Raw genomic sequence first — 953,384 nt, 5'->3', positions numbered from 1 at the left:
GGATCGAGTCCCACATCAGGCTCTCTGCTCAGCGGTGAGCCTGCTTCCCTCCTCCTCTGTGCTTACTTGTAATCTGTCTCTGTCAAATAAATAGACAAAATCTAAAAAAAAAAAAAAAAAAAAAAAAACCCAGAAGCAGTGTGAAGATTGTTCCACATCTGCATGCCTAAAATGCCCTCCTTCTTTTCCAGAGCTGCATTGGGTTTCATTCCCTGACATCTACAGATTGCAGTCTATTTCACCAGTTCCCTAGTGACAATAGGTTGGTTGTGTCTAGTCTTGGGTTCTATAATCCTTGAATATATATCTTTGCACACATGCATATCTGAAGGATGAAATTTTAGAAGGGGAATGCATTATCAAGGGATGGGTACCCTTTTTATTCTGATACTGCCGAGTGCTCTTCCAAAGAGGACAGAACTCCTCTCACTGACATGGCTTACTCATGGCCTTACTAAAACTTTATTACTAAACTTAATGAGAAGCTTTATCAAGCTGCTAGATGAAAAATGATACTGTGCTGTTTCATATGAGGTTGACCATCTTTTATGTGGCCATGAGCCCTTTGTGTATGTATTTATGTGAATTTCCTATACATGCTTCTTCTCATTTTTCTATGGGCTCATTGGCCTTTTAAAAATTTTATTTAGAAACTATGCATATATATATATTTAGAGAGAGAGAGAGAGAGAGAGAGAGAGAGGAGGTTAGGCTCCTAACACTTATTAAGCAGGTATTTGTCCAGTCGGTAGTTTATTTGTTTTACTTTGCTCATGATATTTGTTACCATGTAGAAAATGTTTAATTTAATCAAGTCAAATGTATCAGTGACTTCTTCTATGGCTTCTGGGCTTTGCATATTGCTTAGAAATGCACTCTCCATTCCTGTGGTGTAAAATATTCTCATAGCCTCTAGTGCTTTGCTCTAATACTTATATAGCTTTTATCATTATGTATAGATTTACCTAGAATGTATTAGGAATAGGTATCAAATGAGAGATTCAGTTCCTTTTTTCCCCCCAAGCTGGCAACTTAATTGTCCTGATACCCTTTAATGAAGGATTTGTACCCCCACTGCTTTGAAGTGCCATCTTTATCCAATAACAAATTTTCATAAGCATTTGTGTCTCTTTCTGGGCTCTTTTCTATTGAATTGCTCTGCCTGTTTAATCAAGGGTCACTACGCAGGTAATTCTATTAATTATTGTGGCTTTGATAGTGCATTTTAGTACCTAGGATTTGTCTCCTCTCATTTTTCTTCTTTTTAGAAAATTTCTTGTTATTCCAGTACATTAGTTTTTCCATACAAACTTTAAAATGAGCTTGTTATATTCCAAAAAAAAACCCTTGTGGTATTTTCATTGGGAAAGCATTCCATTTATAGATTAATTTATGGTGCACTGGCATATTTACAATGCCTAATATTCTTTAAAAATTAGTTCAAATGCTTTTCTTATCATAGAAATAATACAGGTTCATTATAAAAAAAGTTCTGGCAATTCTGTAATGTATGAAGTAGAGTATGAAAGTTCCATTTCTCCACCACTCCCCACTTCAATCCTTCCCCCAGAGGTAAACACTGTTAATAATTAGGCATTCATCCTAGAAGGTGTTTTTAAGCACATTCATAATCATGCATATATATATATATATGTGTGTGTGTGTGTGTGTGTGTGTGTGTATATACACATACATAATATGTTATAAAGCTCTAACTTCATATCACATATACTGTTTTTAATCCACTTTTTAAAATCAGTTATGTATCAGTCATATACACGTTGCTACTTATAGATATACCATATCCTTTTAGAGGTCACATGGTGGCCCCCTGAATGGTAGGACAAGGATACCCCAATCAATTTACCCATTCTCCCCCGGATGAATGTTTGCATTGTTTCCAGCTTTTTAAAATTACAAACAATGCTGCAGGGAACAGCTTTGAGCATTATCTTTGCACCTTTGTGCAGGTGTTTCAACCAGATACATTCCTAGAAATAGAACTGCTGGGTCGGAGTCTAAATTCTCTTTCAGTGGTGAGGTGTTATGAAATAAGAGTGACTTCTCCATCAAGGGGAGACTTGTCTGAGATTATGCCCTTCTCCAACACCACCCTCCCCTAAGCCCAAGTGGTGGCACTGCCAGTGGTGGGGAATTTGGAATCCTGGGGAGCTCTTGATCCCTTTACAAATGCATACAGGTCCAGTGCCTGGTTGGGTGAATGCAGCTAACAAGCTCTGGGGCTATAGATTTGGTCCCACTGAAGACCCTGGCTCTGAACCCTCACCACGTGTTGGGCAGGGAAGCTAAGGGAGAGCCTCAGAGATGGATGGGGTTGGAAGGGGTGTTCCTGGTCTACTGATCTGTAACCTGGCATACATTTTCCCATAGAAAGGTTATAATTAGGAAGAGTGGGAGGTGACACTGAAGGATTAATACAGCATTTGTTCATGTCTTCAGGGACTCTGAAGAATAAATGGGCTTTTGCAGGTTGCTAGCTAGAGAATCAAGTGATTGTAAATAGTAGTTCTGATAGGAATATGCTTTCTGTGTCTAGACAGTTTACTTACTGAGCTTTGCTCAGTAATTTGTGAATTAGAAGCTGTGCATGGAAGACAACCCTCCAGCCATGACCACCTCCCCCAGTGCATTTTCCAGTCTCCACTTCTTTCTCTTGGGTGATCCCAGGTCTCCCAGTCTTGTACTGGTGCCAGAATGGGTCTGTGATGCCTAGAACATACCTTGTGGTTTAGTTACATCCTTCTACTGGTCTTTAGTCCACTCTGTCTTCCCTTTCAAACCTTCATTACTTTCCTTAAACTCTTCACAGAACCCCAGTTCTCTCATTGTTTGATGGTGTAATCTCCTATATGACCAAAAAAGGCTTACATTGTGCAAAAACTGCCCTAATTTCCTGCCTCCCACTTTACCCCAGATGTATTCACGTGTCCAGTCTCAAAGGATGAATACCCCAATTAAGGCCAGTCTATGCTCTATATCCCTGCCCTGTCTATCTTCTTCTCCATCAGTTATTGCTTCTGTCTTACATAACTGGGCCGCTGCACTGCACCACTGTAGGGTGTGCCAATCACATGCAATGTGATGTAAATGATGCCACCTGGAGTTGGCAGTGGACAGCTACTCCTCTACCATCTCTTTCTCCCCAGTGTGCCATTAACAATAGTCTCCCTTCCTCTGTGTCCCTCTTTGACTACCACTCATTCTCTCTTCTCTAAGACAGTCTTCTTAAAAGAGTTATTTATACTCGGCGCCACTTCCTTAACCTCCTTTCACTCTCCCTTGAGCTGCAATTCATTTATTCTTTCCATCTATATTTATTAAATACCTATTAAATGTCTAGTACCATGCTCAATGCTCAAACTCCAAAAGCAAATAAAAAAATATAAGGCCTCTCGCACTCACAAAGCTCATAGACTATTGAGAAAGAGAAACAGACAATAATAAATCACATTTAAAACGTACATAGTTCTGGGACGCCTGGGTGGCTCAGCTGGTTAAGCAGCTGCCTTCAGCTCAGGTCATGATCCCAGCGTCCTGGGATCGAGTCCCACATCGGGCTCCTTGCTCGGCAGGGAGCCTGCTTCTCCCTCTGCCTCTGCCTGCCATTCTGTCTGCCTGTGCTTGCTCTCTCTCCTCTCTCTCTCTCTGATAAATAAATTTTTAAAAATCTTTAAAAAAATAAAAAATAAAAAAAAATAAAATGTACATAGTTCCAAACAGAGTTGGGCTTTATGCCCCTATAAATGGAGGCAACATATGAGAGTCTTATGTATACCAAGGGGGATGAGCTGCTCTCTCTATATTTGTTTTGCAAAAGGTACACTCTAAGAATATTATATTTCCTAGGACTGACTAAGGGTAGGAATTTCTCACCTTGGAGCAGGTCAATGGGAGAGACATTTGGGTTGACTCAACCTTTTGGCATCTCTCAGATCTATTTGCTTGAACACATATAGGCCAAATTTTTGTGGCACAGAATTAGGCCAGGAGTGGGAAGAGGGGACATTCTAATTACTGCTCCCCGCCCCAAGCCCTCTGGATCCTGTATGAAAATGAGTGTCTTGATTTCTGAGGCCACTGGTAAGAACCCTGCTGGTTTGGAGGAAGGGTGTACCTGTTGAGCCTTAACTCCAGAAAACAAGTCAAACGTAGTTAATCAAGCTGCAGACGTAAGCACCATGAAATGAACGGATGCCATGAAGGCAGATAAGTGAGAACACTGGTAGGCTTCCAACGAATCTCACTGTTTATTATGATGGCATCTGACAGTTGTCTCCACAGTGCCGATTAGAGATCCAGGCTCCTACCAGACTGACGTTCAGGAAGATCACACCGAGGAGGGTAAGAGGTACAGCTGTGTTCGGATCAGGATCTAGTGTCAGCTGTGGCAGAGCATAAATGCTTGCATGCTTGTTTAAGCCCATGCTATCCCAGAGGTATAGAGTAGGAATTAAACTGGGATGAAGCAGAGGCGAGAGCCTGTCCACTTTGGCTTTATAGATAGAGAGACAGAGGTGACTTTGCAGCCTTATGCTGCTACTTTCTAGTTGCATGTCTTCAGGCAAGTTGTTTCTTTCTTTCTTTTTTTTATATAATTTATTATTTTTTCAGAGTTACAGGTCTGTGATTCATCAGTCTTACACAATTTACAGCACTCACCATAACATATACCCTCCCCAGTGTCCATCACCCAGCGCCCCATCCCTCCCACCCACTTACCATCCATCAACCCTCAGTTTGTTTCCAGAGATTCAGTCTCCTATAGTTTGTCTCCCTCTCTGATGTTGTCTTGTTTCAATTTTCCCTCCCTTCCCCTGTGTCCTCTTATTTCTCAAATTCCTCATATCAGTGAAATCATATGATAATTGTCTTTTTCTGATTGACTTATTTTGCTTAGCACAATACCCTCTACTTCTATCCATATCATTGCAAATGGCAAGATTTAATTTTTTTGATGGCTCTATTCCATTGTATATATATACCACATCTTCTTTATCCATCCAACTTCTCATGGACATCCAGGCTCTTTCCATAGTTTGGCTATTGTGGACATTGCTGCTATAAATATTGGGGTGCAAATCCCCCTTCAGATCATTACATTTGTATCTTTAGGATAAATACCCAGTAGTGTGATTGCTGGGTCATTGGGTAGCTATATTTTCATCTTTTTGAGGAACCTTCAAACTGCTTTCCAGAGTGGCTGCACCAGCTTGCATTCCCACCAACAGTGTAGGAGGGTTCCCCTTTCTCCGCATCCATGCCAACACCTGTCATTTCCTGACTTGTTAATTTTAGCCATCTGACTGGTGTGAGGTGTAGTTTTGATTTGTAGTTTTGATTTGTATTTCCCTGATGCCGAGTGATGTGGAGCACTATTTCATGTGTCTGTTGGCCATCTGGATGTCTTCTTTGCAGAAATGTCTGTTCATGTCTTCTGCCCATTTCTTTCTTTCTTTTTTTTTTTTTTTAAGATTTTATTTATTTATTTGAAAGACGGAGATCACAAGTAGGCAGAGAGGCAGGCAGAGAGAGAGAGAGAGGGAAGCAGGCTTCCTGCGGAGCAGGGAGCCCGATGCGGGGCTCGATCCCAGAACCCTGAGATCATGACCCGAGCCAAAGGCAGCAGCCAAAACCACTGAGCCACCCAGGCGCCCCTTCTGCCCATTTCTTGATTGGATTATTTGTTCATTTGGGTGTTGAGTTTGATAAGTTCTTTATAGATTTTGGATACTATCACTTTATCTTACATGTCATTTGCAAATATCCTCTCCCATTCTGTTGGCTGTCTTTTAGTTTTGTTGACTGTTTGCTGTGCAAAAGCTTTTTATCTTAATGAAGTCCCAACAATTCATTTTTGCCTTTGCCAATGTTTCTAAGAAGTAGTTGCTGCAGCTGAGGTTGAAGAGGTTGCTGCCTGTGTTCTCTTCAAGGATTTTGATGGATTCCTGTCCCACATTGAGGTCTTTCATCCATTTAGAGTCTATTTTTGTGTGTGGTGTAAGGAAATGGTCCAGTTTCATTCTTTCTCATGTGGCTGTCCAATTTTCCCAACAACATTTGTTGAAGAGGCTGTCTTTTTTCCACTGGACATTCTTTCCTGCTTTGTCAAAGATCAGTTGACATAGAGTTGAGGGTCTATTTCTGGGCTCTCTATTCTGTTCCATTGAACTATGTGTCTGTTTTTGTGGTAGTACTGTACTGTCTTGATGATGACAGCTTTGTAATAGAGCTTGAAGTCTGGAATTGTGATGCCACCAGCTTTGATTTTCTTTTTCAACATTCCTCAGGCTATTTGGTGTCTTTTCTGGTTCCATATAAATTTTAGGATTATTTGTTCCATTTCTTTGAAAAAAGTTGATGGTATTTTGATAGGGATTGCATTAAGTGTGTAGAGTACTCTAGGTAGCATAGACATTTTCACAATATTTGTTCTTCCAATCCATGAGCATGGAATGTTTTTCCATTTCTTTGTGTCTTCCTCAATTTATTTCATGAGTACTTTATAGTTTTCTGAGTACAGATTCTTAGTCTCTTTGGTTAGATATATTCCTAGGTATCTTATGGTTTGGGGTGCCATTATAAATGGGATTGACTCCTTAATTTCTCTTTCTTCTGTCTGGTTATTGGTATATAGAAAAGCAACTGATTTCTGTGCATTGATTTTGTACCCTACCACATTACTGAATTGCTGTATGAGTTTTAGTAATTTGGTGGACTCATTTGGGTTTTCCACATAAAGTATCATGTCATCTGTGAAGAGAGAAAGTTTGACTTCTTCTTTGTCAGTTTGAATACATTTTATTTCTTTTTGTTGTCTAATTGCTGTTGCTAGGACTTCTAGTACTATGGTGAACAGAAGTGATGAGAGTGGGCATCCTTGTTGTGTTCCTGATCTTAAGGGAAAGGCTCTTAGCTTTTCCCCATTGAGAATGATATTTGCTGTGGGTTTTTCATAGATAGGTTTTATGAAATTGAGGAAAGTTCCCTCTATCTCTATACTCCGAAGAGTTTTAATCAGGAAAGGATGCTGTACTTTGTCAAATGCTTTTTATGCATCTATTGAGAGTATCATATGGTTCTTGTTATTTCTTTTATTAATGTATTGTATCACATCGATTGATTTGCAGATGTTGAACCAACCTTGCAGCCCAGGAATAAATCCCACTTCATCGTGGTGAATAAGCCTTTTAATGTACTGTTGGATCCTATTGGCTAGTATTTTGGAGAAAAATTTTTCACCCATGTTCATCAGGAATATTGATCTGTAATTCTCCTTTTTTTAAAAAAAAATTTTATTTATTTATTTGACAGAGAGATATCACAAGCAGATGGAGAGGCAGGCAGAGAGAGAGAGAGAGAGAGAGAGAGAGAAGCAGGCTCCCTGCTGAGCAGAGAGCCCGATACAGGACTCGATCCCAGGACCCTGAGATCATGACCTGAGCCGAAGGCAGCGGCTTAACCCACTGAGCCACCCAGGCGCCCTGTAATTCTCCTTTTTAATGGGTTCTTTGTCTGGTTTTGCAATCAAGGTAATCCTGACCTCATAAAATGAGTTTGGAAGTTTTCTTTCCATTTCTATTTTTTGAACAGTTTCAGGAGAAAAGGTATTAATTCTTCTTTAAATGTTTGGTAGAATCCCCCCTTTAAATGTTTGGTAGAATTCCCCTGGTAGAATTCCATTCCCCTGGAAGCCATCTGGCCCTGGGCTCTTGTTTTTTTTGGGAGATTTTTGATTACTGCTTTAATTTCCTTAATAGTTATAGGCCTGTTCACATTTTCTATTTCTTGCTGGTTCTGTGTTGGTAATTTTTATGTCTCTAGGAATCCATCCATTTCTTCCAGATTGTCAAATTTGCTGGCATATAGTTGCTCATATGTTCTTATAATTGTTTGTATTTCTTTGGTGTTGATTGTGATCTCTCTTCTTTCATTCATGATTTTTTAAAATTTGGGTTCTTTTTCTTTTCTTTTTGATAAGTCTGGCCAAGGATTTATCAGTCTTATTAATACTTTCAAAGAAGCAGCTCCTAGTTTCATTGATCTGTTCTACTGTTCTTTTAGTTTCTAGTTCATCGATTTTGGCTCTTATCTTTAAGGGATGGAATATGACTGTAAAGAGAAAAATTTAAGATTTTAAAAAAGGAATTGATAAGACGTTGGTTGACAAAGAAAGGAAAAAAAAGAGAAAGAGAATGTGATCAGGCAGGAGACTAGAACAAAGCCATACACTAGCTTAAGATATATTTTGGTCTGTTAGAAGAAACTTTATCCCAAAATTTTAAAGGAAGAATATATATATATATATATATATATATATATATATATATATACACACACACACACACAAAGTTAAATATAATGAAGGGATAGAATATGACTATAAAAATGAAAATTAAAAAGATTTTTAAAAAAGGTACTGATAAGATGTGGGTTAAAATAAGAAAGAGAAAAATTTTTTAAAAGTAGAAAAAGAAAAAATAAAGAAAAATTTTAAAATTTAACTTTGAAAGACTAAAGAATCATGGGGGAAAAGCCATGACTTCTATGTGCTGTATCCCTTTAGCGCTGGAGTTTTGCAGTTCTTATTCATTGGTAAACTTGGTCTTAGCTGGGCGTTCTTGTTGATCTTCTTGGGGAGGTACCTGTTGCAGTGATTCTCAAATGTCTTTGCCCAAGATGGAATTGCACTGCCCTTGCCAGAGGCCAGGCTAAGTAATCTGCTCAGGTTTTCTCTCAGTAGTTTTTGTTTTCTGAAAGCTTTCTTCACAGCTTTGGTGGACATGAATGAAAATGGTGGCTTCCCAGTCTCCCGCCCTAGAGGAGCCGAGAGTTTGGGGCGCCCTTCTTCAGTGAACCCTCAGAGAAAAGCAGTCATTCACTCCTCTCTCCTTGGTCTCTGGCTGCACTCTGAGCTCACCTGGCCTGTGGTCTAGTGTTTCTGTCTCTGGTGCATGGCCGCATTTGGAGTCTCCAAATACAGAGGGTTCCTGCAGCACTCTCCTGCACCACTCCTCACAGTGGAGAAAGAGGGGAATCTCCCTGGATCTGCCACTTGTGCGGTCTCTGCTTGAAGTGCAGTGGCTAGACTTGCCTTGGATCACAGTTTATGGCAATCCCAAGCTCAGAGACCCCTTCTAGGCTTCATCTTTGTAGCTGGCTTCCCTGCTCTGATACCTGGGTGTTCTGCCACACCGAGGCACTCCTGGTTTTCTGTGACTCCAAGGGTCCTGAGATCACACTGTCCCAGTGAGGATTCCACCCCCCTGCTTAGCCACTGGAGCAACGTCCCTCAGCAGAGCAGACTTCTAAAAGTTCTTATTTCATGTTCTGGTGCTCTATCACTTACTGGTAGCTGACTGATGGAGGCTTCCTCCTCACGCAGTCTGTCTTCCCGTATATCACCACAGATTCACTTCTCTGCATGTCCTACCTTCCAGAAAGTGGTTGCTTTTCTGTTCATAGAATTGCTGCTATTCTTTTCTTCTATATCTCCTGTTGAGTTTGTAGGTTCAGAACTGTTTCATAACTATCTAGCTGAATTCCTGGGACTAGAAGAAATTTAGGTCTCCAACTCCTCCACCATCTTGCTCAGGCAAGTTGTTTCTGTATTAGGATGCTTTGGGTTGCATGTAATAGGATTCTCAAATAGCCTGGCTTAATATATAAAGACATTATGCTTTAATTAAGAAGCTCAGAGGTAGGCAGTACCAGGCTCAGCGAGACCATCAAAAACCAAACTTTTCTCATCCTTTCCTTTTTCCATACTTAGGCACATCCCATCCTCCCCCTCTTTATGACTGCCGTAGACTGACAAAGCTGCCAGGTTTCTCTCCTCTCTTGATAATACCCAAAGCATGCAGCAACAGGGACAAAGCATAAAGGGCTTTCGCTTCTCTCATCAGGGAGAAAACACTTTCCCAGGACTTCCCAGCAGACTTCCCCTTATGTGTCTCATACCCATGTCTGTAACAGTCATGGATAGAGTGGATTGTGGTTACCCAAACTGGCTTTGACTAATCCTGATTCACTGATTCACCATGAGCTGGGCTCATTGACACCCCTCAATAAATCAGACTCTGTTAATAAGGAAGCAAGAGAGAGGAGCCCTGGGGCTGGCAGCCAGCAATATCTGAGTCTCAATGGTCTCATCTCTTCAAAGGGGGAATAATAGTACCTGTCTCACTAGGTTGGGATGAGGATGAAATGAAATAAGAGGAATAGAGCACCTGAGACACAGTGAGAGCTTAGTTCATTCCCTTCTATAAGTAAGACTAGAATCTTAATATAGCAGAGACCTCAGAGGTTAGCTACACCAACCCTTCCTTTGTTGGGTCACAGGGCAAATAGGTGTTAGAACTAGATGCAGGACAGAGATGACAGTGGGTTAGAAAACAGTTGGGGGAAAGATCAGACTAGAAATACAGTATGAAGGTCTTGCCATCAGGGTTTGCTGATGGCTTGGGTATAAAGGTGTGAAAGAACTAAATCAGGATGCTTCAGGGTTTTTAGATGTTCCTGTGTGCTGAGATGGGAAACCTGGGGTAGACTTAGAAGTACTGTGGCTAAAATGGGAAGAAGGGAGTTTCAAGTTTTAAACAGTCTTATCTTCAAATTCTTTGTTTTACATCATACAGAATAATGGGAAATTTCTAAATCCATAGAAATAAAACATGTTTGGAGATTCCATGCAACTTAGCGTCTTACAAATTTCCCAGGATTCTCAAAGGATACAGTGATTCGAAGGGACATATGCACCTCAATGTTTATAGCAGCAATATCCACAATAGTCAATATATGGGAAGAGCCCAAATGTCCATTGACAGATGAATGGATAAAGGAAATGTGGTACACACACACACACACACACACACATGCACACACGCGTGTGCGCGCGCACACACAGGAGTATTACTCAGCCATCAAAAAGAATGAAATCTTGGGGCCTGGGTGGCTCAGTGGGTTAAGCCTCTGCCTTTAGCTCAGGTCATGGTCTGAGGGTCCTGGGATCAAGCCCCACATCGGGCTCTCTGCTCAGCAGGGAGCCTGCTTCCCCCCCTTTCTGCCTGCTGCTCTGCCTACTTGTGATCTCTGTTAAATAAATAAATAAAATCTTTTTAAAAAAAGAATGAAGTCTTGTTATTTGCAATGACGTGGATGGAACTAGAGGGCATCATGCTAAGTGAAAGAAGCTAGTCAGAGAAAGGCAAATACCATATTTTACTCATATGTGGAATTTAAGAAACAAAACTGATAAACAAAGGGAAAGGGAAGAAAAAATAAAATCAGATGAAAACCATAAGAGACTCTTAACTATAAAAAAAACACTGGGGGTTGCTATGGGGAGATGTATGGCGGATGGGGTAATTGGGTGATGGGCATAAAGGGGGGCGCTTGATGTAATGAACACTGGGTATTCTATGCAACAGATGAATCACTAAATTCTACCCCTGAAACTAATACGTGTTAACTAAATTGAATTTAAATTTAAAAATTTTTTTAAATATTTATTTTTAAATAAATATTTTAAAATAAATATTTAAATAAAAATAAATATTTAAATAAATAAATAAAAATAAATATTTAAATAAATAAATAAATAAAAATAAATATTTAAATAAATAAATAAATAAAAATAAATATTTTAAAATAAATATTTTAAATAAATATTTATTTAAATAAATAAATATTTTAAAATATTTATTGCTAAGTAGTAAAAATAGGTCACAGAACAATATGAATTATACGATCTCATTTTTAAAATTTTATTTATTTATTTATTTAACAGAGAGAGAGAGAAAGAGAGAGAGAGAGAGAGAATACAAGCAGAGGGAGTAGGAGAGGGAGAAGCAGGCTTCCCACTGAGCAGGGACTCGGTGGATCTTCCCCTGATGCAGGGCTCAATCCCAGGACCCTGGGACCATGACCAGAGCTGAAGGCAGACACTTAATGACTGAGCCACTCGGGTGCTTCATTATCTCATTTATGTAAACAAAAATAACATATTTGTACATGTGTTTTTAATGTTTTATGAGCATTTAATAATGTATTATTGTTATATTCTTGAAGAATGTTTAATTATCAAAAAGGTAAACAAAAAATTCCCCAAGATTCTGCTACCTAATGCTTACATCTGATCAATCTTTTAAAAAGTCAAGTTAATGTTTAAAAATAGTCTCTGCTTTGTGAAGTCAGCATGCCTTCTCTTTGACTCACTCCAACTGGCACAAACAAAGGATGAAATCAACTCGTCACTGCAATTCTGTAGTCCCTGGAAGCTTCTGGACAATGTCTTCATGAGCTCCACCTCCTGCTTCCTGTAAAGTGATAGTTTTTCTTAATTTAGGACACACCAAGGCAGGATTTTGAATGCAATCCAGGGGGGTTGGTTTTGCTTACCTGCTCAAAAGCACACCTTCAAATACTGGTTCTTCAGCAGCCAGGCTGGTTGTGGTCCTTATCAAACTGAGTAGATGCACCCTCTGAGTACTAGTTAGCCACCAGCTATAATAATACAGCATCCCCAATAACCCCTGCCTTTGGCTGGTAGCCATTGGTGTGGCCATGGGAGGCAAGGAAAATATAAATCAGAGAAAGAAATTTGAGAATCCTTATTGATCAGCTAGATTAATGATTCTGAGTCTTGGCTGTAATTGGAATCAACTTGAAGGATTTTACAAGAATACTGATGCCTGCGTTCTACTACCAAGATTATGATGCAGTTATTTGGGGTGTGGCCAGGGCATCTATAATGTTTAAACTCTCCCCCAGTGATTCTAACACACAACCAGAATTAAGAACCACAGACGTTGTTCCATGTTCCCTTTACAGATAAACTCATTGAGTCCCAGAACCAGAAAAAGGCCACATAGCTCATTAGGTGGTATATGAGGATACAAACTCAGGTTTCACAAATCTTCTACTATAAGTAGTTTTAAGAAGAGGGACGCATTGGCAGAGAGAAAAGAGGGTAAGGCCAATTCAGTGTGAATTCACTGAAATCTAAATAATTTATTGTGTTTCATCTAGGAGTTATGGTTAGATCATTTTAAAATGTTTCCTAGTGAGAGGGCAAGGCATGGGAAACTGGAGACACCAGCTCTGGTCACTCTTTATTCTTCAAAGTCATGCCATCTTTTGGGAGTGGTGCTACTCACTCTGGGAAAATAATTTAAGTATGAATGAATAGAGCTCATGGAGAATGCTGGACTTTTGATTTTGTGTTCTTGGGGCTTAAGAACTGGGAATGAGAATAGGACACCTATGCTGATGACACTGAAGAGAGACATTAGACAAGTTTATAGGAACCAATTAACAAAAGTCAAGCATTTTAACACTTTATTCCTGGTGCTTCAAGATGGTGGTGTAGGAAGATCCTGAACTCACCTCCTCCCACAGACACACTTGAGTCTACGGATACATATGGAGCAATTTTCTTATTAAAAAACATGAAGACTGGCTGAGTGATGACTACACATTGGGCAAATAAGAAAAAAAAAAAAAAAACTACACAGAAGCAGGTAGGAGAGACTGGGACACAATGTCACATAAACTCTACCCTGACTGCAGCAACCCCTAGCCAGGAGAAAAGTCAAAACCCAGAGATTCACTCCAAGGAGCAAAAGTTTCAAACTCCACATAGGGAGCCCCAAGTCCTGAAGGACTTGCACCTGAGAGACCACCCCCGACACACTTTGAAAACCAACAGAGCTCACATCCCAAGACCTGTAAGATTGTAGTGATTTGAGAAATGGTTCTTAACAGAACTCAAGAGCTCAGATTTAGCTGCCCCAGGGCCCAGCTCAGAGGCAGTCAACAACACCCAGACTTTGTGAAGTGAAGGAAGCTAACCTGTTTATATTATAGTGCCAGCCTGAGGGGTAGGTATCTATTTAAGACACACATCTAGGAGCCTGCTGGAACACTCTCTAGGGATGGAGTCTGGTGGGTACATCTTTGAGCCCTCCCTTTGCTGTGCTCCAGATCATCTGTATCTCCTGGGAGGGAGCTCTTTCATGTTGCCCTAATCTTTGTGGCTGCCACCCAGAGGATGCCTCTTGACTTCCTCTCTCTAGAGGCCAGGAGAGCTTGCTTTCCAGGTCATATGGGACTGTAATAATCAGTGTCACCCAGAAAGGAGCTCATACCTTTGTCTGACACCCTGATTTTTGTAGCCGCTGGTAGAGGATACCTCTACATTATTTGGTTAGTGAAGCTTATGCTTGTGGGTCCCCCAGGAGTCAAATAGAGAAAAAGTTCTTAAACTACCACCCCAGGGTACACCAAGAAGCAACAGACTCAAGAGCTTGGTCTTTCTGTATAAAAGAACTATTAGCTTATCATCATAGCTGTGACTTGAGGGATAGGCTTCCTATTTAAAACACATCTAGCTGGGGATAAAAATATATGTTTATAAAAAATAAAAATTAAAAAAAAAATAAAATAAAATAAAACACATCTAGGAGCTAATTTGTAATCCTTTCCAGACACCACAGAGAGTGGAAACTATATATTCTCCCTCTGCTGTGCTCCAGAACATGAGTGTCTTCTGGAGAAGAGTTTTACATGTAAGACTGCAACTGAACTGAAAAATAGAGGGGTTCAACAACAGACTAGATGAAGCAGGAGAAAAGATTAGCCCAATCAAAATCAAGGCAGTGGAACTCACCTAATCAGAGCAGCAAAAACTAAAACCAAACAAAAAACCAAGAATGAAAAAAGGTAAAGGTAGCTAAAGTTACTTATGGGACAACATCAAACAGACTAACATTCATAGGGCTCCCAGAAGGAGAAGAGAGAGAAAAGGGAAGAAATTTTGTTTGAAGAAATAATGGCTGAAAATTTCCCTAACCTGGGAAGAAAACAGATATCCAGACTCAGGAAGCAGAGAGTACTGCATAAGATGAACCCAAAGAGACCCACACTGGGACACACTATAATTAAAAGCTCAAAAGTTAAAGACAAAGAGAGACTCTTGAAGGCAGCAAGAGAAAACTAACTAATTACATACAAGGGAACCCTTGTAAGACTATCAGCAGATATTTGAGCAAAAATGTTGTAGGCTAGGAGTGACATGATATATTCAAAGTGCTTTGAGAAACAAAATTCCAACCACGAATACTTTATCCAGAAAATTCATCTTTCAGAATTGAAGGAAAGATATTTTTCAGACAAGCAAATGTTAAAGTAGTTCATCACTACTGAACTGGCTTTCCAAGAAATGTCAAAGGGACATCTTTAAGCTGAAGAAAGAGCACTAATTGGTGACATGAAATGTGAAAGAAACAGGAAACATGAAAAGGTAAATATATAACAGAGGTAGTGGGTTAATCACTTATACAGCTAGTATGAAGGTTAAAAGGCAAAAGTAGGAAAAATTTAGAATGAGATCAAACTTAAGTTCTTATCAACTTGAAATAGACTGTTTTAGATACAAGTGGCTATATGAAAGCCTCATCAAAACCACAAAGCAAACACCTGTAATAAATACACAAAAGAGAAAAGGATATAAACATTATAGAAATTCAACAAATCTCTGAGGAAGAGAGCAAGAAAAGAAGAAAGGAACAGAGAAGAAACTATAAAAACAGCCAGTAGACAATGAACAAAATGGTAATAAGTACATAACTGTTAATAATTACTTTACATGTTGAAGGGCTGAATTCCCCAATCAAAAGGCATGGAATGGCTGAATGGATTTAAAAAAAAAAAAAAAAGACCCATCTCTATGCTGCCTACAGGAGACTCACCTCAGATGTTAAGACCCACACACTTAAAGTGAAGGGATGGAAAAAGATATTCCATGAAAATGGAAACCAAAAGAAAGCTGAAGTATCTATATGCCTATCATTACAAAACAAACTTTGAAACAAAAACTGTAATAAGAGGCAAAGATGAGCATTACATAATGATAAAGAGATTAATCCAACAAGAGGATATAACTTTTGTAATTATTTATGCACCCAACATAGGAGCACCTAAATATATAAAACAAATATTAATAGACGTAAGGGGAGAAATTGAAAGCAATGCAATAATATTAGGGGATTTAATACACGACATACATCAATGGTTAGATCATCTAGGCATAAATCAATAAGGAAACATTGACATTAAACTATATGTTAGACCAGAAGGACTGTATATACAGAATATTCCATCCCAAAGCAATAGAATACACATTCTTTTTAAGTGCACCCAGAACATTTTCCATGATAGATTACATATTAGGCTACAAAACAAGTCTCAATAAATTTAAGAGGATTAAAACTGTATCAAGCATCTTTTTGACCACAATGGTATGAAACTAGAAATTAATTACATGAAAAAAATTGTAAAATTCACAAATATGTGGAGATTAAACTACATACTGCTGACCAACCAATGAATCAAAGAAGAGCTCAAAAGAGAAATAAAGTCTTGAGACAAATGAAAATGGAAATATAACAAAATGTGTGGAATGCAGCAAAAGAAATTCTAAGAGGGAGGTCTATAGTGATAAATGTCTACACCAAGAATAGTCTCCATTAAACAACTTAACTTTACAACCTAGGGAACTAGAAAAAGAACACATGAAGTCCAAAGTTAATAGAAGGAAAGAAATAACAAAGACCAGAGCAAAAATAAATGAAGTAGATTCTAAAAAGAAAATATTGAAGATCAGTGAATCTAAGAGCTGGCTCCTTGAAAGATAAACAAAATTGACAAGCCTTTAGCTAGACTCACCAAGGAAAAAAAGAGAGAGGATGCAAATAAATAAAATCAGAAATGAGAGAGAAGTTACAACTGATACCACAGAAATACCAAGAGTCACGAGACTGCTATGAACAATGATAGGGCAACAAACTGGACAACTTAGAAGAAATGGATATATTCCTAGAAACATACAACCTACTAAGATTTAATCATAATGGATATAGTCCTAGAAGCATACAACCTACCAAGATTTAATCATAATGAAGTAGAAAATTTGAATAGACCAATTTTAGTAAGGGGATTGAATCAGTAATCAAAAACCTACCCACAAAGTCCAGGACCAGATGGCTTCACTGAGGAATCCTGCCAAACATTCAAAAAAATATTAATACAAGGGGTGCCTGGGTGGCTCAGTGGGTTAAAGCCTCTGCCTTCGACTCAGGTCATGATCCTAGAGTCCTGGGATCGAGCCCCGCATCAGGCTTTCTGCTCAGCAGGGAGCCTGCTTCCACCTCTCTCTCTGCCTGCCTCTCTGCCTACTTGTGATCTCTGTCTGTCAAATAAATAAATAAAATCTTAAAAAAATATTAATACCTATTCTTCTCAAACTCTTGCAAGAAATAAAAGAGGAGGGAACTCTTCTGAACTCAATTTTTTGAGGTCAGCATCACCCTATTTCTAAAACTATAAGAAAATAAAATTATAAGCCAATATTCCTAATGAATATAGATGCAAAAATCCTCCACAAAATATTAGCAAAATGAATTTAACAATCCATTAAAAGGATCATACATCATGATCAAGTGGGGTTTATTCCATGAATGCAAGTATGGTCCAACATACAAAAGCCATCAATATGATATACCACATTAACAAAAGGAAGGATAAAAATCCTATGATCAGGGGCACCTGGGTGGCTCAGTGGGTTAAAGCCTCTGCCTTCGGCTCAGGTCATGATCCCACAGTCCTGGGATCGAGCCCCACATTGAGCTTTCTGCTCCTCGGGGAGCCTGCTTCCTCCTCTTCTCTCTCTGCCTGCCTCTCTGCTTACTTGTGATCTCTGTCTGTCAAATAAATAAATAAAATCTTAAAAAAAAAAATCCTATGATCACCTTAACAGGTGCAGAAAAAGCTTTTAACAAACTTCAACATTCATTTATGGCAAAAACTCTCAATAAAGTGGGTGTGGAAGTAACCTACCTTAATGCGATAAAGGCCATATATGACAAGCCCACAGCAAACATCATACTCAATGGTGAAAAGCTGAGAACCTTTCACTGAGGTCAGCAGCAAGACAAGGATGCCCATTCTCATCACTTATATTTAACACAGTATTGGAAGTCCTAGCCAGTACTATGGGGGTGGGGGAAGCCATCCAAATTAGAAAGGAAGAAGTAAAACTGTCACTATTTACAAATGACATGATATTATATAAAGAAATCCCTAAAGACTATTAAAAAAAATTTTAGAACTAATACATGAATTCAGTAAGATTGCAGGATACAAAATCAATATACAGAAATCTGTTGCATTTCTCTACACTAATCAGCAACTATAAGAAAGAGAAATGAAGAAAACAATCCTATTTATAATTGCATCAAAAATAATAAAGCACCCAGGGATAAATTTAACCAAGGAGGCAAAAGACCTATACATTGAAAACTACAAGACATTAAGGAAAGAAATTGAAGAAAACCCAAATAAATGTATGTGACATAGGTATTATATATAACATATATAAAAGCAAACAAAACAACAAATTAAAATAAATAATGCCCGCAACCTTGCAGTGCTCCTGAATCATCTGAGGGAATTTGCAAAAATGTAGATTACATGGCCCAACCTTTAGCAATTTTGATTTGGTTGAATCCGACCAGAGTATTTACACTTAGAAAAAGTGCCTGGGTGCCTGGGTGGCTCAGTGGGTTAAGCCTCTGCCTTCGGCTTGGGTCATGATCCAGCCCTGTATCTCTGCTCAGCAGGGAGCCTGCTTCTCCCACCCCCTGCCCCCACTCTCTTTGCTTGACTTTCTGCCTACTCGTGATCTCTGTCAAATAAATACAAAAAAATCTTTAGAAAAAAAAGGAAAGAAAGAAAGAAAAATTTCTCCCTCCCAGCTTCCTGTCTCTCCACCTATATTCTGGCCAAAGCCTTCAGCAGTGGGTGCTGAAGATCCTTCAGAATTTAACTGCAAAATAGAACACGACTATCATCACAGCACAATTCCTCTTACCTTTCTCTTTCCTCATTGTATGTTTGAACCATGAGCAGTCTCGTCAACTCTGCAAGGCCAGTGTGTCCAGAATCCTAGCAGTTCTTACCCCCTCTGCTGCTACCATGTGGGTTTAAGCCACCATCCCCTTCAACTTGAACCAATGCAACAGACTGCTAACTGACCTCCTTTCTTATACTTTTATCCCCTGCCACCTTATGTTGAAATACACCAAATTCTGATGATCTTTTTACTAGTTGATGGACATTTGGTTATTTTCAGTTTGGGGCTATTATGGATAGTACTACAAAAATTTCAGTACAAGTCTTCATGTGGATGCGTTTTCATTTCTTTTGGGTAGAGAGCTAGGCGTAGAACTGCTATGGTATGTACATGATTATCTTTTTATGAAGGCACCAAAATATTTTCCAAAGTGGCTGTGTACTATTTTATGTTCCCTCTTGCAATGTATGAGGGTTCCAGTTTCTGCATATCTTTTTTTTTTTTTAAAGATTTTTATTTATTTATTTGACAGAAAGAGAGAGGGGGAGAGAGCAAGCACAAGCAGGGGGAATGGCAGGCAGGGGATAAGCCGGCTCCCTGCTCAGCAAGGAGCCTGATGCGGGCTTTGATCCCAGGACCCTGAGATCATGACCTGAGCGGAAGGCAACAGCTTTAACCAACTGAGCCACCCAGGCACCCTCTGCATATCTTTGTCAACACTTGGTATTGTCAATATTTTTGACAGTTCTAGTAGGGATGTAGTGATATCTCATTTTAGGGTTTCCCCCCAAGATTTTAGTTGAATTTCAGTTAGTTAATATACAGTGAGTACAGTTGAGTACAGAATTTTGTGGTTCAATACTTGCGTAGGACAACTAGCGCTCATCACAAGTACTTCCTTAATCCCCATCACCTATTTCATCCCTCCCCTCACCCATTTGCCTCTGGTAACCATCAGTTTTGTCTCTATAGTTAAGAGTCTGTTTCTTGGTATGCCTCTTCTCCCCCACCCCCACCTTGTTCATTTGCTTTGTTTCTTAAATTCCACATATGAGTGAAATCATATGGTATTTGACTTATTTCACTTAGCAAAATATTTACTCTCTAGCTCCATCCACATCATTGCAAATGGCAAGGTTTGATTATTTTTTGTAGCTGAGGAATATTCCATTGTGTGTGTATTATATATATACATAATACAAATATATATAAATATATAAAGATATATATCTATCTCACATCTGCTTTATTTATTCATCAGTCAATGGACATTTGGGCTCTTTCCATAGTTGGCTATTGTTGATAAAGTTGCTGTAAACATCAGTGTGCACATATCCCTTCAAATTAGTATTTTTGTATTCCTTTTTTTTAAATTTACTTATTTATTTTTAATAAATATTTTTGAATCCTTTGGGTAAATATCTAGTAGTGCACTTGCTGGATCACAGGGCAGCTCTGTTTTTAGCTTTCTGAAGAACTTCCATATTGCTTTCCAGGGTGGCTGCACCAAGCTTGCTCATTTTAGTTTTAATCTGTATTTCTTTACTGACTTACGCTGTTCAGCATATTTTCATGTAGTTATTAGCCATGAAATATATTTTTTGGTGAAATGTTTACACAAATCCTTTGTTCACTTTAAAATTGGATGTCATTGAATTTATTATTTAAAGTAATTTAGGTTTATTAGTTTGTTGGTATGTTTGTTTTTTGATAGATCCCTTATGATTTTCTGCATAAGAATCATGTCATCTGTGAGGCACCTGGGTGCTTCAGTCAGTTGAGCATCTGCCTTTGGCTCTATTCGTGATCTCAGGGTCCTGTGATTGAGTCCTGCATGGGGCTCCTTGCTCAGAGGGGAGCTTGCCTCTCCCTCTGCTGCTCCCCCTGCTTGTGCTCTCAAGCTTTCTCTCTCAAATAAATAAAATCTTTTTTTTTTTTTTAAAGAATCATGTTATCTGTAAATAAAGACAGTTTTACTTTGTCCTTTCCAATCTGGATGTTTTTATTTCTTTTTGTTGCCTTACTGCAGTGGCTGGAACCTCTCGTACAATGTTATATGGGAGGGGTGAGAGGGACATCCTTGTCTTGTTCCTGGTCTCAAGGATAAACCTATCCCTTTCATATTAAGTATGGAGTTAGCTATATAGGTTTTTTAACAGATATCTTTTTCCAGATTGAAGAAGTCCCTCAATTTTATTGAGAGCTTTTATCATGAATGTGTTTTACATTTTGTCAAATGCATTTTTTTTTTACAAGTATTAGTGATTTAATAAGCTTATTGTTGGAGTTAGACCATGAGCGGAGCTAGGAGAGGGAGTTCTGGAAGGCTGCTGCTGAGGGGTCAGAAGAAAAGTCACTAAAGACATACTGCTGGATCCAGATTGCTTTTGTTAAGGACTTTTGCATCTATGTTCTTGCGGGTATTAATTTTCTAATGATGTCTGTCTGGCTTTCTTGTTAGGATAATACCAGCCTTATATATGAATTAAGAAGTGTTCATGTGTTCTTAATTTTCTGAAAGATGTTGTAGCATGGTATTGTTGCTTCTTTAAAAATTGGATGAAATAATTCAAGAGAACTTTAAAAAGCTCATTTCAGATAATATCTCTTTAGCTGAAAATCCTTCTGTTGATTTCTATTTCATTTGGATTAAGACCCAAATGCCTCACTTTGCTTACAAAATCCTGCATGGTCTCTTCTCTATACTGTTCCAAACTCATCTTTTTCTGTTCGCCATGGTCTCCCACTGGACTCCAGCCATCTTAGCCTCTTGTGTGTCCCTTAAACATATGGACCTTGATCTAACCATGCCCAACTCACTTCTACCTCTGGGTCTTTGCACTAGCTGCTACCTCTGCCTGCCTGTAGTTTGCCTGGAACATTCATCATTGGTGCCATCCTGTTTTTTCAGATCTCAGCAAGAAGCTTGCCTCCTTTCTAAAGGAGAGGCCTGTCTAAAGTATCTCATCATCCTATCACATCACCCAATTTTAATTCCGGGTCATCAGTTAACCATGCCCTAGCGTATTTCTTGTTTATTTGCTACTTCTTTTCATTTGAATGGAAGCTCCTTAACAGCAAGAACCTCATGTTTTTTTCTTGCCAATATCTTCCCACTACCAGGGACAGTAGGTGATCAAGAATATCGGTTTGAACACATTAACATCAATAATAACAATAATTGCTGCTTGTTGTGAGCAGGCACTGATTTAAGAACCAGGCACTGATTGAAGTGTTTATAAATATCACTTAATTTAATCTCTATAATAACTCTAAGTGCAGATATTATCTCCCCCTATTATCTGAGAAGGAAATAAAACTCAGAGAGGCTAAATGATATGTTTATGGCCATGTAGCTGTCAGAGCAGGAAGCCAGGACACGCCCTGGCTTTGTCTGATGTAAGAGCCTGAGCTAATCTATAACGTATATCTGGACATGCATCCTTGTTGCTTATAGGTAGGAAGAGCTAATCCATCAAATTAGAGCTAGTGAAAGGCGCTGACAAATCTTTCTCAAAGATTTGGGGGTGAGGCCCCTTTGTTGTGACCTGCATGGAACTGAGGAATGGCTGCAAAGGTTCTCACACCCCACCCCATCTTGCTGAATAGCATACATCTTCAGACTGCATTTAGGCTGGGCTTTCACATCCTTTTTTTTTTTTTTTTTGCTTTTTTAAACACAGTTGACTTCATCTTTTACAAGATGCAAATTCTTATTCCTATCTTTGTGAAACTATTTAGTATCCTCATGACCTCCACATGTCTATGAGCTCAAGTGCTGGCTGTTTAGACAGTCCAGCCACAGAAGCTAATAATAACTAAGAATCACTTGAGAGCTTCCCCTGCTCCAAGTGCCACACCAAGAGCTTCTGAGAGATGATCTCATGTCATCCTCACAACAGTCCCAGGAAGTAGCTCTGGTTATTAGCCTATTTTGTGGATTACAACTCTGAAACTCAAAGGGTTTAATTAGATATCCCAAATCACATAACTAGTCCGTGGCAGGGCTGGCACAGGATATGAACCTAGGTTTTTCGAGATTCCCACTGCCTATGAATGCCTGTGTTACTGAGTGCAGTGTCAGGCAGAGAATCAGGCATTATTCAATGTCTACTATTACTTTTACACAACAGGGATAAGGTAAAAATTATGATGATGATAACTCCCAGCATTGTGAAGGGCATTTGAATAGGGGATGCTGTTGAAGCACACCAGATACCCTTTAATTTGCCATATATCCTGCCTCCAGCCATGTGAGTTTTGGCACTCCCAGCTCTCGTCTTCTTCCTTCTTCTGAGCCTTGGACTGACTAGAAATGACTGCTTTTCCTCTGGAGGTGACCCTCAGCCAATGATAGACAGATATGGGGTGCAAAAGCCTACTTCCTTATCTTGAGACAGGATAATGTTGTGGTGCCATAAGTGCTACTAAGCTGAATTAGAATTCAGCTGAACCTGCATCCTTCTTGGCTTCTTCCTCTGTTCTATCCTACTTCCTTCCTTTCTCCTGAAAGCACTCCCACCAGAAATCCCATCTCAGGTCCTGCTTCTGTAGAACCTTGGACAAGCCTGAGGAGCCCAGAACTACTATCTGGGTTTTACACAGTGAGAACATGAAGCTGGAGGTGTTTGCTGTCTTCACTTCTAAAGAAACTCCCTCTTGTTCCTGGAGGAGTGACATCACTCTGGGTTCCCTGCCCACCAGGGAGTGCTTTCCTCTGCTTCACTGTTTGAATCTACTGCATTCCAAGGATAAGAGGAGCAATTTTACCTTCACAGGCTCTACACCCTCTGCACTTGCTCTCCCTTATCCTCATTTTTTCCTGACTCCTATGTTGACATTCTCTCCCAGCATCCACCATGACTATCAGATACATGTAGATAAGCTGGGGGCTAAAAATCATACTGAACCTGATTTTTCCCCTGTGCCTTCCCATGATAGCACATCCTGCCCCGCTACTTCAGTCACAGGGTGAGCAGGTGACCCAGGCTGGACCAGTGAACCATCCCCTGCTGGTTGCAGAGATTAGTTCAGAAATGAGTGGATGGCCAAGTCAGGCCAATCAGAGCCCTCCTTTGGGACTGTTTTGTAGACACCAAGTGGGAAAGATGGCCTCCTGCTTCTGATATGCTGGGAAGATTCGAATCTGAGGCTGTCAGTGGCCATCTTTCCTGCCGCATGGAAAAAAGCCCTATGAGGTCAGGGAGAATAAACTAACACACAGGGACCAAAAGCACCAAGAGGTAGAGAGAGAGAAATCTTGAAAACACTGAAGCAATGATAGGGTCTGGTAGACCCTTTCCTTCCTGTTTACGCAAGCCAGGGTGGGTCTTCCATTGAGTTTTGCCTGTGGCACCTGAAAAAAACTATGATCAACAGTGAGCACAGTTAGATGCCTCTTCTAGATGCAAGAATTCCTGGGGAGAGGCTTGATTCCTTCCCAGAAGCTCAGTCGTCAGATGGGGAGGATTAAGACTCTTGACTCTTTATTCCAACCCCCAGCTTTTCCAGAGGGACAGTTACCAGGCCTTGCACCTGGTAGTAAATGACCAGGATGTGGATCAGCTGGAAGCAAGCTCAGAGCTGAGGAATCTAATCCAGTCAGAATTCCACAGGCAGGGGCGCCTGGGTGGCTCAGTTGGTTGGACGACTGCCTTCAGCTCAGGTCATGATCCTGGAGTCCCGGGATCGAGTCCCACATCGGGCTCCCAGCTCCATGGGGAGTCTGCTTCTCCCTCTGACCTTCTCCTCGCTCATGTTCTCTCTCACTGTCTCTCTTTCAAATAAATAAATAAAATCTTTAAAAAAAAAAAAAAAGAATTCCACAGGCAGAGCCATCGGTCTCAGGTCTTTTCAGCAATGAAAAATATGGAGCTGAGGTTGGAAGTAGGATCTAATCCTCAGGGTGGGGCTGGGAGTTCTGATCAGAGTTTGTACAGGTGGGATCCAGCCCAGCACTGGCTCTGGGTGAACCTGAAATGCTAGCTAGCCCACTTCCTTTTCTGTCCTCCTATATCACAAGGATTGCATCTCCTGTGTCCATAGCCATCCCTGTATTGAAGCCTCTTCTCAAGAGAAGATTGGGTATTGGTTAACTACACCTTCATGTGAGTTTGGAATGTTGTATGTGTTTCTCCAGGAGAATTTGGAAGCTAGACATATATTTGGATTAAAAAAAAATGCTATTCCTCATTAAAAGACTTTAGGGAATATTGAGGATAAGAAATATTTCTCGGTGGCAGTGGAAATAAACATCCTTCTAGAATCTTTTGTTTTTATATATAAAGCTATCCCTGGCTAAAGCTGCTGTGGGGGTCCTTCTCCCCTTCCTGGAAGTACAAGTGCATGATGGCAGGTGCCATTTGGAGACATGACCATCATTGATGCTGCTAACTCTAGTAGACTGATTTTGCTTACTGTCTTGGTTTGAGTTGTTACTGAGGCAGATCCTGAGATAAGAATTTGAGTACAAGTAATTCATTTGGGAGGTAATCTAAAGAAGTCCTGGGAAAGTGATTAGGAAAGTGAGGCAGAGAAGGGATGGTAATAAATATCAGTTGTGTTATCAAGTCAGTTATATCTGTGCCTACCCTGGCCTCAGTCCTCCTGAAGAACTATGAATGAATGAATGGATGAACGAACAAACACAGCATGAATGACAGTAATTGTGTATGTGAGCGGTTTGGAGTAGATCAAGGAAAGGGTCTGAGTCCCTTGCCTGGACCAATATAGAATGGAGGGGACAAGGAGTCCAGAGAAGAGTTGAGATGGAGTAAAATCAGGAGGTCAGTGGTGGTGGGAGCTGAGAGGGTGTCAGTGACCTTGACAAGACACTGTGGGGGTGTTAGCCCAGTTTTTCAGAGTGCATTAAACTCACAGAACCTAGAATGAGGGCTGGCTTAAGTTTTACTTAATCTTGAATGACAGAGAGGCTTCTGCTGACAGCCAGGTGGAAGAGAAACAGGAGCAGCTGAACGACCTCTGTCCTGGCCCTGGCTGCTTCCTCCTGCTGTCAACTTAAGCAAATCTCTTTATGGGATAGGTCAGATAATGGTCCCTAGTGATGTCTATGTCCTATGTCCAGAACCCATAACATGATCTTAGATGGCAAAGGGGATTCCACTGACGTGGTTAAATTACAAATCTTGAGATAGGGAGACTATCCTGGAGCATCCACATGATAATCACAAAGGTTCTTATAAGAGGGAAGCAGGAGGATCAAAGTCAGAGATAAGAAGGTGAGGTGACCATGGAAGCAGAGACAGGAATGATGCGGACAGAAGCCGAGGGGTGCTGGCAGCTTGTAGAAGCTGGCAGCTTGTTCCCGCTGGAGCCTCCAGAAGGAACCGGTCCTGTGGACACCTTGATTTTAGCCCTGTAAGACTCATCCCTAACTTCTACCCCAGCACTGAATAAGAATACATTCATATTGTTTTAAGCCACCATGTTTGTGAATATTTGTTACAGTAGCAATAGGAAACTAATGGACACCACTCTGTCTCATGTTTCTCATCTATAAAGGGGGTGCTGGCCAAACTTAGGTGACCTCTGAGGCCCCATCTAACTCTCGTTCTTATATTTGCATTTTGCAGTTCTTATCCTGGGTTTCTTTTGTGCTTGAGAGAATAAGTGTCTGTCGTTCTCAGACATTGAGAAATCAAGGTCTGGTGAGATGTAATGAAGACACACTGCAGAAGTGAACTAGAGAACCCAGTCACTCATCTCTTCATTCCCATTGGATTAAAAAGCCATAGTACAGCTCCTTCCTGCATGTATTTTGTTTGGATATAGAACAATCTGAGCCTACTTCAATGGTGTTGGTATCATGAGATGAGAACTCAAGGTCAGACTCAGAGAGGACTTGAAAGTCGGAGTCAAGGTGAGGAGCAATAGCTCATGGTGATGAGTTAGAACCAATTTTCAGGTTTATAAACAGCTACAAAACCTCATGGTCTCATGAGGTGGTGCCGCCCAGGATTACTATTTTGGAATTAAAGTAACATCAGGACATTTTTTCACCTCGTAAGGGGCTTTTCATTAGAAGATCTTAAGGTGTATTTCTGCCAATGAGCACTTAAAATTTTTCTCTCTCCACATGTGAAAAGGGGAAGAATACATCACAGGGGAGAAAGAAGAACAAATTTTCAACCCCATATAAGTGGATTCTTTGGAGAATTGGGTTCTAAAAGCCTGCACAGCACTGAGGAGGACTGTACTTTCAATAGGATGACTGTTGTTAGTTCACTCCTTTTTTCCCATTAAACAACAACAACAAAAATTTATTACATTTACCTAATACCAGGCACTATTCTAGGCACTCTGGATGCATCAGTGACCAAAGCAGGAAAAAGTCCTTGTTCATATGGACCACACATCCTAAACATATTTGCTGGAGGGTGGCAATATGGATAGGTTGCTTACAACATGAAGTTCTGATGGTTATAGAATTGGGGGACTGCCCCAGGGCCCTTTCATGGGAACTGAGTTGCTTTGTCAGCTTGAGTCTTGGGTAGCTATTCCTCCTTCCCACCCGCCGAGCTGCATTGGATGCAGCCAATGAAAGGACCCAACCTTTCATTGGATGTACATCTGGTCCAGCAAGAAGGGCTGGAGCTTGCGGAGCCAGATTCTGGGGTTCCAGTTCTGGCTCAGCCACCCCCAGCTTTGTTACCTGATAAAGTCACTTTCAACCTCTCTGAGCCTCAGTTTCCTTAGCTGTAAAGTGGAGAGGATAACGATTACTTTGTATGGCTGTTGTGTTAAAGAATGGAAAGTGCCTCCCCCAGAATAGCTAAGGATTCTGTGACCTGTTCTCACTCCTAGTTCTGGGCTGCATCAGTCCTGGTGCAAATTATTTTTTAAAGAAAGAGATGTGAAACACAGCAGTATGGAGGAATGTTGGGACTGAGGGAGACAAACCCATTTGTGGATGGCAATGAGACAGCAGGCACTGGGCAACGGGCACAGCAGGAGAGGGTGAGGTATTCACTGACTCATTCATTCACTTCTTCAACAAATGTTCACCAAGCCCTTCTGAGTACACACAAGCTCTATTGGGATTCAGAGAGGCTGGGGGAAAAGATGGGTGCAGTCGGGTGAGACCGACATGCAGCATTTACAATACAGAGCAGTCACGGGGGCTCTGAGAGAGGCATGCACTGGTGAGCTTCTGAAAAAGGAGTGGTTCATCTCCAAGCCTGGGCATGGAGAGGAGTTTTCCCAGACCATGCCACCCCTGAACTGAAAGCATTAGCCAGGTGCATGGGCGTTTTAGGCAGGGGAAAGCAAGAGTGATGACAGAAGTAGGAGGGAGCTTGGCAACTTAGGGGAACCCAGGGGGAGATGTAAAGATGCAGAGGTCCTTAGAGGCCCAACATGGAGAGTGCTGGCTTTGAGCTAAGGAGATCATATACTCTAATCTGAAGTAATAAGGACTAAACTGGTGTTCTAGAACTGTGATTCTGACTGCATCATGGAGTGTGTGTGGGGTTGGGAGAGCAGGAAAGGGGTAAGCTCAGTGAGACATTAGGAGGTGACTGTGAGGTTGGCCTGACTTTAGGAAACATGGCAGTGAGACTGGACCAGTGGTTCCCCCTTTGGTTGCATGTAGGAATCACCTGGACAACTTAAAGAAATCCTCATGTCCAGGCCCCAATCCAGGTTAATTAATTTGGAATGTCTTGGATGGGCTTGGGCTTGGGCATGGGTTTTAAAAAGCTCCCCAGGTGACTCCACTGTGCAGTCAAGATGGAAGACCACTGAGTCAGAAAGACAGGAAACAGGAAATATCTCTGATCAGGTTTCTCAGAATTACCCAGGAGTGTTTATTAAAAGTGAAGGTTCCCCCGGCCCATCCCTGTGCTAGTGATTCTGAATCTCTAGAGCCCTGGTCTGGGTATCTGAATTCACAAAGCATTGATTCTTAGCTCCCCAAGGTGGGAAAACCACTGCTCTGTAGGCATAATGAAGGACGGAACCAGCAGAACCAGGGAGGAGCAGAGCTGGAGGAACCACCCATCAGAAGTCCAGGAAGACATGGGAAAAGCGACTGAGGGTCTACCCAGGCAGGGATGGGAGATCAAAGGGCTTCATCCGGCCTGGTCAAGGGGTTTCTACTGTATTCTTCGGTTTGGGTGTTATATTAGTGTACTAAGGCTGCCATAACAAAGTACCATAGACCAAGCGCTTAAACAGAACTTTATTTTCTCTCAGTTGTGGAGGCTAGAAGTCCAAGATCAGCGTGTTTGGGGTAGGTTTCCTTTCAAGCCTTTTTGGCTTGTAGATGGCCTCCTCCTCCCTGTGCCTTTATACGGTCTTCCCTCTCTTCCCTCTGTGTCCTAACATGTTCTTGTAACCAGTTATATCGGATTAGGACCCTCCTAATGATTTCCTTTTACCCTAAACACCGCTTTAAAGGGCCTATCTGCAAATATGGTCACATTCGGAGGTACTAGGGGTTAGTTAGGTCTTCAATATGTGAATTTGGGGGGCCATAGTTCAGCCCATAGAAGGCATCTGTGAGCTGGAAAGATAATAGAGCAGACAAAGTTCTGACACCAAGAAAGGAGAGCACAGAAGTAGAATATTTCTATCAAGGGCAGGGCAAGAGAACACAGGCCTAAGGAGGCAAGGGGATTTTTAGGTTAGACCTCAGAAAGCCTCAGACAGGAGGGAACAAAGACTGGGACCCTCATTCAGATTCTGAATCAGCTAACTCTCTGTCAGAGAGATGAATAAAAGGGCAAGAGTTATGATGAAAAGAAGATATTATGGAGGGGAGAAAAAAAAAGAATCGTGTTTATGGTTGAATGCAATGGGAAGGTTTTTCTTGGAAAATTCTTTGAATCACTTATTTTTTATTAAGCCTCCAGATTACTTCCAGGCAACTTTCTAGCTACGTTTCCGGGTGTTTGAGTGAAATCCAGTGTGAAGGCAGGGGAACAGCTGGGTGACGGCTGGCCTTCATTTCAATCCTCTAATTCCATCAATTTCAGGTTTCTCCTTGGCCAAATAACATTTCCACATCTCCCAGTCTGAATTCTGTTTCTGCAACTTGTTTTTATTTCCTTTCAATCTAAATCAACAATGAACTATTTACTGATCCCATGACAAAAGCAGTATATATGGTAAACTGCTTCTGTCATTTATACTGTGTGTGTGTACACATATATATACACATACAGTATATATACTGTATATATTTACACATACAGTATATATACTGTATATATTTGTATATACAGTATATATTTGTTTATGTGCATATAAGTGTATGTTTAGACAAAAAAAAAAAAGGTCTCAAAGAATGTTCACTGTAGTGAAATAATTCCAGCATCCATTCAAACCATACGCCATTGTGTAGTAGCTATTTACTCACTTTAGAGAGAATTGACTCCATGCCTATCTCTAGAGGTTGGTCCTATTCATAGAGCTAACTAGGATAATTCCATCCTTTATGCGACACAGATCAATTCGAATGTAAACTGATTTAATCAATACATGGCATTTCCCAGCTCTCGATGACATAAATCAGCAGATGGCCATATTTGGTCCAATCAGAATGAAGCCTAGGATGTTCATTCCATGGTCATTGGGTTTCTCTCTCTCTTCCCTCTTTCCTTTCCTTCACTACTTCCCTCTGATGAAGCATGTGGCTCTCTTGGCAGTTATGTTTCAAGCATGAAGTGAGACACACTTAAGATGGAACTGGTAGCAACGCCTGGGTGGCTCAGTGGGTTAAAGCCTCTGCCTTCGGCTCGGGTCATGATCTCAGGGTCCTAGGATGGGGGCTCTCTGCTCAGCGGGAAGACTGCTTCCTCCTTTCTCTCTGCCTGCTTCTCTGCCTGCTTGTGATCTCTGTCTGTCAAATAAATAAAAATAAAATCTTTAAAAAAAAAAAGATGAAACTGGTATCTTGGAAGGCAGAGCTGGGTGACAGAAACCAAGTCTTTGGTGACATATTTGAGTGGCTGGAAACAAATGCCAAAGCCTTCATACCTCCGGACTTTCAAAATTGCATTACATTTTAAAATGAAATGGTGGCTCTGGCATTAATTGTAACAGTACATGTTGGAAACAACCTAAATATTCATTCATTCAGAAAATGATTAGATAAATTATGAGTCAATACATTGTCTTATTGTTTCATCCATTTTGAATAGAATTATCTCTTACTTGTTATATAGTCTTCACTGATACATGCACCAAACCGTTGTAAGTGTTTAACCTTGGGAATGGGGTGTTTGTTCACGTGTGTATCTGGTCAGAGGGTTAATGGGGGGAAATTCTTGCCAATTCTTTCTACATTTTTGCACTTCTATTTTGTTTTAACTTTTTACAATGAACATATTTTACTCTTTTATATAAAACATAAAAATACATAAAGTTTTCACAAAATAGTTTCTATCAAAGCAGCATTGGAACTATTTCAGTATACCCTTGATGTGGGGGTTAATAACTGGAATGGGACCATGGAGGAGCTTTTGGGGCACTGATAATATTCTGTTTATTGAAGTGGTTCTATGTTTGTGAAATTTGAGCTTTGACCTTGAGATCCGTGTACTCTTCTACATGTACGTTAAACCTCAACAAAAATATTTACAAATATGTACCTCAATAGCACAGGCTTTGGGAAGAGGAATTGCCAAGTTTAAAACCAAATAATCTTAATAGCATCTGGCACTGAGAGCTGGATGGGAGGGGTGGTCTGTCATCTTTAAGAGGATGGTACAAATTAGGCATTTTTTTTTTTCTATGAGTTCTTCCATTTTAGCAGTTTAAGAGGCAGAACACAGATTTCTCTTTCTTTTCCTACTGATGGAGGAGGGTGGGAAGAAGATGTAATTTTTGGGAATGGCTTTAGTGGCTGGCCATGAAATCAATCACAAATAATCTGGTCAACTCAATTATATATGGGTAAAATGGGAGCAACTAAGAGTTTATTCATTTATTCCTTCAACACTCTCCACCCCCCTTTAACTCTCTGCATCCATGGTGGTAAATGCCTGAAAAACTAGAATAAATATACTATGTTCCTGCCTTAAGAAATTTCCCATAAGGCAGAAAGAAGTTAGCATATAAACACGTTTAGAGAAATAAAGTGTTATTAGGGTATCAATAGAGGGAGAGAAGCAGAGGGACAGATCAGAACCCCTTATCAGGTGGATATGTCAGCAAAGACTTGTAAAGAACTCAACTCTTGAAAGAGCAGAAGGTACTGGAGTGTCCCTGCATTTGGCTGGGATTGAGAGAGAGCCCAGAAGACTCTTTCAGAAAGAGTCAATAGCAAGAGCAAAAGCACAGAGGCATGAGTGAGTGATCCAGGAAAATTTGGGGTGCCAAAGAAATCTTGCCCAGTTGGAGAGATAGGGGTGGAGGGATGGACAGGGGTCAATACAGCAAGAGAGAAAGGTGGCAGGATATAGGTTAGGAGGTTTCCCTACCAATCCAAAAGATTTAAGCCTTCATTCCTTACACCATAATGCAATAGCAATAGTGCAGGGAGGAGCAGCATGGCTGGAGTGATTTCCGGTGAAAGTGCTGTAACCTGAGTGTGGAGGGTACTGGGAGAGCTGGACCACAGGAAGACAGACTGGTCAGGGGGCGTTTGCAATAATACAGGCAAGAGTGGGTGGGTCCTGCCATAAAAGAGTAGGAATGTAATTGAGAAGGTGGGATGACATAAGGGTGTGTTATGAAGGGAGAGTCAACAGACGTTAGTCACCTGCTGCTTGGAAGGGATGAGGAAAAGTCAAGTCAAGAGGAGTCAAGAGGAGGTATTGCCAAGATTCTGTCTCAGAATGACAGGATGGACAGTGCTGCAATTTGCCAATAAAGGGAGATTGAAGATGCACAGGTTTGGGTGGGGGAGATAAAGAGTTCTGCTTCTGGACACATTTGGAGGCGCTTATTCAGTTGGAGAATGTCAGAGACTGTTGGATGCATGGGTGCAGGGCTCTGAAAATGTCAAAGGGGTAGGAGGAGCGTCAGGGGAGAGTAGATGCCATTAACTTTTCTTCTCCCCACGTGAGTGAAGAAACTGTAACGGAGTTTTTTTGTTTTGTTTTGTTTTGTTTTGTTTTAGCTTATATAACTCCTTTTTCCCATATCAGATTCAGCTAACTTTATTCTTTTTAATGCCCTATCACTCTTCCCTATCTTTGACATTCTGTGGATCTGAGGGAGATGACTCATTCCCCCTGCACGTGCAGTCTCCCCTAGCAACCTGTGACTAGGAGCAGTCCGAACTGCTTTAGCCAGAGAAGACCTAGCCCTCGCCATATATTTGGCTGTTCTGGTTAGAATTGCTGGTCAATACTTATACTATAAAATACAACATGGATGCTGAAAACCACACAAGTCAAATGCATGGCTTAATAAATTATTAAGTGCAAGAGCAAGTGCTACCCAGCTGGAGAACTAGAGCTGTCCCAGGCACCCAGAAGCCCCTTAGATATGCCCCATCCCAATCCCAGTCCCCTTCTTCCCTCAGAGGTACCCATGACTTGGTGAATTGTGGATGTGTGCATTTCGACAAAGTTGTGGCTAATGTGATCACAGAATCTTCATGCTCACCACTGGCCTTTCCTGGGCTGCTCTCCCACCCTTGCAAACCACTGCTAGCACTCGCGCCTGTGAAACATTTCCAGGTACTCTTTTCTATGTGTTGAAGGCCCACTGTGTATGTTGAGCATTGAGGAATTCAAAAGAGGAATGTATCCTAGAACCTGCTCGCTCTCTGTATTGTATATCATGAGTTACTTGTACGTCATTTGATTTTCCCCTTTCATCCTCACATTCCCTCCCTCTTGACGACATTGGAGTTTCTTTCAAAGTACATGCCAGACCCTTGCCTCTCAGGGGTTGGACTGTGCACCAGCAACACTGGCATCACTTGGGAGCTTGTTATAAATGAAAAAAAAAAATTTGGGGGGTGTCCTCCCCACGCCTACTGAACTGCAGTCTGCATTTTACCAAGATCCCCAGGCGGTTCCTGTGCACACTGAAGCTGAGAAGCACTGTCTTTGAGTAGGCTTGCTCAGCCTAGGCTACACCATGGAATCACCTGGGTGTGGAGGGGGTCCTTCCAAAACCCGCCTGGCCCTGGGGGCTGCCAACCTCAAAAAGCAGGCCATCATGGCTTGGTGATTGTCTCCGTCATGGTTCTGGCTGGCCTCATCATTGTACTTGGGCTGGTACACTGCTGCCAGCTCTGAAAACACTGGGAGTGGGCCTGGGGCCTCATCTGCTGGCATGAGAAGCCCAGTGCCCTCCTGAAGGGAAGGGCTACTTGCTGCCACTCAGAAACAGTGGTTTGAAGAGCCCAGAGGGGGAGCTTGGTCAGACAGACGCCAGCAGTCGGATCAGCACAAGGAGGGGTGGACAAGCTGGCAGACCTTTCCTACGATGCCTGCAGTCACCTGTGGAGCCCAATGTAGTTGGGACGGCAAGATTTTTAAAAGCACCCCAGTAGGGTGACCCACTGTCCCAACTTTCCTGGGATCAAGAGGGCTTCCCAGATTTTTCAGTGCTAAAACCAGGAATATCCTCTGCAGACCAGAACAAGTTGGTCTCCCTAGCCCTGGAGATTGTAACGTGCAGGCTGAGTGAAGGTCATGCTGAAGAAGGCACACGGCAAAGATGGGCAATGCACAACTCTGTTATCCTTGCTTAGGACCAAAGTCCCTTAAAGGCAGTGCTAACACTGAACAATTCTTTCGTCTGCCTTAATATGACAATATTTTGCACACCAAGCCTCTTCCTAATGCTTCCCGCTATTATGGTGCCTCTCCAAAGGTTCCATAGTCACGCCCTCAGTAATAATTTCTGAATGCGAAAGGGAGTTTATAGTTGAACAGACATAGCTGCAGGCACATATACGAACAGACATTTCCCACTTTCCAAGCAAAGATCTCAGGGTCCTTTTATACAGATGCTGTTCGGGGTTGACTTTGACACTGGGTTTAGATACTCCATCATGGGACAATTTATTGCAAGGCATGGTCGCTCTAAGTGCCACGTATATTTCTCCAAGACTTGAAGAAGATGAATAATATGCTGGTAGTTGGGTTTCCAAAGTCTACATGCATAATAAAATAAAACAAGTAGTCTTTAATCTAAAATATGATATGGTGTAACCAGGTGTAGAAGCCATCCTTTGGGTCACCTTTAGATTCTTCTGTAGTCGCCTTGCAGTGTTGTGGTTGAGAGCACTGTCCTGCGAGCTCCACAACTGGGGTCGTTGGCAATCGTTTTTAGCCTGAACCTCTGTTTCCTTATCTTTAAGATGGGGATGCTGATAATCCCCCTGCTTTCTAGGATTGTGAGTATTAAGTATTGGGAGTGTTCCTAGGACTCATGACCCTCAGCGGTGGCTCCAGTGGGAGTCACTGTGAGTTTTAGGCCTGTGGAGGCTCTTCTTGCTTGATTTGTTTCTTTTAGTTTCTTGGCTTTTCTTCTCTTAACTGTGTATATTTCTAGGACTAGGGAATCCAAATTTACTGAAAATGTAAAAAGGAACAATAAGAAGAAAAAAAAAAAGAGGCATCTCAACTTATCTTTCACCAGTCAAGTTATATATGTCTACATGCTCTTACCCAAATGTGCCCTTCTAAAATGTCCCAGTGGAAGACTGATAATTTGAAAATTTCAGATTTCACGAAATTTCCAAAACTTCTTAAATCCTTACATATACTAAAAATATGTTTTGGTAAAAGCCAGTGAAATAAGCTTAAGATTAGAATATTCGTTTAATTCTTGCCATTGTCTTTCTTTCTTACCATTGTTGTGAACATCGCTCTTTTGATGACCATATTCAAGCTTCCAAGTTACCTCATGCACTTTGTCTTTCCATGGTCTCTATTCTGCCATGGGCATTTATAGTTCAAGGTTAGGGTGCCTACCTCCCAGACTCAAGACTTCTTATCTCCCCCTATCCTCCTGCTGCTTTGTTTTAGCTTTTTTTTTTTTTTTTAATAGAATTTATTTTTTAGGGCAGTTTTAGATTTGCAGAAAACTTGAGATGATGGTACAGAGAGTTCCCATAAATGCTGCCCCCAATTTCCCCTATTATTTCCTTTTTAAGATTTAATTTATTTGTCAGAGAGAGAGAGAGAGAGAGCACAAGCAGGAGGAGTACAAGCAGGGATGCCCGATGCAGGGCTCCATCCTAGGACCCTGGGATCATGACCTGAGCAGAAGGCAGATGCTTAACGGACTAAGCCACCCAGGCACCCCAAGTTTTCCCTATTATTGACATCTTACATTATTGTGGTACATTTGCTCCAACTAATGCACAATCGTTGACACATTATTATGAACTGAGGTCCATGCTTTAGTCAGATATCCTTAATTTTTACCCAATGTTATTTTGCTGTTCTGGGATATCTTCTAGAACACCACGTTACATTTAGATGTGTCTTCTTATGCTCTTTTGGGCTGTAATAACTAAAGCTGCTTTTTTAGAACAATTATTTTGTATCACTATTGTGATCATGAAATGGATTTCATAGGTAATAACTACACACGAAAACATCAATATAATGACTTAATTATAATAAGGGGGGTAAAAGTAAAGCCAAAAATACCTAGTATATATTTGCTTTTATAAATGCTTAGTTAGAATTGCCTCAGAAGTAAAAAAGAACTGATCAGGTGTAGAAGTTTATAATGTAAGAGAAGACCAGACTTGGGAATGCAATACACTCTTTATTTTTGACATTTTGAAATAAGAGCTAAATAAGAATCCTCATATACACATATGGAGTTACGGGGTCTGGGGCACTTATACATTCGACAGGGAAAGATGTGTTGATTGCTGATTCAGATGCCATGAAAGGAACTGGCTTCAGAGTCCTGATTTTCCACAGCAGTGAACAAAGAGCCATCTATCCTGGACTTTGTGGTTGCATTTACAGAAAACTCAGTGTGGTGCAAAATATTTTGTGTTTACACCTAAAACAGAGTTAGGATTCTAATATAATTAGGAGCACATTTTAATTAACCCAGATGACCAGCCTGACATATAAAAGCCATGTGGGACACAAACAGTCTTCATTGTGCAGCAAATTTCTGTGCAGGGCAGGACCTCCATATCCCTGACCCTCCCCCACTAAATGCCAGTGGCCCAGCTCCGCCCATCCCTGGGATAACAAATTAAAGCACCTGCAAGTTCCAAAATATCCCCTAGGGGGCGGTACCACGGTGGGCTGCAGTGCTAGAGCTTAAATCGGAGACTTACCTTGATTTCTTCCTTTGTGAAATGAGGATAGTTTTTGTTGAGTAACAAAGACAATGCATGTAAAAGTTAGCAAGGTGCTTGGTACACAGTATGTCCTCCAAGAATGGAAGCTAATGTTACCTCCCGGTCAATCGGCAGAGATTGTTTGGGGGAGAGCCGTGTCCAGATAGATGTGGATGAGTGAAAACGGGCATCACACAAGCACCAGAGTCTTTGCCTCATGAAATGAGCAATGAATTATTGAACAGTTATAGTTCACAAAAAAAGAGTGCCCAGAAGGAGCTGGAGTCAGAGAAATCTTTCTGGAGGAGACAAGAATGGCTTACTGAACAAGGGCAGCTGAAACTTGAAGGAAAATGTATTTATTTCATGAATAATAAATAACTCCTAGATTCTTACTTCTTCATGTGTGGTCTTCAGATCAGCAACTCAGCAGCACCTGGAGGCTTGTAAGAAATCCCAGCCTCTATTTCAGACCTACTGAGTTAGAATCTGCATTTTAACAAGAATCCCAGGCGTGCATCTGCATATTCACATTTCAGAAGTGCTGGAGTAGAGAATTGGTCAAGGGACCAGAGGAAAGAACAATGACTCTTGCTCCTTTGTGGAGAGAACCACAAACCTTGGGTGTGGGGAAGATAGAAAGAGCACGGGTGTGTGGATGCATGCAGGGGCAGAGCTAGACAGTCCACATTATGGAGCGCAGTTAGGTAGTGAGAATTACAAATGTGCTCCCGGAACAACCTACGTCAAAATATGTGTGTGTGTGTGTGTGATATTCAAATGCAGATTCCTAGCCAGACATCAGAATCTACTGAATTAGATTCTTGAAGAGCTGTAAATAATTAGCATTTAAACAAATAACTTCCCAAATGATTATTAGAATAGGAAGGGAGCTTAAAAAAATATCCAAACCAAGTTCCCAGACCATAACAATTTAATTATCTATGATATCAAATTTCTAGCAGGGGCAGAGCCCTAGGTATTTCTTGTCCTAAAGGTCCCCAGGTCATTCTAATGTTTGAGCCATTGACAGAGGAATCAACTGGGATAACGTGGAGGAAAAAAGTCTGGGTGAGAGAGAGCAACGGGGTAGGGTAAGTGGTCTGCAATATCTGAAGGATGTCTACGACTGTCTACCTCCGAGGACAGAATCAGGACCGGTAGGTAGAAATTTTCATTGTTTTATTCAAATAATTGTAGCAATTTTCCTTCTCTTCATTTTTTTCCTCCCCGCCTCCCCTTTCTCCCATTTTCCCTAGCAAGAACGCGCATTTAAAATGATCTAGCCCTCCAGCTCTGAGTTTGTAATTAAAGAAATTAGGATCAGAAAGGTAAAGTGAGTTGGCCAAGGTAACCGAAGATCTCATCCCAATACGACAACGCAAAATAAAATGAGATCTTCTGCCCATTATTAGTGTCCATGGCACCTCAAAGGCATTTAAATTGGACTCTGAATTTGGTGGTAGGCAAAGTGAGAATGAGAAAGGAAGTAGTTACTCAAAAAAGGGTGCTCCAATAAAGTAGGCAGGCTTTAAGCGAGGAACTGATATTTTAAGGTCTCATTAAATTTGAAGACTGATAGCCGTCTAAAGATGAAATCTAAACTCTGGAGTTTGGATGTTGATACCGTTAAATTCAAGCTTAGTCTGATAAATGGCCGGTTCTCCCGCTTCTGCACCTCCTGGAGCTCCGAGAGAGCGGGCGTGGGCCCTGGCGTGAACTAGGTGGTTGTCTCTCTTTGCCCGACTAGCACCGCGCGGTCAAAGCAGGGACAGTCGGCTGCTCTGGGACAGCCAGGGGAAGCTTCTCGTAGGAGGCAGGCTTCCATCCGAGTCCTGAAGAAGTGTCAACATTTGGATACTCAGAGGGCAAGTAGCGAGCTGGCAGGGGAGTAGCCGGGACAAAGGCCCAGGGCGAGTCGCAATGGGGGAACCTTGACGTCCAAACATCTAGAGCTACCAGTGGTTCCAAGGTTACCTGGTCCCCTTAAGTTGGTGCTAGAGAGAAAAATTAGGAGGGGAATGAATCAAAGCTCCTAGAAGGCCGGAGCCGGGAGGTCTTGGCGACAGGTGAACCTCGTTTTCCCGGGATAGGAGGTGAGGCTGGTAGCCCAGCTGGAGACCCTGCACCGCTTCTGAAGCCTACGCAGCTCCAGAGGAGAAAGATGTCAAATTAGGGCGCTGCCCGCTCTCTCCTGCCGGAGCGCGGCCACTGCCTTCCCGGACGGCAGAAATCCGGTCCGAGCGTGTCCCCTCCGGACCCCATCCCGCAGCGCGGGTGGGGCAGGTCTCCCGTCACACCCTCTTCAGGCCGCCAGCCGTTCCCGCGAGCCTCCCGGCGTCTGGCCTGGCCGGATCCCTCCCTACCTCCCCACCGGCCTCCCGGAGCGGGCTCGGGCGCCGGGGCCTCGGGGCGGGTCCCTGCCGCCGGCACCTGCCCCCGTGGGCGGAGCGCGGCGGCGACAGTGCGGCCCCAAACCTCTGCCTCCTGCCGCGCGAGCCGTGCGGCTCCTCCACACCCCCGCCCAGCTTGCTGCCGGCGCACCTCAGCTCCTCGGCACCCTCCCTCTCCCTCCCTCCCTCTCCAGCGGTCCGTCGGTCCCTCTGCCCGCTCCGAGCCGCGGCGCCTCGCACTTCTGACTCAAGTCCTCGCCGCGTTCGTCGCCGCCGCCCGGAACCGCCGCCCCGCGCCATGGAGCCGGCCGCGGGCAGCGAGCGCCGCAGCCCCTCGGGCCCCGCGGTCCCGGCGCCGCCCCGGGGCCACGCGCCCTTGGCAGCCGCCCCCGGCCCGGGCCCGCAGAGCAACCCAGCTCGCGAGCCACCCAAGCCCGAAGAGGAGCGGCAGCTGCGGATCAGCGAGAGCGGCCAGTTCAGCGACGGGCTGGAGGATCGAGGTGAGCGCACGCCGCCCGGCAGCCTCCCCGGCGCGGCCCCTTTCCCCGGCCGGCCGGCGCGGTGAGGAGCCGCTGCTCCCGGCCCGCCTCTACCCATTCTCAGGTTGGCGGGGCGCGGGGCTCGGCGTCTCGGGGCGCTCGGGGACGCGGGGCCCGGACTTACCCCGCGAGGGCGCCGAGAGCCGAGGGCGGCAGCCCCACCTCCTGAAGTCGGCGCCGCTTGGGCAGCCGCTCCTTCCCGGGAGCGCGAGAGCCCGGCAGCCTCCGGACCGACCTCGCACGGGCCCGGGCTCTCCTCTTGGCTAGCTCCGGCCCTCCAGCGCCCAGTGGAAAAGTTTGCGGGAGGCTTTTTTTTGCTTTTGGAGCCCAGTGCTCCCGGGGGAGTGCCAGCCCTGCTCAGCTAGGAGGGACCTGAGCTCAGTGCGCCCTCCTTCTAAGTCCTCTCCGACCCCCGGCGGCCGGCTCCCCGGGAGAACTTCCTTCTGCGGGTTTAGCCTCGCGGAGTCGGTGGGTGGTCGGCTCGGCGAGGGAAGACCGGCGGCCCCCGACTCTCACTCATAGGGCACCTAGTTTACCATAGGTCATTGCCCTGCTGGTTGGTGATGCGGGCAGAGGACTGGGGCAGTCGAGTTTGGACCACCAACCTCCTCTGAATGGATGCCACCGAAACCTGGTGGTTCCCTGCACACGTCTCCAGCCCCTTCAGAATCCCCCCAAGGCACTGGTCTGGAATCCTGCAAACGTCCCTTTCCTGGGAGGCCAACCCCCTACCTTCCAACACACAGACGATAACCCCCTTTGAGATGCCCGCAAGAAACGGGAGAGACTCCGTTGTTCATTCTCGTGCCTCTCTCCTCCTACATCCCTCTTTCCCTCCCTGCCTCGTTTCCTTTTGGCTTGCAGGGATCCGTGTTCTTGGCCACATCCATACATTTTCTGCTGTTTTCTGAATCTAAATTCAGATCGGCCCCCTCAAAAAGACTCCGTGTTTGGGCTAAAGCCCGTTAGTGGCCGAAGCGGGATTCTTGCAGCCAGGCCCTTCATGGGGAGCCGGCTCATCGCCACTCCACCCCCTTTTCTTGGAAGCCTTATTTTGTTGGCTGTGGCGGATTTTTATATTTCAGTCTTAGCAGGTTTTCAGTCCTATTCTTAGTATCTCCTGTACATTTTTATTCCGGTTTAGCGTTCGGATGCACGATCTCTTTGCTCATAGAAATTTTAAACTGTAGCATGTGAAATAGAATGACATGGAAACAGCAATCCCGGAGACTCTGCAGGGATTGCTCAGGGGGGGAACTGGAGCTCCTCCAGTTGCAACGAGTTCTGCACCTATGTTGCAGTTTCTCCTCCTGTTCCAACAGAACTAGATACTGTTACAGAGCTGATGATGGGTGGCATCGCAAGCACCCCCACGGAATCCATCACTTTTATTCTAGGTCATGTGAATTACCTTTTCCTCTGCAACTAATACTGTAGGACTCAAGAATTTTGTATTGAAGAAAGACCGAACTCTGGGCTGAGCTTATTTTTGTAGCATTGCAGGTCATTTGTCAAAGCTGGCCTATTTCTCCCCACCCCACAAAAGGACAGGAGGGGAGAAAGTGCTAGGGGGAGTTAATATTTAGCATCATTTTGTAGCTTCGTGCTCAAGTGTAAAAAGCCCTTCTGAATTAATTCTTAGGGTCATTTTTCATTGGTCAACTGAATTTCATTTTCCATTATATGATAGCATGAAAGCATTCACTGTTCATGAACGATCCCTGTGTGAAAGCATCGCATATCACACACAGCCTCTCTGTTAGCGTGAACCCTGTCCTCCAAAGAACCCAGCGCCATGTGGTATTGAAAGCTGAAAGTCAGTGTGACATTCTTTTGTTTGACTTATTGCTGACAGCAAAGAGTTAATGATGAATGGATCATTTTCGTTAAATAGATCAGATTACCTGGGGAGGTTTATTACAATATTTTGTGTTTGTGTTGTTTTTTCTTATGGGGCTGCATCTTTCCCATATTGATTTTTGAATCCCTTGGGAACAGTTCGATTGCAGCTACCTTTTTCCTAATGGTGAGAGGATTTGGGGAGGAAGAAGCTAAAGCAGTTGCCTGCTCTGCGTCTCTCCATCATGCCTGGCTTGCTTTTTTTCTAGGCCTCAATACCTATAGCATTTGTGGGGGTCCGTGCCCTGGATGTGTGTCTATATTTGGCCTTCTTTCTTGTCCTCACTTCCTTTTGAGCTATTAGAGCTGGTTACGGACTGCGTCTAACTCCCATCAAATGCTTGCCTTATCTAGTGTTTTAGGACTTTAGAGGTATTTTCCCCTTAGAAGTGAAGGGGGCTGCTTCCTAGAAACCTAACTAGCTGATAGTGCAGTGCCATTTGGCTGAGCCTTGTAGTCAGGGAGCAAGAGTCCTGTGGTCTGAGACTTTCAGGGATTAACACCCACAAAATAGGCCAAGTTTGTCTTGGGTGTTTCCACCTCTTCCCTTAATATCCTCTCTTCTCCTCACAGGTGTTTTCCCATCATTCTGCCCCAAGCCCCTCAAGTTGACTTAGAGTGTTACATGCTTCTGCATTTCTTGCTACCAACCTACCTAATGAATATTGCCCTTCCTTCAGAAGATCCAAGTGTGGCGATTAGGAGAAAGCAATTAGAACTAATTCATACTAGAATGGGAATGATGGATGGCTTCAACTTAACTGCATATATTTGCATTTCTCCCTCTACCCAAACAATGAGTTATCAGTCTTTCATTCATACAACCCTTATGCTTACTAATGTTAGGCCCAGATTACAAATAGATGGAATTGGAGTAAAATTAGAAATCTGAATGTGGAGGCCAACTTTGTTGAGAAAGGGACATAGCCCTACATGCGAATGTGCAGCCTTCCTTAGCTTCTCTAGGCTGGGCTACCTTCTACTTCTGAAGCACAGCTTCCTGAAAACTTGAGGACTTCTCATCATTGCTTGTGGGTGTGTGTGCAGCTCCATGTGGAGGCGAAGGTAGAGGCACCTGTATGTGGACCATTCATTTATGAGTCTTTGTAGGTTGTCGTGCTCCCCTTTGAGGAGGGGGATCTTTTTCCATTCTTGGTATCAGCTATACTTTTAGGAAGGAAAACCTGTAGGAAATAAGCAAAGGCTGGACCTATATGGGAAAGTTCCTGCCTTCTTGGATGGTCTTCCCATTACATTTACTCTAGTTTTTTAAATTTAAAACCTCCTATGGGGGAGACATGCACACACACGATCAGATGTGGGTAAGAACCACCAGTCCTGCTGCTTAGAGGACTCAGGTATCCTGTTAGCAGGGCAGTCGAGCCTATGCAAGTGGACATCCCAGACTCATTCCTGAGTGTGCTGGTCCACTGTGGGGTGAGGCACACAGTGGTCTGTGTGGTTAGGACCATATCACTATAAACAGCTGGCTTTGAAAGGAAAAATAATTGTTATGTGGTGGAATGAAAAACCCAGATCATTGTCCTTTCTCGCGGAAAATGAAATCTGCTTCTGAAAGGAACCTTGTTTTTACCCCCAGTGGATAAACCTCTTGTGATTGTTGGTGTCAAAATACGCAGCAAATGAGCTGCTTATTTGAATCAGTACTGATGTGTTACAGCTTCACTTCTCCTGAAAATCAATTGGCCAGAATGAAAAGGAAGATTTTTAGATCATTTGGGAAAAAGGAAACAAATGATTGGGAGAGTGTAGGACCTGCTCCCTCTAGGTTGGCTTAAACAGGAGATAAGGTGATTGTTGTTGAAGGGGTGTTGTTTGGTGGCTAGGGAAAAAATAGACAAAGGAATAAAAACAGGCAGGTGAAGGGATTTTAATTTGAAATGATGTGTACTGAAGGCAGAATTTGAGGAGAGAAGGTTTATCTTTTTTCATCCAAGTGCATTTATTAAGGAAGGTTTGGGGAGATTTTTACAGTGAGGTGATGGAGAGGTGTTTAGACCTACCTTTTGCACGCTGCTCTACATTCTGATCCCATGCAAATCTACAGGTTTTGATTATTTAAAAATCTCCAGGCCATAGACTGGGTTCGCTTAGCACCTTCCTGGAAGTTTCCTCTTGCTTCCTTGAGGACTTGTTGAGGTCGCTTGGATCTGGGTAGTGAATGAAATGGAGAAATTTTACCAGGGTCTTTTATAATTTTGGAAGAGGATGTAGTTTTCAGGCCAGAGGCTGAGCAGGGTGCCCAGCTGGTTAAGTGGGATGGTGTCTTTTGCACCATGTGCCAGCTGTGAGATGTTGCACGCTGTTTTACTAATGGGTACCTAAGCTCGGACAACCAGTTTCTTCACCATCTGGAGCTGTCGTGATGAAGCTGATGATGTGTACATACCTGAAAGGTATGTCCTGGGCTGTTTAGCTCAAGGTGGTGTCACAAGCTCCTGTCAATGGAGAATGTATGAGAATTTGGTCTTTCCTGCAACAAAGAGACGCTATGATCTGTTTTTGAAGGAGAAGAAAAAATAGAAATCAGGGTCATGCTGAGGATGTTTTGACCCTTCACCCAAAGCAAATGGAGCTTGGGCATCACCTCTAAGACCTCATGAATTTCAGTTGGTGCCTGGGACCCTTGGTGTTGAAAGCATCAGAGACAAAAATCAGACCTTCCTCACACGGGGCCAGCCCAGAAAGCTGTGCCCAGTTTGAGTAGGTTTACCTGACTTGAACAGTCTGAGAACTGTTTGCCTCATGAGTGGTATAGAGCAATACATACTACAGAACAGAAAGGTAGGAAGAAAACAGGGCCTACAATGGAGGTCTGGTGGCTATTGTTGGTTGCGATTGAAGAGAAGTCCTTCTCTTCCTGTTAATTGTTGAGGAGGGCAATGAGGTTGTTTGCCTTCAGGGACTCATGGCTTTGGGCGAAGGCTCTTTGACCAAGTTGTGGGCACTGCCTGTGGGATCAGTGCAGATCAGTGCCTGTGGCTGAGGAGCCCACAGGCCCAGCTCAATATGGGCTCATTGTGCTGTTTTCCTAATGAAAGGGGCTTGCTAGAGCAAGACCTACATAGCTGACTACATGCTGGGGCTCACGGGTCCAGGTCCAGTGAGTGGGTCTGTGGGGTCTTTCTAGAGAGGACGACTGCTGTTAGCCTGCAGGCATACTTGCCCATGTTGCTAGAGCCTGTGATTTGGCAAGAGATGCCAGAAAGCCTGATATCCAAGTGAACCCTCCTAATTGTTAAAACACAGTGTGGGCCAAACAAAACACATCTTGGCCCACGGGCTGTCAGTTTGCAGTCCTTGGATAAGAACGTGCAGCTCTGGCTGTGGGTTTCTTAATAAGGAAATGTCTAACTTCCTTTTCTCCTTGTTTTTGTCAGGCTTACTAGAAAGCAGCACTCGCCTGAAGCCTCACGAGGCCCAGAACTACAGAAAGAAGGCGTTGTGGGTCTCCTGGTTCTCCATTATTGTCACCCTGGCCCTGGCCGTGGCTGCCTTCAGTAAGTATGCGGAGTCCCGCTGCTGCTCGGTACGGGCTGCTGTTGTCTGGTTTATTCTCTCACTCCTGTACAATCCGCTTTTGCTTTCAGTTGACTATTATTGATGGGAAATTTTTTTTTTAGATGATGGGAGAGTCAGGGTACTTATAAATTAGTAAAATGGCTTCTCTCCTCTGCAGAGGGAAGAGGTGGGTTAAGAAGAAACGAAGAGGGATCCTGGGAGCTTGGGCTCTCATCAGTATGCGGGTTTGTGGAGGGAGATTCTGGCTGCTAGTTGAATAGGGAAAATATTCTCTTGGTGGATGCCTTCAGCTTGGGCTGACATGTGACAAATCTATATCCTTGAGATTTGCATTTTGAGCTTAATGCAACCAGATGAGTGCAATATTGCAGTACATGCTCCCCTCCCCCCCGCCCCACCCCCTCCCATGCCGGCTGTGTAAGGTTTGGATGCAAATCATGTGTACATTTTAATGAAAGAGGAATGGGAGGGTCCTCCGTCAAGTTTTCAGTGACAAGGGAAACAAAAATGTTTATGACAATCAAGAAAAGCTAAGATAACCGAACACTTTGTGTCTATGTATAATCTATTTACTGTTTATGGATAATCCTGTTTAGGTGTTAGGAAGCCCTCTGACATGCATTTTCTCAGCTAACATTTGCAGCCTAAAGAAATGTGCATATGCTATTTATTCTTATTAAACGCAAGATGGTTTCTAAGCTTAAGCGAGGACATTAAGCTTCATCTCAACCTCGGTAGAAACCACCGTAGGTTTTTTTCCTTTTTTCTTTTTATGCTGGGGTAAAGAGGAATGTATTTGGGGCATGTTGTGATTAATTTTTTACTTTGCCAGGAAGATCTATATTCTTAGTGATAAGAATCATGCCAGATGTCTCATGTGGCATCCCTCAGAGTGGGAGAAGAAAGGGCTGTCTGCTGGAACATGCTACTCTGTGTGTGTTGAAAATTCTATTCTGTGCAGTTAGACCTGCTGCTGGAAGTTGGTATTGGCTCCCAAGAGGGAATATTAGAATTTGACCAAATGCTCCCTGCAAAACTAGGCATATATTACTTGGCAAAATTTATATTGGAAACACTGTGCTATATTGTGGCTCTAGAAAAAAGCCAAACATTTAGAAGTAGTGGGTAATGCATTTCAGAGTATAAACATTTACCAGTGAGCCAGAAATCTAATCAAGAGAATTCTGATTCCTGAAAATAGCTCTTCCTGCCTCTTGCCTCCTCTTCTTCAGCTGAAACAAGAATAACGAATCTGATTGATGTCCCTGGAGGGTAATTCAGTTGTGGTGGCTGGTGGTGGGCCCTGGATCAGACACCATCATTAACATATGTAAAGAAAGAGGCATGGAATGAGGGGTGGTGATTTACCAACTGAATAATAGTTACTCAGACATGTCCTCGTGCCTGATAGAGCTGTTTTGATTTTATCGTGTGGGTGTTTGAATGAGGACACAAATGTGAAGAAATACGGAACAAATCTTTCCTTTGGGAGAATAAGTCTATATTTGACGTACTTAATCTCCTAATAGGGAAAAATTAGGAGAAAATGTTGGTTTCATATGTTATGCCTGATCAGTTGGGTTATTTTGAAAATTTTGTTCTCTTTCCTTTAATAGGAAAAGCCTGTTGCATAATGCATATGGAATTAGAATGTTTTCTTTCTTTTAAAATGATTTTACACCTCTAGTGAGTATTTGATTTAAATCCTCTAAATTCTTGCCTATAGAATGTTGGCATTGGCCTATAATATCATGATTTGTGTTACTTTCTGCAATATAATTTGTTCCCAAGTTGGTTTCAAGTTAAACCAAAAAAATGTAGAAGAGTTCTGTTTTCCCCTACTTTAACTATGGAGTAGCTTTTGTGTGTGTGTGTGTGTGTGTGTGTGTGTGTGCGCGTGCGCACGCTTGCACACACGCACACACGCTTTTGTTTGTATTTTATGGTTTTTTTAAAGATTTTATTTATTTATTTGACAGACAGATTACAAGTAGGCAGAGAGGCAGGCAGAGAGAGAGAGGAGGAAGCAGGCTCCCTACTGAGCAGAGAGCCGGATGCAGGACTTGATCGCAGGACACTGAGATCATGACCTGAGTGGAAGGTAGAGACTTAACCCACTGAGCCACCCAGGCGCCCTGTATTTTATGTTTTAAACCTTTGTGGTGGTCTCTGGTTGTGTTGTTTAAGGTTGTCCTGTTTACCTTTTAGGTTCCTAAATGCATTTGTAATATGAATTATTTAAAACCCTTTTTAAAGTGTCATTTACATATTGGCAGACTTTTGTGCAATCTTTTTCATAGTTTTAAATGGAAAGAGAAATAAGGATTAGGTAATATAAGCTGACTTTGAAATTAGGTTTAAATTAGTATCTAAAGGAAAATGGTATGCTTTCGAAATGGCAATAAATATGTTTTTTAAAAAATTGTCACAAGGATCCCCCAGTCGGAGATCTTCAGGGAGGTGGTTGATAGAGATGTGGGATGAAATGGGATAGGCTGGCTTGGTGAACCCCTGAGCCACCCAACGAAATGGTCAGGTTGGACCAGTTGGTCTTTTTAAAGAGAATTAATGTTGAATGACTGCCTGTGATGCTCTGATATAGCAGAGAAGTCTCTGCACTGTGTGTGTGTGTGTGTGTGTGTGTGTGTGTGTTGGTGGAGACTGATAATCATGGTGATTAGAAGATCATATTGATTATTACATCTTGCCACTGCTAGAGGTAGACTCTGCAGGGAAGGAGGAGCATCCATCCTTGCATGGAATCAGTATGCAACATTGTTGAATGAATGAACTGAGAGATTTTAAAAAATCAATTTCTTTCTTTCTTTCTTTCTTTCTTTCTTTCTTTCTTATTAGATGGAACGAAATTATTTATTAGAAAGAGATAAATTTGATCTAAAGGATTATTTAGATACCAAGCTTAGAGCTCATGTATTTTTACAGACACCTGAAGAACTTTTGAGAGAATCTGATCATGCTTATGACCATTCTCTCGTGAAGGGCAGCGACTTGGAGCTGCCCCTGCTGGGGTCTGGTGGAATTCCTGTCTTCATCTCACCTGCCATCTTCTCTTTTATCATGGATGCTGATTTTTGCTGAAAAAAAATGCTGTTGTCTTTTTTTGTGTGTGTTTGGAAATGAGGGTAATGTATTATGTAAGTTTTAGGGATGCCACTTTTCTCAGTCAACTGGAAAAGTTCATGTTCTTTACATAGGATGTATGTTGCAAATAAAGCCTGTCACCCTTCCACCTTCTGCAAGCTTCTAGGTAATCAGGTATGCTGTGTTTTCTCAGATTAGCAATTCTTAAGAGACACAATGACAAAACTAGCTTTGGTCAGTATAACTGAGTTGTCTGTGATAAACCACTTGTGTATATAACTCTGGTTGACAGTCAATGTCTAGTATAGTCTGAAAAATTTAAGTGAACTTTCAAGTTTGTGACTTGAAGGTGTTTTGGAAAGGATGTGTGCTTTGAAAGAGGTATAAACCATTTCTGATAATCCTTGGTAATATAGAGATTTTGGACCTGCTAAAAATGCTGATATAAAAGCAGATGGTAATACATCTTGAATATTGCAGAGAGAGCCCTAGTTTGGTTTTAAAATTGGTTCTGTTTATAATCGGTAGGCAGCATAGAAAATGGCAATCATGTTATGAACAAACCTTAAAAAAAGTCTATTTTAATACATCTAGAAAGAGAACAGAAATTCTGTTTCAAAACTCAGGGTTTTGACATTATTAATGTCTTCGTTAGAATGATTTAGGAAAATGCATTCTTTTTTGAGGTGTGAATGAGTGCAAGTTAATTTTTAGTCACTCAATACATGTTCTGTGGGAAATGAAGATATATTTGAAATATACTCAGGGGACAGAAAACCTTTCTTAAGATACATAGCTCCGTTAAATAAAAAAGTACTCCAAACTAAGATCTCAGAAAAAGCTCATTCAATAGATAGTGAATCAATAGATTTAAGAATTAGAAATTTTTTTTTGAAAAGGGTGATTTTCTTTTTGAATATGGTGATTTTAAAAAGAATATATTTGATTTTAGCATAAACTCTTGTCCCTTAAAAATGATAAAATATATATAGTTCTTTATTTTAAAATTGTGAGGCCAGGAGTTGAGAGCTGGATAAAATGAAATCACACCCATCTTCTATAAGCTTGATAGTGTGTGTGTGTGAGAACTTTTTTAGGTAGTCTCTCAATTTTGGCATATTGTGAGATGGGAGTGTTGACATCCTCTGGTGGTTTCTGGTGCCCTAAGAGTAACATCTGAATAGTGACAGTGTCCAAAAAGGTCAGGCCTGACCTGTGTACCCCCCCCACCCCCAACTTTTCTCAGACACCCCAACTTTTCCTCAGGACTGGAGAGGGTGTCTTTCGGCCAAGCTCATCTTCTCACAGATCTCCATGTGGTTGACCCCTCTGGAGCCTCACAACCATGCTGACTAGACCCCCCACCCCCCAACCCCCAGCCTGGTTTTATCCATCACACTGTGATTCCTTCACAGTTTTTCTCATTCTGCCCCACCTCTGTTAGATGATGGTGTGTGTGAGGCCCTAGTCTTCTGTGCTGTGTCCCTTAGACACACCCTTGACATTCTGCTTGGAGATTAATCCTTTGTGTTGTTTGCTGGTCTTTCTTTGGATTGATAAAAACAGTATATGCTCATTATAGAAGTTCATGAGACCAGAGATACGATTGCAAATCTCTGTCCCATTCTAAATTCATTCTTTCCCAATTCCTGGTCCTGTGGACAAGCTTTGATGCTGGTGCCTCATATCTCCTTCAGGATATGGTCTGTGCACTTCCAAGCCTGGGGTTACACACCTTCTGGTTGCTACTTAGGTTAGGCATGATGTCTTATCCTTGCTGGTCTTTGAATTAGCATGGGCCTCTTCACTGGCTGCTGTTTTCACAGTTTTGTGTGAAGTGGATTTGATGTGGAGAACCTTCAGGAACAACTTCCCAACCACCGTCTGGCTGCTGCTGCTGAGGCGGGTGACGTGTTGAGGGGGATGTGGGCAGGAAGTTTGTGAGCCACATCCTGGGGGTGTTCAGTGGGATAACTTGCTTCCGTAAGCATGCTGTGAATGATAACTAGGCATGCTGCTTCTGAGGAGTGGAAACCAGGAGGGGAGAATAGGCCGAAACGTGGCTGGGAACCTCATCCTGACAGTGCTCCCTGCCTCTAGGTTCCTCCTTCATATTCTCATGCTCATGTCATCAAGGACTCTGTGCCTTGTCAATGCTGCCACCCACACACTGCTAGCTCAAAGAGGGCACAAAGAATATAGAATGGCATTTTAGTCAGGTCCCTTTGCTTTCTGTGAGGCCCCTGGTGGTCTTGGCCCCTCCTTCCTGGCTGGACACCTCCATCACAGAGCTTACTGCCCGTCCAGCCCATAAATGCTCCTTGTAGTTCCCCACACCCTGCGTCCTGCTCTGCCCTTGGCCTCAGATGCTCTTTGTTCCTGACAACCCCCTTTTGTTGCCTGGCTCAATTTTACTTACCCCTCAACGTTGAGATGAAGGGTCTGCCTCTTCCAGGAAGCCTTCCCTGGGCTTCTGAGCTGATAGAAATGACCCTTGGTTCCAGTAGTCCCATGAGCACCCATAATCAGAAATTTAACACAATACTTAAATCACTGAATTACTGCTCGGCAATAACATACCCTGCTCCGAGGCAGAGCCTCTGTCTTCTCCGGTCTGGATTCTCAGCCCCTAACATGGTTGGCACTCAGCTATCGGGTGGGCTGGCGTCATTTTTGACATCTCCCTGCTGAGGCCACCATGGCTGCCACAGACTGAGAATGTACGTTTGCAGGCAAAGATCCCAGAAAAAGGAATAGTGACTTTTTCAAGTGAATGGAAACAAAAGGGAAACTGCAAGAGGGACATCTTCAACTTCGTAAATGGTTGGGATGCCAGAGCCCGTTGTCTCCCCCTCCTCCTCTTCCCTCCCTGCCTCCCCAGGCCTCCAGCTCCTCTTGGATGGAAGTGCCTCCCTTGCAGCTGTTAGGAAAGCACAACTTCCCCAGACCCCAGGCTCACAATGAGCTGCTGTGTCGTTGTTTTGAGCCGGGAGTGGACGAGGGGGGTCTCCGCAGCTGCCTACATGTTCTGCCCCCCTTTTCTCTGTACACTGTACACAGCATTGAATTAAAGTGTGGCCAGAGTCATTAGTCTGAGGCTATCCTTGTCACATAGCTGTGGCAGGGTCTCCGGGGAGCTGGGCTGTGGACCCCAGCTGGACTCAATAGGCCCAGTGGTTCCATGCCCCGCCTTGCAGAGGCCCTGGGTTCAGCTGGGCTACAGCCAATGCTCTGGGGGAAATTTGGGAGGGCTTTCCCTGCTGCCCTGAGTGGCTCTTCAGGCATAGTGGTGAGCCACTTGGACGTGAAGAGGTTTTCTGGTCTGCTTGTACTCCAAGGCTGTGGCGTTGTGCTCTGGGAAGTGCATCTTGGAATGTGAATTTCTGGTGTAGCTGCTCAGGACAAGAGGTTATTTTCTGGTCCCTTGTCTCTGAGGGCTGAAGTGCAGGCCTACTGAGGTTAGGAAATTCCAGGTGAAGCCAGAGCCAGGCAGAGAACCCTTTTGCTAACACTGCGCTCCCCACCTCCCTCTAAAGGAACCTGTTCCTCACTTTCCATCGTCTTCCACCATCTTCCATGAACTGCCTGTCGTTCCTTCCAGCCAGTGAATGTGTTTATCCAGTCCTTATCAAGTGCCTGCTGGCGAAGCACAGTCTGCTGTGCCCGGTGTCACAGAGGATGTTAGGAAGTGGGGCAATCCTCTGTCTCCTTCAAGAGTTCAGGTCTAAGGCGAAGATGAATCCTCTCAATGTCAGGGCAAATGACAGGGCAGTGGGGTAGGATACATGATAACCTGAACCCTGCTCAACCCTCCTCCATTAGACATCTAAAGTGATCAAGAAAGGACATCACTTATCTGTTAGAGAAAGGACGATCTACAACCCCAGGAAACCTCTGCTCCCCAGAAAGGATGAGATGAAAATCAGAGCTGTCAGTGCAGAATGGGGTACTCTCCTGGGCTGAGAGAGCCTGAAGATTGCGGGGCTCGGAGGCTTGAATTACAAGGTCACGGGAGGCTGGAACCTAGTGGCAGAAGTTTGTTGAGACTGTCTTCACAAACTGTCACACACACAGAGGCTTAGGCAATGGAAAATTACTTTCTAGGCAGGGGACCTCGACCAGTCCTTCGTGTGGGCTGCCCCAGGGAGAGGTATAACCTTGGGAGAAGGGTAACTTTGGAAGAGGCAGCTTCTCTCTGTAGAGGGTTTTGGACAGTTGAGGAGAAGGACGGGGCTGTGGGCCGTCAACAGCCCTCACTTCTGATAGTTGGGGGAATGAGTGCCTAGGTCTTGAGGGGGATCCAGAGGTAGGCCATGGCCTCCACTGTAAGAGTTCGTACTGCCCACTTTGCCTAGGAGCCCTCAAGCTGAGATACAGTGTGGATGTGGTCGAAGGTTGGAAATGCCTCTGGAGTGTCTGTAAGAAGCACGTGCGGAAACTCCGCTCAGGCCCAGCACTGTCTCACGCATGGCCTAGCATGTCTCCACCAAAGATGAGCTCCCAATCTAACCCTGGAAAGTTCCTGGGGGAAAGGGTCCAAGAGCCATTCCAGCAGCATGATCAGAAGTCCAATTCCAGACAACAGAATTACCTGACCAATCCACTCTCCCCTCTATTTCTCACTTGCCTTCCTTTCAACCACCATTTTACCTCTTCTAGTTGATTCTTTTATTTACTTGTACAGTTGGTTCTTGAATGACATGGATTTGAACTGCATGCAGATTTTTAAAAGATAGAATACAGTACTGTAAATGCATTTTTCCTTATGATTGTCTTAACGTTTTTTTTCCTCTAGCTTATTTTCTAAGATTATAGTATATAATACATATAACATACAAAATATGTGTTAATCGACTGTTTTTATTAGTGGAAGGCTTCCGGTCAACAGGAGGCTATTAGTAATTACGTTTTGGGGGTATCAAAAGTTAGGAATGGGTTTTGTCTCTGTAGCAGGTCAGCATTCCTACCCGCCCCACAAGTTGTTCAAGGGTCAACTGTTTATGTATAAATAACAAGCTTCTGGATTTTCACTTATTTTTATTTTTTAGTTTTTTTTATTTTTTATTTTTTTTGGTTTTTAGCCATTTTTGACTTCCTGCCATGAAAAAAGATAATTTACTCTGCTCCCCTCTTCTTGGTCCCACACAAACACGTTGATTTCCTGAGCTTTTATCAGTACATACTAGTCCTACTTGCATTATTGTGACCATATTAGTCCTGCTTACTGAGACATATGGTGAGGAGTGCTTACTTCTTGCCTGCCCTATTTTTTATTTTCTCTGATTTTAATATCAGTTTTTTTGATCCCTATGTTTGGTTTTCTCTGAATCTGTTTCTTACTGAAGTCTAATTCCGCATTTCTCTTCCAACCTCAACTTCTTCATGGTATTTTCAGATGCGTGGATAACTCTGTCAGTTGCTTCTTGAAGAAGTCTCTTGGGGCGCCTGGGTGGCTCAGTGGGTTAAAGCCTGCCTTTGGCTCAGGTCATGGTCTCAGGGTCCTGGGATCGAGCCCCACATCGGGCTCTCTGCTTGGCGGGGAGCCTGCCTCCCCCTCTCTGCCTGCCTCTCTGTCTACTTGTGATCTCTGTCAAATAAATAAATAAATAAATAAATAAATAGGGTCTTTTGGAGGAAAAAAGAAAAAAAAAAGGTCTCTTGAGAGCCAGGCGATGTCCTCAGATTCGTTCCAGTTTCCCTCTCTCCTTGGTGCACAGCTGTGTGCTAGGATTTCTCGCGATCCACCACCTCTTTGGCCATTCCCTTTATTTCTCTCCTCTGTTGAGTTTCCTGTCTCCTGGATACCAAGTTTTTCTCTTCTCTGGTTTGGAGGGAACATACCTTTTCCTAGCTCCCTGGGAAAGGGCACCTGGGAGGTGAAGCTTTCAAGCCTGAAATGTCGTTAATACATTCTGACACTTGATTGATGGCTAAATGGAATCTTCTCAATAGGAGATAATGTTCCTTAAGAGTTTTAAAAGGTTTTGCCCCATTCTGTTCTTATTCCTGGTGTTAGTATGAAAGTCCTAAACTATCGTAAGTTCCAGTCCTTTGCCTGAGATGCTCTCTGGTGGGGTTAACAGCAAGCATCCCCTGCCTTCATTTTCTGTGCGTTTGCTTCACTTTCTGGGAAGTGGACTCAACATTACATTCCTGCCTTTCTATTAAACTTTCCATTTTTACTGTCAAGTTCTGTTTTAAATTGTCAGCGTGTTCCTTTTAAAAGTCACCCAACTCTTGTTTCATTGATCTTTTTTGGATCTTTTAAAAAAATCTAACCTTTCTGAGAAACTATTAGTGATAGTTTAAAAGCCTCTATTTCTTCTGTTGTCTTCCTCCAAGATTCCCTCCTCCCAGTGTGCCGTAGGTTCATCATTCCTGTTAGGGAGGGATCCTGTGAGAAGCTCCTTGAGACTCCGCTCAGAGCGAGAGTGGGTATTCAGCAGACGGGGAGATCTGAGCATGTGACGGCTTTACTGGAGAGTGATGCCGTTGCACTGTGGTGTCGGATAGTTTCTGCCTTTTTTTTTTTTTTAAAGACTTTATTTATTTATTTGACAGAGAGAGATCACAAGTAGACAGGCAGGCAGAGAGAGAGAGAGAGAGAGAGAGAGAAGCAGGCTCCCTGCTGAGCAGAGAGCTGGATGCGGGACTCAATCCCAGGACCCTGAGATCATGACCTGAGCTGAAGGCAGCGGCTTAATCCACTGAGCCATCCAGGCGCCCCTAGTTTCTGCTTTAATACTTCTAGATTCATCCTCTTGGGCTCGCCACGTTGGCCAGAGAAGGGCCTTCTTATCTGCCTGGAGTGTGAATGCCAGGCTGTGTGAATTTTGGAAGCTTAGTTGGGCAGGAGGATTGGGATCTTCTTGTTCTACTTGGAATTCTTAACTTGGTCTGCTATTTTCAGTTTGGTTTTCCTCCTACCTTTAGCTGAGCCTGGGGTCCCTCACATAAGAGGCTATCACACCTCCTCTGGAGAAGACACCTCCAGTCTTCTGATAGGAGAGTTGGGGGTAGGGAGAGGGCACAGGCCTTCTGTGCCTATGCCTTTCACTGGGGAGGAAAGCCAGAGCACTTCCTTTCCCACAGGCCTTGAACCCACCACACTGTGCTCAGTCTTCACGGTTACATTGTGCTACCAATTCTCAGTTTTCTGGGTGTCCTGAGGTGTAAATTGGGTTGTCTTTTTGCTTTCACAGAGCTGTCTTAGGAATTTGCTTTCTGGAGTCTGTTAAATCAATTACTACTTGCCCATATGTTTTCTAGCTGCTAAAAATAGTTCTTGTTGCCTCTTCCATCTTCTTTTTCTAATGAGTTTTCTTTAAAAAAAAAAAAAAAATCCCTCTACTCTTAGTTTAGCGGGTGTTTTAGAGGAAGCAAAAGCAAACGTGAGGAACCATGCTGCCACATTTCTCTGGAAATGTTAAACAGAGCAATTTGTAATGAAAAATATAGTAAGTGAATCAGAAACCAATGAGACATAGTGAACCAAAATACAGTCTGAGGAACTTACCCGGAATGTAGCACAAAGTGACACTTCCCTTTCGTATTTTCTATTCAAGAGACATGGGAGATAGGAAAAGTTCCAATAGAAACAAATAAGAATTCCAAAAGCAGAGAAGAGGAAATAGGGGGTAGTGTTTTTACTAGTGTCTGAGCCTGTTGTGGAGTTGACAGGAAGGGTGGAGTACATATTTCTGAAACCATTGAAGGAAAAATAGATTAGTCAACTGACTAATTCCGTACACAGCTGTAGTGAAACAACAACAAAACACAGAAAAACAAAATGTGGAAATAGATCCGAACATTTCAGGAGTTAAAGTATAAATGGATTAAATCCAACAGGTTAAAGCGAGACATAGATTGGATTTGAAAATCTAGCTGTATACTGTTAATAGGAGATAAACCGAAAACCTAAGGTAACAGAATGGCTTAAGTAGAGAGAGAGAAAATGATCTACCTGGCAAATACCAACAAAAGCAAGTTGGTGTAGTTACATTAATCAGGGAAAATAGACTTCAAGAAAAAAAGCATTATTAGGCTTAAAGGGTGTAACTATATAAATAAAAGGGTCAATTCACCCTGGGAGAGAACTATTATGAGTTTGTATGCATCAGAAAAACACTAATAAAACACCCAACCAAAAATCAGCAGAATTTGGGGTAGATGAACAAATCATCATAATGGTAGGCTTTATTCTACCTCTTTTAATAGCTGATAATTAAAAGGATAAAAACTTAGTGAAGACTCTGAAAATTGAAAATGTAATTCATTGTTTTTCAGACATTTTTGATTGCTATCCCTAGAGAGAAACACGTATGTCGCTTAGTATAAATGAGCTTCTGTGTACATATACTACATATTTTCTTATGTAAGCTTTTGATTATAATATACAATATGATTTTTTGTGCCATTAGGAAATTTTTAAAAAAGTGCTGCCATTGAACTATATATCATGCTATTCACTGAGTGACCTGATGTCCAAGGTGTTAAAATTAGGGGAAAAATGTGCCCTATGATTACTTCTCCTTTCATTTAAAAAAGTGCTGGTCACAACCTATCAAACTGATTTTGTGCCCCACTAGTGGGTTTTAACTTTGAGTTTAAAGAGCACTGAAACCCAGTAGGTCATTATAGAAGCATATTCAGCAAGTATGTTTTTTTTTAAATTTTTTATTTTTTATAAACATATATTTTTATCCCCAGGGGTACAGGTCTGTGAATCGCCAGGTTTACACACTTCACAGCACTCATCAAAGCACATACCCTCCCCAATGTCCATAACCCCACTCCCCTTCTCCAACCCCCCTCCCCCAGCAATCCTCAGTTTGTTTTGTGAGATTAAGAGTCACTTATGGTTTGTCTCCCTCCCAATCCCATCTTGTTTCATTGATTCTTCTCCTACCCACTTAAGCCCCCATGTTGCATCACCACTTCCTCATATCAGGGAGATCACATGATAGTTGTCTTAGCTGTCTTTCTCCGCTTGATCGCTAAGCATGATATGCTCTAGTTCCATTCATGTTGTCGCAAATGGCAAGATTTCATTTCTTTTGATGGCTGCATAGTATGTTTTAACATCATGGAACTACTTCCACAGTCAGAAAGAAAGGTTCATCAAATGATTGAGATGGGTATTTTACAGACTGTGTTCTCTATAATGCAATGATCATTTGAAATCAAATATGGCTAAAATAACCCTATACATCATGATATATGTTGGGAAATTGAAGAACATGTTTCTAAGAATTTCAAAGAGAAAAGTTTTATTAAATATTAAAAATCTATTTTGAACTTAAAAGGAAAAATTGCAAATTGGTGAGCAAAATTGCCTAAAACAAGAGGCTAAGAAACAGAAGAACAGTAATCCAAGGTAGGCGAGAGGAAGCAAATAATACATTTAAGAGTACAAACTAAGAGAAAAAGATACAATAGAGTCGACAAAACTAAAAGCTATTCAAGAATAAAAAAATAGGTTGAACTCTGGTAAGACTGATCACAGAAGAAAAGCGACAAATGAAAAGTAATTAGAAAGGAAATGAGAAGTGTAATTGAAAAAAAAAATTAGAGAATGAGACTATTGGAGTTTTAGGTCTATAAATTTGAAAGTTTAGGTGAAATGCATAGTTTCATAGAATAATAATGTGCCAAGGTTATCTCAAGGTAAAAATACCCCAAAATGCCTGATTTAAATTTAAAAAGTTAAGGTAGGCCAGCGGAGCTCAACCAGGTCTGGTTTTGCTGCCCCTTCCTCTCCCAGGGGACTTCTGTCAATGTGAGGTGACGTTTTTGATTGTCAGACTTGGGGTAGAGATGCTACTGGCATCTGTTTGGCAGAGGCTGGGTTGGCAGAGGCTGGGTTTCCACAGTGCATTGGACCGGCCCCCACAACAGAGTTATCTGGTTCAATGTTGGTAGTACTGAGGTTGAGAACTTGATCTAGGCCAACAGGGTTTTAAAGGTGCTTTTATGAATATTCAAGGATCAGGTAATCCTAACCTCATGTACTGTTCCAAAGCAAAGGAAGGAACATTCCTACATCATTCTGAGACTAGGACTAAGTTGGTACTTAAACCAAAGCTAACAGGGAAGAATTTGTAGATCAGTAGCCTTCATATGGATGCAAAATCTTAAATAGGATATTAGCAAACTGAACCTCTGTGTTTATAGAACAAACAAAACAAATAAATAGACGTCATTAGCACATTGTGTTTATGTTAGGAATGCAAGAATGGTGTAATTACAATATTCTGTCATTCACCATGTTTCTAAGTTAAGAGGAAAAATCATAGCATCTCTTAGGAAACCTACAGAATGCATTTGTTAGAATTCAAGACAAGATAAAAACGTGAAGCAAACTGAGAAGAGAATTGTTTGAATTTGATAATTTGTAATAATTTGATAACTTGATGTTTTCATCAGGAGATGTTAGGTGGTAAATATTAGCAGCAGTGTCTTAATATCTGTAATTAGGATAAAAATGCCTGCTATTACCACTTATCCTTAACATTATTCATGATGTCTTAGTGGAGTAAGTAAAGAAAAGAAATAAAAAAATATGGAAGGGAGAGGGAAGAAAAGTAACCATTACTCTTTGATATTATAGTCTGCTCTACATAGAAAAGCCACAGGAGTCAATAGACATGCCTATGAGAAATAAGAAATTTCAGCAAGGTTATTGTGAATGGGTAGAAGTTTAATATACACACATCAATTGTGTTCTATAACGACAACACAGAAGTAGACCTTTTAATTTTCTTTTTCTTTCCTTTTTTTTTTAAATTTTTAAAAAAGATTTTATTTATTTGACAGAGATCACAAGTAGACGGAGAGGCAGGCAGAGAGAGAGAGAAGGAAGCAGGCTCCCTGCTGAGCAGAGACCCTGATGTGGGGCTCGATTCCAGGACCCCGGGATCATGACCTGAGCCGAAGGCAGAGGCTTTAACCCACTGAGCCACCCAGGCGCCCCAAGGATACTATTTTGTATAGTAAAAAAACCCCTAAAGGGAATAAATCTAGGTACAATTCCTAAATAAGAGGTAAATGCACTTGTCAAAACTTTGAAAACTTGAATAGTTGAGATTGTGATCCACGGAAGCTGGGACTAGGGATGTTGGTTCTGATAGACCAATGAAGTCGTATAGGGAGCCTCACATTATAGAAATTTTGATAGGTGAGAGAGGTAGTACTGCACCTTACACATCAGGCAAGGCAGTGATGCTACTGGAATAACTGACTGTGTAGAAAAGATGAAACTAACTCCCACCATATCCAAATGTAAATTCCAGGTGGACTTAGAAACTAAACCTGGAAAAACAAGAATTTGAAACTCATACATGAAAATATGAGACTATCCATATGACCTGGATGTAGAGATTTTTAGAATTTATGGCACAGAAAGTGTAAACATCAACACATTTAACTACGACAGTAAAACACATTAGTAAATTTAACATCAGTAAATATGCATCCATGAAATAAACATCATTCAATTGAACTACAAGCATACTAAGACCATTGGACATGAGAAAAAACATTTAAAACTAAAGATAAGCTTTTGACTGGGTGAAGATATTTGCAAAGTATGCAACTTCTGGATATGTTTAAGGAGATCTATGGACTACTCAGAGCGCTTTTGTTTGTAACAGCAAAAACCTAGGAGGGAGGGATGCCTGGGTGGCTCAGTTGGTTAAGCTGCTGCCTTCGGCTCAGGTCATGATCCCAGCGTCCTGGGATCGAGTCCCACATTGGGCTCCTTGCTCCGCAGGGAGCCTGCTTCTCCCTCAGCCTGCCACTCTGTCTGCCTGTGCTCTCTCTCTCTCTCTCTCTGACAAATAAATAAAAAAAATCTTAAAAAAAAAAAAACTAGGAAGGAGGGGCATTTGGGTGGTTCAGTATGTTCAAGCCTCTGCCTTCAGCTTAGGTCATGATCCCAGCGTTCTGGGATCGAGCCCCGCATTGGGCTCTCTGCTCAGTAGGGAGCCTGCTTCCTCCTCTCTCTGCCTGCTGCTCTACTTGTGATGTCTGTCAAATAAATAAATAAATAAATCTTTAAAAAGGAAAAAAACCCCACAAAACTAGGCGGGATAGAGATGTCCATTAACAGGAGATTTGATAAACTGTAGGGTCTTAGTGTCTTAGTATAGTGGAGCTCTGTATAGTTGATCTATATATAAAGTGTTCAGTTTTATCAGATCCTTTTTATAACCAATATTTTATATTCATTTTCTATTTTCAAATGAACTTTTATCAATACATATCCTTTATAAAAATAGTATTATATTCCAAATACAATATAAAGGAGATATCAAAGGAAGGTAATTTTGAAGAAAGTAGTGTATATTTGAATCTATAAATATTTGCTTTGATGATATTAATAGAACTATGTATTTGCTTACACTTGCATATAATGAGAAAGTGAGGATCTTAAGAGAAGAAAAGAGACCTAGTGTATTGTTGATATTTTCCTTTGTATGACATTTTGAAATATGGGCTAAACAGGTATACTGGTATGCATATGTAGAATTAGCATGCATGTGACAGCTGCAAGAACAGATTGCTAAAAGGGTTTTATATTGTATGTTGTGTACCTGGAGTGGAGTTGCCATTGTGGCGTTGGTGAATTGGTTTATAATTCTCTATAAAGGTCTGAATAAAACCAAACACACTCTTCTCTTGATTTACATGGTAGTCACGCTCCTGGACAAAATCAGTGTATCTTAAAACTATGCAAAACTAAACTTTCTTGTATAGGTAAAATAGAGTCAAGTTCTAGGCTCAGATAATTTTTCACCTAGATGAGTATTTTGTGAGTTATCTGAAAGCCCTATGGGACAAGAGAAAATTCTTCAAAGTAGAGGACCCTCTTGAAATTTTTAGGATATTAAGATCCCTGGCTCCCTCCCACCTCCTAAATGCTGTGATCACCCTAGTCCCAAGTTGTAACAATCAGTGACAACCCTGAAGATTTCCACCATGCCTCCTCAGGGTATAGTACTATCTTATTGGGCATTGCTGATCTAGAGAGACCCTCTGACTTGGAGGGATCTGAAAAACAATGTTGAGGAATACAAAAGTTTTAAGACCCTATAAACTTTAATAAACACAACTTGTAGATAGCAAGTAGAGAATAACATCAACCATAGGAATGAGAAGCCAAACTCAGGATGTTGAATGTCTTGAAGTGGGTGAAGACAAGGCATCAATGGAAGATATGCAACAGGCTACAGCTCTAACTGGGATGTTTGCATAAAACAAAAAACAAAAACAGAATTCCAACCAGTTCTGGAGCTAATATATAAAGTGTCAGGATTTATCAAAACTGGGTGGAGAATATAGTAATGTTGGTTCTCTAATTATTTTTTAGGTCATTATATGCCTAAAAACCTTACAGAATAATCTCAAGGGAGACAACAAAGCAAAGAGAATGAGTAGGATAAATGTCAAATGAATGGTTACCAGTGTATCTAAACCTTTATGTGATACCTTTTGTTTTCTCCCCAACATTTTTGGCTACTGTCTGTTAATTCTTTGCTATGAAATGGCAACCTTTTCTTCCCCTTCCCCCCACCCCTTTCCCACAACAGCTAATTTGAAGTAATATCCTTTTACTCACAGTCTGTATCCGTGAGGCAATCAGTGAACATATTCTTCTTTTCATTTACTCTTGCCAATGCTTTCCCTCCTTTAAAACAGTATAGGTCATCTATATCATCAGATCATATAGACCTTCCACAGTCTACTGTTTTCCTTATAACCATCATTTAGTTCTAGTTCTACAGGTTAATATATATATATTTTTATTAACATATAATGTATTATTTGCCCCGGGGTTACAGGTCTGTGAATCATCAGGCTTACACATTTCACCCCACTAACCATAGCACATATCCTTCCCAAAGTCCATAATCTAGCCACCCTATTCCTACCCCCTCTACCCTCCAGCAACCATTAGTTTGTTTCCTGAGATTGAGTTTCTTATGGTTTGTCTCCCTCCTGATCCCATCTTGTTTAATTTTTTTCCCTCCCTACCTCCCTAAACTCTCTGCCCTGCCTCTCAAATTCTTCATATCAGAGAGACCATATGATAATTGTCTTTCTCTAATTGACTTGTTTTGCTTAGCATAATACCCTCTAGTTCCATCCACGTTGTTGCAAATAGCAAGAATTTGGTTTTTTTGATAGCTGCATAGTATTAATGTGTGTGTGTGTGTGTGTGTGTGTACCACGTCTTTATCCATTCATTTGTTGATGGACATCTAGGTTCTTTCCATTGTTTGGCCATTGTGGACATTGCTGCTGTAAACATTGGGGTGCATGTGCCCCTTTGGATTCACTACATTTGTATTTTTAGGGTAAATACCCAGTAGAGTAATTGCTGGGTTGTAGGGTAGCTCTATTTTAAACTTTTTGAGGAACCTCCGTACTGTTTTCCAGAGTGCACCAGCTTGCACTCCCACCAACAGTGTAGGAGGGTTCCCCTTTCTCCACATCTTTACCAACATCTGTCATTTCCTGACTTGTTAATTTGAGCCATTTTGACTGGTGTGAGGTGGTATCTCATTGTGGTTTTGATTTGTATTTCCCTGATGCCAAGTGATGTTGAGCACTTTTTCATGTGTCTGTTGGCCATCTGGATGTCTTCTTTGCAGAAATGTCTGTTCATGTCCTCTGCCCATTTCTTGATTGGATTATTTGTTCTTTGGGTGTTGAGTTTGATAAGTTCTTTATAGATTTTGGAAGGTTGATATATTTTTAATAGTCACTGCCAGTTCTTACCCTGATGCTTCATTTTAGCTCTTTATCCACTGGATTCCACAGGAAGAGTTCATGGGAGCCTTCTTTCTTTCTTTTTTAAAGATTTTTATTTTTTTATTTGACAGAGGCAGTGAGAGTGGGAACACAAGCAGAGGGAGTAGTAGATGCTGGGGCTCGATCCCAGGTCTCTGGGATCATGACCTGAGCTGAAGGCAGATGCTTAACGACTGAGCCACCCAGGAGCCCCGGGAACCATATTTCTTGAGCTCTTGCATGTTTTGTTTTTTCCTATGGCCTTTGTACTTAAGGTCATTTTGGCAAGTAACAATACTGGATTCACATTTTCTCCTCCTATATTACACTATGTACTATGTTGGGGCGTCTGGGTGGCTCAGTGGGTTAAAGCCGCTGCCTTCAGCTCAGGTCATGATCTCAGGGTCCTGGGATTTAGTCCCGCATCGGGCTCTCTGCTCAGCAGGGAGCCTGCTTCCCTCTCTCTCTCTGCCTGCCTCTCTGCCTACTTGTGATTTCTCTCTGTCAAATAAATAAATGGAAAATCTTTAAAAAAAAATAGTACTATGTTTTTGCTCATCGGTTTTTTCTAGTTTTATGTTCATTACTGTAATGCACATTTTCTTTTGGTTTTTAAGCCTGAGTTCTTTTATCTTTTACCGCCCAAATGTTTTATTTTTCCCATCACATGTTTCTGAAATTTATTTTCTGATTTTTATATATATATAAATATGTATAAATAATATATAAATAATACATAAATACATAATACAAATACATAATATATAAAAATATATAAATATATAAGCAATATAAATATATAATTGTATATATATTTCTATACATGTATCATTTTCTTTCTTTTTGCTTATTTTGAGAAACTAAGAGTTTGCATCCGTTTTGTAAGCATGTTTTTCTTGGTGTGTACTCACCATATAGAGGGACATTTTTCTGCTTCCCCTTTTTTATTTACTCGTATAATATCTGAGTTTGATCTTCCTCAGTTACTCCTATTTAATGGAAATGAGTCTTGTACTTTTATGAGGAGGGGTAAATCTGGAGAGCTTTTTGATCATGATGACTTGAGCTCTTTTTTTCCCCCTCTCTTTTTTTCACAGAGTAATTTAAAAGTATTTTGGTTCTGCCTTCTGTTCTTTGGTTTTGCTGCTCTTCCCCATTTTCCATCATGAGTGTGTTTTCCTTGGCTCCAGTTGTCTCTGGCTCCTGCAAGTTGGATTTTACTCTAGTAATTTCTTCTCGGTGGTGGGAATCTGTCCTAGGAGGGAGCTCTGTCTTGTTAGTTCAAAGCACACAGACCACTTCAGCCCCATCAGACAGTGCTGCTGTTCCTGTGTATTTGACTATACAGGATTGGAACTTGTAAAACTTTCTCTCATTTTGGACTGCTTTTCTCAGAATGACCTATTCATTCCAGTAATTATCTATTGGTTTGGGGGTTCTTTTCTTCGCTTTGCCTCTTTCTGAACATTGCCAGTAGTGTACAGATTGATGCTTTGTGACAATGCTTTCCACCTAAGTTTTCTTGATCCAGTTTTTTGTTTTTCTATCCTAGTTTCTCTGATGTTTTAATGGAGGGTATCCAAGGAGATTAAAAAAACCATTTCACCACATTTCTCTCTTTCCAGAAAACCTTGGATTGTGTCTTTCTTACCTTGGTGCCTTTTCCATAATGCCTTTATCTATTCAGGTAGGTTCCAGGCATTCCTGTTAATAGCAATGAGAAACACTGTAGCATTTTTAGATGAAAAGTGCACTTGTTTTTTCTTTTTTTCTTTTCTTTTTTTTTTTTTTGTTGAAGAAGTATGTTTTCAAAATGGAGACTTTTTGCTATTTTTTGAAAAAGAGTCTGTGCTTATGTAGTCACTTTGTGATGGTTTGGATCTGATCTGAGGTTATTCTTTAGTGTGAATGAAGAGATACGGTATCAGAACTGAATAGATACTTAGGGAGCAATTGATGTGCCAGTCTCCTGGAAGCAGAAGCTTAAACTTCTTACTTCTTAGGAAATAATTTTTAAATGACAAGGGGTGGCTATTTTTTTTTTTTTTTTTTTTTTTTTTTTTTTTTGTCTGAGCAAGGACAGATGTGATTTCTTTCTGGTGAAATAAGTTCTTAGTTATAAGTAAATTTCATGGGCACCTGGGTGGCTCAGTTGGTTAGGGAACCGCCTTTGGCTCAGGTCACGGTCCCGGAGTCCCGGGATCAAGTCCCGCATCAGGCTCCCAGCTCCATGGGAAGTCTGCTTCTCCCTCTGACCTTCGCGCCTCTCATGCTATCTCTCACTGTCTCTCAAATAAATAAATAAAAATCTTTAAAAAAAAAAGTAAATTTCATTACCTTTAAGTGGTAAAGTCACCATGCTAATGACATTTGTCCTCCGGATGTCCAGTATTATCACTGCCATAGGGTAGTAGGAAAGTTGCTTCTTTCCAGATACTAGCATGTATAAATTGCCATCACTGAGATTCTTTTTTTTTTTTATAGTTCCTTTTTTTTATTATTAATTTTTTATTTTTTATAAACATATATTTTTATCCCCAGGGGTACAGGTCTGTGAATCACCAGGTTTACACACTTCACAGCACTCACCGAAGCACATACCCTCCCCAATGTCCATAATCCCACCCCCTTCTCCCAAACCCCCTCCCCCCAGCAACCCTCAGTTTGTTTTGTGAGATTAAGAGTCACTTATGGTTTGTCTCCCCCCCAATCCCATCTTGTTTCATTGATTTTTCTCCTACCCACTTAAGCCCCCATGTTGCATCACCACTACCTCATATCAGGGAGATCATATGATAGTTGTCTTTCTCTGCTTGACGTATTTCGCTAAGCATGATACGCTCTAGTTCCATCCATGTTGTTGCAAATGACAAGATTTCATTTCTTTTGATGGCTGCATAGTATTCCATTGTGTATATATACCACATCTTCTTGATCCATTCATCTGTTGATGGACATCTAGGTTCTTTCCATAGTTTGGCTATTGTGGACATTGCTGCTATAAACATTCGGGTGCACGTGCCCCTTTGGATCACTACGTTTGTATCTTTAGGGTAAATACCCAATAGTGCAATTGCTGGGTCATAGGGCAGTTCTATTTTCAACATTGTGAGGAACCTCCATGCTGTTTTCCAGAGTGGCTGCACCAGCTTGCATTCCCACCAACAGTGTAGGAGGATTCCCCTTTCTCCGCATCCTCGCCAGCATCTGTCATTTCCTGACTTGTTTATTTTAGCCATTCTGACTGGTGTGAGGTGATATCTCATTGTGGTTTTGATTTGTATTTCCCTGATGCCGAGTGATGTTGAGCACTTTTTCATGTGTCTGTTGGCCATCTGGATGTCTTCTTTGCAGAAATGTCTGTTCTTGTCCTCTGCCCATTTCTTGATTGGATTATTTGTTCTTTGGGTGTTGAGTTTGCTAAGTTCTTTATAGATTCTGGACACTAGTCCTTTATCTGAAATGTCGTTTGCAAATATCTTCTCCCATTCTGTCAGTTGTCTTTTGATTTTGTTAACTGTTTCCTTTGCTGTGCAAAAGCTTTTGATCTTGATGAAATCCCAATAGTTCATTTTTGTCCTTGCTTCCCTTGCCTTTGGCGATGTTCCTAGGAAGATGTTGCTGCGGCAGAGGTCGAAGAGGTTGCTGCCTGTGTTCTCCTCAAGGATTTTGATGGATTCCTTTTGCACATTGAGGTCCTTCATTCATTTTAAGTCTATTTTTGTGTGTGGTGTAAGGAAATGGTCCAATTTCATTGTTCTGCATGTGGCTGACCAATTTTCCCAGCACCATTTATTGAAGAGGCTGTCTTTTTTCCATTGGACATTCTTTCCTGCTTTGTCGAAGATTAGTTGACTGTAGAGTTGAGGGTCTATTTCTGGGCTCTCTATTCTGTTCCATTGATCTATGTGTCTGTTTTTGTGCCAGTACCATGCTGTCTTGATGATGACAGCTTTGTAATAGAGCTTGAAGTCCGGAATTGTGATGCCACCAACGTTGGCTTTCTTTTTCAATATCCCTTTGGCTATTCGAGGTCTTTTCTGGTTCCACATAAATTTTAGCATTATTTGTTCCATTTCTTTGAAAAAGATGGATGGTACTTTGATAGGAATTGCATTAAATGTGTAGATTGCTTTAGGTAGCATAGACATTTTCACAATATTTATTCTTCCAATCCAGGAGCATGGAACATTTTTCCATTTCTTTGTGTCTTTCTCAATTTCTTTCATGAGTACTTTATAGTTTTCTGAGTATAGATTCTGTGTCTCTTTGGTTAGGTTTATTCCTAAGTATCTTATGGTTTTGGATGCAATTGTAAATGGGATTGACTCCTTAATTTCCCTTTCTTCTGTCTTGCTGTTGGTGTAGAGAAATGCAACTGATTTCTGTGCATTGATTTTATATCCTGACACTTTACTGAATTCCTGTATAAGTTCTAGCAGTTTTGGAGTGGAGTCTTTTGGGTTTTCCACATATAGTATCATATCATCTGAGAAGAGTGATAATTTGACTTCTTTGCCGTTTTGAATGCCTTTAATTTCCTTTTGTTGTCTGATTGCTGAGGCTAGGACTTCTAGTACTATGTTGAATAGCAGCGGTGATAATGGACATCCCTGCCGTGTTCCTGACCTTAGCGGAAAAGCTTTCAGTTTTTTTCTCCATTGAGAATGATATTAGCGGTGGGTTTTTCATAGAAGGCTTTGATGATATTGAGGTATGTGCCCTCTATCCCTACACTTTGAAGAGTTTTGATCAGGAAGGAATGCCGTACTTTGTCAAATGCTTTTTCAGCATCTATTGAAAGTATCATATGGTTCTTGTTCTTTCTTTTATTGATGTGTTGTATCACATTGACTGATTTGCGGATGTTGAACCAACCTTGCAGCCCTGGAATAAATCCCACTTGGTCGTGGTGAATAATCCTTTTAATGTACTGTTGAATCCTATTGGGTAGTATTTTGTTGAGTATTTTCGCATCTGTGTTCATCAAGGATATTGGTCTATAGCTCTCTTTTTTGGTGGGATCCTTGTCTGGTTTTGGGATCAAGGTGATGCTGGCCTCATAAAATGAGTTTGGAAGTTTTCCTTCCATTTCTATTTTTTGGAACACTTTCAGGAGAATAGGAATTAGTTCTTCTTTAAATGTTTGGTAGAATTCCCCCGGGAAGCCATCTGGCCCTGGGCTTTTGTTTGTTTGGAGATTTTTAATGACTGTTTCAATCTCCTTACTGGTTATGGGTCTGTTCAGGCTTTCTATTTCTTCCTGGTTCAGTTGTGGTAGTTTATATGTTTCTAGGAATGCATCCATTTCTTCCAGATTGTCAAATTTATTGGCATAGAGTTGCTCATAGTATGTTCTTATAATAGTTTGTATTTCTTTGGTGTTAGTTGTGATCTCTCCTCTTTCATTCATGATTTTATTTATTTGGGTCCTTTCTCTTTTTTTTTTTGATAAGTCGGGCCAGGGGTTTATCAATTTTATTAATTCTTTCAAAGAACCAGCTCCTAGTTTCGTTGATTTGTTCTATTGTTTTCTTGGTTTCTATTTCATTGATTTCTGCTCTGATCTTTATGATTTCTCTTCTCCTGCTGGGCTTAGGGTTTCTTTCTTGTTCTTTCTCCAGCTCCTTTAGTTGTAGGGTTAGGTTGTGTACCTGAGACCTTTCTTATTTCTTGAGAAAGGCTTGTACCGCTATATATTTTCCTGTCAGGACTGCCTTTGTTGTGTCACAGATTTTGAACCGTTGTATTTTCATTATCATTTGTTTCCATGATTTTTTTCAATTCTTCTTTAATTTCCCGGTTGACCCATTCATTCTTTAGAAGGATGCTGTTTAGTCTCCATGTATTTGGGTTCTTTCGAAACTTCCTTTTGTGGTTGAGTTCTAGCTTTAGAGCATTGTGGTCTGAAAATATGCAGGGAATGATCCCAATCTTTTGATACCGGTTGAGTCCTGATTTAGGACCGAGGATGTGATCTATTCTGGAGAATGTTCCATGTGCACTAGAGAAGAATGTGTATTCTGTTGCTTTAGGATGAAATATTCTGAATATATCTGTGATGTCCATCTGGTCCAGTGTGTCGTTTAAGGCCTTTATTTCCTTGCTGATCTTTTGCTTGGATGTCTGTCCATTTCAGTGAGGGGGGTGTTAAATTCCCCTACTATTATTGTATTATTGTTGATGTGTTTCTTTGATGTTGTTATTAATTGGTTTATATAGTTGGCTGCTCCCACGTTGGGGGCATAGATATTTAAAATTGTTAAATCTTCTTGTTGGACAGACCCTTTGAGTATGATATAGTGTCCTTCCTCATCTCTTATTATAGTCTTTGGCTTAAAATTGAATTGATCTGATATAAGGATTGCCACTCCTGCTTTCTTCTGATGTCCATTAGCATGGTAAATTCTTTTCCACCCCCTCACTTTAAATCTGGAGGTGTCTTCGGGCTTAAAATGAGTTTCTTGGAGGCAACATATAGATGGGTTTTGTTTTTTTATCCATTCTGATACCCTGTGTCTTTTGACAGGGGCATTTAGCCCATTCACATTCAGGGTAACTATTGAGAGATATGAATTTAGTGCCATTGTATTGCCTGTAAGGTGACTGTTATTGTATATGGTCTCTGTTCCTTTCTGATCTACCACTTGTAGGCTCTCTCTTTGCTTAGAGGACCCCTTTCAATATTTCCTGTAGAGCTGGTTTGGTATTTGCAAATTCTTTCAGTTGTTGTTTGTCCTGGAAGCTTTTAATCTCTCCTTCTATTTTCAATGATAGCCTAGCTGCATATAGTATTCATTTTTTTTTTTAAAGATTTTATTTATTTATTTGACAGACAGAGATCACAAGTAGGCAGAGAGGCAGGCAGAGAGAGAGAGAGAGGAGGAAGCAGGCTCTCTGCTCAGCAGAGAGCCCCATGTGGGGCTCGATCCCAGGACCCTGGGATCATGACCTGAGCCGAAGGCACAGGCTTTAACCCACTGAGCCACCCAGGCGCCCCTGGATATAGTATTCTTGGCTGCATGTTTTTCTCGTTTAGTGCTCTGAAAATATCATGCCAGCTCTTTCTGCCTGCCACGTCTCTGTGGATAAGTCTGCTGCCAATCTAATATTTTTACCATTGTGTGTTACAGACTTCTTTTCCCGGGCTGCTTTCAGGATTTTCTCTTTGTCACTGAGACTTGTAAATTTTACTATTAGGTGACGGGGTGTGGGCCTATTCTTATTGATTTTGAGGGGCGTTCTCTGAACCTCCTGAATTTTGATGCTCGTTCCCTTTGCCATATTGGGGAAATTCTCCCCAATAATTCTCTCCAGTATACCTTCTGCTCCCCTCTCTCTTTCTTCTTCATCTGGAATCCCAATTATTCTAATGTTGTTTCGTCTTATGGTGTCCCTTATCTCTCGAATTCCTCCCTGGTCGTCCAGTAGCTGTTTGTCCCTCTTTTGCTTAGCTTCTTTATTCTCTGTCATTTGGTCTTCTATATCACTAATTCTTTCTTTTGCCTCATTTATCCTAGCAGTGAGAGCCTCCATTTTTGATTGCACCTCATTAATAGCTTTTTTGATTTCAACTTGGTTAGATTTTAGTTCTTTTATTTCTCCAGAAAGGGCTTTTATATCTCTCGATTGGGTTTCTCTAATATCTTCCATGCCTTTTTCGAGCCTGGCTAGAACCTTGAGAATTGTCATTCTGAACTCTAGATCTGACATATTACCAATATCTGTATTGATTAGGTCCCTAGCCTTTGGTACTGCCTCTTGTTCTTTTTTTTGTGTTGAATTTTTCCGTCTTGTCATTTTGTCCAGATAAGAGTATATGAAAGGGCAAGTAAAATACTAAAAGGGTGGCAACAACCCCAGGAAAATATGCTTTAATAAAATTAGAAGAGATCCAAAATCGTGAGGGGGGAGAAAGGGGATAAAAAGAGGTTCAAAAAGGAAGAAAGAAAAAAAAAGAAAAAAGAAAAAAAAAGAAAAGAAATGAATTTACAAAAAACAAAACAAATAAGCAAAATGTAAAAAAGAAAAAATATATATATTTGATAAAGTAGTAAAAAATCGTTAAAAAAGAAAAAGGAAAAAGTTAAAAAGAAAAAAAAATTTTACCCGAAGGCGAGAAAAAAAAAAACAAAAAATGAAAAAGAAAAAAATTAAATTAACTGCAAGACTAAAAAAAATCACATGGAAAAAGCCAGGAGTTCCGTGCTTGGCTTTCTCCTCCTCTGGAATTCTGCTGCTCTCCTTGGTATTGAAACCGCACTCCTTGGTAGGTGAACTTGGTCTCGGGGCTGGATTTCTTGTTGATCTTCTGGGGGAGGGGCCTGTTGTAGTGATTCTCAAGTGTCTTTGCCCCAGGCGGAATTACACCGCCCTTACCCGGGGCCGGGGTGAGTAATCCGCTTGGGTTTGCTTTCAGGAGCTTTTGTTCCCTGAGCGCTTTCCGTAGAGTTCCGGAGGACGGGAATAGAAATGGCGGCCTCCTGGTCTCTGGCCCAGAGGAGCCGGGAGCCCAGGGCCGCACTCCTCAGTGCGCCCTCAGAGAACAGCGCCCAGTTACTCCCGTCTGCCTGACCTCCGGCCGCGCTCCGAGCTCACCGAGCCTTTGACCGGTTCAAGGTAACACCGAGCTGCGAGCTTACTGTCGGCTCTGTCTCTGTAGCCGGCTTTCCCGTTCCAATACCCGCAAGCTCTGCGACACTCAGACACCCCCGATCCTTCTGTGACCCTGCGGGACCTGATGCCACGCTGACCCCGCGTGGGCTTCGTCCCAGTTTAGCCTCTGGAGCGATGTCCCTCAGCGGAACAGACTTTTAAAAGTCCTGATTTTGTGCGCGGTTGCTCCGCCGCTTGCCGGGAGTCGGCCCCCGCCCCGTCTATCTTCCCGTCGCTTTGGATTCACTTCTCTGCCGGTCCTACCTTTCAGAAAGTGGTTGTTTTTCTGTTTCCAGAATTGCTGTTCTTCTTCTCTTCGATCTGCCGATGGATTTTCAGGTGTTTGCAATCTTTAGATAAGCTATCTAGCTGATCTCCGGCTAGCTGAAGTAGTCTCAGCCTGCTACTTCTCCGCCATCTTGACCCATCACTGAGATTCTTAACTCTGTGTAGGTAAATTTTAAGGGTCCTCCTGCCTTGTTTGACTACATCTAGCATTGGAAATTCTTAAAATTTCATGAGACCTAGTTGATGTTATCCAATCCTAAGTTAGAGTATTTTTTAATGGTCACCTGAAATTTGCCTTTTCTAACCACTTCTTCTCAATAATGATTTTTTTTTAACCTAACACTTACCAAGTACATACATGCCAGACACTGTGCTGACACTTAATTCTCACAACAGTGCCCTGAGATAGTGTTGTCATCCCCACTTTGTAAATGGAGACTTTTTTTTTCTGTTTAAAGAGAGAGTATGCATGAGCTGGGGCAGGGTGAGGGGTTGGAGCAGAGAGAGGGGGAGAGTATCTTAAGCAGAAGCCATGCTGAGCGTGGAACCCTATGTGGGGCTCAACCTCATGACCCTGAGATCATGACTTGAGCTGAAACCAAGAGCTGGATGCTCAACTGACTGAGCCACCCAAGGGCCCCTGTAGATGGAGATTTCAAAGCTCAACAAAGTAATGGACCTTTCTGGTGGTCCCATAGCTAATAAGAGATAGGGACTGGATCCACATCTTGCTCGGCTTGATAGTCTGTGCTCTGACCCATAGGGTGGATCTCCCTTTTCCATGAGGCCCAGCTTAACCTGCCCTCTTGTCACCTTTTCTAAAGCCTGGGCGTCTCGGACTCTTCAGTTCTTCCTGTGTGAGATGGTTTTTGGAACTTAAACTCTTAGCCAACGTTGTCTGGATCTAGAGGTGTCATGTTTAAAGTGATGCTCAGAGGTGAATACTGTCCAATGTTAAGTCCTCAACAGGGAATGTTTATCAACTGTTAGCTCCAAAGGTGCAGAAGTCACACTAAGTCACACAAATGCAGGTAAAGTTAACATTAGTTTCAGAAGCTTCATGCTGGAGGCTCTCATTCAATTTTTGGTCAACTATAATGTTGGAGTTAAAAAATTGTTCAAATTTGTTTTATTTCTTACATTTTGCTCTTCAGGCAGGGCTCATACCAATATCAGCTCAACCTTGAGCTGATGCTCAAGGTTTTTCAGATGATTACAGAATAGAAGCTGGTTCTAGTGTCAGTGATGAGCGTGAGGTCAAGCCAGGGCAGGGGATGGCTTCACTTGCTGACCTGAGGTTAGGTCCTGGTGGTACTTGGAGAAGAAACAGTCGGGAACCTGGTGTTGGAGACTGAGACAGGTAGGACAGAGAGACAGACTTTGGGGTTATTATGCTTTAGGGAAGTGGAGTGGGTAAGACAGTTTAGGATCTTGTCACGAGAGGAGTTACTAGGGGCTGAATTGTGTCACCTACAATGCAGATGTTGAAGCCCTAATCCCCAGTGTGACGGTACTTGGGAATGGGGCCTTTGGGAGGTGATTTGGTTCCCATGACTTCATGAAGGTAGGGCCCTCACGATGGGATCAGTGTCCTTTAAAAAAGAGGAAGAAGCACCAGAGAGCTAGTTCTCCCCCTGCTCCCCACCTCCACCTGCATATACTAAGGAAAACCCACGTGAAGACTCAGGAAGTTGACAGTCTGAAACTTAGAAGAGAGGGCCTTCTCTAGAACCCAACCATGTTGGCACCTTGATCTTGGACTTGTAGACACCAGACTTTCAGAAATAAATTCTTGTTGTTTAAGTCCCTGGCCTGTGGTGTTTTTTATGGCAGCCTGAGCTGACCAAGACAGGAGAGGATAGGGAAGATTACAGAATTTGGAGAATGACTCTTTTTGGGAAGACAATAAAGAATGAGCAGAAGACTCAGAGGCCAGAAGAGATGGAGTGGAATGTATTAGCTTCTTATGGCTGTGGGATAGGAGTTTATTCTGTCTCAGTTCTGGAGACCAGTAGTCCAGAATTGGTATCAGTGGACTGAAGTCTGTGACCAGCAGGGTAGTGCTCCCCTACAGGCTCTGGGAAAGAATCTGTTCTTTGCTCTTCTGATTTTTGGCAGCTGCTGGTATTCCTTGGCGTGTGGTGGCATCTCTCTGGTCTTTAGGCATTTTCAGATCTCTCTGCTCCATCTTCATACCACCTTCTCCTCTGTCTGATCTCCTTCTGCCTCCCTTTTGTTTTGTTTATTATTTTATTTTATAAAAAAATCTTTAAAAAGATTTATGTATTTGAGAGAGAGCATGAGCGAACAAACAGAGGGAGAGAAAGAATCTCAAGCAGAGTCTGCACTGAGTGTGGAGCCTGATGCGGGGCTTGATCTCACAACCCTGAGATCATGACCTGAGCTGGAACCAAGAGACAGATGCTCAAGCAAATGAGCCATCCAGATGCCCCTCTCCTTGCTTTTATAAGGATGCTTCTGATGGCATGTAGGGCTCACCTGGATAATCCAGGTCATCTGAGGGTATTTACTTAATCACCACCCCCCAACTTTTTTTCCCCATTTAAGGTAACATTTCAAGGCAACAGACAACTGGTTGTGGATATCATTTGGGGACCATTTTTAGCCTACCACAGGGAAAAAGAACTTTATAAGGACATAGATGCTGAAAAAAACACTTAAAGATGATGCGTCCTTGGGTGCCTAGGTGGCTCAATTGGTTAAGCTACTGCCTTCTGCTCAGGTCATGATCCCGGGGTCCTGGATCGAGCCCTGCATCGGGCTCCCTGTTCAGCAGAGAGCCTGCTTCTCCCTCCCTCTTTGCCTGCCACTCCCCCTTTTGTGCTCTCTCTCTCCCTCTTTCTCTCTGTTGAATAAGTAAAATCTTTAAGGGGGAAAAAAAAAAAAGATGTGTCCAGCAATGTGATAGGCTGTGTGGGGTCAAGCTCAAGGAGACTGTCCATTGGATTTGGTGTCTGGGAAATCACTAGTGACCTTGCAGACAACACGGTGTCAGAGTGGTAAGCCAGGAAGGAAGGCTGCCAAGAGATGAAAGTGGGCCCTGGAGAAGGGGAGGACTGTCCACAGTGTTACCTGTTGGAGAAACTTGAGGGTGCCTCAAGGTTGTGTTAAAAAGGATGTGTGTGTGCGTGTGTGTGTGTGTGTTGTTTATGTGGCAGTTTGCTCCAAACTCCCACATAAACAACACACACACACGCACACACACATGCACACACACACATGAATCCCATCCATTTTCTCTTCTGAAGTTGAGAGCCAGTTGAGAGAAGTTTAGAGAAAAGCCAAACAGATGGAGAGCAGAATGGCAATTGTATTGTTGATAAGCCCAGATTGGAGAATGGGGCTTTTAATGTAGCCACGGAGACTTCTAACCTAACCAAGACAGACTTAGCGACTTGGTTGCTGCCTGTTCCAGGGAGGCGGAATGCCCAGCTAGCTCCTCCTAGGAACAGAGGTGCTGACTCAGAGGCTTCTCTGCAGGGAGGCTGGCTTTAGAGGGCTGAGGAGGGGACTCTGCTTTTCTTGTTCTTGAAACTCACCAGGAGTTTCATTTGCTCCCCTTTTCTCCTGAAAGTCTCACCATGCTCTGGGTCCTCACAGTCCTTTGTATGGACCATCACCCTCATGTCCCTTTGTGTCCCTTTGGTTATCAGGGTGTCTCCCCTCCAGGGACCTCCACCTTCATCACACCGTAAGTCCCTCAAGAGCAGTGACCTGTTTTCTTCTCTGTTGCCAGCACCCAGGATACTGTCTGCCTGGAGGAGATGGGTAGGCAGTCAGTGTTTGTTGAATAAATAATTGAGTAAGGTGTCTCTCAGGGGTGTTATTAGGGCTCCACCTTTATTTTAGTAGTGTATATGGGTTTCATTGGTATTTGCATTTTGCTAGTATTGGTCTTTGCACTGGTAGGAACAGCCTCAATGTTGAATTATGTTGAATGTTGAATCAATGTCTGATTAGGGAGCCTGGAGAATAGCAGTGTAAAGAGAACCAAGGTCATGAAGTGGTTCATCGTACTGAGCTGAGGTCATAGGGAAGGGTTGTGTTTTCTTTTTTCTTTTTATTTATTTTTAATTTTTTAAAAGATTTTATTTATTTATTTGACAGACAGAGATCACAAGTAGGCAGAGAGGCAGGCAGAGAGAGAGAGAGAGAGAGAGGAGGAGGAAGCAGACTCCCTGCTAAGCAGAGAGCACGATGCGGGGCTCGATCCCAGGACCCTGGGATCATGACCTGAACTGAAGGCAGAGGCTTTAACCCACTGAACCACCGAGGCACCCCAGGGTTGTGTTTTCTGATAGCCTGTTCAAGACTCTGAAGAATTCAGGGGTTTTTCCTGTGGTGAATTAAATCCACCCTTCAGCTCGACTAGTGACTCTTCTTTTTTATGAATTGCTGGTTTAAGTAAAGTTTGCAAAATCAAAGGAAATTCATTTGAAGTAAAAGCTGAAGGGCAAGGTTAACCCTACTCTTGGGCTCTGCATGTAGCTCTTCGGAAAAACTTTTGATGGGGGCTGATACTTGTGCACTGGTTTGAAATAAAGGCTGCATGTAGTAACCTTATGGTGTGTTTGGTTGTTGAAATTTAGGAAACCAGAATATTTGGTCAGAAAAGCTCAAGCTAGTCGTTTTTTAAACTGCCTCATTCCTCTGTACCATGGAAAGAGGAACGGCGAACATTCTCATGTCTCTTTCTCCAGCCCTGGAGCAGGGTTCCCCCCAGATCCTCTGGGTCCGTGATCCCCCGAGTGGTGGCAGGTCTCTTGGCAGGGGCAGCTTGGAGGGGATGTTCCAACACCGATCATTTTGGAATGTGGGTTTAATCAACTGTGTGTCTAGAGCAGTACTGTCTAATAGAAACAAAATAGAATCAAGCCACAAATGGGAACCACATATGCAATTAAAATTTGTCCAGGTATTAACATTACACAAAGTAAAAAGAAACAGGTGAAATTCATTTTATGGATATTTTTAGAATTTTCCCCAATATATCCAAAGTATAATATCAGACTTTAGTAACAAAATTTAAGAGTTATTGAGATATTTTACATTTTTTTCATGCTGAATCTTTGAATTCCACTCAGTGTTTTACACTTAGTCATATTTCATGTATTCAGTAGTTACACGTGACTCATTGTTACCATGTTGGACTGCATGGTACATAGTGTATTTGTGTATCTCGGAGGAAGATACCCCATTGTTCAGTATTATGAGATATGTGAGTAGGATTAAACTTCGATGAAAACTGAAGGTCATTTTCCCCATTGCTGCTAAATGTTTGTTGTTTTCCTGGAAATACATAAGGAAAAATGCATATGCATGCATCTGTTGGAGAAACAGTAGTGGGTGATGGGAGGTCCAAAATTATTTCCTACCTAAATTCCAAGTGAAATGTTATTAACTATTCTTATCTGTTTAAGCATATTTTGAGGAGTAACATATAAAGACGGACTGGAATGGGACGCCTGGGTGGTTCAGTCAGCTAAGCATCCAACTTTTGACTTTGGCTCAGGTCATGATCTCAGGGTCGTGAGATTGAACCCCGTGTTGGGCTCTGATCAGGCAGAATATAGGAATTCGTATAAAGAGGAAATTTAGAGGGGTTAGGGATTTTTTTTTTAACTTCTCCTTTGTCCTTGGTTGATTGCTGACTTTTCACGCTGGGTTTTGTATACTCACTGACTACGTTTTTGTTTTGTTCTGTTTGCTTTCTGCCAGCCTCTGAACTCATTTCCCCTGTTTGAGGACACTCACCATTTGTGTCTTGGTGAGAGGGGAGGTTGGGTTCTGGGAGGCTGGAGGAAACTTACTTTCCCAAGATGCTTGCAGCCAGAGCCAAGACAGGAAGTGAAGTTAAACCACTTGGAAATTCCCTCTGGGGGTTTTGAGTCTGGTGGGAGTGTGTTTTAGTAGTCCCTCCAGCACTGGAGATGACCTCAGCTCCAGTCAGGAGTCAGGTGCTTGGTGCTGAGCAACCACGGGACCTGAGTGATTTGCAACCTGAGTGATTTGGCCATGCTGTCAGCGATGTTCTCAACACCTGGCCTCCCTCGGTTTCTCCCAGCTGCCAGAGCTTGTTTTGTGAGTCTTCCACTCAGTTCTCCCAACTCTGAACTCCTTTCAGGGCAGGTCCCTTCTCTGTTAATCGGAGTTAAGATGGTGCTATTGGCAGTCTAGAAATAAGCTTGTTGAGTTTGGGAGTTTTTTGGCTCGCTCCTTATCATCCCATGGTATTTGGCACATAGTTTGGTGTTAGATTATTGGGTTGGTAAAGCAGGTTCTGCTTTTTACCAATGGTCCATTTTTTGATGAGAATAACATGGAATACATAAATGTTGATCATAGTATGTGAGATTCGTAGAAGATTGACCTCCCCTTGGAGTAGCTTTGCTTAACTGTCAGCTGGATCATGCATTTCACAGGTAGATGACATTTAAGAATGAGTGTTGCCGCCTCTGCTGGATGCCCTTGATCACAGCCACCCCAGGTCACTTGTAGAGAGGTCTCTGGTTGTCCCTGTTTGCATAACATTGCTGAATTTGCATCCAGAGAAAGAAACCATGTATTTGAAGATAATGTTTATTTATCAAAATGATGCATGCTCATGATTTAAGTCAAAGAGTGCTGAAGTTGCTAACAAACTCTTCCCTTTGTGTACCTTTCCCTCTTGTTATTTCACACAGCCACTTCAGACTCCAGAGACCACCACTTCTCGGTGGTTCCTCTGTGCTTCTGTGTAAACCCTGTGTTTCTGAAGGTCATCACTTTCTGGCATTTCTTTGAATTTATTTTCGTAGCTAGAGATTTTAACTCTCTTCCCTGTTGGGAGATAATTCTTCCTGGGTCTCCCATGTTTCTAAATATCTTGCAAACAGAGGTACTAACTCCCTTTGTTTCAGAGTCTCTTCCCAAAGATATTTTTTATAGTGAGCAGCCTTGGAAGGTGGATACTTTGGAAAGTAGATACAGTATCTCCTTCAGAGCAGAGGGCAGGTTGGCTTGCTGCCTTGCAACGCAGAAATGATGTCTGGCTCTGGAGCAAAGAGTGGGCCTGCTTACTGCCCATGAGGAAAGGCTCAGCTTCTCTCCACTTGGGGTTCCTCTCCTGGAACACACAAGGAGCCCGCTGGTGTGCAGGTACCACCAAGACCTCAGTGCATGGCCAGGGGGAATGGGGACCTGGGGAATCAAGGCAAATGTGTGAATTCCCTGTGGCTACTCTGCTGTGAGTGATAAATTATCCTTTTCTCCTGCCCTAAATCTTATGCCTTCTGCCCCAAATCTCATGCCTTCTGCATCCATGACACTGTGGGTTAACTTGTTAGTTTGCAAGTCAGGTGAAATCTCAGGCCCTTCCCATTTTTCACTTTCACATCCCTGATTGTCCTAGGGTTACGTTTTTTGGCTAACTCTGTATCAGGTATGTTTATACTTTTGGCTATGGACAGATTGTCCCTGGGAGAGCTGAGTGGCATGCTATGGTTCTGTCTCCTTTTCTCTAGATCTTTTGGTGCTCCTCAAGTCCTTAATTGCCTCTTAAAAATATCCAGCTGATGACTTCAACTTCCCGTCAAGTCTTCCCTTGCTCTCTAACCACTTGGTAATATGTAAAGAAGCGACTCAGGGCTACCGAGTCAGATGATCAGTTCTTCCTTTGTGCTGGAGACCAACCTCTGGGAGCAGCAACTGTCCTGTTCCAGTAGGTATTGACTGAGTTTGCCCTGTACAGATGCTTTTGCTGAACCAGATGGCAGGCTCCCAACCCCCATGCACAACCTCTTCTCTGTTTTTCCATCCTCTTTAGAGACTGGAGAAGGTACATCTTCTCTCCCCCTTAGCTTTCCCTGCCATTGGGGGTGGCTGTGCAACACTTCTGGCACATGAAACAGGGGCAGAGGTTTGTCAGACTGGTGCTGGGTTCAGGGAAAGTTTGTGCTTTTCTGAGAATGAAGGAAAAAAAAAAAAAAAGGAAGGACACAGATGGTATTCCTTTTCTACTGGCTTGAATGTGGGCACGATACCTGGCAGCCATTTCTGTGATCAGGAGTGACGGGTACACAGCACGGTAGAGTCATGTGCTCAAGACTAGCTTGAGCACATGTGCCTAAAGTTAGTCTTGCTCCAGACTTTTTCTTTTTGTGCCATGAGTCAGTATGTGTCCTTTTTGCTTCAGCCAGTTTGGTGTGGATTTTCCATCTCTTGTACTGAAAATGTCCGAATGCATGTCACCACTATCTGCCGTCCTTGAATAGGTAATGAAGAGCTGTGATCGCGTTCAAGACTCTCTGAGGTGGTGGTTTCAGAAACCAAGTGTAATGGTTATGTGATTGATTTGTAGACAGGAAATCCCGTCCTTGTTTTGACTGTATTGCTTTCTACATAATCCTTTCATAATAGTTTTATAGTGATCGCATGAAATACTGATGGAGACTGGAGGCCTGTAGAGGCCTTGGTGGGGAGAGCCCCTGATCTCATTCAGCTCCTGTTGGACCTTCTAATGTCTTTTCTGGGAAACTCCTTACTTTATAACTCATATAGGTATGTTATCATGTTATAACATGATATCAAATGCTGCCTTATTATTCATAAATCATTCATTTCTTTTTTTAAGATTTTATTTATTTATCTTATTTGGCAGAGATCACAAGTAGGCAGAGAGTCAGGCGGGGGTGGGGGGAGCAGGCTCCCCGCTGAGCAGAGAGCCTGATGTGGGGCTCAATCCCAGGATCCTGAGATTATGACCTGAGCCGAAGGCAGAGTCTTAACCCACTGAGCCACCCAGACGCCCCATAAATCATTCATTTCTATAATTTGATGTTATTAGCATTCTGAATTAGTCTTTTTAGCACAGAGCAAATTGTTTCCCTCCAAATTGCTCACGATAAAAACTTAGTTACTGGGGCGCCTGAGTGGCTCAGTGGGTTGAAGCCTCTGCCTTCGGCTCAGGTCATGATCCCAGGGTCCTGGGATCTAGCCCCGCATTGGGCTTTCTGCTCAGCAGGGAGCCTGCTTCCCTTCCTCTCCTCTGCCTGCCTCTCTGCCTATGTGTGATCTCTGTCTGTCAAATAAATAAAAAATTTAAAAAACAAAACAGTTACTGATTAGGTTGCTGATCTGTTGTTTTCTACCTTCTACACAAAAATTCTCGTGTTACTCAGGATGTAACACATCCTTTGATGACTTGTGTAGAGGGAGAAAGTCCTGAGTACTGGGGTGATGGTGGAATTTTAGGGCAGTTAAATGGGAATTTTGGAAACCATTACTTTTGAGTATCAGGCATCTCTAAGATGTGATGACTGATTGCAGGAGCTGGTTTAGCCAGGATCTTTAAACCGAATACCGTTTTTGACTCCTGGCTGGACATACCTTCAGCCAACTCAGCATGGAAGGGAAGGTGTGGAGACGCAGGTCTGGTTTTATTTTAGTTATAACACCAGGGTGGTGAGGACATGAAGGCTGACAGGCTGGAGGGTGTGGAAGTTGTCGGAGTACCTTGTTTTGTGTGGACTTCTTGGGATCTGATTGATTCTGTTCTTATGGTGTCTCTCTTTTGCAGGGTTCCATCTGTTCTTGTACCCTTTCACTTGGTACCCCGGAGTCCAGCTGATGGATCTGCCCTAAGGGTGTACCATTCTCGTTGGGCTTCCTCAGGAGAAACCCTCTCCCTTGTCCCTGGCCTTGGGAGACTTTTCCTAGAGTCTCGTGTCCCTGTCTCGTGGCCCTTTTCTCATGCTCATAGTCAGAATTACTTCTGTTTCCCCAAACTCATGCTCTGAGAGCACTGCTCTGTAGGGTTTTAGTGGGTGCTTATTCTAGTTTGCCTTGTGGGTGGTAGGTGATATGTCTATAATCCTCATGAGAGAAGCCCCTTAATGGTAGGATCTGTGTTGACCACTTATTTCAATGACTAGTTGATAGAAGTTACTCAGTTCAACATTGCTAAGAGTGTGAATGAATGGGTGTGGTGCATAGCTTAAGGCGAAGACCAAGCACCACTTGTTCTCTATGTGGCCTTGGACAACTTTGGAACCTTCCAGTAGGTCTTGCTTTGCTCATCTGTAAAGGGAGAATAATAGTACTTACCCCAGGCTTGTGGCGAGCACTGGGGCCAACGTATGCCAGTGCTTAGGTGGTCATAGCACAAATACGTGGCAGCAATTGTTATCAGTCATTGATCATAAGTGGCCGGTTTTGCTGCTTTGAATTTACGGGGAGGTAAAATGTACCCTTTAGAGACCAGTAGAAACTGAGGGCATAGTGTTAAAAAAAACGGTTTGTCCTGTGTTTCCTGTTGTGAGATGCTTAGTGTTGACACATCAAGTTTAGGGAGTTGCTGAAGCAAGTCACTCTAGTGCCCTCAGTGTCCTTTACCTGTTTCTGGCCATATCTGTTTTCACAGCAAAATCCGAGAAACTCCCCCTGCCCTCCCCAACCCCGCATGTCTACCAAACACCTGCCTTGAAGCAGGGGCTGTGTTGGGGGCTCAGGAATCATGAAGACTTGCAGCTTGCCATTCAGCTTGCCTAGAAGGGCTTACCGCAGATTTAATGAGCAGAGCTGCAGAACCTTTTAACACTCGGAAATATAGTTTGCTGTAGCAAGTGGTTCAAACTTTGTAATCACCATGTTTACTCTGTCAGAAAAGTTGTTCTCATTGTCGATAGCTTAACAGATGCCCTTGGTTTTAAATGAAGTAGTTGTGGGCCAGACAGGGGGTGGGGGGAGTGCATAGAAAGAGTACAAAACCGGAAGTCAGGAGGCTCGAGGCCCCAGCCCTGGGACTCTGGAAAACGCTGTAGCTCCTGGAGCCTTGGCTTCCATATTCTTTTGTAAGGTTTGAGGGTGAAGGACCCTCTCAGGTATCCTCCAGCAGGGGTTCTGAGGATTAGGGCCCATTTCTCATGGATTTTCTTTCCATAGGCCTCTTAAAAAGGGATGGTTTCCATTTGCCTCGGTTTCGTGTGGATGATGAGGAGGCACAAAATGCTCATGAGACATGGTTTTGACCCTCCTGAGTAAGCCAGGCATGATACGGTGCATGCCCTTGACCTCCACAGATGTAAAGAGAAGTTTCCATCTTTTGCGAAGTGATAAAGGAAAGGGAATAAAAATTTTCATGAAAGTCCCCTCTCCCCAACCTTTCTCAGCTTCTGTTGTGCAGGAGAAGTAAGCCTGAGTGCCCTAGAGTGTTGTATGCAAGGAATTCCCTTCTGTCCCCTGTGTCTAGAACTGTAGTAGCCACACACTGTGAATGAGAGAACCGAGAAAATGGACACCAATCATTTTCCATGGTCTGTGGCTCACATAAGTCTCCTAGTTGCAAAGGCTTACAAGGCTAAGCGGTATCCTTTGAGTTAATTGCATGCATTCTGCATTTTTTTTTTTTTCCTCAGACATCTCTTAAATAGGTACTTGACGGAGTAAAGTTGTTTACCATGTATAATGTATGTCCCCCTTCTCAAATCATTAGTTTTTAAAAGTTCCAATTATATCTGAGTTCCAAGTTTACACTTAAGAAAATATGCCTACTCTGAGAGTGCTTTTGGACATAGGAAAACTCAGTTGGTCACATTAAGACCATCCCGCAGGCCCTGATGGAAGTCTCTGTGGGCCAGACACCAGGGTTGTTGTCCTGGGGCAGGCAGGAAGGGATGATGTATAAACCGAGGGTACTGTGTGCTGTCTGGTACTCTGCTGGGGGGAGGCAGGATGCCTGAGCCCAGCTGAGGAAGCTGAACAGTGGGCTTTCCAGATGGGCTTTTCTGTTCGTGTGTGTGTGTGTGTGTGTGTGTGTGTGTGTGTGTGCTTAGACAGGCTGAGTTCCTCAGAAGCCTCCTGCTTTTGGGGAATGGCAGGAGGTTGGAACAGTTTGGCAAGGGCACAAGGTGGAGTATATGCCGGAGGAGCTCTGAGAAGCTCGGGGGTGGAGCCTGGGGAAAGGTACTCGGGGCCTCTCGCCTGGCGTGGAGCTGAGACTCTGTCTGGCTTGGAGCAGGGGCGGCAAAGGAGGGGAGTGGAGAGCATGGCATGACCCCATGTGCAGTGTGCGAGTCAGAGATGGCCACTGCCAGTGTGTTGAGGAGTAGGGCGTTCTGTTGGCAGGCTGCTGCAAAAGGACGGACTCTACTGTGAGTCCTCTGGGGACAAGAGGAGGATTGAAGAAATTCCGGTTGCTGTCAAGGTGCCCTTAAACCGCTCCAGAGTCTCAGGCAGGTGACTGAAGTGTTGATTGAGCTGAGAGAAGGTGCGCTTTTAACTGTTCTCTTGCCATCCCAGATGATCAAAGACGCCTTGGAATGTTTTTCATTCCAGTTGCCCACAGTGGTTGTAGTGGTAATAAAGATAAAGGGACTCTTCATTGAGCACCTACTGTGTGCTGGGTGATCGTCTGAGCCCTCCTTATGTTTCTCTGTGATTCAAACAACAACTGTAAAGAAATGCAAGCATGGAGAAGTTAACAGCACTGTAGCTCACATGTGGTGGCTTGGGTTCAAACCCCAGCTCTCTGGCTCCAGGACGGTGGTCATCCATGCACCAGGGGGAAGCCCGGCCTTCCTGAAGAAGCCTTTTCTGCGTCTCTGAGCTGGGACAGCAGAGCACAGGAGGCCCTCCTCACCCTTGCAAATGGAGGGGAAGGAGGTAACTGCCCAGCATATAGCTCTGTGGTCACAGAGCGGATAGGAAGCTGCGACTGTGATCTGATTCCTAACCAGCATTTGGGAATACAGCGCTAGAAGGGAATGATCAGTTTTGGTAATTTAGTTGATGAGAAAGTGAAAGATTGGTGGGAGGTGGATGTTCGGCTAAATTTGACCAGTGGCTTTTAAAGGCTAGTTGGGTTTCTTCTTGGTGTATGAAATCCTTCTTTGGTATAGTCGTTTTATTTAATCCTCTTATGTATCTCTTGAGGATAAACATCTCTTTAAGATGAGGACTCAGTGATAAAAAACAACAGGAGTGAATTATTTAGAAAATGATTAAAAATTCTTTTAAGGCCTTTCTTTTTCTTTTTTTTTTTTTTTAATAATTTTTAAAAATATTTTATTTAAGACAGAGAGATAGAGAGGGCATTAGCAGGGAGGGCAGAGGGAGAGGGAGAAACAGGCTTCCTTCTGAGCTGGGAGCTTGATGTGGGGCTCGATCCCAGGACGCTGGGATCATGACCTGAGCCGAAGGCAGTCCCTTCTTCTTCTTCTTCTTCTTCTTCTTCTTCTTCTTCTTCTTCTTCTCCTTCTCCTTCTCCTTCTTCTTCTCCTTCTTCTCCTTCTCCTCCTTCTCCTCCTCCTCCTCCTCCTCCTCCTCCTTCTTCTTCTTCTTCTTCTCTTTCTCCTTCTTCTTCTCTTCTCCTTCTTCTTCTTCTTCTTCTTTCTTCCTCTTCCTATCCTCCTCCCTTCCTCTCCTCCCTTCTTCTTTCTTCCTCCTTCTTCTTCGTAGGCTCCATGTCTAGTGGGCAGCACAACACAGGACCCAAATTCATGACTCTGAGATCAAGACCTGAGCTGAGATCAAAAGTCGAATGTTTAAAACCCTGAGCCACCCAGGCACCCCTTTAAGTCCTCATTTTAAATATTCCAATCCAAAAAGTTCCATAGAAAAACTGATTTCCTCATGAAACTCTTTATGAGGTTAAGAGACTTCTTATCAGGGCGCCTGGGTGGCTCAGTGGGTTAAGCCGCTGCCTTCGGCTCAGGTCATGATCTCAGGGTCCTGGGATCGAGCCCCACATCGGGCTCTCTGCTCAGCAGGGAGCCTGCTTCCTCCTCTCTCTCTCTCTCTCTGCCTGCCTCTCCATCTACTTGTGATTTCTGTCTGTCAAATAAATAAATAAAATCTTTAAAAAAAAAAAAAAAAAAAGAGACTTCTTATCAGCTTAGAAATGTTCCCCAGCAATGTCCCTTTTCTAACCATTGTGCCCTAGGGCACAGAGCCATATAACCTGAGGGATTTCCTGCAGTCACTTTGTGGTTTGTTCTTTGTTATTGTTTTGTATTTTTGTAGGAACTGGTGATAAAGGAGCAAGTCAGAATAGGCTCTTTCTGGCAGGTATAGGGAGGAGTTGTTAGAGGAGCAGAAAGCAGATGTGGTTAAAGAAGGACCGGAAGGGGGTGCCTGGGTGGGTCAGGGTTTTAAACATTTATTTTAAACATGAATTTGCCTTCGGCTCAGGTCATGATCTCAAGGTACTGGGATCGAGCCCCACACCCACACAGGAGTCTCTGCACAGCAGGGAGCCTGCTTCCTTCTCTCTCTGCCTGCCTCTCTGCCTACTTGTGATCTCTCTCTCTCTGTTGAATAAATAAATAAAATCTTAAAAAAAAAAAAAGGACCGGAGGGACAAGGGCGGTGAGTGTGGTATGGGTGAACCCCTTGCTGCTGCATCAGCCAGTTGTGAGGGGACGGGGGCGGGGTTGGGGGCCAGCATCCCAGAGTTAGGAAGCCTGTTCCTAGCTGGGGCACCCCTTACTGGGTCTGCAACCTCGTGCTGTGCAGTGCGTCTTTTGGAGTCCCTTTGGTCATTTGTAGAATGGGGATAGTGATACAATAGGTTCTTTCCAAGATCAGTGTGTGAATCCAATCAAATGCTTTTGAAAGCCCTGCTAAGTTCTGTAATCAGTTTGTTATGTCTTCCCCCTGTGCTCTTCTTCCAACCCAGAGCACTTCTGTGGCTCACTCTCCTACGGGGATGAGGTTGTTCTTCCCAAATGTGAACCCTCACAGGGCCGGGCAGGCGTGACACTGAGTGAAGTGGGTGGCGTGGCTGGTAGCACATGCTGGCCACTGAGTGATGAAAACCTCTGCTAATGTTACCATACGTGACCTAAAATGAGTGAATTTGCCTTAAAGCTGATGGAACAAATGAACGCGGGTAGGCATGCATGTACAGTCATTCACACAGTATATAGGAGTCAGGAGGCTGGTGGTCAGCGGGTACCTACCAGAATGGCTGCTTGTTAAAATAGCTGAGTGGCTTGGTAATTAGTCAAGCCCCCTGCCCCCACCCTTACATCCACCCCCCACTCCTTATATCCTCTGGTTGTACTCACTAGCCAGCAGCCGAAAGGGCTAATGCCTGGTGTGGGCCTCTGGGACTTCCCCAACCAGGGGGCAGATGCTGTCCCTTATGGCTGACAGGGGCCCGAGCTCTCCCAGCTGTTAAATATGCTGATCGTGACCTCTGTGTACAAATCCATTATTTTCGTGTACGTAGATGGATCTTGGACAGATTTTTTACTCAGTGAAAGACAGCAGCAGTGCTGGGGAAGCAACAGCTCACCAATACAGTATCCACATTAAAATGTGGCAGATCTACCTGAAGTTAGAGCAGAACAAAACAGCTCAATAAAAAATCATTTTGAAGCAATTAAAACCCAATAACTTGAAAGGATTAATTTATTCAGCAGACAGTTATTGATCAGCTGTTTTGTGCTTGGAAAAATAATAACTTACCCAAAACCGTTACCATGGGGATTGCCTGATGTGATCATGCCAAGGGCTGTGGTTGCTCTCGGTACCTGCAGCCCAGCGCACCGGCCATGAAGCTAGCTTGACAGGTTCCTGGATGGGAAAGAGCTTCCCCGCATGATACGGCTTGTGCGTAGCAAAGGCTGGGTTTGAACCCAGGCCTGAAGGTTCCAGATTTGCTGCTCTAACCTCCTTGATACCCTTTTAGCCTCTCTCCTGCTAGGTGACATGTAGGAAAGTCTGATGAGATAGAGAGGCTCCCAGCCTTCCCATGGGATCTCATGCTAGTGAGGAGGATGGGGATGTAGAAGTGAATAGTCCCCACATGCCACCTTACATACAAAAAGGCAAAACCTTTCCCTCCTCCCTTTGTTTTTTCTTTCCAGAACCATTTGTAGCCCATAAATCTGAGAAGGTGGTCAGAACAACACGTTCATGTGCTGATAGGGGGTGGGCGTGTCTTTTGCACTGTTTTGACCTTGAGCCTCAACTGACCTGTCCCTGAATTCTAGAGTATTGAGAGTCCTCCCTGCCCAGCTGTAGCCACTTGGATGTGAAACGTCAGAGCTCCTCAGAACCTCTACCAGCTCTCTTTACCTGTGGGCGTTGGTTAGCGGACCCGGGGATGTCACAGACGTGTTAAAAGTGATTTTAAATAGCTCAAGGCAGTTGTACAAAATGTGCGTTCTGGACCTGAAACAGTAGAATCTGTTAGTTAGGATTGGTCTGCTTCCCTGGGACAGAGAGAAACCCCAACAGAGAGGATGTGTACTGCAGGTCGAGCTGGGGCAGCAGGCCCTCCCTCCTTTGCTGCATCTGGTTGCAGGTGAGATTCCCAGAAGGTGGAGGAACTTTTCACAGCCAGACCGCTCTCCTTGCTTGTCAGTGTATACACGGCCAAGAGTGACCATGTTCATTCAGGCCCATGTGTCCAGGGATCTTGAAAAAACAGCTGTCTGTGACATTATGAGTAGGTAAACTTAGAAAGATAAAATTAATTCGTGAAATCTTATTGCAAAATAATATAAAGGTAGCACATCAAAATCTTCATTGCAAAATTATTTATAACTTACTGCAAAATATAATTTATTGCTAAATATTTATTGCAAAATAATAGTTATAAAATGAACATCATTTTGGAAAAAACCTGGAAAATAATCTTCCATTCTCTTATATCCCTGGGATAGTCATTTTAATATTTTTGGTTCATCCCTACAACTTTCTTAATCCATTTTAAGAAACCTAGATGTGGTCGTGTTATAAATACAGTCTTATATTCTAGTTTTAGGTGGCTTTTCATAAAAAGACTTTTCAGAAATTGAAACTATCTTTCTTCCCCCCCCAAATGTAATGTTTGTCCTTTGCCTACAGAATTAATACATGGGAAAGTTAAAAAAAAAAAAAAAGTACTGAAAGCGGGTGGTTTGTTTCAAAAGGCACCTTTATCTTCTGTCTCCCCAGGCCTTTTCCTGCAGATTTGGCAGCAAGCTTTTTTGCCTGTAGTGTTTCTTTTACAAGGAGGGGCATTTTGTTCTGAGGAGGGGCGGGGCAAGATCAGCCCCTATCACTTGGGAGGCACCTTTAAAAATAGCTCTACGTGGCTGTCCAGCCGGGCCACACCCTGCCCCTGCAGCCTGTGTCCGGAAGTGAGGCTCCTGGAACATCTTCAAAGCCTATATTCTCTCTGCAAGGTCAAAGTCACAGTGTTTGTGGGAGGCAGATGGAAGAGCAAGGTCATCAGAAGCTGGCCTGCTTTGATTTTGGAGCATCACCAATTACCCTAATAGATTATGGACCTTTTAAGGGCACTTGACATCTCTTTCTCCTAGGCACCTATGTCTGCTTAAAATACCTCCTTCCCAGAATGGAAAAGGACCAATTGCTCACCGACACATGAATGTGTCACAGTCTCTTGGATTTTTTCTTACCCTATTTATGATGTTTCATCAGTTGGTCCTATAAGGTAACAATTAAGATTGTGACTTTTTTTTCCTTACCACTGCCTTATACAGCACTAATTTATTATGGTTTGTTCATCTCAAATATATATATGATATTATACAATCCCATGTATTTGAAATATCCAGAATAGGCAAACATATGGAGTCAGAAGGTAGAATTAATGGCTGACTTTGGCTGGGGGTGTTGGCAGAAACATTGACTCTCAAAGGTAAAGAGTTTCTTTTGGGGGTGACGGAAATGTCCTCAAATTAAACATCGTACACTTTTGAATATACTAAAAGCTACTGTACACTTTAACTCTGTGAATTATGCTGTGTAAATTATATCTCAAACTGAAAAAAATATGAATTATGTATGTCCTCTGCAGTGCTAAACAATGCAGTTAATACAAAACCTTTTGTCCCTTAAAGAGAAAATTCCTCCTACATAAGGATGAGTAGAGATTTAGGCATCTGGATGTGAGAGGTTTATTTTTTTTTTCATTTTTTCCAAGCATGGGGAGAGAGCTCCTCAGTGGCGTTTGCGGGCTCGTGAAAGCCAATTGTTCAGTTTTCAGGATTTTTATAACTGGTGTCGTCAGGTTGTTAGCTTGAAATCTGCAGTGGTGGGTGTGTTTACACCATGGAAATTGGTACGAGCTGCAAGTCAGGTCCTTTTATGTTCCCTGAGAGCCATTTAAACATTTTCCATATTCCCACAGACTGCTCAATTGTACCCTGCCCCAAAGAAGGTCAGCGTCAGCTTTCCTCCTGGCTGTTGGATTAAGAGCTGGATTGGAGAGAGTTGTCTTGATAGAGGGCAGGGGGTCAGGAGGATTGAGTCTGGGGAACACTGCAGGCTCTCACATTCCTTCTCTCAAAAAGCATCTGACTGATTTGGGGGCGAACTTGAGGGGTTTTCTCTGTTTTGGGAGCCGTTCTCTGTGGACTGTCTGCTGTTCAGCAGTGATTGTCTTGGCATGGTCTTTTTGCTTTCGAGAAAGAAGACAGTGGGATTCCCAGATCCTGAGAGCAGATTTGTAAATCAGTGTCCTTCTCTCCTTTAGAGGCTGCCTTACCTATTGTGAGCTCCTGGTGAAATTTGCAACTGTAACTTGTGAAGCTAAGGCACAGAATCCACTTTCCTTCTTATTCATCTTCTTTAATTAATTCAATCTGATTTAGGCTTAGATACCTAAAAGTCATTTTTTTTTCCAGACAGGAAATATCTGAATTATTCATATCCTTCCCATTATGAACTGTGCATATCGGTCCCTTGAGAAACCAGTGTGATATATCTTAGCGCTGTTCCCATGTGTTTGTCAACAGCTCTCAGTGAGATTCGTAATTAGACAGCCAGCCACACTGGAAACCGTGCAAATAATAGAAGGTTTGGGAAAACCTCAGGTGATATAAGTGGCTAAAATTTAAACCCAGTTAGAATTCTCTTCATGCCTACATGGTTCAGATTTCTCTCAATAGCCATTATTATTATTTTTTTCTTAAGAAGAGTAGCAGGATGACGTGTTCCATAAATTTTACTAATACTGACTTTTTTCTTTGTGCAATGATCAAAATGAAATTTTGACGGGAAATTTTTCTGAGAATGAGTCTTGGGGAATGAGAATGGGGATGTATTAATATGTTTCTTCTTGATAGTACAAAATATAAAATATAGTTAGCACATGGAAGAACGTAAAAGTTGTTGCTTACTCCTGTCCTCAGAGATGAGGAAGAGATTCTTTTGAAAGAATTGGGATGATCCTTCCCTGTGATGTAACGTATTGAGTGAAAAAGGCAGATTAGAGAACGTTGTACACAGTAGGCTGTGATTGATGTGCAGAAAGTATACCCCCAAATAGGGAAGAATTTCTACCCTTGACAAAAGGGTAAGCGCAGGCACATGTGCTCCCACATGCACACATGCGTATTAATGAGCAAAGGAGAAACAGCCACCATTCCTTCCGGATAGATGTGAGGCGCTTCGTTGTACATCTGGACCGTAATACATGTAACCAGACCCCTACAGATGGATGCTGAGAATACAACAGTCTTAGAATTCTAAAGTGATGTAACGAGAATACACAGCCTCGTAAGTTTATATGCTAATTTGTATTGGTTTCCTATTGCTACTGTAACAAATGACCACAAATGCAGTGGCTTAGGAATATGAAGTTATGGTTGTACGTTTATGGAGGTCAGAGGTCCAAAATCGGTCTTAGTGGGCTAAAATCAAGCTGTGGGCAGGACTGTGTTGCTCCTGGTGACCCCTGGGGAGAACATTTTCTTGCCTTTTGCAGTTTCTAACAGCTGCCTGTATTTCTTGGCCTGGGGCTTCCCACCAAGCCTGCAGTCCCATCACTGTGATCTGCCTGCTTTGTCACATCCCTTTCTGTGACTCTCCTACTCCCTGTTTCCCTTGTCAGGACTCTGGCGATGAGCGTGGGCCCAACTCTGTTACCCAGGATAATCTCCCCATTTGAAGATACTTAATTGAGCCGCATTGACTAGATCCCCTCTGCCTATAAGACAATATCTTCACAGGTTCTCAGGATTAGGGTGTGGCCATCTTTCGGGGGCATGAGTCTTTGGGCCACACAATTGAAAACAAACTGCTTTATTTTCTTTCACCTATTTCCGTGTTGGAGCTCTGGGTCCTGGGGATACAAAAATGAATGGTGTAGTTTTATTATTTTTATTTTTTTTATTTTGCGTTTCAGTGGGTTTCAGAGTTTTGAAAGGAAAAGGGGCCTCATGAAAGAATGTGGGGTATTGGAGGGTCATTTGACTACAAGGCGAAAAGAGGTAGAAAGGAAGGTGGTGGGTAATTGGAGGCAGACCAGCATGTGCTTATGTGGGCTTGTGGGGGCAATTTCCTATGGAAGAGGTCCATGAGTTTCATCAGATTTGCAGTGGTAGGGGTGGAGGGGGCGCCTGGGTGGCTCAGATAGTTAAGCATCTGCTTTCGGTTCAGGTCATGATCCCAGGGTCCTCGGATCAGGCCTTGGATCAAGCCTCACATCGGGCTCCCTGCTCAGTGGGGAGTATTCTCCCTCTCCTTCTGCCTCTCCCCCTACTTGTGCTCTCTGTCTCTATCTCTGTATCTCTGTGAAATGAATAAATTAAAAAAAATCTGTAAAAAGAAGTTTTGCAGTAGGGTTTTATGGACCCCAAATTCAATGCCACAGCTGTGGAGAATGTGACCTCAAAGAACTTTATGTAGAGGAATGATGGGATTCAGTTTGCACCTTGGAAAACCAGCCCTGGGTGGAGTTTGGGATCCACAGGAAGAGGCAGAGACACCCTTAGGAGATTCTTCCAGTAGAGCTGGGGTTGGACAGGTGATGAAACAGTGGTCTATGGGAGATGAGGGAGGTTGGACTGACAGGACTTGAATGACATTGACTGAGGAGGCTGGAGTACAATTTGCCAGAGTTCTGGATGAATGAAGGTCTTAGGGAATAAAGGATGACGATCAGGTGTAGAGGTAGGTCATTGTGAGTGGGAGGGAGATGTGTATTTTGCACATGAAGGGAAGTAGTGTACATTATTTAGGCATAGAGATTTTTAGAATATAGAGATATAGATATTCCTGAGGTATATTTCTGTATTTTACATTCTTCCTACCTGATACCTACCACTCTGTCCCTTGACAGTAGCACTAAACCTTGAAAATGAGCAGGACGTAGGTTAGGAGCTTTTTGGAGATAGTAGCAATGGTTAATATGGCTAATGTGAGTTTTTTCACTTTTGTAATTGACTAGGTCGTTTTCACAAACCAAATCTCATTTTATCCTTAAACCAGTCATGTGAGGGGTGGTGCTGGGTGAACTGTAACAGACATGTGAAGATCATGATAATAAAATAATTTTGTTTGTAGATAATATATATTGAGCATTTACCATGCCAAATCAGGTTCTGAGCACTTTATTAACTTAAAATTCATCCTCATGATAGCCCTATAAGATCGTTTATTACCTCATTATGCAGATGAGGCAGGCAGGGTCCAGAGACGTTGAGTAACTTGCCCTAAGTCACACAGCTAGTGCGGGATGGAACCAGGCTTTGAACTCAGACAGTCGGTGTGACTGCTAAAGCCTCTGCGAGGCCCATCAGTGATGGGCTTCAGCCTGAATTCATGATGATCAGCCCACTTCCTGTGCCCCTTCCACTCTGCCGTGCTGTTTCTCCAAGAAGGTATGAGTTAAGTGGGCTCTGTGGGGGAGGGTAGCAATAAGCTTTCTGTCTGAGAGCCAGTGCTGGGAAGAAAAGAACTCCAGGAGAGGTGGGAGGGCAGCCTCAACAAGCAGCAGAGAGCAGTGTCATCCCTGGGGTCTGCAGAATGAGGGAGGGCTTCTCAGTCTCCATCTGTGGGCAGACAAGTGGATTTGGGGCTTTAGCCCAGAGAAGTCAGTGTTCTGTGTACAGGCTGGAGAGAGATGTCAGACACAAAGGAGGGAGTACAGGTCCTTGGACATCTGTGACTGGATCCAAAATAGTTTTTGGAAGAAGGAGTAGTGATAGATCCTAGGACCAGGAGTTGGGGAGGAGTGGCTGATGGAGCTACTTGGGCTGGCCTCAGAGGGTGTCTGTGCTCTTGGGAATCAACTTCGTTGTACCTCTGGCTCTGCTGTGTTTAGTGAAGCTTCTGAAAAGCAGGTCGGACTTGCGGCCTTTGGGAACCTGGGTGCTGTGGGTCTGATGCCAGTCTTTTCATGATTTGCTATTAGTCTTTGTTGTGGGCCCACAAACTGCTGGTGAGGAAAGACAGGGACACCATCCCAGTCAAAGCACTGCAAGCACGGCCTGACGGGAAGACAGAAATCCTCCCCAGGGGGAAGCCTTTGCCAACAGTGTAATGTGCAGGGGGCAGGCAGGCCTTTCACAGGACGAGGCCCTGAGCTCCTAGATTGGTGTCCCAATATGCTTTCTATTAGTAGGAAGGAACCAATGCTGGAAAGAAAAGACATGAACTAGAATCTCACAGACAGATATTTTGTTTATGCAAGCACTTAGGTGGTATTGGTTTCAAAGTCCTTTAAAATCGGGGACTTTAATGTCAAGTAATTGACTCTTTATGGAAAGGTTTCCAGTTACAAATAGGGAGCAGGTGATCTCAGATTCCAGCCAAACTCTGTTAAAAGGGCTTTGGTTTTTCTGAAATGGAAGCTCCCCACTCCCATGACATGCTCCTTTCTTTTCTTCCCAGCTCATTTTAATAATAAGCCTTTCTTTCCCTTACATGTCATTTGTGGCTGTAGCCCACAGTCATTGGATTCCAGTAACTGTAGCCAATTCAGTGAATGTCACCAATCCTGTTCTGTTGTTCTTTATTAATAAGTGAGCCTTGGTTTTTAGAGGCCTGCTCCACTGGTATAGTGTCATGGGGGAAATGTGGGGAAGAGTGGTATTGGGCAAGAATATCCAAGAGGGAGTGGGGAGGTCCAAATTTTGCCTGACTCTGTTTCATCCCCTCCCTAATGCCCCCCTCCCCCACCCTCCAGGTCTACCTTTGGGAAGCACAGGAAGGTCACACACTTCTAGCCATGGGAATTGCCTAACTCATATTTGAGATGCTTCAAGGTCTCTCAAGTAACCTTGAAAGAGGTATTGTGAAATTCTCAACATGTTGAAGTAAAAATTTAAACTCTTCTATGTGAAAACAAAAGTGCCATTTATTCTACTAGGAGATGGAGTTGTGAAATTAAACACTGACAGGATGTTCTAAACCTACCACAGAGGTGGGAAATTGCTATCTTGGGAAATAGGGCCATGTCTTCTAAAGAGCCTGTGTTCCAGTCACTGCGGCTGCATGAAATCCTAGTGTCTTAAAAACAATTACCTCCTCGGGGCGCCTGGGTGGCTCAGTGGGTTAAGCCGCTGCCTTCGGCTCAGGTCATGATCTCAGGGTCCTGGGATCGAGTCCCGCATCGGGCTTTCTGCTCAGCAGGGAGCCTGCTTCCTTCTCTCTCTCTCTCTGCCTGCCTCTCAGTGTACTTGTAATTTCTCTCTGTCAAATAAATAAATAAAATCTTTAAAAAAAAAAAAAAAAAAAAAAAAACAATTACCTCCTCATCTCAAGGTTCCTGTGGTCATGAGTTGGGGGAGCAGCTCAGTTGGGTTGTTCTAGTCACTTGGTGACGTTGCAGTCAAAGAATGGCTAGCACTCAGATCTTCCTAAAGCCTTCCTTACTCCCATGGCGAAGTCCTGGTAAGGGAACATTTGAACAGCAAGGGGCTGAACAGTTGGGGCTCCTTGGACATCTCTTTCCATGCCTGCATCGCCTGTGCATATCTTCTCTCTAGCATGATGGCTTCTGGGTCACCAGACTTCTCTGTTGGCTCAAGGCTCTGGAGCCATGTGTCCCAGGAGAGAACCAGGTGGAAGCTGATTTGCTTTGTATGACCCTGCTTTGCTTCAGAAGTTGACCATGCATCACTTTTGCATGTTGCAAGTTAGAAAGATCCGCCTTGCTTCAAGGGACAGAATACAGACCTACCTCTCAATGACAAGTGTTACGGTTACATTGTGAGATGCACACGGGATGGGAAAGAGACTGGTGTAACCATCTTTGGAAAATCCCATTTGCCACACCCTTGGACAGGGAATTTCACTGGAAGCTGACTTACTTACTAAAGCTGATGAGCTTTGGGACAGTAGCATTAGGATATCTTCTTTAGTCTCTTTCTTTCCTTTGGAGGTGATCAGAAGTGAGACAAAAAAAACAAAAAAAACAAAAAAAAAAACAACCTGGAGAGGGACAGAGCTTCTGCTTCTTGACTCTTCTTTTCCATGTGATGGGAGGACAGAAGTGGACCTTGAAAGCCTCCACTGGCCATTGAGCAAGGAAGGGAAGACTTTGCAAAGGAAAGAAGCCACTCAGGAACACAAAAGAGGTTAGTCTTAGCTCTGGGGAGGGACTTCTTGGGTCCTTACAGTGCCAGTGTATCCTGGAAGTGATCAAAAGACATTTCATTTACTGCCCCCATCCTCTTCTTCAGAAGTGAGGGGCAGTAGCCTGAGGCTCTGACCTCACAGGATCCTGCTATGGTTAGCAAGTGGCCACAGGGGCCCTGGCCTCTTGTTTGATTCCCTCCTTGGTCATGGTGTCTTTCATGTAGCACACTGGAGGCTGCGAGCTAGTGTGTTTCTTGGTGTAAGAGTTTCTTTAGGAAATGTTGTGGTTTAGTAACTGAAGTGGAGCTGTGACTGATTACAGGTGGTTGAGTCGGCCCTCCCAGTGTGAAACAGACGTGGACTCATCCTGCATATTGCAGGAAAATGATGGATACACTTAACCCCCCTTGTAGATTATTTGTGGTTGGCGTCTTAGGGGATCAGTCATTTCTTGAAAATAAATGAACTGTGTATTTACATGTACAAGCCCACATGATGGTGTGAAGAGGAGAAAGGGCTCCAGAAGGCCAATTTTTTCTTTTCTTTTCTTTCCTTTTTTTCTTGTTTTTTTACAACTTTTGTGTTCTTTAAACCTAGTGAAAGAGAAATCAGAAATGGACTCTGTGTCCCCCTCTCCCTAAATAGGTGAGGACCTGCTATCTGGATTTTGGGGACTTGAATTTAGGGACTGAGTATTGGGAAGAATGTTCATGCCAGTGAGCAAGAGATAGGACTCAGTAGGCCCCATCCCCACATTCCCTTTCCCTCTGAGTGACCTGGGTGAGAGGCCGATGTGTCCAGTAATGAAGGTGGACGGCAGCCCTGGGCTTGTTCCAGGAGAGTGTTGTGGGCTGACCAGAAATAAATGGTACTATGGCTTGCCTTGTAGTTTTGATGGGCTATTCTTTTGGGCTCAGGGTTTTCATTTTTTTGTCCTTCCTAGTTTTGTTTCTCCTTCCAGTTGCGACTTTTGGGCCATTTCTTTCTTTGGTTGTGGAATTTTGGTTCCTCCTTCTCTTGGAGTCTCTCAACCTCATCAGTTTTACAGATAGAGCCATTGACCATTGAGGCCCGGCATTCCTGGATCTACAACCTAAGCCTCCCAGCAGTGGGCCCAGAGCTTTGTCCATTAGAATGGTCCACATTGTTCCAGCTGCATGATCCACAACTTTGTTAGAAAAGAACAGTGTAAATATCACTGGCTGTGTTTGGGTGATGGTAGATTTAGACCAGGGGATGGGCTTTTCTTCCCATCTCAGGGGATGTAATGATTAACCGTACACAGTATGACTCATTGAACAAACAATACTCTAATACGCTAGCGGAACAGGTGTTCCTTCCTTTCCAAGTAGTCACTTTGGGAAATTTCACATAATGTTATTTTTGCTTAAAATATATTCTAAGTTTTTGCAGATACCTTAAGGAGCTGTTACATATTTGAATTAGTTGGAGAACACGTTCAGTTGCTATAAGAGACGCCAGATAGGTGTGGCTTAAACATGCAGCCTGGACATAAGCAGTCCAAGGTTGCTGTGATTCCCCGCTGGTATCAAAGACACCATTTCCTTTCTTCTTGCTCTGTTAACACTAGGATGTTAATCAGGTCTGTGCGGTTAGAAGAGGTTTCACATTTCACACTTCATGGCCAACATGTCCACATGGAAACCAGTATGAAGGGAAACAGGAGCAGAAAGCAAATCTTTTCTCTATAGCAGAAACACCTGGAAGATAGTGTTCACACTCATATCTCATTGGCCAGAACGTCCTCACCTTGCCCTCTCTAGCTGCAGGGAAGGCTGGAAATAAAGTCTGTCTTCTGGATACCATGCACCCAGCTAAAAATTGGTGTTCTGTTACTATAGAAGAAGGTGGCAGGAAATAACAGAGGACAACACCAGCCTCTGCCACAATATTATTTTTTATTATCCTCAGAAGGAGCATGTCGTTGGGTGTGGGTTTGGATTTGGGTATCATTCGGGTCTTTGAGCCAAGTCTGGTGAGTAAGGATGTTCAAGCACTGGTCATACTCCTGCTAGGATAAATAAGGGGCAATCGTGAGTGATAAATGGATTTTTCTAGTGTGACTCTGAAAGGCACAACATCACAGAGGGGCTTCAGTAACGTTCAGAGGAGTGGAAGCTGTGACAGAAAGAAGATGGCCTCCCAAAATGGCATCTCTGATGGGGAATGCTCAGAGGTGCAAGTTCTGATAACTGTACATTTACTAGATACTTACTGAATGGTAGACCTCCTTTGTTATATGGGTTATCTCGTTTAATTCACATAAAATGCTTGTATGGGAGGCAGGCACTATTTTGATCTTCTTTTTGTAGATTAGAAACTGGCATAAATTGCCCAATGTCATAAAAGGAATAGTGGGGGAATAGGATCTTAAAGAGTTCCTGTTCTTGGCCCTAAGTGAAACTCTCCCCTGTGGACAGAGAAATTCCCCACTTGTGTTCTCCCACTTGTTCCCTTGGCCTGGCTTATGCCTCCCCTCGCCTCCCCACCTTGGGCAGGAATACAGAGGGCTCCTCCTTGTAGATGTGCAGCCCATCAGAGCTGGCCTAAAGGTGGAGAAGGTGGGGGTCGGGGAAGGGCTTCCAGAGCAGAAGAAAAGGCACACGTGGAGGCAGAAACAAGAGTGGATTTGGAAGAAGTAGTTGAATACGTTTGAAGCAGTCTGTGTTCATGTGAGAAAGCAGTGAGAACTTAGGCTGGAGAGACCAGATGCCCCATGAAGGAGCTGGATGGTCAGGGTAGAGGATACGAGTTTTCTCTTTAAAAAAAAAAAAAAAGTACTTTTCTCCCTGATATTTCTGATAACTTAGAGATGATCTGTCAGAGTTCAGAGGAAGCTACTTACTCATTTTTCTCAATAAATGCATCTTCTCCAGGAGAAGGCTTCTGCTGAAAAGAGGAGGGCGTATGTGTTCAGCTACTTCAGTAAAAATAAGGTTTGGTGAGTGCTTTATATCAATGAGGCAACCCTTCAACACATCACTTCGTTGCATGCTGTTGATGGTGCTGTGTGGCTGATGGCGTTCTCCCCACGTTACAGATGCAGAAACTGGGACGCACAGAGTTGAGGGCATGCACCCAGCCACAGGGCTAGTGAGCGACAGTTGCTTTTGGAAGTCGGCTCTGTGATGACGTTGCTGTGCTCCTTCCTGCTGCTGTGGTGTGGACTTGCCGTGTAGTATGTCATTTGGAATTGTCATAAGGTCTTCCAGGGCACCGTGCCCATGGACCCTAGTCTGCAGGGTGGCATGAGGTGTGGTCAGGGGTGAGTGGAGTACAGGGTTCTCAAAGTGTGAACCCCGGCTAGCAAAATCAGCATCACTGGCTGAATTGGTTTCCTGTGACTGTTGTAATCACTCTCAAAACTTAGCAGATTAGATTGTAGTCTCATACACTTCTGGAGGCCAGTGGTCCGAGCTGGTTGTTAGCATGCTAAAATCGAGGTATCGGCAAGGCTGGTTGCATCTGGGGGCTCTGGTAGAGAGTCTGCTTCTGCCTCTCCCGGCTTCTAGTGTCCGAATTCCTTGGCTCGTGGCCACCTGACTGCAGACTCTGCTCCTCATTGTCACACAGCCTTCTGAACTCCTCTGCCATTGAAACTTCTTTTCTTGCTTCTCATTAGGGCTCTTGAGATTCCATTTATGACTAACCAGATAATCCAGAAAAATTGCCCCATCTCAAGGTCCTTAACTGAATCACATCCACACAGTCCCCTTGCCATGTAAGGTAACACAGAAGGGTTCCAGGGATGAAGAACTAGGTATCTTTCGGGGGCTGTTATGCAGCTTGCCGTACCTGGGAACTTGTTAGAAATGTAAACCCTTAGACCCACCCGAGAACTGTTGAATCAAGAACTCTGTGTGGGGCCAACAATGTGTGTTTTAACGAGCCCTGTGCCATAGATGACACTGGGGTTGCTGTGTTGGCATTGAGCCCACCCAGCTCAGCTTGTAACTGGAAACTATCCACTGAGTCAGGGGCTCAGAAAGGGTGGTTAAAGCTGTGGGCATCATGTGTTGTTCCTGATTAATTTCTCCACAAGGATATAAAGTATGCGCTCACCATAATGAGAGCCTGTCTTTGTGGCTCATGAGGAAAGCTAGTCTGAAAACTCAAGACCTGGTATTATGGAGGCGGAAGGGCACCTGGGTCCAGAGGGAAATGCCACAGTGCCGATGGGAGATGTGAAGAGCCACGGAACAGAAATGGGAGAAATGATGTGGTTTGCTTTGTCAGAGGAGACCATGCCAGCAGGGTCACTGAAGGTCAGCAGGTTGGGGGTGTACCTGTTGGAATGGCCTTGAGGCGTTGCAGAGGCAGGATTTCCTCCCTGGTGGCTTCCAGAGCATCTGGGAAAGGAGCAGGTGTGGCAGAAGGAGCAGGAATCAAACACTGAGAGGCCTGGGTGTGCCACCGACTAGCTGGGCAGCCCAGGTGTGTTGCTTAATGTCACAACATCTCCCCCTCCTCCACCTGTGGGATGGAGGGGGGTCCTGCCTTGCAGGGTGGAAGGAGGGTGTGGGAAGCTGTGTGTGGAGCACTGTGTCTGTGCCCAGCAGAAGGAAGGGGGGAGTCCTGCCTTGCAGGGTGGAAGGAGGGTGTGGGAAGCTGTGTGTGGAGCACTGTCTGTGCCCAGCAGAAGGAAGGTCAACACATTTCTCCTGGTGATGCTTCAAATCGACATTGTAGCAGGCACAGCTGGCAGAAAGGGACCTGTGGTACATGTGTTTAGAGCACTTGACCATCATTTCGAAGATGTCACTCTCCACCTTCATCCCTGAGCATAGTGGTACTGGTCTGAATAGTCAAAGCCAGGGTCTCCCACAGGGGTTTTATTATCTTTGAATTTTTAGGAAGTAGCAGGGAGATAATGAGGAATTTTGATTTTGTTGAGCTTCTGGAACCTCTGCTGAATTCTTTTTTTTTTTTTTTAATTTTTTATTTTTTATATACATATATTTTTATCCCCAGGGGTACAGGTCTGTGAATCACCAGGTTTACACACTTCACAGCACTCACCAAAGCACATACCCTCCCCAATGTCCATAATCCAAACCCCCTCCCCCCAGCAACCCTCAGTTTGTTTTGTGAGATTAAGAGTCACTTATGGTTTGTCTCCCTCCCAATCCCATCTTGTTTCATTTATTCTTCTTCTACCCACTTAAGCCTCCATGTTGCATCACCACTTCCTCTGCTGAATTCTATCCTGCATGTTTGCCTCACCAGCCAGTCCTAGAACCTTGGGGACCAACCAGCAGGCTTTGGAATATTAGGATGAACACATTTCTAAATAACAGAAACCAGCCTGAGCTGTATTAAGCCAAATCAGGGCTTAATCATGAAGCTTATTCCTATAGGAAGAGGAGCTGGAAGCTCAGAACCAGGAGCCTAAACCCTTTTAGGCCCTAGAGAGCTGCGAGGGCTCCAGCCATCATCTTCCACATCTCCCTTGCTTTGTTTCATTCTTCTTGCTCTGTACCGGTCTTCATTCCCCCTCCAGACCACAGGGTGGAGTATGGCTGCCTCTGAGACAGGGTTGGTCACGCAAGGAGATATAGTCCTGCAGGTCCAGTTTGGGGTTTCCAGTCCAGAGAGTCTGATGGGCCTGCAAGAGGTGGCTGGCTTGAGCCACGCTGTCAGCAGTGCCTGGGAGGACACGGCCACCACCAGGCACCCACTGGAGTGGGCTTGGCGCATGCTAGCTCCTCAGCTGGGGAGACAGCCCCAGGTCCGCCAGGTCTGGCACAGAGAATCTGTAATTTGGTTATTGTGTATAAAGTATTACTGAAGTTCTCAGCCCCTTGCTCTCCCTCACTTCTTAGAAGCTCGTGATCTCTTAAGTCTTGGTGCATTTCAGGTTAGCAAGGCCAAGAGATTAGAACAAATAAATGGTGCCCTTTCTCCCTTCTTTTCTTCTTTGCTTAGAGATAAATATAAAGGGGAGAATAATGATTCACCTCTAAAATCCCAGAATGAATCACTATTAACATTTTAGTCGTATTTGTAGCTGGTCCTTTTTTCTGTATGCATACCCAAATTGAAATTACATGAAAAAATGATCTCATGAACAGAACATTACAGGTAAAGCTGCTTTTTAAAAAATTATGTTAGTCACTGTATAGTAAGTACCTCAGTAGTTTTTGATGTAATGGTCCATGACTCATTGTTTGCATATAACACCCAGTGCTCATATAATAATACATGCCCTCCTTAATACCCACCACCAGGCTCACCCATCCCCTCACCCCCTTCCCCTCTAAAACCCTCAGTTTGTTTTCCGGAGTCCATAGTCTCTCGTGGTTCATCTCCCCCTCTGATTCCACCCCACTTCATTTTTCCCTTCTCCTAATGTCCTCCATGCTTTTGATTAACATCTTGCTTCTGGCCTTGTTTCTTCCATATCTAAAAATACCCACTTTTATGAGTTTGACATTTGTCTTTCTTGTACTTCTATTATACTTTTCCTTTACATCTTTGTGTACGAAGAGGTCACATTCTAGGCAGTTCAAATATGCTTCGTAAAGGAGGAACTATATAATATGATACACTTGGTTGAAGAGTGAAAAGTGAATGAATACTAAGAAACCCATGAATAGTTTTTTGAAATACTTGAACATTTTATTACCAACTCTGAGATCCATTAAAAAAAAAAACACCCTTTTTAAAATTCATATAATTCTTTAAAAAATATGCAGGGCTAGAGCCTTAGGAGATCCCAAATGACTGAATGTTTTTTCAAGAGTGTATGGGTGTGTGAGCTGTCACTCATTTGCTTAATGACTGAATGAAAAAAGTTAAATTTATCCCGTAAAATTTAAACGGGTTATGTATTATAAATGGCTCCCTGAAGTCATCATAAGCCTCTTGAAACTTAACAAATCTTGCTCTGTCCCCCTGAAAAATTAAGGAGCCATAAAGTTGAACCCTCTTTGGATTTAGTTGCGTGAACTTCCCCTAGACCTGCTGTGAAGGAATACTTGGGAATGTCGCTGGGTGCCCGGGTGAAGCCATTGTTCCGGAACAGGAATCAGGTGGCAGCTTTCATTCACCTGCCTTCTGAAGTACATTCTGTAAATAAACACGTGGTGAAAACAATACATTTGTATATGAAAGTCTTTTTACCAAGTTCTCTATTTCTGAACCGTCAGGAACAATACCATTTTCTATCTCCTTTTTAAGTGAGTGGACAGTTGTTTTAGAGATCTTCAGCAGTACCCCTCAGGGCATGCCTGTGCCCACCAGGTTCAGCTGTTAAAAGTACTGAGCTAGTAGGAGTCTGACTGGGATCTGTCTCATGGATGGGCTTCTCTTGCTGTCCTGTCTCTGTCGTACACCTGCTCCACGGTAGACCTCAGGTTCCGGACAGGCTCATGCTGGCCCGACGTTACCAAGGTGGACCTGTTCGGAGATCAGACAAATCAGTACCACTACGGAGAGAGGTCATACAGCTTGCATTGATGATTTGGGCATCAGGGAAGTAATTGTTTTCATTTAAAAAGCAACGACTATGGGGCACCTGGGTGGCTCAGTGGGTTAAGCCGCTGCCTTTGGCTCAGGTCATGATCTCAGGGTCCTGGGATCGAGTCCCGCATCGGGCTCTCTGCTCAGCAGGGAGCCTGCTTCCCTCTCTCTCTCTCTGCCTGCCTCTCCATCTACTTGTGATTTCTCTCTGTCAAATAAATAAATAAAATTTAAAAAAAAAAAAGCAACGACTAATCTTGATTTTTGACTGATTTTTTTTTTTTTTTTAATTTTCTCTGCATCCAGTCTATGAATTCTCTTAGCAGTCCCCCACAACGGGTCCCCAATCCACCCGTTCCTCATGGACTCTGCTGCTTTAGGCCACTGTCCTGTCTTGACTGCACCATTCCTTTGACCTCCTACAAGCTCTGCTTTCGGTCCCTTCCAAGCTGGCCTACCTGTCGCCAGCCATAATAGCTAGATCATTTCTTTGAATGACAAACGAAATCTTCCCACTCTGTTCCTTTATAATGTTTCACTGGTTCATCATTGCACTTAAGTGAAGATCTAAACACTTCACTGTGGTGAGTGGTCTGACGCTTGCCTACCCTTCTGGCCTATAGGAGCACTTTCCTTCACTCACTCATCTCTGACTACAGCCACCTTCTGGGGGCCCTCAGTGTGCTCAGATCCCTCATTCAGGTCTTGATCCCCTCTGCAGAGGGGACTTCCTCTGACCCACATCGGAAGTAGCACCTCCTTGTCCGTATTGCTTGATCAAATCACTCTGTTCTCTTTCTTCATAAATGGAACATGGTGTGAAAGGTTTTTTTTCTTTGTTGACTTTATAAAAAAAGATTTTCTTTATTTATTTGTCAGAGAGAGCGAGAGAGCGAGAGAGCGAGCTTGAGAGTGAGCACACGAGCAGGGGGAGCAGCAGAGGGAGGGAGAAGGAGGCTCCCCGCTGAGCTGGGAGCCCGACATGGGGCTTGATCCCAGGAGCCTGGGATCATGAGCTGAACCAAAGGCAAGCTGCTTCACTGACTGAGCCACCCAGGCACTCCTCTTTGCTGACTTTGTAACTGTTTGCCTCCGCTTGAATGTAAGATGCCTGTGAGTAGAGCCGGGGACTTCCTCTTGCACCAGGGCATCCTCTAAGCTGAGAGCAAACGAAGAGCACACAGCAAGTATTCGTGGGGTAAGTAAGTGAACATACCAGCAAGTGATGGTGGTGCGCACCTGGTGAGGACTGAGTGCCTGCACCATGGGTCCCCAGCTCTGGGCGGAGCGTCTTGGAAGGTGGGGCCCCTGAGACCTGCTTTAGAGCCCTGCCATGCTGTAGTCCGAGAGTCCTTACAGGCTCTGTGCTCAGTATGGCGGCTGGTGGGGAGCCTCGATGGTCTTCCGGCTGGTGGGGGGCCTCGATGGTCTTCATACTTTCTGAAGTATTTCGAATTTTTCTGCAAACAAGAGCTTCATAAAAACAGAAATGATGTTTATGTTATCTCCTGCTTTAGACTGTCCGTTTTACTTTTCTTCCGTTAGTGGGACTGTTTTGCCCATACTAATACTCAAAACCAAGACCAGGATATTTTGTTTTGAAAACTCATTAAAAATATATAATCTTTTGGTTTCATACATTGTCCACCTTTTGGCATAGTGCTGGTTGGAGAGCTTATCATTTAGATTAAACTACACAAATGCCTTTTGTTCTCTGAGGCAAATGGAATCATAAACACTAAGTTTTTGTGACCTTAGAGCTGTTAAGTTGTGATAGTTTTTCTTGGCTGCTTTTTTTCTGCAAGTTCTGCTGATCTTTTGGGGGGCGTGGCTTTGTGCCCTCACAGGCTTTTTAGCCACGTATCATGGAAGCTTTCTGGCATATGGGAATCTGCAAGTGGATAGACATGACCAGCCAGCCAATGAATACAAGTAACAGTAAGGTATTTGATTGTCATTCCCATCTGCTGTAGTGACTTAAAAACAGACTTTCATGTGGAAATAAACCTTTCAGTCTTCTTTTATATCATCATCTGTAATTTCACTTCTTAAACTTTAGTTTTTTGTTGATTTTAGTTTGATATATGAATACACAATATTTTTAAACTTGAAAGTACTTCATGTTGTTAATATATATGATAGAGCAGGGACTAAAGTTAAAAATTAAAGCTTCTGAGCACTTTTTTAGGTGTTAATGATTTGAAAGATATAATTCTAAATTGCTTATGCACATATAATAAATTCTGTACAGTATAGAATTAGTAGTTTTTTATACAAAAATATGGTCATATTTTGCATACTGCCCTACACCTTCCTTTTTCCTCTCAATAATATATTGTGGACATCTTTGCATGCCAGAACATACAGACCTACTGTATTCTCTATCATGCCTGGATCTTATGTTATTTTACCCATTTCAATACTGGTTGACATTTAAATGGTTTCAGGTCTTGGTTGGTGAAATATGCATCCATATTTTAATGTAATTTCAGTGTACTTTCAAGTATTTAATCTTTAAAAGCATTTACCTATGTTTGTTCATTCTTTTTTTTTTTTTTTTCAAGGATTTATTTATTTATTTCAGAGGGGTAGGTGGAGGGGTGGAGGGTGTGGGAGAGAGAGACTATCAAGCATTCTCCCTGGTGGGGCTTCATTCCAGGACCCTGAGATCATGAGTGGAGCTAAAATCAAGAGTCTGATGCCTAACCGACTGAGCCACCCAGGCTGTCCTCTGTTTCAGTTATTATTTAACATTTTTAGCCAGTAAATTACATAAAACATTATACAACTGTTATGCTCCTAATCCCACCTTTTTATTGCTATAGAGAATGCCTCAATGGGCTACATTGTACTGTTGTTTGCAAAAGGGATTCTCCTCTCTGAGGATGCATTGGTCACTGGTTTGGGCTGTGAGCAGTGGGGCATGAGAGGAGTGAAGAGGGGGAGCCAGTGTATTTTGCAAAGTGGGGAGATCCCTCAAGTTTTGTTTGGTTATTAATTGAACCTGAACACTTCAAGTGTTTATTTAATTTTCTGTTAATTTTGCTTATAATTTGCTCATTTATTTCTTGAAGTTTTGACTTTGAGCTTGCAAATTTTTATGTATTATAGGTATCGTGCTTTGTTACATTTCATGTAAACATGTTCTTCAAACTTTTTACCTTGTATTTTTTTACACAAACTTTTTTACTTTGTTAGATTCAAATAGGTTAAATTTTCTCTCGGTAGGCTGTAGGTCAGAGATTTATGTCTAGACAGTTCTGACATTTAGCTCTGACATGTCAGTTCTGACATTGATTTTTTCCATTTCATTTTGTCCCACTACAAATAAATGGATATATAACAATTCTTTAATGGCCAAAATGATTGTTCAGCATCATGGAAGTTTCTGCCATGAGTCATCAACACGAATAATACCCTGAGAAAGTGTTTACTAATGGTTGAGGTGAATCGCATATGTTTTGTATTACCACGGGCTAAAAGGATATAAGAAATACTATAATTTAATATTATTGGCAGGAAGCAAATTCTTGGCACCATGAATTATGCTGCCAATTTCAGAAAGCCTATTATAAATTACAAGTGACAGTGCTTACACAGATTAGATTAGTTACAAGTTCATGTGGAGTTGTTGTCTTTGGCTTTTACGTCTTTGAGCTTGTGATTCAAATAGCAATGTAAATATAATAATTTCTGGTCGTTGCCAGCTTGATGGTATCTTTCTTCATATCCTTAATAGATAGGTGTCTTGTCTACTCCTCAGCAATTTTCCTGAATACTTAAACTGGAGGTGGGTGATGTGTTCTTGACCTGTTGGTTGTTAACATCTGTGGGGGCACAGAGAACATAAATCCGTCTACAATCTCCACAATTTACACTGAACTTGATTGTCTGATGTACAACTGGATGTAATGAGGGTCTAACTGTAATCCTACCATATGTGAGTGCTCCAGAATGATTGAAGAGAATCTTCCATAGGTTAATTTAGAGGGTGTTAGTACATTCAGAGACCATTAGACTCTAGTTCCTCTTGAGAGGTATTGGCAGCTGAGGGAAACTAAGAGTCTTCCCATTTAAATTTCCTAAAAAGGCTGAGACTGTTCTTTTTATGACTTTTTTGGGGGGGCATACATAAATGCTTCCTCAGTTTTTAATGCTTAATAAATGTTGTTTCTAGACATTTTGATTAATGATTTCATGAGTAATAATGTGAACTCCATTTGAGTTGGAAGGGAATGTGAGGATATTGGAGGTCTTCCTTTATGAATGAGGGAATTGAGCCATGGAGAGGTTGGATGACTTGGCCAAGAACACACACTGATTGATGGCAGATAGAACCTTGCACCATTGTGCTTTCTGTCAGTGTTGACAGAGCAGTCTTAGAAGCTGGAAGAAAGGACCCAAGCTGGGAATGGACTTCAGCTGATTTCCCTCCAGCAATTATACAGCTCAAGTTAGACATAAATTGTGATAACTTGTTTACAAATATGAGTTATCCTGAGGTCACCTGGAACAGTTTCTGGTGTGGCTTCATCATGATGGCTTTTCTTGTAATTGAAAAGATCAGAATAAAGGAGAATAAAGCAGAATAAAGTTGAAAACAAGTAAAATCATCAATCATCACCAAAAAATGTTATAACAAAAGTTTCCATGTTGAGACTGTGTTTTATATATTAATTCTCAGATACTAGAAATGATTAAATATCTTATATAAGGGGACCATATTAGATGCAGAGCTTATCTTTTTATAAAACTACTTTCTAAATTAACAGAGCAAAAGAGACTTTGTTTTTTGGTATATATACTTCTATGCCTTTTTTATCTTTTTATTTAATTTTTGGGGCTTGAACTTGGAACCCTGAAATCAAAACCTGCACTAAGATCTAGAGTCAGATGTTTAACCGACTGAGCCACCCAGGCGCCCCCAGTTCTGTGATTTTTTTTTTTAAGATTTTATTTATTTATTTGAGAGAGACAGTGAGAGAGAGCATGAGCGAGGAGAAGGTCAGAGAGAGGAGCAGACTCCCCGTGGAGCTGGGAGCCCGATGCGGGACTTGATCCCGGGACTCCAGGATCATGACCTGAGCCGAAGGCAGTCGTCCAACCAACTGAGCCACCCAGGCATCCCAGTTCTGTGATTTTTAATACATGTTTGGGTCTTTGTAACCACCACTTATAATTAGGATACAGAACAGTATCAATATCTCCCCCAAAAGTCCCATTGTACCTACCCTGCCAACACCTATACGCTGGTAACCACCAGTTTGTTCTGTGTATAGTTTTATCTTTTTGAGGATGTCCTACAATAGAATTGTATACTGTGTAACCTTTTGAGACTGGTTTCTTTCACTCAGATTAATGCCTTTATGATTCATTCAAATCGTTGTCTCTATCAATAGTTGGTTTCTCTTCATTGTTGAATAATATACTATTGTACAGATGAATCATGGTTTATTTATGCATTCACCTGCTGAAGGACATATGTTTGGGTTGGTTCCAGTTTGGGGCAATTATGAGTAGAGTTGCTGTAAACATTTGTAGGTAGGTTTTGGTGTGAACCCCAGTATTCTTTTCTTCAGGCAGATGTTGGCAAACTTTTTCTGTGAAGGGCCAGGTAGTGAATGTTTTCAGCTTTGTAGGTTGACAGTTGGCTGCTGTGGCAGGAAGAAGCCATAAACAGTACATGAACAAATGAGCCTGGCTGAATTTGGGCCACAGCTGGATTTGGCCTGAGGGCTGTCATTTGCTCAATACTGCTCTAGGGTAAATAAATGCTTGGGAGCAGGATTGCTGTGCCATATGGCAATTATATGTTTAAGTGTGTAAGAAACTGTCAAACTATTGTCCAGATAGGTTGTCATTTTGTCTTTCTACCAGCAAAGTAGGAGTTGCAGTTGCTTCACAGCCTCTTAGGCACTTGGTGTATGCAGTATTTTTATTTATGCCATTCTAATAGGTATATAGTGGCATCTCATCATGGTTTTAATTTGCATTTCCCTAGTGGGTAATGGTGATGAACACCTTTTGTTGTGTTTACATGCTGTCTCTATATCCTCTTTATTGAAGTGGCTTTTCAAGCTTTTTACACATAAAAAAAAAAAAAGAGTGTTTTCTTATAGTTGAGTTTTGACAGTTTTGAAATATATTCCGGATACAAGTTTTCTGTTGAATATATGATTTGAAAACATCTCTTAGTCTGTATAGCTTGTTTTCATTCTTTTTATGGTACCTTTTGTAGAAAAATGTTTCTGGTTTTGATAAAGTAAAAAAAAAATGGACAATTGAAATAAGTAAAGTAATAATTACTATAGCTTTAGAGAAAGTCTTTAAAATGAGTAGTAGAATTCCTTTAAAATTATGATTCTATTTCAAAACTGCTTGACCTAGTTCTTTTCCTTTTCAATATGAATTTTAGAGTCAGCTTCTCTATATCTTAAGAAGCAATGACAACAACAACAACAACCCCCCCCCCAACCAAAAACAAAATCCTGCTGGGATTTGATTGGAAATTTGTTAGAGATATAGATCAACTTGGAAGAATTGCATCTTTTTTAAACAATTTTTTTAAAATTAACATATAATGTATTATTAGCTCCAGGGATATAGGTCTGTGAAATGAATTGCATCTTTTCTATGTGTGGTCTTTCCGTCTATGACTACAGAATGTTCCTCCACTTATTTAATTCTTCTTGGATTTCTTTAATCAGTTGTTCATATTTTTTAGCATACTGTTATTGTACATATTTTATTAGATTTACTTGTATTTAATTTTTGGGAACTATTATAAATATTTTTTAAAGGTTATTTATTTATTGGAGAGAAAGAAATGTTGGGAGGGAGGCCAGAGGGAGAGAATCTCCAAGCAGACTCCCTGCTGAGCACAGAGCCTCAAGCAGGGTTTGATCTCATGACCCATGAGCTCATGACCTTAGCTGAAACCAAGAGGGGTCATTCAACTGAGCCACCCAGACACCTCTGTTATAGGTATTTATAAAAAAATATTTGGAATTATGCATTGTCAATATATAGAAATACAGTCAATTTTTGTGTGTTGATCTTACATCCTATACCCTTGCTAACTTTACTTGCTGTATGATTTTACCTTTTGTTGTTTTGTTTTGTAGGTTCCTTGGGATTTTTTTTATAAATGATTATTTCATTTGCAATTAGAGACCAGGTTCTTTCTCCCTTTACAATCTGTTTGCCCTTCCTTTTTTTTCTGTGTTATGACACTGGCTAAGACTTCCAGTATAATGTTGCATAAGAGTAGTGGGAGTAAAAATCCCCTTCAGTTTGTAGTTTGCTGAGTTTTTGACATGAAAGGGAGTTGAATTTTCACAGTTGTCAGTTGATATGATCGTATATATTTTTCTTATTTGTGGTGTTAATATGTTGGATTACAATTTGATTTTTGAATACTGAATCTATCTTGCCTTTGTAGAATAAACCTTATGTATGGTATTATGTGTGGTATTATCACTTATGTGTGGTATTATTTTTTATATATAACTGGGTCTATTTTACTAGTTGTTGTTGAAGATTTTTGCATCTGTGTTCATGAGAATTTTGGTATCAGGGTAATATTGGCCTTATAAAACAGTTGAGAAATACTACCTATACAGTTTTCTTTTAATTCATGTTTATGTGGCATGTCTTTGACTTTGTACTTTTAATCTATTGATGTACTTATATATGAAGTGAGTTTTCTGTATAAAGCATGTAATTAGGTTATTTAAAAAATTTAATTTTGGGCGCCTGGGTGGCTCAGTGGGTTACACCTCTGCCTTTAGCTCAGGTCATGATTTCAGGGTCCTGGGATCGAGTCCCGCTTTGGGCTCTCTGCTCAGCGGGGAGCCTGCTTCCCCCTATCTCTCTGCCTTCCTCTCTGCCTACTTGTGTTGTCTGTCAAATAACTAAATAAAATCTAAAAAATTTAATTCTGATGATCTCTGTTTTATAATTGGTGTGTTTAGACCATTCACATTTAATGTAATTATTAATAAACTTTCTTTAAGCATATTGTTTTGCCATTTGTTTGATGATTGTTCCCTCTGCTTTTGTTGCTATCCTTTCTTGACATTTTTCAAATTATTTGAGCATTTTCTGGAGTCCCTTTTAATTTAACTGTTGTGTTCTTGTTTATATGTACGTTTGTTTCTATGTGTATTTCTTTATTGATTTCTCATCAGATGTGTTCACATGTTTTCTTCCTCAGTTTGCTGCTTATGTTTTTATTTTCTTAAACATATCTTTGAGCAGAAGTTTTAAAGTTTAATTTCTAAGTTTTAAAGTGGTATTGCTGTCTGTATCTATTTAAGAAATTTTTGGCTGTCCTTACTTTGCAAAGGTATCATGTTTTCATCCAGAAGATTTATAGTTGGCTTTTATGGTTATGCCTTCAATCTTTTTCAAGTTAATTTTTGTGTATGGTGGGAGGGAGGAGTAAAAGTCTATTTTTTCTTTCTTTTTGGATATTCAGTTATTCTAGCAATATTTGTTAAAATAGTTTTTACTTTACCCTTAAAATACCTTTGTACCTTTGTTGGGAATCATTGACCACATATTTGTGTGCCTGTTTCTGTATTCGATGTTCTTTTCTATTGCTTGACTATCCTTATATCAATTTTGATTACTACTGAATATTTATGCTCATGTGCAATTTGTTTTTGTTTTTTTAGTTGTATTATCCAATTGAGTCCTTCATAAATTTTCTAAACAATGTGGTGAATCTTTTTCCTCTTGGTAATATGTTTAAAGATTTGTTTGCCTTTTGCCATATTGCTCAGCTTAGCCTAGACAGCTCTATCAAGAGCCTATCCTTTGTTTTAATAAAGTGAAACTCATTTCTCTGTGATACCTTCCCATCTTAAATAAGGCTTGCTTGCCTGCTTCTCTGAGCTGCAGTTTGAGGACATTGAGTATTGTCTTTACTTAAGTTTTCTGGGGCCTGAAAGTACGTGGTAGTTGAAAGGGGGCTGAAGATGGAGCTTGGCTGAACCTGGACACATGATTTTTTTTTTTTTTTGAAAGATCTTAGTTGTGCTTTCTCTACTGAAATTGGTTAAATGTCTTAAATCAGGGTTCACACCCTTAGAGTTAGGAATATGTCTGTTCCCTTGGAGTGGGACTGCAATCAACTTGAAAGATTTCTCCAGTTCACAGAGAGCTGCCCAGATAACCAGCTCTGGCAATTTTCCAACTGCCACTGAGATCTTGGAGATATTATGGTGATGGTTAAAACTCATCCCAGTTAATGCCATTTTGCTTGGCTTTTCTAAGCTATTAACCATTTCCTCATCTCCTTTCTCTCTAAATTGATGGGTGTGGGTGAGAATTTTCAGTATGTTGCCACACTGAAAAGAAATGGCATGTAAACTTTCTTTTTTGAAAATTTACCCATTTTCTTTCCCTCTCTCCCTTCCTTCCTTCCTTTGCCTTTTTGGGTCTACTTTTCACCATTTTGTTAGGTGTTATTATTGTTATTATTTAAGATTTTATTTATTTGACAGAGATCACAGGTAGACAGAGAGGCAGGCAGAAAAAGAGGAAGGGAAGGAAGCAGGCTCCCTGCTGAGCAGAGAGCCCGAAGTGGGGCTTGATCCCAGGACCCTGAGGTCATGACCTGAACCAAGGGCAGAGGCTTAACCCACTGAGCCACCCAGGCGCCCCTTGTTAGGTATTATTGAAAGGAGGGGACATACTGTTCCTTCAACTCTGTCATCTTTACACATATGTCTCAAAGAATTGTTCTTCCTTTCTTTTTCTATCTTTGGGGCTGTTTGCAATTTTTGAGTTTGCATTTCATGTCACATTTTGTTGACTTGAGTTTTAACCTTTGCCTTGGTACTGACTGCAGAACTGGTACTTTAAAAATTAGAGCTATATTTCTGAAAATTAGAAGTAGTACTAAAGACAACCAATCTTGGGTAAACTACAGCCTTGGGAAACTGGTTCTCTTAAGGAAAATTGAATTGCATGCGTACTTTGTGTTTGGGAGAGAAGTAAGAAGATGACTTGATATTTGAAAAAAGTTAACTTGCTGAGTTTAATGATGTTACTGACCTTACAGTGAAGGAATGAACTAAAGAGACATTAACATTTTCCTTCCCTGGGAGACATGGGGCATATTAAAAAGTTTTTTGCATTTTATTTCCAGCAGTAGTTTGGAAGTTATTTAATACCTTGAGCCTTGGGGAGAGTTGCATGCCATCTTTGCACTGCTGCTTGTTTTTGTGGCATTTTCTAGATCTTTCTTTCTGATCTAGCAGACAGTTTGCTATAACTGGACAAAAGAGTCCTCCATGGACAAGATTATACAGAAATACAGGACATTTAGAAGACAGCTTGTGTCAGTGACATTTTGCAGTGAGCCTCTCAGCTTTTCTTACTGCTGGAACACCACTGGGAATTAATGGCTCACAATATCTCCAATGGTAGCAAAAGACTAACAGAAATGGGAAATTGGAATTGAAACAAGAAACCACAAATAAAAGAAACCATGGTAGTGTCTAAACAGTGTGATACAGGGCTGATTTGCAAATGATTAGAATATGTTATTGGTCATGCTAATGAGGCATTTGGGGCCGGTGGTTCAGAGATTTTGCTGTCTTTTACCTTCTCTTTCTGTCAGTTTTCTGCTCTTTTCACTTAGGCCACCTTTTCAGTTTATAAACTCTGAACTATCCTAAGAAAAATCCACTTCCATTTTACCATTCTTCAGCTCCTATGTCCATTCTGCTCAGTGCCAGTTTGATTGAATGAAACTCCAGCCTTTTCCAGTTGTATTGAAAGACTGTGGGGTCTGGCTACCAGATCATCCTTTTCCTCTACCTTAACTCACCACTGACTTGATTTTCATGCCACACTATTGTTCTTCCTCCCCAACCTCCTAATCTCTTTTCTCCCTGATTGCCTCATCCTGGCTCCCTAAATGTTGGTGATCCAAGAGAGGCATTTGGCACTCTGTACCCTTTTTTCCCTAGGTGGTCCTACCTGATTCCACCCAACTCTGTGGATGATGCCTAAATCTTTCTTTCCATTTCTGTCTTCTCTCCTGAGATCAGTGGGACATTTCCAGCCATAGTTCAGACAGTCTACCCTACCTACAACTATTGATGGTTGTCCCATAGGTGCCCGAGCATCACCATGTGCAACATGGACCTCTCCTTTGTTCAAGACAGAGCACCGAGGTTGAGCGTTCTGTCTGGTTCCCGTGTCCTGATACCTCAGTCTTAGGAGCACTACATGATGAACCTTTGTTTTTCCTTCTCCTTTTTTCAGTGTTCTACCTGCCCTTTCCCTCATTCTTGTCTCTGGGTCATTACTTATTAACTCGGTTAATTTTGCATCTATGGTGTCACTTGCATTGGTCCTGAAATCCCTTTTCTCTCTTCTTCCCCAGCCCTTGGGCAGGTGCTCTTAACTTGCACATTGTTGGAGCCTGAAAGTGTCTTTCTCCATCATCTCCCTTTCTTTAATCCTTTAGAGCTTCAGTCCAGCTTTTCCACCTTCATACATTGATGTCTCTTATCTTTCCCCATCTTGTCTTCTTGCCTCTCCTACTAACTCAGGAACCTTCAATGGTGCATTCTCGTCAGTGGTGCATATCCAGCATTTCCACCTCTACTAGATTTATCTTGCAAATTTACACAGATGTCTGTGCACAAAGACAGACAAAATGTGTCTGTCATCATGTTTGTAGTAGCAAATGGGGTAATAACCTCTGTATCCATCAATAGAGCACTGCTTGAATATATTATAGTAGAGCACAAAAGAATATATATTAATACATTTCTATTAAAAAAAAATGAGTTCAGGGGCACCTGGGTGGCTCAGTGGGTTAAGCCTCTGCCCTTGGCTTGGGTCATGATCTCAGGATCCTGGGATCAAGCCCTGCATCAGGCTCTCTGCTTGGCACAGTCTTCTCTCTCTGCCTACTTGTGATCTCTGTCTGTCAAATAAATAAATAAATAAATATTTAAAAAAAATAAAAAAGAGGAGTTCATATGCAATTTTGAGTATTCATAAAATATTTGTGGAAGGTTTCTTAACACTGTTTTATATGGTTTGTTTTTTAAAGCAGGGATATTACATTTTTTCTAAGGAAAACTTAGTTAATACATAAAGTAACAAAACATAAGCTCTTCTTATTGCCTGTGAAAGCAAGTCTGGATTTCTGATCCAGAGTTCTGGTAATATGCCTGAAACACCCATTGTGTTTTCACCCTCACTTTCACTCCTTTCCTTTCTAGGGTCTTAATTAGTCAGCCTAAGCCCAGCCAAGAAAGGCATACATTTCTGACCATTGAGGTGGTGTGGTGTGGGCACAGCCCAGATAGAATAGACATTGAACTTGGTGCTGGACTAGGTCCTGGTGGGCCTGTTTTCTTACTTTAGTTACTGGATTGCAGAGATACTTGGAAAGTTCCATGAGGAGAGTAGGGAAGGAGGCTGGGCAGGTTGATGGTGACAGAGTTGCGTAAGGCAGGAGAGGGAGGGCCGGGGTACCAGCCTTTTTACCTTCTGCTAAGGAGGCTTGGGAAGATTTAACAATCAGTACACCGTGCTGCTCTCTCTTCTCTGAATACCAGCCCTCTGTCATTTGCATGGCCTCTGCTTGCTGACCTAAGTGTGTGCCCATGCCTATGTGGTCTTTTCATCTGGTACATTTTTTTTTTTTTCCTTTAAAGATTTTATTTATTTATTTGACACAGAGTGTGAGAGGTTCAAGTAGGCAGGGAGGCAGTCAGAGATAGGGGGAGAAGTAGGCTCCCCGCCCAGCAGAGAGCCTGAGATGGGGCTGGATCCCAGGACTCTGAGACCATGACCTGAGCAGAAGGCAGACACTTAACCGACTGAACCACCCAGGTGCCCCACATTTTTCTTAATCTCTGTCTTTCCTTAATCCTGCTATTATTCAATGCAGGCTGAGATATTCATTTCTCTTTACTCCTGACTGTAGGTAGTTGCCTTCTGCTTGCAGAAACTTTTAGCCCTTTATCAATGTCTGGGTTTCCACATTTATCGCTTTCTATGTAAGCTTGTTGTGGGTTTCCTTGTTTAATCTCTCCTGCTAAAGACAGTAGTGATGTACTGATAAAACCAGACATTCATCTTTGTATCTCCCCAACTCCTGTGGTAATTTATATTGGTCTGGTCCTTCCAAGTATAGTAATAACTGTCAGCCTAATGATCTTGACTTCTTTTTAGGGAGATTTTGTCACTCTGAGATACTCAAATGGCCCTCAACTAACTAATGATGGGAAGAGACAAAGAATGAGTTGCTGTCCCTTTAGCAAAGGAAGTACGAGGCATCTTAAGGTGCATTTTTGGGGTGTGGGTGGGGGAGTGGGAAAATTCAGGGATTCATTGATCCAAAGGCAGGAAGAACTCTCCACTGAGTACTGGGTACAAGTCCCTGTCACCAGGAATAAGGTAATGGTATTTCTGTTTTCAAATCAGCCCAGGAAGTTTAGCAAGAAATCCGAGACTGAAATTGTCTCAATTTACAGTGTAGATGGACACTCATGAATGTTTTTACTTCTGCATTTCTCTAACTTGTTTATTATTTTCCATGAGAGCTTTTTAATGTTTTTCAGCCATTCTCTCCATTTTCTTTCCTCCCCTTCTCCAAAAACAATGAAACACTAAAGATGAAGCCAGTTGTTATACTTGAGATTGTGCTGCCTGGGATTCTTAAAAATTTGGTCTTACTTGTCTCAATATATTTCTTCTATGTTACCTTCTCTAAACTTAGAAGTTAGAGTTAGAGATTTAAGAATATTTGCCTTGTTTGGCCTTATTCCACCTTTTATTGCAAGGGTCAGCACATTGTGGGTTACAGGCCAACTACTGCATATTTCTATAAACGAAGCTTTATTGGGATATAGCCATATCCATTTGCTTACATGTCCTCTGTGACTGCTTTCACACTGCAAGGTAAAGCTGAGTAGTTGTGACACGACCACATTGTCCTCACATCCTAAAATAGTTATTATCTGGCACTTTTTGGAAAAAGTGTTGCTGATACCTGATGTGTTGTATTAAATTGCTTGCCTTCTCCCTTCCCCATGCTTACCCCATGCTAATGCTTTCTTTTAGTTGGTGCTTCTCAGTGTTGACATCACAATATAGATTCAGCCTTTCCGCAAATAGCACTACTAGCTGGAGTAGTCCCTTCTCAGTGCCTCCCTCACCTCACTCTTGGTGCAGAGGAGAACTAAGTTACTCCCTCACCTGGCCCCTGTGGTATCAGTGGAGAGGGGCTTCTTGAAAAGCTGTTGCTATTGGTGAGGGCCCCATCACTAGGCTAAGTACTTTACATGCTTAATCTCCCATAGTTCACATGTAAAGAATGGTATTATCATCCTTTTACTGGGGAAAAGGAGGAGAGAACAGGTTAGTAACTCATCACAGGTCTTCTAGGTGGCAAGTGCCAAGCCCCGAGAGAGAGCAGTCTTAGTTTTATGTTTTGCTGCCACCTCAACAAAACTCAGCCTCGCTTTGGCCTACCTGGTAAACCATGGGCTTACATCCATCCCTCATCTTACTTTCTGGTGCATATGAACTTTTGCCCATGTTTGGTTTTCCTACTTATTCCACCCAGAGTGAAAAATTCCTTTGTAGATTCTTTTCCTTACCCTTGCTCTTACTTTTGCATCCTAAACCTATGCATTTTTCAAGACTTTGTTCTCACTGCTTTCTCAGGAATCTTATCTATGGTTAAAGCTTGAAAAGTCAGTTTTACACAGAAACCTGCACAGATTTGTAAACTGCTTTTTTCTGTGAACAAAATCTTGGTCTTGATCTTTATTCAGACCTCTACACCCTTCTTACTGTTGCCTTTCTGGACTTCTTTCAGGTGTTTCCCGGAAATTGCAAACTCATTTTCTTCTCTAGGATCAGTTCTTCCCCAAAACTCAGGTTTCTGTTAATGGTACCATTGTTCTCCACTCAGTAAAATTTGGGAGTTGATGGTGAGTTTCCACCTTCTCTTCCCCATCAACTCACGTCTGCCTCATATTCTGTGTTTGTCTTCGTATATCTCATTCCTGCCACTTCAGCCCAAGGCCAACCTTCACAATGCTTTCTGCTTACACTGATGGAATATTCACTTTCTAACTGTCTTTAGTCTTTCAGGTCAGGAATGACAGACTACCTCACGGTACTCTCTCCTTTTGACCAGACTGTACTTTAAAAGACTTCTCAACACAGTCAGTGACAGCGTTCCAGCCCATCACTTTCCTAATTTATTAGGAAGTGTAACCTAAGTTACAGTGAGATAATATCTTGGAAATGCAGCATCATTTATATCATTTATCTCTTTAGAAACTCCCTGGTTCCTAGGCAGTTAGGTAATTCAGTGGTCCAGTAAGTGGTTCCTTCCTTCCCACCTTCTTGCTGTTCCTTCTTCCTAGAATGCTTTGACCATCTCACAAAGCCCATCTCAGTTGTTTTTTCCTCGGTGATTTCTCTGATTTCCAAGCTCATGTGAATTTTCCCCTCCTGAGGCTCCATATTACTTTGTTGGAACCTCTCTTACGGAACTTGGCTCTTTACTTGTGTTGTGACTGGTCAACTTGTCCCACTGTCACTTCACTGCACTGCTAATGTGCTGAAGCAGATAGTCTTCTTTGCTTAACTAATGTTGAAGATGCTTAGAAAGTGCTTATTAAATATTTTTTGAATTAGTCTGAATGGGACTGTAGGGGAAAAGTCATATGGTGGGGCATGAAATTTAACAAGTTTTTCATGCAAGTATTTCTAACATAATGTTGATTAATGGCATTGAATTCTTCAAAACATAAATTCGGCTTTATAAGTGATTAATCTACTTTTATTGTATGTTTGCTTTTACCTATATAGTATTTTTCCTACATAATTTTCTTACTCCTGATTTTGGCCTTTCCCCCCGCCAGGAATTCCCTTTAACATTTCTTGTAGGGCTGATTTAATAGTCATGGATTCCTTTAACTTCTGTTAGTCTGGAAAACTTTCTCTCTCTTCTATTCTGAGGGATAGTCTTTCTGGATAGAGTATTCTTGGTTGCAGGTTTTTTCCTTTCAGCACTTCCAAGTATATTATACCATTTTTTTTCTCTCGCTTGCAAAGATTTCTGGTAAGAAGTCAGCTGATAGCCTTATGGGGTTTCTCTTATATGTAACTGTTATCTTTTCTCCTGCTGCTTTTAAAATTTTCTCCATCTCACTGCTTTTTGCCATTTTAGTTATTATGTGTCATTGTTGTGGCCTTCTTGGGCTGCTTTTGTTGGAGGATCTCAGGGCCTCGTGGATCTGGATTTTGTTTCCTTCCCAGATTTGGGAAGTTTTCAGCTATTACTTCTTCAAATAAATTTTCTGCCCCCTTTTCCTGTCTTCTCCATCTGGGATCCCTGTAATGTGAATGTTAATATGCTTGATGGTGTTGCTGAGTTCTCTTATTCTATTCTCATTTTTTATTATTCTTATTGTTGTTGTTGTTCAGCTTAACTGCTTTCTATTACTCCATCTTCCAGCTTGCTGATCCATTCCTTTGCTTCCTCTAGTCTATGACTTATTCCCTCAATGTATTTTTTATTTCAGGTATTGAGTTCTTCATCTCTGAGGGTTCTTTTTTGTATTTTCTGTCTCTTTGTTGAAGGTCTCACTGAGGTCCTCCAATCCTTTCTCCAGTTCATTGAGTGTCTTTATGACCATTAATTTGAATTCTTTATCAGACACGTTGCTTATCTCCATTGCATTTAGCTCTTTGTGATTGTATTCTATTCTGTCATTTGGGATGTATTTTCTGTCCCTTTTTCTCTAACTCTCTTTGTTTCTGTGTTTTAGGAAAGTCACTTGCCTCTCCTGATCTTGATGGTAGTGGCCTTAGAAGGAAGAGGTCCTTTTGTGCCCTGCAGTGCAATGCTGCATATTCACCAGAAATGGATATTTCAGGGTCATCTCCCGTGTGGGCTGTATATACCTTACTGTTGTGGCTGAGCCACATTTGCCTTCAGCTCAGTTGGGTGTAATGGCCCACTTTGCCTTTTGTGGGCTCACTGGGCAGGGTTTTTTCCTTGTGCTATTAGAGGGTCTGTTAGGGGCCAGCACAGGCTTGTGATTGGGAGGTGTCACCAGTCAGGCCAAATGACTGTTCTCAGTCCATCTGCCAGGGCAGCAATCACACTACAAACTGTAGGATGTTGTCCCGGTGAGGACCCCTGAGAGGTTGTATTTACATATAATAAAAATAGTAGATTTATCACTTACAAAACCAGTATGAAGGTTAAAGCACAAGAGCATTAAAATCAGTTTTTATTTTTTATTTTTTTAAGATTTTATTTATTTATTTATTTGTCAGAGAGAGAGAGAGAGAGAGCACAGGCAGAGTAGCAGGCAGAGTCAGAGGGAGAGGTAGGCTCCTTGCCCCGCAAGGAGCCTGATGTGGGACTCGATCCCAGGACGCTGGGATCATGACCTGAGCCGAAGGCAGCTGCTTAACCAACTGAGCCACCCAGGCGTCCCTAAAATCGGTTTTATATAAAAAAAAAATGAATCAAGGGATTTATAAAACAAAAGGATATACAATATGAATCAAATACATAAAAGGTGTATGCAGTGGGTTGGGGGAAGTAAGATTTTATTGCTTTTAGAAGTGGTTTAAACTTAAATGATCATCAACTCAATATAAACTGCTATATGTGTAAGATGTTCATATGAACCTAATGGTAGCCACAAATTAAAAACCTATAATCAGTATGCAAAAAATGAAGAGAAAGGAATACAAGCATAATACTGAAGAAGGCCATCAAACCACAAGGAAAGAGAGCAGGAGAAGAAGAAAAGATCAGAGAAGAACTACAAAAAAACCATGTTAAGAAGTAACAAAATGGCAGTAAGTATATATCTATCAATAATTACTTCAAATGGAAATGGCCTAAATGCCTCACTCAGTTATTTCCTTTATGTCTGTGACTGGATAAAAAGCAAGACCCATTTATATGCTGCCTACAAAAGACTCACTTCAGACCTAGACACCTGCAGATTGAAAGTGAAGGGCTAGAAGAATACTTACCGTGTAAAAGGAAGTGAAAAGAAAGCTGGAGTAGCAAGACATATAGGACAAAATAGACTTAGAAACAAAGACCATAGCAAGAGACAAAGAAGAACATTACATAATGATAAAGGGGACAATCTGACAAGGGGATATAATAGTTATAACTATCTATGTACCCAATGCAAGACCACCTAAATACATAAAGTAAACTATTAATGGATAATAAAAGAAGAAACTGATAGTAATACACTAATAGTAGGGGATATTAACACCCCATTTACATCAATGGACTGATCATCCAGACAGAAAATCAACAAGGAAAGAGGCTTTGAATGACACATTAGAGTAGATGGACCTAACATAAATTCAGAATATTCTGGCAAAAACTGGATTACACTTTCTTTTCAAGTGCAAATGGAACAGTCTTCAGAATATATCACATGTTGGGCCACAACTCAAGTCTCCATAAATTAAAAAATATCTAAGTCCTGCATCTTTTCCAACCACAGTGGTAAGCAAATAGAAATTAATCACAAAGAATTCTGGTAAGAACACAAATACATGGATGCTAAGTAATGTGCTACTAAATAATGAGTAAACAAGAAATCAAAGAGGAAATGAAAGAAATACATGGTGATAAGTGAAAATGAAAACATAATTGTTCAAAATCTTCGGGATGCAGCAAAAGCTGTTCTAAGAGGGAAATCTATAGCAATGTAGGCCAGCCTCAAAAAAACAAGAAAAATTTCAACCTGATCTTATACCTAATGGAACTAGAAAAAGAACAAATAAGACATACTTTTTAAAACATAATATAAAGTTAAAATACTTTTGTTTTCAGCCTAAGTCCCAGCACATACCAGTTCAGTGTGTTGCAACATGAAGAATGGAGTAACTCCAATGGCATGTACCCTATCTTGGCAGCTAACTTGGCTTTATGACATTGGATCTACCTCTTGGCTATTCTGGGCTTGGGTTTTATCATCTATAAAGTAGGTGTGGATAATGACCCTTTTCTGGTAGAGCAACAGTACCAGGAGGTGGTTTTCCTCCCTCGGAGGACATTAGACAATGTCTGGAGACATGTTGTTTCTACTGAGGAATGCTGCTAAATTCCCTCCTTGTTCAGGGTGGTCCTCACAACAAGGAATGATCTTGTCCAAAATGTCAGTAGTGTTGAGGTTGAGAAATCTTAACATAGAGCAGACTATGACTCAGATTCTTACTTTAATTAATTGAATGGGTTTTACAAACTTGATACCTTAATTATAATTTACTTTAGTAGGGGACTTATTTCTTTTTCAAGAGGTGTTCTGAGATGCAAGATTGTTTTCATTTTCTTAGTGTTTAAGCAGATGGGGATAATTAACATCATTATGGAGGCTTAAAATGTGTGTAATTTAAAATAATATCCACCTTCATCACATTGGGTCAGTAGTTCTCCGGGCTTCTATCTCATTATTAGAACATTTCAAAGACTTTGTGGGGAGGAAGTTCAAAAGAAGGGAAAACCATGTGTATGTGGGCTGAACTTGCTTGGGCTTTAAATAACAAGAGGAATTAAAAGTGAAACTTTTTCCCTCTCTTTATCCCTTAAGTAACATACTGATAGGTCTTGTCTGGGGAAGTTCCTGAAGCCTGATGGGGTTGGAGTCTGGGTACCTGGAAAGCAGGACTATTTGCTGTTCTTGGGACGAGCAAATGTACCTAGTTGAGTAGTACTTTATAGTTGGAGAGTTTGTCATGTTAAAAACACCAAAGCCAAAGAAAGAATGCTGGTGTGGAGTCACATGATTGGCCAAGTGTACACCTTTGGATGCCTATGACCCGGTCTGTGCCCCTTGCTTATTGCAGACATGAAGTGGGGGGGTGGGGTGGGTGGATGACCTTTCATCATGGAAGTGTTCAGAGCTGGTTGGGATAACAAGATCACTGACTCTGGCTTCTTTCCTTCTTCCATCCTTTTCTCCAAAGGTGAGCTTTGCGATGCTACTAAGAGTACAAAAAGAGAAAAGTGTAATTTAATATATGGGGAATCACTGGGAATGAGCTCAGTCCATTGAAGGCAGCCCACAATGCTGTCAGGGGTCCAGGTGCTCTAGCTTTTGCTTCTCTAGCCTTAGCAGTATGGGAGTTTCATTGCCATGCTCATAGGATAGTTGTTTCCCCTCCAGACATGGCAGAAGGAAGAGGGACAAGGTCAGAGCATGCCCAGCTGCCATCTCATTGGCCAATTCTGGTTTGCCACCTTTAGTTGCAAGGGGGGCTGGGAATGAGGCAGCCTAACCTGGCATATTGCTGTCCCACCAGAACTGGAGTTCTCACAGCAAGGGGTAAAGGAGACTGAGTCCTGGGGAGGCACAGAGAGTGTCTGCTGCTTGGTGCTCTGCCCATCATCCATCAGACCTGTGCAAGGAGTGTACACTTGTTCCTTTTTTGGTCTTGGAGAAATAGATCAGGAAAAAAGATTTTGCCCTGTGTTTCTCTGCTTGCTTTTCTGTTTCAGTGGCTGGGCTGAAAGTGATTGTCTTTTATGTTTCTTTTTTGTTGCCAGAAAGACTTTAAAACCATCCTTTGCTGTGTGCAGCATCATTGTGCTATTTGAGTTCCCTGCCAGGACTAACTTCTCTCTTTGGGGCATCTGTCTGTCCAAAAGGCCTTTAAAGGATGTTCCAGAGAGAGGCTCTAAAAGGGCACTTTTTAATTTAGGGAGAGAGCATGTATTCCTTTCTGCAGTCAGGTTGGTTAAGAGTGTGGTGAGATGTTTTGTGTGAGGAAGATGACCCAGCAAGCTCTGCAGGTTACCTGTGTTTCTGGAATTTTCTACTCATGAGTGGGTGGCGGTTTTGTGGAAACTGGTAAGTGGCAACAGCCATATAGGTACAGGCTTAAATGCTGTGTCTCTAAGGTGTGTGCGTGCATGCCTGCCCACATTATACACATTCTGTTCTTTATTGTTTGCTGTGAGTATTGAACAAGCTATGTTTATTTTTGACCCCTCACCTGCCTCAAAAGTGAGAAGCTCTAGCTCTAGCCCAGCGCTGTCAGAGACCTGGTAAACCTCTTTGAGGTCTGCTTTTTCGTTTTTATTGAGACATCCTCCTCTATGCCTTGAAGAGGCTCTGGGTTGCCTTTAATCCATTCCTTTTAGGCTCTTATTTGTACTTGGTTGCTGATTTTCTTTTTAAACCAATTTTTCTTTTTCACAGTGTTTGACACTTAGCTGAGTGAGGCTGTCAAAATGTTTTACTTCTATCATTAGCATAGTGTGTCTTACTCTGTATTGTGTGTGTTTGTGGTGGTTTTTGTTTAATCTACTGAGCCACACATTAACAGCCAGAACTCCCCCCTCCTCTCTGTCACCCATCTCCACACAGAGCACAGAGAGAAAAAAAATTAGTCTCAGAAAGCATTCTAGACATTTCACAGCATTGAAGAGGACAGGCTGCCTGCTTCAGACTGGAGGTGGTGTGTCTTCTGACAGAGGGTTGCCATGGTGACAGTGTGACAGCTAACTAAACCTGGAGGGAGGAGGGGAAGGGGAGGCCTGGCTGTCAGACCCCTGTTCAGTCCCGCAGGAATGTCTTATTTCCTTCCGTACTCTTGGGATCGGTGTGTGACTCTCCAAGAGCACAATGGAAGTGTCCGTGTGGAGGAGGCTTTGTTGGCTGGGTCCATATCTGGTTTATTTGCCTCTGCCTTTCTGTCCCTTTCGTATCAGGTGTGGCCCCCTTCTTCCTGCATCTCTTATTCTCCGCTCAGAGCTGTATTGGAGATGAGGAGACATTAGATGTATATAGAATAGGAGACATTAGATGTATATAGAAAGATGTCACTGACTAGAAAATGCTGGAAATAAAGGCCGATTATTTAGAGGCGCTGTGTGTGTGTGTGTGTGTGTGTGTGTCTTTTTGGGAATAAGGTATGACTTTGAAATAGGCTGGTTGTGTGGCAAGGTCATTAATGATGATACTCTCCAATTCTTAGGAATTGATTATGTTCTAGAAACTTATCATGTGCTGCTTAGTTTGAGCCTTACAGTAATCCCAAAGGTACATAGTTATGATTCTCATTTTACAGATTAAAAAAAATGAGGATTGGAGGTCAGGTAACTTGCCCATGATTATACAGCTAACGAAAAAATAGAAGCCTTTCTTTCAAAGAAATCTGCAACTTCCCCAACACTAATGGACTGCCTCTATTTATTCCAACTGAAATGCCACTTCAACTCAAAAAACAAATAGAAATGACCAAAATACATATAAAAAAATGCACAATCCCCAGGGCACCTTGGTGGCTCAGTCATTAAGCCTCTACCTTTGCCTCAGGTCATGATCCCAGAGTCCCAGGATTAAGCCCCTCCCCTGGCTCCCTGCTAGGCAGGAGACCTGCTTGTCATGCCCCCACCTTCCACCCCTGGCTTGTATTCCTGCTCTCTGTGTCTCTCTCTCTCTCTCTCTCTGTCAAATAAATAAATGAAATCTTAATTACAATGAATTGCAGTTAAGGATATTGAGATGGAAGGATTATTCTGGATTTTCTGGATGGGTCTCATGGAATCACAGAGCTCCTAAGAAAGAGGCAAGAGGTTCAAGGTCAGAGAAGGCAGTTTAATGATAGAAGCAGAGGACAGAGTGCCATAGGGTCCTGAAAAAAGGAATGCTGGTACCCTGTAGAAGCTGGAAAAGGCAAGAAAGTAGAATTTAGAGTCTCTAAGTGGAATGCAGCCCTCCATCCCCTTGAGTTTTGCTTAGTGAGTCTGATCATGAACTTCTGATCGCTAATATTATGAAATAATAAATCTGTGCTATTTTAAGCCACTCGATATACAGTTATTTGTTACAGCAGCAATAGGACGCCAGTACACTAGGGAAAAGCTCACAGTCTGTGAATGGGTCTGGGAGATAGGCTGTCCTCACGGGGAGATGATTGCTGGGGTGAGGTGCTTCCCCCTGCAACAGGCTCTCCAAGAAGCTGTTGACCCTGTCTGCCAAAAGTATAAGCTTGCAAGATTAGAAAAGCTTAAGCTTAATTTTGTCCTGTGTCATAGTCCCTTTCCTGTTACTATTCAGAAATGACCCATGAAGTGATCTTTTTTCCAATAGGCAATATTTTCAGCCACTCAGGACCTAGTTGGGTTTTGAGCTAAAGTTACCCCCAGCAAGGCCACATCTCACTTAAAGGAAAAGTTGGAATCATTCTCCAGGTATCCCTGCTTCCAGTTTCTTGATATTCCCCCAATATTCATACCCCCATGTGCTCCCTGACTCTGGCTAGGAACTGCACAATAACATGTGATCACAAAGCCACCACTCCCCCTCCTTCCACTGAGGGGAAATACATGTGTACAACATCATTCCCTTTAAGAAATGACTCTGTAGTTCAGGCAGGAAAAAAGGTTGGTGACTGGTCCTAGGAGGTGGAGTTAGGGGTGATTTCTCTTGTCTATAACTCATTTGTTTAGCTTACTTTTGGCAATGAATATATATTGCTTTCTTTAAATATAGCAATCAATATATATATATTTTTAAATTTTTTTAGACTTTTCTAAAGGTGAAGTTTAATTCAGTTTGACAATTTGTTCTAAATATACTTTGCTATGCACTGTCACTTTATTTTCTAATATTTTCAATTTAACTCCTTCATTAATTGTTACAAGCTCATGTGTACCTGGCATTCTTATTCCTATAGGACCAATGAATTAAAAGATTCAGAGAAGCTAAGTAGCTAGTTCATGGTAAGCAGATATATATATATAAAATTATATATAGAGAGAACATTATATATATAGCATTATATATATTTATTTTAAAGAAAGGAGAGAAACTTCTATGAACACGTGATGCTTCTTTCCTGTCCTTATCTAACAGTCTAGAACTTGTAGTTGAATCTAGTCCTTAGGTATGCGTGCTGCTTGACAAAGTGTGAATGGAAGTCACAAGATGAATTTAGGTATAGTTCTGGGTGTGTAGACTTAGTTGAGTGGTTTTAGGAGAATTTGTCTGTCATCTGCACTATTGCGGAGGAAGAAACGCACAAAGCCAGCATTGATGAGAACATGAAGTTTCTATTTCTTCATATTTTCTTTTGCACCACCATCAGAAATCTTTGGGGGGAGAGAGAGAGAGCGCAGTATGGGAGGGGAAAACTGGGGCAATTCACTGAAAATCCTTCTTAGGAACTTGTGGCACTCTGGTCAGAGGTTAGAGAACATGTCTTGCTCATTTGTGTGTTTTAGATACCACCTCTCTGCCTTCTTTCATTGGACTTTCTTCTCCTGGTGGGTAAAGGAGATATAATACTAAAACAAGGGCCTGTCCCATGCTTCTGTGCAACCAGCTCACCTTTCGGGAAGCAGGCTGATAGTTTTTCAGAACTTGAGAAAAATGACTTAATTTAATGTAATGAAAGCTAGTGTACACCATAACTGAAAGGGTCTTGTCTGCGCTGCATTTCTAGTTTTCTTCTCCTAGTACTTTCTGCTGGGAATTTGCTTTTAAGTCGATGGGATAAGCAGAAACCACTATCATCTGCCGCAGTAAGAATAGCAGACTGTACCGGATTGGCACCTCTTGCTCTCTGAAGCCAAATGCTTCAGTGTCACTCAGGTTCAGCAGTCTGTTATGCGAAGACATAACCTTTGCTGTAACTTAGCAAAATGATCTTCTTGGCATGTTTCATCATAGCAATTAGCATCCTCCCTATAAGGAAGTAAAGCCATTGATTCCCCACTGTGGAAGTGGCAGAGGCAGTATAGGGATGGAAAACAGATTTGCTATCCCGTCTAAACTCAAGTTTGTGAAAGTTCAAGTATGATTTCATATAAAATTTACCAGTTGTACAATTGATGAAGTTCTGTGACTGTGATCCAGTTGTAAAACATTTCATCACTCCAGAAGTTCGCTCATGCTCATTGGCATTCAGTGCTTGCTCCCAGCTCCAAGTGATCCCCGATCTGCTTTCTGTCTCTATAGTGTTGCCTTTCTTGGGAATTTCATATAATTGGTGTCATGCAATATGAATGTTTGGTGTTTTGCTTTTTTCATCCACCATGATGTTTATGACTTTCCTGTTGTAGTAAGTATTGGTAGTTTATTCTTTTTTAAAAAAAATTGACATATAATTGACATATCTTATTATGTGGGACATATAATTGACATTTTGTGATTTAAAAACTAATTTGATATACATGTATAGATAACACAGTATGGTTATTGTCATAATGTTAACATTTCTATCATCTAACATCTCTATCACATCACATAGTTACTATTTCTTTTTTGTGGTGAGAATAATTATAATCTAGTCTCTCAGCAACTTCGAAGTCTATAACACAGTATCATTGTGTGTAATCATTCTGCTGTGCATTCCACCACAGGACTTACTTATCTGTTGCAAGTTTGTATCCTTTAATAGCACCTCTTTGGGGCTTCTGGGTGGCTCAGTGAGTTAAGCCTTGCTAATGATCTCGGGGTCCTGGGATTGAGCCCTGCATCGGGCTCTCTAATCGGCGGGAAGCAGGCTTCCCCTCCTCTCCCTGCCTGCCTCTCTGCCTACCTCTTCAATTTCCCTGTTGTCCAGTCCCTGGTAACCACCATACTACTCTCTTTTCTCCCCCGAATCTGGCTTTTTTAGATTCCACATATTGGTTATACCATGCAGTATTTTTCTTCCTGTCTGACTCATCTCATTTAGCATAAAGCCTTCCATGTTGTTTCAAATGGCAGAATTTCCTTCTCATGGCTGAAATAATATTCCATTGTCTATATGTACCACATCTTCTTTATCCATTAATCCATTGATGGGCATTTAGTTTATTTCCATTTTGGATATTGTGAATACTGCAGTAAACATGGGTTTGCACCTATCTTTTTGATATCCCATTTTCATTTCCTTGGATATATGTCTAGAAGTGGGATTGTAGAATTATATGATAGCTCTGTTTTTAATTTTTCAAGGAATCTCTATACTGTTTTCCATTTGGCTACCCTGATTTACATTCCCACCAATGACTAAGGTTCTCTTTTCTCCACAGCCTTGCCAACACTTGTTATGTCTTACCATCTTTTTTTTTTTTTTTAAAGATTTTATTTATTTACTTGACAGAGAGAGATCACAAGTAGGCAGAGAGGCAGGCAGAGAGAGAGAGGAGGGAGCAGGCTCCCTGCTGAGCAGAGAGCCCGATGCGGGACTCGATCCCAGGACCCCGAGATCATGACCTGAGCCGAAGGCAGCAGCCCAACCCACTGAGCCACCCAGGCGCCCCATGTCTTACCATCTTGACACTAGCCATTCTAACAGGTGTGAGGTGATACTGTGATTTTGATTTGTATCGCTGATGGTTAGTGATATTGAGTGTCTTTTAATGTTGGCCTCTTGATGTCTTTGGAAAACATCTTATAGTTCTTCTGCCCATTTTTAAAATTGGATTTGTTGTTACGGAGTTGTAGGAGTTCTTTGTATGTTTTGGATAGTAACCCTTTATGCAGTATTTGTTTTGCACATGTATTTCTCTCATCCTACAGGTTGCCTTTTCATTTTATTCATTGTTTCTTTTGCTGTGCAGAAACTTTTTAGGATGATGTAGTTCTATTTGTTGACTTTTTTTTTGTTGCCTGTGTTTTGGTATTACATCCAGAAAATCATTGTCAAGATCAATGTCAAGAAGCTTTTCCCTATGTTTTCTTCTAGGGATTTTATGGTATCAGGTTTCATGTCTAAGTCTTTTTTAAAAATGTTTGGTTTTAATCCATTTTAAGTTCATTTTTGTGAGTGGTATAAGTTAAATTTTGTGAGGGGTCTGGTTTCATTTTTCTGCATATGGCTGTTAACTTTTCCCAGCACGATTTATTGAAGAGACAATCCTTTCCTCATGGAGTGTTCTTGGCTCCCTTGTTGAATATTAGTTGACTGGATATGTGGGGGGTAGTGTGTTCTTTGTCACTGTTGACTCGTATTCCATTATATAGATATACCATGTTTGATTTATTCATTCAGTTAATGGACATTCCAATTGCTTCCAGTCTGGGGCTTTTATGAATAATGTGACTATGAACAATTTCCATATAAGAATTTGTGTGGTGTATGTTTTCATTTCTCTTGGTTATATACTTAGGAATGGAATTGCTGGATTATATGGTAACTCTTGTCTAACCTTTTAAGAAATTGTCCAACTGGTTTCCAAAGTGGCCATACCATTTTGTATTCCTACCAGCAATGCATGAGAATTCCAGTTTTTCTAAATCCGAGGCCTTCCATTTGTTATTGTTTGTCTTTTGATTTTGGCCATTCTAATGGCTATGTAGCAGCATCTCTAACTTGCATTTTCTGTATGATTGAAATTGTTGAGCATATTTTCACATGTGTATTACCCATTTGTAGATTTTTTTGTTAAGTGTCTATTCACATCATTTTCCTGTTTGATTTATTGAATGGCATGATATATATATATACACACACACACACACACGTATGTGTGTATATACATATATACACACATATGTGTGTATATATGTGTATGTATATATGTACGTATGCATTTTCTAAGTACAAGTCATTTATTAGAAATAGGATTTGCGTTTTTTTCCCCCCAGCATCGACTGCTTTTTTCATTTTCTTTATGGTGTCTTTTGAAGTACAGATTTTAATTTTGACCCTGCCTAATTTATTAACTTTTTCTTTTGTGATTGTGCTTTTGGTGTCCTGCCTAAAAAATCCTGACAACCCAAGATCACAGAGATTTTTGCCTATATTTCCTTTCATGAGGTTTATACTTTGGGCTCTTAAATCCAGGTTTATTATCCATTTCAATTAATTTTTGCATAGCATGTGAAAAAAGGGTCTAAATTCATTTTTCTGCTTCTGTGTATGGATAGTCAGTTTTCCCAGTGGCATTTGTTGAAAAGATCATCATTTCCTTTACAAAATTGCATTGACACCTTTGTCAAAAATTAATTTGCCTTGAATGTAAGGTTCTTTTTTTCTAGATGCTCAATTCTGTTTCAATTAATTATTGAATTATAATTATGTTTATCTTACAAATGGCTAACAGACACATGAAAAAATGCTTTGCATCACTCATCATCAGGGAAATACAAATCAAAACCAATATGAAATACCACCCCACATCCATCAGAGTGGCTAAAATTAACAACTCAGACAACAACAGATGTTGGTGAGGATGAGGAGAAAGGGGAATTCTCTTACACTGTTGGTGGGAAAGCAAACTGGTGCAGTCACTCTGGAAAACAGTATGAACGTTCCTCAAAAAGTTAAAAATAGAACTATTCTATCATCCAGCAATTGCACTCCTAGGTATTTATCAGAAAGATAAAAAAATGTGATTTGAAGGGTCACCTGCACCCCAATGTTTATAACAGCAATATCCATAATAGCCACAATATGGAAAGAGCCCAGATGTCCCTCCACAGTTGAATGGATAAAGAAGATGTGGTGTATATATACATTGGAATATTACTCAGCCATTAAAAAGAATGAAATTTGCCATTTGCAATGATATGGATGGAACTAGAGGGTATTATGTTAAGAGAAATAAGTCAATCCGAGAAAGACAAATACCATATGATTTCACTTATATGTGGAATTTAAGAAACAAAACAGATGGACACCAGAAAAACAAGATAATGACAGAAAGGGAGGCAAACCATAAGAGACTCTTAAGTATAAGGAACAAACTGAGGGTTGCTGGAGGGGAGGTGGTGGGGGATGATGTAACAGGGTGATGGGCATTAAAGAGGTCACTTGATATAATGAACACTGGGTGTTACATGCAACTGGTGAATCCTAAATTCTACTCCTGAAACTAATACTACACTATATGCTACATGTGAACTAACTTGAATTTAAATTAAATTCTGGAAGAGTTGTTTCTAAAAAAAAAAAGTCTGTCTTTATGCCACAACCACATCATTTTGATTACTCTAGTTGTATACACTTGAAGTAAGGTAATGTAGTCTTCCAACTTTGTTCTTTTTAACAATTGTTTTGGCTTTCCTTTTTATTTCCATATAAATATTATCAGCTTATCCATTTCTTTTCTTTCTTTTTTTTCTTTCCATTTCTTTTCTTTCTTTTTTTTTTTTTAAGATTTTATTTATTTATTTGAAAAAGAGAGAGAGAGAGAGTGCACAGGTGGGGTGAGGGCTAGAGGGAGAAGCAGGCTCTTCACTGTGCAGGGAGCCCAATGTAAGGCTTGATTCCTGGGACTTCGGGATCATGATCTGAGCAGAAGGCAGATGCTTAGCCCGCTGAACCACCCAGGTGCCACCAGTTTGTCCATTTCTTTAAAAACTGGCTTAGATTTTAATATGTTTGTATTAGATCTGCAGATCAAGTTTTGGACAATTGCCATCTTGACATTATTGGATATCATCATGAACAAATCTCCTCTTACTTAAATCTTTACTTCCAATAATGTTTGTAGTTTCTTGTGTACAAGTCTGGAACTTCCTTTGTTAATTTGTTCTTATTTCATTCTTTTTAAGCTATTTTGAATGAGATTTAAAAAAAAATATCAGTTTCAGATTGTTCATTGTTAGAATACAAGATAAAAAATACACTAGTCCCTCTTATCCATAGGGAGTATGTCCCAAGACTCTCAGTGGATGCCTGAAACTGCAGATGGTACTGAACCTTATATATATATACGGTTTTCTCCTATGTATACATACCCATAGTAGAACTTAATTTATAAATTAGGCACTTGTTATTGTTTAATAATAAAATAGAACAATTAGAATAATATACTATTCTAAAAACTTACGTGAAAGTAGTCTCTCTCAAAATATCTTATTGTACTATATTTACCTTTCTTTTTGTGATCACTTGACACGATAAAATGCCTATATGATGAGATGAAGTGATGTGGTTGATGTAGGCATTTTGATGAAGTGTTAGGCTGCTCTTGACCTTTGGACACTATGTCAGGAGAATCCTCTGCTTCCAGACTGTAGTTGCCTGTGGGTAACTGAAACCACAGAAAGCAAAACCATGGGAAAGGGGATTGCTGTACATTGAACACCCATGCTGTGCCCTGAACCCTGCTTGGTGCTGGGAATATGATGACACAGGACACGAATATCAGAAAGTGGCAGTTCTTTGGGATGGGCTTTTTAGGGAGCCTAGACTAATCCCTCTGGTGACTGCAAGGCTGCTGGTTGTTAGTCTTGCAAGGCTGCTGGGTTTTAAGGCTACTGTGGATCTGGAGAGAAAAGGATGGGAGTAAGTTGACTTAAAATGCCCTGAGCCAACATATTCATAAATAGTAAGTGCTGTTGAATTATTGTATGTTTTTTGGTTAATCTCTAGAGTTCTTAAAAAGTTGATTTTGGCAATTTTTGACAATATCGTTGTTCCTTTTTTTTCAAATTATTTTTAAAAATATTTTATTTATTTATTTATTTATTTATTTAACAGACAGAGATCACAGTAGGCAGAGAGACAGGCAGAGAGAGAGGGGGAAGCAGGCTCCCTGATGAGCAGAGAGCCCAACATGGGTCTCGATCCCAGGACCCCGAGATCATGACCTGAGCCGAAGGCAGAGGCTTAAACCACTGAGCCACCCAGGTGCCCTCATTGTTCCTTTTTAATGTAGATCCTTATTCCACCATTCTGAGAGTCCTGCACAGACAGTTCCTGTTAAATATCTGGCTTATCTTTCAGTGTGCAGCATAGCCCAATCAGAATTGCAACCTCAGGCTACGATAGGTGGGCTTTTCCCATTATACATTGGGCATGGGTTTTCCACCCTGTGGTCCAAATCAAGTCAGCCCCTTCCTGCAGCCATGCTACTGGTTTTCACAGCCAGTTCTGCCTTTGCACGACTGTGCTGTTTATTGAGCTGGGCTAGGGTTGGTGGTTGCTCTAGGCAAGAATCTAACAGACTCCCACTCAATTTATTGTGTGTCTTTGGTTGATTTCCAGAGACCTAAAATGATTGTTTTTTTGACAGTTTTATCCACTTACAGTGTTGTATTTTAGAGGAAGGATTTAGTGACCTCTTCCTTCATTGCCTGAAGTCATTTCTATGATTTAAAATGTCTGGAATATATAGGGCATTTTAAAACAGCATGGTGGAGGTTATGTGAGTGCTTAGTGGAAGAAAAACAAAGCTTATAATGAACATGGGTGTGGCATTCTCGATTATATATGTTGTGATCATTTAATAAGGTGAACTCAAAGTGAATTTACTGCCCGTGGTTGATGGTATCCTACATGATATTTATTCTACTCTTGTAGTATACCTCTTGTTTAGAGAAACAAAGAAAAAATACTTTTAGTGCTTATTTTTCTCTATGATAATCTATAAAAATAGGATAATTAGTAGAAGGTATATAAGAGAGTTAAATACTATGAAAATTAGGCTTGGTTAACTTGCTCACACGTTAATACTGGAATATTCAAGCCTCCTAGACTTTGAGCTTCAACAGAATTTATAGAAGAAAATACAGTTTATAATTAACAGTGCCTTTTAGATAATGGGTTTTAGTAATTTGTTATCTGGTCATTGAAGACTACCATGAACTTCAAAAGTTTGAGTTATTACACAAATTAATCACCTAACACATGCAGTATTATTTTTAAATTGCTAAGACGAGTGGTCATTCTTCAATGCAGTATTCCATTTTTGACAGATATCAAATTTAATTGCTCAAAAAGGCAAAATTATTTTCAATGTTAAAATGTAGGCTGTACTAGCAAGCTGAATCCTTCAAGTTGTAAAAGCGTTTTACACAGCCACGAATGCAGATTAAAACATCTGGAAACCAATTAATGCAAGATCTCTTATTAATAGAATATGGAAAAAAAATAATCTTGATTGACACAGAATAAGCATTTAATGAAATCTACTCTTTCTCCATCAAAACACTCTACCAACTAGGAATAGAAAGGAACTTTCTCAGTCTGATAAAGAATATCTATGAAAATCATGTGGCTAACATCATACACAATGGTGAAACATTGAATGTTTTCCCCCTAAAATCAGGATATCTTCTTTCACCATTTCCATTCAATATTGTGTTGAAAGTTCTAATAGGATGAGTAGGCAAAAATAAGTAAATAAAATGAAAATATATCTAGATAGGAAAGGTAGAAATATAACTACCTCTATTTGCAGGTGACATTGTCTTGTATAGGGAAAATACTAAGAATTAACTAAAAAGGTATTAGAACAAATAAGTGAGTTTAGCAAGTTCATAGGTTACAAACAAGATAAATGTACAGGATCAAGTATACTTTTATGTAGTAGCAATGAGAAGTTTGAAAGTGAAGTTAAGAAAACAATTCCTCTTATATAATAACATCCAAAAGAATAAAAATCCTAGGAAAAAATAACAAAAGAAGCACACAACTTGGATCTTAAAACTACAAGCCTTTGATGAAAGAAAATAAAGAGGACACAAATAAATGGAAATACATCCCATGTTCACGGATCAGAAAACTTAATATTGTTAAGATCACATTACTCCCCAAATCTACAGATTCAGTGCAGTCTCTGTTGGAATTTGCAGAAATTGACAAGCCAATCCTGAATTTCATATGGAAATACAAGGGAAGGGGCACCTGGGTGGCTCAGTCAGTTAAGTGTCTGCCTTCGCCTCAGGTCATGATCCCAGGGTCCTAGGGTCGAGCCCTGCATTGGGCTCCCTGTTCGGTGGGGAGTCTGCTGCTCCCCCACCCTCAGTCATGTTCTCTCTCATTCTGCTCTCCGTATCTCAAATGAGTAATCAAAATAAATAAATAATCTTAAAAAAAAAAAGGGCGGGGGGAATGCAAGGGACATGGAATTGACAAAACAATCTTGAAAAGAAGAAAGTTAGTGGACTAACTCTTTTAAAACTTAATTAAAACCACAGTAATCAAGACATTGTAATATTGATGTAAGGGTAGATGCAGAAGTGAATCAAACAGAATTGAGAAATAGACCATTATATTTACAGTCAGTTGATTTTTATTTATTTATTTTTTTTTGGCAAAGGTGCAAAGACAGTTAAATGGGGCAAAGAACAGACTTTTCAACAAGTGGATATCCACCTGAGAAATGGTAGATTGATGCTGGACCCTCTTTCTCATACCGTATATGAAAATTTCTTCAAATGGATCATTGACTCTAATGTAAGAGCTAAAACTATAAACTCATAGAAAAAATAGAGTAAGTCTTTGTGACCACAGGTTAGGGAAAGTCTTCATAGGTATGACAACAGAAGCACATGGGACAAAACTGAAAATAGATAAATTGAACTTTATAAAAATTAAAACTTTTGTGCCACAAATACCACCAAGAAAGGGATAAGATAACTCACTTAATGGGAGAAAATATTTGCAAATCATGTGTCTGATAAGGTGGTAGTACCCAGGATACTTACAAGTCAACAGTAAAAAACAGTCATTGAAAAAGTGGCAAAGAACGTGAATAGACGTAAATGATCGACAACTGCATGAAAAGATGTTCATCATTGGTTATTAGGGAAATGGAATTCAAAGCTACAATGAATAATGCTTCATATCCACCAAGATGTCTGTAATCGATAAGACAGATAATAGCAAATAGTGATAAAGAGTGGAGAAACTGGAACCTGCTGGTGGGAACGTACAGTGGTGCAACTGCTTTGGAAAACAGTTTAGCAATTGCCATATGATCCCACAGTTGCACTTCTAGGTATATACCTCAAAGAAATGGAAACCTTTATCCACACAAAAACTTGAATGCAGGGAACTTAGTGACATATTCATAAAACCTAAGAAGTAGAAATGACCCAAATATCTATCATTCATTGAATGGGCAAATAAAATGTGCTATGTATAGATAATGGAATATTATTTGGTAGTAAAAAAGGAACGGAACACTAGTACAAGCAACACCATGGATGAAACTTGAAAACATTATGCTAAGCGAAAGATCACATATTGTATGACTGTTAAGGGGTACAGGGTTTCTTTTTAGGGTGATGAAAACCTTCTAAAATTGATTGTGGTAAGCATTGTAAAAAAAATTTTTTTTAATATACTAAAAACCACTGAAATGCACTCTTAAAATAAGTGAATTATATGTTATATGAATAGTATCTTAATAATGCTATTAAAACAGTTGTACTTCTTGTGGGTGTTTTTGTTTGTTTGTTTTTAAAGATTTTAATTATTTATTTGACAGACAAGAGATCACAGGTAGGCAGAGAGGCAAGCAGAGAGAGAGGAGGAAGCAGGCTCCCTGCTGAGCAGAGAGCCCGACACGGGGATTGATCCCAGGACCCTGGGATCATGACCTGAGCTGAAGGCAGCGGCTTTAACCCACTGAGCCACCCAGGCACCCCTCGTGGGTGTTTTGTAGTCATAATTTATCCTTGAATTTATTAAAACTCATGTCTTTCCATATTAATTGTCATATTATCTTTCTGAATTGTCAGGTTTTCACTGGTTCTTTAGTATGGGGGATCATGTTTAGTGTAATGCAGTGCATCATCTTCTAGAACTTTTTCTGTATTGCATATTTCCTGAGGGGTTTTGAGAAACATATACAATGTTTACTTACTATCAACTTATTATTTTAACATACTTATTACCAATAGCATTTCTAACTAGTTCCAGGGAATTATGCAAAACTCCTTGAAATGCATTTCCTCAGTCATTTTGAAAACTCTATGAAGAAGGTGGTTTATCTCCATTTTTCAGACTCCATTTTCTCCAAGAACTTGAATCATGGATATGTAGCAGTTCTAGGTTACAACTGATGGAGTGATGCTAAAACTAGCACTTGGTTTTGGTTGATATCAGTGATTATTTTGTATTGTTTCTTGAGCTACCTTGTGCCTTAAGTGATAGAAGGATTGGGTATATTTTTCCTGGGGCACTCTTCAATTTTGTGTTGGGGGGGGGCTAGTTTACCAGATGTGCCAGTGTTTGTGGGCAAATTTCTGGGTTCATTTATGAATTTACCATTATGGCTATTGTTTGGGTTACTTTTCTCCAAGTGCTTGTTGTTTACACCTGTTCCCTCCAACATGATACTGTGCACTTGTGGTCAGATGAGAGGTCTGCTGCACGTGGTTTCTGACGGGTCGGCTTCTCTCTGTCTGGAAAGTCTTGGTGTAAAGTGAAAGTGTGTGGAGAGTCCACTGTGCCAGGTCTCCTTAAGATTACAAAAAAAAAAAAAAAAGTCAAATGGGTTGAGTCCAGCATTATTTTCAGGAAAATAATGCAATGTGTATAATTTTTGGCCCATTTTTAATCTTCAGCTTTTCACTCTCTGAAGTGCCATTTCTTTTTATTATCCCTACGCCACCCCCTGGAAACACCTCTCAGTATTTCAAGACTCAGTCAGTTGTCTATACCTCTGCGAAATCATACCTACCAGTCCCTGCTCCCCTAGTTCAGTACAGTGCACTTACCACTCTGTCCTCACTGCATTCCATAAAGATAGCGGTCACAGCACCTTGAACACTTCATTGTACCTTTCATTTGTTCAGATACTCGCCTTTGCCCTCTAGCCTGTCAACCCCTGTGGGGAGGGAGTGTATTTCTCTTTGTTATTAATTTTTGCATCATTAGCACTGTGCGGGGGGGGGGGGGGGGGGACTACTAGATTTTCAATAAGTGTTGAATGAATATGTGGGAAAATTAGGGGAGGCCCAAGTCTGGGTCAATGATCCTGATTTTTGCCATTCTGGGATAGCCTGGATTCTGTTGGGTGGACACCGTAGGTTGGTTGGCTTGTTTTTTTTTTTTTTTTTTTTTTAAAGATTTATTTATTTATTTATTTGACAGAGAGAGATTACAAGTAGGCAGAGAGGCAGGCAGAGAGAGAGAGGAGGAAGCAGGCTCCCTGCTGAGCAGAGAGCCTGATGCGGGACTCGATCCCAGGACCCTGAGATCATGACCCGAGCTGAAGGCAGCGGCTTAACCCACTGAGCCACCCAGGCGCCTGGTTGGCTTGTTTTTTTAATGGTGATAAATTCTAACTGACTTTTGGCCACCGTTAAATATTTTGGGTAAGAGCTCTTCAAATTTTATTGTTGTTCGATTTTTCAAAATGTTTGGATGAAAAACATTTGATTACTTACGTCCAAATTGTCTGCTCTGTGCATGCCTCCAGTTATGCGAACACTATTGGCCTGCCTACTTCAAAGACAGTTTGGCAGTAGAAATTAGTCTGGGTAAAGACTCTCTTTGGGCTTAAGATTCTTCATAATCTTTACATTCCTCCCAAGGATCCCCTAAGGCTGTGGTTCTCAACCATAGCTATTCATATTAGCAGGGGAGCTCAAAAAAAATTCCTGGGCCCCTCCCTCAGACAAACCTGGCATCAGAACTTTTTAGGGGAAGACCCTGAATGGGTCTCTTTTGTAAAACTCCCCAGGTGACTGGTGGGGATTGAGCCTTGAGGCCCAAATCTTGCATGCATCCAGGAGGTCTTTTAACTGTGATGCTGTCAAGACGTATGTTTACTTTTGGATACCAATACCCTCTTTTGGCAGACAGATTAAAGCAGATGTTCTCAAAATGTGGTTCCCAGATCAGGAGCATCAGCACCACTTAGGAATTCATTTGAAATATATGTTCTTGAGCTTCCACCCACCTTTCTGCGGGTGGATCAGAAACTCTGATAGGATCAGAAACTCTAGTAGGGCCCAGCATTGTGTTTTCATGATCCCTGTGACTGATGGTTCCTGAGGAAGAAGGGGAGAGTCTTTAGCCCAAGGAACGTTAAGAGTTAGCGTTGTCACTGGGTGTTGTATGTAAGTGATGAATCATTGAATTCTACTCCTGAAACTAATATGACATTGAATGTTAACAAACTGGAATTTAAATAAAAATAAAAAGTTAGGGCTTTTTATTTTTAAAAATACCTGCCAGGTGGGACCTTAGCATGTGGCGGAGTCATGGGTATGTGCATGCATGCTGTCCCACCCACCTGGAATCCTGAGGAACATTGTGTGGCTTTCTTTTGTCTGGGAAGGGATAGCAATTCTAGTGGTTTCCAGAAGATACCACAGTAGTCACCTCACCTTACCCTGGGCAGAGGGCCAGAAGACCCCTTCCTTTATGGCCTTCTTTAACGAGGGCATTCAGGAGTTCATAGGTTACTGTCACTTACCATCTTAGATGACTTCACTAAAATCTTTCATGCTCTTCAGTTCAAATGTGGCTTTTAGGGCCAGATCTACACTATTATAGTAAAATGAAATTCTGTCATCTTTAAAAATAACATTTAGAGCCTTTGAACTTGAATTAATTTAGGGGAGAGTCTAGTAACCAAAATGAAAAAGTCTTGTTAAAGGGTAAAGTCTGGGGGACCTGGGTGGCTCGGTCAGTTAAGCGTCTGCCTTCAGCTCAGGTCATAGTCCTGGGGTCCTGGGATTGAGCCCTATGTTGGGCTCTCTGCTTGGTGTGGAGCCTGCTTTTTCTCCCTCTGCTCCTTCCCCCCACACTTATGCTCCCCCTCTCTTTTTCAAATGAATAAATAAATCTTTTAAAAAAATGAATAGGAGGTAAAATCTGCCCAGGCTTCTGGAGGGAGATGTTCTGGGTGATCTCCTCCAGCAGAAAGAGATAAAGGAGCAATGATCTGTAGTTGGATAGTGGACTGAAAAAGAAACTGAAGAGTTAAGAGTGCCTCTGAGTTTGTAATTCAGGGGCCCAGAAGGGTATTGGTATTATTGATCCAAGATGACTGTAGATGGGACAGCCTGTTCTGGAGAAAAGATAAATCTATTTTGGTTACAGTTTTAAGTTTATGGTGCCTGTATGACATCTATTAGGGTTCTTCAAAGAAACAGAACCAGTAGGATATACACATGTACACATATGTATGTGTGTACACACACACACACACACACACACACAAAAGCATTATTTTCAGGAATTGGCTCTTACAGTTATGAACCATAACCTACGGTCTGCAAGCTTAAGGCACAGAAAAGCTGGTAATACCATTTGATCTGAATCTGAAGGCCTGAGAACCAGAGAAGTCGATCATAGAAGTCTCAGTCTAAGAGCAGGAGGAGACCCATGTCCCAGCTCCGTAGTCAGGCAGGGATACAAATTCTCCCTTTCTCTACCTTTTTGTTCTACTCAAGCCTTCAATGCATTAGGTGATGCCCGCCCACATTGGGGACAGTAATCTGCTTCAAACTGCTAATCTCCAGAGATGCCCTCACAGACACACTCAGAAATACCATTAGCCAGATATATATATGGTCACTCTGTGACCTAATAAAGTTGAGACAGAGAATTAACCATCACAGCCCATCACACAGATGTGTCCAGTAGAGATTATAGCTCAAGAGATGGGTGAGGACTACAGATAAAGGTGGGAAACTTTTTTTTTTTCCCCTAAAGATTTTATTTACTTGACACACAGAGAGAGATCACAAGTAGGCAGAGAGACAGGCAGAGAGAGAGGGGGAATCAGGCTCCCTGTTGAGCAGAGGCACAGAATCCCAGAACCCTAGGATCATGACCTGAGCAGAAGGCAGAGGCTTAACCCACTGAGCCACCCAGGCGCCCCATAAAGGTGGGAACTCTTGACTGTACAAGAGTAGTTAAAGCTTTGAGAGCAGATGGTATCCCCAGGGAGAAGGTATGTTACCTGAGGTGGAAAACCCCTTCCCAGGGATGGGCAGATACACCATATCATACCGTATCTTAGGTTGGCAGCCCTTCTTGGCAGCAGTCCTCCATCCAGTGACTTGGGAATGTGAGAGCCTTTTATGTTAGGATGCGGCCATCTTAAAAATGAGCTCATTGAGGGGAGTCTGGGTGGCTCAGTGGGTTAAACCCTCTGCCTGCCTTTAGCTCAGGTCATGATCCCCGGGTCCTGGGATAGAGCCCTGCATCAGGCTCTCTGCTTAGCAGGGAGCCTGCTTTTCTTCCTCTCTCTCTCTCTCTGCCTGCCTCGCTGCCTACTTGTGCTCTCTGACTGTCAAATAAATAAATAAAATCTTTAAAAAAAAAATGAGTTCACTGCAGTTGCTGTGGAGGGGACGGAGAGAGCATGGACCAGCACACAGCGGGTGTATGACCAGGTCTGGAAGCAGTATAATTAACTTCCACTCACATCCTGTTGACCAGAACTGTGTCACATAGTCTCAATCTAATTGCACAGGAAAGCCAAAACTAGGAAATGGAATTGGTGAGCATTTAACTCTTTTCTACCAAACTAAAAAGGCGTACCTACAGCCACCCCCCAGCCCCTGCCCACCATTTCTTTCTGGTCATGGGGTATACATGTCTAATTTCTCAGTGACTGTTCCAGACTCCACTCACTCAAATTAGTACTTAACTATTCCCTGGCTCCCTCTAAAGTAGAGATTGCTTTTAGCTTCTGGTAACAGATTTTAATTGTCTCCTTTAGGAACAAGTTAGGAAGTTGGCAAAGTGGTGCATTTCTACCTCCAAGCCTTTGCTCAAGCTGTTCTCAGGTGTTTATCTCACTACACTGATACTTTTGCTGAAACCTCACCTTCTCAGGAAGATTACTTTGTCCACTCCATTCAATACCCAACCCCACTAAGAATTGCTGATCCTCCTTCCTCTGCCCTACCCTCTATTTCATATCTCTTACTACATTTGGGCAGACAATATACTTGTTCATTACGTTTATTTGTTTATCAGCTGTTATCCCAGAAGAATATGAGCCCTAGGGCAGGGATCATTGTTTTTATTTCTTGATGAGTAGATCAAGTGTTTTTTTTTTTGTTTTGTTTTGTTTTTTAAGATCTAGTGTCTTGAACAGTGTCTGGCATAGTCACTCCATAGTATTTGTTGAGCGAGTTGAATTTGAAGCACTTAGACCAGAAAATCTTGGAGCCAGTCTAGGAGGTAGGAGGTAGGAGGATAGGAAGGATATGGTTGGCGGTCAAGTCAGCAGAGTTGTCTTTGCAGTTCGTTGCCTTGGCATCTGTTCCTTGGCATGCTCATCGTTGAGTTACTACGACACCGTGGGGTTGTTTTCTGCCTCACTGGCCTCCTGCTTCCAGGGCTCCAGCCTGGCCTTCTCCCGCCCTGTTGCACATGCAGCCAGGTGGGTGTTCCCGCTACTCTGAGCCCGTGATCATGTGTTGTAGGAACACAGCTCTTGTGTGTGGTCTGATTTGAGAATGCTCGCTTCCATGTTCCTGGGGAATAGGTTTCTCCTCCTATAGTCTCCACAGACATTCTCTAGGGTCTGTGAAGCTTTCTTACTGTGCTCATGAAGAGTATTTTAATTTCTCTTAAAATCAGTAGAAAATATTTTAATTTAGGTCAAAGAAAATGTTTTAATATACAGTATTAGAATACTCATCTATACAGCTGTAACATGCAGTATGTAATTAATATTTAATTGCTGAACAAAGGGGCAGAAGTGCCCCGCAGCCCACAAAAGTCATAATGCAGACCTCGTTGTGACTTGCCTGGGCTCAGAATGTGGTGGACTTAGGTCTACAATTGTCTTCAAGTTCTTGGAGCCAATGTAGTCCCTTTCATGGATGAGAGAACTAGGGCCCTGAGAGGCTGTGCGTGGCTGAAAATCACATGGTTGGTGAGCTGTTAATGTCATATTCAGGACTTCTGAGCCACTGGCTAATGCTTGTAGGAAAAACCTTCCGAAGAAGTAGCTTAGATGAGTGTAGTTTCTTAGTAGATCTCATTTGTTTTAATTATTCAGCAGTTGCTTATAGACTCTCTATCCCCTAGTCATTTCTGAAGAGGTCATCCATGAGTGACTATGTTCATCCCATTCTTCTGTTGGGTACAACACACAATTTACTGTGTCGCTAATAAGCCAAGTCTCAAAGGGAGTGAGGGACTTGTTAGGTAAGTAGGTAAGACTCTGCTTTACAGATTTTTGTGTTTAAAGTGAAGATGTATTTGGAGGCATCTGGCACTTAGTAAGCATTATTTATTCCCTTTCTTTTCTTCCACTAAATAGAATTTTTAGTCCTCTGTATACATTATATATTTTTTGCCATTGTTTCTTATCACTCTTCTGGATCAGAGACAAGTGAAGCATTACACCACTTAACAATGAAGTGGTGTAAAAACCGCATCCACATTCCTTACCCATGAGGGGCCTTTCCAGTTCCCCGTATGATTTTGCTACTCTTGACCTCCTTTGACCTAGCAAATGCTACAGTTGCCCATCATTCCCGTTCATTCAGTTATGCTGTCATTCACTCAGCAAATACAGTTGATTGCCTTTTATGTGGCTGGTGATCTTCTAGGATATATAGAAGCGAACCAAGCAGGCAAGGAGCTGGGTTTCCGATTGGGGCCACACCAGACTTGTTAGGCAGCATTTTCTGTTTTGAGGTGCTTGATAGCTCTGGGCGTGTCTGGGGCTGTGTATGTGTTAGCATACCTCCATGCACTGGAAGCCTCCACCAGATGTGCTGAGGAGTAGGTGTTCGGTATAGAAAAAAAGTCGGGTTAAGGCTGGAAACATACATAACTTTGATGTTCTTTTTTTACTTGAGATGTATAAAGTTTTCATGTCTATACCTCAAACGTGTAGACCCTTTCTTCAAATACAGATTCAGTGTGCTGGGAGTTCTGAATTCAACTGGCTGGAAACTGTATCTGCAATGTGCCGCTCCTGATTTCCATTTGCTTGCAATGCAGGCAGAGTGAGCTCATATATACTGTCAGGTCATCTGAGCCCAGAATTACACATTTCTGGTGATTTTTTTTTTTTCCTCCCAATCTTTTACAATTATTTTGTCTGTACCTGGCGTGACGCCAACTGTTTTTCAACAAAATAGTTTCAGTGAGTCTTTTTAAAACATTTGGTCTAATTTCTAAAAACCACTTTTTTTTTTTTTTTTTTGTCTTCAAGCATTTACCTCCTATTTGGGCAGCAAAGGGTAGTAATTAAAAGCATGGGCTGTGGAGCCAGGCTATCTGAGCTTTGCTATTTTAGCTTTAGACCCAGGCTGTGGCCTCAATTTTTTTTATTGGTCCAATAGGCCTAGTGATCAGACATCTGCAGCTCATAGGATTGCTGTGAGAATTATAACCATCAATACAAATAAAGGTTTTAGAACAATGGTACATAATACGTGGTAGCTACTATTATTACTGTAAATATTGAGGATTAAGTAATTGTACTGACAAATACAAATGGCAGAAGCAGGTCTGAGAAGAGACTGTGTGACTTCTTGGCTAATAAACTGTGAAGCAGAACTGAGCCAGCATCTAGAGAGGGCAGTCCCTACGGAGGGACTGATGTTTGCTCCTCTGGCAAAGGCACAAGGGGAGGTCAGTTCCCAGAGGTTATGCTCTGTATGTAATCGATCATCCACTTGTACGTACCATAATGCAAAACATGCATCAAACTGCGTGGAAACACATTTTCCACCCTTTTTTTGTTGTTAGTGAAACTCATGACCTTGCTACTCGGCTGAAACTTCTCCTCGTCATTCTCCTGAGAGAGAGCAAGAGCAGGAAAGTGTGCACAAGTGAGTGACCTTGACTCCAGGCTTGATGTTGCCTGGTGGAGTCGATATTCTATAGATTCCATGAGATTCAGAGGATTTGCTGGCATGTTTTCTTCTGAAATTGGCACGTGCATGCTCGATGAAATGGTATTTACTTGCCGATCCTCTAAACTAGTAGATGGAAACGAATCTAAATTAACAGACTCTGCAAGCAGGATTTCTGCCAGTGGGTGCACCTCCCGGATTTACAGTTCCGCTGCATCCCAGGCTCTCAGGGAATGGGAGAGTAACTTTTTGTGTCACATATGTCTCTGTTTTTATCCCGCTGTGTGTGTGAGAGGGCACTGTGACAGGCAGCATATAAATAGCAGGCTTCCATTTTTATTTCTCGTGGTAATGGATTTTTTTTTTTTTTTTTTGGGTGAAATGGGATTTCTTATTTAATAAGTTATGGGAGATGTAATTACCACTTCTGCAGAAGTCCGGCAGCATCACACTCCTTCAAAACTGCAGTACTGTGAAGGTCCACATATAATGGAAGAAAAGAAACCTGGTGATGAAATAGACAAGTTTTGGGGCACCTCGGTGGCTTATTTGGGTGGTTAAATGTCTGACTCTTGACTTCAGCTCAGGTCATGGTCTCAGGGTCATGAGATCAAACTGTGGGTTGGGCATGGAGTCTGCTTAAAATTCTCTCTCTCCCTTTCATTTTATGCCTTACCGCCCCCCCCCCCCCACCGCCAAAATGACATAGACCAGCTTTGGGCTGCCTTAATGTCCAGCGTTTCCCCCTTTCGCTCCTTTTTCCCTCTCTCCCTCCCTCCCCCTCTCCTTCTTTCCCTCCTTCCTTCATTTCTTGCAGATTGGAATGATACAAATTAAAAGCCTGTCTGGAGTGAGATGGATGGCACCTGTTTTTGGCTCCTGGTTTGCATGGGGGAAGTTCTGCCACCTCAGCCCTGCCACTGTTCAGGGGTTGCAATTCTACTGGATTTTTTTTCTTTCCTCTTTATTTAAGATGTTACCCCTGACCTTTACCTTCTCCACCTAGAGAACCTGAACACTTTATTAAACGGTCCTCCTGTTTGTCTCCAGTGTTGGTTTCCACATTTCCCCGGGCGGGAATGCTCCAGAAAGACTGCACGGCCACTGAGGGGCCTTTGTAGGGGTTAATCACTACAAGGCAGCCAGCATCTTCCTGAGTTAAACCTCTGCATGTTAAAAAAAAAAAAAAAATCCTACAGTCAGAGTCATCTTCAATTTTTTATGAATCAAGCTTTTAGTCTCTAGAAACTATTAACCCTGCAGTAGCACACATTCTGATCTGCCTGGACCCAGACTGACTGATTTGCAGAAGCAATAGCCATCTCTGGGCTCTGCTTACCTTCCGTCCTTCCCCTCATTTTCTGCCCCCTCCAGCCTAGGCAGACTCCCTTCTCACCACCTGAGTTCCGCACATAGGAGGATTTTCAACAGAGCAGGTTCTTAGCCTATCTCTTTCACATAGAATAGCACCAGGGCTCCTGCCTTCTGAAGACCCTGGTGGCGACCAGTCCTACTCCGATGCTGGGAGATGTTCGTGGTGGGGGTGGGGGACCTGTCGGCTCACGCTGTTCTTTTCCACAATCAGACCCAGGGGAGTGGCATGGTGTTGGTCTGGTTTTCTTATCAGCTGTCAGGCCCTGTGTGGCAGAAAGGGGGTTCCTAATGTGATCTGAAATGAATGCTTTTTGAATCACAGGAGAACTTGGAGGGAATTTATGTGTTTTCTGAGAAGCTGAGATTGTCTGTCCATCTCTTCTCCATATGTCTCAATTCTGCCCTCATCTTTAAAGGCAGCCCAAGATCTCATCCATCTTTGATGCTAGGCCCCGCCAGCTTGCATGGATTTCTCTCTTCTCTGAGCTTACAGGAGCTCAGTCTCTCCCACACAAGCCAGGTATCAATCACTTATTGTCTTGTTTTCCTAAAAGCTTCATATTTTGTATTCCCAATGAAACAGAAACTCCTGGAATTTGAGAATGCTATGTAACTCGGGGAAAAAAGCCGAGCAGAGCACTAGGAGAATACACGGTAATTATGACATTGCTTTTCTCTCATATTTCCAAGGATATATGAGATGATATATATATATATATATATATATATCTGAATGACTGCCTTATATGTGCACATTTATGGGCTATGAAGGCTGCAGAAAAACTTAAAATGGTTGTTGCTCCTAAAAGCTAAATAGGAGGTAGCAACATATTGTAAATGGTGGCATTTGACCAGTGGTGGGAGTCCCTGAATGTCAGGCTATGGGATTTGAGCTTTGTTTGGCAGAGCTCTGAAGATTTGTAAATGGAAGTGGTGTGATGCAAATCTGGTCTTAGGCAGATTTATCTGGAAGTACTGGGCAGGAACGGGGAGAAACCAGACCAGAAGTATATGGTTAAGGGTACTCACAGTCGCTCAGATGGCAAGTGCCAGTGATGAGGCTGCGTTGAGGACCCTGAGAGCAAGAGGGCCGGGTGAGAGGTTCAGGGAAGGGACACAGTGAGAGCATGGTGTGAGAGGTAGACAAGGTGGTTTGGCCACTGACCATGTGACCTTGGCGGGTTACTTAGCCTTTCTGTATCTCCACTAGGTCTTTGTCTGAAAATGGAGACCTCAGCCTTAAATTTTCTAGGATTAGTTTGGGTATAGGTTGTCAATACCTTTTAGAAAAAAGTAAGAAATATGGGGCTTGGACGGAAGGGTACGAGAAGGCCTAAAAGATGATGGGAAATTTACATCTAAGTGACGAATAAGAGCAAGTTTATGTGTCTGTAAATCATAAGGCTGTTGTGTTGGTTATGTGGTTGGTGATTCTGTGTCCTCTGGTTTCTTGAGCGTTAGAGGTGTGTCTTAATCACATTTGCGTTGACAGTGCACTGTGCACAGTAGGCCTTCAGGGCTGAGGGGTCATTTTCCTCTAATTGTTGCCTCCTCTTTGATTCTTGGCTTCTTTGGCCCCCCCCTTCAGGGCCTGGGTCCTGTGCATTCTGTCTATATCAGAGCTCCCTTGAGGCCTTGAGGTCTTGATGCTGCCTCTCAGTTTGGCGTATCATGACCTTGTGTGTGAACTACTGTGATAGCCTCATTATTATGCTCTTTGCCATTAGCCTTGGTCTCATCCAGTCTGTCCTAGAGGTTCCTGGAAAATAGTGTAAATGGTTTCAAGCACATCTTGTATTCCTTGTGACACGAAATGATTCCCCCATGCCCTGCTAAATAAAACCAGCCCTCCATCTCCTTTTAAGGACTCTTGATGAACCCTGTATGTCAGTCTAACTTTGTTCTCTACCCTCTAAGCGGAATAAAGACTTTTCTCCAAATTTTTGTCTGTCTCTCCCATATTTTCAATTTTTTGCTCATTGCCACTCTCCCATACTGGCCGACGTGTCACTTGGTCCGTGTAGCCCTTCTTGCTTCTGCCATCATCAAGTGATAAATCATATGGCCCTTTGTATACTTACGATACACAAACTTTACATTGTAATACATTTACCTTACTGAGGGAGTTTCTAGGCCTCAGTGTCCATATCTCTATTCTGGGGGTATACACATGGGTAGGTTCTGCTCTGACTCATTTAGCATATGGCCCTTGCACACAGTAGGCATCTAATAATAACGGTTGAATGGAAGATTCTCCTTCTGAGAGGCAGCATCAAGCATCTCCTTCTGAGAGGAGCTGTGGTGTTGCCTTGGCTGATGGTGCACGCTGGTTGACTGCCCTCTCTCCTTGTGCCCTGTGATGGCCTTGTCTTTCCACTTGGTTGCAATGCCCCTTCATTTTCATCTGATGTAGGAGCTGTAGATTGGGCTACATGGTGATAATTGTCTTTTTGTTTGGCTTTGCTTATCTGCCAAATGATGATGTGACTGGTATAGCTTAGATATGGTAGCAGATGTTTCCCTTGCAGGACCAGAGTTGTCTGTCCCCCTCCTTTCTTGTTCTCTGAAGCAGTCTTTTCTCTTGATGTTGTCAGAGAATGGTTTGTTAATTCCATTGACAATTTAACAGCTTTCCAGCCTATGGCCTGACTGGTTGCCCACGTTCTTCTCAGAGATCTATGGTGGTAGCAGTTCTGGAAAGGCCACAGTCCCTTTTGTTCACTGGTGAATTCCCTTGGTTCCAGTTGTGTTAATCTAGGACCCAAAGGTGAATGGATTTTGGCTTATGGGCGTATTATACATTGGGTGCAAATCTACCTAATGTTAAAGGCACTCACATCCAATTTTTTTTTTTTTCTTCTTCTTCTGGGCTTCTGTAACCTTTTACTTCCCTTTGGATGTGGTGATTTATGGAAACTGTACAGGACAGGGTGATTTTTCATGTAACAAAATAGAACACTAGAGATGCTTTCATTCTGGAAACAAATTAAATGTAAATGGTCTGTAGTAATTGGATTTGGAGGGTATCCCTTCTTGTTAGATGTTTGAATACCTTTTCATTGGTGCCTAGGAGATCTCAGGAGCCTACCAGGTTTTTTGATATCATGTGCTTAACCTAGGTCTGTTAACAAGATAAGGAATCCAATCAGCCAGAAACCTTGGGGTAGCATTTGAGCCTCTTTGCTTAAGGAGCTACTTTCTTATTTAAGGTTTTAGCATTCTAGAGCTAGAACAGTGAGGAGACAGCGTTCCTCCATGCCCTTGCTGTGTGATTTGCCTATGTGTTCTGGTTTCTTCATGGGCCTTTGGCACAGACATCTACACCTGGATATGTGGGAAGTCTGGCGTGGGGACTGAGGGTCGTGCAGAGGTGCATGTTTGGTGTACGTGGTAGCCTTAACCCATCTGCCTGCTTGATAGGGGGTTCAAGGTCAAGGGTACACCTTCTGGGGTCCTATTCTTAGGACTTTAAAGGCCATAGTTTTTCAGGTCTCTGGGATTAGATATTAAATCAAAGGTTGCCTCTTCTTAGTTCCCAGGTTTCCCAACTTTTTATTTTGCCCAGATCTCATGGGAAAGGGAGTGCCACTCTTTCTAGGTGTGGAAAGGATAAAAGGTTTCTAGGTGTGGAAAGGATAAAAGGATCCTTTTGTATTTTTCTAGTGATTAATTTACCAAATGTAGGTGATTCTTGATTTAAGGTGGCTTACTGTATTAACCCCTGCCACTTCATTACATATCTGAGTTAATTAAAGCCTTCAGTAATAGCCAGCACTGGCACTTACGACCATCTCTTGATGGGCTTGGAGTTCTTTTGGGATGGCTCACCAATCCTACCGGGGGAACCAGGCCTGGGCTCCATCAGCAGCTGTAATGGGTTGAATTGTGTCTCCTCAGATTCATGCAGCGATGTCCCAACCCCCAGTACCTCAGAACGTGACCTTATTTGGAAATAAGATCATGCAGATGTCATTGGTTATGATGAGGTCATACTGGAGTAGGGTGGGCCCCCGAATCCAATATGACTGGTGTCCTTGTCAAAAGGGGAAGTTTGGACACAGACATGCACATAGGGAGAAATGCCATGTGAAGATGAAGGCGAAGAACTGGGGTGATAAAAGCAGAAGCCAAAGAAAGACAAAGATTTGCAAACCCCTGTAAGCTAGGAGAGAGGCGAGGAGCCTCTTTTCTCTCCCAGCTCTCAGAAGGAACCACGCCTACTGGCACCTTGATCTTGACTCTGAGCTGCTGGAATGGTGAGACAATAAATTTCCATTGTTTAAACCACCTTGTCTGTGGTGCTTTGTCGGGCAGTCCTAGCCAGCTAACAGGAGCTTGGCCGAGTTGAAGGGATCCCTGAAGAAAAGGAAGTTGCCCTGGAAACGGCCCTTCCTGTAACAAGTATCATCCAGAGACTTTCAGTGGCATTTATGGACCTTGACTCAACTGTGAAACTTGTTACAATTGACGACCTGAATCCTGAACTGTTTAGAGGTCCACAGAGCCTTGCTTGTTCTACATTACAGACTTCATCGAGCTCTTATTTCAAAAAGCCTTTGCACAAAAACCCTTCCTGGGAGGAACATTTATGATGAGGCTTTTATTCTGAAATTTTGGCTTTATTTGTATATAATAAAAAAAAGGTGGCTCTTCTTTGTGGTTACTTTCCATTAATGAAATATCCCGATTTTGTCTTACATTTATAAGAAATAATAATAGCGAATACTTTCTGAATATGGACTATGCTGGGTACTGTTCTAAGCACTTTCCTGTGTTAACACATTCGATTCTTATTACTTCAGTAATAAGAGGGGAAAGAGAGGAACAGAGAGTTTAAGTAACTTGCCCAAAGCCACCCATCTAGGAAGTGGAGATGAGTTTCTAAGGGTTTTATAGATGATTCAGTTTGTACCCATTCCCTGGGAAGTGATTAGGTTTAGAGAAGGAGGTTGCTAACTCTTTCTCTCCTGTTTCTAGAAGTATAGAAATTGAAGTATACACATTTAATAAACACCTCTACATGTGATGTGGTTATAATAGAAGGAAAATGTCTACAAGCAGAACATGCCATTTGGGGGACTGTCTCTTAAGTTCCCAGCAAGAACATCCAAGTGTTCTGGAAGCGTCTTGGCTGTGAAGTGTCTGTGAGGTAGTGAACAGATCACCATGTGCAGTTGGGGTCTGAAGCTGGGCCTTGAACCCTGCGGGATACCTGCTCTGTGATTCTGGACATGTCACAGCCTATGGTGGGCCTCAGCTTCCATGAGTTTGCACTCCAAGTGCTGTGCTCAGGCGTGTTAACTTTCAGGTTGTAGATGGTTTGGACAAACTTTCATATATGAATCTAATACAAGTTCCTGTCCATACTTCCTTCTTGCCTTCAAAAGAATCTGGGTCTTTATCCCATGTTTTTGGTCTGTTTTGTTTGTTTGTTTGTTTGTTTTGGTTTTTTTTTAACGAGCAATTTCAGACAGGTCTTCTAAAATGAAATGGTCTATAAATTCCTGGTTCTGCGTACTTTGCTTTTGTAAATAAACAATGAGGATCAGATCTTGCTAGATACTTCACTTCTGGGGGGGATTTTCCAGCTGTGATTTTCACATGGATGGCTGTGAGGGGCTCGTACAGATCACCTGGCAACCCTCCGGTACTATCTCCGGGTGTTTGTGCCATGACCCTGTGGGAGCTTCGTAAATGCATACTTTTGTGGGTGTTGCTTTGAATACCATGGCTGGGCAGTGAGTTGGTGATGTCTGTTCGAGGCTGACATGCTTCTCTAATCCAGCCCACTCTTGGCAGTATTATATGTTTATGTTACTCATTTCAAGAGTTTGCATTGTTTTTAAGCGCTACTCCTGGCAACAGTTGAGAGATTTTACATGGTAGCACTTAGGGCATCCAAAAATGTGATTTCATCCTAGAAGAGCAAGGGGGGAGTTGAGTGATGTGTTTGCTCTCTCATTTCACTTTTATTTCTAGCAACAGCATGCATTCCCTTTGCAGCTATCTTAAAGCCCATTTTTTCAGCATCTACTACATGCCGGGTACTATTCTAGGCTCTGGGGATAGAGCTGAGAACTGAAATCCCTGCCCTTTCAGAGCTCAAGCAAAAAAATTACATATTTGATGGTTAGTAGTGCTATCGAGAAAAGACTTTCAGTGGCAAGGGAAAGGGGATACAGGACAGAATTAGCAGTGATGTGCTAAATCATGAGGTCAGAGAAAACCTCCCTATGAAAGCCACACATGTGCAGTGTGTGACAGCAGATACTTGGGGAAGCACTTCCCACACAGCGGGAAGAACAAGGCAGTGGCCCTCCCTGAAGGGGGGGCAGGCTTCTCAGAACAGCTGGGTGGCTGGTGTGGCCTGAGCAGAAGAGGGAAAAGGGTGAGGATGAGGAAGCTAGGAGAGATCACCTGAGGTAATTGAGAGTCTGAGCATTGGGCTAATAAAAGGCCATTGAAGGGTTTAGAACCTGGACTGATGGTAGCTTCCATGGATATGGTGAGACCCTTTCTCCAGAATTCCATTGGCTTCAACTCCTTTATTGGTCCTTGAATCCCACCTCCATGGCAGACCAAGTGGTCTTCCACTTCTGAGGGTCTGTGGCCTTCTCCATGGTGTTTTGGGGAAGGAGCCTCACTGGCACCCTGGGTTTAGATAGATTGATTTTTTTTTTCCTTTAATCTGTAGAAAACTCATATCAGATTTTTGCCGTCTGAAAGTTTTTTCGTGTGAGTGACAAATATTAGAGTCTGGAGGTACATGTGATGGGAACTTATTATCAAATTTTACCTGCCAGTAGGTATTTACTGTGCCTTCTCAATGCGTTACCTGTGTCAGTGCCTTCAGGACACAGCATCTCCATGAGTCAGAGATGATTATTTCCCTTTTACGTAGAGAAACCAAGGCACAAAGATATTAAAGAAATGGCCCGGTTTTACATGCTTAAGCAAGGGTGGGCTGAGGACTCACACATGGGCAGCTGGCTCTCCAAGCTGCCACTCCAAATCACTGCTGTGCCAGTACTAGCATTCTTTGGAAGCTCCAAGGTCTCTCTTCCCCACGGGAGTAAGCAAAGATGGGTACATCCTTTTATCCAAGGAATCATTGCACAGAGATTCCTCCTCAAACAGGGAAGTATGTTTTGGTGCCATTTTTAGAGGAAGTAGAAGTAGAAGCATCTTAGGAGGCATATGGCATGTGTTCCAGCAGGTAGATTTTTTCCAACTTCCAGGTAAGAGAGAACTTAGGCCCCTTGAATCCCAGAAGCAATTTTTCTTTATTTTCTTTTTCTTTTTTTATTAACATAATTATTATTTTTTTCAGGGGTACAGGTCTGTGATTCATCAGTCTTACACAATTCACAGCACTCACCATAGCATATATCTTCCCCAACGTCCTCACCCAGCCACCTTATCCCCTCTTCCCCTTCCCCTCCAACAATCCCAAGTTTGTTTCCTGAGATTTAGAGTCTCTTTTGGTTTGTCTCCCTCTCTGGTTTCATCTTGTTTCATTCCCCTTCCCCTTTCCCCTATGATGCTCTGTCTTGTTTCTCAAATTCCTCGTATCAGTGAGATCATATGATAATTATCTTTCTCTGATTGACTTATTTCACTTAGCATAATACCTTCTAGTTCCATCCACATCGTTGTAAGTGGCAAGATTTTGTTGTTGTTGTTGTTTTAATGGCTGCATAATATTCCATTATATCTATCTATCTATCTATCTATCTCACATCTTCTTTATCCATTCATCTGTTGACGGACATCTAGGTCCTTTCCATAGTTTGGCTATTGTGGACATTGCTGCTATAAACATCGGGTGCACATGCCCCTTCGGATCACATTTGTATCTTTAGGGTAAATACCCAGTAGTGAGGTTTCTGGGTTATAGGGTAGCTCTATTTTCAGCTTTGTGAGGAACCTCCATAGTGTTTCCCAGAGTGGCTGCACCAGCTTGCATTCCCACCAACAGTGTAGGAGGGTTCCCTTTTTTCTGCATCTTCGCCAACACCTGTCGCTTCCTGACTTGTTAATTTTAGCCATTCTGACTGGTGTGAGGTGGTATCTCACTGTGGTTCTGATGTGTATTTTCCTGACGTGGAGTGATGTGGAGCACTTTTGAATGTGTCTGTTGGCCATCTGGATGTCTTCTTTGCCAAAATATCTGTTCATGTCCAGAAGCAATATATCTGCCCACCTGCCTCTCCACCACTCAAGTGGACTTTGCCCCTCCATTCCCACCTGAGAAATTTCCATCACCTTCTTTACTTCAGCTGCCAATGACTTAATGTTGTCATAATGAAGAGATGAGTTTGAGGTGTGGCTGGGTGGCTCAGTTAGTTAAGCGTCTGCCTTCAGCTCAGGTCATGGTCCTGGCATTGAGCCCCATGTTGGGCTCCGTGCTCAGCCAGGAGGCTGCTTCTCTCTTTCCTGCTGCCTGCTGCTCTGCCTATTTGTGCTTTCTCTGTGTCAAATAAATAAATACAATCTTTAAAAAAAAAAAAAAAAGACTTGAGTTTGATTTTCTTCCAGAGACTGAGCATTTATTACGACTAACTCATTGTATGCAATCATTGTGTGACAAGACCAACTTGTGCTGGGCTCTCTGATTGGTCCGTGTGCATATATTTGCAAAATTTAGACATGTCTTTGCAAAATTTACCCTTCCCTGCCCCACCTCTGCGCCCTCTTTAGTTCCTTTCTGTCTTAGCAGACAGCTTTCCAGAGCACGCGTAGCTATCTTTCTTCCCTTTTTGAAATCATCATACTTTCTAGGAAACCCGTTGAAAGTTTCCTCAAGCTCTTACATTTCTTGTGCTCTGTCATGATTTGCTGCTGTTCAGTGTGTGTCCCACTGTGCAGGGTGCCCCAGTAGTGAAACCTCACTACTGGGTATTTACCCTAAAGATACAAATGTGATCCGAAGGGGCATGTGTACCCGATGTTTATAGCAGCAATGTCCACAATAGCCAAACTATGGAAACTATGGAAAGGACCTAGATGTCCATCAACAGATGAATGGATAAAGAAGATGTGAGATAGATAGATAAATAGATAGATATAATGGAATATTATATTATTATAATATTATAATATTACGTGCATGCGTATGTGTGTGTGTGTGTGTGTGAGAGAGAGAGAGAGAGAGTGTGTGTGTGTATGTGAGTAAACCCAAGCAGATGTGATAGAAGTATCTCTTGGTATTTCCACCCACACTCAGGGTTGGTGACAGAAACACCCCTCAAGCTTTGTGACACCATTAGGAAGGACAAAGTCCTCAGATATAGATTACCGTATGATGAGCCACTGAATAATTAAAATGTAGAACTGGTGGTCTGAAGATAGGGGGATAGTTGACGTTTTCATTCTTTTGCTCCATGTAAAGTTGAATTCTTTATGGCTAACATGGAAGAAGTAATATGTGTTGATATGTACTGATATGTACCATGGGAAAGGAGGGGGAAAGTAAAATCAATTAAAATGAAAAATAAAATATTTATGACCTTCCTGGAAAACTCTTCCCACTTCCGAAGAATATTTTAAGCTCTTGTAGGTGGGGGATTATTGAAAAATGAGATGGGGGAAGGTCAAAACAGCAATGTTGCAAGAGTGGGATGGTAGCTGCTATTTTATATTTGGTTGAAAATGAACCCAGTTCTGGAATGAATGTGAATGTTGACATTCAATTTTTCTCACCAAAGTAAAGTGGGGAATTTCAGATATTTTCTGAAAGAGGCGAGCATGATGACTTGTTGAGGCTATTTGCGTGTAGACACTTATGAAAAGAGTGTGAAAATTGTTTCTGTGGTATTTCCTAGTTAATTTTTAAGAAGTAATTGGATCTTTAATGAGAAGACTGTTACTTTTCAAATAGCTCATTTGGTAATAGAAGCTTGGTTTAAAAAAACAAAGGAGACTAGGGTCAACCAGAGATGGTCTCAGGATGCTATCGTATATTCTGGACTCCATGTTCTTGACCACCTGATTTGCCTAATGTGTCTCTGACCCTTAATGCAGACTCTGTTCTCACTGGCGTCAGCATCAGTAATGGTCAGGAGGTTTGTCTTCATTATGGGATCTCGGAACTGAATTGAGCATCGGTGGTCATCTCATGAAACCCCTCCTGGGGAGGGAGGTTGGCTGGAGGTGGACTAAGCCAGAACAAGCATCTGCTTCTTGCCTCTGACCCAGGGTTGTGTGGTAACTTATAAACACATTGATCTTGGGCCCAGTTCTGGATTAATTTCTTGTTGTACCAAAGACTGACATCCTTTGCACAATGAATGAATGAATGAATGGTCCTACATATATATTGTTACATATTTTGGGAGGAAGCTGGTAAGCCCTAAATAAGGATTTTATTTTACTCCTCTTATGCAAAAGGAACACATTGTAGCATTACACAGTATGTTCTATCAACCTGCTTAATTGGGCTTGACAATTAGTTTTGGGCTCCTAAACAGTTTTGTCACCCTTCTAATTAAAATCCAGTTTGTGGTGTTATGTCTCTTAAATTGATGGCTATGACTCATGGGGTTGATAGGGACTAATTAATTTTCAATCCCGAATGAATTCTAACTCTTTTCACTTTTGTTTCTTTCACTGTAAAAGTCACTGAGATCCAGGCAGCAGCTTTCAATGTGCCATGAAAATGCATCTTCTCAATTTAGGAAAATTCCTTTATTACCATGTAATTGGACAGGTAAAATACATCTGCTTTGTTTAAAGTTCTTGATTAAAGCCTGGGGTTGAAATTTCTTTTAGGTACCAAATCTGTGGCTTAAATAGTTAATCTTTGATAAATATGGTAATTTTTTGTTTCTTGTAATTTTATTTTATTAATTTTTATTTAAGTTCTAGTTAGTTAACCTACGTGTAACACTGATTTCAGGAGTAGAATTCCGTGATTCATCACTTAAAATACCGAATGAGGTGTTTTTTTTTTGTTGTTTTTTTAAAGACTAGATGTATTCATTGAGTATCATGAGATCTTTCATGCCATGTGTAAGAAAAGAAATCATTACTATTAACCATGGGCTAAGGATTAGTTTTCTTGACAGGAAATACTTGCTGAGGAAATTAAGAAGAAATCCTTATGCAGTTAGAGGTAAATTATTTACTATGTGACTGATATTTTACATCTGTTCTAATTTTTACCAACTTGCAAGTCAGTACCTCACTTTTCAGAAAAGAAAGCTGAGGTTTGGAGACATTGAACAATTTGTCTTGTACTACGGCTGATGTAGGGTCATGACTGCGTTTAAATCTAAGAGAGTCTGTCTCAAGGCCCTGTGAAACCAGCTTAACCACACTACCCTCAGAGAGCATGTACCCTTCCCCTTAGCCCCCTCAAAAGGGGAAATGGGGGGGAAAGTGTTGAATGTGGTTCAGGTAATGACAGCAAGAACATTTAGAACTCGGATGAATCCAGAACTTTGTCATTCAGTGGCTGTCCGTATTTTTAACCCCTCAAAAAGTACTTAGTGGAAGAAACTTCAATTTTACTGACAAAATATCATGGAGAAATCATCCTGAAAAATTATCAGAGGTAATTATAGTGTCAGATGCTTACTTATAGGTAAATAGGCAAATGATGGAATGGTTTTAAGTCTGTTTTGTTTCATAGTGTGAACAAAACAAATCTAGTTTTGAAAAAGAATTCTATGAGCACACTGTGAGTGCTTTGGGAAAAGTGGAAAATTTATCAGTAATGCTTGTATTGAAACCTCACCCGGGACCAGTTGCCCTTCTGTAGAGGCAGTGGTGCCCCTTGAATGGACTTGAGTGGAGCTGGAGCTAGGAATTCTGGGGAAGTTAGTCACAGGACAGCTGACGCTGCTGTAGGAAAGTGGGTGGAGAGGGTAGACTAGACTGTCCCTCCCTCCAGAAGGGCTTGATGCTATCCTGCTTTTCGGGGCTCCTTCCAGGCACTGTACCCACTGGAAACTTATGCTCCTTCTTTTGATTTCCTATAGGAATAATTGAACCATTGTATTTCCATTCCTAATTGCCCATTAAAATACTGGATGGGTCCAAGATAGAGGTTTGTGTGTCTGTGCTAGGGAGTTCGGGGATGGAGGGACTATAGTAAGTTAGTTGTTGGGGAATAGAGCAGTCTTTTTTTTAACCACTCTCTTCCCTTAGAACATGGTTAGACTCCACTTAGCTGAGCTATAGAAATTGTTGCTTTGTATGCACATGCACATGGACACACAGACAATTATTTATAATTCATTTAGGCCGTGAGATTTTATATGATCAGAATGCCGTGTCCAGGCTGTGTGTCAGATTACTGGGACAAGACATACGGAGAGTAGTCACAGCTGCATGTTAGTGTTATCTTGGATATGTGCAGTATTTTCATATTAGCTGTGCCATGGGGAAGTGTTGTCTGATGCCTTTTCTAATTTGCTGTCAAATTTATCTTCTCCAAATGGCTGCATACAACATTACACATACAAAATCTAACACCGTGGTAAATGCTTCCCAATTCATGCGTGTAGCAAGATGGAAATATAATTGGCTGACATGAATGTCCCCCATTACTTTTCTGGTTCTAGAAAGACCGTACCAGGGTAGTGGAGTCATTAACGTAACCCAAACAGCTGCTTTTCCCTGAAGTGGGTAAGTCTGGAGTCTCCTCTTTGGTTCTGGTGAGAGTAATCGTTTTGAAACGGGCAAATCCAGAACCCAAAATAGTGTGAGAGGAATCTATTTGTGGACTTTTCTTTTTCTAGCTAAATCCTGTGATCAAGACTTTTAATGGAAGACTGCCAGAATTCTGCACATTTCATCTGAAAACTATCCTGTCTCTTCCTCTTATTTTTAAATCATGAAACTAATGTAACTGTATTATCCAAAGTACGAACACGGGAGGGGTAAAAGAGTCATTCAGCCATAATTTCCTCTTATTTAGGATAGGTGGAACTACTCCGGGCAAGGTGGCTCCCAGTGACAGGTGGGGCAGAGCTGGGGACATGCCTCCCAGCTGGCATGGCTGTGGTCTGAGTACCAGGGGGACATGGGCAGGAGATTGCAGGGGTAGGGAGAGAGGTCCAGACTCTTCGCTGTTCCCTCAGCCTGGGCTCGGAGCCTCTGGCCTCGCAGCTCTGTGGTCACGTCTTTCTGGGGCATCCTCTCTCTCAGGCCTCCAGCTCCCACGGGCCCTCGTGTCCTCTGGGTCCTCCCCTTGTCGCTCCAACTGTGTGAGTGGAACTGCTTCTGACTGTCACTTGCTCCTGGGTGACTCACCATTCCAGTTTTGCTCCTTTAGCCGTCCAAGGTAAAGTCTCTTCTTCACCATCTAGGGTGACTTTTGTTCCCTGTGGGGGCTTTGGTTAACAGAGGGGATTCCTAAGGGAAGGAAGGGACCATCCAGAAGAGAGATGATGCGATTCCTGTGAAGAACACAGATTTTGGTTCTTTTTCTTCTTCTTCTTTTTCTTTTGAAGATTTTATTTATTTGAGAGAGAGGGAGATACAGAGAGAACACAAGTAGGCAGAGCATCAGGGAGAGGGAGAAACAGGCTCCCTGCTGAGCAGAGAGCCCAATGCAGGACTTGAACCCAGGACTCTGAGATCATGAGCTGAGCTGAAGGCAGACACTTAACGGACTGAGCCACCCAGGTGCTCCCAGATTTTGTTTTTTGAGAGAAACTGATGTGGAGCCAACGCTAATATCTGTGTTGGGTGGGGGAGGGTATGTGTCGGTGTGTTGTTGTATATAGCGTATGTATGTATATGTGACCTATATATATCTAAAATGTTAAAAAAGAAAAAAAAGCAGCTACCTTAAGTTCAGGAAATCTCTTTTGAGGGCTGTTTTGTGTCAGCGTCTTTGCCTAGCACTAGGGCAAGGTTGGAGCAGAGGGGTCTACAAATAGGAATAAGACACTTGTGGCCCCGGGTCAGATGCGGTGTGATGGTGCACAGATAAAGGGATTTACAAAATTTAGGAAGAGGGGCCTGTGCCGCATATCTGCAGGGCATACATATTTGTATCTTTGTTTAACAATACCTCAACTGAGGAGATCTTCAAGGGTTGTTCCCACCTCTCCTCTTCAGACAGCCCTTATAGCAGGGGAGGAAGGAAGGAAACCATATGCATCAGAACAGTGGAGGTGGGGGCCCCTGGGTGGCTCAGTGGGTTAAAGCCTCTGCCTTTGGCTCGGGTCATGATCCCAGGGTCCTGGGATTGAGCCCCACGTCCGGCTCTCTGCTCCGTGGAGAGCCTGTTTCCTCCTCTCTCTCTGCCTGCCTCTCTGCCTACTTGTGATCTCTTTCTGTCAAATAAGTAAATAAAATCTTAAAAAAAAAAAAAAAAAAAGAAGAGTGGAGGTGGCCCTGTTTGCGAGTGGCCCTCTCCGTTTGGGACTTGAAATATTGGCAGATGCATTAGATTTTCAGAAGGTGTGTCCCCTGCTGACCCTAAGCCCTCAGCTTTGTTAGCCAAGGAGTGGCTTTGGAGAGGCTAGGCCATTATCTGCCTCCCCTGCTGGTTTGTGTCCGAGACCTTTCTTTCCCAAAAAGAAAACCTTGGCCTCTGAGAGGCATTCGGCCTGATTGGTAAGGAGTCCTGCTGGGCCATTTGTTCAAGGTTAAAATTCTTGGTTGCCACTTAATAGGTGGCCTTTTATATTGGGAGAGCTCACCTTGCAAGCTAAAATTAGGCTCATCTGAGATCAAGCCCTTCTAACTAGAGCTGCAGCCTTCCCAAAAACATGGCTTCAAAAAGGCCTTCCTGGCATTTTTGGTATCCTAATTTAGGGCTCAGTGAGAAATATAACAGTAACAGGCTCTTGGATGACTAAAACCACTTTGTAAAATTTGACAGGTAGGTCATAATCCCCTACCTAATATTTCATGACGTTGTCCTTAAGATTGCCAACGGAGTTCAAAATCCTCATGTCCCCTCTGTTTTAACTTTGTGTCCCTCGTTCCCGCCCCTCCCTCAGTTGACCAGTCAGGTGCCTTTTCCTCCGGGGCTTGTCCCCCGTGGACGGTGCTGAGGGTCAACTCCTGCTAATTCCTCCCTCCACCACTATGGCTCCCAACCTTTCAGCTCTCGTTTGTCTACTGCCGTGGTTCCTTTTGTTTCTCCCTGACTCTTCCATCTGTGTGCACCTCTTAAGCATGGACACCACCCAAGGTCCTTTTTGATCCTTCTTTACATGGAGAACTTCCCTTCTGTGTCCCTGGGCTGCCTCTTTGGGGGCAAGTCCCAGGGCCCTCCATGAGCCTCGGGATTTCCCTGAGGCTCCGTACTGCTTGGAAACGTGTCTTCCCCAGACTTGCCTTGTTCTGACGTGGGATGTTCTCTCCTGCTCACCTGTTGAAATCCTGCCAACCTGGAAATGGAACTAGGCTCCTTGGTGAAATCTGTGTTCCCTCCCAGGCAAACCGGGACAGATGGCCACAGCAAATGCATTGTATCTTCCTAGGGGCTGGGCAGTGGCCCCCCGTGGCAAGAGAACTCTTTTGCAGGATTGTGACAGGGAGGGTGGCATGGCATGGAATAACCCCAAGAGCGCTGCCTATGTGTCTGTCTCCCCCACCAAATGTGAGCTGAGGGGCAGGCATTGTTCTGTTCGCTGTAGCACCTGACCTCCCCCCTTCCTTTTTTCCTTCCCTCCTCCTCCATGCTGAAGGCCCTCAGTAAAAGCCTGTAGGGCTGAAATAAAGACAGGTGTGAGCCTTACCCCTGGAGAGTTGTCTGACAAGGTGTGGGAGGGGCAGTTCTCAGCCTTGGCTTCTGGATGAACAGAGGGGTTTGGAGTGGAGGGCTCTGACCATGGTTGACGGAGATTTATTTCCAAATAATATAGATAACATAATATAACCAGGTCCCATTTTTTAGGTGAAAAATCCAGGCCAAGCCTCTTTATACAGTTATCCCCAGACAGCAGGACTGGTGCTGTATCATCATTTCCTTCTTCATTCTTCTCATTCAAGCTATGCCAAAAAACATCCAGGGCAAGTAGGTGATTTTCTCTCTCCCCTCTCCCACACCTGCCCTCTCATTCTGCGTGCGCAGGAGTCCTGTGTTTCCCCTTTTCTCACCACGTGTTTGGGCTGACCTTGCTTGGTGAATGGTTACTGCCTCTTTCTCCACGGTGCAGGCTATTTGCTGCTAGGCCATGGGGCACCTTTGAGCATAATAAAAGAAAGCTCTCTTTTCTAAGTGTGGATGCACTCCTCGTACCAGGGTGCTCAGTCTGGGTGGCTAGTGGCTGGGGTTTCTGTGCTCCCTGAAGCCCCTGGGCAGGAAGCCCTTGGGCAGTGAGCAGCCTGCACAGCTGTATGTGGGGCTTTGCATTAAACGGAGCCGTCATGCAGTCTGTTCCCTCCCGCAAGCACATCGGCTCTGGTTCATGAGCTCACCCTCCCATTTGCTCTTCAGACAATTTCTTTATCTACATCCGTGTTTTCTGGGTGCAGATTGGTTTTTTACTTTATTTCCTGTTTTTAAATATTTTTTTTTAGGAGCACATTTGAGGAGCACCAAAAGTCCCTGGCAGGCAGAAATAATTTTGGAGCAGGTGACATTTGAACACACCTCCCTAGGTTTTTGGTATAGTCTGCCCTGGCTCTGTTTTGCTGACTTATGGCTTCCTGTTTTTTGTTTTTGTTTTTTTTCCTATAAACACACCATGTATAGATCTTATTAATCTTCATTGTATTCACCTATTCTGTTTCCTGTTATCAGGATCTGCTGCTGCTTTACTGTTTGGCAATAGGGGTTTTATTTCTCACTCACAACTGCTCTCTTGATTTACCAGTGTTTTCATCGTGGTTTTGAAAATTTTACTCCAAACCCTGAGAAATGTAATTAAACATACAAACTTCGAGCTCTGGTGCGAAGACCATGTAACAGCTGATGGCCGGCTGGGCAGGCTCTGCTCTGTGGGTCCTTCTCCAAGTTCCCCGGAGGGTCCTTGACTCACTGGGCTCCAGTGATGGAGGCAGACCCGAAGCTTCCCTCCCAAGAGTGACGGCCAGATTCCAGCCAGAAAACATTGACGTTTTGCAGAAAAGGACACAAGCCTTGAAACAGTGAAAGAAACAATCTAAAACCCTAAAATTTATGGCAGCTGGACTCCTCTGGTTAATTTAATCACAACTTTAATGCCGTCTTATTGTTTGAATTTAATTTATGTATCGTTGTACTGAACACGTCAAGCAGTACAGAATTCTTAACTTGTCCAGGTAGAAACTGGCCTTTACCTCTTGAGAGTGGGGGTCCTCAGCCTCCGCACTTTTGATGCTTCGGGCCAGATCGTTTCTGTTGTGGAGGCAGTCCTGTGCATCCTCGGATGCTGAGCCGCGTCCCTGGCCTCTGGTAACAGGGGGTTGGTAGCATGTGCCCCCTCCTCAGCAGTGACAATAGACTGTGGTCAGCAGAGCTTGGTGGATGGCCTCTGGAAGGCCACCATGCCCCCAGATGAGAAACACGGGGTTTCCACTTTCCTCATACACCCTGAGTGTCACCTTTCCGACTGAGTTCCTTCACCTCATCAGTTTTTAAATTTGACGTGGATTTCACATTAGACGGGGAAACATTCTCCTCATTTGGGTTTTTCCAGTTGCTGGATTGTGTACCATGAGAAGCTATTCTGAAGAGCAGTGACTGGTCTTCACGAGCTTTGTGTGGCTGGCTCTCTTTGTGTAGCATGGTAATACTAACATGCTGGGAACCTGCGATCTCCATTTCCCCCGGCCACGTAAATAAGCCTCATACTGTTCTGTCATGTGCACGTGAGTGGCTTGCTCAGGACGGGGTCCATCCAGGGCACCATCTGCGGGCCCGAGATATCTCGGGCTTGTTGAATCTTGGCAGATTCAGCGCTGTGTTGTACGTCTGGGTAGTTGTGGATATTTATAAGGCAACGCATACATAGAGCTTCTAAATGTCCTATGAAATCTACTCCAGTGCCGCATTTTTATTAGCTCTCTTATTTGAAGAATATTGGCTTTTTGCAGGGCCGTACGGACTTCCCTGCACAGGTCATGAAGAGGAATACATTTCAGATCATTAAGCACTTAAGGGGCTATTATAAGCGCATGGACTTCTGAGCTCTGAGCCAGGGCTGGTAGGGCAGCAGGGTGCACTAGGAAGGCACATGACTGTGGGTCAGGAGAACAGCTGTGACGTGGGTCGATGATGTGGCCTCGGTCACATTGCTTCCCTGTCTGGACCCCAGTGCTTTTTCTGTTTAAATAAAGATATTGGACTTGATAGATCACCTCTGAGGACTCTTCTAGCTCTAAGTGAAAATGTATGATTTTAATTAAAGTGATAATGAGCTTGGAGTTTTCAAATTAAATTGAGTTGGAAAGGTGTCTTTTTCTGAGAGGAGGCATAGTGGTAGGATCTGAGACATGGTACTTATTCCGTCAGTGAAACTTTCAGCTGCTGGATATAATGAATGTTGCCATGGAGAGTTTGTGGGCTGCGAATCCCCGCTGCCTTGGTGTCGTCCTCGTCTGCAGCCTCCTAGGAGAACTTCCCCGGAAGATGGGTTGGGTGTACGTGTGTTTGGAAGCTGAGCGTGAGGGTGACTGTGTCTTCCCCTCTCTGTGAATCTGGAGACCCGGGTGCTAGTTCTAGCTGTGATGCGTGATTTGGGGCAAGCCATTCCATGTCTCAGGGCTCAACTCTCACCTTAGTGCGAGGAATTACGCTTTGGTCCCATGCAGACCAGGTGGGCCCATAGTGGGTGCGTGCTGCCTGTCCTCAGAAAAGCCTGCTGGCAGCGTTTGCCTCTGGGTGGCATGTGGGAACTTGGCTAGTTAACAGTCTTCTACACCAGTATTAAACTTCTCTCAGAGGTAAGGGTGGCTCACTGAGCCTAAACTCTCTACGAGCAATGTGGTTTATGCTGAGCACCTGCTTGCCTTCTGGGAATCTGGAATTTTGGTATGTGCTAGACAGAAGGTTCTTATGTGATGAGCCCCTGATAAAATCCCTGGGTGCTGACTCTCTAACGAGCTTCCCTGGTAGACAACACTTGGTACATGTTGTCACAACTTGCTGCTGGAAGAATTAAACACATCCTTCCTGGGTTCTCTGGGAGAGGACTCTTGAAAGCTTATACCTTATCTCCTCTGCATTTCACTTCTTGTACCCTTTCCCTTCCCTGATTTGGCTTCGTATCCTTTTGCTGTAATAAATCTCAGCCATGGGTGTAACCACTGTGAGCCCATCTGGTGAATCACCAGACCTGGGGGTGGTCTTGAGGACCTCTGACATGAACACTCTTGGACTTTCTGAAAATCTATAAAGTCGAATTCTTGGGACACCCCCCCCCCCCTGAGTAAAAATTATTTCAGTATCTTAGGCTTTTTTTTTCCCCTTAACTTGGTCGTGAGACAAGGTCATGGTAGAGGTCAGTGAGAGTAAGCTGGCAGAAATCCCCTTGTTCCATCGTCAAACCACTGCCTAGTTGGCCATTAGATGTGTGCTTTCAACTGTAAGAAAATAAACACAAGGGAGAAGGAGTCCGTTCAAAGTGAGATAGTAAGTAGGCAGTATTATATTATCCATTATCCAGTTAGCTGTATATTTTACCTACTGTCCTCCTATGTTGTTGAATCAGATATAATTGGATTCTTAAGACTGAGGTTATTTATAATTTGAGGGGAGCTTATTGTTTGAAGAAATCCTTCTGCGAATTGATGCCTAATTTATCTTTGAAGTGAAGCCAGCGTGAGTGGGGAGGAACGTGAGCCTTGGCATTAAGTGTTCTGATTGAAAGAGACATACGTATGTTGTAGCCTTCAGGGGTGTTCCAGACACAAACAATAGAAAGCCCTCGTATTAGTTTAAGCAAAATAAATGAGAATATGTTACAGAATACACCTGGCTGGATCCATGGCCTTATGTGAAGTTGTCAGAATTCCATTTGTCTCCTGCTGGCATCCTTCCTGTTCTTTCTTCTCACCTTCCTTCCATGTCAGCTTCATTCTCAGGTCAGCTCTCCAATATATGGTGGTGTTGCATTGTCAGTGAAGGTAGGGTTCCCCCCACCCCGAGACGGGAAAGAGTCCCTGAAAGAAGATTTCTTTTACCAGAAGAAAGAAGAAAGCAGAAGGAGCAAAAACAGCTGTCTCGTGCATGTGTGTGTGGGGATCCAAGGAAAAGGTTGCCTGGTATTAACAAAGTAGAGTGTTGTGGGTCCCATTGGTTGGTGGTAGTGGATGGACACCTTTGAGGGCCATCTGAATGTGGAACCAGAATATGGCCTTATTTTCCTGATGGGCAGTAATTACGTGAGAGGCTGGATCTAGGCCAGGCACTGGGAATGTGATTGGGGTAAGAACACTAGTCCTACCTACAAAGGATTGCATGTAGTGTGAAGACCTCCTCCTTATTGATTGGGTAGGGAGTCTTGGTTCATATAAGTGTTTTTCAAAGTGTTGTTTTTAACTGAATCCTTGCAGTTAGATTTTGAACAGACCCTTAATTTTTAACAGAGGTGAGAACGAAGTTGCTCTGACTGAGATGAGGTGGAGGGCAGGTGAAAATCACTGTGGGATCCCAGCAGTGTGGGTATAGCTTAAACCTACAGTGTTCTGATGAATAATTTTGAAGAACTCTGTGCTGGATGGGCCAACCATGGCAGAGAGTTCAGCTATGTTTAATTCACCATCCTGATGCCTAGTTATGAGTTATTTATGAGCACTGAGCGTAAATAAAGTTGATCCTATCAGAAGAATTATTGTCATAGGATCAAGAAATACCATGACTCCTTCCTTTTATTTTCTTTTGAGGGCATCGGCACTGATTCATCTTTGATTTATAGTTCAATATCACTGGGAGATTGTCCCAGTTCATGTAAAATGCCAAAATCACAGCTTTCCATCTCTAACATCCCATCAGAACTCCGTTCAGGTCGTTTGTATCAGGGCAACCAGCTGCTCTATGGGCCTTTGGCTTAGTGACATCACGGTGTCTCTATAATTTGACTTTGGAGGGTTGTATCTTCCATATCTGTTCCTGTGTCTGTTCCCCAGGCTTCTCTTGTGAAGTTGTATTGGTAGTATGATGGATCTGATGATGTCTTTCCTTTGCTGTTGTATATTCTCCTCCTTTTAGAAAGCTCACAGGATGTAGCTAATGCATTTGTTGATTTAGAAACAAGACTCAAAATTTCTTGCCTTTTATTCTTGTTTCTGCCTTTTTGTAGGCTATAACGACTCATGCTCAAGGTTAATGAAAGTTGGTGATACTTTATTGGAACATAATAGACCTTGATTAACCCAACGTACATCACTTGACATGAGTTTTTGAACCAAATAAATCATTTTTGTTGAGTAAATTACCTTAGTCGATTACAAACCTTACTTGGGTGTAGTTTTGTTATTTTAAGTGATGAGAATGCTAAAGTTATGCAATTAACTACCTCAGAACTGATAGTAGTCTTTATAAAAGAGAGCATCGAAGTTTTCAAACCCTAACAAATGAGGCAATGTAATTGAGTAGAGACCTGACCTACTTAGTCACTGCAAAATAAGTTTTCTGACCTTTGTATTTACCCAGGGAACGTCCAGGATGGTTGTGTCATTAAGAATATTTGCATCTTTTATTCCTCCTCTTTGTTTTCCATTAGCATCATGCTCAATTAGAAAGGAAACATATTGTTGCAAATGGAGAAAGATGCTATCACGGGAACTAAAATTTTGGGTGATTTCTAACTATTTTATTTTGTGGATGTTGACAAATTGTAGATCTATTTGATTTTTCACTGGAGACTAGGCCCAGGTAGTCTAAATTGCCAGTTGCTTAGATCTCTGTCTGCACAAGCCCTTTTTGGACAAATCCAGTTTAAGCCCATGATGGCAAGCAATGACGTGATAACCAGATTCATAGTGGCCATATCTGAAGTGGTAAGGCTTCTTTGGTCATGGCACATGAACCTTTGTCTCCACTTTGGAAGTACATGCAGGCACATCTACAGAGTAAGAAAACCAAAGCATACAAAAGGATATGCAATGGACTGAGTGCATTCTTCTCACCTCCACTCCCAGTCCCCTTCTGAAGCGATCATCATCTACAGGTTGTGTAACTTTCCTAACACTGTGTCTCCATATGTGTTATTTATTTCTGTACACACACATATGCTTTAATAATCACTCTGTTCATTGTCTTGCTTTAGTCATTCATTACATTTTGCATCATGACAAATCTTTTTAAGAATTTAATGCTATCGTTCCATAGTGTGAAAGTACGGTAATTTATTAAATCACCCACTTATGAATGGATGTCTACATGGTTAATGCGTTGCTGTTACACATCTATAATACACACTCTTGTGTGTATTCTTTATGCCCCTGTGCCAGGACAAGTATAGAATATGTTTCTCAAGGTAGAACTGCTGGGTTCAGTTGATGTGTGTCTTACATTTTTTTAAACATTTCCAAGTTTACCATTGAACATTGGCACTGAATAAGAGGATTTGTATCCCCTCACTAACCCTTACCAACACTTGGCATTTAAAAAAAGTTCTTTTATTTTTGCCATTCTGATAGGTGAAATAGAACTGATGTTTTCTTTCTCTTTTTAAAAAAGATTTATTGATTTATTTTAGAGGGGAGGAGGGGCAGGGGGAGAGAATCTTTAAGCAGGCTCCCTCCTGAGCACAGAGCCTGCACGGGTCTCAATCTCACAACCTAGAGATCATGACCTGAACTGAAACTCGGGAGCCAGACGCTCAATTGACTGAACACCAGGTACTCCTGAAGTTTTCTTTTAATGAATTTTGCCCTCTTCACTGTTTCAGATTCTTTTTCTGAAATTGCTAGTTCATATCTTATCTTGGATTTTTGGCTCTTGGGTTTTTTTGTGTTTTTTTTTTAATACTGATTTGTAAGTATTCTTCTTCTTCTTTTTTTTTAAATTAAGGTATAATAGACATCCAGAAGAATGCACAGATCAAGATTTTAGTTTAATGGGACGCCTGGGTGGCTCAGTTGGTTAAGCAGCTGCCTTCGGCTCAGGTCATGATCCCATCGTCCTGGGATCGAGTCCCACATCGGACTCCTTGCTCCACAGGGAGCCTGCTTCTCCCTCTGACTCTGCCTGCCACTCTGTCTGCCTGTGCTCGCTCTTGCTCTCTCTCTCTGACAAATAAATAAATCTTAAAAAAAAAAGATTTTAGTTTAATGAATTTTCACAAAATGAACATACATATGTAACCACCACTCATAGTCACTCATCTTTTCACTTGAGAAGCCCTTCTCCTGTCGCCTCCCACTCAGTCCTCTCTTCTCCGGAGGTAACCACATCCTGAATTCTACCACCCTTCATTGCTTGGTCTCTTCTCAGATGTTAATTAACAGAAACATAAATAGATAATCTGTTCAGTGAATGCTTTGTTTTCCTTCCTTTCCCTTTAGCATTATTTGTTGGGATTCATACATTAATTACATGTAGCTATAACTTACTGTCACTGTTGTATGGTATTCCATTGGATGAAGATACCGTCAATTTACCCACGCTACTGTTGAACATTTGGATTGTTTCCAGCTGTGTCAGTTATGAAACATGTCCAAATTATGCTGCTCTAAATGGTTTTATAAGTGTCTTCTTATGTTTGTATGTATGCATTTCTTTGGGGTATGTAACTAGGAGTGGAATGGCTGGGTTATAGAATATGATAATTTTATAGATATTGGCAGCCCATTTTCTAAAGCTATTTACACTTCCACTAGCAGTTTTTAGGAGTTGAAATACATCCGGGGCGCCTGGGTGGCTCAGTTGGTTGGACGACTGCCTTCGGCTCAGGTCATGATCCTGGAGTCCTGGGATCGAGTCCCACATCAGGCTTCCAGCTCCATGGGGAGTCTGCTTCTCCCTCTGACCTTCTCCTCGCTCATGTTCTCTCTCACTGTCTCTCTCTCAAATAAATAAATAAAATCTTAAAAAAAAAAAAGAGTTGAAATACATCCTTAGTAAGATTTGAAATGGTCAGCCTTTTTTCTTGTACAGTGGTATCTCTGTGATTTTCATTTTATTTTCCCTGGTTGTTAATGAAGTTGAGCATATTTTCGTATTTCTTGGTCATTTATGTATCATTTTTCACAAGAAGCTTGTTAACACTTTGCCCATTTTCCTTTTGGGTTGTTTTCCTCCTATTGATTTGGAAGACTTTTTATATATTCTGCATAGAGTCCACTGGTAGTTATTAGTATTGTAAATATCCTTCCTCTCCATGGCTTGCTGTTTTTTTTTTTTTTAAGGTTTTATTTATTTATTTGACAGACAGAGATCACAAGTAGGCAGAGAGAGAGAGAGGAGGAAGCAGGCTCCCAGCTGAGCAGAGAGCCCGATGCAGGATTCGATCCCAGGACCCCGAGATCATGACCTGAGCCGAAGGCAGTGGCTTAAGTTACCACTGAGCCACTCAGGTGCCCCCATGGCTTATCGTATGTACCTACAGCTCATCCCCAGTTGTTTTTTTGTGTATGGTATGAGGTAGAGTCAATGACCCAGTACCGTTTATTGAAAAGACCTTTCCCCCAGTGTTCTTCAGGTGTGCCTTTGCTAGACATCAAGTGACCATCTGTGTGTGGATCTGATTTTGTTCTGTGGTCTTTTTGTTTGTCCTTAGGCCAGTACTATTCTGTCTCAGTTACTCAAACTCTGAAGTCTGAAGTAAATTTTGATATCTGGTGGTGACTGTCTTCCAGGATTTTTTGGGGGGTTTTGTTCAGTATTAGCTACCCTTGACTCTTCACATTCCACTTAAACTCAAGAATTATCTTATTCTTTCACAAAAAAACTGGCTAGAATTTTAGTTGCTAATATCAACTCTTTTCACCCATGAACATTGTACATCCCTCCATATGTTTGGTCTTCTTTAATTTCTCTCAACAATGTTTTATTGTGTTTCTAGGTAGAGGTCTTACACAATTTTCATTCATTTATTTCTAGGTATTTGATCCTTTCTGTTCAAAACGGTATCTTGTTAAAATTGCATTTTCTCACCGCTCTAGAAATAACTGGTACTTGGGTAATGACTTCGTGCCTGGTGGTCCTGTGTTTGCTGACTGCACATCTTAAGTTCTCTTTGGTTCCCTGCTTCTTCCTGCCAGTTTGCCAGTACCTCACTATTCAAAAATCAGGGCTTTAGGGAGACATGGGGGGCTGAAGGGAGCAGCATGCAGCTTTAATTTGATTATGTTTCCTCAGGGCACTTTACCTCTGATCTCAATAGTCTACCTCAGTGAGCACCTCGCTTCCTTTTGAGCAAGAGAAAATGGCATGGTTGGTCTGGCAAACTCTGCTCTTCTTGTTGAAAATGCCATTGATTTTCCTGCTGCCTGACTTACACCTGTGGCTGTCTGAGCACTTCCTTGGTTTCACCTCCCTTGTTCTCTAATGTGTGGATTCTGAGGAAAGAGTTCGGGTGTGGGTGCTGCTACTCGCAAACTTGTTATGCCTATAAAGGGTAACTGTTTGGGATGATGTCATCAAGGGATGATAGTAGCATCAAATTGTGGAGCCCTCTGAGCACTCTGCCTTAGATCTGATTCATGTGTGTTATCAGCTCTCAACATCTTCCTCAGTGTAAGGTAAATTTTAGTGTACTTGTAGATTTTCTTTATAAAATTAGGGGCTTGATGTTGACCATTTGCTAGTTTCTTTGATCATTATAGTCTTTCTTTAGTGTCCCATGCTTCTCATTGCTTTGGTGGGTTTTATAGAGGAGAGCGTTAAGAAGGGAGGGGAGGAAAGGTCTTTATTCTACCATGTTTGGCTTTTATTCTTCAAGTAATAATGCTGATGGTCTTTTAATGACTTTGATTGAGCTCCATTGAATAAATATTTATTCAGCACCATTTCTTTAAACCCAGTCTTTGAAGTCTTATTCATTGTATTCCTTTTCCTCATGATGTTCTGTTTTTTAAAAAGTTCCTTTAGCAACTCTTTAAGCCAAAGAGGTCCATTGTGTGGTATCGTGTCAGTGGTGTCCGTTGAAGGGCTGTCTTAGCGATCTGACAAAGGATGACCTTAGGGGGCAACATTCACACCATTGCCAGCTCTCATTACCCAGAACATTAGCTTTTGATTCTGGCATGAATTATTCATTGCATGTTCAATAAAAATCAGACACTACTGTTAGGTTTAGAGATTGCTCAAGAGTTTATTGCTCACTAAGAAATTACTGAGCACCAACTATGTGCTGGTGCTTCTTCTATTCCTGGGAATACAGAGTCGAATACAGCGTAGCCCCTGACTTAAGGTTTTCATAAGCTGGCTGGGGAAGACAAGGATCATTTCTGGATGATGCAAGGTGAGGGCAGTAGGGATGGGGGTTTGGGGTGGCAGGGGAGAGGTACTGAGCCAAGTTAGAAAGAATGGGCTGAAAGTGAGCATTCAGGCTTACAGTTCCCAGCTACCACACTCAGAACAGGAGGCTAGAGAAGACAAACTGAGGGTTCTGTGTTATGAAAATTGCCCCATCTCTGTTTTCCAGTGAATGAATACTTTATTTACTAGGCAAAAATAGTGTTCTGTGATTAAGGGATAGTTAGGGATTTCAGAGACAAATTTCATCAAATTGTTGAGCAAGTAACCGTGGAACTCCCAGGGTAGTATGTGGCATGTAGCAGATGCTCAATAAACATTTGTTGAATGAAAGAAAGATTGGTGAGCTCAGGCTGCTCATGTTGGTCTGGACAGGGTGGGTTCTAAGATGGGAGCTGGGTATAGTCTGAGGCTGCCCAGCCACACCTGCTGCCTACAGGCAGGAAACTACTTTCTTCAGAGCTGTGCTGGTATCACAGGGAACCACAGCACAGGGAGGAGTAAAATTACCTTTGATGGAAAATATGTAATGGACATTCAGCAGGAACCATGCTCCTCCTGTGAACTCTGGCCAGTGAGGTCTTTAGAGTCAGTGTACCAACGAGTGAGGGTAGATCTTTTAACCTGACTGAAGATAGTATCTCCATATACATTCATAATAGTTGGGTAATCAGAGATGGGGTCTTGGCGAGGGTTTGCTTTCCTGCAGGATAGAGGAGCCCGGGAGGGTGGGTGGGCAGCATCTCTAGCCTGCCTGGGACTAACTAATGGCTTTTGGTTCTGTAGAAATTCTCCAAGAATGATATAGGTTTTGAGAACCTGTAATTTAAACTAATTGTAATTTGCTGAGAGCCAGACCTCAGAGTTGAAAACACAGGAGGCTACCGTCCACGCAGCACAGTGACTGTTTGACAGGTGTTTTGCTGAGAACTGCAGATATGGAGGTGAAGCTACTGTCCTTTCCCTTCCGCTGCTCATGGGCTGCATCTAAAGTCCCAAATTCGAGCCTGTGGGTCAGCTAGAGCCCAGACGTGAGGGAGGCCAGCTGGAGCCGATGCTGCAGGAGAGGCAGGAGGCCCATGGGGCATGCTCGGCCGGAAGCAGCACCGGCCCTGGAGAAAGGGATGGCTCCACGCCAGCAGATCTCAGCTTTTCCAGGATGCCAAAACCCTAGGTGTACTTCTTCTTTGTTTTAATTTGTGAAGTCTCCTGATTTAAAAATGGTAGTCGCCAATTCTGATATTAGAATAGCACTGTGTAGGCCAAACAAAAACTTGGAAATTTTATCCTCAGGTGGCCCTTTTGCAAATTCTGGTCTAGACCAAAAAAATGCGAAGTCCGGTCACTGTGCTGCAGCGGAGGGAGAGGAGTCTAACGGCCGAAGCTGTTTTGATTTCTTTTTCAAACTGCTTCTCCTTTTTTCCCTGCAGTGATGACTGAATCCAGTCAGCAATCCTATCCCAGATTATTGAAGTATAATTTAATATGTTTGAGTGGGAGAGATTCTAGAATTCACCGGATGTTCTGTTAAAGCCAGTTGAACACAAACCAGCTAATTTTGACCCCTCTTAGCTCTGCCTCATCTATCTAGGCTGCCGCAAGCCTGACGGAGATGGTGACTGAAAGGCTTCTCAAGTTGGGTTAGTGACCCGGCTGTGGGCGAGGCGGTTGCCAGGCATCTGACTGACAGAGGTGGTCTAATTAGAGTGGGATTGATTTATTAACGGAGCTTTACTGGCCACATAATTTAGCGTCTTGGAGGTGTTATTGGGCCTGGGGTATTGCTAAAGAGTGCTAAGGCTCGAGATAATTATTGCCTTACTTAGGAGAGAATGACAGATGGGACCTCATTGTTGCTGTAAATCTCGCCTGCAATCGAAATGGCATTCTTTGTTTGACGTTGTCGAGGGCTCCAGGCGCCAGGTGACCACGGTAGCCTTGCTGGCTCTCTCCCATTCTGCGCATTTCCAAGGCCCTTCAGACCTCCCCAACCCTCCCTCAAAGCTTGCTGCTTATTCAGCTGCGTGATTTGCATTCGGCTTTGTCCTGACAATGGGTTGCCTGGGTCCACTTCATTTTCCAGCTGTCTTTCTGTTTGAATTTCAGTTTCCAGCCGATGGGCTTTCTGGCCTGAGTTTGACTTGAAGAAGGTCTGGTCTTGAACCGGACCTGTATAAATATTTATTTAATTCTTCTGTTGTGTGTGTGCTTCTGGGACCGTCGCTGTTACTACTCCCTTGACACATAAATAAAAGTAGAGTGTAGGACAAGCAAAAACCTGGGAGGTAGGAGGGCCCTTACACAGAGAGGGACATTTTGCTTCTTTGCCACCCCCTGGCTTGCCTTGCCCTCCTGCGTGCTGCTGTGGCATTAGTGACCCGCTCATGGGGGTGATCTGGCTCAGAGAGTTGGATTTCGGAAACTGAGTCATAATAAAGACACGGAGGATAGTCTGCCCTCCCGTTAACCAGCAGTACTGCAGCCTACACCCCAAAGGGTGCCCTAAATCTGATTTCTGCTATTCTGTTTGAGATCTCTGGCTATGTTGTGAGGAGTTGGTTCATTCCCCCCCCCCCCCCAAATGAAATGGAATTCTTTTTTCTGGTTTGAATGGTCATGTATGGTGGTAGTAGGAAATGTGGAAAATACACAAAAACTAGAAATAAATTCTCTCAAATATCCCTACCCACCACAGATTGACTACTATTACCATTTGAGTTTTTTTTTTTCAAGTTGTTTACAATGCATTTTAAAAAGATGGTTGTACTGTAAAGCTAGTTATAGCACATGTATTCTCTTGTATCTTGCTCTTTCTACCTCATTTTTTTGCTCAAGCAGCAAGGAAATCTATTATGTCACATAACTTTCATCTTGTTCCTTTTTGCTTCAGACATCATGGCTTCACACATACCAGGCATTCCATCTCAGGGTCTTTGCACTGACTATTCCCATGATCTGGAAGGTTTTTCCTCTAGGTGACTGCATGGCTCACTCCCTCGCCACCTCTGAGTCTTTGCTCAAATGTCGCCTACTCAGTGAAACCTCCACTGACCTCCCTATGAAGTTCACACCTATGCTAGCCAGAATCCTTTCTGACCCGGTCCCCTCCTTTTCCATAGCACCCAGTTCTTTTTTTTTTTTTTTTTTTTTAAATTTTATTTATTTATTTGACAGAGAGAGATCACAAGTAGGCAGAGAAGCTGGCAGAGAGAGAGGAGGAAGCAGGCTCCCCGCTGAGCAGAGAGCGCGATGCGGGGCTCGGTCCCAGGACCCTGGGATCTTGACCTGAGCTGAAGGCAGAGGCTTTAACCCACTGAGCCACCCAGGCGCCCCCATGGCACCCAGTTCTGATGGTACTAATCATACTACCTGATGGTACTAATCATACTACCTGTGTGTTTATCGCTATCATTATTCTAATTCACGAGCTTGCATAAGCGCTGACTAAACATACTTTTGGTCAACACTTTGAAATACCTTACGTAGAGCTTATTTTTTTAATGGACTGGACTTCAATCCTCACCCCACTGCTGGACATGTAACTTGAATTCAGTGCTTTGCCAATTTAAATTACATAAACCTTCTATGAACCTTTTGTGTATAAAGTGTTTTTCCATTTCTTAAGCATTGAAAAAGATTTTTGGATGTGGGATTACTTTTTCGACAGGGTAAATTGTATTAAGATTCATGGCTGCAAGTGATATGAACTCAACTCAAACTGTCTTGAGCAAAGTAAAGGAAATTATTGGTTGATGTATTTGAAAAATACAGAGGTAGACTGCAGGTAGGCCTGGTTCCAGAGGTTCGGTCCACGTTATCATTGACTTGTGTCTCTCATCTTCATCTGGGCTTTCTTCTGTGCTGGCTTCATTGTGAGGTAGCTTCTCCCCATTTAAGGCCAACTGCTACTTGTAGCTCCTGTTTTCATGCTACCAACTGTCCAGTCCCATCTTCGAAAGATATCCCCTTCCCAATATTTTTAGCAGAAACTCAGGACAGGTTCTCACTGGCTCACATTGAATTGTGGCACCCTTGAATCTTTCACTCAGGCTGTAGGACAAGGATACAGGAGAGTGGGGGCGATGATATCCTCCCACCCAAACCACAACCTCCAAGGGTAGGGGAGGTAGCTCTCTCCACAGGAGGCTCAGGGTGCTTTTGTCTAAGTGGGAGATGGATGCTGGGAAGGCCCCCACACTGAGATCTTTGTTATACTTAGGAACATTTTAGGGACTCTGTGCCTTAGTAGGGGAGGGAAAGAGCCCAAAACATGAAGGCGCCCTGTCCCGTAGCCAAAGCATGCATATTTGTATGTGTGAGGCCAGTTTAATCAGATGTCCATCTGCTGCCAGTCTCACTGTGGAAAGGGAGAAGGCCATGAGGAGGGGGATCCCCGGCCTCAGCTCCCTGGGAATGAGGCTCCCATGGCCTGTAATTGCATGCCTCGTGGGCTGTTGGTAGACACTGGCTCCTGGAGTCCATGTTTAAAATAGAAGCAGTAGAGACAAGTTTGTTCGTTCGTTCGTTCTTTTTTTTTTTTTTTTTAAGATTTTATTTATTTATTTAACAGACAGAGATCACAAGTAGGCAGAGAAGCAAGTAGAGAGAGAGGAGGAAGCAGGCTCCCCGCTGAGTAGAGAGCCCGATGTGGAGCTCAATTCCAGGACCCTGGGATCATGACCCGAGCTGAAGGCAGAGGCTTTAACCCACTGAGCCACCCAGGCGCCCCTAGAGACAACTTCTTATGGGAGGAGGAGGAGAGTTCTTGAAAATTTCCCGAGGGGGTTCTGATAGCCGAGCTCTCCAGAAGACTTTGGAGGCTTCTGACAGTTGGGCACTCCATTCTAGAGCAGTGGTGGCATTTGTCATACAGGCCCTGCACTGCCAGCTGATGGCCATGGAGGCTTCATTTCCTTCAGCTCAGTGGCGGTGGCCTTGACCCAGAGCAATCTTGGTAAGAGAGCTCCACTTCATGGCTGCCCCCCTGCAGGTCTCTCTGTGCACCTTGATAGGTCAAAAGTGTTCTTATCTGTCATCCACTGTGGAATGTGCACCTGCCTTAAAGGCACTGCTAGACTTTTATTGGATGGCTGGTGGCTTTCAGTTACCCTCTGCCAAGTATGTCTGTGGCTCAGGAGCCACCTACCTTGTAGTCCCTCCCTTAGTGGGTCATCCTGGCCCAGGCCTGCTGTTCTCCCAAGTGGGAACTGCTCACGAAGGAAAGCTATCCAAGCCAAGGCCTCATGGAGGGCCCTTCAGTGTACCCTGGATTCCCCATGCAATTTTTGGCATTTTCTTTTTTCCCATCCCATCAAGGAGATTGAATAGAGGCAATTTCTAAGTAAATGATACGTGTTAGTCCTTCCCTTCTGTGTAGGACTCTGGGTTAACCTGGAGTCCTCTTGTTCACATTTTCGTTGGTGCATGGAGGATAGAACAATATTAATATTCTAATTGTGCTCTAAGCTATTCATCCACTGGGCAGGCTTGCATCACTCAAGCAGAACTCTCCATGTAATTCTGAGAAGGTTTGAAATCATAGACACTGACTCCATTTGAGTCAGGGAAGTCCACCCTTTATGGCCGTGTTCTTTGTTGGATTCCAGAGAAAGTTCCTTGTGTTTCTCAGTGTAATCAAGGAGGTGTACACCTCTTTGAAATCTGTAGTCCACTGTGAAAATGTCTGGTATTACTGAGTAACTGAGTCAAGATTTTTATTTTATTTTTCTTTTTTAATGTTTCGATGAAAGCTTTTTAAAGAAACGGTTTACCTCTTGGAAAGCAGGTGGTTTTCTGGATTGGTGGGTGGAGTGCTTTCTCAGTTCCTTCCATGGTGCCCAGGCACAATGGGGTGGGGAGAGACAGCGCGGGAGCTCCTGCTTGGGCAGCTCTTTGTTATCTGGTGTATATAATGAGGCTTTGTGCAAGATGTTAATAGGAGTTAAAAAATTTCCACTGTTGATAAAGAAGGAACCCACAAAAAACACACAACTAACAGGCTGTAAGGTAAAAAAACCCAAACCAATACTAGTTTCTATGAAATTTTATGAAGCTTAATTAACAAGTTACTGAGTATTTACTGCAAGTCAGTCCCAGGGTCCTCTAGTTTATCTTGGTGCTCAGGGGAACTCCTCGGAGGACCTCCTGCCTTTTTGGCCATGTCAACATGGCTTCTGAGTTGAGTTCTCTGGGAGGCTCCAATACCCCTCTGCACCCCCACGGTTGTGTTGCCATGAAAGCTACAGCCCATCACTCTATATTGCGGCTTCTGCCTTTCTCCCTCCTCCTGCCCATAAGAGCAACAGCAGGGATAACTGGAACAGCTTTTTGCAAGAACCAAAGATGGGCAGGAATTTAATGAATTGCATATGCCTTGCACAACCTGAGGACAGGAATATAGCTGACTCCCAGGAAGGGCTTGGAAATGTTAAGAAGCCATTGTTTCCCTTGCCCAAGAGTTGTATTTACCCTATGCTTGTCTCTCTGCTCCTCAGTGTTTATAGCAAATGATGGCCAACTCCACTTCCATGTTCATAGGTTTCAATTCTAACAACATTAATGGACCGATTAGACTCTTGGTCTCATTTCCTTATTCACAGAAATGAAATAAATATGCTTGGTTCACACTGAGTCATGTGGTCCTGTTAGGGCTGAGGGCACGGGTTCAAGGCAAAACATAGCTGTCCAGGGCCCATTTGGGGATGTTATGGGTAGGGCAGAGAATGGGTCCCAGAGAAAGGACATGGGGTGAGCTGAGTGGGGTGTCCAAATGGGAACTGACCTCCATGCCCTCACCCACACCTCATGAGTCAGCCATTGGTCCTACCTGTGCCTGGGACAATCAGCTTCAAAGCTTTGCCTACCCATTGGGTAGGGTTTCATTCTTTGTTGGAGGGTGGACATGTGCTGGATAATATGGCTTTTATTTGGAGATCTGCCTTTATTAACTCAAATGAGAAGAGTCATTGAAGCTGGGCATTGCTTTGGCACAGAATAGATCCTAGAATTAGGCACATGTGCTGCTCAGTTAACTTCCCCAAAAAAGGTAGGTAGATTTTTGAATATGAGGAAACGTTTTAATTGTAACTGTTCGATCTATATTTGTAGACATCTCTTGTTTAAGGTCATTTGCTATTGCTTTTTCTAAATCATATCCTTGAAGCCTACCTACACTGAATTTTAAGCTCTGATAGGGAGAGATTTCTCTCAACTGTGTTAGCAATGGTGTGTGTGTGTCGATACCAGTAATTACCTTGTGACAGGAACAGTGTGTGGATGGTCTCACTTTTGCTCTGATAGTCTCATGTGATTTCCAGCTCTCTGTTCCCCGTTGCTAAATTCTTTAAGTCTTAGCAGTCATTTGATTGATAAGTGCTTTGGCATTTTCATTCTGAAGCTGGGCCTGTGGTGCTTGAGGACATGGTGGAAAGGGACGCTGTGGCCAGTGGAGTCCACCACCTTTTCATTTCACTCTTTACCTGTTTTAGTTCATAGGTGTTACAAGTACAGTTAATTTTTAACTTAATTCTCTGGGAACTTTCCCAGGGATGTTTAAAAGTCTCTATCAACTGTACTAATATACTCAGAAATGAGAGAAAATATCCATGAGGTCTTAAAATATTCTGAATACTATTTTCTTTCTTTTTAGCTGTCTCCGTTATGAGGTACAGCGCCTCTGCTTTTGGGTTTGCAGTAAGTAACCTGAAATGTACTTTTATGAAGTTTTGCACGTTTTTTTCCTGAGCCCATGTATCTCACCCTGGGCTCGCCATTCAGAGGGTGGTTAGCAACTGAGAGCTTCGCATGACAGATAAATCTTTTATGGCAGTAGCTTCCATAATAAAATCATAATTTTGTGGAAGTAACAGCAGTGATGCTCCACAGGTCTCCAGAACAGATTGGGAGACCTCATTTTCCACACCTGGTTGAGAGATTGTTTGAGGGGGTCTTAGCCTCAAGGTTGTAGTTGTGAAAGTGGGCGCACCCTGGATGTAAAGAAGCATTGGCCGCTGCAGACAGAGGTGTTGGGGGTTAGGACTGGGGCTGCTGGCACTAGACGAGTCAGTCTGTAGCCCCCCTTGAGGGGTAACCTGACTCCCAAACCTGCTTCCTGATGGGAATTGGTAGGACAAACTGGGTCTCAGATGTTTTACGGGCTAGGTGTGTCGAAAACGTGGGTGAAGTTTCCCCACATTCCTTCCAGAGACTGCTAGTGCTTGTAGTTTTCCAGACTGAAAGTGTGACATGGTACAGTGACTCAGCTGGGGAAGCTCCAGCATCCTCCTCTGTAGCTTTGGGGTTTCCTGTGCCTGAGGGCATGTGTTCCTGTTCCCAAATCCACTTCTTCCCTTTGCTATGAGAACTGAAATGTTTTGAAGGTCGTAGATTGTTTTTAGAGTCCTTTGAAAAAGGTACGGACAACCTCTCCAGAAAAATGGGTGTGTGTGTTTGTGCGTGCACACCCCCCCCCCCCACACACCTCTCTTTCCTCCCCTTTCTTCTGTCTCTGTCCCTCCCACATTTGCTCATTCATTCAAACAAGAGCATTGAATTTTGTATACACTTTTGAAGTGTTAGTAGATTTCCCAGAACCCTTGCGGGGCCCCATGCTCAGCCCTGAACCTCAGGTAGAAGCATCCCATTGAGAGCCAGACACAGAAAAGAACCCTTACCCAGAATCTTTTACCTGTGATGTAGGGGGAAATTCTGTGGTGATTTGCCTGCTGGGAGATAGGTGTTAGAAGAGTGTCTGTACCCCCCGTATCTCCAGGGTGCTCGGAGCCAGCGCCCAGGGAGCCAAGCCCACTGCAGCATAGAGTGTGCTTTCTCAGTCTGTGGGAGCAGTGCAAAGTGAGGGGGAGCCGTGGTCCTTCCACCAGTCTGGTGTGTCCAGCGGCCTTGGCTGCAGATTCCCAGGACCCACCGTGAGGATGATGAGAGCCTCCATCGTAATGATGTGAAGCCTCTTTGCTCTGAGGTCACTTGCTCAGATTCCAGGCGTCTGTGTCTTGTGTCTTCACAGTCCTGCCTTATTAACTCCGGAAAACACTAATGCCGTGTCTCCTTCTCCTAGTTTGATGCCATCCTCGACGTCCTGTCCTCGGCGATTGTCCTGTGGCGTTACAGCAATGCTGCCGCTGTACACTCTGCCCACAGGGAGTACATGTAAGTGGATTTTTCTCTTCCTCCAGGCTGCAGAACCCTTGCAAAGGAAGGCCACGTCATTAGGCTGTCAGCATAGCTCCCCTTGCGGCTTTGGATCCCGGGATGAGAATGAGGACCCAGATTGCCTTTGAGAGTGCCTACTGTGGTACCAGCCGTATGGTAGACCCCTTTGGGGATGGTTGGAGAGATGGGGTATCCTTTTTAATTTACCCTGTTCTCTGCTCTTGAGTCGGGAGGGAATGTTTGTATGCTCATCTGTCTGGCTACCCTTCTGTCCATCTGTCCATTGATCTGTCCATGTTTCAATTCATCCGTCCTTCCATCCTCATTTTTTTGTGTTTCTGGAATCTTTGTTCTCTTGCGTTCTCATGCTTTTTTTTCTTTCTTTCTAAATAAGATGAGTTTTCCACTGTAATTTCTGGAAGACATCTTGAGGGTATTCTAAAGTACCCCGCTTGACTTTCATTCCTCTCTCTATGGCTTGTCATCGTTGCTTGTCCCAGTTTCTGCGTCCTGTGGGTGATGGTTTTGTCTTTGAGGAATTTGAGTTTGTGACCATGAAACGTGTCTTTCCCAACTTCCATCTTCTTTATTCCATTTGTAACCTCCAGGCTGGTAATAGCACAGGCTCCAGAATCCAATTTCTTGGCTTTGAATCTTAGCTGTACTCCTTGCTAGCTCTGTGACTATAGGAAGCTGCTAAGTGCTCTGTGCCCTGTTTCCTCATTTGGAAAAGTAGGAAAACAACACCTCCTTCCTAGGGTTATTATATATAATATATATGCTCAATATGTAATGCAATATATATATGCTATATATATTTGAACAATATATACATACATAACTTATAGCAGTGTTTGGTATGCACTTCAGGACACCTTAGCTGCCATCATTATTAATTATTGAGGGGGCTCCCCTGTGATTGAGCCACCACTGGCCATTAAGGGAAGTGTTTGATCCCATCTCTGTGACTTTTGGACAGTTGAATACAAATGAGTAAATTTTCCCCTGCTGTGTTTCTGGAGGTGCCCAGACAGAAGGTAGTTTTGATGGGAATGCCGTGTCATATTTAAATGTATAAATGTTGAGATACAAATGTTAGGTGCTAGAGGACTCGGATAGTAATATATCTGGGGTTGCATGTGCCAAACAGAAAGCTTCTGGAAGGTAATGCTGTAGCTGATTCACAAATGAGGACAAATTTTATTTCACTGTTGGCTTTAGGTAGAGCACAGAAGCTTCTTTGAAGTGTTAGGTATTTATTTTAATACGCTTCAGCTCTTTTAACAAATATGAAGGATCAAATCTGTGATATCACAGATGCCATTGTTTAGGGTAAGGTTAATTTTTTTTTTTAAAAAGTGAGTCAATTGATGGCTGAAAACTTAAAACCATTCTAGTAAATTGATTTTATAAAATTTAAAATGATGATATAATGATGAATGTTGAATTAATACTAGTCTAATTAAAGGAATAGCTAATAGAAAAAAACAGGTTGTTGGTGGCTAATTATTGAGGTTTACAGTGAGAACAACCCAGAGATAGGCTCACATTTCAAAATGTAGTCCTTTTCCTGTCAGAAGAACATAGATTCTTTAGTTCTCTAGCTGTACTGCCCAGTATGGTAGTCGCTGGGGACATTTCAGCACTTATGGGTAGCTGGTCTGAAATAAGAGGTGCAGTAAGTACAAAATACTAAATTCCAAAGACTTAAAAAACAAATAAAGGATTGTAGACATTTTATTAAAAATTTTAAAGGTATTGATTACACATTGACAAAAGAATATTTTGGATATGAGGTGCCTGGCTGGCTCAGTTGGTATAGCACACGACTCTGGATCTCAGACTTGTGAGTCCAAGCCCCATGTTGGGTGTAGAGATTTCTTAAAAATAAAACCTTAAAGAAATATTTTGGATATATTGGATTAAACTATTATAGTTAATTTTAGTTCTCTTTCCTTTCTCTAATGTGGATTTTAGAAATTAATTACATATATGGCTTGTATTATAATTCTTTTGGGCCTTGCCCTCAAAAGAGAAAGCTCTTCCCTCCGTCTTTTCTTATTTTAGAATTACTAATCCAGAATGTGATTTGCAGTTCCAGAAGGAATTGAGTTCCGTGTTTCTCAATTTCTCTCTTCTAATGTGCTTTTAAAAATCTGATTTCCTTTGTGCTGAAATGAGTTTTTTAGATATTAGTCACAAATCTACAAATTGTTGTGGATTTTCTATAGAGTTGGGATCTCTTTGAACATTTGCCAGGTGGCCTGGAGTTTTTTTAAGATTAAAAGATTGATGACAAGAAATGTCTTTGGTTTCACTGTTTTTAGTGATACCAAAACAGATATCCTAAAAAAAAGAAAAGAAAAGAAATATATATTGATGACCAAAAGGCAAAAACTCAGAGAGGAGTTGCTCCAGTAATTCCCAGATGATGGCTCACATGATGATGCCAGTGAATTCATTTGGAGAATCTAAATGTAGGGATTAAAACGACTCTCTGCAGCCCTTTGTATTGTTGGCTTTAGTTTAAAGTTTTAATCTCTGCCTCATCCCATGTAAATTAAAAATTCATGGAATCCTTGCCAGCTGAGAAACTGGTGTTTGCATATTAATGAGCATGAATGAATTATGAGAGGCATAGCTAGAAAAACCATTGGCTTTCAGTTGGTGGCTGGAGAATAATAAAGGGGGAAATACCCAACTGGTTCTTAGTTAATTCCTCTAATTTGTCCTACTTTGACTCTAAGCTTCAGAAAGAATCTGGGGTCTGGAATTGCCAGTGCGTGGAGGAGAGGTAGCTTCGTCAGCCTTGCCCCTGGACACTGTGTGTGCTAACTGCATGGGGGGGGGGGGCGGTGTTGATGCCCAGAGGAGGATAGGATGCTGTTAGCACCACCAGGGAGCACACCTCAGTTGTTAAGATATCCAGCTACAGAATGTAGCCTCAGGAGTTTTGTTTTGCTTTTTTTTTTTTTTTTTTTTTTACTGTGGTAAAAAATACATAGCATTGAATTTACTATCTTAATTGTATAAACATGTGCCCTGTAGTATTAAATATGTTCATATATGGCTGTGAACAGAGTCCCTAGGACTTCATCATGCAAAACTGAAGCTTTATACTAAGTAAATGGCTACCCTTGTCCCTCTCCCCCAGCCCTTTGCACCACAGTTCTACTTTGTTTCTCTGAACTGATTCCTCTAGTTACCTCAAATAAGAAGACACCAACAGTATTTGTTCTTCTGCGACTGGCTTCTTTCACTTAGCCTCATGGCCATGGGAAGGTAACAAATGAACCTTGGGGATGAGAGGTCTTGCTTCCGTAGGTAGCCGGCAATGGGCGTGAGGCAGTAATCTGGGAGAGAGATGCTGAGATCCAGCATTTCATGGGTGATTCTCGTATGGGGGTGGATTTAGGCTGGGAGTGGGTGGCTGGGGTAGGGTGCGAACCAAAGGTCAGGGACGTGTGTCACACCGGGTAGTGGCTGGATGCCCCATCTGGGATGGGAGGAGTGCTTGCAGAATTCGGGGAGGAGATCAACACTGAAGCAGGTGCTGCTGTTGTAGGTCACTAAAGGCGGGGGCAGGAGGTGGGGCTGACAGCGAGGTGTCAGCCACTCTGATGGTGACTAAATGTCAGGGGGGAGAAAACTGGAGGACTGGTTTGGAATTTAGCACGAGGAAGGGAGGCTTTGTGATTGTGGATGAGAGACAACACTCTGCCTCTGCTTCAGAGGTAGGGAAAGCGGCTTCCCCGGGGAGCAGCCAGGTTTTGATGAGGCAGAGAGGTGAGGGCAAGAGTTGGAAAAGAGCCTGAGGATGTGGTCACTGGGAGAGGATGAAAGTCTTCTGGGGAGGGAAGGGAGCAAGGGAACACTGACGAGGGTGACTAGAAAGGTGAGGTGATGATAGTCATCCTGGCTACCGTAGACTGCCACAGGGCCACCGAAAGAATGAAGCAGTACGTGTACGCTTACATGGTGACACTTACGAGTACCCTGAGGTGAAGAAAGCATGCCACAAAATAGTGCTTAGGGTCTTTTGTTGTTGGTTTTAACAACAGAGGTTTGCATCCATGCACATCAAACCTCTTGCGAGGATACAGAGCAGGCTGGCAGCAGGCTCACCGCAGGGAGGGGGACAGGGGACAGAAGAAAGTGAGGTCTGCTCTTTCTGTCCTTTAGACCAGAGCAACCGGCTAGAACTCTCCGCAGTCCCGGATGCCTTCTATAGTGGCAGGGTCCGGTGTCCTCAAACCCTCACCCACGTGGGGCCATGAAACACTGGTTCTGTGCCTAGGTTTCTAGCTTGATTTAATTTAAATTAATTGAACTGTAAATTGTCACATGTGGCTTGTGGCTCCTGTATTAGACAGTGACTCTTTAGGTACTGTGATCATTTTTAATCCATTAAAAAAAAAAAAAAAGTGTTGTTACTCAGACTCCTGGAAATGACAGCAAGATCCTGAGAGAAGGAAGAAGGTGCCGGAGGTGGCGGGTATGGGAGAAACGAGTGTAGGAGGAACTTGGCAAGGCCAAGTGACATGGAGCTTTTCACGCCCGTCTCCGCCATTGTCAGCCTTGTGTACCATGTACGGCCTCAGGAGGTACAGCCTCCTGCTGTCATTAGCTGTGGAGGGCCGTCAGGCTGCTTGCCATGGGAAGGTACAGCCTGATGCTCACTGGGGGCCTCTGACATTTTGCATGATTGCAGCACAGGTGGGAAGCCCGTGAATGTACCCCAGTCCCAGCTGTCTCCTCGGGCCTTCCGTCAATTTGCGGAGATGGAGAGGTAGAGGCAGATGGGAGGCCGTTCACCTTTACAGGCTCGAAATTCTGCAACACTGAGGCAGAAACACAGCCTGGGAGGTTGTTCACTTTTTCCAAATGTACCTCCAAATGGCTTGATGCTTAGCAGCATATTGGAAAGCAAATTTGAAAGCTCTGGAGTAGATATTCTTAGGCATAAATCCTTACGTGTCTCCTCAGGCAAAATAAATGTAGGGCACACTGGTTTTCACCCATGTGGGGTCCTTGTTCTGGTTTTTATCAGAACCCCCTCCCAATTTGCTGAGCCAAATGCCTTGGTCTGAACACTACCAGTTGACAGGTTGGCTTTTGATTACTGGTTTCAGCAAACATTCTTTCGGCTTTTGGAAACAGTTCCAGAAATTGAAAAAAGAAAAATACCTGATTCAGTCAAGAAATAGCATGTTGGTAATTCGGTTTTGGTGTCTGATCTAAGTGGATGGCAAAGGCCATGAGTTCTACCAGTAACATGGTGAGTTAGTTCATGTCTCCCCCTCTTCTCAGGAGCATTCCATCAGACCCTAAGTCAGGGACTCTGGGAAAGCGAACCATATTTCCTCTGTATCTTTTTCGTGATCTTAATCTTACAAAGCTCGTGAGTCACCTGACCCGGAAGAATAAATTTTCAGAGACTGCTTAGAGCCAGTGTAGAAGGCAGAAAGCCTTCATAGCAGGACCTGAGCTCCCAAGCCTTGAATAGTTCAGATGCAACCTTGCCTGAAGGCAGAGGAGAGTTGCCTTCGCAGTCATGGAAAGTTCATATAAAACCTTCCATGACACAGGCATGACATTAACGGGCTGTGCTGCTGTGGGCAGGATGTGTTAGAGGAAGGAGTGTCGTCTTCTTGGGTCCATTTATGTGTAGAAATTTGTCTCCCCAACATATTTTGAAATCCTAGCCCTGAATACTACACAGCGTGACCTGATTGGGAAGAAGTGGCTTCGCACCTCTAATTCCCAAATGATCGGAGTCCTTGTAGGAAGAGACAGTAGCACACAGGGGAACAATGGCCACTGGACGGCAGGGGCAGGGTTCAGAGGCATGTATCTAGAAGCCGAGGAACTCCAAGGATTTGTTGACAAACACCAGCAGCTCAAAGAGACAGGGAGGGATTCTGCCCTACAGGTTTCCGAGGGAGTGTAGGCCTGCCCACACCTTGATTTTGAGCGTCTAGCTTCCAGAACTGTGAGAGAATACATTGCTGTTATTTAAGCCCTTCAATTTGTGGAGCTCCATTGCAGCAGCCCACAGGAAAACTGCTACTGTCCCTGAGGAGAGTTGTTCCATCAGATCTGCACTCTGTGACCTTGAGTGATACATGAATTTTTCAAAGCCTCAGTTTTCTCATCTGTGAAAGGGGGTGGGCCATGATAGCTACCAAATGGTGTTGTGGTGAGGATTAAACATGATATTGAATATGACAGCAGTATATGCCAAAAAAATGTTAGATCATGGGGCACATGGGTGGCTTAGTCAGTTAAGCATCCAACTGTTGGTTTCAGCTCAGGTCTTGATCTCAGGGTCATGAGATCAAGGCCCGCATCCGGCTCCGTGCTCAGCAAGGGGTCTGCTTGTCCTTCCTCTTTTCCTTCCCCGCTCATGCTCTCTCTCCCTCTCTGTCTCTAAAATAAATAAAATCCTTAAAGAAATGTTAGATTACTTATTTTCCATCCCTGGAATTTTGAAAATGTTTTTACACTAGTCATTCTAGAGTAGTTTGAAATTAATCTGTTTAATTCTATTTAATTATTTAATTGCTTTGGAACAGTGTAGTAATTATTTAATTGCTTTGGAACAGGGCAGAACAAAAGAATTTGTAAGGAAAAAATTTAAAAGCCCAAACCCACGCTCTGGCATTTTGAGAAACTTGCTTTTGACCTGGGGATATGGGGTGATAGGGTAGTGAGGTGATAAAAGATTATTGCTTGATTTCCTGATTTAATTTCTTCATTCCTAAAAGAAATCTCATTTGTGGGGCAGGACAGAGTAATATACGATTATTGTAAAAAGTTAAGGTAATTCATAGAGGTACAAAATATATAGCAAGGGGCACCTGGGTGGCGCAGTCAGTTAGTCCTCTAACTCTGGATTTCTGCTTAGGTCATGATTTCAGTGCCCTGAGACTGAGCACCCCCTGCCTTGGGGTTTAAGATTAAGATTCTCTTAATTCTCTCTCCCTCTCTCTCTGCCCTTTGGCCTTGCACTCCATGCATGCACACATGCTCTCACAAAACAAAACAAAATAACAAAAACCAAAAAGCCACCACCACAACAACATAACAATGAATATAGCAATTGTTAGACAGCTGTCCAGGGAGAACCAGAGTTAAGGGTTTGATGTGTATTGTGTTTGCATGCATGCATATGCATGGTTACATATACATTTATTTTCTACATAAATGGAGATCATCTATATATACCCTTCTGCAAACTGGCTTTTCAATACTTACCATCATGTTTTGAACATTTTCCCGTCTTTGGATACATAGAGGTATGTTATTTTTTGATAGCTAGGCAGTATTCTGTGTATGGATTTAGCATGTTTTGTGAAGTAATTTTCTGCTGAAGAGGTAGGTTGTTTCCAGTGTCTTGAGGCTAGAAATGACCTGAAAAACTGTCCTTCTACATTTGTATTTTTGATGCTAGTCTTATTTCTTCTGGGTAAATTTCTAGAAGTCTGGGTTCAAAGAATATGCTAACCTGTAATTTTGATGCCCGGGGTCACACTGTGCTCCAACAAGGTCATACTAATTTCCATACACCTGGGCAGGGGTAAGGATGTCTGTTGACTTACCTTGACCGGCACTAAGTGTTAAAACTCTGGCTATAGAACTTAAGTCATAAAGAAAGTACACCTCAATAACTGACCAGATCTTCCCTGCTTTGCTCCCCACCTCATCCACCCTCCCCTGTCCCCCCTGTTGCCTTATTGTTTTTTGCAGTGCCTTGGTTTTTTTCCTTCATTGATCTAAAGACCTGTATTAATTTCTGTATCGGTACCTTTGTTGACTATCTGTTGCCCTCAGAAGGCTTTAAGCTCTCAAGGGTAAGAGGATTCCTTCAGTGTCTTCATCTTTTTATCCCCATTCCCTAGAAAAACACCTGGCAATTACTAAGTGCTCACTTAAAGAGTTGCAGAATGAAAGAGTGAATTGCAGAAGCCCTTCATCTTATGTAAAGTTTTGATAGCTTTTATTAAGGCGATGATAAGTATTTCCTGAGCATCTACTCTGTGCCAGGTATCATTCTGGATGCTACATTAGGTAGAGATATTATTTGACAGCTGATAGAGAAGGTTAATAGTGTTTCTGAAGGCTTATGGATAGTTATTGATATAACTGGGGTTTGAACCTACATCTTGCTTGCTCTGAAATTTGCTCATAACCATTACGCAACACTGCCTCTTTAAGTGATCATTTGTGTGTCTTTGTTATATTGGTTTTTCTTTCCAGTCTCTACTACCCCTTACCCTTTCCTCCTGGAAATACCTTTCTTAGCAATTTGCTGTAATCCGATTTAATTGGAGGGAGGAAAGTGGTATGGATCCAGAAAGATGTATAAAATCTTATTATAAAAAGATAGAACTGAAAATGGGGTCCTGGGTTTTGGTTCTGACTCTGGAAGGTAGGGAAGTGGTTGGCTGTTGGTTGGACACAGCTAGGGCTGCCCAGGAGTGGGTTGCTATTCCCAGGAGCAGCTGTTCGTATCTTGGTCCCTTGGCAAAGGGCTGCTATGACAAGCTCTGTAGCTCTTCTGGGTCTCAAAGGCTTTGCAAATGGAGATCATTTGTCTTAGCTGCAGCCTGGACTTTCTCCACGCTCGTTGAAACTTTGGTTCTTGTTTTCAGGCCAAGCCGGTAGCTTTGTAGGGTCTTCTGGATCCTGGGCTGAGGGTCTATGGGTTTGCTATTAAGGAAAAGGAGCACATCTTTATTCAAGTCTGTGGCCTCTCCTTTGGCACCTGCTGCCAGAACAAGGCAAGTGGTGGGTGGAGAGGATTTTATCCCTGAGAATACCAAGGGCCCCAAACTGTGAATGGGACCCCTTCACCTTGAGTGTGGTCACCCTTTGGAAACCTGAGCCTAAAGTCCCCATATTTGTCATTCCTCCACCTTCCACACTGCTGCCTGTGCATTGTGGTGAACAGACTTAGTTCAGGAACACTCACTGAAGTGGCAAGGTTTAAGATGGTTGGGTAAGAAGAGCGTTCTTCCCTTTTTGTGACTGCCTTTGGCAGTGGGATTTTGTCAGGCTTTTTGCCATCTCTGAGTGGTCCCATTTTCAGAGGACGAGTCTGTGTGCTCAGTTTTTCCAGCTGCATTTGAAGCTGTAGGGTCACAGTTTTCATGGCACATTTCTTCTCCCTTCAGTCTCCAGGTCTTGTCCTGTGTGTTAGCGCCTGGACAACTCAAACCCAACTTAATTTTGCTCAGTACTTGCCATTGACTAGTAATCAACACCAACTTTTGATGCTGGTTATGGCTGATGATGACTTTCTTCTTTATACTTCATGCATTTTCTGAAAAAAATTTCATAAGGTGCATATGTTATTTTTGTAATCCTGTCAAGCACACTTTTTCCCTTTGGGAGAATATAAAAAGCAAGCCAGGCTGGGAACAAGGAATAAAGCTCTCTCCATGTTTATACTGCCTTCCTGTGATTATTCTACTGGGCGCTGTTAGACTCAGCATCAACACCACCGGGTGCTTTTACATATGATGACTTCTCTTCTGAAGGGACCTGCCACGGTGCACGCAGCTTTCCCTGGGCAGGGAAGTCTATGAAATTGCACAGGATGGAAGCTGGTGATTTCGCCCTCCCCATCTCGTGTCTTTCTCTAAATAGTCGCACCCTCTGAGTTTTTATTTGTTCATGCGTGGGTTTTACCAGCATCTTTCCGTATCATGATTTAACTTACTCAAATCACCAAGTAGAAGGCATCTAGAAGAATATTTGAGTTGTTCATTTGTTTTTGGAATGGCTTCTACCCACCTCGTAAAATTGTTATGAGAAACAAATGAGGTAACATAGGTAAGTTGCCTGGTACAGTGTTTGACAAGTAGTAGGTATCCCATAAATGGGGGTTATTATTATTTTTTTAAAAAGTAGGCTCCATGTGCAGCACAGAGCCCAGTGTATGGCTGGGACTCACAACCCTGGGATCAAGACATGAGCTGAAATCAAGAGTTGGACTCTCAACGGAGTGAGGTACCCAGGTGCCCCAATGGGGGTTATTTTTAAAAGTAGGCTATCTGGGAAAAAAAAATTTTTTTTAAATAACTTTATTAAAATGTAATTCACAATGCAGGCAGTTTATGCATTTAAAGTGGACAAGTCAATGGCTTTTAAGATATTCATAGCAATGTGCACGTATCCCCAAAATCAGTTTCACGAAAATGTTTCTATCGCCATGAAGAAAGGCCCCACTCCTTCCAGCTCCTTCCAACTTGCCTTCCCCCACTTCTGGTCCTAGGCAATCCCTCATCTGTTGGTCTGTGGAGTGGAGCCTACTCTGGACCTTCCATATAAGTGACTTCATACACCGTGTGCTCCTTTGTGGCTCTGCATGGTTTCTTCCTTCACTTAGTCTTTGACTTAGCATAATGTTTCCCACCTTCCTCCACACTGTACCATGGATCAGTATTTCCTGTCTTTTTACTGCTGTTATGTATTCTGTTGTCTGCATGTCCCACATTTGGTCCATCTATTCCTTAGTTGATGGACACTTGGGTGGTTTCATTTGGGGCTGTTAGGAATAATGCTGCTGTGAACATTTGTGTAGAAGTGTTTTTTTTTTTTTTTAAGATTTTTAAAATTTATTTGACAGATCACAAGTAGGCAGAGAGAAAGAAAGAGAGAAAGAGAGAGAGAGAGGGGAGGAAGCAGGCTCTCTGCTGAGCAGAGAGCCCGATGTGGGGCTCGATCCCAGGACCCTGAGATCAGACTTGAGCCAAAGGCAGAGGCTTAACCCACTGAGCCACCCAGATGACCCTGTGTAGAAGTGTTTGATGGAAATAGTTCTTATTTCTTTTGGCTTCATACCCAGGAGGGAAATTGTTGGGTTAGATGGTAACTCTATAGCTAACATTTAAAGAATTGTCTTTAAAGAAGTGGCTGCACCATTTTATATTGCTACCAGCAATGTATGAGGGTGCCAATTTCTCCACATTCTCATCAGCATCTGGTGTGACCTGCGTTTTCGAGTCCAGCCATTCTCATGGGTATGAGTGGTATCTCATGGGGTTTTGATTTATACCTAAGGGTTCTTACGCTTTTGAAAAGTTACCATTCTTTTCCCTTGTTTGTTTCTTTGTCTCCATTCCCATAGACCCATTAGAAGCTCCATTACCTCTGCTAGTGAAGTAGATGGTGTCTGGAGGAAGCTTCCTTCAAGGGGCCCTTCACTCCACTGACCATGTCCTTCTGGCCTTCTGATGACTCTGCAGAGTCTGGCTGGTGGCCCTACAGACTGAAGTTTGGCTTTAAGGACACAAAAACAGGGGACTAAGATTAATCAAGCTCATAGAACTGACCTGTAAAAACAGGATGCTGGTTGATTAGTGGAGGCATAGTGTGTCCATCAGAAGAACATCATCTGGGGATTCCTATGGTTGTCTTCATTTTTCAGCCTGTGGGGATAGAGACTGTCAGCATCTGGTAGCAATGGAGGCTTCCTTTTCTTTCTTTCATTGCATATTTTCAGGCTACCTGGAGGCCTTAGATGGATAGCTTTGGATTTTATGGTCTGGTAGGGAGCCAAGGGGTTTTTGTAGAATTCTTGTTTTGATCCAGTGGGTTTGGATCTATAAGTAAAACATTTAGGCCGGTCTTAACTACTGATTTTCATATCATTTTTTAAAAAGATTTTATTTATGTTTTTTTAAAGATTTTATTTATTTATTTGACAGAGAGAGATCACAGTAGTCAGAGAGGCAGGCAGAGAGAGAGGAAGGGAAGCAGGCTCCCTGCTGAGCAGAGAGCCTGATGCAGGACTCGATCCCAGGACTCTGAGATCATGACCTGAGCCAAAGGCAGCGGCTTAACCCACTGAGCCACCCAGGCGTCCCTTATTTATGTTTTTGACAAGCAGAGATCACAAATAGGCTGAGAGGCAGGCAGAGAGAGAGAGAGAGAGGCAGAAGCAGGCTCCCTACAGAGCAGAGAGCCTGGTGCGGGGCTCGATCCCAGGACCCTGGGATCATGACCTGAGCTGAAGGCAGAGGCCTTAACCCACTGAGCCACCCAGGCACCCTGGATTTTCATATCATTCTTTTGGGACTGTGCTAAGTATTATCTCTCATTTCTCTCATTTAATCCTCAGAACAATCCAGTGAGACACACATGTCACTCCCTCAATGTTATAGATGGGGACATGGATACAGAGATGTACAGTGACTTGCCCAAAGTTGTAGAGGTGGGATTCATGCTGGTGATTTGCACCAGAGCCTGGTGTTGCCTTCATTTCAGGGCTGTGCTGTGTTAGTCCTGCTAACATGAGAAGCCCCATGGATTCATTGTGCGCTGAGGATAGGTGTGACTGTGGGCTCAAAAGTCAGAAGACTCAGGAGGGAACAGTAGTGAACAGCTCCACATTTTAGCCCCAACTTGAGAGGCAAAAAATCCACGTTTTAGGTTTGTGTCTGCTACATGTAGTGTAACTATCGTTTGCTTTCATTTCCTTATCTAGAAGGTTAAGATTAAAACTGTTGACTTACCTGCCTTGGACATATCAGGAAAAGAATCAAAAGAGAACATGTTTTGAAGAATTGAAAAGGATGTGTGTGTGTGTGTGTGTGTGTGTGTGTGTGTGTGTACACATACATATATACATGGTACACAATAAGTAAATATAAAAATATTTATATGTATAAAAGTAATATATATTTCTAAATATAATTCAATTGACTTAAATTCTTTAAAAATGTTTTAATTTTATCATAGTAAAAATACATAATGTAAGAGCCATCCTAGCAAATGTTGAAGTGCACAGTGTGTCTACGGGCACAGTGTGGTAGAGTGGTTCTCTAGAACTTGTTCATCTTCTGTGATAGAAAATTTATGTTCACTGATAGAGCAGCTCCCCATTTATCCCCTCCTGTTAACCTAAATTCTTAGCTCCAGGCCAGCAGAGGGGAAATTCCCCAAGAGGGCTTCAGTATCGCCCTGGAACGTTGCTCTAAGCTTTAAATGGAAGGGTTAAACCCCCGCTCTCTGGAGCTTTCCTTGGTGACTGAGGACAGGTAGAAGTTGCCCTGTTCCTCTGTTTGCTCTTGTGTTTGTTGCTGCAAAGGGACTGTTTAGTGTAGGTGTCGGTACCTACCACAGTTTGTTCCTTGGCATTTTCAGCCAAGAAATCTTTTCCGCACCCTGTGTGTATGTTTTTAATCAGAAAACCTGCATACCAGCTCTGTCAGTGGTGTGGAAGTACCCTGAAAACGTGCTGTACGCCGACCTCACCTCCTCTTAAAGTTCAGATTCTCCCTCTCTCCCAAGGTGACTGAGGCTGATGTCATGGGAGAACGGGACCATCAGAGGTGCTCTCCTTCCAGAATGTGAAGGCATGTATTGGGGTCTGAAATTGAGTATCTTTAAACAACAGCAGCGGTATGAAGAGTCAGGTGACAAGTCCTGTCTGAGAGAACAGATGGAAGTTTGAAAAATGACCTGTTTAGGCCCTGTGTCTCAGTAGCCTCCTTTACTCCTTTTCTGAGCAAGTCGTATTACTGGCTCTGGTTAAGACCAACCTGGCTTAAATAGCTGCTCTTCCCCGAGGCTCATTTGAGTGTTGAGATCGACAGCTCAGGAAAGGTGGTCATGGAGAAACTTCCTTTCCTGCCTTGACCAAGCACAGTGAGGATTCACGGGTGAGTCTTGACGGACTACCATGATATTGCAGTGCATCTGAACCCTGTCCTCATTTTGAATTCTTCAGGTAGTCTCTGCGTTTCTGGCTGGGGAATGATGATCTAGGGACCCAGTCTGTGGTCAGAGAGGTGTCCTGGTGGGGCGCATTCTGTTTCCAATGTGAGAAGGCAGGATGTATTTTGAGCGAGTCCAGTTTTGCTGCTCAGATTCCTGTCAGGAGATGCGTTTTCCAGCACCCAGCGGTGATACGTACTCGCGGTTCAGCAGTGAGTGACTGAGAGCCCACAGTGTGTGCCAAGTACTTCATGAGGCGCCAGGAAACAAGAGACAGAGCAGCTCCCACTTTCATGGGCCTGAAAGGGGAAGATGGCCAGTAATGTCACGGCAGAGGGAAGTGAGAGCTGTGAAGATGATCTTCCAGGCCAATGGGACTGAGAGTGTGTGTGGGGGGATCCTCTGGGGTCTGGGTGTCAGGGAAGGTCCTTAAACAGATATTTGGGACGGCAGGAAGGAGCCTGCAGGAAAGGCATTCCTGGAGCGAGGGGTTGGTGCGAACAAAAGCCCGAGGGTGGGAACCCGCTTGGTGTGTTTGCAGGTTGAAAAAATAGGTTCCTGTGTCTGGCCCCTGTTAGTGAGGGGCCCTGGTGAGATGATGCTGTGAGGCAGCCGGGGCTTGGGGACCCTCGGGAGGGATTTGGATAATACGAGCAGTGGGAAGCCACGGGCAAGTCATTAAGCTGGGGGGGTGAGGTGATCTGATTATGTAATTAATGTCAGAGAGTGCAGGTGGTGTGTCACCAGGGAATTCCGCCATTCTTGTTAATAGGAGGCCCTGTGTCATTTCTCTAAAAATGAGAATATTTTTATTCATCTCACTGGCTGTCACTGTCGTGCGTATTTGCAGAACTATACGTTTAAATTAACAAAATTTAAGTGAACCTTTCCTCTCTCATTCATACTTCCCCTCATCCTTTCTGGTGTCCCCCATGAAAGATAATCACAATGAACAGTTTGGTGCAAGTGCTTCCAGAATAGTTTGTATGCAAATAAAATATAGTACACACCCATATGCTTCATATACACACCACTAGGTGTAAATGACAATAGGGCCTTGTTGTTGATGTTGTTTTGGAACCTGCTTTTTTCCTCCTAATATGAAACCAAGGACATTTAAAAACCTCCTGCCTATATATGTAATTCCTTCTTTTTAAGGGCCTCATAGAGTTCTGCTGGCTATACCATAATTTTGGTTTGCAGATCAGTGGCAGATGACAGCCCCACCATACTGGGGGACTGACAAGTATGGTGGGGCTGTCATCTGCCACTGATCTGTAGTCTTGGTTGTTCATGGGGTGACCACTGTAATTGGGAATGCTGCCAGCCCCAAATGTATGGGAGAATGAGGAACATATGCGGGGGAAGGGTAAGCTCACCTCTTTGATATGCATAACAAGCCGGCAGTATTCCCCAAGCGCCCTTCACTGTGTGGCCACAGCTGCGGGGCTGGATGAGATTGCTTTCCCAAGATCATGATAACTAAAGCCAGGGACAGGCTTACAACAATGGGGAGGCAAAGCTGGGTCTGCCCTTTGCATAATTAACCTGCGATTCTGCATTTCCAGAAATGCGATTGTTGGAGGACGTGGCAAACATGGTCGGGACCAAGGCAGGACACATTTCCTTATTATTGAATCGACGTTTTGCAAATATCACATCTTATTAAAAGCAAAGGTGCTCAGGGAGGAGGAGGGTTTGTCTAATGAAAGGTCTTGGGAGAAAGAAATGACTTCGGAGTTATTTTCTGCATGTCTTGCTCCACCCAATCTCTCTGGCCCTCCCAGAAGCCTGGCCTTAATCAAAATGTTTGGGGAGGGAGGAATTGCAGCGCTCTTGAGACCAGCGGGCTGTTGTGTGGACAAGGGGCTCAGGTCTGCTCCGCCTTACCGCGGTCTGTCTCTGTCTGCTGTCTTTTTCTATCTGTCCCAGGGCAGGGGAAGTGGGCACCCCCATTAGCAGCTCTTTGGGGATAAGTCTGCCTATTAGCCAGCATACATATTTCAATGGCCTTTTAAAAGGCGAATTGTAATGGCAAAGCAGCACAAATGTAAACCTCCTTACCCACTCTCCTGCAACAAAACCAGACCATGATATAAGCCGATAAGAGTTGTTGAAGTGGAGGCCAGAAAGCATTAAGGCATAGTGGAAGAAATGTAGGGAAGTGCATAAATTGCTTTCGCTTTTCATCCTAAGCTTTGTAATATTTGATCGGCTCATTTCAGAGGAAGTGTGTGTGTGTGTGCGCGCGCACGTGGTTGTGTGTGTGTGGGGGGGGTGTTTTATTGTGGGAGAAAATATATTTGCACATCAGCTACTTTCCAGAAATAATTACTTGGATTTATTCCCCCCTCCCCCCTCCCTACTCCCCTCCCAATGGGGGATCCAGGTTATTAGATTTAGTTCCAAAGATGGCATATGTTACTCAGTTAAAGGCCTCCAACTGGTAAGTCATGATTTTTTTCTTCTTACAGAATAAAAATGATTTCAGTAGATTATGGAGGAAGGTTTTGGGGGGGGGTTTCATGGGGGCCCATTTCGTGTTGGGAAGTCCAATTTTTTTTTTTCCTCCGGACGGAAAGGATTAAGTCAGGGGGCATTCACAATGAAGTTGTTGCATCTGAAGAAATGGGGACTTTTCTAGAAGGAACTTGAAGGGGAAGGGTGGGGGGGCTGCCCCTCCTCTGTCCCCATACGTATTTCTTACTGTCCATTTGGGACTCAAATGAGGATATGGGGCTTCCTAACCCACATGAGTAGAATTCTCCTGTGAAGGCCCAGACTGGCCTCCAGATTGGATGTGGCCTTGCGGCTCCTGTGTAGAGACCCTCCTGTTGCATTGCTACTACAACCTGAGTGCTGACCCATCCGCTCTGGCTTGCAGTCTCATTATTCTCTTTTTTTATCATTTTTGAAAACCAAATTAAAAAAACTCTGAATAACACTTAATGGTTTTACATTAATACATATTCATTATTTTAAAAATCTCGAAGTGTACAAATCAAGATCACCTCTCCTCCCACCATCCAGAGACCGTGATTAATATTCTTTCCATCTCTTTAATGCATATGCACAGGTTTAAGTGTGTTTTTACAATTTTACAGTTAATGTTCCATGTTTTGTTGTATATTCTACTTTCTCCCCCACTTAACTTCCTAGCATGAGATTTTCTCTGTCATTGAAAAATCTTGATGGACTTCATTTTACATGTCTGGTAATACTGCATCTTATGGGTGCACCGTTATTAACTATTCCTCTTTCATTAAATGCTTGTTTGTTTTCTCTTCATTGTGACACAGTGGCGAAGAACCTTGTATTTTCTTGCATGTGTTTGATTACTTTTTAGGAAGTAAATTTCTTAAGACAGAATTGCTGGTCAGAGGTGCAATCTGTATTATTAAGTTGTCCTCTGAGAAGATTATGACAATTTATACTCCAACTAATAGTGTGTTATTTTCATTACACTTTTTTTAAAAAAAAATAAGAGGCAAAGTGATGTTCATTATAACTTTGTTTACTTGTCAAAAAAAATTTTTTTTCTTTAAAACAGGACCTTAGAGACCTCATTCCAAATTGGTTGTGTTTGACTAATAAAAATTTCTGGAAAGGCTGTTAAAACAGAGTTTAGTTCACCTATCTGTACCCTCATTTCTCCATCTTGTTTGTGAGGATGTTATGACAAGCTTTTGAGAAATGCCTTCATAAAGTCAAAATGTACAAAAAGCCAAGGCAATATTCTGGTTCACTAGGGTAGTAAAGTCATCTACAGAGAAAATGAAGTTAGGCCAGTGTGATTTATTCTTAGGTAGACCTTGGTTTAGTTGGACAAAATCTTGTTCATTTTGGAATGTTTGCAATAAATCTGTTGAATGGAGTCATCTAAGAGTTTGCAGTAAAGTTCTTATTAATCTTTAATTTCTAAGATCTATTTAAAAATAGTGAAACCTGTTTCTAGACTTTAAGAATTATTTCCTCTTTGCCCTGATTCTTGTTCAAAGACTCCATGCAGATTCTGCACAATAACATTGAATGATATTTTGTATTTGGGGACAATGGGGTTTGGCTGGGTGTTGTTAGAGACTAGGGGCTTCTACTCAAGTCTCTCCTGTTGAACTTCCATATCCTCTTAAGAACTTTTATTTTCTGTGCCTTGCCTGGTTGCCGAGAGAGAGAAAGGAAGAGGAAGTGGTGCTTTTTGACTTTTCTTTGCCTTCTAAAATTGACCACTTTTCTTGGGCTGTAGCTTACCTGAGAAGTTTGCTCCAAATGGCACTTGAAAAGATTTCCTTTTTTTTTTATTTTGCCTTAAATATCAAGATGTTTTTCTAAGCTCCGCCCATTTTGGATGTATGTCTAACAGATGGCTGCACTGTGACTTTGACTTTTGTGATGGTGACTTTGACTAAGTTGACTGAGTATTTTCTTAAATCTCACCTCATCTGAGTTTCCCACTGTCATGATGATTTATTTATGGGCATCCTTTCTTTTAGTCTTGATATTTTCCAAGCCAGTATTCATGGTTTCAGCTGGGACCAGAATGAGCCCCATGGTTAGGAGAGGTAACAGCGGTAACATTGCCCAGGAGACTGGAAGAACAGGAATGGGAAGAGCCCTGAGGTGGTGGTCTCCTTGCCACATACTTCTCTGGAGACTGTTAAGTTCTTATACTTAAGAACTTCCTTTCATACTTGCTCCTCCCCTTCCCTACCCAACCTCGAGATATATTGGAGCAGGATTTGGGACTCTGGGACTTTCTTTTGCAGGTATTCTTTGCAAGTGTCAAGAATTTATTGTATTTTCCTCTGGAGCATTTTCTGTGATTTTTCTCTGAAGTCTTTCTAAAGCTTCTTTACAAATTTTTCAAAGTTCTTTTCCCATCATCTTTTCCTCTTCTTCCTTCCCTCCCTCCCACCCTGTTTCTGTCTTTCTGTACAATGCATGTGTGTATGTATACACACACACACACATCCACAGGTGCTCACACACACATGTGACACACACATACATGTGCACACATCATGTATGGAGAAGAGTAGAGGAGCCAGTGGAAGTGAGAATGGAGGGACAGAGTGAGGTGTTGATGAATTAATTACCAGGAAGGTGAGATTTGACTCTAGCTATGTTGAAGACAGTCCCCTACTTAGGATTTTTCAACTTCATGGTGATGGGAAAGCAGGACTCATTCAGTAGAAACCACACTTCGATCTGTGAATTTGGATCTTTTCCTGGCTAGTGATAACATACTAGAGCACTCTCTCTTGATGTTGGGCAATGGCCACTCTCAGTCAACTGTGTGATTATAAGGACAAAGGATAAACTTAAAAGCACTCTGTACATGTCCAGCCATTCTGATTTTCACATTCAGTGCAGCAATCATAGTAAGTTACATGATCGAGTGGACACTTTACTATAAAACAGGCTTTGCATTAGAGGATTTTGCCAACTGGGGGCTAAGGTAAGTTAGTTCAGTAGGTTAGGTGTATTAAATGCATTTTCCACTTAAGATACTTTCAACTTATAATGAATTAATGGGACATAACCCCATCATAAGTCAAGGAGGATGTGTAGTCCTGTCTGGAAAATAGTCTGTGATTGGAAAGGAGTTGAGGGGTAGGAGATAGACTTACTCGAGTCAATTAGTTGCTTGCTAGAAACTGAGTTATCCGCCCCCTCTTTGTTTCGAAGTGAGGCATTTTTATAGGATGTAGTCCAAGGGTCAGGGCTTGTACTGTGCATAATGGGAGACTTCGTCTGTTCATCTGTCTCTACCAGTATGCACACTGCATCTTGCTGTCTCATAGCAGTATTTTACATAAGCTTTTACCATTAGCTTTCCCAGTGAAAATTTGATTGGGGTTGGTAAAAGACAAGGCATAGAAGATGAGTGTTAACCATGTCCTTCTTCAAATAAATTATAATGGCCCTGTTGGGACAAAACCAGATGGAAATGTAGCAACGGTAACATTTGGAAGTGATTTCCTCAAGGACCTATCAGCCTACTACATTGCTGGACCATATTCACCACCGTGTCTAAAGTAATGTAAGCTCTGGTTTTAGATATAATGATTTTAGTAAATGCATAAAGGCTCATGTCAGGCAGTCGATTTGTCTAGCCAAGTTGTACAGTGATTTTAATTAAGCTCCTCTCTGAGAGATGGTTGACATGGGTAACTATTTTCCTTAAAATATTTTACAAACTGGGTAGCTTTATTAAATTCTGTCATCATGTGAAATGATCCTGAAGTGTCCCTTTCATTAAGCCAGAGAAAAATGGCTCTCTTCTCTGTTGGCATCAGAAAAGATAGTGCTCAATGTGAAGAGTGGAAGTAGCCATGCTTTTTTACTAACTGGAGGCTAAGGAGATGGAGTCTTGAAACCAGAACTGTGGTTGGCGCTGGAAGCAGTCACACCTGGGCGACATCCCAGACCTGGCCCACATCATATCTCCAGTTTTTTCTCTAGCTTGGTGGATGGATGTGTGAATATAGGACGGATGTCCTGTATTCATGCCTGCAGCGTTCCTACCTACTTGTTCTCATATGTTCTTCTTCCTGTTGGCTCATCACTTCACTTCTCTTCACCTTTACTGCCCTGAAAGACACGCCCTCCTCCTTTCTGGTTTCTACACAACCAACTGGTCTGGACGACTGACGGGGGCAGGGCAGGGGTGGGTAGATGCCCGTGAAGTCCAACCGGAAGCCAGGGCAGGTTTGAGAGTGTTTCACAAGTGGCGTCCACCTCGCTCTCCATTGCGTGGGGCAGGCACAAGTGGCACGTGTGGCTGCAGTGGGATTTTCCCTAAACGCAGACTTAGAGGTTCAGGTTCCTTTGAGTGGTTCCAAACTGTGCACACTTGCAGCTTTACCCCAGAGGTCAGTCTCAGAAGCAGAGCATCTCTTCCGTTGGCTGCACCTTCAGACAGTATTTACAGGGTCACACCAAAGGAAGCTAGGGCTCTCAAAATGCTGCTCGGGGACTGGTTCCGTGCTGAGAGAAAGAACACAGTGCTGAAGTTCAAAATGAGAAGAAACTGCTAGGTGGCTGGGGGCACATTATTCACTGCAGCGCTGCTCGCTCTCAGGGCCCCACCATCCTGGGACGATGCGTCGGAGCACACACTGTTGGGCCCACCCCAGAGGGTCTGATCAGGAGGGAGGGTGTAAAGCCCAGAAGCTGCTGTCCTAACCAGTTAGTGGGTGGTGCTGGAGCAGCACTGATTTAACCTATTTGGAGATTGAATCTTAACAGCTGCCCCACATGAGAATAGCTGGAGGAGCTCTTAAACCTCTTGGTGCTCCCTCAGGCTACCCACATGACTCCAGTGAGCAGCTCACTTGGAGAACGTTGTTATAAGTGAGTTTGGCTCATTTTAATGCACTTACGAGTCACCCTGGGAGGTTGAAATGCAAATGCTGGTTCAGGAGGACTGGAGGACTTGAGAGTCTCACAAGCTCCCAGATGGTGTCAGTGCTGCGGTCAGTGAGCCACACTTGGGTTCTGAGGCTCTAAACTATGGAGTAGAATAGGGTGTTTAGAATAGGGTGTCAGCTCTCTTGACCTGTTGAGCGGGGTAATGACTTGTTGCAGGGCTGTCCTGGGCAGCAAGGAATCTTTAGCAGCCTCCCTGGCTTCCACTCACTAGATACTACTTATACCTTCTGCCTGGTTGTGACAACCAAAAATGTCTCCAGACAGTGTCCATTGTCTCCCCAGGGGGTGTGGTAGGATAGATCCCTTGCCTGGGTGCAAACCACTGGAGTAATATGACTTACGAGGCTGGACTCTGGGGTCCTTTCCCCCTTTCTTCACATTTCTCTGTTATTGGAACCTTTAGCCAAACAGATCCACTAAGTGCCTGGAAGGACCATGCAGTTCGTCATACCGAGATGAATTACGTAGCTGCTCCTTTGCCTGAGGCAGAGGAAGGTGGCAGGATAGTGAAGATATAGTAGGTGTCTGAGAAGTTGAGGGGGGAGTTTGAGTTGGGGTGCAGAAGTGCCCTAGTCATTTTCTCAATATTGGGATTTGAAAGACATTAGTCACAGCTTTATTTCTAAGTGAGATTTTGCTTATCCCCATTTGCAGTGATCTCTGAGTTAAAAAAAAAAAAAATTTGAATGCTACACCTCAGCTCCTTTCTGTTAAGTGAAGTTTTTGGCATGTGACCTTTTAACAAGTCCATGAATAATTCTCTTAATTGACCGGCTGGTGATGTTTTTATTCCATGATGTCATAGTTCAGCGACAGCACGCACACTCCGTGCCCCTTCCCCCCCACTGACAAGCTATTAAGTCAGTGAGGGGTGCAAATGGCATATGTCTTTTGTGATTTTGAATTGGAAGGCTTTTTTTCACAGAGCATGTTAATGGTTAATAAAATTACTGTGTACACATGCGTCAGTCTTCATTCACAGACCCTAATTCTCTAATTTGGCTGAACGACCTCTGCCATTAAGGGTGCAGCTGGAACGTGGAGTTGTGATTACCCAGGACCTCATTATGTTAGCTCTGTGAGGGGCGGTGTCATTCTTTTCCATCTGTCACGAAGCCAATGGGCTGGGAATTAGGAAGGCGGTGGGCATGGCAAGGGCTGCTCAGAGCCACATGGTATTTCTCTTGTAACACGTACAGAATCTGATCTTTCCTTCCCCTTTGTTTAAAAAAAAAAAAAATAAGGCAGTGGCAGGTTACCTTAATTCATAATTATTGGGCAGACAACTTAGAGCAAAACAGGGTACTTACAGCAATAGGGCAAACTGTAATGAGCCTTAGATAAGCCGGTAGAATATGACAGTGGGAATAATACAGGACTTTGCTTTTTGTTGTTCCCATAATCCTTCACCCCAAGTGCCTGGCAACTTGTCCCTACAAGACCGCTTCTGTTGTTGGCAAAATAAGGGCCCCAGTTGATAAAGTCTCTGTTAGATCTGAGGCCTGCACAGAGACAGTGGATTATTTACAAATGTGCCCACATTGTGGGATTTTGGGGGAGCAAATTATCCAATCCCTGGATCCACAAAACCCCACCTTGTTGGTCCCTCAGACATTGTTAGTGCCAGAATAGTTTACAGGACCAACCTGCATAGCTGACAGTTCTTCTCACTGAAACTGGCTATTAAGGGATGCAACTTCATGTGTTAAGATCTCGTCTCCCTGATCCGTTGAGCCGGCATGTTTTCTTTTCTCTTCTCTTCAGGGGAATTAAGTGGTGGACTTTACCAGCAGTCAGTCACTGCCTTCTCTGGGAAAAACGTTCCAATAACCAGTCTTGGCAAGATGCTCAGACAAAGCCCATCAAAGGACAGTGTCTTGTTCTCAGGCTTAAGGGTGCTCAGGAGTCCTTGGGGAAGCTTAGAAAGCCCCCGGAACCTGTGCCCAGCCTCTCCAGAAACGTTCCACAGTGGGGCCGTGGTGTGCAAAGTATAATAGATGCCTTAGGTCATGCTTTGGACAGACAAAGATGCAGAACGAGGTGAGAAGCAGGGTGCTTCGTGGCCCCGGCATAGGTTTCTAGGTCCTGATGGATGAGATCCACAGCCCAACCCGGCAGCCTGAAACACGCTCCTTCAACTCTTGGAATCTGGGTTGGTTCAGCAGCTCCCAGTGGTTGATAGTTCCATCTGAACGAACAGCTGTAAGCAGTGAATGGAGTAGTGTAGACAAAGCCTCTCCCCAGGGCCTCTCTCTTAGGAGCTCTTCTTCATCATAAAGGGCTGGGACCCACTCGTCAAAAGGAGCAGCTCTGCCTTCTGACATGCCTCCAGTGTCAGGATTGCTGGTGTGTTCTTCCTAAATGAAATTTATGTTCACCCTTTTGTGCACAGAGGTTACGGTGTTTTCTGTGAACTCATCACTGCCCTTTCAAAACTATTCATCAGTTCAACATACGCTACCTGATTTGGTTCTCTTGGCTCTGCGGGTTGACCCCATTGGGAATTGGGGTCAGTTCCAGGGTCTGTTCCCTGGGCACCACCATGAGAATGCCACCCCCTAAGAAGGACATAGAGCAGGGTTCACGTGCTGACATGTCATGTTTGTGGTTGGCATGGGTAACGTTTTGGACCAGACAGTTTTTGGTTGTATGGGGCTGTTCTGTTTATAGTAGGGTGCTCATTAGCATCCCTGGGGCCTGTCAGTAGATGCCAGTGGTACCCCTGCCCCAAGCTGCTTGAGTAGAAAACATCTCCAAACGCTGCTAAATGTCCCCTGGTTGGGAACTACTGACTTGCCTGTTCCCTAGACCAAAAATTCTCTAGCCTCTTGCTTCATAAAATACCCGGATAGCTTGGTAAACGTAAACACAAAACACTGGAAAATAACAGCCCCTGCCTAGGTCCTATTAGAGGGTCAGAAATTTTAAGATGGAGCCCAGGCATCTGAATTTTTACAGGGCCCACAGATGATTCTGATGAGCAGTCATTTGGGGACTCAGAGGTTACCTGGCACGGTCCCTTTGCCAGTGGCTCTGGGTAGAGTTGCTTATTACAATTTGATTCTGAAGGTAAGCTTACTCTCTGCCATTACTGGGCCATAGGGTTGGTAATGGGAGAGTGAGGTGGTAGATGAGGAGCTGTTTTGGACTTCAGGGGGTGAACTGTGGGCCCCCAACACAGGGACGTGGGACTGTGAGCCAAGAACAGGAGAGGAGTTTGCATTTGGATCAGTTACATTTTTTGCATCATCCAAAATGACTCACTTAGGGTTTTAACTCTGTGCCCGGCACTGTGCTTATAAGCTCGGTACATGAATTAACTCACAACATTGGTACTGCTGTCCCATCACACAGTAGAAATGAGGCAGACAGAGGTAAAGTAGCTCTCCCGAGGTCATAAACTGCCAGTAAGTGCTGACACTGAAGAGTAACCGGATGCCCATTTGGGAGCCCACGCTTGGAGCCCTGCTCTTCTGCCTCCGGGCAGGGGGCTCAGCGGGTCCCTTACGGGCGCTGCTGGCACTCAGGGTATTATGCTGGATTTCACAGAAGACAGATATAATCAGTCCTGGTGAGAGCGGCCCACGTCCTCAACTAATGAAACTAAAAATTCGGTCATTTTTAAGACATTGATTTGATTCTCTTTTGGGGGGAATGTGTGGTTCTGTTAACTACAGAGTGATAGGCTGTCTTATCAAAATCGTCCTGTCCGAGGCACCTGGACTTAGTTGGTGGAGCATGTGACTCTCGATCTTGGGGTTGTAACTGTGAGCCCCATATTGGGTGTAGAGATTACTTGAAAATAGAATCTTAAGGGACGCCTGGGTGGCTCAGTTGGTTGGACGACTGCCTTCGGCTCAGGTCATGATCCCGGAATCCCGGGATCGAGTCCCGCATCAGGCGCCCAGCTCCATGGGGAGTCTGCTTCTCCCTCTGACTTTCTCCTCACTCATGCTCTTTCTCACTGTCTCTCTCTCAAATAAATAAATTTAAAAAAAAATAGAATCTTAAAAAAAAAAATGGTCCCTTCCTTCCTTTTCTAAGGTAGTAGTTGAATAAATCACGACAAGGTTTTTTCCCTCTGCTACTGCTCTTTACACTGGCATGAGAGTTGGCCTTTCACATGAGTATGTGGAGTGTGGGACTGTCATGTGAACCGTCTTTACCTCTACATGGTGCTAAAACGCGGCCCTGAATGCCATTCGGCACATGGTTCCACACCCCTGCTTCTCGCTCTAGTTGCCCCGGTGCGGTGGACGTTCCTGTGTTTTAGAGATTGCTTATGTCGCTCTCCTTTTCCGCCTTTCCGATCGAGCTTTTCCAGATGACTGGGCCCTCAGGTCGTCCCTGCCCTTCCGGACAGTGCCAGCCATCAGGAGGGGCTAGTGGCCGGACTCTGTGCTCATCTGGCTGGGGGAAGCTCCCGACTCTGTCTCCGTCCTGTTTCTGCCTCCTTGCCCGCACAGAGACGCAGCTGTTTTCTGTGCTGATTGGAGTCGGGAGCCACACCAGATCTTCCAGACTGTGGCCAGTGGAGGGGAAAGGCAGTGGCTTTCAGAGGCAGATATGCAATGACTCAGAGGGGGAAATTCTCCTTTGTATTGACGTTGGTGTACTCGCAGCCTTGCTTTTAGATCTGGGAGTTGCTTAGAGGATTATAGGGAATGATAAATTCCTTGAACAGTTGTGCCCAATTGGTTGGACATTTGAGTCTGGAAGAGTGGCCCAGTTCTGAGGGCCCTGGGCAGATTTCCTCTGCAAAAAATGGGGAGAGTGTTGACGCTGCTGTCCGGGATCCACATCCGGTTTGCTCCTGTGGATGTGGGCGGTCAGACTCCGAGCACATCTTCCACGTTCTCTCTGAGAACCTGGGTGCAGGTGGTTGATGCAGCATCGATTCTAGGAATGATCCCAGGGAGCAGAGCTGGAGAGGGAAGGGTGGAGGGGGAGGGGGGAGTAGACTGGCAGGAAGGAAAAGCCAGTGAAGATGGGGTCTTGTGGCTGCTTCTGTGGTGGGCGCTGGATGCCACCATCCTCTGAGAAGTGTAGCACGTGCCACCCCGGGCTAGGACCCTGTCGGAGAGCATGGAGCCATTCCTTGGGCCAGCAGCTGTAGCCTGAGCTGGCCCAGGGGATGGAGGGTGGCTTCCAGACCATCCGCGGCATCTCCTAGACCTTTCAGTATTCCAGGCATTCCCACCCTGTGTTTACTTTGGGTTGTCCTTGTACTTACTCAGCACTATGGCACGTTATATTTAGGGTGCTTGATTTCTCCATTCCTATGCTAGGCAGGATGATAACGGGTGTGTAAACACTGGTGCTTGTCTCTTATGGCGGTGGGGTGGGTGATGTTTTCAGCTTGCACTACTGATTTAGGGACCAAATCAGTGGCCCATGTAAGTGCAGATCTGTGTATTGAAGGGAAGCCTTCACGTTTTGTGAATCTAATGAGATAGCAGTGTAGCTCTACGTTTCAGAATTTTTAAGAAATGTCTCCTTCGGGCGAGGGCTTTAGGATTAATCCTTAATGTGCTTTTCCCAAGTTATAATAGACTGAGGCTGTAGTATTTTAATATTCAAATAATTTAAAAATCATTTTTCTGTTTAGAAAACCAGTGCCCCAACTCAGTGGATGAATAACATTTTCTTCTAAAATACTCTTTTTGTATTATCTATTTTTTTCTCTCTTACTCTGGGAAATGTCAGCCCTTCAAAATAGTAGAGTGTATAGGTCACAAAGAAGTTGCAGAAATAAGTAAGATTCAGCCAAAAACATGGCGAATCTTTTTTTTTTTTTATTTTTTGGCCATCGGACAGTTCTGAGTAATATATGAAAGGAAGTCCATAATTCACACATTGCTCAGTGTGAAACTTGTATTTTTTTTCTCCTAACTTGCTAGTAGGTAAGTAATACCTACTGTTCACTTACATTTTAGTTATACAAATAAATCTGTGTCTCAACCCGATTGATTTAAAATAAAAATCTTGGGGTGCCTGCGTGGCTCAGTGGGTTAAAGCCTCTGCCTTCAGCTCAGGTCATGCATGATCCCAGGGTCCTGGGATAGAGCCTCATATCGGTCTCTCTGCTCAGCTGGGAGCCTGCTTCCCCCCCCCTTCTCTGCCTGCCTCTCTGCCTACTTGTGATCTCTGTCTTTCAAATTAAAAAAAAAAAAAAATTAAAAATAAAATAAAATAAAAATCTTTAGTGAGCCAGAATTCCCACTGCTACCTTTAGACTGGATTTTTAGAATGCCAGGACCTTAGTATTAGTACTTAAGTCGAAGTTGCTAACTTTCTAATATGGACACTGAACTCTAGAGAGGTTTTACTATTTTTGTATTTTTCCCTAAATTAGTGGCAAAGATAGATCTAGAACCCAGGACTACTGAGCCCCACCCCCAACTCCATGACTCCAACAATAACTACTGTTTAAGTTAAAACATTCTGGACATAAAACTGTGCAACATTTGCGTGTATGTGAAAAATGGACAAAACACCCACCTAAGGAAAGTTCCAGCTTGTCTATGTTTCAAGGCTCAGATCTGGATTTGAGTCCCAACTCAACTATCAACATTCTTTACAATCCTGGTCAGGCTGTGGACTTTTCCAAGGCCTTCTTCTTCCACTCTCTCCCAGAATCCCTCTCTCTCAGCATTTGTAACTTGTCAGAGGCAGCATTGAGGAGAAGCCCACAAGGTCCAGAGAGTTCTCTGAAAGTCACAAACTCTTGCCCACATGCCAGGGGGTATTTGCCCAGATCATTCGCATCCATAGAACTTGACCCTAAGATTCAGCTTCAGACAGGGTGTGCTAAATAGTGGGTTTTACCAGAAGTCCCAGCTATGGAAGAAAGTGCTACAGAATCAAATTAGAAACATTATCTTCAGCATTTTACTTATGTTCAGTATCATCTTAACGGACATGCAGCATTTTATCCATCATCTTATTTATGTTCACAATTTTGGGAGGGAAGTCGTATTTTTAAAAATGTTTTTACCACTCCTATCTTACTTATAATTGAAAAATTCTGTGTCTTGGAGAAGGAGACATGCACAGTTGAGTGGGGGTAGAAGCGTACTACATTGTCTCAGCAACAGTGTCGTAAGCCCCCGCCAAGAGCAGAGGATCGACCTACGTCCCCTCATGGTGAAGGACCCAGAGGAGACGCCTAGTTAAAACCTGATGAATTTGCACCAAGCTGGAGACTTGGTAGAGAGCAGCATTTGTCATCTTCACCAGGATACAATAAAAGCAAATGTTAAGCATGACGTAGCTGGAGAAGGCATTTTTAGAAACTTTCTTTTCATTATAAAAGTACAGTGCACAGAAAAGTAAAAGGGGGGAAAGTCCCATCTTCTCACAGTGGTTACTCTTTAGCATATTTTCTGCCCCAAATATTCCTCCAGTCTAGATTGGATTAATTTGTATTACGTATTTCTAATCTCTATACGTAAGATTTTCTATCCTGCTGTTTCCGTTACTATTTTATCATTTGGACCCTTTTTCTTTTCTTTTTTTTTTTTTTAAGAATTTATTTATTTGACAGAGAGTGAGAGAAGGAGAGAGAGCACAAGTGGGGGTAGCAGCAGAGGGAGAGGGGGAAGCAGGCTCCCTGCTAAGCAGGGAGCCCGATGCGGGACTCCATCCCAGGATCCTGAGATCATGACCTGATCCAAAGGCAGAGGCTTAACCACTGAGCCACCCAGGTGCCCCGGACCCTTTTTCTTATTGACAAAAGGCTCTTACATGGCACTTAACAGCCTACTGAACTGATGTCTCATAGCTACTTCTCTGGACCTCTTGTGGCACATTGAACTTAGCACTTTTAAATATAAATAATGCTGCTATGAACATTCTTCTGCAGAAGGCTAGTCCTTTAGGGATAGATTCCCAGGAGTGGATCAAAGGGAATGCATGGTTTAAGCCAATTGCTTTAAATACCATAATCAAGTAGGCTAGCAACACTGGAGAATATGTTACTGAGGAAATGAGAGAGTATTTTTGAGGGATGAAAAGAAATAAAAGATTCGGGCTGATATGCATGTGTCCTGTAGGTGTCACTTCCCACAGAGACGGAAGAGTAGGGTTGGGGCCCTCTGCCTCTGCTCCGGGTGGGAGTTCCAGGGGTCATCGGGGCTTCCAGCCTTGTATATGTGTGTTTGTGGATTCAGTGAGAGTGTTCGTTCAGAAATGGGTTTCTGGGGGCTCCTGAGTGGCTCAGTGGGTTAAGCCTCTGCCTTCGGCTCAGGTCATGATCCCAGGGTCCTGGGATCGAGCCCCGCATGGGCTCTCTGCTCAGCAGGGAGCCTGCTTCCCCCTCTCTCTCTGACTGCCTCTCTGCCTGCTTATGATCTGTCTGTCAAATAAATAAATAAATAAAATCTTAAAAAAAAAAAAAAAAGAAATGGGTTTCTGGACGTATCTGTGATGGTGGATGGCCTGCTTTTCAGAGTGGGCTAAACCTTGAGTGGATTCCTGTCTGCAGCAATAAAGCTCTCCAACCGTTTATTCTGTCATGATTCTTAACAGCCAGCAACCTGCTCCAGGTCTAGGTGCTGCTTTTTGGAGATTGTTTTTTTTTTTTTCTTTTAAATATTTATTTATTTCTTGAGGAGGTGGGGGGAGGGACTGAGGGAGAGATACTCTCAAGCAGACCCCCCACTGAGCACAGAGCCCTATGTGGACTTGATCCCATGCCCCTGAGATCATTGACCTTAGCTGGAATCAAGAGTGAGACACTTAACTGACTGAGCCACTCAGGTGCCCTGCTGCTAACACATCAGACTTTTCTCTTTCAAGAATCTTGCTTAGGTCTGTCAGGTTTGTTGCAATAACAAACACCCTCCAGATCTCAGTGACTTAAAGCACAAATACTAATTTCTCAGTCATTTCCCACTTAAGCCAAGGTCTGATGGTAGCCCTGCTCCACAGGAGTCCTTTTTCTAGGTCTTGGGCTGGGGAAAGAGCGCCTCCCTGAGCATTGCCCTGCTTATTTCACAGGATGGAACAGGGCCGAGCCAATCGTGCTGAGCTCTTGCTCAGGAGTGGCGTATGTGGTGTAGGGCACCTCTACTCACACTCTGTTGGCTAAAGTGAGCACCATGTCCAGGCCTGCCAGTGTGTGGGATGCACACTTCCCCTACACAGAGGTGTTGAGAGGCTCATGGAAGAGAAGGAACGTGTAGGATCAAGTTTTTGAGAACAATGATACAAGCTATCACGGGCCTACTGGGAATTGACCTCATTCATTTCTTCTGACTTCCATCCCCTTGTCTCCTGCTGTGCAGAACCTGGCTCTCGGCATGAGCTATCTGAACCCCTGTGCAAGGAAGTCTCCAGAAACGAAGGATTTACTAACCTAGTATGTGACTTCCCCAATATTCTCCTGTCATTTTCCCATCAAGAGGTGGCATCTCTCTCCCCTCCCTTTAGTTTCAGGAGGCCGCTTGTAACCAACAGAGTGCTCTGGAAAGATGCTGCATGACTTCCAAGGAAGCCCTGGCAGCTTCTGCCTGATTCTCAGGGAACACTTGCTCTAGGGAAGTCAGCTGCTCTGCGGGAAGCCTGACTACCTGGGGGATGGGGGGTGTTGGTTAACCACTCAGGTGGAGTCCCAGCTGAGCTTGACCTCCAGTCATCTCTACAGTGGGATGAAACATCTCTGGTTTTGGTTCTTATCATTTATCATGGATCCAAAGTCCAGTGGAAGACTATCTGATTAGCCCAAGCTTGGGCTGGGTGACTCGGTTCAAGGGTGGGGTGCATTTACTGTCAGTTCTCCCCTTGAGGACAGTGGGGTTGGAATGGAGGATTGAGGCCCGCTACCACTAAAAGGAGAATGCGTGCAGTGTCAAGCTGCCCCAGCAGATGTTCATAATGGGACTGCCCAAGTCAGCTATTGAAAATGCAAGTCTAATCCTCTTACTCCACCATTTTCAAAGCAGTCATGGGCTCTGCATGGTTTTCTGAAGATAGGGTCTACACCTTGGCTTGGTATGTGAGGTTCTTCAGTGTTGACCCTTGCCCTCCTCCCTTCCCAGCTACCTGGCTAGGACCCTTCATGGATCATTAACTCCAGCCTTAATCAGGCACTTGGGATTCTTGAAAAACTGATCTCGTCCACTTTCAAGGATATAAATACAATGTGTGCTGATGACTCCAGTTTATGTCCGCACTTGAACTTTTCTCTGAAACTAAACTTTTAATCTCCAACTGCCTTCTCAACACCTCCATTTGGATGCCTAGCAGACATTCTAAACTTAGCATGTCCCAAACTGAACCCCTGATCCCCCCTGCCACCTCGCAAAGAAACCTGCATCTCTTGTGGTCTTCCCTAGCTCAGGAAATGGCATCTTCTTCCTTCATTTTTTTATACGTCACAAACCTTGAATTACTGAGTCTTGTTTACTTCAAACTGTATCTGATTAAAACTTATCAATGGTACCTTCAACGTGTATCCCTGACCAGACCAAAACTTGAAATCAGAGTATGTCCCATGGCTCACCCTTCCATGCTGCGGTCCTGGTCCGGGACCCATCAGTTGTCACTCTTACCTGGGTCAACTGCTCTCCCTGGTTGTCTTAGCCAGGCATGAGTGATCCTGTTAGAACATGTAACATCACAGCATCCCCAAGTCAGAGCCTCCCAGGGCTTCCTATCTTCTTAAAACCCTAAATCCTGGGCACCTGGGTGGCTCAGTTGGTTAAGCAGCTGCCTTCGGCTCAGGTCATGATCCTGGAGTCCCAAGGATCGAGTCCCTCAAGGGGCTCCCAACTCCACGGGGAGCATGCTTCTCCCCTCTCATGCTCTCTCTCACTCTCTCTCTCAAATAAATAAATAAAATCTTAAAAAAAAAAAAAAAAACCCAAACCCTAAATCCTTTCATTGGCTCTGAGAGCTTTCATGACCCTTATCCTCTGACCTTACCTCTACCACTTGCCCTCTTCCTTACTCTTCAGCCCATTGGCTGACATGATGTTCTTGGATCACTCAAGCAGTCTCTGCCTCAGAGCCTTGCTTTTGCCTCCACCTGGCAGCTTCTCACCCCATGTTCTACTTGATTTTGCTCCCTAGAACAGTGCCTGGCACAAAATGGGTTTGTAGTGAAAATGTGCTGACCAAGTGAATTCTGATATGACTTTTGCCCATACTTTCCCTTTTCCTGGAATATACTCGTCACTCCTGCTTACCAAGCCAGCCTCTTTCGGTTCTTTCAAAGTCACCTCAAATCTCCTCTAGAAGATTCCTGTGTGATTTAAATGCCACCTTTCTCTACTCTTTGAGGAAAAGGAGTATCTTGTCATTCTGTCTAGTGCATAGCAGGCTTTTGGGCACTCGGTAAACCCTCAGGAAACAGCTCCCTCAGTTTCAAGATTGACATAGTGCTTATTCTAATAGGTGGTACTTGCACATTGTTTAAAAAATACACAGAAAGCGTGATGGGGTATGAAGGGAAAAGCAAGCCTCTTTTTCTCCTGTGTTTACTGTAGAGGCTGTTATCATGTTCTGTGCATAGACAAGTAGTTATGCATTGAGTAAATATTTAAGAAAAAGTTGAAATTGATAATTGATCTGACACGGAAAATTCTTACATGGCTCACTTTGAATAACCAGTTTGCCTAAGTAGTGATTCTGAACATTCTTTTTCTCTTGAGAAACAGAGGCTCGCCCTGAAAATCCTTTTACAATCTTTCTAAGACCCACCAGTCCACTTGCTTATTTCACTCAGGTGAAAATCATGAAACAGCAGCAGAGCTGCTTTGGATCTCCCAGGAACTGGTGGAAACCAGCCCCTCCTCACCTCCACTTCTGCCCTCTGCTAGCATCATCTCTTCTGAGGTTCATTGTGGAGTTACCTTCTCTTTGGTCTCCTTGCTTCCATTGGCCTGTTAGCAACAGCATGGCCATCACCGTGCTATTTAGGTCATTTCTTTGATGAATCCTTTGTTGATTGCCTGTCCCACTCAGAGAAAAGGTTCCAGGCCTGGGTATGACCTTGAGGCCCTGCATGGATGCTGTATTCCAGCCATGCTGGCCTCATCGCTCTTCACTGAAGAAGCCCGGTTCCCTCCTGCATGGGAGCCTCTGCCCTCTGTTCTCTCCGTCCACAGTGCTCTTCCCACGTAGCTGCACAGCTCACTGTCCTTTCTTCTAGGTCTTTGGTCAGATGTCCTATCATCAGAGTGAAGCGTGACTACTGTATATAGAATAACACTCGTCATTCTCTTCCTTTGTGCTGGTCTCTGCATCCCGGGCTTATTTTGCTCACCTTCTTATTGTCTGACTCTTGCTGTGTAAGCTCTGTGAGAGCAAGGAATTACTCACTTTCTTGTTTGCTGCTGAATCCTTGCACTAGACTATAATAGGTGTTGATTGGTCTTGGTTGATGGGTTGAAAGAGCCTGGGTCGTGATTTTCAGCACGCAGTCCCCGTGCAGCGTCTGTTGGAAGCAGGGATACTGGGTAGGGTAGCTGCTTTCTGTTCCTGTCTCTCCTTCCACCTCTCCACACCCCAGAAACAACAGTATGAGGTGTGGGGGCTCCAAGAGAATGGCTTCGGGAGGCCGGGCTCAGGAGCTGCCTCTCTGGTGAGACACAGGGTATCTGGCTGTCTGGGCATTCCTCCTTAAGCCTAGCGAGTCCCCAGGAGACAACCCTGCCAGCCCCCACTCCAGCCTCACGCTACCTACTCAGAAACACGTACTTACCTCTCCTCTTTCGGCCAGTCTCAGAATCAGGGTTGTCCTTGTGTCCTTCCCCACTGCCCGGGTCCAGTTGGTTTCCGAGTGCCATCAGTTTAGGCCCCTGTCTTTGCCTGGCGATCCCTCTCAGCTGTCCTGGTCCGTGTATGGGGAGTCATCACTTTGTTTTCTTGGCCACCAGCGTTGTCTCCCAGCTGATCCTCTGCCTCTACTTTGTTTCCCTTCACTCCTGTCAAACCCACCCACAGTCAGAGGGTCTTTGTGAAGCCCAGATGACGCTGTGCGCCTTCCTTGCGTAAACTCCTCCAGTGACTTCCTGTCGTCTCTCAGAAATGTATTTCACCTTAATGACCTTCACCCTATCTGCGTATCACCTATGCTGTTATCTACTGAATTTTTACCTAAATGTAATCTTAATTTTCCCCTAACGAATAATATCTTTGAAGGCTTGGGGTGATAATTGGATTTTTCCCTACTGTGTATTGAAAGATATACCTATTAAATACAACACTCTGGGCCATGCACCATCTAAGAGCCTTGGTTTTGCACCTGCCATCTTGGGGGCACTTTCAGGACACAGAGGGACATTCTTCACGTGGCACTTACATTGCTGCTCTCCTTAGGCCAAATGCTCCAGGAATATCCTCTCCCCTCCTTTTTTTTTTAATTGAAAATTTTTAAAAAATTGAAGTACAGTTGACATACAATATTAGTTTCAAGCATACAATGCGGTAATTTGACAATTATAGATGCTACAAAATGCTCACCATGATAAGTGTGGTTACCATCTGTCCCCACGCAAAGTTATTACAGTATTACTGACTGTATGCCCTGTGCTGTACTTTCCATCTCCATGACTGACTGACTTTATATTGGGAAGTTTGTATCTCTTAATCTCCTTTGCCTATTTCATCCATTCCCTCCCCTCATGGTAACTACTAGTTCTCTGTATTGAATGGTCTGTTTCTGCTTTTTTTGTCTTGAAATTCCACATGGATGTGAAAGCATATGGTGTTTGTCTTTCTCTGGCTGATCCATTTCACCTAGCATTATACTCTCTAGGTCTGTCCCAAGTTAGGTGAATTGCAAGATTTCATTCCTTTTTTATGGCCGAATAATATTCCACTGTGTGTGTGTGTGTGTGTGTGTGTGTGTGTGTGTGTAGTACATTTGACTTATTCATCTGTTGATTGGTCTTTAAATTGCTTCCTATGTTAGGTATTGTAAATAATGCTGCAGTAAACATAGGGGTACATTTATCTTTTAAATTAGTGTTTTTATTTTCTCTGGGTAAATAGAAGTAGAATTACTAGATCATATGATATCTCTATTTTTAACTTTTTGAGGAACCTCCATACCATTTTCCACAGTGGCTGCACCAGCTTGCGTTCCCACCAACAGTGTAGGAGGGTTCTTTTTTCTCCATATCCTCACCAACTTTTGTTTTTTCTTGTCTCTTTGATATTAGCCATTCTGACAGGTATGAGGTGATATTCGCACTGTGGTTTTGATTTGCATTTCCCTGGTGATGAGTGATATTGAGCATCTTTTCATGTGTCTATTGGCCATCTGGATGTCTTCTTTGGAAAATGTCTGTTCAGGTCATCTGCCCATTTTTAATTGGAGTATGGTGTGTTTTGTTTTTATTTTTGTTTTAGTGTTGAGTTCTATAAGTTCTTAGTATATTTTGAATATTAACCCCTTATAGGATATATCATTGCAAATACCTCCTCCCATTCAATATGTTACCCTTTTGTTGATGTTTTCCTTCACTGTGCAAAAGGTTTGAGTTGGATGTAGTCCCAATTATTTATTTTTGCTTTAGTTTCCCCTGCTTGAGGAGGCAGATCCAGAGAAATATTGCTAAGGCTGATGTTTAGCAATTTACTGCTTGTGTTTTCTTTTAAGTGGCTTTATGGTTTCAGGTCTTACATTTAGGTCTTTAATTCATTTTGAGTTTGTTTTTGTGTATGATGTAAGAAATGGTCCAGTTTCATTCTTTTGCATGTAACCATCCAGGTTTCCCAAAACCATTTACTGAAGAGACTTTCTTTTCCCCATTTTATATCCTTGCCTTCTTTGTTGTATGTTAATTGACCATTCAAGCTTGGGTTTATTTTTAGGTTCTATATTCTGTTCCATTGATCTGTGTGTCTGATTTTGTGCTAGTACCGTGCTCTTTTGATTGTTACAGTTTTGTAGTTCATTTTGAAATCTGAGATCATGATGCCTTTAACTCAGTCTCCTTTTTAAAGATTATTTTGGCTATTTGAGGTATGTGTGGTTCCATACAGTTTATAGGAGTATTTTTTTTTTCTCTTTGAAAAATGCTGTTAGCACTTTGATGGGGATTGCATTAACTCTGTGATTGCATTGAGTAGTGTTGGCTATTTTAACAATAGTCTTCCAGTTCATGAGTATGGTTTATTTATATTGTTGTTAAAATTATTTATGTTGTTTTCAGTTTCTTTCATCATTGTCTTATGATTCTCAAAATATGTATCTTTCACATCTTTGGTCAAATTTATTCCTAGATATTTTATTTTTTTTTTATTTAATTGTAAATGGGATTGTTTTTCTTAATTTCTCATTCTGCCATTGCATTATGAGTGTATAGAAACACAACAGATTTATTTATTAATTTTGTATCTTGTAACTTTAATGAATTAATTTATTATTTCTAAGAGGGTCTTTTTTGTTTGTTTGTTTTTGGTAGAGTTTTTAGGATTTCTCTATATAGTATCATGTGCAGTTAGTGACAGTTTCCTCTTTTGTACCAATTGGGATGCCTTTTCTTTTTCTTGTCTGATTGCCATGGATAGGGCTTCTAGTACTATGTTGAATAAAAGTGGTGAGAGTAGACATCCTTGTCTTGTTTCTGATCTTAGAGGAAACGCTTTTAGCATTTCACCATTGAGTATGTTGGCTATAGGTCTGTCGTATGTGGCCCTTATCATATTGAGGTATGTTCCCTCTAAATCCACTTTATTGAGTGTTTTTATCCTGAATGGATATTGAATCTTGTCAAATGCTTTTTCTGCATCTACTGAGATGATGATATGATTTTTACCCTAACTTTGTTAATGTGGTCTGTCATACGGTTGATTTGTGCATATTGAACTGCTCTTGCCTTCCTGGAATAAATCTCACTTGATCATGAAGAATGATCCTTTTAATGCATTGTTGAGTTCAGTTTGTTGATATGTTGTCAAGGATTTTTGCATTTATATTCCTCAGAGATGTTGGCCTATAACTTTTTGTTTTGTTTTTGGTAGTGTCTTTGGTTTTGTTACCAGGGTAATGCTGATCTTATGGAGTGAATTTGAAAGCATTCCTTCTTCTTCTATTTTTTGGAATGGTTTGAGAAGAATAGTTATTAGTTCCTTTTTTCCCCCTGCTTTTCCAAAGCCTCTTTTCCTCATCCTTTTTAAAATTTTACTGAGTTTTTTAATTTCAGTATTGTTACCATACAATGTTTTAGTTTCAGGTGTCCAAGGGTATTAACTCTTCTTTAAATGTTTGGTGGAATTCACTTAGGAAGCCATCTGGTTCTGGATTTTGATTTTTGGGAATTTTTGATTACTATTTCAGTGTTGTTACTAGTAATCTGTTCATGTTTTCTTATTTCTTCATGATTCAAATTTGTAAGATTGTATGTTTCTATGACTTTACTTCTTCTGGGTTGTCCCATTTGTTGGCATATAAGTTTTCTTAGTATTGTCTGTAATTATTTGTATCTCTGTAGTATAAGTTGTAAATTCTCCTCTTTCATTTATGATTTTATTTAAGTCTTTTTTTTTTCTTGATCTATCTGGCTAAAGATTTATCAATTTTGTTTATCTCTTCAAATGATCAGCTCTTAGTTTCATTTTTTGGATTTTATTTAATTTATTTCAATTCTGATCTTTATTATTTCCTTCTTTTTACTAACTATGGACTTTTCTAGTTCCTTTAGGTATAAAGTTCAATTGTTTATTTGTGATTTGAGATTTTTCTTAATTTTTGAGGTAGATCTATATTGCCATATGCTTGCCTCTCAGAACTGCTTTTGCTGTGTCCCAAAGATTTTGAACCATTGTGTTTCTAATTCCATTTGTATCTGGGTGTTTTGTTTTTTTTTTTAATTTCCTTTTTGATTTCTTTCTTGACCAATTGGTTGCTTAATAGCATGTTTAGCCTCCATGTGGTTGTGTTTTTTCCACTTATATTCTTGTAGTTAACTTCTGGTTTCATATCATTTTGGTCAGTAAAGATGTGTGATATGACTCCAGATTTACTAGATTTATTGAGACTTGTTTTGTGGACTAACATGTGATCTGTCTTTAATAGCATGAACATATCCATGTGTAGCACCTCTGCTTTGCATTTTCACTAAAGCAGGGCCCCACAGTGCTAGGTCTTCATGCTTTTGCTCACAAAGTCCCCTCTGCATGGAGTGTCCTCCCTAGCCTTCCATTTTTTCTGCTTAATGATTCCTATCCATTCTTCTAGACCTAGCTTAAATGTCACATTGCAGGGGTGCCTGGGTGGCTCAGTCAGTTAAGCATCTGCCTTCTGCTCAGGTCATGATCTCAGGGTCCTGAGATCAACCCCTGCAATAGGCTCCCTGCTGAGCGGGGACTCTGCTTCTCTCTTTTCCTCTGCCCCTCTCCTCACTCATGTGTTCTCTCTCTCAAATGAATATTTTTAAAAAATATTAAAAAAAAAATAAATGTCACACTGCAGAGTCCTCTTTCCTTCCCACTCTGTCCCCAGGCTGTATCTCACCATGTTACTATGTTCATTTTGTTTCTTGCCCGTTTTCACATTCATAAGTAATAACTTCCTGTGATGATTTTCAAGTTTCCATCCTACATTTGTGCTCTCCGGAGACTGCAAATAGATTATGTTTTCCTTAACTTCAAGGCTCGGCATGTAGACCTTAAAATGTGAATGACTGAAGTACAAATTCCCTTCTAAAAAAAATGCAGTTGCCCCTGGTGGAGCTGTAGCTGTGGCTGTGATTGGCTGACAATAGATGAGAACAAGAGTGAGACTTGGCGTGGGAACCCAGGGAGTGGGAGGGGTTTACTGCATGGAAGGAAGTGATGCATTTGTTAGTGGAGAATACTAAAGGCATGGTGCTGCTGTGCAACAGCAGAGGCTGCCAGCCCACATAAATTTACCTGATCCTGATGAGAAGCTTTTGGGTTTCTCTCTCTTCCTTCCTCCTTCCCTCTCCCCGTCTTACCTTCCTCTCTTTCTTCATTTTTCTTTCCTTATTGAGAAACTATATAGAGAGTACAGAGTACAGATAGATAGAGACAACATACCTATGTACATATGCCCTGATGAATCTGTATTTTCAGCACAACCTTGAGCGCTCCACCGTCTGATATGTAACTATCTACATGCGCCCATTTAAATTATAATTAACTGAAAGTAATTAAAATGAAAATTCCATTTCTTCAGTTGCTCTAGCTACATTTGAAGAATCAGTAGCCACATGTGGGTAGTGGCTACCATACTGGACAATGAGAAATAGAGCACTCCATCATCACAGAAAATTCTATTGTACTACATTGTTGTAGAATCTAATTCTCTTATAAATTCCTCATGCTGACTTTTGTCTTTGCCATTGAAGCTAGGAAAAACAGTCCCGTGTAAGTAAGATTTTAATTGGGTGGGTCTTAGCTTGTACATTCATACAGATATAAACAAAGGGCCATTTGTTGAGGAAGGTGGTTACATGTGAGTTGGTGGTTACACATTGAGGAGAGGGACGATCTTACCATGGAGAGTGTATGGACCGCTTTCCTGGAGACCTCTGGTCTGAGGAGCCATTCACACCACAGCCTGTTCACTGTGTAGCAGATGGATGAGGATGAAGGTAGAGAAGAGAGATGGGGATGTGGATGTGAAAGGAGGTGGGGTCTAGAGCTTAGGAGAATGAAGGGAGGGGGGAAGATGGTGGTCTTGAATTACTGTTTGCTGTGGGCAGTATAGAGAATGAGGCGTGGCTCATTCCTCACTTTCTCCTTCCCTTTTTCCTGCCTTCAAATGGACTTTTGGGCTTTATTTAAAATGGCAGAGCACATGAAGGGAGAGAGAATCTAGCTAGGATAAAATAACACCAGAGACTGTGCATCCCTAAGTACTATGTTTATGCTCATCACCTGTCTTTTATTTTTCATTACTTCACATTTGAACAATGGCCCAGATTACAAGTGCTTTGGGCACCAGGATGAAAGATGATAAATAAAACATTGGCACTTTAAGCTGTGGACTGAACTGATTAATTAACCAGGGCTGCTGTGTTTTAGGTCTTTTGTAAATTAGGGGATGACTAGACAAAACTTCTCTTGTTTGGCTGTTTGGATGTGATAGAAAATAATTTAGAACTGGTATAGGACTCAGGCTTTATTAATGGGAATCACAGACCTCCAAACCTACAATTGACAAGGGACCAAATTTTCAACCTGACATCATTTTGGTTGTGAGAGAGTATCTGTTAGTAGGTTTTGCCCTTATAATTTCATTGGCAAAAAATATTAATGCTTACTACAAGGTTATTCATAGAATTGCAATGTTGTGCACAATTAGTAATCTATGGCCTTTAGCAGAAGAAAAAGAGACGACCAGTGGCTTTATTCATTTCTCAGGATTTTACTAGTTGTCTTTCAGATATTAAATGTGTCTTGGGGAAGACTATTCTAGGCTCTGTCTTGACTGTGCATCAGAAACACAGGAAGGGCTTATTAAAATACAGATTACTGGGCCCCATCCCCAGAGTTTCTAATTCAGCAGATCTGGGGTGGACTCAAAAATCGGCTATTCTAACAAGTTCCCAGGTGATGCTGATGCTGCAGTTCTGTGGACCACTCTTGGACAACTTGTGGGAGTTCCAATTCAACTTCAGTTGGTGTTCATTTGGGGGATTATGTTGATGGAGGCATTGCATTTGCCTCTTTCTGACTCAGTGTTTTTCTCCGCTGGGGTTTGGGCAGGAGAGAGAAGGAATTTGCATTCATTCCAGTGACTTGGCTGCTTGGTGCTGTCAGGCCCATGGACACATTGCCCTTTCCTGGCCAGGTCAGCCTCTCCTGGTGAGGTCCACGTGACATGCTGGTGGGGCAGCGATCCTCCATTGCTTCCCCTTCTGCTCCCTCCTAAACTAGGAAGCAGCACACGGTGACAGAAAGAAGCAGTATTTGTAGTGTTGGCTTCTGACCTAAAAGAAGCAGTATTTGTAGTGTTGGCTTCTGACCTAAATCTCGCCTGTCTCCTGGAGGCCACCACAGTCCCAGGGTGGTGGCCGGGTGAGGGTGCGATGTGGGTGCCAAGAGTCTTTGAGTGGCCAGGTGGTTGACTGGGGCTGGCTGCTGGGAGGGAGTCAAGAGATTGGGTGGTGTTTCTAAGTGGACCCCAAACTCTTTGGGTGACCTTGGACAAGCCTCCTAATCCTTGATGTCCCCATTATGACCATTTGTGTTTATGGAACACACCTCTTTCCTTCCCAGCTTGAAAAACAGCAGAAAAACAGAAACTGCGATCTGGTGAGTGGCCTCTAGGGCATTTATGCAGGGCTTTGCAGATCTCTGAGTGCCTGAGGACAAAGCTGCTGTGTAAACACAATATATTATTAATAAAATGTTAAAAAATAGCATCACACCCTCTGCTAATAATAGCCGGTTTAGGCTGGGGGAGCAGCTTTGACATGCAAGTTCCCAGCAGTGGTGAAGGAAGGTGACTATGGTGTTTGAATTTGCAGCACATTTAAAAGAAGATGAAAACAGGGCTTTACATTTTTTAGCATATTCACAGGTACGTTGCTGAAGAAAATATGATTATATTTGTGTAAAATTCAACTTTAATAAACCAAAGCATCCATTTCTTTTGATTTTCGTTAAATTTTGGAGTGGTTTTTATAAGGTGGGCTACTCAATAGGCATTTTGGCTAAAGTATTAGGAGTGTCCTTCCCCTTGTATTGGTAAGTGGCTGGTGCCCCCTTAAACTCCATGGGGGGAACACTTAGAAATTATCCAGTAATTACTGATCAGTTAGCAAAATCAGTTAGCAAATCCGTTAGCCCCAGATGCATATGGGGCATCTGCTTTGTGCTCCTGTAGATATTGAGATGGAAAACTAGGGTTCTTGCCCTTAAGGGATTTGTAGTGTAATTTTCTTTCAAGATATATGAGCAAGATAGTATGTAAGGAGATCATTGCATCTTTTATGTTTTTCTCCTTAAGAAATGTAAACAAAATTCAGATCCACTCTTGGTGCATTATAGTGGTGTTTCTGTAGTCATCTGGAAAAAATGGGTTCCTGCAGCCTCACTGTTGGTTTTTTTTCTTTCCCCGGCCCCAGGGAAGTATGGAGATGAAAGCTCCCAGAGGATGTTGTATAAATTGTCTATAGAAAGTCTAGCACCCAAGTGGTGGCTGCCATACCTGTGTCTCAGAGGTATGGCTGCCATACCTGCTTGGTAAAAAAATACACTGCACATCTCGTAGGGACCCTTAGACCTCTTCCTTCCTCACCAGCTGTGGTGACCTCTCCCGCCTTGCCTTCTGTCCCGGGAGCTGGGGCTTCCTGTGCCACCGTGAAGCTCCCTAGAGGGCAGGGCCCCAGCTGGGTCTAGGTGCAGGACTGTCAACCCCAGTGCCTCTGCGAATTGCCTAGGAGCTTTGACACAAATGCAGATGCTTGGGTTCACAGCCCCGAAATTCTGATACAGTTAAATTGGTGTGGTCCCTGGGCGACTATTCAGAAAACTCCCTGGGTGAGTGCAGTTTGCCCCTGGGTTGAGAAGCACTGAGTTGGTGGTTGACTTTATCTGAAAGAGGGTATTAGAGTCTGTGGCAAATGCTCAGGAATTTTTTCAATGGAGAAAAGCTCAACTTACATTGGAGGCCTATCCTGACTTGAGGCTCTTTTTCTGTAAATGGGACCCCCCCCTCCCCAGAGTGTGCAGGTCGGAATGGTTATTTCAAGTGCTGGTCATAGTGGCCCATAGCTTGCTTCCCCTTGGGCACAGCAGGGTCTTGGGGGCCAGTATCTTGGGAGCACTGATCCCCTGATCCCCAGGATTCTTCAACTTTGCTCAACTATGTCATCACTAAAGGGCCTCCAGTAGATGGACCTCATTCCCTCATGATGCCCCTCCTGGCTGCAGCCCCTTTTGCCCTATAGCTCTGCCAGGACTGGGATTACCAGCCCCAGGGCTTAGTGCCTCATGTCAGCGTTCTTCCCTCCTGCCACCGCCTTCGTGAGTACTTACTGCCTGAATTATCTTATCTCCTCCTTGGGCCAACCCAGGCTCATTCTGGGGATGTACTGTAGTCATGGCAGATCACTCATTACTGTGCATGGGTCCAGGTCCTTTTTTGCTCAAGATCCCCGGCCCATTCATTATTTTTCTTACAATCTCTATATTTTATGTTATGCACTAATCTGTGATGATCCTTTCCTTCTGTTTTTGAAAGACTAAAACCTACAATTAGAGTATACATTAGAAGCCTAATGACTGGGCTCCAAGCAGCCTTATTTATTTCTGACTTCGAGGTTTGGGGGAGCATGTGTGTCCATGGGCTCATTAGGATTCTAATTAAGTAGGTGTTACGTTGAAGTTATGTGGGCAATTTTGGGTTGTTCTGTTACCCAGAGAAGGGAATCCAAGATGGACAATGCAAAATGATTTGATAGGTGAGAGAAAAAAGGGCTCAGGAGGCTGCCAAGTGATGGGGACATCAGGTTGGGATAGGAATGACCTAGAGCTAATGGTAGTCATTCATTTTCTCTATTTTGGTTTTCAGTTGGTGTTTGACTCCTGTATTACTATCATCATTTCCTCATATTTACTTTCATTTTTCATCTTTGCTTCTCCTGCACATTGTTGCGTCTGGTTTGCCAGAGAAAGCTCCTCCATCCTGAGCTCCCCGAGATGTCCTACCAACCCCTGCCCCACACCCCCCCGTTCTCCTCCTGCTGTCTCCTGTGCTGGTATCTCTGTTGAACTCATTCTTCCTTCCCTCCTCTCCTTTCTTTTTAAAGAATTGCTTCCTCTTGGCATAAACACTCTACGTTTTGTTGTTACCAAATCATTCTTCCTTCCAGTCTTTGGGAAAATACAGTGGTATCTATCACGTCATATCGGGAAGAGACATCCAGAATGGACTTTTCCTTTGTTTAGGCCCACATCAATGCGTTACTTACTTATTTATTTATTTGGATGCTCATTTTCATCTTCAGGTGGGAAATATTATTTCCATTTGACAGGGAAAGCTAAAAGAAGTTCAGTATTTTGACCAAGATCAAGCATATTAAATGATAGTGCTTGGGATGTCTCGGACCAGAGCCTTCACTCTTGGCTATTAAACTCTGAACCCTCCAGCTGGAGGTGAACTGGCATATTGTGTTGCCAGGCCAAAGGGATGGATTTACTGTCCTTGAAATTCTTCCCATGTCAGCATTCATGGGATGTTCTGAGATCATGTAGGATGGTGAGCACTTTTCCCTTGGGGTTGGTTTTGCTGATAAATTGGCCTGGGATCCTAGAGATGATTCAGTATCACTTCTGAGATTGGGGGGTGGGGTGGGGTGGTGGTCATGGTGGGCATGTGGTGAATTACGGTTGGGTCCCAGTACTTTGGGTTGCATTATTGTGTAAACAAGCGGAGCAGACTTCTCCCAGTTAAGAGTCTCAATGTTTTGTTTCTTTGCAGAGCCTGTGTCATCTTGGGGGTGATATTCCTTCTGTCATCCATATGTATAGTGGTCAAAGCCATCCATGACCTCTCAACTAGGCTGCTGCCAGAAGTGGTAAGGTCCTTTCTCCTTAACAGTTTTTCCTGGGCGTACTAGCCTCCCATGTTACCTCTTACAAAGGATTTACCGGAGCAGGTTGGGCAAGTGGAGAGAAAACAAACAGCATTTTAGGAGGCCAGAAGAACTCACTGAAGAGTGCGAATGACTTGGCAGAGTGAAGCCCTGGGCAAGAGGAAAAAACTTCACGTAGTTGAGGTAGTACTAGGTTCTGGGTTCTGTGTCTCTCTCTTTAGGCGTTTTGACTATTTTTAAAGCAAGGTGTTTTCTATGTGAAAAGAAATGGGGTGTTTTTATATAGCAAAGTGATCCAATCTGTGCTGTTTGCATCTGTTGTTCTTTGTCTAGTCAATGATTATTGTAATAATAATAATTTTTCTCTTTTGCACCTTGCATAAATCCATTCACATTGGATTTTTGGGGCAGAACTGGCATTTGGATGTGGAAACTGGAGGGCACAATTTCATATTAAAATGTGTCTTTGACTGCTTTGTTCTATGGGTGAGAGCTATTACCTGCACTCTGATTCCTTTTGTTCCCTCTTAGGAATGCTGGCGGGGGGTGGGGTGGGGAAGGGATTTAATGTCTCCTATCAGGTTATCTTCATAGAAGGCAGCTGACTTACCAAAAAATGGAGATGCTGCCGTTATGATGATTCTCTATATACAAGTTACATAGCAATTTAAATGCAAAAATATGGGCTCTTCTTTTAGGATGTGATTTGATTTGAGTTTGACTTCAAGCACCATCTTATGCCAGGCCTAAATTCTTAGACCATTCATTTCACTTTTAGAAAAATGTACGTTAGTCCTTCCTGGGGCGAGGTATTGCGTATGTTCCTGGGGAAGATTAAAATGAAGTGGGACTTGATACTGCATTTAGGAGAGCTTCGGAAGTGGCTGCTTTAAGTTGCCACCCCACCCCCCAAATGAAATTGAGATCAGAGCTGGTCCTTTAGTAACTCACCAGGATCTTCATTATTTGTCATCACAGCTGGCCAGAGGCTTATTCTCTAATATCTCGGTGAAAGCGAGGGAGGATGAATACCCACCCATGGCTTTCAGCCTGAGTTGGAAGCAGAGCTAGCTGAGGTGGGGAACGGTACGGTTTACTACTCTGTGTTCTTAGTCTCACGATTGCGATGCCTCGCCCTCCCCTCCTCACTGTGATCTCCCTCTGGCCTGGGATCCCAGACTTTTCCATCCTTTTCCTCCATCAAACTTGATAGCTTATGTTCCATTCTGTCAGAACCTGAATCTTAGCAGTAAGTATGATTAATTAAGATGTCAGTCAGGTAATTGCGTTTTACAGGGGATGGAAATATGCCTCCACTCTAAGAAATGTTTATCGGTGGGAATTTTCAGCACCAGGCTTATTGACACGTTCATTCATTTGGCATTAAAAATTGATTTGCAGCAGGGCTACTGTGATAAGGAAGGACAGCTGTGCTCATGGTCCTTTGCAGGGGCCTCCTTGCCTTTCTCCTGATGGTCGAACCATTTTTATCTGGAAATAATCTCATACCTTACAGTGCAAATGCCCCTAAAGGAAGAAACTCACCAACTGAAATGCCATACCAGGATGAAAATGTCTGATGCCCTGTTCCACGTGGGGTTTGAGAGGGTGAAGGGCTCCATGATATCCCCCTAGACTGGCCCTGTCCTTAGAGAACTCATGCCCACTGCATCTTTTATCAGTCCTGGTGTGGGATTTAAGAATCAGACTTATTTATGGTCATCTCCTCAGAACCCTAAAGAAAAGATTAAGGTGGTTTTATCGTTTGGTTTTCTGTCTTCAGCATTATGGAAAGATAACAAAGTTACGCGAGCTCCTGTCTCCAGAGAGAAGGCCTGATCAGCTGAGTGGCACAGGGGGCCTCGGTAAGGGCTGCCAAGTGGTTGCAAACTGTGTTTCCATCCTGAGTCTTTGGCTTCCCACTCTCTGCTCTTGAAGTTTGGGGGAGCCCATGGGCCATCGCCAGACCCCCAATCCCTGGCCTGTGGTCCTTCAGCACCAGCGTTTGTCCACGTCTAAATTAGGCTGTAATTTAGATCGGATGTAATCAGCTGTTCATAGAAGCCAGTCCAGAAAGCAGGAGAAGCTCAAGTGCCAAGTGCAAGCCTGTGCCTGGAGGAGAGGCCCGCCCTCTAGTGGTGCCAGGCAGAGTTGCTGTGCAGGGCTGTGGACTCAGGGCTCTCAACGAAGTTTTCAAGAACCACTGGAAGCCTCTGTTTAATGTGAAATAAATTGGCAACTCATTAAACATTTTTGAAAACCATGGTTGGGAGTGGGTAGGCAATTTCATATAGGTTAAATAAAGTATGCCTGTGGCGGTTGAAACCAGGGAGACTGGTCTTCAGGGTCGGGATGGCATGATTTTCCGTCCCAAGTTACAGCCTTGCCCTTGCCCTCAGTTGTGGAAATGCCTTTTTTTAAAAAAATTTATTCCAGTGTAATTAACATACAGTGTTATATTAGTTTCAGGTGTAAAATGTAGTGATTCAGCACTTCCATATGTCACCTGGCGCTCATCACAAGTGAGTGCCTTATTCCCCGTGACCTATTTTACCCATCCCACAGCCACCTCCCCTCTGGTATCCATTAGTTTGTTGTCTATAGTTAAGAGTCTGTTTCTTGCTTTGTCTCTTTTCCTTTGTCCATTTGTTTTTTTTTTTAAATTCCACACGAGTGAAATCATACAGTATTTGTCTTTGGCGGACATATTTTGCTTAGCATTATACTCTCTACCTCTATTCATGTCATTGGAAATGGCAAGATTTCATTCTTTTTGATGGATGAGTAATATTCCACTGTATATACACACCACAACCTCTTTATCCATTTATCAGTCGGTGGACACTTGGAGGAACCCTCATGTACTGCTGGCGGGAATGCAAGCTGGTGTAACCACTGTGGAAAACATCGTGGAAGTTCCTCAAAAAGTTAAAAATAGTAATCACATGGCTGGGTATTTACCTGAAGGATGCTAAAACACAAAGCCAAAAGGCTATGCGCACCCCTCTGCTTACTGCAGTATTATGTATAATAGCCGCGCTGTGGACACAGAGCTGCCTTCGTAGGTATGGTTTCCCTCAGGTTGTTTTTACTGTGGGCTTGTCAGAAGCAGCATTTTCTTAACTCCGGGCCTGTTTCCAGGTGGCTTTCTTTTTAAGGTAGCTGCACCCTTTTCAGAGTGAGAATCATTGCAAGGATGTGTACACTTTGAATACGAAAGCTCTGCAGTTTGAAATTTCTCAGCCACAAAGTACAGTGACTCTGAGCTGTGGCGGGGTCACCAGGCCATCGGTGTCATGCTGGAGAAGCCAGGCCAGCTGGGGCTGGCCCCTGCATGGAATCTGTGCCATCTGCTGCAAGGGCTTTATGACTAAATGGTGTAAGTCTGCTCCATGCAGGCTGCACGTGATTGCATTGGATCATTAATGAATCTGGTTCTAGAAGAGCCTTCTCAGAAACTCTGTGTGAACAGTGGTTCTAGAAGTCGGTGAGCATGGGCAATGCCTCAAGTGTAGTGGTTGCCTTATATCTGTGGGTTGCTTTGAGAAGAACATGGTCCTCTTCTTCTTTTCACCCCTGCCACACCTGTTTGGGTAAGAAGGGACAGGTGGCATGTGTCTCCTTTTGGCAGGATGTGGGGGCTCTGAAGCTGGAGTGATCTTCCCGGGGTGGTCAGCTGGCTGCCAGCAGAGCCTCGTGTCTCCTGGTCCGGGGCTGTCTCGGCTGCCGGTACTCTTGGGCGTGTATGGTCCTGTTCTTGAGCTTCTCAGGTTTGGCCCTTCTGGGTTCTTATGCTCCGAGGGGATTTTGCCAGGGCTGTCCTAGTGAAGATGTCCAGGGCCCCAGCCGGTCCCATCCCTGGCTTTTCTGGCTACTCCTGCTACCTCCATCCCTTACTGTTCTCCGTGCATATTGTCCCTTGAGAGCCCCGCAGGCAGGTTAACCAAGAAGCGATGGAGGATGCCACGGGACAAGTATGGAAGGAGGGGAGTCATGGGATGCGCGGAATCACATGGAAGGAAGTGCTTTAAGGAAGCTGCTTGGCATGGCGGAAGGTACGTGGATGTGGACCTGCAGGCTGATGGAGGCGGGGGTCCTGTCTTTGCTTCTTCTTGCCCAGGAGACCAGCACAGGCCAGTCACTTAGCCTCCTTGACCCTGCGCTTCCTTCTATGTAAAATGGAGCTAATACTACATCAGAGGTTTAGGATAAGGATCAAGTGAGCCATGTATTTAAAATAACAATCAGGGGGCACCTGGGTGGCTCAGTGGGCTGAGCCTCTGCCTTGGGCTCAGGTCATGACCTCAGGGTCCTGGGATTGAGCCCTGCATCAGGCTCTTTGCTCGGCAGCCTGCCCCCCTCCAACCCCGCCACCTACTTGGGATCTCTCTCTCTCTCTGATAAATAAATAAATAAAATCTTTAAAAAGAAAAAAAAAAGGCATTAAAAGACAATGCTACTGTGATGGCTGCCCTTAACATTCTGAATTTTGATGTTTCTGAATCTCTGATTAGTGTCACCCCAGGTGGTGGCCTGAGGTAATTTCAGACTGAGCCCCTCATTCCTTTTACTTGGCTCCTGCTCTCCCCTGTGGCTGGCTAGACTCCCTCTCTGGTTTCAGGTATCCCTGGCCAGTCTTGGGCCAGCCTTTGGGAGAACATCAGCACGCTGTCAGAAGACCTGACCTCCAAGACTACCTCACCACTCATCGGGTGTGTGACTGGTAGCAAATCACGGTTCCTCTCTGAGTAAAATTCCTTCTGTGCAAATGGGGATCAGGCCACCTACTCTGCCACAGAGACAGAGAGGTGAATGATGTCGTGAATGTGGAAATGCTCTATAAACTGTCATGCTTTACAAGAGAGGGAGATGACCTTGGTTCTGATACCGAGGCCATAGAAGTCCCATTCTGGCCCGTGAGCACCCTGTCAGTGTTCTGTTTGGTCGGACCAGCTCATTAGCTTCTCCTGCCTGTAGTAGATCAAGACTTCTTCAGCTGGCGCTCTCGGCCAGTGTCTGCGTCCAACCTCCTTCCGTGGTCATGCAGCAGCAATAGTGATTACAGTTGTAATTAAAATAATAACTATAGATTGGCTGTAAATAATACATAGCTATATGTTGATAATAATAAGTGCTATCACTTGAATGTCTACTAATCCCTAGACCCTCTGTCTAGGCGCTGGGGATTCAAAGTTAAGTAGCAATAGTGATTAGAGTTTTCTCACTCTGCAAAGCCCTTGGCTTCTCATAGGAGTTGTTCCTTTCCTCTCTCTCTCTCATCTTTGTTTCCTGTGTACAACAGTATCCCTGGTTAGGGAGGAAGGAATTGAGAGAGAAAAATGCAAAAGAGGAGGAGGCTGTTAGGTCCCCCAATAATGGGTCTGTGATTAAAGGAGCGAGACTGATAAAAAGCGAAGGTCAAGCAAAGCTTTATTCCGCGCCAAGCATCAAGAATCAAACCGGGGCGCCTGGGTGGCTCAGTGGGTTAAGCCACTGCCTTCGGCTCAGGTCATGATCTCTGGGTCCTGGGATCGAGTCCCGCATCAGGCTCTCTGCTCTGCAGGGAGCCTGTTTCCTCCTCTCCCTCTCTCTGCCTGCCTGTCTGCCTACTTGTGATCTCTGTCTGTCAAATAAATAAATAAAAATAAAATCTTAAAAAAAAAAAAAAAAGAATCAGATCGAACATTTGGGGCCGTGCCTCTTACAGAGAGGGCGACCTCTCTCTGCTTCACAGATTAGCTTTTAAGGGCAAAGGCCATGTGGTTGGACCTGACCATGCACAGGCAGCCAATGAAATTGTAACACACAGAGAAAGCTGCACAGTCAGGTTACGTCACACATAAGTGACCAATTGAATTACAATTTTCCCTAGTAGATATTTGAACCAGCCTATCACCTTGTCAGAATTGGTGCCCAAAAGGTACCCAAAGGGCAGGGCCTATACTCCTTGGTAACTAGGGAGACAGTCTGCGCCCCCACTGATCCGATGTCTCGGCCTGACCCACCCTTGTATTTGGGCTTTGTTACCTGGGACTGGTTCCCAGGACTTGTTTTTAAGTAAGTTCCCTGGGGGAAAGGGGGCAGGGACAGTTTAAGTTTTAAATAACAAAATTATTGTTTAACCGGATGGAAGTGCTCTGGCTAAATAGGTCCTTACAGAGGCAAAGGAAGAAGGGAAAAACAACTTTGTGTCATAGGTCAGAAATGGTTGCTTGGCATAACTTTGATTCTTCCTTGACTAACGAGGTTGTCTTCCAGGCCTCCCCTTGACCATCTCTCTGTTAAGCTCCTCAGATGCCAGCCCTCCCCCCACCAGAACGAAGGAACTTCTAGCAATAAAAGGGAAACCCTCTCAGTTGCTCATTTTCCTGCTCTGTTTCCTTTCTCTGGTCCTGCTGTGGTGGCCGCTTTCACTGCTCCATCGATGCAACAAGTGTTGCTGGGTGTGTGCCACGCTTGAAGGTTGGGCTGACTCTGCACAGCCTGGGATGCCAGTGGTGTTCCAGCAGGAACCTCACAGGGGATTTCACCCTTAGGAACAAAACTGCAGCTACGACTCTCTTGTAAAGGATATTTTAGGGTTGTACTAGCAAGGTCACAGCCAAGAACTTTCCCCAAGGATCTTCCTACTTGCAAAAGTGACAGATTCTTGGGTTTGTAGGCTTTTGATTTGTGGGATTTGATCTGTTCCCAGCCCAGACTGGGTAGTGCTGTCGGCTCCTTGTGCAACAATCTGTGATTACTGCAGACTGTTTAGCATTCAACCCTGCGCTGTATCTTGGGCTAGTGGGGGTTCTTTCTGCGCTCTTCAGCCGCTCGTTGTTATACTCTCAGTGAGTCTCTTCCCGATGCAGAGGACGGAGCCAGGTTGGCCGGTCTTCTTCCCACACCTCTGTTTTCAGTCTCCTCTCTCTCAGGGCTTCTCCCCTTCCCACCCTTAGCCCTTTGAGCTCCCTCCTTGCCCACCTCCTTAGAAATCTCATTTTCACCCTCATTCCCTCTCTTTAGGGCATCTTTACTTACTCCCTGCCTGCACTTTGTCCCCAGGCATTTTCTTTCCAGCCCTTCCTCCTCACCTCCAGCGTCCTGGGCTCCTGAAAGCTCTCTGTCTGGAGATAGCCATCCCTTCCTTCCCAGTCTTCCTGTTGCCTCAGTTTCAAACTCTGCCTCCCCCCAGCCTGCCCCTGGTAGTCTTTCAAGCCCATTCTTCAAGGTGTCCCTTTTGAGGCAAATGTTGAACAGAAGGAAACGAGGGAGCGAGGTGGGGCCAGCAGTAAAGGTTTGGGAGCAGGTGACCGGCTTCACACAACTGCTGCCCACCCGTGAGCTTGTCAGCCTCAGGTCACCTGAGGCAGGCGTCTCATCCACAGGAGGAAGTTTCAAAAGGTTCCCTCAGTCCTGAGTGAGTGTAGTCTTGCGGCTAAGGACGTGGGAGTTGGAGTCAGAGACAGAGATCCCAAGTCTGCTAGTTTCTAACTGGAGCATTCTGGGTAGGTGGTTGATCCTTTCTCTGCCTCAGTTTCTTTGTTTTAAAAGTGGCAAAAATGATGGCACTTTCTTTGTAAGATTGTTAAGAAAACAAAATAAAAAGATGTAAATGATAGGCTTAATGTATAACTATTGAATAAATGTTGGCTGATGTTGGACTGAAGTAGTTGTTTCTTTTTATTTATTTATCTATTTATATTTTTATTTTTAAAAAAGATTTTATTAATTTATTTGACACAGAGAGAGAGAGATCATAAGTAGGCAGAGAGGCAGGCAGAGGCGGAGGGTGGGGGTGAAGCAGGCTCCCTGTTGAGCAGAGGGCCCTATGCAGGGCTCAATTTCAGGACCCTGAGATCATGACCTGAGTCAGAGGCAGAGGCTTAACCCACTGAGTCACCCAGGCGCCCCTGAAGATGTTGTTTCTAAGGAAGTTGGAGGACCTTTAGTTCTGGAAGCCCAGGCTTTTAGGAAGTGCCTTCATGGATACTGTTCCTCGCCCAGGTTGTGTCATGCGATAGGATCTTTCTTGTGCAATTATCTATCTATAATTTCTGGATCCACCATTGGCAGTAGAGATACTCATCTCCAGTATGACAGGTTCACAAGTGCAACTCTAAGTTTTATTTTATTTTATTTGTATTATCAAATACTTAAAGAAATCACACACATTTGGGGTCCTTGACATCTCTTCTGCCAACATCTTAGCACTGTAGAAAGAAAGGCAGAAATTCGTGGTATCAGACATCAGTTGTGTCCCAGTCTTGTTACCTCAGACAGAATAATTCCATTGCCTCAGGAGGACTGATTTCTTCATTCGTCCTATAGGCAGGGCCCTACAGGCTTCTGAAGAGAAGAAATGAAACACTCATGAAATGGATTATTATCAGCTCCCATGAGTTCAAGGAGAATAGAGAGTCCAGAAATAGATCCACACATATCATATATGGTTAGCTGGTTTCGACAAAGGTGTGGAGGCAGCTCAGTAGTGGGAAGAAAAGTTTTGTCAGTAAATGCTGCTGGAGCAACGGGACAGCCGTCTGGACAGAAATGGACATCAGCCATCACATAGAAGTTAACCCAGAAGGGATCACAAGCCCAGTGTAAAATCAAAAACTCTAAAACTTCTACAGGAAAACAAAGGAGGAAATCTTAGTGATCCTGGGATAGGCACAGTTTCTTAGGTATGCCACAGAAACCATGAACCATTAAAAAACCATGAACCATTGAAAATTGGAGTTTATCAAAATCCAAAACCTTTGCTCTTCCAAAATACCATTAGGAAAATGACAAGACAGCATGGACAACACTTCTCTATCAGACAAAAGACTCTATCCAGAATGTATAAAGAACAGTTTGATAATAATATGTTCAGCAACCCAGTAAGGCTCCTCCTTTCCATTTCCTTTCTTCATAAAGTCCTCATGTCCTATAGTGACAGTTTGTTTTCCATCAGAATTTGATAGATTTTTATTAAGACTATTCCTTTATATTTTGTGAGCTTTCTTGCTCTCTTATGGGTTAATATTTCATTTTCTGTATGATTACTGCATAAAACTAATGTTATTTGAATAATGATCTTCCTGATTTTTGTTTTATTAGTTGATTATTTTGGGTATATTATATATAATGGCAGCTCCTTTCCAATTCTGATAGTTTCCTTTTTTTTTATTTAGTAGCCAATACAATATTGAATAGTTGGCTGCTGATTTTTGAAGTGACTATTCAATTTTTTGTTTGCTGAGAGGTATTTTTAAAAAATCACAAATAAGTGTTGAATTTGGGGTACTATTTCTGTATATATTTTTCTTTGAGAGGTTAATATTTTGAATTAATAGTCTAATATTGAGACATCCTTGAATTCTTGGAATAAACCCTATTTGGCCAGAAAGTGTTAATCTTTTAATTCATAGCTCCTTTTCACTTACTATTTCATTTAGGATTCTTGCATCTCTGCTCATAAGTGACGTTAGTCTAAAGCACCTGCCCTTTCACACAACATATAATGAGTTACATATTGTTACGAAGTTATGTTAGCTTTTCTGTTCTTTTTCTGTGCCCTGGAATACTTGTAGTAATGTAGGAACTTGTTCCTTTAATTTTTAGTAGAACTTGCCTGCAAAATTGAGCCTGTTGCCTTTTGGAGAGGCAGTATGTTCTCTCTTAAGATCGTGAACTCTAGAGCCAGACAGCCTCAGTGCATTAGCGGTGATCCATGGACAAGTTACCTCGCCTCTTTGGCTTCAGTTTTCCTCTCTAAAATATGTGTCAGAGGGCACCTGGGTGGCTCAGTGGGGTCAAGCCTCTGCCTTGGGCTCTCGTTATGATCTCAGGGTTCTGGGATCGAGTTCCACACCGGCTCTCTGCTTGGCAGGGAGCCTGCTTCCTCCTCTCTCTCAGCCTGCCTCTCTGTCTCCTTGTGATCTCTCTCTGTCAAATAAATCAATAAAATCTTAAAAAAAAAATATGTAAAAGAAGCATAACCTTAGTACCCACCCTGCAGAGTTGTAAGGATGAGCCCAGTTCATGCGTATAAAAAGCATTTTTAAAAAAGTGCTCAGCACTTTGTACTGAAACTGGTGTTTTCTTACTTCTATTATAATTACCAACCCTATGACTGATTTTTTTTCCCCCTGCCGTCTCATTTTTATAGTTGTGGTTTGGCAACAATTTTCAAAACGTATTTTTCTAGAAATTGCCTGTTTATCTAGGCTTTCAAATGTACCGCATTGAAGTTGCTTATATTATTTACATAAGATTTTTAAAAAGATTTTATTTATTTATTTGACAGATAGAGATCACAAGTAGGCAGAGAGGCAGGCAGAGAGAGAGAGAGAGAGGGAAGCAGGCTCTCTGCTGAGCAGAGAGCCCGATGCAGGGTTTGATCTCAGGACCCTGAGATCATGACCTGAGCCAAAGGCAGCGGCTTAACCCAATGAGCCACCCAGGTGCCCTACAGAAGATTTTTAACAATCTTGGATCCATCTGTACTTACATGCCCTGTTTTATTGCTGGTGTTTATTTGTACTCTTTGTCTCTTAATCTCATGTGCCAGAAGTTTATTCATCTCCTTAGAAAAGCTGCATTTGATTTTGTGGATCATGTTGATTTGCTTTCTATTTCGTTCGGCTCTCATCTTTAGTAGTTCCTGCTATTTTGTTCACACTTAGTTCTGGGGGTGGGTAAGTGAGTTTTATGTTTTTTTATTTTTTCTTTTTCAGTTTTTGCTGTTAGTGTCCCCCCCCCCCCCCGTTGTGTTTTATACTAATACAGAATAGTCATTTATGAAAGAAGCTGGCAAAAATAGTTTATGCAGAGAAGTGTGTTCCGCACGTCGGGACCTCTGATGGAGCACTGCTATGTATATGTGTGAGAAGCCGACCAGATTCTCCAGTGACTGAACCACAAGTGAGAGCTCGTAGGGCAACCATCAGACAGAGCAGGTGGGAAGCGGGGGTGTGCTACCCAGTGTTGTGTCAGGTTCCTCTGTCTCCAGCTCTTCAATCCAGTGCTAACCTAGTGTTGCTGGGAAGGAGTTTCATGCAAGTGATTAGCAGCTATCAGCAGCTGATTTTCAGTGAAGGAGATGATCCTCACCAATCTGACGGCTTGATCCGGCCAGTGGAAAGGCTTTAAGAGCAGAGCTGAGACTTCCCTGAGGAAGAAGTTCTACCCAGGGAGAACAATTTCAGGAGGTGTCTGCGTCCCAGTCTGCCCTTCTTGATGGGAGGGGGTTATCTCGGGCTTGCCCTGCCAGCCCCCCACGGTCCCACGAGTCAGTTCCTTGCAGTGTCTCTCTTACTATTGGTCTCCTCCTGGTTCTCTTCCTCTGACTAATGTACTCACGAATTACGGCCTTGTAATTTCTTGTAAATTTCTTCTGCCTTGTAAAATACTGCCTTGTATTTTCTTTATGTTGAGTTTTGATCTTTATCCAAGTCATGCATGTTTATGATTTAAATGCCCTGTTATTCTACAAGGGTCATTATAAAAAATAACCCCTACTCTAGAGGCAGCCATGGATAACTTTCAACCTCGGCATCTCTAAGTAACATGCATATGTCGCTCCTCTGGCTTTGTCAGTTACAAGCATGATTTCTTGACTCCCTCCTCTGGTTGGCTCTTTAACCATCACCCATTGCCTGGTTCCCCCCCGCACCCCCAGTACATTTGCATTGGTATTTTGTTTAGATCAATAGTCAGCACTATTATGATGATGGTGGTAAATGCTGTTCATAGCAGAGCATAGTCTTGTATGATTGGTTTTGTTCTTTCCTGCATCATACATTGTATGTCCCCATATACTCATAAAATGAAAATGGATTATAACTTACACACAGACACACGTATGTGCTCATTATAGATCTCCTCAGTTGTCATCTTGAGATCTCATTCACTGTGATTCTGGGGATTCATTTTATTTCTCTCTTGGATTGTATCTTACTGGATCCCGCGTTGCTGTCTTTCATGATTTATACTACTGTTCTGGAGGAGCACCTTTTTAAGTAGCTTTCTAAGAACACACATAAGGAAGGCAAAATTTTTTGAGACTGTAATGTCTGAAAGTGTTGCTGTTCTATCCTCACACTTTATTTGGTAGCTTGCCTGGATGGAAAGGAGTTTATGAGGGATTAATCCACGTCTTTTCATTTCCAGGGTTGCTTTTTAGAAGTTTAATGCTAGTCTAATAACCAGTTTTTATTGTTGAATTAAAAAAAAATTTATTTGACAGCATAAGCAGGGAGAGGGGCAAAGTGAGGGGGAGAAGCAGGCTTAGCAGAGAGCCTGATGCAGGGCTGGATCCCAGGCTTAGAATCTTGATCTGAGCCAAAGGCAGATGCTCAACCAACTGAGCCACCTAGGTACCCCCTTGTTGTTATTTTTTAAAATCCTTTTTTCCCTGTCTGGAAGCTTATAAGATCTTCCATTTGCCCTCAGTGTTCTGGTTTCCCCAAAGTCTGGTGATTATTGGCCGTCTGATAATATTTAAGAAAAATATATTTACGATTGTATGCGGGTGAGACTCCTGAAATATGATCTTAATGGTAGGGCAGGAGATTTTAACCTGGTTTTTGGCCCCTTGGATGGTATTTAGAGTATCCAGGAACTTTAATTAGAATGAAATCATGTCTTTATTTTCATTTAAACTTTATCTTAAACTTCACCTTTTCTTCCATCATAAAATCAGGCAATAAACCACAGTTGATAATATTAGAGTCCTTGGAACTTTATCACCAGTGAAAATCAGATATTGTCTAAGATCAGTTTTGGCAGATATCTCAAAATATTTTTTGTGCTTACCACTACATTACTGTCCTTAATCGATCCATTGTGCTATTTAATACACTCATTTAGAAGCACTTATTAAAGTGTAGTTTTTTATATCTTATGAGGTGCATGCCATTATAATTGGTTTCTTTTATAAGTCTTTATATTTTATTTTATGCACTTCAAGTCATTTTCTCTGTTCTTCTGGGTTAGTCAGTTTGGCAGGGTAGTAGGTAAATTCCCTTAATCCCTCTTCTTTTCAATGCAGTGACCTCTGTGTTCAGCAGCACGAGGTGCCTGGTGCAGAGACGCTTTATTTGGCTCTCAGTGGTCCAGAGGCTTGCTTGCCTTTTGGGGAACAGGGTTAGTGCACTGTGGACCGTGGGGGAGGGGACATGGTCCTTTCAGTCTTCCCTCTTGCACTCCTCTTCCAGGAGTGCCTCGTGGCATTCATTCCTAAGCCTTCAGGGTTCTGATGCGTAGCTTCTGGACTTCACCCTCTGCCCTAAGATTCTACCAGTGTCTGCAACTTTCAGGCACGTGCCACCCTTCTGTCTACTTTCCCAGCTCACACAGTTTTGTGGCTGCTGTTCTTGTTTTCTTTGTCCTTGTCGGTTCCTGCTTAAAAAACAAAAAACAAACCAAAACAAAACAACAACAAAAAAACCCCAACCCGCCCCCAGCCCAATAATCCCTGTGCTGCCACGTAGTGGGTCTTATAAAACCTGTCTCTGTGTGTCCACGGCAGGATCTTAAATTGGAATCTCTTCTGATTTTGAAGGCATTGTCGAATACAGAGAGCAATTTTCTGAGCATTGTGAATTATCTGTTCTTTTTCTTTTATTGAATCAAAATTGAGAGTTAGGGCCATCAGGCAACTTTGGAGGAAGATTGACCTACACATTCCTAGGTGTGAAGGGGAGGAGAGTTTAGGTCGGATCTCTGGGGGCTTGAATGCCTTCTGTGTCCCCAACCAGCTATGGGACCTGACCCTTTCCACTGTGGTCATAATTTCTACAGCAGGAATCTTGAAATGCTTGTGTTTAAAACAAGATGAGATTGTTCATTAAGGCTTTGGGACAAGAGCCTTGTCTTTAGTGGGCATCCGTAGTAGTACTGCTTGTATTGTTAGGCCTGTTATGTAAGGACCTCTTTATTTTGATATTTGGAGCAGGGGTGTTGGCGTGATACTCAATGGCATGTCCTTCGTAACCGCAGAGGGGGAGAAGCAGGCAGCCCGGTGATCGTACTTCCTTTGCGGAACAGAGCTGTTTCCGTGCTTCGGTATCTCTGTGTCAGGAGGGCTTAGCGCAGGGGTTGTCGGGCTTTGTTCACATTTTAGGGAACCCCGCAGGTGTCCTTTCCTTTCAACATCCCATGGTCACAGCGTCCAGCCAGCAAGGCTCCGCTCCGATCCCACGGCAGTCAGCATTCGGGGCTTAGAGCGCATGTCCCCCCGAGAGCCTTGCTTTCCTCTCCGGCATCAGAAAATAGCCGTCAGACTGAGGCCTCATGTGACAGAAGCCAGGCTGCATCTTGGCATGGAAGCCAAGCACTTGAAAGTGCTCCCTTGTCCCTGAGGCGGTCACAGTGCGTCAGCTGACACCATCTTGCCTTCTTCTACAGCCTCTCGTGACCCTGGCGCTTTCAGTTCTGTGGTACCCGTGGAGCACGGCACCTGCTCCCTTCACTAGACCACAGGGCCTCAATGGTCAGCTCGACTAGTGTGGCCAGAAGTCACAAGGGACCAGGGCCCTCCAGTCTGTCTGTAAGGCCCACCAGTGAGGCCACGTCCACCGGCTGCAAAACCTCCTGGCCTCTTGCTCGATTCTCTGAACACCAGTGGTCTTGACCCTCCTCATATCAAAGTGGTTCGATGCTAATTCGAAAATCGCATAGTCCTTCAATGTGAATCTGTGGCAATTTGTCGATATAATTTAATAACTGGGGGAAAATTGAGGGCTCCTCTTTGGTGTGATTTTCTCCACATCTGCCAGTTTTTCTCATCTGCTGGGGGTGGGGTGATGAAAAGATCTGAGAATGAGAGTGACTTTTAATTTCACCTGGGGCCGTAAATCAATACACATTTATTATTCCGCCAGCACTAGCATTTCCCTGGGTGATTCTGTAACACATGTAGTGTCAGAATGATTTGAAATTTGTCCTCATTAGGAAAGCAAAGGACGCCTTTTTTTGCAAGCATAAGCAAGTGAGCCTGCCTGTGTCCCCACATGCTGTCACACATCTTATGAAAAGGGAAACTGTTGGTCTTTGGGGAATGGGCGGGTTGGGTTTACAGACACAGCCCCTGTCTGGTGTTTGTGACCACAGTTCACTGTGACCTCAGCTTTGCGACTACTGCTATCACCTATGATAAAGGAATAAGCTTAAAGTAGGAGGTGACAAGTGGTACTGAAAAAAAAAATCATGTCTACAAAAAAGGTTTTCCTGTGAGCAACAGCACCATGAATAAAATTGCTGTGAGGTGAGGCTGTATGGAAAAGTAGGGGTGGTTGCAGGAAGGATGGAAAACTCAGTGTCACAGCGTTAGAAACTGCTACCGCCTGGTGAGCAGCCAGAAACACGGGTTGTCCATTTTACGTGATCGCGTGAATTCATGGGAAGCTGACTTCGGCTGACAGCTGTTAACTGACATCACACCTGCGTTGTGGGGTAAAGGATCCTGGTGGGAGTGATGGGGGATGTCTTAGCCTGTCTGGCTGCAGGCACAGAGTATCGTAGACTGGGTGGCTTAACCCACAGACCTTTAATTCTCACCATTCTGGATGCGGGCCAGTCTGAGAGCAAGATGCCAGCAGGTGTGGTGTCCGGTGAGAGCACTCTTCCTGGCTTACAGATGGCACTAATCCCATTCACAGGGATGGCACCCTCTGGGTCTAGTCAGCTCCTAAAGGCCCACCTTTCAGTGCCCTCACACTGGGGATCAAGGCTACAACATCTGGATTTGGGGGAACAAACTTGGAGAGCAGGTGGACTTGTTGGAGCCTAGCGGGTGGAAGGGGTTGGAAGGCTGCGTTGGGCCATCCTGACGGCCAAGATCTTGGTCAGTGACCGGGCTGGCCTTTTTAGAGGCTGTTGGGCGAGATGGTTCTGGCAGCTTGTCCACCGGCACTCATTTCCCTCTGGTATTTTGACCTGCTGGTACAGCTCTCCTGATGGCAGATGGTCTCCTGTGTCAGGGGAGGGGACCAGACCCCACTGGCTTCCTTTCTGTTTCTTCACCTGCTCCTGGCATTGTCAACCGCCCATCTCCCTTGGGGACCTTAATGAAAAAGGCCTGGTGTCAAAACAGGAGGCATTTAGAGTGAATTTAAAAAAAAAAAAAAAAAAAGTCACAGGGAGGACTGGGAGAGTGATCACTATACATCGATGGTACAGAACACGCTGGTACCTGCAACCCATGATGCGTGCCCAGCGGAGTCTGTCCACAAAGACACCAGGCCGAACCATCTGTACAGCCTGGCTCTGTTTGGATAGAATGCTGGAGTAGACTAAAGGACTCTCTGGTGACTACACTGCGAAAGCGGTTGCAGAGGGTGAAGAAAGGGAGCAAAGGAACCTTCCAAGGTAAGGGAAATGTTCTCTATTGGGCTTGGGGGTTGGTTAAATGGCTGTTACCATTGGCACAATCCATCACATCAAAGGTCTGGAAGCTGTGCCTCTTACCCTGTGTTAATTATACTTCAGTAAAATATGACAAAAATGAAAACAAGCAAACAAGAAATCGAATCCCTGGGTGCCTTTTTGAGGCAGGGTGTTAGTCAATCATGATGAATTTTAGTACTGTGGGTTTTTGTTTTTTGTTTTTTGTTTTCAGTGAACTCAGGGCTGATTGCCATGCCTAACTGCCTCTTTTGACCATTTGCCAGGTCATGATCTTTACCGGCGCATGTACGGCACTTGTCTCGACCACCTTCTAGCCACTTACTGCTTTATCCCAGTTCAGAGAGAATAACCTGCTTGTTTCCAAATCAAACTTTCTGTGATGATGGAAATGTTCTAAAACTGCACTCTCCAGCATGATAAATAACTGATAGCCATATGTGGCTCTTGAGCCCTTGAAATGTGGCTAGTCAAAGGAGGATTAAGTTTTGTTAATTTTAAATTTAAATAGCCACTCTTGTTTGAATGTGAAAGTGCTATTTTAAACAAAAGATCAGGGGATGGGAATACAGCGATGACAGTGATTACAGTCAAGGACCACCTCACTGAGCAGGTGATGTCTGAACACAGGTACGATGCTAGTGAAGAATGAGAAGGAGCAGCATGAGCAAACGTCCTGTGGTAGGAGCATGTTCACCGTGTTAGAGGAGAAGGGCAGAGGCTGGGGGCTGGAGCAGCGGGAGAGAAGGGGAGAGTGGTAAAGCTGAGGGCAGAGGGGTCAGCTCCATCCAGTTGGTTTGGTTGGATTTGGCTTACTGCAAAGAGGTGAAAAAGATTATCTTTTCTGCGTATAGCAGGTCATGGTGACCGTCATCTGCCAGGTCAGCAGACAGTGTGGGGCAGTGCAGGGGCCCTGTGTTTTCCTGAAGAGGAGCTGCCCGATGTCCAGATCTGGCAGACCAAATTCTCCTGAGCTGGTGTGCAACACCGGATACCACACATCAGCCCTGGGATCCTCCCTCAGGTCAGGACTTACCAGCTCTCCCCTATTGCTTTGAATCCTCAAACTAGCTGTATGGTTTTCACCGTACTCCAGCCTGGGCTTAGAGAATTGGAAGAGGTTGATAGCGTCTGGCTGCCCAGGGAGAGGCGGAGCATGGCTGGGAGCTCTGAGCTCTGCTGCTGTTTCTCTGATGTCTTTGGGGGAGCCACCTGCTGTTTCTAAGCCTCAGTTTCCCCACCTGCAGTATGGATTAGATGGTCTCTGAGTCCTTTTCCAGTTCCAGTGCTCTGATTTTAAGACCACCTCATGTGTGTACAGAAGTTGTGTTCTCTCTCATCTGGTCGTGGGCCAGATATGGGGGGCTGGCCAAGGTGGTGGTGGGGGTGTGTCTCAGTGACTTGGTCTCTTAGGTAAGACAGTGTTAGTCTTGGGGCAGACCAGTGAGCTGCAGGTGGAAAGCTTTTTGTACCATAGTGGTCTGTGAGGTCCTTGGCATTCCTCTTCGAGTGATTTGTGTTGCTTTTCTTTTGGTTGGTCTGGAAGGTAGAGGCCATGTTCAGGACAGGCCGAGGTGGCTTCTCCTAAACTGTCATGAAGTTTGGGTTGAGGGGTCATGGGCTGTCACCCACAGGGCAGGAGGAGCTCAGCAACCCTGGAGACGGGTGTGCTGAGTGCTGTCGCCATCAGGCCTCTATGTCCCCCTGGCTGGCAGAGAGTGGATCTAGCTCATGTCTGTCTGGCCTCTGGGAGCATGAGTGTGAGGGTCAGGCTTCGCAGAAGTTCATTCTTGCCCTCACTGACCTCTTGTTTCCCTCCAGCAGCCCAGGTAAACAGCTGGTGCTCAAGAACACTCCCAGGGTGGTGGTTTTCCCCATTCCAAGGTATTTTCCAGCGTCCTGTTTGATCATTAGAGAACCAGCCAGCCTAGCAAACTGGTTGGCCTCTCCTCTGCGCATCCCCTCCACCCTCAGAGTAACTTTATTGAGTTAAGCTTTCAACTCTCTGCACCGATGTTCCCCGAGGGTTAGGGTGACGGTGGCCTTGTGCATAAACACTTCTCTGTCTTTCATAAAATGGCTTGTGAAAGACTTTGCTGATTATGATTTTGACATCCCTCTGCATAGTACGGTAGTTCATATCACAAATGTTTTTTTAAAATTTTTAATCAAAGTATAGCTGACATATAATATTAATTTCAGGTATACAATATAGTGATTCAGCAATTACCTACATTACAAATGCTCGTCAGAGTAAGTGTAGCCACCCTCTGTCACCATACAGTGTTACTATAATGTTACTATTTTTCACATGCTGAACTTTTCCTTCTTATGACTTCCTTATTTTATAACTGGAAGGTTGGACCTCATAATGCCCTTCACCTATTTTGCCCATTCCTCTCCATTTCCCTTCCCTTTGGCTCCCCCTAATTTGTGTTATGTATCTATGAGTCTGTTTCTTACTATTATTGTTTCGTAAGATGCCACATACAAGTGAAGTCATACAGTATTTGTCTTTCTCTGTCTTATTTCACTTAGCACAGTGCCCTCTAGGCTCATCTGTGTTGTGGCAAATGGCCAAATTTCCTTCTCTTTTAATGGGTGCGCATTAGAGTGCAGTAAATACCTCACTATATTCCAGTATTTATACCACTACTTATATAAAGTTCATTATATCCCAGGATATATACTACACCTTCTTCGTCCATTCATCTCGCAGTGGATAGTTGCTTCCATTTCTTGGCTGTTGTAAATAATGCTAAAATAAAACGAGGGGTGAATTAGTATTTTTGTTTTCTTTGGGTAAATACCTGGTAGTTAAGTTACTGGATTATGGGGTAGCTCTGTTTTTAGTTTCTTGAGGGCCCTCCATACTGTTTTCCACAGAGGCTGCCCCAGTGTGCTTTCCCACCCACAGGGCACGACAGTTCCTTTTCCTCCACATCCTCGCCAATGCTTGCTTTCTTCTTTTTGATACTAGCCACTCTGATTGGTGTGGGGTCATATCATACACATATTTTATTGCCTCAAGGATAGATACTGAGGTGGATGAGAAAGGATCTCTCCTCTGAGTGAGCTCCTAGGAGAAACAATGTAGGAAGCGCGTGCAAGGCCGTGTCACCAGACACCCGTGAACCTGGTCCAGAGCGAGGGGGCGTGGAGTGCAAGTGTCAACTCCTAGAGTATGAACTGTCAGGAAATAGTTACGAGAGGAGGAGACACTTGAGATAAGTCTATAGAAAGGAGTGTTGACTCACTCAGACTGTGCAAATACATCAGTAGCAAATTCATGAGACTTGAAGTCAGACCCTTTGGGCCCATGTTCCCACCCGACCTTTCTAAGCCTTTTATTTAATCTTCATAATGACTGTGCTTTGATCTCCGTCTTTAGCCTCACATTATGATCAAGGACATTATGTATGTTATGTATTTTATGTACATAAGCTAAATTATGTAAATATTAGTAATTGTCACCTAAGGATTCCTGAAATAAATTGCTTTATAAGATAAATTAGTTTTATCGAAATACAGTATACATACAGTAAAATTCACCCGTACCATTTGGTGAGTTTTTTAAAAAAGATTTTAATTTATTGGGGCACCTGCATGGCTCAGTGATTAATCATCCAGCTCTTGATTTAGGCTCAGGTCATGATCCCCGGGTCCTGGGATTGAGCCCCGCATCGGGCTCCCTGCTCAGTGGGGACCCTGCCTCTCCCTCTCCGTCTGCCGGCTGCTCTGCCTACTGTGCTCTGTCTGCCAAATAAATAAATAAAATCTTAAAAAAATAGATTTTATTTATTTATTGGAGAGGGAGAGAGAGAACACATGTGGAGCAGAGGGGAGGCAGAGGAGCAGAGGGGGAGGGACAAGCAGATTTAACGCTGAGTGTGGAGCCTGGTGGGGGCTCGATCTCAGAACCCTGAAAGTGTGACCTGAGCTGAAACTAAGAGTCAGACACTTAACTGACTGAGCCACTCAGGCACCTCTTAAAGCATGGAGTCACAGAACTACCAACACCATGAAAATATAGAGTATTCTGTCAATCTAAGAAGTGCCGTCATGCACTTTGGAAGTCTCCCTAACCACTGATGTGCTTTCTGTCAGCATAGTTTTCCTTTTCTAGAATGTGGTATAAGTGAAATAATGAATTATTTAATCGCTTGTGTCTGCTTTCTTTCACGTAGCATAATGCTTTTGTGGCGCCGTCCCGCTCTCGCCGAATGTGTTGGTAGTTGATTCTTTTTCACTGCTGAGTAGTCTTCCACTGTACAGATACATCACAGTTTCTCCATTTACCAGTTGTTGGACATTTGGGTTGTTTTCAGTTTTTTGACACTATGAAAACAGTAGCTTAGAACACTGGTTTCCAAGTTTCTGTGTGGACAGAAGCTTTTGTTTCTCTTGGTAAACACCAATGAATTCCAGAGTCCTATGGTAAGTCTACATTTATAAGGAATGTCCGATCTGTTTACGAAGTGATATATATACATTCATTCCCACTAGCAGTATATGAGAACTCTTATCACTCTACATCCTTACCGCAGCTTGTCTTACGTCTTTAATTTTACATGTGTACATGTACGAAGTGATATATATACATTCATTCCCACTAGCAGTATATGAGAACTCTTATCACTCTTATCACTCTACATCCTTACCGCAGCTTGTCTTATGTCTTTAATTTTACATGTGTACATGAGAGTATCTCATAGTGGTTTTGATTTCTATTTCCATGTTGACTGATGATGTTGGTCATTTTTCATGGGCTTATTTGCTAGTCGTATGTCTTGTTTGGTGAAACGTTCAGATCTGCTCATTTTTAAAACCTGCGTCATCTGTTTTCTTATAGAGTTGTAGAAATTCTCAATATATTCTGAATGCAAGTCCTTTATGCATTATTGAGGCACCTGGGTGGGTCAGTTGGTTAAGCGGTTGCCTTCAGGTTAGATTATGATCTTAGGATCCTGGGATAGAGCCCTGCATCGGGTTCCCTGCTTAGTGGGGAGTCTGCTTCTCCCTCTCCCTACCCCCATGCATGCATGCTCTTTCTCTCTGTCTCAAATTAATAACATTAAAAAACATCCATTATCATTTTCTAATTGTCCTTTGCCAATTTTTCTGTCAGATTTTTGGCCTTCTCTTAGAGATTGCTAAGCACTCTTTATACATTAGAGAGGTTAACCCTTTGTGATATTTTTTCCTAGTTTGTATTTGTATATAATGTATCCCCTGCATAAGTTTTAGTTTTTGTGTAATCAAGTATATCAATTGTTCATAGTTTTGAGACGGTTATAAAAGGCCTACACCAGTACAAGATCATAAAGAAGCTTGCCAGCATGGACATAATCTCTGTCACTTACCTCTAACATATATTTACCTTTGGTTTCTGAGTGAGTGGCTGAATTTTTTTTTTTTTTTTTTAACCTTTGTGCTCTGATCTTTTGTCTGTTAAGTAAAGACTCAGCTCTGAGAAATCATGGGCCAGTGCTGTTAACAGTGAAAACTGAATACCTAACCAGGAAAAGGCTGTCGCTGTTTTTACAGAGTTCATGGTTTAGTAACCTGAGAGGTATTTAGGATGCCAGAGAGAAGGCAGGCTGGTACGTTTTAGAACCGGGAACAAATCCAGGTCCTGCCATTAGCTGAGTGACCCTGGGCAAGTCATTTACCCTCTGTGCATCTGTTTCTCCACTGCAGGTTCCCTCTTGCCTGGGCCAAGAGAATTACCTGAGACATCACTTTCTTGAAACCAGCCGTGCTACGTGCCTGCTGGGCTTGCACTTCCTCATCAGTGGCTTCCTAATCCTTGGGAAGGAATCGTCTCAGAAGCTCCTTTTGTAATTATATTTAGGACTGTCTCAGCCGGGAACACCATAACAAAAGACCATAGGTTTGGTGGCTTAAACAACAGAGATTTATTTCTCATGGTTTCTGGAGACTGGACCTCCAATGTCAAGGTGCCAGCAGGAGCAGTATTTGGTGAGGGATCTCTCCTGGGTTATAGACAGCTGCCTTCTCACTAGTAGCTCACCTGGCCCTTCCTCAAGGGCGTGTAGGTAGAAGGAGCGAGAGAATGACTTCCCCTTCTTAGAAAGGCACAAATCCCATCACGGGGGACCCTCCTTACACTTCATCTAACCCTAATTACCTCCCAGAGGCCTCATCTCAAAACACTGCACTGGGGGTATGGGCTCAGCATTTGCATTTTGGGGGAACAGAAACCATCCGTGGCAGGGACCGCTGATGTCTGGAGCTGATGACTGCGAACTGTGACAGTCTATGGCCAGAGGGGAGGCAGGTGGGTTTGGGTGGGGAAACTATGTTGAAAGCTGGTTGTGGGCAAGGGAGGGGGCAGACCTGTGCTGGCCTCAGTCCTTTGTGGGTTCTCCTGCAGAGTTTACTTCGTTCTGAGGCAGGTCAGTGCAGCGCTAGTGAGCCAGACCTCCTAGATCTGGGTGAAGCTTTGCGACGGCCGCAGCCTCTCTTCTCCCAGACTTCAGGGAGGCAGTCATTCCTCAGAGCTGATCCTGGAAGCAGGGGGTGGTTGGTAGAAATAATCCACCGGCAGGAAAAGCCCGAGTTTTGCATATTGGTTTCTCCACATTTAAATATAACATTTACTCTGTGCCAGTGTTAGCTTGCAATCTCCTCGGAAGCTTCCCAGGTATAATCTGCAACCATCCTCCGTGAGTGGAGGGCAGGGAGGAACCAAAGAAGGACAGCCCACTCCAGATTGGTAGGTGGCAGATGTAATACGCACGGGAACTTACAAGGCTTGTCTTGGGCGGCTGCAAGATGAGTGATTTCTGCTTGCCAGAGTCTGAAAAGTTTCTGTGGAGGTTATGACTGGGTTCAGTCACATACCTAGTCCAGTCTAGCCTCAGCACCACACTTCTGTCTCAGGGCTTTATCCTTGGAGCACCTTCTAGGAGCAGGGGTCTGAGGCAAGTGGTGCTCCCATTCCAAGGACAGAGGAGGGGGTGGGGAGACTCCAATTGCTCAGGTCCAGTTTGCAGGTCAACTGATGGTCGTGTGCTCCTTTTTTTTTTTTTTTTTTAAAGATATATTTATTTTAGAGGGAGCAAGCAGGGGGAAGGGCAGAGAGAGAATCTTAAGCAGACTCCACGCTGAGCATAGAGCCCCACGCAGGCTCAGTCCCATGACCCTAAAATCCTGACCTGAGCTGAAACCAAGAGTTGGATGGTTAACCGACTAAGCCACCCAGGCGCCCCAAAGCTTATGTTCTCGATGACCTCCTCCAGCTCTTCAGCCCTTGTGACCAGCTTTCACAGTCTTGTATGCCCCCTGTTCTGCACTTGCCCCTGAGTGGTCAAGCAAGGGCCTTCCTTAGCATGGAGGGGGCTCATTCGGTGGCTCTTGGGCTGCTTGGAGGCGAATGCCACAGCACCTGTGCATGCATGTGTAAGAGAGAAAACACATCAAGAAGTAATTCCCATAATCAGTGACAACTTTTTTCCAGCAAGAGCCCTGTGATCCAAACGATTTATGAAGTCCTCTAGGCAGGGGGTCAGATCACTCAAGGTATCCACTTGGGCCCTCCTGTGATCTAATAAAGATGACACATGAGCAGACTCATTCGATAGGAGCACAGAAGCTTCTGTTTGGATAGTGGCGTAGTAATAGTGTCCAAGGCTCTCCCATTTTGGAAGACAACTTTCTCATTATAGACATTTCAGTAAGGACAGGACTTTTGCCATTTAAGGTTTGCTGGGCAGCTATACCCTACCCCCGGCCAACAGAAGGGGCCAAGATGGCAGTCAAATGATTGTACCTGGGGGAAACCAAAAATGCCCATCTGGCTTTGAGGACAGGGAGGTTGGCAACTTTAGAAATTTGACCTGGTTGGGGGGGCCTGGGTGGTGCAGTTGGTTAAACGCTCAACTCTTGATCTCAGGGTTGTGAGATCAAGCCCCACATCGGGCTCTGCACTCGGTGTGGAGTCTGCTTGAGACTCTACCTTTCCCTCTGCCCCTTCTCGTCATGCTCTCACTCTAACATAAATAAATCTTCAAAAAAAAAAAAAAAAAAAGAACCTTGATGTCGTACATACCATGTGTTTTGACTGCGGGAGGCAGCCCTGTCAGTCCTGAGGAGATGGATGGACCAGGGGCAGGATGCGGCAGGTCAGAACCCCCACCTTCTCCCCTCTTTCAGTGATGTGCATTTCAGCAGGTCCAGCAGGCATCAGGGCAATGGGGTCCCAGTGGAGATTAATTCCCCCTTATCCAGGGCTTTGAAGGAATTCACCCATCTTTGCAGGACATTTCATTGCAAGTTCCAGTGGAGAAGCCTTTTCCCTGGCGTGATAGGGCTTAGTGTGCCCAGCAGCCTAGCAAGCTGATGCAGAGTGAGAGTCAGGGCGTTGGCTGTTGACTGAAGCTCTGTATGTTTGTGATGCTGGGGGGCTCGGCAGGGATCCCTGGTCTGGCATGTGGGGTCACAGACCCTCCTGGCTGATCATTTAAATGTATGAAAGCCTGTGACAGTGCTTCAGTTGACCCTGTCAAGGCGGTGTTTTACTTGTTAATAATTTCATCTGCTTCTTTAATATTCTTTTCATTCTTTTCTACCAGCCCTGCTGCTTCTGGGTTCTAGGGGAGATGGAACCTGCTTTCCATGTCATGCTCCTTTGCTTAGCCTTGCACATCATGACCTTTGAAATGTGACCCCCCATCACTGTTTATTCAACAAGAGTGTCCATACACGGTACTGAGCTTTTTAAAGCTCCTAATGGCGGCAGCTTGGCTTGCGCAGTGACCTGGGAAAGCTTAGGGCAGGTCAGTGTCCACACAAGCCCGGGCCTGTTTAGAACCCTCTCTTGGAGGGAAGGGACCAATATAATCAGTTTGCCACCCTCACTGGTTGGGAGCTTCGTAATTGGTCTCGGACTCCTTTGGCAGTGGCCTTGGGTGTTTAGAACGCACACGACATGCTTAGAGCATTGACCCCTGCATTCTGGTACCCTTGGCAATGTCATTGGGGTACGGTGGTGGCCAATCTCTATACCAGATCTTTTGTATCTGTTAAAGGATCGGTTACCAGGGCTTGTTCTGAGGTAAGGCATCAGCATTTTTTCTCTTTTTCTAAATTTTTTTCCCAGAGCATCATCTTTTTGATGGCTGGGGGTATCCAATGCTTTATTAGTGAGGACTGCCTCAGGCTCTTGCAGGCAGACCCAGATGTCCCTCTGTACCTCCTGACCCCACAGAGCCCACGTGTGAATCATCCATCCCTTGGCTTCTCCTTGTCTAAGCCATAGGGTTAATTTCTTTTGGACAGCCCACTGTCAATGCTACCAGTTAGGAGATAGCATTCATGCACAGCTCTCAGCAGCCTAGTAACTGCTGTGGTTCATTCCTTCCCAAGAGGCTCTGTCTGGAGGAATGCTATGCACGGTGTTGGAGCTGTTGCTCTGTAGGTACATCAGGTTTTGTCCCCTTCCCAAGCTGGAACCAAGATTCTATGGGCAGTCTCTTCTTTGTTGTCTCTGCCACAGTCTCTGACTCCTACCTTCTGGAGTCCTAGACACATCTAACTCAAATGCCCAGAGCTTTAATCTGCCTTATTAATATTCTTACCTTCTCAAAGGTGGCTTGCTGCTCTGACCCCCAGTCCCATATGTGCCCTTGCTTTACCAGGTGGCACAAGAGTAAGGGGCATTGTGCCAGGTGGGGAATACAAGTCCTCTAAAAACCCAAATCCCAACCAAGCCTTCCATCTCTTTCACAATCCTAAGAGATACATAGGCTTCCTTCTTACTAATCACAGCTTTTGGGACAATGAGCAACTTATCTGACCAAACAGCACCCTAAACATTATTGCAACAGCTTGGCCTTGAGTTTTCTGTAGGCTCACTGCCCATTTTTTTTCCCCCTTGCAGATATTCCAGCAAAGCCTGCAGAGTGTCCTGCAGCAAAGGCAGCCTTCACATGTTAACATTGTATCATTGGTGTCATGGGCCCATTTTACTGATGTGGGGAAGGAAGACACAGGAGCAGGTCCATGACCTATTGTGGGGCTATGCAGGTAGTTTTGGGGATAACTTGAAACTCATTATTGTCCCTTCCACATGAAGGCAAGTTGATCTTAGTTACCAGAAACCTCTACTAATCGAAATCTCTTCGATGAATCTCCTTGACAATGAAGCACTTTTGCAGGGATACTTCTTGCCAAATCATCAGAGCAAACAGTAGCTGTCCATAAATGACAAAAGACTTAAAAATGGCCACGGTTGAAGATTTAAAGTGTTCATTATGGTATAATTAACAAGAGAATTTGGTTATTTCTGTGCCATACATTTTAAAATTAGGACTAATAGCATTTTACCAAGATTTACATTATGGTGTAATTAATAAGAGAATTTGGTTATTTTTATGACATACATTTTAAAATTAGGACTAATAGCATTTTACCACGCTTTTAGGAATTTCAAATAAATCGGCACTAAAGAAAATTTAGCATCATCATTCATAGTCTAATTAATTCAATATCTTCCTTTCATAAGGAAAGAGAACAAATCTTTTGAGATATTCTGGGGACTCTCTGGAAAATTCCCAAGTTGGTTCATAGTTAAGACTTCATTGAAAATTTGATTTGGGGGAAATTTTTCAAAAATACCCAAAGGTTTAAAAACGCTTGATTAAATAGGATCACAGGTCACTGTGAAATAATACTTAGTTTCCCATTTAACTAAAGCGATAATTAAAGACTTCAAAGGCAAGTGCAGAAAGTTACATAGCTGTGAAAAACATACCCCTTTTAATAGAAAGTCAGTTTTGTTAAATAATCAAAGACCTGATAAAGGTAACATGAAGCACAGGAAATTATTTTGACAAAACACAGAATCTTTGTTTTCTGGGAAGATTACCTAAAAAGTAAAGAAAAACCTTTCATAATCTCATCCAAAAGAAGACCAATAGTCCAAGAAAACTTTGTCCTTTTAGCAGATGAAAGAAAATTATGTTTTAGTTTTTCATACGTACATGTTTGATATTAAAGCTTATTTTTCCTTAAGCTAAATAAATAGGGCTCTTTTACAGAATAAAATCCTCCTCTTCAGTCTCCTCACTTTCCCAGAGATCCCACCACTTAGCATCCTAACCAGACATTGTCACAGGTGCCTAGATCTTCAGCCACTATCGCTTGCAACGTCCTAGCTTTGCAGGAGGGCACGCCACGGTCTCCAGCTGATGATCCTGCTCTGCCAGCTTGCTGGCCAGCCCCGAAGCTGGCAGAGCAATGGACGGACCACCATTTGTCCTTCTGTATCCTCAGCTCTTCCTCCAACTCTGTAACCTGAGCTGCAGCCTCTGGTGGGACATCAGTGCCCAGCCGAACAGTGCACAATCGGGGCCAGCCCACTGGAGCACCCTGTGTTTCCCTTCTGTGCTGCAGTGCACCGTGGTGTGGGTCCTCATACAGGCACATTAAAGCATCTCCTGTTGTCTCATAATAGTTCGCAAGCATCTAATATATGGGCCCCTCCTCCCCACTTAGAGGTCAGTAGCCAAGTCCTGCGGATGCCTCCTTCCTGGCTGGCTCATCAGTTGTTAGTTCATGAGCTCCTTGGGGCTTCCCAGGTGTGATTGGAAACCGGCCTGCATAGGTGGAGGGCAGGAAGAGATGGAAGAGACGGATGGTAGTTTTATTAGCAAGTGAGCTCATACACGAGGCTTGCCTTGGTTGGCCACAACATGAGATTTCTGCAATCCTGTCCACCCGATCTTGAAAATTTATGTGGAGGTGTTACCTGGGTTCTGTCGCATACCCTGTCCAGAGAGCGCCGACAGCACACCTCTCTCTCAAGGCTTGGTCCTTGGGGCAGCTTCTGGAAGTGGGGAAGGCAATTGGGGCTCCCATTCCAAGTCTGCAGTTGCCTGGTCCAGCTTGCAGGTCAACCGGCGGTCAGATCTTCTTGATGAACATCTTCAGCAGCCAGGCACTGCTGTAAGCACTCTGAAGTATCCTTCTGAAGTGGTATTTCAGGTTCAAGCAGAGAATCGGAACCACTCTAAAAGGCATAGAATAGGGCTTTATTGTTTACTGCAGGGATGAGACTTTCTAGGCTGGTGGGGGCTGCAGAAGAAGCATCTGTCAGAATATTGTCCCTGAAGGCAGCAGGGCTGTCTGGAAGGAGGGAAAAGGGGGTGTAGAGCGAAGCAGAGAGCAGGGAAAACGGGAACCCCGCAGAGGGACTGGAACCACACTTGACCCTCACTGGTGTGGCCTCAACGGCGCGGGTGATTGGAAGCAGAAACCTTGACAAGCTACTGTGGTCCTGAGAACACTCAGTGTACTGAGAACACTCAGAGTTGTTCTTACACTTTTTCACATTGCACCGTGCATACTTTTTCCTAGGTAATCAGTTCCCGACATTTCTTTTATAGGGGTGCTTCGCGTACTTTGGGGCTTGCGTTAGCACTTAGTGTGGCTGTTTGGTGGAATGAGTTAGTGCATGCGTCACGTGTTTGAACCCTTGAACATGAATTGCTACATTAACTGCACATTATTTGCTTGCCAGGGGCTGCGGTATCACACTCCCCGCCACGGTAGAGAGAAATGAGCTGTGAGTGCTCGGGTCTGTTTCCCCAGCAAGCAGTGGAGTCCAGATGTGAGCAAAGGTCGGCTGGTGCATCACTGCCCTTCAGCCAAGCCTCCCTATCCAGCAGTGAGCTCCTTGGGATAGGGAGAGGAGATAGGAGATATCCTAGGGATAGGAGAGGACAGCCAAAGCTATTGTGGCTTGTCTCAAGATACATGGGGTGTGTGTGTGTGTGCCCCAGCTCCTTGGGACTTAGAAGGGGTGAATGCAGACTCTCTCTACATCTGAGAATTTAGGGATGAGGGCTTTGCCAACAGATTAAATGGAATCAGAAAGGCTTCAGGTGTGAGGGTTGAGCAAAGGCAGAATTCAGCCTCTGAATGTGGGGTCTCAAAGTGCTTGACTGTGTCAGTCTCCTGACCTTTTCTGTTTTCTGAATCCTGTCAGCACCTGGGTCTGTGTTGATGTGTTGCCTTGGAGCCTGTGGGTGCCGACACCCATGATGAGAGTGGGTCCCTGCACAGAGGGAGCTGTGATTTGGAGATCCTTGCCCACCCCCTCTCCTCCCCCTCGTGGACCCTGCTTTGTCACCTCATGCACAGCAGGGACTTGGGATCTACCAAGAGGCTAGGTTTGGCATGGTCCTTACTGATAATTTGAGGAGGTGACAATGATAATAATAAGAGTAATAATAATAATAATAAAATTCAGTGAGATGATTCTTTTAAAGAACTTAAAAGTTCGAAATAATGTTAGATAAAAGAGTTGCAAAGACGTTACAGAGATTTCCCATATATCTTTCATCCAGACTCCCCTGACGTTAACATCTCACATAGATAACCAGGACACGTTTGCCCAAACTCCGAGATTACTGGGCTATTACCAAAACTCCAGGCTCCATTCCATTTTCCCCTAGCATTTCCACTTAATATCGTTTTTCTGTTCCAGGATCCCGTCCAGGACAGTATAGGTAGTGATACGTATGAACTGAGTAAATTGTGGCGTGGAATAAAGGGCATAGTTTAGACCTCTGTCTCCATAGTTTCCAATCTGCGACAGGTTCTTGGTTGTTCCTTAACTTTCATGACCTTGACGTGTGTGAACAGTAGTGCTCAGGTATTTTGTAGACTGTCCCTCCATGTGGGTTCATTTGGTGCTTTTTTTCAGGATTGAGCTGAGGTTATGGATTTTGGGGTAGAACACCAAGACCTGTTCTTCTTGTCCTGTCATCTTATATCAGGAAGCACATGATATTGGCAGGACTCATTAATTGTCCTGTTAAACTTGATCACTTGGCTTAGATCCCTTGTCAGGCTTCTCCCCTGCTATTTTCCCCTTACTCTATCCTACTTGTTAGATACCCGTCACGAGCCCAGCCCACACTCAGGGAGGAGGGAATTCAGCTGCACCTCATAGAAGAAGGATTAGCAAAGGATCTGGGGACATATGTTAAGGCCAACCACCATTGATCAGTATTCTGGGGGAGATGCTCTGATGCCTTGCAGATATCTTGTTTCTGGGGAGGTGATTTTTCGAATGATTTTGTTCAGTTTTGAAGCCAGGAAAACAGGCTGTCTTCCTTCTTCCCAGCTCTCTGGCACTAGGTTAGTGAGTTGGGTAATATAATGCTTCAGGAATCTTACTCTTTTGTATACGTGATGCTTTATCAGACTAATGCTGGCAGTTGCATGTCAGTACTGGAGAGAATCTGGAGGCTGTGTCTCATGATGCACAGGAGCTCCAGGCTGAGGAACGTGGTGGGCTCTAATGTCATGAGATGGTGATGCTGGCTTTTGCGTGTGTGACTCACTCATTGCTTGCAAAGTTAAGGTCAAAACTTATAGGAAGTGCTATGATAACGTCAATAGCAGACTTTATTTTTAGCTGCCTTTTCTACACCTTAAAGGCTATATTTGAACTTCTAATTGCCTTGTGTGAATTTAAGGAAAAAACATGGTTGTAAGTAGCTTCAGCCCTATTTGGCCCTGTGGCTCTGTGTTGAAGTGTTCTTAGTCCAGTGGCGTACTTATATGTTCCCATATTCCCCAGCTGCTTTTTGAATTGTTTGTGAAAAACCACACATAGCATGCACTGTGTTTAGCATTCCAGTTACATTATTGATCAGTGATTGCCAGATATTTTGGCAGAAGAATTTGAAGGGGAATCTCCTACAGGAAGAGGAATACTCAGTGGTCTAAGGGAATATAAATCTGGATTATCTGTTTTTGATCATCTTTTCCAATTCCCAGTGACACAGGTAACTAGCCAACCTATGAGACCGAAGAAGATACTGCCACCTGGTGGCAGCATACTCAATTGATCATTTGTTCAGGGAACAAAGCTGATCCTTAAGGCAAATGGTTTGCAGGTAATCTGTTCTAGCAGGAAGCTAACTGTTGAAATCTGGAACTTTCTCTTCTAGGATGACTTCCTGTTCAGCGTCTCCATTTTAAGTGGGATCCTTTGCAGTATCCTGGCTGTGTTGAAGTTTATGCTGGGGAAGGTTCTGACCAGCAGAGCACTCATAACAGATGGTGAGTAAGGCCAGTGTGCTGATCCTTGGGGCCTGGGCTCACATGGAAAGAAGGTGCTGTTCAGTTGCTTGTCCTGCAGAAGAGCTCAACCATTTGGAATCTGTTCCTCACTCTTATCCCCTCCACAGGCTGTTTAATGATTCTCAGGGTTCCCATATGATGTCTTGTACCCTGGGAATTTGATAAATTTCATGAATCACCTTCACTCTGACCTCCTAACAGTGGGTCAGTGCTCCCCAACCTGTGCTGTTTGTTAAAAGTTCAGATTCCAGAGCCCGAGCCCCTGAAGAGTCTAACGCTGGGAGCTGAGGTGGGGTCCAGGAAGTCGTCATTACAGCAGTGCCTCTGTCTGCGCGGTGCACGCTGAGGTCGGGTGCTGCCTTCACGGCCGAGCCCAGGGGCCAGGACACAGCGTCACAGTGCTCCTACATGACCTTTTGACCACCAGCCTCTCTAGTCTGGCTCAAATACCACTTTCCGCAGCACCTGCTGGTGGCAAGGCGGGGCTGCCGGGGGCTGTGGAGGCCCTTTGCCCCTATGACACCAAAGCTTTTTTTTTTTTTTTTTTTTAAAGATTATTTATTTATTTATTTGACAGACAGAGATCACAAGTAGGCAGAGAGGCAGGCAGAGAGAGAGGAGGAAGCAGGCTCCCTGCTGAGCAGAGAGCCCGATGTGGGGCTCGATCCCAGGACTCTGGGATCATGACCTGAGCCGAAGGCAGAGGCTTTAACCCACTGAGCCACCCAGGCGCCCCGACACCAAAGCTTCTTAAACAGCAAAAGTCATTTAAGGCAGTGAGGGGATCAGCGACTGGGACTGAGCCGTCCTGTTCCCTGACTTTCAACCAGTGGGAGGCCCAGCCTGGCTTCTCAAGCTCCCAGGTGGAGCCTGGGGCAGGAGCAGCTGGGGAAAGGCAGGACCCAGCCGGCATCAGCTGGTGTGTTTGCTGCTGGGACAGCACGACGCCGCAGGAGCACGGGGCCGGGGGGCTGCATGGAGCTCTTCTGTGCCTGGCACCGGAGACCAGCGTCTGATACAAAATCAGAACCAGCTCTGTCAGGTTTCTGTCCCATGGTTGTGCAGGCTCCTGCCTGGTCCCCCGAAGTGCATTTACCCCTTAGAGAACCCCTCGGAGGTAAATGAACTGCTCTCTCCCAGGGCCCGATCTGACGAGCTGGTGGTTCTGTCCGTGAGAACCCTGCCGGCATGCCGGAAGCCCCAGCCTGTGCGTCTTCTGAGGTCTCTGTCAGGGCTGAGACACCGGGGCTTTCTAGGCGTTTTGCATTACGCTGAGCCTAGTGTATGGCCCCCTCAGTCCCTGGCCCGAAAGGGTACCCTTTCCTCTTTGGGGGCAGACCCAGAATCTGAGGAGGAGTCTTTATTCCCCGTGATCTCTGTGGCCTGGTGTTTTCTAACCCGGCAAGGAAAATTCCTCCTTTGGACCTGACATCCTCCTTCCCTTGAGGAGGAACAGCCCAGGGCGTGTGCTTGGCTCAGCGCTGCAGGCCGGCGGGCACTAGCCAGGGCTCTGCATGTGGTTGCTTGGAGGCACGCCGCTCTGCCAGGGCCCCGGAGCCCTGAGGCTCCTCCAGCGGCAGTTCTGTGCCTCCCTTTCTGCATCTCTTTACCTGGAACCTGAGGGTCGGGGCAGGCAGGCCTGAGGGAGGCAGTGCTCTGGGTCCCCGCAGTCAGTACTCACCAGGGGCCCTTCTTTCTGTCTTGGTTGAGACACAAGCCCGCTGGCCTGCAGAGCAGCAGCATTTTTTCTGTTCACCTGAGTGCAGCGGAGACACACAATGTGCCCCCTGCACCAGAAGTCTGGGTGTGGACCCAGCAGTCAGCCCTGCCCCTCCAAGCACGGTTGCAGGGCTCGGCCTGACAGCAGTCTGCCTTCCTGTTAGATATTCGAGGTGGTTTCTGTTGTGGCTTCTGTGTCCTTCTCACTTCCTGCCACTTTATATGGTTTATGCAGAAGGCCACCGTGATTCGTATTTTTTTAAATGAATAACTTTTTAAAAACAATTTTATTTATTTACTTGTCAGAGAGAGTGAGTGAGCACACAAGCAGGGGGAGCGGCAGGCAGAGGGAGAAGCAGGCTTCCCGCTGAGCAGGGAGCCCAGTGTGGGACTCAGTCCTGGGACTCAATCCCAGGACCCTGGGATCATGACCTGAGATGAAGGCAGACGCTTAACTGACTGAGTCACCCAGGCGCCCCTAATGGATAACTTGATAATCTTCACACACAAAGCCAGCTACACACACACAGTGTTTCCATCACAGTCTTGAAGCAGGCAGGGGTCGTGACGAAGAGAAGTAGATGGTTTGAAAGGAAACTCTTCCATCCAGAGGCAGAAAGCAGGGGGAGGCTTCCTGGGGGTCGTGGTGGGACAGAATCTGGGGTATTGGGAGAGAGCATGTTGGGTGAGGGGGCACGGACATGGAGTCCACAGTAGGATTCTGGATGTTTTGTTCAATATTTAACACATGGTGACATGATTGATGTTTTGTTTTTCTTTCTTTTCTTTCTTTCTTTTTTTTTTTTTTAAAGATTTTGTTTATTTATTTGACAGACAGAGATCACAAGTAGGCAGAGAGGCAGGCAGAGAGAGAGAGAGAGAGGAGGAAGCAGGCTCCCCGCTGAGCAGAGAGCCCGATGCGGGACTCGATCCCAGGACCCTGAGATCATGACCTGAGCCGAAGGCAGAGGCTTAACCCACCGAGCCACCCAGGCGCCCTTGATTGATGTTTTCTAAAGAAGCCTCTAGCTGTCAAGGTGGGGCAGAGCAGAGGGAAGGAGACCTGACGTGGGAGAAGTCTGGGGAGCCACGGGGTGGCAGGGGCTGGGACGGAATGGGGGCAGAGAGGTGGAGAATCGGGGTGGATTTGAGGAAGGTGAGGCAGTATCTGTAAACCAGGGCTCAGGGCTGAATGGTCATCAGGGGCCGAAGAGAGAGAGACACAGAAGGATAGGGAGCACTACGGCAAAGAGCCAAGACAGCCGGCCACCCCATCCCCAAGCCTGTTACCCATAAGGGGCCCCTGGCGGGTCGGTGAGCTCTGCGGTCCCCTGCTTGGCGGGAGTGCCAGCAGACAATGTGGCGGTCATACGGCCTCCTGCGAATTGTGTTGTCTGGGCTCCCAGTTGTACTCCTGCACTGACGAGATGTAGGGAGCTGTGGGTAACTATCTCCTCTCCTTCCCTCTCTTTGGGAGGTGGGGGCGGGATGGGCTTCAGGAGCCATGCCTATCTTTAATGTCCAGGGTCTCCTGCAGGGCTGGCTCTGGAGGGCATCCCTGGTGGCTGCTGGCCTGGGAATGCCTCTCTCCTGGTCTGGCCCTGGGGCTGGGGGCAAGCCAAGGGCTTCTCTCAAGGAGGAGGGAACTTCTCTCAAGTTCAGCTCACGGCTTCCTGTGCAGGGAGGGGGAGGGCAGGCCTTATCGGTCACCGGGGTTGATGGCCCTTCCTGCGGAGATGCAGTGTGTGAACGGGGTCAGGTTGACTCCACCAGATCCTTTGTCACTGGGTTGTGTCCTGACAGCGGGGAAGCAGACCTTCAGGGAGAGTGGGACAGCAGGTGTGGGCACATTCCAGACACTTCCACTCTGTCAGGCACATCTTTTTTTTTTTTTTTTTTTTTTTTTTTAAGATTTTATTTATTTATTTGACAGAAGGAGAGAGATCACAAGTAGGCAGAGAGGCAGGCAGAGAGAGAGGAGGAAGCAGGCTCCCCGACGAGCAGAGAGCCCGATGTGGGGCTCGATCCCAGGACCCCGGGATCATGACCTGAGCTGAAGGCAGAGGCTTAACCCACTGAGCCACCCAGGCGCCCCTGTCAGGCACATCTTGTCTAACTTGGCTTTGCTGCTTTGAATATTCATGAGGCTGAGGTTGGTTTTGTGTTATTGAGGTAGAATGGTTTTGCACAGCAAGCGAAGAGTACCAGTGGGGCAGAGGGGGACTGTGGAGAGGTCCTGGGGGAAGTTCCGAGCCAGGAGCCAGCAGCTGGGCTCTGGAGCTGCCTGCGGCCACAGATGGAAATCTGTCCGAGCAGAGGGGCCTGGGTCCATGGTCCTCATTCCCCAACTTCTGAAATGCCACGAGGCTGGGATGGTTTTTCAGCACAGAACTTTCTGCATAAAATGAATGTGTCCAATTCTACAGATCCTTCCCTAGTCATTGAGGCCAGACCGGGAGAGCCTCTGACGTGATAATTGTGTTCTGCCATCAACAACATCTGCTCTTGACGACAGCTCCGGTTTTAACCAAGGGGACAGGGACAAGCTGTGAGGCTGGGTGGAGGAGGTGGTGACAGCATCTAGAAGTGACTGACCCACAGGGCTTTGTGTGTCAGAGTTGAAGATGGGAGGTCTGGGGGCCAGGGCTGGGAACTCGGAGTTCCTGTGGGACGCTGGCTGGGAAGCCTGTCCCTTTTGAAGGATGTGGAGCGGTGGGGCTGACTGTGTCCAGCTCTGTGGCCAGTGGAGGTGAGTGGAGCCGAGTTAGTGGAAGTTCTTTCTGTGAGCTGTGTGCAGAGGGTGGGCCCTGCGGAGTGGAGTGACTTGCTGGACTGAGGGGACATCTAGTGGCCAGTGAGAGGACCCTCACTTGCTCTGCATTCTCTCAGCTTCTCGGAAGGCTCCGCTTGCCCCCGATAAAGATGGAGCTGGGAGCAAATGATTGCCCGCTGCCCCGGGGCAGTGTCCAGCTGCCTTGTCTTCCCCTTGGTTCTAGTCCCGCAGAGCTAAAATTCCCCCATGCCGAGAATGCCCAAGATGTAAACTCCAGCCCAGGTAGCCTGGGACAGAATAACGGATCTGCCGGTGCTGTTGGTGGCCTTCTGAGAAAAGCTGTGAACGGCAGAGCCTTTTTCTTTTCTTTTTAAGAGGATTGTCCTGATTCCAGGTATTACAAAGGATAGGAAGGACTCAAGGGACTGCCAGAGGCGAGAGGGCAATGCCAGCTTCTCATAATGGGAGGGGAGAGAGGATCCCGATGGATCATTAGACAGGCAGGAGATACGGCCCCGCTTCTCAGGACCCGCCATTCCCCTCCTGGGGGAGGTGTGGAGGCAGAGCCAAGGACGGGGCTCCAGGGGACGAAACCATAGGTCATCAGCGAGGGAGAAAGGGCCAGCGTGTTCTGTGTACCGGGGAGGGGGATGGACTCAGCCTGGCTGCAGGGGGCCGTGATGCTTTTGAAACCTAGTCTTTAGAAGCGTCTGCTCCAGAGCTGCCTGGAGAGTGGAGATTGAAAACCTGCTGAGCCCGTTTCTTCATCGTCCAGAGCTAGGTGAGCATGGGGAAGCCATAGACACGAACCACGCAGGGGCCACTTGGACGAAGGGAAGCCAGAAGGCAACATGTCTGTCCCTCACCTCCACCGTTGGAGGTAGAAGACGTGGAGGTTGGGACCTGGGAATTGGAGCTGGTGGGACACATCTCTGGTGAAGCAGAGGTCACCATTCAGCCCCTGCTCTCCTGCTGTCTCCGGGGCACCTGGGAGAAGCTCCTAGACTGGCCAGCTGTCAGAGGAGAGGGAGAGGAGAGCCGGTGAGGGGTGGAGGTGCAGGTGCACACTGTAGGTGGCAGGCAGGGCTGGCCCGGCTGCACACGGGAGTGCTGGGACAGGCCGTGGCCCAAAGAGCCCTCGCCAGCTCCCAGCTCCCTGCAAGTCCTGGCTTCCCTCTCACCGCAGTCCCCAGGCTGGCCATCAGAGGACGTGGGAGGAAGGTGGAGGTGCCTGCCTTTCCCAGTCTCCACCACTATTATTCTGGTGAAATTGGCTTGGAAACCTTCTCCAGGGAGGAACCGTGACCAGCCCTGAGAAGGAAGTGTGGAGGCTGACTCTCTGGGGAGCCTCAGGCTCCACCTGCCATGAAGGAGTGTACGCTCTGCCTCCGCTCTGCACCTCCCTCTCACGGGCAGTCTCTCCAGGGCCCTAGCCACAGACCCTGCCTGGGCTGGGAGGTCCCTGGAGCCCAGGCAGGGATGGCTTCCTCTCTCTTGGGTCCGCTCAGCCCAGCTGCTGCTCAGTGGGAGCCCTCTTGGCACAGGTGAAGCCATGCCCCCATCTATTCATTCATTCATTAATGTGGCAATCAGCTGAGCCCCTGAGAAGTGCCAGCCTGTTCTGGGACTCAGAGTACATTGAGACCCAGTCCTTGTCCTTCAGCTTATGCTTCCAGAGGGGAAGAAAAAGATGTTTGTAAAAAGAAAAAGTAAAAATAACTTGCTAGGAAGTAAAGCGCTCTGGGGGAGTAGCAGGGGCAAGAATGAGAAGGTCGGGTGTGGGCGGGGGAGGGGAGGAATCACTGTAGGGCTGTGTGGGTTCAGCCCAGGCAGGAGGCAGTGTGGGAGAGCCCAGGAAGAGAGGTGCGGGATGACGGAGGGAGGGTGAGTCTGGAGGCCGCGGCGGGGGCCAGGGTTGGCGGCTGCGGGTGCCGTGTGGTTGGAGCACAGCAGACAGGAAGGTCAGTGTGTGATGCGGGAGAGGTAGCTAGCTTGCGCCAGCCTTGAGGAGTTTGGATGGGATTCAGAATTGGGCAGTTTTTCTACTGGAAGCCTTTAGCTGCTTTCTATGGGGGCGGGGGGGCAGGGGAGAAGCAGGGAAGGTGCTGAGAGGCTGTTGCAGGGGTCTGGTCAAGGGGCAGGTGGCCTGGGGTCAGGTGGTGGTGAGAGGTAGGCAGAGTTGGGGAGGCAACAGCTGGAAGAATCACTCAACAGATGAGGTAGATCTGGGACTGGTGACATTTTGGGTGTGAGAGGTGTGAAGGATGGGCTCTTTGATTTTTGGCCGCTGCAGGTGGATGGTGGCACCATTTGCAGAGAAGGTAGGGAGAGGGTGAGGTGTTTCGGGGCAGAAATTGAGATTTCGGCTTTGAAGATGTTCAGTCTGAGATGCTTGGGAGTGGTCTGCCGCTCAGCAGAAAGACCCGGCCCAAGAGCCAGTTGAGAGACCCCGGTGTGGGGAGGGCAGGCACTCAGCCAGGGGGAGGCTGTAGGCAGGGGTGGTGGAGGAAGAGTTCCCACCACTGCACAGGGGAACCCCCCGGGGAGAGAAGGACCCAGCAGCAGAGACCAGGAAGGGATGGCTGGAGTCAAGAGAGGGCAGCCAGCCATACAAAGAGGAGCATAGGTTATGAACCGGGGCAGGTGACAGCTAGGTCACCGATGACCTCAGGGCTGTGGTGCTGGAGGGAGGGGTGCAGTGGGAGTACACTGAGGTCCAGGAAGGAGGCCTGGGGCTGCGGGGGAGGAGGAGGTTTCTCTTGGGGTTGGGGGGGCAGAATGCAGCTGTGTGTAGGGACAGCAGCTGCAGACGGGGGTGGGCAGCAGGCAGCATGGATGGTGGTTTGTGGCGGGGCAGGGGTGGGGGAAGGTGAGGTGGGATTGTCTGTACCTACATCCTCCACGTGGGTCCAGGTCGTAGCACCACCTGAGAGCTGGAGTGCGGAGGGGACAGACTGAAGGAAGAGAGGAGGGTCCCAGACAGAGGCCAGTCATCCAGCTGGTTCCCCTTATTGGAGAGTGGCCTACCAGAGGCCACCCCCTGGGTGCTGAGAAAGAGGTCGGACCCAGGTTTCGCTCAGCTGGGTCCTACCCTCCCCTGCTCTTCATCTCAAACCTCTCTCCTTGGCGTCCAGCCCCCCATGTGTGAGTGGGGCAGGTGGAGCTGCCCCAGAACCGCGGTGGGGGGGATGTTGTGGGGGAGGTGCGTGGACCCAGAACTTCTCTCCAGGCTGTGGTTGTGCTGGGGGGCAGCGAGGCCTTCTGCGGCTCACACCTGCTGTGGGCCCCCAGCAGCCATTCTGAGCTGTTATTTCCTATGTGGCTTTTGAAAACTCAGAGGTCAAATGAAGTGGGGACCATAGGTGGTGCCCTAAATGGGAGAGGTTGGTCAGTATCTGTTTGCCCCAGTTCTGTTTGATTGCCTTTTCTGCCACCCTGCCGCAAATTCTAGACTCCACACTTCCTCTCCTGGACACTGGAAATGCTCCGCTGACGGGAGGCCCTGGAGGGAAGGGATGTGGGTGCGAGGAGAGTCCCAGCCTTGCCCTCAACCTGGGACCCCTCCGGTCATGGTGTTTCACCTCTCTGCTGAACCTCGCGCTCTCACTGGCCAAGTGGGATCATGGTCGGACTTCACAGGGTTGAGAGGTCCTGGCTCAGTCCTCGGGCCTGCAGACATTGAGTCGCTGAGGATCTGAACATCTCCTGGGTGCAGACACTCTCCCAGACCCTGCGGGCTCAGCAGGGATGTGAGCCTGGCATGGGGGGGAGGTGTCTCACAGGTGACTAAGGAAGTTCTCCTGGCCCTGCCCTCAGCCTCTCCTTGCTGTTTCTCCAGGGTTTAACTCCCTCGTGGGCGGCGTGATGGGCTTCTCCATCCTTCTGAGTGCGGAGGTGTTCAAGCATAACGCGGCGGTCTGGTATCTGGACGGCAGCATCGGTGTGCTGATCGGCCTCACCATCTTTGCCTACGGGGTCAAGTAAGTGCTCCTTTTGTCTCCGCTTCCCCAGGAGCCACGAGTGGCTGAGTTGGCACTCTTGACTCTCATGCCTTGTCCCTATGACCCCTCTGAGCCCAGGTGAATTCAGGCGACTAGAAACGCCCCCAGCAGGGGCCCGGCATTTTCTCTCTCACGAGGGTCGTAGTGATGCACGGGCAGGGCACGTTTGTGGGGTGTCCTCATAGGTCAAGTGCCTCCTGCCCTATGGGGTGCTCCAGGGGGCAGGGCCCAGCAGCACCACTCCGCCAGACCCCACTTAGAGCATTTTTTCCAAAAGGGACGTGTCACTGCAGAAGGGCCACACTCGGGGGTAAACCCAGCCTGAGTCCTGTCACTGAGGATGCGCTGTGCAGGCATCACTGTGTTCCAGCATCCAAACTAGAGCCGGCCTTTGGGAGAACCGTTTGTGAAAGGCACTGGGTTTTTAATTGTTAAGGCGCTTCCTGCCTCCCATGAGGACAGCTGTAATAAGGAAGACGGACCATCAGGGTTGGCCAGGATGGAGCTGGTGGGAACGGATCATGGAAAGGCTGCTTTGGAGACAGCAGAGTCGTCCCACACACCCTGTTCAATGCTGGAGTTCCTGTTTGACCCGGCAGGTGTCATTCGTTGGTGTCTACTCCAGGGAAAGGAAAACATGCGTCCCATAATGACTTCTGCATGCATGATCACAGCAATGTTACTGATGGTAGCCAAAAAGTAGGCACCACCCAGAAGTCTGTTAAATGGATGAATGGATCCTGTAGTAGAGCTGTATCACAGCGTAGTCCTCAGCCCTGAGAAGAGTGAAGCATTGCTTCAGGCCACAGCGTGGATGAACCTTGAAAGCACGGAACCAGATGCAAGCAGCCGGTCAGACAAGGCCATGGGTTAGGTGGTTCCATGGAGAGGACATACCTAGGAGAGGCCAGAGCAGGGAGACTAGAAGTAGATCATCAGGTTGCAGGGGAATGACTGCAGGTGGGCATGGGGTTTCTTCTTTGGGTGACAGAAGGGTTCTGGAATTAGATGGTGGTTATAACCTTTGGACATACTAAAATGAACTGAACTGTTTACTTGAAAAGGTTGAATTTTATGGTATAGAAATGAGAATTTCTAAAAAGCCTTCTGCTTCCTTCCCCAAGCCCACAAGGGGGTGACCTTGGTGTTTCCTTTCTGCAGACTCCTCATCGACATGGTGCCCAGGGTGAGGCAGACCCGCCACTATGAGATGTTCGAGTGATGGTGGCCAGCGGGGCCCGGGCCGGCTGCTCTGCGTCCGCACCAAGACCGTCAGGACAACGAGGCTTCTACACAGGCAGATGGTGCCAATATTTCATTGAACATCCAGTTTCTTTCTTGGCAAGTTTGTATTCATGGGAACAAGATCTGCCCAGCCGGTCAGTCGGCACCGCTCCCCCTTGCTACACTGCCCCCATCAACTGTGTTAGGACAATGCGCACAGGAGGGGGGACAGGCTCCACCCCCTCCTCCAGTGAGAACTGACCTTTTTCTATTCTCTGCAGTAAAAAAGGTTCTTGTGGGTAAGGTAAGATCTTTACTTGGCAGAAAGTTCCTCTGCGGTGCTGTAAGCCTGAAAAGGATAGCAAGTGACCAGACCCACCTCCTCTGGACCCCCGGTAGCACCTCCCGGTCCAGAGTCTCGTGTCTCCTGGCAGATTCTAAGGGAAGACTGTCCCTTTAGTCCCTCGCCCCTTGACATGCCCAGAACCATCAGTACAGATCACTTCCTAATTTCTATCAAGGTATTTCATTAGTTTCATACTGTTTTACTAATCCTGACTCTAAACAGATTTGTCCAAAAGGAGACCATTCTATTTTTAAAGTACTTCATGACCCACGTATGAGCTTTGCATGGTTGAACTAAGCACATGACCCTGTCTTGTACATTCAGAACCTGAACCTACATGTAAAAACAGGATCCATTTTTGAGAGATGTGAAATGACAGTTTATTTGTAATAAATAATTATATAATCTATCCATATATGCATATATCTATATGCTGTGTTAAGTGGTAATGGTACATTACAGTCTGTTAGAGATGGCTTGCCCCTCTGTAAGGAACAAGATGTTCTCTGTTAATGTAATGTTAGGTGTAGACTCTGTAAAAATGTTCCCCCAGCACACAACATTCTGTACCTCTGGAGCTGCTGCTCGTCCAGGCGACAGTGTCTGACCAATAAAGACCTTTACCTGTTTTGTATGGTACGGGGAGGTTATCTTGCAGCACTCACTGTCCCGGGCAGGTTTTCTGTTGTGGATGGAGGAGGCTGTGGACGGGGTCCCTCGGCGGGGGGGGGGGGGGGACCCTGAAGAACCGTCCTGAGGGACACTGTGGGCCCTGCGAGGTGGGGGTGCTGCACGGTGATTTGGTGGTGTGCTTCTCGGGGCTGTCACGGGCTCACTGAGGGGAGATGGTTCATTCTGAGGCGTCACTGACCTGGATTCAGTCTGACACGTCCCACGTGGTTCCTTGGAAGGCATTTTGAGGAGGGTTGCCTGGGATGTTAATAGATCACGTGGAAAAAAGAGTTAACTGTACGAGCAGGTCTGGGAAATGCAAGATTCAAAAGATTTCTTTTCTCACTGTGTCTGGCATATGCTGTGGAAGCTTCAGGAGAGGAAGCTGTGATGGAGTACCCCTCAAACGTAAGCACTCCGGTTTTGACTGGCACGTGTGGGGACTCGTGCCCCACAGTGGCATGACGGGAACTGCGTGGTGTCTGCGTTCCAGGCAGTAGCCAAGAGTTCTGCTGGCTTCTGGGAGGCCGGCCGTCACTCGCCAGCATGATTTCAGACAAGCCCTTGGTGTGGGCATGGACATGACCTTCCTTCTTTCCAGGGTATCTCTTTGCACTCACCCCTCCCCCCCAGGAAAAGCCCACCAGTCCTCTCTCCAATTCCGTTCCCTGGAGGTGCATGCAGGACCGGGGGAGCGGCTCTGAAACGAGTCTCCGGGGATGCCACCTGCGGGAAAGACTCCTCGAGGGTAAAACCGTTCCCTCCCTACTCCGGCCACATACCTTCTCATCAGTGTTTCCCGCAGGGTCTGCGGATGGTGGCCGTCATCAGTGGATGCCGGCCCTGGAGGAGGCTGCTGGGTTTGTCCTGGGTTTGACCCTGCGCCCAGCCCAGACCCCCAAAAACCACTGCCACCTGTCACACAACAAAAGTTTATTGAAAAATAAAGTTCTCCCTAGTTTTCTCTACAACATTGGAAAACAAAGCAGTGTTCTCTATGCAGGTACAGTACATGTGGACAGCGACACCTTACTTGCAGAATCCTGCACTACGGAACCCCGGAAGTGAACAGCAGAAAACGGTTGTACCAGGAGCTCTTTGAAGACACACACGCAAACGGCCGTTAGCTTAAGGACATCAAGGTCGGGACAGCAACTACAGTAGGAAGGACGGTGCCCTCTCCTTTGGCATCGATCCTTCTGCTCTCGTCCCGTGAACACTTGGGCATGACAGTGAGCACCGTGCTTCCCAGGTCTGCTCCATCTTGGCTTTGGCGGAGGTGGTTGGCCCCGTAAGGTCCCGTCCTGCTGTTCCCAGCAAGGCTTTCGAGGCCTGCGGCATTGCCCGCCTGTCTGAGCACCCACATCTGTCCCCCGACATGGGACCCCCCACCATAGGAGCACACAGCTGCCCTCTGCCGTGCCTCACCAGCTGCCGGGGGTGGGGGGGTGGTCCTAAAGCATCACAGAATCTGGGGTTAGACGGAACGAAGCTCTGAAGAAGGAAGATTCCAATCTTATTCCCACAAACATAGAAGACTGCTGATTCCCCTAAAGAACACGAAGGAACTCAGAAGGACCCTGGACCCCAGCAAATTCATCCACACTCCCAACTGCAGTCTATCCAGAATAGTGTCGAGATAGAAGATAAAACTCTACGACGGGGAAGAAAGCCGCGAAACCCCCAATACAACAAAAGGCAAACTGGTATTTAGGTGATCTGGGAAAACATCACTGAGCGGCCTCTTGGGAGCGGTTCTGCAGACACTCTGTACCCCTCAACTTCCCTGCCCGCCATAGCTCCACCTGAGTGGTCAGATCGTTTTGGGGTCTCCAGGCTGGCTGAGCCAGGCTGGGGGAGAGGTGGGTCTTCTCGGGGAATGGGGCCAAACAAACACGTGACCGCTAATCAGCCCAGGGTCCGATCCCTGTGGGTTGGACTGTGGAGGGGCTGCCCCGGCCAGCAGGGAACAGCAAAGGGACTTCCTAGGGAATGACAAAGTTCAACTGGTCATTCCTTTCTCCTTAAATAAAACACAGGAAGGAAGTCTTTATTACTTCATTTCAGAGGAATATAGTTAACTGATTTAAGGGGTACAATCTGTCCGAGAACTTACTTTAATTCTAGCTCAAAAAGTTCTACAAAGAAGAACCCTAGCATGGTCCAGAAGACATCAGTGGGGTGAGGTCCAGCACTGGGTCACCCTTTTCGTCTCCAGTTTACACATTCTTACAGCCTAGTTCCCTCTGGGGATGAAGTCAGGCATAGTTGCAAATCAGTCAGTGCACTCGGGGATACAGTAACAATTCAACCAGCAGGATGGGCACGGGACTTGGACATCTCAAACCAGAAATTCCTACAACATTCCATCAACTTGGAGGAGTATTTTCATGGAGGTATAACTTAGCTCTTGATTTCTCAAATTTTATGAAATGCTAACAATAACAATATTTAACATTTACGAGGGCTTACTATGTGCCAGACACGGCTAAACACTGAATCCTCACAAAAACCCTAAGTGCTAAGAAAGCGCGGGTAACTTGTTTCTGCATCTGAGACTATACAGCTAATTTGGCCTTTTGCTAGAAAAACCTAAGCTTCCAGTTTTTGCTGAAGCCAACAGGAATGAAAGAACTCACCCTCAGCTTTCCAGGCAGGAAATCCCCACCTCCCCAAAGAAGTCTGAATCTCCTTCTGTCCATCCCTCTCTTCCCACGGAGATGTTTTGCAGCCCTACCGGGATGGATGGGATTAGAATGAAGCCAATGTGGAAATTAAAATATTTTAAAATAAATAAAGAAATCCAGGCTTGGGATGGTAATACAACCGAGCCTGTCGTTAACAAAATAGACCTTTTTTTTTTTTTTAAATCAAAGATTTTGGGGACATAGGAAAAGATGGTATTTGTCCCAATTATATACACAACGTAGGTACACCAACTGGAGAAATCGGGTGGCTTTTGGTCTCAAAAGCACAAACCCACCTGTATACAGCATACAGTTTTATCACCTTTACTCAAATAAACCCCATGTTCCCTGAGGAAACAGCAGGGGTTGCATGTTCTTCCCCCCCTTATGATAATCACATCAAGTGGGGACTGCTTTTTTCCCAGTGCAACCTCCCAGATAGGACTGGTCTCGTGCCCCAGCCACACATCACCAGGGTGCCTGAGTTGCAGGGAGCACAAGCCTGTTGGCGACCAGCTCTCCTCAGATCCAAAGATGTGGCCAGCAGCCCGGGAGGAAGCCAGACCTTCTCTTGGGGGTTCTCATTGCCTCATGGGGGTGCAGGAGCACACAGAGGCTGTGGCCTAGGGGGCTGGGAGGGTATTTCTGGTGCCCAGCCTGAGCATCCTCGGTGACACAAGGATGTGTCCTATCTTCAATGGTACCAAGATTCTAAAAACCAACCCCAAAGAAAAGTGAAAAGGCACATCAGAGAAACAATAAATACCAAAGAAACATTCTTACTATTTCAAAACATAAAGCAAACACACACACAGAAGCAAACTAAAGCAGTGACCAAAACCCAGTCCAAGCAAAAATGCAAAAAGTGTCTCCATTTGTACATGTGCAAATCAAATTACTTACATGAAATAAAGGAGGTGTTTACTGGCATTAAAAGAAGTGTGCTTCCCCTTTCCAGAGTTTTCACTCCCAAAAGTGTTTACGGTTCAAAGGAAAGCTTTCTCTCTTTTAATAAATTAGATACATTTCCCTCATGTTTAAGAATTTGGTAAGATCACAGTGGCGCGCGGGGGGGTGGGGGGAGCCAAATTTTACTAAGGAAAAGAAAATGGACAAAAACTGGCAAGGTATGCTTATTATATAGGGAGACAAGGATCCTGGTTTAGGATCTCTGTCCCTGCGGAAATCGGCAATTAAAAACTGGTTTAGGATTCTGTTCACATGGCAGTAGCAACACCACCAGAGGCTCCCAGCTGTCCTGAGAGGCACAGTCCTCTCAGGGCAGCCAGCCCTGGTGCCCCTTCCACACAGGGTAGATGGAGGCCTCCTCCCTAGTCTCCCCTTGGGGGGTGGGCGCAGGGCACTGATCAGACCTGGGCTCCTGGGGGTGGTGGCCTGGGAGCTGGATACATTTGGGTGTCACTGCCTCTACCCCTAGAGTCCCAGACACCTGGAGTGCAGGTTTGCCCCAGAGCAGCAGCCCCACCTGCGCAACTCCAGGTCCTTCTGGCCACTACTGGACTGTAGGAGTGGGGGCTGCCACAGGGATCTTCAAGCGTGGGGAAGGGCTCTGCCGGCCTGCTACACCTGAGTCCTGATGGAGAGGAAAGGAATAGGGAGGCTGAGAGGCCCTGAGCTCAGCAAACAGAATAGCCACAAACAATCCCCACAGCTTCCAGAACACCATGCCGGCGCGGCAGCTCTCCCAGAACGTTGCTTCCCAGCTTCCTTGCTTTCTGAGTCCCCAGGCTTACTCAAACAGCTCTGCAAAATGTGTTGGTTAATCTGGCCCAATGAAAGAAATCCGGTCTCGGCCCGCAGGCTCCCCCTGCTGGCCCAGCGCCTGCATGACAGCCTCACTTCTGGAAGCTCCCAGAAGAGCCCAGCAGAGGGCGGCCCCGGCCTAGGGATTGCTGCCCGGGGAGCTCAACGGAATTGCCACAACCAAGGGTGAAACCCAGAGGCCCATTCATAGGGAAAAGCAGTTCCTAACAACACAGAAGGCAGTTGTTTTCCTACGCAGGAATTGCCCTTGCAAAACTTGCAGGAACATTAATATATATACACACACACGCCAGATCACCAAGATTATCTCAACTCACATGCCCTTGCTGCTGGGCTCAGGCAGAGGGTGCTCTCCGCACGTTCCTGAGGGGTCCCTATCCGAGCTCTCCCTGTCACATGTACTCAGGGGCCACCCGAAAGCTGCTGCTCCTCACCCCCTTTACTCTCTGATGTTAGAGGAGACATTCAGACCAACCGAGAGTCTAAGGGGAAAAAAAAGGCTGGCTGTGCCCTAGATACTATTTACGCATTAGGGAAGAATGGAGAAGCAGGCACAGTCTAACTTCCCATACCTAAAGGCTCCACAGGCCTCGTGGTCTGCAAGAGGCAGCATTCCTGATCTAGCTCCCTTCCCGAAGGCCCACCCAACCATGAGCCCTGCCAGCCTGTCCTGTGGGGCAGAGGCTGCGCTGACGGTCCCGGATGGCAGCCAGGGTTCCGGCAGCAAGGGTGCAGGGGCGGAGCATGGTGCTAGGTGACCAAGGCACTCGGCCACCAGGGAGGGCTGGGGGGCTCAGGCCACAGCTCATGACTGGGATGTTCTGCAAGGAGGAGAAGAGGGCTCACCGTTACCAGCCTGGAGATGCCAGGGGCTTCACAGAAACACACGCACTTCCACCCAGAGCACTGAAGCAGGGCGGGGCGGGGGCAGGAAGCTCCCACCATGGTGGACAGTGGGGAACTCCAGGGTTAGCGGGGGACATCCAGTGAGTCTGACTGGGCCAACCTGTAACTCAGGATGCCACCTCCCCCTCCCCCCCAAGAGTACTTGAGCCTCAAGTAAGAACCAGCATCAGACTCCAGCCCCATGTGAGACACACAGCCATGCACCCACGGGCGATCGCCAGGACCACACAGTACATCCAGCCGGCCCGCCCCTGCTCCCCCTGCCAACATCAGGGCCATGGAGAGCCTCCTTCCTGCAACTCTGGTGACAGCAGACACAAGAAGGAATAAAACACAAGCCCACCTGTCTGGAGCACAGCTGTGGTGGCGTCACTGGTTCTTAGGGGCCGGCTTCATGCCTGTCCACACCCCAGCTCGGATCACCCGCTTCAGGAGTAAACAAGCGTGACCCATGTTTCTACTTTCCTCCTTCCAGTGGCACTGGAGAGAGGGTGGATTCACCACCAACCAGCAAATATCAATTCCCCGATCCTGTTTTTCTTTCCTAAAGGAAAGGTGTGGGGCCAAGGTGCGCGCACGTGCATGCGTGTGACGGGGGTAGGAGGGGGAGGGTTGAGGAAAGGAGCTCTCACTGCAAAACGGCCCCATCTTTGGTCCCTGGCTGGGCTCTCAGGACAACACGGGTCTGTCCCCCCACGCCCAGGAGGTGCCTGTTCTCTAGCTGCCATCTGTCAAGCATACACAAGACTTTCTTTTGTTCTGCTACTCTCCACTTTGAGGAGCTAGGTCCCCGCAGCTGCCCTCAAGGGAGCCACCAGCCCCACAGTGCACCCTGTCTCCCTCCTGCTTCCTTTTGGAAGCAGACAGGAGTAATAATACAGTGAAGGTGGACAGTAAACAGTGGGAAATCAGAGAAACAAGACGTGATCAGTCCCTCTTTGCCCTCCCTGGTCCCCCTCCCTCCCTCCCAAATAAATAAGTTAATGGGTTTAGGAATGTTGCCTTAGAAAGTTCTTTCCGACAAGCTCCATTCCTCCTCTGGTTCTGTTTTCAATGAATCTTGAGGCTCTCTTCCTGCCTTGGAGCAGCTGCAGTGACAGTCTCCTCAAGAAATAAAAAGCAAGTTGTGCCAAGGAGAAGCCAGGCTCCTGCCCTGACGTCTGCTCCTTCTGTTTCGGCGAGGATTCCGCTGTTGGTGCTCGGACCACAGAAGGAGCAATACCAAATTGAAACCTCCCAGCATAAAGTTCAGGCTCTGGGGAGAGTCCCTGAATGACATGATGTCTGTCCCCCGGCCCTGTCCCGTTGGGGTTGGAGCCCCTGTTTCTCCCCCCGGCAGAGTGAATGCGGGGCCGAGCCAGGGGCCGCTATAGACAGTCTTTACAGAGAGCCACCTGGCCCTTGATGAAGTCCCGGCAGGGGCAGACCCTCTGGTGCCGGGGGTGGGCGCCCGCACAGCTGAACAGCAGGAGGTCACCTTGAAACACACAGTGCCTGTTCTTGGGGTCGAAGGAGGGCACCAGGATGTCCTTGGTCAGCTCCGAGCTTTGGCAGATCACCTCGTACCTGAAAAGGAAGAGAAAGGCATGTGTGTTGGAGAGGTAGGAATAGTCCTGTCACTGGCTTCTCTGGCCCGCCTCCTGCGGTGTGGGGAGCACGCTGGGGCCACCTGTCATAAAAAGGAGATGGTAGTCACCCTCTGACGTAGCAATGCCCTCCCACCAGGAGTCCACGCTTGAGAAAGGTATGTGTGCAGGAATGTGTGTTCAAGGCTGCCTACCGAAGCAGTGCTGTAAGGGAGACCAGATGGAAATAACCCGAATACTCACCCAGTGGGGAAGGAAGGGTTGAAGGGTTTGCAGCACATTCTGTGTTTTCAGAGGTCCCTGCAGCCCTTGAGAAAGAATTAGGTAGAAATGCAAGAACCAGCGCGGAGAGCTGACCTCGAGGAAGGCAAGAGACCGGAGGAGATGCTGGGACCAACCTGTACGTGTATGCACTTCGAAACTTGAGAGGGCTACCCACTCAAGCCTTAGCAATGGTTATCGCAGACGGGTGAGAGTGGGGCAAAGACAGGCATTATTTAAATATTCTGAAGAACTCTGTTTAATATTTTTATTGGTGGTTTAAAAGGATTCATGTGACATGGCCTTAGTCTCCCATCAGATGCTCTCCTGGCGGATGGCGGGGGTCCCAGGGCATCAAGTCACCGGAACTCTGCAGTCATCTTGGTCCATGGCCGTAGCAGGCTCCCTCCCTCCCCCTTTTTGACAGTTAAGTGTGTGAGGCTTCAGGACTGCTGGGCCGGACGCAGGACTGGGAATCCAAGCCCTGACTGCAAACCTGCGCTCCTGCTCCTCCTGCCGTCTTCTTCCCACAGCTGAGACCCAGACCGTGGTGGCTTTGCTTCCTGCAACTGGGGCCACCGCCTGCGGGGCTGGGGGTAACCAACAGCACCGGCATGTGATCTCAAACAAGAGCTGTGTCCTTTCTCCTCTGGCCTTGGATACACTGGTCCCAGCCACCGCATGGCCCTGAAAGCAAGAATGCCTCAGCAGGTGTCCAGCACGGCGTCCCAAATGCCAGGTGGGACCAGTTCAAAGAAGAGAGTGTGGGGGGGCCACGCAGTCCTGTGTTTGAGTCCCAACTTCATCTCTATGAGCCTCCCTTTGCCTCAGTTTCCTCTTAAGTACAGTGGGGACAGAGAATCCTCAACTCAGGGAGGAGGCGCAGAAATCAGTGCTCCTAGAGCACTTGGCAGAGTGTGGCTCTGCCACCATCATCATCATCATGGTCACCCTGGCCGGGCAGACACGAGATGGGCTCTGCCACCTCCCTCCCTCACCCCGTGCCATGAATGTGCCAACCATCTCCATTTTGTTCCCTGAGATCTCCACTCTTACTAACAGGGTGAGGATCCCCACTGTAGGCAGCTCCCACAGTCACGAGGGAGCTTTACGACCTCTCCCAACGGCCCTAACTCCTCTAGCTGTGGTGTGCCAGCTGGGAGACGTAGGCACCCAGGCCAGGAAGGTCACAGACCATGAAAACAAGGGCAGGAAGGGTGGATTTATGGATTTCCTTAAAAAAAAAAAAAAAAAAAAAAAAAAAAAAAAGGTGAGTCGGAGATTTGGGGCTACCAGGTCCTCTGCAGGATACCCCCGCTGGCCTACCCGCAGAAAGGGTCTCCAGAACTCAGCTATGCACTACAGGATTCCATATGGAGCAGAGCTTTAGAATACAGAGGCTTAGATTATTTATTTGTTCAGGTGAATTAGAGCAGCTGCTATGTCTTAACTCAAGCCAGGTGCCTTGTGCACTGCTAACCAGAAGTGTGGAAAGCTCTCCAACTCTCAGACTCCATGGCGGGGGGTCTAACAGGAGCCATGCAGAAACCCTCTGGTTCCTGCCCTGGGTCACCCAAGCAACCTCTAAGCACGTGCTCCCAGGAGTGAGCACACACGTGCATGTGTCTGTGAACACATCTCAGCTGAAGCCGCCGTGGAAGAAGCCTGCTACGGATGATGTCCGGAGACCACCACAAAGGGCACAGTCCCCAGCATGACAGGTGACCCATCACGGGGCAGCTCACTGAACGTTCAGGGGATGGGGCCATGGGTGCAGACGGCTCCAGACACTTGTGAAGGACATCGCACCACCAGGCCCCCAAGAGGCGCTCCCTCTTATGAGCGTGCCAGTCCCTGTCCCACAGCCCCAGGCAGGCAGGAGGAGCACTCTACCATCCTCGGGCCAGAGTCAGAGAGCTGAGGGGATTTCCCCCCATTGCTGGAGTGTGTCTGGAAACCAGCCTCCCCTCTCCGCACTGGTGAATCTCTTCCCTTTTCAGAGCACGCATGGTAATGCCTCTGCTTCCCTGTTGTGATGTCTGTCTGTCTGTCTCTCTCACACACACACTTGGCCACACACACTCTCACTCCACTCAGAGACATCAAGCACACTGCTGCTTCCTTTCTGTAGGGCCCAAAGGTGCTGACCTCCCTGCAGCTGGCCTCGTGCAGGATGGGACGGGGTTTCGGAGGCCCAGCGGCCCTGGGTTCGCATTTACAGCTCTGACCACCTTCCCAGGGGGCTGCCTACGTCCTGAGAGGTAGAGACAACTCGTCCTTCCTGAGACAGACGGACACAGGATGAAGGGATGCCAGCAGGACCCCACCTACTGGTTATACTCCTCCCCTCCTCCCTGCCCCTGAGCTCCTCCCCTCCCTCAGCACCTGCCCTGCTTGTTCCTGCCCTGAATCCACCAAGTCCCCCAGACTCACTCATGACCTCTCTGACTCAGCCGCCAAAGTGCTCATGGTCTAGACTCCATGGTTTAGAATTCCCCAACTTCAAAAAGAAATGCCTAACTCGATCATTTAATATTTTAGAAGCTGTAACTTGAAAAGGTAGCAAAATTATAAATAAGGTGTGACCGTGACACATGTCCCTACGTATGGAGCCACGGTCCTGCCGTTGGGGCCACCCCAGCTTGGACTCTGGCTTTTCCCGGGGCCTCTGCCTCTGAACCCCCGCCCCCTGGTCTGTGCCTGAATTATGCATGTTCTGGGCATGAGAGTCTGGGGCACCCCCCAGCACTTACACCGTGCCCTGTGTGAACGGGAGCTCCACGACCAGCTGCCTCACTGCCCCTGATTCGAGATGACAGCACAGGAAACTCCAAAGGGCCTGATCTATGTGATGCAAATTCCTACTACACAGTAGGGATAGACAGTTAGTTCTTCAAGGTTCTTCAATCATTCTTCAAGGTCATGAGCACCAAAGACTTAAAAGGAGCTTAAGCTGAGAACCCAGCCCCAAAGTGGAGAAGAGAAAGTAGCATGGGCTTGGAGGAGCCACTCATTTTGCTAACTGGCCATGAGTCAGGACTGCCTCATATGGAGCAGGCCCTCAACAGACCCCCAGATAGCTGGAGCTTTACAGCATTATCAGTATTTACAAATGCAGGAACAAGGTGTTCAACAGGCCTCTTACATTCAGGGAATTAATCTCAGACAGATTTATTATGGAATTAGCGTTCAGTGCTGCCTCCTTGGGAGAAAACCCACATGGCTACAGTGGGGTTTGGGAGAGGGTTTTGAAGCAGTCCCATGGCACAGGGCTTAGCCACGGAACAGCTCCGTGAGGCCCTCTGCCCTCAATGGGCTCTGCAGAGTATGAGGAGGTGCACAGGGAGGCTTGGGGAGGGGCCTGGCTTTTCTGGTCTCAGCCTGGTAGCCTTAATCCTGCTCCACGGCCCAAGGCTCTCTGGAGGAAGGGGCCATTCTGCCCTGTCTTGAGCACCAGCTGTACATTCTCTCACCATCATACGGGCTGCCCTAATCTTATAGGGGAGAAGATGGATGGAACAGAGAAAATTAACCCACTGGCTCCCCTTTCTATCCCTGCACTGGACCTAGACCTTTGCTCCGGAGACAGGCCGGCTCTGTGGGACCCTGTGCTATCTGAGCCAGGTCCCGAGTCTCTGACCCGGGCAGGAGCCCTGACTCCTGCCTGGCTGAGAAGGAAGGGCCGTGCTGTAGAGGAGTTCCATTTGGCTTCCATTCCCAGGATGCAGCTTCTCATCTGTCCGTCTCCAGAGGTGGAGATGGGAACTGCATGGAGACAGCTGTGTGTGCACTGTCCCTAATCTACTTCCAGTAAATCCAGACTTCCACAGAGAGAGAGAGATACTCAGCGTTCTCAAAAAGCTACCTTGCTAGAGAAGATAGCCAAAGGAGCCAGTAGGAAGCCCTTCCCGGGATACCAGAATTCAGGATATGTGCTATGGAGGAGCACATTCTAGAACCATCTTTATGTAGCAGACCACTACCCCCTCTCACAAAGTTTCTGTGGTGACAGAGGACAGCGCCATACTGAGTCTCTTCTAGCCTTTGTTTTAATAGTGGAATCAATGTGGCCTTTGAGCTTGGTCTTCACATAAAAAGAAGGGGAAACCCCAGCATCCTCCACACCTCTACTCAGAGGCGCTTTCCCACAGGCGAGATTTGAGAGGCCACGCTCTCTCTGGAACAAAGGTTTTATACCATGTTTGAGAATAAGACGATGGATCGCCAGGACGAGGCTAGCTCAGCCATCTGTGCACAGATGACCACAGATGACCGACCACTGCAACGAGGCATGAAGCCAGCACTGGAGAAAGGCAGGCCATGAGCAGCGAGCACAGTCCATTTCTTAAATCTCTACTTCAGGACTGGACGGTGTCACTGCTCTGCTGAGCATTTACGGTTGGGACAGCAAGTCTCTTCACCAGAGCTTTTTGAGGGCTCAGTGATTAAGTCAGATAAGGCCCAGGGTGGGTGTAATGAAAGCAGGGAACACAGACTTAGTACTCACAGGGGTCACGAATCAGAGGCCAGAAGAAACCTCACATAGAAATCTGGGGTCTGCAAATGCCAAGGGAAAGGAATGGGATCGCACCAAGTAATGCAGGCACGCGGGGAAGCCCTCCAGCCACCAGGGAAGCCCTGTCTGGGTCTGGGTGCTGCTCTGGCCTGTGTTTCCCATGCCACCCCGCCTCCCTGCTGTGGAACCCAGCGCTGTCAGGCCTGCTGTGCTCCTGCCGTGCTCCACGTGCCAACGGTGCTGGAATCAAGTGCAAGAGGGGACAGGGGCCGCAGGAGGGGGAAGGTGGTGAGGGGACTTGCTGTGGGCAGTTCAGTGCCAGCTCCCAACCCTTACTTTTCATTGCTTTCGCACTCCCGGGGTTGTGCTTCTGAGCCCATCTCCATTCCCGCAGTTCTCGGGTAGAACATAACACACCGAGCCTTTTCCACAATCTATGATTCCAAACACCGGCCTTAGTTTTGCAAATATAACACCCGCGTTCGAACTCTCAATCTGTCAGTGTGCCAGGTGACCTCATCCACCAAACAACAAAACTGCTGGTCTAGTTTTCCGGGGGAGTGCGGCAGTGGGCGGGGTTGGGGGACCATGCCACAACCTGCTCCCTAAGGCTCGTCCCTCTCAGCCCAACTCCGACATGACCCAGAGGCAAGTTGGAGGCTGGCCTGGCCCTGATGACCCCCAGCACTTACTTGAGCAAGTCCTTGTCCTTGTTGAGGTGCTGGAAGAAAGAAGGCTCGCAGATGAGCTGGTTCTCCTGGCACACCTGCTTGCAGGACTGGCCGGGGTCAGCAAGCTTCACCTGCAGGGCGCTCAGCGGCGGCCACATCACCTGCCCATGGCAGAAGTCCTACAATGACAAGGAGGCTGTCAGTCCGGGGAGCAAGGACTCAGGCAGGGATCCCGGCCTGCCCAGCGGCCCAGACAAGGAGAGGCAGCCCGTGCCGTGGAGAGAGCAGTGAAGTCCAGGAGGTGGGAGCTGGGCAGGCTTGGTGGGAACAGCCTCCTCTGGGATGAGTTCCTTGGTCAGGGACATGTCTGCTTCATCCACAAAGGGGGCAAGAGTATCAACCACACAGGGCTCGAGGTGACAGTAACCCATGGCATGTGTACAGCATCGTGCCCGCTGGGGATGGGGACTGTTCGTTACCGGCACCTTCAGTCCCGCTATTCGAAGGCTCCATCCCTGAAGGTCCATCTCCAGACCCAACTTCACCAGCCATTCTGTTCTTAGCTCTTAATCCAAAGGCGTTTTCAGTGTCTACCTAATGTGGCAGATACCCAGGGGGATACTGTTGCGCAAGCGCTAGCTTTGACTAGTGAGGTGGAGGGGTCTGCAGGCAGGGTGGGTGGAGCCCGCCTCAGGGTCAGCCTCCCCCTTGGTGGGGGCTCAGAGTTCCTGAGTTGAAAACAGTCTTAAGGCCATGCTAATTCCACTAGGGAACCAGCCTGAGGACATGTGACAGGAGGCGAAGGAACCTGGCAGGGAGAGGTGCCCGTGGCCCAGCAGTTGCAGGGGTGCCCGGTGTGGGGGAGAGCTAGTGACTTTCAGGCTCTAGAGGGAACGCAGGAAGACCTGTTTGGGCCAGGAAGCCGACCGTGTGGCTCAGTGAAGGAGCAGGGGGGTGACGAGCGTGCTGACCGAGCCGGGCTGGAGAGAGGGCCTGGAAAGAGCAGGAAGCTCTCCGCCCTGCCACCCCAGGCTTGCGTTCCAGCTATACCCTGAGCAGGCACCAGAGGTGGGAACTCCTGCACTAGCCATACGGGGAGCTCGCTCTGTTCACACACTGGATCTGGAGTCCTAGTCAGGCTGCCCCAGTTGCAGAAGGCAACAACCCTGCGGGAGACCTGAAGAGCCAGGCCTGCTTCACTGTTTCTGGGCGGGCGTGCCCTCGGGAGTGCTCAGAGCTGCTCAGGATCCTGGGCTCTGAATTCTATGGTAGGAACCCACCCTACAGACCTATGGGGACACAGGGTCCAAAGAAACCCACCCAGGACATCACAGCAGCAGTGTTAGAGCAGAAGCAAGAGATCTGAAGTATTCTAAAAGCTGTATTTCACTAGCTGTTTAAACACAATACTCCAAAATGTAACAGATCTCTATGTACTGACATGGAAACCTCTTCAGGACATCCTGAGGGCTGAAAAAAGCCGGGTGAAGGACGGTGGAGTGTGTTTCCATGGATGCCAAGCACGGGACGGGGGAGAGGCTGGAAAGGGGCTTATGAATGTGCATAAGCTCCTACAAGAATCTGTCCGGTTGGCATGGGGGCCACCGAGAGGGGAACGGAGTCTGGAGTGGTAGGGAGATTCTCTTCCCAGTGAATGTCCTTCTGGAATATCTTCTTTGTCCTCATGTTTCCTGTTTTTGGTCTGTGTGGATGAGGAGTGGATTTATAAGCTCAGGGTCCTGGGCTCCCAGAAGCCGCACCCGCATAGGAAGTGTTTCAGGCCCCCAGCCCCCTGGGCTGGTCTCGTGGAGCGCTGCAGGGGGGCCTGGAGCGGCGGGTGGCTCCAGCTCTGCTCGGTCCCTTACAGTGAGGGGGTGCAGCTGCGGAAATCAGGTCAGAGAGGCATCCAGGGTGGCGCTTTTGTATTGCTTGCATTTTTTTTTTTTTTAATTTGTGCTTGTACTACTTTTAGTGAGCAAAAGAAAGTAGAAAAGACCAAAGGGAATGCCGCCCAGGCTCTGCAGGTAGCGGCTGTGAGGGCGCCTCCTGCCTCATCAGGAAAACAAAGGTGATGACACTGATGACTTCCTATGGCCTCTGGCGTCTCCCTCCTTCCCGAAGGAGGCCATGCTGTGACCTGCTGAGAAGGGCGACGCAGGGCAGGTTCCCTTCCAGCCTTTTCCAATCAATGATGGGGACCCCAACGAGCAAGGCAAGCCCACTGCGGTCCTCTGCGTCCCACGACTCTCATTGTGAGGGGACTGGACTCCTTGAGAGCCCGAGTGAGTTTGGTGGCCAACAGACAGAAACCCTTTGCTGTGTGTGGTTGAGACACCTCGGAAGTGGATTGACAGCAGCTGAAAACAGAAGATTCCAGAGAGCCTCACACTGCAGAGATGCTAGGAATACACTGGATTATTTAGACACATGAGGACCCAGCCTAACCTTCTGAAAGTGATGCATGCTGGGAAGACCCTATCTAACTCCTCAGATTCATGATGATTTTTTATTTTAAGTTTTACTTATTTATTTGCGAGAGAGCAAACAAGGGAGAGCACGAGTGGGGTAAAGGGTAGAGGGAGAAGCACGCGTCCTGCTGACCATGGAGCTCCATGTAGGACTCGATCTCAGGACCCCGGGATCATAACCTGAACCGAAGGCAGACCCTTAACCAACTCAGCCGCCCAGGCGCCTGATTCGTGGTGATCGTGAGTGCAATCCATGTGCATTTTAAGCCCACGCGGCACAATAACCCTGGACGGGGAGCTGTTACTAAGGGGGATGGCGTGACAGCACAGACCACGGCACTGCGAACTGGGTCATGGAGTTCACTGGTGGCTGTGGCTCTCTCACCTGGCAGCATACAGAAGCTTACTGGCTGCCCTTTGGTGCTCTGTCCATCCTGTGAGGATGGCTGTCACCAAACACACCATGATCAATGGAGTCACTGATCAAAGCTGAGAAGGTGCACAGATATTTGGAAAAGGTTAAGTGTTGCTTTTTGGTTGTTTCTCAAGCAACTTGGCTTCTACTTCTTTAGAAGCAATCTGAGAACTTGTATAGCCTTTAGGCATTATCATAAAGAGATTTTAAATGCAACGCCAAAGCCTGCGTGTGAGCATGCCGAATGGCTGGACATCCAGGAAACCAAATCAGATTACACCGAACATCACTAGAGGCTCCGTGAGGATTCTTCTCCCTGCTTCCAGGACTCCGCGTGGCCCACCCCTGGATGAGGCTGGGGAGCTGGAAACCCACACTGCCGAAGGCTCCAGTTCTGGCTTTTACAGCTTGTAAGAAAGCACAGAATCTCTCCAGAGATGTCTACAGGCAGTTAGACCTGAGGGCAGTATCGCTACAGCTGTTCAGTCTGGTGGACCCTTAAGAAATGGTCTCTTACTCGTTCGCCTTATGTGGTATGTGGAACAGTCCAAGGGGTAAAACTGAAACAAGGGGAAAGGTTCTGCTGTGTTAGACCAGGAAAAGTGCTTCCAGTGGGAAGGCCTCGATCTGGGCTGACAGAACTGACCAAAGGCTGGCCAGCGGCAGGTGCTCTGCAACTGCTCGGCTCCTTGTTCTTGCCCTTCCACGGAGTGGGGGACCTCTGCCCTGTACAGTGGCGGGGGTGTGTGTGTGTGAGGCACTGCAGTGTGGGCACTTGCAGAGCCCAGGGCAGCCCTGGATAAATGGAACCCAGCAGAAGGCTCTGTAGAGGCTACACGAAGGGATGTTGCCTCAAGGCTATGCAGAGCCGCCCCACTGGCTTGTTTCTTAGTCAACCAGAGGGTTCCCTTCAACAGGCAGGCTTATTAGCTCACCTTCACGTGAGCTGTTGGTTCCCTGACACCCTGGCTCGTGGCTCACCGTGGGCTGGTTTGGCATCCTCTCAGCAGTCTGTCTTGGGGGCCAGGAGGATAAGAAGTAGTGCAAATAGCAGCAGGACCTTTGTAAGGCTTGGTGAACCATCTGGAGAGCCTGAAGGTGTCCTGGTAAGCATGACACCAGGTGAGGCAGGAGGGAGTGTGGGGATGAGGGACGTGATTGTGGCCTCCAGCAGGGGACGCCCACTGACGGTCCTCAAGTTCTCTGCCTGCTTTCACGTCTACAAAGGTCTTTCAGTCCTTACAGAATTCCGGTGAGACAAAACGAGGGGACTCATAAGGAGGCACCTAGAGATGGTAAAGATCATACTCCAAGGTAGACCCTTCTTTGCTCCCAGGTCCAGGGGGTACACGCTGAAAGCCTGATGAGGTATGACACCTGACCCATGAAAGCCATCTCTCGTCCAGCTACCCAGAGGGCACAACTGAACCAGCGGTTCCAATTGTAAGTCTCTTCTCATGCCCAGGGGCCAGCCCGCCTGGGTGTTCACGGGGGGCTAGAGGCCTTCCGTTTCTCCCACCTCACAACAGCCGAGTATGGCAAGGCCCACCCACCTCGTCTCCTCCTCCTCTCACCCATCCACTGATTCATCATTCAACTAAACACTTGCTGAGAAGCAGAAAAGCCTAAGGGTTCAGAACTGCCCCCCACCTTGAAGCCTTTACAGCTTTGCCTTCTACAGTTTCAGCTCCCTGGGTCAACAGTCATCTCAAAGTACATGATCCTCCTCCTGATAAACTGTCAGATGGTCAGCGGTGGCTACGTCACAGCGCCTGTGTCACAGCGCCTGCGTCATTCCCTGACGTCGTCGCCTCACACGGGCAGTTCGTCACCTCACAGCATCACAAGACCGGTGAGCGCAGCACAGCGAGATACCAGGATGGAGACCACAGTCTCATAACCTGGGTTACAGTATATTGTTGTAATTGTTCTACTTCTACGTTCTTATTGTACCTAATTTATAAATTAAACTTTATCATAGGTGTTGGTAAGTGTTCCAAAAACTACCTGAGAGGGATGCCTGGGTGGCTCAGTTGGTTAAGCAGATGCCTTCAGCTCAGGTCATGATCCCAGCGTCCTGGGATCGAGTCCAGCGTCGGGCTCCTTGCTCAGCGGGGAGCCTGCTTCTCCCTCTGCCTCTGCCTGCCACTCTGTCTGCCTGTGCTCGCTCTCTCCCCCCACCACTCTCTCTGATAAATGAATAAAATCTTTAAAAAACAAAAACCAAAAAACAACTACCTGAGATAAACAACGCCATCTACAGGTTGGCTCTTACTATTACTACGTGCAAGAGACTTGTAGTTTTCTAGGCCCTTGGGTACTGATGAAAAAAAGGAGCCACCAAACTCCTGCCTTCATAGACCTTATATTCAATGAGAAAGACAGAAAAAATATATATAATATGTTCAAAGGTAGTAAGCATTCTAGAAGAGAAAGAGGTGAGGTAAAAGGATTGAGACTGCTGAGGGAGAGGGTGTCCAGATAGAGCACCACTGAGAAGGGGTATTTGAGAAAAGACCCAGATATTTGCTAGGATCTGGGAAGCACATTCCAGGCACAGGCAAACCAGGATCAGAGGCTGTGACAAGGGAGTGTCTCACAGGCTTCTGGAGGAGCAGGGAGTTGCATGCGGTAGGAGCTGAGAGTGTGCATGGTAGGGGCCAGAAATAGCAAAGGTGGGGTCCCGGAGGTCCCATGGAGTCACTGCACACATCTTTGGCTCTTAAATGTTGAGGCCAACATTTAAAAAATTACAGAACAGCAGAAAACAGATGTCCAAATAGGATGTAAAGGCCACTCAGAGTAGGTAAATGATTAACTTCGTGGGGATGGGAAGTGTGGTGGAAGCAGTCAGAGAAGGCTTCCAGGTAGTAGGGACTTCTGGGCTGGGTTTTGTAGGCTGCATAGGAGCTACTGGCTTCCCACAAACACCGTGCTTTGCGGATAGCTGGTGCACAATATAGAGCGGCTGAACAGGGGATTTAACAGTAAAAGTAGAAAGGAACAATATTCTACTTCAGAGAGACTTTCTAGAGCCAGAATGATACTTAATAGTTTTCCAACCTGGTTAACAAGCCCACTTAGAACACAGAACATCTGCATTCCTCTCTAACAATTATTTCAATAGGTCACTGAATTCCCCTAAATTTGACTCTTCTGAAATTATCCGGAAGTGACTCATAAGAAAGGTTTACTATCAGGAACTTTATGAGAATAGGCAACATTTGCCCAAGCAAAGACAACTTACTGTGGAACAGAAGTAAGGGCGCTGCCTTTGTCGCAAAGGCCAAGTCACAGTGTGGAGAAAATGTGATTCCCAGAAACAGCCAAAGAGCAGAGAAGATGACAGGGTGCTGCCCCCCGCCCCTCCCCATGAGGCACTGGCTTGCCCTCTCTCCTGACTGTTTGTGAAGGGATCTCCTCCAGCCCCACTCTGGGTCCTGGGCAAACCATATAGAGTTACTATGTCCCCGACACAGCAAGGGCAAGTGGATTTCTGCAGAAACTGTGCAGTCAAGGAGACAGGGGTAGATACAGGTCTGGGGATGGGATCTATAGGAAGTAAGGCCAGGAATTTGGGAGGCAAAAAAGACAAAAGAAAAAAAAGGGACAGGTTGTAGGCCTTGAAATTGGGGTTTGAGCCAAATTCCATCAGCTATTTGAGAGGTAAGGGACATATTTGTTCTTTCTGTTACAGCTGAGAGAGCCCAGGACCTGGCACAAAACAGGTGTTCCATAAATAATGACTGACCGGATTAAAGACATTTCAGTTGCCCAATGATATCTCCCATTCCCAGCCTGTGCTGTCCTTAAAGGAGTGAACATTGTCCCCAGGTGGCTGCCGGGCTCACGGCCAGCAGTGGGTGTGGATTTGTGTCTCCACAGGTACAACTCAGGAGGTGGCTGTGATGCTGAGCTATCTCCATCCATCTCCACGGCTGGTCTCTACATGTGCAAATCAACGAGCCAACAAGCTCACTTCTCTAGGAGTTAGCCACAGACCTCCCACATCCTCTAGTGCACATCCACAGGCGTGGGAATGTTCACACACTCTTCATACCCGCCCAAAGGTGGGAGTGGCACACACGTTGGTCAGGTGTGAATGCAGGAATTAACAGGGGCAGAGCCACACAGTAGCACACTCGTCATCAATAATAATAATAATAATAATAATAATAATAACCATAAAGAACGAAGTACTGATACGTGAATGTGCATGGACCTCATGAACATCACAGAGTCCAAGAAGCCAGTTATCTCCAGGGAAGGCAAATCTCCAGGAACAGAACACAGAACCTGGGATGCCTAGGGGCTGGGGCCAAGACTGCAAAAGAGGTATCAAGTGAGATTTCTGGGGGGATGGGAATGCTATAAAACTAGACCTTGGCAGTAACCACACACCTTTATCAATGTGATTAAAAAATTGTTAAATTGTATCCTTACACGGAGTGAATTTTGGTCTGTAACTTATGTCTCAATGAGGCTCCCTAAAAAGCACACCTTAATTGGGGGCTGGGCTCCAGCAGCAGCAAGCAGCTGAGGCTTCCCGAGGCCCTACTCAGTGTCAGGCATTGCTCTCGGCCCTATACCTGCATTAGTTTATTGATTCCTCCCTCAACCTTTTGGGGTAGGTATCCGCACTGCACAGAAGAAGCAAGAGGATGGGGAGGTTAGGAACATGTGCATGATCATGGAGAGTGGGGCCTCCAGCCCTTAAGCACTCTTCAGTCAGTATCTGCGATCAGGAATGGCTAGGTCAACAGCAGCTGTTCACTTCCCCAAAGAGCAAACGTTCCCCAATCTAGGGCCAACCCTGTTCCCTTTTCGGTTCCAGTTCCTCCTCCTCTTCCCCCGCAACCTGTCTGCTCCACCACCACTGCTTGCTACCCTGGACTATCTGGATTCACTACCAGGCTTGTCCTTGCATCTAGAACACTCACTGGGGAGTTTGAGATGGGCTCAGAGAAACCAGATTTCCCAGGAGCTGAAGCTGATTCCACAGTGGCTCTTGAGGTTAACTCATTTTCCTTCCATATCGCTGGAACGTTTTTCACATGAATTACACAGCTCTTTGCAAAATAATACAAGCATAATCATCTTGCACATTTACAGGATCTTTACGGGAAATAAAGAAAATAGGAATGAGGAACATAGGCATGGTTTGCAGAAAGCAACCTGAACATAGCCGTTCCTTCAAAAGAACCTGTTCTATCCCCTCTGGCCCGAGGCAAATACCTAAATCTTTCCCAAGAAATGCATCACGAGAACCTTAACAGACCTGGACACTCAGGTTAGGGAAGAATGCTGCTCTTGATCTGAGGTTACAAGGGATTTTTGCCTTGGCACCATCCCGCAGTTCCTCCCCCACTGCTGGAGAGAGCCCTTCGAACAGAGTGCTGATTTGGAAGAACATGCAACCCAAATCAACACTTCCAGTACAGCCAAGCAATGGTGGTGTGTGCAGGACCGGGGCATGAAGGGAAAAAAGCAAGTGGTTTCCCTCAAGTCACGACTCTTTCCCACTGGGTGAGTGAGCCCGGGGTTGGCTGGGTATGAGGTAGATTTCCAGCTGTCAGCCACTCAACAACCACTGAAGCCTGGGGCTTTCTCAATTGCTGTCAATTGGCTTCCCCTGGCTCCCGTTGCCGTGGGTGAGTGTGATGGACAACCTTGAAAAGGTTCTGAGATAAAAGCTTCCTTGTTCCCCTTGCAGATCACACGGAAGACTCTGAAGGCAGAGATCAGCCTAATTAGGGCTGTAGCACTCCTACAGTTCAAGGGATGGGAAGCTTGAGCTGCCACCAGTCTTCAGAGCTCGAGGCTTTCCGTTCACACCAGAAACACCCCTCGTTCCAGTCTCCCTGCTCTTTGATGAAATTCTAGCTGAAAAAAATAACGAACACCCTGAGCTCTAAAATACTGAGGCCTGGAGAGAACTGTTAGAGGCTGAAGACTGAAACTGAATCAATGGGGTCTTGACCTCCCGGTACCCCTCTAAAGTTGGGGGAACATTATGGCCTCAACAAAACCCTCCACGGAGGTCTGGATTAACTCAAAACTGGCCTCATTCTGGCTTGTGTAGCAGCACCGAGAAAATGTTTAACAGGAAATGCCCCCCATGCAAGATTTCTAGAAGGAATTTTCCTAAAATACCAATCTGAGTCTCACTGCCCTCATCCTGCATTAAAACCTTTCTTGAGCTTCCTGCTATCCCAGGATCAAATCTGCATTCTTGGCGGAGCCTGAGGATCTACTCACGAATTATTTCCTCCTCCAGCCCTGTCTCTCACATCACCTCCCTTCGGTCACAACTCAGCTTCCGATAACTCATCATGCTTTCTTTTTTTCCCCCAGACCTTTTTGTCTTGACCTGTACAGTCCTTCTCATAACCGCTCTGTCTGCTGTCAAGGACTCATCTCGCACAAAATGATGCTGGACACGCTCTCCCCATCTCTCCCCGCCTTCCCTGCGCTGCAGGCTGAGTGGTGCGGTCCCTAAGCATCCGGTGACATCACTGTTACAGAGTCCAACCCTATGGCGGTGGCATGGCCTGTGGTCCTGAATGGCTTCTCTGGGGGGGCCTGAAGCTACCTGAGGATGGGGACTCGTTCCCTCCCATCTTGCTGAGGCCCCGGCCCAGTCCACAGTGCACTACGGCTGACATTTCCCCAGTGGATGTGGGAATCAGCCATAGCAGACAAAACAGAAAGCTCTGGATATCTGAACAGTGGGCTCTGCAGGAGTCTGTGCTGGGGAGCGGTGTGCAAAGGCAGTTTAATTAGCGTGTATTCCAAATCATAAAGTCCAAGATGAGCTTTCTGGCACCTGGGACACGTGAATGAAAAGCACAAGCACGTGCACACACGCTCATTCATTTTTGTTAATGCCTTCAGATGGGAGTTACTGTGCACCTACTGTGTGCCGGGCAGGCCGCGTGGGGTATGGGGGTGAATGGACCAGACATGCTCCTGCATTATGGGGCACGGTGCCCAGTCACTCTAGGGAATGCGACCTTCCTGTTGGCAAGGAAAGCTGGTAATAGAGTTACAGATAACAGGCCACAGGAGAACTCTTAAGGACTGGCTGTGATTCAAGAGTCTTCAAATAAACCTGATGAAGAGTCTCTCTCTACGTGGCAGCGTGGCAGCGAGGAACCATCTTCCCCAAGAGGAAGTGGAGACAGGAAGGGAGGAATCGGGTTTCAGAAGCAGCTGCGGGGATCCTGCTACAATCTCAGATCGGTTCCCGTGACAAGAGCTGTGACAGCTTAAAACTCCCTGCCAGCGGAGAATCCGCAGGTCCTCTCGGCACCTGCAGGAAGGGGAATGAAGATGCCAAGCCCAGCACCGGGACACCAGCCCCCGCCCGCAGCCCTGGCCATGCTGCGAGGACACGCCTGCACTCAGACCAAACCAGCATCGAACCTGGAGTCCATGACACGTTAGCCCGAGACTGTGAATCTTGGTCCCGCCACCCAGAGAGGCGGGCTATTCCTGCCGCCTCCTGGGATACGGGGAGGACCGAATGAGACATCGCGCGGAGACGTGTTCCATACGCACTCCTGTGAAGTCTACACGTAAAGGGCTGCTCGAGTTAGGATGCTGATGAGGTCGTGGCCAATCAAGGCACTACACGAAGACTGAATGAGATGGTGATTCAGATGCTTAGTCATATTATACCCCATTCTATGATATCGCAATATAATAATACACAGTGATAGGATACACAATATCATCTATTAAGTGATCAACAGTACTCGTTTGCATTTATGGAACACTACGGACCAGCCCTGTACTAAGCACTTCCTGCCCCATGACGTCTATTATTATCCTTACTCTACAAGAGAGGAAACTAAGGCCCAGAGAGGCGGAGTAAGGCACCCAAATCATAAAACCAAAAACTTGTGAACCCAGATGGCGGGGCTGCACAGCATGCCCTCTGGCCTCGAACAGACACCCGGAATACCAGATACGCCTCCCTTAAGCCTCTGCCCACCGCTCTCCCTCTCCAACAGCAGTGTCCGGGGCTCTTCAGCCTGTTGCCTCAAACCTTCCCTTCGAAACCTACCTGGGACCTCCTGTCTACACTACTTAACATTTACAACACACTATTTCTATTTTAGCCTGCACGGTCCTCATCCCCTATTGTGTAAAGATCTCTTGATCGTCCCAAGACACTTTGCTTTGCCTTTTAAGAGGAGACCCCCATTCCTGAAATGTGGTCAAGGAGTTCATAGTGCTTTGCCCACAGGGGTTCTGCATCTGTCTATTTGTAGCTCTGAGCTGCTTTTGAAGACTAAGGAATTAAAATGTTACAGAAGGATGCCAGTGGTGCTCTTGGCCTTTACTGTCACAGGCACAAGCTAGAGTTTGCAAGCTCTGTTGGGGGTGGTGGACTCTTGGGCCCCCCTCCCCCACTTTAGCACTGAAGCCCTCCTTTTATCTGTTTTATTCTTAGGCTTCATGTAACGTTTCATTTGAAAAGGGGTCGTGTTTGAAAAGATATTTGAAAACCACTAAGACGTCCTAATATATTTGGAATTATTGAACATATATTAAAGGAAGGCTTAGAAACCCCTGGTTTCAGCCCCTGCCTTTCTTAGGGTGAGAAACAAAGATCAGGCAGGATCAGTGAACTGTCTCTCTGTTCCCCTCCCCACCTAAGTCCTCGTGATGTCCCTCCGAACCAATTCAGGGCACAGGTCTGATGGTTCAGGAGGGCTTCGTCTTGACTATCCCATTTTAAGTTTCCAGTTTGACCTTCCACAATCACAAAGAATATTCTTTATTTTTAAGAATGTATTTATTTATCTGACAGAGAGAGACAGCACAAACAGGGGGATCTGCAGAGGGAGAGGGAGAAGCAGGCTCTCCACTGAGCAAGGAGCCTGACGTGGGGCTTGATCCCAGGACCCTGAGATCATGACCTCAGCTGAAGGCAGACACTTGATCGACTGAGCTACGCAGACGCCCCCATAAGGAACATTCTTAACTAGGACAAAGTCTCTTGGATGACCACGACAATGCATGCTTCAAAATTCCATCAAGCCATTACCCAGCTTTTAGAGTCTTGCAAAGTAGGAAAATAACCCCAGAAATACGGTAGCTCTTAGATGTTCGTAAGAGCCCCCGGTGGTAATGGGATAAAAGGATTTCTGAAGAGCCTTACCTGCTTTTCAATGAAAGCGTTGATTCTCTGTAGCATTCCCTCACATGTGAATTCATATGGCATGTATGGTTCAATCTGTAGAAGCAGAACACGGTATCATGAAAGGAGACAGAGAACCAAGGACACTTACCCAGTCCTCCCCTGACTCACGCACACTCACATGCCTCAAGAGGGGATAGGACTATGAACTCGGATGGTAACCAACCTGGGTTTACAACCTCACCCTGCTCCTGGTTAGCTGTGGGACCCTGAGCAAGGTGCCCACCACCTCTGAGCCTCACGTTCTTCATGTGCAAAATGGTGAGAAGAAAAATCTACCTCTTTTAAGCTGTGGTGACGGTCATGTGAGAAAAAAAAAAAAAAGTAAAGGGCGGGACGCCTGGGTAGCTCAGTGGGTTAAGCCGCTGTCTTCGGCTCAGGTCATGATCCCAGCATCCTGGGATCAAGTCCTGCATCGGGTTCCTTGCTCAGCGGGGAGCCTGCCTCTCTCTCCGCCTCTGCTTGCCTCTCTGCCTGCTTGTGTGCTTTCTCTCTCTCTCTTTCTGACAAATAAATAAGTAAAATCTTAAAAAAAAAAAAAAAGTAAAGTGCTTAGTTTGGTGTCTGGAACACAGTAGGCATTCTACAAAAGGTGGGGAGTATCATCAGTTAGAGATTAAGCTCCAGAGGGCAGGTGTTCCACGGCTGTTGGGTTGTGTGGCTCACAGAGGAAGGCAGCAAACACCTGCTGAATGGATGTATGCTCAATGCTAGGAGAAGGGCACATGATGAGTGGGGAAGGACCCAGGATGGTGAGGAAAGCACTGGTCGGCACTCGAAGGTGAGGTCAGCACATAGCTAAAGAATGTGTGGGGCAGGAACAGAGTCATAAAGTGCCACAAAGAGTTCAGCCAAGGGGCCCGGAGGCTAGAAGGTCAAAGCAGACTTCTGCTCATGCTGGGCTTTTAAAGCCAGCTAGGATTCTGGCAAGCCCAGATGTGGAAGCCATTCTGGCTAGTGTGAGCGGCAGGAGGTTAGACATGCAAGAACAGCAGGTGGGTAGAGCGTGGGGTGGCAAAGCCTGGGGAGACAAGGCTGGGAAGAGGTTCACTGGATTTCCACAGAAGGATTTCTATACTAAAGAGCCCAAGCTTTATCAGAAAGCAGGAGGAAATTCCAGAAGGTGCTCCTCTGGGGTCAGGGAGGCAATGTGATCATGATTTGGACACCTGGGGATGGGGAAGACTTGAGGGTTTTTGTCTCTGCTGCACAGTGTGTGTGCCCACAGTATAAGGCTTGTGTTTTGGGGGCATCCAGCAAGCATTACCAATCTGAAATGGAAATTTCACTTTACGTTTGGGACAAATTCACTAGCAATCCAGTCTGGGACAGCTTCGGAGAGCCCAAGGGCACCTGCCAACAATAGGACAGAGGGCCACCACTTAGTCCTACACTTGCCAATCTCAAATGTACAGGGTGGAGAGCTGGGCAGAATGCCTGTGCGTTGAGGCCTGTGGAAAATGGGACAGTTGACAGAGAAGACATCCTCCCGTGGTCACAGGGGACCTTCTCCCCTCTTTTTCTGTGTCGATTCACACATTACACATGAACCCTTCTTTAACCATGACTATTAATTTCATAATATATCTTCAAACCCACGATCATATAATGCATCACACAGTTTTTATCTCCGGCATCCCTGCCTACATCTGCGCAGAGAGAAGTGAAAGAGGCTGAGCCGTAAGTATTATACTATCAGGGCAGGACTCTTGAAAGAACACAGGCCATCTTGTTCCTCAATAGAGCACCTCAGAAGAGCTCAAAATACTCAGAAAACTGACTTCAGTGTTGCAAACCTGCTCCTTCTCACCTCAAGTTTTTGCATGAGCTGTGCCCTTTCCAACCCAGACATAACCCTTCACACCAAAGGCAAAATTTTCTTTCCTTTCAGAGGATATTTGTTTACTCATCATCTGCGGGTGATTCTAGAGGCTTACTATGACTGGCCTGCAGATAGGTCTCTTCTCAAAGGTCCACAGAAGGAACAGAAAGAAACCATGACAGACAACTTGGCATATTAGGATCATTTATGTGGTGACAAGTAGAATTTCTGGAGTGAAATAACGTATGGGTGGCCATTGTCACAACATCAACAGATCCAATTATGTGGTGGGAAGGAGATCATTCCTACAACTTATTCTAAAGGGCAGCCTTTAGACATGGAAATGAATTAATTCAAAGGGCTCAGTGCATAAACACAGAAAAATGACTCTTTCTGTGTCCTCCTACCAACCAAACCCAATTTAACCAAAGGGATGCTGACTCATTAATTGCTTGATGGCCCATTCACTGTTTTAAATAATATGAAGCCAAATGATTTTCCTATAAAGGAAACACAAACCAAAAAAAGGTAATTGTATTCTTAAACCACCCCTGCCAGCGGTTTCCACTAGCCATCCTGCTGCGGAGAGGAATGGGGCCCCCTGTGTGGGAAAGTTCTCCAGACTCCTGGCTTTGGCTATAACAGAAGCCAGGCAAGCCTCTGAGGTAGGAACTATTGTGGAGATTGGAGCAGGGGCCTGGGGTAATTTTCTGCATGATAATCCTCCAGGAAGGAGTCAAGGCCTCCTTGGGGAAGGGAATGAAAGGGAATGCTGACAGCACATTTAGTGACAGAGCAACCTAAGCAGGGCCAGTTGTGGAGTAACAGGGGGAAATATTCTTGGCCATCTTGGTCTGTGGGAAAGGACCACTGCTCACATGGCCACAGGAAGGAAGCCTGCAGGCTACACTGTGTAGTTCCTGTTGGCTGTGGAAAGCTTCCTTTATTTTCCCACCTCTTCTTTCCCGTTCTTTTTACTTCCCTTCTTGTGAGATGTCCTGTCTCTTCTAGCACCCACTGACTGCTCTAAGTCCAAGTACAATTCCTACAGGGAATAGCTCTCAGAAATCAGCTGAGCTTGGACAGTGGTGGCTTGGCATCGCTCAATGAGAGATGATCTTGGAAGGTACCAGAAGACCAGGAATTCAGTCCTGACTGTCTCTTCTATCTACTAACCATAGGATTTTAAGTCAGACACATTCTGCAATTTCTCCTGATTTAAAATGTAAACTAGGTCATGCCATTCCCCTGGTCAAAACTTTCCATCATACTTAAAATAAAATCCAGAATTCTTAGCATGACCTGTTTTTTTTTTTTTAAAGATTTTATTTATTTATTTGATAGATCACGAGTAGGCAGAGAGGCAGGCAGAGAGAGAGGGAGGAAGCAGGCTCCCTGCTGAGCAGACAGCCCGATGTGGGACTCGATCCCAGGACCATGATGGGATCATGACCTGAGCCAAAGGCAGAGGTTTTAACCCACTGAGCCACTCAGGCGCCCAGCATGACCTGTTTTAAAGACCCTACACATTCTGCCTTCAAGGGCCCTTTTTCTGGTCTCCATTATTTCTGACGAGAAGTTGGTGGTCTTTCATACTGTTATCCCCTTAAATGTAATGGATCTTTCTCTGGCTGCTTTCAAGATTTTTGCCCCTAATTTTTTGTTATCAGCACTTTGGCAATGATGTGTACTTGTTTTTCTTCATATTTATCCTGCTTGGAGTTCAGTGAGCTTCCAGGATCTGCAAGTTGATGTCAGTCATTCATTTCAGAAAATTCTTAGTCATTATCTTTTTAAATATGTCTTCTGGCTATACTCTCTTCCTTCTGATAGTCCAATTATACATAAATTGGGCAGTTGATATTGTCTCATAGGTCTCCTATGTTTTTTCTTAATTTCATTCATTTTTCTCTTTTTGTTTCAATCTGGAAAATTCCTCTAGTCTATTGATATTAAAAAGTTCACTGATATTATCCTCTGCTATGTACACTCTGTTGATGAAGCCACTGAAAGAGCTTTTCATTTCCAGTATCTTCTCAGTTCTAGTATTTTGGCTTTGAGAAAAAGTTTCTAGCTTTCTGTTGAAATTCCCCATCTGTTCATATATACTGTCTATCTTTTTCACCAAAACTTTCAATATATTTATCTTAGCATCTTGAAGTTGCTTTCTAGTAAGTTCCAACATCTGGGCTATCTCTAGGTCTGGTTTTAATGACTGTTTCCTCTCTTAATGACGGGTCATGTTACCTTGCTTTTTGTGTGTCACATAATTTAAAATCTTGTGAGTAAATATGAGAAAGACTGGCATTCAATTTCTGACCCATTCCTAAGAAGCATAATCTTAATGATAAAGTTTTTGTATTAAGCAATTAATTACTTCAGTTTTCATTCCCACTTTTATCTTTCCCTTTACTTCTTTCCTTTTCTAAATTTTGTATTATCTTAACATGTCAGTCAAAAAGACCTGGGCTTTAATCCAGTTTTTACTATTTATTAGCTATGTGATCTTGGGTAAATTACTTAATTTCTTTAAACCTCAATCTTTTCATCTATAGAAGAATCGTGTGAAACAATGCTCATAAAGATGAAATGAGATAAGGCTCATAAAGATAGATAGTGATTGTAGATGTGTAGAAAGAGGTTCTCTGGACGTAAAAGCTACTATTATTAATTACTTTTTTTCTCACATGGTCTTGAATAATTTTGGGACTAAGGTGGAAAAAGGTTGATCTGAGTTTTAAAATGTAGAGCACTAGAGTTTCCACAGAGTGAACAGAGTCAATTTCATGTAGCCATGAGCAAAGACAACCCACTGTCTCACTCTGTGCTTCTGGATCAAGCATTCCCATTAGATTTTTGTTTGACAAAAGGGACCTATCACCTAAAAAGTTTTGTACTCCATGATCCAAGATTTTCTGCTTCAATGTTACCTTTTAAATCACTCCTTTTCCAGGGATATGTGCACTTAGCCAAGTGATGTGGGTTGAATTTATGTTGCTCCAAAAGCAAATGTGCAAGTCCAAATTTCTAGTAGCTGTAAATGTGACCTTATTTAGAAATAGGGTCTTTGCAGATGTAATCAAGTTAAGATGAGGTCCTACTGAATTAGACTGATGTCCTTCCAAGAATGGAACAGAGAGACAGACAGACACACACAGATTAAAGTGCTGCAGCTGCAAGTAGTCAAGCAAAGCCTGTGGCCTCCAGAAGACAGAAGAGGCAAGGAAGAATCCCCCACTCCAGGCTTCGGAGGGAGCATGGTTCTGCTGCCATCTTAATTTTGGACTTCTAGTCCTGAAACTGTGAGAGAATAAATTTCCGTTGTTAAAACTAGCAAGTTTGTGGTTCTTTGTTATGGTAGTCCTGAGAAACTAATACCCTAAGGGACTCAGGGACTCAAGAAAGAAAGACAGAACCATCAGCCTCCCCCAGGAATGACTCTCCAGTGGCGAAGCTCTCGATGTGTGGCAGATAGTGAGGCAAGCCGGTAGGGTCACATTCCACTCAGCCTCTTCCCCTTTACTCACACTGTGCCTTGAACCCAGGTCCTTCTGGGTCCACTTTTCAGTTCAGCTTTGCAAATTCCTACTTGTCTTAAAAGACTTAATCTAGTGCTGCATTTTCCAGAAAGCTTCCCCCGATATCCACTTCTCCATGTTTTGCCTGTCGCTGGCACTGAACACATTTGGCAAATACCTATTCCTTTCTTTCTCCATCCATTGGGTAGATCACTATGCTGGGTACAGAGGAGAGCAGCGAGACAGACCTATTTCCATCCCTCATGTTGCTGACAGTCTAGTTAATTCCAGACTGTTGATAACAAAAATAAGAATACTGTATGTGTAAAACTAATAGTGACTTAATAATACCAACTAAACACTCACTATGCAGTAGATGCTACACTTACAGGCTTTATATTCATGACCTCATTGAATCCTTACAAACACCTATTCAGTAGGTAACAGTACTTAAAGAGATGAAGAAACTAAGACTCAGAGGTTACGTAACTGCCCGAGGGGACACTGCTAGTAGGTGACAGGGTTGGAACCCCAGCCCCAAGCTAATTCCAGGCTGTCTTCCTTACAACCACGCCCCTACTGCTTCCCCTAAATAACTGTTAGAGAGTATAGTGTAGTAGGGGGAGTATACAGAGCAGTTCCACCAATGTGGAAGGCAGTCCAGGGGGTTGGGAGAGGTTAACTTGGCCCATCCGCACTGGACGGTAAGCCTTCCTATAGGCAGGAAGCCAGCCTCGACTATGTTTATGGGAGTGAGTGCCCCCTAAAGTGGCTCAGACGGTCTCTGCCTACAGTAGGCACTTAATACATGCCTACTAAATGGATCAGGAGAATCCGGAGATGTCAGTTACTTATACAAAATTCTATTTAGGTGTTTAGGTTTTTAAAAAAAGTCAAATAAATAAATGCTATAGAAAAACATTTCCCAGTATTTCCTTAATACCTCCTATCATTCTTACTTTTGGCAGGGGAGCAGATCTGTGTATCCTGGTCTCTGTGAGAGTGAGACAGGCATAATTTGAAGTCCTACTATTGCATCTGGGATCCAGCAGTCATGCCAAAAGCTTCCGGAGAATCCACACACACAGGGGCACAGCTCTGTTCCCACCTGCCAGCGCACCCATGAACCCTCCACGGGCCAAATCCGACACCGTGGCTCTTCTAATCCCAGAGTCAAGCTGACATGGAATTGTTCTAGTTACTCAACAAGAGGGCCTGTGAGGCTTTCCACACATTTCAGGTCACAGCACAGATGGGGAAAAATGGAATAAAAAACACAACCTTCTGACTTAAAATTGCTTTCACGGCAGCCTCCACTTCCTCCTGATTGCTGAGGTCAACCGTCCAAACGTGGGGCCGGCCGATGAACACTTCAGCATAAGGATGTTGCGACGTCAGCTGGAAGAGAGAGACAAAGCACCTCAGTCTCACAAATACGTTTTTTTTTAAAGCCTTCTGTGCTAGATGAAGCGTTATGCTTTTTATGGCATTGTACTTGCGTAGCTAACAAGACATTTTTGTCCTTCCTTGATGATCAAAACCTCCTGAGAACCCACAAGTAGAGAACAATAAAAGAGTGATAACTCCGCATCTTGAATCCCACTTGGAAAAGTCAAAACCAGGCGCCATGGTGGCTGTTACCCCCAATAGGTGGCTTCAACCCCCAACGCTGCACCAAGATACAATGGAATGTTCAACTCTTGGTCACATCCCAGCCCTGAAAATCACCTCGGTCAAACTGGTATCTGTTACAAGACACGGATCAGGACACACAGGGAATGAGAAAATTACAATAAAGCCAAAAGCTTTAAAGTCATAGGAGGATGAGTAATGACACATACAAAATGTAAAGAAAGAGAAATAAGGCTACTAGAAAAACCGAGAATTTTGGAATGGTTTCAGGACAAATCATTAGCATCACATTGGAGCCTTAATACTGATAAAGACAATTGGATTCAGCAAAGCTCTAAAATTGGAGCTTTTATTTTAAGAACAAAGGGTCCAAAGCAACCCAGGATGAAAGCTGGCAATTCTCTGCTCCTGAAGGGTCCTTTCTCTGACGGCTAAATTTACCACCCAAACTGGCTCCCACCTTTATGCCTGTATCCTTTCAGGGCGTAATGGGAAGGGAGCTTTCTGGACATTCATGAGAGCATATTCAGTTCTCACAAAGACTGGGGGTGCTGCCTGGAGCTGTGAACCTGTGGCTGAGGACCGGGGGTCGTAGACCCCTCACGAGGCAGGCTGTCTACTCCCTAATCAGCTTCCACCTGCCCCGCTGAGCTTCCATGTGGGGTCACAGAATCCAACTCTTTGGCCCAGTTTTAATATACATTGAATTTCCCAGGAACCTAACTTCCATGTAAATCAAGGGATGTTCCTACTCTGTGTTCTTTGGAACTTCACCCATAAGCTGTTACCACTTTGGAGAAATCAGGGCGACCATGTCACTGTCACTCAGATGAGGTGAGTCTCCATTACGACATGCCCAAATCAGTCTGTATTTGTAGTGCTCACATTAATGGGAACTGCATATTTGTGTGTCCGTCTATATTGTATAGGCAGTTTTTAACCAACCTCTCTTTTATGATATCACTTTTAAGCAACCATAAGCCCTTACCATATAAGGGCCAACCATGTTCAGTTGAATGTTTTATTCTTCTTAAGTACAATGTCTTACTCATTGTAAGGAGGCAGGAGATACCTTTGCTACTATAGTTCTTGGGTATGGGTATTATTTCTTGGCTATATTTATACTGAAATATGTATTTCCTTATTGCAAATTATTTTGAATCATTCTTTCTTGAAATTTCATATGTAGGCAGGGTATGTTATTGATGAGTTTTATTTCAGGGCAGAAAAGTAGATCTTACAACATATTAGTGGGAGAAACAGGTGTTGGGTCTAGTAGGGCTGAGGCTATTGCTTTAGAGGCAAAGCTGGTTCTCTTTTTCTTCAGACTCCAGTACACACAGGGGATGGGGTGATTTCACTGGCCTCTCTCCATCTCACTCCTAGCCACCATTCTTCATATGCTACCTCACCAATGTGCATGCACTACTTACTGCATGCACTACTTACGGCAGGAAACCCAGAGTTCACGTTACTAGGCCTCAGCTCCCAGCTGTCATTGGCACCCTCTTGTGGAAATCATGAGTCTCTCTCTCTCTCTTTCTCTCTTTTAAAGGGTTATTTGAGAGTGAGAGAAGGAAAGGGGGCGGTGGGAGTGGCAGAGGGAGAGAGAGACTCTCCAACAGACTCTCTGTTGAGTGCGGAGCCTGATGCAGGGCTCCACCTCAGGACCCTGAGATCATGACCTGAGCAGAAATCAAGAGTCAGATGCTGACTGAGCCACTGCAAATCACGATTCTGAGGAGAAATATCTTTGCTCCTGACCCCTCTGCCAGAATCATGCCCCTTGCTGGCCCATTCAGTTCCCCATTCTTCAGATACGTACCCCCTCCTTCCGCTCCGCCGTGTGGTCAGTGATAGAACCTACAGAGTGACCGCAGAAGCTGCATGGAGCTGGGGAAGCGTCCGTGTCTTTTTCTCCCAGTACACATCTTAGATTCAACACGCATCAGTGGGGCCTCTGGCTGGCCCAGGCACTGAGCTGATCACCTGCATGTGCATTATTTATCCCTTTTCCTATGCATCTGTGAGGATTTTGAGATTTATATGGATTTACAATTCCACAAGACCACACAGCCAGGAAAGAGCAGACAGAGCAAATTCAAATCGAGATCCTTCAACAACGCATTAGCTTTTGATGGAAAGGAAAGTGACAATTTTACAGCACCAACTGGGTTCTTGAGACAAAGGCGAAAAGAAGCCTGAAGTAAACTCTACAGTCTTTTAACTATGCTCCTAAAACTTGCCAAACTAAAAAAAAAAAAAAATCCCAGGATTGAATTTATGCCTGCAGTAGAGCTTTTCTGAAGACGAGTAAAATGTCACACTGTTTTCACTTGGTGGCCTGGAGAACAAACTGATTAAATCTTCCAAGGGAATCAGGGTAAACTGAAGTTACCATCAGTGTCACTATGCAGCCACTTACATATAGGCAGTCTCTCTCCCCTCCCCTTTACCAGGTCCCTGCTTATGTGCAAGGTTGCTCTAAGCACTTGGAAAATACAGAACGCTGAGCCATTATCGTTTTATTCATTTACATTTACTGAGGGTTACTTAATTTTAATGAGTAAGGCATTTTGTAATTCATTATTTCCCCTCTGAATGTTATGCTCCTCCCTGTTAATTTATTGAGAACTGTCTGATCTGAGCTCCTTCCCCATATATCAATCAGTAAATTTACTGGAGTATAGTTTGTAAAAGTAATGAAAATCTTATTAAATAGGAGACATTACTTCAGAGTGGCTATTAAATTTCTAAAGAGAACATGAGTTCTCCTTATGGAAAAAAGCCCTGAAGCCAGAGAATTTCTAATGATTTACATAATGCCCAAACAATGATTAAGAACCTACTAATGTGTTTACCAACATAAAGATAAAAATCCAATTTATATCACATTGAAAGTATAACCTGAACTGACCACATTACTTAAGGCATATGGAACTTTTCCCCTAGAGTATACACCATGGTTTTTAAAAATTGGTCCAATGGAAAAGACAGAAATAAAATTAAACTGTCCTGTAGAAATTTGGACTTCTTTTCTCTTCAAGACAAAGAAGGGACATACCTGCAATTTATACAGATTGATTCATATGGATCAATTGTTGTTTAACTGGAAAACTAGCAAGGGCCCAACAAAATAGCTTTGTAATTATGTCCACTTGGGTTAAAATTTTTCCATTTGCAGAAAAAAAAAAGAGAATAATTGATTTCTAGGGATTTTTGACCCTTGGGCTTCTACATGACTATCGATAGCCCTCTCCCACGGAAAAGCGGCTTTGGTTCGGGGGATTTTGTGGCTTTTGTGGGCTGAAAGAGCCAAGTGGGTGGCCCACCTGGCCTTGAGGTCAAGTTCACTCTGTGATGTTGCTGGCTCCCAGCCTGCTCTGTCTCCCGCAGAGGAGATGGCCATCAGATGGCACCAGCCCTCCTGCATAAGGCAAAGTGACCTTCTGGGGATTTCCCTCCAACTCATCAACATTCATAACTTTTAAGCTTGAAACCCCCCTCTCCTCCTTCTCTTTTCTACTACAGCTCTGCCAATATCCCCTTTTCGGTTAACCCAGCACATTCTCTACTTGGCACAACTCCAAGTTGACATTTTCTCCTCGATTAACTTAGTTATTTCTTTCCATATCAAAATCTGAGCTCCTGGAAAACAGGAAATGTGTCTTGATAAGTTTCCCCAATGCAGCCATTAGTACCAGGGACCCCATGGAGACACAATGCACATCTGTCAACTGACCTTCGGCATCCTGGTCCCCTGTGGGAGCCCAGGACTGATGAGTCATCTGTGCAAGGTCACTTGCAGAGCAAATACTGAGAGGATCCCACAGGGCCAGTCTAACTAGAGTCCCAGCTGAGCACTGGTGGAATCATCTGAAGGGATGGGAGGCACCAAGCACCTGGGGGGCAGCTCTAATGCCTCGTCTCTTCTCATGCCATGAAGAATGAAAATATCCACCACTTCAATGAGAAGAACATTACTAAGTGATGACAATGGACAGGAAATGATGAACATTCTTTCCTCAGTAACTTCACACTAGCTGCTCTGATCTTAGTGACATCACAACATTCACTAGGTAATAGATCGTGTATGAGCGTCCTAATTTTTTTTTCAGGAAAAAATAGTCCATTGAAACAAAGTGACATCAGATTCTTTAGAATGACTAATAACAAAAAGGTGCCAGCAGCCAATGTAGTCTAAGATACTTCTGACTGATCATTTCCAAAAGGCTTATAGAAATAGCAGTAAAAAGAGATGGGGTTCTTAGCTCTTCACATATTCAAAAAAAATCACCATGAGGGGAAAAAGAAAACCACCATTAGAACCACCATCTGCTGTAGGCAAGATCCACTGACACATGGTAAAAATAAATGAGCAAAAGTTTGAAGAGAACCAGAATATTTGCATAGTTTCGAAATATTTTTTCCCCCAATATGGAGAAAGTTAGTAACTTTCTAGTGAAGAAACCCAGCAGACACAACTTGAACCAAGTGATCAAAGTGAACATCCTTAAGTAATTAGACATACTGATATCATGCTTCATCACAGAAGGCCACACCACTTCTGTGACATTCTCGCTAAAAATGTATCATCACACAATAACCAAGACACAACATCCATCAAATTCAAAGTGGGCAAGGGCATACAGAAAGGCCAACTGGTACTCTTTCAAAGTGTCGTGGTCATGAAACACAGTGAAGGACCAAAGAACTGTCACAGACTGGAGAAGATTAAGGAGAGAGGGCAGGTAAATGCACTGTGGGGTCCTGGACTGGATCTAAGAACTGCAAAAGGATATTAGTGGAAAAAATGACGAAGTCCAATTAGACTCTGTAGTTTAGGCAATGTTGTGATATCAGGGCTCACTTCTTTGATACGAGTTTTGATAACTGTACTCTAGTTATGTAATGTGTTACCATCAGAGGAAGCTGGTTGAAAGAATTACACCTAACCTCTGTATTATTTTTGCAACTCTTCCCTAAGACTATAACTATTTCAAAATGCATAAAAAGTAAATTCTAACAACTCCACTTGAACATATTATTCCCCAAAGAATGAAGAGCGAGAACCCAATAGATACTTGTACATGAATTCACAACAGAGAAAAAGTGGACACAACCCAAGTGTTTGCAGATGAATGGATACATAGAATGTGGTGTATTTATACAATGGAATATCATCCAGGCCTCGAACAAAAGATGAGATTCTGACACACGCTACGAACTTTGACAACATCATGCTAAGTGCAACAAGCCAGTCACGAAAGAACAAATACTGTGTGATTTCACAGAAAATTTAAGTTGAGAGGGAAAACAGATGAGAGGTTACCAGGGAGGGGAGAATGAGGAGTTGGCATTTAATGAACACAGTTTCTGTTTTGAATGATGACTAAATTCTGGAGATGGGTGGTGGTTATGGTTGTACAGGACTGGGAATATACTTAATCCCAGCGAACCATACACTTAAAATGGTTAAAATATTAAGTTTTAAATTATGTATATTTAATCACAATAGAAGTATAAAAAAAGAAAATTACAAGTAGTTATCACAATGTGAGCAGTAAAGCTTCAGAGACTTCTTACACCTAACTTAAAAAGCAGGGGTGGTTTACTGACCCGATTTTCTACCCTGAACTCTAACCTAAAAGTCTCAAAGAAGTCAGGCCGGCAGACCAGAGATTTCTAAACTGAGATGTTCTCACCGCTGGAGAGCATCTCTTCAGATCATCCCAAAAAATAAGCTCTTTGGTGCCAGGCTGAACCCTTCTGCTCTGTGCCCTGGAGCCTCCCCTAGCACCTGGCACACAGGTGTGCATTAAGTACTGCTGAGGAATGACTTCCCCAAAAGGAACGACTTCCCAAAGGGAAGAATTCAAGTGTATTATATTAGCAGAAGGAAAAGCAAGCATGTGGGTCAACACACACACAGTTACTCCTTCTCAGAGGTTGTGTGGCCCACAGATTGTTCTTTTGAGGATTATCTATTGGATCTCAATCTCTCCCTCCACTTCCTTTGGCCCTTTTGCCAGAGGCAGGGAGAATCAGAAAAAATAACTCTCAAAATAATCAGCTCCGTGCATGGGCAAGATCTCTGACTGATCAGTGAAGAATGATCAAGGAAAATGCATTTCATGCTCTTTTTGGGGTGACGGGGTGTTCAGGAGAATCGACCCAGAAAGGTTTAAAAGGAGAATTGAAAACTGTCCGCTTTAATCACGGCGCTGCTATACTGAAGCTACATCATGGGTGCTGACGTGTGTCGTCCCCCAGGGGAAGGCCCTGGGTGACAGGGGCACTGCCAGGATGCCAGCTCCGACAGGCTTCTTCTTGGGGAGCAGCCCACAGAGCCACGGAACTGAGAAGAAGATCGATCTCTGGGTTTCTTGCACGCACCTGCTTCTGACTAGATACAGAAACACCAGTGTGATCGCCCACATGCTCTAAATGACTTGTTGATTGCCCCGAATCGAATCCAACTGCCTTCAGTGGTGATTCATCACCCGCTGTGGATTTTTTAAGAGGATCTCTGAAAGCAATTCAAATAAGGCTTCTGCCAACAGTTCGAGTGATGGCAGGATTACTTCTCAGGATGGTGCCCACTGATGGTGGCCAAAAACACCAGGCATGGGACTTCAGTTGCCCATCAGATGTCTTGTCTCTCAAGGTCGACAGCGAAGGACCCCATGGCACACACTCTATTCCCCACAGCCCACCGTGGAAAACATGTTCTTCAAAAATGCCTGTTAGCCAGTGGATTGCCTTATTCCATAAACTCTCGACATTCAAAAAGTCAGAGCTCAGCCACTGAGATGGTTGGAGAGGTCTGTGTGAATTAGGAGAGAGCTGAGGCAGAGTGAAAAGATGCTGCAGTTTGTAGAAGGGCAAACAGAAGTAGAGGCAAGTCTTGGCTGTGCCATCACCTAGTTAGGTGAGTTAGGAGATGGCATCGGCCATTCCTCCCTGAGCTCCTGCCCACCCAGCTACATTAAATGATGTTGACGATACCTGTCCAAGACTATGAGGTTCGAATGGGCTCGCACCATTCAGTAAGTAGCTAGTATTTGTACTGTTGAAAGTAGAAGGGGTTTTTATAGATGCTTACCTCTCTGAGAGTCGGCTTGCCAATGAAAAAGTCTGTGTTCTTGCTGCTTTTGGGTGGGCTGAACTTGGGATTCAGAAAAGCACATCCATTTGCAATGGCCTCCAGGGGAGCGGGGCCCTCGTAAGGGAACCCGAGTCCAACGAACAGCTATAAGACAGAAAAGCACACCATATATAAACACGTCAATCAGGACTGGTGTCCTTGGCTCACAGGGGGCTATTCTGTGCTTCACTCCCATGTCGAAGCCTCAGTCAGAGCCTCTGGAAGGTTCCCAGACTTGGGGGGGGGGTGAAGAGGAGGCACCTCACATTAGGAACTGAGAAACAGGACCAGGGACCTTTATGGGCTCATGAAGCTGCTCAGATCATTATGTTCTCCTCCTCTGGGGGGAAAAAAAAAAAAAAAGTAAAGAAATAAGAGTGGGAGGATGGGGGGGGGGAGGTGGGCAGTTGAGGGGGTAAGAAGGCGGGGGTATTAAAAGGATAAAATAAAAACAACAACAAAAACCAAGACCCAACAATAATCTTTCTGTAACTCACCAGGAGACATGACTGGAAAAACACTTGCTTAACTAAACAGAAGGTTTCTTCATTGAACCAAAGGAACAACAGGCCCTTTCAGGGATGCTGGGGGTTGCGGGGGGGTGCCGAACAGAAAGGTCACTTGGCGGTTTGATTACAGTTCAAATGAAGCGGCTTTAAAATGATGGTAGGTCAGTAAACACAGGTTTTCATAATGGGGTTTTCACTGGGGGAAACCAACAACTTTGTTTTTATCTCCCCCCTCAGTGGAGGGGAGAGGGTACTGAGTGGCTTCCTTCCTCAGCAAGCACACCACGCGCGCTCCCCACGGCAGACAATAGATGGCAGCAAAAACACACTCTCCAAGTCCTCCTGCAGGCCCAAAGAGCTCCCAACCCCTGGGACAAAGGGGCCTTGCTGCAGCTCACTGGCAATGATTCCTGGGTCCGAAACTGAAACAGCATCTCAGGGAAATGCCTCAGTGCAGCTCCTCCCCTTGGGACCTTTCACAGTGCTGGAGGGCTGGAAGCTCTCAATGGCGGGATCCAAGTCTGGGCTTGGGGAGGTGTGAGCTCTCCCTACCGCACTGAGGAGCCAAGGCTGAGATCACTCAGCGAAGGCACATCTATCACGAAGGATAATGGGGCCCCACGGCACCGTTGCCTTCTGCCATCACGCTGAGGAACACCCACGCAGCCAGGCCCCAAGAGTGAAGGCTATTGGTGAACTGGATACACGACAGGCCTGGGCCCTCTCCCTATCGACTACATCTTTGCAGCTGCCTAAATGGAACAGTTACTTAGAATGGTTCCACGTGGAGAGACCGGAGTCCCAGCTGCTAGGTTCCCTGGGCACCACGGAGAATGCAGGAAGTTTGGGCTGGGCGCTCAGTTTCGGGACTGAACACTGAGCATGGCCCAAGCTGGACATATTGTAGCTCCCACAGGGATTTTTCTGGGATAAGAAACCAAAATCCCTGGTTTTCTGGTTAGACTCGCTGTCCTATGACTGTATATTCTTTTGCACAAAACAGCATGCTTAACCTTTGTTTTGGAGGAATAAACTTTCATTTCCTGTAAACTTTGAGATGACCAAATATACTGCCAGCCTCCCACTGCCAGCTGGGGGCACACTGTCCCTCAGGCAGAACCACTAGAGAGGTGGGTGAGGAATACCACAGTGGCAGGAGCTTGGGAGATGGAAAATATAAGGGCCATTTCTACCACCATTTGGAGGTCCTGTTTCTGGATCTTACTGTTATTATTTAAAAGTTTTATTTAGCTTTGCGCAGTGGCAGTATCGTAGCCAATGAGGTTTATCCGAGGCGCGATTATTGCTAATTAAAAGTTTTATTTACTTATTTATTTGAGAGAGAGATGGGGGAGAAGGGGGGGAAGAGAGAGAATGCATAGGAGGAGGGCAGGTGGGGGGGAGAGAATTTCAAACAGACTTCCCACCTGGGGCTCAATCCCAGGACCCTGATCTCATGACCTGAGAGGAAATCAAGAGTTGGACTCTTAACTGAAGGAGCCACCCAGGTGCCCCTGGGTCTTATTCTTCTCAAGGAGCTGAAAGGAATGAGATTATCAGAGAGAATGTGAGTATATAGGGTGTGGCCCCAGCATGCAGCTCAGGGGTGGGGGTGGGGGAGGATGCCCGACAGCCCCAGAGGAAATGGAAGGCAAGACTGGGAAGAACTTGTGCCAACACAACACAGCTTTATTAAATATGAAGAATCCAGTGTTGCTACCCTTCCGGCTTTTGAGCTCTGTGATCTGCCCTCCCTCTCAGATTTTGGGGAGGATATGCAGGCTCTCCAGGGGAAAGATGACCTCTCTCAGGTTGCAGGAGAGCACAGGGCTTCCAGATCCTTTTGACTCTGAGAAGAAAGGTGCCAGAAGATGCAGATGGGGGGCTCTGTGGGTTTCACCAGAGACCTGGAGCCCACAATGTGTCCTGACCTCTGAAAATCAGGGCCTGCCATCAAGTGCTGATACCTTCATCAACCTTAAATTGCCAAGAACTTTGGAGGAAATGCAGAATGCACAATGATTATCTATTTAAATAGAAAATACTGGAAAAAATTTAATTAGCTCCTTCAGACCAACCAATCTGAACCCATTAATTAAAAGGATTTGAGGCTGTTGCTTAATGGACTTGAATGTGACCTAGGTTTAATTATATCTGAATAACAATTTGCACTATCTCAGCTGCCCCGCTGGCATTGAAACATCTCAGTACCCAGAAAACAAACATTTTGGGCTAACTCTCCAAAGCCTCACAATCAGAGGATGAAGCTAAAGCAAATACCATACAATTTCTGGGCAATGGGTTTCCTTGTCAAGCTAATGAGGATTGCAGGAAATGCACAACTCAGAAACACCAAAATAACGGTTCTTTGTCACTTCTGTCAATAAGCAATTTTTTCTTCCTTCCTGTGTACTCATTACCTGTGACATTATAATGGAGCAGACTTATTAAGGTCAAATAGCACACTTGAGGTTTGAATCACAAAAAGGGCAGGCAGAGAGAGCGCCTCACCAGCAAAGAGGAGCCTGTCAACTGCTGAGTGCCATGGTCTTGGCATACACTGGTGCATTAACCACACTAAATTGCCTCCCCTCCTAGACCCCAGCTTGTCCTCAGCACGGGGGCATCACAAGAATGCATTCAAGCAGAGGCTTCACTTTTTAAGAGGAAACTGGGCCCATTTTATTTATACCTCATCTGGCCTTCAGAAGCCCCGAATAGAATGAGGATATTCCAGATGATGTAACATTGTCATGAATGCAATTCCTCCCCATCAGTAAGCATTTCTAAACCCAGGATTACGTGTCCTACAATTAAATGTCTGAACTAATATGAAGCAAGAGAAAACAGATGAAGCACCACAGATTTTATTCATGGCACAGGATTGGGACGTTCCTGTATGTCCACCAACAGCTCAGTAAAACCACTTGGAGTCTTACCTTGTGTGAAAGGGAAAAACAGAACTGTTCTAAACACCTAACTGGAGCAGGTAACAAGGAATCCTTTCAACATGGATAAAAGTGGTTCTTAGGAAGACACCACATGCATCTGGCCAGTTTCCAGTCACTCTTGATGGGGAATGTCAAGACAATCCAAAATAAAAGACACACACTCGACATAAGCTTTTCTGACTAGTGTGAACTGGCTAAAATTGGTGGAGTGGCTCAGGAGGGAGTTTGAGCAATGAATCAATCTTAGCTTATCCAATAAATTGAATACTGGTATCAAGTGATCAGGGCAATGTGGTAACTGACAGCACAGGGTCTAAACTCAGGCTGACCAAAGTTCAAATCCGGACGGCCTCACTTCCTAGTTCTAGAACTGTGGGCAACTCTTAGCCGAGGTCCATTCATAATGTATTCTCCCCAGCTATGGGACCTTAGTCAAGGTAACACAAGCTCTCTAAACTGTCTTGTCACTTGTAAAATGGTGTTTTATTTCATGGGGCTGCTATGAGGATTAAATGAGATATTTCATGGAAACGATGCATTCTAAGGTTTGGCACTGAAGTAAATGTTCACTGAGCAAGAGTCAGAATCCAGATCCAACTTCATGCAGCAGCACACACATATGACCTTGTATTGTTTAGCTAGAGCTTAGGTGTGCATGAGTTGTGGTTGTGGGCTTTGCAAGATGTTTGGCACCTGCATGTGTATTTAAGAGTTTGCACTCTTCCATAAAGTACCTGGAATAAAAAAAAAAAAGGGTGAGGAACATCCATCAGAAGAGTGAGAAGACATGGTTTATGGTGGCTGCCTTGTGGAAAAGCCAGTCCCATGAAGCACGTACTATTACTAAGCCTTGTTTCTTCTTCATACAATGATTGGGAATCCCCTTATTTTTGGTAATGTAACTTTAAAAAGAATTTTCATAGCTTTAAACAGAATCCATATGGTAGGTGAATATGGAGGAAATATATTCTTCTGAGAGGTGATGCTTTCATATAGCCTAAAAAGTCTCTATCTGGACACATGTCTGCCCTTCTACATTCAATGCTTGAAGGAAAAGAATAGTGGCCCAAATCTCTCCCATTCAGGTTGGCTAAATACCCTCTCATGGGTTGCCAAAGTTCCTAACCTAAGCTACAAGACTCTCTTATAAAGAGCTAGAAGGTTTAAAGGAGACAAGACAATGATACAAACCAAGTATGTTTAAGTGCCTGAAGGTTGTCAGAATCGGCAGCTATGTCAAAGGCTATTTCTTAGCGATCAGCTCACTGGGTAGGCTCCCAAGTGGTCTTTCAGAAATAAAAACACAATACCAACAACTATACCAAGACCAGAAATTCACCCACTTTGGTCATTTGGAAACGCCAGTTCAAAATCCCATGCACTGCAATTTGCATTATAAATGCATTAACTTGGAGATGGGGGGTGGCTAAGAGAAATATCTGGATAAGTTTCTGACTGTAGATGCAGACCATCTTTAGCTGCCCAGCGCGAACTGTTTACTATTATGGTGTGAGGCAGCCCAATAGGCCAATTCACCATTGCACTGAGGATGGGCTCCCACAGTACCAAGGACAGAGGGCTCTTGTAACAAGAGATAACTCATGGAAAGGGCACAGAGAAGGGTTAGAGAAAACAGCCAGGAGTACTTTAATAAATCCCTGTGATCATGAATGCTACCATAACACCAATGCACCATGTTGAAATATGGCTGATAATTGGCTCCTGTCCTCCAGAGCAACCTTCTGCTCTTATTTAAGGGATTTCAGAATTCACAGGGCAACATTTTGCACAACTAAACAATTGACCCTGCTTACAGCATCATAGAAGTTTGACACTGGTATCCCTCTTATTTATGGTTACTACTTCTACCTGTGTTCTTTTCACATTGTGATAGGTCCCCTGTTTAACTGTTTGCCTCCTCTACCACATCTGTGTAACACTGGTGGGCAGCCCTGCCTTTGTCATCCCTGTAGCAAAACCGCCTGGAGTAAGACCTGGTGGTATTGTGTGTGTTTGAGTGTGCGGATGTGCTTTTGTTCCTGAAGTCAGAGAAGTTACTGAAGTACCTCGCCATACACTCTGCATTCTACACACGTATGTGGGAAGGGAAGAGGGAGAGAGGAGTACATATTGACCCCATTTTTTTCCCCCATCTGGCTGGAATGGGAGTAACTGTAGGTATTGGCCACGAGGATGAAGCCTCCTTGACCATCCGAGGGCACACATTTCCATGCCTGAAAAGGAAGATGGAAGGCGGATTGCTCCATCAGTACGCAAGCGCCTGGGCTCCCTCCCACAGATGGCACTTGTGTGATGCGTGGGCAATACGGTGGAGAGGCGGGCACGGGCTGTCAGAAGGACGGTGTTGCTTGCTGTGGAAATCTTGGCGATTTGGGTGCGTGATTCATGAGCAAAGCAAGAAATCACTCTTACAGGCATGGTCCCAAGATCCCAGATGGCTAATGGATTTCATCCTGACTCTTTCCTTCATTCTTTACATAATTATCTGAAGGCCTTCTACAAGCCAGGCACTGTTCTAGGCATTGAAAATGTACCTGTAAACAGAACAGGCAAAGCCTCTCTCCCATCATGGAGCTGCATGAGTCTGGTTCCATGGCCAGTGGCCACCTCAAGCCATAGATTTTTGAAAGATTGCTCATCTGCATCCAAGCTCATGGGAAAAGTGACAGTTGATGGGGAGTCAGACATGGGGTTGGATGGAACAGGGACAATCTATACTGTATATCCAACCCTGCCCGGGCTGCCAGGTGAGTCCCACCGCTGAGCTGATGAGCTGCCATGGTAGGGCAGCAGAGCTGTCATGACCCCCCACCAGCGCCCCCAGAGTGCTGGAGGGTGATAGGTCCGAGGCTGGGGCAGCGAAAGGTACAGCAACAGCACGAACAGCAGCAGCTTTCCCCGCTTGTTTCCCGCAGCCAAAACTTGCTCTCAACTTTTACTGTAGAAAGGGAGGGACCCGTTCTGCCTCACCCGGAACGCTCGTCCTATCTAGTGTCGATGGGAATGCCCCTTCTATAAGAAGCTTCCTGTGTTAAGACCGGCAGGGCCCTGGGGGGTGGGGAGCTGGGCAGGAAGAGGTTAAAATCAGGAAGGAGAAGAAAGAAAAGACATTAAAAGAGAGGAGGACTTAACTTCCAAATAAAAACAGGCCACCCAGTGCAGGCTTCAACTGTACTCCTGGAGTCGGTTAGACTGAGAGCCTTGTCCGTGGTCCTCTGATAAATAATTAATTCATACAAATGTATATGCTTATTAGAAGAGTCTTTCAGATTCAACAACTTCCTGGCTCTTTTAGCCCCAATTTTAGGGTCACGCTGAATTCCTCCATCTTCGGAGGCTCCCTGCGGCTGGAGTCAGCAAAGGACACGTGGGCCCTTACAGCACGCCGGGCCGAAATGCTGCCGAGCACGGGGTTTCCTGGGCCTGGGTGCAGGGCTTCCAAGACGGCTCGTAAAGAAAACTAATGAGTGAGGAGCTGATCGCGCATCAATCAGTTCCACCTGTCTCCGAACCTGAAGGAGCACCAGACTCGCTTCCCTCCCCGGTGAGTCTGGCTGTGCCGATCCCATTCACTCTACCGACGTCTGCTTCCCTGTATCTCCAGTTCTCCACTTTCAACGTGGATTGGAATAAATCGCTTTTAAATTGCTCCGAGACGCAGAGGAAGGAGTCAGAGGCAGAAAGGGTTATAAACGCAAAGCCTGACTGGTCTTTAGTGTCATTATTTCAAAGCCCAAGCTCTATTCATTTGAGCGCCTGCTGCTGTGTTCTAGGTATGAGGGGGAGATTCTGCAATACATGGCCTCATTTTCATCGTATTTGCCGACTATTTTAGCCATAATTCCACTCGGAGTGCTTTAATACATTCCAGGCAGATGAAGAGGCAATACGAAATGGGTTCAGTGATAGCCTGTGAGGGCACCAGTTTCTCAAGGATAAATACATGCCCCTCACACTCAAAATGCAGGCCGCTGTCCCCGGCTGTCAGGCAGCTTGGACATCACGGGTCTCTTCTCTTTCCCTCCCTGGGACAGGAGGGATCTCAGCTTCGGCCTATTTCCTGCCCTCTGACAGGGTAAGTGGATGGTAGGGGAAGTAAGGGTTCTTTTAAAATTTCCAAGGCTGAGTAAGACATTCACGAGGCTGGGTTAATAGGACTGCGCGAGACAGTAATGACACGCTGTTGAAAACCAGCGCTGCCAAATGTAATTTTAAAGGAGCTCGAGCTTTTCCCACCATCTGATGTGGGGAAAAGTAAAATGAGGCAAATGGCAAAAAATAGCACTGCCACTAAAGGGCCCGGACATTCTAGCGATTCTAAAATGTCATCCTGAGACAGAAAAAGAATGGGAAGCCAAGAGTACAAACTGGGGAGCACACTTCCCTTCTGGGTTGCTGTGAACAGTCATTGGATTAGAGATGACCTTGCAAAGGAAAAGAGATCTTAAGTACCACAAACCAGATCTTTGGCTAAGGAGATAAATAATTTACCCGACTATTTTATTCATGGCATCACCAAATGACCCGGAGGTAGAAATGATCAAATGCAATCACATATGGAGAAACTGAGGCAGAAAGGAGGTACATATTCTGTTGGCTGGTGAGTGTCCACTAAGCATTCTCCAGTCTGGGTGTTTATTCATGCCTTTAAGGGCCCAGCAGAGCTTTAATTTGCAAAAAGTAAGATCAATCAGTCAATCATGAGTTAGGGTTGCCTCCCAGGCAAAGTGAGTGACTGTGGGCCAGCCGAACACTCTAGTCTACTTTCTCCTGGTGACCATGACCTTAACAACAATAGCACCTTCCCCACCCACCTCTCTGGGCTGTTGTGAGAATCAGTCAGGGCAGCAGGTGTGAATACACTTTCCCAAATCCCAGTGTCACACAATAATGAGAAATCTCTCGTAAGCCACAGAGCTTCTCCCCAACTCGGCCTTCCCCCGACCTTCCATGGAAAACCCCACCAAGCAGGGCTCAGAACTGAGATAGTCACTGTCAACAACAAGCTGCCCTGTCCCTAACTTAAGGAAGGGATCACACTTGCTTTCTTCACTCTAATATCCCTTGCACCACGTCTGGCTCTTCAAAGCCAAACTCAAAGTCTGTTTGCAAGTCCCCTAACATCATTTGGTACTTTTGCAGGAACTGGGTCAAGACAATGCAGTCATCACGTGACTCAAACAGTTCTCCATCAGTGGTTCCCCCAGTTAGCTACTCCATGGGGTCTGCAGTGTGTCTACGTCTGTGACAATCAGCCCCTTCAGCCCCTTACCAGAGGTCTCCTCCCACTCTTTCCCAGCAACAGAGCAGCTGGGGGGTTTGTGGCTCCCTCCTGAATGTGTCTGCTCTGCCTGCACCACGTGACCCTCCCTCATCTCTCCTGACACCAGGCATGCTCTGCCCACTGTCTACCTCCAAATCTTTCACGGTGCCTTCCCTGCACCTTAAGCCCAAAGAGACCCTCCCCTTGTCTGAACTTCTTCAGTGTCCACTATGAACTTTCTGAATGAGGAGGTGTGAGGAAAAGCCAGTTTGGGGCCAATTCCTTGAATAGAGCTACTGGGGAGGTAGGGGAGCCAAGCACCCCAGGCAAGCTTATATGAAAGTCGCTGCTTGATCATGAGGTCTGACCTTCGCGACAGGGCCTTACATTTTCTGCTTGCCACCGGATCCCCAGAGCCTTGCTTGACACAGCGTGGGTCCTTGGTAAGTAAGTTGTAAACCGTGGCAACGTCCTTCCACAATTAATTTTACAACCACGGCTGATCTAGAAAGCCACTGCCCGGAAATGACCTAACGAGCTTCTATAGCATTGAAAAGACAACATGAGAGATTCTTATCCCATTTGTAACACCAATGGAAACAAACTGTAAACAACATCAGTGACGGGTTCTTACACAATCCCTAAAAACCTACCTTGGTTTCTCGGAGCAGAAATTGCAGGTCTCGTCCACTGAGGATACCATGGTTTTTCACGTAACTGGGAATATTCTTTGTGCTGGAGCCGTACACAGTCGCGTGCACTTCCATGTAGGTGTGAATAATGTCCAGATAGATTTTCTTATTCTAAAGAGGGGACACAAAGGAAAGGCATTTTTTTCCCCTTTTCATTCTTGTAACAACCTGCCTCATAGCTGGAGGCCACAGAGACAGAGTTCTTAATATAGAGATAGCAGGAATGTGGCAGTCCAACCTGTAATAATTCTTTCAAAAGTAATCTGACTGGATTTGGAGGGCAAACACAGTCATCCCGCTGCTGTACAATTCTGCAGGAAGGAACTTTTATGTAGCAATATATCACTGAATACCAATGATAGCTCAAGGCCAATTGTTTTAAAGTATTATCCTCACTTTGTAAATTACCAGGGACCCAACACTTTGCATTTGGCTCCTCTGCCTTATGGGGGAGGAAGTTTGGGAAAGGAAAACCCAGAGAAGGCAGTCAGTTGGACTAGAATATTTATCTGGAGAAGCTAAGCTGTCCCCGAGGAACGCAAACATCCCCGGCTCTTGCCAGTATTTCTAGTGATGATTAACGCATGTTGTCAGAACTGGATCCCACCTACTTGGGATGAGGGGAGACTAGAGTTTCCCACAATGTACGCTGATTGACTTGGCAGCTGGAGAGATAATGAGCATATCCAGGTAGACAAAAATGGAAAAAAGATTAAACGTATACCTTGATGAACCCTGAACCATTCAAAAGTAGTTTTATTTTTATTAGAAGCAAAACAAAATCCCTTTTCTGTACTGAATTTCAAGGCACATTTTCTAAATCAAAACCACCTGTGAAGCGGAAGCGACTCACTTTCCCTTCCTCTTCACGTTTCTGTGTGACTAAGTAGCACAAGCTGGATTTTGGAGGTTGCTTTTTCTTTTCTTTCTTTTTTTTCTTTTTGAAACTTGAAAGATTCAAGTTCTGTAATGTTTTCCAGTTGTATAAAAATGGGACAAGTTTTTTTTTTCTCATTCTAAGCCCGTTTTCACACACTCTAGGAAAATGTATTAGTAGCCAATTCTATGAGTAAAGACCACAGGGGATGCAGGGGTGTGGCACCAGCAGCCATGGAGCTCAGGGAAGGGGTGGGGGGAGGGTGGCAGCACGTCCCAGCCTCCTCACAGTGTTCTGAGCCGGACTCAGGACATGCCCTCTGCCATGAACGGCCCTGGTGGAGAATATTACAGCGGGCTCTCCATGTTGTGGGATGCATGTTTCAAATCACGTATCAAAAGTCTTCGTGTCTGGAGAAACAGCCTCGTTCAGTTCTCCATCCTATGCACTAAGATGATTTTGTTCAGAAGCAGCCACATCCACGCCTGCACTCTAAAGTATGCATGAAATGAACACTTGGCCTGAAAGTTTAATTTCATGCCATGTTTGGTATGGCTCGAAGATGCTGAATTCATCACTCAGAGATGTATACCCTTGAATTAATGCAGAGGTGACTAGAAAACAGTTTCTAAACCCTGACTTCCCATTCACAGCTTTAGTCAGATTCAGTATCATCTCCTTGATATACATTAATTTGAGGGGTTCTCGGATATGGGTCTTGTGCTGCATGGACCTGGTAACTCCTGTCCCCACAAATACCCTTCTTGGGGACTCCAACCCTGCCCACAGCCCCTGGTGGGGAGGAAGGAGATTCTGTAACCCTGGCCCCTTGCCACTGCAGCCCAGGCTGTGTCTGACCTGAGGGGGACCCACCTCTAGGCTGGCCAGGAGCCTGGGACAGGGTGGCCAGCCTGCAGAGGGTGAGCTGAACCCATCAGACCCTCTGTCAGGAGCTCAGAAGCTGGTACTCAGAGAGACTCTTGCCAGATGGCCGTGGGCTATAGAGCGGAAAAGTCACTTGGTGTTGGAGTCTGGGCGATTATGAGCCAGAAACAAGTTCTGAGGAAGTCAGGTGCCAGTTCTGAGGGGTGGAGATGAAAACAGAGCCAGGTGAGAGTTGAAAGAGGAAAGGGGAAGACTGAGACAAACAGTTGGTAATCAGAGGGACTGAGACCAAGTGACAGAGAGACAGGGCATGTGAGAGAGAAAAGAAGGAGGAAAGAGGGTGGTGGAAGCCAGTGAGGAAAGAAGCAGAGTCCTGGAGGAGAGAAAACCTGGTTCTCGAGCTGCTTCTGGGTCCCACTCCATCCATAGCTGTTCCCTATCCTCAATTTCCCAAATCTTCCCGGATCTTTCCAACTATAATAAAGGCAGTTGCCCAAACTTTCCCCCATCCCATTCCATACTTTCTCTTGAGCAATCCTATCATCCAAAAGGAGACTTGTCAGGATGTCTAGTTGGGCTTTGAGCAGGGACCAGGCAGGCATCTCTCCTGAAAGCAAACAGAGACACTTCCCTATGAAAAGCCAGCTGCTAACTAGCGAAGATGGACCAAAGGACCCTGAATTGGTTCTGCAGTGAGGGACAAAGAACAGTGAATGGCCCACCTGGTTCCTGTCCTGGAGGATACTCACCTCAGACAGACCTAAGATTAGGATTCCCAGACCCAGTGCCTGGGGAGTAAAAAATATACAGGATACAACACAGGTATTGCCAACAACTCCAGGGAAGGTGGGGGCTCCTTGAAACACAGCAAGGGGGGGGGCAGTCTCAGGCAAATAAAAAGCAGCATACGCAGGGGCTAATAATAAAGTCTGTGCATTTATTAACATAAAGTCTGAAAGGAGAAATTACCTTCAGAGAGAATTTATGTAATTTCAGGAACAAGAAAATCAAACAGGTTAACAGAGGAAAACAAATGTTTCCAGTGTAACTCTAACCTTTGAAGCGGACCTGACAACTGGGTGATTTAGCCCAGGCTTCTTGTTGCCACCTGTGCCGAGTGCAGCAGAGATCTGGTAACGGTGACTCACGTCACAGATCCCAGGGCAAGGGGCACTGGAGTCCCCCACACTGAGCTGTCTCCCTGCCTGAAGGTAATGCTCACTGGATGCTATGGGAATCCAAAGTGCCAACTCTACCTTACTACCACTGCCCGATTTTCAAGTGCACATGTCCAACTGCCTCCTGAACCTGTCTACCTTGCTGGGCTGCAGGCACTTCCAGCTCAACATGTCAAAAAGGGGATCCATCACCTTACATTCCCAGACTAGCATCATCTTGTGTGCTCCTCATCTCAGTGACTGGCATTAATCTGCACCAGATTCACTAGGTTCCTGCACTAGAATCACCCTTTTCATTCCCCCATCAAAGTGGGCACAAAGCCCTACCGATCCTGCCTCCATAGTACCAAATAGGCCTCGGTCCCCACCCGCTTTGATGGTGCCGGGATTAGTACAACCGGCATCTTAACACATCTCCCTGGGGCTCAAAAAGGTGATGCACCTTGTCCAAGATTTCAGCAAGTGAGCAGCAGCTTTGGGACTGACCAGAGAACAATCTGTAGGGCTCAACATCACTTTTGAACTGTGCAAAGCAATACTATGTATAGGGACAAAATTTTTTTTTTTATATGGACATTTGTGGTTAAGTACAAAAATATGCACAGGGATGACAGACTCCACTTCCGGGTACAGATTACTGAGGTGGCAGGGAGGACTTGGGGAGGTGCTTTAATGGTTTTAATGGTATTTGTAATATATAATTTCCCTGTTAAAAATAGCAAAATGGTAACATCTACATATCTGGATGATGGGTATTTGATATATTAATTAAAAAGAAAAGTTTAAAATGCATGTAATCAAGAATGAAGAGAAACCACATTGTAGGACTTCAAAGCTGGCACCATTGGCACCTCACTGGAAGGCTCAGGTCCCACCACGAAGAGAGGCTCAAGGGAATCCCTCCTCTCTTTGAAGTACGTTGCTACCTTTGGGTTTAAGAAATAGGGTGCTGAAGTTTCTTAAAGCAAGTGCGGCCCTGCCTTTCCTTTCCCAACCCTTGGGTAGGACCAAAGTGGGGAGGGGGATGTGCAGGGACGAGGACATTTTCCAGCATCTCCCTCCCTTCCTTTATGTTAGATATTTGGGCCCAGGGTGAAGGTGTTACCATGAACTGAGTGTCCTGGATCTTGGTGATCCAAGAACTGGATTCAGATCACTCCCTAGAAAGCTTTCCCTCTCCGACCTAAGAGACCAAGGTCAAAGCACTTTACCCACTCCCCAAACCCTATCACCTACAAGTTAATGAGATGCAGTCAGAAGCGTCTTGCACTGACTGTCAACCCCAGGCAGGTGGCCACCGCCCCTTTCTGGGGGCTGAGACAACTGCCTCCAGTCTCAGCTGAGCAACTGGGGAGCCCCAGGACACGTCAACAGCCTCTAGTTCAATTTCAGTTCCCCTTAAAAACAACCAAGCAAACTGATTAAAATTCAAATCTACCTAAACTCATTTGGAGGTGGCGGGGAGGGGAGATGCAAAAGCAAAGGAGAGAACATCCTGGAGCAAAGGAGGAGTGTTTTTCCCAGGTCCCTGGATGCTTGCAATTGTAGCTGGAGGCAGGTGCATTTTCAGAACTGGTCATAAGCTATTCAGAGCTTGAAGACAGAGCTTTCGGAAAACAGTTCAATCTAAAGCAATACTAGCGTGATTCTACAGCAGGGGGAGAGGCAGAAAGCACAAACAGAGAACCACAAGCCCTTTCCTTTCCCAGCTGGTGAATTAGGGGGAGAGGAATGTTCTTTGGCCAATGTCAGCATCCTGAACTATTGGTTGCACTGGGTATTACACACTCTTCTTGTCAGCAATATCCCTGCTCCCCGCTGTAGACACATACATCCTTTCTCCCAGACTCTACTCCCTTTGTAGGTGCCTTGTCACCTGTCATTGTTTAAAAGAAAGAACTCCACAGCTCTGCCCAGAGTCTGTTGGTCCAGGGAAAGCACCTAATGAGTGCTGAGCCCGTGGGCATCCTTCCTAGGAAGAGCTGATGGGTGTGGGAGAGCCAATCCCTCCCCAGAGTTCAAAGTCACACTGAGCCATCCAGCATGGGTCCCATCACATGGAGGTCAAGCTCCAGGCAGAGAAAAATGAAGTCCTTGCTTGGACCAGGCCAAAGGCAAGACAGTGCGTGTTCCGGCAGGGTCTCGAACCACGGTTCCAGTTATGTCTCAAGTGGCTCCTGGGCCCTCCCCAGGTGCCCCGAGTCAGGCAGTCCCCTGCTGTGTCTGGAGCTAGGAAAGCTGGGTTCTTTCCATTTCAGCAGGAAGAACGTCCAGACAAGTACACTGTGACCAGATTTTTATTTTGACCATCAAGGATTTTTTTTTTTTAAGATTTTATTCATTTATTTGAGACAGAGAGAGCACTAGAGAGAGAGAGCGAGCACGAGTAGGGGGCAGAGGAAGAGGAAGCAGCAGGCTCTCTACCGAGCAGGGAGCCCAACATGGGATTGGATCCTAGGACCCCGGGATCGTGACCTGAGTCGAAGGCAGATGCTTAACTGAATGAGCTGCCCAGGATCCCGGGCATCGCGACCATCAAAGATTCTTAATAATTTTTAATGTAGTAGCCTCCGCTCCCTCCCCTACAAATACAGAAACTGGTTTACTCCACAGTTTTATGAATACACGGTGATGAATCATACACTTTAAGAAGAAAGTCCATAGAGGATGCCTTCCCTCAAACCATACCGGAAATGCTTCACTAACTTCTGCTGTGACATAACTCCTGGAAAGTTCGGGGTTGGACTGGTCCATTCGGCTGAACTGAGATCTTGTGAATCTTTCTCTACCCCTGCCTCCTCCATGCACTGCATCCACCCGTGTGAACTGCTGAGAGTCTCTGAGCTGATTCGTCATCTGAACGGTGACACAAGCTCCCGAAACTTCTCAGACTCCGCTCCCCACCTGGTCCATGCTCCCAGCACCCAGGCTGCCCTGCACTGTCTGACCAGGAGGTGGGGGGCAGCAGGGGCTCACAATCCTGAAGAGCATCCCAGATGCAGAGAGAGCTGGACCAGGGCTCACAAGAAGCAGGACACAGAAGGGGGCAGGGCAGACAGAACTGCCCTCTTTCTCTGTCCTGCAGACCCCACCAAAGCCCAGTTCCTCCTGGCAAACCTTCTAGGAAGACCAAGGTGCGGTGTGTGTGTGGCTCCTGGTGGAGGAGGAGCCTGCATGGTCAGCTGGAGGTCATCTCACCTGGTCCTTCTCCTGCCTCACTTCCTTCTTCCTGCACCCTTATGGCCCTGGGCTTGCAGCAACTTTCCCAATAAAGAGCGATACTCAAATCTGCTTTGGGCCTTGCTTTCTATGGGCCCTGGGCTGAGGCCCTCACCTCCTTCAATCCACCATTCTCAGGGCTGGTTTCCAGAACTGAAGGTTTTGCTCCCCTGTATAAAGTCTTCAAAGGCTCCTCATGGCCGTGAGAGATGACCTTGCTAGGGATGCCCACAAGGCCCTTCCCAAAGCGGGCTTCTAGAGGCTTTCCAGATTCATCTCCTACCTCCCCACTCCTCCTTTGTGTCAGGCCTACCTACGTCTCCCCCACTCTGCCTTGGCCCAAATGCCCCCCACTCCTCTCCTGGGCTCCTCCCCCTTCCTTCCCTGCAAGCTGGCAATCCTTGGGCCCATCCCGGGTGAGGTGAGTGGCCACGTCCTCAGTGCCCTCAGTATTGCCAAAGTAATCACACAAGGAGGCCACTGGAGGGAGGGGGCTCTAATGCCAGCATGGCCTACACAGAGCCAAGCTGGCCGGCCCCTTGAGGTTATGAAATCTAAATGCTGGAGAGACAACCAGTCACAAACAGCTCACGGGGCAGTACACCGAGGCCAGGGCCTTTATTTCCTTTCTTCGCCTCCATACCTCCTCAGAGAGCCTTGGCGCCCCATCCACCCCTGTCAGGGGAGTGCTTCTCCTTCCGGTTTGGCGCGCTGCCTCCTTCCAACTGATTTTGTTCGAATAAATTCTTAAGCTTTTTAATACACCTCAGTTTATCTCTGAACTTCCTGATTGGCCTCTCTGGGCTGCACTGTCCTTGCCTGCCCACCCTGCGGGGCAGGGGACCACTGCAGGGCAGGACCCCGGAGGCTCCGGGCCTGGGGAAGAGCTCAGGAAACGGGCTGGGTGAGCATACAGGGAGCAGGAAGCACAGCACACTAAGGCGCTCACGGAGGAGACAGATCTCAGGCTCCCTCACACGCGACTCCCTACCCAGTGCTGCCCATCTTCCCACCCTGCCTCAGGAGCCAGGTCCTTCCTCCACAAAACCTTCTCGCAGCACATGAGCTTGAAGTCCGTGACTTCACCTCAGGGTGTATTTTAATGAAAATAAAAACGAGAGTTGCAGACCTTACAAGATGGATTTCATAGTTGAGTATCTTCCTTATAACCTAGGTCTCTCAGGAGTGGTGAAGTAGAAGGACAGGAGGGAGGGAGACATTTGAGGGAAAAAAAAAACAAACAAAAACACCAAGAACAATACCCCCCGCCCCAGCAAAACCCTACCTCATCAGTCTGTTCCTGAAGTCTAAAATTCAACCAGGATGAAAAATTCTTTTATTCCAAGATTAGAAGTTCTAAAATGCAAATATCTGAATTTCAGCAGTGAAGCAGAAAGAATTTACATTACAGAATAATTAGACCTTAAGGTCCCTGGCTCATTTACTGCAAGTAACCACCCAAGGTTAAGGTGTGTGTTGGGGTGTGTGTGTGGGTCAGGGTCCTTACTGTGTCTCACCCAGGCCTCCTAGGGCTCTGGAAGACTCTGTGAAGTTAAGATTCTCCAAGCCTGCACCCTGACCCTCCCTAAATCCCGACCTTTCAAGGAGAAAGGGGGATGTTCAGTAATTACAGTGGGAATAAGAAGGGGAACCTTGTGCTCTTGTCTCCAGCCTGATCTGTGGCCCCACTATGCACCCATGGCCAACAAAAGGGAATCTGTTCCCTTTTGCTGTCCCAGGCTTCACACTTATTCTTGATTAAACCTTAGCTGGTATAAATTACAACTCTTCTAGCCACACTTAAGTATGATACGAGTGGTTCTAGAACCTACCGACTGCTGAGTTTTGGGCAGAGGGCAAAAAGAATGGATGTGGAATGAGTGAAAGGGCAGAATATTCACCAGTACTTGACTTATTTTCTACTGTCCAGTTAGGTGACTGAAATTTCTAAGATTTTCACAGAAGATTTTTGAGGCTTGATGGCTAATGTGGAAATAGCAAGCAGCCCTGTTACTGCTGGTGGTTCTATAAATACTGGATAATATCACTTCCCGATTATATCAGACACCTTCTATGTGTGCTGAGCTCGAACTGGGAATAAAATATACATAAAAGCTACTTAAATAAGTATATACCCTTATTTAAAAATAAATGGCGCTCACACTGCCCCCCCCATCCCCGCCAGACCATAAAATGGGACAAGCTTGAAAGGAGTTTCAAGATGGCTAGAGTCTTCCTTTAGCTGCCCAACCTGAACCCAAGCCCACCCCACTCCCCGATCTTCCGGTCCAAACCTTAGTTGGTTAGCTAGCATGCTTCCCCATTTTCCCAGCACTTTCAGGTTTCAGGGGTTTCTCTGCCTTAGCGATGGAGCCTTCTGTAATTTAACAAATGTCTCTCAAAGGACCCTGGGGATCCACCAGCCAGTTTGTGAAAACAATGCACTCCCCTTTCTGCTTTGAGAAGGGAAGGTCTCCAAATTGTAAAGCTGGCTTCTCTCAGGGTCCCCTCTCCCTTCAGCGCAAATGCGGTCACTTCGGGATCACAGTGCCCCTTACTGCGTTTCCTCCACTTCCAGCAGTGGAGGCCAAAGCCCACCAGCTACGCTCCTATGCTCAGAAAACAGGCCGACAGGTGGAAAGCAGGCCCCTGCCACCCCCACCAGGTGTCACAACGGAAGGACAAGAAAAATAAGAGGCTGCCTTGGCAAAACTGAGGTTGCAGTTTTTAGAGAGCCTGCATGGGTCAGTGATATATGGACTGAGTGGAGGTGACCTGTGAGCCCCATCTACTCCTGACAGAGTGGAGGACACGGGATCCGGAGGGGCTTACGCCAGCACCCAACAATCGGATGCGGTCTGAAGTCAGAGGAAAAGGACAGAGACACTGTCCTCTGTGTCTCCAGGGAAGGATCTGGAATCACATTCACACCAGTGGGCAGTGTAACAGGTGCGAACGTGGGGCTTCTCCTGCCAATTAAACTGAGGCCCCAAAGGCCAGCCACAAAGCAACAAGTACCAAGTAACTCAAAGTGAGCAGCCAGCCCACATCCCCACAACCCTGAGAGAGGAGGAGGGAGGTCATCCCTGGGGAGCTGCTGGCCCGTTTCCCTCCTCTACTTAACCAGGTGAGCAAGGCTCTGGAGGACCACTGGGAGAGCTTCGCATGCATCCCCGGAACTCCTGGGGCACACAGATTAGCACCAGACCCAAGCTTTAAAATGCCTCCTGGTCAGAGCCTCTGGGACTGGGAGGATGCCTTGAAGGAGACACTGGGAATGGGCCAGAGCTCCCAGGGTTTTTTAAAGTAACAGGTGACTGTTTCCCTTGGTGCAGGTGTGGACCACACAGAAAGGTGCCCCACTGGATGCTTCGGGGAAGGGCTCTGTCCAAGGGGCCACAGGGAGAGTGGGAATGCTGGAAACCAGCCCTGAGAGGGAGCCACACCTTCATTTCAGGCTTCTCAGTCAAAACAGCACTTAGAAGAGGAAGGAAAGGAGCTTAACTTGAGATGATGTTCAGAGTTTCCACTATTAAACTAGAATGGGTATTTTAATTACTGCACTTGGGCTATTCCTGGAACTGAAAGTAACAATAGTTTGTTTTTTTTTTTTAATTTTTTTTTTTTTATTTCCAAGTTTTGTAGGACTTGCCCAAAATTATATCCAAGGGGCAGAAAAGACTAACTGTACAGTTCAAGGGAGAAAAAAGTCGTTCCTTGCCTGAATTCAATAGAAGCTCCCTCTTTCAATGTAATGTTTACATATACAAGGTGGAGCATGGGTAAAAGTTTTTTACTTTTAATACTTTTAATACTTTAATAGTTGTGAGTGTATTTACATACGGCTTAGAAAAACTATCACACCCATGGGATTTCATGCTCATTCATCACTTATGATAAAGCTAAAATAATTATTCTTAAAATGAACTCATTAAAAATACCAAGCAATTAATAGCCCAGGTGGGGTATGCATGTAACAGAGGTCTGAATTTGGTGTAGCTGACTTTTGTCTGGAACCTAAGGCTTCAAAGAAGTGTGTGGTGGAGAGCCTCCTTTCACTAAGAGAAGAGGAAGGGCCACCACTGGTGGCAAGATCATGGCCAGGGCACTCAGGTCAGTCCCTTTGTCAGTTAGCAGGACCGAGATGCTTCTGAGCAGTAAAAGTGCAGCGTGATGGAAGAGGTGGGTGGATGGGTCACAGACTCAAAGGGAAAAGGTGGTAAACCGCTCTCACTTAATGTTGTCTCACTTTGCCGAAGTCCGGGGATGGAAAGCTTCCTCATAAACCACACTTTCGCCCCGTGGCAGCTGTCAGACTTCACACTCCTCAGCCAACACCGTGCATGAAGTTCACTCCCTGGGTCTGACCTGGAATGACTTTCTCCCCGCGGAACGTCTCACACTTTCTGAAGAAAGTCTTATTCGTGGGTAAGCATGTGCAAGGCTATCAGAGTGAAGTGTGTGGGAGGCAGGAGATTGGGGTAAGCTTTAGGCTACCTAGAACCACCTAGATCAGTCTGGACAACCTGCTTTATCTTTTGCAACTTTGACTTCTTCAGATGTAACATGAGAGGCTTGTAGATTGGAAGGTCCTTTGAGCCCTAAAGTCCATGACTGACATCACTTTAGGGGCACCTGCGTGGCTCTGATGTTTAAGCGTCTGCCTTCAGCTCAGGTCACAATCTCAGGGTCCTGGGATCTAGCCCCACATGGGGCTCCCTGCTCAGCGGGGAGCCTGCTTCTTCCTCTTCTTCTGCTTTTCCCTTTCTCATGCTCACTTTCTCTCTGTATTTATCTCAAATGAATAAATAAAATCTTTTAAAAAATAATAAATTTACGACTTAAAGCACCTTCCCCCCTGCTTTCCCAGGGGTTATAGAGCCAGTAATCTGTAAAGGAGATGAGGTATGTGCACTGCTAATGGTCTCCCAGGTCCCCTCTCCTCACAGCTCACCCATCTCTGGGAGTTCTCACTGTTAAGCTCATTAGAAAACTGCCTTCTGCTGCAGAGAGCCAAGGACCCCGGGTGGGTTGGGGGGCACAGTATTCCAACTCTGGAACAAGTCACTCTCCACCTGACTTCCCCAAAGAATCAGACCGAGGCTGGCCACCAGGTGAAAACACAGGGAGTACCCAGAACTTCTGACACCCAAAGGCGATCATTTGTTAACACCCCTGCCTTTACGGCCAAGATTATTTTCGGGAGTAATTATGAAAAGAAGTGAATAACAACTGGAAAAGTGAACAGAGGACATCTTCCTTTCTGAGCTTTGTATATGACAGTAAAGGATGAAAAAAGATGACCATGTGAAAACAAGAGATTAATCCTTTTTAATTACATTAAGTATTCTTTTATAAATAGGGAAAAAAAAAATCTCTTTTGGTCTCTTTCAGTAATGTGCCACATCACATTTTCTGTTTTCATGTGTTAGCGTCCGTACGTCTGTCATGGACTCCATCCAAACCAACGTGTCCCATGTTCTTGGTAATGGGCACTGTAGCCATATTCACCCACCTACCTTTACTTACAGCTTATCGAGGATTGCTTTTTATTAATTTCAAACTGTTTCTTTCATGTGAAGCAAGATACACAAATAAGAACACACAAAGTGACAGGCATTACACATACCCAACCTGGTTAGCGCTGCATGCTGGGATGAAAAGTAATGGCTTTCCTGCAATCTCTAACTTTTCCACAAGTAATTACCTCACAAACAGGAAAAAAACCAAAAACCAAAAAACAAAACACCTACATCTAAAATGACAGTTGGCAGCCCCAAAGGGGCACATTTCCCACGGAGTAACTCATATTGAGGTCTAAGAAGTGAGGTAATTAGAGACGGCCATGTTTTGGGGTGGGGAGCAACCAGGAAGAGAAAATGGATACTGAGCCTTCCACAGGACAGGCACACCTTTCGCTTACATTCTAGAGAAAGGCTGTCCCCCAGGCCTCACCCCCCTGTTAGCTTCTCCCAGTTCCAAATAAGAAGGAAAGCTTGAGGGGCGCCTGGGCGGCTCAGCGGGTTAAAGCCTCTGCCTTCGGCTCAGGTCATGATCCCGGGGTTGTGGGATCGAGTCCCGTATTGGGCTCTCTGTGCAGCGGGGAACCTGCTTCTCTCTCTCTGCCTGCCTCTCTGCCTACTTGTGATCTCTGTCTGTCCAATAAATAAATAAAAAGTCTAAAAAAAAAAAAAAAAAAAAAAGAAGGAAAGCTTGAGTTTGCCAAACCCCACACACAGGACAGCAGTTTACTCTGAACTGAAGATGTGTGTTTCTCTCTGGATTCCGCAAAAGCAGAGGTGCATTGGGGGTGGGTGGGGTAAGGCAGGGGAGGACTGGCTCTATTAATTTGATTCTGAATTACCAAAAAAAAAAGGTACAGAAAGAAAAAAAATCAAAACCAGGATACCATGTTGTGAAGAAACACAGCAATATACAGCCTGGGACCAGAGAAGGTTTCATCTAGTACTTAATCTGCTCTAAGAGAATTAATAAAATTACCTGATGCTATGGTAGTATTTGGAGATATTCTTCCCTTTGGAACTCTAATGAATTTACAAAAAGAAAGCACCTCTTTGGGGACACCAGGACAACTAAACACATTCATACAGGTCACAGATATGCCCTCTGGTGCCGTCCAGGCCCTGACTAGCAACGTCTGCGCAGAACAGGGGACATCTCCGAACAACAGAGAATTCCGTGTGCCAGGAAGCACTCATTGTTGGGATGGTTTCGTGCAGGGTAAACCGCACTGCTTCACAAAGACTGAGGACTGTTTGGAAATCCTTCTGTTTGGCTCTTACCAGCAGGAGGCATTTAGGATCAGCACTTTCTCCCAGGAAGGACTGCAGAGTTGGGTCACCTGTCACCAGTCCCGCTTCATTATTTAGAAGAGGAGAGGAGTGAACGGGTCTCTGCCTGTGTCAGCCTTTCTACTGGCAGGCCAGGCCCCCAGCTCCCCGGCTACCCTTACATTCACCTGAAGGAATGTGGCTTCTTCTCGGCAGCCCCCCACATTTGTGTCAATTTTAGTAGGCAGTGTGGGGCTGAGAATGAAGCGATCTGGGGTTTTATTCTAGCTCTGTGACTAACTTCCTGTGGGAGCTTCAGGTTTTTTTATCTGTAAAATAAGGGAGTATCACACCTGCCCCACTATTGCAGAAGAGCACACACAGGAACAAATGAGATTTTTTTTTTATGGTTATGTGAAGGGGTCACAATTCCCCCCACATTGTCTGATACACACACATACACACAATCACACCCCCACACCCCACTGTGCCTCCCAAAGAGCTCCACCCAGCACTCCTGTCCTGTCAGAGACAGAGCACGGACTTCCATGTGGTACAGGGCAGACCCTTCACGACCCCTTGGGGGTCGAGGACCCCTCGACGCTGGGCCTGACTGAGGGAATCCCGACCTCTGAGTGAGTGGCACACTTGCTTCTGCTGCTCCTCGTCCCTGGTAGGCCCAATGCTAAGGCCTGTGCGTGGTAAATTTCCTCTCCAAGGCATTCAGCCCAGTGCCATCCCCATTAATACCCATGACTTCATCATGATGGATGTGTCACTTTGCAATAATGTGCATAATCTCTCTCCTCAGAATAGCAAGTGTCAACACATCTTTGTTGTAAAGGCTGGGACCTGACATGTGATAAACCAGGCCATTTAAAACACAAGTCTCTCTTGGGCTCCTTCCTTCCTCTGCTCCACTCAAACTAAGAGCACCGTTCTGGATTCCAGGCATCATCTCCCTGCATATTTTAAGGAAGCCACAGTACAGAGATGGAGATTTTGATTTTGGCAGTGTGGTGAAGCTTCCCTTCAAAGGACAGCTAACCACTGGCCTTTCTGTGAAAGACTGATTTTTTTAAAAAAGATTTTATTTATTTATTTGACAGAGAGAGAGAGATCACAAGTAGGCAGAGAGGCAGGCAGAGAGAGAGAGAGAGAGAGGGAAGCACGCTCCCTGCTGAGCAGAGAGCCCGATGCGGGGCTCGATCCCAGGACCCTGAGATCATGACCTGAGCCGAAGGCAGAGACTTAACCCACTGAGCCACCCAGGTGCCCTAAAGACTGATTTTTAAGAGGGACATGAAAAGTACCCTCCCCTTCCCTCTCCCTGAAATAAATCATGCCTCTTGAAATTTCTTCATTTCTGACTTTTCTAAAACATAAAGATAGCAAAATAAAACTGATTGGCCTAATTCATACACATTTGAGTCTAAAATGCTGCAAATAAATATTTTTAGAAGGAAAAGCAGCCAAAGTATCTAATTTAGAAGCAGGGGCTTGAAACAGAAACAGCTAAAATATAGTGGGGAAATAAAGCCGAGGTCTCATAACAACTAGCATTTTGGAAACCCCCTTTCCTACTTTCCGCACACTATTTGCTCCCACTCTATCAATACCTGTCCTCCACCCACTTAGGCTGTGGAGTTTCTCAGGCCCTGAGTTCTGAAGGTCTGCCCCCCACCCGAATGTTCACTGTCACTTTTCCTACAGAGGTCTAGGAAAAGGGGATAAAGTCAGACCTGGGGATCAGTCTGGACTCTATGTGCTCCTGGCCAAGTGGTTTTACCCACCTAGATTCTCTCTCTCTTTTTAAAGATTTTATTTATTTATCAGAGAGAGAGAGGGAGAACATATATAAGTAGGGGGAGGGTCAGAGGGAAAAGCAGGCTCCCTGCTGAGCTGGGAGCCCAAAGTGGGGCTTGATCCCAGGACTCTGAGATTGTGACCTGAGCTCAAGGCAGAGGCTTAACCCACTGAGCCATCCAAGCACCCCTCCATCCAGATTCTTCAAGTGATAACTGCTCCCCCTTTTAGAGAGGCCACAAAGAGCCCAGGAGATGATGGGGACTACAAGGGGCTATGCCGTAGTTAGGATCTTCTCAGGACTTCTAAACGTGTGTTCCCTAACAGTCAAGCCCTTCTTCTCTATCCCTTGTTCACGGCCCACTAACTGTTGCGCCCAGTCTTTAAGCGACTCTGTCCTGCTTAGAAGTACCGCCTGCCATTACCATCGTCTGCAGTCCCTAGTCCCTTTGGAGGTACTTAGAGCAGTACTTCTTTTTGACACATTCCTCAAACAGATCTCGAACAGCACCACCTGCCCTTCCCCCCGCCCCCCATCCCCCCCTGCCAAGGGAGCCCTAATCCCTTCCTCTGTAGGCTCACCCACCCTGCTAAACACTGCCTGAGCTGGGTGTGTTTCCCATTCTCCTTGATTCCAAGCCACTCCCCCCACCCCCCGGGGGTTGGGGGGAACCTGTTCATTATACCTCCCATCATTAGTCTGGAAGCTGCTCAGTAAACATCTGCTAAATGAAACAGTCAGGAGTCCAAGAGCAAAGACCTCTAGCATCTGAAACAAGACAGGGAGCAGCAACAGTCTGAGAGGGGGCAGAATGACACCAAAGAAGTGATGTTTACTCAGTGAAACTAACCTTGTGTGGGGGTGGGACAGTGGTAAGAAATGGCTCCCCGCAGTGCACATCTGGGCCCACATTTAAAAGGAACTCTGCAGGGATGCTTTTAGCAAAAATCAGTGACCACAGTCTTAAGATTTTGGGGGTGGAGGACTTAATTCTCAGAGACGAGAATACACAACCTGGGACTTAAATATGTCCCCGGTGGCAGTCCGAACCACTCCATACAGATCCTAGTAGAAACAGAGTCAGAGTGAGCTCCTTGGAGAAGTCCTCCCTCTGAGAAGATCATGTGGGCCTGCCCCAGGATTCAAAACAAAATTCCCCTTCTGAAAACAACAGCAACTGATGTGTTGAAAATAATTAATTTCTTTCTGTATCTTCTGATCATAAAAAATGAGCTGAAGCTGAATTTTGCTTTTGGTGTCTCTTTTGTTCCTAGGGCACCAGGGTTTTCCTGGAACCTCATACAGTCCCTCATCTAATGAATGAACGGGACTGAATGATGTGGGGTACACGGGAATGTTCACTGTGATGTAAGAAAACAAACAATGCAAATGTTTGCTTACGATTTTCAATGTTTTTCTAACGCATATAACATTATTATGGTACTGCACAGGTTTTAAATAAATTAATATCTGTGGATTGGGAGTTCCTACTCAATTTTTTTTTTTTTTTTTTTTTTTGCACTGACATGGCTCTAATAATCGGAACCAAACAGAGGACCAAGTGGCAGTCCCTCCTCTGCAGGAGCTTGCAAAGATCCACCTGTCCGCAGCAGAACAGAGCAGGTCAGATTCTGCTGGCATTTATTTTTCCTAGAAGGGCTGGGAAAAGCAGATGAAATCACACCAAGGCCCACCCTGTCTTGGTCACTAGCTGTTCTCAGCGAGAAAGAGTAATTCTAAAAAGGGAGTGACACTTCTCTTTAAAATTCTAGCAGGAGGTGGGAAGGGGACAGTGAATGTCTTCATTATAAAGGTTCTCAAGAGGAGGCATCTGGTCTCCTGTGTCCTTGGCAGAATTTCTGAGCTCAGGCCTCCATATTTTCTCTCCAACAGTCCCCTAACACCCACTTAGGCAAAAACACAAGCATTCCAAATTTATTACAGGAGCAGTTTGCCATATTCCACGTTAGTTCAGATTTCACATTTATTCAGGTCACCTTCATACACCATTAACTCAGTTACCCACCAAGCCATTAGATACCATATGTGTGTGACTGCAGGCTTCGGGGTCTGCAGGAGAAAAAATTAATCAGGGGGGGGACCCATCTTGCTGGTGGGTCTCCGGGTTCAGCTGCTAAAGCATATGGAGGTGTAGCACACAGGCCAAGGCTTTCACTCTACTTTAAAAAAAATAATAATAATTAAAGGGAGAAAACCTTTCTTTAAAAAAGGAGTGACTCTGGAAAAGGCAGAGGGTGCTAGCATGGTGCAGATGTTAGCGGGGTCTCTTCCCTTAGGTGACTTTTCAGATGTTCCCAAACTTAGCATTTATGAAATTTAAATAGGCTAAATTTAAAAGTCAATAAAACATCAGTAAGAATAACTTCGGCAGACTGAAAAACATCAAATATATTTAAATTAAGTGAGTTCATAAAGACACGTAATGAGACGATCACCATTTGCAAGCGCTAATGAACTAATGGATGTCGGCTCAGAGGCCCTGATGACTGAGAACATCAGGGAAGGAAGATAAACAGACTCTGTGTCTCCTGATGGTAGGGGCCAGCCTCACCTATGAAGTTGCCTTGCACAAAAATTAAACCTCCATGTGATCAAGCTGTAATATCGTAGTTACCAATTAAAAAAAAAAAAAAAAAAGAGTGGGGAGAGACGGACAGTAAACCCCACCAGGGGTGCACAAGGAGTAAAATTCAGACTGAGGGAAACGCTCCAAATATACAGGTTTCTTCCACAAACAGACTCCCATGAAGAGAGAGCTCAGGAGCAGACCTAACCACAGTATGTGGCACTTGTCTGCATCCTGACTGAAACCGATGAAAAGGAACCATGAGACCATCTCTGAAATCTGAACACAGGCTGTGCATCCAAGAAAAAGACCTTCCTAGTCATGATTTTTAGGTGTAATAATGGTATTTTGGTTCTATTTCTTTAAGAGCCCTTCTGTGAGACACTATGGACTCTGAAAAACAACCTGAGGGGTTTGAAGCGGTGGGGGGTGGGAGGTTGGGGGAACCAGGTGGTGGGTATCAGAGAGGGCATGGATTGCATGGAGCACTGGGTGTGGTGCAAAAAACAATGAATACTGTTATGCTGAAAAAAAAAAAAAAAAAAAAGAGAGACCTTCTGTTTTCGAGGTACACACTGAAACCCCGGGGGATGAAATGATGTTCTAGATTTGCCTCCCAATCATCTGAGGGTGGGGGATACAGATGAGCCAAGAGGAGCTGGAGTTGATAACTGGAGAAGCCAGTGATGGCTCCACACAGCTCATTATACTAGAAGTTTTCTGTGATAAATGGGTATGTTTTCCATTTAAAGAAGAGTCGCTACAGTTTATTCTGAGAAAAGCTTTCTTCAAACTCTCAAAAGTGAGAACGTTTCTGTTGTCCTTGACTTTTGGGGAAGAGATGGCAGCTCTAACCTTTACATCACTTCTTTGCCTCCCCTTTGTTCACTTTTTTTGGTGCAGCCTTCTAAAATCCAATTTTGTTGTCTCCTAATTTCTCACCAATAGGATTGCCTTGATTATGGAATTCTGCGTGGAAAGCACCCCAATTCTCTGACAGTCGCCTGACTATCCATCTTCTGATGGAGCCTTCCACTCACGGTTTTCCGTTCACAGACCTATTTTTCTTCTGGCTCTGGAGCTCTTGAGTACATAACCGAGGACCCCACCCTCTGCAGCTAAGAGGGGGCTGCTTTCCCCACTCTTCCTGCTCCTTCTTATTCTTCTTCCACAGAGAGCTCTTTCTTCTGTGTTGCTCAGGACCAGTCACAAGGATGGGTGTGGTTCTTCCTCTTCCCTTGTGCACAAAGTGGCAGGAGGCAAGAGCTTGCCAAGTGATTTACTAGCAGTTAAACAGACTCCCAGCTCAGTGGGCACCTCCATACCAGTGGGCGAGATGCCCCGTGTGCTCAGCTCACATGTAGTTCTATACTATAATCCTCTACACAGCATTTCAGCTGATCCTCATGACTTGGGGGGGGGGGGGATGACTGACTACTCTCTCTACCCTACAGATGGACAGATTGAGGCTTGCAGAGGTCAAGAAACTTGCGTGAGGTCATCTAACAAATGAGGTGGCAGAATCAGGACTGGAACATAGCTCTTTGCCACTGCTCTATGAAAGTGAGTTTCTCTGCCAGCTTGATATAGAGATTGCATCATATATTTATCTTATATCTGGCCAAGTGGTCTCTGACATAATTCTACTCTGATACAGTTTTGGTTATTTTCTTTTTTAAAGATTTTATTTATTTATTTGACAGACAGAGATCACAGGTAGGCAGAGAGGCAGGCAGAGAGAGAGGAGGAAGCAGGCTCCCTGCCGTGCAGAGAGCCTGATGCAGGGCTCGATCCCAGACCCTGGGATCATGACCGGAGCCAAGGCAGAGGCTTTAACCCACTGAGTCACTCAGGCACCCCTGGTTATTTTTTAATTTTCATTTTCATCCCAACTTTTGCTTATGCAGGCTTATTTCCCAGGCATATAGCTTCACCCTACCCTTTCATTTAATACAATAATTAGCTTAGCACATACCAAGTTTGTGGTGGATACAGCTGGTAGATATCCGCTTCCTCCTTCAACAAAACCATACTTTTATCTAGGGCAACAATAGTCCCAGGTAATCGTATTTTCCGTTCTTCTTAGCAAGTAAGGTAAAGATTGGGATGGCTTCCAAAAGAACTCTTTAAAGCGGGCTGCCTCAGCAGGGAAGTACACTCTTTCCATCCTTCTCTTCTTTCTCTTGCATTCTAAGTGGACTGGGGACATAATGGCTGGAGCTCCAGCAGCCATTTTGGACCAAGAGGTAACTTTGAAGGTAAGCATCATTAATAAGTGGCAGAGTAGAAAGACAAAAACAGCCTGGGTCCCTGATGATACGTCACCAAAGGAACTCCAAACTGCCTTTTGTATATGAGAGGAAAACAAAACTTTTAATTTGTTTAACAAGTTCTTCTTTAGTGTGTGTGTGTTTATTAAATCTAATATTCACATTTGAATTCAATTCCTAATTTAACAGATAACTTCACCCATTGCAACTTCTAATTTTGGGAAAGTTTAACACTAACATTTTATCTATGTAGTCACTCATTTGAATGGCATTTCTTCTAACACCTCTGAGGTTATTCCTCCCTTCTGCATCTTCCATCAGGTAGCTTGTTCAAACATTACTTAGTTTGCCTCTGACTGCTGCTCATAACCTGACATTGAACTGATTCTCTATAGTCCAGCCACAAGCTAATTTTGCACATTTAAAAATAACCCGTTACTTTACTTCGCAACAAATTTTTGCTTTGACATCCTTTTAAGGATTTCTGTCAGCATACCAAAATGTTCCCAGAGCTTACTGTGATGTGATTCTGGCTGATAACAAGGCGCTACTCACACCTTATCTCACCTTCCAAGAGGCTCTGGTGTTGCCTAGCATAGTTGCTGCTTAGCTGTTTCATATTTTCTCCACCTATTAGGAGCAATATGACCTTATTTTATATGCCCTGAGTAAAAAAATGCTAGATTTATTTTCCTTTTAACAAGCATTTATCAAAGTCTAATTTTCTGTATTTCTTCTTCCTCCCGAGAACTCTCACTATTCTTCATCGTCAGTGGTTTTTATTATCTTTCCTTAGTGTCATACTGTTAATGAATTTTCATTTTCTGTTGTCATGCCCTACACATGTGTTGATATATATTTATAAGTACCCAACCTTATATGTGTCCTTAAAAAATTATACATATATATATCTATGTATATATACCAAGGTCTATGTATATATACCAAGGTATATATAGCAAGGTTTACCTTGCTATCTCAAATTCTGGTGACATTAAAAACACTATTGTCCACCCCCCCACCCCCTTTGTTGGATGTGTATTCACATAACACATAACCGAGCCCATCTGAACACATTACTCAATCAGCAGTGGAGGGTTTCCCAAATTGGGAGCCAGAAGTGAGGGGCTTGAAGTGGCACAAGAAGGATTAAGTGATTAATGGCATTCCAGACACCCTTTTATTTCTCATTCTCTTTGGATTTACTATACATTGTGGTGTATTCACGCTGTCTGGACATAAGTGCTGACCTGAAATTTTTAATGCTTATTTGAAATCTGCTTGCTTTTTTGACTAGTTATTGGGATTCAGATTATCTTGCCCATACTGCTACTTCATGAATAATATTATTTGGAGAAAGTAAAGACGTGAGAGAGAATAAAGGAGGGGGTACAGTCAGTTCTGCGAAAATGATGTTTCTTCAGCGTCAATAAACTCATACATGAAGGGAAAGGATAGAGAATGACATCAATGAGGCACAGAAGTCACTTTGGTTCCCATGCTATTTTTCCCTAGCACATTAATATTCTGTAGACTCAGTAACAGCAGCTTAATGCAAAATACATTCACTTAGCTGCGTGCATTAGACCACACAAGGACACAACATGCCTGTTCTCCTTCCTGGCTCAGTGTGGCCGCGGGCTCTGTCGTAAAGCGCTCCTGTGGGGTTCTTGCCCCTCACTGTGCATCCTACACCATTTCCATGAAGTCACAATGCCCTTGAATCGTCCCAACATTCCCCATTACCCAAACATGCTAATTGGATTTCTTTAAGGGTCAAGTTACTATCTACTATTGTACTTATTTTTAAGGCTTTAAATGTGTCTTTTTAAACTCTGTTACCATTTTTTTTTTTTTTTTTTTTTAGGATTGTTATGTTTTATAATGGCTGTAAGTCAAAGTTGTTTAGATTTGCAGTGGTCTGGCTCAACTCAGTTTTTCTCCTAAGTTCTATTTTCAGTCTGTGATTGGAATATCTCAGGAAGGCAAATATCAAAATATATGAGAAGTGCTTGTACAGCAAACTTCAGAAATGTAATGGTAACACCAAAAGGCAATTTCAGTAATTTAAAATAAATGGATCTTTGTCAGAGGCAAAGAGTTGTGAAACTGTCTTTTTATAAAAGTTGAGATGTGATTTTACAAATATTTTATGGTTTCGAGTACCCAGAGCTTGGTCCTTACACACCAGACAATTGGCCAGAGTTAAACAGGTCAACAAAGAACCCCTGAAAAACTGACCCAGTTACATTCAACACATTTACCTTGCTACCAGCAAGCCCACAAGGATAGTGGGAATGTAGGGCTAGGAGCCCTGGCTGCCTAGAAGGACTGTTAAAAGGGCACAAGTCTCAGGCAGAGCTGTCACTTGGCCAGGGGCCCACAGCTTTCTTCTTAAAGTGCCAGATAATAAACATCTTAGGCTTTGTGAACTAATTAAGCTTCAGTGAAATTTCAGGATATAAAATCAAAATATAAGAATCAGTTCAGCTCTATAAAATAATAATAATGAACTATCAAAGAAAATTAAGAAAACAATGCCATTTACAGTGCTGTCAATAAAATAAGAGTAAATTTACATAAGAGTAAATTTAACCACGGATGTGAAAGACATGTATTTTGAAAATGACATGACATTAATGGAAGAACACGCAAATAAATGAAAACACATGGGGTGCTCACAAACTGGAAAAGGTTATATTGGTAAAATACCCACACTACCCAAAGCAATATATAGATTCAACGCAATCTCTATCAAAATCCCAGTGGCATTTTTCCATAGAAATGGAATAAGCAGTCTTAAAATTTGTATGAAACCATAAAATACCCCAAATAAATCAAAGCAACCTTAAAGAAAGAAGAATAAAGCTGGCAGCAGCACACTCCCTGATTTTAAACTCTATTACAAAGTAGTAATTGGAACAGTATTAACTGTATTAACTACTGTTAATAACAGTAGTAATTAAAACAGTATGCTATTGGCAAAAACCACAAAGGAACAGACCAGAGAACTTATATGTATAGATGGTCAAATAATTTGTGACAAAAGAGTAAAAAATATACAGGGTAAAGGATTGTCTAATACAGGGGAGCTACATGCAAAAGAATGAAACTTCTTATACCATACACAGAAATTAACTCAACTGTATTACAAGTTTGGTAAGATTGGAGCCATAAAACTCCTATAAGGAAATATATGTGGTTAGCTCATTGGCATAAAAATAAAAACAAAAATAAACAAGTGGGATAGCATTGAACTAAAAAGCATCTATAGCAAAGGAAACCATCAACTAAATGAAAAGGCAACCTAATGAATGAGAAAAATATCTGCAAATCATTTATCTGGTAGGGGCTTAATATCATACATATATATGAATATGTATATGACTCATACAGTGCAAAAGGAAAAAAAAACACAATCCAATTAAATAATGGGAGAAAGATCTGAATAGCCATTTCCCCAAAGAAGACATGCAGATGGTCAACAGGTATATGAAAAGATGGTCAATATCCTTAATCAGGGAAATGCAAATCAAAACCTCAGTGAGTTATCATCTCACACCTGTTAGAATGGCTATTATCAAAAATACAGAAAGTGTTGGCAAGGATGTGGAGAAAGAGGAACCCTCCTGCATTGTTGGTGGGAATGGAAATTGGAGCAGCCATTATGGAAAACAATATGGAGGTTCCCCAAAAAATTAAAAATAGAAGTACTATATGATCCAGAATAATTCTACTTCTGGGTATTTATCCAAAGAAAACAAAACCACTAATTCATAAAGATATATGTACTCCCATGTTCACTGAAACATTATTTAAAAATAGTCAAGATACAGAAACAACCTATGTGTCCATCAGGGGATAAATAGATAAAGATGTATGGATAGATATACAATGGAATATTATTTAGCCACAAAAAAGAATAAAATCTTGCCATTTATGACAACACAGATGGACCATAAGGGCATTATCCTAAGTGATATATATCAAAAATTCACCTATTTCATATATACATGAAATGGGTGGATTTTTTTAAAGTTTAAATTGAATTAGAAAAATATTTTAGGCTTTGTGGACCGTGAAGTCTCTGTTCCAACTATTAACCTCTGCCACTGTGGGTGAAAGCAGCCATTGACAGTAGTAAAAAAAAAAAATGCATGTAGATGTGTTCCAATAAAACTTTATGGGACACTGAAATTTGAATCACATGTATTTTTCACATATCACGATTGTTCTTTGACTTTTTTTTCAACTATTTAAAAACATAAAAACCATACTTAGTGCATGGGTCATATGAAAACCAGTGGTGGGCTTCTGGGCATTTTGCCAAACCCTGATTCAGAGCTTTGAGATCTGTTAAGGATGAAATCAACCACTGTATTATAAATAACAATTGGCTACCAGCTGGCCAAAGTGGACAACAGCAGTACTGAAAACAGCCTAGGGCAGCCAGCAAGAGGAACATTTCAAAAGCAAACCTTTTAAATAACTACAGCTCACTAGCTAGATTAGTAATAGGTCCTTGGGTAATTTCTTGTTTCAGTGTTTGATTTAAATTAGAGGTATTTTGTTTTATAAGACAAATAGAAAGTTCAGTAAATTATGTACTGTTGTTTAAATAAGCAAGAAGAAAATTGGTGCTGTATTAATATGTTAATCGCTAATCACAGCTTCTCTCACTTACCCAGCAACAGACATCTCTGTTGACTGTTTCTTAGTCAACAGAAGAGGGAGAAGTAGCTGATCAGTTAATAGGATCCCTTAAAGCAGAGAACAATGAAAAGAGATACTTGTATATCAAGAATTTTTTTTCCTTTTTAAAAAATTAACATATAATGTATTATTTGCCCCAGGGGTACAGGTCTGTGAATCATCAGGCTTACACATGTCACAGCACTCACTATAGCACATACCCTCTCTAGTGTCCATCACCCAGCCACCCTATCCCTACCTCCCAACCCCAGCAACCCTCAGTTTGTTTCATGAGATTAAGAGTCTCTTACGGTTTGTCTCCTTTCTGACCCCATCTTGTTTCATTTTTTTCCCCCTCTCTACCCCCAAGGACCCCACTCCCTGCCTCTCACATTCCTCATATCAGAGAGATCATATGTCTTATTAGATAAAGGGCTAGTATCTAAAATCTATAAAGAACTTATCAAACTCAACACCCAAAGAACAAACAATTCAATCAAGAAATGGGCAGAAGACATGAACAGACATTTCTGCAAAGACATCCAAAAGGCCAACAGACACATGAAAAAGTGCTCAAAGTCACTTGGCATCAGGGACATACAAATCAAAACCACAATGAGATATGACCTTACACCAGTCAGAATGGCTAAAATTAACAAGTCAGGAAACGACAGATGCTGGAGAGGATGCGGAGAAAGGGGAACCCTCCCACACTGTTGGTGGGAATGCAAGCTGGTGCAGCCACTCCGGAAAAAGTAGAAAGGTTCCTCAAAAAGTTGAAAATAGAGCTACCCTACGACCCAGCAATCACACTACTGGGTATTTACCCTAAAGAATGTTTTATTTTAACCTAAAGCTATAATGTAATCCGTAAATTTCTTCAAAGTGTTATGTGAACCTAAGAGTACTTACAGAGCAAGGGTGCCTGGGTGGCTCAGTCGGCTAAGTGGCTGACTCTGAATTTTGGCTCAGGTTGTGATCTCAGTGTCCTGGACTCTAGCCCATCAGCAGTCTCTGCACTCAGCAGGGAGCCAGCCTGAGGATGCTCTCTCCCTCTGCCCCTCCCCCTCCTCTTATGAATGTTCTCTCTCTCAAAAAAATATTTTTTTTTTTTTTAAGATTTTACTTATTTTAGCGAGAGAGAGTGAGCACAGTGGGAAAGGGAGAAGCAGTCTCCTTGCTTAACAGGGAGCCCAACTCGAGACTGGATCCCGGGATCCTGAGATCATGACCTAAGCTGAGGGCAGATGCTTGACTGTCTGAGCCACCCTCAGATAAATATGTCTTTAAAAAAAAAAATAAAAAGCACTTGCAGAGCAATGTAAATGCAGCCTCAACATTTTTATTTTCCCATTATTTGACTATTTTCTCAACCATCCATAATTTAGAAGCAAATCTGTTTTGATCAAATTCTTCCAAAGCTAAAGCCAAGTCTGTAGAGAAGTAACAGTTCTTAATTTTCACATCAGTTTATGTACTAGTTAATGAGACTATGTAATTACTAAAGAGGCATGTGGCATAAATGGGCTCTGTAGCAGACATACCTGATGTTTGCTATGCACACAACTCACACTATGGGTGCAAAAGTTCATGGCCATTGGTTGGGGGCAGCCTGACAGCTCCAACTATTTTTGTATTTTATTTATTATTATTATTATTTTTTTAATTTTTTGAAATATTTTATTTATTAATTTGAGAGAGGAAACAGACTCCCCACTGGGCAGACAGCCTGACACGGGGCTCGATCCCAGGACCCTAGGTTTAAAGATTTATTTATTTACTTGAGAGAGAGAGCATGTGCAGGTGGGGGGCAGAGAGGAAAGGAGAGGGCTAAGAAGACTCCTTGCCGAGCAGGAAGCCAAATGAGAGGCTTGATTTCATGGCCCAGAGATCACGACCTGAGCAGAAACCAAGATACTGGACACTTAACTGACTGTGCCACCCAGGTACCCGAGCTCCAACCTTCTAAGGGTTGTTGGTCTTGACGTGTTTGACAGAGAGAATGGCAGATGTAGGTCAACCAGATCTTTGAGAAATGGAGGTTGGTCAAGAAGCCCTTCCGTCTCCTCTCATTTCTTCAGTAGAGTGGTTCTCAACCTTAGAACACCTTAGAATCACGGGGATGGTGGTGGTGGAGAGGGGAGGCACAGAAGCTGAAAAACCTCTAAGTTTGTTTCCCAAATCACCTCAAATACCTGTTATCCTTAGGCTCCATCCACTAGTCTTACTGCATCCAAACCTCTGGAGATGGTACCTGCTTTTGCAGAGTTCCTGGTGATTCTAATGCATGCGACAGTTGGAAACCACCCTTTGAAAGAGCTTTCCTGGCAGCCTGAACCTTCCCATAATGTATAAAGAAGTTTCTACAACAATGGTGGTTAACTTTGACTGTACACTTATCACCTGGGAATTTACCGGGTTGACAGTGTTCTGATCTCACTGGTGGGGTGAAGGTGAAGCCTGGGCACTGGTTTTTTAACAGCTTTCCAGGTAACCTCAGAGCAGCAGCTAAGGCTGAGCACCAGCACAACTCTCTAGGGATAACACTACAGATGGGGCAGCTCATGTTGGCTCTTCAACATTCTTGAAAACTCGAACTTATTTCCTATAGCCTCTATTTAGTGGGCTAGTAACAGTTTTCATTAAAAATATATGTTTCAGGACACCTGGGTGGCTCAGGTGGTTAAGCGACTGCCTTCAGCTCAGGTCATGATCCTGCAGTCCTGGGATGGAGTCCCACATCGGGATCCCTGCTCAGTGGGGGTTTTCTTCTCCCTCTGACCTTCCCCCTCTCATGCTTGCTTGCTCTCATTCTTTCTCTCTCAAATAAATAAATAAAGTATTTTTTTAAAAAAAAATATACGTTTCAAATGTCTTCTTACCAGAAAAGACCTACATTCATACTTAAGGACCCAGGGAATTGCAGGCAGCTAAAATCAACTTCTTAGAATTGCAAACAGAAACGATTAAGAGAACAGACCTCCAAAGGCCAAGGTCACAAGAGTTGATTGCCAGGTTTGAAACCACTAAGACCATGAAGTGCATTAGGGAGCCTAGGCAGGATTTCCGAAAAATGGTGGCATTTCTGAAACCAACCACTCTTTTCAGGCATTTACCTGGGTACCTAGAACCACAACTATTCTATAAAGTCATCAGAGTCAGGGCCAAGGACAGGAATTCAACTTTCCCATGACTGAAGAAGAAATCAAAACTCACTTCCACACAAAATGACAGAGGCTCTTCTATTTGTAAGGGCTTCACTAGTATTTGGGAAAGGGATAGGGGTACATGAAAAAGAATATCACGCTTTAAAAAGGGAGGGGGCTTCCATTATTCTTCATGCCCTCACCCTGTTTTACTATTGTTTATAGAACATTTCCCTATACTATGTAATTTTATTTAGTGATGCACTCACTGCCTTCTTCTTCCTTATTAAAATACAAGCTCCTTGAAGGCAAACTTACAACTTCTTTACTCTTGCAGTACCAGACCTTAGAACAATGTCTGACACCCAGCACCCATGTATTTTGAATCAAGGAACTAAGGTTCTTGTCCTGTGCAATGTTAGAAATGGAATATAATCCACTTAGCTGGGGCAGGGCAAAAACAAAATAGGTAAAGACGGCGACAGCTAACCATATGGACAGCAGTGAGAGCACCCTGAATGAAGACAGAATCGTAACAACAGGAGCTCTCATTCTGGCTTGGCACCAACATTTACACACTTTGGAGATCTCCGGAGGACCTGCCAGGTAGTAGAGAAGGAAAGCGGAGCTCAGATGGAACGGGTGGCTTGTTGAAAGCTGCAATGCTGGGTGGTGCCGGGGGGAGGGGAGGGGTCTGCCCCTCACCCACGGCCCCGCCTTCCTAACTGTACTACCCGCAGCTCAGCAATGCTGGGCAGGGGACACACCTGCACAGTTGTGGCACCGAGATGTTCTCTAACTTAAGTGCGATCATACACAACGAGTATGAGGGGCGGAGTAGGAAGATGTAAAAAGACAATAATAACCACCATTTCTTACACATTCACTATGCGCCAGGAGCCACGCTGCATGTATATTTCTAGCTGACTCGTCCCCCAAATCCTGTGAGATGCATGCTATTATCCCTGTTTGCAAGATGAAGTTTAAAAAAGTGGGTGGGTAAAGAGATATGGGAGAGAGCGGACCAGAAAATGATCTTTTAATCCTTTTCTTAGTGCTAAGAATCTCTGGGTCTGAATGACCCCTTCCTTGACCCAAAGGGAAGGAAGCTACCAGCCAACCCTCCTCGAGCACTCACTATGTGGCAGACACTAAATTAAGCCCTTCCTGACCTTCCCATTTCATCTCTACAGCCCTGTGACCCAAGCACTGTCAGCATCATTCTTGTACAGAGGACAAAGCTGGGTCTGCAGAGGTTAAAATGTGTCTGGGGCCTCAGGGCAGTTGATGGGGTCAGGACCAAGTCTGGAGCCCACGGCCTAGTCCTTCTGCCACAGGAACACCGCTCCAAGATGCCAACTACATATTTCACTGAAAAAGGCTGGACCTGCTCTTCACAGAATCAATAGCATGCTTCTCTGGTGCCCTGACCCACATGCTCACGTTTCACTCGGTTCAAATGTTACCTTGTTCCCCCGCAGCTGGAGCCTGGCTGGGCGCGGGGGACCCACACATAAGCGAGACCCCCTGAGCGCCTGCCCTTGGGAGGCTGAGCTGTCGTCCTGCTGCTTGCTGGGAGGGACCCCCGGCCCCACCAGAGGCAGTGGCCACCCACAGAACCACTTCCCCTGGGTTCCAGGTGCAGGCCGACGGCCCCCATGTGCAGACCTTTGCGTCTGCTCCTGAGCCGTGACTCCTCTGTCTTTGGGTCACAGCCAGAACCACGCTTTCTTCTTATCTCATTTCTGAAAGAACAGAACCGGAAGGGAACACTTGACCCTGGAGACAAGTAATACCAGCAAGTCATCACGAGATAATAAAATATTCAGAACAAACGCACTTGTGTTTCTGCAAGGCCCTGAGCAAACATTTCCAAACTGTTTCACCAACCGCCGTTCATTCATTTCAAGCACCAGCCTGCGTAGAGGGAGACAGAACGCGAGACGCGCTGGGGCCAACGAAAGCTGGGAAGGGAGGCAAGAGCGGACCAGAGCCAGGGCGGAACGCAGACGAGGCCAGGCAGGGAGGCCTGCAGGAAGGCAGGTGCAACCTCACTTCAACGAGGCCTCAGTGTAGTGAGGACCCAGCAATCACCTGGTCCCGCTACCCACTGAGCATCAGGGGAACAACGGCCCCTGCAGAATCATGCTGGGGTTTGCGGAGACAGCTCTACGTACCTGTCATTGCACTGCGTGCATTCGCTGGTAAAAGTTAGGTCAAGGAATCCTGACAACCCGGGGGTCGGTACCGTGACTACCTCCATGTTAGAGATGGGAACCTGGAGGCTTGGATGAGTCAGGTGTCGGGTGCAAGGGCACGCAGCGAGGAAGGGGCAGAGCCAAGCAGCAAGTCCTGCTCTGTCTCTAAAGCCCATGCTCTGAATTGCTCTGTCCTTCCTCTATTCCTCTAGGGTTTTCTGCAAACACGTTTTCTTTTTTTTTTTTTTTCTTTTAAGTGATGGGACTATGTACTGTTATTTATTTATTTTTATTGGGGTATGTTAGTCACCATACAGTACATCATTGGTTTTTGATGTAGGATTCCATGATTCTGTTTGCCTATAATACCCAGTGCTCTATGCAATCCATGCCCTCCTTGATACCCATCACTTCTACGGCTGAACAGTCCATTAAATCTGACTTCGGGAAGGGTAAATGAGAGAGAGAGAGAGACTGAGACTGTCTATAAAAAAATTAAAACCTCGCCCCAAGCTCTGCTTCTCCGATGATAAGCTCCCAGCTCACATCCTCTGGCCCAGCCCTGCGGTCCCTGTCTCCCCTCTGACTGTAGGAGCCACTAGAGAACCTGGTGCAAAATCCTCTTCCTCCTGCGATGTCTTTCCAGCACCCTCTACCCTCTAGTGCCAGCTGCAAAGCAGAAATGTTCCTAGGGCTTGGGTCCATCTTCACTGAGCATTCAGAAGAAAGGACAAGCATGGAGCTGAGCCACAGCAAGCCCGTAGCTGGCAGGGAGTGGAGGGCTCGAAAAATTGGGTAGGTGTTCACTGGGTGTGGAAGCCACATGGATTTTGTTGAAGACTGTGCGAGAATTAGACCCAAGGTACCTGCTTGGACATGCTTGTGGGGATAAGGCCTGTGTGAGCATTAGCCAGTTCTCTATAAAAGAGAAGTTGGTGGCGTTTCTGATCTAGAAAATAGGAACCGGGAAACAGGTTGAGGTGGAAAAACTAAACTGCAAAAAAAAGTCAGTTTTGATGGTGGGATCCTTCTGAAAAACCAAGGCACATCCGTTGGGGAAGGCAGAGCCCCCGGAGGACAAAGGCGTTTCACTTTATCTCTATCAGTACTGTTTCTGATGGGCTCCCTGCTCACAGTATTGACTGGCTTTGAGAAAAGGGAAAGCCGTAAGTGTGCCACAGACACAAAATCCATTTCCCTTCCTGTTGACCTTATTATAAGACTCCGAATCCTCTTGAGGACACAGTGCGTCTGATTGATGAACCAATCACAACTGTCCCCTCCTTCACTTTCCCAGCCTTCCCTGCAGCCACAGATGGCATGTGACCCAGGTCTGATGCCAGGGGAAGCTTCTGTTTCCTATTTTTTTTTTTTTTTTGAAGATTTAAAAAAATTTTTATTTGAGAGAGAGTGTGTGCATGTGGGGTAGGGCTAGAGGGAGGGAGAGAATCCCAAGTAGATTCCCCACTGAGTGCAAAGCCAGATGCAGAACTCATCTCATGACCCTGACACCATGACCTAGGACCTAGGCTGAAATCAAGAGTCAAACGCTTAAAAAAAAAAAAAAAAGAGTCAAACGCTTAACAGACTGAGCCACTCAGGTGCCCCAAGCTTCTGTTTCTTAATGAAAGGAACAGACATGTCTGGCTTCAGCCCCTTTATCCTTAGGTTCTGTTTTGACCACAGATACTGCGCTTGCCAGGAGCCACAGGAGTCCTTGTGACCAGAAGGCAGTAGGCCAACATGCTAGGAATGACAGAGCAGAAGGATGAAAGAGGCCTGGGTCTTCAGTGACTCTAGTGTGGAGAAGCTGCCCTTGCCCCCCGCTGCCCACCAGATCTTGTCATGTGAGAGGGTAGACCTGTCTGACCCAGTGCTGGTGAGGCACGTTGCTCATTTCAGCTCAATGCACCTCCGGTGGATCCAAGAACAGTTCACGGGCACACCATCTCACTTGGGATAGTTTAATGAGTGTTTGTACAAGTAGCTCAGGTCACGAGCACCAAGGAGGCATAACAGGTGCTATGAGCCCTTGTGAAGGAAGGGTAAGGACATGGTTTAGGCACTGATGTGATTTGGTCAGAGCTGGGATCTGTCTAGGTCTCCTGAGTTCCCCTCACCTCTGATGGTACCGGTAGGAAGGCCCACCCTGGCTGCCAATGGAGTCTCAGGCTGGGGGGGCCCTATGCTTGGATTATGACTCTGCAAGAGCCAGAAAATTCTCATAAAATGTAAGAAAGCAAACCCAATTTAATATCTTGGACCCTGGCCTAAACTGAAAAAGGGAGGGAGGGCTGCTGGTTGCAGGGGCATCCAGTAAGCCCCTGGGTGAGGATGAGGGATCATGTGCCTCCTACCCATGGCTCATCAACAAGGTTCTTCCAGACCAGGGGTGTGCTGTGCTTAGAGGTCCCAGAGGAGGAATTACTCTGCAGTCCAACCTGTGAGGGATGTGTCCACAAAAGCAGCCACACCTTTGCTTCTCAGAGTTGTCACTCAAACTATCCTTGGTTTAAATGGTCCAAATTCCAATTAATTCCACAAAATATCATCACGGAGTTATGAATTACAAAATAAAGAGAGACTGATTTAGGACAAACTGTATCACCTGCAGCAAATGATCTCCATGAATTCTAGCAAATGAACCAAATTAAAAAAAAAAAATGGGAAGAGAGGGGTGCCTAGATGGCTCAGTGAATTAAGTGTCTGAGTTCAGTCAGGGTGCTGTACTGAGCCCCATACTGGGCTCCCAGCTCAGTGGGGGGTGGGGGGTGTCTGCTTCTCCCTCTGTCTCTTCCCCTGCTTATGTTGTCTCTCTCTCAAATGCATAAATAAAATCTTTAAAAAATTTTTTTAAAATCTAAAAATGGGAAGAGAAAAGGGAAGGGAGGAGGAAAACAGAAGAGGAGGAGGACAAAGGGAAAGAAAGGAAAGGAAAAAAGTGGGAAAGGGGAGAGAGAAAAGAGGGAAAACAGAAGAGAAGGCCTTTACGCTGGACACAACCTCTTTTTGGCAGTAGGTCTGAACCCCAGGTCTCCCAACCCGATTTCATTGTGGGAAAATGCAGGTAAGTACGCTATCTGACAAGAATGCTGGGAAGTTCCTGCCTGCCTGGCGTCACTCACAGCAAGCATGCTGGCACTATCTGGAGGCCTGGCTAAACCTTAGCAGGCTCTGAGGACGTGGAATGATCACCTGCTGGTCTCGGTGCACAGGGGTGGACACAGCTTTATTCCATTCTCTGCAATGGGAATGGTGACCTCTGGGCTTGTGCAATGGACAAGCTGCAGGACCCCGTGGGGTAGCCCCCCCAACCCTGCAGTTATGACCTCCTCAGCACCCTGGACAGAGGATGACAACACCTAGGTCAAATCTTCCTAGACCTCTTCCCCCCACCAGCCACCACCACTGGCCCTCTGAAAAGAGGGTCCTACTTGAGGTGATGCCTGTGGGGACTTAACTGAGAAAATGGGGTGGGTTTCCCCAAACCGAAGGCACAAGGATCAGCTCTCATGCTTTATGAATTTTGTATGCAAACTCCTGACTTTTCCTTCAGAACCACGTGGGGCTCTACCATCTAAGTGTCTGCTTTCAATTTTCCATTCCCCCTACTTTTCACATGCCCAGGCCAGGAGGTCTGTCTCTGACCAAGCTCCTGAAAGTCTCCCGAAAGGCAGACATGTCTCTGCAAGTCCTGATCCACAAGCCAATTGGTAACTGGTCCTAGATGACAAGAGTCATTGCAACAAGTCCTAATAAATAAAACCAGCCTGACTTTACTTTTAGAGGTCTTCAGATTTGAGAGGAAGGCAAAGGGGTTTCATCCACTTTGTGTCACTGGCTCTACCTCTAAGAATCCTACAGAAGTATTCGTGAAATCTGTCCTATGCCATCAAAGATTGAATTCAGCCTCTTGAGAGTTGAGGGGATGCCCGTGAGAAAGAGGAGGAAGTTACTGTGGAGTCAGAGCCCATTCCTTGGTGGGGGGGGTGTCGTCCAGAAGAGAGACTCCACCATATATGCTCCTTCGGTTCAAATCTTGACTCAGCTGTTTACCACCTGCGGGACCTTCACCTCCACCAGCCTTGGCTGCGACACTTGACAACGGGGCTAAAACCAGTCCTGACCTGACAGAGTTGTTTGGAGGACCCTGCCCGGCACATAGGAATTGCTCAGATATGCGCAGTTACCATCACCGCTGCCCCCGGAGGAGCTCCAGCTTGTCAGAAATAGAGTCAGGGAAGGGAGAAGCCAAGGTCAACTGGCTGTACACACTCCAGCTGAGCAAGGATAACTCCAGCGCTCCCTGGAGCTCGGCAGTCCCTGGAGGCTGGACCCAAATCCCTGAGGGGGAGTCCTGACTTAGCTGGAGGACAGATGGACTCTTAGTACTTAGGGCTGCACAGCCAGATTTTAGGAGCATATGCTGCTTATATGATTTTTATTTAAGTATAAAATTGTATATGGATGCTAAGTTTTAGAAGCACACACACAAAATTCTTTTCTGAATTGGTGTATCACTGTTTCTCAGTCTTATAATACCTCTCCTTGTAATACAATGGTGCATTCTGTTTCCAACAACCAGCACCACATTGTAAAATATGCTCCTGGTCTATATTTTTTCACCTAAACTCCACCCACCAGCTCTATCCTTGCAGGACCGGTTTGAGGGTCTCAGTGATATGGCTCTGCAGTGATGTAGGTTCCACAGTGTAAATCCCATGGTTTCAGTTTCTACCAAAAGTCATTTCTCAAGGACTCCAGTTGGAATGGGAAGCTCTCGGGGTACCCACACACCAGCAGCACATGAACCTTCTCCAAGGCAGCACACAGCACCAGAGAGAGGCCAAATTTCCTATGACTGGCCCAGCACATTCAGCCGGTTTACTTGAATCCTAGACCCAGATTTTTAAGTTGTCCTCTACTTCCATTATAAAATAATACGGCTACTTTGCTTTCTCTCCCAGAAACAGCCAGAACACCACATTTCTAATTTCTCTCTACTGCCAAGATTTTTGCTCTCTTTGCTGAGTTTCCAAACAAGTGCTGATGTAAGGACCACAGGGACCTCATTTAAAGGCATCCTTTTTCAGGTAGGTCTGAACTCCTCCCAGCAGTGCTGATGGGGAGTGAACTTTATTCTCCCAGTACAGAGCTAGGGCAGCCCCAGGGACTTGCATTCCTGAATTAAAGGAAAAATAAAGACATCTGAGTTCTTCTCTTCCCCAGGAAGCCTTCCTCAAGTCGGGAGGGTGGCAGTGTCCTTGGCAATCGCTCCTCTCAAGTCCCCTGGGACCGCACCTCTCCAGCTGGGCCAAGAAGCTGCAGGGAGATGTATGTGACCCCCGACCCCAGTTCTACCCCAGTCCTCGTTACCTCAGGAATCAACATCTCTGCCCTCCTGGCCCAACCAACTGCTGCCTGGCATGGCCAAGTACAGGTATGCCCCTTCAAGTTGCAGCGATGGCTCTGGAAGAATTCAGACTATTCCTAGAATTCTCATCTAAGACAGTTGTCCTATAAGCTGGGCTTTCATGAAGTCCAACAGCAGGAAAACCATCATAATCAATATACTCTTTCAGTTATTCTAATACATCTGTGCCCCATCACATTCAGAAAGTGAGGACTTTCAGACTGTCTTAAGGTCAGAGGATTAGGTCTCTCTCGTTGTCCAAGAGCGGTCCTAGCCCTTTCTTTGTTTAAACAACAACCTTGCCATGCTTTTGTAAACCTCTTCTGCATGGACCGTCTGGCTTCTCCCAGGGCTCTTCAGCATTTGGGTGCCCAAGACCCTTTGGTCACCCTGGAATGCTGCCTCCCTGTCCACACAGCACGGCTTTCACACGCTTGGATTCGCTCAGTGGCTTCCATCCACAGACAACCACTGCTCTTCTCGCTCTTCCTTCTCAGACAGCAACTTCTTTTCCCATCCTCTAATCACCATTGTTCCCATATCCGTTGCCAAACTGTTAGGGCTGGAGTAATAGTAAAAAGCCTTGAGGCAAATTACAACCACAACAGCTGTGTTTACTAAGAGTTACAAATGAACTCATCCCAGCACAATTAGAGCAGACAGGCAGCGCTTTGGAACCTTCCAGAAGTACCCCGCCCTTGGGCTGTTTGCTGGCTGCCTCAGCCTCCCACTACCCAAGCCCGTTCTGGGTTTTGGAGGAGACCCTCTGCTGAGCACAAGGGCCCTCTTTTCACCCATGATACTTGTACGTTTTCTTCCCACAGCTGCAGTCATTCACACTCAGCTGTTCATGCCTCTGGGAGGGCTGCCAGGCTCTGACAGAGGAGGCAACTGCTGGCTGCCCTCGAGAGGGGCACCAAGGAAATGACTCTCCACCCTGAGGCTCCTCAAACATCTCCCTATCCATCAGAGACAAGGCCTAAAATTCTGACACTCAACAACCAAACAAACTTTTGCACCATTGGTGACTTCTCTGAAGTGTCAAAGGTTGCCGTCAAAGGAGTAACATCAAGAAGACTATCACACTCATCTATACCTTAAGGAGGATTCGTTTCTCCTCAACATCTCTCAGGCTCTGTTTTATCACCTGTAAAATGGATATGTGTCTTGTGTGGCTATGCTGGAAGTGCTGTGTAACCTTTCAAATTCTTACATATTGGGACCTGGATTACTAAGCTAAAAAGGCAAGTATTTCTGAGAGAGATTTCACTGGAACTTGGGTCAGCTGACTGCATCCTTGTAAGGATTTAATTCAGGGGACTTGTTATTATCATGGGAATAAAAAGGCAGGTCCTTGGGGGATGGGCTGGTGTGTTGCCCTGGGAATCAAGGGCCTAGACCCAGGACTCAGCCTCCTAGAACAAGAGTATTAGTGTCATTCACAGCATGGGGTGGTAGTTGACTGCACAGTGGCTGTCCACCATGCATGGAAAGGGGGCAATGAAAGTTTTTCTGATGTAGGAAAATGGGTGACTAGCTAGTCCTGTGTGTCCCAAATTTGCCTTCTTAAAGGCTTCACCTGGAGCGCTTGTTGTACATACAACTGGCTGGAGATTCTGGTTACAGGAGCCTGGGGGGGGGGGTCCCTGACATCTGGACTTTGCACACATTTCTGGGTGGAGCTTAAAATCAGGCAAATTTCTTTAATATTGACCTAGATTCTAAGAACCAACTTGAGCTTTTGGGCCATTCCCTGGAACACAGGCTGGAAATCATTTCAGTAAAAGACCCAATAAATCAATGCCTCCCCAAAGGACCATAGCAGGTGTCTGCACAGACTTATGAGAGAGCGCCTGTTTCAGACAGCAGCCATGAGGAAATCTGTCAGGGGAGTTCTAGTCTAAGCAGAGGTCTCCATTCCCAGGTGGGAAGAAACCTGAAGACTTTATTCCTTTTTACAGGAGCAAGAAGCCAACAGGTTCCAAGTCCCAGATACAGAGTCTACGGCCATGCATTCTTCCCAAAGAATGCCACTTCCAGCTGCCAACCCAAAGAAGAAAACTTAGTTTCGACCACAAGGGAACTTGGCAGAAGCAGCTCTGGCAGCTCGTACCAAGACTGGGCTGTCGACGGGAAAGGGCTGATGGGTGGGGCTCTGAAGGAAAGACAAGTCTCGGTGTCTAACAGATTTTCAGAACCTGGGCTTCCTGCTGGAGCTGCATGAAAAATGGAACTTGGTCCTCTTCTCGGCCGACACTCATGCCTCAAAAATTGCCAAACTTCTGAACAGGCCTTTCAAAAGAAGATATGGCCTGAATGAAACACGAAATTCGTGACTATATGCAAAGTTCCTTCTCTGACCCCTTGATAAGAAAACTATTCTCTGAGAGGACTAGACAAAAATGGCTTTTTCCCCAGTCCAACACTCAAATATCTCCAAGGGCCAAACACACGGGATAGAGAAGGCCCTGGAAGGATTGTCATCCCTGGAACAACCCGTGACCGATACGCGGGGGCGGTCACCAGTAAGCTCCAGCCAGCGTCTGGCACATGAGGAATGAAGAGTGCAATTCGCCACGCCACCTGTATTTTCAAGACAAGCTGGGAATTCTGGCTTTTCAGATGAACCTTCCCAAATGGAAAACTTGCCCCATTTGAAAAATACTATGCCAGTTAAAGAAAAATGTCTGTCAGTTAGATTTGGTCTGTGGGGTCCAAGGCTGTATCTGTCACTTTAGGTGGGAAGCTATGCTTGACCAAAGGGCAGTCAACTGGTCCATATGTTTTCTTGATCCCACTGTTCTGAGAATTCATGTTCCATCCAGTTTCTCTTCCTCCCTCCCCTTTCTGCCTGCATTCTACAAAGGCAGAACCTCTGAGCTTACAAATCAGGCAGGGCACTGTTCCCCTGGCACTAGTGATATGTCTCCCAAAGCCTTGCCAAGTTCCCTGCAGCCAACAGAGACAGAGGCTAGTGGCTTCCCAGGTGGCTGACAGAAGAATTCCGCTTCTTTACTCTCTCCATGCCCATCAAGTTCACCAGCTGCACACTTCCCACCCTTGCAAGGGTCATTCAGGGCAGATCTGATTCCGAATTGGTTCGCCACCCCTTTGGAGTCCTCGCCCGCCCACCAGCAAACTCAATCAAGCCTTTTATTTTTTCTTGGCCAGACACATCCATTTCTTCCACCAGCCCTCAGAAAGTATGGCTCTGAGTCTCCCCACAATGTAGGCCTCTCAATCCAAAGGCTTGAATCTGCCTAGATCATTATATTAGTAACAGCAAAAACTAACAGACATTAATGAATACCGGGCATTGTAGAAACAGAAGACTCAGAGCCTGTATGTATTAACTCACGTGATCTTCACAGGAACCCTCAAGTAGGTACTATTATTACCCCCCATGTTACAGATGAGAGAACGGAAGCACAGGGAGATGCGGGCCTGGGCCAGCCACTACACAGCTCAGCACTGGAGAGCCAGGATGGAGCCCTACCTGGTCTAGCCCTACAGGCCACACTCCTAGCAGTGCCAACCTCATGAGCACAGATCAAGAGGTGACCCACATCCCCAGGGCATGAGCAGGGACTGGAGGGTGCAAGGTGCTCTCGAAAGGACGGGAGCTACCTGCTCTTCCTTCTCCATGTGATGCCCCAATTTGCAGGTCCACTGGCAATTCCTGGCAGCTTCCCACACTGTTGACTCACATGAGCTTGCTATCAACAAATCCCTTAAATCTCCTTTACATGCATGGATGCTAAGTCACAGCAACCTCATCCTTTTCTCGGACAGTTGGTTTTATGGACTCTGTGCCTGGCCTGGCCCAATTATCTTCCCTCTGCCCTATTTCTGACGGCCCATAAAGTTGTCTTGTAGGCCATCTTCTCTGTGCCCTTGCTCTTGAAGGAATTAGAGAAGGCCAAGAAGGAGTTTAGATTATAGAATCATGACACTCTAGGGAGCAAAACAAGAGCACATCCAGTCCTCTGCCTCATTTTACAGACGAGGAAAGCCAGACTCAAAGGCAAACAAATTCCAAGGACCTGCGGCCAGTGCAGCGCAGCTGAAATTAGAATCTGGGCGCCCGTTTTTCCACCCAGGGCTCCTCCAACTGCTCCAGACGGTCTCTAATCAGTGCTTCTGGGCTGCAACAGAAGTAAGACAAGGAGAATGTGTGCTCTCTGCCAGTAAGAGAGTAAACCTCAATGAGTTTAAGATGATAGCAGAAAGCTTACTCAAACGGGCAAGAGACCAAACAGACCACAAGGCTGACAAGAGAGGGAGAGAGGCTGCCCACGGTTTCCTGAGCTCCCAATGTAATGTTCAAACCTATACTCATTTGCTTCACAGACGCTGATGTGCTTATAATGGATGCCACTCAAGGTTCGGGTACACTTAGCACGAAACCAACACTATTCTTGAATGATAACCTTAAGTCCCCTGCACTGCAGTTCTTGGAGTCTTAAAAGCCAATGATCTGTTTCTGATATTTTTCTTTGCATTTGGTTTCTTTTCTCTATTTCCCCTCCCTGCCAGCCCCAAGCTTGCACTTCAAAGGCTATGTGATAGGACCACACTTTAACTTGTGCGGGAAGTGAGCCAGAGGGGAAACCAGGAACAAGTGACTTAGGATGGCCGAGTGTCTGCTTGCATCCCCGCCAGCACAGACCTCCTTCCAAGGAAAAGCAACCTGCTTCCTGACTCCGGCCAGTGTGGGGTCCTGACAAGGTCTTTCCTACCAGAGTTATCCCCCAAGGGGAATAAACTGGGGGAGAGAGAGACACTTTGGAATACCCTCCTGGTTGGAACCAGAACCAAGAGCTGTGATCACATTAGATTTTCTAGCAAATTTAATAGAACGGATTTCAATTTCATTATTTCAAAATGCAGACCAATTTGACTCAAGATAGGTTTAAATTTATCTGGTTTATCTCTACATTATCTGGGAAGAAAAGTCTGCCCAAAAAAAAGAAGGAAAAAAAAAACCAAACAGGACAAGATTTAACCTACCTACAAAAATGTGTTCAAGGATTCTAATACATTCTTTAATTACAAAGGTCTCAGGGGGTTCATTAAAACAATATACTAAGAACAGCTAATTCCTATTGCAAAATAAGATGGCATTTTTCCAAACTACTCCCATTTTCAATTTTGCATTAATTTAATAAAGCCCAAGTCAACCAAGTTAGTGAGCTAGATAATTACATAGTTTTTAGAATGGGATTCTATCTCAGACTCAGAAGTCGACTAGTGTAGAGACTTTCAACGTTTTTGGTTGTTTAAAGCAGTTCAACCCTTTTCCCAGTGAAGTCCTACTGGGAATCCAAACCTATGCCACAGATGAATCAGAGCTGCTGTGGTTGGTGGGGCTACCGCGGGGCTGCCCCTTGACTTCCCATAGTAGTTAGTCCATGGGGCTCTAAAGAACACAGGTGAGTAATTATTGTTCTCATCCAGGGGTTAGCAAACTTTCTCTGTAAAGGAACAGACAGCAAACATTTTAGACTTTGTGGGAACATACAAGGTCTGTCCCAGATTCTTTTACTTTTGGCTTTTCTTTTTATGATTTTCAAAACGTAAAAGCCATTTTTAGCTTGCAAACTATAGGCCGGATTTACCCCAAAGGTCACTGTTTGCCAACTTAGATTTATTTTAATCGCCCTCTTGAGGTCTAATTGACATATAATCAACTGCACATATTCCAAGCATACAATTTGATACATGCTGGCATACTGATATATCGTGAGCCCATCACATCACCATCAACCATAGCGGCCATGCCCACCCCTCTCTTTCTCGCCCCTCCCCAGCCAAACACCCATCTGCTTCCTGTCACTATGGATTAATCTCCATTTTCCAGAGTTTTATAGAAACAGAATCACACAGTTACAGACTCTGTTTTATGACCAGTTCTTGTACTCGGCACTATTTTGAGGTCTGCCGTGTTGTGTGGATCAGTAATTCATTCCTTTTTACTAATACCTTCATGCATATGAGCATGGAAATAGGAGGCTGGAGGTGCCTGCTTCTAAATCACAGAGATGCCGAAGGAGCTGGTCCCAAGACGGGCCGCCAGCCTCCCTGGGTGGCATTCTCTTTCCCGAATTTCACTAAAAAGTTCACTAGGGTTTTGAAAACCTCCTGACACCTGTGTATGGTGCATAACTGACACGGATACAGCATCAAGACTTTTCCTTAAATCCCTTCATCCTGTGGTCTTGGGACCAGTGAGCTCAGGGCAGCGCCCAAAGCAAAACACATTCCAAGTCCTGTCTCAGGAGGCCCAGATAGATCACCTACATTTAATGAAACCAAGAGGAGATGGATTCACGCACCCAGTAGTTACTGTGAGCCTACTACGTGCCAGACACCGTGATGGGTAAAGCAAAATCAAGGAGTTCTACTCTCAAAAGAGTTTAGAGCCTAACAATTAAGGACAGGCAGACACAGAAAGAAATACATGAGCATGAAAAATGATTAAAATTGCATAAAAGGAAGAAGTTGCTGTGACAGAGACAGAGAGGGGTGACATTTGGTTGGGGGTGCATTCGAGGGACAGGCTGCACCTTGGAGGCTAGCACTGGGGCAAGCCAGGGCCAGCAGCAGCTCTTATGGCAGCTGGACCCCCGGAGGGAGAGTGCGGTGTGTGGGCCCCTGCACAGCCAGAGCCCAGGGAGCTGAGGGTGAGTCGTGCATGTACAGCAGACACAGCCTGCCTGCAGAGAGCCCAAATCATCTGATGGAGGCTGGATTTCATCATAAATGTAAGGTGCTCTGAGTTTAAAATGATGCCACTGGAGGGTTGTGAGAAAAGGGAGTACTATAATCCAATTTACATTTTTTAAAAGACCATTCTGGCCGCTGCTGCCAGTGGGGTACAGAGAACAGAATAAGAAGGCTAGGAAGTTAGGGACAGAGAGGGGGGAAAGATTGCATCACATTTCTGGAAGGTCTGGTACTGGATTTCTTTGGCCTGTAGTTATGGGACTGGGTGTCATTTCAGCGGTTGCTTTAGAACCACACAATCTTTGAAGTCTTGATAAAAAGCTCTCCAAATTCAGTGGAGACTAGATTTCCCCATTTGTGTGGTGCGTAGCCGGGAGCAATGTTTTACCTGTGACGCCAATATTTGCCCAGGACTTCTGCTGCACATGGAAGTGACTCAGGCAGACCTTGCTTCCTGGCTTCTGAATCGTGCCCTCCACATGGAACCAACACCCTCCAGGCTAGGGGCTGAGGGCAGCTCGTCAAGCGGGGGGCAGCAAGGAGGCAAGTGCCCCAGAGCAGAGGTCAGAACTCTGATCCTGGCTCTGGACTTGTCAGGTCACACGCTGCAGCACCTCGGCCAAGGCCCTCCACCTCCTTTGAATCAGTTCCTCACCAGTAAACCAAGATGGCAAAGGAGGGCTGCTGCATGCAGCCAGGCCGCCTCGGAAGGCATCGGCCACCACCTCTGTAAATGAGGGCTGTGAAAGGCTCAGAGAATCGTTCACAGGGCGTCCTCTTTTATCCCCCAGCCGTTAGTCATCCAACGAGTGGGAGCCTTTGCTGAATGCTTATTAAGAAATGCCAGGCTCGGCGCCCGGGGGTTTCATTGTGGAGTAATAGGGATTTTGGTGAAGTCACACTTGATTCTCCCATGCACTGCTTATCAACCAGTCTCAATCATACAGAACATAATCAAGAACCGTGACATGAGCTTAAAAGACCCCTGATGACATCCATGCCCAGGACTGCTGGCCAAGTGAGTCCTCCAAGGGAGGCTTGGTTTCCCCGGGACATGGTGTCATTTTGGGGTTGGCAAACTTCTTCCTGTCAAGTGTCAGATGGTAAGTCAGGCTTTGCTATTCCTGGAGTCTTAGACACAGCTATGTCATTTTGGAGCAAAAGCAGCCCCCAGGCAACAAACCGGTGTAGCCGTATTCTGACAAAACTTCGTTTACTGAAACAGGTGGCGGGCGGGCCAGGTTTGGCTAGAGACCCAGAGTTTGCCAACCACTGACATAGTTCAAAAACTGGAATCTGAGTATCTTTGGGCAGGCCTATACTTGCCCATTCCTCACAGCTCTATCTCCTACCTCATGCTCCCATCAGCCCCCTCTGTGTCTGTCTGGCCCCAGCGACAATATCCGTAATCGCAGCAAACAGTTAAGACAGACCACCTTGAACATATAAACTCACTTAGTCACTGGAGAAACCTAACTATCATCTCCATGAAAAAAGAGGCCGAGAGAACTTGCCGGTGCTCAGGCAGCGGACGGCAGCCACAGGACTTAAACTGGGCCATCTGGCTCCAGTGCGTGTCCTCGACCACTCTGCCATACTGTGCAGCAGGCATGCAAGGTACGACGCAGGACAGCAGGTGATAAGAAAGAGACCACACCTGTCGGCTCCCACGGTCCACCACTTACCACAGGTGTATCACATTCTAAGAGGCCAGGCACAGAGGCTGGAAGACAAGGCCTCAAATGTGCTTAGCAGGAAGTGAGACTGGGCCAGGGTTTGGTGGAGGGGGTCACCAGAATCAGGCGCATCAGTAGCGAAGACATGACAGTTGGCAGCCTGCTGACAAGCGTAGCAGGAAAGCAAAAGGAATGGGGAACAAGGAATGATGTGTTCCCTGGCTGGCCAGTGAGTCAATGCCAAGCACCTCATGTCATCCCATACCCGCCAAGACCACACTACCTGAAGGGCACTTTTGTCACCAGCATGTCGGCATGGCCTGGGTACCTGTGTGAAATGCAGGGTCTCTGCCCCGGCCCAGAAGGTCTGCATCAGAATTGGCATTTTCACAGCACGCTGGGTGATTCACATGCAACAGGAAGTCTGAGAAGCCCTGCTCTATGTGGTCGCTGTCACTGCTCCTATTTCACAGGCCAGGAGCCTGAGGCTCAAGGCAGTTAAGCACCTCACATGCTGGTGAGCTGGCAGGCACAGGTCTGAACCCCAGCGTGTCCTTCAGAGGCTATGCTTATGCCCCAGAGGCGCTCAAAGCAAGCCCTTCAAGACATTTACTTCCGTAGCAATTGCGCAACAGGAAGTAACAAGGGCTTCAAGACGGGATCCCAAATACGTAAAAGGCAGACCCTACATCATCATTACAAGATTCGGTTATGCTCCAGATGCTGTTTTTAAAGAAGTATGGATAGAAAAAATTCAGTTAAAGCCAGACTTCAACTGACTTTAATTTCCACAATTTTGTAAATGTCTTATTTTTACAAAATTGACGAATTTTTCATTCTCTCATGATCTTAATAATAGGATGTGGAAGACCTTTGAATTCAGCCACACTAGACAGACTCTCCTTGTAGGCACATGTTAGCGGGTGCCCACATCCAGTCTGTCCCAGAGGCAGATATCCAGAACACAGCCCCAAGGGTTCCTCGGCTAACACAGACCTCTGCACCTGGGATCAGGCCGTAAGCAGTCTCATTTGATGGTAAGGGTCTTGGACAGTGCTGCTTCCTGAGTTGGTGCCTTTGGGATTCTGGCAGGAAGGTTCCCTTCCACCTCTCCACTGTGCCACTATAGCAGGACAGGACTACAGGGTACCTTTGCCATGAACTGGCTGGCGGTGGAGCTAGGGGGAGCTGAAGACGTAGCCCATTCCTTCACAGCCTCTACACTTAACAGATCATGTTTCCTGACAGGTGTCTGCAATGTAGGGAAGACCCATATCCCGACAGGACCACAAGGAACAGAAACCACTCAGGATACTGCAAGGGACTAGAGTGTGATTAAAGGATGTACAAAAGTCTTTCTGCAAAAAGAAAGCTTTGCAGAACTCTGGCCACTCCTTTCTCTTTCCCCCCACCTTGCATGGTTTGCTTCTGTCTGTCCTCCTTCCTACCTGCTCCTCTCCAGCACCCCACCTCTCTAAGGGGCCGCCTCTCCTCCCTGCAGTTCTGCTCCATCATCCGCTCTACCGCAGCCTCTCCCTTTCCACATCAGTCCGGCTCCTCATCCTTGCACTCCTGGGAGGCTTCTGCCTCAGACTCCTCACAACTCTGGACCTGTCCTTCGGATTTCCATCGCCACGACTCACGGTCCCTCTGTTTTCCAGTGCTACGTAAAGGATCTCTCGGATCCTGCGAGGTTTCCTGAGCCAGAATCATGGCTGCCAGGCACCAAAGAGCTACACTGCCCTCTGGACCAATCAGCCAAGATTGGGTGTGGGGTGTGTGGTGGCATCTCCCACTTGAGTGCCCCAGCAGCTGGGGACAGTCCTGCAGAAGAGGAGATGACATGGAATAGGATTGACGGCACAGCAAGTACCTTCAGGATTTCAGAGAGTCCTAGAATCTCAGGGAGGAGGAGCTCTCCAGAGGGTCAGCTCCAATCCTGCACCTGCCCACACACCACCCCTGAATTCCTCAACCCCCCGAGATGGACAGTGTCACACCCCTTTCCAAAGAGGTCAGAGGCACAGGAGATTGGGTAGAGAGACACTGGGGCAAGGGAGAGGAAAAACATCTACAGCTTCCTGCTGGCTGAAGTCAGTGACGAATGCCACCCTGGGAATGAGGGCGCAGGGGCACCCCACTTATGGCCTCCTGTCTTCTGTGCACGATCACGGGGAGGCTTTGTTGCAAGTAACAATTCTCACATGTTACAATATTTGTAACAAAGCAACAATTCTCACATCCTGTACTGTGTTGAGAAGTTTGACATGTCCTGAATCCGGAAGTTTGACATGTCCTGAATCCGTGTAAAAAGTTCACAGAATTTTCCACCTTTTGGGGCCTTTCTCATCTAAGAATACTGGGAAATGATGATACAGAAAACTGACCACTCCAGATTTGGGGTATTCGGACAAAGGCTAACATAGACAGGCTGCCACTCAGCCTTCTGTGATACTTGGACGACGCTCAGTAAGAGGAAGGCTGGGTCCTCTGCAGAGTGTCAGAGGGACTTCCGAATCATGCCACAAATCACTTGGGTCAGCATGACTAATGCTTCGGGATTCTGACCGGCATCAAGAAAACCATTCTTTCAGTGGTGGTATTACCTTATCCAACAACAACAACAACAAAAAAAAGGTGACCAAGAAGGTTTCAGAACCAATTTATTATCTTGTTTTTCTAGGGAAACCGAAAAACTGCCAGAGGCACCTAAAAGGAAGCTGCACTTGGTTCCAAAACAGAAGTGATATAATTGCAAGGTCAAGTCCACATAGACATGCAAACAATTTTCTTTGAGCAGGTGTGGAGGAGAAAAGGGAGGGAGGCCTTTTCTTTCTTTCTCCCCCCCCCCTCCCCAAAAGCCCATGCCTTCTTAAAACCAGTGTCCTGATTCATCCACTTCACACCTGAGCTGAGAATGAGAACACCCAGCATGTCCTTTTGAACCTGTGTGGCTGAAAGTCAGCTGAAAGATGGTCTGTTAACACGGGGCAGGTTCTGATGCAGAGGAAGCTAAGGTGTGTAAATTCATGGGAACATCCTAAATAACCACTTAGAGTCCTGACTGATTTTATTTTCCTCGAGAGAAGAAAATGCGAAATAATATACAGAGGAAATAAATCTTCTTTACCAGCTGAGCTCTCTCAACCTCGGCACAGCTCGTCTTCTGTGCCAGGTTATCCTCTGTTGTGGGGAAGTCCTGTCAGCAGCATCCTTGACCTCTGCCCCCGGAAGCCGAGGGCACCTCCCTCTGTCGTTGCAACTAATATTGGCTCCTGGCCCCCTGAAGGTGACACTGTACTCCTTTGACAGTCACTGTACTAAACTAAGAGAGGATTCTAGATGTTTACAGCAAAGACAGTTACCTGGAATTAAATCAGCTTCCCTGGAAATAGGCTGATTTAATTGTCCCCTCGGCATCCTTAGCATTAGTAAAGAGAGGGCAGCATGGCTTTTCCTCTTCTGCACATGGGGTCAGAAAACAAACAGCAGGAAGTTCTTTACCCCATACATCACTTGTATTCCCTCAGTGCTTGGATTTCTAACTTCTTCATTAGAGGAGACATAACAGCATGAGATACCTGTACATGACCATTCCGGAAAGTGATTACTTTCAGGTTTTGTAAGAGGCATGTTTTGAAGTCCTGGAGACTGTTGTGTCCTGTGTAAACACGTCCTCAATCACAATGATGGCACTGGCATACAAAGGCAGACTTCCCAATAAAAAGGTCTGGAGGTCAGGGCACCAGGTCACGCTTCAGTCTGGCTCCCTCTCACCGTACCTCCCCCAGACGGACTCTGGAAACCATCCAGGAGGCCCCAAGGTCCAATGCTTTTTGGAACCTCGTCTCAAGGTTCCCTGTGGCCAAGAATACTGTGTCGTCAAGGATCTCCTGGAGTAAAGCGCCTACAGGCCGCCATGGCGGGTGGGTGGTTTCCTTTCTCTGGTAGTTCAGCCCTGACCAGTACGGGGTTGCTGACTGCAGCCAAGAGGATGTGAAACCCACCACACTCCCCAGAGCTACCCCTAGAGTGCTGCCCTACCCTTACACTGCAGAGGGCTCTCCGTGCAATGCCGTGCTCCAGAAAGATATCCGCCCCCATGGGGCCCTTCTTTCAGAAGTACAGGACAGTAGGAAGCTGTAACGTAACATTTCCAGCAAAGAGTGAAGGCCTTTGCTGTGTAGCCACTGTGCGAACGAGCAGGTACAGCCTTTATTAGATACCCAAATGCTGAACGACCAAATCCCAACACAGCCTTGTTTACTTCTAAGCAGATCCCATTAAGCCCTGGGCACTTGGCTTGATTACTCCCTGGATCAAAGTTAAATTAAATTACCCAACAAGCTTCGTTTTGGAGAGAGCGACGCACACACAGACTGACTCACCTTCCAGAAGCTATCCACTTTGCCATACACAAGGGACTGGTTCTGCCTTTTGATTTCGTTGATGTGGTGAATGTCGCTGGAGTTTAGGTGCTGCTCGACCACAAATCCCAAAAAGCTGTTGTCTGGGGTGTGAGCTGGGAGGCAAAGGAAAGGACAGGGTAGTGAGGATTTTTATCGGCAAGAATAAACAACAATTACATGTTTGACAGAATCCATCATGCACGCAATTAAATGTTCTCATTTGACTTTGGTTCTTTCTTCCCTGGGGAGGGTGAGGCAGGGGACTGCCTACTCCCACATACTCCCAGCAGAACCCTCACATGAGAATGGTCTCCAGGACGGATTAACCTGAACCAAATGCTGAGCAGGACAGCCTGCCCGCCCCCACCCCACCCCCACCCTGTAAAATGCAGCTGTCCAAACAGCATTCTGATGAGTGTTCTCCACCTTCCCATTTGCTCAGCACAAGGCCACGTCTCCTGACAGCGATGCTGCCTTCCAGGTTTGACCAATAAATGGCCGGAGCAGGGCTGAATCAAGGGTTCCCATGGGGGCGAGGCCGCTGTTGGCAGCCCCACACCATCCGACAGGAAGCACACTGGGGAAAAGGGAATTTGGGGGCAAAACCAATCAGCATCACCTCGACGCCGCACCTCCCCTAAGAATGACTCACTAATGAGAGAGATAATTATGGAACTATACTGAACAGATGGAGGGAATGAAGACGGAATGAAAGGTGAAACTCACTGGGATGTGAGCCATCCTAAGAAGCCACCCACCCCAAGGAGCCGGGTCTACTCTATAGAAGAGACTATTCAAGAAGAGAAAGGCATTTTCCTTCTGGATTGCTCATCATGGGAGTTCTAAAACTTCTCTGTTTAAACAGTTGGTCAAGGGGGGTGGGGAAGCAACCCCATTTCTCTCTTGTGCCTATCATTTTAAGAGGAACTGCACAAAAAAGGCGAAAACCAGAAAACAATCCCCTGTAGTTGAAACAGAGACCGCCCTCCGCTACACATTCACTCTGTCCGGAGAAATGTGTTTTTCAGATGACCCTGCAGAGGCCCCACAATATTAAATAAAGCGACTGCTCTGCTTGACTCTGCCCTGAATAGAGCAGCTATAAATAACCTAAATGGAGAGATGCTTGATATTCAGAGAAATCCACACATGTGGCTTCCACCGTACTCCTTCGCAGGTAGGTGGTAAGCACACAGAGCGAGTTGGCTCCTTCGTCTGACTCTGGCTTTCTCAGGACTCAGGAGCTCATTTCCAGGCAGGTGGCCTGCACAGGAGCCCTTAGAGATGGGCAAGGGTAGGCCTGTGGAAAGGCCTAGGTGCCTGAAGCCCCGGACCTCACTCTCCTCCACCCCTTGCGCAGACGAACGAGGGAACCCCACCAGCGGAAAGCCGCGAACTGTGGACACGAAGGAGCTGCATCAACACTGTGTTATCACCATCCAGTCTCCCGGGCTTCTGCCTAATGGGGGTGACAGAATGAGGAGATAATAGGGTTGTGACTGGGGAGTTGTGTTCAGCCTGGCCAATCTGTTATTTCATTTCTGCGTTTTTGAACAAGTGCCCAGAGGCAATGGCTGCAGTTGGCTGGAAAGTAAATTAGTGAATAAATTCTACTGCCAACAAGGGGCAATGGTTGCTTTTCCTTTCTTTTTGAGGAGCTGGTGGTGAGGGGCTTTGAAGGAGGATGAGGGAGGGGAAGAGAGCCCCTGCGCATTCGAAATGTCAACAAGGCAGCTTAAAATAGCGCTTTGCAAAACTTCGGGTTAACTGTGAAAATTCTGAAACAGAACCTGACACTTTAAACTTGGAGACTGCATTTTCTCTTAGTCTTCAGAAAATGTTATGTGGTGACTAAATCTCCATACTTTAGATATTGGTTTCCGAAATTCAGTTATCTAGTCCTTAGACGAGCACTTCTCCAGAAAGGTGAAATGTGACTCAATGACCTAAAAACAAAGTCACAGGTGGAAAAAATGAAATACACTTAGAGCTAAAAATAAAAATCGTCAAAGCCCCCAAAGAAAAGAACTGCTATATGCATGTATTTTTGTGTCAAAGACTCCTGTAGCTCAGGGCTTGAGAGAGAGCGTAGGGTCTAGTCCAACGCCTTGTGAGAATTGGTGGGCCTCTACTGTTTGAGGACTGTAATTTGGCACTAACTCAATTTTGACACCTCATGAACAATCACAAACACCTGTTCTTTTCCTGAGTTTTCACGCCAGCACTTTATTTACACTCCTTTCTCTGGTCTGGAGGTGTTAGGTGGGGGATGGGCAACCTGTAAGCACCAGTAAGGACCGAGGAGGACCAAAGAAGAAACCTGTGCCACCATCCTTCACCGGCACTGGTCACACCCTCCATGTGTTTTCCCTGGGGATACCAAAACTGTCATGGGACTCTAGGCAGGGGTGCCAGGAAGGGTCACTTAGCTGCAAACTGTCCCACAGGTGATTTGGAAGTGACTACAGGCCCTGCTGTGGTTTCCTTCCGAGCAGAGGGCCAGCAGCTGGGTACCTGCCTACTGACATCGTCCCCGAGGGCCCTGGACTCAACACACATGATCCTAAAATCACTTAGAGTAGGTCAAAAGTCCTGACGCTAGCCAAAAGGACCTTTCCACAGAGACTGAACTCTAGCCCAAGCGGTCTTTTTTTCTCTGAGACCAGGAACAGAGAGTTGACTTGTGCGAGGAGGTTTTCAAAGGGAAGGTACTCACAAGTCAAGGTAAACTTTAGAAATTTCATCATAAATGGGACACAGGAAACCCTGCACATTTGGAAATCACTGTCCCAGGAAATCAACAAATGGGATTGTTTAAATATGGCTAATATTTGAGTTCTATGTGCAGAGTTGGGTTCTAAGCTCTTGATCACGACTGTTTGATTTTATCTTCATGACAACCTTTCAACATGTTCCTAGAGGTGAGTAAATTCGGGGCAGGGTCAGGGGGAGCACTTCGACTACCCTGATCGGCATGATAGGAAATGGTAACATGGGGATTTAGAGCCAAACCAGCTGGTCCCAGAGTCCAAGCTCCTCAAAGCATCCTACATACAGCCTCATCGTCCAAATAGTTTATCTTCTGGGCTCCGTGAACTATAGTGATAAACATGTTTCAGTGGGAAAATCACATTATAAGGTGGACCAAAATACACATGAAAGATCCAGAGGGAAGAGTGTATATAAGATCAGTTCAGTTTCTTGAGTGACTTATGCTACACACATGGGGGGGCCACGTTGATTCATTTTACATGTGACAAGCAGAAGGGGGGATTTGCTAAACATTGACAGTGATCTTAAAATAATCCAGGACATGCATTTGTGGGTTTTTTTTTTTTTTGAGAAAAGCATTATTTTAAGTACTTTGGAAGCATCTATTTACAAATGATTACAAATCAGCTTGATGAGCTTCCTGAGCAGATTACAGCAATAACTTCTTTCAAGAACTACTGGGAGTTTGGCTTGAATAATTCATTCAACCACAACCATTTTAGAGCACTCCTTCTAAAAAAAGCCAGGTTAAATGCTAGGTACTGAGAGATCACAACATCAAGATGAGTTTTTGCCCTCACAGAGCTTACCAAATACTTAATAAATGAGGTCTATGCAATTTCTACCAAGCAGTAATAGCGTCCTCATTTCAAATGTAATTAAAAAAATTTTTTTAGAGATTTTATTTATTTATTTGACAGAGAGAGAGAGAGAGAGAGAGAGAAACATCAAGAGAGGGAAAACAAGCAGGGGGAGTGGGAGAGGGAGAAGCAGGCTTCCTGCTAAGCAGGGAGCGCCATGTGGGGCTCAATCCCAGGACCTGGGATCAAAAACTGAGCAAAAGGCAGATGATTAATGACTGAGCCACCCAGGAACCCCTTAAAAAATTTATTAAGTCAAATTGATCCTTCTCTTAGCACCTGAACCTCTGAGGTCTGCCATTCCATCACTAAGTCCCAAGCGCTTGCACCAAAAAGTGCAAATATTCATTTTAATAGGTAGTCTGCTGACCTTAACCACAGCCGGCCCTACTGTGGTGGGGATCCCCACACCAGCAGATCACCAGGGCCAGAAACCCCAAAGCCACCCTGGGCTCCTCTCCTTAGCCCTCACCCAGTCCTGAGGATGTCAGCTTCCCTGAATCTTAACCCTCTCCCTCCTCCGCACCTTTCTTAGTACTGGCCTCATGGATTCTTGCTGAGACTTCCGCAACAGCTCAGTTTTCTTTTGCCCTATTCAAATGATTACTTATTTAGGTTTTCCAATTATAACAGAAATAGATCCTCTGGGTAAAACTTTTTTCCAGACAATAGAAAAAGATGTAAGAAAAATAATAGATCATCTATCACCTAGAAATAACCATTATTACTAGATTTTTAAATAAGATTTAGTAACTTATTTTGGGGGGAGCACATGTGGGAGTGTGTAGGGGCAGAGGGAGAGACAGAGAGAAAATCCTCAAGTAGACTCCCTGCTGAGAATGGATTTCCCCGCCCCCGCCCCCGCCCTGACATGGGGCTTGATCCCAGGACCCCAAGATCATGATCTGAGCCTAATCAAGAGTCAGAGGCTTAACTGACTGAGCCACCCAAGCAACCCATGGATTTTTTAAAAATAAATACTCAAATCAAAACTGGATCCTACTATACCTACTCCTTTGTAAACCTTTTTTCACTTACAAATACACCACAGGCATCTTTGGGGTTAATACACCACAGCTCATCACTGCTTGTTAACTAGTACAGTATTTCAGTGCATTAATTCCTTCCATCAGCTGGGATGCCCCATGGTTCTGGACTGCCAGCAATGCTTTATGGAACCACACTTCTCACAGGCCATGCGATTCTGTTTCATTCAGGTGGCTGGACTGGTGCCAGTCCTGACCCCTCGGCTGCCCCCACTCCATCCTCGTCCAAGGGTGGGCATATGATATAGAAACTCTTTGTGACTATGGTATGATCCAAGACCCACCAATCATAGCTGCTCCAAGACTAGTCAGAGCTACTTTTGAGGTCAGGGTGTCTCTGTTACAGTCACCACATTGGCAGGGTGGAAGTTGGGAGCTGCAGACGTCATCTGTGTGCCCACGTGAGAAGGGCGCCGAACCAGAGAAATACAAAGCCAAGAGAGGGAGATAGTAAAGATCCTGCTAGCCCGAATCCAGCTCAACCCAAAGCTGGTTTCAACAACTCTGAGGGACAAAAGTCAACGACCCTTTTGACCGAGTCTACAAGACAGAAATCCTGATTAGTCCACCCTAGAAGACGTTTAGGACATTTCTAGTTCTTGACTATCAAAATCCACTTGTAGTGCAGACCATCATGCTCCTGTCACTTCTGCAGTGGATTTCTGAGTGCTCTTTCTTAAACATTTTTATTTTTATTTTTATTTTATTTTTTTTATTTATTTGTCAGAGAGAGAGAGAGAGCGTGAACACAGGCAGACAGAATGGCAGGCAGAGGCAGAGGGAGAAGCAGACTCCCTGCCGAGCAAGGAGCCCGATGTGGGACTCGATCCCAGGACGCTGGGATCATGACCTGAGCCGAAGGCAGCTGCTTAACCAACTGAGCCACCCAGGCGTCCCCTGAGTGCTCTTTCTACCTTCAGCCTTGCCCTTCCTCCTTTCTGCTCCCTGCTCCATCTGGCACAGCCTGTGTGCTGCCCGACAGGGCATTCTTTGCAACAAACATGGAACTGCGGTAGTTTCTGGCTGAAAATCTTCACCTCCTCCAGGATGAAGCATGGCCAGCCAACCTGTCATTCTGGCTTCATTTTGGGTCACACCCTGACACTTCTGCTCCATGACGACCTACTCGGAGCTTGTCATGTATGCTTGCCATCTTCTCTTATGCTGGCATGTCTCTCACCTCCTCCTTCCCTGAAGGCTCAGCTCCATTCATCCTGGTTGAGGGATTCCCTCACTTTCTGACACTGAGATAAGTAGGGCTCCTCTTAGATCATGAAGAGTTACAGTCCCTTTCACACATTATTATCTCCAAGACAGCCTATACGTTCTTTGAGATGGAACCATGTTTTATACTGACTCCCAGAGCGTAGTAGGAAATTGAGCAAATTCTTTTTGCGTGCATGACTGACTAAGCCAATGGGAAATGCTTAATTAACTGGTATGATTGATTCCACAGGTAGGCAGATCTACGTTACCAAGCAGCAGAGGCCATGCCTAAACTACTCCAGCATCAGGCTCTTTGCACAAAAGTTCCAACCCTAAAGCCTGTTCTTCATGGGATGAATCACTACCCAAGGCAGCTCATCACTCTGGTCCAGAAACTAGCTCAGGCTTACTAAGTGTTGGTGTTCAAGAAATATTTATTTAATTGATAAACTAACATATCTTTCCAATCTAGGTCACAAAACTAAAGGTGGGAAGAAGGGAAACCAATCAGTGATGGAGAGCTGTAAAATCTTAACATCATGGGTTTCCAAGTACTGTCAATTCACTCAACGGCACATTTATTTATTTTCATTTTATTTTTAAAAATTTTCAAATTTTTATTATTTATTTTTTTATCAGTAGCACATTTATTGAGCACTTACTATGAGCCAGAAAACAACTTGGGAAGAGCTGAGGACACATCATTAAATGGAGCAAGCATGAATGTAACTCCCTTCACTGAGCTTATATTCATCTGGGAGACAAACAGTAAAGTAATTCAATGCTACAGATTAAAGAAAAAATTGGTTTGGTGACCAATACTGAACACTAGTTCAGATATGCTGAAACATCTATGGGTTAAGTGTTCTTTTATGCCTCAAAAAAATGTGTATTGACTGGCATGCAAACAGACATATGGATTGAGAGGTCACAGAGCAAGGAAAGGAAGCTGTTAACGCCCGAGTCTAGGCTGCGGGTTGTTACTGTACATCTGTTTCACCTTTTTTTTTGTCTGTTTGAGAACTCTGTTAACAAAGTGAGGGAGGCGCCTGGGTGTCTCAGTGGTTTAAGCCTCTGCCTTTGCCTTTGGCTCAGGATCTCAGGGTCCTGGGATCGAGCCCCACATTGGGCTCTCTGCTCAGCGGGGAGCCTGCTTCCCCCCCGTCTCTCTGCCTGCCTCTCTGCCTACTTGTGATCTCTGTCTGTCAAGTAAATAAATAAAATCTTAAAAAGTAAAAAAAAAAAAGTGAGGAAGTATACTGGCCACCATCATATGCATGAGGTGCGTGCTGATTCTCACGACGTGACTGGCAAGACAGAAAAAAACTCCACTGACAAAGACAGTGACCTCACACAAGAAGCTATCTGGCTTTAAAAACTACACAGCCAGTGATATTATACTTCAAATTTTACCCAAACTGAAGTTTTTCAAATGGTGGTGATGATGAGTTGAGAGAGAGAGGGAAGGGGTCAGGATCCAAGCTAGGGAAACTATTATGTACAGCTGGGCTGAAAAGATGAGAGCCTGAACTGTTGACAAAAGGCACACCAGAGTAAATTTCTCAAGTGTCAAAAAACAATTTAGGAGGGAATGGACTTCTCAGAAGAACATCACTCCTCAAGGCTGAGACTCAGATAAAGGCACTGTAAGGCTGATCCCATCACTCACTGGCCTGTACTGAAGTAAAAGGCAAGAGTCCTACTGCTGGAAATCGAAGGCCAGAAAGGCAGCTGGAATCACAAATAGCTCCTTTGCTTCTTAGGCCCTAAAAATAAAAATCGTACAGGGAAGTGATCTTTAGCTAAAGCCAAGAGGTTTATTCATTTGCATGAAAGGAAAGTAGTCCATTTCTACAAGTCCTGTTTTGTCTGGCAGAATCTTTGGTCTACAAGCCATTACTTCAAACCGATCATGCAAATAAACCACACCGTGAGCCCCAGCTTCATGGGAGAAAGTCAAAGAGTTAGAATGTCAATGACGACAGCCAGTATGATTGGAACAACTTGAGAAAGCTCAACCACCTGAACACCTTCTGTGGGAAGACACAAAAGGGTAACTTGAAGCCACTGGCTCTAAGAAGCTTTTGTAATGATTTAAAAAAAAAAATTTGGGGTGTGTCTAATTGGCACACAATGTTACATTAGCTTCAGGTGTACAACATACGATTCAATACAGAAGCTTCTGTAACATTACATTTGGACAACACGTCTCGCTTTCCCTCATATTGTTGCATGGACTAAAAGAGAACAGGCATTATCGTTCATTTTGACTCAACTGGTATTTCTGTAGGCCTACTCTAAGCTATACATTCTTCAAGGTGTTGGGCGTTTCAGCAATGAACCAGACAAAACTCTTATGTCTCAGATTCCAGGGTAGGAAAAAAACAACACAAAAATAAGAGAAGTATAAATGTTGCCTGGTAATACAGTGAATGAGGAAAATAAAGCAGAGAATGGCACAGGAAATTGGGGGAAAGTTGTACTTAAAAGAAGGGGGGGTGCCTGGGTGGCTTAGCGGTTAAAGCTTCTGCCTTCGGCTAAGGTCATGATCCCAGGGTCCTGGGATCGAGCCCCGCATCGGGCTCTCTGCTCATCGGGGAGCCTGCTTCCTCCTCTCTCTCTCTGCCTGCCTCTCTGCCTACTTGTGATTTCTGTCTGTCAAATAAATAAATAAAATCTTCAAAAAAAAAAGGGGGGGGACTTAGGGTTGATCTCACTGAAGTGACAGTTCAGTTAAAAATCTGAAGAAAACCAGGTGGTGGGCATTATAGAGGGCACGGATTGCATGGAGCACTGGGTGTGGTGCAAAAATAATGAATACTGTTATGCTGAAAATAAATAAAAAATAAATTAATTAACAAAAAAAAAAAACCTGAAGAAAGAGGGGTGCCCGAGTGGCTCAGCTGGTTAAGCACCTGACTCTTGGTTTCAGCTCAGGTCGTGATCTCAAGGTTGTGCAATCAAACACTGTATCAGGCTCTGGGCTCAGTGGGGAGTCTACTTTGGTTTCTCTCTGTCCCTCTCCCTCTGCCCCTATGCCCCAGCCAGGTGTGAGCTCTCTTTCTCTCTCTTTCAAATAAACAAATAAATAAATCTTTAAAAAGAAAAAAAATGCTAAAACAAACAAACAAACAAACCTGAAGAAGGAGATACAGAAGTCTAAGCGAACAGTGTTTGGAAGATGGAATGACCAATGCAAATGTCCTAGGGCAGGAGAAACAGCTGTGGGACTAGAGAGCAGTGAGCCAGAAGACATGTGGTTAGAGATGAGGCAAGGCCCGTATACTGGTGTCTTGAGGCCAGTGGGATGACTGGCTTTCCCTACAGTGAAATGCCATGGCATTGTGAGCATAGGAGTGCCAGGATCTGACTTACATTTTAACTGACCTCATTTTGTAGCTGGGGAAACTAAGTCCTTTGTTCTTTGTTCATTGATCCAACAAATACTTATCATACTGACGTTACCATTTCAGGTATGGAGGACTCAGCAGTGACCAGGCTCGTGGGGCTCACACGATGGGACTGGGGCTGGAATAGAGGTGTGAGAGTCCTAGAACAGGAGTGTGTGGCTCAGGGAAGAGAAGGTTCCCAGAGGACAGGGCACCTCCCTGAAGGATAAGCAAGGATGTGTGTGTTGGGGGTGAGGGCGCGGGGCTTCCACACCAAGGAGTACACATACAATGGCCTGCAAGTCCGAGAAAACAAGGCACTCCAGAAGACATGTAAAAGCCAAGCGGAGGCCAATAGCATGAAGCAGGCCAGATGGTGTAAAGAAAGGAGAGGGGCTGGAGGTGAAACGGGAGGGCTCTCAATGAACACCTCTGGAACCCCTGGCCTGTTTGTCACTCCGCTCTAGGACAGCTCCCTGTCTTCACTGTCCCCCGTGTCCACATGTACCGAGAAATGCTGGAACCTCCCCAGCCCTCGACTCAAAGTGCAGAAGGCGGGCACCCAGAAGGTGAACCGTTGGGTGTCTTCAGATGGTGAATGATAGCCCAAGTGCTGCGGGTCCTCAAAAAATTAGTTCACTAATGAATTAAACCAATACGAATGGACTCTGCGTAGAGGACAGGCAACGTTCTCTGACAGTGAAATGAACAGTGAGGAGTTTCCGCAAGCTGCTGAATGTTCTTGAAACCTTCCAATGACGGGATGTCAACCAAATTCTGGGACCACCCCGGCCTGAGCTCAGGGGAAGGAGTCTGGTTATCTCTGCTGCTGGTGCGTTTGGCCAGAGCCTCCAGTGAGTGGGAGGGACAAACACAGTCACGTATAGACCTCTCAACACCGCTGTCTTTACATGAGCCAGAGGAAGCTGTGAATGGGTGTGGTGCAGGGAATCAGAGCTATCCAAATACAGGCTAACTCCGGGAGCGAGTCGTCCACTTCTGGCTTTGTTTTCTCTTATAAATGGTACAGGCAGATGTCCTGCCTTTTACCAAGGTAGGATGCACCTTGTTGGCCAGTGAGAAAAATCAGACAGATCACCTTCAGGAGTTTAGAAAAAGAAAGACTGAAGGTTGCCGATGGAAATAATGCCTAATTGGAGGGTCAAGCCAAGACCCTGTCAAGCCCAGAAAAAGCAGTGGTTACTTGTCAACAGGAAAAAACAGGAACAAATTAGGAGCTAGTCACTCGATGGACCACAAAACCTCCTAGGAAATCATGGTTTAAAAGAACCTTGAAAAAAATTATCTATGAAGTGAAGGAAAAAAAAAATAAGGAGATCCAGAATTCTATTATGTACTTACAACTATGTAAAAATACAGCTGTGAAAACTATGATAATGTTTATACTAAAGTATGGGGGCCCTTTTCCATAGGTGGGGGAGGTTTCTGTTTTGTGGTAGGGTTAATATTTCTCTTCAATTTGATTCAAAAGATAGAGAAAGTCTTTTAAATAAAGTCTTAAAGAAAAAAAAAAAGGCAATTTTGCCATCAGGGTGACTTGAAGGAAGCAAGAGTGGGGAGGCACCAGCAGGCACCTGCAGAGACCAGCAGGCTGTCTGGCCAGGCTGGGGAAGCAGCTGGGGAGGGGTCTGGAGTGGGACACTGTGGAGGAGGGCAAAGGGAAGGCACAGCAGTCTTTGAGCAGGGATAGCTCAGTCCAAGCTGAGCTTTTAAGAGCTGGCTCTAGTGCCAAGGGAAGGCCTCAGTGCCTAGCCCACAGGCTGTGGGAGTGTGGACAAGAGGTGAGTGTAGGAGCGAGGGCTTGCCATGAGGAAGGAGCCCCCAGACTTTACGGCTTCTTGGAAAAAAGTCATCACTCAGAAGTTGTAGGCAAACAGACTGAGCATTGTCTGACCACTCGGGTGGTCCCTATGGAAGCACTTAGGGAGGCATCAGAATGGTCTCGGCTGACACAAAAATGCCAGAATGCAAACAGAATATACACAGAGGACAGCTGCAGTGAAATTCTGAGATCTGGAGCAAAACAATGAAGAAAAATCACGTTTTCCAACTGAGAGAAAGTCTATCAACTTAGTGAGGAGAGGAGTTAGAGAAGAAACAGAAGCAGGTTTATGGTGAGAAGTGTTCCACTCTGAATATTTAAGTGCAAACATGCTCTGGTCAGGACAACCTCATGCTCCTAGAGATGCGTTGGCAATGGTGCGTTTTTCTCTTTGTCTTCCAGCTCGGCCCTTTCTGACTGGCTTCCCCATCCTCTCTCTGCACTTCACACATGCCTGAACACTGCTAAATCTGGTCAGATGACAGCTGGCCTGGAAGACAACAGAGTTCTCCGAGCACAACATTCCATTCCTGGGGATCTGCGCTTTTCATTTTGCACTGCATCGGCACACAATCCACTACAACTGGGTAATACAGGTGTGCGTATACACACCAATGATATGATGGTTACTATCAATCCACATAGTAAACACTGGTAAATATGCTGTGTTTAGGAAAAAAAACAACAGTGCATAAATATAAGTTGACACTTCCTTCTTACACTCAAACCAATGATCTTCCCCTTCAGGTCTCTGGAATAGCCAGTTACTGGAAGGGTGAGGGAATGGAAGATCCTGTGGGATTGACTGGGTTAGTCCAGGCCCACCGTTTTGTCACATGGGTAGGAAAGGACCCCCTCTTGGGGGGCACCCTAGTTCTCTGTGGACAGGCTTTGGGAGTCACTGCTTTGTGCCAATCTGTCAGCCTGAACACATCAAAATACAAAATACAAAGGTCTTGAACTGCTTAACTGCTCTCTGGATGTCCACATTTTCTCCAGTTAAGGCAGAACCATTCATGAGAAAGCTTTCCATCAACTTACAACATGAAGGCTGTTCCAACCACAGATAATCCCTGCCTTATCCCAGTGTCTCCCTCGTGTATTAAAATGCTGATTTTCTCCTTCTGCATTCCTTTGGCATTTATTAGCTGTGATTTCTTCGTGATTAACAAATTTCTTTCATCAACTTTTTGATTACCTTCAAATATAGCTTGCCATATAAAGGCAAGATCAAAGCTGGATTCATTCTCTTTATTCTTCAGAGTAATGACGTGGTGTCCAAGCAACTTGAGAAGGGGAATCAATGGACTCTGTGGTCTTCTCTCTTGCGAGGTTCATCCTGGACTCATGGAGTATCCATCACTGGTTTGAATGCAATCCACTGTAGCTACTTTTCTTTCCGATTCTCCAGCTACCTGGTCTTTGGTTCCTACGGCCTTCTGACCCCACCCCCGTGGTCTTCCTTAGCTTCCTTGCTTTCTGGCATGTCAAGGGGTCCCCTTGTGAATGTTTCCTGCCCTAGACCTGGAATCAGTATTGATTTGAACAGGAAGCTCCTTATTGAAGGAAAGGCATTTATTTTTAATTTAATAAAAAAAATAAATAAAATAAAACTTATTTTATTTATTTATTTGTATGTGAGAGAGTACACGCAGGGGGAGCAGCAGGCAGAGGGAGAAGCAGACTCCCTGCCGAGCAAGGAGGCTGATGTGGGACTCAATTCCAGGACCCTGGGATCATGACCTGAGCTGAAGGCAGAAACTTAACTGACTGAACCACCCCACCATCCCAGTAGAAGAGGTATTTAAAAGGTTTCCAATCTGAGGGCCAAGGATACTCCTTGCAACTGGACTATCTTTACTTTGGATCCTTTTCTAAGAAGAGAGCTAGGAAATATTCCCCTTTTAAAGAGAAAAGTAAATTGATATTGGTATTTCCAATACTAGCTAGAGATGATTTAGTCTTAAATTCTTTAACTACTACCCACCTTTTTGGATACTGAAAATCTGGGCTCCTACAGTATACCTCTAACAGTTTCAAATAACAATGTAAATATTTCCCCCCAGTAAATATATGGTCCGAAGACAGAGTTTTAAAGTCACTTGAAGTAATTATTTTCTCTGTGTGGGACATTCACACTAATCTGATAGAACACTAGACATGTTTTATTTTTTCAATCTGTTTTCAGTTGTTAGTGAATTCTTTCTTACTTTTTCTTATTTAAAATCACATGAAACATTTACATGGTTCCCAAGTCAAAATAAGGTACATTAAAGAGATACCTACTTTCTGTCCCTGGTCCTGCACGCCTTTCCTTCAGGGGAAGTCACTTTCATTGGCTTGCTATTTTTCCTTACCTTATCTCTTTTAAAAATACAGGCAAATTCATATACGCTAACATACGCACACATTGCCTTCTTACACAGAAGGAAACAAGTTGACCAGCTGCCCTGCATGCTAGCTTCATTACTTCTCTGTCTCCCGGGCATTGCCTCAGAGCAGTGGGGACCGTCCTTATTGCTCCTTCCAGTTTCACAGCAGCCCCCTCTCTCAGGGGACCAAGTTATTCACTCAGTCCCCTAGTATGAACATCTGGGTTATTTCTACTCTTTGCCTATTTTGAACAGTGTCACAACAAATGACCTGTGCATACACCATTTTTTATTTCTGCTCACTTATCTTTGGGAGAGACTCTTAGATATGACCTGCTCAGTCACAGGGAAACTGTGCTTATAGTTTTGCTACATTGTGACAAATACGCTCCCCAACTCAGGACCATGCTGCATTGTCACTAGTAGGGCAGGAAAAGATGGACGGATCCTCACCACTGGAACACCTATGCTACCAAGTTCTGGATCCTGCTGAGCCTGATGTTTGGGACATGGTATCTTGGTGCAGTTAAAGTATGCATTTCTCTTCATGGTGAGTGAGGGTAATGTGTTTCCAAATCCTTGTTGCAATAAGCTTCTTTTTCCTTGGAATGAGTAATGGACCTTTGCCCATTTTCCTGTTGGATTATGGAACTTTTCCTTCAGTTTTTAGAAGCTCTTTATATATAAAGGATATATATATATGATACCAACCCATCAAGATAGAACTTGCTTATGTTTTTGCCATACAGGTTCCTCTCCTTTTTTTTTTTTTTTCAGGCAGGCAAATGTTTCAATTTTCTCTCCTGATTACTGCTGAATTCTGAGTCAGTTAGGAAATTTATCCCCTTCCCAGGTTAACAGGAATTAATCTATGTCTTCATCTTTAGTTACATTTTAACCAATGGCTTTCTTTCAACAAAGTTAACCAATACTGCTGAAATCTTCCATTCATGGAGAACAAAACTGGTTTTTAGGACTCTGAATTTCGAGATTCTGGAAGAGAACTTTATACTTTCTGGAAACACTTCCTATTTCTATTCCCTGGACACAAGGCAACAACACCATCTTGTAGATGACATCTACTCAGCATATCATTTGGGCTAATCTGGCCATTTTAGAAATGCCTAACATTTTCCATGTGATGCAATGCACAGGTTACTTCTTGCATTGTTCTGTACCACCTCACCTCAGCCCCTCAAAAGTCATAGAATAAAGCCAAACCAAAGGCCAACTCCAATCATACCTCATACCACGCTGACCAGCCATCTGTCACCCAACTCACCACATAGTATTCTGTCCCCTAAACTGTGCCCCCAGGATGGCTTGCAATAGCAGGATGATAGAGCTCTAGGAACAGTAATAATGTCTGCCACGCATATAACATGCCTTGCAAATCCTTCTGAGCTGAAAAGAACACTGAACACTTGACCGTGAGCTGATTCTTACATCCGCACCCTCCAAATGCCCTAACCCTTCTTAATTCTACTGTCTCATACGTCACGTGCCAGGATTAAGTCCAATGTGTTCTTTGTTATGTTTAGTGAACCTGAGAACAGATTTGTCTTTACGTGACTGCACACAAGGGGGAGAGGCAACCACACAGGGAAGAAGTAGGCCGTGGGTCCCTTGGGTCTTAACAAAGGAAACAGACTCACATCTCAGACACTGATTCTAGGATGAAAATCTCTGGATTACAATTACTCTGACAGCTTTGGAACGGGAATTCTCCACTCTGAGCATCCCAAGGAAGTCATGTTCAACGCGTGTGACACTTCCAGAGAAGGACTTCACCTCACCCACCGAGACATGCAGACTTCAACTCGAAGTTTATTTTGGGCATGATCACTACCCAATTTAGAAGCTTTCTTCACAGGCCTCAGCTAATCATCAATGAAATGAGGCTTGAGGCGGTACACTGAGAGCAGCGGTAAGAAATGGTCAATGTAGGAAAGGGAACACGACGGAAACAGAAAAATGTGAAGCACCTACCACTGTGGCCAGTTCATCATTTTGGAAGTGTTCGCTACAACACCTCCTGAAACTGTCACTGCTGTTGGCATCAATGACACCTTCTGAGCCAGAGCAAGTGAGATTTCATTCTGGTGCCAGTAATTGAGAAGCTGATTAAATACGGAACAGAGTCTAACATAGTTTTATTTAAAACAAAACAAAACAAAACAAAACTGACCTTTTTCTTTGTAAGGGTTGATGCTTAAATAATTAAGGTTTTTTTTTTTTTTAATCTATCTACATGAAAGACCTCACTGCTCATCAGTCATCAGGTGGACCCCACGCAGCATCTATGCGGAATGAAACGTTTAGTTTAGTGCCTGCCAAGCCAGAATCCACCCAGAGTCCTTGCCCAAATGCATTTTAGTGATACTTCATCTGGAACGTTTTTTTCCCCTCAAGAACATTTCTAAGGCTTTTCACAAAGTGCTCACATGGCCTTTCAATGCCAATTAAACAACAACAAAATCAGTTATTCCTCAGGGAAAGGTTCCACAGCACACGTTTCTACAGCTAAAAGGCCTGAGAATCACAACCCAAAATAGTTTCTTTTCCCGTTTATCTTCGGTGGCATTCTGGAAAGCAGAGGTAAAGTGTGAATACTCACGGAACATGGTATAAAACTGCTGCGGATTTAGATTCCATTTGCCCCAGGGTGTCTTGTGGCCTTTGGACTGGGCATAGTTAGCATGGTTAAACTCTGGCTCGGTACCAAATGAATCCAGGACTCGGAGCATGCACCTGAAAGGAAAAAGCAACATGAATAAAACTGCAACTTTTGACCCCAAAGCTCAAAAGGTAAAAGTTCGGGGTACCTGGGTGGCTCAGTCAGTTAAGCGTCTGTCCTTGGCTGGGGGCATGATCCTGGGGTCCTGGGATCCAGCCCCTGAGCAGAAGCCTGCTTCTCCCTCTCCCTCTGCAGACCACCACCCCTGCCCCACTCAGGCTCTGTCTCTACTAAATAAATAAAATCTTCAAAATAAAAAGGCAAAAAGCTCTAACCCCTCCTGCAGGGACTACCAAAAATGGACAAATAGTTTTCATCAGAAACACGAGTGGGTGGGAAGTGAGAGACTGTGGAATATATATATATATACCAAACATCTTATGTGTGACTTCTGAGCCATCACACACAGAAACATTTTGCTACAGATTAGCTGACAAGTCACAGAAGATCTCTCAAATAACAGCAAAATATAAAGTCCCATGAGAGCTGGCATCGTAGACTGCCACGTTCACCGCTGTGCCCTGAGCTAGGGCAGAGTATATACGGTGGTGCCTAATGAAGAGTTGCTGAATAAACAAAGAATTAAGGTTCTTAGAAGTGGCCATGGTCTGAAAATTTGTATTCCCCTCCCAAATTCTTAGGTTGAAATCCTAACCCCCAAAGGTGATGGTACTAGGAAATGGGGCTCTGGGGGGTGATATAAGGTTATAAAGGTGATTAGCTCATGAATGGGTTTAGTAGTCTTATAAAAGGTGACCCCACAGGACCGCCTGGATGGCACAGTCAGTTAAGTGTCCAACTCTTGATTTCGGTTCAGGACATGATCTCAGGGATGTGGGATCAAGCCCCACATGAGGCTCCACACTCAGCAGGGAGTCTGCCTGGGATTCTCTCTCTCCCTCTCCCAGTGCCCCTCCAGCTCCTGATCTCTTTCTAAAATAATTAAAAGAGAGAGAGCGAGAGAGCCCACAGAACTCCCTCGCCCCTTCCAACAGGTGAGGACAAAGTGAGAAGTCTGAGACCTGGAAGAAAGAGAGCCTCACTCTCCTTCAGCACGCCGGCTCTCTAACCTGGCCCTTCAGTCTTCAGAACCATGAGCAATAAATGTTTCTAAGCCACCCAGACTGTGGCATTTTCTTATAGCAGCCCGAACAAACGAAGATGGTGGTCTTACTCTCTATAAGGCATACGGCCTGCCTTAGCTCTTTCCACAGTCACTTACCATTTTTGTCAATTAATAAGAGTATTGAATTTTAGGTAGAGTTTAGAATCCCACTGACAAGGCAGTGTTGATTTTTATATACTAGACAGCACTGGGACATTACTGCTTTCTCCCAGAGCCAGGAGTAAAACTGAAGATGTTTCATTTGGCTCTTCCAACAAAGTCTTCGAACTGGGTCAGCCAAATCTGGTTTACCTCCCATTTCTGCAAGGCTTGTGAACTAAGAATGATCTTTAAGTTCAAATTTTTTGAAAGGGATATTTTGTGACATGAAAATTAGATGAAATTCAAATTTGAGGGTTCAGAAATGAGGTTTTATTTCAACACAGCCACGTCTAATTGTTTACTTGGGTCTATGGCTGCTTCCATTCAGTGACAGAGAACTTCAGCAGTTGCCGCGGAGACCATATGGCCAGAGAAGCCTAAAATATTTACTACATGGCTCTTTACAGAGAGAGAACCTGTCGATCACTGCTTTAGAGTCGAAAAGAAACGACCAATTGCAAGAATCAATGCTGAAACCGGAATCAACGCTGAAACCTCCTCCATTAATTAACTCATTCTTTCAATTCATCACTGATTCTCAAACCACTGATGTAAATTTAGCTTATGCCTGGCCAATAAAAATAGCTCTGTTTTCTGTGGTTATACCTCAGCAATGCTTCTGAATGGCTCTTACTGGGCCAATGAGCATAAAAGCGAATAAATATTAAAGCCTACATTTTACAATCAGATAATGGCAAGTGAGTTGTAAACATCAGACCCAGTTTCTTCCTTCATTTTCCCACTATGATGAAAGCGTTCTCTCAAGATTTCTTTTTTTTTTTTTTTTTTACTTTTTTTTACATCAATGTGTGATTCAGAAAAATAAAATGCAAACACCAGATTGGATTTTCCAGAAAAATCAATAGCAAATTGCCATTTTAGTGTGAGGTTTTTCTCATCTGAGATCACCACTCTTTTTTGTTTTCATTTTTTCTTTTAATTTTTATTTAAATTTATTTGACAGAGAGAGATCACAAGGAGGCAGAGAAGCAGGCAGAGAGAGAGAGGAAGGGAAGCAGGCTCCCTGCCGAGCAGAGAGCCCAATGTGGGGCTGGATCCCAGGACCCTGAGATCATGACCCGAGCCAAAGGCAGAGGCTCAACCCACTGAGCCACCCAGGCGCCCCTGAGATCACCACTCTTGGTCTAGACAAGAAAGGGAGGAAAATAAAGAGGATGGGAGCAAACGCAAGCTGACCACAGAAAGTGTTTCCTTATTTTGGATTCCTGTGTGGTGGGCAAGGAACATGCTATCATCACACTGACAGTTTTCACAATTAGCACCAAGATTGCATCATCAGCCTGAAAACCAACAGGTGGAAGGAAATGGGTGCCCAGAGTCCAGGAAAAAGAAAGCTGGGGAGCCAAGGAACTGACCCACGTGTCTTTCCCCTGGTCTCCGAGTAGTTTGGGGCATTCCTTTTCTCTTAACAGAACACTGTCATTCCCCAACTTAGATATTTTTCAGTGTCAAAGTTTGCATTAAAAACTTATATAAAAATCTCCTATATTATAATTAACTCTTTAACTTGTATTTTAAAATAAGACACAAAAGCCACTGGTTGGAGCCATCATCTTCTGAGAAAGATGGCAGCATTCAGAGAATGTAGGGATTGCAGAGCAGAAGGAGGGAGAGGGACACACACCCACAGGTGGGGCTGAGCCTCAAAGATTATAGGCTCTGTGCAGGCACTGCAGGGACCAACAGGCCACCCTCATCCTAGGAAACCTTTGTCTTGAAGGCTTTGGCTACTTCTCCACATTTGCAATCTACTCTGACAAGGTATACGCCTCTCTAGCTTTGGCGTGTTATTTTATTTTTAACTTTGGAGTTTTATTGGTTTTATCTTAAGTTTAGATAATAAGATAATCCCTGATGAGTCAAGATGCCTGGTGGGAGCCTAATGTCTGTATGCCCGGACTTTGATACTGTGTTACGTGATGCAGGACTTCTTCCCAGAGGAAAGCTAGAGCATGAAAGATCGAATGTCTGAGAACCTTGGAATTCTATATCCTCCTACTTAAGCGTTGGTTTGCGACTGGTCTATTTTTTAGTGGGCCTGGGTTTGTTTTGTAAACCAGAGGCAGGGGGTGGATCTCTGCTCATGGCAGAAGAGGTTTAACATAATAGCTTTCTTCCTTCAATCACATTCTACAGCTGTGTGTTTGGAACTGGATTTGTGTTGTTAATATTTATGCAGTTCCTCTAAAGTCTTTGTGTGTCTGAAGCATCAGGGACAGACCGATGACTTAAGAAGATATCTGCCTTGCTGCCCAAGGCAGCTGGCCTCCTTCTCACAGGAATCACTATGGCCATGCTAAATGACTCCTGGAACATTCTTTTTGCTCTAAGCCACACTACTGTAAGATGGACGACTTCCTTGCCAGGACCTACTTTCCACTTTGGAGTTGGATATAAAACATGGTATATCTCATGCTATGTGCACCTCACTTCCTTGTGTGTCCTCAATACTCAGCAAAGACTTCACAGAAAGCAAAATGGGTATGAGTTTTATAGTCCTGAATGGTATACTAGCTGCATGTAGGCACGGAACAGATGTTTAACTGAATTTTTTTTGGTTCCTACATAAATTGGAAAGAATTTACAAATATGTTTCCAAGATCAACAGGAATCAAGGTTTTGCTCCTAAAAGGAAGACCAGATATAAATTCCATTTACATATAATGGAGTTCCTACCATGTACCATCAACCAAAATGAATTCAGAGAGTTCTGAGAGTGTCTCATCTTCAAAAGGGAAAGAAATGGCTAAGAACTTTCTAGAGGATCTGCTTAGTCTTTGGAGGAAATCTTAACTTCATCACACCACAAAGACTGCAGGCCTAGAGTCCTGATAGACCTCTGCTAGCCAGTATCACTAATGTGTTTGATTTATGAAAGAAAGGCAAGAGAGATACTACACCCCTTCCATAAAATTCCTTTGAGATGGTGCCTTTTCATCCAACGAGAATCAAATACTAACCAGTGGTGACCATTTTAATAATGAAATCATCCTTTTTAATTGACTAGAACACTACCACTGAGGACATTTTTCCATCCCAACAGTCCTTCTTTTTTTTTTTTTTTTTCCAACAGTCCTTCTTAATGGGGAGGATATGTAAGTCTAGGGATGCCCGTGACGCCTCTGTCCTTTTGTATCAGGTGCCTGCCTTTTGCTAAATGCCAGAGAACAACAGCTCTGCCTTTCTTTCCTTCTTTAATGCTGTAGCTAAAAAGGAAAAAAAAAAATGTTTACTTACATGGCTTATTAACCAAAAAGAAAGACGGCTATTTCCACATAACTGAGAACAAATGTGATGGCTTGTGATGTATGAAGATTTCAAGGAAAAAACAAACAACAAAAAAGGAATAATGTGATGCAGAAGTTAGAGTGCAATCCTGGCCCAAACCAAGATTTTGCTTTTTTTTTTTAATTTTATTTTATTTTTAAAGATTTTACTTATGTATTTGACAAAGAAAGACACAGAGGGAGAGGGAACAGAAGCAGGGGGAGTGGGAGAGGGAGAAGCAGGCTCGATCCCAGGACCCTGGGATCATGACTTGAGCTGAAGGCAGACGCTTAACAACTGAGCCACTCAGGTGCCCCTTTATTTTGCTTTTTGATGAAAGTATATCTGAAAGGAAATGAAAAGTGCACAGTCTCTTCTCAATCAATCCCTTCCCTCTGTCCCTGAGTATGGCACCAGCCAGTGAGAAAAGAAATATTGTCACAGGCAAGAAATCTGCAAGAAAATTCTACAATGATGTTTTCCCTACTATGCTTTGGAGAATCTTCTTAATATTTTGACTTTGAATTTCCTTTGAATTTCTACTACAGGACTTGCAATCTGACATCGGCTTGGAGATTAAAGTTTATAAATAATATTAAACTATAAACGAATCTGAAATGGACCTAGTTCAAGTCATTAAGGGTTCAATTATGGGGTCAAGGTAGAAGAACACATCAAAACATCTGTTTACCCAATAGCAACAGAAAAGAAACACATGGAAAGATTTCTAAGTCATGCTAATTGAAAGATTTTCCTAGTGTTCTTTTTAGGAACTTGGTTCAAATTGTAGGTCAACATTTACCATCAGGTAGTCAGGTTGGTACTAACTTCAGGATTTTTACCCAAATTTATGTACCACTGCCACCATTAGATAAAATATGTTTACTTACATTTACTGGAAACTTAGAGGCCATAAATGAAAGCCAGTGCCAACTCTAGGAAGGGGAATATAACCAAAAATAGCATATTTTTCTTCTTTAAAAATTATTATTAAATTCAAGCTGGATACTTTGTCTGAAGGCCCAAACTGACAGCTACCCTCATCTTGTTAAAAATGCATGTAAGGGGGCGCCTGGGTGGCTCAGTGGGTTGAGCTGCTGCCTTCGGATCGGGTCATGGTCTCAGGGTCCTGGGATCGAGTCCCGCGTTGGGTTCTCTGCTCCGCGGGGAGCCTGCTTCCTCCTCTCTCTCTCTCTGCCTGCCTCTCTGCCTACTTGTGATCTCTCTGTGTCAAATGAATTAAAAAAAAAAAATCTTTAAAAAAAAATGCATGTAAGTGTTACAAGATGTGTTGGAGGACTAAGCCTTTTTAGAAAGATTGGAGGAAAACTGAAAGGTTAATAAACTCATTATATAATTCACTGTTATTTAATGCCATGCTTGTGTACCATGTAAAATCATTTCAAATACTAAATCACAGTCCCAAACCCATTCTGAGGGAAACGAGTTCTTCTCCAACATGATAAAGGCATGCACCTGGGTCATTCTCAGCATGGGGCTTGACTTAAAAAGTGCAAGACCCCAGCATTCAAACAAGGTATTCACAGCTTTCTCTTCCAAAAATGACAACTCAGGAGGGAAAAGGGAAGAGAAATGAGTCATCATCTCAAACCTGAGCAACATGAGAAATGACATTTTCCACATTTTGTCCAAATTGTTACTTAAACAAATGAGACTGGTGTAGGGACACAGAGAGGAATGAGGAGTATTAAGAAAGGTAAAGAGGTGGGTGGCCACTTATTTTCTATTCCTAAAAGAAATCAATGAAAATAATGAATAGCCTTTGAAAGTAAAAATCACTGGGGGAGAATGTGAATTTCAATTAGGAATGAGGAACCTACTCCACACAGTCCAAAAGCTAATATTTGATAAGCATTTCTGCCTGTAACCATGCTCCGCCATTCAAGGAAAAGAAAAAAGAAAAAAGAAAAAAAAACCCAAAAACAAAAAACCAAAAGACCAAATACCCAATTAACTTAGGACAGCAAGTAGGACTTACTGGTAGTGAACCCAGGATGGCCCAAGAGTTTTCTTGAATTGAGCAAGTCCTACGATATCAATATAAATGAGCTCAACGATCCTGTCTCCTACAGTTGGGCAGCCAGACCGGTTTCCTACAACCTTCTTCATTATCCTAGAAAGAGGGACAGGAGAGAGGGAAGAAAGGAAAAAAAAAAAAAAAACAAACACAATAATTTATTTCAAGATATGACACTTAGCAACATTAATAGGCAAACATCCCAAGAATGTTGTCGGGGAGGAGGGCATGGTCTGTCCCAATCTGCTGCCTATCCAGATTCTGCCCACCCATCAAGGCCTATCCAGAGTCCTGCTTCAGAGTCTGGCACAAGTAAATGGTGGCTCACACGTGTGCACACGCATGCATGCACACACACTTTGAAGCCTAGGAAGACCTGGGTCTGAATCGGTCTATCTACCTCCACTAGCTGCTGTGAGATCTTAGACAAGTCACTAATCTCTCTGGTCTTTCCTCCTAAGAAACAACAACAACAAAAGCAACCTTCCCACAAAACAGGATTTGTGACAGAAAAGATAGTAAGAAAGCAACCTGTCAGAGATTCTTCAGGTGCTTAAATGAGATTTTAAAAAGAAAAGTGCCTCATGTGTCACAGATACTGAGGGGCTACTGCTTCCTCTCACAGAAACTGCTCTCGTTACCCTACTGACCTCCTAAAGGTCTTCAATTTCTAGCTGCTACAATACAGAATTCTATACAGTCTTGTGTGGTTTCCTAATTTTTTCTATGTCAAATTTTCCTTCTGACTAGACTCTATTATATAACGGGCACTACCCTTCCTTCCATCCACCTCTCCTCACCCATCCGTACAACCCCACCCCTGCACCCAGAGAGAGCCGACATATGTGATTGTATGCCAACTTCATGTGTGGGAGTAAAAACTGCTCACCGAACCACACTGCCGCTCACCCAGAAATCGGTACTCACTGATGCCGCTTATCCTTGCCTGCACTCCATAACCATCCTTCACCAAATTCTGGCTATCCCCCTTTGAAGGACGAGTCCTAGAAACAGGACTCTGTTCCACAACTCCGTGCTGCCACTCCTTTAGGTACCCTGCTCCTCAGCTCGCTTGACCCTCAGAAAATACCAGGTTCTGTACAACCAATTCCTTCCCAAGAATTTGAAAGTATTTCTACACAGGGCCAGATAGTAAATACTTTCACCTTTGCAGGCCACATGTCCTCTGCCTCAACTACACAACTCTGCCCTTGGAGAACAAAAGCAGTCACAGCAATTCATCCATAATGGGTGTGGCTATGTTCCTGTGCGAGTTTTGTAACAAAAACACACAGAAGACTGCATCCAGCCCACAGTGCCAGGTGTGTGGACCCTTGGTCGACCTTGTTTTTGGTGGTTCCCACACTGGTCTGCATACTGGAATTATCCAGAGTCATTGAGATACTTAGTGTGTCCTGTGTCCTATTCTCGAAGGTTGTGATTTAATTAGTCTGGCATATGATCTGGGCACTGGGAGGCCACAAAGATCCCCCATGATGGTAATGTGCAGGCATGTTCTGCCCTCTGCGGCTTCCATAACTGTGTTCTTAAATAAAACAGATCTGGCTCTCTTACCAGTACTCAAAGCACTCCATAGACATCTTGACCAACATGTTAAGTCTCTGCCTGGTAGTCCCTTAATATGCCTTTTCTGACCTCCCTAGGGAGCACCCCTCCCTAGAGTTCCCACAGTTTTCCACTTATTCACCTACTCACTCGTTCCTGGATTCATCCCTTCACTGGTTTGCTCAGTCCCAAGTCACAAGCACCCACTGGGTGCTAGGCACTATTCTAGGTGCCACACACACCACAGTGTGCAACAATCACTGTTTCTGTACTCCCTTGGCTTACATTCTAGCAGTCATGCTTCAATTACTACTAATCACATTGCAATTAGTGTAATTATTATGCAATGCATTAGCTGTAATTACCAGAAGATTGGCATTTCCTTGAATGCATGCTGGTCATCTCTGTCTATCCTGTACCAAGAACCAGTGCCCAGAAAGCACTGAGAGAATGACTGCTAAATGTGTGGATGCCTCGACTTCACAGGCTATGTACACAGTGTGTTTTAAAGCAAGCAGGGGGCAGCGTGCTGAAGGGACACGGGCAGTGTTTAGGGGTTCAGAAGACCTCGGATTTATCTAGATCCAAAAAGAGCCATCTAGTACAGTGGTCAAGAACACAGGCTTTGAGGTCCGAAACAGAACTCTTGCACGTTTTCTACATATTCTTAAGCAACTCAGTTTCCTCATCGTTAAAATGCAGGGAGCAACAGAACTTACTTCCGAGTTTGTGTAAACAGTATGTAAAATGTGCAGTGTCCGACGAACGGTAGGTGCTCACCAAATGTTAGGTGTTCATAGCTCCATCTATGCTGTGGTTATCCTAATTGCTGACACTCTTGCTGTAACTAATGCCCTGATCACAGTTTTAGCACATAGAAACCGTTTAAAAAATGACAGTTGATATTACTGCTTTCATCTCAACACTGCCACTTATCAGCTCTGTAGACCTTGGCCCCTAACACAAGTCTCTGGGCATCAATGTCTTGGACAGGAAAGTAAGAGCGGGGGATGGGTTGGAGGGGACATATTTTGTTTTAAACACCCTTCTATCTCTAGAATGTTCACTCGAGGTATTTCTTCTGGAACGTTTGCCGTATGGCAACATGAACACTTGGCTGCTGGGAACAAAGTCTCTATGGGCAGTTATCCAAAAGGAGTGAAGGGGTGCAGAGCATTCCTGCCTAGCCAGCTGTGTCAATCTATAGGAGATTACGAGAGGGTTAGAACCGGAAGCAGATTTCAGGGAAACAGAAAAGCCAGGTAGAGTTAACAGACTCGGGCTAGAAAACTGGCTTTACCGAAAGAGGATTGGATCAGGGCTTTCAAGAAACTCATTCTATCCAAATTAAATTATAAATAGGAACTTGCCCTGTTTTAAGATTTGGGAGGCTTGCAGTTGAGTAGGGAAGGGTATGAATTTCAGCAGGAGACAGGGAATCAGGAAAGTCAATAATGTTTTGTGCTGCACATGTTGGAAGCACCTGTAATAGCAAAGAATAAGCTCCTTAGTTTGAAATTTCTGGCATTCATTTATGAAGCCTCTGGAGCCTGCAGCTACAATGAAAACATATTATCCTTTTCACAGTGTATGTATTTAGCTCCTGAAAATAATCTTCTTATCTCCTGTTTAGTGAATTATCACTTTCATTTTCCTCCACAAGAAATTACACACTAATAGAGGGCTTTAAGAGTTTACAATTTCTTTTTTGTATTCTGATTTTAAAATTGAAAAGTAATCTCCTTACTCCTTGAGCTCAGCCAGTGAAGCTGAAATCCTAATGTCATGGCCCAGTAAGTACAGAGATGTAATTAAATCACTCCACTGAACTAATTCACCGAGAGGGCCACCACTGAAAGCTGTCTCTGCTATCTTAAATCCAGATTCCTTAGTCAGGAGTCCCAGGTGAACGAGGACCTGAAAAAAAACAGAAAAAAACAAAGGAGAGGCATATATTGATTCCCACTGAACCAAGTACAAACTCCACACAGTAACACACCAAAAGCAATCAACCAAATCTAAAGTGATGTTTATGTTCTAACGTAACCTCAACCTGGCCTAGATTTTTCCAGAAGGTACAAAGAAATGGAAGCAAACAGAGTCACTACCACACCCTGTTATGGCTATGAACATGACAGATAGACAGTCTCTTTTTAGAAAGCAGGATACATTTGGGAAATCAGATTTAAAGGCAAGTAAGCAAAGGCAATAAAATATCATTTAACAATACTGTGTGTGTCTTCCCCACAGCTGGAATATTTTTAAGGTTTTAATGCAAAAAATTTCAAACATATCCAAAATCAGACATGGTAGCACAGTCGATTCCAAGGCACATAAATTTCACAATTATTAACTCAGGACCAATCTTAAAGTACACCCCTCATTTTCTCCCAACCCCTCTAGCTGATGTTGAAGCAAATCCGAGAGATCATATCCTTCCATCTGCAAATAGTTCAGTTTGTATCTCTAAAAGAAACAGACCTTCAGTTAAAAAACACAAGCATAACATCACTTTTGCCCCTAAAACAGTTATTCATTCCTTAATATCATTCACTATCCAGTTAGTGTTTACGCCTCCTCCAAGTGTAGTTGTTCCAGGCAGAAGTCAAATAAAGTGTGTTAAGTCTAAGTGTCTCATTTATTTCTTAGGCTTCTTTAGCCCCATCCTTTGGGATTGGGGAGAGTTTTATTTGTCCAAGACACAAAAAGACATTTGTCCGAGGTTGTATTTCCAGTAGAGTCTCTCCCACTTCGGGTTTTGCTGATTGTGTAACAGATTCTTCTACCCCTTGTATTTATAGTAAACTAGTGATTAGATCCACAGGCATGATTCAGTTCATATTTGATGTTTTTGGCAATGCTACGTCATAGGCGGCGCTGTACGCTTCCTTTCCCTAGTGGGAACAATGTCTAGGATCTCTGGTGATGTTGGGAGCTATGGATAATCACTAAATAGAGGCCTTCACCCATCAGGAGTTACAAAATGGTGATATTTTATTATTCCTTCTGCTTTTATAAGCTGGAATGCTTCTACAAAGAGAAACTACCCCCCCACCCCCATCAATTACTTGGCTTTGCTGAAGTACGGTTTATAGAGAAAAAGCCTGGCAAATATTTGACTCTTGCCCTTTATTTATCAGTTTTCTAAATAACAAATTTGTTCATTAGCCTACTCCAATGACCATCAATGAGGCTTTTACACAGTCACAGATAGAAGTTATCCTTATGGATTATCAAATTGTCCCATCTTGCCAATGGGAGGCTGTTCAAGTTGGCTTCTAAGTTCTTCTGACAGGATTCTAGTAGTATTTGACAGTGCCTTTGCTCTCCACTATGACATATGTTTGCAGCTCAACATGTACAACTTCTAAGACCTTAACCAACCATTTTTCCAAGAACCTCTTATACCATTGAGTGGAAATAGCATCTAAAGATCAAGGTCTGGTGCTTAAGGGGACTCTAGTTAATCACTGTCTGTAGCCCTTTTCAGTGGACATAGCTGGAAATTTATTTCCCCTCCAGGATAGAACAAATCATAAATTCACACTGGTACTTCCCATTCAAACTCAGGATTACAGTAACTTTGCATAACATTATCCATCTTACATATGTTATTTTTTCTCTCCCAGATGGAAAATCCCACTTCTTGAGGATACTAACATAAGTACTTTGCTTTATTCCAATACGCAGAAGGGATTCAGAATGAGAATATCTACACCACCACCTACTACATGTAAACTTAGGAAAACTCAGTAAAACTTCTCAAGATATTTGGCCATTTTTTTCTCCTTTGGGATATACCATCAGAAATGCTGAAAAGTCTGTGTTCTAGTCTCTAAGAACAGTTCTTTGTGTGTTGACTGTAAAACTGGATATGTAGTCAGTTCATGTTTTATTTTCTTTGTAATTTTTAGATAATTTTTTTGCAATTCAACTTTATTTTATACTATGTCAAGTGACTCTAGTATCAAAGCTACAGAGAAAGATATATTTACATAAGTATAGTTTCTACACCTGTTGTCTCCACGCTATTTCCTCTTTCCCCATATTTGACTCTTTTTATTGTGATTAACGTAAAATTTAATATTTTAATCATTATTAAGTGTACAGTGGCATTAAGTACATCCACAATGTTATGCAACCATCTCCTTTATTTTTAATTTCATGGTCTATCCTATTTTTAAAAAACATGAGCAAGCATAAATGTATATTATATATACATCATGTGTGTGTACAGGCCCATATCTTTATGTATACGTGTGTGTGTATGTGTGTTTGAGTGTATATATAAATTCTCTCTTCCTTTTAAAAATAATGTTCACTGTTCTCCATATCTTATTTATTGACCCAACAATATATCCTAAAGATTATTGCATAGCATTCTGTAAAAGTACTGTATTTCTTCTTACAGCCCACCTGGACTTTTGACCTCATACTCTTCTACAGAGGACTATCTTGGGCCTGAGCATTTGGACCTGCTGTCTCATAAACTCAAGAGATTTAGCAAAAATGGAACCACTGAACTGTGACTTGGGGTTTTGCAAGCTCATCCTCCCCATTTCCTTTTTTTTTTTTGAGAATATCAAAGTAGTCCAATTAGGAACACCAAAGTCTTTTAAAATTAATTTTTAGATGTGGGTACACTAAAGACTGTGTAATTTGTTCTGTTGTTTTTCAACCAAACAGTTACTCTAAAGCCAAGGCTATTTAACCTCTACCTTATAGGGTATAAAATGTTTCATGCTCAGGGTTATTCCCAGAAGTTTTCTAAGCAAATCCCCTTGAAGTTCAAACAGATCGGCTCCAGTTTAATTGATAGTATCTCTCCCTCAAGAATACAAAAAGAAGCACCAACTCAACATAGCAGCAATGGAACTCAGCAGTTGCCCAAAGCCCAGAAGTGACAAACAGCATGACCAGGAGATTGCCACGATGATGTGACAACAAGCTCTCCAAGGCTGTCTTGGGTAAAGCCAAGAGGGTTAGGTTCCCCGATGCCACGGGGATAGGGCATCAGGGCGGTTCAAAGGAAACTCTCACAGGCAGATACCCTGCTTGGCTTCACCGGAGAAGCGTGTGTGCCGGTCCCTGCTAAGCAGGATTACTGTCACGGGGGGGAAGTAAAGCCCAAAAAAGGCTGTACAAGAGACTGAGCAGATTCACCCTGAGGGAGTATCATTTCAGACATGACATTTCTCTTAGTCTTGTTTCCAAGCAAAATCGTATTTTAAAAGAAAACTGGCATCTAACCGAACTGAATTCCTCAGAAACTCACTTTCTTCCGCTTTCTCTTTTCAAGATTCTGCTTTTCTGCCAGGGACTTGATAGCTTGGATCCACGCATCAGCCATTCGCCGGATCCGGAGTCTCATCCACCGGAATTCTTCATGCTTTTTCATCATGCTGTAGAGAATATTAAAATCCGTACGAATTTCCGCCTAGAAACAGAAATTTAATAAAAATGAACAGAAGATAAAAAGTCAGAAGGCAGAATGGTTGTCACGATGTGACATTTGAAAACTTGAAAGAGCTAGTCAATTAAATACAGGGCTTCCGAAGTGAGGCCTGTCTGCTGCAGAGCTTTACTTCAAGGCCTCAGGACTGCAAATTAAAGTAAAGGCCCCTGGCTGCTCATCTGTTGTATGGGACATCATTAAAAAATGAGAAATTGAGAAAGGCCCAGCACAGTTACCACAAAGCCCAGAGTTACATTAAAATGCATTTTTTTTTTTTTTTTTTGCAATGAGTATGCTCGATGTACCTTGAAATTCTCTGCACCCGAATTTATTGCCACTTGGATCTACTGCAAGGCAGCAGACTCCTGGAAAAGTAAAGTCAGTTCTTAACAGGCTGTTTCGCATTGTGTAGTTTGCCAAAAAGCCTTCATCTGCCCACAGAGTTAAGCAGGGAAATAAATGCTCATCTTCCAGTTTTGTCCCAATCTCAAACAAACAAAAGCTCATTATTTTCTAAGGAATTTAAAAGCCAGCAATACCATTTTCCTACTGTAGCTCAACAGAATTTAAAACCCAGGCCAGAATAATTTAAAAGCCAGGAAGAACACTTTTCTAATGTGGCTGAGTACAACCAGTGATCAGAATAACAGAAAAACAGCAGCATACCTATTTATTTTTCGTAACATCAAGAACATGCTAACTCCATCCCCCAACAGTCACATGCTTTGTTCTCAACACTCACCTGATCCCTCCTTAACCCAACCTTCTCCCAAGATTCCCACGGCCTACAGCATGGATCAGCACACTGTGGCCGGAGGAGTCAGATCCTCCACGTGCCTGTTTTGGTACAGAAAGTTCTGCAAAAACATGGCCATACCTGCTCATTTACATCCTGTCTATAGCTGCCCTCTGCGCTCAAGGTCAGAACTGAGCAGTTCCAACAGAGACCTTATGGCCTGGCCTGGGAAGATGAAAATATTCACTCTCTGGCCTTTTACAGAAAAGGGCTGCTGACCCTTGGTCTAAAGAATAAAGACACGAGCTTTTAGTGTGGCACAGAAAACCTTTCATGGTTCCTACTGATCCTTCCCATCTCATCTTCCACCAAAGCTCATCCGATACCCTACGGCCTTGCCCACTGGACTGTGCTCTACTCCCTGAAAACACCAAACTCTGGTACAGGCACCTTTCCCCCTGCACATCAGACACATCTTTCTCCTCTCCTTCATCTACTGTGAACTCACTCATCATTTGAAATTCAGCTCCAGTATCATCATCTCTTTGCAAACTCTCCTAACCCCTGCAGGCTGAGATCACTGCTTTCTCATTCATTCCCATTGGCCTATAGTTCAGCTTCTATGCGGGTGTGGTCACGACTTTCACCCATCACGCTCATGAGATCGCTGAGTGCGCCTCCATGTCTGGCACCAGGTCTCATTCCTCTCAGGAGCCTGTCACTCAGGACCCCCCCCACCCCCCACCCAGAGAATTGCTTGAGAAACAGATACTACTGGTGAACTGATTCGAGCCTCCAAATTTCCACAGGCTTGCCGAGAGAAGTTCTTCTGTTTACCGTGATTTCAGGTTATAGTGGGCCTGTCTAGCCAAATCCGAAGGTATCCCTTGGCATACAACCAAATCACAAGCCTAGTTTCCAAAAATCACTCACCAATGAATTATGATCAGCTTCTTCATAGGGATTTTTGGCTCTCCAAGGTAAATGAGGACACCAATTTTCAACCTGAAAAATACACAAGAGACACTAAGTCTGCTGGTTCATCTGTAAACCATATAATGTCCGTACTAAGCGCCAAGTACCATTCCCAGCACACAATACCACTACATTTAAGGGCTTGTTCCTGCTATTAGGCTTTCATGCTTTCAGTGAGCAGCATAGATGCAGGGAACCTCTCACAAGGAGGAACAACCATAGCAAAGGTCTCAAGGAGTCCACAGCTACACTTTCTAGCTGTCCTTCAAAGTACTTCTTGCTGCAGACTCCTTTATCCGGTAAGCCTCATGTGTCTACACCAGATGGAGAGCGGTGGGGGAGGCCTCCCAGCAAAAAGGTAAAAGACAGAGATTGCAGGAGAATGAGAAGGGAAGGACAGACATGCTCTGTTATCTGCTGCAGCATGTCTGGAAAGGAAACTGCATGGCGTTTGAGCTACAGAGCTCCCTCATTCATCTCAGAATTAGGAAAGCAGCTGATCGTTTAAGGCTAATTGATCAAGACTTTCCCTCATTTTCTGGCTGTTCACTTCACACCAGCTCATCTCAAGGAAGAAGATGGTAAAAACTATCAGAAAAGAGATAAAAGGAAAAAGGAGGAAAAAAAAAAAAAAAACCCTCAGCAATCTTGCAAGAGCCGCTCTAGAAGATAGATTGTTCTGTCAATGCACAGAAGTTTAAAGAGTTGAGGGGAAGGGCAAAACCGCCCAATTTTACAGGAATTCCTTCAAAAAGGTTACTGAACAAAATTAGGCAAAAAAAAAAAAATCACAGTTTCTAGTTTCTAGTAAAAGAAAGAAGAAAGCTGCAGTGACGAATATTGCTGGGCTCTTTGTTAAAACTGGCCATACAATGATGCCAAACTACCATATCCCCCGGGTACACATAGGTGAGGACATCATTAAAGGTGGCTGATGAATGATCACTGAAACTATCTTCTTCTGCATTGTTTCTCTGGCTAGCTGGGCCTACGATAATACACAGAGCATGTGGAAGGGGGACAGCCTTGGAGGGCCACGGCCGCCTCCGCCAGGGACACGGATTCCGTCGAGATGGTTTGCCCATCAGCTTGGGGTGCGTTTTCAAACACACACAGCAGTTTCCCTCATCTGGAAATTGCGCTTAATGCCAGGTAATTTTGACTATGACCAAAATAACTGTGTGATTTGCATAAAGTCATCCGCCTGTGCAAAATGATGGGAAAGCAATAAGTGGAGGGCAGCAAAGCTTGGGGGAGGGCAGAATCCCTAGATAGGAAAAGACCAATATTCTCTCTCTCTCTCTCTCATTTTTTTCTGGTGGAGTAAAATTAGACTTTACCATATTTGTGAATGACTTCAGAGACTCAAAAGGACTCCCCAGGAGGAAAGCTGAAATGGTTTCTACTCATAAAAAACGAAAATACTGACTTGTCTTGGATGGCTGTGCCTAATTACGAAGCCCTTGCAGCAGTATCACGGTGAGAAGCAATATCTGGGGCTCCACACATGTGAGAAATGAGGGAAAACCAGTGGAAAAGCAGCCTACAAGCAGATGAAGCCTCAGCTGGTCCCAGCAGCAGTGCAAACATCTGCACCTTGGAATCTCAGGCCAGCGTGAATTATCTACTTCCAATTAAATTCTTGCAAATGGGCTAAATAAAATGTTGCTGTAAGGCATATTTATAACATGAAGGCTTCCGATGGGCTAGAAACATTCTGAGACCTTCAACCCCACACAAAACAGATGAGGAGGAGCAAGCAGGGTACAGATCTGAAGTCAGCCTCACACTAAATTAAGTAACGACGTGTTCACAGCCACATGTCAGGATAAAGAATTTCCCCACAAATAGCCTAATCGGGAGAGATGAAACAAGACCGTGCATAAAGAAAGTCCATCAAACGGAGAGACATGAGCGAGATGAGATATTGACAAAAGTACATTCCCTCCTTGCTCTTCTGGCCTCAAAAGAACCTCCCAAAATTCACTCAGATGAAAATACTGTCCAAGGGGATCTTCTAAAATTGGACTTCCCTACAGAATACTCAGGACTTTAATTCCTCTTTGAAAGTGATCATTTAACTCAGTTCTTGTTACTCTAAATCACTGGATAATACTTTGCAAGGCTTCAAGGGCATTGCTGATCAAGAAAACAGAGTCAGTACATTTTAGCTTTTTAGCAAGAAATCTTCCTGTTATATATTCACTTATAATGGAGGAAAAAGCAATTATGAACATCTCTGACACTGAATGAAGATGGTGGTTTTTAAGGTTGCTGTTTTTGTACACAGTGACAGGATGACTGGCTAACAAAATAATTAAATTACACATAAACCAATTTCCCCATGGGAAGGGGGTGGGAAAACAAACCATTTTTTTTCCTGAAACCTCAGAGGATTACCAAGATTGGAAGAAAGCCAGTACTGGCAATAACTCCAAGTACTGAAACAAACAGCCCACAAATGAGCAACATTTTCCTAAATAAGAGTGTCATTAATAACACTCAGGGAAAGTCTTGCTTAAGGCTAGTAATTCAACTTCCTAATCCTTAATTTTGTTTTCTGCCTGATTTACCTAGGGCCATTTAATGAGTCCAACTGCCCCCCCCCCGCCCCACCCTGCAAAGCAAACCCCCAAGAAAGGTGGACCCTACAAGGAGCCCAGTGCCTTCCTGCTCTAGAAGGTCTTCTAGTTCAAATTATTCTTACCATGTCTTCTCTGCTTCTTAGAATGCTCATGGCCTACACTGGCCTTTTGCCTTCCTATGTCCATGCCTCTGGCCACAACTTTCCAACCGCGACCCTTGGCACTCTCCCTGGGACAGAATTTTGTATTTGCCCTGGGTGCAGGCACTATGGACCATCCCACTGTCCACATCCACCCCTGCCCAGCTCCTGGGGGTTGGGGGGCCCTGCCTCAAGACCTCTGCCAGGGAAAGAACTGGATAGTTTTCAAATAGTCTGCAAATCACCATAGTACATCTACACACTGAAAACCACCTGAGTTCATGGCAACACGCACGCAATAATCAACAGAGGAGCCAAACCATGACTCAGTTTTCCATTTGAAGGCAAAACTCCTTTCCCAGAACCCATCTTTTTAGCACACTATCCTCAGGCCACAAAGTGAAGAGGCAAGAAAAACAGAAAAAAACCCCAGCCAGGCTAGAACTTTGGAACATTACCACATGTTCCATGCAGAGAGACCTACAAATCACCTTTCTGGAATAAGGAGATATAAAATTAACCTTTAATATGCCTCCTCCCAATGATTTAAACTTCTTTGATCTGAGAAGGTTTTGCAGCTTAACCATGAGCACGTGAGTCCAAACAAAGTCCCAAAACAACTCATGTAGACCACACTTACTTCCAAGGTCTGTACAATGGACAATTCGTTATATTTCAGAAAAAAAAACAAACCACGGGTTGATACATATACAGCTCAAGTTAGCATTTAAAGAGGGCAAAGAAGTAATAAAATCATAGCAAAAACTAGTAGGAGGTTTAAAATCCATATGCACAAATTTATGTACGACTGGCATACCTTTGTAGTAACATTCTACTCTTCGGAAAGAATAATGATCGGGTACTGTCGTGGCCTCTTCTCTCATGATTAATGTGAGTGTTTGGCTCTAATGGATCACTAACATATAGAATTTCATGCTGTATTTTTCAGATAGTAAATGCAATCAAAACTCAATGAGAAAAATCTGTAAGAAAGGTGAGCTTATCTCCGGATGATGGTGTTACGGGTGCTTTTCATTTTCTTTTTTATGCTAATCTGCACATTATGATTTTTTACAACAAATGTTTATTAATAGAGTAATTTCTAAAAGAGTTAACTTACATAAGCATATAGTCACTTACTGAAGGCTTACAGTAAGTCAGGATCTCTGGGGGGAAAAAAATGAGCTTTTGAGCATTATATCATTTAATCCCCTGAAGAGCCAATCTGACATGGGTACCATCACCAGGGTCAAGGCTCCAAGGGGATGGGAACTTGCCAAGGTAAGCTCACCAGTGAGCTGCAGGGCTGGGGACAACTGGGGTCTATTGCTCCCCTGACCAGAACATGTCAGAGCCTCCCTTAAAGGCCAAGCTTAGTGAGGGACAGACAACTGCTGAGTAGGGAAAGCACACTGAATCTGGAATCAGCTAAAATGGACTCTGTGCTCAGCTCTATCAACAACTAGGCATATAAACTTAAACCACTTAGCTTTTAAGTTTTCTCATTTACCAAGTGAAGGCATTGGCTCAGCTAACCTTTTCCTTTCCCCCCCCCCCCATAAAGATTTAATTTATTTGGGGAGGGGGGATATGAATGAGCAACCATCATGGGGAGTAGCAGTTGTAGAGGGAGAAACAGACTCCCTGCTGAGTCGGGAGAGCAATGAGCTCAATCCCAGAACCCTGAGATCATGACGTGAGCTGAAGGCAAATGCTTAATCAGCTGAGCCACCCAGGCTCCCCTTAGATGACTCCCAACAACCCTGTTAAACTCTAAGATCTGAAAAAGATAATCCTCCATCATCCTATGCAGGCTAGTTGGTTATATATCAAAAAGATACAACTGACTATACATCTATTCATTTAATACACTGACTAGTCATACAAGTATAGATACATATACCTCCATACATGTATTTATCATACTGATGATAACTTTGAATGACATTACTCACGGAGGTATATGCTTAAAAAAAAAAAGGCCTTCTCTAACCCTGCTCTGTCTCCCACCCACTCCCCTTTCTCAAGTCTCAAAAAGCCAATGCAAAAGGTAAAAGATGTCTACCCATCACTGTGTGGTTCAGCTCTCTAGAATGGTCCTCTGCACCAAACACTTGAGCTGATAAATATTTCCGCCAAATTGTTTGTTAGGAAACGGCTGTGTATGGTGGGCAGGGTGAGGGAGACTAAGGATAAAAATAAAAGCTACACTGTACGAAGAGCCAAGCAGTAGGATAAGCACCTAAGACACATAACCTCACTTGGTCTTCAAACAAACCCCTGGGAAAGGCCACTTATCATGCCGGATGAGGACACAGCACAGGGAGGACCTACGGCTGAGGAATGACGGGCCATCTGTTCCCTTAATCACCACGTGATGCACACGGAAACCAGACCTTTGTGTCCCGTGGTCTCGCCAGCACAGTCCACTCTTCAGTGTTGGAGTATAATTGCCTAAAGCTTCTATAGAAAATCCTTCAAAACAAGTCTGCTCTGCTCCTACTGTGTGGCAGTGCTGTAAGGACAATGGAAGGAGTAAGAACTCCCTGCTGGCAACTTCTGCCCCCAACGTCTGTTCTATGCAGCAAGCATGATTGTTTTCAAGCCAAAACTGAACCACATCCTACGCTAACTCAAACCCTTTAGAGGTTTTCTCCCTGCACTTAGAATTAAGCCCCAAATTTATATCAAGATCCTACAGAATGGGACCTGAACCCTGGATGCCTCACTCACCCTGCCCTCCATACAAGACCCTCCTTCCAAGTCCAAACAGAACATCCTTACCTCACAAGGATGGCCTGATATGTATGTGTAGGGGGGTGTGTGTGTGAAGAAAGGACAGCAAGTTCAACTAGAAATTCAGATAAATAATCTTTTTTTTTTTTTTTTTTTTTTTTTTTAGTATAAGTATGTTCCATGCAGTGTTTTGTCATCTACTTATAGTTTAAAGAAACTGGCTACCAGAAATTCAAATATCATTGGGTACCCTGTATTTTACGTGGGAACCCTCCACCTCAGAGCTTTTACATTTGTTATTCTTTCTCCCTGAAATACTCTTCCTTCCAGAGGGTTCCCATGTGTGACTCCCTTACCACCACACTATGCTCTAACTTCTCCTCAGAGAAGCCTTCCCTGACCTACTTACCCAGCTGCTCTGTATCCTAACTCTACTTTTTTCCCCCTTGGAACAGGCAGCACTTGTGGAAATGATTCTGTGTCCCATGTGAAAGATATTCCTCAAGAACAGAAATTTCAATTTGGCTGCTCGGGGCTCTATCCTCCGCCCTGAGAACAGTGTCTGGCATACGGTAGGGACTTGGGTCATTACTGGAGTGGTAAATGAATGGTTCAAGGACATGACTTGAGCACTAAAGATATTCATGATGATCCTCTTTTCTACTTAGGTGGCCCTTACCCGCCATCATCATTTCATGAGAACCTTCGGACAACACACTGAGGTGGGCGAGGCAGGCTCTCCCTCCATCTCACTGAAGAGAAACCAGGTGGAAAGCTCTAGGCCACACAGGTAGCTGTATCCAGACACCTTATAGAGCCTCCCGTGTATTCCCTAATACTGTACATGACTGCCCACTACCAAGGCAGGCAGGAATATTATAACCAGAGAGTTCTGGGCCAAACGTGTGACAGAGAGAGCCAATGGCTGGTATAATCCAACACTGTTCTCTGGGGGCTAGGGAAGGGGCAGAACTTCAACAAAAGCTACAGTAAGTATTCCACATATCAAAACCAGTTGGGTGCTGATGGCAGGATGTCAGAGTTTTAAAAATCCATCCCAAATCACCACAGGGAAAGCAGTGTCAATCTTTTCTCTCAAAGGGGAGACAGCAAGTGAATTCCTCTGTAGCCAAGCACACAGGGATGCATGGAGATGCTTTCCTATAACCAGCTCTCCCTGGGCACACGTCCTGCTGAGCACACCACAGTGGCAATGCTGGCCCCACTGGGCTGCAACTATACTTCGATAGCCAAAGGCACCCAATTTATAGAGGTAGTCACATTCTAGACACAGGGGACAGAAAGCCTCTTCTGTGTTATTATGTAATTTTGCCTCAAGCATAGATGCAGGCAAATAATGCTCAAGTGACAACGAGAATAAAAGATGGGCAAGAAAGCTGTGCCTTCTAATATAATTGGCTCATTCCATTCTCTTAGTCCCTCCAATGTCTTATAGACCTAATATGAAAGAGCATTACATTAAATTGCGAATAAGCGCTTGAAATACCCCTGGCTTCAAACTTAACGTTTTAGCGGATTTTAATGTTATAAATTTCACAACATTTTTCTCAAGGTTAGAAAGGTGATAGCTGGGAGCAGTTACTCAGAACAAACAAACAAAAATCTATCACCTATTTTTTTTGAAGGGGATCTAAACAGGATATTTTATTAAATAAGTATGTATGCCAGACACCATTATATCTGTGAACAAAACAGAGAAAAATCTCCCTGGAGATTAGTTTTCTTGAACTTGTTTTTATTGTTGGATATTGATAGTCACCCCAGGACCTTTGCACTTATTGTTGCCATTGCCCATTAAATACCTCTGCCAGACATCTATACTTCTTACTCTCTTGCTTTCTTCAAATTCATGCTCCAATATCATCCTCTCATCTTCTCAGTAGGGCATTTCCCAACTACTTTATCTAAAACTGACACCATCATTCGTCATAAGTGCTTCTTAGTACCCTCTTCTGTTTTATTTTTCTCCATGGTGCTTAACACAATCTAAGAAATATACATTTTACTATTGTTTTTGTCTATCTCCCCCTACAAAACAAAACCTTAATGAGGAAAGCTCATCTTTCTGTTCATTGTTACATCCCCCAGCACTCAGCAAAACCCAAGAACAATGAAGGCTTCTGGCACCCAGATTGTGGTCTCTCACTGAGAGGAACTGGTAGTCCTCAGACAAATGGTCAATTCCACGTCTAGGGTAGAAACTGTGTCAGAGGAACCTGGAAGATTTTGTCAGACCAGATAGGTAAAAACCATTCGAAACTGTCCGGGTCATGTCGAAAGGATCCAGAAGACAACTGGCATTTTGAGAACTGGTAAGAAAATAATTGGAATAGTTTGAACGTAACAAATACGTTTCAATTGATGAGTTCATAATGATAAAACCAAGAAGCATACAAACAAACAAAGCACTGGTCACCAGTTGAAGACGCTAGGAAACCAACAGAGAAACAGGGTTCCTGTGAGTGGTCACTCATGGAAACAAAAGACAGACGAAGAGTCACTTCTCTTCATAAAAGTATTCATAAGGGGTTGGTTGGTTGGCTCAGTTGGTGGAGGGTGACTCTTGATCTCAGGGTCATGAGTTTGAGCCCAACAATGAGGGTAGAGATTAAAAAAAAATTAAAGAAAAAATAGTCTATTAAGAAGGGACCCCTCATGAATCAAAGAGCCCAGGCACAGGTCATCAACAGCTGCTAATATCATAAAAACAGAGACACTGGGCATTGTGTGCCTCCTGACAGAAGCAGACAATACAATGAAGAAGTTTTGCAAAAAAATACTAAGCCTGACGCTGATCAAGTCTCAGATCTAACCATCAATTTACAGGAAACCAACAGTAATACAAGGATCATCACCAGAATTCAGAGTGTAACAACCTATCTAAGGAAATGAGGATGTTCTTCCAAAAAAGACAAAACATAAAGGGAAGAACGAGATGGAAGGGAAACTAACATTAAGAAGAGACTTAAGAGGGGCGCCTGGGTGGCTCAGTGGATTAAGCCGCTGCCTTCGGCTCAGGTCATGATCTCAGTGTCCTGGGATCGAGCCCCGCATCGGGCTCTTTGCTCAGCGGGAGCCTGCTTCTCTCTCTCTCTCTGCCTGACTCTCTGCCTACTTGTGATTTCTCTCTCTGTCAAATAAATAAATAAAATCTTTAAAAAAAAAAAAAAAAGAAGAGACTTAAGAGACACCAACAATTTCAGTATATGATCTTTACTTGAAACCCAGTTCAAATAAATAAACTTTAATTTATAAGACTGCCTAGGAAAATGCGAATACTCATCAGGTATTTTATGATCTTAAGGAATTATGTTAATTTTAGATACAAGATGGTATTATCAGTTACACTGGGAGTAGGTACAGGATTTCAAGGAGCCTTAAAGATATATACGGAAACATTTGTGGATCCTAAGACCTTTGGAATTTACTTCAACACAATGGGTCAGGGGAGTAATTGAAAAGATCTTGGCCATGAACTGGCAATTGTTGAATCTCATCATGGGCCCATAACGAGTTTATTATACTCTTCTTTAACATAGGTCTAAAATTTTCCACATTAAAATGTTCAAAACATAAAAATGTTGCAGCTCTTTCACTGGCATGTAGTAGGAATTGTAAGAGACAGTATTTAAAAGTTTGCAAAACATAAGTTGGAGACGACTGCATGGAAGCCCTGTCTGCCACATGCATTTTTTTTTCCTTTTTTTTTTTTTTTTTAAAGATTTATTTATTTGACAGAGAGAAATCACAAGTAGACAGAGAGGCAGCCAGAGAGAGAGAGAGAGGGAAGCAAGCTCCCTGCTGAGCAGAAAGCTCGATGCGGGACCCGATCCCAGGACCCTGAGATCATGACCTGAGCTGAAGGCAGCGGCTTAATCCACTGAGCCACCCAGGCGCCCCCTTTTTTTTTTTTTGCCACATGCATTTCAAGGAGCCAAGAGGTGCCTTGCTGGTGTGGGGTTTGGCAAGTCCTGTCATTTGCCCTTCTCATGTGTGTTTAAGATTTTATTTACTTATCTAACAGGGACACAGGGAGAGAGGGAACAGAAGCAGGGGAGCAGGAGAGGGAGAAGCAGGCTTCCTGCTGAGCAGGGAGCCCAATGTGAGGCTCGATCCCAGGACCCTGAAATCATGGCCTGAGCCAAAGGCAGACACTTAACAACTGAGCCATCTAGGTGCCCCGCCCTTCTCATGTTTGTAAGGTGGCAGCCAGAACAAGAAGTATAAGTACGCATGATGTAGTATGTGAAACTCACAAATGGGAGAGGCCACCAAGAAGATAAACTTGGAGACAGGAGGGTCTGAGCGGATGGAACCAATAGATCAGTTAGTGGTACCAACACACTCAGGACTGTTTAAAAAAAATCCATTTCCTAGGAATGCATTAGAACTCAGGTAATAAAAGCAAGGAAAACACACCGATAAAAAAGCTACAAGGAAAGGCTGAACTCAAAAAGTAGCAAAACAGGATCATTAATCTCTGCTACCTACTTTACAGCCCCGAAATGATAATCTCACAGAAAAGGAATTCCCAATCTCAAATGGCTAGACCTTTCCAAAGTATGTGTTGGTATTCTCAGGCAACAGTCGAGGGATATTTTTAAAATACTCCTTGACCTGTCCCAAAATGTTAGTTATGTTTTTTTCATTCAGGTTTTCTCTTGCTACCGAAACAGTCAATTCTTCATTGCTGCCCACTCTGACAAATTAGTCTACGCAACACCATTTCCAAGTTATCTCTAGCAGCCAACACAGCCCATAAATCCAAATCATTGTACTGGTTATTAGGATTTCATTTCATGCTCGCATTCACAAACATTTAAGCTTTCAACCTTTGCTGTTGGGCATTAATCTTGGCATTAATCAAGGGATTAAGTACGCTGAATTTAAACTCAAGGTTAATAGCATGCTCAGCCAATATTAGTTTTACATATTGCCAAGGGAAAACAGAAAGAGGCAAAGACCTTTATGCCTGTTGTTCCTGAAATATAAGACACAGATGGATGAGGAAGGCAGGAAATTGCCTCCTTTGTTCCTTCATGAGGGTGTCTCACACACACGCACATAAGCACGCGCACTTGTATGTCCAGTCCAAATTGGTGTCTGAAGCAACAGCTTGTATATATCCTAAGTTCCGGCAATCGATTGCTGGGCAATTTGCTTATTTTCAAGCAATTATACGTGCAACGGCAGCAGAAGTGTTTAAAAAAAAAAAAAGCACAAACAAATGAAGAAGTCTAGAAGGGCACGGAGAGTTGCTCGAGTAATTGGGTAAAGAGATAAAAATGTGTGGGTGTTCGGTACGTCACCACCATCTACCAGTGTAATAGCAACAGGGGGAAAGAAATTTATTCTAAATTTCATAAAATCTGTTAGCGGGAAAAGGCTCTGCAGAGGGCCAAGTTAATATACCTGAAACAATGACAGAGTAATTACTTTATAGAGCCCTGTCTCTGTAACAGGAGTAGTTACATGGCTCGCAAAAACAGATCCAGAAAATAAACTGCCCGATGATCTGGAAATGCAAGGCTGCCTAATGAAACATTCATTTACTCCCACCACCTGGAAAGGCTGAGCACCTGGCTTGCATGAGTTACGTCCACATGAGAATCAGTGTTATTTCTCTTTTATTTTGGTGGGGGGGGGCATCAAAATTCTCAGTATTCAAAAACTGGCCATGAAGACTGATTAATGCAAACTAGCTAAATTAGAGCCATATTTCAAACACAATAGGTTTGGAGCCAGAACGGAATGCAAAGTTAAAGGTAATAAATCACTTACTTACCCCAGTTCTGTTTTTCTTTGACATGAAGGGGCAACAGTAATGCAAAGGAGACGGCCACGAATCACTTAGCCTCTCTGAGCTGTTCTGATTTGGCTGTTACTCAGAAGTGGGGGTGGAGGAGATAAATGAGATTGGGTATTTGAGGTGTCTGGCATACAGCGAGGCTCAATAATGTGTCATTCTTCTCCTTCTGTCTTCCGCTAACAAGGGCAGTGCCTGGACTCACACCATACGCAGTCCTGGGTCTAGCGTCAGATGCATCGCAAGCATCGCTGGGTATAACCTCAGGGGAAATACTGCTGGCTGCTTTTTCTGGGATTTACCAAGAAGGACGTGTGGACTACAAGATGGAGAGTGCACAGGCAGAAGTTCACAGACCTGTAATTCAGTGGAAATTGGCACACTGAGACAACCAAGAGGAAAAAAAAAGAAAGCTGAGCGCCATCTATCCCCTAGGACTGGGCGGAGTCTCACTGTCTGGATTCAACTGGTGACTGACCACAGTTACTTTGTGGCTTTTTTCATTTGTTTCTGTTTAAGTCCTGAGGTTAAACATTAATGGAAACCAGAACTGGCTCTTCCATGAGGATTAAGAAAAGAATAGAAGTGACCGGAACATCTGCTGATCAAGTAAACAAGTTGACCAGAGATGCCTCCCTTCATTGTTTTTGGGGTGGCAAGGGAAACCTGGCATAGGACAGGCAGTTCAATCAAACAACAAAAAGAGGAAGGTTTCAAGATGAAGCAAGAGGGAAAACAGAGCGAAACAAAAATCTAGACCAAAAACAGCACTATAAAGACACAGATGCTGTCCAGGATTTGGAAAATATAGCCCAGAATTGGCTTTATGACCACCTCCAGTCATTTCAAATTAACAAGGGCAGGGATACACTGCTGGTCCTTAGATCTAGCTCCCAGTTCCAATGCAAACACAAGCATCATATGCAGAGAAAAGAATCAAGGGGGAACAGCTAGTTGCATTCTACATCACCAGAAATCAAATATCTAAAAATAAATTAGTGTTAGTGGTTCTAATTGTAAACCAAAATCAAGTCTCTGTATCAAATGCCTCCCAAATGGTCCTCAAATAATGATAGCGTCAAAAACCACACAAGCATCAATTGGGTTTTCTGAGTGTTATCTATCTGCCCGGCTCTATTTTATGCACATTCCCACAGACACTCAGGAATCATCACAGCAGGATCCTTTAAAAACAAAGTTAAAACCATTATTTTATAAAGGAAGAACATGAGGTACCAAGAGGGTAAGTCACTTGTCCAGAAGTATAGTATTTGAAGAAAGTATCAAAGACAGTGTGAACTCAGCGATGAGGCGCTAAGGCTGTCTTTCCCATCCAAGAGGCCACAGGGGTGAGATTCTCCTCCAACTCGTACAGAGTACCGATTAAGATGCCACAATAAAATGCAATCTTTCTAAAGTTTTTATTTATTTATTTGAGACAGCACAAACAGGGAGAAGCAGAGGGAGAGGGAAAAGCAGACTCTGCTGACCAAGGAGCCTGATGCAGGACTCGATCCCAGGGCGCTGGGATCACGACCTGAATTGAGGGCAGACAGTTAGTTGACTGAGCCACCCAAGAGCCTCAAAATGCAATTATTCTTTTTTTTTTTTTTAAATGCCAGAGTATCAAAGTTTCAGATTTAAACTAAAAAAGAAGTTCCAAGTTCTGTCTGCAGAGAAACTCACTCCACCTTGCTCTGACTCTACTACCTACATCCATTCTTCCGCTTCCATTAGGCTCGTCCTGAGTGCACATCACGATGCCAAGAAACAGAGTTCTCACCAACTGCTGACATCTGATGCATGTAATAGATATTTGATAAGTGATCAGTGAACTGAATTCAGCTGAACAGAAAAAAACCCCAGATCATCTGCATGAGAAGAGAGAGGAAAAGTCAAAGAAAGTACCATTCCACACTTTGGAAGGAGGAAAAATAGGTCCGGGTTCTGAAATGAGACACGCCGGCTCCAGGGTCAAGAGCATATGATCCGTCATACCGTCCCCAGCCCCGGCTGCCCCACATTCCCCAGAGGCTGCCTGTTCTCATCTTAGCCACATCCTTCGTCCACTGCGAGTGCAGCTGGGTGGCAACTTCACAGGAAGAGAACTAGGTCAAAATAACCGTGGTCCCTTCCCATCTGGACCGTTCTCCCCACATTCCCAGCTCTGGCTTGGGAATGGAGGGAAGATGGAGGGAAGGCTGGAGTGGGATGTAATGCTCCACCTGGACCTCAGCAGTATGCCCAACATGAGAAGTCTCAGGAAGGCGTGAAATTAGTCCAGTCTGTCAATCAGGGAGCACAGTTGGACTCTGGCTGAATTCTATCAAATGGAAAGGGGAAGGAAACTTTTGAAAATTAAACTGAAGGAGGAACCTTTTCCTTGGGGCAGGAAAGGTGCTTCTAATTGACTTCTCACTGGAGTGCCGGTTCACCCAGGGCCCCAGGCCTCATTTTTCTGGAGAAGGAAACGAGAAGGTGGGCCACAGCCTACCCCAGCCCAAAACACACTCAAATAAATGCGAAAGAATTAATTTGCCAGCAGCATGCTAATGAGGAGCTTCGCATACCCAACCCACAGTGCTTTTAATTTCCAAGAGATAATTTAACTATCATTAGCGCTGAGGCCTCTTCATGATGGCTGCGGGGTGGTCATGGTGCAACCATATTTCAAAAAAAAAAAAAGTCTGAGTGGCTCTCAGAAGGGAAAGAGATATAAAGATAAAGGAAAGGGACAAACCCCACAGAATTCAAGGCCACGTGCCCTGTGGTGATACTGGTTTGGCCTCCATCCCCCAAAGCTGTCCCCTGTCCCCTTGTGACACAGACGGGAGGCGCCTGAGGCTCACATGAAAAATTACAGCAGAAGTATGTCATTAGCCTCAAAATGGAGGCATTCTCTTTCCTGCGTTATAGCACCAGGGAGCTGTTATTAACTACTGGTCAAATAGCAGCAGCACACCACAGTAGACAGCCTCTGAAATTAGCCAGCACCCACTTCACAAGCCCCTAGGGCTGCCTTTGTCCATCAAGGGTGGAGGGGAAGCCAGCTTCTCACTCCCTACTCAGTTCTTCCCCATACAGTCTTAACTCTGCCCCAACCCTTCCATTTTCTTCAAGGTGAAACAGAAATCATCAAAGCGTATTACAAGCAAATCCATGTGGCCTATGCAACACCGTGCTTAAAAAAAGCTGCTATTTGAATTTAAGGGTAGAAATGAAAATAAAACTCAGCTAAAAAGGTTTTTAAGAAAAGCTAAAAATAGCTCAGCTTCTAAGCAAATACCTACTTCAGCCAATAAGCCCAAGAAAAAGATGCTCAACGTCACTGATTATTATGAAAAGGCAAACCAAACTGCAGGGAGATACCACTGCACACCTGTTAGTGTGGCTAGTCTGACCAAACAGAAAACAACAAGTGTTGGCAAGGATATGGACAAACTAGAACCCTCATGCACTGCTGGGAGGAAGGGAAAATGAAGCCATTGCTGTGGAGAAGACTGTGGTTCCTCAAAAAAATAGGAACAGAATTGCCGTATGATTCAGCCACTCCATTTCTGGATATGCACATGAAGGAAGAGAAAGCAGAGTCTCAAAGGGTTGTGTGCACACCCATGTTCACAGCCACATTATTCACAATAGTTCCAAGGCGGAAGTATCCATCAATGGATAGATGGATAAGCAAAAAGATGGATAAGCAAAAGGTGGTATAGTAACACAATGGAATATTACTCAGCCTTGAAAAGGAAGGGAATGCTGACAGGCTATAAACATGAATGGAACTTGAGTATATCGAGTTAACTGAAATAAGACAGTCATAAAAAGGAAAGTACTATGTAAATTATACAAATAGTGAGAAGAGTCAAAATCAGTGAGACAGATTAGAATGGTTGTGTTCAAGGGCTGGAGGTAGAGGGCAGTAGGGAGTCACTGTTTAATGGGTAAAGTGTCAGGTTTGCAAGATGAATTATCAGGAGATGGATGCTGGTGATGGTTGTACCACAGTATGAATGTACTTAATTCCTCCTAAATGGTCAAGATGGAAAACTTTATGTTTACTAGATTTTATTAGATTTTTTTTTTTTTTTAAATCAGGGAAAGAAAATGTAAATAACTACATCAGCTTGTTGTTTCCCTCAAGGAAGAAAGAATTATCCTATTTAGGAGCCGGGGAAAATAATGAAGAAAGGAGCCACAGGTCCACCACCTAAAAACAATACACATTTCTCGACTTTTCGAATTCCAGGCTCAGCTGCAAACCTGACTAACCACGCCTTTCCACACCCCAGAGCCAGAGAAGCGACTCACCTCACTGAGGTAAATAAAAAAAGAGCAGGTGGACCCATCCACTCCATAATCTGCGTAGCAGGGATCCGAGCGCCACATATCTTTCATCCACTGAAACGACAAGAGCCAGGTAAGGACAACCATGAGCCGCCTGTTACTGTCTCCGCAGACAGAGAAGGCAAGGCTTTGAAGGGCAAGGAGCACTGAGTGGCTCAGACTTGGGCCTGAGGATCAGAGTCACTGAGCTGAGGTCGAGACAACAGATGCCCAGTTCCCAGATGGTCCATAGGGAGACATTGGCTTGAACTGAGCCTTAGCAGAGGTGCTCAGGATAGAGGAAGGCTGCAAGACATACAGGGCAGTAAAGCCCAGGACAGCCAGTGGCCAGGGGACGTTTATCAAAAACAGATGCCTGAGGGAACCGTTGTGTCAAAACCCTTCTCCCTAGAGAGCTGTAGTTTCATGAGTTCCAGTACCAGGCCTGGAACAGAGAGTGTGAATGCAGGCGTGCGAGGTGTGCATGGCACGCAGGAGTCCTGAACAGGAACCGTGCCGATGCTTCCGGGCTGTGGTCTCACCATCCTAAGTATATATTAGAACTGAGACTTTTCTTTGAAAACTGCTGAGCAGGGGAGTGGTCTCCCTCAGGCAGGCCATATAAAAAGGGATTTTTAAAAAAAATGTGAAGAGTGAAAGAGTGTCCAAGCATCTCTGGTTACTCAGCTGCAAATGCTAATGTGACATTTAAATCACAATCTGGAGACCTCATGGCTGGGGCCTGGGTACTAGGGGTGAGGGAGGCTGGACCCCACATAATGGCAGCCCCTTGTCAAAGGCCCTTGAAGGATCACCTGCTGGAGGCAGGCAATGCCAGGGGAAGGCGCTTCAAAGACACAGCAGGGGCCCGAAGTGGCCCAGGCTCTTTCAGTCTCACCAGTTAGAGGCATTGTTGACTAACCCCATGGAGTTGGCATAAGCAGACAAGGGTTGTCATGGCCACAGTCCCAAAATGGTAGGATTGAGGTACCCTTGAAATGAGCTCCTTAAAGAGCTTGCTTGCCATTTGGGTTACTGGGGAGTTACAGAGAGGGGAGAGAAAGGAAGAGGCTATCGGTGCAGACTGACGATGGGGGGATGAACAGATGTTACTTCTGCCTTACCTTGATTTTCCCCTCGCAGTGGGGGTAGCCATCCATAGGAGGCAATACACATTTTTCTTGAGCTCCATTAATGATATCTGTAAGACAAAAGAAAACAAAGGATACCATAAAGTTCATGAAACACAAACCTAACACCCTTGCAAGTAAGAGGTAGGGAAAGAAACAGAAAAAGGGAGTCTATACTGAGAGCCAGGCTCTGACCCGTGGAAACCCTCCAGAGGACCACGGCTCCAGTTGGTCTGCAGCAAGGACCCACCCGCCATGCGGCCTCGCTTGGAAGGATGAGCTACACCAACCGCAGTGCTTGCTGGAAAATCTGCAACTGGAACAGAATGCAAATGGAGACCAGGCAACAGAGCCATGAGACGGGGAGAGACCACGAGGACCGGCAGGGCCATGCTACGCTACGCAGACAAACTGAGGTCAGGGGCAGCTTCAGGACATGTGCTTGAGCGGCCGGCTAAAGACAGGCAGACAAAACTGGTGTACAGAGAAGTACAGAAGGCCGCCGACACATCTGTGAGGGACAACTCTTTATGGACCTGGTTCTTAAATTTCTGCAGAGGTCTCCTTACTGCTTCACATATTTCCTCACAGGTCAACCCCCCTTCTAGGAGTCAGCTCAAATGGATTCCTATTCCTTTTGACGACAGAGTCAAAACTAAAAAGAAACCTAAAAAGCTTACTCGTTTAGTGGTAGCCAACGGCCAGATCCGTAAACCACTGAGCAGCAGTGTAAACACATTATGTGAGGGCGGACCAAGGGAAGGACACCCACCCCAGTCTCTAGGCTCAAAGAAGGCTTTCTGGATCTAGTGACATCTCAGCTAAGATGACAAGATGAAGCAAGAGTGCATCAGGTGAAAAGGCCAGGGAGACATGGTGTGCAAGGACCTGGGGAGGCTCCAAATGCAGGGACACGCTCCGAGTGGAATTTGGAAATGGGAGGTACTGAGTGGTCAGACTGGAGATCAGGCAGGGCCCAAACCGGAAAGGCCTCAGGCAACTGCCCTGACGAATACTTCAATCTTTGAGCAAAGGATACAGGAGAAGACCAAATGCTTTTAAGAAGGGAATGGTTAAGATCAGACTGAGGTTTAGGAATCCTCATTTCAGCTGGAAACTGGGACAACTCTAAACCTACATGCTTCTCTTCGGGGACCAACAATATTTTCCAGACATGCTTGGAAAATGTCACCATTACTTACTGCCAACAATTTTCTATACAAAGTGCTAATGAGAAATTAGATCCCAAACCACAGTATCATTCGACAGCGGTATTCAAACGAGGTTGGTAGCTGCTGGGGCTAAAACAAAAGCTGTACCTGTCCTTGAAAATTAGTTCTTTTGACAGTCTGAAACACAGATTCTTCACCTCTTGATTCAGCGTTTTCATGAACATTCTACCTGCTACTCGGATAACTAGAGCATATAATCAATATCCTCCTCATCATGGTCATTTAGTAGTTAGCACAGAAGATACTTAGCTTGTCAGAGCCTCTGTTTCTCTGTCTGTAAAACTGAAATAAGTGCATCTCTGTTTCATCTCGGTCTTAGTCAGTAAGTTAATATTTGTAGAAAGTCTAGTCTAGCACTCTCCTGACAGCAGACTCCCACCGCAGACCATAGTAGGTGCTTAAAAAGTTGGCATTTGCTATGTAATTCCACACAACGTACATTCAGTATATCTAGGAAAGCAGTATTTCAAAAGCACAGATCTTCTGGAAATGCATTCTCCGTGGCTTTGAAATGAATGCAGGCAGGAGGTGGCAGATCTCCCTAGAGCTCCCCCCTTCTCTCTCTCACTTGTAAGGGGACAGAGAACTCCAGAACCCACTAACAGATGCCTCCCCAAAGAACAGAGATGCCTTTCAAGGACTGCTGATCCTATATTTGTTTCAGATTTTGCTTGGCAAATTTACCAAGCAAATAAGCAGCACAGGTTCCAAGAAAGTAAGCAGAGTCTGAAACAGCTGTGGGTTGGGGTAACAGGACATTTAAGGGGATGCTTAGGGAGACATGCCCCCTTCCTCTCCACACTCTAAGCACCATTCTAGTTCCAGACATTCAGAGCCGGAAATTACGGAAACTAGAGACTACAGAGTTGGAGGTCGGGTGGCGGGGACTGCAGAGAAATCCCCGGCTGGTAAAATAAACTAGTAAGTCCAGGGAGGCCTGCCATCAAAGCCTGGCCGCTGACGGTGTGGGTCCTTTTCAAAAAGACTTTCAAGGAATAACAATATGTTATGCCAAGAGTTGGCAACCCTTTTCTGTGAAGGACCAGATAGTAAATATTTGAGGCTTGGCAAGCCACATGGTGTCTGCCCCAGCTACACCACTCTGGATCGTGGCAGGAAAGCAACCACAGACAATAGGGGAATGAAAAGATGTGGCTGGGTTCCAATAAAACTTCACTTACAGAAACAGACACAGACCCCTACATTTGCTATGCTAAGAGAGTCTCGAAATAAGGATCCTCGTTTTTGTGAAGACTGCTGAAATGACTTTCTGGAGGACACCTATGGGCATTCCGTAGCCCTATCCCTATCCTTCATCCACCTGGTTAACACCCTTCCCTTAAAGATCTAGTTCAAGATTCACCTCTGTAAGAAACAGGCCGAGCCCTTCCTTTCCAGGCCACACCAGAATTTAGGATTTAGTGCTTCCTTTCTGCTCAAATCTCTCCCACGACCATGAGCAGTCCTGTTCTCTCCTGCACATGGCCCATCACCCTTTCCAGGATGAGGTCACTGTCCCCGCCCCATCACCAGGCATGCCGTAGGTGCTGGCTGACTTAATAAACACACACGTTCTGCCTGCTCCATCTCTCCAACCGACTCTTCGGCTCAGGGAGAACTCGACTGAGCACAGGGACCTGTGCTAGACCCGGGTGTTTCTTCCTCTTCCATCTGGCAGCTTGTCAGCTAATCCAACAGGGTTCTCTCTGCCATTCCATTAATTTATGACCAATTTTCTCTCCATTTAGTTACACAGTGATGAGTCTGAATAAACAATGAGGCCCAGAAGTGGAGTTAAATGGCTTACGGCTCTGGCATAGGAGGGATCTGTGAAAAGGGAAAAAAGGAAGTGCCAGCCTTCCCATGAAGGGAGGAGCTGCTCCCTGAATCTGACCACCAGTAACCTGACTGCCAGTAAACTGAGCGTGACCCTCCACCACCTTCCACCTCCTGAGGCATTTCAGCTCATCTTGGAGGACAGCTCCCTGTTTTGTTTTCATCACAATGAAGAAAACTCAGTAAATAATGTCTTTATTAGAAGACTTTGCTACCTAGAGAAGAGCCTCCAATTTAAGGTGGGTTAAAAAACAAACATTTGGGCCCAAAAAGATTAATGTTACTGCTTTTCAGGGGAGACTTAACTTACTGTATATTAAGGCTCTTCAAAAGAAGACAGGATTCTTTTTGCCATAATGTTACTAGAATCTTCTCCCTGCCCTTCACCCGATTCTCCCTTTTTTTGTTTTTGTAATGGTCAAAGGGCAAGGGGGAAAAGATGCTGACATCAGCAAAGACACTCAGCACCTCGTGCTGCTCAGGACTCAGTTTTGTCCTTTACCCTCCCCAAACTGGCCCAAGCTGTGTTTCACCAAAAACTTCACCTCTGCACCGATTCTACGGCATTGTCAACCAGGTATTACAAAGAGGGCAGACTGCCTCGGTGTGCAAATCCTGTGATTTTATAAGTCCCCTGGACCCACACAGTACAGCAGGGGCTCCAGTATCGGCGTTAATCGAAGAAGACACTTTTCTTATGATCGGATGCTTATGACTCAGGAAGGACACGTGTGCACGAGGAACAGAAGTGACAGAGAAGCTCATGAACACACAGTGCGGGTGTTCCTGCCAAGTGTGCAGTCAAGTTCTCCATGTGGAGATCGTCCCCATGTTGACAGAGGGGCAGTGGCGGTCTCTCTTCTTTTTTTAAAAAAATTTTATTCATTTATGTGTGTGTGAGAGAGAGAGAGAGAGAAAGCAGGGGAGGGGTGAAGGAGAAGCAGACTTCTCGCTGAGCGGGGAGCCCGATGCAGTCTCGATCCCAGAACCCGGAGATCATGGCCTGAGCTGAAGGTAGACGCTCAACTGACTGAGCCACCCAGGCGCCCCCCACACACAGAGGAGTTTTTACTCACCCTTCCCCCACCTCTGAGGAAGGAAGGAAATAGCAGGGCGGGTAGAGAGGGCAGAAGCCAGTGGTACAGACGGGTTCAGAGACAATGAGAACAAAAATAAGTGGAACAGGAAACAAAGGTGGGTGATAACTTCCCCTGAGATATTACCTGCCTTTCTACAGGGTGGACACGTAATGATGATCACATTTTATATTAACCGTACCCACCAGAAAAGGAAGGCAGTTACCTCATCTTATAGCTTGGGAAGGAGAAACTTTAAAATCCTCAGCATCCACCTCCAAACTCAGCCCACGGTCTCCAAGAATGTGCTGCCTGCCGTGTGCTGAAATGTCAAGGCTGGATCCTTGCGACAAGACACAGTCTGTGTCCTCACAGAGTGCACTGCGGAGGGGTGAAGGGACCTGACACAATAGAGCCAGACACAAGCTGAGACAGGCTGAGGTCCCCCACCGTACCCCCCAGAAGGCAGGATGGCGCTCTCTGGGCTGGGGCCTAGCACCCAACATGGCACCTGCCCCAACACCGGCTCCAGAGTCTTCTTTTTAATGAATGGAATGAACAAATGTAACAAAGGGGTGAAAAGCTCAAGTTCCAAAGAAGGGGAGTGGGGAGAAAGTGCCACAGAAGAAAGTGACTCACTAAGAACCACTGTGCCAAGAATTACAAGTTCTGGAACAACAGAACTCGGGGATTTACATCCAACACAAGGAAAAATGGCAGGAACATGCGGCAGGGAAAGAAGAGTCATTTCTGATGCAGGGAGTAGCTGTGGTCTACCCCACGTGAGTTACTGGTGTTCATACCTTACTGGCATTTCAAAAGACAGGCTTACTCTGGAAAACAGTATGGAGGCTCCTCAAAGTATTGAAAATAGAGCTCCCCTATGACCCAGCAATCACACTGCTGGGTATTTACCTCAAAGATACAAATGTAGTGACTCAAAGGGGCACGTGGGCCTGAATGTTTATAGTGGCAATGTCCACAACAGCCAAACAATGGGAAGAACCTAGATGTCCATCAACAGATGAATGGATCAAGAAGATGTGGTATACATATACATGTATATATATGTATACACACACACACACACACCACATCTTCTTGACCCATTCATATATATATATATAATGGAATATTATGCAGCAATCAAAAACTGAAATCTTGCCATTTGCAACGACATGGATGGAACTAGAGGGGATTAGGCTGAGCGAAATAAGTCCACTAGAGAAAGACAATTATCATATGATTTCACTGATATGAGGAATTTAAGAAACAAAACAGAGGATCATAGGGAAGGGGGAAATAAAACAAGATGAAATCAGAGAGGGTGACAAACCATAAAATACTCTTAAGCACAGGAAACAAACTGAGGGCTGCTGGATGGGGAGGGAGGTTTGGGGATGGGGTAACTGGGTGATAGGCATTAAGGAGGGCATGTGATGTAATGAGAACTGGGTGTTATATAAGCCTGATGCATCACTGAATTCTACTTCTGAAATTAATACTTTGCTATATGTTTATTAATGGAATTTAAATAAAAAACAAAATACAAAAAATAAAATACAAAAAAGATAATAAAAAGACAGGCTTATTGTTTTGTGAGAACTGATCTGAAAGTGTTATAAGAGACCCGTCCTGATGCATTTTCAGTCAAACACAAGATCCACTGGGTACCATACAAAGACACCTTCATCTTTTAGCTTCCCACTTCACATGTACACAGAGAGGATGTCCTGTGTGTCTTTAAGAACGTTATCAACTATTAACTACGTAGCCTCAGGAAACACCTATACTATTTAAAGTTAATGCTAACTACTACTTACTGCTGAACAAAAGAGATCTAGAAATTTATTTATTTATGTTTTTGTAATTTTTAAAAAATTTAATTCAGGATAACAGTATTCATTATTTTTTCACCACACCCAGTGCTCCATGCAACCTGTGCCCTCTATAATATCCACCACCTGGTACCCCAACCTCCCACCCACTCCGACTTCAAATCCCTCAGATTGTTTTTCAGAGTCCATAGTCTCTCATGATTCACCTCCCCTTCCAGTTTCTCCCAAATTCCTTCTCCTAACTCCCCATGTCCTCCATGCTATTTGTTATGCTCCATAAATAAGTGAAACCATATGATAATTGACTCTCTCTGCTTGACTTATTTCACTCAGCATAATCTCTTCCAGTCCTGTCCATGTTGCTACAAAAGTTGGGTATTCATCCTTTCTGATGGAGGCATAATACTCCATAGTGTATATGGACTACATTTTCCTTATTCATTCGTCCGTTGAAGGGCATATCTTGGTTCTTTCCACAGTTTGGTGACCGTGGCCATTGCTGCTATAAACATTGGGGTACAGATGGCCCTTCTTTTCACTACATCTGTATCTTTGGGGTAAATACCCACGAGTGCAATTGCAGGGTCATAGGGAAGTTCTATTTTTAATTTCTTAAGGAATCTCCACACTGTTCTCCAAAGAGGCTGCACCAACTTGCATTACCACCAACAGTGTAAGAGGGTTCCCCTTTCTCCACATCCTCTCCAACACATGTTGTTTCCTGTCTTGCTAATTTTGACCATTCTAACTGGTGTAAGGTGATATCTTAATGTGGTTTTAATTGGAATCTCCCTGAAGGCTAGTGATGATGAAGATTTTTTTCATGTGTCTGATAGCCATATGTATGTCTTCATTGGAGAAGTGTCTGTTCATACATTTTTTTTTAAGATTTTATTTATTAATTTGACAGAGAGAAATCACAAGTAGACGGAGAGGCAGGCAGAGAGAGAGAGAGAGAGATAGGGAAGCAGGCTCCCCCCTGAGCAGAGAGCCCGACGCGGGACTTGATCCCAGGACCCTGAGATCATGACCCGAGCCGAAGGCAGCGGCTTGACCCACTGAGCCACCCAGGCGCCCTGTTCATACATTTTTTGATATGCTTGTCTGTTTTGTGTGTGTTGAGTTTGAGAAGTTCATTATAGATCCTGGATATCAACCTTTTGTCTGTACTGTCATTTGCAAATATCTTCTCCCATTCCATGGGTTGCCTCTTTGTTTTCTTGACTGTTTCCTTTGCTGTGCAGAAGCTTTTGATTTTGATGAAGTCCCAAAAGTTTATTTTCGCTTTAGTTTCCTTTGCCTTTGGAGACATATCTTGAAGGAAGTTGCTGTGGCTGCTATCGAAGAGATTACTGCCTATGTTCTCCTCTAGGATTCTGATGGATTCCTGTCTCACGTTGAAGTCTTTTATCCATTTTGAGTTTATCTTTGTGTACGGTGTAAGAGAATGGTCAAGTTTCATTCTTCTACACATAGCTGTCCAGTTTTCCCAGCACCATTTATTGAAGAGACTGTCTTTTATCCACTGTATATTTTTTCCTGTTTTGTCAAAGATTAATTGACCATAGAGTTGAGGGTCCATATCTGGGCTCTCTACTCTGTTCCACTGGTCTATGTGTCTGTTTTAATGCCAGTATCATGCTGTCTTGGTGATCACAGCTTTGTAATAAAGCTAGAACTCACACAGCAATTCAGCAATGTGGCAGGATACAAAGTCAATGTACAGAAATCAGTGGCTTTCTTATACACTAACAATGAAAATACAGAAAGGGAAATTAGAGAATAGATTCCATTTACTATAGCACCAAGAACCATAAGATACCTGGGAATAAACCTAACCAAAGAAGTAAAGGATCTGTACTCGAGGAACTACAGAACACTCATGAAAGAAATTGAAGACACAAAAAGATGGAAGACCATTCCATGCTCTTGGATCGGAAGAATAAACATTGTTTAAATGTCTATCCTGCCTAGAGCAATCTATACTTTTAATGCCATTCCAATCAAAATTCCATCGGTATTCTTCAAAGAGCTGGAGCAAATAATCCTAAAATGTGTATGGAATCAGAAGAGACCCCGAATCGCTAAGGAAATGTTGAAAAACAAAAATAAAACTGGGGGCATCACGTCACTTGATTAGAAATTTATTTTTAAAGATTTTATTTATCTATTTGAGAGAGAGAGAGAATGAGAGAAAAGGAGAGAGAACATGAGAGGGGGGAGGGTCAGAGGGAGAAGCAGACTCCCCACTGAGCAGGGAGGTCCAATGCAGGACTCGATTCTGGGACTGCAGGATCATGATCTGAGCTGAAGGCAACTGAGCCACCCAGGCGCCCCAAGATCTAGAAACTTAAAAAAAAAAATGCTATAGTCTGATGTCATCCTTAATCCTAATTGTATCAATGCTTCTGGGTGGCACCCCACATAAGAAGCCTGAGTCCACAACGGTGGGCAATGATGAAAAAGTGAGGAGGTGGAGGGGAGGGAGGGAGGAAGGGAGGAAGCGAGGCAGAGAGGTGTTCATAAGTGAGACCCACACAGAAGATAGTTATTTCAAAGTGAAAGCTGACCCTACCAAGAAAGTAGCTTCCTTTGTCAAGGTTCGATTTTCCGTGTATTAACTATAGCAAAGATGACTAGTGCTAGAAATGGCACTTGTTTTTAAGTACAACACAGTACAACAGGCTTGTAGAACAGGACCAGTAACTTTGTATCTAGAACTGAACATGCATCTGATAGGTAAAGGGTGTCTGATTCCCTCCTCCCTACTTTATAGGGATGGGGAGAGAAAAGAAAAAAGAAAAAACGGTAGGTGTAAAAAAAAAAAAAAAAGTCTCAGCAACCTCACCATGACCATCTGTCCTTCCCAGGAAGTTTTAGGGAAGGAACTGAGGTCAGTCTCCTGGTCCAGTCCCTTTGCCGGCAGCTCAGATAACCATCTTCAGGAGTGAGGGCTCGATTCCACCCAAAGGCACCCCACACATATTTCCTCTCAAAAGATAAGGGGTCTCCAGTGATTGCGTTTTGTATGTAGGACAAGGCAGTGTTTCTCTCAGAACACCTGATAGGAACACGCAGCCCCCTTATCAGATGGCCCCTGCTGAGCGCCCACGTGTGCACGCCACTGGCCCAGCTGTTCTGCGCCAGCTGGGAACAGGCTGCATCCCTGCGCTCAGCCTGGAGACTGGAGACGAGGCTCCTGCCAGCACTTCCATCAGCTGGCCTTGCTTCAGGAGTTAATAGCAATAAATCGGACAGAAATCAGCCATGGTGAAATATAATCTCCCATTAAAAATGACCTCACCAGTCATTCTCAGCTTGGCAAATATTCATTTAGGGCCACTTTACATTTGCATTATAAAGAAAGTGATTTAATCTCTATAACTGAGTCATTCCAGTCCCAGGGTTCATAGGAACAAGAAGCTCTCTGCCCCCAAAAGGAGCTGGGGACCAACAATGCAATGGGCTCAACTCCCTTACAGACCCCAGGGACAGATACTGGGCGCCTTGAAAACAACTGTTTCTATTTTGTTTTTGTTTTGTTTTGTTTTGTTTTTTTAACCCAGGAACTTAGAAATACAATCCTTGTACTAAAATATTTTAAGGTTGCAAGGGATTTCTAAAGCCCTATTAGTGAAGTGTTGACTTTTCCCGACTCATAAAACCAAGATTTACAGAAATGAAGTGCTCTATTCATTCACTGATTAAAGGAAGTTCATTAAGCATCTCCCATATATAAAGCATTCTGCACGTATCCCCCAGGCCTCTGTATTCTAGGCAAGATGATTTCTACCACACCGTCTGTAGTTAATTAAAAGGCGCACCACTGGGGCGCTTGGGTGGCTCAGTGGGTTGAACATCCAGCTCCTGATTTTGGCTGGGGTTGTGATCTCAGGGTCGTGGGATCCAGTTCCACATCTGCTTGTCCTTCTCCTTCTGCTTCTCCCTTAACTCTCTCTCTTGCGCTCTCTCTCTCTCTCTCTCAAATAAATAATTAAAATCTTAAAAACAAAACAAAACACAACACCACCATGACCACCACCTTCATGTTCTGCACAGGGAATCTAAGAGTCAACTCTAAAGGATGAAACGACAACTTCTCCTTCTTCTCTATACCTCCAAGGACTTCACAGACTTGCTAATAAGCACCCAGAGCTACAGTACTGCCCATGTACAAATACTATGGACATAATGGAAGCCAATGAGAAAATAGTATTCAAGGTAGAGTTTCTCCATGTACTTTTCAAGAAATGGAACCAACATGGAAAAAGAATGAAGCTGTAAGGACTATGAAAATATAGTAACAGACAAATAACCCTGGATTATTTATGCTTCCCTTTGTCATACCCTGTCTCACTTTTTTGGGGGAGGGGCAGGATTATCTGCCAAACAAAGCTTTTAAAAAGTCAGCATTAATAAGGTTTTCTCTGTTCTTGGTAAAACGGAATCAATAAGGGAACCTAGCATTACTATTTTCAGTATGAGAAGTAAAGCCTATATAAGAATGTCTCACAAAGGACTCTGAGAAACACACTGAGGGTTTTGGAGGGGGGTGGGGGTTGGGTAAGCCTGGTTGTGGGTATTAAGGAGGGTACGTATTGCATGGAGCACTGGGGTGGTGCATAAACAATAAATTTTGGAACACTGAAATAAAATAAAATAAAATAAAATTTAATTTAATTTAAAAAATTGTCACAAATGCATAAACACACACACACACACACACACCATACCCCTCCATTCTGATAAGTCCCCAAGCATTCTACTGATATAAGAATATCAGATTTCTAGGAATGTTCAAGGAGAAGAGGTTGGTTATCACACACCTAGGAGCACATATGCAGAGTGGGCAGAAAACCTGCCACTCACTAGAAGAAGAAAGCCTACTGCCATTAGTCATCAGTGATACACATATCAAAACCACAGGGGAATACAACATCAGCATCACCTCCAGTGAAAGAGCCATCATCAAAAACTCACATAGCAACCAGTGTTGGCAAGGACGTGCAGACATCAGAACCCTCAAATCCTGCTGATGGGAATCTAAAATGGTGTGGCTACTTTGGGAAACAGTCCAGAAGTTCCTTAAAAAGTTAAAAACAGAGTTACCATCTGACCCAGTAATCCTACTCCTGGGTAGACAACAAAGAGAAATGAAAACATTCTGTCCACACAAAAACTTATACACAAATGTTCACAGTAACATTTTTCAGAAGAGCCCAAAGTGCAGAAAAACCCAAATGTTTATCAACTGATCAATGCATGTGTATGAAATGTTTGGAAGAGGCAGCTCTACAGAGAAGTAGATGAGTGGTGGCCTAGGGCTGGGGGAAGGGGCGGCTGGGAGAGCGGTGGCGAAAGTGAACAGGTATCTTTTGCAGGTGATAAAAATGCTCTTAAATTGACTGTGATGACATGGCCACACAACCCTGTGAATATCCTTAAAACTCTGGAATTGTACACTTTAAATGGGTGAACTGCATGGTATATGAATTATATCTCAATAAAACTCTTCCAAAAACCACACAGACAAAAACAAAAACAAAAAAAACCTGCCATGGGTTCATTCCACAAAACACTGTATCTACATATGAAGTATGTAGATATCTACATATGACAGTGTCTGAAATGCTGTCAGTACCTCCCCAAGAAGTATACACAGGAACACAAAGCCATCTTTACCTTGAGGGAGTCTAGAATGTAACTTGAGCTTGCACAGCTGCCCGCCAGAAAGGGCAGTTAACACACCGTGCAAGTTCCAGCGACACGGCCCTCAGAGGCGCAGGCAAGGAGAGGAGGAAGCTGGACCTCTCAGCCCATCTGCCACTTTCCCAGCTCTCATCACCCTTCAAACCACTCTAACCAATTTTGAGCTGAACACCCCGCCACCTTGTTAGGGCCTCTCTTGCAGCTCAGTGAGGGAAGGGCTGGCGAGGAGGCAGGCCTGGACTGCTTGCTAGAGGGTTATCCTGTGAAAGAGAAACCATCCTGTCTCCTCTGAGCACTGTCATTGTGGGTCCCTTTGTTACAACAGCCTAGTTTGTACCTGAAGTCATCAGTGGCCAAGCGGGATTCCGGTTGGGTTTTAAAGGACAACTAGGAATATTCAGGAGGGAATGTGAGCGCTAAGCACACAGAACAGGAAGAGCAACAGCCAGCACAGACACAGCACCCACCATGCCCTCCTTCTGTAATTCATTCCCATACATTATGTCACACATCATCCTCCCAGGAACCCCAAGCAATAAAGGCATGATATCCCCATTTCACAGTAGAAAACACTGAGGCTCAGAGAGATTAAGTAACTTGGTCAAGGTCATAGAACAAATCAGCCTATCTTGACCCTCTCTGCACATTAAAGTCACTTGGGGAGCTTTTAAAAATGCACCCCACCCTCCTGAGATTCTGATTTAAATGGTCTGGCAAATGGTTCAGCCACTATGCCTTGTCGTGCTCCTCTCACCTCAGGTGATCCTGAGGGGCAGCCACTGGGAGAAACCAGTAAACAGTAAACATTAAAATAAGATAGGGACACTGAAGAAGAGGAAAGTCCAGAAATGCAAAGCAGTTTTTTTTAATCTCATACTCCAACTCCCAGAGTGTTCTACTGAGAAAGCAAATCCACCGCCCAGGGACAAATCGTAACCAATCAGACATCAATGTCTGAGATGGTAGGGAAGAGGGAGGCGGGGGGACCAAGGTGGCCAAAGCAGAGGACTCGGGGTAAGATATCAGGTTGGAAAGGTAAGCTGGCATGTCAGGCTACAAAATCCTGAATTCCGGCTTAGCTGAACACAATTTGCCACTGCAGGAAACAGTAGGGTGACTGGGTAGAATGGCATGGGGAGGGAACTGAGAGTAGAGAAGCCACGGGCTGAAAAATGGGAAATCAAAAGAGGAAAAAAAAAAAAAAAGAGGGCACCAGCCACAGCTGAAGGATAAGTTTGCCCACAAGCACTTTAAAAGATACTGCTGCACAATGTCTTCACGAATAGAGTTTATACCTAAAATAAGTCATCAAGGAGTCAAAATGTGTCTTTCACTGGTCAGGAAGCTCAAGATATTTTCCAACACACAGTCCATGAAGACAGTTGTCCATGTTCATTCAACCCCTTCTTTTTGTTGGTAGCAGCTTCTAATGTCTTTCTTAAATTGCCTTTCAAAATGCCATTTCATGTAATTAAACTTTCACTGGTGCCTACTTTGTAAGTTAGTGGTAAATCCTTTGCAAATGTTCACATGTATTTCCAAGAGGACAGTGCATCGGGCAGGCTCGAAAGTTATTTATAAAGCTCTAATAACCTGTCCTCTCCAATCTTCAAAGAGTAGACCATTCCTCTCACAAAATGCCATCTCCCTCATGGCCACCATGCTGGATGCCCTCTTAACTGTGAGCTAACCTGGTCCTGGAGGTGGCACAGTTAAACTTTCCAAGACAGAGCGGCACTCCTGTGTGCTGGTATTTTCAAGCACGTGACCACGCCCAGCCCCAGCCTGGGAAATGGTAGAAAAAGGTAGTAAAGACTGTACTATAGAGGGCAGGGCTGTACTATAGAGGGTCATCGAAGAGACCGCAGCAGGGATTAGCCCTCTGCAACAGGCCACCTGGACAATCTGGTCAAGTTACCGAACCATCCTGAGTCTACGGTTCCTCATGCGATAAATACAGTCAGCAAAACCCCTCCAACAGGGTTACCATTTCTGTGCTAGAACCAAGCCTGGTGTTCATCTACGGCTTCGTGTCATCCTCAGAACCACCCTGGAAGTCGAACGTGGAATGCTGAGGGCGACAAAGCCATGAGAAAAAGAGACTCCTCCAACACCCTGAAATATCGCACACCAGCTCTCATTCGTGCCATTTGTCCATTCTGTACTCTTGTCCTACCGTCTGTATAGGCTTGGTTTCTGTGTTGCCCATCTCTGATTCATTTTATGTCACAATGTTTGGGAGAGTGTGGGATACACTCAGTGATTAAAATGCTTTGGATTTATGGAAGGAAAAAATTCAAGTCTTTTTAAATAAATAGCACAACAGCATATACTATATATCCTAATAGCTCTGGGATTAGAAAATAAAACTGAGTTTGCAATATGATTTGGATAATCAGAGTTCTTTTTACACATAAATTTACATGTATTCATTTCTATGTAAATGCCATATTCTGTAAGTTTATACTTAATTTCTGCTATCATTTTTTGTGCAAAAAAAAAGGTCAGCATTTTAAGTAACAATATAAGGGACAGAAAATATTACACATGGGTATGAGACATATATCCAATTATAATAAATGGGCATATAGTCACTAAATTGGGAGAATGCTAGTTTTATATATCAAAAACAAAAGAAAAATAAAAAAGAGTTACACTGGTGTCATATTCCCAGAAAAAAAAAAGTTTCTGTATATACTATTTTTCAAAATAAGATACAGTACTGACAGATTCTGGTGCATCCTCAGTTGTCAATTTATATTTAAGAAAATATACTGGGAAGTCAGTGGCAGTCATTAAAAATTCAAGATAATACTTGCAAAACTGCATCAGATTCTCAAGCTGGGGGCCTAAGGCAATTTTTACACCTATTCCTTTTCCAATAAGCAAGGTAGGGCACAGCCTTAACTTGTCCTCTTGTCACACAAGGTTTCCTGGGAGAGGAAAGGAACACAATGCACCATCTCCAGCAACAGCAGCTTGCTCCTGGGATGGGGAGCACACGCCCCTCTCTTCATCCTCTCCAACCACAAGCGATTCCATTTTTCTTCTACAACAGTTGACTCAGGCACATGCATTTCTGACTATTTCTCTCAAACTGCCAAAGATGCTAGGAGTTTGGATTTTGTTAGGAAACTAAGAGAAATACATACACAGTTGGTGTGTGTAGTTCGTGTGTGTGTTAACTGTACAAACTGTCAAAAATAGGTGTGTTCTTTTCACATCACACAATGCCTCTTTTTTCAATCACTTGGCACAAGCCTTTATGCAGCTGCTGGTGAAGGACAGAGATTCTAATTAGCCACCCAATCTACAGGCAACAATTAAGTATTTTGATTATTCTTTTAATAGGAGATCAAGATAAAATTTTTCTTTTCATTCTCTCATCTGAACCACGATCTCATTTTTTTTTTTTTTTTTTGGTGGCTTGGCTATAGCCTCCCTTCTCCCATTTTAGCATGGAAAACTAAACTGTAAGTTAATTTGTAATGAAGATGATAACTTGATAATAAGATTTTGGTACCAGAAAAAGAAACTGAAAATCAGAAAAAGAAACTGAAGTCCCAGAAGACTGAGAACACCCACAAGTACATCAAACTCTTGGGTGTAAGCTTCAAAAAGGGATGAGAGCTGCTTAATTTTTTAAATCTCATTTGATTTACCCAAAGTTGCATGAAATCTATTAGCCCACTGTCATGAAACCTACATGCTATGTGTGCTAGATTTGTGCTTGCTAGGGATGTCTCTCATAAACCAGGCTGTCCAATAACTTAATTCCTTTTAGCTCTCCTAGCCCCTATAGCAGGTTTTTCTTCCCATGGAAAGGAAACATGCCTGGTGTTGAGACCATGTAAATTTGGTCACTGATACTTTGCTTACGAAGTTGAGAGAATCATGTACATATTCTTAAATGTTGTAAGTGTCACCCTGAAATGTTATTCACCTACTCAATAGCAAAAGCTAGTAAATATGTGAATGCAGGTTTCTTCTAGTATGAAACAAAAAGGTTTTGAAATGACTGGGAGTTTGTTTCAGGAAGTGGTCTGTCCCTAGACTGGTATTTAGGTTTTTTGTTTTTTGTTTTTTTTGGCAGTTAGTTTTTAAGTCAGTTCTTGGAGGGTCTTCGTCCTCTGGTAGTGGGATTCCTACCTGAAGATCTCCTTTGGAAGACCTGTCCCACTATGTCAGTACCCGAAACGAACTTCACTCACTCACTTGCTCCCTGCCCTCAGCCCCACACCATGATGACCAGGGCAGGGGGAGAGCACATTCTCCCTGTCAACCTAGAAATGGTGATTATTGTCTTCAAAGCAAGAAGGAGCTGCCATAATTACCAAGGGGCAGGAGGAAGACAGAGCAGTAATAGGAAATACCTCCAACTGTTTCCAGGCCAGGGCAGACAGGTCAGTTCTCCTACTTTGGCAAAAAATATGTGAACAATTTAATTTGGGAGTCTTTATAAAACAAAGCTGAGAAATTGGTGGCAAGAGCAGAGAAATGAATGCTGGCATAATCTTCCTATGGATAATACTTATAAGACAATGAAGAGAAGGAGAAGGGGCAGACAATAGAAGGAATCTGATCATGAAAGTGAACTGTCCTGCACTGGATGAGATCCACATTTATATGGTTTTGCCCATGATGGGGTCTGTCTGGTGGTGGGAGGTGACAAGAACGTAAGCAAAAGGCTACAGGCTTAGAATTAAGTTTGGGCAATCAGGGCAGCTAGAAGTTGAGATAGGATAGTTCTAAAAAGAGGAAACCAAGGAAGAGGGGCCCTTAAATCTGCTTATAAACTACACTGAAATAGTGACCCCATAACTGAGCATTTATAGGAGACTCCATGGAAAGCTCAAAAGATTTTCAGAGATTGAGCTGCTGTTCCCTGCAGGGGAGACTGAATTCAAATCTTAACAATGCAGAGAGGTTTGATTAACATTTCAGGTCTTCTGATGAAACCCCAGAAAGTTCTCCCATCAACCATAGGATTTAATTCTTCCTAGGACTAGGACAAAAACTGAAAGACACACCCAACAAACTATAAAATCAAGTCTTGGTAAGTTCAAGGTGGTAAGTCAGTAATTTAACTACCAGCTAGAACAAAAATCAATACTTTTCAGAGGAAGATAACAGAATAGAGACACTCTACAATATATAATTACCATGTCCAATATATAATAATTACACAGGTAGAAAGGAAAATGTGTACCAAAGTCAAGAAAAGTAATAAATAAAAATATAGCCAAGATGATAGAAATGTGGCAATTGACAAAGAAAACAAAGAAGCTATTACAAATATGACTAAAGATAAGGAAAGAGTACATTAAAAAAAGAAATTTCAGAACTGAAAATTTCATCATCTATAATGAAAAATTCACAGACTAGAATTAACTAAAGTTTGGAGATGCAAAAAAAAGGATCAATGAATTTGAAAAAATGGAAATTATTGAAGACTGAGGAGAAAAATAAGCAAAGTGGGACAACATCATGTAGGCTAAACTCTGTTTAAATATATACCCAGAGGTAGAAAAGAGAGAAAATGAGGAAGAAAAATAAAGAAATAATGGTCAAACATTTTCCAAATGTGGTGGAAAATATTAACTTCAGATCCAGTATCTCAGTGAACCGACAGCAATACAAAGACAAAAACAATTAAATTTCTCAGCATCACACTGCTAAAAAGCCAAAGATAAAATGTTGAAAGCAGCCAGAGAAAAATGAGACACATTACATATACAAAGACAGAAATGTCACCTGACTTCTTATCAGAAAAAGATGAAGGCTAGAAAACAAAGAAACAGTATTTTTGGTGTTCAAAGAAAACTACGCCCAACCTAGAATATTCAACCACCATTCTGTATCTTTGTCCTTGAAAAGTGCTGGCCCCTTAAAAAGCCATTTTCAGATAAGTAAATGAGAGAATTCACTGCCAGCAAGCAGTCCTACGTGGCTAGAAATAAAAAAAGTTCTCCACTCTGTAAGGGAAATACCTTCCAACAGAAATTTAGAACTGGAGAAACAATGAAAAGTATCATAAATGTTAATATGGGGGTAAATATAAAAGACTATCATTTTTTTCCTCCCTTACTTTATCAACTGACTATCTAATGTGAAAGTCAACTGGGTGTAGTGAGGTTTAAAATATTTGTAGATGTCAATTATTTAACAACAATACAAAGGATACAGGATTAATGAAATTAAGTGTAAAATTTGAAATGATATCCCAAGGTAGACTGTGATAAATTGAAAAAGTGTATTGAAATCTCTAGAACAGGGGACAGCAAGCTACAGCTCAGAGGCCCTATCTGGCCCACTGCTTATTTTTGTATAAGCCTTATTGAAAGAAAACCATGCTGTTCATTTATGCATCGTCTATAACTGCAGCATCGCCTTATGCAAAAAGTTTGTCAACTTTTCCTATAGAGTCCTTTGGTCAGTCTTACTATTGACAGATTTTTTTTTTTTTTTAAATCTGGGGATTTGGAGTAGTGATGATTTACTTCCATCCAAATCTGTTTAATTCAAGGCAAAGGGCCTCAGTTTCTATAGAACATCTACATCCCCAGGTCAGAGGCAACATCCACAAACACAAGGGTGTCACTCTGCCATCATGGGCTCTGGTCTGTATTTGTGGGTTCTAGCAGATTCTTTCTTACCCTCGCTTCTTGGCTGCTGGCCTGTGGATTTCAAGCTCCAGCGTCAGACACAGAGATTTACAGAAACTGTGAAACCAGCTCTCGCTACTGGGTAAGGTCAAAGTTCTTTAATGAATCCCCTAATATACACAATGATGTGTGCGTGTAGGTGCATACCCACCCCCAACATGCATCCCTTCCAAGTGTTCTACCTCTCTGATTTAATCCTGACTCAGAGACAAATTAACAAAGCCAAAGGTGGTTCCTTGAAAAGATGAATAGAGTATACAACCCCTAGCAAGAGTGATCATGAAAATCAGAGACTATATGAGAGCAATATTAGCAATTAAAAGAGGGATGTTAATACAAGTCCGACAGATGTTAAAAGAATAAGAGAAAATTATGAACAGCTTATGGGAATATAGACTACTACTTAGAAGAAATGATGGGCTTGTGTATTTCTGGCAGCATTATTCATATTAGTCCAAACTGGAAATGACTCACATGTCCATTATCAGGAAAATGGATAAATCAATTATGTTATATTCACCAAGCAGAATACTATTCTGTGATTTAAAAAAAACCAACATGACCATGGCTGAATCTCAAAAATACTATGCTGAAAGAAGCCAGACACAACAAAATGTTTGTACCATGCGATTTCATTTTTATGAAGCTCCAGAACAGGCAAGATTAATCTACGGTGATAGAAATCCGAACAAGGATTGCCTATGGGAGGATGGGGACTGAAGAGAAGGAGGCATGAGGGAACATTCTAGGGTGATGAATATGTTCGGTATCTTGCCTGCAGTGCTTGCTGGTTTATGGATGTATGCATTTATCAAAACTCATCAAATGGTACACTTAAGATCTGTGCCTTGCATTATACGTAATTTTGCTATCATATAAAAATTGAGCTAAGTTGCTTTAAAAATGTATGCTTTCTCTGTGATTGAGGAATACAGATGAAGGAACATTATTTTTCTTTGCTAATCTTCATTTATTAACCCTTTGCCAACCACTTTCCGAAGGAGGAAAGGCTTATTCTCCAATATACATCTGAGGCACCTCAAATAATAGTACCTTCGCTGCCATATTACCTGCTTCACTGTGGGGTGGCTGTGCTGGAGTCTCCCTCAGTATACACCAGTTACAAAAGCACAGAGAGAAAGGACATTTAGTCTTTATTCTGGAAACTGTCATCTCAGAGTTAAGTGTAATCTGTTGGTAAAGTGTTTTTCTCAATTATGGACTGCATCTAGGTGTCCCTTATTTGGAGTGGGCTAGTTAATGGAGTATTTATAGTGCTGGGCCTGAAGCTGAACAGGAGTTTAAATGACAGCCTTTGGTCTAAAATGCAGCTTCATGTGTGGAGAAAGAGTCAGAAGTCCTGGGACATGATCACCCGAAAGACACTTAGAGAGGCAAGGCTGTGATTTCACTCCTCCCTGTCTGTAGCCTTATCTAGAAATCACTTGACTTCCATTTGTAAAATGCAACCCTGATTTCTCAGCCTGTCTGTAGTATATGGCTTTCTTCCTTTCAAACTAAGCTCCTGAATAAGTACTGACAAGGGAAGACAGTCTAAGCGAGGGAAATAGGAGTAATTAGGAATTTTTCATTTTTCAGCAATCATACAGAGGTTAACCAAAGGGCCAGGAAATAGTTTCCTGCAAAAGTCACAGTGAACAACCAATACTGTGAGGAATTAATCTCACTTTACTTCCATTCGATTCACTAGAACACAGATGCTCAATTAAAAGTAACTTCTGCTTCATAACTGCAGATCAAATGGTAATCGTTATATATCACATCACCAAGACAAAGGATAAGAACTGTATAACATTTGAACAGATGCAGGAAAAGCATTTGATAAAGTACAACATCCATTCATAATAAAAACCCTCAACAAAGTAGGAAATGTATCTCAACATAAAAAAGGCCATACATGAAAAACCCACTGCTAACATAATTTCCAATGGTGAAAAAACCAAGTTTTCCCCTAAAGATCAGGAAAAAGACAATGATTTCCACTATCACCACTTTTATTCAACAGAGTAGTGAAGTCCTAGCCACAGCAATCAGACAATAAAAAGGAATAAAAGGCAACCAAACTGGCAAGAAGATCCTATATAAAAAAAAAACCCTGAAGACCACACCAAAAACTACTAGAATGGGAGCACCTGGGTGGTATAATTGTTTAGGTGTCTGACTGGTTTTGGCTCAGGTCACGATGTTGGGGTCCTGAGACTGAGCCCCACTTTGGGCTCCTCACTCAGCGCAGAGTCTGCTTAGGATTCTCTATCCCTCTTCCTCCGCCCCTCCCCCCCTTCTGAAACAAATAAATAAAACAAAAACAAAAACAAAAACAAAAAAACTCTAGTAGAACCAATCAATGAATTTGGTAGGGTTATGATACAAAATCCATGTACAGAAATTCGCTGCATTTGTATACATTAACAATGAAGTATCAGAAAAAGAAGTTAAGAAAACAATCCCACTTACAATTCCACCAAAAAGAATAAAATTACCTTAAACTTAACCAAGAAGGAGAAAGACCTGTACTCTGAAAACTACAAAACACTGAAGAAAGAAATTGAAGATAACCCAAACAAATGGAAAGATATTCCATGCTCATGAATTGGAAGAACAAATACTGTTAAGATGTCCATACTACCGAAAGATACCCATAGATTTAATGCAATCCCTATCAAAACACCAAAAGTACTTTTCACATAACTACAACAAATAATCCTAAGGTTTGTATGGAACCAAACAAGACCCAAATAGCCAAAGCAATCTCAAAAAAGGAGAAGTATCACAATCGCAGATCTCAAGATACACTACACAGAGCTATAGTAATTAAAACAATATGGTACTGGCAAAAAACACACACAGATGGATGGGGCAGAATAGAGAGCTGAGCAATGAACCCACAATTATATGATCAATTAATCTATGACAAGGAAGCGAGGGTGAAACTGGAACACTTTCTTAACCATCTACAAAAATAAACTCAAAATGGATTAAGGACCATGAGACCTTAAAATCATAAAAATCCTCAAAGAGAACACAGAACACACACAGAAATTTCTCTGACATCAACCATAGCAATATTTTTCTAGATATGTCTCCTCAGGCAAGGGAAACAAAAACAAAAATAAACAATTGGGGCTACATCAAAATAAAAAGTTTTGCACAGTGAAGGAAACCATCATCATCAACAACAATAGAAAAAGACAATCTACTGAATGGAAGATATTTGAGAATGATATATCCCATAAGGGGTTAATCTTCAAAACATATAAAGAACTTACACAACAACACACAAAAAAATAATCCAATTGAAAAATGGGCAGAAGACATGAACAGACATTTCTCCAAAGACATCCAGATGGCCAACAGACATCTGAAAAGATGCTCAACATCACTCATCACCAGGGAAAGGCAAATCAAAAGCTATCACTCACACTTGTCTGAATGGCTAGTTTCGGAAAGACAAGAAAAAAGTGTTTTGTATATATATATATAAATATATATATATATATATACACACACACATACAACATATGTAATACATGTTATATACATGGCACTATGCATATGTTACACTTAACACACACACACACACACACACACACACACACTACTCAGCCATAAAAAAGAATGAAACCTTGCCAACTGCAACAACACAGATGGATCTAGAGAGTATGATGCTAAGTGAAATAAGTCAGTCAGGGAAAGAAAAATACCATATGATTTCACTTATACGTGGAATTTAAAACAAGACAAATGAACAAAGAACAAAAGAGACAAACCAAAAAAACACACTTGTAAGTAGAACAAACTGAAGGTTAGTTACCAAAGGGAAGAGAGATGGGCGGGAGTGGATGAAACAGGTGATGGGGAGTAAGAGAACACTTACAGTGATGAGCACTGTGTAATGGATGCAACTGTTGAATCACTGCACTGTACAATGGAAACTTACAGAGTGCTGTCTGTTTATACTAGAATTTTCTTTAAAAAATAATTTAAATGATAATAAGATATAAAAGTAAAAGCCAGGATTCCAGCAGCATAAAAAATAAAAGTCTCATTTCCCAGAATGAAACTCCCTAGAATCTCAAGAGTAAGACAGAATATTATTCAAGATAATAAAAATTTTATAAAATAATCACCAATGATTTCTCTAACTATCTAACAACAATTGCACAATACCAAATGAGCAATATTCCCGAGTGCCATGAATGGCAAAAGGGAAGCCCAGGAGGAGTATGCTGAGAAGAGACAAGGTTTATGCGTTCCAGGGGGGAGTGCCTGCTGAATGAAAGGGACACGGCCCAAGGAAGTTTTTGGTCCCACAAAATGGGGTTAAAGAAAGAGAGGAAACTTGGAGAGGAAACTTTTTTTTTTTTTTTTAATGGAGCCTGTATATACCCAGTCTGAAATTCTTAATAAAAGATGAGAAGAGAAGGGATAAATACTAGATGTTTGTCTAAATATTATCTCAATGATAGATAAGAGATAGATAAGATAGATAGATAATTTCTACGAATTCCTTTAGCTTTTCCTCCTCTGGCTTGGCCCTACGACTATGTAATCGAAACAGAGTGTAAAGCTATCTTTATCAATACTTGTAGCTCATCAGGCTGAAATAAGATCCTGAGGCAGATGCACCCCATTTTAAAAATCAAATCAAATCAAAGAGCTATGGGAGTTTACATATAAATCTTGTTTCCATCTATTCAACTTAATCAAGGTCATGCAAGTAACTTTCAAAATCCAACCCTGCCTGCAGATCTAACTCAAACTCTCCCCTTTATGTGAAACTTTGCAAGAATACTTCAGATCAAATAGATACCCGCAGGCAGCCTGTGAACTTTGATAAAATTTTCAGTCTGTACGGCACCATCTAAAACCCTATCCTGTGTTCACTTTGTCCTCTAGTTGGAGTGTGTTTGTGTGTTCACATGAGCATGACTCAAAAACACTGCAAAGTCCTTAAGACTAAATTCTGCAAGGTTAGTGGCCATGTATCAGTCTATTTTTGTATTCCCCAGAATAACAGAACAACAATGGCTCCAACCATTGATAAAGAGTTTTTGTGAATTAAAGATGATGATGGCAGTGCTGTTACCGGGGAAGGTCAAATATGACCCCCAAGGGAGAAGAAGAAATGACAAGCTCATGTTTTTCTGGGCAAGATGGAAAACTGCTGTCAAAAGGACCTGGGTAAAAGTATTATTCTCAAATGAGGACATTTCTCTTTCAGAGAAAAGAGGAAGAACCGTTTTTTAAATGTCAGTCTCATTCTATTCTTCTTCCGCCTTCCTCATTCAGAGGAAGCTCAAATTTTAACCTGTATTCACACTTGTTGCCTTGCAGGCATCTTGGCTTTTACACATTACACCCAACTACCTCCATTTTCAGCCAGTGGTCCCTGTGAACCAAACACAACCATCCACACATGAACACTCAACCAACCATGACCAGCTTTAAGGATAACCATCCCTTCCCTAGTCCTGTCCCAGATTTGGTTCTTTGGTGTACTTTTGGTAATATCTCATTGAAACACACTCCAAGGGACCATCCAGACTCGGCCATGGTCCTGAATTTATGTCACAATTAAAAGAGCTTCCAAGATCTGGAAACCCAGAAATTTATTTTGTTGATGTTATATTTTGATAAGCAAGGATTTGTAATAACAGAATTTGATTTGCATGATGTCCAGCTCCCTTATAAATAGCTCTGCAATTCTCTGAACTTTATTAGGGCTGGTGGAAAAAATATGGACAAGATTTACTGCAAATGGAAATAGTATTCTAATGCTACATTTCAATTATATTATTTATACAAAGAATTCAACATTAAAGACATACACATTTATACTCTAAAATAATAGCTTACATGAACTTAAACAATTCAGCTCAACAGAAAATGAGACTCAAGGACTTGATGGCTTTATTATAACCTAGGTTATTTTTTCTAAATCATTACTAGAAAAAATTTGCTAACCTTGCCTTTTTCCTGATAGGGGAAAAGCATTCAGTTCTTCCCTATTCAGTATGATGTTACCTGTAGGTTTTTTCTACTATGCTGAGAATTTTTTTCATGAGTTAATGTTGAATTTTCTCACTTTTCTAAATCTATTAAAATGATACCTGATCTCTATCCTTTGTTACATTAATATAGTATATTAATAATTACTGAATGTTTAACCAACCTTGCATTCATGAGATAAATTTCAAATGATATATAAACCTTTTCATATGTTGCTGGATTTGGCATTTTTGGATTTTAAGAATTATTGTCTGTGTTCACAGGAGTCCATAATTTGTAGATAGATTTATTTGTGATGTCTTTGTCTAACAAGGTAATATTGGATTTGCAGAATGTGTTAATTCCCTCTTCCTCTAGTTAATGAAATAGTTTGTGAAGGACCGGTATTGTTTCCACTTTAAATATTTAAGAGAGTTCACAAATGAAGCCATGTAAGCCTGGATTTTTCTCTATAGGGAGAGTTTTCAGTACTAATTCAATTTCATTATTTGTTATTGAGTTATTCAGTTTTGAATCAGTATGGATTACTTGTGACTTTCTAGTAATTTGCCCATCTCATCATAATTATCTCATATGATGGCATAAACTTATTCATAGTATTCCCTTATAATCTTTTATGTTCCTGTGAGGTCATTAGTGATGTTCCCTTTTCATTCATTATTTTGGTAGCGTTTTCTCCTTTTCCACCAGTCTAGCTAATGGTTTGTCAATTTTCTTGATCTTTCCGAAAAAACAACTTTTAGTTGCACTGTTTTCCTCTATCGTTTTGATTTCTATTTCAAAGATTTCCACTCTATATTACTTCTTGAGTCCTACTTGCTTTAGTTTATTTTGTTCTTCCTTTTCTTATGTCTTAGTATAGAGGCTTACTTTATCAATCAGAACCTTTCTTCTTTCCAATACAAATGTTCAAACTTATACATCACAATATGTGTTTTTGCTTGTTTTTTTAATAATTTTTTTATTATGTTATGTTAGTCAATCTGTGTTTTAAACCCAACAATATTATAGTTATTTTTAAGAGAATCTTAAACAAGTTCAGGGAAGGAAAAGCATACCAGGTCTATGCATAATCTTTTATATTTATCCACATATTTACCTTCTCTGGTGCTTTTTATTTCTTTGTGTGGATTCAAGTTACCATCTGGTGTCATTTTCTTCTAGCATAAAAGAACTATCCTTTAGTTTCTCGTGTAAGGTGGATCTACTTCACAACAATCCGAGTCTTCATTTGTCTGAGCATGTTTTCCCCTTGCCTTCACTCTTGAAAGACAGTTTTGCTGGAAGTAGAATTTGCTGGGTTTTCTCTTTCAGCACTTTGTACAACACTAATTTCTAGTTACCATTGTTTCTGACGGGATGCGTTGTTTTCTCTTATTGCTTTCAAAATTTTCTCTTTGTGTTTCAACAGTTTGACTATGATGTGTTTATATGTGAATCTCCTTGTGTTTTACTACTCTGGGTTTAAGTGTTTTTGTCTTTATCAAATCTGTAGGCTTTCAGCCATTGTTTTTTCAAATGATTTTTCTGCTCCCTTTTTTTTTCTCTTTTTTTCTGCTGAGGTCCATAGTATATTAGTATGCTTGGACTCATGCTGGTCTCAGAGACTCTATTTTTCATCATTCTTTTTATACTCCATTCTTCAGACTGGATTATTTCTATTCATATTCTAGTCCACTTATTATTTCTTTTCACATTTCAAATACTGTCATGGGTCCATTTCATGAATTTTTTCATTTCAGTTTTTTCACTGTTGAACTCCTGAATTTTCACTGGGTTCTTTTTATACTTTGTCATGATCTTCTAACTATTATGGTCATCATCATCATACCTTCCTTGAATTTTTAAAACACAGCTTCCTACAGTTCTTCTAAAAGGTGTTTTCAAGTCTTTGCTAACTTCAAGATCTCAGCCCACTGACAGACAGTGTCGAGTAACTGCTCCCACCCCCACCCCCCTCCCAGGGTATACAACACTTCCTGTTTCTTTGCAAGTCTCAGATTTTTGCTAAAATTGGGTATTTTGGATATATATTATAGCAGTTGTGATTTCTGATTCTTACTTCACTCCAAGAGTTGTTGATATTTTTTCTTTTGTTTAGCAATTTACTTAGACTAAACCTGTGGAATGGGTTTCCTCCATGGTATTTGGCTACTGAGAGAGATGTATGTGCTCAAGTGTGTTTTTTAATTCTTGGTTTTTAAGATGTTTAAGCCTAGAATCTTAGGGATCACCCCTGTGTCTGCACAGCTTAGACGTCAGCCAGTATTGGTCTGAGATTGGTTTGTCAGTAGCACATTCAATATTCAGCAATATTTAAATCTATCCAGGCTTTTATTTTCTGCCTTGGCCACTTGTGTTTCCTTTGTATATGTACATAAGTTCAAAGTCATCTAAGGACGAGTAGACAGTGTAGGCCCTCACTTTCTCTTCTGCACAAATTTGTGAAGAGCTTACAAAAGATACTCAGGCCTGTCTTCTTTCCTAAATCTCCATACTAAGTATCTGGCTAGTCTTCTGGTTCACTGTTGCCCTAAACCAGAAAGCAACCTCAATCTAGCTAAGCCAGAGGTATTCCCATTTGTTTCCCAAGATCACTATCTATTACTGACTAGACATGGGATTTTGGTATTCTCCGCTCCAAATAAATGAATCTGCTGCCTTTCTCAGCTTTCCCTGCTCTGCTAGAAAGTACTCTGCTGAACTGGGGTCAAGAATAGCAGCAACTTCAGAGAAAAGGTCATCAACTAAACCACCCATGTTCTCACACTAAATTCATGAATTTTCCATGAGTGATCACTTCTCAACTTGGCCAGGCCCTTCATCAATTTCCAAAGTCTCTGAGATGGTTGTCTTTGGCAAATCTGTCCAGTTTTATGATCATTTTTCCTGGAGAAGATCTGCCAAGCTATTTTCTCTATGATACTGGAAGTTCTGCCCCTAACCAACAATGTGCTTTCAGAAAGAACTACAAAACTATGTAATGTTAAACTATAATTTATTCATATTATGGGAAATGACCATTTTCACCTGTCCTCCTTTTTCAGGATTCTATAGACTTACAATTTGAATGAGATTTTTGTTTTCTTTTCTTAACACAATAGCAAGTCTATTTTAGCAAGGCACAGTAAGTAATGGAAAAAAGAGGCTACGTGAACTAGATTACAACATGTAAAGAACAAGGTCAGCTGTATAGATTCTCTATTTTTGTCTGTCTTTCACATATGCTATAAAGAATAAGTGTTTTTTTCTTTCAAGTATTAAAAATTAATTCCAAAAAGTGAAAAGCAGAAACAAAAGAGGAGAAAAAAGAAAGAGGAAGCAAAAGAACCTTCAATTCTAGTCATATAATGCAAAGGAAAAAAAAAAAAAAAAAGAATGCCTAACCTTCTACCAATTAAAATTTGATGCCAAGGATATTAAGAACAGGAAATCAGAAAAAGTGAATGAGCCAGCCACTCTCTCAGTAACAGACCAAGAAATTTAATATTTAGTGTTGACTTAGTACCCACAAATTCCAGAAATTGACTCCCAGATTCAGCTAGTTATACACAATAGTGGTGAAGTTTAAAGTTGGTTGATGATGTGTTTCTTTCTTTCTTTTTTTTTTTTTTAAACTTTCTTTTTGATATTATGTGTCCATCCAATTTACTGGAACACAGCCATGCAGAAAACGATAGCAACTCAAATACAATGGGTTCTGCCTACCACGCCACATGAAATTTAATGGATTTCGTCTGCTCCATACTTCCTTCTCCCTCTACCCCATCTCTTGGCCTAAATGGCAAAGATCACAGTATTTTTTCTGAAGAGTCAAAATTCAAATATGAACTAACATGTATGCTTGAAGCTGCCAAATATTATTACATGAACCACTCTTTGCCTCCAAAGGCAAAATTTCGCCTTGCTTTCTACCTCTTGAATAAAGTTGCAGTCATTTTGAGGTCTCATCACAAATCATAAACCCAGAGATTCCTGCTATTTGGAAGAAAGTTATGAAGCCATCCAACTCACCCTGCTTATCCTTAAGCAGAACTTGGATGAAGACAGAGGAGTCTTTGTCATGTTACAGTTTCAGAGATTGAAATACCAACTGCCACTTGGTGTAACTCAAGCCTCTCGAAACCACTCCTGCTTGGGTATCAACACTGCCCCAACAGAGCTCCTGATGCTTCCCACAGAAACTCTTAACAGCCCTTTCCTTTTGCTCAAAGCCAGTGACATCACTGACAAGCCACAATCAAGCCCTCTCCTGTTGCTCTTGTAACACTTGGAGAGAATGCGTGTCATGTTCAAAATGGAATGAATAGCAGTCTTAAAATGATAAAAAAGCTATCTGCCAAAATTAAAACAGAGAAGAAAGAGAGAGAAGAAACTAGAAGGCCAGTTAGAGGGAAATCCATTCTCAACACCATGAAGATGTCTTTCCTATTACATTCTATCACACGGCCCTAATGTTTGAGAATTACTGAAAGAGGACCCCAGAATGACTGCATTTTCCTTGCCTGACTGAAGAAAGCCACGTAATTAATGTGGCTCTCTAGTCCACTGTCAGCCTCTAGCACAATCTGGCTCTACTATGACTGTATTCAACTTACAGTAACTTAACCATAATTTTTAGATTGTTCTGCCCATTCCAAGTCTCTAGTCATTCTTTTCTGGCATCTTCAAACCCTTTCAGAGCCACTAAATGTCAATTAATGTATGTGACTGACATGCATCCAAAACCATGTATCTGGTCCTGCCTTTTATAAAACCACAGTCCTCAGCATGCGGGACCACCAGGCCCTCTGACAGAACTTGACCTGTGCTGGGATAAACCTGGGACAAAAATCCTTCATTACACTATATTTTTCTAAAATTGTCTCTGAAGTATAATCTCATACCCTGAATATTGAATCCTAGTGGTTCTGAGGCAAAATCACCTAACAGCCCAATAAAATGCTCATGTTGAAACTCTAGGTTAAGACTTAGAAAGAGATGAAAATGGAAATGAAAACATGAACATGAAGACAATTACTTTACTGCCAGCATGGGGATCTTCCCACAGCTGGAAAGGCTGATGAAGCCATACAACAGGTGCACTGTCCTTAATTAATAACTGGGACAGTGCAGACCCCCTGCCATGAAAGAAGGCAGAGCACAATTTCCTCTCTTTCCTCTGTCTGTACCTCACTCAGAGGCAAAAGAATTGAGACCACCACAAAAGGGGACAAGCCCTCTCTACTGAATAGGAAACACTGTGTGAAGCAATTCAAGTACTACTTCCTGCTAGATCCACCTAGCTGGACACTGAGACGTCCAGAGAACAAGCAGGCAGGAACCTGGGAGGGGAACCAAGGGATCAAGCTGCCTCCCAGAGCATGTGGCCCAGCGCTCCCACCTTCCCATTGTGCTTCCCACCTGTCATGCTGCTCTGTGTGAGAACAGACCACGAATGAGGACAGGAGGGGCTCTTGTGTCATTCTAGCAAAGCCATGGCCATGGCCCTGGGAGCTTCCATAGGTCAGTCAACTCCAGCTTTAAGGTGCTTGGTCACTATCACTACAGACCATTTTCCAGCTTGGCTTTTATTCAATTAAAGGAAGAGAGGGGAGGAAGAATGTAAAGACGAAGGGAAGGAGAAAGCAGGGGTAGATATGTAGGAGAAGAGGGAAAGGGGAAAAAGGAGCAAAGTACTTATTTATATAAATACCTGCAGGCTTGCATTATTTCCTTCCACACTTTCTATACTAGAATCACAGCATGAGTAGCCATTCCAGTGCTTGGAACCAAGTGCCCACTGATAATGGATTCATTTGCAGTTTAATGAATCTACCAACCAATTTCAATCTGCATATTTTCCACTCAATGGATAGTAACACTTATTATGATATATGGGTTATAAAAACATGCAGGAGGGGCCAGGGTGCACAGTGGTACCCAAAAGGAACTGTAAGTAAATGAGGATAGGTTACCTTTCATGTGTGAAGGTCTATTAAAGACCTACACTCACCCAGAGACAGGCCTGCTTCCTATTTTTAATGGTGATGACAGTGGATTTGCCCTGAGTCAGGAACACTATCTGGGAAGGCGGGGTGGGGGGTGAGAAGGTGGGGGGGCAGGGGAGTGGAGGCCTCTAACCTCTTTCATCTGAAAGCTATTTGGAGACCCTACCCTAAAAAATGGCCTTCCAGGTACCTACCAATTCTTATCAACTTAGGGATCTGGCTCAACTACAGTGGCTTTTCAAAGAGCTGCACGGGCAGGAAATCACATGGTTTGATAAAGATTCCCTATATGTCATGGAAAGTCTATAGTATAACCACTGGTTACAAGAGTTGCTCATGGAACATAGACCTTCAAATGGAAATTCAGCCACCAGCTATGGCCCAAGGCAAAGAGGAAGAAAACCTACTCCGTGATGTCTCGGAGCTGCGACTGGCCCAAGGTGAGGTGGAGGTGGTAAGAGGCAGTAAACCTGAATTCTATTAAAATCAGAAAAGTCTGAAGTTGAGAGAGAACCCAAATCCTCTTAATTTCAAAATTACAGAAACCAGAACCGAATGTATCCTGAAATTAAAGCTACCAATTAGTGCTGGCGATAGAAGCAAACCCTCCTGTTACTGGCTACCTCATGATGGACTGGAAAGAGCACACAATAGGGTCTCAGGTGTTCTACTTAAGGCCAGGAGCACCTCGAGCACGTGACGCTCCTCACTGCTCTTCTCTAAACAACCTGAGTACAACCTTCTAGTACTGCTTCCTGTTCTACCTTTCCAGCGGACACTCCAAGCCAAGGACACAGACCAACCTGAAAAGGGCTCACTAAATGAGGTGCTATTTACCTGCCAACATGAAGGGAAGTTTCCATTTTACTCTTTCATGTTAAATGGGCCTGACACTTCCACGAATTAAAAATGTCAAACTCCAAACAAAAAACATGATGTAATCACAAATGTCAACCCAGCCTGGCCTGACTCAGCCTACCCTGTGAATGAATTTGAGAGGGAAACCTTCTAGATACACGGTCATGGAAGGTTCCAGAAGGACAAAACTCTATGGCTGCTGAAACAAGGAAGACATGAAGCAATGCTTGCTGCTGCCTGAGTGACCACCAAATAATGAACATGAGACGATTCTAGAAGGGCCCAACTTTTATAATCTTCTAGGAAAAACTGACTACACAAGTAATCATAGCAGCTGCTATCACAATTAGCATAAAAATATCCTCATAGCAGCCAGTGAATGACCACAACTTGGCCTACAAAACTGCCCACCTTAGCTTGGATCCCTCGTGCCCTCACTCACTGTACTGAAGCCACACTGGCCTCACTTCGAACTACGGATATACCAAGGAACTGAACCCTGGACTGTCTGTCACCGGGCTGGCCACTTCCTCTGTCTTCAGTGCCTTTCCCGGTAGTGGCTCCCTCGGCTCATTCAGATTTGGGCTCAAACTGCAGTCCCTCCTAAGTCCTCCCCAACCATGCAAAATGCACATTCAACCTGTCCGTGGTAATTTTCTCCTAACCTTGCTTTGTGCTTTTTATTGCTCTTATCACTACCTGACATTGTTCTCATATGCAAACCTGTTTGTCTACTGCCCGTCTCCCTAACTAGAATGTGTAAGCTCCCTTAAAGGATGTCCTTGTCCCCCTTCATTTTGCATAATGATCCCAGCAGGTCTAAGAGGTCCAATAAACTCTTACTGAGTTATGTAATTAATTTTCAGACTCCATGTACCTCCCCACATAATCATCAGTGATTGTTCTCGCTCTGCTTGATTCCACCGAGGGAAGTGTTCTCTGCTATGCTTTTTTTATTGCCACTGTAAAGTGCTAAAGAATTTGGTTTTGCTTTGCAGCTCAGTCCCTCCAGTATGTTCTTCTCTGCTGACAGCAGATGCCAACTAGAGAAAAAGCCACAGAATCGACAAGCCAGCGGTGATCTGTTATGCTTGACCAGTCAGATGGCAAACATTTTCGGCAGGTGGGGCAACATCCCTTTTAATGCAAAACCAGCCCTGGAGCTACAGATCCAATGGGGGAACTAAAGGAAGACTGGAGGAGGTTTCAGAGGAACCATTTATATGGTCAGAGATCAGTACATACCAAGGTATAGCACACAATCAGAGACGGGAAGGAATGCTGCTTTGCGTGTGAAGAGAACACAGGAAGGAAGAGGGTGGCAAAGGAAGAGGACGAAAAAACCACCAGCACCCAATTCATTGCACTGTGAAGTGGAATTGGTCTCTGTATGTCACTTGCTTTCATCTCCCACAAAACCCCCTGCCACCAGTGAGGGGCTCTTACTAGGCAGCATCAGCAGAGAAAACAAACACACACAGCTCCAGCCAGAAACGTTCAGGGAGTCAAAGTGGAGAACCCACCTCAGGGCAGCACTGGCCGAGAAAAAGCCAGTGGGGCCAGCTCCCCTCGACAGCACTTCGCGGGCTCCGAGTGTACACTTTCTAAAGAGAGGGTGGACAGTAGAGTAAGTGTGTAGAATGATCAGACACTGGAGAGTCTGTCTCTAGTTCACAGAGCCTGCAGAGACCGGGACATTCTGAGAAGCAGCCCTGAGAAGAAGCCCTCCAGCAGGGGATGGGTACCTAAGACCACTCCCGGGGTTGGAGGAGGACTCACAGAGAAGAGTTATTAGAGCAAAAGGATATCAAGCATAGAGAAAGGCACAGGGGGCCAAGTCCAGAGGTAACCAGGCACCGGCTTCAGAGCCCTCTCTTAGCAGACTCACACAGGACAAGGGTCATGACTCCTGGAAGGAGAGCACATGTGTGGCATACACTAGTTTATCTGCACAGTTTAGGCAGAGTGTGTCACTCTTACCAGGGAACCCTCCCAATATCCCACTTCCCAGACATCAGCCATAGGCCAACCACCTTGCCAGCAGGGCTTGCTAAGGACAGCAGTCTTGGGCCTACTGTCCACCCTGCCTGCACGTAGAGCCATACACCACCCTGAACTCTGTCACATCTCTATACACTAACACACAGGGCACTGCTGTCAAGACGTCCTGCCTCACACAGTGCACATGAGAGTACACACGAAGCTGCAGCCGACAGCTTGGGGTCCAGGTCACACCAAAGGGCACTGTCATTGGCATGGACTCATGCAGACCCACAGAAGGGACAGGAGCGCACAGCAAGAGAAAGGCCGTCTCCACGAGCATGGAGCTGAGCAGTGATTCTCCTCCCAAAGTCAGAGAGGCAGAAGTAGGTCTACCCAGCAGAAGAGCAGCTGCATCAAGCAAAGACCATGCCACCGGCAACTGCCCAGCCAGGGGGCTCACACCAGCAGAAGCTCAGCCCTTGAGAATTTGGGATTCAGAAAGGGATGGAGGTGACAGCCCCACGAGTGGACATGGTGAAGCCAGAGGAAGATGCTGGGGTCCTACAGCCAAGTGAGATGAAGGATGACTGGTGGCTTCAACATACGAAGAGTCTCAAGCTAACCTCCGGCATCTGCCTGCTGGTGTTTGTTTTTAGACACGAATTTGTTTTTGCAAGGCTGTCAAAATAGCAACAAAGAGAGGTTTCAGCAGGTTAAGTCCCTTTTGTATATCTGGTATTTCTAGAAGGTGCGGGGAGTGGGGAAGGAGAGTGAAAAGGGAAGTGGGGTGGCTTTCGGGTAGCATGTGGCCACGAAGGAAATATTCTTGGAAACCAACTACTTGGGGACTTTAGGAAAGGGGAGGCTGACATGAGGATTTCACTCACGCTTATCATTCGAAGAAAGAGTACAGCCAATGTCCGCTTACTTACTAGTTTTTGCAGAAAGCATGACAGTCCCACTTACTAGTTTTTATTCATGAGAATAAGGAACCATTCATTTTCAGGAGCCTTTGCAAATGCTTCTATGGCATTAAGCAACCCACAAACCTCTAGTTCAAGGGATGGTGACCTTTTTCTTAAAGGGTTAGATCATAAATATTCTAGATTTTAATGGTCTTTGTCACAAGTATCCAGCTCCTTCCACCACAGTGTGAAAGCAGCCACAGGCAAGGCTAACAAGCATGGCTTCATTCCAGTAAAACTTGACTTCCACAAATAGGCTGGGGGTTGGATCTTGGCCTATGGGTTGTCATTTGCTGGCCACTGGTCTGACTCGTATATAACCCTTTAAGAGGCAGAAATAGGTGTACGATGGTCATTGTGGCTTTTACCCAAAGTCATGTGGACCTGTCCAAAAAGAAATGCCTATCATGTGCCAGATAAAGCCTTTCTGTGCCTCTATCACCACACGAGACTGCTGATGCCACGTCAGGGAACCAATCACACAAAACCAACAAAAACCATGGAGGTCTTCCTTTCCAGACTATAGCAACAGGATTCAAACTTCAGTAAGTGCTCAAGAGAATTAAAAAAAAAAAAAAAAAAAAAAAAAAAAAAAAAAAAAAAAGACAAGAACAGGATGTTCCGATAATATACAAGTCCATGCAATGAAGGGAAACCATCCACCACCTTCTCTGGTGATCACAGAAACATTCGTAAAGGAGCATTTTCTATTTATTATACCATCAACGTTTTTTTGTTTTTTTTTTTTTTTAGAGTGAACATCAAGTATTTAGAGAATGTAAAACAGGAATACTCATTTTAATGGTGAGAGTATAACTTATAATGTCTATCAAGGCTTAACATGCTTATACTAGAGACTTCAGGTCATCAATTGTAAAGGTTCACTCTCTGGAAACCCTGAATTGAAAAATGTTCTAGACCTAGACTAGCAGAAAAAGCAGAGAAGTGGCAATGAGGTTCCCTATTACAAATATTACAAGGCCCCCGTCTGCAGCTGTGCAGGAGAGTTTTCACAGCGACACTTCTGGTCCCCTGGGCCCTGAAGGATTCCTGAGGAAAGTAACCAGAGAGAGAGAGAGAGAGAGAGAGAAGACGAATGCAGACATCTGTGGTCTTCTGATGCCATCTTGGGTTTCCAGTGAGATGATGGCCCAGGAGCAGCCAACCCCCACCCATGGCCCACCACAGCTTTCCAGACAGATTCCCCCTCAAAAATGAAGCAACACCTGCAGGCTACCAGGCATTTGCAGAAACACGCTAACATAACAGAAATCAAAACACACTCATCAACAGAAAGAGAGGGAAATAGGAACAGTACAGAAAGCAAAAAGTGATGTGATGATACTGTCACCGTGGAAGAAATATCTGACAGAGAAGTCAAGAAATAGACAAATTCATAAAACCAGAACAAGAACAGGATGCTATTTACAAAAATATACAAAGGAACCTTGAGAAAACAAGAGCTTCTGGAAATGAAGACGAAAGTAGAAGAATTGTATTTGGTAGAGGGGCTGCCTATAAAGCTGTAGAAATCCTTCAGAAAACAGTGCAAAAATGAACAGAAGGGTAATAGGAGAGAAAAGTTAACCATGAAGAGAGGACAAACCTAATGTAAGTGCAAATTCCAATTTCTTTCTAAAAGGAAAAGTGGGGTAGGGGATTATGCAAGGACGATCAAATAAATAGTTCGAGAAAACTTTCCTCACAAGGAGGACTTAACCCAATGAAAGGAGTTCACAAAAGGGTCAGAATCAGGATGAAATATGGCCTACACCAGTTCAAGAAATGTCAGAACACAGGGGAGAAAGCCAATTCCACAAGCTCTCAGAAGGGCCGCAGGTCATATCCAGGTATGAGAATGTCCCTGGACTCCCCAAAAACACCACTAAAAACCAGAAGTCAAAGAAACAGGTAGAATTCTACATTCAACTAATTTTACATTCAGCCAATGTATCATTCAAGATATAGAAAAGATTTTTCCATTAACTAGACTTATTACAAATAACCAAGTCATTGAGTTGTATACTTGAAACTAAAATGAGGTTTTATGTCAATTATACTTTGATTTTTGAAAACAGTATTTTCCAACATTCAAGAAATTTAAAAAATGTCCTCACCTTGTATCCTCTCTCTGAGGAAACTACTAGAAGAGGAGATTCACCTGGATGAGGGGATAAAGCAACAAAGAGGAAGACAAGAATCCAGGCAATAGGAGAGCCCACTCAGGAAAAGAGAAAGGGTCTAGAAATAGGCAGCCTCAGGACAATGAACGGCAAGTACAGAAAGCCACCAGGTCAGATGGCGGCAGGACAGAAGGCTCTGGGAACAGACGCGTTTAATAAAAAATATATCTGATACACTCTCTGATCTGTTGGGCCATATGAAGAGGGGTTCTGATGGAAAAACTTGAGGCTGAATTTCGGTAAGGCCAAGCATGTTTGCCTCTTTTGCTCACGGATGTATTTTCCAGCACCCTGAAAGTGATCAGGAAATGTTTATTGTTCCAATTAATTAAAACTAAGAAATATAAGCAGTAAATTATTAACTCTGAAAGAAAACAAAAAGATGTATCAAAAAGGCAATTCAGCATCATGCCATTTAATTAGATGGCTAAGCAGTGTCTTTAGAGATAAGTGCTGACTCCTGATTTCACAGTAAGGACAGCAGGATATCAGGGTTCTGGAGGATGGGCGGGGAGGAAGTGTCTGAGGGAGAAAGGGTTGACAATGGTGCAGAATGGCCAAGTATGATGTAGATTTGTAGGTAGTGTCAGAAAGTTTAGTTCCCAACTTCCATTACAGAAAATCAGTAGAGAAGGCTGAAAACCATAAGGTAAGGAAAAGCAGGATAAACATGGTAATGAATAACATGAAAATATACATTAGAAGAAACAACTAAAAGGACTTAAAGGTATTTGCATTTGGGGAAGCTAAGTGACAGGGGGCCAGAACAAAGATATACAGGGCAGAGGACAGTGGCTGTTAAGAGCCCATGTTAGTTATTTGAGTTTTAAAATAATGTATCAGTCCTAATTGGATTAAAAAAAAATTAATCCTAAAAAAATGCTCATACCTTAGGCCTAGCTCTTCTACACCTAAGAACTTCTCCCAAGAGAATAATCAGAGATGCAGAGACTTACGTTCACTACTATGATCTTTGTAATAGGAAAAAATGGGATGAGGGATTTAAAAATAGGGATCTAGTTAATGAAATAAGACAGTATTATGTAGTTATTTTAAAAATAAAGCTTTTAAAGAATAAAAAAGACAGGAGAGCATCTTGGTTCTTTCCATAGTTTGGCGACCGTGGCCATTGCTGCTATAAACATTGGGGTACAGATGGCCCTTCTTTTCACTACATCTGTATCCTTGGGTTAAATACCCAGGAGTGCAATTGCAGGGTCATAGGGAAGTTCTATTTTTAATTTCTTGAGGAATCTCCACACTGTTCTCCAAAGAGGCTGCACCAACTTGCATTCCCACCAACAGTGGAAGAGGGTTCCCCTTTCTCCACATCCTCTCCAACACATGTTGTTTCCTGTCTTGCTAATTTTGGCCATTCTAACTGGTGTAAGGTGATATCTCAATGCAGTTTTAATTTGAATCTCCCTGAGGGCTAATGATGATGAACATTTTTTCATGTGTCTGATAGCCATTTGTATGTCTTGATTGGAGAAGTGATGCCCTTCAACGGACGAATGGATAAGGAAGATGTGGTCCATATACACTATGGAGTATTATGCCTCCATCAGAAAAGATGAATACCCAACTTTTGTAGCAACATGGACCGGACTGGAAGAGATTATGCTGAGTGAAAGTAAGTCAAGCAGAGAGAGTCAATGATCATATCGTTTCACTTATTTGTGGAGCATAACAAATATCATGGAGGACAAGGGGTGTTAGAGAGGAGAAGGAAGTTGGGGTAATTTGGAAGGGGAGGTGAATCACGAGAGACTATGAACTCTGAAAAACAATCTGAGGGGTTTGAAGTGGCGGGGGGGTGGGAGGTTGGGGTACCAGGTGGTGGGTATTATAGAGGGCACGGATTGCATGGAGCACTGGGTGTGGTGAAAAAATAATGAATACTGTTTTTCTGAAAATAAATAAATTGAAAAAATTTAAAAAAAAAACAAAAACATCAATAAATATTTGTTAATTGGCTGACCAAAAAAAAAAAAAAAAGACAGGAGAGAATGCTCCCTTAAAAATCAGGATTTAAAAATTACACAGAGTATAACTGTTGTTTTTATGTGCTACATGCATAGAAAAAAGAGCAGAAAATAACCATATGTTAAGTCATGCGCTCTAGATAACAGGATTACAGTTCTTTTTTATTTCTTATTTATTCTTTTCTCTATTTTCTAAATTTCCTACAGTGACTTTACAGCAGTCTATCAAGCATTTGTATTGTGTTTCAAATTTTTAAAGCAGAAAAAAAAGAAAATTGGAAAACAATTCTTGGTATGTCTCTAGAGAAAATTATCTCATTTGGACTATTTAATGGTTAAGAAGAAAATTAAACGGCGATGAATACATGGCAGCAAAAAGATGACCGAAAACATCAAATCTCACAAAACAAAGTATGCTTGGCACCTGAAACATTTGCAATCATATCCAAACCTCGAAAAAAGCCCTGGCTCTTATATTATTTTCTCTCCTGAGAGTAAACTATTCTCGTCTTTAAAACACCCCATGTGTTATCTTTCTGCGTGATGTTCAGTGAAATTCTATCGTTCCAGCTGTGGGCAGCATCTTTGAACGTGGACTTCAGGTTCAAGCCACCTGGGGTCTGAACCCTGGCTTAGGCTCTCACCGCCAGCTTGGGCAGATTTTCCACCATTCCCTACCCTTCCGTGCCTTGCTTTTAAATTGGGATGATTATTTTACAGGTCTGCTCTGAGAAAAGAAAAGTCATGTACTTCAAAATGATTATTTGTGCCTGGGACGTAAACCCATCAGTACATAGTAGCTATTTTTGAGGGTCTGCTTTGTAAACACAAACCTGCTCTGTTCAGCCATGGTCAGGAAGAGACACTGTACTCATCCATCCATGGACACCTTCTCTCAGACTCGACATTGCCATGTGTGCCAGGTCTGAGAATGGGTAAGAAGAGATGGGTTTCAAAGACCAGCACCACAGTGACAAGCTGGCTATTGTCATAGTTTACAGTTGCAACCTTTCCTAAGAAAGTGGCTGTTTCAAAGGGAATCGGACCAACTTGGAAAGGACATGTGAGCTCTCTTCTATAAAGAACAAACTAAGATTCAAGAGACACAAGAGGCATGTGGTAGTGAAGTAAGACACCACACCGTTGGCAGAGCTGTGTTAGCTGGACTGGTATTGACTGAGGTCAGTGTGTCACCTCTATGCAAGGATACCCAGGTCGTGATTTTCATTCTAATTTCCTATGATGCTTTAAGTCTTCTCTGTAGTGTCTTCAACAATTCTGCCTTTAGTTTCTACAGTCAAAATCTAGAGAACGGCAAGGTAGAAGGAGATTTCAAGGATGGGGAAGGTTGGCACCATTAAGGAACTGTCAATAAGATCGGAGTTGGTAAAAGGTTTCCTCCATACTTAAATGTGGCAAAGAATAAGAATAACAAGTTAGAATAAGCTTCCTGGTCATTCCTGGCAAAATTCTAGAGAAGATTATTAAACAGATGGCTTAACAGTACTTAGAATACCAACGAAACTAACAGTGTCCACAACTCCCTTCCTGCTCCTTTGTAAAAGGGCACTAGACCAGGAATGGGGAATGGGGAAAAGGCGAAATGTCCTGTGACATGACATCTTGACATCAACCCTTTTACGGTATCTTTGTGGGTAAGATGGGAAAGTGACAGGCTAAGTAGTTAGCTGTACCGGGTGAGCAATGATATTAAAACAGTGTTGATCTCTGGACCCATGTCAACTTGGAAGCTGTCTCTAGCACTGACTGAAAACCAAAATAGAAATACTGATGGCCCATTTGGAAGAAAAAACTAATAAATCAAAAGACAACAAAAACCTTCAAGGGTCAATGTCACATTCAAATATTTAGAAAAGAAGCAAAGTAATATTGAGTAGGAATTAAGGGAAAATTCCCCACTCTGGGAATATAAATAAAGCATGAGTTGCCAGGAGGCAAAAGAGGAATGGTGACAGGGAGGTAACCGAGCCTAACACCAGTCCATACAGAAAACACTGGAAGGTGTAGTCCTGGAGTCACAGCTGTTGCATGCTGTGACTGCTGTGCCTTTGGGCTGCACACAACAAGCCCAGTGTGTAGGACCTGACGTGTTCTCGGGAAACGTGGCCCCTCCTTTCCTCCAAGCTCTGGATTACTCAGTTTCTGGAAGAATGAATGGAGTTCTGGCTTCCCATGTAAGTGGAGAGTATTGCAAACTGGAGCATGCTCAGAGGAGGGCAACTGGAGGAGAAGGGATCAGGACACTGCACGAGTAACGGCCTGCTGACCTGAGGGTGGTAAGGACATGTGGCAGCGAGACAAATACGCTGCAGGACTCATGACCCACGTCCGCAAAGGCGAGTAGGACCCACTCTGGAAGGCAAAGCAAAGACCAGCAAGCAAAACCACCAAACAGGAGCTGCCCTGAATCTAGGTGGTTAACTTTCACAGGGCTCCAGCCCTACCAGGGCCACTGGCCACAGGAGCGCAGGCTGGGCACTGCACTCCAGGGAACACCACTGGTTGGGAAAAAGGGCCGGCCAAATTTTCCTGTTTTAAATTATTTTCTATAAAGGGCAAGATAGTATTTTCAGCTTTGAAGGCCATAAGATCTCCGCCATGGCTTCCACAATGTCTCAGTTCTACAGCAGTAGCACCAAAACAGCCATGCAAGGCAGGAAAATGGGCAAGACAGTGTTTTATATCTGTCTTTACAAAGTCAGGCTGTGGACCGGATTTGGCCCTCAGGCTGTACGTGGTCTCTTAGCCTGGAATATAGACTGTGATGTGAATGTGGCCCACGGAAGTGGGTAGCATCTAGAGTCGTTCAGACAGGCTGGAGGATTAAAGATTTTGGAAGACTGCTGTCTCTCACTTTGGAGGAAAGATTAAGCTGTCTTCATTTCTTTCACTTCTCAAAGTCCAGGAAAACCTGGCTATGAAAAAGGAACTAGAAAAACCAGATGCTCTCACAGTCAGGTATGACAGCAGCAGGCTTGGAACCCAGACCTTCTGAGTCCTAGTCCAACACTCCTTCACCAGAGCTCACAGCTCCTAGCCTGGCACCCCTCAACTTGGTGGCTAGTGGACATTCTGAAATCTTCTAAGTTCCAGCTAGTCAATCACTAGCCAGTCGCCTATTTCTTAAAGACCTTCCTGCATGGAGGCCCATGTCTTTGCTGCCCTGGAGACACACAGAGAGAATCCAGTGGCCAGGGGGATCTGTGTGATTCTCTCCTTTGGAGACGAAAACAGTTGGCAGAGATCGAATGTCACCCACAGAAGGCCAGACCTTCACTCCATGACTCCACACGTCCAAGATTTCATCCTAAGTGATGGGGAGCAGAATAGGTGAGTCAAACAGCGAGAAAATGTAGATCCCGGATCCAGATATGCCATTATGATGGACTTATCCAAGTACCATCTTTCAGGACACATGAAGTTAAAATCAAGAACCCAACGTAGGTCAAGCCTCACAAATACCACAGAGGACTAATGACAACTTCGCTGTGGCCTTCTGAGGACTCGAGGTAGCACAGCAACATTCCCAAACCGAGGATGATTTCTGTAAAAACAAACACTACATTCCTCAACAGGGGTTTTATATTTGAATAGACAGGAAAATACATAAGAAATTGATCTCCACCAACTCTACCCACTTTGTGACCAAAAGCCCAAATCCCACTCTGAATGTGTGATCCTTCTGTTAAAGTCTTGACTATATTTAGCTTATTCTCTGAAATGAATAGAACTTGCCCCCACTTTAGTGTCTCTAAAAAACTGGGAAGCTCGTTAGCTTTGGTTAAAAGGTCTATGGAAAAAGTCACACAGAGAACCTTTTAAAACCATTTGCTGAAACTACATTTTGATCATTATAATAATGGCCAATATTTTCTAAGCACTGTGTGCCAGCTCTCCTTATGCATGTTGTCATGCGGCTTCCCAGTGTCCCAACGTGAGCGAGTTTCTGTAGTACAGATGAGGAGATGGAGATGTGAGCTCCCTAAATGTGCTGGCCTCCATCACACCGCTCTTGGAACTCAAATTCGAACCCAGCAGCCCCAGCACGGAGCCTGTACGGCTGGGTGCTGCATACGCTGGGTCTCCTCATGATCCCTCTGCATGGAACAGCCTTCCTCAGGCACCCTTATGGCTCCCTTGCTCACTCATTTGGGTGTCATTTCAGAGAGGTTCTCCCTGACAGTGCCCAACTGGAAACAGTACCTCCTTTCCCTGCTATCTCCTCACCTGGCTTCCTGCTCTAGTTCCAGTTTGTTTTTTTTTTTTTTAAGGAAATGTTTTTCTCTTTTGTGGTATAAAAGAAAAATGCTGTTTATAAAGTCTTTCCTTTTGGAAATACTACCCTTGGCTCAGTCAGTTAAGCATCTGCCTTTGGCTCAGGTCATGATCTCAGGGTCCTGGGATGGAGCCCCAAATCAGGGTCGCTGCTCAGCAGGGAGCCTGCTTCTCCCTCTCTCTCTGCAGCTCCCCTCTCATGCTCTCTCTCGCTCTCCCTCTCAAATAAATAAAATCTTTAAAAAAAGAAAAAAGAAAATACTACCTTATTACTACATAGACTCAAAGACAGATTATGGCTGCTTTTTGTCACTGATAGCTGAGAGGCGTGAAAAACCACAGCTGAGTGAACCCCTCAGAACCCTCAGCTGACAGGTCAGCATGCTCAGCCATGAGCAAGCACTCATCATGGGCTTTCTAGGCCAACTCAGTGGCTACTAACAGCCCTGTACTTCAAGGGAGCAAAAGTCCTCCCTACATGGCACAGCCATGTGCCAACAGCCACCTTCTTAATCCCCACAACATTCCTGGAAGTACAGAGAAGGCAGTTTCTCTTCAGTAACACAGTGTTACTCTGTCTGACAGGGGCCAAAAATGTAATGAGAGAGAGCAGAGCTCATAACCGTCACTTGGAGGACACTCAATTGGGATCGAGAGCTCCACGAAGAGAAACCACTGGAATTTCAGTCAAGTGGTCTACTAAATTTCAGGGTCACATCCCTCAGATTCAGCTTTTACTAATCTTCTCTTAGCCCCAACCCAAATGAACCCTGAAATAAAGTCCTAAATATTTACTTTGGTCTTCTGCTAATCTTGCCACAACCTGTACAGCTCACATTAACCATACTTAATGAAAGCAATTATTGAGAAAGTTCTATTAGCATAAAGTTTAGACAGGTTAATGACTATCTTCCCATGAGAGCTGAGCTCTATAGCACAGGAATTCCCCTCCCTACTTTGGAATGAGAAGGTATAGCCAGGGGTCAGGCACAGTTTCCAGACTTCTTCAGTTTGCTGTGACCAGGGCCGTATCACTTCCACAATATGATTATGAAAATTCCTTGGGGCATCTGGGTGGCTCAGTCTGTTAAGCGTTCGCCTTCAGCTCAGGTCATGATCTCAGCGTCTTGGGATCAAGTCCTGCGTTGGGCTCCCTGCTCAATCGGGAGTCTGCTTCTCCCTCTTTCTCTGCCTCTCCCTTGGCTTATGGACACATATCCCTATCCTTGTCCCTAGATGGCTATAGGGTTTGAAGGTCATTCCCAAGGCCAAAAGGCCAGGCAAAACCAATGGGTCCTCTTGAACTAGTGTAAAGCAGCTCTTGGTTGAGGGTCAGGACAGGTATTGTGGGAACTGCCAATACTCCCTTCCTTCTCCTCCACTGCACGGCACCGCCCTTTGTTCACAACAAATGCTCTGGTTTCCCACGTGGATGCCCTTCCAGTGGCTGACACAAGGCCCGGCACCATATAGGCAGTGTTGGTTGTAAAACATCCAACAATGTCTGCCACAGTACTTTGTGCCTCCGCCCTTTTAACCCCAAAGGGTGGGATCTGTCAGTAAGTGGGGTGAAGACACTGTGCCAGCCTCTCAGACACACTGTTTCACTGCATTCCCACGGGCACAGAGGACAGCATTGGCATCGCTATCGCCCTTGTACAGAGCATGGAGCTGAGGCTCAGTGATGGTGAATAAGATGCCAAGCGTGAGTAGAAAAGGCTCCAGGAGTTCTGTCCAAGATTGTCTAACACCAGACCAGGTCTAGCATGTGACTGTCAAGCAGCTTCCAGAAGTCTCTTACCCCAGGTACCTATACTGTTTTCTCTATAAAAGATAGCACCAGCACTAGGTAGATTGCACACTCAATAAGCGCTGGCCATCTGCTCCTACCCTCTGGCTCACAGGACAAACTTGGAGTCAGGTTAATAAGTACAAGTCCCAGTGGCCAAAAGTGACTGAGCTCTGATTTTGTGCCTGCCCTTGAGTGTCTCCTGTGTTTGAAATCCTAACCCTCATCACAATCCCGTGGCACAGGTACTTTATGCTCATTGTATGGATGAGGAAAGTGACTGGGTTCAACCAAGGAGACATGGGCAGGAGGTGGCAGAGCTAGGATTTGAATCCAGGCTATCAGGGTCTAAAGTCTGTGTCTGAACCACAAACCTGTTCAGTCTTGTCCCCCCACAGTGGGAGAAGTATTGGCACGAGGCCTTCACTTGATGCTCCCTGTGGCTCTTCTGTAATAACTTCTACAGGCCCATCCCTAGCTGCACGGAGGTTGAGAGCAAGTTCCCACAGTTGATGTTGACTCAAAAGTCTCCCCAACATGGAACATCAAGACAGCTTCACACCAGCTAACAGTGTAGCTGGACAAACTCTGACAAGGCAAACCAACATACGGTTTCAACCCTCCATCGGCCCCAGACACACAAGCCTTCTGTGGGCGCTGCCAAGGCTACGGGTCCTCAGCTTGACATAAGTGGACTTGGGTGCTGTGATCCGGCCCATGAGATCTGCTTTAGGTCCAAAGGTAAAGAAGAGAGAGAGACAGAGAAAGGAGATCATTCTGGACAGTAATGAGGAGGACATCTGCTGCCATGAACTGTGGGGTCGCTCAGCCCCTCTCAGCCACACCACTAACTGGATGCCTCTTTCCTTCTTTTTTAAATGCAGCAAACCATTTCAGACCACCTTCACCACAGAGGCTTTCTCTCTTCCTTTTCTGAGCTACATCAAGAAGGAAAAAAACATCAACAAAAACTAGCAACTGGTTTTCCTTTAGGTTGCCTAATTTTAGAAGCTATGGATCTGCAAAGCCAACAGCAGAGCTTAAAAGAAAGTCCATCGAAATCCCACAAGCTTCCATAGCTAAGAAACCGTTTTTAACCAGCCAGCGATAGATACGGTCTCCTGCCGCCAGGGAAACAACTTTAATTCTACAATTTTTCCGACTTTTTAAATCTTGGGCTCTAGAATGCCTCTTTGAAATAGGTGTCAATAAAAACAGGTACAGGACAGACTGGCAGAGACAAGGGAGTGTCTGCAGGAGAGCATCCGCTGTGCTGCGGCTGTGGAAGGTCTCTGGAATCAATACCGTCTGCGGGATGATAGCACAACTGTATCCACGTACCTCATTTAGCCAAATTAGAGCAAGTGGGATCTGTCGCCCTCTGATTAAAACAAACAAATCTATTTCAGCATGTCCTCTCTCTGATCCACTGAACAGCCCTGTGTAGAGGCATTTGCATCCATGAGAGTAAAGCCCCTACAAGTTCCCAAGGTCAGTACTGCACTGCACATTCCTGAGAGCTCCTGTTCTCCACCACCCTCAAGAGGCTGGGGAGAAACAGCATTCCTCATAGGGATACAGACTCGACTTTTTTTTTTTTTTTTAAATAAGATTTCATTTACTTATTTGAGAGTGAGGGAGAGTGAGAGAGAGCATGAGCAGCATGTTGGGGAGGGTGGGGCAGAGAGAGGGAGAGAGAGAGAGATCCTAGGACTCTGGGATAATAACCTGACCTTTTTCCTTCTTGCTGAAGGCAGATGCTTAATTGACTGAGCCACCCAGGTGGCCCCCTACTCTGACTTTCTGAAATGAAAAAGCTAAGTACTTTTTTTTTTTAAGATTTTATTTATTTGACAGAGAATGAGAGAGAGCACGAGAAGTGGGAGGGTCAGAGGGAGAAGCAGACTCCCTGCCGAGCAGGGGGCCCGATGCGGGACTTGATCCCAGGATTCTAGGATCATGACCGGGAGCCGAAGGCAGTTGCTTAACCAACTGAACCACCCAGGCGTCCCAAGCTATGTACTCCTTAAAGGTAACAAGTCCAAAGGCATTAGTATCAGTAGGTTCCTGCTTTTCTGCAAAGACTCTTCATTCAGAGCAATTTTTATTATATTATAGCTCGTCAGAATTGTTTGAAGCCTATTTACATAATTAGCCACCAAATATTACAAATAAATGATCTTATTATGGAACCTTAGTTTTCAGAAAGTGTAGCAAAGCAAAAGCATTTTCCTCTTTGAACAGGTTAGCAGTCAACTTTCCAGGTGCTTCTGGGAATTCCTGAAGTGTTCAGGAAAATATCAGAGCAGGCCAGGGGCAAAAACAGTGATCCAGAACTGACTGTGTGGTCATCACTGTCATGACAGCAGTTCTAGGACAGTGGATGACCCTGGTGCTTGTCCCAGAGGGGGAGGAGCGCATTCAGTTGGGCACCTATTGCAAACCTGCTATTTGCCAGGCTCCCAGGTAGGTATTGGGTTCAAACAAAAAATGTAGGCTATCTTGCCCATACCTTCAAAGAGCTTAGAGCTTGGCTGCAGAGAAAGATGTAGCCTGGGAAGGTCCGAGAATGTCCACAGCAGTGGTGAAAACACAAAGCAAGGTCATGAGAAACCTCTGGGGCTGGAGGATCTCTATAAGGCTTATTGTGGGAGATAGTGCTTTTAGAGGAGTTTTGAAAAAGATGATAATTAAGAGCCAGAAAAACGGAAGGGCATTCCAGGCTGAGGACAGAAACATGTAAATGTGTAACAGCATAAATAAATAGCATGGTGTAGGCGAGGCTAGCTCCCAGCAGGGCTGTGCACATTCAGCCAGAACAGCAGCATTTAAAATGGTAGAAGAAAGGTTAGCATTCTTGGAGCTGTGTCCTCTGAACCCCCAAGGAAAGAAAAGTTTGAGTCAGGCTTAGGATCTTTCAGGAAATCCAAACCTTAATGTGACATGCGTCTGTGGTCGCCATACCTATTTTACCCACTGCCTGGAACCTCCCCCCGTCCCACCCAAGACACACTGGGGTGACCTGCATGATCCAGGCATATGCAAAGAGGATGTCATTGAGCACTGTGACTACATGATCAGAACCCTCCCCAATGATGCTCCCCAAAACTTAGACTCCACTGTCACCCTTTCAACCACCACCCCAAGAAGATGTCCTTAGAATGATGGCAACTTAGAAGCCAATACAGCTGAGCTTCTTGAAGATGGTCCCCATGTCTGTACCCAGCAGGGCTGAGCTCAGCATCATCTTCTGAACTAGACAACTGCATGGGCCCCCAACTCCCTGTTAAAGGTGTTCTGAGTTTTTCAGGTTTTTTTTTTTTTTTTGCCTCTTTTAGAGATTATTGACAAATACATGGGTTTCCTGCTAAGCCTTTAAGTATTGACAAAAAAAGGTCAATTTGGGAATTGTAAGTTTAAAGCATTCAAATGAAGTAACATATGAGAAACTATTTTCTAATCCATACAGCACTACACAAATATTATTATAGTCACTACCGGTGGTGATATTTGAGTACCTAGTCAATGCAAGTCCATTCTGACATCAACAAAATTAATGTTTTTGAACTGTAATTAGCTAACACTCATATAGCGCTGACTTTGTACCAGCCACCCATCTAAGAAGTTTACTTAATCCTCATCAACAACCCCCATGAAAGCGGGCATTACTAGTATTTTCCCAACTGTACAGATGAGAAAATAGAGCCCTAGAAAGGTTCAGAAAGATGCCCACGGTCACCAGGTGCGAAGTGGTGGGGCCAGGATTCGAACCAGAGCAGCCTGGCTCCAGAACACCGCCTGAACACATCCATGGCCTGAGCACCGGAACCAACGTTCCAAATTCCTTTAAACTGATATTCTTCAACATGTGGTTTGCAGCAAAACAACCTGCATTAACACGTGGCTACTGTCTTCATAAGATACTGGAGGTGCTGGCTTGTTTCCTCAATAAAGGCATCACCCGGGCATGACGACAGCTTCCCCGTCCTCTCGCATGGTCCACAGTGTCCTCCTCAGGTCAGCTCCACCCGCCATAGGTCTCTGATCCCCTCTTCCCCTGGGCGTCATAGCGATGCCCGGTTTCAAGCCTTCTCCGCCCTCCACTCAACTCTCTCACCTGGCTTCCGGTTGGACCCCCTTTAAGGCACCCCACTTCCACATGGCCATTAATTCTTCTCTGAAAATACAGGTCTCATCTCATTATCCGCCGGCTTTATTTAAAGCCTCCTCAGCTGTCACTGCCTACAGAACAAACACAAACTCCCGAGTTCTACACTGGAAACTCTCCACAGATTGCCTCAACCTACCTTTCTCAGGGTCCCCTCCTTCCCTGCCGCTCCAAATAGGCTGTGTAGGCTGTTTCGTGCCGTGAAGTAGATCTTTGGGAACCTGTCTTGTTTTCCTTAACTTATTCAATTTACTCTCTCGTGTCTTGATAATTATAGACTCTGCTTAAAATTAATAAAATAGAACTTCCTCTAAAACATTCTTGTAATTTAAATCTACTCTCTCAGGCTGCTTTGCCATCATTATTCTGAATTAGCGGCTCTTTCATGAAAAGAAATAATTACCTTCTGTATAAGCAGGAGTGAAATGCGTGTTGCCAAAAATTTACTGGTCTGGGTCCAGGAAAGGAGTTTCTTAAGGTCAGGATCCCAAGAGCCTTCTGGGAGTTTATAAAAATCTCTTTCTTGGAGGTCTTAAAGATCAGTTGCAAAATTAAAAGTGGTTGGGGCTTAGGACTTGCAAATAGCCTTGAGAGCAAGAGAGAAGGAGGCTTTACGTCTCAGCTGGCCCATGAGCTGAGCCCAACATCCTCAGCATCTTTCTGCACTGGTCACACGTGGAACACCAGACTCCACGCCACCTTGCAAATAAGAACTCCTCAAACACAGCATAACTGACATTTTGGGCTAGACTGTTCGCTGTTGTGGGGGCTAGCTTATGCTCTATAAAATGTTTAGCATCCCTGGCCTCTTTCTACCAGATGTCAATAGCACCTTCTCAGTTGTGACAACCAAAAATGTCTCCAGACACTGCCACGTGTGGCCAGGATGTGTAGGTGGGAGAGGGAGGGGAGAATCGCCTGCAGCTGAGAATCAATGCTGTAAAAGCCATGCTCAAAGGGCGGCATCACTTCTCTTGAACCGTATGTTCCTTTCTCTTCCTCCTCCAGCACTCCTTCTCCTTCTTCATGATAAAAATCAAAACACCCTGACCACACGAAGTGAAAACCACACCAACGATGACACACATTTTTCTAGGAAGATATCAAAAGAATTGTTTCTGACAAGGAGCCAAGTCTTTCGTGCTGCCCTGACAAAGAATGAAACAGAGAGTGATGTGTCGATGGGAGAAACATGGTCGTTTCTCGCTCACATTAATAAGAAAGCACCGTGCAATCTCTCTTCTGTCCTGCTTCTCTGCAGCACCTGCGGGCACCACAGGCTGGCCCGTTACCTGATCCCTAGAAGACCACCTGTGGAGCTGGGCAGGGGGCTGGGGCACCTCAGGTGCTACTCCAACACAACTGATAAGACGGGGGACCCAAAGAGCAAAGAGCACTGGTGTAACTTAATTTCAAGGTCCATTAGCAGCACAAAAGGGGGAAAATTGCACTGCCAATGCAAGTCCTGGAACTCAGCGGGGACATTTTTCATTTGCAATTTTTAAATGGTAGAATAATAATTATGATTCTTTTTATTGGGAACAGCAACCCAGATCAAATACATTGCACTTCACCAGCAGACACTGGAAATACACCGCACGTGGCTGTTCATGTTTGGGAAACGCAGGCGTAGCTACCATTCCATGTAGACTCAATACTAGAAACCAGCCACTGGAGTTGTGCCTGCACCTTCAGGTCTGTGACTGTGCTTCCTAAATGACCTTGCAGTTGTAAGTGATCGTAATGCAAAGCAATGTTATCATTAAGTTGTGCCTTTTAGCAAACACTCCTTGCTGATCAGTTCCTCAGCTGATGTGGAAAGACGAGAGCTGGTTCTTCAAAGTATAAAGAAAGAAATGCAGAGGGAAACATGCACCCCCACCACCCACCTGACGGGGAGAGCGGCACCACGTGCCCATTCCCCAAAATATTACAATCTAGTGTTGTATCCATCACCTGCAGAGAGGGTGCCACAGCAGGGAAGAATCTGTGGGAAGTTCAGATATGAAAAGCCAAAAAAAAAAAAAGAGAGAAAAAAATCCTACTTCATAGGTGGTGTTTGCTAGGGTTTGAGAAAGGGAAATGAAATGCCAAGCCCCACTTCCAAGCAAATCCCCAGGAGCAGAAATGGAAAAGAGGAGAAGTTGTTTCTCCAGAAGGAGAAACTCCTTTTAGCAGTGAAACCACATGCTGTCCCCTCCAGCATCATCCGATCGGGCGTGGGCAGTTACGGAGTACTGTCAACAGGTAGGCTTTGAACAAGACTGTGGGCTAAACAAAGATTAAGGGGACACCCTCGGGCCTCAGATGGCAAGGACATTCGCCATCACAGTTTTTTGTTTGGTTTGGTTTTCTTTTCTTCTTCTTCTTCTTCTTCTTCTTTTTTCTTTAAATCTTTCCCCTATGTTAGCACATGGCAAAGAACTCCAGATCCAACACTATTCGCTCCACATCATAATTTAAAACCATAAAAGTAGAGAAAAGCAGACTTGGTCTTTCCAAAAAACAAAAACATCATTCTGAAAGGGGATAATTTTGGCAAAGAAACATTCAAGTTCTTTCAGGGAAGAGAAACTGATTTACTAGGTGACTGGTTGAAGGGTGGGGATTTTTTTTTTTTAATCTAGGTTTTAGCTTCTTTGATTCACCTATATCTTCAACAAGATAAACCAAGCTCAAAAATGCAGTTCAAGCTAATTCTTGATTCCAATGAAGTTCATTTCCAGCTAGATTTCTCTAGGGGAACATCCCTTTTACATCATCCAAAAGCCCAAGAGTGATAAATTTAGAAAGAAAAGCCATTTTGGATAAAAGTTACAGAGAACACAGCCGAACAGAGGAAGGGCATGTATACACACATACACACGGAGCTATCCCTGAAAAGAAAATAAATTTAGGGAACTCTTCTCCAACTGCCATGGTACCCAATTTAGAAGCAGTTTAGAGCCAACTAGAAGATATATCAGCAAGCAATAAGACACGACAGTAAGCAATCAGAAACATCAGCAAGCAGTAAGACACCGGAGTAAGCAGTAAAGACACACCAGGGAGAACATTTCTGAGCAATTACCACATGTCTTAATGCAAAAAGAGAGAAAGAAAAATTTCACTCAGTTGGAACTGGAACCCTATAACAATGAACTCTCTCCCAGCTCCAAGCCATTCCTGCTAGGACAGTAAGGGTACAGGGACTGTAGGGCCATGGCTCAGAGAGAGGGCAACAAAAGCAAGAAATGGCTTCTTCCTGAGCAAGGGCTACAAACTGAAGTTTCTGTCCTTTTTGGCACTCTCATCTGCAGACAGGGCAAAGAGTTAGATATAAGTTGTTTAGCTGACAAACTATAAAGCTCCCCTCCCCCACCCTCCAGGGAAATAAAGGAGGATGGCTCTATTTCCTCCTGGTCTGGCTAAGGGAGGAATGCACTTGCTTACACAGGGACAAGCTTGTTTTTTACACAGGTTGGCCACAACAGACCCTTAAGACATGGAGAACTTCCTTACTAGACAAGTTATTAAATATCCCAGGAAACTGTCAGCTCTCCAGGAACTTCTAAGAAAATGGCAGCCTATTTTTCAAAACTTGCCCATTTGTGATGATTTACAAAGGAAAGCAAGGAAGACAGCCAATACTCACCGTCTCTCCTCTTTATGGTGCTCGGTCTTAAGCTGAGGCTCAAGGGATTCCAATACCAAAGGTAGCCCCTGCTCCAAACACCCAAACTCCATAAACTCTAGCTTCTCCTAGATGTTGAGAAGACTGGGTAAAATCGTGCCAAGGGTCACAAACATTAACCGGTGTTTCCTGGATGGCTGCTGGATATTAGTTTCCTCTCCTCCATTCCAATTATCTTCTGGGTCACAATCCATTCTTAGGAGTCTGTATCTCTTCCATAAGACCCCTATGCCTCAATTCTACCCACCTTCACAATGCACATTCTTGTGAGAAGCCTCATAGCTACCCCCATTTACATGGCCACCGTCGATGGGATTTTGGGCATTAGATTTGGGCATTAGATTTGGGCATTAGATTATTTTCCTGATTGGCCAATAAAAATCTCAAAGACAGAGTGGTTCACATACAAAAAATACAAAGGAAGGAGAATGAAGTTAATTATCAGAGGAACAACTCTAAATCTGCTCCCTCCTCCCCCCATCTCCCCAACCCCACAAAACACACAAAATCCTTTGGTTCTTTATCAGTAAAACACAGTACCAGTGGCACGGGGCAAGGAGACCCATCAGAGCTAACAACTTAGAGAATGTGCTCAAGAGGTATGTGTTAATCGAGTCAACTAACTCACTCAGTATGTGGGGCTGGGAACCCATTAGAAAGAAGTAGTCACCAACACCCTCCCATTTCATTCCTGGAGGTCCACCTACAATTCTGGACCCAGGTACTTGGAGCCTAGGTAGGATTAGCCTCCCAGTGAGCCTGGCACACAAAGAGGACAGCCAAAGGCTGATCCCTCATCAGGGCAGAGAATGACAACAGACCTGTTTGCAGGGGCTCTATAGGACAGAAACAGTGGGAGGCGGCAAAGGTCAAGGCAGAGCACCCCACTCCACCTCTGGAAATATGATAATACAGAACTGCCATGAAGTCAGCAGATAGGACCTGCCCAACAGCATTGTCTACTGCAGACAGGGTGGAGGAGTGGAGACTGGAGAGGCATGGGTTCCATTTATTAATAAGCAGCTCAACACAGTGGGAGGTTTTCTTGTCTAATTACAGAAGCTGTTGGAAACTGCAGGGAAGATAGGATTTATGGCCCAGATGACACTGCCTCTGTGTTGTAATTAAAAGTTATTTTTAATACCTTTCTTTGGTTGGACACTTTGGATTATTAGAAATATATTTTGTAATTTAACACTTGCTAAAGGGCAAAGAACAGAAGAGAAAAGTAATACAACAAGCTTGCATAATGGGAAACAATTAAATGTTTTGACACTGGGAGGTAGGAAAGGAAAAGAATCTCTCCCACTTTAGTCTGTACATTTCTACAGCACAAGTGAGAGGTAGAGAGAAACCCAAAAGGACGCTAAATTCGATTTTCAAAGTAGCAGAAAGCAACCCAGCTCCTTATTTTATCCATTAAGTAGAGTTTGGATACCACCACCAGGAGCGCAGACAACTCATTTACAACACTTCACCCAAAGCAACTCATCTTTATCCTCAGGCTCTCTGCTTTTTCATTCTAATGAAAGCAAATCCTAGCACAACCACAGAGACTCAGACCGACCCCAGGGCTGTGCAAAGGGAGCATCCACATAAGCCGTGGGCAGACCAGGCTGTGTGTGATCTGGGATTGGTTTTTAATCTATGCCTCTTCTCTCATCCAAGATTCCACTTTAAAGAGGAGGCTAGACAAAGTGCATCCCCAGGAGACAGGCAGGGTGGTGCCCGGGAACAGCGACAGAAGCAGCCCAAGCTCAGGCAGGGGCTGTTTATTTTATCAGTCCCATTTCCAGAATTTCTATCTCCCCATGTACACACAAAATGCATTTTTTGCAATGGTGGCTCTTCCTTAACAACGGGAAGGGGAGAATCTCTTACACAGAACAGACTTTTGAAACTGTCTGATAAAAACGGGGAGGAGAAAGGATCTCTAACTGGCACAAACTTCCCAGATAACCTCTCTATTCCATTTATCCATGCAAAGAATCTTCTCATTAAAAGTGAATTCCGGAGCTTATTATATGAAACGTGTCACAGAAACCACCAGATATTACACATCATGATGAGCCTTTAAAGTCTTTTAACATGTTAATCAAAAATAAATTTAAAATCAGCTTCAGAGGGGTCGTACCAAGTTGATGGGGTTTACCCCAATAAGAACCACTGTGCTCCTTGATTCTTTTCCCAGGTCAGAGCACGGTTGGACTCCACGTCAGGGTGCACAACAGCCGCTCTTACCTGCCACATTAATTTTCTCAAGTGCGACCAAGCTGGGGACAGCTGTGGTGGAGTTGGTCACATTTGTTCCCGTGCCGTTGACTACAAGATTGTCCACCTTTGACTCTAACTTGCCAATGCGCTGCAAGATATTATCCAACAGCACGGCGAGAGTTTTCTTCAGATCTGTAAAAGAAAATGCAGAGAGTTTAAGAACTCGTTGGCTTCTGTACATGTGTCTGGTGCATTTTCTCTCCTCTCCTCTTCCTCCTCCTCCTCTGTCTCTGACATGAAGAACCAAAAAGAGTGGCATAGTTGAGAAATACTGCTTGAAGACATGTCTTGAAAAACCCTATCTTAAAGATGACAGAGGTCATCTTCAAGTGGCCCAGAGAGTACAAAACACATTGATCTCTTCTGTCACACGAGTTTAGCAGGGGGGGGACATAAAATTATTCCCAGCCACTAAGGAGACAGAGAAACTCCATGTTTCTTAGCATCCTATCAAAGCACTCTGTTAACTTCCTTCGTACAGCATGATGGGTCTGACCTATACAATGACAACCCCCAAGTGAAGCGAGGTCTTACAGTAGCTTCTGGACCAAGTTCATTGTTAGTTTCAGTGCTGTATACTCTAGTACATCCCATTTTTTTTTTTTTTTTGCCAAGTCTTTACTTTTGTGGGGTACTTTGGTAATAGTTAATAAAGACTACAGTTCCAGATGCTGGGCATGCTGGGTTAACGCAGAGGTAACTACAATGAGGTTTAGAAAGATACTTAAATTAAGATCAGACTCATTCCTTCATTTGGGAAATATTTACTCAACAACTACTGTGCCAGGCACTGTTCTAGATGCTGGGATATTCTCTCATGGTGTTTACATTTAAGAGCTGATTCCCTTTCTCACACATCTGACTGTGGGACACCTCTCTCCACTTCTCTCCAGACAGACACTTTATCCTCATGGATACAAAAGCATTTACAAAGTTTGTACACAAGGTATTTCACACGTACAAGGAGATTAATTAAGCCTCTCTCCTCTGGCAACTCATAATCAGAGAAAGATACATTGACCTGCATGTGTTTTAAAGGCAGAAGGACACTTGGCCAGCCATCCATGGGACTAGAGTCCAGCTTCATGAGTGAATTGGGAGTGGTTCTGGGGAGAAGAGTACCATGTAGGGAGCAGGTTACGCAACACCCTGAGCTGAGACAAGTGCAAAGTTGCCGCTTTCCCTCCTACTGGGAATAGTACCAACTTGCTTTGAGCAGGTGATCTCACCTGACCAGGAGAGAAGCGCACACTGGATCAGTTCACCGGCCCCAGAACACAGCCAGCTAACCTTGAACCTCGGCCATAAGGCACTCCGGCTGTCCTATTTTGCCAGGTGGAGACGAAAGTCATCAGAACAGAAACAAAGATGTGTAGTGGACATGGAAGTTTATATTGTTGGTGGTTTACAGATGGGAGCCATGGCAGGAGCAGACTAACTATTGCAAGCAGAAAGCAAACCCACAAAGTCTGGTGCTTTGTGTTTGGGATAAGCACAACCTCCCCACCACTCTCCCCGAGCGGAACATCAGACTTCCTCACAAGGTCAACCTCTGCAGCAGTTCGTTCATTCGTTCTAACAAATACCCAACCAGGGCTATTTCTTGCTCTTCAGCCCGTCTCTCACCTACAGGTAAGAAGACGGCTACGACATTACAGCAACAGGCTAAAAACACCATCACAGCAGAGAAGGGCAGAAGGGAGCTAATGTTTCCTGAATGCCTTTTACAGCCCACCCGCAAATCTAAGAAGCCCCACGTTACCTTCGCCTCCTCCCTGAGGTAGGTAAGGTAAAATGACTTCATTTTACAGAGGAGAACACAAAGCTCACAGGCATGAAGTGACGTGCTCACGGCTACAGAGATAATAAACTGGAGTGGGAACTTGAATCGGGTTGGCCTTGTTCCCTGATGCCTCAGTGGACCAGCCAGAAGTCAAGAGCCAGGGTAGAAAAAGAGCCCAAGTGTGAAGTTCAAGGTCTTTCCTCCATAGCCCTGTGGTTGAGGGCCCAGACTCTGGAGACAACATTTCTCAGTTACATCCTCATTCTCGAGTGCTAAGGATAAACTTAACCTCTTTAGGTTGTTATGCAGACTTCATGAGTTAATTCTTACAAAATGTTCTGAACACCACTTGGTACATGAGAAGCACTATATAACCACCTGCTACACATACAAATAAAAAATAAAACTTCCTCTGGGAAATGCTCGCATCCTTCCTCAAGAAATGTCTTCCTGAGCAAAGCAGGACTCTCATCAGTTTATCAGAAGGGTCATGAGCTCACTGCCCTCCAGGAGTTGCAGTCCCGTGGTCAGCATGACTCACCGTCAACCCTGGCATACCCTCAGCTGGCAGAAACGGGAGCCGGCCACCAGCTGTGCGCTTACAATGAACTGAAGATCGCCAGAGGCCGGCCCTTGTGGGCAGGGGCAGCGGTGCCACTGGGAGGTGGCTGCAGCGTGTGACAAAAGCCCTGCGCAGATGCAGGAGATCAAGCTCCTCCATCTCCAGCCTCGTTGCCTGAAGGCCCTACCACCAGCCAAGCAGTCCACAGAGAAAATGGCATTTAAGTATTACCTGCAATTGAGATGAGCTAGACACAGAAGCCCGGGATCCCTAAGATGGGTTAAATCAGGCTTTCTCAGCTTTGATACTCCTGACACTTTGGGCCAGACCATCCTTTGCTGTGGAGAGACGTCTCATCCATCGAAGGGTGTTTGGCAGCACCCCTGGCCTCTAGAGGCTGAACGACCATAGCAATCCTTCCACATGAAGACCAAAACCCCCTCCTGTCAATGCCCCTGGGGGGAGAGGGGCACGAAGCCCCAATGTGAGAACCACTGAGTTAGGCATACCCTCCCAACCCTTTCTTCCTTACTACCCCTTTGTACCGAACTTGCATTATGTGTGACCTCCATTTGCTAAGGAACTGGAGGCACTGCTACAAATATAATGCAAAGTACAATGAAGGAATCAGCCCTCCTCCTTTCAGGAGCTGACGGAGGCCCAGCCCAAGCTGATGGTCTCTCGAGGGCTGGTAACCTTCTGCAATTTTTTGTCTTTCTGTTAAAAAGTAAGAGGACTATGGGACAGAGACCCCACCCCCCATCCCCCACCCCACCCCAAACTATAGTTATCAGTGATAGTCATTGGTGGAGGACAGCCTAGGGAGAATACAAAACTGTTACATCACCCTTAAGATGACACAAACAAATGGAAAGATACTATATTCTATGCTCATGGACTGGAAGAGTATGGTTAAAATGTCTATACTACCCAAAGCAGTCTATAGATTTAATGGAATCGCTATTAGACACCAACAATATTTTTCATAGCAGTGGAACAAGTAATACTAAAATCTGTATGGAACCACAAAAGACCCTGAATAGAAAAAGCAATATTGAAAAAGAAGACCAAAGCTGGAGGTATCACCATTCCAGATTTCAGGATATATTATAAAGCTGCAGTAATCAACATAGTATGGTAATGGCACACAGGCACATAGATCAGTGGAACAGAATACAGAGCCCAGAAATAAACCCACAGTTGCATGTTCAATTAATCTATGACAAAGCAGGCAAGAACATGTAATGGGAAAAAGACAGACTCTTCAACAAATGGTGTTGGGGAAACTTGACAGCTATATGGAAAAGATCAAACTGGACCACATTCTTACACCACACACAAATACAAACTCAAAATGGATTAAAGACCTAAATGTGAGGCCTGAAATCATAAAAACCCTAGAAGAGAGCACAGGTATTAACTTCTCTGACATTGGGCATAACAACATTTTTCCAGCTATGTCTCCTGAGAAAGGAAAACAAAAGCCAAAAATAAACTATTGGGACTACAACAAAATAAAAAGGTTTTGCAGAGTGAAGGAAACCATCAACAAAACAAAGACAGCCTACTGAATGGGAGAAGAATGGCAAATGGTATATCCGATGAGGGGCTGATCTCCAAAACATATAAAGAGTTTCTATAACATACCCAAACAACCAAATCATCCAATTAAAAAACGGGGAGAAGACATGAATCAACATTTCTCCAAAGGAGACATCCAGATGGGCCAACAAACACATGAAAAGATCCTTAATATCACTCATCACCAGGGAAATGCAAATCAAAAGTACCATGAGACATCATCACCTCACACTTGTCAGAATGGCTAAAATCAACAACACAAGAAACAATACATGTGAGTGAGGACATGGAGAAAAAATATCCTTCTTGCACTGTTGGTGGTAATACAAGTGGGTGCAGTATGGAGTTCCTCAAAAAATTAAAAATAGAAATACCAGTAATAATCCAGTATACTGCTACTGGGTATTGACCCAAAGAATACGAAAACACTAATTCAAAAAGACACATGCACCCCTGTACTTATTGTAGCATTATTTACAATAGCCAAATTATGGAAGCAATCAAAGTGCCCATTAATAGACAAATGGATAAAAAAAAATGTGATGTACACAAAGAAATACTACACAGCCATAAAAAGGATGAGTGCATGATATTTGGGACCACATGGTTAGTCCTGGGAAGTATCATGCTAAGTGAAGTGAGTCAGACTGGGAAAGACAAATACCTTATTTAAAAACAACAACAACAACAACAACTAAAACAGAATCAGATCTATACATACAGAGAACTAACACCTGCAATAGAGGAGGGTGTAGGGGATGAGCAAAATGGGTGAAAGGGAGTGGGACAGAGCAGCTTCCGGTTATGGAATGAGTAAGTCACGGGAATAAATGGCGCAGCATAAGGAACACAGTCAATGACATTGTCATAGTGATGTAATGGGACACATGGTAATCACACCAGTGATAGATACAGCATAGCGTACAAACTTGTCCAATCACTAAGTCACACACCTAAAACTAATGTAACCTTGCATGTCAACTATACTAAAAAAATGTCAAAAAACAAGAAGCCAGTCTTCCTCGATTCCTAAAATACAGTCCCCAATAAGGGTGACCTACCCTCTCCTGTTGAACTCACCTACTAGAGGGTGACCTCTGTGACTGTGTGACATGGTGTGACATGGTGCAACGAGGAGAAGTCATGACCATGAGAAAGACACTAACGCTTCACTATCACAACTACAGGACGTGCCACCAACACCACTACTGCCCCACCCCCAAAGCGCCACTGACTGAGCTGTGTCAGCTGCTGTCCCCAGCACTTCTCGCCATTGCTTCACAGAGTCCTACCAAGACAATGAGGAGTGTATTGCTGTTACCATCTCCATTTTACAGAGGATAAACCGCAGCACAGACAGATGAAGTCATTTGCCCCAGATGACTGCAGATCAAGGGTTCCAGCTCAGACAGTCTGGTTCCAGATCCAATGGCACTTACCTATTGCCTCTGAAGGAGTGTTGTGGACCTGCCAGCCAGCAGGTGTCTCTGACCTGCTGCTTCTGAGCACATTTACTGGGGATTAACCTCTGGGCTTCTGCCACATGCTTTTGTTAAATCATATCACAACCATCCTCAAGGCTCACTGATGCCACTGTTCGCTGAGCAACTCCCATACTAAAAATACTACAGAGTTTGCATTTCCATACTTTCTTCCTCAAAATGAAAATGGAATATAAAGCAATCCAAAACCCTGAGCTCCCTAGGCACTTTACCTGGATAGGCATGTTTTCTCTTCCAGTGTGAAAGAAAAGAAGTTTATTTTCAACAAGAAGCTGTTTAGAGTCCCTATTTCAAGACAGTTCGACACAAGATAAAAGATAGTGTCAACAAAATACACAAGGGCAAATATGTTGCCAATTCCATCTCTGTGTCTTTACCAACTGGCACACTACAGTGCTCAGTTATGTGTGTGTTACACAAGTGAACATATGAATGAATTAATCAACAAACAAATGGACTAGAAGAGACTTCCCATCAATAAGGCTAAGGAAATCATACCTTTCCAGGGGATGAAATTATTTCTCACCTTTGCATTTTACAGTTAAACCTGCAAAATCTGTTTTACTGCAATTTTAAATACCAGAACATTTTTATGTTTTAGTCTTAATGATAATCCACTTATCCAATAAGATTGTACACCTAAGGATAAGTTCTACAGAGCTTAATAAAGAAATTAGGGCAAAAATATTCCTTCAAATTCTAGTGTAACATTTTTATATTTATCATTGTGTTTTACAGTTATTATAGCAGTAAAATGTGTCCTCAGCAGGATTACAACTTTCAATTACTAACAGGCTTTTAAAATTTTGTTTGTGCTTCAAAGCCTTAGCCATAAAAATTTAATCCCAACATTACTACCGGAATTCTATATTCCTAAAACTTACTGTACATGACAAAGATGAGATCAAAGCAATTGAAAACATTTAAAATGTCCTTCTGGGGGAAGTTAGCTTTGCTTTCTATCGTACTAGAAGTGCTTTGATCAAGGGCGAGATCGACAAAAATCTCAGAACAGGTGCCCTGACAGCTTCTTTAAGTTTTCATTTCCAGAAAGCATGACTCCAGGGGGTGAGCAGGAGCTGGAGAAAGCTGCCACATTCTTGAGCAGGACAGCCAAGGTGATTTCACTGCCGGTTAAACGTGCCTCCAAAGGTGGAGCCCAAAGAGATGGGATTTCAAGACAAAGGGGTTCCTGTTGGTAGGAAAGTCTATCAGTTTATAGGTCTAGACAGGGCAGTAAACCCCAACCGCCCAGATTATTCAGGCAATCAGTATTTGAGGAATGATCCAGGAAGGTGCTTGGGGCCTCTGGTAGCCCACCCTGTCCCTGGGGACATGCTTCCAAAGCAGCAGTTATCTAGCCTTCTGTCCTCCAGGCCAACCTCCACAGGCTCTGTCCTCCAGGCCCTCCATCAGAATCTGTGGAGTCCACGAGTCAAGGACGCTGGGCACAGCCACAATGGGATTAAGGTGTAGCCAGCATGACCTGCTGGCACAGAACCAACCGTGCAATGAGCAAGGACTTCTATCTGAACTGGAAAATATTATTTGCATCTGGGCTTGCTCCTAATCCAAGTCCCTCTCCACCATGGCTGCCCGGCAGGGCAGAGCTTCAACAAGGGGCAGCTTCACTTGCTGCTTTGGAGAAACTAGCAAAGACAGGGCACTAATGAGAAAGGAAGGTGCTAATGAAAAAAGAATTAGCCCCAACCTCTCCCTTCCACTGACTGCCAGAATGTCAAGTTTCATCAGTTATATGTTTTTAATTTCACAGTGACCTCTACACAGAAAGACAATACAGTTAGAGTAATAAGCAAAATCCAGTCCATTTATTATGTACAAGGACACCATGATGTTATTTATTATAGATAAGAACTGGACACTACCCAAATGCCCAACAAAAAGATTAAATTACATATGCCTATCCATTCATAAGACAGAATAAATCACTGGATTGGAACTCAGGGAGGGCAGAGCAGGCGTCTTGTCATCTCTGTTTATCACCACCGGCTGTTAACGTCAGGAGCCCACTGAATATTTATTGAACGGATGGTTAAAAAAAAAAAAGTGTATGGCCATTAAAAATATCTAATGGCATGAGGAAATACAACAAAGAGAGTTTAAAAAGCTGTATGTGAAATATTCCAATTTTTAAAAAATGACGTATGTACATGGATCTGCATTTTAAAAAAGGACTGGAAGGAAATCAAATTTTATCTGGATTCGGGGTCAGGGAGTGTTTTACTTTTTATTCTTTATTTCTTCGAGTACAGAAATGGGCGTGGCATCATCCTCGCCCTTGTGTGTTTCACTGACAGCATCTTCTATCTTGCGTTAAATAGTCTGGAAATGGTGACTCACACAGCTGCTTCCGTTGAAAATGAACTTCTTTCTTTTCATGTTAAACCAAGCCCACCCAGGTCAAGGACCGAGAGTGTCCAGGGTTTTTCACTGCCTTACGGCCTACATGCTCTCCACTTTCTGTATTTACGGTACTCTGACAATCACAGAGGTTTAATGCTATTTGAAATATATCCAGTGCAGTGAATTCTACCCTCCCCAAGATACTGGCCCCACGTACCTGATGTCAGGTAAGAAGGCACCCCCTGCCCCCCAAAACAGCTCAGTGATTGACCCTCACTGCCTTGCGCATGTGAATTCTTAAAGCCACCTAAACCTGTGACCATGCTCTCGCCCCGCAGCTGTCATGGGCAGCCACACCATGTCACAATGGTCATTGAACCACCACCTCAAAGAGAAAGGGCAGCTCAGATGCGCAATATTACTGACTATTGTTCTCTCCTGGGTTCGGCTGCAAGGGCAGACTTCAGCTTTGACTCCAATGTGTTGCAGAAGCAAATGTGATTCGATTCCTGAGGTGCTCGGGGGGTGTCTCTAGTATTTCTAGGCATTTTCTAGGCAGCAGAATGTGAGGGGAAAAAAAATCATATCTTGGCCTATTGATGATCTCAAGTGCATCCTGGAATCTGTAAATATCCAGAACAGAGCTCTTGGGCTGTTTTCTCAATTTTCCTGATACCCAGCCGGATGCATGGAATTGGAGTCCAGCATTTTAATCCTTTTTATAGAACAGAAATGGATTTGGGCTCTGAGTGGTCAAGCCCACTGTCACTCAGGGTCCTGACCAGACTCCCCGGGGTGCACACCTCCCTCACCATCAGGAAAGGCAGCCACCACACACTCCTCCTTCCCGCTCACCACCGTACCAGAGACAGTGCCCTCCTTCAGAGATGGCGGGGGCTCACCAAATCCGGCCCAGCTCCCAGCCCACAGGGGGAAGCCTTCTCTTTTGAATGGGGCAGTGACAGTCACATCTCCTGTTTCTAAAATGCCAAAGTCACTCTGTAGAGCCCGCACACTTTTAGAGGGGCCCAGGGAAAAGCCAGATTCTGTCTGGAGCCTCAACCCTGTCCTCAGCCCTGGCCGGTGTGGCCCAGCGCTGGTGCTGTCACGGCAGGCCTGGTGACTCTGGTGGACAAGCCTCGCCTGTCCTTGTCTCCCTCCCTCTGGAGGAGAGCTTATTTCCTCTCCTGTCTTATCCCCTGTAAACATGAGGAACCTTACTTCCTCTCATGTCTTATCCCTTGTAAACATGGAGAACAGCTACATAAACACGTTCTTGAAGCCTTATGTTCAAACGTATAAACAAGCGTCCACTTCACACGAACAGTTCTGGTGCGGTGCTAACAGCCGTCGGTACATGTCGGCCCCGGTTAGTGAGAACTCCCAACAATGAATGCTTTTCACTCATCTAAGTGCCTAAGTAAGCTTTGTAACAGGTGAGCCTTACAAGCAGCCTCGGAGGTGAATGATACTCTTATATCCTCAGTTTTACAAAAGAGGAAGCGGGCTTTTAAAACATCAGTCACCTGCCCAAGGTCACACACCCAGTAAGGAACCCTACAGCCACATATGAACACTCTCTAACGATGTTCCAGAATAAACACTGGTTCCTATGTCAGAATCAGGAGCACAAGAGCCACTCGGAGCCACCCCCAGACATGGAATGCAGGGGGAATCTCGTCTCATTTCCAATCTCCCTAAAAACTTGACTTTCCAATTAGCCCCAGCTGGAACGGTCCCACACAGATAAGAGGGTGAAGGAGCTGCTGCCGATCACTCCTGGCTCCTACTAAGGGCCAGGCACGCATTGAGCCCCGCAGCACAGGGGGAACAAGAGGGGCAAAAATCCCTGCTCTTTGGGGGCTCACCTGCTACATGAAGGAGAGAGATGGGGGCTCACCCACTACATGAAGGAGAGAGATGAGCAACAGACCAGTAACTATGTAATGAGAGGTGGTTTAGGTGTTAGAAAAATAGGTGGTCTAGGGGTTGTAAGACTGAGAAGGAAATCATGAAAGAGAGAACGGAAGGAGAGGAGGAGCAAGCTATGGGGAGAGGAGGCACGCAGGTGGGAGGAAGGGCAGAGGCAGGGACTCGGGGACAGGCGAATGCTCAGCCACCACCCCGCCAGCAGTCCCAAAAGATAGCTTGGTACCCAGACAGGTCTGGGAAGGGTCCACAGCTCCTGCGGGTGGCCACAGTGGCATGACGTCTGCCCAGCCGGTTCTGACAGGCCCCTGGGTGAAGGGAGCAACCCCACTTCAGGGGCCCGGGCACTATGAGCCCAAGAGTCACACACACATCCCCTCATGCCTGTTCTCTCCTCAAGCTAGGACTTGAAGCATCAATGAGGCAGGAAAGGACAGGTCTTGTGGACAAAGAGAGCAGAAGAACAGGCTCCAATCCCTGCCAGAGACACAGTCTGACTGTTCTCCTGTTTACAGCACCCCCGAGGCCCTCCTCAGACACGCGGCCCTGCTGGGCGTGCTTGGAAACTCAGCCTTGCTCTGCCGGGGTGCCAGGTGGGGGGACTGCCACCACACAGCCCTCCAAGAGCTCCAAGCCCAGAGAGGCCTGTTTTAGGTTGCCAACTTTCTAAAGCAGAAAGCCCTTCCTTTAATCACAACAGCCACGTCCCGTAGAGCAACCATGGCGCTCCTCCGACACACTGACCAGCCCAGCTCCTCTCTTCCTCCCAGTGTCACTCCAAAGCAGTGTGTTTCCCTTGAGGGTGGAGAATTGCTGCTTTGGCAATGGTGGTTCTCCACAGCGCCCCAGCCCTCCAAGAAAACAGTGCCTTGATCATATTTAAAGGAACAGAGCCAAAAAAAAAAAAAGAAAGAAAGAAAGAAAGAAAAATAAATACAATTTTTAAAAAGCCATTCATAGGCTTTTTTTTTAAATCTCTGGTGAAATTCAACCTAAGTATTTTTCATCTTCTCTTTCATAGCAGGGGTGGGACCAAACATGCATAAAAGCTCATCTAACTCTCCAGACTTTATGTAGGTCTGCAACACTGAGCAGGAGCTACCAAGAGGCCACCATGCCAGCATCACAGTGGGGGCCTCCTTTTGGCCTATGAGCAGAACCCTAAATGATGTCACTGTCTTAGAAGTGGGCATCCCCAGGCCAACAAGGGCCACCTGAAGCCCAATGCATTGCCCTTTGACCAGCAACCAAAAATCCTACCCTCTTCTCCAGGGCCCACGTTTCGCAAACCTCACCTCTTTAAGGAAACAGGAGGAGCTTCTTCCTCTTTACCTCTCTTCCCCAACCCAGGAGTTAAGGGGTGGGGGGTGAGGAGAAAACAGGGAGGGGCCAAGGTCCCCAGGCCCCAGGGCAGGCCAGGCTCCCTCACAAGAACGCCCACCCCCCTGCACTCCTCTCCCCCTTCCATCACACTGAGATCCAGAGCCCAAAAGGGCCCCTTCCACACCGCTCCTGGCTCCCGTTGTTCAGCCCCAGCAACCTCAGTTCTGCCCCAAGAGTGCACTTGCAGGCCTGGGGCACACACCCTGCCTTCTGCCTGGCCTGCTGGGCCTCAAGGGCCCTCCTCCCACCCCACCCACAGCTCCCCAACGTCAGTAGGGCTAAGAGACACCTAAGAGGCTTTCTTTGACCTTCTCGTTCCAAGTAGCGCCTCGTGCATTTTTTAAAGAATCACACATCCCTGTCTCATTTTTCTTCCTGGAATTACTATCTGATATTGTCTCTATTATTTCTCCCTCCAAAATGAACATAGCGTTCACAAGAGCAGGGACCCCCCCCCCTCCGTCTTTTTCTAGCTGTATACACAAGGACTGCACTGTCATATAGCTGCAGAGCACACAGACATATCCCAGAGTGCCAGGCTTGAGGGGTAACAGCCAGTCAACGGGACAACTGAGGCTCAAGAAGTCCAGGCAGTCAGGACGGACACTGGAGGTAAGGCAGAGTAGGAGGCCAAGAGGGAAAAGCCACAGCAGGGAAACGGGAAACGGGCAGGGGAGGGTGGCAGACCTGCTGAAGGCCTACACTGCTTCAGCCTGAGCCACAGTCCCTGCATCCAGAACAGCAAAGGGCACCAAAGAGGCAAGAAAGGTTGCAGCAACTAAGATGTGGATGCGCCACTAAGGGAGGCTGTCTCTCATGGCCCTGGGCGGCACAAGCAGACAGGGCCAGTGTCGTAGATAAGAGGCAATCACCAGGCATCAGAATTTGGGTCAGGCCACAGAGACAGAGATCAATTCACCTCAGAAACAAGAAGGGCATTGACGAGGATGAGTGACAGCATTCATGACACAGTTCCCGTGCAGTCACTGACCGGCATGGCCCTGCCACGCGGGCCGGGAAGATGCGGTGGAGGCCTTGCGGCAGGAGGCCCTGGCTCCACACGCCCCTCTCCCCCTCACCCCCTCTCCCCTCACCCCCTCTTCGTCGTGGCAGAGGAGCGCGCAGAAACGCCGTCCACACCCCACAGATGAATGCTCCGACTGTTCCACACAGGCCGCCTGGGACATCTTCCAGGCACTCCTTCTGAATTCCCCAATTCCAAAAGAAGTTCAGAAGTCTCTTTTCAAATCGGCAGAACAAGGATGGGGGAGGAGAGGACAGCGTGCAAGCTCTAGGACAGGCCAAGGACTCGTCAGACAAGCAACACTGGACACAAGCACCTCGCTTACATGCGCAATCACGTAGTCGTGTTGCACTCTGAGGGCCCGGGCTCCGCAGCCAGAATGCAACACGACCACACCGCCTGCCTCCAAAGCCCGTGCTCCTAACCACTAGCCTCTGACCTGCCACGCAGAAGGAGCATTTCCAGGGGCGTGGGTGGTTCAGTCGTTAAGTGGCTGCCTTCAGCTCAGGTCATGATCCCAGGGTACTGGGATGGAGCCCCACAGTGGGGCTCCCTGCTCAGTGGGGAGCCTGCTTCCCCCTCTCCCTCTGCCTGCTGCTCCCCCTGCTTGTGCTGACAAGTAAATAAAATCTCAAAAAAAAAAAAAAGGCATTTCCAGAGGACAGAGAAACACAACATTTGGATGCACACCTTATGTGAAGATGTCTTAAAGTGGACTCAAGTGTAGAGATGAGTCTTAGAACACCAAGCAAAATCCTATAGAAAGAGGGCTCCATGGATAGAGCAGAGATTGACAAGAGCCTGTGGCAACTACTCAGCTCTTGCCACTGCATGCAAAAACAGCCACAGAGAGCAAACTAGGGACACCTCCTCTAAAAAAAGGAGGCTCAGGCCAAGGTGAGCTTGCTGTCCAGGCCTTAGACCATGGGAGTCCTGCGAAACTGCTGAGTCAAGGAGAGACAGGACCTGATCGATGAGTATTTTAGACTGAATTATGGGGACTACTGAAAGATGGAGTCAGCGAGTTTTAGATGTCCTCTAAAATCCTGATTTTTACCCTGCTTCTCTGTTTTTGCAGTTGTTATCAACAACTGGGAGTGGTTCGGTTTCAATCAACGTTTAATTACTCAAAATGAGAGAGGTCCATATTTGACCCACAGGTCACACAGTTTCCTGAACTCCTCTGCTCTAGGACCTCAAGCCAGGGATTCTAAAAAATCAGTAATAATCTGAAGGCAGCTACCGGGATTCTTCAAATACCTGCCTCAGCTACTGACGATACATTTACACATCCCAAGAGCCTCTGATTACGCCAATACAGGGATGGGGAAACGAAGGTGTTTTCTCTCTCTCTCTCTCTCTCTCCTGTTTTGGTCTAATAATGGGATTGACTCAGAGCAGGCAAAGATCCCAGCCATACAGGATCAGCTCCTCACTGTCTCAGCATAGGCATCTAGGCAGTGCTCTGTTCCTGGGCTGCAATTGTGGCAGAAAAGGAGACTGCAAACCACTGTCCCAGCATCCTCATCCCTGCTGTCTCAGCCCAGCTAAACCACTGAACATCCTGCGGTCTTTGCACCTCCTGACATCAACCACCGGAGCTGCCTGGCTCTGGACGTGCCCACCACGAGTACGGATGGACCGCAGGGGAAGCACACACCATCTGAAAGGCTCTCCAGCTTCCCAGGACTGGCCCTGGACCGCACCGCACCGTCTTCCTCAATACCAGTCATTGGTGCCCAGAATGGAGAAATGGAGAAGGCCAGGCTGACAAATCTTAAATAATAAAAACTAGCTATCTGTTTGGGAACTCTTTAAGAAGATGCTCTTAAGTGTTTTCTGTTTCATTCTCAGCATGGTGATCCTCCAAGGTGGGGAGGGAGGCAATTTTGCAACCCGCCCCCTAATGTCTGGACACATTTTTGATGGTCACAACTAGGGGGGTGCTATTGGCCTTAGTGGGAACAGACGCCAGAGGTGCTGGTCAGTATCCTACAGCACACGAGCAGTCCCCACTACTAAGAATCACCCAGCCCCAAATGCCAAGAGTGTTGACATGACAAACCCTGTCTTAGTAGGATTTCGCCACGTGATGGTCCCAGTGCCTCAAGCACGTATGCACAGTCCAGTTAAATTCCACAGACTCAGCCCCAAGGAGCACTCTGACTGAACGCGGAGTCAATGAGATGCAAGAGAGAAACAGCAGCGTATGCTACCTCTGCTGACGGGGCCTGTTGGGTTGTTTGCTATTTTTTGAGAAACAAAAGAATGACTCTGCTAAGGTTCACCTGTGAAAGGAAGAAGTTTTATAGTTCCTCCGAGCTCCAGACTCTTAGGTAAGATAAGGTGGCCAAAATTCTAACAGACTGCTCTGGAGTTCTGGTAACTTTTTACAACACATGGTGTCTGTGAGGTTGTAAGCCAAGACCCCATCACTGCTCCTGAGAACACAGAGGAAGCCTAGCCTAGGAGATGTTCAGCAGGAAAAAGAAATGGGGACACTCACAACAACTATGAAAACTTAAAGTTCACAAATTTACCATTTGGGGTGTTTCTTCTGTCCCAGTTTGGCAGATTGAGATCAACAGGAGGAAGAAATTACTAACAGACGACTCTCCTCTTCCCCAAAATATTTAACACGGAAGGTACTGAACCAGAAACTAAAAAATGGAGTTGACTTTACTGGTTCTGTTTACTTGCACATAGTAACAGTCTGATGTATTCTTTCTGACCTACGGTGTTTGGAAATATTATGGAAGAATGAAGTCAATGAGTAACTTTCTTTCTTTCTTTTTTAAAATTTTAAATTTAACTTATTTTTTTCATTTTTTCATTCTTTTTTTTTAATTTATTTCTTTTCAGCGTAACAGAATTCATTGTTTATGCACCCTCTGAAAAACTACCTACTTGTTTTTCAATATGGGTCCTCAAAATGGAGTCTCGTTTTTTAATCCATCAGATCAAAAAAAGGGGGGTGGTATTTATTTAGACATGTTGAGAACCAATGCTTATAGACACTGCCAAACTGAACAGATTAAAAGCAAACAAGTGTGATCATTCCAACAGTAGGCACTGAAAAAGAATTTCCACATTGTATGTTAAAAGCAACCATTTTCAGGGTGCCTGAGTGGCTCAACTCAGTTAAATGTCTGACTCCTGGTTTCAGCTCAGATCACAATCTCAGGGTGATGAGAAAATACGCAACATCATTAGCCATCGGGGAAATTCAAATCAAAACCACACCATTTAGAATAGCAAAAATTGGTATGGCAAGAAACAACAAACGTTAGAGAGGCTGTGGACAAAGGTGAACCCTCCTACAGTGTTGATGGGAATGCAAGTTGAAATAGTCACTTGGGAAAGCAGCATGGAGATTCCTCAGAAAGTTAAAAATAGAGCTACTCTATGACCCAGCAATTGCACTACTGGGTATTTACCTAAAAGATATAGATGTAGTGAAAATAAGGGCCATTTGTACCCCAACGTTCACAGCAGCAATGTCCATAATCACCAAACTATGGGAAGAGCCTAGATTTCCTTCAACAGATGAATGGATAAAGAAGATGCAGTCCATATGTACAATCGAATGTTACACAGCCATCAGAAAGAATGAATACCCAACTTTTGTATCAGCGTGGATGGAACTGGAGGAGATAAAACTGAGTGAAATAGGTCAAACACAGAAGACAATTACCATATGGTTTCACTTAATTGTGGATCATAAGGAATAGCATGGAGGACATAAGGAGAAGGAAGGGAAAAATGAAGTGGGGGAAATCAGAGGGGGAGATGAACCATGAGAGACTATGGACTCTGGGAATCAAACTGAGGGTTTTAGAGGGGAGGGGGTTGGGGGGATGGGACAGCCTGGGGATGGGTATTAAGGAGGGCACTTTTTGAATGGAGCACTGGGTGTTATACATAAACAATGAATCATGGAACACTACATAAAAAACTAATGATGTATTGTATGGTGACTAACATAATAAAAAAATTATAAAAAATAAAAAAATAAAAGCAACCATTTTCAGGGTGCCTGGGTGGCTCAGTCGGTTAAATGTCCAACTCCTGGTTTCAACTCAAATCATTATCTCAGGTCATGAGGTCAAGCCCCCTACTGGGTTTCTCTCTGGGCCTGGGGCCTGCTTAAGTAAGACTCTCTCCCTCTCCTCTGCTCCTCCCCTGACCTCACCTCCTCCCACCAAAAACAAAAAACAAAAAACAAACAAAAAAACAACCATTTTCTCCTTACCAAAAAAATATATATGAAATTTAAAAGTAACCGAATGTCCTGGATCCTTTCAAAAAGAAAAAAAAAAAGATTATGTAAAATTAAGTATGATTTCCTGCATTTGAACTCAAGTTTCCAACTGCTGCTGTATATTTTTAGGAAAACACCATATGAACTCCATATACTTCAGAGTCTGTGACTGATAGGTCATAAGGTAGAACACTAATGTTTTCCACCCCGGCCACCCCGTTCTTGCATCTCATTCATATTACACTCAGGGTGCCAATCCCTAAGGCCACTAAGTTCTCCGTTCAGTGACTGGACTTGTCAATGAGTAACAGGACAGACCATCACCTATGGATTAAGTCTACTCCCATCCTCAGTCATCAAGGAGAGCTGGAAGGTCAGCTCCCCACATCATGGTATGATCCAAATTTCATTTACAATTTCTGTTCTGTATTTGTGCATCTATGCTTTTTAAAGTATTATTCATGTATATGTATATTTTTGTGTGTATATATAAAATATCAGAAAGTATACACTGAGATGTTAATTATGGTTATTTCCTAGAGCAGTAGATTTATATGGGATTTTCTTTATTCTTGGTGGGTTTTTTTTTTTTTTGCACATCTATAGCTTCCAACTTTTTCTATATTAAGCATAACTTTTGCCAAAAGAAAAATAAGTAATATTTTGTGTATTCTTTTTCCCACTCAGCCTCATTTCTAAAAGAGTTCTAGAAAAAAGCAACACATACAGTAAGACTTCTTTCAAAGTCAGGCCATTAAAGACAAGGGCAAGAAACAAGAACAGTTGACTCTCAAGAAGCTAGACATGAAAGCAATTAGCCAGCAGCACGCAATCGCTAGTGTCCTATGCTGTGGCCAGAGGGAGGCACACACTTGGCTTGGAGTTTCTCCCCACCCTCCTACCTCACCCTGCCCACCCCCAACACAGTCCTCATTCCCCCACACATTCCTCCCCACCTTCTTACCTCACCCCCACCCCATCTTAATTAAGTTTTGTTTAGGGAAAAGAAGGAGAATATTTTTCTCCGCTCCCTGATCATACTCCCAGATGAGATCATGCGATCCAGAAATGTGTTGAGGGAAGAAGGGCTGGCTGCAAATCCAACGTGGAGCGCTGATAACCATTCCGCCCCCACTGCTCCTGGGTCTGGGTGTTAGTCTATGGGCACAAGAACTCAGAGGCTCCCCAAGTACATGGCTTTAACTTTCTCAAAGTGTCTCTCTGTGTGCAATTCACTGCTGCAAAGGCAGTGGCAAGAGATGCACTCAATCCATGACAAAACCAAGGTGGCGAGGCTCTGGGGTCCTTCTCAGGCAGAGCCACGCTCTATCAAGCAGCCCCAGTAGCCCGGCGCTTACCGTAAGCTGTCATGACGCCAGCATATGGCCCATCCACCACATTCCGGTTTTCCTCTGCCAGCGCCTTGATGTACCTCTTGCTGAGGTCTAGGATCTGCTCGCGTAGCATGGAGCTGCTCTCAGGCTGAGTTCGTTGCTGGATGGTAAAATGCAGGAGCATCATACCCCAGATAAAGCCAAAAGTCACAAGGAAAAAGCCCAGCTTCTGAGAGGACAGCTTCCACGGAGTAAAGAGAGCCATTGCTCTCCAGCAAGTTCACCTGCCTTTTGGCTCTTACAACGTAGGAGGAAGACACAAGTTCATGGTGCAGACTGGATGGGTGGGCTTGCCGGTGTCACTCTGGCTCCTGCGTCAGCCGATTTCCTTTCCTCGTTTCCATTCCGCTGTGAAGAAGGGGGAAAGTTAGTAGAGTGGTAGTGGCAAAACAGAGGGAAACCAACCAGGAGCCATGTTTTCACTCAACTAGCTCCAAAACGCGCACTTCCTTTTTTCTTAATTTGCTGGTTCAATATCTTATGTTATGATTCCAGATCTGTAAGCTGAGAGGGGAAATCTGGCTAGGCGACAAAAAAGCTGCACAAATACAGAGGAGGAAATGTGTGTCTGACTATGTTAACAGGTGTAGCAGGGCTGTTCCAGTCTGGACCAAGTTCAAAACAGGAAGCTTGTTTTGCAAGGTGGGGAGGAGATGGAAGGATATTTCACTGAATGTCAGCAAAAATTCAAGCGGAGGGTGGAGTCAAAGCACCACCGGGCACTTCTGTGCATCTGTAACTTGAGCTTACAAAGTCATTAGCCTGTGCTCTGGCAAGGATTAGAGCATGCAGCTGGGGAGGTGAGCAACAGAATGGGCGCCTCCTCAGGGGTCATTAGACCAGGAAAGGGCAGCAAGCTCCCAAGTTATGTAAGCATGGCCAACACGCATTAGCAGTGTCTGGAGAGAGAGAAGCTGAAGCTCTCGGGGCCACCAGGCAGCCTCCCCCTCAGTACCAGTGCTGAGAGGCTGTGCCAGGAGTACCCAGCGGTCTTCCTGTTCAAGCTACCACGAGTGAAAGAGGCAGCTCACCACTCATCTGCACACTGCAACACAGGAAGTGTGGAGTACATGATAGCCACCTTTCTTGTAGTTCTCACTTTCACTCATGCCATGGGGCAAAATATGAGGTTAAAAGGCACAAAGGTACAGTTTCAATACTCATCAGCCAGATCCTATTTGGTGCCCTATTTAGGCCAAGGTTTTAAAGCAAGTCTTCCCAACACCTGAGGCCGAGGCGGAGGTTGCAAATGGGTTACAAGTAAACCACACTCTCCACCCCTGAATGAGAGCCCTGGGTCCAAGAACAAGCCAGGTCCCAAATGGCACCATTTCCTCAGTGTGCCAAAGGAAAAGCTGAGCAATGATCTCCACACAGGACTAACCCAGGATTTACTCAAGGGCGCACCTGTTTTTGTTCTAAGTATTTTTCTTTGGGAGCAGCCTAAGAAGGAACGATGGCGAGATCTTGGTGCAATTCTCTTTCAGAATCTGTCATGCGGTGGATCTGTGTTGGTCTTCCTCTCTCACTGTTTTCCTCACCTATGAACGGCCATTAGTAGTTGGTAGTAATGCTATGAACAGTAAGTGACAAATAAATTCTAGGCAGGCTTTTTGTGCCTTAGCTCACCGAATTCTTAGTGTCCTTGATGGGAAGAACTACTACTATCATTCTGCTTCACAGGTGGGAAACAAAGGCCCAGAGAGATGAACTTGTCCACCCTGGACACCATACCCTGCTTTCCCTATGCCACTCACCTTTCCCCACCAGCCTATGTATCGATGGCCAACGTGCGTGTGTTTGTGCTTTAAGGGTTATAAAAAACAAGAATGAAGAAAATGTGACAGAAATCCTACGTAGCTCAATGGCCTAATATACTTACTCTTGGCCTTAAAGAGAAAAAGATTACTGACCCCTGAATTCTAGGCCAGTGGCTTTTCAGAGCATGGTCCCTAAGTCCACAGCAGCAAGAGCACCATGAAGAAATGCCAATTCTCAGGCCCCAACCCAGACCGAATTAAATCAGCAACTCTGGGGCGTGGGGAGCAGGCAGCCATCTGTGCTCCAACGAGCCTTCCAGGTGATTCCGATGTCTACTCCAGTCTGAGAGCTGCTGATCCAGGCAGACGGATGTCGTCACTAAGGAGTACCACCGTGCCGTCTGTATAGCATGGCTCAGACTCCCTCTTGTGATACCATGTCACTGAAATTCCTCGGGCCTGGCCGCACCCTCCACACCTGCCGGTCAGCTCGCACCATAACCCTGCACACCCTTCCTCATGGTCTCCCCGTATTCACTCACGCTGTTTTCCCTCATGGGCTGGCCCTCCACAGATCGCACCGATCATCCAGACGAGATCGGGCACGTTCAGGGTGGTATGGCCATAGACTCGCACCGATCATCCAAACCCGGCCAGCTTGCCAGGCCCCAGCTCCACTCACACCGGCTCCAGATAGCTTTCCCTGCTTCTCCAGCTTGGGTGCCCCTCACTGGTCTACAGTTTCAAACACGTGTCTGTCTACATAGGTTGTTCGCCAGTTGCTGTGTGGGATCTCATGACATCCTATAAGGGAACCCCCAACCCCTGCCCCCCATCACCACATGCATTCTGAGAGAAAGACGCCGGTCCTGGGGGCACAATAAACCATGTGTTGACCAAGCATGCTTGTCCTCCAGGCACTAGAGCACTTTCTTCAGCCCTTCCTAACCAGGGCTCTGTGAGCAGCACCCAGCCCTCCTTTTTTCCTCCATTCATTCTATAGCCTATACTGAGCCCCTGCTGCCATGGGGCCCTGGAGACTCAACGAACAGCAAGACAGAGATCCCAGCCTTGTGGGGCTGATGTTTTAAAGCCACCTCTCTAACTGGGAGCTACGCCGGGTCCTTAGGAAATGGTTGCCCTTCCTGTTTGAGAACTCAAACACTGAGTCAACTGTACCCCAAGGCTGAAGGGATTTTCCCAGGTCAAGTAAACTCGATGCTACACTAAAAATGACAGTCAGCAGGCAATTTTCTTTTACTACTTTAAGGGAGAACCCCAAATGCATACAGGAATTACCTGTTAACTTTCAGGCAGGAAACTCCACTCCACTTCATCAATTAGCCCCCTGAAGAAGCTGCCCAAGGCTGCAAAGTTGAAGCAAGGGCAGGGCCAGGTATAAGAATGGAAGGAGCGGGGCGCCTGGGTGGCTCAGTGGGTTAAGCTGCTGCCTTCGGCTCAGGTCATGATCTCGGGGTCCTGGGATCAAGTCCCGCATCGGGCTCTCTGCTCAGCGGGGAGCCTGCTTCCTCCTCTCTCTCTCTCTCTCTCTCTGCCTGCCTCTCTGCCTACTTGTAATCTGTCTGTCAAGTAAAATAAATAAAATCTTTAAAAAAAAAAAAAAAAAAGAATGGAAGGAGGGCCTCAGCAGATTGTGGTGTGCTTCTCTGCCTTGGCCCTGAGGACAGTCAGAACCACTCACAGATGGCCCATCTGAGCAGCAAAGAAGATGGTTGAGAAACCCAAGCAAGGTTAAATTCTACCAGTTCAGAGAGACACAAATTTGGAATGAAAAGCCCTCTCATTTCAAGTTCAGAAAACAGTTCTGATTACCGAGGGCCCAGATTTTAAGTAAACAGGGAACTTCCAGAATGTTCTTTTCTCCCATGGACTCTATGGTGTGGCACAGCAGCAGCTGTCTCAGCATACTCACAGCATATACACAGAACTGAATTAGAACTCATCTCTACTATTCCTACTGATAGAGAATTTTAAAGGACTTTTCAAAACCATTACCCAGGACACACCCCTAACTCCCACAGTAATAGCAGGGGGTGCAGGGCAACAGGATAGCAAACCTCACCGGAAGGTGCTTGCTTCATCGGTGACAGTCCCAACATTCATCAAGAGGATACAGAAAAAGAGTGATCAAAAAGCAGTAGATCTGGCTAAGAATCTGCCTCCAGACTTAACTGGAACTGCTTGCAAAACAGAGCCGATAGGCACAAAAACACAGTCTATCTCAGAAGGCCTTGCTGCCCATCACAGCAGTGCCAGCCTGAGGCCACGACCCCGTCTGTCCTCCAGAAAGAAGTCTGTACCAAGTCTGTCAGCAATGAGCTCAACTTCTAGGCCCACCGCTGCCACTAACCACCCTGATCCACACCTCCTATATCCCTGTACTTCCTAAAAGCGCAGCATTCACCTCCTTCCTCCCCATTCACTCATCAGCACGGGAAAATCTGGCATCCCCCTTTCCAAAACGGATCGAAGATGTCTGGCACTGAACGAAATGTGTCAGTTCTCTTAATTTAAAAAGTAAAAGCGTATAAAAAGACGTACACATCATTAGCCTTTAGGAAAATGTAAATTAAAACCACAATGAGATACCAGTTCATACCCACCTGGACTGCCATACTCAACAATGAGAGCTCAGAACCAGTGCTGGTGAGGACGTCTAGAAGTTGGAACCTTTGCATACTGCGGGTGGGAATGTACCATGATGTAGCTGGTGTGGAAAATAGTCTGGCGGTTCTTCAAATGGTTAACCACAGAGTTACCATGTGACCCAGGCAACTCCACACTTGAAATTCTCCCCAGAGAAATGAAAGCCTATGCCCACGCAAAAACTTGTACACGAATGTTCATAGCAATCTTGCTCATAATAGGCAAAAACCCGAAACAACTCAAACGTCCATCAGCTGAGAGTTGGACGAAAAAAACACATACAATGGCATACTACTCAATCAATGGGAATAAGTTAGGTTCTGATATGAGCTCTAGCACAGCTGTTCCCCGAAAACACTATGTGAGGTGAAAAAAGGCAGACATAGAAAACTACATATTGTATCATTCTATTTTAATGCAATGTTTAGAGGAAGCAAATCTATAGACACAAAAAGTGCAATAGTTGTGCTGGGCTTGTGAAAACAGGGGAATTAGGAGGTGACAACCCAGCACACGGGGGTTATTTCAGTGGATAATGAAAACATCCCCAAATTAGTTGTGATGGATGCACAATTCTGTGGATATACTGAAAACACTGAATTATCCACTTTATGTGAGAGAATTAGAAGATACATGAATTGTATCTCAATAAAACTGTTACTGAAAAAAGAAAAAAGAGAGCAAGCCCACCTCCAGAGCTCAAGGTAGGAAGAGGAGCTGTATGTGGAGACAGCCAGAGGAGCCCCAGGGGCCCCTGCAAGCCCCCGCCAACACCCCACCCCATCTCCTCTTCCCCACAGCCAGGCAAGGCCAGGCTGTGTCATGACTAAAGACTGACCACAGGCCTACTAACCAAAGGAAATTACACTGAGAAATCTGCCACCAGCCACCAGACATGGCTACTCTTATAAGATCCCCATCCACCTCAGAGGCCCTTCAAGGCAGCTTTGCGTGCCAGAGGCCAACTTCTCAAACCACCTGAGAACATACAGAACAACAGCTCTGCCCCAGGGGACACAGAGGAAGCAAGCAGTTCCTGCAGCAGCCTACCCAACAACCTTGCAGGGCCCATTTCTTACTTCAGGAGCATTCTCCTCAGATGATGAGTGAAGCTGGAAATGGCTGTCCTTTCAGGAGCAATGCCAGTCCCAACCAGAGAAGTCAGCTTCTCCCAGAGCCCCACAGCCAATCCCCTCACAGCTTGCCGGTCCAACATTCACGTGGGACAGCTGTGCTCGAAGAGTCATTCCCACACCTTCTCTGTCCTAGCTACGCACGCCTTGAAGTGTGTTCTGTCTATCTAGAACCAGTGGCTATAGGCCAACCTTTCACCTCATCTTGTACAGTAACATTCAAGAAACCCTAAGTCAGCTGTGCTCCTCCATGTTGCCTTGGAAAATCCCACCCATACCTCACAACTGACCCCCACCTTCTGCATACAGCCTCCCATGGAAAACTCACAGCAGACTGTGCTTCACTTTTTTTTTTTTAACTATTTTTATTAACATATAATGTATTATTTGCCCCAGGGGTACAGGTCTGTGAATCATCAGTCTTATACACTTCACAGCATTCACCAGAGCAGATACCCTCCCCAATGTCCATAACCCGACCACCCTATCCCTACCCCTGCTTCCCCCAGCAACCCTCAGTTTGTTTTGTGAGATTAGTAAGAATCTCTTATAGTTTGTCTCCCTCCTGATTCCATCTTGTTTCATTTTGAAGGGCTTCTTTCCTCCTGCTCTTTAGGATAATCCTTCCTTTCATCTCTTCTCTAGGGGCATAAGCTCCCAAAAGACAGGAAATGCCAGGCATGACCCTGCCCTGCATGCAGGGGATGGTCAATAAGTGTCTGCTAGATGGAAGGGCAGGATGGCGGAAACGAGATGAAGAAACACAAGTGAGCAGTGATCCCCAAGACCTCCTCCTGGTGTGAACCACAGAAAAGCCTGGCACTCCGACTCTATATTTGTCTCTTACCTGCCGCGAGTTTTTGCCCAAAGATCTTGTCACACAGCAGTGGAAAATCACTGTGCCCTTGAGGAGATAGGGTTCAACTACAGAGGATACGGTGGCAGTGAGGTGTGAGAAGGAAAAGAAAACAAAAACAAACTCCTGACCAAAATCCCAGTAGGGGAAGTGGTTGTAGGAACGAAAAGGTATCTAAGACGAGAGATGGGAAGGCCAACAAGCAGTGGAGGTGAGGGGTCTGGACCCTTGGGAGAGGCTGCTGGTGTCATCACCGGTCATCCAAGAGGATCTGAGGAAGACACCAGAGGGGTAGTGAGTGAGGAAAAACGAACGAACACTTGCTCCCAGGCTGGGAGATCTCGGACCTGCAGTTTGCTCTGCCCATTGGCACTGTGTGACCCCAGACAAGTGTGTTTCAGTGCTCGCACGTCAGATATGGGGGAGCTTGTAGCAGCACAAAACACTGTAAGAGCTGGAAGGGTGGGAGCTAAAAGACCCGCGTCCCTGGTTTTCAAACCGTGTCTCAAAGGACTCTGGGGTTCCCAGAGAGGTTTCTAGCTGAGGGTCCCCAGATGCTTTCATTTGAATTTTGTTTTTCTTCGCTTAAAATAGGTTCTTTAAAAAAAAAAAAAATCTGTCAGAAAAATTTTTACACTGTAGAGATTCAGTACAAAACTTCCCTAGCTACTTCCGTATGCATGGAGTTTGAACTTTGAATTTCTATGCTATATGGTCAGGAAGTTAATGCTTGGCAGCAGGCTCATTTGCTTATTCTATAAAATTCAGGGTCACGTATCTACTCATATAAAATTATATGACAGAGAACTGATAGCCTAATTAAATGCTAGATGAGGGTCAGTCATAAATTCTAAGTTTCAGAGGCTTCTTGTCTGACTTACTATAACCAGTAACAAGTGTCTTAAGATGCTGTTAACAATTTAACTCTAAACCAATTGCCTACTACTTCTCAATTTGCATTAAGGCCAACATGGAGAGTTTGGTAAACTGTTTTTAAGTTTAGACTGTAAGTCTAACCCCTCCAGGGTTAGGAGAATGAAAGATGGGAAGAAAAATATACATCGATGGCATTACTGGAGTTAAGGAAGAGAGATGGTCTGGGGAGACATTCTTGCTCTAAATAGGGAGTTCTCACATTATTAAAGGGAGAAGCGGAGGAGGACGGAAGAAAAAGCAAAGCAGAGTTTTCCTCCAAAGTGAGTCCAAAGTCCTGGGAAGTTGCTCTGAGGTTGTTCACTCCCCTGGTGGGCCCAGAAACATAGGCCCAGTACCACTGTCTTGAGACCAGTGGTAGAATCCACTCAGCAGCAGCCCCAAATATGAAGTCGGTTATCATAATCTTGACAGTTGTGATAACCGCTGAGCTCACCTCTCATCCTAGGGAGCAAAGGAGCTCAGGAACCAACCAAAGGCGCCGGTTCAAACAGGTACAAACAGAAGTCCTTCTTCCCTACTTTCGAGACCTGATCCTCTGATGAATTTTAGTACTTTTCTTTATAAACAGGAAAAACACATTCTCGGTGAAAACAGCCTGCTCCCTTTAGACCTGGTTAAACAAGTCTTATTTTGAGTAACTAGCTGAAAAATATCCACTAAAACAACACGCCTTTAAGATACTTGGAGGTTTTTTAATGTCTGGGTTGTTGTGCTGTGTTGTGTTGTTTGTTTTTAAAGTCTGGGTTTTGAATGGCCAGTCCCTTTTACATTTGAAGCAATCAGAGCAAGACTGTCCTGTGCCCAGAATTTTCACCTTATTATGCTCCACCTGCATTCTTAGTGTGGGCAGGGAAAGGAAAACCTCCAACCCCACCCATCTGAAGTGGGTTTTTGCCTGCAGCTACACCGCCCACAGAGTGTAGTTCAGGGCTCCATATCTGGCATCAACAGCAAAATAAGTTTTCAAATATGTAATAAAGCTAATGACTTTGTGTCTAGAACAGGCCCTCCTTGCTGTCAACCCTATTCTAGCTAACCCCCCCCCCCAACTGTACTTCTGGCCACTCCACATATAGCCATATCCACCAGGGGGCGCCATGGGGAAGGGAAACAGCTGGAAATGAACACTTAGGATCTTACTCTCACTGAGCCTTTAGGGTGTGCAGGATACTGGCAGGTGGATCAAGTACAAGGGGGACAAGGGAATAAGAAGAAATATGTGGCTGCTGCAACAGAGGAGATCTTCACATATTCTGTGAGTTTCATTCATCAGGCCCATAGGTTATTCACAGTTGAATTTTCCACCCACAAAAAAATGAAACCACAGCAAGTCCAAGAATTCTGAAAACATCTATTAAACCAAAGCAAAAGGCATAACTCCATGAATAATAAAATAAGCTCCTTTAATCCAGGGATTTCTCAATCCCTGGCGTAACTGACATTTGGGGCCAGATAATTCTTTTTGTTATGGGCCACTGTCCTGCACATTCTAGAATGTTCTCTGAACTTCCGCCACTAGATGCCATTAGAACCCTCCGCTCCCAACTGTGACAATCAAAAATGTCTCTTGACATTACTGAATGTTCCCTAGAGTAAGAAGCACCATGGTTTAGAATCACCACCTTAACCAATTAGCAGGACCTTATCTACTCAGAAGGGAGACACTCCGAGAAGGTCAACTGAGGGGAAGAGGTTGCATAGCAAGGAGAAGCAAACCAAAGTAGATTCAGGAATCAATCACTAGCCCTGACGATGAGGAGGCACAGACCCTGTGCTAAGGCTGAAGAACGCAGGAAGAAGAGAGGGCGGCTGATTCCTGATGTTGTCCCAACCTGACTGACAGAGGAGTCTCATTTTCTTTCACATCCTTCAGTGCCAACACTATACCGGCACCAATTGAGAAGTTCATTCCTAGGCTGGCAGTGCCCCCCATTTACCAATTAGTATACGGCACTGGGGCCCTGCTCCACAAAGACCCTTATCTATAAATCAGCAGGCACAGGGAAGAAGTCTTTGAGAAGACAAAAACTGGACGATGCTACATCAGTCTTTAAAAACAGCAGGATTGTCATCTGGCTTCCAGCCGAAGAAACCAGGAACACACATTATGACAGGTCGATAATGAGTAAGAAGAAAAAAAGGAACGGTCTGTGGAAAGATCACAGTGTGTAAATTTGTTAGGTAGGGCTCCTCAATGTTAAAAGAAAATGCTCAAAAGATTCACTTTCACTCAAAGCCAAAGGACAATAAAGCTACAAAAAGAATTTTATGGTAAGTACACAATAAACTTTTTTCTCTGAGAATCAGACTTCTGGAAACTTCCTGTATCTTGAAATACCCAAAATGGAATCAGTAATTAAAAAAAAAAAAAGTCAAAAATAACCATCAAAATCACTTTCAAAAAAGTGGGGAAATGCCCTCAAGAAAAAAGCTCATTATTTAGTAAATGCTCCCTGAAGCCAAGAAACCAATCACCCTACTCCAGGACCCTTGTTCTCCAGCGGAAGGGACACAGGCTGGGTGCTAGCCTGCCCCACGAGTGTTCCAGTTGCACAGTCGGCAGAAATGGGATGGCCCTCTGAGCACTTGACTTGATGAAGACCACCAGCTTAAATTTTTTTTTTTTTTTAAACCTAGCTGATGAGTAAGAAGGTGCCAACACATACACTTGGGCCCACACACAGTCTCAAGTGGCCAGTCTTCAGTCTTATCCAATTTAAACCTTAAAATGAATTTCCCATTGCTTCTAAAAGGGGGCCACAGTAAATCCACATGGAGCACAGAGCCCCACGCTTTGGCAGATTCAGGTCAGAAATGCTCCAGGACTAGATTTTCTTAGGGAAAAGCTCAACCATCTGATGCTGGTCAATAAGCTGACTTATCCCCCAATTATCAGACTAAGATCAACTCTCCTAAATACATCAAGTAGATCCTTGGGTCAATCCGACTGCAACCTGATCACAAGCCTTCTGATGACACAAATGATGAATTAACTCAAGCTAAAATGAAGCCTCTCGGGAGAGTTTCCTGTCCTCCAAGTTAAAGACTGCCTAAACCAGGGACTCAATCCTGATGACTTAGTAATCACCTGGGTTCCTTTTTAAAATATACAGATGCTCAGGTCTCGCCTCCATCTGAGATGTGGCCTAAGCAGGGGTATTATTTTTAAGCTGCCTTGGTGATATTAATACCCAGCCAGACATGAGAAATTTTATATCCTTGGAAAGATGTTCCTTTGATTAAATCTATGGTTCCTATCCAGTGAGACCCCAAATGTGATCTCTCCCAGTATTTCAAAATATAAACTCTCTGCTCTCTACAAATGCTGACCGACTGGTTTACCATACAATGCTCTGCAGGGCACACTGGTTTTCTCCTTAAAGAATTGCAAGCTCGTCTTCCCAAGCCAATCAACAAGGAACCCTGCCCAACAAGGCAGCCTTTCAGGAAGAGCTAGCTCACTATAGAGCCCTGTTAGATTACCAGCAGCCCATGGAAGAACTTACTGAGAATAATACTGGACTGTTAGGGCTTTTATTAACTTCTCCTTGGCCTCTGGCTCCAAAGAGGAGAAATTACTTGAGGCTGTCTACCAATGCTTCTACTAATCAGCACCTCTATTAACCTTGCTACTCAAAATCTCGTCTGTGGACCAGTAGCACTGAGATGTCTGTAGTTAGAAATGCCAAATCTGAGGTCCAACTCCAGACCAAACGAATCAGAGCTGGTGTTTATAACAAGATTTCCAGGTATTTGTTTGCACACTGAAGTCTAGCATGCACTGCCCTTTATTTCATCTGGGATAGTAAGAATGGGGGCCAAACGCTAATTTCAATGGAGATGACAGAGAATATGGCACAAATTCCCTTTTTTATAATGTACACAGAACTCAGTGATTTGATAAGATGTCTGAATAAATGAGATGAGGGCCACTAAGACCAGTGTCTTACAAACACTCCTATTATGTGCGATCCATCTAGCTACGGTGACACATCTATGCAGACGGCATCGTTTTCTCATTGTGAACTACGAGCACACAGAAGACAATCAGTCTTTCTAATGGTGGGGTATTGATCCATTATGCTAAAACCAAAGACACCATATGGAAACAAGTCTTTCAACTTTTAACTCTGATACAGCAAATAACTCTATATAGCAAGTCACCTCAGGCAGCTTCTCCACACAGAGTTTGCTCCGCTTAGAGTTAGATATCACTGGGGTTGTGCTCATGTTGTGTTAGAATTGCTTAGGTGCTCATTTGAGAATATCCATTTACCAGTCACTACTATTTCCCAGCTGACTTCCAAGTGAATAGACTCCACATGAGGTAACCAGTTTCCTAAGGTGCCTTCATTTGGCCTAAGATGATCTCGACCAATACTGAGTTTCTGGAAATGCCTCCGATGAGGTCGGATGTTTTCTGCGGGCACATGCTGACTTTCTATCATGGAAAGACTTGCAAAGCTTTGCTGAAAGAAACTATATTTGAAGGATGACTTAAAGTATACACAATCCACTTACTGTTGTAGACTGACTTTGATCAACCTTTTGTGACAAATTATCTTTAACATTCTCTCTCTCCCTCACGATCCCTCTCTCCCTCCCTCCCCACCCCTCACACACACACGTCTTAGAACTTTTTAGTCATCTCTTACACATATATGTTCTTACACATATATATGACCAAGATGGAACATTAAAATAAAATCACATGTCATTTTTGTGAAGTTTCTGAAGTTCACTCATTTTGAGATCATCTTTGCTAATGTTCAAAATGATAAATGACAAATGACCTTTTGCCCACTTAGCCTGTAACAACATAACATTTAATTTAAATCTGTAAGAAAAAAAGTATGGTTTGTCTATACAAGCAATTCCAGAAGTACATCCTTATTAGTACACATATGATGTGGGAACCAATGTAGCTTCAAGACCAGATAATAATCTAGTTAACAGCCATGGCATCAACAGAAGACGAGAAACTGCCCCATGTTTGGCTTTCGTACATCTGAATTTAAAAACAAACCCATTGGTTTATAGAGGGAGGACTCTTTATTTCCTCTGGATGTGTTTTCCTCCAGAATGTGTGCTCCAATTTGTAGAAAAAACCACCAAGCGGACTATCCTGCCCCTGCATCACAGCACTCGTGGGCCTCCTGGAGGAGGAAGGATAGCATCTAAGCTTTCGTGGTGGGGGCTGCTGGGTTTCTTGCCGGAGGGCTTGGGGAGGGGCACTCTCACTCTCTTCTTGTCCCCATGGCTTATAAGGACAGGGCTTCCCTACCAGCAGAGCCCTCCCCGGCTGCCAGGCCCCCACCTGCACAGATGTGTGGATCCCACCCAGGGCAGATGGGAAAGTTGTGCACCCAAGACATGTCTTCCAACCATGTTTTCCTCTAATGGAGCTGGTACTGCACTTCAATCTTCGTCTGGTTTCTTCTATTTCCTCTAGTTCAGAACCCAGAAGGGAGGAAGGGTGTGATTAACTGGCATCTCCAAACCCCCTTAAGTTTATTTTTGTATTTTTTTAGCGTTTTGTTTCTAAATATCAGGGTAAGGCAGGTGGTTTCCGGCAGCTATTTGAAAGCATGTCTCCAAAACAACACATTGCAGGTGTAGGACTCTCTCATCCTAATAAATTAAAAGATGAAATGATTATAACAGTCATAATATTTTCTTTTTCTAAATATTGATTTTTAAGAAATACTGCAAGATATGCCAAAAGAATTCTGATCAGATGAGTGCAACATTTGGCGAGAGAGAAGATAATCTGGAGGAGAAATGGCAGAATTGTCAGATCAATGGTCCATCATTAAGACTTTGACCTGAATGTTCCAAATGCATCCTGCCTATAACCCACAGTCCATTAGGGATATAAATAAACATTTTTTTCATTGTAACATATCATCTCAAAAGCCTCATGGCCTAGCAGTGCAGAACACTCCTGTGAATGCCACTAACCATGATCGTAGCTCTTGATAAACGCTGGTGGGCTTTCAAACTCGTCCACTTCAAAAGGGATCTGAGACTATGTATGTAAATACATGTTTTATTTAATGGCCTTCAAAAAAAAAAAAAAAAAGGTTAAACAGACATCACTGCTGTTTGGAATAAAAGCTTAGGCAGGATACTCTCAAGAATCCTCAGGGCACGAGAGCTACCAGATGTGAACTGCTAGCTTTGGAGATTTCTAACCCCTGGATCTGGCCTGACCCTGACCGCATGTCTTGGAAAGAAATCTTCAGAGCAATGCATATTTGACCTAAAATAGAGGCACTTAAAAAAAAAAAAAAAAGTGGGGCAGATAAAAACCTCTCACTGGGTTTACTATAAACCTGGCAAAGGCTTTGCTGATTATACCGAATGCATCCAAGAGGACCTAGAGGAGAAAGTTCTCATCTAAACAGAAAGAATACTCATCCAGGCATCTGAAAAAGCAGTCAGATTTTATTCAATGACCCAGTGAAATGTAACTGCCATTGCTTCCCTCTTCACGAGAGCTGCTAGGAAAAGCTCAGAGCCAGTATCACCGTCCCCTTCCGGGAGGTGAACGGGTATCTGTTCTGTGCGTACCTCATTCCTGACTCTTATTTTCCTACTCTGTTTTACTTCAGGCATCATTTTTTACATGTATTTTTTATCTTCCTGTAGTATTTGTTAATCCCTTTTGGAACAAATCATGGTAAGCAATTAAACAAAAAAGAACAAGACAGCTGTAGTAGGTAGAATACCGTCCACACCTGCTGATTACATGGCGAGGGGAGTGGAGGGCATGAATGGGAGTGAGGTTGCTAACCAGCCCACCTTAACACAGGGAGACAGATGATCCTGGAATATCCTGGTGGGCTCCAGGTCATCACGGGGCCCTTGAAAGTAGAAAAGGGAAGCAGAGGGGAGGCTTCTAGCCAGGAAGTCTTAGGCTACTTACTAGGTTGCTGGTTTAAAACCAAGGACCCTGCTTTAACCAGTTTGGTAATTTGGTTTCTCCTACTAACCTCTGGCTCTACTCTAGTAGTAAGAGATTAGGGATCTTAGAAGGAGGGAGTGCTCTCTAAGGAAGACAAGAGCACAAGAAGGAGCCCCAGGAAGGGACAGTCCTTGAGGGCCAGTGAGAAGAGGGGAGGGGGGTGTCTCGGGAGGGCCTGGGGGCACCACCCTGTTCTGGTTCCCACCGAAGCCGATTTTCGCCATAAGGACACAGCATCACTGATTAACAGGATGTAAGACAGAGTTTGGAAGGCTTCTAGAAAAACTACTACAGCTGAGCCCCTCATCTACAGATATGTGAAGTGTGGATGGGGGACAGGAAGCAAAGGGAGGGAAGACTGGGGTCGCATGCCCCATGAGTCACGTATGCTGACCACAGGGCTTCCCTTCTGGACCCTGGTTGTCACCAAACTCTCTGCACCATGAAAGTGGGACAGTCCCAATCACCACAGCAGTCAAGAGCCAGCAGTCATCACCTTAACACATCCTCTCAACCTACGAGGTGGGTGCTATAATTGCCTCCACTTACAGTGGGGGAAACTGAGGCATGAACTCCTCAGTCTATTCAGGGTTAACCCAGCTACCAAGTGGTAGAGCTATTACTCTAGCTGCTGAGCTTCTTAACCAGCACTCTAGGATACTTAAGTACCTGTCAGTGACATCTAGAAGGTGCCCAAACTTATGAAATGAATACACAGACCAACCTTGAAAGAAAACCGAAGGGACTGAATCACTTGATGGGGCATCTAACAATAAGCACTTAATAAATGTGAACTACTTTCCATTGCAGGTTGGGCTTTTGCCCGCATTTCTTCAAGGAAACCCTATATGCCGGCTACTTTCAAATGAGAAACTAGAAAGGTATAGAAAAATCACCTGGACGTTTTTCAAAAATCAAAAACAACAAACAAACAGCCCTGTGCAGAGGCCTCCCTTATCCTCTTTTCCAAATTCTGTTTTTAATCATTCTGGGTTAGGCTTCTAATGGGCGATTTTTAAGAGAAAACAACTTCCCAGATGATCCTGCAAACACCCGCTCACATCCTGCCCCCAGCCCAGCCGGCGAAGCATCCCTCCCTTGAGGCATCTCGGCGCTCGTGACAGAGAACCCAGGGTGGAAGGAGCACTGGAACCTCACGGTGGGGACTTAAAGATCTGAGGAACGACAAATAAAATGAGAGCAGTGAGCACACTATTGAGCCACTAGAGCCAGGCAGGCGGGCACAGAGCAAGAGGGCAAATGCGCGCACACACACACCCCCTGAAACTACAGAGGCCAGCCGGGGTAAAAGGAGAGATTACTGACACATGTCACCATTTAGAAAGACGTATCCATCTTACTATTGTTCTCTTGTGATTCTATCCAGGTGACATCAGAGTAGCATTTTAGACTATTGTCCATAGCACAAAAATTGGATGGAAGGGCAAAGAGAGGTCAACTAGAGAAGGGAGACCGCATCAGCTGAACATTCACAGAAGGGCTCCATGGGGGCTCTCAGGGTCCTGCGCATCTCAGAGAAAACACTGAAGGTTTGAGAGATGCTTCTTGCCCTTGGAGACAAGCCCCAGCCCCCCTAACACTCATCCAGGGGGCAGCAGAGAATGCTCCTGATGGGATGCCACCCAAGGCTCAGTAGCGACGGAGCCCAAAGACTCAGGGACTGGAGAGAAGCCCCAGGAGGTTGCCTGGGGCCTGGGACCTGAATTGGATTTCTTTCTTCATTAGCCCTCATTTCTACAACTCCAACTAATGCCAGGCCCCAGGGTAGACACTAGTGGACAGAAGGTGACTAGAACGAAGTTCTTGAAGCCATTGGCTCCAAGTAGCCAAATTAAGGAAAGGTACAGGACACTTGAGATACTCAGCTTGTCTGCAGTTACAGACCTGGGGGAGAATCGCTCTGACCTGGAGGGAGGGACCACGATGCAGACTTCCAGGACCTGGGGCAGTGCTTTGAACCAGTCACCTGACATTCCAAAGCTCTGTGTTATCTGTCCTTAAAATGAGGCAGCAGAAATAGGGATTAAGCCCCTGCCATTTTAAGTATCAAAGGAAAGGACCCGGTTTTTATTTGCTAGCTCCTTGAATTTTTTAATGATTCAAGATGACCCGAATATGTTCCTGGAAGAGGGTGGGGGGCAAGAGATTACCGAAACTGACTTACAGTGAGAGAATTATAGATAAATGAAGCCATTATGCAAACACAAAACCACCGACGTTCAACTGCGCCCCCTCCATTTTATCCCTTGTCTCAAATATACTAAATTCATGTCACTTGCCTCTCATAACCACTAGATTTATGAGTCTATTAAAAAAATGTTATCATCACCCCATGTAAAAAAACTATGGTCATTATTATAATGATTTAAATGCCCACAGCAGCATCTGGGGGGAATTTATTAATACCTTAGCAAAACGTGCCATGAATACGCGTTGGTATATTTACTTTGGTATATACATTGGTATATTTACTTTTTAAAAGTTCCCTGATTTGGGGGCACCTCGGTAGCTCACTGGGTTAAGCCTTTGCCTTCGGCTCAGGTCATGATCTCAGGGTCCCTCCATCGGGCTCTCTGCTCAGCAGGGGGCCTGCTTCTCCCCCACACCCTTGCCTGCCTCTCTGCCTACTTGTGATCTGTATGTCAAATGAATAAATGAAATCCTTAAAAAAAAAAAAAGTTCCCTGATTTTTTCCAGTGAGTTCCATGAATATTTAACTCACACTTTGACTGCCCCAATCAGCCCCCTCCCCCAGATTACAATTCAATTGGGCTGGGAAGGCCAGGAAACCATTACAATTTTAAGAATACCCCCAAATTCTAAGGTACAGCCAGAGTTGAGAACTACGAAGCTAAAGTGTCTGCCTTACCAGACAGATAATTAAAGTAATCAAGGAGAAAAGAGGGGGAACAACCCTGAGGAGGAGGGGGTTGGAGGAGGGGAGCTGTGACGAGCCGGAGACCACAGGCCCCAGCTACACAGGGGACCACCTCGCATCTCCAGCTACCAGATAACTTATGGGAAGGCAGCCTTGGGTGGCCAGATTGGCCGGTCTTCTCAGAGAATCCAGAAACCCAGAGTTTTGGGTGAGATCTATTTGCAAATGGTGACACTAGTTTCTGTGTTTGTTTTTGTTTTAACTTCTCCATGGGCCAGAGTTCAAAGGTGTTTAGAATCCTGCTCACCTGCTCGGTCCACATCATTACAGTGCCTGTCACTTTATCCCGATTGTGTAACCATTCTTAACTTTCTCAACAGCAGCCAGTATTGTTCTTGACCAAATACAAATTTCTGGCCATGTTAAAGGCTTCAGAGCCCCAGCTTTTACAGTCCATGTGCTCTACCCAATACAATTTGGGAATGAGTCACACCTAACTGTCAATCCTAAGGAACTGGAAAGGTGACTGGTCCTAAGTCATCTAGGGAGAGATGCAGGCCCCAGCATTCTGAAAGTCTAAGTGATCTGCCCTGGGCCACCAAAGACTTCTGGAGGTAAGGGTGACCCACCCTGTTGGCAGTTTGCCCTGGAAATTCCCTCCCCAGGAGAAACCCTCTCATTACCAGCAGAGAAGGATGGCTGGCCACCCTAAATGAAGGACAGAGCCACACTCCCCTCCCTTGTGCAGGTACCCCATCCCCTATAATCTGGTAATTCTTGATATGTATATACATTTTGGTTTCACGTCTTGCTCCCTGTTAAGATTCAAACTCCTTGAATGAGGAGATTCAAGTCCTTCTGCAAACAATATGTGTTGGGAATAGTCCTCATGGTCCCTTGGTCAATGAAGATGCCTGCTGGTGTTGTCCTTGGAAAGCAGAGGCACTGCTGCTCTGCAATATCTCTGAAGAAGCTGCAGGCCTTGCCCACCCGCCCAAGCTTCCTCCTCAGCCCCCAGTAACTGCTTCACCACTTCACCAACACAAAGCAGGAAAAAGACAAAGAAATCAATCAGATGAGTAACCTTCAGCTGGCTGCTTTCTTCTCTCCTTGGGCCATGAAGTCTCCTTCCTCCTCTAATAAGGTCATGACCCATCATCAAGGGACGCGGCATCTAGTGTGTTCCCCATTCTCCACTTGAGAGCTACACCTCAGAAGGCAGCTTCTCAGCTGTGAAAGAGGTCGGCCTCTGTGATCCTTTCTCAGAAGCCTGCTTCAGAATTACTCAAGAGGGGGAGAGCCGAACCCGGAGTGTCTTGCATGGACGGAGGCCAACTGAAGTGGTACAAAGACTTGAGAATTAGATCCAGACTCGGATCTCAGCACTGGCGTGACTTTGCCCTGTGCATCTTTGGGAAGTTACAGAAACAGAGATCCTGTCTACTTTGCAAACAGTCCAGTCCAGTGGCCAGCCCCTGAGGAGAGGTGGGTGTCCCTGAAGAAGTCTCATGACTCCTCTAAGGAGCCCCAAAGGCCTCTGTGCATCAGGTGGGAGAAGTCACCATAACACCTGTTTTGAAAACCGACTATCTGTCTTCTCTGACCCAGTTTTATTCTGAGGCAGATAGTGGTTTTCCTATTGCTCTTTAGTTCCCTTTCTCAGAAGACACAAGCCTATCTGTGTGAAACGCAAAAAAATGCAGGCAAGTGTCAGCAAAATGTCACCACAGCTGACACGAAGGATTCTTCTATCTTGTCCATCAGTTTTGAGGAGGAGGCCTCAGTCACCAGAATGGATTCTCAGTACTGGTAATGGTAAAAAGGGCTACTTCAAAGAAATCTCTCTTGGGTTAGCACCTAAAAGTCTGAAATCCACTGAATTCCTTATAACCCATAATAATCCATCTCTCACAGCAAAACTCCATTTTATGATTCACTGCATAGAGCTATACGTTGGGAGATGCTGTATTTCAGAATTATGACCGAAACAAGACAAAACAAAAACAAAAACAAACCAACAATAAAATAAGCCCTGTGCTCTGATGTTTTACAATCTAAACAAGATAAAACAAAGCAAGATTTACACATGCCTGGGAAACAATTCACACTGACATAATTTTAAGCTAACTGTATCTGAGATTCAAGAAGAATAAATGTCTATACTATTCTTCTAGCATAAAACCTATTGTGGCAGTTCGACTTTTCACATAAGAAAGTTATGACCTTAGGTCACTAGATAGAATTACACTGCTCAAATTTATTCTTGGCAAGCTCTTTGGGCTATAATCCACTTTATAAGGATAAACAAGTGGTAGCTGTCAAAATCTCATACACACTGCCACCACTCCCAGAATCAAGTCTGTCCATGCTATTCCTCAAGTAAAATGGGTCCCAATGAAGTCAAGAAATAATCCAAAAGTTCATGTAACACGAATTGCTACATTCTAACCTGGCAAGAGAAAGAGGTGTTGAAGAAATGCATTATTAGGTCTGCAGCCTACTTAACAGCAATATCTCCATGTCCACTTCCTGGTTGGAAAATTGTACTAGAGGATGTAAGATGACACCATTGGGGGAAGCTGGGTTCAAGGGACACTCTGTTCTCTTTTTACAACTTCTCATGAAATAATTATATCAAAATAAAGGCTTTTAAAAAAGATTTATTGCTTATTTACATATTGCGAAAGATTTTTCATGACACAGAAACCCAAACTGCTTTCCCCATGCTCCCTGCTTCTGCTTATGGGTTCAGCATGGGACCTTCACCTAAATACTTTGAATAGGGTCTCCAGATGATTCTGAAAAACCTCCCCTGTTCAGTGAGAACCACCCCAAGAATGTCACCGTAAGTCACCAGAGACTTAAGATTGGAGAGAACTGTGTCCAAAATCTATAAGGAACTTAGCAAACTCAACACCCAAAGAACAAATAATCCAATCAAGAAATGGGCAGAGGACATGAACAGACATTTCTGCAAAGAAGACATCCAGATGGCCAACAGACACATGAAAAAGTGCTCCATATCACTCGGCATCAGGGAAATACAAATCAAAACCACAATGAGATATCACCTCACACCAGTCAGAATGGCTAAAATCAACAAGTCAGGAAATGACAGATGCTGGCGAGGATGCGGAGAAAGGGGAACCCTCCTACACTGTTAGTGGGAATGCCAGCTGGTGCAGCCACTCTGGAAAACAGCATGGAGGTTCCTCAAAATGTTGAAAATAGAACTGCCCTATGACCCAGCAATTGCACTATTGGGTATTTACCCTAAAGATACAGACGTAGTGATCCAAAGGGGCACATGCACCCGAATGTTTATAGCAGCAATGTCCACAATAGCCAAACTATGGAAAGAACCTAGATGTCCATCAACAGATGAATGGATCAAGAAGATGTGGTATATATACACAATGGAATACTATGCAGCCATCAAAAGAAATGAAATCTTGCCATTTGCGACAACATGGATGGAACTAGAGCATATCATGCTTAGCGAAATAAGTCAAGCAGAGAAAGACAACTATCATATGATCTCCCTGATATGAGGAAGTGGTGATGCAACATGGGGGCTTAAGTGGGTAGGAGAAGAATCAATGAAACTAGATGGAATTGGGAGGGAGACAAACCATAAGTGACTCTTAATCTCACAAAACAAACTGAGGGTTGCTGGGGGGAGGGGGTTTGGGAGAAGGGGGTGGGATTATGGACATTGGGGAGGGTATGTGCTTTGGTGAGTGCTGTGAAGTGTGTAAACCTGGTGATTCACAGACCTGTACCCCTGGGGATAAAAATATATGTTTATAAAAATAAAAAATAAAAAAAAAAGATTGGAGAGAACTCCATGTTTGATCTTGGCTGCTGTGTAGAGAATTTGAAGACATTATGGCTGGAGCCCAGGAGACCAGGGAGGTGGTTCATGCAACTCTGGGTGACAAATGAGTCAGATAAAGGCCTCAGAAGGCTACTGGCAGTCACACTATGTAGACACCAGGAGCCAGAAACATTTAAGAGATCAAATCAGCATGACAATGGACAATGGCCAGTGGAGGGGCTGGGGAAGTAGAGGCTTGGATGACCATGAGACTTACAGCTTGGGCATGTGAAGAAAAGTAGGGTGTCCTTCATCAAAAAAGGAAAAGGGAGGAGCCGTTCTGTGAGGGAGGATGAAAAAACCTGCCTGCAGGTTCTACAGGGCAACAGTACTCTACGATCCACTGCTGACCAAACAGTTTTCTTCCTCAAGAGGAGAAAGTCCCCCTTCTTGGTCTGACTGGTCTTAAAGAACCTGAAGATGCCCAACTTGGCACAGCTGATGAGAAGGACAGCTATAGCCCTGCCACAGCAGCCACTTGGCTCTGGTCAGTTCCTTCTCACGTCCAACCACATATCCAGTCATCTGACCCCACAGAACTCCAGCTAGAAAAAGATGACCTAACTGAGATGCCTCCACAGGATTGAGAGGCTCTTCGATTCTAGCATTACCCGTGAAAGGAACTAAGTGCCACGGGGTATCAGACTTAAAAAGACATTCCCCACCCCCCAAATTGAACACCCTACAACAAATGTTTTCACATTTTTTCTCACCAGTAGGAGTTTAGGTTATTGGGGAATAGGAAGAAGGTCCTATACAAACACTTCCCAGATGGACAACCATAGCTCAAGTTTCACTTAGAAATGCATTCCTTGGGGGTGCTCAGGTGGCTCTGTCAGTGAAGTGTCCGACTCTTGATTTTGGCTTGGGTCATGACCTCAGAAATTCTCTCTCTTTCCTTCTCCCACTGCCCCTCCCTCTGCTCATGCTCACTCTCATTCAGTTGCAGCGGGGCGGGGGGGGGGGGGCTTTCCTTTGAGAAAGAGAATTAAAACTCCAGGAACCCCTTCAACAAACAAACATTTCTAGAATCAACTACCAAGAAGTAGAAGGGAACTGAGAAATAGTAACTCCCTACTGCCTTCTCTAGAAAGTTTCCTTCTACAAGGTCACTGTGATCAGAGATTAATTAGCCTCTTCACCACGTTGCCCATTTTCCAACCCAGTCTTCACAGACAGGGCATTTTCAAATGAAACACTACCTCCTCAAGCCCTAAACACAAAGGGTTCCTCCCTCTGCCAAATCCTAGAGCACTCAGTATCTCTATTTGTCTTATTTCCCTGATTATGTTATTGATGATGGTATATAAGGACTATTTCTTGAGCACTCGCTATGCACCAGCTAGGTGCTTCATGTAAATATTAATTAATCCTCACAGCCAATGTAATACCCATTTCACAAATGAGGAATGCAAGACTGAGACATTACTACAGTGCACAGCCCTTACCCTCTGTGCTGACCCAGACAGCTCCTTCTGGTAAGCCCTAGTTTACTCCACATTACATGTTATGTGTGAGGTTTTTGTCCCCACAGCATCTAACACAAAATTTCTGTCCTACCAGCCTCGGGAGGCCAGCATGCTCTTTAAGTCGATAATCCTATCTACCAGATCCCAGTGTTCCCAGGGGGATCAGAGTCTTGCCCAGGACTGGCACTGTCCCCTCCCTTCGTCTGGACTCCTTACTTCCCTAACTTCTCTATCATCGCCATCATCATCACATGGTGACCATTCAGTTAGGATGTCATTGACCTGCAGTGTGAACAACACTGAGTTAAGTTTTCTGAAAACCATAGTAATCGTGGCTCTTATTACCCAGCCCCCCTCCTCACTATACCCCAGTGAATAAATCGACATGGTTTTATTTATCAATGGACTTGTCACGAAGCTGGGTTTCTCCATTCAGGGTTGGTATAATTGATTATTTTGAGCCTAGGTGCAAGGCTTCCCATTTCTTCCCAATACATTACTTATTGTTTCTGTGGTCCATTGTTCTAGGCCACTGGTTTTCTTTGAACTGTTTTTGTAGATCAAAACTCTACATGTCATTTTTGCCTCTGTAACACTTGTAACTTAGACAATTTTAAATTCAGATTCTTTCAGCAGCCACTATCACAAGATCCTGAGAGGAAAAGGTATCAAATAAAACATTAAACACCACAGTAGTGGTAGGAAAACTGGAAAAATAACAGTTCAGATAAAACACCACTTCTCTAAGCTGCTTCCAATGGAGGCTGAGGAGGGTGGGAAGAACTCCCACCAAGAAATCATGCAGCTGCTCATTCCACTTTGCAATAATCTCCCCTGAAAAAATGGTATCCCCAATTAAAAAGGAGAGTTCTATATGAGAGGACATCAAAAAAGAAAGTCTGGGGACATCTTCTGACAAGAGATCTGTACATTCATGCACAAGCAGCATTTACCCCCACTATGGAGAAATGTGGTTTATGTCTTTGTTTTGGTAATGGCTTTACGGAGATATAATTCACATCCATACAACTCACCCGTTCAAAGGGTACAGTTCACCAGTTTTTAGTATACTCAAAGAATTGTGCAATTATCACAGTAATCAGTTTTAGAACATTTCTATCACCCCAGAAGACACTTCATACCCTTTAGTTATCATACCCTATTCCCCATCCTCACCCCAAATCATAGGCAATCACTAGCCCACATTCTGTCTCTAAGTGTGCGGACATTTCATACAAATGGAATCACAGAACACGTGCTCTTTTGTGATGGGCTTCACTCACTTAGCATCGTGTTTTCAGAATTTATCTTTTTTTGTAGCATGGATTGGTACTTCGCTCTGTTCATAACCAAATAATATTCCACTATACAGAGATACCACAGTTTGTTTATTCATCAATTGATGGCTATTATGAATAAAGATGTTATATCAACATCCATGGCCAGCTTTTCACATGGACATATTTTCATTTCTTGTTTTTATATTGAGGAAGAGAACTGCTAGGTCATTAGGTAACAAGTTTACCCAGGGGCTGCGCCACTCTGTATTCCCACCAGCAGTACCGGATGGTTCTCCTTTCTCCACACCCTCACCAACACTTGTATTAGATCTCTTTTCAGTCAGTCATCCTCCTGTGCGTAAAATGGGAACCCACCCTGGTGTTGATTTGTACACCCTAAGGGCAAATGATGGTGAGTAGCTTTTCCTCTGCTAATTGACTATTTGTGTTTCTTTTTGGGAAAGTATCTATTCAGATTATTTGCCCTTTTTAAAATTGGATTGCTTGTCATTGTACTAAGTTATAAGAATTCTTAATATATTCTTAATGCAAGTTCCTTATCAGATATGTAACTTAGAAATATTTTCTCCCATTCTATGGGTATGAGTCTTATCTTCCCTTTTCAAAAACTGATTGTAATATTTTATTTGCTCTTTATAAATAAAATAATTTTATTCATTCATTTCTGTCCAGTTATAAAACATTAAAAATCCATTCAAATTAGTTTTCTAGCAATTCTTATCACCATTATCTGTGGTATTTTTTAAAATTAACTAAGTGGGCACATCTCATGAGCTCCTTAATACATCACACTGCCATAAGATTCTTTTTAAAGACAAAACCATGACTCTTACAAATATAAAATGAACATCCATCAAAGATCATCTTTAGTTCATTAACTGAAAGGGAACCAGGATATTACAACAGATTCAAAAGAGAATACAAAGAATACACACATATGTAGGCAATCAGTAAAGTGGAAATAAATTTGTTCGTATAAAACTGGCTTCTTGGGAGGATGGGTCAGTGGTACCTCCATTGCACAAAATTAATTTGCATTTCTATGAACAAGGATCATTTCCATTACTACCAATTGCCAGATAGTTTCTTTCCCATAACTTACCAAACTAAAAACAGTTCAAAGAAAATGAAAGGACAGAAAACCCCAAAGGGTGCACTAGATATTATATAATTCTTTTTTGCTTATTTCAGAGTCTTTTGCAATTTTTCCTGACCATATTTTTTTTTTCCAGGTGGGTTATATCACTTAGAGCTCAATCAGGCGATGGAAATCGCACAGTAACTGAACAAGAAAATTGGATGTGAAAATCTTAATATAAACGACTATGAACTCCAACGAGGGACTGGAATGACAAGAGATGGACTAGCAAGAAGTAATGCCAGGAACCCTAGAGCATAGTGGTGGACCAGCTACTACACCATGCATGAAATGCATGAAACAGAACACAGGAGGAAGAGGCCCCACCCAGGAGGAAGATCCTGGTTTTGTAAGAAAGGATACAACCATGACTTGCTAGGTGACACAGGAGCCACTATGGTGCCAGCTGGCCAAATCTGGAATTGGATCCTCTAGGGTACCAAAGAAAGCGGTTTGCAAAGAGGTACCTTAACGGAGATACTCTGCCACAAAATCACAGAAGGGCATGCCAGGGGAAGCTGCCGGCCACTATGTGCTGTTGGAGGCCGCTGGAATAGGCTACTTGACCAGACACATCCTCTGGAAGAGCCCTCCCAGAGAGCTGGAGGTAAGAAAACCCTTTCCCCGCTGCAGTGCTTCTCCAGCGCCCTCTATGGGCCAAATTTAGCATTGCACCAGCTACAAAGGAAAAAGATTTTAGGGGCCCAGATCAAGTTTCACAGAGCCGACAAGAGGAACCACGTTGAGAGGCCACTAATTACTAATGATAAATTTCTCAAATGCAATTGGGAAATGGCAGCTGTCTATCTGGGGAAAGGCACTGGTGTTACCTTCTGGCTGGATGACATCAGGCCGCTCTCACCACAAGAGAAAATGAGGATTCTAACTGGGGCCCTTCTTTACCCTGCAATCGGCCAAGAGCTGACCCTGTAATACTAAGACCCCTTCCCAACTTCCCTTCAAAGGAACACCCTTTTTAACTTCCACTTCACTCCTCTTCTTTCCCTACCCTCCTAAAAACAAACACATAATCACACACACACACACACACACTATAACAGCAGGTGCTACTGCTGGGATTGATCCCACACTAATTCTGTGTCATTCTTATTACTATGCCCTGAAACAGTGACTAAAATATCCCCAACGTTTCCTCTTTCATCAGAAAGATTATTCCCGCTGTATAAATCCTTCCAATTTTGTGCTGTTATTCTCAATTGGAAATCACCACCATGAGCCCAGTATTTTCTGGATCCATTTCTTCCCTGCCTTGAGCCTTTAAGCCAGTCTGGTCTTCCTCTTTCTAATGGGTGGCAGGTGAGTGAAAGTCAATGATGGGTGCCCTAGTCTAGGTTAAAAGAAACATGGCCCCGGGGCGCCTGGGTGGCTCAGTGGTTGGGCTGCTGCCTTCGGCTCGGGTCATGATCTCAGGGTCCTGGGATCGAGTCCCGCATCGGGCTCTCTGCTCGGCAGGGAGCCTGCTTCCTCCTCTCTCTCTCTCTGCCTGCCTCTCTGCCTACTTGTGGTTTCTCTCTGTCAAATAAATAAAATAAATAAAATCTTAAAAAAAAAAAAAAAAAGAAAAAAAAAAAGAAACATGGCCCCTTCCCACCTGTGATGCTCCACAGCCATTTCCAAGACAAGCCATTAACACCAGCAGCTTCCCCTCCAGAGCACACGGACTGACCAAAGAACGTGCAGTTTCCATCATGAACCAGAAATACTCTGAGGCCACATGAGATGCTGCAGAGAATCATAGCTAGAGAGGATCCTAGAGGAAGCCAAGAGCCTTGTCTTGTTGAGGAAGCCCCCCTGCCCGGTATACCCCCTGAAATCATGCAGTGAAATTCAAAGGTAAGGAGGTGTTATGGCTGAGCTTTTCCCGAAGACAGGCTATTAAAAACAACCTACTAACCAAAGGGGTTAGTGCCTATGTCTTTTGAGGGGTGCAACTTTTGTTTGTTTTAGGCAGAACTGGTAGCTCTGAGCTTGCGTGTTCATCAGTGCTAGACCATGCAGAGAATGGATATAAATGCAGGTCCCGCCAAGAATAGCACTTCTCTAAAACTCACCATTTCAGCTTTTAATTTTTGGGTTTGAGTGCCAACAGCGATTATAATGGAGTTGTAAAAAGACCATACCCAGAGCTCAATCCAGCATAGGCCTTTTCAATTGTTTCGTTTCACAGACAATGACTGCTCCATGGTCAAATCTCTTACTGTTGCAGCCCAAGATTCACAAGGAAGAGTAGAAATAAGGCCCTGAGGTCCAGACCCTGGGTATGTGTGCTTTCAGCAGGAGAGAAGACCAGGGTGGAAGACCAGGGCTGTGCTTTGTGGTGAAGTGATGAATCAGGGAGGACAGAGCAACAAACACTTCTATTGATAAGGATATACCCTTGTTATTTGATGCTAGACTAGAAATCAGGTCAGAAAGACTCTTTATTTTTTAATTAGTTACCAACATGTGAAAAACAAGGAAATTTCACATAAAAATCTAGGTTTCTAGTATCTTCTGAAAAATGGGACTAGCTGCTAACACTGAACTCATTTCTGTGAGGGGCACTTGGCAGGAATGGAGTAACTGGGGCCTGGTTCTCCAATCCTTCATGAAAGCTAATGCAGACTTTAAACATCTGTGTTCCTTGCTTTGCATTTTAGTTCACTCCTACAGTAAAGTACTTCAAGATTTCAATGAGGGCACGTGGTGTTGGTGCTTTCCTTCAAGGTAGATCTCAACACAGCCATCCAACAGCACATTGTTTCAGCAATCATTCCCACTAAATATTAGGCACTCAGTATCAAACCCATGATTGCATAAATTCTACTAGACCCTCCGCTGCATATACCATCTCATTTCATTCTTAATTATCATTTTGAAATATTCACTCCCTACTTTACCTATGAGGTTCAGAGAGTTAGCTAACTGCACTTCCCAAGCATACCCAACAAGTAAATGATGACAGAATTTGATTCCAAGTTTATTTGACTCCAAAGTAAAGGAGTGTGGAAAATCAGGTCTGGGTATTAAAAAAAGATATTCTACTTAAAAAAAAAAAAAGAAGAAGAAGAAAAAGGCAATAAGGTGATTGTAAACACTCTCGTTTCCCAGATAGTTTTTGTCCCATACCTATAAACAGAAAGCACAAGTATTGTAGGGTCACTGCTTCTCCCTCCTGCAAAACTCTTAACAATCTTGCATGGAGAGAGCCAAAATCCACCTCCTCCATTTTTGCATGGAGTTAATTCTGCTATAGGCATCAGTGATAGTGCTGCAGCTAAGCAATTCGGAAGGAGGGAAAAGCATTAAACTTAAGTAACATGCCTTCAAGTGGAGATCACAAGGACAGAAAGTCTCCGCAGGGGAAGTCATTCCCCTTCGTGGGAAGCAGGGACTCTTGGCAGAGCAGTGGAAGAAGTACTCAGTGTGTGTTGTCTCTCGGGCTATACCCTAGCAGGCTGGTAACCAAACGAGTGACTGAGCTACTCCCTGGAACACACAAAAGGTGCTATTCATTCACAGTTTGAAGAGGCATGAGGGCAGCTCACTGAAGAGGAGAGAAGTCTGGTAAAGCCCTAAAAATGTCTCCATCATACCTATCAGCATAGAGTAATGTTGGTGATACCCCAGCACAGCGCAAGGAACCACCTACTCCGGTCTCTGGTCCCATATGCCATTACAAGACCCAATACAATGAGATGAAATTACCTTTCTCTGTGTTTATCTCCCCAGACCAGACTTCTCAAAGGCGGCACCAGGGTCTTATTGCTTGAATCCTCAGCACCTTCTATGGTGACTGCATATGGCGGATGTTGACGGGATCCTTCTACCCCTACACCCCAAGCAGACAGTCCAGAAAGGATCATTTTTCTGCTCTGTGCATATGCCTGTGAACACTCATGGAAAGGTACAAAACCAAAGATACAAAATCACATACAGGCCTGCAGATACTATTTACTTGACTTTGCCTGAAAATGCTAATAAAAATGACAGGAAATCAGAACTTCATCTGAAACACTGACGGGACATGCCCGCGACACGATGCCTCCGAGAGCTCTGACCGCTGCACAAGAAAACAGGCTGCATGAGAATCTTGCTCCTCGAACGTTACCGGGCCTGGGAATCTGGTTATTCTGTGGACTGTGAATCACAGGTCGTCTGAGTCTGTATATCCAGTAAAAATACACAGACACTAACAGTTATTTAACATTTCAGGAGTTTCAGAGACTGTGCCTGAATCTATAAAATAAAGTCTGGCTTCATGGCTTCTGAAAGACTTAAAGACACAGGTTAACACTCAGAGCACTTTATCTTTAAAACGCAAATCCTTTCCAACAACGACTCCACAGGGAGAGGCCATGCAATGTGTGCACACAGGTCACACGCCTCATTCCAGAGCAAGATGACAAACGAATCACACTGAAAATTTCAAGACAAAGCCCCAAGCCTGGAAACAAGCGTGACTGGCATTGCTCCGACCCACATTTTCGTAACAGCGGGTGAGAAATCGTGAGACACGGACTGCTTATCCACAGAAGGACGGCGGGACGGAGGTGCAGAGAGGAGAGGCTGGAGAGGAAAACTAATTAAAAAGCAAATGGGGAAAAATGAGCTTGGAAAGGGCTCACTGAACTGCTGACAGAATAGAGTGCTGAGGTGAAAAACAAATGCAGAAGAGATTTGGCAGAATCCAAAAGGAACACGACCAGAATGAGAAATGAGGCCACGGCCAACTCCCAGCTACAAGTCAGAGACAGAAGCAGAGTGACATTGGGACGAAAAAAGAAAAAAAGTTCCCTGGACAACAGGGGACTGACTGATGAAGAGAGAGGGAAGAGGACAGTGGGCAGATTGCAGCCACAGAACACAAAACACAACAGCATCCCCCGGGCTCACAGTGCGTGTGTGTGTGTGTGTGTGTGTGTACGTGCACACGCGTGCGCGCGCGCACACACACGGAATCCACCATTACAACCTGAGGCCCTCAGGAAAAAAGAAGAGGAGGCCAACTAGAAACGGGGGACAATGAGCCACAAGAGCTGCCACAAATGAGCCTACCACTACCGACAAAAGCCTACCTGGTGTGCAGAGAGGATCTGCGGGCACTCCAGGAGCACCTCCCTGTCTGCCCACCACCACATCATCAGGCCTTCCCACTCCTGTCCACGAATGCATGAGATGACAAGGCAGAGGCATCAGCTAGTGCTCCTTTCATCTGAGCCCTTTTCTATAGAGATCGGTCATTTGACTTGGAGCAGCGGGGTGGGGGTAGGGGAAGGACACAGGAAAGGCACAGAATGTGAATGCACATGCCTGAGCACATCGCTGTGAAACCACAGCTGTGTTCACAACATAGGTTTCCTGACATGAAAGGCTGGGGGGCGGGGAGGGGTGGGATCCTATGGATGGGAACAAGGATGGGCGGCCATGCCCAGTTCAGCCTCCAGTCTCATGTGGAATAGCAAGTCCTAGCTGCTGCTAAAGGCTCATGAACTTCCTGCAGGCCTTCCTCTCGCCAACAGAGGTAGCCCTGCTGGGTTGGTGGTGCTCTCACAGACAGACAATGGACCTGGCAAGAGTCCAGTTATGGTGGCGATGCTGAACTCACAAGGGTAGGAAGGTGGCTTACACTTGGCCAGGCTCCACCAAAAGCCCTTTACTTATACAAACTCACTTACTCCTCTCAAATAACCCAGCAGGGGGTGGGGAGAGAGCCATCGCCACTCTTTACAGAAGAGAAAACAGGTCAGACAAAATCATGCATCACCCAAGGTCGCCCCTCTAGTAAGAGGACAGGGCACAATTCTAACCAACTACTCTAGACAACTTCACCAGAGGTCCCAGACTCGAACTTCCTCACTTGACAGCGCTGTTAGTGATAGTTTTTTTTCAGGATACTCTTAGGGAAAAGGAAATAGTAAAAGCTCCATTTTCTAACGAGTTAGGTCCAAACAGCTCAACAGTAATAGTTAAGTGATGTCTGGCAGATGGAGCAGATTTCCTCAAAACTGGGTAAAATCCCATGGTATCCTTGTGACTTTCCTGTGATCCCCCCAGAGCACCTCAGCCCACGATCTGGAATCCGCAGAACTACGCTGTCCTGTCTTCTTCCTTTTGATGAGGAAAGAGCATCAGGCTACAACAATCATGCTCTCTTGTCTGTTCCTTAAACTCAGTGCATGAGTCACTCATGGATGTGGTGGGAAAGGATGGGAAAAACAAAAACAAAGACACAACACAACTTGCTAACAATTGCCTCTTGGCCATCAACGATGTCTGAGCCCCTGACAGCAGGCCTTTCCACCTGGCCCAAGAACACTCTCCTAACCTTAGTTCGTGCCATTTCTCACCCCGTACAGTCCACCAAGCATTCTAGAAGCTCCTAAGGTCCTCCGTCCCCCGGGTAGGAGGGGCTCACAGCTGCTGTGCACCCTCTTCCCACCCTGCTCTTCAATCATCTCCTGCTCCCAGTTCCTGGATGACTTCGTTCCTCTTCTGGGAAGCTGCTCCCCACTCACAGATGTGGTGAACTCCTTCCTCTGGCTTCACAGCCCATTGTGGATATGGACTTCCAGGCTCACTCCCATTCTCTCATTCCTGGCCACCTTCTTGTCCATCTCTCCCACCCCTTTGGTTATTATGAACTTCTGCAGGGCAGGGCTGGTATCTCACACTTCCTTGAAGACTATGCACAGTAAATGGTACCTAGTCCCTCCTGAGTTTTAATGCATGAAGAATGGAATAAGAGAATGAAGGATTGTTGAGGAACCCCAAGGATTATGGGATGAATGAACAGTAGAAAGACTGAGGTACACTGACTACACTGATGGCTCCGGTTAAGGGTCTCCCTGTACCCATGTCCCTTGCAAGAAGAGTCTGCGGCAGCTCTCATCAAGAAGAGTCTCTATCAACTCCCTTCTCCTCTCCATCTCCCCTTGTCCTCCATGCTGTTGGAAGGGGAGGTGAACCATGAGAAACTATGGACTCTGAAAAACAATCTGAGGGTTTTGAAGGGGCAGGGGTTGAGAGGTTGGGGGAACCAGGTGGTGGGTATTGGAGAGGGCACGGATTATATCAAGCACTGGGTGTGGTGCAAAAACAATGAACACTGTTACGCTGAAAAGAAATAAAAAATTAAAAAAAAAAAAAAGAAGAAGAAGAAGAGTCTCTATCCTTACCCTTTGCCTCTGGCCTGGTCCTGCACCTTGTTTTGGCTGATAACATGCAGCCCAAGTCCAGTTTTTATCAGTTTTGAACCTGGGCATCCAAAGGCTCTCATTGCATGGTTCTGCTTACCTCTTAAAACCACAAAAATGACAGGCTCGTCCGTTGCCAGAGGGCAGACCATGTGGAAGGCCGTCCACCTGTCCCAGCCAAGACCGTCTGAGACCAGGCTCAGCCAGCCAACCCCCCAAATACATGAGAAAGCCCAGCTAAGACCAGCAGACGGACCCCTGGTTATGCGAGTGAATCCAGCTGCAACCAGAAGAACCACTCAACGGCACAACCAGGAACACCGACAAAAGGTTTCCTGTTTCAAGCCACTTGGTGCCGGAGTGGCCTGGCATGTGGCAATAGCTGACTGACGATGAATCAACAGTTTGGTCATAGGTAGCGGCCTCTCTAGAGAGCCACAAGCTCTTCCGCACAGTGTGGCAACACGTGAAGAGGTGTGCGGTGTGTGATCTGTTGTGAGGTGTGTGAACCCACTCTCTCTGAACTGTACTGGGGATGTACTTGAAGTTACTGGTGCGCATCATTGCCCTCATCCAGAACACTACCACTGTCCAGTCTGATAAGCTTTTTTTTTAAAAAAAGATTTTATTTATTTGTCAGAAAGAGAGCATGAGTGAGCAGAAGCCAGGGTAGCAGCAGGCAGAAGGAGAAGCAGGCTCGCTGCTGAGGAGCCCAGTGCGGGACTCCATCCCACCACTTTGGGATCATGACCTGAGCCAAAGGCAGAGAAGCTTAACAGACTGAGCCACCCAGATGCCTCCAGACATGCTTCCTTGAGAAAAGTAAGTAGAAAAGGCCAATCAGGAACCCGCTCCCCGCTCCCCTTCCTGGGAGCCAGCAGTGACGGTAAGCGTGAATTGGTGGCCTATCTTACCCACCCTCTATGCACACAACCTGCCTGTGAACCAGATCTTGAGTCCACACAACTTCTGGCAAAGATATCAGATCCTTTTGGGAAAGGGCAAGGTATAAAAACATTTTTCTAAGTCATGTTCCATCTTCTGCCTTCAATCCTCCATGTTTTCCCCCCTCAGCCAACAAAATGCCTGGTCTTGTGCTCTGCATGCCTGAGTGCAGACATGTCCTCCTGCACTCCGCAAGCTCACTGACGGATCTCTTCTCTCAGCAAGAGGTTAGGTAAGAGCCCAACTTCATTCTATACAAGTCAGAAATCCCCAGTGGGTCAGGAAGCCCCAGGCTTGTCTTAAAAAACAAGGAAGTCTTAGTGACCAAACCTGTCTTGGGTGTAGCCACGGTAATGCAGGAAGCCCTGAAACTCAACCAAATTTCAGAAATAGAAGACTTTAATCAATGTCCTTGCTGGGGGTACCTGCTGCCTTGATGGATGGCGCAGTGTCTTTCCCTGACGGATTTCCTTGTAAGGACAGCTTTCAGCTCAGTTTTTCACTAGCCACACACCAATCTCCTGCGGCTCTCCCAGGAATACTCTAGCAAATTAGGAAGCCTGGCAAGCCTCAGTTTCACATACAGAAAATGGAGCATCGAGTAAGAAAGAATGAGAGAATATGAAAATGTGAAGGCTTGGCACAGTCCTGGGCAGCTATCACTGCTCAAAAAATGTTTCTTTCTTTCCTTTCAGCTACAAAAACACATTCACTACATTATGTGCACGTGCGCGCACGCACACACACACACACAAACACACACATACCTTTAGGTACACTCATCCTCTTCCACCCAATATAATGTCACATTTGTAGTAATAGTAATAACAGTTTCCTGAAAGTCATACCCCGAAAACACAGATACTCATTTGACTTTTACCCACACCATGCTGGGTATGATTGACACAGGGCCCCTGAGGATCCTAACAACCTCCAGGGACTTTTCTCCTCCCAGAAGGGCCAACCACCTCCTAACACAATCCACAGAGTAAGTAATGAGAAAACAAGTCATCAGGATCCTAGGAAACAGCATCCCATTACCCTATCAAAGGCAGTCTTCTGCTAAGCCCACAGTGGCTCTATTTTCTGGCAAAAGCATCAATGTACTAAGCGAGACACCTACCTTAGGCAGACCAGGGCTCCAGTGTGCTGGGCCAGCCCTCAGCTCAAGGGCCATCAAGTACAGGAATCACAACTCTAGAGACCTTGCCCCCCACTCCCATCACCCTCCTTCACGGAACACCTGAGACAGTGCCTAGGTGAACCGCAGAAATGGCTACAGCAGCATGAAAACAATGCCAACTCTGTCTTCATTAATCACCTTCCTAGGCTGGGTGTGAAATGCTCAGGACAAGAGCCGGAAAATGACTCATACTACCCGCTTACAGAAGGAAAGCCGGTTCTCCCAGCACAGTTCACGGACCAGCACTGTTTCCCAGCCAAGCTCCAATTTTTGTCCACAGTAAATTCTTTCGATCATAAAACTGCCTCAACCAACCAAAAAAACGTGGACGAAGTAGTAACCCCCGGGTAGTGTTTTCACTCGTCAAGTGGCTCTGAGCTATCTCATCTTCATTTTCTGTCTTTGCAGCCCCTCTGTCCTGGACGTACATGCGATTACAGCAGGGAAATTCCCACTCCAAAGCTGCAAATCAAGTTCTGGTCTCAGGACCTCGATGTGCACAAGCTTCAGCTTAACATCTTTCACCTGCTGACTCCGCTGTGGAGAACTCTTAGGTGTCTAGGTTTGATGCCTACAAATTCCGCCAGGCCAAATTAAGCGGGCCTGATTTGGACCTTGTTCCTGATTTCTGCTGCTCTCACTTCAACAAACCAAACATATGGTGAGTGCAGAATGTTATTTCGTCAAAGACACCAACTCCACCAGCTTCTCTCTTGCAGAACAGCTGAAAGACCATGAAGGCTGTTAGAACTCATCAGCCTCTTTGGAAACTTAAAATAATCATGCCTTTCTAAGGTCATGATCTAAAAACAGTGAAGATTCCAAAGTCCATGATAAGCATAAAACAAAAGCCCATAACCAAGTCCCTCAAAACCCAATATAAAGGGTCAGCTTAAAATCCCCACATCACAGCAATGCAGACCCACTGGCATGGCCAAGGTGAAAAGGACAGGAAATGCTAAGTGTACCGAGGATATAGGGGAGGAAGGCACTCATACACTGCTGGCCAAAGTCCAAGTTGATACACCTGGCAGTTTCAGGGAAACTGGCAGTATCTCATTAAGCAGAACACGCATGCCCGCTGTGACCCAGATGTTCCACTGTTCAGCAGATACTCAACCATCATGTAGACCCATGCTCCCTAAGACAAACACACTAGTGTTTCCAGAAGCACTGTTCCTAACTCTGAAAACCTGAACATCATCCAAATGGCCCCCATGGCAGAACGGATCGACAGGTCAACACATAGATCGATAAATGTGCATATTCACACAGCAGACACTCCTCAATGAGAAAGGATGGTCCACGACTATACAGTATGGACGAAGCTCACAAACACTGAGCAGAAGCGAGACACAAAACAGTGCACACTACAGGAGCTTCTTTACAAACAGAACACCAACAAAGACCATGGTAATGTGCACTGTTAAAGGTCAGGACGGTGGCTGCTGGGACAGACAGGAAGTGACCAGAAAGGAGCACCCAAGGGCTTCTGAAGTTCGGGCTACGTCCTGTCTACCCAGGTGGTGAGGTGAGAGTGTGCCCTCTGTGGAATTTCGCCAGGCTACCCACCTGTCAGGAGTCCTTCTCTGCATATGCATTAGATGTCAATAAAAAGTAAAAGTAGAATCGCGGGGACTAGTTTCTTAGTTAAGTGACTATTTGCCTCAATGACTCTCTATCAAAACGTGGACTGGCTGTTAGGTGGCTCTAAGGTTCTTGATGCTGGCTACTCTAGACAAAGTACCGAGGCAGCTTAGGCACTAACTGGTGGTGTGACTTGAGGCAAATTCTTTCACCCTTCCTGATACTCCTCATTTGTTAAAAAGAAAAAGGAAAAAAGAAAAAAAAAGAAAGAAAGAAATATTGGCTCAGGTGTGTTCCCTGCTTTAATTCTTGAAGACTCGAAGGTTCTCATCCATTCCTCCCATCTTGGCTTTCATGGTGTGGCTCAGAGGTGGCTCACAGAATCACGGGCAGAAGCTGGTGGGGATGGGGTTTGGGCCCAGCTGGGACCCGAAAGCATCGGACAAGGACACCTTCATCTCAGAATGCAAGATTTAAAATGAGACACTCCCACATCTCACTACCCAGATGTGTTTAACCTCTGTAAAGCCGGCCAATATCTATCTGATTAGCTAAAACAGCACTCCTCCCAGCCCCGAACCACCTATTTATGGCCCTGCAATTTCAGCCCCGTAGTCCAATTTGCTGCCTGCCCGTCACTTGGCTGCCTTTTTCTCCTCCAGGAAAATGAAGTGATGGGGTATGGAATGTGATGCCTTTACCCAAGTCAGCAGCAAAGACTCTCTGGAAATAAAATGCAAATATTCAAAAGGCCTGTCCAGGCAGAGCTCTTCCAGGGAGCAAAACACTATCTCGATGTCAAGTATTTCACACAAGCATCTGCTTCAGCAAATCAGCATCTACGCCATGTGGAACTCAGCTTTCCAGCAGGTCCGTTTACCACCATCACTCAACAGACATGCACGTCTCAAGGTCTTACTGGCATATTCCACTCCCTAAAAAATAACAGTCTGATAGATCACAACAGAATCATAAAGGAGTACTTCTGGAGAAGCGGAAGGTAATGGAGAAAAGGGACACAGACTGCTAACATGGGAAATCCCAAGTCTTGCTCATAATTTTCCACATAAAACAAGGTCCTTAATTTCTGAGGAAGTTAGGGATGATCCCCAAGTCCAGAGAAATCTGATTTTACACTCTCTCAAAGCTGGGCAAGAAGAGACCCAGGAATCAAGTTAATCACTTGAAGGTGTTTTATGATGTTGTACAAACAAGCCAAAACCACGCACACACCTCCAACCCCAACAAAAACCCCAAAGCAATAGAAAGAGGAAGACAGGGAAATCCCAGTGACACAGGGTAGCAGGATAGGCCTTGGTCTTTCCATGGATGTGGCTTCCTCCACACTGAGGGAATAGTGACCGCCAGGCATCCCTGCTCTCAAGACACCTGGAAAAATGGACACTGATCCCAACAATGGGGAGTTTCCTTACTGATCCTCTGTTATTTAAATCTTTTATTTTCATCAGCCACTGAGAGTCAGATAAAGTTTTATTAAAACAAAGAACATGGTATAAAATATATTTTTTAAAAGTCCAGCCAAGAAAGACCAAATAAATAACGGAGTTATGTTTATTAAATGTTTACATCCCTTGACTATTGAGTTTCATGGCTTACCATGGCTCTAGTGAAGGCTTTCTCTTTTGACACCACTTCTTAAACATTTCATACAGAAGTAATAGTTCTTCCTCAGTTTTATTCCCAAATGAGATAACGATGAAGGTTTGCCATGTATATATATATACATGTTATGTATATACTGCAAATACTAGAACAAGAAGCTGCACCATTTTGCTTGCTGGGAATAAAGGTATGTCTACTCCTTGCTTGATAGTTACCTTACCTGAAATGCTCTTAACTGGTTAACTAGCCACCCCCTTAGCTGCTGAAATTAACACAAGTATGGCTGATGACTTGATCCTCAAAGATTATTTTCCTTGGGGCTCTGGGCTCCTGAGAAATTCAGCATGGTCTAACACAGGTTTTTTCTGAGCGTGGTGCATTTACACTATGGCACACATAATATAGACACTCTAATTGTTAAGTATTTATATTAGCATGCACAAGCATACCAGATCCCTAAATCTGTATAGACTGTCAATTAGAATGAGATAAAATTTAAAAATAAGTGACTTGGAGTAAATTTGAAGATGAGTATTTTAATTACATAGAGGTGATCACAGAGACGTGGTAAAAACTGGCTGAAGTTTGGAAAATAATGGTGCACCTAAAAAAAAAAAAAAAAAAGCAGCCAAGATTCAGAAAACACTGCTTCTAAGTGCTGACTTGCTGTGTCCTTGGTGATCCTTCACTTATCTTCCTCAGGCAGGCCTCACTAGAATGACAGCAACAAAACTGATAGGGTTAGGAGACAATGTGACAAATATGAAATCTTTTAGAAAGAGAACACAAGGTCTTTTCACCTTCAAACAAGGTGTGGCCACACCATCCAGCTACAGTTCGTGAACCTTTATTGAGTTTCGACCACAAAGCGACAAGGCAATAGAGTAAAAGCTAGTCCCTCTCCTTACAACTTCCCTGAGCTGTGGAAAGTCATTTTGCCAAGCCTGCAGGCTTGGTGGCAGCAGGGGACAGTAGGGAGCAAAGCACAAACAATACAGATCATTGCGGCGTACTGTCTGAGCTCAGTGACAACTGTACAAGACAGGGCCTTCCAAGGTCATTCACTGCTAGGCTCTTAAAAATCACAGTTGAGCCTAGCAGAAGCAAATGATCAGTGTCTCTGGAAGGCAACTTTTTTTTTTGACCTATTGTATCATCATGGGGGTTTGCCATGTGCCTTGAGAAAACCTAATCTGGAGGCCAAATGTGAACGTCTGGCCAGCTCCTATAGTTGGAGGAGGATATCCAGGCCTTGAACCTCAGATGAGTGAGTCAGGTTTCCCAGGAAGATCTATTTCTTCACCTTATGTACAACTATTGAACAGCTGTCCCCCAAAATGTCCCTGTCCTTACTCCAAAACCTGTGAATGCATTGCCTTCCATGACAAAGAAGAATTAGAGGTGTACATGGAATTAAGGCTGCTAATTGGTGACCTTAAGAAGATTATCCTGGGTTACCCAGGTGGGTCCTCTGTCATCATAAGGGTCCTTACATGTGCATGAAGGAGGCACAAGAGTCAATGTCTAAAAAGTGTCAACAAATGTTCAATCCTAGGTTTCGGCATCAATCAATAAAAAGTGTCAGGAAAGACTGGTTTTGAAGATGAAAGGGGGTCATAAGGAATGGGGGAGTTCCTGGAAGCTTGAAAAGGCAAGGTAACTTTCTCCCCTAGAACACAGTGAGACTCTGTATCCATTTCCCACTGCTGTTGGTCACAAATCACCACAAATTCTGTGGCTTAATGTAACAGAAATGTTTCTTTCCCAGTTCTGGAATTCAGAAGTCCTAAATCAGCTTTAGTGGGTTCAAATGAAGTGTCAGAAGGGTCCTGCTCCTACCAGAGGCCTGAGGGAACAGTGAATGGCTCTCCCAGCTTCTGATGGCTGCTAGAATTCCCTGGCTTGTGACACTGTCATGGCAATCTCCTTCCGTCTCCATGGGTCACACTCCTGTTTCGTCTGCCTTCAGCCTTCCTTTTTCCGCTGCTCTTTGTGAGGACATCTGTGATGCCATGGAGGGTCCATCTTGATAATCCATGATACTCTCTCCATCTCAAGAGGCTTCATTTACACCTATATAAAGAGTTTCTTTCCATCTGGTGAACAACTACAGGGTCTAGGAGTTAGAGTTGACATCTTTGGAAGGCATCATTCAGCCTACTACAGACCTGCTTCAGATCTGTGACCACCACAACCAGAACACAAAGTTGTCTTGTTTTAAGCCACTAAGGGTGGGTATTTGTTACGGCAGCAAGAGGAGACTCCTATACCCCCATCCTTCCAAATACGCTACAGATCAAGAGAGGGTCTGCCTGAGTGGAAGGAGCTAGCCCACCCCTACTAGCCCATCTCCACTACATCCCGGGGCTCCTTTATATCTACAAAGGACATCCATCTTCCCTACTAGACTTGAAAGGATGCCGAGATTTGGCAGGAAGTGGCCATGAGAAGCTTTAGAAACCACCCTTCCCTCTTTCCTCTCACCAATCACAAGCTCCTTAAATAAACTTTATGGTAATTCAGAGCGTAAAGCTTAAGGGAAAAAAAAGAACTGACATTCGTTTCAGGGAATTCCTCTTAATAATAATGAATACACTCCGTCCATAAATGTCAAAGGGCTTTGCTCCGAAAGCCAATAATCCCCACCACAAATATAAGGCAATATAACAGGCCACAGGATCATATTCCTCAATTAGGAAGAGGCTCTTCAGGTAGCTTTCCCAGCATTCCAGGCCCAGAACATCGTCGTTTTAAGCACCTGTTAATCACTACTCTTTCTCAGGGCATGTTAGGCTGCTGGTTTCCGGTCATCTACAGGTATTTCTATTTATAGAACTGCTCCTCTTCACTCATCTGCCTTCAGGACACTGCAGCAATTCCCTGGCTGACTTTTCTCCCAAACTCATCCTGTTGGGACCCCCCCACACACACTCCAACCATCCCAGGCTCTGTCCTCAGACCTCTAATCTCTGCTCTCCTTCAGTGTGTGCACCCTATCCCAGGATACCAAATTCGTACATCCAGCCTGGACCCCTCACGTGGCGACCACCAGATCCAAACGTCCAAGTGCTTGCTCATCAGCTCCACTGGAATGCCGAGGACCATGCACAGCACGGCCAGCCCATTAACAGAGCCGGTCATTCTGTGCAGACGCGCATCAGCTTGGTAATGGGTGCCAGAACGAAACCCTAGTGCTTGCCCGCACATCCTCTTCATTCCCTCCCACCTTTCGTATCTAACCCACCTGTAATTCCATCAGACCCGCCTCCAATATTGATCCTGAATCTGACTGTGTCCTGCCATCTCTGCCACCTCGATCCCAGGCCCAGCCACCCTCACCTCTCACCCAGACCACAGCCCTGGCCTTGCTCACTCTCTCCACCCTCCAGCCTTCACCCTGCGCAGGGCACTTGGCCATCCTTCCCAGGTATAAACCAGATGTCACTCCCGAGTGTGAACCATCCAGGGGCTTCCAGCTACACTCAGACTCCACAGTGGACCATGATCTACGTGATCTAGCCACTGACTAGCCCTCAGCCTCTCCTTCCTCTCTTCCCCTACATATTAGCAGGCACACACACTGGCCACCTGTTCTCTCGGGCAACACCCTGAGCCTTGCTGCTGATTCAGGGCCTTTGAACTTGCTGCCCTTCTGCTGTGAATGTCCTCTCTCCAGATCTACGCATGACGGTCCCTTCCCATTCTGAAGCCTCACCTCAAACATGTCTCACCCTAGGCTAGTGAAAGCAAACCCCCGTCACATGCTTTCATTCTATCCCTCTCTGTCATTTTCAGAACACAGAGCAATACCTGATCTTGGTTTGCTGATGCAGCATGTGGTTCTCTTCCTGAACAAGACACACTCACTGAGGGCAGCCTTTCTGTGCCACAGTGTCCCAGGGCCTGGCACCTATCGTGAGCTCAGGAGATACTTGTACATGAGATGCTGAGTGGGTTTACCACCCAAGAGCAGCATCAGATGATCTTAAAAGATCCTGTTTCAGTCAGGGGTCTTTGGTTTTAAGGAATAGTGATTTCCTGGGCCCTGTCGTGGGGGCCCACACTTTACCCTGACGCTCTCTCCTAGCTTCCCTGCCCTAGGTATACCCTTTCATCTCCTTTCTACAAGCTAGATGGTTCCCTAATGTTCCATTTTACATTGTTTCTCTTCCTTCACTGAGTTCTGGCTAGCCAAGTTTCTCCATAAGCCCAGGGTAGCACACCACTTGCCAACACCCAAGTTTTCTTTCCAGTCTCTCAATTCACCTTCCCTGTAGCGGACGTCATCAGCCTGGGAAGGAGGAGACACAGTGTAGAACAAGGTCAGGCAGAAATTCGCATTTCTGGTACTGGGATGAAAAAATCCTCCCACCAGTAGTAAGACCAAATGCATCTCCATTCACTCTCCCTCAAAAGATGCATACGTGACCGCATGATCCTCCCCAAGCAGTGGGAGGGGTGTCAAACCCAACAGATGGTGGGAATCACAAGGATATGGGAAATGAGTGTTGGCGCAAAGGAGAAGGAAGATTAGGAGGGAAAAGGATCTCTGTGTAAACATGATTAATTAAGAAAAATCAAGCAGTGAAAGGACAAGCTTGATCCTTTTACAAATGTCTGTACAAAGGCTCGCTCTGACATGGAATGTTTCCTCTTGGCCCTTGTACAACAGCTCCAATTTGCGCCAGGTAGAAAATATGCTAGAGGGTTTGCTCATGTCCTATCTAATGCCTACAACACATGTGCAGAGTACCAATATCTCATTTCTTCAGGGGAAGAAATTCGTGTTCAGGAAGGCGCCAGGTCGACTCACACGTAAGGCTCAGCACGCTCCGTGCCTAGGACCCATAGAACTCTGAGGGGCCACGAAAATGCTTTCATTCTTCTAAAAGCAGAAGAATGTAATCTAGCTTGGAGGCAGTCACACAATATAACTGTCAATATGCAGTGTTTTTTCAATTTCTCTGTATTTTTAATGGAAGGGGGTCATATCAGCCTGAAGATCCTTGGGCTCTTGAGAGTCAAAGAGGTCCCGTCACCCTTCAGAGGAGGTGGAATGAAGCCTAAGATCACAGCAGCAAAGTGCTGAACGACAGAGCCCAGTCTAGTGCCTGCCCTTTTCCAGAATGCACCCTGGCCTCCTCATACTTTCATGCCTCCCAGAACCCATCTACTCTAGGGTTTTTGAATGCTTCCATCACCCCAGCTTCTCGAAAACTTTTTTTTTTTTTTAAATGCAAGAATCATGGAGCTAGAAATGTATCTTATGGGACCCACCAAAATTCTCATCATTTCTCATGTGACTGACCCATAGCTTAACTTGGAAGACCAACTGTTCTTAACAAATATTAAAAAGAACAAGGGTGGCCCCTTTCCCTAGACCATCCCTCAGAGAGCGCTCAAGGTAAATAAAGATGCACAGTTTCAACTGGTGAGTCAAAGCCTGTACCTGGACCCACTAACTGCATTGGAATGACTGGGGATGCTCCCTAAAAAAGCAGATTCCAGAGCCCCACCCCATACCTGCTGAATAACCATGGGGAGAGCCCAGGAATATGCATTCTCAATGACGAGCACTGCCAGGGATTCCGACGTGCTCTGATTAGGACCCACTGGACTTTCTGCAGTTTGAACATAATCTAAATTTTCCCAGAATACAAAGATCACATACAATGAGCCAAAAACAGACTTTGTTTTGTTCTGAACTTTACCACAAAGCTGTGAACCATTAAAAAAAAAAACCTCCTATCACCGGTGACTACCTCTGGAATATAAGTCATCAAATAAACCCCGTATCTGCAATTTACATTTATAGGTGATTTTACCCATAAGTTCAGAGATCTATCTAACTGACTACCTTATTTTGTCTTCTTAATATAATCAGGCACAAGCATTTAGATAATGAACAACCTTCTTGATTATGTATTATTTTCATTTCTGTTTTACATTAGCTAGGAAATGGCACTGTTTTTGTGTTGTTTTTTTTTTTTTACTTCTTTGTACTAGTAGGTTATATTATTTATCACCTGTTTTCAGGATGGCAAAGAGAGCATGACCAAAAAAACAAAACAAAACATTGTTATAAAGAAAACAATGGGACTTACAGGACAAAGAATGATTTTAAAAGGTCCTAGCTCCTCTGAGATGTTACTAATCTCCCAAACAGGGGAAGTCCCAGGACATGCTCCACCTACCCACTCACAAAAAAGGGAAAGAGAAAGGGAGGTGGGTGGTACCAGCCGGCAGCCAGCAGCCCACACTGCCAGCAGCGCTCCTCTGCGGGTTCTGAGCCCTGGGCCAGCCACAGGGTACAGAAGCTGAGCAAGAGCGGGATAAACTTCCAGTCCTGGCTAGTGCTTGCTGGGGCGGGAGTCAGGGGAAGGCAGAGAAGAGGAACACACAGATGCGAGTCACTGGCAAGTCCAAGGTGTGGGGGTAGGTGGTTACGGGGCACTCAGTGATGACAGTGATAAGGATGATGATGGCATCAAACTATTTGCATGGATTCATCAGTATCCATCAACTATTATATTAATAATCATAGAAAAGAAAATAATTTAACAACCATCCCCAAGGCCAGCAGCTTGTATTACAAAAAGCAAACTACATGTTAGCCTGGAGCAATTTAAGCTTGAGTGTTCATCAGTGGCTTCTGGATGGGGAGTCACTGTTCTCCTATTAATAATGAAAAAAGAAAAGAAGAGGGAAAAAAAGCAAGCAGCAGGCACTTTGCTTGGAGAGCGCGGGCTCCTGAGTGCATCAAGCCCACAGAGATGCTGGCGCCTGGTAGCCACCAAGGCCACCTCAAACCACCATTCAGCTTTCTCATTAGCATGGCACAGCTGTTACCTCACTCGACAGTAACACGCGCCTCAGAGGATCTGACAAGCACAGGTCACCCTGAAGGCAAGAGGAGAAAAGGATCTGAAGACAAATCATAAAAATTGTTCCCCCCGACTGGAACTGTCAGAGGTTGACTGGGTGCCACAGAAGACAGTGGCTTCTCTTCCAAGGGAGCTCCTGAGGCTTTGGAAGGGCATTTGCCTGCTTACTCTCCTCCAACTCTCCCTGTCATCCCATTTTTTCTCCTGTTCACTGGTTCTCTGAGAAAGAAAGAAAAAACCAGGAGCGCCAAGAAACTTCTCAATAGAAAGGACATGGCAAAAACAATTTGCTTATTATGGCCAAAGCCTAATTAAGGAGGATTCTAACATCCCACTCCCCAAATTCCATCAGTTGAAAGACAGTCAACAACTCCTTCTTTAGTGCTCCCCAAAGACATATCGTGGTGCTCCCACAGAGCCCACCTTTCTATTATCACATAACACTTTGCTGTACCTATTGGCTTCCAGGTCAGCCTACATCAGGAAGATCTGACTGGTCCTACAAAGGCCAAGACCATATCCACTCCATTTTTGGGAAACAGCACCAGGGGTAAGCATAAGCACAAAGTAAGCCTTTAATAAAGGTAGTAGAACAAATAAATACAACAGGGAGGCCCCCCAAATTGAGGTGTAAATCCATCTTTCTGTGTTCAAAAGCCAAAGTAGTTTATAGAAAACCCAGGCTGTGTTATAACTTAAAGTCCGGGGACATGTGTTTTATTATGCTACATGGAGTGTGACCTTTAAGTCTTTATGGCCCTTAGAATAATTTATAGGGGAGGAGGAGAGGCAAACTAAGAAGGGCCCCGGTTGGGGAAGGAAAAAGGGGAGGGTACAGAAAGAGAGGCACAGCGTGGAGAGTGCAGAGAACAGTGAGTGGGTCTCGGCATCCTGCACTCCCCTTCTCCTTCCTGTCACCACACCAGCAAGAGTTAAAAAGGAACCCCAGTGAATCCCAGCCCGGGGACAGGCATGCCACCAGAGGAGCCCCAACTCTCCTGCCCCAGCACCTCCACTAGTCAAGACAATCACCAAGTACAGCTTCTGCAGTGGCAGATAAAGGCCTTGACTGTGCGGGACGAATCTATTAAGGCAGTGAAGATGGCAGGCCGTGTCACTTCTAGGAAGGAAATGCAATTTGTCACTGGCCTGTGGATCTCCAGAGTCCACCTCTGACGCAGCTCACCCTGAATACTGGCAGCGACGGGAAGGCGAGGCCATTTCCACGGCATTCTGGGGGCTGCTTCTTTATCCCAGTGACTTGCCACGGCCCCTCAGGGAAAGTGAAGATGCCTCACTCTGGCCACATGCAGACCAGGGAAATCCGGCCTTTGGCTCTCTCAGCAGCCTCCCTTTGTCCCCCCCACAGAAAGGGCCATTTCACTCCCACCTCTCAGTGTCTCAACTGCCTGCTTTCTCCGCTGCCTGGCAAGTCCCTTCCACGTGGGCTCCTCTTCAACTCATGAGTAGGGCCGGCGATCATTTCCCTGACCATGTTATGAACTGCCTGTTCCTCTTTACCTTTCTCTTTCTGTCACAGGCAGACAACACTCTGAAATCACCCTGTTGATGTTGCTGGCCAGAACAGAAGCTCCACGAGAACAGAGAACTCATCTGTTTGGCTCAGCCCTGTATCCCTAGGGATGAGAACAGGGCCTAGAATGCATTCAGTGCTCAACGGTTCCTTAGGTAAATGAATAAATGAAGAGGGGCCAATAACAGAGGTGACACTGAAGGACATCTGACTGCACCAAATTACTTTTAAGGGGTGAAGGATAGAGTGTCTAAATGGAGAAAAAAAAAAAAAAAGAAAGAGACCAGGGATGCCTGGGTGGCTCAGTTGGTTGGACGACTGCCTTCGGCTCAGGTCATGATCCTGGAGTCCCGGGATCGAGTCCCGCATCGGGCTCCCAGCTCCATGGGGAGTCTGCTTCTCTCTCTGACCTTCTCCTCATTCATGCTCTCTCTCACTGTCTCTCTCTCAAGTAAATAAATAAAATCTTTAAAAAAAAAAAAAAAAAAAAGAAAGAGACCAGAGGTATCACTGACTGGCAACAACTGCCATGGTCCAAAGGCACAGGTGTGCCCTTGGAAAGGCAGCATCACCACAGATGTCAGAGAAATTTCCAGAAGAACTCACAAAGGGGGATGATGCCAGGGGACCTCCAAACAGCCTTCTCTGAAGCATTCGGGCTGAAGGCTAAAATTCCCTTGGCACAAAATCTGTTGAAACCCTTCAAGCATGACTATTAGCAATGTCCTTACCAAGGTCAGACATCCACATGTTTCTGGAATACTTCCCCAAAGTTATGACTTCCTCAGCCTTATCGCAGGGCAGGAGGGTCAGCTAAAACTGACATCACGGTCCAAATAAAAGACATTGCTCTCTGCACAGGACTACATAATCAATTCTTTATTTCAAAGGCACTGACCTGAGACAGAAAATAAATCAGCAAGTATTCCAAAACATACTCTTGGTCCATCAATGGCTTTAAGAGTCAACTGCGATTGAGGCATAGTTTTTGTCAGACCACCGAAGTTCCTTGTGGGCAAGGACCATGTTCAATCCTGCTGTCCCATACAGAGACCCAGTTGGTACCCAAAAATGCCTGCTTCCCTCCAACACCAACAGCAGGGATGAGCAACAATGGATACCAGCCATTAGGCAGAGACATCTCCCAAGCAAAGCATTTTGGGGAAACCTTCCCCAGAGGGCTGAAGGTTCAAATAATAAGGGAAGAACAGAAAAGGCAAAGGATCCCGGGTCAACCCTACAAAGAAAATCCTGAATGACTAGAGGAATGAAAACCACAGAATGAATACTGGAATGATCAAACAGTGACAGAAATCCTAGAATGCTGACATCAAAGAGTTGTTGGAGCAGCATGCAGTAAAGGGTGAAAATCATTATGTTTTTCTAAACAGAGATGTAATGCTCCATCCCCACAGAGTGCATGGAAGTAGGGGGTACTGGCTACTGTTTTTAGAAGGAGAAGACAGAACAAGCAAACAAAATATAGCTGCAGCCAGGACCCAGCCCTAAAAATCCAGCTTCCACAGAACAGCCCAACAGTCCACAGGTGGCACAAAGGAGAAAGTGGCTTTCAATCAACAGCTGGTCCCAGACCTTTTACTATGTTGCCTGATGGGATCCGAGACTCTAGCCCCATCTTAGGAGATCCTGGCCTCTGGGACACACCAGCTTCCCAGTCCTCTGGGGAACCGAGAAAACATTCTGCCCTCCTGTGAGCCATGGAAAAGGGAGGCAGGGATTTGCAGATCAGAACGGAGCGGAATTCGGTACACTGTGGATTTAGTCAAATTACATGGCGAAGATTTCCCCCATGAAACACTGGCTTAGCGGAAAAACTCCAGAATGGAATTTAATGTTTACTTTCAAATTTATCACCAATTTTGGGAGATATGAAAAGTATTTAATTTCTCTGAAATGATACACATGCAACATTTCCTGGTGTGCTAATTTCTACCTTCTGTTAACCAAAATGTTTTAAGACGACTTAATATGCCATGAGAATACATTTCACGGGAGCTGAGAAGCTACACACAAATACCACTCATTCAGAAAATCAACTTCTGTCTCTTTCATACTTACTGAGCGTCAGGAATGGGCCAATGCATAACACAAGTGAAGCTGTAACAGAGACTCTTCAATGGAAGGGGAAATATAATGCAGTTACCAAGAGTTAGAAGTAGTTAGAAAGTTTACAAAGCAGTGTGGTTCCCAAACTGGCCCACCACCAAACCCACATGAGGGAGGTGTTACTAGCTGACTCCTACACACACTCCTGAGAACCTGCTTTACTTGGTCGACTACGGTGGAGGACAGGGACCCACACATAAAACCTGCCCCTCCTCCAGGTGATCAGATCCCAAGACAGGTTTGCGAGCAACTGCTTTTAAGATAAATGCCAAGGGTGGGTAGACTGTGTTCACCCACACTAAGGAAACACCAGGTTCACAGGCTGCTTTAGATGGAAATGCCCAAAAGAGCTCAGGCACCTTGGAGGGAGTCCAGATGGCCTAACACAGCCATGCCTCTCGTCCAGCTGGACTCAAGAGCAAAAGGCCTCCTCCAGCAAACTTCCTGGACATGCTGCCAGGTGCTTGGCAGTTCTGCGGAACGCCGGGTCAGAACACTGGAAATCTTCAGAGCTAAAGAGACCTTGAGAACAAGGAGTGAGCAGGTCTAACAGTGCATTTGCACAGCCCGTGATGGTGAAGCTCACAGAGGGTAACTCACAGAGGATGGTTAACAGGCTCAGGGAATCCAAAGAGGCAGGGAAAATAAAAATCACTTTCATTCTTTAATACAAAGAACTCCAAGAAAGTAGGCTGTGACTTCCCTCCTTGTTTACACAGAGTTTAAAGAAACTTCTCTTTTTAATTAACCAACAGTTTCAGCTACAGATAATAGGACCTGGAAAGGGCTGTGTTAGATTGCTCCTTTCCCCTCCAGTTTTCTGTCTTCCATAGAATCAGAAAGTGAGCAGAGCACAGGCATCTCCTGCAGTGAGCAGCAAGGTGATCGAATTCTGCCCAGTGTAGCAGGAAGAGAAGATACATGTGCAACTTCGGGTCATCCTCTCCCCTGGCCCCTCCGCCCACCCTTTTTTCCTCTCCGTTCTTGGGGTCACACAAAGGAGACAGGAGAGCAACCCGATGGAAGGAGCCTGGGCCCAAGACTTGAGCAGAACAAGCACCAACCCAGCCAACTTTAACATAACTCAACTGTATGCTGAGTCCCTGCCATCAGGTTTCAGTTAGAACAGCTACACGTGAATCCTAGACCAAGGTTTTCTTTCCTACAGGGACTATGTCAAGAGTTACTGACAGCAACAAGAGATCTCTCCACACCTGCTTCTTCTTGCTTCCCTTAACAATATGGCAGACACTATCGTCCTTGACTCCAAAGGATACCAAGTTACACCAGAAGATCCAATAATCTCTCTTTAATCCCAAACCTCAGATTTTAAGTGTTAGACCCACCTGAAAATACAAGCTTTTCTCTTTTGGCCAAACAATGCCTCCATCTACCTTCCAAAGTGCATTTTCTAATGATAATTACCATGTAAATTATTCACAATTTCTGGAACAAGTCTAGCATGGCTTTGCCAATGCTAATGCTGTTCCCTATGCCTAGAAGGCCCTTCCTGACCTAGAAAATTCCTCAACATCACATCCAAGTTCAAATGTAAAAATGTCCCAACTCCTAAGGGCTTAGAGGACTTTTAAAAATTGGACTGAAGTACACTGTGGTATATTTTCCCCATAACCCTTGAGTCTGCTACGTTCTTGATGGCAAGGACTACTTACTCATCTCCGTACCCCTGACTCCCCCAGTCCCTCACTCCCACCCCACACGCATCTCAGTACCTGGCACAGCAAGAACACAATCAACATCCAGTGAATTAATGAATCGAGCTGCTGAATTAACTATGTTACCTTGAGAGTAATTTTGAAGATTCAGAGGCAGAGCCTAGGACTTAAGGAAATCTTCTTGTAAATCCAATAAACACAAGTATCTCCCATCAACTATTATACCTTAGTCTGTTAAGACAAGAGACATAGCCTCTAAGAGCTAAGAGGGGAGCTACAGATCCATGAGCACCAACTATCATTTATTAGGAGGTGCACTTAATGGAAAAGCAATTTTGCACCTAACAGAAAAACAATTAGCTGGCGCACTATGAAATCCCAGCTGTCATTTTTTTTAAGTGATCATTTTGCTTTGAAAATAAATCTTCTATTGAGTCAAAAAGAAAACACATATACATTAAAGTGTTTTAAGAAGTTTCTTAGATATTATGTAGATTTTTTTAACCCTAAGATCTGAAAACAAAGCAAAACAAAAAAACCTTATACATACATCCCATGCTAGTACGTGAGCAACAGCACAAAGTCCTCTCTACTCAAAGATAACGAAAAAAATATTCTTTCCAACATCATGGGTCCTAATTCCCAAGCACAAGGCAAATCTGGACCAAGTCAATGCTCAGAGGAAATTTCCATTTCTGCTTTTTGCGTATAGCTTGGCACAGGGACTAAACAAATGTCCAAAAAAAGGTTATAGAATAATATAGACAATAAGAAAATGCAACTGTTAAAAAAATGCCCCATTGAGAGTATTACACAGGAGCCCAAGAGGAGCTACCTTGAATGACAAGCTCAGACACAGTTATTTATTTTTTTATTTTAGGAAGATAGTCTTGCCCTTTTGCCCTGGAACTCCCCAAAAGTAAAACAGGCCTTTCTTACTCTTAAAATCATAACACTGTAACACAGAGCTCCCCTACAACCCAGCAATCACACTACTGAGTATCTACCCTAAGGATACAAATGTAGTGTATTTGGGTCACGTGCACCCAAATGTTGATAGCAGCAATGTCCACAATAGCCAAACTTTGGAAAGAACCTAGATGTCCATCAACAGATGAATGGATAAAGAAGATGTGGTTTTATATACAATGAAACACTATGTAGCCATCAAAAAACCCCTAAATCTTGCCATTTGCAATGACGTGGATGGAAACTAGAGGGTATTACACTAAGTGAAATTACTCAATCAGAGAAAGTCAATTATCATATGCTCTCACTGATATGAGGAATTTGAGAGGCAGGATGAGGGGTCATGGCGGGGGAGGGAAGAAAAAAATGAAATCAGATGGGATCAGGAGAGAGACAACCATCAGAGACTCTAAATCTTAGGAAACAAACTGAGGGTTGCTGGGGGGTGGGGAGGTACAGGGTGGCTGGGTGATGGACATTGGGGAGGATATGTGCTATGGTGAGTGCTGTGTGTTGTGTAAGACTAATTAATCACTGATCTGTACCCCTGGGGCAAATAATTCATTATATGTTAATAATAAATAAATAAATAAATGGCAGAGGACCTTCAAGACCACTGCTCATTTCAGATCCCGACATAGTAAGTGACTTGCTGGAGAACGCAAGCCACTGATAAACACAGCAAAGCCTGGATCCCAGCCAGTGCCCAGAGATATGATCTGGGGATCTTCTCCAGCACTGCACAGATTAACAGGCACCCCCTAATACCATCTTTACAAATAAAACCAATTCTGGGAAAGGCATCATCTAGCCCATTGTGAAGTTTTTCTCAAAATACATGCATATGTGTGCACACACATCCCAGCAAAAAAGGAGAGCACAGATTACAGACATTTAAAAGAGTAAACCTGGGTGCCTGAGTGGCTCAGTGGGTTGGGCCACTGCCTTCAGCTCAGGTCATGATCTCAGGGTCCTGGGATTGAGTCCCACATCGGGCTCTCTGCTCAGCAGGGAGCCTGCTTCCCTCTATCTCTCTCTCTGCCTGCCTCTCCGTCTACTTGTGATCTCTCTCTGTCAAATAAATAAATAAAATCTTTAAAAATAAAATAAAATAAAATAAATAAATAAAAGGGTAAACCTGGGGCATCTGGGTGGCTGAGTCAGTTAAGCCACAGACTCTTGATCTCAGCTCAGGTCTTGATCTCAGGGTCTTGAGTTCAAGCCCCACATTGGACTCCACACATTGGAGCCTACTTAAAACAACAACAACACAACAACAACATAATAATAATAATAAAAGGGCAGACTTTACAACGGGATTCACTGAATGTAGCAGGTACTAAAAATTTAAGAATCAATGAGGCTAAAGCAAACACATTCTACAAGGAGCTGAGAGTACCTGAGGGGAAGGGAGCCTACATATATAAATCACAAAACCATGAGTCACATCCCATACTAGAGATAACTCAGGGTAGGAGGGGACATTTCGGACTCCATGATTAAAATATGTGGATCTTTCTTCCCTCTCATTGCTAGAGTAGCTTCTAAAAATTATACTCTAACTTAAGTGAATAAAACAGTAACAACTGTTACACACAATGCCCAGACTGAAATCAAAAGAGACTATTTCAGAACTTTTGAAAAGATAAATCACTCTTCAGAAAAAGGAAATTCATACTTGCAATTTTTTTCTAAGTCAAGTTCAAAAATGTTAGTTGAAGACTAACAAGGATTGGACTGTAGTAGAGCACCTGCTAAGTCAGAGTCAACTCACCCTCTCGGGTAGGTGGAGAAATGAACCACAGGTTTGGGGGCCTGAAAAAATCCACACCACTGACAGAGGTGTCAGCCCAATCCCAGAGGTTGACAGCCTCCATTAAGCAGGACACCAATGGCAACTGTGTTCTAGGGACATTTGAGATCAAAGACGAAAATGTAACAGACATGTGACCTTCACAGCCACAGTCACTAATAAAAGAGTGGACCTTAAGAGCCTGAGGATCCTGCTCAGGCCACGGGGAAAAGACTGCTGACCATCGATACAACAAGCTTCAACTGCAGCTCTTTTGTTGTTGTTGTTGTTTTTGTTTTAAGATCTTGTTTATTTATTTGAGAGAGACAGCATGAGAGGGGAGAAGGTCAGAGGGAGAAGGAGGAAGGAGACTCCCCGTGGAGCTTGGAAGTCCGATGTGGGGCTTGATTCTGGGACTCCAAGATCATGACCTGAGCAGAAGGCAGTCGCCCAAACAACTGAGCCACCCAGGTGCCCTCAACTGCAGCTCCTTATGGCTTCCTGAAGCAGTATGGACCCTGGGAACCACGAAATACCAACTAAAGCAGGGAGAGACAAGCACTCACAGGAAGTGTTTCACCAGGGCCTTAACCAGCACAGAAGATGAGGGCAATACTGAGGAAGACTCTAGAAGGGACCAGTGAAAGAGGCCAAGAGCTCAGAACCTGCTCAAACGAACAGGGCAGAACCATATTGCCCACATGCAGCCTGAGCAGTCTATACCTCTGGGGCCCAATTCACGTTTGGAATGAATTCATGTTGGCAGGACCAAAACTCTTAGATTCTAAACATAACACTGTTATTTCAGAGTATGTGAGCAAATAATCAGATCGATTCAAATATTTGTTATTACCACACAGCACCCTGACAGACACTTCACTTTCGTTCAGGCTGCGGACCAACTAACTACAGGGCAGGCTCAAGACAGACTACTGAACCATTTGTGTCCTTGTCACTGCCCCAGATTTTACTGGGAATGAGTGACCCCGAAAGCAGGTGGCACATCCTAACAGCGGTGCCACTACAACTAAGGGGACCACTCTCTCTGTCCCCTTCATGCCTACCTAATGCCTCCTGTTCCCCCTAAGGCAGAGGGAGAACTGTATTTGAAAGCTTCCATTGCAGACAGCTCAGAGAAGAAATTTACTTTTCCCAGAAGTTGGCACAACATGTGTTTACTTAGGAAGATGGATCTATCCAACACTAGCAATAAAACTAATTCAACTCACAGGAAATTATTCCAGAGAGACAATGTCACCTCTTTCTCCTTCCGAAAATCAAAAGGGGGGTGGAAAAAAAGAGAAACAAATGCAAATTGCCACTGGCAGGGTTTCATGGGGAAGGTGCACAGAACGATTCAAGAGCAATTCAAGGTTTGCAGCAAATGCCTATTCATTAAACCAGTAGGAGGTGCAACGCCATCTGGCAGCCGTGTCCAGGGGAAGATCTATTGCTCAGGATCACTTCTGAGCAGCCAGCAAGTTTATTTTTACCCTTTTATGCACAAAACTACAAGGGCATAAATGTCGGCATCAGGCATGCCAGGAAGGCTTAAGGAGACTGGAAAATGAGATCCCAAAATGGGATCCCGCAAAAGCCAGCTTTCATCATGCTTGATGAAACAACGTCCTCCCAATGTTCAGGAATCCCAGCAAACCCCAGTGTCCCCACTAGAAACTCTTTTAAGAAACCGCAAGGACTTCGGGCACGTCCGGGAGGAGAGACTGCCCTGCCTTCGCTGATGCCAGGAGGCTTGGTGAGGGCGTCAGAATGCTCCCACTGAAACCCGGACTGGGGAGTCTGGCTGTGCAGGAGGGCCGGAGGGGCAAGCACAGTGCAGCACAGTCTGGGCACAAGGCCAGCCAATTGCCGGGTGCCAGGAACCCCTGTAAGGCCCCCTTGGCAGACTTTCCCCTCTGGGGCTTGCTTTCTTTGAACCTCAACAAAACTAACCAGAATCTTCTTTTTCCCAAGTGAAGTTACCGCTTTTTTCTCTAATGGAAACATAACACTTAGTCAATGTCAAAAGTATTCTCAGTGCCAAAAATCCAGAAAATCGCAAAGAAATTTAAAAAACTATTTATCATCCCACCACCTGCAGATATCACTAGTGAGATTCTGGAATATTTCTTGCTCTCTCCCACCTCCCCCCGATATACACAGGGTATGTATATATACATATATATGTCTCACATTGTTATGCTTGCTTTCTTATAGCCTGCTTTTAGGTCTTACTGCATTTTAAAACACTTTGCCATAACAAATATTTTCCAGCAACAATTTAAAAGCTAAATAGTACTCCACTGCATATACACAATTTATTTTAATAAGCCCATGGTATTAGGCACTTATTTTTCTCTTTATTAAATAACAGTAAACTTTCACTTCTGTGTTTGCAATTTCAGATATTTCCTTAGAGTAAAGCAATTGCCAAGACCAATAAGAGGATTTCCCCCCCCCCCCATGGCTTTTGATATAGTAATATTCCCACACTGTCTTTCAGAAAAGTTCTACCAATTTATGCTCCCCACTAAGAAGGTATACGAATGCCCCTATACCATCTGCTTTAACCCAAGCTTCTATTATCTGTATTTTGTGGTCCTTTAAATTGGACATTTTTTTTTATTTTGCCAGATAGGTGCCAATTAAATTATCTGCCAATTAAATAGGTACAAAAGACTACTGCTAATAAAAACCACAACCACAACATTTCCCAGGTACTTACTCTGTACTAGCTAAAGTTCTAAGCATTTTACATGTTTGAAATATATGAACTCCACATAGGAACGGCAAAAATGAGGCACAGGAGGGTGAGGTGATGGGTGCAGCTGGGACCTGAAAGAGCTGAAGTCTGAAACCAGATAATCAATGTTGGCAGAGTCTAGACTCTTTAGCAGGACACCCTACAATCACATGGGGAGACTACCAGGAAGAAGGAGAGGAAGCGACAAGACTAACGCGTGGTAGAGGGATCACTGAAAATGTATCCTGTCAATCACTCCCCCATCTTTACTCAGATGTTCAACATCACCACACATGTCATTTGTGGGGTAGTCCTCTAAGTGATGGACACAGTCCTCTGATCCAGTGAACCAAACCTGAATGTAGACGCCTGACTTCCTGCTGGGTCACTCATCAAAAAGTGACCTGGGCTGATTACTTTGGCATGGAACTCTTTGCCTGTTCACACTAATCACATAAAAGAGATCAGACTTATTTGCTCTCAGGTGTAAAAGATGATTTGGGTTCCAGCCATTCCACTAGTAGGTACACATCCCACAGAACTGAAAGGGCAAGGGAACTCAAAGGGTTCCCAGCAGCACGACTGACAATAACCCCAAGAGGAAAGAAACCCAAGTGTCTACTGACAGAGGAGCAGATAAACGAAATGTGGTATATACGTGCGGTGTAGTATTAACCAGCCTCGAAAGGAACAGAAATCTGACACATTCTACAACATGGATGAACCCTGAAGACATCAAGTTAAGTGAAGGAAGCCAGACACAAAAGGACACTGTATGCTTCCACCTATGTTAAGTACCTAGAAGTAGTCAAGTCGTGGACAGGGAAAGGAAGAGTGGCTGCCAGGAGCTGGGGGTGGGAGGAAGGGGGAGTTGTTTAATAGGTACAGAGTTTCAGCTGGGAAGATGAAAAAGCTCAAGACATGGCTGGCGGGGAGGTTGCACAGCATTGTCAGTGGACTTCATGCCATGGAATTGCATGCTTCAAAACGATTGTATGTTCTATGTATTCCATCAAAAATAAAAACAAAAAAGGATTCGGAAGGCAAAGAGCTTCCTATGGGCTTTCTATCTACTTAGGGCGCTTCCGCCACTTGGGCCTTAATCAGATCCTCATAAGCCCTTCTGAGAAATGCTACCCAACAGAAGTTGGGGGGCATGGTACAAATGCTCAATGAAAGATGAAAAAGGCTCTGGAAACACTCAGTCTTTAATTGAAGGGACCAACTTATCTTGTGATAATCACATAAGTGAGCAGCCTGGAATACCAAAGGAAAAACAGAACCAAAGAGCATACAAAAGCCACATTTGTTACAGCAATCAAAGAAAATCAGGTGAGCATTCACGAATGACTATGGAGAATAACAAAGAAACCACAGGAGAAGGTCTTAGCACAAGCCTGTCCATCAAGTGAGCTCAGGTCATCGGTGGTTAAGAACATCAGACACAGATGCTAATTTCTAGTGGGGTAATTTGGGGCCGATTATTTAATCTCTGTAATCGTCTTCATCTATTAAACAAGGATAATAATACCTTCTTCATATGGTTATTGTGAGGATTAAATAAGAAAATGCACAGTGCTGAACTGTGACATTAAAAAAAAAAAATCAATGACCCAGCAATTGCACTCCTGGGTATTTACCCTAAAGATACAAACGTAGTGATCCAAAGGGGCACGTGCCCGAATGTTTATAGCAGCAATGTCCACAATAGCCAAACTATGGAAAGAACCTAGATGTCCATCAACAGATGAATGGATCAAGAAATGTGGTATATATACACAATGGAATACTATGCAGCCATCAAAAGAAATGAAATCTTGCCATTTGCAACAACTTGGATGGAACTAGAGCGTATCATGCTTAGTGAAATAAGTCAAGCAGAGAAAGACAACTATCATATGATCTCCCTGATATGAGGAAGTGGTGATGCAACATGGGGGCTTAAGTGGGTAGGAGAAGAATCAATGAAACAAGATGGGATTGGGAGGGAGACAAACCATAAGTGACTTAATCTCACAAAACAAACTGAGGGCTGCTGGGGGGAGGGGAGTTGGGAGAAGGGGGGTGGGGTTATGGACATTGGGGAGGGTATGTGCTTTGGTGAGTGCTGTGAAGTGTGTAAACCTGGTGATTCACAGACCTGTACCCCTGGGGATAAAAATATATGTTTATAAAAAATAAAAAATTAAAAAAAAATCAGATGTAGAAAAACTGCCCATCAAAAAGCTAGCACCCTTTGTCCACCCAGATTTTGGAGTGAACTTATCAAGAAGGATACTTCTGGGATTCAAAAAGCCAACTTAGGGCCAGTCAGCATCTCACAGCTCACGGTTTTCACACACAGCAACATAGAGTAGTTTCAAAGCCTTGTTTTTTTTCAAGATTCAAATGCAGAAATGCTGTTTTTGTGACTTATTTAATAGAGGGTCACTATAAAACCCCAAAACACTGCTTCATCCCCATGAGACTAAACAAATTGTTCTAAAGAAAGGAAAGCTAGAGCCATCAAAGCGAATACATGTTACTACTACCTCATCATCAGCCTACCCTGACTGGATTAGGGCAGTTAACCCCAAGACAAGAGCTGGGCTCCCTTCCCAGGCCACCATAGCACCACCATTGCTATCTCAAATATAATCTCCTACTGTACAATAAAGAATCTGGTCTTCGTCCCTGATTCCTAGAAGGGACACTAAATCCTCAGAACTTCCCAAGTAACAGAAGTGTCTTTGTTCTTGACAAGCCCCTTGAATCATACCTAAGTTTACGCTGGGAGATGAGAAGACTCAGACTGCAAGTTATCCCAGAACGACCCATCATGTGATGAGAACGCCAAGGTTTTGAGCCTGCCCAATCTTGGAGGGGGCTCACACTGATGAAATCATTGGCCATGTGGATGAGCTAAGTCATGCTTGTGAAATGAAAAGCCCACTAAAATCTGGACATTGAGGTGCCTGGGTGGCTTGGTCAGTTAAGCATCTGCCTTCAGCTCAGGTCATGATCCCAGGGTCCTGGGATCGAGCCCTACATCAGGATCCCTGCTCAGTAGGGAGTCTGCTTCTCCCTCTCCCTCTGCCTGCTGCTCTGCCTACTTGTGATCTCGCTATGTCAGAGCAATAAATAAAACAAACAAAACAAAACAGCAACGAAAAAAACAAGCTCTGGACATGAAGTTCAAGGAAGCCTTCTAGTTGGTGAATGTGTTGATGTGCCAGGAAGGTGACATGCCCTCATCCCAAAGGAGAAGGCAGAGAAGCTCAGCATCTGGAACCCTCTCAGACCACCCCTCTCTTCATCTGGATGGTCCTGATTTACATCTTCTAGATTAAAATGGTAACCCTGGGTATAGCACTATCCCAAGTTCTGCAGGTCAGTCTAGTGGATTATCAAAGCTGAGGGGGTCATGGAATACCTAGGTTAGCAGCCCACAGGGTGCAAGTAGTAGTGGTCTCGGGAGCCCACTTGCAGCTGGCATCTGAAGTAGAGGCGGTGTGGCTGGGGGCTGTACCTTTTAACTTATGGGATCCGCACTAACCCTGGGTGGTTAGCATTAGCATTTTATTGCAGTATACCCTTTGGGGTCAGAATCTACCCCATCCTACATGCACACACATTTCCAGTTTTCTCAAGTGCTGGACATGGATTCAACACCCAGGTTCAAACGACATCACTTTTATCTACTAGAACTTAAGCCAACTACTCTTGACTCTAATGTTTCTCCCACTTAGTAAGAACTGAAATGTTTTGAGTAACTGCTATCCCAGACATGGTTCTAAGACCTTCTATAGATATTAACCCACCCACTTCTCATAGGAAGTTCCTAAGACAGGTACTGTTGTTACTTTCCTTTTATAGATGAGGGTACTGAGGCACAGAGAGGTTAAGAAACTTGCCCAAAGTCACATGGTAGAGGGGGCAGGATTCACACAAGCTCCTCTGCCTCTAGAAGTGCTCCTTAGTCACAAGCCTAGCAGAACTGGCCCCCACCCCTCTGAGGGGCCCTGGGTCACTGCTCTTCTCTATCCCCATTTACTCCCATTCTCCATCCTTAGAATGGGCACATGCTGATTTCCTTGGGCAGAGCATGCACATTCTGGTGACAGAATTATCCAGCTTCAATTGTAGCTCAGGAAAACGAGCTGAGAACACAGGTGGCACTGGGGGAGATGAATCACTTCCCCAAAAGTCTTTTCCAACAGACAAACAAACAGCCAGAGGGTACTAGAGGTAAATGAAAGGGACAGATCTCACTGCAATAGATGAACAGCTTCAAAGTTGCTCCTTTGCATTTTATCCCCCACCAGGGGCAGAACTTCATGATCAACACAGACGCGCCCCCCCCTTCTTTTTTTCCTATTACTTAAATTCTTAAGCATGCTTCGTTTTTTTATTAGGATGATATTACAGCCTGATGTTCTCCACGTCTTCAGCATTGCAGTTTGGCCCTCAGGCAGTCATGGTGGTCATTTTCCCATTGGAAATTACATAGTAAGAATAACAGCTGGTCATCCCTCCACCTGATGCACTCCTTTAGTAAGTATTTTGAGCCCCTACTGCATGCTGGGAAGCACTTAGGCACTAGGTCCCCATAGTAACGATGACAAAGGGTATCTACCTGCCCACCTCATGCTTACACACCAGCAGGAGAGACAAAGCAGCCATGCGTGAGCACGGGCACGAAGGTGTACATGCATACGTGTGTCTAATTCCAGGCAATGATCAGCGACATCTTAAAAAACAGCATGAGTGCAGATGTAGGGGAAGTCCAAGATGATGTGTATTGCTAGAATAAATTTAATCCTGGGAAAAGTAGCAGGAGATGAAGACAGAGAGGGGCCACCGACCTTTCAGAGGGGAAGGAGAGGGTGACAAGGGGTTGGATGACTGAGGTCCGACACCTGTCATCCCTACCTGATTTCCACACTTTAACCCTTATTTTTCCCTTATAGTCACTTCCGCACCCAAGCCAAGTGACCTGTATAAATACAAATGAGACTGGGTCACCTGTCTGCCCCCCACTCCCGGACTCAAAACTCTGAACACATACATCAGAGTCAGAATGAAACTCACACTGTGTGCCCCGGCCAAAAATGTTCTGAGGCTCTGCATATTCCAGCACTACCCACCCCTCCACTTAGCACCTTGTTCGCTCCACTCTACACACACCCCTTCCTGATGGGTCCAGTCTGTCCCCACCTCAAGCACCTTTAGGTGCGATGGGCTCCCCTTGGAGCTCTTTTCGTCCCATACACCACCTCGACTATGTCGTCAAGCAGCTATGTACACAACCATCACTCCCTGAAGCAGCCTTGGGGACCAGCACGTCTAACCTAGAGCCAGCATGTGCCTTCTGCCCCTTGGCCCATGTGATTTTTCCTCTCCCACATCTCCTCCTGACCTATGATTCACCCGTTTCTCTACTCCCTCTGTCTTTGTCCACCTCTGTATCTCCAGTGCCTAGAATAGAGCCAGGTACAAAGGAGGAGCTCAACAGATACACGTCAAATGAAAAAATGAATGACTTTGATGAAGCCATCCAACTCATTATCTACAATCCTGTGCCTCTAAGCTGTCTACACCAGCTGTCCAGGGACAACCCACTCTCGCATCAGTTCCTGCTGGCTGCAAGCTCAGAAGGCAGCATATCCCCTTCCACAGTGTTAGCTGTTCCAATTTACCCATGATTCCAATGCTAAGAGGACAAGGACGCCCTCCAGAACTATTTGACAATGCAACATTTACACAAAAAGACCCCACAGAGCTTCTTGGTTGAGAAATTCACCCATAAAGTAAGGAGTTGCCACTTCAAATCTTTTCCTCAAGTCAATGCGTAGACAGAATTTCCAAGGAGGCAGAAAACATCTCCAGCGCCCACCTTTCATGCACAGACTCAGCTCCCACTCACTGAGCTCCTCTGATGTGGTGACTGTGGGCTGGGCCCTGGGAACACAATGAGCCCCAACAGGCCCTAAGTCAAGGTGCTTGCTGAAGTTTAGTAGAGGAGAAAGACAAGACTGGCCATCTTTCAGCCCACCACTTAGAAATCTCAATGCTTGTACTTTACAACCACTGTTGGGGGAAAGTATGTGTCCATCCTGACATCTTAGTGTGAGGAACCAGTAACTGAGAGGTGTTCTGGTCCAGCACAAGTGGACTTGGCCCCTTAGTGGAACCCAGGTCTGAGTGGAAAGTGGGAATCTCATCACAGGTTGAAGAGGGAGAGGGAGGGAGAAAAGAACCTCATCATTGCCTGAAATCTCACCCTTAAAGCTGCCTTCAATACTTTCACTGTGGTCAAAGCCAGATTTTCCTTGGATAGTGGTAGTAATGCAGACGACAGGCTCGCGGGGACTAACAGAGTCTTCCAACTTCAGGCCTCGGAAAAGGAATGTCCTTTTGACATTGGGTTGTAATGTTGGGTTGGCCAGGGGCCCTCAAACTTGTGAGGGCAGCAGAGTCCCTATCATTCTGAGCTCCCGGGACCCCAGAGAAAATCCTCCAACAGGGAACCCCCTCTTCTGAACCAGGAACAACCCAACTGACAGGACAGGACACACGTGGGCACAGGCCTCTGCATCTCAGGAGAATATAGAAAATATTAAAGTCCCATCTCTCTGTTTTCCTGCAGAACTTGTTTTTTCCTTATTCATTTCAATACTCACTGGCACTCAATGACAAGTAAGTGATGGCCACAGATCTGAGCAGGTTAGGGGAAGTGAGACTCCAATATAGGAAAACTCTATCCCATCACTTAAGGGCTTTTTCTGGGAATGAAAAATTACCTCTATAATGATCTAAGGACCCAAATAACAAAATTATTATAGAAATGAAATAAGGGATGCCCAGGTAGCTCAGTTGGTTAAGTGTCTGCCTTTAGCTCACGTCATGATCCCAAGGTCCAGGGATTGAGTACCACATCAGACTCGCTAATCAGGGGGGAGCCTGCTTCTTCCTCTGCCTGCTGTTGCCCCTGCTTGTGCACACATGCTTTCTCTCTCTCTCAGTCTCTCTGGTAAATAAATAAATCGTAAAATAAATAAATAAATAAATGAAATAAGACATGCCACATACACAGCCTTTATTGGGCTGTACAGGAATTATGTTAAGAATGACAAGTATTTCTTCTAAAGGATGATAATTAATATTGCCTTTACATTACCTTTTTCCTCCCCCCACCCCACCCCTTTTTTTCCTAGTTTTTCTTTTTTACTGGCATTTTCCTGCATTGGCAATTTGGCAATCAGCAAGTGAATCAACATCATCACCGTCAGGCATCTTGTCTGGGAGGTGAACACGTTCCTCAACACTTTCCCATACACAGAGGCATTCCCATTTGACAAACAAGGGGGTGGGGATGGGGTGGAGAGTATGAGAGCACCTTTCCTACCCCACAACATTCTGGGATTCCCATGCACCTGCTCACAAAGCCCCAGGATGAGGTCTGCCCACACACTCAGGAGTTAACACGAATGACTGTGATACAAGGAAAACTGTGCCTGGCCTCTACAATGCTCTCTCCACAGAGCCTGGCCTTGCCCTCCACTCAAACATTTCTGGGTACCTCTGTCAGGCACGTAGCATGTGGCGATGAATAGGTCCAATTCCTGCTCTCAAACCACTGTAGGAAGATGGACACGTGGACACATCATGTGAACATAAGAGTATAATCCATAGCTGAGCTCCACAAGTGATCTCTTGAGCACCTGCCATGTGCACATATAGTCCTGGTTGCTGGGCACATATCAGCATACAAATGTGAGCCAATGAGGATGGGATATACACGGGGTATATCAAGAACACAGAAGAAAATGCCTCTTACCCTAGCCAGGAGGATCAATGAAGGTTTTTTTGAAAAAAGAAAGCTATGGAAGGAACCTTAAAAGTAAAATGAGGATGGCAGAACAAGGCATCACCAACAGGGAGAAGGGCTCCAGGGAGTGGTCATACTGGTCATACCATTTCCCTGCAGGCATGGGATGCAAGGGGAGGCAGGCCCTGCCACGCCCGGTCTTGGGCAGTAAGACAAGGTGACGAGGGATCTTGAATGCCATAGCAGGGCCGAGGGCCCTCCTTGTAGCTGAAGAATGACTTTGGAGAGCCTCAAGCCCAGGAGTGACATGATCCAATTCCCATGTCAGGTATAACTTCCTGAACTGGCTTTTATTTGCAAACACTGCCTCTCTTGCATCAAGGGTTGAAAATGAAAAAACAAACAAACAAAACCCAGACAGCTTTCAAATAACAAGGCATACAGGATTCTTTCCTGTTTTAATTTGAGAAGATAGCTAGAAACCACTTGGGAGGGAAGAAAGAAGAGAATGTTTTTTATAGACCAAAAAATTAAGTGAGCAAAAAGAAGCTTCCCTAAGACAAACATCCCTGACTTTGCGATATTGCGAGAACTGTTCGTTTTCATCTCTGCTGGGACTAAGAGAAGCAGCGTGGCAAACACGTTCCATGTCTTGTGTGGCCGACCGCCACACAGCACCTCAGAAGGAGCCACACCAGCCTTCTGAATTGGCCGCCACAGCTCGTGGTGAATGAGCCAGCCACTGACAGATCCAGAAATGAGTGTGAAAACATATTCTCACTGCAGATGATGGTTGCAGAGAGGGCTATTTTTTTCTAAATAATACTTTTATGTTAATTTAGCAGGTCAGCATTCCCAAGGGCCTTCAAACTGAGTACTGAATTTTCTCCCACTACGTGAAGGGCAACTTCAGACCCTTGTGGTCCAAACTTCAATGAATAAACATCCCATCCATTCTGTCTCTGTAGACCAGACACTTACTTACTACTCAGAAAATGGCAGCATGAATACATTGATGGCATTGCCATGTTATGGTTCCCAATCTAAATCCAATTAGAAGCTTCCGTTCGGTGTATCCAACTTAGTGACCACACTCTAAGCCTATAAGCTACTCTAGCTTCAGATGAACTGGATTACTTCAATTCACAAATTGTATTTTGATGTCCATACAATTAGTTGCCATCCACCTAAAATTCTAAAGCCCAGCAAGTGACATCATAATTAAGTTTGTTGTGTTCTTCATTACCGAAGTGAGCACATTAAATGTTACCACCCTGAAGGCCAATGTTAAGTGAAGTCACCCTTGAACTAGACCAGAAATTTTTGTTAATCTACCATTCAAAAAGATGTTTAAGTGCCACATTTTGGAATGTTTCAAATGTCTCCAGCCACCATCAAAATTAAGACAGACGGATTAAAATTAGTCTTCTCTTTATGTACCGTATAATGAACTCCATTTATGTAACATCCCCAAACAGCACAACTGATCTGTGCTGTTAGAAGTCAGGCCAGTGGTGATGCTGGAGATGGGGGTGAATGGAAACCTCAGCTAGAAGAGGGGTACGGGGGTTCCTAGTTATTGCTCACATTTTGTTTCTGGATCGGAGTACCGTGACAACGCCATATTGGGCTGCAACAAGTCATCAAGCTGCACACTAGCAATGTGCACACTGTTCTTTTTGTATAAATCAACCAAGTTTTAAAACATCAGGGTGTAGGGTAAGATTCGTCTACTTTTGCGAAGACCCTGATAGGTCAGAATTTCAATCCTGTGTGGCGTTTCGAAGAGCACTGATTTTGAATGGACAGAAACCAGAATGACAGAAACAACTACATGCTTCCTTGGGTCCACTTTTATTCTCTTTCATTCATTTTTCTTGAAGATCTCAACCCTCCTAACAGTAGAGTACCTACCATAGGGGATATTCAGGACACATCACTACTTAACAGTCTCTCTTCCATACAAGTAAATTGGTTCCAATAATGTGTACACAATAATCGTCACCATATTCTTGAGTCATTCTTTAGCTTTTTTTTTTTTCATTAACATATAATGTATTATTAGCCCCAAAGGTAAAGGTCTGTGAATCACCAGGTTTACACACTTCACAGCACTCACCATAGCACATACCCTCCCCAATGTCCATAACCCTACCACCCTCTCCCAGCCCCCCTCCCCCCAGCAACTCTCAGTTTGTTTTGTGAGATTAAGAGTCTCTTATGGTTTGTCTCCTCCCGATCCCATCTTGTTTCATTTATTCTTTTCCTACCCCCCCCAAACCACCCACGTTGCATCTCCACTTCCTCCTATCAGGGAGATCATATGATAATTGTCTTTCTCCAATTGACTTATTTCACTAAGCATGATACCCTCTAGTTCCATCCACGTCGTGGCAAATGCATTCTTTAGATTTTAAACCACTTTTTTAAGAGAGAGAATGAGCACATGCAGCAGAGGGAAGAGGCAGAGGAAAAGGGAGAAACAGAATCTTAAGCAGACTTTCACGACCCTGAGACCATGACCTGAGTGAAAATCAAGAATCGGATGCTTAACCAACTGAGCCACCCAGGTGCCCCAACAACCCTTTAAAAAAAAAAAAAATGTAAGTTTTTAAAGTGACTTCTAAAATTCAGTAAAATATTTCTTCTACAAAGTAAAATATACACTTACCAAACAACATTACACTTAGGAGTTCTCAGTCTCACGGTTTTAAATTTTAATTGTATGTATTTCCAAATGGTCACATAGAGGGACAGCACTGAAGAGCGTCCAGTTCCATTTTCTCATCCCCAACTGCACTATGGTTTATTGTCAAGCTCCGCGGAAACACAGGAATAGGCTGTACCATGAGGGATGGAGGCACTTCATCCCAACAATCCCGAACTGTTAGGAACCTGACTCTCCACCTGTGTAGCTTAGTCCATGTGCGTCAGGATCAACGGCAGACGGGAAATTCTCTAAATTAATTTCCATGTAGAATACAATGTTTATTAAATGGTAGGGACAAGTGTGTACTAACCTTAAGTGTGGATATATAAATATATCTATTAACTTAGTCATATAGCATTATTCACAGCAGCAATTACTTAGAACTTAAATCAACAAGAGCGTTTCCCAGGAAGTACTGTATCACTGGCTTTGTTTAGAACTGCCCACACATTGTGACAACAAAAAAGCAGACCAGATTTGCTGAAGTGAGTTTCCTTGCTTTGGGTCTCTAGAGCTGTTACAGCCCCTTAGCTGCACCTGGAGAGGACCACACCCACTGCCCCACCTGTGAGCAGCAGCTGCCGCCCAGTCTACACTTGGAAATCAGGCAAACAAAAGCATTCTGAAGACACAAAATGAACAGTGAAGTTCAAACACATTTGTATCTCCCACGTTAAGAGAGCCCTTACAGTTTACAGTGAGGGTAGGGAAGGGTGATGGCACTTCGGCACTATTGACTATGGGGCCAAATGCTAGGCTGTGGGGCTGTCCTATGCATCGCATGGCATTTACCAGCACCCAGGGCCCTGCCCACCACAGGGCCAGTAACACTCCCCCAGCTTTCCCCGGATACGTGCCAATGTCCCTGGCTCACCACCAGCTGAAAATCACCGGGGTGGAGGTTGGAACACCTTTGGGAAAGTACACAAGAATCAGGCACAGTGCTTGCCCTAGGGAAGGAGCATTTTGTCTTGTTTTGTTTTAACATCCTTTTAACTTTTTTTTTTTAAGATTTTATTTATTCACTTGATAGAGAGAGAGCACAAAAAGGGGAGAGGCAGAAGCAGGCTCCCCACTGAGCAGGGAGTTGGGGTTCGATCCCAGGATCCTGGGATCATGACCTGAGCTGAGGGCAAACACTGAACTGACTGAGCCACCAAGGCGCCCCTCTCCTTTTAACTCTTTTTAACGAGTACATCTACTTCTTATTCAAACGGAACTTTAAATACATGAAGAAAACTACAGAGACAAGCCAAGAACAATGTTTAGGCAAGAGTATACCCCCAAGGAAATGCCAGCAGACCCCTCAAATTACTTTTCCTTCATATTTTATTTATTTTCACATATTTCCCTAATGAACAGAAAACAAAACAAAACAAAACAAAACAAAACAAAAACAAACCATCTTTCCAGAAAGATCATCATGGCCAGGAAAGACTTTCTATATACATGGAAACAAGCAGTCATTTTAAAGAAAGTCTTTCTGGTCCCTCCTCAGAATCACTTATTTTACCCACCATTCTAACTTTCTGTGATTTCTCTGGAACAAAGCAGAATCAAAGTGGCAAAGCTGAGTCTCCACGGCAAGGCAAGCGTCCCATCCCCACGGCCTCGCTAAGAGCCCTGCTTGATACTGCAAAAAAGAACAAGGGATCTAAAGCCAGGAAGCCTGGGTTAGAGTTTCTGTCCTACCACTCTGTCTCACCCCAGGCCCCTGACCAAATCACGGTCTTCTGCACACCAGGTTTTATTTATGGAATGGAGGGGTGATGCACTTCATAGTGCTTCCGAGAATAAACTCATATGAAATATGCACAAGTTCTTATGCAGACATCAAACGTTACTACCTTTATTGTGGGCTTATACATATCATGATCCCCCACCAGAGGTAACCCTTGGCTTTGCCAACAGGAGTTTAATCACTGAAAATGGCCCTGGCATTGGTTTCACCAGCATCGACAGCAGGTTCAAAAAGGGTGACAGTATCCAGATGTAAGAGTGATGGGGAGGGCTGTCTGAGTTCCGATCCTATAAGGTGACACCTGGGCAACTTTCTTCACTTCTACATACCTCAGTCTATCTACAAACTGGGGATGACAGTAATACAGTTGAGGGTCATTATTTGCCATAGTTATGTTCTATAAAGTCACTGTGAACACCAAATTTGGGAAAGCTGAACCAGTGTTCCCAAGGGAAACACAGGGATATAGGTTCCTGTGAGCCTCTGGTCACAACACTTCTGCCAACCGATCAATTCCTAATCATGTATTAGGTATTTCTGTTTTAAGACATCTTCTTTAATATAGATGGTTGACTCATTAACCTTCAATTCCTAGGCAGTGGTAGTCTAACTCCTGCTTGAAGACCTTCCCCAACACACGCATATTCTCCACCAGGCACCTCTCTGCCTTCCTGCACTTCTGAACACCAAGAAGTACTCTAACACTATGCTTAGGGGTCATTTTAAACCATAAAAATCACAAGAGGGAAGCTCAAAAAGGCCCCAGAAAGAGGGTGCTCATTAGACCACAAGGAGAGCACTCATCTACTGTGTGAGAAACAAGAAGGCACAGCGCTGCCTCATTGGACCTTGGCTGGGAATGTGCACATCAGACCACGTGCATTCCCCTGCGCTCTGCATACATCTGTGAATGGCCACAAAAGCATACGTTTTAACCCGAGACGCAAATACAAAACCCTCACATAATGAGGACTGACTGTGCCTGCCTCACAGAGCTGCTCGGAAAATTCAGTGAATCGAGACAGATCAAGCCCTGAGAACTCGGCCACCATGGCATGCGGTGAGCATTCAGGGAGGTTAGCTGTTACGGTAGAATCCAGCAGGTCCAGAAAATATCACGTGGTGCAAAAAGCCTTTAACAAAATGATGAAAAGGAACACAGGTGGTGACAGAGAAACACAGAGGAGAAAATATGGCAAGGAGGCAAGAAACCAAAACTCTTAACATCTCTTTCCTAACGTGATCTCTTGCTTTATTCATTCTCCTTCTATTTATTCTCCTTCCTTTCCACCAAGAGGTTGTACTCCCTGGGCCAACTATCTACCTTTCTGCTCTCAAACGCAGTCTCTGCATGCCCTGCCCTTTTTGGTGACATATCATAGGAAACCACATCTCCCAACCCCCTTGCCATCTGGTTTCAGGTAGGGTCGGCCTTGGGGAGGTGTCAGCAGAAGCTGGGAGGGCAGGCACAAGGAGGAAGCCAGTCTCTGACCAGCTGCATCTTCTCCACAGACACAGCTCCTCCCAGAGGGTCCCCCATGGGCTTTGTGATACCACCACCGACCCCGACCCTGCTGCAGCCTTGAGGTGGGGGGAAACATCTTCCCATGGCTGCAGATCTCTGGGTGGACATATATTCTTCTTGGCAGCTCCCCTCCTCCAACCCCTACATGCTCACTCTTCTATAGTAGGTTCTCTGACAAAGGCCTGGTCCAGCTCTCCTGGTCATTCTCACAGGTTCCAGAAGGATGCTGTGCCCTGCGACTCTGCCAAGACCCTCCCTGACATACACTCACCCGTTCCCTCCCACCACCTCTCCTCTCTTATTCAGACTCACTGGCTTCCCTGAATTGAAAGCAAATAAAGGCATTTGGGGGGCTTTGTGTGTTTTTTAATTCACTGCTTCAGGGGAAAAAAAAGTGCACATATAAAAATATTAGAGCTACTCCTGCTTTTTATCAAATTATATTACCTTGGCCACCTTTCCACATGGGCCACTGGCTGCCCCTGCACCCATGGCTTCCTTCTGCTTAAGTGCTATTTACTTTCTAAAGACTAAGCATTACTCTCAACTCATAAATACCTGGATTAAAAAACCTCCAAATGCGGCCTATGGCGCATAGCCAATATTCCCTTGTAGTCAGCACTGGCCATTCCCAGCTGCTGACAGCAGCCTGTGTAATCACTATCCATGAACTGAGGGAACTTCCATTCTCTTCTCTTTCCATTGTTTCTCAGCCCAGTGCATGAAAATGTAATGCCTGGCCATCATCACAAGCAGGCATAAAAGAGGAATAAAAGAGTTCATGTGGATAAAAGAATGCAATAGTGCAACGACTCTGGTAAGTGAATGAGGAAATCAGGAGTCGGGGAAGCTATGGACAATGCTCGTGGCTCACTGAACCCACACTGTCTACCTCCCGGGACACATGGCTAGACTACATTTTCTGGAGAGATGTGGCCAGGTGATGGGAGTCTGAAACAACGGAGTACAAATGGCAAGGGACTATCCGCTGCCGGCCCGGCTGAAACCTCCTCCAGGCGGGATCCTATACCTGGTCCCCCCCATTCCACAGGCTACCATGGACACCACCACAGGGTCAACTGGGGAGGGCCTAGATGGCCTCCCTCGGTAAAGGACTTCATGAAAGGAATCGTTACCTTACGCCACCCCCACCTGGCTAAAACTATCAACTAGAGAAAACACTGGGTGCCACCTGCCTGCACACACAGACCCACACACACATGCAGAGAGATCCGCTTGTTACAGAAGGTCATCAACGCAGGACACACACCTTTCGAAGGAGCTGGTTGGATATTTATTTAAGGCGGCCTGGGGGGTATATGAAATAATCCTCAGCACGTCCTTCTAGAAAGATCTCTGAAAGGAAACCCATTTGGGTAGGACTCTCAGGAACAAGCACCCGTTCCTGGTCCCTCATTTCCTGTCAGGGAGAACAGTGCTGCGCCAACCAACTTTTACTTCATAGCATAAAAAACAAGATGCAGAGAGGTCAGGGCGGGCCTCACAGAATAAGAGGCACAGAGCTCAGGTGCCGGGGTGGCTCAATCAGTTGGGCATCCAACTCTTGATTTTGGCTCAGGTCATGATCTTGTGGTGGTAGGATTGAGCCCCATGTTGGGCTCTGTGCTCAACGGGGAGTCTGCCTGGAGAGTCTACCTCTCCCTCTGCCCCTCCCCCCACTCTCTCAAATAAATAAATCTTAAAAAAAAAAGAAAAAAAAAAAACCAAGAAAAGACCCACAAATCCTAAGTAAGTGTTACTCCAGGTGGAGGGGGAGGATGGTCCAGAGAGCAGGGCCAGACCACAAAGTGTTAACTCTATGGAGAGTAAGTGCTCAACTTGAGGGTAAACATTTTAGAAATTTTTATGCTAATGTGGCAGGGTAATTTTCTGTCTTTGAATCCACTAACATAACTAAAGCTTTGTATTCTGGACCACCTTCTTTTTTTTTTTTTTTTTTTAATTTCACTTCCTGGTCATTTATTTGTATCATGTCAACTCAGGATGGTTTAGAAGTTTTAAAAAACCTTTCTGTTCCTCCAATCACCCAGAATCCCCAAACTCTTCAGCCAAATTCCCAAGGTTCCTGCACTGCCTTCCCCAACCCTTCCTGCCTCTCCTGGGTTCTCCTCCATCCTCCTGGTGAGGCAACTCCCTCACCCCCCCCACCCCGCCCCGGCTTCAAGGCAGTATCTTATTAGCTACATGGTGGCAAGCTCCCCAGCAGCCTTCCTGATGCGTGAGCCGCCTCTGCGGATTCCTGTACGCCATCGTGAGGCTCAAATCAAAATGAAGAGTTAAGCGGCCAATCACCCATCAACATAGCTAAAATAACGCAGGACTCCAACCCCAGAAAATGGTCATGGTAAGAGAATAAATGACTAGAAACCTGTCAGTGGGCCTTACCCATGTTAATTAACCCGAGAGAGAGCCTCAGCCTGCCCAACAGATGCTGTCCATCCATCACTCTAAGCCTGAGAGGCAAAATAAAATGGCCTTGGCCTCCCTCCTCCAGGGAGGTGGACGTTTGCAGAGAGATCACACACTGGCTTTGGGAGAAATAAGAAGTTCTTAACAGAGTGAGTGCTCTGTGTGCGGCACCAAGTCTGCGGATGTGAGCTGCCTTCGTCACAGGAAAGGCCCTGGATGTGGAGATAGCATTAGCTGTGCCAAGCAGTACCAGCGGACCTGCCCATTACAGGGAGTCCTGAACTGGCTGCAGAGAGGGATTTAAACATGTATGCGTCTCGGGGCATCTGGGTGGTTCAGTTGTTCAAGCAGCTGCCTTCAGCTCAGGTCATGATCTCGGGGTCCTGGGATGGAGCCCCACATCAGGCTCCCTGCTCATCGAGGTGTCTGCTTCTCCCCCTGCCCTCGTCCTGCTCACGTGTTCTCTCTCTTGTGCGCGGATAAATAAAATCTTTAAAATAAAGTAAAATAAGTATATATGCATCTCCTTGAAACTGAATGGAGAGAAAAACAGATTGATGGCAAGGATGGCCAGAACAGAATGACAGAATGAGCAAAAGAAACCACAGGTCAGGGGAGACCCTAGAAGCACCAACCATCCTCAGAGTGTGGGTGTGCTGGGGCTCTGTGTGGGTCTAGGTTCCAGGCAGACCCCATGTTTAAAAAGTTCCAGGGACAGAAGTACGGTAAATCCACCATAAAACATAAACATCTTCCACAGTTGATAAGACATCTGTCATTAGTGGCATCAGAAAGGGGATCCCTGAGATATGGAGGAAGGGTGGGGGGAGGGTAACACGAGCGAGTGTTTTAGTCAAGTCTCTGCACTTTTCTGCATACCTGAAATATTTCACCATTTCATTTTTTTTTTTCCAAATAAAATCAGAGAAAATATACATGCTGTTGTTTGGAAACCTCTTGCTACAACCCGGGGATTCTGATTAGATCCGGCCAAAGCCAGACAAGCCTCGTGAAGACAACCGCTCTGCTCCTCTAGGAGTGGCCTGGTGACAAGACACATGGCTGCCCACATCTCTGACCTCTGTCCCCATGGCCATAACACACCCTTCCCTCGGCCCAGGAGGGAAGTAGGTTTTCGTCTTCCATGCCTGTTCATTTGTACTGGGCAGTGGCTCTCCTGCAGGCCATTCCCCAGGCTCCGGGGCACCTGCCAGGTCAAAGAAAGAGGAACGAGAAGCCCATGTGCACCACAGGCAAAGGGCCAGGAAGGTCACACACATTCCTCTTGTTAACCATCTTCCCAAAGCCTGCTGCCCCCATTATGCTAGTTTAAGAGCTGGTTCCTGCCCCATTCCAGGCGAGCTAGCAGACGATGCATGGGACTCAGCTGCGCAGCACACAGCCGAGGTCAGGTGCTGACATTTCCTGTTCCATGACAAACGTCCTGGGAACCACAGAAGGAAATCTAAGCCCAGGCAGTGAAGGTGTTTCATTTTAATCGCATCTCACTGCCATCAAAGCCCCTGCCTCTTCTAAGATGACTCATCTCTGACGCCAACAGGAAAACATCATTAACTTTAAATCCCATAATCTGGATTTGATGATTAACATATTTCAATGTCTGTACTACTGGGATAAACACACACACACACACACACACACACACAAGTCTTCTACCTCAAATCTTTCTTTCTTTATACTCATTTACTCAGCTTACCGTGAGGCCACGGGCCAGGTTCTGTGCTAGCCACTGGCGGTAGGAAGACTAGAAGGCCAGTCATAGCCCTCAAGGAATTTACAGTCTAAACAGACCCATAGTAAGTAAAAGCCATTTTGATTCTACTCTGCACCTTCTCTGGCAATATGTATTCACGAGATCTACTGGTGTGGCTCTGGTTTTATTTTCACCACCAACACTGCATCTTTCTCTTCTGGTCATGTCTCAAGAAATCAAAGTTAGAATATGGTTCTTTGAAGTATTACAGCACCAAAAAACAAAACAAAACAAAAACAGGTATGGAATCTACCAACCCCTTCAAAACACCTTTTCTGACATCCATTTTCCTCTCTGATCACAGGCTCTGTGGTAATCAGAGTTCAAGAGTCATTAGTTCTTAGAAGCCAATTTTCCTGACCTAAAAGGACTCCTATGGTCATGCAGAAACCTAAGCACAAAGCCAGAGCAACTTTCTCCTACCTAAGTCAGAAAGGAGATGCTGTGGGTGGAATGGTGACCTGCTGCTTCTCCCTCCAGGAAGACCCAACTATTTCCACACTCCTGGGGCTTGCCCCAGTGTATGCAGGCCACGTGCTGCAGACTCTGAAGGCTATTTAAGGGATTATCAGAAACGCAAACTCATCTGTGATACGGCTTTCAAGTTATAAATGTCAATGACAGCCAAGTCTGCTGTGTTGGGAACTCCTCCAACAACAGGTTGACAATAGCCCAATTCGACGGCTCTGGAGGAGGCTGACAGACAGCTGCTCTTTCAGTACTTATTCCCAAAGGAGCCAAGAGGCCCTTCCAAAGGCAGCTAGATATGGCATGCTCAAGAGGGAAGGTGACAACATATTTGGTGGCAGATAGACATAGCCCAGGAGTGCCACACGATGCCAACGTGTCTGCCTGCTCCGTGAAGGCTGTCAACCCCACACAGTGCAGAGCTGAGAGGAGGGGAGGTGGGGGCAGATACGGACACAAAGAAAAGAAAAAAAAATCGCAGCACAAGGAAAGGCAGAAAGACACATATTTATCCTTCCCATAGCATACGCCATGGCAGCTGGGTATCAGGGACATAGACCCAGCTCCAGGTCTCCGCGACGTCAGCCCGCTATCCACAGCTGCCATGCCTGGCAAATCTCAGCGGGCAGTGCGTGAACTTGCCCTATCTGTCAACAGTGAACTAACTGCCAAAACAGACTCCTGAAGATACACTGTTAAGTTGCGTAGTCCGTGAAATGAAGTCCCATTCTAATTAAGTGATGTGTGTACCCTATGGGGGCGTGGGGGACGGAGAAGGATGGACTGAGTAGACCTGTTCCATCTTAGACAAAATCCCATGTCCTCAGAAATTCAAACTCCCTTTGAGGCTCTGAAGGAGACACTCCAATGGAGATTCCCACAGCCTCGTTAGTGCACTTGAAGACGGGAGGGTGCTGAGCCTGATGACATGTACTGATCCCTGAGCCTTAATGCCATGCGCTCTGCCATCCTATATCTATCAGGAGCCTGATTCCCAACTCTTTACAGGGTTATTTATGGAGGGAGTAGGCCCATAAATGCTAAATAAACATTCCTCTGATCTGTTAAAAAAAAAAAAAAAAAAAGGGGGGCGCCTGGATGGCTCAGTGGGTTAAGCCGCTGCCTTCAGCTCAGGTCATGATCTCAGGGTCCTGGGATCAAGTCCCGCATCGGGCTCTCTGCTTAGCAGGGAGCCTGCTTCCCTCTCTCTCTCTGCCTGCCTCTCCATCCACTTGTGATTTCTCTCTGTCAAATAAATACATAAAATCTCTCCTAGCAGGACAAATTCTCAAGGTGACAGCTAGAGAGAAGCTGCTGATATAAGTCACATGGTCACATCATTTTCTGGCTCTAACATTAAGGCTTTTATTCACATCAGACATCTGTCTGTTTGTGAGTTGCTGGGATAGTTTTTTTTCCCCCCCCTGTGGTACTTTTCTTTTTCCTGTGATGTTGTTAGAGACAAAGTTTGTTCAAAGACCCACATACATAAAAGAAACAGGAATTAGCAATGTTTAAAGTTTCATTTTATAAGCCTCATAGCCTTGACACCCAAATCCTAGCAGGCTGCGAAATCTGGATAGTCTGCTCCCAAGTTAACAACTCATTTACCAAGGTAACTCTCAAGGGTAGCTTGGGTGGGGACTTTAGGCACTATGGACTACTCAGATGTTTCAAATAAAGAAATACTTAGCAAATTTCTTCCTCCATAAAAATACGTCCTTAACTGAGGACTTAGGAAAGTGTACTTCTTGAGTTCCTTGATACACAGTTCAGAGACTGTGCGGTCTTTGGCAATCACACTCTTCGTCGGTCTTACTTATATTCACCTCATGATCCTCTGTGTCAGATTTCGGTTGGGCTGCTCTGAAGGAATCAGCCATTCTATGGAAGGGAATCATGCTAAATAAAGTCGTGTTTGATCATGATTGAATAAAGCAATAAATGGCCTTCTGCTCCAGTCACTTTACTAATTCTAGACAGATAAAATATCCTTGCCCAATTGTCTCAAAAGATTAAACCCCACCAGGCCTTCACCAGAGAGCTGAAGATGTCCCCTGAGGATTGGGGTGGCACTGGGAGAGGCACCCCTCAGCCCTTTGGGACTAGGGGTCCGTATTTAGACTCTTCCAAATGGCTAACATCTGACTCAACTATTGGAACTTCTCCCTCCCAAGGGCAAATATCCTGGGTCTATGATAAGCCACATGGATATCTGCTACGTCAATACTTACATGACCTAATGGATCCTCCTCCAATGTCCTGTTTAGAACAGTAATCACTCCTGAAACCACAAGGACAAAGACATTTTTAAGTTTCTCCTTTTTAACAATTTGATCTATTGCAAACAGGCTGACAAAGATAATCTACAGACTTTGCTTCTCCTGTTTTGCAACCCAACTGCCTTTCGATGTAGTCTCCCAAAAAGAAATAACCTAAAAGCAGCTAGCTGAGAGGCCCTATCACTTCAACACCCAAAGGCATTACCAATAATAATAATAATAATAATAAACTGTATTATCTCATGTGTTAAGATTCAAATGCAACCATTATTAGTTTAGCAGGAGTAAGGCTACGTTTGGCAAAGATGGAGCTTCTGCACAAAACTTCTCTTTGTTGCAAGTCTCAGGAGGCACTAAACCCAAGCTTTTACCAATTCTAATGCTTCCCGGACTAGCCTGCATTAATATACACACACATTTCCAAGTATATGTATACACACAATTTGGAAAACAGATAGCTCTATCACAAAAAACCTAAGGAGTTTTCAAGAGGAGATAAACCCAATTGAATTGTAAGCCTGTTCATTCAAATGTAACAGATTACTTGTGGCAACTTCACCTTGAAGAATAACATTTTTTTTAAAAAGAGTGAAAGCATTTTAGAAACAGATCTACTATATGCTTCTGATAAAGCTAGTGTCTTCCCTCTAAAATACTCCTTTATAAAAGAAAAGAGGGGAACATGTCCTTTAATAGATCTATTCAGCATGTTTCTGATACTCCTGGAATTTATCATCAGAGAATTATAAAACTGAGAGTTTGGGAGGGGGTGGGGGAGGCAAAGAGAGAAGGGGGGAAAGCAGGAGGGAGGAAAAAAATAACAACCATGTTGCACAGACCCATGACCAAGCTGACTGCCCAAAGTGTTCTTAAGACTAAGCGACTGCTCTGACCGGTGAAGGACCTCACAGCAGAGATGTACCATGTCCTGCTAGGAAATGTCGGAGTTTTGTCATTTTTAAAATTTAAACAAGTCACTTCCCTCTCTATGTGGTCTACAGCATTCAACTACCCTTCACAGCAGAAACATCTGCGTGCCAGTCAATGGTCTGAGCAGTAATGGGGGCCGCGCCCTGGGGCAACTGGGGAGAGGGGGTTCCACCTGGAGCCCTTCCAAACGCAATGACTCCATCCAGCAGTCTTGCCGCACAGACTTTTACTCAAGAAAGATGGAAGGTTAGAAAGAATGCAGTCAATGCCAGGGACCACACGGCCCCCACTTGGACACAGCCTCCCATCTGGACACAGCTCTGAGGTGAAGGAATGGTTTCTGGAAGCACAATATTGTGACAGAAAAAAACCTGCTAACTCTACCAAGTCCTGTCATCAGGATCTATTTTAAGAAAACGATCCCAAGCATTTTGGTCAGCATTGAAACCCTTTCATTCACGGGTATTGGTGTGGGCTAACAAAACAAATACCCGTGTGCCTCAGACCTAAATGACACAGGCGGACTTTCAGTGCTTTTACCCTCTACTCTAGGTTTTCTTCAACATCTCAAGTGGTGCATTGCATGGCAATTTTCTGACTGAGTGCTGGGATCAAGCAGTAAGATGGTAAGATTGAAAAAATGTTCAAGATGTGCCCCCTCCCCACCCCTACCTCCCAAAAATTTCAACTTCACCTCCCCCCATGCTTTCAAATCTCCTTTTTTTTTCTTCAGTGATACTTCTATTAAATAAGAACGCAATCTTGATTTCCCCAGAAGCATCAGACCAGCTAGTCTCCAAGTCATCTGAGAACTACTGCATTACCCTCGGCTCTATCATTAGCAAAATTCATGGTCACCATGAAACCAAAAGGCCGTTCATGTCTATCCTCAGCAAAGCTTTAATGTTCAACTCATTTTAAGTATCATTTCCTGAGGAGCCAAATATATAACATTAACAAAAATTTACAACCACTTTTAGCCAGGCCTCTAGACCAAGAAAACACTGAAGGAAGCCCCCTCTTCAAAACAGCACCACTCGCTAAGACTTGGCCTCTAGACCAAGAAAACACTGAAGGAAGCCCCTTCTTCTTCAAAACAGCAAGACTCGCTAAGATTTCACCCAAAAGTTTATTTTCTGGGGATTAATAGGCTCTCTCACAATCTTCTTGAGCTTGTTCTTTTCTTTCCTCTCTTAATTACACCTCAACTATGAAAGCATTTATAAAGCATCACGGGAATTCAATTCAATCTACAAAGAATAAGGCAGAGATAATGGGGGCCGGTCAGTAAAAACGTAGCCAGGAAAAACTGGAATCCCATTTTCAACCAATATTTTAGCCCTTTGTTATCTGGGAGAAAAGATATTTTAAGTGGCCCAGAAGCAAAATAGCCTACTTGACCAGCTCTGAACTCGAGGGTGGCATTCTGTGAGGCATCTGTGTTAGACTTTCTTGCCTCGCACGTTTAAGGACCATCTCTGCAGTACCTCCTCTAGATCCAATGACAGAGGACGATGGCAGCCAATTTCAGATGCAGGGGTCTCACACCTCACTCCTCATGCCCGTCTACACCAGAAGCTGTCAGACTGATCCCCGTCTCAGATTTACATTCAAGTTTTTCACCCTCTTATTCACTATGGACCCTGTCTCTCCAGAAAATCTCAGAATCTTGATGCCAAACAACCATGGACATAGCTCAAAGTAGCCTCTCCCTCTCTCATTTTCTAGAACCTAGTAAAGCAAAGTGGCTCATGGATAGCACTGAAGCTGTCCCATAGACTTACTCCTGTGAGAAAACAGCTGGAAGGGAGCGTAGAGCCCTGCTCAAATAACTTCATGCCTACAAAAATAATTTCAAATTATTAAGACCACCTACTGGTACATGCAAGAAACAAATCATGAACATGTTTATAAGCTTTAAGTCATTTGATCTTCCTTATCAAATAACAGAGAGTCACATTAAAAAAAATAATAATTGCAATACTGGCCTCAGATGGTTTTCATCTTATGTGGGGCAGACTAGCTCAATTCATCACACAGTGAAAATTCTGTCCCATTACAAAATCCTCGACCTCAGAACCTACACAACCTTAAATACGTTTGGTTGCAACATACTTCAAAACCTCCTAGCATCTTTCCAATTCAGCGAGGCTTCTCATCACACTGCCATTGAAAGTTTCCCAAAATAGAGTCAAATCTAAATCTGCCCCGCATTGCTCATGCTGCCTGGACTCAAATAGAGAAGTCCGACTCTCACAAGCTGTGTGAGGACAACCCAGTGCCTCTCCCAGCCCCCATCCTCTTGTGTCTGAAACAAAGGGGATCATGGTGCCTCCTTCCAAGGATGGTGGTGGGATTCACACAAGCTAACACTACACAGCCAGAAGCACAGCTAGCACCCTGGGAAGGCAGCAAACCCTCCACCAACAGTCGTGATTGTCACTGCTGTGGCTGCTACTGCTAGAAGAGGACAGTGAATTAGTAGGATAATAAAAGGCCATCCTAGAGCCAGTTGGAAGCTTAGAATCACAGCCACTGGTAACGCGTGATACATCACAGTTTCATCTTGTGAAGAGCTATTTTGCCAGGCAGGTGTGACAATGACAATGTTGTGGTGCCTTGGAATTTGGAATACCCTTAGCTAACATGACTGTTCTCCTACAGATGGTCCCCACCTAAAGTGTAGGTTTGATTGACAAGTAAAGGAAAAAAAAATCCCACCTTACAACTTGAGAATTCACCACTAACTTGAATTCTCAAGACACTGGTATCCATCAAAGTCTATCCAAGATTTTACCAAGACAGGAGGACAGTGGGCCAAGAGAACCAGGAGACCCCCTTCTCTAGGTTTGCATCTGCTATTCATGTTCCGTCACAATGTCACGAAGAGCAGATGCCCTTGATGAAGCTTGCACACCACCCCAAAGACCAATTTGTATTTTCATCAAGATTATTTTAACAGACACTGGGGAATTAATCTTAGAGTTCAGTTTCTTGAACCTACCCCAAGTTATATCTGTGTCTGTCCCCTAGCCTAATGGTTCTCAACATGCCATCTCAAACCAGCAGTATCAACATCATCTGTGAGGCTTGCAATGCAAAATCTCAGCCCTCACCCCACGCCTTCTGAATCCCAAACTCTAGGCTGTCGCCCAGGAGATTTGAATGCTAGCTCAAGTTTGAGAACCACTGCCAACAGGCTATTAACATGTGGGCTGGGGCATCACTATGGACGGCTCTCTTCCTTCAACTATCTGGCATTTCTCAAATCCATAAAACCTGCCATAGGATGATGTCAGCTGTTCCTTTTATTTTTAATTCCTCATGAGGAGGCTGATGGTGATTCATGCAGCACCTTATGTGACTGCTTAAATAGTAAGAATCCTTCTTTCCCACCCCTAATGGAAGGTGACTGTTGCCTGTTATTTCTGATGTAATTACAGGAACAATTCAGTCACAAAAGCTTGTCCTTTATCAACCTCAGCAAAAGCTGTAATAGACAGTTGTAATTATAACACTCCATTCTTTCCCATAATGTGCTCACAATAATGTACCCTTTGAAACTGATCATACCACATGTCATAACAAGGCAACACAGAACCCAGGATCAAATTTAGCTTATTGTAAATAGAGATCAAAACTGCAAGTGTCTGGGCACACCTTTTCCAATTGATAGGAAACAAGGATGCATTAGCTATCCGGCTGTACCTCATTTATCTAAATGAAATATGGGGCGGGGGCTCGGGGAGGGGAAGATGTTGGTTTAATGCATTCTATGGTCCTAAGGTAACCTCACAATACTCAACGGTCTTCTCACCAGACACTACCCATCATCTAACTAATTATCAAAGCAGGAAGCATTAAGGAGCATTTCCTAAATAATAAATAACCCTTTTCCATACCTTTAATTTGTTGATGTGTGTATTAATTTGGAGAAGTTAATTTCATACTTGCTGTGAGGTCTCCTGATGAATTGTGAATACCAGCGAATTATTAATTTCCCTTTCCTTTTTGATTAATTTCACACTTAGGCTGGATAAGAAAGGTGAGATTAATGATGTCTGGAAGACAATGTTCAGTTCTTGTAAGATACTAAATCAACCTTATGTTCAAGTAAACAGAGAACGCAGATAAGGCAATGATAATGAAACCGTCTCTAACAGGCATCCAAGGTGCCATGCAAATAAAAGCCCAGAAAGGCAGAGGGTTTAAGCTGTTAACTCTGGTGAATGCTATTCCAGGTGGGGAGGAGAATAAGAGCTAGAGTTCTGAAGACTGCACTATGCACCCATCAACTTGTGCCCTTAGCAGTGACTGTAGAGATGCATTGATTTATCACACAACAATTCTCCATTTTCCAAGAATCCTTCTGTGCATTAATCAGCTTCTTCACATCCTCATCTTTTCTAGACTCTCTGCAACAACCTCAGGATTCCTAGCTCAATATGTACTGAACAGACAGGTCTCCCTCTTCAGAGCATAGACTCAAGCTTGACATGCAGTTTCAGTACACACATATATGCTAATCCTATTTCTGAGAGTATTGCCCACGTTAATTGAGAACCTGCTAGGTACCAAGACACTAGGCACTTTGTATGACTTATCTAACATAACAATTGCAGGTGAAGAAACTAAAGTTCAAAGAGCTGCCTAGTTTGCATAAGCAACCCCCATCTTCATACAGATCTATCAAACTCCCAAGCCTGGAGTCTTCCATACACTGCCTCCCTAAAGCAAGAGCCCATGGAACATTTATGGCTGCCTGGACATTATTCCAGAAGACCTGAAAGCTACAAACGTGCCATCTTCCTCCAAGAAACTTCCCTGCCTAATCCAGCTCCAATGGACCCAAGTCTTGTTTGCATCCCAGTATTTAAAGACAATGTCACAACTCCAACGCTATCTATTAGACAGTCTGATGTCCACTAGAGTACATGGCGTCTTAACCCTCCCCTCACAAACAAGCCTGCCCAACTGAAACCTATATCCAAGTCCTAATGCAGCAATCCATCATCTCTGGCCACTGTCTCCAGCAGTGCTGTCCAATATGGTAGCCACTTACTATATGTGGCTCAACTCAAGTCAATTACAGCCAAATAAAATTAAAAATTCAATTCCTCAGACATACTAGCCACATGTCAAGTGCCCAATATCCACATGTGGCTAGTGGCTATTCTACTGGATGCTACCGACACAGAACATCTCCATGATGGCAGGTAGGTACTGCTGGGTGGCACTGGTGCAGCACCTTTTAATCTAATATCCACCAAACCTGTGCAGGAGGACCGAGCCTCTTCCTTACAGAACTCACTAAGGGTGCCATCAGACCGCAGTCATACCTATGTGTCTTCAGATCACATCCTTTAAGGACTAACATTCCTTTGACAAATCATGTTATTCAGTAAACGTATAAATAAAGCAATGTGGATTGACCTCGGAGAACAGAAAGAAGACAGAAAGGAAAAGAAACAATCATCATGAGCCCTTCCATTTGCACATAACCACCCCGTGCAACTGTAGGTGAGGACAGACTCAGAAGCAACTGCAGACACAGGTGCCGTCACCCACACAGCAGTGTGCCTAAGGTGCAGCCTCACCAAAGCACTCTCCTTGAGAAGTTAATCTCTGCTGCTCCTCCTTGGCAAGAGACAGTCCCCAAGTTTGGGCTCCTGTTTCTAATTATTAATGAAATCAGTGCAAGAAAACCACTTCTCAAATCACTCTCAACCAACTGTTTCACTAAAAATCGGATCATCAGCAAAGGAGACAAGCTGTTGGTGACAATGACGGTGTGGCAGCAGGCTAGAAGAGACAGCCTCTGTCCCCTCAGTGACACCTGACCTGGAAGGAGTTACCTCAAAGACTTCTAGGAATGAAAAACTTGAGAAGCTCCCATCAGGGCAAAGATCCTAAAATATACTGTTGGTTACTATTAAATTGGAACAATCTGGGTATAACACCCAGAGAGGTAAACATCAAGGTCACTGATCTGACCTTTGATTGTTATAACCCACAAGAGCGAAGCATATAGTATTTTTTCCCTTTGTCAGTTCTTCATTGCTTTCCTCCTCCACCCTCCCTGCTGTCTGGGCATTATGCCCAAGACAAGCCAGTCTTCATGGTGGCCAACATGGGTTATAAAATGATGGACCCAAGGCTAAATGCCAACTCCTTCAGGTAATTCCCCTTGACAGTCCCAGACTCAAGATGGTACACAGGGTGGACCTGGGCATCTCTTACCACAGTGATAAAGAAATGAATGGGAACTCCATGGAGCTAGGACAAGAAATCAAGGTAAAGAACTTTCTAACAAAAATGCAAATCAGGGGCACCTGGGTGGCTCAGTGGGGTAAGGCCTCTGCCTTCAGCTCAGATCTTGATCCCAAGGTCCTGGGATTGAGCCCCAAGTCAGGCTCTCTGCTCAGCGAGGAGCCTGCTCCCCCCCCCATCACCTGCTGCTCTGCCTGCTTGTGTGCTTGCTCACACGTGTGCTCTCTCTCTCTCTTTGTCTCTGTCAAGTAAATAAAGAAATAAAATCTTTTAAAAAATGCAAGTCAATTCATCCTTGTGGAGGAAAGACGAGATGAACCAATACATTCCTCTCCTAGGGTCTAGGAAAGTCATCTAATGCTGGATAAATGTTCCGCTCTCCTGCCTGTCATCGGGGCGTTACTCACCTTCACTGAAGGACCACAGCCCACTGAATTACTAACCCTCATGAGATTTCCAACATTCACCCTGTCCTGCTCAGTGGCTCACAACAACAGCTTTGTAACCTGTGGACATTTCTCAGGCCTCATCCCCTCACCCATGCAATCCTTCCTGACAACCTGCCAGACCTGCCAGATGAACTTCGGAACCCCCCCCCCCCCAACACACACACAAACACCAGCCTTTCTACTTCAACAAGGCGGCTTAGGTCACCATCTCGAAGATCAAACCCTGGCCTCTTAGGCCCTCCAAAATCAGGAAGGACAGCTTTGCTCAATGAACTAGGCTCTCTTCTCCCTGCCCCTAAACATCCATGCACATACCCTTCCATAACACAAACATCTACTCTGGGAAACTTTCCCAGACCTGAAGGCTGGCTCCCTCCTGTGTGTGGTTAACACTTGGAACCAGAATGTCAACCCCTCAAGAGCAGGGGGTGTCAGAGTTTTCCATATCTCTGAGGAACCAGAAGCTTAGACCCAGAATCTTACACAAAACTGACGCTTCTTAAACATTTGATAATCCACTGAAAAGTGTTCCAGTCCAGGGGGGCTTGGGTGGCATGGCTGGTTAAACGTCTGACTCTTGGTTTCAGCTCAGGTTGTGATCTCAGGGTTGTGGGACCGAGTCTTGTGATGGGCTCTGCACTCAGCGTGGAGTCTGCTTAAGACGCTACTTCTCCCTCTGCCCTTTTCTACCTCTCTTCCATCCCCCTAAGATAAGTAATAAATCTTAAAAATAAAAAGGATTCCAATCCATGCTTGTAAGCCCATTACCCTGACTGGATTCTCAGACAACTAAGACCCCTTCAATATACAGTTTGCTCACCAGGAGCCCGTGGAGGCTCTATAATGCAAAAGGAGCCGAGGTCTGGATTCACGCTGCCTCGGCCTCTTGAATTCCAGTTCTACTGTGTACCAGGTACGGCCCTTTACACCTCCAGGCCTCCCTTTGGCTTTCTGTGAAACCCAAGTAGTATTAGAACCTACTCCCCGGGGCACTGAGTTCAAGAAACACAGGTAAAGCCCTCAGCTTAGTGCCCAGCCTCCACCAGATGGTCAATAAACGTTGCTTTACCGCTTTCTCCTATTTTAAGTCTCCTTAAGGGGACATGTAGCATAATCAAAACAACATGGTTATGAGGATAAAAGTCACCTGTGTTCAAATCCCAACTCTGTTCAATAGATCCCAGCTATTGGGACTTCGGGGAAATTAGTCCATCACTGCCCTTCAGGACCTTTACCTATAATAAAATGGGATAAATAACCTCAAAGGGTCAGTGTAAGGATTGCATGAGAGAATAGATCTCAAGTTCCCAGTACACAGTGAGCAACTCAATTAGTGGCATTTGCTAAATATGATGTCAATCCAAACACAACTGGAAAAAACATCCTCGTGCTCCTTGCTCACATCTGCCATGTCCTTCCTGTCCCATTCTTTAAGCTCATAATCCAGGCCCTGGCCTTTTAGCTGACACCCCCCACTTCCTGGGTCATCAGCCAGAGTCCTCACACAGAAAATGCATAAAAAAATCACATCGAGAGCTGCAAGGAGATTCATTTCTTCAAGGCAGAGATGTGCATCTTCATTTTTACAGCTTTGCTGATCTCTAAATATTCATAGCTACTCACATTTACACATAACACTAGCAAGGCCATTACTGAGAGGAAAACAAACTGGTACTATCAGTTACTGGATGGTGACTGGGTGGTGGACATTGGGGAGGATATTCGCTATGGTGAGTGCTGTGAAGTGTGTAAGTCTGACAATTCACAGACCTGTACCCCTGGGGCAAATAATACATTATATGTTAATAAAAATAATTAGTAAAAAAAAAAGTGAATCTGTGATTGAAATCAGTCTAACAAAAAAGAGGCCAGCGTGCAGAGAGGGAAAAAAAAAAAAAAACCCACAGATACGAAATGAATATTCAAACAAGTGGATAAAAATGTTACAACCCTACTAAAGGTAGACCCCAGCCAGAAGCAGACCCTCACTGCAAAGAAAAATAAACTGTACTCTTTCAGATCAATTTGAAAGTTTTTGCAAACTCAGAGGGGAAGTCAGAGCAAAGAGAGGCCTGGGGCTCCCACTCTTCCCCTTCCTTGGGCCCCGGGGATTCTTGGCTTCCGCTCCTCCAGGCTCCTGTCCTGGGGCCCATGGAGGCTTGGCTGGGGTGTGGGGAGCTCCCAGGAGCTCCAAGCTCCCGTCCTTGGCCCAGTTCTCAACTGCTAGAAGGCAGAGGAGGGCACAAGGCCAACACTCAGAAGTTATACGAGTTACCAGGTACGCAAGTTCCCACCAGAAATCTGTGTCTTCTGGGCCCTGGCCCTATTGCCCTGAGTTGGAAAATGACTTCACTTCCTTCCCATGGCATGCAGGCCTAGCCTGGCCCCCAGGCAGGGCCCAGCAGGCTCCTCACTGCACTGGGGCTGCTGGAGCCCACAGGTCCTTCTCTTACCCCCTCACCTAGAGCAAGGACAGGCTATTCCTCTGATGCAGGCCTGGCGGGGAGGCTCAGCAGAAACCTTAGTCTGACTAAGCTGAGGTGCTGCTTCACCGGGGCCTGCATCTCTCTGAAGAACTATGACCTACTGCAGCCTCACAGCCTGCTCTCTGCCCCGAGCTTCCTCATGGGCTCCAGCTGCCCCGCTCGCCCCGTGCCCATACCTACCGCAGGGCTCGCAGGTGTTCTTGCTCCGACCGGAAAGTCAGCTGGGCATTCCCCGCTGATCAGAGCCTGACACTCACCACCAGGCCGGGAGCAAGTCTGTGATGGCAGCAGGGCAGCAGCCGCTCTGTCCCAACACTTGCCGGGCCGCCCAGGCTCCCTCACTATGTCCAGGGCAGCCCCAGTCAGGAGCAAGGACCACGTGAGGAAGAGGGGAGGGAACCACGGAGTTGCAGCCACCACACCAAGTCACACAGCTGACAGGCGGCCCGGCTGTCTAACCACAGAGCCCTCTCCAGTCACCCCTGTAGGGGCCACTCCCGCCCATCTGCCCTCAGAGGTCCTTTCGCTTCAGGATTGAAGGAAGACCGACAAGCCTTCTTCAGGTGCTGGGTGCCAGGAGACAGGGAGGACCAGCTGCGTCTGCGCGACACCGTGGCTGACCCCCCACCCCCACCCCCAGGGAGAGCTGCTGCCCTCAACGGCATTTCTCCCCACGGCTCTCACAAACCAGGCGGCGCTTGGCCGAAGTGGAAACTGAGGCATACCAGGAGGCACCGCCACACCAGACAGGCACATGTGTTTACTGATTTGTTGGGTGCAAACGCATCCTTAATCCTGGCAAAACCCAGCAGTGCTGAGCTCAGGAATGTGCATTCTCACTCCCCAAATGACTCTGAGGCTGGTCAGCTACCGCCTAACCACGCTTCCCCAGGGGCCGATTTTCAAGGCAGAGTTGGGAGAAGGCTGTTCAATTCCACACTCTGGCCCCAGCAACTTTTAAAAATTTATGCCACTGGGGCACCTGGGTGGCTCAGTGGGTTAAAGCCTCTGCCTTGGAAGGCAGCTATGCTCACCACTATACCACCAACGCAAGCCTCTGCCTTGGGCTCAGGCCACAATCCCAGGGTCCTGGGATGGAGCCCCACATCGGGCTCTCTGCTCTGCGGGGAGTCTGCTTTCTCCTCTCTCTCTGCCTGCTTGTGATCTCTGTCAAATAAATAAATAAAATCTTTGGGAGGAAAAAAAAAAAAAAAGCTATGCCACTGTCCCCCAACAAAAACAAAACAAAAACCCAGAATCTTCTAGGGCAGAAAGAGTAAGAGGAGCTGCAAGTGGCGATGAACTTCCCAAGTGTGTGAGCCAGGATAAAGCACCAGGCACAGGGCATCCTTTCCTCTGAGCAACCTTGTCAGGATTCAGACGATTTAACATTCCCATCTCTGCAGTTTCATCTCGCAGGCTCCTTGCAAGCAGACAGAAAAGGAGTGTGGAGGGAGGGAGGGAAGGAGACAGAGAGAAAGACGAGAAAAAAGAAAAAAAGTGTGGAAAGAGGGAAGAAGGGAAGGAGAGAGAAGTTTTGAGGAAGCCTTTTATGTGACACCGACAGAAATAACGGGGACCCTTCCTCATAATCCCAGATTGTGAGTAGGATTTAGACCAGCACTGTCCAAAGGAAATATAATGGCAGCCACATACGTCAGGGTTTACGTTCTGAAGCCACACTACAAAGTAACAAGGAACAGGTGACATTAATTTTACTAATGCATTTCATTAGCCCAATATATACAAAATATAGTAAAACACATAATTGATATCAAACATCATTAATGAAACAGTTCACATACCTTTCTTCGTACTGTGTCTTTAAAATTCAGTGTGTATTTTACACTTCCAGCCTATCTCAATCCAGATGAGCTGCATTTCAAGTGCTCAATAGCCACACGTGGCTAGTGGCTACCATGCTAGACAGCCCAGACAGACAGAGGGACAGGAAAAGAGAAGGGGTAGGAATAAGGCCTTGAGTGAAGAACCAAGGGAATATGACATCACAATCTGTGCTTTTAATGGGTTAGATTCAACAGCACATACATTAGCATGATTTGCTAAGACCTAACTGGGTGTCGTCATTTTGGCACCCAAAATTATGAAGCCCACAGTGGACGGATCAGAGTCCACTACCATATGGCCACTCAGTAACATTATGTTCAGCTGTATATCACACACACACACCCCTATTAAACATTAAGCAGCAGCCTGAACACTGGACACCCACCCACCCAGCCACACAGAGCTCAAACAGCTGGAGAGCAAAGCTCCTCTCTCTGCCAATGGGCATAAACTCCACCCAAGGAAATAAACGAACAGGTACAACTTGCAGTGGGCAGAATGGTGCCCCACAAACAACTTTGTCCCAACCCCTAGAACCCATTAACCTGTTACCCTACAAGGTAAAAGGGCCTTCACTGATATGATTAAGTTAAGGATCATAAAATGGGAAGATTATCCTGGATTACCCAAATGTGCCCAATGTAACCACAAGGGTCCTTATCAAAGAGCGGCAGGAGGGTCAGAGTCAGAGAAGCAGATGAAATGATGGAGGCAGAAGTCAAAGTGATTTGATTACTGGATTTGAAGGTGGAGCTATGAGCCACAGAATAGAGGGCTACCTCTAGAAGCTGGAAAAAGAGCCTTCAGAAAACATGCATGACTTTATTTTAGCTCCATGAGATCTATTTTTGACTTCTGACATCCAAAATCATTAGTTAACAAATTTGTGTCATTTAAAGCCCACCCATTAGTCATTTGTTATAGTAGCAATAGGAAACCAATATCCCCTTTGTAAAACAGTCAGCCAGACAACACACATGAGTTAAAATGTCCCTTCAAGGTATCAGTAGTAATAACTATAATTGTATTAGCAGCCATGACACTGGTCACCATGTATTGAGATCTTACCAAGTCCCAAGCACTTGGCTACATGCTTCACAAATGCTTTTTAAAGTACACTTTTCCTTTTGGAGTAATTCTGGATCTGCTGAGAAGTTGACAAGACAGAACGGATTCCCTGTATACTGTTCATCCAGATTCCCTCAAGGGAACATTTTACGCGACCATGATGCATTTCTCAAAACCAAGAGTTCAACAACTGCACATTACCACTAAGTCAGCTAAGGACTGTATTTGCATTCCGCCAGCTTTCACTAGTATTTTACCTTCCCAAGAACCCTTCAGGGCAAGCAGCATTTTGCTGATTCCTCTGCTCTACCCCCACACTGTGAGCTGCCCTGCATATCATCACTCCCAGTTGACAGGACAGGAAAAACTGAGAAGTTGGTTACCCAAAGGCACACTAGCAGGAACGGCGACAGACCTGAATGTTTCTGACTCCAGAGGCCAGGCTCCGGCAACACCATCTCCCTATCTCTGACACAGAGGGGTCAGGAGCTGCAGAAGCCTACGAAAAGCCCCTGAAACTCCGCAAACACTTCATCGTGGCTGTGAAGTCGAGGAAGGTAGGAGATGGTACCTCTGCAAAGTGCCTCTCTATTCTAAGACCACTGCAGACTAAGAGCTTTCTTGTCGTTCTCAGTCAGTGAAGAGGAACCCACTAAAATGTCCTCCACGAGAATTTCTGGAGGAAAGTGGTGCAGTTAAATCTAGCTTCAGTCAAACCACTAGGGTCCTAGCTTTGAGGCCTTAACAGCATGATTACAACGAGCTCCTTTAAAACATTCTTCTCCTGGCGGACCCTAGATTCTCAAGCCTGTAGACCCCTAGATTTTACCACCTGAGCTACAAAGGAAGTAGGAAGAAAAGCTCTTCCCACTCTAAGGCTGTTAGCCTCACACAAAACTACATTCAGTGAGTGGGGCAGGAACTAGGACAAACTCACCTGGATCGCCCGTCAAAAGCCACATTTCACTTTTCTCCTAGCCTTTACTTCCTGTGTGGCATTCCATGATCTAGCCAGCCAATGGACATTGTTAGCGTTACTCTCTCAGTGCTTCTCCAAGAGTGGTCCCTACCTAGACAGGCAAGCAGCACCGGCATCCCCTGGGCACTTGTCTGAAGTGCAAACTGGAGGGCCCCACCCCAAGTCTACAGAACCGGGAACTCTGGGGGCGGGCCCACAATCGTGCTTTAACAAGCCCTCCCAGGTGTTTCTCATACACGCCACAGTTTGAGAACCACAAGCTCCAGCTCCCCAGCTCCATGGCTGACCTATCACCTAGAAATGTATTTGGAAAGGTCTCTGCAAATACACACCATGTCATACATCAACAGAGGGTCCAGGCAAGAAGCTCACAAGACCAGCTGGGGGCAGTACTCATTCATCACAAGTTAGGGAGCGCAGTATGGGCCTGTGCTATGTGCTGGGGGCCCTTCCTCGGCTTCACAGGGCAAAAGCAGAGGAGAGCCTGAAGAGCAAACAAACCTACACAAAAATGAATAGAGAATTACACACTGCGGCCAAGACTATGAAAGAAAAGAGTGGAGTGGTGGGGGAACACACGGAGAATGATGGGGACCAACTTTCACCTCAGTCACCCAGGGAGGTTTCCCTGGGGAAGGAACAATTAGGCTAGCATCGGAAGGAGGAGCAGGGGTTGGTCAAGCAAAGAGGGAAGGAAGCAAACATTTTTCATAGAGGACAAGCTTATGCAAAGGGCCTGGGGGCAAAGAGAGCTTGATGCTTTAGAGATGCTAACAAAAGCCAGTGTGGGTAGAAAACACAGGAGGAGGCAGGAATAACTGGGCCAGAGAAGTTGCCTGGCCTCAGATCATGCTGTACTTCATAGGCTTCATCAAGAGTATGAGTTGGACTTAAAGTGTATAGGGACGCCCCTGACGTTCAGGCAGAATATTGGCCATAAACGTAATTACTAACAGTTAGCATTGGGCTAAATACTCCGCATAAAAATGTCATCCTTGCAACCACTCATACGTAGGCTCTATTATCACCATCGTTTCCATTTTACGGATGAGGACAGAAGTTAATTAAGTTCCCCCATGTCACCCAGCTAGTAAAAAATTAGAACAGAGCTAAGCCCACTTCAGCCCTCAAGCTCTCCACCACCTCGACAGGCTGCCTCTCAGCAGGAGAGCGAAGCGGTAGACTGATGGCAATAATCGGGTTTGCTTTTCCAAAAGCTCTCTGGGGATGCTGCGTACGTAGATGGAAGCAGAGGCCACTGCATCATCCAGGCAAGAAACGGCGGTGGCCTGGGCCAGGGGGACGGCAGAAGAACTAGATCAGCAAGAGAAACGTCCCGGTGGCAGAAAAAGAATGGACTCTCGCCCAGGGGCTGTCCAACAAGTTCTCAAAGTCCTAAACAAACTCAGGACGTCCTAACCCACCCCTGCATCTCCTACCACAGAATTAGAATAAGGGCTAAAAAGAGGGCTCCCTGTCCCGTGGGGCTGACCTGAAACACAGGGCCATCATTGTGACAGAAATATCACACTTGGCCTCTTCAATCCGAGTTACTGTTATTTCTAAACTTTAGCATTTTGAGGGGAAAAAGTCTGTTCTTTGTTTAGAATGGATGTAGTTATCCACTGTGAATGGCCAAAATTGGTCAAGAGAGCCTCACACAGGACCCTCAGAATCAAAGGCAGACGTCACAAGAGGCTTGTCGCGAGCACTTGAGCAAGCAGCGCTTCGTTTAGCTGCCTGACAGCCTCGCAGCTCCTCAGGGAGGATACAACAGTCCATTTGTCAGTGTGGCTTTTATTTCCAGACAAGCCCCACCCATGCCTTGGAAAAATGGTATGGATCTTAGAGAGGACTGGTACCCTGCCATTTTCTTGAGTTAGATCAAGAGTCTGAAGGGTGTGTTGAGTGTTGCCTAACTTCAAATGCAAGGGTCATTCTACAGAGCCTGAGAATCAAAGCCACTGACTGAGGTCTGCGTCGACGGCAGGGACACCCCGACCAAAGTGTGGAGCTGCTGGCCAATTTATCTTTCATGACCTAAATGAGGGTCCTGCTTGGCTTCCCCTTTCCCAAGAGGAGGCTTATTTCTGTGCTCTGACTGGAATGTCTGGGTTCAGCATGGACAGCTCAAGTGTGGAGTCAGGTGGACCTCCACAGGAGAGGCTAGGGAAATATGGCGGCAGCACAAGCTCCAGTTCCTTAGGCAATCAGTCAAAGTCCCAGTTACTTCAGTTCTGAAAGGGCCACATGGATTTCAGAGCTTTGACGGGCTCTGTCTTAAAAGGCTACAGAAAAGGGGAAAACTGTGCCTCTAAAGCTCTCCCTTGCATACCTGTCAGTTCCCCCCACATTCCTCCATCCCATATTCTTCTTCCTTAACACTCACTTAATTACCTACCAGACATCTTCTAGGTTGAAACATTAACATGCGGTAAGTGAAAAAAGCTGTGTCTCTCTCTTATTTACAACAGTACTGAATTGACTGCCGCTTCTGTTCTAAAGGGCTCCTGTATGTTTTCCCTGTAGGATAACAAACCTTAAAAAGACAACTACGGCCCTGCCCCTGACGCACTTGCTCCCCAAGAAGCTTCTGATGATGCAGGAAAGAGAAAGGGGTAGGACCTGAAGGAGAACACCATCTCTCTAGGCTTCAACCCCCACTGCATTAAGCCCTGAGGACACTCGCTTCCCAAGGAGCCCTTCATACCAGTAATGCGCCCCTCAGCCACGCGGAGAGAAGCGCCGTAGCCAGCTATAAGCAAACAGTCCTCGAGTGGCCTGTAAGACGCCAAGTGAGTGGCTTAATCACCCAGCAGGGTCTAGTATGCAATACATAAAACTCCTCAGAGACAGCAAGCCTGTAAATGGAAAGCATTATCATTTGTAACAGGATTAATAATAACACAGGCTTGAAACAAACACACGCCACTGGATTACTTTTCCGACCTCTTCAGGGAGACCACTGAGTTCAACGGAGGGTTTTACTTCTCTGTTTTGAAACAAGACAGCATCTCCCACCATGTGACAGCAGGATTCCTCTCCAGGGAAATTGGTCCTTGCGCATCTGTCCTGTCCGTGACAGGCTATGTGAAGTTCAGGGGGGCAACACAAAATGAAACTAAAAAAGGCAGTCTGGAGAACATGCAGAGTAAGGTTACAATTCTGATTGGGGTGGGAGAGGGTAAAAGGTCAAAGATCTGATCAAGCATCAGCACCTTTAAAAAGGCCCAAGGGAGTCCATGCCCCCGACTGCAGTGTTTTCTGAGCTGTTTCTTGAATCACCTAGGGTGGTTGGCAGGCCTGGGACTCCATGGTTGGGACCGGGGTGAGGCTCTGGCCTGTCTGCCTTTTTAACAAGTTCTTTCAGTCCTTCTTACACAACTGATGCTCCAACCCCCTGCCCTATTTCATCAATGTACTGCTGATCTATAGCTGAAGTTCAAGAACAATTCCTACTTTTTTTTAGGACTTTATTTGACAGAGAGAGCACAAGCCGGGGGAGCGGCAGGAAGAGGAAGAGGGAGAAGCAGGCTCCCCACTGAGCAGGGAGTCCCACGTGGGGCTTGATCCCGGGATCACCACCTGAGCAAAAGGCAGACATTGACCATCTGAGCCATACACACGCCCCAAATGATTCATATTTTTAAAACTAAGAGTCTCATCACAACTGCCTGTATCTTGGAGATAAAACACAGTTCACCATATTCATTGGCCAAGTCTCTGGCCCCAAATCTTTCAACAGATAGTGCATTATTTAAAAAAATAAAAAGACACTGATTTTGCATTTACTTTGTTTCTTTTCCTTCACCGAAATCTCTGTGAAATGGCTATGATCTAAAAATGTCAACATCTGGGGGCACCTGGGTGGCTCGTCAATTAAGCGGCTGCCTTCAGCTCATGTCATGGTCCCGGGGTCCTGGGATTGAGCCCCACATCAGGCTCCCTGCTCAGTGGGGATTCTGCTTCTCCCTCTCCCTCTACCTGCTGCTCTGCCTACTTGTGTTCTCGCTCTGTCAAATAAATAAATAAGTAAAATCTTTAAAAATAAATAAATAAAAATATCAACATCTGGATACAGAAAGCCGAGCTTTCCCCGTGGAAGGGAGGTTCCTGCAAGGTTCACCTCTTCATGCTCTATCAGCCTGATACTTACGCAAAATGCAGACACACTCCGACCTTGACTCCTTCCAAACCCAGGTCAGAAAAGGCACTGAAGCAACCAGAATCAAAGGACACAGAACACAGATGGATGGGGTATAGATTTGGCAAAAGCCCAATTCACAGCAGCCTCAGATCCAGACTTGTGATACTTCGTCAGGGAGCCTTACAGAAAAACGACAACGGGGCTGAAACAGAAGGCATCTGTCCTAGAATTCTGAACTGCTACCTCATTACCAGACTGCACTGCCTATAGCATGCTGTCTCCGTATTTTTGTAACTCCTGTAATTATCTTGTGAGAAGCATGATTGAGTCGTATTGTGTTTCTCTGTGTTAAAAAAAAAAGTTCCATTCTCACATGTAAACATTTAAGATTCCCCATGGTGTTTCTAATATTAATAGGCATTTTCTCACTTTTTAAATCTATTGGCAGGCTCAAAATACGGGAGCAGCCCAGATGTAAGGCTCCTTCAGCACCAGTGTGACTTCCTAGCTACCAGAGAGCAGTCCTGGCAATCTCCAGGCATGGGTCTCAGGAGGAACGAGAGGGAATTTCCAAATTAACATGCCCCTGACTGGACCTCCATGTCTTTAGTATACTGTCTGTCCCATGGCAACCACGCACTGGGGGGCAATTTATGCAGACAGTTTCTCGGCATGGACACCAAGAGAGCAACAGCGCAGAAAAATACGATAGATGCCCAAGGATTTGCTTTGGTGAAGTTCTTCCTCCTTCCTCTCTCTGCCTCAATGGCCTTGTTGGTGCTCTTCTTTTAAATTTTATTTTATTTTATTTACTTATTTGACAGACAGCAGAAGTAGGCAGAGAGGCAGAGAGAGAGGGAGAAGCAGGCTCCCCGCTGAGCAGAAACCGCCCCCCCCAACTTGGGGCTCGATCCCAGGACCCTGGAATCAGGGCCCGAGCCAAGGCAGAGGCCTTAATCCACTGAGCCACCCAGGCGCCCCTATTGGTGCTCTTTTAAGAAAGGAGTCAACAAGCTGCCATCCCAAATCCTGGGAGGCACGGGGAAGGAAAGCTTCCTGGGAACCATCTGAGTGCTCACTTCTCTAGAAGGCACTCTACACAGTCCGGACACCTAACAGCCCCCGTGCTGGTTATCTGGTCATCGTCTCTCCACTCCCACCTACCCTCAGCCCTATTCTGTGCCTTGAGCGCTGATGGCTGTAGATTACATCAGCGGGCTCCACTGCCTGCTGGCTCTCCCACTGGTTCAGCTACCAGAGGCCCAGTAGGGAACTGGAGAAAGCAGAAGAGAGGTCGGGGTATTTCTTCCCAGCCCTCTCTCTCCTAGGATGCCACATCTTTGGGTACCATTCTTCTTAATTACAGCTCTTGCCGGGCAGCCCCTTTCTAACTCTAGATCTCACTGTGCTCCCATAACACTGCTTCCTCCTCTGGCCTCTCTCCCTAGTGACGATACTGGTTTCCCACTGCTGTCGGTCCCTGGGTGCCTCACAGTGCCTGGCCAACACCTCTGTGACTGCCCCTTTCGTTCGTCTTCATCCAAACCATCTAGGGTGAATTCTGTTTCCTGCCAAGAGCTCTGATACCGGCTCTCAATTTAAACATAACTGCCTTTGCAAGTGAGATGACGTGCAAAGATGTGGGTCGATAAGCATACAGGGAACCTTTCTAAGAGTCTGTTAACCTGGTACATATACTAGGTCAAGAAGAGCTGATAAGGCTAATTCATCATCAGTGTGACCTTGAACCCAACTGCAAACCCAGCCAGAGGACAGCAATCCAGGAGTACAGGTGCAGGGCCTTTGGACCATCTGAAGCAGGTACACAGGAATGTTTTTTCTTTTTTTCACTTACCCTTTTTCCTGCTGCCTGCATGCTAATAGGAATAAGAACTCTGAGGTGCCCAAAGAACATTTCAAGCTCCTTTGGAGAATACAATCTGTAAGGAGGATAACAGTAATTGCCACCTGTCATCAACCTTGGACATATTTCACAAGAGCCCTGTGAGGAGGCAGTCTTTGTCTCCAACTGACAGATGAGCACACAGATTCAAAGAAGTTGACATGGACAAGCAATGTGCCCCGAGTCCCGCACCCCAGATGGGCTTGACCCCAATGTTGTTCTTTCCTTTCTGCTGCACTAGCTTTTAAAAGAAGGAAATGAGGATTCACAGTCTCCAAACTGCTCCTGAGCTGGGTCTACAGGGACCAGGCTCCCTAGTTTTAGGCAAATAAAAGAAAAAAACAAAGAAAAAGAATTTTATTTTATTGTTTAAAGATTTTATCTATTTATTAGAGAGAGAGCGAGCAAGCATGGGGGTGGGGGGGCAGAGGGAGAAGGAGAAGCAGATTCCCCACTGAGCAGGGAACCCAATTTGGGGCTCGAACCCAGGACTCAGGGATCATAACCTGAGCCCTAGGCAGATACTTAACTGACCGAGATACACAGGAGCCCCTGAAAGAGAATCTTAATCTCAAAGGCCTACCTAGCTCAGAAACTGTAATGAAAGCCCTCTATGATAGAAGTGAAAAAAAATGTATAAAGTATGTCTGTAGGGTAAAACACGCACATACAATCCGCTGTGGATATGCGGGTCTATAATGACTGTTCCTGCACAAAAATTGTTAGCAACAGTTATCTCTAGAAAGTTGAGAGAGCTCTGCTCTTCTGTACTGTTTGAATTTTCTACCATGAGCATGAAACTTAATTTCTCATTTAAAAAAATGAGAAAGGAAGGCAAGAGGGAAGTAGAATGGGTTATCTGAACATACAGACCAATGGTTCTCAAGCTCAGCTGCACACTGGTTCACCTGTAATTACTAAGGTCCCACCCCCAGAAGTTCAAATTTAATTGGTCTGGGCTATGGCCTGGGCACAGGGAATCTGCAGGCTATTCTAACAGGCAGGCAGGGCTGAGAGCCACGCCCTCAGTGCTAGTCTGTTAGGATAAAATTTAAAGCCCAGGAGGAAGATCTTCGCTTTTTCTATGCCATGGACCACACTGGCAAACGTGTGCAGCCCCTGGACATCTCCTTCAAATAATTTTCAAATGCATACAATAAAACTCAAAGAATTCCAAAGTAAACAAAGTATACTTAGATTTATAGGGTACCTGGGTGACTCAGTGGGTTAAGCCTCTGCCTTCGGCTCAGGTACTGATCTCAGGGTCCTGGGATCAAGCCCAGCATAGGGCTCTCTGCTCAGCAGGGAGCCTGCTTCCCCTTCTCTCCCTGTCTGCCTCTCTGCCTACTTATGATCTGTCAAATAAATAAATAAAATCTTTAAAAAAATTATACTTAGATTTATGTATCACAATATTTTTTTAACAATTTATTTATTTGGTGGGGGGAGGGGTGGAGGGAGAGAATCTTTCATGCAGACTCCCTGCCACCACCTCCTTAAGAGAGCCTGGAGCCTGACTGTGGGGCTCCATCCCACAACCCTAGCCAAAACCAGAGTCAGGTGCTCAACAGACAGTCACCCAGGCGCCCCCACAGGATTTTTTAGTTGTGATACAAGAATGGGTGCTCTTTATCAAGACACCAAGTGACAAGATCTAAAAGTAGCTCTTTGATCTACCATCATTTTTAAGTAGTGATGAGTGTAAATACTATTGGGGGATATGTGCAACCACGTGGACTTACTGGAGACAAAGTCGGGCTACTTCTAATACTACTTTGGTCTGTTGCCTATGTGCACCATGGAAGGAAATGCTGAATCCCAGTTAGCCTCCTTGTGCATAAAGATGGAATGCTTTTCCCACTCAAGCTCAGAGATTTCTGGAAAAAGAGGGAGGAGGGGACATGTTATTAGCACACAGAGTTCCAGGAGCCATTCGTCTCACCAGCAGCTCTATTACCAGGTGAAAAATCTCAAACAGGAGAGAAGGAGAAAAAAAACAAATGGTAATTTCTGGTAGAGGCTCTTCCTTTTGGGGGTGGGGAGTAACTCTGTCAGGCTCCTTCAGCCATGAAAATTGTACACTTCCTAAAAGCTAACTACACTATATATTTTAATTATAGCAATTTTTTTCAAGTACCACTTCCTGTGAAAGGATCTCTGTTTCTTCCACTAAAAAGATTCAACTGTTTTTTCTTCCTCAAGACATCCATCACATGAATGCCAATATCTTGGGATTTAAAAAGGAGGTTTCTTCAAACTTTCTAAGTGTTTAATCAATTGTTTCCTTTTCATACAGTGCGACACGGCCTGCATAGAACCAGAATGCTTTTTTTCTTTAACCTGAATTTAAAATACTATTTAAAATACCACGTACTGAGTGACCATTATACTTCAGGTACAGTGCTAAGCTCTCTTCAGGTACAGAGTTAGTTCTCATGCTGACAACCATGCTGTACTCCTACCTCATCTCACTAATATAGAAATGTGATTAGGCGCCTGGGTGGTTCAGTGGGTTAAAGCCTCTGCCTTTGGCTCAGGTCATGATCCCAGGGTTCTGGGATTGAGCCTGCATCAGGCTCTCTGCTCAGCAGGGAGCCTGCCTCCCTTCCTCTCTCTCTGCCTGCTGTGCTCTCTGTCAAATAAATAAATAAATAAATAAAATCTTTAAAAAAAAAAAAAAAGAAAGAAAGAAAGAAAAGAAAGAAAAAAAAAAGAAAGAAAGAAATGTGATTAGGAATTCCAAAACAGAGCCTGATGTTATCACTCTCTGGGGGGGGCTGGGGAACAGGGGGTAAACAAAGCCCCAAAGACATTAACATCTGTGTTGAAATTCCAGTTATACATGAAAAGGTAGTTATTTTTAACTAAACAATAAACTATTTTCCTGGTGTGGGGTGGGACCGTCACACCCACTTATCCTAGCAAGGGTAGTTCACAGGCCTATTTTTCTTCACATGTTTCTAAGGACTCCAGAATGATTTTTAGATTGTTTCCACTCTTCTTCCATTCATGAAGTATTAACAATACTCTGAATAAATGCAGGAGAGAAGCACAATGGGAACCAGTAAGCGGGCACGTGGCTGGCCAGCACCCAGAGGTGAGAGAGAGCCAGCTGTGGGGGCAGGCACCCAGCACTCCCAGGGCCTGGCTACACAGTGTTGCTAACAGGCTGCGGAGGGTCTACGCGACACCAACAAGGTCACTGTCTTCAAAGAGGAAGGTTTCTATTCCAAAATAACAAGAGGGCTTTTGAAATGACCCTATGCAAACGTTTTGATTCAAAATGTTCTCAAAACTCATTTCCTTTAACATCTGAAATGGGGTTGGGGGTAGGGGGTTAGCATTATTTTGTTTTCTGCCCTCCTATGAAATCAGTTCCTCACGAAGGCATTTAATGAGGTGGGGGCAGGTTCATAATTAATGAGTCGTTTAGACATTAACCAAGCACCCTAATAGAAATTAGGATGCTGGGCGCCTGGGTGGCTCAGTGGGTTAAGCCGCTGCCTTCGGCTCAGGTCATGATCTCAGAGTCCTGGGATCGAGTCCCGCGTCGGGCTCTCTGCTCAGCGGAGAGCCTGCTTCCCTCTCTCTCTCTCTCTGGCTGCCTCTCTGTATACTTGTGATTTCTCTCTGTCAAATTAATAAATAAAATCTTTAAAAAAAAAAAAAAAGAAAGAAATTAGGATGCTGCCCTAAGCTCTCCTTAAAAGAGAATAAAGAGTTTGGAGCAAGGAACATAGCAGAGATCACAAAGAAAACTAGGGCTGACCAACATCATGGACACCTTTAAACCAGCCCAAGAGGAAGTCTCAGCCATGTGCCCGCTTTGTTCTTTCTTATCTTTCTCTTCCATCAGGCTGGAAATCCATAAGAGGCTTGTCCAGGAGGAAACTGGAGGTGGGGGAGGGGGGTCAGGGAGGAGAAAAAAACTGGCATTTATTGAATCCTAGCAAGTTTAAGGGACTTTCACATGTATCATTAACTCCTTTCATTTTCCCCAAAACCTATCAGCTAAATAATCACCTCTCCAATTTCAAAACAGAGGTCAGAGAGGTTAAGCAACGTGCTAGGAAGTGCACAGCTCAGAACAGCAGAATCAGAATTGGAAGCCACGTCACCTTGATAAAAGACCAAACGTTTACCCTGGCCCCCTCACTCCTCTGAACTTGTTGAGTTAACTGCAGCTCAAACTTCAAGGTTAAGGAAAATGGTATCCCAGGTTCCTAAAAACAAACAAACAAACAAACAAAAAACTTCCCTAAGTCATAATCTCATGGGGAAAGGGGAGAACATTAGTGAATATCCAGGAAGTCAGAAGAGAAGGGGGAAAAAAGTCCAATTTTCAAAAACAAAAACACAAAATACAGGGTTCAGGGGTGGAAATGAATTCTAGAAACTAATGAAGTTAGCGGGTATTCAAGTTCTACGAGGAATATTCAGCAATAGTTTGCGGTCACTTAGAAAAGGCAGTCTGTAGCACAAAATGGGTTTGCAAAGGCCAGTCACTCCAGGCAAACTTTATGCCCTTTCTGGTGGGTACCCTTAGCTGGTCAACCAGGAAATGGTGACAGAGACACAGAGGAGACCTAAAGCTTCTGTTTCCGCAAGCCACGTGACCTGTCTTTCATATGACTTCACCCCCAAACACAGCTAGACAAGGGCCTGTTCAACTTCCCAAGCCAGAAGTCTTCACAAATACTTCGTTCACACATCCCATTAGTAAAAAGGAAGCATGTACCCCTAAAATACGTTCATTTGTTTTAAAATAATAAACATGTATATATTACTGAAATATAAGCCCTTTTTAAAAAACTTTATTAACATATAATGTATTATTTGCTTCGGGTGTGCAAGTCTGTAAATCATCAGGCTTACACGAAACCCTTAACTTCAATGAAAAAAATAAGAGTAGAAGTTTTCACATTTTCTTCCCATACCCCAGGGGTTATCCTGAGTACCAGATTTTGGAAATCACTGCCCTAGGCTCACAATACAGTGGCCACCTGGAGCCCAGTAACCTTCATTCCACCTGATCCACGTCCCTGACATCTCGTCTACATCAACGGTCCCTGTCTCCACTCCCAACACCGCGGGCCTGTCCTCTATGCCCCAGAGTCCTGGGAGCACTTCGTTCCATTTCCCGGGGCTCACAGGCTACCCCTCCCAGACTCCCCTATCTCCCTGAGTCATTTGTTTCCAAAGTCCCCTCTTTCCCCAAATCCTTGTCCTCCCCCACCGTCATCATGCAGCAGCAAAATTCCCAACAAACTGGATCTCCCAGAAGAGTCTCCTTTCCCTTCTGCATGCAAGCAGTTGGGCAGCACCAGAACAAGTAGATGAAGACACAGAAACCGACCACAGGAGCAGTGTTACTGGTGACTTCAAGCTCTCCTCTTCCCTAGACCTCTAACATCAGAAACTCAAGCTTTTTCCTGTCCTCAGTCTGCTCCATTTCCCTTTACCCCCAGCCTGCAATCCAAACTTGGCACCCTCTCCCCGGTCTACTTCCAGGAGCCAGCCCGACCTGCTTCATCCACCCACTCCAACGTTCACTAAACGTTCACTCTGTGTCGGTGCCCTTGTGGTACTAGAGAGACAGGACTGAATCTCACGGCACGTGCATTCTAGTAAATTCTAGAAAACAAACAAGGTCCGCCATTGGTAGGTGATGGAAGTAAAGCTGCTACAGAAAGGGCGGGGAGCGGGCAGGGGCCAGAAAATCCTGGTCATCGGATGTGACCCGCTGCACTTCCTACCTCTCCCCTTTCCAATTCTTTTGTTTATTGAGAGGAAAATCATCTGCCATTAAATCAATCCCTAAAGATGAACAATTCAGTAGCATTTAGTACATTCACAATATTATGCAAGCTCACCTCTGTCTAGTTCCAGAACATCATCACCTCAAAAAGAAACCCCGGGCCCATCAAGCAGTTACTCCCCATTTCTCCCCCTCCACCCAGCTCCTGAAAGCCCCTAATCTGCCTTTGGTCTGGTGGGGGGTTATCCATTCCGGGTACATCCTGTCAATGGATCACAGTCCCTGTCTATAATGACCACACCTCTGCTCCTCCCGATTCCTTCCCTCTGGCAACTGCTTTCCCCTCTTACTCCTATTCCTTTACCCCCGCCCCCACTCTCCCCACCCTCCCACCTCAGGACTCTTCCCTCCTCCTGCCCATAAAGCTCCGTCACCTGAAGCATTGGTCCTGAGACCCCAGCCTCTACCTTCAAAATAGCCTTCCTAGCTGGCTCTTGCTCTCCTTCTTTAATGCCTAAACCCACACTGACCCCGGTCCTTAGCGTCCCGGACTCAGGCCATCTTCGCACTGCTGTAGAAGAACCCGTACAGCACAGCAGCAGCCTGGATGATGCTTTGAACGCGACACGTCCAAAGTGCATGGTTACCCTCCCGTCTCAGCCCTCTAGCCTCCTGTCCCCCACTGCCACTTCAAGTTCCCGTGACCACTTCCTTGGACCACTGCAGAAGCTTCTCCCCTGCCCCGATCTCATTCCTGTTCCTTCCACACTTTACAAGGCAGCCAGAACACCCTATCTGAAATCCCAAGTTGCCTGTCACTCCCTCTCAGGAGCTCTCTCCGCAGTTCTCAGGAGCAAGCCCCATCGCCTCCCCACAGCAAGGTTTCCTGACCCGGCCTCATCTCCAGCGGCCCCTGCCTTGCCCTCTGTGTTCCGGGAACAGCTGACCACTGAGGCAACGCTCGGTTTGCCCCACATAACCTCTCTCCTTGGCACACCTTCCCCCGGATTCTCCCAAATTCTGTACATCTTCCCAGGCCCGGTTTAGGTATCACCTGCCAGGAGTTTTCCCTGATGCCCCAGGTTAGTCTAGGCACCCTTCCTGCCTGACAGGGACTGCCATTAGGTGTTTATGGATCTGCCTTCCTCTTTAGACTATAAGCTCCCTGAAGACCCTATTTATCTCATCCACCCGTCTACCCACCTATCCACCTATCCATTCCACAAAAATGCCCCAGAGCCTACACTGGGCCAGGCACAAGGAAGACAAGTGAACAGGGCGAACATGGTTGCCGCCTTCAAGTCCGCAATGGAGGTAACAAGAAGATGTGACAGCCGCCCTAAACACACACACACACACACACACACACACACACCCCTCACAAGCATGGCACGTTGTGGGCTCTAGAGCCAGGCTCCCTGGGTTCCAATTCTAGTTACACTACTTGTTAGCTGTACAACCTGGGGCAAATGACTTCACTTCTCTGTACCTCAATCTCTTCATCTCCAAAACTCGGACAATCTCGTACCTACGTCACAGGGTCGTTGGGAGGATTAAAAGAGCTACAGATATAAATCAATGGGAAGTATCCATAACTCCCTGGCACACAATAAAAACACTTGTAGTAAGAGGTAGCCTTTCCTAGGGTGCCTGGGGGGGCTTAGTTGTTAAGGGTCTGCCTTCGGCTCCGGTCATGATCCCGGGGGCCTGTGATACAGTCCCACACCCAGCTCCCTGCTCAGCAGGGAGACTGCTTCTCCCTCTCCCTCTGCCTGCCGCTCCCCCTGCTTGTGCTCTCTCTCTGTCGAAGAAATAAATAAAATTGAAAAAAAAAAAAAAGAGAGAGAGACTTAGCTGTTTCTACTAATACTGGAACAACAGAGTATTTATGACAGGTCCCTGCCCTAGATGAATGGTCAGGTGTTGTGTTCACCTCTGGACACCTACACCTGACATATAATTCCTCAGGAGACTTGCCCACTTTGGCAGAAGAGGCAGGGGCTCACGAAGCTAGTTAGTGGCAGGGAAAGCATAAGTCCCCAGACCTCTGACTTCCCAGCTGATATTTCCTGCCCCCTTCCAAGAAGACCCTTGTTACCCAGGCCAGCCCAGCTGCTCTGCATCTGCCACGGTCTGTCCTTTTCGGCAGCAGAAAGGCTGCCGCTTGCTACCTAGGCCCCTGCAATTATCCCCCCGCTTCCCCTTCTCATGTTTCTCTTCAAATCCTGTTTTCTTTTTCTGTCTTATAGCCTATGGTCCCTACAGTCTGGACGTTTGGAAGACAACCAGAGATCGCTGCATTCTTCAGGGAGCAGCTTAACCAAATCACAGGAGCGGGTGCAAATCCCTGAGCCCACCCCCAGTCCCCCTCTTGGTCCCAGTGGTCACTCCTGATGGGGGAAAGCTTCGTCACCAGAAAGTGTCATTTTGCTCCCTCAGAGACTGTTTACTTGGGGTGCTCCAAGGTTCAGAAGGCAGGGCCCCAGGCACCAAGGTGTAGAAGGAAGGCCACGTAACAGCTCTTAACTGAAAGCCCGATCCCAAATTTCCAACCAAACAACGTAACTCTCACCCATCCACCTGCTTAGTCTGGGTTGCCAGCAGTGCCTCTGAATGGTATGTCATTCTTTGGCGCTGCTGACTTGATAATGAGTGGCAATTCAGCAGGACTTCTGAGAGGCTGCGGTGTGGACGGGACTGCTGTTAGGAAACTTTGGCTTTTACACCTCCATGGGCCTCGAAGGCAGCAAAGAACATGACATAGGGAAGAAATAAATCCTGGAGAGCTGTGTGATGTTCTTTATTACTTTCCATGGTGGGGCCGTAATACCGGTTACCGGTTATAAGTACCTTGGGCTTCATTTATCTTCATGTCTGCACTTCTGCTGAGTGTGTTCACACGTGTGTGTCTGAGGCTCTCGGAGGCATGGAGGCTCCTTGTCACAAGCCAGAGTGTCCAACACTGGTCGGGCTGTCTATTCGGGTGTTGGGATCTCATTTTAACGTCTCATGGTAATGATTATACTGCACAAATGAGCCTCGATAATAACACCGTGGACAGAGTGCTGACAACAGGAGTAGTAAATTTCATCTACACACCTTACTATTGAGAATCTACTCGATCACCCTGTATCATAACAGCTACTGGCTAGGAAGACGTTTGCCCTGGATATGAGATTTTATGAGTCTTACTTTATCTTTCTTGTAAATGCGAAAGCAGACCCATTCTTTTCAACGAGAAATGGAAAACCACATCTTAGGAAGAGAAAAACCATCTGCCTTCCCCGAAAAAAAAACCCTTTCTATATTTTTATATAAAAGAACATCCCTACTAGACATTTCTCTTGCCAAAGGGAACGTTTACCTAGCCTCAGAGGCATTTCTCTTTGGCTCTATATGTAGTGCAGAACACATCTTCACAAGGTTATTCATTGGGTGCCTTTACCAATTCATCTGGAGATAAGACAGCCTGATCTAACACATCTAACAAAGAACAGATAGGCTTTGGAAACAGAGACCCAAATTAAAGCCCCAATGTGCACCTTATTAGCAAGGGGACATTACGTACCATCGGAGCCTCTTCTCCCAGCATAATCATTACTAACATTCCCTTTTACTCTCAAAAGTGTTCAGGTTTGGGTGGTAAAATTATATGGGCTCCTTATGATTCTGTGAGTCGCTGCACACATGACATTTAACGTCTCCAGACCTCAGTTTCACATGTGTTCAGTGAAGACAAGTGAGTCTAATTTACAGGGTTGTCATCAGCATGAAATCAGACAATGTGCTCCAGGCTTGGTTCCCAAAAGTGCCCTGTACTCCCCTGAACACCAGCTACGTGCTCAAGAGGTCCACTTCCAGGAAAAAGTGTTACTCTGTACGTGAGGTCCTCACCTTTGGATTGTCAGTTTGAGGACCTGTATTTTCCACTTTTCGTGGTGATGGGGTCTCTGGAATGGTAACGGGATCTCTCTGTCTCTAGCAGCTACACCATTAACTTCGTTGTCCACCTGACTGGGAGATGAATCACTCACGGATATTTAAACTTTTATCCTTCAGATCTTCTGCACGCTGTTTGCTCTTTCCACAGATCAACATTCATTCCACACCAAACCTCTATGAAAAACAGACCCAGTAAATGCAGCTCAGAATGGGGAAGAGAGGTAAGGGAGCCTTCAAACTGAGCAAAACCACCACCCCTCAGCCAATGAAGTCGGTGAATTTCCTGCTTTCTCAAGTCTTTCCCTAAAAAACACCTGGTCTTATGGATCCAATGACAGGACAGTTTCCTTGGTAAAAGGATCTGAGGTATCTCACTTCAAAAATCAGGCCAAATGATGGATCCAGAGGATATAATACAAAGTGAACTCAGTCAGAGAAAGACAAATACCACGTGACTTCATTGAATTTAAGAAACAAACGAAGAAAAAAAAGAGACAAACCAAAGATCAGACTCTATAGAGAGCAAACTGAGGGTCACCAGCGGGGAGGTGGGTGGGGAAGGGGTAAAATATGTGATGGGGATTAAGAGTACGCTTAAGAGTGGTGAGCACTGTGCAATATACACAATTGTTGATTCACTTTATTGTATACCTGACACTAATAGTAAACACTGCATGTTAATTATATTGGAATTAAAATAAAAAATAACAATAAACAGGCTATGTATTTTTTTTTTAAGATTTTATTTATTTATTTGGCAGAAAGAGAGAGAGAGATCACAAGCAGGCAGAGAGAAGGGGAAGCAGGCTCACTGCTGAGCAGAGAGCCCAATGCGGGGCTTGATCTCAGGACCCGGAGATCATGACCTGAGCTGAAGGCAGAGGCTTAACCCACTGAGCCACCCAGGCGCCCCTAAACAGGCTATGTATTAAAAACTTACTCAAAACTTAAAAAAAATTAGGGCAAGTGGCGCCCACAATCTTGCACATAAATCTGTAAGGACAATCGGTAGCCCAGGATCAACAGAATTTTGCAAGAGAGATGCTGTCACTTCATTAATTAGCTTGTTAAGTACACGTATATTCTCTTTACTCTGACATGAGCAGTAACAATATCATGTAATGGGGTTGCTCCTAATTCCCTAAGGGAGTAGCTTTTACTCCATGAAAAATTTGATCAGTAACTAAGCCCACAGAGAAACGAAGGTTAAAAATTTCAAACTACTAAATTCCAATCTTCAGCATATTTTTTGAAACAAAGAAAAAATACGATTCCCATGATTATTTAATATGGTTGTCCAAGATATTAGTGTTGAATGCGTGAAGAACTCTCCCTATGCTCAACTTCTAAAAAATTAGAAAGGAAATGTTCAGCATTTTCATGCTCTAAATATAGATTTAGAAGCTGTGAGAGGAAAAAGATGCACATGGCAGCACAATGACTCCGTGTCTGGAGGACAGCAAGGGCATTGGGCTCGTCTGTGGCAAAGTCATTTCCTATTAGGAGAAGTTTCCAGAAACAGAGAAAGGTTGAGGTTCTTCCCAGAAATCCAGTGATAGCTGCAGCACGGCACCCTCTAGGCTGGACTCCCTGGGTGGCAAGGTGGCAAGTGGACACTGATGGTGCTGTCCACGTCCACCCAAACCCTATCTTCTAGGAAATGGCCCTCCCCCATATGTGAGATGGTAATGAAGAACACCCTGGCAGCCATTTATGCAATATTTCTTAAGCAATGCGGTCTTTATTAGAGTTGGTTGTGATTATGTAACTCTGAAGCATACAAAGAGGAAAAGAGAAGTTGGGATGTATATAGGGAATTGGCTTGCAAAATGTCGGTAGTATTCTCCACTTGAAAAACTGAACTAGAAATCACACTCCTGCTTAGGATTCAGATAATCAGTATGTTTTGGCTTTAAATGCATCATGTACCTTGTACTGATCAATACAGCCTTGCCGGAGGAATGTTCTGACAAACTTGCCTCCTCATGTCTGATAAAAGAATGAGCCAAGGCTTGAATCAAGCTCAAACCCTTGACCAGCTCTGGTCTAAGAAGAAAACAAGCCAAATGAGGATAAACCCACACCCCTCCCACATTCATACCTGGCAGTCTTGGGGAAGGGCATGTTAGGGGAAGGTCAACTCCCAACAAACCGAAGAGACAGGGCAGGGTGGGTGGGCACCTCGCCATTCTACACTGTGATTTCTGGACCACCACCCCCTGCCCCCGGCAGTCTGGGGACATCCACAGATCCCTTCTCGGGATTTTTTTGAAGACATAAAATCAAATACACAGGATTACAGAGGAAATTGATGATATTTAAATACGGTTACCAAAATATTTTTTAAAATTGTGATATAATAACACATATGCTTATTTATTAACACATTAAAAAACACTATCTAGCTGTAGGTGTAATAACCACCATAATTCTAAAGTACTGACATTTCAAGATATTGGTCAGACATCTATAACACGAGATGAAAATATTGGATATCTACTGGTGACAAAGTCACAGACAATAATAATCATACTGTAATTTATGGCCAATATTCAAAAGCTAAGGATTGCTCAAATTTGGGTTAGAGGTTAGTGAAAACCAAGGTGTAGCATTTTCCCGAATAAGCTCACAGCCTGAGCTAACAGCCTGACAGATGGGTCTGAAGTAGTTCATGTGAAACTCAGGTGATAAGCTGATTTGATTCCCTACACCTATGGTTCTTCCATAGGAGAGAATGACAAGGAGACCCATAACCCAGCCCTGGTCCAGCAGGAGCCAGAAACCACAAACACGGGAGGGTGGGTGGTGAGCACCATGGAGAGTCTACCATCCACACAGACCGAGCAGTATGGGGCCAACACATCTCTTCCTTGTTTCATAGTCGGCCACAGAAAATGCATGAGGTACAGTTTTTTTATTTCCTAAATGATCAGTGTTAAGAATATTTAATTTAGCTGAATCATTAGACTGGAAGAAAAAAAATGACTTTACAAATCACTTCTCCCAGTGCAGTGTTCTAACCTCTACCAGCCCTGAAGCTCCCAGCTTAAAGCAAACTTCTAATACTCCTTCACTATCTCAAATCAACTTCTTAGATAACCCTCCTAAACATAATTTCAAACATATATACTTGTTGCCTTATGAGTAAATGAAAAGGAAATAACTGATAACAAACCTATAGGTATTTCGATATGCAATTAGTTGGGTGAGATGGATCTAGAAGGCATAATGGGGGCATTAGTTGCTTGTGTTTTAATGTAAAATCAAAAAATTGGTCAGCTACAAATGAGGACTGAAATGGGTGACATGGTGATGCCAGGGTTGGTGTGATTTTTCAAAATGGCGAACATTTCTTGGTGCATTTCCCAATGAAACAAAGCACAGTCTTCCTTTGTCAGCTGAGAAAGACAATGCTTACCTAAAATATGCAAGATGTTCTTTGTTTATGTGTAAGATACGGCCTCTAGGTTCAGGTAGTAAACAGGTTTTCTTGTCCATGATTGTCTCATAGTGCAATATGGGATACATTTTGGAGTGTAAGACTGTTGCAGGGGCTCCCGGGTGGCTCATTTGGTTAAGTATCTGCCTTCAGCTTGGATCATGATCCCAGGGTCCTGGGATCGAGTCTCATATCGAGCTCCGTGCTAAGCCGTGAATCTGCTTTTCCCTCTCTCTCTGCTCCTCCCCCATTTATGCATGCGCACACTCTCTCTAGCTCTCTCTCAAGTACATAAATAAAATCTTAAAAAAAAAAAAGACTGCTCTATCCATCACAGTTAGCAACCCTGGTCCCCACCAATAAATGCTAGTAGCACTCCCCAATCAACAACCAAAACTTCCCCCACAAATTTCTACAAAGCCCTTATACAAAGCCCTGGAGCTAGCCCAAATCCCATTGCAATGCCTAGCTCTGCCCACCTCTGGGTGATGTCAAGCTGGGCCACTGAGGAGATACTCCCCAGGAAACTGCAATTTGTGTTACAAGAAATATTATTCATGCTGGATGATTTCCCCAGTAGCTAGTGTCACCCACATTCTGCCTTTGGGACAGAAAGAAGCCCAAGGCAGGGGAGAATTAACCAACCAGGCAGATGGACTCAAAGAAGAAGCAAAGGAGATTCCTGGGGTGCCTGGGGCCTCCTGCCCTAACATGAATTCTGCACTTTGTTGAAGCAAGCTCTATCAGGTCCTTGTTGCTAGCACTCAGAAGAGTCCAACCACCTGCCTGAACTAAGGGAGGCAGTTAAGATAAAAAATACTCAGGGGGCAGCTGGGTGGCTCAGTCAAGTGAGCATCTAACTTGGGCTCAGGTCATGGTCTCAAGGTCCTGTATCAGGCCAACATAGGGCTCTACACTGAATGGGGAGTCTGCTTCTCCCTCTTCCTCTGCCCCTCCTACTGCTTAAATGCTCTCTCTGCAGCTCTCTCTCTCTGATAAATAAAAACAAATACTCAGAAGAATCTATTCTAATGTCAAAGGAGCCACCTTATTTAGGGGACATTTCTTGATCCTACCTAAACTCTTCATGCTGTAGCTGAAGCTCATTTATTTTGATTTCTTTCTCACTGCTGATAAATAAATGAGCCAGCGACCATTCTTCACCTGGTATTTCTGACTCTAGAAAGATACATCCAGATCCTTCTAAAGGCTTTTCTGCCTCGGCTTCTTTTCATCAATCTCATTAGCCATATGACATAAATAACATTGTTGTCCCTCCTTGACAGGCTTGGAAAATTTAGGTATCAGAAAAATTTGGTCTTTAAGGGACCAAACTGGGTCTCAATGAAAAAAGATTTTTTTCCAAAGTCTTTCCAACCCCCAAAGTCCATGATTTAATGTATTTAAATTTTATTATGTTCAGGAATAATATCACCCTAATTCAGAAATGTAGCAATAAGGACCAACTGTCAGAAAGGTGTGGTAAAAAGAAGCTACCTCTGTTTCTCTCCCACTTTCACTAATGGACTCCATTATATCACAAAAAAAGGCACTGCTGCAATCTAATGAATAAATAACTAGCACTTGAATGGAATCTGTGTCCATTTTTAATTCCAGTTAGTTTCCACAAGAAAGCCTCATTTAAATTTGAAAGGGGGGCGGATAACATTACTTCAAAATGATATATTTTAGGAATGCTCCCAAAGTGTCTTATATAAGTCAGTCAGGTATAATGTTAAATCACAAAAACATTAATTGTTGAATCTAAGTAAATAGACGAGAGAGTCCAAGTATGACACAGGTAAAGGGGTAGTTCACATGTGACAGATCTGTTTAGTGTAATTTCCAGAAGAATATCAGGAGAGCTAAAGGTCACTTGAACGGTGTCTTCTAAAACGGAGGGTCGCAGCTAACTGATAGGTTATGAAATCAGTTCAGTGCAAGGGTCAGAAAACTTTTCTTCAAGAGCCAGATGGTAAATACTCTAGGCTTTACAGGCCAGATGATCTCTGCCACAACTACTCAACTCTGCCATCTGAGCTTGAAAGCACCCACAAACAATACATGATCAACAGGAGTAGCCAGGTTCTAATAAACTTCATAAAATCAGCAGCAGGCCATGGTGCTGACCCCTGACCAGCATTTTTTAAGGCTATGAAACAGAACAGGAAGCATCTGAGGGCTTCAGAGGCAGAGGGGTAGATAATGTGTCTTGAAACTCTTCTTGCTGTTATATACATGTAAATATGACTTAGGAGTTAATATGAATTTCTAACTGTACACTGGGAGTTAAAGCCAGCATGCTAGAAATAACAAATACTTTGAGGAGGAAAAGCAAGTCTGCTTTGGACTTCAACTGATAAGAATTTAAAAGACAACCATGTTAAAAAAGGGGGCGGGGGATAGAAAAAAGGGTAGATACAATGAGCAAGTTCTTGAGCCCAAACTATAGCCTTAAAAGAATATTTTAAAATGTATTAAATTTGTACAAAGAATATTAACTAGTTACAAGCAGTCCAAAATGATCTTCGAAAGGAAATACTTCTCACTAAAATACTAAAAATACTTCTCACGTTATTCAAACACCTGAGGTGAGGTGTGTATCAGTAAGCAGTTGCCATATAACAAACTTCTCCGGAACTCAGTGGCTTAAAGCAACCGCCATCGATTGTTTCTACAACTCTACAGGTTAGTTGGCTGGTTCTGGTGACCTAGAACAGTCTTAACTAATCTTGGCAAGACATGCTGTGGAGACTTTGAGCACCCAACAGTTCAGTTGTGGGCTGGCTGGTCTAGGGAGCCTCGGCTGATACCACTGGGCCTATCCCCATGTCTCTCTCAGAACTCTCCATTAGGCTAGCCTGGCTAGCCTGGGCATGTTCTCACAGCGGTGGCAAGCCCAGCTATGTAAAAGGCACTCAGAAGCACATAGGCTCTTTTAAACTCTGGCTACAGGACGTTCGCTAATGTCCCACTAGCCAAAGCATCACGTGACCAATCCCAGTGGTGGGGAAGGGATGGTAGGGGGACTACAAAGCTAGAAGGTAGGAAGTGTAGATACAGGGAGGCCATTAATTGGGGCCATTAGTGCAATCAATCTACCACAGGCAGTATTTACTGTCATCACCTTGGCAGAAGCAGAGATTCAACATTATTTTACATTTCCCCATTACCATTTCTCATTTTGTTTTTTCATTATCACATCAGAGGCAGAAAGGCAGAGTGAAAGGAACCCAGGCTTCGGAATCAGTGAGATCCACTTTCGCATCCTGGCTCCCACACTTCTGGCTTCGTGACCCTGAGCAAGTTCCCTCTGCCCCTCGGCTTCCTCACTGCAGAAGGACTGCTGATACCACACAAGCCTCAACATGTAGATGTGCACAGCTCCATGTATGACCACAGCAGAACTCAAATCCTAAATACTGGGTTTTGCAAACAGTCCATTTTAATACAGTCAAAAAAGATGAGGGAAATAAGCAAATTTCCTATGGCACTAAAGTTCCTTCCCAGAAAGGAGGAGTTCTACATAAAGAGTAAAAAAACATTTCTTGACAGAGTTTTGAGCACTGTGGGAGGCAGAAAAATGGCTCCAGCAATGTTCATGTCCTAATCCCTGGAACCCGTGAATGTTACCTTACAGGACACATAGGATTACATTAGGGATCTTGAGATGAGGAGATTATCCTGGATTATCCAGGCGGGCCCAATCTGATCACATAGATCCTAACATCAGGGAACCTTTCCTAGCTGTGGTCAAGGAACCAGGCTGACAGCAAAGGGGCAAGAACTCAGCTGAGCATTACTGGTTTGGACAGTGGAGGAAGGGGGCAAAAGCCTATGAATGTGAGCTGCCTCTAGAAGCTGAAAGAGGCCAGGAAGTAGATTCTTCCCTAGAGCTTCCAGAAGGAGCAGACACTTGATCTTACCCAAAGAGGCCTGTGGTAGATCTCTGATCCACGGAATTATAAAACAATAAATTTGTATTTCCTTAAGCCACTAAATTTGCAGATATTTGTTACAGCAGTAACAGAAGGACTGCATAATCTTGTAATCTTTATACCAAAGGCTGACAATAACAGAACCGAAGTCTCTCTTGAAGCCACTGGAGTGGGAGGAAGAAACTGGAACTTGGAGAACACTAACTAGGCATGGCATCAAATATGGAAAATTGCATCTGATTCTGGTTATAGGGGCAATTAGAGAAAAGGCATTATGATAGAATGAGCAACTTATTGTCACCAAAAATACTTTATAGTATTTTCTTTATAGCAGTATCTAGGAAAGTGCAATAAAATCATTATCCATATAGTCTTCAAAGGCATCCTAACTATAGCTCTGACCAGCATGTGCTAGGGAAAAGCCATATCAACAAAATCTTTCCACATAAACTTTTTAGAGACTTCTTTTAACGGATGGCTGCTCCAGATCTGCAGTTCCAATCTGATCACTCCTGCTTTCTTTTGTAGATGATATGACAATAAGGTAATACGCCCTAGCCATGTGGAGACACGGACACACATACACACCCTATTTCACACACAGGCCCAATTAGTTGGGCCCATATGCCCACGAAGTATGCTTACAGTAAGGAAGAAAAAAAAATGTCTACAGAAAGTCCACTGATTGATTTAAACAACGGAACGTAAACAAGCACGACCGAACAGGCCTTCCAAACTAGGAAAACACCTAAGCATATATGAAGGACAGATTAAAGAAAGAGTTAGGTAAGGAGGCTAAGCACAGCCAAGAAGGCACACTAGAAGAATCCCACTGATGTAGAAGAAGCTAAGAGATGCCTCATTTGACACGTGAGGAACCGAACTCATGGAACACCAAATTGATCCGCATGAGACAACCAGCTAGCTGCAGAAGCTGGTCTGCCATGGTGCCAGTTTACCCATGATGCCCACTGCCTCGTTGTTCATGTGACTCGTCATGCGCACATGCTCTGTGCCAGGCAATGGAGCTTCCAGTTGCGCTTTCTAGAGCTCTGTACTCCTTTCTGAGAGGGGTCAGATGTACTGTTTTTTTTTAACCAACCTAGGGAAAAAATAAACAACTTTCCCTTTTTGAAACTTATTGGACAGGGAAAAAAAAAAGCAAATAAAGAATAGTGAATCTATAGAAAATGGTAACATTCACCCAAGAAAATTAAATCTGTACATCCCAAATGATGGATGATGAAAAATCATCCCATAATGTCACATAATGAGGCCCTTCCCCTCCCCATCCCTTCTTAGTGCTCTACTAACCCTGGTGGCTCTGAAAAATGAGAAGAGTGGGGGCGAAGGAAGTCCTATGGAAGAACAGAAGTACAAAGAAACGCACCAAAGGGACACAGAAACATCATTCTTTGCATGAGGCAGAGATAGTGCTCTCCTAAACACCATGCGTGAGAGAAAGAGTCGGTCATTTAGAAAACTCATTGGCATGAGCACTAGTAAATAAAAAAATCGGAACTGAAAATAACAGATGGTTAAGGAAAAAAAAAAAAAAACAGCAGCTGCAAGGAGATTGATATCAAACTCCCTGTTCTTTGAACGTAGTTGTTTCTCAGGGAAGCCCTAATGAAGGTATGGGCACAGAATTTGGCCCAGCTTGCGGCTGGGTAAATTGTTAGCCACTTTCCCCCACAGCACTATGCCACACAGAACCACAGAACTCCGGGAGCCCAGTCATTTTCTGCTCTTTGATTCTCAATTCCCCAAAGGAAAAAACAGCTTCACTAGGCAAAAGGGGTTATTTCTAGGTTGAGAAGTAGGGACCAAGGCCTCTTATTTCTAAATATACAAAAATAAACATCCCTAAAGAATAGTGATAATAAAGGGTTGGTGCTTCTTTGGTAAGCACTCAATGGTGTACTGAAGGGAGTCGACCAGCAAAGGCAAAAACAACTTGAGTTTTCCCTCAATCTTTTTTTATCCAGTAAGGGAATTTTCTTTCTTTATTCCACACCTCCTTTGCCATATGTAGAGGATTATACGTCAGGACTGAACAGAACATTGGCGCTCATTCAATCTCCTCTTGCTTTTCAACATAAGAACTGAGACCCAAAGTGGTCACGTGGGCTGAATTAATGTGTTCTTCATTTGCATACTGCTTCCCAACTGAGCTGAACTCTTCCTGGTGGGCCCTGACCAGGACTAGACTTCTAACTCCATGAGCAGCTATGGACTATTTGTTAACTAGAAGTGTTCAGAATCAGGAACAGGCAGGAGCCCTCGTAGACCCCATGTAATGGTCATATGGAAGGAGTAAAATGAAAGGAGATGGTGTTTGCTGTCACACCCAACTGGAAGACTCCATGAAGTATGGTGATCCCACTGGACAGAGGAGTATTTTCCAGGATTCCACAGACACTGTGGGAGTGTCCTCACTGACCCTTTATTGGAACTGTTAAGAAACAGCTCTGAGGCCACTGCCAGGTCACTTCTTCCCTACCCCATGCTCCTGTAGAGTGGAAATCAATGCTGAGTGGGGTCAGGAGCCCTAAGACACACACACACACACACACACACACACACACACACACACACACAGGTAGAAAACTTAAGAGTGAAATGTAAAATCCATCCCAGACTATATTCTTAAGATGTCAAACTTACTAACATGAAGAAGAGGACACCTCACTTAAAGACATCATTTAAGTTGCTCAGATTGTCCCATGTGTGGATGGTGAAAAGATGCAGACACACCATCTGCTCCCCACCAGATCTAAGGTGAAGTTGGTTGTGAGCTCAGAGGCACAGGGGGTTCTTGGAGGGGGAGGGACAGATGCCAAATGACCAGCACATTTGCTTCCTGAATCATTTCCACAAACAAAGGGGGCACACAACTGTTATCAGTTGTTATCAATTGTTCGTGTGAGACCAAGGGTCAGAACTGAAACCCAGCTTTGTCACTGCTGTCCACTGGCTGATGAGACTTCAAGTAAGCCCTTCTTGCTCTCTGCAAGAAGGAATCCAGAAGGATCTCCCTGAACTGCTTTCCAACTCCTGAGTGTCTAAGGCTCCTCTTGGCTTTGGTTGGAAAGAAAGTGCTGGCTGCTTCAGGATGAGCTTGCTAGCCTTAATTAAGCACAGCTCAGCTAATATGGACTCTGGACCTAGACCACCTGCATTCAAATCCTCACCTGGTCACTTGCTAGCTGTGTGTGATCACAGTCAGGTTTCACAACCTCACAGACATCCCATATATAAACTGGGAATGACAACAGAGTCTACCTTACCACTGTAGGGAGTAGTAACGGAAATAGGAAAGAAGCATATGCAATCAGATCAATTACAGAGGGTAAATTTTTCATCCCATCTCTATTGTTCTGCCCACCTCCTGACATTTCTCCTTAAGGACACATAATATCTGTGATGATCATCAACACAACACACTCTCACCAGTGGACTGACACACAAGAGATCCAACACTATTACAGTGGAAGACTGTTCCATGGAGGATACTTACAAAAAGCATCTTACCAGCGTGACGGGACTTAGAAGCCGTCTGTGCTCAGAGCTACAACACTAAGGAGTACAGCTGAGACAGGAGTGGGTGGGCGGCACACATTCCCTCCAGGGCCAGCCACAAAAATCTGGGTGGGATGCAGAAGTGAGGCTGATGGAGAGAAGTGAGTTGGGGTAAATGGGAAGGGGACACAAACCATGAGAGACTGTGGACTCTGAGAAACAAACTGAGGGTTTCAGAGGGGAGGGGCGTGGGGGGATGGGTGAGCCTGGTGGTGGGTATTAAGGAGGGCTCCTATTGTATGGAGCACTGGGTGTGGTGCATGAACAATAAATGTTGGAACACTGGGGAAAAAATTAAATTAAATTAAATTAAAAAAGAAAAAGAAAAAAAAGCAAGGCTGTTAATCTATTCTAGGGATAACCTTGAAGAGCCAACTTTTTTTTTTTTTTTTAAGTAAATCAAATGCAAACACCAGTATTTAACTCTTACAAGTAATAAAGTACTTGGATACACCTCACTCCTAGGGGCATGGGCAACAGGGTGGCGAAATACTCCTTAGCCATCTTTGATAACCATCCCAGGTGGGGCCAAGATCCAGCAACCCTCAACACAAGCACTGCAGGAGAGGGGGTAGCAGGGACAGTTTACAGGGAAAACTCCACCAAACCCGGCCATGGCAGCTTATCCCCCCTTGCCTGTCCAGATTTTTCAGGCTGGACAAAGGGCCTTGATGGAAAGGCTCCTGTTCGCTTTCCAGAAGGTTAGGCATTTGGATAAGAGAGCTCTGGGATTTTGAAAAAATAAAGTGATCCTTCCAACCCCTCTCACGAACACATACAGCTTTCCAGATGTGACAAAGTTAGGAAAACATGAATTTAATTGTAGCAGTGAAAAAACAAATAAATAAAAGAGCCCAAGGAAGCAAACAGAGCACAAGTCCCTATGCTTCCAGCTGAGAACATAGTTAAAGTACTAAGGCTCCTGGGACCCACCTTGGCGACCTTCCAAGAACTGGTAGTTTGCATTAACACACAGAAAGAGAAGGTCAGATAAATTAAAAGTTCAAAAGGTAATTTTGAAGAAGGACATCTTTATCCTCAGCCCCAGCACAGGGCATGGCCCATGGCAGCTGTGGGACAAACTTACTCCATGAACCCACCTGAGGCTGGCAGAGAGGTCACACGGGGCTCCGATTTGTGATGTTGAAAGCAGATGCCATATAGGATAGGGACCGAGGCCAAGACTAGAAACTTCGAGAAGGGCTGGGGGGATCTCTACTCAATTTCCAGCATATTAAAAAGTACAACCATCTTCTGGTTATTAAGAGTGACTCTACACTTCAAAGTACTTATGAACTTTAAAGGCAGCCTAGTAAAACTTGCACTGACAAGCACACTTATTTGTGACACAAACCTCTCAACTGTCACCCACACAGCATCCACCCCAAATATAAAATTATTTTCTCTCTCTCTCTGTCTTTTTTTAAGTACCTGGATTCTGGAACACATACACCTTCTGCCAGCCAAAACTCTGTTAACTCTTCACCCGACACAAGGACCCTTTCTCAGATTTTGCCATACACAACAACAAACCCCCAGAGACAAAGCTCCTAACAGTGTATATGCTTTCCTGAGATTTCCTATAATAAGATCAACACAGGAAGCCCTTCACCCCACCAGCAGCCCACCCTTCTAAAGCCAGGAGGCCAAGACATGCAAAGAGCTTTACCTCTCTTGGGAAGGAGCAGGGCAACCACCTGCCTGAATGACCATGGAGTGAGAAAGGACATGAACTTCCCAACACAAGTCTTATGATGACTGCTCTGTGCAGTTTTCTGGACTTCTTTGCAGGGCACCCTGGCCACTGTCTGTCCCCTGCCAAATCAGTCTGAGGGTGACACTGCAGTGACTTGATCTGGAAAGGTGGTGTTAAATGACTGACATCTACAAGGGATCCTGAGGAGTCACACTTCTCATGGGAGGAGCCAAAGCCCCCCCCCCCCCATCCCACTAGAATCACAGGGGGACTCTGGCATTTCAATGCGTTTGAAGGCCAGCTGGGCAGAAGGCTGCTTTAGTTATTTTTAAACTGAGAAAACTGAATGGAAAGGGAGAAAATCTGAATTCCTATAATCTCCTGAGAGGTCCCTTCTAGCTCCAAGATGCTACTAAAGAACACTGCATATGCACATACTTCTTTATAAAAACGTATATATACATACATATGTGTGAATATATATATGTACTGTATTCACACTTCAAACACAAAGCACTTGAAATGTGCGCTGCTGAGATCAAAAGCCCATGCGCTGCTTGGCAGAGGGGCTGGGGTGCACAGATGCCATTGGCAGATTTGGGCAGGGCCCCCAGCCCTCCTGCCATCCCCCTCCACCTAAACACCAACCCAACCAGCAGCTGCATGTGTGGAGGCAAGCCCCACAAGGCTCTAAACCAGGACAGCAGACTCCTTTCTCCTAGTGACTCCAGGCCTAGATGTCCCAAACCCAGGCAAGGTGAACAAAGGTGGAGACCAAAGGAAAAGTCTAACCCTTAAGTCCTGGCACCCAGCTCTGCCAGAGTCAGGTATCAGGCACAGGAGGTCCTTTCTCCTTTTGTCCCAGCTCCTAAAGGGGGCAAAACAGTCACATTCTCCCTCCTCCCCTACCACTCTGTTTTTCAGGGCCTCTCCACTTCTCTCTGACTACCCAGATGGCAAGCTGGTAACTGGAGAAAACTAAACGGCCTCCAGAAAATGGAGCTGCGCTCCAATCCTAGCAGTGCCAAACTTAAGGGTGCTTATCTCAGCCTTGAACAATAACAACAAAAAGAATTTGTAGGAAAGAAGGAAGTGGGTGGTGATGGTGAAAATCCATTTATCAAGACAGATCCGTGATGGGTTTGGCTATCATGAAAAACTGTTTTTTTTTTATTTCTTGCATTAAAAACAAGGCAGTTCTGACCCTTCATCAAGGCTCAAGATAGCCGTGATAGAGTTGATAATATGGTGGTGGTTGGGGGCAGGGCGGGGGGTACTCTCCGAGTAAAATCCAACCAAGTTCCTCGGGTCCTAACAATGAACACAGACGGGGACACCAGCTTCCCCCTTCTGTGTCTTTACAATGCGATCCCGCAGCTAATACTCAAATCTGAGTGTTTCCAGATGCCCTGTGGCCATCCCACCCGAACCCCACACACACCGCGGCTTTCTCCTCCCCAACTTCACAGCTCTGTAAGTGCCCAACCTTCTCTAACTGGGCCGCCAGAGCCGGGAGCGAACAACAGTGTCTGCCCCGCGCCGGGCTTGGCAATAGGAACCGGGAGCACTGGGCCCTAGACCTCGAGCCCGGTATCTCCGAAAACCTTAAGCATCGCCTACTTCCCCAGAGCACCCCGCTGGCGCTCCGAACGAGGCTGGACAATGCAAGCGCCACCTCTTCCCTCTTCCGCGCGGTAGCTACGAAACCACGGCTTTGTGTGACAGCAAGTGTGCGCGAACGTCCCCAGCTCACACACCCCCTTTCACCCAGTCTGCTCCCGGCACGGGGTCGGTGCGCTCTGAGAGTGCATAGGGAGTGAGTCCACCATGCAAGCGGCCGCACCGCCAGGCCTCTGGCCTCCCGGCCTCGGACCTGGCCTCGGGGAGCGGGGGATGACATCCACACCCCCGTTCCCAGCCGCGGGGGCGGTCGGCGCCAGCAGCGCTGGGATCTGAGCAAAAGCGAGGCAGGGGCCAGGGGCACGAAACGGCGACAGGCGGGCGCCGCGCCCCCGACCCGCGCGCTCGGTCGCCCCCAACTTAGCACGCGGTGGACCGGGAGGGGGGGCCCAGAGGGGGCCGGGAGGGGGCCGGGCGGCTCGCGACTCGGCAGGAAGTTCCCAGGGCTGCACTGAGCATGCTCTCGGGGAGTGTGTGCGCGCGGGTGTGGGCTCTGCGCTCCCCGCAGCCTCTTCGGCCGGGCTGACTCGCGGAGCGCCCTGACGGGGTCGCGGGCCGGCGACCGGCCCCAAAGGGTGGGGGGTTCCCCCGGGCTTCCCGGTTTCCCAGCCCGAGCGTCGCTCCGCCGCATCCCTCCTCTTCTGGGCCCCGGGCCAGCCTCCCTTCTTCTTCCTCCCCACTGGCCGTTGGCTGAGCCCGCCCTGCGCGCCCCGGTTCCCGGGACCCCAGCCCGGCCCACACCCGCAGCGTGACCCCACCAGGCTCCTCCGCGGTCCGAGCGCCCATCTGCCATCCCCGGCAGCTCGCCTACAGTCCGCGCCACCAAAGCCTCCTCTGGACAGTCCCTTGAAAAGCCCACAAGCCTGTTCCCCAAGGGCGCGGGGGGCCTGCTGTCTCCCCTGGAGAGGGCTGCCCCAGGCAGGTGGGCGCCTCAAGGCGCGTCCCCCGCTGCACTCCCGGGTCCCGCAGAGCGGTCGCAGCCAGGGCACCTACGCAGGCGACAGGCAGAACCCCCGGCCGCGCCGCCCTCGGTGCAGGCTCTCCCCGCCCGCGCCCAGCTCCCCGCGCCCTCCGCGGTCCCCTCTGCGTGCATCTCCCCGCGGGGATGGCGAGCCCGACGCGATCGCCCCGACCCAGTGGCTCTCACCTCCGTGTTGAACAGCAGCAATAGCAGCAGGGAGCGCCCGCCAGCCGCTGTCCCCGCGGGGCCCACGACGCGGCGGGGCACGGGGTCGCGGCGCCCCGAGCCTGTGGCGCGGCTACCTGGGCTGGATCGCGCCCGGGGCCGCCGCGGCTGCCGCGGGAGCCGCAGGGCCGCCGCCGAGCGGGCCGCGGCAGGGACGGTCTGCAAACTCCCAGCCCTGGCGGGGCCGCGCGCGGCGCGTCCACACACAGCCCGGACGCGGTAGCGACGCTCTTCGCGGGCTCAGCCTAGCGGGGCGGGGGTCTGTCCGCAATTTCCCCTAACACCCTCAGCCCAGCGTCTCTAACTTCTCACCGCTTCTGGGCTCGCGGCTCTTGAAGGCAGGATTCTGGCCAGGAACGTTCGGCAAACTCCCCGCCCTCCCAGGCCGAGCGCTCAGCCAATTCGGAACGCCCCAGCTTCTCAGGGGCCGTCTGCAAACTCTCAACTCTGTCGGAGAGGACTTCTAGCAACCTTTCAATTCTGCAGCCCAAAGGGAGAAAGGAGCAAGGGAGACAGGTTAATCGCGGCCATAAATAATATTCTAGTAAGGTCGGGGATAGTGTGCCAATGCTCATATGACAAAGCATCCTCCAGAGTGGTGCAGTCCAAGGGCCTCGAAGCACCAGGGGACTTCTAGCAGCGAAGCCCAGGCAGGGAAGACTGGGGGCTCACCCATTTACAGGAGCATGCAACTTTAATAAGTGCCCTGAGTTTCAGTTTCCTTCTTCATGAAATGTGTTCTAGGTAGCCAGGTCTACTTCTTGGTTTTTGTGACCTTGGACAAGTCACTTAACCATTTGAATTCAGCCTCTTTATCTGTGAGCATAATACTGCTTCCAGGAGCCTATTTTGAAGATGAAAGAAAGCAAATGTAAAGTACTTAGGTATAATTGGCATATAGTAGGCGCTCAATAAATAAATTCCATTTCTCTTTCTTTTTCTTCTTCCCACCCTTGGATTCATGCACACGCTGGATGAGCTAGCTGAACACTGTACTATTGTAAATTTACAACAAAATAAATCATATCTCATGCCCTGAAGATACCACAAACATTGGTTGACAGGACGTATTAAATCCAATCGAGCCCCCGGAGATATGGTCGCACATCTACATCGGAACATTATAGGTCATTGTAAAGCAGGACCTAGAATGGAGGGAGAATGACCTGGTGGATCACCTCAGAAATCAAGATGACAAGGTTCATAATCCCAGCATGTTTCAGGCCATGTAACAAATCACTACATCAGATTACTGTATGAGAATTATGCCCCTATTTCACTCCTCCCTGGGGTCTTCTGTCTGGAATTTAGATCACCCCACTCTGTTGCGCACACTCCTCAACAGAGGCATTTAAAAACTGAAGATCATGGAATTTTTAGACCCTGGAAATGATTTAGCCCAAATTTCTCATTTTGTAAATAAGTACTCAGGGCTACCCAAGGGTTAGGAAGGTCTGCTGACTCCAGGATCTGGGTAGAACACACCTCGGGGCCTGTCCTGCACTGGGTTTCTCTGGCTCAAGGCACATTAGGCTAGTCCTGCCTTTAACTTCAAGCTCAGGGAAATGGCTCTAACATTTTTTGACCTAAGGAGTCCCAGATTTTCAGCCGCTTGGATCCTCGCTGTCAGAAATCATCCAGGTGCTATTTAAGAATGCGGAGGAAATCTGCAAGCGCAGGACTATTCCTCTTAATAAGACCTTTTAGTGAAATCCCAGGAATGTGGGGAGGCGCGCATTTTCCTCAGTCCCTTGTTAGAAAATAAGGTCTCACAGCTCTACGTGTATGGGGAGGGAAATAGAAGAATAGTGACATCTGGTGGCCAAGACTTTCTGTGCTTTGGATAGAGATGGTACAGATTCTAATCCTAATAGATTTGCTTTAAAGCCAAGTTTCAGCAGGTGGTTAATAACTGTGCCACCTGGTTACCTAGAGAGTTCTAAAAGACATCAATCATTTAAACATCATGGACCCACTGCTATAGAGCATATTACATATGGTTATTATTTCAAGATCTTGTTAAAAAATTTATGTGTATAGAGAAAGGGTGATGGTGTAATATTCATATGTACACACATTATATGTATTTATATGATAAAAATACATTTACATTATATATTTTATTTACTTGTATAGGTAATATGCTTAAAATGGCTTTGAAGGAAATTAATATTATCTCCATCGTTTTTCTTACGAAGTTAAGATTATAGTTTACATTAATAATTACTAAAGGACATTGCTTTTAGACATAAAGATGTTTACTAGGATGGGGCTGTATATTTCATCTTGTCCTCTCAAGAGAGAATTCATTAAAAACTTAGAGAGGAAGAAAATAACACAGTGGGATTTTAATAGTGAAAGTCCTGGTTGCTGATGGTCAAGATCATGTTTACCTGATGAATAATGATTGATTTTTAGCACTTCTACCACTTGTGAACAAAGGATATTAGGTTAAAAAAAAAGGAAGATATTTAGGATTACTTCACAACAATGCAATAGTGTCTGTTGGTATTGCTAAGTCTGCTCTACTTCTTTCCGTGTATTTGTCCCATGTAACATACTTTTGATGATTGCCCAATTATAAATGTAGAAAACACAACTCTGTCCACACAAACAAGTCCATTGCTTCTCAGCATCTCTTACTAAGCTCTATGTGAATTTTACTGATCCTCATAACAACTCATAGCACAGATTTACTATACTCATTTTATAGAAGCAACATCTAAGACTTGGAAAAGTTGTGTAATGTGCCCACCTACAGGCACTGTAGATTAGGGTCAGAGTCAGGAACGAATCCAGTTTTCCCAACTTCAGAGCCCACAAATCTTTCCATTATACTATTTACCTTCCTCAGGAAACCAGGAAGAAATGAAGATCAGGGCAGAAATCACTCTGAAGAGTACTCTAAAAATTAAAAGGGATATTTAAGGTACTAAAGACACACCACATTTCTTAACCTATTCAAGTTGTATGAAAATTATAAGTAACAAAGTAACAATTGTGTGTAAACCTAACTAAGCTGGGGGCCATGTGATTCAGTCTTGAAGCAGGTCTATATGAAATAAAAAATTATATATATATATGTATATATACACACACAAAAATATATGTGTGTGTATGTATGTGTGTGTATGTATGTATATATATATATATATATATATATATATATATATATATATATTTTCCCCCCTGCTCAGGACCTGAACTATCTTTAACAGCTTGGGAATTACGTCTTATGTAATCCCATAGAAGGTAAAGTCTCCAATGGTAAAGGTAATTGATCAAGTTTTTAGGATGGTACCGCTAGCAGTGGTACGAGTTACTGATGCCAAGACTAGAAGTTGGCATGCCTAGGGGAACCTGGGGATCTCAGTCAGTTGGGGTTGAGCGTCTGCCTTCAGCTTAGGTCATGATCTCAGGGTCCTGAGCTCCCAAGAAGAGCTCCCTGCTGAGCAGAGAGTCTTATTCTCCCTCTGCCTTTCCTCCTCCCCCCACATTCCCTCCACCCTTCCCCCACCCTTCCCTATGCATACCCAACTCATGCAGACATGCATACTTCTCTCTCAAGCTAATAAAAAAATAAAATCTTTAGAAGCTGACATGTCTGGTATATGGTGATAGAGGTAACAGTGTCTTTACCTAACCAGTTTTATGAGTTAATTGAGGATTTGTTTCTAAATGCAGGTACCCCTGAGCCTGACTCTAAGCTTTCCTTGAGATAAATTCCTTTTCTCCTTAAATCAAGTAGAGTAACTTTCTGTTGCTTGTAGTTAAGTAGCCTGATTGACACAGACATTAGAACCAAGAACCCACAGACACCAACCCTCAGGAAAACAGAAGGATGAGTTGTCTAGTTTGAGTGGGCCTGAGGTCTGAAAATCCACCTGGTTTAAAGGGTTTTCATGCAGGCAGCTTATAGCATAGAGTAGTGAGGTGGTTTAATTCAATTATCACTGTGCTCACCTAGGATGAAGTGCCCATTGAAATCAATGTTGGGGAAACCAAGTAGCAGCTGAGGAATATAAGGAATATATATTATGCCCAGCATAAATAATATAAGTAAGGTGGTTGTTTCTGTTGTTTTATGGAGTTGGACAGCTTAAAGAAAGAGAACAATGGGCTCTAACTCCTAATTACTCAGCTCAAGTTCCTAAATTCTCAGCTCAAAGGACATATATACTAAGGATTTTTCTGTGATTTTTAAGACAGTCAAACGCAGGAAGAATACCAACAAAATTTCTTTTTTCTAACAGTCAAGATAGGTGAAAACAAAAAACAAAATTTGATTTTGTAGGTCACTGAATTATAAAATCACTTAGATGCACAGCCTAAGCACCCTTATTTGAAAGCAAGGACATTGATTAGAACAGAGTAGGACCCTGAGGACTAGATGGAGAGACAGGAGAAAATCCAGATGACTGAATATACCCCACGGTCCTCGAGCTCTGTGCTGGTTTCCCTTACCAAATGGAGGCCATGATGAGGTTCCTAGCACATCTCAAGAGACCAACTGAAAGGATAAACCCCCAAAAAGGCTGAACCATCACACAAAGTTTTGACATTTGACTGTTTTGGAAAAGCAAAAATCTGGGAAATATGTGTGGTGAGATATTCTGAGAATTCTAGAGTAAAGAAAGAAGAACACAGCTTTAGACTGGGCTGAGTGTACTGAGAGGGAAGCAGTGCTCAGTGGGTTCACATTAGGGGTTGTGGGTAGTTTTAAATATACGCTCAGTTGATACTAAAGTCCAGACTCAGGGGGCCCAGCATAAATAATACTGCTAGCGGGCACTCATGTAGCTCTTACCAGGGGCCAAGTACTGTTTCAAATACTATCATATATCAAGTTACTTAATTCTAAGACTAAGCCTGAGGTAAGTGTTATCAACTCCACCTATAAAAGCAGAAACTGAGGCATTTGGAGGTGCGACGATTTCCCATGTGCAGCTTGTAAGTGGTAAAGCTGAGATTCAAGGCAGTTAGCCTGCTTCTAGAGTCTGGGCTTTTCAGATCTATGCTGAAGTTCTTCTTAAGAAGGGAAGATGCCAGAAATACCTTGATATTACATAGAGACAGCACTCCAAGAACTTAGGGAATGATAGAAAAGATTTATCAGGTATGACCTACTTATCCATTCTAATAAGTTCTCCAAGACAGCCCAGAAGACACATACTTACCTCAGCACTGAGAAGCCCACTGGTGAGGGGAATGCCCGGATTTTTGAAGAGCAGTGCTGTGGCTTTTCTCTGGAGGTCAGTCCTCATGACAGAGAGCTGTAGCCGTCACTTAGTTCTCAAATCTGCTGACCATCAACCAGGAGCCCCTTGAATGAGAGAGAGACTAAACATTTGCAGCAAAACCCAATGGTCGGCCATCCAAAAGCCATCCCCCATCCCATTTTCTTTGCTACACACCACATCAGTCTTGCATTCTCCTGTCTACAAGGCTGGGTGTTCGGGCAATCAGTGACTCAGTTCTGGCCAATGAGATATAAGGAAAAGTGTGCTGAAGGATGCTGAAAAAGATGACTTGTCTCCTTGTAATAGAGATGTAGGAAGAGATGGGTCTTCACCTTGGCCACCCTTGCACTTTTTGGCTTTGAATGAGGTCATAATGGCTGGAGCTGCAGCAGCCATCGTTTAAACATAGAGTATAAACCTAAGTGTAAAAGCCACTCAGATGATCAGTACATAAATATGAAAAGAGCCTGGGTCCTTGAAGGACCATGCCCACAACCATGTGCTTCCAGGCTTCCTGTTACATGATGGAAACAAATCCCTACTTGTTAAGATATTGTTGGTCCCCTTTCCTAACACTTACAATCTAACATATTCCTCAATGATAAAGGAACTCTTCAAAGAAGGGTCCAAAATAACATTTCAGATATGTACTATGTATCTTCCTTCCAACAGCCAGAAGAAATCTGAAAACTGTATATATCGGTATTCTGTCTTTTCTGAAAACTTCAAAAGGGATCCATTTATATCATTTACAGAAATACATTAAGAAAAAAATCCCCTATCTCATCCTATCTACTTTGATCACAGCATAGAGTTCTCTGGGACATCTTGCCCTATAGGCCTCCAATTCTTTTCCTCTCTCTTTTCTTCTTGCTCCTTTCCCACTGTTTCTATCTTTATAATGTAGACTTCCTGGCTTCTAATCAGCAACAGTGAAGAGAGAGGAGGGGGCACTTGTAATTGCAAAATTCCCTTTGGTGACTCCCAAAGCTCCTCCCTGAATAATTTTTGTTCCATCACATATATATTTTTACTTTAATTTTTTAATTGTGTTTACAGTTGCTTATATGTTTCTGTGTTTCAGATTCCTGTTACTCATTGACATTCATTTTTAACGGAAAGATGGCTTCTCTTGGAAGATAAGTTGGTTTCAAAATAAGGCCAAGTCCCATTTGAGAATGTCAAATGTTCACAAAGTGAATATCTTTAAAATAATAGTATACATTTAAAAAATAATTCTAATGCTTAAGATGGCATTGTATGTAAAAGCAGGGAAACTAGGCTTACTCCTACATAAGATTGTATTAATGGTCCTATGTTGGTCCTATATATTCCAATTACAGCTGCAACAAATTACCACATAGTGGCTTAAAATAATACAAATGTATTATCTTACAGTTCAGGAGATCAGAAGTCCACAATGAGTATTAAGAGGCTCCTTCTGGATGGTCTGAGGGAGAATCCGTGCCTTGCTTCTTCTAGGTTCTAGAGGCTCTGGCAATGCTTGGACCCTCATTACATCACTCCAATTATTGCTTCTGTTATCCTATCATCTTTCCCTGGCTTTGACTTTCTTGCATCTTTCTTATAGGGACCCTTGCAATTATATTTAGGGCCCATCTAGAAAATACAGGATAATATCTTCATCTAAAGATCCTAACAATGACAGGTACAAATTCCCTTTTCCCTTATAGAGGGTCATTCACAGGTTCCAGAAATTAAGAGAGGAACATCTTTGGAGGATCCTTATTCAGCTTTTTGCTGTCTACCTTCTGGGCCCCAAAGATTCACATCCATCCTGCATCAAAATACATTCACCACATTCCAATGTCCTCCAAATTCTTAACCTATCACAGCATCAAATCAAAGTTCAAAATTTCTCTGAATATTATCAGATCAAAAATCCCAAATCACTTCATCTAAATAAAGCGCGAGTGAGGCTCTGGTTATGATCTATTCTGGGGTAAAGTTCCTCTCCATCTATAGGTCAGTGAAGCCAGTGAACAACTTATTGGCTCCTCAAGTACAATCTAAGACAGGCTCAGGACAACACTTACAGACATCCCATTCAAAAAGGAACAAAATAGAAGAAGGGAAGAAGTCACCTCTTCCAAGCAATTTTGAAATCTGCCTGTGAAAACCATTTTCAAGGTCTGTGATTAAACTTCTGTGGCTTTTGGCTCCAATCCCTGAAGCCAAGAGTTTATCCTGAGTCACTCTTTTTTTTCATGAAGAGTAGAATGTTTTTACCCAAGTAGATTTATCCTCCTGTTTCCTGCCTTTGGAATCTGGGGAGTCCAGCAGTCTCTTTTTACTTTGTCCCCCCACTGTGTCCCTTTTGGTGCAAGATAGCAACATTTCTTATATCACATCATCAAGAACCTTGTCAGTCTCCTATGTATGTTACAGAGATCCTCTCCATTAGATGAAAGACTCCTCTATATATTCTTCCTGGAGAGGCCCATGAGATGGCTAGGGAAATCCATGAGTCACAAGATTAATCTCTTCAAAGAACCCTCTGTGTGATAGAATACAGTGACATTTTATTTCTTCCCAGGCACTAGCAAAAGATTGTCCAGCCACACACTCAGCTACCTTCTCAGGCTTTCTTTCCTGATGGTAAATCTCCTAATTTTGGTCTTTTATGCATCTTGAATAGGCTGAGAATTTCCAAAATCACTAATTCCTGGTTTCATTTTCTTAATATTTCTTTTCTCAATGTATCTCTTTCTTCTTGTATTTTACTATAAACAATAAGATTCAGCCAGATTACATCTTCAACATTTTACTTAGAAATATCCTAGTTAAATGTCCAAGTTCATTACTAACAAATTCTTTCCACATAAATATAGGACACAATTTAGCTAACCTTTTGGCCACTATCTGACAAGAATCTCCTTATTTCTCATTTGCCACAATATATTGCTCATTTCCTCCTGAGCCCTCCTTATCAGAGTCTTTAATATCCATATTTCTACTAAAAGTCTGTTCAAGGGTTTTTCAAACTTCCAAAGTTCAGACCGTGCTCCCAAGGCCAAAAGCACATCCACATTTTTAGGTATTTGCCATAGCAGCACCTCCCAGTCAGATACCAAAATCCCTATTGGTTTTCATTTGCCACTATAAAAAATTATCACAAACTTAGTGGCTTAAAATAACATAAATTTATTCTCTTACAGTTTGGAGGTCACAAGTCTAAAATTGAGGTGCTGGCAGGGCAGCATTCCTTCTGGAGCCTTTGGAGGACATTCTGTTTCCTTACTTTTTCCAGCTTCTGGAGGCTGTCTTCAGTCCTTGGCTTATGGCCCCCTATCATATCACCTTTTCTCCTTTTACTCACCATATCCTTCTCCTAATTCTAATCCTCCGTCTTTCTCTTAGAAGGACCCCTTGGTTATATTGGACCTACTCCAAAGTCTAAGATCATCTCTTCATCTTAAAACTCTTACTTCAATTACATGCAAAAAGTCCCTTTTGCATTATAAGGTAATAATCACAGGTTCCAGAGATTAGGATGTGACATCTTTGGCATGCATTATTCAGCTTACCAATGGCCTCAATTCTTGATGTCTCCTTGGAACCATGACCCTTAGCATGTCATTTTGCAGCACCCTCTCTCTGTGGGTGGAGTGTCTTCCTTACCCTTGAACTCTGAGGTTGGCCCTGTGACTTGATTTGGCTAATAGACAAGAGGCAAATGTGATTCCTTCAAAGAGTTCCAAATTTCCTCCTGTCTTTTGAGCCATCACCATTCCCATGAGAAGGAGTGCTTCTATCAGTCCAGTTCAGTGACCCCACAAGATGGGTGGGAGAGGTGGAGAAAAGCCACCCCACCGACACCTAGCTTAGAGTGGAGCCCCCAGCTGCTCCACAGACAAAAGAGTAAACCCAGGTAGGAGCAGATTGTCCCCACAGCTGACCAAATGAATGCTTATTCTTGAACGCCACTGAGTTTTAGGGTGGTTTATTAAGCAGCAATATAATTATTTTATTCGCACAACACCTTTAAGGCCTACGGAAAAACAAACAATGGCCACAATTGTTCAGAATACCTAGAGTCATGTGAATTTTAACACAAGCGTACACACTCTTCATTTTATAGTGTATCAAACTTTTTTTTTAGGGCTTTGTTAAAACTGCATCCAAAGAAACGGTCTGGGCTGGAGCAAAGTGGGACCAGAGAAAAATTGGAGAAGGCAATGATTTACAATAGAGGGATCATCTTTCTTGGAACATCCTCAACAGAAGTTTAAATAATGAGGGAGCCCTTCATCCTTCCTGAGAAAGGCTTCCAACGACCAGAATATTCTGTAAAGAACACCTTCAGATATTGCACACTGATGCTTTTCTTTGTTTTACCAATTTTGCAGATTCGAAAGGTTTTTCAAAATGGTTTTCTGCAACAGTTCCACTGTCCCTGCTGCCCGCATTGATGTTGTTGCTGTTGTAGGCTTGTGGCAGGTGTGTGCCAACAGTGGATTGTGTGCATCTCTTCCCAGCTCCGTGTTCAGTGGCTCGGTGACATCAGGTTGATAGCTAGTAATGAGCCATGGTGGGAGTTTTTCTATCACGGAAATCTAGCTTCTGTTATGAATGTGTGCATTGGGTCATAATAGAAAGTGTATTTCTTACACTGGGTCATGGTCAAACACTGTGAAACCGTGGCTCTCAGAGTGATTGAGTAAACTTCAACTCCCTGTACGACTAACATTCTATTTGTGTAAAACATTTCTGCCCCTGGAAGCAAGGCTTGACACAGCAGTAAAGCAAATGGTGATGCTACCCAAATTAATTTGGAAATAGGCATTTTTCTACGGACATTTCTGCTGTGGGCGTTCAGTTTCTGTTTCTCTTTGTCCTCCATGCAGCTGCAGGAGCTGGGGGGCAGGGTGTGTGTGTGTGCATGTGTGTGTGTCTATTTCACCCTAATGTTTCCGGCTACAATTTGCAATTTCTGTCAGTAATAGGCAAAGAATGGAATGGGTATTTTGCTTGCATGACTTCAAAAGATAGTGGTGGTTCCTGCTGACCTTCTCTCCATCCAGGCTCCTCGCCCCAGCACTGCCATTCTGGGGTGAAATGGGGGACAGTACTGGCTTTGAACCACGCTAGAGACCCTCGTCTGCAGCCAGAAGGCACTTGCACAGTAATCTGAGAAACCTTATGCTCTGGAATAATTCACCAGTTCCCTTGGGGTTGGCAACTAGAAGCAAATCAAGTTGGCATTGCTAATGAAGTTTGGAACAATCTCTGTGTCAGACAAGAATCCTAAAATCTCCTTTGTGGGTCCAACCTTTGGAGAAGGCCGAGAGGCTGCTTTTCTTTGGATTGCCCTCTTTTGATGAAACCAGCTACATATTTGGATAAACATACTGAACGTCTTGCTTTTGCTTTATGACTTTCTTTGCATTGCAAACCTCAGATGTATTTAGGCCCTGGGGGCTTCTTCCTGCCCATTTCACTTGAATTCCCCACTTTCCCTGTAGCAGAAGTTTAAACAGGGGCACTGAGTAGATACTGACGGGAAGAGAACCTTCCTGGGTCCATAGAGTACAAACCCTCAGTCAAGCTTTGTTTCACAGAAAAAGGTGGCATGGCAGGAATTAACCCACAGCCCAACCTCCAAAACCTCCCTATTGGATTTGATCAGTTGACTCCAGGAGCTGTTGCCTAAAAAGCTATGCAGAAGTGATATCAAGTAGAGCCCTTAGTACCGTTCTAGCCCTAAATCCACTGGGACTTGGGCCAATGAGCCATGGCTAGAGGGGAGAATCAGCATCATGACAGTGCTCCAGAGAGCAATCCTGAGCCAAGGAAGGTAGATGAGTGACAGCAGCCATCAAAATTCTGGTAGTTGGCATAGCTAATTCCATGTTGCCGACACAATTCCGGGTGCTTTATTTTTATTAAATCACAGAATTCTTTGGAAGCAGATGCTATGAGTATCATTTTACAATGGAAGAAAACCGAGGTTAAGTAACTCGCTCAAGATCACAGAGGCAGTAAGAGGCAAAATCTGGATCCAAACCCGGAGAGTTTGGCCCCAAGGCTCAGGCCCTTGGCCAGACAGCATCACAGTCCTAATTCCGGAGCCTAGGTTCTCCCAAAGGGCCCTCCTCACCCTGTCCTTGGCTGTCTCTCGCCTCGCCTTCCCCACCTGACTCTTGGGGCCCTGAAGCTCCAACAGTGTTTGTGGAGGCTGTCTGACGAAGGGCCTGGAGCATGAGCAGGATTGCCATGGACTCAGTCTGAAGTTCTGTTTCAGAAGATGAATCACCTTTAAACATTAGTGTAAAAAAAAAAAAAATCTGAGGATGCATCGTACAATGGATTGCAGTGATCACTGTGGTGAGAAGCCCCAGTCAAAGCCCCTTAAGTAACAAACCTAGTCATGGCTTACTCCAGTGCGCTTGATAAGCCCTCACAACGTTAAACTTCACCTGAGCCCTAGGGACGGTCTGGTGGCTCAGTCAGTTAAGCATCTGCCTTCGGCTCAGGTCATGATCCCAGGGTCCTGGGGTGGAGCCCCAAGTCAGGCTCCCCAGTAAGCAGGGAGTCGGCTTCTCCTTCTGCTACTCCTGCTCATGCTCTCTCTCTCTCAAATAAATAAAATCTTAAAAAACAAACAACATCTTTACCTGAGCTCTCTTTGCTGGGAAAACTACAAGGGTTAAGAAAACTTCCTATTCTTTTGTTTTCTGAAATGTCCCACCCTTTTGTGTTTCAGAAAGCCCCTAAAGGCAGAGAACCCCTCCTTTCCCAATATGACTTTGATCATCATACACACCTCCACTCTCCCTCACAATTCCTTTATTTACCTGGTTTTATAAAAACACCAGATCTTCTTCGTTTTCTTTGGGATTACTCATTAATAGATTTTCTCCTTATCGCAACATTGCCTCCATGGTCTGGTACTTTCTGTCTCTGACAGTATGGAGCCTTGACCCCGGTTGGGCTTCTCCTTCAGATTCTTGTTTATTCCACTCAAGTAATCAGTCCCCTGTGTTAACATCCTGTGCTCCATTCCTGACTGGTGACTGGGGAACCCAATGGTACATCTGACTCCTGGTCCCGTGTTCCAGACTCTTGTCCATTGATAGTACTATATGAAGTTGATTTTGATTCTTTTGGAGTACAGTTTTCCCCCACCATTAGAAATAGAGTGCTCATATGAAAAGCTTTGTAGACAGAAATGGCATAAAACAAAGAACAGGGCCACTTTCCAAAAGTTTCAGTTATGTCACTTTGTTTTTATAAAAGACTTAACTTTAGTACCTGTTTTTACTAATGGGAAGAAATCTGAAGAGGATTTTCACTTTTGTGGAAAAAGTCGGTACTGTTCTAATGATGGTCTTTCATAAAAGTGATGTGGCATAATGCCAGCTTTCAGGAGGTGGGGGATACCTGGTCTCAGTGATTTCAAACGCCAGCTTCTCACGGTTTTATGATCTGACCTTTGTGATTTCTGCAAATGGATCGATGGTTTATAGATATCTTGTCTCTGATGGGTGAGAGATGACAGATAATCCATCTTGTTACTCTTTTCTGTTTGTCAGTTAGTCTGTTTCTAGATTAAATCAACGAAGAATTTATATCCAATGAAAAGAGAACAGCTCTTTGATATGAAGCAGTGAATTTTGTATTTCTGTGTTTATGTGAAATTTTAAAATTGAATCTATAAACTGTCTATCTGTATCCATATGTATATGTGTCTGCGATTTTATAATATATTCCTATATTCAGATGGTATTACCAAATTAGATCATAAAATCTCTTAAAAGAGCTCTATTCCAATTGGCTTGGAGGTAAATAAACACTTTGATGAATTGAATATTCTGAAGTTTCCCATAGGATGCAGAGAGGCTGTATCTCTGGGTCTGTTAATAAATTTGTTTATTTTTTGTCACTTTGAGAAACTGTCCCGAAAGAGACATGTTTTTTAAAGAGAGAGAAAGAGAGAAGAGAGACAGCAATTTTTTCCTAAAATAAAATAATTAGTTCTTCAAGAATAAGAAATAGGAGAATTTAGGACAAAACTGAATGGATATAAAAATTATAGCAAGTTTGCAGATAGGCAGTTTTACTTGCCATGATCAAAGCAGGCTAAGATTTATGATTTATCTTCAAGATCTCTTTTTTAAAAAACGTTTTAGCATCAGGGCACCTGGGTGGCTCAGTTGGTCAACCGTCTGCCTTCTGCTCAAGTCATGATCCCAGGGTCCTGGGATCAAGTTCTGCTCGGGCTCCCTGTTTAATGGGAAGTCAGCTTCTCCCTTCGACTCTTCCTCTGCTCCTGGTCTCTCTCCCACTTTCTCTCTCTCAAATAAATAAATAAATAAATAAATAAATAAATAAATAAATAAAAATGTCTATCTATCTGTCTATATATATATATATATGCACGCACGCACACACACACACACACACACACACACACACATATATTTTAAAAAGCTTTAAGCATCAATTGTGCTGATGAAAACTAGAATTCATTTTTTTCTCAATTAAGATGACAAAATTTTCTGAGGTTATTGGTCTGCCTCTGTAAGAGTTTTTAGATTTACTAATAGCTTTTGTGTCATCTGTCCAGAAAACAAAGATTCTCTGTATTATAAGAATAATTTCCAATGCTTTATGTTGACTTTGTCATATCTGTGATTATTTAAGAGAACAGACATTCACTTTTGAAAGAGCTAAATTTAGTTTCTTTATCATCATGGTATCTCCTATGCTTACTTTTTTATTTTATTACTGTCATTTTGATTGCATTGGTAGCCACTTATTACTCTCAGTAACCCAGGATCTATCTTAACCACTGTTCAAATTCTCCTGAAAATTTTTGGTATTTTGTCTTTCCTAAATTGAATCCTAAATGGTCTCATTTACACTTAAGTCTGTCATTAAGATTTCCCAGAGGATTCCCAGAAAATCATTAGTGATTTGTTCTTTTCCCTGGTAAAAAGAGAGGTGCTGGGAATAATTAGGTTTATTTGGTATGTTACCATTGATGAGTTGCATGAAAAACATTGACAAATCAGTATAGATACCTAACTTTCCCTAGGTTAAATCCATATGGGTAAAATGTTGCTAGTATAAATATTTAGGGGTTACTTTGCATAATCTTAGACAAAAACAGTATAGTACTTATTAGTCATAATTTATTTTTTAAATGTTAATTTGGTAACAACTTTACTTCTTTAATTTGAATCCTGCATCCAGGCCAGAGGTTTTCAAGTGAGGATTCACATTACTGACCTATAGAGTTCTATTGATATACAGAGTCTTAGGACCTATTTCAGACATAATGAATCTCTTTGCTTGATACTATCAATATATTCCTGGTACTTTCTAATTCTGTGGTTAATGCGTATTGTATATTATGTCTCAGGATTATTCCATGTTATATCTGAAGATATTTTTCTCTGTAAAGGTTATGTTCATCCGTTTTTAAAAGTTAGATACAATATCTACTGTTCTTTGAAAATAGGATGAATCTTTATGTTTACAGTTACTTTATCTAAAACTTGTCTTGGATTGACTTTGTTTTGCACACCACAGTAACATCCCAATTTTTTTTTAGCTACATTATTCTTGTAATGAACTTTCATCAGATCTTTCACTTCTGAGTGTTGTTTTTAAGTAAGCTCTATGCCTAACTCTGGGCTCAAACTCAGAGTTTGACTCTGAGGTCAAGAGTTGCCTGCTCTACCAACTAAACCAGCCACGTGCCCCCAGATCTTTCACTTTTGAACATGATCAGTAATAAAGTAACTACAATCATTTTGAGTTTTTTGTCACTGACAGTAAATCTTGTATTACTCTAATTCTTCTGTGAGTGGTCTCACCTGTACCACTCAGGTCTATGCCTGAGCAGTTTTCTTCAACGGAGACTGTTTCAGAGCCCTGTGGAAAGGAACTTTGCCAGGTACTTTTGGGTACAAGCTTCTGAAAGCCTCACTTAAACAATTGTAGAGACAAATGAACTGAGTCAGAATTTCCAGGACATTAGTCAAAAAACAGATGGGTTCATGAGATTGCTATTCCAAGTTGCAGTGAAAAAGAATTAATTATATAGGACTAAATGATGAAGGATGAATGCAATTTATGTTAGGAATATTGTTCATATTTTAATACCCTATTTCTGGATATATAGAAACCCCTAAGTTGTCTTTTCTCTTAAGCTGACTATAACTCGCAATAATTAAATAGATTATGCTTTTATAAACAGAAATAACATGTTTATCTTTCTCTTCCTACCTGACCTCTCCAGTATTCGGGAACTATTAAATATTCTCTTTTCATGGCAATACGCTGATTTGAATAGGCTCAATAATTATCAGTCTTTAATGTTAGCAAGACAATTGAAAACATTAGTTATGCAATAGTGGCCTTACTTGGAATGATATATTTGAGACTGACGCTCACTTAATCATATGACCAAAACTTTAAAGAAACAAAGGTTGACTTTAGGGAGCCAATGTTTACAAAGCCTCCTTGCAAAAACAGTCCTGTATCTGCCTTACACTAGAGTTTCTAGTGTGAGAGGTGAAAAGTCACATATATGGGAGGCTCAGGAAAAGTAGGGCTTTTTTTGGAACCCTAAGAAGAGTAGATTTAACTGAAATCTATAGATACTGCAGGTGAGATCTGTGGTTAGGTTCTTGGCTTGACTTTCTAGCTTCCAAGGATTTTAAAGTCCATCTGAGATTCTTTTTAAAAGCTTCCAGACTTGTGGAACATAAGGAATAACATGGAGGACATTAGAAGGAAGGGAAAAGTGAAGCGGGGGAAATCAGAGGGGGAGATGAACCATGAGAGACTGTGGACTCTGAGAAACAAAGTGAGGGTTTTAGAGGGGAGGGAGGTTGGGGGATGGGTCTGCCTGGTGGTGGGTATTAAAGAGGGCACAGATTGCATGGAGCACTGGGTGTTATACATAAACAATGAATCTTGGAACACTACATCAAAAACTAATGATGTATTATATGGTGACTAACATGACATAATAATAATAATAATAATAGCCACCAGAAAAGCAAACCTATGTAGAGAAGACCTATGTAATGGTAAATTACCATTCTTGCTGCATCTGTGTAAATCATCTGGCCAAATCTGATGAGACTATCCGTTTTTTTTTCTTTTTTTAAGAATTTATTTATTTATTTGACAGAGAGAGATCACAAGAAGGCAGAGAGGCAGGCAGAGAGAGAGAGGAGGAAGCAGGCTCCCTGCTGAGCAGAGAGCCCGATGTGGGGCTTGATCCCAGGACCCTGGGATCATGATCTGAGCCGAAGGCAGTGGCTTAACCCACTGAGCCACCCAGGCGCCCCCCGATGAGACTATCCTTATTTGGCAATCAAGAGTAATTTTTTTTTTGAGATTATTTTTGATCAAGAGGAGGGTGACTATAGAGATTTTGTGTCAGCAGTGCCCAGTGCACTTTCTTCCCAGTTACTAGATTCTGACCCTGTTTTTCATTGCCTTTGAGCTATTCTGAGCTTCTATGTCAAGTGCAGAAAACTGATTGATACACAAACTCTGTCATATGTGGTAGATATTTAGTTGATGTTCTCCTTTCCCCAACACTCAGAAAAACCACTCGTGGCATCTACCTGCAAATTGGATTGGATACTGTTGCTTTGCCCACATTGCCAATAATATCAAATTTTCCATTCTTTCAGTTTCCTTCAGTATCTAACTACAATACTCCACACAAAATTTTCCAATTTTTCTCCCTCTCCTCGGAGTGGTATCATGGAGAACTAAAACCTGACCACTCAGCTTCCTGTCTATTGGTGCTCTAAGTTGCTTTGCTCTGGCCCTTGGAAGAGGCCCTGAGAGTCAAAGTCCAATGACTTGACATAAACCCTGAAGGATTCATTGCTGCAGCATACTACCTGTGGGCCAGATTTTTTCCTGGACTCGCTGCTGTTGGGGCTCCTAAAGAAGCAAATCCAGTGAAAAGCTCTAGTCATGCATGTCCTTATATGAGAGGTAACCAATACCATGCACTTTACCAGAGCATTGACATTCTAGCTTTCAGAAATCCAATGAGTGGTGTTGCATAACTGAAAGACACTCCTCCACTGACCTGTGTTCCACCAGAGTGGTTGCCCTCAAGGCTCAACTCCTGACTACTTGACACAAACTTCTATAGTAGTATTTTTCTTTTTCATATAAGATGCCTGATATCCAGGACTTCAAAAAAACTGATTTTTGCCACCACCTTTCAACAACAGATGGCTCAACTGATTTTATACGAATAATGCCAACAACAGTCCTTGAGAGACTATTTCTTAGATTTTGCTTCGCCCTACTCAGGAGCTTTATGAATGTTTCTGAGATGTTCAGGGATGAATAAAACTCATTCATCTTGAATGACAGGGGAATTGACAGTGTCGAACTTCATCTGAGCCCTAAGGTCCCCCAAAACAGTGACCATTAGGAAATTCTTCCACACTTTCATGTTCAGGAAAGTAGATTGACCACAAAGAATCACCCTTTTCCATTTGATATAGATAATACCCACCTCCACTCCACTCTTCTTCACGATTCTCTTACTTACTTGCCTCTATGAAACCCAGACCCCTTTCCTGTTTTTTGAGTCATTGCTCATTAATTAATGTTTTCTCTATTGCGATAGCCAGGATAATACTATTTCTTTAATAGTCTGGTGTATTTTCTCTTCCACACCCTATAAGATAGATTCTGGCTATGTCAATAGGCTTTGGCTTCTGGTTCACTTAGGGCCTACAACTTGGCAAACAACTGGAGGGAGAAGGGAGATGGTATTCAGGGAATTTTTTCTCCTGGTTGTGTCCTACACATCTTTCTTCTACACAACTCTCCCCTTCTAAGTTCCAAGACCTACACCTTCCCCTCATCCCTTCATCCTGATGGTGATGACAGCTCTTTTGCCCCTGGACCCCTGGACGCTGCACTTCCCATATGGCTGTTCTATACCCCTGCCTTTCTCACTGATCCCTTTGTAAATAAATGCATAATGTGAGAGTGCTGATTTCCTTTGGGAGTCTGATTGATATCAATTATTTTAGGACCTCAGGAGATATTTTGGTCTTTGGGAACCCATTCTCCAAGCACTCTTGAGAAGGACAATGGTTTCCCATTTTTTTCCCCAAATTGTTTTCAAAGAACAAGGTCCACCATGATCTGTCCCTTTCCTCACTTCTGCACTTCTTCTCCCTCATGCTTGGGTGAATTCATGATTGAGTCACTTGAAATTATTTGAAGTTTCTCAAACATGGAATATTATTTTACCCCATCATACTTTATCCCAGGCTGGGACATACAACCATCCACATCTGGTAAACTCTACCTGTATTTTGGGACCCAAGTCAAGTACTCTTCTCTAGAAATCTGCCCCACCTATGCCTCTTAGGTAGGGTTGCCCATTCCGTCCTCCACATTCCTTCTCTTTTACTCACCTCTAGTTCTGCACCTGCCACACTCTTCTGGAGAAGTTTATCTTCACATATGGCTCCCCACTACAAATCTTCTTTGATTTATGATGGGTTTGTGTCCTGATAAACCTACCCTAAACTGAAAACGTCATTAAGTTGAAGTACACTTAATACACCTCACCTGCCAAACATCACAGCTTAGTTTAGCCTATCTTAAGTGTACTCTGAACACTTATATTAGCCTACAATAAAACAATCTAACACAAAGCTATTTTATAATGAAATCTTGTCTATTTTATGTAATTGATTGAACAGTGTATTGAAAGAGAAAAACAGAATGGTTGCATGGTACAGAGTGGTTTTAAGTGTATTGGTTGTTTGCCTTCTTAATTACATGGCTGACTGGGAGCTGTGGTATCACAATAGAGTAATATACTATATACCACTAGCCACCATAAAATAAAAATTCAGAATTCGAAGCACAGTTTTTACTGACTTCTTTTCACTTTCACACCATCCGAAAGTTAAAAAAAAAAATCATAAGTTGAACTACTGTAGGGATTGTCTGTTTATTCCTAGACCCTTGAAGGCAGGGACTGGGTCTTATTTAATTCATGCTAACATATGGCTTGCATATATTTAGCACTAGAGAAATATCAGGTGTTAACTTATAACTGACTGAATTAAATTGAGAGTCCACTTCCTCTTGGGACAGTGAAGCAACAGAGGCAGACTTGAAAGGGGAGGGGTGAGGTGTTGGATCTTGACTTCTGCCTAGAGAGGGCTTCACATTCCTTTTACAGACCTCAAAAGAACGGAGAGAAAAGAAAGAGCTTCAGGGTTAATATCTCAGCAAAAATTGGGTCATAATGAAGCTGAGGGTATTCAAATTGATATTCTCTCTAGGGAGGCAAACTACATAAATTAATACACTGAACCATGGCCTGAAGAGACCTGAGGCTTTAATAAATAAAGAGCTGCACTGGGCCAAACAAGAATAAAACACTGCCAAATGCCCTGGCGTCTCAGTTACAATAACAATGTTTCCTGAGCCAGGGCCAGAGAGCAGCTCAGAGAGCATTAAAGAATTTTTGTGCTCCTCTTAAAATCCTCTTTGATTGAAAAGACAGCTCTGGCATCTCCCCAAAGCAAAGTAGACATCTCCAGTGTGCTCAAGGCTCCTGCTTGACTCTGGCTTGAAAGGAAAGGCTATTTCTGGATCCTTTCTCTCTGCACTGTTCTCTCCTTGGTGGCTTCTCCATTTACTTAGGACAAAAAACCAACTGGTGTTCAAGGCATAATTCTGTTGAATATGGCTGGGCTGGATGCCCCCTACTACACCATAGAATATTAGAATATTTGATCAAGAAGGTAACTTAGAAATAATGTCATTCGATCACTTATTTTACAGATAAAAAATTCTAAGGTCCAGAGTGGTAATCAAACTTGCTCAGGGTCAGAGAGTATGAAAAAAATTAGTTTGGGATTCCAATCTGGAATCTAGGATCTCAGATTTCAAGCAATATCCCCTGTTCTTTGAAATACCTCTAACTTTGATCCATTCATCAATCAAAAGTTACCTTAAGCATTTGTTAAGAGTAAAATGCCTTTCATCCTGCTATTAAGAACAAAGCTTAATTTTTACAAACTCACAGTGTGGTAGAGACTTCTAGGTTTTACCCATATCTGGTTTTCCTTTTCTTTTGGTTACATGAAATGACTAGATATCTGCCCGCCACAGCTTGGAAAGACCATATGGCAAGTTCTAACCAATGGGCTTTGAGAAGAAAGAAGTAGCTTGTGTCACTTCTGGGCTGAGATAGGAGAAGCTGGGTGTAAGACCTCCAGCACTCTTCCTAGCTATTGTGACTGAGGAGGCTGCTGGTCAAGCCTTCTATGAGCCTGGATCTTGGATTATTATGAATCAGAGTTCTGCTGGCCCATGTGAGATGTATAACACGTGTGAGGACCCTTTATTGGGTTAAATCACTGATATTTTGGTGCTGTTTGTTGCTGCAACATAAACTTAATCCACCTGGTTTAACATGGGGTGAGAAATGTTGAACCTTAATTTATAGTAATGTTTAAATGACTATAGGAGTTCTTTCCCTAGGATCAAGTTGTGATATCAATTTATAGGGATGGATGAAACGAAGACATTTTCTTTTAGAATTTTATAATCTAATGTTGAAAAAAGAATTTATATAAATAATTAAGTGAGATGTTATGAAAACTGCCATTGAAGGGTACAGAAAATGTGTTTTGGGGGGGGAGATAATCTTCCATGGGTAGGAGAAATTACGGAAGACTCAATGTTCAATGAGCATTAGTTGAACTCTTCTTACATGCAGGCATTGAAAGAGGAAGTCTTCAGAGAAGTTAGGGTCATTCAAAATCTTACTGGAAAGGAGATTAAATCCACTTCATTTATGTTCTTCACAAACTTTGCTTTGAAATTTCTTGAGATTCTGGAATTTGATGTGGAAAATCACTTTGGAAGTAAACCAGATGCCTCAGCCTCTTTCTAAGAGTTTGGAAAGAATGGCTTTAGTATGGTTGTTCGAAAAAATCCTGGTTGAGGCAGGACTTGGACTCTACATTGACTGTGTCCATTTGGGCAAGTCACTGAATATCTCTGTACATTACCTTCCATGTCTGTAAATAAGAAAGATGGTCTGATACAATGTTTTCCACTATGTGTTTTGAAAGTGTGTACATGAAATACTTGTTTCCCAGGACACTTGATGAAAAAGGATTCTGAAGTCAAATAACTTCAGGAAATTCTGTCCCCTCAGTGGATCTGAGATCTCCTCCTGGAGATTCCTGGAGATGCCCATTAGCTTGGGAAAGTCTCTAAAAAGTCCTCCCACAAAGAAACTTGTTTTGATTGTTTAATCTAAATTAAATTAATTGTTTATCAAAGTTATTTAACTATAGATACAATCTCTAACCCCAAACTATAAAGAAAAAACATTTGCTAGTATCACCTGGAACAATTAGTGTTTGTCATACTCCTTGGAAAATGATGATGACTGGCCAGAATGATTTTTGTAACATGAATATGTTCCCTTCATTTTTCTAGCTTCTCATAGCCTCAGCAAATTATTTTTCACCTAACATCTTCTTCAACTTTTCTGTGAAGAGCAGTATATAAATCAACATAGATCAGACTAGTGCCTTTTGTTCCAGATTCATTTGAAAAGAAAAAAAAGGTGGTTTAGAAAAATAAATCTCTTACATTTCATGATTGTTCTATACTTTTCATACATTCATTATTTCCTGCTGGCTTTACATTATAGTGACAGAGGAAAGTGAGAGACTCTATTATCCTTGTTCAAGGTATAAAGACTCAAACCAAAGACATGTTGTTATTCTCACAGTTTACCATCCAGTGAGGTGAAGAGACATGTAAATAATAATAATAATGGCCATCACTACAAAACTGTTCATTAATTGCTAAGCCCTGTTCTATGCTCCTTGTGTGTACCAGCAAACCTCTGAGGTAGATCGTGGGTTCAGTTCCAGAACACTACAATAAAGTGAATACTGCAGTAAAATGAGCCAAATGATTTTTTTTTGTTTTCTGATGCATATAAAAGCTGGTGTACACTATACTGTAATCTATTTAGTGTGCTACAGTATTATCTCCAAGAAAACAACGTACATACCTGAATTTTAAAAACTCTTTATTGCTTAAAAAAAAAATGTCCAACCAACATCCGAGCTTTTAGTGAGTTGTAATCTTTTTGCTGGTGGAGGGTCTTTGCCTGGATGTTGATGGCTGCTGCCTAATGAGTATGGTGATGGATGCTAAATGTTGGGGGGGGGGCTGTGACCATTTCTTAAAATAAGGCAACAATGAAGTTTGCTGCATGGACTGGCTCCTGATTTTGTGGACGATTTCTCTGTAGTATGCAGTGCTGTTCAACAGCATTTTACACCTGGAACTTCTTCCAGAATTGAAGTCAATTTTCTCAAATCCTGCTGATGCTTTATCAACTAAGTTTATGTACTATCCTAAATCTTTTGTTGTCATTTCAACAACCTTCACAGCATCTTCGCCAGGAGTACTTTCCGTCTTAAGAAACCACTGTCTCTGCTCATCCGTAAGAACTCCACATCCATTCAAACTTTCTCATGAGATTGCAGCAATTCATCACATCTTCAGGCTTCACTTCTAATTCTAGTTCTCTTGCTTTTCCCCTGCCCCATTGCAGTTACTTCTTCTGCTGAAGTCTGGAATGCTCAAAGTCATCCAGGAGGGTTGGTCAACTTCTGAACTCCTCTGAATGCTGATAAATTAGCCTCTTCCCATGAGTCACAAACGTTTTTAATGGCATCTGGAATGGTGAATCCTCTCCACAGGTTTTCAATTTACTTTGACCAGATTCATCAGAGGAATTGCTCTCCATGGAAGTTATAGTCCTTATGAAATGCATTTCTTGAATAGTAAGACTTGAAAGTTGAAATGACGCTTTGATCCATGGGCTCCAGAAAATAACATTTATCTCATCGTCCATCTCCATCAGAGCTCTTGGGTGACCAGTCAATGATCAGTAATATTTTGAAAGAAATCTTTTTTTCTGAGTAGTAGTTCTCAACAGTGGGTTTAAAATATTCAGTAAACCATGTATCAAACAGATGTGCTGTTTTCCAGGCTTTGTTGTTCCATTTATAGAACACAAGCAGAGTAGATTCAGCATAATTCTTAAGCACCCTAGGATTTTCAGAATGGTAAATAAGCATCAGCTCTTCCTGCTTCACCTTGCACTTTTATGCTATGGAGATGACTTCTTTCCTTAAACCTTGTGAGAAAACCTCTGCTAGCTTCTAACTCTCACCTGTCTCAGACTTCACAGAATTGAAAAGAGTTAGGGCATTGCTCAGGCTTAGGCTTTGGCTTAAGGAAATGTTGAGGCTCGTTAGCTTTTCTCTCCAAATCATTAAAACTTTCTCCACATTAGCAATAAGGTTGTTTAGCTTTCTCACCATTCAGGTAAAAGCACTTTTAGTGGGGTAGCACCTTTAATTTCCTTCAAGGACTTTTCCTTTGTATTCACAACTTGGCCAACTGTTTGACATAAGAAGCCTTCCTTTTGGGCTATCTCAGCTTTTGACATGACTTCCTCACTGAGCTTAATCATTTCTAGCTTTTGATTGATTTATTTATTTTTAAAGATTTTATTTATTTATTTGACAGAGAGAGATCACAAGTAGGCAGAGAGGCAGGCAGAGAGAGAGAGAGGAGGAAGCAGACTCCCTGATGAGCAGAGAGCCCGATGCAGGACTTGATCCCAGGACCCTGAGATCATGACCTGAGCCGAAGGCAGTGGCTTAACCCACAGAGCCACCCAGGCACCCCACTAGCTTTTGATTTAAAATGAGACATTTGACTCTTCCTTTCACTTGACCATTTAGAAGACATTATAGGTAATGAATTAGCCTAATTTCAATATTGTTGTGTTTTAGGGAATAGAGAGGCCTAAGGAGAGGGAGATAGATGAGGGAACCGCTGGTTTATGAAGTAGTCAGAACACATACATTTATCATTGAGTTTGCTGTCTTATATGGGTGTGGTTCACAGTGTCCCCAAAACAATTACATTAGTAACATCAAAGACCACTGATCATAGATAACCATAACAAATGTAATAATAATGAAAATGTTTGGAAGTTTGTGAGAATTAACAAAATATGACATAGAGACATGAACTGAACAAATGCTATTGGAAAAATGTTACCAACAGACTTGCTTGGCACAGGGTTGCTTCAAAAACCTTTCAGTTTATAATATCTGTGAAGTACAATAAAGTAAATTGCAATTAAATGAGGTATGCCTGCATATTAACTCATTTGATACTCAACAACCTGATGAGGTAGGTACCATATTAACCCCATTTTTATAAACAAATACAAAAAATGAAATACAGTTAAGTAGACTATTATTCAAGATAGCACAGCCAGTAAGCATCAGAACTAGGATTCAAATCATGGCAATTCAGCTCAAATTCAGAGTGTTGAATACTGTCCTATCCTGCCCCTTCTGTGGGATAAATATCAGGATAGATGAGCATAGGCAGAATACCTAACTCAGGCAGTGATTACTCTGAAACAGTTCCTTCAACAACAGTGCCACAAGGAAGTGGCACTTGACTCTTAAAAGTTGGAAAAGATAGTTTTGATGAAGTTCAGGAATGTTCCCTCTATCCCTATACTTTGAAGTGTTTTAATCAGGAACGGATGCTGGATTTTGTCAAATGCTTTTTCTGCATCAATTGAGAGGACCATGTGGTTCTTTTCTCTTCTCATATTAATTTGTTCTATCACATTGATTGATTTGCGAATTTTGAACTATCCTTGCAACCCAGGGATGAATCCCACCTGGTCATGGTGGATAATCTTTTTAATGTGCTGTTGGATCCTGTTTGCTAGAATCTTGTTGAGAATCTTAGCATCCATATTCATCAGTGATATTGGTCTGAAATTCTCCTTTTTGGTGGGGTCTTTGCCTGGTTTGGGGATCAGGGTAATGCTGGCTTCATAGAAAGAGCCTGGAAGTTTTCCTTCTGCTTCAATTTTTTGAAACAGCTTCAGGAGAATAGGTGTTATTTCTTCTTTGAAAGTTTGGTAGAATTCCCCAGGGAATCCGTCAGGTTCTGGGCTCTTGTTTTTTGGGAGGTTTTTGATCACTGCTTCAATCTTGTTACTAGATATCGGTCTATTCAGGTTGTCAGTTTCTTCCTGGTTCAATTTTGGGAATTTATAGTTTTCCAGGAATGCATCCATTTCATCTAGGTTGCATAGCTTATTGGCATATAACTGTTGATAATAACTTCTGATGATTGTTTCTACTTCCTTGGTGTTAGTTGTGATCTCTCCCTTTTCATTCATAATTTTATGAATTTGGGCTTTCTCTCTTTTCTTTTGGATTAGTGTGGCCAATGGTTTATCTATCTTATTGATTCTTTCAAAAAACCAGCTTCTAGTTTCATTGATATGTTTTACTGTATCTCTGGTTTCTACCTCAGTTGATCTCAGCTCTAATCTTGATGATTTCCCTTCTTATGTGTGGAGTTGGTTTGATTTGTTGTTGATTCTCTAGCCTTCCCATTGAGATCAGGAACACGACAAGGATGCCCACTCTCACCACTATTGTTCAACATAGTATTAGAAGTCCTAGCAACAGCAATAAGACAACAAAGAGAAATAAAAGGTATCCAAATTGGCAATGAAGAAGTCAAACTCTCTCTATTCACAAATCACATGATTCTTTATATGGAAAACCCAAAATACTCCACCCCCAAACTACTAGAACTCATACAGCAATTCAGCAACGTGGCAGGATACAAAGTCAATGTGTAGAAATCAGTGGCTTTCTTATACACTAACAATGAAAATACAGAAAGGGAAATTAGAGAATCAATTCCATTTACTATAGCACCAAGAACCATAAGATACCTGGGAATAAACCTAACCAAAGAGGTAAAGGATCTGTACTCGAGGAACTACAGAACACTCATGAAAGAAATTGAAGAAGACACAAAAAGATGGAAGACAATTCCATGCTCTTGGATCTGAAGAATAAACATTGTTAAAATGTCTATACTGCCTAAAGCAATCTATACTTTTAATGCCATTCTGATAAAAATTCCACTGGTATTTTTCAAAGAGCTGGAGCAAATAATCCAAAAATTTGTATGGAAGCAGAAGAGACCCCGAATCGCTAAGGAAATGTTGAAAAACAAAAATAAAACAGGGGGCATCATGCTACCTGATTTCAAGCTTTTCTACAAAGCTGTGATCACCAAGACAGCATGGTACTGGCATAAAAACAAACACATAGACCAGTGGAACAGAGTAGAGAGCCCAGATATGGACCCTCAGTTCTATGGTCAAATAATCTTCGACAAAACGGGAAAAAATATACAGTGGAGAAAAGATAGCCTCTTCAATAAATGGTGTTGGGAAAACTGGGCAGTTATATGTAGAAGAATGAAACTCGACCATTCTCTTACACCGTACACACAGATAAATTCAAAATGGATAAAAGACCTCAACGTGAGACAAGAATCCATCAGAATCCTAGAGGAGAACATAGGCAGTAATCTCTTCGATATCAGCCACAGCAACTTCCTTCAAGATATGTCTCCAAAGGCAAAGGAAACAAAACCAAAAATAAACTTTTGGGACTTCATCAAAATCAAAAGCTTCTGCACAGCAAAGGAAACAGTCAAAAAAACAAAGAGGCAACCCACGGAATGGGAGAAGATATTTGCAAATGACAGTACAGACAAAAGGTTGATCTCCAGGATCTATAAAGAACTCCTCAAACTCAATACACACAAAACAGACAATCATATCAAAAAATGGGCAGAAGATATGAACAGACACTTCTCCAATGAAGACATACAAATGGCTATCAGACACATGAAAAAATGTTCATCATCAGTAGCCCTCAGAGAGATTCAAATTAAAACCACATTGAGATCACCTTACACCATTTAAAATGGCCAAAATTAGCAAGACAGGAAACAACATGTGTTGGAGGGTATGTGGAAAAGGGGAACCCTCTTACACTGTTGGTGGGAATGCAAGCTGGTGTAGCCTCTTTGGATAACAGTGTGGAGATTCCTCAAGAAATTAAAAATAGAACTTCCCTATGACCCTGCAATTGCATTACTGGGTATTTACCCCAAAGATACAGATGTAGTGAAAAGAAGGGTCATCTGTACCCCAATGTTTATAGCTGCAATGGCCATGGTCGCCAAACTGTGGAAAGAACCAAGATGCCCTTCAACGGACGAATGGATAAGGAAGATATGGTCCATATACACTGTGGAGTATTATGCCTCCATCAGAAAGGACAAATACCCAACTTTTGTAGCAACTTGGATGGGACTGGAAGCGATTATGCTGAGTGAAATAAGTCAAGCAGAGAGAGTCAATTATCATATGGTTTCACTTATTTGTGGAGCATAACAAATAGCATGGAGGACATGGATAGTTAGAGAGGAGAAGGGAGTTGGGGTAAATTGGAAGGGGAGGTGAACCATGAGAGACTATGAACTCTGAAAAACAATCTGAGGGTTTTGAAGGGGTGGGGGGTGGGTATTATAGAGGGCACGGATTGCATGGAGCACTGGGTGTGGTGCAAAAATAATGAATACTGTTATGCTGAAAATAAATAAAAAATAAATTTTTAAAAAGTTGGAAAAGAATTAGCCCAGCAGAGACTGCAAAAGAGTCATTTACTTTTTTTAAATTTTTCATTTATTTATTAAAAAAAAAGATTTTATTTATTTATTTGACCGACAGAGATCACAAGTAGGCACAGAGGCAGGCAGAGAGAGAGAAGGAAGAAGGATCTCTGCGGAGCAGAGAGCCTGATGCAGGGCTCGATCCCAGGACCCTGGGATCATGACCTGAGCTGAAGGCAGAGGCTTTAACCCCCTGAGCCACCCAGGCACCCCCAAAAGAGTCTTTTTAGATAGAAGGAACAGATTACATGCCTGGAAATGAGGTAGCAGGCGGCACTCTTTGGACAATTGTATTTAGCTTTGCAGGGCAGAAGTATGGTGTTTGGGGAGGGGACAGTGGGGCAGAGGAGACTGGTGAGGTTGGCAGGAGTCAGCATGTTCCAAGGTTCTGACATCTCATAGAGGCACTGATGGCGAAGGAAGGCATTGACAGCATTTACCTAAGGATGCCACACACTCAGAGTTCATGTCAGTTTGGGAGGGATGACCTTATTGGTAAAAAATCCATTTAAGAAGCTACTGCAGTAAGTAATCCATATGGGAAGTGATGAAGTCTGAAATAAGGAGGGATCGTGGCACGAGAAGGTAAAGACAGATAAGACATATATAGGAAGTGGAATCAAAGACCATAGAGGCCTTTGGAATCAAAGGCTATGGAGGCCAACTGGGTAAGAAGAGAGGGGATGATCAGACACCAGTTGGCCCAGGACTGTCTCTAGAGGAGGGTTTCCCAAGGGTTCCTTTGTACAACTGATCATTTTGGCCAGATAATTCTTTAATTGGGGGAGGTACTGTGGTTGTCACATACATTTTAGGATGTCTAGCATCATTCCTAGACTTTACCCACTAGATTCCCAGTATCACCCATCCTCCAAGGTCATGACAATCAGAATGTCTCAACATATTGCCAAACATATAGGGGTTAGGGTGCTGGGAGCAGGGGAGCAGACAAAATCATTCCTAGTAATGTTTCTCAATGTGTGGTCTGAAGACCATCTCCTTTGGCATTTCCAGGGAACTTGTTAGAAATGCATGTGCTAGAGCCCCAAACCAGGTTTACTAAGTCAGACACTCTCACGTGGATTTCAGTGATCTTTGTTTGAACAAGCCCTCCTAGGGAAGTTTCAAAACCAATAGTATCGGAGAAAAGGAAGACAAATGAGGCTGAGGTCAGATGAGGTCTGATGCTATGGACAGGGTCGGGTACCTCAGCCCTGAAGGTGTAGTCTAGATGGAGATTAGGTTAAGTCCTAGCAATCCTGGTTACAGCAAGCTCAGACCACTCTTTTCTGAAGACTGGCTGTAAGGGGTGGGAAAGAAAGCTAAAGGATCATGTAGGATCTGAGGAAGGGGATTTATTTTTTAGATAAGGCTTAAATATGTGTACACGGTTAGGCAAAGAGCCAGGTGAGACAGAGCTTAAAAGCTGAAAAAGAGAGAAGTAGAAGGTCTAGGAGAGATTACTTCAAGAAAGAAAAAAAAGTGAAAGTTGTGAGTAAACAATCCAAAATATCAAAAAAGGCAATGATAGAGACCATGGTATGGTTGAGAGTGAAGTCTCAAGTGAAAGGTAGGGAAAAGTTCATTATTTGGGTTCAAAGTCAGCTTTAGGATTACATTTGGACCCTGGGAAGGTCTCACTGAAGGTTCGGGCCTATTCCACATCCATGCAAAATAACTACTGATTCAGGCAAAGGACAAAGAACAGAGTCCTCAATTATCTGGACATACCAATTAAAAGGGGCTTCCTTTATTTAATGAATTTCATTACTCAAATTAAGAACAAATTCTTTTTGTACCTGATTGGTCCATTTATCTTGCACACAGATTCTGCTTCAGTGGCCTGGAAACTCTAAGTTCATAAATTACCGTACAGTCCTGGATTCTTGGCACGAGTTTACCTTCAGAGGTAAACTGGTCTCTGCCCTCTCTTTGGTCAGATAAAGCATCTTGATATTTACCTTCACAAGTAATTCAACTGAGTACCCAAGAGACAAAGAGACTTGCTCAGAGGAACAGCGAGCCACCTTGTTAATATGTTAAGTGTTAAATGATATGCTTTCCAGGGGAAGGAAGACCAGCGGATCCCTGATCCACTGGATGATTCAGTGGAGGCTGGGAGTAATAGGAATGTCTGTGGAGGAGAGGGTAAGAGGCAACATCTAGCCGGCAGAATTTTCAACTCAGCTTCCAGTAACAGAGTGATCCTTTATTCTCTGGTCAGCCAATGCTAGGTATACCAAGGTGAGCAAGATCTGTTTACTCTCAAGAAGCTCACCGTGGAAAAGCAAATGTGTGAGCAAATGAAATACAATGTGATAGGTACTATGATCATTGCAAATACAGTTGATCTGAGAGTGTACAGTGAAGAGAAGAGAGAAGAGAGAGCAGTTCTCAACAGAGGAGAGCATGCGAGAAGTTCTTAGAGCCAAGGAAGCATGGTGAGTGCAGGGAAACGCACCCAGTGCTCTCTGGCAAGGCATAGGATGTCAGAGATGGATGGAGTGAGGCTGGGCCACAGCAGAGTATCCTAATCTTTCTTAGCTCACTGCTATTTGGGTATGTTAGTTATTTTTCCCCCGGAGCCAGGAGGCCCAAAGAAACACCATGTATGAAGTAGTTGGGTACAAACAGCTTAATAGGTATTTATGTCAAACTATTATTGCCATTTGAAAATAATACATATAAATGAAATGAAAACCTAATATCATTCTATTTGTAAAAGATCACAATTCTTTATGAATATGACATATGTAGCTGTTGGACACTGTGCAATTTCTCAAACCTTGGAATCAGACTGGGGACTACCATTTTCATTTTTTGCTCCACACTGAATTTGGGATGACATTTCCTTATTATCATCATGCACTCCAAAACTGTAGCTTTGCAAAGACATGAGGCTATCAAAAAGAATATAGGTGGGTCTAATGCTAAATTGTGAAATATCACAGGACACTGACCCTCAACATTGAGCCTTGTTGCATTTCCATTCAAAGAAGTAAAATATCCTGAGTTCCCCACAGCTCACAGCTCTGAGGCACCCTGGGCCCAAAATGAGAATCCTGGGGCCACAACACAGTTCATGGTTTCTAAAAGAGATTTGGCAATGAAACCACGAAACTCAAACCTGGAGTTAGTAACTGGGGCCACTGAGCATTTGCTTATACTGTTAGTGAAAGACAGAAAATTCTTGAACATATGCAAAGCAGATGGAGAAATGAAACACTGGAAGGTAAAAATTATAGCAAAGGAGATATTATGGGCTTGAGAGATTATTTTTAATCCTTTACAAATGGTTTTCTTTTTTCTTTCTTTCTTTCTTTCTTTTTTTTTTTTTTTTTTTTTTGTTATACAGTGATAACCCCCAGCCATAGTGTGAGGAAGGCCTGTCGATGGTGAGACTTATGCTGGTGAGCCATTACGCTTGCCTTTTTGTTGTGGTGGTGATGTGCGTGCGTGGCATGCGTGACTTTTCTGGCTCAGCCAAGCATAAACAACTCTGAAGTAACTGCTGTGGGCTCTAGGGCTCTTACACTCCAATCCCCAGCTTTGGGTAAATTGTTAGCAGAATTCTAGGATTTACAAAGGACTGTAGCAGCAACAAATGTCAAAGGAGACAGAGGAAATGAAAAAAAGGAAAAGTCAGCAGGCAGCAAAGACATAACTTACCTGCAATAGAAAGGCCCCCTCGGTGAAGGAGATAAAGGAGGGAATGACCGACCTTTATCCTTGGGAGATGAGATAAAGTAAAAGGAGCTGGTGCCATGAAAAGCAAGGGAAATGAGAGCCTGCAGAGAGAGGAACATTTTCTTGTCACTTGGACAGCGGTGACATTATTGAGTCTCTGCCCACATTGCCTCTGACAGGAATTGTCTCTCTGGGCCGCCTATGGGTAGGGACACTCCTACGAAGAACAGGCAGTTGGCTGCATAGAGTGATTAGAAGTCACATCAACCTCCCAGCCCTGGACCCAAAATAACCTCCCAACAGGCTTGTCACTAAGCCTGAAATGCTCACCATTGTCACTGTGCGTCTGAATTGGGGCACTGTATTGTGTCTCCAGGGTTCCTCTGTTAAGATAAAAAGGTGCTATTTTGAAAGAATAAAGCATTAACCCACCCATGTTTGTCCACATGGTTAGCCAATATAATCTAATGAATTATCTAATAAGTATTTTACCGTACCTAGGGTTATCTCTTCCAGTATAATAAATTGTCCCCAAACTTAGTGGCTTAAGTCCATAAAAATATATCGTCTCTCAGGTTCTGTGGGTCAGGAATTTGGGAGTGGCTTAGTTGGCAGTTCCAGCTCAGGGTCTCTCATGAGGATGTGGTTAGGATGCTGGCGGGGGGTGTCAGTCTGCATGGGACTCCTTGAGTGCTTCCAAGATGGCTACGCATGTGTTTCTTGGCAGGCAGCCTCAGGTCCTTCCCCCACATGCCTCTCCGGGGAGCTCAGTACCCTTACAACATGGCTGTGAGCTTCTCTCAAGAGTGAGTGATTCCAGTGGGAGAAGCAGGGAGGGAGCTACAATGCCTTCCATGTCCCAGTCTTGGAAATTACACTTTTACTGCTGGCATATGTCATTCCTTGGGATGAAGTCACAAGTTCAGCCCTTACTCAAGCGGAAGGAATTAAACTCTATCTGTTGAATGGAAGAGTATCAAAGATTTGTAGACATATTTAAAACTCACCACATCTAATCACCCAATAGCCACAGAAAGATGAGGAATGAGACAGGTTAAAGGTATTTTTTTCTCAATGGCTTTGTTGTGGTATATTTGTCATGCCATGCAGTTGACCAATTCAGCAGTCTTCAGTACAATCACGGTGCCATGCAGCCATCACCACTCTCTAATTCCAGAACATTTTCATCACCTCAAGAAGGAACCCTGTACCCATTAGTGGTCACTCCCGATTCCCCTACTTACCCATCCTTAAGTAAGTTAAGTTTTTGAGGAAGAAAAGATCAGAATAGATTTCTATCCTGGTCTTCTGTCTTGCTAAGGCTGGTCAGTGGAGTGCAGACAGAGGCAGGAATCCACACAGGACAGCAAAAGAGCTAGTGTCAGGTTGACCCATATGCTGCAAGCAGTACTCAGAGCTTATGTGGAACTTCTCACCACCAGGAGCCAAAACGCAAGCACTATATAGGAAACTGGCTCTGCCTGAGCAGCAGACCAGCAATTTGACAATCTGCTGCCTTCTTGGGAGGAGACGTGGACCTGAATGGCGTGCTACAGGTAGAGAGATGCTGAATCGAGAATCAAATCACCTCTGCTGGGATCCCAGCTCTGCTCCTGACTAGCTTGTTTCTTTCATCAAGTTTCATTGTTTAAATCAAGCCTTCCCTGCAGAATGGTACAGATTCTCCTTTTGATTTCTCTCCCGCCTACCAGTTCCTAAGATCTACCTTAGAAGTACCATCCTTGCAGTTTTGTTATAAGAATTAGACATATATGGACTATGCTTAGCATGAGAACTTTGTGTATCATGTGTCTCCTCCAATAAAGGATGGTTACTACTACCACTATTTATAAGGTTGCTAGGGAATAACTTGGATTTAGACTGGGGGCCTCTCAGTAACCTCTGGAGCATTTTGGGATAGGAGTACAGGCGAGTCCTCTTTGGATTAACTTACTGTAGTTTAAGACACACTGGCCCTCTCTTGCCTCCCCTGGGGCTGCTCCAGTCTTTCTTTTGAATGGAGAGTGAATCTGAGAAGCTGTTTTGCTCTCACTGAGCTTTAGAAGTACAAGAGCTTAGAAATACAACTATATATGTGTATACCTTTATATAAAAGTTGGTTTCTTCCCTTTTAAATGCACACCATTTAACAAGCACAAATAGACATAAATGCACAGCTTTGCAGTGTTAGCAGAAAAAAACCCCCTATAATCCAAACAAATGAGCGGCTTGGCACAGCTGCAGAGATAGCACGGCAAGAAGAGGCATAGAGCTGATCAGCCTCTCTCTCTGGTCTGTTCCATATCTGTGATGGTCAAGGATATTGTTACTGGGGCCCACAGCCTCTGCTGCCTTGCTTGGTTCCATCAGCCTCAGATATGCCTCGTGGAGAGAAAGTACCAGAAAGAAAAGCTTCACTTTGAGAAAAGAGAGAACAGCCTGTCCCTCTGTGAACCTTTCTTTCCAAGGCTGGCATTCCCCTGGCACTAAGTGGGCACAGAGAATTTACTCAAAACCTCAACACCCTTCCTTTCTGACATGGTTGAGGGACCAGCTCTGTAGGGAAATCTATAGGGAACAGACCCCCTCATCTCACATGGACCCCTCCCATCCAACCACTCCCTCTCATGTCCCCTTGTTTATTTCCTTCATAGCCCTACACCTCAAAATTTTTTATTTGCTTATTTGTTCAATCTTTCCGTACCAAGATAGCATAAGGTCTACTGGCATGGGGGAGTTTGCCATCTTTCTATCCAGCATCTCAATTTCTGGAACTCTGCGTCATGTACAGCATTTGGCAAATGTTGCTGAGAGAACGAATAGAGCCATTTAGCACTATCTCATTGGTTTCTTCCAAAACTTGAGAGAACCACTTTTATTGGCTTTATTTCACAGATGGGGAAACTGAGGGTCCCGATTCATGAATGAATGACTTGTCTGAAGCCACACAGCTGGTAAGAGAGGGAGCCAAAGTTTGAATTAGCTTCTGAATTCAGATCCCTTGTTCTTTTCTCAAATCCTGCTACTATCCTGTGTACCCCATGATGATGTTCTTGCTTCTAGAAAGTCACCCCCTCCCCAGCTGTTTAAAGTTGATGACCTTCTTGCATCATGTTTTCTTCCTCAACAGGTAGTTGATGATCTTTCTCACTACGTCTCATTAGAAAGTCACCAAAGGAAAAGGTGTCCTGCTTGTCATAGCTTAGATGTATGATCCTTTCCATAAATATATATAGAATATATAAAATATATGAATATATATAAATAAATTATATATAAATACATATGCATAAATAAATTTATATATAATAAATACATAAATATATAAAATACATTTATATATATATATATTTTTAACTGCCATTAAGAACTGATTGGAACTGATATGGAGTCATTTCCAAAATAAAGTGAAAAAAGTAAGATGGAGAACTCTGTGTGTGGAAAGCTACCATTTTGGTAAAAAGGAAGGGAAGACTGTTTAATCCCACAGTTATAATCCTTGGTATTTACCCAAATGAGTTGAAACTCAATGTACACATAAGAACCTGGACATAGATGTTGTTAGCAGCTTTATACACAATTGCCAAAGAAACCAAGATGTCCTTCAGTAAGTAAATGGATAAAGAGACTGTGGCCCATCCAGACATTGGCATATTATTTGGTGCTAAAAAGAAATGAGCTATCAAGCCATGAAAAGACATGGAAGAACCTAAGATGCATATTACCAAGTGAAAGAAGCCAATCTGAAAAGGCAACATACTGTGAGATTCCAACTACATGACATTCTGGAAAAGGCCCAACTATGGAGATAGTAAAAAAATAAATAAATAAATCTGTGGTTCCCAGGGGGTTAGTGGGGAATCGGGGGAGCACAGGGAATTTTTTAGGCCAGTGAAGCTCTTCAGTTTGATACAATAAAGATGGATATATGACAGGCATTTGTCAAAACCCATAGAATGTGCAACACCAAGAGGGAACCCTAATATAAACTGTGGGCTTTGAGTGATAATGATATGTCAATGTAGGTTTATTAATTATAATGAATGTACTACCCTGGCAGGGAATGTTGATAACAGGGGAGGCTCTGCATGTGTGGGGGTGGGGGATATATGGGAAATTTCTGTACCTACCTATCAGTTTTGCTCTGAACCTAAAAATGCTGTAAGCATCTACTTATAAAATAAGTCACAGAGATGAAAATTGCAGCATAGGTAATGTAGTCAATAATATTATAATAATGTTCTATGGTAACAGTGACTACACTTATTGAGGTGAACATTGAGTAAGGTATAAAATTGTTGAAACACTGTTGTAAATCTGAAACAAATATAACAAATATTAAAAAAAATTGTTGATTGTATTTTAATTTTTTTTAAAAGGGAAAAAACCCATTTAAAAAAATTTAAAAAATTAAAAATAAGATTAAAAAAAGGGAAGGGGGAATTCTTATACATGTTTATTTATGCATTCATTTAATTTTTCTGGCAGGATATGTAAGAAATTAATTATATTAGTGATTTCGAGTAAAGTAATTAAGTTGCTGGAGTCATGCATGGGTCAAGGGAAAACATTTCATTGCAAACCCTTTTGTTCCTTTTAAACTATATAGTATGTGACTATGTTATATACTCAAAAATAAAATATCTCGGGCACCTGGGTGGCTCAGTGGGTTAAGCTGCTGCCTTTGGCTCAGGTCATGATCTCAGGGTCCTGGGATCGAGTCCTGCATCGGGCTCTCTGCTCAGCAGGGAGCCTGCTTCCCTCTCTCTCTCTGCCTGCCTCTCCGACTGTTTGTGATTTCTCTCTGTCAAATAAATAAATAAAATCTTTAAAAAAAAAATAAATAAATAAAATATCTCACCTATAGACACCATGATCACACACAGAATCTGCTTTAGCTAAAGTCTTATGATACAGCAGGGTTCTGAATACTCAGTTTGGGCTTCCCTTGCCTTTCCCACAAAATAATGGCAGGGCAACAGGATCCCGACTGGGGACTAGGGGCAGATCCCATGTCAGCTCTCCCCTATAGACAAGCCCAGATAAGATACCTGTCCCTGCAGGATGTGTGGTTCCTGGCACTGTAAAGGCATGTCCCTCTGGGAGACCCACAGACTATGTGCTCTGACTCCCCTCTTGCCCTCCAGCCCTCCAGCCCCCTAACTGGGAATGAAGACCCCTTATCCTGCCATCTTGCTGAGGCAATATCCTCTTTGTAAAAAAAGTTGGGAGATAGATAAGGGGGTTATGGTGTGGTTTAGTGGTGGGCAGGAAGGTGGACACTGGATGGGGGTGATGGGGTAGGTTAGCAGGTGTGGACAGGTGGAGAGTGGTGAGGGGTGGTCCTGTGGGCTGGGGAGGCTTGCTCACAGGTGGTTGGGTGGGTAGGGGAGTATGGACTAGAGATGTGGAGCTATTAGTAGAGATGGGGTTGGAGCATGTGCTTAGGGCAGCACTTGCTTTCTCTGAGCACATTCTCTAAACCTTCTTTCAATATTTTTTCCCGCCAGGTAATTTGTTGATATGCTGATTGTTACTACTATGTTGAAAAAAATCGTAACAGGAACATTTGACCCCAGACAAAGTTGGCAAAGGGAGTTGTTACTCTTTTTTATATTATATTTTATTTTTTTAAAAAGATTTTATTTAGTTATTTGACAGAGAGATTACAAGTAGGCAGAGAGACAGGCAGAGAGAGGCAGGGAAGCAGGCTCCCCACCGAGCAGAGAGCCCAGGACCCTGGGATCATGACCTGAGCTGAAGGCAGAGGCTTAATCCACTGAGCCACCCAGGTGCCCCGCTACTCTTTTTTTAACCTTTTCGCTTTCCCATCAACTATGAAGCCAGTGTCCTCAGTGTCCCTGGCCCTAAGGCTGGACCCTGCCCACTCCTCTGCTTGGCTCCCATACCCATATTTTTCCTCTTTGTGGACAAAGGGGTGAGAATTACCACACTCAGCTTACGATCCCTTTCCCCCTCCTAGTCTTTACTTTTCTGGATGACTAGCAGCGCTTTGGTTCTGTCCTGGGTTAGAAAGACAAGCAGTTTGTACAAGACCAACAGCTGAAGGCAGATGACTTCCTGTTTACGGCAACTCCTTCTCCCAGGAGGTGAGAGCATGCTAGTGGCCTCGACACCACTGAGGACTCCAAACATCCCCCAGAGATTCCTTACCCAGCCAATGCCATAGCTACTCCAGTATCTGCTAAGCTCAGTGCTCTCTCGCAGGCACTGAGGGGACAGGGGTTTAGGATCAAAGGGAAAAGGAAGTTGTCTGAGGAAGTCTTCATTCAGATAAGGGAGGTACACATCATAATCTAAAAACCCCAAACATAATAACAGTGCACGAGCAGCAGAAGCACAAGTGTGCAACTAATTACAGATATGGAAGCAGATGGCCTGATCCTCTTGAAATATGTGAGGAAAACCTACGCAGAGCAAGGTTAAGTAACCTCTGGCAGATGGCAGAAAGGCGGGCTTTAGCTCCTGTCTCAGCTGTCCTCCCCATTCTGGGAAGGCTAGAGAAGTTCTCCATCATTAGCATGCCAGAGCAACAGCTTTGAACAAAGGGAGAGGCCCCTGCCTTTTCGGCAACTTAAAACACTGAGAGGATAAAAGATGTTGAAGGGAGGAAATGCTTTCCTGTATTTCCTCTGCCCTTCCGATCTGGAAGCATTCCACCCTTGGGTGGTCTCCGGTTGTGTCTCTACCTCTAATCGTGCTTGGGAAATGGCTGTTTGGCATTTCTCCTTCATACTGATTAGTTCAGTTGGTAGAACTAGGACCTTCTAAACATGTCCCTGTCCTAAGGAACCTGTGAAGAACATAGGTTATCTGGCCATGGGGAATTAAAGGATCAGACAGACTTAAGCTTGTTAATCAGCTGACCTGAAGAAAAGGAGATTATCCTGGATTGTCCAGGGGGCCCAGTGGAATCATGGGGTCCTGTATGTAGAAGAGGGAGGCAGAAGAGTCAGCATCAGGGTTATGCAGAGTGAGAAGGACTCAACCTTCCATTGCTGGCTCTGAAGATGGAGAAAGGAGCCACCAGCCAAGGGTTGCCAGTGGCCTCTAGAAGCTAGAAAAGGCAAGGAGAAGGATTCTTTCCTGGAGTCTCCAGGTGAGATCCACTTCCGGCTTCTGATCTCCAGAACTATAAAATATTTGACTATTTTCAAAACTATAAAATATTTGACTATTTCAAACACTATTTGACTATGTGTGATAAGTTCTTAAAGCTGCAGCAGAAAATGAACAGAATTAAAAAATTGGATCCTGCTTAACTCAGGTCAAGACAAGGCCTGCCTCCAAAGTCTTCCTGGTAGGGGTCAGCTCCATCATCATCCATGAAAGAGGGTGAATCCCACCCACAGGCTTGAGCTGGGGCAGCAGGAAAGTTTCTAGAAGACATAGAAGGGGATTCTGACCTTTTGCTCCCGATGTCTCCAGGTGAAATGAAATAAAATTGGTGACTGATATCTGTAAGAGGATATGACAGGCACATTTTCTTAGAGGTCCAGGCATTAAGAGTTGGTGTCAGTTATGGGAGAAAGGACATAAACTCAGGTGGCAGAAGCAGAGTGTGCTTTGGCCTAAAGTTTGACAAGGACCTAGGGAGGTGGAGCCTGGGGAAAGATGCCCCAGGTTGAGGGGTCCCAAGAGGCAGGGGAGCTCTAGAGAAGGAGGTGTTAGAAAGAACAATCTTGTACTGAGGGATTCACTAGCATATAATAGAGAGTTTCACTTGAAGCTCAGAATTTCTTGGGAATTGCAAAACCAAACCTTGTGGGTTCATCCAAAAGGAGTAATGACCACTGAATGGTGTGACATCTATAACTTTTAAAAATTCAGCAGAGACTCATTACTAATTCATTCCTAGAATCAGCTTTTTAGAATCCCCATCTTCAGTGCTCATGAGGTACAGAATTGAGCTTTACAAGCCATTTGTCTTTTGAAAGTAAAGGCAACATATCATGCATCGAAACCTCTTCTATTCCTCAACCTTCCCTCACTGACTATATCTTCTTTCTTCAGGAAAATAGTGGGGAGTGTGGAGAGGAGAGGAAGGGCCAATATTGGATGGAACCCAGCAAAGCATTTCTCTCACTCATCCTGCTCAGGAGAGGATCTCTGCCAACTTCTTTAGTTTCTCTCCTTTCTTCTTACACACCTACTGAATAACTCAGACCTCTGAGGATACCAGATTCTTTTTGGCTGTTCTTCTGCCAGGAATGCCCTCCCTGAATTCCTTTTCTCACCTATCTGGCAAACTCCCATTCATTTTCTAAGACTATTTGTGCATGATGTCTACCAGGAGACCTTTCCTGATGCTTAGGTTCCTCTTCCCATGCACTTTCATTAATGACTATTACCTGTTTCAAACATAATTAGTACTCTCCATCTTCAGGGACTGGGTCATTTAATCTCTGTATCATCATACACTAACAAAATGCCTAGCATGTAGTAAATTCTCAATAAATATCTACTGAGTGACCCTATGTGAGCTTCTACTACTGACTGAGCATATTTTACTATGAACATCAGATTTTGCTACGCTTCATATGTATGCTGACTCATTTAGCCACTCTAACACCAATATAAAGTTATTTGTTCTTCCATTCTACAGATTGAGCAATTGGGCCTAGAAAAAAATGAATAATCTCCTGAAGTTTTCCTAGTCAATTGGTGGAAAAGCCAACATTTAAATCTAGTGTCTATCAGATTCTGTAGGTCTTCTAAGGTACTTAAAAGGGTGATAAGCTACTGTTTTAGTTTGAAATGGAAAAGACTAAACACCCAAGAAATGAATAATCCAACTTAAAAATGGGAAGAAGACACAAACAGATACTTCTCCAAAGAAGACTTACAAATGGCCAACAGACACATGAAAAAATGCTCAACATCACTAGTCATCACGGAAATGCAGATAAAACATAATGGGATACCACCTCACACCTGTTGGAATGGCTGAAACCAACAATACAAGAAACAAACAGGAGCTGGTGAGATGTGGAGAGAAAGGAACCCTCTTGCACCGTTGGTGATAATCCAAACTGGTGCAGGCACTCTGAAAAAATAGATGGAGGTGCCTCAAAAAGTTAAAAATAGAACTACCCTACAATCAGCAATCACACTACTGGATGTTTACCCAAAGAATACAAAAACATTAATTCAAAAGGATACATGTGACCCTATGTTTATGGCAGGATTATTACAAAAGCCAAGATACAGAAGCAAGTGTCCATTGATTGATGAATGGATAAAGAAGACATAGTATATATATAGATAGATAGATAGATAGGTAGATTTGTATATATATAGATATATTTATCTATCTATCTATATATACAAACCTTCAATGCTCTTGTTTCTTTATTGATTTTATGCTTGGATGATCTGTCTATTACTGAGAGTGGCATGTTAAGATCCCCTACTATTAATGTATTCATATCAATATGACTCTCTATCTTTTTTAAAGATTTTATTTATTCATTTGACAGACAGAGATCACAAGTGGGCAGAGAGGCATGCAGAGAGAGAGGAGGAAGCAGGCTCCCTGCTGAGCAGAGAGCCTGATGTGGGGCTTGATCCCAGGACCCTGGGATCATGACCTGAGCTGAAGGCAGAGGCTTTAACCCACTGAGCCACCCAGGTGCCCATGACTCTTTATCTCAATTAACAGTTGTCTTATGTAATTGGCTGCTCCTGTGTTGGGGGCATAAATATTTGCAATTGTTAGAACTTCTTGGTGGACAGACCCTTAAAGAATGATGTAGTGTCCTTCTTTATCTTTAACTATAGTCTTTAGCTTAAAATCTAATTTATCTGATGTGAGAATCATTACCCCAGCTTTCTTTTGAGGCCCATTGGCATGAAAGATGTTTCTCCATCCCTTCACTTTCAGTCTAGGTATATTCTGAGGTTCCAAATGGGTCTCTTGTAGACAGCATGTGGATGGGTCCTGTCATTTTATCTAGTCCGCAACCCTGTGTGGTTTTATGCGAGTGTTTAGGCAGTTCACATTGAGAGCAATTATTGAAAGATACGTTTTTATTGACATCATGTTGCCTGTGAAGTCCTTGTTTCTATAGACTGTCTCTGTAAATTTCTGTTCTATGTCACTCTTGGGTTCTTTCTTCTTTTATAGAACTCCCCTTAATATTTCTTGAAGTGCCGGCTTTGTGGCCACATTCTCTTTTAGACCTTTCAGGTCTTGGAAGATCTTTATCTCTCCATCCATTTTGCATGTCAGCCTTGCTGGATATAGTATTCTTGGCTGCATATTCTTCTCATTTAGTTCCCTGAGTATGTCTTGCCAGCCCTTTATGGCTTGCCCTTTCTGTGGACAGGTCTGACATTATTCTGGTGCACCTTCCTTGTATGTAGGGGGAATCTCTTCCCCCTAACTGCCCTCAGGAACTCTTGTCTAAAATTATGATTCATAAGTCTCACAATCAAGTGTTTCTAGGTCTTTCTAGATTCATTGATCTTGGGGGGTGATCTTTCTGCCTCTAGGACATGAATGCTGGTTCCATTCCCCAGATTGGGAAAATTTTCATCCAGAATTTGCTCAGCTATATCTTCTAGTCTTCTTTCTTTCTCCTCCCCCTCAGCGATCCCAATAATTCTGATGTTGGAATGTTTCATGGCATCATTTATTTTCCTAATTCTGTTTTCATGGCTTCTAAGCTGTTTCTTCCATGCCTCCTCCTGATCCATTTTCTCTATCAGTATGTCCTCTAGATCACTAATTCTATCTTCTGCCTCAGTTATCCTAGCTGTTAGAGTATTTAGACTAGATTGGATTTCACTGATAGCATTTTTAACTTCATCCTGGGTGGCTTTCACTTCTCCCCTTAAAGATTCCATGTTGTCACTAATGATTTTTCCTCCAACCTAGCCATTGCCTGGATAATTGTTACCCTGAATTCCCTTTCTGACATTCTGTTTATGTCCATATCCAATAGTTCTGGTACATTCACACACACACACACACACACACACACACACACACAGGAATATTATTCAGTCATAAAAAAAGAAATGAATAAAATGAAATCTTGCCATTTGGAAGAACATGTATGAATCTGGAAGGTATAATGCTAAGCAAAATAAGTTAGTCAGAGAAAGACAAATACCTGATGATTTCACTCATATGTGGAATTTAAGAAATAAAACAAATGAACAGAGGAAAAATCTCTCTCTCTCTCTCTCTCTATATATATATATATATATATATATATGCACAAACCAAGGGAACAAACTCTTAACTATAGAGAAGAAACTTATGGCTACCAGAGGGGAGGAGGGGGGAATGGGTGAAATGGGAGATGGGGATTAAGGAGTGCACTTGTCATGATGAGCCCCCGGATTTAAATAAAACCTTAAAAAAAATAGCTAGAAAAATTAGAGAGATATATTACATTATTTTTCCCACTTTTCTTCAATCCACACCCCTCGACATGTGAGTATATGTCCTACCATGGGAAGTGGAGTTTATTTTTTACTCCATTGATAAAAATTGGGTTTAGCCATGTGATTTGCTTTGACCAAAGGAATGTTTGTGGAGGGAAAGTGAGCATAGACTTTATTTTATTTTTTAAATTTAAAATAAATATTTTATTTAAACTTAAAATACCACTCCCCCTTCCCGCCCAAAAAAACTCCCCAGCTCATCCATAGAGTGAGAACAGACTTTAAATCTATTGCTAGGCATGGGTTCATTCTTCCACACCAGAAGACCATCAGAAACCACTGATTAGAGGAAGATGAGAGACAAATGAAGTAGCCCTAGTCCCCATTCACAGTTTGATGCCAACTTAGCTGAGATCAGTCTAACAACCCACAGATGCCTGAGCAAGAGTTAAATACTTCTGTTATATCACCGAGTTTGGGGATTATTAGGCAGCATAATTTAGGCAATAGCTGATGAAGTAGTTAAGAATATAGCTTTTTAGACATAAAATAGAGTAATGTAATATTTCCTTTCAGTGAGAACTAAAAAAGGGCCTCTATCTTTTAGATACATAGAATAATTTATTGATGATAACTGTGTTGTCCTAGATTGGTTAATTGGGGAAACCTAGAAGTTTTTTTCTAGTAGATTAATGAAGAGTCATTTTTCCGGAATGATGCAGACTGAAACATGGTAAGATAAAAAGCTACAGGTCTTTTTAAAAATCCCTTCAAACCCTGCAGATTTTTTTGGTCTGTAATTATTTAGAAAAGGAATTTAAAAGTTTTTGAAGGCACAAATGCATATCCTTTAAAATAAAAAAACTTTTAAACTGGCAACCTTTTGATCAAGTGGCAAAATTGTACTACTTACTTTCTGGGAAGTTGGGAACAAGTGTACCACTCCATGGTTAAGTAGAAGTCTAAGTTAAAGGCCAAAGAAAAGAAAGGATTTGGATCTGGGAAAAATATGCATGCATAGACTATGAATGTTCACATCACTCACACATACCTCCATTTAATTCTATGCTTTCAAGCAGGCTTCTGCTGAATCCTTAGTTTGAAAAGCCCTTCTCTGGGCTTTCTGGGGAGGGACGTCAAGCTCAGAGTGGTGAGGTCCTCAGCAGCTTCCCCTTCTTGGAGCTCAGTCTTGGCCTTTCTCCTGAGCTGTGTCAGCCTCCTTCTTAGATACCAGGAGGGAGATTGAATGTTTGTGGTCAACCATGACAGACTACCGAAGCATCCACTCTATAAGTGCTTCAGCACCAGTGATTCTTATGATAATAAATTTCATGTTGATGAACTCATTGCGGGTGGAGATGAAGATCTTCCATGCTCAGGAGACTTTCTTTCTCTTCTGTGATTTTTCTTTAATTAATTGAACAAGTTTTCCCTTCCTCCAAGCCCCCAAGTGCAGCCAGTGAAAGAATTAAAGAGAATTGTTAAGATTTATAGCACCACAGTCTGACCTACTTTGGAGGAGGCACATTCCAGGGAGGAAAGGAGCCCAGATTTTAACTATCTGTTTTCATTGTGTCTAAATCCTTCTCTCTTTTGGTTAAAGAGGGCCAAAGACAAACCTTGTTTCATTGAGATTTAGAGAATTTTATTTTCTGTGGCGGATAGTTGACTAATAAGATTGTTTCTCATGTGGGTGAAGGCCAATACATAAACGAAGAGCCTTTATAGTTGGGTCAAGAGAACAGTTTTAATTTTAGCTTCATTAAAAACTCAGGGCAAAAATCTTAACACTTGCTAAAGCAGACCAAATTGAAATGATAAATGTTCGACTTTGTCTGACAATCTTGGAAACAGAAAAGAGGTTGGGTGAGCAAGTGATGGGGATTAGGAGACGCACTTCTCATAATCAGCACTGGGTGATGTATGGAAGTGCTGAATCGCTGTATCGCACACCTGAGACTAATAAAACACTGTACGTTAATTACACTGGGATCAAAACTAAACAAAACAGAAAGGTGAGGAAGGTAGAACTTGAGATGAATAAATGTTACTTGGCAGTGTTGCTTGAAGTCTTCTAGGGCATTCATTCTCTTAAAAAATAGCTATGCTGAAAAAATTCAGAGGTGGTATTAGAACAAAAAGTTTCAGATCCCGGTAATTAACCAAATGTTTCAGAAGAACTTTAACTTTCATGACTTTTTAAGCTTAATAATCAACACGAAAACAAAACAAAGAGTCAAACTCAAACCTTTTCCAATCAGTAAATACTGACTCATGACCCTATATGTCCTCGGGGCCTCAGAGCTCCCTGGGGAGAGACGTTTGGGAATTGATCAAGGGTGGGGGGCGGGGAGGACACAGTTTTTTCTGGAGCTTCTTTCCCTGTTCCACAGTTTAGCAGGGTTTTGTTTTTTTGTTTTTAACATGTATTTACAGCTGCCCCGTTGCTCTGGATCTAGCTCATTCATTCCACTCTTGCTCTGTTCCCTCTTTAGCCCCTCCAGGATGGTACAACACACTTAGTCTGTGTGTAACTACACATATGTGTGGAGTCACTACCAACACAGGCGGCACAGCTTAGTGGAAAGCCCTGGAAGTATCAGGAGACTGATGTAAAAATACTCATTGCTGCACCAGAGTAATGGTGAAAATATCCTAAATATTCACATCCTGATAATAGGCAAATGTGCTATTAAACAACCATAATATAGAATACTACAGGTGTGAAGATGCAGGTAAATTTTTACAAAAATGTTGAATGAAAAAAAAAAGTTGTGGAAGGGTCCCAAAGTAAGACAGGAAGTATATATAAACAAAAGCATGCAGGAAATCCACCATCTGACATGTATGTGTGTAGCAAAGACATTCAAATTTCCGGGGGCATGAAGAATGACACTCAGGACGGTGGTCACCACTTGGGGGTTAGGTGGGGAGGAAGAGCAGGATGGGAGAAAAAGAACATGGGAGGTTTCCTTTATATTTTTATTTCTGAACTTGGGTGGTGGCCACAACTTACCTGCCTTATTTGCTATACTTTTTTGTATGCCTGAAAAAGTTTTCAGCATAATAAAAAAAATGAGAGAGGGCTATAGACTGAATGTGACCCCAAATCTATGTTATATATGTTAGAACCTACCCCCAATATGGTGGTATTAGGGGGTGATGACTTTGGCAGGTGATTAGGTCATGAGGGTGGGGCTCTCATGAATGGAGTTTATGCTTATGAAAGACACTCCGTAGAGCTCCCTGCCCCTTCCACCATGTGCTATGAACCAGGAAGTGGGCCTTCACCAGACACCAAATCTGTTGGTGTCTTGATCTTGGACTTGCATTTTCCAGAACAGTGAGATATAACGGTTACTTATATGCCATCCAGACTCTGGCATTTTTATTACAATGACCGAGACAGAAGGCCAGCATCAAGCTCGGCAAGGGCCTGACTCTCAGTGTTGCCCCACATCCGCTCACCCTGGGCTCTGTTGGTCTCATTTTCTGACACACAAAATGAAGAGTTTTCCTCGACAATCCTAGATGCCATCCTGCAGGAAGGAGACCAACGCCCCTGCCGGTCTGTCAGTATCCGTATCTCCCTAGGTCATGTCTGGACCACAAGGTGAGAAGAAAAATGAAAAACTAAGTGATTAAGTACAACCCCAAATTCCCGGGATGCCTGGGTATTTTTAAAAACTTGTACTGACCTGTTATCTCAGCACCTGATGAAGCCACCCCAGTGGGAGGGGACACTTTGTTCTCCAATTCTGCTAGAGAAAGAAGATTCTACAGTTTCTCTTGGTAGCCCATTCTTATATCTGACGAGCACTGCTAATGAGAGCTGAACATGAGGACATTTAGCTACGATCCCCTTTCCCTCTACCCCTTAGTGTTTTTATATTACTAAATAGAGAGACCTAGGTAAAAATCACATGACATTTTTAAATGTCACTAAAACAGTATTTTTTTTGGAGAAGACTAAATGCCTATGATGCATAACATAACATTAAATGACATAACATTAAATGACAAAGGAGGATATATGATCATATATAGTATGATCCCAATTCTGCTAAAAAAAAATCATACACACACACGCAGGTACACCAAAGATTGGAGGGAAATGCATCTAGGCAGTAAAATTATGGGTAATTTAAAATTTCTTCATGCTTAAATGGATTTTTCAATTTTTCTGCACAGAGCATATATTACTGTTAGAACCAGCCCCTCTCTGAGTATGCATTGCTATTTATTTTAAAATGTGGTTTGTGTTGGACGGGAAACAGGTTTCTACCACCGTCCACCTGGCACTCACTCTTGCCTCGTGGCGGGGCCTGGGGCCTGCTCTGAGTTAGTGAGCAGGGATGCTGTACAAACCCTCCCCAAGAGCCATTTATACTCTAAGCCAGGTTTTCGAAAACCTGGTCTCATGGAGTCTTTTGAAGTTCTATTTGCCACACTGCAAAGGAACACATGCATTGCCAGAGAGGATTCGAACGCTTCCAGAGAGTTATAAAGAGTGGAATGGCGTCAGCTCTGATTGCCAGCATAAAGTCTCCATCTAGGGAATGATAAAACGCCCCGATGCATTTCCTCAGCCAGCTCAGCAGCCGAAAGCCTCATGGGAAACATCCCCTGAAACCACACAAATGTCTCTGTCTTCGTCAGCTTGGGCTGCCAAAACAAAATACCAGACTCTTTGGCTTCAGATTGATCTTTGCATAGTTCTGGAGGCTGGAAAGTCCAAGATCAAGGTGTCAGCAAGGTTTGACTTCTGGTGAGAGCTCTGTTCACAGTGAGGTAGGGGGCAGCTCTCTCTGTGTCCTCACTTGCCCTCCCCTGGCCTTTGCTCTGAGTGTGTGTGTGCAGAGTGTGTGGGGTATTTCTTCTTCTAAGGGAATTAACTCTATCATCCTGAGGACCTCGTCTGACCCTAATTACCTCCTCAAGGCCCTATTTCCAATAGTCACATTGGAGGTTAGGGTTTTAACATATGAATTTGGGTGAGGGGGACACAGTACACTTCTTAGCAATGTCCTAAAAGTGACTTTGGAGAATCCAATTTGCCTTCTTTCTGTGGGGTCAGCCCACCAAGGCTCTCACCCCACCTGCCTCTGCTTAGACTGGTTCTTTGAAGAATAGTAATAGGAAGGGCACAGACCAAAGTAGAAGTATCTAGAAAATACACAGATTTTGTGGGCAGTACACAGGGTAACTCCAGGTAAAGGACAGCATCTGTGAGAAAACTACCATCCAATCCTACAAGATTGGAAGTGAAGGGACAAACTCCATGTGTGCAGGAATGCCTGGTAATGGGGCCCCAAAGATTTATCCTTGTCTCCAAAACTCTCTTCCTACTAATGACAAACATTAAGGGATTTCTCCTCCTTTTAAGAACACCCCCACACAGAAAGTTTCCATTGCTTTTCTCTTCTCAGTTCTCTGATGTGTACAAGCAACCAGAGGAGGCCACTCACCCAGGGTTGACCCACACAGAAAGTTTCCATTGCTTTTCTCTTCTCAGTTCTCTGATGTGTACAAGCAACCAGAGGAGGCCACTCACCCAGGGTTGACTTCTGTGCACACTGAGTCATCTAGGAATTTCCTTGGTTGACAACTTAGGGTATTTCCTCAGTGTTACCTACTGCAATGCTACTCTTAAAAAAGGAAATGACTAGTCGACAGAGACTGGTTTTGCTTTAGAACTTAGTAAAGTGACTATGGAATGCACTTGGAGCTGGGATTGGTCCCCACAGATGCCCATCACTGCATTAGATTCATTCTGACTTATGGCTGCAACTGGAGAGAATTTACCATCCTCTTGTTAGAATGATGACCTGCTTTGAATGAACCAGCTCTCCAAAAAATACTTGTTAAAGGCACACATGAATAAATGACCAGTGAGGATGCCAAGCACAGCAAGCCCTTTCATCATCATCATCAACAACCACCACATTAATAATGGTTCATATTTATGGAGTGTTAACCATGTGGCCAGGACTTTGGAGATGCCCAGAGGTATCTTGGAGCATTTGGGCAGAGACAGCTGGGAAGTATCAACTGCTTCATTCTGTCTTCCATATTGGCAGTTCCATGAAAGTTATCATTAGAAAGAGGGCTCCACTGCTAAAATTTGAGTAGCATCACTTTGCTCAACTTTCTCATTGAGAAAATCAGACACCAGAGTTAGGAAATGTTTAGCAAATGTCATACAGTAAGTGGCAGAGTGGAGATGAGAAACTACGTCTCTAAGACAGTGTTCTTTCAACCACACTGCATCACCATCTGCCTGTGATAATGTCATCAAAGTCACAATAAAGTGATCTCTGGGTTATCAATCAGGTGACTATAATAATTAATGCTATATTGAGGCCCCAGGATGCGCTGGCTGTTCAGCTAAGTACTTCACATATTTATTTATTTCATCCTCACGAAAATCCCAAGAAAGAGATGCTGTTATTGGCATTATTTAACAGATTCAGAAACTGAGCCATTGAGAGATCACATAACTTGGTCAAGGTCTCACAGGAAGTGTGGGAGGAAGCCTGGATTTGACTTCAAACAATATGGCTTCTCCCGACAGGCTTCTCCTAACTACATCCCAAGGTTGAAAAGAACTTACACTGAAGCAAAGGTGCACAGAATTTATCCTTAGCTTTTCCCTCTACTCACCCTATTTTAGTCACCCTATTTTCCAACTTTGAGAAATGAAAATTTTAGAATCCTCAATGGATTCGTTGAAATCTTTGCACAGAAGAATTAGCAGTGAGAGGATTTTTTCCACTTTATGGATGAGGTGCCTGACAGAAGCTTATTAGACATAACTCACCATTTCTCATTCAGCAGATGCAGATAAGGTGGGAAATTGTGTGAGTCTGAATCTCCAAACTCCATTTGCTCAACAACATGAGTGGTCTTAATGTATGTAGAATAAAATGGTTGTGTGTCTATGTGTGTATGGTGGGCAGAGGCCCAATGGGGTGTGGATGTCGACCAATGAGGGTAGGTAAGTGTGCAGGGGCTGTGTCCTCAGCAGCCTTGAAATTCTCAGCTACTGTGCATCACACGGAAGCCATTGGAAGTTTTGAGAGAGTGAGTAAACAACAGTCATCTTCGTTTGAGAAATACTTTGAATGGCAAAGATTGGATTGGAGTTGGATAGTCTCCTTGAAGACTACACAGGAGAATGGGGTCCAAGGAATTGACTTCGGAAGCTGTTGCAGTTTTCCAAGAAAGAGAGGGTGGTGCTCTGTTTAAGCAATGGCAGAGATGGCTGAACAATATTTGTAGGCAATCCACATACCTTGAGTGCTAAGCATTTCAGAGATGAAAAATACTTTCTAGCATTCCTTAAGCTCTCAGGAAACCCTCTAGTGTTGATTGGATATAAAAGTGGTTGAAGGTTCATGGTGTGTGGATGTCTGATTAGAAATTTCAAAGTAACTAACCCCCGTCCCTGGGGGTGGTAAAGGATGAAAATTAATGTGTATTTATTACACTGTTGATGCTGCAGAATTTAAAAGTAAGTACACAGCTGACAGCATTAATCAAATGATGTGGTGATGATTGACAGCTCAAAGGAAAGGTGAATTGAAAGAGATCCTTACCCTCCAGGAACCTTCCATCTACAAGGAAGACAAGAAGACAAAAACCGTGCAATGGATTGCATGGAGCCCTGGTTATGCTGAAAAAAAAAAAAGAAAAAAAACGTGCAACAGCTGCCTGTCAGATGAGGCAATGTACTACGAAGGATCTAAGTGCAGGGGGTAAGAGGGAGAGGTGTTCTCATGGTGGGTGGCAAGATGGATTGGGTCTGGAGGATATTAGCTTTTCATTCATTTAGCAAATACTTACTTAGCCCCTACTGTGGGTCTGGCCCTGTGGGGGATGGATCAGTGAAGGAAATAGACTGATAAGTCCCTCTCTGTGGGGGGTTCACATTCTTGGAAACATTCTTGGAGGATTGAGCTGGATTCTGAAGGAAGGGAAGCTTGATGGTCAGAGAGAAGACAACATCAAATGGGGGAAAGAGAGTAGGAAACCCAGGCAGAGGAAATATTTACAATGGGAAACAATGAGAGTCCTGGGGAGTGGCCAAGGGCAGTTTGTGCTTGAGGATGGGGGCAGCAGGAAATCAAATGGGAGGTTGAGGCCGGGCTGGTCTTGAAAACCTGGCCAGGGTGACTGAATGTTATCCTGTAAGAATCACAGAGCCCTGGGGAAGCTTCTAGTGGAGAGACAGAGACAGCAAAGACAGCAGTACAGACAGTGGTGCAGGAATCTATGGCCATTTCAACAATTAATTATTTTTTCCTTGCTTGCTATGTCTTGTCTTTTTCTCCACCCTCTGAGTTTTAAAGATATCTAAAATGTAATTATGTCTGAATGCATAAGACGAGTAGAATCAGGTGAAGACAGCACACAGATTCACGAAAATTATTATGTAAATGCCTTAGCAGTAACACAGACAATGTTCCCAGAGTGAACACTTAACCATTCTTCTACTGGCCACTTAAGTATACTGTGAGCTTAAGGATAAATCTGGGCAACTGATATGCTTGGATGGAGTGGATCCCTGGGCAGGGTCATCAGAACACAATTTCTCCACTGGAAGTCCCTCACGGAGAATTTAAATTTAAAAGGATGATAATAAAGTAAAGAATTAAGAGCCAATAAAAGGGAGGGAAAATGGATAACATCTCCAAATTCTCTCTCTTATTCATACCACATACTTCATGGAATCTTTTATCATTCTGACACTTGCCATTTATATTCCCAGCATCCCCTCCAGCCAGATTTATTTTACTTATACTACTGAAGAGAAATAAAGCTGCTTAGGCAATTCTGTAGATTGCTCTGCAAAGTGTAGAACCCTGTGATGATTTCAAGTGTCCAAATCCTTTGAATTTCAAAGCAAAGATATGAATCATGGCTCCCTTGAAAAGGAATAAGGGAGTGTTCCCTGTTTAACCTGGATGTCCCCAAGCTGCTACAACCCAACAATACAAATGATTGTGGGGCAATTGTGGAAACCCAAGTCTCCTCCAGTGACTTCTGGGGGGTCTCTAGGGTGCCTCACTTGTGCTCAGAAACACATCTTCTCATGTCCTGCCTGCTGCTGGTGTCCCCAAGAGAATGTTCTCTTGTTGACATGCTGTTCCTTGAACCCCTAGGCTGCCTGTGTGCTCCAATGATGAAACTTCGGGGTGGTCTATGGTGAGCTCTTACACTTCATCATTGAGGCTTTGAAGCAGTAGTGCTTGCATCCAATCTCAGTAAGTTCTTATAACTTTCAGCCTTGAACCTCTCTCTACATAGAGCTCAATACAAGGTTCTCAGAAATGTGCATCAGAATGTGTGTTGCAGATGTGTTTTAATATTGAAGAACTGGAATTAAACTGATTTTCTATCAGGGGAAAAAACTGGCTGAATAAATTGAATATATCTGTACCGTGAAATAACATGCAGACCTTGAAATGAATTAGAAATCTTTCTGATGACTTGGAGGGATTTGAGTTCTAAATAAAAGAGAAATGTATATGAAATTTTCTTCCATTTTTGCACAACAATGGAACCCCCTATGTTTTAGAATATGTGTATATGTAAAGGACTTGTTGAATATGGTCTTTATAAGATTCTATCAGTATTAAGAAACAAAATGGAAGGGCATAACTTAGGTTGTTATAAAGGTATCAGATGCCTTCTGTGTCCCACTTCATATCTTTTCAGTTCATTAAAAAAAGAAACTTGTTGAAACTTTTTTAAAATTGTGGTAAACTATACATAACATAAAATTCACCTTCTTTATCACCGTTAAATACAGTTTGGTGGCAGTAAGTATATTCACCTTGTTGTGCAACCATCAACACCATCCACCTGCAGAACTTTGCTCATCTTCCCAACTGAAACTCTATCCCCATGAAACAGTAACTCCCCGTTCCTCTCCCTCCAGTCCTTGGCAACCACCATTCTACTTTCTGTCTATGAATTGTACCCGATATAAGTGGAACCATGCAATATTTGTCTTTCTGGGATTGACTTAGTCCACTTAACATAATGTCCTCAAGGTTCATCCATATTGTAGCCGTGTATCAGAAACTCTTTCCTTTCTGAGGTCGAAAAATATTCCTCTATAGGTATAGACCATATTTTATTTATTCATTCATCCAACTTGGGTTGCTTCCATCTTTTGGCTACAGTGAATAACGCTGTTGTGAAACTGGGCGTACAAATATCCCTCTGAGAACCTGCTTCTGATTCTTTTGGATGCATAACCAGCAGTGGTCATGCTAGACAACACGATCATTCTATTTTTAATTTTTTAAGGAAGCACTATACTATTATTCATAGCAATTGCACCATTTTATGTTCCCAATTATAGAACATAAAGGATCCAATTTCTTCACATCTTCAACAACACTTATTATTTTCCCCTTCCTTCCTTCCTTCCTTCCTTCCTTCCTTCCTTCCTTCCTTCCTTCCTTCTTCCTGTCTTTCCTTTCTTCTGTATAGTAGCTATTCTAATGGGTATGAGATGGTATCTCACTGTGATTCTAATTTACACTGCCCTAATAATTAGTGACATTGAGAATCTTTTTCATGAGAGGATTTCATGAGAATCCTTTCATCCTTTCAATAGCTATCCAATTAGCTATTGGATGTCTTTTTTGGAGAAATGTATCATCAAGTCCTCTGTCCATTTTTTCATCCAGTTGTTTGTTTTTCTCTTGTTATTGTTAAGTTGTAGGAGTTCTTTATATAATCTGGATACTAACCGCCTTAACAAATGCATAATTTGTAAATATTTTCTCTTATTTTGTGCACTGCCTTCTCATTCTGTTGATTGTGTCTTTTGATGCACAGAAGTTTTCAATTTTGATGTAGTCCCATTTGCCTATTTTTTTCTCTTGTTCTTTATGATCCAGTCTTCCTTTTATGCCAAACATTGCTGTAGCAACCAGCTTCATGCAGGGGTAATTTGACAAACGCTCTTTTCAGCCCCACTGTCTGTCCTCACTTAGGATTTCTGAGTCCACTGTGCAGAATGCCTCCTGGATTCCACCTATTATCTTGCATCGCTGCCCAACCTGGAAGGTCAAAGTGGGTGACACCTATATGGCATCCTTCGACCAATGGGACTCAGGAGCTGGTAGATTAATGCTCTCTTCTTCCTTCCTGCACGAGGGCAATTCCGAGATACATTCCACACAACTTCTCAGGTGTCTGTGCTAGGCTTCAAAATGACCTGCCCAAAGAGATCCATGTCAAATCTCTAGAACCTATGAGTATTATTAGAAAAAAAGGTCTTTGCAGATGTGCTGCCTATGCTATGCATTGGTATAGTATAATGAATATACACAACAATATTGTAATATAGTCATCAAGCTTGCTAATTATTCCACTAAGAAGAAAGGATAACTATGTAATGTGATATGGATGCTCATTATCACTACAATGGCAATCACACTATAACTTATGCTTGTATCAGATTGATATGCTGTACATTTTAAATTTATATAATGTCATATGTCAAATATAGTCAATAAAAACATAAAAATAAGGATCTTGAGATGAGATTATCCTGGATTCTCTAAACCCAATGACAAGAGTCTTTTTAAGAGCAAGGCAGGGGCACCTGGGTGGCTCAGTGGTTAGGCCGCTGCCTTTGGCTCGGGTCATGATCCCAGGGTCCTGGGATCGGGCCCCACATCGGGCTCTCTGTTCAACAGGGAGCCTGCTTCCTCCTCTCTCTCTCTGCCTGCCTCTCTGCCTACTTACGATCTCTGTCTGTCAAATAAATAAATAAAAATTAAAAAAAAATCTAAAAAAAAAAAAAGCAAGGCAGAGGAATATTTGAGATGGACAGAAGAGGAGGAAACACAGACACACAAAGAAGGTAATGTGAAGACAGAGCAGAAAGAGATTCAGTCACAAGACCAGGAATGCCAACAGCCAGTCAAGGCCAGAAGAGGCAAAGGAGGCTCCTTCTCCAGAGCCTTCAGATGGAGTTCGGTGCTAATACCTCAATTTCAGACTTGTAGCCAACTGCTCTGTGAAAGGGTACATCTCTGTTGTTTCAAGTCAACAAGTTTAGGGTGATTTGTTTCAGCAGCCACAGGAAACCAACACAATGTTCTCAATAGCATCCAGCCATAATTGCCCACGTTTGGGACAAGCTCAGTAACTGAAGGACTGGCTTTCCTTCCTTCCCTGTTTCACCCTTCCTGGGGCCCCATTTCTATTCTCTAGGATCATTTCCCAAAATAAATTCCCTGTGTGTAAGCCCTGGTCTCAGGCTCTGCTTTCTGGGGGACCGGGGCATTGTGAGGACGTAGGCTGAGACATTTGGTTCCAGAAATGACCCTAAGAAGTAGAAACTCAGGATGGGATTGTGCAGCTGGCTCACTCACTGGGCAGACAGTGATGACTCTGATGCTGGCAGGAAGTGGGCTGTTAAGAACTCCAGGCATCCAGGGCATTATGAAACATTTGAGGCTCAGCGCTCTGGGGATTGCAAGGACACATCCAAAAATTGCAAAAGACAACTCATTTTTTCTCGTACCTCCTACTACCAAGTCGGAGATCATACATTTGGTGTGCCTCTTTCAATTTCGGAGGTTGCATTTGATACATTTGGGAACACTGCCCTTACCCATTGATTGGGTAACTCAGAATCCTGTCGATTTTGAAAAGTCTCTGTAGCGAGCAGGGTCAGGCTTTGGGGCAAGCCGTGATCACTTGGGTCATAAGACTCAGCAGATCCAACAGTGCTAGAAGTATCCATGGTACATAAGGATGCTTGTGTGGGTCCTGGAAAGGCCCTAATAGGAAAATCACAGCATCGACTCCAAGGGTTCTGGAGCAAGGTCAAGCCTTCTGCAGCAGAGATTTACTCACCATTTGAAAAGCAGCTCTTATGTGCTACTTGGCTCTAGCGGAGGTTGAGCACCTGGGACCTGAGCTGCCAATTGAAAGTAGGGCATTAGGGCATGCACCAAATCATAAGATTGGACAGATAGAGCAACAATCTATCATACAAAAGAAAAGGTAGATTTTAGATTGCACATGAAGAGGCGCAGAAGGCACATCAAGTTACATGAACAGGCAGCCCTGACTTCCAGGCCACCTACAATTGTTGTACCATGGTCTCCCATCAACTTATACCTGTAGCTTCATGGGGGTTTCTTTTTTAAAAAAATTATTTATTTTATTTTTTAAAATATTTTATTTGTATATTTGACAGAATGAGAGAGCATAGCAGGGAGAGCTGTAGAAGGAAAGGGAGAAGGGGGCTCCCCACAAAGCAGGGAGGGTGCTTGATGCAGGGCTTGATCCCAGCACCCTGGGATTGTGACCTAAGCCTAAGACAGACACTTAACCATCTGAACCACCCAGGTGCCCCTTCATGGGGGTTTCTTGTGAACAACTGACACAGGAGGAAAAACATAAACACTGAACATAGATGGGTAAGTATGATATGTTGACACTAACTGAAAATGGGGTGCTGTAGCCCCACCCAGCTACACTCTGTAGGACAGTGAGAAGAAAAATCCTCTTTGTTGGGGGTCTGTGAGCTGTACATTGATTACTCAATTTTGTATGGACACAGAGATCGCCTGAGATATGGTGAAAGCGTGGACTCTGGGCAGTGGTAAATGAGTTGGCTGAGTGGTCAGAGACCTGAAAGAGCAAGGTTGGAAGATAGGTCGAGGTCAGGAGATGAGGTGTTTGTGCTCCTATGGGCACAGTGTGAAAGATTTGGGGGTCTCCTGTTAATTCTCACCAAAGAGCATCTACCGCAGAGAATGTCCACCTTGTGTGAATAAGAGCCAATTCCTTCAGATGCCTTCACCCTGATGGGGACAGCAGTTTGTTCTTATAAAAATTGACACCTACTCTAAGTATATATGAGATCCCCTCCCTGGCTGGTAAGATCATCATCCAAGGGCCTACAGAATGCCTGATTTACAAGCACAGAGTGTATATAACATTGCCTCAGATAAGGGACCTATTTTATAGTAAAGGAGGTATGTCATTGAATGCATGACTACAGGAGTCACTGATTTTACCATAATGCACATCACCTGGAAGTTGACAGCTTAATGGAAAGACAAAAGACTTACCACAGGCTCCTTTAAGGTGTTACCTTGGGCACAACACTCAGTGGTGTTGGACTGTAGCTTTCAGGATGTGTTATATGCACTGAACCAATGGCCAGGGTATGGTCTATTCCCCAGTAGCTAGAACACATGGATCCTGGAACCAAGAGGTAAAAGATCACCATTACTCCCAGGGACCCACTCAAGGAATTTATACTTCCCACCTTTAACTTTATGTTTTATTGGATTAGAAATTTCTCAGGTGGAGGGAAAGGGGTTTGGAGGCATGCTTGTACCAGAGGGTTCTGCTGAACTTGAAGTTACAACTACTGCCCATTTTCTTTTTCAAGATTTATTTGTTTATTTGAGGGAGAGACAGTGTGTGTGTTTACACAAGTAGGAGAAGGGGCAGAGGGAAGAGGATCTTCAAGCAGACTTCTCTTGGGGGTGGAGCCTGATGTGAGGCCTGATCCACAACCCATGAGATCATGACCTGAGACAAAACCAAAAGTCAGACGCTCAATTCTCTGAGCCACCCAAGTGCCCCTGCCTAGTCCTTTTAGATTCCTTGAGCCAGTGAATCCTAAAGAACTATTTCATGAGAATAATTGACACTGAACACCATGAGGAGCTAGGATTGCTGCTCCCCAATAGGGTAAGCAAGGAGAATGTTTGGAAGCCATGAGACACCAGTGCTTCAATCCAAGGGGTAGGTATAAATGGGCCATCCCAATAACCATGACCCTCTAGGGATGAGGGAGCTAAGGCTCAACTCTGCATATGAAGGATGAAACTCTGGCTGAAGGTGAGGGAAGTCTGGAATGGGTGTGCAGGGAGCCATGATGCTCAATGACAATGGTATTGGGACCATGTGTGGCTGGGAGGACCAAAGCTTGGTTCACTAACTGTCTTGCACGAAGCCTTTTATAGAAATTGCTACTAGCTACCATATTAATGACCCTGTGACTGACTGGACTCCAAGGAGGGCATGAGTACATTTGAATGGTATAAGGAGTAAATCATATTGGACATCTCTCATGCCTCATGCCGTACATCTCTCCAGCCTACCTCTAATGGTGTCAGTTGCTGCAGTGACCAGTGAAGATACAATCTCCCAACATCTTCCCTCAGCTGCATCTCATTTCTCACTTTCTGTGTGGAGTCTTCTCTGAAGCCACTCTTTGACATGACTGCTACAACACTCAGGCATGAGTGCACTGTTCGTGTAATCTAGAAGAGAGCATTCATACTCCATGTGGCAATCCTTGACCAGGAGGAGGTAGAAGCTAGGGAACAAATACATGCTTCCACCTTCCTTCCCACAGATACACAACTCTGGGGTTGTGTACAACCCTACATTTCATACAACTTCTTAGAGACCCGCGGGTAGATGGTGCTGCAGTTGCTCATGGAGTGACAAGCTCAATAAAATGCCCTTGCATTGGCTTTTATTCTTACCCTGCCTTATACTCTTTCGACTTCCTCATTCCTATTCCCTGGGTCACTTCCTCAAATAAACTAGTTGTTTGCAAATCCTTGCCAAAGGCTCTGTTTTCCAGCTAAGACACATAGGTGACTTGGGGAAAGTGAGGGTAGATGTGGGCTGCTGATAATGGGTGAGGACAGAGAAAGGTGGGGAAAGGTGTCCACAGGAAAAATTATCATTTATACTAGATCCAATTTTTGTAAAATGACATAGATGTGTGTAGACATAAAAAGATGTAGACATAAAAAGATGCTTGCAAAATGGTTACCCAAATATTTGCATTGGTTATCTTAGAATGGTATGATGTATTTTCTTATATTTTAAAGGCACTTTATTTTTATAAGTTGTTTGAAATATTTATGCTAAATATGTAATATTTACATATAGTAATCAGAAAAACATTGCAAGGAAGAGGGTATAAACAGTGGGGAAGGAAGTAAGCCTTCAGGCCAAGCCTTCAGACATCAGTACAGAAAACTTCTCCTTGAAGCCAGAAAACAAATCCCTCTCTCACTGTCAGCTCAATGTAAATAGAAATTCCAAGGCACGACCAGAACCTTTTGGTTCTAGACCATGGGCCAGACTTCAGTCTGAGCTCAGCTGGGATCCCCTGCTCTGCCTACTCACAGTCTTCCACGCTGGTTGAAAAGGGATGACTGGAGCCACAATTTGTAGGGAAAGAAAAAGAAAGTTCTGAGCTAATAATAATAGGGGTTTGGTATTTCCTCAAAATTCTCAGTTATAGTAGCTAGCAAGGGGAGAGTAGTAGGCTTTTACAGATTACAAGAATGAATTGGTCCCTCTGAGAAATTATGCCCTCTACTTATCGTCTTCTGTCCTCCATTGGTCAGAGCATCTTACCCCACTAGAGGCCTCCTTCCCGGCCACGGAGCCAAGTAAGTGTCTTATTTAAAATTGTCCTCAATATGCTTTGGCCCAGGTCATCCTGTAACTGGGCCCTGAGGGGAAAACACATGAGGCTATGCTTTTGGGAAGTAGAGGAAGCTACTGCACCTCTATTTTGAACTAGAATTTGAATTTTGGAAGATAGAGATAGGTTTCTAATTTGAAGCATACGTAGTTCCGCCTCTTATAGAGAAAACCTTCCGGGGAGAAGATTCTAAATATGAAGGATTTTTAAATGTGTCTTAGAACGAAGAAGGTGGGTAAAGTCAGATCCAAAATCCTGGTTTGACAGCAGATTTGCATGCTGTTCAATCTTGACTTTTCCCCACTGGAAAAAATGGAATGAAGGCGGATACTTTGTGCTTAATTCAACAATGACAAGAGTGAGGGTCGCCTGGGTGAGGAATCAGTTAAGTGGCTGACTCTTGGTTTGGGTTCAGGTCATGATCTCTGTGTCATGAGATCGAGCCCCGCCCTAGCTCTGTGCTCAGAAGGGAGTCTGCTTGAGATTCCCTCTCCCTCTCCCTCTGCCCCTCGCCCCTCTCGAGTGCATGCTCTCTCTAGTAAAATAAATCTAAAAAAAAAAAAAACAAAAAACAGCAAGACCAACATTTCTACTACTCAGTAGCTATTAAACAAACTTATGGACATTATTACTCCTTATGAGAACCATAATTTACACATTGAACCTCTCAGATTTCACTGTTACCTTTCTGCTGTCCCCCAAATTTGGGTTTTCCTTAAACCTCACGTTCATTACCATCCTCACCCAACCCCTTTTTCCTTGTCTTAAGGCTTCTTTTACTTTGTGAAGAAAATATTCTCAAGGGCATTGGCTTACTTTGAGAAGGCAATTGGTTGCTAGAATACTGTGCCTGAATGTCTTTGTTTTGTCTTTTATTTTTTGTGTTTTAATTTTAAAAGATTTATTTGAGAAGGAGAGTGAGAGACAGACAGACAGACAATACATGACCCTGAACTGATGATCTCAGTGGTAACCAAGAGTTGGAGGCTCCACTGACTGAGCCACCCAGGAGCCCTCTGAATGTCTCTAGGATAAATCTTTCCTCCCATTTCAGCTAGTTACCTGGGGGGTGAGGGTGTTTATCCCTGGTCTGGGATGAGCTGGTTACCTAGGTGGGGGAGGCTGGTGGCCTAAATTTATATAATATTTACATATTATTTACATATCTCTGCAGCCTAGGAACCTTCTGGAGTGCTGGAAATGTTCTCTAACTTGGCCAGGGTGGCCATTACAAGGTATATAATGTATATAAACTAAGTGGTTTTGTACACTTGATTGCATACAAGGTATGCTTCAGTAAAAAAAAAAAAAAAAAAGTTAAAAATATTCAAATGTGCATGGATAAAACCTCAAACCCTTCTCCTTAGGATTTTGGACTTTGAAATGCAAAATGAACGTCATTGTTATTTTACTGGTAGTTAAACACCGCTAAGGCAATGCACATTTTGAATCAACAGCAATTTTGGTTAGTAGGTGTGTGTTGTAACTGCGAAACCATTCCCTCTTCCAACAAAATATTAGACCTAGCAAGAAACGGACCTTCTATTGCATGGCATTGTGATGGGAGGCTGCTGCCTCCACTCAGTTGATTAGTTTCTTTTTCTTCTTAAGGTGGCATTTGATTTATAGCTGACAGTACCCCAGAATGCGGTATAGTTTCAAAACTGAAAATGCTCAGTTTTTGAATGATCTGTGGACAGCTTTTGCTTTTAAGGATCCTTCCCCAAGAGGCTACCCTGGACAGTCTGCTCTACTGTGCCGCTGGGGGCACTGGAACCTGGGGCTGGAGGGCACAAGCCCAGCTGTCCTGCTCCCCCTTCTCCGGGGTCTTGAAGCAGGACAAGATGCAGTCCAAACCACTGGCCAGGTATCTGTTTAAACTTGGAATTGTTGCCTTTTTTTTTTTTTTTAAAGATTTTAAAAACTTATTTACTTATCTATTTATCTATCTTAATTATTTATCAGAGAGGGAGAGAGCACAAGCAGGGGGAGTGGCAGGCAGAGGGAGAAATGGGCTCCCTGCTGAGCAGGGAGCCTGAAGCAGGATTCGATCCCAGGACTCTGGGATGGTGACCTGAGAAGAAGGCAGCCCTCAACCAACTGAGCCACCTAGGCATCCCAGAACTGTTGCTTTTATTCTATTAACTCAGCCAGTCTCTGGGTGACCTGCACAAGCTGTTGACATCTCAGGGCTTCAGGTTTTCATCTGGAATTGAGGGAGCCAGTCAGATGCAGTGGAGGGTATCCAGTGAGGCTGCAGGGGAGACTCACCGGGAGAGATTCAACCCAAACAGGAAAGGGCATGCTGTAGTAGACATTTTTCAAGGACATAGAGTTAAAATTTGTATTAAGATTCTATGTTTAAGAGGTCTCTACACTCAAAGTGGGGCTCAAACCCACAACCCTGAGATCAAGAGTTGCATGCTTCATAGACGGAGCCAGCCAGGTGCCCTGCAAAAGACGTATTTTTAAAAATACATGCCTGATGGTACAGTCTTCTTCACCATCTATCTCACTGAGTAGCATTTAGAATACACCAGGCTTGCAGCTAGGTACTCCGAACATGTTCTATAACTCGCCCAATTTTCCCCTTCACCCACCTCAAGTCATCCGTTTCTTGTTAGAATAAATGAAATCATTGGTGATTATTGTTTTTTTAAAGCATTTTCTTTTGAAATAATTTTAACTATAAGAAATTGCAAAAATAACACAGAGAATTGCAGCATACCCTTCACCCAGCTTCCCCCAATAACTTCTTACATAACTGTCATCACTTGCTCTTATTTTACAGCATGATTCACCTCCTCCCCAACCCTTAACTCCAGCACCCCCCCCCCAATCAGTCTTGGCATTTGAAAGAGCCTAATAACAAAAAGCAGCAGGTTTGCAAGGTGAGCCAGAGGAGCAAAGACTAAACCTCATTTCCTGGTTCCTATCCAGACGTCCTTGTGTCCTTACTTGATCTGGATTCACAAGCCAGGTTAAAAAAAAAAAAAATCCCCAAATGAAAACTGATGGTTTATTTATTTAAAGTAGAGGCAGTGAATAACTCATGAATTCATGTCTTTGCTTTTTATTCTTCCTTGCCGTGGAGATGGATGGATGAATTGATTCATCTCTGCCTACACATCTCTCCCCACTGCAATGGGAAAATGAGGTGGGTTTGGGGAGGGCAGTGAGGTGTGATGGAAAAGGGACGAAACCAAGACTAAAGATGGGGCCCTTGTTCTGCCAATGGAATGAACTTGGTGAGTCACTCTCTGAGTCTTTATTTTTTCTTTTGTAAAATGAGGAAGGAGGACTGGATGGGGTGAAGTCAGAGGCTCAGCTGAAGCCCAGTGGAAACCTTGGCCAGCTGCATGGAGAGCTCTGGGGCTAGAATGTCCTACGGTACAGTGCCATTAGGCGTGAAGAGGCCAGATCTTTATACCCCACATCCAGCAGCATGAGCTGTCCCAGGACTGGCTGTGACCTTGGCAAGGAAGCTGTCTGCAGCACCAGGAAATTCTTCTCAATGACGCTCTCAGTTGCTGGGAAATTAGGGTTTCATTGAAGCTTCATCTGGGAGGCTCATTACAGTGTCCACCATTATGTGAAAGCACAGGGTGCTGTTGATTAACAGGATAATGAGAACAATAGGATATTAACATGTACAGGGATGTTAAAGATCATGCAGCTCAACCTTTTCAGTTGGGTTCAGTGGTTTGCCTCAGGTCCCATGGCAAGGTCACAGCAAACAAAATCCTTTGTCCTTCTCTCCAACCACTCTTTCCAGGACAGGGTAGCTCACATGCTATGCACGTAAGGGGCTTTCCAAAGGAGCATAGAGGACCAGGAAGGCCACCAGCTGTACTAAGCGTGCCACCAGCCCTGGCCAGGGAGACCTGGAGCTCTTACTGGTACTTTCTAAAAATTCTTCTACCCCTAGTGCCTTCAGCCTTTCAAAGAAAGTGGCACTCATCCTGCTGGCTACTGGCAAGCCTGTCCAGGGAATTTTTTTTAAGTCAATCTTTTCTTCTTGGTGCCTGGTGAAAAGGGCATTGGGATAAAATCCAGTGGTAATGGTGCTTTGGTGCCTGGATGCCTTTGGCCACAGGAGAAATTCAGCAGTTCATCATCCAAAGCTGGATTGACAGAGCACAGAGCCAAGCCTGAGACTATCAGGAGCTGGATTTGCACAATTCATCTGTGAGGGTCGCTAGGGCTTTGGTTAGAGAGGCCCAGCGGGCTGGGTAATGAACTCTCTGGTTCCTGCTGGGAACAGGCCACTGTGCCTGGTGGCACTTGGGAGGGGGGTGGGAATCAGGGTGAAAGCATGCCAGAAATGGTTACATTTTGTAAGAAATGTGTCTTATCTTGTTCCATTCACAGAGGAAAAGAAAACATCAGTGCCAGAGCCAAACCTATTTCTCAGAGTAATCCATCTCTGTTCAGCAGCTCCCTGCAAATCTCTCTTGCATTAGGTTCTCAGGCTTCAGACTAATGCACGCGCTATATTCCTTGGAAATTTAATAACAGTCCTACGTGTCTTTTGAAATTCGTGTTTCTGTGTCTTATCTCCACCTAATGCATTAATATGGAAATTAATTTAGTGCTCATCAGATAGAGCGAATTGTCAAGGTATGGGTTTCTTTTAGCCTTGCTGAAAGTCCCCCCCCCCCCAGCACCCCCTCTCTGGCAGCTGAATACTTAATATTATCCAAACAGCGGAAAACAAATGTGCTGCAAATACATAGGAAGTGCTTTCGAGCTGAAGGGATTCTCTAGCTTTTCAAGCTTGGATCTGACCTAGGCTTCTCTGCTCAGGCTTGGTTCTCATCACTCCCACTCCCACCCTCTTGACCTCTAGATGTTTTTTAAATGCTCACCTTTTCCCATATCTCTGTCCCTTTGTATACATATGCTAATCCTTTTGCCTGGGCCACACCCTTCCTTGTCTGCCTTACCTGAGAAACACCTACTTCACATAAAAACTGCTAAAAGGTCATTTCCTCTGAAAGATTGGCGGTGGGCTACTTCAGTACTGGGGACACGGGATGGGGACAGATGCAACCTCCTGCAGGTGAGCATATAGAAATTCCTTTTGGAGCTGAGATTCTGATTCACTGCTCCCTCCCTCCATGGAGAGAATTTCGGCTATGGGGACCCTGTTCTTATTTCCTGGAGGCTGACCTTGGCCAGTGCTGCTTTAGAAGTGATTGCTTTTATATGGCTCCTACTGGATGGATTGTCAGCAGTTCCTGTGGTAGGACCTGGTCTGCCATTGCTGGTTGCTTGCACTTAGCAGGCCTAGCAAGAAAGCCTCTCATGAGAGTCTTCCTCAATGGATACATGAATGAAAGAGTGAAGGATGAAATATGAACAGGAAATACATTTATTTCCAAGAGACAATAGCTGGAAAAATTGTTTTCCTCTGATTTAGAAGAATATAGCTTAAAAAAAAAAGCTATTCTCTTTAAAAGAGAAAAAAAAAGGGGGGGGTGCCTGGGTGGCTCAGTCAAATAAGCCTCCAACTCGTGGTTTCAGGTCATGATCTCAGGGTTGTGGGATGGAGCTCCCTGTCAGGCTCTCCACTCAGAATCTAGTTGGGATTCTCTCTCTCTCCCTCTTTCTCTGTCCCTCCTACCCATTCCTGTGCACATGCACTCTCTTTCTCAATAGATAAATCAATTATTCTTTTTTCTTTTTATTAAAGGGGGGGGGGAAAGGTAAAAGATTCTCCAGGTCAAAAGCTAGACAATATTTCAGAGTTCTGAAAAATTGAGAACAGTGAATTTATACCCCTTGGACCCAAAAGGCATGTGCAACCCAAGTGTTTGCCTTTACTTTTGAGTAATGTTATACCAGAGATATAACCCAAGTGTTATACCTCTAGAATATTTGGTGGGGGGAGAAGCTTGTTGCAATTGCACACCCCGGAGGAGTTCCTCTGTGTAGTAGGTTCCTCTCCCTTCCACCCAGCACAGTCACGGAGCCTCCTCCTACCACACACCAGCTTCAGTAACCCTGGCCTCCCGCCCTGCCCCATGCTGTACTCGTTCCACCCGGATGGCAGGCGCTTGGCCAGAGCCTCCTTCCTGACACCCATCCGTTCATTTCTCACAGCAACCTGTCATAAGGCTGTCTGGGAAAATCTGATTTCGCTGAGGGCTGGGGAGCAATAAAAAAAGGAAAGGGGAACACAAAAAGGAAACAACTGTTTACACTGTACTTTATAACATCATCTGTGGTAACCACGAGAAGAGCCATGAGCTCTGCCTAGAAGTGCCACGCTCCCGCTCCCAGCCTTGTTCCGTCCCCTCAGATCATCTTCCTTTGGAAAAGAATCAGAGGGACGCCTGGGTGGCTCAGTTGGTTAAGCATCTCACTCTTGGTTTCATTTCAGATCATGATCCAAAGATCATGAGGTCGAGTCCCACATTGGGCTCAGTGCAGAGCCTGCTTAGAGTTTCTCTCTCTTCCTCTGCTGCTCCCTTCTTCCCTATCACTCCCTCTCCAAGGAAGGAAGGAAGGAAGAAAGGAAGGAAGGAAGGCAGGAAAGGAGGCGACCATGTACATGCACTACCCAATTTCAGGAGGTGCCTTTTACTTAGAGTATAGTAGAAACAGTGCCCCTGAAGTTGTGCAGGGTAGCAGCCCTGAAGAGAAGTCCCTTCAGACCTCCAGGGCTTCTGGAAAGGCCCACTGCCTTACCCAGATGGCTGGTCTTGCCTAAGTTTGGCTTCCCTCTCCCCCAGCTTCCCCCACTAGAGACAACCAATCCCAGCCCCAGGCAGATCGGGACAGCCCTCTGTGGACCTTGGCACTTGAGGTGGGTCGATTTTGAGCTCTTGTCAATACGAGGTTTACTCATACAGATTATTCTTTCTGCTGTCCTGGGGATAATTATGGACTGAACTCCCCAAGACATAGACATCATAATCTCTCATGTCCATACTAATAAAGTAAAATATCTTCATATATAGGACAGTTATTCATGCACTAGCCCCTTCCCACAATGAGTTATATTATTTTTTAGTATTAGACGTGATGTTGTGAGAACAGTCTTCGTCCCCACTCCACCCCAATCCTTTTAGCCTTGTCTGGGCTTTTGTGAAGGAATAATGTCATTGAGAGAGCCCTTATCCATTAGTGGGAAAACAAAGAAAGCTACTCTCGGGGGAGGCATGTTCATTTTCTGGTTTCATTGGGGTCTAGTTCCCCCGAGGGCACCCGAGCACTCTGTAGGCACAGCCTTTATGGCCGTTCTCAGGTCTGCAGGCAGGAAGGCCATCAGTCACGGGAGGCCTGCCCTGGGAGGAATTAAGGCATCTGCTTTCAGGAAGCTCCCCACCCTTGGGGAAGCCATGTCTTCTCCCTGGCTGGGAAACTATAAACTCCTGAGAAGCACAAAGCCACTAATACTGCCCAGCACACAACCTGGGATACTGAGGGCTATATGGAAGAGTTCCCTACTCAAAGAGGAAAAAGGTTAGCTACCATAATGCAATGCCAGACCAGAGAAGTGTCTTCCATTCATATACCCCACCTTGAGTCTCCATATCTTTCTTTTCCAGTATTTTCCATAGGACCCTCTGTCAAGGCAGCTGTAACTATGGGGAGGGAGATAGCATGACTTACACCTGATGGGCCACAGAGCTCATTCATTATGAGTGATGTATTCAATGCAGGGGCCATTTAATGAGCTTACTCTGAGCTGTGTTGCTGTGTTACGTGCATGTAACTTAAAGATAAATCACACATGTTCTAAGCCCTAAAATGATTTCAATATAGTAGAACAGCATTTCTCAAACTTTTGCAGCCTCGATGAGAAATACCTTTTTAAAAATTTATAACTCATTGTGGTAAAAAAAAAAAAACCCTCATAATATAAAATTTGCCATCTTCACCATGTTTAAGTGTACAGTTCATAGTGGTAAGTACTTCACATTGTTGTAACAGATCTCTAGAATTCTTCACCTTGCAAAGCTGAAACTTGACTTCTACAGGAGTATCTTTAATTTTGCTACGTAGTATGTGTGCATGTGCATGCACACACACACACTCACACCACTGATACAAACATTTCACAAAATGATACTTGCTCTCACTACAGGGGACAAACAAACTCCAATACTTTCCTTTATTCCATTATACTCTTATTTCTATTATATATTACTCTTTTTCTATTCTTATTCTTATTCTATTCTTTGTTTTTGAAAATGCTGATCATGAGCCCACAATTCATGGCAGTATACTTTAGCCCGTTTCACACCTGTGTTTTGACAGGCTCTCCAAGAGACTATAGACAAAATCACAATAGCCATGTGACGAGGCAGAGTCAGGTTTGGGGTACAAGGCAGAGGAAAGAAGAAAGTTCTGAAGGATTCCCAGGAGGGAAGAAACCTTCTGAGTCAGCAAGATCATGAAAGGTTATTTGGATGGAGGTCATTCTCAAAAATCTACCTCAAAATCTCAATGTGATTTCAACTATGATTTGATCAAGAGGAGAATGGGAGAAGGTATGGATTAAAAGAAGGCTGCTCTAGGCACATGAAATATGAAAAGTGATCCTGACAGCACAACTTTGTAACTGAGTAAAGTTGTGCCTTTGTTCTTTTATCTGTACAACAGGAATAGTAATACTATCTGCCTCATAGTAACATGAGGATTAAGTGAGTTAACCCATGTAAAATTTACTTTAAAGACTGCCCTGTACCTAGGAAACACGTGATGCTAATGCATTGCTTACATTATATTTTATTTTGCAAACATTGTTTCTATGGGCCACTTGTCCAGACATTCCACCTGTTCACAACATCACTGCAAGAAACAAAATGGAAGGGGCACCTGGGTGGCTCAGTTGGTGAGGTGTCTGCCTTTGCTTCAGGTCATAATCCCAGGGTCCAGGGATCAAGCCCCCACATCAGGCTCCCAGCTCAGTGGAGAGCTTGCCTCTCCCTCTGCCCCTCATCCTGCTCATGCTCTCTCTCTTGCTCCCTCTCTCTCACAAATAAATAAATAATATCTTAAAACAAAACAAAGAAACAAACGGAAGGTATTTTCCATTAAGAAGCTGCTTAAAGGCTGTGGAGTTACTGGCATGGATTTAATAGACTGTCCTCTATAGAAGAGCCAGTAGTAAAACAGAGCAGTGGCAAGAATCACTGGCATTGAGTGAGCACACAAGCACGGCATCAAGGCCTTCATGTGCATCCTTTGCTCTAATTTGTGCTGTAGTTATGCTAATGCACACCACTAACCTCACCATTCAAACCGAAGTTCTGGGCCATGTGGGTTCTCTGTGGGTTCTTCATAGGGAATCACCCTGTTGGGGAAGGAGGGAGTTTTTCAGGTTGAGAAGTCTCTTTAAATATAGATGGGCTGGGGGCGTGGTCTTGTGGCAGATGGCAGGAATCCTGGGTTCGTTTGGAGAAAAAACTGAGTTCGAGCTCTGCTCCTACAGCTACCCCAGGCTGCAGAGAGCATTTCTTAGATAAATCGTTGAGCCAGACTCATAAGCTGTCCTGAACATTTCCCACCTCTGAGGCGTGTTCTATCCTTTGTAGAAAACCCAGGCTACACATAGTTAGCTGCCTGTTTCCTGGTGGCCGACCTCAGGAACTGTACCAAACCCCATCTTTGGTGGCATTGGCCTCCAGTGTGCAGATTATTGAGGTTGCTGTCTCTATCCTGCACATTCAGCTACATGACAACTAATTGAAGACGAGGCATGAAATCTCTCCTTACTCCAAAGACCATGTCTCAGGCCTTCACTCAAACCTGCTATTTTTTTTTTTTTTTACTGGGAATTATTTTGATCAGCCCAAATAGCTGTATTTCTATCTCAAAGCAGGTGAGGAGCACCAAATTAGAAGGGCCTGGGATATGTGATGGTTAGCTTTATGCATCAACCTGACTGGATGCCCAGATTAAACATTATTTCTAGGTGTGTCTACATGGGTGTTTCCAGAGGAGATTCGAATCTGTGGACTCAGTAATGTCCATGGACCTCCTCAGTGCAGGTGGACATCACCTGATCCTTTGAGGGCCTGAATCAAAGAAGGCCAAGGAAGGAGGGATTTTCCCCTTGTTTCTTGCCTGATAGACAGTTCATCTGATAGATAGCCCTAATCCTGAGATATTGGTCTTCTCCTGCCCTTGAACTGGGATTCACACCATTGGCCCCTCTGGTTCTCATGTCTCAGAGCACAGGTGAGAATACACTGCTGGCTCTCCTGAGCCTCCAGCCTGCAGAAGGCAGATGTGGAACTTCTCAGCCTTCATAATCACATGAGCCAACAGCTTACAATAAATCTCTTCCTATATACATATCCTGCTTGTTCTGTTTCTCTGGGGAACCTTGGCTAATACAGGGTGTGTGTGTGTGTGTGTGTGTGTGTGTGTGTGTGAGAGAGAGAGAGAGAGAGAGAGGGAGAGAGAGAGAGAGAGAGGAGGTTTCTGAAGAAGGGCACGCTGACTCCAAAATTGAGGGAAGAAGAAACTGAGACATCCCACATAATAAATGCATGTGCGTAGAAAACGCAGCACCTGGAAATATTTGGGAGCATTACCCCTTGCTGAGGCTCTGTAGCCCAGTAGATCCCACATATGACAAGGCGGGGGTAGAAGGAGACCCTAAATTCTCAAGGCACAGTTGATTAATTGGAAGCAGCAGCAGGCATATGTGAAGAGAAAATGAGGGAGGCATGGCGGTCAGCCCCAGTTCCACTACGTACTGGCTGTGTGACCTTCAGCAAATCACTGTCTTTTTCAGAGTCCCAGTTTCACATGTGCCAGATGGGGGTGAGGTGTATAATAATAGTAGAACACCTGCTACAGCGTTCTTGTGAAGACAAGATCATATAGATAGAAAAGTCCTCTGTGAGTTTCAAAGCACTAAGTAAATGTTTGAGTTTAATTATTCAGCTCAATGTTTAAGGAGAACAAATGTGTGCAGTAAGATTTAAAAATAGTCCTCTCCAAAACTGGAGGAAAAGAGTTTTGGAAGGGAAAGAGATGACTTCCAGTTCTGTGAAGAATCTACTTACGTGGATGTCTGTCTGTCTTTCTATCTATCTGCCTACCCTACCTATCATTTTACTTACCTACTTATCTATCAAGAAAGAGAAATGGAAAGTTCCAGGGGAGATAACAGTAGAGATACTGAAGTCACCTGTGTATAATGTATATGTTCATTCATTCCTTCATTCATTCACTGAGTATCTACCATGCACTAGACCCCTGGCTAGGTACTGGGGATACAATGATAAGAACAGAAGGATACAACTATGGTCTGAACCTCGTTTAGTCTAGGGGAGAGTAAAATAATCCCACCAATCAATGCATAGCTGTAAACTTCAATAGTGACTCTGAAAAATAGGATGGGGAAGCCAGTTTGCCAGAGTTTAAAGTCAATTTGCTGCCTCCATTTCTTCATCTGTTCCATGGGGAATAATAATGACACTTACCTCTTAGGGTTATTCTGAAGATTAAGTCAGATAATACATCTAAAGTAGGGTTCTCTGGAGTCAACATGATTGACATTTTGGGCTGTATGATTCCTTGTTGGGAGGGGCTGTTCTGAACATTGCTGGATGTTGCGTCCCTAGCCTCTACCTGCTGCATGCAAGTAAAAATCCTTTCTCCACACTGAGACAACCGACAATGTTTCCAGACATCGCCGCATGTCCCCCTCAGGGCAAAAGTGTCTCTGGTTAAGAAACACTGGTCTAATGCATTTAGAGCAGTGTCTTGTACATGTTGACTATGCACTATATGTTAGCTTTTATAATTTTCATAAAGAAAAGTTACACAGAAGAAAAACCCAAGATTCAAATCCTGATAATGTCATTGACTGGTTGTTGGACCTAATCTTGGGAAGATTAATGAATGTATAGATACCTTGGTTTCTTCATCTCTAAAAAATATTATCATACATAACTTACTTAGTAGATCTTAAATAAAATAATGTATTAAGTATTAATCTAGTTCCATGTAAAGGTATCTAAAATAATGTTTGTATCTTTATGGCAGGAGTTGACAAACAACAGCCCATGGACAAAATCCAGCCAGTCTCCATTTTTGTACAGCACATAAACTAAAATGGCCTATTTTTCTTTTATTAACTTGAAATTCCTGTAACATAAAAATGAACCATTAACCTAGAAGTGCAAATTGGTGCATCCATTCTGGGAAACAGTATGGAGTTTCCTCAAAAAGTTAAAAATAGAAATATGCCATGATTCAGCACTCTACTGGGTATTTACCCAAAGAGTACAAAAACACTAATTCAAAGGGATACATGCACCCTTATGTTCATAGCAACATTATTTATAATAGTCTAGATATGTAAGTAGCCCAAGTGTCCACTATTGAATGGATAAAGAAACTGTGGTATATAAACACCATGGAATATTATTCAGTCATAAACAATAATGCAGTCTTGCCATCTGTAATGCCATGTATGGAGCTAGAGAGTATTATGTTAAGCAAAGTAAGTCAGTCAGAAAAAAGACAAATACCATATGATTTCATTCATACGTGGAATTTGAGAAATGGAACAAATGAGCAAAATGGGAAAAAAGAGATGACACAAAGCAAGAAACAGACTCAACTATAGAGAACAAACTGATGGTTACCAGAGGGCAGTTGGGGGTGGGGATGGGTGAGAAACATGATAGGGATTAAAGAGTGCACTTGTGATTAAAATAAAAACTTTAGGGCACCTGGGTGTCTCAGTTGGTGAAGCGTCTACCTTTAGCTCAGGTCATTACCACAGGGTTCTGGGATAGAATTCCACATCAGGCTCGTTGCTCAGCAGGGAGTCTACTTCTCCCTCCGCTTGCCTCTCCTCCTATTTGTAGTGGCTCTCTCAGTCTCTAAAAAATAAATAAATAAAATCTTTAAAAATAAATAAATAAACAAATAAAAACTTAAAAAGAGAACCATTAACCATTTTAAAGTGTATAATTTAGTGACAATGGGTTTTAAACTTTTGAATTCTTTTGAAGAAAATTAAAAGAACATTTGCTGATATGAAAGTTATATGAAATTCAAATTTTAGTGTCCACAAAGTTTTGTTTTGTTTTTTCTTTTTTCACAAATTAACTTTTGTTGCAACATAGCCCCATTCATTCTATGGCAGCTTTCCCACTACAATAGCAAGGCTAAGTAGCCACAATGGAGACCAGATGGCCCAGAAAGCCTAATGTATTTACTCTCTGGTTCTTTATAAAGAGGGCCCTCTCACCCCTGCCCCCCACTTTAAAGTAGTAACAAGACTAGGGAAATTAAGTACTTGCTTTTGGGAAATAATGTGCTTCTTCTTTGCCCTGCTTGCTGATTTTAGGGAATGACCGAATTTACTCAAAAATATGAGGCAATGGTATTTTTCTCCACCAGTGTGATGTAGTCAGCAGGATCTGTAGCTTTGGGACCTGGGAAGCCAGTGAAGAAGACAGAATCACAGGGACCAAAGGAAGGCATGGGCTCTTCCCACTGCCAGACTTTCTGTTCCTGCTCTTGACTTCCCTTTACTGTGTGGGGGTCCCACACCCTTTCAGCTTGGAAACCCTGGTTATTTCAATTCTGGTCAGAAACTGAGGCTGTTCTTGTTTTTATTCTTTGTGACCCATTTCTACCTATGGTATCTTTTCTGAAAGAGCCTGTAAGGAAGCAAAAGGTGTCCCTTTCACAAGAGGATTTCAGCCTGATTATTTTTATGAAACAAAAGGAAGACTCTTACCTTACCCCTAACTGCCTGAAAGATTTTAGATAGAGGACCTACCCTAGAAAGGGAGCCACCACCATAGATAACCACATTATAATACCAAGTACTAGGGGCGATAGGCAGGGAGACACTTAGCAAAGTGTGTTTGTTGAAATTCCTCTTTATGTGCCATTGTTTCTGGAGGGCCCAGCAAACATTTGTTTACTAAACATTTACTCTTTTCCATCTTCCTATGAATTGTCTTCCTTATTTTTAAAGTCCCAGTTTTCCCCACCCCTTCTTCTTACCTCTGGATGACACATAAGTCTCATTTGCCTGCCTGTGGGCTTCATATTCTTAAGGAGCCCTTGTAAGTACATAATTAAATTCCATTTTCTCTTGTTAATCTGCCTCAAATGGGTTTAATTCTTAGACCAGCCAAAAATACCTTGAAAGGTAAAGAAAAAAATTTTCTTCCCCAATAACTTTGTAAAATATTTCCATATCCAACTTTCATCCTGGTCTAAATGAATTGACCATATATAGGGCACTGGGTCCAAGGATTTTATTTATTTATTTATCTATCTATCTATTTATTTATTTATTTATCTGACAGACAGAGATCACAAGTAGGCAGAGCGGCAGGCAGAGAGAGAGAGAGAAGCAGGCTCCCCACTGAGCAGAGAGCCCAATGCGGGGCTCCATCCCAGGACCCTGAGATCATGACCTGAGCTGAAGGCAGAGGCTTAATCCACTGAGCCACTCAGGCGCCCCAGGTCCAAGGATTTTAAAAAGACTGCCATAACTGTTCAGTTCATGCTAAGCCACTAGGCTACCTGGTCTGTAAAGTTGGTTAAAATATGGAAAGGGAAGGCTTAAACTCATGCTTTCCTTTTGATGGGCTGTAACATAGAGAAAACCTGTGGAATATTCATCTTGAGCAGATGGAGTTGAAGCAAGAAGAGAAGTTAGTAAAAAAGATTTTGAATGCTTCACATGCAAAGACCCTAGAATTGTGTAAAGCTTGACTCAATGCTCAAAAAAAAAAAAAAAAGAAAAGAAAAGAAAAGAAAAGAAAAGGAACCCTCTTCAAGTACCCTGAAAAGCCTTCCCGAGTGCTTATTCCCATAGCCCCACCAGAGTATGGCCGTGGGACTGTTTTCCTGGCCTCTGAACCTTGATAAGAGTTGAAGAAGACCCTAAAAGAACAACATCCAGATATAAAGAATATGAAATACTTATCTTTTCACCCTCATGTCAGCAAGCACTCTTACTTAACTATGGACCCCAACAGTTAAAACCAGAATAGACAAGATGCCTAACTCATGGTCTGATTAAAACCTATCATTTTCATTTTTCACTGCACTTTCATGAAGCATGGATGAAGGTGTTTTGCAATGATGTAAACATTCCAACTGCCAAGCCAGAAAAGCCCTGACAGCAGTGGAATGCCTAGAAGACCATTCCCCACATGCCCGCTTCACGGCTCACGAATGGGAACTGAACACACACTGACCGCCCCGCCATGACCATGCACTCTCTGCCCACCACTGCTCCCACTGCCCCAAACCTCTCTATAAACCTCTAGTGTCCATCTTGCAGGCAGAGAGGTGGGTTACTGTCACCTACCCCTGTTGCCAGAAGCCAAAACCAATTTCTCACTTTCTCTTTTCCAAGTTCTCATCTCTTGAGTTATATTGGCTTCTCTTACTATGAGTTTATCCAAGTTTGGTTGGTAACAATGTTGGCAAACCCAGCCAAGGGCTGTGCTTCTGATGTGTCCAGCCCCCTTGGGATTCCCTGGGTTGGGAAGTTGGCTGGGGCAGTGCTAGGACTCACCACTTCCTTTTCTGAGTTAGCAGCTGGGATAGATCATTCAGAAACACTAGAGAGTTCTATTTTTCATAGTAAATAAGTGAGAGTCCTTGGGCGGCTGTGACACAGATATGGAGGCTGCCCCTGAATGAATGTTATTTTGATGTTGATAATTCTATAGATAAACCTATACTCTAAGAACTCCTTTGTCAAAATCCTTCTATTATTGTCCTCTCAGGATCCTGTGACTCCTGAGCTGGGTCTAAAGTAGTAATCATGGCTGCAACGTTCCCAAAACTTAGGGAGGAACTGGAAGAACTCACCAAAAAGCTTGGAAACATTTTTAAGGTAGCAAATCTTACAGAGGAGAAGGTTCCAATGCTCCTGGCAGGAGTTTTGAGCCTCAAGCAAGGGTGAGTGTTAATTGTTCCTGAAACCAACGGCCACACATCCTTGTTACCCAGTCTGAAGAATTTTAGATTCCTCTAGAATTTCTCAGCTCTGTGATAGGCTAGCTTGGAATAGAAAAGAATTAATATGTGACATAGGAAAGTATACCCACTAGTTTTATATTAGAGATAATTATTGAAAAGCTAGTGGAATATGAACAGGAGTCAGACAGTCTCACTTTAGGAAAGTCTTCCTCTTTTTGGGAAAGGGGAGGGGAAAAAACCAGTGACAGCAATTATTGAAGGAGGATAATCTACACCATGTTCTTTTGACACAAAAAACTGTGTTACTTTCAGCTTCTATCTCAAGGACTCTCCTCTGGATTTTGTACTTTTCCTTTCATCATTTGACACAAGATTGAAAAGTGGGACTTTCAACATCCAGATGAAGTGTTTCTCAGGACATGGGATGTTCCGAGCGAAAAGCAAGGTAGATCTAGACAAATCAGTTTGGCCATTGTCGCTGTCTTCCAGAAGTCCACACCACCTCTACCTCCACCATCTTCTAGATCATGCTCTGGGTGCCTGGAACCCCAGAATTCCTTGCATGAATGGTCCTAAGTCTGCTTCCAGAACCCGCACAGTCCTCTCTCCTGGGTTTGTTCCTGGTTGTGAATATCATTGGTATTCACTGGCCTAGGCCTATAGTGAGTGTATAGAGAGAAGGGGGCTCTTTGCAAGTATGTAGATGGAGATTGGCCAGATGGCTGGGGTGTCTCTATGTATGGAGCAGTACCTGAGACTATGCAACAGAGCAGGGATGGGAAGAATAAGGCCAGCCCTAAGCCTGACTCTCTCCATGGCCCTATGTTTGATAGGGAATTTTGAGGAGTCTGAGAATTTTAACTTGAATATGTGCTTCTAGGTCATTATCAAAGTACCTTTTTTCTAGGTAGGTAGAATAAAAGAACATCTTTTATTTAATTGTTTGCTACTTTGGTTCATAATTTTTAAATATTTGTAGGAACAATATGCAGATATCCATTTGTACTTTTACCCCAGGCCCTGGCAAACATTATGGATGGGAATTGCCTATCTCAGTCTTGTGCTGGAATAGAAATTCTGTAGGCGATTTTCCGTGGTGGAGAATACTGAAGACCCTGTGGGGGACATTCTCTAAAGTTTTGTCTATGGACAGTTTCCCAGTGTTTCTGAAAGAATCCAAATGCTGCCCTCAGTGAGAAGCCAAGACTGACTATTGAATTCATTCAAGCAGCCATCCGTGGGCACAATAAGATTTAAAACCTAACAAAAGGGAGGACACTAAAGTTTCCCCAAGTTAAAAACTTACAAGAACAATGGATCATAACCTCACAGTGTAAAGGTAATTCTTGTGTAAACCCCGTCCAATATATTGCTACTATTTTAAAACCCAGGTCACTGGAAGTCCCAGCGTCCTAGGAGACCACCACAACTCTCACTTTTGGATCTCTATTTAAACAGAATGTACGATATACTTCTAGCTTTCTTCAATGATTCCTAGTAAAATTTCTCCCCCTTTCATCTGCCAATCCTATATCCCATCACAGACAGAAATACACAATTTTCTTACACTTGGGTTTCTTATTCAATGTTATTGGTTGTTGATGCTCTCCGCTCTCTGGTGAGATGATTATTGCTGTAAGAACCAAAGGAAAGCTGTCAGCCATCATCTCACTAGCAGACTCCAAACTATCTCTGAACCCTTCATGAAGGAGTATTCCTTCCTCCTTGGCTTCTATGTCTATTGAATTGAGACTTTCTTTGTAAATTAAATACAGCAAAGTTCTGCACTTTGAACATGGTATATAGGGACCAGATCTTCCTATCTGGACAAACTTCAGCCAAAAACTAACAATAACTAAGACATAAGCACTGTCCAAACTGGACCTGACCCTTGTAGGAAAGTCCCATCTGTTTGTGGGCAGCTACCTGAATGAGATGAGAAATAAGCTTAGAGCACCCTCTGCTAAAACCAAAGTCAAATTGCCTATGTGGTCACTTTAATCCCCTAATACCTGTGTTCAAAATGAGCAGACGAGTCTACTGCTCTGTTGAGAAACTATATCACCTTAACACATATGTCAGCCCTTGTTCACCCCATCATTTCAACTCAACTCTGTGGTTTCACCTGGCTAATGCATTATTTTTCCCCTCCCGTATATTTTCATTCCCAATACCTTTCGCCTCTTCTACCATGACGAGTATCTTACACCAATTATACAGGTGAGATTAGTCTGGGTTGTTTGGCACTAAAGATGCTTTTTTTTTTTTTTTAAGATTATTTATTTATTTATTTGTCAGAGAGAGAGAGAGAGCGCGAGCACAGGCAGACAGACTGGCAGGCAGAGTCAGAGGGAGAAGCAGGCTCCCTGCGGAGCAAGGAGCCCGATGTGGGACTCGATCCCAGGACGCTGGGATCATGACCTGAGCCGAAGGCAGCTGCTTAACCAACTGAGCCACCCAGGCGTCCCTAAAGATGCTTTTCTTAAGGACTATTTCTTCTTGCCACTTACCAACCATAAAACAACTATATGACTTAAAGAATGGGGCCCCTGATCAGAAAAAGTTTATCAGGAAGATTGCAGTTTATCTCCTTTACTCTATGAGTATATATATATATATATATATATATATATATATATACACACACACACTTATATATAAACAACCTGTTTGGTGTGTGTGTGTGTATATACACAACATATATACATAACATATACATAACATAACATATATGTACATAGGTTATATACATATGTATATATATACACATAACATATACATAACATACATATACATACATATAAATACATATATATACATGTATATATAAACAACCTGTTTATACCCATACACTCATCCCATAACTTTCATGTCCCTTCTACTAGTCACTATTATCAGTTGGAGGGGACAGTTGGGAAAGGTGAAGGAAAAGAACAAATTGGGACCACCTGTGTGCCTGGATTATCTAGTATAGCACCTCGTCATCATGTATGCTCTCTGCTTATAATGCAGGAAAGTCCAAAGCCATCCTGGATTTTACCTGGAATTGGATGCCTTTCACCCACCAGCAAATTAAACACATCAGCTTTCTCTTATGAAGTGGTAACTCCAAGTCTTAGTGTTAATATGCTTATTTTCGGAGGGTCCAAAGATTTTCCCCGGGAGAATAGTTTCCAAACTTTAGTATTTATGAGGACTACTTGAAGGATTGTTGAACACAAATTTCTGGGCCACATCTTCAATTTCTCATTTAGTAGGTCTAAAGTGGGGCCAAAGGATCTACATTTTAAGTTCTCAGATGCTGATGCTATTGATCTGGTGACCACACTTTGACAGCCATTGCCCTAGAGGAAAGCAGATGTTATCACTTTGCCAAGACATTGCTCTAAAAACACATTCCACAACACAGACCCATTAAGTTTCCTATTTTATGGCATAAGTTTTCTAATATTTATGTACAGATTTAAACATTAAATTCTAACCACAAATTCCATATGCTTGAATTGCTTTGGGCAAGATAGAGAGCAAAAATTATGACATTAAGCAAGAATTTGGTAGACTATTCAATGAAGACCTTAAATGATCTGAGGCCTTACCAGTTATCATAATGAACATGTGTTTCTGTAGCCAGAGAGCTGAGCCCATACGACATTGTAAAGGGATGGCCCTGGATGGTTCCAACTTATATTCTGGTTGTTTTCCACTAACAGCAGTTGGTTAACTGTGGCTCACTGGTCAAATCTGACCTGTCACCTGTTTTTGTATGGCCTGCAAACTAAGAATGGTTTTTACTTTTTTAAATGGTTGAGGAAAAAAAAAAAAAAAAAGCTTTTTCATTAAATGTGAACAGTATATGAAATTCAAATTTTATTGTCCACTAAGTTTTTTTTTGAACACAGCCATGTCCATTGTTTTTGTATTGTCTTTGGCAGAGTTGCAAAGTTGCAACAGGGATAATAGAACCCATAAAGCCTAAAACTCTCTGATTCTTTAGAAAAGACATTTGGAGACCCTTAATCTAAAGGGAAAAGGAGTTACCTTGTAGCATCCACTAGGTGAAGATTATGTGAAGCTGGCCAAGACGTAGTAGAGAACTCTTTGGAGATGTAGGTCATATGACCTCAGGACTTGAGACATAAACTAGAAAATGCTGCATTTCCATATTCCCATAGAATTATTACCCATCTTTACTTTACATCCTACAACTGTTGTGGCTATGTCTGCTAGAAAGACATTTCCTCCTGCCCTCTTGCCATATTCTTCATTTCTTCCTGTGTCTGAGTTGTCATTCCTCTGCATCATCTCTGCCTATTATCCCCAGGGAACAGTTTGATAATCAATTTCCTAACCCTAGCAGATGCACTGGAAAACAAGTCAGTGATGGGCTTGTGTGTATGGCTTCCTTGGTGATGGTGAGTCTTCTCTTCATGTTCTTACTATAAATATTTCCTTCTGGAACAATTTCATGGGTTGAGTGTAACTTTCTAGATATAAATACAGGTGGAACGATGCCAAGCAAGATGCTGCATACCCAGCAGCATGGTCACACACAGGCCTCGCGAGCTTCACAGGAGTGACATATAACCATTAGGTCTCAAATTTCCTATGACCGATTGCTAAAAGAACATATTGGATCATAGTAAATTCCACAAAGATACAATCATTCAGCAAAACAAACACAGATTTTTTTTTTGAGTATTGAATAAAAACGCTATTTTGTAATGACAGAGTCTCAAGGATGACTGACAACTTGGAACACTCTTTCCAATAAAACAGTTAAAAAATAATTGATTGAAAATATGAAGCTTCCATTGATAAGGCAATAAATGCTTCTGCTTAAATATTTTCTTAAAATATGTGTGCTTTCATGGCCAGGAAAAATGTGGAAATTTATTTGTTTAAAACTGAAAATTATGAATTAAACTACTTGAAAAACAAGAATTCTATTTTCCACCATAGTCTTAAGCTCAAAAACTTTTAACTTGTTACTAAGAGAACACAAACCTAGGAATAAAAAGTTCTAGTTCTAGAAACAGCAAGAATGTTTTTGTTAGTTTGTTTAAGAACTTTTATGACTTTTAGAATCTTGCATTTTTAAAACTTTTTTTTTTTAATATAAGAGATGTTTGTATACTATCCCTTTAAACTTCAAAAGTTGGTTAAAAAACAATGGCCAGCAGACTCATGAAAAAGTCCTCAACATGACTTGGCATCAAAACCACAGTGAGATACCATCTCACACCACTCAGAATGGCTAAAATTAACCAGTCAGGAAACAACAGGTGTTGGTGAGGATGCAGAGAAAGGGGAACCCTCTTATACTGTTGGTGGAAATGCAACCTGGTGCGGCCACTCTGGAAAACGGTATGGAGGTTTCTTAAAAAGTTGAAAATAGAGCTACCCTACGACCCAGCAATTGCATCTACTGGGCATTTACCCTAAAGATACAAATGTAGTGATCCTAAGGGGCACGTGCACCCCAATGTTTATAGCAGCAATGTCCACAATAGCCAAACTATGGAAAGAGCTTAGATGTCCATCAACAGATAAATGGATAAATAAAATGTCATATATATATATATATATATATATATATATATATACACACACACAAACACACACACAATGGAATACTATGCAGCCATCAAAAAGCGCTTGAAATCTTGCCATTTATAATGACATGGATGGAACTAAAGGGTATTATGCTAAGCAAAATAAATAATAAGTCAACCAGAGAAAGGAAATTATCATATGATCTCACTGATATGAGGAATTTGAGAAACAAGACAGAGGATCATAGGGGAAGGGAGGGAAAATTTAAATAAGGTGAAACCAGAGAGGGAGACAAACCACAAGAGACTCTTAATCTCAGGAAACAAACTGAGGGTTGCTGGAAGGAGAGGGGTGGGGGGATGTGGTTGGGTGATGGACATTGTGGGGGGGTATGTGCTATGGTGAGTGCTGTGAATTGAGTAAGACTGATGAGTCACAGCCCTGTGCCCCCGATACAAATAATATATGTTAATTAAAAAAAAAAACAAATAATATATGTTAATTTAAAAAAGGAAACAAAAAAATGAGATGGTGAAAATTCAAAGGTATCAGTAATCACATAAATATATGTGGATTATGCACTTCTGTTAATAAACAGAGGTCATAAACATATTGCTGTAAAGGAAATAATTGACAAATTCTACTACATTAAAATAAAAAAAATTTTTTTTTAGATTTTTTATTTATTTATCAGAGGGAGAGAGGGGAAGAGAGCGAGCAGAGGCAGACAGAATGGCAGGCAGAGGCAGAGGGAGAAGCAGGCTCCCTGCTGAGCAAGGAGCCCGATGTGGGACTCGATCCCAGGACGCTGGGATCATGACCTGAGCAGCTGCTTAACCAACTGAGCCACCCAGGCGTCCCAATAAAAAACTTTTTCATGAAAAATTAAACTATAAAAAAATGAAAAGTAAAAAAATTACATAATGAGAATGGGAAACTTAACATTTTACTCTAATATTAAAAATGTGATTTGTTGTTTTTCTCCATAGAGAAAGGAGTAATTGCTTTATGCAAATGTAATGTAATGTGGGATTTCAGTTGAAAAGCACTGTAATTGTGTTATGCTAGCTACAATTATAAAAAATGGTGCCTTTTGTGAATTGGCACTAGTAAAATCTTTAGTAGAATCTAAAAAACATACGCATCTAGAGAAATGTTTCCACTTGAACATTTTGGATAAATTTTATTTTATTTGAATAGGTAATATGATTTCATGGATCAATCAAATCAAAACAACACAAAAAAGAATGCACTAGATATTTATGCTTACCATTTTTCCTGCCACTCTATCCAGCTTGTTCCCTATAGGGTAATTATTTACATTAACTTTTTGTTTATCATCCCAGTGTTTGTGTTTGCAATATAAGTTTTTATTCTTATTTCCCTGCTTTCTCTCATAAAAAAGTAACATAATAAAGGCACTGTTAAATACTTTGCTTTCTCCACTTACTATACAACTTGTAGATTTTGGGGGGTGGGGTACATAGAAAGCCTCTACATTCTTTTTGGTTTAGTTGTATAGTACTCTGTTGTGTAGCTTTGTGTGCTCTATTCACCTGATCTCTTAATGCTAGACCCTAATTGTTTCTAATCTTTTGTTCTTGGGTCCTTCAGGAAAGTTTTCAAGTTTTCCTTAATAGGTTTTGTACATTTTCTGTTAAATAACCAGTTTTGCTTTATATGCAGTTCTTTATCTTGCTCTGTGTAAAATTATACAGTTTAATATCTGTTACTTTTTTCTAATATTTGCTTATCTTACAATGTTTTTTCCTGGTTAAACTCAGTTATATTTTCTATTATTCTTTTTTTAAAAATTGAGATATAATTGACATAGAATATTGTATTAGTAGCAGGTATACAACATAAAGTCTCAATATTTATTTATATATAGTGAAATGATCACCACAACAAATCAAGTTAACATCTGTTGTCATACACAGTTACATATTTTTTCTTGTTATGAGAACGTTATGATCTACTATCTTAGAAACTTCCAAATATGCAACACAGTATTACTAATTGTAGTCACCATGATGTACATTATGTCCCCATGACTTATTTATTTAATAATTGGAAAATTTTACCTTTTGACCACCTTCATCCATTTCTTCCACCCTTCACCCTTTGCCTCTAATGACTATCAATCTGTTCTGTGTATTTATGAGTATTTTTTTCCCCTAGACTTCACCTATAAGTGAGATCACAGGGTATTTATCTTTCTCTGTTTGACTTATTTTGCATGGAATAATGCCCTCAAGGTCCACAGAAATGTTATCACAAAGGGCAAGATTTCCATCTTTTTTATGACTGAATAATATTCCATTGTATATATATACAACATTTTCTTTATCCATTCATCCATTGATGGACACTTAAATTGCTTCCATATTGTGACTAATGTAAATAATGCTGCAATAAATATGGGGATGGACATATCTTTTTTAAGTTAGTGTTTTTATTTTTTTTTTTCAGATAAATACCCCAAAGTGAAATTGCTGGCTCATATAGTGTTCTATTATCAATTTTTTGAGGAACCTCCATACCGTTCTCTTCAGTGGCTGCACCAATTTGCATTTCTACCAATAGTGTACAAGGGTTCCCTCTTCTCTGTGTCCTCACCAACACTTGTTATCTCTTGGCTTTTTTTCTAAGATTTTATTTCTTTATTTGACAGAGAGAGAGAGAGATCACAAGTAGGCAGAGAGGCAGGCGGGAGGAGGGGGAGCAGACTCCCTGCTGAGCAGAGAGCCCAATGTGGGACTCAGTCCCAGGACCCTGAGATCATGACCTGAGCCAAAAGCAGAAACTTAACCCACTGAGCCACTCAGGTGCCCTCTCTTGGCTTCTTGATAACAGCCATTCCAACAACAGTGAGGGGATGTGTCATTGTGGTTTGGTTAACACACAAGGCTTAGCGATATTGAACATCTTTTCATGTACTTATTGGCCATCTATATGTCTTCTTTGGAAAAAAAATTCTATTCAGATCTTCTGCCCTTTTAAAAATTGATTGCTTAATTTTCTGCTATTGAGTTGTTAAGTTCCTTACATATTTTGGATATCAACTTCTTATGATTTGCAAATATTTCCTCCCATTTGGATGGTTGCCTTTATTTTTATTAATGGATTCTTTTAATGTGCAGAAGCTTTTTAGTTTGATGTAGTTTTACTTGTTTATTTTTATTTTATTTATTTATTTATTGCCTTTATAATAGAGCTGGACCTACAGACCTGAATCATGGCTGTGGAACCTGTAACAGACCAAGGGCTTTGTTCCAGCCCTACCCAGCCAAAGCACAGGGTCATTCTCCTTGCTAGGAACCTAACCAGTGGTCAGTCAGCAGCCTTCCCAAGAATGTGGTGGGAGCCATTTCCACCATGCACATGGTAATAGGCTTGCTGACTGAGGACCCTACTATGGAAATTCTTGTCCTAGAGCCACCAACTGAACAAAGTACTGGAAACAGTACCATCCAGCCAGGGTCTAGCTAGGATCCATGCCCACTTGAACCCCTGGTAACAAGCTGGCCAATTGTGGACTCCAGTGTAGACCAAGCCACAGCCTTATAACTGACTCCAGCCCAGCACAACTATGCTTCTACAACTATGTTCCCACCAGCCCAGGGAACAGACAGGAGAAGGTCTTTACCTGATGAAGCCAGTCTATAAAGACTGGAAGACTTGTTTGTTCTTTTAAAGGCACAGACACCAATGTAAGGCTACATGGATCACAAAGAATCACCAGATATTACACTACCAAGTGAGAGAAATAAAGTTTCAGTAACTGACCCCAAAGAAATAAAGATCTATGGTTTACCTGACAATTCAAAATAATTATCTTAATGAAACTGAATGAAATGCAAGAGAACACAAACCAACAACTAAACAAAACCAGAAAAACAATGCATGATGAAAATGAGAAGTTCAATAAAGAAAATAGAAGCCATACAAAAGACCCCAAAAGAAATCCTAGAGCTGAAAAATAAAATAACAGAACTTAAAAACTTCAGTAAAGAGTTTCAACTCCAGATAATCATAGAGAAGAAAGAATCAGTGAACTCAAATACAGATCACTGAAAATAACCATTTAGAGGAATGAAAAGTAAAAAGAATGAAAAAAAAGTGAATAAGACCTATGTAAATTACAGGACACTTCAAGCAAATAAACATGTCTATCATGGGAGTCCCAGGAGAAGTAGAGAGAGAAAAGGGTACAGAAGGTTTATTTACAGAAATAGTAGCTGAAAAATTCCCAAATCTTGGGAGAGATAGGGACATTGATGTACAAGTAGTTCAAAGGACCCCAAGATGATCATCACAATGATTACTATGAGATCCATTATAATCATAATTTTAAAAGTCAAAGACAAGAATTCCGAAAGTAGCAAGAGAAAAACAACCCATCATATACAAGGGAATCCCCTCTCCCTATAAGGTTATCATTGGATTTCTCTGTGAAACTCTGCAGGCCAGGAAGGAGTGGGATGATATATTCAAAGGAAAGAAAGAAAGAAAGGAAGAAAGAAAGAAAGAAAGAAAGAAAGAAAGAAAGAAAGAAACCCTGCCAACCAAGAATACTGCACCCAGAAAATTTGTCCCTGAGAAATGACAGAGAAATAGATATTCCCAGAGAAACAAAAGGTCAGGGAGTTCATCAGCACAAGACCTGCCTTATAAGAAATGTTAAAAGAAGTTCTTCAGGTTGAAATGAAAAGACACTAATAATGACATGAAAGCATATAAAAGTAAAAAAAATCACCAGTAAAGGTAAATGTAGTCAAATTCAGAATACCCAAATACTGTAATGGTTGTGTAAATCACTTTATCTCTAATCTAAAAGTTAAAAATAATAATATTAAAAATAACTAAAGCTACAATAATTTGACACTGAGTGCACAATATAAAAAAAAAAGTAAAGTGTGACAATAATAGCATAGCATGTTACAGGGACAAAAAGTAAAAGTATGGAGTTTTTGGATGCTTGAAGGTAAGTTGTTTTCAACCTAAAATAAACTGTGACATCTATAAAATGTTTATGTAACCACAAAGAAAAATACTACAGTAGCTTAAAAGATAAAGAAAAATAAAGCATACCTCTGTAAAAATATATCACAAAGGAAGATAGTAAGAAAGAAAAGGACTAAAAGACAATCAGAAAACAATGATCAAAATGACAATAGTATGTTCTTACTCATCAATAATTACTTTAAGTTAAATAAACTAAATTCTCCAATCAAAGGACAAAGAGTAGCTAAATGGATTAAAAAAACAACCAACCAAGATGCAACAATATGCTGCCTGCCTACAAGAGAGTCATGCTGTTTTAACTGCACATATAACCTGAAAGTGAAGAGATATGTAAAAAGTCTTCCATGAAAATGGTAACCATTGGAGAGCAAGAGTAGTTATATCAGATAAAATAAACTTTAGGTTAAATTTGATCAAAAGAAACAAAGAAGGCCACCATGTAGAGGTAAAGGTGTCAATTCATCAAGAAGATACAGCAATTGTAAATATATAAGCATCCAACATTGGAGGATCTATTTAAAGCAAAGATTAAAAGAAGTGGAAGGAAAAATAGATACAATACACTAAGAGCAGGGGACTTTGATGATCTACTGTTGATATTGAAAAGATCATTCAATTTGGCGATTGTGATGATTATGAACATTGGGGTACATATTGCCCTTCTTTTCACTACATCTGTATCTTTGGGGTAAATATTCAGTTGTGCAATTGCAGGGTCATAGGGAAGCTCTATTTTTAATTTTTTAAGGAATCTCCACACTGTTTTCCAAATCAGAAGGGGAGATAAGCATGAGAGACTATGAACTCTGAGAAATAAACTGAGGGTTTTGGAAGGGAGGGTGGTTGGGGGGATGGGTTAGCCTGGTGGTGGGTATTAAGGAGGGCATGATTGCCTGAAGCACTGGGTGTGGTGCATAAACAATGAATCTTGGAACACTGAAAATTTTAAAAAATGAAATAAAATACAAAGAAACCCTGAAAAAAATCATTCAGACAGAAAATTTTTAAGGAAATAATGATCTTGAATAATATTATAGACCCAATGGACCTAACAGACATACAGAACATTCCATCCAATAGCAACAAAATACATTCTTCTCAAACACATGTGGAATATTAGCCAGTATAGATCATATGTTGAGTTACAAAGAAACTCTAACCAAATTTAAGCAAACTGAAATAATATCCAAAATTGTTCCAACCACGATGGTATAAAACTAGGAATTAGCAGGAGGAGAAAAACTGAAAAGTTCACAAATACATGTAAATTAAACTGCACACTACTGAATAACCAATGGGTCAAAGAAGAAATCAAATGGAAATCAGAAAGTATCTTCAGACAAAGGAAAATGAAAACACAGCATACCAAAACTTATAAGATGTAGCCAAAAGCAGTTCTAATAGGAATATCTATAGTGATGAATACCTACATTAAGAAAAAAGAAATATTTCAAGTAAATAACATAATTTTATATCTCAAGGAACCGGAAAAAGAAGAGCAAAGTAAACCCAAAGTTAGCAGGTGAAAGGACACGATAAAGATTATACCATAAATAAATAAAAAGAAATTGAAAATAGAAAAAAAATCAATGAAACTAAGAGTTGGTTTTAGAAAAGATAAACAAAGTTGATATACCTTTAGCTAGACTATCTAAGGAAAAAGGAGGACACAAATAAATGAAAAAAGAAACATAACTGACACCACAAAAATACAAAAAAATCACCTAGCAGAGATTGAATAAACTGGCATAAATGGAAAAATTCCTAGAAACATACAACATAACAAGACTGAATCAGGAAGACATAGAAAATCTGAGCAGACAAATAATGAGTAAGAAGTTTGGATTAACAGTCAACTATTTTCCAACAAAGAAAAGCCAAGGACCAGATGATTTCACTGGTGAGTTCTACCAATTTTTTTTTTAAAGATTTTATTTGACAGAGAGAGAGAGATCACAAGTAGGCAGAGAGGCAGGCAGAGAGAGAGGAGAAAGCAGGCTCCCCACTGAGCAGAGATCCCGACGGGGGGCTTGATCCCAGGACACCGGGACCATGACCTGAGCCAAAGGCAGAGGCTTTAACCCACTGAGCCACCCAGGTGCCCCGAGTTCTACCAAATTTTAAAAAAGAATTGATGTAAGTCTTTTTAAAACTCTTCCAAAAGATTAAAGAGGACAGAACACTCCCCCATTCATTTTATGAGGCCAGCTTTATCCTGATGCCAAATCCAGATTAAGGACTACAAGAAAAGAAAATTATAGATCCATATACCTGATGAATATAGACACAAATATTCTGAACAAAATTCTAGCAAACAACATTTGACTCCACTTTAAAAGGATCATACACCATGATCAATTGGTATCTATCTTTTGGATACAAATGTAGTTTAATATATGTGAATGAATAAATATGATATAGCACATTAATAAAGGATAAAAATCATATTATCCTCTCAGGAGATGTAGAAAAGCATTTGACAAAATTCAACATCACTTCTTGATAAAAAAGTTTTCAACATACTGGGTATAGAGGACTGCAGTACAACATAATAAAGACCTGTATGACAAGCCCATAGCTAACATCATACTCAACTCTAGAAGTCTTACCCTAGTCCCCGTTGGGCAAGAAGAAATAAAAGGCATCCAAACTGAAAGGGAAGAAATAAAACTATCTGTGTTTGCAGATGACATGATCTTATATAGAAATAATTTTTAAAATTATGCACACAGACACACACATTTTTTTTAAATTTATTTTTTATTTATTTTCAGCACAACAGTATTCATTATTTTTTCACCACCCCCAGTGTTCCATGCAATCCGTGCCCTCTATAATACCCACAACCTGGTACCCCAACTTCCCACCCCACCGCCACTTCAAGCCCCTCAGATTGTTTTTCAGAGTCCATAGTCTCTCATGGTTCACCTCCCCTTCCAATTTCCCACAACTCCCTTCTCCTCTCTAACTCCCCATGTCCTCCATGCTATTTGTTATGCTTCACAAATAAGTGAAACCATATGATAATTGACTCTCTCTGCTTGACTTATGTCACTCAGCATAATCTCTTCCAGTCCTGTCCATGTTGCTACAAAAGTTGGGTATTCATACTTTCTGATGGAGGCATAATACTCCATAGTGTATATGGACCACATCTTCCTTATCCATTCATCCGTTGAAGGGCATCTTGGTTCTTTCCACAGTTTGGTGACCGTGGCCATTGCAGCTATAAACATTGGGGTACAGATGACCCTTCTTTTTACTACATCTGTATCTTTGGGGTAAATACCCAGTAGTGCAATGGCAGGGTCATAGGGAGGTTCTATTTTTAATTTCTTGAGGAATCTCCACACTGTTCTCCAAAGAGGCTGCACCAACTTGCATTCCCACCAACAGTGTAAGAGGGTTGCCCTTTCTCCACATCCCCTCCAACACATGTTGTTTCCTGTCTTGCTAATTTTGGCCATTCTAACTGGTGTAAGGTGGTATTTCAATGTGGTTTTAATTTGAATCTCCCTGATGGCTAGTGATGATGAACATTATTTTATGTGTCTTTTAGCCATTTGTATGTCTTCATTGGAGAAGAGACACACACATTTTAAGACTAAAAGAATTCAATAAAGTTGGAGGCTAGAAAATCAACATACAGAAATTAGTTGCATTTCTATATACTAACAATAAAATATTTGATAGAAAAATAAAGAAAACAATTTCATTTGCAATAGCATCAAAAACATTGAAATCCTTAGGAATAAATTTAACCAAGGAAGTCAGAGATCTGTAAACTGCAAGCTATAAGACATTGATAAAAAGAGATTGAGGAAAACGCAAATAATTGGAAAGATATTCCATGTTCATCAATTGGAATAATTAATATCATTAAATATCCATACTACGCAAAGCAATCTATAGATTTGATGCAATCACTATCAAAATTTTAATTGAATTTTCCTAAGAAATAGAAAAAAATCCAAAAATTTTTATAGAACCACAAAAGACCCGCAATAGAATAACCAATCTTGAGAAAGAAGAACAAAGCCGGAGGCATCACACTCTCTGATCTCAAACTCTACAACAGAGCTATAGTTATCAAAACAGTACAGAACTGGCACAAAAACAGGCACACAGAGAGATGAAATACAACAGAGAGTCCAGAAATAAACACATGCATATGGTCAAAAATATTTACATATTTTAGTTTCCCCAAAAATAACCTAGACCAGGTTTCCATTTAATGGGACAATTTTTCCAACATGTAAGTATAGCCTTAATCATCAAATTCCAACTACAGACATCAGCCTCTGGGAATGTGGTGGACTATTGGTGCAAAATAACCATACTAATGAAAAGTACCTGAAATGCTGTACAAAATACAGTTTTAAAATCTTCTCAGGGTACCTGGGTGGCTCAGTGGGTTAAGCCTCTGCCTTCTGCTCAGATCATGGTCTCAGAGTCCTGGGGTTGAGCCCTGCATTGGGCTCTCCGCTCAATGGGGAGCCTGCTTCCCCCTCTCCCTCTGTCTGCCTCTCTGCCTACTTGTGATCTCTCTCTCTGTCAAATAAATAAATAAAATCTAAAATCAAATCAAATCAAATCTTCTCAAAAGCATTGAAGAGATGACAAGTGTGCATATAATTTTCAGGCCAAAATCTAAGTGAGAGGAAAATTATGGATGGCAGTGCAGAAAAAACAGACAGGTAGAAAATATGAAAAGACAATGAAAAGTCAAGGAGAATAGAGAAGGTCTAACATACATGCAATTGGAATTTCAGAAATAGAGGAGATGGAGAGTGGGACAGAAGCAATGTTATGAGATTTTTACTTATTTATTTTTCAAAATATTGCTCAGGGGCTTTTTAATGGCAGCTGGGCATTGGACTCTTGACCTCAGGATTGTGAGATCAAGCCCCATGTCAGGCCCACACTCAGCCGGGAGTCTGCTTGGGATTCTCTCTCTCCCTCTGGCCCTCCCCTGACTCATGTGCATATACTCTCGCTCTTAAGAGAATATTGCTCAAATCCACGGATTTAGGAGTATCAGAAAGCTCGAGAAAGACTATGAAGTAAATAAAAAAATCCACAATTATAAAAAACTAAGGGCAAAGAGTGAATCTTAAAAATAGACCAATAGAAAAGACAAACTACCACCAAAGGAATTGCTATTAGACAGACACCTAACTTCCAAACACCAAGCATGGAGGCCCTTAAAACCATATCCTCAATGTGGTTCAAGAAAACAACTGTCAACTTAGAGTTCTGTACCCAGTGAAAATATCTTTCAAGGATGAGGACAAAGTCAAGAGGTGTTGATTTCTGGCATCTACTGAAGGGTTAGTGAGGATTGTAAAGAATTTGCAATGAATTGTACAGAGATGCAGGCCAAATATCTCAGGTCTCATATTATGGGTTCAGAGGCCCATCTGGGTTTTCATTTGGCCCATATGTCTCAACAGTCTTTGCTTGATTTTTAGCTTGTTACTGCTTGTCAGGAAACACTGTTCTCATGATGTTTTCCTGCAGTTTCTATTTTTTGAAGTATAATTTCTTCTTTGAATGTTTGGTAGAATTCCCCAGGAATCCATCAGGTCCTGGACACTTGTTTTTTGGGAGATTTTTGATCACTGCTTCAACCTCGTTAATGGTTATTTGTCTTTTCAGGTTGTCAATTTCTTCCTATTTCAGTCTTGGTAGTTTATAGATTTCCAGGAATGCATTCATTTCTTCCAGGTTACTTAATTTATTGGCATATAGCTGTTGATAATAATTTCTAATGATTGTTTCTATTTCTTTGGTGTTAGTCATGATCTCTCCTCTTTCATTAATAATTTTATGCATTTGGATCCTCTCTCTTTTCTTTTGGATATGTCTGGCCAGTAGTTTATTGATCTTATTAATTCTTTCAATGAACAAGCTTCTAGTTTTGTCAATGTGTTCTACTATATTTCTGGTTCCTAATTCATTGATCTTTGCTCTTATCTTATTTCCCTTCTCATGTGTGGGTTAGGCTTAATTTGTTGTTGATTCTCCAGTTCTTGAAGGTGTAAAGATAGTTTGTGTATTTGAGGTTTTCTATTCTTTTTGAGGGAGGCTTGGATGGCTATGTATTTCCCTCTTAGGACTGCCTTTGCTATATCCCATATGTTTTGGACTGATGTGTTTTCATTCTCATTAGTTTCCATGAACTGTTTACATTCTACTTTGATTTCCTGGTTGATCCAAACATTCTTGAGCAGGATGGTCTTTACCTTCAAATGGTTGAGTTTCTTCCAATCTTTTTCCTGTGATTGAGTTCCAGTTTCCAAGCATTGTTGTCTGAGAATATGCAGGGAATAATCTCAGTCTTTTGGTATCAGTTAAGACCTGCTTTGTGACCCAGTACATGGTCTCTTCTGGAGAAAGTTCCATGTGCAATCAAGAAGAATGAGTATTCTGTTGTTTTAGGGTGGAATGTTCTGTATATGTCTATGAAGTCCATCTGGTCCAGTGTGTCATTCAAAGGTCTTGTTTCTTTGTTGATTTCCTGCTTAGGTGATCTGTCTCTTGCTGATAGTGGAGTGCTGAGGTCTCCTACAATTAACATATTATCAATATATCTCTTTATTTTGGTTACCAGTTGGCTTATGTAATTGGCGGCTCCCATGCTGGGGGTACAGGAATTTACAATTGTAAGATCTTATTGGATAGACCTCAAGAATGATATAGTGTCCTTCTATATCTCTAACTATTGTCTTTAGCTTAAAATATAATTTGTCTGATATGAGAATTGCTACCCCAGCTTTCTTTTGAAGTCCATTAATATGAAAGACTATTCTCCACCCCTTCACTTTCAGTCTGGATGAATCTTTAGGTTCAAAATGAGTCTTTTGTAGACAGCATATGGATGGGTCCAGACTTTTTATCCAATCTTCAAACCTATGCCATTTTATGGAAGCATTTAGACCATTAACATTGAGAGCAATTATTGAAAGATATGCTTTTATTGACATCATGTTGCCTGTGAAGTCTTTGTTTCTATAGTTTGTCTCTGTATATTTCTGTTCTATATCACTCTTGGGGTCTTTCTCCTTTTATTTACCCTCCCTTAATATTTCTTGCAGGGTAAGCTTAGTGGTCACATATTCTTCCCATTTCTGCTGGTCCTGGAAGCTCTTTATCTCTCCATCCATTCTGAATGACAACGTGGCTGGATAAAAAATTCTTGGCTGTTCCTATCTTCTGCAGAAGATAGGAACAGACACTTCTCCAATGAAGACATACAAATGGCTATCAGACACATGAAATAATGTTCATCATCACTAGCCATCAGGGAGATTCAAATTAAAACCACATTGAAATACCACCTTACACCAGTTAGAATGGCCAAAATTAACAAGACAGGAAACAACATGTGTTGGAGAGGATGTGGAGAAAGGGCAACCCTCTTACACTGTTGGTGGGAATGCAAGTTGGTGCAGCCTCTTTGGAGAACAGTGTGGAGATTCCTCAAGAAATTAAAAATAGAACCTCCCTATGACCCTGCCATTGCACTACTGGGTATTTACCCCAAAGATACAGATGTAGTAAAAAGAAGGGCCATCTGTACCCCAATGTTTATAGCTGCAATGGCCACGGTCACCAAACTGTGGAAAGAACCAAGATGCCCTTCAACAGATGAATGGATAAGGAAGATGTGGTCCATATACACTATGGAGTATTATGCCTCCATCAGAAAGGATGAATACCCAACTTTTGTAGCAACATGGACAGGACTGGAAGAGATTATGCTGAGTGAAATAAGCCAAGCAGAGAGACAATTATCATATGGTTTCACTTATTTGTGGAGCATAAAAAATAGCATGGAGGATAAGGGGAGATGGAGAGGAGAAGGGAGTTGAGGGAAATTGGAAGGGGAGGTGAACCATGAGAGACTATGGACTCTGAAAAACAATCTGAGGGTTTTGAAGGGGCAGGGGGTGGGAGGTTGGGGCAACCAGGTGGTAGATATTAGAGAGGGTATGGATTGCATGGAGCACTTGGTGTGGTGCAAAAACAATGAATACTGTTATGCTGAAAAGAAATAAAAAATTAAAAAAAAAAAGAATTCTTGGCTGCCTGTTCTTCTCATTTAGTACCCTGAATATGTCTTGCTAGCCATTTCTGGCTTTTCAGGTTTCTGTGGACAAGTATGATGTTATTTTGATGTTCCTTCCTCTGTACCTAAGAAATCTCTTTCCCCTAACAGCCCAAAAGATGGTTTTCTTGTTCCTAAGATTTGCAGATTTTACTGTGATATGCCAGGGCATTGGTCTGTTCTCCTTGATCTTGGCAGGGGTCCTCTCTGCCTCTAGGATATGAATGGTTGTTTCATTCCCCAGATTAAGGAAATTCTCAGCCACAATTTGTTCAAGTATATCTTCTAGTTCTCTCTCTCCACGCACTCAGGGATCCCAGTAATTCTGACATTGGAACATTTCATGGTGTAATTTATTTCTCTAATTCCGCTTTCATGGATTTTAATCTGTTTGTTCCAGGCCTCCTGCTGTTCCTTCTTTTCTATCATTTTGTCTTCTACATCAGTAATTTGTTCTTATGTCTCACTTACCATAGCTGTTACAATATCTAGAATTAGATTGGGTCTCACTGATAGCATTTTTAACTTCTGCCAGATCAGGTCTCATTTCTGCCCTTAGAGAATCTCTGTTGCCACTAATAGTTTCCTCTATTCTATCTGTTGTCTGCATAAGTTACCCTGAAGTCTATTTCTGACATCTTGCTTATATCCATATCCATTAGTTCTGTAACAGTGGTCTCAGTCTCTGAATCTTTCCTATGTTGGGGGTTCCTCTCTTAGTTATTCTGTTGAGGAGTGTTTGAGGGAATGTACAGAGCCCAGATTATTGACCACAACCCAAGCAAGATGCATTGTGTTTTATAGGAATCTTAGGTTTGAGGTTCTTATTTTTCCAGCCTGTCTTCAGGGGGAGGGTTCTCCCACACTGTCACTCAGCAATCCTGTTTGGGCAGAGTTGCCTGCACCCTATGGTAGGGGGAATTGGCTCAGTGAAAACTTTTTTGGGGGGGACTTTTGTTCTCTGAAAGCTTTCTCTGACAGTTTTCCATGTACCTACCCCATCCCCAAGAGCCTACACCGGGAGATGGTAGTGTGCATAGAGTGCCATCCTAAGCCACACATGCTGCTGCAGGGTTGTGACTGTGTCTGCTTAGTTCCATGTACCTACCCCACCCCCAAGAGTCCCAGAAATGACCATAACCAAACCTCCATCTCAGAATAGAGAGATCTCAGTCTGGCCCTCAGTGATCTCTCCAGTCCATACTGTCCCTGCTTCTGTCTGTGCTACCAAAAACCACAATATCCTGGGTTGTACTCCCCACAGCAACACTCCTAGCCCTCACTTCCAGGTCCAGGCATGTCTCTGCCCTTTGTGTTTCTAAAACTGCCAGGTTCCCCCAGTTGGCATGTAAACCCCTACAGCTCCAGGTTTAGTCTTCTTGGCTGCCTTAATGTCCTTTTCCCACCACTACTGCTCCCAAGCCTGGTCCCCAGTCCCAGTGGCTTTTGTGATCTGGCAGTGCAGGATCCCAGCGGCACAGGATCCCAGAGGTTCCCTTGCCCTTCTGTTTATCTTCTGTTATCTGCCCCAGAATCATGGCTCCCTGCTTCATACCTTGAAACCAACTGCCTGAAATGTTCTGTTTGTAGAGATCTAGATATATCTTCTTACATCATAGGCTGATATAGTGGGTGTTCAGAATGGTCCGGTATATATCCAGCTCAATTCAGGGGACTGGTTGAAATAGGGTCCCCTAATCCTCTGCCATCTTTGCCCCTCCACCACCTTGGATTTTAAAGTAATGGTGAACACAGGATTTATTTCCATATATAATAATTATAACATAATATGAAAATGCCTATGATTTCTGTTAGGGCAGAACTAAAGTTACAGGTACTGCCAACAAGGTTGCCTGTATTCAGAATGGAAGAAAATGTCTAAATTCCCTTATTTTTTTTTGTTTGTTTTTTGCCCAACAAAGGACATAAACCATAGACAAGAACTCTGCTCTAGGATGTAATGTGAATTTCCTCCTTCCCCAAGGTGTTCTCTAGCAAAGATGACACTGGAATGAATTACTTCTATGTTAGTGGATTTTCTTCAGAGATGTCACAGATGAAGAAGCAGGCTGGGGGCCCCATCTTCAGTCTCAAGGCACTTACCAAGTACTCAGTGACCCATGGCTCTCCCCTGCTGAGGGTAGAGACGTGGCCTCTGCTCATCTTGTGCACATAATGCAGGTGACTAGGAAAAACACACAGTGACTATCCTCTTATACAAGAAATGCACTTAAACACCAGAAAATAAGTGGATTAAATATTTCCCTAAGGTACATTAAGAACCACTATTAGGAAGGCTAAAAGAGCTTTGTGATTCCTCCTACCTCCTCATATCTGCACAACACTTTTACCTTCTCAAAGCATTTTGTCCATCTAGTATCTAATTTGTTTTTTACAACTACCCTGGGGTTTACTATGCTTTTTTTTTTAACTTCTTCTACAAATATATATATGTTTAAAACACAATTTGCCAGAATCAGGACAAAATGTCACAATGGAATAAGCAATGATATTTCTGAGAATGCAACAATTTCAACCTCAGAGGGAAAATTTAAATGAAATGAAATAGTTAACATAAATAATCTCCCTCTGCTGCTAAAGTAGACAAAAGGCACTACTAAGTACTTATTAAGGGAGAACACATTTTTTGGTCTAATTTTTCCAAAAAAAGAATATGCTTATGAAAAATTCAAACAATCCAGTAGTGTTGAATAGAACACTTGAAATTTTCCCCCCTACTAAATATATATATATATATTTATCTTTGAAATGGTATCAGGCTCAGTCCAGTTAAGAGCCAGAAATAACAATAGTTATTTGAACACTAAGAATTTAATACAAAGAATTGTTAACCAGGTATAAGATCTTTAATTAAGTAACTGAGTGGGGAAAAGACAATAAAGTAGGGGTGTGCAAACTGCAATCTGTGGGCCACATCTGGTTTGTTTCCTGTTTTTGTTAATAAAGTTTTATTGGAACTCAGCCATGCTCATTTACTTGCATATTTTTTATGGTTGCTTTGTACTATAATGACAAAGTTAAATGGTCTCAACAGAGACCACATAGGGTACAAATTGTGATATAATTTCCATCTGGTCCTTAGCCAGAAAGGTTCACTTATTCACTATTAGGGTATCAAGGACTGTAGCAGTTGTAGGAAGCACGTTTTATCTCTAGAACTCTGGGACAAAGAGAAGGGTTGGAATTATTAACACTTGGAGGAGCCAAACTCAGATGGCTGAGGAGAGGGTTGCAGTCTGGCTGTTGCTATTATCTCAGGGAAGGGAATACCGTGAGGCTGGTTCTACGGTGTTGGAAGAACTGTAAAGCAGGTCTATCCGAGTTGAAGAAATAAGGCTCAAGGTGGTTAAAAGGCTTGCCTTAAGACTACATGGCCTTAACAGCAGAACTGGAAATTCCTCCAGGAAATGGGATTTCAGAACTGGCTTAAAAGATGCAGAGGAGAGAGAGCAGGGTGGTATGTGGCCTAGGAAGGGCATTCTTGCCTAGGGAATAGCTCAAGGGGAAAAATGCAATGCAGAAATCAAGACTGAGGGGGAGGTAAAAAGGGCACCAGATCCCCAGGCTCAGGTCACATCCCAGAAAGATTTAATCAGGACCCGAGGTGTGGCCCTTAGGCATTAGTATTTTGGAAAGCTTTCTAGGAGATAACACCTTGGGTCAAAGCTGAGACCAAAGGCTTGAAACCAAGATATCTCTGCATGCATTCATATCCAGAAACATCTACCTACCCCATTCCTACCTCACCCATGGGACCTTCCAACCTTGGAAGGAGTCCATTGTTTGGGGACAGAGGGGGCTCCTTCTGCATCGGGTTGGAAGGTGGTGATGGGTGGCAGAGAAGCAGCAGCCCCTCATCTCTCAGCAAACAGACATAGGCCTGACAGTTCCTAGTGCTGTGGCCACAGCCGTGAGCCCCTGTTGTTACCAGACTACTCAGCTAAGAGCAGCTTGGCTCCAGTTTCCCTATTCTTCCTGCTCTTAGGTCCCTTCATAAAGCTCCTTTCATCAAGCCAGGTCCCTTTCAGAGCAGCAGCACTTGTGTAATTAAGGTAAAACTACCCTCACGAGGGAGTAAAATGCCCACACACGGGGAGCCTGGAGCAGGAACAACATAACCCCAGATAACCCTGATGTGGGGCCTCCCGTGGAATGTGGCACCGGAGGGACCCAAGGGATGCAGATTTGCTGTTAGGCACAGCCTGGGCCCACTCAGCTGAGCCGTGGGCCAGGCCTGCATTAGGCTCATAGATGCTCTTCATGGGGGGACAGCATACTCAGGGAGCACAAAAGCAAGCCTGATTCTTCTTCAAAATTGTTTCCTCAACAAAAGGAGTACATGTTCACTTAACATTCATTTTTGGAAAAGTAGAGAAACACAAAGTAGAAAATCATCTTTTGTATTCCACTACATGGATATGACTACGGATAGAGTTGTGGGGTGATTGACCTGTACATGCAAGGCGTATACACTATCAAATAGAGATAGAGAAAAATTTTGATTATACTGTATACAAGTATACAAGTATACCCTTGTACTTTTTTAATTTTTATTTTTAAAATATTATCTATTTATTTATATGAGAGAGAGAGGGAGCATGCGTGCATGGGAGGGCAGAGGGAGAAGGAGAAACAGACTCCCTGCTGAACAGAGACACCCGCCGCCACCAAGGCAGGGCTCCATCAGGACCCTGGGATCATGACTTGAACTGAAGGCAGATGCTTAACCCACTGAGTTATCTAGTGGCCCTAAACTTAATAGATCTTGAGCACTGTCTTTGTAGTTTTGTTTTAATGCTTTGTTGGGTTCTATTGCATGGGTAGCATGGTTTATTTAAGATTTCTTATTTAAGACTTTTTGATTTAAGACTTTTTAAAGAGCAGTTTTAGGTTCACAACAAAATAAGGGTAAAACAGAGATTTCCCACATACCTTCTGGGGCACCTGTCTATCTCAGTTAGAAGAACATGGAACTCTTGATCTTGGAGTTGTGAGTTTAAGGTCCACAGTGGGTGTAGAGATAACTAAAATAAATAAATAAGTAAACTTTAAAAAAATGTTAGATTCCTACATACCCTCTGAACTCACACATGCCTGGCCTCTCCCAATATCAAAATCCCCCACCAGAGTGATACGTTTGTCACAACTTATGAATGTACATTGACACACTGAGTCACTCAAAGTCCAAGTATATATTAGGGGTGACTCTTGTACTTTGGATTTGGACAAATGTATAATGGCATGTGACCATCACTTTCACTCCTCTAAAAATCCTCTCCAGCACAGATTATTGAATCATTCCCCTGCTGTTTTTATTTGTCAGACTCATAAATTATACTATAATGGTCATCCTTTATAGATAACTCTTGACTCACATATTTGTTTATATTTCAGTTCTCTGAAGTGCTGAGCTGTAGGCTTTTATATCCTTTACCTGAAACACTTCCCTGTCTCCAGGCTCTTTAATTTGTTAGCTTCTATGTATTTCTTCGAGTCTGAGTTTAAAATATCACTTCCTTTAGGCAGCCTTCATGACCACAAGGCTAGTTTAGACCTCCTGGTTAAATACTTTGGTAGCATTTGTGCTGTTCTTTCATAGCACTAGCACATCTGTTTCTATCTGGTTCTCTATCAGGCTGCCCAACTTTGAATGGTGCCTGGTCCACTGGGGGTATCCAAGAATTTGTTAATTGAACTCATGCGTCTGTCAATGTTTCTAGGCTGGGTTTTTAAATAGCTTTTTATCTTTCATAGAGAGAAAATTTTAGAAGACTGATTGAGCTTCCAGTTAACCCATAGACCAAAGGCTAAAATGCTAAGATTGAAGATAATGGAGTTAAAAGCGGAGCCTAAACATTCTAAGTGCTAATTAGCTGTGTGTACCTGGTGGCCACAGTTAGCCCCACCAACCCAGGCCCAGGAAGCATACCTTGGTTTCCCCAGAAGACAAGTTTATCTTTACTGGAAGAAAATGTGTATTCCTTCCATCCATCCATCCATCCATCCATCCATCCATCCACACATCCATCCATCCACACATCCATCTTATATAGATTGAGTATATATTATTTTTTAGTTCAGCAAATATTTATTGAGTCTCTAACATGCTCCAGGCATAATTCAAGTTTCAGTGAAAATGGTGGAAGACATCTCTTTCCTCTTGGAGCTTGTAATTCATCTATTATATGGCAAATATTGTGCCATCAATTTAAAGAATATCCATGGAGAGAAAGATATAGTCCTTACCCTACAAACTTACAGTCTACTCATGAGTTATAGTAAACACACAAATAACATAACACAAGTAGAAGGTCTGAGCATTGGAAACTAAGAATCATGAGATAGTATTATATTATTTCCTTTTATGGTTTCTGAAAGAGTTAGCATGTCTGTACATAATTTCAACTCTTGGTCCAACTCTTGGGACATTACTCAAGTTGATGCGTAGCCCCAGTTTCATGGTTGATTGATTCAGTTAAGTAATCTGACCACGCTTGGCCCATCTGCTTACTTGGCTGAAATATTTCAAACTAAAACTGAGAGTTTCTAATTTTTTCTAAGAGCTTCCATTTTATGAAGGAAAGTTGCAGTGAGCTTTAGGCAGTATATTTCTTGCCATTTGGAGAAAAATGGGCTGCCGTGAAAGAAGGGTTCTAAATGAAGAGACATTCTGGAAGTGGAGTCTAGTGGACTTTTATCCCATGGCTCTTGTTGTTCAGAAAGCCCAGCTGTAACTTCTTCCTTCACTTGCACTGTTTGTCCAAGACTTCCTTGCGTTCTAACAGCCAATACACTCACCACTGGTATTTATTAGTTTGGGTTGGGTGTGTGTGACTTGTAACTAAAAGAATCTTTGCTGAAGGCTTTGCTGAAGAGGTGAAATCTAAGCTGAGTTTTAAACAATGGAAAGGACTGAGGTGTTTCAAGTTTTGGCTTTTGCCCCAAGCCTGAGCTACCAAAGAAAATTAATCAAATCATGTTTCAATGATCATTTTCTACTTAAAAAAATACCTTTTTCCTGAAGGGTTGAAATAACACTTTCCCTGTTAATATTAAAAAAAAATGTCAAATAATAGAGAAAAAATTTAATGTTTATTCCCTATCTCTACAAAAACCAACCCTCCAGAAATAATCACTATTAACAATTTGGGATGATCATCTAACGCATATCCATTGTAATCTGCTCTTTCCTTACTATGGGCAACTTTAAAGCACTTTTGTTTTAAAAACATTTTTATTTGGAAATAATTTCATATTAACAAGAATTTGAAAAATTGATACAAAGTGATGAAAGGACAACTAACCTAGATCTATCTTATCTCATTAGCTTTATCATTCATTCTCTTTCTTTGTATCATTTGAAGGCAAGTTATATACATCATGACCCTTTATCTCTAAATTCTTAAGAGTATATATTCTAAGAATAAGGATATACTTTTATATCACTGTGGTACAATTCTCAACTTCATAAATTTCTACTGATACTTTAATACACTGTCTACAAACTAGTTTGGTCAGTTGTTTGAATAATGTCTTTTTGGCACTCTTCCTTTCAGTTCAAAATTCCATCTAAGGTCAGGTATTAACATTTACTTGTCATGTCCCTCCAACTTTCTTTAATCTGGAAATTTCCCACAGCCTTTCTTTGTATTTTATGACACAAGGAGGGTTTGTTTTTTTTTTAATAGAAATTTCCTCATTTTGTGCTCACCTGATATTTCCTTGTGATTAGATTGAGGTTATGCATTCTCTGCCAGAATACTGCATAGGTGAAATTATTGTCTTTGCAGGGTACTACTTACATCTAGAGGTATAATTTATATGCAGGAAAATGCACGAATCATGTGTATAGTTTGGTAACTTTTTGGCATGTTCATATGCATAACCAATATACACATAACCAACAAAATCAGAATCTAGAATATTTCCACCCACTCAAAAATTTTCTTGTGCCCTTTGCCAGTCAATGCCTACTCCCACTCCCCAGACCAGGGGAAATACTATTCTTCCTTCTATCATTGTATATTACTCTTTCATGTCTGTGGATTACATATAAATGGAATCATGTAGTCAGTATTCTTTAATGTATTACTTCCTTCATTAAAAAAAATTTTTTTTGAGGTTTTTCCATGTTGGATACATCAATAGTTCATTTTATTTTTGTCATTTAGTATTTTGTTGTATGAATTTCTCACAATGTTTTTATCCATTTTGTTTGTTGATGGGCAATATTTTTAGTTTTTAGCCACTATGAATAAAATTGTTATGAATAAAACCATTTATGAGCCTTTTGTGGATATATAGTTTTATATATCTTGGGTAATTAGTTTTTAGTAGAATTGCTGGGCCATAGAAAAAGCTTATGATTCAATTTTTGTAGAAAATTCTAGTTCTCTAAAGTAGTTTACAATTTACCCTCCTACCAGCTGTTTATGGAGGTTCGGTTGCTCCACATCCTCTCCAATTCTTGTAGTTGTCACCTTTTTATTTTAGCTCATTCCGGTGGTTGTATAATAGTATCTCCGGGGTTTGCATTGGCATTTCCCTGACAACCAATTATTTTAAGCACTTTTTCACATGCATTTTGGTCATTCAGGTATCTTCCTTGTGAAATGCCTTCTCATTTCTTTTGCTTATTTCTTAATTGTGTAGCTTTACCTATTGATTTCTAGGCCCTCTTTACATATTCTGGATACAAGGTATCTCAGGTATATACAGTGAATATTTTCTCCTAGCCTTTGGCTTATTTTTCATTCTCTTAATGGTGTTTTGCCACGAACAAAAGGCTTTTGTTTTGACCAAGTCCAATTTGCCACCTTTAAAAAGTAATTTCCACTTTCACATTTCACATATCTACCTTTCATTAATTTTTGCACATGGTGAAAGATAGAGGCTAAGGTGCCATCCTTCATATGTTCTAAGCCCTTGCCCCTAGCAGGACTTTGGCTGCCGAGCACTTTCTCTCTTTGTTCTCCAGTCCAGTTCCATCTTGCCTCACTGCTGTGACTGCAGACCCACCACAACTGGTGCATGTGGAGAACTAGCTCTGCTTTCAAAGCTCTTACAGATTGCAATGTCTCTTGTCACCTGCAAAGCTGTTCTAAGCTTCAATGGTTTCTCCTTATCCCTGTAAAGTCCCTCTGTCTACCATACCCTGGATTCTCCACAGATTTGTGCCAAGGCTCACAGAGAGACTCACTGGTCTCTTCTCCCTCAGGGAGGTCTCACCTTTGCTGGCATTTTGTCTTTTTTGACATCTTTGCTTCTGCAACTCTCTAATGTTATTTAAAATGTCCTTTTGGGGAGTCATATTCACGTTTTCTAGTTGTTATGGTGAGTGTGGTGATTTCCTGTAATTGTCTACATCAGAGCTAGAACCTGGAAACCTTGCCACGTGACTTTCAACTACTACCAACATGATAATTCTCAATTCTCTATTTTGAGCCAGGACTTTGTTAAGGAATCCCAGACCTTTATCTCTAGTTATCCTAATGTTCTATAAACCCCTTAAATTTATATATCTTACATAGAACACATATACTTTTTCTGCAAACAGGCTCCTACCTGGAATTTCTTGTCATGATGAATACTCTTCCCATCCACCCAGTCACCCGATACCCGGATGTGTTGACTCCTCCTTCTCTCTTGCCCTCACATCAGTGGGTTACGGATTTCACTGGAGTCCCCCACATTCCATTCCTTTGATTTTTCTCCCACTGCTCTATCCAAGGCCTTCATGATCACTGGTCAAAACTATTTGAATCACCTCCTAACTGAATTCTAGTATCTTGTCTCTTCCCTCCTCTCTTCCTCTAAACACACACACACACACACACACACACACACACACACACACTTTTCTTGAGTACTTTAAAGTTGATCTTTCAAAAAATACATCTTTTTGAATATTCAAATATGATTGAGTCACTCCAAGACTTTCCAATTTCTAATACTTCTCTTAACTTCCACAGAATGCAGTATAAATTACTTAGAATTCAAAGTCCCTCATAATCTAGTCTAAACTTATCTTTCTAGTCACATGTGCAGTCATTCTCACTTGGATACTAAGGAGCACCATGCACAAGGTATTTTATATAAATGGCTTCCCACTGCATGTGGTATCATCAGTGCTCTAGAGTTTTTCCGGCATAGCTCTGACATACTTTACCATTTCTGGATTGCTCTCTATCTCCTCCCTCCCCCAAATGTGCAGGTACATCTTTGTACTTTTTTCTCTTACTACCTGGAATAACTTTTTTTTAACCTTACCTACTGGCAAAATTCCCCTTCCTATTCCAAGACCCCACTCAGATGACTCCTAGCCACTTCAGGGTTTCTCTATCAGCTTCTTCACCTTATAAAGAGGAATACATTGCTCCACCATTATGTTGTATTATCCTTATTTGTATATCTCTCTCTCCTGTGAGGCAATCAGATTTTAGGGAGAAGCTTATGCAATTATACACCTCCACCTATCAGTCTAAGTAAGTCTTTGCTAACTGAGTTGGAAATCATTTAGATGGACGAGGAGTGACTGATTGTTGAGAGCTTTACATGTTTGTAGATGTTGTGTTTCGTCTTGTAGACAGTGGGCAGGCATCAGGACTGGGGCGGGGTGGAAGGTAGGTGATGAAACAGACTATGCTGTGCTTTAAAAAAATGAGGCAGCTGGGACGCCTGGGTGGCTCAGTGGGTTAAAGCCTCTGCCTTTGGCTCAGGTCATGATCCCAGGGTCCTGGGATCGAGTTCCGCATAGGGCTCTCTGCTCAGCAGGGAGCCTGCTTCCTCCTCTCTCTCTGTCTGCCTCTCTGCCTACTTGTGATCTCTGTCTGTCAAATAAATAAATAAAAATCTTAAAAATAAAAATGAGGCAGCATCAAACAAAAGACCAGTCTAGGTATGTGTACCTGGGAAGGGCACCTGGGCTGCCTGTCCAAACCACATGCCTAGGTAATAATCTACTTCAAACATTACAGTCATATGAAGGTGTTGTTCCTGTAGAGGAGAATAATCAGTCAATTTCTGAATTGTCCCCATGTTAGCTTTCAGTTTTAATGTCCTATTTCTTGTTCCAAATGTTGATTTGTTTAAATTGCCCTGTAGGCACATTTATATATGGTTCTCAAAGGCATTGGCTGGGCTGCTTCTAGGTGTAAAGAGGAGTTTCTTTGTTGAAGACCTGATTGCATATTGGGCTTTCCGCTGGATTATATGGGGAAATAACCTCCAGTTTAAGGGCAGATAAAGTCTCCGTCTCTGTTCCATTCCCTTGTATGACTCTTGTTTTCCTAACTTGATCCCACTGACTTACGAACAGAGCCAGCCTCGGCATGGCAGCAACTTCATGACACAATCAAATCATTTTCTCTGCTCCTTTGCTCCTCCTCCTTTTCTTACTTGCTTTCTTTGTTTCTCCCTTGGTCTCAATTTTCTACTTCATTAACCTCATTGCATATTTCTTCTGCTGCAAACCATGTAAAATACATTTTGGAAAAAGGCAGGCTATAAATAAAATCAAGGCAAAAAAGGAAACAATAGCATGTCTTTTTTAAAAAGAGCAATACAGGGGCACCTGGGTGGCTCAGTGGGTTAAGCCTCTGCCTTCAGCTCAGGTCGTGATCTCAGGGTCCTGGGATTGAACCCCACATTGGGCTCTCTGCTCAGCGGGGAGCCTGCTTCCCCCTCTATCTCTGCCTGCCTCTCTGCCTACTTGTGATCTCTCTCTCTGACAAATAAATAAATAAAATCTTCCAAAAAAAGAGCAATACAAGAAAAATACATGTGTATTATAGAAAGTTTATGAAATGTAGACAGGGATAAAGAAGAAAATGAAAACTATTCACTTAGGGAATACTAATATTAATATTTTGGTATATACTTTGACAAATTTTTACATAAATTTTATACAATACAAATTTATATAAATATTATACAATATGTATATATTATAGTTATATGTATCTCTGTATTCTGATACACATACAGCCTATATCTGTATATCTATATAGAGACACCAATATAGATAAACATGTACACCCAAATGATCAAATATGTATCCTAATTACAAAATAATTATAAATTAACATTTTATAATCTCTCATTAAACAACTTGTATATTATCTCTCCTTGTCAGTATGTATCCATACAGTTTACAAATAAATGTATAAATGAAGTTGGAGCATAGAATTGATTTCTTTCTATGTGTAACGAAATAAAAGCAGCAAAGAAAAAAAAACCCACCTCAATCCAGATACAAATATAAAACCTAAAAGCAACTAAATTAAAGAAAATCACAACACCATCATAAAATAGTGATTGAGAAGATGAATACTTCTCTTTCCAACTCCCAGAAGTAGAAGATTAATCAACAAAATCCTGAGAATTTTTGCAAATATCCTCAAATTGGTAAGGAAAAAAAGTAAGAGTTGAACAGGAAGCTTTGAAACTTCTCTGTGTGGGGAAGTAATAAAAGCATCAGCTGGGGAAAAAAGACATGGGTGCAAAGAGGAAGTAAACAACTGGAACTGACAGTCTCATATGACATGTAATCTCTAGGGAGTCATACTGAATTTAGAGTCAATCCGGAGCTAGCATGTAGGACTAACATTGCCCACTTTGTTAAGTAAAATGAAACCTTTTACAAGACATTTAACTGAATTTGACATGAGAGAGGTCAGAGACATGTTTTTCAACAAAGGCTGCACCCAGATCAAGTTGATTTCTTCCTCTGTCTTTAAGTGGATAGAGTTTCATACTTAGCCCTTCAAAGTTTGGAGTGATGGGAGACAGATTTTAAGTGAAAAGTCCATGAGAATTCATCCACCTTCCACTGGAGGAGAAAGCGTCCCTGTTAAGCACATGAAAGATCAAAAGAAACCACATGACACTAAGACAATGTACTATAGTAATAATAATAATAATAATGATATAAATAATGGCAGTAAGTGAGAAGAACATAGAATGTAGTTGACAAACAAAGATTCCATTTGGGGAAAAGTAACCGAAGAAAGAGAAGAAAATTCTCTGCAAATATTTAAATTTTGTATCATTTAAGAAGAATTTGAATTCAGTTTTTAGAAGAGGTCAGAAATTACTTGATACACCAAATGAATGGGCTAGAAGTGAAGGTTGCAAAGCTAAGGAACAAAAATGAAGATTAAAGCACTATCACTATAGAAGTAATAACTGAATTAGGAATAGGAAGCGACTAATAAATGTAGTTGGAAATGTAAACATTGAAATCCAGGAAAAGATAGCAATAATTTCAATAAATTTAAATGATCTAGAAAGAGACTAAAGGAATTAGAGGAGAAGATAACACCAGCTATAAAAGAAAGGTAATAATAATTAGGTGTTGGTAAACAGGAAGTAGAAAACCCAACAAGTGAAATAGAAGATAACACCAGCTATAAAAGAAAGGTAATAATAATTAAGTGTTGAAAAACAGGAAGTAGAAAACCCAACAAGTGAAATAGAACAAAGATTCAGTAGAAGAGAAACTTCCCTGAAAAGAATACCCAAGATAGACATAAAAGATGAGCTGCTTCGTAGAAAAACATTAGTCTGGATGGTAGACTCTGAGATATATCCTTTTACATTTATTGGAGAATAAAAATCATTCTCTAGATTGCCATGAAGAATAAGGACATCTTTTCCTAGAAGACATAATACCTATTCTTCTGAAGCTGTTTCAAAAAAATAGAAACAGAAGGAAAACTTCCAGACTCTTTCTACAAAGCCAGCATTACCTTGACCCCCAAACCAAGCAAAGACCCCATTAAAAAGGAGAATTTCAGACCAATACCCCTGATAATTATGGATGTCAAGATTCTCAATGAGATTCTAGATAATGGGATCCAACAGTACATTAAAAAGATTATCCACCATGTCCAGGAGGGATTTATCCCTAGGACTCAAGGGTGATGCAATATTTGCAAATCAATCAATGTGATAGAACAAGTCAACAAGAGAAAAGAACCACATGGTCCTCTCAGTTTATGCAGAAAAAACATTTCACAAAATACAGCATCCTTTACTGAGGAAATTCCTCAACTTCATAAAATCCATATATGAAAAACCACAGTGAATATCATTCTCAGTGGGGAAAAGCTGAGAACCTTCCCATTGAGAATAGGAACATGAAAACAATGCCCACTCTCACCACTATTGTTCAAAATAGTACTAGAAATCCTAGCAACAGCAATCAGACAACAAAAAGAAATAAAAGGTATTCAAATTGGCAAAGAAGAAGTAAAAGGCTCTCTCTTCGCAGATGACATGATACTTTATATGGAAAACCCAAAAGACTCCGCCCCCAAATTACCAGAACTCATTCAGCAATTCAGTAATATGACAGGATACAAAATCAAAGGACAGAAATCAGTTGCTTTCTTATACCTAACAATGAAACTATAGAAAGAGAAATTAGAAAATCAATTTCATTTATTATAATACCAAGAGCCATAAGATACCTTGGAATAAACGTAACCAAAGGGGTAAAGGATCTATATTCAAAGAACCACAGAATACTCATGAAAGAAATCAAAGAAGACACAAAAAGATGCAGAAACATTCCATGCTCATGGAACAGAAGAATAAACATTGTTAAAATGTCTATATTGCCCAGAGCAATCTACAACTTCCAATGCCATCCTGATCAAAATTCCACCAGGATTTTTCAAAGTGCTGGAACAAACAATCCTAAAATTTATATGGAACCAGAAAAGACCCTGAATCACTAAGGAAATGTTGAAAAAGAAAAACAAAACTGGGGACATCACGTTATCTGATTTTAAGCTTTACTACAAAGCTGTGATCACCAAGACAGCATGGTACTGGCACAAAAACAGACACATAGACCAATAGAACAAAGTAGAGAGCCCAGATATGGGCCCTCAACTCTATGGTCAATGAATCTTTGACAAAGCAGGAAAAAATGTCCAGTGGAAAAAAGACAGTTTTTTCAGTAAACGTTGCTGGGAAAATTGGACAGCTATGTATAGAAGAATAAAACTTGAACATTCTCTTATACGATACACAAAGATAAACTCAAAATGGATGAAGGAACTCAACATGAGACAGGAATCCATCAAAATCCTAGAGGAGAACATAAACAGTAACCTCTTCAGCATCAGCCACAGCAACTTCTTTCAAGACATGTCTCTAAAGGTTAAGGAAACAAAAGCAAAAATCAACTTTGGGGACTTCATCAAGATCAAAAGCTTCTGCGCAGCAAAGGAAACAGTCAACAAAACAAAAAGGCAACCTATGGAATGGGAGAAGTTATTCACAAATGATACTTCAGACAAAGGGGTGATATTCAAGATCTATAAAGAACTCCTCAAACTCAACACCCATAAAACAGATAATCATGTAAAAAAATGGGCAGAAGACATGAATAAACACTTCTCCAAAGATGACATACAAATGGCTAATAGACACATTAAAAAATGTTCATCATCATTAGCCATCAGGGAAATTCAAATCAAAACCACATTGAGATACTACCTTACATCACTTAGAATGGCAGAGATTAACAAGGCAGGAAACAACAAATGTTGAAGAGGAACACTCTTACAATGTTGGTGGGAATGCAATTTGGTGCAGCCACTTTGGAAAACAGTGCGGAGATTTCCCAAAAAATTAAAAATAGAGCTACCCTATGACCCTGCAATTTCACTACTGGATATTTACCCCCAAAGATACAGATGTAGTGAAAAGAAGGGTCATATATTTCATAGCAGCAATGTCCATAATCACCAAACTGTGGAAAGAGCCAAGATGCCCTTCAACAGATGAACGGATAAAGAAGATGTGGTCCTGGGGCACCTGGGTGGCTCAGTGGGTTAAAGCCTCTGCCTTCAGTTCAGGTCATGATCTCAGGGTCCTGGGATCGAGTCCTGCATCAGGCTCTCTGCTCGGCAGGGAGCCTGCTTCCTCCTCTCTCTGCCAGCCGCTCTGCCTACTTGTGATCTCTGTCTGTCAAATAAATAAATAAAATCTTAAAAAAAAAAAGATGTTGTCCATATATACAACGGAATATTAGCCATCAAAAGGATGAATACCTAACATTTGTACCAACATAAACAGAACTGGAGGAGATTATGCTGAGTGAAATAAGTCACACAGAGAAAGTCAGTTATCATATGGTTTCACTGACTTGTGGAACATAAGGAATAACATGGAGGACATTAGGAGAAGGAAAGGAAATGTGAATTGGTGAAATTGAAGGGGGAAATGAACCATGAGAGACTATGGACTCCAAGAAACAAACTGAAGGCTTTAGAGGGGAGGGAGGTGGGGGAATGGGAGAGCCTGGTGGTGGGTAAGGAGGGCATGTATTACATGGAGCACTGAGTGTGGTACATGAACAGTAAGTTTTGGAAAACTGAAAAAATAAAATAAAATAAAGAGTTCCTTGTAGAAAGCAAAAAAAAAAAGGGGGGGGACATCTTTTTTTAAAGGTTTTTAAATTTATTTATTTGACAGAGAGAGAGAGACAGAGAGAGTGAGAGAGAGGGCATAAGCAGGCAGAGCAGCAGGCAGAGGGAGAGGGAGAAGCATACTCCCCACTGGGAAGGGAGCCTGACATGGGACTCTATCCCAGGATCCTGGGATCATGACCTGAGCTAAAGGCAGATGCTTAACTGACTAAGTCACACAGGCACCCCAAGAATAAGGATTTTAACAATTTTTAACTATTTTTAACAATTTTTTAAATTTGTTTAATTTTTAAACAAATTTTTAAACAATTTTTAACAAGGGTCAGATGATCTTTAGACTTCGCACAGCAACATTCAGTGAAACAATATCTACAATCCTATGAGGGAAGGCATGACGTGAAAATTTATATCAACAATTAACAAACATTCAAGAATCAGAAGATGCACACAGGTGAACCATTCTGGAAGCAAAGAAGACAACAATTACTTCATGATAAAATCCAGTCCCCTAAGACGTGAATGGAGAGGTCATGGAAAAACAAACTGGGGGAGCAATACATGCAAGAACACAGATAAAATAATACCTACCAAGTTCTGAGGTAAATATAGTGTGACTCAAAGATTTTATGGCTAAGTTGACCATACAGTAGAAAGGTGAGGACTCTACACCCTGCCTCCAAACTACACATGTCAGAATTGGGTTTTAATGTTGAGCCCAGAACTCTTGCAAAACATAGAGCTGAGGTCCTCTAGTGATGAGCAGGAGCTATGGGAACCTTCTTCTTTCGCCTGCTGCTGACTGTACGTCATCCCCATTCTGGCCTCAGTGTCTCTACCACTTTGGTTTATATCTCTGTCTTCTTCTTCTACTAGAGCATAATGTTTAGTGTAGAGCTCTTGGATTTATGTTCATGAGTGGGGTTGGACTTTAATATTATTATTTTTTTTTTTTAAGAGAGAAAGTGCACATGCATGGTAGGGAGGGGCAGAGGGAGAGAGAGAATTTTAAGCAGACTCCATGCTCACTGTGGAGCCTGAGGGAGTGACTGATCTCAGGATCCTGAGATCACAACCCTGAAGTCATGACCTGAGCCAAAATCAAGAGTAGGACTTTTGACCCACTAGCCACCCAGGTATCCCTGTAATGTTACTTTCTTATAGTGTCTAATTTTGTTTTAAAATCAAGGTTATGTTCACCTCATAATATGATTTGGAGTGTATTATCTTTATTTTATAAACTTTGGGTAGTTTAGGTAAGACTAGAATTAATTTTCTTTAGATATTATAATGTAACATGCATTTTAGTTGGGGAGTTTTATGTTAATATAAGTGTAGTAGTAAGAAAGCATAGTCTGATGGTAGCAGTTGTTTGGAATTTACTGAGATGTATTTTATGGCCCAGTACTAAGTCAATTCCTACAAATGCTAATGTTGCTTCATGTGTTTTCTCTTATCATTGGGTCTGGAGTTACATATTAGGTCAGGATTGTTTATGTTGTTCAAATCTTTTATATCCTTACTTATTTTTTGTCTGCTTGAATCCATAAACTTCTGATAAGTTTATTAAAATCTCACACTATGGTTGTGTATCTCACAATGTGGGATATAAAAGATATATATATATATATATCTTTTAGCAGTCTGTCAAATTTTGCTATATATTTTTTGAGGCTATGTTGTTAGATACATATTAGATCAATTAAGTCAATTTTATAACAAATGTTCTGTAAGTTAAACTTTATTTCCAGAGAGGCTTTGTACCTTAAAATTGATATTTTCTGGTATTAATATAAGTACGATAGTTTTATTTTGATTAATATTTACCTGGCACAGCCTTATTTTTTTTACTTTTTTTCAATGTCCCCATATCCTCCATATTTTATTTATATGCTCTTATAAACATCATATAAGTAGATTTTAAAAATTTGGATGGTCTGTGGATTAATGAATATTCAATCTATTTATACATTATTATTGTATTTTTAGTTTATTTCCATCATCTTATGTTGTGTAGTATTTATTATACTTTTTACATTGCAGTTTTTCTCTCTTCTTTTGGAGAAATTGAATATTTTTTTAATTCCATTTTTTCTTTTATGGATTCAGAAGTTAAATAACACTATATTTTTCTTTTACTAAAAGCTTATGAACATGAATGAAAAACATGAATGCTTAACTTATTACCTTATATACTTATACTTAACTTATTAAAGTTAACCAATATGTTTGCTCAATGTCTCAAACAATGGATGTCAATTCTAGTCATGCTCTTCTTTCCTTATATGCTTTTGTCATGTAGTTTCATTGTAATCTTATTTTACTCTCTCCCATTAAACATTATTATTCCTTGATAGTTATGATCTATTTTTTAAATCCTTGAGGAGAACACGGGCAGCAACCTCTTCGACCTCAGCCGCAGCAACATCTTCCTAGGAACAACACAAAAGGCAAGGGAAGCAAGGGCAAAAATCAACTATTGGGATTTCATCAAGATCAAAAGCTTTTGCACAGCAAAGGAAACAGTTAACAAAATCAAAAGACAACTGACAGAATGGGAGAAGATATTTGCAAACGACATATCAGATAAAGGACTAGTGTCCAGAATCTATAAAGAACTTAGCAAACTCAACACCCAAAGAACAAATAATCCAATCAAGAAATGGGCAGAGGACATGAACAGACATTTCTGTAAAGAAGACATCCAGATGGCCAACAGACACATGAAAAAGTGCTCCATATCACTCGGCATCAGGGAAATACAAATCAAAACCACAATGAGATATCACCTCACACCAGTCAGAATGGCTAAAATCAACAAGTCAGGAAATGACAGATGCTGGCGAGGATGTGGAGAAAGGGGAACCCTCCTACATTGTTGGTGGGAATGCAAGCTGGTGCAGCCACTCTGGAAAACAGCATGGAGGTTCCTCAAAATGTTGAAAATAGAACTGCCCTATGACCCAGCAATTGCACTATTGGGTATTTACCCTAAAGATACAAATGTAGTGATCCAAAGGGGCACATGCACCCGAATGTTTATAGCAGCAATGTCCACAATAGCCAAACTATGGAAAGAACCTAGATGTCCATCAACAGATGAATGGGTCAAGAAGATGTGGTATATATACACAATGGAATACTATGCAGCCATCAAAAGAAATGAAATCTTGCCATTTGCGACAACATGGATGGAACTAGAGCGAATCATGCTTAGCGAAATAAGTCAAGCAGAGAAAGACAACTATCATATGATCTCCCTGATATGAGGAAGTGGTGATGCAACATGGAGGCTTAAGTGGGTAGGAGAAGAATAAATGAAACAAGATGGGATTGGGAGGGAGACAAACCATAAGTGACTCTTAATCTCACAAAACAAACGGAGGGTTGCTGGGGGGAGGGGGTTTGGGAGAAGAGGGTGGGATTATGGACATTGGGGAGGGTATGTGCTTTGGTGAGTGCTGTGAAGTGTGTAAACCTGGTGATTCACAGACCTGTACCCCTGGGGATAAAAATATATGTTTATAAAAAATAAAAATTTATAAAAAAAAAAAAAATAAGGAGGACTAAAAAAAAAAAAAAAAAAAAAAAAAAAAGAAAGGACGAATACCCAACAGAAAAAAAAAAAAAATTAAAGATTAATTAATTAATTAATTTAGAGAGTGGGGGCGAGGGGTCTTTTTTTTATTTAATTAAATAAATTTAATTTTTAAAATTATTTTAACTTTTTCAGTGTTCCAAGACTCATTGTTTATGCAGTACACCCAGTGCTCCATGCAATATGTGCCCTCCTTAATACCCACCACCATGCCCTTCCAACACTCCCCTCAAACCCTCAGTTTGTTTCTCAGAGTCCACAGTCTCTCATGGTTCACCTCCTCCTCTGATTTACCCCAACTCACTTCTCCTCTCCTTCACCCAATGTCCTCTGTGTGAGAGAGAGTCTTAAGCAGATTGCCCACACTGAGCCTGACATGGGGCTTTGATCTCATGAGCTTGAGATCATGATCTGAGCTGAAACCAAGAGTTGGTTAGTTAACTCCCACCCAGGTGCCTATCATCTAGTTTTTATAATATAGTTCCATGGTTCAAAAATTCAAAATACAATATAAAAGGGGAAGGCCAATAAGAAATTCTTTCTCCTATCACTGACTACAAGCTATCACTTCAAACACTTTCCCACAAAGATGATTTTTGTAATCTTTTTGTAAATCATCTTGTAATGATTTTTGTAATCTTTGTTTCTTAGTATTCATACACAAATAGCTATTAATATAAATTCTTATTTCCTACTTTCTTATACAACAGCCAGTATTCTGTAAATATATGTTCTGTATTTCGGTTATTAAAATTAACAGTATATCTTAGAATTTTTCATATCAATATATAAAGATTGTTATGATTCATTTCAATGTAGCTGCACAATATTCCACTGTATAGATATACAATGATTTAATGAGGACTGTATTGTTAAAAACTTGGGTTGTCTTCAATCTTTTAGTAATACAAACAATGATGTAATGAATACTATAGTGAACGCTGTCATTCTATATGAGCATAGTTAAATCTATAGAACAAATTCCCAGAACTATTATTGCCAGGTCAGAGTAAATGCATTTTTAATTGAACAGGTTTTTCCAAACTGTCCTCATGAGTTTGGTTTGAGAATATTTAGATTAAGATTTTTGCATCTATGTTATAATTTTCCTTTCTTGTAATGTTCTTGCTAGATTTGGGTATCAGGATTATGTTAGCCTCAAAAAATGAATTTGGGGTGTTCTCTTTTTTACTTTGATAGATTTTGTGTAAGATTTTTTTTTTTTATTAAATATCTGGTAGAATTTTCTAGGGAAGCCATCTGTGCCTGGACTTTTCCTTGTGGGAAAGCTTTTAATTACAGATTCAAGATTTTAATTGAATTATATAACCTGCTATTAAGAGAGGAGGAAACCACCTATGGCCTCATTATAGAAAGATATTTTTATAGGCAAAAAATCCAGTTGTTTCTCTCACACAGAAAATTAATTTAAATGTAGTGGTCAGTGGCATAGTTTCAGAAACAAGGCTAACTTAATTTGAATTCCGACTCTGACAGTTAATAGCTGTATGAATGTGGAGAAATTATTTAAGTTTCCAGTTTTCTTGTGTACAAAATGAGAAAATAGTAAAATAGTAGTGCCTACCTCATTATGATTTTGAAGATTAAATGGGTTAATGCAAGTGAAACCCTTAGAAAATTTCTAGGCACATTACAGATACCACATAATTGCTTATTTCTACTACAGAAAGATCTCAATCCACTACATTCTGGTTTATGTTGAGAAGAGATTTGTAGTTCAACTTTTATTACTTTGAAATGAAATTATCTTTTCTGCCTGGTTACTTCTATAATATGTTTTTTGTTTTGGATATTTTCTCATTTGATTATGCTCTATCTCAAGCTGTATTTCTTTTTATCCATTCTCCTTTTAAAATATGTATACAGGAGTAATTTCTCATCTTTAGAAAGTGTTAGCTTTAATTTTCTTCAAAGATTGCTTCAGCTTCACTCTTTTCTAGAATTCTAAGTATACATATGTTGTACCTTCATATTCTATCCTTCAAGCTTTTTAACCTTTTCTTTTTGTATTTATTTTATTATTTTTAAAAATGTTTCCATCTTCTTGTCTGTGCTTTATTTCTAGGTCACTATGTATCTCTTCAGCTGTGACTAATCTGTTTTGTGGTCACTGAAGCTTTAATTTCAATTATTAGCTTTTTTCTGTCTTCATGTCTAGAAGTTCCATTTGATTCTTCTTGTTTTGGTATACTTTATATTTCTAGTTCCTTACTGATTTTCAAGGGTTCCTCTATTTCTTTTAACATATTAAACATAATTATAAATTATGTGCCTGATAATTCTAAGATCTGAAATATTTCATATTGTTTTAGCCTCTTTTGTTTTGGCTTACTCTCAATGATGGCACCTTGTTTTCCTCTGTGTTTTGTGACACTAGATTTTAAGCTACTCATTTTCCTTGAAGTTTGATCTGTAGAAATTCTCAGGGACCTGGGATGAAGGTGGGTTCTTCAGAGAGGAAATGCATTTGCTTCCACTCAATGCCTTAAAGCAATATCACAGTCCGGTATGATTTGAAAACACCTTTTTAGGTTAAGGTTTCTCAAATAATGAGGAAGTATGAATTTGGGCTTCAAATTTAAGTAAAATTTAAATTAAGCAAAATCAAGTAAAATGAATTTTAATACTCTAAAAATTTCATTTAGTAAATAAATACCTGTCTGTTCAAGTCTCCATGTGTGAGTCCCTCCATCTATTTATCTATGTTTCTTTGTGTAGATGTGCTTAGAGAGTTGTCTGAAATGAAATCTATCTAACAATAACAAGGTTTACTCCTTGGAAATGATAGCTAATGAATTTTATTCTTTAACCTTTGTTCTACTTGACCTTGATCTATTTTATAGTGCTTAATTTTATTTTGTAATAAAATTAATCCCAACCAGAAAGCCCTTACTTTAAAAGCTATTCTTTTTTAATTAATTAGTTAATTAATTAGTTAATTAATTTGAGAGAACGACAGGCAGAGGGAGAGGGAGATGTAGGCTCTCCGCTGAGCAGGGAACTGGACGTGGGGCTCCATCTCAGGACCTTGGGATCCTGACCTGAGCTGAAGGCAGCTGCTTAATTGACTGAGCCACCCAGGCACCCCAAGAAAGTCCTTACTTTGAAAACAAACCAATAGGTGAAGAGTTTGCTGTCATATATTAAACATCTTCCCTCAGGAGTCTGACAAGCACCTTACCTGATCTCCCTTTGGCTTCTGTCCTGAACTGGATTCCTGCCTCTCTGTAATGTCAGATTGTTTTTAATCCAGTATCTCCAGCTCCACTACTTTTTGACAGACTTGTACCAACCCCACCTGCTTGGTTTTCACATCTGGCCAGGGCCTGCTGTCCAGTAGCTCACTCTTGTCACATTGTTGGTGCTGACTACTGTCTTGGCATGGTGCCAGGTTCCTCTGGTCAGCCCCTCCAGATGCTGCATTCTGCCGGCTCTGCTGAAAACCTCTAGCACCTTGCGCTGGACCAGGGCTTCCCTTGGGGCAAAGCCTCTTGTAGGTGCCAGCTTTGTCTCTGTAAATCATTCCCTCCCACTATTCTCTCCCTCCTTCTTTCTCATTCCCTTTTTCTCTTTTTTACCTCTCCTCACTGCTTCCCTCCTTGTCCTATCCTTCTCTCTCTTCTACCCTACATTTTCCCTTCCTCTCCCCTTCCATTCCCTTTCCCCTTCTTCCCTTCAGCCTTCCTTTTCTTTCCTCCTTTCGTCCTTCGTCCCTCTTTTCTTTTTCTTTTCCTATTTAATTCTCCCCCGTCTCCACTCATTTTTAAAAAAATCTATATAATGATTTGTGAGGAGGATTACATGGAATTACAAAATGTAAATCACTGAACTTACTATTGGTTACATAGTAGATGCTATCTCTATTGGAGCCATGATAATTATTATGTATTTATTGAATCACACATTCATTCCATTAACATTAATCAAGCTATTTGTCAATAGCTTTAATTAATTAATCAAGCTGTTCTTTCTCATGCACCAGGCTCAGTGCTAGGCATTCATGCTTATATTGAAGATTCAGACACGATTTCTGCCCTGTCCTGTAGGAGCTCACAGACAAGTAGGGAATGGACAAATGCTGTATAGTTAGCAGACCACCTGTGTCCCTGTCTGCAATGCATGCATCACCTCGTCTACAGAGACCGTGGTTTGCCAGCTCTGGGGCAGCATTTGCTCCGGGGCAGCAAAAGAACCACTGCACAGCTTGTTAATGTCACCCACTGAAGGATTTGTTTCCCGAGCTGGGAGGGAAATAGCACCAACAGAGTGCTACAGCCAAACAAGACAGAGTCTAACGCCTTAACTAAATGGATCCTTTTGGTCTGCTCAGAACTATACATCACCCAGCTCAGTCTCTAAGCTTGGGACACCCCTGAGGCAGAGTTTGAGAAATCTGTATTTGTGCTAGTTTTCTAAAACTAAGGCATTCGACTGGAAATGAGGTGGGGCCTTCGTGCTTTCACGGGGCAAGCCAGGTCTCTGTAAATCGAGATTTCTTTTCAAACAGAATCATCATACATTCTGCGGTTTTTGTTAAGAGCCAGATTTGGGACTCCAGCACATCTTGCCTCAAAAGTTTTGCCTTCGGAAAATAAGATGTCTCAAGATATTCAAAGGACAAGCACTCCAACAGCCTTTAAAACTTAATCGTGCGTGAAATGTACTACTTCCACCTGTAGTGGCCATTTGGCCTTTGTGGCAGGCCTCCTGCCAAACCCCTTCCTTTCAGCTGTCCTGAGGCAGCTCAGCCCAGCCTGGGGCTGCAGTGCCTCCCAGGAATCCCCACAGGGGCAGGATCTTCTCAGTCTGAACACCGTCTGTGCAAGTCTTTATTCCTTCTGTCCTTTCTGTCCCTCCTTTCCCCAAGCGGAGTCCTGGATGCTCTGGAGTCCTCAAGCCAGCCTGAGTGCACTGAACTTTTCGTACTAAACCTGCCAGAAAAGTTGATCTGTCACCTGTCCTGACCCCTGAGACTCCTGCTGTCTCCTAGAGACCTGTGGTCCATCCGGGTGTTGTACTGTACTGAAGCTTTCCTGGTTGCAAAGCGAATGACGATCCTTACCAGGTAACACACAGGCTGAGTCAGCAACAGGGAACGTCTTCAAAAACTTTTTAGTGATGAGTCGACGGAGCAATTTCTGGTACCACAGTGGGTCAATGAGGGAGATGCATAAGGCCCTGTGGGATTTGCTTTACCACTTAAATCACCTCTACTTCGTGACTGCTTTCTTTGTTTATAAAAGACACTGGCCTTTGCTGTAAAGTCTCCACAGAACAGGTTTCAGGTAAGGGAAGGACCAGCCCAGGCCTGGAAGGAAGAATGAGAGTCTGACCCTTTGGTCAGCTTCATTTTGATATATTGGGGTGGGGGGGTGTTTCAAAAATAATACACGCTTATTTTAGGTAATTAGAAAAGTCCAGAATATGCAAGGTGAAAAATACAAGTCATTCATAATCCCACAGTCTAGTTACAACCACACTGCCATTTGCTACAAATGGTAATTTGGTACATGTCATATATACCATTGGTACATGCCATTTGGTATATGTCATAGACGGTAGGTTGGTAGGTAGACACACAAGCCACAACATCACTACATTTGGCTCTGCCAAGGCAATGGAGTCCTTGACTCTCCAGAAGAGTGGGTTTTGAGGTGTCGATCTCACACTAGCAGCATAGGCATGATTTGGGAAATTCTCGGTAATATAAATTTTCAGGCCCTACCTCAGACCTCCTGGGAGTTATAGACTCTGGAGGTAGGCCCAGAGATGTCGCATTTAATCAGCCTCCCAGGCGATTTTAATGTATGCTGAAGTCTGAAAACAACTGCTCTATAACTCACCTGACCCTCTGAACCACTGCCCCACTCTGACCCCTTCCCCACCTGCTATACGGGATCACTGGAAAAGATTCTCAGTTTAGCTCATTGGAGTTTAAACTTAATCCAAGCCAATACTTTATAAAGTCCATTTAGGTTTAACTTTGTCTTCTTGGAACAATTGCTCAGACTTCTGGATTTTTTCTCTGTCAACCTTATCCAACTCCTCTCAAGACAGTATCTGAGAATACAGGCTCTGCATGTCCATGTCCGCAGGTCTAGAGGGACACCTGGTCTTGTGCTGATGTACCCCTGGGTGCCGAGTGCTTGTACTGAGAGACAGCTAGCCTGATCTCACCTTTGGACATTCTGCAGGCATTTGCCCCTGACATTTGTGACTGCTGACACATTTGTGACAATCCTATTCTTTCTCAGATTGTCCAGGGGCCAGGGCCTCCCTCCGCTATCTAGGTCTTTCCATAGCTCCCATAGTTACTGTAGAACCCTGAGTTTCTGCCACATCCTCTATTTACCTTTGTCTGGCTTGGTTCCCTCATGCTGTCACCTATCTGTGTCCTAACTTGGGGGTCCATACCCTGAGGGGATGCTTGCTAGATAGGCAGGAGTATCTCTGTCTTGTTGGTCACGTGCCTTGAGCTTGCCTTGCACAGTGGTCTCTGCCCTGAATACCCAGAGCAGACTAGGGAAGGTTCTGTCTGCCCGTGGTCTGTCCAGCTCTGGAGGCATAGCTTCTTCTCCCTGAAATCTCCCATTTCTCTTCCCTGTAATCCCTTATGCAAAGCCACTGATGTGCTGAATGACCCTCTTTTCCCAGTTCCTAGCTTTCAAGCTCATCTCAGGTATAAATGCCTATTTTGAATGTCAAAAGCTAAAGAGTAATTCTTTCTCTTGGCATCTGTAATCATGCCTGGCCCTGAGGCAGATGGATGTAGGAAGGCAAAATAGAAAAACACAACAATATGTTTCCAAATCTTACCCTCTTTTCATAATCAAATATATACACAACGTTCACATAATTTGGATTCTGCTGCACGTACTTTGTGATGGGTCTTTTTTTTTTTTTTTGTCACTTATCCATATGCCATGAACACTGTTTCCATGTCATTAAATACTTTTCTACAACATGACTTTTAATGGCTCTGAGGAATTCAATTAAATGTGTGGTGGAAGGAAAATACATTGCTATTTTCAAAGCTATTGGCAGTTTGTCTTGGTTTCTCTGGGGCGTGGAAGCACAATTTATTTAAGGGAGAAATTATTATTTTGTTTTAATCGGGATAAAAGAAACACTTTCATGAGCCTTTTGATTAAACGAAAGCAAGAAGTAACACCTTCACCGAAGCCAAAATTTTAGACGAAGAAGGAGATAAATGGTGAAAACGTTGTCTCCTTGAGTTGCTCTGATGGTTGTAGAGTTTTGGCTTTCTTTGGGAGTCTGGAGTCAGGGTTGCAGCCTAGGATGTAGGAAACAGAGGAGGACTTGGACACCAGTAAAATGAACTTCAACGGGGGGAAGTGGGCCCAGAGAACAGAGTGGTGAAATGGTCAGCAAGGAGTTCATTGCCCTGAAGCACAAAAGATGGTTTAGGAATATTGACGTCTGACTTTGACATTTAAGTTTAATTTTTCTGTCTTGTCTTCTTTTATCATAAATATCAAGCAAAGACTACTGCACACACAGTTGCACACCCCACTGATGCCTTGAGAAATTAAGGAAGGAGGGTGTTTTCATGCTTGCAACAAAAGTGGAAGGAGGGCAGAAATACGATCAAAAGACATTAGACATTGAGAGCCGCCAGAGTCAAGGTTGTCAGCTCCCTCCGGCCACTGCGGCTACTCCCACAAATTATTAGAAACATCCAGGAATCCCTGTGTCACAAAGAATGAGAAGTCCAGTTATTTTATTTGAGTATTGAACAACCGGGTGACCACACAAAGCTAGAAAGACTGGAACACCTTAAGCATAAGTGTATATTAATTTGATTAAACATCCATTGTTTGGGGTATTTTTTCCCATTTTCTGCTGTCATTCATAACACTGGTATAAGCAGCCTTACAGATAAAATTTGGGTATATTAGTCATTGTGTCCCCGGGGCAAATTCCCTGAAGTGGGATTGCCCAGGTGATGGAATGCCCATTTCAAAGGCTTGTGATGTAGAACAAAATTTGTTTTCAGTCTTTGAATTTCCCAGAAGAACCTGTAGGATCACAAATCTATCAGAATCACTACTTTGCTTGTCATGTGTGAATCAGACAGAGGATTCCAATCATTTGGAGGAACACCTACATCCTGATTTCAATGGTTGAGTCAGATATCTCTCTCTCTCTGAGACTTTCCTCATTTCAAAAAAAAGGTGATTCAGTATCAACCTCGTAGGTTTGATTTCATGGAAATTATATTTAGAAAGTTCACAGAATTTTACAGATACTAAGACTCCATAAATATTAAGAATACTGAATTATCTGCCTTTTTTGTTCATAGTGAGAGAGACTTAAAGATTTCACTGTTTTCATCTTCACAACTCCAGAAAGGCAAGAAAAATAAGCCATGTGGAACCTGTGTGCTCTGGTGTCCTCTGCCAGCCGTTAGCCCGAGTAATTTGATTCAAGGATATTTATGACCTAGTTTCTGAATCACTGCCATCCAGGCAGTGCTGTTTCTTATGTTCTCTTGCTGAGAAACCAACAGACAAGAAGAAATGGTGTGTGTTCTCTCAAGGGGTGGGTAGGCTTCTCTGGAAATTCTGGAAAAGGTCTGCCATGTCAACACCCATCTGTTTTCCTAGGATTCCTCACTGGGCTAGAGCCTTGAGGAGGGTTCTTCTTCTTCTTTTTTTTTTTTTTTTAAAGATTTTATTTATTTATTTGACAGAGAGAGATTACAAGTAGGCAGAGAGGCAGGCAGAGAGAGAGAAGGAAGCAGGCTCCCCGCTGAGCAGAGAGCCCGATGCGGGACTCGATCCCAGGACCCTGAGATCATGACCTGAGCCGAAGGCAGCGGCTTAACCCACTGAGCCACCCAGGCGCCCCGAGGAGGGTTCTTCTTGTCCTCATCATTGATTCTTCTCTCAGACCCTCACTGGCAATAATTAGATCTGGCAGAGAGCGTGGACCCTGCCTTTCTCTGAAATGCCTTTCTTTCATTAAGAATGGGGACATGTCAGTATGGCCAGCTGGCACCAGAGGGGAGGGAAGTGTTTGCACCTGAGCTCGTGCTCCTTGACACCTATGAGGTCGAATCCCAGACATAGACAAAAGTTCTCAAGGACCACATGTACAGGGCAAATTGGTGGGAGAAATCCATGATGATCGTGTCTCTCTAGCCAACCCCCACCCCCAACATTATTGTGGAGGCTTTTTTTTTTTTCCCCAGCATAACAATAATCATTGTTTTTTCACCACACCCAGTGCTCCATGCAATCCGTGCCCTCTATAATACCATCACCTGGTTCCCCCAACCTCCCACCCCAACCCCTTCAAAACCCTCAGATTGTTTTTCAGAGTCCATAGTCTCTCATGGTTCACCTCCCCTTCCAATTTCCCACAACTCCCTTCTCCTCTCTAACTCCCCAGGTCCTCCATGCTATTTGTTATGCTCCACAAATAAGTGAAACCATATGATAATTGACTCTCTCTGCTTGACTTATTTCACTCAGCATAATCTCTTCCAGTCCCGTCCATGTTGCTACAAAAGTTGGGTATTCATCCTTTCTGATGGAGGCATAATACTCCATAGTGTATATGGACCACATCTTCTTATCCATTCGTCCGTTGAAGGACATCTTGGTTCTTTCCACAGTTTGGCGACTGTGGCCATTGCTGCTATAAATATTGGGGTACAGATGGCCCTTCTTTTCACTACGTCTGTATCTTTGGGGTAAATACCCAGTAGTGCAATTGCAGGGTCATAGGAAAGTTCTATTTTTAATTTCTTGAGGAATCTCCACACTGTTCTCCAAAGAGGTTGCACCAGTTTGCATTCCCACCAACAGTGAAAGAGGGTTCCCCTTTCTCCACATCCCCTCCAACACATGTTGTTTCCTGTCTTGCTAATTTTGGCCATTCTAACTGGTGTAAGGTGGTATCTCAATGTGGTTTTAATTTGAATCTCCCTGAGGGCTAGTGATGATGAACATTTTTTCATGTGTCTGATAGCCATTTGTATGTCTTCATTGGAGAAGTGTCTGTTCATATCTTCTGCCCATTTTTTGATATGATTATCTGTTTCGTGTGTGTTGAGTTTGAGGAGTTCTTTATAGATCCTGGAGATCAACCTTTTGTCTGTACTGTCATTTGCAAATATCTTCTCCCATTCCGTGGGTTGCCTCTTTGTTTTCTTGACTGTTTCCTTTACTGTGAAGAAGCTTTTGATTTTGATGAAGTCCCCAAAGTTTATTTTCGCTTTTGTTCCCTTTGCCTTTGGAGACATATCTTGAAGGAAGTTGCTGTGGCTGATATCGAAGAGATTACTGCCTATGTTCTCCTCTAGGATTCTGATGGATTCCTGTCTTACGTTGAGGTCTTTTATCCATTTTGAGTCTATCTGTGTGTACGGTGTAAGAGAATGGTCGAGTTTCATTCTTTTACATATAGCTGTCCAGTTTTCCCAGCACCATTTATTGAAGAGACTGTCTTTTTTCCACTGAATATTTTTTCCTGTTTTGTCGAAGATTATTTGACCATAGAACTGAGGGTCCATATCTGGGCTCTCTACTCTGTTCCACTGGTCTATGTGTCTGTTTTTATGCCAGTACCATGCTGTCTTGGTGATCACAGCTTTGTAGGTAAGCTTGAAATCAGGTAATGTGACACCCCCAGTTTTATTTTTGTTTTTCAGCATTTCCTTAGGGATTCAGGATCTCTTCTGATTCCATACAAATTTTTGGATTATTTGCTCCAGCTCTTTGAAAAATACCAGTGGAATTTTGATCGGAATGGCATTAAAAGTATAGCTTGCTCTAGACAGTATAGACATTTTAACAATGTTTATTCTTCTGATCCAAGAGCATGGAGTGGTCTTCCACCTTTTTGCGTCTTCTTCAATTTCTTTCATGAGTATTCTGTAGTTCCTAGAGTACAGATCCTTTACCTCTTTGGTTAGGTTTATTCCCAGGTATCTTATGGTTCTTGGTGCTATAGTAAATGGATTCGACTCTCTAATTTCCATTTCTGTATTTTCATTGTTAGTGTATAAGAAAGCCACTGATTTCTGCACATTGACTTTGTATCCTGCCACGTTGCTGAATTGATGTTTGAGTTCTAGAAGTTTGGGGGTGGAGTCTTTTGGGTTTTCCACATAAAGAATCATGTGATCTTTGAATAGAGAGAGTTTGACTTCTTCATTGCCAGTTTGGATATCTTTTATTTCTCTTTGTTGTCTGATTGCTGTTGCTAGGGTTTCTAATACTATGTTGAACAAGAGTGGTGAGAGTGGGCATCCTTGTCGTGTTCCTGATCTCAACGGGAAGGCTGAAAGCCTTTTCCCATTGAGGATGATATTTGCCGTGGGTCTTTCATAGATAGATTTGATGAAGTTCAGGAATGTTCCCTCTATCCCTATACTTTGAAGCGTTTTAATCAGGAATGGATGCTGGATTTTGTCAAATGCTTTTTCTGCATCAATTGAGAGGACCATGTGGTTCTTCTCTCTTTTCTTATTAATTTGTTGTATCACATTGATTGATTTGTGAATGTTGAACCATCCTTGTAGCCCAGGGATGAATCCCACCTGGTCATGGTGGATAATCTTAATGTGCTGTTGGATCCTGTTTGCTAGGATCTTGTTGAGAATCTTAGCATCCATATTCATCAGTGATATTGGTCTGAAATTCTCCTTTTTGGTGGGGTCTTTGCCTGGTTTGGGGATCAGGGTAATGCTGGCTTCATTGAAAGTGTCTGGAAGTTTTCCTTCTGCTTCAATTTTTTGAAACAGCTTCAGGAGAAGAGGTGTTATTTCTTCTTTGACAGTTTGGTAGAATTCCCCAGGGAATCCATCAGGTCCTGAGTTCTTGTTTTTTGGGAAGTTTTTGATCACTGCTTCAATCTTGTTACTAGATATCAGTCTATTCAGCTTGTCAATTTCTTCCAGGTTCAATTTTGGGAGTTTATAGTTTTCCAGGAATGCATCCATTCCATCTAGGTTGCTTAGCTTATTGGCATATAACTGTTGATAATAACTTCTGATGATTGTTTCTACTTCCTTGGTGTTAGTTGTGATCTCTCCCTTTTCAGTCATAATTTTGTTAATTTGGGCTTTCTCTCTTTTCTTTTGGATTAGTGTAGCGAATGGTTTATTGATCTTATTGATTCTTTCAAAAAACCAGCTTCTAGTTTCATTGATACGTTCTACTGTATCTCTGGTTTCTACCTCATTGATCTTAGCTCTAATCTTGATGATTTCCCTTCTTATGTGTGGTGTTGGTTTGATTTGTTGTTGATTCTCCAGTTCTTTAAGGTGTAGAGACAGCTGCTGTGTCTGGAATTTTCAATTTTTTTGAGGCTTGGATGGCTATGTATTTCCCCCTTAGGACCACCTTTATTGTACCCCATAGATTTTGGACCGAAGTGTCTTCATTCTCATTGGTTTCCATGAATTGTTTCAGTTCTTCTTTCATCTCCTTGTTGATCCAAGCATTTTTAAGCAAGGTGGCCTTTAGCTTCCAGGTGTTTGAGTTCCTTTGGAACTTTTCCTTGTGATTGAGCTCCAGTTTCAAAGCATTGTGATCTGAGAATATGCAGGGAATAATCTCAGTCTTTTGGTATTGGTTGAGTCCTGATTTGTGATCCAGTGTGTGGTCTATTCTTGAGAAGGTTCCATGTGCACTTGAGAAGAATGAGTATTCTGTTGTTTAGGGTGGAATGTTCTGTATATATCTATGAGGTCCATCTGGTCCAATGTGTCATTCAATGCTCTTGTTTCTTTATTGATTTTCTGCTTTGATGATCTGTCTATTTCTGAGAGAGGCATGTTAAGATCTCCTACTATTAATGTATTCATATCAATATGATTCTTTATCTTGATTAACAGTTTTCTTATGTAATTGGCTGCTCCCATATTAGGGGCATAGATATTTACAATTGTTAGATCATGTTGGTGGATAGTCCCTTTAAGAATGATGTAGTGTCCTTCTGTATCTCTGACTACAGTCTTTAGTTTAAAATCTAATTTATCTGATATGAGAATCGCTACCCCAGCCTTCTTTTGAGGTCCATTGGCATGAATGATGCTTCTCCATCCCTTCACTTTCAGTCTGGGTGTATCTTTAGGTTCAAAATGGGTCTCTTGTAGACAACATATGGATGGGTCCTGTCGTTTTATCCAATCTGCAACCCTGTGCCGTTTTATGGGCACATTTAGGCCATTAACATTGAGAGTGATTATTGATAGATACTTTTTTATTGACATCATGTTACCTTTGAAGTCTTTCTTTCTGTAGATTGTCTCTATATTTCTATTCAATGCTATTCTTAGGATTTTTCCTCTTTTATAGAACCTCCCTTAATATTTCCTGCAGTGTTGGTTTGGTGGTTGCATGGTCTTTTAAGCCTTGCCAGTCTTGGAAACTCTTTATCTCTCCATCCATTTTGAATGTCAGTCTTGCTGGATAAAGTATTCTTGGCTGCATGTTCTTCACATGTAGTGCCCTGAAGATATCTTGCCAGCCCTTTCTGGCTTGCCAGGTCTCTGTGGACAGGTCTGACGTTATATGGGCTTTCCTCTGTAAGTAAGGAGCCTCTTTGTCCTAGCGGCTTTCAAGAGATTATATCTACAATTATGATTCCTCAATTTGACTATCAGGTTCCTTGATGTTTTTTTGGAATCTATAATCTTGGGTGGAGCCCATTCGGCCTCTAGTACATGAACGGTGGTTCCATTCATGAGATTGGGAAAATTTTCATGAAGAACTTGTTCCACTATATCTTCTAGACTTCTTTCTTTCTCCTCCCCTTCAGGGATTTCAATAATTCTGACGTTGGAATGTTTCATGGCATCATTTATTTCCCTGATTCTGTTTTCGTGGCTTCTAAGCTGTTTGTTCCAGGGTTCCTCCTCATCCTTTCTCTCTATCTGTTTGTCCTCCAGATCACTAATTCTATTTTCTGTCTCAGTTACCCCAGCTTTGAGAGAATTTAGATTAGATTGGAACTCATTGAGAGCATTGTGAACCTCATCCCTGGTAGCTTTCAGCTCTGCCCTAACGTTGTGAACATCATCTATGGTCGCTTTCAGCTTGGCCCTAATCAAATCTGTTTGGTCATCCATGGCTTTCTCCAACCTAGCTATTGCATGGATAATTGTTAGCCTGAATTCTCTTTCCAACATATTGTCTATGTTGATATCCATTAGCTCTGTTGCAGAAGGCCCATCCTCTGTATTTTTCTTCTGTTGGGCATTCATCCTCCTATTCATTTTGGTGAGAGATGACTGAACAGGTATAGCTGGATGTATCGACCATGGTGCAGTCAATGTGCACTGTGGAATGCTTCTGAGCAATCAGGATTCCCCACCCAAATGAGAGAAAAAAGAAAAGAAAAAGAAAAAAGAGAGAGAGAGAGAGACAGGAAATAAAGGGAAGATAAAATAGAAGGTTCAGCCCAAATGGGCCCCAAGGTAAGGTTTATGAAGTATACAAACAAAAACAGACAACAGATAAAAGTATATGACAAGAGAAATATATGTATATATATGAAGAACCTCATCAAAAAGAACCCCAAGTGTTAGATTTATATACTATCAGGACAAACACAAAAACACAGAAACACTGGTGGAAGAAAAAGATGGGAGAGTGGTCATAAATTCTCAGTGTGGGCGAGGAAGATTGTTTTGATTCTTCCTGGATGTATCTTGATATCTTTGTTAAAGGACTCAACTCTCCTAAGGTAAAGGGGGATTAAAAATTGGTTTACCTATAGGGGCAGTATTAACTGGGGAAAGGGGATTACTTTGAAATTTAACTCTATATGAATATTAGAAAATAAAAATAAAAAAGGAATAAACTAGACTAAACTAAACTAAAATTAAAAAAAAAAAGAAATTTAAAAAATAGAAATGCAAAAGAAAAACACAGATGTATGTATCAAAAGTTCAGGTTAGACGGTTATTACGGAATTTGATGTACTGGACAGCTCACTGTGACGGTAAATAGTTTAAAAAATTATCTGTATTTATAAAAATGAACCAGAATTGTGGGAACAAATTAAAAATAAGAGTTGTCCTATGAAGTAGTGGTGGTTGTTTTCTTATAGTCTTTTTTTTTTTTTTTTCTTTCCTGGTTGGTTTTCTGGGGGAGGGGCCTGCCACATGGGTTTTCAGTCAATGATGTTCCCTGAGTTAAGTCCTCCTGCCAACCTCAAGGGGGTGGGCTCTGAGGAAACTGGTTTTTTTAGGCTTTTGTTTTCTGGAGGTTTTTATGTTTGTTCACTTTTTTTTTCCCTCGCCTTGACCGCTTTTGATGGTTTTTGTAGGTTTAGAGGAAAACAGTCTGCACCTTGACCTCCCTCTCAGAGAGAAGCCTCAGTCTGTTCTTCTGTGGGTGCTGCAGAGCCCATATAAATTCCCCCTTGGCTGCTGGCAGAGCAGGTTCCGAGTCACGGTTCCTGGGGACACAGGATCTTCTGCTTATACCCAAAACCACGGCAGTGGCGGCTGTCTGGGCAGCTCCAGACCGCCAGAGAGGTTCCAAGCAGCGATCACACACTGAGATTTTCCTGCTGGCCCAAGCTGGGAGTGCCTGGTGTTTCTGGGTCTAAGAGCACCCAGCTTGCATGCACCTCTCTCAGGGGAGGCTGTGGGTCACACTCGAGTCTCAGGCTCTGGTAGCAGGGCGCAGGTCTAAAAGCACCAGGCTGGGCCTTCGCGCACCTCTCTCAGGGGAGCGTGAGGGGTGCGCATGTCTCAGGCTCTGTAGCAGGGCTCAGCGTTCTGCCATCTGGCTTGGGTCCCAACCCCTCACAGGAGACTCACACAATCTTGGGTGCGCTAGCGGCTCAGGGGCCAAGACCTGGTTTCTCTGCCGCACTCTCTCTGGCTCAGCGCCAGGGGAGGCTGTCCTGGGTCCAGGGACTTAAGCCCCTGTCCCTAGCCACCCCGATTCCCACAACCCCTGCCCCCACCCCAGGATCCTTTGCTCTTTTGGAGTGCTTTCAACCAGTCTCCAAGTTAATGGTGGTCTCCAGATGCAGGGCACTCTCGCATTAGGGGTATTACTTTCCAATCGGTCGCCTCTGGTGGCTCCCTCCCTCTTTTGTTTATCTTCCGATATCATTCCGATGTTCCCACTCTGCTTTACCTGCCCACTGGCGTCTTCTGCCCCTGTAGAGATCCAGACGTGTATAATTCTGATCTCAGGCTGATTTCATGGGTGATCAGAGTTCTTTGGTAGGTAATCAGCTCATTTTAGGGTACAGGTTGAAAAGGCGCCTCCTCCTACTTCCCTGCCATCTTGTCTCTCCTCTCTTATGGAGGCTTTTTACAAACATTTTTCTCTCAGGACTGAGCCCAGGAGGAGGTGAAGGAGGTATGTCACACTATGCAGTGGTAGACCCCATCTTTATTTAGAATTTTAGAATTTCACTCTTCATGGATTTTTTTTTGGCATGAATTTTGATTAAAAGATACTGCCCTATTGGATCAAATAGTGTCCCCCCTCAAGTTCAGAACCTTAAAATATAACCTTATTTGGAGACCGTCTTTGTGGATATAATCTGTTAAAATATGGTCACATGGGAGGGGGCAGTCTCTAAGTCCAGGGACTGGTGTTTTTAGAGAAGGACCACATGATCCACAGAGACACAAACAGAAGACCCACATGTGAAGACAGAGGCAGAGACTGGAGTGACACAGTGAGAAGCCAAGGAACGCCAAAGATTATCGCAACCAGCAGAAGCTGGGAAGAGGCAAGGGAAGCTTCATCCTTAGAGCTGTTGGGGGAAGCCCAGCCCTGCTGACACCTTGACTCCTGACGTCTAGCCTCCAGAACTGTGAGAGTTTGGAGCTACCCCATCTGTGGACTTCCTAAAGGCAGCCCCAGGAAAGTAACGCAAGTGCATTAAATTATTTATCTTGATCACAGAGATTTTTAGTGCTCTCTTAAATTCTGTACCAGAGTTCAGTGCCATCTCTGTCCTCTCCTTTATCTGTTCATAACAACCTAAGGAGGAGAACACAGAGGACAATCATCAATGGGCTCCTTCCAATATGACATATACGATACATGAATGATATTAATGTGACTTATTTTGAATCCTCAGTTGGCAAGGTCTGAACATATCCAGACTGTGGAAGTGTCCAGTGGTATTTGTTCATTTAACAATACTTACTAGACACAGACAGTGTCAGAAACTGTGCTGGCTGACAACAGCAAAATACATAATCTCAGCCTTTAAGGAATTTATGGTATAGAAGGGGAGAGAAGAGATAGGCACAAGCATCACAGTAGGAGGTGGTGAAAAGCAGGGTCATGTTCCCTGAGGTTTTTGTCTGCCCCAGAATCCTTCCAGGCCCTTCACAAAGAATTCTCTAGACCCACTCCTTCTCATCCATGGAGCAAGAGATGAAAGCAGAATGTCTCCTTTGCCCTGTTCCCTTCCTCCTGATTCCCAGTAGGTGTGGGCCTCCTGGTGTTCTGCCAACACCTCCTCTCTCTTGGCGAAGGTTGTAAGATAGATCAGGCCTACGATGATGTCAGAAAAACTTCTGGAGCCAGTAGACCCACACCCAGGTTCAGAAAGAGCATTGTCCAGATAAACTAAGACTACACATTCTTTGGGAATGGTGGGGTAAGTTTAAGGCCCTGGAGTGGGCCTCAGAGTTCAAGAGCCACTGGACATCACTGGTAGTAACAGGATAAAACCAATCTCCACTGGTTTGGAGAACCAGTGGGGAAGGAAGGGCAAGAAGGAAGAAACAGGTCAATGGTCCCATACTCCTGGGACTCGTGGGTGCTGCCATACTGAAAGAAGAATATCAGAGAAAAGAGGGATGGGCTGTAACTGTGGTACATGATTTTCCCAGCTGGAGAAAACTCAGCCCTCTTGGAACCAGCTGTACATAAAGCCATTTGCCTCAGTGATGCAAGTTAAAAATAGTGGTAATTGCCAGCTCCCTGAGTGTGGCCAATTATTACCATTATTATAATTGGACTGGAAATTAACCCACTGTACATGGAAGCCACAACATATCCAAACTTGTTTCAGGCCAGCTGGTGTAGCGTGGTTGGTATGTTCTTGGAAGAACTCAAAGAAGAGGTGGGAGGTGGGGGAACAATGCCAGCTGCAGCCCTTGCTTCTCCCGAGCCTCTGCAGCAGATCTGAGATCCAAAGCAATGAAAAACTGTGCCACAAGGCCGATTGGCTTTGCCTATTCTTGTGAAGCGCCATCCAGCCTGACTATCCACACACGTTCACCTGCTCTCTGGGGGCATGGTGTATGAAGGTGCACACACGAGTTGTGTCTTTCCATGATGTCAGCTTTATTCAATACTAAAGCAAAGTTGAATCACAATGATCAAGCAGGTTCAGGATTCCAGACTCAATGACCTTTCACCATGGGATTACATTTGGCTTCTTACACAGCACGCAGAGCAGGACGAACAAGGTAACAGAAGGGTGCAGGAAGCGAACGGACCAAACGTGAAGTCAGCCTGGGGGTGCGCAGTTCAGGAAAGGCCTCGGTCTGGTCCAGGTCGCTGCTTCGGTTGTTCCAGCAACGAAGGGTCTCGATTCTGTTTGGGGATCCATCGGGTAGAGTCTTCTGTGGCTGTTGCCTTTTTTAAGTGGTCAGACATAGAGGGGTCATGTCCAAAGAGTCTGAAGGTTTGTTGCCCAAATCCTTCCCTTTTTAAAGGGATTTCATCAGTTTTGAGTCTCTGCAGACCTCCCCTGGGTCTGCTCATTATCAGTTCTGGGTGTCTTCTGACGTTGGTCCTGGCGAGCTCTTCTAGCTGCAGTACCTTAACTGTTTGCGTCATTGCTTGACCCAGGTCCCTGATTGACATGAGAGACTCCATTTTATTATCTACAGGGTGCATGGGTATGAGCCTGAGGCATGTGTATTGTAGAGGTCGGAAGAGGCCTGAGATCTCTGAGAACCCTAAACGAATTGATATTCTGAGGTGCACATAGAATGTTTGTCCATAACCAGACTTAATGGGAAGAAGTTGCCCTGCACAATGTGGTGAGGAGAAAGAAAGATCTTCTCCCTGACAACTCTAAGGCAGAGATGGGACTAGGGTGAGGCCTGCAAGGCAATGTTTAAGGAGGATCTCACTCTCAGGTCCACACAAGTATATCGTGTCAGCCCTGGCACAAACCTGAGGGTGAGGCCTCCTTAAATTTTGAGCCCTAGCTCTCCGGTCCTGCTCTCTGGAAGCCTGCCTCTGGTCCTTATGAGAGGAGGTAGTGAGCAGGGTGGCTGTCATGGGGGTGACCTAGGAAAGGACTCCAGAGGGTGGAGGCTTCTGTGGCAATTCTTTGTTGCCTCCCCAAACATTCATTTCTCCTTCCTCCCTTATAAAAGGAGACTGATTTTTATTTGGAAGTGGTGAGCAATAAACCCCGTTTAACTAATCCCATAAAAAGATATTTCCCAGGTGCCCTTGTACCTTACAGCTTGGTCAGGAGACCAGGCTCCCTTCTTTGAAAGAGAAGCATAAATGTATGTTACATGAGCAGGACAGGCTGCTTAAAAGGAGCTAAATAAGCTGGAAAGACCTCTTTCTTAATCCCCCCCCCCCCCATTTTGACTTTCCTCCTCCCTCTAGTCTGCAATGTGGAAGCTCCAAGGATGTACTGGATCATCAGTAAGCTTGAGAATGGAAGCTATGTGCTAGGAAGACAAGGTAGGAAGAGAAATCTAGGTCCCGAATGCTGTTATTAAATCTCATGTGAGACAGGTCTTTATAGATATATAATTGTAGCTCAGATAAAGTGATTGGCTTCACTGCTTCTTACAAAGGGTGAAGCAGGAATTGAGACCCAGGGCTATCTGATTCCAACCTTTCCCCTTAGCGGTTATCCTGTATCATTGTGAGGCAAGAATACTTAAAGCTAACTTTGGGAAACAAGCTGTCTGTTTGGGGCAGAACTGCCAATCAGCCCCTTTCTTGAGCCCGTTGAAAGGTTTCCATTAAGGACCCCGAGCAGCTTGCGCTCCCTGAACCTGAAGCCTGCTCAGGGGCTCTGCTGCCCCCTACCTCTGTAGGCAGGGCCAAGCCATAAGCCTCTCTCCTGAGGCCTTCAAGCTCTCACCTTCCAAGAGGCCACCTGCATGTGCTTATCCTGCTTCCCTCTCCCCTCCTCCCTAAAAGGGTTTTCTTATCCAACCTCCACAGCTCCAATAGATTAGGTTTCCATGAAATATTGATGCTTTTTCCTATGGCCTGGAAAAATCTGCCTCTATCCAGATCAGCTGGGCTGATTGATAAGTCAGGTTGAGGGAGGTACTCTTTTGTTCTTCAGCTTTGCCCTTCACTGACGGGGGAGGGAGATGAGTCCTGGCTGGAGCACACTCAGGTTTCCAGGGCCACTCAGGACCAGCAAGTCTGGCCAAGGTTAGGTTCTGTGGGGGGTGGCTGGGAAACAGGATTATTCCTAGGAAAACTGTTCAGCCAATAGACAGGATAGGATCTATCTGGTATAACTTGAGCCCCCCCACTCATCTCCCCAACTTCCCACTTTTTTCCTACCCCCAGATACACAGGTCACTGCTGATATCAGAAAGTAATTCCTTCCCTCTCGAAGACTTTGAGATCTTCAGCAGGCTCTGCAGCCTAGTTGAAATTGTGGATTGTGTTTATCTTTGTGTTCAAGATGGCTGATCACAGCATAGTTGATGGTGGGGGAGAGGTATGAGAGATGAGGAAAGAGAAAGTTCAAGTGCATAGTTTGGCTCAAAGGGCAAGGAAGGGTATGAAGTGAAGTGGGCCATGCTGTGTGCCTCTGCAGGGAAGAGGGATCCCCAATAAAAGGGTTGGTACAAACAGCACTAGTTATGATGTTGCCTTCTTTGTAGGACCTCAGGCTGGCTACAGCAGCCCACTGGTTCCAGGTGGTGTGTAGACTGTGCTGACCAGTGATGGCGTTGGGAGCCTCAGGGCACTCCCAGTGCAGACCAGAGCGTACCAGTGGCTGTGTCAGTGCTTGGATACCCCCACCCAAGCAGGGCTCAATGGGGCTTGAACAGGACATTTGCCACCTCTGCTTCTGCTGCTGTGTGATGGTTGATTTTAAGTGTCAGCTTGCCTTTACCATGAAGTGCCCAGATAGTTGATCAAACATTATTCTGGGTTCTTCTTTTAGGGTGTTATTGGATGAGATTAACATTTAAACTGTCAGACTGACTAAAACAGATTGACTTCCTGAATGTGGGTGGGCCTTACCCAATCAGGCGAAGGCCTGAATGAAACCAAAAGGCAGACCCTCCCTGAGCAAGAGCAAATTCTCCTTCCTGGTACATGTTAAATGGGGCCATCAGCTCTTCCTGGTTCTAAGGCAGCTCTTGGCCTTTGGACTCAAACTGGGCTCTGCAGATTTTGGACTTGTTGGACTGCATAATTGTATGATCTATTTTTTAATAACATCTCTCTCTCTCCATATATATGTGTGTGTGCATATATATATATATATATAGTAGAATATATACATATATTCTATTGATTCTGTTTATCTGGGAACCCCCTAAGACACACTATCAAGAAGCACCCTATGGTGACCCAAATTAAAGGGCCACCACTAACCTAATTATATCTGCCCTGGGACAGCCAAACTGCCATGCGGTAGCCAACAGGGATCAGGAACACATGTGGGAATTTCCAGAATTATCTGACATAAGTCTTTAGGAAGGATAGCTTGTTTCCTTAGTGTGAGAGTATAGAGAACATAGCTAAGGAATGTTTTTGAGCCCCTGTGGTAGCCTGAGCAAGGTCCCCTTACGGATGTCCACATCCTAATCCTCAGAACCTGAGTATGCTAACTTACATGGCAAAAGAAACTTTGCAGGTGGCATTAAGGACCTTGAGATGGGGAGACAACTCTCCGTGGTCTAGGAGGGCCCAGTGTAACCATAAGGGTCCTTATAAAGAGAGAGACAAGAGAGTCAGAGGAGGGGGCGCGAGACTTGACAATGAAGCAGAGATTGCAGGGATGTGCTCTGAAGATGGACAGAGGGGCCATGAGTGAAGGAAGGCAGGTGGCCTACAGAAGACAGAAAAGGCCAGAAAGACTGATACAGGTCATAGCTGGGAAATATGTTACTGCCCCTTGGGAAGGACAGGGCATTAAGAAGTCAGACCCTGCAGATGGTGAGCTTTTCTTTATGATAACTCCCGTGGCAGACGGTGAGGGTGTGCCCCCCCATGCACTGAGTGCAGGGTGAATATATATACACATGGGTAAAGTCACTCTTGGAAAGGCTTCTGACATGGCCACTAAATGCATCCTAACTGACCCAAACGTCAGCTGGGTCCCCTAGGGGTGCCTCAAAATGTTGCCTTTTGAGGCACCCCTAGGGGATGTGTCTCCAAACCTCCCTTCCATTCTAGGAGAATAAATTGCAAACCCAAAGGGTCTCCAAAAAGTGCCCAGGTCACAGGTGCCTGGGCACTTTCTGGAGACCCTTTAGGTTTTCAATTTATTCCCCTTGCATGGAAGGCAGGTCCATCCCATGGATGGTAGGGAATGTTGTAGGAACCCCTCTCCCCGCCCAGGACTGTGTTTGATGCGAACCCAAGACTAGACTAGGCAGCTTGCTTACCACCTGGGAATGCTCTGGAGTGTGGTTAGGATGACCTGAGAATTTCCAGCACCAAGGAGCCGTGGAGAGAGCACAGCTAAGCAGAGAGACAACGACCAGGGCTGCCACTGTCCCCTGGGACGGAGGCCGCGGTTCTGTTTTCTTGCTCCCCTCCCATTTTATAGTTTTCCTAAGTTTGGCTTGGCTTTCCAAATAATCTGATTTTCATATTCTGTCTTTGTGTTTTCTTTAACTATTTTTAGATCCTTTGATTCAGCTTAGTTGGCAGCTGCTCTTCCCCCAGATACTTGAAGAACTTCCAGTTCGGCATTTCGGCGGAGGCCAGGACTGGGGCGGGAAAGCGGCCGCCTTCCCACCGCACCTCCCCGCTCTGCTGGAGGAGGCCTGCGGCTCAGCGGGGCACGCGCAGCCCACAGGCCACCTTCTGCGCGGGAACAAGCCCGCCCAGGCTTTCTCACAGGCCTCGGGGCCCCGGGCGCCAGCTGTGGACGCAGCCCACAGCGACGCTGACCGTGGCCCCGGAAGGCTTCCCTCCAGAGAACAGCCACAGCCCTTCTCTCTGTGCCCGCAGGCCAAAGGGCTTCACACGGACACTGTGGCACAGAGGGTTTTTATTTTTTCATTTTTTAAGACGTATTTATTTATTTTAGAGAGAGCGAGCAAGCACGGGAGGAGGCAGAGGGGCAGAGGGAGAGAGAGAACCTCAAGCACACGCTGCTCTGAGTGTGGAGACCCAAGCGGGACTCGATCCCAGGACTCTGAGATCATGACCCAAACGCAGTCAAGAGTCTGACACCTAACGGACTGCGTCAGGCAGGTGCCCCCCAGAGAGGGCTTTTAAACTCATGTGACCTTTCACTACTACTTTCTGACCTTTCAGTCATCCTGGGGTATTCCTTCTCTGAAGCCTGGCACCCGTTTGTGACTACCTGGGTTCCACTCCTACCTTTGGCTCCTACTACCTGCATGATTGTACCTCTCTGGGGCCTCAGTGTTCTCTTCTGCAAAATGTCTGATAATAATGGTGTCTACCCCCTGATGTTCCTGTGAGGATTCAATGAATCTATGTAAAACGCTCACACCTAGGACTGTGCCTGATACATAACACACACTGTGGGAGGTTTGGCCGTTACTTGTGCCAAACCTTGGCCATTCCCCCAGCTCCCACCTCTAGTCCTGACCCTGGATTCTCAGGTGATGACACTGCTGTTCTTACCACTAAGGAAATAGAGGCCTCAGCTACAAAAGATCTTAACTGGACTCCACTTCAAAAATTTACATTTCATGAATTTGTATCCTTTCTTCCTGATCTTAAAGGGCAAAGGGCCCCTCCTCTTGGTCAGTGCTATCACTCTACTTGTGGTCCTAATCCCTGCTCTTGTCTCCTCTGTCTGGGTCCCCAAGGCACCTATGACCTGAGTCACTTCCAGCTCTTTTTTTTTTTTTTTAATATTTTTATCTGACAGAGAGAGAGAGAGAGAGATTGAGAGCAAGCACACAAGCAGGGGGAGCAGCAGGAGAGGGAGAAGCAGGCTCCCACTGCACATGGAGCCTGATGCAGGGCTCGATCCCAGGACCCTGGGACCATGACCTGAGCCAAAGGCAGACGCTTACCCACCTGAGCCACCCAGGTGCCCCAAGGTCACACTTCTTAATTGTAGAGGAAGTGGTGGTTCAAAGACATTTGTGGTAGAAAAAAATACAAAACACTAAAAATAATCACTCAGAATCTCATTTAACTGGCCCCTCTACAACCTGTTGCCACCTGCACAAGATGATCTATTTGTGGATTTCAACACATGGTTTCTCTGCTTCCAAACCTTGCAAGGTCTCCACTTTCAACAGAAGCAACTTTATCCTCCTTGGCTGGGCCCTGGGCTTTTCTGAGGTCTACGTTTCTATCCTTCCCTTGTACCCAGAGGCTGTTGAGACCTCCCTGAACTTTGCTCCGGAGGCATCCTCTACCAGGCAAAACTCTACTGGTTATAGAAGCTCCGTATTAAATGCTCTCTATCGGTAATACCGCCTTTTAACGGTCTCCAGGCAGCAGAGATGCTTCCTGTGGGCTCTGTGGCATTGTGCTCACATTTCTAATAAAGCACTTATCACATCCTACCACCTGTGCAGGCTGGAATTTACATGGTTCTCTGGATTCATGGACTTTGGCTGTTGTTGAGCTCAGCTCTCCTGGGAATGGCTGAAATATAGATGATAGGGTACTTGCTCGGAGTTGTTCCAATAGGCATTTAACTTACCTTTGGAACTAGCATATCATAAATGGCCCCAGATCTCAATTTGCAACAGGAGCAGAGCATTTGGTGGGAGCTTATCTTGAGAGGGTCTCTATCATGATGCCTTTCCAGGGGGTGCCAGGGACTCATCTGTGCCAGGTTTTCTGCTGTGGGTTTGCCTTCCTCAGTTATTTAGAATCTGCCACTCACTGAATTTGACATTGGTGGTCCTCAAGCTTTAGCAGGTGTTAGACTCACACTCTAGTGGTGGTGGTAGGGAGTGGGGGGGGGGGGCTGAGGAGACTGGAGGAAGGGAAGAAGGAGCAGGTGTGGAAATACAGATGGTTGGGTCCCACCGCCAGAATTTCTGATTTCCAGGAGACTGGGGTGGGACCCAGTGATATGAATTTCTAATAAGGCCCCAGGAGATGCTGTTGCTGCTGGCCCTGGGACCACACTTTTCAGAAAATGGACAAGCTTAAGCCCTGCTTTCCTCCACTGCCCTATTCTACGTTTTCTCCCTGTTTCTATGGCAATGACTACGGTTTTCCTTTGCTCATTGGCATCACTACTGGTGACTCCCCTTACTTTTAAAACTGTTTCCTTCTCCCTGGCTCTCTTTCCATTTTCCAACCTACCTATTATTCTTGTCCTTGCACCCGAAGGACAAGGATTATGCCAGCATAATTTTTACATCCTTAGTGTCAGTGATGACTGGCACGAACTAAGAACTTGAATAAATGGGGGAATAATTGGGCTGGGTGTCTGGTTCTGGCTCTGCTATTGAATTTGCTTTTTTGGGCAGTGAGTTAAATACCGTCCACTCAATATTTATTACTGGTAAGATTAAGAGAATGATGTTTCAAAGCAAAAATGAATTAGAGAACTGGATTAAAAATAAAAAAAGGGTCTGCCTAAGAGGAAGTTAGTTAACAACCAGTTAATTAAAAAGATGGAGGCCAAAGCTCTCCCTGACAACTGGAATGGTTGACCAGGCAGCCGACAGTCCAGGTGGCCCATGAAACTGCGTCCCGGGCAGACAGTTCCAAGTTTTGTGCCTTAACTTTTGCCACAAGAACACAGCTACTGCAACATCCATGGGAAAAACTGTCCCTGAAGAATTTCGGTTTGGGAAAAAAAAAAAAAAGGAAATGTGAGCTCCACACAGCTGCCCTGGCATAGTGCCTCACAATATATTAATATAAAGCCTGACTATAAAAATAAATAGTGTCTACCTTTTTTGATTTAAAAAATTCACCCACAATTTAGGAGTTCTGAGAATACAAAAAGTATCCTGGAAGACCTAAGTCACCTCTAATATTAATACCCCCAAATGATCTGCATTTGTGTGTTGAATTATTTTTCCTCCCTTCCAAAATCTTTCTCTACCCCCTCCACTTCACCATAACATTTTGAGTGGTTTTAGCCTTTCCATTTTCTGCATCCTGCTTTTAAAAATTAACCTTGTATCATAAATATTTTCTGTCGTTTCCCAGTCTTCAAAAACATTATTTTTAATCCTTCTTTTTAAATTATAATAATAATTGTGGTTAAGTAAACCCAAGGATTCAGAATTGTGGATAATGGGAAAGAGAAATTTTCTCCTTTCCAAAAGTGATCTCCAAAGGAAATCACTGCTAAGGGCTTGAGACTTTTGATGGAGGGAACAAGGGTGGGGGAGCAAAGTCAATAATTTAAAATTTAAAGCAAATAAACAAATGCTCTTATATCATCCTGTCACTTACTCTCAAAAAAAGATTTAGGATTTTGTGGCCACTTCTTTTTTACTAAAAAGAACAAAACCATGATTTTTCATAGCTGCTCACTATCCTATTACTGAACACTCATCTTGTTTGGCATTTTTAGTATTCTAAAGAGTGCTTGAGATGAACATCTTATATATACTTTCTTGTTTATAGGAGGTAAGGGTATTTTTTAATGGCTCTTATATGCTAAGCAAGTCAGTACTAAGGATTTACCCTTAGTAAAGGGCTCTTGACTTTGGTCTCACATTGACTCCTGACTTCACCTCTCACTCTGGCCAGTCTTTCAAGCCCCTTTGGGTTCAGGCTGCGGTGTGGCTCACTGAGACCCAGGTCCCCCTGGTTATGACTCAGGGGTGGCACTGTCTGGTAGGAAGAAGTGTATGGGGTTCAAGGTGGTAGAGAAGTCTGGTGAGAGAAGTGTTCCTATCACTCATCTCTGACACCCAGAGTGAGGGGGCAGGGAGGGGAAGAGCTCTGCTTTTCCCTTTACCTCTGAGTGGAAGTCTGTCTCCATTCCTGCTCCTGAGCCACACTAGAAAAATAGCTCTGGGAGAGGAAATACCTGAAATTATAGGGATGATTAAAGGTAGAGGGCGATGTTATCAGCCCTTCTGGAACAGTCATGGCAACTGCTAGTGTGGGGGAGAGGTGGGGTTTACAGAGAAGACACTAGAGGCATTGGATGGCAGGACAGAAGGCTTTCAGAATGGGAACTCACAGATCTTTCTCAGACAAAAGCAGGAATATGTGCAGTTTCACATGACAGGAATATGTGTTTCTTAGTGAAAGGCTGGAGGAGGGTTCATGGTTCAGTGGGAAGGAACAGGAAATCACATTTTCCCAAGATGGGCAGAGATAAGATCTCTGGATCTTATCTTGGGTCCTTGAAAAGCATGACTGATGTATGATTATTCTAGTCCTGGGACACAGTTCAAGGGTCTTGGCAGTCATTTCTCATTTCCTCAGCCTTTCTTGCTCTGGAATCATCCCTCTCTCATAAACCTTTCCCTGAGACGGTGCAATGGGTGGAAAGATCAGCCTAGAAGAAGAGACCAGGAGCTGTGAAGTCTTCCTCCTTTAAACACAAAGCTGAGGGTTTTATGGTGGCAGTTGCTGAGGATGGAAGCTTTTCAAAGTCTCCCTGGTACCTGCTGGAGATGTGTACCTGATGGTCATGAGTCTAAAATACTTTGAGCTAGACTTAGGTACCTAAAGCAAGTAGAATAGGGAAATTCTGGGTAAATGTAGGAGGATCAGCAAACTGGGAACTGAGTCTGACACCTGACAGTGTTTGTGGCCATCAGGCAGCCTTATGAGACCCCTGTGGTTTCTCATGGGCCACAAAAATCCTTTTGTTTGAGCAACAAACCCACAGCACACATGTGCACACAGACCGGATTAGCTTGCAAGTGACAGAGAATAACCCCTCCACTGGGGGCGCTAAAAGGACAATAGTATATTTAGAGTATATTTGAAGGCTCGATCAGAAAAATCAGACTGCGCCTGCGCACCGTAGCTAACATGGAACATGCGTAATGATTTGCAGACTTCTCGGAATTCCCCGCCTGTTCCCAGAACCTCGTGTGACTCTTCCGTGCCCAAATTATAACCACCTTTAAGAATCAGAGCCCCACATTTACCCAGGGAGACTCAGATCCTCTCTCTGAGTGTACCCGCACTTCCTCCTCTCTACTGTGTACTTTTGCTTTGCAACAAAGTTGCTTCTGATATACTTACTCTGACTCATCCTTGAATTTTTTCTGTGGCAGTCACAAACCTGGCCCTGGCTCGTGGTTGAGGTCTCCAGAGCCAAGAACTGCCCCCATCTCTGATATCAGACCAGTCAGGATTCAGTCAGAAGCAGAACCACCAGGGGAATATATATATGACATTACCAATAAATAATGGAAACTGTCTTGTTCTACATAGAGTCAAAGACGTCAGACACCTTTAATACATTATACATACATATAAATTTATGTGAATGTAAAGTACAAGTGAGCAGGGACAAGCTGGAGCCCTTGAGCCAGAGCGGGACCCTATGGGATGAACTGAAACACATGTCAGTTCTTTTGCCTCTGGCCTTGGTGGTGTGGGCATCTGGAGAAGCTCAGGCTTTCCATCTAGTAGTGAAACACACATATGGCCCAAGAATTACATAAATTGTAAAAGGATTAAGGGAATGCTGGAGGAATTCTGACTGCTCCCTCACACCAGTGGGATGAACCAGCGGATGAGAAAGAACATGTGCAAGCTGCAAAGCACCTACCCCTTCCCAGCATTGCCAGCACCCACCCCACCCCAGTCTCCCACAAGAATAGCTGTTGTGGCTCACCCTAACCACAAACACACAAGAGAGGGAATTCCAGAAAGGGTTGCTCAGCCTAATCAAGTGCTACATTACAGAGCCACCATAGTCCTCTTCTTGACCACTTGGCGCTCATATACACTCCTGAAACTATACTTAATCTCCAAATAAAGACAATAACAAGGTCATGCTCCCCTGACATACCACTACCCAGTGTGCAAACAAATACTCTTTCTCTGAAAGAGGATATAAAGTTCTTTTTTTCGGCTCTGGGTAATGTTCATTCTTCCCCTAGAAGATTCATACTCCCCCTTTCATATCTTCTATTTTAAATACTAAAATATAAAGGTAATATCTATTAATATAGCTGCTGTAAGATGACAAGGGATAGACAGAGAGAAAAATATTCAGTTAATATGTGTCTGAACATTGGTACTAAAATAAGGACTATTCATAACTATTATAGTCTTGTATGCAACTGGTCAGAGTCATGGCTAACTTTTCCAACTACTTTCTTCAACTACATACCATATTTTTGCCTTCAACACTCACCTCAGCTTATTGAGCTTCCTTGAACAGCGGTGGATGACCCAAACCTTCATTGCTGCAGGGTCTGGGCTTTTAGAAGTCCTGCCTGAATTGGATTGTTGAATTTAATTCAGAGCATGGAAATACTAAGAAATGGCTCAGAGGATTATCTGCAATCCAGATATATTCCTCCCGACCATCCCTGCATAGTAGCAACCCCATTTTCCCTTGATAGGCAGGATCAATTACCCAGTCCAAAAAGTAACTCTCTCCACCCACCTTTTTCTGGCCTGTTGATTCACCTGCACAAGGAGCTCCAAATGGTCAGATGGCGGTCCAGTTCATTGGAATAATCATTGTGCTGCTAGTGGAAACATCTCTCCCTTTGGAACTAAGACCTCTAGCCCAGCAGAATCTAAAGTTAAAGAGACAGAAAGCAAAATTTGGCTAGTGGAGCACTAGGAGTCTTAATAAGTGATGCTATTTCCATTTACGTTCTAAATCTATGAATCCTGGCTATGGAGAAATAGAACTCTATGCTGATTCAGAGAATATTCTGCATCCTAGAGGATACTATTCCTTCCCTTCAATAGTTTACCACTTACCCAGAGCTGTAACTGAGTCTACAAAAGACCATTCCACCATCTTGCCCAGGTGGTCGTGTCCCTAGGTACTAGATTACAGGATAAGACTAGAGAATTTCTATAGAACAGTGAGGGTGAATTGTTGGCCTTGTCAGCTGAAAAACTACTTCTGATGATTTTATTAATAGTTATAGAGAAAAGGGCATTTGACCAATAGCTGCATATGCCAGATCCCAGGAGATGTGTTGATTTCCTCTAACAACAGAACCACATCTAGAAGAGGAGCTACAGAAGAAGTCATCACCTGATTAAGTATGGTGGAAAGAGCCCAGCTTTATTCCTCAAGGGCACACTATTATAGGTTAGTTATACAAAGATGTGGAAGTGGAACTCACCATCTCTCAAGTTCTTGATGGCAACATTAATCTCTTCAATCTCTCCAGAAATGTGGTATTGTTTTTGGTTTACTATTTCCCTAGGTATAGAATACTAGTGGCTCCCACCTGGCCTTTCCTACCGTAATAGTCCTCACTCTACAGATTAAGGAACCCATGTGTGCATTCTTCTGAGTACCTCTATTCCAATAATGCACTTCAGAACTCAGAAAATGACCATAGATTGGTTTCAGGGACCCACTGGGCCCATTATGAGATGGATCTGAGCGAAAAGGCCATTAGACATTTGACCTTCATAACCTACTCCTGCTGGCAGACCACAGTGAGACTTCAAACTTCAGGAATTAGTGCCCATTCAGACCCTGCATCCCACAATACCTGAAGAGTCTGATTGTTTCTCCTTCCTTAATGCACAGTCACCCTGGAAAATAGTCACAAGTCCTTTTGGAGAAGGCAGGGAGGGAGGTAAACAATATAAATTTTTGACAGTGTAACGGGCTTTTTCTTCAAGGACCACTGCCTCTGAGTTGGTAAATTGGCTCAAGTCTGGGACTTGATTGAGAGGCTGTGACTTTCTAGTTTGGTGACATAAGCCAGATTTCTGTTCAGTAGACCGAGAGCTTTTCTGCCTATACAGATAAAATAAGACTTTAATAGGTTCTCTAACTATTTTAGTACTAAGGACAGCATAATCAACCAGCCAATGCCAAAGAGCTCTGTGAGCCAGACTGTTTTGATTACTGCTTTGATTACTCTTCTACCACTTGGTCATGGAATTCTATCATTCCTTTTGCATTTAGGAATCACAATTAACACCCTAATATCTGACTTTCAGAAAACAAAACCCACCAAATCTTTCAAAGATGTTGGGGGAGAAGGTCTCCTCATGAATTTATTACAGCCTTAGTGAAGGGTGTGTCCTCTGGGCCCTTCAGAATGTATGAGGTCTTCCATGATTAGTTCATTCTAGCTTTCTAATCTCCTTAGGCCTTCAAATACCTTCATATATAGTACACCAAGGAAGATTTGGTATTTCATTTTAATTTACTATAGACCACCTTTGGATACATATTTTGGTTAACCAAGCAAAATATTAGAGCTTTTCCCATATTCCCATCTCTTTGAACTAAATCATCAAATATGGATTCTCTGTTCAGTAAGCCTGTTTTAGAGCTCTTAAGAGAACTAATCATATGTATACACACATACAAACATATATAGATAAAGAAATTTATTATAAGGAATTGGTTCATACACTTATGGAGGTTAGGGAGTCCCAAGATCTGCAAGGTGAGCTGGCAAGCTGGAGACCCAGGAGGGGTGTTGGTTTAGTTCTATTCTGAAGGTGGGCAGACTTGATACCCAGGAAGAATTGAGGTTTCGTTCAAGTATGAAGACAGGAAAGAGTTGATATCCTAGTTTGAAGGCTTTCAGGCAGGTGAACTCTTCCCTACTGATGTCAGCCTTTATGATCCATACAGCCCTTCAGCTGATTACAGGTTGTCTACTTACATTAGGAAGGAAGCCTGATTTACTCAGTTTGCTGACTTAAATGTTAATCTCATCCACAAACATCATCACAGAAACATCCAAAATAATGTTTGAACAAATATCTGGGCACCTTGTGGCCCAGTCAAGTTGATACATAAAACTACCCATTATAGAGCTCTTACCAGTAAGTTAAGCCCAATTCAAGTTTACATTTCTTCCACCTGAACTAAGGTATGAGTGGAGAGGGAGCAGAGGAGAAAAGTAGGATAGAGAATCAGCATGATTTAATGACCTTATATATTTATATCAAGACATATATTCTACTGGTTTCCAAAAAGATTAGCAAGGTATCCCTCCTATCTAGAAAGCCAGGTATTCTTTCCCTTAATTAGTTTATCTTTGCTTTGTTAGCCTTTAGCATTGAGGTGAATAGATGACAGAATTGGGAAAAGATGCTATTGTTACTTGGAGTCTAATCCTATTCCTTCCTTTCTGTAGGGAAAGTAGCTTGGATTCCAGTTTCTTCCTCTTTGAATAGGTACTGTTTCATGGAAGTTGAAAGAATAGAAACATTGTAAAGAACTTTGTATATAGTAGACATTTAATAAATAGTATCTATTCCTTTCATTTGACTTAACCATGAGATAAAAATTTCTTCTCATCCTTTTTGTATGAATACTTTTGAGAGCATTTTGGCTTTTAGTTTGTTAATTTCTCTCTATATATCCTGAATTTTGTATAATCAGCAAGCTATATATTTAATACCCATATGTCATTCCTTATGATAGCTACTTGAAGGATCTGCAATCATGGAGAGAACCAGAAGGTACTCTTTCTGGAGCATTAAGGCATATCCATGATTGGTTTATTTTGTATGTCCAGCACTAAAAGAGTCCTGAGTAATATTAGCTTTAATAATTATTATCTAGGGATGGAATTAACTGATATTCTACCCTCCTTCATCTGTGACTTTCCAGCCCCAACATTCCACACATATACCACCATTTTCAGTCCTATCATGAGATCTTACATAAATGCCTGGTCATGTTCCAAGTACAAATTTGTTGTGTGTAGTAAGCAAAATTATTCAAATAGAATCAGGATTAGGAAGACCTAGATGTCTGTAATTCAACCATTGGTCAAGATGGAATCTGATTATAAAAGGCTGGATTCCAGATCCCTCAATCTGAGGCATCTCTCTGGTTAGGAAAAGTAATAAGAAGATCAACTAACAATAAAAATTCTTGACCTTGCCTGTTAAACTCCATAAATTCTTACTTTTACCCTGTCCAGGCTTTCTCCTAGGGGACACTGAAACACCCCTGAGTTTACAAAATAGGACTCTTGTTACCCACCTCCCTTTCAGGTAAGATTGCTTCCATTCTGTGAGAACTCAAGTCAGGTAACAGAAGATCAGTTTCTCCAGCACCTAAAACTCATGTGCTCCTTGAACACCAAGTTTGCATTCAGCTCTTGTGTCTCCTTTCAGTGAGCTCTGCTTCTCTTGAATCAAAGCCAAATGAACTCTGAAAATGCACTTAGGGCTACTCACATTTAAATTTTCAGCTTTTTTTTCCTCCTTGGTATTTTGCTTCTATTTTTTATGCTCTTTTTTTTTTTTAATGTAGCTTTGTAAGCCATCTGCTATCCTTTCTGGAATGAGATGGCATATAAATATATACATATATGCATACATAAGATGTATACTGATATTTGAGAAAGACATATCAAATACAAATGCATCCTTCTAGGTCATTGGTATTCAAGACAGTGAGGGGGAGAGGAAGGGAAAGAGAGATGTATTTTTAAAAATTCTTTCTGATCCTTCCTTACCCTTATCTATTCTCAGGGTCCCAGGCAATACTAGAATCATGGTGGAAGGAAGATTTACATTTTGAAAAATTCTCCCAGGTGATTGTAATTTACTTCTTTGTCTCCCAGTCCACTACCAATAGCTCAGTGACACATCCCCAGATTTTCTCAGCTTTCTTCCTGCCTTTGGTCAGAAAGCAACCCACTCTACCATGTTAGCTCATCACTCCATGGAAATGCCATTCTGGAGTTATGATATAGTGCTATATGCCCTAGGCTCTTAGAGAAAGATAATATAAGAAACAGACAGTTGAAGGGCATGTCTAAATCTTTTGCAAGGCCTTAGATGAAGCCATTGTGCATTGTATGACCAAATGTCATCCAAATAAAGATTTCTCTTCATAATCCCTCACAATACTCAGTGGTAGAGAAAAATTTGAGTCTCTGGGAAAACTTGAATTCTGCCTGTCAATAGATGAGGAGAATTATAGTGTTCATGATGCTGTCATTTTTTTCCCCCTATTGTCTTCCAGGAGATTCTATCCAGTCCAGCAGATAGTGGGTTCCAGGTTACATACTATGTTATAAATATTAGTAGGGCCAGTTCTGAGCTCTGGGACTCTTGCTGTCTACCAGACACAGAGCAAAATATGTGTGCCAGTATACCCATGCTTTTTTCACTCCTCTTGTAATGCTCTCTCCCTTTTTCTCACTAGTTTCTGTAAAGCCTGTTCTCTAAATCTTTTTTTAAAGATTTTATTTACTTATTTGGCAGAGAGAGAGAGAGAGAGCGATCACAAGTAGCAGAGAGAGGCCAGGAAGTAGGCTCCCTGCTGAGCAGAGAGCCTGACATGGGGTTCAGTCCCAGGACATGACCTGAGCTGAAGGCAGAAGCTTAACCCACTGAGCCACCCAGGTGCCCCTGTTCTCTAAATTTTTAAATGTCTTGTTGTATTCATGTACATTCCCCCTCCCAGTGGAAGACATAATTTAAGAGGAGTTTTCTACTTTGTTTGTTTTTGGCTGTTTGTTGTCCTCTACTTTTCTTCTCCTTTTTTTCCCCGTTGTCTTACATTTTTAATTGCCCTACACCAACTTTTCAGAGCATGGTCTCTTTATAAGGGTCTCACATGCAGTGTAAACCCTCTTCCATGGCCACAGCTCATTGGAGGTGAACACTTGACCCATGGTGGGCCAATCAGGTTTTCATCCTGGGAATATGAAGTTGGAATACTGAGAAACAAGTCAAGTGGTCCTAGGGGCTGAGGTTACCTATTTGAGGTGGCTATGGTAGAATCCATGGTAGTGAAAAAGTGAGATTGGAATGATAATCTTCAGAAAGAAGAGACTGAATTAAACACCCCGAGAAAAGTTGAAATGAAAGACCACATTGGATAAAAAAAAAATAAGTATGAGTATGAGAGGGTGAGAAAAACATATGGAGGCATATGAAAGTTCTCTTTTGATGGTATCTATTTTCTCCATGAAATAACAGGCAAGGTCTTCAGTTTAGAGTAGGAATGGGAAGAGGGTGGGCAACTTGAAAAGAGAAAAGAAGGTGTGAATTACTCATCATTGAGTGGGGAGTGAGCTGACTAAGAGAAGGTGGTAGGAGTGACAAACAGCACTATAGGCTCACTGGAGTGAATAAATAGAGACAAGTCATCCCAATTGCATGCTTTTTCTCTGACCACTTTCAGCTCTGTGGGTATCAATCAGGCAGAAAGCTGGATTTAACCAGGACTGAGTTTTTTGCCAGGTGAGTATGACCTGAAAGGAAGAAAGAAGCAAATGAGTTGACTATATTTGTGAAGGAATGTTTATAATAATGGAGCATGGAATCTAATGAAGGAGGTTGGGGTACAACTGGACCATGAAACAATGGCAGGGTTAGAGATCTCAATGTGGTCTAAGAATCAGTGGTATTAGAGTACAGAGGGAGAAAGCCTGAGAGACTGTGGTCAGAGAATGGGAAATTTGAAACACAGATTATGGAAGAGTTTGGGAAATGGTAATGACAAGAATAAAGTGAGGATAAGTAGAGGTTGGGTGGACAAAGTAAGTGGAGATGAGAAGACTGAAAAATTGAGATGTAAAAGTCCTAAAGGTATCATCTATATGAAGGTTGGAATCATCAAGGGTCATAGGGGAAGTAAGAGGGAGAGAAAGGGAATGATGAGGAGTAATCCAAAGACTTTTAGATGACTCCAATAAGGAGAAGCAACAGATGCTTCAGTGTGGTGCTTAAGTTTCAAAGAAGCTGTGTAGGTATGTGTATGTGTGTGCTTACATGGGAGGAATGAAGGTCTGAAAAATGGCAAGAGGAGTAAGGACATTTTTCACACGCAGGCTTAGTGGTGTGAGGGGGTAAGATAAATCTATAACTTGAGAGGACTGTGGGGGTGAGAGAAGTTGTCCTCAGGAAGAGCCTGCCTTTACCAGAGTAAGGAGAGGGAAACATTCAGTCGTTAAGAATTGGGGGAATTTGCTAATAGTGGACCATGAGTTTCAATAGGCATGGTGAAAGAGTTTGAAAAAATGGGAAATCAGGTTTGATTAGGGAATATTTTGATCTTTATGGGGATGAGAGTCCAGGTGGACAAAAAAGCCCTGAGATTGTGGACATCTAATGAGAACCTAGGGAAACAGGAAAGTAGGGCCAGATGGGACGATCTTCTGCTGGGAGGTGGACAGTTCATTGTAAGTATCACCTCATTTTTGAAAGTAGATTCTTCAGCAGATGGTCACAGCAAGACAGGAAATATTGGGGAAGGGTATGGTGTACCTGATGGTGGAGGCACGGCATTGGTAAGGTAGACGCATGGGATACAAGAGTAAGCACATGACACAAGCTCAGTTAATCACAGACTTCAGCTCCCTTCAGACAGTCTTTAACACTGAGAACCAATAGCCCAGGCATTAGTTATCACTTTCCACATCCCATACAGGTCCACAATCTCTTATCCATTATTCTGAAATTCTCAAATTCTAAAAACCAAAAGGTAATACATTACACATTTAGCAGGAAAATCTGACCCGACCTAACAAGAAGATCTTTATAAACATAATTTATCTTAAAAATGTGAATATTTGTATGTTTTACCATAGAACAGTTAATGAGTTTGACTATGGAGTATGGCTTCACACCCCACTGGGGGTATATATACTACATGGTATATACTCTATATTATGTTTCTAAAATCATTTAAGTTCTAAAACTCATCTAACTGCAAAGATCTTGCCTAAGGGTTTTTGGATTTATATACCCAACCAAGTATTCCTAAACCACCCTAAGGTGGGGCAGCTTCATGGAACTTGGACCCACCTGGGACCACTGTGAGGAATACTGTGAGGGCTCCCAGGACATCGGGGGACATGTGGGCTTGACTTGCTTCCAGTCTCCTTTTCTTTCATAGGTCACAACAGGGTGGGAAGAAAAGCCACAATAAATGCTTCAAAAGAAGCTCTCCACCTGTCTTTCTTCTCTCTTTATTGTTAACTAGCTTTGGCATGAAACCATCTGTTCTGAGAGAAAGTTAAAGAATTTTAATTTGAGCCTTGAAATTCATACCCATTAGAGATTCCAGGATGGATGGTCATGGTTCCTGACATTAAAGAAAGCTGTCTTTAGAGAGTGAAGGTAAAGCCAACATTTAGAGACATCAATGGTGAGAGGTAGAACTAGATAGCAGGACCTGAGTATGTTCTAGTTCTGGCATCCATTATTTCCACCCTCCCATGATTTGATCATGTTAGCCCACAAATCTCCATCTCCTAGCTTAAGCTGGTTTGTCCCATTCATAATGAAGCAGCAGGGATGTTCTTTCAGGCAGATAGTGTATAAAGGGATCCCTGGACCTGTGGATGTTGGACATCTTAGAAGATAGGTAGCTTTTAGTACCATGGAAATATGTCAGCCAACAGCAAAGTCTCCACTTCTGGGCTTTGCTTTTCCTGGGGTGAAAACAGGGGTATCTGATGGTTGTACGGGAACTGGGGTCCTAAATGAGTTCCAAGTCAAGGGCTCAGGATCATGAAATGAATACAGAAATCTGAGTTGTTTCCTCAGTGAAGCAGAGTCTAAGGTGCTAGACCCAGAAGCCCAGGCAGAATTCTGGGATGGGAATCACTTCCAGTGGTCTCTGATGCATAGAAATAAGGAGAAAGTCTAAGGGGCAGAATGTGGTTTGAAACCCAGACTCAAACAGCCTGTCCTATGTAGTAGTCATTTGAAAGACATTAGTCAGATAGGGTGAATATAATAATATTTATAGATAAAAAGACAGATAAGCAGGTGAGGGGGAAGAGTTTCAAAGAGGAGTGATAAAGGTAGAGTCTGGAAAAATTCCCGAGTTGAAGAGAAGAGAGATATAACTGCTATTTATAGATTACTTGTGACTTAGGTTGTGGGTATAGAAAAAGCTGCTAACAGTGGCAGTTCACTGGAGACAGGATAAACACAATCATCAGAACTGAGGCACAAGATAAGGGCTCAACAGGACTCAGGATGAACCAGCTTATTTGTGTGATAACTGCTAAGATTCATGGCCCCAGTAAGCCATGCCTCCCAGTATTCACATTGACTCTGGGCTCAGCCAAGTAACTTGCTTTGACCAATTAGATATTGGTAAATGTGATAAATTAGAGGTCTGATAAGCATTTGCACATTGGAACTTTGCTCTTCAAACTCTGAGGTCACAATGCTATGAGGAAGCTCAAGGTAGCCACGTGAGCTTTCAGCTGGAGGACAGCCAAGGACCTCAGACAAGAACCAAACTCCAGGTCCCAGATATATGGCCCTGACTGAACAATCTTAGATAGCTTCCCAATTGAAGGACCAGTTATCATGGAACAGGAATGAATCTTCTCCATTGTGTCCAACCAAATTCCTGACTCATAGCATTATGAGCAAATAAAATAAGTGTTGCTTTAAGCCACTAAGTTTGGGATCAGTTTGTTATATAGCATTGGATAACTGAGACAGGTGGCCTCCTATTTACAGAGTTCCCATCTCAGGCCACAATGGGACCTTGAGCCACTTGGCCTATGAAGAAGGAAGGTGATCCTGCATGGGGGCATCTATGATTTCTTGATTCCCCAAAAGGGCTATAAGATAGATTCCCTTTCCTTTTAGCACTCTTACTGTCCAGATGCTTTGACTAGCTTATAGTCATCTAGCTACTAACCTGTTGATGAAGGCAACACATGAGGAATGGGTAAACTAAGAGAGTTCCAGAGATATGGAGCTGAACTATAATACAACAGTCCTATCCCAGTCCCTATCTTGCCTCTGGTCTTCCTGTTATGTGATCTAATTTATTGTTTAAGTTTCTCAGTAAGTTCAGTTACTTGACAGCCACAAGTGCCTAATTAAACAGCTCTGTGTTTTGTTTTGTTTCTAACTTATGGTGGTAAAAGTCACAAAATGACATGGGTTTTTACTGCAAGGTAGAAATTCTGTAAGTAAAAATATTTGTAAACCACTTCACATCTTAAGTTTGGAGGCTCTATCTTATGTCCACCAGTTCTCCTGACCTGGTACACTCAGGACCAATTTCTGAAATGCCTGCCATTAGGATGCAGCAAGGAGCCTGGCTGGTATTTTCAGAGCATCACGGCCATGCAGGATTATTATGAGTTATGTGTGCTCGTCTTGAATTAAGATAGACTTTTGGTTCTAATTGTCAGCTTGTGATGAAATTTGGTAATACCCATTATTCTAGTTCCCACAGGGCTTTGAGGAGACACCAGATACTTCTCTTGCCCCTTCTAGCCTGGTGCCTAATATATCTGCTAACTTCTCCCTCTGGTTCCTGAAACTTAAAAAGACAATGAAAGACACACAGATCAATATGTTGAATACCTGTATCTTCCAAGTATCATATTCTGTTTTTTCTAGGCATAACAGACATGTAAATTTGTCTTGTGCAAAAACAGAAGCACAGTTTATAGCACTATGTCTGTCTGACATGTTCTCTGACATAGAAGATTCCTTAAGACATTACTTAATTTTTCCCCAACATATTCTCTACTTGAATATCAAACAACTGTAAGGTGGTTTTATAGAAATTAATATTTATCCTTAATTGTCTTTAACTGTATCTACAATAAGCCACTGTACTGAGGTCACTAAATTCCAAAGAGATGAGAGGGTGAGGGTGACTTTCATCTACTCCCACCACTGGGAGAGAGCTCAAGCTTGCTCTTACTGCTCTCTCTGTAGTGTCTTCCCAAAGAGAGGACAGCAGGGCTGTGTTATTTGGAGACCGCTGAGACCTATGAATGCAGAGGATCAGAAATGATCAATGCAGTATCCCCATCGTTCATCACTAAGAAAACCCAGAGAGGGAAAAGGTGCCCTATTTTCTCTCAGTGCTCTTAATGGAACACAATATTACTTCTTCTCTTTCCTTAGCCTGTGCTGGAGCAAATAGTTTGGGGACATGCACAGTTTGAAACAACCCCATTAAGTCAGGATGACAAATGCAATACATTTACTCTCCTTCTCTTTTGCAGAAGTCAAATAAATGTTGCAAGTGGGCTTCCAAGGTAAAGACTAAAACAGAGCCTTCGCTAGATTTAGAATAACGGGTCAAAGTCCTTCCTTAGAGGAGAACCATAGACTCTATTTCCACTTGGTGTGATAGATATTCTAGAGATGCATGGGTCTGCACTAAGTTGTGGCTCTAGCCCAGAGCTCTTTCCTCTGACCAGTGCTATTGCTCTAAGAATGCTCTAGATGCCTCTAATTCAAATGTCAAATGGGCTCCATGTTTTAATCTTCATCGCTTGGTTGGTACTTACTTTTATCCTAAATCTATCCCTTTCTTTTCAGCCTTAGGTCAGGCATCTGCAGGTTGCAGTACTTCTTTCACAGCCAACCAGAGGATAGTTGTTTATTATATCCCCATGTGGTTTCAAAGGCCAAGAAGGTTAAGAAATGCTGCAACTCCCTTTGCCATGGAAGGGAAATGGTGCAAGGGCATTCTTGTTCAGTTCAAGTAAGTATGTACTAAGTACCCCCAACACACTCAGAGGACTTAGAGATGAATAAAGCATGGCCTCTGCCTCAAAGAGCTCACCATCTAGAGTAAGGGGTGGCAAACTACATCTGTGGGCTGATGATTGGTGCCTGCTTTTGTAAATAAAGTTTTATTAGAACACAACTGCACCACTCATTTTCCCATGACCTATGGTTGCTTTTGAATAGTTGAATAGTTATAACAAAGACCATATGACCCACAGGGCCTACAATATTTAATATCCAGCCCTTACTGAAACTGTCCACCACTATACAACTTAGTGGTTTGTGGTATATTTACAGAATGATATAACTGTTACATTACCAAATTTCAGTATATTTTCATCATTCAGGAGACATATCTGTTTGCAGTCAGCTCCAAGCCCCTGATAACCACCAATCTCCTATCTATTTCTATGGATTTGCCTATTTTTGACATTTCATATAAATGGAATAATGCAATATACATCTTTTTGTGACTGGATTCTTTAACTTAGTGTGTTGTTTTCAAGGTCCATCCCTGTTGTAGTATGTACCAGTACTTCATTTCTTTTTTTTTTAAATTTTTTATTTTTTATAAACATATATTTTTATCCCCAGGGGTACAGGTCTGTGAATTACTAGGTTTACACACTTCACAGCACTCACCTTAGCGAAATAAGTCAAGCAGAGAAAGACAACTATCTTTTTTTTTTTTTAATAAAGATTTTATTTATTTATTTGACAGAGATCACAAGTAGGCAGAAAATCAGGCAGAGAGAGAGGAGGAAGCAGGCTCCCTGTTGAACAGAGAGCCCAATGCGGGGCTTGATCCCAGGACCCTGGGATCATGACCTGAGCCAAAGGCAGAGGCTTTAACCCACTGAGCCACCCAGGTGCCCCATTTTTTCTTTTTTAAAGATTTTATTTATTTGACACAGAGAGAGAGACCACAAAGACACAGAGAGAAGGGGAAGCAGGCTCCCTGCTGAGCAGAGATCCCAGATGTGGGGCTTGATCCCAGGACCCTGGGATCATGACCTGAGTCCAAGGCAGAAGCTTTAACCCACTGAGCCACCAGGAGCCCCTAATTTTTTTTTATATATAGTATGTGGTTGGGATCCACTTTCATTATTTTGCATGTGACGCTATTTGTTAAAGACTATTATTTTCCTATTAAATTGTCTTTATACCCTCATTGAAAAACCAGTGAACTATAAGTGTTAGGTTAGGTTTATTAATTGATTCTCAGTTCTATTCCATTGATATGTATGGCTATCCTTATTCTAGTATCACATTTTCTCAAGTACTGAAGTTTTGTAATAGGTTTTGTAATTGGGAAGTATAAGTCCTTCAACTTTGTTCTTCCTTTTCAAGATTATTTTGGCTATTTTGGTTTCCTTATATCTCCATATAAATTTTGGGCAACCCTGTCAATTGCTGAAGAAATAAGCAGCTAGGATTTTGATAGGGATTACATTAATCTGTGAATCATGTTGGGCAGTATTCTAGGATCAGTTTTAATCATTTTGCTTCAGAATGTGTGAGCACAGATCATCTGGATAACTTCCATCAATGATTTCCAAGAGTTTAGAGCATCAGAATCCCCTTACAATGCAAAACATTACTGTTGACTCCTCAAAAGGTACAAATTATACTTTTCTAGTAATAGTAACCTTTTATTACCTTAGTACACAAAGACAAAAACCATTACAAATTCAAAAATGCTTTTATGCAAATGTTATTTTATCAACTCATAATAGTGTCCATATATAATTGAGAAATCATAAAGCCTAATGTGGAGAAATGTTAAATACTCTGTCTTTGGACAATGAGTGATATTTTGGGGGTAGTTGTACTGGTTGCAAAAGCATTGTTGGCTCCCACAAAAAGAACCTCTGACCAGCCTGATGTAGCAGTTCCATGTTTCTATACAGAATTCCTCAGCCACAGAAGAAGGGGGCTTGGCCAGAACTGGCCCCTGAGAACTAAATAACAATGCCAGTTAGCTCACAATTAACCCAATGCTTGTGATGAGTTGATTTTCCTATGGGAGAAGGAAATTTCTTACTGAGCCACTGCCCCTGTTGTCTTGGGCAGACCATGCTGATTGCCTCCACTTGGCTTTTGAACGCTTGCTCTCAAGATGCTCTAACAATTGAGCTAATTGGCAGCAATTCTCAGATGAACAAATCAGCCACAAAAATACCTTAAAATTACTGATACCTCCCATTACCATTCTTTGTAAAAACAGGAAATAAGCATACAGAAATCACATGAGAACATCCCAATTTTCCTGCTGCTACCACCTTTCTTAATATTTGGAGCAAAGTGCAGAAAATGAATGTACATCAGTAAGTACACTGATTGCTTATACTAGTCCAAAGAATTGTTCAGCTTTTTGTTCTTTACCTGCAAAGATTTGTTTTGCCATATTATAATTGAAAGATCCCTGATTTTAGCATAAGAATATCTGAGTTCATGTTTTGAATTCCTGTCTTGCTGGTCTCAGTTTCTTTACCAGTTAGACAATTAGTAACAGCTAACTTTCGGATGTGAGAATAAAGTAGAAACTTGAAGACAGTAAAGTAGTTTAGTAATGTAAGTGCTGTGGGTTTTTAAAATTTTCACTGTACTATTTATTTATTAATAATAATGTGCCTGTGAGAGATTCCCAGATCTTCTAGAGGGCCATTTATCTCCAGAAAGGCATGAGCCTATGTGGACAAGGGGTGGCTGTGCACCTTCTCAGGAGTGTGGTCAAATCATAAAAAGCTCAGGAGACACCAGGTCCCAGGAGCTTCTTTCTGATTGCAGGAGTGGCCAAAGGCAGTGGATCAGAGGTCCATGTGTAGAGAGACCAAGAGCACCAGTGGAAAAAGGACAGAAAAAGTCATCTGCCAGAGAGATGAGCATAGTACTTTTCCTCTCTCCAGTTTCCCCTCAGTCCATATAAATAACATTACTTTTACCTTTGTGTGCCCTTTGGCTTCCTGAGTCTGCTCCTTTCTTTTTCAGATTCACCAATAAAAATCTCCCTCTAATTTCTCTTCTCTTCTCTTTTCCCTAACTTCCTGTGCAAACAAGATTCCATTCTGTGTTCACTGCGTCACGGAAGGGTTTGGAAAGGGAAGGTAGCCTGCCAGTCACCGGCTTTATGTTTCTGAAGACTGAACCATGAAGAAGAAGTACTGAAGTGCCCTTGGTAGGGTGGGGAGATTATAGGAAGGCGTGAGGATGAAGGAAGTGAAAATGCCTAAGGTTAACACAGAAGAAGGTCTTCCTTCTGCTTCCCTACCCAATGCATTTTAAAGTGTCCCCTGGGCTGAGGGTTGGGTTGACAGAGAATAGGAAAGAGATGATGACAATGACAGCAGAAAAGTTATCAGGTCTGAGAGGACAGTTGTGCACCCTACTTCAAAGATAATGCCTGGGAGCCCATGTAGCTGCAGAGAATTTGGAGGGGCTGGAAAGAAGAGGACTTCTGCAAACTTCCTCTCTGACCATAGTCATGGGAGGCCACAAGAAGCTAAATGAGTTATGTCTGAGCAAGATATCTCATAAGATAGGTCACGGAGAGACTGGGTGAGAATCTTGTGTCCTATTCTGGCTCAGAAACTTCACAATGAGTCATAAATGGAATAGAGAAATGTAGCCCCCAAAGGGACACATGGGCAGGAATCTCAACATATGCATAAGTGACTGAGGAGCAAATGGGGTGAAGCACATTTCCTCCAACACCTGTGACTCAAGAACCAGGAGATTCCCTCCCTTCCTTCCCCTGTCCCTTGGTCTTGGCACCAAATAATCTCTTTAGAACTGAAAAACTACTCTGTGCAAATGGGAGGAGGAGTCCCATTGACTGAGATTATATTTTTGCCCTCCAGGCAGAATGAAGATTCAAATATATATTATGTTGTGGTATAGAAAGTTTTATAATTCTTGCACACTTGAATTGGTACAACAAAATTCATACATTCTTCTATACCACACTATTCTTTGTCTATCTCTTGTATCTTACTCTATTTGGTGTGAGCCCTTAGGACTGGATTAATTATGGTATAGAAAGTGTTGCTGAGCCAACTATTTGCCTGGTTCTCCCATTAGGTGTGGGATATATCCACATAATGAAGGTGTGGTTGGTGGTAGGGAGCCTCTAAGAAGGCCTCAATGATCCCTATTTCCTGGTACATATGACCATGTCCTCTCCATTTGGGTATGGACTGGACCTAGTGACTGGCTTTTAGAAAAAAAAAAATGGCAGAAGTGATGGATGCCACTTCTGATATTAGGTTAAAAGACTGTGACCTCCATCTTGCTCACTCTCTCCATTTGCTCTTCTGGCTTGTTTTGAGGGAATCCAGCAGCCATGTTGTGAGCTGCCCCATGAATGGGTCCACCATGTGGAGAGGAATTGATGTCTCTGGCCAATAGCCACAGAGGGGAACTTGGCTTCTTCACCTGTTGGACCTTTAGATGCTCAGCCCTGACACCTTAATTATAACCATGGGAGAGATCCTAAGCCAGAGTCACCCAGCTAAGCCACCTGGATTCTTGACCCTCAGAAACTACAGATTATAAATATTTTCTGTTTTAAGATGCTAAAATTTGGGATTATTAGTTATGTAGCAATAGATAAATAATATATGCTCCTTCCAGTAACTCTTGCTCTAGGATGAGATTTCTTTGGAAAGGCATCCCTGAGAATAAAGATTGAAAAGCTGGGGATAATGGTATAGATTCTGTTTGGCTTCAGAAGGTGGGAAAGAGAGGAAAGGAGACTCAGAACACTGAACAGACAATAGTGACATTTGAGGTCTGTGGTGAGTTCCCTCTAGTCAACACATTCCCTTTAACTACAAAATTTCATTTTCTCAAAATGACAATATTTGCATTTCACTTCATGGTTGACAGAAGTTGGAGAAGTAGCATTGCATGGTAGAGTTGAGAAAGCCGGGCTGTTCTGCTGTTGAATTTAGCTCAAAGTAACAACTATTTGGGGCGGGTTCCCACTCTATACTCATGTAGATCTCATGTACTTATATATTTCCTGCCCCATTATCTGCTCTATGTTCCACTGAACAAACCTTTATTAAGGGCATTTTTGCTAAGAAGGACTGTACCTGTGAGTGACATCCTTAGTCCTTATCCCTTGTGAGGTGGGGAACATTGAGTGAGTAGATCTCATCTGCTATCATTCTAGTTAGAACAAATTTAGGCACTACTTTATTGAAAATGGAAAGGGATAGTGGTGCAGTGGTGGTAGCTATGAAGGAGAAATTGGACAACTATCATCCCTCCTGAAGAGCCTCAATTTGGCACTCAGCCCACGCATTGGTAGTGGAGCAATATTTTTGCTTCTGCTAGTTTTAGCTGAGGATACCTAAGCCATTATGAGGGTATTCTCCTTTCTCATCCAAAATATCGTGTTCTAACAAAAGAAATCCTTGGTACCTAGATAATTTTTCTTCAGACTGACTTTTCCCTTGCATATATTCATATTGGAACACTATTCCTGGTTCTTCATTGCAGGGAGTTGAGAAGATGCATCAGACTGAAGGAGAGAGCTGGAATTAATTATAAACCAATTAGCTTGGAATAATTTCCTCCTTCTTTGTATTTTTTTTCCCTTCTGTATTGGCAAATCCCCATGCACACTGCATTTGGGTGCAGTCAAGCTGCTACAAACTTCTGATAATTGCCTCAGATGTTGGAAGTCCTGGGGAGTACCAGTAGTTGGGAACATTTCTACAGAAATACCCCTGAGATCTGGGTACTTTGCAAATCTTATCAGAATACTTTCCATTTTGTGTTGTCACTCCAACTAGCTTAGTATTATGTGTGGTATTTTAGAGATAGCCCATTCCTGGACACAGTGTACATTTTTGTCTACAGAGCATCCACTCCTTTGTCTTCTGATACCAGCACTCTGATTTTCTATGGGGAAAAAATCCCACTCTCAGTACAGATGATAACGTTGGGACTGACTCCACTGTTGGCTCTAGAGGGGGCAAGGGACCAGGAATGGGCATTCAGGGCACTGTTTCACCTGGTCCCAGTGATTGGTTTAGGATGGACATGGGATCCATTGCAGATCAGACATAGCACTGAGACTTGATTCCAGGACTTCCATTAGAAGGGTTGGAACAAGGCATGTCCTGGTTTGGGGTTGTTGTTATAGGTAGTCTTCCTGTGATAACAAGAAGAGTGCCTGTTAGTGAATGAATGGGGACAACATAAAGGAAAGGAGGTGAGAAAGAGAGAGAAAAAGAGAGGAGTTTCAAGTCAATATACTTTTTCTTCATCCTTTTTGTTTTGTTTTGTTTAAACAAGTTTAAGCTGGGTTTTTATAATTTGCAGCTCAAAGAGTCTTAATGATATGTTGGGGAGCAATCTGCCATGGGCCCTGTACCTTCTTGCTGGATATACCATAAATTCAAGGCCCTGAATGATCTTCTCTTGAGACATTTCTCAGGATTATGTTTGCACTAAGCAACTTGAGAGACGAGATAACCTCTGTCTCAAAGAGCAGGTTGTTTCCACTTGCTGCAGATATGATGGTTCCCCTAGATTCAGTATGTGTAAAGGCATTCATCTAGGCCCACCATGTTACCTCATGGGACTTGGGGGCACATGAGGAACTGACACAAACCAACAGAATGCTTATGCTTTACTGGTTGTGATCGCAGACTTTTGTCTCTGACCCATGTGTCTTGTGTCTTATTTCAATATCCGTGAAAAAACAACAGGCTAGCTTATCAGCTTGAAAAGTAAGATGAAATCCCAGACCTTTAACACCTGTTGACCTTGTATAGCTCCTTCTGGCTTCCATTGGACAGTGAGTGTTTCTTGATAGCTTGGCTAGGAGCACATGCTTGACAGGAAGACAGACTGTGTTGAGTCCTAACACTGCCACTGACTATCTGTGTGTCTGTTGGTAAGTTACTTACCCTGTCAGCCCTTCTGTTTTCTCCTAAGTGGAATGGGGATATTATTGCCAATTATCCTGACTTTTTATGAGGACTGAGTAAGAAAATACTTATCATGCCCTTGACACAGAATATGGCCTTGAGTAAGTTCAGTATGTGTTAGCTATTATTAAATACTTGGTAGTGATATTTGGTATATTATTTTTAAAATATTTCAAAATATGTTCTCATTACAAAAGGGAAAATGCTTATTATTGAAAAATTGGGAAATACTTATCAGAAAAATAAGAAAAATCTTAAAAATTATAATTCCATTCAGATACCCATTATTATACCTGTGGTCACTATTTATCTAGAATGTCTGCATGTGTATGTGTGTGTGTGAATTCTGTTTGAGGCAGATTCATAATGTACACATTATTTTATCTGTTTTCCCTTACTTAATATGTCATGGCCACCTTTTAAGTTTATACTTCTGTAGCTTTCCATTAAAAATTATTATGAAAGAGTTATATATACAAAAGGATATAAGTAGCATAGGAGTTATTAAGAAGAGGAATAAAATGAACACCCAGGAACTCACCATACAAATTAAGCAAAAGAATATCACTGACATGGCTGAAATTCCTGGTCAAATTGTCCTGTCTTCTCCTCTTGCCCCCAGAATACCAAGATCCTGAATTTTCTATTTATTATTCTCTTATAATTTGCATAGCTTTGCCATACATGTATATATTAATAAACATATTTGGTTTGCTTGTTTTGTATTTAATAGACATAGTATTATGCGACATGTATTTTATCTGACTTGCTTTTATGCTTGATATATATCCTTGAGGTCCATCCATGTTGATTCATGAAGTTGTTCATTTTTCAGGGATGTTTGGTATTCCCATGTAGAAAGATGCCATGATTTAGTCAATGGCATCTGACTAAATTACCAAGGAAATATTTGGTGAAGGCTATCCTCTACCTCCCTTGGCAGGTGCTTCAGACTGGGGGTAGGGGAGGGAAGTCTCATCCTTCCCCAAGCCATTTGCTCCCAGCCTAATTCAAGGTTTCCCAGTGCCAAGTGGGTTGACCCAGACCATAAAGGTCCCACAGGAGGAGGGAATCATGGAGGAGATATTCACCAGCACAGAGGAGGAAAAGTAGGATAGAAGGTCTGGGACTATGGGGATAAGACAGCCTAAATGTCACAGATATACTGACTGCACTGTGGGAAAATGTAGAAGAAACAAAAACATTTTTTTCAGAGTACAAATGACCAGAGAGGCAGAGGGACTGAATGGTCCCAAAATAGGACTACTGGAAGACACACTGGTGAAGGAGATGTCTGAGGAGCGGTACAGATAGTTGGGGTAGTATACAGCTTTCTGCCAGGATGCTCTTCGCCCAAGTACATCTTTACTCAGTGCCACCTTTGAAGTTGGATTCCTTTTCTTTTGTTTTTTGTTTCTGATTTGCTCTTCTCAATCAAAAGTTGTAACAGGAATAATCACACTAATAGTAAAGGATAGCAACACCAATATTGAAGGATGGTTCTTACTTTAGCATTTACAGTGTGACAAACATTAAGCACTTTCCAAGCATGATCTCATTCAATTCCTTTATTGGCTGTATGAAGTTGGAGATATTATTATTCTCATCTTATAGATGAGGAACCTGAGGCACATAACATAACATAAGTTATGTTATATATGTTATGTTACATAAGTAACATACGTTCAAGATTATGTAGCTAGTAAGTAAGGGCATTGAAATTTTTTTTGTTAAATAAAGTGGAGCCCAATGCAGGGGTTCAACTCACAACCCTGACATCAAGACCTGACCTGAGGTCATGAATTGGATGCTTGACCAACTGAGCCATCCAGGACCCCCTGAGAGCAGTGAAATTTGAACTCAGTTTTGCCTTCAACTTAAACCACTTTGCTACATTCTTTTCCTTATTAATAAGAAATGTTAGAAGGTGTAGTAAATGGAGTGTGTGCCCACACACATTTTGCATCTAACTTCACATGTTAACTGTGTGCTAGGATAAGAAAGTGGTGCCGAAGTTGTAATCTTGGTCACCCAGGAAAAATCTAGAGAAATTAGGACAATAGGCAGGGTGATCATTTGGGGGATATAAGGAAGAAAGATGCCTGCAACCTGACAGCCAAGCAGGTGTTGCTGCCATTCCTATTAAGCTGCTGGGAAATCCCTGAATGTGAAACTGAGGAGGAAATCAAATAAATATTTTGCTGACTTCACTAACTTGTAGAAGTATTTTCAAAACTCCAAGGATATTACTCATTATTCAGAGGCCCTGAGACTCGATGTGATATTTCAGAGATAATGTGTTAACCGAAAGCACTTACAAAGTGTCCCAGAGCTAAGATGAGCCAAGCTGTTTCAGTTCATGTGGAGGACTAAGGAGCCAGTATTTTCCCTGAAGACTAGTTGTTTCTTTTTTTCTCACATTATTCCAACAAGGCTGATTCCAATGAGTTTATGAGAATAATTCAAGGCTTACTTTCTCAGCCTTTCTTCCAGAGGGAGCTGGAATCATGTCTGTGTCTTCATTACCACTGAGGGAGAAACTTTATTTCTTTATTGGTCCCCATACTAAATTTTGATCTGTTTGAACAGCAAGTTTCCAGTCAGTTACTTGTATTCTAACCAACACCAACACTTTTCAACTCTGGCTTGAAAGGAAAGAATGCTCTAGACTCAAGTTGTTGTATACTGTATCCACTAGCCTGTGTGGCAATTAAGCACCTGTAACATGGCTAGTACGAACTGAGCTGTTCTCTAATTGTAAAACTATTGTGTTTTGAAGCCCTCCTACAAAAAAGAATGTAATAGGCCTCAAATTTTTATTGGATTATTTGTTGAAATGATAATATAGGCAGTCCTTATTTTGCATGGCTGTGAAGAACCACAAAAGGACTGCACAAGCTGAAACCCTACAAATGATTATACTAATCAGTGGGAGGAAACTGATTATTATGTAACTTTTCAGAAGTTTTGTCAAAATACTAAAAAATTCTTACTTTCCATTATAAATATTTACAGAAATGAAAATAGTAAAAATAATTTATTTGGTCCACAATTAATTTAGTTTAAATTTAAAAATATTAGAAGAATGAAAATTAAAAGGGTTTTCTTGTTCTTTGTAATAAACTTATCAAGAATGGTTTGAACAATGCTTGCTGCCCTCCTGTCACATAAGTTATTGTCTAGAACAACTGCCTTTTCTAAGTCTTGGTGAATCATCATACTGGTTTCTGAGATTAGCTCCCAACATTTTATCCTTTGCTTTTCCAACATTGGAAGAATCTCTGGAAGGTTCTTTAATGTGGGGTTTTGTTGTTGTTGTTTTGTTTTGTTTTGTTTTGTTTTTGCCAATGTCACCTCCTCTGGAACATCTTTACCCTTTTCATCACAATCTGTTCCTCATGATGTTGAGAAATTTGCCTTCATTAGGTTCCTCCAGCTGAACATCTAGAGTGTCTTGAGCAGCAGAACTGTCTTCACATAGTCATCTGTCTTCTTGTTACACCTGCTTTCCATTCCAACAATGTTTTTGTTTGTTTGTTGTCTCTGTTGCCTTTGTTGGACAAGTGCCTCTTTAGATTATTCATTTTTGTAAAGTGTCACATAGGTTTGCATCTCAGGGACAAGAAGTCAACACAATTACACATTTCATTATCTATGCATGAACTGAACAATGGATGTGCAGTGACCCATCACCAACAGACTTTGAAAGAAATGATATGACTGGTCCCTGATAAGGGTGCACAGTTATTGTTTATGTAGTTATTTGTGGACTTAAATCTAGCAGCAAAATTTGTAGTTTATGCAATTAGTCATAATTATTATACCAGAGTAACTGAAATTTGAACTGTTAGAGAACTAATATTTAAATAGTAATAACTGAGACTCATGCATATTGAACCATGTAAAACAAAATCTGCTCATATTTTGGACATTGGAATAAATAAAGTATACGATTAAATCAATGGTACCTGTTTTGTTTCACTTTCTTACTGTAGCTAAAAGAAAGTTTTCAATCCTATATGTGGCTTGCATTTTATTCTTATTGGACAGTTGTGCTATGTTATATAATACATTAACAAAAATTTTAGGAGAAGAAAAAAAGAAATATGCAACTGGGAAAGAATCAAACATTGTCACAGTTTTGAAGTGACAAGAGTAGTCACAAACAAATGAACAGATTCAAATCTACACAAATTGAACATGATTGTCTGGTGAAAAACAGCAAAGCTAAAATTAAAAAGATAATAGACTGGGAAAACGTTCACACTAAATATGTAAGCCAAGGGCAAATTGCTGATATTATAAAATTACTCATTCAAATTTATTCTAAAAGTATCATGTTCCCAGTAGATTGTTAAACAGATGCATAGCAATTTTTAAGAGAAGAAATTGAAATAGTAAATGAACACCTAGGAAAATTCATGTTGTCTAGTTATCAGAGACATGAAAATTACCATCAACTTTGAGTTACAATTTAGTGTCCATATTATTAACAAAACAATTACAACACCTAACACTGTGGGGTATTTGGTGATTTCATGCATCATAACTAACATCATAACTAGATATGGTAATTTTAGTAAGTAATATTGCATAAAGAGAAAAGGCCATATAGACGTTCCTAAACTTTTGACCTAGAATAACACTCCTGAAAATTTACTCTGAGGAAATAAGTCAAGAAGAAGAAAAAGTTACTATATAGAAAGATGTATATTGTATGATTATTTATAGTAGCAAAAAACTGGAAGTGTCCTAATGGAATACAGAACATTATCCAACAATGACAGAATATACAGTGCTTTTCAAATGCTCATGGAACACTACTAGAATTTACCATATGCTGGGTCATAAAACAGCCTAAAATATATTCCAAAGGATTGAAATCATTAAGAGTATGCTGTCTGAGCATACTGGAATTGCTCTTGAAAAACACAAGAAAAGCTAACTAAAAAGCACCAATTGCTTTTAGATTAAGCAATAAAATTCTAAGCAACCCATGAATCAAAGAAATTATAAAATATTTTAAACTGAATGATAGTGAATATATGGCATATATATGTGGCAATGACTTAACAGCGATCCAGGAAATAACTGCCAACCTGGAATTCTATAATTATCAAAAAATGTCCTTCAAATATAAAGGTGAGATAAATGTGTCTTCATATTAGCAAAAATGGAAAAAAATTCATGCAGTGTCTAGAGCAAAATTTATATTCTTAAATATATATATTAGAAGGAAAATAAAATTCCATACATCATTAATTGAAGTTTTTATCTTTAAAATTGAACACAACAAAATATCACACACACAAAATTAATCAAAAGAGAGGAAAGGAAATCACAAAAATAAAACACACTGTCAAAATTATTTTTATAAAAATAAAAATAAAAAGTAGGAAAAAAAATAAAATAAAGAAAATCAATACAATCAAAAGTTTGTTCCTTAAAGAAGATGAACCAAACTGATAAAACTCTGGCAAGACCAAGTTAAGGAGAAAAAGAGAAAGCAAATAACTAATGTCAGCAACAAATAAAGAGAAATTAGTATAGATCCTATGGACAGTTAAACGAAGACATTGTAAATAACTTTGTGCCAGTTTAAGAAAAGAAATTCCTTGAAAAATATAACACATTAGGACAGCAATGGGAATGGCATATATCTACTAAAGAAATTGTATGGATGCATAAGGAATAACACAGAAGACTTTGGGAGATGGAGAAGAGAAACGAGTGGGGGAAATCAGAAGGGGAGACAAACCACGAGAGACTGTGGACTCTGAGAAACAAACTGAGGGTTTTGGAGGGGAGGAGGGTGGGTGGTTGGGTGAGCCTGGTAGTGGGTATTATGGAGGGCACATATTGCATGGAGCACTGGAGAATTCATAAACAATGAATTCTGGAACACTGAAAAGAAGTTAAAAAAAATAAATAAAAATTTAAAAAAAACACAAATGAAATTAAAATTAAAAAGACATAATTTACTTTAGCTTAAAACCCCTCAAATCTAGGAATGTATTAAATGATAGATGATTAAGATCTCTACATTAAAAACTATAAAATTTTACCAAATGATATATTCACAGTGCTGAAAGAAAAACTTACAACCTGTAAACTTAGAAACTTTCTACTTGTCAAGGATATATTCCAGAATTGAAGGATAGATAAAGAGTTTCCCAGACAAACAAAAGTTAAAGGAATCCATGACCACTAAACCAGTCTTATGAGAAATGTTAAAGGAACTTCCTTAAGTGGAAAAGAAATGACCATAATCGTTATAAGGAAATTACGGGGGTGCCTGGGTGGCTCAGGTGGTTAAGTGACTGCCTTTGGCTCAGGTCATGATCCTGGAGTCCCAGATTGAGTCCCACATCAGGCTCCTGGAGTCTGTTTCTCCCTCTGACCTTCTTCCCCCTTTCCATGCTTGTTCTCTCTCTCTCTCTCTCTCTCATTCTCTCTCTTAAAATAAAGAAAAAGAAAGAAAGAAAAATATGAATAAAATATGTAAAATATGACAACATACACATAAAATATGGAGAAGGAAGTAAAATAAAAAGAAGCTTTTCTCAGGATTTTTTTTGTTTTTGTTTTTGTTTTTGGTGTGTGTCTGTGTGTGTACGTGTGTGTGTTTTTATAATGTGTTTGAACTTAAATGACCATCAACTTGATATAGACTGCTGTGTACTCAGGTTGTTACATATGAACCTAACAGTAAACACAAACCCAACATCTATAACAGATACAAAAAAAAAAAAAAAAAAAAAAAAAGAACAGAAAGAAAGCCAAACATAACCTACAGAAACTCATCAATCACAAAGGAGAGCAAGAGAAGGGAACAGGAAGAACTATAACAACAACCAGACAACAAATAACAGAATAACAGTAGGTACATACACATCAATAGTTACTTTAAATATAAATGACCTGTGTGCTCCACTCAAAAGATATGGGGTGGCAGAATGGGTAAAACAAAACAAACAAAACAAAGCAAGACCCATCTCTATGCTGCCTAAAAGAGACTTATCTCAAACCTAAAGACACATACAGAATGAAAAGGAAGGGCTAAAAAAAATTTACCATTCAATGAAAGAAAAAAACAAAAAACAAGAAACAAAAACCAAGGTAGTAATACTTATATCAGACAAAACAGACTTTATAACAAAAACTGTAACAAGAGACAAAGAAGAGCATTACATAATGATAAAGGGATCAATTCAACAAAAGACTGTAACAATTGTAAAGATCTATCACCCAATACTGGGGCATCTTGATACATAAAGCAACTATTAACAGACATAAAGAGAGAAATTGATAGTAACACAATAATAGTAGGGGACTTTAACACACTACTTACATCAGTGGATCAATCATTCATGCTTGAATGATTCAGGCTTGAAATCTGTTAAATTTTCCATACTACCCATTCAATCCACAGAGTCAATCCAATACTTATCAAAATACTAACAACATTTTTCATAGAACTAGAACAAATAATACTAAAATTTGTATGGAACAACCGAAGACCCCAAATAGCTAAAACAATCTTCAAAAAGAAAAACAAAACTGGTGGTACCACAAGTCCATATTTCAAGATATATTATAAAGCTGTGGTAAAACAATACGGCATTGGCACAAAAATAAACACATAGACCAATAGAAGAAGAAGACCAGAAATAAACCCACTCATATGATCAATTAATCTATGACAAAGTAGGTAAGAAATACAATTGGGAAAAGAAAATCTCTTTAATAAATGGTGCTAGGAAAACTGGACATTTACATGCAAAAGAATGAAACTGGACCCTTTTTTTAGCGTCATATACAAAAATAAACTCAAAATGGATTAAAGACCCAAATGTGAGATCAGAAATCATAAAAATCCCAGAAGACAACATAAGTATTAATTTTTCTGATATCAGCTGTAGCAACATATTTTTAGGTATGAGAAACAAAAGCAAAAATAAATGATTGGGATTACATCAAAATGAAAATGTTTTGTACAGTAAAGGAAACCATCTACAAAACAACAAGGCAACCTACTGAATGGGACAAAGTATTTGTAAATGATGTAACTGATAAAGGGTTAATATTCACAATTTATATAGAACTTATATAACTAAACACCACAGAAACCAAACAAATCTGATTAAAGAATGGGCAGAGGACCTGAATAGACAGTTTTCCAAAGAAGACATACAGATGGCCAACACACATAGGAAAAGATGCTCAGAATGGTTAATGTCAGAATGGCTAAAATAAAAAACACAAGAAACTCATGTTGGCAAGAATGTGGAGGACAAAACAAAAAAAAACTCTTGAGCACTACTGATGGAAATGCAAACTGGTGCAGCCACTGGGGAGAACAGTATAGAGGGTCCTCAAAATATTAAAAGTAGAACTATCACCTGATCCAGTAATTGTACTACTAGATATTTATCCAAAGAAAACAAAAACACTAATTTGAAAAGATATTTGCACTCCTATATTATTGTAGCATTATTTGTAATACCAAGATATATATGTAACCTAAGTATCCACCAATAGATGAATGTGTAAGAATGATGTGATATAGGGGTGCCTGGGTGGCTCAGTCAGTTAAAGCATCTTGCCTTTTGTGACAACATGGATAAATCTAGAGGGTGTTAGGCTAAGTGAAATAAGTCAGACCAAGAAAGACAAATACCAGATGATTTTACTCATATGTGGAACCTAAAAAGACAAAACAAACAGAAAAAAGCAGTATCAAACCTATAAATAAAAGGATCAAACTTATGGTTGCCAGAGGAAAGGGGGAGCAAGGCAAAATGGGTTAAGGGAATAGGAGATACAGGCTTCTAGTTATGGAATGAATAAGTCACAGGAATAAAAGGCATATCGCGGGGAATATAGTCAGTGCAATTGCAATAGCATTTTATGGTGACAGATGGTAGCTACACTTGTGGTGAGCACAGCATAACATAGAGTTATAGCATTGTTGCATCACTATGTTGTAAACCTGGAACTAATGTAACATTATGTGTCAACTCTATTCAAATAAAAAAATTTAAAAATAAAATAAAAACATTAAAAATGGAAAAAAAAAACCATGTCAAGATAAATTTAAAACACCTAAATTGAGAGTCCTCTCCTACTCTCTTCATGAGTTAGAAAGAATTAAAACTGTTAGGATATAAATTCTCTCTAAATTAATCTTCACACTCTATACAATCCTAATTAAAATCTCAGGAGATTTTGTATAGAAATTGACAAGCCAATTCTAAAATTCATTCAATAATGTTAAGAGGTCAAAAATGGTTATGGGTTCATTAGTAAAAAGAAAGAAGTTGGAGGACTTAAGCTATCCAATGTCAAGACAATCATGAAGTGATTAAAATTAAGATAGATTGAAGTTTGAGTAAAGACAGATAAAAAACCAGTGGAATAGAACAGAGTTCTGTTCAGTTACTTGATATTTGCTAAAGATGATACTGTTGTGTAAAGCAGAAAGAACGTTCTTTTTAATTAATAGTGTTGAGCTAGCCACATGGAAAAAACTTTATCTTTATCCTTACCTTACAGAAATCAATTTCAAGTGGATTATAGATTTATATATGCACAAGTTAAACAAAAGAAAAGCCTTTGGAAAAAAATGAGGATGTCCTTATTATCTCAGATAAAGTTTTCTTTTTTAAATTTTTTATTTATTTATTTGAGAAAGAGAAAGAAAGAGAGAGAGAGCAAGCACAAGTGGGGAGAAGAGCAGAGAGAGGGAGAAGCAGACTTCTTTTTTAGTGGGGATCCTGATGTGGGGCTTGATCCCGGGATTCTAGGGTCATGACCTGAGCCAAGGACAGACACTTAACCAACTGAGCCATCCAGGTACCTCTCAGATAAACAAAGTTTTCTAAGTGGGACTCAAAATGTACCAACTTCAAAATGTTACTTGGACAACATTAAAATTAGGAAGTTCTTGGGGTGCCTGGGTGGCTCAGTTGGTTGAGCAGCAGTTTTAGCTCAGGTTATGATCTCATGCTTCATGAGATCAAGCCCTGTGTTGGGCCCCTCACTCAGTGGGGAGTATGCTTGAGATTTTCTCCTTCTGTCCTTCCCCCCACTTACTATCTCTCTCTAAAAATAAATAAAATAAAATAAAAATAAAATAAAATCTTGAAAAAAAGAGACTGGAAACACAGGCAAACAATATTAAGTATGCTTTTAACTTGAACTTTTTCATATATATATACCTGTGTTTTTCTTTTCTATTTTTTTTAGTATACATATAGATACAAGCTTCAAGATCATCCTCTTTCCCTAATCAATACTACCCCCATATATAAACGAGTTTTAATCTCCCTCTATCTCTGGAAAGTTGAGTCCTTTAACAAAGATATCAAGGTACACCCAGAAAGAATCAAAATAACCTTCCTCACCCACATTAAGGATTGATAACCACCCTCCCATCTTTTTCTTCTGTCAGTGTTTCTGCATATTTGTTTTTGTTATGGTATTATATAAATCTTATACTTGGGGTTCATTTTGACTGGGTTCTTTTTTATTCTTGTCATTTATTTTGGTTTTTTTGTTTGTTTGTTTGTCCATTTTTGTTTGTATACTTTATAAATCTTACCTTTGGGGCCCATTCTAGCTGGGTCTTCTCTTTTTTTTTTCCCCTCTCTCTCACTTTCTTTTTTTCCTTTTTCTTTCTTTTTGGTCACTTCTGATTGCTCTGAAACATTCCAGGGTGCACCTTGCCTGGGTTGTGGTTGATATTTTCAGCTACACATCCCCTCAACCACCTCTCACCAAAATGACTAGTAGGAGGAATGCCCAACAGAGGAAAAATTCAGAGACTGTGCCTTCTCCATCAGAACTATTGGATACAGACATAAACAGTATGTCAGAAAGGGAATTCAGGGTAACAATTATCCAAGCAATGTCTAGGTTGGAGAAAACCATTAGTGACGACATGGAATCTCTAAGGGCAGAAGTGAGAGCTGATTTGTCAGATCTTAAAAATGCTAACAATGACTTATTTCGCTAAGCATGATACGCTCTAGTTCCATCCATGTTGTCGCAAATGGCAAGATTTCATTTCTTTTGATGGCTGCATAGAAAGACAACTATCATATGATCTCCCTGATATGAGGAAGTGGTGATGCAACATGGGGGCTTAAGTGGGTATGAGAAGAATAAATGAAACAAGATGGGATTGGGAGGGAGACAAACCATAAGTGACTCTTAATCTCACAAAACAAACTGAGGGTTGCTGGGGGGAGGAGGTTTGGGAGAAGGGGGTGGGATTATGGACATTGGAGAGGGTATGTGCTTTGGTGAGTGCTGTGAAGTGTGTAAACCTGGTGATTCACAGACCTGTACCCCTGGGGATAAAAATATATGTTTATAAAAAATAAAAAAATAAAAAAAAATTTAAAAGCTAAAAAAAAAAATGCTAACAATGAGATTCAATCTAATCTAAATACTCTAACAGTTAGGATAACTGAGGCAGAAGACAGAATTAGTGATCTAGAGGACAAACTGATAGAGAAAAAGGATCAGGGGGAGGGATGGAAGAAACAGCTTAGAAACCATGAAAACAGAAATAGGGAAATAAATGATCCCATGAAACATTCCAACATCAGAATTATTGGGATCCCTGAGGAGTTGGAGAAAGAGACAAGACTAGAAGATACAGTTGAACAAATTCTGGATGAAAATTTTCCCAATCTGGGAAATGGAACCAACGTTCATGTCTTAGAGGTAGAAAGACCACCCCCCACCAAGATCAGCGAATCTAGAAAGACTTAGAGACACTTGATTGTGAGACTGACAAATGATAATTTTATACAAGAGCTTTTGAGAGCATCTAGGAAGAAAAGAGTCCTTATGTACAGAGGAAGGTCCATCAGAATAACATCAGACCTGTCCACAGAAATCTGACAATCCAGAAATGACTGGCAAGACATATTCAGAGCACTAAATGAGAAGAACATGCAGCCAAGAATACTTTATCCAGCATGGCTGACATTCAAAATGGATGGAGAGATAAAGAGCTTCCAAGACTGGCAAGGTTTAAAAGAGTATGTGACCACCAAGTCGACACTAAAAGAAATATTAAGGGGGGGTTCTATAAAAGAAGAAAGAACTCAAGAGTGACAAAGAGCAGAAATTTACAGAGACAATCCATAGAAACAAGGACTTCACAGGCAACATGTGTCAATTAAAAACGTATTTTTCAATAATCACTCTCAAAGTGAATGGCCTAAATGCTGCCATAAAACAGCACAGAGTTGCAGATTGGATAAAATGACAGGACCTGTTTATATATTGTCTACAGGAAACCCATCTGGAACCTAAGGATATATCCAGACTGAAAGCGAAGGGACGAGAAACATCTTTCATGCCAATGGGCCTCAAAAGAAAGCTGGGGTAACGATTCTCATATCAGATAAATTAGATTTTACACTAAAGACTGTAGTCAGAGATAAAGAAGGACACTACATCATTCCTAAAGGGTTTATCCACCAAGAAGATCTAACAATTGTAAATATTTATGTCCACAATATGGGAGCAGCCAACTACATAAGACAACTATTAATCAAGATAGAGAGACATATTGATATGAATACATTAATAGTAGAGCATCTTAACACACCACTCTCAGTAATAGACAGATTATTCAAGCAGAAAATCAGTAAAAAAACAAGAGCATTGAATGACACATTGGACCAGATGGACCTCATAGATATGTACAGAACATTCCACCCTAAAACAACAGAATACTCATTCTCCTCGAACGCACATGGAACTTTCTTCCAGAATAGACCAAATACTGTGTCACAAATCAGGGTACAACCAATACCAAAAGATTGAGATTATTCCCTCATATTCTCAGGCCACAATGTTTTGAAACAGGAATTCAACCAAGAGAAAAAGTTTGGAAGAAATTCAATCACTTAGAAGCTAAAGACCACCCTGCTTAAGAACGTTTGGGTCAGGGCGCCTGGGTGGCTCAGTGGGTTAAGCCTCTGCCTTTAGCTCAGGTCATGATCTCAGGGTCCTGGGATCGAGTCCCGCATCGGGCTCTCTGCTCAGCGGAGAGCCTGCTTCCCCCTCTCTCTCTGCCTACTTGTGATTTCTCTCTGTGTGTGAAATAAATAAATAGAATCTTAAAAAAAAAAAAAGAGAGAGAATGTTTGGATCAACCAGGAAATCAAAAAAGAACATAAACAATTCATGGAAACCAATGAGAATGAAGACACTTTGGTCTAAAACCTATGGGATACGGCAAAGGCAGTCTGAGAGGGAAATACATAGTTATCCAAGTCTCCCTCAAAAAAATTGAAAATCCAGAATACACCAGCTCTCTTTACACCTTAAAGAACTGGAAAATCAACAACAAATTAAGCCAACCCCACACACATGAAAGGAAATAATCAAGATTAGAGCAGAGATCAGTGAGATAGAAACTAGAGATACAGTAGAACACATCAACGAGACTAGAAGCTAGTTTTTTGAAAGAGTCGATAAGATCTATAAACCATTGGACAAACTAATATAAAAGAAAAGAGAGAGGACCCAAATTAATAAAATTATGAATGAAAAGGGAGAGATCATGACTAACACCAAGGAAATAGAAACAATCATCAGGAATTATTATCAACAGTTATATGCCAATAAGTTAAGCAACCTAGATGAATTGAATGCATTCCTGGAAACCTATAAACTTCCAAAACTGAATCAGGAAGAAATTGACAACCTGGATAGACCAATATTTAGTAATGAGATTGAAGCAGTGATCAAAAACCTCCCAAAAAACAAGAGCCCAGGACTTGATGGATTCCCTGGAGAATTGTACCAAACATTCAAAGAAGAAATAATACCTACTCTCCTGAAGCTATTTCAAAAAATAGAAACAGAAGGAAAACTTCCAGACTCTTTTTATAAAGCCAGCATTACCTTGATCCCCTAAATGTGCTTAAACACATGAGGAGATGACACCTCTAGTGTCTCTGACATTTACATTTAAGTGCTTCTGGAAAGACTCATATCTAACACATCATGGCTGGTTGAATGACTATACCCAAATGTGTTGATTAATGGGTCCTGGTCAATCCTGAAAGAAGTTTCTAATAGACTGTAACAAGATGTCCATGACTCTGTCCATTTAATCATCCACCCATGAAGACATCAAAGCCAGACTTTAGACAAACAATTGGAATACATTAATAATGTATGTTGGATGAGAAATTATTATACAAAATTTCAACAGGTATAGGACACATCAGACTATACTGCAATTTAAATTTAAATGTTCCAGGGCTTTAATTAATTGTCAGTCAAAAAATGGAAACTAAAACTGTATTTTCTGGTAAACACTTGCAGGCCTGTCTGTCCTGTTCCAGAAAATTTCTACTTTCTAGAAATTGTTCCTTCGCCTAATCCAAATGATCACAACAAAAGCACTTAAGTCGAAACATGACCTGGTTCCCTGGCCACAGTTGGTGGGTTCAGGATTGGACATTTGATTCAAGAATGTGAACCCATCTCTGAGGATTTTAAAATAGGAACTTTCTAAAGTTCTGATTTAATAATTATTAAGTTCTGATTTTATAATATGATGATCATAGAAACAGAGAGTGGTAAGCTGTTTTCTTTTGGGAAACCTGGGTTCTAAGAGATAAAGTTCTTGATTGGTAGGTGGCCATGTCTGTATCATTGGGGCAGCAAAGGAATCTGGTCTATGGAGAATAGAATAGATGAGAGATGGAAAGAGACACCTCTGTCTAAATTTAGTTTCATCAGTCAGTTATTTCTCTAGTGCAGCTGCATTCTTCCTCTCTCCTTATCTTTCTAGTCTAATAACCTATGGGAACCTAAGGACTTCCTTTTTAACCCAAGCTAATTATGTGTCATCTGCAATGCGAAATGTCCTATGTAATAACATGCAAACTTAAGGTCCAATGATAGTGCCTAGAATAATGGTGGGATAATTATTATACACTAAATCCTGAGGTAACCCTAATCTAAACTGTCCTGGCTTCTCTAGTATTGAGTACGGTGGTCATTCCCAGGTGAGGAGGGAGAAAATGTAGAGGATATAGCCATGTAGAATTGTTTAAAGGGTTGCCATGGAGAAGACAGAGTAGATATTCTATGCTGCTCCAATGAACAAAAGCTGATACCAACAGTAGAAAGTTAGAACACAGGTTTTGGTCAGTATAAAAATTGCCTTTCTTTCTTTTTTATTTTTTTCAATTTATTTATTTTCAGAAAAACAGTATTCATTATATTTTCACCACACCCAGTGCTCCATGCAGTCCATGCCCTCTATAATACCCACCACCTGGTACCCCAACCTCCCACCCCCCCGCCACTTCAAACCCCTCAGATTGTTTTTCAGAGTCCATAGTCTCTCGTGATTCATCTCCCTTTCCAATTTACCCCAACTCTCTTCTCCTCTCTAACACCCCTTGTCCTCCATGATATTTGTTATGCTTCACAAATAAGTGAAACCATATGATAATTGACTCTCTCTGCTTGACTTATTTCAATCAGCATAATCTCTTCCAGTCCCGTCCATGTTGCTACAAAAGTTGGGTATTCATCCTTTCTGATGGAGGCATAATACGCTTCAAAGTATAGGGATAGAGGGAACATTCCTGAACCTCATCAAATCTATCTATGAAAGACCCACGGCAAATATCATCCTCAATGGGAAAAAGCTTGCAGCCTTCCCGTTGAGATCAGGAACAAGACAAGGATGCCCACTTTCACCACTCTTGTTCAACATAGTATTAGAAGTCCTAGTAACAGCAATCAGACAACAAAGAGAAATAAAAGGTATCCAAATTGGTAATGAAGAAGTCAAACTCTCTCTCTTCGCAGATGACATGATTCTTTATATGGAAAACCCCAAAGACTCCATCCCCAAACTACTAGAACTCATTCAGCAATTCAGCAACGTGGCAGGATACAAAGTCAATGTGCAGAAATCAGTGGCTTTCTTATACACTAACAATGAAAATACAGAAAGGGAAATTAGAGAATCGTTTCCATTTACTATAACACCAAGAACCATAAGATACCTGGGAATAAACCTAACCAAAGAGGTAAAGGATCTGTACTCGAACTACTGAACACTCATGAAAGAAATTGAAGAAGACGCAAAAAGATGGAAGACCATTCCATGCTCTTGGATCGGAAGAATAAACATTGTTAAAATGTCTATACTGCCTAAAGCAATATATGCTTTTAATGCCATTCCGATCAAAATTCCACCGGTATTCTTCAAAGAGCTGGAGCAAATAATCCTAAAATTTGTATGGAATCAGAAGAGACCCCGAATCGCTAAGGAAATATTGAAAAACAAAAATAAAGCGGTGGGCATCACGTTACCTGATTTTAAGCTTTAATACAAAGCTGTGATCACCAACACAGCATGGTACTGGCATAAAAACAGACACATAGACCAGTGGAACAGAGTAGAGAGCCCAGATATGGACCCTCAACTCTATGGTCAATTAATCTTCGACAAAACAGGAAAAAATATACAGTGGAAAAAAGACAGTCTCTTCAATAAATGGTGCTGGGAAAACTGGACAGCTATATGTAGAAGAATGAAACTCGACCATTCTCTTACACCATACACAAAGATAAACTCGAAATGGATAAAAAACCTCAACGTGAGACAGGAATCCATCAGAACCCTAGAGGAGAACATAGGCAGTAATCTCTTTGATATCAGCCACAGCAACTTCTTTCAAGATATGTCTCCAAAGGCAAAGGAAACAAAGTGAAAATAAACTTTTGGGACTTCATCAAAATCAAAAGCTTCTGCACAGCAAAGGAAACAGTAAAAAAAAAACAACAACAACAAAAAAAAAAAAAAAAAAGAGGCAACCCACGGAATGGGAGAAGATATTTGCAAATATCAGTACACACAAAAGGTTGATATCCAGGATCTATAATGAACTCCTCAAACTCCGCACACACACGAAACAGGCAAACATATCAAAAAAAATTGTCTTTCTAAGCATTAGAGTTATCCAACAATGGAATGGATGGCCTAATGAAGTAACACTGTCTCCATCAAGTGAATGTCAGGTCAGAACTTGGATATCACCTTCTCTGGGAGTTTGACAGACAGGTGGCAACTCATAGCTATAATTTATCAAAAGGTTTTCTAAGTGTGAAGCGTTGTGTTTGACATATGCTTTATGTAAATTTACAATTAGTCTTCAGAAAAATCATACGAAATAGGTGTCACTATATCCACTAAAATATTTACCAGATATTGTGCATATGGGCAATATTTTAGTATTTTTTAAATGCAAAAGATAGTTTGTGGAATTACATTATGGTTAGTTTCAATCTTTGTCCTAAGTATTTACTGTTTTGCCATTTCATGGCATATTTTAAGTTAATAAATGGTTCTCAGTTTTGACTCAGTTCTATAGCAAATGGTGACCTACTGGATTTTCAGATAAGTATAAGCTTAAGCACTTTCATTTCCATTATGATCAATTCAGTTGTATTTATCTAAAAAGCCTCTTGTAGTATTTTTAGGTCATAGTGGATAAAGTCCTTTCATGTTTATACAGTAGGAAAACTGAATTTTGTTGTCTTACTGTCTTCTCATTGTGAAGCTGAACTACTTGTTTTTCATAGGTGGGTAACACAAGCAGTTATACTTTCTACTTTACTGTTGCTCCTCACCCCAAAATCTTTAATATTATCTGCTCCATAAAGATTCCAAAGCCACCGCTTAAGGGTCTGCTTAACATCAGACTGGATGGATCATTCCTTCTGGAAGATAATCTATATCTGACAATAAGTCCAACTTATTTTACTCTTTATGAGATAAAGAAATCTTATTAAGTTCTAAAGTATTTTTTAAGACTTAAATCTTTCTATAATCATCTATTTAATTTTGTATTTTTTTTTTTTTTTACTAAATAGGATAAAAGTCTGCTACATCATCTCATTGTTGCTTTAATTTTATTCCTTCTCCTTTCCTAGTTTGTCCCACATTCCTTTTCTTTATAAAATGTCAGTGGAAAGACTAAACATAAATATACAAAGATCAGAGCTAAACCAGATGCAGGGAGACTGATAGTTAATGCCAGATGCTGGAGACTCCCTTCAAATTAAATATTCAGCACCAGGTGGTTGAATTGGCTTAACAAAGGAACACGTGCTTATGAGGGATACAAAGATGGAGTTAGAGGGACTAGTTTTCATTGGGAGAAAATTAACTTATTTAATGAAATAAATACAGGAAGGACTTGAAATCAAAGTAAAAATGAAATTAAGTTGAATCACTCATTCACATCTATACAGAAGGGAATGTTACTGCAATTTGTAAAAATTTCTTTTCAAAATTCAAGGGGTGTTAGAGAGGAGAAGGGAGTTGGGGGAAATTGGAAGGGGAGGGTGAACCATGAGAGACTATGGACTCTGAAAAACAATCTGAGGGGTTTGAAGTGGCGGGGGGGTGGGTGGGAGGTTGGGGTACCAGGTGGTGGGTATTATAGAGGGCACGGACTGCATGGAGCACTGGGTGTGGTGCAAAAATAAGGAATACTGTTTTTCTGAAAATAAATAAATCAATTTAATAAAAAAACAATACTTAGGACGAATGCTAGTATTAGTAATATCAGCTAAAGGAAAAAAAATCCTTTAATTATGCTTCAGTGACAGCATAATATTAAGTCCGTTTCCAACTCCCCACAGACTGGTAATAATTAAAATAATAAACTTTTCTTCATATTGGTTAAAGTACAAATAGAATATCTTGTACAAATGTACCATATTTCTTGTACTGAAAGCTCTCAAAGGTGAAATTTCAGTTAGTGCTTTTAAAACTGGTTGAAGTAAATGAACTGATCATGTAGTATAAGTTAAAGCAGAAACTAATGACCTCAAGGGCAGTTTAAGGTATTTTCTCAACACAAGTGAAAGAAGTCATTATTGATGTGTTGTGATATACGTTTGAGATATGTATTCACAGTCATCACTTAAATTTGTTTTTAAGTGTACAAAAGAGTTTAATGAGAAATTAGCCTCTTAAAAATGTTTTAGTCAATATTAAAAATACAGCAAATGAAGAGCTGTGTTGTCAATATATTGGAGTCTCCTGTATGCCTCTTATACCTCCCCAACCCTGACCTTGCAGAAGTAACCATGCTTCTGAGTTTAGAGTTTATCATTTTGGAATGGCTTCTTTCAAGTCCCAATAGCAACTTATTTTTATAATAATAATAAAATAGAAATAAATAGTATTTCAACTGTGGATACTTTGTTGGCGTTTCTATGGCTGTCAACAAGAAACACTTCGATACAGCATAAACCTAGAGCCATCTTTTATACCCCAAATCTTCAGAGTGCTGAAACTTATTTCAAAGACCACATGTTAGTCATGATCATAAGGAGATTAACATGGCAGGAACCAAGAGATCAAAGGATGTCCTTCTGGTCAAATGATAAAACAATAAAGGAAATATTGTTGCATGTACATAAATATGATACTTTTCATGGTTTCACAAATATGATAATGTAAAATATTTATACTTTAGGCACAAGAGCTGTATATCTACATTATAAGAGATAAGGTTTAAAATATAATGAAAATTAAACGTATAATGGAGATGGGTGGCAGAGAACACACTTGTTGCAGGGTGGTGGGACAATATTGGTTAGTTCTGTTGTTCAGAGCATGGTTCCTACCACCTATGGTACACCAAGTTAACCACATAAAATTGTTCTTTTTTAGCAGTACTTTTTTTTAAAACCATAATATTGTAACATAATTTGCAAGAGTACATGCTTCTATTGGATTTGTAACGAGAAAGTGCAGACTCCTTACCTGTTCTATCTATCCACCAAATTTCCTCTCCTCAGAAGGAGCTACAGTCAATTCTTCTAGCTATTTTTTCTGGAATTTACTCTGTATTTCTAAATCACATGTATGTGCTATATTATCGCTTTCTGAGGGGCCATAAAAGTTTTCTGTTGCTTCTGTGGCAAAATACCATAAGCTTGGTGGCTAAAACAGCACAGACCAACCATCATACAGTTCTGCAGGACACACATCTGACACAGGTCACCCTGGGCTTCAGTCCAGGTGCGTCTTGCATTCCTTCCTGGAGGTCCTAGCGTAGAATCCATTTCCTTGCGTTTTCTAGCTTCTAGAAGTCCCCCCAACCCATTCCTTGGCTCATGGACCCATTCACCCATCTCTGAAGTCAGGAAACTTATTTTCTTCTGCAGTTACATCTTCCTTCTTCCTTTGGACAACTCTCTGCTTCCTTCTTTCATTTGTAAGGACCCTTGTGATTACATTGGGTCAACTAGATAATCTAGCATAATCTCCCTATTATAATACCATCTCATTAAATAAACTCATTAACAAATTAATTCTTTATAGCTTCTTAATTCCCCTATGCCATATAATGTGACACATTCACAGGTTCTGAGGATTAGGATGTGGGTATTTCGGGAGCTGTTTATTTGACACAATATAGGGGGATTGGGGCTCATCATCAAAAATATAGGCTTTCACTCAATCCTCTTGTTCTCAAGATGTTTTGGTAGCAGCCCAGTCTTTGCTATTTCTGATGTCTCCACGTCCTTGGCCCTGTTTTTCCTTTAGTCTTCTGCTGTCATGAAGGAAGGTCATAGTGGGACTGCACGTGGCTGTCAGGAACCCACAGGCTTATCTGTTCCTTAAGTAATTATTTTGTTTTCTGTCCCATTCTATTCCAGTATACTTAGGAATGCCATGTCCCCCTGTCAATTCTTGAATCTCTCTGAGGTTCTGTGCTGTGAATTGGCTGGTTTCCAGGTGTGGTCCCTGAAAGAAGTTAGCTTCTTTCTGCTTATAGGCATTTTTCTCATGATTCTTTTTTCTCCCATTCTCTTGTTGCTTTAGACTAAAAAAGCCTTTGCTGTGATTTTAAAAGGGCTTCAGGAGAGAGTTGAAGCAAATGTGTGTGTCCTATCAGCTGGGGGCTCACCAGGAGTCTAGTACACTCATTTTACAAAAGAGAAGGCAAAGTCCTAAGGGTATCAGATAACTTGCTTATGGCCACAAAACTAGTTAATTTGAAACCAGAATTTCTATTGATGCTTTTCTGATTCTTAAATTAGGAGGAAGATTAGATGAGATGAACTTTAAATTCTCTCCCTAAACTAAGCTTTTTCTGAATATAGTAAACCATAGTCATTTTCAGGATTTATTGTCTTTTTCTCCTGAAAGCTAATTTGTAGCTACCAACATGTCATATAATGTCTACAAGATTATAATTAACTTGATAAATATTTGTCTTTATAACTCATTTGTGCCATAAACACAATGGTCACCTGATAGACATTAGAATGAAAGAATAATGAATCCTTATTTGTCAAACAGACTTGATCTTCAGGGTCAACCAACCTATAATTCTTGGAACACCCCCAGTCAGAGCAAAGGGTCAGATTAAGTCCCTGATACACTGCAATGCTAATTCTTCTAGCAGAATTCTGTTCCTTGTGAATGAGGGGTCTCAGCATGATGTTCCCAATGCTCTTTCATAAATGCATTTGAGAAAAGGTAGCCATGGTCATTTGTGTGGATCATTACCGCGTGGTAACATTGCCATAGGACCTAAATTTCAGGTGATTTTTCTTGATAACACTTTTGGTATTTGGGAGTAGGAGGCATCAGTATTAGTGATATATTCCTTACAGGTTCCCAGCCTCCGATAGAGTGGAAAAGGTGTCTGTCAAGCTGCGGCCATAACCTTAGAAGCTCTAAGAAATAAAAAATGTATAGTGTCAGGAGAATGACAAAGTAAGCCACAGACTGGGGGAAAATATTCACCAAAGACACACCTGACAAAGGAGTGTTACCAAAATATATAAAGAACCCTTCAAACTTAACAATAGAAAATTGAACAACCCAATTAAAAAATGGGTAAAAGATCCAACCAGTCACCCCACCAAGGAAGATATACAGATGGCCAATAAGTATATAAAAAGATGTTTCATATCCTAATGATTTATGGAAATGCAAATTAAAACAACAATGAGATACCAGTACACACCTATTAGAATTTCCAAAATCTAGAACACTGACACCACCTAATGCTGGCTAGGCTGTGGAGCAAAAGGAACTCTCATTCACTACCCTCAGGGATGCAAAATGGTACTTCCACTTGGGAAGATACTTTGTCAGTTTCTTACAAAAATATAAGATCTAGTGGTCACACTCTTGGGTATTTACCTAAATGAGTTGAACACAAGCATGCATGAAAACCTGCACACAGATGTGTAGTCATCATTGCTATAACTTGGAAGGAACCAAGGTTTCCTTCAGTAGGCAAATGCATGAATGGTGGCACATCCAGACAAGTGAATATTATCCAATATTCAAGAGAAATGAACTATCCTCTGAGTCAAGGGCAGGCCACGCAATTGCACCACATTGACATCCTGATTATTTTGAGTTGAAGATACAAAGGAAATAGCCTTGCAAGGACACTCAGACCCTGCTTTGTTCCCCTGAAAGGAGGCAATAAATTGCCCATTTGAAAGGTGCCCTCCCTGTTCTAAGAAGTAAAAAGATAACCTTATCATCAGAGATAGGAACCTTAAAGACAAGAAAGCTGTGGAAATTAAACCTAGTTACTTTTTACTGATCTATTAGCTCAGGCCAAATTCCCCCAGAGCTCCTTATTAATTAAAGCTTCTAAACATCCATTTTTTTAAATCTTAAAAATTCGGGGTGCCTGAGTGGCTCAGTGGGTTAAAGCTTCTGCCTTCAACTTGGGTCATGATCCCAGGGTCCTGGGATTGAGCCCCATATCGGGCTCTTTGCTCCTCGGGGAGCCTGCTTCCTCCTCTCTCTCTGTCTGCCTCTCTGCCTACTTGTGATCCGTCTGTCAAATGGATAAATAAAATCTTAAAAAAAAAAATTCACCACAAATTCATGTCTTTGTTTAAAATGTATAAAAACTTCCTGACTTGGTCATTTCTTTGGGTCTCAATTTCATCATAGGGCCTCTGCACGTGCAATAAAACTTTGTTTTTTCCTGTTAATCTGTCTCATGTAGATTTAATTCTTATTCCAGCTAAAAGAACCTTGGAGAAAGAAAAATTTCTTCCTCCTCTCACTCTCAAGCAATAAAAAGACATGGAGGAATCTTATATGTATGTTACTAAGAGAAGGAAGCCAATTTGTATACGCCACGTACTACAGGATTCCAGCTATAGGACATTCTGGGAAAGGCAAAACTACGGGGACAGTTAAAAGATAAGTAGCTGCCAGGGGCTGGGGGCAGGGAATAATAAATAGGTGGAGATCAGAAGATTTTTAGGGCAGAGAAACTCCTCTTAATAATAATATCTACTCGTATAGTGGATACATGTTTATTCTACACTTATCCAACCAAACCCACAGAATGTCCAGGGATGAACCCTAATGTAAACTACGGGCTTCAGCGGATTATGTGTCAGTGTAGTTTCATGGATTGTAACAAGGGTATCATTCGGATGCAGATACTGATAATGGGGAAATCATGGAAGTGTAGGGGCAAAGGGCACATTGGAACTCTATGTGCCTTCCACTCAATTTTGCTGTGAGCTTAACTGATTCAAAAAATAAAATCTACTAAAAAAGTTGATAGTATTCCATATCCATCAATTAAATTACAAGCTGAAAAAATTATGGTATCCCCATTACAAGCCAACACTGAAACAGTATAAATTGTAAATTTTTCCCCCCTAAATGGTAATGTCCCTACTTTTGGTGGGGCAGAATAGCAAATTCTTTCAAAGAAAATTTGTGCTCTCATTTTTGTGTGGGTGTTCCCACCTGCTGGAGCACGTGATCTGTATTTTGTTGACCCGGTGGTAGGTGAAGGTCCTCAATAAATAAAATCTTTAAAAAAAGATTCTTTTTTTTAAAAAAAAAAAAAGATGTCTCTTTCCCTTCCCCACTGATTCCCTTGGTTCCTATGGCTGAGATCCATATAAAGACACAAACCTGAAAATCACTGCCATGGTGAGGTAACTGTTTAGACCACAGGTACATAATTCCCCTTGGTTCCTGAGGTCCCTGGTGAGCCTGGTGACTCTTCAGAAGCCACTTTCAAGGCTGAATATGGGTTAAGACAAAGAGACATACATTTGAAAGATACCTCCTCTTGTTTAACTGCCCAAACTTAGGCAAGTCATTTTATCTCTTTGAACTTCAGATTATTCTGTGATACTTGTTTTAAAAAACCAGTTCCTTAGGAGGATGGTGAGGAAGAAATGGAATAGCACACATAAAGCAGCCAAAAGGTATCATTTCACCAACTGCATGATTAAAAAAAAAAAAAAGGTCATCATGTTGATACCAATATGGTATATTCTATAGTAATTTCTAGACTACAAAGTTATCTCATACATATTCATAGAATTATCAAATATTAGCATTTGAAGGTAACTAAAGGATCTTCCAGCCCTTTGTTCTTATCCATGAGTAAACTGAGATCAAGGGAACTATGTAATGTATTCAAGGTCATCCAGCTAGGTACTAGTAAGATTATGATTAAAAACAAAGGCAGCATTCCCCCTGTATATGTCTTTTATATATAAAAGATATATATATATCTTTATTGGGCATATTTTATAAGAATAGCTATTGTTTACAATCATCTACCAAATGCCAAGATTTTCCCACATTTTCTTGTCTAATTCCTACAATAGTCTTCTCAGATGGGTACTTTATTTTTCCATTTAAGGACTCAGGAATGGAGGCTCAGAGAGGTTGAATAATATCTAGAGTCACCCAGACAATAAGAAACAGTGTTAGGAATGGGTCTGATAAAATCCACATGTGTGTTCTCAACACTGAAGGGTGTTGTTTAGATGGGGTTATTACAGAAGAGACCAACTGAATGAGTCGAGTTGTTCAAATCATCTGTGTGAGTGGCTTCCTATGGTTGGTGCTTCTTGCTAGGAAATATAGGCAGTATAAAGTGTATTTGAGTTAGAATCCAAACTCCAGAAAAGGCAGCCTATCTAGGAGTGGTTGAATGCGGACTTTGGCATTGATCTGACCTGTGTTCCTGTCCCAGTTTTGTCACTTACCAATTATGTGACTTTGGGCAAGTGACCTGTCCTCTCCAACCTCTCTTTTGCATCTGTGAAATGGGGATAATAATAGTAGCAATCTTGCTGGGTTGTTGTGAAGAGGAAAGAATACTGTTCGTAAAGCCCATACATGATACTTTGCATAGCACTTGTTCCCTAGTGGGTGCTTACTAAATGTTACCTCTCTATTGTTTTCATCATTTTTTAACTTCTCTGAGTCTTGACTCCCTTAAATGGGAAAGTGATATCTATATTACAGAATGATCATTAGAGAAATGCATGTAAAATGCCTGCCACTCAATAAAGGTCACTCAAAGTCAACTGTGTCCTAGAGTCGTCTATATAAGTCTTGGATAACTGCAGATAAATAGTAACCCATTGGAAACATAGATAAGTAGTCTAAAAGTCAATAACATTGCTCTGTGTGAGATGTTGTTTCCAAATCCCCATTTTCCATTTTATGAAGCCAATATTGGGGCAAATGAAAAGCTACAGGTTAAGAAAGAGGCGAGCTTTGCCTGGGACAAAATGGGTGGGGGCCCAAAATATCAACTTCTAAGGCAAAAGAGCAAAATCTGTTGGTCTCTTGCCTTCCTCAAGAGTCATTTTAGCCAAGTTCACCAGTTCCTGAATTAGCTGAGATAACAGACTTAGCTAAGAAAAGTCAGTTAAACTCATTAAAACAAAAAGGGTCCAGGAAAGCCTCTAAAAGGGAAATACAATGGTGAGAGTTTCATGCCTTTACAACAAATTGTCACATGTGATGTCTCTTCTCAAGGATGGCTTTTGTGCCACGTGTAAGGTGGTTAGATGCTGCTTATTCTTACACTCAAGGGGCGCATTCCCTGCTCACAGTCCTTGACAAGCGGGAAAATGTGTGGTTGTCTGAACCCACTGTCTGCCTGGGGAGGTGGTGGTACTGTGTGTGCATGAGGGTGGACGGCAGGGGTCCTAGGCCGGAAGTTTTCTTACAGGCACATAGTGGGGAAAAGCCAATCAGCAAAACTCTTTTGTGGGGAGGGCAGAGAGATCACCTTCCAGCAGAGCCCAGATGGTTGCATATGCCTGCTGGGTGCCTCTGCCCTCAGCCTCATTGATCTGAGGTCTCCCTTGCTACCAGGTGCCCCTTAGCAAGGAGGAGAGGCTCTTGACATCATGGTGGCCTCTATTCTTCAGATATGCTTATGGAGTGCGGGGGGGCACAGGGACAAGTGGTGTATTAGAAACCACTGGGAAATAGGGACAGAATGAGACTTAAAACCCCAGCTAAATTTTCTACTCACCCTGGTTAATAAACTAGACACCTTTGTGGCCCCCTAACTCCATCATCTGTAAAAGGGGATAAGGAGGCTGTGAAAATCAAAAGCAGGAATGTGTGTGACAGGGTATGTTGTGGATGTCCCATAAACGTCTTCCAAAATTAAAAAATAAAAGTTAAATGTTGGAGAAATACCGAATAGGTCACCGCCAAAAAGAAACGTAGCTTTCCCCATGTCCTGTTCAAAGCATGAAATAACACTCAAAGAATTGTTTTGATCATTATCCCAAGCTAAAGCAATGGTATCATTTAAAAAATAAATCTCTATTTACCTTTTACTGGCTTAAAACTGCTTGAAAGACATTTTCACCAAACAGTGGCATACTCTTCCTAAATTAATTTGACAGATTAAGTCGTAAGGACTGTTTGAAGATAGTTCTTTTTAAAATTCTCCTTGAACACTTGGTATGTCAATAAATAAATGAATTTCCAACTCTGATATTTTAAACAAGTATTTGGCTACTGCCTAGAAGAAAGCCTTTTCATATTTCTGAAAAGCTCCCTGCTGTCATCTTAATTTTGACACAGTATTTCGTTTTGTACAGACACTGTCCTTTCAATAACTCACATGATTGCACAAAGACCAATTAATGAATTCTGACTTCCTTTTTTGCATATTGGAGGCCATAACTGTAAAGATTTAGAATACTCTATTTTGATACATTAGCTCGTTTCTGAGGAGCAGACCAAACTGGATTCCTTGACTACTTCAACTTTGTTTAATAAGAAAATAAAGGTATGAAAAAAATATTTCTCCAAATACAATCTGTAGGTTTCCATACGGAGACAAGATTTAGAATTCCGAAAAATAATAGTGCCCAATAGGGGAGAAGAAATTTTTATTGAGCACCTGCTATGGAGCCAGGAATTGTGCCAAGAACTTTCAATGCACAGGCTCTACTTTATTTTAATCCTTACAAGAACCCCATGACATAGACATCCCTTTCACATTTCTAGGCATCCTTCCCAAACAGGTCTCTCTTTCTAATGGCCCCATGCCCCTCTCTGTTTCACCTTCAGGTGGAGCAGAGCTCCCCAGCGTTTTCAGATTGTGACATGTGTGGAAAAACATTGGCTCAGCACCCTCAACAAACAGCAGAGCATTCTGGAGCATGTAAATAAGGCTTGGTAAAAAATTCATAAAAGAAATCATGAGAAAAATAGAATACATGTACCATAGAAGATATACGTTGTTTTGTACAGTACTTATAAATTAAAGTATTTTGAAGTTTTTAATGAGAAACTTCACCCTGCTCTTCTGAACATAGCTTTATTATTTATTAGAAATGGTTACTGAGGCATAACTTAACATCTGATGAAATACATGGATTTTAAATGCATAGTTTTGATCTTTTTGACAAGTGTACGCATCTTCTCCAATCAACATTTTTACCACCCTAGAAAGTTCCTTTATGCTTGGTCTCAGTGAATGCCTGGACCTTAGATGCCACCACCTAGGCTGGTATCTATTACTGTAGAAATTTTCCTATTCTAGAACTTCGTATAAACAGAATAATACAGCATAGAGTCTTTTGTGTCTCGTTCCTTTTATAAGTGTTAAGTTTTCAAGACTCGTTCTGCCTGCTGTGTGTATTGGTAATTTGTTATTTTTAATTGCTAAGTAATATTCCATTCTGTGACTATACCATAGTTTGCATATCTACTCTCTTGTTGATGGATACCTGGGTTATTTTTAATTTTTGACATTATAAGTAAGCTATTGTAAACATCCTTGCTCAGAACTTTTTATGAACACATATTTTCATTTTCCATGGATGAATGCCTAGTGGAAAGTGGCCAGGTAATACAGCTGATGCATGTTTAGCTTTTCACAAAACTCCCAGTTTTCAAAGTCGTGGTATCATTGTATGTGCCTACTAACAATGCAGAAGAGTCTATTGCTTTCACATGTACGTCAGTGGTTAGGAGTATTAATGTTTTTATTTCCAGCCATTCTGGTTGGTTTTTGATGATATCTAATTATCATTTGAATTTGAAATTCCTTGATAAATAATTATGTGGAACACTTTTTTCATGTGTTACCAGCCATTTATAAATCTTCTTTTGTGAGGTGTTGGTTCAAGATTTACTCAGTTTTTATTTAGGTTGTCTTTTTATTTTGAGTTTAAGTGTTCTTTATATTCTGGATACAACTCCTTTGTCAGATGTTGTTTTATAAATATTTTCTCCCCACCTGGGACTTCTGTTTTTCTTTTCTTAATGGTATTTTTGTTGCATGCTGAAGTTTTTAGTATTAATGAAGGCCAATTTGTCAGTATTTTATTTTATGGTTACTGCTTTCTCTGTGTTCTCTATGATTTTTTCACTCCTATCAAAGTCATGAAAACATTCTTTTATGCTTCATACTATTAACCTTTGGATTCTTAGCCTTTAAATTTGGATCTGTGATTGATCTAAAATCTTTTGTGTATGTGTGATATATATTTGGAGATTTTCTAGATTTGTACTACCTAATACATTAGTAACTGGCCATATGTGGATAAATTTAAAATAACTAAAATGAATTAAAATTAAAAATTCAGTTTCTAAGTCACTTTAGCCAAATTTCACATGCCCAATAGTCGCACACAGACAGTGACTATCATTGTCAATCCAAGTGCAGAACATTTCTACCACCACAGAAAGTTCTATTGGAACTTTTATCATCACTGATTTCTGATTTAATACTATTGCAGCCAGAGAATATCCTCTGAATGATTTTGACTTTGGGAATTCACTGAGACTTGTTTTATGGCCTAGAAAATAGTCTACTTTGGTGAATTCTTCCTGTGCATTTGAAAATATTACACAATCCTTTTCTGCTCTTGGGTGTAGTGTTCTCTGTCAGTTAAGTCAGGCTAGATCTTCCATGTCTTTGTTATCTATCTATCTATCATCTATCATCTATCTAGTTGTCCTATCAATTTAGAGAGATGGGTGCTAAATTCTTCATCAATTGTGGACCTATGTAATGCTTTGGTTCCATCACATTGAAAATTTTTGATTTTCTTGATCACTTAACGCTGTCATTATTATGAAACGCCTCTCTACATTGGTAATACTTGTTGTCTTGAAGCCTACTTTGGTTATAAAATATAACAATGGTAGATTATTACAGTTTAGTATTTGGATTTTATATTCTTTTTCACTTTCCATTTTTCCATTTTCAACTTTTCTGTGTCTTATGTTTGAAATGTATTTCTTGTCAACAGCATATACTTTGGCTGTTTTTTGTTTTTTAGCCAATCTCTAACTTTTGACAATCTCTACCTTTTTAAAAATTATTTTTTTATTTTTTTATTTTCAGCATAACAGTATTCCTTGTTTTTGCACCACACCCAGTGCTCCATGCAATCCGTGCCCTCTATAATACCCACCACCTGGTTCCCCCAACCTCCCACCCCACGCCTCTTCAAACCCCTCAGATTGTTTTTCAGAGTCCATAGTCTCTCATGGTTCACCTCCCCTTCCAATTTCCCTCAATTCCCTTCTCCTCTCCATCTCCCCTTGTCCTCCATGTTATTTCTTATGCTCCACAAATAAGTGAAACCATATGATAATTGACCCTCTCTGCTTGACTTATTTCACTCAGCATAATCTCTTCCAGTCCTGTCCATGTTGCTACAAAATTGGGTATTCATCCTTTCTGATGGAGACATAATACTCCATAGACAATCTCTAACTTTTAATTTGGCACTTTAGTCCACATGCAATTACTGACACATGTAGGTTTTAATCTACTGTAGTGATATTTAATTTTTATTGTTCCATCTGCTCTATGGTTTTTGTTCCTCCTTTTCTGCCTTTGTGTGTGTGTGTGTGTGAATTTTTTTTAGGTTTTTATTTTTATTTTCTATGTTAGTTATTATCATTTGTCTTTTTATGCAATTTTACTTTTTAGTGGTTGATCTAGAGATTATAATATCCATCTCTAACTTGTCTCATCTACAATAAGAAATTATTCTATTATTGTACAAACAATGTAAGAATCTTAAAATAATTACTTTAATTATTACTTTCTCACCCTTTGTGCCCTTATCATATATTCTATTTCTAAATATGCCAGAACCTCACAGAGCATGGTTATTATCTTACTTTAAATGTTCAAGAGTCTTTAAATTGTGTGTGTGTGTGTGTGTGTGTGTGTGTGCTTGCATGTGTGTGCTTGCATGTGTGTGTGCTTGCATGTGTGTGTGCTTGCATGTGTGTGTGCTTGCATGTGTGTGTGCTTAACGTCCTTTATATTTACCAACATGTTTTCTCTTTCTGGTATTCTTTAGTTCTTCTTCAAGAACTGGGTCTCTATCTGGCATTGTTTCCTTTTAGCCGAAAAAAAATTATTTTAGTATTCCTTATAGTAGAGGTTTGTGTGAAACAATTTCCTTCACTTTTGCCTTGTTGAAAATATCTTTATTTTACCTGCCTTTATTTTTGGGAAATAATTGCACTAAAACTAGGATTCTAGATTGAATTTTTTTTTTCCTTCTTGCAACACTTTAAAGATGTCATTCTACTGTCTCTGGACTCCATTTTTTCTAGTGAGAGGCTGCAATTTCTATTGTTGTTCCATTTATGTAATATGTCTTATTTTCACTGGCAGCTTTTAAGATTTTTATCTTTATGTCTGTTTCTCAGCAGCTTGATTTTGATGTGTCTAAAAGTGCTTTTATTGGTGTTTGTGTTTGAGTTTGCTGAGTTTATTGCATCTTCAGTTAATGTTTTCCATATATCTTAGAAAATGTTAGGCCATTCAAATATTTCTTCTGAGACTCAAATTATATGTTTATTTGAATGTTATATATTATATATATGTATTTAAACACATTATATATAATATATATATATCAGATATCTTGAATACAAACAGAGTTCAAAAACAAACTGTCTGATTGTCTTCAATTTCACAGATTCCTTCTTCCAATGTGTCCAGTCTGTTAATAAACTCACTGGAAGGATATTTTATCTATGACCTACTTTTCATTTCTAGCATTTCTGATTGGCTCTGCAATTGTACAACACGTTTAAACATGTTCACTTTTTTCACTCTATCTTATTATATATTTATTTTTATTATTTTCAAAGTGCTTGTCTGATAATTCCAACAATAGTTCTATTCTACAGGTCTGGTTTTATTTACTGTGTTCTCTTTGAGAAAAGTACTTTTTGCTTACTTTTTCACATGTCTTTGAGTTTGATTTTGATTGAGTTTAGACATCACAAATTACATATAAATGGTAGAGTCTGAAGAAAATAGTAATTGTATCTAGAAAAGAGTAGATCTTTTTTTTTTTTTTTTTTTTTTTTTGTCTGGCAGGCCACTACGGAGAAAGCTTGAGACACTCTTGTCTGTAGTTGATCTTGGTCTGAAGGCTTTGCTGCTTCAGTTAGATTCAGTTTGCCACAGGCTTCATGTCACTTGATAGAGAAGTCAGAACCTTCCCACTAGCAAGACCTGGAATGTGAATGCTTGGGGAGGACTTACCAGTTCTTCTTTTCTGTCTTCGACTTCTCAGGCCCTGTTTGCCTTCACCTCACACCGGCCTCTCCCCTCCCACACTCTCCCAACTACACATGGCCCCTGCCTTGTCCTCAGTGCAAGGCCTGGGCTCTCTCTCAGGGTCCCTGTGCTGCCCTAGGACTTCAGCGGGGGCTGAGATGTCCTCTGGGGCTCTGTAGGCCTTCCCTGAATTAGGGAAAAGGACCTACCCTAGTAAGGTGAAGCCCTAAGTGTCAGTGGAATTTCTCAGTTCTCCTAAGACACGGGCAGGTCATACACACCTGCAGATGGGAAAAGAGATGTTTTCTTCAGCTCTCCAGCTCCCTTCCAGGGGCAGACAGCTGCTGCTTCACCATCAGTCAGGCTCTGAGTTCCAGGGTAGGTGGAATGGCTCCCCCTACCTGTGCCTTGGGGGCTTCTGCTCTTTCCCCCTATCCCTCAAGCTGTTTTGGGAGCTCTCAGTGGGTGGGTGCAGAGCCTTGTGTTCTAGCTTCTGGGGAGTCTAAAGTCCCTTAACATCACATGAAATGTGCAGCTGCTGGTTCCTTACCAGTTTACTCTTTCCATTCTCTGTGCTGCCAACCATAAAAGCAGCTCTCCCAGGAGGTCATTGCCACTTTTTGTATTTGAGTTCAGAAGGTTTTTTTACAACCTGAATATTCTTATAGGCTTTAAAGAATTATGATTTTGTAGATTATCTGGCTCGTTCTTACTGTTAGGGTGGGAGCAATGTTCTCTTGTGACTTCCTATATCCCAAGTGGAAGTGGAAGCCAGCATAGCTTTTTCTATCAAGTTTTATGTTGGAAGGATTACAAGCAAATCCTAATTGTCTTTTTAATGTGTTCTCTTCATGTTCTCATAATCACCATTGAAAACAGCTTCACACAGAGGTGATAAAAAATTTGAAACCTTTTTTTATTTTATGACCACTCAAACATTTGCAAGAATTAAAGTTATATTTAAAGATTTTAATAGGCTTCCTTTTCTTTTATTGACAAATGGTATGTTGAATTTTATTTTATAACAATACAAACAGAGTTCAAATGCAAACTGTCTTTTGCATATCAAGTATTTGAATATGACAGTGAAGCTCCAATTTACAGAACATGCATGGCTAAGCAGCCACCAGGAAACTAGCTGGGGTACTAGTATGAGCAACCAGCCACAAAACAACACTTATCTATTATATATGAAATAGAGATTTGGGGCTACGCTGCCTAGAGCTGCACTCTCCAGGAACCCCTGACCACCTTCACCCCAATAAGTTGTACCTTGGGCTGTGTGCCCTACTCTGTGGGTATTTAGAATATGAACTCTGGTGCATCCATGAGTCCCTTATCCACAGTGGGAAGCTGAGTGCTTTGCGGCTGGCTGTTGATATAGAGATCCAGATGCCACTTGAGAGAAGCAGGGGCCCACCACTGAACCTTGCTACACTTGAGTCACCCTTCAGGGAGCCCTGGAAGAGACTGCTGTGGCTAGAGATGCCTGATCTTGTGTTCCTGCCACTCCAGGTTTGTCTGGCTGTGCAGAGGGCTGAGAGAATCATGATCTCACGGTCCATCTTAAACCATTGGTACACAGCAGTTGCTCAGAGACTGGGCGGACTCACACTGCTTCCGGGTCACTCCCCCCACCCAGCCCTTCTCTCACTTAATCCCGTGTTCTGAGTTTTGTTCTCACTTACAAGATAAAATGCAGATAAAAATGATAGATAAACAATGGCCAATGTTTTAGTACAAGTATATCTCAAGTATTGCTTGGGACCTACTTACATTAAGGAACTATTAATTAAAGAGTTATTCATTCTTCATCGGAAATCCTAATGTAACTGGGAGTCTTGTGTTTTTATTTGTTAAATCTGGAAAGTCAAGTCTTTTGGATAGAGCCAGTAATAAAGCAAACTTCTGATTATTTTTGTCTCTGGCTAGCTATGTTGAGTTGACAACATACTCAACTTCTCTATATGCATCAGCTCTAGCTATGTGACAGGGTTGCGTGAGACTCTGATGAAATAGTGGAAGTAAATCCTGTTGGTGTATTGTAACCTGCTCTACAGAGGTAAGATCCAGCATAACCATTATGGAACTCTAACTAAAGTGACTAAGCTCTGTTAAAAGTACTTCTGTGTTTCAGGCTGTGTTAGATAGGTTAGAGTAGTTAGGGGATTCTGAGCCTCGGTTTAAAACCTTCATCCCCCACTGAACTAGCTGTGGGATGCCAGGCAAACTACTCAGCATTGCTAAACCTCAGTCCCTCTCTATGTAAAATGGCGCTGCTGTTAGGACAGAGCTCATGGGTGCAATGTGCCAGTGCTTACTGGAACACTGGCAGGTGGCAGGTGCTTGGGGTGAGAAGGTCATGCCTGTTTTGCTAAAAGGAGACTTTGGTACTCCTTCCACCACATCAAACAGGGGAGGGTCTCCTCCACCTTTCATAAACATTTCCCTGAGATATTAATAGACGTCCCATAGTAAAAAAGTTCCTATGATCAAAAGTTTGAGGAACACTGCACATTACATGCACTGTTGAAGCTTCACACCCCACATTTGCACATCAAAGCTTCTGAGATGATCCATTACAGAGAAACACGTTCTATTGATTTTCCCAAGATTTCTTAAACATATTTATACATGCAACACCTCTTTTATGGTCCCTCTATTAACATCCTATGTAACTATTTTCACCTGCCAACAACCTTGTTATAAAAAATCCTTCCAACACAGGGAGAAAGCCAAGAGTTACTACTCTTACTGGGCAATGCAACAAGAAATCATTGAAAGTGATAAAAAGGGGTGCCTGGGTGACTCGGTGGGTGAAGCCTCTGCTTTCAGCTCAGGTCATGATCCCAGGGTCCTGGGATTGAATTCTGTGCAGGGCTCCCCGCTCAGTGGGGAGTCACTTCTCCTTCTCCCTTTGTCCCTCTCCCACCCCTCCTTGTGTGTGCACTCTCTCTCTCAAATAAAATAAATAAATAAAGTGATGCAAATAATCAACAGAAGCAGTGCAAATAGTGGTAAAACATCATGGAAGTTAGGGATTGGTATGATGTTAGAGGTGAGATAAACCTTCCTCTACTAAAGGGAGTCTGGAGATTTCCCCTCAGTTAGTCTGCAAAGCTGGAGGGACATAAACAGTATGTGAAGGCAGTGCAGTAGCTACTCTGACAACTGAAAACAGGGATCGGGGCAGTGGGGGCAGGGGCCATCCACAGAGAGGACTGCCTTTCATCACATATCCGTCTGTATACCTGATGTTAAAAGCTTGCTCATGAGTTACTTGGATAAAAATTTACAAATAAAAAACTTTGAATTCTCTAAGTTTTCAGGCTTGGTTAACTCTAGGCTGGACCAACCTTAGACCTGATGAAAAAGATACGTCTCAGGAATAAGGACCCCCAGGACCCCTCCACTGGCCAGTGACCTATGATGGATCACCGCTAGCCAACTGGAAATTCATGAACGACTTCCTACTTGCTCCCTTTCCGTCCGTGCTTGCTTTAATAATCTTCCTGCCCTCCCTGCCTTCTTTTCTTTTTTACATTTCACGCCATCCTGCCATTCTATATTGCGATGTAAGATTAAAAAGGAACTAATAAGCCCAGGGCAACTGGCTGATTGGTGAATTCAACTACCACACTATCTAGACAATACTAAGATTCTTTTTCCTCCCAGCAACGCCACATGTGCCTGCTCCCATGTGGCATTTTTCTTTTTTTGAAAAGAGATTCTGAAAATTCTCCAGTAATCCTAAAATAAGAAGAGTTTCAAAATGCAGCAGGCTTTAGAAATGGGCTCCAGATGTATTATCTAAGCTTCCTTAAATTGCCAAAGCAAGTCAGAGTGGCCTGACTGGCTGACTAAGTGACTAATTCTGCCTAGATTTAATTTCTGGGATCTTTTGGAATTCAGGTATCATCTAGATTAAAGCATTAGTCTTTTACCAAGAAATCTGAATTTGCTTCCCTCTTGGTGTATATGTGCAGCTCACATTAGAGACCAAATTTCATCCATCAAAACTCAGCTCAGAATTCATTTCCTTTCTGAAGCCTATTTCTCCCTTTCTTCTCCAAACACTTTTACTCATAATTGCCCATAAGTTCTCATACACACTTTTGTGCCAACATTTCTTATGCTGTTCTACAATCTGTTTACCTGTCCACCCTGACTTTACTAGAAGGTATATTTTGGACAAACAGATGGTGTGTATAATCCCTTCACCGTGTGTGGGCAGGACCTGTGAATGCGATGGGATAGCACTCCATTAATCAGGTTATAGTATGGGTAAAGGTGTGGGGATAGTCAGGCCGCGATTACCTTATTTACGTCAGGCTGTCGCAGCAGATGGGAGGGACACAGCACTGCTGATGATTTGATGTTAGCCCACAGAGACGGTTTGGACTTCTGATCTGCAGGACTGTAAAATAATAAATTTCTGTTATTTTAAGCCACTAAGTGTGTGGCAATTCTTTACAGCAGCAGTAGGAAACTGGTAGGGATTTCAACCCTGGCCCTGTGACTCCCAGTCATGTGGTTACCCTCATGGCTCCCCCAAGAAAAGAGGTGACCTGACCCAGATTTTCTATCCTGGATTTCCAATGTGAAGTGAACTGAAACCAGGATTAGAATGGAAGGCAATTGGAGCTAAAACATCTTAGCGCAATACCCAGAATTATGCTCTTAAATGAATTTCAACAGCCGAGGCCCTTCCCAAGGGCCTGATTACTCTTAAAGCCAGTGAGCCCCCTAGAATCTTCACAATCTCCTTTTTTCCCCCTTAAGTTAGCCAAATGCAGTTTCTTTTGCTTACAACCAAGAAAATCCTACCGGCCCTCACTTGGCCAGCACTTACTATCATCTCCCCAAAATACTCTCTTTGGCTTGACCTTTCCTTCCAAGTACTGTGCTTTGTCTTTACTTACATTTTAACTCTTTATAATAAATAAAACTTGATGCATAAACAATGAATCTTGGAACACTGAAATAATAAAATAAAGTTGAAATACATCCAAAAAAACCCAACAAAACAAAAACAAAACCCAAAATTTGATACTTCAACTCTTTACAATAACTCTTAGAATAATTCTAGGATCAGCTATTCTGAGACTGATTTCCCTTTAGGGAAACAGACACAAAGGGTTAACTTGCCCACTGTCATCCCACGGCTGTTTCATAGCAGCACTAGAATTTAAACATGGGTTTCTTAATTTCAAATGTCCATTACCCCAGCCGCCGATATATATATCGATATTGATAGATAGACAGGTAGATGACAGACAGTATTGACATGACAATATGTTAGTTTCAGGGGTATGACATAATGATTCAGTATTTATATATATTATGAAATTTCCACAAGTCTATTGAACATCCATCACCATCATAGTTACATTTTTTATTGTGATAAGAATTTTCAAGATCTACTCTCTTAGCAGCTTTTAAATATGCAATATAGTATTATTAATGACAGCCACCATAATGTACATTATACCTTCAGGACTTAATCCTTTTATAAATGAACTTTGCATTTTCTGACCCCTACCACTCCTCACCAGGCTATATTGCTTTAAAATAAATGATGTTTGTCAAAGATAGATGAAAGCGGTATTCGTCACAGAGAAAACAGAAGAATCTATGGTTAAGGGCAGTGCAGCTGTTGTAGAGAGAGAAGCCAGGGGGGGAGATTATTTGAGAAGGGAGGAACCCTCTGGCTACAGGAATCAATCCACCAATGCTGATTGTTCCCCCCAGTATTGTGTTCTGTCTGTGATATTTGGACAAAATATTATGGAAAAGAATTATGAGAAACAAAAGACATGCTTCCTGTTCCCCTTGACGATAAAGCCAATAGCAGCGAAGAGAAGGCCATTGGGAGGATTATAGGAGATAATGCCAGGAAATCTCTCAGCAAGGTGTTTGGCAAGTAATGAGGCTAAATAAACATTTACCTAATTCTAGGACTGACCAACATCTCTGTCAGAGAAAGACTCTTCCTTTAGAGGGGCTGGCCCCAGCTTGCCGCCCTGATCATATGTTGGTGGGTTTCCTGCTTATTTGTCTGAAGGCAATCTTATTTTCCCCCCTTTTAGACCCTCCGAGGGCTTTTCACTGTGAGCTCCCACAGATCGCCCCCTTCAATGCCTGTCAGACAATGTGGCGGGATGGAGTTTTCTCCCTCCACCTCCCCATTTCATGCCTTCCCAGAAGGCCATCTTTGACAAGGAGAGAGTGGAGGCAAAATAACGCGTCAGAGCCATGTAGTTAGCAGCGTTAGCTAGAGGACTGTTGATTCTCTTTTCGATGATTCCCTTTGAGGCTATCAGACCAATACCCTGGAAGGAAGGGAAGGGCTCAGAACACTCACCTGCAGCACCATCTAGGGGGACAGTCCAAAGAGGATGAGGTGGGGGCTGGGGGGGGAGCGCAGAGATAAAAAAATCAAGAGACAAAAGGGAGAACTGAAAGTGGAACAGAGAGGAGGTGGACTAAGAGGGATGAGTAATTCATTCATTCATTCTCTGGATATGTATGGGTATCTTTTCAGGGAATGTGCTTGTAGGAGAAGGCTCTTGCCCTCAAGGAACTTACATGCCAGTGAAGATGTGGACAATAAACCCGTGAACAAAAGGGCCAACAAGATGATTTCAGAGAGTTCCACGTCCTAAGACAAAGGTACAAGAGAATGACATAACAGAGAGTCTCTGGGGCAAGAGTGGGGGGATAAGGAGGCCTGATCAGGTCTCTCTGAGGAGGTCTGAGAGATGAGAAGGCAGCATGCAGAGATGAAAAAATGTTCCAGGAAGAACATTAATTGGAATTCAGGTATCGTCAACCAGCAAGAACCACAAGCCAGCATGGAGGTAAGGAGAAAGACTGGTCCAGGTGGAAAGAAGATGAAAGTTCAAAGTTTTGGCAGCCATGCGCCTGCCGTGGTCAAACAATGTCAAGTAGACCACAGGCCTGGGATCCAGGACAGGCTTGTTTCTGCTCATTGTTTGGAGTATAGGCATGATCGACCAATGTGAGAATTTTCTCTCAGCGGACTCTCCAGTCCACTTTTCCAAAGATCAAGGGTAAGGGCAGAGATAACTGTGCACAGTTTACAGATGAGAAACCCAAGTCGCATTAGCGAGATGGCTTTCCTAGAGGGACAGAGAAAATGCAGGGCTGAGTGAGGGTGAACCCGAGGTATGTCTACCACAGCCACTCTTTTCCTTAAGCCATGAAGATTTTCTCTGGATCCAGCGCATAGGCTGCCTGTTCTCCAAGAAGTCTGGCTTTTCGTTACTGTTTCCACAATGTCCTAAAGAAACCTTGAGTGACATTATTCCTGGTATTAACCTTTATTATTTGGCAGTTCTACCATTTTCCTTCGGTTTTCTGCCCACCTTTCTTTTTTTATGAAGTCAAACCTTCCTCCCCACACTTGAGTTATTCAGCCCACCTCAGCAGGCCTCTAGAGACAGAGACTTCTGCTCCAGGAGAGAATTAGACTTTTCCACATCTAAGAGAAATGGAGGTGGGCTTTTAATCACAGGATTCCTCACCAAGTACTCTGGAGCACGGGGTTGGAGGGGGTAGTCAGGGCCTAGCTCTTACCCCTCCCCTCTGCTTATTCTGATATTCCTACTCACCTGAGGGCAGACATCGTAGGGATCCTTGAACTTCTTAGAAGGTGCTAGAATTTTGTGGGGAGTCTGGTAAGAATGCAAATTCCAGGGCCCTACCACCAGAGGCTCTGTCTCAGTGGACCTGAGATGGGGCCCAGGAATCTGTGTTTAAAAGATATCACCATTCCCTAAGTATTAAAAGTAGCTTTGTTAAAAACAAAACAAAACAAAAAAGACATCTCCATTAGTTTTCTCTATGTCAAAATAAATCTGATTCTGGTGACATAGACTTAATTCATCTTTTAATTCAAATATGCATATTAGTATGAGTTTCAAATTTAAGATTTAAAAATTTAAGATTTCTTGAGTATAATTTGAATTTAATATTAAGTAAATATTAGATATTACTACTACTGAGAGGTAGATTAAAGAATATATATTATAAGAAGGTTGAAATGATATATTAAAGTAGATATAATTAATTTACCTATTTTAACTTGGTAATTAATTGACCCACAGCTAGTTATAAAAACAACTAAAATACCAAGTTGCTATTTCTCATTTATTTAATAAAAAAATAATTAGACTCAGCTTCAATCTCAGTCGGTCCTGAGGACCGCCCCCTTCCCAGAAGTCATAGAATTAAGAAGGCTTACACAGTGGGTGAAAAGTGGTGGGGGTCCCCTAACGTTCTACCATGGGTACTCCTGAGAACTGCATTTTTAAAGTTCACAGGTATCCCTTGTACCTGACAGTTCTCCTGCTTCCTGGTTGGGCTTGGGGTCTGGAGACCTGGCCAGGAGGGGAGGGCTGGGACCCTGGTGCCAAGTGCCCAGCCTCAGTAGCCAAGCAGCCAAGCAATTCTTCCTTCCACCGACCTGGCACCTTCTTCTGGAGGCCTCTGCATAGCTGTATGGGGGTTGTGTGGTAACACTACCAAGGGAATCCTCAGAATTCCTGTCCTTTCTAGTTGGGACACGTCTGCGAAATCTGCTTTTGTTATACATTCCCCCAAGGAATTTTGATTTCCAGAAATGCTGCCTTAAGGGAATATATTCTGGATTCCTGTGTTCATGCGTTCATTCACTCATTCAGCAAGTGTTTATAGACCTCCCCTCTGTACCAGAAACTGTTCTAGCCACTGAAGAAGCAGTGATCAAAACAGGCAGAAGTCCCTACCGTCACAGAGCTTACAACAGAGTGCTGCTCTATCATGAGGCAGACAGTGAACAAGCGAACAAAGAAATACATACGATAAAGAGTCAGGTGGCGATGAGGAAAAGGCATTCGGGGAAAGGGAAGAAGGATAGGGGTGCTCCTTTTAGAAGGGCAATGGGGTCTCCCAGATAAAGACATTCTCTGGGGCAAGCCCTGGAGGAAGTGAGAGCTCTCCAGGAAGAGGCTCTCAAGCAGGGACTAGCAAATTGCACAGGCTGAGGCTAGGGTATGCTTCGTGTCTCTGAAGGATGGTGAGGAGGTCAGCGTGGCTGGAACAGAGCAGGGGAGGCAAGACTGAGTTACATGGCTAGGCAGGGTCGATCAGAAAGCCAGCTGGGCCAGAGGAAGGACCTGGATTTTACTGGATGTCGAAGGATAAACCCATTTGGATCCCAGCAATGACCACCACAGCGTATGCTGCAGGTGCCCTGTCCAGAGCCCCTGAGGTTCCTTTTATTTGCTGTATGTCAGTCTCCCAGCTTCTGTGTGCCTTCAGAGACTGCATCAGAGCCATCAGTCCAAGGTGAGCCAGAATAGCCTAAAGACCTTAAGGCCTGCCTGGGAGCCAGGGCCCCAGGCCTATGCTGACAGCTGTGCTTGTCTCCAAGAGCCGACCCCCTCCCCTAGCCTGCTGACTGCCCCTCCTCTTTCTTTTGTCACTTGCACCAGATCTTTGGTTCCAGTTCTGCTTCTGGGAGAAACCCCGCCATGACAACACCCGGGAAGCTAATACCCTGTTAGCTCTCCATTTATCAGACCGTGTTCCCGGTTCCCCATGGAGCGCTTGGCTGGCAGCCTCCAGCAGCGATTCTCTGTAATTCCCACTTGCCTCCTACTCCCTCGGCTTTATCTTCTCGATACTTCTGGGTTTGAATCTCTCCCTCTCACTGGGAGTTCACAGCACCGTTCCAAGGAGGCAGCAGGGGTTACTACAGACATTCCCACCCAAGAGAGGCTTCTGTCTTGGCTTGGGCACCCACAGGCTGCATGGGCGAGGTGCCTGTGCCATCCGAGCTTCCTCAGATGGGGATTGGTGATAATCAAACCACCTGGCCAGGTGGTTGTGCCAGTTAAACGCCACAGAGCGTGGGAAGTGGGTAGCTTCACGGGAGCTGCTCAGCAAATGCCAGAAGCTTCCTTTCCTATGTTACTCTCAGATATTAAAGGGAAATGAACTGTGAGAGACTGTGGACCCTGAGAAACCATCTTGGGGTTTCAGAGGGGAGGAGGATGGGGGAGGCAGTAACAGGGTGATGGGTATTGAGGCGGGCACGTGCTGCGGTGAGCACTGGCGGTTATACTCAACTAATGAATCACTGAACATGGCATCAAGGACTAATTGTGTGCTATACAGTGGCTAAGTGAACATAAAAAACAAAACAAAACAAAAACCTCCTCCCTTTCCTCAAGGAGCTGGAGGGAGGCTTTCAAAAATGATCATATTAGGGATGCCTGGGGGGCTCGGTCTGCTGAGCATCTACATTAGGTCGGGTCATGATCCCAGGATCCTGGGATCGAGTCCCGCACTGGGCTTCTTACTGGGTGGGGAGCCTGCTTCTCCCTTAGCCTGCTGCTCCCCCTGCTTGTGCTCTGTCTCCCTCTCCCAGACAAATAAATAAAACCTTTAAAAAATGATTATGTTAATAGCAAACATACATTGTATACTTACTAATATTCCAGGAAGAGCACTAAATGCTTTGTACATGTAATTCCTCTGAGCTGTCTTGTCAGTGACTTACTTTAAAGTAGACATTGTATTTGTGTGTGTGTGTGCATATGTGTGTGTGTGTGAGAGAGAGAGAGAGATTACAGTTACGCTAATGCAGGCAGATCTTCAAGATATTTGGGCTGGATAAAATATTTTAGAAAGATGCAGAGACACCCCCAGCCTGAACTATGAGAAATAACTTGGAAGATCTACATCCCTGATCTGTCTGGTGTGCAGCCATGAGCAAGGAGGAAGACTGGTGCCCGATGCTGATTATAACATGCATGGAACCCTACCTCCATAGTCATTGTGTCCCTCCCATAGGAGATCTGCTGAGCAAAGCGGGTTGGAGCATAAAGGGACTGAAAGCTAGGATGTTGTGAGCCTTACGGATAAATGCTATGAGGACTTCTGGGTTTGCTTGTTAATAAACGTCTATAGGCGTGGCAGAGTTTTGAAAATTTCCTCCTTTTTACAATGCTGGCTAAGTTGCAGAGAAAGATTTGGCCATCTCTCCCCTACTAGTATCTGCCTAAAGGAACCTAAGCTATGTGTGAGATGACATTGGCTTGGTTAGCTCACAAAACATCCCATCAGGGAGGCACCACTGCTAAAGTAGTTGGGGAACTTGTGTGGACTCACAAGGAAGTGGCTGGAGCAGGGTCCAAGCCATACCCTCAATGCAGAGTCCCCTCTCCTGACCCCTCTTCTGATCAATACGCTTCCTGCCGGCAGAACCCCCTTCTGTTACCCACACCTCCTCCCTCTTTCTCCTTGGATGGGCAGCCTCAGCATGACTGACTTTTGGACTGGATAATTCTTTGCTGTGGAGCTGTCCTGTGTCTTCCAGGATGCTTGGCAGCAACCCTAGCCTCTACCCACTAGATGCTAATAGCATCTTTTACCCCTGTGGTGACAATCAAAAATATCTCTACTCACTGTCAAATGGTCCCTGGGGGGCTCCTGGTTGAGACGTACTGGCATAGAGCCTAACTCCTTAGCAAAGTGCTGCCTCTTCTTTAAAAAGAAAAAAACAAAACTATTTTCTTGAGTGCTTAGTGTCAGGGACTATGTCCAGAGCTTTCCTGATGGATTAGGGATCATGAACCACATCTCGCAGCTCAGGGTAATAAGATGTGGTGAGTACAGTGGCTCCAGGCTAAAGTATGAGGATCTGGCTCAACATTATTCCACAGGATATTCAAGACCATCACTTGGCTAGAGATGCCCTTATGCATATGTAACCCCTGTCAACAGACGGAAGCCAAATGGGTGTCTCACGGCCATGAGGTTGGTTTTGGCAGCGGTCCCTCACCTTGCCCTGCTAAAGGCAGGTGAGCTCTATAAGCTCTGATGCATGGAATTGCAACACAGAATGGCCGGGCCATCCATGCCGGTACAACGCTGACCCACACTCTCTGTAGCAACTCATCCAGGAAGCCAAACCCCAGCCTCTGAAGCAACAAATCCAGAATAGTCAGTCTTGGACAAGGACTACCAACTTCATTCTCTCTCTTTCTCTCTCTCTCTTTTTTTTAGAGATACCCATTCATTTGAGAGAGAGAGAGAGAGAGATCACAAGCAGTGGAGAGGGGCAGAAGGAGAAGGAGAAGCAGACTCTTTGCTGAGCTGGAAGCCCAACATGGGGCTCGATCCCAAGACCCCAAGATCATGATCTGAGCCGAAGGAGATGCTGAACTGACTGAGCCACTCAGACATACCTCCCCCCACCTCCTTTTTGTTCTCACTTCCAACTCCGCACCAACCAGAGAATGCCAGATATGCCCTTCCACCCAATCCCATGAGATTTTCTGCTTCTAGTGAGCCTTCCTCCAGCTTCCTCACACCGACAACCAGCAATGAGAGCATACCCAAAGCCTTCCCTTTTCACACACAGCACTTTCCCCTTCCTGTGCCTCCCTTTGAGTCTCTGCCCAATGCAAGTGATGGTGGTTGACCCCCTTGCAGTAGCAAGCTCCGAATAAACAGTCTCTGTGCGTTCTCATGAAGATGGTCTCCATTTCTCTCCAGTCTCCCCATCCCCTTGCTTCTGGCGAGTATGGCACAAGGGAAGCAGGTCTCAGGAGGAATTCTACCGCTCATGCAAATACTGCAGCAAGCAGGCGCAAAGAGTCATACAACATTGTTGTGTAGCTTTGTGGAAAACTCAGCCTTCAGTTCCCTAGCTAATTACTTCCAAATATCTTGTACAAAGCATCAGCTGGAGGTCAATGAGATAATATTCCAGATGAGAGAGGCAGAGAGCTTGACTCTCCTCTTGGAATCTAAATATCTCACTACAGGATCAAATAGGAGTCCCAGGCCTTGTACCGCACTCCACAGGGTTTAAGCCTCTGGGTTCACTCAACTCCTCTTCCTCTTCATTCAGGGTCATATTTATGTTCTTTCTACCTATATGGAGCACTACTATTGGACCAATGAAAAATGGCTTTTAATATCCCTGTTGCTAATTTATAAACACTCCAGCATGGATCAAAAGGGCCAGATTGGGAGGGCTACCTCAGAACTGTAGAGTCTACATGCCTAATCGGGGTTGTTCGTGCGCCGACAGTACCTGGAGGGTGAATTCCTGATAAGGGCTCTTTCAATGTTAAGAGCAGGCCCTAGAGCGGGGGCTCTGCACATTTTCTGAGCCAGAGTAACGTTCCCAGAGTAACGTTTACACATAATGTTTCCAAATGGAGGAAACCAGTGAGATGGAATACAGACCTCAAAACTCTGAAAACCAGATGTATGTAATATGATGACACATGTCCTTCTCTATTAATGTGCTGAGCATTACAGTCCTGTGGCGGGTCTCAGAACCGCCTCGATTTTGGGAACCATGAAGCCCAAAAATGACATTTCAAAACACCCGTAACCGTTGTGATATAAAATACAAATGTCTGTAACTTCCACTGTTTACAAATTCACAGGAACTTCTATAGTTGTCTGCATGCATGCTTAAAGGAAATTCTAAATTCTATAGACGTAGTGAACAAAAGTTGTCATTTTTTCTCGTCCAGTCCAAGTTCACAAACTCCCCTGAATTCTCTCCATGGGCCTCCGCAGAAAAAGTCCTGCTCCAGGGTGTAACTTAAATACTCATAGGCTACCCTATCTGTGTTGAAGCAAGTGGTAGTATGCCACTCTTCCATAATGAAGGACTGTCATTTATTTGGTATTTTATAGGCTTCCTCTCACCATGGGTGGAAGACAGGCTTTAGGGCAGAAGGAATTGTGTTGTGTTGACCGCTGAGTGTCCAGTGTCACAATGGTGCCTGGCACTTAGCAGGCACTCAGATATTATTTACTGGATGACAGGAACCCATGAAAGCAGCAAGGTCACATGTGCTGGAAGGGTCTCACCTGCCCAGGTGGTCAAGGGATGAGGTGCTGGACAGAGATGAAGTCAGGGCCTCCCTGGGAACATGGCCTGGGACAAAGTGAGGGCCACGGGGCTCACCCGTGTTTCTGAGACCAGACTGTCCTGGGAGCTCTAGGCCCAGTGCCCTCTTTCCACTCTCCCAGGATAATAGGCCCTCTCTTCTGGAACCTTCCTCCAAAATCAGCATTGTGGTATTGCTCCCCCAGCATTCTTCATCCTTCACTTCCTCTGGGTCAGGTCTGAAGATTGTCTTTGTCCAGGGGTCCAAGAGAATTTTTCCTTCCTCTTTCAGCTCTATTCCTCACCCTCGGGCCTTCTCTTTTCTCTCTTTTGTCTGTTAATCTATAATTCTCTCTTCATAAGACTATTTGATGACTGATTAAATCCAGAACTCTAATGAGCTCTAATGAGCCTCCCAGACAGTGGTGATAACATTGTTTTCTTGAGGACCAAGAGGGGTTCGTTTTTTTAGAAAACTCTCCCAACAGATAAAGAGCATTGTTTACAGAGAGAGCTTGAGAAGGGGTCTGAAAACCGTCTGAGCGTTCACAATCTCACCACATCTCCCGTTTCACAGTCTCACAACACTCTGTAAGGTATGTATTATTAGCCCTATTTCAGGAAACGAAAGATCCCAAAGGTTAGATAGTGGGCCTCGTACCACAGCTGGTGACTCCCAGAGGCAGTGGGTCTAGTTCTCCCCTGACCGCAGAGGCCATGTGCTTGACGCAGCTAGCGACCTTCGCCTCTCCTGGCTGGGGCCTAGGGCGGGCCGAGCTGGAGAAATCTGCCTCTGGACAGGGCTTCTCAAATTCATTTCCGTCCTGCCTCACATCAGCAAGTGGACCATACTGCGAGGGACTGCTTCCAATCTCTTGCCACAAATGACTCATCAGGTTTGCTGTACTTGAGCTGGTCCCACCCTGTTGAACCCATCTCAGCCCCAAAGTCAGGGCAAGGTGGGATTGCTAGCCCCATTTCCAGAGCTCACCCTCACATCCTGGGCTCACCTCCTTGCATACTGGGAACAAACAGTTCACAGCTGGGAAGCGCTTCCTGACCCACATTCGGGGAGCCTGGGTGCTGGACACCGTTGCTTGGCCATGCCCAGGTCTCGAGCGGGGCCCTGAGGTCAGGGCTGCTGTGCGGCCCAGGGGGCTGTCATTCTTCCTACCAAACACACAGCAATCTCTAGCTGTCTTCTCACTCAGACAACACACAGCTGGCTCTAGATAAATAATTTGACAACGCCCTCATTCGTGGGGAAGAATATCTACGACTCCTTGGAGATACTAAATGAAATATTTTCAAAGTTCCCTTTGCTCTGAGTGTGATGTTAATTACAGTGTATTTATGGCTGTTGCTATGTGTTTTGGCTAAGAGGCAGTTGAATCATTTAAGAGCTGCCGTCTCAACAGGGATTTTTAAGGTGTTTGGACATCTTTGCTGTCAGGGATTGTGCCTATAATTCTCCTTTCTTTGGGATACCCGTGGGGATTTCTGTGTGCCTCTGGTAAACAGATGTTTTTAATTAGTTTGCCTTGCTCAGGATTACCATTTTCACGGAAATACAAGTGTGTGGATTTGCTGCTATCTTTTTCTTTCAGCACTCAACACCTCAGGAAATATGTTTTCCAATCCATTTCTCTGACCCTTGGCTTATTTCCTTCCGGGCAGTTCTTCCAGTCTGTTTGGCACAGCTCACCTCTGGGAACCCCTTAAAGCCAGAAACACCCTTGGCTTGGCGGGCTTTCTTCTCAGACGCACTTTTTGAGTGCCATCTAGAGGCCGAAGTCAGGTCCTGGAAGAGACACGGATGTCTGGCTGGTAAAGCTGCATTCACACTCTTTAAAAAAACACTCCAAATGTGTGAGAAATGGAAGCACCTCAAGACAGCAGTCAAGGACATGGCCAGTTTGGGTCCCCCCAACCACCACCACCCAGAAGATTCTACTTAGAGCATAGCTTTGAGAACCTGTCAGATTTGGACTTGAACTCTGGCTCTGAGTGTTGCTAGCTAGGTGTCATGGAGCAAATTACTTAACCCTGGCCCTGCTGACTCTACTTTAATAGGGAGAGAATCATAATCTGGTGGTGAGATTAAACAACATAAAACATTTCCAGTGGGCATCACAGTAGCTGACGCGTGGGAACAGCTTATTTGTTACAATGGCCATTACTATTATTCACATTACTTAGTGCCTAGAACTCAACAGGTACTTCATAAATGGTTGTAGTAAAAATAACCAAGTCCATATTACCTGTCAACTGGCAAAGATTTATTAATTACCTCTTGTGCACTCAAATCTGTGTATTGAGTCTGGTGCTGAACAAAGTACTTAGGGGTGGTTATAGTTCTTTGTCTCGGAGAGCCTGGAGGCCCTCTGAGTGGAGAAACATGGCCAACAACATGGCGGTTCTGTTGGGCATAGAGGCTCGGGGGGAGAAGGGAGGTGGATGGAATGAGTGGCTGAGGAGGGTGAAAAGGAGGAAGGGAGCACTAGAGTGTGGTCTGGCTAGATGGAACGGAAGGAAATGAGAAGACCTGAGGTAGGAGAGGGCAAGAAATGTTTGCTGGCTACACGGGAGGCAAAAGACTAAGGTAGGGGTTTATAGAAAGAAAGTAGGGAGTCATTGTCTGCCATCGTATGTGCTAGATTTCCATGGCTGCTGGACAAATCACTACAACCTGGGTATCTGAGAACACTAGGAGTGCATTTCGCTCTCAGTTCTAAACTCTAGATGCCTGAAATCAAAGAGCCAACAGTTCCCTCCAGGATCTCTACGAGAGACTCTGTTCCTAGCCTTCCCTAGCTTGTGTTGGCACCAAGTGCCCCTTGGCTCATGGTCATATCAGTGCACTCTCTGTCATGGTGGCCACATGGCTTTCTCGTCTGTGAGGGTTTCCTCTTGCCTCTCTCCTGTCCGGACACCCGTGATGCCATTTAGGGCCCAGTAGATAATGCAGGGCAATCTCAACTCAAAACTCAACTCTTCCTGTAGTGCCTCTTTCCCCATTCCACACTGCCAGTCTCTCTGCCTTATAATCACTCACACAGCCTCCACTCCTACGCAACACCAGTGCCTCTTCCAAGAAGTCTTCCCTGACCAGCCTCCCTTTCCTCAAGAAGTTTTGCTAGGGACTTCCATGGCATCCTAGGTTTATTATTGTTGTTGTTGTTTTGCTTGGTGACTACTGGAGTTTGGCAAGTAGCCCTGTTCCATGTCTTTTAGGGGACCCAGGCTGACAGCAACCTTATCCTTTATCTCAAGGTTTCTAAAGCTGGCTCCTGAAGTTTCCACCTAGAAAATGACACATGTCACTTCTGCTTACATTTTATTGACTAAAGAAGTAAATAAAAACATCCATGCCCACCATGAAAGGGTTTGGGAAGTACGTATCTGTGCTCAGGAAGAGACTGGGAAACATCTGGTTGATGACACAGATGAAAAGCATAAGAAATGAGCCTGCTATAGAGTTCAAGTCCTAGCGAAGAGGAGAGCGTCTGTCCAGGTAAGCCCAGGCTCAGCCTATTAGGGTAGGCAGGGATTGATACAAGCTTCCTCATAAATTTAGGACAGATGCAGACAGAGGGAGGCAAGGGAGCAGCTGTCCGTGCCGTAAATCAAATTCATCTATTCCGTTCCTAAAAGTGGGGTGGGGTGAGGGAAGGACAAGGCCACCTACATACTTAAGAAGTTCAGCCTGGGATAGGAGTCAGTTCCACAGGCATATTCAAGGGATGCCTCTCAGTTCCCCGGAGGCTCTCTCTGCCCGAGGGGCTCACCTGACCAGAAAGAAGGGGCAGATGGGTGAGCCAGGCTCTGCACACCTTTCCCGGCCCTCCCAAGAATGTATAGAAACAAGGCCATCTGCAATGGCCTGATAGTCACCTCAAGAGGAGGGCCTGGGGTCTCACTGTCTCCTTGGGAAGGAGGAGCTGCCTGCAGACACCAGAGGGCAACCGAGGGGTCTCCTTGCCTGGGCTGCGGTGATAGAGCCCCAGCTCTGCCTCTTCCCTCTCGCAGAAAATGAGGCTTTGGATTCGGCACTTTTTCAGGGTGTCTGGCCTCCTTAGTGGCAGAAGTGAGCTCCACTGTGAGGAAGCATGACACAAGAAACTGGAGATCAATTAGGGAATGGCTCTTTGCTCTGTGAAAAGGTTGCTTTATGTAGAAAGAGGATCTGTCATGAAACTTAAGATACTTAAGATATGATCTGAGCCAGGAAACCCCAGTTTGTACACCACATGGTGGGGACATTTGCCTTTGTTATCTCAGGCTCATTGGCATATTGGACTCTGAAGAATAAGGAGCCATCACAATAAAAATATAACAGAAACTCTTTTATGGAGGGGGGGGGGAATCCTGGACTTTGGGACATGCAGACCTGGTACCAAACCCCATCTCTGCCACCTAGTAAGAGTGAGGTGGTCCTGAATTGGGAGAAGGCCCAGCTGAATTTCTTCAATGAGCCTGAAAGCTTGTACCCAGCTGCTAGGTCATGGGCTACCAGGCATGCAGCTCTAACCTGGTGCCTGGCACAGAGCTGGCTCTCGGTAAAATTTTGTTTTACCCCTGTTCCTCAAGGCGTTGACTGGGACAGTGTCTTCACTGTGTTTATAGGCTGTGTGTGTGTGTGGGGGGGTCTCTACAGAGACTTGTCCACCTTCAGACAGCAGAGTGAGCAGATTAGGAGGCTGAGGTGGAGGCTGCGAGAAGCTTCCGTCTGTAGCTCACAGCCCATGGGTGAGCGAAATCAAAGTGAAGGTAATTGCTCAGGCCTCTCCTAGGCTGTCACTGGGAGGGCCCCAGGCTTTCACCTCATGAAGTCAGATGGAGGAAGAGGACCATTCAGGAGACAGGTTGAGAAGTTCCTAATGTTTAGTTGCCAGAAACCTCTATTTGAGAAGGCACATTCTCCACAGAACTGAACAAGAAAGCTCCCCGCTCAAAACCAGGGAGGCGGGGGAGAAAGGGTCCCTAGGAGCAGCATGGGCTTATGCAGCTCCCTCCTTCAGAACCTCATACCCTGGGCCTCATCTGACCTCGCCTCGCTTTTCCCAGAGAAAAGTCAGGGAAGACAAGCTGCAGAATTCCGGGGCACTTAAAGGGGCATCAAGCTCTGCCATTGATGCTGGATGTGTTTCCTCCTCCTCCTCTTCCTCGCCTCCCCTTCCTTCTCCTCCTCCTTGTTTTCTTCTTCTCTTATTTATTTATTTCTTTTAACAGAGGCTACTATTCACTTTGAGGAATTTTTTCACTTTTTTTTTTTTTTTTTTCTCATCTCTTCTACCTCTCTGATCGTCCGACTGGTCTCCTTTTCAGACTGCTTTCCTCATTCCGGAATTGTGGAGGCCTTTCTAGTTTCCTTTCCTACTTTAGCTTCTCTCCCCAGGCAACCTGACCTTCTCCCCCACAGCTTCAGGAGATGCCACCTCAAACCTATTCTAAATCTGTATTTTGGGGAGAGACCTATGCTCACTTGCTAAATATGCACCCTCCCAGGACTGTCCCGCTGATACCCTGAGTTCAACTTGCTTTGGGCCAAACCTGCTTCCGGCACACACATACCTAGTTGCTCAAACCAGAGACCAGCATAGTATATTTTACTGCTCTCTACTGAACCCCACAGACAGTCAGTGACTGTTTTCTTGTTTCTTTTTACTGTCCCTTCCCTAGTTGCAACATCTATCATGTGCACCATTCTTTTAATGGGGTTTTGGCCTTTCAACTTGACCTGATGCAATATGTTCTTTGTAGGTGTCAACTGGGACATTTCATTACTTCAAAACTTTCAGTAATTCCCATGGTTCACAGGATAGCCTTCACTCTTCCTAGCAAGGCAAGAAAGGCACTCTCAGGTCTAGTCCCTGTCTCCCTGTTCCAGCCTCCTTACCCTCCACAGCCATACTGGATCAACATTAGTTGTCCTGGATTCCCGGAGCAGGTCACATGGCTTTAAACCTCTGTTCTCAGTTTCTGGAAAATCCTGCCTTGTGCTGTATACTTGGTGAACTTAAACACATCCTGTGATTTTTATTTTTCCTCTATAGACCTGTCTCTGCCTTTTGAAACTGAATTAATCACCACCCCCTCTGGGCAACTGCTCATTCCACTGCACACCCATTCTTGCGCTCAAAATTGCTTTTATGAGTTCATCTTTCCCATTAGACTGTGAGTGCTTGAGGGCGGGAACCCTAAGATCATCCTTGTATCATCAACTTCTGGCCCGAGGCCATATCGTCAATATTAAATAGATACCATGGCTCAGATCTTGAATGTTCCACAGGAGGCTTTCCATGCATTTGGAAGGAAGAGATACAGGAAAATCACATGTCCAGCCCTCATGTGGCTGCCCCACATGGCTCCTTGTTACCTGAGAGCTGCTCAGGAACCCCCATTTCCCCCCAACCACACCGTCCCTTTCAGTTCTATAAACATTCTGACCCCTTCTCTCTTCCTTCATGGTGCTCTGTTTTGCATTCCAATATGACAGCTAAGCTGATTTGGACTAATTAAGACTGAGACATCAAGGGCGGATAATGACATAAAAAACTATAGGCAAATTACATTTATGTAATATTATTGCTCCTAGGGTTATTTATGTTTTACTAAAAATAGCTACCTCTTATGAGTTTCATCTTCTGGGTTTTTTTTTTATTTTTTTAGAAACTTGGGGTTATAGTATGCATTTATTTTTGTATGCATATTACTAAAATAAAAAATATTGTTACATATGACAAAGAAAAAGAATCCCAAATAATTGTTGAACTTTAGCTTAACGTTTTTCCTAGCATAAGAGACATCAGTTTCTTTAAAAAAAAAAAAAAGTTGGGGAGCCTGCATGGCTCAGTTGGTTGGGCAGCTGCCTTCAGCTTGGGTCGTGATTCTGGGATCCTGGGATCAAGCCCTGTGTTGGGCTTTCTGCTCAGTGGGAGCCTGCTTCTCCCTCTGTCTGCCACTCCCCCTGCTTGTACTTTCTCTCTCTCTCTGTGTCAAATAAATAAATAAATAAATAAATCTTAAAACAAACAAACAAACAAACAAACAAACATAAAACAACAACCCTCCTAAAATTCTTTTAAAAATTATGAAAAACTGGGGCACCTGGGTGGCTCAGGGGGTTAAGCCTCTGCCTTCAGCTCAGGTCATGATCTCAGGGTCCTGGGATCGAGCCCCACATCGGGCTCTCTGCTCATCGGGGAGCCTGCTTCCCCCTTTCTCTCTGCCTGCCTCTCTGCCTACTTGTGATCTCTGTCAAATGAATAAATAAATAAAATCTTTAAAAAAATTATGAAAAACGGGCGCCTGGGTGGCTCAGTGGGTTAAGCCGCTGCCTTCGGCTCAGGTCATGATCTCAGGATCCTGGGATCGAGTCCCGCATCGGGCTCTCTGCTCAACAGGGAGCCTGCTTCTCTCTCTCTCTCTGCCTGCCTCTCTGTCTACTGTGAACTCTCTCTGTCAAATAAATAAATAAAATCTTTAAAAAAAAAATTATGAAAAACTATCTCATCACATTTGTTTAACTACCTGTCAGTCCCATTTGCCTTGTTAGAGACTTTACCTCGGAGAAGCATTTGACTCTTTCTGGCAATGAAATGTGGGAGAGGGTCTGCAGCAAAGTCTTAAAAAATACTTTGTTGTTGTTTTTTCTTTTTTACTCTTCTACCGACACTACTGCATCTGCATAGATACCTGTGGAATGGCAGCCATGAGGAGGGGCAAAAAAAACCAAGACGCATGAGAATCTCACTGCAGATTAATGGAAGTGACCCAGTTCTTCCATTACACTGCAGCTGCTGAATTAGCCTACATGGATGCTCTTTACATTGGGAATTCTTGCAATCTAAGTAAATGAACGTTGCTTTTTGGTTACTCTGGTGGTTCTTTGAAAAGACTAACAAAACTGACAAATTTTCAGCAAGACAGATGAGAGGGAAAAAAAGAGAAGACTCAAATTAATAAAATCAGGGTAAAAGAGGGGGTCCTCACTTACAGAAATTGACCTTATAGAAATAAAAATGATTATATGGCCATGATAATTGCAAACCAGCAAATTAGAAAACTGATTAAATGGACAAGTTTCTAGAAAGAAAAAAAAAAAAACCCACCAAAATGGACTTAAGAAGAAACAGAGTATCTGAATAGACATAAAACAAATAATGAGATTGAATTAGTAATCAAAGCACTGGGTGTGGTACATAAACAATGAATTTTGGAACCCTGAAAAGAAATTAAATTAAATTAAAAAAAGTATTCCCAAAAAGAAAAGCCCAGGACCAGATGGTTTCATTGTGAATTCTACCAATCTCTCTCTTTCTCTCTCTCTCTCTCACATACACACACACACACATGCACACACACACACACATTAAATTTTTTGAGAAAGAGAGACCAGGGGTGGAGGAGAGGGAGATGGATTGAATCTTTTTTTTTTTTTTAAAGATTTTATTTATTTATTTGATAGACAGAGATCACAAGTAGGCAGAGAGGCAGGCAGAGAGAGAGAGAGGAGGAAGCAGACTGTCACTGAGCAGAGAGCCCAATGCGGGGCTCGATCCCAGGACCCTGAGATCATAACCTGCACTGAAAGCAGAGGCTTAACCCTCTGAGCCACCCAGGCACCCCCGAGATGGATTGAATCTTAAGCAGGTTATTGACCAGCAGGGAAGAGAAAGCAGGGCTGAGATCATAACTTAAGCTGAAATCAAGAGTTGGCCATTTAACCTACTGAGCCACTCAGATGCCCCTATTTATTTTTAAAAAGTTTTTTTGTTGTCATTCTTATGTATGTCTACATGTATGTATGTTTATAAGTAAGTAATCTCTACACCCAATGTGGGGTTTGAATTTATAACCCTAACATTTGTTCTTCCAACTGAGCCAGTCAGGGCTCTCTTAAACAAGAATTAACACCAATTTTTCAAACAGTCTTCCAAAAAAGTAGAAGAATTCATTCTAAAACCAGACAAATACAATGTAGGAAAATTATAGATTAATATCCTTTATGAATATAGACTAAAAAATCCTTTACAAATTACTATCAAACTAATCTATCAAACATTAAAAAAATGATAGGTTTTGATACAAGATGGTGACATAGGAGGGTCCTAAAATATTTCCTTTCATGGAAACACTGAATCTACAGCTACATATGAAACAATTTTCATTGAAAAGGATCCATGCACTAGCTGAACAACTCCTACACATTGGATGAATGAAAGAAAACCCACATCAAAGGTGGTAGAAGAGCTGAGATATAATCTTGCCATAAACCACATGACTTCATGCTGTGAACCACAACCAGGAGAGAACTCACAAACTGAAGCTTCTCTATGAAGAAAAAGGGCTTGGACTGCACATCAGAAACCCCAGCTTAAATGATGGGACATGCACTAGTGAGACATGCCCCAGTACATTTAGCTTGGAATGCCAGTGGAGGCTAGTGCATTTGCAATTTCCCTCTGCCTCACTTCAGGTCACCAGTAGCTCCTGGAAAGGTGCTTGTACATGAGTCTGGCATCCTGATTTTTAAAGCTGGCCCCAATGGAACACTTGTAGATTGCCTTCTAGGTTCATGACTTCTGGCCTTCTAGGTTCATGTCTCTAGGTCCCACAAGCCTGAAAGAAAGGGAGAAAGAGTTCTTACCTACCTACCACCCCCAGGGCACTGCAGAGAAGCAACAAATGAGGCAGTCTTTCTGTGGAAGAGGCCTACTAGCTTATCTTCATAGTTGCACCATGAGGGGCACACATCTATAGGTTGACTGCAATCTTCTCCAGCGACCTAGGAGGGTGGGTACTATCTTTGCACTTTATAACATGCTCCAGAGCATTGGTATCTCCTGGAAGGGAACTACACACTGCCCTTGTTTTTATGTCTGGCAGTCCAGTTCTGTAGCTGCTGTCATAATCAGGGATGCCTCTTGATTACCTGGCTCTGGTAGTCAGTGGGGCTTATGCTTGTGGTCCCACAGGAATGTACATATTTGCACACTTTTAAAAGCTGCTGGAAGAGGATTTGGTTTTCAAATAGGCTGAATCTGGTTTCTGAGAGCCTACCTTTAGGAACAATGAAAGGTCTTGGCACATCCCCAGCTACTGGAAGCTATTAAAAATATAATATACTGCTTGGACAAGTACAAAAATTGGAGGGACGACAAAAAACCAGGGCAGGGTTGAATGACAAGTTTTGTCTCCAACATGAGGCCATTCCTTCAAGATAGAGAGAGGTGGTTGCTTCATCTACTGTATAGAAATAAACACAGAGAGTCAAGCAAAATGAAGAAACAGAGGAATATGTTCTAAATGAAAGAACAAAACAAAACCTCAGGAAAAAAAACTTTAATAAAATAGTGGTAAGGAATTTGCCTGAAAAAGAGTTCAAAGTCATGGTCACAAAGATGCTCACCAAACTGGGGAGAAGGATAGGTGAACATAGTGAGAACTTCAACAGAGATATGGAGAATACAAGAAAGAATCAAATAGAAGTCACAGAACTAAAGAATATAATAACTGTACTAAAAAGTACCCTAGAGGTATTCAGCAGCAAACTAGATGAAGCCAAAGAAAGGATCTATCAACTCAAAGACAAAACAATGGATTTCACTCATTAGAGCAGATGGGAACAAAAAGGTAGATAGCTTAAGAGACTTATGGGGAAACATCAAATGGGATAACAATCACATTATAAGACTCCTAGAAGGAGAAGAGAGAGAGGAAATGGCAGATATCATATTGGAAAAAAAAAAAAAAAACTAATGGTTAAAAACTTCCCTAATCTGCGGGATATCAGGATCCCAGCAAGCTGAGAGAGTTCCAAAGAAGATGAACCCAAAAAGACCCACACCAAGACACAATATAATAAGAATGTCAGAAGTTAAAGACAAAGAGGGAACGTTAAAAGCAGCAAGAAAAACACAGGGGAACCTTCACAAGACAAGCAGATTTTTCAGCAGAAACTTTGCAGGCCAGAAAAGAGTGGCACAATATAGTCAAAGTGATGAGAGAAAAAAATTTACCAACTGACTATACTCTACCCTGTAATGTTATCATGCAGAATTGAAGGACAGAGAGTTTTCCAGATAAGCAAAAGATACTGGAGTTCATTAGCACTAAATCAACCTTACAAGGTATGTTAAAGGGACTTCTTTAAACTGGAAATAAAGAGTGCTAATTAGGAACAAGAAACACTTAATGGAAGAATAAATCTTACTGGAAAAATGAATATATAGTAAAGGTAGTGGATGAATTACTTATAAGGCTCGTATGAAGTTTAAAAGACAAAGGTAGTAAAATAGCTATATTTTCAGAAATTAGTTAAGAGAAACACAAGAAAAAAAATTAAAAATCTGAAATCAGAAATGTGGGTGGGGGAATGAGAGTAAAGATATTGAGCTTTAGAGTGGGATCAAACTTAAATTTTATCAGCTTAAAACAGACTGTTACAGATATAAGTTGTTATATACAAACCTCATGGTAATCACAAACCTATAATAAATACACAAAAAATAAAGAGAAATAAATGAAAGGGTAACATTAAAGAAAGGTATCCAACCGCAAAGGAAGAGAGCAAGAAAAGGCAACAGGAACAGAGAGGAACTCTAAAAAGAACCAGAAAAAAATTAACAAAATGGGATAAGCACACAACTATCAGTAATTAATTTAAGTGTATACAGACTAAATTCTCCAATAAAGAGACACAGTGACTGAATGGATTAAAAAAACAAACAAACCCCAAGACCCATCTATCTATACACTGCTGACAAGAGACTCACTTTAGATATAAGGACACTTACAGGCTGAAAGTGAAAGGATGGAAAGAGATATTCCATGCAAATGGAAAATAAAAGAAAGCTGGAGAGCTATACTTACCTCAGACAAATTAAACTTTAAAACAAAGAATAAGAGACAAAGAAGGGTATTCCATAAGAATGAAGGGGTCGATCCAACAAGAGGATATAACATCTGTAGATATTTATGCACCCAACATAGAAGCACCTAAATATATAAAGGAAATATTAATTAGACCTAAAGGTAAAAGTAGACATGAATATGACAATAGTAGGGGACTTTACACTTCATGTACATCAATAGATAAATCATCCAGGTCAAAAATCAATAAGGAAATATTGGCCTTATATGACACATTGAAACAGATGGACTTAATAGGTATTTATAGAACATTTCTATCCAGAAGCAACAGATTACATAGTCTTCTAAAGTGTACATGGACCATTTTTGAAGACAGATCATATGGTTAGACCAAAGAACAAGTCTTAATAACTTTAAAAGGATTTAAGTAATATCAAACATCTTTTTGAACCCCAATGGTATGAAACTAGAAATTAATTACATGGAGAGGACTGGAAAATTCCAGTGGGTTTAAACAGCATGTTACCAAACATCAAATAGGCCAAAGAAGAAATCCAAAGAGAAATTAAAAAATACCTTGAGATAAATGGAAATGGAATATACCAAAACTTATGCGATGCAGCAATCGCAGTTCTAAGAGAGCAGTTCATAGTGATAAATGCCTACCTCAAGAAACAAGAAAAATCTCAAATAAACAATCTACCTCCATACTGCAAGGAATTTAAAAAAAAAGCAAAAAAATGAAACCCAAAGTTAGTAAAAGGAAATAACAAAGATCAGAGTGGATATAAATGAGGCAGAGACTAAACAGACAATAGGAAAAAAAAAAATGAAACTAAGAACTGGTTCTTTGGAAAGATAAAATTCACGAATCTTTAGCTACACCTACAAAAAAGAGAGGACTGAAAAATATACAAGCAAAACGTTAAACTTAAAAAGCTCCTGTAGAGCAAAAGAAACCATCAATAAAATGAAAAGCCAACCTACCAAATGGGAAAAATATGTGAAAAACCTATGGAATTATACACTTTAAGAGAGGTCATTTTATAGCTATATCAATTACATCTTAATAAAGAATTGATCCCAAAAGATTAAAAAATAGGAACAGTTCATTGGCAGGTTTCTTTATCAGATTCCCCTCTCCTAGTCCCTCTGAAGAACTGAACTCCATATGGGTTAATTAACATAGGTGTTCATTTAACAGAATTGTCCCTCTGCCTATTCTATGACTGTCTTTGATCCTGAAATTTTTTTAAAAGATTTTATTTATTTATTTGACACAGAGAGAGAGATCACAAGTAAGCAGAGAGGCAGGCAGACAGAGAGGGAGAGAGAGAGAAGCAGGCTCCCTGCCGAGCAGAGAGCCCAATACGGGGCTCCATCCCAGGACCCCGGGATCATGACCTGAGCCGAAAGCAGAGGCTTTAACCCACGGAGCCACCCAGGCACCCCTGATCCTGAATTTTTAACGGTAAGATCATTGGCTTTAATGTAACAATCATTGTACATTGAAATGTACTTTCTTCTACTGAAGTATAATACTCAGAAAGTACACCAATCCTAAGATTAGCAAGTGAACGCACCTATTTAACCATTAATGAGGTAATGTTTCTAGCATCCTAAAGTACCCTTTCTGTATCTACCCATTCAATACCCCCTTTATTCCTCCTAAGTGTAACTATAGTCCTGGTTTCTTTAATGTCATTGTCTGAGGTATATTGGTTGGCTTTTGCCATATTCCCTCAACTGGACTCAGATCTTGCAGTGTTTGCAAGGTGCACGGCATTATGGTTTGGCGGTGTGCTTGCTTCCATAGTTAAAATGGTGTTACTTCTCTGTCTTGTCTTTCTTTCTATAGGAGAAAATGTAACAAAAATATTTCTGTTCTTCTCTCACTGAAAATACTTCTGCTTTATTTTAATATGTGAATCCTTGCTTTAAACCAAAGCAATGAAACTTTCTCTTTAGAAATTTCAGATTGGTAGAACGGCCTTTGGAGAACCATGATCCTTAAGAGAGGCACAGTAGCATCCTGGAGAAACACTGGGTTGGGAGTTAGCCCTGGATATGTGACTACATTCCCACTTTTACTGTCTGTGTGAAGCACTTCACTTATTTGAGTTTTAGTTTCTTTTCATGTAAAATAAAGAGAGTAACACCAGCCCTGCCAAGTTCATAGAATTAGTGGGAAGATCAAATGAGACAAACAATATTATTTTCTTTGTAAAATGCTACAGAAATATAGTATTTTTGTGCTTTCACATTAAGCCCCTGGAAATTGTCAGGGAATATGAAACAAAAAGATGTCATGGCTACTGTTGCCTTTTTATTCCATCTTAATGAATATCCACCACCCCCCTTCCTGCCAGCTAATCTGCAGTCACTGAGGAGTCACATTAATATGGAACTTATATAATTCATAAACTGCTGCAGCAGCCTGAAATGGCTTTAATCAGTTGCTTTCACTCTTAATTATTTTAAAACCTCAATAATGGTCAAATGAGCTGCATGGCAGTTTAATTAATTTGCATTAAGCCTGAAGGTCCTGAAAGAGTGGTGAGTTTATGAACACCAAGTCTAAAGCTCGGCAGGAGCATGTCAAGCCTGAATAGGTATCTGGGCTGGTTCCCGTGGGATCCTCCCAAGTCAAGCTGTGTATATGTGTGTTGCATTCATAAAATTTCTATCTCTGTTTATTATATTAGAATCAGTCTCAAAGCCTCTGAAAATGAGCTCACTTGCTAAAGAAAAGCTTTGCATCTTCTGTAACTTCAATTGCCTATGCTCTCATTGCTCTGGTTGCTGTGGTTAATAGAGAGCTGGCTGCATATTATTTTTATTTCTGTGGAGGGGAACTGTTGCTTCTTACACATTGCCCATCATACTGGTTTGGTAATTAGCATATTTCATTGCAAAAATACCAGTGGGTGAGGATGGCAATCCTAAATTGTTTCAATCTGAGACTTATGCTGCACTGGATTGGCCCTGGTCTATGAGGTGGCTGCTCCGTCTCCACCTGAGAGGCTGCCCTTTTAGTCAGGGTCTGGGCAGGATTTATTACCCACATAACCATCTCTCTGATGGGAGTTATAGCCCATCTCATCACAGCATATTTATAGTCAGTGGGCAAAAAGGAAGAGAGGGGAAGTGGGTAAGTAGAGTCATTCATCTAACCCATTTTACTGGCCTTCTATTTTCCATCAAACACACCCATCATGTCCGTGATATTTTGCAATTGCAGCATTAGAAAATGAGTTTAAAGGAGTGGTAATATACTCCCAGTGGTAATTATCTCCCAGGTTACAAAGATATGATGATGCGCTGTATGTGAAGCAGGTACAACAGACTCTGCATGGTGTAAAGAAGGTGGTTCTTTATTGATCATTTCCTATTTAAAAGCAGAGACCAGTTTTCAACTTGGTGTGTGCTCAAGGCATCTTGAGGGGTGCTGTTTCGTAGAACTTTCTGTACTGAAATGTTATATAGTGCTGGTCAGTGTGGCAGTCACGGGCCAAATGTGGCTACTGAGCACTTAGTAGTGACTAAGTGAGACTGAGAAATTTAATTTTTAATTGAAATTTAAATAGCCACAGGTGACTAAGGGCTACTGTATGGAAAAGCACGGATCTAGACACTGCTAAAAGAGGTCCATTTAAACCCTAAGTAACTAGGATCTTTTCCATAAGTACTGAGAACTACGTTTCTCACAGTCCCCTAGACTAACCTACAATGTGATCAATGTCATTCTCTCTTAGAATTACACAACTATTAGTTCTCAAGTGTCCAGAACATTAACTAGTTGGATTAGTTGCTATTCTCAACCCAAAAGGTAAACATCTCTATTGCTACACATGATAATGGTAGAAAATAGTATTTAGAGAATGACCTAAATGGCCCCTAAAGAGTTTTTATGTGGAAATTTGAGGAAACAGTCATTCCTGCTCATGTTTGCATGGATCTCTCTTGGAAACAGAAAAAGTTGAGAGGGTAAGGGTTTTTTCTAACAGGAGGAGGCCATGAAGGCAAGGTGAAGGTGGTAAAATGTGGCTTAGCACTGGAGGAGGATCTTGATGCTCTCTGCTTCCCGAGGGAGGTCCTGGAGCAGGAGTCTCTGCTTTTACCTCAGGGGAGAACTATGATCCCATGGCTTCAGACACATCAGAAAACAAAAACCACAGCTGTAAGAGAAACACCTCGATATAGGGGGATGAAATCTTTATTACTAAAGTTATTATTTATTTGAGTGGCTACTAGATATCAGATTTCTAGGCAGGACATAGGGAGAATGAGCAAAAAGAGGTGTCACTCTTGCTCCCATGGAGCTTGCCACCTTGTAGCCCAGATAAACGTGATTACATAAAGGTGCAAATAGCTGTGATGACAGGTAGAAAATTTACTGGGTCTGGAACAGTGACCGACATGGGACTGTTTCCCTGAAGGAGGCATCTTTGGGCTGAGTTCTATAGTATGGGTTGTATGCCCCAAAAGTATCTCTTGGGATTAAAGAGGAAAGAAGACGATTAACCATTCATTCAATACCTTACGTTAAGGCACTACATTAGCTACTGGTAGGAAACAAATGGGACTAAGATGATTTCTTCCTTTTAGGACTGGAGGTGGACCTCACCGAGGCATAAGTATGTGCAAAATCGAGGCCAAAGCAGATGCTAAAATGCAGTCAAAATCAAACTGGGGGTGAAGGAGATGAGGTTCAGAAGAGACAAAGATTTGTCATGATGGAAAGGGTGGGAAGGCCTTGTTGAGAATGTTTTAACCTTGACTTTGGGTATAAGCATGAGGTGGTGGAACCATCTCCTTTAACTTGTCCATGTGGGCTTGGAAAGTGAGCACCAAAGCTGACAGTACCCTACTCAAAGGAGAAGCCCCTGTCAATGTTACCTAGTCCCATGTAAACCCAATATTGTATTCTTCTCGTGTGGTGAAGGGAGGGCAGATGTGAGGAGGGAGCTCACCAAAGACAAATTTAATGCATCTCCAGTCAGGTGGTAAAGCTTAGAACTAATTCACTTTGGTTTAGAGAAAGAATGAAGTGATCTTTGCTGTTTCTTAGGGTTCTGGAATAAAAGTCAAACTTGTTGTAGATGATTTATGCCCTTAAGGAAATTTTGAGGGTGAGTGGACAAAAATCAGTTAATATTTGCCATAGTGAAATATGTCATAGGTGAGGCGTCTTAATAGGCATTCAGGAGAAAGGCCACTTATAGTTAGTAGAACCAAGGAACTCAAAGTACGAAGTGATGTCTGTAACAGCTCATTGAGAACAGTGGGGTTTCATAGTGGGGAGGGAGGGGTATTCACAAGTAAAGAGTTTGAACAAATGTATATGAAATATAGATCTTTGATGACAGAGATGACCTAGTACTTTTAGTGTAGACAGATTGAAACACCTCACCTTCTCCTGGCTCTGAGTCTGGTCATTCCCTACAAGGACAAGTTCCCACTGAGTATTATTATATTTTCTCTGTATTCCTATAGATTAGGAAGCTGTGCTTCAGAGAGCTTGTATTGCCAAAATCAATACAAATAACTATTACTTGAAATACAGTGAAATATTGGATATGCTTCTTATAAACTACAAAGGACCTTTAAGGACCCTCTCTTTAGACTGATTCACTGCCAATCCTACTCCCCACCTAAAAATCATTGGACATGAGTACAGCTTAAGCAATGTGTGTGGGAGCCCTGGGGGTTAGAACTGGGAGTTCAGTAATAAGCAGATGAAACAGTCTGCTCAGACTAAAAAGCTAATACTGAATAAGTACAGAAGAAATCAATCAGACCGGGGAGCTCTGATCAGAATAGGATGGACTTAAACAGGGAAGAGTTTCTGGGAGAGGTCCTATGAAGAAGGCATTGAAGAACATAAAGTAAAGTTTGCAAAGGAATAGTAGGGTAGGGGGAATGAATGTTCACTAAGTGTTAGGTTGCTGAATGAATAAACAGATAATGACTGACTGACTGAATGAATGAATGCAAGGTAGTATGATAATATGCAGGTTAAAGTTCCCATGAATAGAGTCAGTCACTAAAGAATAGGTTCTCTAGAAATGAGTGAGTGACAAAAATGCAGGGCTCATAATTTGGAACTCTGGAGGTTGATAGCAGAAAAGAAAAAAGTTCTTATTGCTGTCATCACATGAGAGGAATAGGTTTCCTTGGAGCTAATGGAAATTCAGTACCACCACCAAACAGATGGGAGTCAGAAAGAGCAGTTATTTGAGGTGTACCCTGGGAATTTTATCTATTCTCAGTTGAAAATCAGAGTTCTTCCTTTCATGTGGAATAACCCCGGAAAATCTCCTGGGCCTTGCGCAGATTAACTCTGAGCAAAATTCAGGCAGAAAATGCAGGCAACAGTCAGGCTGTGGTGACAGCTGCTCAGCCCAGGGTGGGGAATTGGATGTAATTTAACAGAGGGTGATTCTGGCAGTGAGATGACTACCTGGTTGGACTCCCAGGACTGAAGGAGAGTCGGTAACCTTGGTGGCCTAGCTGCCCAGTGATGACAGGCTGGCTTCCCCTCTGCAAAGGCACCCAGCAGTGGAAGGAGAGGAGAGGAGAAGAGAAGCAAGCTCATTAGGATCTGGAAAGAGGAGAGGGTTATTTTATCTGAGATGCCGAGCTTCCTGCCTGGAAGACAAGCACACAGAGGCCAGCTTGGAGGCTGGTTTTTATCCTGTGAATGCAGTCATGGAACTTTGAGGGTGGTTCTTGCACAAGAATTCTGCTGCTGTTTTTAAAGAGAAGACAAAGCATAATAATCTTCTAGAGGGTCAGAAATCTGGTCAGCTTGCCTTTTCATGCCCAGGTTCTATGATTTGAGAGGTAGGACAAAGGAGAGGAAAGTCTAAGCCAAACGTCACTTTTACTACCTATTTAAAAACAAAACAAAACAGAATGGAGGACATGGCTTTTAATTAGTATCCCCCAGAATTAGGCACAGTCATCTCTCCCCTGAAATTGCTGGCGCTTGAAAAGGCAGCCTCTCTCCCTCACCTGCTGCAAAGACCTTCCACTAAATGTATACCAGAAACCACCTGTTCCATGTTTCCTATGGGGAGAAGGGAAAACTAAGATAAGCATGTCCAATTGTTCTCAAATTTGTAATTCTGCCCCTTAATAAGAAAAGAAGCCAGAAGTGTGGTACCCAGCAGAGTGGGGAAGCAATTCTTCTTTCTAGTATCTGGTTGAAATGAATGGTTTTCCGGGTTCATTCAGGAAACTTCTCAGGACTCAGAGAGTAGCAGCTCTTTCCAGTGAGCCCCTCCTTCATTTCTTGTTGCTTTGATGTCAATGGACTTCTTCAGGACTTTGTAGTGAGGGCAGCTGCAGTTAAGATTTCCCAGAAAAGGTATCCAAAAGTGTTTTTAGAGATTAAATCTATTCAATTCAATGACTTGGATCGATTGGATCCTGGGAGCTGGCAAGAAAACTGTACTCAGAATTGGCTATGAAATCAACAGGGCTTAGGGTAAGAAGAAAATATAGGTCCTGGTTCAAAAATTATTAAGGGTTGTAAGACAGCAATGGCAGAGCATTGATCCAAGTTCAGGACCTTATAGGTGCACAGTTCCCACGCCCATGACCTCAGCTCTCTGTGCTTATGGATGCTGACCCTTCTCTCTGGACTATTTCCTTCGCTGCCCATGCTCCAGCTAGTTCTGCTTCTGGGTCTCTCTCTCTCTCTCTCTCTCTCTCACACACACACACACATGCATGCATGCACCCTTTAATATAATTTATTTGTAATGTGTATAAGAGAAATTATCAGAAGTACACAGCTTCATCAATTTTCACAAAACAAATACATCCAAGTAACTAACCTCCAATTCAATTAACAGAACATTAAGAATCTCAGAAACCTCTTCGTGTTCTAACATTTATCCCATTTCTTTTGTGATTGGCTTCTTTCAATTATCTTTAGGAGATTAATCTATGTTGTAGTCTGAGCTAACTTCACTCGTTTATATTGCTGCATTTTAAGTCACTGTATTCACTCATTCAGATATTTATTCCTTCTGCAGTTGGTGGGCATTTGCATTATTCCTAGGATTTGGCTATTACAGTTAGTACAGCTGTGAACATTCCAGTGTGTCTCCTGCGCATATGTGCCCTTGCTTTGTTGGAACTGCTGGTTCAGGGGGCAAGCGTGTGCTAAACCTCAGTAGTTGCTGTTGTTCTCTCAAAACGATCGAGCAATGTACTCTCCTACTAGTAGTATAAGAGAGTTCCATTTGCTTAATACTCTTGTCAACAATTGTTTTGTCTTCTGTTAAAACTGTTTTTATCTTTCTATTTTAGCTATTTTGGTTGGGAGGTTATATAAAAATTGATCAATTTGCCTCATTTCAGAAAGGATTGAAAGATTCTTATACTCATACACAAAACACACTTCCTATCTCAGCTTCTCTCTTTGCTTTGGCTTTACTCTCACACCATTTTCCTTTCCTCGGCATGGTGGCAAATAGAGCCATGGTGGATTCTACTGCTGTTAGAATTTGGAAAAGGAGAGCCCTTCAGGCTAGAGTCAAGAAGAGAAACTTAAAGAACTTGGAAAAAGTGGGGAGGAGGTGGTCAGGTGTTCTTAGGTAGATTAAGGAGGATAGAGCAGCCATATCAAAGCTATTCTGGCTGCAGTGGAGATTCTGCTAGGGTGCAGTGGTTGGTGTGGCTGAGGGGTAGTAGGGCCAGAGTGTGCACAGGATTCCCTGTGGCAGAGAGGCTTCGCTGCTTCTAACTGGTTGGCTCATATGTGGTTTAGGAAAATTAAGGGAATGAAAGAGAAAGGCTGGAGGCTGGTCAAGACAAGAGGAAGGGAGGAAGGAGGGGCTGGATTAGGGCTTCTTATGATATCAGCAGACCAAGAAGGAGTTACACTTACTTGGGAGGAAGAACTGATGGTTGCTGGCCATGCTCCCTGTTCTCATGCCGCCATGAGCTTGCAATTGGATGCGTGGTAGAACGGCTCATGGAGGGGCACCGTGCAGTCTCACTGAATAAAAGCACTGACATAAAAGTTACACATATTAGGCATTTCTTGCTAAATAGTTGTCTAGTTGCCTAACAAAATAGTGGTGGTGCCCACTGGCCTAAATTTAGAAGAGTGTCACAGTGTAAAATTACCTTGGTGTCTTTTAGTTGATTTCATGATCTCTCATGGTAGAAAGAAAGATTTAATTTACTCATTTTTGCAAAGAAATAAAGCTTACCGTGATAGTTTGGAGCCTCAAAATATATTAAATATATCTGTATATTTGTGCTCTGTGTAGCTCTTTTTCTCCATGATAGTGATTTTCTTCCTACCCATGTCTGCTTGAAAAGTTGCATATTGCCACATTCACTTTTTTCCCATTGTAATGCTTGCTATTTTCTGGTTTGTATATGAAGTTGATTGTCTTCTTTAGAGATGTATGTAGTTCTTTTAAATGTTTTAAAAAGTATTTCATTCTGCCCCATCCTCAAATGTCTATTTTAGGAGGCAAAAAAAATGTACCTAACTCTCTCTTTTATGACCAGAGGTATGAGAACATGTGTAGAACCAGCTTTCAATGGTTAGTGTGGAAAGGAGGTAGTGGTGGTGGTAGATGAATGATTAGAGATCTTCAGTCTTTGCTGGGGTGGGTCACTCTGCTGCTCACCTGAAGCCACATGTCTGCTATTGCTGATATATGTGGATCACGATGCCCATGGGTATCTTGAAGAAAATTTGTGGTGGGTGAGTGTTTTGGAGAGTGATATACTCAAAGAAGGATCCAATTTGTCAATGAATAGGAAGGGCTGTACATCTCCAGAGTGAGGCTTTCATTACCTCTGTTTACTCATCAGAAATGGCCATAAGCCTCAAGACAAACCATCTACATTCACAGGGCCTCAATTTCCAACTGTCTAGTATGAAGGTAAGATCACCTGTCCTACTTTCTTCTCAGCTATACTGTGAGCATCATACTATGTGAAAGGTCTGTATAATATAAAGAATTTTCATTATTAGTCAAGTAAAAATAAGCTCTATAAATCCCCCAGACATTCCCCATGAGACCTTTAGACTTGGAGCATTTGACTTTGAAGAATTAAAAAAAAAAAAAAAAAAAAACAGGAAAAGAGAGTATTTATTACCAGTTTTCATTTAAGCCAACTTTGCTTATCCTGTTTATCTAAAATAAGAGCCAACAATCTGGAGTGACTTCAATTGGATCTAAATATTTCCCCACATTTGAATGGGCTCCAAGAGCCTGTTCCAGCACTTGGGCCAGAGCATCTGCAAGTTCTGGAGGGGAGCAGGGTTGTCTGCATGTGCAGAGGCTCTGTTTTGGCTAGAGAAAGGCAATGGTGTCATCATTCCCACCATGTGGCCATCCAGTGACCGCCTGCTGCTCTGACATGATTGTGGGTGTTGAGCCCTTGAATCAAGTCACTACAGGAAGCAAGTTTCTGTTTTTAGCAACTCAGGCCACTCTGTCTGGACATTTAACTCTGGGATGTTGGCCTTTACTCAGGCACATTTCCACTTTGAGAGAAAATAATTATCATAACTAATGTTTATCAAGAACTGACTACACCAGGTGCTGTTCTAAGCACAGTCTTGATGTTAACTCATTTAATCCTCCTAACACTTGAGATAGATATTATTACTGTTCCTACTTTATAGATAAGGAAAGAGAGGGGGGAGAATCATAATAACTTGCTCAATTCAATCTTCAGGTGAGTGACATCATGGATGATGGTTGAAAAATCTAACAACTAAGATGATCCAGGCACCGAACAAGCAGGGTCAAGGACGTGACCACTCGGAACAGATTCTACCTGTACACAGAGCAGGCATGGCTACACAGCTACTGCTGGCTGAGAAGTACCTCAAGTGGGAATCTAAAGCCAGGAAGTCTGGCTGAAGGGTCCACATTCTTACTGCTCCTCAGTATTTCTTCTTCACTTTCAGAGTGCTTGGCACAGAGTAGATGCTCAATAAAGAGTGGGCTAAATTGAAGGGCTCTATTGTCTGTTTCCCTGTTAGGGTTCCTGTATTTTCTGTCTCCTGCTGCTCCTCTTGGTACCCAGGACTGTGAGCAAGGCCCAGAACATGACTGTGCTCCTGTAGAATCTCTCAAAACTAGTCTTCTAGTGTCCACATTGGCACACCTCTTCTCTTTGCCTCTCTTTTCAAGATCCAGTCCCCTTCATCTCTTTCCAGCTTCTTCTCCAAGCAAACCACCTATCTTTCCTCATGTCAATACACTCACAGTTCTTCTTTTGCTCTTTCTCAATTTGTACTATGCCATGTGATGGCTTTCCAGAAGGCAATGAGGATTTGTGGCTCTCAAGAGGTGGCCCAGGCTGGTCCAGGAAAAGTGGGGCAGGAGGCAGAGGCCTATGCCATGGTTGAACAACCCTAGGAGAACTTTCGAGTTCCTGTGTCTTTTGGGGAAAAAAATAAAATTCTTACAATGGATTATCTCCACAGATTTAAAAAGGACACAGTGTTTCTTATTTGGAAGTCTGGGATGGAAACTGAAATTTGCTTTTCTAACAAATTTCCAGGTTCTGCTGCTGCTGGTCTGGGCAGTACAGCTTGAGATCACCTCACTATACTCCCCTGGCCCCAGGGCCAGTCTTCCTCTACTTCAGGAGAAACTCTTAGAGAGGAACTGCCCCTGGGAGACTGGAAGCACTCCTGGTCTGAGGCCCAGAGCCAGTTCTAGTTCTCTGCCAGCAGCCTTGGCTGCATCCTCATTATGGGCACTTGAGTGAAGAGTTAATCCTGACCAAAGTCCCAACACCTGGACTTCCTGGACTGAAATCAAGTGCTGGTGTGGGGTAGTGTGGTGTGATGTGTGGAGTGGGCTGTGGTGTGGTGTGTGGAGTGGGCAGTGGTGTGCGGTGGTGTGGTGTGTTGGGGGGGTGTATTGGGTGCAGTGTGGCATGGTATGGTGTGGCGGTGACCACAGCCAGCCAGAAGTACGTGTGATCTACATCTCCCGACTAGGAACCAGTTAACCACCAATTCCACATGCCTGTTAATATCTCATTGGGATCCTGATTTCGAAAGGCATAAAAGAGTACCTAGTGGAAATTCTCTCTCTGATCCCACCCCAAACCTCCAGGCTTCCTCTTCAGAAATCAGTGTTATCTCCTCTCTGAATTTTCTCCATCCTCTCCAGGTAGGTTACAGCTTTCGCCTTGAGAATCCCCAAACATTGTATGCACATCTTAACCACCACATTGCGAACAACCAGAGGGCATAACCTTGTTGATCTTTGTGAAAGTGCAGGATACATTGTGGGTATTCTTTAAATGTTTGATGAATGAAAAAAAGCAATTATCGGTCAGACAACACAGCACAATAGATATAACATAGTCTGGCTTTGGCCTAAGGGTGGGTTCCAGCTTTGCCACTTGCTAATTGTGTAAACTTGTAGAATTACTTAACCATTAAATAAGTAATGGAAACAAGTTCATTCTCAGTTTTCTAATCTGTAAAATAAATACAATGTCTTCCTCATAGGGCTGTTGTGGTATTAAGATAACACATATAACATTTCTATCACAGTGCCTGACACACAGCAAGAACTCAGGCAATGGTATTTATGAAAGAACAATGTTCTGGACAGATGAAGAGTTGGTAGGCAGAGGACTGGCCCATGAAAAGGAGGCCTGGAGTCTTTGTCTTTCAGGATCTTATTTAGTATCATCTTCTAATTTGAGATATTGAAGTGGGATAAAGCAGGACACTCTAAAGGGTAAATGTGTCCTGTCTGAAGGGAGAGGGCCAAGGATGGTGGAAAGACTTGAGAAGACAGACTGGTCTTCACTTCCACTTCTGTGTTTGGTTTTAGTGGTTGTAATTCACTGGCTGGCCTCTTTCACAGACATCCTGTCTGGTTGTATCCATCAGCTGATCTGAATCCTACAAAGAGTAGAGGCAATTATAGTAAAACCCAAACAGGCCTGTGCTGAGAACTAGGACATCGGGGACCAGTGTTTGATAGGTGTTTGGGAACAACAGTATTTATTATGTATGCATTATATGTCAGGACTACTAAAAATACTCCTTGTTAATAGATGTACTATGTGATCCAGTAATTCTGCTACTGGTACTTAACCAAAGAAAATGAAAACACTCATTTGAAAAATGCATGCACCCCTATGTTTACTGCATTATTTACAATAACTATATTATATAAGAAACCTAAGTGTTGGGACGCCTGGGTGGCTCAGTCAGTTAAGCAATTGCCTTTGGCTCAGGTCATGATCCCGGGGTCCTGGGATCGAGTCCTGCAACCGCCTCCTTGCTCAATGGGAAGCTTGCTTCTCTCTCTGCCTCTGCCTGCCACTCTTCCTTCTTGTGCTCTCTCTCTCTGACAAATAAATAAGTAAAATATTAAAAAAAAAAAAAAAAGAAACCTAAGTGTCCGTCAATTAAGAATGGATTAAGAATGGAACACTGGGTGTGGTGAAAAAATAATGATACTGTTATGCTGAAAAAAAAAAAAAAAAAGAATGGATTAAGAAGATCTGTGTTTGGGGCGCCTGGGTGGCTCAGTGGGTTAAGCCGCTGCCTTTGGCTCAGGTCATGATCTCAGGGTCCTGGGATCGAGTCCCGCATCGGGCTCTCTGCTCAGCAGGGAGCCTGCTTCCCTCTATCTCTCTCTGCCTGCCTCTCTGACTACTTGTGATTTCTTTCTGTCAAATAAATAAATAAATAAAATCTAAAAAAAAAGAAGATCTGTGTTTGCATGTGTGTGTGTGTGTGTGTGTGTGTGTGTGTCTATATGCAATGGGATATTACTCAACCATAGAAAAGAATAAGATCTTGCTGTTTGTGACAACATGGATGGACAAAGAAGGCATTACACTGAGATGACAAATACCATATGATTTCACATCCATGCGGAATATAAAAAACAAAAGAAATAAAAGGAACACCCAAGTACATTAAACAGTTAATAACAAATATAAACTAACTAATACCAAAAAAAAAGGAAACTAACTAATAATAATACAGTAATAATGGGGGACTTTAAAAACACACTTATATCAGTGGACAGATCATCTAAACAGGAAATCACAAGGAAACAATGGCTTTTAATGACACACTAGACCAGAAGGATTTAACAGATATATTCAGATCATTCCATCCTAAAACAGCAGAATACATTCCTTTCAAGTGTATAGGAACATTCTCCCAAATATACTACACATTAGCATGCAAAGCAAACCTCAACAAATTTAGGAAGATTGAAATCATACAGTGTATATTTTCTGATCACAACACCATGAAACTAGAAGTCAACCACAAAAAAATATCTGGGAAGAACACTAATACATGAACATTAATAATATGCTGTAAATAAGTACATGAACCAAGAAATCAAAGAAGAAATTTAAAAGTATATGGAAGCCAATAAAAATTAAAACCCAACAGTCCAAAACCTCTGGGATGTAGCAAAAGCTTTGCTAAGAGAAAAGTCTATAGCAATACAGGCCTACCCCAAGAAGCAAGAAATATCTCAAATAAACAACATAACCGTGCACCTAAAGGAGCTAAAGAACAACAAATGAACCCTAAAGTCAGCAGAAGGAAAGAAATAATAAATCAGAGCAGAAATAAATGATATAGAAACCACACACACACACACACAAAAACAGCAGAACCGATCAATGAAACTAGGAGCTGGGTTCTTTGTGGATGGGTGGGGAGGAAAAATCAATAAAATTAATTAATTTCTAACCAGACTTATCAAAAAGAAGAAGGGACCCAAATAAATCACAAATGAGAGAAGAGAATAAGAATCAACACCACATAAATACAACAATCATAAGAGAATATTTTGAAAAACAATATGCCAACAAATTGGACAACCAAGAAGAAATGGATAAATTCTTAGAAACATATAAACTACCAAAACTGAAACAGGAAAAAAAATGGTAAATTTGAAGAGACCAATAACCAGCAAAGACACTGAGTCAGTAATAACAAAAACTCCCAAAAGTCCAGGACCAGATGACCTCACAGGAAAATTCTACCAAACATTTAAAGAAGAATGAAGACCTACTCTTCTTAAACTATTCCAAAAAACAGAAAAGGAAGTAAAACTTCCAAATTTGTTCTATAAGGCCAGCATTACCTTGATCTCAAAACCAGAAAAAGACACCACTGAAAAAGAGAACTACAGGCCAATATCCCTGATGAACATAGATGCAAAAAATCTCCATAAAATACTAGCAAACCAAATTCAGAAATACATTAAAAAATTATTTGCCGTGAGATTTATTCCTGGGTTGCAAGGATGTTTCAAAATTCTGCAAATCAATCACTGTGATAAATCATATCAATAAGAGAATAAGAAACATATGATAAAAACCCTCAACAAAATAGATTTTGAGGGAGTATACCTCAACATAATAAAGGCCATCTAAAAAGGAGGGGGTCATCTATGAAAATCCCACAGCTAACATAATCTTTAATGAGGAAGAATTGAGAGCTTTTCTCCTAAGCTCAGGAACAAGACAAGGATGTCCACTCTCACCACTTTCATTCAACAAAGTACTGGAGGTCCTAGCCATGGCAATCAGATACTAAAAAAGGGTAAAACACATCCAAATCAGTAAGGAAGATAAGTAAAATTTTCACTATTTGCAGATGACATGGCACAGAATAGAAAACCTGAAAGACTCCACCAAAAAACTGCTAGAACCGACACACAAATGCAGTAAAGTCCCAGGACACAAAATCAATGTGCAGAAATCTGTTGCATTTCTATACACCAATAATGAAGTAGCAGAAAAAGAATGATTCGGTCCCATTTATAATTGTACCAAAACAGTAAAATACCTAGGGGAAAAAAAAAAAAAAACTAACCAAAGGGGTAAAAGACCTGTACTTTGGAAACTATAAAACATAGAAAAGATTTTTGAGATGACACAAAGAAATGGAAAGACATTTCATGTTCATGGATTAGAAGAATAAATATTATTAAAATGTCTATTCTGAAAAAAAAAGTCTATTCTGCCCAAAGCAATCTCCACATTTATGAAATCCCTATCAAGCTACCAACAGCATTTTACACAGAGCTAGAACAAATAATCTTACAATTTGTATGGAGCCAAAAAAGACCCTGAATAGTCAAAGCAGTCTTAAGAAAGAAAAGCAAAGGGGGTGGCATCACAATTCTGGACTTCAAATTACGTAACAAAACAGTGGTGATCAGAACAATATGGTATTGGGACAAAAATAGAGAATAGAAAACCCATAAATTAACCCACAACTATATAGTCAACTAAACTTTGACAAAACAGAAAAGAATATCTAATGAGAAAAGACTGTCTCTTCAACAAATAGTGTTGGGAAAAGTGGACAGCGATATGCAAAAGAATGAAACTAGACCACTTTCTCACACCATACACAAAAATAAATTCAAAATGGATTACAGTCCTAATTGTGAGACCTGAAACCATCAAAATCTTAGAAGAGAACACGGACACTGACTTCTTTGACATCAGCCATAGCAAATTCTTTCCAGATGTGCCTCTTGAGGCAAGAGGAATAAAAATAAAAATAAACCATTAGGACTTATCAAAATAAAAATCTTCCTCACAGTGAAGGAAACAATCAACAAGACTTAAAGAAAACCTATGGAATGAGAGGAGAAATTTGAAAATGACATATCTGATAAAGTCCTGCTATCCAAAATATATAAAGACCTTATAGAACTTAAGACCCTCAAAATGAATAAGCCAATTAAAAAGTGGGTAGAATGGGGCACCTGGGAGGCTCAGGGGTTTAAGCCTCTGCCTACGGCTCTGGTCATGATCTCAGGGTCCTGGGATCGAACCCCGCATCGGGCTCTCTGCTCAGCAGGGAGCCTGCTCCCTTCTCTCTCTGCCTGCCTCTCTGCCTACTTGTGATCTCTCTCTGCCAAATAAATAAAACCTTTAAAAATAAATAAATAAATAAATAAATAAATAAATAAATAAATAAATAAAATCTTTAAAAAATGGGTAGAAAACAAGAACAGACATCCAAAAAAGACATCCAGATTGTCAACAGATGCATGAAAAGATGCTCAACATCACTTATCAGGGAAATGTACACCTGTCAAAATGTCATACCTGTCAGAATGGCTAAAACGGAGAACACAAGAAATAACTGGTGTTGGGGAACTGTCTTGCACTGTTGGTGGGAGTGCAAACTGGTGTAGCCACTCTGGAAAACAGTATGGAGTTTCCTCAAAAAGTTAAAAATAGAGCTACCAATGGTCCAGCAATGGCACTCTTAGGTATTTGCCTAAAGAATACAAGAATACTGATTCAAAGGGATACCAGTACCCGTATGTTTATAGCAGTATTATTTATAATAACCAAGATTGGTGTCCATCAATTGATAAACAGATAAAAAGATAAACAGATAAAGAAATCATGGTTTATATACACAACAAAATATTAGTCATAAAAAGAATGAAATCTTGCTATTTGCAAGAACCTGGATGGAGGTAAAGAGTATAATGCTAAGTGAAATACATTGGTCAGAGAAAGACAAATACCATATGATTTCACTGGTATGTGGAATTTAAGAAACAAGACAAGGAAACGGGGAAAGAAAACCAGAGACAGAGGGTAACAAAGCAAGAAACTAACTCTTCATTATTTAAGAGAACAATCTGATGGTTATTGGAGGGGAGGTGGGAAGGGGGATGGGTGAAATAGGTGATGGGGATTAAGGAATGTCCTTGTCACGATGAGTACCAAGGGATATAGGGAACTGTTGAATTACTTCTTGTATACCTGAAACTAATATTACACAGTATGATAACTAACTGGAATTAAAATAAAAACTTAAAAAAAAAACAGATTCTAAAACAAAAAACAACAACAAAAAAACCCAGCCAGATTCTTAAATACAGAGAACAAACTAGTGAGGGGATGGGCAGAACAGATTAACGAGATTAAGAGGTACACACTTCTGGATATAAAATAAGTAAGTCATGGAGATGAAAACTACAGCATAGGGAATATCATTTAGAATATTGTAATAACATTATATGATAACAGATGGTGGCTACACTTATCCCAGTGAGCACTGAGTAATGTATACAATTGCCGAATACGTTGTGCACCTGAAACGAATATAATGTTGTGTTCCATACTTCAATTAAAAACACACTCCGGGGGCGCCTGGGTGGCTCAGTGGGTTAAGGCCTCTGCCTTCGGCTCAGGTCATGATCCCAGGGTCCCAGGATCGAGCCCCACATCGGGCTCTCTGCTTAGTGGGAAGCCTGCTTCCTCCTCTCTCTCTCTGCCTGCCTCTCTGCCTACTTGTAATCTCTGCCTGTCAAATAAATAAATAAAATCTTAAAAAAAAAAAAAAACACACTCCGTGTTCAGTCCACTCAGCTGTGGTTGGCTTTCATGTTAGCTGACCTCCTTTGGGGGCTGTGGAAACACACATGACATAATATGGTTGCTCCAGTATACTAGTATCACACCCAATTCTCCTCTCCTCCCAGGCTTAGGGAGGACAGGCCCCCTTGCAGCTGGACAGGGCCATGTGCTTGTTCTGGGTGACCTGTGAGCTGAGGACGTAGGCGTCCCACACACACACCTCTCTTTGCTGGGGCATGAGATCCTGTGGAGGCTTTTTTTAGGGGCAGAGCTGTGGGATTAAAACCGCCTGACTTGCAGCTGCCACACAAGGAAAGCTGCCTTAAAGAAGCACTTGTATCACCCCAAATCCTTTGCTGCATTAAAGCCACTGAAACCTGGGGTCTGTTTGTTACTCTGAGATAATCTAGTTTATGCTAATTCAAAAAGCAAGAAGAAAAGGCTCCGTATCTTTTCATGCTTTTCCCATCAGCAGTTGTTAAGTCATGGCATTCCACGCAAGCATTTAGTGTAGTATAGCCCAGGCACATTCATTTCTAATTTTCTTGATCACTATGTTTTTGGCCTGAAGCTTCACCCAACCCCCTCCCCTGATTTTGGAGGATCACCATAGCCCAAAGTCTTCAGAGGAGACCTAGATGCCATCCTGGTTAGACCAAACCTGTCCCTATCCTGTTGACAATACTCCCGCTTTACTAACGGTGAGGAAAGAGTACCAGCTGTTCTGTAAACAGAATAGGATATCCAGATGGATCATTGATTGATAAAATCCAGGGAAATACCTAAGCCAATGATTAACTACTTTGTTTTCATTGTTTCTTGGTTGTGTGCCCCCAGATAAGAGGAGGTAGCAGAGTGTAAATATCTGGATCATGGAAAGTGAGTCACCTGGGACGAGCAGCGTGGCTGAATGTAATTACAGGTCCTGGGTTACTGTCACACAACTCTGGTAGGCGCTGTTTCTATCAGGTTTCATAGAAAAGGGGGAACACGGTGCTCAAGGAACACAGTGTTGACTGAGCAGCAGGGCAGGCCTCAATCATGTCCTGTGCCTCAGTTTCCTTCTGGTAAAATGGAGCTGTTACATGCTTTCCAGGCCTTCGGAAAAGCTAGGCTTTGTACTTTTCTTAATAGTTATATTTTTTTCTTTTGTACTGTGGTGTAAATATAATTTCCACAGAATACACACAAAGAATATGGGCTCCAAGAGAACTCAGGATCAGAGACACGCTTAAATAGAAATTCTGATGGATGAAACACTATTTAAAACTCTCAGAGGTTGGCAAACTACCTCCCAGGGACCAGATATGGCCTCCTGCTTATTTCTGTAAATCAAGTTTCATTAAAACACAGTCAGGTTCATTCATCTTACCTTATATTTATAGCTGTTTTCACAGCACAACAGCAGTGTTAAGTTGTGACAAAAATATACAGCCCACAAAGCCTGACATATGTATCATTGTGTCCTTGACACCCAAGACTAGATCAGAGAGTCGCAAACTTGAGTTTGCATCCTACAATCAATAGTAGTAGACTTATTAAAATACAGATTTCCGGGCTCTGTCCTAGAGTTTCCTATTCAATAGGTGGGGGGTGAGGCCCTGAATCTGTATTTCTATCAAGTCCCTTCCAGCTGATGCTGATGTAGCTGTTCCGGGGACCACAGCTGAGAACCATAAAACTAGGGCTTATGGTTCACAAGAGGTACTGTTGAGACAAATTCCAGTGGAAATGGAGCAGAATGAGCATCAGTTATGCATGGAACTGTTCTTCAATTTCCAGAACAGGGTAACAGGGTAGGGGAGAGAGGAAATTCAGGTGCCAAAAAAACAAAACAAACAAACAAAAAAAAACGGTGTCTCAGGACTACAAAGAACCAAGCTACTGATGCTATACTTACTGCGTTCATGCTGCACACATACTTGGGGAACTCAGTAAATAAGGTTGGCTATGAAAGAAATGCCCCACTTGTGGGGGTATTGGAATCCTATAAGTCTGCAGCACCCGAGGCCAACGTTCCTTAGGTACAGTAAGCAGGTACTAACTTGTAGCTATCTAATTACTAAATTCTAGGTGAACATGTTAATCTGGTATTACTTCTTTCTGATGGGCGCCAACCTCTAAGGTCTGAGAACCAGTCTCTTCGAGACAAAGCCTAGCATTGCTAGGCTTTTCCATCTGTTTTACTTACCCATCTGTCCCCCTATTTTTGCTGCTGTGGGACATGAGTTAATTGGTGCAGGGATTGTTACAAAAGAAGCCGCCTGGCAGAAATGGGAAACACAGTGGGTAGAAGAATCTCACCCCAAGTAGGGAATGGAATGGAGATGGGCCACAGTTCCTGTTACAAGAATTCTGCCACAAAGGAGAAAGACTGGAGTCTTCTTACCTGTGAGGCTTCAGAAGAGGAAGTGAGATCCTGCTGTTGTTGCTCGGTCTAGAAAATTCTCTTCACAGGGACACACAGGAGGATTACAATGAAAAGAGAGGTTTCTGATTCCTCTTATCCCATACACATCAGACTTGGTTCCTTCAGGCTGGGCTTTGGTTCTTTGGAAGAAAACCCTTCAGGGAAGTCCGAGAAGGCTAGAATTCAGCGAGGGTCTCCCTTCCTTCACCACTCCAGACACTGCTCTGCTCCTCATCCCTGCAAGGCAGGGCTCTGGAGATTTGGGAAGAAGTGGCTGTTCCATAGGTTCCACGGGGCTCAGCAGTCAGCCCAGCTCTGGTTGAAACCGTCCTCCTCATGCAGGTCAGGGCTGAAACCTGAGGGAAGTTAGGAGCCAGCTGACCAATTGTCCCAGGATGGACAAATCAAGGACGACATTTTGAAAGTGAAACACTGAGCTCCTCTTTTTCAGCCCAGCTGAGGGGTCCTTCTTGCATTAGGGTTTGTCTCTCCCCCTGGTCTGGGAGGACCTAGGAGAAGATGGAGACACCAAACTAAGAAGGGAAACTTAAATGCCTAGATATTACAGTCTCTGCTTCCTCCTTGGTCTCCGGAGGACTGCTGCTTATCCTGCAAAATGCAGTTACAGGACCCTCCTCCCCCACTTCTCTGAAAAGTGTTTCGTGACCTTCTGATGGGGCCCTATAGTCTCTTCCCTCTTTGGCTTCTAGAACACATCTCGATCACAGCACTTCTCACATGGCTCACATTGCCAGGCTTCATGTCTGTTTTTGCTCCTGAACCATATGTGCCTTTATTTTACTTATTTAAAACAACACGCTTTAGCTGTTGAGTGCTTAACAAATACTAACTCAGTTAATGTTTATTTTTTCCCAGCTTTATTGAAATGTCATCCAGACATAACATTCTGTAAGTTGAAGATATTCACCATGAGTTGATACACATATATTGTAAAACAAGGCCACCACAGGGTTAGCTAACATTTCCTTCACCTCACATAATTATCTTCGTGTGTGCGTATGTTTGTGTGCGTGTGTGTCAAGCACATTCAAGATTTACTCTGTTAGCAACTTCCATGTATACAATAAGTAATGTTAGCTATAGTCACCTTGTAGTGCATTAGATCCCCAGAACTTACTAATTTTCTACCAGGAAGTTTGTACTCTGACCAATATTTGCCCATCCTCCACTCCTTGTCACCCACCCTTCTTTCTTTCTATGAGCTCAGCTTTTTTTTTTTTTTTATCTATTTATCTATTTATTTATTTGCTGTGTCAATGAACTCTTTTTTTTTTTAAAATAAACATATAATATATTTTTATCCCCAGGGGTACAGGTCTGTGAATCACCAGGTTTACACACTTCACAGCACACACCAAAGAACATACCCTCCCCAATGTCCATAATTCCACCCCCCTTCTCCCAACCCCCCTCCCCCAGCAACCCTCAGTTTGTTTTGTGAGATTAAGAGTCACTTATGGTTTGTCTCCCTCCCAATCCCATCTTGTTTCATTTATTCGTCTCCTACCCCCTTAAGCCCCCATGTTGCATCACCACTTCCTCATATCAGGGGGATCATATGATAGTTGTATTTCTCTGCTTGACTGATTTTGCTAAGCATGATATGCTCTAGTTCCATCCATGTTGTCACAAATGGCAAGATTTCATTTCTTTTCATGGCTGCATAGTATTCCATTGTGCATATATACCACATCTTCTTTATAAACATATATTTTTATCCCCAGGGGTACAGGTCTGTGAATCACCAGGTTTACACACTTCACAGCACTCACCAAAGCACATACCCTCCCCAATGTCCATAATCCCACCCCCTTCTCCCAAACCCCCTCCCCCCAGCAACCCTCAGTTTGTTTTGTGAGATTAAGAGTCACTTATGGTTTGTCTCCCTCCCAATCCCATCTTGTTTCATTTATTCTTCTCCTACCCACTTAAGCCTCCATGTTGCATCACCACTTCCTCATATCAGGGAGATCATATGATAGTTGTCTTTCTCTGCTTGACTTATTTCGCTAAGCATGATATGCTCTAGTTCCATCCATGTTGTTGCAAATGGCAAGATTTCATTTCTTTTGATGGCTGCATAGTATTCCATTGGGTATATATACCACATCTTCTTGACCCATTCATCTGTTGATGGACATCTAGGTTCTTTCCATAGTTTGGCTATTGTGGACATTGCTGCTATAAACATTCGGGTGCATGTGCCCCTTTGGATCACTACATTTGTATCTTTAGGGTAAATACCCAATAGTGCAATTGCTGGGTCATAGGGCAGTTCTATTTTCAACATTTTGAGGAACCTCCATGCTGTTTTCCAGAGTGGCTGCACCAGCTTGCATTCCCACCAACAGTGTAGGAGGGTTCCCCTTTCTCCGCATCCTCGCCAGCATCTGTCATTTCCTGACTTGTTGATTTTAGCCATTCTGACTGGTGTGAGGTGATATCTCATTGTGGTTTTGATTTGTATTTCCCTGATGCCTAGTGATATGGAGCACTTTTTCATGTGTCTGTTGGCCATCTGGATGTCTTCTTTGCAGAAATGTCTGTTCATGTCCTCTGCCCATTTCTTGATTGGATTATTTGTTCTTTGGGTGTTGAGTTTGCTAAGTTCTTTATAGATTCTGGACACTAGTCCTTTATCTGATATGTCGTTTGCAAATATCTTCTCCCATTCTGTCAGTTGTCTTTTGATTTTGTTAACTGTTTCCTTTGCTGTGCAAAAGCTTTTGATCTTGATGAAATCCCAATAGTTCATTTTTTCCCTTGCTTCCCTTGCCTTTTGCGTTGTTCCTAGGAAGATGTTGCTGCGGCAGAGGTCGAAGAGGTTGCTGCCCGTGTTCTCCTCAAGGATTTTGATGGATTCCTTTCGCACATTGAGGTCCTTCATCCATTTTGAGTCTATTTTAGTGTGTGGTGTAAGGAAATGGTCCAATTTCATTTTTCTGCATGTGGCTGTCCAATTTTCCCCGCACCATTTATTGAAGAGGCTGTCTTTTTTCCATTGGACATTCTTTCCTGCTTTGTCGAAGATTAGTTGACCATAGAGTTGAGGGTCTATTTCTGGGCTCTCTATTCTGTTCCATTGATCTATGTGTCTGTTTTTGTGCCAGTACCATGCTGTCTTGATGATGACAGCTTTGTAATAGAGCTTGAAGTCCGGAATTGTGATGCCACCAACGTTGGCTTTCTTTTTCAATATCCCTTTGGCTATTCGAAGTCTTTTCTGGTTCCATATAAATTTTAGCATTATTTGTTCCATTTCTTTGAAAAAGATGGATGGTACTTTGATAGGAATTGCATTAAATGTGTAGATTGCTTTAGGTAGCATAGACATTTTCACAATATTTATTCTTCCAATCCAGGAGCATGGAACATTTTTCCATTTCTTTGTGTCTTCCTCAATTTCTTTCATGAGTACTTTATAGTTTTCTGAGTATAGATTCTGTGTCTCTTTGGTTAGGTTTATTCCTAGGTATCTTATGGTTTTGGATGCAATTGTAAATGGGATTGACTCCTGAATATCTCTTTCTTCTGTCTTGCTGTTGGTGTAGAGAAATGCAACTGATTTCTGTGCATTGATTTTATATCCTGACACTTTACTGAATTCCTGTATAAGTTCTAGCAGTTTTGGAATGGAGTCTTTTGGGTTTTCCACATATAGTATCATATCATCTGCAAAGAGTGATAATTTGACTTCTTCTTTGCCGATTTGGATGTCTTTAATTTCCTTTTGTTGTCTGATTGCTGAGGCTAGGACCTCTAGTACTATGTTGAATAGCAGTGGTGATAATGGACATCCCTGCCGTGTTCCTGACCTTAGCAGAAAAGCTTTCAGTTTTTCTCCATTGAGAATGATATTTGCGGTGGGTTTTTCATAGATGGCTTTGATGATATTGAGGTATGTGCCCTCTATCCCTACACTTTGAAGAGTTTTGATCAGGAAGGGATGCTGTACTTTGTCAAATGCTTTTTCAGCATCTATTGAGAGTATCATATGGTTCTTGTTCTTTCTTTTATTGATGTGTTGTATCACATTGACTGATTTGCGGATGTTGAACCAACCTTGCAGCCCTGGAATAAATCCCACTTGGTCGTGGTGAATAATCTTTTTAATGTACTGTTGAATCCTATTGGCTAGTATTTTGTTGAGTATTTTCGCATCTGTGTTCATCAAGGATATTGGTCTATAGCTCTCTTTTTTGGTGGGATCCTTGTCTGGTTTTGGGATCAAGGTGATGCTGGCCTCATAAAATGAGTTTGGAAGTTTTCCTTCCATTGCTATTTTTTGGAAAAGTTTCAGGAGAATAGGAATTAGTTCTTCTTTAAATGTTTGGTAGAATTCCCCCGGGAAGTCGTCTGGCCCTGGGCTTTTGTTTGTTTGGAGATTTTTAATGACTGTTTCAATCTCCTTACTGGTTATGGGTCTGTTCAGGCTTTCTATTTCTTCCTGGTTCAGTTGTGGTAGTTTATATGTTTCTAGGAATGCATCCATTTCTTCCAGATTGTCAAATTTATTGCTGTAGAGTTGCTCATAGTATGTTCTTATAATAGTTTGTATTTCTTTGGTGTTAGTTGTGATCTCTCCTCTTTCATTCATGATTTTATTTATTTGGGTCCTTTCTCTTTTCTTTTTGATAAGTCGGGCCAGGGGTTTATCAATTTTATTAATTCTTTCAAAGAACCAGCTCCTAGTTTCGTTGATTTGTTCTATTGTTTTTTTTGGTTTCTATTTCATTGATTTCTGCTCTGATCTTTATGATTTCTCTTGTCCTCCTGGGCTTAGGGTTTCTTTCTTGTTCTTTCTCCAGCTCCTTTAGGTGTAGGGTTAGGTTGTGTACCTGAGACCTTTCTTGTTTCTTGAGAAAGGCTTGTACCGCTATATATTTTCCTCTCAGGACTGCCTTTGTTGTGTCCCACAGATTTTGAACCGTTGTATTTTCATTATCATTTGTTTTCATGATTTTTTTCAATTCTTCTTTAATTTCCCGGTTGACCCATTCATTCTTTAGAAGGATACTATTTAGTCTCCATGTATTTGGGTTCTTTCCAAACTTCCTTTTGTGGTTGAGTTCTAGCTTTAGAGCATTGTGGTCTGAAAATATGCAGGGAATGATCCCAGTCTTTTGATACCGGTTGGGTCCTGATTTAGAACCGAGGATGTGATCTATTCTGGAGAATGTTCCATGTGCACTAGAGAAGAATGTGTATTCTTTTGCTTTGGGATGAAATATTCTGAATATATCTGTGATGTCCATCTGGTCCAGTGTGTCGTTTAAGGCCTTTATTTCCTTGCTGATCTTTTGCTTGGATGACCTGTCCATTTCAGTGAGGGGAGTGTTAAAGTCCCCTACTATTATTGTATTATTGTTGATGTGTTTCTTTGATTTTGTTATTAATTGGTTTATATAGTTGGCTGCTCCCACTTTGGGGGCATAGATTTTAAAATTGTTAAATCTTCTTGTTGGACAGACCCTTTGAGTATGATATAGTGTCCTTCCTCATCTCTTATTATAGTCTTTGGCTTGAAATCTAATTGATCTGATATAAGGATTGCCTCTCCTGCTTTCTTCTGATGTCCATTAGCATGGTAAATTTTTTTCCACCCCCTCACTTTAAATCTGGAGGTGTCTTCGGGCTTAAAATGTGTTTCTTGGAGGCAACATATAGATGGGTTTTGTTTTTTTATCCATTCTGATACCCTGTGTCTTTTGACAGGGGCATTTAGCCCATTCACATTCAGGGTAACTATTGAGAGATATGAATTTAGTGCCATTGTATTGCCTGTAAGGTGACTGTTACTGTATATGGTCTCTGTTCCTTTCTGATCTACCACTTGTAGGCTCTCTCTTTGCTTAGAGGACCCCTTTCAATATTTCCTGTAGAGCTGGTTTGGTATTTGCAAATTCTTTCAGTTTTTGTTTGTCCTGGAAGCTTTTAATCTCTCCTTCTATTTTCAATGATAGCCTAGCTGGATATAGTATTCTTGGCTGCATGTTTTTCTCGTTTAGTGCTCTGAAAATATCATGCCAGCTCTTTCTGGCCTGCCAGGTCTCTGTGGATAAGTCAGCTGCCAATCTAATATTTTTACCATTGTATGTTACAGACTTCTTTTCCCGGGCTGCTTTCAGGATTTTCTCTTTGTCACTGAGACTTGTAAATTTTACTATTAGGTGACGGGGTGTGGGCCTATTCTTATTGATTTTGAGGGGCGTTCTCTGAACCTCCTGAATTTTGATGCTCATTCCCTTTGCCATATTGGGGAAATTCTCCCCAATAATTCTCTCCAGTATACCTTCTGCTCCCCTCTCTCTTTCTTCTTCTTCTGGAATCCCAATTATTCTAATGTTGTTTCGTCTTATGGTGTCACTTATCTCTCGAATTCTCCCCTCATGGTCCAGTAGCTGTTTGTCCCTCTTTTGCTCAGCTTCTTTATTCTGTCATTTGGTCTTCTATATCACTAATTCTTTCTTCTGCCTCATTTATCCTAGCAGTTAGAGCCTCCATTTTTGATTGCACCTCATTAATAGCTTTTTTGATTTCAACTTGGTTAGATTTTAGTTCTTTTATTTCTCCAGAAAGGGCTTTTATATCTCTCGAGAAGGTTTCTCTAATATCTTCCATGCCTTTTTCGAGCCCGGCTAGAACCTTGAGAATTGTCATTCTGAACTTTAGATCTGACATATTACCAATGTCTGTATTGATTAGGCCCCTAGCCTTCGGTACTGCCTCTTGTTCTTTTTTTTGTGTTGAATTTTTACGTCTTGTCATTTTGTCCAGATAAGAGTAAATGAAGGGGCAAGTAAAATACTAAAAGGGTGGCAACAACCCCAGGAAAATATGCTTTAAGCAAATTAGAAGAGATCCAAAACCGTGAGTGGGGAGAAAGGGGATAAAAAGAGGTTCAAAAAGGAAGAAAGAAAAAAAAAGCAAAAAGAAAAAAAAAAGAAAAGAAACGAAAATAATTTTTTAAAAAAGAAAACACGTATGAAAAATGTAAAAAAGAAAAAATATATATATTAGATAAACTAGTAAAAAATCGTTAAAAAAGAAAAAGGTAACAGTTAAAAAAAAAAATTTTCCCGAAGGCGAGAAAAAAAAAAATGAAAAAGAAAAAATTAAATTAACTGCAAGACTAAAAAAAATCCCAGGAAAAAAGCCATGAGTTCCGTGCTTGGCTTTCTCCTCCTCCGGAATTCTGCTGCTCTCCTTGGTATTGAAACCGCACTCCTTGGTAGGTGAACTTGGTCTCGGCTGGATTTCTTGTTGATCTTCTGGGGGAGGGGCCTGTTGTAGTGATTCTCAAGTGTCTTTGCCCCAGGCGGAATTACACCGCCCTTACCCGGGGCTGGGGTGAGTAATCCGCTCGGGTTTGCTTTCAGGAGCTTTTGTTCCCTGAGCGCTTTCCGTAGAGTTCCGGAGGACGGGAATACAAATGGCGGCCTCCTGGTCTCCGGCCCGGAGGAGCCGAGAGCCCAGGGCCCCACTCCTCAGTGCGCCCTCAGAGAACAGCGCCCAGTTACTCCCGTCTGCCTGACCTCCGGCCGCGCTCCGAGCTCACCGAGCCTGCGACTGGTTCAAGGTAACCTCGAGCTGTGAGCTTACTGTCGACTCTGTCTCTGTAGCCGGCTTTCCCGTTCCAATACCCGCAAGCTCTGCGACACTCAGACACCCCCGATCCTTCTGTGACCCTGCGGTACCTGAGGCCACGCTGACCCCACGTGGGCTTCGCCCTGGTTTAGCCTCTGGAGCGATGTCCCTCAACGGAACAGACTTTTAAAAGTCCTGATTTTGTGCGTGGTTGCTCCGTTGCTCCGCCGCTTGCCGGGAGCCGGCCCCTCCCCCCGGGGTCTATCTTCCCGTCGCTTTGGATTCACTTCTCCGCCGGTCCTACCTTTCAGAAAGTGGTTGTTTTTCTGTTTCCAGAATTGCTGTTCTTCTTCTCTTCGGTCTGCCGATGGATTTTCAGGTGTTTGCAATCTTTAGATAAGCTATCTAGCTGATCTCCGGCTAGCTGAAGCAGTCTCAGCTTGCTACTTCTCCGCCATCTTGACTCCTCCTCGAGCTCAGCTTTTTTAAACTCCACGTATAAATGAGATCATTCAGGATTTGTCTTTCTCTGATCTATTTTCCTTAGTATAATACCTTTAAGATCCATCAATGCTGTTTCAAACAGGAGGGTTTCCTTCTTTCTCAAGGTGGGATAACATTCCATTGTAAATATACACCACATCTTCTTTAGCCATTTATTCATTGTCAGACTCTTAGGTTGTCTCCATGTCTTGGCTATTGTAAATAATACTGCAATGAATATGGGAATGCAGATACCTTTATTCTCTTTCTACTTTGATTAAATATTCAGAAGTGGAATTACGGGATCAGATGGTAGTTATCATTACACACACACACACACACACACATATATATTTAAGTTTTTGAAGAACTACTGTAATTTTTCATAGTGGTTGCACCAATTCCTACCAACACTGTACAAGAGTTTCCCTCATATTCCCCCTAGCATTTGTTCTCTCTTTTTGATACCAGTCATTCTAACAGGTGTGAGACAATAGCTCATTGTGGTTTTTATTTGTATTTTCCTGATGATGGGTGATATGGAGCACCTGTTCATGAACCTGTTGGCCATCTGTATGTCTTCGTTGGAAAAAAATCTTTATTTGGGTCCTTTGATAATTTTTTAATGATCATAAATATTTTTGCTATTAAGTTGTGTGAGTTTCATATGTATTTTGAATATTAATCCCTATTGGATATAGGCTTGCAAGTATTTTCTCCTGTTCTATAGATTGCCTTTCCATTTTGTGGATTGTTTCTTTTGTTTTGCAAAAGATTTTTATTTGATGTGGTTCTATTTGTTTATTTTTGCTTTTGTTGCTTCTGCATTTGGTGACATTTCCAAAAAATCATTGCGAAGACCCATATCAAGGAGCTTTTTCACTATGTTTTCTTCCAGGGGTTTTACAGTTTTCAGGTCTTACATTCAAGCTTTAATCCATTTCAGGTTAATTTTTTTGAGTGGTGTAACCGTGAAGTCCAGTTAATTTATTTTGCATGTGCAATAGTTTTTTCAATACCACTTATTAAAAATACTATTGTTTCTCCATTCAGTAGTCCTGGTTCCCTTGTCAAATATTAGTTGACTGTATGCTGGAAGGTTTATTTCTGGACTCTTGATTCTGTTACATTTTTCTGTGTGTCTGTTTTTATGCCAGTATCATACAGTTTTGATTATTATAGCTTTGTAGTATGATTTGAATGAGGAAGCATTATGCTTCAGGCTTTGTTCTTTCTTAAGATTGCGTTAGCTATTTGGGGTCTTTTGTGGGTCCATACAAATTTTAAGCTTCTTTTTTCTATTCTATGTAAAATGCCATTGGAATTTTTTAAAGTTTTTATTTAAATTCCAGTTAGTTAACATATAGTGTAATATTAGTTTGGGGTGTACAATACAATGATTCAACAGTTGTATACAGCACCCTGTGGTCATTACAACAAGTGCACTCCTTAATCCCCATCACCTATTTAACCCATTCCCCCCCCCCCACCTCTCCTATGGTAACCATCAGATTGTTCTCTCTAGTTAAGAGTCTGTTTCTTGGTTTGCCTCTCTCTCTATCTATCCTTTTTTCCTTTGGTCATTTGTTTTGTTCCTTAAATTCCACGTATAAGTGAAATCATATGATATTTGTCTTTCTCTGATGTATTTCACTTAGAATTACAGTCTCTACCTCCATCCATATTGTTGCAAATGGCAAGATTTCATTCCTTTTTATGACTGAGTACTATTCCACCAATATATATATATATTTCACATCTTCTTTATCCATTCATTAACTATTGGACAGTTGGGCTGTTTCCATAATTTGACTACTGTAGATAATGCTCATATATATATGGGGATGCATGTATCCCTTTGGTTTAGTATTTTTGTATTCTCTGAGCAACACCTAGGAGTGTGAGTGCTAGATTATAGAGTAATTCTGTTTTTAACTTTTTGAGGAAATACTGTTTTCCAGAGTGGCTGCACTAGTTTGCATTCTCATCAACAGTGCGAGAGCATTCCCTTTTTCTGCATCCTTGCCAACACATGTTATTTCTTGTGTTGTTAATTTTAGCCATTCTGACAGGTGTGAGGTGATATCTCATGGTGGTTTTCATTTGCATCTCCCTGGTGATAAGTGATGTTGAACATCTTTTCATGCATTTTTTGGCCATCTGTATGTTTTCTTTGGAGAAAATGTCTTCTGCCCATTCTTTTTTTTAAAGATTTTATTTATTATTTATTTGACAGACAGAGATCACAGGTAGGCAGAGAGGCAGGCAGGGAGAGAGGGAGAAGCAGGCTCCCCACCGAGCAGAGAGCCCAATGTGGGGCTCGATCCCAGGACTCTGAGATCATGACCTGAGCCGAAAGCAGAGGCTTTAACCTACTGAGTCACCCAGGTGCCCCTCTTCTGCCCATTTTTAATTGGATTATTTATTTTTCAGGTGTTGAGTTCTATAAGGTCTTTATATTGCAAAACTTTATCAGATATGTTATTTGCAAATTTCTTCTCCCATTTCATAGGTTGCCTTTCAGTCTTAATTGTTTCCTTCACTGTGAGGAAGATTTTTATTTTGATGAAGTCTTAATAGTTTATTTTTGCTTTTATTTCTCTTGCCTCAAGAGACACGTCTAGAAAGAAGTTTCTACAGTTGATGTCAAACAAGTTACTGCTTATATTCTCTTCTAGGATTTCGATGGTTTCAGGTCTCACATTTAGGTCTTTAATCCATTTTGAATTTATTTTTGGGTATGGTGTAAGAAAGTGGTCCAGTTTCATTCTTTTGCATGTTGCTTTCCAGTTTTCCCAACACCATTTGTTGAAGAGACAGTCTTTTTTCCACTGGATATTTTTTTCTGTTTTGTTGGAGATTGGTTGACTATACAGTTATGGGTTCATGTATGGGTTTTATATTCTGTCCTATTGGTCTGTGTGTCTATTTTTGTGCCAGTAGTATACTGTTCAGATTACTACAGCTTTTTAATATAACTTGAAGTCCAGAATTGTGATGCCTCCCCCTTTGCTTTTTTTCCCTCAAGATTGCTTTGGCTATTCAGGGTCTTTTGTGGTTCCATACAAATCATGGGACTGTTTGTTCTAGCTCTGTGTAAAATGCTATTGGTGGCTTGATAGGGATTGCATAACTGTGGAGATTGTTTGGGCAGTATAGACATTTTAACAATATTTATTTTTCTAATCCATGAGCATCTTTCCATTCTTTTGTGTCACCTCAAAATTCTTTCATCTATGTTTTATAGTTTTCAAAGTAGAAGTCTTTTATCTCTTTGGTTAGATTTATTCCTAGGTATCTTATTGTTTTTGGTCCAATTATAAATGGGATTGGTTCCTTAATTTCTCTTTCTCTGCTTCATTGTTGGTGTATGGAAATGCAACATATTTTTGTACCTTGGTTTTGTATCCTGTAACTTTACTGAATTTGTTTATTAGTTCTAGCAGGCAAAGTGACAGGAAGAGGGAGAAGGAGAAGCAGGCTCCCCACCAAGCAGGGAGCCCAATGGAAACACTGGATAGAAATTTCTATATATACTGTTATGTCATCTGCAAATAGTGAAAGCTTTACTTCTCCCTTATCAATTTGGACGCTTTTTATTTTATTTTATTATTGTTGTTGTTGTTGTTGTTGTTTGATAGCTGTGGCTAGAGTTTCCAGTACTATGTTGAATAAAAGTGGTGAGAGTGGACATCCTTGTCTTGTTCCTGTACTTAGGAAAAAAGCTCTCAGTTTTTCCACATTTAGGATGATATTAGCTGTGGGTGCCATTGGAATTTTGATAGGGATTTCATTGAATCTGTAGATGACTTTGAGTAGACTTTGATGGTAGACATTCTGCTACCTTTGGACTCAGCTTGTTCTTTATCTACTTTGAGGTATAATGTTTGGTTGTTTACTTGAGCTCCTTCTTTTTCTTAATGTAGGCACTTATCACTATAAATTTTACTCTTAGAATGCTTCTCCTATATCTCATATTTTCATTTGTATTTGTTTCAAGATTTTTTTAAAGATTTATTTATTTTATAGAGAGAGACAGAGAGGTGAGTATGTGCAAGCTGGAGGAGGGGTAGAGGGAGAGGGAGAAAAATCCTCAAGCCAACTCCCTGCTGAGCATGAATCCCAGGGCTGGGCTCAATCCCAGAACCCTAAGATTATGACCTGAGCTGAAATCCAGAGTTGGATGCACAACCAACTAAGCCATACAAGTGCCCCAATTTCAAATTATTACTATTATTTAATTTCTCTTTAATTTCTTCTTTGACTGTTCTGGAGTGTATTGTTTAATTTCCACATATTTGTGATTTTTTTAATGTTCTTCCTGTTATTGATTTCAAGTTTGGTCAGAAAAGAAGCCTGGTATGATTTCAATCTTCTTAAATTTGCTGTGATTTGTTCTGTGATCCAACAGAGAATTTATTCTAGAGAATGTTTTGGGCATGCTTGAGAATAATATGTGTCTCAGTTATTGTATGGAATGTTCTGTATATATCTGTTAGGTCCATTTCGTTCAAGTCTAAAGTATATTTCAAATCCAGTGTTTCCATTGGGCTCCCTGCTTGGTGGGGAGCCTGCTTCTCCTTCTCCCTCTTCCTGTCACTTTGCCTACTTCTCTCTCTCTCTCTCTCTCTCTCATAAATAAATAAATAAATAAATAAAATCTTTTTAAAAAAGAAAGAAAAAAAAAGCCTTTTTTTTCCCTCTTTCATTTCAGAAGGACAACTTTACTGATTAAAGTGTTCTTGCTTGGTACTTTTTTCTTTCAGCACTTTGAATGTATCATTCCATTTCATCCCAGCCTGCCATGTTTCTGGTGGGAAATTAGTTAATAAACTTCTGAGGGTTCCTTTGCATGTGAGAAAGTTTTTCTGTCATTTCTTACTGCTTTTAAAACTCTGTCTTTCACTTCTCCAAAGAAGACATACAAATGGCTAACAGACACATGAAATGGTCATCATCATTAGCCATCAGGGAGATTCAAGTCAAAACCACATAGAGATACCACCCTACACCAGTTAGAATGGCCAAAATTAACAAGACAGTAAACAACATGTGTTGGAGAGGATGTGGAGAAAGGGGAACCCTCTTACACTGTTGGTGGGAATGTAAGTTGGTGCAGGCACTTTGGAAAACAGTGTGGAGATTCCTTAAGAAATTAAAAATAGAGCTTCCCTATGATGCTGCAATTGCACTACAGGGTATTTACCCTAAAGATAATACTGATGTATTGATGTAGTGAAAAGGAGGGCCACCTGTAGCCCAATGTTCATAGAAGCAATGGCTACAATCGCCAAACTGTGGAAAGAACCAAGATGCCCGTCAATGGATGAATGAATAAAGAAGATATGGTCCAAATCAAAACCACAATGAGATATCACCTCACACCAGTCAGAATGGCTAAAATCAACAAGTCAGGAAATGACAGATGCTGGCGAGGATGCGGAGAAAGGGGAACCCTCCTACACTGTTAGTGGGAATGCCAGCTGGTGCAGCCACTCTGGAAAACAGCATGGAGGTTCCTCAAAATGTTGAAAATAGAACTGCCCTATGACCCAGCAATTGCACTATTGGGCATTTACCCTAAAGATACAAATGTAGTGATCCAAAGGGGCACATGCACCCGAATGTTTATAGCAGCAATGTCCACAATAGCCAAACTATGGAAAGAACCTAGATGTCCATCAACAGATGAATGGATCAAGAAGATGTGGTATATATACACAATGGAATACTATGCAGCCATAAAAAGAAATGAAATCTTGCCATTTGCGATAACATGGATGGAACTAGAGTGTATCATGCTTAGCGAAATAAGTCAAGCAGAGAAAGACAACTATCATATGATCTCCCTGATATGAGGAAGTGGTGATGCAACATGGAGGCTTAAGTGGGTAGGAGAAGAATAAATGAAACAAGATGGGATTGGGAGGGAGACAAACCATAAGTGACTCTTAATCTCACAAAACAAACTGAGGGTTGCTGGGGGAGGGGGTTTGGGAGAAGGGGGTGGGATTATGGACATTGGGGAGGGTATGTGCTTTGGTGAGTGCTGTGAAGTGTGTAAACCTGGTGATTCACAGACCTGTACCCCTGGGGATAAAAATATATGTTTATAAAAAATATAAAAAAATTAAAAAAAAAAGAAGATATGGTCCATATATACAATGGAGTATTATGCCTCCAACAGAAAGGATGAATACCCAAATTTTGTATCAACATGGATGGGACTGGAAGAGATTATACTGAGTGAAATAAGTCAAACAGAGAGAGTCAAGTATATGGTTTCACTTACTTGTAGAACATAAAGAATGACATAGAGGATATTGGGAGATGGAGAGAAGTGAGTTGGGGGAAATCTGAGGGAGAAACAAACCATGAGAGACTGTGGATTCTGAGAAACAAACTGAGGGTTTTGAGGGTGAGGGAGTGGGAGTTTGGGTGAGCCTGGTGGTAAGTATTATGGGGGGAACATATAGCATGGAGCACTGGATGTGGTACATAAACAATGAATGCTGGAACACTGAAAAAAAAAATAAAATAAAATGGCAAAAAAAAAAAAACCTGTCTTTGTCTTTGATTTTAGACAGTTTTATTATAATGTGTTTATTATAATGTGTCTTGGAGAAGATCGTTTTGAGTTAAAATTATGGGGGCATATATAAGCTATTTGGATGAATTTGGATAGTCAAATCTCTCCTTAGAGTTAGGATGTTCTAAGTTATTACTTCTTTATGCTTTCTACCCCTTTTATATTTCTCTTCTCCTGGAACTCCAATAATGTGTAGATTGTTTCCAGAGTAATCCATAGGTCACATAGGCTTTATTTCTTCTTTGTCACACAGTTTTTTTTTCTTCTGACTTCACACTTTCAAATGATCTATCTTCTATTTCACACAGATTCTTTCTTCTGCATAATCTAGTTTGCTGTCAGTGCTTCCTGTTGCAATTTCATTCCATTCATTGTATTCTTCAGCTCAAGAATTTCTATTTGGTTCTTTTTTTAATGATCTTTATCTCTCTGTTAAATTTCTCATTTTGTCCATGTTTTATTCTCCTGATTTCACCAAATTTTCTTTTAGTGTTTTCTCGTATCTCATTGAGCTTCCTTAAAATAGTTATTTTGAATTCCTTCTTAGGCCAGTTGGAGAACTGCATTTCTTTAGAGATAGTACTAGAGAATTATTGTGCTTCTTTGGCAGAGCCTTTCATTTCCTTGATTTTTTATTTTCCTTGAAGTTTTACGTGGCTATCTTTACATTAGAAGAAGAAGTTACCTTCTCCAGTCTTTACTGACTGGCTTTGGAAGAGAAATACCTTCCTTCAGCTCTGTTAGGGATTCTGAGGCCTTCCCACATCTTTCCTCCGGATACACTTGCTTCACATTTCTTGTTTCCTCTGAGGGGGTAATTCTTACAAATGACTTTGAGTTTAAGGATATAAGGCTGCAAAGCCAGGCTGAATGTTGACATCCTCCCTTTGCTTGCTTTCTTTAGGGGGATGCTGTGTTCTCAGGCCAGTGTGATTTCTCTCAGTCCTGCAGAGTCAAGCTGGCTTTTTGCACATGCTCACCAGCCATCTTCAAAGGATCACTTTTACCCACCATTGATGATGTGTTAAGGTGGTGCACACTGAAATAGGATGGGATGTTGGATGAAGTATGCAGAGTCATGGGGACAGTTGTGGGAAAGCTTGGAGGGATCCACAGGCACAACCTCCCAAGGAGTCACTGATATAGTTAGTAGGATCTTCATCTACTTGATATGTTTCATTCTGAGCCCTGATTGCTGTCCTCTAGGCCACTCAATGTCCTCCAGTCATATAGCTCAGTAACTCTTCTGAGTGGGGTGAGGAGAAAAAAGGACCTCTTCGGCAATGTCTGACACAGGGTAGCTGGGCACTCATTTATATGCTTTTGGTTTTCCCTGTGGGAGGAATCATGGGCCAAGAAGATCTCTTAGTACTGTGCTGTGCTGCCTGGGGGAGGGGGAGACAAGGTGAAAGTAAAACTGTTCCCCTTATCTTCATCAGTGTGTCCAGTCTTGGGTTATTTTTGTTTAATGGTGTGCTGGAACTTCTCTGATGGACTCCCAGACTCTACCTTGTCCATGGGTGATTGTCAAAATTACTGTTCTTTGGGGAGAAGATGGTAGAAAACTTTATTTTGCTATATGTCACCCTCTTCACCTACTTATACCTACTTACTCATGTAAGTATTATTGTTATGTCTATTTTTCAGAGGGGAAAATTGAGTGACAAAGAGGTTTGTAATTTTCCATACTGTAGATCTCATAAATGGTGGAGCTGGTATTCCCAACTAGGCAATCTGGCTCCAGAGTCTTAACTACTGTACTATGCCATTCCCCTTTAAGGCAGCATTTATGTTTATTCATCTTTTATTTCTAACTACTAACACTGAGCCTGACTCAAGGGAAAACTTCAAGAAATTTTTTTTTATTGTGTTATGTTAGTCACCATACAGTACATCATGAGTTTTTGATGTAGTGTTCCAAGATTTATTGTTTACATTTAACACCCAGTGCTCCATGCAATATGTGCCCTTCTTACTACCCACCGCCAAGCTCACCCATCCCCCACCTCCCACCCCTCTAAAACCTTCAGTTTGTTTCTCAGAGTCTACAGTCTCTCATAGTTCATTTCTCCCTCCAACTTCCCCCCTTCACTTTTCCTTCCTTCTCTTAATGTCCTCCATGTTATTCCTTAAGTTCCGCAAGTAAGTGAAACCATATGATAATTGACTTTCTCCACTTGACTTATTTCAGTCAACATAATCTCCTCCAGTCCCATCCATGTTGATGCAAAAGTTGGGTATTCATCCTTTCTGATGGCTGAGTAATATTCCATTGTATATATGGACCACATCTTCTTTATCCATTCATCTGCTGAAGGGCATCTCAGTTCTTTCCACAGTTTGGCTATTGTGGACATTGCTGGTATGAACATTGGGGTATATATAGTACTTCTTTTCACTACCTCTGTATCTTTGGGGTAAATACCCAGTAGTGCAATTGCAGGGTCATAGGGTAGCTTTATTTATAATTTTTTGAAAGATCTCGACACTGTTTTCCAAAGTGGCTGCACCAATTTGCATTCTCACCAACAGTGTAAGAGGGTTCCCCTTTCTTCACATCCTCTCCAATATTTTTTGTTTCTTTCCTTGCTAATTTTGGCCATTCTAACTGGTGTAAGATGGTATCTCAATGTGGTTTTTGAATTGAATCTCCCTGATGGTTACTGATGATGAACATTTTTTCATGTATCTATTAGCCATTTGTATGTCTTCATGGGAGAAGTGTCTGTTCATGTCTTCTGCCCATTTTTTGACACAATTATCTGTTTTGGGGATATTGAGTTTGAGAAGTTCTTTATAGATCATGGATATCAGCTCTTTGTCTGTAGTGTCATTTACAAATAACTTCTTCCATTTTGTGGATTGCCTCTTTGTTTTGTTGACTATTTCCTTTGCTGTGAAGAAGCTTTTTATCTTGATAAAGTCCCAAAATTTCATTTTCATTTTTGTTTCCCTTACCTTAAGAGACATGTCTTGAAAGATGTTGTGGCCAGTGTCAAAAAGGTAACTGCCTATGTTCTCCTCTAGGATTTTGATGGATTCCTGTCTCATATTGAGGTCTTTCATACACTTTGAGTTTATCTTTGTGTATGGTGTAAGAGAATGGTTGAGTTTCATTCTTCTGTACATAGCTGTCCAATATCCCCAGCACCATTTACTGAAGAGAATTTTCACTTGATATTTTTTCTTGCTTTGTCAAAGATTATTTGACCATAGAGTTGAGAGTACATATCTGGGCTCTCTACTCTGTTCCATTGGTCTATGTGCCTGTTTTTGTGCCAGTACCATGCTGTCTTGGTGATCACAGCTTTTTAATACAGCTTGAAATCAGGCAACAAGATGCTCCTAGCTTTGTTTTTCTTTTTAACATTTCCTTGGTGATCTGGGGTCTTTTCTGGTTGCATACAGATTTTAGGATTGCTTGTTCCAGCACTTTGAAAAATGCCAATGGTATTTTGATTGGGATGGCATTGAAAGTATAGATTGCCCTGGGTAGTATAGACATTTTAACAATGTTTATTCTTCTGATCCATGAGCATGGAATGTTTTTTTCATCTTTTTGTGTCTTTTTAGATTTCTTTCATGAGTGTTCTGTAGTTCTTTGAGTATAGATACTTTACCTCTTTGGTTAGTTTTATTCCAAGGTAACTTATGGTTTTTGGTGTTATTGAAAATGGAATCAATCTTCTAATTTTTCTTTCTACAGTTTCATTGTTACTGTATAAGAAAGCAACTGATTTCTGTGCATTGATTTTGTATCCTGCCACATTACTGGATTGCTGTATGAGTTCTAGTTTTGGGGGGTGGAGTCTTTTGGGTTTTCCAAACCCAAAAGTTTGGAGTTTTCTGATTAAAACTCTTGTATCTTGTCAATTGTGAAGAGAGATAGTTTGACTTCTTTGCCAATTTGAATAAATTTTATTTCTTCTTGTTGTCTGATTGCTGTTGCTAGGACTTCTAGTACTATGTTGAACAATAGAGGCGAGAGTGGATATCCTTTCATTCCTGATCTCAGTGGGAAGGCTCTCAGCTTTTTCCCATTGAGAATAACATTTACTGTGGGTTTTTCATAAATGGGTTCCTTCTATCCGTGTACTCTGAAGAGTTTTAATCAGAAAAGGTTGCTATATTTTGTCAAATGAAATGGTTTTTCTGCATCAATTGAGAGGACCATGTGGTTCTTCTCTCTTCTCTTGTTGATTTGTTCTGTCACATTGATTTGCTAATGTTGAACCACCCTTGTATCCCAGGAATAAATGCCACCTGGTCGTGGTGAGTAATCTTTTTAATGTATTGTTAGATCCTATTAGCTAGGGTCTTGTTAAGAATCTACAATCCATATTCATCAGAGATATTGGTCTGAAATTCTCCTTTTTGATGGGGTCTTTGCTTGGTTCAGGGATCAAGGTAATGTTGGCCTCATAGAAAGAGTCTGTAAGTTTTCTTTCTGTTTCTTTTCTTTTTATTTCTTTTTAACAGCTTCAGGTCAATAAGCATTATTTCTTCTTTGAATGTTTGCTAGAATTCCCCAGGGAATCCGTCAGGTCCTGGACTCATTTTTTGGGAGTCTTTTTTTTTTTTTTTTTTTTTTAATCACTGCTTCAGTCTCATTACTAGTTATTAGTCTATTCAGGTTGTCAGTTTCTTCCTGTTTCTGTCTTAGAGGTTTATAGATTTCCCAGGAATGCATCCATTTCTTCTAGGTTGCTTAACTTATTGGCATATAACTATTGATAATAATTTCTGATGATTGTTTCTATTTTCTTGGTGTCAGTTACAATCTCTCCCCTTTCAGTCATAATTTTATTAATTTGGGTCTTTTATTTTTTCTTTTAGATTAGTCTGGCCAGTGGTTTGTCTATCTTATTAATTCTTTCAAAAAAAACCAGCTTCTGGTTTCATTAATGTGTTCTACTGTGTCTCTGGTTTCTAACTCATTGACTTCTGCTCTAATCTTTATTTCCCTTCTCAGGCATAGGGTAGGCTTAATTTCTGTTGATTCTCCAGTTCTTTAAGGTGTAAATAGAGTTTGTGTATTCAGGATTTTTCTATTTTTTTAAGTGATGCTTGGATGGCTATGTATTTCTCCCTTAGGACTGGCTTTGTTGTATCCAATAGGTTTGGGACAAATGTGGTTTCCACTGGTTTCCATGAGTAGTTTAAGTTCTTCTTTGATTTCCTGGTTGACCCAAACATTCTTGAGTGGGATGGTTTTTAGCTTCTAAGTGTTTGAATTTCTTCCAAACTTCCTTGTGATTGAGTTATAGTTTCCAAGAACTGTGGTCTGAGAATATGCAGGAAATAATCTCAGTCTTTTGTATCAGCAGATATCTGATTTGTGACCCAGTATGTGGTCTATTTTGGAGAAAGTTCCATGTGTGCTTGAGAAGATTGAGTATTCTGTTGTTTTGGGGTGGAAGGGTTTGTATATATCTATGAGGTCCACCTGATCCAATGTGTCATTCAAAGCTCTAGTTTCTTTGTTGATTTTCTGCTTGGATGATTGGTCTCTTGTTGAGAGTAGAGTGTTAAGATCCCTTACAATTAATGTATTCTTATCAATATATCTCTTTATATTTTTTAAGATCTTTATTATTTATTCCACAGAGAGAGAGCACAAGTAGGCAGAGTGGCAGGCAGAGGGAAAGGGAACTGAACAGGGAGCCTGACATGGGGCTCAATCCCAAGATCCTGGGATCATGACCTGAGGTGATAGCAGACACTTAGCCAACTGAGCCACCCAGGTGCCCCTATCTCTTTATTTTGATTAACAGTTGGCTTATGTAGTTGACTCTTCCCATGTTGGGGGCATATATATTTACAATTAATAGATCTTGTTGGATAGACTCTTTAAGAATGGTGTAGTGTCCTTCTGTATATCTAACTACAGTCTTTTAGCTTAAAATCTATTTTGTCAGATATGAGAATCGCTACCCTAGCTTTCTTTTGAGGCCCCTTGACTTGAAAGCTGGCTCTCTCCATCCTTCACTTTCAGTCTGGATGTATCTTTAGGTTCAAAATGAATCTTTTATAAACAGCATATGGATGGGTCCTGTCTTTTTATGCAATCTGCAATCCTGTGCGATTTTATGGGAGCATTTAGGCTGTTCACATTGAGAGTGATGATTGAAAGATATGTTTTTATTGTCACCATGTTCCCTATGATATCCTTGTTTCTATGGATTGTCTCTGTAAATTTATGTTCTATATCACTCTTGGGGTCTTTCTACTTTTTAATAGAACCTCCCCTTCATATTTCTTGTAGGGCTGGTTTGGTGGTCATATATTCTTTTAGTCTTTGCTGTTCTTGGAAGTTCTTTATCTCTCTATCCATTCAAAAGGACATCCTGGCCAGATAAAGTATTCTTGGCTGCATATTCTTCTCATTTAGTGCCCTGAATATGTCTTTCTAGCCAGGTCTTGCTTGCCAGGTCTCTGTGGGCAGGTCTGATGTTATTCTGATGTTCCTCCCTCTGTACCTAAGGAATCTCTTCCTCCAGTTGCCCTTAAAATATTTTCTCTCTTCATGAATTTCACAATCATATGTTGGTAGGTCTCTCTACCCTTGGTGATCTTGGGGGATGTCCTCTCTGCCTGTAGGACATGAACACTTGTTCCATTATGTTAATTGCCAGCTAGGACTTGCTCAACTGTATCTTCTAGTCCTCTATCTCCTTCCTCTCAGAGATACCAATAATTCTAACTTTGGAACATTTCATGGTGTCATTTATTTCTCTAATTCTGTGTTCATGGTTTCTAAGCTGTTTTTTTCCAAGCCTCCTCTTGATCCTTCTTTTCCATCAGTTTGTCTTCTAGTTTACTAATTCAATCTTCTGCCTCATTTATCCCAGCTGTTAGAGTATTTAGATTAGATTGGATCTCATTGATAGCATTTTTAAGTTCTGCCAGATCAGGTCTCACTTCTGCTCTTAGAGATTCTGTGTTGCCACTAATGGTTTTCTCCAGCCTATCCATTGTCTGCATAACAGTTACCTTGAATTCTATTTCCAGCATCTTGCTTATGTCCATATTCAATAGTTCTGTGGCAGAGGTCACAGTCTCTGAATTTTCCTTTGTTGGGGTTTCTCCTCCTAGTCATTCTGGTGAGATGTGTTTGAGGGGATGTATAGCTGAAAATATCAACCACAACCCAGGCAAGGTGCACCCTGGAAAGTTTCAGAGCAATCGGAAGTCACCACCAAAAAGAGAGAAAAAATAAAAGATAAAACAAACAAAAAAACCTGGCCAAAATGAACCCCAAGAGTAAGATTTATAAAATACAAAAACGAAAATGAACAAAAAAACTGTTAAAAGAAAGAGGGGAAAAGAAAAAAGAAAAACCCAACCAAAATGAACCCCAAGAATAAGATTTATAAAATACAAAAACAAAAACAAATGGGAAGATTGACAAAAGCAAAAGAAAAAAAAAAACCACAAAATTAAAAGGGGGTGACTGGAAGGTGGTTATAATCCCTCAATGTGGGCGAGGAAGAGTATTTCAGTTCTTTCAGGGTGAATCTTCTTATCTTTATTAGAGGACTTAACTTTCTGGAGATACAGGGAAATTAACACTGAGATAGATATATAGAAAAAAAATATATATATAGAATATATGTAAAAAAAATATATAGAAAATATATATAGAAAAATATATAGAATATATATAGAAAATATATAATGTATATTTATAGAAAAATATATATAGATATATATATCTATATATAGAAAAATATATAGAGAGAAAAAAAAGGACTTCATTGAAGCTTATATCCGTATATATATATAAAAGAAAAAGAAAAAGTATATGAATGAAAAAAGTTCAAGTTAAAAAGTTAGTATGGAATTTGTTGTATTAAACATCTAGTTGAAATAGTAAGTCGGTTAAAAAAATAAAATAGTAAAAAATCATGAGAAAGAATTTTTAAAAAGAGAGAGAGAAAAATTGTATCTAAGAAATATACAGGCTGTGAAGCAATATCGGGAGCTTAATATATTGCTTTCCCTTAATGTTGGGATTTTACAGTTTCATGGGGACCCTATGTTTGTTGTCCTCTTGTTCCTTCAGCTGGTCTTCTGTTTTTCAGTAGATCCTGCTTGAGTGGATTTGCCCTGCCCTCGGTCAAGGGGCTGGGCTCTGTGGAAACCCGGTATTTTTGGTTTTTGTTTTCTGGAGGTTATTGTTCTCTGGTGGCTTTTTCTGACTTTTCCGAGGGTCAGAGCAAAGTGAACTGTCAGCACCCAGACCTGCACCTCAAAGAGAAGCCACAGTCTGCTCCCCTCTGGATGGTCGGGAACACACAGACTCCCCCTCTGCAAACTCCGCTCAGCACTGCAGCCTCCCACAGGCAGTACGCACCCCCAGCCACAGTCTCAGTGGTCATCTGAGGCCCCCACTTGTTTCTGCACCCCTGTGTCACCAAAACTGTGAGAGAGACTGGTCGTCCTGGTGAGCCCCGTCCCAGGGACTGCTGTTCCTCAACCGCTGACTCAAGCCCCCAGTGGGTCCTCTCAGCCGTGTCTGAGGTGGAGGCTGTGGTGGCAGTCCCAGGAACAAGCGCTGAGTCGAGCCCCTGCCGGGTGCCCTCAGCCCCACGGTGGTGGAGGCAGTGGAGCCAGCTGTGGGGGCTGTGACCTGTAGGCAGCCCCAGGGACTGCTGACTGATGGCCACCCCAGGTCCTCTCAGGCATGGGCAGCTGCAGCTGTCCTGGGACCAAGAGCTTAGATGCCCACCTGTGGCCGCCAGGTCCCATCAATTGTTTTTTAATTCACTTTGTTCGCTTTGAGTGCTGTAATCAGTTCCTTCCCATTGTCTGGCAGCCACTGTCTCCAAGCTATTTCGGGTCCCCAGTCACAGGGCATTGAGGTATTACTTCCCAGCGGGCCACTTCTGGTGGCTCCCTCCCTTCTGTTTACCCTCCAAAATCTGTGCACTCCCCGCTCCTCTGTACCTCTCCAGGTACAGAAGTGTATAATCTTACCTCTCAGGCGGGTTTCATGGCTGTTCAGAGTGCTCTGGTTGATATCCAGCTCAATCAGGGGACTGGTTGAAATAGGGTCTCCAACTCCTCTGCCATCTTGCCCCTCTTCTAAGAAATGTTTTTGAAATGAAGAATATAGTGTTTTCCTGTAAGAAAGGCAGAGGAATGAATAATTGTTTTAGAGCCAATATATATTCCATTTAATGGAATCTGCTATACTAATTTATTATGTTATTTATCTCTAAATTTAATTCTCTAGCAAATAGATATATGTATGTATGTATGTATGTGTATAAAAAGTCCTTTGTAGGGGCACCTGGGTGACTCAGTCGGTTGAGTGTCCAATTCTTGATTTCAGCTCAGGTCACGATCTCAGGATTGTGAGATCGAGCCCCGCATCAGGCTTAGTGCTGGGTGTGGAGTCTGCTTCAGATTTTCCTCCTCTCTCTCTGCCCATCCCCCTACTTGTGTTCTGCACACTCTGTAAAATAAATAAATTAATTAAATCTTTAAAAAGAAGTTATTTGTAGTTTACCATTACATATTTTCTTCAGTGTTCTCAGTTACTTTCATTCAAAATATGTGATAGTGGGAACTATTCTACACACTCTGTACCAGTGAGAGATAGCACTTGTAATGCAAACATTCCATGCTAATGAGACCTTTACTTTCATTCTCTTAAACTGAGTGTATTTCCTAAAGAGAATTATTAATTCCTGTGCATGTCTTTCTGCCATTTACCTTGTGTTTTAGTAAATCATTTTGATCCACAATTACTGACCAAAGAAATGTATAAATTAAGGGACTGAGCCTGTCTTAAAGAAACACAGGCCACTGATTCAGCTGGGTCTTAAAAGACTGGCAATGTCATTCTCCAAATCTAGCAATGCAACAGCCCAGCTCTGAAATGTCATTTTTTATAAGCAGCTCTTCATCCAGAAGATATCAGAGGGCTTCTTCATCCACCTCCAAGAACAAAAAGAAGGACCATGAACAAAAATATCTGGATCCAGATCTGGTCACTTTGACAGATTCAAACACTGCAGTAACCTACACAAAATAAAAGGGACAGGGAAGGACTCTGTGTTGACCAGCTCACAGTGTCTGGATTTCCCAGTGTTCCGAGGACTCCATGAGCCCGCTGTCCACCTTCTTGGTTTGTCTTCACTGTGGATAAATATGGCCTTTATTGGAAATGTATGCCTTTTTTTTTAAAGATTTTTTTTTTTTTTTTTTACAGAGATCACAAGTAGGCAGAGAGGCAAGCAGAGAGAGAGAGGAGGAAGCAGGCTCCCCGCTGAGCAGAGAGCCCGCTGTGGGACTCGATCCCAGGACCCTGAGATCATGACCTGAGCCAAAGGCAGCAGCTTAACCCACTGAGCCACCCAGGCTCCCAGAAATGTATGCCTTTTAACTCTTGAGAAAAGATGCATTAGGGTGTATAGTCACCAAGGACAGTTCTATACTCTTGCTGAGGACCATGTTTTGGCAGAGTCTAAACTGAACCTGTGATTATCTATCACCAAATGATTGCCAACACTTTCTCCCAATGGGGTTCCCTTTGTCACTTGGGGACTATGCAGTTTGCTACATAAGTATATAACTTTCTGAATTTCGTTTTTCTTTTATTAGTATGTATTTTATAATACCTAATAATCTTTATTTATCTGTTTATTATTTGTACTGTAGTTTATACAATGAAGTAAACCCATAATTCTTACTAGTAGATAATAAATTAGTATTTCAGGAACCCATTTCCATTAGGATTGTCATATAACAGCCTTTATTGTACCAATTTCATTAAATCTCTGGTTTTCTGAATGCATTCACAGCATTAAGTGCTATGTGCCATGCATTGTGCTAAGCTTTTTTTTTTTTTTTTTTAACATATTTTATTTCACTCTATTGGCAGGATTCAGACCTAGGTGGGTGTCTTGTGGGCTCGGTTGGTGAAACATCCAACTTTTGCTCTCAAGGTCATGAGTTTGAGACTCTCGTTGGGTGTAAAGATTACTTAAAAATGAAATCTTAAAAAAAAAAAAAAGAAAAAACGATTGGGTGCCTGAGTGACTCAGTCTGCTGAGCATCCAGTTCTTGGGTTCAACTCAAGTCCTTATCTCATGGGTCATGGGATGGAGACCTGAGTCAAACTCTGCACTCAGTAGGGAGTCTGTTGGAGATTCTCTCCCTCTGTCCCTTCCCAACTCATGCATGCTCTCTCTCTTCCAAAAAATTAATAAATCTTTTTAAAAAAAGATTCAAATTTAGGAACTGCAAGGATGAAATTGCAACCAGGAAGAAAAATTTAGGTGTTAGCCAAACAAGGCATGAACTCCTCTGTGTGGATTGGCATTGGTAGGCAAATACCAAGTGCCTAGTGCCAAACTCTCTTACTGTGTACCTGCAATAATATTGATTATGAAAATGCCAAAATCTTTCCTTCTTCTGTGACTGACTAGGCAGTTGGTTATTTAATAATAACTGTCCTGTATCGCTTAAGGCTTAAGCTACAAAAATCAGATATTGAAAATATAATGACTTATTCCAATGAAGGATTTTGTTTTTCTCACATATTGTGAAGTCTGGTTATAGTCACTTCAGGATTGGAAGGGCAGATCCATGCTGTCATCAGAGACCCAGGTTTCTACAGTCTTTTTGCTCCATCATTCTTAGGGCATGCTTGTCTCATGACCACAATAAGGCTGCCATTCTCCAGCCATCTCATTTGCATTTGTGGCAGGAAGAAGAGAATCAGTGGGGGGGGGGGGGGGTGAAAGGAACATGCTAGCTGAGTTCCTTTAATGGAGCTTTCCCAGTAGTCTCACCTATTAACGAACTCTGACTTCCCATTGGCCAGATTTGTGTCACATATTCACCCATAAATGCAAAAGGGAACTGAGAAAATGTGTTATGTTTTTGAGAGGGACATGCATCTTTGAGCTTGGCTTACTGTTTCCAGCATAGGCAATCACTCCAGTAACTCTTAGAAAGGGGGCAGTGCTTATACAGGCATAGACAGACTCATGGTTATCTACATGGTGTGGATTAAGGAAAAATTGGAAGGCTCAGGAGCCAAGTTACACAGAACCATGTAGTGGCAGGAGTTAGAAACAGCATCTTTGGGCCTCTCATGTCCTTTCCACTCTTATCATACTTCATCTGACAGCCCGAACTCCTATAAACTGACAGCTAACTCAGCATCTGAGGGGAAGGCCCCAGGACCACTAAGGGTTCTAGAACCGCAAGACCTCTAAGTGGCAAGAAGGACATTTAAAGGGACAGTAAAAAGGACTTTCTCTTTACCCATTTTCCAACCCCAGTCTACGACTGCCTTATGGATAGATAATGACTCAATGATCTTTAGAATGATCGATCTTATTTTGCATGTGTCCAGAGGCCGGAAAGGAAAAAGCACCCCCTGGACAAATGCAAAATAAGATCAATCATTCTAGAGATCATTGAGTCGTAATCCATAATACAACCAGAGATTAGGGTTGGAAACTGTGTAAAGGGAAAGTCATTTTTACTGTAAAGAGACAATTTTAGGACTACAAAAAAATACTGGACCACAGGTATAGTGATAGAACTTCAATCATTTTTGAGGTAGTGCAAGCCTCATAATAGCAAGATTTTAGACAGAATTTAATAAAGTCAGGGCTGAATCATATAAGCAAAATTTTAATGCTATCCCAGAAGGTCTACACTCATTAACACATTAGACCCAGATAACAGCCCTCAAAGGTAGCTTGTCATTGCCCTTGTACAACTGAGGACGCTAAGTTATAACAGGTGGCAGCTTGCTCTGGAACACTCCAGGTGACTGGCCCGAGTTTGAGCCAACTCCTGATGCATTGTTCTTCCCAGGGCACTATGCAAACCTCCTAATGTACTGGTAACCATTTTAGTGCAAATAGGAATGTCTCTTTTTTCCAAGCATCACAAGGTTTATTGATAGATACCAGTATATAAAACCAAAGCATGAACATGACTTGATAAATTAAATAGGCTTAATTCCAATACTGTAATAAGAGGGACCAATTCAATTTCTCACCATTTGTTTTATATCCACAAAGACCACTTACTTCAAGGGCATTAATGATCTCTCAAAACTCATCAGTTTTGTGCCACTAAACCATGTTTCTTTTGAAAAGACTTGAGCACTTGCTCAGGTTCAAGAAAATTTAGCACATCAAGCGCAGAAATACAGGAATATACCATTAAGGCATTAAAGCGTGAAATAATCTTAAGCAGTCGCTCTTCGCTACGGGGATTCCCATGGGAAATCCGCCCTTTTGCAGTATTTGCACTTTTTCAGCAGGTGGTGCCAGAGAGCTTAGAATCAGCTCCAGAGAGCGCTAAACCAGATTGAAGTGAGCCCTGCAAGCGAGCCCCTAAGCATTTTCACCAGCCCCTAAGATTTCTCCATCCATTCAGGACCCTCTGCATAGTTCCGAGACACAGCTCTCTGAGAATCTAGATGACTTGCCACGTGAGGTGTGTTTGGGAAAGGGGCAGACTGTTGAAAGGCAAGACTTCCTTCTGAAAATGGACAGGCTGGCTGCTGAACAGTTGGAAAGAAACAACAAAGCTATTAGTTGTTAACTTCATTCTGTAAGGATATGGCCCCTGCTATGACAAATCCCCAGTGATCTCATCCTATATTACCTAAGCATATAGTCTATACAAGGAGGAGTAGGCTGTCTACAGCCACAGCCTACAAAAGCCACAGGACAGGGAATAATAACACCAACAAGTGGCTCTCTTTTCCTTTTTTTAAATTTTTTTAAAGTTTTTTTCTTTCTTTTTTTTTAAAGACTTTATTCATTTATTTAAGAGAGACAGCACAAGCAGGGGGAGCAGCCGGCAGAGCCAGTGGGAGAAGCAGTCTCCCGGTTGAGCAGGGAGCCTAATGCTGGGCTGGATCCCAGGACCCTGGGATCATGACCTGAGTTTAACTGACTGGGCCACCCAGGTGCCCCAACTGATTCTCTAGGAAAAAGAGAAGAAAATAAAAAAGCACCTAACTCCAAAACAATTTTTTGGGGGGGGGGGTTAAATTACACGAAAATTTGTCCTCTAAAGTGAGCATGAGAAAAAAATGCAGGTGGGCTCTCAACCTTAGCTCCCCCTGCCTTTAGGTTGAAAGCTGCCAACCACAGCACAAGGCAAGGCCAAGCCCCCTAGCTTGGGGGCTCCCCTGAGCCACCAGGTGATGTCAGCTATCTGTTCTTATTTCTGGATCCTTTCCAGGTTCAATTTCCACATCCACAAATCAGCGATCTCCCCCCGGGGCCCTGAGTCACTGGGGATTTACCCTGCAGCCCAAAGGCGTCTCCGTCCCTCAAGTGTATTTTGAAATTGGCTTGGGTGCAAGAAGTCTTTTAGAAGATGTGGTTATAGACAGTATCAAGACAATAGCTCCTTGAAGCCGTGTGGAGAATTTAGAGATCTTTAAAGCAGTCTGGTTCAGAAATCAACAAACAGATCATTGTTCCAGTGTCCCCTTTCAAGATGTAGACGTTTGCCCTAGCAAATGCATGTTTATATACATGCACTGAAGCTCAGAGCTGTGTGTGCCCAGCACCCTTGCTCCTCAAAGCCTGGTTCATGTACCAGCAACATCAGCATCACCAGGCAGCTTGTGAGACAAGTCACCGTGTTAAGTCCACCCCAGGCCTAGGCTATCACATCTGCATTTAGTAAGATCCCCAGAGGATTTGTAGGCTCTTCAAAGTCTGAGAAACGCAGTCCTGTGAGACCATTTTTAAAGCTAATTCCAGTAGCTAATAGTTGCATAGGCTTGGGAAGACCATCGAGCTACAGAGCTGGGCCCTGACTCCAGGGAGGGCAGTGGCGGGGGGCGGGCGGGGAATGTACCCTGGGAGAAGGAGAAGCAGACGTCACTCCGAGTGAGGAACCAGATGCTGGACTCAATCCCAAGACCCTGAGATCACGACCAGAGCCGAAGGCAGATTCTTAACTGACCAAGCCGCCCAGGCACCCTTAGCACATTTCATTAGGTAATAACAAGCAGGGGGTACGTGTCTGTGCCATTTGAGGGGGCAGGGTGTAGATTAGCGACACATTGGGAAGGGTGGCTCTCCTGATGTGCAAGTAGTGGGCGCAGCATGACCTGGAGGGAAAGGGACAGAAAACAGTGAGGTCTCAGTGCAGATACATGAATCCTGGCAGCCCAAGACCAGCCAAAATCATAAGGTATCGCCTTAAATGAGAGTGGGCTGGGCAATTCAAGCTGGGACTTTTTCAGGGAAAATCCAGGGATATTAAGGAGTTTCCCATAGCCGAGGGTCTCGGGTGTCGCCTCGGCCCGCACTGGGAATTCGAGGGGCTGAGTAAGGCAATATGGCGGGCTGGGTAAGATGAGGGATGAAGGCAACAGGCAAAGGCAGGGCCCTTACAGTTAAGAAAATTCCATTCAGGGGCGCTTGGGTGGCTCAGTGGATTAAAGCCTCTGCCTTTGGCTCAGGTCATGATCCCAGCGTCCCGGGATCAAGCCCCATATCGAGCCCCACATCAGGCTCTCTCCTCAGCAGGGAGCCTGCTTCCTCCTCTCTCTCCGCCTGCCTCTCTGCCCACTTGTGATCTCTGCCTGTCAAATAAATAAATAAAATCTTAAAAAAAAAAAAAAAAGAAAGAAAGAAAATTCCATTCAAAAAGGACTCTGGTGGCCCGGAGGGGGCATTCTCATCTTTTGCCGACCATCTCAAATGCCAGTCATGCAGGAGAGGCAGGTATTTTGCTTCTGTGCAAGTATTACAAGTGCTTTGAAGTGGGATCCAGCTTTGGGCTGAAATGAAGACACACGTCTCTCTATTAGATTTTCAGACTAGTTCAATATCAACTGTCCCTGTTAAGTAATTGCAGCCAATGAGGTGGCATTACCCACCAGAAGGCACAGTACACCTCAGCGGGGCCAGGAGTGCAGGTGAGTGGGTTTGGGTGGAAGCAATGACTCATTCCTTTCTCATATGCACACGCATCATTAGAAGTCAGACTTCCCATTCAGAGCATGCTTCATTTCCTGACCTACCCAAGTCTCCGAGACCACCCAGGTCCTTGGAATTTAGGCTTGGCGCAAAGAGAGGGAAGACTCTCTCTCTCTCTGTTATTGCCTTCTTTATCCCCCTGAGGGCTTCGGGCTCTGGTTTCTTTCCACAGGATATTGCCTGGAGAGAAATATCACCCTGAGAGAAGACAGCATTGTGTCACACTGGGCCTCCACCAGACATGCTGGGTCTTGAAATGGGGTCATCATCCCAAATCTAGAAGCTAAGCTTCCCGACAGTCGACAGTCGGAGTCTCCTGTATGTGCTTCTGAGTTTCCTGCGCATTAATTTGATGCTTCTGGCTTTCTCTCCCCTGGTGTATTGGTCCCTGCACGACAGGCCCTTTGCTAGGATTTTGTCTCTTTGACTTTCCGGACCGAGGTGGAGGAATTTGAGCCACTGGACTGTGGGGACTGGCCAGTTGAATGGAGCACGTCTTTTTATTCGGATGTTTTGGTATCTGGGACCTTGCTAACCCTCCCAGGTTAGCCAACTCCTAGAGGTACTGAAGGACCTGCCTGGGATGGCGACTGTCGTATGCAAACCAACTGAGAACCTTCTGTTTCAAGGGAACTAGGACTCCAAACTCTTCTTCCCTCGTGACAGACATTCTGTGTGCCTTACCATACCTCACTGAAACAAATCTGAGGTACATATTAAAACACCAGCCCTCCTACCCCTAGAGTTGGATTGATCATGTTTTGCCTCCACAGTTCATGATCCTTCCTATCCCATGTGGGGACACCTCGTGCCTCCCTTTCAACTTGGACTTTCCCTTCCCCCACACCCAACTTCAGAATTTTTTTCTGGTCACCTTATTAGGTCTCCCTGTACCAGCAACATCTGGAAATTAGGACTCTGACGGTAGTACACACTGCGTACGCTGGACCAGACCCACTGAGAGGCATTTTCCTGAACTGGGGCTGTTATTTCTGGGGGAGGGATTCTGGGAGTAAAACTGCTGGGTCTACACGTAGTTCCCTGGGATGGATGTTTCCAGATGGTTTCACAAAAAGGCCATCACAATTCACACGTCCGCTAGCAGGATAGGAAATGAGCTCTTTCCCTGCATGCCCAGACTCTTGGAGTCTCATCCCCTAACATCTCAGGAATCGAGCACTTTCTGCTGCTGAAACAAGAGGCTCCCAGTGAGATGGAGTGGGGAACATCAGCAGTCATTGGATTTCCCAGTCACCCCGGAGCTGTTTCCTCGTGTCTGCTTATGCTGGGGGCTGCTCCTCTGACCTGAGGGCATGTAGGTTGCCATTGTTTTTGACCCTCCTTCCCTGTCAGCTGGGCCTCCTGGGGTCAGTCCTTTCTGCTGGAGGGGCAGTTACTGGCTTAGCATCAATTTACAGGGTGGAAAGAAACAAGTTCCCACTCCATTTGCTTTCATGACTGGCTAATATCAAGAACTTTACGGTTCTTGGATTAATACTTTTTTTTTTTTATGTCTTTCTCATCCACTTTGATGTCCAGGCCAGGATGGGACTCGGGGGCAATTAGCCGTTGTGCAGTATGGGATTTCCCGTGACACTCAGGACTCAGACGCTGTTTCTTCCTCAGGACCATCCCATTGACTTCCTCTTTCTATGCTCTACAGCTCCCTTTAAAAAAAAATTTTTTCCTGGGGTACCTGGGGTGGCTCAGTCAGGTAAGCCTCCTACTCCTGATTTCAGAAGCTCAGTTCATTAATCTCAGGGTTGTGAGATTGAGCCCTGTGTCAGGCTCCATGCTCAGCACGATGTCTGCCTTAGAGTTCCTCTCTCTTCCTCTCCTTCTGCTTCTCCCCTGCCCTCAAATAAATAAATAAATCTTAAAAAAATATTTTTGGGGGAGAATCACACAATTATTATTTCGTAGGGGAGAAGACAGCTAATGAGGAGAAAAACTGTTATTTCAAATCTTACTAATCAGAAAGAACTTTTACTGATATTGTGGGTGGGTTATTCTGCAGACTTTTCTCATGAAGAAATTATTATTTTTGGTCTGTAACCTGCTTACTTCAACCTAAATAAGTCATGTGTGTCATTCCTTGTCAGTATATAGGTTTCCAACAGCACTTCCCAGGGATGTGTAAGTATTTTGTCACGCCTTCCATTGTTTAAGTAATTGCCTATTGTTGCTTGATTTTCCCAGATTTTTGCTATTGTAATAACTTCTATAATAAACAGCTTTGCACATATGTCTGTATAATTGTCCAATTATATTCTTAGGCAAAATGCCTAGAAATGAGATTACAGAATTAAAGCATAGTCAGTTTTTAAGGGCTTCTGTGTTGAACTGCACTCCAGAAAATGTGTACCAATTTACTTTCTCCCAGGAGGGATTTGAGTAGCTATTTCCCCAAACTCTCCCCAATAGTTAAAATTGTGATGATTTTTCATCATGATCAATTTGATAAGTGTGTCTATTGTATTATCCAAATCAGGGCCATAAACCACTTTCCTCACTTCAAGGAAGTCCTTATCCCTTTACCACCTCAGCATTTAATGTGAAGAGCTAAGACCTGGGGGGTCTGTAGTTAGAAAGATCATATTTATAGGATCCCGGGCCAATCACTTCAGTCCTAAAAGACTCAGTTACCTCAGCTACCTCAGTTACCTCAGTTACCACAACCCCCAGATGGATGGGACACTTGAAGTGTCAAGTGTCATATGAAGACACTTGACATCACTGGACTGATCAGGGTTTAAAATGAAGTAAGGTAGGGAAGAGCTTAGGACGGTGTTTGGTATACCACCCACTGCTAGTAAAGACCTTTTCAGAGAGTCCTCAACATATCACCTGGTCTGTTTCCCTTTCCTTTCACACAGACCTTAAGTAAATGCTTACTCAAGCCAAAGAGACCTATCTTTTTTTTTTTTTCTTTTAGAGAGAACTCATGTACTGTTGGGGGTAGGGAGGGGCAGAGGGCGAGGGAGAGAGAGAACCTTAAGCAGTTTGCATGCCCAGTGCTCAGCATTGAGCCCCACACGGGACTGGATCTCATGAGATCATGACTTGAGTTGAAAGCAAGAGTCAGAAGCTTAACCTGCTGAGCCACCCAGGTGCCCTGATAGAGACCTGTCTTTATTTTTTAAATTTAATTTTTATTTATTTATTTTAAAGATTTTATTTCTTTATTTGCCAGAGAGAGAGCACAAGCAGGAGGAGAAGCAAGCAGAGGGAGAAGCAGGTTCCCCCTGAGCAAGGAGCCAGATACAGCACTCGAACCCAAGACATTAGGATCATGACCTAAGCCAAAGGCATATGCTTAACTGACTGAGCCACCCACGTGCCCTGAGACCTGCCTTTAAAGAGAAGCTATATGCACAAACTAAGTTCTGCTTGTGATAATATGGGAGCAGTTCTATGCATCCCACATGTGGGTTCTCTCTCTCTCTTTTATCATACACGCAGGCAATCAGTTCAAGAACTAATGAAGACCTACAGCATGCAAGGTTTGGGTTCTGGGGAAATTTGTATAAATCACTCTTTGTGCCTCAGTTTCATCTGTAAATAGGGATAATACTAGTACCTAGGTCACTGAATTATTACAAAGATTAAATGAGTTATATTTATGAAGTACTCAGGCCAGGGCCTGGCACACAGCAAGTGTAACCTAAGTGTTTGCTCACTAGACAGGAGTGCTGGCCCAGGTTGGCCCTGAGCCAGCTGTGTTCTCTCTGAGGAGCTGGCCCCTACTCCTGAGGAAGGAGCAGGAGTGGAATGACCTGAGAGGAAGTAAGTCTAGGCAGGGGACAGGGCCCACAGGGAGAGGTGTCTGTGCAGTGTGCATGCAGGACACTGGAGAGGGCGCCCCGCTGTACAAACACAGGAGTGAATGAACACTCTTGTCCATGTGCTGCTTTTCCACGGAGTGGAGGGCAGAAAAGAGGGAGGTTTACCACAGTTTCTTTGAAGAGAATTCTGCCAGTCTGATGAGGGTCAAATGACTGGATCAAATGTCCACCTCCCCTTATCTCTCTCCTTGTCACTTCAAGTCCAGTGTCACTTCAGGAAGATGATTCTTTTAAAGAAACCCGAAACTAAAAGTCCAGGTGAGATCACACTCCTACGATGGCCTCCAGAGTCACCAGGTGAGACTGATCAAAAAATCCTGGCCCTGGCTACTGTCATCACCCTCATCACTCAGGGTGACAGCTGCAGCATCTTTTAGCTCACGTCTGTCATCAAGCAAGGGGGAGGTTGGGTGCCTGGAGAACTTCAAGCAGGAATGTCCCCTCATCACTGAAGTGAGCCTTGGGCTGACCGTGAGCAAAGGAGGATCTGAGGGAGGGCTGTGGCTGCCTCCTGTGCAGCTGAGGCATCTCTCAGACCTGTTGTCACCCCAACCTGCCTTGGGTGCTCATTGGCAGCCTCTCCTGTCTGGAACCTGTTTCTCTGCTGGTGCTGGTCCCCAGAGGGGCTGTGGTTGTCTGGCAGAGTGGGTTTTAAAAATTCAGATTGGGGGGCTGTGGGGGTGAGTGGCAGGAGTCACTCTCACTTAGCCATCCCATCACTAGGGGTCCATTGTCTGGTTCCCAGGGGACTTGCCTGGCTCCTGAGGTCTTTCGGACACTACCTCAGGGACAGAAGACCCTGGAGCTTGAGTGATTCTCAGAAAGTGGCAGCCGAGCTGCCTCTGTCTCTCACATTTAGTCTCCATGCACCCTGCAGGATCCAGTTCTCTGTTTCTGCCCCCTCAGCCTGGGGCAGCAGTGCCCCTCAACTCAGTCTCCAGCTGGGGGTATACTCTCAGTTCCTCATCACTAGGAACCTGCTGCTCCTCCCAGAAAGACCTCAAGAATTCCAAGACTGTGTGCATTATATTCCCGCTGAGCACCCCCACCCTACCCTGGGGTAGGAGCTCCTCATAGAGGAGATCTGCTTGACCTAAAATCAAAATTAGGGCACCACTTTGGGTGACCACAAATGGGCACCCCCTCAGTTCCTGTCTGAAACCAAGGTTGTTGGCTCTCCTGGCCTCTGCTCCATGACCTCAGACTCTCCCTACCCACTGACCACACTGTGAAGCCCGAATAAGTCCAGAGCCCTCATCATGACCTCAGAATTTTATTCAGAACTCTTTGATTCACAGTTGGCACTCCATTCTAGCAGATTTGGTTCCCTCACTCAGCCTGCAGCAGATGAAGAACAATGCATTGTACAGCCGGACAAAAGGTGTCAAGAAGGGAAAGGGACAGTTGAGAAGATGGCAGAGGTCAAGACCCCTGAAGAACCTCAGTATTGAGTCATAAGCTCTGTGGTCATTGCTGGGAGGTTGCCTGGACCCCAGAGATAAGCTGTTGGCATGAGCCTGCCAATTGGTGAAAGCTGAGGGGTCTGTTCTACAGGAGCCTCTGCATGGGGTTCTTGTTATCTGGGTAGGAATATGCCAGACTAAGTGGGGAGCTTAGATGTTCACCTCAATGTCTGGCACTCATAAATCATATGAAACTCTAAATTCCTTATGGTATGAAGAAGAGATCAACTCCTCTGTGTCTGGTGGAAACCACTTTGAAAACAGAGCTCTATGACAAGTGCATAGTAGGTCTTCAGTGGGCACACAGTAGGCTATTGAGTTCCCATTGAGTTTGTTGAGGATGGACTTGGACTTGGCACATGAGAGGCTGGGTTGTACATGAAAAACTTAGTTATGTAGCCATTCATCCCTATTTAATAAGATCCATGTAAGATGCACCAGATTTTAGGGATATTAAAATCGTAAAATTGTGTATCTTAGAATTAAGGATGTATATGATTGGTTTGGGAAATCCTTGCCTTTGAAGGATACATACAGCATGCTCATCAGAATGTTAACAGCTCCAGGAAGGCCTGTACAAAAGGCACTTGCTTAACTTTGAATGGGTTCTCTTGTCCCACACATTTCTGGTCAGAGGACCCTGTTTGCCTGTCTCTTACAGCATTCTTTGGAGCTTGTATTCTATGGGACATAATTTAGATCACCTGAAGTCATTTAGTAAAGTTTAAACTGTATTCAGCATACTTTCTTCAATGACCTCAGTTCTATGATGTGATACATTTTGGAAAGATATCCATTAAAAATGCTTAAGGAGATGCCACTTTTAGCTGCAGATTTACATAAGTGTTTCATAGAGCTTGAGGACACTCCCAGTCTGCTCTGGGGCTGGTCTGCAAAAGGGCCCTAGGCTTTGGGCTTTGGGGAAATTGCTGTGAGGGCTTTCCACATTTAAGACTGTGTCCTCCAGATGGCATGATGTAGAATACATCACCATTCCAGACTGACCAAAAGCCAGAAGTACCCCTCCTCCACTCTTCTTTCTTAGCCAGTGACTGGTACCGGGCTATGGACACTATCTCCCTTACCTTGCGGTGGAACAAACTGTAGTATAATTTGGCCTCCAGAGAACCCTACAGGGTCAGGCTGAGGCTGGGACTTTGCCTCAGATTGTACCCTTGCCTGATTTCTTCTGCTTGTCTATTTTCTTTCCTCCATTCCCTTACCAGTGTTTCCTGGGAGAAAAATTCCTTAATGAAACACTGGCATGTAGATTCTTCTCTCGGGGACTGCCTCCAGGGACCCCCATCCAAGACAGGTGCCAAAAAATTAATAGTACTTCTTAAGTATTTTAAACATTTAGTTGTAATTTAAATGTCTCCAGTGTTCATTATTTCTTTTAACAGGTTGCTTGTTTGGTCAGGATCCAAATGGGGCTCACACACATCATTGGGTGACTTTCCAAATTCTTTTTAATCTTTAGGTTTCCTTGCTTTTTGTTCCCATTACAGTTTTTTTTTTTTTGTTGTTTTGTTTTGTTTTGTTTTGTTTTTGAGAAACTAGGCTTTGTCTTGAGAGTTTCCCACAGTCTGGATTTGAATGTTGTCATTTCCTTGGTGCTCTTTATCATGTTCCTCTGTCTTTATCTTTCCTCTAGATTGGTCATTGCCTCTAAAGGTGAGATCAGATTTAGACTTGAGTCTTTTGCAGGACTCCTTCATAGCAGATGTTGTGCTCTTCTGTAAGCAGGTGCCTAATTTCTGAATGTTTCTTTTTTTGTGCTGATACCATCTACTGATGTTCAATCGTCAGATACATTCATTCATTGGGGGCTGCCAAATGGTGCTATTCAAATTCTGCTATTTCTTCTTTATTAGCTGGAATATTCTGGGAGCCTTCCCCTTATCAACTATTTGGTTACCCTGAAGTACAGCTTTTTTAGGGAATTCAAAGAGAAATATTTGATTTTATCCTTTATTTGCTTATTTTCAAGATAATGAAATATTTTCAAAATAAGGATACTTAGTATCCTTGAAAGTTTCTCCTCTTATTACATTTCTTTTTCTGTAATAATGAGCTCAGAGATTTATCCATATATCATGATTTTCAATCCACTGCTGTTACATGGATTTTTAAATGTAAATGTTATGCTACTATATATTTTACTTTGTAATTTCCTGTCTTAAAAATTCAGAAGTATGTCTTACAGATCTTGTCATGCTTACATGTGAAGATCTGCCTCATCCTTTTTAATTGCTACTGTGTCTTAGGGTTCACGTTATACTCTTTCCTATTATTTCAGCCTTATATGTACATTATTTCATACAGTCTTTAAGATAACAAAAGCTAGGATGGAAATATAAAATTCTTATTTTTTTGGATGAAGAAAGGGAGCCCAAGTGTACCAGCTTAGAAGTGGGGACCTGGGATTTGAGCCTACTCCTACTTGAATTTGGAATTTCTTCTCTTGACCACCAAGTCTCTGGCTGCACCAGCTGGAGATGCCTTCTTCTTCCAAGAGCTTTACTCATACATTTCCTACTCCATCTGAAGCCAAACCTCTTCTGCACTCTGGGAACCCTCCCACCTCCTCAGAAATCCTGCTCTAATCAATTATTCCTCTTGTGTGCACCTGCCTGCTTCTCAAATGGAACCTTTTCCCCAGCAATGAGACACACTCAAGTATCCTCTCTCCTAAGAAAACAAAGTGCCCTCCCCTTGACCCGACATATCCTGGACCCACCTCTCTCCCACAGCTGATGTTTGTTTGATCACATCAGATGAGATGCTCCTGTGACCTCTGGGACTCTGTACCTGCTGGGAGGTACCATATCAGCCCACCCACTGTGGTGAGCTCTGTTTCTGCAGAATCTCCAGGGGTCACTTCCACCGGCCCTCCCTTGGGTCAGTCTTGAGGAGCAGGTAAATTCTGGAAAGGCAAACATGGCCTTTGTACTCCTGACTCAGATTTGTTGGGAAAAGAGAAATAATAAGAGAAAAGTCTTGATTTGTAGAAGGGTTCTCTTTTCATGACAAGGAAATATCTCTTTCTGCATCCTAAATACTCATTCTTTGTGATTTCTTCCTTGACATGCTCAGCCTTCATTAATATTTCTTTTTCTGCACAAGCAGTACCAGTCCTCTGCTTGTTCTGCTTTGCATTATTAGCTGTGCTTGGATGAATATATTTGTAAAATCTGTGAGGACTGGCATGTCTTCTAGTATTTGATTTGCCCACAATTCCTTAGCCCACTAACTACCCTGTGTGTGGCAGACACTCAGTAGTTGTCAGATGATGGTCTAATTCATTGTTCTTACTAGTTTTGGGGAACAAAAGAAGCTGTAGTAATACCCAAGCCAGACAGCCCATGGTTCAGATTCTATGTACTGATATAAGACATCAGAATCTGGTAATATCTCTAGATGAAAACTTAAATGAGCTCCCCTCAAAAGCCTATTTCACCTACCATTACTGTCTGAGTTCTCTTTTTTGAAATTGTCTGATTTTTTTTTTTTTTTTTAAGTTCGGGGAGTGTCAATGTTCCCACCACAGCTGAATTATGAAGTTTCTTGGGACCCAGCATTTTTAGTATTAAGTAAAGGGCTGGGAAGATCTTCTGAACAGTGATGGTGTTGCTTTTGCCCTGCAGATAGTCCTTTTGGGAATATATTTTCTCTTGGGAAAATAACATGTACCCATAATCAGTCCACGTAATTTGGGTAGGTCTGATTCTTCTACTTCCTGCACCACTTCCTGCATGTCACGTAACCCAAGTTGGCAAAGGAAGCTCAACTTTTTTGTGACATGATCAGGAAAGAGGTGCTTGCTCCCTGTATGCTGAGTTTGCTGTTCTGAGAATGCAGGACTGGAGCTAGTGGACTGCAATGAAGAGACAGTCTTTCTGAGAGAGATGACAATGTAGGGTAAGTGCAGTGGAGAAATTGGTACGGATCCAGGCCTGAGGATGTCATTTGTATCCCTGGATCCAGGGCTCCTGAAGCCTGACCACCTCCTGGATTGACAGGTATGCAAGCCAATTGTTTCTTCATTTTGCTCAAACCAATCTGTGTACCTTTTCTATCACTTTGAGCCTAAAGAGTCCTAATTCACACCACTTTTCCCTCTTTGAAGTTAGATTGTTAGAGGGATGCAGTATTTTCAGGGGAGGGGCTCTGTTAGCTTTTATTTTGTGTGTAAGTCCCCTGCTTTCCTCAATACTTTGACGATGGTCCAGTGTGCCAAGGGAAAGGGAGACAAATCAGAGGAATAGATCCATGGTTTATGAGAGCCTCCTTACCAATTCAAGGAAGGCTTTATTGCTGGGTGTATCAATTATGGATAGGTTTGATCTTAAGTCATAGAAAAAAAATCCAATAATGGATGCTTAAGTCAACAATAGGTAATTTTGTCATGCAACGAGTCTGGAGGTAGACAGTTGTTGGTGCAGATGAGGAAAGTAATAACATCAGGCAAGTTCCTGCTCAATCTTTCAATCTTCTTCCTTCATACCATTTCCTCATGGACTTAAGGTAGCTGCTGCCACTCCACATACCATATCCATATTTAAGGCAAATGAAGATAGAAGAGTATGGTACCACTGTCATTTCTCCCCTTTTATTTGGAAAGTAGAAATTCTCTGAATTTCCTTGTAGATTTCTGTTTGTGTCTTACTGGCCCGAATTCAGTAATGCAATCACTCTTATCTTCAAAGTAGGCTAGGGAAACAAATGTCCAATTATGTGTATTGATATTCCTGCCAATATTTAGGTGCTTTTAATAAGAAAGAAGTGTGGAATAGATCTTAGCTACTCAACAAAAATATGCCTGTTCTCCAACTCCCTGAGTATGAGTTCTCTATAGGAGACTCCTCAGTCTTATTATAAAAATGTTCTGGCAGGCCTCTTTTGCCATGTTGTCAGACCTGCCTGAATCCCAGCTAAATATCATCCTGAGCTCCCTTCATATTTGGCAAAAGCAGACTCATTTGACAAGATTAAAGGCCAAATTAGAAATACCAGTATTCCAAATTACTCACTGTGTAAAAAGGGTCTAATAGAAATTGCTTCAGTTGATGTCAAAAAATTTAAAGATGTAAAGCATCTCATTCAGTGACAGCCCATGGATGTCATCAAATGAATATTAATTCCCTTCTTTTTCTCTTTCTTGTCATTGCCCTCCCCGTGCCCTCTCTTTTTTCTCTTTGTGTTAATGAAAAAGGTCATTGGAATGTGCACTGGGCATTTCAGCTCTTTGGCTCATGACCTCAAATGCCCAGAGAAGGCTCTCAAAACAACCACAACAATGCCAAAACCCAAGGAAGTCACAAATGTCACATTTTTGGTTTAATTCAATTCACAAATTGCTCAGCCAAAAAAAACCCGAATCTATAGCAAAGCAGTCCCAATTAGTTCTGGTGCTTACTTCATGGATCTGCTTGTTATCCTGTAATAACATAATCAATACTGCTCACTTGACATGGAGCAAACATTCCAGGGTCTGCTAAGACAATTGAGAGGTCATCGGATCTGTAATGTGACAGAAGAGAACACACCCTAGTTTGTTTATTTATTTATTTATTTATTTATTTATTTATTAGTGTAGAATCTGTACTCCTTGGAGGTAGGGCAGAGGGTTGCCTATGAGGGCTACTTTGATAAGATCAAATAAAACCTCTCATCTTTACCTTTTCGTGTTTGAGAGATTATATGCTAACATAGAAGGAATACTGCATTAGAAATCAAAATACAAGTTTGAATTTGGGTTCTGTATAACTATATAAATCCAGACACATTACTTCACCACTATAATCCTCCATCCTTACTTAAGATGGAAAATTGTTGTGGAGACTAGAGAACTTCTGTGAGAGAATATGGCCCATCATAGGCTGCAATTAATGTATGTTTCTTCTCCTGCCCAAACAATAAGAACACCTACTATACACCAGGCATTTTCAAGATGTTGGGTCACTAGTCCTCACAGTCAAGTGATGACATGCGGGTAGAATCTCCAGTTATACCTGAGAACACCAAAGCCCCAAAGACTATAAAACCCATCCCAAATGTCACATTGGTTAAGTCATGGAGCCAAAATCTGTAACCAGTTTTCTTTCATTTCTTTCTAGTTACTGACAGAATACTTATCAGATAGCCCATTTCCTCTTCCTGGCCTAAAATCTTAATACTCTACCTGTCACATTTTCATTTTAATAGGAAATAAAATCTTGAACTAAATAGAAAGCCTTAACAGTGGCATTTCAGACATCAACAAGATAGGTAATGAGATTAACCAATTAACCCAATCGATCTATAAGACATTGGCAGTTTGGTAAACCCACCCTGCCCAGGGATGTGCCCTGGGGAAGGATAAGTTGCAAAGCTTCCCTTGTCCCTGAGGCCCTTCTGAGAGACCCACTCCTCTTTCCTCCTGCACGACCCTGGCCCACCTTCCTTTTATGGAATCCCAACAGAGAATGCAACATCTTTCTTTCTCTCCCATCCTCTTGATGTTAAAACAATAGAAAATATCTTTTGATTTTTGTATGCTACAAAGAAATAGGGAAAAGGTTAAACAAAAGGTGAACTATTGATAAATTATGTAATTATAGGAATTTCCCCAAAGCTGTAGTCAGCATGGGTAGCGTTCCTCCTGAAGGGTACCTAGAAATCTCTAGGCTCCTTCTTTCTTTTAATTTAATTTAATTTAATTTTTTTAGTGTTCCAAGATTCATTGTTTATGCACCACAGCCAATGCTCAATGCAATATTTGCCCTCCTTAATATCCACCACCAGGGTCACCCAACCCCCACCCCCCTTCCAAAACCCTCAGTTTGTTTCTCAGAGTCCACAGTCTCTCATGGTTTGTCTCCCCATCTGATTTCCCCAAATTCACTTTTCCATTCCTTCTCCTAAGGTCCTCCATGTTATTCCTTATGCTCCACAAGTAAGTGAAGACATGATAATTGACTTCCTCTGCTTGACTTATTCCACTCAGTATAATCTCCTCCAGTCCTGTCCATGTTGATACAAAAGTTGGGTATTCATCCTTTCTGATGGAGGTGTGATATTCCATTGTATATATGGACCATATCTTTTTTATCCATTTGTCTGTTGAAGGGCATCTTGGCTCTTTCCACAGTTTTGCAATTATGGCCATTGCAGCTATGAACATTGAGGTACACATGACCCTTCTTTTCACTTATCTTTTCTGTATCTTTGGGGTAAATACCCAGTAGTGCAATTATAGGGTCATAGGGTAGCTCTATTTTTAATTTTCTGAGGAACATCCACACTGTTTTCCAAAGTGGCTGCACCAATTTACATTCCCATTGATAGTGTAAGAGGGTTCCCCTTTCTCCAACATTTGTTGTTTCCTGTCTTGTTAATCTCTGCCATTCTAAGTGGTGTAAGGTGGTATCTCAATGTTTTTTTTTTTAAAGCTTTTTATTTAATTTTTTTTAATTTTTAATTTTTAGTTTTTTATAAACATATATATTTTTATCCCCAGGGTACAGGCCTGTGAATCACCAGGTTTACACACTTCACAGCACTCACCAAAGCACATACCCTCCTCAATGTCCATAACCCCACCCCCCTTCTCCCAACCCCCCTCCCCCCAGCAACACTCAGTTTGTTTTGTGAGATTAAGAGTCCCTTATGGTTTGTCTCCCTCCCAATCCCATCTTGTTTCATATATTCTTCTCCTACCCCCTTAAGCCCCCATTTCCCTCATGGCTAATGATGGTGAAAATTTTTTAATGTGTCTGTTAGCCATCTGTATATCTTCTTTGGAGAAGTGTCTGTTCATGTCTTCTGCCCATTTTTTGATGTGATTATCTATTTTTTGGGTGTTGAGTTTGAGGAGTTCTTTATAGCTTCTGGATATCAGCCTTTTTTCTGTAGTATCATTTGCAAATATCTTCTCCCATTCCAGGGGTTGCCTCTTTGTTTTGTTAACTGTTTCCTTTACTGTGCAGAAGCTTTTGATCTTGATGAAGTCTCAAAAGTTCATTTTTGCTTTTGTTTCCTTTGTCTTTGGAGACATGTCTTGAAAGAAGTTGTTATGGCCAATGTCAAAAGAGTTACTGCCTATATTTTCCTCTAGGATTTTGATAGATTCCTGCCTCATGTTGAGGTCTTTTATCCATTTAGAGTTTATCTTTGTGTACGGTGTAAGAGAATGGGTCAAGTTTCATTCTTCTACACATAGCTGTCCAATATTCCCAGCACTATTTATTGAAGACACTGCCTTTTTCCCCAATGGATGGTTTTTTTTTTTTTTTCTTTGTCAAAGATTATTTGACCATAAAGTTGCAGATCCGTATCTGGACTCTCTACTCTGTTCCACTGGTCTATGTGTCTGTTTTTGTGCCCATACCATACTGCCTTGTTGATCACAGCTTTGTAGTAAAGCTTGAAATCAGGCAATGTGATACCCACAGTTTTGTTTTTCTTTTTCAACATTTCCTTAATGAGATTGAAGCAGTGATCAAAAACCTCCCAAAAAACAAGAGCCCAGGACCTGACAGATTCCCTGGGGAATTCTACCAAACATTCAAAGAAGAAATGATAACTATTCCCCTGAAGCTCTTCAAAAAATAGAAACAAAAAGAAAACTTCCAGACTCTTTCTACAAAGCCAGCATTACCCTGATCCCCAAACCAGGCAAAGACCTCACCAAAAAGGAGAATTTCAGACCAATATTCCTGATTAATATGGATGCCAAGATTCTCAACAAGATCTTAGCTAATAGGATCCAGCAGTACATTAAAAAGATTATCCACCATGACCAGGTGGGATTTATCCCTGGGGTGCAAGGGTGGCTCAACATTTGCAAATCAATCAATGTGATAGAACAAATCAATCAATGTGATAGAACAAATCAATAAGAGAAGAGAGAAAAACCACATGGTCCTCTCAATTGATACAGAAAAAGCATTTGACAAAATATAGCATCTTTTCCTGATTAAAACTCTTCAAAGTATAGGGATAGAGGGAATATTCCTCAACTTCATAAAATCTATCTATGAAAAACCCACAGCGAATACCATTCTCAATGGGGAAAAGCTGACAGCCTTCTCTTTGAGATCAGGAACACGACAAGGATGCCCACTCTTGCCACTGTTGTTCAACATAGTACTAGTAGTCCTAGTAAGAGCAATCAGAGTACAAAAAGAAATAAAATGTATTCAAATTGGTGAAGAAGAAATCAAACTCTGTCTCTTTGCAGATGACATGATACTTTATATGGAAAACCCAAAAGATTCCACTCCCAAACTACTACAACCCATTCAGCAATTCAGTAATGACAGGATACAAAACCAATACACAGAAATCAATTGCTTTCTTATACGCTAACAATGAAAATATAGAGAGGGGAATTAGAGAATCTATTCCATTTACTATAGCACCAAGAACCCTAAGATACCTTGGAATAAACCTAAACAAAGAGGTAAAGGATTTGTACTTGAGGAGCTACAAAACACTCATGAACAAAATAGAAGAAGACACAAAAAGATGGAAAAGCATTCCATGCTCTAGGCTCCTTCTAAGGCACACTTATAAGGGCCTCCTTGGGGGCATCCAGCTTCATTTGCATTTCTTTTATTCTCTTTCCCTTCCTTCTTCCTGTGGAGAGATTATCTCCCAGCTTCATGGAGATTAGTATTTGGGTGGGCACAAGCCCAGGAGTGACACCTGACAGACCTGGGTTGAGTCTTAGCTCTGCCACTCGAATGACTTGAGGTTCCTTGTCCCTCTGTCTCATGCTTCGCCTTCTCCACGTGTGCATAATAGTGGCATCTCCTCAGGGGCTGTTATAAAGATCAAATAAGATACATGAATAGTGCTCAGCATAGTGCCAGCAACATGGTAAGTAATTATAATTGTTAGCTAGCTAATAATAATAACCACCATCCTGTGGGAGAATCCAAGTGAATGTTTCCAAGGTTTACCATTTGGTTTTTTTTGTTTGGTTTGGTTTTCTGGAGAACTACACAAAAAGCCAACCCAGACCCCAGAGTTCAGAATCAATCACTATTCTGCATCTTCATGACAAGGGGAAAGAATCATATTCAAAAAGATAAATTATTTCATTCATGGAAGAAACACACGCTAGTCAGAGATCCAATGATTGAAGGAGAGTCCTGTGAAGTGACTGAGGACATAATATACTATCACGATGTCACTGTGTAAATTATTATTGTGTTTTTTTAAAGGAAGTCAGCAGACAATGGAGTGAAAGATTTGTCTGGGTTTTTTCCTCTGCGTCTTCTTCTTTGATCTGTGATCAGGGCTGCTCTTTGAAGGGCTGATTTCGATACTGCTACTGAGCGGCAGGTGGCTTTCTGAACAGGGATGTGATCATTTGTCATTCTCCATTACATATTTTGCCAACTCCAAGGTGGAAGTTTTAAAACCTTTTTTTGCCGGTTTATGAATGCGAAATGGGACAGTTACATTCTAGGTCTTCATTTGAGGCCATGGGATGGCCTTGTCTTCTTTAAACAAGAGCCTACTCAGCTATTTATCAAAACACTTAGGATTGTCAATAGCCAAGATATCTGGAGAGCACCCAGAGGTCACCCAAACATCATAAAACATTTACAAATGAACAACTGTGTTCTGTACACAAAGTGACTGTGGATGAAGACAGAAAAGCATATATTTTTAAAATTTCCCTTGTGAGTGGGATGCAATTTCTGGGTTTGCTGTAAACTGGTGAGGGCATATTTTTTTTCCCTCGTATTTGCCATACAAATAGTGGGAAAGAATCAAGGAAAATCAGTGAACTTCTTTTTATTATTTTGTAGAAATTCTAGTACCACCTGAATTTGCTGACACATGAGTTCTGGACTTAAAAATGCTTGGGCTAATCCTTTGGGTTAATTATTTAGTCTTTTAAATCAAGTTATTTAAACTTTAAGATCTTTTTTTTTTTAGATTGACGTTTATTTTATATTTTTCCAACCCAGAGTTTCTATATATGCTGAGCCCCAAGCTGATATTATTGAATTACCATTGACCCCCCCTAACATTTTTTTGAAACATGTTCTGTCTAATAGAACTTTCAGTGATGATGAAAATGTCCACTCTGTGTTGTCCGTAGCAACTAGCCACAAGTGGAACTGGATTTTATGCTTTATTTAATTTTAATTAATTTCAATTTCAATACCACATGTAGTCAGTAGCTACCTTATTGGACAGAATAGGTTTGGATCATCCTGCGGGAGGGGTACCAGAGGACTGAGGTGTTCTGAGCTTTGCTGAAGTCATGTAGAAGATATCATGTCCTCTCTGTGCTATGAGAAACAGCACTGCAGTGTGCCCACTGGCTCCCATTTGTCCAGCCACGTCCAAGTCTCAAGGTCACTAAGACTCCTCATTCTCCCTGGTGGAGTCTTCTTCCCTTCTAGGTACTCCCATGTGTTATCCATGCTCCTTTCCTGGTATCCGGTGAGTGCTGCCCTGAAGAGCTAGCTTTCACCCTGTAGGTCAGTGCTGTGTATCTCCCTGGACAGTAAGCACATGGCACCATCGGGCAACTGGCAGGTCCCATTTCAACAAGGGAGAAGGACCAACTTCAACAAAAACAAAGCAGAAAGACAGTAAGCATAAACTTGTAAAATTCATCCTGAACTCACTTGGACCTGCCTTGTACCCTCGTCTCCCCCCATTTCACCTTCCTTTCTACTTGCCTTTTAGGAACCCCTTATTTTCTTTCTCCATTGTCCTGTTTCTCCTATTAATGTCTCCTGGCTTTGACCCTCACACTCAGTTCCCACATTAGGACCTCTTCCCAGTTCCTGGGACCTTGTGAGTTCCCCACCATGCCTCCTGAGAACTGACCTTCTTGGTGTCCCCTAAGGTCTGAGCCAGGACCAGATTCTGGGAAGTGCCTGGGGCTCTAGGGTTGTCTGCCTCCTCCATTAGGTATAAGGGCCCATAAATACTTGTTGATTGCTTAATATTGACAAAAATCTATTTCCAAAAGACATTCCTGTTTTGTTTTGTTCTAAATTGTTTCTCAGCTATAAAATACATGTGATTGCTTTTGAAAAAAAAAAAAAGAAAAAGAAAAAGAAGTAACATGGGGATCTAAGCTGTCCATCCAGTCTATTTTTTCTTTTCTGTCATTTTTGACTTGCGATGAAGATTGTCAGCCATCACGTCTCTGTATCCGGCAGTAGCAGCATTTTGTAGGAAGGGTAAAGTTTAAGATAAATGATCCCACTCATCAGTCTTCTGTGTATGGGCAGTGTGTTCCCCAGGGTGTGAGATTTCCCACTGTGAAGGGGCAGGAAGATGGCCCATAGGAATGAGAAGAGCAGCTTTGCCGGGTGGAAGGGTGAGTGTATCCTAGGGCTGTACTTTCTCAGGGCGTGACCGGATGGTGAGTGCTTTGGACATAGACAGAACATGCTATCAGAGGCTTCCCTGGGAAATTCCAAATCAGGGTGAAAAGTGTTCTAAAATTTAGGCTGCATTCAATCCTTCCTTTGAATGGAGTGCTCTGTTGTAAGGCGTTTGATGGTCTTTTACAAATTACACGTATGCACACATACTTAGAGATGTATGTACTCCTAAAAATATCTAGCCAAGTAGATTACTCTTAACACACATAGATATGCAGGAAATGTGTTTTCCTTATTTTGCTCATTACTGATATGATTTCCTTTATGTGGCCCCTTCCTATGAGAGGTGAGAAGTCCCGGAAGAGACTTAGTTTAGTCCAATTTGATAATCACAGTCTGAGTCAGTAGTTTGAACAGTCTCTCCAGGTCATTTTGCTTCTTTCGGGTAAATGCACACCCTCCCAAACCCCACCTTGAACAACAAGGTCCTCGGGTGTGGAGGGAGGAGTCTGGGATAGATGACCTGAGGACAGTGCGGGCAAGACAAAGACCCTTGCCTCCACAGGGCCTGCTCTGGGAGATGCCTGGCCTCAGGCAGGACGGGGATGTGTGTGAGACTGGTGTCACTGATGACGAGCCACGAGGTTACCCAGACAACTTGATGTGCTGGTATTCATGCTGTTGGCGCTGGCTCCCACTTTTGGATTCAGTTTCCAAGTTCCAACCCATCTTTAGGGACCCAGGTTTCTTCTGGGCCACCTGGGCTTGCCAAAACCAAGAGTTGGGCACTTAACTAACTGTGCCGCTCAGGCGCCCCAGCATTTGTGTTTTAAATAGTAACATGTTCATAGGGTCCAAAATGCAAAACAATAAAGGGGACAGTGAAAAGGCTTTCTCCCACCTGGCTTCCACCTCCATCCACCCATCTGCCCACACTGCCCCAAACAGGTAACCATTCTTCCTACTTTTTAGGGGGTGTGTGTAAAGTGTGAAAGGCAAATGAATATAGACTTGTCTTCCCTGATTAATGGAGAAAAAGTAATATACTATATGTACTGTTCTGTACCTTGCTTTTTTCATTTCCATTTTTGGACATTTTTTCATGTTAGTACATGTGTATATATTTTTTGAGTATCATGTTTTTAATAGCTGCATAGTTTTCCATTCTTTAGCTGTACCATAAACTGTTAAACTAATCTCTTGAGGAACATTGGATTATTTCCAATCTTTCTCTGGTATAAACAAAACTGCAGGAAATAATCTCATATATGTGTCATTTTATGCCTATGCAAGTATATCTATAATATAAACTGCAACAAGAAATTTCGATGGGTTGTAGGTCAAAGTCAATCTTCTGGTGGTTTTGCTAGCTATGGCCATGTTGCCCTCCCTAGAGCTTATACCACAGCCTTTTCCCACCAGCACCTCTGAGATGCAAACTTGATCCAATCATTCATTTCTTAAATAACTTTGACCATGGTCTTTAGTGTGACAGGCCCGGAGCTGAGCCTCATGGAAGCCTCACTCTTCTGTGCCCCCTCTTGTCCATTGACATTTAGAGACAACCATTTTGGTCTTATGGATGAAAGTCCCCCCCTGTGGGAGAGCCTTCAAAAGGTGTGCTGGAGAGAATCACCCAAGTAGAAGGAGTTTACTCCACACCTCCCCCCAACTGAGCCCTTGCAGCTGCTACTTGTCTGTTTATTTGCTCTGATGATTTTGACCCTGAGCCATCCATGCTCCTGGTAAACATTCCAACTGTTGCTCTTGCATCAGTGCTCAGCCATGATCTCTGCTTGTCTTTAGGAAGGGACACAATCAACTTGTAAGTCTAGGTATCTCAGGCAGGTGGGAATTGAGAAAATAGTCTGAATGACACAAGGCAGAGTAAGTTTCCTGGTTGCCTGGGTTCTTGGAGCTGCTTCGTGCCTGCCTGGGCTTGCTCTCCCAATCTTAGTCTGAGCACTAGAGTTGGGGTCCTGACCTCAAATGCATATAGAGCCATCTGGATAAGGTACATCAGTGCCCTTGGCTGGGGGTCTCTGGGGAGGAGCAGAGAGCGTAACAGCCAATTGCCTCTCTGCAGGCATCCTGGCCTCAGGAAGCAGAACATTTGATATTTTCAAGAAAAGCCAGAGACCTTTTTGTGTGAAATTTAACCATTCTAAAATGTTGGCAGCTGATTCATATAAAAATAACACCAGCACCTGTGATAACAGTTCTGGGGACTTCAAAGAGCATATCCAAGAGTTGGGTTTGGTCTGTGGTCTACCAGTTTGCAACTCCACCTTAGCTCAGCGTCTTTCCTCTGATGTCTCAGGAGATGTCCCAGCCTCTCTGTTTCCTGAGTTTTGGACCCACTATGAGCCTGGATGTGAGGTGCGTGGCTTTCATTCAGATTTGCTGTCCCGAAGGCTCTGCTTGCTGGTACTGCCTCACAGCAGCTCTTCTTGGACAATTTTCTCTTCTATAAAATCTCGAACAATTTTCAAGTCATCAAATTACAACAAACATTTTATGAAGCCCAGATCTGTTTATGTGGGAAAGTCCAGTGCTCCCAACAGCCCTCCCATGTCCCAGTGCATTGGGACTTTTGTCCTACTCCAGGGAGAGGAAGGGTTTCTTCCCCCTTTTGCATTCGTGAAAATATAAGCCGTGTTTCTCACAGGCAAGTTCAACACTGCCTTACACGTGTCTGGTCATCTTAATGACTTTTTCAGAGCCTACAACTCATCTTGATTCACAGCAACTTCAGCAACTTTGCCTCTTTCTAGAATGGTCTTCTGAGCAGCCCTTTGTTTGTTCTCACCTCTCTTAGTTCCTCCCTGAAGCAGAGTCTCATTTTCTTTAGGGAGGCACAGTTCAAGAATGGAAAGAATATATTGATTCTGCAGGTTGTGTTATCTCTCCAAGCCTCAGTTTCATTAGCTGCAAAACGGGGTCAATTACAGGGCCCTCCCGACACCGCAGGGCGGTAGGAAGAATCCCATCGCTGTATGTGAAAAGGCTCTGTGACTGCAAAGTGTTGCCAAGTGCATATGAGGGTTTTTTATTTCCTCGTTTTTATTATTGCATAAGAACATTACAGCTATAAAAAAGGAAGCGCCGAAGATGTAAAACAGGGACTTGCCATCTCCTGATGCTAACCCGTGCAGTTATTATTTTCGGGTATTTTGTATTCTCTTCCAGTTCTTACCCATATAACAACAATCAGAGGGTGATCCTGAGCTGAATCGCTTTCCCTCCAGGCTGCTCCCTGCCCTTCTGTTCTCCAGCATCTGGGAGGGGAGCAGAACCAACCCCCTTGGAGGATGCCGGGTGAATGATTTATCACTGGGTATCTTTAAAGAGATCTGACATTCTATGCAGCATGAGCAGGCGAATGCAGAATTTGCCTAACGCCGAAACACCTAGAAAACAGATGAAGAAATAAACACTAAAAAAAAAGACTGCTTCACAGTGATGTCTTCTTTTTCAGAGTACTTCAGAGCTGTTAAAGGGTTTTCATAGGCAGTGTCTCTTCCTATTCCTTTCACGGTGCTGAGAGGTGCATAGGACAGAGCAGACATACTTATTGCTATTTTACAGCTGAGGACAAGAAGCCCAGCGAGGCTAAGTGGTTTGCTCAAGGTTACGATTAGTTTGTGCTCAGGCTGGGCTTGGAACACAGGTTTGACAGACACTTGGCTTCTTAGGTTTCTGTCAGTTTTTGTTTATTTTCTTCATCATAATCTCTGGTTCAGTGACCATAAATAGCATGTCTTCTCTGTGAATCCATCCATAGCATCTCTCTCATCATGCTCCAAAAATACTGTTATTTTATTTATAAAATATACTTGGAAGCCACATGTATAGTTATCTGAATATTGTAACAACTGCAAGATAGAACTCACTGTCACCCTTTCTAATGAACCCCTGGAAGCTGCAAATTTTGTTGCTTTTTAGTTGCTTGGAAGAAGTGGGTCACAATTGGAAATCTAATTATCAATGCTTATTCTATTAGCTTTCTACCTTGTATGTTACTGAAACTACTTCTTTTTTATTTTTTTAAAGATTTATTTATTTATTTGAGAGAGAGAGAGAGAGAGAGAGCATGAGAGGGGAGAAGATCAGAGGGAGAGGCGGACTCCCCGCAGAACTGGGAGCCCAATGTGGGACTCGATCCCGGGACTCCAGGATCATGACCTGAGCCAAAGGCAGTCGTTCTACCAACTGAGCCACCCAGGCACCCTACTGAAACTCCTTCTAACAATGCCTTTCTTTACAATAGCTATTTTACTTAGTGAAAGTAGTTTTTGTGTCAACTACTTATACATCTGTTATTGTCCCTATGGTCCTCACCACCACATCTCTATGAGGTGGTCAGGACAGCTGTGAAACCCAGGAGCACCTGGCTCCTCCTTTTGGGGTCATCTTCCATCTGGAATATCCAAATAAGAAGGCTCAAGTCTCCCTTCTGCCTGGCGCCAGCAAACCCACCCAATGGTTCCATGAATTTCACGGGGAGGCAAGCTCGAAACTAGAGATGGAGCCTCTGGGGTCCTAGTGAGGGAGGTTCACAGTCCCTGCTCGGCCTATACTGCTGCTATCTGCTTCAGGATGCTGCCTGATCCCTGAGACTGCCCGGCCTCCCTCCCTGCTACTCTTCCGCAGCCTTTCTTCATGCTGACAATTCATTGCTCACTCCAGATTGTTGTGTGTGGCAGATTTTATTCAAGTTTTGGGAAAATGGGAGGTAATTACACCACAGGCAGAAAACCATTTCAAATTCCATTCAGATGTTCTTGTTCACACAAATCTACCGAGCACTTTTCACCACAGGGAATTTCTTACTCACCTGCTGCCATATTGTAGGAACCGTCTTGCTGCCTTACATGGACTCCATCTTTCCTTTCTCTCACTTCCGATGACTCTCTGCCCCTTTGCTCTGGGCTTAAATTTCCTCTCACTTTGATTTTTTTTTTAACCATTTTTCTTTTTCAGCCCATGCTCTGGAGAGTCCTGGCTTTTACTATCGAAGAAGGTTGTCAAGGCATTTTCCTTATAAATAAAAAGCTATCTTCCCAGATTTGAATTCCCAATTTTACAAAAGTGGCCTCAGCTGGTTCTTACATTAGTATTCATTTTTCCTTTCCTTTTCATGAATAATTATTTCTATCTTTCAGATGAGGAAACTGAGGCTTTGAGTCTTTAAATGGCTTGTATGAGCATGAGAGATGGCAAGGAGTGGTGCTAAGACCTTGTTCTAAGGTTTTTCTCTCTATCTTTCTATTTTTCAAGAGACTTTAATGTTAATAGTGTTTCTTGTAATGATATCAAGCCATATCTTAATTTACTTTTCTCCGTTATAAGTGATTACCTCAAAGAACATTTTGCATTGACTTTCCACTGCTCAGAATTCAAGGAGCCAGCTCTCGGCGCTAAAGGAGCAACAAATGTCATGGCTGCTGTTAACACAGCCGAGTCAGGCTGTTTATATTCCTTGTAAAAATAATTGTCTCATTAATCTTCACCTCAACCACCTAGTCCTGTTGCCAAGGTCAAGTTAAAGATGTGGGTGAATTGCAAATATGTCACCGTGCTCACAAAAACACGATCTCCACGCCAGCGCCGCTTGAAGTGGCAATGAGTGCTGAGGGGTCAGAGGCTGGAGACGAGAGCGATAGAGAGGGTGCATCCTCTGCGAACGTGCGCAACTGGACCTACTCCCAGGAACACCAGAAACATGTCATGCATGTTAACCAGGAACAGAAAAGGCCTTCCCAGCAAGGGAGGGCAAATTTCCTGTGGACTTCCATTCCACCAGATCAACTCACTTGTGAATCAAATGGTAAACTTTTACTCCCCTCCTAGGCAAGCATTTCTCTCATAGTGAACATCCTGCTATATCACCGGAGCAGTGACTTCAACACAGGAGAATCCATACAGACAACAGTTTTTGCTTCGATGCACACATGACATCACTGGATAGTAACTGGAAAAGAATGTGTCATGGCAGGTCATTGATTGATGAGCTAAGCTTAGGAAAAATAAATGAAGAAAAGGATCCTTAGAGGTTGATAATACATGTTTAGGAGAGAGGAACCCCATCTGTCTTTAATTTGCTTTTCTCATTTACTGGGGAAGTGCTGTGCTAGATACAAGAGAAGAGTAAACAAGGCTCTGAGCCTGTTTTTAGGAGGATGACAGTAAATGGGTGAGTCAGTGAGGGTGGCCCAGATGGGATAGGGGCTGTGAGAGCCCAGAGAAGCAGTCCTGTGGTCAGGGAAAGTTTGCCTGAGGAGGTAAGCTGGTACCTGAAGGATGAGAAGGCTCCAGGCAGAGAGAGCCAATGGAGGAACAGTGAAGTTCAGAGTTGGAAGGAGGAGAAGGAGAGAGGTCAGCACCAGCAGCTCGGAGTGGTACGGTAGAGAAGGGAGGGAAGCACATGCGGCTCACACTTCAAACCCTGCTGAGACCGCGTGGTGCTCTTGGAGCGTCTAAGCAGAGATGCGCAGGAGGCAAGCAAAGCAGCTTAGAGGGGAAACCGTAGGCAGGGGAGTCCTGGGTGCTCAGCCTGGGAAGGAAGCACCGAACGTGTGTTGTGTAGACTGGGATGGGGAGCACCTGAAGAAACCTCAATAGTGATGAGATGGGTGGAAGAAGTGCAGCCCCCAAAAAGCCTGGGCAAGCAGGTCACAGAGCTGGGAAGGAAAGGGGCATGATGCTAGTCTGTTTGTTTCACTTGGGGGAACGGGTGGCACAATGCCATGTAAAGACCTTCAGGCTGGCTAACCCAGGACATGCTACCCCCAAAACTCATGAGCCAGGCAGACCAGGGGACAGGCTGAGGACACAGTGCCAGGCAGAGACACTATGTCTGCTGGTCAGATTCTGTGTCAGGCCTGCCAGTTTGAGACCTCCAAACTAAATCAATTAAATTTGGTTAGTAGAAGAAACCTGTAAAGCACTCTGTTGGTAACTTGGCTGATGACTTACCTTCGGTTATTATCTATTTGGAGGGAAAACAATCCAGTCCAGGACTCTTTCCATACACAGCACTACTTCAGTTTTGAGCAGACATATGTAACCTGCAAATTCTGTGCTAGGTCTTAGATATAGTCGGGAGAGTACCAGATGCTCATTTATCTGTAAGGATAAAGTCATTGAAACTCTCAGTGCTGCACTTAAGAAATGAGAGTTTTCATGCAGCCCCTTTCATTTCTTTTGTGAACGGGGGACAGTGTATTTTCTCAGTTGCTCTAGATGGTATCTTCATTTCCCAGATTCAGAAAACAATGAGGCAGAACATTCCAGAGACTACCAGAAACCACAGCTGGACTCCTTTGATAACACAGGACCTTGGAAGTAGAAAGAGAGTAGTAACATCCCATCCAAGTCCACCAGTACTTTACCTGCTGTGAGACTAGCACTGGGCAAAAAAGTGTTTTTAGTCTGTGTTTTCCATTTCTTTTTGTGCGAATCCTAGAAGTAGAAGTTGACTAGATACACAGTACTAGGGCAGGAATGACACGCCCTTATCTTTCACATGCCCAGGAACACCTTAAGACTTTCTTTAGAAGCCACCACAGCTTTGGAGGAAAGAGTGTTTCTGTCAAAGCTGGTTCAACAGAGCTGGGCCCCGTGGACCCTCTAAGGGAGGGGTAGCAACCAGAGCCTCCGCCACCTGGAGAAACATGAATGGATGCAGTCAACTCCTTCATTCTTTCATGCTTTGGATAACAAAGTTTTCAGTGTTTGGAGTTGGTAACCCTGGCTCACTTGGCAAAAGTCCTTCATTAGCTGATTTCCCTGCAGCACCAGCCAGTAAAAGGCCATTCCTCACCTCATGCTGCCCTCGGCACAGAAAGCGAAGGACATTTGTCCTTCCGTGTGTTCTCTCTTCCTCTCTGACTTCTGTCTGGTTCTTGTGCAGTTGGGCTTGGGCCAAGAGGAGCTGTGAGCTGCGGAGAACCCTGATCTAGAACTGATTTCGAGCATGGCGGCCATCACTGATTTTTCTTCTGTGTATCTGAAAATAGTCTTTCTTCCTCCCTCTTTCCCTCCCTCCTCGCTACTTCCCTTTCTCTCACTTCCTGTTCTTGCTTCTCTATTCTCGCTTCCATTTTCTTGCCTTCTTTCCTTCCCAAGTTTTCTTGGTTTTCTTTTCATTCTTGCCCTTTCTTGTTAATCTGCTCTGCTTCCTTCCTTCCTTTCCTTTCCCCCATTTTCTCCCCTTTTTCTTCAACCTTTCTTTCTTCTCCATTTCCCCTCTTTTCCCCTGCATTTTCATTGATTTTCTTTCTTTTTCTTTTCTTGCTCTTTTTCTTTGACTTTCATCTCTTTTATTTCTTTTCCTTGTTTCTTTCCTTCTCTCTCTGCCTTCCCTCCCCCATCCGCCTTTTCTTTCTCCTCCCCTTCCTTTGCTCCTTCTTCATCTTTGTCCTTCTTCAGTTGATGAGTTTGATGCTCCTTCTTCATCTTTGTGTCTCTCAGTTAATGAGTTTGATAACTCTGGGCTTCCTAGCTACTGAAAGGGCATCCAATGCCCAGGAAGCAAGACCAGCACTCACCTCCTCTCTCTGCTACCTTTTAGCCGTATGAGTTTGGAGAGATCACTCACTCCATCCCTCTGAGCACAGTGTCGTCATCTTTTTGTAATCTAGTTGCCAGTTGAGTGACTCTGTGTAGGAATGCTGACAACACCGACTAGCTCTGGCTCTCCATCTTGTACATGCCCATGGGATGATCTCCCTTGGGGCTATGGGTTCCAGGTACCCCGGAGGTTAATGTATGCCCTGAATGGAATGCAGGGAGGCTTGTTCTGTTCTTCGTTAATGTGGCGCATAAAGGTCCCACTTTATATAACTAGGAGGGATGGCTGACATACAGAAGGCCCCACTTTAGGTGACTACTCTGTGACTCCACTACCTCACTCTGTAGATGCTGTGAGGTAAGGTCCAGGCAGGATGAAGAATGGCTGCATGGCAGCCGGATCATAGTCTGCCCAATTCCTCTACTGTAAGTAAGTTCCCTTGAATCAAGCTAGGCATGCAGTGGCTTGTTTCATTTCTTGGTCTTCAAGTACCTTCTCCTTCTCCTCCAAAGTGTTTGGAGGACACTTTACTGACCCTCTTCTGCTTTCTAATACTCTGTGTCCCTAATCAAATTGGCTTGAGCCTCATCTGCAGGGCAGTGTGGCGGGGTAGTGGGGGGAGGTGGCGCACATCCCTCCAGATTTTAGGTGAGAGAGTTGCTTTGGTTTTTCCAGTGGATTCTGAGCTCCTGTGCCTGCTATTTTGTTCAAGAGATGATTCTTCTAACAGTCCTTCACTTTCTTTTTATCCTGCAATGTTTCTTCTTCTGTTTTCTCCTGGCAAACATCCCTTGTGCAGTGTTTGTTTGTAGCAGATTGTACTGATGGATTGTGGCCAATGAGGGTTTTTACATCTCTGTGTTGCTGTTTGCATTTCCTCTCTTTCTGAAGTGGAGGTAGCAAACTCATGGCCAACAGGCTAAATCTGGCCAGAAGACAATGGGAATCTATAGACGTTCTGTTTAGCTGGCCCAGTGTTGTACATAAATCTTTTCATTTGTTGCTAGCATTTGAAATCAGGGAATTTCATGTCAGGACTCAGCTTCCTGGCTGTTCTTGAAAAATGGAATATCAGGTCATGCTGGGTCCTCATTTCTGCATGATTGGGTGCAATGGAATATCGTTTGCTCCCTTAGAGGAGCCTGGCTATCCAGTTCCCCTCACCCCACTGGCCTCTTTATTCAGGATCTTAACTTGCCTGGAGCCTGGAGGCATTGCAGAGAGAGGGGCTATTCCCCTTAATAATGTTTCTCCAGAGGGCACCTGGGTGGCTCAGTCATTAAGTGTCTGCCTTCGGCTCAGGTCATGATCCCAGGGTCCTGGGATCAAGCCCTGCATTGGGCTCCCTGCTTGGCGGGAGCCTGCTTCTCCCTCTCCCTCTCCCTCTCCCACTCCCACTGCGTGGGTTCCTCTCTCACTGTGTCTCTCTTTGTCAAATAAATAAATAAAATCTTAAAAAAAATAATGCTTCTCCAAAACATCTTGTTTACATCAAATCTTCTAAGATCCACTAAATACTTCCTTTCTGACACATTACTGCCATTGCAGCAATGAACCCACAGCTTTTATATCCCCATAAATGGAGAGGAGGGAATGAGTTTATCAGGACAAAAGAATTATGAGGTAAAAAACCATTTTGCCCTGAATTATTCTTTGAAATATAATAATTTCTTAAAATTTTCATGCTTTTTTTATGGGGATAAAATTTCATGTTATTCCCGCATCTTGTCAGGAAAAAGTGCTGATTTGCCTGGGCTACAAAGTCAGGTAAATAAAGTTCTTGAAGTACTTAAAGTTTTGTTGTTGTTGTTGTTTGTTAAAATGTCTAACTGCCAATTTTAATATTCTTTTGGTTCTCTCTAAAGATAATGACATGTTAAATCCTTGCTTGCTGCTTTCAACCAGCTAATCAAAATTTTTCTCCCAGGGAATTACCTCACAGTTCTTGAATTTGGGATTTTCCTTTTTTCCTGTATAGCCTGATGGTCATACCCTGCACAAAGACAACCAGTCCTTCCTTGGCCGTGTTATATCAGATTGACTCCATGGGCCTCTTTGTTCCCTTCTCCTTCACCTTTGTCCACTTCTCTATAGTACTTGCTGTAGATATTTCATTCTCTGTCTCCCTCCAATGGATGCAGAACCAATGAATGTAGGATGCTTTGTTGTTTAGTTCACTACCCCTTCCTGATATGGTCCTTGGTAGTCTCTCAGTAAGGATTTGTGGAATTGTTGAATCCTGGGCCAAGAAGGGAGTTGTCTCTGCCTTAGAAGAAAACCCAGCTCTGTCAGGCAAGGTCCCAGTAGGAGTCACCCAGCACCTCAGGCTGGGTGATGTGTGGGCAAGTTTAAATGAAAAGGGATTGTGGGCAAGGCTAAAGGGCATTAATAAGGTGTAATATGAAACTAACAACAGCTGTAGCACCCTTATACCTGGAGGGATCAGGAGCGAGGAACCACTTCCAGAATTCTAAAGGATAGCTACTTGTAGTCATCTGCTCGACAGGAGTGTGAGCTTTGGACAAGGGACCCAGACAATCGGATGAAAGGCTCTGGTCTTGGGTCTTCCCTGCCAAGTTGATTAAACCCAATGGAATCTTGAGACAAAAGAGCCCATTGATGTGGTCCATTAAGTCAGTTCCTGAAGCACAGTCTGATGCAGAATGTGAAGGTTAAGTTTGGAAAGACCAATGGAAACTATCAAGCATAAAAGCTCTCCTCCCATGTTCCCAGGAGAATCACCTTTATCAAGCATAGCTGGGCTTAGCACCTAGCAGAGAAAATTGTTGGGAGGTGGGAAGCAGGGCCCCCTGGTTCTAGGTGGCAGAGTGCATAGCTAAATGGCTGTCCAAGGTCTATGTAAATAGCAGATTTGGGGGGCAGTCTATAGAAGCCTAGGGATAAGAGTGAAGAGAGGGTCCTAGATCCTGGGGGCCATTAACAGCATGGGATTCACAGGGCATGGGACTCCACAGGCTTTTCTGTCCACAGGCCTACCCATGAGCTGATGGCCAGGCATCTTCGGTGACCATTGTCTTGCTTTTACCTGATGCTTTTTCACCCCAGTCAGCAGATTTTCTGATGTGTTGCAGCTACATGGTGGAGCTGTCAAAGGTGGGTGGGGCTGGCAAATACTTTTTACTGGAAATCTGTTGAGAAAAAAGGATGTTCTTTGTGGAAAGGAGGTTGAAGAGTCCCATGAAAAGAGACTCTTTTGATGGGGAAGTAAGTTCGGTCCTCTTGGTCCACTGCTCCTACCTGGTTAACTCTTAAGCCACTTTTTCTCTTAACATTCTCAGACCTGTGCCTATTTCCTCTTCTCTAGATTGAATCAATTGTTCCTTCATCTCTGATGCCTTTGTTCTTGGCATATTCTTATGTTAAGGCGCTTTTCATATTGTAATAGAATTGGTGGTTAGTTGATTTGCTTCCTCTCCCACACAGTCTCCATGTGCCTGTTCACACACACACACACACATACACATGTGCACACACACACACACACACACGAACGCCATACCTTCTCTGAGGGCTTTGTTCATCTCCATATGTCCATGCATTGTACCTTAAAGCCAATCATTGTTTGTGGCATGAATAAATGACTAAAGGAGAGTTGGCCTACCCAGGATTGCCTCCCTCTATGTCCACCATGTTCCAGTTCTTCTGCCTGTGTGAAAGCTTACCTGCATGTTTCATTGTTTCTTCAAGGTCCTACTAGCTGACCAGCTAATTTGACATTCCAAATCACAACAATGCAAGAGTGTGTACAACTGGGTTATATGTTACCTTGTGCTGGAAATTTTGTAGACAGTTGTCTTCATTCCTTGTTCCAAATGGAATGATTTCAGAATGTACACCCTTCATCAATCCAGTTGTTGGGTCGTGTTTCAGGTCAAGGGCACGGTTGGTGGTCTCCCAAGTAGCATGCCAGTTAACTTCCTACCTTGTGTGATTATGGTGTATTCTTGATTTTACTTCTCCCCTACCATCTGCTCATCTTCCCTTTCTTTTCACCTTTCTTATCACTGCAGTTTCTCCCAAACCACAGCAGGTGCCTGGACATAGTCATTTTGTACTGAGCTTCTCTTCTCGTGGTTGGGTGAATAGAGCCTGCAGTTTCAATGCTCCTGAAAACACTGGGAGGGTCTACTGGCATCTCTGAAGGCGGTGTGAGAGAGCTCAGTGTGTATTTGTGCATGTATATTAAGCATAAGCTAATACCTGTATTCTAAAATTTTGAATGTGACCAGAGGAGTGACTTCAGCATAATAGAGAGAAAATACATGAAATTAATGATTTCCTTTCTAAAATGCTATCAACTTCAGAGTCCATCTGAATAAGAATCATTTTGCAGATGTTTGTGCTCACCCAATTAACCAGAATTCTACCACCTGACAGCTGATACTTCGGAATTTGCTGATTCGGAGACAGCTTATGGCTACAGACATTTTAACCCACTCACTGTGTCTAACCGGTAGCGCCTATGCTCACGTAAAATCCCTCACAGGAGCCATCAGCTCTACAAGTGCTATGTTTTTGACAAGCCATTTTTGCACATATAGGATTAAATTATTTCACAGGGGAAAGAAGGGAATTAAAGATGGGAACATGGAAGGCTGCAGGAAAGGGGAAAACAAGGTCATAGCCACCACTTTTTCTCTCTGGGACGTTACGGGAATCCCTATAAGTTTGCCGGTTTAGAAAAATGGCTCTAATGTATCAGATCATATTCCTAAAATGGCCTTGTTCAAAGATCACAAGCCTAAAGGTTTGAGCCGCAAGGACAGCAATATAATGTCTGGCCTCGGGACATTCTGAGAGAGTTGAAATCCTCCTCTGGTGCTCACAGCACGTGATTTGCTGAAGCACGTAGCCTGTTTATTTCTTGTTTCAGTTGTCAGTTGTATCCTCTCAATGCCAGGTTTCTTGATGACAGTGATTTGATTCCCTTCATTACTGTGATTAACTGTGGTTAACTGTGTCTGCTATGTGGCAGGTACTCAGCATCCTTAGCTATGAGTGCAGTGATGAAATGTGTAGGTCTGGGTACCAACATACTAGCATTTTTAAGATGCTCTTCTTATACAAAGAAAAGAGAGATAAAAGATACAGTGCTGACACTGAGGAGAGAAACACAAGAGAAGGGGAATCTGGCTGCCTAAGGGTTTACATATGAGGGAAATGGCGCTTGGCTGAGGCCAGTAGACACTGGAAGGGCATGCTGGGGGGTGTCATGCTTTAAAAATTTGTTGAGCATGGGAAGAGACAGCAGGGCAAACTGTAACCTAACCTAAGCTGAGAGTATCATTCCAATGCATAGAATATGCTCAGTGCTCAAGAGCATCATCAAGGCAAATCACCCCTGATCTGTGTGGGACCAGTGTTCATTCTGTGACTATTCAAGATGGTGGTGGTAGTGGGCAAAGGGAAACTTATAGCTATCTCAGTGCTTGGCATTGGAAGTCACATGGACCCCATGGGTCTGAAAAAGGCTCCAGGATCTCAAAGAAACATAGTAAATGTTGGTCTTAAGAAGGAGTTTCTGGACTTCCTATAGGTAAGAACAAATTGGTGTTCCAATGATTAACTAGAAAAAACAAACAAAAAAGCTTTTTGGTCTCCACTTTGACGTGGCCAGACATAAAATTTGGTACATAAAGTACGAAGTATCTATGGAACATGAAGGGGGAAGTCCCAGGGAGAATGAGTGTCTTAAGCAGACTGTCTGCTGAGCACAGAGTCTGAGGCAGGGCTCAATCTCATGACCCTGAGATCATGACCTGAGCCAAAACCAAGTCAGTTGCTTAACAGAATCTACCAGCCAGGCACCCCCATGTGCCATTAAATTTTTATTGAGAGTATCAAACTCCAATACTGGGGGATGGTAGAAAATAAAAACAGGGTTAGTGGTATACTCTGGAGATCTGAGTTTGAGTTCTGCCAAAAATAATAATGATACCACGATTACTACTACTATTACTAGTGCTTTTGCTATTATTTTTACTTTTGTATTTTAGATTTGCACAAAATTTTTACATACTTTGTCTCAGTTAATCTTCAAAACAGCCTTATGAAATAGGAAGATATCAATGAACCCAATTCTAGGTAAGTAAACTGAGCCCAAACCAAACTTTCAAGTATTCAGTCAAGAATGACATTCAACAAGTCACTTCAGGTCTTGGGGCAGGAGTCTTGAAGATTCACTTACATTATAAATTTTATGCTTTGTTGTTTTAACAGGGTATAATAGATCATTATGCATCAGAGTGTAGTTCTGCATTTCATGAGTTCCTTAGAAATGGGGAATCAAGGGGAAGCATTCCCCCATGATCAGAGTTCTATCAAGCAAGTTACCTAAAATTAAATACTTAAGGAAAAACTAAAGTCATGAAAGTGTTTATTTTGAGAATATTTTAGTCTTACCAATTTTCCCTCTTGCCTGGGTAGAACTATTACTCTTATCTGAGAAGTTGCTATGGAAACCAATTTGTACTGTTCTCCCTTTGTCATAGTATTTTTCTCAGGCACGCGCTATCTCTCAAAAATCTTAACAGCAGTGAAACAGACATTAAACCCCAGAGGATTAAAAATAGGATTTGTATTTCTTCTCTGTACCTTCACCTTCTTCCCTTCAAAGGCATTGCTATTGACAAATTGGTAGCTCACAAATTCCACCAACAATGGTCTATTTTCCATGCAGACAGATGCTGACAGAGCAGCTGCCCTGCCGATGATGGGAGGGCTGTGGCTGCCAGTCTGCACATCTCCTGCTGACTACAGTTCCACCTGCAGCAGACACAGGTGCTCTGTCCGGGTTTGAAGAATGAGAGCCACTCATCACACTTGGAGGAACATAAGAAACACAGAATTATTGTTCATCAACATCAAAATGATCAAGCAGGTGACAGAAATGGGGATGAGAAAGAGGTTTGTTTTATTTTTAAGGTTCTGAATCCATTGACCAATGAGGCATTGGGGAAATACGGGAAGAATCTGGGAGGCCTGTATTTATGAGGTTCTTAATCTTCTAGGTGAATTTTCATTATGGTCTGATGAGAGCACTGTCACATCAAGTCAGTCCTTCATCATAGGCTGATGGGGTATTCTACACAAGTGTTCTTGTTACTATTCCTGCCTGAAAATTATCTCAAACTTTAGTTATCTAAATTGGTTATCATTTATTTTGCTCACCAAATTGTGCATCAGAAATTTAAGGTATATTACTGACTTAGGGGCGCCTGGGTGGCTCAGTTGGTTAAGCAACTGCCTTCGGCTCAGGTCATAATCCTGGAGTCATGGGATCAAGTCCCACACTGGGCTCCCAGCTCCATGGGAAGTTTGCTTCTCTCTCTGACCTTCTCCCTCTCATGCTCTCTCTCTCTTTCAAATAAATAAAATTTTTTTTAAAAAAAGGAGTTCTCACTGGTTCCATGTGATTGTATTCAGAGGTTGTCTGGGGCTGCTCTCATCTGAAGGCTTACCTGAGCTAAAGAAGACATTTAATGGTTATCCAGCCACAGCTCTTTTTTTTTTTTAAGATTTTATTTATTTTTTTTGACAGATAGCGATCACAAGTAGGCAGAGAGGCAGGAAGAGAGAGAGAGAAAGAGAGAAAGAGAGAGGAGGAAGCAGGCTCCCTGCTGAGCAGAGAGCCCGAAGTGGGGCTCCATCCCAGGACCCTGGGATCATGACCCGAGCCGAAGGCAGAGGCTTTAATGCACTGAGCCACCCAGGCACCCCCAGCCACAGCTCTTGATTGAAGACCTACATGTGACTTCTTCAGAATGGCGGTTTCAGGAAAGTTGAATTTCTTGCATGATGGCCACCTTCCACCAGAGAAATCATCTTATGAGAAGAAGGTGTAACCTGCATGGCCTTTAACAACCCAGCTTGAGAAGGCTTAGAGCATCATATGTCATTTAGTGAAGCAATTGTAAGTCTTCAAAGAAAAGAGGAGAGAGGAGCATAGACCCTAACTCTTTTTTTTTTCTCTTGAGATATTATTTATTTATTTGAGAGAGAGAGCATGAGCAAGGAGAGGGGCAGAGGGAGAGGGAGAAGTGCCCAAAGTGGGGCTCAATCCCAGGACCCTGAGATTATGACCTCAGCTGAAGTCGGACACTTAACTGACTGAACCACCCAAGTGTCCCGACCCTAACTATTGATGCGAAGGCTACCAAAGAGTTTGTGGTTATTTAAAAAAACCTTTAAAATAAATGAGTTTTTGTGGGGTTTTTTTGTTTGTTTGTTTGTTCGTTTTTGGAAAACAGCTGAAGACTTCAAGTGCAAAATGTTTTAAGCTTAACTCTTTCTTGATATCTCAGGATCTTCATTAAGAGCATCCATTAATGTATGACAATAAGTCTTATCTCCAGACAAGAATAAAATAACATTAAAGAAACACTAGTTTTTGCTGTGTTCCAAGTGTTTTATAGGTTTTATCTCAGTTAATTTCTACAATAATCCAACGGTAGACTTTAGCTACATTAAAGGACAGGAAACTGAAGCTCTGAGACAAACAGCCCAAGGACACATAGCTAATGAGCTTCAGGAGCAGGTGACAGATTCTGTAGCTCTACATCTCAAAACCCAGATTTCTCTGTGAGAGAGTGAGGCGCCATTTTCAAATTCTTTCTGAGGAATATAGGGGCCCTCTCAGGCCTAGCCCCCTTTTCCTATGCTCATTTTCTACCCAAAGAACAACCACTTCTCCTCCCTTTGGTGATGAAGTCACCACTTCTCCTGTGCTTTGGAAATATTTTACCAGAAAAACTGGTTAGCAGAAATATCTGTCTTCATTTTCCCTCCACCTTTTACTGGTGCCTCAAAGACTCAGAAACTTCTTTTCAAGTTTCTTGCCAGTCGTCATAGAAAAGACGGGCAAAGACAAGAACAGTTTCACTGATCAAATCACAAGCATAACATTGTCCACATTGTTTTGGTCTCTGGCCTAAAGTTCTTGATCACTTTGTTGCCATAACTGGTCAGTCTGAGACTCCCTGCCCTGCTTACAAACATTTCTACTCATACCCAGATGGAGATAGGCTTCCACCCTGCACCTTCCCAGGCTATTACCAAAATTCCTTGCTGGTGTTGTCTCATGGGACCTTTGGAATAGATCACTGCTGGCTTTTGCCCTCTACTCCAGCCTCCTCATCGTGCTGCTCAGCTTCTGCTGTCACCACCAATCCTGCCTCACAAAGAGGGCAGTGGGACAGAGAGAGGCTGCTGCTTTCCCTGTTACCACCATTTTCAAGCAAGGGACAGAATTTTCTCTGGATTCTCCACTATATAGCCAAGGCCAGGCTACTTTTGATAACAGTAAGTTGGAGGTTTAGGTATACTGGCAGGGTCACATAACTCAGTAATAAATAGGAGCCCTTATAATATGAGAGCCCTCTCAGAGAATCCATAAGCAGAAACTGCCTTTCCCACTGAAGAACAGCACTTTCCTTGACCTGACTGCTAGCCTACCTCCCATGCCAGCTCTCCCTTCACTGAGAGTGTTCTGTGGTGTCTGCCTCTTAAAGCTCTGGTCTGAATAGCCCTGAAAACCATACGGGACTGTGCTTTCTTTGTTTTCTCCCAAGCCCAGGACAATACAGGAGTGGCCAAAAATCTCTGCTAGTGAGTAAGGAAGGTGGTGATGGGGGAGAAAAATTTCTTACCAAGTCTCCCCTCTGTGCTGGTGGCTTCTAAGACTGGATCGGGGACAAGACAAATTAGGGAGGTAAGAGGTTCCGAGTTCTGAATAGAATAAAAATGGAAAATTTAATATTACACTAAAGAAAACACTTAAAAAATGATACTGAAGTGAACGTTTTTAATATCAGGAAGAATGGAACTAGTCATTTTCTGGGTGTGTCTTAAAGAGCTATGGAATCTCAAATCCAACAATGTGCAAAAAGAGTTATACACTGCAACCAAGTGAGATTTATTCTAGGTGTGCAGAACTAGCTCAATATTTGAAATCGAATATCAATGTTGTAATCTACTACATCAACAAACTAAAGAGAAAAAATATCACATCAACTGGTGCAGAAAAAGCATTGACAAAATCTAACGCCTGTTCTTCATAAAAACTCATAGCAAACCAGGAATACAAGGGAACTTTCTCAACTTGATTAAAATCTGAGCTAACATCATACTTAATGGTGAGAAACTGGATGCTTTCTTCCTAAAACTGGGAACAAGGTAACAATGTCCTTTCTCACCACTCTTATTCAACATTTTACTCGAAGCCATGGTTGATGAAACAAGACAAGGAATAGAAATAAAAGACATAAAGATTGGGAAGAAAGAAATCAAACCACGTGGCTCATAGTTGACATGGCTGTCTATTTAGAAAATCCCAAAGAGTCAACAAAATCTCCAGGAACTAATAAACAATTATATCAAGAGTGAGAGAATACAGAGTGATGTACAAAGATCAATTGGCTTCCCTATATGTCAACAATGAACAATTGGAACTTCAAATTAAAAAAAATAATAATAATACAATTTGCAAAATTTGACACAAATTTGTGTCAAAAAAGGAAATATTTAGGTATAAATTTGACAAAATATGTTCAAAATACGCAGAAAACAAAACTCTGACCTGTATTTGTGAACTGGAAGATTTATTATTAAGGTGTTGATTCCTCTCAAATTTACCTAGAGATTCAATACAATTTCAGTAAAAAATCCCAGAAAGATAGTTTGTGAATATTGACAAACTGATTATAAAATTTATATGGAAAGGTAAAAGGTCTAAAATAGTCAACACAATGAAAAAAATTGGAGGACTGACTATTTGACTGCAATATTTGTTATAAAACTATAGTAATCAAGAAAGCATAGTATTAGAGAAAGAATAGATACACAGATGAATAGGAAGGAATAGAAATCCCTGAGTAGATTCATACAAATATAGTCAACTAATTTATTTTTATTTTTATTTTTTTAAGATTTAATTTATTTATTTGACACAGAGAGGCAAGGCAGAGAAAGAGGAGGAAGCAGGCTCCGCATGGAGCAGAGAGCCCGATGTGGGGCTCGATCCCAGGACCCTGGGATTATGACCTAAGCCAAAGGCAGAGGCTTTAACCCACTGAGCCACCCAGGCGCCCTGTCAACTAATTTTTTTTTAAAGATTTTATTTATTTATTTGAGAGAGAAAGAATGAGAGAGAGAGAGCATGAGAAGCGGTAGGGTCAGAGGGAGAAGCAGACTCCCTGCAGAGCAGGGAACCTGATGCGGGACTTGATCCCAGGATTCCGGGATCATGACCCAAGCCGAAGGCAGTCGCTTAACCAACTGAGCCACCCAGGCATCCCTAGTCAACTAATGTTTGATAAAGGAACAAGAGAATTCAATGGAGAAAGGTAAGTCTTTTTTGAGAAATGATATTAGAAAAATTAGAGAACCCTGTGTCCAATAAATAAATACATGTAGACACAGACCTCATATCTTTCATTAGAAAATCTGGGTGACCCTGGGTTTGGCAATAAATTTTTAGATAGGATATCAAAAGCATGATCCATGAAAGAAAAAAAAATGTTGACCTTTACTAAAAGACAAACTTTGTTCTGAGACATTATTAAGAGTATGAAAAGGCAAATCACAAACTGAGAGAAAATGTTTGCAAAATATTTATCTGAGGATGGACTTGCATGTAAAGTATACAAAGAACTCCTCTGTTCAATATAATTTGTTATTAAAAACTGTAAATTAAAATAATTAGATGCCACTACACAACTATTAAAATGATTAAAATCCAGAAAACCAACGATACTAAGTGCTGGTGAAGATGTAGAACAATAAGAACTCTTATTCATTCATATACATACCATTCATACACATACTTTCTCATTCATACAGATACCAAATGGTGTGTATCTTTGGAAGATAGTTTGGCAGCTTCTTACAAAGTTAAACAGTTTTACTGTATGATGTAGTAATCATCCCATAAGTATTGATGCAGTTGAGTTGAAAACTGCATGCAAGTATTTATGGTGTTTCTATTTGCAGTTTCCAAAAACTGGCTACCAAAAGGTCCTTCAATAGTTGAATGGAGAAATAAACTGTTGGAAATCCCTAAAATGGAATATATATTTTAAAATTGTATTTATTTATTTATTTTTATAAACATATAATATATTTTTATCCCCTGGGGTACAGGTATGTGAATCGCCAGGTTTACGCACTTTACAGCACTCACCATAGCACATACCCTCCCCAATGTCAATAACCCCACCCTCCTTCCCCCAACCCCCCTCCCCCAGCAACCCTCAGTTTGTTTTGTGAGATTAAGAGTCACTTATGGTTTGTTTCCCTCCCAATCCCATCTTGTTTCATTTATTCTTCTCCTACCCCCTGAAACTCACATGTTGCGTCTCCACTTCCTCATATCAGGGAGATCATATGATAGTTGTCTTTCTCTGTTTGACTTATTTCGCTAAGCATATTATTCGGTGATAAGAAATTAGTTATCAAGTGATGAAAAGATGTTCATAAGATCTTCAATGAATATTGCTAAGTGAAAGAAGCCAGTTTGAAAAGGCTACAAACTGTATGATTCCAACTATATGAAACTCTAGAAAAGGTAAAATGATAGAGATGGTTAAAAAAAAAATCAGTGATTGCCAGAAGGAAGTGGGGGAGGTGAAGTATAGGGGATTTTTTATTTATTTTATTTATTTTATTTTTTTAATTTGTTTTTTTAATTTATTTCTTTTCAACGTAACAGTATTCGTTGTTTTTTCACCACACCCAGTGTTCCATGCAATATGTGCCCTCTCTAATACCCACCACCTGGTTCCCCCAGCCTCCCACCCCCCGCCCCTTCAAAACCCTCAGATTGTTTTTCAGAGTCCATAGTATCTCATGGTTCACCTCCCCTTCCAATTTCCCTCAACTCCCTTCTCCTCTCCATCTCCCCTTGTCCTCCATGTTATTTGTTATGCTCCACAAATAAGTGAAACCATATGATAATTGACTCTCTCTGCTTGACTTATTTCACTCAGCATAATCACTTCCAGTCCCATCCATGTTGCTACAAAAGTTGGGTATTCATCCTTTCTGATGGAGGCATAATACTCCATAGTGTATATGGGCAACATCTTCTTTATCCATTCATCCGTTGAAGGGCATCTTGGTTCTTTCCACAGTTTGGCAACTGTGGCCATTGTTGCTGTAAGCATTGGGGGTACAGATGGCCCTTCTTTTCACGACATCTGTATCTTTGGGGTAAATACCCAGTAGTGCAATTGCAGGATTATAAGAAAGCTCTATTTTTAATTTCTTGAGGAATCTCCACACTGTTTTCTAAATCAGCTGCACCAACTTGCATTCTCATCAACAGTGTAAGAGGGTTCCCCTTTTTCCACATGTTGTTTCCTGTCTTGCTAATTTTGGCCATTCTAACTGGTGTAAGGTGGTATCTCAATGTGGTTTTAATTTGAATCTCCCTGATGGCTAGTGATGATGAACATTTTTTCATGTGTCTGATAGCCATTTGAATGTATTCATTGGAGAAGTGTCTGTTCATATCTTCTGCCCATTTTTTTATCTGATTGTCTGGTTTGTGTGTGTTGAGTTTGAGGAGTTCTTTATAGATCCTGGATATCAACTTTTTTTTTTAGAGGAGTTGAAATATTCTGTGTGATACTGTAATTTTGGACATGACATTATCCATGTGTAAAAACCCATAGAAATTTGTAGCACAAAGAATGAACCTTAGTGCACAACTATTAAAAAATAGTTTAGGAAGTCAGCAGATTCCAGTAAAGAATGTATACTGTAATAAAAGGATATATTTGTATTTGAAATGTACAAAACAACCCAATGAAAGGGATGAGGAAAAAGGTACTGCCCTAAATAAGTAGAAATTAATGGAATCTGTAGATCAAAGGCAAGGAACTGTACATAAGAGATGTAATGTAGTTGATAAAGTTATTTTCCACAAGGGAACAGGTTGACATTCTGGCATTATTACACAACTATATTGGAATTGAACAATTAAGCAAATAGATGGTGGCTAGTGGGATCAAAATTTCTCACCATTAGAGTAGAAATTTATAGATAAGCAAGAGCAAGAGGTTAAAATGATCTATGTGGGTTGATCAAAAAGTACAAACTTCTACTTATAAAATAAGTCCTTGGGGCACCTGGGTGGTGCCCCAAATCAGTTGAGCATCTGACTCTTGAATTCAGCTCAGGTCATGATCTCAGGGTCATGAAATCTAGCTTGCCTAAGATTGTCTCTCTCCCTCACTCTCTGCCCCCTCCACTTTAAAAAAAAAAAAAAAATATATATATATATATATATATATATGTACATATATATATATACATATATACATATACATATATATATCACAATAAGTAACTCCTTGAATGTGATGTACAGCATAGTGACTGTAGTTAATAATACTGTGTTATATATTTGAAAGTTGCTAAGAGGTAGATCTTAAAAGTTCTCATCACAAGAGGAAAAAAATGCAACTGTGTGTGGTAATAGATGCTAACCAGATTTATTCTGGTAATCATTTCACAATACATGCAAAAATTGACCCATGTTGTACATACGAAACTATAATAATGTTAACTATGTCTCGATAAAAATTTTTTAAAAAATAATCCATGTAGACTAGAATTCATTTCACTTGATGTAGATGTTAAGTGGCTATGTATAGAAAAGTTTATAGATAGTATTATACACACATACATTTCTTTGCTCTGTCTACCGAGAAGGTCTAGAAGTGATGACACTGCAGTAACAACGAGCACACCAAGTACCCAAATCTTGGTTTTTAATATCATTCTCCAATGAAAGGTGCCAGGATTCCTTGAAGAAATGACTGATTCTAGGACTGAAACAGAAAATATACAAGATGAACATGGAGCATCTTGTTCAGAAAGTAGGGAAGTGCACAAACAAAAATAAAACAAAATGATAACTCTCTTCTGGGGCATGTCAAGGCACATGGAAGTGAACTGAAAAAGCTCCCGATGACCAAAGTTGGAAAAATTTGTGTAACAAAATAAAGTAATATTGGATTATAACCCAATATGTATGTGTATGTATGCATGCATGGATACACACATACATACATACACACTTTGGGTTATATATACATATCCATAATCCCAAAGTTCACTGAATGCATTAATAAATTGGGGAAGAAACCATTCTCCTATGCAGAATTCCAAATAAATTATGTAGCTATTCCAGCCTCTAGGAGCATAATTCCCCACTCCTTCCCCACAATGCAGGCAATGCATAGTGAACTCCTTCCAAAGTATGGAAAGAGAAGGAAAGGAGTAACTTTACAATGTAGAAACCCGACAGACATTATCTCAGCCAGGTGATCAGGGTCAACACCAGCAGTCATAAATCACATTGAGAGTATACACCCTTGATGTGTTGAAAATCTCACTTTACTTCCTCCCCAAAATCCATTACCTCAATCTAATCATGAGAAAACATCAGACAGATTCCAATGGAGGGACAGCCTGCAAAATCCCTGACTGTATTTCAAAACTGTTGAAGTCATCAAAAAAAAAAAAAAGGAAAGTCTGAGAAACTCTAACAGCCAAATGGAGCCCAAGGAGATATGACTGCTACATGTATTGTGGAATCCTGGGAGGGATCCAGGATAGATAACCTTGAGAACCTTGGGTAAAACTAAAGAAATCTGAAAAAAAAAAAAAAGAAAAAGAAATTTGGGTCAAGGATGCCCTTTAGTTAATAATAATAATACATCATTATTAATTCATTAGCTGTACCAAATATTTTTTTTTTAAGATTTTATTTATTTGACAGTGAGACACAGTGAGAGAGGAAACACTAGCAGGAGGAGTGGAAGAGGGGTAATCAGGCTTCCCGCTGAGCAGAGAGCCCGATGCAGGGCTTGATCCCAGGACCCTGGGATCATGAGCTGAGCCGAAGGCAGACGCTTAACGACTGAGCCACCCAGGAGCCCCAGCTGTACCACATATTAATAGTAGGGGAAACTGAGTACAGGATGTCTATGGGAACTCTGTACTATCTCCTCAGTTTCTCTATAAATCTACAACTTTTCTAAAAAGTCTAATCTTTCTGTGAGGAAGAACAAGTTAGAAGTATGTATGTATGTAAGTTAGAAGACCTGTGTTGAGTGCCTTTATGGTGGTCACTAAATCTCTCTAGAGCTCAGTTTATGTATGTATAAAGTTGTGGTAATACTATTATATCCATCAGGCTTCTTCAGAGAAAGACAACCAACAGGATATATGATATATAGGTCATTATATTATAGTATACAATATCATAGTGTATATATAGTACATCTATATAATATATTCTGTTGGTTTTATATATATATATATATATATATATATATATATATATATATATATATGTTTATCAGTTGTAGAATACGTTATAAGGAATTGGCTCACATGATTATGGAGTCTGGCAAGCCTCAAGATCTGCAGGGTAAGGTGGCATGCGGACATCCTGGAAAGCTGATAGTATAGCTCCACTCTAAAGGCTAACAGGCTCAAGATCCAGGAAGAACCACAGTTCTTCAATCAAACGCAGTAAAAGGCATGCATTGGTTTTGAATGACTATTCAGAATCATGGACAACTACTTAATTTATAATCCCAAACCTTTTCCATTGATGTGTTTAAGGGAGTTTGGGTATTACTATATAATCACATTTTTTTCTTCTTTTTTTGTTGCTGCTGTCTCATATGATCTTCCCATATCCTGTATGTAAATGAACCCATAATGAACCTATAAATTAAACCAAAATCACAAGGCCTTTGCCCCTTCCTGCCCTGTGTGATTGCCTCAGTTTCTCCTGTCCACGCAGTTCATGGACTTGGTTCCTAATCACTCTCCAGTTCCCCTTGCTCCCTGTCCATTTCAGATTTATTTCTTGTGGGACAGTCTCTAATGAGTACCCTCCTAGATAATATTTTGACAGTCTCCTCGTGCCTTGAATACCCACACTTGCTCTTTTTAGTTTGGCAGATCTATTCTGTCCTTTTCCTCTAGATTTTTCAAATCCCTGCAAAGGGAGAAGAATGAAAAAAGAAAGAAAAAGGAACATCTGATCACTTGGCTTCCCAGTAATGATGTTGCAGTGATACTGGGTATACAAGGACACCCCATGCCCTCAGGCTCTCTCAGGACCTCCCACCCCTACAGACATAGGACTCATGCTGAGGTCACTGCTGGACACACAAGTGAAGGAGCTGCCCTGCTTCCAAGTCAGAGGTCTGCACATATCTGATATCATTACAAAATAATTTCCTTCCCACTGGCTGCTCTGGTTTTCAAGTAGGAAAAGTTGTCCCCCGAAACAACTGACATTTGTGACTCTTCCTCTCCAACTGCATCCCTAAGAATGTTCTTATTCTAGCTTCATTTGGGTCTCAGCAGGATCCTGGAACTAATGGTCTGACAACAAAGACTAACAGCGTAACCAGCACTGGCGTCTAATCAGTGGCCAGCTTCCTTCCCCTGTAGCTGAACCTCCGAGTCTTTGCTTTAAGCTTGGACATCAAGCTCACTTTAGACTGCGGCTGGCTGCTCAAGTCTGTCCCAGTAGCTGCTAAGCCTGCAAATGAGACTTTCACGAAAATAGTTCTATGGCTATTATAGGTCCCTGCTCTTATCGCAGAGAGGAAATGCTTATCTCTGAGTCTTACATAATTCAAATGAGAGAGCTGCATAATGTGGCTCTCTCCTTTAAATTACAGGGAATCAGTGGTCTGCCCTTCAGAAAGGTTCCCTCCCTCTGCCTTTGAATAAAAATGATTCAAAGTGGGGAATGTCTACTGATGCTTGTCACTAACAGGACTCTCAGGTCCTTACCAGGCAGGATGGCTCGCAGAAGCCTCAGATATTTCAGATATTTTTTGCCCCTTGAGGTCCCCTTGAGGGCCCCTTGAGGTTCTACACTGATTAGTCTTTTCCTAACATTCACACCAGACAAATACCAAGGAGAAACACTCTGGTGAAAGGAGGGCTTTGGAACCGTCTCCAATGAATGAGAGTATTAGCCTGAAATACGCACCTGTTATTTGCTGGTGAACCAGACTCCATGCAAAGAATGTTACAAGAATGGCTGCTTCTCTGTAGTATTTCTCAGCCTGAAGGCTGGATATCAATTCTCAGGGATTTGAGAACTCTATGATTGTGGCTAGTTTGCTGGGTTTTCTTCTGCTGTGCCTTCCGGAAGGATCATGACTTGGCTATACTTGTAAAACAGCTGTCAGAAAGTTCCATATTACTCCAAGCGTTTTAAGCCTGAATGTTGGTTAAAAAGTCAGTTACTAGTTATGTTTGGGTATGGGAGGAGGGGAATACCAAATTTTATTAATTTTCGAGTCACTCCTGCGAATCTGTGTATAGAATGCCACTGTTGGTGACTACTCATTTCTAGGAGTGCGATCACAGAGAAGCAGTCTGATACAAATTAAGGATAACCTATGCTTGGGGATATATATATGAGGTTTTCTCACTAGAAGAAGAGCTTTGGGGAGGAGGAGGAAAAATGGAAATTTATTCGAAACCATGAGGGGTAAATGCTTTTTTTTAAAAAAGAATTGAGATATAATTGATATATACGTTTCAAGTGCACATCATAATAACTGGATATTTATATGTTGTGAAATGATCACCATGATAAGTCTAATTAATGTACATTACCACGCATAGTTACACATTTTTATTTCCTTGTGATAAATGGAGGACAAAATATGACTGACAAATTTGATCATTCAAAATTTATAATCTCTCATATTAGCTACCAAATAGATCTATGCATACATACAAGAATTAAACAGCAAATGGCAAACTTGGCTTAAACATTTGTAATTATTTGGGGTGCCTGGGTGGCTCCGTGGGTTAAAGCCTCTGCCTTCAGCTCAGGTCATGATCCCAGGATCCTGGGATCAAGCCCCACATCGGGCTCTACTCAGGGGGAGCCTGTTTCCCGCTCTCTCTCTCTCTCTTTCTGCCTGCCGCTCTGCCTACTTGTGATCTCTGTCTGTCAAATAAATAAATAAACTCTTAAAAATTTTTTGTAATTACTTGATTGAAAGAATCCAATCAAAAAGAAGAAAGAAAATTATTTAGCAAGAATAACACAGAAACAAAAACAAGAATAAGAATGCTCAGACCCCAGTATACAATGCAAAGAACTTGCACAATTTGGGATACAGAAAGTAAATGGCTAATAAAACCCAAAATAAATTCTGCCTCCAGGTAATGAAATAAGTGCAAACTAAAGCCCTTTAGAATACACTTGAATGTGTTGTAAATAAACTTTTTAAGTAAAAAATAAAAGTATGATAAAATCAAGAAGAACTTTTAATATATTCTCTCTTAAGCAAATGTTTTCTTGGTTCTCTTCTCAGGGTGCATTCTGGTGTCGTTGGTAATCTGATCTTGCTCTTGGAAAGGAGAATAAGAGTGGGTATGGGGTCCAGGCAAACAGGTACTGGGTAGGATACTGAGGTTGGCTTCTGCCTGTAGTCCAGGTGAACAGACCCCTTCTCATGCCTTCCATGCCGAGGCAGCTTACCAGATAGATATCATGCCAAGCGCTGTCCCCAGAGCCCTGGCTAGTGTGTACAGAGCAGGGATTTTCCTGGGATGCTTTAGGTTTTTAGATACAAGTTGTCCCTGGCCATGACAGATGAACAAATAAAAGTTTAGAAATAATAGGACTATGGGCCTCAACCAGTAAATGCTTACAATTAAACATCTCCTAATAAAGTGCCGTATATCTACCAAGCTATGGGATAGGGTTTTGATGTTGATGTATAAAGTGTGGGTTGAAATTCACATCAGCTGGTTCCCACTTTACCAGGTGGCCCTCACACGTGTGCCCTTTTCTTAATATTTACACAACCATTTGAAACTTAGAGTAGATAGAAATATTTGGTCTATATACCTCACCCTGTTGATAGAAATAGCTTTCATATTTAAAACTCATGGGAAATTATGCACTCTAAGTGCCATGTTTACGAGCTCAGCTATTTCAAACACAGGGTATTCTTAGCTGCAAGCTGAAACTCGTAGTCTCCCCTGCGGAGTGGCTACAAGTACTTAATGTTGTAATGGGTTCCACTAGCAGATTAAGAACTCTACATGATTAATCTAATCCCAAGGTTTGTATGATTAAGGAAGTGAGATAGGGAAGCAAATCTGTGGATTAATTGTTTAGAGAGTACACATGCTGAGAACAATTTACCAAAAATAGAAAACTGCAAAAAGTTTTGAAGATAGTACATAGAAATCTTAGATGATTGACCCACAGTACCATGGAGCGACAGTTAGAAGGAAAGGTTATAAATAGGGCATCTGCCATGTTGCTTTGCAACATTCCATGAATCCCTTCTTGGGCAGAATGGACCACGGGTCTGACCACTTCATTTTGTATTTCGAGTCCTAACGGCATACCCAGTGATTTAAGAATGTATTTTAATAAGAGAAGACATGTGCATGGGACATTCACAAAGGCCATTATGGACAAAGGTACCGGTTCTCTTCCCATGGTCTCACAAACAATCTAGTGATTAAATTGGGTTATGTTCTTTTTCTTGTCCTCTATAGTGGGTGCTGGTAACATGTGTGATTCCCTAGAAGAGCAGCAGAAGAGGGGAGGAAGAGGAAGAACCAGATACTGTAGTAACCACTTACCAGCAGTTCTGCTTTACTTGGGGTTAACCATGGTCTGGAAGCAGATGATTCCCCTTCTGATCCATCATCAGGTCAATAGCAGTCTGACACAATGCCACAGTGCCTGTATTATTCACCTTATTATATAGGCATTTTGTCATCTTACAGGATCACAAGAAGAAAAAGAAGGGTGAGTACAGTACAATAAGACATTTTGAAAGAGAGACACCACATTCACGTAACTTTCATTTCAGTATATTGTTATAACTGTTCTATTTTATTATTTATTGTTATTAGTCTTTTACTGTGCCTAATCCGTAAATTAGACTTTACCACAAGCATGCGTCTATAGGGAAAGCAGATATATATGTGTTCGGTACTATCCACAGTTTCAGGCATGCTCTAGGGGTCTTGGAATGTATCCTCTGCAGACAAGAGGGGAGGGCTACAGTATTGGATAACCCACTTTTGCATCCTTTGTAATATTAACAGTGTATTAATCCATGCCCTTTTTCTAGACAGAAATGAATCTTACTTCATGTAGGTGAAGCTTCATAAACCTTCCTTAGGCTTCAGTGATCATCCTGAAGAAATTGTGTTCTGCTATATAATTCAAATGAGAGCCTTTGAAGACTCCTCCCAGCCAGGGCAAGGAGACCAAGGAGACACCAATTTATTTTACTCCCAAAATGTATGGATCCTTTGACCCCATTTGGTCCTTTTATTTTCTGAGCTCACATTTGATCAGAACACCTGCTATCCGGCTATCTGCCAGGGCTGTTCTTGGTGTTCCTTCTCCTGACATCTGGACAGCGTTTGTCCTTCAGCTGTATGTGGTCACAGAAACGGACTGGCTAAGAAGGCTACTCTAGAAATCAGCCGCAGGCTGGTTATTGCAGGGTTACTTGGCTTTTAATGGGGTCATTTTGCAGTACTCCATTTCCAGAGATTTAACTGGTATGAAAACATGGTAGATTCGGAAGACTTGGTTGCTCTAGAATTTCAATTTCCACTTTTTAATGAAGTGGCAGAGCTGTAGAGTTAGATTAGTTATTAGAATTTTAAGACATGTCAGTGGGATAGGAGGAGGAAACAAAATGACAAGCATTCTCTTAACAGGTGTGTAAAATTAAGACTGGCAACTACATTAAGTGTGGCTGGAACTAGATTCCAGTCCAGCTGATGTGCCTGTTTTGACTCTTGCTCCCAGCAGTTCCCTCACCCTCTCTGGGCCTCGGTTTCATTTTCCATTAATGGAGGCTTTAAGATGAACCTTAGGATTTTAGCTTGAAAAGCCATTGCCTAGGAGCTTGCTGAAGCCATTCACATTGGATACACAGTTGTGAATATATCTTTTTGGGAGGAGAGTGTCCAAAACTTTCATTCAATTCTAAAGGATCTGTGACCAGAACTACCTCATGAACACCTGTATAAGATAGTCCCCGTGACTCATTCCAACTTGATGTTCCCGGTTTCTAGAACATTGTATGACAAGGATGAGTGGATGTCGCATTCAGTTCATGCCCACGGCCTGTGATGGAGCTTCATCTAATTACCTCTGTCCACACTAACTTTTGCCTCCACTAATTTCCTACATACTTTAGTTAAATCATTTAATTATTCATTCATTTACTCATTCATCAAATATTTACTAGAAAGCCAATTAACAAATACTGATTGAGTACTTACTATGTGTCAGACATTGTCAGAAGAAAGTCAAACACTCAGAACAGCCTAACTCAACGAACCAAGAGGCATTCTTGGAATCTCTATTATGCTTTAGCATCACGTGGACTAGTCCATTTTAACTTTGGCTGAATATCGGGTATCACTAGAGCTCCCATGCCAGGCCTCAGCCTAAACCTGTTAAATCAAAATTCTTGGAGATTACGACCCAGAAAGTAGGATTTTTTTTTTTTTTAAGTTTCCCTCTTGCCCCAGCTGATCCTAAAATTTAACCAAGATTGAGAATTATTCATTGGATTGGTAATCTCTGCCCCAGAAATAACATGATTGGGTTAAGAAAGCACAAGGCATGATCTGGGAACCCATATATGATTGTTCATAATTGGAAAATTGTGTACGTGTTTCCCAGTGCATTTGCAATAAAATCCAAACCATAGCTACAAGTCCCTAGATGATCTAGGCCCATCCACCCCTGTTTATTCATTCAACAGTACTCTTTGCGTGTCCAATTTGTGCCAACAAATGACCTACTCAATAAGAAAAGAATGATGCTAAGTCAGACAAATTCTTTGTCCTTGGAGCTTGCATTCTAGTGAAAAAGACAAATTGTTAACATGTAAGCACGCATACCAGTAAAAGGGTCTCAAGTAGTGATAAGGCTTATGTAGAAAACAAATCAGCATAGTTGACCTGAGAGTGATAGGGTAGCTAATTTAGGTTGACTGGTCATAGCAGGTCTCTCTGAAGAGATCAATTTGCAGGTGAGACTTCAATGCCTAAAGCCAGCCTTTCAAAGATCTGGATGAAGAGGATGTTAACCAGAGAAGAGCATGTGCAAAGCTCCTAGGGCTATTAGGATGGAGATGGGAGCTGAATGTGGGAATAAGATAGATGATTTAAGGCCTTGGAGACATGGTTTAAATTTCATTTTAAATGCCCTGAGAATTTTCACTAAGGCCCCATTCCACAATGGGCTATTTATTTTTGAGCCATTATTATCATTAATTATAGACAGTCCTCACTTCGCACAGTACTGCATGATCAAATCACAGTCATGATAGATTCTTGCCAAGCAAGTAAGCCTAATGTGAATCATTAGGCTTACACATTTCACAGCACTCACCATAGCACCTACCCTCCCCAATGTCCATAACCCAGCCACCCTATCCCTCCCCTTACCCCCCAGCAGCCCTCAGTTTGTTTGATGAGAATAAGAGTCTCTTATGGTTTATCTCCCTCCACGGTCCCATCTTGTTTCATTTTTGCCCTCCCTACCCCCCACAACTCCCTACACTGCCTCTCAAATTCCACATATCAGAGAGATCATATAATAACTGTCTTTCTCTGATTGACTTATTTCGCTTAGCATAATACTCTCTAGTTCCATCCATGTCGTTGCAAATGGCAAGATATTGTTTTTTGATGGCTGCATAGAATTCCATTGTGTGTGTGTGTGTGTGTGTGTGTGTGTGTGTGTATACCATATCTTCTTGATCCATTCATCTGTTGATGGACATCTAGGTTCTTTCCATAGTTTGTCTATTGTGGACATTGCTGCTATAAACATTCAGGTGCACATGTCTCTTCAGATCACTTCCTTTGTATCTTTAGGGTAAATACCCAGTAGTGTGATTGATGGGTCATAGGGTAGCTCTATTTTCAACAATTTGAAGAACCTCCATGCTGTTTTCCAGAGTGGCTACACCAGCTTGCATTCCTACCAATAGTGTAGGAGGATTCCCCTTTCTCCATAGCCTCGCCAGCATCTGTCATTTCCTGATTGTTAATTTTAGCCATTCTGACTGGTATCAGGTGCCAGAGGCCGGGCTAAGCAATCTGTTCAGGTTTGCTCTTAGGAGTTTTTGTTCCCTGAATGCTTTCTGTATCGCTTTGGAGGACAGGAATGAAGAAGGCGGTCTCCCAATCTCCGGCACAGAGGAGCCGGGAGTCAGGGTCCCACTCCTCAGTGCGCCCTCGGAGAAAAGCAGTCAATCCTTTCCCATCTCCCTGGTCTCTGGCCACGCTCCGAGCTCACCCTGCCTGTGACTCAGCGTTTCTGCTTCCGGTGCACAGCCCTGTTTGAACTCTCCAAACCCAGCAGATTCCTCCCACATGCTCTTGCACTGCTTCTCCCAGAGGAGGAAGGAGGGGGTCTCTCCAAATCTGCCACCTGTGGGGTTCCTGCTCAAAGAACAGTGGTCCCCACTGTGCCTTGGATCACAGTTTAAGGTAACACGGGGCTGAGAGTTCATTCCTGGTTTCCCCGTTCTGATATGAGAGCTCTGCCACACTTAGACACCCCTGGTCTTTCTGTGACCCTGTGGGACCTGAGACCACAGTCCTGTGAAGTCTCCACCCCCACTTAGCCTCTGGAGCAACGTCCTTCAGTGGAGCAGAATTCTGAACGTTCTGTTTTTGTGCTCTGCTGCTCCGCGGCTTGCAGGGAGCCAGCCCCTCCCCCTATGATCTATCTTCCCGTTGCTTCAGATTCACTTTGCGTGTCCTACCTTCTGGTAAGTGGTCCATTTTCTGCTCCTAGAATTACTGCTCCATTTCTATCTCCTGAGTTTGTAGGTGTTTGGAATGGTTTGATAACTATCTAGCTGAACTCCTGGGACACAATGATATTTAGGTCTCTTACTTCTCTGCCATCTTGCTCCTCTCTTGTTAATTCTTTCTAAACTAGTCCTGTTTTCTTAATTTACTGGTAAGATCACCTGGACAGGGTGAAGGGCTCACTTCCTCTACATGGTAGCCTATGCCCCCTGAGGGAAAATAAACAACCTCACATAACTGTCCCTGGGCTGGGTCATGTGACTTGCTTAGGCCAGTAGGATATAAGCAGACTGGACATTAGCAGAGACAGTAAATATGGACTCTGCTTAACTTTTCTCTACTGCTCTTAAATTCCTGCCTCTTCTATGTCCCAGAGAGGAGCCCTTCCTTCATCCTGGTCCTGCATGGTGAAGACACACATTGTTGAGCACCGTGGAGCCGAGCTAAGCCCAGAAGAACTGATCGGTCATATTCCACCTACAGCCCTTATGTCATGTGGGCAAAACACTGATTGTTGTAAGCTGCTAGGAAATGGAGGTTATCTGTTACTATAGCAAAAACTGACCAGTACACTCTAGTGAAAACACAGTATTGTGAAATAGTCATGAAATATTTGCCATCTGATTAAATGTGGTCAGTAGCATGGACTCTGGAGTCAGACTGCTAGGGTTTCCATCCCAGCTCTGACTCTCAGGATCCATGAGAACATGGTCAAATTACCCACTCTCTCTGTGTCTTGAGTTTCTCCATTTGTAAAATGGGGATAATAGTAGTACCTACCTCTAGAAACTGTGTGAGGATTAAATTGGTTTATGTATTAGTTTACACATGTTAATATATATCATGCTTCATATGTGTGTGTGTGTGTGTGTATTTGACAGAGAGAGACACAGCGAGAGAAGGAACACAAGCAGAGGTAGTGGGAGAGGGAGAAGCAGGCTTCCCACAGAGTGGGGAGCCTGATGCGGGGCTTGATCCTAGGACCCAGGGATCATGACCTGAGCCAAAGGCAGACACTCAACTGCCTGAGCCACCCAGGCACTCCTATGCATATGCTTTTATATATAGTGTTTAAAATTGTGCCATGGCACACAGTGTTTATTGTTATTATTCAATATTTATCTTTGTTCCACTTTGACAATATAGTAATCTTTATTAAACATCTCTAAGAAGCTTTTCTTCATTTCATGTACTACTTAAAGTGGCTTCTTACCAGCCACAGTTTCTTCTGCCAGATCAGTTTTGTCTTGTGTATTTAAGAACTCCCCACACTGCCCTGAGTATTCCCTGGCCTTGAGTGACATGTTTTTTGTTCTTATCTTCAGGTCAAAGATGAACATGTTCAACAAGACCGTGTTTTTGCTATACACATCTGGTACTTTATCAAGAAGCAAATTACTTTTATTAAGTGGAAAGTAATTAATTAAAAAAACCCACAGAGTGAAATAAAATGTCAAGCAGTTGAGGACATGCCAATATTGGAAGTTGGTAAGAGAGGAAGAGAGGAAGAGACACTCATAGTTAGTAAAGTGATGGACCCCACCTAAAACCAATAAGCAAAACAAAGATCAAACACCTATTTTCATCTTGGAGAAAAATTAAAAGCTCTGAAAGTCAGTAAATCAGTGACTCCAGGAAGTTCCTTTCATTTCTCTTTTCAGTTGTTGGTGATGCCTATTCATTTAAGCTTGTATTATATAATGTACACCTTTTTGTATGGCTCACTGTGTCTCAATTAAGCTGTAGCAGCCCACCATAAAGCCTAATGTGCATTGAAGGCTTTCCTTTTATTCCTTTATCCTTACCGGGCACCAGCCTAAGCGGTCTATCAGGGTTTATAGTCAGTTCCTGAATAGACATTTGTTACCCAGAACGTCTTCCTCAGTCCCCCAGAGTTTTCAAAACCTTCACTGCCCCTTGAAATATTTTTAAATCCAAAAATATAGACCTTTCAGTCAGAACTGATATTGCCACAATGCAACTATTGACCGCCTTGGTTTTTATTTCTGAAATATCATCAGACGATGGATTTGAACAGAAATGGGAAATTCATCCAACTTACCAGGTTTAGCTCCGTGATGTGTTGTTGTTTAATAGCTTTGTTTAGCAGTGTGGAATCAGAGGGCCTCGGAAGCCCTGAGACCAGAGGGAGAGTGCGCACAGAAATTTTATTGCTACAGATCATGTTTGGGTGAGCTGATGATAATAGAGAAATAATAATAAAGCCAGAAATAAAACTTGTAGCTCTTTGGAGCCAGGATAATGGAGAGAGAGACGTGGATTTGAGGAGCAGGTTATCGGTGCTCTGGTCCCATGTCTTCATGTAAATAACCCCGGTCTCATTTTCCTTTTCTGTAAGAGTCCCAAGTGTCTGTTAGCAAACAAAGAAAAAAAGCTTTTCTCAAGCAGGATCCAGTTCAGGATCATCTATTCATTTTGTTGTTACCTTTCTTTGGTCTCATTTAACATGAAATTGTTATTTCAATTTCTTCCATCTTTCCTTGACTTTGATACCTTGACAATCTGGAGAGTACAGGGAATTGATGTGTGTGTGTGTATGTGTGTGTGTGTGTGTGTTTTAAGATTTTATTTAGTATTTATTTGTCATAGAGAGAGAGAGATAGAGTAAGCACAAGCAGGGGAAACAGCAGGCAGAGGGAGAAGCAGGCTTCCTGTTGAGCAAGGAGCTTGATGTGGGACTCAATCCCAGGACCCTGGGGTCATGACCTGAGCTAAAGGCAGACACTTAACCTACTGAGCTACCTGGGTGTCCCAAGAGTATAGGGAATTTGTTTTATGGAGTATCTTTCAATTTGTTTCTATTGTTTCCTCATGATTAGACTCGGGTTTTTCCTGTTGGGCTGGGCTGCGGTAAAAGGGGTGCTGGGTCTTTCCTAGGGCATCGCATCAGGAGGTACTCAGTGTCCATGTCTTGACAGTGTGACACGGACTTGGATTGCTTGGATCAGGTGTTATCCAGGTTTTCCTGCTATAAAATGCTGATTTTCCCTTATTCAGTTAGTAAGTAACTTATAAGGACATACCTCACCATTTTGTTAATATTCTATCATAGTTTTACTCAATAGTTTAAGCATCCGTGTGCATTTTGTAAAGATGCTGCTGACCCTGAGACGCCTTGATTTCACTTTAATCCTGTCAAAGATATCTCACATTTGGAAACCTCCCTCATCCCACCCTGTTTTGTCACCAGCAACCCACAGATGTAAGCTGAGGGCTGGGACCTTGTCTGTCTTGTACCTGGCACAAAGAAGGCACTCTGGTTCAGGTAAGCGGATATTTTTGTACTGATGTAATGATCTCACAGGAGTTCAAGTTCAGAGCTGGCTGGAATTCATGGAGGTGAAACTCCATAACTGAGGAACCAAGACTGCCCTGGGGAGCAGTCCCTGTCTCTCTCAGTGTGGATATGCCTCTCTCTGCACTTGCTATTTTCTCTCATTCTGCTCATAGCTGCCTCCTAACATTCCTTTGCACACAATCCTGAATATTTCCACAAGGAGTCTGCCTCATGACTTAGGTAAGTTAGTTATCACAGCTGTTGCTCTGTTATCTCTGTCTCTCAGGCCTCCATGCCTAAGAGAAGAACCTGATTGTCTGAGCTCCTCTGTTGGACTAGTAGGTAATTGCCAAACTGTTATGGGACATTCTGTCCAATGACTGCGCTTGGTCCACTCAGCTGTGGCTGAGGTGGGCAGAAGACTCACACCGTGCAAGACATGGTTTATGGGGAGTGGGGCCTTAGTCAAAGCTGTTTCCCCCAGAGGAGTACGTGAGCCAATGAAGAGATAAATAATGGCTGTCCTGTCCATCAGGGCCCCAGAAAGACAAAATGGCGCCTGTCAAGGGGAGTCTCATGAAGGGATTATTTCAACAGTTTGAACAGGATGTAGGGAAACCATGGGGAGGAGCAGTCCCCGGGGCCGGAAATGCTGAGGGAGTGAGGCAGTGAGCAGTTTCCAGAACTGAGACTGTGAGCAGTGAGGGCTCCCAGAACTGTTATCTCTGAAGGTGGAGGGAAGAATCTGCTTGAATTGACTTTGCTGGGCAAGAACAGAGGGATACATAGATACCCCGGTCTTTCTTCCCTTCCTTCTTCTGCTCTCCTGCATGACTCCCACTAGCCAAACACAGCTGGGGCAAAGAAACCATTGATTTTCCAAAGAGTTAGCCTACCAGGGCAGGGGAGAAGGTGAAGACATGGAACACGACTAGTAGGGACATACTGGCATATCCAGCACAGAGGGCATCAGCAGTTGGAGAGGATAGTAGAAGGTAAGGATGCTGAGGCAAAGGATTTTCACAGTTACCCAGAGGTAGACCCACGGCAGAACTCAAGTCTCTTATAATGCAGGGGCTTCTTGAAAAGTGTAGGAGGAGTGTTTTGTTGAAAATAGGTCTGTGATATATGAATCTGTTCATAATCTATCCTCAGTTCGATTACTGTAGATATGGCTGGAGCATCCTTAAATATATATAGCCAAATGTGAAATAGCTTTTCAAAGGCTACTCTGTTTCTAATAGTCTAATTACCTGGAGTTGTTACTATTATAGTCACACTTTTGATTTAAGGCAAAAAAATTTCTTTCATAAGAAAAGTATGTGTGTGTACATAGATTTGTGTTTGTATGTATGAAAAAAATATGCATTTTTATATGTGGGTTTGTGTATAGGTACATGTATACATATACGGATTAGCCGTGGACACTTTAGTAAGAGTTAATCTAACATTCCTATTACATGAAAGGACCTCAAGAAACTTGAACATAAGGCTGAGCGAGCAGAGCCATGGTGGGGAGATGTAATGCGAGTCATCTGAGGCAATGCACATGGGGAGAAGACCTAGCAGAGAAGAGAAGAGCTTACCAGGGAGAAAAGGGGGGAGGGGGCACTGAGAACACAGGGCTCCTATAGCATTTTGCTTGGGGCTTTTTCTTGGAGGAACATTTCATAATCAGCTGGATACCAAGCTGTGCCTAGGAGTGCATCTTCGATTCGATTGTCCTTCTCACCTAACAATGGTTTCTTTTTCCTTTACTTGTCCAAAGTCCACCCACCCATAGGCAGAGTTCAAACCCCTGCCAGGGACTGCCACCATGCCAGCTCCCCCAGATTCTTGTAAATCCTCCTGTATTCTCAAGAGTGACCATGCCTCACTGGGCAGTGACTCCATACTACGGAAAACGGAGTGTGCCGAATACATGAATAATTATTGCCTTTCAATCTCATAACCTTCCTACTAGGAAGGGAGTCCGAGTTCTGTTTCCCAAATAGGGCAAGTGAGGCCAGCCCCAGCTAGCAAGCTTGTGGAGCGATACACAGTCCTGGGCTTCGTGGTCCCACTCCTGTTTCCCCACTCCATGCTCCCTGACTCAGTAGTGTTCATTGATGATAAATCCTCCTCACTGATGTCTAGGCGTTTTGGGGATAAGAATGACTTTTTCTTCTCTTGGGAGCCTCTCACAGCATGTGTCATGCTGCTAAGCACAGACCAGGTACCATGTAAAGGTAGGCTGACCGAAGGGCTCTCCGTCCATTGCCACTCTTGTCACCAACTGCCTCTTACTGTTTGGTCCTGGGAGAATGACTTAGCCATGCTCTGCCTGTTTTTTTCATCAGAGAAATGAGTCTCACAGGGTTGTTGGGTGGATTGAATAAGTTATTACAGGTACTTAGGATGTGGCACCTGAAAAGGGTTTGATAAGTGGTAGCTGTCACGTCACTGTCACCACTGCCGTCGCCATCATCACTTCAAATCTGTGTTTACTGAGGTCTGAGCAGGATCAGCGTTGTGTTTTGTCCATGAGCTGACCATACCATAGGAGAGGGCCTGGTTTCTCCTTCCTCCCTTCTTAACGGCCTCTTCCTCAGCAACTCCCTACCTGTGCCGTTAGGACTTGCCTCCATAATTAAAGAGAAAGTCTTACTTTCTAGGCATGTCGGAGAGACTCTTGTCATTAAAAATCTGCTGCTTGGGGCGTCTGGGTGGCTCAGTGGGTTAAATGAGGGGCTCTCGATTTTGGCTCAGGTCATGGTCTCATGGCTGTGAAATTGAGCCCTGCAACAGTCTCCGTGCTGGGCTTTGGAGCCTCCTCGAAATTCGCTCTCTCCCTTTGTCTCTGCCCCTGACGTCTCCTCTAAAGAAACAAACAAACAAACAAAAATTGTTTGCTGCTCATCAGATGCCCTAACAATACTGTGTGTCTCAATGGAAGGAACAGTTAAGTTTCCGCACACTGAGCTGAGGGCAGGACGGGTCTCAAAAGCCATTGGGGAGCAGCCTGATTTAAGGCTCCTGACCTACCCATTCCGACCACGAGATGGCGGTGTGCCCACAGTTTTAGATTCCTTATCATTGGTTTAAAAGAACAAAAGCAGAGTAGAAAATACACAGAGGTTTCTCAACAGGATTACTTGGTGTGAAAAGGCACCTCCCAGGATTAAATTAAGAGTTTTTAGAAACAGTTGGTGGATGGAACAGTTTAAACCCTTTTTTGTGTTTTCTTAATTCCCAATAAGATAATTAGCCAGCAAGTGAAAAATTGTTGAAATTCCTGCAGTAGTTCTCTTGATGAAACAGCAATCATTTCTTCACCCAACCTCCCTCCCCCTTTTAATCCTGAAATATAAATCTTCCCACCTGGCAAATGGAAACTTGAACGTATTTTTAAAAATGGCTCTTAAGTGATACCAACAAAATGGTGTGGATTAGATTAATACCTGAAGAGCTGAAATGAATTAAGTAATTAAAGATACTTTCCTCCCTGATTTCCCTTTTGGATACAAGAATTTCAATCAGAAAGAGCACCTGGAATTTGCAAATGAGGAGATCATATATGTGAAAGTAAGTTGTAAAATATAAAGTGCAGTTAAACTATTACTGCTATTTTTAATTACATTTGTCTCATCGAACGAGTGGGGATTGTGTATTGAATTGTGATTTTGATACATGCCAGATAAAATTGGGTTTAGGCAAGAAAATAAACTGCAATGTAAGAGAAGAAAGAGCGTGAGGAAGAGACAATAAAGAATCAGCGATAGACCTACAAATGAATGAGACATTTTGGAACAGAGAACTAAGAAAGCAGACATAAAGAAAGGCTGAGTCTCTGATTCTGCTCTTGAGAATCTACAGTGTAAGGGGCAGAAATAAAACATCAGAAGTAATTTGTTAAGATCTACAGAAGCAAATGTCAATTAATTTAGGGCAAAGTAGAGCATATACCCAATGCTAGTAGGCGACATATTGACCGTGTTAAAGGGAAGCAGGGTTAATATGGAAAGATTCACAGTAGGAATGCATTTCAAGTTTTGTAAAATGGAAGAGAGAGCCATGGTTTGGCGAAGCCTAGGAGCATGAAGTTTGGGGGCATTTGTGTGTTGGGGAGAAACATGGAACCTCTGAAGATTGAGCAATGAAGGGAAGGCCTATAAGAAGGGGTGTCCTGCTGATTTCGGGAGTTCCCACAGTAGATGCCAGTGTTAGGGCGAAACCGTCTTTGAGCATACCTGTTTCCCTTTAGAACTAGGACTGCTGCTAACCTCTGAGATCTCAGCAGGGTTCTCTTCTTCAAGCACAATCCTTGCGTGTGGGCACACCCACCTGAGACCTAGTCATTGGTTGAGGGCTCAGTGGCTCCTTAGGAATGAGATTCAGGGTACTTTTGCTTTTTTGTCTTCCCTCCCTTCCTTCTCATCTTCCTTCTTTCCATCCATCCTTTTCTTTAAAATTCTTTCCTCTCTAGGTTATTCCCATTTAGGAAGTCAGAATGAAGCAACTTGACATGATTGAGAACCAAGGCTTGAGGCACAATGAGTACTGAAGTATGGGAGGAGAGCCACCCGAGTCCAGAGTGTGTCTCAGCCAGTTACCAGACGGTGACGCATGGTCTCCTCTAGGCCTGCCTTTGTTCATCCGTGAATGCCAGTGATATTCCTGGAATTTGCCGACCACATGGTTGTGGGGTGGTGAATGGAAATGCAAGCTCCCTGAGATGTGAAGATCATCACAGCCAAGGTGAGTATCCTATTTATAAAAGGCTGTGATAGGTGTTAACAATGTCTCCATTTAAATGCCTCCCAACAAGGGCGCTTTGGTGGCTCCCCTTGGTGGAGCCTCCGAGTCTTGGTTTCAGCTCAGGGTCACAGTCTTGGGGTTGAGAGTCTGAGCTCTGTGCCATGCTCTCCGCTCAGTGGGGAGTTTGCTTCTCTCCCTCTCTGTCAGCCCCTCCCTCTCCCTTGCACACTCTTTCTCTCCATCTCAAATAAATAAATCCTCTAAAAATACTAATAAATGCCTCCTAACAACCGCTATAGGAAAATACTCCTCCTAGCACTGGATCAAATGTTCTTGCATTTTTGTGTCCTATAGATCCATGACATTATAAAACTTGTATTTATTGAGCACTTAGTATGCATAAAGTCCCTTTTCTTTTACCAAAGAGTAAAAGAGATGCAAGCTTATTCAATATTTTGATTATTACACAATTACTTTGATTGCCCATGGCCCCTCTTTTGAGGGTTGGAGAAATAGAAAAAAATTGGTTGTGAGAATGGCATGATTGTCAAAGTTTTTAAAAGTGTATCTGGGTGCTCATTAAAAGTATTGAATTACATCACTGCTCTGAATGCGTCAGCTTCTAATTGCAGTGAGTTTCCTACAGCATCTTAAGGCTGCATATGGTCCTTTATTGGCCTCCTGGGTGCTGTCTGGGGCCTATCTCTTTCGGCTGGCAGTGCCCAGGAGAGCCGGCCGAGGCAGTGGCTGTGGGGACTGCTGCTTTATATTTGGCCGCTCTTTTTGTGAATATGGCTGTTGGTGGATTTTCAGGTTCTAATTAATTTCACTTTTTCATCATGCACTTTTCATGGTTTCTGAAATGAAAGATGCTAGTTGTGGAAAGGAAAAATCCACCACTATCTGTTCAAGTCTGTGTGGTTTTTATCCTTGAGTGAGATGCACATTGGTTTTAGGAGGCTCAAAGGGAAAAGATCTTGTCCCAACTTCTTTTTTTTTTTAATTTTATTTATTTATTTGTGAGAAAGAGAGAGAGTGCATGCACCCACACAAGCAGGGGGAAGGCCAAACGGAGAAACAGACTCCCTTTTGAGCCAGGAGCCCGACACAGGGCTGGATCCCAGGACCCTGAGGTCATGGCTTGAGCTGGTCAGATGCTTAACCTAGTAAGCCGGCCAGGGGCCCCTTGTCCCTCACTTCTGAGCCACAGTTGGGAGGTACAGTCCAAGGTCAAGGACGAAAGGCTGAATAATCAAACGCATAAGAAATGCAGAAACAGGGCTTGGGCGTATGAAGAACACAGGAATTGGTCATTCTGTGGAAGCACCCCAAGTGGCAAAAAGTGGGGTCAAGGCTTCTGGAGGTCAGCAACCACAGCACCGAGGGAAGCTCACGTCAAACTTAAGGACTGGAGCACTGTGGGGAGCACGAATTCAATCAGCTGACAGAGCGTTTCCTTGCTCCTCCATTATCTGCTCGACCTGGTCCCCTTGGTTGGGAGGTCAATTTTTGCGTTTGCCTTCGTGTCTCCCTGCCATCCTCAGGACCTGCTCTTCATGGAGGTGGAGGCTCCTGGAGGCAGAGGAGGCTAAAAGCAATTGCAGCTTTCCGCTGCCTGAGGCTTGATGAAGACACCGCGCCCCTCCCATGCTTGTCCCACGCTGACAGACGCTCCTAGACTCAGCTTCCATGTTCCCTTTCCCAGGCAGCGTCCCTGGGTGGGTCTCTTGCCCGCTATGGTCTTGTGGCCATAGCATATTTTTTTGCAATTCCTGGTCTTGCCTCACTACCCTTAGTCTGTGAACTCCCCCAGGGCACGTCCTCCTAGACCTGGCCTGGTGCTCAGTGCTTCCGTGGATATGACCTGGATCTAAATCAGGGTTTTCAAAACTGAAACCGTTATTTTGACGTCCCCTTCACAATTTTTGTTGTGTCTGCAGACCCCTTATCAAAGCGATCTTAAATTGAATCCCTTCTTAAAAATCCAGCCTTGTTATAAGCACTAATATCTATGAAAAGATGGCCTGCCTATGCTGGCAATAATAAGATGAAAGCAGAATGTTCCACCTGTACACTCCTCTTGTGCACCACTTAGGCGGACTGGGCTTGCTGCTCCACGTGCTTGTGTTAGTCCCACACGGCCAAATTCCTTGCTACTGTGCCTCTCGACGACATCACTGTCACTCTGCCCCTGCCACAAATGACATGGACCCTTCAGCCACTACCGTGCACCTGCTTGCCCTCAGTGCCCTCATACCCACTGCCCTGCCTGCCTCTCTCTTTCCATCCTGCCTCCTAGTCCCACATGGCCTTGCTTTCTGCATGGCCATGGTTTTATGTTTGAATGGTGGATTTTAATCCATGACAAGGCATTAAAGGTTAATAAGGGGATAAAAATGAATGCCAAGCACAGAGCTCCAGGAAATGGAATTTTTAGGTGCAGGTGGCAGATTCTTACAGGAAGAAATTTGCTGTGGAAGAACCTCTCAGCATGTCTCGTTATTTCTGCACAATCACTCTGAGATACCTCTTGACTGTTCGATTGAAAATTATTTACTACGTGACTATATACTTTGCTGTTTCACGGTTAAACCATCCTAGCTTCCCCAGCTTTGTGTTCGACTAGTTATTTTGTAGTCCTTTTTTTTTTTTCTTCTTTCGTTTTCTGAAGTCCCTTCTTTTCACTCCAGGGTTTCCTTGGTAAATGGAGGTAACAAATGGGTCAGTGACTCTTCTACGGGGAAGTAGAGGACTCCGTGCGTGGGTTTGTGCATGTAGTGGTGTGTGTTTCCCAGGCGTAGTTTTCGGTGTGCAAGAAACATGCTCAGTGGCTTTATAAGCCCTCATCCGCGAAGGCTAATGGGATGAATATCTCCCCTGGGTTTTCATTTGGAGGCAGGTCCAAATCCTGCCTCTGTGAGTTCTCGCTCTGTGACTTTGTGTAAAGCGGCAGTCTTCTTGCATAAAGCCATTCTTAGTTTCGCCTCTGTAACACAGGCACAGTGATAGTTTTCTATGTCCTATTCTCCCAGGGTGATGGTAAGCAGCGAGGCAGTGCACACTGTCACGCACCTCCCAGCATCCTCTCAGAGGGCTTGACCTGGTGCCGCTGCCTGGCTGCGCTGTAAATGTTGGCTGACCCGGCCAAGGGCAACCAGTGTCTCTTCTCTTCGGCTGGTGTCCGCCTTACAGTGAGGGCAGTTTTGTGGTTGCTTCAGATGCTGTGTGAAACCCCGGGGAAGATGTCAAAGATTCTGAAATGCTACAGACCTTTAGAATCATGGCACATTATGCGTAGATCTAATGCCGTTGACACAGACGGTAACATTTTCCTTCTCCTTGGATGGGATGAGCTGAGGCTGCGATGTTGAGCCATTGCATTCTGTGGTCTCCTTGTGCTGATTCCATTGCTGCACAAAGTCTGCAGAGCCGGCCCTGGGCCAGATCGTGGGCAGTGTCTGCCAGGATTGTCTGAAAGCCAAGTACGAGCCTCCTGGGCCAACAGTGGTTTTTGGCTCGGGGAGGCCACAACACCTCATATCCAGCAGGGAGGGGAACCCGCTGCCCATAAAACTCAGTGGAAAAGAACAAAAAGAGACATTGAAGTCAGTATAACTCAGAGGGAGTTTCTGTGTAGTCTGGTAGATAGGAGCTCAGATGCTGGAATCTTAGGTCAGACTCTTGCCTCCAATCACAGAAGTGACCCTCCCAGGTACTCAGTGACCTCAGCTGGCTCTGGAGAGACACGATAGGTATCACAAGACTGCTATCCGACCAGGTCTGAATGGTAGCCTCTGTTTAAAGACAGATGTCTGGCAGGGCCAGCCGGGATGATGGGGGTGTTAAGGAAGCCCTGACAAGATTTGGGGGGGGCACTCAAACAGGGCTTCTCTGTGAGCTGGCTGGAACCAGGGCAAGAGGTCCAGAGGCTTCATATTCCCCCACCGCAAAGCAAAATGATGTAATTGTGATAAATAGCCACAAGAGCATCCCGGCCTGTGTAAATCTGTCTTTGTTATTTGTGCTTCGCTTGAAACCTTTGTCATCACAGATCACGCCTAATCCAAATACATGCCTAAACGTGGTTCTCAACCAGCAATGCTCTTAGTGAATTATGTTGGTTTGAGCTGAGGGTAATATATGGTTAGCAGGCTACTCAGCTGGAGGAGGGAGCTCTGGGTGTTTCCAGAGGACCTGCCTGAAAGCATGATGTCTGGTATTTCAGCAAGTGCCCCCCTTCCAGAACCAGCCCCAAGCCCCAGCCCTTAGGGCTGCTACTGGAATCGTGGCGCATTCTTTCTCCCTCATTGCTGGGAATCATTTGTAAAGTGATGTTGTGGCAATGTACTCGGATGATGCTAATCATGTCCAGCTCTGTTATTTCTTTCACAGGAGGGACTGTGTCTTAGTAGCCAACTCAAAGCCCATCACAAAAATCAATTTATTTTTCTCTGGGACTTTAGGATGGAATTTCATCTTTTAAAAAAAATCACACATTTTGATTACAGCTGACCCTTTTCTGGTCTAGAGATAAACTCAGACCAGAAATCATCAGTCTGAAAGAGATTTCCAGGAGGGTTTCTTGGCTTGAGGTTTTTCTTTATAGAAAGAACTGGATGAGTAGGGAGTGTAGAACAAATGTGTTTTGGAGCAGCATTAAATCTGACTTTACCGCAAGTGGTTTAATTCTATGAAATGATTACTGTCTTTTTCTAATTAAAAATGTGGGGAGACTAGAAAACTCTTGAATCTTATAAAAACTTCAAATAGTGCCAAGAAATATACAAAGTGACAGTGAAACTCACACTCCAAAGTGCACCTATTCCTGGGGCAGTAATTGTTACTGTCTCTCTGTTGTCATCCCAGAGAGAGTCGATGGCAGACAATGTGCATTAGAATGTCAGTTTGATGTCCTATACTTTGCATGTTCACCACTGAATCCCCAGCTTCTAAAATAGTGCAGCGCACAGAGGAGGAATTCAACCAATATCTGTTGGATGACGTAATGAACAAGCAGAAATACAAGCATGCATGCGTGTGCCCACACACACACCCCCCTACATACAATTGGTAGTATACTATTTATATTTCTCTACACTTTTTTCCATTTTGTTTCATATATTTTATAGCTATATCTCTACAGTTGGCTCATCCTTTTAACAGTTGCCTGACATTTCATTGTAGGAATATCCATAATCTATTTCTACCATTCCACTGATAATGAACATTTAGGCTATGCTTCCTTTTTCCTCTATTGAAAAAAACAGTTGTAATAACATCTGTCTATCTATGTCTTCATGTAAGTTTTGGATTTATCCATAAAAATACATTTTTGGTTAGGCTCTGCGATATCTGTGAAGGACAATTGTTAGAATTACTTGATCAAAGTGTCTACAGATGAAATGCCTAATTTCTAAGTAAGTAGCCATGCAAACTCTAAGGGGACTTTTCCATTTTCACTTGTAATGCAAAATTTTTCTCTGCTTGCTGTGAAGTGTGTAAACCGGGTGACTCACAGACCTGTACCCCTGGGGATAAAAATATATTATATGTTTATAAAAAATAAAAAATTTAAAGATTTAAAAAAAAGAAATATGAAAAAAAAATTTTTTTCTCTGCTATTCCTTCTGCCTGGGATCACCTTCTCATGCCCTTAACTGGAGGGCACGTTAACTTTTCTGAATCACTCAAATGTTACCCCTTCCATGAAAATCTTCATATCACATTAAATTATTATTTATTCATACACTAGTCTCTCTCACTAGACTGAAAATTCCTTGAGGACCAGGGCTGTGTCTTTTTTCATCTCTATGTCCCCAATGACTGGCATCATGCCCACCATATTGCAGGTGCTGATGAAGATTTGTTTAATGGTGAACGGGACATAGCTTGGTATCTTATGGCTTTTGGTGCAATTATAAATGGGATGGATTTTTTTATTTCTCTTTCTACTGTTTAATTATTGGTATATAGATATGCAACAGATTTCTGTACATTGATTTCATATTCTGACTTTCCCAAATTTGTGTGTCAGTTCCAGTAATTTTTGGGTGAAGTCTTTCAGATTTTCTACAGAGTATGATGTTGTCCAGAAATATTGAAAGTCTGACTTCTTCCTTGCCAATCTGAATGCCTTTTATTTCTTTTTGTTTTCTGATTGCTGAGGCTAGGACTTCTAGTATTACACTGAATAACAGCGGAGAGAGTAGACATCCCTGTCTCGTTTCTGACTGTAGAAGCTGAGACGTGGGTGATGGTAGGAAGAGACAACCTACCTAAAGTCAGCACTGTGAGACTCCCAAAAGACTAGAAGGCCAGGCCAAGGGAACATCTACATGGCCAGTTAGCCTGTTAGTGGGTCAACGTTGGACAACTGGCTTGGAACCACATGGATGCAGATACAAGAAGAGAACAAGATTTGTCCTAACCTAGGTGGTTATTTGAACAGAGCAGATGGAATGAAAATGGGCTCAGGAATCAAGGTGAGTTGTTGAAGCTCCACAGAGAGTTGTCTTTAAGGGCTGGGTGCAGTGGCTTTGACTCATGTCTGGTCCTTTTAGCCTGAAGAGACAAAGTCCTCTCAAACCATTTCAAGCATGTGCTTTTTGTAAGGAAGCTTATCGGGCAAAATATAGAGCAGAGATCTGCTAGGAGCTACAGAAGGGTATTGGTTATCTACGGTATATTACAAATTACCCTAAAACTTGGTAGTTTAAAACAACAAACATTTATATCTCACAGTTTCTGTGGATCAGAAATCCAAAAGCAGCCTAATATGGTCGTTCTGGCTCGAGGTCTCCTATAAAGTTGCTGTCCAGCAGACCTCTGAAGGTTGGATTTGCTTCCGAGCTGACTCACATGGTTGCTGACAGGCCTTACCTCACTGGCTGTTGGCTGACGATCTCTGCTCTTCCAGGCACGCCTCTCTGCAGGCTGCCCGAGTGTCCTCATGACCTGGCAGCTGGTCTTCCTCAGAGTGAGCGATCCAAAAGAGGAAAGCCAAGACAGAAGTCATGGTCTTTTCTAACCAAATCCTAGCCTTACGACTTTTTTTTTTTTTTTTTAAATAAAGGTCTTTTATAATCTAATCCTAGAAGTGATGCACCATTATTTCTGCCATGTTTTATTATCATATATACCAACCCTGTGGGTGATGGCTCTGCAAGGGTTTGAATATGGGGAGGTGGGGAGGACTGGGTGCCATCCTGAAGTCTGGTTTCTGGAGAAATGACCTGCACAATATCCAGACCTCTCTGGAACAGGAACAGGAAGACCATAAGGTATCAAATTACTTCTTTTATTGACTTCTTTAGGAACTGTTGGGTCTTTTCCTCATTGTTCATAGCATTGCTGCGACTTCCTGTGTCCACCATCATTTACTTCCATCAGTTGGTTTACATACAGTCATACGAGGGCTCTGTGGTCCAACCCTACTCATGCTCATATATAGCTTTATTTTTTTCTTCCTACAGCTTGTGCCTTGGCTACCCGTTTTTAAATTTCCATAAGATAAATCTGATTGCTCTAGCTTATTTTTTTACATCAAATCATATGTTGGGAGTCAGCCTCTGGTAGAACAACACTTAGGTTAAATGCTCAGTTTCCAGCCATCTGCCATTGGCAGGAGCCTGGATTAGGTGGTTCTGACAGGGAATCTGAGACATGACCATCTAAGGTTAGCGTCAAGTCTCCTAGAAGTCTTGTGGACAGGGCAAACACTAACCGACATCTTCAGTGATTAAGAACACAGATTATGGAGCCTGCCAAAGATGGACCTAAATCTTGCTAGGTAAGGCACATGTGCCATTTCTGTAAAATCGATGTAGTAATAATAGTATGGTGCTGGATAACATTGTCATGAAAATTAAATGAGGTTATACATGTAACATGCTTGGCACAGCGCTGGAAACATAAAAATGCTAGCTGTCATTTCTATTGATAAAACTTATTTTTGGTGATGTTTTTGGAGGCCAGTGGATGGAGGAAAAGGCAATGACATTATCAGTTTCATTCATTAGTTCATTAATTCAAAAATATTTACCAATAACTCTTCCTTCGGAATTTGCTTTTCAGTTATAGCCTACGGGTTAAAATTGTACCTATTGTTGACTCATTATCACACTATGCACAAAAGCCCTTTTGGGATTTTTTCTTTTAAAAAATTCTCTCCAGGAACCCAGTTCTCCTGGAACCTTCTCTCTCTTTTTGTAGGTAATATCTTGTCTTTTTTATTGAGAGGAAGTAACAGTGGGTAATGGAAAGAATGCTGGACTTTGCACAGGAAGATGTCGATTTCAGTCTTGGCTCTACCTCTGACCAGTTGGCACATTCCTCATCTTCACTGAACCTATTTTTCATCTTTATACAATGGTTCTAGTAATACTTATATTACCTCACATCAGAGATCACAAGGCATAGTTGAAGAATGCAGACTCTAGAGCCAGAGCAGCATGTTCAAGGTCCAGATCTCTTTTGCACAAGCTGATCTTGCACGGGTTACTTAACCTTGTGGTGCCTTTCTTTCTTCTTCTGTAAGATGGGAAGGTAATACCAGCACATGCCCATCAGGTGAGACTGGGAGGGCTCAGTGAGCGGATGTCAGTAAAACACTTTGACTAGACCAGCAACAGTAACTGATGCATAAGTATCATCGTTTGCTTAGTTTTGTATAGTTCTGCTTACGGCTCTAAGAGCCAGTAATAATAACATTTTGCTATCTCCATCACACAGAGGAGTAAAACAAAGAACAGACATTTAGAGGTTGGAAGTCAGAAGTTTTTCATTCCCTCATGTCTCTCCCAGGAGTGTTTTGTGTCACAGCCTTTCTTTCTTGCAGTGTTAAAAAATACGTCCTATGATACTACTACTTATTTCTGTCTCTTTATCACTGCCTTTATGAAAAGGGAGTCACAGTTATACTTCCTTTTCGACCACTTCTGCTTCCACTGACCTTGAAGTCTGACCTCTAGCCTCTGCCTGCCTTCACTTGCTCTTTGCAGGAACCATGTGCTTGTGGTGCACTGAGGGTCCCATATAGATCAGGCATAGCCCAGACTTCCACAGGGCTCTGTATTTCCAAGGATCCATCTGGAATTCTGTACTATACCCTACCTCCTTCTGAAAAAATTTGTATCACACTCTTCTTTTCTCTTTTTTTTTAACATGCTTTCCTTTGTTACATCCTCCTACTCCCCAAGTCTGTCCTCAACAGCCATCTCATGGAATGTTCCTCTTGCATTGCAGGGCTCTCCTCTCCAATGGCTTCAATGCTCATCTCTGTGGAAAGGGCTACCAATCTGTAGTTCCAGCTCCAACTCTACTTTCTGAGCTCAAGTCCTTTGAGTTTTGGACTGAAGAAGTGTGAAGCAAAATGCATCATCCATCTTTCAATCAGCTTCCCATGTCTCCTTACTTCCATGACTGGCATCACACTTGCCATGGTCACCCCCGTTCAGAGTCATCTGTCCATGGTTTGTCCAACTATTTCAGTGTCTACTCTCTGACATGCATTTCACACATTCACACACAAGCATGCATTTGATACAGTTCTTGGGCTAGAGAGAGGTATGATGGTGGAAAACTTGAGCAAGCATGCACAGAGAAGAAGAAGGAGGGCATACCTGATATGCCTGGGGAGGGGTGGTAGTCAGAAAATGCTGCAAAAGAGATGTGAAGTTTGACCAAAATGTTGCAGGTGAGAAGGCACTCAAAAAAGGTAGGAAATTGCAAACAAAGGAGAATTTCAGCCAAGGCAAGAGAAGAGGAAGATCCAAGAGCTGTCAGGACCTGAGCAGCTGCCCAGCCAGGCTCTCTGCCAGGCTGGGTTTCCCTGCAGGCCTACATGGATATATCTCTGGCCCTTTGTCTCCCTTTCCTCGACTCCTTATGCAATCCTTCTCTGCGTTCTTATTGTTTTGATTTTACTATTAATCTGTCATTATGGAACATTTAAAACACATACAAAAGTACATTTTTAAGAAACATAACCAGAGGGGCACCTGGGTGGCTCTATCATTAAGAGTCTGCCTTCAGCTCCGGTCCTGATCCCAAGATCCTGGGATCGAGCCCCACATCGGGCTCCCTTTTCAGCAGGAAGCCTGCTTCTTCCTCTCCCACCCCCCCTTCTTGTGTTCCCTCTCTCACTGTGTCTCTCTGTCACATAAATAAATGAAATCTTAAAAAAAAAAAAAAAACCACAACACACTATATTATTTACAGCTGAAGCAAGAAATTAACAATAGTTTCTTAATATTTCATGTACTTAAATCTCATAAATGGTTTTTTTTCACAGTCTGTTTGTACCAGGATCCATTTAAAGTCCACATTTGTGAATGGTCGATAGCATTTTTACATGTCCTTTAAGCTATAGGTTCTCCATTCATCTCTCCTTTACTTTCTCTTGCAATCTATTTGTTGAAGAAACGAGGTCTTTTATCTTTAGATTTTTTTCCATGGTCTGAATCTTGCCAATTGTATCCTGTGATGTCATTTGACATGTTCCTTGGGGGCCTTGTTTATCCCATAAATTGATTGGTCAATCTACAGATTTGATTTACAGATAATTTTCTTGGCAGAAGTACTTCAGTATGGCATAGCAGGCGTATAACATCTGCTTGCCTCTGCTGCAACAGTCACTGATGCTTAGAACCTTCATTCATAAGAAGTGGCAAAATGGTGATATTCTAAGTTCTATTATTCCTTATGTGTTTCTCAGCATAAGAAGATAAACTTCCTTTCATTGAACATGTGGGTTCCCAGTGATACATTACATGTAGGAAAGACAAGATAAGTGTACGATCCTTTTCCTTACTTAACAGTTTTCCAGCATTTTCCAACAGTGACCAATTAATGCTTTTCTTTTAAATATGAAATTATAGATTTAATATATATCGTATGTCAATTTCCTTCAGTTGTGACCCTGATGTGGTACTTGAAAATCTCTCTGTCTGGCCTGTGGTAGCTTCTCCAAGTAGGTTTCAAGTTCTTATTTTATTTATTTATTTATTTTTTGGTCAGAGAGAGAGAGAGAGAGAGAGCACAGGCAGAGGCGGACGGAGAAGCAGGCTCCCTGCGGAGCAAGGAGCCCGATGCGGGACTCGATCCCAGGACGCTGGGACCATGACCTGAGCCGAAGGCAGCTGCTTAACCAACTGAGCCACTCAGGCACCCCTCAAGTTCTTTTTACACAACCCGATAGTTTTTGATAAATTCTTTGTTATCTGACATAACAAGATACTCCAGACCCATCTTGTCTATCTCCTGTCCCAGACTGGGAGACAGCTATATATTCAAGGACTTCTCGTTTCTTTTGAGAAATGTATGGGTACTAGGGTTCTCCATTACTTTTAACATTAATTGCGATAGCAAACTTGATCCACCAGTTCGGAGTCTTATAATCTTGACAACTGCTGCATTTTTGCTACCAGATCTTCCTGAAGCCCAGAATTAATTGTGCCTTGTTTTCATACAGCCACTTCACTCACCTCCCTGATCCATCAGGTCTCAGGTCCATTAGATGGACCTTCCAAATGTGTTTCCCAGCCTGGCCCAACCTGACTTCCTAGCTAGGATCCGGCTGTTCCCCTGTGTGCTCTGCCATGGACCAACCCTGCTGACCTGCTGGCTGTTTCATGAACCTGCCTCCTATTTTTCCACCTCTGTGCCATTGCCCATGATCTTCACTCACCTGGGCTGCTCTTCCTCTTTTTTTTTATGATGTGTTTTTAGATGTCCTTGGAAACATGGCTGATTCCCAGTCTGGGGTAGGAAATACACAAGCTCTCCCTTACATGTCACCTCTGTTTCAGGGGCTGGTCTAATTACCTCATACTGAAAGTTCTCCTCTCTCTGAATCCATGTGACTCTGTCTTATGGCAACAGACATATATGATATATGTATCCTCAATGGGACTATGAATTCCTAGAAGGCTGGGATCCTGGCTTATTTATTCTTTATATTCCCAGTGCTAAGCATTTTGCCCTGTCACATAACAGTCTAATACATGTCCATAGAATGAAAGAAGGCTCAGATGACTGAATTAATTATTTATGTTCTGCTTGGTGTTACAGATATTAAGTTGAAATCCTCTTCTCATCCCCTTTCAGTCTTCACAGACCATAATCTCCTTGAAGGCAGGGATGACACTTCCCCACGTTGGTCTCCTAGCAATAAGCTCCTAGTTTATCTTGGAAGAGCTGCTCACTGCATACTAGTTGAGTTGAATTTATAGAAAAAAAAGTAAAAAAAAGAGGAATTTAAATCTAAAGACTCATTCTCTTCTCTCAGCCAACAAAGATTTGAACTTTTGACCTGTTCTTTTCTGCCTTAGTGGCAGGGCGTTTCAGAGCCAAAAGAAGGCACAATTCCATTTGCCCAGTTGTGCCATTACATAGTTTGGGATAGGCTGGCTTAATATTAATATTGCAATTCTTTATTTTTTTTTTCCTTCTTGCTTTTCTTTTCTCATTTTCTGAGATGTCCTGTGTGACTGAGGCTCTTCTAAGCTCACAGCAGAGGCCCAGAATGGCAATAAAAAAGCTTCCCAGAAAACACTCCAAGAACAAACAACCAGTGACCCCGAGGATGATAGCACAAAAATGCTATTGACAAAAGATGGGCAGAGAGCGGTTGCCTTTATTTGGACAGAGTGAGGAAAAGAACTTGAAGTAATTCTGTTAGCCAAGTGCTCCCTGGGAGCTGCATGCCTATAATATCTGGAGTTAGGAGAGTTCTCAGCAGCTGCCCAGTGGCTTCTGATGGCAGATGTGGAGGTGGATGATATTACCTGCATTCAGTGCCTCAGCCTGGGGGCTGCAGTTGGGGCTTGGTCTCCATAAGCAGAATTTTTAGGCCCATGCTCTTTGCACCATACCAACCTTCCCCTTGTTTCTCTTCTGTGAAGAAGCTGGAAGCCAGGGTCTCCTTTTTTCTTCTTCTTCTTCTTGGTTTTGTTTTGTTCTGTTTTGTTTTTTGTTTGTTTGCTTTTCATTTGTTTGTTTGAATTTTTTTTTTCCAGGGGAATTACAGAAGCCAGCTGGATAGTCAACATAAAACCTGGGTGTCTTGAGATCTGCTTTTTAATTCCTATTCTTCTACAAGCTATTGCAAGACACTATTCCTCTGGCCATTCTTTCCCCCCGTCTCTTTATATACCTAATACCTGCCCTCAGTGATCCTGAAAGTCCTTTCTAGTTCTAAATACTTTTTGTTAAATTCCTGACTTTGCCTGATTCATTTTTGAAGGGTCCTTCAGAATGTGGCAGCTCATGATTTTATTTTCTTTACAATCATCAGCTCTGGAACTCTCTGTTCTTATTTTCAGGCCTATTCTTAAAATGTGGAGTTTGTGACACAAAGGGAGGGTTTCCCAAACAGCAGTACAGGTCCTGAGCCTTGTTCTCTTGATCAGACTATAAAAGATCAGCCTTTTTAGCTTCCTCGTGTTCTCCCAGACAGAGAACACCCTCTCCCACTCAGAGTACTCCAAGCATTGGAATTGAGAGAAGGGTGTCTGGCCACCTGGGGCTCCAATGACCTGCTTGAGTACTCAGTTTGGCTGCCTGGGGCTTCTCTTGCAGAGAGGATGCTGGGAATATCTTTCCTAAATGTCCCCTCTATGCTAGGCATGGGACTACATGCTTTATGTAGAGTCTGAAATTTATTTCCCACAATTCAGGGAAGTGGTTTTTATCTCCTCAACTTACTCATGAGCCTAGTAGAGAGATGGTGTTCACCAAAATGTTGTTGGGAAGAAAAGGAAAAGTGAGCAGTGGGGGAAGGAAAAACAACGGGTTTCAGGAAAAGTCGTTTGCTCAAAACATAGAACACATATTGCATGGAGCACTGGGTGTGGTGCATAAACAATGAATTTTGGAACACTGAAAAAAATAAAATAAAATTGTAAAAAATACATAAAATAACATGCTCTGAAACCAGGTTTGTCCAACTCCAAATCCAGTGTTTGATTTCCTCCTAATTGTTACGTTCAGAAAGGCCTGTGAATACCTCTCTTCATCTGTTTAGCATTTTCTGGGTTAGGTCACAGAGGCTCTGTGTGAAAATGCAAATGTTTCCTTTCAGAGGAATGAGATAGGCAGCCTCTGTCTTTCTGGCCTCATGGAGGATTCCTTGAGCAGATCAGCTTCACTTTGCAGGTTCTAAGGCAAAGGCTTCAGTTGAGAATGGATTAGAGGGAAGGCAAGTAGCTCAGGCACTGGAGAAGCATCCAGGAAGGGGATCGTCTTATCCTCACAGGAGCCCTGGTCCGAGAAGAGGCACAGCGGGCCCCAAGACAGTTCTGTTTGGCTGCAGGGGATGTGTTCTATCTCAGTCCTGTGCTGTTAATATATTGTGTGGCTCATCTCCGTTAAATGATAAAACTGAACTGCTGATTAGAATGCAATGCTTTTGATTTACACAGCTGGGCATCGTTTTAGGAATCTTCTGTGTTCGTTACTGACAATAAACAGTCTGATTTTTATCAGTGCCAGGTCTCCCCATTCGAATAGGTAAACATGGTCATATTTTGGATCTTGGAGTCGGGGGCTGTTTTCAAACACCCACCTTCAGGCATTGTTGCTCAGCGCTGTGGGCCAGCATTTGTGGGCTCACTTGTAGTGTGAACTGGTCAACACTGTTTTCATGACTCTGGGCTACCCTTTCAACCCCAACCAGCCAGCTTGCAGCACCATGAGGTGTATATGGGCCCAGAATGCTAATGACTCAAGGCAACTCTTTGTCTCTGGGGGTGAAGTCATTTATTTCACACGCTCTCCTGACAGAGAGTCTCCACCCCACATTCCTCCC

At 43.2% G+C, this 953,384-nt stretch overlaps 2 protein-coding genes and 2 long non-coding RNA genes across 8 annotated transcripts; 2 read left to right on the top strand and 2 right to left on the bottom strand.

The window, feature by feature from the left end:
* Positions 1-39,237: 39,237 nt before the first annotated feature.
* TMEM163 (transmembrane protein 163) lies at positions 39,238-270,429 on the top strand. Its single transcript, XM_082689336.1, has 8 exons — positions 39,238-40,062; positions 45,402-45,521; positions 182,033-182,076; positions 183,458-183,549; positions 228,116-228,212; positions 259,595-259,706; positions 268,058-268,199; positions 269,382-270,429. Exons 1-8 carry the CDS (start codon positions 39,861-39,863, stop codon positions 269,440-269,442), a joined length of 870 nt encoding a protein of 289 aa, XP_082545462.1. The 5' UTR covers positions 39,238-39,860; the 3' UTR covers positions 269,443-270,429.
* A 951-nt stretch (positions 270,430-271,380) lies between these two features.
* On the bottom strand, positions 271,381-608,743 carry MGAT5 (alpha-1,6-mannosylglycoprotein 6-beta-N-acetylglucosaminyltransferase). 5 transcript variants are annotated; one of them, XM_082689322.1, is made up of 18 exons: positions 608,283-608,743; positions 562,973-563,022; positions 486,983-487,366; positions 469,203-469,367; positions 414,680-414,756; positions 413,541-413,630; positions 397,903-397,974; positions 396,054-396,215; positions 392,526-392,695; positions 389,174-389,308; positions 382,500-382,633; positions 366,374-366,507; positions 318,482-318,631; positions 309,043-309,189; positions 301,587-301,703; positions 294,927-295,001; positions 282,896-283,053; positions 271,381-277,406 (listed from the first exon to the last, which is right to left on the bottom strand). In XM_082689322.1, the coding sequence occupies exons 3-18, from the start codon at positions 487,221-487,223 to the stop codon at positions 277,208-277,210; spliced, it is 2,226 nt and encodes a 741-aa protein (XP_082545448.1). In that variant the 5' UTR covers positions 487,224-487,366; positions 562,973-563,022; positions 608,283-608,743; the 3' UTR covers positions 271,381-277,207. The 5 variants fall into 5 exon arrangements, with proteins under 5 accessions (XP_082545448.1, XP_082545450.1, XP_082545451.1 ...); XM_082689324.1 differs by having other exon boundaries at positions 608,634-608,708; XM_082689325.1 differs by lacking the exon at positions 608,283-608,743 and adding an exon at positions 564,925-570,785 and having other exon boundaries at positions 562,973-564,881.
* LOC309844561 lies at positions 369,721-373,524 on the top strand. The gene is made up of 2 exons (XR_014300759.1): positions 369,721-371,738; positions 371,975-373,524. It is a non-coding gene; the product is annotated as an uncharacterized lncRNA (long non-coding RNA).
* A 143,566-nt stretch (positions 608,744-752,309) lies between the features above and the next one.
* Positions 752,310-849,259, bottom strand: LOC309843688. The gene is made up of 3 exons (XR_014300280.1): positions 848,724-849,259; positions 806,458-806,557; positions 752,310-752,395 (listed from the first exon to the last, which is right to left on the bottom strand). It is a non-coding gene; the product is annotated as an uncharacterized lncRNA (long non-coding RNA).
* Between the last annotated feature and the right edge of the window lie 104,125 nt (positions 849,260-953,384).

Source organism: Mustela nivalis (assembly GCF_964662115.1).
Source record: "Mustela nivalis genome assembly, chromosome: 11".
NCBI lineage: Eukaryota > Metazoa > Chordata > Mammalia > Carnivora > Mustelidae > Mustela > Mustela nivalis.
Note: the sequence above shows the minus strand (reverse complement) of the source record. Positions and strands in the feature narration are given on the sequence as shown.

Coding starts and splice junctions, on each gene's coding strand:
- TMEM163 (XM_082689336.1), top strand. CDS start 39,861: ATGGAGCCGGCCGCGGGCAGCGAGCGCCGCAGCCCCTCGGGCCCCGCG. Junction 259,707..268,057: donor CAGAGCACTCATAACAGATG/GTGAGTAAGGCC, acceptor CTGTTTCTCCAG/GGTTTAACTCCCTCGTGGGC. Junction 268,200..269,381: donor ATCTTTGCCTACGGGGTCAA/GTAAGTGCTCCT, acceptor TCCTTTCTGCAG/ACTCCTCATCGACATGGTGC.
- MGAT5 (XM_082689322.1), bottom strand. CDS start 487,223: ATGGCTCTCTTTACTCCGTGGAAGCTGTCCTCTCAGAAGCTGGGCTTT. Junction 318,632..366,373: donor AAGTGGATAGCTTCTGGAAG/GTGAGTCAGTCT, acceptor TCCCCTCTTTAG/AATAAGAAAATCTATCTGGA. Junction 309,190..318,481: donor TTCTGCTCCGAGAAACCAAG/GTAGGTTTTTAG, acceptor TCTGTCTTATAG/CTGTTCGTTGGACTCGGGTT.